Here is a 1153433-nt window from a genome sequence, read left to right on the forward strand (position 1 = left end):
GTAACAGTAGACGGGAGATATGCATCGGGACATATTTTAGGCACGGCTGGCCCCTCTCGTAGGCAACAGTCTCCGTCCATCTGGTCCACTTCACTGTTGACATACCTTGTAGGCTCTATGAGATAGTTCACTTTGTAACTCCTAGATCAGAGAGGCTCAGGAGTAATGTGACCACAATCTGTGGAATTGCCACATCAAACAGATCTATGTGACAGACTCACTAGTCACCTGTCTTCTGAGCCCTAGGCTCCTGCTCTAGACTAGATGACTGCTATAAACTGACGGTTTCTGTCCCCACCCCCCAAAGGCATGTGTTGGAGCCTAATTCCTCATGTGATGGTATTTGAAGATGGGGTCTGTGGGGTCTTTTACGTGATTGGGTCATGAGGACAGAACTCTCATGAATGGGATCAGTGCCCTTATAGAAGAGACTCCAGACGGGCACATGGGTGGCTCAGTTGGTTAAGCTTCCAACTCTTGACTTGAGCTCAGGTCATGATCTCACAGTTCGTGGGTTCAAGCCCTGAGTCAGGCTCTGTGCCAACAGCAGAGCCTACTTGAGATTCTCTTTCTCTCTCTGCCCCTCCCCTGCTTGCACTCTCTCTGTCTATAAATAAATAAATAAATAAATAAATAACTTAAGAAGAAGGGGGAAGAGGAGGAGGAAGAGGAGGAGGAGGAGGGGAGACTCCAGAGAGCTCCCTGGCCCCTCGTACCATGTGAGGACACAGTGAGAAGACAGCTATCCATGAAACCAGAAAGGGGGCTCTCACCACAACTGAATCTGCTAACAACTTAATCTTGGACTCCTCAGCCTCCGGAACTGAGAAATAAATTTCCGTGTTTAGCCACCCGTCCCGTGGCATTTTTGTTACAGCAGCCTGCACAGTCTAAGACAGTTACCCAACCCTCTTTGGGGCCCACAGAGTACTCTGCCCGTGTCTCCATTCCAGCTCTAACGGTAGGGTCATTGAAGATTTACTTATCCGTCTTCTCCAGGCTGTGAGCTCCCTGAGGAAAAGTTTGCTGTCGTTTCTCTGATAGGTACCTGGCACCCAGCAATACACTATAGGTTTATGTAAAAGTAAAAAGCAATAGATGTCTTACCTCTGTTCAACTTGAAGTTCCTCTTGGTCAAGGATGTATGTCTGATTCACCTTAGCATTCCAAGGCAGGATTTGCTATAAGGTAGATGCTGAACAGTATATCAAAAGCATGAATAAGTTCATGATAGAAAAGAGAATTTGTCATTAATGTCGCATGGGAGAACACTGGCTCCTTGGGGGGCGGGGGGAGCCACTGTTAGACATAGCTCTGTGGAGGCCGAAGAGCCCCTGAAGGAGGGGTCAGCCACACTAGGCGGGGGCTGGTTTCACTTCCTTCTACAAATTGTGTTGAATTGCAATGGAAAGCACTGTTGCCCCGACTTCCGCCTGCCCACCCACCTCCTTGCTCCTCAAAGGCAATGCACAGAACCGTCGCTGTTCCCCTCTCCCTTCCCCCACTCTTCACACTCAAGCCCTCGAGGCCTCGGTTCAGTCCCTCACACTTTTCCCGTCTCCTCCCTACAGTTATCTTCTGTGGGGCTGGCGGGTTGGCCTGCAATATGTGAAGGTAGGCTGGGATCCAAGCAGCTCCCAAAGATTTCACTGTCAAAGCAGAGTGGCCCGGAAGTGGCCTAGAGCTGATGAACCCGGAGGGGCTGGGCCAAGGGTGATGGGGGTGACTCCTCAGTGGTGACCAACCGGGACCACACGACGTGTCCGCAGAGGCCACCGTGTCCGTTGGACTTAGTGGGAGTGGCAGGACCCGGGGGACCAGGCAAGCTGCCCTCCCTAGCTCTGCTCTCTCCAGAGCCTCCTTCCCTCCATTAGGAAGGGACAGTTAAAAACATTCTTTTTTTCAAAGAACAAGTAACTATAAAATCATTTCTTAAAAAATATGTATAACATATATATATACAATTTTTATGTTTATATATCTATGGCATAAAAAATGATGTGGTGGGTATCCTCATACTCACTCCTATCCCCTCACCCCCATGCCACCCTCTCCCAATTCTGGCTCCTTCCTTCCACCTTACAGGAAACCACTTTCCAAGGTTTTGATTTACAGGTTTTTTTTTTTAATGTTTATTTAATTTTGAGAGAGACAGAGACAGAGCATGAGCAGGGGAGGGGCAGGGAGAGAGGGAGACACAGAATCCGAAGCAGGCTCCAGGCTCTGAGCTGTCAGCACAGAGCCCGACCGGCATGGGGCTCGAACTCACGAACTGTGAGGTCATGACCTGAGCCGAAGTTGGGCACTTAACCGACTGAGCCACTCAGGCGCTCCTATGGTTTTTTTTTTCATTACGGTTTCACTCCGTGTTTCGTATGAGCCAGACCGTACTGTTTGCATTCCTAAAGGATATTTTGTGTACTTCAGTATATTTTTAAACTCGAGACGAATGGAATCACTCCATGTTTGTTTCAGATTGTTTAGATTGAAAAGTTGTTATGTGTAGCCGCGATTCTTTCATTTTCCCCTGCTATAAAACATTCTTCTATGCACACATACTTAAAAAAAAATCCACTCTTCTGCTTATAGGGCAGGTTACTTCCGCTTTCCGCTATTTATAACAGTGTTGCTGTATCTTACCAAAGACACTTATTACTAAAAAAAAAAAAAAAAAAAAAAAAAAAATGAAGTGGATAAAATGGACATGACTTTAACCAAGTAATCCAAATTAACGTTGCTGCTAAGGGCAGACGTTGTGTTCTGCCCATGTGACACCTGAGAAGAACGCAGTATTGCTTCTGTGGTGTTCTAGTCAAGCACTTAATATGTATCTAATCGTGGAAAACATCAGGGAAGTGAAAGACCTTTTATAAAATAACTGGCCTGTATTCTTTTTAAAAATAGACTTTTTTTTTAGAGCCATTTTAGGTTCGCAGCAAGATTGAATGGAAGGTACAGAGACTTTTCCACATACAGGACTGCCCACCCCTCCTCGGTTCACAACCCTCTGGGGAGCTTCCCGGGGGAAATACGAAACCAGTCTCTGACTGCAGGTGGCAGGGAGAGAGAAGGAAAGAGGCAGGCCACTCCAGGCTGGTAGGTGGCAGTTTTAATCAGCAAAGGGATCAATACAAGGCAGCAAGATGAGTGGATCCCTGCCCACGCCCACCACATACAAAGAGGCTTCACCTGGATTTAGTCAAGTGCACTGTGCAGGTGTTCTCAACACCACATTGCTATCTCGAGGGGGTATCGTTGGAGCGGCTTCTGGGAGCAGAAAAGGCAAGTGGGACCCACGTCCTAAGACAGGGAAGCGGATGAGGAGCCTCCTGGGTCCAACTCACAGGTTGATAGCAGTCACGTCTTTTGGATGCCCTCCCCCAACACCCCTGCCACCACATGTGCACAGCCTTCCCCACTATCCAAAATCTGCATCAGAGTGGTACATCTGTTACAATCAGTGAAGCTACATTAACACATCATGACCCAAAGTCCACAGCTTACATTAGGGTTCACTCTTGGTCTCGCACATTCCATGGGTTTTGACAAAGGTATGATGACACCTATCCACCATTATACTTTCAGTGCCCTAGAAATCATCTGTGCTGTGCCCACTCATCCCTGCCCACCCCCCCAAGTGCCTGGCAATCTCTCATCCTTTTCTGCCTTCATAGTTTTGCCTTTTCCGGAAGGTCATAGAGTTGGAAACACAGTATGTAGCCTTTTCAGATTGGCTTCTTTCACTTAGTAAAGTGAATTTATGTTTCCTCCGTGTCTGTTCGCGGCATGATAGCTCATTTTTTGTTAATGCTGAATAATGTTCCATTGTCTGGATAAATTATACAGCTTCTTTATCCATTCACCTATTGAAGGACATCTTGTCTGCTTCCCAGTCTTGACAGTTATGAATAAAGCTTCTGTAAACATTTGTGTGCAGGTTTTTTTATATAACAATTTTTAACCTTATTCATTTATTTTGAGAGTGAGCGAGCATGAGCTTGAGTAGGGAAGGGGCAGAGAGGGGAGACAGAATCCCAAGCAGGTTCCGAGTTCTCAGGGTGGAGCCCGACATGGGGCTCGAACTCATGAACCCTGCGATAATGACCTGAGCCTAAACCAAGAGCCAGATGCTTAACCCACTGAGCCACCCAGGGGCCCTCGTGTGCAGGTTTTTGTGTGGGCATTAATTTTCCCCTCACTTGGGTAAATACTAACAAGTGTGATCAATTGCTGGCTGGTGTGACAAGAGTGCATTTAGTTTGGAAAGAAGCCTCCAGACTGTCTTCCAAAGTCGCATTACCGTTTTGCGTTCCCACCAGCAACGAATGAAGAGTTCCTGCTGCTCTGCATCCTTATCAGCATTTGGTGTTGTCAGTATTTTGGATTTTGGCCATTCTAATAGTTGTGTAGTGGCTTGCATTGCCGTTTTGGCCTAGATTCTTGAATAATGTCAACGGCATGATGAGAAAAGCTGAAGAAAAGAAAAGCTAAAAGATCAGAGACCACTAAATAGAGGAGACAAAATGGATTCTGGACTGCAGCCTGTCTCCAGGGGAAAAATGTGCACGAAAGACATTATTAGAACAGTTGACAAAACTGGAATAATGTATCAATGTGAAATCTCCTGGACTGGATCGTTGTCTGTAGATTTGCTTTTAGAACCTACAAACTGACAGATTAAGGGCCAAGTGGGCTTGATGTATGCGACCTACTCTCAAATGATTCAGGGGGAAAAAACCCTACAAATAAAATAGAGGAAATGTGGTGTAATATTAGCAACTTATGAATGTGGATCATGGATACATAGGAGTTGTTTGTACTATCCGTGCAACTGTTCTGCAAATTACTTAAAAATAAAAAGTTTAAAGCATTAGAAAAATAACAGGTCTGCCTTTAACATCCCACCCCTATCTCTGGATGCACACATACAAGTTTCTCCAGCATATTCTTGAAGAGTGGAATCGCAGACTGAAGGCGTGTGCATCTTCAACTTGATCTGCTGAATAGTTTACAAAGGGTCACTGACATCCGCATTAATTCTGTTTATCCATCGTCTTCCTCTCACTGAGAGGTAAGGTCATTGGCAGTGCCACCAAGGTGTATAGGCCTTGGACCCGCGGCATCAGCCTCACCAGGATGCTGGCTAGAAATGCAAATGCCCAGACCCTCACCCCAGACCTTCTGAGTCGGAAACTCTGGGGCACCGCCTAGGAATCTGCGTTTTCACAAGCGCTCTAAGCGATCAAAAGGTTTTAAGCGGCGCTGCGATCCGCTAGGGCCGCGTCCGGCTTGCAGACCGCCAGCTCCAAACAAATGAACAAAGGAGCCCCCAGAGCCCGGTGCAGAACCGGAGGGCAGCGCGCCATGCCCAGGGCACCCTCCCCGGCGCGGGCAGCTTCTCTCGGACCCCCCGGCCGGGTGGCTGGGTGAGGGAGGGCGCAGGACGGGGCGGGCCGGAGGCTGGTGTCCCCGCCTCCCAAGCCTTGGGCTCGCCGCGTTGCGCAGTCCTCCGCCTTCCTTGCCTTCTCGTCCCCTTCCTTCCTTCCTTCCTTCCTTCCGCCGGGCGCGATGGAGCCGGGACGCGGGGCGGCCGCGGCGCTGCTGGCGTTGCTGTGCGCAGTCTGTGCGCTGCGCTGCGGGCGCGCCCAGTACGAGCGCTACAGCTTCCGCAGCTTCCCGCGGGACGAGCTGATGCCGCTCGAGTCGGCCTACCGGCACGCGCTGGACCAGTACAGCGGCGAGCACTGGGCGGAGAGCGTGGGCTACCTGGAGATCAGCCTGCGGCTGCACCGCCTGCTGCGCGACAGCGAGGCCTTCTGCCACCGCAACTGCAGCGCCGTGCCCCAGCCCGAGCCGGCCGCCGGCCTCGCCCGCTACCCCGAGCTGCGCCTCTTCGGGGGCCTGCTGCGCCGCGCGCACTGCCTCAAGCGCTGCAAGCAGGGCCTGCCAGCCTTCCGCCAGTCGCAGCCCAGCCGCGAAGTGCTGGCCGACTTCCAGCGCCGGGAGCCCTACAAGTTCCTGCAGTTCGCCTACTTCAAGGCAAGTCGGCCCGCCCCGCCTCCCGAGCCCCGCCCCCAGGCCCGCGCCCCGCCCCATCCCCGGGCCCGGCCCTGCCCCCAGGCCCGGGCCCCGCCCCATCCCCGGGCCCCACCCCATCCCCGGGTCCGGGCCCCACCCCATCCCTGGGTCCGGGCCCCGCCCCCATCCCCGGGTCCGGGCCCCGCCCCATCCCCGAGTCCGGGCCCCGCCCCATCTCCAGGCCTGGGCCCCGCCCCATCCCCAGGCCCGGGCCCCGCCCCATTCCTGGGCCCAGGTCCCGCCCCATCCCCGGGCCCGGGACCCGCCCCCAGGCCCGGGCCCCGCCCCATCCCCGGGCCCGGGACCCGCCCCATCTCCAGGTCTGGGTCCCGCCCCCAGGCCCGGGCCCCGCCCCACCCCCAGGCCCAGACCCGCCGTCTGGGCGGCCCCGCCTTTCCTTGACCCGGCCTGCTCCCACCCAACCCTGCGAAAGGAAGCCTCCAACTTCTGTTCCCCTTCTTCGTCTTAAATAGAGGTGCAAATGCTTTTCTGGAAGCGTTGTTCTGAGGCAGAGAATTCGTACACAGAGCGTCTAGCGCAGTGTCTGCCACGCAGCAGTGCCTGATGAATGTTACCGGGTATTTGACAGACTCTCCTTTTCTGTGTGTTCCATGAAAACCCCTTTTTGATTCCAGTGGCGGCTTTCAGTAATTGAGGGGAAGAGGACCTGAGCTGCCGCCTAGTCTCTCTTAAAGAGAAGGAAACTGAGGCCAGGCCGGGGCAGAGTCTCCTTGGGAGCACGCACGCCTGCCTGGAGTAGCAGAACGGGGCACTGTGGTTCATCCGGGTTGGTCCTCTCCGCTCTTTTTCGTCTAGAATTTAACGCGGTTGACTTCCTCCTTTGCGGCTGCTTAAATCCTGTGATTGCTGGCTAAAAATAGCCACAAATTGCAATTCTTGACCCTCTGAGGTCTTTCTCAGGGGACCCACAAGTTCTAAGGATGGGCTCAATTGCCTGTTACTGGACAAAGTGACTTTAACTTGGCAGGTCTTTACCAGATTTTGCCAAGGAAGCCCTCCTAAAGCCCAGCTTCTGCTTTACCTAATTGGAAACGCTTTTCAAAGGAATATATTGCGTTTATGCATTTGTTTTAACGACTACCAAACTAGATTCATGGCATTTTCCAGACTCTGGAGGTAGAAGTTGTTTGCTTTTGTCTTTGCTTTGAGTCTTTGGACTGCAGGGTCTGTTTTTCGTATTTCTGAAACAAATCCATGTTACGCTGTGCTCATAAGAGTAATAAAATAGCGCGAAACCCTAAATAGGTGAACACCTGAGTTATTTCTATGCTTACATTTTTGTACGAGGTCTCGATTTTGTGAATGTTTGTTCTGGCAATAAAAAAAAAATAAGTTTTAAAATAAAACCAGGGGATAAAGTTCCAGGACATAGAAAAATGATGGCTGGCTCACACCATCCCTATTTTTAAGCTAAAAGTGACTCATTTAATTTTCTCTTTTTTTGTATAGCTTTTGCCAGATTACTGTCTGAACCGAATTTGAGTCATATAATCAAGGGGGAAATGTTTTATTTTTAAAACTGGAGAACAGTGGAAGCTGATTTCTTTTCTATACAGATGAATTTGAAAGAAAAGGTATACATAGGGAGGAGGGAAAGAGGATCTTCCTTAATGTGACCAGAAGGCAAAGGTTTTCTCCTTCGGCATGGCGTCTTCAAAGGTCGGGATGGTCACAGCCACTCTTCAAAACCCTTTACTTACAAGTCAGTAAAATACCATCTGTGTTGGTATTTTGAGATCTCTTATGGGACAGGAAAAGGTTCAGAGTTTTGTGAGTAAGCCAGAATCTTCACTTAGTTGCTTCGACTGAAAATCACTGAAGAAGTGATTTTAGGTGGTGTTACTGCATGCTTTAGTTTTTTCCTTAGCGACGTTTCTATTTTCAGACCAAATGGGTGGGGACCAAATGACGGTGTGCCAGGCCCATACATCCGGCCTGGCACCTGAAACCCGAGGCTGGTTCTGAGTGCCGCCTGCTGTGGGAGGACTTGAGCAGGTGTTATCGTGCCAGTCTGATTTGCAGGCCTCTGTTTCAGTGATTAAGGACAAATGCCTGAGTTGAACACACAGATGGGGATGGTGGGGTTGGCCTGTCAGAGTGGGGCAAAGAGGTATGGATGTGTGCTTTTGTAGGAAGGGGCTCCTGGTATGGCCCGCAAGCCCACGTAGGTTTTAGGTCATCGCCTATCTTAGGTCCACGTCCCCAGCCGTGGGTTCTCTCCATGGCCGCATTTCCACGAAATGCTCACCGTCCCCACAGGCTGAGCAAAAAGTGGGCCCCCGCACTTGATCGAATCCCGAATGACTGTTGAGGTCTGAGCAGGTAGAGCGGGCCCCGTCCCAGGCACTCCTAGCCCACCCCTTGCCTGGACCAGGAGTCTCTCCCCACGCCCCCACCCCCTGTCACCACATTGAGGAGTGGCTGGTAGGGAGGTAGCTGGGGTCCTCCCGTGCAGGTGGCTGTTTCTCAGGAGCTCACGGGAGGGTAGTGCTCCTTCCCCCTTCTCCAGAACCTGCCTGGGTTTCTGTGCGAGGTTCAGCTGCCAAGATGTGGCTCCACGTTTCAGCCGGCAGAGCCCGACCTGAAGTGAATACACCACCCTTTCCTCTCCAGGAAGGGCTTCCATGAAACTCAGATCCTAAGTTAGCGGCCTTGAAGATCCCATTCTGTGCCCTTTTTTCTAAGTGCCCTTCTGAGAATTCGAGAGTCTCATTTCATTGGCAAATGCTGTAAAGGGCTGCATTCATACCTCCTCCCTTCCTGCGGGCCGGCCTGTTTCCGGACCTGAGCGTAAGGCCTTCTGTAGAGCTCTTGCAAGGGCATTCCCACACGGGCCACTCACGGGCATTTCCGAAATGCCAGCGCTGACATCCGGGAGTCTGCCCTCGTTACTTCTCCGGCCTAGCTGCCGCCTCGTCTCCAAATGACTTGGTGCCAATCCTGGGGCACTTTCGTACGGATACACGCTACCCTTTGATGCGCAGGATTCCAGGATGTGCCAAGTGTCCCTTTGTTTTCTGTCTGCAAACCTCACTCCCACCTCTGAGCGGCCCTCTGGATTGGCCGAAGGAGGCTCCGTGCACATGTATGGGTGCCTCCGCTTCCCCACAGCGAGGTTGTGCCGTGATTCCCGGGGACGGCCAGGGACAACACGTCAGCGTGGGGGCCCTCTGCTTGCGGGTCACGTGTCCGCCCAGGGGGGCGTCCCCATCCTTGCCCTCCCGCCTGCTGGAGCCCACACCCCAACACACGCTTCCTCCCCGAGGACTTCTGCCTTCCTGGTCACGGTCCACGAGGGTGCCCTGCCTGAAGCTCCTGGGCCACACACCTTAACGGATGTTGCCGGGAGATCGGGAAGCATACTTGAGGGTACGGTACATGGCGGCAGGGGTTTTCTTTTCCTGTTTTGCTCGTTGTTACAGACCCACTTCCTAGAGCAGCGGCTGGCAGGCAGGAGGCTCTCAGCGAATGTTTGCCCAGTGAATGGATAAGGGAACGGTGATGGGGGTCATCGAGAATGGTGAGCAGGAGGTTCTGCCAGACATGTGGGAAAATATTAATATATTTAGGAACATATACGTATCTTGGAAAATACTAATGTATTTTTCCAGAAGGCGTGGCGTAGTCATACTGGATAGTTGGAGGAATGTTTGAGGGTGGTTATTTACAAAGGCTAGTGATGGTAAGTGTGAGCACCCCTTGGCCAAAAAGGGCGAGGGTGAGGACAGTTCCAGGACGCAGGAAGGAGGGAGACTGTCTGGAGAGGGCCGCCTTGAGAGGAGCTGTGGCCTTCAGGAAGGGGCACTAGCAGCCCAAGGTGACAGAAGGGAGGGAACCAGGAGGCTAAATAATCCAACCTCACCCTTTTGCCTTCCTTCGGGCTCCCACTGGGGCTCCTCACTGGTGACCCCCACTGGAAGCAGGAGAGCAAGAGAGTGCAGGTTTCATGGGCCACGGAAGTCCATGAACCCCCGGCTGGAAGCCCTGTGTTGAAACACAGAGTTACTTGCAGGACTGAGCGTTCTTGTTTTGCAAAAATCACTGTTCATCTTCCATTGAGTAGATGTCACGTCTCTTCGTTGTACTTAGGCAAATAATCTCCCAAAGGCCATTGCCGCCGCTCACACCTTTCTACTGAAGCATCCCGATGACGAAATGATGAAGAGAAACATGGCGTATTACAAGAGCTTGCCTGATGCCGAGGACTACATTAAGGACTTGGAAACCAAGTCATATGAGGTATAAGTGGGTTTTCACACAGCCGACAGAGGCAGCGTGAGTGGCTGAAGGAGGAGGTCTGGATGAACAGCTGTTGACGTCTAAGGGCCTCTAGGATTTTTGATGACACTGATGAATATTAGGGCAACAAGAACGATGGACTGTTTCGCACGACGGTGACCCACTTAAGAGTGAGGTTTTACATTCTGTGAGGCACCTGAAGCCATCTTTCCTTTAAATGCTGTATTTTAGAAATAAGGTCATTTGATCGTTTGGTTTTTAAGATAGAGGAATGAACACACAGTTTCTGATGAGACTAGAAGACATATCTTTTCACACACACACACACACACACACACCATATGTACTGAGGTGGAGAGGGAATCTGGGAGCGTGGAGGGCTGACTTGACAGATTAGAGACTACTGGAATCTCTGCCTCTGCAGGGGGGAGTCTGATGAGAGGGAATGGGGAAGAACCTAACCCCTGTGAGCACTTGCTGTTGTCTGGACCTGTCGAATGTGGGCGCAGGGGGCATGGGTCCTAAGGGAGGGCAGGGCCGGGTTGAAAACAGAGGGATGTGTTGAAGGGGTCCATGGGCAGCTGGTAGGTTCCAACCAAGGCCCAGGGTTTCCTGTAGTGTGACCAGACTGCAAGCTCACTTTTTCACTGGTGGGGACCCTCCAAGTCTCTATTCTGGGGGCCCTTCAGTTTTCCAGGGAAGAATCCTCCAGCCTTTTGCAGGACTGGTGGCGGCTCATGCTCGTCCGCTGGTGTCCGAGAGCCGGTCTGGGGAGAGGGATGGGGTCGCCGCGCCTGGGTCGGAGACCTCACCCGCTTCCTGGCTCTCCGCCCCACGCCTCCACCCCCGCCCTCCTATGCCTGGTCCCTGACCCTCCAGCCTTTATGGATGGGGTCTCTAGAAAAGGAATCACTGGTCTCTGGTAAGGAGCAGCTTTGGGAGGTGGGATCTCTTGGGCACGTAGGTGGGTGTGAGAGGAAACCTAGGGCTCCAAAAGCCCCGTTCAGACTTTCAGTCCTGCTTTCTGCTCCGCGCCTGGCGCCAGTCTCCGTGCTCGCCAGCGCCCGCAAATCCGACAGGTGTGCGGCGTAGTGGAGTGTGTGGTGTGTGGGGGTCACTTCCCCCCGAGACCCTCCTCTGCGACAATTTGGCTTTCTGTCCTTCCAAAAGTCGCCAGAGTGTCTTATCTGCCGCTCGCTCCTTTTTCATTCTCCTGTGCAAAGGGTTTATGCCTTTTAATCCTCGTCGCCGCCGTGGCTGTCGTGGGGCTTGGGGAGCAAAGCGGAGCGCACATGGTCGGTGCACTGCGCGTAACTGCAGCTTGGCTAGACCCTTCTTTCCCTCTTCCGAGTCCTGCCGGCTGTGGTGGGGCTGCCCTCCTGTGTGCCCAGGGGGCCCTCTCCCCATGTGGCTTTCTTCTTGTCGCCCCGGCCCTGCTGCCCCTGCAGAGCCGGCTGCCTGGGGTTGCTGCTCGCGTCCCCGGGCAAGGCGCCTTCAGTTCTCTGCCGGCCTCGTTTGCAGGGGATGCTGCCTGCCCGGGAGGTTTAGGGAGGTCTTGCCGCGCGAGCTGACACCTGAAGCTTGGCGAGAAGCTCAGGTCTGAGGGGTGGCCCTTGGACACCCCCCGTTCTGGAGCAGCTGGAGGAGGACCCCGAGGGGAGCATTCCCTGCTTACGTCCCGGCCCGTCCTGCACCATCCACACTGGCAGGGTCGTGTGTGCATCCCAGATCCCTGCTCGTTTCTTCTGCGACCAGGCAGCTTCCTCGGCCCCGTTATTTCTCTCTGTCTGGTCCAGCCGACGATGAGCAGAAATGCCTTGACTTTTCCGCTGCCGGGCAGGTGGCCACCGTCCCCAGCAGCTAGTGTAGTGGCTTTCCTATTTTATACGTAGCCGTTGGGGGAGGGGGCCTGCCACCTGCTGCCGAGCTTATGTGTTTTCTTCGGCTCAGTTTTAAAAATCAGCTTTACTGAGGGATAGCTTGCTTGAAATGCATCCACCAATTTTAAGTGTATAATTCAATGATTTGGGGGGAAGGTGTGCAATTGTGTAAGCACCACCATAATCACACTATAGAGTAGTTTCATCTCCTCTAAAATGCTCCCTCAGGCCCCTTTCCAGTCAAGCCTTTGTCCCAACCCCTGATCGTGGCGGGGGGGGGGGGAGCCGGGGGTGGCACTGCTCTGATTTCTGTCACTGTAAGTTTTTCCTTTCTTCTTGATCTGAATTTGGTTGTATTACCCAGCCCCTCCTACTTTTTGAATTAGATGAGAAGGTACCATTGTACACAGGACAGAAAAAGCCAGATAGAAGTCAGTTCCCGGTTGGCTTGTGTGTGATTAAGGGTCGGCGTGGTTTTCTGGGCACTGAGGAGAGCAGAACTCCGTGCTGGTCTGCCTCCTTCAGGCCTGCAAGCTCCCCCCCCGTGCCTTCCAGAGCCTGTTCGTCCGAGCCGTGCGGGCCTACAATGGCGAGAACTGGAGGACGTCCGTCACAGACATGGAGCTGGCCCTTCCCGATTTCTTCAAAGCCTTTTACGAGTGTCTGGCGGCCTGCGAGGGCTCCAGGGAGATCAAGGACTTCAAGGACTTCTATCTTTCCATAGCAGGTTGGTGGCGTTTTGGTTTGGACCGGGGACCAACGGGACAGCCTCGTGTGGCATCTGCGTGCCTTCCTGATGCCTGCAGTGGCCTCTGGGGGACGTTTGAGCGTCCCTCCGACTGGGTAGCTGGGGAGGTAATATGTAACCCACGCAGACCAGCCTTTGCCTTTCCAGGGGCTTCTGGAAAAATAACTGAGTATAGTGTCCAAGCACAGGCCTGGAAAGGGGGTCGGCCAGATCAGCCTGCCCCATCACAGATTCCCCACAGGCTTTCGGAAAAATAAAACCGGGCCCGAGAGCAGCTCACGACCCACGTGATATAAAGCATTGCCGTGTTCGCCATCTCTGAGCGTGCAGTCCCTTGTACAGCCACCGCCACCTCCCGCCGTTTCATCTTCTCAAACGGAAGTTCTGTGCCCAGTGAACCCAGCTCCGCCCTCTTCCCACCACGGCCCCTGGCACCACCGTTCTACTTTCTGTCTCCACGAATTTGGCTACTCTAGGTACCTCGGATGAGTAGAACTCGTATTTGTCCTTTTGGGACTGGCTTATTTTACTTAGCATAACATACTCGAGTTCCAAAAATATTGTAACAAATTGCTCATCTTTTAGGTTTATTTATTTAATGTTTACTTATTTATTTTTGAGAGAGAGAGAAGGAGAAAGAGACGGAGCGTGAATGGGGAGGGCCAGACACAGAGGGAGACACAGAATCTGAAACAGGCTCCAGGCTCTGAGCTGTCAGCACAGAGCCCGACGCGGGGCTTGAACCCACGAACCACAAGATCATGACCTGAGCCGAAGTCGGACGCTTAACCCACTGAGCCACCCGGGCACCCCTATGCTATTGATATTTTTTAGGACTATAAGCCACTCACTTTATAGACTATTCCTCAGTTTGAGTTTCTGTTGTGTGTCCTCACAATTACATTCAGGTTGCGTACTTTGGGCTGGAACATTACGGAAGTATGCTTCTCAGGGTATCACATCCAGATGTACGTGGTATCTTTTTGCCCCTTACTGGTGACATTCGTTTTGAAGCACTGGTTAAGGTACTTTCCAGTTTCCAGTCTCTCTATGATACTGTTTTTCCTTTCGATACTAATAAGTAATTTGCGAAGAGATACTTCAAGACTCGGACAATTTGTTGTCCGTTAAACTGTCTCCACCCCTCCCCCCAGTACCACACATATACTGATTTAGCATGTATTGAAGACTCTTGCCTGATTCTTTTTTCTCTATAAAGGAAAATAGACACATATATATATTTTTTCTGTATTTTTATGTTTACTTCTCTCATACCAAATAGGTACCATACTTTATACACTGTTCTGCTCTTGGTTTTTTCTACTTAGCAATATACCTTACCTAGCACGTGGAGATAGTCATTCTTTTTATTGTTGCTGAGTACTCCATCGAGGGGTGGTGGGAATAATATGCCCCAGTTTATTCAGTTACCTGATGGACATTTGGTTTGGCCCAATCTTTTGCTATCACATGAAATATTGCAAAGGGGGAACTTTAGGGTTTGTTTGTTTGTTTGTTTTTGCTAAGTGTAGGGGTATGTTTTCAAAGTCAACACAAGTGGGATAGATAGTTCAAAGAGTAAATGTCTCTGTAAATTATTTAGTACGTTAAGGTACTATTTTTGTATTCCTACCAAAGGAATACAAAACATGTACACATGCACTCCTACAAAACATGTACCGTCATCCTGGAGTCTTCTGCTTCTAACTGCGCGAAGGGAGAAAAGAGAGAGGACCAAGGATCATGTGGGAGACTTTAGGGACCAGTCCCAGAAGTGGCACGCATTAGTTGTTGCTATCCACGTTTCATTGGCCCAATTACCCATAGGGCCCCACCCTAACTGCAAGGGAGGCTGGGAAATGTAGTCTTTGACATCTCGCTCTGTTGTTATATTTAGGTCTACCTCTTCTCTTTTAAAGGCTGTGTAGATTCCATTGTTTGTATGTATCAGAGTTGAGTAGTCACTAGCCTGTTGATTGGCATTTAGGTTATTTCCAAGTCTGTTTGCTGTTACAAACAGTGCCTGGGTGTGCCTGTGTCTAAGGAAAATTTCCTAGAGGTAGACTGCTGGGTCCGAGAATTTGTGTATTTTAACTTTGATACGTTTTGCCGAATTTGTCTCCAAAAAGTGTGTTTCTGTTTTGCTTCTATCAAGGGAATATGAGACTGTAAGTTTCACCATTTTCCCTCTAATGCTGAGTGTTATCAAATTTTAAAAATGTTGCCAATTTAACTTGCAGACGTGTGGAGTGACCATGTGGTACACGTGAAACTGATGTAATATGTGTGTCCACCATACTTCAGTTAAGCAAATTTTTATTTGCCAGTTTAACGCTTTAAGATATTTTAGATGGGATTGTGTGTGGGTGGGGAAGGGGCAGAGAGAGAGGGAGGGAGAGAGAATCCCAAGCAGGCTCCCTGCTCAGCACAGAGCCTGACTCGGGGCTCAGTCCTACCGACCGTGAGATCATTGCCCAAGCCAAAAATCAAGAGTCAGAAGCTTAACCGACTGAGCCACTCAGGTGCCCCTCGATTGTGTTTCTTTTAAAAAAAAATTTTTTTTAACGTTTATTTATTTTTGAGACAGAGAGAGACAGAGCATGAACGGGGGAGGGGCAGAGAGAGAGGGAGACACAGAATCGGAAGCAGGCTCCAGGCTCTGAGCCATCAGCCCAGAGCCCGATGCAGGGCTCCAACTCACGGACCGCGAGATCGTGACCTGAGCCGAAGTTGGACGCTTAACTGGCTGAGCCACCCAGGCGCCCCTGGATTGTGTTTCTTAATTACAAATGAAGTATAACATATTTTCACAATGTTTATTAGCCGTTTTTAAAATTTCTTTCTGTGAACCTCCTTTAGCCATTTTTATATTGGGTGTTTGTCTTTTTCTTACTGACTTTAAGGAACTTTGTATATTAAGGATTTCAGCCCATTTATCATAACTGTTGTTGAACTATTTTACCTTGATTATCTTTACCTTTCACCGGGATCACAAGGAGAGGGGGGCAGAAGTAGTTTTAAGAAACTAATGAATGCAGGGGTGCCTGGTTGGCTCTGTTGGTGGAGCATGTGACTCTTGATCTCAGGGTGGTGAGTTCGAGTCCCACGCTGGGTAGAGAGATTACTTAAAAACTAAAAAAGTGAAAAAAAGAAAAGAAAAAGGAACGAATGAACGTACTGCTCTGAAAATCTGTGTGTATTCTTTCAGATCATTATGTAGAAGTCCTGGAATGCAAAATGCAGTGTGAAAAGAACCTCACCCCTATTGTAGGAGGCTATCCCGTGGAGAAGTTTGTGGCCACCATGTATCATTATTTGCAGTTTGCTTATTATAAATGTAAGTAATTATCTTCCATGAGAGCTTGGGCAAGGTGCTCAGTCCTCCTAAGACTCAGCTTCCCCATCTGTAAAAAATAGGGTTATGAACCCTTACCTGTGCTTGTTGAGAGGAGTTGTCAAGGTCACATCGACAGCCCCAGTTGCTGGGCCTCGCACAAAAAGGTGGCAAGGCCTGGTGATTCAGGGCGCATGTCAGCTGCGTCACTTACTAATTTCTCTGTGCCTCGGGTCCTCATCTGTAAGTCAGAGATCATCGTATTAACCTCCTGAGGTTGCCATGAGGGGCCAATGGGTTGACAGGTGTGGAATGCTTGGGGTATTCGTACACGAGCGTGTGACAAACCTCTATCAACGTGCTTTGTTGAGTGGCTGTCCTGCCACGGCCACCTGCCGTTTTACCCCACCTCCTGTCCTCTTGAGGGTACTCTGAAAGCTTTGCCTGCTGAAGGTTAAAAAAGGGACCAAAAAAAAAAAAAAAAAAGATTTTTCTTCTGTGTGCATATGTGAGTGTATACATATCTATTTACATTTTTAATTTTGGTAATCAGGATTGTCCCTGGGAAGGCTGTGTAGCAGTCATTTGCACCAGAGCTCTGTGAGGAAGGGAAACGGCCCCTTCCGGCAGCGACCCTGCCATTACGACGGCCTGAACCTCACCCAAGGATGCAGTGAAGTGTCCTGAAGTGTCCCTTGCTTGGGACATCGCAGGTCAAGAGGAGGGTGAGGTGTGGCTTCATCAGGTGTCCTTCCCCTTGCACAGAGGGCAGGGATGAAGTTTTGTGTTTAAAAAAATTTTTTTAATGTTTATTTATTTTCGCGAGAGAGACAGAGCGTGAGAGTGGGAGGGGCAGAGAGAGGGGGACACAGAACCCGAAGCAGGCTCCGGGCTCTGAGCGGTCAGCACAGAGCCCGATGGGGGGCTTGAACTCACAAACTGTGACATCATGACCTGAGTTGAAGTCAGATGCTCAGCTGACTGAGCCACCCAGGCGTCCCTGTCAGGTACATTTTTTAAACACCCTGGAAACTTAAAAACGTACATTAGAGAGAGTGGTAGTATGCCCATCACCCAGCTTCAACTTTAAAAAAAAATTTTTTTTAATGTTTATTTATTTTGGAGAGAGAGACAGAGCGTGAGAGTGGGAGGGGCAGAGAGAGGGGGACACAGAATCTGAAGCAGGCTCCAGGCTCCGAGCTATCAGCACAGAGCTGGACGTGGGGCTCGAACCCACAAGCTGTGAGATCATGACCTGAGCCGAAGTTGGACACTCAACCGACTGAGCCTGAGCCACCTGGGCACCCCATTTATTTATTTATTTATTTTTAATGTTTATTTATTTTTGAGACAGAGAGAAAGACAGAGTATAAGCTGGGGAGGGGCAGAGACAGAGGGAGACACAGAATCGGAAGCAGGCTCCAGGCTCTGAGCCATCAGCCCAGAGCCCTACGCGGGGCTCGAACCCACGGACCGCGAGATCGTGACCTGAGCTGAAGTTGGACGCTTAACCGACTGAGCCACCCAGGCGCCCCGATGTTGTTGTTGTTTCAATAAGCTAGTATTTATTTCATTTTCACAAAAATCTCTGTTGGTACCTCCCTGTTGGGCTTTGAAACCCAAGGAAGAATCGATCAGGTCTCCGAGCCCTCTGAGCCCGGCTTGGTGCTGTGTGCACAGGGCCAGAACACTGGGAGTTTAGGAGTGTTCCGGATACATCCAGGCTCCGGCGGCTCATGGGTCCTCGAAATTCTCACGTGCTCAGGAAATCACCCCGCATCTCGGAAACTGTGGCAATGACTTATGAACACTGGCAGACCAAAACCTTTACATCTGCTTGCTGCTTCGAAAGAAAATCTTTGCTTTCCGGGTTTATAGGTAAAGAGTATGAGTTAACGTTTACTTCTTGAAATTGGCTTCTTGAAAGTCGGCCCTGTTGTGAACTCTTTCTACACTATCTGCCACACTAAATTTTTTGAGGGCAGGTGTCATTTATACTTGAACCCCGGCCCTGAAAGGCCTTGAACTAAGTGCCTTTCCCAGCCTTCTAGACCTGGTGAATGGCCTGTGCCCTTAAGTGCAGGTTTTAAGGTTGTTGTCACAGGAAACAGCCACTAGGTGGCACAATTTATTCATACCCAAGTTTTCGTTACTCTGGCCAAGCTGAGCTTTTAGCAAGGGTAGTGTTCTGGGTTGTAAATTGGAGTGCAGCGTGTCAGGATAAATGCCCGGGGGCTTGTGGCTTATCACCCCTTTCCCTTTGCCCCCACCCCCACCCCCAAAACAAACCCCAGCCCCTGCAGATCCTCTATGCTGAAGGTGCCATCGGAGGTGGGGCAACTCTAATGAGGGATGTTAGAGGTGGGAACCCCAGTTTCCAGGACATATCAATAGCAGGTGACTTCACATCTTTTCCGGCCCAGAGGGCCCACCGCCTTTTGGGTTTCCTAGCGTTGGTTTAGCTGCAGGAGGGCTGCCTGGATCTGGCCATGGTGGTGCCATCCGGAGGGGACCCAGGCACGTGCTCCCTACCTCCCTCAGCCCGGGAGGACAGTCCAGGCCTTGGGAACCCAGCCTTCCCAGCCCAGGTCAGTGGATCCCGAAGTGCAGTCTAATAGACATTTCTGCAGAGGCGTCTGCCTCACGAGGAACCTCCGTGTTTGAAAACCACTCCCCAGGCTGCTCTGGAGACCCGGTCTGTGGCCTGCCCGCCCAGGGGTGATTCTGGTCCGTCCCAGGCTTTCCCAAGGAGGGGATGTGCACAAGGGGCTGGCTCATGGCCGTTCCCTTTAGGCGGCTGTGCTGGTGAGGGGAATTTCAGGGCAGGGTTTGCTGATTTCCTGTTCCTCTTTTCTCCCCGGCCTCAGTGAACGACCTGAAGAACGCGGCCCCCTGTGCGGTCAGCTACCTGCTCTTTGACCACAGTGACAAGGTCATGCAGCAGAACCTGGTGTATTACCAGTACCACAGGGACAAGTGGGGCCTCTCGGACGAGCATTTCCAGCCCAGACCAGTAGGTATCAGGGCGCCAGGCGTCACGTTTCCTGGCCTCCTCTTCATTCTCACTTTCAGGATACTGTTCTGCATCTTAAGACGAAGAGTTATTGCAGAAACGGAGGGGAACTCCTTTTCTTCTGTTGTTTTTCTAGTTGTCGTTGTTGTTTTGTCCTTGAACATTTTACCGCTCTATTCTGATTCCTAAATCAGTAAAAACTACCAGTTTCAGACATTATGGAAATGTTTTACTCGGAAAGCGAAGTTCTTTCAAAGTCCCGTGCCTTTTCCCTACGCCCTGCCTTACCGCTACGTACGTCTCATGTACACAGCACGTGTGTCTTTGATTTTATGGAAACAGGGTCACGCGTTACCTGCTCTTGTGCACGTTGCTTCGTCTTTCTCGTGAACGTTTTCCGTGTCACATTCCTACGCCTGCTTATTTTTTTGCACCTCCAAGGCATCATTTAATTCCCCTGATGGACAGGCCCAGCTTGGCGTGTGTTGCCAGGATCTCCAGGATTATATCCTACTCTTTTTTTTTTTTGAGAGAGAGAAAGAGGGAGCGAGAGCGCGTGTGTGCGAGCAGGGGAGGGGCAGAGAGAGAGAGGAGGACAGAGCATCCAAAGCAGGCCCTGCCCTGACTGGGTGGCTCAAACTCACAAACTGTGAGATCACAACCTGAGCCGAAGTCGGACATCTAACCGATTGAGCCACCCAGGTGCTCCTATATTACTTGTAAAAAAGCTTTTTAAATTGGCCTCTGCCCTTAACTTGTATTTTCATTGGGATTTTTATGTGCTCTCCTGTCTGCCATCCATACGTTTTCCTTCATACCTCGCTCCCCAGCCAACACACCCGCAAGCTTTCTCTCTCTTTCTCTCTCCCCCTCTCTTACTTGGGGCTGGCCACTCTTTCTTGAGATATGATTCATATGCAATAAAATTCATGCTTTTAAAATGTACAGTTGAGGGGCGCCTGGGTGGCTCAGTCGGTTGGGCGACCGACTTCGGCTCAGGTCACGATCTCGCGGTCCGTGAGTTCGAGTCCTGCGTCGGGCTCTGGGCTGACAGCTCAGAGCCTGGAGCGTGTTTCGGATTCTGTGTCTCCCTCTCTCTGACCCTCCCCCGTTCATGCTCTGTCTCTCTCTGTCCCAAAAATAAATAAACGTTAAAAAAAAAAATTAAAAAAAAAATAAATAAAATGTACAGTTGAGTGGTTTCTAGCACATTCACGGAGTGGTACGACCATGACCACTCTCCAATTTTAAACATTTTTATCGCCCCCGAAAGAAGTCCATACCTGTTTCTCCCTCCTCCCGGTTCTGACATGCAAAGGTTGGTCGTAAAAACTGTTCTGTGTTTGTGTTGAACAGGAAGCAGTTCAGTTCTTCAATGTAACTACGCTCCAGAAAGAGCTGTATGACTTTGCTAAGGAAAATATAATGGACGATGATGAGGTAAGTTTGCACGGTTAGCACACGTCTGGCTCGGAGAAAATATTACTCACATCTTTGCTGAAGTCACTAGAAGCCCTAGTCGTCCCTGAAACAGAAGGGGACCCGGAGGAATACAGTCTCTGTGGGCGTTTTAGTGGAAGTCAGAGCTCTGGGGAGGGGAAAGACGGCTTTCTAGGAAACCCAGGCTGCAGCCCCACATTTCCTGACGGTGAGTGTGGAGGGACCCATCCTAGACGTCATCCAGACATCATGTTTTAACTTTATAAAAAACACAGTGGATTCTCAATTACTCAGTGCTCCGAACACCCTTGGAAACACTCATCCCGATTTCTCTGTGATATTATTATTATCTCTTTTTTTTCTTTCTCTTTTTGTTAATTAGGTCCTTGCTGAGTGGCATTTTATCGTTCTCGGAGACAGCTCGAAATTCCTGATTTCAGCTGACTCCTTTTTGAGAAAGACTCCGCTCTCCTGCTCTCGGAGCATTTAGGGGTGGGGCAGCCTAGTCACAGAAAAGTCCTTAGGGGCGGTATTTAGAGAGATGCATTTGAAACAAACCAGAACATGCTTCCTAAGGCCTAAGCCTAGGGGCTTGCCGGCTGTTGGAGCATATCCTGGCCTGACCCCTCACCTCTGAGCTGCTAGGCTGCACCCAGGGGCCCGGGCCCTCTGGATTTTCTGTTTCCGCTGCCTGGGTTTTGGTGGAGCACCTCTAAGTAAGATACCATGGGATTTGTTTTCGGTGCACAAATTTGCACGGGGTGGACCTGCCACTGGTATTCATTGGATTTCCCAGAGCTTCATTGTTTCATTTATAAAATGGGACGAATAATGGGGACCTCACAGGGCTGGGAAAATGAAATACCATGCTGCATGTGGAAGTGATTTATAGACCAGGAGGTGATCGTTGTGGCATGTGTCTGAGAAGCAGAGCCTCAGATAAGGTCACAAGGATGCTGCAAAGGCAGGGGTGCTGGCTTGATACAAACAGGGTTGGCTGCTGTTGTTTGGAACGTGGAGAAAACCATATTGAAAAAAAGGGAGAGTTGAGTTCCTAATGGAAGCCACTACTGACATTTTGAGATGTATACCTCCACTTTTTCTTCCATTTCCCAATATATATTCATTACAAACCCAATTGTAATAGATATCATGGCTTTTCCATTTAACGCTGTAATATGAGAAGCTTCCCTTGTTATGTTTTTCTAGAACAGCTTTATTGAAATATTATTCGCACACCATAAATTATCCTTTTTAAAGTACAAATACAGTGTGTTTTTGTATACTCACAAAGTTGTGCATCCATCACTGCTATCAAATTTTAGAGCATTTTCATCACCCCCAAAAGAAATCACAAACCTGTTAGTGGTCTCATTCCCCATTCTTTCTCCTCTGCCTGCTGCCCCCCCGCCCATCTCTGCCCCCAGCCTCTGGCAACCACTAATTTACTTTCTGTGTCTATGGATATGACTGTTCTGGACGTTCATATAAATGGAATCATAGGGTATGTAGTCTGTTGTGACCAGCTTCTCTCACTGAGCATGTTTTCAAGGTTCAACCATGTTGTAGTATGTATTATGTTACATGTGAATTTCCATTTTTATTGCTGACTAGTATTCCACTGTGTGGATATACCACTGTTTGGTTACCTGTTCCTCTATTGATGGACAGTTATACTGGGTTGTTTTCACTTTGGGGCTATTTTGAATAATGACACCATGAGCATTTGTGGGCATATTTTCGTTTGGACAAAGGTTGTTAATTCTCTTACATAACAAAAGTACATACGTGGAAGGGGAATTGCTGGGTAATATGGTAACTCTATGGTTACCTTGTTGAGAAACTCCCAGACTGTTTTCCAAAGGGGCTGCACCGTTTTACATTCCCAGCAGCAATGTATAAAATTTCCAACTGGCTACATATTTGTCAGCCCTTCTCGGTGTTTGTCTTTTCTATATTAGCCATCCTAGCAGGTAAGAAATAGCATCTCATTGAGGTTTTGATGTTCATTTCCCTAATGACTAATGATGTTGAGCATTCTTTCATATGCTTACTGGCTATTTGTGTATCTTCTTTGGGGAGATGTGCAGTCTATTCACACTCTTTGCCCATTTTTTTAATTGGGTTACTTTTCTTTTTATTGTTGCATTGTAAGAGTTCTTTATCTATTCTGGTTATAAGTCCTCTGTCAGACACATGAATTGCAAATATTCTCTTGCAATATTCTCTGTGGGTTTTCTTTTCGTGTTCTTAATGGTATCTTAAGGCATAAAAGTTTTAAATTTTGATGGGATCCCATGTATCTGTTTTTTCTTTTTTGCTTGTGTTTTTGGTATCAATCTCTAAGAAACCATCACTTATCCAAGATCATGAAATTTTACTCCTATTTTTTTAAGATTTCTATAATTTTAAGACTTTAGGTCTGCAATCTATTTTGAGTTAATTTTACATATGATGTGAGGTAGGGGTACAATTCCATTCTTTTACATACGGATAACCAGTTGTCCCAGCACCATTTGTTGAAAAGACTTTCTTTCCCATTGATTTGTCTTGGTACCCTTGTTGGAAATCAACTGACCATAAATCTGAGGGTTTATATCTGGGCTCTCAATTCTAATCCATCGATCCAGATTTCTGTCCTTATGCCAGCACCACACTGTCTTGAATACTGTAGCTTTGTAGTACGTCGTGAAACTGAAAATGTGAGTCTTCTGATCTCATTCTTCTAGATTGTTTTGGCTATTCTTAGGTCCCTTGCATTTCCATATGAATTATAGGATCAGCTTGCCAATTTCTCTAAAAGGCAGCTGGGATTTTTTATAGGAATTGGGCTAAATCTGAAGATCTTTTGGATAGTATTGACATCTTTTTTTAAAAATTATTATTATTTTAAAATTTAAATCCAAGTTGGTTACATATCGTGTAATACTGATTTCAGGAGTAGAATTTAGTGATTCATCCTCTACATAGAACACCCAGTGCTCCATCCCAACAAGTGCCCTCTTTAATACCCATCACCCATTTAGCCCATCCCTCACCCAAAACCCCTCCAGCAACCCTCAATTTGTTCTCTGTATTTAAGAATCTTTTATGGTTTATCTCTCTCCCTGTTTTTATATTATTTTTGCTTCCCCTCCCTTAAGTTAATGTTTATATCTTAAATTCCACATATGAGTGAAGTCATATGATATGTGTCTTTCTCTGACTTATTTTGCTTAGCATAATACACTCTAGTTCCATCCACGTTGTTGCAAATGGCAAGATTTCATTCTTTTTGATTGCCAAGTAATATTCCATTGAAAATGTATATACCACATCTTCTTTATCCATTCATCCGTCGATGGACATTTGGGCTCTTTCCATACTTTGGCTACTGTCGATAGCGTTGCTATAAACATGGGAGTGCATGTGCCCCTTCGAAACAGCATGCCTGTATCCCTTGGATAAATACCTAGTAGTGCAATTGCTGGGTCGTAGGATAGCTCTATGTTTAATTTTTTGAGGAACCTCCATACTGTTTTCCAGAGTGGCTGCACCAATTTGCATTCCCACCAGCCGTGCAAAAGACATCCTCTTTTTCCATATCTGTCAACATCTGTTGTTGCCTGAGTTGTTCATGTTAGCCATTCTGACAGGTGTGAGGTGGTATCTCATTGTGGTTTTGATTTGTATTTCCCTGATGATGAGTGATGTTGAGCATTTTTTCATGTGTCAGTTGGCCATCTGGATGTCTTCTTCGGAGAAGTGTCTATTCAATGTCTTTTGCCCATTTCTTCACTGGATTATTTGTTTTTTGGGTGTTGAGCTTGATAACTTCTTTATGGATTTTGGATACTAACCCTTTATCTGATATGTCGTTTGCAAATATCTTCTCCCATTCTGTCGGTTGCCTTTTATTTTTGCTGATTGTTTCCTTCACTGTGCAGAAGGTTTTTATCTTGATGAGGTCCTAATAGTTCATTTTTGCTTTTGTTTCCCTTGCCTCCTGAGATATGGCAAGTAAGAAGTTGCTGCGGCTGAGATCAAAGAGGTTGTTGCCTGTTTTCTCCTCTAGGATTTTGATGGCTTCCTGTCTTACATTGAGGTCTTTCATCCATTTTGAGTTTATTTTTGTGTATGGTGTAAGAAAGTGATCCAGGTTCATTCTTCTGCATGTCAGTGTCCAGTTTTCCCAGCACCACTTGCTGAAGAGACTGTCTTTATTCCATTGGATATTCTTTCCTGCTTTGTCAAAGATTAGTTGGCCATACGTTTGTGGGTCCAATTCTGGGTTCTCTCTTCTGTTCCGTTGATCTGAGTGTCTATTTTTGTGCCAGTACCATCCTGTCTTGATGATTACAGCTTTGTAATACAGCTTGAAGTCCAGAATCGTGATGCCTCCAGCTTTGGTTTTCTTTTTCAGGTTTCTTTGGCTATTCAGGGTCTTTTCTGGTTCCGTACAAATTTTAGGATTGTTTGTTTTAGCTCTGTAAAGAATGCTGGTTATTTTGATAGGGATTGTGGATAGTATTGACATCTTGACAGTATTAAGTTTTCTGATCCATTAACATGGGATGTCTTTCCACTTCTTTAGGTCCCCTTTAATTTCCTTCAATAATGCTTTCTTACATTTCATTAAGAAATGAAATTTTGCTAATGGAATTTTTTTCTTAATTTTGTTTTCAGTTGTTCATTGTTAGTAGATAGAGATACAGTTGATTTTTGTATATTGATATTATAATTCTGCAAATTTGTTGAAGTTGTTTATTGTAATAGTTGTGTGTATGTGTCGTTTTGCTTAGGAGGTTCTATATACAAGATCATGTTATCTATGAATAGAAGTGGTTTTATCTCTTTTCTTCCAATCTGGATGACTTTTATTTATTTTGCTTTGCTAATAGCCCTGACTAAAACCTCCAGTAAAATGTCAAATAGAAATAGAGATATTGGACATCCTTGTTTTGTTTCCAATTTTAGAAGGAAAACATTTGGTGTTAGCATTAAGAATGCTGTTAACTGTGGGTTTTTTGGTAGGTGCCCTTTGTCAGGTTAAGAAAGTTCCCCCTTCTGCTCCTAGTTTGTCAAATGTTTTTATCATGAAGTGGTGTTGAATTTTGTCGGTTGCTTTCTTCTGTATCCATTGAGATGATCGTGTGGTTTTCGTTAACCTTGTTAGTTAATGTTTATTTTAAACATGACTTTTTAGTGACTAACAGTCCGTGGTATGGATTTTTAAAGTTGAGCTTTTTGTTTTGATAAGCATTTTAGGTTGCTTCCAACTTTTTGCTTTCACAAATAACACAGCTGTGACTACATTGGATACCTTTTCCTGGTCATTTCCTTAGGATAAATTCCCATGGGTGGGATTCCTGGGTCTAAGGCTATGAATGAGGGCTTTTGATGTACAGAAACAATATATTTAGAAAAATCACAGGTGTTAGAACAACAGGAGAACTTTTATGATATTCACTCAAGCTCTCTCACATCACAGATGAGGAAATAAATTCAGAAAGGTTGAGTAACTTGCTCAAAGTCACACAGCTGGTTAGTAATCATCCATTGCTCACCAGAATTATTCTAGGCTTCAAAATTCCTAGGATTCTTGGACCTGACACTGCCATGGTAAAGAAAGAAGTCTGTCGAAGGTCCTAGAAGCATTTAGCTTCTTAATCAAAGCTTTAGAACCGTGAGCAAGCGACTTTCTTTTCTATATATCAAATTATATTTCAGCTTATTTTCAAATCATATTGGGTTATTTCTATGTATCAAAGAAATAAGTATAATCAATACAATAAAATTATTAATTTAATCTTTAAGATTCCAAGGGCCAAAATACTACATTGAGACAAAACGTCAGTACGATTCAGCTACTGATATTAGGGGATTTCTCCTTCATTATCCTGAAATGTGTTGTAAGAGCTCCTGAAAGTTTTGCACACTCATTAAGAATTTTGCAGACGCGAATTATAGTTTCAGAAACCTTATAAAGCAGGCTGAAATGGATGCATCAGGTTTCAGGATCTGATGGTTATTTGTTTCGGGAAGGTCTAAAAGAAATAGATTACAGTTTGCAGGAGTGATTTACTGAGAGGGAGTGCTCTCAGGAGGCAAAGAAGTGAGGGGCAGGGGAAGGAGCCATGAAACTATGAGGTCTCCGCCAGAGTCAAGCTCAGCCTGATCCCATGGGAGCTCCGGGGCACGAACTGTACCACAGAGCTCTTTCTGCATTTTGTACGCACCTTATCATCCTCTCCCTGGTGGTTGGCAGCCTGGAGGGCTTGGGGTGCAAACTCCCCGGTAGGGCTGCTCCCTTTGGCCAAGGTCAATTGTCCAGAGAAGGGGCAGCTGTAAGCCATCAGCAACTAACACTCCCAGCAGCTGGGGGACGGGTGCACCCGAAAGATCTGAGCAAGGCCTCCGCTGTAACAGGCCACAGAGGGGGTAGTGTTTCTTTCGTCTGCATTGCTTTGGGTACTTATTAGTGAGCTAAGAGCAAATGATACCACACCCCTATGTCACAGCAGCCACACCGCGAGAAACGGTAACTCTGGGAACAGCTGTCATGGCCATACATATAATCCCTCTACTGTGTTTTCCTTTTGGGGCCCAGAAAGCAACGGAAGCAAACATCGTTTGTTCAATCAGTCATCTTCCACTTCTGTCACTTTAGTTTCTAATCTCAGGCATGATACGGTAGAAATATTCGATGAAAATAATAAGACCCCCTTTTGTGTCTCGCGTGCTCGGGAGGTTTCCCAACTATTCTCTGATGCTGAGAGGTTATAACAGGAAGTGTGGTAAAGTATCAAACGGAGCAAAGAGGCTCTTGGCCTGGGATGGTGACCTCTGGGAGGGAGGCCAAGCTGGCCCTCACGGGGGGGGGGGGGGGCCTGGCCCTCGTGGGAGTAAGACTCGGCCTGCTTGGTGATTCGCTCATTCTTGGCGCTGAAGAAAATGGGTGTCCTCAGCTGGTGGCCCAGGTGTGTCGTGGGAGAGAATTCAATGCAGGGAGGAAACGAGAGAGTGTGCTGGGCTATCAGATTGAGGCTTAAGGCTGATTGCAGAAGGGGGGAGCGGGCGCTCCTGGTACTAACCGTGGGCAGGCGGGTCCCACGACACCCAAGAGACCGTCCTGTGAACGGAGTGACCGCTTCAGCCACACCAGGGATACGCACACATACCCTCTTCCTGTAGCAGGTTTCCGACTATCTCCGTTCCAGGCTCTAGGGAAGGAAAGTCACCCGGGTCCTGGTCCTCGAAAAGCTCATGATCTGCTGGTCAATGTAGAAAGGGAGCAGACAGAGAGTGCTCCCGTGGAGTAACTACCAAGAAGGGGGATGCCCAGAAAGGGGGGCTCTAAACGGGTCTTTCAGAGGGTGGCTGGACTGCCCCCCTCCCTCACACAGGCCCTCTGTGGGGGTTGCAGAGCCCTTGACTCCAAGTTCCCAAGGAGTGGAAGCCAGGTCCCCTCCCAGGTAGAAGGCAGGTCCTCTGGGCCCAAGGGCAAGGGGGAGGGGCTGCTCCAGCCCACACAGGCAGCTGGCAGCGTCCAGCCCACAGTCTGGGGGCGGGGCCTCTTAGAAACGGTCTTGGCTCAGCAGCACTTCTAAAGTCAGGTAACCCACTTAACAGACGTGTCGTGTCGTCTCTTACAGGGAGAGGTTCTGGAATACGTGGATGACCTCTTGGAGCTGGAGGAGACCGGCTAGTCCACAGCAAAGAGAAGCCCCTGGATGTCCAGGGGACACAGATTCTGTCTGCCTTTCCCCAGTAGCCCACGTCGCCGATACCTCAAAGCCTTCTCTTCACTCTGCGAAGTGAAAGGGAAGCCTCGTCTCTCACTACGTATAATAAGGGGCGAGCCTGCCTTCCCCGTGACCACACCTGCCTCCCCACGCGCCTCCCACCTTCACACGGGCCTTTCTCACTATTTTGGTTGGAAGCACAGTCCTCCATTTTTTCCCCCCAGAAAATCACAATTTTTTTTTTAATAAGAAAAATATTCCTCAAATTAGATAATTGTGAAAACCTGTTTTGGGCTTTCTGCTCTTTCAGGTTGTAGACTCCATTATCCCCATGCCCTGATTCAGGAAGACAGTGGAAGACACGGGCCAAACTTCTCCACACACCCCCCCCCCGGCCCCGTGACAGCGTACAAGTGGTCTGACCCGCACCATTTCTGGCACCCACTGAAAGGGAAGCTGCGTAGATAGTGCAGGCTCCAGAAATGTGGCTTCTGCCCCACACTTCTGCATCTCCAAAGTCTTACAATGGTTGGCCGATCCCTGGGCACCATAGTCAGTTGCAAGTCTCAGAGTTGGAAATGGAAGAAAGCAGAGGGGGCTGGTCTCATTCATTTTTTCAATAAATATTTATTGAGCACCTACTACATGTTAGACGTTGACAGGGGCACTAGAAACGCTGTGCAGAATGACGGGGAAAAAATCCCTGCCCTCCGGAGCCTACGTCCTCTAAGGGAGACAGACAACAAATAAATAAGAACAAATGTATATGAACTATCGAGAGTGTTAATTGCTATGGGAAAAAAATTAAGCAGGAACACGGGCAAGGGGGCCTGGAGATGAGGCCTGGAGTCTTAAATTGGATGGGCAGGGAAGGCCTCGCTGAGAAGGCGACATCACGGCCAGACTTTGGGGAAGCGGGTCTCAGGGAAAAGCATGCCAGGCAGAGGGAACAGCATGTGCAATGCTTTACATGGAGAACATGCTCCCTGTGGCCACGGAGGCCAAGGAGAGGAGTGGGCAGGGGGAGAACGGAAGGAGATAAGTCTGACAGGTGTTAGTACATGAGGTGGGACGAGCACAGACGGCTTAGGCCAGCGAGAGGCTTCTACTCCGGCTGAGGTGGGAGCCGCTGGGAGAGCGCCCTGACTGACTGGATCCCTCCAGCTGCCACGTTGTGAAAAACCTGAGCGTGAGCCGGGCGGAAGGGAGTGCTGGCTCGGACCCGGGTGGTCGCGATGGGGACGTAAGAAGTGACCCATTGGATGTGGAGCATGAGAAAGAGGGGCTAACGGTGGCCTCCAGGCCTTTGGCCAGAGCACCGGGAAGGATGGCGTTGCCATTGGCCGAATATGGGGAAGTTCGGGGCGTGGGCTCCGTAAGGAGTTTGGTGCAGAGCAGCTGGGATGGGAGCCTCCGGCTGCGACCAAAACTTGAGAAGCTTCTCAGATCGGGTCTTCAACAGAGCCTGAAGCAGGGACCCAAATGCCTGTGGTTAATTGTGGGGGTACGTTCAGCAGGCACCTGTAAGGTCTCCATCACTGAGTCATTGACCGCCCCTTAGAGGGGTGGAGTGGACCTTCGCAGGCAAGTGGCTTGGTCAGCCAAGGGCAGCTCTCTGGAAAAAGGCCTGTGGACCCCTGGCAGGACCGCTGTGGAGAGGCACAGCGAGGGGGCCGGAGGGCAGGGGTGCGGGTCCTGACTCTTGTGAAGGGGCTCTGGGAGGAGCGCCACGCCCCCTGCTGAATCATGGGCAAGTGTGAGGCCGGAGGGGATCACCTAGACTGAACGTGTGTGTTGAGAAGCCAGAGAAAAGGGCCAAGGAGGAGCCCTGGGGCTCTCTGCGAAGTGAGAACCCCACCAAAGAGACCGAGAAGAAGCCACCTTTGAGGCTGGAGAGTGGTGTTCTCAGTCTCCTTCATTCAAGCTCATTCCCTCTTTCAGTGAGCTGCTTAGTCTAGTTGGGACCCTCTGGGGATGCAGGGTGGATGACACTGGCGTGGCCTTGGGGAGACGGGAATTTTCTCGCAGTGGCATGGGAAGGGAAGAAGGGAGAGAGAGTTGGGGGTCTTTAAGGTAATGGGGAACGTGGGAGGTGGGAAACGCAGGTATTTTTGGCTTTCCAGTCCCCTCCCCCTCCCCCCATCTCTCCACCCCCCCTTCCCCCATCTCACTATCCGAAGCTCCAGGAACACAGATGGGAGCTTGTGTTCCTCCTCCTGAGCTAGTCTGCTTCCTCCCTGGGGAGCACCACATTTATGGAAATAGTGTTTTCACGTTTGAAACGTGAGCTGCAAACCTAAGCTACTTCAGGTTTTCTGGTTTTTTACTTTAATTCAATAGTGAAACTGCGGGGAAAAGGGGGCACTTGCGCTCTTACCTGCACCAGAGTCCTCCCGTGAGGTCCCCTCCCAGGGCACTCGAGACCGTGAGCGGCGGCTCTCTCTGGCCGGACTTGGCCTACAGAGCCTGCGCTCCCGGGGACCGTGGGGCCAAGGAGTCAGGGTGATTGGCGGCACGCGGGTCCCCAGCAGCCCCCACCAGGGCCCCCAGCCGCGAGTCCGGTCCTCCGCGGGTCCTCCGCCTCGCCTTGCCGCCCCCCACCCCAACCGGACAGACTTCCTTCCCGTGGAAGCCGGTGGAGAGGACAGTCCTGGGGCAGGACTCCAGAGAGGGATCCAGGCAGTGGACGCCCCGCCCCAGGAGGCCTGGGCCGGTGGAGAGGGCACACCTGGTGGCCGTCGAACTCCCCAGCGAGCCTGGCCGCAGCTGTCCCTCCCAGCCGGGCGAGAGCAGCCGAGGACAGCGGCGCAGGACAGGCCGGCCCGGCGGTGGGATCCCCCTCACCTCTGCGCGCCCTGCACAGCTTCCATCTGGTCCTGCCCCTCTGAGCCGGGGCGAGCTCTTGGTGGAGGATGGTGTTGCGCACAGGGTTGAGTGGTGGCGGTGGGAGGGGTCCGCGTTCGCTCCCTGAACTTGGCCCCTCTTCACGGGGGACCGAAAAGCCCCCGTGCTCCCCCATCCTCGCAAGCCCCCTGAGGAAGAAGCCCCGGGAGCAGTCTGGTCCACACCGCACGTTGCTCCATCGACCGATCGGATGGATGGATGATGGATGGATCGCAGGCGGTGGGGCTGAGCAACTCACGTTTTCATTTCAAAGGAAACCAAACCAACCTTAAAGCAAACAGACAAAAAACCAGGAGGAGGTGGGCTGATTCCTCTACACCTACCGTGAAACCCAGTAGGCACGCTCTACTCAGCGACCTCAACCCAGCACCTCCCTGACAGCGTTTCTTGGAAGAGCCTAGAAGACTCCTGGATTGAGACTTGAGGGGTTCGGCGTGAGTTGGGCCTGTCTTTTGAAAGAACAAACACATCTGGAAGTTTGTGGGAGTTTCCAGGCCCAACCTTGCTTGTCCTCTGACCCACCTGCACGGGGCCCAGCGGTTGTTCTGGGGAGTCTCCTCTGGCCGGTCCACCCCAGGGAGGGGGCCCCCGCCGGGAAGGGTCTAGAGGCCACCCACCCAGGCCCCCGTGAACGTTCAGACTCCACGCGAGCAGTGGAGGGCCGAGGGGAGGCTTGTGCGGACTCGGGTTTAAAGGCGCCTAATTGCAGCCTCTCACACACCAACATGCCAAGTTGTTGGTGCCTCTGAGTTTTGAGCCTTTCCAACGGCTGCCACAGGCCTGCTGGGCTCACCCCTGGGATCAGGTACGTTGGCCACGAAGGCCGCCTCAGGAAATGTTGCTTTTCGGAGTTCTTACCAAGGGAGTTTTAAGAGCACAAGCATTTTATTGAGCCCAACTCCGTGGCAAACAGAAAATGATCTGTTAGGTTGTCAGTGGGAAAGGGTTTTTTTTTATTACGACTGCCGGTGGAGTCAACGGAGGCCGGTTTCTGCCAACATTTATGGAAATAATGTTTTTAAGTTTTAAATGTGAGCTGTAAACCTAAGCTACTTTAGTTTGGGTGTTTTGGGTCTTTTTTTTTTTTTTTTAATTCAATACTGAAACTGGGGGGGAAAGGTGGGTTGGTGCCAGAGAAAACATTCTCATTTAATAGTGTTTGCACATGGGACTGCGACGCAGTTTGTAGCGAGGCCCCGAGGAAAACCCACAACTAATCCTTCATCACAGCTGTCTGCACTCTTGATCATCTGCCATCGCCCCGAACAGCGACTTCTTTTTTCTGGTGACTCCAGGCTTGAATGACCTAGTGTGGAGACTTTAGGCTGTATACAAGGGCGGGGGAGAAAGGGAAGGGAGCCTCAAATAAGCCTCAGCCAAAGGTTTTGTGCAGAGGACTTCCTGTGCCCGCAGTCAGGGGCAAGGCGGTTCCCCACCCCATCCCCGTCCTCGTCCTCATAGCGGCTCCCCGAGAGGGACGACACCGTGAGAGTTCAGCATCGCCTCGACTGACCGGCTCCTGTCCCCGAAAAGAGTCAGGACTGGCTGTGGTTTGTGCCACAGTAGGGCGCCTCTCCCCTGGGGCAGGCTCCCCCGGCCCCTCCGGCTGCCCCCAGACGCCTCCCCCTCCCCCTCAGATATCTGGCTTTGGTGGCTTGTTGAATGAATGAGTTGGCTCGCGACTCTCTTGAGCTGACAGGGTAAGATACTGATGCCCATTTTATAAGACAAGGATAAGAAGGAAGCAAGCAAGCAATTTGGCCAACAAATACAAATACGATCAGTTTCAACCTTCCTTTAAGGGGACACTCAGCAGGCCAAACGAGAAATATTGTTTCTCCCCTCCCCTCCCTCGGCCAGGAGGGTGTGTGCCATCTCATCGTACTTACAGGAAATCAGAACTTGGAAAGTCATTGAAAACAAAGATTTTTTTTTTTTAATGTTTGGGTTTTTTTAGAGAGCGAAAGAGCGAGTGCAGGGGAGGGGCAGAGAGAAGGAGACAGTGGATCGAAGCAGGCTGTGCGCTATTAGATTGATGCGGGGCTCGAACCCACGGACTGTGAGATCATGAACCAAAATCAAGAGTCAGATGCTTAACTGAGTGAGCCCCCCCCAGTTTTTTTTTATTAAAAAAATTTTTTTAAATCTTTTTCTTTAAAAAAAGTTTATTTCTTTTGAGAGGAGAGCGAGAGAGAGAGAGAGAGAGAAAGAGAGAGAATTCTAGGATTCCTCTGGAATCCCAAGCAGGTTCCTCACTGTCTACACAGAGCCCAACATGGGGCTCAATCTCACCAACTGTGAGATCATGACCTGAGCTGAAATCAAGAGTCGGTTCCTGAACCCAGAGGCCCCTAGAGAATCTTTTGTGTTTTTTTTTTAAACCATCATGATGTAACTCAGATATAAAATACATTTAGCAACTGTTTGGGGAAAGTATTTATTTTAAAGATCCCAGAAGCTTTGTGTTAATAAACCACCCAACCTCATTTTTCATGAACATTAAATGTTTACGAGTCCCAAACACGAATCATGACATAAAATTTAGGTACACAATGTTTTAATGATTCCCTTTCTACATGCATTTTTAGATCCTATGACATTAATTTAGATGACAGTAAGTCACTAAAAATGTAAAAACTCATGCGTTGGGTTTGTTTTCATGTAGTTCACGTCTACAGAATAATACATTTACATGTATTAATGTATCTGTAATAAATTTATTAATACATTCATATTAACATTCCCCATTTCTGGGTTGATATTCAGTCAGTGTTCTTGGGTTATGACATAATGATAGTTGAATAACACGATCCCAATGTTGAGATGGAGGTTATTTTATATAGTTAAAAATAGAAATGTTATCTTGTAATAGATTAGAAGAGAATCTAATTTATAAATACATACAGTCTCTGGCTTTTATTCTGTGGTGTTTTGCTTTGGCTACACATGCAGAAAGTATTTCAGTCCTATTCTAGATTCTACCTGACGTGTAGGTGTTCCATTCGGTACCTTCAGGCCTTCACTTTACCCAGTGATGGCGACTAGGGTCTTTGACTTTGCCACACTGCCTCTATAGATACTTATTTTTCCAAAGCATGCACCCAGGTGCATTTTTCCAAAGCACACAGGTGGCAGGGTGGAAAACATGGTGTGCGAATTTTCCACACGTGCGTGTGCAAAACACCACCACCAATTCTTCCATTGTAAAGGAGATCAGGATTTCATTGCACGTAAAACCCCTCAATTAGTGTCTTAAAATCAACGTAAGGCCTTCGTCACTTTTTTTTTTTTTTTTTTTTTTTAACCACTGAAAACTATTCCTAAGAAGGTGACTCATATTATAAAAGCATAATGTGTTTCGTCTCTGGGCCAATATATCGGAGACCATTGGCGACGGCGTAGCAGCGGCTTCAAATGCTGCCACAGGTGCGCGTGGCGATGCCCGGCTTCCGCGCAAGGCAAGCCACGGGCGCTACTCATCTTCTGGGCCTCTGGGCCTTCAGCTGGCTCAAGCTCACAATTTATAGTCTAAAGCAATGGTTGTCCAACGTGACTGTGCTTTAGGATCAGCTGGGGGGCTCCTTAACACACAGCGAGCTGAGCCCCGCCCCCAGGGTTTCTGCTTGGGAGCTGATACTGCCTGTCCGAGGACCACGCTCTGAGAGCCTCTGTTGGACACGGTACCTGCCGAACCGTCCTAAGGTGATCTAGATACCATGAGATGGGGTGCTCCGTGGCCAGGAGGAGTCCATCCCGGACTCATGCTGTTTCCATGGAGCTCCCAACTGCCACGACAGAGTACAGAAGACGTCAGCACGGGGAATTTCATATTCCTTTTTAATTCCTCTGCATCCCTCTACTTTGATATCCTAAGCCCTCGGCCCTCTTAAAAGATTACTTTCCTCCCGTGTCATTCCCTCTTGCTGGAGTCCGGAAAAATGGCAAATTCTAAGAGAGGAAACCAAGAACTGAGCTTTGTTAGTTCAACAAAAAACTCTATGGTATTCTTAGGCGCAGACTGGTCAAGAACAACTAGGCCACTGCATCCGAGAGGAAATCGTGCTTACCGGTACAAAGATGACCTTGTTTTCAAAAAAACAATGGTCTGTCCTACAGAACGGAGGGGACAGAAGTGGATGGCGTGTCTCATTACTTTTCAACCCCCAACGAAACAGCAGTCCTGAATTCTCTCCAAATTCAACAAACAGCTAAAAAGAAACCTCAAAGCTTCTAGACTACGCCCCGGTTCCTGGCTCGTTTGCCCCCACAATGTCACGACGTTAAAAGGAAGTAGCCTATTATTTTTCTATATCCCACCCCCAACAATTAAATATCCATCTCCTAAATAACACTGTTCTCAAATGTCAGGTTACCACACTTTTTCTAAAAATTTCACGTTGTGGAGTCATTTTTTTTTTTCTCTTAAAAAAGGGAAAGAAGGCAATAGCATGATGGAGTGGGAGACGACTTTTGACCTCACATGGGAATCAGGGCCCGAGCACAGGTCTGGGATTAGCGCAGCACATTCCGGGGCAGTTGGTTAGGGAGATGTTGATGTGTGTGATGATGCCACCGAGGCCTTCTTGTCCTACCAGGTGCCCCCAGAGACACTTCGTGGCCTGTAGAACAAAGACCCGAGCACGAGAAGGATGGGCCCGGCGCCACCTGTTTCATGGTCTAGTGAATCATCCGTGTTTATCGGCGAGACGTGGCACGGTTCGTTTTCCTCCCAAGTGGCTTCGGGGGAGCCCGCACTGAAGGAGGCTAGACCTTCTCCATCTCAATCTGCTGGTGGTAGTGCTGAGCCTGCCTCTGGCCCACGTTCAGCTTGTACACAGAGCTCTTGTGCTGGCACTTACGGTGGCCCCACACCGCCCCCACGCCTGCCAGGAGCAGCAGCAGACACAGGACGGTGACGATGGTGGCGATGACAGGGCCCCTGCCGAGGCCGGGACACCCATCCCCTACACACGGTTCCACGGTTGGCAGAAGCTCATCACTTGCACGTGGGCCGGGGCTTTCCTGTCCCAAGAAGTCCTCGGACAGCAGGTAGGGGAAGCTGTCCCGGACCTCAGGAGTGATGGTTTCCACTGGAGTCTGGGTGGCCGCCATGACAGTCGAGGGACTGGGATCCGGCATCTGCCGGGCAGCAGTTGTTACCGTCTCCGGGGCAGAGCTGGTGAGTTCATAGGGGAGGGTGGCCACGGGAGACTTCTCTGTGGCAAACTTCCGAGGAACAGTTGACTGGTACCCGGGCAAGTCACCATCTCCCGCGCTGGGACTCTCCGTTTCAGACACATTTATCGGTCCGAGAGCCAAAGCTTCCACATCTAGCGTTTGAGACAGAAGAACTGAACCGCGGGTCACGTCCTCACGTGGTGTGAGCGTGGTACCTCCAGGCTTCTTAACTTCGACAGGAGTGGGCTGGTTGGGAGCAACTAGAACCCTCTCTTCCGGCCCTACTGACCCACCTCCCTTGTCCCCGTCCTCGTCTTCTGCCCCCGTCTTCCTCCAAGCCCCGTCGGTCACAGGGTAGCCATCTAACCAGGACTCATCACTGCTGCTCACCATCGGGTCCCCTGTCTTGCCGTCGGTCCTGCCCACAAACGTCCCTGAGTGCCCATCTGTGCTGCTATAGGCCATCTTGGCGTCAGGTTCGCCCGGAGCCGGTGTGATGCTACCATGCTTCTCTCTAGCCAGAAACTGCTTTTTGGTGTCATCATCCGTCCCCTTTTCCCCCTCAGGCTTGTGGAAGGGCTCCGCGGGAAGCCAGAACAAGTACTTGCGGCTCAGTCGGGATCCTGGCAGGTCTGTGGGGACGCTGCTCCCAACGACGGACAAGCCTGTAGTTGGCACAAAGGCCGTATCCTGGGCTATGCTGTCTCTCCCCACAGAAACGGAGACCAGACGGTCCTGCCGTGGAGCCTCCTCAGAGGCCTCTCCTGGACCTCTGTCCTCCTCTGCCTCCGTCCGGGAGTCCTCCATGAGCTCTCTGAGTGACACAGATCTGTCATCAGGGAAGTTATCTTCATAGTCAATATGTGCCTCAGCATCATCTGGAAAGGAGAAGGAAAAACTCCATCAGGTCCTGGAGCCGGTGGTGTAGAACCCAAGGACTAGAAAGTATAAGGACAGGGACAGATGGAATAACACTGTCCTCCACAGATGCTAAGCCTTCCCAGATGACAAACCCAAAGAATCTACATGCAAACTGTTACAATTAACATACGGGTTATCAAGGACACAGGGTCCACAGTCAGTGGAAAGTATCAGTTGTATTTCTATATACCAGCAATGTACAGAAACAAACATTTTAAAAGACACCATTTGCCATAGCATTAAAAAGAATCCAACACCTAGGAATAAGGCTAACAAAAGATGTGCGAGGTTTGCACAAGGAACGGTACAAAATACCACTGAGCAACATTAAAGAAGACCTGAATAAATGGATATACCATGATCATGAAACAGAAGGCTCAAAACTGATAAGCTGTCAACTCTGTCCAAATTGAGCGACATAGATTTGATACAACCCTAATGAAAACCTCAGACTCAGACAAGCTGATGCTGAAATTTCTGGAAATGCAGAGAACCAAGAAGATTCCTTGAAATGGGCAAAGTTTCAAGATTTACTATTAAACTGAAACACTTTGTAAGACTCTGGTATTGGCACAAGGATAGATAATTGGGTTATATTAACTTTAGGGACTTCTGTTTATCAAAAGCTACCATGAAGACAGTTAAAAAGAAAGCCACAGACTTGAAGATATTTGCAACACATATCATCTCCAAAAGATTCACGTCCAGAATTGATAAAGACCGCCTACAAATCAATACTAAGTAGGCAGACAAACCATAGAGAAGTTGGCAAGATACTTGAGTTGGTATAGCACAAAAAAGACATCTATCTAAGTAGTCATTAAGCATGTGTAAAGATGGTCAACCTCATTAGCAACAGAGAAATGCTAATTACAGCCATAAAAATATGCCATTACATAGCACCAGAATGGCTAAAATTAAGCAGACGGACAGTATCTAGTGTTAATTGATGATATCCAGTGTTTGGGCCCCAACAGACATGCACATGAATGCTCATAATAACCAAAACCTGGAAATAATCCAAATGTCCATTCACGGCAGAACTGATGTAAATCACGGCGTATCTGTACGAGGAAAATCTGTACATCAATGAAATGAACAAGCCATTGCTTCTGACAAGGACACAGATGAATCTCACAGCCAGCATGTTGTGTAAAAGAAGCCAGACACAAAAGAATACACTTTGTGTGATTCTACTTGCATAAAGGTCAAAAATAAGCAAAGCTAATCTATGGTGTTACAAGTCAGGTTGGTAGATAGAAGCAGTAATTACTGAGTCTGGGGACAAGCAGGGCTTTGCGGATACGGGCAACCCACTTCTTGACCTGTGTGATAGCTAGTTTCTTTACTTTCTGAAAATTAATTGATATGTTCCCTTAGGATTTGTATGTATGTTATGTTTACATAAAAATGTATCTTTTAAAACGCGGACTTGCTCTTTGTAAGACTTCTTGAGATTATGCTGTGAAATATTCTAAATGAGCTGAGTAAGAATGAACAAAGGGCCCCACAGTTAGGAGAGCAGAATGTAGGGACAGCAGGTCAAGAAGGCCCAAGAAGCCGTGTCCTCAGAAGAGAGCAGCCCATGGGGCTTTCCCCATTCACAATGGTTTTTGAAAGTCAAGTCCTACTGGAAGTCATACTTCATGGCTCCCTATGACGTTGGGATATAGTGAGACATAGATGTTTAGTTCCTACCATGAGCTCCTAAAAGCCTTGGGATTTCCAAGCAATAGGAGTGAGAGGAACATTTTTTGTTATTCATAACACACTCCTCTTGGCCATACCTGAATTTATGCTAATGAGGTGACCCCTAGATGGCTTCTGGACGCGGCTGGTTGCCAGAGGAACCAACCAAGTGATTAGAGGGTTGGGACTCTCGGCCCCGGCCTCTGACCTCTGAGGAGGGGGAAGGGGACTAAAAGACGGAGTTAGTCACTAACGGCCATGATTGAATCAATGATGCCTAAGTAATGAACCCTCCATAAAACCCCTGAACTACCGGGTTCGAAGAGCTTCTAGGTTGGTGACTGCATCCAATGTGCTGGGAGGGTAGCTCCCCCTGACTTCACGGGGACAGGAGCTCCTGTGCCTGGGATCCTCCCAGACCTTGCCCTGTATACCTCTACATCTGGTTGTTCATCTGTATTCTTTATAATATCCTCTTATAATAAATCGGTAAATGCAAGTAAAGTGCTTCCCTGAGTTCTGTGAGCCTTTCTAGCAAATTACTGAGCTTGAGGAGACAGTTGTGAGAATCCCCAATTTATAGCCGGCTGGTCAGAAGTACAAGAGGCCCAGGACTTAGGCTTGGCGTCTAAGTGGAGGCAGCCTTGCGGGACTGAGCCCTTCACTACTGAGTAGCTAACGTCAGCACTGGATTAAATCGTATGACACCCAGCTGGTGTCAGAATTCCATGGTCTTGAGACCTGCCGGGTTGAGTTGCAAACCTTTGGTACGCGCAAATTCTCATCCGTCCTGCCAAATAAACACTAGGTTTCGCACTGAAGTACCATTTTTGCCTTAAAAACAGAACAAAACGAAAAAAAAGCTACTGTGACAAAACGTTTCTCTAAAATCTACCCAAACCAGCTGGACATTTAAGAAGCCCATGACTTAAATCTTTGACCTTAAGATAATGCGGTTACATCGTGTGAACGTGTGTGCACCGACTGGCTGAGGGAGGGAGATCACGAAAATGGCCACACCGCTCTTTCCTGCCCCGAGTCCTTTTGCAGTGTGATTGTGGACTCCTCCTTCCAGAAGCGGTGACTCTCTTTCCAGCTCTCGAACTGGGACTGGCCTGTCACTTGCTTTGACCCACAGAAAACAGTGAAAGCCTTGCATGCTCACTCTCTTTCTCTTCCCTTCTCTCTCTCTTTCTCTGAAGCCTGCCGGCTGCCATGTGAACAAGCCCAGGGAGCCTACTGAGGGAGGAGAGGCCATGTGGGGGAGAGGCGACCGGCACCAGCTGAGGCCATCCTCCACCGGCCAACCCCGGGGGCTGGCCACATCCCCCCGAGTGAGCCCAGCCAAGACCAGAAGAACGAGCCAGCTAAGCCCGGCCCAAACCGTTTACACAGGAAATCGCCACCAGGCAAATGAGTGTTGACTAAGCCATTACGTTTTGGGGGGTGGTTCATTATGCAGAAAAAACTGACACACTGGCCACGAGCTGCTCGAGGGCAGGGTCCCAGGCACTGTGTCAGCAGAGCAGAACAGCGCCCCGCCCATTAGAGGTATTCTTATGGGTGTTCTTGAACGAGGGGACCCATGGCACTGGGAGAAACAGGAAGGAAAATCTACTCGGATCCCAAGATTCTCCTGATCTTTGCCTCGTAACTGCTCAGAGCGGAGATCTAGTTCCAAGGACACAGTGCTGAAACCCAAGGGGACTGTGGGCTCATTTCCAATTTATGAGGAATGCATTACACATAACCATGGTTTCTTCTATCAGCTCTGAAAGGTGCCATCATTGGAGCACTACTTGAATATACTGACATCCACATGGGAGGACAACACACACACACACACACACACACACACACAGGCACACACACACATACACCTTTCACACGCAGGTGAGCAAATCAGCCCACAGCCAGGCGCATGAGAACATCTCTTCCCAGCTTTTCCTTGGTGCCCCCGCCCTATAATGTAAAAGGGCACCCTAACAGAACTCCCTCCCGCTGCCGGTAGACTCACGTTGACACAGGGAGGTAACCCCTCTCCACAAAATTTAGTCCTCGCGCAAAGAAACTTGGTATTTCACACACCCGACAGGTCATTTCTGCCTCAACTCGGCTGTATCCAACTTGTTTTTTATTTAAAAAAAATAGGATGTATTTTATGGCATTGCAGACAGAATTAGCATGTTTGCAAAACAATACCCATATGCCAGTTGTCTCCCAGAGGTGCTGCCGTTGAGGATAAATATGGCTGTGTTCTCGGAACACAGCCCCCTTTCACGATGGGGAAAGGCAGGAAGCAGGTCTCTCCAAGACCATTTTTCCTCCAGAAGCTTTGCCCCACTTGAAATCGCAGACTATTACCTCACGCGCAATCTTAAGTGGAAGGCCTCTCACCACACGTTCTTTTACCAAGGAGCATTTCTTTGTTGCCTCACTGCAGCCCCGAGATGCCAACCCGCAGAGAGCCCACACGTGGTCCTGTTTCCTTCCATGGAACTCCTGTCGTTGCTGGTTAAATTCTGACCCTGTGTTTTCTCTCAGCTCATCGACCAGAGCTCACCGACCGTTGGGTGCAAGTTGGCCAACGGGACCCACGTTTGCAGAGCGGTGTCACAGTGGAAGCTGGCCGGGGGCCGGCGTGAGGGCGGGCAGCAGCACAGGGGTCTCTCTCGTGGTCCAGACGGCCATCGCCCTGCAACCCAGAGGACGCCCAGACTCATGTGGCCTCGGGCAAACTGAACTCGGCCCAAATAGGCGACAGCTGAAAAGAAGTGTGAGTGAGGGAGACTCAGAACCTTCCAGAACTTCAGAGTATCTGTGGCCTTGACGAGTCCCCGTAACCTCTGCTCTGGCTTCCTCCCTTCTCTTCTCCCCCAACCCCGATTCCGTCGCCCTCAGCTGCAGTCTGGGGTGCTTCTTTGTCCTCGCCCCTTCTGACGGCTCTCCCTCTGTTCAACCTTCTCTTCCTTCTACCTCATCCCTCACACTCCAGACGGCTAAATATGTCTCTGGGGCATAAGCAAACATTTCCTTATCCTCAGAGTGGATTATATGCCACACTTTACAACATCCAAGTGGTCCAGCTGAACCCACATCACGCATTTTCTCTACCCTACACCTTCAACATGAGGACACACACACACACACACACACACACACACACAAACTAGGCTTGCTGAATATGAATTTTTTTTTAATGAGGAAAAAACACGAAACACCAGGGAAAAGTTCTTACAAACAACCACCATGCACGGAAAGGGACATTATATTCTGCAGCAAACTTCAAAAACCAGTTACCAGAGGAGAAACGGAAAATTCTGGAGAAGAGTCAAGAAGGGAGCATGATTCCACTCCCAAGCCACCCTCACCCTTCACAACCGTAGCGAGGAGTCAACAAATCCCAGACAGAAGCAAAGTGGGTGGAAACAGACCAGTAACCTGCAGGGCGGGTGGTTCTGGAATCCAAAACGCCAGCACCTGCCTTGTGCAGGTGAAGCAGAGCTTCACATGGGACACGTAACCTTTCTGGAAAGAAAGCAGAGCCCAGATACTTTAAAGCAAACACATAAAGTAAAATTACACCCCCTTCTAGCTACCATTCCCTCTTCAGATGAAAGGAAGATGCACGTAAAAGGCAAAAAACCTAACTTAGAAGAAAGAATTCACAGAATAGAACGAATTCCTAGCAACAGCCTCACACTACAGAACTTAAGAAGAAAGTGGGCACGGGAGCACCTGGGTGGCTCCGTCGGTCAAGCTCTTGGTTTTGGCTCCGGTCATGATTGGAGCGGTTTTGTGAGTTCGAGCCCCGAGTCAGGCTCTGTGCAGACAGCACGGAGCCTGCTTGGGATTCCTTCTCTCTCCCTCTCTCTCTGCCCCTCCCCTGCTCACACTGTCTCTGTCCCTCTCAAAAATAAATAAATAAGCTTTAAAAAAAAAAAGGAAGAAGAAAGTGGGTGCAATTGAACGAAAGGTCCAAGGGGAGGTGATAACAGGATGTTATATGAAAAGAGTGATTTTAAACTTCAGGAATCAAATTGAGGACCAATGTAACACAGAACGAAAAAACAGAAACTTCAAGGAACAGAATACCCTGAGAATTTTACAAAGCTGAGAAAAATAACAGGAAGACACGTATTCAAGAGTCAATGCAAACCACAGGCAGAAAAAACGCATAGACCATTACGGGCAAGCACACCAATTAAAACTGCTAAAAACCGAGGCGAAAATAATTTAACAGCAACAAGTGAAAGGAGACACATAACCTTCAAAAGAGCAACCATATGACTGAGAGCGACTTTTCCAAAAAAAAAAAAAAAAAAAAAGTGAAAGCCAGAAGACACTGTGATACCTCAAAAAAATTTCATTTATTTATTTATTTTGAGAGAGAAAGCATATGCAGGGGGCGGGGGCAGAGAGAGAGGTGGAGAGAGAGAGAATCCAAGCAGGCCCTTGCTGCCAGTGCAGAGCCCAACGCGGGGCTCAAACTCATGGACCGTGAGATCACGACCTGAGCGGAAACCAAGAGTCGCACGCTTAACCGACTGAGCCACCCAGGTGCCCCGACCCTGCGATACCTTTAAAGTGTCAGAAGAAAGTTAGAATTGCCAACCAGGACTTCTTTGTGAAAATATCCTCGCGGAAAGCCTCTGCACTGAAAGCCCCATGATGTAGGCAGGAAAGAACACTGAAGCAGGTGAATATGAGGTGGGGGACGAATCTAAGTGAATACTGACTGCATAAAACGAGCACACACACACACACACACACACACACACACACTATTATTATTTGAAACGTGTGGCAACCGCATAGAAATTGGGAGGAGGTAATTGGAGTCAAAATATTTGAAGGTATTTAAATTGTTCAGGAAATGGTATCACCCTTTGATAAGTCAAGGATTTGTGAGTAACCACCAAAAGAAGAGTAAATGTGTTAGAGGAGCGCCTGGCTCGTTCACTCTGTAGAGCATGCAACTCTGATCTCAGGGTTGTGAGTTCAAGCCCCACGCTGGGGGTAGAGATTACTTAAAAAATTAAATTAAAAAAAAAAAAAGAGAGAATGTGTTAGAATGTAATAGATGGAGTGAATATAATAATTTTTAAAATGCTTAATCCCTCCAAAAGAACACAGGAAAGCAGAGGATAAAGAACAAAAAAACAGCTAGAACACAGAGAAAACAAATAGAGACAGTAATTTTAAACCCAAATCATTGATGATTAAATGTAAACGGATTAATGCTCCAATTGGTTGTCTGATGCTTATAAGAGACATACTTTAAATATAACTTTACGGGAAAAAATTTTAAAAATAAATATAACTGTGCAGGAAAGTTGAAAGTAAAAAAAAAGAATGAAAAAAAAATACACATAGAAAGACTAACCGGCAAAGAAGACTTTAAACCAAAAAACAATACTAGAGAGAAGGAGGCTCATTTCGTAAAGATAAATGTTTCAATTTACCAGGAAGACATTAATCTTTAAATCTGTGTGTACGTAACGGAAACTCAAAGTATATGAATCTAAAATAAGTGAACAAGGTGAGCTTGGGCGGGTTAGTCGGTTAAGCATCCGACTCTTGATTTTGGCTCAGGGCCAGTTCTCACGGTTCGTAAGTTCCAGCCCTGTGCCAGGCTCCGTACTGACAGTGCAGAGCTCACTTGGGATTCTCTCTCTCTCTCTCTCTCTCTCTCTCTCTCTCTCTGCCCCTCTCCTGCTCGAGTACTCTCTCTCTCAAAATAAATAAATGCACTTAAAAATATGTGAACTAAAAAAAGAAATCCATAATCCATGATCATAGAGAGAGGTTTTAAATATCTCTATCAGTAACAATTAGAGTAATCAGACAAAAAGCTAAGAATACATATTTGAAAAACATGCTTATCTAATAAATTTGGCCTATTTGACATATACGGATCATATCTAAAAACTGTAGAATACGCATTCTTTTCAGATACACATAGAATACTTTTACAAAATTGATCATAAATGAAATGTCAACTGACTTGAAAGGATGAAGTCATATATATGTTCTCTAGCCATAGTGAAATTAGACAAAAGATTACTAGGAAATTCCCATATGTATGGAAATTAAGCAAAATATTTCCAAATAAATCATGGGTCAAAGGATAAATTACAATAGATATTAGAAAATATTCTAACTGAATAATGAAAAATGACATGTCAAATCTTGTAGGAAGCAGCAAACACTGGGCTAACTGGAGAAGTGATAGCTTTAAATACCTATTTTAGAAAAGAAGAAAGGCTGAAAATCACATTGATCTCAGAAGACTAGGAAAGGAAGAGTAAGTTAAACACAAAGAAAATAAAGGAAGGAGATTTTTTAAAAAGCAGAAATTAATAAAATAAAAACCAAACATACAATAAAGGGTCAATGCAGCCAAAAGTTAGTTCTTGGAAAAAAAAAAAACTACTGATTGATAGCTCAAAACATCGAAGTCCCTAGCAAGAGTACTTAAGAAACTCTTAGAAAGAACACAAATTAAAGCATCAGGAATAGGGGCACCTGAGTGGCTCAGTCAGTTGAGCGTCCGATTTTGGCTCAGGTCATGATCTCTCGGTTCATGGGTTTGAGCCCCATGTCAGGCTCTGTGCTGACAGCTCAGAGCCTGGAGCCTGCTTCGGATTCTGTGTCTCCCTCTCCCACTCCCGTTCTCTTTCTCTCTCAAAAATAAGTAAACATTAAAAATTTTTTTTAATATCAGGAATAAAAAAAAGCATCACCATAGATCTTTCAGCTATTAGAAAAGACAGTAACAAGATTATGATAAATTTATGGCCCCCAAAATAAAAAAAATATTTAAAAAAAATTTTAACTTTCTAAAAACTTTTTCCTTCCTTCCTTCCTCCCTCCTTTTTTTTCTTTCTTTCTTTCTTTCTTTCTTTCTTTCTTTCTTTCTTTCTTTCTTTCTTTCTTTCTTGTAATCTCTCTCTCTTTTTTTTAATGTATTTATTTTTGAGACAGAGAGAGACAGAGCATGAACAGGGGAGGGGCAGAGAGAGAGGGAGACACAGAATCTGAAACAGGCTCCAGGCTCTGAGCCGTCAGCACACAGCCCGACACGGGGCTCGAACTCACGGACTGCGAGATCGTGACCTGGCTGAAGTCGGACGCTTAACCGACTGCGCCACCCAGGCGCCCCAAGGGAGAAAAATTTTATATGCCATTAACTATTAATGCAGTTGAATCTCACTACACACAGAAAACTTGGCACAGCCGGCTTTGTCAATGAATTCTATCAAATATTATAAAGGAGGATAATTCCAATCTTACACAAACTCTTCCAGAGGACAGAAAAAGAGGAGATACTTCCCGACTTATTTGATACATCTGGTGTAACCTTGGGAACAAAACCTGGCAAGGACATGACGAGAAAGTAGTATTGCAGACCATTCTCACTAAACATAGATGCAAAAATCATAAACACAATGTTGACAAATGGAAACCTGTAGGCGTTATATTAAAAGGATAGCACATTACACCACGTTACGTTTAATCCCAGGAATTCATGATTGGTTTATTTGAAAAAAGGAGTTTCAGAAAAGCATCTGACGGAAGTCAACAGGATAAAAACCCCTAGGATTTAGGAATGTAAGGAACCTTCCTTAACCCGATTTTTAAAATATATAAAAACTGAGGAAAAAAGGAAAAGATTACTATCACATGCTAAAACACAGATGAACTTTGAGGACATTGAAATAAGCCTGTCACAAAAAGACAAATACTATCCAATTCCACTTATATGAGGTACCTAGAGTAGTCAAATTCACAGAAACGGAAAGTAGAATGGTGATTGCCAGGGGCTGGGGGGAGGTGGGAGAAGGTAGTTGTTATTTAATGGGTATAGAATTTTGGTTTTGCAAGAGAAAAATGTTCGGGAGATCTGTTTGACAACAATGTGAATATATTTATGGCTAAGATGGTGAATTTTGTGTTCTGTGTTTCCCACCATAATTTTTCTATTTTTTTAATTTTTTTTTAATGTTTATTTATTTATTTTTGAGAGAGAGAGAGAGAGAGCACAAGCAGGGCCGGGGCAGAGAGAGAGGGAGACACAGAATCCGAAGCAGCCTCCAGGTTCTGAGGTGTCAACATGGAGCCTGACATGGGGCTTGAACTCATAAACTGTGAGATCATAACCTGAGCCAAAGTCAGACACTTAACTAACTGAGCCACCCAGGCGTCCCTCCACCACAGTTTTTTTTTTAAAGGAAAGGATTAATAATATACCCTACATTAAAATTCTATTCATCAAAGATACTATGAAGAAAGTGAAAAGACAACTTACCTAGTAGAAGACATTTGCAACATATATAATATACCTCGAAAGTTCGGGTATCTAGAATCCTATAGAGAACTCCGACACATCAATATGAAACAAATGGACAACCCAGTAGAAAAATGAGTGACAGAAATGGATAGGCACTTCAGAAATGAGATATTCAAATGGCCAATAAACATATGATAAGGTGCTCAACACCATTAATAATAGGGGGAATTAAAATTCAGTGACAGTACAACCTACACATCGGAATGCTGACAATTAAGAAGACGGACAATACCAACTATTGGTGAGGATCTGGGGCTCCCGGAGTTCTCACACCTGAGACAACAAAAATGTTCATCGACAGTAGAATGGAATATTCCACAACAAAGAAAAAGAACGAACTGTAGCTTCATCAAACAACACAGATGTGCCTCCCAGACACATGTTGGACAAAAGAAGCCATACACAAGAGGGCATCCTTTATGCTTCCACAGAAATAAAGTTTAAACAGGGAAAACGTAGTTCCTGGTCATGGAAGTCTTAGGAAGGCAATGACTGGAAGGTGACGTTGGGAGCAATTCAACAATGTTACACATCATTAATGGACAACTACAGTAGGCATTCATTCTTCTTAGGATGTTTGTACTTTGAAAAGATTTCAAGAAAATACTGTGTGACCTTATGCATGTGTCACTTACATTAAGCTGTAAACCAGCGGCTGCTGACATTCCAATTAAGAAGTCACAGTCCAGGGCCACCTGGGGGGCTCAGTCAGTTGAGCGTCCGACTTCAGCTCAGGTCACGATCTCACCCTCCGTGAGTTCGAGCCCCGCGTCGGGCTCTGTGCTGACAGCTCGGAGCCTGGAGCCCGCTTCGGATTCTGTGTCTCCCCCTCTCTCTGCCCCTCCCCTGCTCATGCTCTGTCTCTCTCTGTCTTAAAAATAAACAGGAACATTAAAAAAAAAAAGAAAAAAAAAGAAAAGAAAAAGAATTCACAGTCCAGGGGCGGACAATTAGCATTCTCATCGGGACACTCGCCCTCTAGATGTGTGCCTATGACAAGTACTTCTATTATCTGTGCCTTGCTCAAAGCCACGGCAACGCTAATTAGTGTCCTGATATCTGAAATGACCACTGGTAAAATTAGTGGCCTGGTAACGACCACGATACGTATTAGAAATGGGCTCTCGTTGGCAAAGTGAGAGGTATTTATGAATGGGGATTGGCTAAGGATAGCTTGGAGACCCTTACTCATCCTTATGGACGCTGGGTAGCTCCAGTGCATACCTTGCTGGTGCTTGAGACTTAAACCCCAAACGGTCTCATTTGGGAATCACGGTTACGCATGGAAACTATGGGAGCAGTCTCGATCTGTGCGCTGGGCACACCTCCCTGGTCTCACTGCACAGTAGGTCCGGCCGGCCCCTCCCGGCCTGGGGCCTCTGAGAACAAGGAACTTTGCCTTTGCGTACCCTGCACACAGCGTGGTGCATGGCACTCCATAAACATTTGTTGAATAAACAAATGAGTGGGTTAAGAGGTGAATTCGTGAGTGGTAGAAACCCTTTTGATGAAGCTCGATTCAGCCCAGAAGTCCATCGAATGGCATTATGTGATTCGTGATGGCAGCAAAGAATAGTAAAGGACCTCTTAGTTCCAGTACTGGGCATGATCCACGGCTGCTAAATTCCCTCTCCCGTATAACCCACCCCACGAGCTTAAATATGCCATGAAGTCAAAAGGCACCCAGAGCGTGGGCAGTACATGAGTCGTGTTTTCTTCCCCCACCCCTCGTCCTGCAGGCAACAGTGGCCTAATGTATAATGGTAGAGCTGAGGGTTTGGGAAAGGCCAGTCCACTGTGGCCGTGAGTGGGCCTCCCCTGGCCTGGGCCCTTATGGTCAGTGTGAGCAATGTGTGTGTGTGAAGGGTCTGCTTCCAGAGCCCCTGAGCCTAGAGCATCCCTGGGCAGCAGCCTGGGGCCTTGAACCAAGTGCTCCCTGTCTCCTTAGGTTCTCAGGTCAAGGTCCCGGCTCAGAAATAGGTTTTCACCACGTCACAGTTCTCCCGAACCTCAGGTGAAGACAAGGGCACTGACCGTTTACCAAGAGGCTACCCCTGGGAAAGTATCCCAAGCCTGCTTTTCTCCTCATGAGTAAGAGTAAAGTTTGTTACTCATTCATTGCATTTCAACCAAAAATTAGGTTCTGCCTTTAAGCTGGGAAAGTCCAGTGCCGTGCCTGTTGAGCGGCTCGTTCGCTCACGTCCCCTCTGCTTTCCTGTGTCTACACTCTCCTCAATCATCAAGGATGCAGCCATCCTCCTTGCCCTCTCCCCTCTCCCACGCTCCCCCTCAAACCTGTGCTAATACAACCTGGGGTCCCCTGAGCGGACCAGAAAGTCCAGAAAATGTAAACCTCACCGGAAAAAGCCAGATCATTCCCCGGGTGTTTACATTTCACTGTTGCTTTAGGAAACTGGAAGATCCAGAGAACCCAGGAGTAGAAGGAGAAGGCTTGCTTGTGTCCTGCCTGCATCTACCCTGAAGTGCACGGGGTCACAGCCCAGAACCCGGAGGCTCCCCCCCCCCCCCCCGGGCCTGCTGCTCTCCACCTCTTTTCAAGTCGTTGCATTTCCAGAAGCCCACACATTCCTTCTTTTTTTCTCTCGTCTTGGCTACACCGTCGTTAAAAATAGTAATTCCGAAAAAGACAACCAGACAAGCCAGAAATAACCACTGGTTCAATGAACTTCTGAACAAATATGGCAATATTGACAAGGAAATTCTAAATTCAGTTGCAGACTCCGGCTTCATTCTAGGAAGGAAGTGAAATCCAAAAAGCGGAGACAAACAGAAACTGGAGTTAGTTTAAGAAAACAAAAGGAAGGCTTTCGAAAGGCGGTAAAAAGAGCCAAGGAACATGGCGGGAGAAGAGCCAGTGCGCAGGGCCCGGCGCCCCCCTGTTTCTCTCGCTCCCTGAGCTTCAGAGGCCTGTGGAGGAAGCCCAAAGACCAGACAGGTGTTGGAAGGAGACCTGCCTGCTTTCACATCCTGGCTCTGCTGCTTTCTGGCTGCGTGACACAGAGGAGTCGCTGACCTTTTGCGTGCCTCAGTTTTCCCATCTGTTAATTGGCGCTAACCACTTCTACCCTCAGATTTCTGCGGATTCAGTGACGTAAGATGTGTAAGACTCCTCTCACGGAAACGTTCGCTGTCGTGGGTGGTCGTGGTGCCTTGGGTGCGGAAACCTGTGACAAGTCAGAGGCTTTCGTAGCTCGGGTGGGCACCGTTTATTGGATGCCAGTTGGACCTCAACCGAGTTGCTGGGGAAAAAAGGAGCAAAAACAAAAAAGACAAAAAAGACAGAGACGGCCCAGAGCGAGCGTTGGGTTTTATGAGTGCTACGTGGGGAACGTCTTGTTTCCACAGCTGTGGCCGGCCAGGGAAGGGAAGGAGAGAAGCTATTTGTTGTTGGACTCAGAGGAGGTGGGGTGGGTGGGGTGAGGTCAAAATGGGTGTCACTCACTTTCCTGATATTCCAGACCACAAAGCATAAACATATCCCAAGGAGCTTGGGGTGGAAAGTCTTTTTTTTTTTTTTAATTTTTTTTAATGTTTATTTATTTTTGAGAGAGAGGGAGAGACAGAGCATGAACAGGGAAGGAGCAGAGAGAGAGGCAGACATAGAATCCGAAGCAGGCTCCAGGCTCTGAGGTGTCAGCACAGAGCCTGATGCGGGGCTTGAACCCACAGACCGTGAGATCATGACCTGAACTGAAGTCGGACGCTCAACCGACTGAGCCACCCAGGCGCCCCTAAGAGTGGAAAGTCTTAAAGGATTTTCTGAGCCTGTCTTAACACTTGGTGATGCCTTTTGTCCGGGCAAGTTTGAAAGGGCCAACAAGGGGCAACTGACAGAAGGAGAATCTCCGAGTCTTTCACTTCCGGGTCATCTGCCCTATGCTACTTTGCAGTAGCTGTCCTCTCCCACCCCGACCACAAAGACGGGATAAACGGCCTGGCCTGGAGCCCAGGGCGGAGGCCACAGGACCCCTGAGTGCTAAAGTCAGGAGAGAACGGAGGTGTGGAAGGCAATGTGAGGCCAGGACAGCGAGTAGGGGAGGGGCAGCATGCCAAGGGACAGACACAAGTGAGACTGTGTGGGCACCATCACTGGGCTCGTGTGGCCGGGGGTGGCCTCTTGGGGGGCTGGGAGGCCCGATGGTTTTCAGAATACAGACGACCAGAGACAAAACACAGCCTTGAAGGTGACTGTGGACTTGGCATCAGAAGACGCCCAAGGAAAAGCAACCCCAGCGTGGAAGCCTGCTGCATACACACTCAGGGGCCAAAGCCTCAGGATTTCTCGGTAATTAGGGCCACGACCGGTTAGACACTGAGGACATCAGAGAGGTATGACAGGTATTTCCTGCTGCCCAGCTGGGAACAGGAACCAAGAAGATGTGTGGCTTTGGACAGGAGAACGGGAAGCTGAACAGCCAGATCCAGACCTGGAACCGAAGCTGGAGAGACACCGGCTCACAGAAGGCAAGGCAGCAGTTAAGTCAGCCCTCGCCCATGTAAGTTCACGGTCAAAGACAAAGTCACGGTGCCTAAGCGAGAGACCTCACTGTCGCCACTGAGGCTCGACCTTACCTGCAGTGAACGCACAACCCCGGGCAGCAGGCGAGCGAGGCACGTCCTGCACCCCCGCCCGGGTGTACATGCCCCTGTGGGTTCATCCTTGCTCATCGTGACACAAGCTTTTCCAGCCAGTCCCCACCCTGTTAACGGATTTCAAGCAAAACCAAAACCACTGATGGCTTAATAAACAGCTACGTTCTCCACTGCAGTCGTGGGGGCTGTTGATGTCCCCGACCACGTCCCCTTTCCCAGGCCGGTGCACCCATCCCCCGGCTGCTGTGAGCGCTGGCAGCTAATGGTTCACAGACAGGCCCTTCTCTGGACAACTGCCCTCGGTGGAAGGAGAACCGGCCTCGGTGCCCCCCACACAGCACATGTGTTTCAAGTGCGACCTCCGCTCTCCAGAACCCGAGACACCCGCTGGCAAAGACTAGCTTCTCACAAGGAACAGACAGTTTAAGTCCCAGGATGCCTTTGGTTACTCGGCGGAATAGGGGCTAGAGTCAATAACATACAAGGAAGCGGGCAGGGAGCCAGAGTCGTGCGCAAAGCCCCTCAGATCCCGTAAGTGAGGGGGCCTGAGTGCTCTCTTGGATCAGCATGAAGGTGAAGGGGGAAAGAACATTCCGTGAGATTCCATTCATCTCCCAGGTCCTGCTCTAAGTGGTGCAGCGGCAGGAACCCCATGCGGGGGTCCGTGTTTTCCTATGAGCGAATTAAGACTCGGGGAAGTCAAGAAAACAGTTCAGTCTCCCCTCCTCTTCCGAGTTTTTCCAGCGTCATTTACACAGACTGAAGTTTCTCCCGCCTTAAAATGACAAAGTGAACGCAAACAAAATAAACCCTCACAGTCTCTCTGGTCCCCCATCCTCCCCCGGCCCTGCCCTGTGTCTCTGCCTCGTTCTGGTCGTGAGCAGCGGCAGCAGCAGAGTTTTTAGGATGACTCGTCTGCCCCCACCTCTTCCTCACCCCGCCTCACTCCTGTGCTCGCGGCAACATGGCCCAGGAGCGTCGCGCTCCCCACGTTCACACTGAGAACACGAGGGCACCCGAGCCTCCTTGTGCTGCGACGCTAAGGCACCCGCTTCAGCTTTCATTACTTGCTCTCTGCAGCCTCTCGCATCGCTGAGCGCTTCTGCCGTCTGGAAACTCACACGGCCTCCAAAATTTCACCCGGTTTCCAGCTTCCCCTTCCATCTGCTGCTTGGGACTCCCTTGAGGCACCGGGTTCGTAGAGTTCCCTTTAGTGCTGGGACAGGCTTGCTCAAGTGCACACACAGAGCACCTGGGCCGGGCCAGACGAAGGGATGTGAAGTGGCCCCTCAGCCCAGAGCAGGCTGAGCCGTTTTCCAAACCCGCCGGGGTCCAGCCCCCGAGCGGCCCCTCTCCCAAGACGACTTTTCCCCACCTTGAAGCAGTTCTCCGCCAAAAGATGGACGTTCACTATAAACCTCCATGTGCCAAAGGGAGTGGAATCCCTGGTGAGGATATTCTCGTAACACACACACACACACACACACACACACACACACACACACACACACACACGCCCCTTATAATGACACGGCTAGTTTGAACGTTAAATCTACAGGGCAACGAAAACTGTAAGAGTCTGTCTACTCAGCCAGGGATAGAAACCAGAATTCCCGCCCCACAGCTGAAAGCTCTAACAAGTCTGCCTTGCTGTGCGAAAATAAACACGGACACGGCGGCAGACACACAAAACCTGCATTTAGTTCTCACTCCCCTGGAGCCCGGTAAACAGCCCAGCCCCGGGGGCGGGTGGGCGTGGCTCCCGAGCCGAGCCGGTCAGGCTCCAAGGCCGGAGCCTCCCCAGAAATGACGCCCGCTCCGCTCTGGGAACAGTCTCGGGGGGTGGGCTCTACTCTGGGGTGCCGCAGTCTGCAAACAGGAAGCCGGGGCCTCAGGCCTGGTTTCCTCCAGCAGGTGAAGGATCAGAACCGGCAGGGAGGCTCCCGCCTGCCACCAAACAACAGCAAAGTCGCCACGATGAGTCAGGTGCTGAAAGATCACCCCCACAGTGCTTTTTGTTACTAGTCTGCAATTTCTTGTTACTAGTCTGCAACAAGGCGAGTAGATACCTGGAGAGCACGTTTTTAGAAGCTTTCATAACAATTTGGCAGGGGGATTTTATGTCTATTTATAAAAAAACAAACCAGTATTGTATTTGAGGCTTTAGGTTAGCTTTATATTAATTGGCTTCACTATACTTTGTGCTAAAGCGTCAGTCTGCCAATACTAGAAAAGAATTTTCAATGGTGCACAGAGAGTTTGAGAAGTAGTGAAATAGGGAATTTTAAACAATCCCATTCGTTACAAGATACACCAAGAGGAAAAAGATAAGCCACGGAATGAGAGAAAATGTTTCCAACACACTGAAGAAAGCTTTATGTGGGGCACCTGGGTGGCTCAGTCCGTCAGTTGAGCGTCCGACTTCAGCTCGGGTCACGATCTTGCCATTCGTGGGTTCGAGCCCCGTGTCGGGCTCTGTGCTGACAGCTCGGGGCCTGGAGCCTGCTTCTGATTCTGTGTCTCCCTCTCTCTCTGACCCTTCCCCACTCATACTCTCTCTCCCAAGAATAAATAAACATTAAAAAAACCTTACAAGACAGGTTTATGTAAGAGAGAAATCCTACATGACGTAAATAATTTGAATCAATTAGAAAAATGGGCAGAAAGGCTTGGATAGGCATTTTACAGAGGAAATGCTAATGCCTGCTGAACATGCGGTAAGTGCTCAACCAGAGAAATAAATACTACAAGCAAGTGACCGCTGAGCAGTACCTAGGTTGGCAAAGGTAAAAATGTCACAGTCCTGAAGGTTGGTGAGGAGGCTGAACAATGAGGACTCTTAGACATAGCTAGTCCAGAGAGTGAACTGGTCAGAATACTCTAGAAAATTCTGCAGCAGCATCCACTGACACCGAACACACGCTAACCCCCGGAAGGCAATTCCACTCCCAGGAACCAGCAGGGAGACGCTCGCGTGTGACCCAGACGACCCGGATGAGAACAATCGTGGCGGTACAGCTTGCAAATGACAACAAGCCAAAGGTCCGCCGGCAGACTGCAGGGACAGTGCTGCTGTGTTCACCTTTCGCAGACAGCAGCACAGACAACGAACCACAGCTCGGGCCACAGCACGGATGCATCTCATAGACAGGACATCACCCTAGTCTCCTCGTGGTTCCCCCGTGGGATCTGTGGGACGTTCTAGGGACAGACTGCCCAATAAATGCGTTACCATTGTGCTTCTGGACTCATTCCCCTCTGTGGAGCCAGCCTCCGCTTGGTACCCAGATGTCACGGGGGGGGGAGGGGTGGTCAGGAAGTGGCCCCCAAAGGAGCCTTGGGGTGAGAGGAGCCTCCTGAGGTCAGGGAACAATTCAGAGTCCAGCAAGAAGCCACATGCCCAGGTCACGAGGAGGGAGGCCAGGCTGCCGCTGGGGACAGTGATTTCTGCTACAGGGAGAATCCCCCAGGGTGGTGGGGGGTGGGTGCAGAAGCCTGAGACCCTCAGGTTTACGACGATAATGGAGTGGGGACACCTGGGGGAATCAGATCAGGTTTCTGGTGTCTGATGTCCACCCGGAAGGAATCGTTAGTCTCAACTAAATATCTGCCTCAGGCTGCAGCCCCGGGAACAGAACGAGGTGGCAGGACAGCGGCGGGCAGCTGTCATCGGTGGGGCCGGACCACACAGCTGTCTTGGAATATCCTCCCGGCGTCACCCTCCACCCCTACGACAGCCCCAGGACGGCTCAGGGGCAAAGAAGCAGGGCTTGCATGTGAGGCTGTGGACCCGCCCCGGTGGATGAGCCCCGGGCCCCACAAGAGTCACGAGCTCCTGTCACAACCCTTAGCCAAGCCCTCAAGGTCCCCACAAAGGTTAAGCCCAGTCGCGAGACCCCCCACCCTCGGGGAAGCCCAGCTTGCATCCTGCGTTCATGACCGCCCTCCGGCCCGGTTACAATCAGGGCTCCTCTTTACCACAAGCACCGTTACTTGGTTCGGCATGTTGATCAGATTTCCAGGGAAATAAGTTAGAAAGTTAACCTAAGGTCAAGTGCAGGCGTGGGCAGGTCCAGAACTCGGCGGGGGGGGTGGGGAGGTCTGAAAGCCTCTTTCAAAGGTACCTTTGTGGAGAAGAGGCCACCCCAAGCTGCCAGCAGAAGGGGCGAGGCCCTGCTCACGGTGTGTGGGCGCCCGGAGGGGGCCCAGCCCGGGGTGGGGGTGGGGGCGCTTACCTTTCCCGCAGGCCTGCACCAGGCCGTACCACTCCCCGCAGCTGTTACACAGCAAGGTGAAGGCCGATCCGCGGCGGCCGGTGGCGGGGCCCGGGGCGCACACGTACAGCAGCTCATCCCCGGTCTCCAAGCCCGTGCGGCCCTGCAGGATGGTGTGTGGGAACGAGGGCGGGTCTCCACACGGCTTGTCTGAAGAAAAGGAGGCAGCAGTCAGCCTTCCCCAACTACCGGGAGAAAACAAACCTGAACGAACAAACAGCTCTCCCCCTCCCGGGTGCTGCCTGCACCCTGAACTGGGGTCACAGGGCCCACTTCGCCTTCACCCTGGCGCCCCCAGAGCCTGGCCGGATGCCTGGCACCAATGGGGCACCTGGGTGGCTCGGTCGGGTAAGCGTCTGGCTCTTGGCTTCAGCTCAGGTCACGAGCTCACAGTTCAGGGGTTCGAGCCCCACGTGGGGCCCTGCGCGGACAGTGTGGAGCCAGCTTGGGGTTCTCTCTCTCCCTCTCTCTCTCTCTGCCCCTCTCTGGCTCCCCCCACTCTTGTGCGCTCACTCTCTCTCACATGAGCGCGTGCGCTTTCTCTCTCAAAATTAAATAAACTTAAAAAAACTTGTTGAGTGAATAAATGTGCTACAAAGTGCTACAACTTTGTATCTTGAAATTGCCAGGCAACATGGCCCACTAATGTCTCCTCGCAGGGAAGACCCAGAAGCGAAGTTCTAGCAGCAAAGCTCCTTTCCGCCTTACTAACGAAAGCAAACAGATCGATACTCTTGGTCGAAAAGCTAAAAGGCTACAGACCAGACGGTACAGCCGAAGGTGCCCCTCCCTTCCCCCAGCCTCTGATGGCGACCCCGTCACCAGCTTGGTGTATGCAAAGAAGCACAGATATAGTTATGGATACATACCAACATACGTACACGTGTCTGTAGACACAGATAGGTATAGTTTTGTGTGTGGTTTTAACCTAAGTTTCTAGCATATGTATTACCGATAGCTGTGTTTTTGGAGCAGTTTTAGGTTTACAGCAAAGTACAGTGGAAAGTACAGAGGGTTCCTATGTGTCCCCCAAGCCCGTACAGGCACAGTGTCCCCTATTATCCACATCCGACACCACGGGGGGCACATTTGTTACAAACTCTGAACCCACACTGTCATGCCACTTTCACTGGAAGTCCACAGTTTACATTCGGGTCCCCTCTGTGGGGGAGCCCCACGCTTCACTCTAAAGATGAAGAAGAGCCCCCCCTCCCCCATTCCCTGGAACCTCTTCCAGGGCTTTGCCCTCAGGCTGGTCCCGAGAGTCACTTTTGGGGAATGAGGCCCAGGTTTCCTTTTAAACCCTTGTTCTAAATGTCCTCTGAGAATGTTTTTACTGGTGCATATATTTTTTTTTTTTTTACTGGAAATGAGCCTGTTAGCCATGAATGTAGGCTGGTTTGTATTAAAACTTGCAAATTGCTTATGAAAAACCCAAGACTTCAGCCAGCGACGGAGCCCTGAAGGTGAGAAGAGGAGGATCCGAGCTTTCCTGCCTCCTCATCAGTGGGAGCCCTGGGGTCCGGCTCACGTGAGGCCCTTGGGTTCAGAGGTCTGTGGGACAGATCCCAACATGGAGTCTGACTGTGTGGAATGACACTCTTAGCTGAAGGAAGAGGTTAATGGTTACAGAGCTGGGGCTTGAGACACGGGTCAGACTCTACCCTTGAGGTGGGCAGGGCCACTCCTGGTGCGATCCGAAGCCCCTCACCTACCCGGTCCTCTCACGTAGGGACAGACACAATAAATTCCCTTCAAAGTACACAAAATAACTTCATGTTCCCACTAAGATTTCTGGCTTCAAATTTCCCACCATTAAGTACGAGGTTATCTGTAGGGTTTTCATAGATATTCTTTATACAGTTGAAGAAGTTCTCCTCTGTTCCTAGTTTGCTAAATCGTATCTTGAAAGAGTGTTGATTTTGTCAAATGCTTTTCTGCATCTATCAATACGATCATGTGCGTTTTCTTCTTAGCTCGTTGATGTCATGGGTTATATTAATTGATTTTTGAATGTTGCACCAGTCTCGCGTACCTGGAACGAATCCCACTAGGTTATGGTGTATAATTCTTTCTTATAGGTTGTTAGATTCAAATTGGCTACGTTTTGTGGAGGATTTTTGCATTTATGTTCATTAGCTATTGGTCTGTGGATTTACCTTCTTGTCATGACTCTGTCTCATTTTGGTATTAGGGTAATGCTGATCTCATAGAATCTGTTAGGAAGCATTCGCTCTGCTTCTAACTTCTGGAAGAGGTTGTCTTAGTAATTGGTATTATTTCTTCCTTAAATGTTTGGTAGAATCTTCTGCGAACTCATCTGGGTCTGGTGCTTTCTGTTTGGTGAGGTTATTAATTATTGGTTCAACTTCTTTCCTTACGTGCAGGGCTGTAAACTAGAAGCCTATTTTTTCCCTAACGTTTTAGAGTTCCTTCAACATTAGCACTTTAAATTACCCCAATCTTTTGAAAGGCTATACCATAGCAAATTATTTCATCATTACAGATATTTTGATTCCAACTTTTCAGTGTTTTCAAAAAAATTTTAAGTTTATTTATTTGTTTGTTTGTTTGTTTATTTATTTAGAGAAGCAAGGCAGGGAAAGAGAGAGAGGAAGAGAGAGAATCCCAAGCAGGCTCTGCACTGTCCGTGTGGAGCCCAACCTGGGGCTCAAACCCACAAACCATGAGATCATGACCTGAGCTGAAACCAAGAGTTGGACGCTTCACCTACTGAGCCACCCAGGCGCCCCTCACGTTTTCAAAAACAATGCTACAAAATGACCAGCTCATTCGGCACATGTTTTATTAGGATAAACTTCTAGAAGCGGAACTGCTGTGTCAAAGGGATGTGGTGATGCTTGTTTTTCGTGTTCAAAGAAGGGAAATAATTTTTAATTTGAATTTCCTCTTCTAGTTTTATGTTGGAAAGGAAAGCCTTTCAGTCAAATTACCTAAGAAGCATATTGCTTAAAAGAAGACATGCTAAAAAAAAAGAAAAAGATGAAAACAGAAAATAGGACTTGTGCCTGAAGCCACCCCGATTAGCCTGTCAGCTTGTAATTTTGGTAGCACTTTCTCAAAGAGAGTCGTTGCCATGCATGTTCTTTCACACAGGAGGTTTTGAATGAAAAATGGGGTGGTTGTACTTCAGGAAGCTGGCGCAGAGTACTGCATTTTAACCCAAATTGCCTTGACTGTGAAGCCCAGGAGCTCAAGTGTTTGCTTCACGGGTGGGGCAAGTAGGCCATCTGAAACTTGCCACAAACCCAGGGGTCCCCCCAGCCGAGCAGAGAAGCGGTATCCCTGGGTTCACTGGGTCGGAGCAGGGCATCCTGGGAAGAACGGACCAAGCCTCAGTCAAGCAGGCGGGCCCGAATTCCAGCTAGCACCTCAGGGGCTACAGCCTCCCTCGCTCTCTCCACCAACCTCGGCCGGCCAGGACTCGTGCTGGACGTGCCAACTTTCTCTCCTCTTCCCAGGATCTAGTCCTGGAAACCGGAGGCTCTTGGTCCAACACTAGCTATCAAAGGACCGGTAAATCCCATCGGTCTCACACGGTGCTATCTGTGGGACACGACACCAGCTCCTTGGAAGGAAAATCCAGGGGCAGAGTCACTGTTCCGAGAGTCGACAAAGGGGCGCTTCAGGCCAAATTCGCAGCCTGCCAGATTCGTGGGATCTTCTCCCTCAGAGTTAATTTGCAGAATGGCACAGGCTGGAATCTGGCTCGGGAAAACCGCAATCGTGCTGCTGAGGGTCTGCATACACACACCGTGTATTTCTGAATTTCCCGCAAATGCTCAAGACAGGAAACACACGGCTTCTTGGCGGTGTAATTTCAGAAACTCCAGGACAACAGTTCCGTGTGCTAACACAACCAAGCACATGTCAAAAGCACCACCCACGTCCAGGCACAACTCGAATCATTTCTTCTCATTAGCCTTCCCATCTTGAACCTCCCGAGGGAGCTCGGAGAAGCAGCTGGCTATATACCTGGGTCCTCTTCTCTTCAGGGAAACTTCCATTTGGGCAGCCTTTATTTCTACTTCTCCATTATTCCGCAGGTAGGGACTGCGGTTGGTGGATTTCTCAGACCCTCAAGCTGGATTTCAGCAATTGCAACATAAAGGGCAATTTCTATTAGTTTCCCTTCCAAGAAAAGAGATTTTATAGAAGATCTTGTCTATAAAATCGTATTATAAAATAAACGACTCATTTGCCAATCACAGCTTGTGAAAACCAGTTTCCACAGGTTTAGAACTCATATAAAACTTGATGCTTCTCTTTTGCGAAACTTGAAGCCTACAGACCCTCATTATTACTTTGCAAAACCAAAATGTAGAAATTCTGATACAAATGCTCAGCCTTTCCTCCTTCCTTTTGGTGTTTCTAAGCTACGTGAGGCAGCTGTCTTCGGGGCTAACCTACCCCGTTCCGTCCCACCCTACTCACCCCATACACAACCAGCGCTGCCCTCCCCATTCTGTCCAATTTTGTTCTTAGTCTCCAAGCTCTTCAAACTTGAACATGACCAGAATCACCTGAAGGCTGGTAGTGCGCTTGCTCTCGCTCTCTCTCTCTCTCTCTCTCTCTCTCTCTCTCACATGCACACACACACACACACACACACACACACACACTACTCTGAGTTTCTAACTCGGCAGAAGGTCGTGGTTAGGGCCCAAGAATTTGCATTTGTAACAGGTTCCCAGGTGATGTTAGTACTATTTGGTCCAGGGACCGTTCTTGGAGAACTACTGCTCTAGATAAAAACCTACCCCCCAAAACGGGCTAATCTAATACATGGCGATGGGAATCAGAACAGAGATTGCCTTGGCTCTGCTGGGATGAGGACAGGCAGAGGAGTTTTGGAAAAGGGCTCCAGGGAACTTTCTGGGGTAAAGGAAATGTTCTGTATCACAACTGGGTGTTGGTTACACAGGTGTAAACATTTGTCAAAACTCATCAAACTTAAGATCTGTGCATTTTGCTGATATAAATCATACCTCCATGAAATAAGTCAATTTAAAAAATACCTCCCCTCCAGAAAGTCTGTAATTTATTCAGCATGAGGTATAAATGGGTGAAAATTACTCACAACCTCTCCCAAGGGAAACTGCGTTTGACAAGGATCTGTGCCTTTTAGGGGAGTGGTTTCCAATTTGCAGACTTTCTACCCTAGAAGTATTACAGTATTTGCAAGGTGTGGGAAACCTCATACACAGTTAAATCCTGTGTCAGTCAATAAATTTAAATCAATTACTGTCACATGGAATCTACAAGAAACCAGTTCCGGAGTTTCCCCTCCTAAAAATAATTTTCAAAATTTCTAGAATGAAATGATATCATGTCTGGCATTTGTTTTAAAATATCTCAATGGGGGGCGCCTGGATGGCTCAGTCGGTTGAGCGTCTGACTTCGGCTCAGGTCATGATGTCACAGTCCGTGAGTTTGAGCCCTGTGTCGGGCTCTGTGCTGACAGCTCGGAGCCTGGAGCCTGCTTCAGGTTCTGTGTCTCCCTCTCTCTCTGCCCTTCCCCTGCTCATGCTCTCTCTCTCTGTCTCAAAGATAAATAAAAACATTAAAAAAAATTAAAATATCTCAATGGGAGAAAAACACTGGAGAAAATAGATGAAATCAAGTTGGCAAAATATTGCCTACTGAAGCTGGGTGATGGGCACATGGGGATTGGTGATACTATTCTTCCTGTTTTTGTTTGTTTGAAAGTTTTCATGATAAAAAATTTAAAAATTATCCATATGGGTATTTCTTATACAAGCCAGAAAACCTGAAAAAAATCACAGGGAAAAAATGCCACAGGAAAAATTAAAATTCTCTTCGAATTTCACCAATGATAACCATTGTTAACATGGGTTTTGTTTTCAGTTTTGCACACACACAGTATCTTGCCACACTGTGATATAACTGTTTTGTTCTATAGCTTATTCATTTAACATTATATTGTGGTATTTTCCCTATCAACAGATAATTGAATAATTGGAATTTACTTGTAAATGACTATATATTAATCCATTTGTAATGGATTTATCAGAGTGGACTCCCCCACTGTTAAACATTAACTTTGTTTCCAATTTTCTCTACTAAGTAATTAATATCTTTGTAACATACTTTTGTACGTATCCAAGCTCATTCCTTAGAACAAAATGTTCAAAGCAGAATTGATGGATGAAATGGTGTATGAATTTTTTGAAAGTGCATACACATGTTTAAAGCTTCTGACAGGTTATGCCAAGTTGAATATGAGTGTTTTAAGAATCTACACCCCTCAGTGGTGTATAATCTTGCCTGTTTGTCCTCAGCACCCTGGGGACTATCATTTTCATAAACTTGGACAATTTCATGAACCAAAAAAGTGATTTCTTATACAAACATGCATATGTTTAAATTGGTAAAAGGAGTTGAATATTTATTGACCAACTGTGTTTCTTAAAAGTATTTCTGTATTTCGGTCTTTACCTTATCAACCTATAAGAGATTTCCTTACATCAGTACAACAATGCATTGTCTCACCTTTCCAAATTCTTAACCAATCACTTAGCACTAACTATCAAATGCTCCACCCATCCTTCTCCCACTGATCTGAAGTCTCACCATCCACTATGTACTGATATACTCCCACTATATACTAACACTTAAGCACATTGGGTCTGTCTGGGTACTTCCAGCCTTCTGCTTTCGAGGATTTATCTACTGTGCCCTCTACAGTGCCAAATGATTTTGCTTACTGTAGCTTTAAAATGTATTTTGATATCTGATTATTTGAGGAATGGAAATATGTGAGTGAGACGGGAGGCTAAAATACAACGGAGGCAGGTGTGAGTTTAGGGCAGGCCGTTGTAAGCCGGGTAGGAAGTCTGGAATTTGTCCAGTGGGGAGAGGGGGACAGTTAAAGAGTTTGGAGCAGGAAAGAACACAATCCCCGTGGCACTTTAGGAGGAGCACAGTTGCAGGGTGGAGAACGGATTGAGGAAACAATCTGAGAACTGAAAGGAGAAGTGAGGAGGCCATTTGAGACGTCCAGGGGAGCAGGACAGGGGCCGATGTGACGTGCAGATGGCAAGAGCCAGGTGAATCCGGGAGATACTGCGAAGGGAGGTTTTGGAGAACTTGTAACAGAAAAGTTGTGGGAGTGAAGGAGAGGACGGGGCAAGGGAGAGGGCAAGGGGGTTAAAGGACACGAGCACAGTGCAGGACTGGTGGCGTCCGAGGTGCTAAAAGAAGCATCTGTAAGTAGCTGCGTGTGTGGAATCTGAGGCTTAGTGGAGACCCCTAGGCTTAGGGAGACCCCAAATGAGTATTTGGATGAAAACTGAAGCCACTGCGGAGCGAGGGGAGATGAGGGCCCAGGTGAGAGTCCCAGGAGGTGAGCAGAGAATGAAGAGTTCATACAGGTCACACCGCTGCAGCCAGGCAGATACACAGGAAAGCCAGAGGAAGTCAAAGGAAAACGTGTTTCAAGGACGAAGGCATGACCCGGGACAGCAAGCAAAATGCACCGCAGTCGTCCATAGGGAAGCCTCCAGGAGCCTTGGTGAGAGCGCTTGCACTCACCTGGTAGGACAGAAGCCAGAAAGCACTGGACAGAGGGATGAAGAAACGATGGGAGGTGAGATCATAGAGACGGTGAATATAGAGGAAATTTAGGGCCATGAAGGGGAGGAGAGAGAGACAATGGCAGCTAAAGAGAGCTGTTTAGTGAGGGTCTGAATTATTTTCTGAACAGTTTCATTTGCTCTGACTCCTTAAAGTAATGCCCTCTCTTTTGCAATGTTGACACCTTTCACTTGTATCTTAATTCCTCTCTGTTTGCTTGCTGACTCCAACTGACCAGTGGTGTGCTGGTAAACACTAACAACAGGCTCCTGGTTGGGGGTGGGGGGGTGGGGATCGTCTCTGCCAGGAGGCTGACCCTGTCTAATGCAGCACGCAGTAGACAAGGTCTCAGTGCAATTTCTGACACAGTTCCCGAGAAATCGTGGTTATAAAAGGAGCCTGAAATAATTAAAGACAGGCAGAGGGATATATGTACGAGGATGCTCAATCATGGTATTATTTATTACAACGAAAACCACACAACTACCAAAATGTCTGAGAACAGGAGAATGTCTAATTTAGGGTACATTCATAATAGGCTGTTGTAATAGCCGCTAAAAAATCATCCTTTGGAGCATAGTCACTGTCATGGGAAGATGTACATTACGGAGTGAAAAAGACAGAATGCAAACCTATATATGGTCCATAGAATCCCAAATTGGTGAACTAAATAAAAAATGCAGGGTAAAAAGATCTGACGATGAAGTACTTCTCTCAAGGCAGACTTGTGGTGAATGATTTTCATTTTCTTTTTTTAATTTTTTCAAAGTTTATTTTTGAGACAGAGACAGAGTGTGAGCAGGAGAGGGGCAGAGAGAGAGGGAGACACAGAACTCGAAGCAGGATCTAGGCTCTGAGCTGTCAGCACAGAGCCCGATGTGGGGCTCGAACCCACAAACTACCCTAGGACCCAGCAATAGCACTGCTAGGAATTTACCCAGGGGGTACGGGAGTGCTGATGCATAGGGGCACCTGCACCCCAATGTTTATAGCAGCACTTTCAACAATAGCCAAATTATGGAAAGAGCCTAAATGTCCATCAGTTGACGAATGGATAAAGACGACGTGGTTTATATATACAATAGGATACTACTTGGCAAAGAGAAAGAATGAAATCTGGCCATTTGCAGCAACGTGGGTGGAACTGGAGGGTATTATGCTGAGTGAAATAAGTCAGCCAGAGAAGGACAGATATCATATGTCTGCACTCATATGTGGATCTTGAGAAACTTAACAGAGGACCATGGGGGAGGGGAAGGGGGAAAAATAGTTACAGACAGGGAGGGAGGCAAACCACAAGAGACTCTTGAATACGGAGAACAGTCTGATGGTTGCAGGGGGTGGGGGGAGAGGGGAAAGTGGGTGATGGGCACTGAGGAGGGCACCCGTTGGGATGAGCACCGGGTGTTGTACGGAAGCCAATCTGACGATAAATCACGTTAACAAAAAGAGAGAACCGTCTACTCTCAGAAAGTCCTGACTGCTCTTAAAGAGGTGAGCATCCAGCTCCCTCCTCGATGACATAAAGGAAGGGAAGAACCCCTTCTCTGTTTTCAGGGGAAACACAGGCAACTGTCCAGGATGCAGAGGAAGCAGTGTGCAGTGCTGAGCAGGGAAGGCGGCTGGTAGGAAGGAGCGGCCCGGCCAGGGGGGAGACAGAGGCGTACCTTTCATGGAGCCTTGGGGGTGCACCAGGGAGGGGGCGAGAAGAGACGTGACGCCTGCAGACGCCAGGCCCTCGACCCCACGGACGAGCCGCCAAGAGAAGCAAAGCCAGAGAACCCGCGCGGAGGCCGCTTACGCCACCGGCATCCAGCCGCTTAAAAATAACTTCACTTATTAGTTTAAGTGAGATCCCCAGAGGGCTGGAAACTCACTGTCAGTGAAACAAAAATACTGGAAGGAAAATAAGAAAAGTCTACATTCATGATGCGCTTTATTTCAAAAAAGAAACCCAGGAAGGAAGCTGCCAGGATATTCCACAGGCGCTGTTTTCCTTCTGAGCTCTTCATGAGGCCCACGTCTGCCATTTTCGGAGCGAACACGCTTCGTTGTTCCCATCTTGCCAAAGAGAGGTGGGAGCACAGAGTTAAGTGCCGCGAAGCATCGTCAGGGAAAAGGCAGCCTCGGGAGGGGATACTGCCCTGGTGCCTATGCTGAACCACACCTCACCTCCACCACCACAGGAGCCGCAAGGACGCCCGTTCCCCTCGGCTTCTGCTAAGGCGTTACACCTTCAGCACACAGGTTTCCCTTGTTGACGGCGCTGTCAACAAAGGCTCCACTGAGGAAAAGTAACGGCTCCACTGAGTAGGGCGAGGGCCGCATGGGAGCGGTTTCAAGGCTCAAAAGGATGAAAGGAGGCTCTGAACAGGGACGGCGCTCTCTCTGAGTGACTCTGGCAGAATCCATCCTCCTTTTCTAGAATATTCAAGAGAGAGCAGCCCTCCATCCCTAACACCCCCTCAGCATGCGTTCCTCAGTCCCCTTCATGGCCCACCCGAAGCCTCCTCATAAATCAGGCCTGTAGGACCAAGACTCCAGTCTTCCCCACATGAGGCTATCCCTCTCGACCTGGAGGTGAGGGGAGGCCAGGCCAGGCTCAGGCAAAGTGTTCTGGGAGGCAGGACTCTGGAGCACTAATGAGCCACACACAGTGCTCCCTCTACTAAAATGACATCACCCTTCACATAGGCTGACAGCCATCACGAAAAGGCTTCCCATGTCGGTTCCCACGATTCAGAGTGTTTTTTGTTTTTCCTGTTGTTGTTATTGTTGTTGTTTTTTGGAGAACTTCGTAGACCATTTTTTTGTTGTTGGAAATTTTTTATTTTTACATAGTTTAACGTTCCAGAAAAATTTTAAGAATCAGGATTTCCACAAAGCTGTTTATCCAGGGGGGCACGGCACGGATGGCTCAGTCCGTTAAGCATCCACATGCGACTCTTCACTTGGGCTCAGGTCATGATCTTACGGCTGGTGAGATCGAGACCCGTGTTGTGCTCGGTGCTGAAAGCACAGAGCCTGCTTGGGATTCTCTCTTCCTCTCTCTGTCTCTGTCCCTCCCCTGGTCTCACTTGCTCTCTCTCGAAATAAACATTTAAAAAAACAAAACCCGAAAAACCCATTTATCTGGATTTACCAAGGTGTTTTCATTTCACCCATTTGCTTTATCATTTCCCCCTCTCTAGATAGATAAATAGATACATGATAAATATAGATATCTATTTATACAGAGACAAACATATGTATGTTTGTGTATATATATCTATGTATGTATGTATATCTGTATCTGTAATTCTTTCCTGAACCACTTGAGAGTATGTTGTAGATATGATGTCTCTTCATCCCTAAAACCTTGGTACACATTTCAAGAACAGGGATATTCTCTTACACAACTGCAGTACAGTTACTAAACGATTATCTAATTCCTAATCCATATTCAGATGTTATCAATTATAGCTATTTCCTTCTGGTCCAGGATACGGCCCAGGCTCACAAATTATATTTTGCATTTTGTCATCAAGTCTTTTTAGCCTATTTTAATCTAGAACAGTTGCTTTGCCTTGCTCCTCTGAGACATTTTTAAAGGCATTTTGTAGACTGTTTCTCAGTTTGAGTTTGGCTAATGTTTCTTCATGATTAGAGTCAAGCTATGCCTTTTTGGCAGGAATACCCCTGAATTGAAGTTGTGCTCCTCTGAGTACGGTATGTCACAAGGCACATTGCGTTGGTTTGGCAAAAACTCAGTAATTCTGGAGTTGCTATCACGGCTTTGAGCTTGGTGCCCTACGGGATGTGAATCGATGTTTCCAAACTCTGGCTTCATGCACTACACTTGCATAGACGCAACCTGTCTGAAGGCCTGTGAGGCGGGAAGCCCAGGCTACCCTGTTGGATGATGATGAACAATGGTTCAGTGGCCCCTGGTGCCCTAGTCAACAGCCACCAACTCCCAGAAGCAAGGCCACCTAACCAGCCACTGACTGTAGACTCCTGAATGAGCCCAGCTGAGCCCAGCGGCAAAACACAAACCGCTGGTCCAAAAAAGGCGGTGAACTCAATAAATAGTTGTTTAACGCCACCACATTGTGGGGTGTTATGTTACGTAGCGAAAGCTAACTGACACCCCTTGTTATCAGGGAAAGAAAAGACTCAGAAGCCCCACGTATTCACCGAAGGAAGAAAGTCATGCTCTCTTTCTTCTGTCTCTGTTCTGTCTCTCTCAGGGATCTGAGCTTTTGCCTGCGTTTGGGATTCAAAGGATCATTCTAATTTACTTAGGTGATTTTGAAAAACCATGGGTATTGTTCTCCCCAAGCCCTGCAGAGCAAGGCCACATCATTCACTAGCTCGACTGGGCAGATACTAGGAGACTCTCCCAACACACCCTTCCATAGCAGTTAGCAAATGAAGAAACCCTTCTGGAGGAAGAGCCCGTAGGAGCAGAGAAACCTGTCACTGATAAGCATCTAACGGGCACCAGCCAGGGCCTTGGGGTTCCCCTGGCTCTCTGACTTCCCAACTCCTCGGATCCCTTCCTCCGAGATTAGGATTGGTGCCTCTAGAATACAGCCTGAGGGTCTGTATTCCTAACAGGTCCATTTGGTATTTCTCATCATCAGAGCGGTTTGGGACACTCTGCATTAGGAAAGCAGCTCTCGGGGCGCCTGGGTGGCTCAGTCGGTGAAGTGTCCGACTTTGGCTCAGGTTCTCACGGTCTGTGGGTCCGAGCCCCGCATCAGGCTCTGTTCTGACAGCTCAGCCCGGAGCCTGCTTTGGATTCTGCATCTCCCTCTCTCTCTGTTCCTCCCCTGCTCTCACTCTCTCTCTGTCTCTCAAAAATAAAGATTAAAAAAAAAATTTTAAAAATAAAATAAAGGAAAGCAGCTCTCAAGCTGGACGATGTGTTAAAATCACTGAAGAGCTTTAAAGAACCCGAATGCCCAGAACATTTATATCTGAATGTCTAGGGCTGGTACCCAGGAATCAGTACCTCTTAAAACCTCCCAGATGAGGCCAATGTGCAGCCAAGCAGCACGTATGCTGATTTCCAGCACTGACGAGCAAGCAGCTGTCTTTTGCCCCGTTTGCACGTACACCCCCCTCTCAACAGCACGTGTTTCTGATAATGAAGGTGTACTGATTTCAGTGCACATGAGACGCTACCCTGGAGACTCCACTGTGGTTTTCTCACTGCTCAGCCGATTTACCAGAGGGAAGCAGAATTATGCATCCTAGGAGCAGTTTCCTAAATCCTGTAAATTTCCTTTTGGGGAAAAAAATGATTTTTTTTTCTCTTTAGTGTGCTGTCCACAGCGAAGACAGACCGAAGGACAAGCTGTATCAGCAACTGTAGCAGATGTTGCAGGGGTCTGCCCCGCATCACCTAGATGCCTTGATCATTTCCACGGTGGTTCCTGGTGGGCACTTTTGCATCTTTGCCGGAGGGTGGCACTCAGGCTACTGGAACCCTTTGCCAGCACACGTCGTAAACCAGAAGAGCCTGGGGATTTACATCTCCCTGAAGCAGCCCTGATCCAACGACTGACAGGTGCAGTGCTGTGGATACCCCTGCCTTCTCACCCCTGATCAGGGAAACTGGTGACCTTCACTGTCTCCTGAGACCTCCTATAGGACCGAGCCAAAGTTACCCGTCACCTCACCGCCACTGTGGACTTTGCTGAGTGTGGCACCCCTGCTTGGTCCACTTCCTTTCTCTGCCCACTACCCCACCGGCTTTTCTTTGGAAGCCTTTCTCGTCGCAAGGTCTGCTTCCGGACAATGCAGCCTCGGATGGCAACCACCATGCACACCCTCCAGAACCTTTACAAGGGTTCCGGCACTGACCTTCATCCTTCATACAGAGGGCATTGGACCTGCCACCAGGAACCGGGTTGCTTTCAATTCTCACGTCCACGGCTCTCATAATTTGCTGCTCACCCCTCCCCTTGCTGCACACGGTTGTCCTGAAACACACAAAGAAGACTGTGTCAGGGGGACTAAGAACGGGAAAGAACAATTCTTTTCTGCTGTCGGTTCGGAATCAGCAGACATTTTTCTGATTTAGGATCTTTGGCTGAAAGCATCCGTAGGGAAATACTCTCCCCAAACACATGTCTACGGTCAGGAAGACACAGGTGACGCTTCAGTGAGGCCGAAGGTACCAATTCAAGTTTCAGAGGAAGGACCTCATTGATCTTTTCTAGTGTATGGTTTTGTTTTGTTTTGTTTATTTCACAAAATGCTGCTTTTTTTTTTTATTAGTTCCTTTCTTTGGGAGGGGGTTTTTCTGTTCCTTTTCAGATTTCTTAAGACGGATCGTAACTTAGTTTATAAACCTTTAGCCTTTCCTCTTCTCTAACACAAGCATTTAAATGCTTTACGTGTTCCTCTGGGTACAGCTTTAGTAGCATCTTACAAGTTTGAGTATGTTATCGTTTTAATATCATTCAGTTCTACATACATGCTACTTAACAAACCATAATTTATCTTTGCCCCATGATATATTTAGGGGTATCTTTGGTAAACAACAAGTAGTAGAATTTTTTTTTTAATCTTTGTTTTCTAAATGAAGCGCCCCATCTATTTTAATCTAATTTAATCACAGATCTCTGTGAATTGAAACCTGCCATCTTTCTATTCGTTCTGCGCATTCTTTCTTCCTCTCTTTTCTTTCTCCTATTTTGGTTGTTTGAATTCTTTTTTTTTTTTTTTTTTTTTTTTGGCATTCCCTTTTTCTGTATGGGTCTGTAAGTTATATGTCCTTTTACTATCCTCTTAGTGGTTACACTGGAGATTATGTATTCCTCCTTGACTTTTTAATATTACTTTCACCCTCTTCTCCAACAATACAACTTAAAAATACTTAAAATACTATGTATTGGGGCACCTGGGTGGCTCAGTTAGTTAAACGTCTGACGTTGGCTCGGGTCGTGATCTCGCAGTTCATGAATTTGAGCCCCACGTCCGCCTCTGTGCTGATAGCTCAGAGCCTGGAGCCTGCTTCGGATTCTGTGCCTCCCTCTCTCTCTGCCCCTCCACTGCTCATGTTGTTTCTCTCTCTCTCTCTCTCTCTCTCTCTCTTAAAAATAAACATAAAAAATTAAAATACTATATATTAACATACTTAAAACACTTCCTGACTTATATGCCACTTAGTGTTTAGTACTATTATTCTTGCTTTATATAATTACACAATTTCAACTTACCCCTATGTTTACTCTTTCTATTCATTTCTGTTTTGAATCTCCAGGCTTCCACCTGTAACTACTGTCCTCTTGCCTGAATATTAGCCTCTAGGGTTTCTTTTAGTGCGGGTCTGACATAATGATTTTTTTCACTTTTTGTCTGTCTGAAAATGTCTTTATTTTACTTTTATTCCTGGAAGATACGTTCACTGGGTATAAAATTCTAGGTTGGCAACAGTTTTCTTTCAGCACTTTGAAAGTATCATTCAACTGTTTTGGGGCTTTCATTGTCCATTTATTGTTGCTCCTTGGAAGGTACCCCTTCTTATTACTACTTTTAATATTTTTCCTTCATATTATTAGATTCTTATCAGTTTCACCATGATGTGTCAAGTTGTGAGTTTATTTGTCCCACTTATGTTTTGAAGGGTTTCTTGAATCTGTGCCTCGATGTTTTTCCTCAGTTGTAGAGAAGTCTTTTCTTAAGTTTTAGATAATTGCTTTTGTTCCTTCTTTCAAAATTCCAATTACATATTTCTTTGCCTCTTACCCTTTCTTCTGTATTTTTCATCCTTTTTTCTTGTTTTTTTTTTTTTTTTTTTATTCTGGATACTTCCTGAAATATCTTCTGGTTCACAAATTTTCTATTTGTTTTTTTTTTTTTTTTTAATCAGCTATTAGATCCATCCACTATGCTCTTAATTTTAGTTACTGTATGTTTCACTTCTGGAGCTTCCACTTGGTTACTGTCATAGTTTTAGTCTTTTGTCAAAATTCTCCTCGTGTCTTCTGTATCTTTGAACATTTGAAAAGTTATTTTAAAGTCTGCATCTACCAATGCTAATATCTAGAGCTTCTATTCGCTATCTTTTTTCTGGTTGCCTTGTCTCCTTATGTAACTGGTTAGGTTATATTATGTGGCAGGGTGCCCGGGTGGCTTAGTCAGTTAAGTGTCTGACTTCGGCTCAGATCAGCATCTCATGGTTTATGAGTTCGAGCCCCGCGCCGGGCTCTGTGCTGATGGCTCAGAGCTTGGAGCCTGCTTCGGATTCTGTGTCTCCCTCTCTCTCTGGCCCTCCTTCGCTCACATCTGTGTCTCTCTCTGTCTCAAAAATAAATAAACATTTTTTAAAAATTTTTTAATGTTATACTTGTGGAAAATCCTATTTTTCCTAAAACTGTTTGTGGAAATACATTGCCTAGGATAATGTCATCCTTCTAGAGAGGATGTTTAAAATCAGTTCCACTAGCTATATGGAACACCGGAGCTCCAGTATCATCTCGAGCCACACTCATGGCTCCAGAAGATTTTAAGCCATGCTGCAGTTCCCATGAGGGCCTGCATACTTCTTCCAGTTTACTCTTACTCCTGGGGTACAGCCCTGGAATGCCCCAGACCAAAGCAAACGACTCCACAGGACCTGCCTACGCAAAACCTGAATTCCAATCTCTGTCCTAGTCCTATGAAGCTATGTAAATTGCCGCTCGGTTTTGTCAGTCATCCTTTATGGAATGCGCAAAGGCTTCCAGGAGGCGAGTGGCCCCCAATTTTGGATTCACCACTTCAGGGCTCCATCTCCCTCTGGGTTTATGTGTATAGTCAGCTGAAATCCATGGAGACATAGATCACATGAACTGTACGTTTATTATGCCATCAATTGTAAGACGTGCCATACATTTAATAACTGGCCTTCAGGGTGGAGGGGGGATGGCTGAAATGTATGTATTGATGATCAGATACTTCTGGGTTCCAGAAACATCAAAATAGTTGTATTTTTAATACGTCGTGTTGTAAATCTATCAAGGAAGTATGTTTGCTACAAAGAAATATCATCTAAGCAATGTAGAGATCTACTAATATGTCCTAACACCATACCGCAAACCCAGAGAGGACAGACCTTTCCAAAGACCCACTCCTGATCTGTAAAGCCTGGGAGACCCAAGCCTGGCTTCAAACTGGCTCTTCGGAATTCCTAAACACCCTGGTTATCTGATGTAATGACAGCAACAACGTTATGAAAAATATCCACACTTAACTACACTATGGAAATACGCATGCACAGGACCTACTTTGTCTGTCCAGAACCCGGATGTAAAATGTAAGGCAGAGAGAGCCCCGGTTCCAGATTCACTGAAAAGCTTTGGGGGTAGCCTTAGCGGTCTTCTTTGTTCAACTGCTGCTTCACGTGTGGCCCAATTGGAAATGTAAGTCAGCCCGGTTGTGTGTGTTGTCTATGGCCATCTGCCAGCCCGTCCTCAAGGTTATTATCAACCAAAGTAGTTGTTGGAGCCCGCTCCGCTCGTTCACATTCCTGTGGCATGAAGGAGACAGGAATGGCCCCTGCCTTTTCTGAGTGCGACTAAAGAAGCAGTGACCAGAACTAATGGGAAGTTTTCTCCCGGCTGGCCACAAGAATCATTTCTCCGCAAGGATTCCTTTGGTCAGGAACTGAGGGCCCGAGGGGAATGGCTTGCCTCCGATCTGGGATGTCTAGGGCCTGAGCTGGGAAGACCCAGAAGCTGGCAAGAACTCAACAGCTGGGGGACAAGAGTCACGGAGAGACACCTTCACTGGCATCTCTGGCGGTCGATGCTGGCTATGGACCGGGACCCCGGTTGGGGCTATCGGTGAGGGCACCTCTGTGGGGCATCTCCCTGGGGCCTGGACTTCCTCACAGCATGGCCCTCTCAGGATAGGCAGACGTCTCACACGACACGTCAAAAGTGAGCGGCCCAGGAATCTGGGCATGGATTTTTCCGACCTAACCTCAGGAGTCACACGGTAGCACTCTTGCTGTATTCTACTGGTCCAGGCCATTCTATGCTGTGCCTGATTTAAAGGGAGAGGACACAGACCCGGCTCTCCATGGGAGTAACACGAAAGAACTCATTCCCATCCTCCTATTCGCAGGTATGTAGACGAACCCCCACAGGGAAAGAAGAGATCAAGGGTATACACCGAACAGTTAACAGCCATTACCTCTGAGGTGGGGAAGAAGAGAGAAACTCATTTTGAACTTTACACATGTCTGTATTACTTGAACTTTTCACAAGCATGTACTAGTTTCATGACTTAGAAAGAAACTCGGCACAACAAAGTCAGGGGGAATACGGTGACAGAACTCCAGAAACGTGTTTTTATTTGAGAACTGAAAACAAGAATGTGCCCGAAGCCACTGCCCGCTGGCCTTGGCCCATCCTGGCACCTCAAAACGGTGACCGAGCCCCCACAGGAGCCCTGGCGGGGGAGCGGGGGTGCGAGGGAAGGAGAGCTCTCCCCAGCGTGCCTGACTCACCCCAGGGTGCCATCCGCCAACCAGCCCGTGGTGCACACCGCAAAGGCACAATCCTGGACCACCCTCCGCAGCTCCTCCGCAGACACCAGGTGCGCACCCCTGCTCCTGCAGGAAAGCCGGGCCGCCTCCAGCTCCAGGCCGCGCGAGCCGTTCTCAGATTCCAGCACAAACAGCTTCCCTGTGTGGGGACAGGCACGAACACGGGCTTACCCCAGGATCCACGGGGTTGAACCTCAGCACACTCAGCCTCTGGCAGACACGGGTCGCAGCTGTGGTTTCCTGCTGGCCGCGAGTCCCCAGCGAGCAGCGACCCCCCCACTGTACTCGTCCCGGGACGAGGTGACGACAGTTACTTTGGTCCTTTTACCTGTCTTACGCTCCTGTCGCCTTTAATGACTTCTTTTTGGTTTTAAGTTTATTTTCTTAGAGAGAGACAGAGACGGCGCAAGGAGGGGAGGGGCAGAGAGAGAGAGAGAGAGGGAGAGAATCCCAAGCAGGTTCTGCGCTGCGAGAACAGAGCCTTGATCCGGGGCTCAAACTCCCGAACCACGAGATCATGACCTGAGCTGAAACCAGGAGCCGGAGGCTTCACTGACGGAGCCACCCAGGTGCCCTGCTCCTGTCTCCTTTAAAACAAAATTAACCATCTGCTTTGCATGCTTCTCTGGACACACCCTTCAAACCTTCCTTTTTCAAAGCTATTTTACAAACACCGTGTCATAAGGCCCAGCGTCCTAGTTGTCCCGGGCAGCTGGGCAGTCGGTGTCCAGGGGACGGACGTCGGACTCGGGTCTGCCTTCTTCTGCCTGCCCTGGCCCCGGGGGGACCCCGTACACGGCAGGCCGCTTCCCCTCTCCCTGTCTCAGAACATCATCGGGCCCGTCCCGCACTTGTGCGGGCTGCCACTTGTCCCGGGCCGGACGGGGACAGCGGAGGCCACGTCCGGGGCACCGCGGCTTCCCGTAGCACCTCGGTAAACGGGCGTGCAGCGAGCCTCAAAAACGTGGGACAGGTGAGTGCCATGGGAACAGGAAAGCAGGCAGAGGAGGAAGCGGAGTCTGAAGGCAAAAGAGAGCTTTCGGCATGGCGGAGGACGGAGGGAGCACTGTGGTCTCTGGGAGCCTCCTGCAGAGGTGAAGCAGTGCCTGGGAAAACCCTGTCAGGTTTAAGGTAGGGGGGAGGAAAAATCCCGGTTAGAATGAGACACTTCGCTTCCCTCTTTTGGCAAAATTATCACACTGTGTTGATTTTATTGGAATGAGACACGTCAGCTGTGATCGGTTCTGAGATAATTATAATAAATACGATAAGCCCTCAGCTTTGGGACCAAAGCCGTGAGGAAAATTAAAAAGTGTTTCACACGAAACGTTATCTGTAGGTGACTCGTCCTCCCTTAGACTTGGTGCCAGTGTGCAGTACACGGTCTGAACAACTGTACTCGATGGCCCTGCCTGGAGAAGCATGTGCCCCAAGACACTTGTGTGTCAATGGCATTTGCCTCAGTGGGAAAAAACATTAGGAAATTTAACTGATGCGCTGATAGTCAACCCCTTGAACGAGGGGGACAAAAGGGAAAGCCCAGGGCGCACATGAGGCAGAGAAGGCGACTGGCCTCTCCTCTCCTCTCCACCACCATCACACCCGCCCGTAAATACACAAAGCTGGGACCCTGAGGGGTTGAGGTCTCAGGATAAGAGTGACCGAGGATAAACAGTACTCCCTCCCCTCATTCTCAAGGGACCGTGGGAAGAGTTGTCTGAGTGGCAGATACCCAAGCGCTAATACTCAGTGGGAAATGTCACCCTGACAAAAACTGACGTCTAAGATACTTTAAGCCGTGAATTTAGCTTAAAGTGGCTTGAGGCCGACATTTATCGACACCCGGTAGGAACACAGGGAAATCTTGTCTGGAGGGAAAAAAATATCTTCATCGTAGGCTTCGGGAAATCCCATGCAAATATTCTTTCAAAGGCAATGACCACAACACTAAAACACGGCTAAGTGTTCAGGAGACGAGGCACCACGAGTGAGAAACCACATACACTGTGTCCAGCAGAAACTGACCTAAAGGCACATCTGATAGTGTTATTAATAGGCACAGATCATAAAACAATGATAATTACCACATCTGAAGGAAGAAAAGACAAGTCTGAAAATATCCGCAAAGAAGAGAAAACGACAAAAAGGGGCTTAGCTGAACTGCAAAAGAACCAGGTAGGACTTCTAGAAATAAAGTCACAATGATAAATCAAAAATGCAGTGGATGCTTTTGGCTGCATGTCAGACACAATCGAACAAAGAACTTATCCTTGGGGCGCCCGGGTGGCTCGGTGTTTGACTTCGACTCTCACAGGTCATGAGTTCTAGCCCCACGTCAGGCTCTCTGCTGACAGCTCGGATTCTGTGTCTCCCTCTCTCTCTGCCCCTCCCCCACTCACACTCTGTCTCTCTCTCTCTCTCAAAAATAAAATAAAAACATTAAAAAAATTTTTAAAAAGAACTTATCCTTGAAACAGAAATCAGAAGAAATCATTCAAAAGGTAGTAGAGAGACAAAAAAGATGGAAAATATTAAGTTAATAAAAAGACATAAAGGAAAGAATGAGATTCCAGAAATAAATCTCCACGTTGACAGTCAACTGATTTTCAACAAGGGTGATCGAGACCACCCAATGGGAAAAGAAGAGTCTTTTCAAGAAACGGTGCTGGAACAACTCGACAGGCACGTGCAAAAGAGTGAAGCTGGACTCCCGCCTCACCCTTTACACAATAATTCACTCAAAGTGAATCAAAGGCCTAAATGGAAGAGCTAACACCGTAACACTGAAGAGAAAACATAGGAAATCTTTGTGATCTTGGATGATGCCATGGTTTCCTAGATAGAACACCAAGAGCACAAACAACCGAGGAGAAAATATGCAAACTGAACTTCATCAAATTAAAAACGTTGTGCTTCAGAGAACAAAATCAATAAAGCGAAAAGACAACCCACAGAATGAAAGAACATTTCTGCAAATACACATCTAGTAAGAAACTCGTATATAGAGTGGGTAAGGAACTCCCACAACCCAACAACAATTAAAGAGACCAAGCAACCTGAGTACAAATGGGCCAAGGACTTGAAAAGATCTTTCTCCAAAGAAGCCATACAAATGGCCAACAGGACACTGCCGACGTCGCTAACCATCAGGGAAATGAAATCAAAACTACAATTAAATACCACTTCAGGGGCGCCTGGGTGGCTCAGTCGGTTGGGCGTCCGACTTCGGCTCAGGTCACGATCTCGCGGTCCGTGAGTTCGAGCCCTGCGTCGGGCTCTGTGCTGACAACTGAGAGCCTGGAGCCTGTTTCCGATTCTGTGTCTCCCTCTCTCTCTGCTCCTCCCCCATTCATGCTCTGTCTCTGTCTCAAAAATGAATAAACGTTAAAAAAAATTAAAAAATAAATAAATAAATACCACTTCATGCTCTCTAAGATGGCTACTAATAAAAAAGAAACGACAGAAAATAACAAGGTTGGCAGGTAGGTAGGGAAAAAGTATCGAACGTCTATGCATTGCTGGTGGGATTGTGAAGTATGATTCACAACAACCATTTGCGGAAGCAACCAAAGTGTCCATCAACAGATGAACGGGTAAACAAAATGTGGTATAAAACACAAAGGAATATTAATTATCCTTAAAGAGAAGGAAAATTTGACAGATGCTACAACATGGATAAGTCTTGAAGACATTATATTAAGTGAAGTAAGTTAGTCAAATTCATAGAGAGAAAAAATAGAATGGGGGTTACCAGGGGCTGGGGTGGGGACGGTAGAGAATTAATGCTTAATGGGAATGGAGTTTCGGGTAGGAAAGATGAAAAAGCCCTGGAAACGGATGGTGGTGACAGGTGTACACCCATGTGAATGTACTCAAATGCCACAGAATTGCACACTTAAAAATGGCTAAAATGGGCAAAGGATCTGAATAGACATCTTTAAGGAAACGGCCAATAAGCACACGAAAAGATGCTCAACGTTATTGGCCGACAGCAAAATGCAAATCAAAACCACAAGGAGATGTTACTTCCTATCCAGTAGGATGGCTATCATCAAAAAGACATTTTTTGACATAAGTGATGGTGAGGAAGTGGGTAGAGTGGAACCCTCAAACGCTGCTGGTGGGAACAGAGAAGGATGCAGCTGCTTGGAAAACCGTCTAGCATCTCAAAAGTTGATAGCAGTTTCTCCTAGAGTTACCACGTGACCCAGCAGTCATACTCTTAGGTGAATACCCAAGAGAACTGAAAACACATGTTTATATAAAAGCTTCTGTATATGCACTGGGTGTTATATGTAAGTGACGAATCGTTGGGTTCTCCTCTAGAAACCAACACTACACTGTACATTAACTAACCTGAATTTAAATAAGTGAATAAAAAAAAAAGAAACTTCCGTATGAATGTTCCTAGCAGCGTTATTTATAATAAATAATAAATTAAGTCCACAATTATAAAACTGTGTGTATAATAGCCAAAAGGTAGAGTCCACCCAATGACCATCAACTGATAACTGGATCAACAAAGTATGGTCTGAATAGCCACACGAAAGAATATTATTTGGCAGTGAAATGAAATGAAGTCTTGACACATGCTACAAATGGATACAAACATTATGGGAAGGGAAAGCAGCCAGTCACAGAAGTTCGCACATTGTATGAGTCCATTTACATGAAATGTCCAAAACAGGCAAATTCACAGACACAGGAAGTAGTTGCCTAGGGGTTGGGGGGTTGAGGAGAAACAAGTAAATAAATGCCAGTGGGAATAGGGTTTATCTGGGGGCAAAAAAAAAATGTTCTAAAATTGTGCACAGTGATTCATAACTTGGTGAGCATGCTAAAGACCAGTGAATCACACGCTTTAAAAGGGCAAATTGTACAGTATATGAATCATATTTCAATAAAGCTGTTATTAAAAAAGCCATTGCTAGAGAAGAACAGGTTCTGTTATGACAGTTATTTCATGAGTAATGTAAAATAATTTTGAACAAATAAATAACAACTCTAGACTAGAAAAAGTCAATATTAATAAAACTACAGGGAGAATTGGAAAAAATCCACAGCGCTTATGAAAATTTTAACCACTGGCCTCCTCAGGAATTGATGAAACAGGAAAAAAACTGGAAAGAACATATAAGATTTAAGCAACAAAATTAACACACTTGATGTAAGGACTGATGCATAATATGGCAAAGCATAGAATGCACATTCAGTATAGACACACAAAGGACATTTCTAAAACTGATCAAATACTGAGCTTCAAGACAAATCAAAAAATATTTCAAGACTCAAATCATACAAAGCATATTAAAAAAATTTTTTTAATGTTTTTATTTATTTTTGAAGGAGAGACATGAGCAGAGCATGAGCAGGGGAGGGGCAGAGAGAGAGGGAGACACAGAATCCGAAGCAGGCTCCAGGCTCTGAGCTGTCTGCACACAGCCCAACGTGGGGCTCGAACCCACAAACTGTGAGATCATGACCTGAGCCGAAGCTGGACGTTCAACCTACTGAGCCACCCAGGCACCCCTATACAAAGCATATTTTTAAACGACAATACAAACAACCTAAAATGACTTGCTTTATTTATCAAACACTTATACAGTGTTTACTATGGGTAAGCACTTTATAAATTGCTTTATAAATATTGCTTTATAAATATTGCTTTATAAATATTACTTTATAAATTGCTTTATAAATATTATATTAATCCTTATAACAACTCTGTGATGCAGGTGTTATTATTGTCCTTATTTATAGTTAAGATTTGGTATGAATTACTTGTCCAAGATGACACAGCTGGGATACAAAACCAGGCATTTTGGCTGTATCTCGAAGTTCCTAACCACTGTATTATATATATTGCCTCTCAATAGCAAAGTAATAACTAGGAAAATCCCCTTGTGGATGGAAATTACAAAATATACTTCTAAATGAACGATGGGTTCAAAAAAAACCACAATTCAAACAAAACATTTTTATGCAAGTGACAAAAACTTGTGGGGAAACTAAAGTAGTATTTAAGGGACATTTGTAGCCTCAAATGATCATATTACAAAAGAAGAGTTGTTGATAACCAATGATTTAGTTTCTTATCTTAAAAACATAGAACATAAAATTAAAGCTTCTAAAGAAGTAGAAGCAGGGAAATAACAAAGATAGGACAGAAATCAATGAAACGGAAAGCAGATGTACAATAGAGGAAATAAAGCCAAAAACTGTTTTTCTAAAGAATGATAAAATTGATAAATCCTTAGCAAAACTGATCAAGACAAAAAGAGAAAATGCAAATTACCAATATCAAGAATGAAAGGGGACATTACTACAGATCCCATGGACACTGAAAAGATAGTAAGCGATTATTATGTTATATATGCCAGGACATCTGACAATTTAGATGAAATGGACAAATTTCATAAAACAAACTTAGCAAAACTGACCCAAAATGAATAAGAAATCTGAATATGTCTTTACCTACTGAAGAAGTTAAAGGGCACCTGGCTGGCTCAATGGTGGAGCATGTGACTCGATCTCAGGGTCTTGAGTTTGAGCCCCATACTGGGTGTGGAGATTATAAATAAATAAACTTAAAAAAAATAAATTAAATTCATCATTTAAAAATCTTCCCATGAGAAAAACTTCAAACACATATGACCTCACTACCAAACACTAAACAAAACAAAACAAAACAATAGCTCACCTTGCAGCCACCTTTTTAGACAACAGTGGAGGGAACAACTTCCCCACTTATTTTAGAAATCACCATAATACTGACGTCAACACTTGACAAGAATATTACAAGAAATGAAAATTACAGGCCAATATATCTCATGAATGTAGAGTCAGTAACCGTAAATCTGTTTCTTACTCCAGGCTCAGCTCTAGGTCATCTCTTTTCACTACGAAGTGTTTCTCTAGGATTCTATCCACACACATGGCTTCATACCTTACACAGATGACTCACCTTTTTTCTCTTTAGTCCAGACCCTTCCCACTGACCCCAGCCACCTCTACACACCTCCACCCTCTCTCGCCCGCACAACTCAAATGCATCCTACATGCTCTCTCTATCCAGTCTTGCCCTGGTCCCATCCATTCTTCCTACATCACCATCAGGGCAATCTTTTCAAAATGCAAATCTTATTAGCCATTCTACCACTGGAAATCATCCAATGACTTCCTTCCCTTTTTTGGATTAAAAAGAAACTTTGTCTATGACGCCCCACCTCATTACACCCACTCCAGTTTTCCTAGCATCATTTCAAACCATTTCCACCTCGGACTCGTGACTCCAGCCACTCTGTCTCTTATCACACGGCCCGTTTTTCCTGCTCACAGATTTTTGTGTGTGTGTGTGTACGTGCTCTTCTCTACCTAGACACCTGTTCTTCCCCCTCTTTGCCTAGTCAATTCTTATTCCTCTCTCAGATCCTAATACCCCAAACCAGAATCTCCTGGTATAGGCTCTCATAGTACCTCTGTCCTTTAATTTAATCACTTATCAAAATCACAAGTTCACATTTTATTCACATAATGATTCGCTTACTGACTAACCCACTGGATGTTAAACTCCCTGACAGCAAGGACCTATTTCCCCTCACCATTCTATCCCCAACAGCAAGGATTGTACTTAGCATATGATAGATGCTCAATCAATTATCTGTTGCATTAATGAATCTTTTCGTATAATCATTACCCAAACACAATTAATTTCCATTCAGTCAATGTGGAAAGTTTTCAGTTTCAAAAGTATTTTAAAAGCACAGTAGAGGGGGTGCCTGGGTGGCGCAGTCGGTTAAGCGTCCGACTTCAGCCAGGTCACGATCTCGCGGTCCGGGAGTTCGAGCCCCGCGTCAGGCTCTGGGCTGATGGCTCAGAGCCTGGAGCCTGTTTCCGATTCTGTGTCTCCCTCTCTCTCTGCCCCTCCCCCGTTCATGCTCTGTCTCTCTCTGTCCCAAAAATAAATAAACGTTGAAAAAAAATTAAAAAAAAATAAATAAAAGCACAGTAGAAAAAAGGGGGAAAAATACAGGGGCAGATCTCTGTAATATAGGAGATGCCTATCTCATTAGTCAAATGCAAACTAAATGTTTTTCATTTGAATTTATCTCATTGACATTTTGTAATGAGTCCATGGAGGTTTTAATAACTCCAAGTCTCTCTCCAGATGTCTGTGACACATCAAGTCTAGCTGAATGTTTCTTCTTCCTTCCACCACCGTAGAACACAAATAACGAAATGTGGAAAGCGAAGGTCGTTAAACATGTATTTCGTAGGGAAAAGAATCCTTTCATAATATAGATTATAATTCTTCAATGGCTCTGCTATAAAAGTTGGAACTCAGTAAATGGAGTTTCTTGAAAGTAAGTGTACTTAGGGAAGCAGGGAGAGGAAAGAAAGGAGAAGGGAGAAACAGAGGCATTTCTGGCAAGGGATAACCAGAAAAAGAGCTGTGGTGTTTCTGTTTCTCTCTCCTTGTCCAATGATATTTCTGCCTTCAAGTTTCTAGGACCCACACTAAGCCAGATAGGCACAAAAAAGCTGATCCGTATCCACTTAGCATTCCACTTAAGCAGTTATAATAGGGTGAACCTCTAAAGCGTCGTGGATTCAGAAGTACTTCTTTAAAACGAATTAAAGTTGGTACAATACTATACGTTCTTCAAGAGTCGATACTAACTCGTATTTATTCCACTTGCATTCATCAGGCAAAAAACACTATAGTAAAAAATTAACAGTGGGTTGGCTGCTAACAGGTATGGGATGCCGGTTCAGCGGATAGAAATGTTCAGGAGTCAGTGGTAATGATGGGACAATGCAATCAATGTACGAGCTCCACTGATTATAAATGTTTAAGTGGTAAATTTTACACGGACTACATCTCAATGAAAAAAAAACCCAACAGTCTTCAGGAGGAACCTTCAAAGTTAAAAATGCTTTCTTTTCTAACACTCTGAGGCTATGAAGAAATAAGACATTCATCCTTAATTAGGAGCAAAGGGTTCTGCAAGCTGGCACTTAGGACAAAAGCACCAAGATTCTAAGATAGTATCTGGAGGGTTTTTTTTCTCACTTTCCCCCTTTCCCTAACGACCACGCCTCTTTCTGGCAAGCCCACTCCTTTCACCGGGAATTGTTTACTCAAAAAGCAACGACGTTTAAAAATATACAAAGCATCCCGAATCAGCCAAGCGTTTTTCTTCTTCATCAATCCAATCTGTCCCAAGCTTGGACTTTCTAGAAACCGCTCATGGATGTGAGAACTGCTGTCTTCTTTCCTCCCAGATCCTCCTGCACCAAGTCAATGGGGGTTTGTCCCAAAATGAAAATACAGCTGAATTAGCTTTTCAAAATGTAGCCGAGATAAGGCTCTGATCCTGCCAATTTAAGGGAGGCGCTGAAAGCTGAATTCAGGTTTAAAAAAAAAAAAAAAAAAAAAGCAAAGAAACAAACAAAACCAAAAAAGCGGCCGATTCTCACAACCTGCAAGAACCTGTTTCTTGCCTATTTCTGCAGCCTCGCGTCACACGACATCCTCACCTCGCACGCTCGGCTCCAGCCACTCTTTAATCCCATCTCCCGTGCCCGTCACAGGGCCTTTGCACATGCCACTTCCCCCGGGGCAAGGCACTCTCCTCTCCCCTTTGCCTGCTGATTCCTATACTCATCTTTCCGATGTTCTTGGACCAAGACAAACTAGCCGGTAGCCTTGTCAGCCTCGCCGCCGGGAGCCCCTTGAACGGACGTGGGAAAGCAGGTCTCCGCAGAGGCGGCTCCGGGGCGCCCTAGACGTGACTTCACCGCAAAGCCCTTCCATGACGACCTTCGGAAGGCCAGGCTTTCTCGGGTGCTCGGGGAGGGGTCGGGAGCCAGGGGGTGGCGGGGGGGGGGGGCGAGAGGGGACCCGGAGGTCGAAGGAGGGCCGCGGGGGGCACCCCCGCGCGCCGCCTCGCCCCCCGGGCCCCGCGCACACTCACCGTCCGCCCGCACGCACACGCGCGGCAGCCCCAGCAGCAGCAGCAGCAGCAGCGCCGCGGCCCAGAGCGGGGCGCGGGGGCCGCGTCCCTCGGCGGCCATGGTCGCGGGCGTCCGGGCGCCGCGGGCTGGAGCGCGGGCTGCCCCGCGTGGGCGCCGCTCGGCCGTGCGGGCTGCGCTCTGCTCGGCCGTGCGCGCCCCGCGCGTCCCGGGGAGGAGCGCGCCGAGCCCCGGGGAGGCCGGGCGCCCGGAGCCGCCGCGCGGGGGCCCCCCAGCTCCCGGGGGGGTGGGGGGTGTCGTCCGAGGCGCCGGGGAGGCGGCTGGACGCGCGGCTCCGCCTTCGCGCCGGGCACCTGGAGGTCTCGGCACCGCCGGAGGCTGCGCCGCACGCCGAGCTCGCGGGGCGCCGCCGGGGCGGAGGGTGAGGGCGCGGGGAGGCGGGGAGAGCCGAGCGCCGGCCGCAGGGACCCCCCCCTCCCCCCCGCCTGCCTGGGGGGGGGGGCGTCGGCCAAAGGGGGACGCGGTCTGGCGGCCTGACCCCGGGAGGAGGGTCCGAGCCCGAACGCCCACGTCTGCGCTCTGCCCCCGGACTTTGCGGCTCCCCCCCCGCCCCGAGGAGGAGCACGGTGGTGAAAAGGGGCCTCCAGCCAGCTCGCCCCAAGGAGCCAGGCGCACGCAGCCGCGAGACCCCTCCGACGGCGTGGCTGCAAAGGCCCTGCGGGGGGGGGCATCTTCGGCCGCCTCCCTCACGTCCCCAGGTGCGCCCAGCATTTCTCCAAGACGCTGGGGCGGTTGTCGCCCTCGTCGCCTCCCAAGCCAGGGCTCCTCCACCTGGACGGGGCCTGGAACTCGCGGTCCGTTAGGGGCTGGGATTCACCTGCTGAAGCGTCCTGCCGAATTCTGCCGCAGGAGTCCCTGCCCTCAGTTGCTTCCTCTTCCCGGTTCGCCCCCCGTCCGGTGTCCTAGCATCGGCCTCCCACGGTGGGCGAAGGCGGGTTTGCGTTCTTCACGCGTGCAGTGATAAAGATCCGTGTTGTAACTCGAGCCCCGTGGCGCCGGACGGTTTACCAGTCCCTTCCGCCTTCGCGTCCTGGTCAGACGTGCCCACGGCGTGCCTGCCCCCGAGCTGGACCCGGTAGCAGGGAGGATCGGTCCTGAAAACGCTCAGACCGAAGTAACACAGGTACGTAAGGAGGACGAACAAGTGGTTGGTACTCAAAGGAACACATGCTTGGCCCCAGGACAATGCGCTAGGACGCAGACGCTGAAAGACTACTTTGTAAGGTAAAAACTGGGATTTGGGGTCCCTGGGTGCTCAGTTGGTTGAGCGGCTGACTCTTGACTTCTGCTCAGGTCATGATCTCACCGGTGGGGGAGATCAAGCTGGCTCTGTGCTTGGGATGCTCTCTCCCTTTCTTTCTGCTCCTTCCCAGGTCGCATGCTCTCTCTCAAGTGAACAAACACCAAAAACAAAACAAAACAAAACAAAATCCACGGGGATTTGAACCCACACCTGATTCGCTACAGGCATCATTTTTCAGCTCATAGAATTTTTGAAGTCTAGGGAAAAGATGTGTCCTCTCCTTGTTCCTCCCCAGATGTCAACTATAAGGCTATTATTTATTAGTGAGTAATTCCTTTACGAATAAAACTTTGCTTTCAAAATACAAATACTCTAGAGTGTTAAATGCAGTGAGGCCTGACAACCATTCACATGTGAGTGTAAATTAATTTACTTAGTCACTTCTCTTCTAACAGCTATATGGTAGCCTAAGGAGTGGAACTTCACATGTCTGGGTTGTAGGGGACCTTTTAAAGCCTGATTATTGCTGAGAATGGAGGGGAGGGGCCAGGAGGCCCCCGCAGGAGCTACTCACTGACTTTCTCAGGAGCCCCACCACTTATGTGTTTAGAGTAGTCAATTGGCTACTGCTGTCTAATCCTAATGACACTTCAAAGTTGGTCTATTTTCAGATGCATCTTGGCTTGTCCCAATCTGGGGAGATGGCGTGCTCTGAAGGTTTGGTACAGCTGATTAGAAAACCATTTGGACTTTTCATGCAAAGTTAAATGTCCACCTCTCCCGTAACACACAATTCTGCTTCTAGATGTATATCCAAAAGAAATAAAACTTATGTCCACACACAAAAAAACTTGTACACAAAAATTTCATAGCAGCTTTATCCACAACCATTACAAGTTGGAAGCAACCCAAACGTCATCAACAGATGAACAGAAACCCAGACCGCATTGTGGTCACACAATGGAGTACTATTTAGCAATCAGAGGAATGAAATACTGGTACACTCAGTAATGTGGTGACTGAGGGAAAGAAGGCTTCCACAGAGCTCGAACTCACAAACGTTCGACGCGGGGCTCGAACTCACAAACCGTGAGATCGTGACCCGAGCCGAAGTCAGACGCTCAACCGACTGAGCCACCCGGGCGCCCCGCTCAAGTATTTGTCCAGACCTTAACAGCAAATACGGAACATTCCCACTCGTCAGAAGCTCCTTTGTGTTCCTACCCTGTCAAAGGCACCCACAGTATTTACTGTCACCACAGACCAGTTTTGCCCCTCTTGAGCTTTGTTTGAATGGAATCATAAAGTACAAACAGGTCTTCGTTCAGTCAGAAGTAGGAAGCCGTCACAACTTTGAGGCCCGAGGGCAGGAGGGGAGGTGGAGGGGTTAGCAAAACCCAGCAAGGGCCGTTGCCACGAAAGAGGCTTCCCGAAGGGGACGTTAGCCGTAGGTAGCAGAACAAAATCCCTGCCACTTGTCTGGTAGGAAGGGCGTGGGGCAGAAAATACCCCAACATCTCTGTCCTCCGCCCTTCGGATTTCTCCTGATGCCTCCTGTTGGCTGAGCCATTTGATAGGTGGAGGGGAAAGGAACACAGGTACCAGCGTCCTTAGAGGTCATGGTCTCAGGGTGCAGACTTGGCCAGAGGAGGGTGGAAAACGGAGCTGGAGACACAGTCGGAAAACAACCAGTAGGTCTATCTAGTTTTTTCATTCATTGGGATGAAGACAATGCAGAATAAAACAGAAGTGCTATCAGTTTCTGTATGTGAATTCATTCATATTCTCACCCGAAGATACACTGTAGTATTAGCCACCATCCGTGGTTATTTTCGTGTAAGTGCTGTTTCACATAAAAGGCAAGTGAGAGAAGCAGACAATGATGAACTGTGGATGCTACAGTCCCCACTTCCGTAACTGGTCATGGGCCCTTATTTGACGATCATTGCAATGTTCCCCCATTCGAGTCTATGAGCCTCTTGGCCTGCATGACTGTTTTCTTTTAACCGGTGAGCGGGACCCACACTTTGATTCGTACTAGAGGATCTTTATGTGTTTATTCATTATTTTATTCATTGGCCTTGGTTTCTCATGGACTGTTGTCATTGGACATGGGAGCTGTCTGGGATCTGGACAGTCTTTCATGCCATATTATGTAGCAGCAACACAATCTCCCCTTGGTAGTCAGGACCAATCACCAGCCAGTAGGGTGACCTTCTTCTGTGCCGGTTGGAGAGCAATCTTTGCTTCCAAGTTACTGGCACATGCCTGAGTGTTTACTGGTGGAAATATTTCTCCTTTGCCCACCCAAACCTCCCGAGTCACGAATCTAAATGTCGTGAGGATGCTATGCAAAACCTTGGCAGGTGGATTATTACATATAATGCATGGGAGGTCATTGCCACTTCCACTCCTTGGTTTTTAGATGGCGTCTTCTGTCTGTAAGAGAAATGGCCCCACGTATCGGCTGGTGGTTTAAGACATATGCTGTATCTGGGCAAATGCCCTCCTCTCTCAAGGTGTTGTCACCAGCTAGTGACCTCACGTTTCTATGAAGCCACCCGCTTCTGAGTAGTGAGGCATATAGTAAAAACAGATGTGGCTGGGGTAAGAGGCACCTGACAGCTAGAGAACGGGTCCAATTCTCAAGGTGTCAGCCTGATTATTAAGGAAACCCTCTCCATTGAATGCCCCTGGGTGGGGGGGGGGCGGTTAGTCTACATCTATATTCACAGGCTGCCAATTCCAGTAGGTCCATACGGCTATCCTTGTTACTGGCCTTTCAGTCTTGAACTTTTCAGGTCTTTGACCAACTATTTTAGGTACTATCCATAAATCAGTGTGGATTCATGAGTAAGGCCACCGGTCATGGAAACCAAAGTTTCACCCATTGGGAGGATTTTCTTTTGCTTTCTTTTTTTTTTTTTTCATTGTGGTAAAATATACTTAACACAAAATGTACCACTTTAATCATCGTCAGCGTGTGCTCTGTGATATTAAGTACATTCGTGTTGTGGTGCAACCCTCACCGCCATCCATCTCCAGAAAATCTTCAGCATCCCCAACTGAAACTTCACACCCATTGAACAACAAATCCCATTTCCTCAGCACCCCCAGCCCTGGCAACCACTCTTGTACTTTTGGTCTCTCTAGATTTGACTGTTCCAGGTACCCCACGTAAACGGAATCGTACAATGTCTGTCCTGTGTCACTACTGATCTTTAGTGCTGGACCAGAGTGGGGAAGGTTAGTGCCATGCTGTGGACACTCAAGGGTAAAGCAGGCCCAAGGCTTTTCGTCCTCTGTGAAGTGAAACTCCACATGAGTCCACAGGTGTGGGCTGGGGTGGAGGAGGCAGAACAGTAAAACCAAGTGCCGTGGAAATCCGAGCCACCGGCTCATCAATTTACTTGTCCCTTCCAGGCCCCCTGATGTATATACCATTTCCATTTGAGAGTGGGATTCTGCTATCCATTTCACAATAGCTCATTCATAAGACCAGCTAAGGTCTCACACTCACGTGATACCTGTGGCCAAGGAGCCCGATTGCAGGATACAAAGTGCGTATCAGATGGAGAGTAGTTGATTCAACTCTGACACTCTAGGGGTCTCCATTGCCCTTCTGCTAGCTGGTGTGCCCAAGCACCGTAAGGCATCCGTATCTCAAAGTATTGTGCCTTTTGTGACATGAGGCCAAGGTGGCAAGGCAGTTTGTACTGAAACCTGGTTGCTACAGAGTTCCCTCTTGCTATGAACTGCTTTCAAAACTGTAAGCCTTATGGGTTTACACACAGTAACTGGTCCCAAAACCTTTGTAACTTTTTGTTCATGCTGGCAGTACACACGTATCGATTTATCCCTAAATACAGCTCGGAGATAACACAATGAAAATCTCCTACTATCCTCGCTAGGTGAAAGCAAATGGCTTCTGATTGTGTTTGCTGATGGAATTAAAAATAAACCACTTACTTGGTTAATAACCCCCTAACAGGTGCCCAAGCCTGTATTGATTTATTCTAGTAAGGACAGTATTCCTAGAAGAGCACGTATCAACACCTAATTCTTTTGAAGATAAGCCACTAACATTTCCCAAGGTCTTCTGGCTTCTGCTGCGGCAAACAGGAAAGAAACACCGAATGACCGAACGTCCCGGTTCCTTCCTCTTGCTTGTCACTGTTGTCCCAGTATGCCATCCAATTTCGTATTTGACCCGGGTGTTTCATTTTCTGAAGAAATAGCATCAAGAGTAGACTCAACATAAGCCAGAATGATCGTCCTCGGTCTTGCACTTCGGGTTTGTGAATGTTCTCATCTAATAGTGTGTGAGATGCATGTACCGTTCGGCTTGAAAAGTGATTAAGCGTGAAAGCTAACCAGTGGCCCATCTCATTTTCCCCGGCCTTTTTCTGATGCCATGTCACCAGCTTCTCCCTTTCAAGGACAGTATGCAGAACGATCAGTTACATCATCGAGTGCGCTCAGACACGAGTGGCTAGCGACAGCTTACTCCTTATGGTCTGTGGTCGTGGCGGGAAAAGTATTCAAAGCTCCCGCCAGCCACCAGTCAGTTTAAGATGCATGAGGCCACCAGTCAGCAGGTCAGTGGGGAAAGTGGGACATTCTAGTTTAGGTTTATGTGTAATATGTGCAGAAAATGAAGGCTGAGGAATTCAGGCCTGGAGCACTTCGTGTGTAGTTTAAATAGTCTTGCTACTCAGAATGATCATTTATTGTATGGTGCAAATCTACAACTACTTAGTCATTTATTTTATTTTTGGTAACTATTTTGCAATAAATCCTTTTGGTGGCAATGAATTTTAAGAAGGAAACGCATATTTAATGAAAAGTACTGGATTTCCCTTTCTCAAGATAGTTAGTAATGAACACGTAGGTTACCCAAAATATTTGTCAATATTTACCAACCATCATGGACCTGAGAAATATCACGGACAACATGAAAATCAGAACACGTGAATCTGCTAAGGAAGCATCGGCAATCGTTTCAAAAGTTCGAAGACAACATTTTAACAGGTAAAACACCCATTCACATATCACTCTATGAAACATGACTTTTCTATTCAAATGACTTTTCTTTTAAATTAATTTCTTTCATTTTATTTCAAGTTTTCTTGTGCACATATGTTGATTCCATCGATGCCTAAATGATGCCCGTTTCACATGGTGTTACCAGATACTTTAAATAGAAAATAAGTCTACTCCAATAATGGTCCAATTGTTTTCACCAACTGTATGCATGAAATCAGAATAAATTTTTTGGAAGCTCAGTTCTGTAAAAAGATAACATTTGACATTATTTAAAGGCTATCATAAATTGTTTTATTTTTTTCTGGTGATTATATAAATACCAATAAATAATATCCACACTAAATTAAGAAACCTCTGGATGTTTCTAGAATTCTTGAATACACTATGATGCCCATATAATCCATAATTTCAAACAAGCCGTGGTATCCTGTAGACCTGGGGAATTTGCTTGGATTATTTGTTTATTATTGAGTATATTTGACATATAACATTGTATACATTTAAGGTGTACAAAATGTCATTTTGATACATTTATATCTTGTAATATCATAGCCTTTGTTCTATATTATCACATTCCATAATCAGGGTACAGTATTGTTGTCCATATTCTTTAAACAGTGCATTCCATCACTGTGGATACATTTATATCTTGTAATATCATAGCCTTTGTTCTATATTATCACATTCCGTAATCAGGGTACAGTATTGTTGTCCATATTCTTTAAACAGTGCATTCCATCACTGTGGATACATTTATATCTTGTAATATCATAGCCTTTGTTCTATATTATCACATTCCGTAATCATGGTGCAGTATTGTTGTCCATATTCTTTAAACAGTGCATATTCCATCACTGTGGCTTACTCACTACTTGTTGAAGTTTGTGCCCTTAAACAACATCAATCTTCTTTCCACCCCCAACTTATATCATTTATTCGATGTTTCCTCCCTCTGTCAAATCTCTTCTTTTGGATTTCCTTTTTTTTTTTTTTTTTTTTTTTTTTAATTTGAGAGAGAGAGAGAGCACGCATGCTTGCGAACATGATCCGGGGTGGGGGCCGTGGGGGGCAGGGGAGAGAGAGAGAGAAGGAGAGAGAATCCTAAGCAGGCTCCACACTCAGTGTGGAGTCCAACAAGGGGCTGGATCCTGCGACCCTGGGATCATGACCTAAGCCAAAATCAAGAGTTGGGTGACCACCCAACTGAACCACCCAGGTGCCCCTTTCGGATTTCCTACTTTTAATCTCCTGGGATCATTCTTTTATTTTATTATTTTTTCTCCCTAAAGTTATGAGGATGGCTGAACACATGATCCCCAACACTAGACAGGTAAGATTGACAGAAGGTTTTTTTTTTTTAATGTTTATTTGTTTTTGAGAGAGAGAGCAAGCACGTGAGCGAGCGAGGGAGGGGCAGAGAGAGAGACACAGGAGGTCTGAGGCAGGCTCCGAGCTGGCAGAAGAGAGCCCGAGGGAGCAGGGCTCGAAATCATGAACCATGAGATCATGACCTGAGCCAAAGTCTGGTGCGTAACTGACTGAGCCACCCAGGCATCCCAGTAGTGGCTTAATAGTCACTTACACTCACAGCGTAGGGGAGAAGGACCCTGCATGCCATGGAGGGTCATTTGGGAACAAAGTGAACAAGTAGGAGCTAAGGGACATAGGCTTTGAGGCAACAAGAAGGTCAGGTGTTCTCTGATCCTCTGGGAGGATGTGATTGTCCTGTTTGAATAATTTCCTCAGGCTGGTGGGGAACTGGAACTCTCCACTACTCAGAGAAAAGCAGACACTATGCCTGGTCCCCACGGTAAGGAGGGCTGTTTGGCTAAGGGACGTTGTCCATGGGATCACAATGGGGACGAGGACTCGAGGCTAGCCGTGTGAGAGCCTCCTGCTTTTACCAGATGCCATGACCACGGGGAACTGTTTACGGGCTGAGTTTCTCATCCTTGTTTGTTAAATGGGGATAATACTATCAATGCCCTTTGGTCCTCGCTTTGATGGAATAAGAGGTCCAGCGTGCTGTGAATGCAGTGAAGGAACTGGCTGAGCAACAGGTCTGTGGTTCATTCCCTTCACGACTTGGGAGAGACACCAGGAAAGGAAGAAGGTGACCCAGTCAGATACCTCTATAAGCATTTAATGACAGACCTCCCAGCAAACAATCTAATGATATTGCTGGCGGGGAAGTCTCGCCCTTGCTTTTGGAAGGATGTACTTGGTTGTCTAGGATTGCTGATGGTAAATAAACCTTTAGTCTATGGCTCCACGGGGCACGGGTGCCTGGAGGTGTCACGTAAGTTACGTAACCATCTAAATAGAAAATGGAGATGTGTCATGACTTAGATGGCTCCTTATGTGTCAGTGTTATCACAGCACACATCCCTTGATGGCTTCACGTGTTGAAAGGTAGACAATGCAGGACCACCAGATATCTGAGGAAAACGTGTAATATGATAGAGACCTAACTAAGGAAACGAGGAAGAAGAAGAAGAAGAAGAAGAAGAAGAAGAAGAAGAAGAAGGAGGAGGAGGAAGAGGTGGAAGAGGTGGAAGAGGAAGAGGAGGAGGAGGAGGAGGAGGAGGAAGTGGAGGAGGAGGAGGAGGACGAGGAGGAGGAGGAAGTGGAGGAGGAGGAGGAGGAGGAGGAGGAAGAGGAGGAGAAGGAGGAGGAAGTGGAGGAGGAGGAGGAGGAGGAGGAGGAGGAGGAGGAGGAGGAGGAGGAAGAGGTGGAAGAGGAAGAGGAAGAGGAGGAGGAGGAGGAAGTGGAGGAGGAGGAGGAGGAGGAGGAGGAAGAGGTGGAAGAGGAAGAGGAAGAGGAGGAGGAGGACGAGGAGGAGGAGGAAGTGGAGGAGGAGGAGGAGGAGGAGGAGGAGGAGGAGGAGGAAGAGGAAGAGGAAGAGGAGGAGGACAAGGAGGAGGAGGAAGTGGAGGAGGAGGAGGAGGAGGAAGAGGAGGAGGAGGAGGAAGAGGAGGAGGAGGAGGAGGAGGAGGAGGAGCAGGAGGAGGAGGAGAAGGAGGAGGAGGAGAAGGAGGAGGAGGAGAAGGAGAAGAAGAAAAACCCAGAAAAGACAGAAACAATGCAGGGAAAAGGAAACTTCAACACAATAACCTTACTGCCCTCGTGAAGATAAGACTCAGACTCTGGAGGCTGCTTCAGATTCTGTGTCTCCCTCTCTCTCTCTGCCCTTCCCCCACTCACGCTCTGTCTATATCTCCAAAACAAATAAACTAGAAAGAAAGAAAGAAAAAGAAAGAAAGAAAGAAAGAAAGAAAGAAAGAAAGAAAGAAAGAAAGAAAGGAAGGAAGAAAGAAAGTGTTCTACCCTGCTGAAAAGAAAACCATCAGCCCCAAATGGCATCCCTTAAGTCACCAAATCTGAACCTAATACCTAATTGCAGTTTCAACCTCCCCCAAATGTAGTCTTAATTGGTCAGTCAGGAATTTTCTGATCAGCATCTATGAGGAATCTATCACAGATGCCTTCTCCACCCACTCAAAACAAGATGAGGTAATCTACCTAATAAGACCCTTGTCCTTTCCCCTAAGGAAAGGTGACCTTGCCTCAAACAACCCTTTCTTTTCCTTTGCTAATAACTTCGTGCCCCACCCTCCTTCCTATAAAAACCTTCTAGGTGGGATGCTGCCGGTCTAGTTCGTGAATCATTCATGAATCATTTAATAAAGTCAGTTAGATCTTTATATATTTACTCGGCTAGATTGCTTTTACAACCATCCCCCTCCCAAAAAGGAATATTTAGAGACCACTGTAAGATCAGAAACGGAAAACTCAGTAGATGGTCTTGAAGATAAAGCTGAGAAATCTCCGAGTGAGGATAGTGAAAAGACAAAGAGATAGTGAATAGGGGAGAAAAAATAACATCCAGAATGCTCTCTGCCTGCACCCCGCCTTGACCTTTCCATGTGGTCCCCTGAGGCACGGCCACGTACTTACTTCGGGACCTGCAAGCAATAAACTTCTCTCTGGCTTTACTTAACACATGTTAATTTCACAAAGTCACAAGTGTCTGTGGAAAGTCCAAAGTCCACCCAAAAGTTTCTGAACTTTTCTGAGACACCTGGGTTTTGAATCCCTGCCCCTGCTGCTGATTTACAGAAAGTGGCTGTCACTTTATTTCCAGCCTAGTGTCCATTCAAATGTGGAATTCATGTTGGAGTACCTTTTTCTTTATTTTTGCCCAAACTATTCACTTAAAGCTTTACCTACAAAACAGCCCTTTTAATCAAAGGATTTAGAAAAGAGAGAGGATATTTTTGCATAAATGCAAACCACTTAAAACGGAGTATTAGATTTCCCTATTTTTAGCAGTCCTACTGGACACTGTGCAATATTCTGCGGCCACCTTCTGCTCGTCTCTCCCCCTCTTCTCTTGTCAGGTCTCCTCGTCCCCTAGTTTCCCATAATCACATATAAACACAGCACTTGTAAACATTCCGTGCTACTTAAATTTGTACACGAGAAATGGAATGAGCTTAGACCCTCCCTGAGAGTCCATTGTTTACATTCAAAATATTTTGCTTTGGTTAAGGTATTTCAGAGTTCAGGCATTCAAAAAGATGTCTGGCTATGCTCCAATCCCTAGAAAATCCATAGACTATACTGTCCAACTTGTTTTCTCGGTTGTAGAGAGAGAAAGTTGGTTTTCTGTCTAAAATCTGACCAAGGACTCTAATGGCCTGGATCATTAAGTAGGATCTCTTGGAATAACCACTGAAGGTTCAAAAATTGAGTTAGCATACCTGGCCTCATCTATATTTTGTTATGTCCAGATTTCTCCTGGTCATATGGAGTCAGAAGGTCAAACACTGATCATAGTTTTCTTAACAGTGAAGTAATGAATAATGATCAGCCTTAACGTCTCACTTCGGTACTGGAAATTCACTTCTCAATGTTATTTGTGCACTAAGAAGTAATTGCCTTTTACTGATCACCTATGATAACCAGGCACTTTAATAATATAGATTATCTCTAATCCTTGCAACAACCATAGACAGGTTGCAGATGAGAAGATGGAGCTTTTTTTCTACGTAGGTTATGCAAATTGCCCAAGGTCATACAGCTAGCTTGGCAAAAGTGGGATCTGAACACAACTGTATTCGATTCCGAAATCCCCACTCTTACCTGCGTACCATGTTGCCTCTTGTATACCCTGTAAACATTTCTTCCTATTAAATTAGGGTTAAGTTCTAGAAAGGCAGACTCTAATGTTGACACTCTGTGTCCAGGTATGAGAAAGAAACCATAAGTAACCTCTTGAACACCTTCTGACTGCACACCTTAGGTCACTGTATTATGGTTCTATGTTTATAGGTCTATCCCTTCCTCTGGAGAGTAAGTTTCCAGGGGTCTTGCCATTCTGTGTATTGCTAATGTCTACTACAGTACCTATTCCAGTGCCTGGCACATAATGGGCACTCAATAAATGTCTGATGAAAGAATGAATGAGATACTGTCCATGGTATTGGGGACCCTGCGTTTCCCACAGCCCACCTGGATGAACACCTGCTCATCTTTCTTGAATCAGTACCATCATCTCGTCTGTAGAGTCCTCTTTGTAACTTGGTCCAGTCCCTCCACCCAAGACTCTCTCCCTTGTGCTTACACCATAGCCTGAACAGTTGTCTCTTACTAATTATGGCTTTTTAATGCAACCATTGTCCGGCAGATCCCTCTCTCCCACTAGTCTGAATATCCTTGAGGACAGAGACCATGTTTTTCTGTGTTGTTAACTCTGCTGCCTTGGGAAGTACCTGGTTCTATGAAGTACCTATGTCTGATGAATTAATCATATACCCCAATCTGTTGAGTTTAACTCATCAGAGGATCCCAAGAAGAGAGCATGACAAGGGTCACGTTAATGCTCTGAGTAGAATAGGGAACTTGTCAAGGGATTGCACAGGTTTCTCCTTATCATCTTTTTTTTAGGGCAATGACCATGTCCTTTTATGTTTTCCTATAGCTGGTAGCTAGTACAGTGCCTAGCACACAGTAGGCATTTAATTAAGCTTTGATAAATGGAAGGAGGAATGAATGAGCGTAAAAGCAAAACATACCAGCCAATGTCGAATTTCAAACCTGATGGATCTGAAGCAGCCTCACAAATCATCTGCCACCAGCCTGAAGCCACATAACCCCCAAATCACTGCACAATGTAGCATTTACATGCAGGCCGCCTTTGGGGCTATGGAGGTTGTGGGCTGGTCCTGAGTAAACACAGGCTGCACTGAAGAACCATTGTGGGCACTGGTAGTTCTTTCAAGTTCCTCTGGGGTCTGAAGTTGATTTGCAGCTGGAGGCAAGTCCCTGCCAAGCCCTCCCCACCCCGACATTTTTGGCAATTGAATTATTAACTAAAAGAAAATCATCCAGGGTGTAGCCGTTAGCAGTGGGCTGCCGATGCTAGGGAATTTTTATTTTGTTTACTCAGAGTGTTTGCACCTAATCTAATGAAAAGTAGGAATGAGCCCACAGAAAGCAATTCAGAAGCCCTGGCCCCAGAGGAAGACAGTCTTTGGACTTGGCAGGAAGGCCATTCCAGGCGGCCAAGGAGGCGGCTGCAGGGCTACCCCTCAGGGTGAGACTTGTTCCCAGGGGAGTATTACCCACAGGTTGCTGCTGTGCCGGGTTTCAGGGATCCTGGGAGGGCTCCAGAGCTCCAATCTCCTAAATATCTCCGGGAGTCCCTGGTTTGAATCCTGCAGCTTTCACGGAAGACTGATCCTATTGAGATGCACATGCCACTGAGAGGGACAACTCGGGAAAGGAGTCAGCAGAACTGAGTTTAAGTTTGACTTTTGCAACTTCATATCCATACTGGAGACATCACTTTACATCTTCCGTCTCAGTTTGTTTGCTTATAAAATAGACATGATAAGGCCACCTGACGTACAGGGTTTTTAGATCGGGTTACTTGGTAAATCAAAAAACTTTCTACAGATAAAATGATTATCCATAATAATTTCTAATAATACGTGGTACTTTAGCACATTGCCTTGCTCTGCAAACTACTTGAGGGCAAAGGCTGTGTGACTTCCTTTACACCTGCAGCTTCTAGCTCAGTACATGGCACAGAAGGTGCCCAATAAAGGGTAGGAGAGCTGAGCAAGGACAAATTTGTGGTAGCAGGAAGGCTAAATATACTCCAATCTCCTATCATGTCTGACATCAAGAACCTCACTTCCTTAAAGATCACAGAGGAACTGCTGAACCACACCCTCTTGCTCTGGGAAAGCAGGGCATCTCTTGGTCAAATTTCCAGTGTGGCCCTCAGCCATTAAACAAGACGACTGCTATTCTGGGGGCCATTCATTCATCCTAGACCTCCTCCAGACAGTCCACGTGTTATCAATAGACTCTTTTGGAAACACTGGTATGCCTGTACTTGTTGAGCTGTGCACCCAAACCTTTGTTTCCACAAGAATGGTCATCAAGTACATGGAACATGGGGACAAGCCAGGAAAAAACTTGGTCTAATGATGTGACATGTTAAACATCTCGCATCTTAGCCCATATGTTGATTCTGCGTCTTACCGAAGTGTAGCAAAGGCATGGATATTTTAACATTTGCTTCAAAAAACAGTGTGACCGAAGGGCCCAAGATGCCTAGCCATCAGAAGGCTGGATTCCCCTCTTAGTCTGCCATCAACTTGCTGGGTTAATTATTCCGTTGCCCTGCATTTGTTGTTCAGTGAACCCCAGCAAGGGAGAGATGGGTGGGTCCAGTGGCCTCTTTCCTCATGCGTGGTGGTTCTTTGTGTTTGGAGTGCCTCCTGTTGGCCAGGCTGGAGCCTCTATCCCCACACTCCCAAAGTTGTCAGATTGTGGGACCAAATGTTGGCCCTGCTGGAAAGAGCTGGCATGGAGTTGTCTTGGTCCTGTCACACAAGGCTGTCTGGAAGGGCGAGGAGACTTCAACAAGAGGACAGAGGTTTGTGTAAGCTGTCCAAGAGCTGAGAAAAGAGCTATGAGCGATCCCCAAAGAGAGAGGCCTCCACAGGAACATGGGAGCCAAAACAGGAGGAGAGAAGACGATGCCAAGCAAGACTGTGTATTTGATCAAGTGTCTAGTGCCACTTTCTGAAACAAAACTATTTGTAAATTTAAGTGTGGTGGGACCGTTACCTTAAAGTGGAAAACAAATCATGGACCCACAGGGAGTTGAGAGACAGGGACAATTATCTGCATTAAATAATGTTCAGAGGAACAGTGGGAGGTAAAAACAAACATGTGCTTTTATCGTAATCCATATATTTCTTTTGTTCAACATACCAACTCATCTTCTTTCAATATTTGTTGTTCATCTGAGGCTTCAGTCTGAAGATGTGTGTCAAGCTATGTGCAAATATTATCTCATTTTAATATCATGTAACAGAAGCTAAAACCACTCATTGCCGAGTTAGCAAATCAACAATAACTAAGTCATCCACAAATGACAGTACAGATACATTAATAGGAAAATAACACAAGATGGTTTTCCAGGCACGTAACTAGAATTGACTTGGACCCACATAGGGAGTCAGCAAAAGGAGAGGGATTAATTTTGTGTCTCTCTTACTTTCTACAGTGGGTAGCAGAGTGCCGAACAGAGAAACAAAAGGGTTCTGCCCCTCGGTAGTACTATGACCACGAGCAAATTAATGAGCTTCTATTCACTCACTCACTCACTCACTCACTCACTCACTCACTCATCCAATGAACAAGTGATAGGAAAACAAGAAGTCAAGAAGCAGTCTCAAGGAACATTCTAGTTGGAGGAGGTTGACTGCCAAAGTCTAGGAATGAAGCTGGATTGGGATTAAGAGGGGACAGCCACAGCGTGGGAGATGCTGCATGGGTACGTAGCCCCAGCAGACATTGACTTAATGCCAGACTAAACCCTGCAGAAAAAGATCCCTGCTCTGAGAAGGTTTGCATTATTTACATCTTAGATCGCTAGTCACGCCCTGTTTGCCTTCTATGCCATCCATGAAAAGGTGGCCAAGCTTGCTTTAATTTATCAGAAAGGGTAGGAAAACCTTTGGGAGAATAACTAGAAGCCCACTGTTTTCCATTATATTATATTTTAAGACAGCACATTTTCCTGTCTGCTGACTTTTAAGAGGGCCCTGCAAAATAGTCTGTGTATGAAGGAATGGGCAGATAAAAGAATTGTTCTGTAGCTATTTGGACTTGGTTTTTAAGGAACTTCACCTTCATTCATATGAAAAAACAAAACAATTCTTAACTTCAGCTTCCAGGTCCCACAAAAATGCACAATGTTTGCTTACAAAGCAAAAGGGAAAAACAGATGGAAAGAATGACTCAGTATTCAGAGCAAAAGATTCTGTTATCAGTGAACAGATTATACGGATTGATTAGCTGGTGATATTGACCAAATTACTGAGGAAAAAATGGAGGAGGAGGAGGATGTTTTGAAATGCTACAGAGAAAAAGTTACTGTAAACACAGTATGTTAGGGGCGCTTGGCTATTGTAGTGGGTGGGGCATGAGGCTCTTGGTCTCAAGGCTGTAAGGTGGAGCCCCACGTTGGGGGCACACATTACTTAAAAAATAAAATCTTAAAAAACATAAACACAGTATGTTAAGTATAGTCCCCAAATGCCAAAGAAGTTGTCTGGAAAAGTGACGCTCCCTTACCTAAAGGTTTTCTGTTCTTACTACAAAATGCCCTTTCCACCAGCATAGCTACTCATTTTTCAAATGTTTAATTATGCAACTCAAAACAAATTCATTCACCTTATAACACAATGAAAATGTTATATAAAATCCGAGGTACCCTTTGACTACTAATCATGTCAAAAGGCAAACCCTTACGACCCTCCCTGTCCATCATTCTGAGTTTGGTGGGTATTATTCAGAAAAGAATGAGGAAGATCTGTATGTTTTAATATGGAAGCCTGTGCCATACTTGTTGAGAAAACAAAGGCATTTACTGAGTACAGTTATGATATCACTCATGTAATAAAATGTACTCAATACCAATACCACCTATGCATATTTATCTATAGCATATCTATCTATCTATCTATCTATCTATCTATCTATCTATCTATCTATCTATCTGTATTTATAGCTATGATATCTACCTCTATCTCTGGGACATAAACAGGAAATGTTTAAGGGAGTTTTCACTTCTGGTAATGGTGAAATAAGTTAGATTAGTCTCTTTCTGAAGCGCAAGAACAGTTTAAAAACTTGCATAAAATTTGGTAATGGCTACTCAAAGGCATCACACAGCTAATAACATAGCAAATAATTCAATTGACTAAATAAATTAACTGGGGAGAAGGAACAACTCTTTTCTTTTTTTAATGTTTATTTTGAGAGAGAGAGAGAGAGAGAGGCAGAGCATGAGCAGGGGAGGGGCAGAGAGAGAGGGAGACACAGAATCCGAAGCAGGCTCCAGGCTCTGACCAGTCAGCACAGAGCCTGATGCGGGGCTCGAACTCACAAACTGAGAGATCACGACCCAAGCCGAAGTTGGACGCTTAACCGACTGAACCACCCAGGCCCCCAAGGAACAACTCGTTCTTGCAGAAGAATGTCAATAATAAGTGTAAAAGGAGTGAGGGAGGAGAAAAACCACCATCACAGTTAGAACACCACAGTCACACTAGCCGCAAGAATATCTGCCCATAAATACTATAATTAGTTGGCAAACGTTTCAGGAGAAAAACAATATTTGCATATCTTCAAAGTATGTCTCCACAAGATATGTATTAACTGCAAAGGGAAATGTCACTATACAGTGGAGAAGCCTGGCCAACACCACCCGCACCAAATGATCAGCTTTAACGTCACCTCAGTAAGACTTAGTTTAAAAAAATTTTTTTAAAGAGAGCATGAGCAGGGGAGGGGCAGAGAGAGAGGGGCACAGAATCTAAGGCAGGTTCCAGGCTCTGAGCTGTCAGCACAGATCCCAACGCGGAGCTTGAACCCAGGAACCACGAGATCGTGACCTAAGCCAAAGTCAGATGCTTAAACGACTGGGTGCCCCTAACGTCACCCCAATAAGACTTATTGACATGAACTCTCTTCTGCCATGCACTGAGGAGGAACCACAGGCTTTGTTGTATTCTTCCCCAAAATCTACAACTTCAACAGAATCACGAGAAAGTATCAGACAAACACAAATTGAGGAATGTTCCCAAAAATACCTGATCAGTACTCTTCAAAAAGTATGAAGGTCATGAAAGACTGGAGATGACTGAGGAACTGTCACAATTTGGAGGACACCGATAAGGCAGGTCAAGGAAATGCAACGTGAGGTCCTGGATTTGATGCTGGAACAGAAAAAGGACATCGGTGAAAAACCGGTGAAATCTGAATAAAGCTGCAGTTCAGTTAATAGTAAGGTAGCAGCGGTAATTTCTTAGTTTAGATAATTGCCCCCTGGTTGTGTAAGACGTCAGCGTTAAAGGGAAAGATGCAACAACTCTGTCCTATCTTTGCAACCCTTCAGAAGTCTAAAAATCATTTTAAAAAATGTAAAGTCACTAAAAAATGTGAAGAGTCAGCTGTGAGAGAAAAAAAAAGTAAAAAAGATTTTGAAAATACAACACATAGCTGTTGGAATTTGCAAAAACCCAAATAGATGGGTTGAATAACAGACTGGACACGGCCAAAGAATCATTAGAGAACCGAAGGTCAAGCTGAGAATATCTCTTGGGACACAGCACAGTGAGATAAAAGATGGAAAATATGGGGGGGGGGGGGGGAGATCAATCTTGTGTTGCCTCATATGGCGAACAGACCCAGAAGTCCCACGGTGTGTCTAATAGAATCCTAGGAAGAGACAATGGAGGGTGACATCAGTGAGTGGTGGAATAGGAGTTTCTACCTCTTTCTCCCAACATAAACATTGGCCATCAGCCATGGATGAGAGTGCAGAAGTCCAGCACCGTTGGAGGAAAAAATACATATTTGGGATTAGATGCGCTGGAGAGGGTAAGAGGAACAGCTTCAGTTCACCTGTGTCGCCCACATCTCTCCTACGGGGGCACAGCTCAGTGCAAGAGAAAACTTCCCAGCGGGTGATTTCTCCCATGGGAGAGAGTGAGAGCGTGTGAGCGGCTGTGGAGAGGCCGCTCCTTTCCTGCTCCGTCCAGAATCCCGAGGCCTGCTCTACAGCTCGGGTCGCCGGGGGACAAAGAGGCTGGCAGAACGGCAGGCGGGACACTCCACGGCACAGAACCCACTGGCTGCCTTGCGGACTCCGCTGGGGAGGCCGCCCACACGTTGCTGGGGATGACTCACTTGTGGATCCCCCCACCTGGGCCGTAGGTATCCTCCCGACCCTACCCCCACTCCACATACCGCCCCCCTCCAGACCAGCACCCCACGGCTTCCTCCCTATGTGCACCCCCAGGGGCGGTCAGTGCGAGCCTTCGAGAATGGCTAGCGAAAGCCAGGCTGGCCAGATCACTTTTGCATTCGGTGAGGGAAGCTTGATGACCCTTAGCGCTTTGCCACTTTGCTAGAATTGATGTGCTAACACTAATAGTGAGGATTTTCACACCTGTGTGTATAAGTGAGCCTGCCTTCTGCTTAGTGGCTACTGTTTTGCTGTCTATGTGGGTCTAACTTTCGTGACAAGATTCTTCCAAACTCACAACATAAGTTAGTGTTCTATGGTTTCTGGGCTCTGGAATATTTTATATAAGATAGCATTTTTCTCTTCCCTGGAGTTTTTTGCAAAACCTGTCTGTAACATCATTTGATACATTTGGGAAGTTTCCTAGATTTTTCCATTTCTCACGTGGTTAGTTGCCTTTTTATGTTTTCTACATTTCCTTTACTTTTTTTTTTTGAAGTTTACAATTTATTTTTGAAATTTGCAAGTTTAGAGAAAAATGACTATTTTCATCTGAGGTTTCAAATTTATTAGTGCAAAATTATTCCTGGTATTATCTATCGTTTTTCTCATAAAATGCCTGTAATGTTTTTACGTGCACTTTCTCCCTTAAAAAAATTTTTTTTTATGTTTATTTAGTTTTGAGAGAGAGAGAGACTGAGTGCAAGTGGGTGAGGGGCAGAGAGAGAGGGAGACACAGAGTCCCAAGCAGGCTCCAGGCTCTGAGCTGTCAGTACAGAGCCCGACGCAGGGCTCGAACTCCCGGACCGCGAAATCATGACCTGAGCTGAAGTCGCATGCCCAACCAACTGAGTCACCCAGGCACCCCCACCTCCCTTTTTGACTTGATCAATATTATCAGGAGTTAACTATTTTACTAATTTTCTCAAAAAAAACCACATTCTGGTTCTCTTCAACTCTATTTTTCTCCCTGTGATGAATTTCTGACTTTTTTTTTTAATTAAGAGACTTTAATATTTTAGAGCTCTTTTGTTTACAGAAAAATTGAGCAGATGGCACAGAGTTCACATATATTTTCTTTTCTTTTTTTTTTTTAACGTTTATTTATTTTTGGGACAGAGAGAGACAGAGCATGAACGGGGGAGGGGCAGAGAGAGAGGGAGACACAGAATCGGAAACAGGCTCCAGGCTCTGAGCCATCAGCCCAGAGCCCGACGCGGGGCTCGAACTCACGGACCGCGAGATCGTAACCTGGCTGAAGTCAGATGCTTAACCGACTGCCCCACCCAGGCGCCCCATATTTTCTATTTCCTGCCCAACCCCACCCCACCCCAGGCCATTCCCTCACAATTTCCCCTATTCTGAACATCTTGCATTACTGTGGTAATTTGTTACCACCGATGAACTAACACATTATGATTAACTAAAGTCTATAGGTTACATTAGGGTTTAGTCTTTTTTTTTTTTTTTTTTTTTTCCAATTGGGGTATGGTTGACACACAAGTTACATTAGTTTCAGATGTGCGACACGGTGATTGGGCAAGTCTATACTTTATGCTGTGCTCACCGTGAGTGTGGCCACCCTCTGTCACCACACAATGCTGTGTTCCCTATACTGTAACCTTCCCTGCCATGACCTACTCATTCTATAATTGGAAGCCTGTACCTCCCATTCCCTTTCACTTATTTTGCCCATCCCCCCATCCTCCCCCCTGGCAACCACCTATTTGCTCTCTTTATTTACGTGTCTGTTTCTGCTCTTTGGCTGGTTTATTTTGTTTAGATTCACATATAAGTGAGACCGTTTGGTATTTGTCTTTCTGTGTCTGACTTACATCACTTAGCATAATAAAGGTGTCTCTCTTTGTACTGTGTAGTTCTAAGGGTTTGACAAACGGATGACATCTGTCCACCATCACAGTACCGTACGGAATCATTTCACTGCACTAAAAATCCCCTGTGCTCCCCCGCACTCCTGACAACCATTGATCTTTTAACTGTCTTTACTCTTTTGCGTTTCCCAGAATGTTATGTATTTGAAGTCTTATAGTATGTAAGCTGTCAGATTGGTTTCTTGCACTTACCAATAGACAGTAAAGATTCTTTGATGTCTCCTCATGGTTTGACAGGTCATTTGTTGTTATGCTAATAATATCCCGTTGAAGAGATGTAACACGGTACCATTCATTCATCTACTGAAGTATATCTTCATTGCTTCCAAGTTTGGGCAATAATGAATAATTATGCAGGTTTTTGTGTGAACATACACTTTTGACTCGTTTTGGTAAATACCAAAGAGTAGAATTGCTGGGTCATATGGTAAGAGTATGTTTAGTTTTATAAGAAACTGCTAACCTGGGGTCGCCAGGCTCAGTCGGTTAAGTGTCCGACTTCAGCTCAGGTCATGATCTCACGGTTCATGAGTTCAGGCCCCGCTTCGGGCTTGGTGCAGACAGCTCAGGGCCTGGAGCCCACTTCGGATTCTGGGTCTCCCTCTCTCTCTCTGCCCCTCCCCTGCTCATGCTCTATCTCTCAAAAATAAACAAAAAACAAACAAACAAACAAACAAAAAACCCTGCTAACCTGTCTTCGAAGTGGCTTTACCACTTTACGTTCCCAACAGTTCCTGTTGCTCTGCATCCCCATTAGCCTTTAACCATTCTACTAGATATAGTGGTATTTCATTGTTGTTTTAATTTGCAATTCCTGTACGGCATATGATGTTGAGCGTCTTTTCATAAGCTTATTTGCCTTCTGCATGTAGTCTCTGGTGAAGTGTCTGTTCAGATCTTTTGCACATTTTTAAATTGGATTGTTTTCTTACTGAATTTTAAAAGTTCTTTGTATATTTTGGTTACAAGTTCTTTATCAGATGTGTTTTTTTGCAAATATATTCTCCTAACCTGTGATTTGTCCTTTGTCGTCTTAAACTTCCTTCATTTTTACTAGTTTTTCTTCAACATAATTTTTCTTTAAGTTTTATTTAAGTAATTTCTACACCCAACATGGGGCTCAAACTCGTGACCCCGAGATCAAGAGTCACATGCTCTTCTGACAGAGTCATCCAGGAGCCCCTCTTCAATGTACTTTAGGTTTGTGTATTTTTTCTAGTTTCTTCTGCTTTGTTTTAGTTGTTTTGTTTTTTACTTAATGATTTAATGATAATAACATTTCCTCTACCTACTGCATCGGCTGATACCCACAAATATGCATCCATATTACTTCATTTTGTTTAGTTCTAAATATTTTTATTTCAAGTTTTATTTCATCCCTCAACCATGATTGATTCAAATCTGCCTGTTAGGTCTTCAATTTATGGTTATGTTTTGTCATTTGTCTAATTTTATTGTACCATGGTCAGTGAATAGAGTCAGTAGGGTTTTTTAAAGAATTTCAAACAACATCCTTGATGTCCCACTATGATTAATTTTGGGCAGGGATATCATGTTGCACAACTCTAAGGGTACTAATTATGTCCTAATTTATGTGACTAATGCCCTTTATGGTTGCATAGTATGGAGGCTTTGTAGCTCTCCATGGTGGCCCTTCCTGATTAAGGGAACATTTTGTGTATTTGAAAAAATGTGCATCTCAGTCACATTTGTCAATTTTTGTGATATGTAATTTAAAGCTCTGTTGTTAACGGAATAACATTGAGAGTCCAGAAATAAACCTATACATCTGTGGTCTGCTGATATTCAAAAGGGTGCCAAGACCATTCAATGGGGGAAAAGAACAGTCTTTTCAAGAAATGATGTTGGGATAACTGGATGTCAAGATGCAAAAGAATGAAGTTGGACCCTTACCTCAGGTCATGTGCAAAAATTAACTCAAAATAGATCAAAGATCCAAATGTAAAAGCTAAAAACTCTTAGAAGAAAACATAGAGATAAATCTTCATGACCTTGGATTTGACAAAAGATCCTTAAAATATGACACCAAAAGCACCTACAACAAAAGAAAACAGGACAGCTACCTTGATTAGAAATGAGCAGGGCTGCCTGTGGATTAAGCGTCTGTCTTGGGCTCAGGTCATGATCTCGCAGTCCGTGAGTTTGAGCCGCATGTTGGGCTCTGTGCTGACAGCTCAGAACCTAGAGCCTGCCTTGGATTCTGTGTCTCCCTCTCTCTGTGCCCCTCCTCTGCTTGTGCTCTGTCTCTCTCTGTCTGTCTGTCTGTCTCTCTCCCAAAAAGAAATAAACATTGAAAAAAAAAAAAAAGAAAGAAATGAGCAAAGGATATAAATAGACATTTCTCCAAGGGAGATATAAAAAACCAGTAAGTGCCAGTAAGCACTTGAAAAGATACTCGGCCATCATTAGTCATCAGGAAAATGTAAATTAAAACCACAGTGTAGGGGGCCTGGCAGGCTCAGTTGGAGCATGCAACACTTGAACTTGGGGTTGTGAGTTCAAGACTCATCTTGAAGAGTGAATTGTACTTACAATATTTTTTAAAAACTTAAGGGGCGCCTGGGTGGCTCAGTCGGTTAAGCGGCCGACTTCGGCTCAGGTCATGATCTCGCGGTCTGTGAGTTCGAGCCCCGTGTCGGGCTCTGTGCTGACAGCTCGGAGCCTGGAGCCTGTTTCAGATTCTGTGTCTCCCTCTCTCTCTGACCCTCCCCCGTTCATGCTGTCTCTCCCTGTCTCAAAAATAAATAAACGTTAAAAAAAGTTTTAAAACTTGAAAAAAAACCCCACAATGAAATATCACTTCACATCCACTAGGATGATTAGAATCAAAAGTGAGATAATAACAAGTGTTGGGGCATCTGGGTGGCTCAGCTGGTTGAGTGTCTGCCTCTTGAGTTTGGCTCAGGTCCTGATCCCAGGTCATAGGATTGAGCCCTGCACGTTCAGCATGGAGACTGCTTAACATTCTCTCTCTCTCCTTACCTCTTCCTCTCCCCCACATGCTCTCTCTCCCTCTCTCTCTCTCTCTAAAAAAAAAAAAAAAAGAAAGAAAAAGAAAAAAGAAAAAATAACAAGTGTTGACATGCTGTGGAGAAATTACGATCCTCATTCACTACAAGTAGAAATTAAAATGCGGCAGCCATGGGGCGCCTGGGTGGCGCAGTCGGTTAAGCGTCCGACTTCAGCCAGGTCACGATCTCGCGGTCCGTGAGTTCGAGCCCCGCGTCGGGCTCTGGGCTGATGGCTCAGAGCCTGGAGCCTGTTTCCGATTCTGTGTCTCCCTCTCTCTCTGCCCCTCCCCCATTCATGCTCTGTCTCTCTGTCCCAAAAATAAAAAAAAAATAAAAAAAAATATTAAAATGCGGCAGCCACTTTGCAAAACAAATGCTCCCCCAAATGCTTAACCATAGAGTTTGATCCATATGATCTAGCAATTTTACTCCTAGGCATATACCTAAGTCAGATGACAACATGTGTCCCTACAAAAACTTGTCCAAGAATGTCCATAGGAGCATTGCTCACAATAGCCAAAAGATGGAAACAACTGAAATGTCTGTCAATAGAGAAATGTATAAGCAAAAAGTGGTATGTCCATTCAGTGGAATATTATTTGGCCTTAAAAAATAATGAAGTACTGATATATGCTACAACTTGGACGAATCTTGAAAATGAGCCAAGTTAAAGAAGCCAGTCACAAAAAGCCCAATTATATACATAAATATAGCCATATAAACTTTTAGGATAGGGAAATCTGTATATTGCACAATGGAATATTATTTGGTTTTTAAAAAGAAGGAAATCCTGCCATTTATGACCACATAAATGAACCTGGAGGGCATAATGCTAATTGAAAGAAACCAGATGCAGAAAAACAAATACTGTATGATCTCACCTATATGTGGCATCTATCAGTGGTCAGATACATAAAGGCAGAGAATAGATGGTGGTTACCAGGCCTGGGGGTAGAAGCGAATGGAGAGATGTTGGTCAAGGGGCACAAAGTTTCAGTTATGCAAGATGAGTAAGTTCTGGAGAGCTAATGTGCAATAATGTGATTCTAGTTAACGGTAACATATTGTGTACTTAAACTTTGCTAGGAGGGAAGATCCTGCATGTTCTTAGCACACACACATACACACAAAGAAAAGGAAATGGTAACTCTGAGGCAATGACTGTGTTAATTTACTTGATTGTTATGATTACTTCACAATGTATACCTATATCAAATCAAATCATGAACTTGTACATCTTAAATATATATTATGTTTAATTATCAATTATACACCAATAAAGCAGGGGGAAAAGTAAATGGGATTCAAAGAGAAAAGTTCAGGATGCAGAGGGATAGTTCATACTGATACAAAGATAAATGACCAGGAATATGTTAGAGTAAGAATGTATATGAGCTGAGGCACCTGGGTGGCTCAGTCAGGTAAGTGTCTGACTCTTGATTTCGGCTCAGGTCATGATCTCATGGTTTGTGGCTCTGTGCTGACAGTGTGGAGCCTGCTTGGGATTCTCTCTCCCTCTCTCTCTCTCTCTCTCTTCCTCTGCCCCTCCTCCACTCATGCACACACACACTCTCTCTCAAAATAGACATAAAAAAAGCATGTGTATGAGCCAACAACATAGCTTTAAAAAAAACAGCTTTATTGAGATATAATTTACATAGCATGCATTTCACTAATTTAAACTGTGCAAGTCAGTGGTTTTTAGTATATTCACAGATACGTGCTACTATCACCACAGTTTTAGAACATTTTCCTCACCTCAAAAAGAAACCTCGTACCGTTTAGAAATCATCTCTGTACCCTGTCCACTTCTCCCCCAAGCCCTAAATGACAAATGCCATCTCTACGGATTCTCTCCCTTCCCACAGGGTTTCTGGTGTGGATCACTGAAGGTCACAGCTTTCCATTTCCAAACTGTTTTTGCAAAGTATTGTACTACTTGTCACATATGCTCACTGAAGTCTCTGTTCTGTTATCTCAGCAGCCAGCCAGGGGACAGAATGTATTTCCTTAAGTGCCTAAAGACAAAGAAAAGAAAAGAAAAGAAAAGAAAAGAAAAGAAAAGAAAAGAAAACAAAAGAAAAGAAAAGAAAAGAAAAGAAAAGAAAAAAACCTTCCTGGGTCTTTGCATATTGGCTCTGAGCTAGGATGCACCTTCGATGCTAAGCCAAGCTGATGACAACTCTGCCTTAGCCTTCACTTCCTACTTAAATGTGGTCCAAAGATCAGTCAGAGCTATAAGTCTAGAGTCCTCTCAGGTCTTTTCTGAGTATGTGTCTGTCCCTGGGCATGCACACTGCCCTCCAGATCCCCCAGTGCACACGGTAGTCCTTTACTGATCTTGTCTCCCCAGAACCTTCCTCCTCAGACTTCTCGTACCCAGGCCTTTGGGCCTGTCATGCTATTTGCTTCACCCTTCATTCCTTACCCCAGTCAGCAACAGGTAGCATATGTCTTTAAATGCTTCTGTCGGATGCCACACAGAAAGCCACTCCAAACTGAGGCAAAATAACGATCAGTCTCTGCACTGGTCCCTTAAGCAACCACCAGACAGGTCAAATTCACGACCACAGTTTTGGAGAATGATGTCCATGTTGCTTTCCGTGGCACCGATACGTTGTACCAGGAACATGGGCCATTGTCCACAAGGCTGCTGATGAGCTCAGGAATAAAGATGCCAGGCAGGCAAGCAAAAACTACACAGTGCCTCCTACCAAAATCCAGCTGCTTCTCCCCCCATGAGGCGCTCGCGACTTGACACATGTATTTGATTGGATTCCGGAGTTCCAAAAATGTTGCCTGTGTCAGTTTTGGGCTAGCTGGATTCTTTCTGAGAAGACCAGTTCTTGCAAGGGACCCATTCTTGGAGCTCTCTACTCTGCTAATTCCAAGTCACTTCTCTTGAAAGTACTTTGGAAAACACTTTGCCACCGTGTGGTAAATCTAAAGGTATACAAACCAGGAATTCTACTGCTTGTTCTTGACCCTAGATCAGTGATTCTCAACAGGGGGCCGTTCTTCTCCACTAACATATGGAAATGCTTGGAAACGTTTTTGGTTTAAACAACTGGGGCCATGCCACTGGCCAAGGTTAAGAAATTGCCAAGGTTAAGAAACCCTCCTCCAGAGAAATGAGTACTCCCGTGCACAAGGAGAAATGCTCATGATTGCATTGTTTTAAAATAGTCCTGGGGTGGAGCACCTGGGTGGCTCAGTCGGTTGAGCGGCCGACTTCGGCTCAGGTCATGACCTCCTGGTTCGTGAGTTCCAGCCCCGCGTCGGGCCCTGTGCCGACAGCTCAGACCCTGGAGTCTGCTTCAGATTCTGTGTCTCCCTCTCTCTCTGCCTCTCTCTCTCTCTCTCTCTCTCAAAAAATGAATAAACAATTGGGAATGGAAACTGCTGCAGCCACTCTGCAAAACAGTATGGAGGTTCCTCAAAAACTAAAAACACAACTACCCTACAACCCAGCAACTGCACTACTAGGCATTTATCCACAGGATACAGGTGTGCCGTTTCAAAGGGACACGTGCACCCCCATGTTTATAGCAGCACTATCCACAACAGCCAAAGTATGGAAAGAGCCCAAATGTCCATCGATGGATGAATGGATAAAGAAGATGTGGTATATATACATATGTGTATATATACATATATATACACACAATGGAGTATTACTCAGCAATCAAAAACAATGAAATCTTGCCATTTGCAACTACGTGGATGGAACGGGAGGGTATTATGCTAAGTGAAATGAGTCAGTCAAAGAAAGACAAATATCCTATGATTTCACTCATATGAGGACTTTAAGAGACAAAACAGATGAACACAGGGAAGGGAAACAAAAAGAATATAAAAACAGGGAGGGGGGCAAAACATAAGAGACTCTTAAATATGGAGAACAAACACAGGGTTGCTGGAGGGGTTGTGGGAGGGGAGATGGGCTAAATGGGTAAGGGGTACTAAGGAATCTACTCCTGAAATCATTGTTGCACAATGTGCTAACTAAATTGGATGTAAATTATAAAAAATAAATAAATCATAGAAAGTAAAAAAAAGAAAAACATTATAAATAAATGAATGAATGAATGAATGAATGAATAAATGAATGAATGAATGAATGAATGAATAAATAAATAAATAAATAAAAATAGTCCTGGGAACCTGGGTGGCTCACCTGGTTAAGCGGCTGACTTCAGCTCAGGTCATGATCTCGCAGTTCATGGGTCCGAGCCCCGCGTCGGGCTCTGTGCTGACAGCTCAGAGCCTGGAGCCTGCTTCAGATTCTGTGTCTCCCTCTCTCTTTGCACCTCCCCCACTCATGCTGTCTCTCTCTCTCTCAAAAATAAACATTTAAAAAATGAAATCAAATCAAATAAAATAGTCCTAAACAGTAAATAACCCAAACAACCTAAATGCCTATCAACAGTGGAATGGATATATTCTTGTGCACACATTCAGTGGAATACATTATAGAAATGAGAATTAATGAATTATAAAATTATATAAAGAATAGCAAGAAAGCGTTTTCTATAAATATTAAGATAGTGGTCGCTTGGAAAAGGGGGGGTTAACATTGGGAAAGGACACATGAGTTCTTCGTTGCTTTTCGCGATGTTCCATTTCTTGACCTAGGTGGTATTTACATAAGTGTTCACTTTTGAAAAACTGTACATTTATATTTTACTACTTATATGAATATTTTATGTTAAAATAGATAAAACGTATCAGTAATTACAGTTTTTCTTCTTCTATCACACTCTCCATTTTGACAGGTCATGTTCTCTTTTGTATCTTCATCCAGTCTGAGAACAGATGTTCATTCATTCAATCAATCAATCATCAATATTTATTGAACATCCCCTATAAGCCAAGAACTGTTCGAAACAGTAGGAACATAGGGAGGGAACAAGATAGACATCTTGCCTTCCAGGGTGAAGAGACGGGCAGTAATTAATATACCAAAAATTATAAAAGATGATCTCAAGGGGTACTAGGTATTTTGAAAACAAGACAGTTATAAGAGAGGTTGGCTGAGGTGAGAAAGAAGTTAACTGGGGTGAGATATTTCCGATTGAATGGTCAGGGAAGGCTTCGTTGAAGATGACATTTGAGGAGACAACCCACCTGTTTCAAGCAAAGAAGTGGGCAATGCGGAGTTCTGGAGGAAGAATATTCCAAATAAGGGAAGCAGCTATTGCTGAATCTTAAGCAGGAAAGTGTTTGAGGGATTGAGGAACCCGGGGAAATGAGGCGTGGCTAGTGTGGACTGGAAGGGGGAAGAGTGGTAGGAGATGAAGTGAGTCAGTCAGTGCAGGAGGCAAGACCCCCACCAGGAAGAGTTTGGATCTTTTTCCTAAGTGCCGTGAGAAGCCACTAGAATGCTGCTTTTGTGTAGGCTGTAGGGGAGAAGACAGGTGGCACAGAGACTAACTTAGGCAAGAGATGATGGTGACTGTGAGGTGGAGATAGTGACAAAAGGACAGATTCAGGTTTTATTGAAAGATAGATTCCAGAACGTGAGGAAAGGAGAGAATCGAGAATGATTCCTAGGTTTTGCTCCTGAACAACCAAGGGGGAAGTGGGAACTTTTGCCGGGATGAGGAACACTGGAGAGTGAGTATGACATTTGGATCGAAAGTCTTATGTGGCCTATATTCAGTTTGAGATACCTGTTAGACATTCAAAGGCAGATGCCAGATTGGCTTTTGGACAAATCTCCGTAGATTTAACGGGCTGGATGTGAGGATATCGAGAGTTGCCTTCAACCATATTAAGCACATCCAAGAAATTGCCACTTGATTTACTAACCTGGAGTAGACACACGCAACGGCATGCGAAGATGATTTTTATCCAAAAGTAGCTTATAACAGGGCGTCCGGTTCGCTTCTATTTTCTTTTTTAGTTTATTTATTTTGAGAGAGAGAGAGAGAGAGAGAGAGAGAGAGCGAGAGCGAGAGCATGAGCAGGGGAAAGGCGGAGAGAGAATCCCAAGCAGGCTCCATGCTGCCAGCGCGGAGCCCAACACGGGGCTCGAAACCACCAACCACGAGGTCATGCCCTGAGCTGCAACCGAGACTCAGAGGCTTGGCCGACAGCCACCCGGGCGCCCCTGGTTTGCTTCCATTCTTAAGAATACAGTATATTATAACGCACACTTCACTGGAAGCAGGTAAACGAGGAGAGAAGCAGGGGTTAGGTGCGCGGGGAGTCAGCGTGGCTTTATTGTTACTTAATTCTTGCTCTCGTTAGTTTCAAAAGCCCTTCACAACCACGCATTACCTGTGTAATCTGCCTCCGAAACAAAGCGGCTCCACCGAAGTCTCTTCCAGCGGGGCCGCCGGTCAGGTGAGGGGCGTCCAGGTGACCAGGGCGACGGGGCCCCGCGCCCGGGGTGAAAGGCCAAGAGGCCTCGCGCGGAGGACCCGGGCGCCGGCCGGGCGGGGGCGCAGGGGGCGGGGGCGCAGGGGGCGGGCCCCGCGGCCCCGCCCTGAGCGTCACGTGCTCGCCGGCCGCCAATGGCCGCCTCGGAGCCCACCTTGGGAACGGGGCGGGACGCCCAGCTGGCGTCACCAGGACAACGGGCGTTGCCGGCGCCGTGTGACTCCGGGCTGCGGGCGCGCTCGCGGCTCTTCGGCCATGGTGAGTCTGGGGCCCGCGCCGGCCGGGCCTCCGCGCCCGGCCCCGCCCGGCCCCGCCCCGGCCGGGTCCCGGCGCCGCCGCTGCTGGGGTCGGGCGGGCGGCGCCGGGGTCGCGGGGAGGCCGGGCCGCGGCCTGCGGGGCTGCGGGGCTGCGGGGCGGGGCGGGCCCGGGGGGAGGGGGAGCCCGGGGACCCCCCCCTCGCCTCCGCCCGGCACCCGTCTGGCGGCGGGGGGGGGGGGGCGGGGGGGAGAGGGTGGCGCCCGCGACGCGGCGCTGTCTGCAGGGGGAGGTCTGGGCCTCCGCCGGGACCCCCGCCCGGTGGGCGTCCGGACGGCGTGACGCCTTTGGCCGCGGCGAGCCCGGGAGGCCCCCCAGGGAGGGTGTGGTTTTTTCTTTTTTTTAAAGAAAGGGACCTGTGTGCCCACCCAGTTTTGCAGTCTGTGTGCTACCTGTCTCGTTCCTGCGCAATTACACGCAAATAACCTGACACACGATCTGCATTTCTTCCCAGTTCATCATTCGTACAGGTCTTTTGGCCGTTGGGAGACGTGGATGTGTAATTTTGGGTTTTTTTCCCAAAAAAATGGGGGCACTGAGCTGGAGGCTCTTTCTGCGAGCAGCCCCCTCAGAGATTCGATTTGTGATCCGTGTGTGAACGTCTTAAGTGATCACTTTGATTCCCTAAACTTGTGAGTGGGCGTACCACCTGGCCCCCGTCAGCTCGTTTTTAAAGCCTCACTTGAAGACCCGGCCCCCCTGTTGGCTTGAGCAGACAGGGTTCAAGGAATTGCTAACCAAAGGTGTGATTTCCCCCCGGGGGGGGGGGGGGCTCCAAAGGGTGTAAGAGCAGAGGAACCGAACGAACTCTGCTGGGGACACAGCTTTGGTACAGCGCCTGCGAGAGGGGTTTGGGGTGGACAATAAGGAAATGCCTCGTTTTCAGAACCAGGTTTTCTAACCGTCAGTAATTTCGTGTAGATTTGCTCTTTCTCTGCAAGGTTAGTGCAAGTGCTGATAAGCTGAGATGGCGGGGGGTTGGGGGGGCTCCCCAAGTGCCAGTTGGCCTGGAGAGAAAGCCTACCGTTTGGAACCCGGCAGGCTTTGTCTTTTCAGTAAGTAGGGAGAGGCTTGGTAGGAGAAGGCGGCTGGCTGGTCTGTATCTGTCATTGACTCTGAGAAAACAACTGCCAGACGCGTGGCCTTTTGATAGTAGGGAAAAAACCATTACCCACAAATAACAGGGCTTTGTTTTGTGTGTGCTTCTTTTTCATTCTGAATGGCTTTTAAGTGACAAATTAATGGAGCCGGCAAGAGCTTCAGAAAATGAATTTTACAGAAATCGGAATGTCAAATATTGCAGTGACTTTAATATGGTTTATGAGTTATAGACAGGAGAAAGTAAGAATGTTCAGGAATTAAATTGTCACAGCCCTCTGAAGTCTCCTATTCCTCCCGCTGCCCATTTTTCTTTTCTTCTCCTTTGTCTGCCCCCTTCCATCCTCACCCACCTTGATTCACTATTGTGCCTTTTAGAGTTTTATTTACTTTAAAAGCATTCTGCTCTACTTGTGTACTCGTGGTTGCTTTGCTACGCTTAGAGATGTTTTGCTTTTTGTCTGTTTTTAAGCAGTAAGGTTTCATTCACGGAGAGGATTTAAGGGAGTGAGGAGCCGATGCCTGGGCTCCAAGAGGAGTGGGGGATGGTTGGTATAGGAGGCGGAATGAGAAGGGTGCCTGTGTGAACCCCAAAACTGCCTCGGAGATCATAACATTACCCTTCACTAAATGCTTGAAAATAAGATACAACTTTAGCTGTTGATATGAGTGACTTTGCACGTGAATTTGAACTCTGCTTAACTGTTTCTCAATGAAAATGTCTTCAATTGAGCCACTCGCTTCTATTGCTTCTGTAATGACACCTGGCACTTATTGTGTACATTCTATGTGAGCTATTTTACCGAGGACCTCACATGTCTTATTTAACCCTCACAGTAGCCCTATGAGGAATATACCGTTTCCCCATTTTAGGGATGAGGAAATTGAGGCACAGAGAGGTAGAGAAACTTGCGCAGGTCAACCAGCTGATAAATTAGGCGAGGTTACGAAACCAGGCAGACTGTCTCAGAACCTGCTTATGTAAACACTGGATTACACCGTAATGTATAGAGTATCAGTGTGTGTTCCCTAATTTATATGCCAGGTGTGTGTTACAGAATTTGCTTTCTTACTTGGATTTTAATATTTTTGAGCACTTATGAATACTTGCATTTTGTGATTCCTGGCACTGAGCTAGATGCTACAGAACAGAGTAGGCCTTCTCTTTTCTTACTTTTCCCTCCCCTAAAGAGAGATTACTGGATTGGGGTTCATACTCATGGCTGTAATAGCTTTGAAAGTTTCTCCTGTCATTTCGGTGTGCATTCGGGAATTGGCACATCCTTTTTGGGAAGCACAAAGACTAGTGTTTTACATAAAGCCATTTAGACTTAGAGAATGAATCTGTTTTGAAACGTAAAGTTACATTTTCTGAGATTTTCCCCAGTAGTAACTTTCTACATATATTTTAGTTGTATATTCTAAAATTGTTACAAAAAGACAGCAATTTGATTCCTATGGATCAAAATAGACAGGGGCTACCTGTTGTCATCATGTTTTTTGCTGTTGCCTAATACTTTGGGGTGTAAAGCAGATTTTTTAAGGGGGAAACATAAAATAACATCGTATCCTACTGTTTTTCCAATCTTCGTTCATTCACTTGGACTTTCCCACCATTTTGGCCCTCTTTCTGTATTGTCTGTCGTTAGGACTTCTCGGAGTTATTGGGAAGCACAAGGTCGGGGGGAAACTTTACAATAAAACATATCCACGTTTGCAGACAGTTTTGGTTTCTTTGCCATCAAATGCTACAATTAAGAGAGCTTATATGCTTACATAATGAGATCCATGTTAACAGATCATGAAAAGAAGAGGTTTATAAATTTTCCTTCTGTTGACGATATCGGTCTCCCTGTGGTCTGCACTGAGGTGGGGGTGGGGCATAACTTTTAGTAACTGTAACAATAGCTTTTTCATAGAGCCCTTCCAAGAATGTCCAGTTTTAGGGTGATCACTTCATACTTATCTCACTTAATCCTTCCACATCCCTATGAGATTGACATTGTTATACCCATTTAGCAGGCCCAGATTTAATGAGGTCACATGTCCAATGTCACATAGTGGCAGAGCCTGGGTTGGAACTCAACCAGTCTGTCTCTAAAGTCTGGCATCTTAACCATCACACCGTGGCTTCTTTCCAAAGTGAAGATTGTTCCCAGCGCCTGGCATGAATGTGCTTTGCCGAGATTAAGAGTGTCAGTGTTTTATCAGTTGAGCCAGCGAGCTTGTTTTTTATTTTATGACATACTCTCTATCATGATGTTGTTTAATGACATCCTGCAGGATTTACTTGGCTTCCTTCCTCCCCACTTAACAGTGCAGACAACCAGGGGCACCTGGCTGGTTCAGATGGTGAAGGGTCCGGCTTCAGGTCAGGTCATGACCTCGCGGTTTGTGAGTTCAAGTCCCGCGTTAGGCTGTCTGCTGTCAGCATGGAGCCCACTTGGGATCCTCTGTTCCCCTCTCTCTCTGCGCCTCCCCCACTCTCTCTCAAAAATAAATGAAAACGTTAGGAAAAAAAAAAAAAAAACAAAACTGTGCGGGCAGCCAAAGCTCGGATACGGCCAGCCAGGAATTGGGCTACCCTTCTCCCTCTGCTTCCTGGCCTCATTTTGTGTCTCAGCTCTACCCTGTGTGGGGTCTCCTACTACGACCTCCCGCACTGGGGTGGCCGTGAGACGGTGGGATGGAAGCAGAGGGGCCTAAGAAAGCACAACAGGCAGTCGTTGGGGAAGTTTTTGTGGAGTCGGAATCCAGGTCCACACCCAGCTTTTCAGCGTTGCCCCTATGGATTGTGTTTCCGTTAAATTTTCTGGCCTGTGGTTTTCTCTCCAGCAGACACTGATTGTGTGCTACCATGTGCCGGTCACTCTTGTAGGCAGTGGGCACCCAACAACACAGCAGGCAAGGCCCTGGCCTTAGGGAGCTTACGTTGCGGTGGCAGAAAGACGTCGTAAGCGTGCAGATGAGGTGGTGAGAGCTCTTTGGAGAAAAGCAAAGCTGGGTGAGAGAGGGCGGGAGGAGAGGAGGGAGGAGTTGCTTTCTATATGGGTGGAAGGGAAGGCCTCTCTGCCGAGGTGCCGAGGTGCCGAGGTGACGTTTGAACAGAGGGTGTGTCACAGGGATGCCCGGGGAAAGGCCACTTCAGGGGAGGACACGGGTGCGAAGGTCCGATCATGCCTGGTGGGCTGGAGGCACAGCAAGGAGACCCGTGTGGCCAGAGTGTAGTGGGACCGGCGTGCAGGGTAGGAGGGGAGATCAAGCTAGTTAGGCCAAGTCACACAGGCTTCGTCTTTCCCTTTGAGGGAAGGGGAAGCACTTGGCAGAGTTTAAGAAGATTGACACGGTGTGACCATTCTGTCTGCGCTGTGGAAAATACGTTTGGGGGTTGAATGAGGGGAGAAAGGACAAAAACGGAGGACACCAGATAGGACATTATTGTTGCAGTAATCCGTAGGATTAGTTGATAGATTCATGGTGGAATAGAAAAGAAAAGAAAGTCCAGGATGGTTTCCATGATTTGAGTCTGAGTGATAGGAAGGAGTTATCACGTACAGGGATGAGGACCAAGGGAAGAGTAAGTTTAGGGAATGGATAAAGCAAGCAGGTGTCGGTTTTGGACTTGATAAATTTGTGATCCTCATTAGGCATGTGAAATCTGAAGACACAGGCTTTCAGAAATAGTGTGATGCTATAGATTTTAAAAACACAAACTTCATTGAATCTTGAAGTATTAGGTTTGAAGAAGACGTTGACTTTCTCTAGCACAGTCCCTTCAGTTTACAGACTAGAAACACTGAGAGGTTAAATGGCGGGTACAAATAGCCTTTTACTACCTGTCGTGCAGTACGAAGAATGCTGGACTTGGAGTCAGGAAATATACGTTTAAATTACAGGTTTTCTGTTTGTTTGTTTTGCAAGTTCTAAACCTTGTGCAAGTCATTTATCCGCCCTGTTTTTCTCCCATCAAAAAGAATAAGAAAGACTCCCACTTTCTATGAGGATGTTGAAAATGGCAAAAGTTAGATGTGTTTCCACCCTACCGGGGAGAAAAGGTGGAGAAGCTAGAAAATTGGCAGTTCTCTCGAAACCCACCAGAGAGCTGAGGACACAAAGAAATCTCGATGATTAAAACCCAGAACGTAATGGGCTTTCCCAGAAAAAAAGCCTTCCCAGAGACACATAGATACTTCCATCCGTGGCTGGACAGCAGGAGGAAGAAGAATCTGTGATAGACCGGTAAAGAGAAACCAGCCAAACTTTATTGACTGCATATGGGCTGGAGTGACCTTTTGGAATTTGTGAAGAGCCCCAGCCACAGAGGGAGGCCCCACCCCCCTGCCACCTCTTTCCAAGGGGCCTTCGCTGAGTCCAAGGAAGTAGTTAGTATGCTTGAGCCTGGGGTCAGGGAAAGAGCTAAGAATGGTCCTGCGGTGGATGAAGCCTTCCGAAGGATAGAGGCGGGGCAGGACAGTTCCTAGAACTCTCTCTGAGCCACTGGAGGCTTTTACCAAGTGTCCAGTGGGGCTGTCACAGGCTTGTGGGCATGGTGGGAGAGCTGACACATACTCCCCTGTGGCCATCCAGGTTTTCACTGTGGTCAAGGCAACAGCCTTTCAGAAGGTGGAGTCCAGAGTAACAGGGGAGAGAGAGACAGACAGATCTGAAGGTACAGACAGCAGAGGGTGCTCTGGGAGAGCAAAGACCGCTCCCTGGCTGGCAGCAAGAATGTAACTTAGAGAAATCCCTGAGTTCAGGAAGCAGGCAGCTAAATTGCACGGCTCAGGGATCTGGAAAGATTCACCAGTGCTCAGATCCCGACTTCCCCTGAAGGGTAGGTTCTGAACTTACCCTAAAACGATTTTAACCCAATCTTGAACCGAATCTAATAAATACTAAAATCTCAGACCCAGCTCAACCATAGATTAAAAGGATTCAGTTCCCCTTACCTCCCCACCCCCAGCCTAAGCAACCTAATTGAAAAAGGAACTGCATTTTATGGAGGTAAGTTACTGTTTGTTTTAATCCAAGTATTATTGACATATAACGTTGTTAGTTTCAAGGGTACAACATAATAATTCAGTATTTGTATATATTGAGACACGATCACCACAGTTGGCATAGTTAACATCTATCACCATACTGATTGCAAAAAAATTTTTTGTGTGTGATGAGAACTTTTAAGATCTACTCTCTTAGCAACTTTCAAATAGATGCAGTACAGGATTACTATCTAGTCACCATGCTGTATGTTAGGTTACATCCCCGTGACGTATTTATTTTACAACTGCAAGTTTTTACCTTTTGACCCCTTTCACCCATTTGGCGCACTCCCCACCCCTGGCCTCTGGCAACCACAAATCTGCCCTCTGTATCTATGAGCTTGGGTTTTTTGTTTGTTTGTTTGTTTGTTTGTAATTCCACATATACATGAGATGATAGTATCCTTGTTTTTCCCTATGTGACGCATTTCACTTAGCATAACGCCCCCTAGATCCATGTCGTTGCAAATGGCAACATTTCCTTCTTTTTGTGGCTGAATTATGTTCCTTGTATATACACCACATTTTCTTTATCAGTTCATCCATCAGTGCTCACTTAGGTTTTTCCGTATCTTGGCTATTGTAAATAATGCTGCAGTGAACATGGGGGTACAGATACCTTCTCAAGCTATGTTTTCGTTTTCTGCAGATAAGTACCCAGAAGGAGAATCTGTATCATAGGGCAGTTCTATTTTGAACTTTTTTTTTTTTTTTAAATGTTTGTTTTATTTTTGAGGGAGAGAGCACAAGCAGGGGAAGGGCAGGGGAGGGGGACAGACAGACGATCTGAAGCAGGCTCCACTAACAGCAGAGAGTCTGATGTTGGGGCTCAAACCCATGAAGTGTGGATCATGACCTGAACCGAAGTCGAACGCTCAACCTACTGAGCCACCGGGGCGCCTCCTATTTTGAACTTTTTAAAGAACCTCCATACTGTTTCCTGTAGCAGCCGCACCAATTTCGACTTCCACTAACAGTGTACAAGGTTCCCTTTTCTGCACATCCTTGGCAACACTGGTAATTTCTTGTCTTTTTGATACTAGCCATTCTGGCAGGTGTGAGGTGACACCTCATAGTGGTTTTAATTCGCATTTCTCTGATGATTAATGATGTTGATGACCTTTTCATGTACGTGTTGGCCATCTGTGTGCCTTTGGAAAAATATTTAGATCTCCTGCCAATGTTTTTAATTGGATTGTTTGGTTTTTTGCCATTGAGTTGTAGGAGTTCTTTGTATATTTTAGATATTAACCACTTATCAGACACATTATTTGCAAATATTTTCTCCTATTCAGTAGGTTCATTTGTTGATGGTTTCCTTTGCTGTGCAACAACATTTCGTGTGTGTGTAGTTTGATATAGTCCTGCTTGTTTGTTTTTGCTTTTGTTGCCTTTGTTTTTGGTGTCAAGCCCAAAAAATTGTCACCAAGCCATCGTCAAGGAGCTTTCTTGTAGGAGTGCTGTGGCTTCAGGTCCTACGTTCAAGTTTTAATCCATTTTCAGTCAGTTTTTGTGAATGGTGTGAGATAGTCATCCAATTTCTTTCTTTTGCACGTGGCTGTCCAGTTTTACCAACACCGCTTATTGAAGGGACTGTCCTATTCCCACTGTATATTCTCTAGTCCTTTGTCATAAATTAATTGATCATATATGCATGGGCTTATTTCTAGACTTTCTAGTCTGTTCTGTTGATCTGTGTGTCTGTTTTTATGCCAGTACCATACTATTTTGATTATCTTTATAGTATAGTTTGAATTATACAATATGATTGTATATTGAAACATATAATCTGGGATTGTAATGCCTACAGCTTTGTTCTTCTTTGTCAAGATTACTTTGGCTCTTTGGTGGCTTTTGTGGTTCCACACAAATTTTAGGATTCTTTGTTCTAGTTCTATGAAAAGTACTATTGGTATTTTGATAGGGATTGCACTGAGTCTGTAGATTGCTTTGGGTGGTATGGACATTTTAAGAATCGTAATTCTGGGATGCCTGGGTGGCTCAGTCTGTTGAGCGTCTGACTACAGCTCAGGTCATGATCTCACGGTCTGTGGGTTTGAGCCCCACGTCAGGCTTTGTGCTGACAGCCTGGAGCCTGCAGCCTGCTTCCGATTCTGTGTCTCCCTCACTCTCTGCCCCTCCTCTGCTCATGCTCTGTCTTTCTCTGTCTCTCAATAATCAATGTTAAAAAAAAATTAAAAAAACAAATAAACACTAAAACAATTCCAAGAATAGTGATTCTTCCAGTCTGTGAAGCATGGTCTATCCATTTATTTTTGTCATCTTCAATTTCTTTCATTACTGTCTTACAGTTGCCAGAATACGGGTGAATTTACCTCCTTGGTAAATTTATTCCTAGGTATTTTATTATTTTTGATGCAGATCTAAATGGGATTGTTGTCTTCTCTTTCTGCTAGTTTGTTATTAGTGTGTAGAAACACAACTGGTTTATTGATTTTGTATCCTTTATTGAACTGAAACTTTACCAAATTCATTTATTCTAACAGTGTTTTGGTGGAGTCTTTACAGTTTTCTATATGTAGTGTAATGTCATCTGCACATAGTGACAGTTTTACTTCTTCCCCTCCAATTTGGATTTCTTTTATTTCTTTTTCTTATCTGATTCCCGTGGCTAGGATTTTCAGGACTATTTTGAATAAAAGTGGCAAGAGTACACCTTGTCTGATTTCTGATCTTAGAGGAAAAGCTTTCTGCTTTCACTGTTGAGTAGGATGATGTTAGCTCTGGGTGTGTCCTACATGATCTGTGTTTATGTTCCCTCCAAACCCACTTTGTCGAGAGTTTTTATCATAAATTGATGTTGAATTTTGTCACATGCTTTTTCTGCATCTATTGAGATGCTCATATGATTTTTATGCTTTGCTAATGTGTATAACATTAATTGATTTGCAGAAGTTGAACTATCCTTGCCTCCTGGGAATAAATCCCACTTGATTGTGGTGTATGATCCTTGTAATGTATTTTCTTAATTCGGTTTGCAAATATTTGAGGACTGTTGCATCTGTGTTTATCAGAGACAGTGGTCTGTAATTTTCTTTCTGTCTTTCTTTTGTAGTGTCTTGTCTTTCTTGGCTTTCAGTACAGTGGCGTAACGCTGGCCTTGTAGAATGAATTTGGAAGCATTCCTTCCTCTTCTGTTTTTTGAAATAGCTTGAGAAAGATGGGTATTAACTCTTCTTTGTGTGTGTGGTAGAATTCACCTGGGAAGCCATCTGGTCCTCGACTTTAGTTTGTTGAGAGTTTGATTATGATAATAAATATTTTTTTATTTTAGAGCACATGCAAGTGGGGAAGAGGGGCAGAGGGAGAGAGAGAGAGGGAATCTCTTTTTTTTTTAAAGTTTGAGAGAGAGGGAGAGAGAGAGAGAGTGAGAGTGAGTGAGTAAGCTAGGGAGGAGAAAAGAGAGAGAGAGAAAGAAAATGAACCTCAAGCAGGCTTCATTCTGTCAGCACAGAGCCTGTTGTGGGGTTTGAACTGACAAACCATGAGATCGTGATCTGAGCCGGAGTCAGCAGTCGGATGCTTAACTGACTGAGCCATCCGGGCATCCTGAGAGGGAGAGGGACTCTTAAGCAGGCTCCCTGTTCAGTGAAGAGCTGACACGGGGCTCAATCACATGACCCTGGGATCATGACCTGAGCTGAAACCAAGAGTTGGATGCTCAACCAACTGAGCCACCCAGGTGCCCTGGGAGTTTTTTGATTATTGATTCTATTTCATTACTGGAAATTGCTCTGTTCAAAATTTTTATTCCTGATTTAGTCTTGGAAGATTGTATGTTTCTAGTAATTTATCCATTTTTTTCTAGGTTGTTCAGTTTGTTGACATGTAACTTTTTGTGGTAGTCTCTCATAATCCTTTGTATTTGTAAGGTGTGGGTTTTAACTTCTTCTGTTTCATTTTGGATGTTATTTGATCTCTCTTAATTTTTTTCTATATGTCTGATTAAAGTTTTATCAAATTTATCCTTTCAAAGAACCGATTCTTAGTTTCATTGATTTTTTTTTTTTCTGTTTTATGGTCTCTATTTCTTTTATTTCTGATCAAAGAACTGGCTCTTAGTTTCATTGATTTTTTTTTTTTCTCTTCTATTTTTTGGTCTCTATGTCATTTATTTCTGTTTCATTTTATTTCTGATCTTTATCATTTCCTTCTTTCTGTTAACTTTGGGCTTTGTTCTTTTTCTAGTTCCTTTAGGTGTAAGTTTAGATTTTTTTTTAGAGATTTCTGTTTTTTCTTCAGGTAGTCCTGTATCACTATGAAATTCCCTCTTAGAACTGCTTTTGCTGCATCTCTTGGGTTTTGAGCTGTTGCATTTCCATTTTCATTTTTATCTAGTTATCTTTTGATTTCTACTTTTTTTTCTTTTTAGGTTTATTTTACTGTGATTGGAAAGGAAACTTGCTATGATTTTAGTCTTTCTAAATTTATTGAGATTTGTTTTGTGGCTTAACATGTGATCCAACCTGGAAAATGCTCCATGTGCAACTGAAAAGAAGGTGTGTTTTGATGTTTTTTGATGGGATGTTCTATAATATTTGTTAAGTCCATCTGCCTAATGTGTCATTCAGAGCCATTGTTTTCTTAATGATTTTCCGTCTGGATGATCTATCTATTAATACAAGAGAGGTGTTAAAGCTTCCTACTATTACTGTATTACTATTTCTCTATGCCTGTTAATATTTGCTTTATATTTTAGGTGCCTCTGTGCTGGGTGCATAGATATTTATAATTGCTGTATCCTCTTGTTGGCTTGGTCCCATTATCACTGTGTAATAATACCCTTTTTTGTCTCTTGTTACAGTTTGTTTAAAGTCTATTTTGTCTGTTATAAGTATTGCTACCTTAACTTTTTTTTCACTTCTATTTGCACAGAATATCTTTTTCCATCCCTTCACTTTCAATCTGCATATATCTTTAGATCTGTAACAAGTTTTTTGTAGGCAGCATATAAATGGGTCTTTTTTTTTTAATCCGTTCAGTCATCTTCTGTCTTTTGAATAGAGCACTTAGTCAATTCACATTAAAAAAAATTTTTTTTAATGTTTATTTATTTTTGAGAGAGGGAGAGAGACAGAGTGTGAGCAAGGGAGGAGCAGAGAGAGAGGGAGACACAGAATCTGAGGCAGGCTCCAGGCTCCGAGCTGTCAGCACAGAGCCTGACACGAGTCTCGAACCATGAACTGTGAGATCATGACCTGAGCTGAAGTTGGACACTCAACTGACTGAGCCACCCAGGCGCCCCTATTTTTAATTTTTTGAGGAACCTCCACACTGTTTTCCAGGGTGGCTGCACCAGTTTGCATTCCCACCAGCTCTGCAGTAGGGTTCCCCTTTCTCCACATCCTCACCAACAACTGTTATTTCCTGAGTTGTTAATTTTAGCCATTCTGACAGTTGTGGGGTGGTGTCTCATTGTGGTTTTGATTTGTATTTCCCTGATGATGAGTGAGTTGAGCATCTTTTCATGTGTCTGTTTGCCATCTGTACATCTTCTTTGGAAAAGTGTCTCTTCGTGTCTTCTGCCCATTTCTTCACTGGATTATTTGTTTTTGGGTGTTGAGTTTGTTAAGTTCTTTGTAGATTTTAGATATGAACCCTTTATCAGATATGTCATTTGCAAGTATCTTCTCCCATTCCATTGGTTACCTTTTAGTTTTATTGATTCTTTCCTTTGCTGTGCAGAAGCTTTTTAGAAGGTCCCAGTAGTTCATTTTTGTTTTTGTTTTTCTTGCCTCTGGAGACTTGTTGAGTAAGAAATTGCTGCATCAAGAGGTTGCTGCCTGGTTTCTCCTGTAGGGTTTTGATGGTTTCCTATCTTACATTTAGGTCTTTTACTCATTTTGAATTTATTTTTATGTATAGTGTAAGAAAGTGGTCCAGTTTCATTCTGCGTATGGTTGTCCAGTTCTCCCAGCACCATTTGCTAAAGAGACTCCGTTTTTTCTATTGGATGCTCTTTCCTGCTTTGTTGAAGATTAGGTTGGCCGTATATTTGTGGGTCCATTTCTGGGTTCTCTATTCCATCAATCTATGTGTCTGTTTTTGTGCCAGTACCATACTGTCTTGATGATTATAGCTTTGTAATATGACTTGAAGTCTGTAGGAGGATTGTGATGCCTCCAGCTTTGGTTTTCTTTTTCAGCATGACTTTGGCTATTTGGGGTCCTTTGTGGTTCCACACAAATTTTAGGATTGTTTGTTCTAGCTCTCAGAAGAATGTTGGTACTATTTTGATAGGGATTGCATTGAATGTGTAGATTGCTTTGGGTAGTGTCGACATTTTCACAATATTTGTTCTTCCAATCCATGAGCATGGAATGTTTTTTCATGTCTTTGTGTCTTCTTCAGTTTCTTTCATGAGCTTTCTATTGTTTTCAGCATACAGATTTTTTTACCTCTTTGGTTAGGTTTATTCCTAGGTATTTTATAGTTTTTGGTGCAGTTGTAAATGGGATCAATCCCCTGATATCTCTTTTTGTTGCTTCATTATTGGTGTATAGAAACACAACTGATTTCTGTACATTGATTTTGTATCCTGTGACTTTGCTGAATTCCTGTATCAACTCCAGCAGTTTTTTTGGTGGAGTCTTTCGGGTTTTCCACTATCATCTACAAAGAGTGACAGTTTGACTTCTTTGCCAATCTGGATGCCTTTTATTTAGTTTTGTTGTCTGATTGTTGAGGTTAAGACTTATAATACAATGTTAAACAGCAGTGGTGAGAGTGGACATCCCTGCCGTGTTCCTCATCTCGGGGAAAGCTCTGTTTTTCCCCTTTGAGGATGATATTAGCTCTGGGCCTTTCATATATGACTTTTATGATGTTAAGGTATGTTCCTTCTATCCTGACTTTCTTGAGGGTTTTTATTAAGAAAGGATGCCGTGTTTTGTCAAATGTTTTTTCTTCATCTATTGATAGGATCATATGGTTCTTATCCTTTCTTCTATTAATGTGATGTATCACATTGGTTGATTTGCAAATATTGAACCAGCCCTACAGCCCAGGAATGAATCCCACTTGATCATGGTGAATAATTCTTTTAATGTACTGTTGAATTTGATTTGCTAGTATCTTGAGATTTTTTGCATCCACATTCATTAGGGATATTGGCCTGTAATTCTCCTTAAAAAAATTTTTTTTTAATGTTTATTTTTGAGAGAGTGACAGAGAGGGTGTGAGTGCCTCCCCCCCAGGGAGGGACAGAGAGAGAGGGAAACAGAATCCAAAGCAAGCTCTAGGCTCTGAGCTGTCAGCACAGAGAGCCCAACATGGGGCATGAACCCATGAACCATGAGATCCTGACCCAAGCCGAAGTCAGACGCCTAACTGACTGAGCCACCCACGCACCCCTGTAATTCTCCTTTTTAGTGGAACCTTTGTCTGGTTTTGGAATCAAGGGAATGCTGACTTCAAAGAATAAGTCTGAAAGCTTTCCTTCTGTTTCTAATTTTTGGAACTGTTTGAGAAAAATAGGTATTAACTCTGCTTTAAATGTCTGGTAGAATTCCCCTGGGAAGCCATCTGGCCCAGGACTCTTCTTTGTTGGGAGATTTTTTGAAAACCGATTCAATTTCTTTGCTGGTTCTGGGTCTATTGAAATTTTCTGTTGCTTCCCATTTGAGTTTTGGTAGTGTGTGAGTGTCTAGGAATTTGTCCATTTCTTCCAGATTGTCCCGTTTGTTGGCATGTAATTTTGATAGTATTCTCTGATAATTGTATTTCTGTGATGTTGGTTGTCATCTCTCCTCTTTCATTTGTGATTTTATCGATTTGGATCCTCTCTCTTTTTGAGAAGTCTGGCTAGGGGTTTATCAATTTGTTTATTTCAAAAAACCCCAGCTCCTAGAGTCATTGTTCTGTTTTTTTATTTTTATTTTTTATTCTCTATCATTTATTTCTGCTCTAATCTTTATTATTTCTCTTCTGCTGGCTTTGGGCTTTATTTGCTGCTGCTTTTCTAGCTCCTTTAGGTGTAAGGTTAGGTTGTGTATTTGGGACCTTTCTTGCTTCTTGAGATAGACCTGAATTGCAATGTATTTTCCTCTTAGGACTGCCTTTACTGCATCCCAAAGGGTTTGGACTGTCATGTTTTCATTTTCATTTGCTTCCATGTATTTTTAAATTTCTTCTTTAATTTCTGGTAGACCCATTCATTCTTTAGTAGGATGTTCTTTAACCTCCCATGTATTTGGGGGCTTCCCAAGTTTTTTCTTGTGGTTGATTTCAAGTTTCATAGCACTGTGATCTGAAAATATGCGTGGTATGTCAGTCTTTTTGTACTTGTTGAGGGATGCTTTGTGACCCAGTATGTGATCTGTTTTGGAGAATGTTTCATGTGCACTCAAGAAGAATGTATATTCTATTGCTTTAGTATGAAATGTTCGGAATATATCTTCATAAGTCCATCTGGTCCCATGTGTCATTCAGAGCTGTTGTTCCCTTATTGATTTTCTGCCTAGAGGATCTGTCCATTGTTGTAAGTGGAGTAGTAAAGTCACCTACAATTACGGTATCATTATCAATAAGGTCATTTATGTTTGTGATTAATTGACTTACATGTTTGGGTGCTTTCACATTGGGGGCAATAAACATTTACAATTGTTAGCTCTTCTTGATGGATAGACTCCTTAATTATGATATAATGCCCTTCTTCATCTCTTGTTACAGTCTTTGTTTTAAAATCTAGTTTGATATAAGTATGGCTACTCTGGTTTTCTTTTGACATCCATTAGCATGATAGATGGTTCTCCATCCCCTCACTTTCAATCTGCATGTGTCCTCAGGTCTAAAATGAGTGTCTTGTGGGCAGCATATCCATGGATCTTGTTTCTGTATCCATTCTGATACTGTATGTCTTTTGGTTGGGTCATTTAGTCCATTTGCATTCAGAGTGATTATTGAAAGATATGGATTTAGTGCCATTATGTTATCTGTAGATTTCATGTTTGTGGTGATGTCTCTGATCCTTTGTAGTCTTTGTTGCTTTCCACTCACAGAGTCTCCCTTAGGATCTCCTGCAGGGCTGGTTTAGTGTTGATGAACTCCTTCAGCTTTTGTTTGTCTGGAAAAGCCTTTATCTCTCCTTCTATTCTGAATGACAGCCTTGCTGGATAAAGGATTCTTGGCTGCATATTCAGCCATTGAATATTTCCTGCTACTCCCTTCTGGCCTGCCAAGTTTCAGTGGACAGGTCTGCTACTACCGTTATGTGTCTCCCCCTGTAGGTTAAGGCCCGTTTGTCCCGAGCTGCTTTCAGAGTTCTCTCTTTATCTTTGTATTTTGCCATTTCACTGTGATATTTTGCCATTTCGTGGTGTTGACCTGTTTTTGTTTATTTTGTTTCGTTTCTTGGAGTCACTTAGCTCTCTAATTCTCCCCTTGTTATCTAGTAATTTCCTTTCCCTCTTTTTTTCAGCTTCATCATTTTCCATAATTTATCTTTTATTCCATCTCTTCTTTCCTCTGCTTCTCCCATCCTTGCTGTCACTGTACCTAGTTTATTTTGATTCTCATTTATAGCATTTCTTTAAATGTTTGTTTATTTTCGAGAAGGGGGAGGGGCAGAGTGAGAGGGAGAGAGAGAATCCCAAGCAGGTTCTGCAACTGTCAGCACAGAGCCTGATGTGGGTCTCAAACTCATGCACTGTGAGATCATGACCTGAGCTGAAGTCAGATGCTTAACTGACTCAGCCATCCAGATGCCCCCATTTATAGCATTTCTTATTTATTGCAATAAATAAGAATAAATAAATAAAAACTAGTTCTTAGGTCTTTGATCTCTGCAGCAAGAGATTCTCTGCTGTCCTCTATGCTTTTTCAAGCCCAGCTATTAGTCTAATGGCTGTTACTCTAAATTCTTGTTCAGATATATTGTTTGTATGTTTTGAGCAATTCTCTGTGATATCTTCCTGAATTTTCTTTTGAGGAGAATTCTTCTCTTTTGTCATTTTGGCCGTTTCTGTCTTTTGTATGTTTTAATAGCTGCACCTGCGAGTACTACTGTATCAAAAGGGGTACACTCCAGGGCCTGGCACTTCAGGAAGTGTTTTTGGTGCATCCTGTATGCGCCCTGTTGTTGCATTTTGGCTGCTCTGTCTCACTGGTCAGTGCTCTGCAGAGCTCCCCCTTGCGTGTAGTGGTGGAGCGTTTGGACCTTCAACCAGGTGTGCTTTGATTTGTTTGTTGAAGTAACCCTGGAAAAAAGGAAAAACGGGAGGGGGGAAGCCTGATCCCATAAAAAGACAAAAATGAAAGGGCAGAAAAGAAGAACCAGACAGATAAAAACAAACAAACAAAACAAAACAAAACAAAAAAACCAAAAGGCTAAATCCAGAGAAGGGGAAAGGAAAATAAAGAGGAATAAGAGATAGAAAAGGTGTAAAAAGAACAGAGTAAAAATGCCTGATCAAACAATTTATGTATATGTATAAGTCAGAAACTATAAGCCTAATTCCAGAAGAAAAACAAAAGGGTAGAGGAAAAAGAGAAGAAAAGAAAAGAAAAAGACAAAAGCAAAAAACAGCTGTCTGTTGGTGCTGGGACTGGTGGCCGTGGTCGTGCTGGTCTGGAGGAGAGGCGGTCCGTCTGGCTGGTCCGGGTCCGTCGCACTCCGGTACATCAGTTACCGGCCCGGAGGGGCGGGACTTGGTGTAAGCGGTCCGCCTCCCGCGGGAGGGGGTGGGGTGGGGAGGCCCTGTCCTGCGTCCTGAAGCCCCACGGTGTTGGTGATGGGGAGAAAAATGGCGACACCCCGATCTCTCCCTCCCCGGTGGGGTGTCTCAGACCCCGCTGCTCAGGCAGCCCTCACAGAGTAGCATGGACCCCCCCGGCTCGTCCTGCTCCACGGTCTCCCCCGCCTCCTGGGCACTCTGCTGGGTCTCAAAACCCCATGTCTTAAAGGACCCTGCACCACACAGACCCCATTCTGCTGTAGCACCACTCAGCCCTGCTGACAAAGGGCCTCTGGCTGGCGCCTGCAGGGTCTTTTGTCCTTTGGGGGGGGGGGGGACAATAAACCCTCTTCCTAAAGTACTTGAGGAAGGGGACTGTTCTCTCCCAGGGCGCCCTGAGATTGTTGCAGTGCTCACCGTTGGCTCCCTCCTCCCCAGGAGTGCACATGGTTCTGGCTTCACTCTGAAGACCCTTTACACTTCCAAACCTCTGAGTTTCAGCTCCTAAGGCTGTTTGCAGAATAGGAACTGACTCTCTGTATTTCTTGTTCCCCAGTCTGTGACCCGGAGAGAGGTTTTCCCCTTGTGCTAACTCAATACCACAATTTCACAGCCTCCCCCCGCCTCTCTTTTTCTTCCTTTTGTCTCTCCACAGAGAGGATCCCCTCCCCTCCATGCTTATGCTGTTGTATCTACCCCAATTCACATACACGCACCTCGATCCTGCCAAGCTCTCTCCTTCCACCTGTGGAGATCCTTCTGCCACTGTGCACATGGATTTCCTGGCTGTTCCAAGTGATCCGACCTCAAGACAGCTGTGTCTGAGGGACGAGGAAAATCCTGGTTCCCCTACTTCTCTGCCATCATGACTCCCCATATGCCTGGAACCCTTCCTCTATTTTTCGTGTATCGTGGTTTGCAGTTACCATGAGGTTCATATATAGTATCCCATATATACAGCAGTCTTTAGCTAAGTTTGAACACATTCTGAAAGCACTACAATATCCATCCTACCTCCATGTTTTATGTGTTGATGTCACACTTTAACCTTTTTATTTTGTATATCCCTTGGCCAATTTTTGTACGTATAATTGATTTTGCTCTTTCTGTCTTTTAATCTTCATATTAGCTTTGTAAGTGATTGACCTACCACCTTTACTGTAAGCTTGCTTTTACCAGAAGTTTTTTCCTTTCGTGATTGTCTTCCTTCTGGTTATGGCTTTTTCTTTTCCACTTAAAGAAGCCACTTTAGTCTACGGCCATACCACCCTGAACGCGCCCGATCTCGTCTGATCTCGGAAGCTAAGCAGGGTCGGGCCTGGTTAGTACTTGGATGGAAGAAGCCCCTTTAGCATTTCTTGTAAGGTCGGATTAGTGGTGATAAATTACTTTAACTTTTGTTTTTCTGGAAAACTTCTTATCTCTCCCCAATTCTGAATGATAACCTTGCTGGGTAGAGTATTCTTGGTTGTAGGTTTTTTCCTTTCAGCACTTTGAATACATCATGCCACTCCTGGCCTGCAAGGTTTCTGCTGAAAAATCAGCTGATAGCTTTCTGGGCTTTCCCTTGAACTTAAATGTTTACTTTCCCTTTGCTGCTTTGACGACTATCTTTAATTTTTGCCATTTTAATTATTATGTGTCTTATTGTGGCTATCAGGTTGGTCTTTTTGGTGCTCCGTGGTTCCTCAGCCTGGGTAACTTTTTCCTTCCATAGGTTAGGAAAGTTTTAAGCTCTTGTTTCTTCAAATAAATTTTGTTCTCTTTTCTCTCTTTTCTCCTAATGGGACCTCTAAAATGTGAATGCTGGTAAAGCTCACTTTGTCCCAGAGGTCGCTTACACTGTCTTCATTTTTTAAAATTCTTTTTTGTTTTTAGTGTTCAGCTTGGTTGCCTTCCATTACCCTGTCTTTTAGATTGCTGATCTAGTCTGTATCCTCTAATCTGCTTGTATTTTTCATTTCAGTTGTTGTGTATTTCAGTTCTGACCGGTTCTTTTTATGTTTTCTGTTTCTTTGTTGAAATTCTGACTGAGTTCATCTACTCTTCTCTCAAATCCAGTGACCATTACTTTGAACTCTTTATCAGGTAAATTGTGTATCTTCATTCATTTGGCAATTCTTCTGGGGTTTTATCTTGTTCTTTTGTTTGGAACATATTCCTCTGCCTCCTCATTTTGTCTGAGTCAGTGTATCTATGTATTAGATGGGTCAGCTATGTCTCCTGGTGTTGAAAGTGGTGGCCTTATGTAGAAGGCGCCCTGTGGTGCCCAGTCACACAGTCTCTCCTGGCACTCCGGGGGTGTCTTCTGTGTGGACTGCACACTCCTGTTGTGGCCAGGCTGCCACTGCTGCAGGCGTGCTGGTGGACAGGGCTGTCTGCAATGACTGTCTGTGACCGCTACAGGGGCATGGTGGACAGGGCTTGCCCCAGCGGGGCTGGTGGAGAGGCCCGGCTGTAGCTGCTGTGGTTGTGCTGGTGGGTCAGGCTGGCTCCCTCTTTTTCCCCAAGGTGGGAGTCACTCTGGAGGAGTGCTGATCCTGTCCGGGGTCGCCTGCTGTGTGTGGTGGGGGGGGGCTGGTTTGGAGGGGCATCTGCTAGGGCAGGTCCACAGGGGAAGTCCGGGGGGGGCAGGTGGTGCTAGGAATGTAGATGGAGGGTGTCAGAACTGGTTCCCACAGCATGAGGCAGCTCGACTGGACGAGGGCGAGAGAAATGACAGCCACCAGCACTTCCCTTCCCATAGAATGTCCTTACAGATCCCGCTCCTTCACATCCTAAAATTAGTCTGTGAATCTCCTTCATGTGTCACCCAGGCCCCGCTGCCTTCAAACTGCTGCTCCTCTGTCTTGGAATGAGAGCTACGTCATGCAGGCTCTTGAAGAGCACAGACTTGGTTTCCGGGAGCCCTCTGACTCTCGCCGAGGTAAGCCCTGCTGATGTTCAAAGCCGGACAGTGGGGGCTTATCTTCCTGGCGTAGATCCGCAGGGCTGGGAGTGCCCAGTGTGGGGCTTGATCCCCTCGCTCCTCCATGCCTGTGATATCCCTGCTGTTTGTGGGTCACCGTGCTGGAAGTTGGATTCCTGACCGTGTCCTTGCCCCTCCTACCCTGCTCTGTGGCCTTCTCTTCATGTCTTTAGCTGTGGAAGATCAGTGCTGCACTTTCAGAGTGAGTTAAATTACATGTAGTTGTTGCCTTGGTGTGTTGTGGGAGGAGGTCAGCTCGGGTTCCTCCTACTTTGCCATCTTCTCAAGCATTTGAAATTGCAAATGGGATTGTTTTCTTAATTTCTCTTAACTGTTTATTATTAGTACACAGAAACACAGCAGATTTCTATATATTGATTTTATATCCTGCAACTTTACTGAATTCATTAGTTCTAACAGGTTTTTGGTCAGGTCTTTAGGTAGTTTTCTGTATATATCATGTCATCGGCAAATAGTGAGTTTTACTTCTTCCTTTCCAGTTTGGATTCTTTTTATTTCTTTTTCTTGCCTAATCACTCTGGCTAGGACTTCCAATACTGTGTTGAATAAAAGTGGTGAGAGTGGGCATCTGTCTTGTTTCTCAGAGGAAAAGCTTTCAGTTTTTCACCGTTGAGAGTGATACTGTCTGTGGGCTTGTCATACATGGCCTTTATTATGTTGAGGTACATTTCTTCTGTACCCACTCTTTTGAGAGCTTTTATCATAAATGGATGTTAGTTTTTTCAGGTGCTTTTTCTGTACCTTTTTAGATGATCATATGATAATTATCGTTCATTTTGTTAATGTGACTTCTCACATTGATTTGTGGGTGTCGCATCCCTGAAATCCTATTTGATTGTGGTGTATGATCCTTTTAATGTATTAGTGAATGCAGTTTGTCGGGGATTTTTGCATTTACGTTCATCAGGGATATTGGCTTGTAATTTTCTTGTGGCATCCTTGTCTGGTTTTGGTATCAGGGTAATGCTGGCTTTGTAAAATGAGTTTGGAAATGTTCACTTTTCTATTTTTGGCAGAACTTGAGAAGGATTGATATTAATTATTTATGTTTTGATAGAATCCACCAATGAAGCCATCTGATCTGGAGTTTTTGTTTGTTGGGAGTTGTCTGATTTAATCTCCTGACTAGTAGGGAGTCTGTTCAGATTTTCTGTATCTTTGTGATTCAGTCTTGGTAGGTTGCATATTTCTAGGATTTTATCATTTGTTTTACGTTGTCCAGTTTGTTGGCATATAGTTGTTAGTAATCTCATATTTCTTTGTATTTCTGTGGTATCTATTGTAACATCTCTTTCATTTGTGATTATATTTGCATCTCTTTTTCTTCCTGATGATGAGCTTGGTTAGAGGTTAACTTATCTTTTCAAAGAAACAGCTCTTGGGGCGCCTGGGTGGCTCAGTTGGTTAAGTGTCCAACGTAGCTCAGGTCATGATCTCATGGTTCGTAGGTTTGAGCCCCACGTCAGGCTCAGTGCTGACAGCTCAGAGCCTGGAGCCTGCTTCAGATTCTGTGTCTTCCTCTCTGTCCCTCCCTTGCTTGCACTCTGTCTCTCTCTCTCAAAAATAAATAAACATTTAAAAAATATTTTAAATCAAGGACACAGCTCTTAGTTTCATTGAACTTTGTAAATTACTGTTTTTTACATACAATATCTGACATGAAATAACATGGACATGCAAAGAAACAAACCATCAGGAGAAGAGATAAGAGAAACAAAGCCAGTGAAGGTCCAGATGTTGAACATGAACAGAAGATATTAGCAGGAAAATGGAAAACTATAAAAAGAACCAAAATGAAAAATGTGTCAGTTACAGTATTCATTTGATGGCCGTAATAGTAGACCGGACACAGTCAGCAAACCCCAAGCAAGATGAATACAAAGAAATCTAAACTTAGGCAAGTCATAGTCAAGTTGTTAAAAACCAGAGATTTTTATAAAGGTAGAAAAGAAATAATGCATAAATGGAAACAATAATATGAATGATAGCTGACATCTTTTCAGAAAAAATGCAGACCAGAGGACAATGGTATAACTTTTTAAAGTGATTTTTTTTTTTTTTTTAAGGCACACATGCTCACTTGGAATTCCATATTTAGGAAAATGTCTTTAAAATGCAATAAAAATAAAGGCATTTTCTGGGAGACAAAACCAAAGGCAATTTGTCTGTAGCAGACCTATATAATAAGAAACATTAAAAGAAGTATTTCAGTGATGAAGGGAAGTGATAATAAAAGAAGCTTAGATCTGAAGGAAGGAGGGAATTACACGAGGAAAGTAAATGTAAGATTAAATGATTAAAACATACGATCAAAAGATTATGCCCGCATAAAGCAAACATAATAGCAATGTATTGGATACTTAGTGTAAGAAGTAATATATATAACTATAAATGCAAAACATATGAGGAAATTAAGTTTGTGATAAGTTAAAGATGCACTTTATAAACACTAGAGCAAACGTTAAAAAAAGATACGCAGCTGTGAGCCACAGCTGAATCCACACACTAAAGGAAATTGAATGATATTGCTTTATCAAAAATTAGTCATGAAAGCAGGAACAAAGTACAAGACAAATGGAAGATAAATATCAAGATGGTAGACAAAATGAATCAAATAAAAAAGTACATTAAATATAAGTAAGCCATATACTCCAGTTAAAAGTTAGCAATTGTCAAACTGGATAAAATAGCACGGCTCAACTATGTGCTGCATGTAAGAGGCACTTTATTTTTTTAAGTTTATTAATTTTGAATGAGTGAGCATGAGCAGGGGCAGGGCAGAGAGGAGGACAGAGAGAATCCCAAGAAGTCTCCAGGCTGACAGTGCAGAGCCTGACATGGAGCTCAGTCTCATGGCCATGAGATCATGACCTGAGCCAAAATCAAGAGTCGGATGCTCAACCGACTGAGCCACCCAGGCACGCCTGTAAGAAACACTTTAAATATAAAGGCACACCAAGTGTTCATCAATGGATTAATGGATAAAAATGGTATGAGATACAAATATAGATATATCACATAATGGAATATCATTCAGCCATTAAAAAGAATGAAGTCTTGCCATTTGCAACAACATGGCTGGAGCTAGAGAATATAATACTAAGCAAAATAAGTCAGAGAAAGACAAACACCATATGATTTCAGTCATATGTAGAATTTAAGAAACAAAACAGATGGACAAAGGAAAAAAGAAGGAGACAAACCAAGAAACAGACTCTTAGCTATAGAGAACAAATTGATAGTTACTGGAGGGAACATAGGGGGATGGGTGAAATAGGTAATGGGGATTAAAGAGTACACTTATCATGATGAGCACTGAGTAATGTATAGAATTGTTGAATCACTAAATTGTACACATAGAATTAATATAATACAATAAACTATGCTGGAATTAAAAAAGCAAAACAATGTGATTGTGTGTGTGTGTGTGTGTGTAATTACAGTAAGTGATAAACCACACTTATTGTGGTGAGCTTTTGTAATACATGTAATTCTCAAATCACTGTCTTACACCTGAAGCTCATATCTGTTTAAAAGATAAGAGTTTCTGTTTTTAATGGAGTACTGTGACTCTTCACAAAAATATTACTGAGGAGGATCAAAGACGGTGGTGGAGGAGGAGGACCCTAGGCTTTTCTCGTCCCATGAACGCAACTAGATAATTATAAAATCATCCTAAATACTGCCAGAAATTGGCCTGAAGACTGATAGAACAAACTCTACAACTAAAGGGAGAGAAGAGACCACTTTGAAGAAGGTAGGCAGTGCAGAGATGTGGTTTAAGGGTGAAATGGATCACCAGTGCTTTAGAGGAGAGGGAGCAGTGGTCATGGACAAGGACAAGAGAGAGAAGAGAACACATGGAGAACAGTTCCCCAAAGCCATTGGTTTGGAAAATGAGAGGGGTGGAATTGAGTGAATTATTGCAACCAGTAGGGCTTAAAGTCTGGAGTTTTAAAGTTCAGTGGGCTTGGCTGGGATAGAGCCAGGAGGGCACTGCCCTGCTCCTGGAGAGAAGGCAGGCAAACATCTGGGGGCAGACAGTGTGGAAAGAGCAGTCTGAAGAACACTTAGGTCACACAGTGGGGAGATTATTCACTTGTCTCGGAGAGTGTCTCTGGGTGATAACGTACACAGAGATGCCTCTCCAGGGACAGGGGAGCTGGCTGGTGCCATTTACCTCCCCCACCCCTCATAAACAGAGCATAAACACAGAGCCACTGGTAGGAGGCAGTGCAGTGCTGACACTGGCTGGCTAACTTGCTTACACCAAGCCCCAGCTCCTCCAGCGCTGTGGTAGGACTGCCCTTCTTAGTCTGGCTAGCTTCAGTCCCAGTGTGGTGGGGCCCTCTCCCAGAAGACCAGCACAAATCATATCTTCCAACCAGAGAGTTCTTCAAGGCCTCAGTTCTAGTGGAAGTAGCATCAGGTCTCATTTAACAAGCAGACCAGAGCACACTTAGTTAAAGCTTGCCACATTCAGGCCAGAGACCCAACACTGCCCACAGCAGGCAAGGAGAACCTCTGTAGGTGAGTAGCCTGAAGGATAGAGCAGCCAAAACACAACAGCAGAATGCACGCAGCATATACCAGAGACACTCTCTGAAGCACCAGGCCCTGGCCACTGTATGACCTCTTCTTCATAAGACCATTACTTTCAGGAACAGGAGATATAACTGGCTTTTCTAACACAGAGAAGAAGGCAGAGATTTCTACAAAATGCCAGGATGGAGGAATTTATCCCAAATGAAAGAATAAGATAAGGCCATGGCCAGAGACTAAGTGAAACATATATAAATAACATGCCTGATGGAGAATTTAGTGCATCAATCATAAGGATACTCACTGGGCTTGAGAAAAGAGTAAAAGATGTCCATGAGACCAGTTCCTCAGAGGTAAAAGAGTTAAATAAGAAACAGATGAAGAATGCAATAAGTGAAATTGGAAGCAGGCTTGATGCAATGAATAGCAGAGAAACGAATTAGTGACCTAGAAGACAAAATAATGGAAAATAATGAAGCTGAGCAAAAGAGAGAAAGAAGAGCTATGCAACATGAGAATAGGGACTCAGTGACTCATCAAAGGTAATAACTAACATATAGGAGTTCCAGAGAGAGAGAAAAAGGGGAAGATTATTTATTTCAAGAAATAATAGCAGAAAACCTCCATGATCTGGGAGAGGAAACAGCCAAATCCAAGAGGCCCAGAGGACTCCCAACAAAATCAACAAAAGCAGGCCAACACCAGACTGTGGTAATTAAATTTGCAAAATTTAGTGATCAAGGAACCATTGTGGAAGAGAATATACTTGGTATGATTTCAGTCTTCTTGAATTTGTAATATTTGTTATGTCTCTTTTTATGTGATTTAACCAGGTGATTTTTTTGTGTGTACTTGAAAATGTGTTGTATTCTCTCTTTTTTTTAAGGATGGAATGTTTTATATATACATATATACAATATATATAATATATAATATGTATTATACATATTATACATATAATTATACATATATGTTATATATTATTATATATTATACATTGATATATTATATATAATATACATATATTATATATTATACATATATAATATATAATAATATATAATTGTATATATTGTATATATGCATCAAGTAAGAAATGTCCATGTTGAAAAAAAAGAACTTTAACTGAGGGTACTCATTAATATCAGAGGGGAAGTAAGTAGGGGGATGGGTAAAATAGGTGAAGGGTATTAAAAGTACACTTTTGATGAGCACTGAGTAATGATACATAGAATTGTTGAAGCACTATATTGTATACCTGAAACTAATACAACACCATGTGTTAACTATATTGGGTTTAAGTTAAAATCTTAATTAAAAAATAATAAGAGGGGCACTTGGCTGGCTCAGTTGGTAGAGCATGTAGCTCTTGATCTTGGGGTTGTGAGTTTGAGCCCCATGTTGGGTGTAGAGTTTACTTAATTAAAAAAACATTAAAAATTTTCTTTAACGTTTATTCGTTTTTGAGAGACAGAGACAGAGTGTGAGCAAGGGAGGGGCAGAGAGAGAGGGAGATACAGAATCCAAAGCAGGCTCTAGGCTCCAAGCTGTCAGCACAGAGCCCGACACAGGGCTTGAATTCATGAAACGCGAGATCATGACCTGAGCTGAAGTTGGATGCTTAACCGACTATGCCCCTCAGGCGCCCCAATTAAAATAAAATTTTAATAAAACATGAAAAATATTAAAGAAGTAGATTAATTGAACAATAAGAAATAGTTTGGTTGCTTTAAAGATCTATATAACACGTCTTTCACAACAAATATAAAACTTTGAATCTATAGCAATAATCTAGAAGATTTTATTGTATATTCAGGAATGTTATATACTAAAATGGCCACAACAACACAGCATAGGGAATATAGTCATAGTCTTGTAATATACATCATGTTGTAATGGCATTGTATGGTGACAGATGGTAGCTGCAGTTGTGGTGAGCAAAGCATAGCATATAGAGAAGTTGAATCACTTCGTTGTATACCTAAAACTAATGTCACATTGTATGTTAGTTATACTCAAAAAGTTTTTAAAAATAAAAAACAAAATGGACTCTAAGTTTGAAAATACACACACACACACACACACACACACACACACACACACACACACACATATAAAGCCACAGATTGCAAGTATAAAAGGATGAAAAAGATGCAAAAATCAGAAGAAATCTGGTGTTGCGGTATTAATATCAGTCAAAGTAGATTTTGGGGCAAGGATAATTTCTAGAAAGAAAGGACATTTCATAATGCTTAAGGGTTAATTCATTAAAAATACATAATAATCTTAAATGTATATGCACCTAACAAAGCTTCAGAATATATGAAGCAAAACTCAGCAGAATCCAAGGTGGAAAGAAACAAATCTACAATCATAGTTTTAAATAACACCTCTCTCTTACTAATTGATAGAAGTTGAGGATCAAGAAAACTCAGTAAGGATATAAAAGATTTGAACATCACTACCAGTCATCTTGACATAATTCACATTTATCTAATGATTTACTTCAGAATATAGAAATAGCAAAATAGTAAAAGTAAGTCCTTCCTTAATAGTAATCACTTTAAATGTAAAAGTATTAAGTATAAAAGTGATCATTATATTTTGATAATTCCTCAAGAAGTTATAATAATTATAAGCATATATGCACCAAACAACAGAGCCCCAAAGTATGTGCGGCAAACTGACAGAATTAAAGGAAGAAGTAGACAGTTCTACAATAATAGTTGGAGATTTCACAGTCATCATCATAACTATTATTTGTTGAGCACTCTCTATTTGCCTAGACTGTTCTAGCCATTTTATGTATATGAATTCATTTAACTCACAGCATCCCTTGTGGCAGGTTCCATTCCCCATTTTAAAAAGAGGAAATCATGGCATAGAAAAATGACATACCCAAGGTAGCAAAGGAGTATGTGGCAGAACCTGGATGATAGATTCTGTAAATGAAACTTGGTTCTTAGAGATGTTCTATTCAAATCTCCCACTGAAAGAGGGACTTTTTTCTTCAGCATTCCTGGTTCTGTGATCCACGGGAGCACTGTGGATAGAGCATCACTGCTTGAAAGAGTAAAACATTCTAGTATGGGCTATTCTAATTGCTAGACAGTTCTTTCCTATGCTGAGTTGAAATCTTGTAACTTTGATTTACTCGTCTTTGTAATAACAGAAAATAAGCCCATCCTTCTATTAGCTATTGGGGTAAGTGAAGATTGTCATGGTGTCATTCACCACCATCCTCAACACCACTTGGACATGTCAATACCATACTTTCAGTGACAGGGCAGTTAGATGGCAGATCAGTAAGTAGATAGAAGACTTGAAGAACGCTATAAACCAAATAGACTTACTGGAGATATATAGAACATTCCACCCAACAACAGCAGAAGACGTATTCTTCTCAAGTGCACAAGGAACCTATTCCTTTTTTTTTTTTTTAATGTTTGTTTACTTTTGAGAGAGAGACAGAGTGTGAATGGGGGAGGGGCAGAGAAAGAGACACAGAATCTGAAGCAGGCTCCAGGCTCCGAGCTCTCAGCACAGAGCCTGATGTGGGGCTCAAACCCACGAACCGTGAGATCGTGACCTGAGCCGGAGGTGGGCACTTAACCGACTGAGCCACCTAGGCACCCTGGAACCTGTTCCTATTCCTATAGAACCTCTCCTGTTCTCCAGGGTAGATCTTATGTTAGGCCACAAATATAGTTTCAAAAGATTGACATCAGAGAACTCTGACCACAACAGAATGAAGCCAGAGATAAAAAATAAAAAAGAAGGAAAAGTGAAAAATTCAGATATGTCGAAATTGAACAGCACACTCTTATACAACAAATGCGTGAAGAAATAGAAAGGATTTTAGAAAATAATTTGAGGTGAATGGAAATGAAAACAACATATCAAAACTTAGAGCTGCAGTTAAAGCAGTGATCACAGGGAAATTTAGAGTTGTAAATGCCTACATTAAAAAGAAAGGGGGCACCTGGGTGGCTCAGTTGGTTAAGCATCCAACTCTTGATTTCAGCTCAGGTCATGATCTCACAGTGTGTGGGATTGAGCCCTGCATCAGACTCTGAACTGACAGCACGCAGTCTGCTTGGGGTTCTCTCTCCCTCTCTCTCTCTGTCCCTCCCCTGCTCACATACCCTTGATCAAGGTATCTCTCTCTCAAATAAATAAACATAAAAAAAAAACCCAGGAAAGATTTCATATCAATAACCTAACTTTACATTTCAAGGAACTAGTAAAAGGTAAATTATCTGGTTAACACAGTGCTTAATGGGGCTTGGAATACAACAGGCACTTAATAAATGTTAGTATCTCACTGTCAGAAGGTGGAGGCGGGTCAGATTGAGAAGATTCTCCAGACTGAGAAGTCACTTTAACGTGAAAATCAAAGCAAACCACTCCATGCCACTTACACAGAGTTTGTTCAGGGTCCCTTATTGACAGGGTATCGGGCCAGCAGGTGGAGGGAGGATCCAGGGTGCTGCACCGCCATTCTCCACCCGGCTCGGACCTCAGCCCTTATCGAACAAGGGGCATGGTGGTGTGGTCACAGGGTAGTTATGTAAAGTGAGTGCTAGTTACCTTCTGCACACCAGTCATCTCCACTAGTTATCTGAAGCGGCGCCGTCTCTGTACCGGGGGGAGAACAAGACGGGGGCCAGTGGCGGAGTCTGTAGTCAGCACTCCTGTACGCACATACACATCGCTAAGACTGATCGTTCAATGTACGTTGCAAATGAATGTAGGATACTATTTACAGCACTTTCTACTTCTGCAGTTTGCCTTGATGGATTAGGACACATGTGGGTGTTCTAAACCATGAGAATTCATGATAGCCTCGCTTTGAGTTTCATGGAGGAAGACTTTATTAATTATAAGGGAAAGGGAATAATAAAGAGCTAAACAACTGTAGTGAACACATATAGAGAAGTATAGAGAAGAACAAAGAAAGTTTACTACCTCAAATTGGATACATACAATATGCACCCTTCTGGCTGGGGAAGCCCCATGGTAAACAGCCCGGCTGGGGTCCCGATTGCGTGTCCTGGGAAGAGTGTCCTCCCCTGAGGTGAGACTTCCAACTAGCTATTCCTGCCAGGGTAGTCGATATACTATCCGCGTGTGATTTGTGGCTAGTTATTATGTTTGCTTATGTGCAGTCCTGAGCGAGCTATTTTTTCTGTTTCTTTTATAGTATCTCGCAATCTTAAGGGTGTTTGCATATTCCTCTTCCCTCCCTGGTCCATCCCAGGGGGCCAGCTTGGTCTGGCTCAAGGAGGAATGTGAAGCATATTAATCCCTCGTGGCATCAGGAACAGAGGGGCCAATTCTGACCCCTAGAAAAATATAGAGTCCAAGCCCACAAGCCCACCAAGCCCCCATGATGGCATATCATGGCTCTGGGCAGAAATGCATGACAAGTCACATAAACAGCTTCTAAAAAAAGCAGTGGGTTTTTAAATCCATCTTTTAAATTGAGATATTATAGGGGCGCCTGGGTGGCTCAGTCGGTTGAGCGTCTGACTTAGGCTCAGGTCATGATCTCACGGTCCGTGAGTTCGAGCCCCATGTTGGGCTCTGTGCTGACAGCTCAGAGCCTGGAGTCTGCTTCGGATTCTGTGTCTCCCTCTCTCTCTGCCCCTCCCCTGCTCATGCTCTGTCTCTCTCAGTCTCAAAAATAAATAAAAACATTAAAAAACATTTAAAAAAATAGAGATATTATACACGTGCTGTGAATTTCACCCATTTAAAATGTACAGTCCCGTGTGTTTTAGTATATTCACCAAGTTGTGTCTTTGTCACAACTGTCTAATTCAAGAACGTTTTTGTAACTCTAAAAAGAAACTCCATACCCATCAACGGTCACGCTAGTCTTAGTTGACCACTAATCTATGTTCTTTCTCCATGGATATGCCTTTTCTGGATGTTTAATGTAAATGAAATCTACAGTGTGTGGCCTTTTGTGTATGTCATTTTTCACATAGCACAGTATTTTCAAGGATCGTTCCTGTTGTAGTATATCAGTACTCTGTTCCTTTTATTGCTGAATAATTTTCCATTGTGTGAATATGCCACATTTTGTTTATCCATTTATTAGCTGTTAACATTTGGATTGTGTTCACTGTTTTTTTTTTTACTTACTATGAGTAGTGCTGCTGTGAACATTCATGTACCAGTTTTTGTGCGGAAACGTGTTTTTGTTTCTGTTAGGTAGGTACCTGTGATTGGAATTGCTGATTTATACGGTAGCTCTATGTTTAACCTTTGAAGAACTGCTAGACTGTTTTCCAAAGTGGTTGCACCATTTTATGTTCCAGTTTCTCCACATTCTTGCCATTATTGTTTTGTTTTAGCCATCCTTGTGGCTGTGAAGTATCTCCTTGTGGTTTTCATTTGCCCTTCCCTAGTGACTAATTATGCTTAACTTATTTTTATGTGCTTATTGGCATTTGCAGATCTTCTTTGCAGAAATGTCTATTCAGATCTCATGCCCTTTTTTTTTTTTTTTTTTTTTTGAGAGAGAGAGAGTGCGAATGCACACGTAAGTGGGGGAAGGGAGAAGGAGAGGGAGAGAGACTCTTAAGCAGGCTCTATGCTCAGGATGAGATCATGACTTGAGCTGAGATTCAAGAGTCAGATGCTTAACTGACTAAGCCACCCAGGTGCCCGTCATGCCCATTTTTAACTGGTTTATTTTTCTTTTTGTTCAATTGTGAGAGTTCTTTGTATATTCTAGATGTAATTCTCTTACCAGATATGTGATTTGCAAACATTTTTTTCTCCTATTTTATGCATTGTCTTTTCACTTTCTCAGTGATGCCCTATGAAGCACAAAGGTTTTTTAATTTTGATGAAGTCAAATTTATCTATTTTTTCTTTGATTGCATGTACTTTTGGTGTCATATCTACAAAACCATTACATGCATACAGGTCACCAAGATTTATGCTTATGTTTTCTTTTAAGGGGTATAGTTTTAGCTCTTATATGTTTTTTTAGCTCTTTGATCTATATCAAGTTAATTTTTAAATATAATGTGAGGTCGACATTATATTTTTATTGCGTGTAGACACCAGTTGTCCTGACACCATTTGTTGAAATACTGTTTTTCCCCCATTGAATACCCTAATGCCCTGTCCAAAATCAATTGCCCATAAATATAAGGGTTTCTTTCTTGAGTATTAATTCCATTCCATTTATCTATATTTCTATCCTAGGCCAATACCATGATATTTCAATTACTATAGCTTTATCGTAAGTTTTGAAATCAGGAAGTGTGAGTCCTCCAACTTTGCTTCCCTTTTCAAGATTATTTTGTATCTTTTGCGACCCTTGCATTTCCATATGAATCTTAGGATCAACTCTTTAATTAAAAAAAAAAAAAAAGACAGCTGGAATTTTGATAGAGATTTCATTAAATCTGTGGATTAATTTGAGAAATGTTGCTAACTTAACACTCTCAAATCTTCCAATTTGTGAACGTGAGATGTGTTTTGTTTGTTGTCTTTCGTTTCTCTGAACAGCGGTTTTTGTGTGAATTTTCAATAGATGTCTTGCATTTCTTTAGTTAAATTTATTCCTAAATATTTTACTCTTTTGATGCTGCTGTAAATGAGATTGTTTTAATTTCATTTTCAGGGGGGCACCTGGGTGATTCACTCAGTTGAGCGTCTGATTCTTGATTTCAGTTCAGGTCGTGATCCCAGGGTTGGGGGGAGCAAGCCCCAAGTAGGGCTCTGCACTGAGTGTGGAGCCTGCTTGAGATTTTTTTCTCTCTCCCCCTCTGTCCCTCTCTTCCACTCGCATTCTCTTTCTCTTTAAAATAAAATAAAACTAAAAGAATGTTTAATTTCATTTTCAGGTTCATTGCTAATACAATTGATTTTTATTTTTTAATGTGTGGGTTTTTTTCATTTTTTTGTGGGTTTTTTTTTTTTTTTTTTTTGAGAGAGAGAGAGAGAGAACAAGCGGGGAAGAGGCAGAGAGAGAGGGAGATAACAGAATCTGAAGTAGGCTCCAGTCTCTGAACTGTCAGCACAGAGCTAGATGCGGGGCTTGAACTCATGAACTGCCAAGATCATGACCTGAGCAGAGGTCAGACACTTAACCGACTGTGCCACCCAGGCGCCCCTACAATTTATTTTTATATAAAAATACTACATATTTGTATATTCTGTAACCGTGCTAAACTCCTTGATTGTTTCTAATGGTTTTTTGTGAATTTCTTAGACTTTTCTATATACGGGATCAAGTCATCTGTGAATAGAAGCTATTTACTTCTTCCTTTCCAATCAGGGTGTCTTTTATTTATTTTTCTTACCTAAGAGTCTTGGCTAGAACTTCTAACACAATGCAGCATAGAAATTGCTGCCTTGCATTTTTATGAAATGGTGATAGGGTGTAAACTCTTTTATATCCATTAATATTAAAGTATGGTGACTTCATGAAATTAGTGTCATCATATCTATAGGACAGTAATTGGGACTGTTATGATCTAAAAAAACATGTGAACTGTTTTTTTTTTTGTTGTTTTTTTTAGTTGAGGAACACTTTAACAATGTCTGTGTTTTTTTCTTTTTCTTTTAGGTTTTCTCAAATAACGATGAAGGCCTTATTAACAAAAAGTTACCCAAAGAACTTCTCTTAAGGTAAACGTAGATAAACTTTAAAGAATTCAGATTTGATTCAGTCATCAAGTTCCAAGACAATCTTCTTTCTCACTATGAGTCCATAGCACAGAAAAACAGACAGAATTAGCCTAACTGACTTTTTGTTTTTGTTTTATAGAATGCTGTTCAGCTTGTTGTTAAATTTTACTTGGTCTAATCCAGAATGTACTAAGTATGTACATAGCATTGGTCTGGATTCTTTTTGTAATGTGGTAAGTATTGTAATAATCTTCAGTAGGTGCCACTGTTTTGGTATCAGTAGATGTTCTCAATGGAGTCAATTACGTGAGGAGAGATGATTGTTAAGGTTATGAGCTCCCGAAGTCACAGGCATTTGGATGTTTTCTAATCAGTTTTAAAATAAGTATGGTCAAAATTCTGAGTGCTTAGAATTTTGTCAGTCCAAATGTTGCTATATTTTTATCCACTTGATGAAAATTATGTGCTAAGTGACAGTACTATAAAATATGGTTTTTGTGCTGTATTTCTGGCATCACAATATACAGTAAATGGTTTTTGCTTTACCACATAAAGCCGTCAACCAACATTTGTTGACCCCGAGGCACTGCGGTTTCCTTTAGTGCTCTGCCATCATCAAAGAAATCTTTTAGTTTTGGATGTTATATTTTAATTGTTTACGAGTAATTAATACATGTATACATGGTAATCCTTGAGTGGCATTTCCCAAATGCCGCTGATGTTCCGCAAAACAAAAAAAAAACCCACAACTGTGTGATCAAATAAGTATGGGAAATACCGGGTTAACAAAACCAATTTCTTTACGCATGACTTCTCAGAGCCTTAATACACATGATGATACTCCCAGATGGATAGTTCTGACATTTCAAAGTGACTGACCATGGAACTCTTTTAATATTCCGTATTAATTCCGTATTCCATTGACAAAATTTGGGGAAATGCTGACATACAGTAAGTGACAGACCAGATGACTCCGTTCCCTGGTTGTGCTAGATCTCATGTTAACATTTAGGGAATGGGTGTGAGTTTTGTTTACATGTCGGAGTTCCCCACAGACTTACTCTGTAAATATCACATATGACTCACCTCAGGATGTTAAACTTTGTCTTGAAGGAGAAACGGTGCAGACAGTGCTTCTTTGTGGTGAAGATCACATTCTAGGGGCTTCAGAAGGTGTTCCGTTAGTCACTGGGTATCGTGTGGCACTGTCGTCATAAACTCATTTCACTCAATAAAAAAGAAAATTAAGTCATGACAGAATCATATGAAAACTACAGCGATAATATTTCAATAAAATACTTGTTTGGATAGGAGAGGCTATTCTCTGGCATTTCAGAGTCTTTTTTTTTTTTTTAATTTTTTTTTTCAACGTTTATTTATTTTTGGGACAGAGAGAGACAGAGCATGAACGGGGGAGGGGCAGAGAGAGAGGGAGACACAGAATCGGAAGCAGGCTCCAGGCTCTGAGCCATCAGCCCAGAACCTGACGCGGGGCTCGAACTCACGGACCTCGAGATCGTGACCTAGCTGAAGTCGGACGCTTAACCGACTGCGCCACCCAGGCGCCCCTTTCAGACTCTTTTAAAGTTAAAGTGGTAACAAAGGAATGATATATCTTTCATATAAACCTGGGAGGTCTTGATCAAGCACCGTGAGCTCTTAGAATGAACATGGGGGTGCTTGGGTGGCTCAGTTGGTTAAGCGTACGACTGTTTTTTTTTTTTTTTATTAAAAAAAATTTTTTTAACATTTATTTATTATTGAGAGACAGAGACAGAGCATGAGCAGGGGAGGGGCAGAGAGAGGAGGAGACACAGAATCTGAGGCAGGTTCCAGGCTCTGAGCGGTCAGCACAGAGCCCGACACAGGGCTTGAACTCACAAGCCGTGATATCATGACCTGAGCAGAAGTTGGACGCTTTACTGACTGAGACACCCAGGTGCCCCAATTTTTTTTTAATTTTTTTAACGTTTGTGTTATTTTTGAGAGAGAGAAACAGAGCGTGAGCAGGGAAGGGGCAGAGAGAGAAGGAGACGCAGAATCTGAAGCAGGCTCCAGGCTCTGAGCTGTCAGCACAGAGCCCCACACGGGGCTCGAATCCACAAACCCTGAGATCATGACCTGAGCCAAAGTCAGACACTTCACCGACTGAGCCACCCAGGCACACTGTGTCCGACTCTTGATTTTGGATCAGGTCATGATCTCACAGTCCGTGCGTGGGTTTGAGTCCCACGTTGGGCCCTGCACTGATGGTGCGGAGCCTGCTTGGGATTCTTTCTCCCTCTCTCTCTCTGTCCCTGCTCCAGCTTGTGCTTGCTCGCTTGCTGTCTTTCTCTCTCTGTTTCAAAATAAGTAAATAAACTTAAAAAAAATAACGCGGCTGGGTTAGGATAGGCAGGCTGTTACTATACAAATAAGTGGACGGGATGCTATCCACAGCGGACTGCAGAGTGCGTGCTGTCCCCTAGAACTGTGCAGTTTCACTCTTGGTCCGAACGTTATTTAGCACAGGCATCAAGCTGTAATATGAACATGTGATTCTTACTCTGGGGAGTCAACCAGCTTGAGGCAGACCCATTATTAGTCATTCAGCACTGGGGTGTGATTAAACTCCACTCTTGTTATGAATACTGCTTGTATCTGTGACTCAAAGCTGCTAAGTTAATCTTTTTCCCCTTTGATGGAGTTAGCTTTGACATTGTTCTCCTCCAGGGAGCAGTTTCCATCTCCTGACCAAAAAAAGGGGGCGGGGGCGGGGGCGGGGGCGGGTGGGATTTTATCAGATTCTGTGTTAGCGTGATTTCCGAACTGTTTGAGAAATTTTAGTTCTTTTAAAGATCCTGGTGGACTCAGCTATTATAAATTCTGCACTTGCCGGTTTGAATCACGCCACAAGGCTCAAACAGAGATCGCTTTTCAAAAGGAATTGCCACTTGAGACCAAGTGTTCGTAACATGTCTATTCATAGGTTTGTATTCCCACTTCTGCTCTTATTTTGGAGTCTGTAAGGGGAACTTAAATTATAAAGTACAGGTCTTCCCTGGCTCGTGAGTCTCAAAATTAATTCTAGGCAACCGTGGTATTTTAATCTTGGTTGGCCTTCGAGTCGCGTCTGCCGTTTTACTCGCAGACTCTGTATTCTCAGTAACAGCAGCTCTTCCCTTTCCTAGCTGCGCTTTCTGAGCAGAATTTTGGAGAAACGTTTGAACCAAGTTACCAAAGTAGCCATCGTCGTCACCAGCCTCCTGGAGCTTAAGCCTCGATTATTTTGCTCAGTTAGATGATGTCTTCATACTCTCAGTGGGTCACAGGCTCGCTTTTTTACTTCCTATTGCAGATATCCCTGTGACAGTGCAGACTTCCTGTCCTTGTTGAGTTCCTGTCTACCTTCCGTCTTACTTCATCAGTAGATGTGATTCCTTTGGCTTCATGACCCTCCTGTTTACTTCCAGCCGGGGTCGTTTTCTCTCTGCCATTTTTCACTGCATCTGTTGCCACCCTCTCAAATTCTCTAACTTCCATTACTGGTCACGTCAAGTGAAGCCCCCACTTCCCGTTCGGAGCCAGTAACAAGCACAACCTGGAATTATGTGCGGTTTTTTCCCTTTCTTGATGTCACTTTGAATCCACCCAGAAAAATCTGTGAGGGGGTTTTCATCTGACCGTCTTCTTGCTGGTTTTAAGACTGCCCAGTATTACTGATTCACAGATTCCTTCTCCCACCCCGTTTTGAGTTTGTTACTTAACAAGTTCTTCCAATTTTGCTCTTTGTACCCAGTTTTCACGTACAAAAAAGGTATTCCACTTCTCCCTCTCTATCCTTTATGCCCATACAATTGACCAGCTTGTAATTTTACTCTTCCTGGGGAGTCCGTTGTATAATGCTTATTATAACAATGGGACTCTTCAGTTTTTTGAAACCTGTATATATATCTATTAATGAGTTGGGTTGTTCTTATATTTTGTCCTCATTGTTATTGTCTGTGTGACTTTTGGAGCCAGACTTGGTTGGGATTTCAGCTCTCCCCATTTCCTACTTGTATGACCTCAAATTTAGTGACTTAACTCTCTGGGCCATAATTTCCTATATCCATAAAAGGGGGGTAGTAATAGTTCTTACTGAACGGGGTTGTAGCTAGCCCGTAGGGTGCCTGGCAGTTAACGAATGTTAAGTGATGTTAGCTTCTATTGTTAATTAATTTCAATTTTCAATGCCTGAATTACTTACTAGATGCTGTTTGACAGTGTCCTCAATACTTACGCAGACAACTGATAAAAGAAAGCTGCCCTGCTGTGGATCTCAGCATATGCTACTGCTGCTAACAGTATCTCAGTAGATAACCTGACTGATAAGTTACCGAGACCCAGTGCTCCGTTTCGTCACCCGGGGCTAATTCAGTCTCAGTGGACAGTGCTCGCTACCAAGTGATATTGAACTGATGGCTACCAGGGCTCACGCAGGTTAGGGGTGGCAGCATCGACTTTTTGACTTCGAGTTTTTCCTTCTGTTACGGTTGCACTCAGGTGTTGATGGTGACAGGAAAACACATGTAGACTGCCTCAGGGGGTAGGGAGTGCTAAGCGCAGGAAATATTTTAAAACACTCAGAGAAGGCAAAGCTCTTGTTGGTAATAAATAATAATGAAGGAACCCTCATAGTAGACACATTTTTAAAAACTTAAATCACTGTTATTCAGATCATTTTGTGTCCGTTTAAAATGTATGTGGATACATGACAGAATTAAGCACCAGTCGTGTTTGTTGGCTCGATGGGAGGAAGGTTTGATTGCCCCGAACAGGAGAGCCGAGCCTGATGATTCTGGGCAAATGAAGTCAGCTACACAATCACATACATTCAGCGGTTTTACTGGTCAGCTAGGGAAAATTGTAAAATGACCTGTGCAAACATTTAAAAATTTTCCTTTTCTAAAATTCGTAAACCAGTTCCACGAGTGAAAATAATTGTGGCTTTTGTTGCAATCATCAAGTGCTGCTTACGTGTCATTGTGGGCCCCTGAGGAGCAGGGCAGCGAAGGGCCCCCTCCTGTCCGGGGCATCATCGAGTGGGTGTTCCTGCCCGCGGGCTGGCTTCAGCACTCCAGGGAGTTTTTCGAGGACTGGGGCGTCCGCCTCCTGCTGTGTGCGATGCCTTGTTGTGTGTCCCAAGGCAGCCCAACAGGTAGGATGCTCTTTGGGGGGTACACGCTGCAAATTCAAGTTTAAGCAGCTATGCAGGGTTTTCCTTTTTGCTAACGAATGTTTTCATTTCTTTGTTCGTTTTTATTGTTTTTTTACCTAGCATGAGGCAGTACATGACTGAGTTAATGTGTGTTGAAATCAGGTGCAGAGACTTAAAGGCCTTTCCTTTTCATTACCTCTGAATACTGTTATATACTCTTTTAGGGTTGGCATCTAAGTCTGAGTCATGCAGAAGCAAATTTTCCTCTTTCTAGGTTGGGGTTATACTTACGCGCTAAAAGTCCGTGCTGCCTTTGATTTTTTACATGTATGTATGTATGTATTTATTTTTACCTACGTTGGTGTGGCATCAAACACCAGCAAAGCTCCACAGCTAAGAGTGATAGAACTGGTACCTTCTTTTCCAGAGCTTCATGCCTGGAAAGTTATGTTAGAGAGCTGTTAATTAAAAATCTGTGAATTCAGAAGTTACAACAGAAAAGATTGGTAAACTTGACCCCGTGAGTAGTAAAATATGGCAAAACATACCATAACCACAGATACATAGCGCAGTGGTGGGTGAAATAATTAGAATACACGTTACAAGCAGGGGCCATATTCTTCAATGCACAAATAAAAAACGCTTAAGTTTGAGGAATAAGGTGGATTCTTCTTTTTTTTTAAGGTGGATTTTTTTTTAATTTTTATTTTTTTAATTTTTTTGAGAGACAGAGACAGAGACAGAGTGTGAGCAGGGAGAGGTAGACAATGTGAAGAATCCGAAGCAGGCTCCAGGCTCTGAGCTGTCCGCACAGAGCCCGATGCGGGGCTCGAACCCACAAAGGAGAGATCATGACCTACGCTGAAGTAGGATGTTCAACCGACTGAGCCACCCAGGCGCCCCTTAAAGTGGATTATTCTTAAAACAGTTTGAAGAGAGTTATGAACCAAGGGAGAAAGACAAATGGCCAGTTTGCTTGGTTCTCATTCAGGACCATATTTAAATATAAATCTCAATAATGAGATATTACTTATCTGGCAAAACCCAAAAGTTCGATAGTGCTAGGTTTTGGTGAGGAGACAGAAGACAAGTCACTCTAAGATGCTTCGGAGGTGGGACTAGGAACTGCCAGAGCCATTCTGTGGGGCCACTGGGGGGAAATCTTCAAAATGCTAAACATACGTTTTCACAAATTCCATTTCTAGGAATTTACTAATATATTTGCCAAGACACATCTATGGGGATGTATCACTCAGGTGTGTATACAGGAATGATTACTGCAGCTTTTTTTTTTTTTTTTTTAACTGTAGTTAAATTGGATTGCAGAATTGGATTACTCGTAATTCTTGGCTAATCGTCCTTTTCATCACTGATCCGGGTGTTGCCTATTCCCCCTCCCCACCGTCAAGTTAATATTGTCAAGAACTTTGTATTTATGATTCTTTAAAATTTTTTTACCTTAAATATATTTGACTAAACAATCAAATTCCTAAAAGTAAATAGTGTTTACGTTTGCTTGTGTATTAACTTTGTAAAAAAAAAAAAAAGTGTGCCTTCTGAGACATGGTTTTCACTCAAAATTATGGTACTTAGAGTGACCCATGTTGCTTTGTTTCACTGTTTTTCATTTTACTGCTGTATAATATTCTATTGTGTGAATGGACCAAGATTCACTTATTGATTGTTCTTTGGTACATGCTTGGGTTTCCATTGTTTTGTTAGTAAAAGCAGTGCTGCTATGAATATCCTCTTAGATGTCTCCTGCTACAAATACACAGAAGTTTCTCTCAGAAGTTGCTGGGGGGTCATAGGCTATACCCCTAAATAATCAACTCTATTTTAGTAATATTGTTTTTCCAAAGGGATCTTACCAATTTCCCTTCATACAAACAATCAGTTAAGAGCCTCTGTTGAGTCAGTCTAACATTTAGTGTTGCTACATGTCTTAAGGGTAGAAGAGCATCACATTGTGCTCTTGATGTGAATTTTTCTGAATTCTGGTAATGCTGAGCATCTGTTTATCAGTTGCATGTATGTCCTCTTCTGTGAAACATATTTTTTGCCTATTGGGTTGTCTCTTAGTGATTTGCCATTGGTTTTTTTTCTCTCTTTTAAAAAAATTTTTTTGTTTTTATATATTTTTATTTTTGAGAGACAGAGGAAGACAGAGTGGGTGAGGGGGAGAGAGAGAATGAGACACAGAACCCAAAGCAGGCTCCAGGCTCTGAGCTGTCAGCACAGAGCCCAACGCGGGGCTCAAACTCGCAAACCGTGAGATCATGACCTGAGCCGAAGTCGGATGCTTAACCGTCTGAGCCACCCAGGCGCCCCTTCCCTCTTGTTTTTAATACTGTATCTTCTGTATTTTGTTTATGAATCCAATTTGCCAAATAGTGTCCCAATGTAATAATCTTTGCAAGAGGGCAATTTAGGATTTTAATGATTAAAACTAATACTTTAGGGGCACCTGGTGGCTCAGTTGGTTAAGCATCTGACTCTTGGTTTGGGCTCAGGTCACCATCTCACAGTTGGTGGGTTCAAGCCCCATGGTGGTCTCTGCCCTGACAGCACGGGGCCTTCTTGGGATTCTCCGTCTCTCTCTACCTCTGCCCCTCTCCCCCACTCACAACGCTCTCTCTCTCAAAAACAAATAAATAAACTTACTTTTTAAAACTAATACTTTATTCACTGTGATTATTATGATTTTCTTTTTTGTTATTTCTTTATCTTACAATTCTGCCTGTTTCCTGCCTCAAGCCTTTCTTACTACCTTTAGTGTAAAGCCCATTTAAATTGTTATGACCTAAGTTATTCACCAGAAATGTATCCCTGTTAACTCTTACTCTGTCGCATCTCTCGTTCTTTTCCAGCTTCCTTGCAAACTCTGGTTACTCTGAATTCGTTCCAGTCCCCGGAATTGTCATTCTCGAACGTGTTTTCTCCTGGATTCATTCTGCTTCTTGAAAATGTCTGTCTTTCACTTACCCCTCTTTCACTTAGTTCAACCTAAGGCTTTCCCCAAGTTCGAGGCCATGTTCTCTCCCTCTTGAGTGTGCCTATAGATTCTTTAGGCATTTTGTAACTTCTGGTCTTTGACTTGGATTTTATGTGCCATAACACAGTAAATCTAACTTTTAAAATAATTTATATATGTATTTGACATATGACATTAGTTTCAGGTATACAGTATAATGATTCAACACTTGTGTGTATTGTGAAATGAACATCACAACAGGTCTAGTTAACGTCCATCACCATACATAGTTACAAAAATTGTTTCTCGTGATGAGAACTTTTAATGTCTCCTTGCTTAGCAACTTTCAAATAGGCCATGCAGTATTATCCGCTGTGGTCACCATGCTGAACCTTACATCCCCATGACTTACTTATGTTATAACTGGAAGTTTGTACCTTTCGATCCCATTCATTCATTTTGCCCCTCCCCTTTCCCCACCTCTGGCAACCACAAATCTATTTTCTGTATCTATGAGCTCAGTCTTTGTTTTGGATTCCACATGTAAGTGAGATCGTACAGTATTCGTCTTTCTCTGTGTGATCTATTTCACTTACCGTAATGCCCTCTAAGTCCGTACATGTTATCGCAAATGGCAAGATTTCCCTTTTTTATAGCCGAATAATACCGCATTATATTAGGAACCACAGTTTCCTTATCCACTCATCCATAAGCAACTTAGGTTGCTTCCATGTCGTGGCTATTGTAAGTAATGCTGCAGTGAACATGAGAATGCAGATATCTTTTTCAAGTCTTTTTCATTTTCTTCAGATAAATATCGAGAAGTGGAATTGCTGGATCATATGGTCGTTCTATTTTTAATTTTTTGAGGAGCCTCCATACTGTTCTTCATAGTGGCTGCATCAATTTACATTCCCACCAGCGGTGCATAAGAATTCCCTTTTCTCCACATCCTACTGTTGTCTGTAGTCCCTATAGTTGCAGTTTTGTACCCTTAAACAGCATTTGTTCCATTCTTCCACCTGTTACCCACAGTAATTATTTTACTCTTTGTTTTTTATGAGTTCAACTTTCTTCGTTTTCCCAAAAATAAGTGATACACAGTATTTGTCTTTCTCTGTCTGACTTATCTCAGCATATTGTCCTCAGGGTCCACCCATGTTGCTGCAAATGGCAGGATTTCCATCTTTCTCATGGGTGACTAATACACACACGCATGCACACGCACACGGACACAGACGCACACGCTACATTTTCTTTATCCATCCGTCGATTGATGGGCATCCAGGTTGTTTCCATCTCTTGGCTATTGTGACTAATGCCACAATAAACATGGGAGTGCGTCTATCTCTCTGGTATCCTGTTTTCATTTTCTTTAGTTATATACCCAGAATTGGAATTGCTGGATCACATGGTAGTTCTGGTTTTTATTTTTTCAGGAACCTCCATATCATACCCCATCCAAGTTACAATTGATTCTTCCTTCTCCAGAAGTAACCACTATCTTGACTTTTATAGTTATCACTGTATTTCATTTCTTTTTAGATCGATCACCCAAATGGGCATTGCTTGACATTTTGTATTGCCCACTGAAAATTTATAAATCTTTTAAGTCTCTGATAATCAGCAGATCCCCTTTTAATCTCTTTCTGTTCCATACATTTTATGTTGAAGAACTTGGGTTATCTGACTTGCAGAAGTTACCACAGACTGAGTTTTGCTAATTGCATCCTGATTGTGCAATTTCAGCCTGTTTCCTTTATCATCTATAGTTCTTGGAACTTGAGAGATCCAGAAACTTGATCAGATGCAGGTTCTGTCCCTTTGGTAAGATTTTATGTGGTGTTGTATTCTTTCATCAGGAGTCACAAAATTGTCTGGTTTTCTTCTTTTGTGGGGGATGCTAGCATCTATTGATGCTTACTGCTTAGACCATTAACTTATTGGGATTGCAAACTGATATTCTGATTCTTTTTTCATTTATTAGTTAGAACACTCTTATAAAGAGCAATTTCTCTTCATTTCTATTTGGTTATCTAGTGTTACAGTTTACATGAAAGTCAAGGTAAATGCTTGATTCTTCCTGTTTGCCAGTTTTTGACTTTTTAAAAAATGTTTATTTATTTTTGAGAGAGAGAGTGAGACAGAGTGTGAACGGGGGAGGGTCAGAGAGAGGGAGACACAGAATCGGAAGCAGGCTCCAGGCTCTGAGCTGTCAGCACAGAGCCCGACGCGGGGCTCGAACTCATGGACCACGAGATCATGACCTGAGCCAAAGTCGGACACCCAACCGACTGAGCCACCCAGGCGCCCCCTGTTTGCCAGTTTTTGAAAGTGAGATATGTGAAGGTTTGACGTTGGGAAAGCAAACATTTACATAGTTTCAAGTGATCTTCCACAAAAAGCTATATTAATTACAAAGGGAAAAATAGTAATTTTATTTTTTTAATTTTTTTTTCATTTTTCTTTTTTTTCTTTTCTTTTTTTTTTTAATTTACATGCAAGTTAGTTAGCATATAGTGCAACAATGATTTCAGGGGAAAAATTGTAATTTTATAATGAGGCAGTCTGGCAGACAGCATCTTAACCAAATGATCACAGTTAATATCCCTGATAACAGGACAAATGGACACGCTGTGCCTCCTGATATGATGTACGAGAAGACCGCAATATTATTTCTGTGGCATTTGTGACGGAAATTAATAACTTGAATCTAATCGTGAGGAAACAGCAGATACATACAGAGGGACATCCTACAAAGTAACTAGCCTGTATGCTTCAAAAAAAAGTCAAGAAAGATAAAGGCTGAGAGAATGTTCCAGATTCAGAGACTAAAGAGACAAGACAGCTAACTGCGCTCTGTGGTCCTGGGCCAGAAAAAAATGTTTTTCTTTTGTTGGGAAGGCCATTAATGGCACAATTGGCACATTTTTAATATCTATAGATTAAATAATAGTATTGTATTACTGTCCTTGTTTGGATCATTGTACTGTGTCTTTGACAAAGAGTGCCCTTGTTTTTAGGAGACGCTTGAGTGTTTTGGGGTAAATGAACATCACGCCTACAACTCCCTCTCAAATATTTCCGGGACAGTTACATATATGTGTTTATATGATACTGGTTAAGAGGTAAACTAGGGCATATTAAGAGTTGTAAGATTCCTTTGAGCAAGAATCCGTTTGGGGCACTGCGAAACCAGGAATGCCAGGGAAAAGGCTTCTGTATACAAGGGAGGGTGGCGAGGAAAGGAAGTTCTCTGATTGGCTGTGTATAGTTTTTCATGTTTGTTTCTTTATTTTTGAGAGAGGGAGAGAAAGGCAGGCCGAGAGAGAGGAGAGAGAATCCCAGGCAGGCCCTGAGCTGTCTGCGCAGAGCCCGATGGGGGGGCTCTTTCTTGGGAACCACGAGATCGTGGCCTGAGCCGAAAACCAGCGTCTGTCGCTTGACTGACTGAACCACCCAGGTGCCCCTGATTGGCTGTGTCTTAAAGCTTAGTCTGCTCTTTTGTGATTGGTTATCCCTGGATTCCGATCTCATAACTTGGGGGCATCTAAAGACTTCGAGTCTTGGTTGCTCAGGCAGCCCCAGCCCTGGAGCCACCTCAGTCTAATAGGCTCCCCATTTGATTAGTTTAACATCTCTCCATCTATCTGTAAAAAGAATGATAATGCAAAGACATTGTGTTGTTAGCATGTTAGCACTTGGGGAATGTGGATGAAAAGTACTCAAGAGTTCTTTGTCCTGTTTTTGCACCTTTTCTGTAAGTCTTAAATTACTTAAAAATAAAAATGAGGTGGTTTCTTCACATCTTTTGGAGGTGACTTAGAATTTTTAAGAGTATTATAAATTTATGAATTCAAACCTATTTAATGATTTTTAATTCATTGCGGTTATTACTTTCATTGAAATTCAAATGGTCTTCTCTTTGTTTCCTGAGTCCTTTCCCATGACCGTAGCACTTTTGATGGTTTCCTTCCTGACAAATAGGCAGGTGTATCAGGCTCATTCCATATATCCCCTCCCCCAGACCTGAAATCAGCCACTTTCTCAGTAAGTGTTGGTTTCTTTTTGTGGGAAAGAGTATGTCAGAACTACGATCTAGTTGCTAGAGGTATTTATTTCTAGTGAACGTATAGTTATTTCTAGTTCAGTATAGTGAACGTATAGAGAGATGAGAAACTCATGATTTCATACTGAGGTATCTGACGCATAACTTAGTACCTTACTTCATCAGTCTGTGCAACTACGTCTCCTTTCTTCCATACTACTAGTCCTGGCTCGGACACGGGGAATTCTAGAATTAGGCCCTGTATTTTCCCCTTTGCTTTCTCCACATCACAGACACGGCAGCCTCAGAATAACAATCCCAGAACGGTTTTCACCAGTATAATTACCGAAGAAAACAGTGACATTTTTTTCCATACGTTCTTTTTCCTCACCTCTGCTTTTAAATGGTTATACTAAATCTGCATTGACAAACTTACAGCCATCATGTATTACACCCTCTCCCATTTAATTCTCATTTGGTCTATTTAATGCTCACCACCAGTCTTTATTTAAAGTCTGTGTAGCCATTGTGTTGTCTGGTGCTTATCCTGTCAAAGATTCCTCAGGAAGGGTTCCCGGGAACTGTATTCTCCGAGGTTTTGTATGTTGGCCCCAGTTTGTGCCCTTCATACTTGAAAGTCAGTTTTTTATCCTAGTTGGGTTCATTCCTTAATTTTACTAATATCCATACGAACCTGCACATTACAGTATACGTGTGTGTGTACACATTACAACATCCATACCCATTTTGGTGAATAATTTTGAAATATGGTGGCTTGTGAATGAACCCAAACCTAGCATTGGTTCCTGTCAGTTTAATGGTTAATGTTTGAACCCGTAGGTGATCAGTATCACAGTAAGTACTGTGAGAAATGCAGTGGAAATTAGCGTTTAAAACATTTGATGAAAAAGACAAGTCCCAAGAATGTATACAGCTTTATGTATGTAGATTCATTTTAACTTTTTCAGAAAGTAAAGGAAAACTGCATGAAAAACTTTTTTCGTTAGTATAATTTATAATTAATTCAGTAAATACTGTGTAGAATTTTATTTTTTCATTTTACCAGAATTTCAAATGCCACCTTTTTGACTTAGGATTTGGTAAACATATAGGGACAAATTCTGTAACCATTCAGATGAGTTTATTTCTAAGATCTGTAAATAAGGCAATGACTTCCTTCTGAGATGATGGATAAATACACATTCCAAAATTTACACGAGATAGTACATGTCAAAGTGACTACCCCCCACAGTGTTTAACATACAGAAAGCACTTAGTAAGTGATGTGTTTTAAATCTGCTAAACTTGTGTGATAATCTTGTATTTACTTATATTATTTTCTTTTTAAAGAAATGAACAGTGTTAATATTTAGATTACTATTAGCATTCCTGGTGATTTTTTTAAAAATGTGTATTCTTGATTCAACTTAAAAAAATTTTTTATTTAGTATAAAAATATATCTTTAAATATGCAAAATACAGAAGAGTGCCAAAGAGAAAAAAAAAAAAAAAATCACTCGTACTATCTTTGACCAAGGAAATGAAGTGTTGGGACACCTGGGTGGCCCAGTTGGTGGGGTGTCCGACTTCGGCTCAGGTCATGATCTCACGGTTCGTGGGTTCGAGCCCCACATCGGGCTCTGTGCTGACAGCTCAGAGCCTGGAGCCTGCTTCTGATTCTGTGTCTCCCCCCTCTCTCTGCCCCACCCTCCACTTGCACTCTGTCTCTCTCTCAAAATAAATAAACATTAAAAAAAAATTATAAAAAAAAAAAAGAAAGTTTTGCTGGATATATACTTCTTTGTTTACACTTTCTTTTCTTGATTATCTTCAATCTATTATTTCATTTTCTTCTGCCATAAAGCTTTGCATATGAGGTTGGAAAAGGGAGAAGTACTTTAATAGCCTATTCATATAATTGTGGATATTTTGCTGTGCCACCTAAACTTGACAGGTGGCAATTTCTTAAATATTAGTTGCAAATTGGAATTTTAAAACCATGGCAATCAACTTTTTGTACCTTACTAAGTTAAACTCCATTGGTCTTTGTACTTTGAGTAGATCTTTTCCTCATTCATTGTGGGTTTTGAAGCATCATGAATGTATCACTTGGAAAATATTGGTTCACTAAGTTCTGCAAATCTTCCCATTTTTTACACATTTCATATATAGCATGAAAATACAGTATTCATATATAGTATTAAAACATCACAGTCATTGAGGTGTCTGGGTGTCTCAGTCAGTTAAGAAATCAGGTCATGATCTCGCGGTTCGTGAGTTCAAGCTGTGTGTCAGGCTCTGTGCTGACAGCTCGGAGCCTGGAGCCTGCTTCAGATTCTGTGTCTCCCCCGCTCTCTGCCCCTCCCCCCTCATGCTCGCTCTCTCTCTCTCTCTCTCTCTCTCTCTCTCTGAAAAATAGACATTTAAAAAATTGCAATTAGCATATTTTAGGCCAAGATTTTGGTTGGATTCTTTGACGGAATTTCAGAATTTGCTAATCTTCTGATATGTTTGATTCTAGTTAGTTCCCTGTGCCTGTAACCCCAGCCACTTTTAGACTGCAGCCCAGGACTCCTTTATTGTACTTTTTGCCCCTACTTCCTCTCTTTCTCAGTGGTATCTCTCCCCTGAAGCGATAATAGGCTTGGGAAGAAAGGGAGCAGCTTTAATCCAGTCTTTGCTGCAGGATTTAGCTAATCTATTTAACAGAGAATTTCAAGTAATCTCAAGGTAACTTGTAAGTTTTGGAAAGCAGTATTCAGACAGACAGTAATTGGCTTTTCGGCAATCTCGGGCCTGCAGTTTCTGTGCTCTCTCCCCTTTTCTTTCCGCTTGCCAGCCAACCAGTTTTTTTCCCCCCGAGCACTTGCTTTCTTATAATGCCTTTCTAAATGTGGCAGCGATAAGCCACGAGTCGCTAAGTCTTCTCTAGTTGAGAAGTTTCTAGAGGTAGTTTCCAGAGAGAAAGGAGTTGGAGGGGTAGGGAAACAAATGAAGAAAATTAAGGGGTACAAGCTCTCAGTTATAAGTCATGGGGATGAAACATACAGCCTAAGGAATATAGTCAATAACGCTGTAACATATGGTGACAAATGGATTACACTTATTGTGGTGAGCATAGCATAGTGTATATGATTGATCTCAGTGCTGTACGCCTGAACACTATCTTCTATGTCAGCCATACGTTGATACATTTTTTTTAAATTTTTTTTTCAACGTTTATTTATTTTTGGGACAGAGAGAGACAGAGCATGAATGGGGGAGGGGCAGAGAGAGAGGGAGACACAGAATCGGAAACAGGCTCCAGGCTCTGAGCCATCAGCCCAGAGCCTGACGCGGGGCTTGAACTCACGGACCGCGAGATCGTGACCTGGCTGAAGTCGGATGCTTAACCGACTGCGCCACCCAGGCGCCCCCATTTTTTAATCATGAAAAAAGTGTTAAAGAATATACAGAAAAAAATGTCTGTATTGAGTGAAGAGAAGGGATATTTCATGAGATATGTGGAAACTCTAAAAAGAATCAATGGCATTTCTAGAACTGAAAACTACTCAAATGTTTTAAAAAAGTTGGTTAGGCTTTCAAGCAGACTGGACAATGCAAAAGATAGAATCAGTAGACTTCAGGAAAGGTTAATAGAAGTTATCCAAAGTGATATGCACAGAGAAAAGAGACAGCAAAAAGTTAACACATCCTTAGCACCTCGTGCTGTCAAATGGTCTAACATGTGTAATAGGAGGTCCAGAGAAAGGACGGAGCATAAAAAAGTCTGAACAAAGAACCCCAAATTTTCCAAATCTGATGACAGTCTACAGATTCAGGAAGTTTAGTGAATGCCAAGTGAATAAATATAATGAAAAATATCCCTAGGTACACCATGGTTAAATGACTGAAAACCAAAGATAAAAAGAAATCTTAAGATATATATATGGAGGGGCGTCTGGGTGGCTCAGTCGGTTAAGTGTCCGACTTCGGCTCAGGTCATGATCTCGTGGTTTGTGGTTTGAGCCCTGCATTGGGCTCTGGGCTGACAGCTCAGAGCCTGGAACCTGCGTCAGATTCTGTGTTTCCCTCTCTCTCTGCCCCTCCTCTGCTCATAGTCTCTCAAAAATAAATTTTAAAAAATTAAAAAAAAAAAAGATATATATGTGGAATAATACAAATTCTCATTGACTTCTTTTTTTTAAGTTTATTTTATTTTATTTCTTTTTTTTTTAGAGAGAGAGCAGAGGAGGGGCAGAGAGGGAGAGAATCTCAAGCATGCTCTGCACTGTCAGCACAGAGCCCAGTGTAGGACTCGAAGTCACGAACCATGAGATCATGACCTTAGCTGAAATCAATAGTCAGACACTTAACTGACTGAGCCATCCAGGCACCCCCCATTGATTTCTTATAAGAAATAATTCAAAACAAAAGACAGCGGAATGGCATCTTTAAAATGCAGAGAGAAAAGGGGAAAACGTCTCAAAATTATCTATCCAACATAATTATCTTTAAAAAATAAAAGTATTTTCTGGTAAAACAAAACTAAGAATTCATCACCAACCTTCCCATACTGTAAGAAATGCTAAAGGAAATTCTTTAGGCTGAAGGGAACTGAAAATCATGTACAGAAAAGAATAAGGAACACCATAAACGATAGGTATGTGGGTACATATAAAATACCTTTTGCCTCTTAAAAATTATTTATAGTTGTTTTAAGCAAAAGTCATAACACTGTATGGTTTATAATATATGTCAAGTAAGACAGATGACAACATTAACACAGAAGATGAAATGAGAGTATATTGTGATTGTGGCTCTGGAGGTATAATATTAATTTAAGCTGGATTGAAATGGGGATGTATTGCGTTCAGAGCAACCACCAGAAATACAGAGACGTCATTCATTATTTGGTTATTTTAAAGAATTCTTAAAAGGAGAGCAAAGGAACAGAGAGCAGTTGGGGAAAATGGAAAACAAACAGCGAGTGTTTAAATTGGAGTTTTAAAAATGACAAGAGATGAAGTTTGATAGAAAGTAAAAGCTGTTGTGGCTTCGTTAACATTGACAAAGCAGACGTTAAGTCAAGATGTATATTAGAAACAGACATTTCTTGACAAGAAAACATCTATTGGACAGCAATAGGTACCTGAAGTTTTGATGAACCTGATAAAATAAGTTGAAAAAATATAAGGCAAAACTAAAGGGAAAAACAGACAAATCCATAATCATATGTAGAGTTTTAACATACCCTTGATAGACTAATAGTAACTGATAGAATAATCAGACAAAAAAAAAGTAGAATATAGGAGATGTGAACCATACTTAACCAACCAGACCTATACAGGACACTACATCCAACAACTTTAGAGCACACATTCTTCTAAAATGCGCATGAAACATTTATCAAAGTAGATTCTATGTTGAGCCATAATGTAAATCTCAACAAATTTCAAAGGATTGAAATTATCTAGAGTATTTTCTCTGACCAGAGTGGAACTAAACTAGAAATCAATAATAAGAAAATATTAAGCTACCTATTTCTAACTCCATGAATCAGAAGTTATCACAGTGGAAATCAGAAAGTATTTCAAACTAAGCAAGAATGAAAGTATGGCATATCAAAATTTGTGGGATGGTTCTTGGAAATGCTTTAAATGCATGCATTAGAAAAGGAAGGAAGAAAGTCAGTAATCAAGAGTTCCATCTCAAATGACTGGAAAAATGCAGAAGATTCGAAGAAATATAATGAAGGAATTGATGAAGATAAGAGGATAGATTAAGGAAACAGAAATCAACAAAGATAATTTTTATTACTAAAATTGATAACTCTCTAGCTTGGCTGATAAAGGAAAAAACAAGAGAAATTATTCTAAAACTGGAGACATAACCAATTTTTAAAAGTAGTATGGATAGGGGCACCTGGGTGGCTCAGTTGGTTAAGCATCCAACTTTGGCTCAGGTCACGATCTCACAGTTCATGAGTTTGAGCCCTGTGTTGGGCTCTGCACTGATAGCTCAGAGCCTGGAGCCTGCTTCAGATTCTGTGTCTCCCTCTTTCTCTGCTCCTCCCCGACTTGTGTTTTCTCTCTCTGTCTTTCTCTCTTTCTCTCTTTCTCTCTCTCAACAATAAATAAATAAACATTTTTTTTAAAAAGTAGTATGGGGCGCCTGGGTGGCTCAGTCGGTTGAGCGTCTGACTTCGGCTCAGGTCATGAACTTGCAGATCATGAGTTCAAGCCCCGTGTTGGGCTCCACGTCGGGCTCTGTGCTCACAGCTCAGAGCCTGGATCCTGCTTAGGGTTCTGCATCTCCCTCTCTCTCCGTTGCTGCCCACTTGCGTGCGTGCTCTCTCTCTCTCTCAAAAATAAAGATTAAAAAAAAATAATAAAAGTAGTATGGACATAATTATGGAACACATTTAACCACTATATGAAACTAGATTAAAGGAGAAAATTCCTTGAAAAACACAACTTTTAAAAACCAATGGAAGAAATTAAAAACCTGAAGTTATTTTACTACACTTGATCTTAGCCAAAAGGCCAAGAGGGAAATGGGGAGTTATCTGTTGAATAGAATTTAGGAATAAAATTTTCCTGAAGAAAATAAACCCTGAAAGCTTTTCTTACCACTCCTGTTCCAATTCCTTTGGAAAATATCCAAATTTTAAGGAAGAAATGATACCAGTCTTAGACTCAAAGTATAGAGGCAGTTTTATGAGGTCAACATAACCCTAATACCAAACTGAATGAGGATGTTATAAGAAAGGAAAATTATACACCAATAGTTGTCATGAGCATAGATGTAAAAGTCCTAAACAAAACTAGCAAGTCAAGTCCAACAATATATATAATGCCTAATAATTATAACCAATGGGTTTGTTTTAGAGATACAGGATTTGTTTGTGTATTTGAAAATCAGTAAGTGTAATTAAGCACAATAATTTGAGTTTCCATTTTTGGAAACTAGAGAGAGGATCAATGGAAGTCTAAAGCAAGCAAAAGAAAGGACCTAATAAAAAGTTGAGCAGAAATCAATGAAATTGAAAACAGTAGAGGAAATCAACAAAACCAAAATTGGTTCTATGAAAAGCTCAATAAAACTGATAAACCACTGGTCAGTTTAAGAATGAAAGAGAACACAAATTACTAATATCAGAAATGGGAGAGGGATCATCCCTGTTGATCTCATGGACATTAAAGGAATAATCGAGGAGTATTATGAACGCCTCTATGTCCACAAACTTGATCACTTAGATGAAATGGACAAATTTTTTGAAAGACAAAAACTACTAAAGATCACACAAGGAGAAATAGATAAACTGAATGGACATATATCTATTAAATACAATGAATCAATTATTAATAACCTTCCAAAACAGAAAGCACCTGACCCAGATGGTTATTTTGGTGAATTCTACAAACAAGAAAGAAATGATGCCCATTCTTTACATCATCCAGAAAATAGAAGCAGTAGACTTTTTTTTTTTTTAATGTTTTATTTGTTTTTGAGACAGAGACAGAGCATGAACAGGGGAGGGGCAGAGAGAGAGGGAGACACAGAATCTGAAGCAGGCTCCAGGCTCTGAGCTGTCAGCACAGAGCCCGACGCGGGGCTCAAACTCACGGACCGCGAGACCATGACCTGAGCCGAAGTCGGACGCTCAACTGACTGAGCCACCCAGGTGCCTCTAGAAGCAGTAGACTGCTTAACTCATTCTGTGAAGACAGCATTACTGTAATACTAAAATCATATAAAGACATTATAGAAAGGAAAAACTGCAGAACAATGTATCTTGTGAACATAGATGGAAAGTTCAACAAACTTAGCAAACCAAATTGAACAATGCATAAAAAGAATTATATGCCACAATCAAGGATGCTTCATTCCAAAATGAAGGTAATCCATCACATCAGTTGTCTAAAGAAGAAAAAATTACAAGGTCATCAGTAAATGCAGAAATAGCATTTGATAAATTCTAATGTCTATTAGGTGACATTAGATGATGATGACCAAGAGTCTCATCAAACCAAGAATAGAGGGGAACTTCCTCAACTTGATCAAGAACACTACAAAAAAACAGGCTATGGCACAAGAACAGACACTCAGATCAGCGGAACAGAATAGAGAACCCAGAAATGGACCCACAAATGTATGGCCAACTAATCTTTGACAAAGCAGGAAAGAATATCCATTGGAATAAAGACAGTCTCTTCAGCATGTGGTGCTGGGAAACTGGACAGCGACATGCAGAAGAATGAACCTGGACCACTTTCTTACACCATACACAAAAATAAACTCAAAATGGATGAAAGACCTCAGTGTAAGACAGGAAGCCATCAAAATCCTCGAGGAGAAAGCAGACAAAAACCTCTTTGATCTTGGCCGCAGCAACTTCTTACTCAACACGTCTCCGGAGACAAGGGAAACCAAAGCAAAAATGAACTACTGGGACCTCATCAAAACAAAAAGCTTCTGCACAGTGAAGGAAACAATCAGTAAAACTAAAAAGCAACTGACGGAATGGGAGAAGATATTTGCAAATGACATATCAGGTAAAGGGTTAGTATCCAAAATCCATAAAGAACTTATCAAACTCAACACCCAAAAAACAAATAATCCAGTGAAGAAATGGGCAAAAGACATGAATAGACACTTCTCCGAAGAAGACATCCAGATGGCCAACTGACACATGAAAAAATGCTCAACATCACTCATCATCAGGGAAATACAAATCATAACCACCATGAGGGGTCCTGGGTGGCTCAGTCGGTTGAGCATCCGACTTCGGCTCAGGTCACGACCTCGCAGTCCATGAGTTCGAGCCCCATGTTGGGCTGTGTGCTGACATCTCAGAGCCTGGAGCCTGCTTTGGATTCTGTGTCTCCCTCTCTCCCTGCCCCTCCCCCGCTCATGCTCTGTCTCTCTCTGTCAAAAATAAATAAACATTAAAAAAAAAACACCTTACACCTTTCAGAATGGCTAACATTAGTGACTCAGGCAACACCAGATGTTGGCGAGGATGCGGAGAAAGAGGATCTCTTTTGCATTGTTGGTGGCAATGCAAGCTGGTGCAGCCACTCTGGAAAACACTATGGAGGTTCCTCAAAAAACTAAAAATAGAACTACCCTATGACCCAGCAATTGCACTACTAGGTATTTATCCAAGGGATACAGATAGGCTGTTTCGAAGGACACATGCACCCCAATATTTATAGCAGCACTATCAACAACAGCCAAAGTATGGAAAGAGCACAAATGTCCATCGATGAATGAATGGATAAAGAAGATGTGGTATATACATATATACAATGGAGTATTACTCGCCAATCAAAATGAATGAAATCTTGCCATTTGCAACTACATGGATGGAACTGGAGGGTATTATGCTAAGTGAAATTAGTCAGAGAAAGACAAAAATCATATGACTTCACTCATATGAGGACTTCCAGAGACAAAACAGATGAACATAAGGGAAGGGAAACAAAAATAATCTAAAAACAGGGAGGGGGACAAAACAAAAGAGACTCATAAATATGGAGAACAAACTGAGGGTTGCTGGAGGGGTTGTGGGAGGGGGGATGGGCTAAATGATCAAGGAGCATTAAGGAATCTACCCCTGAAATCATTGTTGCACTATATGCTAACTAATTTGGATGTAAATTAAAAAAATAAATTAATTTAAAAAAAAAAGAAATGTTTTAGGGCTCAGTAGATTTATTTCATCTCTGAGTTTTTTAATAAAAATCAGCTATGTGTTTTCTCTTTAAAAAAAAATAAATTACCTGATTTTTTTTGTATGCATCAAAAAAACAAACAAAAAAAAACCCAGGCTACCTGGCTGGCTCAGTCAGTAGAGCACGTGACTCTTGATCTTGGGGTCGTGACAGAGCCAGCTTTGGGTCCTCTGTCCCCTTCTCTCTCTCTGCCCTTCCCCCACTTGCACTCTCTCAAAAATAAATAAACATTAAAACAAAATAATATGTATGAGAAACCTACGCTAACACTTAATGGTGAGAAACTCAATGCTTTTTTCCTGAGATCAAGACTAAGAAAAGGATGACCACTCTTACCACTCCTGTTCCTCATAGTACTGGAAGTCCTAGCTAATGCAATTAGATAAAAAGAGGAAAGAAAAGGATACATGGGAAAGGAAGAAATAAAACTGGTCTTGTTTGTGTATGAAATAATTATGTATGGAGAAAATCCCAAAGAAGTGACAAAATATTTCTATAGCTAGTAAGCAATTATAGCAAGTTTGTAGGATACAATGTTAATATGCACAATGTAATTGCTTTCCTATATACCAGTGAACAACTAAAAATTGAAGTGAAAAACAATACCATTTACGTTAGCATAAAAAAATGAAATACTTAGGTAGAAATCTGGTATAATTTGTACAGGATCTATATGATGAAAACTCCAAAATTCCAATGAAAAAAATCAAAGAAATCTAAATAAATGGAGAGATGTTACACATTCCTGAATAGGAAAACCCAATGTCGTTAAAATGTTCATTCTTCCCAAGTTGACCTGTAGAATCAACACAGTCCCAGTCAAAATACCACCAAGTTATTTTGTGGACATTGACAAGCTCATTCTAAAGTTTAAGTGGAAAGTCACAAGATTCAGAAAAGCCAGTACAATACTGAAGACCAATATTGGAGAACTGACACTACTTGACTTAAAGACCATAAAGCTACAGTAATCAAGACAGTGTGTTGTTGGTGAAAGAGTAGACAAATAGATCAGTGAAACACAATAAAAAGCCCGGAAATAGAGCCACACAGAGTCAACTGGTCTTTGACAAAAGGGCAAAAGCAATTTAATGGAGAGAGTATCTTTTTCCACAAATGGTTTTGGGACAATTGGACATCTATATGCAAAGGCAGAATGTAGACACAGACCTTACCCCTTTCACAAAAATCAACTCAAAATGGATCATAGACCTGTATGGAAAATGCAAGACTGTGAAACTTCTGGAAGAAGCATGGGAGAAAATGTAGGTGACCTTGGGTTTGGCAGTGAGTTTTCAGATACAGTACCAAAAGCATGATCCATGAAAGAGAAAATTGACAAGTTGGACTTTGTTAAAACTTTCTTCTCTGAGAAAGACAACATTAAGAGAATAAAAAGACCACAGATTGGGAGAAAATATTTGCCAAAGTCATATATGATAAAGGGCTGATGTCCAAAATACATAAAGAACTCTTAAAACCCAGCAAGAAAACAAACCAATTAAAAAATGGGCAAATATTTAGGCAGATATCTCACCAAAGAAGATCTACAGATGGCGATGAACATATGAAAAGTTGCTTAGTAGCATATGTCATTAAGGAGTTGAAAATTAAACAATGAGATATCACTGTACACCTGTTTAAATGGCTAAAGTTTAAAAATCTAATCATCCCAAGTGTTGACAAGATTCAGAGCAACAGGAACTCTCATTCTTTGCTGGTGGAGATTCAGAATGGCACAGGTACTTTGGAAGACAGTTTGGTGGTTTTTTGTTTTTGTTTTGTTTTGTTTTGTTTTTACAATGCTAAACGTAAAGTTACATCATCTAGCAGTTCTATTCCTGGGCATTTATCCGAATAGGAAACATCCACACAAAAACCTGCATGCAAATGTTTATAGAAGAATTATTCGTAATTACCCCAAACGGACAGCACGTAAGATGGCTTTAACTGGATGAATCAGTTCAATATTATACAGCAGTAAAAAGTAGTGAGCTATCTTGCCACTAAAAGAGAAGCACCTTAAATGCATGTTGCTATGTGAGGACACGAATCTGAACAGGCACATACTGTATGATTCCAGTTATGACATTCTAAAAAAGGCAAAACTGTGGAGACATTAAAAAAATCGGTGGCTGGGGCGCCTGGGTGGCTCAAGTTGGTTAAGCATCCAACTTCAGCTCAGGTCATGACCTCACGGTTCATGGGTTCGAGCCCTGCACTGCACAGTTCATGGGTTCAGCTGTGCTGACAGCTTGGAGCCTAGAGCCTGCTTCCCCGACTTGTGCTCTGTCTCTCAAAAATAAACATTAAGGGGCGCCTGGGTGGCGCAGTCGGTTAAGCGTCCGGCTTCAGCCAGGTCACGATCTCGCGGTCCGTGAGTTCGAGCCCCGCGTCAGGCTCTGGGCTGAAGGCTCAGAGCCTGGAGCCTGTTTCCGATTCTGTGTCTCCCTCTCTCTCTGCCCCTCCCCCGTTCATGCTCTGTCCCAAAAATAAATAAACGTTGAAAAAAAATAAACGTTAAAAAAAAAAAGATCAGTGGCTAACAGGGCTTCGTGAGAAGGAGGGACTTGTGAATCAGGTGACTTATAGGCTGGTGAACTCTTACATATAATACTGTAATGGTGGGTATATGTCATCCATTTGTCAAAACCCATAAAACTAATGATACAATGCAAAGAGTGAACCTTAACCTAAACTATGGACTTTAGTTAATAATAATGTACCAGTATTTGTTAACTGTCAGAAATGTGCCACAAGAATGCAAAATGTTAATAACAGGAGAAAGTGTGTGTCAATATGGAGGGTAATATATGGGAACTCTATATGTACTATTTTCTTTTAATAAATGTTTCAAAGGGGAGATAAGTGAATGTGAAAGAGATGTTTAAGTCGTGCATGGACAAAACTGAAACCTTTTACAGGGTATAACAAAGTAACTTTTAAAAGTTGAAAAGGAAGGGGGAAAACCCTATAGTAAATGTCATAATAACTAAAAAGTGACAGCTTTTTCTCTGAAATGGCAATGAGAAAAAGATGTCTTTCATTACCATTATTGACACTAGAGAAGAGCATATATTAATGAATTTGGAAGTGTTGGTGGATACAAAGTAAATGTATGGAGATTATGTATACTCGCAACAATTAGAAAATGACATTGAAGGGGCATTTGGTTGGCTCAGTCGGTAGAGCATGTGACTCTTGATCTCAGGTTCATGAGTTCAAGCCCCACGTTGGGCATAAAGCTTACTTAAAAAAAAATATGTGGGTGTCTCAATCGGTTAAGCATTGGACTCTTGGTCTCAGCTTAGGGCTTGATCTCAGGCTCATAGATTTAAGCTCCACGTTGGGCTCCATGCTGGGCATGAAGCCTACTTAAAAAAAAAATGACATTAAAAAATTTCATTTTAATAGTAACACATCAAATAACTGGGGGGCAGCGGGTGGAATCTAAAGATGAACAGAAAATCTATATGGAAAACTACAAAAATTACTCTGAGAAATTAAAGATGTCCTAAATAAATAAGGGAATATATCATGTTTCTGAGTTGGAAGACTTAATATTGTGAAGATCTCATTCTCCCCAAAGTTTCTATAAATGCGATGTAATCCCAATAAAAATTTCATAAAGTTTTCTTATGAAAATTGACGTGCCGATTCTAAAATGTAAGCGGAAATTCTAAGCACCAAGAATAGCCAACGGAATCTTGATGAAGAACCAAGTTGAAGGACTTATGTTAACAGACATCAAGACTTAGAAAACTTCATAATTCGAAGAGTCTTACAAAGTCCAGAAGTACATCCACTCCTGGATACCCCTATATATATTCGCTTATGAGCAAGTTAGCATCGCAATGCTTTCCTAATGAAGGGTGAAATGATAACATTCGAGGTAGGAAGCAATTTCCAGGAAAAAAAAAAAAAAAAAAAGATTGCCTTGCAAAGTCCAGAGCTCAACTTCCCATGACTCTAACTCCTCTAGTGAGCTCCGTTTCTGTTGCCGGTGTCCCCGGCCCCGCCATTCAGGGCATTTATTTTATTCACTGAAACATGATTCAGGAATTTGGCTTAGGCTGCGCTTTGGCAGTTTGGAGTCCCATCTTGCCTATTTAACTTGTGCAAATTCAACTACATGGTTTCGTGGGGTCACGGGGAAAGGGGAAATAATGTAAATAGTACAGGCGGTCTGCGTTTCCATTCAGTAACCACGAAATTTGCTAGTAAGCATGAGACGTGTAAGCTTGCGTTCCAGCTGTTGGTTCTCGCTTGTGTCTGGACGTGTGGGCATTTCGCTTCTGTTAGTGTGATTGTAGCATTCAAGACACGTGTTTTCCATACGTAGTTTCTATGGAAACACAATTGCTTCGTTTGCTGTTCAGTTGAAGCAACGGCATCCGGTCCAATCCTGAAGGAAAACCAGCTCTGGTAAACTCTCTGAGGCTGCGTGGATAGTGGCCATAGGCTTGGGCTCTCCAGCCGGACCACCTGCGTTTACATCCTAGCTCTGCTCTCACAGTCTGTGCGGCCTGGGCAAGTGACTAACCTCTCTGTGCTCCGCGTCCGACTCGGAAGAAGCAGATCATGGCAGCATCTCAGGACGGCGTTGAGACCGTGAAGTGGCTAACGTGAACTGCGGCTCGCACCTGGCAAGCAGGCGATCAGAGTTCGCTAGTTTTATTATCATCAGTGCAGCCGTTCTTGCTGAGCGGTGACGGCACGTGGTCTCCAAAGCGGTAGGTCTTGAAGGGTTTCAAGGGGGGCTTAGCAGCTCCTCTTGCCCCCTCGGCTCACGCTTTAGAGCTCAGCCCCAGCGTGGAGCGCTCCGCCCTACCGTGGGCTTTTCTCCGCGGGGTCCTCGTTCTTTCGGGGGACTGGTGATCGGCTGTGGCCCGTCGTAGGGGGGGCGTGTGGCACAGGACGTGGGCCTTGAGGCCGCAGGGCCCGGGGGTGGGGCGCGATGTGTTTCCACGGAGGCCGTGCGAGTGTCGGCGGACACGCTGAAGCGTGTTTGGCGTCGTGTGAGTGCGCGTGTTCAGCCACCGGCATTTTCCTATAGACGGAGTCCCACCGGGGTTTGTAAGGTCAGCGTGGCCCGTGAGCTTCTGGCCTCTGCTTTTCACCCGAAGCCGCTCGGCGCCTCCGTTGTCCACAGCAGGGCCTGCGGCCTCACTAGCGCCGTGGCGCTTGCCGTGCCGCGGTGGCTCGCGGGTCCTGGTGGCTCGCGGGTCCTGGTGGCTCGCGGGTCCTTCCTGAGCGCGCGGGCTTTCGGCTCGCCACCGACTGTCACCTCTGCAGAGCCTCGAAGAGCTTTGTAGGCGCCTGTTGGCCAGCCCCCTCCTGCCCCTTGCCCCGCACGGACGCCGACTTCCGTGGGTACCTTCCAGAACTATGAGAACGGAGATCCCATTACCGTCCCCGACCTCGTCCCCGCCCACCTTTCTTCTCGCGAGAAAGCCGCTCCCTGTTTGCAGCAGCTGCTGCACAGCGCTGACCGCCACCCACCGGCAGCTGCCTCCACCGCCAGCCTGGGGACCGCGCTCGGACGCCTGCCACGCTCACTGGCGGTGCCGCTTCCTCCGCTTCCTCCGAGGGCGCAGCTGGCGTCAACTGGGGTTTCGTTTCCTCGCCTGCCTCGCTTGTTCCCACCTTCCTCGTCTCCTGTGGTTCTTGGCTTCTGCTCAGGAAAAACCGGTCTCCCGTACAACTTCCCAGTGACCGGGCTCCATCCTTCTGCCTTGCGAACAAATGTGCCAAAACCAAACGGAGTTTAGCACGGAGTGTTGCTCGACCGCGTTATTTGAGGCTCGGGCATCTGAGCCTGTTGGGTCCATCTGCCACCAAAAGAGGGGTTTGGGACATGAGACGTGTGCTAGGGACATGAAAATTAGAAGGATTTAGCTCTCCCTGGGCTTAGTGTCTGGGAGGTTAGAGATTTGGCTTTTTAATAGAACAAGTTACGATCTAGTGTCCCTGTCCGTGTCCTAGGAACAAAGGGCATACGAGTTTAATTGGTGCTGTTTTAAGGGGATTTGTGTAGTGTGTTTAAAACAGCTTTGGAACGTGTGGACATTTAACATTTCACAGTAGTGACGTAGAATTGTAGTGAGCTTGTCTATTGTGAATTGAGGAATCTTGAAAAAACTTACGATCTATCCAGGTGGCACATGAGATTTTATCTTTAAAGTTGTAAATATCCTAAAACGTTAATACTGTCTCATTTTTTTGTTTTTCCCCTTTCTTCCTAGAATATTTTCCTTCTTGGATATAGTAACTCTGTGCCGATGTGCACAGATTTCCAAGGTAGAGTATTAACCAGATGTTTATCAATGAATATCAAGTTTTATTAGAATGAAAATGAGTTTTAGTTCAAGCAAGCAGTTAACTTTAATATCATCTTTTGTATTTAGCATAATTCCATATTTGATTGTGAACTTAATGCATATCAAGAATAAAAGTTTAGGGGCGCCTGCCTGGCTCGGTAGATAGATCATGGGACGCCTGATCTTGGCGTTGTAAGTTCGAGCCCCAAGTTGGGTGTAGAGAGGACTTAAAAATAAAATCTTTCAAAAAAAGATAATAAAAGTTTGAAAATACAGAGGCTGAGTCAAGACTTCCTCTAACAGTTGCCTTCACCCCTGTCTCTCCTCTTCCTCCCGCCTCCCAGGCCTGGAACATTTTAGCCCTGGATGGAAGCAACTGGCAAAGAATAGACCTTTTTAACTTTCAGACAGATGTGGAGGTAAGTTAGCTTTATTTTAGACATAGGACTTTTTAAAAAGGTGAGTAAACTGGTCACTCTTTCCTGCCTTTTAATTTTGCTGCATTTAGTCAGATTTAATATAAAGACCCAAGAAGGTGTCTGCATACATGAGGACCAAAATTCTACTTGCATTTTGCTTTGGGTTCTGTATCAGTAATAGACTACTTTTCTCCTTGTTCATGTTTATAACCTTAGTGGTATCACTGAGCTTTTTATTTTTTTTTTAATGTTTTTATTTATTTTTGAGACAGAGAGAGAGAGACAGAGCATGAGCGGGAGAGGGGCAGAGAGAGAGACACAGAATCCAAAGCAGGCTCCAGGCTCCGAGCTGTCAGCACAGAGCCCGACGCGGGGCTCAAACTCACAGACCGCGAGATCGTGACTTGAGCCGAAGTCGGACGCTCAACCGACTGAGCCACCCAGGTTCCCCATCACCGAGCTTTTTAAAGCCCCATTCCTGCATCATTAATACCTGGTTCCGTGCTTTAATCTTAGGAGACTCTTGACACACATTTATTTTTTTTTTTAATTTTTTTTTTCAACGTTTATTTATTTTTTGGGACAGAGAGAGACAGAGCATGAATGGGGGAGGGGCAGAGAGAGAGGGAGACACAGAATCGGAAACAGGCTCCAGGCCCCAAGCCATCAGCCCAGAGCCCGATGCGGGGCTCGAACTCCCGGACCGCGAGATCGTGACCTGGCTGAAGTCGGACGCTTAACTGACTGCGCCACCCAGGCGCCCCAACACACATTTATTGATCTGAAAGCTCCACTGAGAATTCTCATTCAGCACCAAGAATGGAGAAATAGCAGAAGAATTGGGGCCAGGAGTGAGGCTGGAGACCTGGACGATCGCTCCCGCTCAGCCACTTAAGCCACAGACTATCTCAGCGCTTCAGTTTTATTATCCGTAAAGTAAAGAAGCAAAATGATCCTTAAAGCCTTTTCTAAGTCTAGGATTCTCATGTATTTACCTAGAAATGTGGGAACATCTCCATCTAGGAGTGGTCAGCCTGAGCAAATGAGAAAAGTTTATTTTCAAACAACTTTAGTATTGAATACCAATTTATGACTAAAAACTAAGAGAGAAGTAATAAAGAGCGTTGCACACAGGGATTGTCTACAGAGCTGTTTTAGGGTGTTGAGATTCTGAAGTTTATCTACCCAGTGTTAGGAAAACCTTGTTCACTTCTGGGGTAGCCAACTCAGTTATAGCCAGTGGAATTGTATTTTGGTTCGGTTCCTCATACAGCATTTTCGTGAAGTGTTTTTGCCAAAGTGTACGTTCTGTGTCTTTTTTAACGGATAAGGAAATAATCACGCTTGACGGTGAGTTGCGCCCAAACAATTTCCTGCCAGTTACTTAACCCGGTGTTACCTCGGGGAGCTAATGGCCAGTGTGGGGCCCCTTCACCTCCTTCTCCAGGGGATTAGCTGGAGAGTCTCCAACCCAGTGTCAGACCAGTGGGGCAGAGGGGCTGAGCACAGCGCTTCCCACTGTGGGTTCCTCTCTTGTTCTGAGCTTGGAAGGCCTCAGGGCTTCACGCCCACCTGGAAAGACAAACTCTCTTTGCTGGCTTGGACTGTGGCCCCTGGGTTAGGGGTTCTTTAACGCTCTTTCCAGACTTAATAGCAGTGATTGCAACAGTGCCCCACCCAAACATGCTGACATGTGATTCCCCTTCAGACCGATAATCTCTAGATCTTTGTTCATTGTGTTTACTTAGTGATGTTGAGAAGCACATTAGATTCCAAAAATTGCAGTCATTTATGCTGGCCAAGGGAGAGTCATTGTTTTTTTTACAATTTGCAAATTATGCATTCTTACTCTTGGTTCTTACTGTCCCCTCAGTGTTCTTTGATGATTTTTCCAAACTGTACAACCTTTTGAAAGCACACTTAAAACATTTATGGCCAGAGTTTTATTTTATTTATTTATTTTTTTCAACGTTTATTTATTTTTGGGACAGAGAGAGACAGAGCATGATCGGGGGAGGGGCAGAGAGAGAGGGAGACACAGAATCGGAAATAGGCTCCAGGCTCTGAGCCATCAGCCCAGAGCCTGACGCGGGGCTCGAACTCCCGGACCGCGAGATGGTGACCTGGCTGAAGTCGGACGCTTAACCGACTGCGCCACCCAGGCGCCCCCAGAGTTTTAAAAATGCTATTTCAAGTGAGTGGCACTATCTTATGCATTATTTGATTTCAGAAGTTTAGCTGATGGCTGACTGCCATTCTATAAACACATTGCAGAAATATTTAAGAGTACATACTTCCACTGAAGAGAGACTAGCTTACGGCTCACCAGTTATGTAAAACGTTCCTTGTGAAAACTTGAAACAGTTGGTACCAGGGTTTCAGTCTAGTCTAACACTATTTAGTCACCATTGCGGGCTAGCAATTTGAGCCCAGATTGGATTCAAGTGTTGGGGCCCCCGGTATTGTCTAAATAGGACCCATTGGATACTCACCCTGGGAAGCATTCCATGGATAAGCCAATCATCTCAAATTTACTTGGGATGAAAATAATGATTTATGGATATGTTGAAAGACAGAGAAGGTACCAAGGTTCCGGATTAATAGGTTAATAGTACTTACTGTGTGCCTGGCACTATTTAAGCAACTTACATATGTTCATTTAATCTCCTCAGAAACACCACATTGAAGAAGCCGAGGCACAAAATGTTTGAGTGACTTACCCAAGGTCATTCACTTAGTAAGAGGACAGTAGTCACCTTGAACACAATGGATTACGTGATGTCATGTTTTAGAGAAAAGGCAGACTAGAGTGCCCAGAAGGCACGTGTGCTTCGGCGCCTTTCCTTCAGCATCACTCTTTCCTGAATAAGTGTTGTTTCCCTGATGTTTAGGCACTTCCCATGCCTTTAAAAGTTGGATATTTTTGTGCCATTGGATTCTACCAGCCAAAAGTGAGGAATAACCGAGTAGCATGCTCATCTAAAAATTACAACTCCAAAGGTCCTTCCATTTAGGCTTTGTTTCTCTCTAAATCCCTTCATTCCAAAATCCACGCCTACAACATACTATCTAAATGGATAACATACAGCCATTGACTTGACTTTTGCATTCAGAAAGAATTTGCTCATTTTTTCCTCTTAGTTGGAAACAGCGGAGTAGAAAATTCTGAATATAATTTTTTTTATTCCAGTACAAAAGCCTTTCCTCCAAAGAAAGGAAGAATAGAAAGCTCATATAAATGTAACTAAATTTAAATGGAGAAAAACATGTTGTGTGCTCCATTTGCCGACATTGGTATGGAGGGGTTTTTGCTGTCTTATTCTGTACTTAAATATTTATTTATCTTGGACTTCCAAGTCATAATCTCTTTTTCCCTCTAAAGACAGAGATTTGTTAACTCTTTTTTTTTTTTAATTTTTTTTTCAACGTTTTTATTTATTTTTGGGACAGAGAGAGACAGAGCATGAACGGGGGAGGGGCAGAGAGAGAGGGAGACACAGAATCGGAAACAGGCTCCAGGCTCCGAGCCATCAGCCCAGAGCCTGACGCGGGGCTCGAACTCCCGGACCGCGAGATCGTGACCTGGCTGAAGTCGGACGCTTAACCGACTGCGCCACCCAGGCGCCCTGAGATTTGTTATCTCTTAAGAAAGCATAAATAAAGCTGCTAGCAATACCGCAGTTTAGATTTCCATCTTTTTTTAAAAAAATTTTTTTATTGTTTAAATTCAAGTTAGTTAACATACAGTGTAGTATTGGTTTCAGGAGTAGAATTTAGTGATTCATCACTTACGTACAACACCCAGCGCTCGTCCCAACAAGTGCTCTCATTAATGCCCATCATCCGTTTAGCCCATCCCCCACCCCCCACCCCTCCAGCAACCCTCAGTTTGTCCTCTACTTAGGAGTCTCCCCCTCCCTGTTTTTATCTTATTTTTCCTTCCCTCCCCCTATTTCATCTGTTGCGTTCCTTAAATTCCTTTATCAGAATATCAGGTAAGATTCAACTTACCAATTTTTGTCAATGATACATGAGATCTTTGCCTAACCCAGGGTCATAAAGATTTTCTCCTGTGTTTCTAGAAGTCCTTTATCCTTAAATTCCACATATGAGTAAAATCATATTTCATTTTTCTTTGCCTGACTTATTTTGCTTAGGATAATACACTTTAGTTCCATCTACATTGTTGCAGATGGCAAGATCTCATTCTTTTTCATCACCGAGTGTATTCCATTGTATATGTATCTCTATCTATCTATCTATCTATCTATCTATCTATCTATCTATCTATCTATACATATACCACATCTTCTTTATCCATTCATCAGTTAGCCAGGTAACAACATATGTGAGCCCTGTTCCTGTGATCCTGTGGTTTGATGAGATCTAGTGAATTGTTAGTGCTTACAGTTCAGGGCCCAGATTGCTATTTTATATAGTAAGGATAATAGTATTTTTTTAGAAACCCCAATGGCCCTTTTTTCGGTCTTTTCTACCTCGTAGAGGTAGTACTTACGCGGGGTGCACGGCCTTTAGAATCACATAAACGTGTTAGAACCCTAACTCTACTACTCACTAAAGTGTAACCTTGGCGATGTAAACATTTACTTTCTTTATTTGCAAAATGAAGGTAATAGACCCAGTCTGCATTAGGATTCTCCAGAGACCAGTGTCTCAGCTCAAGCAGTCAGGCAGGAGGAGGAGTTACCTTTTACTCAGCCTTTTTGATTCCATTCAGGTCTTCAGTTGATTGGATGAGGTCCACCCACACTAGGAAGGGCCATCTGCTTTACTCCCTCCACTGATCCAAATGTTAATCTAATCCAGAAATGCCCTCACAGAGATACACAGAATACTGTTTGGCCAGCGATCTGGGCATCCCGTGGCCCAGTCAAGTTGGCACATAAGATGGATTAGCACAGGTTCACCCCCTGTCAATGTGGCGCCCATACGCGTCTCCTCAACCTGCACGTAATCTCCAAAGACTGTAATTGCGCCTAATGTGATACAAGTACCCAGCCTACAACGGAAACACACCAACTCCTTCCTCAGAGGAAGAGAGAAAGTCCTGAGTGATGTTCCCTCTTCCTGATACCCTGTACCTTAAATACCGTGATGCAGAAGTAACAGTTAAATACCAATACATCTCATTTTACATAAGGGAATAGGAGGGGAAAGAAAACAAACGTGGGGCGCCTGGGTGGCTCAGTCAGTTAAATGTCTTACTTTCAGCTCGGATCACGATCTCACTGTTGGGGGACTGAGCCCCACGTCAGGCTCCGTGCTGGGCACGGAGCCTGCTCAAGATTCTCTCTCCTTCTCTCCTTCTGCCCCTCCCCCACTCGCACTCTCTCTCTCTTAAGAAAAAAAAATGTATTATTTCTACACACACACACACACACACACACACACACACTCATAACAAAATAGGGAGAAACACTCATGACAATTGCAGTTTTCATTTCTGGAATTGGTCACATGGTGATCCTCGGTATTTACAACTACTTTCTTCTACTGCACGTTCCTTGCTCCCTTTATCTCCAGCAGGCCCCCCAGCTAGTCATGGTTCGTTACCATGGTACTTTCTGAAGTGTATGGGTCATTGGTCGTTCCACCTGGATTGACCTGTAGTCTTTTACTGGCCTGAATCACAGGGCATGGTAATGCTAAGAGAGATTCCTAAGAGATCTTCTGTATTCCAGACACATTCTTCATGATCTCCATTGTCGAGCCCGTGAGGTTGTCGTGAATATTAAATGAGTCGTAATACGTACAAGGAAGTGTTAAAATCGTGCCTGAAAAAGTGAAAGTGTTAACCGATGTTCATTTTTTTCCCCTTTAACGTATCTGCCAGCCCGAGTTCCTTTTTCAAAGGAAATGTGTTTACATAGGGATTTCTAAGAATGCGGGGGAGCTTTTATGATACATCTTCAGACTTCCAGTGCCGTAATGTTCGGCTACAACAAAGTTTGGTTTTTTTGGAGCGACATTGTTGTAGACCCCTGCTCAGCACCCAGTGTTCCCATAGCGGACGTCACAAAGCCCTGTCATCGGTGGAGTAGCCGTGAGCCCTGTAAGGGGAGGCCTAGCTCCGGGGCTAAAACTTCCAAAACATAGTGCATGGATTTTTTTTTTTTTTTTAAATATTTAACGCTTTAATTGAAACTATTTCTCCATGCCTGCAGCTCCTTTATACGCTAGGAACAAGGTGGGGTGTTGGAAGAATGTTCCGAAATAGCTTCTTTTATGCCCGGGAAAATTCGATTCCGTTTCTAAATTTCAGGTTATTATGCCATTAGGTAAGCAGCATGAAAATTAAGATGTTTTTCCCGACTTTCTTGATTCAAGGGTCGAGTAGTGGAAAATATCTCCAAGCGATGCGGTGGGTTCCTGAGGAAGCTCAGCCTGCGGGGTTGCATCGGTGTTGGGGACTCCTCCTTGAAGTAAGTTGGACCCACAGTGATTCACTCTGTCGTGGCAGCTCGTAGCCGACTTGCCATCAGCAAGAACAAACCAGAACAAACCAAGCATATTAAGTGCTCTTCTCCTGTGACGTCGTTTCTGTGGTAATTTGTGTAGAGTAATAAAAGAACCGTAAGTTTGGAATCCTCCGGCCTGGGTTAGGGATGTGGCCTGAGGACGCATTATTTCACCTCGCTGGGTGTTGCTCTCTCTCCTGCAAAGCGAAGGCAGCTGTGGTTCCTGCGTGACACTGTCACGGGCATCACTCGAAACAGCACGCACGAAGGGCCTGGTGCGTGATGATACGATGGTTCGCCTCTGTTCCCTCCTTCACTTCCCCTTCTTGCTAGCTTCATCTTCGTGAAAGTGACCACCTTTTTGTGTATTCTCCTACTTGGCAAAATAATTCTTTCAGAAGCGTCCTGAGCATAACCTGGAATTTTGCATGCTCCTAAAAGGATGTGATTACCACAGTCTTTTTATTATAGTTAACCCAAACACATGCTTGCCCACCTCTTACTGGGTAGCCATTATTTATTGGAAACGTTAGCAATCCGCTGTTAAGAACACGTGCTTTTCTGGAGACAAGACATAATTAAAGCCTTTATGTTTTTATCCTTGTGGCCTCTACCGTTCTTTGAGGTTGGCTACATTAGAATACACACTGCCCCCTAGAACCTTGGGACGGACTTTGTCTCTCGTAGACCTAAGCATCACCCCCATGTACGTCAGTCGCAACTGCCCGTGAGAATGTGCAGTAGAATTACAGATGGCGTAATTTGTCATTGAAACATCTGCACCATTGCTAGGAAAATTGACTCGTAACATGTTTTTAAATGTTTATGTATTTATTTTGAGAGAGACAGCACAAGCGGGGGAGGGGCAGAGAGAACGGGAGAGAGAGACTCCCAAGCAGGCTCTACACCATCAGCACAGGGCTCGACTTGGGGCTTGATCTCAAGAACGATGAAATCATGACCTGAGCCAAAGTCAGGAGTCAGGTGCTTAACCGACTGAGCCATCCAGGCGCCCCTCCAGTTTTTTCTTGTAATGACCTAGAGCTAGCCTTGGCATCTACTCTGTTCCACATATGTACTGTTGTTGTTTTTGATGGAGGGAGGCTATTCGTTTGCAAATGTTTATTGAGCCCGACTACGCCAGGCACTGATCTAGGGAATGGAGATACAGTAATAATCAAAATAGATTAAAACCCCAGTACTAATCTTACATGTGTGCTCTCTGTAACTCTTGCTCCAGCATTATATATGAAGTCCTGGGGATTTTTAACAGGTTTATTGAGATGTGATTGAGATACAATAACTGTATGTACTTGAAGGGTACAATTTGATCATTTTAGGCGCATGTATATACCCATAAAACCAACACTGTAATGAAAATAATGAACATTGCATGTCCCATGAGCGTTTCCTCGTGTGCCTTTATAATCCCTCCCTCCCTCCTACCCTGTGTCTGTCCCACTGCTAGGCAGCCACCGATCTGCTTTCTGTTGCTATAGGTTAGTTTGAATCTTCAAAAGTTTAACTAATTATCCAGTATGTGCTCCTTTTTGCCTGGCCTCTTCCACTCAACATCATTGTTTTGAGATCCACCCATGTGGTCGTATGTATCAGTAATTCATTCTTTTTTATTGCTGAATAGTGATCCATTTAATGGATATAATACCATCTATTAATTTCTCATTTGGGTTCTTTCCAGTTTGCAGCCATTACATATGAAGCTGCTATGAACATTTGTGTATAAGACTTCGTATGTCATATATGTTCACTTCTCTTGGGTAAATACCTAGGATTAGCTAGATCATTTGGTGGGTGTGTGTTTAACTTTTTAAACCTTTCAAACTGTTTCCCAAAAGGATTATGCCATTTTGTATTCCCACCAGAAGTGTGTGGTACTTCCAGTCCCTCCCCCACCTTGTCAACATTTGGTAGGTCAGTCTTTTTAATTTTAGCCTTTCTGATAGATAGATATGTGTAGTGGTATTTCATGGTGGTTTTAATTTGTATTTCTAATGATTAATGTTGTTGAGCATCTTTTTTTTTTTTAAGTTTATTTCTTTATTTTGACAGAGAGCACGAGCAGGGGAGGGACAAAGAAGGAGAGAGAGAAAGAGGGAGAGAGAAAGCCCGTGGGAGAGTGGGAGAAGGGCAGAAGGAGAGAGAGAGTCCCAAGCAGGCTCCACACTGTCAGCGTGGAGCCAGACATGGGGCTCAAACTTACGAACTGTGAGATCATGACCTGAGCCAAAATCGAGAGTCAGATACTTAACCGACTGAGCCACCCAGGCACCCCGAGTATTTGTTTATGTACTTTTGCTATCCACATGTTTTCTTTTCTTTTTTTGAGAGGTAGGAGAGTGCATGAGTGGATGAGACGGGCAGAGGCAGAGAGAGGTAATCTTAAGCAGGCTCTACACTCAGCATGGAGCCAGACACAGGGCTCGATCCCATGACCCTGGGATCATGACCTGAACCGAAATCAAGAGTCAGATGCTGAATTGACTGATCCACTCAGGAGCCCCTACCCACGTATTGTCTTTGCTGAAATATCTGTTCAAATGTGGGGTTTTTGCCCTTTTTGTTCATTGGATTGTTTTTTGTCTTACCATTGAATTTTGAGAGTTACACTCTGAATACAAGTCCTTTATCAGATTTGTATTTTGTAAATGTTTTCTTCCAGTCTGTGGTTTATCCTTGTATTCTCTTAACTGGTTTTTGAAGAGAAGTTTTTCATTTTAATGAAATTCAACTTACCAATTTTTGTCAATGATATATGAGATCTTTGCCTAACCCAGGGTCATAAAGATTTTCTCCTGTGTTTCTAGAAGTTGGTAGTTTAGATCTATGATCCATTTTGAGTTGATTTTTGTATATGGTGTGAGGTATAAATTGAAATTCATCTTTTGCATATGATGTGTGGTTATTCTAACACCGTATGTTGAAATGACCACCCTTTCTCCACTTCATTGCCTTGACACCTTTGTTGAAAATCAGTTGTCCAAATAACTGTGGGACTATTGTTATACTCTCTATATTTTCCATTGCTCTGTTTGTCTGTCTTTATACCAAACCACACTGTCTGGATTAACTGCAGCTTTATAAGTTTGAAATCAAATAGTGTTTTTCCTCCAACTTTGTTCTTTTCAAAATTGTTTTGCTGTTCTAGATTGCATTTTCATATAAACTGTAGAATCAGCTTGTCAATTTCTACAAAATATCTTGCTGGGATCATGATTTAGGATGATGCTGAATTCATAGATCAATTTGGGGAGAACTGACATCTTAACAATATTGAGTCTCCCAACTCATGAACATGGTGTATCTCTCCATATAGTTAGGTGTGTTAAAATTTCTTTCAGCATGTTTTACAGTTTTACAGTTGTCATAGGACAATTATACACATGTTTTGTCATATTTATCTGTGTTATGAAATGTTATAAGTAGTGTTTTTTATTTCAATTTTTGATTCTTCATTGTTAGTAAACAGAAATAGTATTGATTTTTGTACATTGATTGTCCTTCAGCCTTAATAGACTCCGTTTTAGTAGCTTTTTGTTTGTTACTTTGGATTTTCTGCATAAACAGGAGTCATGTCACCTATCATCAAAGATAGTTTTTCTTCTTTGTTTCCAATCAGTGCCTTTTCTTATTCTTGCCTTATTGCACTGGCTAGAATCTCTAGTACAGTGTTGAATAGAAATAGTGAAAACAGACATCCTAGCCAGTTCATGACCTTAGGGAGAAGGCATCCAAATATGGTGTTAGTTCTAGATTTTTTTGCTGATGATCATCAAATTGGGGAAATTTTCCTCTATTTCTAGTTGGCTGAGGGTTTTTCTTTTCAATTGAGTGTGGGTGTTAGATTTTGTCAAGTCCTTTTTCTGTGTAAGATTATTGTATGGTTTTACCTGTTTAGTTAGCATAATGAATTACATTGGCTGATTTTTTTTTTTAGTATTTATTTTTAATTTTATTTTTAATTTTTTAAAATTTACATCCAAATTAGTTAGCATATAGTAAAACAATGATTTCAGCAGTAGATTCCTTAATGCCCCTTACCCATTTAGCCCATCCGCCCTCCCACAACCCCTCCAGTAACCCTCTGTTCTCCATATTTATGTTTTGTCCCCCTCCCTGATTTTATGTTATTTTTGTTTCCCTTCCCTGATATTCATCTGTTTTGTCTCTTAAAGTTATCATATGAGTGAAGTCATATGATTTTTGTCTTTCTCTAATTTCACTTAGCATAATACCCTCCAGTTCCATCCACATAGTTGCAAATGGCAAGATTTCATTCTTTTTGGTTGCCGAGTAATACTCCATTGTGTGTGTGTGTGTGTGTGTGTGTGTGTGTGTGTGTGTGTGTGTGTATGTGTGTGTGTATATATATACACCACATTTTCTTTATCCATTCATCTGTTGATGGACATTTGGGTTCTCTCCATACTTTGGCTGTTGTTGATAGTGCTGCTATAAACATGGGTTGATCTTTTAATGTTAAACCAACCTTCCATCCCTTGGATAAACAACAATGTGAGTCATCATGTATTATATTATTTACATATTGGTGTATTCTATTTGCTAAAATTTTGTTAACTTTGTTTGCATCTGTGTTCACGAGGGATATGGTTCTTTGGTTTTCTTTTCTTGGGATATTTTTGTCTGATTTGGGTATCAAGTAATACTGGCCTCATAGAATGAATTGAGAAGTGTTCCCTCCTCTTCAGGATTTTGGAAGAATTTATGTAGAATTTTATTATTTTTTTTCCTTAAATGTATGGTAGAATTCACCACTGAGGCCATCTGGGCCTGCATGTTTCTTTTTCAGGTTTTTAACTACAAATTCTATTTATTTAGTATATGTAGAACTCTTCATGTTTTCTATTCCTTCTTGAGCAACCTTTGGTATAATTTTATCTTTCAAAGATTTTGTCTATTTCATCCAAGTTGTTAAATTTATGGTCATAAAGTTGTTTATAATACCGTCTTATTATCATTTTATTTTTATTTTTTTAAGCAAACCCTACCCCTAACATAGGGCTCAAACGCACAACACTGAGATCAAAAGTCACATGCTCTACTGATTGAGCCAGCCAGGCACCCCCACCTTCTGATTATCATTTTACTATTTGTAAAATCTGCAGTGATACCTCCTCTCTTTATTCCTGATGTTGGTTAATTTTTTTTTTTTTTTTTTTTTTTTTTTTTTTTTTTTTACTATATGGAAGTAGTTGCGACATCGAATCAAAGGCACAGTGACCGTACATTGCCTATTTCAATTTACATATTCTTTGGCTTTTTTATTGACATTAATAGCGTATTTTAAAGTGAAGATGTGTCGGTTTCTCTGATACATGTTTTCCCTTTTGTGTTTTTCCCCCCTGATCATTCTGGCTACAGGTTTATTAAGTTTAATGATATTCTCAAAAAACCACCTTTGGGTTTTTAAAATTTTTTTCATTGTTTTCCTTTTTGCTGCCTCATTGATATACATTCTGATCTTTTATTCTTTTCTTTTGTTTACTTTGGGTTCATTTGATCTTCTTTTTTCTGGTTTCTTAACATGAAAGCTTAAGTCATTCGCTTGAGACCTATTTCCCTTTACTAGAATGGAAAGTTAGTGCTATAAATTTCTCCCAAAGTACTGATTTAATAGCATTTCACAAGTTTGAATTCTTTGTTTGCATTTTCATTCCATTAAAACTGTATTCTGTTTCTCTTTTGATTTCTCTTTTGATCATGGGTTATTGAGAAGTGTATTAATTAGTTTCTAAATATTTGGGCGTTTCCAGATTTTTATATTATTGAATTTAATTCAATTGTGATCTGTGAATATACTTTACGTGACTTGAATCCTTTTAATTTTATTAAAACTTGTTTTGTAGCCAAGAATATGGTCTGTCTTGGTAAATGTTCATATGAACTTGAACTGCTGTGGGGTGGAGTGTTCTATAAATATCAATTAGATCAAGTTGATTGAGAGTGATGGTCAAGTGTTTTATATCTTTACTGATTTGCTGACTTCTTATTTGATCGACAGTTACATTGAAATCTCTGCCTATAATTTTGTATTTGTTTCTCTTTGCAGTTCTGTCACTTTATTTCTTCATGTATTTTGAAGATCTGTTATTAGGTATATAAACATTCAGGGTGCTGTGCCTTTATGATGGATTGACCATGTATCATTATCACATGGCCTTCTTTTATTTCTGGTAGTATTCTTTGCTGTGAGGTCTACGTCATCTGATATCATATAGACACTCCAGATTTCTTTGATTAGTGTTGGCATGGCATATGTTTTTCTATTCTTTTACTTTTCACTGATTTGTATCTTTATGTTTAAAGTTAGTTTCTTGTAAGCAATGTGTGGTTGGATGTCGCTTTTTTGATCCATTATTACAATCTCTGCTTTTTAGTTTGGGTATTTAGATTATTTAAACTTAAAGTGATAATTGATATGATATGGTTGGTTTCATATCTGCTCTCTTGCTATTTGTTTTCTATTTGTCCCATACACTTTTTTCTTTCCCTTTCGTCTTTGTCTGCCTTTTTCTGGATTAAGAATTTGTTATGGTTCCATTTTTTATCCTTTTTTGGATTAGAGCTGTAATGTGTTATGTTGTAATTTGATTGTTGTTTTGGAGTTTATAACGTACAGCTTGGACTTGTTATAATGTAGCCTCAAATTATATTACGTATCAATTCCAGTTTTCCTCACTCAGCCTTTATGCCATTATTGCTACACATTTTCAATCTACATATAATATAAATTCCACACTAGGTTGTTAGTAGTTTTTAATATTAAGAGATTTAAATACATAAAAAATTGACTTCATATACCCAAGTAGTTACTGTTTCCAATTCTTCATTCCTTTGTGCAGATACAAATTGTCATCTAGTGTCACTCTTTTTTCTACCTAAAGACTGTTCTTTAACATTTCTTGTACCTCAGATCTGATTAATTCTTTCAGCTCTTTTTTTTCCTTCTTCTTCTAGTTTTGAAAGAGAGAAAGAGCACGAGTTGAATAGGGGCAGAGAGAAAGGGAGACACAGAATCTGAAGCAGGCTCCCCACTGTCCGCAAAGAGCCTGAAGCAGGGCTCGAACTCACAGACTTTGAGATCGTGACCTGAGCCTAAGTCAGAGGTTTGACTGACTGAGCCACCAGGTGCCCCTCTTTCAGCTCTTCTGTGTCTGAAAAAACTTATTTTTCCTTCATTTTTGAAAAATATTTTTGCTCAGCTTAGAATTTTGTTGACAGTTTTTTTTTTGTTTTGTTTTCAGTATTTTTTTTTTTTTTAATTTTTTTTCAACGTTTTTATTTATTTTTGGGACAGAGAGAGACAGAGCATGAACGGGGGAGGGGCAGAGAGAGAGGGAGACACAGAATCGGAAACAGGCTCCAGGCTCCGAGCCATCAGCCCAGAGCCTGACGCGGGGCTCGAACTCCCGGACCGCGAGATCGTGACCTGGCTGAAGTTGGACGCTTAACCGACTGCGCCACCCAGGCGCCCCATGTTTTCAGTATTTTAAAGATGCTGTTCCTCTGTTTTCTTGCTCTTTTGTTACCTGTGAGAAATCTTCCGTCACCCTTATTTTTCTTTCTCTCTACATAATGTGTCTTTTTCTCTGGTTGCTTTAAGATTACTCTGTCAGTGCTTTTGACCAATTTGGTTATGATATGCCCTGATGTATTTTTCTTTGTATTTCTTGTACTTTGAATTCTTCGAGTTTCTTGGATCTGTAGGTTTATAGTTTTCATAAATTTTGGAAAAATTTTGGCCAATACTTCTTCAGATATCCACTACCCCCCCTCCCTAATCTCCTATTCCTTGAAGACTCCCAGTCACATGTATATTAGGTTGCTTGAAGCTGTCGCACAACTCATTCGTGTTCTGTTCTTTTTATTTTTTCTTGTTTTCTTTCCATGTTTCATTTTGGATAGTTTCTATTGCTATGTCTTCAAGATCACCAATATTTTCTTCCACAATGTCTCATCTGCTGTTAATCCCATCCAGGAAATTTTTTGTCTCAGCCATTGTCTGAAAGTTTAATTTGGGTCTTTAAAAATATCTCTGTTGTCTCTACATGGCATGTTTAATAAACATAACTTGTTTAATCTTTAGGTAGCACCATAGAACTACATTCTACAGAACACAGTTGTAATAACTTTTAATGTCTTTGTCTGCTATCTTGAATATTTGTGTCAGTTCTGGGTCAGCTTTGATTGAAAATTTGTCCTCATTATGGTTGTGTTTTCCGTCTTCTTTGAATGCATGGCAACTTTTTGTTCAATGCCAGACATCGTGAGTTTTATTTTGGTAGCTGAATATTTTGTATTCCTATAACTGTTCTTGAGTTTTGTTCTGGACACAGCTGAGTTATTTGGACGTAGTTCTCTTCAACCCCTTTTCTTTTTTAAATTTGTTAAGTTGGACTGAAGCAGTGTTTCGTCGAGGGCTAATTGTATACCTGAAGCAATGAGTTCTCAGTGCTCTACCCAGTGTCCCACAGATTAAGATGATTTGCATTGTTGGCTTGTGGGAATGGGCACTTTCCTGACTCCGGGTAGGCTCTGGCTGTTGTTCCCTTTAACGGTTTTTAAGGATTCTTTCTCTGGCTTTGGGTAGTTTCCACATACGCATGCTCTGATTAGTACTCTACTGAGTTCTTGAGGGGAACCCTCTAAAGTTCTCTCTGCTCTAATACTCTTCTCTGATCATTCTAATCACCTTGGTCAGACTTTGGGCTCCATATCTTCAACTTCGGCATTCCACCAGGCTCTAGCTCACTTCCATAGCACCCTACCAGGGCAGAAGGAGCAGATAAGAGTGACATGTGGTTTGAGGCCAGGTTTGGGAGACATTTGGCTACTGTATGCAAGAATCAGGACTCACCCCTAAAGATACATTGAAGCTGTATCTCAGGAAAATGCAGATGAGCAGAGCCAGTCCAAGCTGATATGTTAAAGAGTAAGTGGAGAGGAAGAGATATTTAATTTTCCACTTCTGGCCTTGCTACCAACCCACAAATTATTGAGGAAGTTGCCTTTTGTGACTGAGTATTTGCACCAGTAGCTGGACGGTTCTTCATACTGATCAACCACTGACCCTATCAATGGCCAAAGATGGTTTCTCCAGGAAGGCTCTTAAATAACCAAATGACAGCATGGCACAATACAAGAAAGATTCAACCCCCTTGCTTCGAACTGATTTTTCTATAAAGAGAAGTCACAAGGAGCCAGGCCTCCACCCTCAGATATCAACCCACCAAGGTGTGGGTTGAAGGAGAATTATGACCGATGCATAGTCAGTCTTAGGCTTTGCTTCTCGACGTGTAGTTCCAGAGCAGCAGCACTGGCATCACTTGGGAATTTTGTAGAAATGCAGACAGGAAGGAAGGAAGGAAAAGGAAGAAAAGGAAGAAAGAAGGGAAGGAAGGAAAAGAAGGAAGTAAAGGAAGGGAGGGAGGGAGGGAGGAAGGGAGGGAGGAAGGGAGGGAGGAAGGAAGGGAAGGAAGGAAGGAAAGGAAAGAAAGAAGGAAAAAAAGAAAGAAAAGGAAGGAAATGAAATAAAAAAGAAAGAGAAAGAGAAAGAAAGAAAAGGTAGAAGGAAAGGAAGGAAAAGAAAGAAAAGAAAGGGAGATGGATGGAGGAAGGGAAGGAAAAGAAGAAAGGAAAGGAAGAGAAAAGGAAGGAAGGAAGAAAAAGAAAGAAAGAAAGAAAGAAAGAAAGAAAGAAAAAAAGAAAGAAAGAAAGAAAAAGAAAGAAAGAGGAAAGAAAGAAAAGAAAGAAAAAGAAAAGAAAGAAAGGAAAGAAAGAAAGAAAGAAAGAAAGAAAGAAAGAAAGAAAGAAAGAAAGAAAGAAAGAAAAAGAAAAAGAAAGAAAGAAAAGAAAGAAAGACACAGACCGTTAAGCAGTTTGCTTAGCAGTACCGTTAGAATCTGCACTGTGGGAAGAACCCCAGCTGCTTCATGTGCACATTAAAGTTTGCGGAGCACCAGTACCTAAAGTCAGCCATAATATATTGTACTCTTAAAATTTGTGGAGAGTAAGTCTCATGTTAAATGCTCTTTGCACAGTAAAACAAAATTTTTAGCGTGAGGAGCACTGTTCTAAATGTGAATGGTGACCCGCGCCCTCTAGTGGCTGTCCAGGGAGTTTTTAAATGTTTTCTCTTTTTAGGACCTTTGCACAGAACTGCCGCAACATTGAACATTTAAACCTCAATGGTTGCACCAAAATCACTGACAGGTAAGTAACGAGAGTTAGTTCGGCGGCTAATTGACCATGCGGAGAGCGAGGGGAGAGAGACATGGTTGAAAATATCTTTAGTGTGTCTGCTCCTTTCCAGCACGTGTTATAGCCTTAGCAGATTCTGTTCCAAGCTGAAACATCTGGATCTGACTTCCTGTGTGTCTATTACAAACAGCTCCTTGAAGGGGATCAGGTAAGAGTGCCCGCTGCCTGGAGAAACACCCTAACCTACGAGCATCCTGGTGTGTCTAAACCTTTCCATCTATCTTTTTTTTTTTTTTTAATTTTTAAAATGTTTATTTTTGAGAGAGAGAGAGAGAGAGAGATACAGTGCTAGTTGGGAGGGGCAGAGGGAGAGAGGGAGACACAGAATCCGAAGCGGGCTCCAGGCCCTGAGCCGTCAGCACAGAGCCCGACGCGGGGCTCGAACTCACCGACCACGAGATCGTGACCTGAGCCGAAGTCGGACGCTCAACCGACTGAGCCCCCGGGGCGCCCTGTCTGAAACTTAGCGGTCCCATTGGAACAAGAAATAGGAGACTCGGGTCACAGCGATTTTCTCTCCCCGAGTGGCTTGTGATTTACCGAGCTCACGCTCGGTAATAAGCTCTCCGTGGGACGGGTTGCCCACGCGTTGCGTCGCCTCTCGTTCCCCCAGTGAGGGCTGCCGAAACCTGGAATACCTGAACCTGTCGTGGTGTGACCAGATCACGAAGGACGGCATCGAGGCGCTGGTGCGAGGTTGTCGCGGCCTGAAAGCCCTGCTCCTGAGGGGCTGCACGCAGGTACCGAGGGGCCGGCGACACACGGCGCGGGCCCCTCACCGGAGAGCTGCTGCTCGTCCCTCCTGGTTCTCCGCCGCGCCCGCAGCCGGTTCCCTCCTCTTCTGTTTTCTGTGTCCGCTCAGTTAGAAGACGAAGCCCTGAAGCACATTCAGAATTACTGCCACGAGCTCGTGAGCCTCAACCTACAGTCCTGCTCGGTAAGTGACGCGCTTCCCTGGGGGCGCCCTCCCCCGGGGTCCGCTGCGGGCCCCGCCTCTAGGCACCCAGGCAGGGGGGTGGGGGGTCAGCACACCCTCGTTTCCCAGTCTGTGTCCTCGCGCGATCTGTCGCTTTGCCACAAGATGAAAGAATGACAGTCGAAGCGAAATGGCCCATCCAGAGCCGCTGACGTTTCCCCTACAACTGGGGTCTTGGTCTGTTGTAAGATACCAGGAATTCCGTGAACCAGTCACGAACCTGAAGGAATCCCTGGTAAGGTCTCAGTTTTTGTTTTGTTCTCTTAACTTCCAAAATGGGGAGGATGACGGTCGTCCCATCTCAGTGGATGAAATGAAATGACAGATGTGACGGTGCGTTGAAAGAGAAAGGATAAATGCGAGATCAAGGTGTCACTTCCGTCATAGCGTTAGCGCGCGAAACGCTCCTGTTGCTTCCTCACTGCCGTTGTCACTGTTGACCCTTGAAGAGGCCGCGTGCTGCGTCCTGCGGGTGTCTCAAGGGGAGCATAAGTTTTGAGAAGAGTAAGAGAAATTGGTTGCGCGCGCTACTTAGTGAACGAATCATAGGCATCTTTGGAATCCTTGATGGTGGCAGATACAAGCGAAACCGCCTTCCGGACAAATAACGACCTGACGGGCGCCGTTCAGTGTTCAGACCCTGAATTGTGTTAGGAGAGCACTGACAGGTGACTTCACGTGCAATGTCAACGTGCGAGCAACTTGTCAATCTTTTAGTGACTTCCTCCATTTACCATTTTCTAAAACATTTGAGGGCATGTTATAAACATACACACATATGATTTAGACGGTAGATATTTAAAGCATTAATCTGTAGAAATTCAACCAAAAATTGTTCTGTCACTTAACCGGGCAATTCCTACGAGCTCTTTATCTAATGTGATTTTTAACACAAGTTTATGAACTTTTCCTGAAAAAAACAAAATCAAATCAATGCCGGGGAGGAAAACGGAATTTTAAAGTTTCAGTCCCTGTTAGTAGCACTCAGGTATGTTGAAGCTGTGCGGAGGTGACAAACACAGGCCCGCCCTGTGCATCACCTTGTTTTATGTATGTATGTATGTATTATTTACTTTTTTAAAGCATGTTCTTGTTTTTTTAATGTTTATTTATTTTTGACAGAGAGAGACAGAGACAGAGCATGAGCGGGGGAGAGGCAGAGAGAGAGAGAGGGAGACACAGAACCTGAAACGGGCTCCGGGCTCCGAGCCGTCAGCACGGAGCCCGACGCGGGGCGCGAACCCACGGACCGCGAGGTCACGACCCGAGCCGAAGTCGGCCGCCCAACCGACTGAGCCCCCCGGGCGCCCCTCACCGTGTTCCATTTAAATCGTTAGGGTGGAATGCTAGTGACTGGCAGCCCAGACCCGCCGGCCGGCACTAGATCGCGTTTCTCTGCCCTCCTTCCGGTGTCGCCGGTGCCTTCTGACGCCCCTTCCTGTTCTGGTTTTCCGCAGCGCGTGACGGATGAAGGAGTCGTGCAGATTTGCCGCGGCTGCCATCGGCTGCAGGCCCTGTGCCTCTCCGGCTGCAGCCACCTCACGGACGCCTCCCTCACAGCCCTGGCTCTCAACTGCCCGCGACTCCAGTGAGTGCGCCGCGCTTTGGCTTCGCAGCTCGGAGCCCGCGGCCGGAGGCCCTCCCGCAGGGAGGGAGAGGCTCGCCAGCGGGTGGAGTGGGTGGTGACGGAGGAGGTGGTGGCCGCGTCACTCGGGTGGGGGCGGGACGTCACTCGGGTGGGGGCGGGACGGAGCGTAACCCAGTTCGCCGCCCGGAGTCTGAACTGCAACTTCTTGACGGACTTCACCCGTGTGCCCGCCTGATTTGCCCCATCCTGTCCCGGCCGCTGACGTCAGAGTGCCCTGACGGTGTCACCACGATAGCCTCACATCCAGACGTTACCAGATTCTCCTCCAAACCGGTCACTAAATGGACAGAAGTGGGGGGAGATCACAGTCGCTTTATCTGTCATCTTCCCTAGCAGAAGGAGGTCTCGTTTTAACAAAAACGATTGGTTTTCTGATCCTCCAGAAGTACTGTGAATCTTAAAACTTTTTTTTTTTAACGTTTATTTATTTTTGAGACAGAGAGAGACAGAGCATGAACGGGGGAGGGTCAGAGAGAGGGGGAGACACAGAATCCGAAGCAGGCTCCAGGCTCTGAACCGTCAGCCCAGAGCCCAACACGGGGCTCGAACCCACGGACCGCGAGATCGTGACCTGAACTGAAGTCGGACGCTTAACCGACCGAGCCACCCAGGCGCCCCGAATCTTAAAACTTTAATAATGGCAGCAAAATGCTAACGCTAACGTCAGTTGAACTCACGTATCGTTATCGCATTCGATCCTCCCCACATCTCTAGGAGACATGCACTGCTATTCCCACTTGTTTGGCAGAGGAGAAACCAGGGCTCCAGGAAAATCAAATATACTGAGTCACATGATGAGTAGGGTTAGGGTTAGGGTTAGGGTTTCAAGTTCAACCCTACTCATCAAGTTCAACGTGAACTTGAACTTTCAAGTTCAGAGTAGAGTTTGAACTTGAAACTCTGACCTCAGAACCGGCCATCTTAACCCCTGTGCAAGAGGCGGAAAAAAAAGATACTTCTTTCCTTGTTTACTTGTCGGTGAAACTGATCCATTTCCCCTGTTTCGGCCAGTTTCCCATCTTCTAAGGACTGTCTGTTGTCTTTTCATTAGGGATGATTCTGGGGAATTTTGATATTTTTGAATAGGGGAAGGAATGTGGATGATCAAAACTTGTCAGAAGGTGGTCAGAATTACTGCTATAAGGGAGTATTTAACTTCAGAGTGTTATTTATCCCTCTGTCCCTGTTAAGCGTGGGCATTGAGAATTAACTCATGTTTTTTCACTGGCTGCAAATTTTTAAAATTGCCTTTACGGTAACTGGGAATTTCATTAAATTCAGTCTATATCAAGATGATTTTGTTCAGTAAAAGTTGATTTTAATTGTGTTTAAAAGTCAACAAATATTAGATGGGGGCGCCTGGGGGCTTAGTTGGTTAGGTGTCTGACTCTTTTTTTTTTTTTAACGTTTATTTATTTTTGAGACAGAGAGAGACAGAGCATGAACGGGGGAGAGTCAGAGAGAGGGAGACACGGAATCCGAAACAGGCTCAGGCTCTGAGCTGTCAGCACAGAGCCTGACGCGGGGCTCGAACCCACGGACCGCGAGATCATGACCTGAGCTGAAGTCGGCCGCCTAACAGACTGAGCCACCCATGCGCCCTAGGTGTCTGACTCTTAATCTTGGCTTAGGTCTTGATCTCAGGGTTGTGAGTTTGAGTCCTGCGTTGGGCTCGAGCCTACTTACAAAACATTCAACAAATATTGGAATAATGCTTAAAAACAACAGCAGCAACAATGTCCTGGTTTTGTGGAAAGATTGTTGGGTTCGCTCCCAAGTTTGGGCTGGAACTTTGGGCCGTAGAGCAGGCCACGTGTCTCCTTAAGCCTCCTTCCCCTCATCTGGGCAGGGGACAGCAGTCCTCAGGACTGTTCCAGAAGCGGAGGTGTGTCAGCAGAAGAAAGTCAAGAGTGTGCATCATAAAGTTTGTTTTCTCTTGTTAACCAGTCACTACCTTTTCCTCCCGTGCGCTTCGCATCCCAGGATTTTGGAGGCTGCTCGGTGTTCCCATTTGACTGATGCAGGCTTTACACTTCTAGCTCGGGTAAGGCAGAGCTTTCAAAAAACAAAACCCAACTGTAATTCACCACCCTCACTTCCAAAGGACTCGCAGTGGTTTTGGAGTGTGCAAAGTGCGTGTCCCGTCACAGAGTTGACCAAGTGGTGTTGTTGGTATTCTACCAAGTAGAATGGCGGGCACAGGGTGCATTTCCCCATTGTCCCAGAAAGCTCAGGTGGCCCCGCAGGAGGTCCTGGAGCAGTCTGGACCTCACTGTCACCTGGTCAGGTGGGACCACAACGAGAACGTCCTCCCTGCGGTACGTGCCCTTCCCCCCGCGCACCCTGACCCAGCCTCTTGGTGCCTCCTCCAGGTGGGCTGTGCCCCGCCTCCGTTCCCTTTTCCGCCTCACCTGGCAGACGTGACCATCATGGAGGTCCCCTCTGGCCTGCTGCCAGGACCCTGTGACCTTGTGGGGATGGTGATACGCTCCCTTCCTCCTCCCCTAACCTTCACCTGTCCACACTGTGCCCAAGCACCACGCCCCGTGCCTTCCCAGAGCCTCTTCTGTGGCTAAAATGTACAGGATGATATCCATGAACCGCTAGGAAGGTGGAGGCCACTACCTTTCGGGGTGAGAGGAGGCGCAGCCCAGGGCAGCCACATTCCCGTTTAAGTGAGTGTGATTCAGAAGGCACTGCTCACAAGTGCTGGCTCGCTGGGTCAGCTTAGGGACAGGGCACCCCCTTCCTGGAGGAGAGTAAGGGAGGCGGGGCCAGTACACACACACACACACACACGCACACACACACCACCAGTGCTGCCCTGGCCACTGACCACATGGTGGGGGTGGTTTTATTGGCTTTTTCAGAATTGCCACGATCTGGAGAAGATGGATCTTGAGGAATGCGTCCTGGTGAGTAGACTCGACAAGTCCTGCTCGCGCTGGCCCCTCAGTCCCGACGGCGGGCCTCAGCCGCTCCCCCACACCCCACCTGGCTGTTGTGTGCACCCGCCTGCCGCCGGGTGCGTCTCGGGGCCCAGGAACCCACGAGGGCCTGACAGCGGGCTGCACAGACTTTGGGCTCCTCTGAGCCATCCCGGCTACAGCTGAGACGTTCAGCTCCATCGTTTGCAGACCTCGAAATATACGCGTCTTTCCCAGAGCCGAAGGGAGACTTGAGCTTGCGTGTCCAGTGATGGGGTGACTCTACAGAGGAGAATCCTGGGGGACCCTCCTTACCTACTTCCTGTGTGTCCCCTGTCCCTGGGCCCTCGTGGGGCCCAAGGGGAGAGCCCAGAGAGCGGCTGAGTGACCATACGAGCGGGCAGGTCTGAGGCTGCCCGCAGTGAGAGGAGCCCCCAGCCCGGGTGTGCTGGCGATGAGCTTTCAGTTCCATTTTGCACCTTCGATCCTCGTGTTCAGGAGAAGCCCAAATCAGGTGCTAGGTTCTGGCGTAGAAGCCACACTGACACAGCGTGTTTGTCTGCAGATAACCGACAGCACTCTCATCCAGCTCTCCGTCCACTGTCCCAAGCTGCAAGCCCTGGTGAGTTCGGGATTTTCGTGACATTATGCGCCGCTGAGGGACGAAAGAGCTCTCCCCTGGCACCGAGAGTCTCTCTGGTTTTCCTTTCTGTAGAGGCGCCATCGTTCTTGGTTTCAAAGATGTGTTGGTTGGGCTGACTTGGGAGGCAGGGCATCGAAATGTTCCTGCCTTCATTTTACGATGCAAACCTAGTCTAGAGACCCGCGTCCTTACCACTCCGTTCAGAGTCATCGTCTCAGGGACGGGGAACTCAGCGTGTTTCGATGATAGATCTAGACAAGAGATTGAGGCCATCCTTGTGTCGTACGTGCATTCCACACCTGCTCGCGTATATCTACAGGGGGACGGGCGTGAAAATACCTCGCAGGATCCTAAATGAGCCGTGAAGAGTGTCACCGAGACTCTTGGCCATGCGGACCTCTCGTGCACATTTCACGAGCGGCCGTTAGACGGCGAGCGAGCCCGGACAAGGAAGGCATCCTTGCATTCACTGGGCGAGCCCGTGTAAGCTGTGCTGTGCCCCTGGACACACTGCCTCGTTTTAATCCCCCCACAGCCCTGGGTGGAGGCACTCTGGACGTCCCCTTTTTAGCGGTGAGGACCCTGCGGCTCAGAGCAGCTAAGAAAGTTGCCCGAAGTCGCACGACTGCTCAGAGGCCCCAGATCTCTTGGCCTCCACGGAGTCTGGTCTTTCTCCTCCCCCTGAGGCACACCACAGGTTTTTCTTAAGCTACAGAAACTGTGGTCTTTGAAACTTGCTCTCTCCTCGGGGGCTAGAACTTTTTATAACGTCATTCAAACTCCTTTGGCCTTGAGTTATCGTCCCCACCAGTTTTCCTTATGGTCACATTTCCTCTGGATACTTTTCCCTCCAGGTACTAGTCCAGCTGGACGTGGACAGCTCTGGTACTTTCTTTTTTGTGAAGGGTCTGGAGTCAGATTGTATCCAAAGCCTCTAAATTGTCTCCCTCCCTACATGTCTGCATATGGAATGCAGATACTTTTGTAGTGCTGCCTTTACTCCCAAATTAGTTCAGATCCAGTTTTATAATTGACTTGACCCTCTCTACTCCTATCCCCCTTGACCCCCAGGCTCTCAGAGATGGGAAATTCAGGAGCCCTGTGCTTTATTTCCCACTTCAACCCCTCCTCTTGGCTGCTCAGCGTTCTTGCTGCCCTGCCCTGAGGTACCCTGCACTCAGACTCCCAGGCCTTCATCAGCATCCACCAGAAATCTCAGATCAGGGTGGAGGGGCCCAAGTGGAGGCCCACCCGGCACAGCAAACCTCCTACTAGCTCTGTGCCTCCCGAGGAGTGTGGGGCCCGCTGGCGACAGAGTGGGTCCGTCTGACAGATGTCAGGTGTTCTCCCAGCAGGGACACTGGCGACTGAAAGTCTTCTCCATCTTGTCCCTATACTTCTACAAGCTCCTTCTAGAAATGGGACTTAGAATGAAAGATGAGCTATAATAAGGCCAAAAGTCCAAGAGCCCCAAATAAAAACTAAGAAGGATTATTAGCAGAAAAGCAGGGAAACAGTGGCAGTTGCAGTCCAAGCTTAGCGTTGATAATGCGTAATCGCCGGGACAGAACAAGGAACGATCTGGATTACGTCTGTTGCACGTTCACCCCATTCAGCCTACGAACTCCTGTTGGCCACCACGTGCCAGGCTCTATTCTAGGCCCCGGAGAATAAAAGACGGGTCATCAGGGGGCACCTGGTGGCTCAGTCGGTTGAGTGTCTGACTCGACTTCAGCTCAGGTTGTGATCTCGTGGTTTGTGAGTTCCTGCTTGGCATTCTCTCTCTCCCTCGCTCTGCCCCTCCTCCACTCGCACGCTCTCAAAATGAATAAACTTAAAAGAAATCCTGAAACTTTTTCAAAAATGAAAAAAAAATTCACCAGGAGAGGCCAACTTGATGCTCACTCTGAAACTCTGGAGAGGTGGCCTGGGTCCTCGTTTTGTGGATACCATGCTCCGGGAGCGCTAGGCACTGTGACGGGGGCAGCCCTCAGGTGAGAGCGCGGGCCTGGGGAGAAATGCGCGTCTCCCGTGCGGATGGCGCCCGTGTGCAGCGCCCGTGCCCGCAGTGCACCCGGAGGTTAGAGGCCGGCAGGCCGTGAGTGTGCCCAGTGACTCCTGCCCACCCCTTCCCCGCAGGCCTCATGCTGAGCCAGGCGGCCACCGAGAGCAGCCCCGTGCCGGCCAGCGGGCGGCCCGCCTTATTGAGGGAGCTTCAGACGGTGCTGTCTCTCGACAGAGCTGGGGACGGGCCTCTCTGGGGTCCCCCTTGGGGACCGTGACCCCAGCCTGCAGAGATCAGAGGAGGCAGTTACTACTGGGGGGGAAGGCTCCACAGACTCAGAATTTTGGGAAACGGCTTTTGTGTCTTACTGTAAAGATCTGTGAGCAGGAGGACGGAAGTGACCGCCGGTCCAAAGCCAGGTGACCATCACGTCTCAGCTCCCAACATTTCAGTTTCTGAGGCCGTCCTTAGACGCGCCCTACTTTTAACTTGTAGGCTTAGGCCGTGTCGCCGGTAGGTTCTGTTGATTTTCAAACTTGCTTTGTTTCCTGCTTTCGTTTTCAATGCCAGAGCCAGTTCGGAGGGACTTTTGAAAATCTTATTATGCAACTCATTTGTCCCAGAGGCTATCCAAGAAGAATTTTAGCAGTTTATTATATACACATTAAAAAAATTTTTTTTTAACATTTATTTGTTATTGAGAGACAGAGCATGAGCAGGGGAGGGGCAGAGAGAAGAGGAGACAGAATCAGAGGCAGCCTCCAGGCTCCGAGCCGTCAGCATAGAGCCCGACGCGGGGCTCGAACCCACAAGCCACGAGATCGTGACCTCAGCTGAAGTCGGACGCTTAACCGACTGAGCCCCCCAGGCGCCCCAGGCAGTTTATTATATTAAAGAGTAAGGAATATACCCTAAAAGCAAAAGCCCCATTCCTGTCTTCATTGCTGTAGAGCTTTATCTTTCATCCAGATTGGTCAGAGCTCAGGGATGTTGTGTAGGAAGCCCAGGCCGTCAGGGGCCTGGTCAGTCACTGCCCTTTCAGAATGACAAGACTTTAAGTCACCCAACTGCTAGAAGGCCACTCCTGGGGATACGAGACAATCTCGTTATCGAAACGCTACTCAACTGCTCTAGAGGAAAAATAGGGACTTGGTACCATTTAGGTGAATACGTTGTCCATTTTAAAGTGAAACATTTAACGCCTTGGAAGATAACAGCGTGAAGCAGACTGTGTGCTGTCGATGTCTCAGTGTCGCAGCTCACAATCTGACCAGCATCTCCTGTCTTTCCCAGTCACTCCTGTCACCCACCTGCAACCCGAATCGAACCTAAATGGGTACTTTGAACCCACCATCTTGGGATTGCCAGTCCCCACTCGATGTCCCCTCCCTCTCCCTTAAATCGTCTGGTCACTTATTAACTCACTCCCTTGATCCTCAAGATTCACCTTCACTTAGCACAGCTGTCGTTCTGTTTAACTCTCAGCTGCTGAGCCAGGTGTTCTTTTTTAATTTTTTTTAAGTTTACTTATTTGTTTTGAGAGGCAGAGACAGCATGAGTGGGGGAGGGGCAGAGAGAGAAGGAGAAAGAATCCCGAGAGGACCCCACGCTGTCAGCGCAGCGCCCCATGCGGGACTTGAACCCGTGGAACCGTGAAACTGAGTCGGACGCTTGACCGACTGAGACACCCAGCTGCCCCTGCTGAGCCAGCCTCGAAGCAGGAGCAGGCATAAGGCCGAGAAGGGCTTACCAGCCGTTTGTGTGCTGGAAACAGTACATACTCTTAGTCTGACGGAAGCCATGGCTGGGTTTCAGAGTGAGGGAGGAGAGGACATGAGGCTCAGTGACAGGCAGGACCAGGGCCTCACGGCTCCTGCTAAGTGGGCAGACCTGTCCCTCTCCAGGGTGTCTGTGAGACCGCCCAGGCTGACGGTGAGAAGCGGAGGTGAGGGCTCGCAGTCCAAAGGCCCGGTGTTCCGTGGCATGCCGAGAGCCAGCTGGCCCATATTTTGCTTCCAAATTAGGGACCCTGGTTTATTCATGCCTTCTGGTTATCTCAGCTAGACTCGGGTCACTCCTGAAACTTTATGAGCAGAGCAAGTCCAAGCCCACAGGGGACCCACAAATCCTGTACCAGCTGCTGGGGCTAAACCCCACTCCCAGTACACAGTATCCCATGGCTGAGACTTTAAGTTTATCCTCACTGAGGTCTTATCCTCCGATGTGGGTGCATCCAAATTTATGATGGCTAGCTACATCTTCCTGATGAATTGACATTTTTATCACTATTAAATGTCCTTTATCATTGAAAAAACTCATTGTCTGGAAGTCTACCAATATTAATATGTCTTTTTATGCTTACTTTTTGCCTGGCATCTCATTTTCTTCCAGCTTGTCTATGTTTTTATATATAAAGACTGGCTTGATTTTATCCAGTTTGAGAAACTCTCTTTTAATCGAAATGTTTAGTCCTTTATATTTAATGTAATATTGATACGGTTGGGTGTTTTTCCCCTTTTGTTTTCTATTCTTTGCCCCTCTTTTCCCACCTTCTTTTTGGGTTAACTAAATATTTAATTGTATTTTGACTTATCTGTTGGCTTTTTAGCCATATCTCTATGCCTTGATTTTTTTTTTTTTTTTTTAGTGGTTACACTATTAGCAATGGGAATTTAGGAGTAGTCTAGGATTGTGATTTGGACATCAATTCCCAGAAGACAGAGACAGGATCTTCCCTCTCTCCTCTACCAATAGCACCTGGCACAAGGCTTAGCCAGGGGAAGCCACTTTCAATCCTCTTTTGGAACAAAGTGAGATGTAAACAAGCCAGCCCAAATCTGAGAAACTTTTGTGTGAGTGATAAAGGTGGTCCCTACAACTATGGTGCTCAGGTCCCAAGGATTGCAAGCCCTTTTCTGGAGACTGCCAGCAGCTCCCTGGCCATGCTAGAAACCTTCTATGAGAAGCTGATTTTTTGGAGGAAGGAGCAGTCGAGCAGCTCCTGCAATCAGAAATCCTAAACCCCCTACGTTCCCCTTACTCACAGTATCAAGCAACCTTGTCAAGGCAGCCTGGCCAGCGCCTTCAGTTTCACACCACCAAACTCAGAGAGGTGAGGGGGAGGAAAAGCCTTTTCTTGTTTCAGTGTTCTTGTTGGAACAGATTCCAGGGCAAGATTCTGGGCCCTGGGGAAGAGGAAAGTGTCTGGATTCCTTAGGTCATGGCCTATCCTAACTTTAACAGACAAGTGGCTTGGATTTTTAATTTTTTTTAATGTTTCCATAAATTTCCATTAAGTCCCTGGCTTTTGGTGGGGAGCACTGCCCAGGATGTGGGACATACACACACACATACATGCACACATGCACATACACACACTTCTGAGTCCTAGGAGACCCCTAGCAGCCTAGTAGAAGTGGAAGAAAGGGGATGAGAAAAAACAAGTCTGAGTACTATCATATCAGCCTCCTATCTCTGCTGTAAATGAACTTCCTTAGCTTTAAAAATAGCAAGTCCTTCCTTATCAATAATCATTCCAAATGTTTAAAAAAATTTTTTTAATGTTTATTTTTGAGAGACAGACAGAGAGAGAGCACGACGTAGGGAGGGGCAGAGAGAGAGGGAGACAGAATCCGAAGCAGGCTCCAGGCTCCGAGCTGCCAGCACAGAGCCTGATGCGGGGCTCGAACTCACGAGCCATGAGATCATGACCTGAGCCAAAGTGAGACGCTTAACTGACTGAGCCACCCAGGTACCCCAATAATCACTCTAAATGTAAGTGGATTAAATTCCTCTATCAGAAGACATAGAGTGGCTAAATGAATAAAAAACCATGACCTAGATACACGACTAGACCTAAAGCAGTCTAACTTTACACTTAGAGCTAGAAAGAAGCTGGAAAGGAAGAAGCAAACCAAGCCCAAGGTTAGCCAAAAGAAGAAAATAACAAAGATTAAAGCGGATATAAATTTAAAAGGAGAAAATAGAAAAAAATAAATGAAACAGAGTTTCTTGAAAAAATAAAATTGGCAAACTCTCAGCTAGACTATGGAAAAAAAGAGAAAGGCAAGTAAAGTCAGAAACAAGAGAAGAGACATTACAACTTAAGACGTGAATACAAAGAATCATGGAGACAACTATGAACAGTTATTTGCCAACAAACTAGATAACCTAGAACAAATGAATGAATTCGTAGAAACATAACCTACTAAAACTAAGTCATGGAGAAATAGAAATCTTTAATCAGAATCATAACCAGTATAGAGATTGAATCAGTCATCAGAAACCACCTAATGAAAAGCCTGGGACCAAGTAACTTCACTGGTGAATTTTACCGAACACTTAAAGAGGAATTAATGCCAGCCCTTCTCAAAAGTTTTCAAAAACTTAAAGAGATAAAAACACCTCTGAACTCATTTTATAGGCAAACATTATTCTGGTACCAAAGCTAAACACACCACGAGAAAAGAAAATTACAGGCCAGTATCCCTACTGAATATAGATGGGTACATCCTCAATAAAATACTAGCAAACTGAATCCAACAGGACATCAGTAGAATAAAGGATAAAATCACAAGATCACTTCAGTAGATGCAGAAAAAGCATTTGTTGAAATTCTATACCTTTTCATTAAGGCTAAAAAGTCTTAGCCAGAGAGGTTAGATTTAAAAAAAAAAAAAAAAAAGATCAAAGACATCAACATTGGCAGGGAAGAAGTAAACATATCCCTGTTTGCAGACAACTTAGTATTATATAGAGAAAACCCCCAAAGACTTCATTTTAAAAACGTAAAGAACTAGTAAATAAATTCAGTAAACTTACAGGATACAAAATCAACATACAAAATTTGGTTGTATTTTGTATACATTAACAAAGAGCTATTTGAAAAGGGGATTAGGAAAAATAATTCAATTTCCAATAGCGCCAAAAAGAATAAAATACTTAAGAGTAAACTAAGGAAGTGCAACACTTACATACTGAAAACTATAAAACATTGATGAAAGAAATGAAACAAATGGAAAGACATCCCATGTTCCCGGGTTAGAGGAATTAATATTATTAAAATGTCCCATACTACCCAAAGCAATCTACAGATTCAATGCAGTGCCTATCAAAATTTCAAAAATATTTTTTACGGAAATAGAGTGATGCTGTAGTTCATATGGAGCCACCAAAGGTCCTGAACAGCCAAAGCAATCCTGAGAAAGAGCAAAGCTGAAGGCATCACACTTCTGATTTCAAGTTATATATTGAAACTACAGTAACCAAAACAGTATGGTACTGGTATAAATACCAACATGTAGATCAGTGGAACCCAATAGAGAGCCCAGAAATGAATCCATGTGCATATAGTCAACTGATGTTCAACAAGGATGTCAAGAACACACAATGAGAAAAGGATAATCTCTTCAACAAACGGTGTTGGGAAAACTGGATATCCACATGTAACAGAATGAAATTGGACCTGAACTTTATTCATACATAAAAAAACAACTCAAAAATGAATCAAAGACTTAAATATGAGATCTGAACTGTAAGAATGCTAGAGGAGGGGTGCCCGGCTGGCTCAATCTGTAGAGCATGCAGCTCTTGATCTCAGTCACGAGTTGGAGCCCCACTTTGGACATAGAGATTACACACATACATACACAGACCCCTAGAGGAAAAGAGGGGAAAAGCTTTATGACATTGGTCTTGGCGGTGATTTCACAGATAGACACCAAAAGGTCAGGCTGCAAAAACAAAATTACACAAACAGGATTACATCAAACTAAAAAGCTTCTGCAAAAGAAAACAATCAGTAGCATGAAATGGCAACCTGTAGAACAGGAGAAAATATCGCCAGCCATTTCTCTGCTGAGGGATTCATCTCCAAGTTATAGAAGGAACTATATAACTCAGTAACAAAAAAACTAATAACCTGATTAAAATAGGCTGAGGACTTGGATAGATATTTCTCAAAAAATGATACACAAATGGCAAGCAGATACATGAAGAAATGCTCTTCACTAATCATCAAGAGAATGCAAATAAATATCATACTTGCCAGGATGGATATTAAAAAAATTTTTTTAAGTGTTGGCAAGGATGTGGAAGAACCAGAAGCCTTGTGCACTCTTGGTAGGGATACAATATGGTGCAGCCACTGTGGAAGACAAGATGGAGATTCCTCACAATTTAAACCCAACTACAATATGATCCTGCAATTCCACTTCTAGGTATATATGCAAAAGGATTTAAATCAGCACCTTGAAGAGAGATTAGCACTCTCATTTTCATTGTAGCACTATTCACAATAGCTAAGATGGGGAAACAACATAAAATGCCCATCAACAGATGAATGGATACATAAAATGTGGTATATACATACAATATAATACCATTCACTCTCAAAAAAGAGGGAAATTCTGCACTATTTGACAACGTGGATGGACCTTTAGGACATTATGTTAGGTGAAATACACCAGACACAGAAAGACAAGTACCACACAATTCCGTTTATATGCACTGTCTAAAATAGTCTAATTTATAAGATTAAAGACTGGAATGGTAGTTACCAGGGTGTGTGGGGGTTGGAAAATGGGGAGTTATTTATCAACATGCATAAAGTTTTAGTTGAGTAAGATAAATAAGGTCTAGAGATCTGCTGTACAACATTGTACCTAAGTCAACGATACACTTAAAATGTGTTAGCATAGAGTTTATGTGTTTTTAGCACAGTAAAATCTAAAAAGAAAGAAAAGACATACTGTGTGATTACACTTACATGAGGGTATCTACAGTAGTCAAATTCATAGAAACAAAGTAGAATGGTGATTGCCAGGGGCTGGAGGAGGGGAGATGAGGAGTGTTTAATGGGTAGTTTCAGTTTTGCAAAATGAAAAAGTTCTGAAGATCCATTGCACAATAATGTAGGCATATGTAACACTATTGAACCGTACGCTTTAAAATGTTAAAGATGGTAAATTACAAGTTATGTGGTTTTTACCCCAATCAGAATTTTAAGGAAAGAATGGAAATCATGAAAAAAGGGATCTTAGGACATTAAGGAAGAAGCAACAGTGGAAAGAACAAGGAAAAATGTGTAAATACAACAGATTTTTTCTAAATTTTCTAAATTTCTAAATTCTGAGTTTTCTAAATTTTATTTGATGAAGCAAAAATTATAACTTTGCTGTGGTTCTCAGTGCATATAGAGGAAGTAATTAACACAACATATGATAGGGGCACCTGGCTGGCTCAGTCACTAGAGCCTACGACTCTTGATCTCAAATTTGTGAATTTGAACTCCATGTTGGGCTTAGAGTTCACTGAAAAAAAAAAAAAAAAAAACATATTATAAATGAGGAAGGGTGAAAGGACTTTTTAAAAGGGAGGTAAAGTTTCCATATTTTACTCAAGTTGGTAAAATCTTGATGCCAATAGGTTGTGATAAGTTATGGTTGCATAATATAATATCTAGAGCAACCACTAAGAAGTCTACAAAAGAGAAACACTCAAACACAGTAGGTAAAACAAAACGGAATTTTAAAAAATGTTTCAGAAACTCATGGTAAGGCAGAGAAATGAAGAGCTGAAAGAATAGGGGAAAAGGGCCAAACATAAGCCCAAGCATATCATTAAACATAAATGGTCTCAATATACCAATTAAAAGGCAGAGAGTGCCAGAGTGGATAAAATAACATGATCCAAGCATAAGCTATAAGAAACTCACTTCAAATGTCACATTATTGGTTGGCTAAAGTAAAAGAAAGGGACAGATATACAAAAGAAACTTTAAACAAAAGAAAACAGGAATGGTTATATTATTGTTGGATACAGTAAACTTCAGAGCAAGGAAAACTACCAGGGAGAGAGAAAGACATGACATAGTGATAAGAAGGTCAGTCCACCAAGAGGACAATGCAATCCATAATGTATATGCACCAAACAACAGAATTGCAAATTATGTGAAGCAAAAACTATTAGAAACAGAAAATCCACAATTACAGTTGGACACGTCAGTATTCTCTCAACAATTGATAGTGCAACCAGCCAGAAAATCAACAAGGATATAGAACTTGACACCAGTATGAGAGTGCAAACTGGTGCAGCCACTCTGGAAAACAGTATGAAGGTTCCTCAAAACGTTAAAAATAGAACTACACTATGATCCAGCAATTTTACTGCTAGGTATTTACCCAGAGGGTACAAAAATACTGATTTGAAGAGATGCATGCACCCCAGTGTTTATAGCAGCATCATCAACAATAGCCAAATTATGGAAAGAGCCCAAATGTCCATTGACTAATGAATGGATAAAGATGTACACACACACACACAGCGGAATATTACTCAACCATTAAAAAATGAAACCTTGCCATTTGCAGTGACATGGATGGAGCTAGAGAGTATTATGCTAAAGTGAAGTAAGTCAGAGAAAGACAAAAATATGATTTCACTGATATATGGAGTTTAAGAAACAAAGCAAATGAATATGATGGTGAGGGGGTGGGAGCAGGGTGGAGAGAGGAAAACCAAGAAACAGACTCTTAACTATAAAGAACAAATTGATGGTTACCAGAGGAGAGGTGGGCAGAAGAATGGGTAGAAATAGGTGATGAGGATTAGGGAGGGCATTTGTGATGAGCACCAAGTATTGTTATGTAAGTGATGAATCACTAAATTCTATGCCTGAAATTAATATTGCACTGTATGTTAATTAGCTGGAGTTTAAAAACTTGGGGGAAAAAAACCATAAGGGTAGATGCAAAAAAAAAAAAAAAAAAAAAAAAAAAAGGAACTCCACACCATTAAGGACTTAATGGACATTTATAGAGTATGGACATTTATAGAATATGGACATATAGACCTAATGGACATTTACATTATACAACATCAAGGGGTGCCTAGGTGGCTCGGTGGGTTAAGCATCCGACTCTCGATTTCAGCTCAGGTCATGATCTGACAGTTCGTGGGGTTAGAGTCCCAGTGGGGCCCCACACTGGCAACACGGAACCTGCTTGGGATTCTTTCTCTCTCTTTCTCTGCCCCTCCCCCACTTGTGCTCACTTGCATCAAAATAAACATTTTTAAAAAATAAAAAATACAACAGCAAAACACATTCTTCTCAAGAGACCATGGGACATGTACAAAAAGAGGCCATATCTATATCCATAAAACACCTCAAAAAAACTTAAAATTTAAAAAGAAATAATCCAGAATGTGTTCTCTGACCACAGTAGGATCAAACTAGAAATCAATAACACAAGGTAACAGGATTTCTGAAGATACGGAAATTAAACAACACACTTCTAAATAATCCATTGGTCAAAGAGGAGAAGTCAAGGGAAGTTTTTTTATATGTATATATATATTTAAGTACTCTCTACACCCAGCATAGGGCTCGAACTTAGCCCCTGAGGTCAAGAGTTGTGTGCTTCACCAGCTGAGGCAGCCATGTGCCCCTCACCCATTTTTTTCTAAAGCAAGTCTGTATTACGTTCCCCCAAAAGTTAATGTACCAACCATAAGAACAAATTTTGGCCATGTCACTCCAGCAAATACACCTGTCTCTTGGAAAGAAGCATTTCTTTTTTTTTTTTTTTATCCTTTAATCTCTACACCCAACATGGGGCTCAAACTCATAACCCCGAGATCAAGAGTCGTGTACTTCACCAACTGGGCCAGCCAGGCACCCCAAGAGCAATTTTTTTAAAAGTTAAACTAAATGAAAATTAAAATATAACATATCAAAATGTGTTGGATATAGCAAAACAATGCTAACAGGTAAATATATGGCATTAAATGATTACGTTAAAATAAGTAAAGTCTTGGGGCACCTGGCTGGCTCAGTCGGTAGAGCACATGACTTGATCTCAGGGTTGAGTTTGAACCCCATGTTGGGTGTAGAGATTACTTAAAATAAATAAACTTTGAAACAAATGTCAGTAATCTTAAACTCCCACCCATATGAAACCAGAAAAAGAAGATCAAAATAAGGAAAAGAAAGGATATAGAGCAAAATAAGGAAAAGAAAGATAAAATGAGAGAACCCAATGAAATTGAAATGTGAAAAATAGAAGAAAATCAGCAAACCAATTCTTTGAAACAGAGCTCTAGCAAGACCAAGAGAAGACACAAATTACCAATATCAAGAATGAAAGAGGGTACTATTGTTGCTAATGTGTGTGTCCCCCCAAAATTCATATGTTGAATGGGAGGTGATTCATGAATGAGTTAGATGCTCTTATAAAACAGCCTCCAGATGGAGCCTCCCACATCCACCACTTGAGGACTATGCAGTGAGAAGACCTTGGCTGTGAACCAGGAAGGGGGCTGTCTCCGGCCACCATATCAGATATGCCTCCACCATGACCTGGGACTTCTGGCCCCCAAACCATGAGAGAGAGAGGTCTGTTGTTTGTAAGCCAGCTCGTCTGTAGCATTCTGTTACAACACCACGAACATACTGAGTGAGACACGGGGCATCACCACCAGCCCTGAAGACATTAAGGATGGTAAGGGAATGCTAGGAACATCTTACAGAAATCACTTTGACCACTTCACCTAGTACATTTAAAAGCACGAACTAAAGGGCACCGGCAGCTCAGTTGGTTTAGGTGCCCGACTCTTGCTTTAGGCTCAGGTCATGATCCCGTGATTCGTAGGTTCGAGCCCCACCCTCGGGCTCTGTGCTTACAGTGCAGAGCCACTTGGGACTCTTTCTCTGCCTCTCCCCTGCTCTCTCTGTCTCTCTCTCTTGAATAAACTTAAAAAAAAAAAAAAAAAAAAAAGCACAGACCAACACAGCTCGTTCATTATAAAGGATCATTTGAATAACCTTGTTAGTACTAAAGTAATTGAATTTATAGGTTTTAAACTGCCAATATATATTGCTTATATAGATATACAAGCAAATGCCCTTCCTTAACAAAACATTAGCAAATAGAATTCAGCAATATATAAAAATATTTATTACCCTGACCAAGCACAATTTATTCCAGGGACACAAGTCTAGTTTAATATTTGAAAATGAATCAGTGTAACCACCATGTTAACAGGCTACAGAAGAAGAATTATCGATTGCATCAATTAATGCAGAGAAAACATTTGATAAAATTCAAAAGAAAAAATTAAAAGAATTTTTCAGTGCCAAGAATACAAGAGAAAAATCCCACTCTTATTTAAAACCCCTAATTACCCTGTTCCCCCACCCCCTCAGGGATAACCTCTGTCTGTTCCTTCTGGAGAAATGTTCTGTGAGATGGAGAGATGAGTTCCCCGCCCCCCCCCCCCACCTCCCTTCCTTACTTTATGCTGTGTTGCATTTAAAAGCAGTTCTCCCTACTGTGCTCCTTTGTCCCTGCCTTCCCCTTGCCCTACCTCCACCTGAGTTCTCAGGAAGGCTCGTATCAGCTGCTCACTTCCAGGATGTGGAACTCCTAACTAGATAATGCCTAGCAGTGGTAAGCTTGTTTTCTGGAATATTCCTTCCTCCTAACATACCTATCATGAACAGACGAGGAAATAAAAACCAGTCATAAATCTGTAGGATGCCAGGGGTGGGGGACATAATGCAGGGTGGGGGAGGGGGAAGAAAATACTGGGTTTGGGGAGAGGCTTTAAGGCTAGCCTGAGCTGATTATAATGGACAAGTCTCATCTTCTTTGAGCCTCAGTTTCCTCATCTGTAAAATGGAGCTCATAATACCTATTCTGCAGGGATGCTCTGAAGCATAAATGAGATCATGTATAAATCGTGGCCTAAAGCAGAAGGCTTTGACTCTTAGCTCTTTATTAGCATAAACTAAAAGGCCCTTCTTCTGTGTGAACCATGTTGGCAGATTTTCCTGTGAACTCAGGGAACAGGTCAAGAGTTCCTCTGATTATCCTTAAATTAAACCAGTTTTAAATCATGTAAATACTTGCATATGCCAGTATAGAAGCTTTTCAGTTAATATGGGAGTATCTGCTTGATCCCAGAGGCAACTGTTAACGTTTTAATTCCTCAGTTCTTCTGTATTAAAACAATGAAGCTGACACTTTTACACTATCTCCATCGTCATCTTCCTCTAATCCGCGTGGTGCCTATGCGTGTATATCCACAGATATATGTATATGTAAATTAATATACATACATACACGCTTTGTTTCTGGTTGTTCTTTATGGTAAATAATTGTTTCTTTTAAAAAAAATTCAGCTCTCTCAAAAAAAAAAAAGGGGGGGGGGCGCCTGGGTGGCTCAGTCCATTAAGCGTCCAATTTCAGCTCAGGTCATGATCTCACAGTTCATGAGTTCAGGCCCTGCGTCGGGCTGTGTGCTAACAGCTCAGAGCCTGGAGCCTATTTCGGATTCTGTGTCTTCCTCTCTCTCTGCCCCTCCCCCATTCATGCTCTGTCTCTCTCTCTGAAAAAAACAACAACAAAGACACACAAAAAAATTGGGGGGTGCTCCTGGATGGCTCAGTTGGTTAAGCATCTGACTCTTGATCTCGGTTCAGGTTGTGATTTCATGGTTCGTGAGATCAAGCTCCACACTGGATTCTGCGCTGACAGTGTGGAGCCTGCTTGAGATTCTCTCTCTCTCCCTCTCTCTCTGTCCCTCCCCTGTGCACGCTCACTCTCTCTCTCAAATAATAAACTTAAAATTTTTTTTAATTAAAAAAAATTCAAATTCAATTTCTTGATTTAAACAGCCTCCTGAAGTTTTCTGGCTTTATTCATAAATCAGTTCTAAAGCTAAAAATGAATGAGCATCAGTAATTGATTACATAAATACTATTTTATGAAGAATTATGTAGTGTGGTTGGATTCATGAGAAAGGAAATATTTCCCTTGTTCAAACAGACCTCAAAGAGGAACCTTTCAAGCATCACCGTCTGACAGAATTTCTCTTTTTCTTTCTAGGTTCCCTTCCCCCTAATTTGTACTCAGCTGCCTATTTCTTGTTGCCAATATCAGTCTTTCTTGATTCTTTTTTCCCTTTGCAGAAACACCTCTCATCCATCCCCTTATTTGTCCCATCCTCAGAACTCATTGGGCTCAAACCAGCAGGCATTTCCTTGTCTCAAACATTATAGTAGGCTTCTAATTGCCCAACTGCATCTACATTTACATCCTGAATAATCTGACAGGGTGCTTTATCTTTTCTTTTTTCCTTTTTTTTTTTTAAAGTTTATTTATTTATTGAAAGTAATGTCTACACCCAACATAGGGCTTGAACTCATGATCCCAAGCTCAAGAGTCACATGCTCTTCTGACTGAGCCAGCCAGGCTCCCCTGGTGGTTTTATTTTCAATTTTAATTTTTTACTGAAGTAAAATACATGCAGAAAAGAGCACTTATCATCAGTATATATATCAACGTACTTGCATAAGCTGAATGATGAAGAATCAACATTAGCAGACTCCAGGCAGCCCTTTTCTGCTGTTCCCTTCTGGTCACCAACAGACACCCACCCACCACCATCAAGGGGAGAGACTTCTGACCCTAACCCCAGATTAGTTTTGCCCTTGTTTTGTACTTTATTATCCAAACTGTGTGAATGGAATTATCATGTGTACTCCTCTGTGTCTGGCGTCTTCTCCATTATGTTTGTGAAATTTCCCCATATTCTTGCATGGAAGTGAACGTTGTTCATTTTCCTTGCGGTATGAGCGGTTTCCAGGTTGGGGCTATTCGACCAGTATTGTAACGTCTTGTGATGAACACGTGTGTGCCTTTCGGTCCCAACAGCCGAGCCCCCGCGGTGGAGGAGAGTTCTGGTTGTTCGGCGGCCTCCCCGGCAACTTACTTTCCATCTTTTTCATTTTAGCCATTCTGGCGGGTATGTAATAGTACACGATGGCATCTTTGAAAACCAAGTAGAATACCGCCTTCTTCTTAGCATTTCCCAGTGACCCGAGAATCAAGGTGAAACTCCTTCCTGTGCCCTGCACAGCTCCTGTTCCCTCCAGCCCTTCGGCATCTCCATGCTCCCTCCCTTCCTCTGTGCAGGACGTGCCGTTCTCCCCCTGCTCCCTGCAGTACCACCCACAACACTCTCCTCGCTCTCGTCCCTCATGGTTCCTAACCCTTGGCGTGTCCAAGGGTCTAAAGTGGTCTAAAGCCATACTGTTTCATTTCTGGACCCGTTGCTCCACCAGTGCAGAAAAGCGTGTTCTTACTCACCGTTGCCCCATAGGGCTGGCCACAGAGCCAAGGAACAAATGAGTAATAGGACTTTGGTGTAACCTCTTTTGCTCCTGAACGGTTATGGTGGGATGGATATTGCTTTTGTATGCATTTGGAGAAAGTGTCAGGTCTCAAACTGTTGAAATGGAGAACTTAAATTACAACTGTAATTTCAATTACAGAAATGCCATCTGGCTATATAACATTAATCTGAATTTGTTATGTCTGTTTATGCCCAAGAGAAGCCAGGAATGTCAGATCACACTGTTCAAGGTCTGTTTAACCATAACCATCAAACGTGCTCAGTATGTCTCCCGAGTCATGGCTGCATGCATACTTTTCTAAATAACATGGGCATCAGATTCGTTGACTGCACTGTTCTCCCTCAAGGGGAGAACTGGGCTATCAAACTGCACTAAATGGAGTAAACTCTGAAATTTCCCTGCAATCTTTTTTTTTTTTTTAACTTTAAAAAAGGTCTTTAATAAGTGAACAAGTTAATAGCAATTTAATAAAAATGATATAGCCATGCTGTCAGGAGTGGGTTTTCATCCCATTCCTCCATCACCAGAATATTAGTGAATCTATGGCGTATGTGGTTTCAGTCCACATCATAATCTAATACCCAGCAGTTTGCTTTTCTTCCAGCACCCTGCTCCTACCTGACTCTAATTGAAAGCAGGAAGCTCTATTATTCTTTTGCTCATTATTGAACTGGATTCTTCTTAGAGCACCCCCACTCCATCCCCAGGGCATGGGGATCCTGCTTAGGCAGACCACCCAGGATCCCACAGAAAAGTGGTCAGTCTGAGTGCAGGTAGGTGGTTGATCTCAGGTTTCTGTTAAGAACCATTAACTCTGTCTTGATGAACACTTATGAGCATTTACTCCATTCTCAAGCCTTGTGGCAGTAAAGTTTGAATTTTCCAGAATTACTGCTACTCAGAGGTATAATGGAGGTATAATTGATATAATATTATTTTAGCTTCAGGTGTACAATGTAATGATTTGATATTTGTATATATTGCAAAATGATCGACATGATAGAGTTTAGTTAACATCTGTCACCCTATTTAAAAAATTTTTTTCTTAGAATGAGATCTTTTTTCTCTCAGCAACTTTCAAATAACATCAACTACAGTCACCATGCTATACATTACATCCCTAGAACTTATTTAATGGTTGGAAATTTGTCCATTTTGACCCCCTTCACCCTTTTCACCCCACCCTCACCCCACTTCTGACAATCATCAGTGTGTTCTTTTTTTTTTTTTTTAATGTTTCAAATTTTTATTTAAATTCCAGTTAGTTTACATATAGTATAATATTGGTTTCAGGATGTATTCTCTGTATCTATGAGCTTGAATTTTTTTTTAATTCCATGTATGTGGCATCATACAGTATTTTCTTTCTCTGCCTGATTTATGTCACTTAGTATAATGCCTTCAAGGTCCATCTGTGTTGTTGCAAATGGTAAGATTTCATCCTTTTTTATGGCTGAATAATATTCCAGTGTGTGTGTGTGTGTGTGTGTGTGTGTGTGTGTGTGTGTGTGTGTGATGTTTTCATTACCCATTCATCATTAGTGGACACTCAGGTTGTTTCCATGTCTTGGCTAATGTAAATAATACTGCAATAACCATGGGAGTGCAGACGTTTTCGAATTAGTGTTTTCATTTTCTTCAGATAAATACCCAGAAGTGGAAGTGCTGGAAAATATGGCAGTTCTATTTTTAATTTTTTTAGAAGATTTTTAAATGTTTTATTTTTGAGAGCAAGAACGCGAGCTGGGGAGGGGTAGAGAAAGAGGGGGACAGAGGATCCAAGGCAGGCTCGCTCAGCAGTGAGCCCAAAGTGGGGCTTGAACTCATGAACCATGAGATCATGACCTAAGCTGGAGTCAGACACTCAACCGACTGAGCCACCCAGGTGCCCCTATTTTTAATTTTGTTTAAGTTTATGTATTTATTTTGAGAGAGAGAGTGCAGGGGAAGGAGAGAGAGAGAGAGAGAGGGAAAGAGAGGATCCCACATAGGCTCTGCACCATCAGCACAGAGCTAGATGCTGGGATAAATTCCACAACTGTGATATCATGACCTGAGCCAAAATCAAGAGTCGGTCACTTAACTGAGACACCCAGGTACCCCTTAATTTTTTGAGAAATCTCCATATTGTTTTCCATGGTGGCTGCACCAACTTACATTCCCATCAACAGCACACAAGGGTTCCCTTTTCTCCACATCCTCAACATTTGTCATTTCTTATCTTTTTGATAATAGCCATTCTGCCAGGGGTAAGGTGGTATCTCATTGTGGTTTTGATTGGCATTTCCCTGATGGTTAACAATTTTGAGCACCTTTCCATGTGTCTCTTGGCTCTCTGTATGTCTTAACTGGACAAGTGTCTCTTCAGGCCCTTTACCCACTTTTTAAATCAGCTCCCCCCCTTTTTGCCACTAAGTTGGATGCATTATTTATATATTTTGGATATTAGCCCCTTATCAGATATGTGCGTTGCAAATATCCTCTCCCATTCTTTTCATTTGGTTGGTGGTTTCCTTTGCTGTGCAGCATTTTTTAGTTTGATGTGTCCCACTTGTTTATTTTTACCTTGTTGCCCTTGCTCTTGGCACTCATTCCAAAAATGTCATTACCAAGACCATTGTCAAGGAGCTTACTGCCTATGATGTTTTCTTCCAGGAGTTCTGTGGTTTCGGTTCTTACATTAAGTCTTCAATTTGAGTTAATTTTTGCATGTGCTATATTAAGATAGGAGTCCACTTTCATTCTCCTGCATGTGGCTCTCCAGTTTTCCCAGAAGCATTTATTGAAGACAGTGTCCTTTTGCCGTTGTATATTCTTGGCTCCTTCATTGTAAATTAATTGATTGTTTGGACTCTATTTGGTTCCACTGATCTGTGTTTCTGTTTTTATTTTTATTTTGTTTTGAGAGAGAGCACAAGCAGGACAGAGGGGCAGAGCAGGGAGAAGGGAGAGGGGGAGAGGGAGGGAGAAGATCCTAAGCAGGCTCCACACACAGCATGGAGCCTGACACAGGGCTCAATCCCATGACCCTGGGATCATGACCTGAACTGAAATCAAGAGTCAGACGCTCAACCAACTGAGCCACCCAGGTGCCCTATGTGTTTGTTTTTAATGCCAGTATTGTACTGTTTTGATTACTATAGCATTCTTTGTAATGTAGCTTGAAACCAGGGAGTGTGAGGTTTTCAGCTTTTTCTTCTCAAAATTGCTTTGGCTAATCAGGGTCTTTTATGGTTCCAATAGAAATTTTAGGATTCTTTGTTCTGTGTTTCTATGAAAAATGCAATCGGAATTTTGATAAAGATTGCTTGAATCTGTAGATTGCTTTGAGGAGTATGGACATTTTAACAGTTTGCCTTTTTTCAATCCATGAGCACAAAGTATCTTTCCATTTGTGTCGTCTTAAATGTCTTTCATCAAGGTCTTGTAGTTTTCACAGTACAGGTCTTTTACACCTCCTTGGTTAAAGTTATTTCTAGGTTTTTTATTCTTGTTGATGCAATTGTAAAAGGGATTGTTTTCTTAATTTCTCTTTCCGATTGCTCACCAGTGTACAGCAATGAAGCCAGGTTTATGTGAATTTTGTATCCTGAGACTTTACTGAATTTGTTTCCTTTAAATTTTTTTTTAATGTTTACTTACTTTTGAGAGAGACCGAGCACAAGCAGGGTAGGGGCAAGAGGCTGGGGGGATAGGGGTGGGGGACACAGAATCCGAAGCAGGCTCCAGGCTCTGAGCTGTTAGCACAGAGCCCGATCCCGGGCTTGAATCCACAAACTGTGAGATCATGACCTGAACCAAAGCCAGACGCTCAACCGACTGAGCCACCTAAGCACCCCTGTTTATTATTTCTAATGTGTTTTGGTGGAGTCTTTAGGGTTTTCTATATATAATATTGTGTCATCTGCAAATAGTGAAAGTTTTCTTTCTTTCTAATTTGGATATCTTTATTTCTTTTTCTTACCTAATTCCTCTGGTTAGGATTTCTATTACCGTGTTGAATAAACATGGCAAGAGTGGGTATCCTTGTTTCTTCCTAAGAGGAGAGTCTTTCAGGCTTTTCACCATTGAGTGTGATGCTAGCTGTGAGCCTGTCATATATGGTCTTTATTATATTGAGGTATGTCCCTTCTTTACTGTTTTTTTTTTTTTAATCACCAATGAATGTTGGATTTTGTCAGATTCTATTACTGCATCTATTTAGATCATAGGATTTCTGTCCTTCATTTTGCTAATGTGCTATATCATACTGATTGATTTAAGAATGTTCAGCCATCTTTGCATCCCTGAAATAAATTCCACTTGATTGTAGTGTATGATTTAATGTACTGTTGAACTCAGTTTGCTAATATTTTGTTGAGGGTTACTGCATCTATGTTTAAGAAGTTGTTTTATTTCTTTTTGAGAGAGAGTGTGTAGGGGAGGGGCAGAGAGAGAAGAGAGAATCCCAAGCAGGCTCGCCACTGTCAGTGTGGAGCCTGAAGTGGGGCTTGAACCCATGAACCGTGAGATCATGACCTGAGCCAGTATCAAGAATTGGACACTTAACTGACCGAGCCACCCAGGCGCCCCTGCATCTATGTTTATCAGAGATATTGGTCTGTAATTTTCCTTTTTTTTTTTTTTTTTTTGTTGTTGTTGTGTCTTTGTCTAGTTTTGGTTAGCAGGGCAATGCTTGCCTTGCAAAATGAGTTTGGAAATGTTCCCTCTTCTTTTTTGGAAGAGTTTGAGAAGGTTTGGTATTAATTCTTCTTTAAAATATTTGATAGAATTCACCAATGAAGCAGTATGGTCTGGGACTTATCTTTGTTGGCAGAGTTTAGATTACTGATTCAATCCCTTATTAGTAATCAGTCTGTTCAGATTTTCTATCTCTTTATGACTCAGTTTTGGTTGGTTCTTTGCTTCTGTGAATGTACTCGTTTCTTCTAAGTTGTCCGATTTGTTGGCATATAATCGTTCTTAGTGTCTTACGATTTGTTGTACTTCTATGGTGTCATTTAGAATGTCTCCTCTTTTGTTCCTGAGTTTATGTAGTTGATCCTTCTCTTTTTTTTCTTGGTGAGTCTAGCTAAAGGCTTGTTAATTATATCTTTTCATGGAACCAGCCCTTCATGTCATTGCTCTTTTCTGTCTCTCATTCGTGTCTTCTCTGATCTTTATTTCGCTTCTTGTACTAATGTTGGGCTTTGTCATCTTCCTGTAGTTCCTTAAGGCATTAGGTTAGATGGTTTGACTTTGCTCATTCCTTGCGGTAGGTAGGCCTTTATTGCAACAAGCGGTTGCCCTGGAAGTGCTTTTGCTGTATCCCCTAAATTTTGGTATATTCCATTTCCATTTTCATTCGTCTCAGGCATTTTTAAAACTTCTCTTTTGATTTCTTCTTTGACCCACTGGTGGTTCAGTAACATGTTACAGATCCACGTATTTGTAAATTTTCCACTTTTCTTCTTATAATTGATTTCTACTTTCATACCATCATGGTTGGAAAAAATGCTTGATATGGCTTCAGTCTTCTTAAGATTTATTAAGATTTCTTACATGTCCTAACATGTGATCTGTTCTGGAGAATTGTTCCACGTGCACTTGAGAAGAACGTGTGTTCTGCTTGGATAGAATGTTGTGTATATATCTGGTAAGTCCATCTGTTCTAACATGTTGTGTATGGCTGATATTTCCTTACTGATTTTGTCTGGATGGTCTATTGATGTAACTGGGGTATAAATGCCCTCTACTCTTATCGTATTGCTGTTTCTTCCTTTAGATCTGTTAATACATGTTTTATATATTTAGGTGCTCCTCTATTAGGTGCATAAATATTTACCCATGTTGATGCTCTTGTTGGATTGACCCCTTTATCACTATGTAATGCTCTTCTTTGTTATTATGGTGTTTTAAAGTGTTATTTTGTCTGATGTATGTATGGCTACCTCCAACTTTCTTTTGATTTTCATTTGCATGGGGTATCTTTTTCCATCCCTTTACTTTCAGTCTGTGTGTGTCCTTACACTTAGAGAGTCACTTATAGGCAGCATATAGATGGGTCTTTTTTTTTTTTTTTTTAATTCATTCGGGTACTCTGTATCTTTTGATTGAAGAATTTAGTCCATTTAAAGTAATTATTGATATGTATTTATTGCCATTATGGTAATTGTTTTCTAGCTGTTTTGTAGTTCTTCTTGTTCCTTTCTTCTTTTGTTCTCTTCCTTTGTGGTTTGATGACTTTCTTTAGTGGGACACTTAGATCCTTTTATCTTTTGTGTATCACAGATTTTTGCTTTGTGGTCACCATGAGGTTGTTACATATAACAACTTATATTTGCTTTATGTTTGTTTATTTTTGAGACAGAGAAACAGAGCATGAGTGGGGTAGGGGCAGAGCGAGAGGGAGACACAGAATCTGAAGCAGGCTCCGGGCTCCCAGCCGTCGGCACAGAGCCCGACACGGGGCTCGAACCCACGAGCTGTGAGATCGTGACCTGAGCCGAAGTCGGACGCTCAGAGGACTGAGCCACCCCAGGTGCCCCAACAACTTGTATTTGTAACAGTCTATTTTATGATAACTTATATTTGAATACGTTCTGAAATTCTACATTTTTACTCTCCCTCCCTCCCGTTTTGTTTTCAGTGTCACATTTTACATCTTTCTATCTTGTGTATCCCTTGTTTGTAGTTTTAGAATTTTTTTTTTTTACTACTTTTGTCTTTTAGCCTTCAAACTAACTACACCATTACTCCATATTTACCTTGACCAGTGAGATTTAGCCTTTCTCATGTTATTAATTAGTGCCCTTTCTTTTCAGCTTAACAAAGTCCTTTTAATATTTTTTGTGAGTTGGTTTAGTAAGATGATTAACTCCTTTAGCCTTAGCTTGTCTGGAAAACTCTATCTCCAATTCTGAATAACTTTGGTAGTTAGAGTATTCTTGGTTGGAAGTATTTTTTTTTTTTTTCGGTACTTTGGATTTCATGCCACTCCCTTCTGTCCTGCAGTCTCTGCTGAAAAACCTGCTGTTAGTCTTATGGGGGCTCCTTTGTGCATAACAAGTTTTGAATCTGGCTGATTTTAAGGTTCTCTTTAACTTTTGACATTTTAATTATGTGTCTTGGTGTGCATCTCTTGGGGTTCATATTTTTAGAACTCTGTACTTCCTGGATCTGGATGTCTGGGGGTTTTTTTTGCCCTAGGTTGAGGTTTTTAGCCACCATTCCTTGAAGTAAGTTTTCTCCTTTCTCTCTCTCCTCCTACTGAGAGCCCTATGATATGAATGTTAATCCACTTGATGTTGTCCCACATATCCCTTAAGCTATCCCCACTTTTTTTCATCTGTGTTTCTTTTTGTTGTTCTGTTTGGATGAGTTCTACCGCTCTGTCTTCAGGTTCACTGGTCCTTCTGATTTATCTAGTCTGCTCTTGAACCTCTCTAGTGATTTTTTCTGTTACTATATTCTTCAGCTCCATGACCCCTGTTTGGTGTTTTCTTATATTTTCTTTGTTGAAGTTGTGTACTGATCCATTTTCCTCCAGGGTATGGTGAGCATCTTTATGACCATTACTTATCCTTCTTAAATTTTGTAATGTTTATTATTCTGAAAGAGAGAGGGAGAGAGAGAGAGAGAGAGATGGCACGAGTGGAGGAGGGGCAGAGAGAGAGAGAACCCCAGGCAGGCTCCATGCTCTCAGCCCAGAGCCCGATCTGGAGCTCAAACTCAGGAAACCTTGAGATCATGACCCGAGCCAAGATCAGGAATCGGATGCTTACCTGGCAGTCAACCAGGCACCCCACTTATCTTTTACGAAGGTGTTTTTCCTGAGGTTCCTAGATAAAAAGGCCTCTCCTCTTCATGGAGTGAGCTCATGTAGAAGATGGACCTTCTTGTTCAACCAGGTCCTCATTATCAGTGGCTCTCAAACCTTTGTGTCTGTACAGCCTGTCTTATTGTTCATGGTTCCCAGTAGTTGAGGAGGTGCCAAGATCGGTCAGTGTCCCAAAAGGGAGGAGCTCAGCACCTAGATTCAGGCTGACTGGAAGATACTCGGGCAGCAGCTTAAAAAATACGCAATGTACACAGTTCTCTGGGACTGCAAGCATGAACTCCCCTGGCCACCAGGGCCAGGTGATCTAGGTGTCCTCTGGGTGGCAGCTGCAAAGACCAGGACTCCACACAATGTACAAACACCTGCGTGGGAGACACCGGCACGCTGCAGTGAGGCGGGGGGACCATGCGCGCAGAGATGGCGTGCACCGGCCTGGTTCCCTGAGGACGCGTGGTAGGCCTTGGGCACGTGCCGAACTCGAAGCCCACCCTGCAGGACTAAGCTGCAGCTCAAGCACGTACAGCTCTTTATCGTCGGGCGGGGGTGCGTTTCGGTCTGCTTTCTGGGAAACGTCCTGGGGGCGGTAGCCTGCCAGGGAAGAGCTGATCATCGAAGTCCCGTGGGACCCAGGAGCCCCTCTGGCCAGCAGGGCCAGGTGACCAAAGGGCATCCCCGAGTGGCCGGCCCCAAAGACCGGGACACCAGATGCATGTAAAAGCTCCCCTCCAGGAGATCCCGGCGCTCTGGAGTGTGGCAGCGGGGGGAGAAGAGGGCGCCTCCCGAGGTCCCCGGGGAGGAGGGCGGGCAGCCCTGAGATGCGTCTATTGGAAGCCTGCCCCTCAGGCTGCCGCTGCGAGGGTGAGCCACGAGCCCTCTTTCGTAGACAGGACTCCTGGGCCTCTTGTCTCGTGCTGTGCCCTGGGGCTGTTCGCCATTTACCGTCTCTTCCCGTGCGGCCCACCAGCAGAAGCCCCGCTGGCCCCCAGAGCCAGGAGACGCAGAGGTGTTGCTCTCTAGCAGCCAGAACGCCAGGGTGCCAGGTGGGAAACCCGGGCACTGGACACACAGAAGTTCCTTCCGGACAGATAATGGTGTTCTGAAGCACAGCACAGGGAGAGGGAGAAGTTGGTGCCCACTGGCTGAGGAGTGACCGAGGGGGGTGGTAGAGAAGGTGCCCACCGAGAAAGAGAAATTGGGGAAAAAAAGCCTAGAATTCCTTGTCTTTTTTTTTTTTTTAAGCCTTCTCCAGTCGGAGCAAGACAGAAGGAGCGCACGAAGGCGGTGGCCGCCAGTCCCTGGGCCTAGAGCGTCCCAGCAGGCCCCGAGTGTGTCTCAGACCAGATGCATGGGCCTCAGGCCAGTGCTCCCACACAGAGTCCGGGCGGCCCTCAATGGGCCACTTCCAAGCTGGGCTCTGGGGTGGGGCAGTCCAAGTGTGTGAGCCCTTTAAGAGCCATTTCTGGAATCACTAGCCTCGTGGGCCTGGTGGATGTGAGCCTGTTGGTGTTCAAAGCTAGATGTTTTAGGGGCCTGTCTCTCAGGCACATATTTTAAAAGTTGGGGTGCCCAACGTGGGGTGCAAGCCCTTTGCTCCCCGGGGAGAAACTCCGGGTTTTGAGCTCTCTCCCCGCCGTGGGTCTCTGCACTGGGGGTGGGACTTACGGCAAGACGTTGTCCCAGCGTCTCCCACCCGCCGTGACACGGGCCTTCTTTCAGCGTGTGAGTCACTCAGCTAGCTTTTAGGGCTCTTTTGTCAGATCAGGTTGTCCTTTACGTACCCGTAGAATCAGGGTGCTGACGGGAGGAGGGGAGACAAGATCCTCTCACGTCATCTTTAACTGGATCACCTGCAGTTGGAAAGATGAGAGAATGGCAAACCCATGGCCGGAGGACGCCGAGGCTTTGTGTTTGATCCTGTTGATAAGCGGCCGCCACAAGGCCCTGCTCGGGCCAGCTTCCGCGCTTTAGGCCTCGGGTCTTGCGAACATCCGCGCTTTCCTCCCTGTTCCAGAGTCTGTCCCACTGTGAGCTCATCACAGACGATGGGATCCTGCACCTGAGCAACAGCACCTGCGGCCACGAGAGGCTGCGGGTCCTAGAACTAGACAACTGTCTCCTCATCACCGACGTGGCCCTGGAGCACCTGGAGAACTGCCGCGGCCTGGAGCGCCTGGAGCTGTACGACTGCCAGCAGGTCACCCGCGCGGGCATCAAGCGGATGCGGGTAAGCGGGGGGCACGCGTCCCCTGGCGCTTTCGAAGCTAACGGCGAACACGCCAAGAATCAACGTCCGCTCCCCACATTTTACCCTCAGCCCGTATTCTGCAGACTGGCAGGCTGAACAGGAGTCTCCCTGTCCAAAATTTCCATAGTAGACCTCACCCTGGCAGTTTCCACTTCCAGAACGGTGTTGGTCTGAGGTTCCTCGTAGTCTGATCGGAATCCTGAGGAAGGAGCCTTACGGCCGTTACCGGCAGGAAGGAGACCGGGGTCTTGGTTACTTTCCAGATGGGAGGGCTTCAGGAGAATGTGGCTTCCCCTCCCCCCAGGCAGTTTACCTGGTCTTCTTGAATGCGCTCTGAGCTTTGCATCTCCCTCCCAGAGCTGCCCCGGGTGCCAAAGCCGTGAGGCCTGTGCTCAGTCTGCATCCAGGGCTGGTGACGACACCAGGGCACGTATTCTGTGCTCTTTGGAAGGTGCCGGCTTAGGGGGACAGTGTGTCAGCAGCAGCCCTTGCCTGCACCGGGAATTCTCTCTGAACTATCTGCCCGAGGGGAAGGGGGTCGATTCTGTGTGGAGAACGCATGGGCTCGTCTAGGACTGTGCCTCTAATCCTCAGAACCCCCGCGTAGCGATGACTCCAGGTCGGGCTTTTCTGCTTCCAGGCTCAGCTCCCTCACGTCAAAGTCCACGCCTACTTTGCTCCCGTCACCCCCCCGACAGCAGTGGGAGGAAGCGGACAGCGACTGTGCAGGTGCTGTGTCATTCTCTGACGGCAGCGGCCAAGCCCAAGGCGCGAGGTGTCCCTTCCTCCAGAGAAGACCCAAGTCTTCCCGACCTGCCCCACCTTCGCCCAGATCTCTTGGTTCTCCATTGGGAAAGGCACGTTCAGGTAAAAGACTCCGGTAGGGACCGCGGTAACTCCGGTGACAGTTTTCACCTTTATTCTGCTACGAGGCAATCGCGTCACAGCCCGGAGTCTGGTGGCACGAGGCAAGAGCGGCCTCGGGGTAGCTGGGCCACACGGGAGAGGTGGGGGCCTTCTTAGGAAGTCCCGCCCTTGGCTTTGTCGGCGTTCCTCAGACCGACCATCAGTGTTAGCACAAATTGAGCAGAAGAAATAAGCTGTTGATCTTCTAGCTGATACTTAAGCCAGCGGCCTACTTTAATTCACACTGATTCCATTTTGACGAGCGGGACTTTTCCACTTTGAAGACTAAATAGCAACTTTCTCAAAGTGACTGTACTGCAAATCCACGATGCCTGCTGGTTTTGTATGTAGAGCCTTGGGTGGGAGGCAAGTTAGCCGGTTTCCACGAGACACCAAAGAAATGAGGACTCTGAACTGGGTGGGGCAGGGTCTTCACCCTTCTGTGTCCGTCAGCTTGTCACACACACTTCCGGGAACCGAGAGCTAAACACACACGGCTCGGAGGTCGTGTCGCTGCCTGACCACACAGGGGCTGTGGCCCGTGCCGCGGCACGGAGTGCGTTTTCGTTATAGGAGAAGAGCTAATCACGCCATCTCTCGCGAGACCTGGGGGACCTTAAAGAAACAGAACGACGGCTTAAGTTATCTACAATATAATCGATTAAAAATAATGAATGGATGCATGTAGAATGGGTGTGATTTTTTCCAAGTTTATTTTAAAATCTTAGAAATCAAGTTACACCAGAACTATTCAAAAATTGTACACACTTAAAACTCAGATCAGTAAAGTGTTGGCACCTTTCAGACTCATAAAAATGAATAAACCATAGCAATGCTTAAGTCAGAGGGTTTTATTGCTATCATCGTATGGCAGACAAATCTGAGCAAAACCACTTTCCCAACTCAGACCTTCCTAATATTTAAAATCTGACAAGCTCTAGTTTCCACTCTGGGCTGTCCACACGTGTGATATTAAGACCAGAAACCCGTCACCACCCTCACATTGTAAACTTCAGCGTTCATGGCAGCTGACGACCCTTCCTAGCGACCGCTCCCCACGACGAGGAGCAGAGAGCTCGTGGGAGGCTGCGGTGGGACAGCAGAGCCGGGGCACTTGTCTCCCCCAGACCAGCAGTCGGTCAGAGGGACCGGTCAGGAGCATTTAGGGTACAGTGGGAGAGAAGGCGGTACCTACGCGTCCCCTTAAGTCACTTTAACAAGGTCTCGGAATAAGCGTTCGAGTCCTGGTGACTTCAGCGCCCGAGGACACATCCTCTGGTGTTCCCTGGCCGGAAGTGTGCACACACCACAGCAGTTGTTTGAAAATACGTTTGTACCACTTTGTGTGGTGGCGTGACTGTGGAAGGAAGCTATTTAAACAAAGAGCGGGGAACACAGACTTGCTTCCGTAATCATAGTCTCCGTTTTAAAAATTCGCACGACCAGGGCTTTCTATACACGGGCTCTCTTGAGCCAGGGCACAGCCCACTGGGGTTCCTGGACTCCCTCCTCAGTGACTCGTGACCTCATTCAGGAGAACCCCAGGTGAGGTTTCCCAGAGGCGCGGGCTGGGTCCGCTTCCTCTCCGTGTGGGGAGCAGTCGATGGAAAGGTCTGCCGCATCAGCTTTGAGAAAACAGACCGAAGAGAAAACCACACAATGGGCCTCACCTCTCGCAACATGTGGACTTCGGTGTGCTCAGCACATGCCCGGAACCCCTCGATTCTGGACTCGAGGGGACACGGTCAGGAACTAGGGTTTAAATGAGACACGCGTGTGCAAAACAATCGGAAAACATTTATTTTACTGAAATGTATACATCCTACTGTTAAAAAAACAAAGTAGCAAATTTGCTGGTGCCATAATTTAACCTGCTTCACTGGGACAAATTTTCAATGCTGCTTGGTAGAATTTCAAGTTCGATGAGCTTTTAAAGTGTTTTCAACCCCATTTCTAACACCTGATGAGGAATTCGAAATAGCACACAGCATTAAATGACATTTATTGTTCCGTATATCTTGAGACTCAAAAAGGAATGCTAAATAGACAAGCAGAACTCTAAAAACAAGAGATATGCTCACTTCTTTCCCAAGTGATTGGTACAGAAAACATGTGTTCATACAAAAGCAAAGGGAGATGACAGAAAGGAACGTTCCCCCGCTTCAGGGTCTACAGAGTTACAGATATTTTCAAACTAAAGATGAAAGTGTTTAGAGACCGTGCGTCTTAACCCCCTTGAAGAATAAAACACGAACCGTCAAAGCTTTTTACCCACTGAAGTGGTCTGTCTTCTGGGAGGGATTTCAGAGTCCAAATCACTCCTATTTCTGCCCGAACAAAGATAAGAATCGGCACGTTCAAAACCAAGACAGCCGGGCGCGTGGACAAAGGTGCTATAGCTAAAGGGCGCCGAAGTTTAAAACACGGTCTGCTCCACCACAGGTTTCACAGGTGCCTGCTGGTGCGTGTGGGGAGGGAAGCGAGAACGAGGAGGAAATCGCAAAAGCCGTGGAGTCCCTTTGAGAGACAAGCATTTGGTTTTGTGGAAGACGCACCCTTTTTAAGAAAAAGAGGCCATCGTGTGGTGTAGCCAAAAGCCTCTTAAATAATCACCAGAACGTTTACCATGATTGTACTAGAGCTCAATATCTCAGAAGCGTGGGCCATTTTTACGGCACAATTTAGTGTTTCATTTATGACATCTGGTTTGCCGCGATAATTTCAACTCATTGATAACAAAGACCCCTCAACGGCAAGTCAGGAAACTACCATAGTCTTCCCCCTCCCCGGGGCACCTAGTTCCACGGTCTGGGGTAGGGCTTTAAAAACACTTAAGGACAGGACGGTTCAGAGCGAGGAGGGACGGGGTGGTCGGAAACAGCGAAAGGGAGGAACGCCACACGAGTTTAAAAGGCATCGGGGCTTCAAAAATAAAAACCAGAAACAAAATGCTAAAAATGGAAGCGGAAGCAAAAGGTTTTTCAAGAAATCTGTGACGAAGCAGAAACACAAAAGTCTTTGTACCTATTAGGATTTACACTGATCCTCTCACCAAGGTACTCTTGATAATGCAGTTTGCTTCACACCCGCCTTCCTGGCTCGGGTCTTCCCCGATCTGGCATGATCCCGTCACGCACACCCTTACGTGATTTCTTCCGAGAAGGTGCCAAGACTCTTACCTGACCACCAATCACGGTGTCAGCACGTGGCCTCTGCAGACAGACTCCGTGCTGGTTCCACGACGGCACTGTCCCCCACCCCCGCCCCGGGTCGGCATAAGGTTCAGGCCACAAAAGCCAAACTGGCACAGAAAGGTAAATGCCCACGGTACGTTTTTACATTCATTTCCAAACCGCATACAGTGTAGAGAGACAGCAAAGGCTGCCTCTAGGAACTGTACCTACTGGCCTCTGCCAGAGAAGCAGCAGCCGGGCCTGCGCGTGGCCCCCAGAGCTGCACGCGTGCCGTCCCGACGTGCTCACTCTCACGAGGATGCTTGGCTATGGCAGTGACAGTGAGGAGATTCGCCTCTCATACAGCTCATTAGAAAGGTCATCTTGTGTTTTCAATATGAAACATTTCATACGGTAAAATCCAATCCCAAGACTTCTTGGATTCAGTCTTCACACACTTTTAAGCGTGACTTTATTTGGTACTGAATATAGTTCAGACTAAGTAAGACATCACTTCAAAACTATGTGGATACCGTCACCATTCTCTGCTGTGGGAAAAGGAAAGGCACGTTACACACGACTCCTTTCTCCAGGCCCAGGAGAATCCAGACTAGTAAATCGAAACTCCTGGAAAGCTACACCCTCCCTTCCCAGGATTTCTGGAGAAGAACACGGACACCTTCCCTTTGATTTTGCTTTTTAACATCCGGCCCATACGCCCGTCGGCGCCCTGTGCCCATGCTGCTGGGCGGCTCTGGGGTGCTCGGGGGATCCAGACCAGTAGCCAAAGTGACGTGAGCAAGGGGGCGGGGGCTGGCGGCAGAGCAGGTGACGACACCGGGCCGGGCCGGAGAAAGGCCACTCCACACAACCCGCACAGACCGAGTGCCTGCGTCCCATCTTTTCTGGAAATAATTTCTTAGCTCCTCAGAGGCCTGTCTGAAACATTCTGAAAATATCGCTACTTCTGTCTGATGGCCTCGTGTGTCTTAGGAAACATCAAGAAGCAGTACAGCCATTCATCAAGGAACGAAAGAAACTTTCTCATGGGGATGAAAGTCTGAGAAGCGGGGTGAGACTGGAGGGGACGGCCCGTCATGTCTGACACAAGCACCAGCCATGGCCGTCGTGAGACCCAAACATACAACCGGACTACGGCTTTCCGGTCGTAGACGATTTGAGCTCCGCAGGGGAAACGCCGCACAGCTTTCCCCGCGAGAGCCGAGCGCGGGAGCAGTGGCCCGAGGTGCCGGCACAGTGAACGATGGAGCGAGCCAGCCTGGTTCAGGCTACCCTGGCGGTGGCTGACGGCAAACGCAAGGCACCAGCACAGGCAAAGTCATCCCTTCGGTGCTGGTGTGGACTGTCCCTGCAGGAGTGACTCCCAGGAAAGGGGGACACACAGGAAATCTCGGCTCTCCGAGATACAGCTAAGGCTGGGTTTAGATCTTAACCCACCAGACTTATTTTAAAAGTCTCTTCTTCACATACTATCATCTTGCATTTAGAAATCCCCTCCTGGGGCGCCTGGGTGGCCCAGCGGGTTGAGCATCTGACTTCAGCTCAGGTCATGATCTCATGCCTGGTGAGTGCGAGCCCCGCGTCGGCCTCTGTGCTGACAGCTCGGGGACTGGAGCCCGCTTCCGATTCTGCGTCTCCCTCTCTCTCTGCCCCTCCCCTGCTCACACTCTGTCTCTCTCTAAGATAAACAAACATTAAAAAAAAAGAACAAAAATCCCCTCCTTTAACCCCCCAGGTGGAACTCACCTGAGCCCCCTCCAGGCCCTCCTTCCATATCCTTTCCCTAAATGACCGCAATCATTTCCACAGCTTGGAGCCACTGCTAATGTGTCGAAGGCCTCCAAATTATATCTCAAGTCCAAGCCTCTCCCGCCAGCCCCAGACGGGGACAAATCACTGCCAAGTTGACCTTCCCGGCACACCTAAAAGGGGACTCTTAACCGCTTCCCTGCAGTCACTCCTGCCTTTCTCCTGGGACCACAGTCTGCCTGCCCAGCGGCTCTTACAGGAGCCACAACTGCCCCTCCCCAAGTGTAGAGCCCAGCAGGGCCCTGCCCATAAATGTGTCAGACTCAGGTGACCTCTCCTGCCTCCAGCTTCACCCCATTCTCATGGCTCCAGAGTTGCCAGAGTGGAAGAAAAACCAAACTGCATTTACACAAATACTCCTTTGTTTAAACAACTTCACTGACTTCCCAATACGTTTCAAACAAAACCTGTCGTGCCCGGGTCCTACACACCCGACCAACACCTCCCACTCTGACTCCACCTGGTTCACGGGCCTCTCACACTGCGTGGCCTTCTCTCAGGTTCGCACGCAGCCTCACATCGCCTTGGGGGGGTTCCCCAGGCGGGCAGCTCCCCTCACTGCTCCAGTCTCAGCATTATGGACACGACACCCCCTCGCCCAGCCGCTCCATGTTCCCCAACCCAGCTCCTCCCAAAACACAAGCACCCCTACTTTCCCACTCCTTCACGGCACCTACAAGATTTCGTAATTATGTGCATCTGTCGGCCAATTCTGGTTTGCTTTCCGCTAGGAGTTCCATGAGTCTGCTTTGGTCAAGACCTTTCTAGCACCGAAAGCTGTCTGATACAAGGTGCTCAGTAAAATGTGGCTGAAGTTTTTTTCCCCTAATAATCTAGGACTGACTCCTTTTCCTTATTTGCTAGTTTCCCTTACAACCACTGGAAATACTCTTGATTTGTTTTTATAAGTCTTCTTCAAACTCTTAAAGCCAGCATTTTCAAAAGTAACCACACAAGAGGACAACTGATTACAGGCACACGCTTTCATGATTCCAGCATTTTGAGACACATGCACTCATGCAAAGTACCTTTTACTGTGAAGAATAAAAAACAACTCTCATCTTGAAAGTTCTGAACCATCTAGAAGGATAAAGCAGATAAATGATTAAGATCCAACTGTCTTTTCTGAGCTGATTAGAAAAGAGTAAAATTAGAAGCTACAGGAAAATGTCAGAATCTATGTATCTTTGCACACAGAACTCAGTGGTAAAAAAAAAAAAAAAATGCCTTCACAAAGGCAGTGTGAGGTAGTCGAAGTTTACACCTGCTGCACTGGGCAGGACCCCATGCTGACCATGCTTGCCCATGACTAGCCCCTGAGACATCGAAACAGCTCATCTGACCCCCTGGGAGCTGCCCCACCCCCACCCCGGGCCCTGTGAATAATGACTCTTAAGAGAAAGTCCTGGTGTAAGCACTCTTCTATTACCTGCTTGTCACCGAACACCAGGGACACAATAACCTTAATGTTTTTAAAAATTAGTCATCAAATAGTGGCCAAAAGGAAGATACATCCTAACGCCTCCCTGCATAAAACGGGCCAAAGCCCTGCTAACCCCAAAGTTCCCTGGTGAACGTCTAAGGGGTGAGGGGTGGAGGTGCCTGAGCCACGGGTCTCCTGGATCTGTAGTCCTTATGTCACCAGGAGACCCAAACTCTTGTTATAAATTCTTACAGATCTGATCGCAACTCTGAAATTGATTCTCAGGAGTACTTGCACAAGAGACCGCAGGATTTCCCATAGTTCCTCCACGAGACAGAGAAAGTGTGCAAAAGCAAGGGGCGTGCCAGTTCAAGTTACCTGGTCGCTAACAAGAATGTGAATACCGGTGGGACCCTGTCTGTAGACCTGGTTAATTTGGTGGAAAGGAATATTAAACACCGATGCAAGTTTTCGAGCAACTTCTGAAGCGACCATTTCTTCCAAGTAGATCGCATGATAAACTGAAATAAAAAATAAGAACAGCATTTTAGCAGTAATCTTTGATCTGTTTTCCACCTCAGCCATAGGAAGATCACCCTTTCAAAGTACTAAAAACCATACGTATAAAAATTAAAAAGGGGAACTAGTGTTTCTTTCCCCCCCATTACTACCTGCTGAAATCTGATACTGTATGAACTACACTGGGGCTCCTAGCTGGCTCAGCTGGTAGGGTGCACGGCTCTTGATCTCAGGGTCATGAGTTTGAGCCCCACATTGGGGGTGATTACTTAAAAATAGGTATAGAATTTTAAAAAATTAACTATGCCGCACATACAGTGTAATAACCATTAACCGTAAACTGTACGAGAGGATCTGAGGTTTTCATCTTTCTTACAGGAATTAACTGCAAATGGGAACAGGGGACTTTGTGGAATGTTGGGACTCAAACTCAAGAGCGGTAATGGCTGCAAAACTCTAAATTTACTAAAAATATCCTGAGATGGTTTACTTACAATGGAAGGATTTTATGGTATATAAATTATAGCCGAAGAGAGCGGTTTTCAAAACCGCCACGTGTTTCTAACAACATATAAGAAGAGCCAACCCTGTCACTGTTCTGGACTCCGTGATCCTACTACTGGGAGTATACCCTAAGGAATAAAAGCCGCCCCCCGTCCCCCCAAAACCATTAACCGCGTAGAAGACCCACACAAACAGCTAGGGACGTGGACGGTGACAGCTGCTGCTGTTTCCGAGTCACAGCCACAGGCTGCCCAGGGTCCTGTGTCCCTGCCACGTGGAACCCCGCAGCAGCTGTCACGTGCACAACACCCAGTCCCTCTGCAGTGAGCACGGCCCCTGTAGGTCCCACTCGGCCACAGACCCCAGGCGGTGCTAGAACTTGGCTTCCCCGAACAAGGGGGTTTTCTTGTGTTTACAATAATGGAAACCTCTGCTAATTACACATTACGAAAAGCCTAGAATGTGGAACTACAATTAAGGAAAGCACAGAGCCGATCTAGAGCGGAGCCCCCGAACTACAGCCTGTGTGAGCCAAACCCTGCCCTCACTTGCTCTTTTCAAAACCACCGTGTGGCCCCATCCATCCCTACATACGGTCTGTGGTGGTTTTGGGGCCACAGTGGCAGAGCCGGTGGGAAAGAGATCCCGTGGTCCACAAAGTGGAGACCTTTACTACCTGGCCTTTTATGAAAGTTTGCTGGAAACTTAGAAAACCCTTGATGAAGGGCTGAGATGGCAGCTGTTTCCACACATTCCTCCACAAACACTTTCCCAAGTATGGCGGGCCTGACTGTATATGTAAATGATACACAAAATCTCGATGATACATGGAGAGCTCCTTAGAATTTTATCCTTTTAGACAAAGACTTTTTTTCGTTAGTCTCAAAATTCACAGCTTTAAAGTCAAATGGAAAATGAAAAAGCTCACAAGAGTGAGGCTTTCCTTGGGATTTTTCAAACACAGTGTTTCTCAGAGCGCGACCCAGTATTCGGGTAAATGACTGCCACTGTGAACGCCATAACACAGTTCTCTCCGGAAAGTTTGGGGTGTGCTGCCCTTGATTTGGAGTGTGGGAAGGAGGAAGTATTACCACTCACCCAACCTGACAAATGAGAAAACACATCCTTTAAAAGAATTGCGTTTGTTTTTAAGGGCCACACACAGAAGAGGAGAGAAGGGCCGAGATTCGTCTCTGCTCTACGGCAATCTCTTACACAAGTGAGGAAACTCTAGGCTGAGAAGCCCGCCCATAATGGCATCGAGTGTGTTTACAGTGTCACAAGCACAGGGAGCCACTCAGCACCCAGCGCTGGCCAGCTGCCTGTCGGAGACAAGTCCACGCGCTTAGGACTGTCATACACACGAATCTTTGCACATGGGATATTTTAAGCTCCGCCCCCCAACCCCCGCCACGCCAGTCCGTAAAATGGAGGGAAAAAACAAAAGAGACACCTTCCTGTTTTCTCACCAAGCTGCCGCCGTCATATTCACCGTTTCAGTAAATGTGAGATGCGGGGAGGAATAAAGGCCAGCAAAACCCCAAAGAGCACTCGGGCTGGTCTCGCTTGTTAGGTACTTCTGGCGCCAAGGGCCACACACACAGGAGACGGAGGTGTGGCGGAAACAGCCGACAAGGGTGGCTGGCGGCCTCCCCACCCCCCCCCCACCCCCCCACCCCAGGGCCGGGCCCCACACCGCCGCCTCTCCCTGCTGTCAGGACTCCGAGCGGCCGGGCAGTCTCGCCGGGACTAGGGTCACGGCCCCGCTCGGGGCCCTCCTGCTCCCACCGCGGTGTCGGAGAGGGAGGGACGGGAAGGCACGACGCCCTCAGTGCCCACCGGTGCCCATCGGTACCCACCGTAGGGCGTCCCGCCGCTGCCCTCGCCTCCGCCGCCCGCCAGCCGCTGCCCCTGCAGCGGGGAGCCGCTCGGCTGCTCCTGGCAGACATAGATGGTCAAGCGGGGCCTCACCGACCTGCAACCAAAAGAGGCCACTTGTCAGCCCAGGGGCAAGGCTGCCACAGCGGGGACAAATAACCACCGGAGTCCGAGCTCTATCTCCTTAGGAGGACTTTCCAGCATTATTTCATTACAGAAAAGAATTCACGAAGAAAAGGGTAGAAAGCGCACCCCTCACACCAACTATCACAGGTGGTCTAATCTGATGATCCAGACTCTAAACCATCGAGATGGTCTGTCAGATGCCGGTAAATTTAAGTTTCAAGATTAACTCAGCAATTTCAAATCAGTAAGATTCCACTTCAGTGGAATTCTCATACCACAAGTCTACAAACAGCAACGACAGTAAATGGGCCTCAAGAGCCAGAGTAATTTACAATTCCATCGTTGCCATTCACAATTAAGAGTTTACATTTTGGCAACTGTTTAGTAGGAGTCACATGACCTTGGGAAACCAGAGATTCTGTACCTCTCACCCAAACGAGAGGTCTGTTTTCTTGGAGACAAACCCAGCGGCCTTCGAGAATCAGTACCGCCCACGTGCATTCCTGCCGTCTCGCGGTCTACTCTGCCCCCATCGGTGCCTGCCTCGTATCTGGGCCCACCCTGGGGGTGCACACGAAACAGTCTTCTTGTGAGCACGATGGGGCCCAGGCCCCGCAGCACACGGGCACGCGCCACCCTGCCACGGGAACACGTTCTGCCCAAATTCCCCACAAAGAAGGGTGCGTCTTTACTTCAAGCAAACCGTTCCTTTTAAACACGGCACTTTACCTTGACTTGAGTGAATTGTAGAGCCGAATGCCATCGGCTGCACCACAAATTTGTACTAAATCCTCCTTTGTCAGTTTTAATAAGTCGGCACCTGGAGAACAGCAAAGAGAGATTCTTCTCAGAGACGTGGAAAAAACAAGCGGGACTGGCCGCTTGGAGCACCTGGCTTCAACACAGTGAACCCCCCCTCAAAACCATCGCACCGCGGCCTCCATATACCCGCACCCGCAAACTACACAAACGCAAGAGTGAGCATACACAGTCCCTGTCCCAGAGAGCCTAAGACAAACGCTTCCATGTTCCAGGAGCTCAGCTCGGACGCCTGGGTGGCTCAGTCGGTTAAGCATCCGACCTGGGCTCGGGTCACGATCTCGCAGTCTGTGAGTTCAAGCCCCGCCCCAGCCAGACTCTGTGCTGACAGCTCGGAGCCTGGAGCCTGCTTCGGATTCTGTATCTCCCTCTCTGCCCCAACCTCACTCATGCTCACGCATGGTCTTTTTCTCAAAAATAAACATTAAAACAAAACAAAACAAAAAAAAAAAGGAGTCCAGAGGCGGGTGAATCAGATCGGTGAGCGGGGCCTTCCAGGGCTGTCTGGTCCTAGCACATGACTTCACTGCCCGCCTTGTTTTGCCTATCTGGCAGTTGTGTAGATAAACAGGATTCTGACCCCAGATAATTAACCTTGAGATCACAACAATAATGTTTTATTTGACAAGAAGAGGAAACGAAGTCTCAAGTTTTGGGGACCCACACATTCACTCGAGATGGTGGCAGAGCAAGGACTCGGCCTCTTCGTATCGCAACACACACTGTGAAGTCAGGCCCCCTGCAGCCTGTCGCCGCAGCCGGTCTTAATAGCTTAAGAACTAAGAACTCCCCTGTAAATCACTGGTAAGCGAAAGTGTCACGGTATCCGAGATCCGCTTTAAAATATGACACAAAAGGGGGAGAGGGAGTGGCAGAGAGCAAGACTGACCGAAGGCTGGGACGGTTACATGAGCTTCATGGTCCTCTACCTTGTGTGTCTGAATGTGTCCATGATCTTGCTCCCCCCACCCGCCCGCTATTAACACTCGAGATTTAGTTTATCGGTAGAATGTAAATGCCCTCTGGGATTAAGGCATGACTTCCCTGTAAAAAAGATCCACTTAGGTATGAAACAAGATAACAGAGTTATCTTTTCTATTTGAACACGAAAGCCTGACAACTCTCCAGCTTATAAAAGACCAGAGAAGCCCGGCTCCGGCTCCGGCTCCATGAGGCGCGAGCCCCGGTGGTGTCACTGGACGGAGCGAAAAAAGCAAGACCGGCGGCTTCCCGATCTCTCCGGGGGCCCACAGCCGTGCCCAGGGACGCTGTGCGTGCATCTCCCGGACGTGCACATGGAACAGGACGGAAGCTCGCGTGCACAGCCTTTTCCGGAGGTGAATGCCCCGGGGCTCAGAGCCGGTGGCCTCACCCTCCTCCCCGTCCTACTGCCAGGAAGCTCCAGGGCAAGAAACAGCGGGCGGCCGGGCCGCGTGAGCGCCACTCAAGGTGAAAAGAGCTTAAGACTCTCCAAACAGAAACTAAGGCCCTCCCGGGGTTCCCACTGCCAGGGCTTGCGGTCCGTGCTTCGCTCTTCGCGTGTCTTCCCACGAGGGTTCCAGACGCATCTTCCCCACACACGCTAACACTTTTAAATTTCCAATTTCTCACAGATAAAAGGTACAGTCATACAAAAATGTGGTTACCAGCTAGCAAGACTTTCATCCGGTAATTTCATTTTATTTATTTATTTTTTTTTAATTTTTTTTTTCAACGTTTATTTATTTTTTTGGGACAGAGAGAGACAGAGCATGAACGGGGGAGGGGCAGAGAGAGAGGGAGACACAGAATCGGAAACAGGCTCCAGGCTCCGAGCCATCAGCCCAGAGCCCGACGCGGGGCTCGAACTCCCGGACCGCGAGATCGTGACCTGGCTGAAGTCGGACGCTTAACCGACTGTGCCACCCAGGCGCCCCCCGGTAGTTTCATTTTAAAGAGACGAGGAGCTACACGGGAATGACTAATCGTGCACAACACTGCGGCAAGGGGCTGACAGAACAGAACCCGTCTTTGTGAAATCAAGCTCTCCCCTGGGCCAGGTGGGCGCACACACAGGCCTGTCCTCTCCAAAGGCTCGCGCCGTGGCCCCACGGCCCTGCGGGCGAGGCAGAGTCACCACAAGGGTACCGCGGCCTGGGGATTCCCGGGGTGTTTGGCCAGGGTATGGTAGTTAGGCACAGGGTCCCAGGGCCACCGACGCCGGGGAAGTGCTGGTCCCGCCCTGTGTGGCGCATCTATCAGTGTCCCTCTAAAACAGGCTTCCTGCTGCACCGCCTGGAGGAAGCCCGCTTGGCCCCTTGTAAGAGCCCGTCTGCGTAGCTCACTCTGCAAGAAGACACTTAAGGACACAAAAGCCACACCCGAGTAGATTCACATCTCATACTTGCTGCATACTGTGCAGCAAGAAAGAGGAATAAACTATTGATACGCCCACTCTGATGGACTCAAGGGCATTATGCTGAGGGGCGGGGAGGGGACGCCGACCACAAAGGTCACATACGGTGTGATTACATTTACATCACAACATTCTCTAAACGACAAAACCCAAGAGACAGAAAACAGATTAAGGATTGCCGGAGCAGGCTCGGTGGGTGAGGGGTGCGGTAGCACGAAGGGAATCCTCGTGGGGCTGGTGTCACCCTGTGTCCTGACTTCGGTAGTGGTCATACGAGCGCACGCTTGTGATAAAATGACGCGGAACCACCCAGACTCATTCCGCCCACGCCAATTTCCTGGTTTTGACATCGCACTAACATTATGTGAGAAACCTAGTGAAGGGCACACAGAACATCTCTGTACGATCTTTGCAACTTACTGTAAAGCAAAAATTATTTCAGAATAAATTTAATACATTTAATAAAATGAAAAGCAATGCCCAGAACTATATACGCCTGTGCCAAAAGGCAGGCACGTAAGACCGGTGAAGCCACGGACTGTTCCGGAGTCAGTTTCCCACTACAAGAGGTGTGCGGGGTGTTACCACTGGGCAAGGCCAGGTGACAGGTACGCGGGACTTCCCAGTAAGTGTTGACAACTTACTATGAATCCAGAATTACTTCACATTTTTTCTTAAAAATTAAGGTTAATGAAAGTCCAGAAACAAGTACAAAACACTCATGTACACACACGCGCACAAAACATACCTGAAAAATTGGAAAACAGTCTTGTGTAAGAAGAGAATCGGTTTTTGAGCAGCCATTGTTGTGTTTCCTGGATCGTGGCTGAAGGCTGAAGTTGCTATTAACAAAGAAAACGAACATAAACAGAAAAAACAATTCAAACTTAATAAAAAATAATCCAAGTCCCTGGCATGTTGTGAAGAACATTTAAACAAAACACAGAAACCCTGCAAGTTTAAAGTCCAAGAAGACCCAAGGGGAGCACAGGTCCGACTACCCAGAGACCCGAACAATGACTCGCGGCCCTGGAAGAGCCTTAAAAACGCAGGACCTTTACAGCCTCTGACGGTTTCAGGACAAAGATACTTACTTCACTAGAGGGCTGTGAAACTCCATCTCCCTGATGATTTGGGGAAGAAGAATTGCTAGGGAGAACGGAAGGAAGGAAAGGAGGATTATTACACACATATATTTAAATCAAGATGTTAAAAGGTGAATTCACCCTAACACTGTGGGACAGAGCATATAAATCTGCAAATTAACAATGTTGGCACCACCGGTCAGGGAGTGAACAGGACGATGAAATTAAGCCAGGAGGCTGTTTAATTTGCGCCTCCTCCTTCTCCAGCAGTTCTAGTAAGAACTTCCAGTTTTATGAAACATTATCTCCAAGGGCTTCAAGAAAATGAAGGCTACGCATTCATTTTAGTGAGGAAAAAAATATGAGAATCCAAGATGAACAATTTGAAATTAACTGCAAAACACACACACTTTACTAAGGAGCTACAAGAAAGGGTATAATGATCCTAAGCCAACACGGAAAGTGTCCCTTAATTAACACATTTACCCATCATTAAAGACGGGGACATTCAAGGCAGCGGAAGGAACAAACGGGTGCCGCTGTCCTCGGGTTCCTAAGGGAAAATGAAAACAAAGGCAACTCCACAGAGAGGGTGGCGCCTTCCTGGTCCTGTGCTCTGCCTCCTTTCTTAGCATCTGTCCTTCAATCACTTCAGTTCTGACACTGACTGGTGACTGTCCTTCTGGACCCACTGGGATGGGGACGGCTCCCGGACGGTGCGGGAGCCCACAACCCGCCCCCGAAGTCATGACCGTCACGCCACCCAAGAGGACTCGGGACCGGGCTGTGACAGCAGAAGGGCCCCCACATGGGGACACACCAGTCCCTCGTCTCCCCGACGTTCCTCCTCTTACAGCGCAAACATCTACGAGCTGAGCTGCCCACCAGTCTACTCCTCTGCTTGTCTTCTCATCGGACCCTGTCGCAGACCGGGTCCCTGTGTTCCCTCAAAATGCGGATGTTGATCCCCACGCCCCACTCCCTGCATGACCGCACAAGGAGGCGGGGCTGTGGGGCAGGGACCAGGAAGGCGAGGTCCCACGGGCGTCCGCTCCATGGCGTGAGGACACGGCGGCCGCCATGGCGGAGGGCCCCCGCCGGAGCCACCCGACCCCACGCTCCCAGCTCCACGACCGCGGGAGACGAGCTTGCACCGTCTCTAAGGCCCCGGGGGCTGGCGTTCCCTTCACGGCGGCCAGGGTGGACCGTGACGGACCGCGTCGGGGCAGCCAGGGCGGAAGGAAGATAACCTCTCCCTCGGCAGTCTCCTCTAACTTTCCTTCCCAGCGAGAAGCTTCCAGCAACAGGGGACCTCCGATGTGACCCGCCGGCATGAGCTCTTCGGCAGAGGGCGCCTGCGGCACCCCCACGCACAGGCCCCGGGGTCTCAGGTGCCATCCCAACCGAGAGGAACATGGAACGCGTCCACCGTCTCCGGGTCTAAAACCACAGGAAGGCTTTAGAGACGGAAAGCTCTTCAAGTTCAAAGACTCACCAATAAACGCGGTGCGTGTAGCAGGAGGGCAAAGGAACAGGGCAGAAAACAGCCCTGATGCGGTGCGATTCAGGACCAACGAACGTCCTGAGAAAGGCAATCTCAACACCCGCAAGCCCGTTCCACCGCGGTGACTCACTGTCCTTCTCTCTCCAGGACTCCACTAATGTTCCTTCTCTCTCACCTAGGATGTATCTGGAAAACGCCCCCTTTCCTACAACTTCCGCAGTTGTCAACGTGTGAGGCACCAGGGCTGAGAACAGGAAGGCCAGCAGGCAAGGAAGAGACGACTTTCCTCTCAAACCGAGGCGGCCGGACCCCACCACTAAAGACTTCAGATCCGTGTCAACGAGCAGACGCCGTCAACCAAGGAGGGGACGCGAGGGGGCACGGCCCGGGCCGCCCCGGGCGCACGCCGGCACGAAGCAGTACCTGTCTGGGACGCTGCACGTGCCCTGCTGTGGGGAGGTGAAGGCGGGCGCTGTGGAAGGGCTGCTATTCACGTAGGCTGTGGGGGTATCGGGCCACGGAGAGCACTAAGGACAGAAACAGAAATAAATTAGCGAGCTGCTTTTAGAAGTGTATGAAGAAGTATTTCTGCAAGTCACTCTCTAGTCTGGCCAAATGCAAGGTCATAAAACACAAGACACTTGACACTCATCAAGGAACCTCACAGAAACATCAAATTTACTGCCGCGTGGCCTTTACGCGCCACCTGCGTCTATGCACGGACTCATCACAGGGAAGGCCTGAAGTGAGGACAGCAGCGAAAACGATGCAGGCATTCGAAATGTACACTTATGCACAGCCGGCTTTCAAGACCCCTCCCCTTCCTCTGTAGCAAGGGTCTCACAGGCACCTATCAAGGTTTAGGAACTGCAGAGGCAAGGACGGTTCGTAAGCATCCGACACGTATGGTGACCAGGACAGTGGCTCTGTCCCCCTACTGCTCCTCTGCTCTCCTGCCCAAGCAGCACCCTCACCAGTACCCACTCGCCTCCCGGATTCCTTTAAGGTTACCAGTCCCCAGCGAAGCAAGGCAAGGCCCGCCTAGCATCGAAGCCCATCAACTGTGCACGGTGCTGCCTACGTCTCTCTACCGGTCTGCACATGTCTACACACGCTTCTGGCTTCTCTCTTCTGAAAGGGGCATGGTGAACTAGGACAGCTTTCAGCCTAGCACCATTCTGACCACAGACAGAGCAAAGACACAGACACGCGCCATTACAATTAGGAGAAGTGGAAAAGCTAAGTCAAAAGCGTGCTGAGCAGGTCAGGGCAACCAAGGAGGAGCTTCAAACCTGAGCAGGAGTCCACCTCACTCCCTGACAGAGTCCCCAGAATGAGTCCGTGGGAGGACGCCCTCGGTTGCCAGGCCCGCTTCGCAATCACCCTTCTCAGGTTTTACACAAAAAAGCCATCATGTCTCACCACGGCCAGGGGACAGAAGACCCTCCCCCAAACAAAGCAAAAGACCAAAGATATTGGGATAAATCAGAAAGTACATGACTCTAAAACAATGCTTCTGTATATGTCGGGTAGTTTTCAACTCCTTGCCTTCCAACACTTCAGGAATACCTAGCGTCAGCTGACACCTACTCAAGTAATCGACCAGATCATAAAAAATAGGTCACTGGGATTTGGGGCAAATGACTCAAAAGGAATTGCAAGACCTGAATGACACCACTCAAAGAAAAGTAAGCACGTCTAAACAAAGTTTCTTTTCTCTACAAAAAAAAAAAAAAAAAAAAGACAAATGTAGAATGTGACTGCATTCCACCCTGTCTCATCCTTCAACAGGCATTTCCAATAACATTTCTATTTTTACATTTAACTGTTTATTAATAATTGTATAATTTGTTGTTTTGATAAACTGGTCCCAACAATAAGTAGCTGGCTGGCTCAGTCAGGAGAGCACACAACTCTTGATCTCTGGGATGTGAGTTCAAGCCCCACATTGGGTGTAGAGTTTACTTTCAAAAACATTTCTCAACAGACTTAAGAGCCTTATGGTCAGAGAAAATATTAAATTTCAGTTTGAATAAGTCTGTCATAAAGAAGTAATTAGGGTGATGGTTAAAAGATTTTCAGGCGTAAGAGTCTGTCGTATTGACATGGAATTATTTATGGCGAGTGGAAGAGAAAACAGATCAAGGAGGGAGAATGGGATAAAATTTCAGGCATAACTACAGAGCTCCATCATGAACTTTTTATGTAACATTTACTTATTTTTGAGAGAGAGACGGAGAGGGAGAGGGAGAGAGAAAGCGAGTGGGGGAGGGGCAGAAAGAGAGGGAGACACAGGATCCAAAGCAGGCTGCAGGCTCTGAGCTGTCAGCACAGAGCCCAAAATGGGGCTCGAACCCACGAACCATGAGATCGTGACCTGAGCCAAAGTCGGACGCTTCACCGACTGAGCCAGCCAGGTGGCCCCATCATGAACTTTTTAAATGAACAACAGTTGGGTGTTAAATTGCTATGGTATTTAAATTCGGCAGGATACACTTCAAAAAGCAATGTCATAGTTGTATCTTAAATCGACCACCCATTATGTGTCCCCTCAAAAATGGGAAAATTGACCAGAGTGTTCCAACTACTACCAACTTTCAAAAAGAAATCTCATCTGCCCAGACAGCACCACTGAACTTACCGCACGCACACCAATTTCACTGTAAGTGGCCTTTTACGCATCAGTGCCCCCTCCCCTGCAACTAGGTCGTTTCTCTTTCCATCTCACAAAGTAACACCGCCTCATCTTGCAGTCTGAGGAGCCCAACTGGCAGATCTAGCAAGTTCCAGGTGTCACATGTTCACGGTCCTCTCCACTACCTGGAAGACGGTTCCCTTGCTACACCATAAAAACTATGACCATGTCGCATAACATGCACATCTAAATAAGGTAAACCTTTTAGTACTAAGTCTCCCCAGATCTGTTCATCACTGCCAGCTGTCTGAGGAAATGAAGCCATCAAAAGCTCCAAGTTAACACGGCACAGTAATACGGCAGGGACACCAAATTTATGAAACCTCCATAAACACACCTACTTCACTTTTACACAACGAGATTCCTTCACCAGTAGAAAAGCAGGGATGCTAACAGCTCACTTCTAAAACCTGCCCAATAAATATGAGGCTTGACTCACTGAACACCAGGAAACCAGTGAAAACTGGTCCTGTTGGGAGGCCTCGGCTTCTAAGAAAATGATGGGTGCCAAGTTCTTAAATGGCCAGGCTGAATGAAACACCAAGGCCCGCTCTCCATTTTATAGGTTTCCCTTGCAGTCTCAACTGGAGAGGGGAAGGGCGTCCCCACGAAGATTTTCGCAATGTTTCTTCTACCCTGTCGTGCTTCCCTGTCTTTAAGCAATGGGGGGTGGGGGACACCTCGCTGCCTCAGTCATGAGAGGATACGACTCTTGATCTCAGTACCCCACGTTGGGGGGAGAGACTACTCAAAAATGAAAATCTTTAAAATAAAAAATAAATAAAAAATAAAAGAAAGTGGGCACCTGGGTGGCTCAGTTGGTTAAGCATCCCACTTCGGCTCAGATCATGATCTTACGGTTCGAGAGTTCTAGCCCCGCATCGGGCTCTGTGCTGACAGCTCAGAGCCGGGAGGTTGCTTCAGAGTCTGTGTCTCCCTCTCTCTCTGCCCCTCCCCCATCCTCTCTCAAAAATAAACATTAAAAAAAAATTTAAACAAACAAATAAAAAAAATAAGCAACGGTGCAGTGCCCACGTTCCTGAGGAAAGTCTGTGATTCATTATGGCTCCAGCAATACCCGGCTTGGACTGGTGTGGGCACGGTTTCAGTGCACCGTGAACAAAGTCCCTCCCCAGGTAGACTGGAAAATGCCGGCCCGTTTTAGACCGTAGACATTGGCAGCCTGATCTGAGCCAGTAAAGTACAGCTCAGGGACAAAGACCAACAGACACATTAAAGGGGTTGTCGTGCAGCAGCTGGCCAGAGCCAACAGTAGGGCCTCTATTCAGCGTGGGACCGTTTCAAACAGCACCTGGTAACAGGTGAGCCTGACGTGCTTTCCTAACGAAGGCCAAGTGTAACTACCCAAGAACTGTAAGAAATGCTGGCGTGCCTTTGTAGGTACTCGCACAAATATACGAAATGCTGTGGACTTTTTTAGAGGGACTAATCTGTACCTTACTTTTTCTTCAACAGGTTTCAAAGAGGAGCTCTCGCCACCCCCTACGAGTATCTTAACCAAACTAAATACAGCCCAGGGCAGCAAGCAACACGCTCTAGGAAGATGTGAAATCCCAGGCCAGTGAACTGCTGACGTTTTGCATACTTTAGACTTAAGAGTCATTAATAATTTACCAACAATTCTACCACCTCCAGATTAGCTCCGGACGAGAATAGATTTCCTCAATTTACGAGTTATCAGAACGCATTCCTTTTAATTAAATAGTTTCTAACAAGAAAGGAAAAGCGACTTGAGTTACCAGGATCTCCCCAGAAAAGTTTACTAAGAACGATTTGTGAGTCTTCTGCTGGGAAATGCAAAGAAGATTGAAAAATATAAAACTGAAGGGGGCCCAGGGGACCCTGGGGAGGGAGCATATAGTTGTCCACACAAGCTTTGATCCAAATCAGAAAAGCCCAGTTAAAGAAAACGCATTATGTGCGCTCCCTATCCAGACATCCACTTTTCTGTTTTACTGCACAAAGAAGCACTTGAAATATTTTCACTCAATGCTTTAATCTGGAAATGAGGGTCCTGTGATAAGGCCTGTGACTTTCATATTCTACAGAGAATTACATATACACGTGTTAAGAGTGAAAACGTCATGTCTGGCACCTCGATTTTACAAACACTGCCATGATGAGTCGAGTAGCCATGAATACAGATGATGACAGTTACTTTTAAAAATTATTGAATGCTCTGTGTTCACATTTACCGCGGGTACCTGGTGATCTAAGTTTAAGTAACAAGAGAATGCTTTGTGGACTGTTAGATGAAGAGCTGTGTCGTCAAATAAAGACATGCTGTACTTAAGGTGACAAAGCCAAAACCCTCGACTGCATGTTGGGAGAACCAGGTCTCAGTGGAGCAAGATGCACTCGCTGTTCTGGCCCGAAGCACAAAGTCACAATGCAGGAGCCAAGAGGAAACACTGATGCGAAGACTTTTTTCTACCAGTGCTGCCAAACAGGCTTTTAAAAGCACAGACAGACACACATTCTTATACTACATGCAGGGAAATGTGACACAAAGTATTGCCTGTTAATGTCAAGCTTGCTGCCACCATTTCTCTAGATATCCATTGCATTTTCTTATCAGTTATACACATGAGAAAGCAAAACCTTTTTTAATTACACAAAAATGATCAACTCTTTTACTAAAGAAAGTATTTTCAATTAATTTCAATGCTCTTGAAGGAAGTGTGTGTGCAAAGGAGAGATAGGGAGGGAGGGAGGAAGGAAGGGAAGGAGGAAGGGAGGGAACACATTTCTGAGTGTCGTTTTTCCTTCCAAAACCACCCACTATGGTCAACTTTGTTTTAAAGTGTTAGATTTAGGAAATTTTCCTCAGTGAGGAACAAACAGAAAGCAGGAAGTCTAAACAAAAGCAAATTAAATCAAGACAAGGACATCAAAAACAAATTTGGCTTTACTTTTCGGTGGAAGTTGATCCTATATCTAACACTGCACAAGGTTTCCTGCACAATGAGAAGAGAAGAAGTCCCTTACACTGCCTCGCTTTGCCAGAGAATCACCGTAGTCTGCTGGCAAAGTCCGCTTGCTGGACTTTTTCTGCTCATGTTCAACTGCATCTTCAATTATAGGCTCAAGCCTCATCTGGACAAACACCAAAGATTGGGATCAATGTCTTTTCATTATACAAAGAAAGATCTAATACCCTGTTTTATGTCTCTGCAGTCCAATTAAACAAATGTATGACTAGCAGGATTCAAAGTTAAAGAAAATGCAAAACCCCAGCAGTGACAAAAATCAGACATTCTAGGCCCCGACTTAATCTCTTGACAACTCTCAAGGTTTGTAAGGTCTGTTTCTGAGACCTGATTGGGATTTCAGCATCTTCATTCCGGACCCCACCCAGGAAACTAATCTATTAACATCCCCCAATTTAAATAAAACACCTTCCCCACAAATTTCACAGAGAACGTTATGTCAACCCACCGCCCGATCTTCCCAACCCTCTGTAGCGAAACCCCTCCTCAGAGTGCTGCTGGGCAGACTGCTGCGTGTTTCTCTTCAGAAACCGGAGCGCTGCTGGGCGGCCGTTACCTCCGTGAGGATGGTGGTGTCGTAGGACGGCTGGTACTTTTCCTTCTCGTGAGCGGTCCTCTTCTCCATCTTCTCTCGGTCCGTTTTTTGTTTCCTGTCTGCACCTTTAGGCTTAAACACAAGGCAGAGGGTTTCGTCCAGCAGGCTGAAGACGGAACATCTACAAGCAACACCGAGCCTTAGTTATCACTAAAAGCCTACTTTCTCTCTCTTACCTTAAACACTTTGATTTGGCAGCTAGCTGAGTGTAGATGATCCGTGTATTCTCCATTTTCATTCTGCTTAAAGGTGTCGACCTGGATCCTGAAAGGCACTCCCTTCTCGCCTCCGTGCTTCCGTGGAGTAAATTCTGTGCTGATGCAGTGCACCTGGAAAACAACTCAAGCTGAAAGGGACTCAAAGAACCGTCTACGGAGTCCCCTTCTAGTTTACTCCTTCTTGGACGTCCTGCCACAGCCATAAACTCAAGATCTTTTCAAACCAACCCCCGCATATTAGCCGGATGCCCGTCATGAATTTCTCTGTACGGCTCTCCTCTCACGAATCCAACTGGGCCTTTCTGGACTTTCCCCAGTCCAACGCCTCCTGTCCTTTAATGCAGGACTTGTTCCAATCGCGGGTACTCTCCTACCTCCACTCTGGACTGAATGATGCTCTCAGACGCAGGGTCCTCGGCCTCGCACACGGCTCAGTCCACGGCAACGGACACCTCACCGTCGAGAGCTTCTGTTTGTCCGCCCTCTCCCGTCGCCACCCTGTCTAGCCAGCCCGTCCCCTTACTGCCGGGCCTACATACGCCAACTGTGAGACCGACCACCTGGGCAGTGGCCACCTTCCCCAGAGCCCACTACTCACCCTGCCTGTGTGATCTAACTCCTCTGTCAGCCTTCAAAGTGCACTGAGGACAACGCTCATCTCCCACCACTTCTGTTCCTCTTCCAATACCAGTACAAGGTCAGCTAATAGGAACCATGTCCCTAGTGATTATTAGTTGATGGGAGATACTATTTGGTAGGCCACAAAAACACAAAATGCTAAAGATTCTTTACAGTTCACACAAATGAGAGCCTACTTAGGCTCATCAGCAATTAAGCAATTTCCCTTTCTGCATGAAGATTACCTAACTCAGTAGTTTTAATAACACCATACACAAATTTGAACATAGAGGGTATAAAAATTACTACTAAGTATATTTTACACATATTATATTTATGTTTTTAAAAAACTCATCTCTTAGGGATACAAACTGGGTACTTAGGGTGAAATGAAATGCCTGGGAGTTGCTCTAAAGTACTCCATCAACAACAAAAACCAGGGAAACGACTAGTAACTGTTGAAGCCAGGTGGTGGATACACTGAGGACTCATTATTCTTCTTCTCTCACTTTGGTGGGGGTTTGACATTTTCAATATTAGAATGTCTTTAAATAATGGCAGAAGGAATCTTGAGCTGTACACTTTTTTCAATCTCACCCTTTATTTTTTTTTTATTTTTTTAAGTAAACTCTATGCCCAACGTGGGGCTCGAACTTACAATCCCAAAATCAAGAGTCACATGCTCTATGGGCTGAGCCAGCCAGGTGCCCTAATCCTACACTTTTAAAAACAGCAGCTTTTGGGGGGTGCCTGGGTGGCTCAGTTGGTTAAGCGTCCGATTCCTGGTTTTGGTTCAGGTCATTGTGTCGTGATTTATGAGTCTGAGTCCCTAGTTGGGCTCTGTGCTGACAGTGCAGAGCCTGCCTGGGATTCTGTCTCCCTCTCTCTCTGCCCCTCCCCCCGCTTGCTCTCTATTTCTGTATCAAAATAAATAAAAATAACCTTAAAAAAAAACAAACCACCTTTTGTTTCGAAGGGGCACATGCATCCCAATGTTTACAGCAGCAGTATCAACAATAGCCAAAGTATGGAAAGAGCCCAAATGTCCATCGATGGATGAATGGATAAAGAAGATGTGGTATATACATACAATGGAGTATTACTCGGCAATCAAAAAGAACGAAATCTTGCCATTTGCAACTATGTGGATGGAACTGGAGGGTATTATGCTAAGTGAAATTAGTCAGAGAAAGACAAAAATCCTATGACTTCACTCATATGAGGACTTTAAGATACAAAACAGATGAACAAACATAAGGGAAGGGAGCAAAAATAATATAAAAACAGGGAGGGAGACAAAACATAAGACTCTTGAATATAGACAACAAACTGAGGGCTGCTGGAGGGGTTGTGGAAGGGGGGATGGGCCAAATGGGTAAGGGGCATTAAGGAATCTACTCTTGAAATCATTGTTGTACTATATGCTAACTTGGATGTAAATTAAAAAATAAATTTAAAAAAACCCAGGAGCTTTTGTTCAAGAGAAATACATCTTACGAGAAATAGAAGTTTTAATTAGAAGTTTTGATTAGTGTTATTACCAATGGTAAAAGTAGTTTGAGTAATAGGTTAGTCTATAAATGACGGATTTAGTAGGATAACCCCAACTTCACTTTATACACACACGTATACAGTTATGTGTACGTAGGTTGAAAAATATACACATACAGAAGACATTATAAGACAGTTTACAAACAAGCATTTAAAGAAGAGAACATTGTGTGTCAAGAATTCAAGCTCATCCATGGTCCTTCAGATGACCAGGCTGGTGGACTTCTAATAAGGTAAAACTCCAAACCTGAATGAAAGCAGACGTGCGCTTTGCAGGGTCCCACAGAAATTCAACCGCATTTAACTGGCTTGGATTTGTCCTGGTGTCAATTATTCCCACAGACATTGGAATATCTGTATTTTAAGAAGAAGTTACACAGAAACTCATCTACTACAAATAACTGAAAAGCTTACAACTTAATATCATTATGTGCAAATGAAATCATTCTACACCTCCACGCTGAACCTTTTCCTTCAACGTTCCCATGGTCAACCACACTAACACCCAAGCCCGCCCAACGTGCACGAGACTTTCTCCCACCATGGTTTCTATTTCACTTCATTCAACGCACGATGGATGTGCCAATCGAGAACTAAATAAATGGTTTCGAACTCAAAATTCCTGACTCGGTTTCTTTTAGCACCAAAAAAAAACCCACTTCATTTCTAAGTACAGAACAACTCAGGGCACACAGGACCCACTAACACCAAAACTCTCTCCTCACAGTTAAACATGCTGCCAACACAGTGACAGGCACGGCTGACCAACCGCCGTCTCTCCAGAGTCTTCTGACAGCCACTCGTACCTAAATCGAGAAGTCTGTCTCCAGGGCGATTCCACTTCCAGCCTTCGAGTTGCTGATGCTCCGTGTACTGCAGCCGTCTGTCATGGAATACAACTCTTATGATGCTCTATGGAGTAAGTGGGGAAAATGAGCACTTTTAAACTATTCCAGCTAAAATGCAGAAGTGTTTTCACTTCTTATGCATTAACCTATAATAGACGAGCATGCAAGGAAAATTCTGCTTTCAACATTTTCTAAGTGAACTGCTTTGTTCTTGGAATATGTGGATTACGGGTATAATTATTCGGTGCAAAAAGAATTACAACTCAGAAATAAAAAGCACAAATAAAATGATCACTTAGGTAAAATTTTTATTTAAAAAGTTGACATCGCAACTCAAAATTAAGGTACACGTCCATAAAATCAGAGAGCAAGAATTTGACTTCTATGAAGAAAACATCAGATTACAAAAATGAAAGGGCAGTATAAGCAGACAGAAACCCGGGCACAACGGCAAAACTATTTAAAATAATAGTTAAAAACTGAGGGTTTTTTTTTTTTTTTTACAGATAGTCAAAGACAAGTACTGAGTAATATATAGAAATGCTGAATCGCTGTACCTTACAACTGAAACTAATATAACACTGCATGTTAATTATACTTCAATAAAATGAAAAACTAAAAAAAGATAGTCAAGGGACAGGTGGGAGCATGTGCCCACACCCACCAAGAAAAGAACATATATGCTAAAGTCATTCTCTACTATTTACGTGCAAGAGGTTATCTGAGGTAAGCAGCGGGGGGGGGGGGGGGGGGGGGGGGGGGGGGAAGTTCCGCCCACAGGCAAACTTCATCCAAACACTCCGGTTCCCAGGGAAGACTTTACTCCACACACTTGAGGCCAGTTCTCTGCTCTCCACCCATCCCTCCTTCACTTCCCACACGTTTCAGGTGCCAATGATTGTTTGGTTCCAGAAACAAAACAGGTCATGCAATGTCTTCAGATACTAGTGTTTCTGACGCATTTATAAGCAACTTTCTCATGATGCAGTAAGATCATCATGTTTCCAGTCTACGCTCTTGTTTGACTAGGAAATAATCTGTTAGCAACACATATAAATACTACTTTAGTGCCTTGCCTTCCCTACCCACCAGGGTACTGCCCAAAATGTGGCAGAATGGAGAAATATTTTGAAGGAAACTATTAAAAAGCAGCAGTATTTTAACGTGAAATACAGTTGACCCTCGACAGCACGGGGGTTGGAGGCGCTGAACCCTCCCACAGTAGAAAATCCACGTGTAACTTTGGACTCCCCCAAAACAACTATTTGATAGCCGACGGTTTACCAGTTTACCGGTAACATCGACAGCTGAGTAACACACATCTTGTGCATTCTTACAATAAAGTAAGCTAGAGAAAACAAACTTATACTAAAAAATCGTAAGAGAAAATACATTCACAGTACTATGCTGTGTATATTGAAAAAATCTGCTCCTAAGTGGACCCGCGCAGTTCGAACCCTTGTTGTTCAAGGGTCAACTGTAGTTTACAAAGAGGCCAAAACAGTCACTGGGACCAAAGTGGAAATCTATAAAGGCACAGTCACAGCTCTGGTTCGTGCCACCCGCCTTGCCACCTGCACCCACGTCTGCGGGGCCTGCCCGGGGCGGTCCACCAGCACCCACGTGACACCACCGCCCGAGGGCAGCGAAGACCTCACGGGGAAGGTGCACGGGCTGGCGGGGGCCTTGGGTCACGTTGCCCAACAAGCCGAACTCAGAATAAGGTGCAGCACAGAAATGTCATGATTTTGATTCTTTCGTATTTAGTGAGAACCAGATCGAATCCACAAATTCAGATGAAAATAGTATGAGAATATCGGTATTAGATTTAAGAGCTTGACTAAACCTCATTCTAGTAGGCCAGACCAAGATGGCACAGTAAAGAATATTAAAAGAGAACCAGAGTTAAGAAGTGGCAGCCTATTAAAAAAAAACTTACGTGAATTTGGAAGGGGAAAAGCAAGTCAAACACCAAGAGAGCCAGCAGGGGAAAGGGGCCCTAACAGCAAGAACGAGCAAAGCGAGCACATCACCGAGGCTACTTAGTGAGCACGGTCAAGTTCCAAAGCACCTCTGCCGACCCGGCGTTTGTTCCCTAAGATGCCCCCACCACAGCAGACTCAAAGATCGTGGAGTCAGGAAATTAGACACCAGATTGCTGCACAGTACTTCTGGGATATATATTGCAGATAAAAAAAAGGGTGAGATTCTTAAGAAATTCACCCTGCAGTCAGTCCTCTGGCAGGAGCAGACTGTTGCTCTGAGTCCAGGCAAGCTCTCGGGCTCTAACTTAATGTATTCTGGCACCGCCACCAAATATCAGACATGTGGCTTATCATGTGGAAGATGAAACTGATTGAAAACCTTAAAAAATGTTTTTAATGTTTATTTTTGAGAGAGAGAGAGAGAGAGAGAGGGAAGGAGGGAGAGGACGAGCGGGGAAGGGGCAGAGACAGAGAGGGAGACACAGAATCCGAAACGGGCTCCAGGCTCTGAGCTGTCAGCACAGAGCCCGACGTGGGGCTCGAACTCACAAGCAGCGAGATCCTGACCTGAGCCAAAGTCAGACGCTTAACCGACTGAGCCACCCAGGCGCCCCAAGACCTTTTAAAACTTAACCTTTCCACTCTGTAAGCTAACTGTTTAGGAAAACTGATGCTTTCAAAATAAGTGCCCTTGTCGAGGAAGAACATGCTTGTTTAATGACAGCAAAACACCCACTTTGCACTTAGAGGGAGACGGTTTCTCTACTGTCAACAGTTCACTTACCTCATAATGAAGAGTTGTTCTTGCCTTAATTTCTTAACTGGCATGAATCTTGTAAATTAGATGTTTTTACATATTTTAATTTGGAACTAAATCCAAGAGGCAGAACTTAAAGCAATGAAGCAACAACTTAATTAACCCTGCCATTCCAAGTTAACCTGACTGGTATTCTCAAGTAGCTTATCACAGGCACCCAGGATACACGTGTGTTTATCATAAACCACGTGATAAACACACGTGGATGCGTCATCGCACCACTCTACCTCTGTTATGCTTAAATTTTACCATATAAGTAGCTTTCTATTAACGCCTACCATTTTTAGGTCCAGTTTTCAGGACCTCAATACCAGGCACATAATGCCTCACTTCATTTTGTACAGGAGTCTACAATTTAAGCAACTTGTCAACACTTCCACATCGATTTTTTTTAAAGCGGCTTCTCACAGTCATCCAATGTAACTTTCACAGTGACAGAAGAATTCACCCACATCTTCCCTTAAAATATATACTCCTGGTGGCATTTTCACAAATACAATTGGCAGATTTGCCTGCAGGTGAACCAGGGCACCCGGTGGCCTGACAACAAGCCAGCCTGGTAGGACTAGGGCATCCCGAGAGAATCTCTGACATCTCGAAGCTTCCTACACACTAGAAAATGAGAGCTGTTAATCTGACCTGACTCACCCTCCGGGGAAAGGACCAAACCCACTGACCAAGCACAGACCCGACAGACTCAAAGTGCAAACTGGTGAATGTGAGAATGGGAAACAAGCGGTCTCCCTCTGGTCCGGGGAAGATGGGAGCCCTGGGAGTCGGAAGTCTGGGAGCTCCCTCCAAGCTGGCAAGACAACGATCAGTGGGGAGCAGACCCCCATCTTTCCTCCAACCTCCCAAAGGATTGGGGTCTTCCTGCCTCCCAGGAACGGAGGAAGCACTAAAACATCCCAAAGATGCTCCGGCTCTCCCAGATGGGCCCAAGCTGCCTTTCCCGCGCTCACCCTCTAAAAAGGCAGACCCACAGAGGGGAGTCTTTCCACGGAACGCCTCTCCATACCGAGAGCCCAGCAGTGCCCAGGCCCCCGGGTGCCTCTCTGGGAAGACGGAAGCGTCAAGAGAACAAAGGTCTGCTTCTCTCACGCTGACACTTAGCCACCCTGAAGCTCTGCCTTCCCTCAAGCTTCTTCCAGAAGTCCTGCCCCGTCATGCCACCGAATCTATACTACAGCACTCTGTGTGACAGGCAGAGGCTAGAGGATACCCTGCAGGACACTGGAGGGAGCAGGACGGTCCCGAAGATCTATCCTAAAAGGAACGGACTAGCCAGCCGATGGTTGTGCCTCCTACACTTGGAATGACCGCCCTCATTCAGATACGTCTCAGCGTGGACACAGGGTGCACAGAGATTTCCAGTCTTCAGAGAGATTTTTAGAGGTGAAATAAAAGGGCTTTAAAAGTGTCACATGAACACTTAACATTCCCCCCACATTATTCTTTTACTTTTACAGGAAAAACTTAAAAGTCTCTGTTGTGGTGGTGGGTTTCTCCCCCACGGCTGCAACTGTGCTGCCTTAGTGTCCAAAGGGCTTTCACATTTACTTAACCCAGTAACTGCTATCATTTCTGTTTTATAGACAAGGACACAAAATATAGTTCAAAACGTCAAGAGTTGCAGTATAGCCATTACTTCTTAAAGTGAAATTAAATGATTTTAAAAGAACGACTCTCGTGCAAAAAAAACCTAAACCTTCTACGGCAAACCTGCTACTTTTTTCAGTCACTGCAAACAATACCTGTTAGGAATCAAAATGGATCATCCTTACCTTTACCAATTTTCCAGTAATCTCGGGCATATCTCCCATTTTCCGATTATCCAGCATCCGAATTTCATAAGACTGACCTATTTTGAACAAATTGTTGAATTTAAAGAAACTGTGTATCACCGACAGTCCACACAAACAACATCGCTGTTTAACATAAAACTTCAATGGCCTCTCAACTAGAGAAACCATTCAGGTTGATCTTTCTTTCCCCCAAACCACATCATCCTTCCCTTCGTACACTATGACAGAAGGATGAAGAGCTTCTCTGACGGTTTATTTTCACGTGCTAGACTCTCACATTAAAATTTTATTATACACACACGCATAATCCAAGACCAGTGTTTTACCACGGCTTTACTGAGATACAATTCACATACCATAAAATTCATCCTTTTAAAACCTGACTCGTGCTTAGCATATTCAGAATTGTGAAACCATCACCACTACCAACCATGGGGCATTCTCATCACCCCGAAAAGGAAACTGCACCCCTCCGCAGGCACTTCCCACCCTCACCCACTCCGCCCCTGGCAACCACTCATCACTCTGTTTTCTGTCTCCAGGGACTTGCCTGGCTCACACCGGACATAAACAGTCACACGGTATGTGATTCACCGGCTTCCTTCAGTGCGCATGCTTTCAGCGCTCACGCGTGTCACAGCAGGACAACGGGCAGACATCCTTTCACTGCGCTCTGCTGCATCCCCCTTGGCAGATGCCACGGTTTTTACAACTGGAGGCTGGTGACCACGTGCATCAAGCAGGTCGATCGGCACCACCCTTCCAACAGCACGTCACTAAGAGTCCTCACGCTGTATCTGTCACATTTTGTCACTCTCAGTATTTCAATTTGTGTAATTCACAGTATTGCAGACTTTTTCATCATTATTGTGTTTGTTATGGTGAACTGTCACTGTAACCCACTGTTTAGCAATCAATAAAGCATTTTTTTTGAAGTTTATTTATTTTGAAAGGGAAAGAAAGAAAGCGAGAGAGCAGGAGAGGGGCAGAGAGAGAAAGAATCCCAAGCAGGCTCTGCGCTCTCAGCGTGGAACCCGATGCGGGTCTCAAACGCACAAACTGTGAGATCGTAACTGAGCTGAAATCAAGAGTCAGACTCTGAACCAACTGGCCTCCTCACTGCCTGGGCCTCCCAGGTGCCCCGCGATGAAGTATTTTTTTACCTAAAATATATACATGGTTATTGCACACTGACTAGACCATAGGATGGTGTAAAGAGAACTTTCATGTGCACTGAGGAGCCGAAAAACTCATCTGACTCATTTTACTGCCATGGTCACTTTACTGTGGTCTGGAACAGAACCTGCGCTGCCTCTGTCTGAGGTGTGCCTGCACTTCACTCCTTTTTATTGCAAATATTCCATCGCAACAACGTACCCCGTTTTGTTTGTCCATTCACTAGCCGACGGACATCTGGTTGGTTCTCCTTCTTGGCCATTAAGAGTAGCGACACTGTGAACATCTGTGTACTGAGTTTCGTGCGAGCCAAGACCACGTTTTAATCCTAGAACCTTCTTCCTTGTGACCAATGGACCCAACTCACATTCTCTCACTGTTTAATGTCCATAAGAAAACACAAATAGACATCGACACACCAACCTGTATCATTAGGAACATAAGCTGTTGCCAACAGTCAAGAATGTACTCCGCAACCACAAAAATGATTTCTCAATTACCCATCATTAAGTAGTAATGACGACAGTATAATCTGATATGGAGAAAATCAAGAGTGCTTAGAGGAGCACCTGGGTGGCTCAGTGAGTTAAGTGTCTGACTCTTGATTTTGGCTCAGGCCGCGATCTCATGGTTCACGAAATCAAGCCCCACATCGGGCTCTGTGCTGACAGTGTGGAGCCTGCTTGGGATCCTCTCTCTCCCTCTCCCTCTCTGCCCACCCCTACTCGCTCATGCTCCCTCTCAAAATGAATCTACTTGAAAAACAAAAAAAAAGGAGTGTGTCTGGTATGCATCATATGAAGCTGAGGATATTTACGATCTAGTCCACACTCCAATGGCGCATACCCTGTATAAAAACATACAGAAGGTACTAGATCATATGATCAAAATACAAGAAAAGGTTATTAAATCACAACCAAATCACTCCAAGGCTGGTGAAGGAAAACCAGTACATACAGTATGTTACTAAGAAAAAGTCCTTAAGTCCTTCAACAGATCAAGATTACCACTAGATAATACCATGGCAAAAGACATTCTTAAAAAGTTAAATTTGCAGCATACGTAACAATGGATCTAAACTCAGAAAAACGGTAAGAAATAAATTTTAAAATAAAGCATATGAATAGGTATTTTGAAAACTATACTATTATACGTTTAAAAGTACACTCAACTTCACAAAAATTTAGGCAAATTAACAAAATGTTTGTGTTAATTATCAGATCAATAAAAAAGTTTAATTAAAAACCAAGTAGGTGAGGACAGGGGAGAAATAACCTGCCCAGGAGGGAGGGAAAACTTGTCCTGTGAGGATTATTTTATGATCCTCAAAATCTGAAAATTCTCAGCACTAAAAAAAAAATCAAATCAGGTGCCCGAGTGACTCAGTCGGTTAAGCCTCTGACTCTTGGTTGAGGCTCAGGTCTTGATCTGAGTTTCCAAGGGGTTCCGCCCGCATCGGGCTCCGTACTGGCAGCGAGGAGCCTGCTTAGGATTCCTCCCACCCCCTCCCGCCCCCGCCCCTCCCCCACTCACGCTGTCTCCGTCTCTCTCTCAAAATAAATAAACTTAAAAAAAAAAAAATCAAATAAGGACAACATCTCCGTGTTCCTGTCTTCCTTTGTATGATTTTTCCTAGTCAACCTAACAGGACACCTCTGTGCTCAATACAAAGTTCAATGTTTTCACAAACAGATCTCAGGATTCGTTGCTCCTGTATTAAAGCACTGTCGATTTCTATTCTAAAATCCAAAGTAAGTTTCTACAACAGGCTCTGTAACACTTGCTCTTCTTCAAATGGTTTCCCTATTGGCCCCATGGCTGCCTAAGTAGGTAGAGCAAGTGACTTCTGATCTCAGGTTTGTGAGTTCCAACCCCACGTTGGGTGTAGATTATTTAAAAATAAAATCTTTGAAAAAGAGATGATATTCACTGAACAACCAGGCCTTCATTGGTTTAATTTCTCCTTCTATTTGATCCCCTTCCATAAATCTCTTAATAATATAGTTTCCAGAAACATGTCTAGGTTTTAACTGAAACATAAAGAAGACTCCAGTATCAATGGAGTATACAGTTAACACAACAGCAGTACTCTGATTTGCTAGTCCTATTTTAATTTTTTTTTCTTTTAAACTCTGTAAAAAATGTCTATTTATTTTTGAGAGACAGCATGCACGCACCTGCGTGAAAGAGCAGGGGAGGGGAAAAAGAGGGAGACAAGAGAATCCCAAGCAGGCTCCGTGCTGTCAGCACAGAGCCCAATGTGGGGCTCAAACCCACGAACCGTGAGATCATGACCTGAGCCAAAATCAAGAGTCAGACACTTAACCAATGGAACCACCCAGGCTCCCACTAGTCCTGTTTCCAACTTTATATTCTGAACTTACCTTTCACGTTTTGACTTTAAGTTTTATTGAGAGAGAATGTGCGCGTGCACACATACATACACACACAAGCGCGCGCACGCTGGCAAGAGTAGGGGAGGGGCAGAGAGAGGGAGACAGAGAATCCCAAGCAGAGTGCACTGTCAGCACAGAGCCCAATGCAGGGCTCGATCTCAAGAACCATGAGATCATGACCTGAGCCAAAACCAAGAGTCCAAGGTTTAACCTAAGCCACCCAGGCACCCCTGAAGTTTTGACTTTTTATTCTTTTGGCTGACAGAGTTGAAAACTATAATTGTTGTGAGTTCACATCCCCACCCAGTCTAGCTTCCTCAGATGGACTCCAGAGCAACATGGAGCCCAAGCTGTGACAGTCCCCACCACCCCCCATGGCCAAGTTCAAAGAATTGATTCCTAAGGTCCTAATATAGAACTTTAATCTATAACAAGAACCACAGCTAACCTCAGGAAAATGCACAGCTGTAAAATGAAATTAACAAGAAATATATTCTTTTTTGAAACTTCTATCATTTAACAGTATTTTTCTTCTTTTTTCTTTCCAAGTTTTTATTTCTTACATATTGGTTTTCTTCTCTCTCTTCTCTTTTTTTAACAGTATTTTTAATCCAACAGACATGCTATTTCCTAGGGCCTAAAACCTAGGTTCTCCGAATAGAAGTTGGCCTTCCAATGAGTAGGTATTTCTCATCCGACAGCAGCAAAAAGCTGACCTGGGAAAATCAAGGGGCTCAGAAGTCACATCCCTACCATAAGGAGGGAAGCTTCGAGGACTCAGGTGAAGCTGTAAGACAAGGGGCGGTCCAACCGCAGCCAGATCCCCACCCCAGGGGAGAGCCAGCTGCCTTTACTCCACCCTCCGGGGCTCCGCGGCATTTCGACTACAGTCTTTCACTTCGCAAAGTGAGACTAATTCTTGTAACCTAAGGGCAGAGGAGGTTAGCTGCTCAAGCATAAACAGGAAAACACAAATGCAGTTTTTAAACTCTGTGCTTGTATTATTCAAAACAAAAACCGACGCTCCGAGGCATCGACTACAACTTGGAAAGCTTGCTCCAATTTACACCTGCCTAGGACGCCAAGACCACACAGAATTTATCTTTTCTTTATGGTTTTATGCCATGGCAAATATTCTTCAGCAATGGCTGCCCAAGAGGCAGAAGGGGAGCAATGAACTTTAAGGGTAGGCTACCTACCAGCGGTGACTGAGCTACAGCCAAAGAATGGCACAAGCATGTGCCAACACTCAACTGAGGAGACCATCCATAAAAGGCAGTGGTGAAGGAAGCTTGCATACTTGCCTGAATATTCAAGGTGATTAAAATACGTAAGCAGGGGTCCCCAGACCAGCAGTAGCAGCATCACCTGGAAACCTGTCAGAAATGCCAATTCTCCGGCCCTACTCCAGACCTCTAGAGACAGAAGCTCTATGGGGCATGGCGATCACGTTTTGACAAGCCCTCCGGGTAACCCCAAAGCATGCTACAGTCGGGGAGCCACTGGTATGTGAAGCTCCCAACAGCCAGTCCATCACTACTCTCTCCAACATGAGGCCCTCAGGACCCTCTCCTGGGAGTAAACTTTATATTCAAAAAGCCCTGAGGAAGATGCCAAGAATTAACCATCTTTTCCTTAGCAGCTGAATAAATACCGTATTACGATAAACACTCCCAAAGTGCTATGCCAAAGAGAAAAACAGCCTGGTTTGCAAGAGCTGGTTATACTATTGTATCATTTTGCACAGGGTTCATTTCATATAATGCTTTATCCACCACTGTGCAATATTACAGGTAATAAGATTTCAAAATCCTTCTTAGTTTAAATGGCTTACCGGTCTACGCCGAAATTAAGAACTAATTCAATCTAGAGCTGTTTAAATTGCATTATGACTCCTTTGCAAGTAACTGCAATGCATTACATTCGTTTCCTTGTCTGACAGCATCGCAACAGTCTAGGATACCTCTTACTCCGTCATTAACGGGTGCTCCACAAATACACTATATTCACATATATGCATTATACATGTGTGTACAGTTCACATATGTGAATATACACACATGCGCAAGCGCGCGCACACACACACACACACATACACGCACAAGCACAAGAGCTCAGACTTGGTGAGATGCCCTTTCGAGACCCAGCTTTGGCAAGGCCTTCAGAGGTAAGCAAGGAGGCGGGACCATATGATGCAAGTGTTTTCATCTAGACTCTAAGAGTAGATGCCGCCCACCTTGTGGAAACAGCTCTGATACACACAGCAGTGGCCTACGCCGCACCACCCTGGAGATTAGCCACCTGGTACCCATTTGCTTCGGCTGACGTCATAGTTGTCTACTGCCGCCATAACAAATTTCGACAAACTCAGTGGCCTGAAACTATACAAACTTATTATCACACAGTTCTGGAATTCAGAAGTCCAGCATAGGTCTACTGGGCCAACATCAAGCAGTCAGCAGGACCGTGTTCCTTTTGGAGGCCTTAGGGTAGAACCCACTTCCTTGTGGTTTTGGGGGGTTTTTTGTTTTGTTTTTGATGCCACTAATATCCCTTGGCTCATGGCCTCTTCCTCGGTCTTCAAATCTGACTCCGACTCTCCTACCTCCCTCTCTATAAGGACGCTTGTGATTTCACTGGGACTACCTATATAATCCAGGATAATCTCTCCATCCCGACACCCTTTATTACTATTTTTTTAATGTATTCTCTACCCCTAATGTGGGGCTTGAACTCACCACCCTGAGACCAAGTGTCACATGTGCCATCAGGCGCCCCTAACACTCTTTATCTAACCACATCTTCAAAGTCCTTTTTGCTATATAAGGTAAAATATTCACAGGTTCTGGGGATTAGGGCACGGACATCTTTGGGGAACAATTATTCTGCCCACCACAGTTCCTAAGCAGTGCAAAAATGCTATTTCTACAGTTTAAAACTCTGACTGGCTTATTTAAAAGATTGCGATAATACACTTTCCAACAAACCTGGCAAACTTCCCGAGTCACGGAACAGGTATCTAGTACCAGGCTGGGTTCTAGCAATTTGCAAAAATTGCTCATCCAGCTGCAACAGGAAACTAACACGTCAACCAAGGTCTAAATAGTTGGTTTCCAGTGTGATCAGAAACCATTAAAGCTACTTAGTTGTAAGTGACAGGAACAGCAATAAAGGTCGTATTGGACTTCCTATGTGTTGGCTAGCTTGTAAGTGCATCATATCCATTAATTCAATTTAATCAACTGTTCTCACCTTGTCTTACGAATCTGTAAAATGCATTTTTTAAGTAAGCTCTATGCCCAACAGGGGGCTTGAACTCATGACCCCAAGATCAAGAGTCTCCTGTTCTACGGACAGCCAGTCAGGCACTCCTAAAATGGATTAATATAACTTCGGGAGTTATTGGGGAACTAAATAACACACGTATAGTACTTAGTACAATGCTTCACACATTGTGAACACTCAGCAAACGTCAATCTAATACATCATTACTATAGATGGTGGCTGGCAACTTTTATCAACATGAGAGATCTTTTCCCAGTTTAATAGTAACAGTGATAAAAATTATGGATGTTTCCCCAGGTCAACAGACAGACACATCCAACACATTCCTTTAAACAGGGGTCTGTGTGTACTCGATCATCCCATGGTATGCACGCAACAGAACTTACTCAACTATTCCCCAAGTAAGAGAAATGCACGTGACTCCCTTGTCATTAGAAATAAAGCTACAGCGGATATCCACGCCCCTACATAGCTTCTTCTGATATTTTTTTTATATCTAAAACAGGTTACCATATACACTTAAGGTTCTTTCAAATATGACACTTAAGTCTCAAACAACAGAAGGCCTACCCAAACAATATTAACACCAAAGTTAGGGTACTGCTATGAGTGCTATGGTAGAATAACCTGGGTTGTAAAACCTCATGGATCCTCAATTTATAGATCAAATGAAAGGCTAGCATAAGTTATTCTTCCATATTTCAGAATACTATTATTTCATAATAATCCAAAATCTACAGCTCACAGTTCAAGGAATTAAAGATCCTATTTAATGATGGAAAAACAATCACAATATATCTTAAGCGAACAGGTGTTAATTCCAATTTTGTTGAAATATACACAAGAAAATACACCTAAAATAACATTTAAAATACTAAAACGTATTGTTGGTGGGATGCAGCTACAGTCAATTTTCATCTTTATCTCTTGAGGTATTTCCCAATCCTTCTACAATGAGAGTATGTACTACTGTTTTTACAAGAATAAAAGTTCAGGGGTGCCTGGGTGGCTCAGTTGGTTAGGCACCCAACTCTTGATTTTGGCACAGGTCATGATCTCATGGCTCGTGAGTCTGGGCCCCACTGCACTGTCAGTGCGGAGCCTGCTTGGGATTGATTCTCTCGCTCTCCCCCCTCCACTGACCCCCGCCCTCCCTTGCTCACTCTCTGGCTCTCAAAAATAAACTTAAAAAAAAAAAAAAAAAAAAAAAAAAAGGAAACTTTAGATTTAAAAGAAAACTGAAGGAGCAACATGCTTTCAGTATGTATATCCAACAAATGAATAGCTGTGTAACAAAGTACTTTTGTTTAATTTGGTCAGTCACATTGGCCCACGCCCAGACTGCTAAAGGTACCTCAGAAAAAATCCCTTACAATTTCCAAAAGTAAATTCTACACCCACATCCGTTTTCCACTCTGCCAGCTCTCATTTTCACATCACCAAAACATAATATTCTCATCAAGTGCAGACAAGATACGGGTGGACAAAATTTGACACGGTTTCTTTTAGCCACAGACCCCATCCTGGTGCAGCGTGTCTATTTTCAGCACAAACCTGCTTCAGGCCTGAGACCCAGGTTCCTTGCTAGCTGGATTTCTGATTCATTCTCAAGTTCCATATTGAAACCAGGGTTCCTAAAAATAACTGACATCCTTTCCTACTTGCTCCTCCTCTGGATTTGGTCTGAAAAACCCTGTAATAAATCTTGTTCCACAGACCTTATTGATGCAAATCGGCTTCCACAAACTTTTACCTCGTTGGCTCACAGTAAAATGCCTACAATTTCTGTTAACTGAAGCTGTCGAACTTAAGAAACATAATCGAATTGCAAGCTGTTACTGGCAGACTAGGCTGCAGTGCCACCATGGATACATCGAAGTTCTTCGGCAAAACACGATCCAGCCATACCAACCTTGGTTCAAGTAAGTGAGCGTCTCGTCGTGCAGTTTGACGGCTGGCGAGGTGGCGGCGCACATCACATACTGAAAGGGTGGGTGTTTAGTCTCACCATCCAACGGAAGGCTGGAATCTTCCTGCTTAAAAATGGGCAATGCCAAGACATCGCTGAAAGGCAAAGGAATCAACATTGACCTGAGTTGGAGTTTAAAATACTTAAAAGCATATAAAAACATGTAGGGGTAGCTTCTTTTAAAACTTTAAGTTCAAGGGCACCCGACTGGGTCAGTTGGTGGAACATGCAACTTCTGATCTTGGGGTTAGGAGTCTGAGCCCCGCGTGAGGTCCAGGCGCTACTTAAAAAAATAAATAAACTTTTATAAAAAAATAAATAAAATAAAATTTAAGCCCAGAAACGTCATGTAGAATGAGAGAAATATTAATGTTAATCTGGCTCCCCCAAAAGATAGTATTAATAACCCATCTCTCCAGCGTGGGTCGGGGCGGGGGGGGGAGGGGGAGAGTGGGAGAGCAGCTATGATTAGGCAGATAAAATGAGAAGTATTTAATAGTTAATAAAGTCCATGCTGATTAAGCAAGAGATCTAACAATATGTATGCTACTTCAAAAAACTCTTTAAAAACCTTAAACTCCATATTATTTCTATGAAAAAAAAAGAGCAAGTGCATAGCTACCTGTTTTGAAAGGTAGGTCACACTGGCACCATAAAATCACAAAGAAGCGTCTGATTAAGACGGTACTTTACAAAAAGTGCCCCGCTAGGCCTGGCAAATGCTGGGCATAAAGCTTCAGCCTTCGTCTGAAACAGTGGCTTCTTCTGAGAAGCAGACAGTTGCTGCAGAAGCAGCTGCTATCTCCCCAAGGATAACTTGGCGCACCGGCTGGGGGGATGTGGGGGGGGGGCCTTCTGGGGCACTGCCTATATTCTTCTCTGTTAACCCAAACACATGGATGTGTTTGCTTTGCTTTTTTAAAAAACAGCAGAGATATAACTTACATTCCATAAAAACTCACCCTTTTAATCATTCAGTGGGTTCTGGCATATTAATAGACTTGTGCAGTTATCCTATCTAATCCCAGAACATTTTCATCACCCCAAAAAGAAATCTCATGCCCGTTAGCAGTCACTCCCCAGCCCTATTGCCCGACCCTAACCCTAGTCCTGGCAGTGACCTACTGTGTCTCTATGCACTTGCCTATTCTTTTTTTTTTTTTAATGTTTATTTATTTTTGAAAGAGATAGACACACACACATGGAGTGTGGGCAGGGAAGGGGGGCAGAGACAGGGAGACCCAGAATCTGAAGCAGGCTCCAGGCTCTGAGCTGTCAGCACAGAGCCTGACGTGGGGCTCGAACTCATGAACCACGAGATCACGACCTGAGCCTGAAGTCAGACACTCAACCTACTGAACCACCCAGGTGCCCATGCACTTGCCTATTCTCAACATTTAATGCAAAGAGAATCCATCCCATGGCCTTTTGAGACTGGCTTCTTTTACTTGAGGTTTTCAAGGTCCCGCTGTTGTAGCATTCCCATTTAGGGATGAATGATACTCCCTTCAATTAGACGGATCTAACAGACGGATCAGTCTGTTTACCCACCCTGGGGCATCAGGGCTGCTGCTGCTAGTGTAAACCTAGGAGAATTGCCAGGTTATATGGTTACCCTGTTTAACTTTCTAAGGAACTACCAAAGGGCTTTCCAAAGAGGATACACAATTTTACATTCCCACCATTAATGTATGAATTACAGGTATTTGCTTTGGAGATAAATCGCTGTTCTGTACACCTGTATCTTGATAATGTCTCTATGTTCCTTCCTCCATAAAAAAGTAAAGTAATAACAAAATACCCAAATGAATAACTACTTTATCAACACCACTAGCAAGGGCTTGTCTGAATTGCTCCCCCCGCCCCCAAAAGCTGTTAACATACTCAGATATTTGGCTAGTCCATTTTAATTAAATTCAATTTAAAACCAAAAGTGTAAATAAATGAGATGGGAGAGAAAGGCTGCACTGCGTTCGCTCCTCCCCGCACACACTCTATTAAAGCACCAGACTGATTATTCAGAGAGTAATTACCCACTAGCCCTCTTCGCACCTGGGAATTGCCAACACGCTCCTAAGCACTTAAGTATAACTGAGAAACACACCGTCAGCACTGGTCCTCAATCCTCTAGAGTTCTTCTCAACACTGCAACCTGAGGGTCACCCGAGGGGCACAGATCTAAAACTTTGCGGCAGATATAAAAACTTTTCAGGAGGCTGAAAAACGGTGCTTTAAGACTTAGAGCAACTCTCTTCATGAAAAACAATCATGATTGTTCCATGGTAGATGAGCATATATATATTGCTATTGAAATCCCCATTCATTTGAACTAGGGTCCCGGCAAGGCCCCACTCTGCTCTTCTTCCCTCTTCTACTTGTCCTCACTGCCCCTGGCCCCCACACCAGCCTCCCACCCTGCCTCTTTCAAGGCATCTGTACTGGTGCTGGGTTTGGAGCCACTCTTCTGCTGATGTCCATCTACTTCACTTCATTTAAATGTCACCTTCACGGCGACAGCCTGCCAACTGCAGTCCGCCCATCCGTGTTCCCAACTCCCCTTGTCCTGTTCTATCTTCCCACAGAGCTTATCACCTTCCCACAGTACACAGGACTTAAGTTTGTGCCACCCCTAAGTATACAACCATCTCCCAAATTTGTTTCACTTCACTGACTCACCCCAACATTTAGAGCCTCAAATGCCTGTTGAATCAATGAACCAACGGCAGCCCTAATAATCAATCATTATTAAAATGAAAAAAACAGGTATCTAGGTAATTTAAGATCCTCATGTCGACTAAGCCGAACCTTAGGAAAGAAAGTCCCAGGAGTCAACTGTTTTTTTGTAATCCCACATCCCAGACAGGTAGAGCTCCCAGGGATCAGACAAGCAAATGAAAAGTCTCAAGGCTTCAAATTATTACAAGTAATTTTGAAATGCCAGTACCCAAAAATAACCAGGCACACAAAGACAAACAAGACTCTGGGAGCAAGAACCAACAGCAAAAACAACAGATGGCATACACCCAGTTCCAGATCCGTCTGTTGGTATTCAGCTCTTTTCCGCCTCTGTCGCAGAGGGGTTCGAGGTCTGAAACTACATATACAAGACTTCTTGCCAGCTGGAGTCTTGCTAAGTCATCCCAAAGGGAAGCACTGGTGGGAAACGAAAAGGGAGTAGGAAAAGACAGAGGTGGGCAAGCGCACAGAGGGTGGCTACAGGAAATTTCTAGGCCACGGCAGCCATGCCCCCAGGCACAACCAGGTAACAAGCCCTCCTCCCCAAACTGTTCCAGCACCTTTGCAAATACTTCACTACATCTTTCTCTGCTTGAAACATCTAAATGGTTTCTCTTTTCCTAACTGGACACAGACTGATACCCCCCAAAGAATTCAGATGCTGGAATTATTGGACCTATACTATAAAATTATGCTTACTCTGTATAAAGAAATACAAAAGGCAAGCCCAGGGACACCTAGGTGGCTCACTTGGTTGAGCGACTGGCTCTTGGTTTCCACTCAGGTCATGATCTCACCATTTGTGAAATAGAACCTGCTTGGGATATTCATTCATTCATTCATTCATTCATTCATTCATTCATTCTCTCTCTCTCTCTCTCTCTCTCCATCTCCGTGTCCCTCCCCTGCTCACTCACACACACTCTCTCTCAAAATAAATTTAAGAAAATGTAAATAAATGACAAGCCCAAATGATCTGCAAGGAAGAGAAAATTTTAAGGGACAGTAAAATAAAAAGGAACAAACAGAACTTCTAAAACTGGAAAATAAAATTGATAAAATTAAGAACTTAGCTTTAACAGCAGCTCAAACAGAAATATATAGGTAAAAAGAAGTTATGGAAAATGCAAAGAGACATTAAGAAACAGAGGGCAAGGTGAGACAATTTTACACTGAATTGAATTCCCAGAAGAGGAAAACATATCACAGAGGCAGTATTTGACCTAAAGGCTGAGCAATTCCAGAACTGATGAAATATACCAATTGACTGATTCAGGAAGCCCAAATAACCAAAGCAGGATAAGATGTGGTACATATACACAATAGAGTATTACTCAGCAATCAAAAAGAATGGAATCTTGCCATCTGCAACTACGTGGATGGAACTGGAGGGCTTTATGCTAAGTGAAATTAGAGAAAAGACAAATAGCATATGACTTCACTCATATGAGGACTTTAAGACACGAAACAGAGGAACATAGGGGAAGGGAACCAAAAATATAAAAACAAGGAGGGGGACAAAATGGAAGAGACTCTTAAATGCAGAGAACAAACTGAGGGTTGCTGGAGGGGTTGGGGTGGGGGGTGGGCTACATGGGTAAGGGGCACTAAGGAAGACACTTGTTGGGATGAGCACTGGGTGTTATACATGGGGGATGAATCACTGGAATCTTCCTGAAATCATTATTCCACTACATGCTAACTAACTTGGGTCTAAATAAATAAATAAATAAATAAAATTAAAAAAAATAAAGATACTATGTTTAAAGAAAAAGGGAATCAATCACTGGAAAGCGGGAATGGGGAGAAGAGGTGGGAGAGATGAGGAGGGGTCCTGGAGTGTCCTGGAATCATCAAGTGCTAGGGGTGGGGAGCAGAGGATGAGGCCACCGTGGGAGCAGCACAGTCGCAGCTGTGGCAAAAGGATGCACTTGAATGCCGAGGCTGTGAACTTCAAGTAAGACCCATTCACTGCTTTTCTAGACCACATTCAGCTGCTTAGGTGTGTTAGGTGTCACATTTAATCAGGGTTACAGTTTTGCTACAATAAAAAAGGTGGGAGGGGAATAAAGCAAGAGGGCCAAGAGAGACGGAATATTAACAAGGAAGAAGTAATTACAACAACTGCACATGGAAATTAAAAGTGGCTGAAGAAAAAAAGGTGTTCAAGAAGGCGAACTGAGTCCAATCAACGACCGTAGACGGGCCAAATGACAGAGCAAGAGGAGGGTCCTAAAGGAATGAGCTGCGAGGATAGAAGGTGGTAGTTAACGCTTAACTCTGAATTTGAGATTATATGTGGGTTGCGCGGTTGGAAATGTCAAGGTCTAACCATAAGATTGAGTAGCTAAAGATAATACCACTGTAAGAAAGATACAAGGAACAGAAATGTCAGGCTACTAGAAGGCCCATTTAAGTGTCTTCTGAATCACCAAAAATTAAAACAGCAATAGTGTCAGATAGTGACAGTGAACCAGGACCTAAAATTTTAAAAATGAGGAATGACCCAGGGTGCCTGGGTGGCTCAGTCGGTTAAGTGTCCAACTTTGGCTCAGGTCACGATCTCTTGGTTCCCGGGTTCGAGCCCCACTTTGGGTGAACCTGAGCCCCACTTTGGGCTCCACGCTCTCTCCCTCTCGTGGGATTCTCTCTGCCCCTTGCTCACTCGCACTCTCCTCTCTCTCTCGGGGGTGGGGGGGGGGGTGGGGGGGGGGAATGAGGAATGACCCAGAAATCACTAAAATGACTGCAATAATTGGGTGACTGGTTGATATTTGGTAACATGAAATTCAAAGTTGGGAGGTCTTGCAAGGAAGGAGACAGGAAGCGTAGTTTGAGATGGCAATGAAAGGAAGGGGGTCCTTCCCTAGGCCTGTGGAAACAGACCACCACCGCTTGAGAGGGCTTCAGAGGAAAAGTCATCATTAAGAGACAGAGTTGACTACGTTGGTTTCCCAGGACCGTCACAACAAAGCACCAAGAACCGGATGGCTTAAAACAGAAATGTGTGTCCCTCGGCTCTGGAGGCCAGAAGTCCGCAATAAAGGTGTCAGTGTGGTTGGTGCCCTGTGAGGGCTGTGAGCGGGCTCTACTCGGGGCCTCTCTCCCAGTTTCTGGGATTTGGTGACATCTTTTGTGTTCCCTGGCTTGTGGATGCATCACTCCAATCACATGGTCAGCAGCAACCAGTGGGCCTTCACTTAAGTCTTCCTCTGTGCCCAAATGTTCCCTTTTTATAAGGATACCGGCACCTGCCCTGATTACATCATTTTTACTTGATTACCTCTATGAAGACCTTATTTCCAAGTAAGGTCACATTCTGAGGTCCTGTGGGCTAGGACTTCCAATATATCCTTCTGGGGGGGGGGGGGGGAGGGAGGGGCACAATTCAACCAATTAACATTGACCACTTAGGGGATTTTTTTTTTTTAATTTTTTCAATGTTCATTTTTGAGGGAGCAACAGAGCACAAGCAGAGGAGGGGCAGAGAGAGAAGGAGACACAGAATCCGAAGCAGGCTCCAGGCTCTGAGCTGTCACCACAGAGCCTGACACGGGGCTCGAACCCACGAACCGTGAGATCACGACCTGAACCAAAGCCGCCTAGGTGCCCCACTAAGGGGATTTTCTGATGACAAACTGAGAATTCCAGAGGGCAACATGGAAGGAAGTTAGGAACTGGTAAGAAAGCGGAGATGGGTAAAGAATTGGCGGGGGGGGGGGGGGGGTGCAGGGGTGCGTGGGTGGCTCAGTCAGTTGAACGTCCGACTTTGGCTCAGGTCATGATCTCACGGTTTGTGGGTTCGAGCCCCGGGGACAGGGTCTGTACTGACAGCTCAGGGCCTGGAGCCTGCTTCTGATTCTATGTCTCATTCTCTCTCTGCCCCTCCCCCACTTGTGTTCTGTCTCTCTCTTACTGTCGATCAAAATATAGGAGAAAAGCAGCGACCTGAAAATCTGGAATTTCTCATAGTCCTGACAAACAAATACTAAGGGCACAAAAGGTCTGGTCCAATATGCCCTAAAAAACTTATACATATGTCTAGGAGAGACAGATCAAAAAGGCACAAGTATAATAAAAAAGAAGTTATAACTAATGATATAACAACTAAAAAGATGAGAATATCACTACCAACTCTGTGCCAATATATTGGAAAATATGGATGAGATGAATATGCCCTAGAAAGAGAACTTATCACAGGGTGCCTGGGTGGCTCAGTCCGTTGAGTATCTGACTTCGGCTCGGGAGTTCAAACCCCTGGGGCTGAAGCCTGCATCAGATTCTGTGTCTCTGTCTCTCTCCCTCAAAAATAAACTTTAGAAAAAATTTAAGAAAAAAAAAAAAAAGATAACATCAAAACTTTCTTCAAGACATAACGACACCTGGCTGGCTCAGTTGGTGGAGCATGTGACTCTTGGGGTTGTGAGTTCGAGAATAAAATCTTAAGAGAAACAAAAACTTTCTTCAAGACATAAATAGCTGTTAAAAAATAATCCTACAGACACTGATATCATGGTTAAAACATTTCCCCCCAAAGAAAATCCCTGCCCCGGAATGGTTTTACAGGCAAGTTCTATCGGACTCTCAAAGGCAGTTCTTACACAAACTCTTTGACAGAACAGAAAGAGAATACTTCCTAACTCATTTGATAAGTGTAAAGTAATTTGGAGTCAAAACTGGCTACAAACAGAACTAAAAAGAAAATGAAAAGCTCATTTCAGCCATAAATACAGATACAAACAAACAAACAAACAAATTATTAACAAACCAAATCCAAGAGTCCTATGACAAAGCATGGTCTAGTTGAGTATTCCCCCGGAACACAAGGACAGAATGCACAATCTGGAAACAGAACACCACACTTCTGGACAGTTGATTTAGAACAGAATGGCATTGTGAAGAGGTTCGAGGAAAAAGTCTTTTCAAGTAGGGAAAAGTGCAATCGCCCTCCTACTTCATACCATACCAAAAACAAAAACAAATTTATTCCAGATAGACTGTAATCCTAGGCATAGTCTATAAAGTAACAGATCATTAGAAAAGACTGTAAAAATATCTTTGACCCTCACAGTAGAGAAAGGCTAACTGTAAGTGAAAACATTAGTCAATCTGACCATCTCAAAATCAAGAACGTCAGCTCAAAAGCCACCAAAAAGACAAAGGAAAGACAAGTCATGGAGGTGAAGTATTCATGACATCTATGCATAATCAAAGACTATATCCAGGATCTATGAAGAACTACAATAGGAAAAAAGAAAACAGAATTAAATGACGACAAAGGTGCTGCCTTCAAATCTTGAGACACTTACAGATAAACATATACACTCTTAAACGTTATCTATTAGAAGACAAACACCAGGAGGAGAAAGCACCCAACCAAAGAAGTTGGAAAATAACCAGAGCAAGCAAGAACCTGGAAGAAAATAACCACAAAAATAAAACAGAAAACCCAACCTAAAAGAAAAACAAAACCAAAACTGGTTTCTTTTTTTTAATGTTTATTTATTTTGAGGGAGAGAAAGCACGTGGGTGCAGGTGTGACGGTGGGGGAGGGGCAGAGAGCGAGGGGGGAGGGGGAGGGGGAGGGGGAGGGGGAGGGGGAGGGGGAGGGGGAGGGGGAGGGGGAGGGGGAGGGGGAGGGGGAGGGGGAGGGGGAGGGGGAGGGGGAGGGGGAGGGGGAGGGGGAGGGGAGAGGGAGAGGGAGGAGAGGGAGAGGGAGAGGGAGAGGGAGAGGGAGAGGGAGAGGGAGAGGGAGAGGGAGAGGGAGAGGGAGAGGGAGAGGGAGAGGGAGAGGGAGAGGGAGAGGGAGAGGGAGAGGGAGAGGGAGAGGGAGAGGGAGAGGGAGAGGGAGAGAATCCCAAGCGGGCTCTGTGTGCAGGGCTCGATCCTGAGAACCAATCCCGCAAACCCTGAACAGAATCAAAACTCAAATGCTCAACTGACAGTGCTCCCCAAAATTTGGTTTCATGCAAGGCACTAAAGATACAGACAAACCTCTGACATAGGTCACAAAAGCAGGAAAAGACGGGGAGTTCCTGTGAGGTAAAAGGGAATAATCACAAATACAGAGGTCTTTTTTTTTTAAACCTAAAAACTTAAAGCAATTTTAAATGAAGAGTAAAATGACCACAACTGGCTAACGTTCATAAATTCTGAATATTCCTATGTCCACTGCATAAATTACATGTACAGTCAAACATCTACTTTGTGCAAAAAAATTAAAATCACCAAATCCAGGCTGCATTCCAGGTGAGCTTTACAAAATCTTGAAGAAACCGTTAAGTCTCATCTCATAAAAAATTTCTAGGGGTACCTGGCTGACTCGGTCCGTAGAGCGTGAGATTCTTCATGAGTTCAAGCCCCATGTTGGGCATACAGTCTACATATCTAAATACATAAATACAACAATACAACTTTTAGCCCATAAGAGAGAAAGCTATCCAACTCACTTGAAAGTGATACAGCCTTGATGTTAAAAAAAAAAAAGAAAAAAAAAAGTCTTGATGTTTAAAAAAATAACAGGAGTACAAGAAAATAAAATTAAGGACCAATCTCATCTAGGAACAAAGATCATCTATTTATGAAACTTTGGAAACCTTCTCTAAAATCAGTAAGAAGATCAAAGAATCAAGTTTTTAGTGGTTCTAAACAACACTACAGCAAAGCCACGGCCAACACACCAAGGCAAGAATGTGAAATGTAAAGACCATACAGGAAGAAACGAGTCTACCGCTATTTACAAATATTGTTGGGGCGCCTGGGTGGCTGGCTCAGTCGGTGAAGCCTCCGACTTCGGCTCAGGTCAAGATCTCACAGCTCTTGAGTTCGAGCCCCGCGTCGGGCTCTGTGCTGACAGCTCGGAGCCTGGAGCCTGCTTCGGATTCTGTGTCTCCCTCTCTCTGCTCCTTCCCAGCTCGCACTTTGTCTCTCAAAAATAAATGTTAAAAAAAAAAGTCAAAATAACTATGAATAAACGTTTAAAAATTTTTTAAACGTTTTAAACGTTTATTCATAGTTACCTTATGAACAATAACTAGAAAAACCGACTAGAAAGTCTGAGAGCCTACAAATTATCAGAACGAGTAAATTCACCGAGGTCCGGGGCGGGGGAGAAGCAAACTACAACAAGACGGAGAAGAAACACATACACAGGCTTCCCGGCAGATTTTCCTTCCATCCAGAAAGAGCGCGGCCCACCGCACGCATGAACGGCAGGCGGCCAAAAGGTGCCACGGAGACCAGTGGAAGCCGTAGCCCGGCTCCGGAGCGTCAGGGCCCGGCCGCGCCGCCTGCCGAGCCACACGGCGACAGGCTGCTCGACTTGTCCGAGCTCCGACACCGGGGCTGCTCTTCATGTAGAAGAAAGTCCGTTTCCCGCGTCTGCAGTCTAGGCGCACGCCGCACCAGCGATGGTCAGAGGTGCGCTCTACGGGACCCCGAGGAAACGGAGACTCTTTCAGGGGGTTCGGAAGGTCAAAGTTATTTTCAGCATCACAGCAAAGCGCGATCTGCCTTTTTCCCTTCGGTGACATCTGCACTCGGCCGACGGTGACCAGAGCTGCTGGTGCCGTCGCACGAACCGGGGCAGTGGCACCAAACTGGACCCAGATCAAAGCAGTGGTAGCCGCGGCGCAGTGATCATTCATCTCAGGACGTAGCGGCTCTTGGGCGGGTATCACGGATTTCTGCTGCGCACCTAGTGGTTGTCCGAAGGAGAGCTTTTATGCCACCGTTTGATCTGCAGGCCGCCCCGGCAGTTTCCGGCAGTTTCTCTCACAAAGCATCAGTTTTACTTGAGAGGAAAACTAACAGGCGTGCCCGGGTGTCTCGGTCGGTTAAGCTTCCGGCTCCTGATTTCACCCCAGATCACGATCTCATGGTTGTGGGACCGGAGCCCCGCATCGGGCTCCCTGCTGACAGCACAGAGCCTGCTTGAGAATCTCTCTCCCTCCCTCCCTCTCATGCTGCCACTCCCTCTCCCTCTCTCAAAATAAATACATAAATATTAAAACAAAAAAAACAAACAAAAAAAAGAAAAACAAACTACGATTATTCAGACCTAGGTATCTGGCAAATTTCCTCCAAAACCGAACAAAGCGGGCCCGTCGTTTCCTGGAAAACAACTGTGAGAGTGTCAGAGTAGGCAGTCGGCCGGGTTCTAGAAGGACGGCCGAGGCCGCCAAGAGGAAGTCGTGGCCGGCCGGGAGGCAGCCAGAGGCCGCTCCAAGACAAAAATCACGAGCGACCGGATCAAACCGGACAGGCCAAGATGGCTGCCGAGGTCGGGCAAAGACTCGTTACCCTGCTCACCCTGCCCGACCCGACTAAAATCTCCCTGGGGCTCAGGGTGCCGTGGCGGGACACCCCGGACCACAGAAGGGAATCGAGGCTCGGCCTCCGAGAAACGCCCACCTCGAGGGCAACCATTCCGGCCCCTGGTTAACAACACGACAGAAGCCCGAGACCCGGCGGCCCCGCTCTCCCCTCGCTCCCGCCCCTCGCGGCCTGAGGGCGTCCTTCCGCCTTCACGAACTTTGCTGCTGGCACCGCTGGGCTGGGCCGCGTGTCCTTGGATCCTTTCTCCCGATGGGATTAAGGCCCTCCAGGGCCGTCTTCTGGACGAGCGGGGTCAGAAGGCTGGGGGCCCGAGGTCTCCTCGGTCTCCCCGGCGGTAAGGCCAACGCCCCTCGGTGAGGTGATGACTGAATGCGTTATGTCTGATCTAAGGAGCTCACATTACTTAAGTCCTGAAAATTCCGTTGCTACAGACTCTACGTTTCATGTCAGCAAAACTCAGGTGGCCCCAAAGACCCTCTCAAGGAAGTTTTGAAGAGTTACTTTCTAGAGGCCACGCGGTTATCTGCCCCTCACTTCGCAAAACAGAATGACCCAGATTCCAAGTTCCGAGGGGCTTGAGACTTCCGTCCTTCGGCGACGGGAACCTCGGCCTTGGTCTGGAACGGCGGTGCCACCGGCAGGTGACGCGGGTGACCCCGTAACATCTGTGGGCTCCGGGTTACCCGCTTCAAAGGGAGGGACTGGTTAAGAAGTTCTAGGATCTCTTCACCCATCTCGAGGATCCTGACGTAACGAGCGCAAAGACTCTCGGAAACATTCATGAGCCGCCTCGTTTCCAACAGAGTCTGCAGCCGCTCACACCTCGTGCACACACGTGGCACAGGCGCAGACGCGGGGGGGGGGGGGGGGGGAAGGGGGAGGAAGAGAAGCAGAGAAAACAAACGAACCCAAGTCAAGTGGAAAGAAAGGAGAAGCAAAGGTAATACGAGAAATTGCCACAACGCCCCCCAACACTGTTAGCCTGCGCTGTTTAACGCACACAGGTTTTTATTTTTTACTTTTATTTTTCACCCAGGCTCCGTGCCCAACGGGAGGCTTGAACTCACGACCCGAGATCAAGAGCTGCATGCTTTACTGACTGAGCCAGCCAGGGGCCCTAATGCAAACAGATTTTTAAGTCAGACTATCGAGAGAAACCGTCTTTTTTACAAGCCATCTTCCCCCAAATCCACAGAAACCATTTCTTAGAAAGTCTTTAAAAATGGCTTAAACCATCCAAAGAGCAAATAGAGGAAGCCCACTTCACTCTGGAACACGAAAGAAAAGCTTACTTTGCAGGCAGCTTTCCATTTTATGAAGAAATCCGTTCTCCAAGAATTTCCATTTTTGCACCTCAAATTTACTTCCTGAACTTACGGGAGAACAGATCAAAGGGAAAGTTAGGCAGCAACGGCCTTACTTCCCATCTGATGCAGAGGAAAAGAGCCTGCCTGCCCGTGCACGTGCATTAAAAAGACACCAGGCCCCCCTGAGATCCAGCCTCCTCAGGGCTCCAGGTCCAGGCCAGGGAAGGACGAGTGCACTCACAGGAGGCCTGCAACAGCCTCAATCTTTCTTCAGACTTAGTCCACAGAAAGTCCGTTTTGGAACTGCCCAAGTTTGAATCCCAAATCGAGGGCCCTGAATTTGCAAGAGGCAAGCAAGTACTCTCATGGGTTCCTCAGTTTTGAGGACCCAACTGCATATGAAAAAACAAAACTAAACAAGCTCCTTGAAAACCTGGCATTTGCCTTCAAAGATACCTGGAAATTTAGATGAAATGGTACACCGTGAAACAATAACCAAAAACATCCAATGGAAAGTTTCCCCGTGGCAAGTATTGTAAGAGACCAATAATTATAAGATGTCAGGCATTATTTTAAGAACAAGGTCAGGGAAATGGTTTATAGCATGATTTTCTTTCCTTTCCACAGAATAAACCATAGATAAAAGTTCATTAGTTGGCTGAGTCACTAAAACAAACAAAACTCTAGGAAAAAAGTAAAAGCTCAAAATAACCCTAATAAGCAAAGTTCTTGGCAGCAAACTCTCCTTTTCCTGTAACTGAAAAGTGAGAAGCAGCTTTTCAGCCGAAAACGCTACATTCCCTTCAGGTGCCTTAACTAGCCTCCAGGAGCTGCGTGGCACTTGAGGCCCACGTTTTCAAGTGGGGAATCACGGTCTGCAGGACGCCTGTCCGGGATGACCCTATGACTTTCAATAGATCAATTTCTTCAAGTGAAACCGTTGTTCCCGAAAATAAGCCACCTCACCCAGAGCCCTCAAGTTGCACAAGTGCCGAGAGGAAGTGCCAAGTTCAGGGAGAGGAGCACATACCCACCCAATCAGGGTCAGAGTCTGGTGAGGAAAGGCTTTCCCCACCCACTTCCACGCTCTAGGAAACACCTCCTCCTTTCTGAGAGTCCTTTAGTGCCCAAAGTTTCCCGTGTAAGACCCAAAAGCTGAATTTCTTCAGGGAGCAGTCTCCACCATCCCGGCCTGCCCTGACCCACAAGTCTTTGCTCAGGACGGTTGTGTCCTCGGTCCTCACGCAGAGCCGCAGGGAGGTGTATGAAAGCTACTGGGAGACTGGACAGCTCTTCAAAGACACAGGCATTACGTTAAAGAACTTACTTAGAAAATCTCATTGAATTAGCCTTCATAAAAAGCTGCCAAGCCACGGGATTTTACACTTTAATCGGGTGAATTTATAGTGCATCAACTGTATTTCAATAAAGCTGCTAAAAATAAAAATAGCGAGCTACCAAACTGACAGAAGTTATTCAAGAAAACAAAAACAGAACCACGGCATTCTTCAGGATAAAGGCCAGAGACTAAGCTCAGATCTGTTGCAACCTTCAAAATTAAACAAAATGAATGGCTGCTGGTACAGGCAGCAGAGACTAAACAAACTATTGTTTGTTGTGCAATCACGGCATCTTAAAGCCTTCTTCAAAAGAAAATAGCCTAAGAGGGTGGTCCCCAAAATGCAAAACTTCACATTGAAAGAATCAAAATACAGAACTAAGGCGCTCCCCCCCCCCCACCGTGTCCACTTTCGCTTATGACATAATTACTGTTGTAACAGCCGTGATTAAAATTTGCAACCAGGAAAGACTACAATGTAGAACAGAATAGGAACGGGTAACCGAAACCTTAAAGAGTATTTTCCCAGTACAAGTTCTACTATTTCGTACACTGTATTCCAGCTCCAAGCGGCTTGTAAATCACTTGCCAGGAAAGGAAGCCCCTTCCCCCACCAAGCCAAGCCATCCTAACAGCCAGCCAGTTTTCCAGCAAAAATGAAGCCCTCAGGAGCAGTTTCCCGGAGCCAGGCTCGCTCCCACCCCCCGCCACCCCCCTGCCACCCATCTGGGCAGAGGCCCGCGGGGCTCCCCGGCCCCGACGACCACGCGGCAGGGCCCGGACCCCGCGACCGGGAGGCCCGGGCGCCGCTGGGAGCAGCCGCACCCGGTAGAGGCCCAGGGTCGCGCAGGCCTTCCCCCAAGGAGACCGAGGCTTCCGCCCGCCCAGCCCAGGGCGCCCGGTACCTCATGCTGTAGGCGCCGGCGCCCAGCTCCTGCCCGATGCCCGAGAGGCTGGCGTCGAAGTCGTGCACCAGCCCGGACTCGATCACCTCGTCCATCTTGAGCACCCAGGCCATCTTCCGGCCTCGCCGCCGCCCGGCGCGGCCTCCGCGAGCAGGCGATGGGGCCGGAGCTCCGCGGGCGCGCCCTGGGGGAGGGCGCGGGTGAAGCCTCGGGCGGCGCGGCGGATGGTCACCACGGGCGGCCCGGGCGGCGGCCGGGACGAGAGCGTCCGGGGCCCCGCAAGCGGGGCACGGCGAGCCCGGCGAGCAGCTGCAGCGGGAGCGGCCGGGCCGCCGGCAGCGCCTCCCTCCCGCGGGCGCCGGCCCCGCGCCTCATGCCGCCGCCGCCCACCCCCTGCGCCGCTAGCGCTGCAGCCGCCGCCGCCCGCCCCGCCCCGGAGCCCCCGGCCGCATACTCCCCGGCCTTGCGCGGGGGCGGGAGCTCAGCCCGCCAGTCACCCGATCCCCGGCCTCGACCCCGGCCCTCGGCCCGCCCGCCCAGGCTCTAGCGCCCCGCCGCCCCGGCCAACCCCGCCGACGCCGCTCTGCCGGCCCGGACGCTGGCTTCTATATGGCTGCGGCCCGAGCTCTCTCGCCGCTTCCGCCTCCTCCGGCCCCGCCCCGGCCCCGCCCCCAACCCCGCGTTCGCCCCTCGCCGGGGCCCGCCCCGCACGGCCCGGCGCTCCGGGGCACCCCCCGGCGCTTCACCACCGAGAGAAACTGTTCAGGCCGTGCGGCGCAGCCCCGCCCACGCGGCAGCTTCGCAGACCCTGCGGCCAGCCGCCTCCCCGCCCCCGGCCCAGGAAGAGGCGGTGCCAGCAGGACTGCCAGTTTCCGCTCGTCCAGGAAAGCGGGCTGATTGACAGGCGAGCTGGACAATAATGGCAAGCGCTTGGTCGAGGCTCCCGTGGGTCTCTGTGCTAAACACCCAATCAAAATGCTCTTCCTCTTGGGCGGTCTCTAGGACTGAATTGGCTCCCAAAAGAAAGAGTTCATTGGACCGCACCGGAGGAAGTCGCGCTAAACGCCACTCCTGGAGGTTCTTTGCTCCCCCGTGGTCTTTCCGGGTAGCCTCTGGGTTTGCCCCGACTACAGATGGAGAGAGCGTGCCGTGGTGCCTGGGGGCCGAAAGGCCTATTGGGCAGAAAATCTTGATCGACACGAATGTAAGCCAATCAACACTCCTGAGAAGGGCTCCGGAAGTCTTCCCCCCAGTTGCGGAATGCCGACAGCATAATGGCGAGCCGGAGTTAAACTGGGCTTCGGTCGCGGTAGCCGCCGGGAAGCGTGTTGTGGTTGTCGCTCATGCTTCTGCAGGTTCATTGGGCTTAGTAAGCTAGATGATTCTCGTTCACGGTATCTGCTCTGTTGTACTCATATGGCTGGGGCTAAAGTCCTCTAGGGCTTCCGCACTCAGGTGTTTAATTGCTTGATGTTGGCTGTCGACTGGCACCCCAGTTGGGGTTGCTGGAATGCCTACACAGTGGCCTCTCCGTGTGGTCTAGAGTTACTCTCAGCATGGCAGTTGGGTTCCAAAAGCGAGTGACTCGAAAGGAAGTGGAGATTGCTGGTTTCTTAGTGACAAAGATTCTTTGCTTGAACACACTTAAGTCAGGCTCCCACCCAAACCGTCTCCTAGTCCCATCTGTGCACTTCATTGTAAAATTCAGTTTTGGCGAGAACTCTCCACCTCCCTTGTCTGATCAGGTTCCTTAGCCTCCGCCATCCTCCAGGTGATGTCTGATGACCCCGGCAGGCCTTCAAAAGAGTCCTGTTAAGTAGTTCTGCCAGAACCACCCTGCCTTACCTCCTAGTAATTTTTTCATAGTAACTTTTACATTCAGCGCCCCCCAACCTGCTTCTTGGCTGTAAATTCCCACTTAGCCATCTGTATTGGGAGTTGCCCCTAATCTCCACCGCAAAATTGCGTTGGTCTGATCCCTGATACGTATTGCGATGGTCCTGAGTAAAGTCTGCCTTACCATTTTTAATAATTGCCACGGAATATTTTTTTCTTTAACACAAAACCGGGGATCAGAAACTGGCACAGACTCTTTATTCTGTACTGTATTAGTGAAGCAGCGGTAGAATCAGGTTGATTGGAGGAGAGTTCAATCATTTGGGGGCCATGTTTTAAAACTTCCAAAATCCAGGGGCGCCTGGGTGGCTCAGTCGGTTGAGTGACCCACTTCGGCTCAGGTCACGATCTCACGGTTTGTGAGTTCGAGCCCCGCGTCGGGCTCTGTGCTGACAGCTCAGAGCCTGGAGCCTGCTTCCGATTCTGTGTCTCCGTCTCTCTGCCCCTCCCCCACTCATGCTCTGTCTCTGTCTCAGAAATAAATAAACATTAAAAAAATAATAAAAATAAAAACTTCCAAAATCCACCCTCTGGCCTCCAATGGTTCACATTCTTTCCACATGCAGTAAACACTCACCTCCTCCCCAGACCCCTGCAAAGTTGTCATCCCATTACAACATTAAGGTTCAGGAAGCTGTGAGGTCCTGGAACAGATGGGGCTCCTTGGTTGTGCATTAATTAAGTGGTTCCTCTCTATGAAAATCTGTGAGATAAAAAAATGATCTGCCCCAACCACAACTGCACACATCACATGCAGTAATGGGAGAAGCACAAGAAACTTGCCTCTACAGACATTTCTCTTGGAAGAGAGGGGAACGGAAGGCACACAGCACTCACTAGACCACAGACATTCTGAAATCCAGAATGGATTTCCTGGAGTAGGACTTCGTGATTCATCCTGGGAATACTCAGTGGCTCCTGTCTCCATCCACTGGATTCTTGATTCCATCCTGAGGTATCCTTCAGTTCCTTAAAAAGGAGCCCATGTTTCCAGCTAAATAGTTTTCTCTGCTGCTTCCTGTCCCTAGTTGTGCAGGGATATGAAGTACTCTGTCTGTGTGGTACTCAACTTGTCCCTTTCTGATACAATTCATTTTTAAACTTCGTGGGTGTGTGTGTGTGTGTGTGTGTGTGTGTGTGAATCAATTTATAATTACTCCAGTAAACAAAAACTACCGACGTATATTTCAGGGGCAGCGTGGCTGCACCGTTCTTTCTGGCTGAGGTTACAGTCAAGATATCAGCTGGAGCTGTGGTTATTGGAGGGCTTAACTCAGGAGGTGCAGGAGGGTCCACTTGCAAGCTCATTTGCTTGACTTGTTGGCCAGAAGTCTCTGTGCCTCATTTGAGACCACAGGGCCACCAAGTGTCTTCAAAACATGGCACCTGGCACTCCCCAAAGCAAGTAAACCAAGACAGAGAAAGGAGGTCTCCAAAGTCACTCATTATCCCTTCCACTTGATTGCTGTTCCATAGAAGCAAGTCGGTCCATCTAGCTTCTATTCAAGAAGAGAATTTGTCTCCCTCTTTTGAAGGATGAATGCCAAAGAACTTGTGGACATATTTTCAACCAGAACAGCAGTGTTCTTGAGGCACCTCGGTGGCTCAGTCGGTTAAGCGTCTGACTTCAGCCCAAGTCATGCTTTTGCAGTTCGTGAGTTCGAGCCCCGTGTCAGGTTCTGTGCTGACAGTTGGGAGCCTGGAGCCTGCTTCGGACTCTGTGTCTCCTTCTCTCTCTGCCCCTCCTCCACTCATGCTCTGTCTGTCTCTCTCTTTCTCATAAATAAAAATAAACATGAAAAATTTTTTAAAAATAACATCAGTGCGGGGGCGCCTGGGTGGCTCGGTGGGTTAAGCGTTCGACTTTGGCTCAGGTCATGATCTCACGGTCTGTGAATTCGAGCCCCGCGTCGGGCTCTGTGCTGACCGCTCAGAGCCTGGAGCCTGTTTCGGATTCTGTGTCTCCCTCTCTCTCTGCCCCTCCCCTGTTCATGCTCTCTCTCTGTCTCAAAAATAAATAAACTTAAAAAAAATTTATAAAAAAAAATAACATCAGTGCTCATTATTATCACTTAATAGGTTTTTGAAAGCACTAAACAGCACAATTCAATCAAAAAAAGATTAGAGATTTAAAAGTGGAAAGAAGTTAAAATTATCACTATTTTAGATTATATGGTTCATACACCTGAAAATCTCATGGGAAACAAAAGTTTAATAACATAGTGGCATACATCATGAATTTTCATAAATCAATAGTTTTATACAAAAAAGTTTGACAATATGAAAGCAAAGGTTAAATTTCTAACGGGATTTAAAAAGGTTAAAATACCTCAGAACTAACCTAACAGGAAATGTAAAGAACTATGTGAGCAAAAATTTTAAATTCTCAAAATGAACACAAAAGTACAGTGAAAAGAAAATACTACGTCCACTATTATAATGGTAGTTCTGCTTAAGCTAACCAGTAAATTTAATGTGATTCCAGTAAAAATGTTAACAGAATTTTTTTTTAATTTTTTTAATGTTTATTTTTGAGAGAGAAAGAGACACAGTGTAAGCCGGGGAGGGTCACAGACAGGGAGACCCTGAATCTGAAGCAGCCTCCAGGCTCTGAACTGTCAGCCCAGAGCCTGACGCAGGGCTTGAACTCAGGAACAGTGAGATCATGACCTGAGCTGAAGTTGGGACGCCCAACCAACTGAGCTACCCAGGTGCCCCTGACAGAATTTTAATTGGACAAAACGATTCTGCGATTAATGTGGAAAAGTAAATGAGCAAGCATAGTAAAAAAAAAAGGGGGGCGCCTGGGTGGCTCGGTCGGTCAAGCGTCCGACTTCAGCTCAGGTCATGATCTCATGTCCATGAGTTCAAGCCCCACATTGGGCTCTGTGCTCACAGCTCGGAGCCTGGAGCCTGTTTCAGATTCTGTGTCTCCCTCTCTCTCTGCCCCTCCCCTGTTCAAGCTCTGCCTGTCTCAAAAATAAATAAACGTCAAAAAAAATTTTTTTTTAAAATTTAAAAAAAGAATAGTAAAAAAAATTTTTTAAGTGAAGATATTAAAACATTATGAAACCTAAATTTTTAAAAACAGTATTCATTGATGAAAGAATAAATGGGCAAAGAATGAAAAATCTAAGAACAGATCAATATGCATATGGAAATTTATTATGCAATAAATACTGGCATCTCAAATCAGTAAAAGAAAATAAATTATTCAATAACTGCTTTGGGGATCAGCTTTAAGTACCCGCTTATGCCAAAATAAATTCCAAGTGGCTCAAATTTCTTCTTCAAAAAAGTCTAAAAGGATAAAAAGCAAAATTATAAAACACTAGAAGAAAACATGGGAGAATAATTTTAGAAACTCGGGAAGAGGCTTTTATAACTTTTATAAATTTTCTAAAGAATTTAGAAATCTTAAGAGATTGATGCACTCTACAACATGAAAATATTATTTTCCTTTTTTTTTTTTTTTAATTTTAGAGAGAATGCATACACGCAGGGAAGAGAGACAGACAGAATCTCAAAAAGGCTCCCCTATGTGGGGCTTGATCCCATGCCCCTGGGATCATGACCTAAGCTGAAATCAAGAGTTGGACTTCCAGGGCGCCTGGGTGGCTCAGTCGGTTGAGCATCCGGCTTTGGCTCAGGTCATGATCTCACGGTTGGTGAGTCCGAGCCCCACGTCGAGCCCCACGTCGAGCCCCACGTCGAGCCCCACGTCGGGCCCTGTGCTGACAGCTCAGAGCCTGGAGCCTGCTGTGGATTCTGTGTGTCTCTGTCTCTGCCCCTCCCTCGCTCATGCTCTTCCCTATCTCTCCAAAGTAAATAAACATTAAAAAAAAATTTTTTTTTTAAAGAGTTGGGAGCTCAACTGACTGACCCACCCAGGTACCACCCAAATACTGCTTTCTTTTTAGTAAACACACCGTAGGCAAAATCAAAAGAACAGGAAAACAACAACAACAACAACAACAAACAACTATTTAGAACTTGGATCATGATCAAAGTTTTATTTCCCTAAATAGATTAAACACGGCGGTGAAAATGGCATTTGCACCCTGCCACTCCAAAGAATGCACACTACACGAGCCCGAGCGCCTCCGTTTGAGATACGCGCACACAGAAATCTTCACGGAAGAGGGTCGAAGACCTGCCTCCTACGACACAACCTGGATCCCGGTCACGAGAATTTTATGTCGCCAGCGACGGATGAGGAGTAGCAGCCCCCGAAGAAGGCTCTTCCCTTGCTCTTGGGCAGAGTTGTGAAACGAGCAGGCACAGCTCTCGGCAGAAAGGCTGCCACGGCCACGGTCACTGATCGCGCGCTCTCCATCTTCTCCCAGTGAAACGTGACCCCGGGGCCCGGCCGAGGGAACAGCCTTTATGCGCTCAGTGCTTAGCAACAGCTAAGGGACAGGAAGGGACAGCCGGCAGATGGGAAGACGAAGCTCGTGAGGGAGAACCTCGGGTCTTCCAGAAACGTTGACGTCCGCCTGCCCAGATGAAAAAGACCTACCTGCGCGGACCTCTGCACAGCAATTCGTTCTGCCTCAAGACAAGTCAGCGATAAATGCTACGATTTTCAAATGCTCTCGAGTCGCAAACACGCTTTCTGCGCGACGGCCCTGGGGCTGCTTAACCGTCTCAGGACGCGTATCCTTCCGGAGTCTGCCTTCGTGCAGACGTTCACGCGGGCCCGCGTCTGAACGCCGGTGTCCCTTCAAAATCCGCACGTTGAGATCCCCCCGCCCCCCCCCCCCCGGGGCTAGTATGAGCACGTGGGGCCTCTGGGCGGGGCTTGGCCCTCCGGAACCGGATCAGGCTCTTTCCGAGAGCCGCGAGCTCTCCCGCTCCGCTCTGCCGCGTGGGATCCCCTGAGAAGTCTGCGCCCCGGAAGAGGACCCTCCCCGACCCCGCGGGCACCCCGATCGCAGCCCTCCAGCCTCCAGAACCGTGAGGTCTGCAAGTCACCCGGTCCGCCGTGGTTTCTTCGACGGCCTGAGGAGACTAAGACGGGACGGTAGCAGGGGCGCCCCTGAGACACGCCGCGGTCGCGGGGAAGCCGGGGCCGCGTATCCAGCCAGCCGGACTAGACGAACGTGCGCCGGGTTCGAAATGTGACGACTTCAAGCAGCGAGCGTTCCCTTGGCTCGCGCTGCTGTGCGTGCTGTGCGTCGGGGGTTTCGCGCGGCTCAGCCGTGCAGCGCCTCCGAGCCCAGCGAGGCTCGCTCGAGCCTCCGCACCCCGCTGCGGCTGGGCCGATCGGGCCCGGCTTTCCCACACGTCTGGGGGTGGGCCGGGACAGTCGGGCTGGCTCGAGTCGCCCTCCGCGGCCCCCGCTCTGCGGCCGACCAGCCCCGCCTCGTCCTCCTCGCGGTGGGATGGGTTCCGAGAGACCCCGGGGCCGCGCGGAGCCCCAGCGCGGGAACGCCATCGCTTCTGCGCAAATCCCTCGACCCGAGCAAGCTCCGGCCCGGATCCGAGGGATGGAGCAAACAGACTCCACCTCTTGGTGAAAGGACACGCAAAACCGCAGAAATCACGCAGCCGTAGATGTTGACCGGGAGAGACCATGCTCTGGGTCGGTGGTTCTTGAAATGCTTCGCGTTATGAAACACACACTTCTCAGATTCTCTCTTTGAGAGAAATGGAACAGGGGATAGGAGATCGTGGCCATGCTTGCAAACAGCACATACAGCCGGGCAGGTAGCAAGACGGCTGAAAAGCTTCCAGTCGAGTGGATTCAAAACTAGCAAAGTTGGTTCCTGGAGCCGTTCACAAATATACTCATCCCGAGACTGGTGGGTAACGATGCCATTAGGTGGGATTCCACGAAAGTCCCTTTGTCTTTAAAATGAGAATGTTACCGGGGCGCCTGGGGGGCTCAGTCGGTTGAGCGTCCGACTTCAGCTCAAGTCCTGATCTCACGGTTGGTGAGTTCGAGGCCCACCTCGGGCTCTGTGCTGACAGCTCAGGGCCTGGAGCCTGCTTCCGATTCTGTGTCTCTCTCTCTCTCTCTCTCTCAAAAATAAAATAAACATTAAAATACATACATACATACATAAAATAAAATGAGAATGTTACCTTACTGGCCCTGGGGGGCGGGGGTGGAGAGTGCCTTGCCATCAGATTTTGAGAACTGGAACGGTGTCAGAAATAATAGGAAAACCATGCAGGCCACACAACCCCAAATATGGGCCAAGTATGCTTTGGAATATAAGATAGGAGTCAGCCTCGGTAGCTAGATTGCCTGGATTCAAATTCCAGTCCTGACAATTATTAGTGTGCGCTCTAGGGCTATTTGTATAACCTCTCATTACCTCAGTTTCCTCATCTGTAAAATGGAGCTAACAGTAGATCTCCCTCATGGAGTCGTTGTGCACGGATGAAATAAGTTACTACATCGGCCAAGCTCAGAGTAAGCGCCACGTAAAGTGCCTGCTGTGGCGTGTAATCTCTGAAGAGCTTTTAGCCTCTGACCATCTCATCAACAGGAATTAGCTGCCCACCATGTCCCGGATAAGCAGGAGACCCAAGAACACTGCCCTTGCTGTCACCGTTCGTGACGGTGTTGACCGTGTCGTAAAATCCGACAAGGATGACCTGTTACTTGACCTGTGCGAATGCGGACAGTCTCCAGCTTATAGTCATTTTGTCAACACGCTGAGCCATTTGGCAGTTTCTTAGATATTTTACTCAGTAATGACCCAGAAGACTCTGACCCTGGGGAACTGTAGACCAGATGATCCGAAGATGCTTCCAAGTGGCCCAAGTGAGGAAAACAGAACAGGCGAAGTTTTTTTCTCCTAGGCGCACTGAATGTCAGATTCTGCTTTTCCAAAACACCTAATAATCTTCCTTATTTATTTTCTCCAACTCTGTATTTAAATTTTTTAACCTACGGAAAAGCTAAAGGAACAGAAAAACCACCAACTATATATTCTTTAGTCACATATTTTATTATTGTTAATATTTTATTCATTTCTCTCCCTACTTCGGTGTTTAATCACGTGAAGCTAAGTGGTAGCTTTCAAGGTAGCTCAGGCCTAAATTCCTCAAAATGCGCTCTGAGAGGACAGAAACGCTCTATCATGATTCTAACGTCATTATTGCACCCAAGAAATTCAATTATAGTATCTAACAGTCCATTCATTTCCCAGCCTCTCCATCTGTCCCTGCGTTGTTTATTATAGCTTTTTTCGAATCTGGGTTCAACCAAGGACCACAGCTACATTTCTTTTTCAGTTTCTTGAGTCTCTTTAGAGCAGTTACCCCACCTCCCATCGGTTTTTTGTTTTGTTTTGTTTTTTTCACATTTGTTTATTTTGAGAGAGAAAGCACAAGTGGGGGAGGGAGGTAGAGAGGGAGAGACAGAGAGAATGAGAATCCCAACAGGCTCTGTGTCGTCAGCGTGGAGCCTGATGCAGGGCTGGAATTCATGAACCCTGAGATTATGACCTGAGCCGAAGTCAGACACTCAATTGACTGAGCCACCCAGGCGCCCCGAAACCCACCCCCGCCCCCGCCTCCACTATCTGGTTTTTAAGAGGCTTCTTTTAGACCAGTTTCTTTACAGAAAAATCGAGGGGAGTACAGAGAGTTCCCATGTAATGTACATCCAGCTTCCCTTCACATAAGCTACTTTAAGGCTTGGCCGGTTCAAAACTCAGGAGACTCTTTGCATTCTCTGTTTCGGGGGTGACTTACTCTGATTTCCTTTAACAGCCAGACCCGATGGAGAGGATTTCACGTCACTGGACATTTGGACTTGGGGTGGGGTGTGGACCGAGTAGGCCATATCCCTTACCCAAAGAGTCACTTTTCCGGGGGGTGGGGGGCAGAGGTGTGCACAGACACGTGGAGGCCAGAAAGGCGGACTGTGGGAGAGCGGTTTTTTTGCCAAAGCAATTTTCTTTCGGCGGGCCGGCAAATGCGATCCAGTTCCCAGGCTCCCTTGCGACAGCTGAGCCGGCCGGCCGTGCAGAACACAGGTAGGAGGGTCGCTGGCCTCCTCCAGGCCCAGCCACTCGAAGTCTGCCTTGTGATCGTCCCTGCTCGCTCTTTATCTTCGAGTCAGATGCCAAGTGCCCGGTGGGGGACCGGGGGGCGCACCGTGTCCGTAGAGGAGAGCCGCGGCCCGCCTGCGTCGCGCTGGAGCGTAGATGCGGACTGAACGGCTGTTGGCGGAGGCCACCACGATCCGGGCGGGGGACGGTCGCCGGGGGGGGGGGGGGGGGTGGCAACGTGCGCGGCCGGGCTCCGTGTCCAGCGCGCCGCGACCGACCCCCGGGCGGACGAAAACCGGCAGGACGTGTCGCGCCGCCACTTCGGGAGGGCCGAAGCCCCGCGGCGACTTCAGCGAGGTCCTGGGGGCGGGGACCCGTCCCTTCGCCCTTGGCAGGCCCCGGGGGGCGCTCGGCCAGCTTGGACGACGTCTGCTCCAGCTCTGCCCCTCCCGCCTCCCTCCTTCGCGGACAAGGACACTGATGACCTCGGGCCCACCTGGGTGGTCCCGCCCCCCCCCCCCACCCCCCCGCCCGCCGCAACATCCTCAAGTCGGTAACACCTGCGGGGCCCCTTGGCCGCATGGCGCGCAAGAGGCGCGGGCCCCGGATCTGGGGCACAGACAAGTCGGGGGTGTTGGGGAGCCCTTCCTCTCCCGCCCCCCCCCCCCCAAACCCGCACCTGTTTGCTCGGCCTCCTTCTCGGGGAGGGCTGCCCTGGCCAGTCCTCGTGAGCGGGGAGCCCACCCTCCCCTCTTACAGCCCCCCTTCCCCGACTTCTTGCCCGCTTAGCCCTTGTCACCATCTCAGGTGCTACACTTGCCTTATTTCTCCTTTCCCTTCGGCGACAGGCGGGAAAGGCTTTTGCCTGCTTCCCCAGTGCGACGCTCTTAGGGCCCAGGACACTCTCCGCCTTCCCCCCCCCCCCCCCCCCCCCCGGGCATCCGAGCCCTCGCTGAGCAAGGGCTTTTCCAAGACCACGCAGTCACACTCTTTGCGTGGCACTTAGGCCTCAAGCGAGGCTCGTGTGGGGCCAAAGGCCGCGTCACTGCGATGCCGCACACCTTTCGTGACCACAAGCCGCGTGACCTCGGACATACTCCTGGAATTTCCAGGACGGCAGCTAACGAACCTGCTCCTAGATTTCCAGGAGGACGTGTCCTGAAAAAAAAGAGCTGCCAGCTGGAAAGCGTCCAAGGAGGAGCCCGTAAACCGCCGGACAATTGAGGCAAAGGCTTTTTTTTTGTTTAATGTTTATTTTTGAGAGTGGGAGAGAGACAGAGCACGAGCAGGGCAGGGGCAGAGAGAGAGGGGGACACAGAACCTGAAGCAGCTCCAGGCTCTGAGCCGTCAGCACAGAGCCCGACGCGGGGCTCGATCCCACAAACTGAGACCGTGACCTGAGCCGAAGTCCGACACCCAACCGACTGAGCCCCCCAGGCGCCCCACGATTGCTTTTTGAAAGTAGGCCCCATGTCCAACCCGGGGCTTGAATTCGTTACCTGAGATCAAAAGCCACATGCCCTGCGGAGCCAGCCAGGTGCTCCCCGTGGTGACTGATTTTTTTTTTTTTTTTTAATGAATTCAGTTTCCTAGTATCTTGTTGAGAATATTTGCATCTATGTTCAGCAGGGATACTGGACTGTAATTCTTTCGAGTGGTGTCTTCACCTGGCTTTGGTATCAGGGTAATGCTGGCCTCACAGAATTAATTTTGAAAAATTTCCTTCCTTTTCCATTTTTTTTTTTTTTTTTTTTTGGAATAGTTTGAAAATAGGTACTAACTCTGCTTGAAATGTTTGGTAGAATTCACCTGTGAAGTCATCTGGTCCTGCACTTTTGTTAGGAGTTTTTTGATTACTGATTCAATTTCTTTGCTGGTTTTCAGTCTGTTCAATTTTTTCTTCTTCCTGCTTCACTTGGGGTGGGTTATGCTTCTAGGCATCCAACCATTTCTTGTAGGTTGTCCGATTTGTTGGCGTGTAGTTTTTCACACTCTATTTCTCTGGTGTCATTTCTCTTCTCTCACTTGTAATTTTATTGAGTCCTTTCTTTTTTCTTGGTAAGTTTGTCTAGAGGTTTATCGATTTTATTAATTTTTTCAAAAGACCACTTCCTGGTTTCATGGGTCTGTTCTATTGTTGTTTTCGTTAAGTATCTATATAATTTATTGCTACTCTACAGAGATGGGTAACTTTTTAAGAGCTTTTTAAAGCTTCTTTCTTTTGCATAGCTGTAAAACTGTACTTGACTGATCGCCATGAAACAAACCTAAACAACACAGGAAGCAAAGATCTCAAAGTTTAACAGAGCCCACATGTATTATGCCAATCCTCGTTTCTATTGACTGTAAATGTTATTCTAAATTAATAATGATGATACATTTGAATCTACAAACAGATCTGGCCTGATACGTTTCCAGTATTTTACTGTGAGACATATTTGGTGAAAAGTCATTCTGACCCAAAGTTAGACAGCTAAGTTAGATAGATGTAAGATAGATAGAACATGAAAGAATGCAGTAAACACACTCTAAATTTGAAACCTCAGTTTCAATCCACGTTACCTGAAAACCTATTACAGATTTTGAAAACACAAGAAACAAACATGGCTTATAATTTGGAATTATGAGCTCTTAATTAGTTCTGAGCAGTGCAGTAAAGGAATGATACTGATAATGGTTAGGGAGAAAAGCAGAAAGAAGAAATTTAACCAGGAGCTTACCACCATTCTTTAACAGTTGACATCTAAATGTGTTTCTGGGATGAACAAATTTGAACAGTCAATAATAACTTTCCTAAAGCCTCATTAACTGAAACCATACAATTTTGTTTTTCACGTGTGTATATATATTTTTTTAATTTTTATATATTTTTTGTTATTTCTTAAAGTAATCTCTACACCCAATATGGGGCTCGAACTTAAGACCCCAAGATCAAGAGCTGCATGCTCTATCGACGAAGCCAGCCGGGTGCCCCTGAAATTATAAAACTTAAATATGACTTTTTTCATGTGTTTATATATTAGCTTTCACTTAGTCACATTAAACCATCCTCTTTCACCGCTCAGTTCATTCTTTGAACACCTGCCTTTAGACGCCAGTCCTTGATCTAAGTTTTCAAGCAGAGTTATTATTCAGCTTACGTCACACTACTGAGTCGTCAATGGTAGTTAAAGCAGCATCTTAAAGCAGAGGTCAAAATTAAATTGTTAGATTAAAAACGATTATAAGACATACCAAAGGTTATGGAACAAAACACATCACTGAGAAGAATTCAGTGTTCAAAATGCCTTTTCTTCCTAAAGATAAGCGATGTTCTAGACATGCAGATACAGCTATATAATTTTGTGGATGCTACTCCTGACAAATCTTTTCTCCTCAGATGCACTTATAAAATTCATGAGAATATCACTGATACAGGACCTTGAGAATATTTTTCAAGACCTAGTTAGGAGCTAAATGACTCGTCACACAGTGAGACCGAAAAACAACCGATGTACATTGTTAATTTTTTCAAGTAATGTTATGTACAGTTTTATTGCCAGTATATGCACAACAGTAAGCATAGAACTATAAATACACAATGTAATTAACAGTAGAAAACAAAATTGTTACAGGTAAAGGGGCGGGGATATAGAGAAACTATTTTCCTGCTGCTAGAACAGAAACAAAGGGAAAAGCCCATGACAAACCATCCATCCAGTACTTTTGTCTTAAATTCTTTACATACATTTCTACATGTTTTTCAGTTAAACAAAGAAAGTACAGATCACTCTGTAACAGTAGCAAACTGCTATTTGCCTTTCCAGTCAAATTCACTTCATGTTAGGATTAAAAAAAAAAAAAACCCACAAAAGTCAAGATGAGAAATCATTAGTGTCCCGGTTCCAAGTGATCTCATTTGCTTTGCACCAAACTGGTAAGTTTTGCAAGTCGGCTGCACAGGAAAAGAACAGGTGTAGCGAAAGGTGATTAAAACAATGTGTTAAAATGTAACAGAAAATCACCCTTGAAGTAGTTTTCCAAAAGACACTGTAGGCAGCAGCTCAGTTAAAAGGATCAGCCCTGAAGAGGTAGAGAATTTGAGTCCATTACAGAGATAATAGCCTTGTGCCACCTTCTCTCTCGTCAGGATCAACGTTTTCAAGTAAGACAATTTCACGGTCAAAGGAAACCAGGTGCCACCATTTAAAGAAAAGGTGCTGGTTGACTCGCGCGTCTCAGTGATTAATAAGTTTGTTTTTTAATGAGAAACAGAAGACGGTCAAGACGCACATGCACTGGATTTTCTTCTCTCTTTCCATTATCAAGTTTATTCATAAGTGAATTTGATATTAATAAATACGAAAAAAGCATCATTCACAACAACGAAAAACAAACCAGAAACCCTGCAAGAAAACCTTCTATTTTAATAAGCATCTAGAAAACAACAGGCAGATGATCTGGTGCAGCTTTCTTAAGGGGCCGCAGGGGGGACACGGTTTTAGGCGAGGCGGCAAGATCGAGAGCCAACGCGCGGCATCGGCGTCACAGAACTGGCTGATTCTGTGGCACTCTCTCTGAGGACGTCGCTTTACGCTACGGGTCACCCCAGAGAAGTTGCGACTAACGACACGTGTCACCGTCACGTCGACAGAGTCCAGCTGTGGTTCAAATCAGTCCTGCTTCGTTTCACATCATTTCAGTATTTCTAGCATAGGACATGATACAGAACGAAACTCCAAGTAGCAATAAAAATAGTATTCTGCATTTGAATAGAGGCAAAAAAATGTTTTAGACTGTTAAACTTTTAAAGCTTTAAGCATTCCTCTTTCACCAGCATTTAAAAAAATGTATACAATCATAACACTGGCAAAGGTTAATGGGAAGACAAGTACAAACATGTGAAATGATGAATTCGATTAAAAATTACTCTGTATCGATCCACTGATGTTAATACTGCTTCTTCTTGAATTTGGAATAACTATCATAAAAGTTACATGCAGACTGAGGAGAGCCCTCTGTTACAGAAAATACAAAACGAAACAAAAAACTAAAGCCGGGAAAAGATGGGGAGTTCCGAAAGATGCGTTTGAGTACTTCCTCTCGCTGCTGAGGGGTGGTCTGCCCGTCCCGGGTCGGGGCGGCCTGGCCGGCTTCGGTCCGCGTCACTAACTCTGTCCGGAAACATCAGCAGCGGGGTCAGCTCCTCCAGAGCCTGTCTGTGCGCGTTTGATGTACAGATTCAGGAGCTTCATCTGCAGATTGAAACCAAAGCGAAGGCGTTGAGCAGGCTGCTCTAAATTACAGGAAGATGCCCACGAAAACAGGTCTGTACGTATCGTGAGTCTAAGAAGAGAGGTTTTAGGGGCGCCTGCCTGGCTCCGTCAGGGCGGCATGTGGACCCTCGATCTCAGGGTTGGGAGTTCGAGCCCCACGTTGGGTATAGAGATTGCTTAAAAATAAAATCTTAAAAAAGTAAATAGAGATTTTAGATTACGTTATGCCCAAGTTATTGTTGATAGTTAAGAATTACCAAAAAGCTTTTCAAGTCTCCATCTGTTTATGACTGAGTGCTCTATTTATGCATTTATTGAAGTAACCTCTGCACCCAACGTGGGGCTTGAACTCACGGCCCTGAGATCAAGAGTGACGTGGTCTACCAACTGAGCCGGCCGGGCGCCCCTGGTGACTCTCACAATGTGCCTTTTCTGTAACACTAAACCTGCTGTAGTGTTAGCATGTGAAGCTTAAACGTAGAAAAGAAGTCTCATGAGGACAGTCGGGACAAACATTCGAGCACTATGTGCTGTAGAGTAAGCTAATGACCTCACGTTGCCTCTATCTCAATGACACTTTACACATGAGGGAATCAAGACACAAAACATGCCAGTCGTTGTCTAGAGTCACAGAGGCAGGTAAGAAGTGGGCCAGGATAGAAAACCAGGCCCCTGGGTTCCAGGACCCGAGATCTTCAACGACTGTAACACCGCCCTCCAAGAATGTTCTTGATTGGTGTCATTTTGTGGTCTTTACCAGATGAGACCCTATTTTTATCAAGTGTTAATCAATGGATACGCAATTCTGTATTCTACTTCTTTTCGTCTGATGTCATTTCCAAGTATTTTTTCGGCCTGGCTATAGTCTTCATATGCAACATTACTGGCTGCCTCATATTCTGACAAAGTGCTTAACTTTAACTCTTCCACAGACATCTTTGGTCATCAGGACACAACCTGAGCTTATCCCAAGACCTGAGATCGTTTCTCTTTGAAAAGCACTGTGTCGGGGCGCCTGGCTGGCTCAGCTGGCAGAGCACGTAGGGCTCTTAATGTCGGGGTGGTGAATGCAAGTCCCATGCTAGGTGTAGAGTTTACTTGAAAAAAAGAAAGAAAAAAGAAGACTGTGTTGTTTAAAGTTTGCTTTTGTAACATTAAATCATTGATCCAACGGGTTTTTAGTCTGATGTCCAGGGGCTTCGGGCACTCGCTGAATCCCCTGAAACCACGTGTAAAATTTTCTGTGTTTATTTACCTTTCTTGGGATGTGGTAGTAATGCCCGAATCTCAAAGCGGGTCTGCGAGTCAGAGAGAGTTAAGAACTACCACCCACCGAGCACGCACGCAGGTATTTAACGTGAGGGGCATACCTGAGCCTTACAGGCATTTTCTCTACTGTTTTGGTATTTTAAAACTAAATCTGACGATAGTAATGACGATCGCTAGGGTTCTGGGAAACTCTTAAAATGAGGGTGTCTCCTGCAAACAGCTCATAAGCAACAATCCAACAATCATCACCTCGTAGAATAAATTTCAATGTTTGATAGTATCAAAAAAATGAGGGAAACAAGACTTAAATTAAAAATTTTTTTAAATGTTTTATTTATTTTTGAGAGAGACAGAGACAGAGTGTGAACAGGGAGGGGCAGAGAGAGGGAGACACAGAATCCGGAAAGGGCTCCAGGCTCTGAGCTGTCAACCCGGACGGAGCCCGATGCGGGGCTCGAACTCACAAGCCACGAGATCGTGACCTGAGCCGAAGTCGGACGCTCGACCGACGGAGCCACCCGGGCGCCCCAAGACTTACATTTTTTAAAAGTTTGTTTGTTTGTTTATTTATTTATTTTTTTTTTCCAACGTTTTTATTTTATTTTTGGGACAGAGAGAGACAGAGCATGAACGGGGGAGGGGCAGAGAGAGAGGGAGACACAGAATCTGAAACAGGCTCCAGGCTCTGAGCCATCAGCCCAGAGCCTGACACGGGGCTCGAACTCACGGACCGCGAGATCGTGACCTGGCTGAAGTCGGACGCTTAACCGACTGTGCCACCCAGGCGCCCCGTAAAAGTTTATTTATTTAAGTAATCTCTACACCCCACGTGGAGCTTCAACACACAACCTTGAGATCAAGGTCATGTGCTCTAGTGACTCAGCCAGCCAGGTGCCCCTAGTTTTTCTTTTAAGTCTTAAGGACAGTGAATACTTGATTATCGGAGTTCATAGGGGAAAATCTAAGAAATATTCCAGGATTCCTCATTTTGGGAGACAGGAAGTAATCCACGAATACACAACCACTATTTATTCTTAAACCGTCCTTGGGGGCTATGATCGGGTGTGGGAGCTGGAAAGGAGTCAGCTGACTGGAGGCGTTTCTCTCACAGCCACACACCCTCTACTGAACGGCGGCCTCCCCCAGCGACCGATGCGAAAGTAGAAACAGTTACCATTCAAACGGTAGGAGGAATGAGTCGGACACTCAAAGCCTGACTTATCCAAAGCCAAATACGAATTTACCCTTTAACCCGACAGCGACCTAAATTTTGAAACACGCACCACTGCCACCACCTGTAGACCAAAGCGTCGCCACTTACCTTGCTGCCCGTGAGCTGACTGAGATGTGGTTTTAGTTCGTCACCAATTACCGCGTGAACGGCCACCAGGCAGAAGACACAAGCTTTCCGAACACTGCTCTCCGAGTTATCGTAACCCTAGGGAGGAGAGTCCTCGTTAGCACTCCTGGGGGGCCGGAGAAAGAACCATTCCAGCACGGACAGGCGGGGTGGCTCCAACGCGAGATCGCGGGCGCACCAAGGACAAGAAGCTTTAAGGATGGGAGTGACTCCTCCAGCTCTCCCGGCGGAAACGCGCCCTCCTCTCCGTCCGCCTCCCCTTCAGCGCCTCCCCTCCACCGTCAGCTTTCCTGATCGGCTCCTACCTGATTTGGCCTGGAAGGCGGTCCCTTTGCCGACCTGCCCTGTAAAGTGTCCGGATGAACCTTGCTAAAGCACTCAGCCGTAGGGAGCCCAAGAGCGCCTCCCTTCCGAAAAAAACCTGAACTGAAGTAACATGGGGCCTGGCGCTCAGGGCCCGCCTATAACCCAGGCTGAATTCTCAGCTCAACATCTGTCCCACCCCTACCGTTACTCGAAGTCACTCACCCAACAGAACATGCAGTCAGTAGCCACCGTGTGTATGATACACACGCCATGTACATTCTGTGCAAAGAAAGGGATTTGGATCCTATCTTCAAGGACCACACAGTTTAGGGAGCAACAGTAGACTCAGAACAGAGTCAAAGAGAACACTACAGATGCACAAAGAAATGAGTAATTCTCTTCAGGAGGGGTATACGCTCTGTAATTCTGGCCATTAAAATTACATTACAGAATAATAATTTACTCGATGGGAGAGTTAACAATTCATGATTAAGCAAAAAAGCATGCTATAAAATATGATCCCGTTATGAAAATGTTTCTGCGGATGGGTTTGTGTGCATAGAAAAAAACCACATTACATCTATGGCTGTAAATCAGTGTAACCATTTTGGAGAGAAATTTGGCAACACCTAGGAATTCTACTTCTAGATATATACACAGAAGTATAAGAAGATATTATAAAGAAGTTCACTGCGATATTTATATCATTAAAAAAGGAAACAATCCATATATTCATCAAAAGACGAGTGGATCAACCAATTGTGGGATTCACATACGTGGAAATTACTCAGCCATAAGACAGGAATGAAATTCTAACACCTGCTGTAACACAAGCCCTGAAAACATTATGCTAAATGAAATAAGCCGGCCACAATAGGACAGATACCGCGGGATTCCATTTACGTCAAGAACCTAGCAAGTAGAAGAGCCAAAGCAGAATAGGAGTTGCCGGGGGCTACAGGGCATGGGAACAAGGAGTTATTAATTAATTAATGGGTACAGTTTCCATTGGGGACGAGGAAATCTGTTCTGGACATGGGCAGTTGTGAGGGCTGCACAACAGCATGCACGTATTTAATGCCGACGAATCTCACGCTTAAAAGCGGCTCAATGGTAAGTGTTAGGTTACGTATGTACTTAACATACACACGCGCAAAGCTGGCTACGGAAAGTTCTCTGCTCTGAACGTCCGGGACGGCAGGAAGGCTTGGTTATGCCGCTCGTGCTGCCTAGAGCGTGCCTAAAATAACCGAATCCCCAAGGTGGTACAGCTTACCCCTCCAAGTTCGGTTTCTTACCTGTATCAAGCCTGGCATGATCTCTGGCAAAAGCAGGTTAAGGGTGTCCTTGGACACCCGCTCTATCACTTTCGTTTGCATCTTGATTGCAGCCAGATTGATTGGGTAATCTGCGGTTTGGATGATGGGGCAAAGCACTTTGATGCACTGCTCGGGGCTGATAGAAGTGGCCAGCACCGATGCTGCTTCCTCAGCAGATCTCACCACCTGAAACAAAGGGGAAATTGGGCCGGGAATAAATTTAAGAACGTTATGCTGCGTCCTGGAAGTACAAACGTCATGAAATATGAAACAGGACAGGATATCTACAATTAAAAGCAACTTTTTAAAATGTTTATTTTTGGAGAGAAAGGGAAGGAGTGGGGAGGGGCAGAGAGAGAGGGAGACGGAGAATCCAAAGCGGGCTCCGGGCTCCCCAGAACCCAACACCGGGCTCGAACTCACCAACTGTGAGATCATGACCTGCGCTGAAGTCGGGACGCTTAACCGAATGAGCCACCCAGGCGCCCCCGCACATCTACAATTTGCTTTGAAAATACTACAATAAACACGACAAAGTGAGGGTACAGATAAAATAGGAGTGGCAAAATATAACCTGTTGGAAGCCAGAATGGACACATGGGGAGAATATTTCTTCCAGACATTCTTCCTTCTTTTGTGTTCTTAATGTTGGCTAATGGTGATTTTTACTTTTATTCTTTTTGAGAGACAGAGCAAGTGTGTGTGTGTGCACACAAACGTGGGAGGAAGGGGAGGAGGAGGAGGAGAGGGATGAAGAGAGGGAGGGAGAGACAGAGGAAGAGACAGAGGAAGAGAGAGAGAGAGAATGAATCTCAAGCAGGATCCGTGCTCTCAGGATGGAGCCCAATACAGGGCTCGAACCCATGAACTGTGAGATCACGACCAGAGCTCAAGTCAAGAGTCGGATGCTCAACCGAACGAGCCACCCAGGCACCCTGGCTAACGCAATGTTTAAGTGCTACTGTAGTCTTGCTGTGCTGGGCAGTGAAGGCTCTATTTACCAAGACTATAATGCGAACGGACCCTCTACAGCAGCCGTGCTGAGACCCTGCTCGTTATCCTGCACCTTCAACTCCAGGAGTGTTTGTGTTCTTTTCATCACATTAGTACAAAATAAAATCTCATTAGTAAGTTATCAAGTTAACATGCTATTCTGTTCACAGTGATTTTCTTCCCTTCTGCACTGGGCCTAGAAGAACAGACACTGGCTTTGCAATGAAGAAAAGAAATGGCTGTCCATCTTCGTAGAATCTGTAATCTCTAAAGACGGTCTTGAGACCACGCACACATTACTGCTCTGGACTCTACTTTAGTCGTTTCTCACTCAGGGTCCCAAGCCGTGAGCGGCACTAAGGAAAGCTACAGCGGCAAATCCGATGGTGGACCCGGGGCTGATTTTAGCTGTGTTACCTTAAGAATGTTGATTTTACCTTTTGTAAACATACGGATTCCGGGTCTTATTTGGGTCAGAGGGTGGATAACTGAACCACAAACAGTCGTTTTTTAAACCTTCAGCAAGATGGATGTTCCACTACTGCTGAACAATAGCTCAATAAAAAATAATCCGAATAAAAATCCACACAGATTTAAAAGTTCTGACTTACTCTCCTACAAGACTCACAGTCATATCATTTGAAACCCAGAGGGTTTCGATTTCTTCAAATATGCACCAACACTTCTTTTTTTAAGCTACCTCTACACCCAAAGTGGGGCTCGAACCCATGGTCCTATCAAGAGCTGCTTACTCTACTCGCTGAACCAGCCAGGTGCCCCGAAGTCCTCACCAACACTTTTGTTTTACTTATTCATTTTGAGAGAGAGAGAGAGAGGGAGGGAGGGAGGGAGGGAGGGAGGGAGGGAGCCTGTGTGCCTGAGCAGGGGAGGGGCAGAGAGAGGGGGAGACAGAGAATCCCAAGCGGGCTCTGCACTGTTGGTGTGGAGCCCAACTCAGGCCAAACCCAGAAACCCTGAGATCACGACCTGAGCCGAAACCAAGAGTCGGATGCTTAGCTAACTGAGCCACCCGGGGGCCTCATCTCACCAACACTTCCAATCGTCGTTCTTCCTAGTGTGTATAAAGTGGTATCTCATTGTGGGTTTACTTGTATTTTCCTAATGAGTCCTGACATTGAGCATCTTTTCTTGTGCTTATTGCCATTTGTATATCTTCTTGGGTGAACCGTCTATTCAGGTCCTTCGCCCATTTTTAAATTGAGTTATTTCTTTTCGTTGTTGAGTTGTCAGAGTTCTTTATATATTACCTCATCAGACATAGGATTTGCAAAAATTTTCTATTCTGTGGGTTAAATTTTCCACCTTTTTTATGGTGTCCTTTGAAGCACTAAAGGTTTTTTTTTTTTTTTAACATTATTCTTTGTGACACTGCTTTATTTATTTTTTGAGTAAACTCTATGCCCAATGTGGGGCTTGTACTCATGACCCTAAAAGAGTCTCACTGACTGTCACAGCCAGGTGCATCTGAAGCACAAAAGTATTTATTTATTTTATTTTATTCATTTTTAAATGTTTACTTATTTTTGAGAGAGAGAAAGAGACAGAGCATGAGCAGGGGAGGGAGACACAGGCTCCGAAGCAGGCTCCAGCTCCGAACTGTCGGCACAGAACCCGACATGGGACTCCCAACTCACAAGCTGTGAGATCGTGACCTGAGCTCAAGTTGGACACTTAACCGACCGACCCACCCAGGCGCCCCGTTATTTTATTTTTAAAACAATATTTTACTTTTAAGTTATCTCACCACCCAACGTGGGGCTTGAATTTACAAAAGCCCGAGATCGAAAGTTGCGTGCTCTGCCCACTGAGCCAGCCAGGCGCCCGAAGCACAAAAGTTTTCAATTTTGATCAAGTCCAATTTATGTTCCTGTTGCTGTTGGTTACTTGTGCTCTTGGTGTTACATCTAAGAAACCACTGTTCAATCCAAGGTAACAAAGGTTACCATCATGTTTTTTCCTGAAAGTTTAGTTTCAGCTCTTTCATTTAGCTTTGATCTACTTTGTCTCACTGCTGTTTTCTAACTTTTCTTTTTTGATTTCTTTTGCTTATGTCTTGGTTCTACAGAGACATCTAATGCTACTGCTCTGGTGCCTTCTCTTAGATTGCAGTCTGTACCTGACATTTCCTTTTTTTGTTACGTCTGAGACAATAAAAATCCTCATGGTTATCTCATCGATGCCACTGTAGGTGGTAGAAATATTGTGACTAAAAAGAGATGAGACAGGAGAGAGAGAGACAAACCAAGAAACAGACTCTTAACCCTAGAGAACAAACTGATGGTCCCCAGAGGGCAGGTGGGTGGGGGATGGGGGAAATAGGTGATGGGGATTGAGGAGGGCACTTGTGATGAACCTGGGGAGTTGTATGGAAGTGATGAATCACTGTATTGTACCCCTGAAACGAATCCAACTCTGTGTTAACTAACTAGAACTTAAATACAAACTTGAAAAGCACCCCCACCAAATGTTTTTTTACACAACTGTAAATGCATACAGGAGACAGATTTACAGGACTTCCAGGAAAGCTATCCTCATTATTTTATTGAATAAACTTTTAACAGATATCTAGTTCCCAGAGGCGATTTATTACCACTTTAAAATAATGATTCTTGTCTTCATTAGTTATCTCAAAAAACCAAATTCTTATCGGTAAGTGGAAAGAGAAGGCTGGCGATTCTAAGTAGAAAACTACAAGACAAATTACAGAGGAAATGAAACCAGGATTATTTCCTAGAGCTGGCTGTATTAGGGGAAAGTCCACGATATCACCATAATTCACTTAGTAGAAAAAATATGACTGCAACTCCATCAGATATTACCTGGAACATCGAAGTTAAGTGTTCGTTTGATTGAAATGATGGATACTCTCCAAGGGTACTCTTCAATCAATGTTTGTATGTTTCATGCAATCACGTCAGAGGTACTGAGAATAAAATAGTAACTTAATCGTCAGGTAACTCACCTCCTTATGAGGGTCTTTATGTGCTTCCAACGTTTTCATGACCGTCAGTTCTGCATAGTTTTTAAATCTGGCTGGTTGATGCCTTAGGATTTCTCTTAAAACCTTTAACGCCAAAGCCCTGATTGTAGGCTAAGAAGAAATATTTTAATGTTTTTAATATTTTGGGTTGTAGACAATCTACTACATTTTCTGTATCTGTATTAAGGATCTTAACGTTGGGGCGGGGATAAGTTGTAGACAACTGTATAAAGCATACGGTATATGGCATAATTAAGTTTTCACATCTCTAGTTGAAAACTTACGTCATACTTCATATATTTGTAGGAGATCCAGAACCAACAACATTCTATGAAAAAGGAAATTTTACTTCTGAACTGGTTTAAATACGCAAAACAAGTACTCTTCTATAAAAACACTTTCAGCTACCTTTCATTTCTCCCATTGTCAATTGTTCCAAATCAACTGAGTTGTTGGTTTAGAAGACAAAGTACTCATAATGAAAATTTCACACGGGAAGAAACAGTAAAAGAGACCCATCTTCTCAATTTCCAAATTTGTGAAGCACTTGATTAGCAGGCAAGGATGGGCAATCAAGACAGGAAACACAGGCTATTATTTACATATTCTGCCATTTACCTCTTTATCCCCAAGGGTTTCAAGCAACAGAAGTAATATTGTTTTGAAGTGTTCATCCCAAACGCTGAAAGATTCCTCCTGTGTCAGTTTCATGAGTTCATAGAGGGCAATTTTTCTTTCCTCTACACGTTCATTATGGTTAGACAACTCCTTCAACAACTCTGCAACCAGGTCAGAATGGTCTAGGGAAAGATCTGGCAGGAGGACACAAGATTAATTCTGTAACTCTTGTTAAGTATGGGGATGACAACTTTAGTTTTAAGGGGAAAAAAAAGGACTAATTTTCTTTTCCATTTGGTCATCTTGAACCCATCAGTTTTAGTTGAAAACTTTTTATAATAAAAATTTACATGGAGAAAATATATCATGAACCCCATATACCCATCGCCTAGATTTAATAATTAGCCAGATTTTACCGTTCTTACTTCATCTTCCTCCCTCCCCATTCTTCCTGAAATATCTCTAGTAAATGGCAAATATATCCCTTTATCTTTTATCTTTAAGTACATCAGCATGCACGTCTATGGTGTCATGCCAGGAGGCTCGCAATGTTTGATGCCTCCATTTTCAGAGGTACCAACAATGGCCAACAGGTTGAGGTGGTGACAACGTGACCCTACCGTTGTAAAGTTCCCCCTCAATCTTTTTTTTTTTTTTTTTTTTTTGAGGGAGCTGGGGTATGGAGAGAGAGACAGACACAGAGAGAGAATAAGTGGGGGAGGGGCAGAGAGAATTTTAAGCAGGCTCCACACCCAGCACGGGACCCGAAGCAAGGCTTGATCTCAGGGCTGAGAGACATCATGACCTGAGTTGAAATCAAGAGCCGGATGCTCAACCAACTAAGCCACCCGGGCGCCCTAAGAAAGACTGTATTTTACTTAAGGGGATTCAGAAACCTGAGGAAAGGAAATAGAGCTGAACCATTAGAACAGATGAGTTCAACGAGAGTAAAACTAACAGATGACAGGGAAGGAAAACGGAGCCAAAATGATGACAACATTCGCTAACTATTAAAAAAAAAAGTTTGCTCTGACAACTTTCATGGAATTACAATTAGAACACTAACGTCATCATACACGGCGCACAAGATATGATTACTGAACTTAAAAATTTGAGATATGTGAGAAGACCACTCACATATATGAAGATCCGTGACCACTAAGGTGAACCAAGTTGGGGTTTTGGAAGATCAAGCGGAAGAACCTCTATAAAGTGCAGAGCAAACCATGAAGAAGAAGAGATCTGAGTTTAAGGATAACATCAATATCTTAACTTGTAGGATGAAAACTGTCCACAGTAACTTCATTTACACAGAACAGCACTGGAACAGCATTGCCAGTTTAACAGGAAATACCAGAGCAGGATAATGCGTCTCTATAAACCTCATAAAAGTCATTCCTGCAAAGTTGTGTTATCAGACTTGCACAGAGGATTGTTCCAGTAAGAGTGTATTTTATTTCGGCCCAATAAAGGGAAGTCACCAAAGAGTGCTTTCCAGGGAATGCAGCTCTTCTCTACGAATATAAGCTTTGTAGTTACACTAGGAGATAATCAGAAATGACTAAAATGGTCTGGACAGGTGAGTGACAGGAAAATCATTTCTGCCAAAGAAAACACATTTGTTACAAAACCGAACTACTTATATCGTACAAATGAGATAAGACTAAAGTCATTAATTCAGATAAAGTGTAACCGACTGTATTTCCTCTTCTGATAGACAGGCATCAAGGTCATGTGAAAAGAAAAGGCTCTGGACCCACCAAACCTGTGCCTCTGATCCTGAGTGCGACAGAGGTACATTCTTAATTACTGTGGAGGCTCAGATTTCTCACGAGTAAAATGGGAAAAGAGCACCGACTTCCTACTATCCTGGGGAAGACCTGGGCTGAACTAATAGTCTTTCTTGCGTCTTTATGATAAATATTGGCCCAATTACAACTCTGATAATATTTCTGTTGCAGTGCTGAAAATACACGGGCTGTTCTTTTCACTGGCAAACTTTGATAAGCGGATTCCCTGAATAACAGTATCATCCTCACCAGCAGTAATATTCTGAAATTTTATGGTCTCTGGTAAACTTCACAAACGTCATGTGGACATTAGTGGGGTGTTAGTTTTTTGTGACACGTTAATCTTGATAAATTTATCACTCATGTGTCTGTAATGTGTAGAGAATCATCTGAATAATAGACATACTAATTAAGTCTCAGAATTTCAAAACAATTTCTTTCTACAGAAATTCTGACTTAAAAAAATAACTACATCCTGCCAAAAGTTATGGATTTTAAAAACCAAAAAAAAAAAGAGGAGGAATTTTGCAACCAGGCAGACATGAAAGGACAATCCAAAAACCAATGGAGGTCAAAACATTAAAAAGAATGGGTAATGTTAGCAGGGTTCACAACAAAATAGGCCTTTCTAACAAGGCCTTCCCCACCTCAAGTTTAAAAATGAACACAGACAATAAATGAAAAGAACTGCAAGATGAAGCTTAGAGCAACTACTATTTTGTTTGATGGCTTATCCACTTTCAGAGAGTGTCTACTCAACGTAAAATGGCTGTCTTAGGTTTCAGAAGTCAATCAAGTGTTATGCTGCAAAGAAATTTTCTCAAGTTCAAAAATATTCCACCCAGTTTAGATTTTGGTTATGTAATTTCCAAACATGTCTTCCTTTAACAAATGGGAAATATACGATCTTTAGTAAAGGAGAAGAGAATTAGACAATAAGTGGATAACCTTGCCAAACTGTCATAATTTTGGCTTTGTGATAATATCAACTCTCTTAACCTGAGCAGTTGGTAAAAACATAATTCTTCAGCCTCACCAATGAAGAGATTTTTCCATTCACCAAACTACAGATGACCAGGCCTGGGAACACAGATTTCTGAGCAGCGTAAGCAGGGTCTCCACACCCGACGGTGGTGAACTACGGAATTTCAGGGCTCAGCCAGGGCAAGAAGGGTGTCCACATGGAGTGGTGACCAGGTGTGACCTGTGAGAGCCCAGGGAGAAGGAGAAGGGCACCCATGGCCCCGGGAGTCAGAGCCCAAGGAGGCTGAGCGCACCCAGGTGGAGTGGCAGAGGTGAGGGGTGCAGGAGAAGGAGGAGGGGCAGAGATGGAAAGCTGGCTGCAGACAGGAGGACTGATCCAATAGGTAAATATATTAAAGGTAATGAAAGGCAGGTTGCTCAGTGTCACAAAGGGGGGCTTATCCAAAAGGGGGCTGATGCCAAGAGCACATGACCTGAATCCAATCACAAGAGAACATCAGAACAGGAGGATACTAGAAATAATCTTATGGTGCTAAATTGAATTGGGAGTTTATGTAAACTCATAGCTCTTGATACAGAAATAAATAGGTACACACCAGTGTGTGTGTGTGTGCACATGGACAGACATACGTATATATATATTCCCTTAGCTTTGGCCGCTGAGAGGTCTTAGGGGGAGTGATATCCCACTAGCAGTGGCTATACCTAGTGCTCAGACTTTAGCCTTTAAAGACCATTTTCTATTAAATGAAACCGAGGATCGACCCCTGGGGAAATGATTGATTGGAAGACTCAAGCAGGGACAACACAACATTTTGTCATGCCAGATGCAAGGATGGGGACACTGGCAAGAGAACAGGTCAAATCAAAGGCAATCTGAGCATCAACATAAATAATGATATTACAAATTATAAACGGTTGAGTACAATGCAAACCATGAGTTCATGTAATTATAAATACATAAATGAAACTTTTTAAATGAATACATTTTAACACAGTTTTAAAGTACCACCTTACAAGGCACTTACTAATTATACTTTTTTTTTTTTTTTTTTTAAATGTTGACTCCTTTTTGAGAGATAGAGAGACAGGGCATGAGCAGGGGAGGGGCAGAGAGGGGGGAGACACAGAATCTGAAGTGGGATTCAGACTCTGAGCTGTCAGCACAGAGCCCGATGCAGGGCTCGAGCCCACGAACTGTGCGATCATGACCTGAGCCGAAGTCGGATGCTTAACCGACTGAGCCACCCAGGCGCCCCAAGCACTTATGAATTATAAAAAGAGTAACTTCACAGTGGAGAAGCGTGGTAAGCACCAAAATAATCAGGTGATAAAAGTTTCTATCACCGGTCACTGGGCAAAGTGAAACCATTTATTACCTGAAGAATGGACTATCACTTCTGGGACACTGATGCCAAGAGCACATGACCTGAATCCAATCACAAGAGAACATCAGACAAACCCAAACCGAGGGAGATGCTAAAATATAACTGGACTTCACAAGGGCCACGGTCACTGAAGGAGACTACAGAGACATGATGAGATTCTGAAGTGGGTCCTCTGGCTACAAGGTATTCTCACTGGACAAGTGACAAAACTCAAATGGGGTTTCAGGACAGGCGATTATTAATGCACGGATGATAACCACCTGATTCTGAGGCGTATCTTGGGGTTATGTGGGAGAGGGTCTGTGTTTAAGGAGAGCACATCCTCAAGTACTTGAGGTGACGGATCATCGGTCTGAAGCTTACTCTCAAGAGGTCAAGAGAAAGTTCTTTGTGCTGTACCTTCATTTTTTAAACTTTTGATTGCTTTAAAATAAAAAAAAAATACATAAATTGCAGCTGAGGTAAGAAATGTCAGCGGACCCAGTCTGGTCTGCCAGCTTGTGACGGCTGTACCTAAGAAATTTAAGAACAAAGCTGCTAAGCTACAGGTCTCAGTTTACTGGGCTGCTGGAACCACGCAGGGATTAAGGGACAGGCACACGCTACGTCCAATGCATTCCCTCCGGTTCTGTTGCCGCCACAATTAAACCTCAGCAACAGAGCCAGCTAATTGTGACAGATCAAAATACACCAAATTCAATCATTTCGGCAGTTTATAGATTCTTCTGTAATTCAGAGTTAGTTTGGCAAGTTGCCATAATTTTTGTCTTTGTGATAATTGAGATATATTAATACTTAAAAAATTTTTTTTTAATGTTTATTTATTTTTGAGAGAGAGAGACAGAGAGAGAGAGAGAGAGGGAGAGAAAGTGCAAGCAGGGAAGGGGCTGAGAGAGAGGGAGACACAGAATCCGAAGCAGGAGCCAGGCTCTGAGCTGTTAGCACACAGCCTGACGCGGGGCCTGAACTCATGAACTGTGAGATCATGACCTGGGCCGAAATCGGATGCTTAACAGACTGAGCCACTCAGGTGCCCCAAATTTTTTATATTATTAAAAACATTTTTTGTTTTAATGTTTGTTTCTTTTTAAGACAGAGAGAGACAGAGTGCAAGCAGGGGAGGGGCGGGGGGGGGGGGGGACAGAATCTGAAGCAGGCTCCAGGCCTTGAGCTGTCAGCACAGAGCCTCATGTGGGGTTCAAACCTATGAACCACAAGATCATGATGTGAGCCAAAGAAGGACGCTTAACCAACTGAGCCACCCAAGGTGCCCCTAAAATTTTTTTTAAAGTGTTTCTTTTTGAGACAGAGAGAGACAGAGCATGAGCAGGGGAGGGGCAGAGAGAGAGAGGGAGACAGAATCTGGAGCAGGCTCCAGGCTCTGAGCTGCCAGCTCAGAGCCCGATGTGGGGCTCAAACCCATGAACCACAAGATCATGACCGGAGCCAAAGTCGGGTGCTTAACCAACTGAGCTGCCCAGGCACCCCGATACATTAAGACTCTTAACGTGACATATTGGTAAAAACATGATTCATCAACCTGGTTGGTAATCAAAGAAATAAAAATGAAGATATTTTTCCAGTTACCAAATTATAAAAATTAAGAAAAGATTGCTGATCTCTAACTTCTCAATCTTTCTAGTGATTAAGGAAATGCTATCATTGGGATGACCTATTTTATATCATGGTGACAAAATTTTAAAAGATTTGAGTATTCTGTGCTGGTGAGGCAATCAGCACTACACCTCAACTGGCCAAGTATTCTGAGTCAGTAAGTGGGTAGTAACTCTCAAAACTTCAACTTAGATATCCCTTTATTAAGCAGTTCTATCTCTAGAAATCTCTCAGAGTAAATTAACTTACATAGGTGCATAAAAGCTTACGCAGAAACATGTTCACTGACAGCAACACTGGGGGAACAAAGGAAAACCAGAAACTACCCGAGCGTAGTATCATACGAATGTTAAGGGGGGGGATTTTCAAATTCACCCACATACAGTTATCTATTATTTTACATTACTTGAATCTTCAGTAAAAAATTAATGACTTATATAAATTTGCAGAGAAAAATGTAGTTCCTTCTTACGAAAAATACCTAAGCCATATGCAGTGTTTTGTACTTTGTCTCTGTACATCTTACTCGAACCTAACTGCAAAGTGTGGCTGGAAGGGCAGATAGGTAGTACGTATCCATCCTCCTTCAGAAGGGACGCTGAGGAACAGTCAACCAAGCACCAGGCCGGGCAGCGGAGTCAATGTTGGAACTCAGTCCTACGCCCTCGGTCCAAGCTGCTGAAAGTGTTGGAGTTGGTCCTAAGCTGACTTCAAATTCTAATGGTGACTTTGTCCACACTTGGTCGTGAACGCATCTTATGAGAGTTTATGATTTCACACTTTATTAAAGGGCCCTTACAAAGAATGAGTAGTTCTTCAAAGGTTTTGTCACGCTGGTCTAAAAATTAACGGCTGAACGGCGTCTAGAGATAAACTAAATTTAAGCCGCAGGCGGACTTCACTTGTTTCTGGGCGGTCAGTATGGTTTTCCTGGTTTTTGAGGATGATGTCAGGGTTACCCTGTTTCTCACTCTGGGGCAGAAAACTACCAAAGCACCAGAAAGGAGCTCCTGGAAGATGGGGGAACACCTCTCCATTCCGAAGCTCCTTACTTCTTAGGGAGTTACGGTATTTCTCCTGCTCCACTGATTACCAGCCCCCGAAAGCACAGGTGACCAAACGTGACCCACGACCTACCGTCAGGAAACTGGTCGGCGTCGTCGTCAAACATGGCTTCCTTGAGGGCAGACTTATTGAAGGGACTGATGCTATCTGAATAGTTATATGGATTATAGTCTCGCGAGCGTGGGGAGGAATGAGCAGGCATCGACTGGAGCAACGAAGCTTTATTATCAAGGGAGGTTTGGCTTGAGTCGGTAGCATCGCCTCCTGCCCTTGGGTCAGGCATCCCGGGACCGCCACACATCTATTAATGGGAAGGGGAAGGCGCAGAAAATTAACTCACTTTCAAATATCTCTTTGAAATTCTAAAAAAGATGTTTCTCTGTTGCTTCAAAGGAACCAACATGAGGAGTTAAAACTTACATTCAAAATGTCAAAGCTTATCGTAAAGATGTAAAACAGAAACAAAAAAACCAAAACCCGCAGCTGTGAGAGCAAATAAGAACCATAAAAGAATGTTGTTTCCAATGACTCCTGCAGTTCCCTCGCTAAGGGCTTGACCAAACAACACGCAGGCAATTACAGCTCTCTATGCCAGTTAAAGACATAAAAGGACTCTCACTACCAACACGGAACTACAAGCTGCCAGATTCCATTGTTAAGGCAGTAAATCACACAAGGACAGGATGTCAACAAAGTATAAAAGAATCAAATTTTGGGGTTGCCGGGGTGGCTCAGTTCGTTAAGCGGCCGACTCTTCATTTCGGCTCAGGTCATGATCTCACAGTTCCTGAGACTCAGCCCTCCGTCAGGCTCCCTGCTGGGCATGCAGTCTGCTTGGGATTCTCTCTCTCCCTCCCCCTTCCCTGCTCTCTCCCTCTCGCACGTGCACCCTCTCTCTGTGTCTCTCTCTCAAAAAAGGAAAAAAAAGGGAGGGGGTTGTCTGGGTGGCTCAGTCAGTTAAGCGTCCCACTTCTGCTCAGGTCATGATCTCACGGTTCATGGCTTCGAGCCCCGTGCTCTGTGTCGGGCTCTGTGCTGACCGCTCGGAGCCTGGAGCCTGCTTCGGATTCTGTGTCTCCCTCTCTCTCTCTGCCCCTCCCCTCTTGTTCTGTCTCTCAAAAATGAATAGTAACACATTAAAAAATAATAAAACACTTCTACCAAAGGCCTCAAGGCTTGTAACTTTTGAAAGGATGCCTGATGGAGTTGGAGCGCATGAACATACTTTTATCACAAAACATCGATACTAACACTGATTCTAATACTAGTATGAAACTCATTACTACCACCAGATCACCATCACCACCGTCTACTCAGCAACTATGTGCTAAGCCATTACTCAGGTGCTTTACTAATATTCTTCAAACATTCACCGTGCACCTACTGTGTGCCAGGCTTCATTCTTGGCAGGGGGGATATATTAACGAACAAAAGAGAATGCTGTCCACCTCCACGGAGTCTACATTCTAGTTGGGGGACAGACGGTACAAAACTAACTAGACACAATGGTGGAAGATGATTCGCGTGCGGGAGGTGGTGCTGTGTTAAAGGGACCGTGAGTGTTGCGGTGGGAGGGAGGCAAGTGCAGACCAGCTAGGGTGGTCGGAGTAGGCCGTGCGAACCAAGACTTGAAGGAAATCAGCCAGGAAGCAGGTTTAAGACAGAGGGAACAGCCCAGACAAAGGCCCGGAGGCACGAGCACGCCCGGGAAGTTCAAGGGACAGCCAGGAAGCCAGTGTGGCTGGAGCAAAGTGGGAGGAGACGAGGCCAGAGAAGTGACAGGGAAGAAAAGCCTGCTGGGGAGACGCTGGCTTTTATTCTGGGACGTCCCACAGGGTTACAAGCGGAGGTGTGCCAAGACACGACAGGGGGTCACCGGCAAAATCGAGGAGGCCGGTTAGGTGCCCATTTTAACAGCCCAGGGGAGAGAGGACTGATGGTGAGGCCGGCTGGAGCCAGAGTGGCAGTGACGGAAGTGGACGGAGTTTGGATCCATTCTGAAAACGGGACGACAGAGCGAGTGTGCAGGATGAGAAAGAGGCGCGGTGAGGACCACTCTCCGGTCCCAGGCTTTTGGCTAAGTGACTAGTGCTACCAACCGCGACACAGAGGAGCAGCTTCGTGGACGAGACTGCAGGTGCGGCAGGAAGCGGGCTGGAGGCACGTGAGCTCCAGAGGGAAGTTGGGCCGGACAGACTCGTATCACTTCTGACCCTGACAACACCTTTCAGAGTACAATGTCGTCGCCTCATCTTCCTAACACAAACACTGAGCTTTAGACGTGATAATATCATCTGACTACTGGGTATCTGCCAGGAAGCGGGATTTGAAGTTCCTTCGGCCAGAATCCCGTGTGAGCTCCCCACCCCGCACCCTGCGATCTCTGAGGAAAAAAAGTCTCAGCAGTGATTCTTACCAAACCGTTATTGCTTTTGGGGTGGGGAACCTCAAACATGAGCGGTGAGCCGGCTCTGGCCCGATAGGCACAGGGAGAAAAACAACAGCGGGAAGGCAGAGGAGAGAGCCCTTTCGAGATGTGCTGAAGAACTGCCGTGCCCCCCAAATCTGCAAACGCTGAGAAACCACAGATTCCATAGGAAATGACGGGATGGCTTGTTCTGAGAGAAGTCTAAGCAGCAGCAGCAGCAGGGTAAAAGACAACTACTCTTTTTTTTTCCCTTCCCTCGCCCCAAACAACTACTCTTTGTATGAACAAACTGAGCAGTATTCACCAATGTCAGAAAAATGGGTCATAACATTCTTCACTGGAGCCACACAAACCGATGACACAAATCTCCACCACTGCACTAAGGGGGAAAGAAAAACCGAAACACATTAGGTCTTACGAGACCCATGTGATCCGGCCCTCGTTCCACCCCCCAACCCTCTCACAACGATCCAACAACACTGCCTCTCGTCCTGGTTCCCGACTAGGCACAACTTGCTCTCATCTACATGTCTTTAGACTTGCCACTTCTTCTATGGGATTCTCCTCTCCCAGATCTTGTACGGCTCCATTGAGGTCTCGGTGGAAAAATCACCTACTGAGAGAGGCCTTCCCTGACCGATTAATCTCAAACAGATTCACTTTGGGGAGCCTGGGTGGCTCAGCTGGTTAAGCGTCCAAGTCCTGATTTCGGCTCAGACCAGGATCTCATGACTGGTGAGATCTCTCCACACGCGGGGCTCTGCGCGGACAGAGCAGGCTGTGGAGCCTGCTGGGGATTCTCTTTCTCTCTCTGCTAGCCTGCTTGTGTGTGTTCATGGTCTCTCTCTCTCAAAATAAACAAACGTTAAAAAAACCAGATTCATTTTATGTTCTAACCTAAAACTCAATAGTACTCATCTCTATGAGAAAATTCATAAGGAACTTGAGGGCAGCGACTTTGCCTTGTAAAATCTAAGACCCAGCATGGTGCCCAATGTGTGGCAGGTACTCATTGAACGCTTACAGAGTGACCCCTAAAAAGTGACATCTGAAGACGACAGAAAGTTAAAAAAAAAAAAAAAACACAACCCAGGAAAAATCTCTTAATGAACAAGTCTGCACCGTAAGAATGTTCAAATACTCACAGAATCACCATCATCTTTTTTAGAATCTCTTTTCAACGGCTCATTCATATCTTCTTGACTACGGAAGCTGAAATTCTGAATTGCTTCAGTGACACCTCTAAGAGAGCTATAAATATCTTCAGAGTTCATATTTTCTGTGTCATAATCAAATGCACTATGAAAAAGACGACTAATTGTTATTTGGGTGTCGTTTTAAAACACACAACACATTTGAGATTAGGTAGGGTATTTCTAACAACAGGATGAGAATGTACACTCCCCGAAGCACAATTAGCAAAACCAAATCAAACCTGACAACTGTCAACGGTGAAGGCACATGTCCCCTGGTCCATCCACTAAGGGCAGCTTACGAGGACTGTGAACGCATAGCCCTTAACAACTGGTTTGTCTTTCACCTTCAAAAATGTTCTGATTAACCAGAGGTCAGCAAACCATGACCCGTGAAATCTAAAAATGTTTACTTCTTTAAACACTTGGGAGAAAAGTCAAAGTAACAATTCATGACACGTGAAATAAAATTTCACGTTACATAAAATTCTTCTTTCAAGGTCCGCAAATAAAATTGTATCGGGTATCAGTACCCGCAACACTTATTTACTCCGGCCTCCTCTACGGCCGCCTTTACGCTGCACCAGCAGAACTGGGTACAGGTAACAAGGCCTAAAATACGTACCATGCGGCCCTTTACAGAAAGTTTGCTAACTCCTGTGATTTGTTTACAATAATGGCACAACTTGAAGACAAGATAAAGGTATTATACACAAATTTACAGAAGGCAGAGAAGTTTCACTACTGAACATATGTTTATAGTACAATTCTATAATTAGATTCTAAAACTCAACTGAAGCTGGAATTCAGCCATCAGATCGTCACATATGTGTGACAAGGAATAACTAGGCTAGATGTTAAGTCTGCAATGTATTTTTCTTCCTCAGATGCTGAAGTATTCTATAAACGTAATGAATATGATGAAGCATGCTATGATACATGGCTAATAATAAAATTAGTAACTACATTAATAAAAATGGACTGCTATGCAAATGTTTTTAAAAGCTAGGAAAAGGGAAAAAATGTTAGTCCATTAATGAGTCAAGAACTTCATCTGAAATACAGCCTATGCTTGAACTTCACAAGTGTGTGAAAAGTTTACACAGCTTATATTTTGTATTAAGGCCCAATCTCATAGTCACATTTTTTTCCGAAGACACAGTCATAATGCTATTTCATATTTAGCCTTTCCCCATTCTTCACTATTTTTATGCTTTGGTCTATAAGCACATTTGAGAAACATAACTATGCCATTTAACGCAGCAAGCAGTAATTTACAAAAGTAAGTGTCCTTTGCACTTACCAAACAATTTGATATCCTATGCGTTATTTTCACTTAAGGCTTACTTTGGGAATAAACTTAAACATTTTTTTAATCTGCCACATTTCTACATGTCAAGACCTTTGAAGCCAAGTGGAAATCAACTGGAATTATATCAATGTCCGTTGTCTAAGAGTGGGAATCTGCAAACACAAGCCATGATGGAAAAGAACTCTTTTGTTACCTTGGAGATAAAGTATTCTGTGATGTGTTGGTAGGAGAAGTAAGAGGACTGGACCAGTTGGCTGGTGAACGTGCTGTTGGCCTTGTCAAAGGACTCCCCATGGGACCCTGATGGGGGGAGTCAAGTAAATATTAACACATGACAGGTAAGCTCAACTAAAAGGCTCTTAAGGAAGCCATGCAATCAAGAAGTTGAACAGTATGAAAGAGCTGTATTTGCAGGTCAGTATTTTAAATATTCATGTCCTTATCTCTGCTTTCTGTAGGGAAAAACTTTCCCCCTACTTGGAAATCTAACTCTTTAGTCTTCTCTTGTTTTCCTTACCCACTTCCTACCCTCAAATATCATCAACATCTTCCTCCTCAAAGATTCATTGGACCCCAAATTAACAATTTGTTTTTTAAAAACAATTTTGTTTTTAAACAACAGTTTATTTATTTTGAGAGAGAGAGTGAGCGTGCATGTGAGCGGGGGAGGGACAGAGAAAGAGAGAGAGAGGGAGAGAGAGAGAGAGAGAGAGAATCCCAAGCAGGTTCTGTACTGTCAGCACAGAGCCAATGTGGGGTTTAATCTCATGAACCATGAGACCACGACCTGAGCCGAAATCAAGAGTCAGATGCCTGGGGCACCTGGGTGGCTCAGTCGGTTAAGCGTCAGACTTTGTTCGCCTCAGGTCATGATCTCACGGTCTGTGAGTTCGAGCCTCGCATCGGGCTCTGTGCTGACAGCTCGGAGCTTGGAGCCTGCTTCGGATTCTGTGTCTCTCTCTCTGCTCCTCCCCTGCTCGCACTCTCTGTCTCTTAAAAATAAATACACGTTAAAAAAAAAGAGAGAGAGAGAGAGACGCTTAACCTACTGAGCCACCCAGGTGCCCCCCAAACTAACAATTTTAAATTAGCTCCCCATCCTGGGGTGCCTGGGTGGCTCAGTCGGTTACGTGTCTGACTCTTGATTTTGGCTCAGGTCATGATCTCATGGCTTGTGAGATTGAGGCTCAGAGCCTGCTTGGGATTCTCTCCTTCTCTCTATGCCCTTCTCTGCTCATGCTCTCTCAAAATAAACAGAAGTAAAAAGAAGTAAAATTCATATTATTAATTTGCCTGCCTGTTAAGATATAATTAAACGATTCCTTCTCCTTTTAAAAAGATAACTAGCTTTAGTCCCAAGACATCTTTCTGATTATTTTTAACTCTCAGACTTTACCTTAAGCCTGCTATAAATGCATATAATTTCTCCTTCATCCACAGTACAAGGTCTGGCCTTTTAAAAAACCTAAGTTCAGTTCTTTAGGCATATTATGTAAACGATGCTTGCCATTTAAGGTCTATAAAACACTGTAATGTTTCATTTATTCAGACCTTACTTTCCCAAAACCAAAGTTTGTACCTTCAAGCAAGTACGGGCCCACAATCCTGTGAACAGGTTTTGGAACACCCCTTCCAAAGCCCCAGCTTCTTCAGATGTTATTTGTCAATCAAGTCACCCCTTCTAGCCCTCCAACAAGGACCCATTTGTCTAAAGAGCACGTCCTAATTCCAACGGCCTGCAGAGCCGCCGCCCTCATCGGAGTTCTGCTCGCGTTTTACTTTCCTGTTCGTGTCCTGGCCATGTTCACCACCAACCTAGTGGATAGAAACATGCTAAGCCTAAGGACGGTACTCTTTCCAGGACAAGATTTAATTCTGCTTAGGGAATGCTGCCCAGTACAGATGCAAAAATTATATACTAGGATCAAAAGTTTACTTCGTGTAAAAGCAAGCAACTACTGTGACACCAACCAGCCATCATATCACAGGGTAGCCGAGAGAAGAACTGAAAGGTACCTGGGTTCCATTGCCAGTGTTTCGAAGGTGATTATGAAGAAGCTTGGTAGCACCATCCTGAAAAGTTTTTGGTAAAGCTCCTAATAACATTGTAAACTCTGGAGTATTGAGTTCAAATAGGGAAATCAGCACGGACTGCGCTGCCTGTAAAACGAAGACATTTAAGAAGTAGATGAGTGTATTTTGGTAACTCAAAGGAGACAATTTTCTTCAGTCAACATTTCTGTTCAATAGCACAAGGCCATCTTTCCCACAGAAACATAAGTTGCCTTTACATACTTTCAGATTTTGTTGCGGGGAGAATAAAAAAATATTTATTTGCGAGAGACAGAAAGCGAGCACGCACGAGCCGGGGAGGCGCGGAGAGAAAAGGAGAGACAGAAGAAGCCCAAGCAGGCTCTACACTGTCAGCACAGAGCCTGACATGGGGCTCGATCCCACGACTGAGAGATGACGACCCGAGCCATTACCAAGAGTTGGATACTTAACCGACTGAGCCACCCAGGTGCCACATCATTTATTTTTTTTTTGAGGGTAAGAAGGGAAGACAAAAATTGTCAAAAATATAACCTGGCACTCAATGGCAGCAGTTAACCGGTCTCTGGGGTTATTTTTTTAAGTTAAAAAAAAAAAAAGTATTTTGAGATAGAGACGGAGGGAGGGAGAGGCAGGGGCAGGCACAGAGAGAAGGTCAAGCAGGCTCTGCATCGTCAGCACAGACCTGATATGGGGCTTGATCTCACAAACTACGAGATCATGACCCGAGCTGAAACCAGGAGTCGAACGCTTAACCGACTGAGCCACCCAGGTGCCCCAAGACCGTTTCCTTTCCAGGGTTATTCTACCAAGATATACCACTTCAGTTTTCCTAATAAAAACCTACAAAAAGACGGATGGAAATACCTAAGTATGGGTATCCCATACCCTTCAAAAATTCCCGCTGTACCACTAGACTTTTATGAAAGACCTACCACAGGACCTGCTTTCCCTAACCAAAAGGAAAACAAAGACCCTCACTTTTATAAATAAAGGCAAAAAGCCAAAATACATTCAACATTTGTTTTGCACTGAGCCTGTACTCCAAGCAGTGAGAAGGGTGTCACCAAGCTCCTTCCCCAGGAACTATACTCAGCATCTCAGCATTAAGCCAGCATCGCTTTGTTGAACTGTGTTGTGTCGTGTGTGCTTTATCTCGATTTGTGCTGTGTGTCTGTTAGCAAGCTGCATCCCAAGGTGTCAGAAAAGACGAAGAGGGAACTCTCAAAAGTTTTTCCGTGGAAATTAATGGGACTGCTTCTTTGCTTTACACATTTTGGTGTATGAAAGGTTTCACGCAACAGTCTACTTTAGGATAGCAGGGGAAACCTGTATATCCCTAAGCTATACAAAGCTCATCCAGAGCAACTTCTTACTTTTCATTATATAAGTGAAAAACTAGTCTAACATTTGGGTGGAAATGGGAACAAAACAAAGCTTACTCAGATCGGTTAAGAAAACTTATAAATTTACTTTCTTCTTTTAAAGTAACCAACTGAAGGGCGCCTGGGTGGCTCAGTCAGTTGGGCGTCCGACTTCGGCTCCGGTCATGATCTCACGGTTCATGGGTTCGAGCCCTGCATCGGGCTCTTTTGCTGACAGCTCAGAGCCTGGAGCCTGCTTTGGATTCTGTGTCTCCCTCTCTCTCTGCCCCTCCCCTGCTCATGCTCTGTCTCTCTCTGTCCCAAAATATAAATGAAAACATTAGAAAAAAAAAACTGAGTTACTGAAAACCAAACTTTGAAATTCAGATTTCAAAGAAACTTAATGAGAGGAGAAAGAAACCCACATAGTTCACAATCACGACTCAGAGGGAAATGTGTGCATCTGATTCTGGGCGTGTTCAGATCCCAGTCTTAGAAAACTTAGTGTCCTAAGTTTACGACATCTGAATATGCAACACTAGTGGAATGGTTACATTCTGTTCCACTGGTGCAACGGCAGACCGCACAACACAGCCTTGGAAGGTGACGGAGTTGAATACACGAAGAGATCGGCAGAGGGCTATTAGACGCAGCCGAAGGGAAGATTAATAAAACCACAGCTGTGACGTAAGCCCATTCTTCTGAAAACGACAAAACACCATTGTGTGGGTATGCACTCGAACACAGTGCTTAAATGAAACTGCGTGTATTTTGAAGCAAAACTTTATGGTCTCTTTTGGAAAATATTAAAACTACCTCGTTTATTTGAGCCAGTGAATTGATTGTTAAGGTACACTTTATTCCATCTAGGGTTTATTCTGCTGTATGAGACTCAGCTTTCTTTCCTCCCAGAGACAGAGAACCCAGCTGTTCCAAAACCACTTCCCGGTCAGCGTATCCTTTCCTCGTGACTCCAAGTGACACCCTTATTGTGAGTTAACCTCCTAAATAAACCTAAGTGTCTTTGATCCTCCATGTTCTATCAACTATTTCTCTATTTCTGCATTAAGTAATATGGGTTTAAGTTGCATGATTTAAAATGCAATAGTTTGTGAGTATATTTTGATAAAGCCCGTTTTCATTAGTTTATATTGTAGTATCACATTTTTTTTTTTACTAGATACTTTTTAAAATGTTTATTTTGAGGGGTGGGGGAAAGGCAGAGAGAGAGAGGGAAAAAGAGAATCCCAAGCAGGTTCCACGCCATCAGTGTAGAGCCTGACATGGGGCCGATCTCATGAACTGACCTGAGCCGAGATCAAGAGTCGAAGCTTAACTGAGACACCATAGTGGCCTGAGATTTTAATTAATTAACTTACTTCTTTCACAGCATAAACCAGGTCTTTATTAGAGTACTGTATCCCATTTCTGTCTTCTTATTTTTTTAAAGATTTGATTTTTAAGTAATCTCCACACCCAACGTGGGACTTAAACTCACAACCCTGAGATCGAGTCCTACGCTCCACTGACTGAGCCAGCCAGGTGACTCCCCTCCTGTTTTTAAAGTTTTTACCGTTAGTCAGCATAACAGTGGTATCAGTTTCAGGTGTATAATACAGTAATTCAACAATTCCGCACACCACCCCGTCTTCATCAGAAGGGGGCTCCATCACCTATTGAATCTCCCCACCAATCTCCCCTCTGGTAACCTTCAGTTTGTTCTCGACAGTTACATTTGTTTCTGGGTGTCTCTCTTCTTTTTTTTCCCTTTGCTGCTGCTGCTTTTTTTTTAAGTTTACTTATTTTGAGAGAGAGAGAGAGAGAGAGACAGAGAGAGACAGAGAGAGAGAACATGTGCACGCATGCAGGGGAGGGGCAGAGAAAGAGGGAGACAGAGAGAATACCAAGCAGGCTCCACACTGACAGTGTGATGTAGGGTTCAAAATCACAAACTATGAGATCATGACCTGAGCCGAAACCAAGAGTTGGATGCTTAACCCACTAAGCCATCCAGGTGCCCCACTTGTTTTGTTTCTTAAATTCCACATGAGTGAAATCATATAGTATTTGTCTTTCTCTGACTTATTTTGCAAAGGATTATACTCTCTAGCTCCATCCACGTCATTGCAAACGGCGAGATTTCATTCTTTTTTATAGCTAATATTCCACTATGTATGTATACCACATCTTCTTTATCTATTCATCTATAGATGGATACTTAGGCGGCTACCATAATTTGGCTATTATAAACAATACTGCTATAAACATAGGGGGATATGCATCCCTTCGAATCAGCGTTCATGTATTTCTTGGGTAAATATCCAGTAGTATGACTACTGGATCGTACGGTAGGCCCATTTTCAACTTGAGGAACGTCTATACTGTTTTCCACAGTGGCTGCACCAATCTGCATTCCCACCAACCACACAAGAAGGTTCCTTTTCTCTACATCCTCACCAACGCTTGCTTCCTGTGTTTCTGATTTTAGCCATTCTGGCAGATGTGAAGTGGTAACTCATCGCAGTTTTGATTTGCATTTCCGGGATGATGATTTTGAGCATCTTTTCATATGACTGTTGACCATCTGTATGTCTTCTTTGGAGAAATGTCTGTTCGGGTCTTCTACCTATTTTAAATTGGATTGTATGTTTTTTGGGTGTTGAGTTTGATAAGCTCTTTATATATTTTGGAGTTCTGTGGCAAACCTCTGTGTTGAACAAGTCTGTCGGCACATGTTTTCTTTTTTGATTTTAGAGAGCGGGGTGGGGGGGAGAGAGAGCATGAACAGGGGAGAGGGGCAGAGGTGAGAGAGAATCTTTTTTAAATTTTATTTAATGTTTATTTATTTTTGACAGAGCGAGCAAGCAGGGAAGCAGCAGAGAGAGAGGGAGACCCAGAATCCGAAGCAGGCTCCAGGCTCCGAGCTGTCAGCACAGAGCCCAACGTGGGCCTCGAACTCACAAACCATGAGATCATGACCTGAGCCAAAGTTGGACGCTTAACTGACTGAGCCACCCAGGGGCACCCCACCTTTTTTTGGAAAAAAAAATTATTTAATGTTTGAGAGAGAATCTTAAGCAGGCTCCAGCCTCAGTGTGAAGCCTGATGTGGGGCTCGATCTCACAACCATGAGATGATGACCTTAGCTGAAATCAAGAGTTGGCCATTCAACTGACTGAGCTACCCAGATGCCCCCCGGCACACTTTTTCAAACAGCATTTACTCATTTTGCGTCTCTGTGTCACATCTGATAATCCTTGCAACATTTCAAACTCTTTCACTGTGATCTCTTACGTTACTTTGTAATTCTTTTGGGGTACCGCAAATTGTGTCCAAACGATAGCAATCGATACATGTTGTGTGTGTTCTGACAGCTCCACTGAGCAGCTGCTCCCCGTCTCTCTCCTTCCCCCCAGACCTCCCTGTTCCTTGACACACAGCCGTGTTGAAATGAGGCCAGTTAATAGCTCCACAACGGCTTCTACGTGTTCAAGTGAAAGAAAGCGTTGCGTGGGTCTGACGTTAAATCCAAAGCTAGCGGTGATTAAAGTTAGAAAGGCAAGTCAAAAGCCAAGACAGGCCAAAAGCTAGGCCTCTTGTGACACACAGCCAACTTGTGACCGCAAGGGACAGGTGCTTGAAGGAAACTGAGCATGAATGGTAAGAAAGCAGAACAGCTTCATGGCTGATCCAGACCTAGTTTCAGTGGTCTGGAGAGGAGATCAGAGCAGCCACAACGCTCCCTTAAGCCAAAGCCTCATCCAGAGCGGGGCCCTAACTCTCTTCAATTCCGTGAAGCCCGAGATTGGTGAGGAAGCCACGGAAGTTGGCTCGTGAAGTTGAAGGAAAGGAGCCGTCTCCATAACCGACAGGTGCAAGGTAGCACAGCCAGCACGGGAGTCCCACAGAGTTACTCAGAGGACCCAGCTAGGGCGATCCCTGAAGGTCGCTGACGAAACAGCAGATTTCCAGTGTAGACGGAGCAGCCTTGTATCGGGAAGGAGATGCCACCTCGGACTTTGACGGCTGGAGAGGAGAAATCAGTGCCTGGCTTCAGAGGACAGGGTGACTCTCTTGGTAGGGCTAACGTAGCTGGTGACTTTAAGTCGAGGCCAGGGCTCGCATCATGTGAAAATCCTGAGACCCTTAAGCATTGTGTTAAATCTACTCTTCTTGTGCTCTGTGAATGAAACAACAACGCCGGAAGGACAGCTCATCTGTTTACACGGTTTCCTGAATATTTCAAGCCACTGCTGAGAACTATTGAAGGAAAGAAGATTCCTTTCAAAATGTTATGGATCATGACAATGCACCGGTCCCCAAGAGCTACAATGGAGCTGTGCAGTAAGAATTAACGTTGGTTTCATGCCTGCTAACACCATATCTGTGCTACAGCCCATGGATCACAAGCTAATTAAAAAAAAATATGTTTCTTTAATATTTACTTCTGAGAGAGAGAAAGAGAAAGAGAGAGAAAGAGAGAGCAGGGAAGGGGCAGACGGAGACAGAGGATTTGAAGCAGGTTCTGTGGTGACAGCAGAGAGCCCAATGTGGGGCTCAAACTCACGAACCATGAGATCGTGACCTGAGCCGAAATCAAGAATTAGACACTTAAATGACTGAGCCACCCAGGTGCCCCAAGAAGTAATTTTGACTTTGATGTCTTCTTACTTAAGAAATACATTTTGAGGGCACCTGGACGGCTCAGTCGGTTAAGCGTCTGACTTCAATTCCAGCTCAGGTCACGATCTCACGGTTCCTGAGTTCAAGCCCTGCCCCGGGCTCTGCACAGGCAGCACAAAGCCTGCTTGGGACTCTCTCTCTCTCCCTCTCTCTGACCCTCCCACTCAAGTTCTCTCTCAAAAACAAAAAAGAAACAGAAATACATTTTGTAAGGCTACCGCTGCCATAGTGATTCTTCTGATGGATCTGGGCAAAGTAAATTGAAAATCTTCTGGAAAGGATTCACCATTCTAGATGCCATTAAGAGCATTTGCGACTCATGGGAAGAGGTCAAAGTATCAACACTAACAGGAATTTCAAAGAAGCTGATTCCAGCCCTCAAGGATAACTCTGAGGGATTCAGGACTTCAGGGGAGGACGCAACTGCTGATGTGGTGGAAACAGTGAGAGAACTGGAAAGAGAAGTGCAGCCTGCAAATGTGCCCAGATTGCCGTAATCTCTTGACAGAACTGGGAGATGAGGAGATGCCTCTTACGGATGAACAGAGAAAGTGGTTTTTTGAGATGAAAGCTATTCCGGGTGAGCATGATGTGAAGACTGTTGAAGTAACAGCAAAGGATTTAGAATATTACATAAACTTAGTTGATAAAGGAGCAGCAGGGTTTGACAGGACAGACTCCAATTTTGAAAGAAATTCTGTGGGTAAAATGCTATTAAACAGCATCTCATGCTACAGAGAAATCTGTTGGAAAAGGAAGAGTGGATCGATGTGGGGAACCTCACAGTCTTATTTTTTAAACATGAATTCTTAATGGTTTTATTTTGAGTTAGTTATTTTACAACAGTTTTAAAACTTTGAGTGTAGCTGATACCCAACGTGACATTGTTTCAGGTATACAACATAGTGACTTGACTTCTCTATTATTCTATGCTCACCCAAGTGTAGCTATCGTTTGTCGCCAAGCAATGCTGTCATGACATCCCTGATTATATTCCCTCTGTGGTACCTCTTATAACTGTGACTTATTCACTCTGTAACTGGAAGCTGGTATTTTCCATTTTCCTTTACCCATTTTTCCCATTCCCCGCCCCGCCGCCCCCGGCCCCTTTCCCTCTGACAACTGTTTGTTCTCTATACTTATAGGTCCGTTTCTGCTTTTTGTTTATTCATTTGCTTTGTTTTGTAGATTCCACATAAGTGAAATCACATGGTATTTCTCTCTCTCAATCTGACTTCTTTCACTTAGCATAAGACCCTTTAGGTTCATCCATGTTGTTGCAAATGATAAGATCTTCTTTTTGGCTTTTTTTATGGCTAGTAATAGATCTCTACCTTTTTTTTTTTTTTTTTTAAATGACTAGATGAATAGATCCATTCATCTATCAAAGAACACTTGAGTTGCTTCCATATCTTGGCTATTATAAATAATGCTGCAATAAACACAGGGGTGCAAAAGACCTTTTCAAATTAGCATTTCCACTTTCCTTGAGTAATAACCAGTAGTGAAATTATTGAATCATATAGTATTTCTATAGTTGTCTGAGGAATCTCCATACTGTTTCCCACCACTTCTGCCTTTTTAAAAACAAAAAAAATTTTTTTTAATGTTTATTTTTTTTTTTTAATTTTTTTTTTCAACGTTTATTTATGTTTGGGACAGAGAGAGACAGAGCATGAACAGGGGAGGGGCAGAGAGAGAGAGGGAGACACAGAATCGGAAACAGGCTCCAGGCTCCGAGCCATCAGCCCAGAGCCTGACGCGGGGCTCGAACTCACGGACTGCGAGATCATGACCTGGCTGAAGTCGGACGCTTAACCGACTGCGCCACCCAGGCGCCCCTTTAATGTTTATTTTTGACAGAGAGACAGAGCATGAGCGGGGGAGGGGCAGAGAGAGAGGGAGACAGAATCGGAAGCAGGCTCCAGGCTCTGAGCTGTCAGCACAGAGGCCGACACGGGGCTCGAATTCACAGACCGCGAGATCATGACCTGAGCCAAAGTCGGGCCTCAACGGACTGAGCCACCCAGGCGCCCCAACTTCTGCCTTATTTCAAGAAACTGCCACAGCCATTGCTTCAGCAACCACCGCCCTGACTAGTAAACACTGAGACAAGCCAAAACATTACAGCTCTGAAATCTCAAATGATAATTAGCATTTTTTAGCAGTGTTTTTAAATTAAGGTATGTACTTTTTTTTTTTAGACATAATGTTTTTGCACACTTAATAGGCCACAGCATAAAGATAACTTTATATACACTAGGAACTGAAAATAATCATGCGACTTGGCTTTATTGCAGTGGTCTGGAACTAAATGTGCAGTTTTCTTAAGTATGCCTGCCTATATAAGGTTTTAAAATCAGGAAGTGTGAAGTCCTCCTACTTTGTTCTTTTACAAGATTGCTTTGGTTATTATGGGTCTGTTGCAATTCCACATGAATTTTGGAAAGAGCTTGTAAATTTCTACAAATTTCTGGAATTTTGATAGGGATTACATTTCACCTGTAGATCCCTTTGGGTGGTATTGCCATCCTAACAACATAAAGTCTTCTCATCCATGAACATGGAATGTTTTTTGGTTTATTTAAATCCGTAATTTCTCTTAAAACTGTTTTGTAGTTTCTACTATAAATTTTGCACGTCTTTTGTTAAATTTATTCCTACAGATTTTAATCTTTTCAATGCAGTTGTAAATGAAAGTGATTTCTGAGTTTCATTTCTGGATTACTCATTTCAAGCGTTTAGAACTATAATTTCTGTATAGCGTTTTATATCCTGCTGCCTTGCTGAACTTGGTTATTAGTTTTAATAGTTTTTTAGTGATTCCTTAGGATTTTCTCTACATATAATCATATCATTTGCAAATGGAAATAGTTTTACTTCTTTCTTTCCAATCTGGATGCCATTTATTTATTTGTTTGTTTAGCTTTAAATTCAATTTAGTTAACATACAGTGTAATCTTGGCTTCAGGAGTAGAACCTAGTGCTCATCCCAAAGAATGCCCTCCTTAATGCCCACCATCCATGAGATGGGATCTTTAGCCCATCCTCCTCCCCCATCTCCCCTCCAGCAACCCTGTTTGGTCTCTGTATTTAAGAGTCTTTTATGGTTTGCCTCCTTCTCTGTTTTTATCTTATTTTTCCCTCCTTTCCCCTATGTTCATCTGTTGAGTTTCTCAAATTCCACATATGAGTGAAATCATAAATCTGGCTTTCTGATTTCATGTAGGGTAATACCCTCTAGTTGCCATTTGCAACAATGTTTATCCACATTGTTGCAAATGGCAAGACTTCATTCTTTTTCACTGCTGAGTAATACTCCATTGTGTTTATGTATGTGTATGCTTGTGTGTATGTATCCATTCAACAGTCAATGGACATTTGGGCTGTTTCCGTGATTTGGTTATTACTGATAGTGCTGGTATAAACATTGGGGGTGCCCCTTTCAACCAGTACTTTTTTAGTGTTTGTTTTTGAGACAGAGACTGAGTGTGAGCGGGGGAGGGGCAGAGAGACAGGGAGACTGAATCTGAAGCAGGCTCCAGCCTCTCAGCTGTCACACAGAGCCTGATGTGGGGCTCAGACCCATGAACCAGATCATGACCTGAGCTGAAGTCAGACACTTAACCAACTGAGACACCTAGGTGCTCCAAATCAGCATTTTTGTATCCTTTAGATAAATTCCTGGTAATGCAATTGCTGGGTCACAGGGTAGTTCTATTTTTAATTTCCTGAGGAACCTCCATACTGTTTTTCAGAGTGGCTGCACCAGTTAGCATTCCCACCAACAGAGCCTAGAGGGTTCCCCTTTCTCCACATCCTCGCCAACATCTGTTGTTTCCTGAGTTGTTAATTTCAGCCATTCTGACAGGTGTGAGGTGGTACCTCACTGTGATTTTGATTTCTATTTCCCTGATGATGAGTGATGTTGGGCATTTTTCATGTGTCTGTTAGCCATCTGGATGTCTTCTTTGGAAAAGTGTTTATTCGTATCTTCTGCCCATTTCTTGCCTGGATAATTTTTTGGGGGGTGTTGAGTTTGGTAAGTTCTTCATAGATTTTGGGACACTAACCCTTTATCCAATATGTCACTTGCCAAGGATGCCTTTCATTTCTTATTTTTTCCCGTCATAGCTAGAACCCCCAGCTGAATAGAAATAGAAATTGCTGAGCTGTACATATTTTTAGACATAAGGGTACTGCACACTTAGACCAGAGTAGAGTGTAACACATAGTATATACTGAATTGTAGAGTATATGGTGAATAGAAATGCAAAGAGCAGACATCCTGTCTTCCTCCTAATTTCAAGGAGGAAGCATCTGGTCTTTTACCATTAAGTATGACTTTAGCTGTGGATATTTGCAGGTACCCTCTCTTGGGTTGAGAAAGTTCTCTTCCATTACCAGGTTTTTTTGGTTTTGTTTTTTGGGGGGGTTAAATCATGAAAGGATGTTAAGGTTTTGCCAGTTGTCTTTTTCTTTTTTTCCCAGATTTATTTTTAAGTCATCTCTACACCCAACATGAGGCTCAAACTTACAACCATGAGATGGAGAATCCCATGTGCCACCACCTAGCCACCCAGGGACACCACCAGATGCCTTTTCTATTCATATGATCACATGTCTGGTCTTGTGACTGACAGGGGGTATTACATTAACATACTTTCAGATGTTAATTTAACCCAGCATTCCCGGGATAAATCCCATTTACTTGTGCGTGGTGTATAATTCTATGTTGCACGATTTAGTTTGCTAATATTTTGTCAAGGATTAAACGCATCCATATTTGTAAGAGATACTGGCCTGTAGGCGTGTGTGTGTGTGTGTGTGTGTGTGTGTGTGTGTGTGTGTGTGGCATCTTTGTCTGGTTTTGGTATCAAGGTAAAACTGCCCTCATAGAATGAGTTGGAAAGTGTTCTTTCTTCTGTTTTTTGAAAGAGTTTCTAAAGAACTGGTATTAATGTTTGCTGGAATTCACCAGTGAAGCCATTTGAGCCTGGGCCTCTCTCCGTGGGTTCTTTTTTGATTACTAAGTCAATCTCTTTACTTGTTTTTCATTTTTAATTCTAGTAATGTAAGTCTCTTTTCTTCTTTGTCAATCTAGTTAAAAGTTTGCCAATTTTGTTGATCTTTCAAAAAACCAGCTTTTAGTGTCACTGATTATCGTTTTTGTATTTTGTTAATTTGTGCTTTAATCTTATGTCTTCCTGTTTACTTTAGGGTTAGTTTGTTCTTTTTCCCATGTCATAGGTGGCAGTTAAGCTTTCTAATTTAAGATCTTTCTTCTTTTTTGTAATAGGCATTGACACTTATAAATTTCCCTCTAAGCACTGCTGTGGCTGCATCCTGTAAGTTCTGGTAGATCATGTCTCCATTTGCATTCACCTCACTGTATTTTTCTGATTTCCCTTTTGAGTTCTTCTTTGATCCACTGGCGATTTAGAAGTTACCTAATTTCCACATATTTGTGAGCCCTCCACACTTCTGTGTTACGAATTTCTAGTTTCATTCCATTGTGGTGAGAGAACATTCTCTGTATTATTTTCATCCTTTTACGAAAGCTACTGAGGTTTATCACCTAGCATGTGGTCTTATCCTGGAGAATGTTCCATGTACATTTGAGAAGAAGGTAATATTCTGCTTCTGTTGGGTAAAGTGTTCACCATTAGAAATAAAGGTCAAAAAAATGTATACTCCATGCTCTTCTTTGTAGTAAATATTGAAGATAATGATTCACAAAGGATGAGAGTGAGCAATGCTACATGTAGGATGCAAGAAATGATGGGTGAAGACAAGTCTCAGGAAGATGGCAAGAAGAACAAAAGGTCTAAGAAGGGGCTCCCCATGGAATAAATAAATAAATAATTTACGTCTTTGAGCACACGGAAAATGTTAGCCATAAGCATGTTGCAGAGATGGTGAAAATACGAACAGATAAACATTAAAAAAACCCAGGCAATTGAAAAACAAGGCAAATTATTTACACCACGACAAAACTCTTATAAGAAAAGAAGGAAGCAACAGACCACTTGGTATAGGAGTGAATGCTTCCACAGTCAAAAGGTAAATTGATTCCATTGATTACCAATATCTGATTCATACGTATTCTGAAAATTATGGGGAAAGATACACGAAAAGATGTGGGAATGGTATGGGTTAAGCTAAGTTCTTATGTACAAAGGGAGATAGAAAGCTACTCATGGCTAGATTTATCAACAGATCAATAGATCATGCTCAAAATGAGTAAATCAGGAAACACTGTAAATTCTTATCTGAAATACACTGGTGCATGCAAGTGGAAACATTTGGACTACAGTTGACCCTTGAACAATGCAGCGGTTAGGGACACCAACCCTGTGCAGTCAACTCTGCACTTTTTATAAGTTGATTCCCCCTAAACTTAATTACTAATAGCCTACTGTTTACCAGAAACCTTAATGGCAATATAAACAGCTGATTAACATACCTTTTGTATGTTATATGTATTATATACTGTATTCTTTTAATAAAATAAGCTAGAGAAAAGATGTTATTAAGAAAATCATAAGGAAGAGAAAATACATTCACAGAACTACGCTATAAAAAAAATCTGCATGTAAGTGGACTGGCACAGTTCAAATTTGTGTTGTTCAAGGGTGCACTGTATTTTTTTGTTTTTATTCACTTTATTTTTTTGATCATGATACGTGTACTCTTTAATCACCCTTCTGTATTTCCCCCATCCCTCTCAGTTTTTTTCTACAGTTAAGAGTCTGTTTGGGGTGCCTGGGTGGCTCAGTCAGTTGAGCGCCTGACTCCAGCTCATGATCTCGTGGTTTGTGAGTTTGAGCCCCATGTCGGGCTCTGTGCTGACAGCTCGGAGCCTGGAGCCTGCTTCAGATTCTGTGTCTCCCTCTCTCTCTGCCCCTCTCAGAGCTCATGCTCTTTCTCTTTCTCTCAAAAATAAACAAACATTTAAAAAAAAAAAAAAAAAGAAGAGCGTTTCTTGGCTTGTCTCTTTTTTTTCCACCTTTGTTTTGTTTCTTAAGTTCCACATGAGTGGGATCATATGGTATTTGCCCTTCTCTGACTTATTTTGCGAAGCATTATATTTTCTGGCTCTATCCACGTTGTTGCAAACGGCAAGATTTCATTCTTTTTTTATGGCTGAATAATATTCCACTGTACATGTATATGCTACCTCCTATCCATTCATCAATTGGTGGACACTTGGGCTGCTTCCATAATTTGACTATTGTAAATAATGCTGCTATAAACATAGGGTAAATGTATCCCTTTGAATTAGTGTTCTTGTATTTTTTGGGTAAATACCTAATAGCGCAATTCCTAGGTCATAGGGTAGTTGTTCTATTTTTAATTATTTGAGGAGCCTCCATACTGTCTCCCAGAGTGGCTGCACCAATTTGCATTCCCACCAGCCAAGCAAGAGGGTTCTTCAGTCTCTACATCCCCACCAATACTTATTGTCTCCTGTGTTTTTGATTTTAGCCATTCTGACAGATGTAAAGTGACAACTCATGGTGGTTTTGATTTGCATTTCCTTGATAATGAGTGACGTTGAGCATCTTCCCATGTTTGTTTGCCATCTGTATGTCTTCTTTAGAGAAATGTCTGTTCATGTCTTCTGCTCATTTTGAAAATTGGATTATTTGTTTTTAGATGTTGAGTTCTGTAGTTCTTTATGTATTTTGGATACCAAAAAGGGTCAACTATATTTTGAATGGTTACAAGATTAGAGGTTGGGAGGACTGTGGCAATGAGAGTTGGTTTCTTATTCTAAGTTTGAAAACTATACTCATATTAACTGGATAAAATTTTAAATCATTTAAAAGAGAAGATAAAAAAACAAGTCTTCATATCACCAAGTAAATAAATCAATACTAACCGGTAATGTCCAGAAATATTAATTCCCTTTGTTGGCAATCCAAAATGACTGACTTGTTTTTCTAATTTACCTTCTAAATCTTATGTTAAAACATACCTTCCGAACATCAGAACTTTTGGGTTCTGTTGTCCAAGTGATGACCCGAGACACTGCCAGGCGAGTTTCACTGGAATTTATAAAATCTCCTGGATCCATCTGCTTGGCCAGAGTTTCTATGTATTTAAGGATAGCAACCTTCACCTGCAGAGGTAAGCAAATGAGAGAGGACAACCAGACGGTCACTGAGGGATACTGACTACACTTCAAAAGCAATCAGGTGATTATTTTTCCAACCAATACGAAACGAAACATCAACAATAACAAAAAAGAAATTACATAACCACCTACATACCTGAGGTACAAATACATGGAAATGTGGATTTTTGTTTTCACATATAGCAGAACTTTTAAATCCCAGGTGTTTCATTCCCTGTGTCTGAACTGCTGAAGACTCTCTTGACAAGATTATACCCTTCTCCTTGAGTCGGCCTTCAGAGCTTACAGCTGACTCTTGTCTACATTTCCCTGGGAGCCAGTCTTTATAAATTAAGTGTGATTTGGCTTTTGGGGAAATGAACCAAAGTATTCTGGAAATAAGGTATCATAAACCAAGTAAGTAATCAAGGTGGGCAATACAGGTTTTTTTGCCAAACATACAGTAACATTCACCCCATGAGATCCAGAACCACCTTTCAAAAGAAGTGTCACAAAAAAGTTTTACACAAGGACCGCTGGAGCAAAGACAACATTTCTTTGTAATTCCTGAGGTTTGGGTGCCTGGTATAGGTGGGGGTGTGGTCAAACGCAGGCTTCAAAATCAGGTGGGGCAGAGCGTACATGTTTCTTCCGTAGGCTCAGCCTTTGTTATCCTTAGAGTGAGCCGCTTGGTTCAATTACCGCCGTTCTCTCAGGGATGTGAGGGCAGAAGCACCGGCTGAGAAAAACTTTGAGAAGTCACATCTTCTAACACCCTAGCGGTTCTAGACAAGGACTCTGAAAGACTCTGCTAGTGCGGTTTAGAAGTGGCAGCTGGCAAACCGCACAGCTGGATAGAGCAGGTGTTACGTAGAGCAACATATTAAACACCCACTTGCTGACTTAGATAAAGGAAGGCGTGTATGATTAAAACAGCAACATTGAAAAAATACTGCCAAAGACAAAGACAATCAGGTTTTCAATGTTCTGTCTCCCCTTGTTATTGATCTTAAGATGTTACTTGTCTCACTAAACCCAAATAAGGTCTTCGGGAGGTACTGTGCCAAGTTTTATGTAAAGGAAGCAAAGTGTTAATATAAGGTTCTGACTGTTGCACATTTTCCCCCTTTGGCTTCCAGTTTAAAAAAAAGGGGGGGATCAGATTACATTCTTCATTTCAAAATGATTAAAGTTTTAAAACTTTTTTTATATGTTTATTCATTTTTGAGAGAGAGAGAGAGCACGTGCAAGTGTGAACGGGGGAGGGGCAGAAAGAGAGGCGGCGGGGCGAGGGAGGGGGGGCGGCGGATAGAGGATCTGAAGCGGGCTCTGAGCCGACAGCAGTGAGCCTGATGCAGGGCTCGAACTCACAAACCTCAAGATCGTGACAGGAACTGAAGTCAGATGCTCAACGGACTGAGCCACTCAGGCGCGCCTCAAAATGAATACATTTAAAGAAGTAACTATAACTTTTAGATGTATTGAGAAAAAATTTGAGAGTTAATCCATCATCTGTCCAGGTAAAACGTCCAGTGGAGAGGGAAAGAGACTTATGATTAATTTTGCAGTAGCAGGCCCGATAAATTACAGTAGCACTTAATATTCTGGATTCCCAAAGCCGTGTCACCTCTCGGTGTGAATAACTGAACAGCAAGTACAGTGAATTAAAGAATGAACATCAATGTCATCGTTTTCAACTTGCTACCACCAATAACTGAATATATTTATTTGCGCTACGTGAGATTCAACTAGTGCAGTGTCTTAGCAATTTACGGAGGCATATAAGCTTTCAAGGGTTTCACAGAGTAGGTGTGTTTATAATACTACTAGGCAAAATAACCACAATACACACATAATAATCATTTGAAAGTTTAGATTTAAGTAGGATATTTCACGAGTTTATATACACAGTCTGTAATTTTAATAACACAAACATGCATTCAGAGAAGGAAAAATAATCTAGCTGCTAAAGTGTGTTTAACTTTACAACATATCTCTGAAACCCAGAAAAAGATCACCAAAATTATTCTTTTTAATATTACTCAGAATCACTCTGTATTGCTATTTCCCCCTATTCTATTGCTTCTTTTCTGACATTTAACCACATGACTGTGAGAAATAAATTTTCTCTTTTATCTGAAAGATCCATCATTTTTTATCAATAAAGAATTTTATAGATCTCATACACAAGTTGTTTGTGTATAACCTGTTTTTTCTATAACCTGTTCAGTGTTTTAATCTGTCACCCAATTTAAAGTTACTTTTATTTTTGGCCTAAGGCATGGCTCCAATTTAACTTTTCCTTGTATCTTCAAGTATCAATTTAGGAGTTTTAGAGTGATTTTCCCCTACAACGTTGCCTGCATACGTGTATGTATATAATCTATAATACATGTATATATAACATAAGATATAAAAGCCATATAGATAATGGCTTTTACAGATTTAGTCTGTAACTCCAGTACCCACTATGTTTCCCAATAGGAAAGCAAATTTTAATTAGTTTTCTTTCCCACTGTTTTTCTTTAGGCATTTAGCAACTTTATTTTCTCCCCGAACTCCCCTATGACCCTTATTTCTTAAGCTAATGGTTTAGACCTCCCTTTCCGCAGTCCCATGAAAAATCTCTACATATATTTTCTACAGCACGTGAGTGCCTACTCCCTGGTACCTAAATCATAATCCTTACTACAGTTTATCATGCATTATAATAATGATAAGAAATTGTAAGTTTTATATTCCTAGGAGTGCCTTGCACAATGTCTAGAACAGAGAATGAATTCAAAACATATTTATCAATAATATCAAGTAAATTATTCTCCTGTAGGTCACGTTTTAAAATCAAAACAGATAGAATCCCTTTCACAAAGCAGCTCTGAGAAATTAACATTATGTCGAGTCTAAGTCAACCCTGGTAACAAACATAATTGTGAATTTTAAGGCAAAATCATATTCAGAAACTTAAAGGAAAATTGATCATTGGCAACAATGCTTGTAGAAATATATTTCGTGCAGAAGAGAGCAGAAAAACGTAAGGCTTTTAAATGCACATATGCTTGTTATTTCCCTGACTTTAATCTCATTTAATAAAACTAAGAAAACATCCCTACTAAAGAATTTAGGGGCTTATTATTTTTTCTTTTATGTTTAAGTCACAAATTGGAATCCACCTCGTTTTCACATAAGTTAACTAGAAAATGTGTGCTAATAGCAATTGAGAAAGTTAACCCCGACTCTAAATTTTATGCACACATTAGAAATATCACATTGCACAAAGAAGAAAAAAGTTATCGTTTCAGTTAAAGAGAACTGGAGAACCGTAGGGAGATTAAACTTAAAATTTTTTGTTTACTAGAATAAATACATAGGCAAAACTGACAGTTTGCCCAAAATACCTATTTAAACTTCTACACTTAAAAAAACAACTGGGAAATCACAAACATAAGATGAGAGAGGACTTTATAGAACGAGTCTGCATTACCAGCTTAGAGTTAGACGGCCATACTTGTGCTGCCTTCTAAATGGAGATCCCCAGGAAGCTTCTCCCAGAGACAGTCTGGCATTTGAGCCACATTTGAAACAAAATCTGTGCATGCTTAAAGTGAGGCTTACAGAGGTTAGTAGTTGAAAACAGATGCACACAAACATTCTCTGCAACACGGCAGCGTTTTTAAAGAGAGTCAAGAAAAGAAATAATGCAGATTAAAACAAAAAAAAACCTTGGAGCTCCAAAAAGAGTGAAGCTGGTCCCGAAGCGCTGGCTTGAGTGTCTGAAAGTTCATAAAACAAAATCCACTGATGGAACAGTTTCTTATTAGACAGAAATATAAACGTCAACATTATTAACAAAACGCTTTAATTCCTTACAATGTCTTCGAAAGACTGCAAATTTTTACCTTCAAGCTTGGTGTTTGGGTCTGATCAACTGTAAATCTCATTAGAATATTGAATTGAAGATCATTTGGAAAAGATTCTCTGAAATAAGGAAAGAACAAAGCAGAACAAAAATTAATCAAGTAGACGTTTAGCAAACTAAACAGAAAGCTATGCTTACTACCAAAACATCACATCACTCAAAGAGCACGACAAAGCAGTGTCTGTGAGTGGTACACAGTCTATGTCAGGCAGCACACAAGCTGTTCCCAGAACAATCTGAGCATCTGAATCTATGCCCTACTGGTGCTTAAAAACCAACACTACAGTGATAACGGTCTATCTTGCTTCAACTGTGCATGTAAACAGAACATTCTGCAAGTTGACATGATCAGAAATGGCTCCCTAGACCTAGTATCTGAATTCTTAGACTCACCTCAACAATCTATCTACACAAGAAAGTAGAAATAGATCACTGGTTCAACATCATCTGAAGAAAGATTCTGAATGTTTAAGTGCATAACAAAACATTCTTTTTAAATTTAGGAAATATTTTTTTTTTTTACATTAGATTGAATAAGATCTTGAACTCTATTTTGAGTATCTTAAGTAAGATAAAATACGACCTTGAGTTACTCAACTAATGTTCATGACAGTTTTAGATAAGAAAGGCAGTGTTTGATTTAAGGACCATTGTTGCATTAAATATATCATGTGAACGAGCATGATTAATAATTTTCAAATGAAGCCCATGCAGCATAAATGGATTGAAAGTACTCAGAAATCGAAACAGAGAAACTAAACACTCCTGATTACTACTGGATAAACTGGAAATAGATGAAGAAACTATTACCTTGTAACATCAAGGGCTTTCTGAACTTTTGCCTGAACAGACCCCAGCAAATCAGCACCCATTTTTTTTAAGAGTTGAGTCAGCAGTACAAACAACCAATCTTGAAGATCATCTTTGTGGACTTGTATGAAATCCACTAGAGTCTCCAAGAACATGCTGAATACCTACGGTGGGTAAATGGGGAAGGGGAGAGAAAAAGGAGGAAATATTGACCTCTATGCTTCATTCAAAACCGAAATAGAAAGGGAATACAGGAATCAGAGGCACAGCGATTGGCAGCCAAGCGGAAAAACAATCTCTCTTGCTTTTCATTGGACTCTGTGATACAAGAGTACGTTTGAAATGTTATCCAACTTCTGCCGAAGTTCAACAATTAGCTATTCCATGCAGCATCACTTGGTAAAGAAACTTTGGCCACAATGGCTGGCACACCTAATGATGTCAATGATGCCATAGCTTAATCTGGTTCAACCGAAATCCGAGGTAATCTGAAATTTCGGGCAAGGAACTACCTACTGATAGCCTCACCAGGCCTCAGCTCTTTGAAGGAGTGGCACTGAGTTAATCAGAGGGGGACTATGCTGACAGCTACCTTAAAATATAAGAACATCCTGACATATTGGGCTAATTGGAGACTCCTACATTTCTCAATAGGTCAGTTGTCACTCATTTTTTTGGCATGAGATCTATTATTTATTAAAACTCCCCAAACATAATTTTAACTGATCTGGAATAAGTATAACTGTACCTAAAATAAAATAAATTCAGGACACAACTCTCCATCTTCATTTTAGTGATTTCTAAAAAAATCCTAGATGGCTATTAGTCTCCATTTCTTTTGATGGGTTTTGTACTTGGTTCCAGTATTTATGTATTAGTTTAAAAAACTTTATAAGATAAAAAAAATTTAAGGAAAGGAATGCTAATATTCTTAAGTAATGCATCTCATTAAAATACTTAGGAAAAATGACCGACACTAAGGTATATCTCTACAAGAAATTCAGCACCATAGTGGAGAATTTATTTCCAGGTAAAGAAAAAAACTCTTAGGACAACGTCAGGCATTATATTATGAGACAACTTATAATCACAACAGACCATAAAAACTATAGTTTAAAAAAGTTAATAATCTCAAAACTTTGCTAATTTGAGAATTAAGGAGTTTTGCTCAATATATATCTTATTATTGACTTTCCGTTATTCAGTTATACACAAACTCCCATTTTTTCTCTTATGTTAGAAAATGAAGGATTTTCCTGACCAGAATTAGAACTAAGGCTTCATATTTGACCCCGAGTTAGAAAAGAATACACCTTAGCTCTGTGCTCAAATGTACTCTAATTATAAAAGCAGGAACTATGACTACTTAAAATTTTCTAACACCGTCCGATCCCCAGGCCATATCTCTTCAACACTGCTCTTGCCTACAGGGCAAAATCATTAACTTCCACCCCACTTCCCCCCAAATCTGGCTTCTCTTAGATATAAAACTTGGCCCACTGACGAGTAGCTGCTGGCTGTCTCCTCAGAGTCTGGCATAAAGTGGAGGAACCCCACTAAACCCACTCTAGAGCAAATGCATGTATCTAACTTAGTACTCACTCTTACTGGTACCTGGCAAATCAGTCCAGTGCTGTGCTGGAGTCAGTGGGTACTCGCCTAGAAAGCTGATTGCTAAGTGTATAGGAATTTTGTAAGCTGGCTGGTACCTTGAAATTGGCCATGGTGGGAGTATCCACACGTCAGAAGTTACAGCAGACACTACACACTGGCGCTTCTGGTCCATCCCCTTAAACCTGCTTTGCCAGGCACAGCACTCTAATTCTCTGATTCACTTTGAATCTTGTTTCAACTCCTGCCTCTTTTCCTGAAGATTCCAACTTTAAGCTTTCACTACAGCAAAGCTAACATTAGAATGCCTGAATCAATTCTCATTTTATCTGGTTCTCAGGAAACCGAGAACCAGAAAATTACATGACTTGCCCAAAGCTTCCATAGTGAAAGGTTGGATCGGGACTCAGAGCTAAGTCGCTACGTTTCCCACTGTGTTCCATCCACTCTATTATGAGATGACTTACCTCATTCACTTTACTGTCATTCAACATAAAATTCTCCACGGACATCCCCCCACCCCCTTTGATTTCCTCTACAGCCATCCTTCTAATAATCGTTTCTACAAGGGAGAACCAATTTTATTCCTCTTTAAGACTAATCTTTCTATTCTGGATTCTTGTTCTCTCCCCTCTACTATCTTTACTCTTTTATTCTCAATCTAAATCCCTTGCTTACAGCTGCAGAAGACAATGTCTCACGGATTTCCCCTTCAGTTTCCCTCCCACCCATCATCTTCTCACCGTGAAATGTAGCAGCTTTTTCACTAGCTTAGTATGCTTGGCCATTCTGGAGCTTCCACTGCTTTCCTCTTATTATTTCCCGTCTTTCTTTCATTCTAGTTGCCAGGCACTGTGCTTCTCCATCCTAAATGTGTGGCGATGAAGAGCTAGTCTTCTTCCTGATTCTCTTTTCATCCAAAGTGTGACCTTAACAGACCCTCTCTGATCTAGCCTACTAGGCCCCATGACCTCGAGAACAGTTCTCTTGAGGCCTTCTCCAAATCCGTCCGTCACACTATCACTTTAGGCACCTCGCCTTTCTACCTCAGGTCTGGATTTCTAGAACAAGCCAGGTAAGCACGCGTTCTAGGCTTTGCAGGCCATATGGTGTCTGTCACAACTACTCGACTCTGCCACTGTAGCACAGCTGCAGACAGTATGCACATGAGTGTGCACAGCTGTGCTCCACAGAACTTTATCTACAGAACAGGCAGCAGGCCAACGCGTGCCTGCTTTCTCACCTCCAGACGGGTGCCATCCTGGGAGAAAAAAAATCCTCCACTGTCTATACAACAGTGTGCAGAATGACATCTCAAATGCTCAGACCAGGTTCTAACTCTCCAAACTGATCTCAGACTACCTGGCAACATACGGTCTACTGTTCCTGAGCACATCTCACCACACTCCTAATTTCCTACCAGACTTCCTCTATTTATACACAGCATGTGACTCACTACAAAGTTTGCCACTCATGTTCCCGCCAAAGAGCTTCTCAGACCACTTTAGGATATAGCCACCGATCTTTCCTTCTTGGAAGCTGTTGTGGGACTAGCTCTATGGTGCTATTTAGCTTTTTCTGTATTTATATTATCTTCCCATTTGAAACACAGAACACTTGAGAATGAAGCCTCTGTTTTTGTATAGTTGTGCATTACCAATTAGAACCAAGCTCGCGGTTTACCAGAGGCTGAGGACTGAGTAAAAAGTTGTTCAATCAACGTGTAGGAAAAGTTCCTTAAAGGGAAAGGATCTTCTATTAAGCGGAAATTTACCCTGTAATTGGTAGCCAGCCCTCTGTTCTCATTGGCAAGGGAAGATGCACAGGATCTTCCCTTCATCCCGGCCAAGGTTAACCTCCTCCTCTCTTCTACACACTTTCTGACATCTCCCACTTCTCGGGACTCAGGGTAGTCCTTCCCAGGAGCCCCAACCATCTCACGCTGCCATATCCGAAGTTTATGCTCCTGACAAGATCTGAACTGCTATTTTCTTCAAGAAGACTTCTCTGATCTCCTGGGTAGAAATTTCTTTTGATAGAGTACAGATGCCCAAAAAAGTAGACATGTTGTCTACAGTACTCCACACAGAGAATTCTACTACTGTTTTTCAAAATACATCCTATCAGTGGTACTTACTAAGTGACAACATACACGCCTGTATCTATCGATCTATCTAAAGAGTTCACTGCCACATCACAAAGAGTTCACTGCCAGATGTTGATATCCTCCCATGACCTTATCTAAAATTAAAGAAGAAAATGGAAAGTAGATATGCTAATATTAGGGTTAAAAATTTGATTTCAGAAAAGAAATCTGAGACCCACTGCTCCATAAACTGTTTTGTTTGCTTTTATGGAATGACATTTATAGAATACTAGAAAGTACATATGGGGAGATTGGGACTAATTATTTTTTTAGTAACTGCAAAATTTGGGAATTACTTTTTTAAATAATTCAATGCAACCAACCTTCAGTGGAATCGATTTATAATTCCACGTATCTCACACCTGTAATTTACTAGAAAACAACTAGACCACTGGAGCTATTACAGTTGAGGTGGTCTTTTCTTAATCTCACTTATGTCTTAGGTGTGCCAGTCATCAAATACAGAACAGAAGAACATCATCAAATTAGATTAATTAGTAGATTAAGAAGCACATCTCCAAACAGAATGACAGTTTGCATAACTGCAAATAGCATTTCGTGGATTGCAAAGGGTCCAACACTGCATGAACTCTTCGGGAGAGAAAATAGAGAAAAAGGGTTAATTTCACAGTCATGCAGTAAAGTTAGGTTTCCAACAAATATTGAACCAACTTACTCTCTATTGAGAGTTCCAACACAGGGGACAGCATGCAAAAAGAAAAAAAGAAAAAAAAGAAAAACACACAAATTAGTCGCCATCAATGCAAAGTTCCTGTATGGAAGAAAAACACTTAGAAAATAAAAGTGACAAATGTTTTTCAAAGTTTTGTGATAAACTCAAAGTAGTTTTTAAAACAAGAGTTAAATGAATAGTATGAGAGAAGAGTATGTGATTTTTCCTGTGTTTCTCCCTCACCTCCTTGCAAAAGCAATTTAAAACCAAAAACCAGAAAACCAACTTCTTTTCCAGACCCTAATATCCTTGAGGCTCAACTTCTAGAAAGAATCTAAGACTAACAGCCACCTGCCCCCCGTTTCTGAAGAGTGCCAGCATTTACGTCCAAAGCACAGCATCTAGAGTTTCTCTCTTCCTCTTCAGAAGCAGTACGTTCATAAGTGACTTCTGTGAAGGTTTAAAACAACCAGAGCTGTCTGGAAATAAAAAGGAACCGTTTATGCCACAACTTTAAATCTTGCCGAGGTAAGATGTCCTCCTGATCCTAGGACACCTCTGCTGCCTAGCACACTCTTTAAGAGACCGGATGTGACCTGGGCACTCAAGTGTGTCCATTTTAGTAGCCGCAGATTAAACTCCTACCCTAGCTATTCAAGACTCAAAGATAGGACCTCAAGAGGAAGGACTAGACGGACCATAAAATGCCAATTCACGGCATGCACCTTGGTGAAGGTGGCTCTTTTCCAATAGTTTCTTCAGAGGCAAATGTCAGAACATGTAAGATAACTTCTAGCATCTGACGCTCCTTACGTTTGAGGGGGAAAAAATGAGTCTAGAGCAGTCAAAATAAAAATCTTCCCTGATCTCCTTAATTTTCAAACTTATTTAGTCTTGAAAAACTTACATGAGTGCTTGGCTTTCTAAAGGCTTTACATATATTAACTCATTTAAATATCCTCACAATCTTACGAGGTACTACTGATTATTAGCTATTCATTACTATTAAAACTTGATTTTACAGGTTAGGAAACTAAGGCACAGACTGCCAGTAAGTGCTGAGGCAGCATCTGCACCTAAGGATCCAGCGCTGCCGTCCACACTTATCACCGTGTTGCTCTCTCTCTCTCTGGAAAAATATCAACAGGCTTTGAATCAGGCATTTGTAGCTTCTGTTCTAAATTACTGTCATACATACATCATCACTTATTCCCAACTCTAGGTATCTGAAGTAAAAAAAAAAAAAAAAAAAAAAAAAAAAGTGTAGCAAGTTACAGGCATATCAACTAACTTCAGCCTGCAAACTCTATTTGCCAATCCTGCCCAGCGTCTACCTCCACGGGATTCAGAGTGCTCTTTTCTGGCCCTTCTTTTCTGGGGTGTCTGCCTCATTTACCAGAGCTCAGCTGATACTTTAGTTGGACTCGGGTGTTTACCGTGAAATATATAAGAGGGGAGCATTCTGGGGGCTGGAGAAGGAGATCCTACATGAAAGTGGACCGGGCTGCCCACAAACTGTTTCTCTAAGTATCTTGTTTCTGCTGAGGACAGCAGGTAGTCTCGATCGTGTTGGGCGTGAGAACACCTTTTGTTTATCATGGCAGCGGGGTAATACCCAGAAGGTGTGAACACAGGACTGAAGTGTTGATTTCAACCTAAAAAGACATGGGAAAATCCACCTAACCAAGCTCATGGAATGAGATGTCTCCCGCACACTGTGGCCCATTCTGGGGGCAAGTCTTCAGAGAGTTTCTGCCCTGTGAGCTTTCAGGACAGTTGAGGTTACGGATAAGAGATTCCAGTTCAGAGTGGAGAGCTAACTCAGGCTTCAGGAACACAGAGAATTGTCCCTGATGTCATTTTTCAAGGCTATGAAAAAAAGTGCATGGCTCCTTTGGGGACACGGACGTAGTCCAGGCTGGGGTGAGAGTGAGGAAGGGACGACCAGCAAAACGATAGGCTTTGTTTGGGCGTTTTCTTGGGGACAACGAGCAGTCACCGCAGGGTTTTAAGCTGGTAGAAAAGATCTGTCTCCTGTGCAAAGGATGCGGTGTGGAGCAGGTGCAACAGGCAACAGACCACTCTGCCCCGAGTTAGCAGTGAGAACAGAGAGATGTTCAGAAGACTGAATGAGGAGTAAGTGGAGTTGCCAGAGTGATGCCCAAGTCCTTCCCTGGAGCAATGAGGGAATGGTGATTTCACGAGATGAGATAAAGCAACGCCGGAGTTCTGAGGCTGAAGACGGCCATGAGGCAGGAGACTACGTGCAAGAGAAAATATGGGCTGGAAGTGCACATCTGTGAGTCACCAGGTTCCCTCCCGCCAGTGGTAACGTAAGCTTCAGAGAAGGTACAGAATTAAAGACACGAGCCTAGGGCAAGAATCTAAGCAACACCTATGCTCAGCAGAACGAGCAGAGAGAGAGGTGCTCTAAGACGAGGGGTACGAGAGAGACCGGCTAGGACACAACAGGCACATCATGCTCCTCAGAACGACAGAAAAGATACGCTGAATAACTGACAGCAAAGTTGAAAGGCAAAAAGGAACGTCAACCAGCAAACTGGAATTTATGAGAAGTCCCTGGAAGCCGAGAGGATAAGACCATCTCAGCGAAAAATAGAATACTTATTAATGTGGCTAACGACAGCTTTAAGGTGACATCTCCTTCTATTTCAACCGGAGGAGAGGTAGAAAGCATGAGTTTATGTGTAGTTACAGTGGCTGGTCTGGAGGCAGGAAATGGAGTTTCTGCTTGATGGCTTCCGTTTTCTGGGTAAGCTAGGAAGCCAGGACACGTGCTTAGGACATAAGATAGGTTGGGAGGTGAATGGGCTGCAGTTCTGAGGACAGAAAGTGTTTGACATGGTCTCCATGGAGAACAGAAGACAAAGAGGAGGATTCCAACACAGCACTGAGCACTAGACAAAAACCACAGATCAGTAGTGAGAATGGCAGGAACACACACAGCTGATTTCACTCAGGGGCCAGTACAGTGTTTCCCTTCAAGAATCCTAACCTCCAACCAGGTGTCACGAGCTCCACGAGCAGATAGGTTCTTGAACCTAGGTTTCTATTACAGTGTCAATAACTTAAGAATTAAGCATCAAAAACAGGGATCAGCAAACTATGGTTTGCACAATGGTTTTTACAATTTTAAATGGTTAAAAACACTTTTTTTTAAGGCAATTTCGTGGGGTGCCTGGGTGACTCAGCCGGGTAGGCGTCTGCCTCTTGGTTTTGGCTCAGGTCATGATCTCACGGTTCACGGGACTGAGCCTTGCACTGAGCTCTGTGCCGACAGGGGGGAGCCTGCTTGGGATTCTCTTTCCCTCTCTCTGCCCCTCCCTGCTCACTTGTGCACTCTCTCTCTCTTCTCTTAAAATAAATAACTTAAAAAAAAGTAGACCTTTAGTATTACATAAAAAGGCAGTTTTGTAACACATGAAAATTAAAATTTCAAGGTTCATAAAGTTTTGTTGCAACCCAGCCACATTCATTTGCTTACATACTGTCGAAAGATTCCTTTGTGCTATATAATGTCTGAGTTGAGCGGTGGTGACAGAGATCAATATGGATGCAGATATTTACCATCTTGCCCTTTACAGAGCAAAAAATGGTCAACTGATAAAGAACAAAACTGTATTTGGAACGGGGCACTTGAGTGGGTGGCTCAGTCAGTTGAGCGGCTGACTCTTGATTTGAGCTAAGGTCATGCTCACACGGTCGTGAGACTGAGCCCCACATTAGGCTCCAAGCTGAACATGAAGCCTGCTTAAGACTTTCTTGCTCTCGCTCTTGCTCTCTCTCACTCTTTCCCCTGCTCCCCTCCCTCCGCCCCTCTTCCCAGCTCATGCTTTCTCTCCAAAAAAACAAAACGAAAACAAAACCAAAAAAACGCTGTCTTTGGACAGAAAAGCCACAACCATTGCCTGATCCTGAAGACGGGGCTGATGGTACTTTGTAAAATGGGGAGGGAGAAATCTGCTATTTTAAGAATATCAGGATATAATGCAAAAGCTCAAATCAAACCCTGACATTGTAAACTCAGCACAGTATGGTGACATATCCAGTTTATTCTTTTTTTTTTTTTAATTGAGAGGCAATGTGAGCAGGAGGAGCAGAGAGAAAGGAGAGAGAGTGCCAAGAGGACTCCATGCCCAGGGCAGTGTGCAGCCTGATGTGGGGCTTGATCCCAAGACCACAGATCATGACCTGACTGAAATCAAGAGTTGGATGCTCAACCAACTGAGCCACCCAGGAGCCCCATCCAGTCTATTCTCAATGAATTCCATTACTGGCAGGGCCTCTGACAATCTCCAAACAAAAGTCAAACAGAAACAAATGAATAAAAATCCTCCCATTAGTCTTCGCTGAACTAAAAAAAACCTAATCAAACACACCAGATGGGTAAGAATTATATACTGTTATAAAACCTGATGAAGAAAACCCAAAAAGTCATCTTTCTCACAACTCTAGGGAGGACTGTAGCTGGTTCTCCGAGTCTACTAAGGAAAGCCAAACATATGTGCTCGGTTCAGGTCCTTTACCAACATCAAACTCAATTTCCCTATTGATCTCTAACAGCCTCTTTTAAAAACCAGTTCTCTTTATTACTGTATAAATCCTAGCATCCAACTAAATTGTATCATTGCCCTAATGAAAAATAAAAAATTGTGACTTCGAGCAATAATCCAGCCCTGGTCCTATACCTTCCAGTAGACAAGAATTTTACCACTTAATGAAGATGTTTTAAAATTCTGTTTTTAAAGGCTGTATAGATAATTATTAAAATATTATTTATAAAACAGGTCCATCCAGATCACAACTGTCTTGTCCTTTGGTTTATATTGCCAAGAAAATATTTCAACAGCCAATTTGTTCAGGATTTATACAACTTTTGCATTACAGGGAGTCCTACAGCTGTAATTAGTGGTAGGAATGTAAGTATACAATGGTACAGTTATCTACATGCCCAGCTTGAAAATTATAAACTGTATGTACGTATGTGTGTATGTACGTACATACTTACTTATTTATAATCTCTACACCCAATGTGAGGCTTGAACTCATATGAGGCCCTGATTCCCAGAGTCACATGCTCTGTCAGTGGACCCAGCCTGGTGCCCCTGGAAGTTGTAAACTTTAAAACAAACTGCTTGCCAACTGGCCAACTGTTTTTTTAATCTTTGTTTTTAATGGAATCTTGTATTCTTGGATAAGATAAATATATCTTCCGATAGAGGATAATCTTTGAAAATTGTTTTAAAGTAGAAGCAATTTATCACCTTCAGCTGGATTTTATTATGTATAAAATGGGATTTTGTTATCTTTAGCGTTCCAAGTAATGAAAATCTTGAAAATAGAAAAAAATGAGAATGATATGCACAACAATAACGTGAAGACAGTAAAAAAAAAAAAAAAAGCAAAATTCATTAATATTTTTCTTATAATTTCCCTTCCACATCTCCCTCTCACTTAGGTTAGAAATTCTCATGTAGACAACTGGTAACCTAAAAAAAGATACTTAAAGTTTCACCACTGTCAGACACATTACTGAAAACAGAATAAACAAATACGTTTTATAACAGTACTATCCTGCAACATAAACCAAAATTTCACAGTACACATGCAGATTATGCCTCAGTATTTAAAATTAAGTATGTTTAAAAACTTTTTTTTTAGCAATCTCCACACCCAATATGGGGCTTGAACTCATGACCCCGAGATCAGGAGTCACGTGTTCCTCTGACTGAGCCAGACAGGCACCCCTAAAATTAAGTATGTTTTAATCAACATCAAAAATTAAACAATGTTCTGAAAATTTTTATGGACTACTTCAATAAATAAAATGCTTTTTTGACTGTTACTACCAAACCGTGGCCAACACTATATTTTGTGCTTTTGTGTTATTTAATGGCAATTCTTTTCTACACAATTGCTCTTTAAAGAATATATTCACGTTAACATTGCAAAAGAAGAAAACAATAAGAAGCTCACAGAAACGTCTCTTTTTGACTTACCCCAGTTTCTTTTTTTTATAAACAGTAAAAAGTTTCTAGTAATACAAATACATTCAGTTTGACTAATTCTGTGAGTTGTGCTTGTTACGATATCCCTCAATTTATATAGTCTTAAGACAGTTCCTCTTTGGAGAAGCTTAAAAGGTTGCCAGTGAACAATTTCTAAATTATGTATGACATCAAACAATTTCAATTGTGTTTGAAAAGATTATTACCATTTTGGAGCAATAATAAAACGAAAATGGCCTACAGTGCTTTGCTATCACTTTACTTTTTTTTGCAGCACACAAATGACATCCCATAGGAGTAAATAATCTTAAATACTAAAACATACCTTGCCGTGAGGATCAGCAAACATTCTTGTGAAAATTTCACATAATCTTTTCAGTTCAACTCGACTGTCAAAATAATAAAATAGCTAATTAATATCTTGCTATAGGAAGAATTCATTTAAAAGTAACTTTAGGGGTACCTGGGTGGCTCAGTCGGTTAAGCATCTGACTTCAGCTCAGGTCATGACCTCATGGTTTCCAGTTTGAGCCACCAGGCTCTCTGCTGTCAGCACAGAGCCCGCTTCAGATCTTCTGTTTCCCCCTTCCTCTGCCCCACCCCTGCTTCTTCTCTCTCTCTCTCTCCCTCTCTAATAAGAAAACAATGAAACCCAAAAACCAAAAAACAAAACTTTGGAGTAACCTTAGCTGTAATTAGCTTCTTACAAAAAGAAAGGCTAAAAAAAAAACCAGTCCTCAGAATCATAAAGTTTGTGGGACTTACTAATCAGGAATAAACACAAATTTATCAAATGCAACAATAATCCTGTTGAAACCCACATTATCTTAAAAGTTGAAACTTATATTAAAAGAAATACAGTTGTATTTCTTTAATGTAGCATGACAGGGGAAACTGTACAAATGACATTCTTAGCACACAAATTTTATCCTTTATTTTTATTTTTAAAAAACTTTTTATTTATTTTGAGAGACAGAGCATGCATGTGAGCAGGAGAGAGGGCACATGTGTGATATGGGACTTGATCTCATGAATGGTGAGATCATGACCAGAGCTGCAATCAAGAGCCAGATGCTTGACCAAATAAGCCACCCAGGCGCCCCTGAATTTTTCCTTTAATTTTTTTTTTATTAAAAAAAAATTTTTTTTAACATTTATTTATTACTGAGAGACAGAGAGACACAGAGCATGAGCATGGGAGGGGCAGAGAGAGAGGGAGACACAGAATCGGAAGCAGGCTCCAGGCTCTGAGCTGTCAGCACAGAGCCCAACGTGGGGCTTGAACCCATAAACTGTGAGATCATGACCTGAGCCGAAGTCAGACGCTTAACTAGCTAAGCCCTCCAGGAGCCCCTGAATTTTCCCTTTAAATGCGAAGATGTTTTCTTAAATTTGGCCACCTGACGACTAAAATCTTTCTCAACTATGCCTACTCCCTCGCCACTGAAAATGATATACTGAACCTAATATTAACCTAATCTTGATGGGGCCAGGAACAATATTATGATGATTTATTGCAATGATTCATGAAGTGTGATATACACACATTAGAATATATTAGGTAGTACATAAACATCTATTTTAGATCAAATAGTTCTAATACTTCCTAAAGTAAACATACAGCTAGTAAATCTAACCCTGATTTCAGTTATCAAGTCAGGAAGTAGCCCTCCAATTTTCCAGTACCCTCAAACTTATGAATTATCTGAAACTAGTTTTTTTTTTTTTTTTAATGTTTACTTTTTATTTTTGGGAGAGTGACAGAGAGTAAGCGGGGGAGGGGGGGAGGGGCAAAGAAAGAGAGGGAGACACAGAATCTGAAACAGATTCCGGGCTCTGAGCTGTCAGTGCAGAGCCTGACATGGGGCTCAAACTCACAAACGGTGAGATCATGACCTGAGCCGAAGTTGGACGCTTAACTGAATGAGCCACCCAGATGCCCCTGAAGCTAGGTTCTTAAAGGGGTTGGCCAGAGAAGTTTAAAACATTACAAAGATAGAGACAATAAAGAATTTAGGGGGAAAAAAAGGAAGTAAAAGCCATTAGGAAAGGAAACCAAATCAAGTCAAACCAAACTAAAAACCAATATAAAGTTCTGTTGCATTTTTTAAATTTTATTATTTTATTTATTTATTTATTTTTTTATGAAGTTTATTGTCAAACTGGTTTCCATACAACACCCAGTGCTCATCCCAAAAGGTGCCCTCCTCAATATCCATCACCCACCCTCCCCTCCCTCCCACCCCCCCTCAACCCTCAGTTTGTTCTCAGTTTTTAAGAGTCTCTTATGCTTTGGCTCTCTCCTACTCTAACCTCTTTTTGTTTTTTTTCCTTCCCCTCCCCCATGGGTTTCTGTTAAGTTTCTCAGGATCCACATAAGAGTGAAAACATATGGTATCTGTCTTTCTCAGTATGGCTTATTAAGTTCTGTTGCATTTAATACAGTGGTCAACTTTTTTTTTTTTTAAATAAACCAGTCAGTTTTAATTTTATGTACACTTTATTATTTTTAATTTTAAAAATAACTTGTTTCATTAACTTCTATTTGTGAATACAAAGTTTCCTTTTAAATAAAAATTTCTAGTTTAGATAATACAGATGGCCTTGGAGACTGGGAAAATATGTTGATAATCACCTTCTGAATTTAAAACAAGTCTGTTCCCATACGAATATCTTGAAAGTGTCCTGGGAACGAAGTTGCAAGTGCGAACCTGACAGGACAATTATTTTAAGATAATAAACTCACCTTAGCGTTCTCTGATTTTTTAGCAAGTTTTGTAGCCCCAGGAGGCCTTCTTTCCTTTCTGACCAGTTGGAACTGGCACATCTATTGAGGACCTCGGCCACATCTTCCGTCTGCCTCATGTAGGTAGGAATACTGCCATTTCGAGAGCTATAGGAGCGTTCTGAACAAGCACTCGATGCATCGCTGTTGGCGTCATCATCTGAATGCATTCCGTAGGATTCGTATCTTCTTCGAGCAGGCTTTTTCTGTTACACATAAAGACTCTCATTAGCAGTAGCCAAAAGAATGTACTGGTATTTCACAATTTCTATTGACCACAAAAGGGCTGTTTTTTTTTTTTTTTTTTTAAATCAGTACCAAGCATGCGTCTAAGCACTGCAATAATAAAATTATTATCAATGTTGTATCAATCGATAACTGATTTTATTTTCAATATTTAGTTTTGCTTCAGAAAACAGGTTTTAGAAGTTAGTAGACAATGAAATAGTTTTTAATGATGGGATATAGTGGAAACAGAATAAGACTACACGAAAGTTCATGTATGTAAAGTGAGAAGTGCTCAACTTGTGGGTTTTTCCTTTTCATGGAAACCAAAGAACGACTAGTATATATTATAGATGAACAGAAATTACTGGGAATTTGAGTTGGTAAGAAGAGAACATTACTTTATTTTTTTTGAATATTACTTTTTTAAAGGATGAGAATGGGTCAGAAAAACACGTTTTCCTATATGAACTTCTACTTTTTCCTGTGTATCTTCTCTTTTCTCTAGTCTCCCTTTTCCTTCAGCTACTGCTTCTCTTGTCACTCTTTCTTCCCTTGTACCCAACCCTCAAGTCTCCTAGAGAAGTAAAATACAGACATCATGAGAATGATGAGAACCTATTTTGCTTACTATTATTTTTAGGAGGCAAGCTCCTTGAGGGCCCTCCATGTTTTCCCCAACGTGTCTATACTGTCTATTTCAATAAATGCAAGAAAGTCCACTTAGATTCGATTTCTTTACATCTGAAGCTTACCGTTTAATATATGTAACTGCTAATTATACCTTGCATACTAAAAACGAAATGAGCAAATAGTTTATTTGAGATTTCCTTGGAGGAATTGGAGATACATCTTTATATAATCTGGTATTTGAATTTAGGCTAATGAACAGTGAAGACATTTCTATGAAACATGTTAATAAGCACAAGAATTTACAACAGTTCCAGATGGCTGTAAATTCTCCAAAGTATAAAATCTTACAAAAACAAACTTGAATTTAATTCAAAACAGTTTTATAAAGACATTTCCATCACTAAATGCCTCTTACTGATTTAGAGACACCAAGTTAATTTAGAATGTGATAATGTGCTATGTCCTGTGCTGGGCTCCAGGATCAGTCTTGTTACAGACATAAGTGTCAATGGTATCACCCCATCTGTATGGAGCCGTCAAGCTTAAAGGACAAGAACCCCCACAGGACATTCTATCCAACCAGTATCTCCCTATTAATAAGCATATATACAGAAAAGTGGGTGTATTAAAGGATCTTATTACTTCCACTTGAATATTTATTTTATAGAAGACTATCATCTGTTAAACTGATGAAGCAAAGGAAAAAAGTTATGGTATCATAAGATGTCAGAAAACAGCAATGTCTATACCTTAGTCCGTATGTCTCCTAAGAGCTGAGCGCAGTAAATTTTTAAAGAGAAAAATTGAAAATAATGAAGAACATTTTGCTAAACAGCACAATGAAGCAGGCATAAACAATGCCCATAATCAGAAACAGTAAGTTTTGTTTGTATACAGATACATAAAAACTGCTTAGTAGCAGAGTAGATCTTCAACCTTGGCAATATCCTTTAGTCCTAAGCTACGAGAATATTCCCATAACCAGTTTCCTAAAGAAACTAACATTTTCTTTCTAATTGGATCCTTTTGTCGTTTCCAAAGTTAACTTTGTTTCTATGATTTTCCCCAGGTCCAAATTAGGCTTAATCAAGTTTTTTTTCTAGAAGTTGATAGTTATCACTGGAATATCTAAACTATGCAAATAATGGAAGTAGACCGAAGGAGATTATTGGGATTTAGCTTTTAGCCCTGGTGGCTAAATACCCCTTATATAATCCAAACACACCTTAGTATTAGAAGTAATGGTTCAAAAATAACCCATTCAATTCATAAAACTTATGTGAGCACAATTTAACTGGTACATCTTCCATCTAAAAAGAAACTAGAAAACATGATTTAAGGAATACGTTGATTAGGAATAGTAAATTTAAAGCACTTGACTGATCGTCAGAACAAGATGTGATCAATATATCCCATGCCCAAAAGAACAAAGTTCCTACCTCGTTGTATTATTTATAAAAAATTAAATAACGGAGGTAAAGGGGAAAATTCCGCACTTACAGACTGTCAGTGCAGAACTACACATGTGATTACATTTCCTATACTACAGCTACGATCAGCAGATATTTTTTAAAAGCTTTTTCCAGATACACGTGGCATAAATTGTATTATAGCAACACTGGTTAAGAGCAAAGATGAGGACTTTTATAAGTTATGATGAGTAACTGAGTAAATGCTTCTTAAATATAGATGGGATTAATATAATTTGAAAGAGGAAGTGCAGACCGAATTGATGTGGGAGATTGGCAGAAACCAATTGTATTCACTGTTTCAAATGATACTCCCTTCGTAATTTTAAGTGAGAAAAACAACGGTGATATATGGACAGCACTCTTCTGACAAACTATCATGGATCTGTAGATGATGTTTTTAAGTCTCACTCCTTAACGTGTCAGGCATAACAAACCAGGAGGACCAGGAGGGCATCTTAATTATAATTTGTCTTGAAGTCGTGCTTCTCTCAGCTCAGAAAAATGCAAGCAAGCAAGACTAAATAAAATCCTACCCCGAACTAAAACAATGCCCAAATACTCCAAACGTGAAGCAAGCCTTGAAATGTATGCCTGCAGCGCACCCATTTATGTACTAAATCTGCCCTTACTCTTCGTGGACGACAGTGCCCCACAAACATCCTCATGTTAACAACATCAATATTCACATTATATTCCTGACACCCCATCAACTACTTCTGGCCCTCGCTTCAAATTCTGACCGAGTAACAGGGACCAAGAACTGGTGACACAACTCTGCCTTTTCCCTGGCCCACGTTTGATCTTCCCAGATTGGATCCACAAGCTTTTCCCCGTGACCTTCCCCACACCGGGGGACTGGCTTACCCACACGTGAGTTTCGTAATTGGAATATCTCTAATGAAAAGGAAATGGAGAAGAGTACCAAGGCATCTGCTACGGCCTCCTCCACGTCAGAGCCTGTGTTCAGGACTCGCATGGCACTGACAGAAGACGACAGTCGGCTCGATTGGCTCATCCCATACCCTGGACCTAATTCATCAGAAGGAGGAAAAGAGCTTTGAGAGAGTCATAAATGTAACAGCGTCACATTGGAAACTTCAAGATCCTTAAGGGGAGGGGAGGGGGGGAAAAAAAAAAAACCAATGGGGCAAAGCATTTTAAAAGCAATTCTGTATTTTCTGGGTACCTTTGGTCTTTGGTCAAATAAAATGGTAAAGGCAATTAAATTACTGACAGTGTATGGAAAATAAATTTAAAGAACAGTAGCTATGATACATTTATGACCAGAAAATAGAAGAAAGCATGGGTGGCTAACTAAGGGCTTGTGAATCTACAGCCCTGGCAATTAATCCAGCTCTATCAGCCAGGCAAATCTCAGCCATGCAGGTGAGCCATGGAGGAGTCTAGAACACACGTCAAACCTCAAACCAGTGAAGATGAGGGAACTCAGTGAAGCTACTCCAGTCTACAGGGAAAACCCGCCAATTGTTGTCTCCTCTCCGTCAGGAGAGGGTTTCATTCTACAGCTAAGATATGCCATTCGACATGTGTTAAGCACCTAGTGTGTGCCCGACACTCTGAGGTATGTAAAGACAAACCAGAGATGGATTGATTCTCCCCCTCAACTACTTTCTGCACCATCGTTTACAATTAAAACACTTCATCCACCATTTTGGTTTTTTTTTTTTCCAAAACACGTACAAAGATGAAGTACATAATTGAGAACAAAAAACAATTCCATGTTCAAAAATGACGTAACTTAGATTACATACACACAAAAAGGCTATCTGTCAGTGAGAAAAATGCTCAAATAAGGTTGTGGGAGGGGAAAAAGTTACTTGGGGGAAAATTAAAAAAAAATACACGGATGATTTATTATCTGACAAATCAAATTTAAACAAAAACAAAGTGATTTAAAAACACGAATATACCATTCAATGGAAACTGAAAAGGACAAAAATCTGAGATGAATGCACAGATGATAGTGAAAATGTACTCATCCTTCACCTGAGGCCCCGTACACATCGGGGGCGTAGAGGGCACCAGTAGATCTGGAATGGTGTCTGGAGGCTGGAATAACAGGACCATACAAACCTCATCTATTACCACAGAAACAAGGAATAGTGGCAGCACTATAGTCAGGCAAGGAGACTTAGTCAACACTGGTATCACTAGTAATAGGTAAGGATCAGAATACTGCCAAGCAAGGCAACTGAACATCAGCACCGTAACATTATCCTCGACACACAGAAGATCTTACACCTAAGGGGACAGACACAAGCCCACAGGAGACAAAAAAAAAAGCAAGTATTCAAATGGAAGGAAATGTCGAAAGTACAAGCATGAGACAAAAAAAATGAACACCGTAGTTTAAAAAAAAAAAAAACCACCATGGTAACTAGTAACCAATAATACACCTAAATCCTTTAGTCCCGAACCCAATGAGGCAGGTATTACTGTTCCATTTCATAGATGGGCAAATTGAAGCAGACAGGGACGTTAATTAACGTGATCAAAGCCACACTACGAGTAAGTGATACACCTCAGTATCTGTACTCTTCCAAGGCCTTTGCTCTCGAACGGTACATGTATCATCTTCACATCGTTCAAAAGAGAACATACCTCACTTACGTTAATCAAACATTTTCCATAATGGTTCACAGAATACAAGTTCTGCATTCGGTAAAAGATTTAAATATCAAAGACATGTGAACGTAGAAAAAGGATATCAATAATACAATCAAAAGACCTACAAAAGGTCTCCCTATATTTATGTCATGTTTCTCTACGTCTAATTTTAGCATATTTTAAGTTTCAGACATTAAAACCCCGATTTTCACAATACCATAAAGTCCATCTTCTTCCTACATAAATATTAAAGATTCATTTTAATATTTAATGAAATAGATTACTCATAGTTAGAAAGTTACTCTTCTTCAGATATATATATATATTTTATTAAAAAATTTTTTTTAATGTTTATTTATTTTTGAGAAAGAGAGACAGAGTGTGAGTGGGGGAGGGGCAGAGAGTGGGAGACACAGAATCCGAAGCAGGCTCCAGGCTCTAGGCTCCAGGCCCTGAGCTGTCAGCACAGAGCCCGATGCGGGGCTTGAACCCTTGAACTGAGAGATCATGACCTGAGCCGAAGTCGGACGCTTAACCAACTGAGCCACCCAGGTGCCCCTCTTCAGATATATTAATTAGAGCAGTTAAACTACTTTTTTAAAAAAAGTTTATTTACTATTTTGAGAGAGAGAAAGTGAGCAGGGAAGGGGCAGAGAGAAAGGGAGAGAGGGAGAGTCCCAAGCAGTGGGATTAGTCCCCAACGTGGGGACTAAACTGACAAACTGTGAGATCATGACCTGAACCGAAATCAAGAGTCGGATGCTCACCCAACTGAGCCACCCAGGTGCCCTCAAAACACTTTATTACATGAATCACTCTTTTCTTTGCCACTGGACCTTAACGAACGCAAAAATGATCAAAAGGATTGAGACAAAGGATTAAACAGAATGCTGTTCAAAACGTTTAATCAGACTCTAAAAGGTCACTGCTGTTGTTAATAAAACATAATACATAGTTTTAATGCTACCTGAAACAATTTTTAAAATGGTAACGGTTGACTCAATATGAACATGCCCAATGGATGAAAATTTGTGAAAAATTTTATGGTATCAATGGTGGCTGAAGGTAAGAGGTAAGTGGCACCACTCACATTCTTGTAGGAACATAAGCCTATTTTTTGAAACTTGGCTCCAGAAGTAAATGGAAACTAGGGTACAAGTTCCAGAGGAGTTCAGCTTTGCTCAGCTCTGATTTATTTCTGATGCTTTAGAGCCCTTACAGCGGCTCTGTGCCACAGCTGAATGCATAGCAAACTACGGGGCTCACTTGCTGAATGGCGACATTCAAGTCGGAGGTGAAAAAAGAGATTCACCGGGTAAAGCCAGTAAGCACGGCAGAATGCAGGCAGACACCACAGACAACGGGGACGGGAAGGCTAACCTGGTCTCCGAGGCGGCTACTCCTCACCCGTCTTATGAGAGGGCGAATCTGCTACGTTTACGAAGCAGCATCCAGATGTAAATAAAAGGGCTACAAAAATCAATTCTCCTAAAACTACAGGATTAAAAGATCTAATTTTCTTTAACCCAAATAGAATGTTTCATTAGAATCAGGAAAACAGCTTCCTTTAATAATAGAAATTTAAGTGATTTAAGTTGTCAAATGGAGGCTTTGAGGTGAATCCAGAAAATTAATGGCTAGCTACCACTTCTCTTTAAAAAGACCTAGTAGCAAGGCTTATTTTTTAAGTGATTCATGGTTGGCTATAAATTTCCCCTCATGTCTGACTACTGCACAGGTTTAAAAGGTACAGAAACAGATTTCGTTTTCTTCTTGATATCTCATGTTTTCTAATAATTCTGCAGTACGGCATTATGCAAAGACAGGTGTTACCCCATTAAAAACATCTAAGATCTCTGCCACAGAAGAACAAGGGAACTACTTCGAGGCAAGCAGTCAGAGCTTGGTCAGATGCCCAAGTGCCTACTGTGTGCCAAGCACTGTTGCCTATGTTCTCTCATTTACAGCTTCTTCAAAACAATCCTAACAAGTGCATGCTATCCATGTCCTACTTTTACAGACGGGGAAACTCAGGTACAGAAGTGACAGAGCCCAGGCCGTCTGACCCTAGAGCACAGGCTCTTAAACCATCACACGCCCACTCACTTTCTTCAACTCTTCAAGATGGCATGCTTACTTTATACAAACGTAGGATTTATTTCATTTTTAAACATATACACACGAACATATACCGTGTACATCTATATGCATGCATGTGTGCATATACACATACATAGTCTGCATATGAACTAAAAATGCTGTATATGACTATTGCATATGAGTTAAAAACATCTCTGGCAAAGCACTGGAAGGGAACTCTTCACCCGGAACTAGAACACACACATCAAAGGCCGAGGATGGCCCTCTCTGTGTCCCCAGCGCAACGGGGTTTTCTAGGTCGGTACACGACAGTCCAGTGACTTATTTGAACCAAATGGCCCAGAGAACAAGAATTTAACCTCTGGATGTTCTACACTAACATGTCTATTGAAGGAAATAATAACTCCACTTGGCAGAACTGCACCATGTGCAGAACTATGTTCTACTTAAAAGTCACAAAATCTGAAGAGCAAATCTCTAAGTATTACAGTAATCTCTGTTTTGTGGAATTAAAAGAAAAAATCTGAAATGGTTTTAGGTATGTATATAGAAACAAAGTACTAGTTAAAAAGCTGAAAGACCATGCAGAAATTCTAAAACATTTCAATGTAAAAAATTCTGCCTCTCTGATTATTCTCAAAAATTGTAAGTTTAAAAAATCACTTACTATTTTTATAGCTGAGGTAAATATACCATTATAGGGAAGGATATAGTATAATCTCTACAATCAGGAACACAGAGGTTTTACAGCAGTGACACAACACAAGCTAATATATGGGGAACAACGATTAACCTGTATAATACTATTTTATATACTACCATTTTAGTAAGTAGTTCATATGGTATTTTGCAGCACTCTTTCTGGTAAATATCTAAGGTGAAATGTTAGTATTTCTGCTGAAAAACCAATAGCATTTATCTTATCAAATGAAGTGGTCCATACTTCACATGAGTAAATATTTAGCTATTACCTTTAAATTTTATGGGTTTATTTCTTAAGATAAATCTTGAACTCCACATCCTGTAGCCCAAATCTATGTGCTATTTACTTGATTACGGAGACAATCTGTTTATACAAGGTCTAGCCTACTCATTTCAACAAGTAAATGTCAAAGGAATCGCCAAACCTGTAATTTCCTTACGACTCTTTCTTCTGTCAGGGCAGAAAAGAGAGGCAAAGAAAGACACAGTCGATGAAGAAAGCTAAGCCCTAAGTACACGGAAGTTATCTGATGGCGATTAACAGGGCCAAGAAACGCACCCGACACCTGCGCAGGTACCTACCGAGGGGCTGAAAAGAACGAACAGGACTTGTGTCCCGGCTGCTCTCCCGACTGGCTTCCCGGCTGCACCCTTGACTCACACTTGGTCGAGGAATACGACTGCTTCGGGCTGGTACAAAGAAACAGCCGCAGAGAAAGGGAGGAAACAAAAGACAGAGTTTGCATTTTTGATATGTTCATTTTAGTTTTCTTTCTCAAAAACTGATTAATAGGTTAAGTTGTACTAAGGCTGAGAAGAAACTACTCTTGGTAAGGTATTACCAGGAATACGATACAGGTAAATTTGAATACAGTCCTCCAATTTGTATGAGATTAGAAGGGTAAAATAGTATTTTGCAAACATAAGTAGGCTGCAAAAAAAAAAGCTTTAAAATAGACTTTAAAATTATACTTTCAAGGTAAAATACCTAATTCAATTTACAACCTGTATTTAAATTCTCCCTGAACTCTCAGTTGCTTTCTTCTAGCTTCTAAGCACCCAGCTGAAGTCTTCACTGTTACCCAAGCCTGGAATACAAAAGAAGAAGCCCCAAGTCTCACAAAGAAGACCTTACCCACGGACAGCCTAGACGGACTAGCCTCTCTGCTACACCCCTGGCTCCGTGGGATCTTGCTTCTCTTTGGCGCCGAGGCGGAATTGACCAAGACTCTCTGAACACCAGAGCTCACAGTGGAGAGGGCTGTTGTGCTCAGAACTCTTCCCGGAGACCCGGACCGGCTGCCAGCTGAACACCAAACACACGTGCAAGTGTTACAATGTGAATTCTAAGAGAACTTGTTGAAAGGATAAAAATTCAAGAAATACACCTGAGGAGACTGGGACAGTATGGCAAGTTCTAAGTTCAAAGGAAATGGACTGAGGAAGACATGTGCATAGAATCATAACCTGGAAAAAAAGGTATGCTGTATATACTAGGACTGAAGAGTGAATCATATAAAATATATTTTCAGTTTTGGGGGGTATAAGATGTTATGTTTAATAAGGGCAACACTAACAATAGTATGTTTGTTTCAGAACACAAATAGTATAAAGGATTTCCAAAAAAAAATAATAACTTATCTGACAATACATCTCATGTGGCTGAGGCTATATATTAAAACTATATATTTATAAGGAACGAAATTAGTCATTACGTTATTTCTATTTTTTTGTTAAGGATATAATAAACATTTGCTTCCTGTGAAACAGCTGGCCTTTCTGAGATGCTTCTGAATGGGTATAACAAAATTATTTTGTTACTATGTATACTTTTAATTTTCACAAAATTAAATTTTAAAGGTTTATAAAATTGGGCCAGCTGAAAAAGAAACTTGCTTTTTGCCTTCAAACCGCAAAGGGATCTCGGGTGGCCACATCCAGGATGGAGATGCAGAAGTACCGAGAGTAAAAGAGAACTAACAGCAAATGTCAGAGAAGTCCGACCCCTTCCCAACTAGGGATTCTCAGTCTTGGAAGGCAGAGGATACGTGGGCCGGGGAAAAGAGACAGGGCGCTGGACAAAATCTCAGAGACCGGGGCAAGGATTAAGAGATGGGCTCCTCGGCAATCAAAACATTTTACGTCTGCACTGAACGGGAAAACAAACTAGGTCAACTCCAAGATGTAAGTTAACTCTACATTCTGAATGGTAGCGTTATAAAAAAGGTGGACTTGCACTTAAATAAATGAAAGCAACTTTTCCCCTTTGTTGGGCATCACTTCTCTTCACCAACAGGGCAGTCACTGCTCACCTTGATAATCTTATTTCATTTCCACAGAGCAAAACCCAAAGACTCAAGTGCCAATGTGGTCAAGCAGGAGATGTTTATGAGGGAGGAGCACTGAGTGTGAGGCAGGGAGTGGTGACTCTCCAGCTCCAGCCAGCTGTGTCTTGAGGCAATACTAGCCAGGTTTTAGGGTTTTGTAAAAAAAATGAAAACTCTGAAAGTTCCTCATTTTTGTCATGGTGTGTAGACCAAACAATACGTGAACGGAGGCCGGCTGGATATTGTCCATGGGCTGCTGATCCGTGACCTTCACTGTAGTTTTCTTGGCATGGTCTTGCTGAATACGATTTAAATTCATGCTTAATTCACAAACTTTATCAGCACACAGATTTTAAATTATCCTCCATTGGTTATAGCAATACTGTATAAGAGCAGTGTTTCCAATGAAATTAACAATTTATTTGAATGGAAGTAATTCTAAGTTATTACAGGGAAATTATTCAACTCTACTTTAAAACGATGGCTCATGTGAATTATTTCTTGGGTGTTTCAGGTGAAGAATCTTCAAAGTAGGTTTTTTTCAGTTATAACCTTAAGGATACCCACAAGGCACCTATTTTCTCCATGCAGTATCTAAACTAAACATACGCACCAAAACATCCAAACACCCAACATGCCACAAACTCACAATGCAAGATAAGCCAATGGAATATTTTATGGGAACACTTGCAACGATATAAAAAGTATAAATAATGAGCTGAATGAACACATACAACATGATACTCTGTTAAAACTGATATAAATTTTAAGGGGTGAAGGTGTTGGTAGGAGACCGGAGAATTTCTTGAAATGTGTGGGTCTATTCAGCAGAGAGGAAACATGCAAGACTGAAGTACAGTAATCGCTCCACCGGTTCTGGATTAACTGTATTTATCAAAATTATGCAAGCTCACCCTCTATTTAAATTCATTTATACCCTCTCCTAGAAAATAAAATCAGCAATGTTTATTTTGCTTTCATCATTAGCCTCTCTTCTCCACTAAATCCAAACCTCAACCAACAGTGTGATAACTCCAATGCCTAGGACTCGTTTGGAGTTATTTATACTTAGGAGATAACACCAAGGCTCATTTCCCAGCCAAGAACTGCCAAGGCTAATTGCTTCTTCTAAGAAAACCACTGAGTTGATGAAAAAGGGCATGGTGTACCTGGGAGCGGCATGCTACTGGAAAATACTCTTAATTTGCAAAACCTGACGGTGGGTATCTAATTTTTCTCACGCTACCTAAAATTCTCAAACTATCATTTTAGAACTTTTGACAAGGTATTTTCAAGGCATTACTAAAGCTCCTTTGCTTTTGAATGTCAAAACCTGCGGGATCCCCTTGGATATTTTCAACAACTCAAGGTTTTAGTGATAAAGACAGGCCAAAGATAACTGGCAATTTTTGCCCCAATATGGTTGCACCACGATGGAATATGATGTTGAGAATTTCTGCTGAATAGAACCCATTCTCGATAATGAAAACAGGTGATCAAACAACAGATGCACACATAAAGTCTATAGATTCTTACCACCAATGGTATTAGCAGATTGTGATCCTGAACAAGTGTAAAGGCAGAATTAGGGTAAGGATTATAATCCATGAAGAGGGAAGGAGCAGATTTAAAATGAATGGCAGATGAAAATAAAGCTTTAGTCAGTTCTCATAAAATAAAAAAGCCCTGAAGCAAAAAAAGCAAACTTCAAAAGAAAACTCCCTAAACCATAGACGTCTGTAACAAAAGCAGTACATTGAGTAGCTTTTACAGCTGAAATCAGACACTCATGTACAAAGCAGATGAAATGAAGTGCAAAAATAAATGTAAGTTCTTCAGCTTTCCTTCTGCTAACGGCCTATAATCTCGATAATTAAATGTTTAACTTTTTATTATTTAAACATTTAATTTGAAACTACAGGTAAAGAAGAACTACAACATCTTAGAGCTGAAGAAAGCATACATGAAAAAGCTACGTTTTTTTTCTTTCAGATGCACAGGAGAAAACCCCAAAAACAAACGGCAGGGGCTTGGGGTGAGGAGACCAAGTTTCTGACGGGCTGCACAGCCGTTTGTACACAACCAGTCGCTACCGACAAGAACACAAGACGCCATCCTCACGTGTAACTAGAGACCTGGAAATCTCTCCAGTGGGTCTGCTTGTATTTACTCTGATCAGTCATCAGAACACACCTGCTTTGACGCATGATGTTTTCCCTAAATGCTAATCTACAACCATGGAAGGACCACGCAAACTCTAATGAATTACTTCACAACAAAGTGAAGACGGAGGTCACAGCGATATTTCTGTGCAAGTATGTTGAAAAGAAACTTGCGTCAAATCATACGGGGCCACAATTTCTTTTTGCAAAAGGATCTAGAATGGAATATACAGTCACTCGAATAAATAAGGAAGCAAGCAAACAAAACCTCTCCAATGTGATTTGAAACCCGAGTGATTTTATAGGGAGCAAGTCTTCCGATCTTAAAATCCTACCAGGTCTAAAAAGCCTGTCATTATGTTCTCATACTTCCATAAAGGATTCTAAGTATTGTAGATTGGGTTTCAAAGTGAAAAACCAAATGTAAAATAGTTATTCTATATCCTACTGACGTGATCAGTAATTACAAAATACCTAAAAGGGAGGTCCTTAATACATTAGAAAACCACACACAAAGCACTTTGAATCTTTGCCACAAGTTCCACCTTGCTATTCCTTTAGAAAAGAACTAAGTAAAACAGCACACATCAAATTAAATTTTATCCTTAAGATCCTAGATATAGCCAGTTTTGGTTTGCTATCTTTACTCTTCTTTATGCTTTAAATTTCCTAACGTTATCATTATTTATTTGTTTCCTGAAGGTCATAAAAATAAAAGGTACAAAAGTACACAACAGGAGTTTAGATTTCAGTTATAGTTAATATGGTTAATAGTGGCAAGGAGGACAATTGTATCAGCTGAAATATATAATGCTTCTTCTGGGCCCAGGCACGGTCTTCAAGATATTAAACGTACTACAACACTGAATTACTGCAATCCTCTGAGATCATCTTCTTCATTTTATAGGTGAAAATACAGGGGCGCCTGGGTGGCTCAGTCGGTTAAGCGTCCGACTTCGGCTCAGGTCACGATCTTGCGGTATGTGAGTTTGAGCCCCGCATCGGGCTCTGTGCTGACTGCTCAGAGCCTGGAGCCTGTTTCAGATTCTGTGTCTCCCTCTCTCTCTGACCCTCCCCCGTTCATGCTCTGTCTCTCTCTGTCTCAAAAATAAATAAACGTTAAAAAAATATATATATAGGTAAAAATACAGAAACACAGCGACTTTAAATGAACTAGAAGAGCCATGATTCAAATGTGGGCAGTATGGCCCCAGAATCCATGATCTGAATTGGATACTTCTCAGACTTTATTATAACACGCTCACTTGGCGATCGTGTTAAGAAGTGCCTGAATTGGGGCGCCTGGGTGGCGCAGTCGGTAAAGCATCCGACTTCAGCCAGGTCACGATCTCGCGGTCCGGGAGTTCGAGCCCCGCATCAGGCTCTGGGCTGATGGCTCAGAGCCTGGAGCCTGTTTCCGATTCTGTGTCTCCCTCTCTCTCTGCCTCTCCCCCGTTCATGCTCTGTCTCTCTCTGTCCCAAAAATAAATAAACGTTGAAAAAAAAAATTAAAAAAAAAAAAAAAAAAAAGAAGTGCCTGAATTCAGGAGATGTGTGGTGGCGTGAAACTGTGCATCTCTAACGAGCTCCCAGGTGGTGCTGATACTACACTTGGAGGAGAAAGGCTCTAAGCTGCTCTGCTGCAGCTGCTACAGACTGAGTTACTTAAGAGATCACCCAGGGCTCCCGGCTGGCTCAGTCTGTTAAGCATCCGACTCTTGGTTTCGGCTCAGGTCATGATCTCACAACTTTGTGCGTTCAAGCCCTGCAATCGGGCTCTGTGCTGGCAACTTGGAGCCTGCTTGGGATTTTCCCTTTCCCTTTCTCTCTGCCCCTCCCCGACTAGTGCTGTTTCTGTCTCTCAAAACAAACAAACAAAAACTTAAAAAAAAAAAAAAAAAGTTACTCTTAAAATCCAGAAAAAAATAAAAATAAAAATATGGAGTATCAGGGAAGATTGTGGATGATTTATTCCTAATTTGGTTGGGAGAAATGCCTTTACCCAGAGGACATTTGCCATTCTTCCTATTTATAAATAATCCTCAAATTGCAAACCAATTTACCAAGCATTTCTTTATTTTTAGGACTCTTGTTGAACGTTCCATCATTTTTCTGCCTGGATTTTTTGACTTCAGAAAGAGGAGGAAAGGAGAACCCGCTGGCAGGACCTGAGTCATCACCGCCTGGCTCCCTCCAAGCCCAGCTCTTTTCCTGGATTCCAGGATTCGGGAATCAAATAAGAAAGCAGACAGAGCATCTGTATCTTTATAAATTGCCTAAACCACCGTGAAAGATAAAGATATTTCTTTTCGAAATGGCCAAGTATGTAGAAAAACCCCCAAATTATTTCCCTAGAAAAAAAATCTCTGTTTTTAGAGCCAAGGGCTAATGAAAATCTCTTGATAAAGAAAGAACAGGAAGAAACTCTTTTAAATTAATAATGCCATAAATGTGTTCAGGAACATGTAGAAATGAATCATTCATTTTACCTAGACCTCAAAATTGTGCTTTTTAATAATTGTACTTAGGAGGAACTCCGCTTCCAACGAAATAGTAAATATAAATCTTAAATTTAACAAGGAGCATAATAGAACTGGACATTTCAATTTATGTTTCCTCGCTATAAATCAGTATATATCTGTCCCAAATGCTAACTGTATTCTGAAAGATTTTGGAGAGAGTTTGAAGACCCGCTTATCTGTCCTCGAATAGCATTAGCTAGATGCAACCAGATTAGATGCTAACACATGGCGATTATTTTGCCTCTAAAAAGCACAATTTTCTACATTTGCAAGTTTGAGTAGACTGTGAAAACCTTAAGGCTAAGAGTTCTGTGCCATTTAAAATATCTCCATGCAAAAGTTTGTACAGCAGATGAAGTATTTTCTTTCTAAGTGGCAGATACCAATGATGCAGCCCTAGGAACACACCAAAGACAAGACGACACCCACTCAAAAAAATTCCAGAACATGCACAACAACTGATCCAAAACATTGAAAAAAAAAATACCTTCATTTTTGTCAGGTGATGACGAACCTAAAGTACAGAACAAGAACTCAGTATGCGGCTTGTGTCTGGAAGTCAGCTCTGTCTTTACCCACTGCTCAAGCGCCTAGGACAGTCAGTCATACGCAAGCAACACGCTTCTCTTCAAGTATCACACATCCGGGAGGACGCATAGGCAATACGTACGCTGAGACTGAGACACCATTTTGGTTCGACTTCTTCCTCGAGAATCTGTCTTGGCATTTCCCATGCCCGCGAGGGGCGCTGCTGAAAGCTTTGCTCTCACCCGACCTGAGGAATAAATTTATGGATGTAATTAAAGACGTTTTTCTAGAATAATACGTACTAATGAGGAGAAAAAAAAATCTCACTCTAAGTTTCTAATTGGGTGTGCTTTTCAAGCATCGTTAAATTCTGTCGTAATGTAACCGTCACTGAGAGGTTATATTTCTCTTTAAATTTTTAAAATCTATACTCCTTTTTATGTGCTGCACCATAAGCTAACTTTTCTTCAAGGGTAAAGATAAAGTCAAACTAAAAGATCTCCTTTCTTAGTGTGATATCATTAGTCCAGTAGAGTTATAATTAAGATATTTAACTGGCAGTTCCAACTCTAAAATTTCAATTTCTATGAAACTTAGTTTATTCTGAAATACAGACTATAGTTTTAAATATAAGCCTACTCTTAGAACCAACAACCCAAACAGTTCTTTTGACTGAAAATACACTTCTAGATTTGCAAGAAGAGATATCAGGTCAAGTATTTAGTTTTTTATCCTGTGCTAAACATCAGATTACTATAGATAGATATATTCTCCTCCCCCAGCCAATTTCATTTATGAAACAACTTGAGGAAATACCTATCACATGAGAGCTGGCACTTTTCTCGGTATGTTTCCTTCTCCACCTCCCGGCCGCACTCCCTTCCCTACCACTGCCTCATTCCCCTCCACAAAACCAAGCCACAAACATCTATTTCTAGAGCTCCTGAACCAAAGGAGATCACGTTTCTCAAAGTACCTAAGTGTCATTAATAAAAAAATATATTAGCAGTAAGCAGTCTCAACCACTATCAAATCTGAACCCACACTGGATGCAATCATAAAGAGGGCTCACAATCTTTTGAGGTTAAAAGGTACAATTCGTAGGGCAATCGCTGTACTAGCTAGCCTGGTATGGCCATATTAGTCAGGAAAAAAATAAATGAAGAGTAAGGACAAATTACAAAATTAAGAACTGAGTGACAGAAGATAAGAGAGTGATTAAAAACCAGGAATAAAACAGAAGTCTAGCTGGTGAGTCCTATTCTCGCAATTCTTCAAGGCCCTTAATAAGCCCATAGTTCAGGCCTTTTACCCTTTTACAGAGTCTGTTTAAAGTAGGATACAATGTTCTCCTGACTAAGAAGCGAAACAGAAAGACAAAATTATTATTTTTGAAATGGAGAATTTATCCAACACAACAAGGAAATGAGAATAAATATTTTGATACTATCATTCTAAATTACAAGGCTAACGTGCCAGAAACCATTTTATAGAGTACTCCAATTTAAAATTTAAAATATGAAAATATTTCAAATACATCAGAGTAAATATGAGACCAAAAAAATGTTAAATATACTTGGCTTTGTACCACAGGGTCATCCATGTAAAACTCAGGAGAAAAAAGGTGTTTCAAAATCAGAGATTTATAGGACAAGCCTTCAGGCAGTAAAATTGAAACATGGAATTTTTTTCCTTTCTACCAATTCAAAAGCAATGAATAATTATTTTCTTAAAGTAAACAGGCTTAGTAAAATAAAGTGGTATGTCTACGAAGTTTTTGTAATCCCCAATTCAAATCATATATGCAACTTTCCACTGTTTCTAAATCAAAGACACACTTAAAAGCGGACTAAATAAATGCACTTAGCCCCTCATGATAAAGCAATGGAGCATGCTCCCCCAAAGTATAAATGAATTAGCATAAATTTAAAAAAACACACACAAAATTAAAGAAAAACATTAATGATGCTGCTGAAAAAAAAAGAAACTATTTATTAACTTTATACCAGATATTATTAAACATGTTAAGCAACTATGTTTTCCCAGCACGAGATGATCCAAGATACAAAGCAAAGCTCAAGATGAAGAACTAAAGAAAACAATCCACATCTGTAACTAACACAACCAAACATAAAATGTAGAAGTTGTCATGGCTGTCAAATTATATAGTTTTGCAAATTAGCCTATTTTAGTTTGTGATATTTAATTCCTACTAATGAAAATATTAATGTAGAGGTATTCGTGTTACTAACAAAATGTATGATTCTTACCATCTTCAGATGTTGCTCCTAAATAAGAGAAATAAAACAATAACATTTCAACAAATTCTGCCAATGCTGATGTTAAGATCTACTCGCACCTCCCACCCAAGACTACAATGAAAGAGTGAAAAAAAAAATCTTCTAGTCTGATAGCCTTAAATTAACTTATAAAACATTCAGTTTGAGAGAAAACAAAATTTGAAGTAACCTAATGACACAGCACAATAAAGGTTGAAACTAGACAAATGAAAATGGCAAAATCCCACAACAAACACTTTTACCTGTGACATTTCACACTCAAAATTTGAAATGGTGAAGAAAATTATAGAAGCTAATCACCCAAGAAAGATGCAGGACCCTGTCACTGCTTTCTTTGAAATGAAGATTTTTATAAAATAAGAATACTTCCTGTGCATTTTCTAAAAGCCATCCATAAAAGAACTAGAAAAACTGACAAACATGGGAGCCAAATGCATGACCCAGGCCTCATTAACCCACTATTTTCATCAAAGCATTACAGAGACCTATCAATCCATTAGCTGTGTACTCAACATTTATATACATTCCCTAAGATGTAAAGGAAAAGTAGCAAAAATGAACAAGTAAAAATATCGTAACTCACTACTACTAAAGGGCAGTAATAGATATACCTCTGTATGCGTATAGACAGATTAAAAAAAAAAATAGGATTGAACATCATTGAGAGTAACACATCACATGACACAGATGATTCTTCAAACAGGTTTATGTTTCTGACCCAAACAAGAAAAGATTTTAATCTGGAAAATGAGAATAATTTAAGGACATACAATTTCAGTGCGAGAAGTGGTACTAAAGGGTTTTAAACAGAAACTATCTTTTGGTGGACTTCCATTTCATTCAGTAATTTTTTAAATTTATGAAATACTTTAAACATAGAGAGGAGCACAGAGACAATCATGTCATGTATCCAACCCAAGATTAAATAAATCTTCCATTTCATTGGAATGGAAGTTCAATCTATTTGAGTTTATGAAGGAATAAACAGGAAACCACACAGTTCTCCATTTTTCCTCGATCTCCTACTAAGACTTACAGATTGAGTATCTTCTTACAAGTTCCTAACAAAAGCTCAAGTTCCTACACAACATTATGGTATCTGATGAAGCGAAGGGAAAATGCAGATAATACATTGTGTAGTATCAGACAAAAAAATACCAAACGGATACAAAACACCACACTGAACTGAGCAACTACAGATAAACTATATTCATTTGAATACTGAAATTAAAAAGGCAAGACTTAAAGTTCAGTTCTGGTTAAATGTTAAAACTCACTCTTAAAAAGAAAGCATCTGTGACTTGCATTTTATTTTCACAGATAACCGTATGAATCTATCAGAGCTAGGAAACTCAAGAGTTCAATCACATGACTTAGGGGATTCCTTTCCATTTTTATGAGTCTGATTCTATTTCAGAGGAAGACTTAAGAAATCGAGACTAGTTCTATGAGCTAAGGCAAAAAATTTTAAGACAATTGATTTTACTTACAACAAACAGTAACCTAGTACTTGAGTGGACTGGGAAACCCCAAAATGGATATGCCTAACCCCAAATTCAGAGAAATATGTAGCTATTTTTATATCAAATTACTGCTAAATAAACAGTCTATTTTCAGAAATTAAGAGAATGAGGATATTATATAGGATCCAAGGGCCAAAAAATCTTTAGTAGAATTAGAAAAGGAAGTTCTTACCATCCATCTTGTCAGAAGTATCCTCTTTGATGAAAGAGCAAGCAAAGAACAGAGGAAAACTCAGCATATTAGAAAACAGTAATTTTACAATCCCTAGAAACATTATTTTTAAGAAGACAATTCATAACACAGACATATACATATGTTTTCAACTAAAACATACTAGGAGATTTAAATCAGATGAGGTGCCCACACGAGGGAAAGATAAAAACAACAAAGAATCGGTAATGAATTTAATTTTCACCGGCCGAGAGAGAAGATAGTGAAGCCTATATCCCCAGCTGGGACCTTTGCCATCATCAGACAAACCTCTTGCTCTGGTCTTCGGAGTTTCTTGAAATCCAACACTCGTGATATCCCTGTTCCCAAAGGATTCAGTACTTTGGTGTGAGGAAAACCCCAGTGGCAATTGCTTTAAGGAACGTACTGTTTAACACTGAAAGAATATAGTAAGAAACATCTCTAGTGACTTCCAACTCTCCTCTCAAGCACAGGTCTCTCTCCTGAGTTGCAAACCACAACATCTCGATGCCGCTGGATGCCTCCTGCTCTCATTATACCACTATGGTTCCTCAACACCTCCAGTCTGATGCCTCCCTGGGACTTTAAATGCTAAACGCATATAACACAACAAGCTTCTAGCAGCTCATCCTTTAGCGACCTACCACTAGACTGAGAGACTCTGAGTACAGAAGCATATATTTCTGCACCTCTTGTACCAAGTGGGGTGCCTGGCAAAACCGAAGTGCTCACTGAGTGTTCGCTGAAAAACAATGGAACACTTCCTCGGATCCATAAATGTCCAGTTATGAGAAGACTCAAAGTAGAAGAAAAGAGAGTATACCAGTCACATGTGTATAAGAACGCTGGTGGTGATGGTGAATGGGGAGAGGGAGGGAGGGAAGAGGAGAGAGGCGGGAGAGGGGGGAAGCGGGAGAGGGCGAGGGAGAGGAAGAGGGGGAGAGGAAGGAATAGAGAAACAGAAGAGAGAGAGAGAGAGGAAGAAGGGAGAATCCATTATCACCTGGAAAGAGCCAGAGGCAAGTAGCTCACTGAGTATAAACCTGGGCCAGATAAAGAGGACAGAGGGACACCATTCCCTTCTGTAATGAAGTAAATGTGTGATTCAAACCTCAAAGAACCAAAATAAACTGAATCCATCTCACAGCCCTATTACAGACTTTCTTAAGGAAAAAAATGTCACAAACTGCCTTCCTAGTTCACATTAAAACGTTTCAAATATTGTATGTTTTTCCTGCTAATGAAAATAATAGACACTAAATCTCACAGTTTAATTTTGAAAACTCCAAATAGGCTTTATATTTGTTTTCCGGTGTTCTCCCCACTTAAAAAAAGGTAAGCTATAATTCCTGTACCATAAAATTCACCTTTTTATAGTATACAATTCAGTATTTTTAGTATATTAACCCCCCTCATCACAAATTCCATAAAGTTTTCCTCGCCCCTAAAGGAAATCCTGCATCCATTAGGAATCACCCCCTATACCCCTGACTCTCAGCCCCTGGCAACTACTAACTTATTTTCTATTTCCGTGGGTTCATCTATTCTAGACATTCCATGTAAATGGAATCAAACAGTAAATGTCTGTGTCTGACTTCATAATACTCTCAAGGTGCAACCATCCCGAAGCTTTTGCATTAGTACCTCTATGCAACGTACTCCCTCATATGGCTGCCTAATATTCCATTCCACTGTATGGACACATCTGTTTAACGATTCACCAGCTGATGGACATCAGGGTTGTTTCCACGCTACTATGAACACTCATGTATACGTTTTTATGAGAACGTATATTTCATAGTATCTTAGATATACAGCAAGGAGTGGAACAGCTAGGTCACATGGTAACCATTTCACTTCGTGCGAAACTCCCAAACTGTTGCCATAGCAGCGTTCTTACCAGCACCGTGTTAAGTGCTCACCAGCGCTTGGTACTGTCTATCCTCACCAGCATTTGTTACTGTCCATCTTTTTGGTAACATCCACCCTCGTGGATATGAAGGGATAGCTTATTATGCTTCTGATCTGTACTTTCCTAATGACTAATGATGGCGGGCATCTTCTCATGCACTTTCTGGCAATTAATATGTTGTCTTTAGAGAAATGTCTATTCAAATCTTTTGCCCACTTTTAAATTTAATTGTCTTTTTGTTACTGAGCTCTAAGAGTTCTTCATGTAATTGGGATCTAAGTCCGTAATATCAGATACGTAATTTGCAAACGTTTTCTCTCATTCTCTGTTCTGTCCTTTCACTTTCTTGATGGTGCCCTTTGAAGCACAAAAGTTTTAAATTTTGATGAAGCCCCGTTTATCTCTCCTTTCTTAGATGGTTTGTGTGTTTGGTGTAGTATGTGAGAAAACATTATTAAATCCAAGGTTACAAAAATTTACACGTATGTTTTCTTCCAAGAGTTTTATAGTTTTAGCTCTTGAATTTGGGTCTTTGATCCATTTTGAGTTAACTTTCTGGATATGGTGTGAGGTAAGGATCCAAATTCATTCCTTGGCAAGTGGCTATCCAGTTGTTTCAGCACCACTGGTTGAAAAGAATTCTTTCCCCAGTGGATGGTCTTGGCACCCTTGTGAAAAAAATCAACTGATCATAAATATACTGGTTTATTTTTGGTCCCTCAACTCCATTACACTGGTCTCTATGTCTATCCTTATGCCAGTACTACAGAGACTTGATTACTTTAGCCTTTAAGTTTTGAAATTGGGAAGTGTTGAGTCCACCGACTTTCTCAAGATTGTTCTCAAAATTGTTTCATCTAGTTTTGATCCCTTGCATTTTCATATGGATTTTAGGATCTGCTTATTTCTATAAAAAGGCACCTGGACTTTTGACAGGGATTACATGGAGTCTGTAGGTGAATTTGCTATATTAATAATATTAAGTCTTTAGAGAACCTGGGTGTATTTCCATCAGTTTAGATCTTATTTAATTTCTTTTACTATAGGTTATAGTTTTCAGTGAACAAGTGTGAAAATAAATAAATATATACACATATAAATATATGTGTGTGTGTGTGTGTGTGTGTGTGTGTGTGTGTGTGTATATATATATATGTATACATTTTGCCCTTGGTTCTCTGTCCCCTGGTTCCTGAGACAGAGCACCTAAGACCCTTAAAATTTCCTAAATTGTAAGAGCACTAAGGATATCTTTTGTTCTAATATTTGGTCTTTGACCCCGGTGCCTGACAGATACCTTGACTTAAGACCCCTATAATTTCCTGGGTGACAGGAGTGTCTTTTGTTCTACTGAGGTGATTCCTGGTGGCTCCTGGAGAGCTTCAGAATGGAGGCTAGTCGCCAGGAAGATGAAGCCATGATTAGAAGCTTGAGAGTTTTTAGCCCTACGCTTCATCTTCTGGGAAGGGGAGAAAAGCTGAAGACTGAGTTAATGACTCATCATGCCTATAGGATGAAGCCTCCTTAAAAATCCCCAAAGTACAAGGTTCACAGACTTCTGGGTTGGTGAATGTACCAGGTGGGTGGCACGCTGTGACTCCATGGGGACAGAAGCTCTTGTGCTAAGGACCCTTCTGGACCTTGCCCCATGTGGTTCTTCATCTGGCTGCCCATTCACATCCTTTACAAGTCCTTTGTAATAAACCAGTAATCTAGTAAGTAGACTGTTTCCTCGAGTCTGTGAGTCAGGCTAGCAAATTAATTGAACCTGAAGAGGTTATGGGAACCTCTGATTTATGGCTGGTTTGGTCAGAAGCTTGGGTGACAACCTGGATTTGCACGTGATGCCTCAAGTGTTGGGGTGGGGGCAGATAGGGACAATCTTATGGGACTGAGCCCTTAACCTGTGAGCTTTGCGCTTACTATAGTTAGTGTCAGAACGGAACTGAAATGTAGGACACCCAGCTGGTGTAGGAGAACTGTTTGGTGTGGAAAACCCACACGTCTGGTGTCAGCAGCATTATTAGTGTGAAAGCAAAGAAGAAACATGGGAGTGGTTTTTCCTAGAGAAGTCTTACACTTCTTTTGTTATATTAATTGCTAAGTATTTTATGCTTTTTAATGCTATTATAATCGATATTGTTTCAAACTGTTCATTGCTAGCATTCGGAAATACAACTGATTTTTGTACATTGACCTTGTATTCTGCAACCTTGCTGAACTCATTTTTAAGCTCTAATAGTTTTTTTGTGGATTCCTTAGGATTTTCTCTACATAAGATCATGTTTTCTGCAAACACAGAAAGTTTTACTTTTCTTCCAATCTGGACACATTTGATGTCTTTTTTTGCCTTAACGACCTGGCTAGAACCTCCACGGTAATGTTGTTGGGAAGGGTAAGGGTGGAATATTCTCTTCTTGCTGCTGGTCTTGAGAAAGTATCCCGTCTGTCACATTAAGGATGATGTTAGCCCCGGGTTTTTCACAGATGTTCTTCACTAGGTTCACAAATTTTCCTTCCATTCCTAGTTTGTTGATTAGTATTCTCACAAAAAGGTGTCGGGTTTTGTCAAATGCCTTTTCTGCCTCTACTGAAACAGTTGTGGTTTTTTTGGTTTTGTCCTATTACTCTATTAATAGAGCGTACTTAGTTGATTCGTTTTCATATACTCAAGTCACACTGCATTCCTAACAAGGGAACATTTCTGTCCTTTCACTTTGTAACACAGAAACATTTTACGAAAATTAAAAGCATTAAACAACCCACTTTTGACATCTTTTTTAACATCTCTGTCCATATATATTTAACATCTCACTCCATATATATTTAACATCTCAGTCCATATATATTTAACATCTCATATATATTTAACATATATATTTAACATCTCAGTCCATATATATTTATGTATACTTTTATAGAAAATGATGAAATCATCACATTGTTAGGTACCATTCATTGGATCTTTGTTGAAAATACTACTCGTTAATGGCTGCCTAGTATTTTAAGTACATATTATAATTTGATCATACGCCCTTTGTTTTCATATCAAGGTTGACTCTAATAATATCTATTATTAAAAACATGATGAATATTCTTTTTTATTTCTTGGTATAATTATCCCCTTTAAGTTTTCAGCCACTCAATTTTATATTTTTACACTTAAGACTGAGTAAATCAGTCTTAAATCAGAGGGACTTTTCCCTCCTGGCTTTTGGCTTTTACGTTTAGAAATTCCTTCCCCAATCTGAGAAGAGATGAATACTCAAGTACTTTGGTTTCATCAAGTTGCTTTCCAACTTTTTAGTCATCTGGATTAAAAAAAAAATTTTTTTTTAATGTTTATTCATTTTAGAGATAGACAGCACAAGTGGGGGAGGGGCAGAGACAGCTAGAGACAGAATCGGAAGCAGGCTGCAGGCTCTGAGCGGTCAGCACAGAGCTCAACGCGGGGCTCGAACCCACGAACCATGAGATCATGACCTGCGCCAAAGTCGGACACTTAACCGACTGAGCCACCCAGGTGCCCCTGGAATAAATTTTTATATTTTTATAAACCCTATTTACCGAGTAATGTATCCTTTCCTCACTGACTGTTGCTGTGCCACACTTTATCACGTACTACAATTCATCCTACTATCTCCGCACTTCCTACTGCGTTCCAATGATCTGCCTGCCTAGGGTTCTACCATACTACCTAAGAGGAAAAAAAAAAATGAAGCACAAAAATAGAGATAAGCAATATGAATCACCAGACTCAAACTTTTAAAGTTGATAACACACAGAGGAATCTGGCTGGCTCCGTTGGAAGAGCACACAGCTTTCAGTCTTGGGGTCATGAGTTTGAGCCCCACGCTGCGTGTAAAGATTATTAAATAAACTAAAAAACATGAAGTCGATAAACATAAAAAACAAACTCCAAATAGCTCTGGGAATACATGGTTCAGCTCTGATTATAATTAAGCTTTGCACTTTCCCCAGATCCCCGAAAGGCTTTCTCGTGGTAAGGGAACAGAAGCTGGCTACAAGGCCAAAGCCCTTCCCAACTTCCTCAAGTAGGCAGTGGTTGGGCGTGGCAGGAGCACAGGAGGGTGCAAATTCTTTAGGCAAATTATGGAGTCAAGAACTGTTCCTCTGATGCGGATGTTCGGGAGGATGACAAGGGAAAAGTCGAAACAAGGCAGCTTGAGTACCTTCCAACTATGTCCTAAGTACGGAATTCTATTAAAAGATGCGGACTATCCTTAACTGGAGAGAATGGACAAGAGGCGATTAAGATATCGCGGTCGCCTGACTTCGCTGAGACCAGGGAGAAAACAACCGACGCTACCCCACGGAGAGCGGCCTTACCTAGTGACGCGTAGGAACCCGGATTCAGGGCCCCTGCACCCAACCGCCCGCTTCGCGCAGACTGCCCGGCAGCATGGTGAGCCTTGGCACCAGCAGCAGCATTCACGTCGATGTCGCTTCGTGAACGCTGCAGGCTTCCAGGAAGGCAACTGGCTTTGCTGCTGCCTGCTGACACTACGGGAAACAGAGCAGAGGCGGTGTATACGATTTAAATCGCCACAAACAGTACGGAAGTTACATCGACTTGAAACCATGACGAGCTAGTCCATGACGACCAATGGTCAAAGAGGGAGTGGTGCACAAACGGACACCGAAAAGCACTTCGCAGTATTTTCAGGTCAGGGTCCTTCCGTTTCAATCCTGTTACCACTGAATCTTCTTGGACAGTCTCCCCAGTGTTTTTCTGCCTCACTTTCCTCTGGCATAAAATGGGAAAAACCTCTACATTGGTGAAATTCACACAACTGCTCTGTAGATGACGAGACGGTGTCTATGACTGATTCATGAAAATAAAGCACAGGAAGCACTGTACAAGATACACAGAGGACAGCAGTGTTTTTCTTACTATCAGAGACATGCAAGGAGAACTACCACTCTAGCATATGGTTATTCAGAAAATAATGCAAATTCTACCCTCTTAGGCAAAGCAAATTGAGCCATTCAATTTCTGGTCTGTAGTTTTTCAGTTTTAAAAATGAAGAGTTTTATAAACTGTGACTTATGATCCATGAATAGGCCATGAAATCAACAGAGTGGGTCATGACCAACATTTTAAGGAAGTGAAACAAAAAAGAGTGCATCACAAGTAAAGGTAAGCGGTGCTTCAGGGAACTTGGATTACACTCTATTCTGTACAGTATATGTATATCATATGCATATAATTACATACACCACATTGTACATACTGTGTGTAGTATACGTATATGGTATACAAATGTAGGTACAACGTACATATGTGGTATTAGCTTACTGCATAAGATGATGTTCTCACTACACAGTTAAAAGCAGTTAACTTTTAAACTGTTCTGATGTGGCCCGTGGTGAGAAAATACTTTTATTATTTTTTTAAACGTTTATGTATTTTGAGAGACAGCATTCGCGCGCACGAGGTGGGGAGGGGCAGGGAGAGAATCCCAAGCAGGCTCCTCGCCATTGGCACAGAGCCCGATCCGGAGCTCAATCCCCGGACCTTGAGATCATGACCCGAGTCGAAGTCGAGAGTTGGCCGCTCAACCGACTGAGCCCACCAGGCGCCCCGAAAACAATTTTAAATAGTAACATGACTTCTAACGTAGCTTTACTTTGTTATTCAGTACAACATGCTTGGACTCTTGCTTAGAAAAAGACAGTTTACCTCTTCCAGCCACAGTCGATGGGTTTGCTGTAGACCATTTGGAAGAAAAAGGGCGACTGCAAGGTAAAAATAAATGCTTTTAGTAAGAAGATGTAATTTATCACTCTTCTCAGAACAATGAAATACTGAGTTTTCTGAAGAGTTGTCTTAATTTCATTTTAATTTTCCTTTTACAAATCACTTCAAAACAGCGTGGTCCCTCAGCTGTGGAGCAGAAATGAAACAACTAGCAGCAAAGAGACCGTAAGCTCTACAAAGACAAGCAACCGGCCTGCTGGTGTTCACTCGGGTCCTCGGCACCCATCACAGCGCTCACCACGCAAGACTCAATAAAGCACACTCCAACCCCTGTACCCCAAGATGTCTTCCTTAGAAGGAGACAGGGGTAGTGTCATCACCAGCACACAGGGAGTTCAGCGTGACCAAAGCCTCTTCACCTAAGCCGTAACGGGCGTGGCCAACGGCACTTCAGGCAGCTACCGAGTAGGTATCACGCCGCCTACGGCAGTGCTGAGCGTAACTGCCTGGGACAAGAGGAACGAGGCTGAGGGCTCCTGCTGAGGATAACACCAACGATTAGAAAGCAAAACAGCTCAGATCATTTCAAAGGACCCATCTGCCCTAGTTATCTTTACAAAAATGTTTTTTAAATGTTTATTTCTGAGAGAGAGAGAGAGAGAGAGAGAGAGAGGCAGAGAGGCAGAGAGAGAGAGGGGGAGACACAGAATCCGAAGTGGGCTCCGGGCTCCGAGCTGTCAGCACAGAGCCCGACGCGGGGCTCGAACTCACGGACTGCAAGATACTGACCTGAGCGGAAGTCGGTGCTCAACCGACTAAGCCACCAGGTGCCCCTGCCTTAGTATCTTGATTATCTTTCATTATAATGCTATTCTGCAGCCCATAGGTAAATAATATGTCTAGGTATGTCTAGGGGATCAGGGAAGTTTATCTACAAGTTTTAAAGGTGCGGGAAGAGGAGCAAAGACCCCAGACAGGTTCATGGTAGGAAAGGTTAATTATTCCTACGATAATTACACTGAAATGGATCATATCTGCTTTTTCACTGGACGTTAAGTACAGCACTCACAAAACACTGGGAGCGCCTTCCTGGATCCTGTGCCCTGGGTGCCTCACTTGCCTCTCCCTCGTCCCACTCCTGCATCAGGGCCCCGCCAAGCAACCAGCAATCTTTGTGTGGCCAAGGTCCCACAGGATTGCACAGAGGTGAGCTCACATTCTGTGAGCTGTTCTTCCCTGGGGAGACCTGCAGATACTTGTGGCCACCCTAGGGAGTAGACATGGCATCAGAAATTCTAGCAATCTCACAGGGCTAGAGAGAGAGAAAGTTAGGGTTAAGGCTGCCAAGGCAGGAAGGGTTTGAGGAAGCCGATATAATGAGAATGCAATTACACAGAGGTGAGTCAGATACTAGTGAATCTGCCACTGATCCAATTTGCCACTGAGGAATTGGCTCAAGTCTTCAGTTGTGCAAAGGCAAGGAAGGAAAGCAGTGTGTTTACTAGTCACACGGTGCAGTGTAAGGGTTCTGAAGATGACTTCAGAATCCCCATTACAATTTCTCCATTATAATGCCCTAGAAATGGGCGGTCTACTGTACCAACTATTTTGGGGGTACTAAAAAAATATACATATATAAATTAGTGCTTCCCAAACTTTTTCAAAGGCATGAAAGCACAGACACAAAATCTGAATCACTACACTCTTTGCCTGAAAAGAAGTTACACTAGCATGTAATCCAACCCTTGCAACAACAGACCAAGAGACGAGTAAGTACAGCTGACCTCGAACAACACAGATCTGAACTGAGTGGGTCCAGCTACATGAGGATTTTTTTAATACAGTACAGTACTGTTTTTTCCTTATGATTTTCCCAATATCTTTTCCTCTACCTTACTTTATTGTAAGAATACAGTATATAACATACATACAGCATACAAAACGTGCCCATCGACTGTTTATGTTCTCGGTAAGGCTTCCGGTCAATAGCAGGCTATTTGCAGTGAAGTTTTGGGCGGGTCAAGTTGTATACGGATGTTCGACTTCACGGGGTGTTGATGCCCCTAACCCCCATACTGTTCAAAGGTCAACCACACTTTCCAGTAATCATTCTTTTAAGGCTTGAAGGGGAAGCAAGCAGACACCCAACCATCTAACTTACGGAACTACAGGGAGTTGGAGAGAGAGTAAGAAATCGGTAATTATCATTTATATGACCTTACTTGAGACTTTCCTGTGAGCTAGATGAGGACCTGTCTGATTGTGGAAGAGATGCTACACTGCCAGAACTCTTTAAGTAAGTCTGAAGACTCTTCTGATAAGATGGCTCAAGTGAATTATACAACGTTTCGGCTTCACCAGGAAAGTGGTTTCTAAGACCCATGTATGTCCTGTAAAACAAAAGAACAAGTAACAACAAAAGAATATAAAGTGATAGCTTTACATAAAATGTGCACATTCACGATGAACGAAGATGAGACCATATTAATATATCCACCACCTATCAAGTGAATACTTTCTAAATCTAACAAGTTTTGGTGGAAAGATGGCAGGCTTTTGAGAAAAGATCTCAGTCCAAAATCTGGTCGTGATCCTTACTGTTTGCATGGCCGTGAAAAAACCCTGAATCTCCAAACTTCTGTTGCCAGTCTACAGAGATAGCATGTTTGCAGGTCATTTCCAAGACTAGACAGTAATGTAGACACAACTGCTCCACAGTATCAGGTACTTAGCACATTCTCAATAAGTGACAGTTATTTTTATTCATAATGAAAGTGAAGGTGTTATGATGGAATAGGAATACTAACGATGATACATATGACAATGTGAAGTCCACTGTTAGACATCCAGTACAGATATAAAAAAAAAATCTCTACTCCCAACATGGGGCTCAAACTCACAACCCTAAGATGAAGAGTCGTAGACTCTACCAACAGAGTCTGCCAGGCGACCCATACATCTAATACAGATTTAATGGAGAAAAATCTATCTCAATTTTACTAAAGGGCTGATGTAGTAGAATACTTGAGACACTGCTGTTACTTTCATTCTTCCAGTATAATTCTTTTCAAAGAAAAGATCCAAGTATGTTTAAGATGTGACAAAAATACATTATAGACTTACTTTCTTGCCTCCACTCTGGCTTCAGCATCAGCATCATGAATCCCCTTCTTAATAGTTTCAACCAAGACAGCTGCATGTCTATTAAAACAAAACATATTACTTTTTTTAAGATTTTGTTATTTTTAAGCAATCCCTACACTCAACAAAGGGCTCGAACTCACAACCCTGAGATCAAGAGTCGCATGTTCCACCGATTCAGCCAACCAGGTGCCCCAAACACCTTTAGATTCATGAGTAAAACTATATTTCACCACAAATCATACTGCCTATATGTTACAAATTAATCACAAAGGGGCAGGGGAGGTAAAAAGATTAATTAGTGTGTAATAATCTAAGATTGTAAGAGTTTCTGATAATCTCAAAGTAACCCCACATATTTCATTCATGGATGGTTTCCTCCTGACAAGTCAAATATTAAAAACTTGAACACGATTATTTTTATAGAGTCCAAATAATGTATAAATGTATAGTGCTTAAATTTTAAATTCTTAACGAATAAAAAAAGCCCTTTGGTGTGGTTCTCACTAACCCACCAATGTAGAAAATAATCTGCTAATAGTATGATCAGTTATGATCTGGACCAAGCTAAATAGTAGTTGCCACAAAGAACTTAAAGGAAAGTTAGAATTATATCATGCCTACACGAAACAAACTTATTTAAAAAAAAAAAAAAAAAGGCTGTGAATAGGTTCTTACAATTTCCATGTAAATGCAGGTATACGCCAAACTTCAAACTTGAAATTATACTGTGCAAACAGCCAACTAGCTAGCTGGCTGCCTACATTTTTCTCTTGTTCATCTCAGAGCTGCATGAGATACTGCCCAGTATATACCTTATCAATGATACTGGACAGCTGGTATGGAGAAACTTTCCAATGAATCTCTCTCTCCTTAAAATCTTTCTCCTCTGAAAAGAAGTGCCTTCCTTCTATCTTAAATCATTCATTACTTGATTAATTATACCTCAGGAAACCTAGGTCACTTGTCTGGAGATACATTTTAAAATTTCTGTCCAATTTAACCTGCAGTATCTTATTTAATCCATCCTACTTAAGAGATCCTCATTCACCCCATAAGTAAAGAAGAAAATCATAGCTGCACCAAGTAAGAGGAATCAGACCACATTACAGCTTTAAAGGAAAACCAGTATAAATAGCTTTTAAGCAAAAGGAGAAATAATGCAAAACCAATACCATCAACTTCTAAAGAACTGGTGATACTGGGAAGGAGAGGGAAGCAGGAAAGGAAGAGTTAATACATACCTTTCCAATGAATGAGTCTGCCACTCTTGTAACAATAAATCTAAAAATTCAAATGAGCGCCTGAAAAATAAGTTAATTATAACTAAATGTTATAACACTATGTTAAGTTACGTTTATTTAAAACTAATCGTTAATTAACACTTTCTTCTACTGTACTTTGTTCTCTGAATTAAAGTACAAGGGGGGCACCTGGGTGGCTCAGTCAGTTGAGCATCCGACTTCAGCTCCGGTCATGATCTCACAGTTTGTGAGTCTGAGCCCCGCGTCGGGCTCTGTGCTGACAGCTCAGAGCCTGGAGCCTGCTTCAGATTCTGTGTCTCCCTCTCTCTCTGACCCTCCCCCACTCACGCTCTGTCTCTCTCAAGAATAAATAAACATTAAAAAAAAATTTTTTTTTTAAATTTAAAGTACGAGATATTTTTAGGTTATCTTTTTTTTTTTTAGGTTTCTTTCTTTATTTTGAGAGAGAGAGAAGCGCAAGCAGGGAAAGGGCAGAGAAGGAAACGGAGAATCTCAAGCAGGCTCTATGCTGTCAGAGCAGAGCCCTACACAGGGTTAAATCCCACGATCCATGAAAGCATGACCTGAGCTGAAATCAACAGTCACACACTTCATCAACCGAGCCACCCGGGTACCCCATGTTTTTAGTTACTGTAACTTCTCAAATACTTAACTACTTTAAGGCTCCAACTACTCCTATGCTACACAGTTCAAAAAAACCTGCAGGGTTCCCCATGATTTTAACTTAAAATGTGTGTCAATTATAAAACTTAATACTATTTCATTTTAAAAAATACTTACCGAGCACCTACTATGCACTAGAAATTGAAGACATACAAAGGTGACCAAGAAAGAGGGAACGGATCTTCCATTTCCACATCTGTTTTCTTAAACATGCACACACGTAATTTTTACTCAAGTGTCTGTACATTTCCTCCTATACCCTCTCGTTCTCAACTCCTTCAACTGTCTCACTCTTGAGCTTCTCTTTCTTGGCATCTGATGACACAGTTCTCCCCTGTTTTTCTTCTTTTATTAACACTTTTCCTCCACCTTCCCTTAAATAAGTGTTTACCTGGTTGGCGCTCTTTGTAACCCACCTGTTTCGTAGCCTTTACTTGGGAAACATCACCTGAATCGTCTACACCCTTAGCTCTGACTATCAGCTCTGCTGCTCACATCTAGTCCTTTACCTCCAGCACTGGTTCTTTCATTGGGCCGTGAAGTCAAAGTTTCAACCAGCTCGCGGACATCTCTACACTGGCAGAGACTGTCAGCTCAAACAGTACGTATGAAAGAACAAATTAATTCTTACCCTCTCAAATCCATTCTTTTAGCCCATACTGTATAGTTCAGAAAATGTTAAGTTAACTTGCCCAAAGTGATAGGACCTAAACCCTGGCATTCTGACTGCAGAACTCCCAGTGTGAAGCATCTGATCTATATCCAATGATCAAGTTCTCATTTCTATACCCTTAAATCCCTTGGATTTATTTACTGAATAAAATCTGTAATCAGTGATCACCAATACAGCTTACTTCAGACCCTGCCCCTCTTACATGAGCTACAAGAACAATAATTCCTACTTAATTAAACCAATATTTCTCATTGCCCCTTTTTTTTAAGTATATTTATTTATTTTGAGAAAGAGGGAGAGTACAAAGGGGGTGGGCCAAAGAGAGAGGGAGAGAGAGCGAGAAATCCCAAGCAGGCTCTGCACTGACAGCATGGAGCCCGACATGGGGCTTGAACTCACGAACCGTGAGATCATGACCTGAGCCAAAACCAAGAGTTGTATGCTTAACGGACTGAGCCCCCCAGGCGCCCCTCTCACTGTCCTTTTTTAATCACTGGTCATAGCTGAAATAAAAAGATGGATGACATTACCTCCTCACCAAAAACTGTCCGAGTATGAAGCAATGTCGAAATTTCTCTCCGTAGACGTTCACAGCCCTCTACACTGACTTTAACCTACTCCTGGCCTCCCTCCCCCACTCACATCAGCCTCTTTTCCTACTGTAACCTTCCGTTTATCACATGTTCTGGCCTCAATGGCCTGTCTGATGGCTCTGCACCACTCAGAAGCTTTACATCTCTGTCTAGGTAACACCCACTCAATTCCCCTACAGTTACTGAATTGCTTCCCATTTCCAAGGCATTTGTTTTTTAAATTAAAAACCTTTATTAATGTTTATTTTTGAGAGAGAGAGAGAAACACACAGTGCAAGCAGGAGTTGGGGAACCGAGAGGGAGGGAGGGAGACACAGAACCTGAAGTAGGCTCCAGGCTCTGAGGTGTCAGCACAGAGCCCGACGCGGGGCTCGAACTCACAGACCGCGAGATCGCGACCTGAGCCAAAGTCTGACGGTTCACCTAAACGACTGAGCCACCCAGACACCCCTCAAGGCAATTTTATGACGCGTCTCCTGACTCCCTCTTCTCTGTTACATTCGTTTTTCTCTAGCTACCACTTTCCTCGGTGTTAAGACGGAGACTGGCAAACCTCTTCGGGAAAGGGCCAGGCACGGAGATTTTAGGCCTTGTGAACCACAAACAGTCTCTAACTCGTACTTTTCTTCTTTCTCCCTTTATAACCACCCTTCAAAAATGAAAGAAATAGTCTTTGCTTGCAGACTGCATCAGACTAGACTGTTGGCCAGATTTGACCAGCGACCTGTCATTTGCTGACGCTGGACATAAGAGACAGGTGACAGAACACTTGTCACCAAAACTCTGAACCACTTAAAGGCAGTAATACCTCTTTCGGCTTCTTCCTAGCAAAGTACTTAAATACATATATTTATCAAGTAAAAAAAAGAGATTCTTTACAATTTTCCTTGTTTTGTTACTCAAGCAATAATGACCGAAGGAGTAAGAACAGATTTTATAAGCATATAGGAACAGAGGTAATATCAAACATGATCAGATAGGACTATAGTTTAAATTGTTTTGAACTAAACATCCTTCACTGCAAATATAAAAATGTAGTTTGATTTTCTTATATCTGCTGTCTTGCAAAAATTGTTTGAGATGGTTTTTGAATAAAATAAATCAAACCAACAAAATCTTAAAGCAGTTAAGAAATTGAGATCGGGAAAAGAATATGAATTCAAAACAGATGGGTACATGCATCATACTAGCATATAAAATATGGTACTTAAAAATGTCTTTAAAGTCATTTCTAAAGCTTATTTTTAACTGTAGTTGACATACAATATTATATTAGTTTCAGGCATACAAGCTAGTGATGTGACATCACAAAATGCTCACGATAGTTATGACCTGTCACCATACAAAGGTAAACAATATCATGATTATGTTCTCTACGTTGTACTTGACATCCCTGTGACTTATTTAAAGTTCAAGTTGGTACCTCTTAATCCCTTTCAATCTATTTTGCCCATCTCCCTCCCCTCTGGCAACCATTAATTAGTTTTCTGTATTTATGAGTGTTTGTTCATTTGTTTTGTTCTTAGGTGCCACATGTAAGCGAAATCACATAGTATGATTCTTCAATTTTTTCTGTAGTATCTATATATTTATGTATTTATTTCTGCATTTAAGTTAAGTAAGTAAGTAAGTAAGTAATCTCTATACTCAACATGGGGCTCAAACTCACGCCCGAGATCAAGAGACACGTGCCCTTCTGACTAAGCCAGCCAGGCGCCCCTGACTCTTCACAATTTTCTTAAACATCAAACGTACAAATCTTGTTTTTGTTGTCTTTAGTATTGATGGTGATCCCGATGGTATTAAAACCAGCAGAAATCACAAGACAGAGAAAGACTGACAGGCTGACCTGGTGTGGCTGTTTATTCTGTCCCAAACACTATAATGAATTCTACTCATGTGGATCTGCCTCATTTAATCCTCACAATGGCATGGGGTCGATATCATCAGTGGTACTAACATACACACACACTGACGTGCAGAGCAGTGTAATTGCCCAAGTAGAACAGTCAAGTGGCAGTTGTGGGACTCTAGCAAAGGCCTGATGCCAGACTCCATTCTCTCTGAAAATGAGGCAACGAGTGGCCCAAAGAAACCAAAGCTTAAAAGGAGAAATCTGGAAAACACGGGTGGTTGTAATGGTCATTTCTTTTTCCTTGTAGGACACGAGATGAAAAAGTTTACTAAGGTTTCTAGAAGGCAAGAAATTTGTGACAACTAAATTTTGCACCAGAATTAAGAATTTAACATAATATAAAACTATACTAAATTAGTTTTTCTCAAAACTTACCTCCTTACAGGAACTGATTTTGATGTGCAATTGCTTGTGATTAAAGGTATAAGTCTGGGTACATGAGTATGCTGAAAAAGATGTTTTAGAAAAGGTTGAGAAATATAGTCCGCTTCACATAATCTCTTCTATTTGCCTTACACCCAAGTATTTAGATATATTAGAACAGAACAAAAAGACCATAAAATGAGATCTGGAAAGAAATCAAACCTGTCAAACAGTTTCCCCCACTTAAATAATAGTAACGATGATATAGTTTCAGAAGGCCAGGTGTGGCTATAATACTACCTGAGAGAAGTTAATTGTGTAACTGCAAAGAACTGTCGGGGCAGTGTGTTTGGGGGCGGGAGCCCTAGCAGGACTGGGCTTGCATCTGTCAAACTCTCTGAAGTGCCACAGCTACGGCCGGTGGAAGAGAATAATTAGTACGCCATCAAAGCGAGTAACCAGAGTGAGCCTGCAACCTTACCTGCTGGGAATGCACTCGGAAATGGTGATTTTTTTTTTTAAGGGTTTTTTTTTTTTTTTTTTTTAACGTTTATTTATTTTTGAGACAGAGAGAGACAGAGCATGAACGGGGGAGGGGCAGAGAGAAAGGGGGACACAGAATCGGAAGCAGGCTCCAGGCTCCGAGCCATCAGCCCAGAGCCTGATGCGGGGCTTGAACTCACGGACCGCGAGATCGTGACCCGGGCTGAAGTCGGACGCTTAACCGACTGAGCCACCCAGGCGCCCCAGGAAATGGTGATTTTAATGGAAGTTTCACTGTGGCTAAACCACAGCTGTCTAGAATTCAGGTAAAGTTCAACAGATATAATCTTTTGATTTCTATTAGTAATTTTACATTCCTCTAGTGAAGTAAACACTAAAAAGTACACAATAGACAGAAGGATAAAATAGTAACCTAAGCATACATAGTTGATGGTTCACATACCCTATTTTTTCTTCTGAGCTAATGGTACAGGCCAGATTACCTAGGAAACCAGCTCTATGATGAAGTCTAGCATGTAGGATACTCCCAAGTGCCCTTGGGATCTACACCTGTGGAAGGAGGGCAGAGGAGGCCGGGGTGGGCGGAGGAAGAAATCCATCTGTGATTGGGCCTTAGGATCTCTTCGCTAAAAGCCATTAGGGAGCTCTGGAGTTAAAATGGCCCTTCAGAGCAGCTCGAATTGGTTCCGAATGGCCCCAACGTCAACTTCCACATCAATCAGTTGTCGCGTGTGGGCCATAATGGGAAGGGGCAAGACCCTGGGGAACGCAGCTCTCTGCAGCTAAAGACTTTCTGCCAAAAGTGCTTCCGGTATTGGAAAAACCAGTCTTTCACTGAAGAGGAGTGTGTGAGGCACATCTGTGAGCCAGAGTGAACTCAACCAAAATAAAAGAGCCAACTTTGTTCAGCTGCTTCTGAGGGAGGCTACCTACAGACCTGAAGCTGCTCCAATGAGAAGTGCACAAGAGAGTGCTGACCTGTGGGCTACTGAGCTTACACTCCGCACAGAAGGGCCCTGTGGACTTGCTCCCTACAGCGCCCAGAAGCGCCTGTTCCCACACACTGCCACAGACCTCGAGCCCACGGAGACTCTCCAGCCACAACACACTGCGTAGGTCTTCCCTACCATCCTTTTCTTCCCTTCGTAACCTCCCCAAACCCAACTGCCGATGAACACGCATTCAACACAGTGGCACGTATGGAGAGATACGCTGACCTAACTATTGTTATGTCACATTCAGGGAGAGCTGTACCCAAGGAAAAAAAGTGAACGTTACAATTACAGACGAAGCGTTCAACCAAACACCAAGTCGGACAATTTAGGTTTTAGTTTATGAATGCAAGCTGACAACCGAAAAATAAAAACCTTCTTTAGAATTAAAAAAAGAATTAGAAGTCAAAGACAGCAATCTAAGGAAGGAGTCTTCTGGGAGACCAACAAAATACAGAAAATAGGAAATAACATAAAACAACAAAACCACCCGATTTGTATTTTCAGTGACATGACAGGATAGTGTATCAGTAACATTAAACAAGCTTATGAAAGATAAGAAGTTTGAAAACAATGTATGATGTATAAGGCCTCAGAATGGCAGCATGGGTACTGTCACATAAGTAGAATTTAAAGGAATTTTTCTTGAGAACATACACCTGTAAGGCAAAAAAACAAAAAACTTATCCAAGAAATGATAAATGATACTGAAGGTTCCAAAACTGTGTAACAAGAGTAACAGGGAAAAACAAAACAACAACAAAAAACCCCAAAACCTAGCAAAGAAAACAGAAGCAATAAATAAATGATCCACAAAAATTAATACAACTTAAGGAGAATTCACCTTCATCAGAAACTCTTACACACTGTGGAAGGAAAGCACTAGTGAAGTTGGAAGGCCCTGCTGCAGGAAAACTCCTAACACCTGGAAAGCTTCCGCAAGTTTTTATTTTTGTTTTTCTAGGAAAGAAACAAGTGGGATCTCAGTTCTTAGAGACACAATAAAAAGTTAAAATAATTCTGCATGGAAGGTAAATAATTCTGAGAAAAAAGGAATATGAACCTGAAGTCCAACTTTTTAGCTCTGTTAGGGTAAAGAAAGTCATTTTAAAATATGCAAAAGTAAATATACACGAGAATTGAGAACACACTAAACCAAACACAAATTAGTCAGAACTACTTAAAAAATGGGTGGTAAGAGCCAATGGCCAGGAGAGAAAGAAGTAAAAAAACTACAATTTCCAACTGCTGGACATGAAAATGTTTTTATTCAATTTAACGTCTGAGGGGAAAATGACATGAATTAGACAAAAGGTAGTCTTTTTAAAAGGTGGGGGAAGCAAAACAGGTTCTATTCCTGACACTGATAAAGAATAAGGAACTTCTAAGAAAATAAGAAACAGGTAAGAAAAAGCACAATGAACAGAAAACAGAAATTACAGGAAGAAATGCTATTTCAAAATGGTAATAGTAAAAAACTTTGACCATACATAAAATAAAGTAAGAACTGTTAGGAAACTGAAATTGACAAAAAACAGAACCAGAATTTTTTAGATAAATTACCTTTTTAAAAAATGAGACCACGAAGAATTGGAATAATAGAAAATATCAAGTTGGATTTAGAGATGAACAAAGTACTTTATAAACAAATTCCGTAGTTTGCAAGTACTAAAAGACTACCTATATAAATTTATGATGTACTGAGACACAAATAAAATTTAAGGCATTCACTGAAGAAGAAACTGTGTAATCAAATTCTCTAGTTAGAATGTAATGAAATTATAAACTAAGGACAAGAGCAACAAAAGAACCATCTGAAAACGAAGTATCATTATGTAACTCAAAGAGGATGTTGAAATGAAAATTACAAGTGATAAAGAAATATAAAGAGAATGTGGTAACTCTAAATGATTCATGCCAAAATCCAAGAAAACCTACAGCCTTATAATATTACAAAACAAAAACTGTAACAAATTATCTAAGGACATACTACAAAGATCTAAGGGGGGAAAAGGAGCCAAAGCAGGTCAAAGAAAGGAATTAAACTTACAGGAACTAAAAAAGTTAGAAAAAACTGAAGAACATCGCTGGAACCAATAAAACTAAAATTTGAGGCTTATAAAAGAAACAATGCCTCTGGCAAGTTAAAAAAGAAAAAAAAAAGAAAATTAGTATTAAAACAAGAAAAAATGGTACAGAACCACAGTGCTACAGAGGCATTATTTTTTTTAACTTAAGAGAAGGCAGTATACCACCTCGTGCTGAAGATTCTTAAACTCTATATGAAAAGAATATTCTAAGAAAATACAAATAACCAACAATTCAAAGTGAAATGCAAAAGGGCCCAGGGTCTAAAACATTTGAAAAATTATTATAGAACTTCCAAGGTCAGCAAGCCCTCACAATAGAATAATGTAATAATAAAATATATAAAATAAGAAAAGTACAGGAAATTCTAAAAAGACTCATAGATTAAAATGAATGCCAAAATCTGAAGTATTAGCCAAATGAATCCAGCAGTATCGTAACAAACAACGGCCAAGCAGAATCCAGTTCAATGAATGTCCAATGGATAACTAAAAAGAGAACCATTTCTAAAGATATTACACAGATAGCTGATAAGATTTCACATCTATTCCTGATGAAAATCTAGCAAAATACGAACAGAAGTAAGTTCCCCTAACCTAATATAGAGTATCCAAAGAAATCTGCACCAAACATCATATTTAAAGTACTCCCATTAGACTCAAGACAAAACAAAGACCTCAATAATTTCTGTTATTTTTCTGGATTTAGAGAACCTTAAACAAATATTAAAACAGAAAAAACGGACCATCTTCAAAGATAAATTCATAGCTTTTTAAATAGCCATTTGATTTTACCGCTGAAAAAACCTTCTGGTGCAGCAACATCAGAAAGATATTTCATTCCTTTAATAGGAAAGAATAAACTGACCAAAGAAACTGAATAGGAGCTCAGGAAACAAACCCATACACTTAATGGAAATTTACTATATGAAAATGCTGCCGTTGCAAAAAAGACTGAATTATACATGCCACTGAGTCAACTCATTTTGTATTTGGGGGGAAAATCATGTTAGATATCTGTATTTCACACAGAAACAAAATCCAGTTAGATTTAAACATAACAAACAAAATTATAAAAATGTTAAACTGGATATTTTTATAATTGTGAAATAGGGAAAGTCATTTTAATTTTAACAAAAACCACAAAAGGAACATTGTCTCAATACATAAACATTTAAAGGTTCTCTATATAACAAACAATAGTTTAAACAACATTTGAAGAACTGACAGACCGGTAGAAAACAGTACCTGCGACACATGTAAAACATATGTAACACAGAATCAATATACTTATGATATATAAAAAAGACCTTAGAAATCAGTGAGGAGAAACTGTACCAAGAGTATAAACTGGGCAATCCACAGAAGAATTCTGAAAGGAAAAAAAAGTAGCCAATGTCTCTAATAATCTAAGAAATGCAAAGTACAGAACATGACATAATATTCCATGTATTAAATTATAAGACCTGTAAGTGACTGATAATACACAGTGCTGGTAAAGGATGGAAAGAAAGGACTCCATAAAGATGACTTAATGTCAACGCCTTTTAACAGAGAACCAATCTAGACGTTAGGAAGAATTAAACGTACAGACAAGAGAAGGTGCCCAAGTTCATGAAGCTGAAAAAACCAAGTGAGAAAGTATTATTTATATATAGGTAAAATATAAACATTAGGTTTATATTTTGTAATAAATACTGTTTGTATAGGCATAGAACAGACGTTTGCAAAAGTATATACTGAATGGCTAGACTGATTAATGGTAGAAGAGAATTCAAGAGGGGAGATTTATTTTTTTTTAACTGTTCTTTTGGGGGCACCTTCAAGATACTGAAGATGAGAAATATTAAGAATTTGCCTATCATACCACTGCCTGTAACAGTTTTACTGTTTGATATCTGCCCGTTACTACCTGTAACGTAATGACACATACACCTAAGTACATGCACACGTGTATATCACATTCTGTATGCAAGCGTATTTACTTCAAAATCTTCTGTATTATTTAAATGTTCTATATAACTGTAATAAGCATGCATTGCTTTTATTTCATAAATCAGTGAGTAAATAAGTAAATAAATAAAAATGCCAATGACTTATTTAAGTATGTTGAAAAAGAGGGAGGGGAGGAGAGAGGGAGGAAGACAGAAGAACCTACCCGAATGATGAACCTGATAGCCGCACATCCAGAAGTTGCCATGACTTTTGCACTATTGGGGACGAGATTAAAAAGCGTAGGTACAATGGCTTCAGCGCCATGATCAAACTTGTTTCCCAAAACTGTTGAAAGATGTCTACAAAGGAAGACCAAAGAATGTTGTTTTAAGTTAATGGTAAGTATAGGTAGAATCAGATACTTTAAAAATATTCTCATTGAATTAACTTAAAATTTTTATTTTAAACAGTTCGAACAGCAGAAAAGCAAAAGAGAAAGGGAAGTGCAAATATTACTCATTTCCCTCTTTTCCCCCCTTTCAACTGTCCAGTCCAAAGCTGAAATCTGGCATTTTACTCTCTCTTTACAATGGCAAAGAGAAGCCATCTGATCTCAGAATTTAACCATTATCTTGACAGGTAAAAACATTCAGCCCTGATTGCCCTGACCTCTATTAGTCTTCATCCATCAAGTATTTCTATTCTGACGCTCCGACATCGATCTTAAATTCAACGTATGTTCAAAATCTTACGCAAATCACTACTCCTCAAGGCAGCCACTATTTTTATTAATGGTACTACCACTATTTTAGCCAGCAATACTCCACCTTTGGGGTAGGGTTTCAGAATTTTTGACTGAAAATACACCTCCACCACACGCTAGTTAGCTGGGTGACCCAAAGGACGTCTGTCTTCTCTTTCCAATTCTGTAAACAACGAAATTCAGTCTTTCATTGCGTGATTTAGTTAGGACACTTAGAAAGGATGTTGTAATCACGCACAGTTCTCACAATGCTTGCAGTATTGGTTCTGTTCTATGTATCTTATTTAAAATACACTGTTGGGATACAGTTAGCTCCAAAACCTCAGGCTCTTGACTCAAAGAGGAAGTCTGACTCAGGCTTATTTACTAGTGTTCAGTTATACTTTCAGTTTTCGAATGTCTAGACTCGTGGGCAAAAAGGAACCTCAAACCAGAAGCAAGCAAACAGATACTGTGGTCGTCCTTTAAAAAGGGAGTTTTGTTCCGGTAGGCAGGTGAGGCACTTGGGAATCAGTGTGATCTTTATCAGTCTATTGGAAGGAGCCTTGTTTTGGAACTGCTTTAGTGCCATCCCCATACAACGGCCTCTCTGGGACCTCTACCGAATGTCCTGGGTGTTCAGCTGGGTTTCTGCATCCTACTCCTCAGAACTTGAATCTCTCCAGCCCACATGAGCTCTGGGAACCGTTGTTTAGCTTCTAGCTCCCAGCAACAGTTCTTTGGCAACCTCAGGGAGCTGCACCTTTCACACGCACAGACCAGTATTAGGCTAGACCCATGGGATACACCTGACGCAGCGCCATCTCCGCAGCTCTTTTCCGTTTCTCTCCCTACTCTCCCGGATTCTGCATCGCAAGTGGTAACCACTACAGCCTTCCGCAGCTCCAGTCTCTGTTTCTTCTTCGACTCGATGGAACTGTCTTGCTCTGCTTGGTTTCCTTCTTCCTTCTCCAAGGTCCAGAAAGCGTCTCTTGGTCACACTGTGCTGATCACACTGCTCAACGGATTGGGTTCTTTCCAGAATCAGAGTCCTGCTCTGTCCACTGTCCACCATCTATGAGCAGCTGTTCTACACGTTTTATCCACTTTCCTGCAGGACAGCTAGTCCTGTACCAGCTCTGCTGCATCATCAGCTAGAAGCAGAACTCTCGCCATGAAATATTTTTCAAGGTTCTATTTTGTAGATTTTTGTTTTCCTTTTTATTATTGCTTTTTAGAGACGCTCAGTTATTTTGTACATTGACTTGCCTCTGGCATCTTGCTGTCGTCCCTTAATTATGATAATTTACCTATATATTCTTGTGGTTTTCTGCATGGATAATTGTATCATCTGTTAATAATGTCAGTTCTGTTCCTTTTCTAGCAATCCTCAGAGTTTTTATTTCCTGGGCTTTTTCCTCCACTGCTGTGACCAGGACAGAATTCTGATTAGAAATATTAATAGTAGACATCTTTGTGTTCCCTATCTTCAAAGGAATGTTTAGACAACAGCAGTACCCGTATCAGAAGTAGCGGTAAAAGAAATGTAAGTGTCACACCATACTAGAATTTTGGGAGAATATTAACATACGGAATAAACTTAGATATTGATAAGCTAGTGACACACGCTGCAATTCCAGAATAATTGCTAAAATTTCAGAACTGGAAATCCAAATCAGTTAACATCCAAATCAGTAAAGAGAAAACTGAATAGTTCTCAGACCCATTCATTTTCTTCTTACGCACTCAATGATCAAAAATGAACTGGTGGGCTTTAGATATATAAGCACATTTTAACGTTTTTGTTAAGAAAGATTAAAAAAGAAAGAAAGGAAAGGAAAGGAAAGGAAAGGAAAGGAAAGGAAAGGAAAGGAAAGGAAAGGAAAGGAAAGGAAAGGAGGAAGGAAGGAAGGAAGGAAGGAAGGAAGGAAGGAAGGAAGGAAGGAAAGAAAGAAAGAAAGAAAGAAAGAAAGAAAGAAAGAAAGAAAGAAAGAAAGAAAGAAAGAAAGATCACACAAACTGAATCCTTATTTATAATAAAAATTATTTTTGGATCACATACATGCTGTTTTTGGGTTATCCTGCTACTGCTTTACTTAATGAGCACTGAATCACTGAGTACTAAATTTACTCATAAAAAATACAAATCCAAAAAGAACATACTTACGCTACAGTAATGCAAGCTTCTCTAACCACTTGGGATCTAAGATCCTTTGCTGAAAGTTTAAGCGCTCCATCCAACAAGCGTAAATGTTGGAAGAAGCAGTCATATTGTGCAGCTCCAGCAACAAGCAATGATCGAATTTTCTTAAGCTAAAGTAAAGAGAATTCTCATTATTGACATAAACAGTGTCAGTGCAAAAAAGAAAAAAAAAAGTTACCAAAACTTCATTATTTAAACAAAATTTAAAAAATAACATTTCAGTATATTCGTATGACTACATTCAGACCTTTTACCAGCATTAAATGTATTTTATAAACATGCAAACCACAAAAAGCTTTCTGGAAAAGAACATTATATATAGATTTAGTTATATACATAATGGACATACATGATGCATGAATAGGTAAGTAAATCTTAAAGTTTTAAGGGAGTCTTTTTATTGTGTAAAATACACATTAACATAAAATTATTTCAAACATTTTAAAGCATACAATTCAGTGGCATTAAGTACAGTCAAAACGGGAAACCATCACCACTATCTCCAAGGAGATTATTTTTTAAAGAGCCAGATTTGCAACCTGCACTCACCCATAAGCAAAAGTGCAGAATCCAATGGACCGACTACTGTGCCAGCTTCGTATTTTAATACGGTCACAGGTACTTTGTGAAATAAATAGCTCTTTCTCCCCATTTCTAACCTTTAGCACGACTTTTTAATACAGGATTGACAAATGTGTTCCATGTTAGCACCCGACATACCTAATAAAATCACATAATCAAAACATACCACCAGTGCACATCTGTGCTCACACATAATGAGAAGCTAAAAGTTTACCCGTCATCTCCATTATGTATAATTTCACAGTAAACTCTGAGGTTCTCTAAAATTCTAAGAGATCTTTATAAATCAGACGGATTAACAATGAAAACGATACAAAGGATACTATAATAGTACAAAAAAATCTGAAAGAATAGTTACATAATCTTAAAGCACATAATGAAGGGAAACTATCATTGAAGTGAGAAGACACCTAAGCAAGAGTAACTAAAAACAAAAATCACAATACGGTAGGAAAAAATTACTTGTAACACAGGAGTACAATACACAAAGAATGACAATAAAGTGAGACAAAGACAAATATCCCAATATTAAATTGAGCCAAATAAATACATGAAAATGTGCTCACCCTTACTAGAGATAAGCAAATGCTAATTACAATAAAGACACTTCATTTTTCCTCATCAGACTGGCAAAACTTAAAGACTTCACTGCATCCAGTATGAGAAAGAAAACAGACGCTCTATTGTAAGGAAGATTACGAGCTACTGACACCTTTGTTCAAAACATTCTGGCAATATCTACTAAAATAAAATTGTATCTATTCTTTACCCAACAACCTCACTTTAAAAAATTTAGCCTACAAAAATAGAAACACCAGTGTTATAAATGTGTTTAAGGATGTTTATTGCAATGCTGTCAAAATAGCAAAAAAGAAAAAGCAACTGTTAAGTGCACCGAATGGGAAGTGGTTTAGTAAATTACATGGTATCTTTCAACTAAGGAATATATGTACATATTGATCTGCGTTCAATAAATATCTGAGCAACTATTATATGCCTGGCACCTATAGCAAATATACTGAATGGGCACAATTTATGAAAGTGAATGAAAATAAGTTATTAAGTAACATATCTAGTATGATCTCTATTTTTATAAAAGGAGTGGGGGGAGCTGTTTATTTTATCACACACATACAGAGAAGAGGGTATACTCCAAAATGAAAACATTTGTTTCCCTAATACGAAGTAAACTATTAACTTTTTCCTTATAAAACTTCTGTACTGTTTCACTTACTAAAATGAGCCTATGTCACTTTTCTAATTAAAAAAATTAGGGGCTCCTGGGTGGCTCAGTCGGTTAAGCCTCCGACTTCGACTCAGGTCATGATCTTGCGGTTTGTGGGTTCGAGCCCCGCGTCGGGCTCTGTGCTGACAGCTCGGAGCCTGGAGCCTGCTTGGGATTCTGTGTCTCCCTCTCTCTCTGCCCCTCCCCTGCTCGCGCTCTGTCTCCCTCTCTTTCAAAAATAAACAAACATTACAAAAAAACTTTTTTTTTAAATTAAAAGACCATCTATATGTTTCCAAAAGGGTTGTTTCAAAGTAAAACAAAAACACTCATTTTTTTAAAAAAGTAATGTCACCCAAAGCGGGGCTTGAACTCACAACTCCTTGGACTCCCGACCCCAAGGATTAAGCATTGTATGCTCCAATGACTGAGCCAGCCAGGAACCCCAACAGGAAACTCTTAAGTACCAAGTTTGTGTTTTATATTGACAACATTTAATTTGTCCTGTTTCTCCACAGATCCCTATGATACAGGTCGTCCTGTCTCATACTAATTTCAGAGCTGAAGACAGAGTAATGAGCCATATTTAACAAAGATGGGACACATTTTCTGTTAAACTACTTTAATACTTTAAAATATGTAAACTTCCTATTAAAGAGAAGCTAACATTCTTTTGTTTGTAGCATCATAAAGGCCAATTTTCAGAAAGCCATATGCGATTTATTAGCGAAAGTGGAGGCTGAGAACAGGCTGCTCTCCAAGTGGAAGACTTCAGATGGAACCCTTTCTCTGGCTTTTTGGGGGTACTGAGGTACTTATTTGGAATCTCAGATGTAAATCTGACAAATTTACAAATTTTAACATATACAGTCCTTTGTCAATGCAGATGTTATTTTAAAAATATTTATCAAATATTTTATCAAGGAATTTAGGCTAAATAAAATATTCTTTTTCAAAATTAGATTTATTTATTTACTAAAAAAAAATTTTTTTTTTAACATTTATTCACCTTTGAGAGACAGGGAGTGAGCAGGGGAGGGGCAGAGAGAAAGAGAGAGAGAGAGAGAGAGAGAGAGAGAGAGAGAGAGACACACACACACACACACACACACACACACACACACACACACACACACACAGAATTCGAAGCAGGCTCCAGGTTCCAAGCTGTCAGCCCAAAGCCTGACGTGGGGCTTGAACCCTCGAACCATGAGACCATGACCTGAGCTGAAGTTGGACACTTAACCAACTGAGCCACCCAGGCGCCCCTAGGTTTATTTATTTATTTTGAGAGAGTGAGAGAGAGAGAGGAGAGAGAGAGAGAGAGAGAGAGAGAGAGAGAGAGAGAGAGAATGCATGCAAGTGGGGAAGGGGCAGAGAGAGAGGGAGAGAGACAGAGACTCCCAAGCAGGCTCCAAGCTGCCAGCGCAGAGCCTGACGCGGGGCTTGAACCCATGTACCATGAGATCATGACTCGAGCTGAAATCAAGAGTTGGATACTTAACTGACCGAGCCACCTAGGTGCCCCCTAAATAAAATATTCTTTTAAAAAACTTTTTAAAAAATATTTATTTTTGAGAGAGACAGAATACAGTGGGGGAGGAGCAGAGAGAGAGGGAGACACAGAAACCCTTCGAAGCAGACTCCAGGCTCTGAGCCGTCAGCACAGAGCCCAACGTGGGGCTCGAACCCACAAACCGTGAGATCGTGACCTGAGCTGAAGTCCAGCTTAGCCGACTGAACCACCAGGCTCCCCTAAATAAAATATTCTTAAGCATATGAGACTTTTTTCTTTTCAAATCATGGGCGAAAAATATTTATTGTACTCAGAGAGATGTATACGAGGAAAGAAAGCAAGCCAGACACACATACTGTCATCGATTTCTGTCAATACTATGTGACTATCGAGCATGCAGGCAAAGCGACCTGCTTTTCTGGAAGCCCTTCTACGAGCTGAGGACACTGCTGAGGAACAACTACATTCGTCACAGCCCACAGAGCCACTGCCCTGGGACATCAGCGAAGCTCACATTTTCCTGGTCAGACAAGAGGTGGCACATGGAGAGAGACAGACAAATGTGTGAGCCAGGGTCCACTGCACTGATCAGCACGAACAATGAAAACTAACCCTACCTAAGCGAATTCCGATCACCTCAAAGTATTTTCCAGAAAGAAATGTTAGCTATCAAACTCTCTCTTTCATAAGCAAATACTATGTAGTAATATTGCCCAATGTCCATGTCTTCGGAACAGTGAAAAAAAGAGGAAAGGGGTCAGAAAACAAAAAATAAAACTTACTGCATTGGCACGCTGATCCCAGTCATGTTTGTCATCTGACAATATTTCCCTGATTTTATTTAATGTTTCTTCAAGTTCTCGACTGGAATAGATCTTAAAGATACAAAAGTATACCGTTAATATTTCTTGTCATTAAGCAAAATCAAAACTGTGCCCCGATATTTACAATAATCTTTCAAGTAATAAGATTAATTCTCATTCCAGTACCATTTTATTTTTAAATAAAATGCTATGTAATTTATTTTGTATGGCAGTACTTAGCGGCAGTGTTACTGCTCCCATCTTATTTAATTGACATCCAGGTTAGTTATATAGTGGAATAATGATTTCAGGAATAGATTCCAGTGATTCATCCCCCATGTATAACACCCAGTGCTCATCCCAACAAGTGTCTTCCTTAGTGCCCCTTACCCATGTAGCCCACCCCCTACCCCAACCCCTCCAGCAACCCTGTTTGTTCTCTGTATTTAAGAGTCTCTTATGTTTTGTCCTTGTTTTTATATTATTTTTGCTTCCCTTCCCTTATGTTCATCTCTTTTGTATCTTAAATTCCACGAGTGAAGTCACATGATATTTGTCTTTCTCTGATTTCGCTTAGCATAACACCCTCTAGTTCCATCCACGTAGTTGCAAATGGCAAGATTTCATTCTTTTTGATTGCCGAGTAACACCCCATTGTATATGTATATACCCCATCTTCTTTCTCCATTCATCCATCGATGGACATTTGGGCTCTTTCCATACTTTGGCTATTGCGGATAGTGCTGCTATAAACATGGGGGTGCATGTGTCCCTTTGAAACAGCACACCTGTATCCCATGGATAAATGCCTAGTAGTGCAATTGCTGGGTCATAGGGAGTTCTATTTTTAGTTTTCTGAGGAACCTCCATACTGTTTTCCAGAGTGGCTGCACCAGCTTGCACTCTAACCAGCAATGCAAAAGAGATCCTCTTTCTCCGCATCCTCGCCAACATCTGTTGTCGCCTGAGTCGTTAACGTTAGCCATTCTGACAGGTGTGAGGTGGTATCTCATTGGGGTTTTGGTTTGTATTTCCCTGATGATGAGTGATGTTGAGCATCTTTTCATGTGTCTGTTAGCCACCTTCTAGTACCATTTTTAGTGGAAAATGAAAATACGTTATAGACAATAAAGTAAAATCCTTTGTCTTCCTTATCTGTTACCCTTATGCTATTTCTCTGCTCATGAGTAACTTCTGATATATTCTTAAAATGGTTTGTTTTTAAAAACAAGACGCAAATATCCTAAGAAGTAATAATAAGCCCAATTCCCCAAAACGACTTCAGGTATGTATCTACAGCGTTCATATCCTTATCATGATTCACCACTGCAGAAGGACATGGTTTAGGTTAGCTCCCCCACACGGTAACCAGGAGAGCTACAGGCTTTGTCTCCTCAGGAGCCAACCATTTGCCAAACACTGTTATCCTCTCATTCACTTAAATACTGACATAACAGGGATGCGCTATGCTGGGCATGAAGGAGACTATGGTGAGCAAACAACAGGTCTTTGCCTTATAGAGCTTAGAATCTAACTACAAAGAGAAAAAAGAAATTTATCAAATTTTATAAAATTGCAAATAGAAAAGTACTGCCAAACAGAATTACAGTTCCATGTGTCTATTTGTACAGAATGGGAGGCTTGAACTAGTTTAAAGTCAAGTGTGAACTGAGAGCTAAAGGATGAGGTGAGCATCCTCAGGCCAAGTAGGGAGATTAGCCTTCCCTAGAATGAAAAGAACATGCAAAGGCTCTGCGACAGAAGGACAGTAAAAGAAGGCCAAAGTACAGGAGTAGAAAGTGCAAAGGGGGCCAGGGGAACAGCCAATGACCCAACCAGAAGTCAACAGGCGCACATTATTTTTCCACATCACAAGGGTTCAGCGTGCGCATGCGATCTAAATCGGTTCAGTCAGAAGGACTCTCACAAATTTTACGGCATCAACCAGAAAAGAGGCAGAGGGCAGTGCAGCCATGTTGCTGACCACGAGGGAAGACAAAACGGAGGAATCCAGAAGTGAGAGATGGAAAGAAAAGGGGTCCTGGTGATATTGAGTACCACTATGATATGATGCATTGCTCTGGAGTACAATATCGAACAAGCACCTTCCTCAAGAGAGTCTTTCTTTTTCAGTAGCCATTACTTTCCTCTTTTGCTTGAAACAAAAGCCCCCAAAAACAAGAGTACAGAGGGGAGCAGGGCATGAGACAAGGTGAGGTAGGAGGGAGTCCAGATAACATTCTGTTAGAGAATGACTGTTGGAGGATTCTGAGCAGCGCTTTCTTGCCTCCCAATAGTCCTTCTGCCTAATTTCAGAGTAAAGGCAGGCCCCCCCAGCCACTCTTAATCTTACTACGATACGATGCACTGCTCTGGAGTACAATGTCAGACTCCCTCTCCCCCAACAAGGGAAATAAGGTCAACTCAAAAATTTATTTCCGTGAGAAGGTACACAACTTTTCAAACATTCTCTTAGGAGACGATACAAGCAAAAGAACTCTGAATACCAATAAGTGAGAAATCCGACGCAGTAGGATTCCTCGATTTCTGACTTTCGCAAACTGGACTGATGGGGTCCACATACAAAACACTGGAAGTGTAGACCTGTAAGGGGTCGATCATGAGTCCCGTTTCGGACAGGTTGGGTCTGAGATGCCTCTGAGACCTCTAGAAGGACATGTCAGGTAAACATCAGCGGAGAACTCATTCTGGCGCTCAAGAGAGATAAAAACCGGTGCGGGAGCTGAAGCCATGGGTGTGAAGAAGTGACTCAGTAAGAAAGTGGAAAGGAGAGGGCCCACCACTGACCCCGAAGAAATCCCCATATTCAACAGCCAGGTAGAGAATGGAATGCCCGTAAAGGAGACAGAGATGAAGTGGACAAAAAGGTAGGAGTGTAAAAACAAAACAAACCGAGTCAAAAGAAAGAAGAACAATGTGTCACAAACAGCTTTAAGAAAAGCGGATGTAGTCGAACGCTGCTCAAGGTAATGACTCAACTTTAGCCTCAGTGAAAAATCCCTCGAAACTCTAATCGCATCAAGCAAATAACAGCTTGGTAATAATAAGCCCAGTTTTACTTACACGGTAATTTAAGGGGAAAAAGAACTTTGAGAAAGGGACCAAAATAACTCTATGAACAGGTGTATGAGCACCAATCACAGGAAGTGCTTCTTCACTGGCATCCTTACCTGAACAGAAGGGACGTCGGTGAAAGCTTTTATAAAATCATCTTCATCCACTGCTCCAGCACCCCCTTCCTTAGAAGCACCTGCTAATTAAAAGGACATGGATTTATTTCTTTAGTTTATTTATTTTTTGAGAGAGAGAGAGCGAGCGAGCGCATGCAAGCACAAGTGAGCAGGGGAGGGGCAGAGAGAGAGGGAGGGAGAGAATCCCAAGCAGGCTCCGTGCTGTCAGCTCAGGGCCTGATGCAGGGCTCAAACTCACGATCCATGAGATCATGGACCTGAGCCAAAATCAAAAGTCGGACACTCAACTGACTCAGCCACCTAGGAGCGCCTAAAGTTTATTTTTATGCATTCTGGCACCAAGGAAAATACGGAAAATATAGCTCTTTTGATGTCAAAAAGGCATAATTTTGAGAGAAGTTCCATTTTATAAGACAGCATTAAAATAAAATCAACATCTTTCAGAAAAGTCAAGGTACCTAGCAGTAGTTGACTAATTCTTTATAAAGTAAGAGGGCAGGGGCACCTGGGTGGCTCAGTCGGTTAAGCACCTGACTTCAGCTCAGGTCATGATCTCGATGCCTGTGAGTTCGAGCCCCGCATCGGGCTCTGGGCTGACAGCTCAGAGCCTGGAGCCTACTTCAGATGCTGTGTCTCCCTCTCTCTCTCTGACCCTCCCCTGTTCATGCTCTTTCTCTGTCTCAAAAATAAACGTTAAAGAACAATTTAAAAAAATAAAATTAAATAAAATTAAAAAAATAAAGTAAGAGGACAGGCTAGTCGTAAAATGCAAATTATAAGAACAGAGCCCTCCCATCCTTATTCAATGCAACAGCAAGTACACAAGAAATACAGGTGAAAAGACAATCATTTAAAAAGGTAAACAGCAATCTTAATGACACCGAATATCAATAAATGATGGCAAATAAATGAGGCAGAGGGTCCATGGACGCAGCAGAGCCTAGGAAAGCAAATGTGAAGGAAACGAGGTTCTTGAAATTAAATTTCAACAGGCAAACAGATCTCCCCTGACTGCACACAGACAATAAAAAAGTGAACTTAATAGGTAGTAGCCGTTTAAGAGCCAGTAACTGAACCACCGTCTTCCAGCTCCGGCTGTACTCCTTCACATTCCGGGATGCTGGGCCTAGGATCGGGCAAACCACCTTTCTGCCAATTCTAATGGTTTCCTGTCAAACTCTGCCAACGGGGGACCGGGGAGAATGGAAGGAGAACCAGTAGGGGCACCGGAGAGACTGGAAAGTGGAAGAAGGGAGCTGCTCCCTCTGGCTTCCTGCTTGTCTCAGTAAAACCCTAACAGCTCTGACAGGACGCTCGTCTCAGTAGCAGCACTTGGCTCCCGTCAGCAGTTGTTCTAACCCTGACCAGGCCCACGGCGCCCGCCCGTCGCAGAGCGGCTCCTCACAGAGGTGGGAGCGGCAGCTCTGCAGGGCCCCACCTCCACGTTTTAATAATCGTCACCCCGTTTTCCCTGCTTAGGAACAGGAGCTCTTGACTGCAATTACTACCTCCATGATGCTTTAGTGTCCTGTTTTTTCATTTCTAATTCACCAGGTCCATTTAACAATTCTTTATATTAAATTCTCTCTGTAAAAATACCTGTTGTGGGTTTCGTCTCTGGACTGAACCCTGATCGATGGAGGCAGGACTCAGTTTCTAACTCTATATATTTATTTCTTCATGGTGATAATTCGACACATTCAAATCGATTTCAACCACACCAAATGTATATCCCAAGAGACAATTAACTTAAAAAATCTATCCAATTAAAAAATTAAATAATAGTATCTCCCAAATTAAGTTTATCATCTACTGAGAGAAATATTAATACTTCAAAACTGGATTTAAAAAATTAACATGGTCCTTGGGGTGCCGGGGTGGCTCAGTCGGTTGAGCCCGACTTCGGCTCAGGTCATAATCTCGCGGTTCGTGGGTTCCAGCCCCACGTCGTGCTCTGTGCTGACAGCTCAGAGCCTGGAGCCCACTTTCGATTCTGTGTCTCCCTCTCTCTGCCCTCCCCTGCTCACGCTCTGTTTCTCTCTCTCTCCCTCCCTCTCTCTCTCTCTCTCAAAAATAAACATACGTTAAAAAAAATTTATAAAAAATTAACACTGTCCTAATAAAAAAAAAAACCACTCAGGATTTCCCAGGGCAGGTAAGAGGCTCCTCATGTTTAACAAAACAAAACCCTTTGAAGCTCCATCTTGTTGTGTGTGAGTTTTAACGGGACTAAGAGGTGGACCACAGGACAGCGTAACAAAGCTGTAAGGCAATATAAAACTGCAAGCTGAAAGCAATGACAATTTAATAAATTAAGAGAGGCATGAATGCATACTTGCTATAGAAAATTCAGCTAAAAGAGTAAATAAATTAGTTATTCCCTAGATATTATAAAAAAATCAAGTAACAATAAAACTCTCAACCCTGTGCCCATGATCAGTCCTAGCAACTAACAGATTAACTGAAAAGCAGTTGAAGCAAAGAAACAAAAAATAAGATACCTAATCATACTATCTTAACATCTCATAACGTTTACCAAATCAATCTCTTCATATGGGCTTCAATTTTTTTAAGTTTTTTTTTTTTAAGTCATCTCCACACCCAGTGTGGGGTTTGAACCCACGACCCCACAATCAAGAGTCACTCTCCCTCTTCCAACTGAGGCAGCCGGGCGCCCCTGAGTTTCATTGTGTTTAACAATGGGTCCCTGAGAGGAAAGCAGAAGCCTGGATTTTTATTATTTCTTCCCAATCTTTCACAGTTGTCTTGCCCAGCCTAGCCCACTGAAACAAATTTCTTTAGGGACTTGTCCTTATCAAGTAGTTCCTAAATATTCAACACAGTTTTTATAAAAACAGTTTTCTTTCCTCTTTCATTCAATATGGGTTGTTCACTTATATGCCACTTCCCGCAAAATACTGTGTTATAGTAACAAGAGGAAGCATTAGGCAAGTTTGAGAACAGTACTTGACTCCTGGAAAGTATACCTCTCAACTGGCAGAGGAGGCCTGTGCAGACGTCCCAGAGCAGAGCCAGTTGACAACTTTGGTGTGCTCAAGTGTGGAAGACAGAATCCTACAGAGGACTGGAAGACGGAGGGGGAGAGCAGTATGAAGACTGCCTACAGCGTGCACGCAGTTTACGAAAGGTATCGTATGTAGAACAGAATGTAAACTCCAACACATCAACGCACCAGCTACAACACAGTATTAAAAACCTTCAAGGGAATGCAGAGCATCTGAACAAATCCCAACTGAGCCCAGAAAAACATGCCAGGGACTGAGGACGTACATAGGAAAAGTCTAACTTTAAACAAGTCACGATTCACTCAGATCGTAACGCCTTTTATTATGCAGTGAGTTCTGTCTTAGGAGTAGGGCCAAATAACCTAGTGGGGAGGGTGGGCGGAGTCGAAATTAAATGGCTTTGAAAGTCCCACGGAAGCTGCAGACGCATAAGGCTACAGATATCACCGAATGTGGCCTGATGACCAGCTGAGATGTGACAATTAGGTCTCTAAGCCTGGACACGGGCAGCACAGAATTTCTCAAGCATGCGCACGGTTCTGAACAGCCGACCCCAACCTATCTCACTCTTACCTTTGAAACTCACTTTGTATAAGCAGAGCTACTGCCACTGGGAGCGGACTGGGTCCGTGAATAGTGTCAGGACAGAGGACGTGCGGATCTTGTCCTTGCTTATCTCTTGTATGTATTATAAGTAAACCTTTTTACAATCCTAGTCCGCCTAATGCTTCCCTTCCCCTTGGTTTTGACTGGGTGGCCAACAAAACAGAAAAGGACCTCTGCATAGGGGAAAACTCTGTGCAACAAACTGTTTCACCTCACGATCACTATTCCACTTTCTGATGCAGTTTTAAAGTTCACCTAAACAAATGCTATCAGACATTTTTAGCACCAGCAAGGAGAATGAATACCATAGGCAGAGAGTCAGAACGGGTGATGGGTTCTAATGTCAAATATTACTGCAAGGGAAGGACAGCGAGTCTCTACACCAAGAGGAGGTAAAGCGAGTCTGCAGGCAGGAGCATGAGCAGGGGCTGGAGGGCAATGCTGGCCTCCAACCTGACTGAGCTCTTTCAGACGTAACTGGGTCAACAATCACACCGGAACATACTGATAGGCCAAAACAACAGAACGGCTCTGCTCAGATGTCTACCCATGCTAAAACAGAGGTCACTACATTTTTTCTGTAATGGGCCAGACAGTAAGTATCTTGGACTTTGTGAGCCATATGGTTTCTGGTGCAATCACTCAGCTCTGCCACCGTAGGAGAGCAGCCACAGACAATATGTAAAATGAAGGCGTGGGGCCGTCTTCCAATAAAGCTCTATTTATGGACACTACAATTTAAATTTCATATAGTTTTCACTTGTCACACAATCTTATCCTTCTTTTGAATATTTTTAATCATTTAAAATGTAAAAAAAAAAAAAAAAAAAAGGCATTCCTAGCTCAGGCGTAAAACAGAAACCAGTCGGCTGGACATGCGTGGCCTGTGGGCTACAGTTTGCTGATCCCTGCTCTAGAACTCACCGTAAACTAGGTGATGCCCCTACTTGGATGGGGGCAGAGAGGGGGGATCAGAGGGTTCTGACATTCAGGGGGTAGCATGTTTCTAGTAAGCCAGAATGACTAGGGTGGGCACTCTCAGAAATTCCCAAATAGTACTTAAAGGTTGAAGTACAAAGAGAAAACTCATTCTACTTAGTCCTCAACTACCAATAAGATGAAGTGCTGAGTGCTGGATACAAAGGTGAGTGAGCCAAAGGGTAAAGCAGTGTGTTTCAGAGACAGGAGCAAGGGGAACAAGTCTCAGAAGTGGGAAAGGGCAGGTTCTTCCCATGTTACAACCAAGAGACTAGCCCTTAGAGAAAGATGAATAACAAAGAAACAGCATGGGGGGTAAATAGGCCTTAAACCCCAATAAAATTCATAGAAGACCAGAATTTTAATTTTTTTAATTTATCTTCAAGGTTGATTTATCTGAGAGAGAAAGAGAGACACAGCACAGGCTGGGCCCGGGCAGAGAGTGAGGGGGACAGAGGATCTGAAACGGGCTCCAGGCTCTGCACTGACAGCAGCAAGCCCGACGTGGGGCTTGAACCCACAAACCGTGAGATCTTGACCTGAGCCGAAGTCAGACGCTTACCTGACTGAGCCACCCAGGTTGCCCCTAAAACCCATAGTTTTCACAGTGAGTGATCCAAGGAGAGCATTACCAGTGCTTCTGAAGAGTGCTACCAAGAGTCAGAGACAGTTTAACCTAAGAGCCTTCTTTCAAGCAGGGTTGAAAACGATACTTGGTGGAAAACACAAGATTTTTACGCAAAAGAAGGAAATATTTCAGGAGGCGCCGCCCAGAGTTCCGCACAGACCAAGAGCAGAGGAAAACACTGGTTTAGAGAACCACACCCAGAGAGAGAATAAAACCCTCAAAGAAACACAATCCCAGAAGGAAGGGACCTGACGACAGGTTCCTGTTGGATTTGAAAACTGCCATTAAGTCAGTGACTACTATGAACTTTCTGTCCCTTCCCTTCTCAAATGGAGTGTCCATTATGGATATTCTGTTCTGATACCCGATTTTGATGCTAACTGTCTGGCGTGCGAGTAAGACGTCTTTTTAGTTCACAGGCCTCTGGATGGAGAGGAGCCACACCAAAGAACCCTCCCATGTGACCTGATGGAGACCACAAGATCGTGTACTTTGAACCTGACACTATCAATCAGTTGAAACTTTTGAGAAAAGTCCATGAGTGTATCTTGTACCTGAAAGGCATGTGAATTATTGCGGTCAGAGGGCAAGCTGCAATCGATTGTTTGCAAGAACAGCTGAGCAATTCCTCGCATTCCCGAATGCTCCTTTCACAATGTGACTTTGCATCCCCAGCCAACAGGTGAGGAGTGACCTTGAATTCTCGACTTGAGACAAGACCTAGGAGAGGCTGGGGGGCGGGCGGGGGGGTTCCTGGTTGGTGATGCCCCAGTTTTGAGCAGGAATCAATCTCTGAGGAAAGCTTCTACAATTGCCAGTTTAGGCTCAAAGAACTCTCATCAATGAAATTAACTTCAAGCAATGAAATCACAAGGCAAACCATTATGAACTAAGAGTCACAGGTAACAGATAATAAATTTTAGAATTACAGACATTAGAACTGTCTAGTACAGACTACAGAACATATGTGAATACACGATTTAAAGAAATAATGTGGACAGAGTCACGAACATACCAATCAACAAAGGCATTAGGAATGACAAACGAATTCGGGGGAGGAAGCACTTGCCCTACCACCTATCAAGATTTACAAAGCTAATTATGACAGGTTTTAGTGCAGGAACAGGCCAACTAATCAAATAAACAAATTAGAGACTTCAAAAAGAGACCCCAAAATACACGAAACTTTGATACATGACAAAGAAGTGATTAGGATTAATGGCGCAAGTAGAAACTATTCATATAGTAATCCTCTGGGGCACCTGGCTGGCTCAGTCCGTTAAGCACCACTCTTGATTTTGGCTAAGGTCATGATCACATCACATGGTCTGTGGCTTGAAGCCCGCATGGGGCTCTGCACTGGCAGTGTGGAGCCTGTTGGATTCACTCTCTTTCTCTCTCTCTTTCTGCCCCTCCCCAGCTCGTACTTTCACTCACTCTCTCCCAACATCAATGATAAACTCAAAAAAACAAAAACAATAAAATAGTGTCCTAAAATTCAACAAAATGCTGAGATAATGGATTATCAAGAAAAAAGTATTTTCTTACTAAATATTAAAACTTATAGTAGACATTTTGAATCCTGTGGGAAACGGTAGTTCCCCAAATTCAAATCAGACGTTCAACTACATACTCCAAAAACCAAAGACCAAAGAGAAGAGCGACTAAAACCACCCACAGCACATACTTATAATACAGCTAAGAGAAGACTAATGACACTTCGAACTTTGATTCACAAGTAAATGGGGAAAAACAAACATCCAAGGCCAGCCCTGGACTGGACTTGAGAGTCCTCACTGGAGAGAAAAATCAGGGGATGCTGTATGGAGGATGAGGGTCCTGGTGGGGGTAGAACAGACCTCAGCTAAGATTCCCCCCAGGACTCCCAGGTAAGTAGCACTCAAAAGGGAGAGGTATCCCTTCGAAGCTTGTGGATAAAGGAAAGGAAGAAAGGGAAGATACAGGCTCTACTGAAACGACATGCTATCACAGAATTAAAAATAGAAAGCCCCCCAGGTATCATTTAGTGAAGACACCGCATCTCATTATAACGAGGGCATTCTTGAATGAAGAAACTGAAAATTCTTCCTGGGCCCATAGAATTTATATATTTGGTATAAAAAAATATTCTTAGGATACTTGAGGAAATTTGAATACAGAATGGAAGTGCTTAAAAGGAGGGGAGTATATAATTTAACAATTTACAAAAACTAAAATGGCTAGAAGGAACAAGTTAAATAACATCAAAAAGAAATCAGACAAATCTAGAACAAACCCAGACAATCTAAGACAACTGGCCTAGACTCTTCAAGTTATATCAATGTTACAGGTATAAAAATTGGTAAGGTGACTGTTCTATACACGTTATAGAATCTTCTTGCATATGATAACGATATTATACATATAACAACTGTAGCATACCTGTAAGTCTTAGGAAGAGCATATTTAATATTTATGGCTGGAATGTCATAACGTCTACAACTTGGACACTACAATGTCTCCAAATGTTGAGATTAAAAAAAAAAAAAGAATATGTGTGGGAATAGGTTTACATAGAGTCAAATATGGCAAACACTAGTTATTCAATCTAGGTGATGGGCGTTTGCTGCATGTCAACTTTGCTATATATGCTCAAAATTTTTCTTAATAAAAAGTTTGAGGAACCACTCACTATAAAAGCTAGGGTAAGTACAGAGATATAGATCAGGAAAAAAGAAACTATAGAAACTAACTGAAATATATGCAATAGCACTCATTCAATGAAGTAAAGAATGTTTTCTTTAAATGCACAGACATTAATTGGCCATGCATAAGAACATTAATTAAAATAGATAAATTGTCATTGTATACAAAAATAAATTCAAGATATACTGATAAAATTAAGTGTAAAATAATAATTTTTTTTGTAAGTTTATCTATTTATTTTTGAGAGAGAGCACACGCAAGCCAGGGAGGGGCAGAGATGGAGACGTGGAATGTAACACAGGCTCCAGGCTCTGAGCTGTCTGAGCCCAATGGGGCTCAAACCCACAAACCATGAGATCATGACCTGAGCCAAAGTCGGAGGCTCAACCGACTGAGCCACCCAGGCGCCCCTAATTAATGTGTTAGAATAAATTGGCATAAAACATTTGCATAGCCTTGGGACTGGATAATAGTCCTTTTTATTCAGGTTAGGAAATTTGGAAGTCAAAAAGAAAATAACACATATATTACCTACCACAACAAAAAGTTTTAAAGTTTTTTTTTAAAACTATTTTTACAATTTTTTTTTTTACATTTATTTATTTTTGAGAGACTGAGAGAGACAGAACACAAGTGGGGGAGGGGCAGAGGGCAAATGAGACACAGAATCCAAAGCAGGCTCCAGGCTCTAAGCTGTCACCACAGAGCCCGACGCAGGGCTCGGACTCACAAACCACGAGATCACGACCTGAGCCAAAGTCAGACGTTTAACCAACTAAGCCACCCAGGCGCCCCCCAAATTTTTTAAGTTTTGATGTAAAAATGCCATGGACAGAGGAGATACGGATGAAATATTTATGATTTTTAACAAAAGACTAAGAGGCCTAATATTTTAAAAATTATAACAAACGGATGAGAAGAAAAAAAGCCCAATAAAAAATGGGCAAATAACAACATGTAATTCACAGAAGAGGATATGCTAATTTCATTAGTAGATGTAAATATTCTGAACCTCAATAGAATAAAAACTCCAGGAAGGCAGCAGGGTCTTTGTTTTTGTTCACCGACTGTTTTCCGGAGATCACAAAAGTAGCAGCAGGCTAAAAAGCTTTCAGTAAACATCTGCCAGCTGCTGGCCAGATGGACAGGTGAATGGAAAAATGCAAATTAAAAAGAAAAAAAAATAAACACCATTTTTTACCTATCAGAATGACAATAATGAATAAGGCTGTTACATTCAAAGCTGGAAAAGGTAAAATAATGTCTTTATTAAAATGAAAAATACAACCTTTAATTGAACCTTCAGAGGAATCGATTCCACAGATCAGCAACAGAATGTGCAAATACAGGAAGTACACGGAGATCTGCATTCTTGGTGACGCCATAAAGCTACAGACAACCCGAATGACCCTGGCAGAGAAACAGTTTATTACATCATGGTACGCCAATCATGTGGAATACTAGATGGCTATTAAAAGGATGTGATCGCTGCCATTCTCGATGCTGAAGGATGGCCGTCTGGTGAAAAAAGACAAGTTGCAAAGTGTTTACTAACTAGTGTGTTTAATGTGGGCGAACATAACATGTAATCCGGGCACCTACATAAACGAACGTGGAGTAAGAAGTAGAAGGACACATATCAAACAACAGTGGTTACGGCAAAGCAACAAGATTCGACAGGTAAGATACTATTAAACTAAACCTGTTGAATTACTTGAATCATACTCATCTTACAACTAAAGCTGAGACAGATGGCACCAGTGCTTCTTACAATGAATAAAAACCCATCAGTGATACGTTTTTGTTGTAATTTAACATGGAATGATGGCTACAGGCCAATCACTAAATTCCCAGTGTCAATAACAGTATCTTGCTATATGGGATAAAAATAAGAAATATGCATCACGGGGCGCCTGGCTGGCTCAGTCGGTTAAGCATCCGACTTCCGCCCGGTCATGATCTCCCGGCTTCTGAGTTCGAGCCCTGCGTCGGGCTCTGTGCTGACAGCTCAGAGCCTGGAGCCCGCTTCGGATTCTGTGTCTCCCCTTCTCTCTGCCCCTCCTCTGCTCATGCTCTGTCTCTGTCTCAAAAATAAATAAAAAAAATTAAAAAACGTTAAAAAAAAAAAAAAAAGAAATATGCATCACACACAGTGCTGGATAGGAGATGACCAGAGATGATCCAAGAAAAAGCCTCTGGCCAAGCAGAGGCTAGTAACTGTCTTATCTTGGATACATCATTTTACTCTCAGGAGGCTCAGTCTCTTCACCTGAATTGGGCCAGATAATCTTTAAGATTAAGGGCTAAAACACTCTGCTTCAGTACCTTCCCTTGGCATTAAGCGAAGAGAAGAAAACAAACACAACAAAACAAAACACACAAACAGAAAAGTTATTTGATTTCGTATAAAGTTCAATAGCAAGATATCGAGATTTACCCGTTAAAAATTTGAATTCCAAGATTAAACATCCAATTCTGTGAGATTTGTTTTATTAAATATATACCGATTCTCATGATCTTTATTTGTTTAAAAGAAAAAAAAAAACTTAATTGTTTGCATGAGGGGAAAAAATGGGAATGATCATGGAAAATCGGTATTTGGATCTTCTTAATAAAACTTCAGGTCAGACATAAATGAAGTTAAGCAAATATAAAATATCAAAATGATAAGTACTTCTGAATCTGAAATGGTGGTAATTATCTAATTATATGAATTAAAAGTTAAAACCATTTCAAAGGAATCTTTGATATTAGATGAAAAGAGTAGAGAGAAAATACTGTCCACTTGAATGAACGAGCGAGTGAGAAAGAACATCAGAACTTTGAGAACTAACCAAAGATTTAGCCAATGATGTGTCTCCATGATTACATACAAGCCTCAAAAACAAATGACTAACCTCAAAATCTGGTACTAATCATTAACAATAACAATTATATTATCATCTAAGTCAACCTCTATATTAAAAAGAATAACAGCCAAAATAATTGGTACGGGGTGATTTCAACAAGAAAATACTAAAAAGCATTTCTATTGACAAAGAATAAATTTCCGGTTTGCCTATTTCCAAATATTCTATTTTTCTGAGAATCATATTAGTTGAGCTTTAAAATGACCGAGTTATGGATGCTGAAAGGCAGTGGCCATCCCTGTAGATTATAATCTTAGAGCTAAAGGATCTAGAAGAATTCTTATTTACCCAGTGACATTAGTGTGGGTGGCTGTACAGCAAAGTGCTTTCTGTGCTTTGCCCACTTATTAGATGCATGACACTATGCAACTTAACTTCTCCAAACCTAAGTTTACTTATCAGTAAAACTGGGATAATAAAGCACAGAATTCTACGGGGTTTGAGGTTTAAACAAGAGAATATATGTGAGAACATGAAAACATTTTTTTTTTTTAATTATTACCTAAAGTACTCTAGAGATACAAATATTTTAAAAAACCAGGTTCCATCAGTATATTCTAAACCATGAACCCAAAAGAAAACGTATTTACCTTAACCCCTATTTAAAAATTTTTTTTCAATGTTTATTATTATTTAATTTTTGTGTTTGTTTATTTTTGAGAGAAAGAGAGGCAGAGCGTTCGTGGGAGAAGGGCAGAGAGAGAGAAGGAGACCCAGAATCCGAAGCCGGCTCCAGGCTCTGAGCTGTCAGCACAGAGCCCAATGTGGGATTCGAACTCAAGAACCGTGAGATCACGACCTCAGCCGAAGTCGGACCCTTAACCGACTGAGCCACCCAGGCGCCCCCAATGTTTATTTTATTTTTGAGAGAAAGAGACAGAACATGAGCAGGGGAGGGGCAGAGAGAGAGATAGAGGGAGACACAGAATTTGAAGCAGGCTCCACGCTCTGAGCTGTCAGCACAGAGCCCAACGTGGGACTCGAACTCAAGAACTGTGAGATCACGACCTAAGCCGAAGTTGGACCCTTAACGGGCTGAGCCACCCAAGCACCCCTACCTTAATCCCTATTATGAAGTTATAAATGTTATTCAGAAAAGGACTATTTAAAGCAAATCATTAAAAAAAATACATAAAGGAATTCATTTTATCCTTTTATCTAATTAGCTAATAAGCACAAAGGTAACGCTGACACTCACATAATATGGGTTTCTATAGCAATAATATACTGGTATGGAGCAACCCATGACCCTTTGTTTGATTCTCCTTGACTTAAAGGCCACACGATTACAATATGAGTAAAACAGGTTGGCACCCTGAGCCAAAGGACAGAGAAAAACTAACACACACTAAAGATTAAACACAGGTCCTATTGGCTTTAATTAACTGGATAGGATACTTTGCTAAAAATAGTACACATCTCTTTAATCTTGACATATATCTCTGAGAAGTAACTTAAACTCCAAAACTTCAAAAGTAGATTCAGTAAGGATTCCAAAGAAATTCACTTTATTTTTATCTTGGCAATCTTACTTGAAAGAATATTTGTTAAACGCAGTGGACTGTGATGGGTTTATTCAACTAATACATATACCCCTCCACCACCATATTCCTTTAATAGGAACTAAACATACCTATCAGTATATTATATGCCTAGAAGTAGCAAACGAAATGCTTAGACTGAATCCTCATTATTCCATATAAACTTATGAGAAAGAAAGTGTATAGTCTAGAAAGCAGAATAATTACAGAGAGAGACAGGGACAACCCAACCTTCAAGTATTTCAAAGTATCATGTTAACAAATAATTAATCTTCCCTGCTTAAGTTACAAGGAGGCAGAATTTAATGCAATGTGAAATAGAATTCATTTATTCAGAACTGAATTTGGCTTATAACCTTTCTGGAGGACACTGTGCCACACTGAAAGGAGAAATCCCTCTATCTTTTGATTCAGTAAACTTGAGAAATTTATTCCAAGGAAATGATTGCAAGAGATGTGCTAAAAGATACCCATAAAAGCATAATGGAATTATTTAGAACGGCAGGAAATATTGAAAGCAACCTAGATATTATTTAGCTATGAGTAGTTATCAATTAATAAATTAGGATAATGAGAAAACGCTCCACGTAAAATACTAGTAAGAAAAAAAAGGTATACAAAAGGACATCACGAATGGTGCCAATTCTGTCCTCCTCCTAAGAAAATGTGTATGTGTGTGTGTGTGTGTGTGTGTGTGTGTAAGTTTATATATATGTAAATTATTGGAAAGTAATTAGAAGAAAGTTCATCATAATATATCAATTGATTATGCTCACATATAGCGGTATTGTAGGTGGTTTTATTCCAAATTGTAATCAATGTGCATACATTATTTTAATCAGATGTTGAACAGTCACCTATCAGGAATACTGTGAAAGGGCCTGCTACCCTTGAACACTAAACTGAACTATATGACCAATGTCCTTTCTAATGCAAAGGTTCTTAAACTCTTACAAAAACTTTCTATATAACTAATCTAAAAATCAATAAGCCTCTGCCAAGAACAGAAAATCTAAAGTTAAATTTTCAAAGGACTGAGAGCCAAGAAGGGCATTAGTTTCGGAAGCAGTATCAGTATCTTCCGGCTAGTAGCTCTTTTCTTAGGTAGAGAAGCAGGCAGTGAACCTAAATGAGCTGGGGCAAACAAAAGCAACAGACACAAATTTGCAGGATGAATCTGCAGTTGCCAAAAGGAGGAGGATGAGAAAGAGGACAGGGAGGGGAAGGAAGAAGGAATGAAGATCTCGTCCTCATTTTTATCAAAAGAGCCACTGCTTAGATGGATGATATAATCTGTATGAGTGATTAATGCCTATGATCACAAAAGCTATCTAGCATTTTCATATCTGGTAGGACTACAAACCAGAGAAGGTGATGTGGCAGAAAGGAAATCTGTTTCCTTAAAAACAACAACAACAAGACACTCTGATCTTATCAGTTTAATTAACATCAAAATTAAGTAAGCTTTTGTAGGTAAACTACAATCTCAATTTTCCTCTAAGGAAAATAAAACATGAAAAGCAGAGTTAATCATAAACCAATGAATGGCTTAGATTCACAAAAATGTTAAATATTATCACCATGCATTTCACGTATTAATCCATTTTAAGTTAAATAAGACCTGAAATCACTATTGTATCATATCTCAGAAATCTATAATTCAAAAATCAAGACAAAAAAAATCCCCTTTGCAAGTAATTCAAGGTAGCCACATGTTACAAAAGGAAGAAATCACAGAATTGTCGTATACTTTTTACCAGAGATAAGAATGCATAATAGACAATGTCATGTAATAGGATATGATAACTAACATTTGGATGATAATATATTCCTATAACAAAGAGAAAATAATTAAAACACTAAAGTGTAAATTACCCAAAATACCAAGAGAAATCATTAAGACATTTCTATTTCAAAATATTTACCTATTTATTTATATGCATAAGAGTATATGTAAAGAGGTTATATGTTTATATACAGATATATAAGTGTGTGTATATATCATCGTTCTTGCTAGTTATATGGCACACTAAAGACAGTTAAAATGAAATATTTATGGCATTTTTTCTGCATTGAGAATACCACATGACTTGAAATTAATGTTTAGTTGTATAGAAAGGTCAAGAGAACACAACTTCTAGGACCTGGTCAAAATATACAGCTTATTTTTCCTTTCTCTATACTTTTAATAAAAAAGCTATAGGTAAAAAGGGGAAAAACAAAATTCTGAAGATCAGGATTTTCCTACCAGTTATCAAAAACGAGGCACAATCTGTTCTCTCAAATTATAACACACACACACACACACACACACACACACACACACACACACACGAAAGAAAAAGAGAAAGTAGCTAATGTCCTTTTAGCATTAAATATTTACTTATTCTAATAGGATTCATTCTACCAAAAATACCTGGCAGAAAGTAGCACCTGAAAAGTACTCGTGGCTTTCTTATTAGAATATGAAAAAATACCCATAAAAAAATTTAAAAGATAAACAGTATGACAGAAGCAGTTCTAATACGATCAAAGAATGTACTATGTGTTTGTAACTTCATAAAAGCTGTTTTCTCCCATTTATTATTATCAAATCCAGAAACCATTTTTGAGGCAATTTCACTTGACCACCACCCATTTCCTATTGTGACAAATGATTCAATATCCAGTATCTTCAACCATTTTTTCAACCCTGAAGTATTCAAGACTCACTACTAGATGAACGTATAGAAACGTTACAAAAATCAGTATTTCTTTAACAACGATAGCACCTGAAAATTAATAGCCAAAATCTGAAAAACCTGCTCTCTCCTTAAAAACAAAACCAAAAAACCCCAAATTGAAAAATTCCCTTAAATGTCTCCCTTGAAAAATGGCATCTGAAAAATGAATACACTCAAGATACACTAATTCACAGGAAACAGCAATAGATCCCATTTTAAAACCATTTTGGAAAAGGCAGCACATTCTTCTGTGTGTTGCAAGAGACGCCCCAGACCTGCAACCATGCTGCAGTCATGAATAAACATATTCCTCTGAAGTTCTAAGTATGTGTGTCCACATCAAGGGCATGAGGCATGCACATCAGATTGGAAATGGATTTACATTACCTCCAACCTTAGGGCCACCTGCTGAACCAGGCTTCCTCGCACTGTTGACAGGATTTCCGGATGTTTTAGGTGCAGGAACCTTGAAGGCTGAAGCAGCTGATGATGGCCTATTTCCATCCACCGATTCCTCATCATCAAAGCTTTTATCTGCACAAAGCATTAGAAAAATGTATTTTAAGAGAACTACGCCTTGCTCCATTTCCCACAAGACTCAAAAATCAAATAAAGCTGTAAATAAAATCATTACTTTGTAAGATAGAATACAAAATACAGCTCCTTTGCATAAGCATTTATATACTGGCCAACACTATACGAAATAGCCCAGTATTATTTACAATTTGACTGCAATATTATCATATTTCCTACCTACACACGAAGGCAAATCATAAAACCAGATATATTAACCCTGATAGCGAAAAGCATTTTTCATTTTTCTGCTACTCATGTAAGCATTTTCTGCCAGCTCCTCCCATAGTGTATCTTCCAGCACACCCTGCCTTATTCCTTACACCCAGCTTTTGCAACTTACAATCACAGATCCGTTTGCAAATCAGTCGCCTCATTCCTCTGAAAGCGCTGAATTTCCCTCACCCTAGGATGCTCCCAATGGTTCACATGGCCAAATACAGTAGATCTGGTACTAATCAAAGATTCTATCAAAAATAGACAGAAACAACCACAGAACCACCACTGAGGTTTGTGCCGGCATTTTTCTTTCTCTTCCCTGCCCTAGGTGCTGTAACAGCCAATCAGCTACAAGGTGACATCATCTTATGGCAGCTACTGCCAGATGAAAGGTAAAAATTCTCCATGTATTTAAAAAATCATCTATGCAGCTGCAATCCTTATTCTTTACCTAAATTTCAGAGGCTTTCAATACAAAGGTTTCTAAACCTAAATTTCTTTTCTCCTATTTAATTCATAAGAAAATTTATACAAATACAACATAAGGTTTTATGCAATAGTCATTCTGCTGGGGTGCTTATTATTGCATCAGTAAAACATGGAATATCACAGTGCTCATTTCTGTGCATAATTAACTCTCTGATCTCACAATTCTGCTATTTATTTAGGCCACAGAAACCAAATTGAACAATCTGTTTTCATAAATGATTCTAAAATATTCTACCCAAAGCTCCTTTTAGAATATTTATTAATGACCACACTAGTATCATGTCCTTGTATAATATGAACCGCGCCTCCCCCCCCCCCCCCAGTCACAAGCTGTATGCATTTTACTTGTCTTCGAAGACGGTCTTCTCTAGGACCCTGCACAAACCAACCACGACAAACAAGATGGGCGAGGCAGAACAGCAGATTTACCACAGGCTTCAGATCAATAATGGGTCAGAATCTTTTCCTTTCAACTTGTTCCCCTCACCTATGCAAATACCCAAATCAACTAGAATGAAATCATTACTACAGAGGGATACTTCAACTATTAAATATATTTTAAAGAAAATACACCAGACAAGTGGTAAGACTGTTGAATTTATCTGGAAAAAAGAAAATCAAATAGACAAACCAATATAAAGCCACATTTCATTCCATCAAGTTTTTTTTTTTTTAATAGCATAATCTGTAAGAAAAAACTAAACTGAAAATACTATCTTCAAGTTAAAAGATAGATATATTTTTTTCTTTTTTAGCATAACACTATTAGAGAGCCAGTCTGGAGAAGTTAAAACCTGTGCTCTATACTGACTGCTCTGTAAAAAACACTAATATGATCCCCAAAAAACTTTATTTTACCACCACCATGTAAAAGAAAATGTAGCCAAGAGAGACAGAGGAGACACACAAATCTATAGAAAGACAGGTACTAAAACACTGAGTAGCCAGAAGTTCCCATGGAAACAGTGTTCTGTTCCTACAAACACAAGAATCGAAGAGAGTAAATGTCTCTTACCACTTAAAAAAATTTTAACTCTTAATTTTCTCAAACTATTGGGAAATTAAATTTTAACTTAAAAAAATTTTTTTTAATGTCTTATTTATTCTTGAGAGAGAGAAAGAGAGACAGAGCATGAGCGAGGGAGGGGCAGAGAGAGAGAGACGGACACAGAATCCGAAGCAGGTTCCAGGTTCTGAGCTGTCAGCACAGAGCCCAACGTGGGGCTCGAACTCACGAGCCATGAGATCATGACCTGAGCCGAAGTCAGACGCTCAACCAACTGAGCCACCCAGGCGTCCCTAAATTTTAACTTTTTTTAATCAAAAATAAGGTAGACAAAAGTATATAAATTGTAAGTCCGCAGTTCGGTGAATTTTCACAAAACAGACGTGCAGTGTAACCAGTCTCCAGACCAGGAGATCATTATCAGCATCCTATACACACCCTCACTAACCTCCCCGAAGTCATGATCACCTACCAATGCTAGTCTCGACTCACAGCCGCATTGTCAGCTCTACCCATTCTTGAGCCTTCTCTAGAAGGAATCATACGAGAAGCTAGCTTCTTTTCACTCAATAGACTATTTGGGAGAATTATTTTCATTGCTTATAGTTTTCTAGGGTATAAACACACCACAATTTGGTAATATCCATTCTACTGTTGATGGACTTTTGAGTTGTTATCAGCTTGAGATGATTATGAAATAGCGCTCTTAAGAGGTAAGCAAATAAAGTTAAAGAGGCTTTGGGCTTTTAAGCATTGTTGTGGGAGTAGTATACACATTTATTTTTTACTGAATAAGTCAAAGATGCACATTATAACCTCTAGGACAGTGGTACAGACCGGCAGCTGAGCATCACCTGGCAATTTCTTAAAAATGCAAATTCTCTGGCCCCAACTGAAATCTAATGAATCAGAAACTCTGGAGATGGGGGCCCTCCCAGTGACTATGATGCATGGTCAAGTTTAAGAACCAGGAGTTGGCAAACTTTTTCTATAAAGGGTTACGTGGTAAATATTTTAGGCTTTGTAAACCATACATGAACCTCTCTGTGCGGCTACACAATACTTACGCTATTGTGGTGCCAAAGCAGTGATACATGATATGTAAACACATAGGTGTGGCTGCGTTTCAATAGAATTTTATGTACAACGGGAGGATGGCTGGATGTGGCCTGCAAGTGAATTTGCCGATCCCTGCTAGGGTAACCACTAGAATAAGAGTAAATGTATACGTAGATAAACCAATACAAGAAAAATTTAAGAATCTAAATAATTGAAAAGAAGCAGGAAAGGAGATTAAAAAACGATTAAAACAAGTGGATGAAATAGAAAAAAAGATAAAGTGGCAAAAATGAAACCAAATATATCAGGAACTACCTTAAAAATAAATGAACAATACTGCATTTTTAAAAATAGGTTGCTTGCACAAGATATACTTTACAAAGCCACATAAAAGTTAAAGGTAAAATGACAGACTATGGCAAATACCAATCAACAGAAAGTTGATATAGCTACTCTAATTTCAAACAAGGCAGTTTGAAGAAGCATTACTAGAGGTAGAGACTTTTAGTAAGGATAAAGGGATCAATCCAAAAGGGAAAAAAAAATCAGAACTCTAAATTTTTATGGACCCAGTAACATAGCTTCAAATACATAAAGCAAAAAAGGACGTATCTACAGAGGGGAATTTTTTTTTTTTTTACCACTTCCAAAAATGTTATACCTTTTCTTGACTGTAAGCTAAAAGAATTCATGAAATGAATCCATCATCACAAGTCCCCAAATTAAAAGTGTTTTGTAATTTATATGGAAATTATAAATATTCTACGCTTAAAAATATTTTCTTAACTGTAAATATTCAGACCAAACCAGTTCTATTTCTTCCTAGCACTTATCACCTCCAGAAACAATAGATGCTTTTAAGAGTGAACTAGAAGTTGGACTGGAAGTGGGCAGAAATGTTGTCCTGTTTGTGCCATAACTCCATTACTCCTACTCCATTACTCCTACTTCACCCCTCTGCCCTTTCAGAGCTTATTCTCAACATAATGTCCTGAACCGAACAAAATCATACCACAGCACTGCTCGAAACCCTCTTGAGTCTCCATAAGAAGGTCTATCAGTATCAGTGCTCCAAAACCTGGGAGATCTTAGATAGGACGTGGTTCTCTCCAACGTGATCCTACTCACTGCCCTCCAGCTTCTTCTCCAAACCAGCCCCACCGGTCTCCTTGCCAAGACTCATAGGAAAGCCTCTGCACTGGTTCCCTCTGCCTCGAATGCTCTTCCCTGCAGAGCCACCCTGTCTACTCACCTCCTTCAGATCTTTATTCTTCTATCGCCTTCTCAATGAGCTCTTCTCGGATCCTAAAATTATAAACTTGCCAACATCCTGACACTACCAATCTATCCCTACCTTCCTATTTTATTTCTCTCCTTAGCACTTACCATCTATATATTTTATTATCTGACTCCCCCCACTGAAATGTGTTATGATTAGAATAAGAAGTTGTCCATTTTGTCCACTGCTATAACTCCAAATGTGGAACAATGCTTAGAATGACCCTTCTCATAGTAGGAAGACCTTCAGTCTCCAGGTTATTGAAACACAATTCCGAAGGCAAACAACTATAAACACTGAATAGATACTTGAGAAAAAAATCTTCTTAACAACTAAGTATCTGACAAAATCATAAGAAATAAAGGACAAAACCAGTACATATGAATTTCTATTTTGAAGCCTTGGGGGCAAAGGAAATAGAATTTGAAAAGCCACATAAAAAAGATACAGATTCTAATAGGAGAGACTTCCCATCAAAAGCTGGTTTACCAAATGACTATACTCTCAAGGTTAAAGTGAATGATAAGTAAGCCCTTATCTTCTGATAGTCTTTTATTCTGTTCCAATGACTCTCAAAGGAGAGCAATAGAGAAGTAAATCAAAGGGAGTACTTCATTAAGGTGAATCGCTTAGACCGTCAAGACTCTCCAGCCCTCAAACTTAGTTGGCTCACATTGGGAGTACTCCTACTCCCAAGCAACAGCCAAGGCAAATGCAAAATTTTCCTGGAATAAAGTCTCTGGCCTCACATTATGTGCACAAATAATTTTCGAAAGGTCACTTGGCATGGCAGGAAACAAGACACCATGAGCAAGAATAAGCAGAAATAGACAATAGGAACAGATCCACTAAAAATCCTAAAATTATCAAGCACAGACCATAAAATGCCTATACTTGAAAGCTTTATTAGAAAAGCTTGAAAATAATTTCAGAGATCTTTTAGGAAGTTTAAAAAGTGACAGATTTTTAAAAGCAACCAAACAGAACTTCTAGAAATAAAAATACAATAACTGAAATTTAAACTCAGTGGGCAGGCATGACAGATTAGACACAGCTCAACGGAACTAGAAGATAAATCAAAAAGAAAAAATCACCTGGGCTACATATAGTAGGTGCTTTGCTATTTACTGAATAAATAAAAAAGGATCAACTACAGAAAGCATGATTACTTTGACACCTTTGCTCTCATTCCAAAAAGACATTGGTACAGTTTAGTGCCGAACATCATCAAGAGGAAGAATTTAAAAGTACTAGAAGATAAAAACTAATAAAGTAGCAGGTTGCAGTGGGTATGTGTAGGATTGAAATGGAAAATGAGAGAAAAAGAGTAGTGGTAAGAGCAGAAGAAAAAGATAGGGATAATAGATGGGGGGGAAGAAGAGATGATAATAGAATGAAGAAGGGGAGGGAAGGGAGGAGATGGAAGGGTGGGGGAGAGGACAGGTAGGCAGAAATAAAAAGCAGCCCAAGCAGAATAAGGCTCTACCTTCTGTTGCCTTCATCTAACACCAGGGTGCTGTTCTCAGCAAGCACGGAGAGATTACAGGCCCACAATCCCTTAACTGCAATGCCTGAAAGCCAGGAAGTTCTAAAAGTCCAGCTTCAGCGTGGTTTTTTTTTTTAATTCCGGTATAGTTAACATACAGCGTTATATCAGTTTCAGGAGTACAGCATAGTGACCCAACCCTCCTATACGTTACTCAGTGCTTACCACGGCAAGTGCACTTTTAACACCCTGTACCTATTTCATCCTCCTCCTCCCCTCTGGTAACCGTCAGTTTGTTCTCCATACTTAAGAGTCTATTTCTCGGTCTGTCTCTGTTTTTCCTTTGTTCCTGTTTCTTCAATTCCTCACAGCACTGAAATCACATGGCATTTGTCTTTCTCTGACTTATGTCACTTAGCACTATACTCTCCAGATCCATCCATGCTGTTGCAAATGGCAAGAGTTCATTCTTTCTTATGGCTGAGTAATATCTCGTTATGTGTGCGTGTTGATACACACACACACACCCACATCTTCTTTATCCATTTATCTGTCATTGGACACTTGGCTGCTTCCATAATCTGGCTATTATAAATAACGCTGCTATAAACATAAGGGTGCGTGTATCTTTTTGAATTAGTGTTTTCATCTTCTTTGGGTAAATACCCAGCAGTGGAATTACTGGATCTATTTTTCATTTTTTCGAGGAACCAAAAATACTGTTTTCCACAGTGGCTGCACCAGCTTGCATTCCAATCAACAGTGCAAGATGGCTTCTTTTTCTCCACTTCCTTGCCAATACCTGTTGTTTCTTGTGTTTTTGATTTTAACCATTTTGACAGGTATGAGGAGATATTTCATTGTGGTTTTGATTTCCATTTTCCTGATGAGGAAGTTGAGCATCTTTTCATGTATCTGTTGGCCATTTGGTTATTTTCTTTGGAGAAATGTCTGCTCACATCTTCTGCCCATTTTTAATTAAATTATTTGTGTTTTTTTGGTGATGAGTTGTATTAGTTCTTTACATACTTCAGATACTAATCCTTTATCGGATATGTCTTTTGCAAATATATTCTCCCATTCTGTAGGTTGCCTTTAAGCTTTAGCGGTTTCCTTAGCTCCGCAGAAACCTCATTTTGGTGTAGTCCCAATAGTTTATTTTTGCTTTTGTTTTCCTCGCCTTAGGAAACATACTGAGAAAAAAGCTGCTATGGCCAATGTCAGAGAAATTACTGCCTGTGCTTTTCTAGGATTTTTATGGTTTCAGGTCTCACATTTAGGTCCTTATTCCATTGGAGTTGATTTTTGTGCATGGTATATGAAAGTGGTCCAGTTTCATTCTTTTGCATGTAGCTGTCTAGTTTATCCCAACATCATTTGTTGGGGAGATGGTCTTTTTCCCACTGCATTTACTTGCCTCCTTCGTCAAAAATTAATGGACTGTATAATCATGGACTTCTGGTTTTGTTTTTTGTTTTTTGTTTTTTTGAGAGAGAGACGGAGACTGAGACAGAGAGCACGAGTGCAGGGGAGGGGCAGATGGAGAGGGAAAGAATCTTAAGCATGTTCCATGCCCAGTGCAGAGCCCAATGGAGGGCTCAATTCTCATGACTGTGAGTGAGATCATGACCTGAGCCGAAATCAAGAGTCGGCGGGCTCTCTATTCTGTTCCACTCATTCATGTGTCTATTTCTGTACCAGTACCACAGTTTATATATCACTACAGCTTTGTAGTAGATCTTAAAATCCGAGACTCAAGTTCTGGTCTTCTTTTCCAAGACTGCTTTAGCTATTAAGGGTTTTTTGTGGTTCCATACCAATTTTAGGATGGTTTGTTCACCTTCTGTGAAAAATGCAATTGGTATTTTGATAGGGATTGCATTAAGTGTGTACATGGCTTTGGGTAGTATACATGTTTTAGTATCTGTTCTCCCAATCCACGAGCATGGACTATCTTTCCATTTGTGCCATCTTCACTTTCTTTCATCACTGTTCTATAGTTTTCACTGTACAGGCCTTTTGTCTTAGTTTATTCCTAGATACTTTATTATTTCTGGTGCAACTGTAAATGGGATTGTTTTCTTAATTTCTTTTCTTGCTGCTTCATTTTTAGTGTATGGAAATGCAACGGATTTCTGTACATTGATTTTGTATCCTGTGACCTTACTGAATTCACTTATCAGTTTTAGCAGTGTTATGGAGTCTTTCAGGTTTTCTATAGCTAATATGATGTCATCTGCAAACAGTGAAGTTGACTTTTTCCTTACCAGTCTGCATGCCTCTTACCTCTTTTTCTTGGACTGCCAGTACTATGTTGACTAAAAGTGGTGAGAGTGGACATCCTTGTCTTGTTCCAGAGTTTTGGGGGAAAGCTCTGTTTTTCACCACTGAAGACGATGTTAGGGGTGAGTTTTTCATATATGCCCTTTATTATATTGAGGTATGTTCCTTCTAAACCTACTTTGTCGAGAGTTTTATGAGAAATGGATGTTGCACTTTGTCAAATGCTTTTTCTGTGCCTACTGAAATGATCATATGGTTTTTGACCTCTTTCTTGTTGATGTGATGTACACGTTGACTGATTTGTGAATACTGAACTACTCTTACATCCCAGGGATAAATCCCACTTGATCATGTGAATGATTTTTAATTTACTGCTGAATCTGATTTGCTAACATTTTGTTGAGGATTTTTGCATCTATGTTAATCAGAGATGTTGGCCTGTAGTTCTCTTTTTTTGTAGGTCCTTATCTGGCTGGGTTTTAGTATCAGGGTAATGCTGGCCTCTTAGAACAGATTTGGAAGCTTTCCTTCCTCTTCTATTTTTTTGGAATAGTTGGAAAAGAATAGGTTATTAACTCTTCTTTAAATTGTTTTTTCTTTTTAAATTCATTTGGTAGCAAAATCTAAGCTGATTTGAACTCAGTTTAGGGCACAACATGTGAACTGACATGAAGCTATTTTTTTGTCTTTATTTTACTCATTGTGAATTTGCATATACTTAACTGCAAAAATATTAATATGCTTGACTACGAGGTACAGCCCAGGACACAGCTGGAGTTTTTGTATGATACAATGGTTTATGATCGTTGCTTTTCTAAAATCTGACATATGCAGAATTCCAAAACATAGCTGGTCCCCAACGTTTCAGATAAGAAATTGTAAATTTATATTACCATTATCAGATTCCTTCCTTTTTTTTCTTTTTCCCTTCTAAGGAAAGCCATGTATTCAAATGGCTATTCAAACTTTCCACTTCACTTTTATGGGTGCATGTATTCCAACACCTGAAATTTCTGCCTCTGAATTCATTTAAAGGATGAAAAACTGCTCCATCCTTGCATGACAAACAGAAGATCAAGCCAAAATTGTATACCGTATCTCCTTTAAAAAAATTCACTTTGTGTGGCTTTTCTTCAGTAAACCAACCAGTTCAGAAAAAACCCACAATGCCACCATTTTCATGCACAAATACAGTGTTTCATATTAGTTTCTTATACCAAAGTTCCTCTTTTCTCTTGAAGCTATATCCTTCCTTATTCTAATTAAAACAATGAGCAGGAAGACTTTGGATTCCTGAATAGTCTTACCCTCTTACCTATCTAATAATGACCATGGTCATATTGAACAGCTAAATTAGTAACTGAGATTAGGAAACAATAATCACTATAAGATGGTACTACAGGTTTCTCAAACTCAAACATGTTTAATCATTTGCATTCCCCATTGTGCTTTTTTAAAATTTATTGTTTACATTTATTTATTTTTGAGAAACAGAGTGAGACAAAGCATGAGTGGGGGAGGGGCAGAAGGAGAGGGAGACACAGAATCCGAAGCAGGCTCCAGGCTGAGGTGTCAGCACAGAGCCCGACGTGGGGCTCGAACCCACAAGCTGGGAGACCATGACCTGAGCTGAAGTCGGTCGCTCAACGGACCAAGCCACCCAGGTGCCCCCCCCAATTGTGCTTTTACAATAGAATACTTTCCTTGGCTTTCCTCTGACCTCACAGGTCCCGCTAGCTCAGTCTCTTCCTCCTTTATCCAATCACTAAATGTTGAGTATCTTCCTTCTCTCCAGCTTACACACTTTCTAAATGCCTTCATCCATTCTCAATAGTTTAAAACACCTTCTATATGCTGACAACCCTGAGCTATTTGTCTCTAGCCTATACCATCTCTGAATACCAGACTTAGATATTCAGCTGCCCTACTAAACATCTCCCCCATGGATATCTCAAAGGCATCTCTAACTTGACATATACACCTTAACACCAACACCATCTCCAAACCTGTTGTCCTGAAGTCTACTTCTATCCCAGTAAATGAAATCACCATCTACTTAGCTGCTCAAGCTCACAATATAGGAGCCCCATTCCGAGTTCTCTGCCTTCTTTTATCAACAGCTCTTGTACATAACTCCAAGTTATATCTCAAATTCACCTATTTCTCTTTATTTCTGCTGCCCCTCCTAATCTAAGACCAGACCGGTATCATCTCTGCCTATACTGCTGCAACAACTTCTTAACTGGTTTGCCTGATTCCATTCTTAACTTTCCAAACCCCAAAGTAAACAATAAGATCATCTAAAAATGTAATTTGGACCGGTGGCTGCTGAAACTGTTAAGTGAAAGGCTGGTGGGGAACTTTTTAAGAATAGATCAGGCTGATAACACCTAAACCCACTGTTGTATATTAGTATCACACACACAAAAAGACAATCGGGCACTGCATAGCTTCTGACAAAATACACAATACCATCTATAAAAATATGTGTCCAGTGGCACCTGGGTGGCTCAGTCAGTTAAGCATCTGACTTCGGCTCAGGTTATGATCTCACCCGTGGTTCATGAGCTTGAGCCCTGCATCGGGTGAGCTCCAGCCCTGCATCGGGTAAGCCCAACCCAAATTGGATGAACCACGCTCTCACGCTCGCTCGCTCGCTCTCTCCCCCCACCCTTTCCCTCTCTGCCCTTCATGGGATTCTCTCTCTCTCTCTCTCTGCCACTCACCCGTGTCCCCGCCCCCCCAAGATGTGTCAACCCCCCACAAAAAAACAAACAAAAAAATTAGACCTGATTCTGATCAAACCATTAGCAGAATTTTCAATTTTTAGGAAATAAAGGGGCTATAAAAACCTTAAAAAACCGTAACATAAAACCAACATGGCAATGTAATCATCAAAACCTGGCAGGTGGGAAAACTTTACTTGATAGATGTTTTCTTGTTCAACAAAAAAGTGGCAAGAGAAGAAAAAGTGAGACAACTGCTGTAGATGAATAGAGCCTTAAGTGATATATCAACCAATTACAATGGTGAACCTTGTTTGAATCCATATTCAAACTGTAAAAAGATATTTAGGAAGCAACTGAGTAAAATCTGAACACTGAATATTTGACACTAAGGGTTAACTTTTTAGATGTGAAAATTGGTTGTCAATGAAATATTTCCCGGTAACAAACAAAACCTGTCTTTTCTAAAGTACTCTAATTGTCTTTTAAAAAGACACGTTACTGTGTGTGTGTGTGTGTGTGTGTGTGCGCGCGCGCGCGTGTATGCATGTGTGTCCACACACATACCCCAGGCCAGCATGAGAGGTAAGGCTAGGGGATGATAGGAGGGATACAGATGAATAAAGATTGGTTATGTATTGATAATTTCTTGAAGCAGGATAGTAGGCGGCAATGGAGGTTTGGCACAACGTTCTCTATTTTTAGGCATGTTTGAAATACTTCCTTAAAAGAACTATGGTAATTTGAATCACTTTGCTCTCTTGTTTAAAAGCCTGTGATGGAACCCTAATAAAATTATAAGCACCATCATAACACCACAGAAAATGAGGCAGGGCAAAGTATGTGAAATCAGCACCCGAAAGAGAGCAACAAATTCTTATAAAATGCAAATTAAAAGATAGAAAGTTTTTGAAGAATAAAACCACAGTAAAGCTGCAACTCATAATTCTCAGAAGCAGAATGAAACAGCAATGAGAACTCATCTAACCCACCTTGTAGAATGACAGGAGTGACAATCTCTAAGCCAGCAAATACAGGAATGATTTGCAAGGAACCACTGAAAATCTATGAAATGATTTCATCATTTAGCTCTTCCCACGCCCAACTCAGAAAGCTCAATATTTTATATGTAAGTGTGCATGTTTACCCACGCACGTGTGTGCCTACGTGCACATGTGCACGCACACGCGCGCACACACACACACACACACACACACACACACACACACCTGTAAAAATGGAACCACCAGAAAAGGGGAAAAGGTTTAGCCATATTAACTTTTATTTGTTAAAATTAAAATTTAATAGAAGGATTAGATGAGAAAGTCAAGGAGAACTCCTAGAATACAAAGTAAAACAGAAAGCCATAAAACTTAATAGAGGAGACAAAATAAAGGGCAGTGAATCAACACAGGAGGTTCAACATATATCTGACGGGTTGACAATTCCATAAGGAGAGACTAAAGCTAATGAAGGGGAGAAACTTACCAAAAGAAAATAATACAAGATTTCTCATAGTTAAAGAAAATGACAAGTCTTCATAAGTAAAAATAATCAAATAGTAAACGTTTAAAATATATTCAATTTAAACTAAAACAGAAACTTTCAGTAAAATGACTAGAAATTAAAACTCCAAGTGCTTCAAAATAAAACGGCCAAATTTTAATATTCACATAATGATGCTATGTTTTCAGCAGCACATTTAATTTTAAGTTAACAATTTTATTTATAAAAAATAAAGTCCATCTTATATAAAGTTGAAAAGAAACGAAATTTGATAAAGTCTCTTAGAATTTCTAGGTAGGCATTAACTCACTAGTTAAAAAGCCTACTTGAAGTCTTACACCCTTTTCTTTAAAGAAGCCCATAAAAACTTTAAGACCTTTGATAGTTCAATGAAGGGGCAAACACAATTTAAACCATCACTCGTTATTAATAAAATTAAAAACAACATATTTCATGATAATCATAATATCAAGTATATAATAAATGAGGCTCAAATCAAGGTTTATTTATACCTGTTATAAAAACCATGTTGGGTAAATTTCCATGAGCACTTCAGTTGGTCATATTAGCTGTCGAGAACATCAACTATACATTCTTTTTATTTTTATTTTTTTTTTTAACGTTTATTTTTGAGACAGAGAGAGACAAAGCATGAACGGGGGAGGGTCAGAGAGAGGGAGACACAGAATCTGAAACAGGCTCCAGGCTCTGAGCAGGTCAGCACAGAGCCCGACGCGGGGCTCGAACTCAAGGACCGCGAGATCATGACCTGAGGCGAAGTCGGCCGCTTAACCGACTGAGCCACCCAGGCGCCCCTCAACTATACATTCTACATGTACAAAAAAAAAAAAAAAAAAAAAGATGTAAGCCTTTTCTTGAAGATTCGGGTTCATTAGCAACATCATGCTGGAGGATATGCTGCTACTGTGGCCCAAGCCCTTGCACCCAGACGGGTAAATGGAGTCTGTTTCAAGAAGGCTAAGATTTTCGATCCTAGTACCCCCTGCTACTGCCTATCTTGCCGAATGTCCAATCTTTTATCCCTTGTAACTTACTTCTTCTCCCTACTGACTCTTTGTTTTCCCCATTATCACTGCTCCTAGAAAACAAGTGTGGCCCTTTTGCCAGTGAGTCAAAGGGCTGCTTTCTTTCAGTGATTTGTATCACCCAATTCTAGCACAGAATATTCAAAGGTACAGGAGAGGTGTGATCTATCCAGCACTGGTTCTTGCTATTGTTCCCTACCCACGAAATCAGTACTGATACGTCAGTTTGGAGTGGTCCAGAAGGCTTACCGCTAGTAAAGTCAAGGTTGTATCATTACTTGTATACGGTTTTTTAAAAGATTCATGTTTGGCAGAATAGACTGTGTTGAAATGTTGTTAAGTGTAGAAACAGTCCGTTTGCAACAAAACCTTATTTCTTTCCAGCCATTCTGCAGCATAACAACAAAAGGCCAAATTCCTCTCATGAGCTTTTGAGGCAGATTGCAGGGCCCAGGGCCACATAATAATCCTACAGGTTTTTAACTCTATGTGGTTTGACTGCCCAGAGTTACTTCACAATCATCTGACTACTTGCTTTTATATTCCTGGGTAAGGATAAAGAAAACTAAACAGAAAGGCACGTAAGAGCCACCCTCAACAGCTCTTTACTTGATAGTCATTACAGTATTTCGAAAATCTTAGTTTGCCTGTTAATAAAACTGTCAATAAAATCTTTCATATGGCCTTGAAGTCAGGCTTATGTAACATATATTTAATAGACAATAGATCGATAACCAGAATATGGAAAGAGAACTATCAAAAACAACAAAGTAGACTAACCAAAAGGTTGGCGAAGGATGCCAGAATGCAATCCATAGAAAAGTAAATACAAATAACCAAACATCTTGATAAACCTTATTAGACAGCAGAGATGCTCTTAAAAGGATGAGATATTTTTCGTCCATTTGATAGGCAAATTTTAAAAATAGTAACAATGGCGAGGGGCGCCTGGGTGGCTGATCGGTTAAGCGTCTGACTTCAGCTCAGGTCATGACCTCGCTGTTCGTGGGCTCGAGCCCCACATCGGGCTCTGTGCAGCCTGCTTCAGGTTCTGTGTCTCCCTCTCTTTCTGCCCCTCCCCCACTCATGCACACACTCTCTCTCTCTCTCTCTCAAAAATAAAATAAACTTAAAAAAAATTTAAAAATATAGTAACAGCAAGAACTGAAAAGAATGTAGGATAGCAGGCACTGATGGTGAGAATGTAAGGAGTAAAGCCTCTTTTGGAGGATATTATAGCTATAACTAACACAATTTGAAATGAATAAAAACCTAGGTCCAGAAATTCTGCTCTATAGTATTTTAAGAAACATATGTGTGTGTGTGTGTATACATACATATGATTTATAGAAAGCTGCTTCAGAATCATTTAGAAAAATTATATATGATCAAACAACCTAAAACTCTTTAAAAGAAAAAATGGTTAGGATTCATCCATACTATGCAATATTATGCAACAGTTCAAACAAACAAGAGTTTACACGAGGACATTAAAAAAAACACAAAACCCTACGTCACACTGAGTAGACACCGCAAACGGCGAAATCCTTTCAGAGTAGTATCATTTACGTGGACAGAGTCCAAACAAAACCATTCATTTTGCTTCTCAGTATGCAGGTAAGGCACAGTAAAAGGTATGTGAAGACAAACACCATACTAATAAAAGCGTTCGCCTCCTTTTACGCCTAGGCTGGAGGTGGTTCTGAGGGGAATTTGCCTTTATCTGTGTTGCCTGAATTTTGAAAAGAAGATATTGCTGTTAATTGAAATGAAAGAATAAGAAACCCAGGTCAGGAATGGCATAAACCATTTGCTATACGTGTTCACGTGATACCAGTATGACACAAGCACACTATATGCGAGAAAGACTGACATACAGAGGAGTAAACGTGAAACTGTTAAGAACTACAAATCCCTAGATAACCTGTTACATACTGTTTAGATTTCCCATTTTGATTTATGTTTTTAAGTTTATATTGAGAGAGAGAGAGAGAGAGAGAGAGAGAGAAAATGCAAGCGCACAAACACAAGCTGGAGAGGGGCAAAGAGAGAGGGAGAGAGGATCCCAAGCTATTAGTGCAGAGCCCAATGGCGGGGTGGGGGGGGGGGGGGGCCCACCTTGAACTCACAAACCGTGAGATCCTGACCTGAGCCGAAATTAAGGGTCAGACACTTAACTGACTGAGCCACCCACGTGCCCCTTTATTTTAATTTTTAAAATAAATTTAAAAACTTTTAAAGTAAACTCTATGCCCAATGTGGCACTCAGATTCACGACACCAAGATCAAGACCCTGAGCAAGGCAGGCACCCCCCTAGACTTCCTATTTCCAAATAAAGGTGTATTACTCTATTAATAAAATACAATAAAAGTATTTCCATTTTGAAGACCAGAGGCGCAGGAAAGTTACCCTCCGAGCTTTATAAGAGGCTGTTACTTCGATTTTTAAAAATTCAGACTATTCCTAGTCTGAATGTATTTATGTATTGCTTGAAAAAAGAAAAATTAAGTAAATAGCCATGGAATCTATGTTTAAAAAAGAAAAAAAAAAGGAAATAAAATCTGAATATGGCCCAAATCAAATGCAACATTTAGAGTTGCCTGTAAATTAAGGTTTAAAATATAAATAAATATATAAACATGCAATGTCCTTAGTTATATGAGAAACTAATGTATCAATCTTGATGGATTTTGCCTTAAAACTTCATAGTTAAAATTATTTATTTCTATAAGGACATATAAACCAGTTACATAAATTCTTGGCATAAACCATTGCAATATCAACACAAGATATACTATTATATTTCCATCAACATGTACATAACGGTTCAAAAGACTGATGATGATGTACCTACATCATCATTTTGGTACATGTGCATCCCATTTCTTGTGGTGGGCTCGAGCCCCACATCGGGGCCCCAAGGGGACCAACTCCTGAGAGTTTGAGTCATACTGTCATAAGGAAGGATAAAACTGTTAGAGTTAAAACTTCTGAATACGGACCAGTCTTCCTTAAGAACCCAGTGGAAAATATACACGATATTTTGGAGGAACTTCAAATTCCCCTTCATACACATCTCTGGTACTGATGAGATTATGAAGTATACCTCTAAGCATCTTAACAAAAGCTTTAATAATGAAAAAAACAAACAAACAAAAACACCGTCCAGTAGGAAGTCTTATGAAGGACAATAGCAAACACAACTTGAGGTTCTAGATTCGGTTCTGGTTCGCTCTCCGTGCCTAGATGTGGAACTTAACACGTCAGCAAGCCTCAGTTTCCCAATCTGTGAAATGGAAATACTAAGATACTCTGTACACCTCCTTTGGCTCTGCACCTGAGGAGTTAATGTATACTAAGTATATCAAAGTGCTTTGGAACACTATAAAGCACTATAGAAATATTTTAAAAATTAATCTTACTATAATAAAACACTGGGAAAATCAATTTTTAATCAAATTATACCCTACATAGGACCCGAAAAAAACTAAGTATTCTCCAGAGAGCGATTTAGTAGGGACACTGACAAATCCCAAGCACGGTAATTAAAACAGTGTCTATGGCAAGCCATTTTGCTTCTTTAAATACTTTATCACCACAGAATTCTACTTGTCATCTCCAGCAGGAGAGAGGACGGGCTCGCTAACCAAAGCTCCCTGCCAAAACCTGTCATTCTTCAAAGGGCCGTGTTCTCTCTTCAAAGGTTTTGCACATATTCCATGTTTCTTCCGATATCCCTTCGCATCCACCACCAGAGCCCGAGAGCTCGCTTGGGTTGCAAGGAAAATTGTCACATCTGCTAGATCCGTCCGGACGTATCAAGTAGAAAAGAATGCTACACGACAAGTAAGCACACATGTGCACACATGCACACACGACTGCACACGCACACACGCAAGTGTCCTTCGTGCTTCGGGGGAGAAATGTGTTTCTCACACAGCAAATGACCGTCACTTTCAAAGGAAGTGCAGAACGCGAGCGTAAGAGGAGAAGAGACCTTACTCACCATCTCCCATAGCCATTCGGAGGGTCCCGGGAGCCTTATGGAACCAAGGGGTCTGACGGCACGGCAGACAAACGCGGCTCGGTGCCTGCGCCACTGGCTCGGCCTGCAGCCGCAGACACCCGGAGCGAGCACTGTGTGACCCAGGCCGCGCCGCAGCTCTGCACCGCGATCGCCAACAGCTGCTACTCCACTTCAAAATAAAAGTCTGGGGTCTTGCGGAAACCCTGGCCTCTTTGGTGGAACCCAGCGGAGCGGGATCAAGATTATCCCCTAACTGCACACATGCGGTTACCTACAGGTGACGATGCTTCTCCCTGTACCGGCTGCCTGGAATTTAATGCAAGAACAGCTCTGGGAGCCAATAAACGCCATCCCACTGGGGGACTTTTAATGCAATCATCAAAACACAAGGCATGTGTTCAGCAATCATTTTCTGCTTCTCTAAAGATATCCATGTAATCAGTAGCAATCACATGATCTGACGGATTAACTGATTTGTGCCTTTTAAAAAGGTCTTCATCCTTTTGTCGTTACCTTTTAATGTTTACAACAGAAGACTGCTAGAAGTGCACAAACAGGAATAGCCCAGTTTCCATGATTAACTGCTCTCATTATGCAGGAAGCATTTCTGGCTGCCGTAAACAAATCACGTCAAAGGCAGCCCATCAAAGGCTGCTCTGTGTGCGGACAGCAGAGCCACACGGAACAAAGCTTGCTTCTGGTGGAGACAGAACCTAGCCAGTGCGCAGCTGCGGGACTCGGAGCGCCCTCCATCCAAGCTGCACAACCATCAGCACATTGTCAAGCTCCGGGAAGGCCCCGGGGCTCGTGGTCACAAACAGACACGTTTTAAAATCAATCTAAGAAAAGGGCTTCTTTGCTTTTCACTAAAGGCTACGTTACAAGCCCAGAAAAAACTAGACTTCAAAGTTACCTTTTTGCCAAGTATCAAGGTAATTCCAAAGCCGGATTTCTATGCTTTGTTTTACTGCCAGCCTCCTAGAGCAATTCTTTTCCTAGCAACTGTTTCAAATTGAGAAGCTGGGAAATATTTTACAATGATTTCACCCCAAGACTTCATTAGGTCCTGCACACATGAGACAGATCAGAATTATGCACAGTTTTTTCACAGTGAAAGAGAAAAAGACTTGCAGTCACAGCCACCAACACTGTTGGTGTTTACATCTCAGCGTAGGAGACAGTCTAGAAAGCTCCATGACAACAACAGGCCCAGCCATAATCACAGGGAGCCTGCAACCCTCACCCTTTTCCTTTCTCCAGGGCTGGTGTTACCTCCTTCCAGCCTTGATCTGATTAATGGTAAACTCAGTTTCCCTATAATAGCAGAGGGAATTTCACTGTACTCAGGGATTCTGCCTAACTTACTTTGTAATATGAGAATTAAGTCAGACTTGAAGAACCCTCCAGACAAAAAAAATGTGCATTTCTTGCCTTCCTAAACTAAATGATATGTTCAAATCTCTGATGACATAATTTTACTTTGTGATTTGAGTGTGCTGAACTAATTCTCTTGAAAACCAAGTCAAAGAATTCAACCAAAACTGAAATCAAGAGTACAGAAGGGCGCTTGGGTGGCTCAGTCAGTGTCCAACCTCAGCTCAGGTCATGATCTCCCAGTTTGTGAGTTAGAGCCCCCCGTCAGGCTCTCTGCTGTGAGCACAGAGCCTATTTCAGATCCTCTGTCCCTCACCTGCTCTCTGTCTCTCTCAAAAATTAACATAAAAGAAAAAGAGTACAGATAACGGCAATTCTGAAAGAAACCAGAGACAAAAGCATGAAATGTGAAATTGTACACCGAGACATGCATAAGGGAGAAGAGGCAGACTAAAGAGAAAAAATGAACAAGACTATTTCTTCAAACAGTAAATAAATGTAAGGTAGGGTTAGATCGTGTCACTCCCGACTCTCCACGTCTCTCTCCAGCCGAAAATGCTTCCTCCTCCCAGGGGTCTATCAAAACCCCTCCGAAGCTTACAACAAGGCCCTCGTGTCATGGTTCCTGCTTATTTTTCCAGCGACTGCTGATACGTGGTCTTCCTTCCACTTACCCCTAGCTAGCATCACTGGGCTCCAGCCAGCCCTAAAAGTCCTTTTCTACCTCTGGGCCTCTATGGTCACACTTTCTCTACCCAAAGCACGTTTCCTACCATTTATCCCATGACTAGCTCATTCTCATTTGTCAGGTCATAATTCAAATATGTCAACTCTCAGAGAGGCTTGCCCCACTAATTATGTCTAAAGGGGCATCACTGAGTTACTCACCATGTCTATACCCTATTTACTTCACTTAATGACAGTTCAGATGACAACTTTCAGCTATAATGACTCTTAAAACATTATACCACCTTTATAACAAATTCTCCGGGTTTTATTGTTTTTATTTTTGTCTGTGTTTGCTAAAATGAATTTTTCATCCCAAAACATTCTAAATCAAAAAAAGAAGTGTGAGGTTTCATTATTATCATTTTAGGCAAAGTCACACTAAAAAATTTTATTTACTGTAATAGTTTCTAGACTATCATATGGAACAACTCTGAACTGAATGTCATGTTTGGGTGAACTCACAACAATTTGCTTTGCATATATATGTCCACCAAGTATCTTCAATGGCTTTTCAGTCTGTTATGTGCAGGAACTATCTGCACAAGTTTTGTGTTGAGCCTTTACTCTGCCCTAAAATGCTTTCCTGTTCTATAATTTTAACGTTTTAGGCTGGGTGCACAATTACAATAAGCCAATAAGGGCTGAAAATTTTGTAGGGAAAAATCGTGCAAAAATTAAAAAAAAAACAAACTATTACTTTGGGTACAAAATTTTTGCCCTCAAATTGTTACTTACAAAAATTTGTTTTCAGTGTTCAATTGATATATTTCTCTACCTATAAAAATTATTCAAAAATTACTCACGGAGTGCATGGGTGGCTCAGCTGGTTGAGCATCTGACTCTTGATTTCAACTCAGGTCATGATCTCACGGTTCATGAGTTTGAGCCCCGTGTCAGGCTCTGCACTATGTCAGCGTGGAGCCCACCTGGGATTCTCTCTCCCTCTCCCTCTGCCTCTACTCCACATTCTCTCTCTCTCTCTCAAAAATAAATAAACTTAAAAAAAAATTACTCATTATCCTAGGTTGGGATTACATAAACCATAATGTGAGTGGAAATAATTTCTTCAATTAGTGGTTTTCACTTAGCGGCAAGGATTTTAGGAATAATTTAATTTCATTAAACAAAGGGTAGTTGTATTTCTCCCATTACCAACTGTAATCACTGTGGCTATTCATTCATTCACTTGTTTATAACCTAGCTCCCTTGCTAGAGTGTAGGCTCCCTGAGGCAGAAACTTTGTCTTCCTCACTGTTGTGATGATACCTAATTTATATTTTAAGATTATTCTCATTTCTGGGTAGAAAATAGATTCTGAAGTGCAAACATGGACCAGGTTTCTATTGCAGTCATCCAGGTAAAAGCTGAAGACTGGCAGTGGGGTTTTAGCAGTGGAGACAGGAAAAAAAACGAACACATTTTAGATGTATTAGGATTTTAAAGGTAGACAGACGGGCGGTCAATTCAGGTTTCTAGCCTGAGCTGATGGTGGCAGCACTGACTGAAATGGGTAAACGGGGAACCACAGGTTTGAGGGGAAGGAAAAGACAACGGGCTTCCCACTTTCGGAGATCCCTATTAGGCACCCCAACGGGTATGTCATCGAGGCTACAGACTACCCAAACTAGAGCATGAGACAGACGAACGAGGGCCACAGAACCACACATTTAGTTAGGTGTCAACAGCGAAGTTATCATTTCAGCCCAAAGGCTTTAATTACATTACTGAGAGAGAATACAGACAAGGTAGAAGAGAGACCTGTGCCCTGGGACTTGGCAACATGACCTGGGACTTGGCTTCCCTCTTCTAATCTCTTCCCTTATTAACAAATCCACGAAAGTGTTTTTCAATGACAGCATTACACTGTCTTCAAACCCATCCTGACCTATTTCTACATCTTCCTGTATATACGTACATAAATCAAACTTTAATGTTCACATTTGACCACACGTGAAATATTCAGATGATAATCTCCAAGACAAATAAATGCCAGATCCTGACCCCAAACCTCCCGTTTATGGAGAGATAAACAAGAGAAAAAGAAATGGGAGCTAACAGAATAGAGAATACAAAATCAATTTCGAAGGTAACAGAAATAACCTCACAAACACAAGAGATCACACTTTTGAAATAAGCCGTATTCATATAATAAATATCTTAAATTTATAATATGCAAGATACTTTTTTCTTAGAGTTGTAACTACAGAGTCTGGAATACGCAGGTGAGGATGCACTAGAAATCGTATGAAAACACAGCCATCCCAATCCAAGGAATTTTAACAACTATCCAAATTCCTGCTGTTTCTGGTTTCTATAGAAATAGAGGTAACTGCTAGAAAAAGAAGGATAAGGTACTTAAAACACCTTCTATTCCGGGAAGAGTGAGAAACAGCTGGCAGTCAGGACTGGTAGCGCTGAAGTCAATTTATGCTTCTGGAACCAAGTTTAGATTAGGGTAGACAATCTTTTTAGCACTAAACTCTCACTCCATCTGCCTTCCTGCAACACAAGGCTTAGTCTTGGTTTCACCCACAGAAAAGGAACTATATTATATTAGCAACTAGTTTTCCCATTATTTAACTATATAACAACTCACACACCCAATATTTCCCCCAACATCACTTACATTACTAAAGCTAACCACGTTCTCTTTTATAGGAGCCTACTTTCCTAGGTGGAAAAACCACCTATAACTATCTTTGGAAGTAGAAGATATTCTTCACATATGTGGCTAATTATTATTTAAAACCTAAAGTCTAAGTAAATGCCGCCCAATAAAAGCAAACACAATCTCACAACCTTACAAAAAGAAGAGCAACCGCAAAACCGAGTAAGTGCCAGATATTAACCTGAAACCTCTTTGAATTCCAACGCGGTCTCCTTCTACTTGAGAAGCCAAAGACGATTATGCTGGTGCAGTGCCTACAGCTATGTCTCTTCACCAGTATCAAGTCTACAGGTAGGTGTGACAGAACCCATCAACCCCACAACTTCTACTAACAACTAAGTAAAACAACTACTCTGAGAATAAAAAACACTGTATTCATGAAACACAGAAGGCAAGAGGGTCAGCGTTTCTTCAACTCAGAAGATACAAAAACTCAGGCAAAACAACAGTATCATTTTACCCCTTTGACCCATAATTAAATTTTCAGTTACTCCAACAGAGTCAAGAGGACAGCGAATGGTCAGCAGTATGGAAAGACTTTGTTATTATCTCCTAACTAAGCTTCAGGCCACAAAATCATATCTGCTGAATCAGTGATAAAACAGTTGACCTGAAAACATGTTTCAGTCTCTAAAACTTGGTTAAATAATCTTAGAAATGTTTGAGAACTGGGATAACTTAATTATTCTTACCTTTGCAGACACTCAAAATCATACCGCCTGAATTTTGCACTTCATCAAATTTGGCAAAAATCATCTCTAATCTGGGAATAAAGAACACATTTTGTTTACTTACAGTTTAAATAGAATTTCCTTCACTACCTCCCTGAGAGAAATAAGGTCAGGGATTCAGTTAGTTCTACACGACTCTGTCTAACAATGATCTCACTCACTGAGAGAAAACACAAAGCCCGTCCCTCATGAGTAGAGAAGGAATCTAACACAGGCACATCTCCACGCACACAGCTTCGCGTTTCCTCATAAAATTATTTTTCCAAACCCATAAGAAATCTTTTAGTTACAACCTCATAATAAATCCACTCAGTCACCAACACATCTTTAAAAAGTACATACTCTTAAATACTGAGAACAAACTGAGGGTTGATGGGGGCTGGGGGAGAGGGGAAAGCGGGTGATGGGCACGGAGGAGGGCACCTGTTGGGATCAACACTGGGTGTTGTATGGAAACCAATTTGACAATAAATTATACTTAATATAAAAAGAAAAAGAAACAAAGTACATACAATCATGCAAAGGAAACTTAAGGCAAACATAAAAACAATGATATGAAATGTCAGAAACTACAGTGATGCAGGTATGGCTGATAATTTGACATTTTCTCTATTAACCTGTTTTCATTCAATATCAATTCCATTAGTGCTTCTGATTTTATATTCAGAATTACTTTCTATACTTCTATCCCCCCCCCCTTTTTTTTTTAGCTAAAATGTACTTCTTATTACAACAGCAATGTACATTCATTATAAAAGAAAGCTAGGAAAAGTAATTAGGAACAAAGGAAAAAAACCCAAAACACAATCCTACCATCCAAGTTTTTAAACCATATGCTTTCTGATGGTTTGTATTTATATATAATTTTTCTTCAGATCCAAAGGCAATCACGTTGACAGCACTATTTTTTAGTTCACTTTGCCTTTACTTTCCACTATATCATGTTATGGTTTATTCTTAAAGTTATGACTTAGAGATTTGGGGAAGGAAGAGGGCCGTTGTCATGATTTTTTTTTTACTTGCCAGATGTTGTTCTCTGACTCACCTTTGTTTTTGTCAGTGTCATTTCTACAACCTTAGTTAAGCGTTGGTCCACATTCTGTCATTTACTTGTAAATGAGGATACTTTTGGTCTTAAAAATATTTTTTTTTAGCTGAAAACCTTCTAGGAACTCATCATAATGAGATTTCTAAACCTTAACCTCACCTCCTACCCCCATTAAATTCAACAAATAAAAATATTCACACATCTGGGGTGCCAGGGTGGCTTTGTGGGTTAAGCCTCCGACTTTGGCTCAGGTCATGATCTCACAGTTCGGGAGTTCGAGCCCCACATCAGGCTCTCTGCAGTCAGCACAGAGCCTGCTTTGGTTCCTCTGTCCTCCTCTCTCTGCCCTTCCCGTGCACACATGCACTCTCTCTCAAAAAATAAACACACATTAAAAATTCACACATCTACAAGGACTTCAGTTTAAAGACACAGGTTGCTCATTTACAGCTCTTCTAGAGTACTGAGCAGACAGCAGACAGGTTGCCCAGAGAAAAGAGGTGGGCAAGACGAAATGCGGGAAGAAACCCTGGAACCGGAAGGTGGGACCTCGGAATGAAGACCAGACAGACAGGAACAGAAAGGAGAGGATCCAGGAGAGCTCTTTGGGGAAAAAGGCAGAACAAAGAAGTTAAGAAGTATGAAATTAACATACAGCTAGAGTAGCAAAGTGGGAGTAAGAAACTGACGATAGAAAGCTGAGAAGAGAATTGGTAAGGAATTAAGGTCGGCAGACAAAACATACAGCAAGAAATGTCTACAGACAGCTTTAATTTAAAAAAGGAAGGGGGGGGGGGAATAAGCTGAAATTCTAGGGAAATATAATGGTAATAGGGAAGGAGGGAGGGAGGTTTAGTTAAGGTGGAAGATATCACCCAAAGGTCTTTGAAACTGGGTTGGGCTACGAGAGATGCACACTGAGCTTATCTCACACCCTTTATCCTGCTGCCAACCCTCACTTAGCTTCCTATAACTATCCTGCTCCCTCTTCTCAGTCTCCTTTTTTTTTTTTTTTTTTTTAGTTTTTATTTATTCATGTAAGTAATCTCTATACCCAACATGGGGCTCAAACTCACCACCCCAATATCAAGAAGTCACATGCTCTTCTGACTGAGCCAGCCAGGCACCCCCAGTCCCCCTTTTCTTCTAATGCTTCTCACTTGACCAACTTCCACGTGAAACATTGACATTTGCTTAGTATTCACTGAAAGGATTTTAGTTCCCTGTTTAAAATTTTAAGAAGTTCACACCTTCCTATCTTTATTTTTTTTTAGTATTTTTATTTTATTTGAAAGAGAGTGAGAGAGATCCTGCATGTGTATGAGTGGGGTAGGAGGGGGAGGGGCAGAGGGGGAGAGACAGAGAGAGAGGGGAGAGGGGAGAGGGGAGGGGGGGAGGGGAGAGAAAAGAGAGAGAGAGAGAGAGAGAGGGAGAGAGAGGGAGAGAGAGAGAGAGAGAGGGAGAGAGAGAGAGAGAGAGAGAGAGGGAGAGGGAGAGAGGGAGAGAGGGAGAGAGGGAGAGAGAGGGAGAGAGAGGGAGAGAGGGAGAGAGGGAGAGAGGGGGGGGGAGAGAGAGAGAGAGAGAGAGAGAGAGAGAGAGAGAGAGAGAGAGAGAATCTTATGCAGGCTCCACGCTCAGCCTCAGGACCCCGACACGCGGCTCAATCCCACAACCCTGAGATCGTGACCTGAGCCAAAACCAAGAGTCAGACGCTCAACCAACTAAGCTACCCAGGCACTCCACACCTTATGATCTTTAAAAGAAAAAAACTAAACATACTATAATTTTCTTTCTGTGTGGCCCTCGCCAGATTGCCCTCATCCCTGATCATTAAGTCTCAAATAATACAAAGCTCCATATAACTATTTAGCTTATTCATAGTGGAAGATCACTGCACATATAATCCGATGGCAAAGGAATAAGGGCAGAAAGAAGAGACGAGGATCTTTTAAGTAATTCAGGAAGAAAAAAAATTATAAAATTCAGTGGAAAGAAAGTACAAAGAAGCCGGATTGTCCAAAAGGCCAGTAAGGTTCTAGGAAGGTTCTGACTCAGGAGAAAGACAGAGACCAACCAGTAAAGCTTCAGTATAGAACTGGAAAAGCAACTCTAACCAAAGTCCACATTTAAGTTTAGAGTCAAAATAACAAATTTCACTGTAGTTTTGATCTGTAGTTCTCAAGATGGCTAATGGTGCTGAACATCTTTATTATGGGTTTATTGGCCATTTGTATTTCTTCTATTCAAATCCTTTGCCTGTTTTTAAAATTGGTTATCTGTCCTTTCACTGTTGAATTGTAGAAGTTTTTTATAGATTATTTATATACTCAGGACATAAGTCTTTTATGAGATGTATGATTTGTAAATATTTTCCCCATTATGTGGGTTTTCTTCAGATTTCTTGATGGTATCCCCTGAAGCCCAAGTGTTGGGTTGTATTTTGATGAAGTACAATATACCTATTTATTTATTTTGAGAGAGTGATCATGAGTGGGGGAGAGGCAGAGAGAAAGAGACAATCTCAAGCAGGTGCTGCGCTGTTGGCACACAGCCTGACACGGGGCTCGATCTCACAAACTGTGAGATCACGACCTGGGCTGAAATCAAGAGTCAGATGCTTAACCGACTGAGCCACTCGGGCACCCCAATATATCTATTTTTCATTTGGCTGCTTATGCTTACGCTTATGCATATGTAAGAAACCACTGCCTAGCATTTTCTAAGTTTTATCGTTTTAGCTCTTACATTTAGTTTTATGATCCATTTAGAGTTAATTTGGGGGTTTGGTGTGAAGAAGCCCAACTTTTTTTTCTATTGCCCACGGAAATTCGGTTTTTACAGCATCATTTGTAGAAAAGACTATTCTTTTCCCATTGAGTGGTGTCAGTACTTTTGACAAAAATCAACGGGCCATAAATGTAAGGGTTTATTTCTAGACTCTTACACTGATCACATGCCTAGTGTTAATGCCACTACCACACCACCAGGCCTTATCTTTTTAAAAATAGCTGACAGGGGCGCCTGGGTGGCGCAGTCGGTTAAGCGTCCGACTTCAGCCAGGTCACAATCTCGCGGTCCGTGAGTTCGAGCCCCGCGTCAGGCTCTGGGCTGATGGCTCGGAGCCTGGAGCCTGTTTCCGATTCTGTGTCTCCCTCTCTCTCTGCCCCTCCCCCGTTCATGCTCTGTCTCTCTCTGTCCCAAAAATAAATAAACGTTGAAAAAAAAAATTTAACAAAAAATAGCTGACAAAGGAAGAAAAAAATTTTAATTATTATTTTAAAACTATTTGATTCAATGGCTTTATAAATTCTACTTACGTTTAGCTATTTTAATAAAGAAGAAGGTCTTTGACATAAATAAGGGTGGGCAAAACCAGAAATTTACCCTAAAGAGTTGCATCCAACAGGAAATTTGGAAATCACAAAGAGAGCAGCATTTGAGAAACAGAAATATCCTTTCTGAAAATTAAACTTTCATGACCACTATGATTAAAAAATATAATTCTCAAAGAAATTTAATATTCGATATAAAGTTAACTTTTGAGAATAAATGCTGGTGGAAAGAGGGCAACAGTGGAACATTATTTGAAGAAAGAAGTAAACCAAACAGTCATTCATATTTTACCTTATGAAAGTTTTAGATTCTTTGATATAAATGGGTCCAGTATTTTGAAGACTCAAAATAGTGCCTACAAAATAGTGAGGTCATCATATGCTAAAAGGATAGAAGACACTCTGTGCATGCTTGAAGCAAAGCTCATCACACCTTATACCTACACAGAGTCCTTCCCATTCCGTACTACCCGGCAGAGAAGCGTCATGGAGAAGAACAACACGAGCACAGCACTGAGGAAAGAACTGTGGACCGGAAGTCAGAAAGCCTCAGCTTCTCACCAACTACCTGTCTCTGCTCTGGTCTCAGACTCCTGAGCTGTCGAGTGACTAGCCCGCTTAGAGGTTGGAGAAACAGGAAGAATGGACACGGTTAAGAAGTCATTGGCTTATTTCAGTAAGAACATTAGCATGAGCTATCCAGGTATGATAAAACCCTTAAAGTTGATTCTGATGGGGGGAGAAAAAGCACATAAGGAGTTTCCCCTAACAACTAAAGTTACTTATAAAACATAACTTGGGAAGAAAGGAATATTACACACTAATCTTACTTGGAGCATAAATGCAAAAATCCTAAGCACATATATGGACACTTAATTTATAAACACAAGGAACACAGAAGAAAGACATTTTCAATAAGTGGTCTGGGTCAAGTGGACACCCACACGGAAAAAAAAATGTGTCTGCACCCCTATCTCACACCACTTTCAAGGAAAATACCACAAAGCCTATAAATCTAAATGTGAATGAAACTTGAAGACAATTACCCAGAGCATGTCTTTAAGACATTAGGGTAAGCAAATATTTCTTAAACCAGGCACAAAAATGTCTAATTGTAAAGGAAATGACTGAAAACTACATGAAAATTAAAACTCACGTACGCGAAAAGACATCGCCAAGAAAGTAAAAAGGCAAGTCATAAGGTGGGAGAGGATATCTGAAGCATATACATAGCTGACAATGGGCCTGTATCTAGAACATATTTTTTAAAAGTTCTAATAATCAATTTTTTTAAATGACAGACCACCAAATTTTTTAAAAACAGGCAAAAGACCTGAAAAGACACTTTAAAAGAACATATCCAAATGACTGATAAATGCATTAAACGGTGATCTTCTTTATTAGTAACCAGAAAAATGCAGATCATAACACATTCACCAGAAATCTAAAGTGAGTAAAAATAAGACTAATAATTTAGGCAAGTAACAGTGAAAATATAGACTAATAGGAAGTTGCAAACAGTGCCAGTAAGAATACAAATGGGTACAACCACTCTGGACAAGTGTCTGTCAATATCAATTACAGGTGAACATACCCTATGGCCCAACAATTTCACTCTCAGACATATTCTAAGAGAATGAATACATACGCACACCAAAAGACATGTGCAAGAATGTTTTTAATAGCATTATCCAAAAAAGCTACAAGCTGAAAACAACCCACAAGCCCATCATTAGTATGGATTCATAGTATAATCTATTCGTAAAATGGAAAACTATATGGCAATGAAAATAAACCAACTGTAGCCAGATCCAACAACCCAAATGAATTAAAAAAAAAAATTAACTGAGAGAAGGCAGACACAAAAGAACACATACTTTATGATTCCATTTATATAAAATTCAAAAACAGGCAAAATGAAACTATTGTGATAAAAAGCGGAATCATGGTTACTTTGGGGAAGGACAGAAAAGGCAAGAATTAAAAAGGATTCTGGGAGGCTTCTGGATGATTATAATGTTCTACTTTGCCACCTGTGTGGTAGATACATGGGTATATTCACTTTGTGATAATTTACACAGCTGCATACTTATGAGTTACATATTTTTCTGTATGATGCCATACTTGAATAAAATTGTAAAATTATTTAATAAAAAGTAATTTCAATATAAATTTTTAATTTTTTTAATGTTTTATTTTTGAAAGAGAGTGAGCGAGCAAGGGGCAGAGAGAGAGAGGGAGACACAGAATCTGAAGCACGCTCCAGGCTCTGAGCTGTCAGCACAGAGCCCGACATGGGGCTTAAACCCAAGAACCTTGAGATCAGGACTTGAGCTAAAGTCAGGCACTTAACCGACTGAGCCACCTAGGCGTCCCTAAATTTTAAAATATATATAACGTAACATATATACATACATATATGCACATACTCCTACACGTAAATATATTACATTAACATCAATTTTCTCATTCACATAAAATAACGTACTTTACTCAAATGAAATTGTTAGCTTTGTAAGTAGAAAATGAAGAAGCACTCAAAATAATGCATATTCCATGTACAATCTTGTTACCAAAAAATAATCGGTACTGGGAAAAAACTACATGGTAAGAGACACAGCCAGATAGGAAGAGAGTTACGACAACAGAATAGACCACCACCTCTTAAGTGGTCTGGCTTTTCCTGACACCACCCTACACCACCAAAAATCTGTCAAGCCTCCAGATCCAACCAGCAAGTTACAGGGGGTGAGGACAGAAGAGTATCTTAAACCACAACCACAGGAAAGGAGCCAGCAATATTCAGAACACGGGAAACTTTACAGGATCAACTGCCTGGCTTATTGGACAAATAAACACAAGGGAAAAAAAGTGTTGGAGGTACATAAAGATTTGGAAAGACTTGTAAGAACATACCAGCTAATTGCGGGACTTCATTTGGGTATTGATACAAACAAAAACAGACACATACTTATGATGTTTAAAAGCAACTGGAAATTGGGGTGCCTGGGTGGCTCAGTCGGTTGAGTGTTCGACTTCAGCTCAGGTCACGATCTCACAGTTCGTGGGTTTGAGCCCCGCGTCGGGCTCTGGGCTGACAGCTCAGAGCCTGGAGCCTGCTTCGGATTCTGTGTCTCCCTCTCTCCCTGCCCCTCTCCCACTCATGCTCTGTCTCTCTCTGCCCCTCGAAAATAAAGAAACGTAATAAAAAAATTTTTTTAAAGCAACTGGAAATTTGTTTTTTGGGTTCTTTGAAACAACTGGAAATGTGAATGCTGACTGGATATTTGACTTATAGAATTATTTGCAAAAAAATTTTAACTTGTGATGACGGTATTATGGTCGTGACTGGAAAAAAACCTCTTTTTCAATTTCTGAATAATTACAGATGAAACATCATGACTTGGGCTATGCTTCAAAAGAATACAGGACAAGAGTAAGTAGGTAAGAGTATAACATATGAAACTGGCCATGAGTTGTTAATTGTTGAAGCTGTGTAATGGGTACATGAAGGTTCATTATACTACTGCCTACTTTAGCATATGTTTGAAATTTTCCGTAATAAAAAGTTAAAAAAAACAACAAAAAAACCTTTCAAGCCTTCCTTAAAATGGGGACTAAAATTTGATAACAAAAAAATTTAATTGGAATGATATCTTTTTTTTAAACCTATTTTTTTAAGTTTACTTATTTATTTTGAGAGAAAGAAAAAGGGAGAGAGGGAATCCCAAGCCGGTTCTACACTGTCAGTGCAGAGCCTCATGTGGGGCTTGAACTCACAGAACCATGAGATCATGCATGACCTGAGCTGAAACCAAGAGCTGGATGCTTAACCAACTGAGCCACCCAGTTGGCCCTTAAGTTTATTTCTGCGGGGGGAGAGAAAGCACAAGCAGGAGAAGGGCAGAGAGAGAGAGAGATAGAGGGAGACACAAAATCCGAAGCAGGCCCCAGGTTCTGAGCTGTCAGCGCATAGCTGGACGACATGGGGCTTGAACTCACTAACTGTGAGATCACGACCTGAGCTGAAGTCGGATCCTTAACCAACTTAGTCGCCCAGGGACCCCTGAAAAAAGATCTTTAATAAAAATAGAAACTCTGAGAAGTACTAAAGAAAAAAAGTACCTCTGAAGAAAATGTTGATATATGAGAAGCTTATTGATGGGATTTTTATTTTTACTGACCTGATTGATGAGACTCAGATATTCTTAATTTTCCTTTTATTTGACTACAATTTAAGAGTAGTGACTAGGGGCGCCTGGGTGGCTCAATTGTTAAGCAGCTGACTTCGGCTGAGGTCACGATCTCATGGTTCATGAATTCGAGCCCTGTGTTGGGTTCTGTGCTGACAGCTCAGAGCCTGGAGCCTGTTTCAGATTCTCTGTCTCCCTCTCTCTCTTCCCCTCCCCCGTGTGCACATGTGCTCTCTCTCGCTCTCTCTCAAAAAAAAAAAAAAAAAAAAAAAAAAGAGTAGTGACTAATTCTTATATAGCTTTCTGTTATCCAGTACCTTGTATAGTATCTTTCAACAGGAGGCACTAAAAAAAATATTTACTTAATGAATGGATTAATATTTTTACTATAATCTTGCTCAAGCATCTTCCAAATACTGTAATGATTATTACTGCCTGGTATCCAAAAACAGTTTACCTGACATGGTATTTAATTACATATTAAATAATACAGGAGTATATATATAATCAACCAGTGTCCAAGAAAATTACAAGATCTCAAGAACTTTTTATTTAATTTTTTTTCAACGTTTATTTATTTTTGGGACAGAGAGAGACAGAGCATGAACTGGGGAAGGGCAGAGAGAGAGGGAGACACAGAATCGGAAACAGGCTCCAGGCTCTGAGCTATCAGCCCAGAGCCTGACGCGGGGCTCGAACTCACAGACCGCGAGATCGTGACCTGGCTGAAGTCGGACGCTTAACCGACTGCGCCACCCAGGCGCCCCAATTTAATTTTTTAAATGTTTGTTTATTTTTGAGAAAGATGGGGGCAGAGAGAGGGAGACGGGATCCGAAGCAGACGCTGTTTTGATAACAGACGGCACAACACGGGGCTCAAACCACAAGATCACGACCTGAGGCGAAGTCGGACTCTTAACCGACTGAGCCACCCAGGTGCCCCTCAAAAACTTTTTAAACGGTGATAACCTGCGTATCTTTTTGTATCTTTAGAATTTTAAAAAATTTCAGAAAATTGAACCTATTTAAAATACACACATGAAAGTAAACTTCTAAAACGAGTGCAAATAAACAAATGTAGCGAGACTTACCTAGCAGGGGGAATCCCCCTCTTACAGAGGTCCACCCTCACTCTCTCTCCCACATGTCTATAGATCTCCACCACAGCCAACACTGCCGCATCTCTCACCTGCCAAAGAATTCAGAAATTTAAAAAAACAAAACAAAACACCTTAGATGAAACATAATAAAATACTTCCCCTCAAGGCAACATTACACTCCCTCTTCTTTTTTAAAAACGGAGTAAGAGCCCTAAGAAGAAGAGGTGGCCAAAAAAGTTAGTCAATGCTTGAATGTAAATAAAATTTTACCTGACTGTTGGAATCTCCAAATAAGATACACAAATGTGGTACCAACTTGCTGAGGACTAGCGGCCGAGCCCCAAAACTAAATAAAATTTGAAACAAAATAAAGAGAATTCGGTTTTAGTCAAACAGTAAACAAACTATACTTTCTTCTGGTTTGTATCAATAAGACAAATATGGTGGACAGCACGGGCACACATCATTAAAACATGAAGGATGTGAGACACAAGCAAAAACTAATTCTAAACAATGTGAAATATGCAAAAGTGAATAATCATGACTGACAACGAAAACTGTCGACACATGATCCAACAGAACAAAATGTTCAACCGATGGCACTCTTAAACCTAGCAACCTATCAATCGCTCATGAAAATTTGAGCTTTTGCTTTAAAATAGTGATATTTTTAGATGCTGTGTCTCCAATAAATTTGCATTCCAATAAACCTTTATTTATGTTTATTAATATTTTGATGAGGTCATGGGTTGAAAGCAAATGACAGGAGAGCCAAAAACCACAAAAGTTGTGCAGACTGAATGCACTTACAAGCTCTAGATGGCAGAAAGGACCACAGAGGAGTAAAAGAAAATAAATGAAGGCATAGTTAGAATAAAGGAAGTAACGCTACAGGAAAAGTTGAAAGTTACAATAGATCACCTATCTTGTTGCATAGAACTTGAGCACATAATCAAGAAAGGGAACAAAAGCCCTGGCTTACCAGTTTTTCGGACTGGAGTTGTGAGCTCTGTGTTATCTATGCTTCAGAGCTCTACATGATGCTACCCAATTCACCGTCTAGCTACCTGGCCGAATCTTGGTCAGTCTATGATTTTGGTAACTACCCACAGTGGTCTAGAAAACCTAGGTGGGGGAAATAGCTACAATATCTGAAATACCACTGAGTTAAAAACAATGCCAAACTGGGTCCAGAACAGAAGAAGATCCTAAGTTATACCAGCATTCCTGTTATATGACCATCTATTTTGGGTAGCAACTATTACTCAACTTATTTAAGAAAAAAAGAGAAACACTTATCACTGACTAGTTGTTTTAAATTAACATACACATAAAAAATTAACAGCCAAAGATATCAGATCAAATAAAAACTCTCATACCAGAGATCAATTAATAATGAATTTAAAATTTGTTATTTCCATAGCTTTCCTTGAGCTTTACAAAATGGATACTGTTTTTTCTTTTTAGCAAAATGAAAAACAAGTTGACTATTTTCAATAATCATAAAACTTACACGTTTAAGGTTTCAATAAGACATAGACACACGCCTTCTCGAGATCGAAAATTCTTGTGCTTAAAACCAGAAGTCAACTGTTCCCAAATGTACTATTTGAAGGAGAAGTAAACAAGAATAACAAAAAAATTACATTACTCATGCTTTAATCTTTTATCTATTCCCAACCTTATCACCAACTTTCATGAGAACTCAATTTTCCCATCAGATTTTACTTCTCAGTTTTTCTAAGCCAATTTGTGCTAGTAGCATTGCTCTCACCCATTTTCTAATATTATAATCACATTTTTTGGTTTTTATTTAATATCTTTCACTTTAGATTTCAATTATTCTCAGAAAAACAATGTCCAATACCTAAAAACCTTACAATTTCCATGCACAGAGAATTCTAAGCTTTAGAAACCTTTGACAACAATGCTACCATTATAAGCCCAGTAGTCCAGTAAGCATTCAAAATGTCTAATGTTGCCTGGCAACTACTACAGACTGTCACATGGAACAGGATTTTTCAACATTTTATAATTCAGGCTTTTCTCCTTCAGCACTGGATCCAAATACAGAAACATTATTTGGGTAAGTCATTTTATTGCTGCCTACTATAATTCTCTTTTGTAAAAAGCATACATAAACCTATACAGATAATCCAACTTTATTTTCCAAACATACAGCCAATTGTCTCAATCAGTCCTTTCTCTGCAGTTAGAAACACCATCCTTTCCATTTATTAAATTCATGCATACATACACATACACACACACACACACACACACACACACACACACACACACACACACGCCCTTCTCTTCCTGGACTCTATTCAGCTCTACTAATATTACTCTCTGCCAAACTTTCTAGAAGGTAACCTGGAAGTTTACCTGGAAAACCTGAAATGTGAATAACCTGATGCAGCACCACCACCTCTGGAACACCAGTCTATATAAATACTTATATTTATGTCCAAAAACACACGTATAAGGATGTTACTTACAGTACTATTTATAACAACACATCAAAAGGGAGTTAAAATTTGAACCACTAAGCAAGTGCTGAAGGATACCCACCAAACTATTAGCAAGGACTTCATTCTAAGGTGTAAAATATCTCGGCCAACAGTTTATTTTTACAATTGAACACTCTGGATGTTTTTCTAAAACGTACGTTATACATAATTTTAAAACTGTATTCTAAGTGATAACACATTAAGTGATAACACATTGCATATATTGTAACTTCTGATTTTTTCTACTTAACATGAGATATTCTATAAATCTTTATTTACATGTCAGTTTATTTTCAGTCTCCTTTCAAAACATCTCCCTAGGGGCTTTTTTTTTTTTTTACTATATTCATAACACACAAATCAGTGTCCTAGAATATATGCTTTATCTAATTAGTAACCACCTGTTTAAATAAAAAAATTTGTTCTTGTCAGTGTAAAAGTCGCAGTAATTAATACAACATTCAGTAGTTCTCAAAAGGAGCTTTCTCACTGAACACTGTATAACCTGCAGGTAAGAGAAACCAAAGAATAATATAGTCAGCATATTGTCCAAGTAACAGAATCTGAGTCAGCTTTATAAAAAATGCCAAAGAGTAGAAAATAGGAAAAAGCAAAACAACACAATGTTAAACACTGACATTTTACGTTAAATTTCAATTTCCTTAGAGCATTAACAATGATTCACTGTTTCCAATTTCAGCTTCCATGTCCCTGGAGGCTTCCATGACTCGCTGTGATTACCATCCATCTATCCCGATATTTCATCACTGATTAGCAAAATCGAAACTTAAAAGGTAGGCCTACCATAGGTGCTGCTACTTGATCCATCAGCTTCAATATCAGAGTCTGAGCTTCGTCTCGAACCTTGTCTTTGGCATCTCCCATTCTGTCTATTAAAGCTACAATAACTAGAGAAAGGCAGGAGGAAGAGAGTAAATATTTATAATTCACCTCCATTATAAGCTATATTTTACAAAATTATCATCAGCTCGTTTCATAAATGAAAAGTTATCAGGTAAGCAAATTACTTTCTTTACTCATGAGTCCAATAAAAACTAACGGAGAAGGAAGGTTCAAAAGTATACTTACAGCATGATATCCACTTATGATCATGTTCAAAAAACAGGCAGGACTAAACACTATCCTATTTAGAGACGTGTGTGGCTAGTCAAGCTCTACAGATCAGCAAGGGAAGGGTCATCCGAAACGTCACGTCAGTGGTAACGTCTGGTAGAGGGAGGGAGGGGTCATTAGGAAACGCAGAGAGGAATAGCTAAGATGGCAGACTTCCGGTTTCCTGACCTGGGCACAGGCAGGTGTCGGTTTATGATCACATGTTTGACGTATGATCACATATTTGACATGTATGTATGACGTATTATTCTGACAAAAATAAAAGCCTAGGCCCCCGGGATTACAGTTTTTCTCTACTATGTCCAAGACTGTGGCACTGTTTCACGCAAGGAGGCAAGAAAGGCAGGGGAGAGTCTATTCTTGGAGAGTTTTCATGAAAATGGCTTCTGTAACTGTAAGTCGACAAAGAACCACCAAGAAATGACATCTGCTGAGGGTGAGGGTGAAGGGAAAGGGAGGTGAGGGCAGAATTCAGTGGGTACAGATTCTAAAGTTCACTCATAGGGCAAAAATCTCTCAGTCAAAATTATCTTTTTGTAATCCCTTAAATCACCACTGCCCCTCGTGTGGTATTACAAGGTGTGAGGCCACATTATTTACTCTCCTTTTGTCTTTACTTTCTCAGCTCCTAAAGGTCTGCAGCAGTGCTCACCCCAAAAGGTGACTAAAAATTAAAGAGAGAATACATTTAACCTAGAGTGAAGGGCACCAAGTAAGTACTCTGTGTGTCACCTGCCACCCCCATCATCCTCCATGTTGGACGGCAAAGAAATTAACTTGTTTCTCTTTTGACACGACAGCTACAGCCTTCCTTTCCCTGAGGCAGTGAAGGTTGAGGCCTAGTTTAAATAAGGGAAGGAAGAAGAAATAAGATGGAGAAAGGGATTTTCTCTCATTTATTTATAGACAATTATAATTAAGTGTATACATAATTTGATGCAAATATATTCTACAATAAACACTGTCTACAATATAACAACCAGACTGATTTAGTAATAATAAACAACACTTAAGGAAAAAAGAAATTACATTATTTGTGGAAGAAAATTAGACTATAGTGAGAAGCCCACTATACCAAATGGAATATTATCCAAAAACCTAAGCTTAATCAAGGAAATGACTGTATAAGAAAACAAAGTTCTTGCCATAAAACCATAAGCCTAATCATGAGGCAACTGAAGTACCTGTCTGTCAGCTGGAACAATATAAATACTTCTCATCTTGCTTAGCTGTATTGTTGACATTAGAGAAAACCATTGACATCTGTAGGACTAGCTATTGTGGGACTCTGGTTCTGATAGCTTCTGAGAGGCAGAAGACAGTAATAAACACTTAATAAATGTTAGATATTATTCCGTACTAAGCACTGAATTATCTCACGTCAACCTCGTAACAGCCCAATTAAAGAGAGTAGGCTCATTTGATAGAGAAGGCCCAAAAGGATTCAACACCTTGCCCAAAGTCCCAAAAACAGCAAGTTGAAACCAGGACTTAAATAATCCACACAATTAGGTCCCAGTTATAACTACTTCCATTTACTTGTAATCGATGGGTTCTATGTGTGTGTGTGTGTGTGTGTGTGTGTGTGTGTCTGTGTGTGTTAACAATCACACGACAGGAGTATGAAAAAAAATATCCACTGCATTCTTGAGAGGTGGGATTTAACTCCAAAAAGAAAACTAAAATGTTGGCCCAAACCAGGGCTCACTTCAAGACAAAAAACTAAACTTTTATAGAATATAAATAGCAAAAACAACCTGACACTACATAAACATTTTATTATAGTTATTAAACAAAAAAAATCCATAAATTTTTTGCATTAGAGTTCCTTTTTGATACATACTCTCTTGGTGTGAAACAGAACAAGATTTTATTCCTAGTTTTACCAGTTGTTAATTACTTAAGACCGTAAACTTCTCTGAATTTGAAAGTTTCCTTGTCTATAAAATAAGGAGGGGTGCAGGCCTATACCTCACATGACTAGTGACAGAATGACGTAAAACTGGAAAAAAAAAAAAGAAAACAAAACCCACTTGTGCTAAGCCCATAATAAGCATTTGGAAGAGTCAACAGTCTACCCAAAAGATCTGTACGTATTATAATGACCACCGAATTACCATTCAACGTGATGGATATTCAATAGATAATCATGGGACTCCAAAACAGAGCTTTTTACCATGCAGCCAGTAAGAACCTGTTACACAGACTGGAACCTGAACAGTGAAACAGCGAAGTTCAAAGCACAGCTAGTGGTATGTCTTATTCTCTCGGCACTGTACGAGACACAGACCATCTTGCGTTTTACAAGATGCAAGAGTGATGAGCAGGAAGCCCGATTATTCTAATACTCTTTCTGTAATTCCATTTTGGGTTAAAACTATCTGTTTAAAATTTGTAAAATATGAGATCCTTTACTGAATTCAGTTATCATAAAACCAGGGTTGGTGATCGCTGGTAAATGTAAATCGGATATATTTTTTTGTTTGAAAAACTTATTTTTCCACAGTATCTGTGGCCACAAAAGAAATTTTAAATATTTTACATTAAAAGAGCTACATCAAAAGAGCCCAAACTCTTTCTGGAACTTTGTCTAAAACTGAACATCAATCTCAATTTTCCTAAAACATCTCTTCACTTTTAATGTAAAAAGATAAAAAAAAATACCTTTGATAGTTAATAACCTAAGTGTACCAAAAGACAGTATCACTCACATCAAGTTACATACATCTAAGATGACATTATTAAAAAAAAAAAACCTTCAGGGGCCCCTGAGTGGCTCAGTCGGTTAAGCGTCCGACTTTGGCTTAAGTCATGATCTCACAGTTTGTGGGTTTGAGCTCCACATCGGACTCTGAGCTTACAGCTCAGAGCCTGGAGGCTGCTTTGGATTCTCCCCCCCCCCCCCCCCCCCCAAAAATAAACACACGTGAAGGGCTCCTAAAGTGGTTTGGCTAAGATATAAAACAGAGTAAAACAAAAAAGCTAACCCTGGGCTCTTCATTTAGTACTGTACCTCCTTAAGAGTACACAGAGGGGCACCTGCGTGGCTCAGCTGGTTAACCCTCCAACTCTTGATTTTGGCTCAGGTCGTGACCTCACGGTTCCCAGGTTCAAGCCCTGCAGGCGGGTTTGAGCCCTGGGGCAGGCTCTGCTGGGGATTCCCGCTCTCCCTCTCTCTCTGCCCCTCCCCTGCTGGCTCTTTCTCTTTCTCTAAATTAAAACAAAATGAAACAAGAGTACAAATATATACTGCCTATCTTGTGGAGCTATCATACAAATTAGAAATAATGTGGGGATAACCTTTTCTACACGTAAAGTTGATAAAGCCCAATATGGGTAACAAGTAGGCAATATACACCAGCAAAGCAGGGATGAAATTTTCGTTATACTACACTGACTCTGAATTAATAACAAGTTTGAATCTCACCAAGGAAAATGATGGACACTTGGGGTTCAAAGTGAAAATGATACTAATATTAATGTACACAAATAACCATAAAGAGTAGATGAGAAGACAGAAAAAAAAACTACACGTGTAAGCCTACATACATGTATGGAAAACACATATGAAAAATAATAAAAGCAACTTAATGTAATTCATTGACTATTTAACAGTATAAGGACTATAGAGTAAAGAAAAATTCAATTTTAGTATATGTGCTGCCGAAGAGAGCACTGAGTAAAGGAAAATTCAGAGTAGGTTGAGGTTGATCTGAAAAGCTCCCAGACACTGAAATCCGAAGTAGGTCTTTTAAAGAGAAAGGACGGACCATGGGAAAGAGGAGAGGATTTCAAAAGGAAGGAGCAGCACAGCAGAACCATGAGCGAGTTAAGCCAGAACTACCAGGAGCGAGCAAGTTGCTAACTAAAGTGGAGACAGTACTTGCTGAAGACCGCTGATAAAGAAGGCTACTAAGACGTGGAAGGGACGTACAGGCTGAGAGAAGTGGACCGCCACCAGAGGAGAGCAAAACAGAGGTTCTGAAAGCAGGACAGTCCCGGGAGGCCACAAACTGCGATTCTGGTCCCGTTATTCCTACTGCCTCATTATAAGGAGTCGGTGCATCAACCTCCATGTGGCTCTCCTTGCATTTGAAAAATAAGCAAGATACACAATACCTAGAATTACCGTCCGGTCTAAAATACGGTCTGTCACAACTAATAATAGGGAGCTACTATAGGGCAGGGGTCCCAAACATAAACGCCTCCAGTCAGGGAGGTACGGGAAATGCCAGAACTGAACCAGCTCTAGAAAGGGCGGTACTCCAAGCTGGCGGTATTACAACTGCTATCCTCAGGAAGGGGCAAGACGAGATGGGAGGACTTGTGAAACAGAAAGCTCAGGACCCATACAAAAGAGAATCTATGACAAAACTTCAGCCAACAAGTAAGTACCTGTGGGGGCGGACAAGCCATAAATACGAATCTTTTACATAAAACTTCCTGATTTTAAACAATGACTCAAACTGTTTTAAGAAAATACCTAAGTAAAACACATATGCCTAGTTTTTAACATCTATCACAGGATTTTAAGCACAAGACTGATACGGTAAAGAATCGGCCTTTTCAGAAGACATTCATCATTCATGCAAAAAATGACCTGGAACCAGGTAGTGATTAAAAAGGGAACTTACTGAAGGGAACTTACTAAGATGCTTCTGCTGAAAGGATAGTTAGACAATAAAAATAAGAAACCAGCAGAATCTGGGGACATACCAAACATGAAGAAAAAGTTGACCAAAGATAATTAGAAAGTAAGTGTGAGGCATTAGGAAGCATTAACTTAATCCATAACAGAAAATCATGAACAGCTGCGATTTCCCTTAACTATCGCTATACATTAGGAACCAGATCCACTCGTCAAAGCGCTCCAAAAGGCACACGAGGGCCACTTGGGTTTAGGAAACAGGTCAGAGCCAGCACTGTAATCCTGACGACGGTGCAAAGAAAAGAACTGCACCACGGGCTCGCGCCATACCGCAAACACACCGCAAGTGAGTGCGGCTCAAAGGATGGCTGGCAGCTCGGGACGGGTCTACAAACTATCTGCGGTAAAAAAAAAAAAAAAAAAAAAAAAAATTGAGAGTGTTTATAAAATCAAGTTTTAAAAACAATCTGACCAAAGTAATTTGGTCTATTGAATCTAATAATAAAAAATTGGGCCCCGTAGTTTTTTTTCCTTTCATTTTGCTGTATAACTTATTGTTACTGTATTTTACAAAATATTGGTCCTGTACCACAGAAGTCTAAAAAGCAGTGCTGTAAGTTATAAATTTTTAATGTTAAAAAAAGTAAAAGTTACAGTAAAAGTTTTTAAGTTATGAAGTAAAAATCTATTAGCAGGATATTTAATACGTCTTTTCCTTTTTTTGGTTTTATTTGTCTCAGAGGAAATAGAATTATTTTAATAGGCTTAAAATATTTTATGTCTAGGCAAACTAAAATACTACGTAGTAGATCTCTGGACTGTAGAAAATTACTTTTTTCCATTCACAGAGAACCAATTCTGTTAAAAACCATGAGAAAAAATGCCAGTATGTCAACACCTACAACGATTTTTAAATAAAGTTAACTTACCCATTACTACATAGGACTTAAATCGTGTTGATAATCTGTCCACAAAGGCACTTAAAATTTCCAATCCCATTAATGATACCTACAGACAGAAAAAATTTTAATGAATACAAACTACCAAAGCATTCTTTAGTATCAATATATAATCACTGACATATAAAGATCTTCATATATTACCAAGTTTTTGTTTTTTCTAAGATACATTTTATTTTTTTGTATTTTTTTAATGTTTATTTATTTTTGAGAGAGTGAGAGAGAGACAGAAAGAGAGAATGAATGAATGAATGAATGAATGTGTGCAGGGGTGGGAGGGGTAGAGAGAGGGAGACACAGAATCCAAAGCTGGCTCCAGGCTCAAAGCGGTCAGTAAAGAGCCGGGTGTGGGGCTTGAACTCATGAACCGTGAGGTCATGACCTGAGACTAAGTGTGATGCTTAGCCGACTGAGCCACCCAGGCATCCCTATTACCAAGTTTTTGTTTTTGGTTTTTTTTTAAGAACATAAGGAGTTATGGAAACCACTTCAACAATAAATTTCATATTAAAATTTTTTTTTAAAAATCCAAAAAAATAAGGAGATTGAAGTATTCAGGGGTAGACAGTCATGAGGTTAGGGCCCTCTAATCTCAAATGGTTCAATAAATGCCACTACTCCTACTGATGTATAAATATGCAGGAAGATAAAGGCCAAATGTTACTAACTGGTAAAATGGGTGAAGGGTAGAAAGGTCACTGACTACACTTCCAACTTTCTTCCTGTAATGTTGAAATGTTTCCCAAATGCAAGTTAAAAACGAAGAGCGCCTTTAATTACAGAGGAACTCCAGCTTTTATCTCGGATGGAGACACTAGGAAAAATACCACTCCCACTTTACAAGAAAAAAAATCATCTACAGATCTATAATTACTCTTAAATTCATCAGAAAGCTGAAGTTGTAGGATAATCACCTCGCCTGAAACTTAAGGAAAGACAGATGCCCCCAAGGGGAGACGGGACGTGAGCAGTAGGTCACATGTGGCAGAAGACAGAAGGAAAGCCGAGCCGTGGGACAAGCCGGCTAAGCGTTCCACTGTACGTAACTCATTGTTAATAGCCGAATGTGGGCCAGCGTGCAAATGTGTAATCCTCGCAGCCACAGACACAAAAGGAGGGACCCCATTTGCAGACTTTTTCTCCACAAACCTCCACCGGACACTATGACTGGAAAAGGGATCTATCTCTTGGTTGTCCGGGTCTCAGAAGAAGACAGCAGCTATCTCTGCAGGGAAGTCACAGACTTTTCCTTTCCCATACCGTTTGTAAGAAACAGAGGTATGAAGCCGCTGAGAGAAAGACAAATACTGTCACCCCAGGACACAGGTAAAAACTCACTGCTACTGAGTAAAGAGAAAAGAAAAAAAAGAGCCCCTACCTCTGAGGGAGAAGCAGAAAACCACCCTGGGCTCAAATGTTTAAAGGTCTCCAGCTGAGGAGGGGCAGGATCTCTAATAAAGCCTCATCCCCTGGACTCAGGGACAAAGGGCTCGTAAGGCTGAAGCTGGACCAGAAAACCCAAGAACACCGCCACTCCCCACAACCAGGCTCGCAAGAACAGCCTAGGAAGCAAGAGCACTTAATCACTGGAGGAGAAAACACGGAGAAAAACCCTCCACGAAGCACAGGAAAAAAAGGGAAGGACTAAAGTGTAGGGTGTTGAACACTGAGCACCTAACAATTTATCCCACTCCTGGGTGTGTGTCCAAAGCAGGACACGGATACTCGTATGCCAATGTGCACTACAGCATTATCTGCAATAGCTAAAAGGTACAGGGGCCCACATGTCCATCAACTGACGAACAGATACAGAAAATGTGGCATACGCTCAATTAAAAATGTGGCCAGGGGTGCCTGGGTGGCTCAGGTGGTTAAGTGGCAGACTTGAGTTCGGCTCAGGTCACGATCTCATGATTCGTGAGATCAAGACCCACCATGGGCTCCACGCTGGGGGTGGAGCCTGCTTCAGATTCTCTTCTCCTCGTCCTCCTTTTCCTCCTCCTCAGGGGGAAAAAAAAAGTTTGGCCATAAATAGGACTCAATGGTACATGCCGAACATGAATGAACCCTGAAAACATTGTAAGTGAAAAGAAGTCACAAATGGCCAAATGTCATATGATTAAACTTATAAGAAACGTCAAGAATGTCTGGAATCGATGAATTGTACACTTCAAATAAATAAATTGTATAGTATGTAAGCTATATCAATAAAACTGTTAAAACATAGTTGAAAATCTACAAAATAGACTCACAGACTTAACAGACTTTACAGATGATAAAAGCAGTATCTCAAATCAGCAGGAAAAACATGCACACTTGGTAAGATCTCACTTAAAAAAAATCTATCCCTAAGATACACTAGCAAAATTATTAAAAACATGCAGACATTATTCATTGCAAGAGACCGGAAACTATCCAAACATTCATCAATATGAGACAGAGTCAATAAATTATGGTACGTCCACACTCTAGGGTACTGTAACACTTTAAAAATAAAAATGACTACTCTCCTAATTCTGCTGTGCAATAACCTCCATGATATATTGTTAAGTGAAAAAAGCAAGTTGGGGCAATGTGTATATACACAAAGAGGGCTATGAATAGACACAGTTACTTAGAAATGTTTATTAAAAATGACAACAATGAAAAACAATCAGGAAAAAAAAATTAATCATTAGGAATAGGCTATAAGTAATAGAGAAAGAAACCAAGACTATTGTGAATACACCTTATTTGTAGCAATAACTAATTTCACTGAAAATAAGTGAACCTAAATGTATACCGAATTATTATTACAACCACACAGATTTTCAAGTATAGCAATTTGATGATCTCTCTCCAGGGGGATAAACATTAAACACAACAACAACTCTGCAAAAAAGAAACTTCAATGCTTTTAGAAATCTTGTTGGCTGAAGGAGATAGAAGACATACAGAAACAGGAAAGACTGCAGTCCGGAATCTGAATTAGAATCACTATAAACTCATGATGTATTTTTCTTTAAAACTAAAATAAAACCCAACCCTATTCATTGACAAGAACAATGAGTCCCAGTGGCACTCACACTGCATTTTCCACATACTCGTTCCCACTAAAAAGAACAAGAGCTTCTTGGAGAAGCGGCTGATCCCAGGGCACGAGCAGGAAATAGGACATCTCATGATGCCAGACAGCAAAGATACTATCAGAGGTTACTAGGGTCATGCCAAGATAGGACAGTTTGAATATTAATAAGGATAATAAGCGCACCGTCTTGAAACACATCAGATGCGCTTAAATACAAGAATCCGTAATGATGAGAACTATGTGGCCGATATTGGAGGAGGCTAGAAGACCACCCCAGTATTCTGACTATTAGTAAACAAAAGGAAAGAATCATATAAATTACAGGTGTACCTCAGAAATATTGTGGATTCTGTTCCAGGCCACTGCAACAAAGGGAATATTGCAACAAAGTGAGTCAAGTGAATTTTTCCATTTCCCAGAGCATATAAAAGTCATGTTTACTCTGTACTGTGCTCTATTAAGCATGCAATAGCATCATGTCTTTAAAAAGTACACACCTTAATTAAAAAATACTTCACTGCTAGAGAAACGTTCACCATTATCTGAGCTCTCAGCAGGTTGTACTCTTTTGGCTGGGGAGGGTGGTTGATGGCTACCGACTGATCCGGGGAGCGACTGCCGAAGGCTGGGGAGGCTGTGGCAATTTCTTAAAGTAAGACAACAGCGAAGTGTGCTACAACTGGCTCTTCCTTTCATGAATGATTTCTCTGCAGCACGTGATGTTGTTTGACAGCATTTTACCCACAGAATTTCTTTCAAAATTGGAGTTGATGTTCTCCAACCCTGATGCTGCTCATCAGCTGCTCAAAATATGCAATATTTTAAACGTTTGCTGTCATTTCAACAATCTTCGCAGCATCTTCACCAGGAATAGATCTCGTCCCGAGAAAAGCTTTTTTTTTGGCTCATCCATCAGAAGCAACTCCTCATTTGGTCAAGTTTTATCAGGAGACTGCAAAGTCAGTCCCAACTTCAAGCTCCATTTTTTTTTAAGGTTTTTATTTTAATTCCAGTTAACATACAGTGTTGTGGGAATTTCAGATGTACAACATACTAATTCCACACTTACATCGCCCTGTGCTCATCACAACAAGTGCACTCCTTAATCGCAATCACCTCTTTAACCCATCAGAATATCCCGTGGGACAAGGACAGTTTCTTCAACAAATGGTGTTGGGAAGACGGGACAAGAACGTGCAAAAGAATGACACTGGACCACTTTCTTATACCTTACACAAAAATAAGCTCGAAATGGACCAAAGACCTAAAGATGAGGTCTGAAAGCATAAAAATCCTACAACGGAACACAGGCAGTAACTTCTTTGGCATTGGCCGTAGCAACTTTCTAGACAGGTCTCCTGAGGCAAGGGAAGTAAAAGCAGAGAAGCTATTGGGACTGCACCTAAATCGAAAGCTTCTGCACCGTGAAAGCTCCACTTCTAGTTCTAGTTCTGCTGCTATCTCTGCCACATCTAAGGTTACTTTCTCCACTGAACCCCTGAAAGCCATCAGTTTCTTCCAAACTCCTGTTTATGTTGATAGTCTGACCTCTTTCCAGGAATCACGAATGTTCTTAATGGCATCTAGAATGGCGAATCTTTTCCAGGTTTGTTCAATTTATTCTGCCCAGCTCCATCACAGGAATCACTACCCTTGGCAGCTACAACCTTGTAATATGTATTTCTTAAATAAGACTTTAAAATCACTCCTTGATCCATGGGCTGTAGCACGGATGTGGTGTTAGCAGGCACGAAACCGACGTTAATTCTTACTGCACAGCTCCATTGTAGCTCTTGGGGACCGGTGCATTGTCATGATCCATAACATTTTGAAAGGAATCTTCTTTCCTTCAATAGTTCTCAGCAGTGGCTTGAAATATTCAGGAAACCGTGTAAACAGATGAGCTGTCCTTCCGGCGTTGTTGTTTCATTCACAGAGCACAAGAAGAGTAGATTTAACACAATGCTTAAGGGTCTCAGGATTTTCACATGATGCGAGCCCTGGCCTCGACTTAAAGTCACCAGCTACGTTAGCCCTACCAAGAGAGTCACCCTGTCCTCTGAAGCCAGGCACTGATTTCTCCTCTCCAGCCGTCAAAGTCCGAGGTGGCATCTCCTTCCTGATACAAGGCTGCTCCGTCTACACTGGAAATCTGCTGTTTCGTCAGCGACCTTCAGGGATCGCCCTAGCTGGGTCCTCTGAGTAACTCTGTGGGACTCCCGTGCTGGCTGTGCTACCTTGCACCTGTCGGTTATGGAGACGGCTCCTTTCCTTCAACTTCACGAGCCAACTTCCGTGGCTTCCTCACCAATCTCGGGCTTCACGGAATTGAAGAGAGTTAGGGCCCTGCTCTGGATGAGGCTTTGGCTTAAGGGAGCGTTGTGGCTGCTCTGATCTCCTCTCCAGACCACTGAAACTAGGTCTGGATCAGCCATGAAGCTGTTCTGCTTTCTTACCATTCATGCTCAGTTTCCTTCAAGCACCTGTCCTTTGCGGTCACAAGTTGGCTGTGTGTCACAAGAGGCCTAGCTTTTGGCCTGTCTTGGCTTTTGACTTGCCTTCCTAACTTTAATCACCGCTAGCTTTGGATTTAACGTCAGACCCACGCAACGCTTTCTTTCACTTGAACACGTAGAAGCTGTTGTGGAGCTATTAACTGGCCTCATTTCAACACGGCTGTGTGTCAAGGAACAGGGAGGTCTGGGGGGAAGGAGAGAGACGGGGAGCAGCTGCTCAGTGGAGCAGTCAGCACCACTGCGTGTAGAGACTGAGTTGGCCTTCTCAGATGGGCGTGGTTCGTGGTGCTCCCTAACAATTACGATAGAGCAATTGTAACATCTGAACGTACTGACCACAGACCATCATGGCATACTGTAACCAGAAAAGTCTGAAATATTGCCAGGATTTACCCAAATGTGATACACAGATAACAAAGTGACCACGTGCCACTAGGAAAATGGCAGCAGTAGACACGTTTCATGCCCGGTTACCACAAACCTTCAACTTGTGAGAAATGTATCTACGAAGCACAATAAAGCAAAAAGCACAACAAACTCAGGGATGCCCGCCTTTCTATTACAAACTATGCCAATGAAATAGAAGTGGAGGCCGGGGCGGGCCCCTGGGTGGCTCAGTGGGTTAAACATCAGACTCGATTTCTGCTCAGGTTATGACCTCTTGGTCGTGAGATCTGCGTGAGGCTCTGTGCTGAATGTGGAGCCTGCCTAGGACTCTCTCTCTCTTCCTCCCCCTCCCCCTCCCACCTCCCCTCAAAATAACTAAAACTCCTTTTTTTTAAAAAGGAGTAAATGGGAAGTTTCTCTGTACAAAGTATCCTAGTTAATAGGTGACAGAATGACAATTAGAATATCACTGTACAAGCCCTAATGAGTTAAGAGATCTAAGCACCGAACATTAATGATTGCTAACATCATAAAAAGATACTGGCAGACCTTATGTGCCTCTTGACATTATGTGCCTCCTGAGGGGGAAGAAAAAGAAAGGTTGAAACTGATCAAGCTTTAGGTCCAACTACCAACTTATAGTAAAATACAGAGGAACTAACACTACAGGAGTGAAATCAGCAAAATCACAACTGTGTGAAACTCCACAAATAAAGTCCAAGAATTTTTTAAAAGAATCTTAAAAAAGAATTTTTAACAGAGGTAGAAACAAACTCAGAGACTCAATAAACATGTGAACTGAGGGATGGCCTCCCAAAGGTGTTCACATCCTAACCTCCAGGACCTTATGCGGTAAAAAGAACTTTAAAGGTGTGGTAAAGATCTTAAAACGGGGAAATTACTCTGGATTATCCTGGGCCCAATATATCACAAGATCCCACACAAGCGAGAGGCGGGAGATTAAGCAGAGATGTGAGTACAAAAGCGGCAGTCAGAGAGATCTGAAGGTGCAGGGCCCCAGGGTGGCTCAGCAGTGAGGTATCTGTTAAGATCTTTTGCTTATTTTAAAAATCAGATTGTTCATTTTCTTATTGTGGACTTTTGAGAATTCTTTATTTTGGGGGCGCCTGGGTGGCTCAGTCAGTTGAGTGTCTGACTTCAGCTCAGGTCACGATGTCACAGTCCGTGGGTTCGCGCCCCATGTCGGGCTCTGTGATGACAGCTAGGAGCCTGGAGCCGGCTTCGGATTCTGTGTCTCCCTCTCTCTCTCTGCTCCTCGGACCCTGCTCATGCTCTGTCTCTCAAAAATAAACATTAAAAAAAATTAAAAAAATTAAAAAACCCACAAAGACTTGAAGGTGCTATACTGCTGGCTTTGAAGATGGAAGAAGAGGCCATAAGCCAAGAAATGGCACGCAATTTCCAGAATCTGGAAAACTCTCTCCTCTAAGTTCTCCAGAAGAATACAGTCTTGCTGAAACCTTGATTTTTATCCCAATAAAATCCATTCCGCACCTCTCGCCTTCAAAACTCTAAGGAAATAAATGTACTATATGTTGCTTTAGGCTACTAATTGTGTAGTAATTTGTTACAGCAGCAACAGGAAACTAATGTATTAAACATAATGTGGAAATCTTATTTGGATCCTGATTTTTCTTATAATAACGAATTTAAAAATTTGTATGACCTTTTTTTTTTTAATGTTTATTTACTTTTGAGACAGAGAGACAGAGCATGAATGGAGGAGGGGCAGAGACAGAGGGAGACACAGAATCCGAAGCAGGCTCCAGTCCCCGAGCTGTCAGCACAGAGCCTGACGCGGGGGCTCGAACCCACAAAATGTGAGAACATGACCTGAGCCAAAGTCGCATGCTCAACAGACTGAGCCACCCAGGCACCCCGTATGATGTTTTTGAAAATTAGAAATGTAAAAAAAAAAAAAAAAAAAAAAGAAAATTAGAAATGTGACCCTGCATATTTAATACCAAGGAATTAGCTTTTTACATGTGTTAATGGTAGTGAGGTTATGGTAACAATTTTTTTTTTACGAACACTTATCTTTGACACACTAACTAGAAAGTCTTATTGATGAAACACTGTATCTGTGATTCATGACAAAGTAATGAGCATAATTAGCCATGGACTGGTGTTGTGGGTGGGTCTGCTTATTCTGTTTACCTTTAGATATGTTAAAAACCCTTCATAGCTAAAAGTTAAAAATTACAGTAAATGTGATTGCTCATGGTGAAATTGTTCTTGAAACAAAGGACAATTCAAGGCCCACACTCTTTCACTCAACCTCATCCTAAGAGTCTTAGCCAAATGCACCAAAACCAAGCAAAACTAAATAAATGGAAAGAAGAAGCAAAACTATCATTATGGTCTGGATTTTACAGTAGTCCCTACTCATCCCCAGTTTTGCTTTCTATAGCCTCAGTTACCCAAGGTCAGCTGTGATTTGGAAGCAGATAATTCTCATCAGAAGGCCAACAGTAGCCTAACACAATGCCACACAATTACAATGCCCACATCACTAACCTCCCTTCATCTCATCACTTTAGTATCGCACATCATCACAGGAAGGGAGAGTACGGTACAAGGAGATTTTAAGAGAGACCACATTCACGTAACTTTTATTGTATTATGTTGTTATAAATGTTCTGTTTTATTATTAATGTTAATCTTTTATGGTGCCTAACATAAATTAAACTTTACCACAGACATGTATTTACATGGAAAAACACAGTAGATACAGGTTCTAGCTGCCGTTGCTGGCATCTGCTGGGAGTCTTGGAAACAGATTCTTCATGGATGAGAAGGGACTACCATATGTACAGAAAACCTAAAAGAATCCACAAATTGCAGGAAAAAAAATGTTCCGAATTATAAGTAGGCTGGCCATAAAAAGTAATACACAAAATGCCATTTCATTTCAATATATCAGAAAGCAAAAATATAAACATAGATGAAATATATAAATACAAAAGTATGACAATAAAATGTTACAAATATAAAAGCAAAATAACATTTTTTAACAGGTAGAAAAACAGAAACTCTAAAAATCAAATTTGGAGCTAAGACCAAGCTTAAATTTTAGGGTGTTTTTAAGTCACAAAACTGAGGGCCGCAGGTGGCTCAGTCGGCTAAGTGTTTGAGTTTGGCTCGGGTCATGATCTCACAGTTTGTGAGATCGAGCCCCTGCATCAAGCTCTGCGGGGCCTGCTTGGGATTCTCTGTCTCCCTCTCTCTCTGCCCCTCCCCTGCTTGCTCACTCTGTCTCAAAATACATAAACATCTAAAAAATTTTTTTAAATTTTAAGTGATATCAGTTAGAAGTTTTGTGTTTTTCTCCATCTACGTTCAGTTGCACTGGTACAGGTGTGGGATACGCAGCGTTCAATTAACCAGAATTGCACTTTACCAAATGAGGACTGTGAAATAAGTGTGAAGAGGGAGAAGAGAATTAAGAATGAATGTCAGATATCTGGACTGGAGTGATCAAACTCTTTAAGACGGAATACTCAAGGAAAATAAGGTTCGGGATTTGGAGTTCCAGAAGATCACAATCAGCAACAGTATTGCCACTTGTCAAGTCTGAACCAGCAGCGACCACACACCTGAACTGTGTGGCAGCATTTACAGCAAGAACATGCACTGGTACAGCCACCTAACTACCATTGTGTCTTCATGGGTAGTCAGGCTGGGACATTTCCAGATCGACATCTACTTTATCTCATCACAAATTACACATAATTTTCCTTCTTTAGTACAGTTAGGACATTATTGGGACTTTGAAAAATTATGTGTACTAGGTATCATGTATAAATTTTATTTCAGGATTATAAGGGAGACATTAAAAGAGGGCACTGAATCTGATGGGTTCAGAATCACTGCCTTACTCAACTTTCATGCACATATCCAAGGTGACAACATAAAAGGACGGTTACAGTAAAAAAATAAAAAACCTGGACATTCTTTAAGTAAAAAGAACAGGCAAGATCCATATATAAAACGCTAGATCTCAACTTTTATTTAAGCAACCTAAGAAATGGTATGTTCTAAGAAATTGATAGTTTATAAGAAATACAATCAAGGTGAGGCTGATATTGGAAAGTATCCTTCAAATGGCAAAGGGGCTGTGGTTTCGGATTCTGAAAATACTTGAAATCTTAGCACATTACTTAGCTGAGCACTCCACAGTTGTGATATAAATGCTATTTATTTCTCCATTTTTTAGGGTCAACTTACTGTTATAGTTGCAGATAAACAATACAAAAAAGTACAGCTGACAAATGATAGGATACTCAAGAGTCAGGTTACAGAAAGGCAGAAAAGGAGGAGGAAAACCTTAACCTTCCCTAGGTTCAAGTACTCCTCGACCAATTCACCAAGTGTATGACGGGTGCTCAAGAAAGGCAAGGACGCTTAATTCTTCTTTCTGGACCCAAAGGAGGTCCCACTGGCTCTATCCCCAAATCGCATCTCAAAATCCTCCCCTTTCCAACACTGCCGTGCCACCAACCAGTCTCAGCCGCCTCCTTGCTTCTTCTGGTGCGCCTCTACAGCCCACTGTCGCCTCCACTCTCAGTGGAGGGAAGCCACCCCTCCACTGACTTCGAGTAACCCTACAGGGCCCTTTCCACCTGCCTCCTCAATTTCATCTTTCTTAACACCTCTCGCTTGTAAACTCTAGCCATGTTGTCCTTCTTTATCTTCCTCGCAGAACTAGGGCCTACACATTTGCAGTCTCCTCTGTCTAAATCATTCTTCACTCCTACATTTATTTCATGTCTATACGCAATTTTCACCTCACTTTCTCGACTACCCCCAACTAGTCTCATCTTAGCCTCATTCCATCCACATCAGTTGATTACAATCACTTGTTACCTGACATTATCTACATCGTATATACCCTTCTGCCTTTTTTTTTTAAATGTTTTATTTATTTTTGAGACAGAGAGAGACAGAGCATGAGCAGGGGAGGGGCAGAGACAGAGGGAGACACAGAACCCGAAGCAGGCTCCAGGCTCCGAGCTGTCAGCAGAGAACCCGACTTGGGGATCGAACTCACAGAACACGAGATCATGACCTGAGCTGAAGTCAGATGCTCAACCGACTGAGCCACCCAGGCACCCCCCCTTCTGCCTTTCTCTTTCTAATGGGATCTCCATAAGGGCAAGGATCTGACTTTCCCATGTGGGTTTTTTTTTTTTTTAATGTTTCTTTATTTTTGAGACAGACAAAAACAGAGTACGATCAGGGGAGGGGCAGGGAGGGAGACACAGAATCTGAAGCAGGCTCCAGGCTCTGAGCTGTCAGCACAGAGCCCGATGCAGAGTTCAAACTCATGAGATGGTAAGCTGAGCCAAACACTCAACCACTTGAGCAACCCATGTGCCCTAATGACCAACTATTTGAAATTCCAACACTCGAAACCAATTTGACAATAAATTTCATATATTGAAAAAAAAAATTCCAACACCTGCATCCTGCCCAACACTATTCCCTTCCTGCTGTTTTCTCTGAAGCACTTACCACCATCTAGCATACTGTAGGTTTTACTTATCTTGTTTGTTCCCTGCCTCCACTAGAACCTAAGTCCACAGAGGAAAGGGTTTCTTTCTCCACTACTGTATCTGGAGTGCCTGAAGAGTGCCTGCTTGTAGTTGGTCTTCAATAAATATCCAAATGAAGTTAAATGAATGAGATTTACTAGTTCTCCTCACAGCGGGATCCTCAGGATCTAGACCACCACTCAGGATACAGCACCATCACTCAAATTTATGGAAGTAATGAGGGCTGTTAAGACGAATTGTAAAGTACTATCAAATCTGAAGAAAATTAGAACTTGCTCAGCATAATTTGAAATTTAAATACAATTCTCTATTTGTGTGTAGGTTCAAGAAATTCCACGATACCCTTTTTTTTCAAAAGAGTCAAATATGTTTTATTGTATCTTGGGTAAAAAATGACGACCTAGTTTGGTAACTTACTTTATAAAACTCAAATAAGAAACAAAGCCCAATGCCCTCTAACCATGCCAGAAAAAGGTTTTATCTGCAGCATTCGGTAGAAAGAAGAGAACTAATGATTCGGGATGGAGAAAGAATTGATGAATTAATGTCCTTAAGGAGGCAAGAGACCACGGAAGCGAGAAAGGCCCTTCTTTCATGTAACAGAGCAGATGGCAGAAGGTATGGGGGTAGCTACAAGGGAGCGTGTGGCTAAGGTCGTGGAAGCCTGTGGCAGTTATCTTCTGATTGTGGAAACTGTCTCAAGCTACAGCATCTAGTAAGGAGCATGGACAGAATGGTGAAGAGATGAGAGCCTGCGTCAGATCCCGGATAGACTCTAGTTCTTACGGACCAGTTGAGAGGAAAATACAGCACTGAGTGCAAATAGTGCATAAAGACATTAAAGAAGACTTGGGCTACCGTGGAAGATGGTACATCTGAGGAGTGAAATGGCCCAGAGCCAACTCAGCACGGGCTGCGTAGGTGACACCCTTCGCTGGGAAGGGAAGAAGCAAGCCCTACCAAAGAGCTGACTTTTTCTACAAGAGCCTATGTTACGACATGAAACCAATTCTCTTGAGTGGGTATATGCCTTGACATGGTGAGTAAATTTAGGTGGTTTCTCCCACATGGTACTGATATATTAAATGTTAACTTTTGCTGAAGTTCTACAAAAGAATGACGAGCTAGTATGCAACAGAGCATCAAACTGGTTAATTCTCAAGCGGCTTATTATCCTTGTAAAAGTCAACCCCTTCCAAAACTCATGTTTAAGCTTCACCATTAAATCTGCACAGCAGTAGAGTCTGTCTTTCTACTCCATGAGGATAAAGCTTTCAAAGTACAGCCTATTCACAGGGTTGTAAGTATAAATTACTTAGGAGAATCACTGCGTCGAGTTGAACTCGCATTTTAAAGCAACACTGCCACCAGAAGACTCGAAAGAAAAATAACTGCTAAAAACTACGGTACAGGCTCATTACAGAATTACCTGGTCTCTCAACGTGGCTACATTACAGCCCACCTCCTACCAGCTCTCCAAAAACACTCATTCCTGCTTGTATAATTTTTTTTCCGGCATCAGCTAACCTGCTAAGACACAGGTTTCAAATCCGAGTCGGTCCTCAACTACGGTAAAGGGAGTTAACAGCATGTAACTGCTTTCCGTCCACAATAAATGAAAAACAAACACCTAATGCCCTGGGGTCAGCATCTTTGTATTAGATTTAACAGTAAACTTAATCAGGCACCTGATTAAGCTCTAAAGATGCTTTTAGAGACAAAGAGCACAACCTTGCAGACTCAAAATTTATTTTAAAAAAAAAGCAATAAAGAAAAGAAACAAGATTAAGCAGGCTAAACAATCACTAAATAAGAGAGACTGATTTAACACACTCTTTTGAACTTAAGAATATCGTATCCTAATGTCCTCCGTCTCCAAGTAGCGATGACACAGGTACGTACAAATGCAAAAAGTCTTCGAGGGCTTTGTGTATGCAAATTACCAATGCGTTTGAAACAGGAGGCGAAACGCTGTGTCCTAATGCCAAGTAACTCCGCATCGTGTCGCGGAATCGCTGAGTTTGTCACTCTTCACAACCGGGAGAAAACTCGGTCGCGGTGGGAACGAAGCCCCCGGCTCGGGGGTGCACCCAGGGACCTCCCCCCCCCCCCAGCCACCCCGCCGACCCCCGAGCCCACAGGCTTCCCGTTCCCGGGGCGGTTCGGAGGCGCCAGGCGCACCCCGGGGGGCTCGCCCGGCGGGACGCGCACGTCCGGGATTAAAGGGCCGGCCCGGGAGGGCGTGCCCGGCCCCGCCGCGCCGCCGCCGCCGCCGCTTACCCGGTAGTTGCTCGAGCCCACCCAGCCGGTGAGCGCGTCGATCGTCTTGCCCAGGCGGCCCAGGTCCTCCTCCAGGTCCGGGATGGCGCCGGGGGCGCCCAGATGGAGCAGCAGCTCCTGGCCGACCTGCAGGCGGCCGCCGACGTCCTTCTGCTGCACCTGGGCGCTGAAGTACTCCATGCCGCGGGGCTCCATGGCCGCCCGCCCGCCCGGCCGCCCGCCCGCGGGGGACCAACTTGCGCCGAGCGCCCCCCCGCCGCCGGTGCGGCTCCCCGCCGCTACGGGCCGGCCGACGCGCGGCTCGCGGGGCGCGGCGGGCCGCGGGAGCAGCGCCAGGCGCCGGGCGGCCCCCAAACTAGTCAAACTCGGCGCCCCCCGCCACCCAGCCCGCTTTAGAGGCCGCGGCCGCCGGCTACGTCAGCACGCGCGTGACGTCGGCGCGACGCCGGCGAGCGCCCGCCTCCCCCGCCTGCGACTTCGCCGCGGCGGCTCCCGCCGGCCCTGCCGCGGGTAGCGGGGCCCCGGCCCGGCTCGGCTCGGCCTCTCTCTGGAGGCTGGCCGTGGCCTGGCGGCCGCGGCATCTTCGTCCCCGCCTGTAAAACAGAGGTCGCTTCCAAGGTTGCTTCTTGAAATCAACGCCGGGGCAAGTTCCTGCCCCTTGGAAAGCCCCCTTCCCCGTCCGGCACACTTCCTCTTAAAAAAGCACCATGACCCCTGCTCCCTGCCACCTTCATCGGTTGGGTCACCGTGTAGTTTGTTTGTTTGTTTGTTTGTTTTTAACTCCGGTTTAATTTACATGGAATAAAATACACCTATTTGAAGCGTGCCGTCCATGAGTTTTGGCAGATTCAGCCACCAGGGTAACCACAGCACCGACAGAGAATAGCACCCTCCCATCACTGCACTCCCAGGCAATTCTAATCCGGTTTCTATCGCTTTACCGTAGTTTTACCCGTCCTTTGACGTCACACAACTTCGCATCATCTGTACTCGTTTGAGCCAGCCTTCCTTCTCTTGGCATAATGTCTTGAGTTTCACCCAGTACTGCTGGTGTGCCCGTAGGCCCTCCTTATGCACAGTAGTAGCCCACTGTATGGAAGCAGTACAATTGTGGACCCGTTCACTATAGATATTTGCAGCTTTTGAGTGATTATGAATACAGCGGCTATAACCATCAGCAGTTTTGTGCAAGTCGTTGTGTGGACGCATGTTTTCGTTTCTCTCGGGTAAATACCGAGGACTGGAATTACTAGGTTTTCGGATAAGCATGTATTTCACTGTTGTCCAAAGTGGCTAGACCATATTACACTCTCACCGGCAGTGCTTGAAGTTCAATTGCTCCACATTCTCCACAATATTTAGTAAGGTAAGGGTTATTGATTTTAGCCATTTTAGTGAGTGTGGAGTGGTCCCTAATATATTCTCAATGCACAATGTATTTATCTTCCTGCCAGTTACTTCCAACCACAATTTAGTAATTATTTGTATAATATCTGGGTAGTACACAAACAGCTCCAAGATAATTTGTGTTTTCCCTAGGATGCGGCTTGGCAAATAATGGAGGCTCAATCAATTTAAGGTGAACAAGTGAATGAATTCAACGAAAATTGACATGTTGATAATTGAAATGTTGATAAAAACAAAATAACAATGACAACAATAATAATACATGCTCTAACTTCTATTCTTGTTTTTTTTTTTAATGTTTATTTATTTTCAGAGAGCGAGCAAGCAGGAGGGGGAGGGCAGAGAGGGAGGAAAAGAGAGAATCCCAAGCAGGCTCCATGCTGTCAGCGCAGAGCCCGATAAGGGGCTCGATCCCACAAGCCGAGAGATCGTGACCTGAGCCAAAATCAAGACTCAGACACTTAACCAACTGAGCCACCCAGGTGACTCGTGTGGGTTTTTTCTTCCATATTTGTGTTTCACATTGTATTTCACTCTTTCATCAATAAGTGCTATAATTTCCCTGAAACTGGAGCTCAATGAAGTAAACTGTGGTAACTATTCCTCAGGTGCCTAAAGGTTCTATTCATGAAGGTTGCAGAAGAACGTAAGAGGATCCTGTCCACAAGAAGTTTATACTCTATTTGCCGGTGACCAGGTATAGGACATGGTGTGGAAAAAGATAAAACGTAGGAGCCCTGGAATCCAGGTTCAGCCCTACCTGTTCCCATAACCAAAAGTGACTGCTGCTCTCAGCCTTCCATTCACCTTCCTGAACTCAGAGATCACACTAGATGGTCTTTAAGTAACAAGAAAACTAAATCGTCTTCAAGTTATAAGATAATACGATGGCATTTGAATAACCCTGGGAGTACCTATAAAATGCTTAGTAAACACTGGTTACTATTACCCGTATATACCTGTGTGCATTTTATTAGTTCATCAACAAATACCTTCTGAGCACTTGTTACATGCTAAATACGGTGCCAAATTCAACAGATACAAAATTCATTTAGATCTGGTCTCCACCCTCCACAAACTCAAACAGAGACAAAAAAACTCAAAGATCCTAGGATGCTATGTTGGGATAAGCAATGTGTTTTTGGAAACCTAGATGACAGGTTCCTTATCTAGATGGCACTGAGAATGGGAGTAGGAGAGTTACAAATCAGGGAAGGCTTCCTGGAGCAGGTTATATTTTAATTGAGATTTGAGGATACACAGGAATTAGCTAATTAAAGAAGTGGTTTCCTGGGGAATAGTTTATCCACAAATTTAGTCTGAGTGTTGTAACATTTGTTATTACATACCTACTACAAAATCTACATATTCCTCTATATTACTGTTGTCTATCCTAGGTTAAACATCTTTAGAACAAAGTTAGTTTACAGCACTCAGTATCTCAGTCACTTTTTCACATACCCCTAGACCAAAAGAAATACCTAAGAAATACCACCTACTGTGTAGTAAGATCCAAACAACTTAATGAATATTCATATCCTAAGACCTTAGTAGGCATATGAAAAATAATACACAAAAAATTTGAGAAAAATACATTTTTATTTCATTTTTAAATAACCCCCCTTAGGTACTAATGAGATATCTTTACCTCTTGGTCACTGCAATTTCTCAAACCTTGGATTCAGATGGCATTTTGCTATCTTCTACCTGTCGTACACAGATTTCCACGTAGCATTTACTTTTTGTCACAGCAACCACAGAAAACAGTCTTGCAACATCAACGAAAGAAATGTACCATAATTTAATGCTGAAACTGCAAACTTCCTGAGGCCAGTATAGTTCATGCCATGTCTGACAGATGCCAAGTTTCACTGTTTCCCTTTAAAATTTAAAATATCCCGGGGGGTGCCTGGGTGGCTCAGTCGGTTAACCGTCCAACTTCACTTCGGCTCACGTCATGATTTCACAGCTCGTGGGCTCAAGCCCCGCATAGAGCTCTGTGCTGACAGCTCAGAGCCTGGAGCCTGCTTTGGATTCTGTGTCTCCCTCTCTGCTCCTCCCCCACTCGTGCTCTGTCTCTCTCTCTCAAAAATAATAAATAAACATAAAATAAAATTGTCCTGGACTGCTCTAGGTGGGTTTGCTGCTGTACCCTGAGATGCCTGAGTACACAGTTTAGGAAACTTGGCAGACAGATCCCTGCCAATACCCAAGTTATCAGAAAGACAACAGGAAACACAAAAAGCAGCTCATGTAGGAAGAAGGCCTGGTCCAATGAGAAATGGGCTTCACAAAGGCTGTTGCCTGAAGAGCTCAGCTTGACTTCTGTCTTTTAATCCTCCAAGAACTCCTGTATGGAAGGTATTGAATCCCCATTTTAGAGACAAGAAAGCTGAGGCTCAGAAGCTAAATCTCCAGGCTTGCTCATGATTTCAGATCCATGATTAAAACCTAGGATGTCTGTCTTCTGTTGTCTCCCAGATAGATAATCCTAGAGGAAAGAAAATGAAAAAGAAAATTTTGGAATTAACTACCAAAATAATAACACTCCTCATATAACATAGATTTCCTTTGAATATCTATATAGTATTTCTACTTAGATCTGCCTTTCTCTGAATTACTATTAAAAAGAAAAGGAAAGGATAAGGAGATGAAGAAAATGAGTAGCACTCTTAGGAAAAAAACAGCGTAGGAAACATCTACATTCTTTCGTAATCAGTCACTAAAATGTATCTGGGAGCACAACTCTATTTTTAACTGGCAACAAGACTGAAATAGATCATTTAAATACAGGAGACTGACTTCCCGACCCATTTGTTCATTATTTGTGATGATAGTGGAAACTCTGAGCAGACTTTGTTATGACATTGGACTTTATTTTCCATTTGAAGGCCAAGAGACAAATCACTGCTAGTTTGAAACCATACTTCACCAAAAATCCATCAAGTAGGGCACTGTGTTAAATACTAGAGTGGGAGGGGGCACTGGATGTAGATCACATCCTTCCTCAGGGGTTAAGTATGTACACAAATGTTCAGAGTGGCTTTATTCATAATTGCCTGTACTGGAAACACCCCAAGTGTCCACCAGCTGGCAACCGGATAACTGTGGTATAGCCATACAGTGGAATTCTACAAAGCAATAAAAAACAGACTACTGGTCCATTCAACAGTGAGGATGAGTCTCAAAAACCCTGTGCTGAGCACAAGACACAAAACAGGGATTCTATTTATGGGAAGTCCTAATACAGGGAAAACTTACCAATGGTAATGGAAGTTATCACAAAGAATGGGAGTCAGTGGGTATCGAGTAGGAGGGAACATTCTGCTTCCTGATCTGAATGGTGATTAGAGCAGAGAATGCATAGGTAACGATTCAGCAAGCTGTGCACTTAAGATGAGTACGTGGTGCATTTGCGATGTATATGTTATAACTAATGAAAATGAGAAAAAAGATTAGGAACAAAGGATTACAAGGAAAATAAGGAATAAAAAAGGGACGAAAAGGAAAATATGGTCTATCGCAGTGCTATTCACTAGAAATATGATATATATGTGATCATAAAATAAACGCAGTTAAAAATTTTCTAGTAGTCACATTTTAAAAAGGAAAAAGAAATGTGAAGTTATATTTAGAATATACAAATTACATTTCATAATATCTTATGTGGTAATATTTTTAAGTGACATTTAATAAGGTTATAGGTGACAATCTTTTTAAAGGTTATATTGAATAATTTTATAATATTTAACAATATCTTATTAAGGTTCAAATAATTTAAATTTGTTATCAAAATTAAAATCATTAATAAAACATTTTACATATTAGATGGTGCAGGTCTATTGAAAGTAGCACCAATTTAGAAGGAGAGAACAGACACTCTGATATTATTAGCTGGGTAAATAAAGTGATCTATTGACGTCTCTGAGCTTCAGTGTTTCATTTTATTTAATTAAATTAATTTATTTATTAAAAACTTTTTAAATGTTTATTTTTGAGAAAGAGAGAGAGAGAGAGAGAGAGAGAGAGACAGAGCACGAGTGGGGGAGGGGCAGCGAGAGGGACACACAGAATCCGAAGCAGGCTCCGGGCTCTGAGCTGGCAGCATACAAACTGGGAGATCATGACCTGAGCCAAAGATGGACCATTAACTGACTGAGCCACCCAGGCACCCCCCGTGTTTTATTTAAATAAAGGGGATTAATAATGATTATTGGGAGAGATACTCCTCCATGAGCCCCACGGGTCCTGTTGGGTATGCCAACAATGCAAGGCCTTGACCACTCTGTACTTGGGCTACTGCTCAGGGTGATGTCTGCAGCAAGCAGCCTTGAGGGATGAAATAATGTCTCCCTCCAGGACAAAGAACAGTCTTGCTTACTGCCTGCTATAAAATGAAGAATTGCCAACCTCCGGGTCTCTCCTGTAACTCAACCCTCATGAGATTTGAGAGGCGAAGGGGAATCATTGCAAACATGAAGCTCTTGTAACTTACTGTGCAATGGGTAAGAAGTTTCTGGTCTCTGACCCAGGAGTCTGTGAAACGGCAACAGGCTAAGTTCATAACTTGTAAGTAGGGCAAAGTCAAATCCCATCACCAGCACCAAAGACTTCTTGTTTCTTTTTGGTAAAGATCAAATTAAATCCATCAGGAGGTGAAAAAGCTTCATAAATGTAGCAAATACATTTGAATATATGTATTCATAGATTGCTCTGGAAATTAATAATTGATGAAATAGACCTACCTGTCTCGGCACCACTTGCTGTAAACTTATTTCTGTGAGTAAATGTTTTCTCATTGGTTTCAGATGCAAAAAACTCCAAGGTGCGTTCCCAGTGAGTGGAATGCTTTGCTGAAGAAGGGGGCTGGGAGTTAAAGTGGGGATTGGGTAGAACGTGCACTGGGGGTTGTGGATTTGCTGTGACCCTGCCTACCAGGAGGGCTGTGCCCAGCTCTGCACCACCAATGGCGCCAATTTTCCTAACTTCCCACTATGTCCCTGAGGTGCAGAAAGACTTATTTATGTAACCCTTCAACTGGGAAATACCTTCGAGTCTCCTACCATTTTTAAGAATTTGACTTAAGCTCTATAGACAATAATGCAAATCCAGAAGGCACTTAAATTCTCCTAGAATTTAACTCCAAACTCCCAATGTCAAAAATGTATGTTACAATGCTAAATGTGGGGAATGGGGGGCGCCTGGGTGGCGCAGTCGGTTAAGCGTCCGACTTCAGCCAGGTCACGATCTCGCGGTCCATGAGTTCGAGCCCCGCGTCGGGCTCTGGGCTGGTGGCTCAGAACCTGGAGCCTGTTTCTGATTCTGTGTCTCTCTCTCTCTCTGACCCTCCCCTGTTCATGCTCTGTCTCTCTCTGTCCCAAAAATAAATAAACGTTTAAAAAAAAATGTGGGGAATGGTCATAAAAAGGGTATGGTCCAAGGTAGGAAAAGGGAACTCTCATATGGCAGATTTAAGAGAAGTTTCTTGATATATGAGCAAACGAGGTGGACGGGAGTATGAGCATGATTTCAGCAAGGAGAAGCAGAGAAGGAATCCCAAGAGATAAGAAAGAATTTGGATGTGGAGGCAGGAAATGACAGCCTGAGCTTAGTAATTGTGGCCAGGCCAGTTCAGCTGGTTCCTTGGGACCTACATGGGGGAGTTCTTGTCAGAATTTGTAAGCCCCGAAAAGGTTTTGTCACATGTATTCAGAAAGGAAAATAAATAATGTGCCACTTTTCCATGGTAGTCAGTATCTTGTTTTCCATAAAGACCTGGAAAAGTAGACAGTTTTATGTGCAATGAATGATTGGAAAATTTGGTGCTTTGATGTTACCAGGGATTTCTGTCGAATGTGTCAAAGATGGATTAGATCATGGTAAAAAAGACCATTGGGGAGCCTGGGTGGCTCAGTCGGTTAAGTGTCCGACTTCAGCTCAGGCCATGATCGTGCAGTTTGTGAGTTTGAGCCCCGCTTCGGGCTCTGTGCTGACAGCTCAGAGCCTGGAGCCTGCTTGGGATTCTGTGTCTCCTTCTCTCTCTGCCCTTCCCCCACGCACGCCCTGTCTCTCTCTCAAAAATAAATAAACACAACAACAACAACAACAAAAGACCATGAAAATATCACCAAGAGCCACAGCATTAGTGTGCAATTTCTTGCCCCATCTGCAAGGATCCGCCCAGCTGGTATTTGCAAAAATAAATTCCTCAACAAATAGAAGACTGTTTAAAAAAATGTCATGACAGAGAAATTATCCAGTAACTCCCATAAAATCAATTCCTGCCTAGTTGCCTATTATGGATGTTTTATTCCAAATGGCATGTTCCTATTTCGTTTAGTGGTGAGTTTTCTGATAAGAAAAAGTACTAAAAAATTTGTGTTTTGAAACTCTGTTTCTGTCTCATTTTCTGTATTAGTTACCTATTGCTGAGTAACAAATTGCCCCAATCTTAATAATGTAGAACAATGACCCATATTTATGATCTTACAGGTTCTGGTGGGCCAGGAATTTGAGATTGGCTTAGCTGGAGGGTTTTGGCTCAGGCTCTTGCATGAAGCCGCAAGACGTCAGCCAGGCTGCATCATCATCCGGAGACTTGACCGGTGTTGGAGGCTCTCCTTCACATGGCTGTTGGCCAAAGTTCCTCGTCTCCTGAATTTCTCCACAGGGCTGCCTGGCTGTCTTTATGACAAAGCAGCAGACATCCTTCAAGGTTGAGTGACCAAGGACACAGATAAAGTCGCAATGTCTTTTACGACCTAAAATCAGAAGTCAGACACCATCATTTACACAATTGTCTTATGACTCACACAAGTCATTGTGGGAAGGTACTAAACTAGGGCTCCAAGCCTTCATTAGAGGCAAGGATGGGGACCATTTTGGAGGCTGACTGCCACACTATCTTTATAATACTTTTTAAATATTGAAAATTGTATTTTCAAATAGAAATAGAATCAATGGTTAAAAGCAGTAAGTTATTTATTTATTTTGAGAGAGAGAGAATGCGTATTGAGGGGGAGGGTGGCAGAGAGAGAGGGAGAGTATTAAAAGGAGTAAATTTCAGTTATAAGTTTGAAACAGTGAGAATAGAAGCCATTCAGGAAAACCTGAAATTACTGATGTTACTGACAGTCAGAACTACTCAAATCTCCCTATAATTATTTTGACAGTGATACATTCCAAACACCATTTTAATAAACTGAAGTTCATCTAAAATGTGTACAGGATATAATCAGATGTTAACTTTAATACAAATTTCCATTACTGTGGATGTGTGAATAAGCCTATAGGTTGGTACCTCCAGTTTTTGAGAAAAATGAACAGTAATTGCCTGAAACCATTTACATTTGAAGTGATGTTTAAAAATCATATTTGTAGGGTGCCTACAAATATTTGTAGCATGTTGGGTTTGATAACTTCTTTGTAGATTTTGGGTACTAACCCTTTATCAGATATGTTGTTTATAAATATCTTCTCCCATTCTATAGGCTGCCTTTTAGTTTTGCTGACTTGAATGAATCCTTTAAATGTCACTTTACTGATAAAGTTATCTTACAAAGTTGAGTTAATTTTCATTTTAAAAGCTAGCCTCTCAAATGATAATTAGAAAGTTATTCTAGTATTTTCAGTGCACATGACAAGGCTGCTAAGTGAAAATAAAATCTGAATTGTATGAGAATTCATGGTGGAACTATAAGTTGTTTAAGACTCTTGGTTCATTTACATCAGATTTAAAAGACTGGCATAAATAAAAATTGTCAGTTTTTTTTTTCCCCCACTAAAAAAACATTACTTGGCGAGTATTCTAAGATAACAAGGGAGCTGGAATGATCAGAAATGAGTTTGGTCTGCCAATAAACCACAGGCAATTAGATTCTTGGCGCATTGTGGTCACTATAGGTCTGGTCTGCCTAGCACTGTCTCCCATCCATTTTTGGATGATGCGGTGGTGGGACTAACTGTCCTGCTATGTATGCCCCACCCAGGTTTATCACTTGAAGTTCTGTGTATGGGAAACCCCACAGCCTTGGGAACATGGGAAGAATTTGTCACTCCAGGGGTATGGGATATGGAGTGCTGAGAGGCTGACAATCAAACTGCCACGGGTATGGCATTCAGTCAAGTTTTGATCAATCACTGCATCCCACCCACATGGCCAGTGATTAAGTGAGAAAATTTGAACAAAGCTGGTCTGTCTCTGGCACTTTCTTCTAGAGGTAATAGGGAAAATGAGCTCTTTTCAGTTGTACAATTTACCATGACCACCATCTTGATCACCGTGTGGAAACACCCTGCCCTAGAAATGGAGAACCAAAGCCCTGATCATTGGACTCCTAGACAGAGGCACAGATAAAGCCATCTGCAACCCTGGACTTTAAACTTACTAAGCTATGGAGTCCCTTTCCTGTGTCAGCTGGTTTGAGTTGAGTTTCTATTGCTTGCAATCCTAAGAATAGTGACACTACAACCTGTTAGCATGAAGACGGATTTATTAAAATTTTAAGCAACAGTAGTCCAAAAATGTACTGTTCTACCTCTTTGTCAGCATTCAGGGCATTTCTACTCAATGATTATCCCACATAGCTCCTAAAGCAGTTAAAAAAGTATATCCATACATTTTTAACTGTCTGGATTTGAGAAATATTGTGACACTTGTAGCAAAAAGAAATCGCCTGATAGGAACTGTCAGGTCTCTGCTATTCAGTCTAATTATCCCAAATTGGTACTTGATGTGATAGCTCATATCAGTTAACCAAGGAAACAGTAGGAAAAATCTTTTGAAAACTTTCCTGATGGCAAGAAATGTAAAATGTGTCCCAAGTTAAAATAGGTATGACCACATAATGGATTAGAATGTAAAGCTGACATAAAATCTTAGGTGCCTATAATTCAAGGATACTTCTTACTTGTGCCTAGTTGTTTCAGTTTGTATATCCTGGGGCACATATTCATTTTCCTGTGTAATTAGGAAAGGCATTTCTGTAAAAAAAAAAAAACAAAACAAAACAACAACAAAAAAAACTTAGTGAAGTCTCATAATGGAAATGGGGAGCCATAAAAATCTTTGGAAAATCTAGAGATATGACCAAAACTACAGCAGTAGCGAAGATGAACTGGACAGAGAGGAGGTTAGAAATGAGATCCCTTAGGAGTTCAATGCAATTGTCTAGACAATAAATATGACAGTCTCAATAAAGAAAAATGATTTCTTGCTCTGGGTTTCACCTCACCAATGCAAAGCACCCATCATACAAGGCAAAGTACATATGAAATACCAAACAGTCAACTTATATAGAGTTCTTTAGTTAGCACATTTTTGGATAGCATTTAAGAGCCAGGTGCTGTTTTAAGCAAGTTACATATATTGGCTCATTGAGTTTCCATAACAAACTTATGAAGTAGGTACTGTTAATATCCCCACTGTACAGATGGGGATACAAATACTAAGGGAGATTAAGTAACTTGATCATGTTCACCCAGCTAATAAATGGCTTAGCCACAATGTGAATCCAGATAATCTGACCCCAAATCCTTTCACCCCAACTGCAATGCTCTGCTCATTTTTTGGAGGGAAACTGTTAATTGAGTGCTGCTACTCAAAATATACAGTTTAAAGCATTATTTTGAGAGCAAAAATGTAAACAGGAGAGTAAAGAGGTACTTTGTGGCCCTGAATCATTCAGAACGTGTGGAAAGGAATTTGATCCACATACAAAAAATGGCTAAGCACAGCAAACCATCTCTGAGGTTGTAATATTAGCTCCACCTCAATTGATACTTAGGCAAAAATCAATCAATCAATCAATCAATCAATCAAAAATGGGGCTCCTGAGTGACCGAGTTGCTTAAGCATCTTGATTTTGGCTCAGGTCATGGTCTCACAGTTGTGAGATCGAGCCCCTGCACCGGGCTCCGTGCTGAGTGTGGACCCTGCTTAAAATTCTCTCCCTCTTCCTCTGTGCCTCCCCAACTGTCTCTCCTAAATAAATAAATAAATAAATAAATAAAATTTAAAAATAAAAACAAAAATATAAAAACCTGTGTTTATCAAGGTAAACCTCTCAACATATGCAGAATATCTCTAGAGATCTATATTGTAGTTGGAAAATATGAATACATCTATCATGTTTTGTGTTGTCATTCAGGGAGAGGTAAAGTGAAAGGCATTTTAGTTGTCTTCCTGCTTGTGGCGGCAGTGACAATGTTGAGGTTTCCAGAACACTGAAGTCAGCTCAGTTAATGAAAGACTACACAGCTAACAAATAATGATGAATGATGGAAGGAAATTCACAATTGTAAACACTAGTGAAGCTGGAAAATCTGTTAAGAAAAAAAACACATCAGGTTGCTTAAAAAAAAAAAGCAATTTATGCCAAATAAATGATCACTTTTCTAAAGTGAGAGAGGGAGGTAAATGTAATTAATTTGACAAATCAGTTTAACGAACGTCGCAGATATAACATGAGCGCTATACTATGAAATCTGCTCCTGGGAGTTTTCTAAGCAGTTCACATACATGTCTTGGGTCATTTAATTCTCACGGAAACCCTATAAGGTTTGATTACTATCATCCTGCTTCCATAGATGAGTGAATTGAAGCACAGAGAAGAAAAGTCACATAACAAATATGCCCGGGAAAGGAGATTCAAAACTCTCAGCTCCGACACCTACAGACAGCTCTATACATTCAGCTCGGCACTCTGTCCCCACACTCTTCCCTGGCAATGAGAGTTGCTGTGGGGTTGAGACCCCAGGAACAAGCTGCAACCAAAGAGGTTCAGGAATTGGTAGATAAAGACCCTGGCTTCCCTGCCTCTCTGTGAGACAATCCCAAACATTGTTCACAGACCTCGGAGGAACTGAACCCCAAATACCCCCACTAGTAACTCGCTCATTAAAGTTCCCTTTCCTGGCTGTCTTCCTTCCAGGTCTCACTCTCACCACCCTTCCAGGGATCTCTTTCTTTCTTTCTTTCTTTCTTTCTTTCTTTCTTTCTTTCTTTCTTTCTTTCTTTCTTTCTTTCTTTCTTTCTCTTTCTTTCTTTCTTTCTTTCTTTCTTTCTTTCTTTCTTTCTTTCTTCTTTATTTCTTCTTTCTTTTTTTAAGTCCATTTTTATTTATTTTTGGGGAGATAGAGAGCAAGCAGGGGAGAGACAGAGAGAGAGAGAGAGACAGGATCCCAAGCAGGCTCTGCACCATCAGGGCAGAGACCTAAGTGGGGCTTGAACACACGAACCATGTGATCGTGACCCGAGCCAAAAATCAAGAGTCAGACACTTAACCAACTGAGCCACCCAGGTGCCTCCGGGGGTCACTTTCTGAATCAACTACTTGCACCCAAATCCTTGCCTTTGGAAAAACCCAGACTAAGACAAAACCCAAGCCAGTCTGCCCTCAGCTCCCAGCCTCTGCACATCTACGTGTTCTAGGAGCTGCTTGTCATCATAGTCCCTCTAGGAGACACTACACACTCATTGCCACAATGACTGTATCTGTATCTCATGCCCCAGGTCCCCAAAAACTCATACCCGGGAAAGAGAGGCCCAGGCCGGTAGCCACGACTGTCCCAAGAGCTGGATCGTTTTTTCTGAACCCTGAGTCTCTGATAACAGATTCTCTGGTGCCTGCTTCTCAACCCTTCCCCCTCAACCAGAGTTGCACTTTGCCTTGGCCTCAGCTGTTCGTTCCTGCTTAGCCCCGCCAGGCTCCACTATGGCTCCCACAGATCCAGCTCCAGAAAAGACCTGCCTCTCCACTTCTCTTCTCACCGCACACCGTCCCAACCTCACCTTCTCAGGTGCTGTTGTCAGTGTCACTTCTCAGGTGTCGCTGCATTCATTCATGCTAAGAAAACTGCAGTTTTGCCCCGTATTCTTCTGTAGCATCAGTGCCAATATCAACCCCGCGAACAAGGCAATATTGTCTTAGTATTATTATGAAAATAATGGACTCACTTTGAGAACTATGGCACCAGAATATCTAGAGTGGGTTTAGTTGTGGCCTCCCAAAAGATATGGCCGTGTCCTCACCCTAGAAACTGTGAATGTGACCTTATTTGGAGAAAGGGTCTTTGAAAAACATAATCAAGGATGTCAAGGTGAGCTCATCTTGGATCATCATTAGTGTTTCCAGCCTGAGCTCAGAACATGAGGTGCCACATCTGGTTTGACACCCCAGTTAGGGGGAACCGTGTCAAGGAGGTCACAAGGCGGTCACAAGGATATTAAAGGTCACACAGCTTTAATATCCTGTATTACCTTACTGTGCATTTGGCAATCAACAGTCAGCCTAAGTCCACAAAGCCTGACTTTTTCTTTTAGGTATCTGTGTATCTGAAGTAATTGATAAGGAAATCATTTTTTTTTTAAGTTTATGTATTTATGTCGAGAGAGACAATCCCAAGCAGGCTCCACAGTCAGTGCAGAGGCTGAGGCAGGGCTTGAACTCACGAACTGTGAGATCACGACCTGAGCTGAAATCAAGAGTCGGACGCTTAACCAACTGAGCCGCCCAGGCGCCTTGATGAGGAAACCATTCTGTCTTTATTTTCCTAACGTGTCACTCAGATTTTTGATAGTCGTGAGAATCTCACTCCAAGAGTAGACAACTACATCTTCCATCTTAAATTATTGCAACAACCTCCTTAAGAAATTATTCCCTGGGGGCACCTGGGTGGCGCAGTCGATTGAGCGTCCGACCTCAGCCAGGTCACGATCTCGCGGTCCGGGAGTTCGAGCCCCGCGTCGGGCTCTGGGCTGATGGCTTGGAGCCTGGAGCCTGTTTCTGATTCTGTCTCCCTCTCTCTCTGCCCCTCCCCCGTTCATGCTCTGTCTCTCTCTGTTCCAAAAATAAATAAACGTTGAAAAAAAAAAATAAAATCTTTATGAACCTCTTTAATTCCAAAAGACAGATTATAAACTGTTGACCTGGCTCCTATGATCTTTCCAGCTTTCATACACCTAACATACCCAATCCCAGGGAACCAGTTGCTGTTTCCTGAAAACTCCAAACCCTTTCCTACTTCAGCCAAACACATACAGTGATTTCCTGGTCTCAGGAACTACTCTGTACCGTTCTAAAAGCTGTCAGGTCATGAATAGCCCACTTTTCCTTAATATCAAAGCTTGTTAAGGCTTTACAAAGAAGGATGGACTAGAAGAAACTTGACACATTATAGAAAAGGAAATGCTAGCCAGCCAGTTGTCCAAAGTGCATAGGCGACTTGGGGTCGAGCCAACGTGAGCGAGGGAACAGCTTCTCAGACAGGAATGATGCCAAGAGGATTTCAATGAGCCCATTCTTCAGACTCCCTGTTTCATTATTTAAAAAAAAAAGTTTTTTTCATGTTTATTTATTTTTGAGAGACACAGAGAGACAGAGAACAAGCAGGGGAGGAACAGAGAAAGAGGGAGACACAGAATCCGAAGCAGGTTCCAGGCTCTGAGCCATCGGCACAGAGCCCGACGCGGGGCTTGAACCCACGAACCCGGGACCCGGGACCCCATGACCCGCTCGAGATCACGACCCGAGCCGAAGTCAGTTGACTAACCGACTGAGCCACCCAAGCGCCCCTCCCCCTGTTTCATTATTAAGGTTTTCAGAGAAGAGTCAGATGCAGTGAGTAGCTCTGTGCCCGTCATTGCAAAGGCCACTGGAAGCAAGAGTATATAGTACGAGAACCTGTGCTAAGACCTTTACTGTCTGGGCTCTCGTTCCGTCCCATCTCTTTTTTGTTTTGTGTTGTCACACAACTCCCATGAATTCTCCCATGTTACGGTTGCATATTATTCTGTCAAAGTATCTCATAAAGATATTTTGAAGTGCTTTTAGTCCCCTAGTGTAGTCCAGTTGTTGGAAAGGTCCAGATAAGATTGGCCCGGGTGTGCACATTCCTTGCTGCGGGGAAAAGGAAACCCAGCGCCCCGGCCAAGATCTCTGTGAATTCCCTGTGGAGTTATGGTCTCATGGCTGTGCTGGCTCTGACCGCCTCCAGCTGAATTCTTGTTCTCCATCGCGCAGCTAGAGGCTGTTCCTTCGTCTCTACCCTGTCTTCATCCATTTCTACATTTTCAGACCCAAAATGGCTTCTGCTTCCCCGAGGTTCTGAGTACGTATCCGTCTACAAGGAATGTTTAGGGAAGTGGAGACACAGAAGCATCTCACAATCAAACATCAGACACTCTTGTTCTCAGCCGTCTTTTGGTTCCATCCCTCGTTTCTGTGTTCCTCTCCTCCGTGCTTGCCCTCTCCAAAGAGAAACACACACACACACACACACACACACACACACACACACCAAATTCTTTCCATTTTCTTCTGTTAGAGCAGTTTAATCTTCTCAAGTTCCTACCTTCCCAAAGCAGCTCTGAGCCTTTGACCAGGGACTTTTATGGTTTCCTTTTATAGATATAAATCTTTGGACTATCTGGTATTTGTTTTTGTTTAAGACTAATTAAAAAAAATTTTTTTTTACTGTTCCATATAGCAATACAAGGAGGTTGGATATAAATCGGCAAAAACAAAACCAAACAAAAACAAAAGGAGAAAGGAACCAATCAACAAACCAAAAACCAAGGATTACCAGGAGCACCATGCTCAGAATGACTCAAAGCAGTGCTCGAAGACTGTGCTCCTTGCCAGGCCCGGGGGACACACAGGTACTCTGCTCAGATCCCCTGAGAACCCTCTTCAGGGTACACCAGCCACCTTCTTTGTAGGGTTGCCCTTGGGCTACTGGAGTCACCTCCAGCTGGAAGGCTGGAGATTCCAGGAGTTCACATCTCTGAAGGTGACCAGCAGTTGGCCGCTGACTAGTTGAGAGTGTACGAAGCCCAGCTCCTCAGCCTCAAGACTGGATGAACTCAGAGGTGTAAATTATGCCCCAGAACTCCCCACAGGATCAGACTGACTCCAGGAATTCATCTAAAATTGTATACTTGTCTGTCTGCCTCCTCTTGCCTGTCCTGCTTCCCCACTGCCTTGCTAGTCTGTCCTGGGAGCACTTCCTTAATAAACCTCTTCCGCTTGAATCTGTGGCTCAGTCTGCTTCTGGGAGAACCCAATCTAAGATGTTAAGTATTCCATTTTGTTGGATAGGCAACCTGGGAATTCATTCTTTCCTGCGTATACACTGAGCACCTAATATATGTACTGGGTACTATTAAAACAGTCGGTACCCTCAGGAAAAGTGCAAACTAGTTAGTGAGGTAAGACATGGGGAGCCATAAGTATAATTTGAGGCCACATGTCCTTTATTTACAAAAAATACTGAATATTCTCTATGTACATATGGTAGAATCTCAACATGATAGGGAAGGAGTGCTTATAGCTTCATGGTCTTAGGTGCTGGATTTGGCAGGGCATATAAGATTTCCAAACAAAAAGTTGGAAGTGGAGAAATATTAACTAGGGAAAATTGTAAGGGTAGTTGAACATAGAAGGTTGAGAAGATAAAGAGAGACATAGTGTCCGGGGCACCTGGTTGGATCAGTCAGTAGAGCATGCACCTTTTTTTTTTTTTTAACGTTTATTTATTTTTGAGAGAGAGAAAGAGAGAGAGACAGAGTGTGAGCAGGGGAGGGGCAGAGAGAGAGAGAGGGAGACACAGAATCAGAAGCAGGCTCTAGGCTCTGAGCTGTCAGCACAGAGACTGACACAGGGCTCGAACTCACAAACTGTGAGATCACGACCTGAGCTGAAGTCAGACACTTAACCGACTGACCCGCCCAGGTGCCCCAAGCATGCAACTCTTGAGTTCTGGGTTGTGAGTCTGAAGCCCACATTGGGCATGGAGACTACTTTAAAAGAATAACTAAACAAATAAATAAATAAAAATTTTAAAAAAAGAAAGATGTAGTGTTAAGAGAGCTCTTGAGAGGATCCTTTGTCTTCTGAAAGGCTGAATCCTTGCCATATAGCTTCAGCCTTTCACTTGGCCATTCATATCCCATGAGCGTATGATATGATGCACACAAGGGGTCATTCTGTACTTGGGTAATGGCTAAAAATCTTAGGGAACAGGTTCAAATATGCAAAAAACCATGTTACATCCTTTTCCTCCCCTTCTATATAATTTCCTGTGTAATTATCCTTGTAAGCCTCCATTCCGCTAGGGTGGTGAAAATTTGATCTTCATCAAATTGTGTGTCCCTCTACCACCCCCTTTTCCTTCAAGTTGCATCTAAGTTCCAAGAGCTTTTGGGGGAATTTAGTAGTACCCTTAATCCTCACCACCATCCGGACATCTGATCCCTGGGTTATCAGGCATGAGCAGTTAACTGCTGAGTTGCCCTTCATGCCTATCCTCAAGACATCTGTAGATTCCGCTATCCTTTCTGCTAATCTCATTCTGTGCTGGGGCATGGTGTGCTCCAGTAGGTTGGTCCCGGGGGTGTGCCCAGGGGTGAGCAAGGTACAAGGATTCATCTCTATTTAAACTTCCATCATTTTTCTGTTTTCCTTCCTCTGCTTCTTTCCTCTCTACTTCTAGAATCATATTTAGTAACAGGACAGGAGTTGGCCCTTACATTATTCTGTTTTTTTTTTTTTTTCCCTCCCAAACATTGTCTGTATTTTAAGCCATTTCCATTCCTTAAGGATTTTGAAACTATCAAGTGAAGAGGAGATAGGCTGTTCTCTTCCTGCTGTCACATCTTGAAGGTGGGGAGAAATCATAGAAAGAAACTGGACAGGGGAAAGAGGTGACTACAGCACAAAATTTAAGAAAATACCAACTCTTGGGGTCATGTAAATGCTGACTCTACAGAATCCTGAGAATGAGTGCCTCCTAAATTTCACACCCTACAGATCTCACTTGCCTCATGCTAGTCCCAGACTTGGAAGAAAATACCAATCGTTGCCCCTAAAAACCAGTGAAAATAAAATTTTTAGCTTATCTAACTTGGTCAAAAGACTAAAAGAGACGTGAATGGTGGTTAGAGCTCCACAGTGGATTATGGATGATATCTATGTTGTTTATCTTTTTTTTGTATTCTTTTCTTTTTTTCCTCCACGTTTATTGAGGTATAATTGCCAAAACTGTAAGCTATTTAAAGTATACATGAATATTTGATATATGTATACATTGTGAAGGGATTCCCCCATCAAGTTAATGATCACATCCATCGCTGTATATATTTGTTTTGTGTGTGTTGGGGGGGAAGGGTGTGAGAATATTTAAGTTCTACTTTCTTGGCAAATTTCAATTATATAATACAGTGTTACCAACTATAGTCACATGTTACAGATTAGATCCTTAGGACTTATTCCTTTTATACTGAGTAGCTTTTTGTTCAAGTAACCCTTGTGCTAAAGACTTGTGATAAAAGGGTACTTAGAAGGTATCAAAGAGAATCTTTGGCTCATTGTTATCTGAACGTGGCCTTCTTTCCACTTCATTTTCCAGAATGTTGCCATAGGCAGAGACAATGAAAAGGCGGGAGAAATGGTCCAGAACGAGGCTGGGGATGACTGTTGTATCTTGTAAATGCTGTGTACATTTTGTTTCTGCTGGCTGCTTGAACCACCCTTTAGAAGTCCCTGCTAAGTGTTGTCACAAAATATTTGTAGGTATTCTGTATATTTCTAATATCCTCCAATGAGCATGTAATAATTTTATGATTAAAAATAAAGTTATATAAAATAAAAACTATTGTGATAACATTGACAGGGAAGCTAGCAGAAGTGTGTAAGGGAATTTTTTGCATTATTCCTACAGTTTTTCTGTAAGTTTGAAATTGTTTCAAATCAAAAAATTTGAAAATTATGAAAAATCAAAACCTTTCTAAAATTAAAAAAAATGTGTTAAGTTAAAAACCTCAGTGGTTGGCACAAAAACAGACACACAGACCAATGGAATAGAATAGAAACTCCAGAACTAGACCCACAAACGTATGGCCAACTCATCTTTGACAAAGCAGGAAAGAACATCCAATGGAAAAAAAGACAGCCTCTTTAACAAATGGTGCTGGGAGAACTGGACAGCAACATGCAGAAAGTTGAAACTAGACCACTTTCTCACACCATTCACAAAAATAAACTCAAAATGGATAAAGGACCTGAATGTGAGACAGGAAACCATCAAAACCTTAGAGGAGAAAGCAGGAAAAGACCTCTCTGACCTCAGCCGTAGCAATCTCTTACTCGACACATCCCCAAAGGCAAGGGAATTAAAAGCAAAAGTGAATTACTGGGACCTTATGAAGATAAAAAGCTTCTGCACAGCAAAGGAAACAACCAACAAAACTAAAAGGCAACCAACGGAATGGGAAAAGATATTCGCAAATGACATATCGGACAAAGGGCTAGTATCCAAAATCTATAAAGAGCTCACCAAACTCCACACCTGAAAAACAAATAACCCAGTGAAGAAATGGGCAGAAAACATGAATAGACACTTCTCTAAAGAAGACATCCGGATGGCCAACAGGCACATGAAAAGATGTTCAGCGTCGCTCCTTATCAGGGAAATACAAATCAAAACCACACTCAGGTATCACCTCACGCCAGTCAGAGTGGCCAAAATGAACAAATCAGGAGACTATAGATGCTGGAGAGGATGTGGAGAAATGGGAACCCTCTTGCACTGTTGGTGGGAATGCAAATTGGTGCAGCTGCTCTGGAAAGCAGTGTGGAGGTTCCTCAGAAAATTAAAAATAGACCTACCCTATGACCCAGCAACAGCACTGCTAGGAATTTATCCAAGGGATACAGGAGTACTGATGCATAGGGCCACTTGTACCCCAATGTTCATAGCAGCACTCTCAACAATAGCCAAATTATGGAAAGAGCCTAAATGTCCATCAACTGATGAATGGATAAAGAAATTGTGGTTTATATACACAATGGAATTCTACGTGGCAATGAGAAAGAATGAAATATGGCCTTTTGTAGCAACGTGGATGGAACTGGAGAGTGTGATGCTAAGTGAAATAAGCCATACAGAGAAAGACAGATACCATATGGTTTCACTCTTATGTGGACCCTGAGAAACTTAACAGGAACCCATGGGGGAGGGGAAGGAAAGAAAAAAACAGGTTAGAGTGGGAGAGAGCCAAAGCATAAGAGACTGTTAAAAACTGAGAACAAACTGAGGGTTGATGGGGGGTGGGAGGGAGGAGAGGGTGGGTGATGGGTATTGAGGAGGGCACCTTTTGGGATGAGCACTGGGTGTTGTATGGAAACCAATTTGTCAATAAATTTCATAAAAAAAAAACCTCAGTGGCCCCAAACAGGTTGGAAGCCAACCTAGAATTTTATAAGTCCCATAGTTCAACCTACTTTCTCATATGCTATGTATATGAAGCTACTTGGCTTTTGCTTATTAAGATTTTGGCAGATCCCCAATTTAGGCAACTTTCTTAAAGACTCATTACAATTTTTATAATGTATAGTTATAAAGGTTGGTGTCCAAGAAGCAGAGGACACATAGAGGAATCTCTATGCAACTTGGGCTATAGATCATGTTTCATGTCCAGTGAGGTTCTTATGTTTATTTTTTGGTTTCCTTTCTTTTCTTCCTTTTTTTAAGTTTATTTCCTTATTTTTTGAGAAAGGGAAAGAGAGAGTGAGCAGGGGATGGGCAGGGAGAGAGAGAGAAAGAGAATCCAAGCCGGCTCTGTACTGTCAGCGCAGAGCCCAACATGGGGCTTGAACTCAAGAACCGTGAGATCATGACCTGAGCTAAAATCAAGAGCCAGATGCTTAACCGACTGAACCCCCCCCCCCTGGGCACCCCACATTAGGTTTTACTCTTGATGTTCAACATTCTATTGGTTTGGACGAATGTATAATGACATTTATCCACCATCATAGCTTCATACAGAATAGCCACCCAGCCTCAAAAATCCTCTGTGCTCTGCCTACTCATCCCTTCTTCCTCCCAACACGTGGAAACCACTGATCTTTTTACTACATTCATTGCTTCGCTTTTTCCAGAATTGCTGGAATCATATATTATGCAGCCTTTTCAAGTTGGCTTCTTTCACTTAGTAGTATGCATTTAAGTCTTTTCATGGCTTGATAGCTCATTTCCTTCTAATTCTGAATAGATCCATTGTCTGGATATCACCCATTCACCTGCTGAAGGACATCTTTGTTGCTTACAAGTTTTGGCAATTATGACTAAAGCTGCTATAAACATCTGTGATAGCACAAGTTTTTGTGTGGACATAAGTTTTCAGCTCATTTGTATAAATACCAAGGAGTACAGTTGCTGGATCATGTGGTCAGAATAAGTTTCATTTTGCAAGAAACCTCCAGACTGTTTTCCAAAGTGGCTTTACCATTTTACATTTGACATTCCCACCTGCAATGAATGGGAGTTCTCACTACTTTATATCCTCACCAACATTGGGTGGTGTCAGGGTTTGGGTTTTGGCTATTTTTTTTTTTAATTTTTTAACATTTATTCATTTTTGAGAGACAGAGTGTGCGAGGGGGAGGTGCAGAGAGAGAGACACACACACAGAATCTGAAGCAGGCTCCAGGCTGCTTCAGCCCATGTGGGGCTCAAACCCACAAACTGTGAGATCATGACCTGAGCTGAAGTCGGATGCTTAATGGGGTGCCCCCAGGTTTTGGCTATTCTATTAGGTGTGTAATAGTATGTCACTATTGTTTTAATTTGCATTTCCCTGATGACATATGATGTGGAACATCTTTTTATATGTGTATTTCTTTGCAGCATGTAAGGGTGTCTGGTAAGCTGTCTGTTCAAATCTTTTGCTTATTTTAAAATCAGGTTGTTGTCCTAGTGTAGAATTTTAAGAGTTCTTTGTGTATTTTGGATAACAGCCTTTGACCAGGTATGGCTTTTGTAAATGTTTCCTCCCAGTCTGTGTCTTCTATTTTCATTCTCTTAACAGTTTCTTTTGTGGAGCAGAAGTTTTAAATTTTAATGAAGTCCAGTATATCATTTTTTTTTTCATGGATTATGCTTTTGGTGTTGTTTCTAAAAAGTCAACACCATGCCATCATGCCCAAGATCATCTAGATTTTCTTCTATGTTATCTTCCAGGAGTTTTAGAGTTTTGTATTTTACACTTAGTTCTATGACCTATTTTGATTTAATTATTGTGAAGGATTTAAGTTCTGTGTCTGGATTCTTTCTTTCTTTCCTCTTCTTCTTCTTCCTCTTCTTCTTCCTTCTCTTCCTCCTCCTCCTCCTTCTCCAGCATGTGGACACCCAGTTATTCTAGCACCATTTGTTGAAAAAGATGATCTTTTCACCATTGTATTGTCTTTGCTTCTTTGTCAAAGATCAATTGACTATATTTATGTGGGTCTATTTCTGACAGCCACAAGATGACTTGCTGGGATATTGATTGAAATCATGGTAAAGTTGGGAAGAAATGGTATCTTGACAATATCCACACACGTAGAATATATCCACATTTACTTAATTCTTCTTTGGTTTCTTTTTTTTTTTTTTTCAATGTTTTAAATGTTTATTTTTGAGAGAGAGAGAGACAGAGAGACAGAGAGAGACATAGCGTGAGAGGGGGAGGGGTAGAGAGAAAGGGAGACAAAATCCGAAGTAGGCTCCGGGCTCTGAGTTGTCAGCACAGAGCCTAAGACGGGGCTTAAACTCATGAACCGCAAGATCGTGACCTGAGCCGAAGTCGGACACTTAACTGACTGAGCCACCCAGGCGCCCCTTCTTCGGTTTCTTTTATCAGAGTTTTGTAGTTTTCTTCATATAGATCTTGAGTCCACCATTTTAAAAATATGTGTACTGAAACACGTAGACATACCGGTCGCAATTTGATCATGTTTAATTTTTTTCCCAACCATGACATTATTTGTACTCTTATAATAGTAGTGGTTGGGGCGCCTGGGTGGCGCAGTGGGTTAAGCGTCCGACTTCAGCCAGGTCACGATCTCGCGGTCCGTGAGTTCGAGACCCGCGTCAGGCTCTGGGCTGATGGCTTGGAGCCTGGAGCCTGTTTCCTGATTCTGTGTCTCCCTCTCTCTCTGCCCCTCCCCCGTTCATGCTCTGTCTCTCTCTGTCCCAAAAATAAATAAACGTTAAAAAAAAAATAGTAGTGGTAAAACTATATATAATAGTGTGGTAAAATACAACTAAATATTGGCCAATAGAACGTTTCCAATAAACACCCATTAGGTGGTGAGGAAAAAAAGTGCAAATAGTGACAATTTTTGATCAAGGCTGACACAAAAGAAAGAGCTCTTTAGACATGGTTGGTGCATCCCAATAAGAATATGGCACAGCGGCCAGCGCGAATTATACTAGCATTGACACTTAAAGCTGGTCATGATTTTGAATCTCTTTCATGAACCTAGCAAATCAGGCAAAATAATTTTTGTAAGCCTTAAAATTGTCGAGGTCAGGAAATACAAAAATACAAAGAAAGGATGTAAAACTATTCCAGATTAAAGAAGACTAAAGAGACAGGACAACTAATGCAATGCATGATTCTAGATTAGACCTTGGGCTGGGAGAAAAACAGCTAAAATGGTTACTATTGGGACAATGCATGAATTTTAATATGAATGGCAGATTAGATAATAGTATTATACTAAGAGGATGTCCTTGTACTTTGGAAATACACGCTGAAGTAGTTAAAGTTTTTTTTTTTTTAATGTTTATTTATTATTGAGAGACAGAGCATGAGCATGGGAGGGTCAGAGAGAGAGGGAGACACAGAATCAGAAGCACGCTCCAGGCTCCTGGAGCACAGAGCCCGACGCGGGGCTTGAACCCACAAACCGGGAGATCATGACCTGAGCCAAAGGCAGATACTCAACCGACTGAGCCACCCAGGCGCCCCCACACTGAAGTATTTAAGAGACAGAGAGGCATGATATTTCCAACTTACTTTCAAATGATACAGAAAAGATTTATACATACTTTTTTTACGTATGGAGAGATAATGACAAAGCAAATGCAGGAGAATGTAAACAAATTGGATAATGAGTATATGAAAAGATATTTTTACTTTCCGATAAGTTACAAATCACAACGAAATTAAAAGTTACCCCCCAAAAAAATAACGATTTAAAATTAAGCCCCCAAAGTTTAAAACACATGTATTTGACATATTTTCATGATTTCTCTCTAATAATCCAGACTTTTTTTTTTTTTTTTGGCCCATCCAATAGCTGCGGATAGACTATTTGGCTTAAAGACGTAACCATAAGGGAAACATACTTTAAAACACCATATAATGTTCCATTAACATGACTGCTACATAGGAAATATAAAGTTGAAGAGAAAGGAAGGCTTTATTTTAGGTTCTTAGAATCTTTAGTTCTGCGACACGTGACATTGACGCTGATGGCAAGATGATAGCGTATGTTAAGTAGATTTTTTTTCAGGGAAGGAGGCCTGGGAGGAGACGCTATAGCTCTTTCTCTTCATGAGAAATCGCAAGTAGTATTTGGAGGCAGAGGCTCACGACGGCAGCAGTTGACTCGAATGGTTCAGATAAAAGGAGGGCGGAGAGGGAGAGAGAGAGGCTCACAAGGCAAAGGCGGCAAAGTGTGAACCAAATGGTGAGTTGAGAGGAAGCGTATATGGGAGTCCTCTCTATTGCTTTTTTCTACGTTATCGTTGTGACTTCTCTGTAAGTTCAAAATGATGTCAAACTAAAAGTTTACGGAAAAAATACAAAGAAGTATGAGTTAGCAGATGTCCTCCTCACGGTCCTCACCCTCTAATATCAGAACAAATTCCGAATCAGGCCATCTCCCTCTAACGTAGCTGTCGACACCGACAAATGTCTAGAGTAGAGCTGTCCCAGTTCAGTACTGCATTTTTTTTTTTTTTTTTTTTTTTTTTTTTTTTAGCCTGCATCTCAAACCCTGTGGCTACCTACCAGTGGGCATGGCTCCGCCTGGCTTTTCATTATACTGAGAAAATCTGTCAGGATCAGTCCAACTGGTTAGGATCCTCGGGAGTAGCACCAACATGCCTACTTTAAATACATGCCATCTCGTGGAAGCTCAAAAAACAAACTAAACAACACGAAACTTACTTTGCTTCCAAAACAGAAGATTAGTGTGAGGTTTCCTGTTGGCCAGGAGATCCTGAGTGGCTGAGAGCTCTGCCCTTTGCGAAGGCTGTCTGCAGCCTACCTGGGGTAAAGCGCTTTGGCCTCCCTAAACTCCCTCCCAATTGTTGCGATCAGTTTTCATTTTCATGATTTCCTTCAATGGAAAATCAAGGTCACATAGCCTGTTCTTCACCAAAACAGTGAAGAGAGCAGTATGTGGATCGACATTCATTTCGACCTTTCTAATGCACATATTGCTGCCTTCTCTGGCTACCTACATCCCCGGTGTGCCATCAGTATTGACACAAAAGCAGTGCTCTTGGTATTATTATAAATAATAGGTAACGTTAATTTGAAAGGGACTTGTTTTGGTATTTGGGATACTTACTAAGATGGCTGATAAGTACACAACTTGTATTTAATAGAGGAGTTGGAAGCGAAGATACACAATCGTAAAGTGATACAAGTTTGGGAAAAATATTTTGTGAATAATTTAGTGAAAAAGATAATGCATTGAATCAGTAGACTTAGGTGAATATGTTTGGGTCAGCAGGGGCACACGCATGATGATGGGGAAGAGGTAGTTCAGTTTCTACACTTGTATAATCAAAAAGTAAAGCAAGCAGTAAGCGAGCTGAGAGCTGACCAAGGGGATGGAGGTCTTGACTGAGACGAATTATATAACCTTGTGAGTGCGCACTAAGGAATTCTGTCCATGTTGATTACATTATAATGAGTAAAAACGCATGACCATAAAATAAGTTGTACATAGGAGCTGATGGGGCCTGTAAGAGGTCTATTGGCCATAACATTTAGAAGGAGTTTCAGGAAAAGATTAAAAAAAAAAAAATTAAAACACTGGGGGCAGAGTGTAGATTTTCAATTAAAGGAATACATGGCGTCTGTGAGTTCCTGAGTATCTTGGCCACTGCTCAGACCCATGTGAAAATTAATGAAGGGAAACCTCACTAAAATGGGTTAGAGAGGCTAGAAGGGAAGGTTAGAAGGGGGAGCCCTACCACTCAGTGTCAACCACAGGAAGACTTGTCAGTTGCAGAGACCAACAGAAGAGCAGCAACAGGAAAGAATCATCAGTTCCAGGGCCCAACAGGGAAGCGTGTATGTTGCATCTTTTACAAGAAATCAATCAGCCCTGCAGTTCACCCAATGACAAACGTGATCACCCTGAAATCTTGCTTTTTTTCCAGCGGGCTTTCATTCAAAACAATCCCTCCCAAATTTTTCGTTCTTCTCCATAAAATAATGCTCCTCTCCTTTGTTTGTTGGAATTGCCTATGGTTTTGCCGGCGCTTGCATTTCTCTACTATTCCTGAATAAACCCCCCCTTTTTTTTCTGGTAAAATAGCTCACTTTTATTTTTAAGGTTAACACCTATCATTTCTCCCACTGGTATAGGTACAACCTTTGAAAATCCACCAAGGATCTATGGATCCACATGGCCTATCCTCTCCTGTTTACCAATGCTACCGCATGGAGTAAACCCAGAGAGGGAGACAGCAGAGCTCTCTCTTCTCACAGCTTTTTGAGCATTGGCTTTAGTGTACGTGCTACCGGGGCAAGCACTTGAGCACTGGTTTTAATATGAGCCTGAGGGGAGCCTGCTATCGTAGATCCCCGCTCTGAGATCAGAGATGAGGGTGAGACCCTCCCCGCTCTGAGATCAGAGATGAGGGTGAGACCCTCCCCGCTCTGAGATCAGAGATGAGGGTGAGACCCTCCCCGCTCTGAGATCAGAGATGAGGGTGAGACGGGTCAAACCTAAAATAAGGAAGAAGTGTTCTCCGTCTCAAACAGGGGTTTGAGATGATAAACAGAGAAAGAAGTCAGCCAGCACTTTTCCCTCCTTTACACCAAGAGCTGACTCTTGCTCTGCATGAATAGTTTTGGCCCAACAAAGTGCTAAGTATCTGTGAAAATGCATACATTAGGGTGGTTTATTTTCTATGTCCGATAGTGTCATTTAATAAATAAATTTTGCTAGTAGTTCATTCTGTTAGCTCTCTAAGCCTAATGTTTGTCGTTAACTTTGTTGGGTAGATGCCAAGCTTTTTGACTGCAGAGTAACGTTTTTGTTGCTCAGAATGCAGCTTTGAATGATTTTTTTGATTTAAAAAAATGTTTTTTGTTACTCCTGTTTGTAACAAAATTTTCTAACTATATTGGAATAAATTATTTTGCGCTAGATAAAGAAAAAAATCAACAGATTTTTATCCGTGAGGTCACTGCTTCTTTGAAAAAAAAAAAAAAGCAATGTTTTGATGACCTCTCACCAGTAATTGATGGAGTTTGAAACCAACCTGTATAGTCTGGTCCAGGGACAAATGGATTGCTGAGTTCCCATAGAAATATTTATTTAGTCATAGTTATACTTTGTCGTAATTTTTATGAAGTTTTTAACTAAAAAAATTTTTTTTAATGTTTATTCATTTTTGAAAGACAGAGAGAAACAGAGCACAAGCAGGGTGGGGTGGAAAGAGAGGGGGACACAGAATGTGAAGCGGGCTCCAGGCTCTGAGCTGTCAGCACGGAGCCCATCGTGGAGCTCAAACTCACGAATTGTGAGATCATGACCTGAGCCAAAGTCGGATGTTCAACCGACTGACCCACCCAAGCACCCCAGTTTTAACGTTTATTTTTGAAGGAGAGAGAGCATGAGCGGGGGAGGGGCAGAGAGAGAGGGAGACACAGAATCCGAAGCAGGCTGCAGGCCGCAGGCTCTGAGCCATCAGCACAGAGCCTGATGCGGGGCTCGAACCCACGAACTGTGAGATCATGACCTGGGCCGAAGTTGGACGCCCAACCGACTGAGCCAACCAGGCACCCTCTGAAGTTTTTATTTAAATTCCAGTTAGTTAATATACAGTACAATATTAGTTTCAGGTGTACAATTTAGTGATTCATCACGCTCATCACAAGTGCCCTCCTTAATCCCCATCACCTGTTTAATCCATCTCCCCATCTATTTCCCCTCTGGCAACCATCAGTTTGTTATCTATAGTTAAGAGTCCGTGTCTTGGTTTTCCTCTCTCTTCTCCCCCAACCATCATCGTTTGTTTTGTTTCTTAATTCCACATATGAGTGGAATTTTTTTTGCTTAACATTATACTTTCTAGCTCCACCCACGTCATTGTAAATGGCAAGATTTCATTCTTTTTGATGGCTAGGTAGTATTCCTTTGTATGTATACACCACATCTTCTTTATCCATTCATCCATCGATGGACATTTGGGCTCTTTACATAATTTGACTATTGTTGATAATGCTGCTTTAAACATTGGGGTATATGTATCCCTTTGAATTTTTTGTATTCTTTGGGTAAATAACTAGTAGGGCAATTGCTGGATCATAGGGTAGTTCTATTTTTAATGTTGTGAGGAACCTCCATACTGTTTCCAAAGTAGCTGCTTCTTTTCAATGGCACGTGGGACATTCTCTAGAAGAGATCACATGCTAGGTCACAAATCAGGCCTCAACAAGTACAAAAAATTGAGATCATACCATGCATATTTTCTGACCACAACACTATGAAACTTGAAGTCAACCACAAGAAAAAAATTGGAAAGACCACAGATACATGGAGGTTCCTAGACATTTACTTGTCTCAATTTTTATTCACTAATTTCTTAACTTAAATAACCCTGCCTTTTCCTCAATCTCACCCCAGTAACTCCATTAAAAGGTGGATCAGAAGAGCCAATCTAATGTCTCTACCCTGCTTCCCTTCCTATAGGCATAGTTGCTCCTCTTCTTAAATAACTCCATGAAATGGGCTTCCTTTGTCCAAAGAAATGGGTATTCTGTGGTAATATTTTTAATCATTTTAGACTTAGTCCTGGGGCGCCTGGGTGGCGCAGTCGGTTAAGCGTCCGACTTCAGCCAGGTCACGATCTCTTGCTCCGTGAGTTGGAGCCCCGCGTCAGGCTCTGGGCTGATGGCTCAGAGCCTGGAGCCTGTTTCTGATTCTGTGTCTCCCTCTCTCTCTGCCCCTCCCCTGTTCATGCTCTGTCTCTCTCTGTCCCAAAAATAAATAAACGTTGAAAAAAAAAATTAAAAAAAATTAAAAAATACATGGAAACAAATGAAAATGAAAACACAATGTTCTAAAACCTTTGGGTTGTAGCAAGTGGTCCTAAGAGGCAAGTATATAGCAATATCAGTCTACCTCAAGAAGCAAGAAAAGTCTCAAATACACACCTAACCTTACACCTAAAGGAGATAGAAAAAGAGGAACAAACAAAGCCTAAAGCCAGCAGAAGGGGGGGAAATCATAAAGATTAGAGCAGAAATAAATGATATAGAAACTAAAAAAACACAGTAGAAAAGATCACTGAAACCAGGAGCTGGTTCTTTGAAAAAATTAATAAAATTGATAAACCCCCAGCCACACTTATCAAAAAGAAAAGAGAAAGGACCCAAATAAATAAAATCACAAATGATAGAGAAGAAATAACAACCAACATCACAAAACACAATTATAAAAGAAGACTGTAAAAAAAATCTGTATGCCAACAAATTGGACAACCTGGGAGAAATGGATAAATTCCTAGAAATATGGAAACTACCCAAATTGAATCAGGGAGAAATAGAAAACTTGAACAGATTGATAATCAGCAAAGAAATTGAAATGGAATCAGTAACCAAAAATCTCCCAATGAACAAAAGTCCAGGGCCAGATGCCTTCACAGTGAATTCTACCAAACATCTGAAGAAGAGTTAATACCTATCCTTCTCAAGCTGTTCCAAAAAATAGAAACGGAAGGAAAACTTCCAAACTCATTTTATGAGGCCAGCATTGCCCTGATTCCAAAACCAGACAAAGACTCCAATAAAAAAGAGAACTATAGGCCAGTATCCCTGATGAACATGATGTAAAAATTCTCAACAAAATACCAGGAAATCAAATCCTTCAGTACATTAAAGGAATCATTTGCCACAATCAAGTGAGATTTATTCCGGGGCTGTAAGGGTGGTTTGTTATGCACAAATCATTCAACATGATACACCACATTAATAAAAGAAAGGATAAGAACCATATGATCCTTTCAATAGATGCAGAAAAAGCATCTGTTGACAAAGTACAGCATCCATCCATGTTAAAAACCTTCAACAAATTAAGTATAGATGGAACACACCTCAACATCATAAAGGCCATATATGAAAAACCCACAGCTAGTATCATCCTCAATGGGGCAAAAGGGAGAGCTTTTCCTTTACGGTTAGGAACAAGACAGGGATGTCCACTCTCATCATATTGTTCAGCATAGTACTCGAAGTCCTAGCCACAGCGATCAGACATGCAACAACAAAAAAAGGCATCCAAATCGGCAAGGAGGAAGTCAAACTCTCACTATCATGATATCCTATGAAGAAAACCCGGAAGAGTCCACCAAAAATTTTTTCTAATTGATACTTGAATTCAATAAAATCGCAGGATACCGAATCAACATAGTGGAATTGGTTGCATTTCTATACACCAATAATGAAGCAGCAGAAAGAGAACTCAGGGAATCAATCCGATTTATAACCATAGTCATGTTTTTTGTTTGTTTTAAAATCCGCTGTGTACACATCTTCATTTTACATTTGTTCCGGGACCTGTGACCACCGTTCAGGAGATTTCTTCTTTAAATCCACTTTTATAAGTCTGAGGTCTCCTTAGCATCCCTAAAATACTTTTCTCCTCCCCAGGGAGGGATGCGGGAAGCAATAAAAGTTAAAATTTCAGGACAGCTATTTATTAGTCTTACGAAAGTCACATTAAGATCTCTGAACATCTTTAGGAAAATCAATTCCATTTTATTGTAACAAATGAAACATTTAATACTTGTGACATTACTTGAGACATCTTTGTTTCAAAAATTGTGCCAAAACAGCCTGGAAGTTCCTCAAAAGGTTAAGCAGAGTTACTATGTGACCTAGCACTTCCTCCTCTAGGTATGTACCCAGGATAAAGAACAATACACAACAACTTGGACACGCATTTCAGAGCGCATCAGTCACAATCATCAAAGGTGAACACAACCCAAATGTATACCAGCCGGAGGATGGATAAACAAAATACGGTAAAGCCACGCAATGAAATACTGATGCACGCTACAACATGAACGAACCATGAAAAGATGCTAAGTGGCTGTTACCAAAGACCATGTATTATATAATTCTGCTTATATGAAATGTCCAGGATAGGCAAATCCATAGAGACAGAGAATAGATGAGCGGTCGTGTAGGGGCCGAGAATTCTCTAGAAGGGGCGTGGAAGTAGCTGCTAAAGGGGTAGGGTCCTCTTGGGTGATGAAGATGTTCCGAGATTAGATAGTGCTGATGATTACACACCTCTGTAAATATACCCCAAGCCACTGAACTGCACGCTTTAAGTGGGTGACTTCATGCTTTGCAAATTATATCTTAATAAGACGGTTATTTTTTTTTTTTAAGAAGTACCAACTACGTGTTTAATATTGCAACCAAAGAACAGAGAGAATGCTGCTGATGAATGATAGCTGCCCTAAGTGGGGTTTTATGTGGGCTTGGAGCCTCTGTGGCCTTTGAAACAGGCATCTGGTTGAGAGGGAAGTCTCTTCTCAACACCATCTCCCCCCAAAAGGTGGGGGATCAAACTTGGCCTGGACACCTTGCAAACGGAAGGCTGAGATTACTTAAGCAAAGGATGGAAGGCAGGGTGGCAGCATCTGAATGCCGTTCCTCGCGGTTTTTCGCAGAGCAGCGGATCTTGAGCTTGTCAGGACACCACCGCGTGCTCACCTGAGGCGTTTAAACAAGATCGATGCCCGTGGTCCCACTTGGAGAGGTTCTGATTTACTGGGTCTGAGGTCAGGCCCGGGGTTGGAATTTTAAAAGCTTCCCTAGTGGTTCTGATGTGCGCGCAAGGCTGAGAGGTACTGCGGTGGAGAAAAAGGAGTAGCAAAATATCTGACTAGTTTATTGGTCCCTGGGTGCTCTGAAATTTCCACTTACTGCTCATTTTTAAGAGCTTAAAATTAGGCCTCGCCCAGACAAGTGATTCTGGCAAGGGCTTAGAACAGCCAAGCTATTCTTAGCGATGTATTTAGGCTATTATTTGCCTTACTACTTTTAAGCTTCCAAAAACCATAGTTCAGTGATCGATGCGTTAGAGGACTTGAGAATGTAGAAGAACACAGCAGAAACCGCCAGAGCTATTAAGTTTAATAAAAGTAAACAATCACATGGAAATAACTCAAAACACCACGGCTGTGATAAACTGTATCTGGTTAATTAAACATTAGCCAAGATAACGTTGTTCTTTCGTAACAATTTCAAAGCCGTCTTTAAGACTGTGATGATTTCTAAGAATGTAGCCGGCCTTCTGAGAAAGTAACAGTTAATCCTGTATTTCAAAATTCTGAATAATACTGTTTATTGCTTCTTCCTCAGAAACCTCCAAAGTACTTGAGAATCACAGACAGTCACAACTTCAGAAACTGTTAGCGGCTCATTGCTTCCGTCAGTAGTAAATTATGCACATCATGTTGGCAGATGCCATCACAATGGCATAATTATAGCCCCTTTAACATTTTTAGCTTTTTTTTTTTTTTTTTTTTAGTATTTACTACCACATTGCTAAATGCCAGCTATGAGGCTATTTCTTGTTTCTTTTAAATTCCACATTAGCTAGTGTCTTTTCAAAATGAAATTGAAGATTTATTATTTTTTTTACATTCCATTTTCCTCTCCTCACCTCCGCTGCGTCTCATCCCATTTTCCAGATATAATTACAATTTGCAGTTAGGTCAATATTCATGGTGTATTTTATTATGGACTATGTGACTGTTGTTTACTGTTAAGCAACACAGAAGATTGTGATTATATCTCCTTTTTGTGTAAATCTTGTGTATTCAACCTATGAAGGTATAATTGCCTTGGGTTTTTTTGTTTGATTGTTTAATATTTTTAGACCCATCATTAATTCATCCTCGAAATCTTTGTCAAAGTGATAAAACTCCTCCCAATCACTGTAAGCACTGTAAACACAAACCTAAAATTATAGCTTATCAACTCCACCGTTTTCTTTAAAGGCATCCTTCCTGGAGGCCTCTGTCCTGTTCTAGTCTGGATCATGGCTTTCTAGGTGGGTTACACAGCTGTCAAGGGAATGCACTTCACCATATTTTAAAGAATTCCATTCTGTCCCTTGTGTTATGGATTCTACATTTTCTCTATCTTGGTTTACGCTTTTACCTTGTAAACCACATAGCCCATTGGAAGAGAAATTATTCAAGACCTGGCATTTCTAATTGTATAGTTATTCTACCCTCATACTTGGGTAGTTTGGTTCTAGAATTCTACGTTGTAATCCATTTTCTCTTATGTTTTGGAAGTCATTGCTTGAAAGTTTGGAGCATTGCTCCAAACTCTTCTGGATTTCAATTTTTTTTTGAGAAGCTTTATATTTATTTCAGTTGTAGTGATGTGTTTTGATATGGTTCCCTGTCATTTATTTTGCCAGCCACTCAGTAAACCCTTGCCATCTATCCAGGTTGGGTGAATTTTGTCTTATTTCCTTGAAAAAGTTCTCACTTCCATTGCTCTGTTTTCACTTCCTGGAATTCCTATATGTTGGATGTTAGACTTCCTGGAATAATTGAACTTACTAATATTCATATATCTTTTCTTTGATTTTTTTTTTACCACTTTCCAGGAAGATTCCTCTATTTTCATTTCCAACCTATTAAATTTTAAATAAAAAAAATTTACTCCCAAGAGTTAATTCTCCTAATGTACTTTTAAGAAATCAGTTCTTGCATCACAGATGTAATGTCGTCTGTTGTCTCTTGAAAGGTTCTTACAGATTTTTTTCCCATTCCCTGCATACTCTGTTTCCTCTGACTTCCTTTCAAAAATCTCTTTCATGATAAATATTTCCTAAAATGTTTATTTATAAGGAAGATAACACGAAGCTATCGGAAGTGTTGTGAAGCTGTGTGTGTGTGTGTGTGTGTGTGTGTGTGAGTCGAATCACCAGGGGCAGTCAGGCAAGAACCTGGATATTTGATTGAGGCTTCAGCAAATATCAGGGTCTGTAGGATTTTTTTTTCTCTTAACTCAGTCAATTTTCCCAGAGTGTAACCCTCCAATCTCTTGCCTAGGAGGTGATTATGGGGTGAATTTTGTCCTCCCCAAAATATGGTGGAGTCCTCACCTCTGGAGCCTTGGAATGTGGCCTTTTTGGAAACAGAATCATTGAAGAGGTGATTAGTTAAATTGAGGTCCTACTGGAGTAGGGTGAGTCCTTCATCCAATATGATGGCGTCCTTATAAGAACAGACAGTGATGGGGGGTGCCTGGGTGGCTCAGTAGGTTAAGCATCTGACCCCTTGATTCCGGCTCAGGTCATGATCTCCTGATTCGTGAGATCGAGCCCCACATGGGGCTCTGTGCTGTCTACTTGGGATTCTCTCTCTCTGCCCCTCCCCTGATCTCTCTCAAAATAAATAAATAAACTTAAAAAAAACAAAAGAGATTCTTCCTTAAAAAAAAGAAAGAACAGGCAGGACAACACACACACACACACACACACACACACACACACACACACACACACACACACACCCCAGATGGCTATGAGGAGAGGGAGACAGAGATTGGAGCGATACATCTACATACCAAGGGGCACCTTGGGTTCCCGGAAGCTGGAAGAGGCCATGTAGAATCTTGGAGCCTTCAGAGACAGCCTGGCTCCAAGACTTTGGTTTTGGGCTTCTAGCCTCCCGAACTGTGGGGCGATACATGTCTGCTCTTAAGGTCACCTGGTTCGTAGTACTTTCCGAGCTACAACAGCTCTAGGAAACTAACGCACTGCACAAGCCTGGCTTTCAGTATTCTAGGAACCAGCAAGCAAGGATCTAGAGATTTTCCTCATTCGTTACATAGACTTTTTTTTTGTTCCTCTTCCTCTCAATATGGCACTTCCACCCTGCCCTCCGTTCCGCCTCAGATCCTCTGTGGTTCAACGTTTCCCAGTATGTCAACCTCCAATATCATGCTGCAGTGGACGAAGGATGACCTTCTGGTGGTGCAGGCTGGGGGCAGTGACCTCTTATTCGGAACTGGTGCTTTAACTGCTCCTTATACATATTATCAATCAGTCTTCCCACCCCCTTACCCTAGCAATGGCTTGCTTGGTCCTTCTGAGTTCAAGTCTTTTCTGGGTTTTGTTCTTCAAATTTATGTTCTAATCTGCTTCCCTAGCAATGGAAGAGGAGGTAGGTTTTTGGTGCCTTTTTTTTTAAATGTTCGTTTACTTTTTATTTAAAAAAAAATTTTTTTTTTTCAACGTTTATTTATTTTTGGGACAGAGAGAGACAGAGCATGAACGGGGGATGGGCAGAGAGAGAGGGAGACACAGAATCAGAAGCAGGCTCCAGGCTCTGAGCCATCAGCCCAGAGCCGGACGTGGGGCTCGAACTCACAGACCGCGAGATCGTGACCTGGCTGAAGTCGGACGCTTAACCGACTGCGCCACCCAGGCGCCCCTCGTTTACTTTTTATTTATTTATTTATTTATTTTTAAAAATTTTTTTTTAAATATTTTTTTTAAATTTTTTTTTCAACGTTTTTATTTATTTTTGGGACAGAGAGAGACAGAGCATGAACGGGGGAGGGGCAGAGAGAGAGGGAGACACAGAATCGGAAACAGGCTCCAGGCTCCGAGCCATCAGCCCAGAGCCTGACACAGGGCTCGAACTCACGGACCGCGAGATCGTGACCTGGCTGAAATCGGACGCTTAACCGACTGCGCCACCCAGGCGCCCCCTTCGTTTACTTTTTAAAAAGAGAGTGCAAGAGAGGGAGGGGTATAGAGAGAGGGGAACAGAGGATCCCAAATGGGCTCCGTGCTGACAACAGCAAGCCTGAGGAGGGGCTTGAACTCATGAACTGCGAGATGGCTACCTGAGCCAAAGTCAGATGCTTAACCGACTGAGCCACCCAGGTGCCCTGGTTTTCAGTGCTTTTAAGTCAGTTTTTACTCCTTTGTCTGCTTTTTGTGCCACCAATATTTTATTTTTTATTCTTACAGATCTATATTTTTTGCTGCCAGCAATTAATTTGCTGCCAATATATTTGACTTATGTATATATACTTTAAAATTTCATTCTTTGAATGAGATTCTTACGATTCTTATTCAATTTGGCATCCTGATTCGAAAATAAGCAATGAGAATTATGTTTTACAAGCATTGCGATACAGTGCTATCATTGTGATAGTTTTGCACTGATACCTAGATAAAAAACAACTTTGGAATTAAGGCAATAACTACATGTGTGAACCAAGCGCATTACCCTGACATGGTGCTTAATAAAAAGCTCTTTTGCTTAGGTGACGGTTGAAACTGCTGGCATGCAAGTCAATTGCTTTGAAGGAAATTCCTCTGAAGGACAAGGTACGAATAGCTTTATTAGTTTGAAAAATCCCTCCTACTGTCCTACAGTGGCTGGACCTGTCCACTCATGTCACTTGCAATCACTGTGCCCAGGGTCTTCTGGAACATCTGATGAACATCTGTGTTGTTTATACAAGATCATCTCACTTTGAGTAACCACCATCCTGACACGGTGGGTGCCGGCACGTTTCCTAGAAGAGCTTCTCAGCCACGAGGGTAGGGTGGCTCAGGACATACTGCAAGATGGTCTTCAAACCACTTTCAACATTTCCAGAAAACTCACAGCCAACACAATTTAATAAGTCTCAATTAGCCATCCTGGAGAAAGTCTCTACGGTAGCAACACTGAGCACCTTCCTAAGCCAACTGGTCGTTGATAATCTGGTTCTTATCGCAACATCCGTGGCACATGGAAACAAATACATTTTCAAGGGGCACCTGGGTGGCTCAGTCGATCGAGCGTCCAACTGTTTGTGGGTTCGAGCCCCGCGTGGGGCTCTGTGCTGGCAGCTCAGAGCCTGGAGCCTGCTTCCGATTCTGTGTCTCCCTCTCTCTCTGCCCCTCCCCTGCTCAAGCTCTGTCTCTGTCTCTCTCTCTCAAAAATAAATAAACCATCAAAAATAAATTAACAAAACAAAAATACATTTTCAAAATACCTTAATGTCTCTGACCTAATGTCCTTTTCAAGGTCTTGTACAAATTCTGACTGATAATATCTGACAATTTCTCAGATTTCCTTATTTGTTCTTGTTCACAAAATTTCAGTCAATACACATTCTTGAGTTTTTCTGGGATAAAAAAAAAAATCATCTATGATTATTTTGGTAGGATTCAGGAAGGACCAGAGAAAGGCTGTGCCCAGGCAGGCAAGTCCGGAAATGCAATCATACAACTTTTTAGAGGATCCAAGCTACCAGCCAAGTTAGAAGAGAAGAGAATTTGTTCAGCTTGATGAAGGGCATCCACAAAAAAACCTACAGCTAATATAATACTTAATGGCAAAAGATTTAATACTTTCCCCCTAAGATCAGAAACAAAACAAGTATGTTCACTCTCATCACTTCAATGTAATATTGTACTAGAAGTTCCAGCCAGTGAAATCAGGCAAGGAAAAAATTAAAAGGCACCCAGATTTGAAAGGAAGAAATGAAACTGTGTTTATTTATAGGTGATATAATTGTCCATATAGAAAATCCACTGAAGGTACTAAAAAGGCTTCTAGAATATATGTTAGTTTAGCAAAATTACATTATACAAGATCAATTTGTGAAAATCAATTTTATCTTATATACTAGCAAAGAGCAATGTAACATTGAAATTTTAGAAAAACACTATAAATTCCTAGTATAAAAATGAAACCGGGATAAATCTCACAAAGGATATGAAAGCTATAAAATATAGATATAATATAAATATAAAATATTTCTGAGAGAAATTTAAGAAGTCAAATAAATGAAGTGATATATCATGTTCATGGGTTAGAAGACTCAGTATTGTTTAGACGTCAATAATCCCCAAGTGAACTATAGTTTCAACACAATTCTAATAAACATCCTAGCAGGCTTTTTATGTAGAAATTGACAAGCTGATTCCAGAATTCAAACAAAAATACAAAGATCCTACAATAGCCAAAATTTTGAGAAAGAAGAACAAAGTTAGAGGACTACCAACACCTAATTTCAAGATTAATAGGGCTATAGAAATCTAGATAGTACGGTATCATCACAGACAACAGTGGAACAGAATAGAGAGAAGAGAAGGAAAACCCCCACATGTGGATGGCTGATTTTCCCAAAATGTGAAAGGAAATTCTGTAGAGAAAGGATAATATTTCAACAGGAACAATTGGTCACTCATATGTAAAAAACAAACAAACAAAAAGCAATTTCAATTAATGACTTTCACCATATGCAAAAATAAACTCAAAATAGACCATGGGACTAAATGTAAAACCTAAACTTATACAACTTCTAGAAGAAAACAGAGGAAAAAAAATCTTTGTGACTTTGGGTGGGGCAAAGATTTCTTAGTACGACACCAAGAATATAATCCATAACAGAAGAAATCGATAAAGTGGAGGTGAGCCAAATTTAAAACGAATGCCCTTGGGGGGGCCTGCATGGCTCAGTCAGTTAAGCGTCTGACTCTTGATTTTGGCTCAGGTCATGATGTTACGGTTGTGGGATCGAGCCCTGTGTTGGGGTCCACGCTGACAGTGTTGTGGAGCCTGCTTGGGATTCTCTCTCTCTCCCTCTCTCTCTCTGCTCCTCCCCTGCTCACATGCTCATGCACTCTCTCTCTCAAAATAAATAAGTAAACTTAAAAAAAAAATGAAATGAATGTCCTTCAAAAGGCAACGTTAAAAGAATAAAAAGCCAAGCCACAGATTCAGAGAAAATATTTGCAAAGTAGAATTTAGATAAAGGGTTGTATCTAAAATATACTAAGAACTAAAGGTCAATAATAAGGGAACAAAGAACACCTAAAATATGGGCAAAAGAGTTGAACAGACACTTCACCAAAGAAGGTATATGGGTGAAAAGATGCTCAACATCACTAGTCATTAGAGAAATGCAAATTAAAATCAGAGTGCTATATCCCTGCATACCTATTACAATGGATAAAATTAAAAAGACCAAATAGGGGTGCCTGGGTGGCTAAGTCGGTTGAATGTCCCACTCTTGGTTCTGGCTCAGGTGATGACCTCACAGTTTGTGAGATCAGGCCTGGCATCGTGCTCTACATTGGCAGCGTGGAGCCTGCTTGGGATTCTCTCTTTCCCTCTCTCTCCGCCCCTTCCCCACTTGCTCTCTCTCACAAAATAAATAAACACACATTAAAAAAAACAAAAGACTGACTATACCAACTGTTAGCAAGGGTGTGGAGAAACTGGGCCTTTCCTACACTGCTGGTGGAAACATGAAATAGAATAACCACTTTGGAAAACGACTTGTCAGCTTCTTTAAAAGTTAAACATACACCTTTCCTGTGAACCTGCCACTCCGGTGCTAGGTATTTACTCAAGGGAAATGAAAGCATCTCTCCATACAAAGACTTGTATATAAACGTGTGCAGAAATTTTAGGTAACAGCCCAAACCTGGAAACAACAAAATGTCCAGCATGTAATGGATGAACAGACTGTAGCCTATCCGTACGATGAAACGAAATAGAAACGCAATAGAAGGAGTGAACTGTTGACACATTACAACATAAATCTCAAAAAAATTAGGCTGAGTGCAGGAAGCCAGACACAAAAGATGCGCACTGTATGATTTATCCTTATGAAAGTCTAGGAAATGCAAACTCATGTGTAGTGACCAGAAAGCAGATCAGTGGTTGCCTGGGAATGGGTAGGGAGAGGTAGGAAGGAGAGATTACGAAGAAGCACAAGAAATTTGGGGGGATTATCTTGATCATGGTAGTGGCACTGGTGCGCGCGCGCACACACACACACACACACACACACACACACACACACCTGTACACTTTAAATATGTATCATTTAGGGGAGCCCGGGGGGCTCAGTCGGTTAAGTGGCCGACTTCAGCTCAGGTCATGATCTCGCGTGATCTCGCGTGATCTCGCGTGAGTTCGAGCCCCGCGTTAGGCTCTGTGCTGACCGCTCAGAGCCTGGAGCCTGTTTCAGATTCTGTGTCTCCCTCTCTCTGACCCTCTCCCGTTCATGCTCTGTCTCTCTCTGTCTCAAAAATAAAATAAACGTTAAAAAAAATATGTATCATTTATGGCATGTTAAGCATGCCTCAATAAAGCTATTAAAGTTCAACTCTAATTTGGTGAAGTTTCAGGATGGGGCAGAGAAATAGATACAGTTTAGTCACCAAGTTTAACTAAAAATATGATCACATACCGTGTAAAAGAATCCTGTTCTCATTTCAAAAAGCACTTTTAAGAACTTTTGCTTGCTGTATGTCTCTCTATCACTCATTAATACTTCCATTCATTTCTGTCTCATCTTGTTCCCGACATAACCAAGTTCTGGGTTGGGTACTAGGGATGGGCCCCGATGCAATGAATTACCACAGGCGGCTGGAATGTTACTGCCTGAGGATTCATTCCTTAGTTAAATCAGGTACAGATCTGTCCGTGAAGCAAGAGGATAGACGAAGCAATCTTTCAAGTTCTTTTCAATAAATTCGTCGCGTAGTCATATCATAAATGGTTAACCGTGAAAATGAAGGAGCAAGTGGGTTAGCTAATGGGTCTTGGCATTTGCAGTTTCATATACGCCCCCTCCCTTCTCACCCCTTAGTCCAACCCTTGACTCTATAGGTTCCCGGAATGGGTGGGAACGAGCATGAGAGAAGCACACATGCGAGGCATGCCCAGGACAGGTGTGGACATGCCAGAGGCACACCTACACCACGATTGGTGGATCTGGATTGGAATTCTTCTCCTCAGAAGTGCTTTAATCGTACATCACTTCTTTAATAAAAGGAGCCTCTGGTTTTACCAGTTACAGGTTACTCACAACCATAGTGGGCAAGTCGTGTTTTTAATCTGTAATGTTTTTGTGCCCACAGTGACTGGGGAGTTCCCAAATGGTCAGGAATTCAGAATTCAGAAACCAAAACTCCCAGATCTCAAAAATCTTTAAAATAGAAACCAGAAGGCTCCAGTCTGGAATAGCACTTTACAAATGAGGTAAAGCAATTGACTAAGTTGTTAAAGGAATCAGGAAGGAAAAAGGAAGAAAATTGGGGAAAACGAGACCCTTGAGGGTAGTGTCTACACTTTATTACCTCCGTATTCATGTTGCCAAGCACGGTAGGTAGACATCTGTTGGACATCTATCATATTGGGTGCGATTTGCATTCTTTTCCTCTTACTCTGATACTGGGCCACTCCTTCCCTGTGGGGGAGTCATTTTGTGGGAATCTGGTGAGACTCTCACTGCTCACTAGCCCACGGGTGACAGGGACTGGCCATTCATTTCCTCAGGAACAGTGATTGATTCAGAAATAGGCACATGAACTAGCTGGGCCCCTTGCTGTTTTCCCACGGCTTTTCTTGCTTGTTTGTTGGACAGACTTTTCTGAGATATAGACATAGCTTCTGACTATAGGAAAAAAAATGAGGCTGTGAAGACTGTGTTTGAGCACCTCCCCCCCCAACCCAGCTGTCACTAAAAGTAGCCATGATCTTTTTTCTGTTTGAGCTAGCTTGAGTTGGGAAAGTCATTGGCAACCAAAAGAATTCCAACTAATGCCACCATGATGATTTAATGACATCCTTGAAAATAGGATTTTGAAAATAAATATGAAGATCAGCTGTCTTCCGACTCAATGAAACCAAAATGTAAGAAAATAAAATCCAACCACATCTTGAGAGAGTATGGCTTGCAAGAAGGAACAATTTGCAAATAGTACAATCTTTTAGACAATGAATGGAGGTCGTGAGGGAATCTACAAACTTTCTTTTTTTGTAGAATTTAAAATTTCTTTTAGAATTTAAAAGAAATCTGGAATTTCTTTTTTTTTTTTAGAATTTAAAATCTTTTAAACAATGAATAGAGGTCGTGAGGGAATCTACAAATTTTCTTTTTTTGTAGAATTTAAATTTTTTTTTAGAATTTAAAAGAAATTTAGAATTTCTTTTTTTTTTAGAATTTAAAATCTTTTAGACAATGAATAGAGGTCGTGAGGGAATCTACAAACTTTCCTTCTTGTAGAATTTAAAAAATTTTTTAGAATTTAAAAGAAATCTGGAATTTCTTTTTTTTTTTTTTTAAATTTAAAATCTTTTAAACAATGGATAGGGGTCGTGAGGGAATCTACAAATTTTCTTTTTTTTTTTTTTAAGAATTAAAACAAATTTCAAAAGTGGTATAGCTACCTGGATCTGAAGAATGAATAGCATCTCAAACACCTCTGAGAAGCCATCTGGGTGGCTCAGTTGGTTAAGTGTCCAACTCTCGATCTGGGCTCAGGTCACGATCTCATGGTTTGTGAGTTCGAGCCTCCTTCTCCCCTGTCAGTCTCTGGACTGGCAGCGTGGAGCCTGCTTGGGATTCTGTCTCTCCCTCTCTCTGCCCCTCCTCTGCTTGCATGCGTGCTCTCTCTCTCAAAATAAATCAACTCAAAAAAAAAAAAAAAAAAGACTTCTGAGAATGCAACTATAGCCTCTGTGTCTAAGTTGCACTAATTAGGAATAAAATGAAGCTGGGGCTCCTGGGTGGCTCAGTCAGTTAAGCATCTGACTTCAGCTCAAGTCATGATCTCATGGTTCCTGAGTTCGAGCCCGCATCAGGCTCCCTGCTGACAGCTTGGAGCCTAGAGCCCGCTTCCGATTCTGTGTCTCCCTCTCTCTCTGCCCCTCCCTTGTTTGTGTTCTAAATAAATAAATAAATAAAACCCTTAAAAGAATAAAATGAAGCTACATTTCCTTTAGTATCCCGATTGCAATGACTTATCCTGACTGCCCCTGCCTGCGTGCTGACTTTCCTGGTCTCTGCCCCTGGATGCCCTGTCTTTCCACCGAGTTCCCCAGACACTCTCTCACATGCCAGGGACACAATTACTCTCAGTCTTCTACTCTTGTCTTCTCATCAGCTTGCTTGACTGTCTGGGTTCTCCAAGAAGAGTCCGTGGTCAAGGAGCAGTCCTGTCTCCTGAATCTCCTACTGCCTCCTTGGGCTGCCAGAGCTGCGTGACTTCTTATGTGAAGGGAGGGAGACCGGCTTCCCTGTGAATGAAAACCTCACCTGGGGCCCGAGAGAGCACGAAAACCTCACCAGGTCGCTCTTGAAAGCATGGTAAGCCGTAAGTTCAAACACGGTCTCTCTCTCATGTACATATGTATGTACATACACACACACAGATGCACACACACACAGATACACACACACACAGGCAAATACACTGCTTTTTAGGCATAGAACACAACTCTTTCTCTAAAGTCCGTAGTCGGTCTGCCTACAGCCAGGACAAACTTGACCTTTGTCATAACAGTGTAGTAATATGGAACCTTCCACATTTCCATTAAAAAAATTTTTTTAAATGTTTTTATTTATTTTTGAGAGAGAGAGAGAGAGCGTGAGTGCAGGAGGGGCAGAGAAAGAAGGAGACACAGAATCTGAAGCAGGCTCCAGGCTCCGAGCTGTCTGTACAGAGCCTGACGCAAGGCTCAAACTCATGAACCTTGAGATCATGACCTGAGATAAAGTCAGACACTTAACTGACAGACCCACCCAGGAGCCCCTCATGTTTCTACTTTAAAAGAAGCTCTTCTGTTGGGATGAGCACTGGGTGTTGTATGGAAACCAATCTGACAATAAATTTCATATATTAAAAAATAAATAAAATAAAATAAAATAAAATAAATGCAAAAAAAATAAATAAAAGAAGCTCTTCAGTTTACTTTCTTTAGTGGGACTGGTATAATTGATCACTTTCTTCTTTATAATATTCTGTATTCTTTGGATTTTTACTCTTTTGTTTTGTATTGCTGTTTTATGAGTGGAGCATGGAACCCTCATCTCCCTTTTCCCATTACTCACTCCCTAATTGTCTTGCCCATTTCCTCTACATATATGGAGAATCATGCCAGACACTGCTATAATTTTTGCTTCAACAATCAAACATAATTTAGAAAACTCGAGAAGAAGAGCCTGTTATATTTATCCATATTTGTACTCTCCATTGTTCTTTCTTCCAGATGTTCCAAGATCTTTTACAATTTTCTTTCTTTTTGAATCCCTTTTGCCATTCTTTTGGGGGTGGTCTGCTGGTGACAAATTCTTTTAATTCTTCTTCCTCTGAGAGCGTCTTGATTTCCCCTTCATTCCTAAAAAGTATTTTCCCTGGATGTACAATTCCGAGTTCACAGTTCATTTCTTTAAACGTTTCAGACATGTTTTGCCACTTCCTTTTGGCCTCCATGATTTCGGATGAACAATCTGCTCTCATTCACAATGTTTTTACTCTATGAGTAAAGCATTGTTTCTGTCTCTTGCTTTCAAGATTTTTTTTCTCTGTCTTTAGTCTTATGGCGTGTCCTGGCAAGAATTTCTTTGGGCTTATCCTGTTTGGGGTTCAATAGCTTCTTGGATCTATAGGGTATACATGATGCCAGATTCAGAGACATGCCAGCCATTACTTTGTCAAACACCTTTTCAGCCTCATACTCTTTCTCCTCTCTGATGACACAAATGAAAGCCTTTCAGTCTGTTTTCTTTCCACCATTCATTTTCGGCAAGTTTCATTGATCTAACCTTAAACCCATCAATTTATTCTCACCTCCTCTGCAGTCAGCTGTTGAGCCCATCCAGTGAGTTTTCATATTTTATTATGGGTTTCATTTCCACAATTTTTACCTGACTCTTCTTTATAATTTCTGTTTCTTTGCCGAAACAGAATTTCGGCATCACAATTTCTCATTGAAGCATTCTTTATGATGGCGGCTTTAAAATCCTTGTCAGATAATTTCAACGTCTGTTGTCATCTGGTCTTGCCATCTGTTGATTGTCTTTTCTCATTCCAGCAGAGATTTTCTTCTTTCTTAGGAAAATGATTGATGTTTTAAATTAGTTTCAGGCACTTTGGTTATTGTGTCATGAGACTCTGGATCTTATTTAAATCTTCAGTTTTAGTGGGTTTCCTCTGACACTGCCCCCCCCCCCACCCCAAGAGGAAGGATGATGCCACCATTCACTGTCAGGTGGGATGGAAGTCCAAGGTCTTCCTGTGGTGTCCTCTGAGACTTCAGAAGATGGAGGTGCTTGTTCCTGACTGATGAGGATGGAAGTCCTGGCTCCTCACTCGGCCTTCTCTGACACCACCTCAGTTGGGGCAGAGGTGGAGAAAAGGAATGCTCCATCCCAGTTCAGTGAGGGCAAAGTCTAGGTCTCCCGCTCAGTCTCTGTTGATAGGGGTGCAGGTGGGGCTCAGTTTTTCCTGTGGCATTTGACTGCAGTAGGCTACTTATTGTCTACAAGTTTTCATTCTTGCTAGACGGCCACCATCCTTTGGTGTAGAGGTCTACATCTGTGTTTTCGTCTACATCTGTTGGCATTTCTGTGTTGTTAGCCTCTCCAGCACCCAGCTGAGACTAAGAAAATTCAGGGAACTCAGTGCATGCCATTCTTTGGGTTCTGAACTCCCTAGCCATTCTTTTTCTTTGCTCACGTTTTCAAGGTCTTCTTCAATTTATTTTATATATGATATCCAAGGTGTTTAGTTGCACTTAGTAGAAGGAATAAGAAGTGTGTCTATTCTATTTCATCTGCAACCGGAAGTTTCTTTAGTGTACTTTCCATACTTAAAAGGCTCAGCTGGGAGTCATATTGTTTGTATTTAAGTCCCAACTACGCCATCTGAGATCATTCTTTGAGTCTCTGTTTTCTCATCTGTGAAATGGAGATTAAATTAGCACTTGCCTCATGGGGCTGTAGTAAGAATCAAATGAACACACACACACACACACACACACACACACACACACACACACACCCAGTACCAGTGGCTGGCCCAGTAAGTGCTCAACAAAGCACTGAGCAGTTATTATTTACAGTAGCATAAGGTATATATCTACTGGATAGATTGGCCCCACCCATGGGTTAGCAGGCTGTAGTTTCTCCTTCCAAGGTTTTGTGCTAGCTATTATGTGCCAAAGAAGGTGTCTCAAGTCCACTCCTGAATTAGCCCACACTTGAACCCAACCTCTTGATTGCACTGTACCTTACTTAAGGTTTCAATCCTCAGTACCAACAGCAGGCCCTTCCCTCCTGGGCACCATTTCCCATATAATTGCTCCGGGAAATTGGAGCTTTCTACTTTCCACTGCCTCAAGTGTTCTTAGAGATCTCTCCTTAGTTTCCTCCAAAGCACCTTATATAACAGGCTCACCAAACGTTTTAACATTACACACACACACACACACACGCACACACACACACGTATATATGTTAGTACAGAGAAAACGGAACTTTAAAAGTGTATATCAATCATCACTACTCCTAAATCAGCCATGCTACAAAATCTTGAGTATTTTGTGTCAGCTGAAAGCTCTTGAAAGTGTTTGTCCAAATAATACAGCTCTTACAACCTATAAAGCAAAAGACAGCACAGTGATTGGACAAGTCTATACGTTTTGCTGCGCTCACGAGCATAGCTACCATCTGTCACCATGCAGTGCTCTTATAATATCATTCACCGTATTCCCCATGCTGCACCTTTCATCCCTGGGACTCATTTATTCCATAACCGGTAGCCTATACCTCCCACTCCCCCTCATCCATTTTGTCCATCCCCCCAACCTCTCCCCTCTGGCAGCTATCGGTTTGTTCTCTGTATTTATGGGTCTGTTTCTGCGTTTTTGTTTGTTTTGTTTTTTTAGATTCCACATGTAAGTGAAATCCTATGGTATTTATCTTCCTCTGACTTATTTCACTTAGTATAACCTCCTCTAGGTCCATCCACGTGGTTGCAAATGGCAAGATACAAAGATAGTTTTTAAAACAACAGTATTTATCTTGTCCCTATACCATTAAAAACAATCTACAACAAAGGAGTATTGAAACCATCTTTTAAAAAGTGTTTTCTGTGTCTTTCTACTAAGAATTCAAACATCTTAAGAAATAATTAAATAGCTCTAATTCATACAACTATACACTCTTCAAATAAAGATACATCTTTTCATGCATCCAAGAACTAGTCACAAAATATGATTTTTAAAAACAATATATTTCAAAAAAAATAGAAATAGCATAGGCAACATTAGTTTTTGGCAATATTATTTTGTACCAGCCATAATTAAATTAGAAATTAATAACAAAAGTATACCAACAAATCATAAACATTTTTTGTATCAAGGAGGATATTGAAATGAGATGTGAAAACAGTGAAACATCTGAGATACACACAAAGCAGGTGCTTGGAGGAAAAGGGAAAGTCTTAATCCTGAATTTTTTAAAAAAGCAAGATTGACAGTAAAATAATTCAATGTACAAATCAAGAAATCGGAAAAGCACAGGAAAATAAGTCTAATGGTATAAAAGTTAATGGATTAATAAAGATAAAAGCGGAAGTTAGAAACTGAAAACACTGGCAGATCCGAGAAATTAAATCTGAAACCTAATTCTTCAAAAATAAAGCAAGATAAGTCAACTGTTATTCAATTTAACTAAGGTTAAAAGAGTAAAATTATGAATGCAGAAAATAAGAATTTATACGAGAGACTCAAACATAGATACAGGAGAAATTAAAAGATTTAGGAGCGACCACCTTGTACATCGCTATAAAATAAATTTGAGGACCTGGTCCAAATGAGGGATTACTAAAACTGATCTCAGAATGGAAAGAAAATATAGGGACTGATTACCATAGAAAAAGCATATGTGGGGGCACGGGGATGGCTCTGTCAGTTGAGCACCTGACTCTTGATTTTGACGCAGGCCATGATCTCATGGTTCGTGAGTTCGAGCCCCACATCAGGCTCTGCGTTGTCAGTGCGGAACCTGCTTGGGATTCTCTCTCCCTCTCTCTCTCTCTCAAAGTAAATAAATAAACATTTAAAAAGTGTGTGTATGGGGAAATATTAAAGAGGTATTCCCTAGAAGGTGCCCTGATACAGATATTTTTACTTAAGACTTCTACCAAATCTTCAAGAAATAATGACTTTGTGCTTCTATGTTCTAAAGTATGCAAGGATAAGACTTCTAAATTTCTGAAGAAGTGAATATAACTACAAATACAATACAAAAAAATAAAATTATAGTTCAATATCACTTATGAATATGTATATAAAAATCCTAAGTAGCAATACCCATAAAAAAACTCCTAAATACCATATTAGCAAGCAGTTAAGAAATATATTAAACAAATAATATAACTTGACTAAGTGGTATTTACTCCATGAATGCCAGGATTTTTCAGTAATTCACCATTTAGTAGAGAAAAAGTGGGAATATAATATAATTATCTCCACATACATTGAAAAGCATTTGATGAAGCCCAACATCCATTTTTTAGAACAGCTCTTAATAAAATAGGAATACTAAGATGGCTTAGTCAATAAATTATATTGAGATAACTGGCTATTCACCCAGAAAAGAGAATTGGATGACTGCTTCTCACTTTACACGAAAACAAATTACAGATGCACGAGATTAAATTTAAAAAGTAAACTTATTAAAGTATTAGAAGAAAATATGACAGAATTTCCAAAAGAATCTTGAGCAAGGAAAAAACTTGCCCAGCACCACACAAAAATCAAGAAACAACAGATTTGTATATTCCACTACCTAGAAACAGAAAACAAAGCTGCAAAGCATTGAAATTCCATAAACAAAGGAAAAGGAGAAATGATAAACTTGGAAAAATATTCATATCACATCACAGTTAATTTTCCTACACAGTGTCTACAAATTAATAATAAACAGCCAAAAGCCAATATAACAATGGCGAAGAACATAACTAGATAATGAACAGAAAGAGAAATGCAGATGGTTCTTAAACATATAATACATGCATAATCTCATTAATTACAAGAGACACCTTTTCTTTTTTTTATGTTTATTTACTATTTTTGAGAGAGAGAGAGACAGAGTGCCAGTGGGGGAGGGGCAGAGAGAGAGACACACACACACAGATCCCAAGCAGGCTCCAGGCTCTAAGTTGTCAGCACAGAGCCCAATGCAGGGCTCGAACTCACGAATTGTGAGATCACGACCTGAGCTGAAGTCAGATGCTTAATTGACTGAGCCAGCCAGGCGCCCCAAGAGACTCCTTTTCTTATATGCCAAACTGACTACACATCATGTTGGGGAGGGTTGGAGAAATAGCCATTCCCTTCTATTTTTAGTGATAGTGAGAACTGATTTAACTTCTGTGGAAAGCACCTTAGCAATATCTGCCCAAATTCAAATACACGCACCCTTCGACTCAGGAATTTCACTAATAGGAATTTATCCTACAAAAATATTCATAATTTCTGATATTTCATACGAAGATTCACTATAGCATTGCCATATATATTTATTTAATAGCTAAACATTGCAAATCTACATGTCCAAAATTAGGGGGCCAATTTCCTAATTACAGTAGATACATGCAACGGAGTACTCAACAGCTTTTACAGAAGGAAGAATACTGTGTGCACTGGGTAAGAAACATCTCCCAGACACATTCTCAAATAAAAAGGCAAAACAGTGAGAGTGTATGATACAATCTGTTTATATAAAACAAAAATAAACCCACAAAAATGCATATTTAATACAGCTATTTTATATGCACATACTATGCATTTTCCTATATTTCTCTAAGGTGACCCGAGACACCGGCAATCCTGGTTACCTCTTAAGAGTGAACTGGGTGCCTTGAAGGAAAGACGCAGACGAAGATACCCTTGTCTTACGTCAGATTCTCTAGACACCGAGGCTGAGATAGGGATTATTGAATGTGTGATTTCAGGAGAAGGGGAGATAAGAAGGATAAGGCAGGGACCAAAAGCTAAGCAAGAAGGTGTCTTAGCTGGAGTCTAGACTAAGTTCTGGAGTGTGCGTTTTGTCCCAGCGTTGGTCCTACCTTGAAACAAAGGGCCCGGGTCTTGGTACCTTTATCCGTCAATCCTTGGCTGTGAGCTGCCTCTGGAGGAGGGAGGATCCTCTCGGGAGGCTGTTATTGGCTAAAGGCAATGGTCTAGGAAAGGAGCAGCTCTGAGCAATTAGCAATCAACCTCCAGAGCAGCGGGGGAAGGAGCGAGATTAGAAGCAGGGATCCGGGCCCAATAGTTGCCTACTGCAACCTCACTGTACTTTTTGAAAGCTGTAGAGTATGTACGGACCTCTTCCAAAAAAAAAATTTTTTTTTCAATTAAAAAATCAGTATTACAGAAGGGTCTCTTGGTGGTTTGTCTAGATTCTAAATTCAGCATGAATGCCAAAATTTAAACGGGAAAAGTTAGCCTTAGACATCCTTAGCAGGGCTCCAATTTAGGACCAGATGTTAGTCATTTTTTCCCCCAGGATTGGAACAAATTGTGTTTTTTTGGACGAACACCACGTGAAATAGTTGGCTTGCATTTGTGTGACCTTCTGTTTGAAACATTTACCACGTTAAACACTGGACTTGTATTCATTGGTGCGAGGCCCCGGGACATGGAGAGGAACGGAGGGAAGAGTGGAGTTTTATGTACCGTCACTCCAGGATGGAATCGTGTGTGGGTCTGTAGCCTTTATTTTTCCATACTAAATGTAGTCGTGAGTGTAGCACGTGTCACACAGAAAAAATTACCCGGACTGGACAAAATGAAAAGATAAGTAAGGGATATTTTAACATCGTATTAGAGAATTTTCTAACAGACTCACCTGAGTTGTAGCTCTCAAGAAATATCACTTTGAGCACTGATTCGGGCCCAGATGTCTCCTAACTCCGTAAAGTTAGATGTTAACTTGTAAAACTTGCAAGGTACGATTCCCCTCCCCCCACCCCCAATCTGGTAAAGAAGACGAACCCAAAGGTTATGGTTTTATTGCCTTGTGGGATATGATCCTGTTCCATGTCTAACTCGGCAATGTGATTTCAGCATCCCTGTTCCCCCTGACGTTTCCATCTCAGTTTCTCATATCCTCGTCAAACTATTTTCTCTGTTTTCTGTTTTCTTCATTAGTGAGTTAAGTAAAATATTGACATGTACTAATTATCTTGATAATCATGCTTTTTAAAAAATTTTTTAATGTTTATTAATTTTTGACAGAGAGAGAGAGAGAGAGACAGAGCATGAGCGAGGGAGGGGCAGAGAGAGAGAGAGGGACACAGAATCTGAAGCAGGCTCCAGGCTCTTAGCTGTCAGCACAGAGCCCGACGTGGGGCTCGAACTCACGGATCGTGAGATCATGACCTGAGCCGAAGTCGGACGCCCAATCGACTGAGCCACCCAGGCGCCCTGATAATCATGCTTTTTAAAAAATTTGAGAAAGTATGCTTTTTCAGTATGAATTAACAGAATGTACATTTATGTGGTTAAAAGCACACACTATGTAGCTTGCTAAAAAATAATACATTGACTGACAGTGAATCCCAGTGGAATAAAACACTACTAGATTCGTTATACATTATCTTCTCTCTGGAGGGCATGGTTGCATGTGTTTTAATCTAAGCTTATGAGACTCGCCTGGCTGCTGAAGTACTTGATGTGTATAGATAGTGCTTTGAAAAATAGCTTCACCAGAAAGAGAATAAAAAGGAAAACATTCATGTATTTTTCCTGATGCATTTCCCCCCCAAATCCACGTACCATGTTTAAGCAAATAAAAATATAGGACATCTAGTTAAATTTGAACTTCATGTGAACAATTAATAATTTTTGGTATACGTCTGTCCTAAATATCATGTGTACTTTATCTGAAAAGCTTACCTGGGGTATCTCAGAGGTCAGATGGGATTGTAGGAAACTTGGGGCAAGAAGGTGATTGGCCGCAATGCCAGAAATGCAAAGGGCCATAGGCACAGACTGAGTGCTGTGCTCCGAATACCAAAGGCCAAACCCAGGATGTAGAAACCTGTTCCAAGTTCATTCCGAGGAGTGAACGATAAGCGTTGAGTGAGAAGCCGGGTGGCAATGGAACAGAGCAAACAGCTAGAGCCAGAAATGGGGCCAATCTGGAGAATTCACAGAGCTGCTCTGAAGGTTAATGTGGTGAGTGGGTTCTTACTGCTCTGGAGGGTCCATCCAGATGAAGGAGTTGACTAGACATATCTAAAATTTCAGGGTCAGGGAAGACATATTTTTAAAATTGTGGCAAAACACATATAACATAAAATTTACAGTTTTAACCATTTTAACTGTACAATTCAGCGGCATTAAGCACATTCATGGGGTTGTACAAACCATCACCACCATCAATTTCCAGAACTTTTTTCGTCTTCCTGAGTAGCACCTCTCTATTCACTTATTCATAACTCCCCTGTCCCTGGTCACTTCTACTATGAATTTGCTTACTCTAAGTACCTCATACAAATGGAATCATACAATCTTTTTCTGTGTCTGGCTTATCTCCCTAAGCATAATGTTTTCAAGGTTCATCCATGTTGTAGTATATATTAAAATTTCATTTCTTTATTTTTTAAATTTTTTATTAAAAAATCTTTTTTGATGTGTATTCATTTTTTGAGTGACAGAGAGACAGCACAAGCAGGAGAGGGGCAGAGAGAGGGAGACAGAATCTGAAGCAGGCTCCAGGCTCTGAGCCATCAGCACAGAGCCCGACGCGGGGCTCGAACTCAAACGGTGAGATCATGACCTGAGCTGAAGTTGGACACTTAACTGACTGAGCCACCCAGGCGCCTCAGAATTTCATTCCTCTTTAAGGCTGAATACATACCCACCGTATGTGTATACACACACACACGACACATTTTGTTTACCCATAAAAAGGACATGTTTGTAAACATTTTTTATTTGTAAAAAATAATTTTTTGTATACATTTAATTTTATTTTTGTAAATATTTTATTTCATAATTTTTTAATTTAATTTTTTGCAAGCATTTATTTTATTTTAATTTATTAACACTTATTTATTTATTTATTTTGAGAGAGACAGCATGTGCAAGCAGGGGAAGGGGCAGAAAGAGAGAGGTAGAGAAAGAATCCTAAACAGGGTCCGAGCTGTCAGCACAGAGCCTGATTGATGCAGGGCTCTATCCCCTGAACCATGAGGTCATGACCTGGGCCAAAACCAAGTGTTGGATGCTTAACTGACTGGGCCACCTAGGGCCCCAGACATTTTATTTTTTAATTTTCCTATGTAAGATGCCTATTCCTATATTATGTCATAAGGAGAACATTTTATTTTAATTTTTCTACGTTTTTATTTGCTTATGTATTTGTTGTTAAAAAAATACCCATTCCATATTTACATGTATTAAAATACAGCCTTAAAATGAAAAAAAAATCGAGGAGTCGGCACAATGTTACATTAGTTTCAAGTGTGCACCAGAGTGATCCAACTCTCTGTACGTTATGCCATGGTCACCACAGGTGTAGCTACAGGTCACCATCCAATGCTGTTACAGTGTCATTGCTTGTATCCTTTCTGCTGTGCCTTTTCCTGTGACTTATTTCCTCCATAACCGGAAGCCTGTATCTCCCACTCCCCTTCACCGGTTTGGCCGATCCCCTCACCCCCTTTCCTCTGGCAACCATCAGTTTGTTTTCTATATTGATGGGTCTGATTCTGCTTTTTGTTTGTTTATACATTTGTTTTGTTTTTAGATTCCACATATAAGTGAAATCATATAGTTTTTATCTCTCTTAGCCTGACTTACTTCACTTAGCATAGTTCCCTCTAGGTCCATCCATGTTGTTGCAAATGCAAATTATATATGCATATGTGTCTGTGTGTGTATATATATGTCTATCTATCTTCCTTATTTTATATATATATATATATATACACACACACACACAGATTATATATATATATAATCTTCCTTATCCATCCATTGATAGACACTTATGTTGCTTCCATAATTTGGCTATTGTAAATAATGCTGCAATAAACATGGGGGTGTGTATATCTTTTGGAATTGGTGTTTTCATTTTCTTTGGGGAAACACCCCGAAGTGGAATTACGGTATCCGTGGTATGTCTATGTTTAATTGAGGAACCTCCATACTGTTTTCCACAGTGGCTGCACCAGTTTACATCCCTACCAACAACAGTACACGAGGGTTCCTATTTCTCCACGTCCTTGCCAACACTTGCTGTTTCCTGGCTTTTTTATTTTGGCCATTCTGACAAGTATGAGGTGGTTTTGATTTGCATTTTCCTAATGAGTGATGTTAAGGATCTTTTCATGTATCTGTTGACCATCTGTATGTCTTCTTTGGAAAAATGTCTATTCAGGTCCTCTGCCCATTTTTTAATCAGATTGTTTGAATGATACCTACTTAAAACTGCTCTAGGGGCGCCTGGGTGGCTCAGTCAGTTAAGCGTCCTACTTCAGCTCAGGTCATGATCTCAGGGTGCATGGGTTTGAGCTCCGGGTCGGGCTCTGTGCTGACAACACAGAGCCTGGAGCCTGCTTTGGAGTCTGTCTCCTGGTCTTTCTGTTCCTCCCCTGCTCCCTCTCTCTCTCTCTCTCTCAAAAATAAATAAAGATTAAAACATTTTTTTCTAATTGCTCTAGAGTCTTTGGATAGACTGGGTAGCTCTGTTAACTTGGGCTAGGCTTTTGTGATCTCAGCTGAATTGCCTGTCATATCTGTGGGACCTTCTAGGTTGGCTGGGAGCTGGCTAGTCTGGGGCAGCCTCACCGAGGGTGACTTATCTCGCTCCATGTGGTCACTTATCCTCCAGTAGGCTACCATGATCACGTGGTAGTAAAATAGGGAGAAGGGTAGAAGGTGTCTCTAAGCCTAGGGTTGGAATTAACACGATGTCCCTAAGCCTAGGGTTGGAATTAACACGATGTCCCTCTTGCCTCATTCTTTGTGGTCAAAGTAAGTCACAAGGCCAAGCTGGATTCAAGGGATGAGAAATGAGTCCAGCTTTTGATGGGAGGACCTCAAAATTCATGGCATCTGGGGTGCCTGAGTGGCTCAGTTGGGTAAGCATCCAACTTCGGCTCAGGTCATGATCTCGTGGTTTGTGAGTTCGAGCCCTGCGTCGGGCTCTGTGCTGTCAGTGTGGACTCCCCTTCGGCCTCTGTCTCCCTCTCTCTCTGCCCCTCCCCTGCTCACTCAAAATAAATCTCTCTCAGAAATAAGTAAACATTAAAGAATTTTTTTTAATCATGGCATCTATCCATATATGGGGAAGGAAATAATTGTGGCCATCTTTGCCAAAAGGCTACCACAACATAAATAATAACATCATTTTATAAGTTCGTTTTCTATTTCTCAAATTGATCTACAGAATCCATGCAACCCCTATCAAAATTCTGTGGGTTTTTTTTTTTACAGAAATGGACAAGCTTATTCTAAAATTCATATAAAATTTTAAGGGACCAAGAAGAGACAACACATTCTTGAAAAAAAAGAAGAGTAAAGTTTGAGGATTTACACATCCCAATTTAAAAACTTACTACAAAACAACAGTAATCAAGACAATGTATTGGCATAAGGATAGCAATGTAGAACAATGGAATGGAATTGGGATATAAATAAACCTCCATAAATAAATGTCTGCATCTATGGTCAATCGAAACTTGACAGAATGCCAGGACCGTTCAGTGTGGGAACAATAGTGTTTTCAGTAATTGGTGCTGGGACAACTGGACGTGGAAAAGAATGTGGTTGGATCCCTATCTCACATCACATTCAAAATTGAACTCACAGCAGATCAAAGACCTAAATATAACAGCTAAAACATGAATGCTCTTGGAAGAAAATGTAGTAAATCTTCATGACCTCCTTCCTATTTAGCAATAGATTCTTAGACGTGATACCTAAAATATGAGCAACAAAAGAAAAAAGTAGACTATTTGGATATTTTGAAATTAAATACAATTTATTGTTAAATTGGTTTCCATACAACGATAAATTGGATTTAAGCCAAATTGAAAACTTCTAGTGTCATGTTTCAAACAACACTATCAAGAAAATGCAAAGAAACCTACAGAATGGGTGAATGTATTTGCAATCATATATCTGATTAGGGACTTATATCTAGAATATATAAAGAACTTTTAAAACTCAGTATTAAGAAATGTAACCTAATTTTACAATGGACAGGGGAATCTATAATTTATGTTTGTAATAATTTTTTAAATGTTTGTTTGTTTTTGAGAGAGAAACACACTGAGACACACAAGAGAGGGGCAGAGAGAGACTGGGAGACACAGAACCAGAAACAGGAATCCAGGCTCTGAGCTGTCAGCACAGAGCCCGACACGGGGCTCAAACTCAGAACGGCAAGATCATGACCCGAGCCGAAGTCAGATGCTTCACTGACTGAGCCACCCAGGTGCCCTGGACAAGGGATCTAAATCGACATGTCCTAAAGAAGATATAGAAATGGCCAAAAAGCACATACAAAGACGCTCAATGTAATTAATCATCAGGGAAATACAAATCAAAACCACAAGCTCCCACCTGACACCCATTGGGATGGCTATCATTAGAAAGTCAGATAATAAAATGTTGGTCACAGGAACTGATCACAAAAGATCACATAGTGCATGATTCCATTTATACGATGTGTCCAGATACACAAACCCATAGAGATAGAAAGTAGATTACTGTGGCTCCTGGGTGGCTCAGTTGGTGGGACGTGCGACTTTGGCTCAGGTCATGATCTCCCGGTCTGTGGGTTCGAGCCCCGCGTGGGGCTCGGTGCTGACAGCTCGGAGCCTGGAGCCCGCTTCGGATTCTGTGTCTCCCTCTCTCTCTGCCCCTCCCCCACTTGTGTTCTGTCTCTCTCTGTCTCTGAAGAATAAGTAAATGTAAAAAAAAAAAAAATGAGGAAAAAAAAAAGAAAGTAGATTACTGTTTGCCAGGGGTCAAGGGAAGAGGGAATCAAGAACGCCTGTTAATAGGTATGGAGCTTCTTTTTGAGGTGATTTAAATGTTCCAGAATGAGAGGGGAGTGACGGTCGTACAACATCAAGAACACCCTAAAAACCTCTGGGTTGTACCCTTTAACATGGTGAGTTTTATGTTACAAGCATTTTATCTCAATAAAAAAATTGTAGCTGGTTTTGTGTTGCAGACATTAAGACTAATGGTTGCATACACTTCTATTTAAGGGGAGCTCATTAAGTCATTGATCCCCTCATTAAATCGAGGTGAATTATTTTAAGCAAACTTAAGTACACTTAAAAAAGTTTCAGTAAAAGTGCTCAAGTGTCTCTAGCTTCTCACGGCTCTGACGTACACCGACTATAATTTGCATCCCTACACCCTCTTTACATGACCGTGCTTACTTGTGGGAAGAATAAGAAACTCAACCATTATTCTAGGCTCACGGTTTTAATTAGTGTAATTATATAAATCCGAGGGAGTTTTAAAAAGCATTTGCTCGACGTTAAAGTAGGTTTTAATAGCTGTAATTTTCAGATTTAACTATTTGGCCTAAATATTCTTATTTACACATTTATACAAAAAAAAAAAAAAGGAAGAATGAATTACAGGCATTTCTGTTTTTGGAGTCCTTCCCTGGTTCACATTATGACAAAATGCTTTTGTATTTAGGACAAAGATCAATATGGAGTGATTCAATAACAAATCGATCGTGAATTACAAGTATTGCCATGGTCACACTACAGCTAACGTTAGTGCAAGAGGGCGACAGCGTGCATCTAAATAATTACTATCTGCTTTGTCTATGAAATGTTACGCAAATAAATTTTTAATTCATTACTTTTTCCGTAACTAAAGCTCTTGTCTCAGAAGTGTGTCTCTTGAAACCTACCTTGCCGAATGTTTAACTATTACTATTTTATACATTTAAATTAAAGTACGATTGATATCTGGGACTTGGAAGATTCTTAAATTTTTGAATAAGAAATGAATTTATTGATTTAGAAAAGATAATGCCCAGAGTTGATAAGGATGTGGAAAAATAGACACTGTCAATACTCTTTGCTGGAGATATAAATTGCTGCGAACCTTCCGGAAAACAACTTGGGTTCAAAAACACAGCAAGATTCTGAAACTTTATGTAATCTTTGACCCAAATATTTCAATTTTAGAAATATGTCCTAAGTGGGGCGCCTAGGTGGCTCAGTCGGTTGAGCATCCGACTTCAGCTTAGGTCATGATCTCACACTCCGTGGGTTCGAGCCCTGCGTCGGGGTCTGTGCTGACGGCTCGGAGCCCGGAGCCTGCTTCAGATTCTGTGTCTCCCCCTCTCTCTGCCCCTCCCCTGCTCATGCTCTGTCTCTCTTTGTCTCAAAAATAAATAAAAACATTAAAAGAAAAAAAAGAAATATGTCCTAAGAAGATAATTGGGTTAATGTGCAAAGTTTTGTTCGTTGTATCACTGTTTCTATATAAAAACTGTACTGGGGGCGCCTGGGTGGCTCAGTTGGTTAAGCATCCGACTTCAGCTTAGGTCATGATCTCGAGGTCCATGAGTTCGAGCCCCACATCAGGTTCTGTGCTGACAGCTCAGAGCCTGGAGCCTGCTTCAGATTCTGTGTCTCCCTCTCTCTCTGCCCCTTCCCCACTCATGCTCTGTCTCTCTCTGTCTCAAAAATAAATAAAAACATTAAAAATAATTAAAAATAAAAATAAAAACTGTACTGTATGCCATCTACATATCTACCAGTAGGTATTAAGTTAAGGTTGACATATTTATGCAAGAAAATACTCTGTGGCCATAAATTGATATTCCTTACTATGGAACGATGTCCAAAACACATAATTGATGGAAAAAAGAACCATTAAGATGGTTCACAGAGCCTTTACACTTTCTATATTTTCTGAATTGTTGCAATGAGCATGTGTTACATTTATAGTCATAAAGGTCAATAAAATGATTTCTATCTCACAAGGAAAGATGCCTTTCTGTGCAGTAACCGGTGGTTACCCCTTTCTACCTTATCCTTTTTAACTACTAGATGTCATTCTTATCCTAGGACTTCTTTGAGCTTCCCCACTACACTACCCTGAAAGGAAGGCAAAGTGGATATCTCCCTCCTGTCTGACAGCCTAAAAGATGTCACAATCGGGCCAAAGTTCACATGAGCTGAGGACACTGACGGCCAATTCCAGAGTCGTTAGCTAGTTGCTGCATTCAGGGTTCTTAGGTAGAGAGTCGCTACAATGTTTTACAATTAAGTTTGCTTGACGCCTCTTGCAGTCGCTTTAAGGAGCTAAGCACAGGTCACCCTACTGACCTCACCAAACCCTCAGCCTTGGGGACTCAGCCTTGGGGACTCCCTCAGCCTTGGGGACTCTCCTAATCCTCTGACATTCCTCTCTACTGTCCATCCCATCCCTCCTGTTCTCCGTCCAGGAGAATCCTGCATAGGCTTCCTTCAAGGGGCCTTTAATAACTTAGTTGGTCTCATTTTATTGGGGGTAGGAGAAACAGTCTGCTGACAACTCTGTTTCCATCGTGTTAAGTATCAGCTGTACTGAAACCACACATTAATGTGCTTTGGTCACCTGGATGAAAAGTTCATTTCACTTGGCTACTCTTAAGAGAAAAAAGTCCCATACCTATGATCTTGTTCTATAAACTTAAAGATGACATAAATAAAAGGTAGGAGGATAGGACATTCACAAGTTGACATGAGCTGTTTTAGTCATAAATATCCTTTCTTCCAGGAAAAAAAAAAAAAAAAAAAAAGGAGGGGGATAGTACGGAGCTCACCAGCCTCAGAAGTGCCACCTGTCCAAGAATTGTGTGCAAGTCATATTATCACTGTTCTTATATAACATGGCACCCCCATGGTTGACTTCCAATAAATGTCCACTAAACATAAAGGGAGCTAATGTTGCATAGAAACAATATAAATTTTATATATTCAGTTGTGCACCGCTGTTGGATCTTGATATGCTGAATGTTTGCAAGAAGGCCTCCGCTATAGCCAAGTTAGATCCAAATTCACAATGAAATTGGCAAAGTTTCTCTTCTTGAAGAGGAAAATTGCACCCTACGGAGAATACTGACATCCGTAATTCTGTAATTGAAAGCAGTATTTATGAAAGAGAGAAAAGTTTTAGTGATCAGAGGAAATGAAAAAAAAAAAAAGTAAAACATATTTGTCTCAAAATAGCCAAGAGTGGACATATTTCTCAAAGCTTCCACCAAAACTGGGTTACAAAACTGAGTATAATTGCAGGTGAGTCCTAGATTATAAAAATGAGGGAAATCCAAGTTTTTGTAATTATCCGTTATAAGCCCTGTGTCAGTGTGATTTTTCACACTTACTCCAGGCCAGTCTGAAATTGGCTGTGTCTCCCTTGGGCTCCTTTAGCTTGCCCAACCAGGTGCTTAGTGTCTTCTCAGGACTGCATTCTTCCTGTGACTCCGTCATTCACTCCTTTCCCCTAGTCCCTCCTGGGTCACCTGATAAAGAGCCTTAGTATTTAAAGAAGTATTTCCTTCCCATTATCCTGTGCATTAAGTGCATTTCAAGCATGGCCAACTTCTAAGGGAATGAATCTCCCTAAATAGGGAAATCTCAGGGTGCCTAGGTAGCTCAGTCGGTTAAGCAAGTGACTCTTGATTTCGGCTTAGGTCATGATCTTGCAGTCATGAGATCAAGCCCCATATCATGCTCAGAGCTGGGCACTGGAGCCTGCTTAAGAGTCTCTCTCTCCCTCGCCCTCTGCCCCTCGCCCACTCACGCATGTGCACGCTCTCTTGCTCTCTCTCAAATTAAAAAAAAAAAAAAGACAAATTTCAGGCAAGAGAACAAGCTGGATAAGATATTTTGGTTAGGAGTATCTCTAGGTGCCCCTCAAATATTGTTGAGTCTTACCCTCTAAGGCAGGCTCCTCCCAGTCTGGCTCTCTTCCCTGGTGCAGCAGGGAAGCTAAGCTCATGTCACCCCCCCAGCCCCCCAGTGTGCGGCAAATCGCCTTCGCTCCACACCACTCCCTACCAAGACTGCCTACCCAACTCCCCTCAAGGAGGGCTTTCAGGACTGCACCGTAAGCCATCTACATATCTACCAGCAGGCATTAAGTTAAGTTTGACACGTTTATGCAAGGGCTCCACTTGTTTCTCAGGAGTCTTTGGAAACAACGTTGGCCTCTCCGTTGAGGGAAGGAGTGGAGAATGCTGATCAGAGGACTGTTGGCTATGTTTGTTTATGGGGACCTCTCAGCGGACTACCATTCTTGTCGATGGTAATTCTAAGTTTGTCACTTTTGGTATGCTCCTGGACGTGGGCTCCCTCTTGTGGCCCATAGGATATGAATATGACATACAAGATGTAGGAAATTTTATCTGCATTTTTGCAGTTGCAAAGATTACTTGGGGACTGGTAGAAAAATGATTATAGCTAAATTGATCAATATATTTTCTAAAGTCATCTCTACACGCACCATGGGGCTTGAACTCACAACCCCAATATCAAAAGTCTTGCGTTCTACCGACTGAGCCAGCCAGGTACCCTTGAATTGACAAATGATTTTTAAGCAAAGATTGTGTACACCTAAATTAACTTATTTAATCTAGAACCATACATGTATAAAGACCCAGGGTATAGGAAATTATATCACTTGAATGAAGAAAAACTTGGCTTATCCAGCATTCAAAAACTAATAATTAACATTTATTGAGTGCATACTATGTTCCAGATACTGCTGTAAACAATTTGCACGAAGAATTATGTACCTTTTTAGTATGGAAAATGTATTATGGAGAATTAAGAAATATAGAAAAGCTCATACAAGAACCTCTCTCTATCATCCACTTTCAACCATTATCAAAAACATTTTAACGTTTTGCCATCTTTGTTTTATGGGGACATCATCATTCTCATCTTCCAATTTCTTTTTTCCTGGAGTATTTAAAGCAAAATCCAAATGTCCTACAATTCAGTCATAAATATCTTAAATGTGTTCTAAAGTTTTAAAATACACGAGCTGTTTCAATGCTCACAACAAAAGCAGATACTCTTATCATTCCCATTCTGCATATGTAGAAACTGAGGCAAATATTGTTAAGAGGTTCAAACCCAGAAACTGACTCCAGAGGCTGTGTTGTGGCCAGCTTCCAAGATGGCCTCTACCTCCTGGTAGTTATACCTTGCGTAGTGTGCTCACATGTTGGGCTGTGAGACCGATAGCGGAAGAGATGGTGTGTCACTTCTGAGATTAGACGGTGACTTCTGTCTTAGGTGACTGCCCTCTCTCTTTCTTGGATCATTTGCTCTGGGGGAAGCCAGCGGCCCCCGCCAGCAGCCCCCTGGAGAGCCCCAGATGGTGACGCAAAGCAGGCTTCTAGCCCACGGCCACAGAGGAACTGAAGTTTGCCAACAATGAGAGAGTTTGGAGGCCCATTTCCAGCCCTATTTGAGCCTTGAAATGACTGCAGTCAGAGCTAACGGCTTCAGGACAGTCTCGTGAAAGACCCTGAGCCAGAACCATCCAGCTAAGGCACTCCCGGATTCCTGACCCACAGAAATTGTGAGATAATAAATGTTTGTTGTTTAAGCTGCTATACTTCGGGGTAACTTGTAAAGGTAGCGATAGATTACGGGCAGACTGTATCCTCAGTCACTGTTTTATTCTTCCCCCAAATGCAAATCTGCAATAGCTTTTGTTTGTTCCTACCGTGACGCTTGATGTTAAGGACAACATTGAGGCGGTGCAATGAACTGAAAAGATATATTTAGGGGAGTTTAACAGCACTCGTGCGTTACATCGCTGTTCTAATCTGTGAGTGTGAATGTGGCAACGCTTGAGGAAAGGTACCAGTTAATGAAGCCCAACATCCTACTGTTCATATTTCCATATCAGCACAAACTAATCTACCTCATATTTTAAAAAAATGATTGCAGACTATTCTATCTTATTAAACCGATACCCTATGAATTAGTCATTTGTTGCCAGGTTTTGTTTTTGTTTTGTTCTGCTATTACAAATGCTGCTTCATGGAACATCTTTACATCTTACCTCGGTAAACTTTTGCAAGTATAGTCTTATGGGATATTTCTAGCAGTGAGCAGGATAGGCCAAGCGTATGTGCATTCTGCATTAATAGTGGATGCAGAGGCGTCCGGGTGGCCAAGTCAGCTAAGCATTCGACTCTTGATTTCGGATCTGGTCATGATCTCACGGTTCGTGATGGAGCCCCAAGTCAGGTTCTGTGTTGGTGGCGCAGAGCCTGCTTGGGATTCTCTCTCTTTCCCTTTCTCTGCCCTGACCCTGCTTGTGCTCTCTCTTTCTCTCTCTCAAAATAAATAAATAAACACTAAAAAAGAAAAAAAAGGAGAACTGGATAGCATCAAACTTCAAAATTTTCCCAATCTAAAAGCTGAAAGAATATCTTCCATGGTTTGAATTTGTATTTCCTTAACTGTGGCTGAAGTTAAGCCTCTCTTTATAAGTTCACTGGTCATTAGTATTTATTTTTCTCAGAACCATCTGTCCTTAACTTTTGCACAATTTTAATCTTACTGGTTCAGAAGAGGTCTTTATATAGTATGGAAATTAACCTGTCAAATGTGTTGCTAACATTTTTGTCATCATTTGAGCTTTGAATTTGTTTATGGTTTATGCATTTATGTACTCCTCAGTAAGGCTTTCCCTGTTCTACAATAAAACTGTATTCCCATGCTTTCTTCTAGAAGCTTTTGTTTTTCATTTGTTGCATAACATCTTTGCCCCTCTGGTTTAAGAGTGAGGTAGGCATCCAGCATTTTTGTCCTCCAAAAGTTACCTAGTTGTTTTGATATCATATATCTCTTATCAGTTTGGCGTGCCACCTTTAACGCTAAATCTCTGCACATATTTGGGTCTATTTTGGACTCTGTTCATAAATCTGCCCATTGTTTTGCAAGTATTAAAGTGTTGTTATTATTATAGCATTAATTTGTAGTAGGACCAGTCCCCTACCATACTTTGCTTTAAATTTTCCTAGCTACCTGGGGGAAAACAGGTTCTACTTACATAACTGGGTTAGAAAAAAGCTTAGGGCAGAGAGCCACCACCACGGGGTGAAAGCACCCAAGGTTAGCTAGTGAGATATTGTAATGGGATCATGAGTATCTTGTTATATCACCTGCAGGAAACTACTTTCCATCTGATGCCAATCTACTACGGTACTTTGATCACAAACTCCACCTGCTCCCCAGACACTTTGCTTCTTACACATACAAGTTAATGATTACTGTCTGATTGTTTTCTCTATGTTCATGTGTGTAAGAGCTTGTTTTCTTCATGTTCACCATGTGGGTAATATCTTACGAGCTCAATAAATACAGAGACAAAACCCCTGTTCCAGGCTCTTGTCTCCTCCTGGATATTAGCCTCTCTTGTATTCAATTCTGTGTCCGCTCTCTTGCCGGACAAGAGAGACCTCCAGACTCATAGTCTGCAACAGTTACCATGAATTACAGAATTATTTTTCAAGATAATAAAATTCCTGTTTGTATTTTAATTGGGATTATGTTGAATTTATAGGACAATTTATGCAGATTTTGTATATTTAATATATTTAGTTTCCTGATCAAAGAAATGTCTTTCAATTTATTTCTCTTCTTTCATGACCCCACATAGAATTTTAAAGTCTTCATGGGGCGCCTGGGTGGCTCAGTCGGTTAAGTGTCCGACTTCAGCTCAGGTCACGATCTCGCGGTCTGTGAGTTCGAGCTCCGCGTCGGGCTCTGGGCTGATGGCTCGGAGCCTGGAGCCGGCTTCCGATTCTGTGTCTCCCTCTCTCTCTGCCCCTCCCCCGCTCATGGTCTCTCTCTGTCTCAAAAATAAATAAGCATTAAAAAAAAATTTAAAGTCTTCTTCATTTAAGTTCTATATATACATTTTTTATTTATGAATATTTAAGTATTTTACTGGTTTATGGGTTTAAAATAGTTTCTTCCACTGAATTTTCTTTTTTTCATGTTTACTCATTTGTTTTTGAGAGGCGGGGAGGGGCAGAGAGAAAGGGAGAGAGAGAATCCCAAGCAGGCTCACGCTGTCAGTGTAGAGCCCGATGTGGGGCGCGAACACATGAACCGTGAGATCATGACCTGAGCCAAAACCAAGAGGCAGATGCTTAACCAACTGAGCCACCCAGGCACCCCTGAATTTTCTAATAGTTACTGATTAGGGATATGTTGTTGGTTTTTATATACTAAATTTATAACCTGCCATTTTACTGAATCCTATTATTACTTCTGTTTTAAGGAATTCTGTAGGCTTTTTTCCTAGATAGGTATCATCCCACTGGGATCCCCTTTTGCAGAGCAGTGTACCCATCCCCCAGCTGTCCTGAATGTTGACTACTAACTACTCGTAGCTGCCCCCATCTCTGGAGAATTGCCTTTCATCGAACGGGGGTTGACTTGCCCGTGAAATAACATTTCTCCTCCATTCCCATCAAGTAGCATATAGCCAATAACCAATGACTTACTGATTTGGGTGTTTAAAAAAATTTTTGCTTTTAAGGTGGTCCCAACTCTGTGGTACCAGTTGTGCTCTGGAGCATTCGATGAGCTCTGACTTCCATAGCCTGCTTCTGTCACTCTCCTTCTCCTTCTGTAAGAGCACTGCTTCAAGGGGCACCTGGGGGGGGCTCAGTTGGTTAAGCGTCCAACTCTTGATTTCGACTGCAGTCATGATCTCACGGTTCATGAGATCGAGCCTTGCATAGGGCTCTGTGCTCTCAGCACAGAGCCTGCTTGGGATTCTCTCTTTGCCCCCCTCCCCGCCCCACCTGCCCCGCTCATGTTCACTCTCTCTTTCTCTCTCTCACAATATATATAAAAAAATAAAAGAAACTTTAAAAAAATTGTTAAAAAAACCCCACACGATCCTGCATCCCTGTCTTAGGCTTTGCTTCTAGGAAACCCAACCTAGGACAGTAAGTAATCCTATGGATTCAATCAGCATTTATTAAGCAGGTATTATTGGACATTGACAATGAGCTAGTGCTTTCTCGATACTGGGTGTCTGAACATACCAAGTTCCTTGTCTTTGTGGAACTTGCATTTTAGTGGGAGACAATGGCAATGAATAAGTAAACAGACAAAGAAATATGTAATGAGGAGGGTAATAGATTGGTGTGTGAGGAAGTGAGGCACTATTTTGGAAAGACTAGCCAGAGAGGGTATATCAGTTATTCTGCCTCTGGTACAAGTAGACAGAAAACACAACTCAATGTGGTTTAGGCAAAAAAAAAAAAAAAAAGGAAAAAGAAGAAATGTATTATATCACACAACAGAAAGTCCAGAGGTAGAAGTCTCCACAGTTAGGAAAATAAAGATATTATCAGGGAACCGGGTTCCTTTTGTCTACTTTGCCACCCTTGGTGTATCAGTTTTGACCTCCAGACAAAAGAAACAAAGATTCTGAGGCAGAATAATTGTTGAACTGCAAATAAGACTTTGGAGACAAATTTAGTGTAAAGTTTTGGGGATTTGCTCACTTATAGGTGTATAAGAGAGAATACAGCCTTCCGAAGACCGTATCTCTGATCAAAGGCAGGGGCGGGACCTCTAAAGGTAGAGGTCACAAATTTTTACAAGGAGAAATGACTACTTGCTTAAGCAAACTTTTGGACTGCCAGTTCGAAACTGGTTGGTTGTACTGGAGCTTGGGACAGCTGATGGCTATGCTTCAAGTCAGTTTTTTGAGTCTGGACGGCCCAGTCACAAATTCACCCTTGGCAAGCTTTTCTACGGACTCTGGCTAGCATTCTGAAAAGCAATTTCTCTGGCTCCTTCTTTTGGAAAAGCAGTTGCCCTGACTCCCTGCTGTATATTATAGGGTCAGCGTCATGCAGTGAGCAAGTCTGAAGGCATATATTCAAGGTTCAATGAAAATTTCTTTAAATACTTTCTTCATGGTCACAAGATGGCTGCAGCAGTTCCACATGTCACATCCAGACACACAATATCCAAAGGCTATCATGTACCATGCTGTAACATAGTTCTTTGTTAATCTCTCAATAGTTAACACCAGATATGCTAGATATAATGTGCCCAATTTGAAATGCAATGTTCATTTCCTCCCCAAGCCATGAAGTGTTAAAATATTGGTCGGAACGAGAATCATGGTGATTCACCATGATTAAAAGGGCAGGTTGAATCACGCAAGGACAAAAGATTCTAAATAAATTGCCCAAAGAAATGCCCAATTCGGTTTGCATTGGATTATCTTCTTGCCTGAGTAAGTGTTGGGGAGGGTTTGTTGATTACATATCAACTAATCCCCAAACTCAATGGCTGTTTTGTAATTACTGAACATCTCAAAGAGCTCTGCTTGTCCACACCACCTCCCCTAACCAATCCATGTGAAATTCTGTCTAGCCACACTACTTGAGGAGGAAGCTAGGCTTGCAAAAGCACACATCTGGGAAAAAGTAAGAAAGAAAGGCTAGAAATCGAGCCCTTTCTCCTAGGAAAAATACTGGAGTTTATTTCAACTCAGCAGTGGTGTAACCCACTGTCCACAGCCTGGTAAATCTGCCCTGAGACCATTGCAATATGTGGATTAAGGATATGTTGGAGATCATCGAAAACTATCACCATTGTATTTTTCTTGTAACATAAAGAAAGTTAATGGGGGAGTGGAGAACACACGAGAGAACTGTCAGCCTAGGAAAAAGGTGAAAGGAGAGAGGGAGGTCTAGGGGCCACCCAGACAGCCCAAGCCGGTTTCACAATGTAACCAGGGGCCACGTTGAGATTGTTAACTTCAAAGCTCCGGTAACTGGTTCAACCACATCTTCCCTGTCCTAACTTGGTAATGTCTTTGGCTCTAAACTTCATCCATCATTACAACCTGGCTCGTCATGAAGTAGTTCAGTTCGTATTCTTCAATCTGTCTCTTGCCAAGTATACCTTTCTCGTTTGGTTCATGCTTTTGTTTCCTTTTCACGTAAGCAAAAATATGTCTCTCTCAAGAGGTTTAAGAGCTTTATACTCCAGTTTAAATGCTGGTTAACTGCTTACGGAGCCTGTATGGCGGAGGTAGTGCAGCTGGCATAGCATTTATTCATTCACAAGATGTTTGCTGAGTGTCTGCTGTGTGCCAGCAGGAGGTGAGACGGGCATGATAGCCCATTCTTTAAGGTGTTCAGCGATGAGTCTTTATTGCTACTGGAGTTGAGAGATACTAAATCATTTAGAGGACCCCATTCCCTAGTAGTAGACATTCATTAACAAACTTCGTTGTTTGAGGGCCAGAATTCCGTAGAAGGAACATCGTGCCTCTTGGTGACTTTCCCCAAGGTATCCATTTCCATTGAGGAGCGAGGGCACAGAGGCAGGGAGCTTGGGTCCGGATGCGATGGCATGATGCTGACACACTGTGTATTACGTATCTTTGGCTGACTCAGTGTGCAGCCATAGCCCAGCAGACTCTAAGCCTAGGGTGGGTGATGGTCTGGTGAAGCCAAAGAAAATCCTGGAGACAGAGATCAAGACAGAGGTTTATGGGGGAAACTTGACATACAGGGCGTCGAGGAGCAGCTGACTGGACAGAGTATCGGCTGCTGGGATCTATGTGCAGCAAATGTTTATTCATAGCAACTTACCCTAGACTATCAGTGGCCCTTCTCCTCCTCGAATGGCCAGCATTTCCGAGGCGATTAAGGCCTGCCACCTGGACACTCTTCATTGGCCACGGCTGGAGCCCTTGAACACTGAACAACACGTTCTTCTGCACATTCTTCTTGATGGACATCAAAATAGTGGTTCACAGAGGCGTTCAGGGCATGTTTGGCACAACTAGCTATCCATATACACAGTGTGAACCATATACTCTGTCTCCCATTAAATAGTTTAAAAACTTCTTTCCAATTCCCACGCGGGCACTTTTACTCATTCTTTCATTTATTCCTTTAAAAATATTTATTAAATACTGAGATGCTCTTTGCAAAAAAATATTATCTTCATAGATCTGAGATTTGGGATGGGTCCCTTCAGCTTCCTGCAAAGGAAAACTTGGGTTGTAGAGAGGAAAAACGTGGTGTTTCTGCTGAAATCTTAAAGATATCCTGATGATACATATATCACAAACTAGAAAGGGATACATAGGATGAAATGCTGTGCAGGTCATTCTGTATTTTCAGGCATTATCTCTTGACTATGATATCCTGGTATCCTCTAAAGACCTTTTTTTCCTTGATTCCTATCCCCTAAGACCCAAGGCCCAGGAGCGGTGGAGACATCCTGCCATATCCTCATCCTGCCTCCCGGGAGCGTGGAAACCTGTAGTGATCAAATGCACGACCCTTGCCCCAGGTGCCCAGTGGTCTGTCTCCCTCACTTCTGGGAACCACCATCTCTGAAAGGCACAGATGGCCACACCGTCTGAGCTGACCCATCAATTTCCAAGATGAGACCCCAAAAGGCAATAAGTTCATTTGCTTAAGTGTTTTCTCTTTAGGCTGCAAGAGTGAACTTTTATTCATTCAGCAAGTGGTTGAACACCTTTATGTTTAAGGTGAAACACTTTGCCTTTAAAAGGAGTTTCACTATTAAAGGCATCTCTTCATAATATTTACTTCTCTATGGGTGTGGAGTAACCAGCTTCCAAGGTGGTCTCCCGGGGACGTTCACCTCCTGGTAGTCCGGCTCGTGTGTGTTCCTCTCCCATATCATATCAAGGTTGGTCTGTGACTACGATGGAAGTGATGATATGTGACTTTCATGGCTCGGTCATAAAAAAACTTGCATCTCTGCCTGGCTACCCACAGCAACTGTCAGATAATCAATGTTAATTGTTTTAAGCCACTAAGGTCTGGGGTAATTTGTTATGAGGCAATAGTTAACTACTAATCTCCGTATAGTGTGAGGCCACAATTAATCTAGTTGAAGCTTGAAGTGGGGTTTAATAGATCGAAATGATTTGCAACGATAGAAATAACACTTATAGCTGTTTATCACAAAATCGGTTTTAATAAGCTATATAACTATTAAATGTAATTTACCTTCTCTAATTGCCAAAGTTACTATGAAAAAAAATTTCCTCCTACAATAATCAACACATAGGATGCACATAATCAAGGTAACTGTGCTAACTTTACAGGAATATTTCTGGAAGATTTTAGAAATAATAATAAATTGGAGCAGGGTTAATGGATTTAAAGACACTTCTTTAAGCAGTTAATGGTAAATACAAAAGAATCTCAAAAAGGAAAATTTAAAGAAGTGTCTATTCATGTCTTCTGCCCATTTCTTCACTGGATTATTTGTTTTTCGGTTGTGGAGTTTGATGAGTTCTTTCTACTAGTATCTTTGGATACTGGCCCTTTGCCTGATACGTCATTTGCAAATATCTTTTCCCATTCCGTTGGTTTCCTTTGCAGTGCATAAGCTTTTTATCTTCATGAGGTCCCAGTAGTTTATTTTTGCTTTTAATTCCTTTGCCTTTGGAGATGTGTCAAACAAGAAATTGCTGCAGCTGAGGTCAGAGAGGTTTTTTTCCTGCTTTATCCTCTAGGGTTTTGATGGTTTCCTGTCTCACGTTCAGGTCCTTCATCCATTTTGAGTTTATTTTTGTGAATGGTGCAAGAAAGTGGTCTAGTTTCATTCTTCTGCGTGTTGCTGTCCAGTTCTCCCGGCACCATTTGTTAAAGAGACTGTCTTTTTTCCATTGGATATTCTTTCCTGCTTTGTCAAAGATTAGCTGCTCACACTTTTGTGGGTCTAATTCTGGGTTCTCTGTTCTATTCCATTGGTCTATGTGTCTGTTTTTGTGCCAATACCATGCTGTCTTGCTGATGACAGCTTTGTAGTAGAGGCTAAAGTCGGGGATTGTGATGCCTCCCGCTTTGGTTTTCTAACATTACTTTGGCTATTCGGGGTCTTTTGTAGTTCCATACAAATTTTAGGATTGCTTGTTCTAGCTTTGAGAAGAATGCTGATGCAATTTTGATCCAGATGGCCAACAGGCACATGAAAAGATGCTCAACGTCACTCCTCATCAGGGAAATACAAATCAAAACCACACTGAGATACCACCTCACGCCGGTCAGAGTGGCTAAAATGAGCAAATCAGGAGACTGTAGAGGCTGGAGAGGATGTGGAGAAACGGGAACCCTCTTGCACTGTTGGTGGGAATGCAAATGGGTGCAGCCACTCTGGAAAACAGTGTGGAGGTTCCTCAAAAAATTAAAAATAGACCTACCCTATGACCCAGCAAAAGCACTACTAGGAATTGACCCAAGGGATACAGGAGTGCTGATGCATAGGGGCACTTGTACCCCAATGTTTATAGCAGCACTTTTAACAATAGCCAAATTATGAAAAGAGCCTAAATGTCCATCCACTGACGAATGGATAAAGAAATTGTGGTTTATATACACAATGGAATACTACATGGCAATGAGAAAGAATGAAATCTGGCTTTTTGTAGCAACGTGGATGAACTGGAGAGTGTTATGCTAAGTGAAATAAGTCAGAGAAAGACAGATACCATATGTTTTCACTCTTAGGTGGATCCTGAGAAACTTAACAGAAGACCATGGGGGAGAGGAAGGGGAAAAAAAAAGTTAGAGAGGGAGGGAGGCAAACCATAAGAGACTCTTAAAAACTGAGAACAAACTGAGGGTTGATGGGGGGTGGGAGGGAGGGGAGGGTGGGTGATGGGCATTGAAGAGGGCACCTTTTGGGATGAGCACTGGGTGTTGTATGGAAACCAATTTGACAATAAATTTCATATTAAAAAAAAAGCAAGTTGAAGGAAAAAAAGGAAATTTTAAGAAAATTGATTTTCATTGTTTCAAAATTCTCAAAATTTAAGATAAAATTTCTTAATAATAGTTGTCACTGATTAATCCTTTCAGTAGGAAAGTATGTGGGGAAAGTATTATTATACCCAAACTTTAGCCTAGGAAACAGACTTAGACAACTGAAGTCACTCGTTTAAAGTCACCCAGATAGGAGGTGACCAAGCTAGAATTTGAACCCTGTTTTGAACCCTCTCCTTATCCTATACTAACGGGAACAGGACCTTTGCCTAAAATTAGTTTTAAGGTTTGATATATGTTGAAAGTCATTCATGTCACCGCTACACATGGAAAATGAGCAGACTTAACAAATACTTATGATTTGCATTTTCAAAAGTCCTGCTCCCCATTTGTTCATCCATACCTTTCACTGGTTAACTGCTTTTTTTTTTTTTTTGGTTGTTTACCACAGACAGTTGTAAAACTGATAAGAGCTTGAGAGCTTACACGGAGAGTAATTACTCCCTAGTTAATACTTAGTTAATAAAAATACTCTTATTATATAACATCTATAACATATGACCTGTAACATGAGTTATTCCCCAGCTAACGTTTAGTTGATAAACTATTGTTATCTGCCCTTTTTGTAGTAGATAATATCTTTTGATGCTTGGTAATTTATGCGCAGGGAAACCTCAGATGTGGCCATTTTTGACATACTGATATGAATTAGTAGGTTTTCCTCGCTTTTTAAAATTTCCTACTCTGAGTATAACAAAACAATCAATGTGTATTCTGTAAATATTTTTTTTTGTAAGATGATCTATTTAATAAATATAGCAGGATCATAATATATATTTTGTAATTTTATTTCTCAAAGAACTTCTGTCCTTTCTGTGTGATAAAAGCACCCAGGAGGTGATGTGTTTTGCTGAAACGCTCATGAGTTAGGCTTTTGCTTTCTCTCAATGTGCCCTGCAGTCTTCTGTATATTTTCCATATCGCTTCTTCCAGGAAGGGCCCACATTTCAGTTTTTTTGTATCATTCATATGTGAATCCTTTGAAGTACAATTCTACACTGGGATGCTAAGGTAGTTTAGAGAAACAAAAACATGTCACTGTGTTTGAGACCATCACATGTAATTTAAGGTGTTTTGAGGTGAATTAGAATGTACATATGCCATGAGACTCCTCCTCCTCCTTTCTTCCTTCCCTTTATGTTTAAAACCATCTACACGAATGTGTCCCTTACTGCCACCCTCAGTAGCTGCTGTGCCTTTTTGACCCATGGATCTGTGTGCTTGGTCTCACCTCTCCCTTTTCACTGTGGGCCTTGGTTCATCCATTACCCTCTTTCATTCCCTTGGCCTCCTTCTCTCCCTCTCTGCTAGCTTATAGCCTGCTGTTTATAACTGAGCTGAAAGTATCCAGGGGCGCCTGCGTGGCTCAGTCAATTAAGCGTCCAACTCTTGATTTCGGCTCAGTTCGTGATCTCCCGGTTCATGGGTTCACGCTAACAGTGTGGAGCCTGCTTGGGATTTTCTCTCTCCTTTCTCTTTGCCCCTCCTCAACACATGCATGCTCGCACACACTCACTCTCTCTCTCTGAAAATAAAATAAATACATTTAAAAAAAAAAGTATCCAACCCAATAAAAAAAAATTAGCCCAACCTGTTAACAAAGTCAAAGACCTTTTGGCAAAAAATAATTCACGAAGTGGTAGAAACATTAGTGGGTCAATAACTAATAGGAGAAATTGGAAAAATCATTAAAGAAAAATAATTAATCGTTAATGATAGTAACTACATTTATCGGCCTCGCTCACCATTTAGCTATATTTAGATGGCATGCTGAACATTTTACATAAATTGTCTTATTTAATCTCCCACAACAATTTAAGATAGTTACTATTATTATTAACACAACAGTGTTGTACAGGGAAGGAAATTGAAGTTTACAGAAGTAAAGGTAGGTACCTTGCGGTTATATAGTTTTCTTTCCTTCATTTATTAGAAAAAGCTGGAATAGGACCCAGGTTTGTGTGATCCGTTTAACCACGTTTCCCCACTTGGTCCAGGCAACTTAATGAGTTCATTAAATGAATTTAATTTAATTTAATGTGTTCAGTTTAATGAACACATGCGTTCAGGGGATGAGACGTTTCTGTGTGTGTCTTTCAAACACAGAAAACAAGAAATAGCTTTCTAATTTTCTTAGGAAAACCAGCTTAGCCTTCCAAACCTATACTACACACAGATGCAAAAAATCTTAAAATTTAGCAAACTGAGTCCAGAACCGCAGTAAAAGGTTCATGTTGTCTGTCCTGCTAGAGTTTATTTTAGGAACACATGGATGTAAATCACATGCCCAGCCTGTGCCGTAACAGGTCATTCCCGTCAACATTCATATCTTCATTTAAAACCACGCACAAAGGCTCACAGTTGCACGCACGAAGCCCCCTCTCGACACCCCCTACCTCCTCTCTCTCTTACCGAAGGGTCGCTGTCTTTGCCACTCTGACTTTCCATCCTTGCAGACTCTCCAGAACCCACTTAGGTCAGGCTTTCCCTCCCCCAAAATTGCTCTTGAAGATTATCGTCGATTATACACATTTCAATGAGCAATTTCCATTCTTACCGACAGCAGTTGGCAGGCCTGACCCTCCTCTCCTTCTTGCAATCTTTTCTCCACTTGGCCTCCAGGCAGGACACCCTCTCTTATGGTTCTTCTCCCATGGTTCTGGCTGCTCCTTCTGTCTCTTTTGCTGGCTCCTCTTGATCTTCCTGACCTCTAAACACCGGATGGGCCCTGGGCTCAATAGTTCTTTCTGCCTCGTGATCTCATCCAGTCCTGGCTTTTTTGTTTTTAGTTTTTAAGTTAAATTTTATTTTATTGAAGTCACGTATACACATTTTTCAAAAGCCAAATACTATTCATTAGATGCTAGAAGCTATATACATTGGCCTCTGCCCTGGTTGCTGGCACAAAGCCCCCAGAGCCCTTATGACTTTCTAAGTAATAACACTAGGAGCCTTCCTTGCAACATGTGCCTTTGGCCCTGTCTCTGACAGGGGCTCCTAAAACTCTTGTAAATTTCTCTTATCATTATTATTTTCATGTTTTTTATTTATTTTTGAGAGACAGAGTACAAGTGGGGGGGAGGGGCAGAGAGGGAGGGAGACACAGAATCCGAAGCAGGCTCCGGGCTCTGAGCTGTCAGCACGGAGCCCCACGCGGGGCTTGAACTCACCAACCGTGAGAGCGTGATCTTAGCAGAAGTCGGATGCTTTACCAATTGAGCCACCCAGGTCTCCCAAACTCCTGTAAATTTCTAAGATATAAGAGCTTTAAGGAGCATCTTTTGTTCATTGTGGTGACTCTGAGTGGGCCCCTGGTTGGCTCCTGGGTGAGGGCTGGTCACCAGAAAGACCAGGCCATGATTAGAAGCTTTGGAATTTTGAGGCCTAACTCTCAGCCTCCAGAGAGGGTAGAGGGTCTAAAAATGGAGTTAATAACTGACCATTTCTACATGAGGGAGCCTCCAGAAAATCCCAATGGTATGGGGTTTGGAGAGCTTCTAGGTTGGTAAACACATCCATCAGGAGGGTGATTCATCCCAACTCCACGGGAACAGAATTTTCTGCACCTGGAATTCTCCAACACCTTGCCCTATGTATCTCTTCATCTGGTTGCCAATCTGTATCCTTTACTAAATCCTTTAATAAACTAATAAATGTAAGTGTTTCCTGGGTTCTGTGGGCTACTCTAGCAAATTAATCAAACCCAACGAGGGGCCCATTGGGACCTCCGATATATAGCCGGTTGGTCAGAAGCTCAGGTGACAGCCTGGGCTTGTGAATGTCATCTGAAGGGTGTGTGTAGGGGGCATGGTGACCACAAGTATCAGAAGTGAAGTGTTCTCTGTGAAGGCAAAGGAGGCACACAGAGAAAAAAGACACACAAGGGATGAACTGGGTTATTCCTACAAAGGAAGAAAAAATACCCAGTTTTTCCCATTTGCACTAAAAAAGTCCTATGACAAAATGCCTCATGTTATTCTGCTTCACTTGAATATACTCTGCAGATATTGTTTGTTTCTTTAACAGATTGAGGATTTGTGGCAACCCGATGACCCAAAAGTCTATCTGTACCTTTTTCCAACATGTCCTCCCTTCTCTCTGTATTTTGGTAATTCTCACGATATACCTAACTTTTAAATTATTATTGTTATAGTGATTTGTAATCAGTGATTATGACTCGCTGAAAGCTCAGAAAATGGTTGACATTTTTAGCAATAAAGTGTTTCTTAAAATTTTTTAAATTAAAAATTTTTAATTAACATACAGTACTGTATCAGTTTCAGGCATACAATATAGTGATTCAACACTTCCATACATCACCTTGTCCCCATCACCTATTTCACCGGTTGCCACCATTCATTTCCCCTCCAATAACCATTGGATTAGTGTTTTAGTTGTTCTCTGTGATTAAGAGTCTGTTTCTTGGTTTCTCTCTCTCTCTCTCTCTCTCTCTCTGTTCCCCTTTGTTTTGTTTCTCAAATTCCACATGTAAGTGAAATCATATGATATTTGTTGTTCTCTGACTTATTTTGTTTAGCATTGTACTCTCTAGTTCCATCCATGTCCTTGCAAATGGCAAGATTTCATTCTTTTTATGGTTGGAAAATATTCCATTGCATATACATACACCATATTTTCTTTATCCATTCATCTATTGATGGACACACTTGGGCTGCTTCCATAATTTGGCTATTGTAAATAACGTTGCTATAAACATAGGGGTACATGTGTCCTTTTGAATCAGTGTTTTTGTATATTGGGGGTAAATATCCAGTATTGCTATTATTACATAGTAGGGTAGTTCTATTTTTAACATTTTTTTTAAAGTAAGCTCCACACCCAACGTGGGGTTCAAACTCACAACCCTGAGATCAAGAGTAGCATGCTCTGGGAGCGTCTGGGTGGCTCAGTCAGTTAAACGTCTGACTCCTGGTTTTGGCTCAGGTCATGATCTCACGGTTCAGGGAATAGAGCCCTGCATCAAGATCGGTGCTGACAGTGTGGAGGCTAGTCTTTGGAGAAATGTCTGTTCATGTCTTTACCCATTTTTAATAGGATTATTCGTTTTTTGGGGGGTGCTGAGTTGTATCAGTTCTTTATATATTTTGGCTACTGACTCTTTATTGGATATGTCATTTACAAATAGCTTCTCCCATCCCATAGACTGCCTTTTAGTTTTCCAGTTTCTTTTACCGTGGAGAACCTTTTTATTTTGATGCAGTTTCAGCAGTTTATTTTTGCTTTTATTTCCGTTGCCTCAGGAGACATATCTAGAAGTGTTGCTATGGCTAATGTCAGAGACATTACTGCCTATACTCTGTTTTAGGATTTTTATGATTTCGGGTCTCACGTTTAGGTCTTTAGTCCATTTTGAATTTATTTTTGTGTATGATGTAAGAAAGTGGCCCAGCTTTCCCGTTGGACATTCATTCCTGCTTTGTTGAAGATTAATTAACCATTTAATTGTGGCTTTATTTCTGGGTTTTCTATTTTGTTCCATTGATCTATGTGTTTGTTTTTATGCCAGTGCCATATTGTTTTCATCACTGCAGCTTTGTAATATAACTTGAAGTCTGGAATTGTGTTACCCCCAGCTTTGCTTTGCTTTTTCAAGATTGCTATGGCTATTCAGGGTCTTTTGTGGTTCCATGTAATTTTAGGATTGGTTTGTTCTAGTTCTGTGAAAAATGCTGTTGGCATTTTGAGAGGGATTGCATTAAATGTGTAAATTGCTTTGGGTAGTATAGACATTTTAACAAAATTTCTTCTTCCAATCCAGGTGCATGGAATGTCTTTCCATTTCTTTGTGTCCTCTTTAATTGCTTTCATCAGTGTTTTATAGTTTTCAGAGTACAGGTCTTTCACCTCTTTGGTTAGGTTTATTCCTGGGTATCTTATCATTTTTGGTACAATTGTAAATGGGATTGTTTTCCTAATTTCTCTTTCTGCTGTTTCATTGTTAGCATATACAAATGCAATGGACTTCTGTACATTGATTTTGTATCCTGCAACCTTACTAAATTCATTTATCAGTTCTCGTAGTTTTTTTGGTGGAGACTTTAGGGTTTTTATACATAGTGTCATGTCATCTGCAAATAGTGAAAGTTTTACTGCTTCCTTACCTATTTGGATTCCTTTTATTTCTTTTTTGGAAAATGTTTATTTGTTTATTTTGAGAGAGAGAGAGGGGGAGAGAGAGAGAATATGAGTGGAGGAGAGGCAGAGAGAGAGGGAAAGAGAGAATCCTAAGCTGACTCCACACTCAGCATGGAGCCTTATGTGGTGCTCGATCTCAAGACCATGAGATCCATGATCTGAGCCAAAATCAAGAGTTAGATGCTTAACCCACTGAGCCACCCAGGCACCCCCAAAACACTTTTTTTAATTAAAAAAATTTTTTTTATTTTAGAGAGAGAGAGAGAGAGCACACGCACAATGAGCAGGGTAGGGGCAGAGGGAGAGAGAGAATCTTAACCAACACGGGGCTCCATCTCACGACCATGAGGTCACAACGTGAGCCAATATCGAGAGTCAGACATTCAACCGACTGAGCCACCCTGGCACCCCGGAGGAGGCAGCTCTAAACTGGCAACAGTCAGTCCCCATTTGGACTGACTGCCCAATGGAGCCCCCAACTTGGTCAGCAATCCAGGTTCCCAGCTGTCTCTTATTGGAGGAGACCCCCACCAGGGGTTAGCCAGGCCCAACACTGGCTCAGCCTTCAAGGAGAGTATGTGCATTTGTGTAGACTAAGGCTTGGAGTTAGGCAGATGCCAGGTATCCCCACGAGCCCGCTCCTGTGACCTGGCCCCTCCCTACAGCTGCTATGTTTCAGGTGCCTGGACCCCTGACCCGCACTGCCCGCACACACGCAGTTTGCTCTCTATCAGCTGGCCTCTGGCCGCTGAGGCCCTCCAGGCCTGTTGTGCTCAGGCTGGTCCCCCAAACCAGCATAGCCTCCAGGGAGGGGGGTACCCGCTCCCTAAACTGAGATGTCCGCTTTCAATGGGCGGTAGTCAATCACCATCTGGACCGCCGCCGAGGCCGTCCTGGGCTTCTCCAATCATCAAGCTTCCCAGGTGCCTGTTACATCGGAAGGTACCCTGACCCTTGCTGGCTGCCTCCCTCCCCCCACCATCCAGTGAGACAGTCCAGATTCCCCCACCCCTGCTGTCAAGTGGGAATACGCACACTTGTGGAGGTTAGCGCTTCAAATGAGGCAGATGCCCGTTTTCCTCACCAGCCCACTCCCAGGACCAGCCTCTCCAGACGCTTTGCCCGGTTATGGGTCTCCGGGCCCCTTTCAGCTGCGCGGCTCCCCCGTGCACCCTATGGGCCATATCAGCTGCCGGGGGCAGCCGAGGCCCCCCAAGCCGGTGGAACTCGGGCGGGTCCCAAACCACCTACCCGGGCCCCAGGCAGCAGGATCTCATAACTCCTCCACCCCACCCCACATCTTTCTGAGGCGGCAGCCCAAGCTGGCAACACTCAGCCCGCATTTGGATTGGCTGTTGGAGGCGGTGAAAACTCACAAGTGTTGCTTTCCGAAGGATGACCTCGGCAGCACTGTAGGCCCCATCCTCGCAAGCCGGTCCAGACTCCTCTAGCCTCACCTAGAGGGGAAATGCGCCCGTTACAGGTTAGGGTTCGGAGGGAGACAAATGTCTTCTACCCCAACGGCCTGCCTCACTGACCTGGCCTCTCCGGACCCCTGACCCACACAGACTTCGAATGTGCCGCACCCACCCCAGCGGTCCCAGGGGAGCAGTCGGGGCCCTCCTGGCCTGTGGGGCTCCAGCCGGTCCCGAGCCGCCGGCACGGCTTCGCGGGCAGAGGAATCCCACCTCAGAAAATCTTTCTAAGATGGCAGCTTTAAACCGGTGACAGCCGGTCCCCACTGGGACTGAAGGCCTGACGGGAATCCTCGGGGCTGGAAGATGCCCAGGACACCCTCAGGCAGGCAGTCCCCGAAGTGGAGCCTCAGAAATGTTACCACGGGGTGGGCTTTCTCCACACCGAGACCATTCGGGCGGCTGAGGTCTTCCCAGACCCCTGGAGTCCTGGAGTGCACCCGCAGTTCAAGGCTAATGGAGTGTGGACTCCACTGATGTGGGCAGCCCAGATCAGGGTGGCCGACCAGCGTCCTGGAGTGACATCGTGTTGGGAAAAGACGACTGTCGGGAAAACCTGGCCTCAGCCTGATTATACGGATTAACTAATACAACTGTGTGTATCCCCCCTGAGGGGAATCCAAAGCAGGGCAGCGCCGCATGGTTGGGGTCGCCACAAACACGAGGTGCCTGGGAGTGTCACAGTCCCATAGGTCCCCAGAAGCCCAAGGCTGGGACAGAGTGCAGAATTTGAATGCGTGGGGAATGAAGGTCCGGGGACCTGGGAACCGGAAAAAGGCAAGCTATGGTGAGAGGCAGGGGCAAGGGTGCAAGTCACGGGGGGTGTGTGTGTCTACATCTGCCTGATTCTACGCCCTAAGCCACACAAAATACACACATTGCCCCCTAAATGCAGAGCAACAGCAAGTGGCCTGTCTTCCCAGAGTGCAGCAGGCCCGCTGGCAGAGGAGTCCTCCGGTAACAGATACCTGGAAGAGCGGACGGAGAAGCCCAGTACTCATCAGGCAACTGCTCCACATGGAAACTGTTGCCTCTTTAAAGATGGAGCCCGGAGGGGCGCCTGGGTGCCTCAGTCTCGGGCAGGCCTTCGACTTCAGCTCAAGATCTCACCGCTCCTGAGTTCGAGCTCCCTCCCAGTCGAGCTCTGTGCCGACCGACCGCTCAGAGCCTGGAGCCTGCTTCAGATTCTGTGTCTCCCTTTCTCTCTGCCCCTCCCCTACTTTCTCTCTCTCTCTCTCTTAAAAATGCATAAATATTAAATTATACTTACGGAACCTAGGAGAAGCTTCAGGGAGATGCCTCTGTCCAGCAGACTATGCACGGGTTTGGAACCGGCCGTAACTCCAAAGGCCTACAAAAAAATAGCTGCCCAGGCCCTGCGGACGGGGTGCGTACCGCGCACGCGCTAGCGAAGCCCGGCGCAAGGTCATGAGAAACCCGGAACTCCGCAGTTGTGTATACAGGCCAGGTCACAGGAGAGGGCTATTGAGGTACTAAAGACCCGTTAACAAGCCTTCTTTCACACAGACGCGCATAATCAACCTGAAGGTAATGATGGAGGCAACCCCGATGCTGACTGGCCGAGGGGCCTCCTCTAATAAGGGACCCCTGGGGGCCCTGATGGCTGGGGGAGACAGGGACCCCAAGTGGCAACTGGTCCAAAACCGGCCTCAAAAAGAAAGGGTTGCCTTTTGAGAACCGCCGCCCCAGGAAGAGTTTAGCTGGGAGATCTCTCTGCCCAGCGTGTCAGGCCTGGGGCTTGGGCCCCGCCGGAGGCCCCTCCGGCCCGGAGGGCCCCACGTGTCCGAGGCGGCCCCACGTGCTGCGTACTGGGCATGCGCGAGCCTGCACCTGCCGGCGCCGGGCAGAGCCAGGGGGAGAGGGAGGCCGAGGCTAGGGAGAGGGGTGGGTGGCGCACGCAGCTGCCTTTTCCCAAGCCCTCACCGACGCCAGGGCGCCTCCGTACTCCTTCTGCGGGCGGAGCTGGCGGAGTGTGGACGGCCGGGGCCGGTCGCGCTGCGGGGGCTCCTCCGACAAGGGACACCTGGGAGCCGTAATCTCCCGGCAGCCGGGGACCCCATCAGGCGGTCGGTGGAAGTGGGGACTGAGTGGGGGCAGTTTCACGGGGCCGCCACAGACAGATGTGGGGGCGCGTGCTCGCTCCCTCCTCCCTGAGCCCAAGCGGGTGGTTCGGAAACCAACGAGCTGCACGGGCTCCCGGGGCTCCCCCTGCACCCGAGGGGGGCTGACGCGGTGCACGCGGGGCCCTGTGACTAGGGTCTCGGTAGAGGCCCACGTGGAGCAGGACAGGTGGCGAGGGGGGATGGGGACGACCGGGGTGGGGGGAATGAGGAGGAGGGCGGCTGGTGGGGGTATCTGGGAGCCGCCTAATTCCAAGCCCTGAACCACACAAATGCTCGTATTCCTTCATTTTATGCCCCTGACGTAATACGCACCCTGGCGTAGGTTGAAATGGGAATTAGGTAGATGCCTTGTACCCCCCACAGCCTGCTGCTTCTCTTGTGACCAGGCCTTTCCAGGTCCCTGGTTTTCCTGTGCTGGGCAGCTTGTGCATGGACAGGATACACCCCTCAGCCTAGCCAGAGGGCGGGGTCTCCCCCCTACCGTCTGCCAGGGGCTAGGGTTGGTCCAGAACCTTTTGGGTATCCTCTGGGTCTGATGGAGCCCATCTCCAAAAAGTCTTTCTGAAGTGGCCGCTTTAAACAGGTGACAGTCAATACCCATTTGGACTGACGGCCTGTTGGGGTCCCAGGCTTTCCCACGTGTCTCTTGCTGGAGGAGCTCCCGCAGCCCAGCAGACCCCATCCTGGCAAGGCGGTCCACGCTTTTCCAGATTGACCATCAGGGGGAATATGCACATCTGTGTGAGTGAGGACTTGGGATCAGGCAGATGCCAGGTGATTCCGGGACCCCCCGCCCTGGGGGCTTCCCAGGAATCAGGGCCACACCCGGTCTCTTAGTGAGCAATTCCAGGGCAGCCTGTCCGGCCCCATCCTGGCAAGGTGGTTCAGACTTCTACAGATTTACCTTCAGGGGAATACGTGCATTTGTGTAGAGCAGGGCCTGGAATCAGGCCTTGTGCCCCTGATACCCGCTCCTTCTCTGGGGCCTCTCCAGACACTTGTCCGACCCCAGGTCCCTGGCCACCCTGACTTGTGTTTCTGCGTATGCCCCTCGTCAGCCTCCTGGGGCAGCGAGGGCTCTTGCAGAGCTGCAGACGTGCAGGAAGATCTTGAACCACCTTGATAGGCTCCCGGGCAGAGGAACCCTGTGCCCTACAGTCTGTGTTGGGCAGCAGGTTTAAACTGGTTCCAGCTGGTCCACATTGAGTCTCACTGTCTCTAAGGTGCCCGGTTTCTCCAGCGTTCAAGGCTGGCTTGTGTGTTTTATTGGAGTATACCCAGGCTAGTCAGCTGGGCAGGACGCTGGGGAGGTGGAGTGCTTTCCTCCCATTCTGTGCGCGTTTTGTAGTATAATGCTTGGAACTGGGCAGTTGCCAGGTACCCCGAATAGCCTGTTCCAGTGACCTAGGCTTTCCCTACAGATGCCCTGTTCCTGGTCCTTGGCTTTCTTGACCTGCACATGCACCGTCTGTACCTGGCCAACCTGACTTGGGCACCAGGGGGCATTCCAAGCCCGTGGAGCTGGGGGAGGATCCCATCCACTTGAATGGCTTCTGGGTAGAAAGAGCCCACATCAGAAAATCTTTCTGAGGTGGCAGATTTATATAGGTGATGGTGAAACCACGTTTGGATTGGCTGCCTGATGGGGCCCCAGGGTCCTCCAGCAACCAAGGCTCCCAGGGGTCTCCTTTTAGAGGCTATCCCCACCATCCCGGGCAATCCAGTTCCCTCTAGCTGTGCCTTCTTGAAGAATAGGTCATTCATGTAACTTAGGGCTTGGAATTAGGCAGATGCCCTGTCCGCTCAATAGTCCCCTCTAGTTACCAGGCTTCTCCCAACACTTACCCCGTCCCGGTCCCTGGTTAAAGTGACCAGAGCAAGAAGGGATTACGCAGTATACACCCATCGGCAGGCCTTGGGCAGTTGGGGCCTTTGGAGAGTGGGCCTGTCCCCAGCCACATGTGTAGCCTTTTGTATGAAGGGCGTCCATCCCTGAAAATCTCCGAGGTGGTGGCTTTAAACTGTGGACGGTCAGTCCCCATTTGGACGAGCTGCTTGATGGGGTCTCCAGCTTCTCCAGCCATCGAGGCCCCCAGGTGTCTCTTACTGGAGGATATGCCAGCCAGTCAGCTGGGCCCCAACCTGGCAAGCAGTCTCGTTTCCTCCAGCTCTGCTTTCAAAAGGAATACATGCATTTGTGTAGATTTGAGCTCGGAGTTGGGCAGATGCCTTTGTAGGGGCCAAGGGCAGATGCTTTCTCTCATCGGAGGACACGTAGGCCAGTCTCTTGGGCCTGATGCTAGCAAGGAAGCGCAGTTTCCTCCAACTTTGCCTTCGAGGGGAGTATACACCTTAGTGTAGGTAAGGCCTGAGATGAAGTCGATGTCTTGTACCCCCAGCAACTCATTCCGGTGAACCAGCCTCTCCCGACCCTTGTCCGATTCCACTCCTCTGGGCTGCCTGACCTGCATGACCAGTACTTCTGAAGCCCTCCGTGGCTATGGAGCTGGGGCTGGTCCTGAACAGCCTCTTGAGTGAACGGCGCCCGTGATGAAATTGTGTCTGACATGGTAGCCTTGAACTGGCGTCAGTCCATCCGCATTGAGACTGGCTGCCTTACAGGGTCTTTTTCTTCTATGTGAATCGGTGTTCCCAGATGTCTCTTAGAGGGTACCCCGACCGTCATGTGAGGCCCCAGCCTGGCAAGGCACTGTGGATTTTTCCAGTTCTGATCTCAGAGGAAATTTGAGGGTAGAGCCTGGGGACGGGCATGTGCCTTGAAGCTCCAACGGCCAGCTCCCATGACCTTGCCTCCCCAGACACTTGCTGTGTTCCAGGCGCCTGGCTGTTCTGACCTGCTTGGCGGGTGCATCCACAGCTGGGGTCCTCCAGGCCCGTGGGGCTTGGGTAGGGCCTGAACCACCTGCACAGCCCGTGGAGGGGTATAGGAAAGTCAGGGACCCACATTGTGCTCTCACATTCATGTCCTTCTCTCTCCCTGTATCCTGCTTCCTCACAGCCCACTCTTAGAACCTTCCAGAATGCCAGGCACAGCCATAGGAGATTCTTCCATCAGCCAGGAGTTGTTGCTGAAAGGGAGGCTGTTTTTACACAGGTCCCCACCCTGTGAACATCTCCTCTGCATCAGACTTTCTCACTTCCAGCTGTCCTGGTCAAGGCCAGGAGACATCGCGTCAAGTGGAGAGTGTTAACTATACAGGTGAGTGGGTTCTGGACACAGCTGAGCTCCAACAGTTAAGACAGTTGTCGTCGTCAGAGAAAGACCACACCCTCAGCACAATGGTATGGGAGGTGTCCCCTGTCATTAGTGCCCCTCCCACTTGTCTTTCTGCATCTTATTTCTTTCCTTGGGGCTGCCTTTTCCTCCTCTCTAACCGGCCTTCAGATCCCTAGGTCAGTGCAGGCTCTCCTGTCGTGCTTCACTATTAAAAGTGATTTGAGAGGCAGCTGGGTGGCTCAGTCGGTTGAGCCTCCCCCAGCCACTCATTGAGGTGGCCTTTGTCCCCACACTGTCCCCCAGGCTGCTGTCACTTGGAGACCATCCAGCTACACACCCCGTCCTGTGCACAGCGGCAGCTATTTAGGGGAAAGAGCCTCCTGAACAACTGAAGGTAGGTCATATGGTGGTGCATGCCTGGAACCCTCTATGTGGAGGTACACAGAAACCAGGCATTTGGCCCATCAGGCTTTGTGCCCAGGCCTCAAGTCCCAGGCATTTCTTCTGGGTTGGGATAATATCTCTGGAGATACAGAATGGGCAGCTGCTGAAAGCGTCCGTCGCCCAAACGTGTAGCTTGTCTGCCCGCACTTGCCGGGACAGGATCCACCGTGAACTTCTACAGTCATGGCCTGGAGTCCATGTCTCAGCTTTACCATGAGAATACAGTCCTCGGGGAAGAAAACCAGGCCCTTCAGGTTCAGCCGAGTCACGTTTCCAGAGCTAGGTGGTAAAAGCCACAAATCGTGCTCGTTCCCCGCTTCCTTTCCTCCCTGCCCACACCAGTCCCTAACGGGAGAAGCAAAGAGGAGAAGGCAGAGGTGAGAGAGCTAAACAGACCCAACCCAAAGTCCCCTGGCTATTCTCAGCCTAGAAAGGGCGGCTTCCTGAGAGGTCCCAACCATGGGCTCCAGGGACACAGCTCTAGGAAACCTACCACCTCAGTGCAACCCACAAACATTCAGATAGCCAGAATTGTAAGTTGTCAGATTGGATACTGGTTAGGTGTCTGTTCTGCCCTTCCAGACTTTAGGGAAGCTCTGTGTGTCCCTCCCGGTAACAATCTGTCATCCCTGTATCCCCTCCCCCCCCTCCGCCCACCCAAGTCCCCAGGGCTCCCCTCTGGTCACTAACCCTCAGAACTCTGGGTCTAATTCAACGGGCACCCGCGGATGGGTGTGTGGCCTGGGGGCAGCTGACGTTAGAGTTAATGGACTCGATCAAGTCAATATATTAGCAATAACAAATTATTTTTACTTACAAATATTTATGGAATAGCCATAAAAGGCTAAGAGTAGTTTGCAAAAGGGTTAATCCCAGAATGAAAGAAGGCTTGTGGGATAGGGAAAAGACAGCAAGTGATGCTTCTAAATTAGCCACCTCAGAGCAGGAGGATGTGAAGAAAGGTCACTGCTTGGGGAAGAAACCAAAGTTCGGTGCCCCGAGTTAACAGATCAGACAGAAGGCACCACGACTAAGCCACCGTTGCGTGCCTGGACAGCCTCGGCAGACCTCCTGCGGGGGAGATCGTAAGGTTTCCATGAGGACATTCTGCCAGGCCTGGAGACTCCCCCGGGAGTGACACCCCTGCAGCCCGATTCTCAGAGTCCCTGTCAGTGACCTTTGAGAAACCATGAAGAGCAGAGAGATGCCGCAAGCCCGGAAAAGAACAGCTGTCCCCATTTTCAGAATGATGGTAATGGTATCGTCTCAGAGCCACAGACAAGAAGTCTTGGTGTTGATCTTCGGCAAAGTTCAAGAGTGAAACGTTGCACAGAGGGTGTGTGAAAACCTAGACAAGAGCGAATGTTAAAAACCAGAGTGTTTTCCCTAAACGTCAAGGAGGGCTTATGAAAGAAGATCAAAGACGTTGCAGAGATGGAGGCTCCCCACTCCCCAGGGTGCGTGGCTGTATGAGCGGACGCTCTGCTTCCCTGGGCGGCTGTCGCGTGAACTGGTCTTCCTGTGGCCTTGGTTCCCTGTGTGTCCCTATGGGTGTGTCTGGGCTCCTCTTCCTGCCACCTTTGGCCCCACACTATAAACACCCCTGTGTTCTGCTCACCAGAGTGCTCCCAGGAGACAGAAGTCCGCAGCCCGAGGGAGACTCTGCTGTCCTCTCCACCGCTATCCCAGCGCTGGGAGCTGGGAAGGGGGAATGGCAGCAGCTTTTGGAAGACTTGAAGGAGAAGCAGCAGGAGATCTTGAATTTCCAGGAGGAGCAGCTATATCCCTCTGGGAGATAGACTCCAGGTAAGAGGGAGCCCCATTGATAAGGGGGGCAGCCCCATTTTCAGATTTCGCAGAAGGGATATTGGCAAGACAGTTGCTGACCCCTTTTTGAAACCTGTTGGCCCTCTGCTATTTCCCAGAAGGAAGGACTTCTCTGGGAATGCTCTTTTTCCTCCAAAGATAGAGCAAAAAAACCTCTTATGGAAGGCTTCAGCCTATCACGTACTGGAGAAAGGATGTACTCATGCTTCCAGGCAGCTTAAGGATATTAGCCTCACCATAAAGTAGGGGGCATCTGCACCAGCCACGCTGCTCGTCCCCAGCACAAATCCTACAACTTCTTGTCACGTGGGGGAGAGCTCTGTAGGAGCAGTAACACTACGGGGCTGCGGTGTCTGTTTCTAGCTAATGTAGCTAATGGCGCGACTTCAAGCCAAGTTACGTCACCTCCCTGAGCCTCTGTTTCCACGTCGTCGGAATAAAAGTGCTGGTCTCTGTGATCCCTAGGTTGACATCTAGGGCTAACAGCCTCTAATGCAAAGACCGGCTGACAGCGGGTTGCCCTGGGGTGGCCGAGGGGCCCTGGCACTCGACGGGCCCTTGCTGATCTCCTGGCAGCTGCACATAAGCTGGCCCTCCTGCGGCAACAGCGTGAAGAGAAACGGTAGCTCTTCCAGTCTCTCCGGTCAGAGCTACGGCTCGACTGGGCTCTTTCTAGACCTTCCAGGAGGGGCTGAGAGGTATGTGTTCTCCTCATGCCCCCACCCCTGAGCTTCCTGCCCTTAAGGTTGCAGTGAGGTCTTTGCCTTGGGAGTTGTGGAGGTCTGGAAAGCTACCGAGTTCTGTCTCAGGGAAGAGCCCAGCTAGACCTGGGGTTCCCAGGACGAAGAGAGGGAAGCTCTCCTACACAAAGTCCAGAGGTTGGTGCAGAGGTGGGTGACGTGAGCAAGATCCAGCCCAGGCGTCCTCAAAAATAGACCACAAGAGTTTAGCTCCACCCACCTAGATGGCCAGAGAAAAGTCCAAGTCCAGACTATACAGTGGTTTTTTTAAGTGCAAGGAACAGTCCTGATAATCGTGTGCAAAGCTCTCAGACGTTGTGAATAATACATACTGACCTCCCATGCAGCCAGTAGAGTGGATAATGTGCTCCTACCCTGACCCATTCCCAGTCAGAAAATTAAACAATCCAAAAAAACACATTTGCAGAAATACCACAAATAGGACTTGGATTTCAAGCCTGAAATTAAATTTTAAACTCTTTTATTGAGGACTTTTGCTACCTGCTGAAATAATCTAGCCTTTGAGAATCTTCTACAGATGAGACAGGGTATTCTAAACAAGAAAGTTAATAAATCCAAGCAGGCTGGAACAGAGAGCTGATGCCAATATGATGAAATTTAGCAAAGATTACAAAAATTCCTGAGCTTGATTAAAAACATCAGTAGTAGAAGTACTGGATGGGAGGCCTGGCTGCGTAGCCGTTTATGGGCTTGGGGACGGGGGAGTTAGGTAGAAACACATCTACACAAGCAGCATGCAGGCCAAGGCTGCTGGAGAAGTCAACTCACCCTGATACAGAAGTAGTTTAAACATGGTCTCCATATGGTGAGATCGTGTTGGAGATACCGTTCGATTGTGGGCACTATCTTATAAAAGGGACATTGACAAAGTAGACGCTGTAATAAAGACACGGCCTATGTTGCTGAGGGGCCTGACATCTCAAAATGGTTGGAGGAACTAAAAAACAAATTAGGCTTGGAAAAGATCACGAGAAGATGAGAATTTTATTTGAAGAACTGTCAGGTAAAGGAGAGCTGATGTGTTTTGTGTCCCTTCAGAGGGCTGAACAAGGGTCAAAGAGTGAAGGGCAATGGGACGTGAACGTACATACTTAATGCTTTCCTTAACACTAGAGCTTTCTAGTGTGTAATGGCTGGTTTGTGAAGGAGCAAGCTTCTCCTCCAAGCCTTCTTGAAATAGAAAGGGATGATTTGTCAAGGATCCTATAGAAGCAGCTCTTGCTTTGGGCGAGATGTTGATTCTGTGAGCCTTTCAATTCTCAGTTTTCTTGGTTACGTGTTTTAAAATTCCTTAAGCAGTATAGTTGAAGAATTTTCAGTATTCAGCCAAATTTGAATTTTCATAAAACCTGATTGAATTTCCTAATTTGCCGATGAGAAGGTGAACCAGAACTTGAAGAAATGTAGAGGGTGCAGCAAGCTGAGGGAATAGCTTATATACAAAGTCATGGGGGCACCGGGTCAGTGGGGAATGCTGGGGACAACCAGCTTGGAGGGGAGCTTTGTGTCAGGGGTGTGAGAAGTCAGCTCAGTTGAAAGGAGAAGCCCTACAACGTGGGATGACAGTTTGTATTCCACAAAGTGGACAATGGAAAATGAGTATTTTTTTTTGCCCGAGCAAAATAGGTGTTTGATGGGAACAGAACTCTCAAATAGTGAGAATGGTGGGTCATCTGGAGGCCAGAGACAGGGGACTCAAAACCCTCATGGGAATTATATTCTTGGTTTTGAAAGCTTGTTTAATCCTACCTTGCCTAGCTCCCCTGGTTATACCGTCTGAGATCTCCAGCCTCACCGAGACAATGGTTGAAAGAAAAACGGCCACGCATGTGATGACGTTATGGAAATACAAACCTCTAAACCAAGATGATGCCCTTTGACCCAAAATAGGGGGGTCCGAACATCAAAGGGGGCAATGTGGTAGAGTCCCCTCCCTAAGGAATGTGGTGAGAAAGGACCTCAAGATAAAGGAAGGCAACCGGCTGTGTGCCTATGTGACATTCCTCATGACACTGTGACATGAGACCGCTCAATCAGACTGTATGTCTGTAGGTAAGTCTATACGTTACCCATATATGGGAGACAAAGAAGTAGGAAATGCATAAAAGGATACACCACACGGCTCATTTTTGGGGCACAAACTCTCCGAGCCCGTGCCCGCAGGAATAAAGTTGCTTCCTGGAAAGAAAAGCCTCAGTGCCACGACTCTGCGAGAACCCTGCTACATTCCCTGATGCGATGTGGGCCGGGAGCGAATGGTCAAGAAAGAATTCTTGAAACATTTTTGGTGTAAAAAAAAAGGTGGTTTTATTGTAGCACAGCGACAGGACTCTTGGGCAGGAAGAGCTGCCCCGGGATTGTCAGGAGTGATCAGTTACACACTTTTAAGTTGGGGTGACGGTGTAGAGACAAAGGAAGTTTCCAAAAGGATTTTCATATGTTAAGGAGACTTCCGGGATCCTGGAGGCCTGGCTATTATCAAGCTAAGGCTGTTTTTTCCCTCTAGCAAGGCATTAACATCAAGACAGTTAAGAGTTCCTGGAGGAATGTCATGATCTGCCTGTTTCAAGTATTTGTCGATGGGCTGCAAGTTACACGGAAATTTAATTCTGTCCACATTTCCTTTTGCCTTTGTTCTCCGCATCATTTCCCCCTGAACAGTTTTGACCTTTAAGTCTGTAAGGTTGCTGAGAGTGGAAGGTCTTACCTTCTGTAACTTCTTCCTGCTGAATGGGGAACAGAGATAGGACCTATGGGCCAACATTGGTCAGTTGGGGAAGATGTATCTGCTGAATCCAAGGTAGAAACATAAACGAATTTCCTTGAGTAGAAAGGGTCATCTGAAGGCTGGAAGTTATGGCATGAAGGAGTCTTGGCAACAGGCAGGAAGACGCTGGAAAAGACGACAAAATGAGGTTAATATTATTATGAGAATAAAGCCCAATAAAAAAGACTTTTGATAGTTGACCACAATTTTCCTCCAGTTCTTCATTGTTGTTTGGAGAGAGGTTTGAGGCCTTCCACGGGTTTACAGGAATAAGAAGGTGTGTTAGCTGGTATTGTGGATTCCCGCGAGGAAGGCAAGAGGTTTAATTTCTTGATCGGAGTCCACGAGGAATGTCCTTCTAATTTTATGGCTGTGGGAGTACATCATGTGACCTGGTACAGGCCCTTCCCTTTTGTAGTTAAATTCCTTGCTGTGTTAGCCTTCTAATCCTTTAAATAAACCATGTCCACTGGGTTTATACGTGGTGGGTTGCTAGTAACTGTCAGATCAGTAGTAGGGAGGATACGACCTGTGTATTTAGAGATTTAGAAATATTCACTCCACCTTACGGGCAGACTTATTTGCTGGGAGCGCTTTGGCCTCAATAATCTGAATTAGACTGACTGTTGTACGCCTGGCTCTTCTTATCTCCTTTTCCATGAAACTACTGCCATCAGTAAGCCAACCGTCAGCTGCATTATCAATAGGAGAATCTTTTATGTCTGAGCTGCTGGAATAAACGAGATCAATAGCCCCTGTTCTGTAGGACATCCTGAGGTTCCCGCACCTGCCGGGAAGTGACAGTATTTACTCGCCTGGTAAGGCTGCCGGGGACCCTGTAAGCAAGGTTACAGGTCAGCATTTCCAAGGGACTCTATTGGCTGCATGCTTTGTAAAGTCAATCTCAGCTCTCAAAAGCTGTCTGCTCATACCTGAGTCTATGCAGGTCTCTCAAGTATGACGTTCCAGGGGCATCTGGGTGGCTCAGTCAGTTAAGCGTCAGACTCTTGGTTTCAGCTCAGGTCATGATCTCATGGTTCATGGTTCGAGCCCCGCACCAGGCTCCATGCTGACAGTGCAGAACCTGCTTAGGCTTCTCTCTCTCTCCCTCTCTTTCTGCCTCTCCCCCGCTTGTGCTCACTCACTCTCTAAACAAACAAACAAACAAAAAACAAACTTAAGAAAATGACATTACAGTCAAAAGCCTTGATAAAATAGCCAATGTTTTTGATGGTGTCCTATTACAAGGAGAACAGATTTTTATTAAACTTATGCAAATGCTGTAATTGTCATGGAAGAAAGAATATTCACTGAGGGGTTTTGGATTCTGGAGGGTTCAGGTAGAGAGAAAATTTAAATGCTTCGATTTGTTCACAAGGGAATAGTTTGTCATATTTCTGTGAGTCATAGATTATCTTAAGAGAAAGTTTCCTTAATCTGGAAGAGCAAACATGAGAGAACCAGAAATGTTTCAAACGGGAGTCACAAAAATTATAATCCTCTTCCTCAATTCATTTAGTCCCATGTTAATAATTCTTGTTCAGTTTGAATGCAGCCTTTTAGTCCTGGAAATTCTTACCCAGTTCAGTTTTAGAATTTTAAAGATGACAAAAACCTGCATTTGCCAAAAGCCCTTTTTATGAATCCCCTTGAAGATGAAACATGTTTTGCAAGAAGATAAGTATCATAACTTTAGTACCAATAAACTAAAAAAAGGACACAGAGATCTGGGGAGAGTTCATTATAATATAGCTGACAAAGAAATCTGGTTATTTCTGTGACACATAACACTTGGATAATCAGAATATCAAGTAATGGCCTTATACCAAAACGTATTAAAACTTTAGGAATTCATATGATCTCTAGACTAGTTATAGTATTTACCCGAACAACATAACCCAAGGCTTATTCTTTAACAGTGTTAAGTTTAACATTCCAAATAAAGCCTAGTTAAAAAGACTTTATGTACAGTTTAAATCCTGGGGAATTTGTTAAAAACCTCAGAAAGTTATGGGGCGCCTGGGTGGCTCAGTCGGTTGAGCGGCCGACTTCGGCTCAGGTCATGATCTCGCGGTCTGTGAGTTCGAGTCCCGTGTCGGGCTCTGTGCTGGCAGCTCAGAGCCTGGAGCCTGTTTCGGATTCTGTGTCTCCCTCTCTCTGACCCTCCCCCATTCATGCTCTGTCTCTCTCTGTCTCAAATAAACGTTAAAAAAATTTAAAAAAACCCAAAAAACCTCAGAAAGTTATAAATCACATGCCTAAATAGGATTACAGATTATTAGAAAACTTAAACCTTAATTATTTATTTAACCAAGGTGGCAAGAGATTCCAAAGGCAAATATGTAGGGTTATATAGCTGTTAGCAAAACTTAGCTCCTTTAACATTGAATTTTGTTCTGTTTTTAAATTAGTGTTTTTATTTTCCTTTGGTAAGTCAGTAGCAGATGACTGGATCGTTTAGTATTTCTATTTTAATATAAACCTTATGGTTTTCCACCGTGGCTGTATGGATTTACATTTCCATCAACTGGGTACAAGTTTTCCCTTCTCTACACCTTTGTCAACACTTGTTATTTCTTGTGTCTTTGATATTAGCCATTATGTGTGAGATAATATGTCATTGTTGTTTTAGTTTGCATTTCCTTGATGATTAGTGATGTTGAGCATTTTTTTCGTGGCTGCTGGTTAGAGTAGTATTGGCTGCAACGTTTCTTTTAGGTCTTTGATTATATCATGCCACTCTCTTCTGGCCTACAAAGTTTCTGCTCAAAAATCAGTTGATAGCCTTATGTAGCTGTCTTTGTATGTAAGTACTTTTTCCTCCCTTTGCTGCTTTTAAAATTCCCTCTATAGCTTTAATTTCTGCTAGTTAAATTATGTGTTTTGGTGTGGATCTTCTTGGGTTCATCTTGTTTGAGGCTCTCTGTATTCCTGGAACTGGACGTCTGTTTCCTTACTCAGATTGGGGAAGTTTTCAGCTATCTCTTCAAATAACTTTTCTATTGTCTTTTCTCTGTGTTGTCCATGTGGCATGCACCTGTTATTATGCTTAATGCTCTGAGTTCCCTTAACCTAGTCTCATCTTTTTATTCTTATTTATTTATTCTTATTTTTTAAAATTTAATTTAACTTTCTCCATTTACATCCAAGTTAGTTAGCAGATAGCGCAACAATGATCTCAGGAGTAGAGTCCTTACATTTAGCCCATCTCCCCTCCCAGCACCCCTCCAGTAACCCTCTGTTTGTTTTCCATATTTAAGAGTCTCTTCTGTTTTGTCCCCCTCCCTGTTTTATATTATTTTTGTTTCCCTTCCCTTGTGTTCATCTGTTCTGTGTCTTAAAATCCTCATATGAATGAAGTCATATGATATTTGTCTTTCTCTGACTGACGAATTTCACTTAGCATAATACCCTCCATTTCCATCCACGTAGTTGCAGATGGCAAGATTTCATTCTTTTTGATTGCCGAGTGATACTCCATTGTGTATACACACACACACATATATATATATATATATATATATATGTGTGTGTATACACATATATATGTATACGTATGTGTGTATATATATATATATATATATATATATATATATATATACACATATACATTCTAAGCAGGAGCTTCTTTATCCATTTACCTATTGATGGACATTTGGGCTCTTTCCATACTTTGGCTATTGTTGATAGTGCTGCTATAAACATAAAGACCTGATCAAGACAAAACATAAGTTTTGGTTTTCTGGGCAGACAAAAGAAAAAAAGCCTTTGTTTACATTTTCTTACTAGCAGCAGACCAACAATCCAAGAAAACTTTGTCTTTAACAGAGAAAAACAGAATTCCAATCTTATAACAGTACACTTTTAAAACCCATTCATTTTAACCTTAGTCCTGACTTCACATAAAATTCCTTTCCAAAGATTTCCCTTCACAGACCCCTGTAACCTTTTCTTTTTCTTTTAATGTTTTATTTATTTTTGAGAGAGAGAGAAACAGAGTGTGAGTGGGAGAGGGGCAGAGAGAGAAGGAGACACAGAATCCAAAGCAGGCTCCAGACTCTGAGCTGTCGGCACGGATCCCGATGTGGGGCTTGGACCCACAAACCGGGAGATCACAACCTGTGCCGAAGTTGGACACCTAACCGACTGAGCCACCCAGGTGCCCCACTCTGTAACTTGTTGGTTCAGATTTTGTCGTAAGCCTTTTTCTTTTTTTCATCATTCTTAATTTCATTTAGCAGAATTTTAACTCCTAGGAACCTTGAAGGAAAACTAAGTAGCAACCAATTGTAAACTGGCTGTTACACCAGAATTCTTTAGATCTGAAATTTATGAAGACGTTTCACAATTTTAAAGACTTGCTTCTCCATAGTACAATCTTTGATTTCTAATCTCTGTCCTCCCACCTCACTATGCTCTGTATCAGTGTCGCTGGCCTTCCCAGATCCCTATCCTGGCGTCCCATGACCTGATTTGTGGGGCACTAAGCTGAGTGGACAATGTTCCTGTGTCCGAGGCAATCCTGGTTGTGGGAAAGCAGGGGGTGGTGGCCTGGTTTATTCCCAGCGGCTGTCCTCCACCTCTCCTGCCCGCCGCGTCTGCCCTTCATGTAGAAATGTCTCGCCCGCTCTCTCCCTCTCCTCTCAATGCCCCCCATCCATCTCACTGCCCCGTTTCAATATGAATGTTAATACTGACCCAACCCCCAGTCCCCCCACACGTTCCTTTCTACTTCCTTTCTTTCTTTCCTTGTGCTGTACCACTCAAGTCGCCACCTCCATGGCCATATCCTCAATTGCATTCTAAGTAGGAGCTGTTTCTGCTCAGGGTTATCTAAAGAAGGGCCACCTCGATCTTTCCTCTCAGAACCACAGACAAGCCTGTGAAGCATCGTCGTCCTCGTGAGCATCGGTTGAGTGTGGACCTACACACGCGCTGTCCTGAGCCCGCTTTGGTAGCTTGTTATCTGTTACAGTCACTCTGGCACGTGGTCATCCGGGGGCAGAATAAAATCACTCAATCCAATGGCTAGGAATCATGGATTCGCGTGCAGATGGGCGGCCTGCGCGGAAGGGGTAGGAAACCAAGCAGCCGCGGGATGGTTTTTGTGCAGACTGAGCTGGGGCGGCAGGCAGGCAGGGAGGCCTGTCAGCCTCACAGTTGACAGGAGGCCTCAGCTGCTGTGCTGTCTGAGCCACCAGAGGCACACAGGCGGGGAAACAACCCCACCCCGGGAGTTCCCTCAACAGGAGGGCAAGACGCGCATTTGAGCAAATGAGTACAAGGAGCTCCGGGCACAGTGCTAGAAGCCATCCTCTGGCGGTGAAAGGCAGATGCGCAAGCAACATTGTCTCGGGCCAGGAAAGTCACAGGTTCATGGCCGTGTAGGTTCTCCGGGTGGAGGAGAACATTGCACGTAATGGCAGCCGTATCTCAGTCCCCGGAGACAGAGACGGTTCATTCGGGCCAGGTGAAGCAGAAGGTGGGATTAGGGTAGGGCAGGAGTGCCAGTTCCAGAAGCAGGGTCCTTTGACTCTGAAGCATGGGGCAGGCCTAGAAGCTCAAGGAGTGTGGGGGAAGCCGGAGTCCAGGGGAGTCTTGCCAGTGGGAGGTCGCTGCTGAGGTGGGGAGGTTAGAAAAGGCTTTCGCAGCGTCCAGCAGGCCCACGCCTGTGCCTCACTCGTGAAGGCAGCCTGAGCCCGGTGCTCAAAAAACACCGATCTCTAAGCCCGGTGATGTCCACGGCCGCTCCCCTCCTCCCGGGTGCCGGGCAGCTGAGGGGGCCGTGAACCTGGGAGGAAGACGAGGGCCCTGCACCCCGAGAGGAGGAGTTGACCTCCCTCTGGGCCGGTTCCCACCGCAGCCTCCGTGAGCCCACAGCCCCGCGCTGCCCAGCCATGTGGTGAGAGACAGCGTCCTTTCCTGCTTCCATCCCCTCCGTCCCAAGAGTCCTGCGGATCAGGAGCCGGATGGTGAGTTGGGGCAGATGAGACCTCAGATGCGTGTCTCCGGTGGGAGGTTTGTCATCCACGGTGGCCGCTTTCACTGCAACTCTGCCGACGTACCCTCCCCTCCTACCCCTGGCCCCCGGGGAGAAGCAATGAAAGAGGGAAAGGACAGAAATAAAGAAGGCAGAGAAGGAAGACGCATAAACCCGTTTCTTTCACTCTCTGAAGGCTGGCTGAGCTGAAGTTCAGGGACATGTGAAAGTGCAAATGCCTCCTTTCCCACCCCACCCCCACGTCTGCATCGTCAAGCATGACCACAGAACGTCACGAGAGACGACAGCCACTTGTAGCCACCTGCTCCATGCCGACACATCGGTACCTCAGCGTCCCCGGGTCAGGCCAGGGGAGAGCCAGCCCCCCAGGTGCCCTCAGCCCCCAGGCCTGCTCTCTGTTTGGCGGAGCCCTGGATGTGAAGGTTTTCCAGTCCCTCCCGGGGATTCTAGGGTCAGATTAATCTTGTCGACCCTTGGGGAGGGACTCAACTATGCTAAGTCCAAGAGAGGGTATATTTTGCCATCTTGACGTTGACATCAATATTTACAAAACCGTTGACCATCCCAGGCCAGCTCTGTGTGTGCAGTGTAATATTCCTAGCTAGCAAGTCTTATTCGGGATGCCCCGGGCAAATGAACTAATGTCAACACTGTTGGCTCCTGTTCACTGCTGGGGGTTCCAGTACTGCCCGGGGTCAGGCTCTCTTCAGCAACAGGCATGGAGACCCGTGCACATCTGCATGGGGGCTTCCAGGTTCCCAATGGTCCCATCTAATGGCCTCATCCTAATCTGGCCTCATCTGGAGGCTGTTAGAGACTTTCACGGGCGGGGGATTCCAGTCCAGGAGTAGTTAGGAAGATTGTAGAATCCTACTTTGGATTTTAAGAGACACAGAGCACTTCTGACCATTGACAGAGAGCTTGTCCCTCTTCTCCAAAGACAGTCCAAGAAAAGGAACTTCTGGAACTGAGAACCAAACTGTCCAGACAGGAGAGACTCTTGCAGAGCACGGCTGAGAGTCTGAAGACTGCCGACCAGGAATGGAAGAGGAAATTGTGCTGTGGATGGATGGTGACCAGAGAGGCCAGGGGAGGGGGGAGACTGATGTGATGTCCCCAAACCTCCTGGCCACGAGTAATTGTGGATGCAGAGGGAGGAGTGCATGGGGACAGCAGGAGACCTTGAGCTGAGTGATGAGAAAAACACCCTTTAGAACAAACACCCGGGGCTGGTCTGGGCCCAGCTGGTCATTTCTGCCTCGTGGGGCTGTTCCACTGTTTCAGTGACCACGACACGTGATATTTTGAAGAAGGCAAAGACGAATGTGTAGGTAAGGAAACCACAGCACGAGTCAGAGCCACAGAGCCCACCCCAAACCCATCCCCGTCTGTCTTCAGAGTCTGCAGGTGATCCCCGACCTGCTCTGACCTTCCGGCTGAAGATTTCCAGGCCTCTTGTAGGACACGGGTCCTCAGTAAGCATCCTTGTAGCTTCCTTCCCTGTCACCCCTCCCACCTCTGCCATCTTGGTTCCCTATCACATTGTCGCCCTCTTCTCTCCTCACCCACTTATCCCTCCTTTTGGATGGTTTGGGGTCTGGAGAAATGCAATTCAGTTGGTTCTCAATGTCAGAGGACATCTGGGAGTCTGCGTCCGAATTGGCTTCCAGTACAGGGATCCTAGGGCCGGTTGTGTGTTCCCATTTTTCCCATACCACTTGACGGAAAAGTAAAAGCCAGAGGCAACCTACTAAGTCAGTTGCACTGCACACTGTGGGGCTGAGAACAGCAATCAGATTTTGATACGTCTTTTTCTTTAAGCAACATTGCAAAAGAAACCCACTGGATCTTACTGGCATAAAAGCAAATGTGATAATAAATGAAACCTGAAACTTCCAGGAAGAGCTGTTCTGTACGTTTATGTAAACACTAACACATTCCCTCGCAAGCACTTTGAAGAGACTCGAGGTGTAGGACATGGCTTGAAAATCAGAAACTAACCCTTTTAACTTGAACTTAAAGCTTTGCCATAAGCAATTGAGCATATTCCCCAGAACGTTCCTTGGTTGTAACCTGAGAGAATGTTGAGCCCGCTGCGTGAAAACGGGTCAAGCCATGATTTTACCCTGCCTTTTTTTTTTGGATCTAATTCCTCTTTGTGTTTTTTTCTGATGGTTCTTTTCTTTCCTGAGACTTTTTAGAAGAGCTCTTACAGGGGAGTCTGGGTGGCTCAGTCGGTTGAGTGTCCGACTTCAGCTCAGGTCATGATCACAGCTCGTGAGTTCGAGCCCCGCGTCGGGCTCTGTGCTGACCACTCGGAGCCTGGAGCCTGCTTCTGCTTCTGTGTCTCCCTCTCTCTCTGCCCCTAACTCACTCGCATTCTGTCTCCGTCTCTCTCAAAAATAAATAAACATTAAAAAAAAAAAGAAAGAAAGAAGAGCTTTTACAAGATGGCCTCCATAAAGCCTCGTTCCCGCCCCAGCAAAGGTAACCTCACAGCTCCCCTTCCCCGCTAGCTTCCCCCAGTCTGGAGGTTTCCTCTTGACTTCCAAGAGGCCATTGGAAAGCACTTGAGGCCTGGATTCCAATCCCAGGCTTGTCCCTGACTGGCTGTGTGGCTTCAGCTGGTCCCTCATCTCCAAGAGGTGGCACCAGACTCAAGTGAGCTCCCTGCTGACTCGGCCCCTCCCTCGCCCCCGAAGTAAATGGGACATGAACTTGACAGGAGGGCTTCCTGCAAGATGTCCTCTCCTTCCCACAACAGGCCGTTTCTATGTGTCCACGTATCACGGGAAGCACTTCTTTTCCCGGGAGGTCACCAAAGCCGTCGTTTTCACTCTCAAGTGAATTCTGGCGTAACCTGGCCCCTCAAGAGGGACTGGTAGGTTCTGGCCACCTCTCCCTCTTGAGGGCCTACCTCTCCCTCTTGAGGTGTGGGGCCATCATCACCGAGGCGGGGGAAGCTTTGCCTCTAACCTGGTGGCTTCAGTGGTTCTTCCACACTGCAGTGTCCCCCCCTCAACTCATCCACCGACCACGCTTTCACAGCACTCCTGTGGCTGCCACCGTTCTGTTCTCACTTCAGCCTCAGGGAGCCACCGGCATGGTCTGGTAATGGACTCTCAGCTTGTGTCATCTTTGTCACCAAGGGAAACCTCTAAGGGCTCTGCTCTGTACCCCGGTCTTGTGACCCTCCCCTTCTAGGAGCCACCTGAGGTCCTTCAAACAGCAGGCAGGATGGACCTCCCCCACTGCGGAGGAGCTCTGGTCCCACTCCTCCACACCTGCTGGGGGGGCCGGAAGGAGCCAGAGACATGGCCGGGTAGGGCAGGGCGAAAGGCAGAGAGCCTCTCCTGCAGTTGAGGAACACCACCGGCCAAGGTCTGCCTGGCTCCGCACCGAGAGAACACGCATGGTTTGTAGAGGACCTTGTGACACTGCTTTTGAATGCCACGGTGGCCTGGGAACTAGCAACAGCCATGTGTCCCCTCAGCGCCCATCCTCAGAGGGTCAACCCGACAGATGGGGCAGGTGGTCCCGTCGCAGGAGCTCCTCGGCAGTTCTAAAGCACACAATGGACAGCGGGGCTCAGCAAGCACTACTCTCAGGGCCGTACCCACCGAGGCTCGCTCAGCCGGGTCACGGTCAGGCTGGATGTCAGTCTACACTGCAGCACCTGAGTGCTTTGAATCCGCATGGTGAAAGTCGAGGCTCCCCACCTGCCAACTCATGCTTAGCCTGGCACCTCCTATTTCTATTTCTGTATGATCTCCAGCCTGTGGTGACCTCACTGTGACTATCCTGTCCCCTTTCATCATCCGAACTCCTCTCTGGGGCACTGTGACCGATGGCCAGAGCAAGTCCATTGAAAGTCTTGTGTAAAAGCAAACCAGTGATGATTTTTACATGCTATGTGAGAGGCCCCCAGTTGTGAGAAAGCCTGGGCTCATCTCACGGCGCTTTAGTACGTGCATACGTGGGTCTAAATGTATGATACATATTCACACGCGTTGCTCTAGCGGTATGTTGAGGGCCAACATAACTGGTGGACAGGGTCCATTAGAGGGAACGAAACGCAGCCTTTGGTAGCTATTAAAGCAAAATGTGTGTAAAGAAATAAACATTTTTGGGGCATCTGGGCGGCTCAGTCGGCTGAGCGTTCAACTTCGGCTCAGGTCAGGATCTCGCAGCTGGTGAGTTCAAGTCCCACGTCGGGCTCCGTGCTGACAGCTCAGAGCCTGGAGCCTGTTTCAGATTCTTTGTCTCCCTCCCTCTCTGCCCTTTGCCTGCTCACACTCTGTCGATCTCTCTCTCAAAAATAAACATTAAAAATGAAAAAGAAAAGAAATCAACATTAAAAAAAAGAAATCAACATTTTTTCTTCACCTGCTTTGTTTCCAAGTCTGGCACCAGTCTCCAGGCTGAGTGTGGAAGAGTAGGGAAGACACCTTGTTGTTGAAAAGCTCACAGTCTAAGGCTTGAGGTCTGAGTCTGAAAGAACAAGCTTTTTCTTCTTTGTCGTTTTGTGAGAATCCTCAATCTGCAAAAGTGAGAGCATGCTTCTTAGATTTGGGGGGGCTCAGTGGTGGAGACAGAAGCTACATCCTGGTCTCAGTCCCAAGAGATTGAGTTGTTGTGGTACCCAGAATCTGCATTTCTTACATAAATACCCCAGAAAGTTGCGATGCAGGTGAGCTGCAGAGCATAGTTTAGGGGCGTCTGGGTGGCCCAGTCGGTTAAATGTCCAACTCTTGGTTTCAGCTCAGGTCATGGTTTGTGGGATGGAGCCCTGTGTCGGGCTCTGTGCTGACAGTGTGGAGCCTGCTTGGGGTTCTCTCTCTCTCTCTCTCTCTCTCTCTCTCTCTCTCTGCTCCTCCCCTGCTCATGCACACACACACTTTCTCAAAATACACATTAAAAAAAATAAAAAATTTAGTACTATACATTGAACCAAAACTATAAATGAATTTAACCAAGGCTCTTTAACTGAACAGTGTAGGGGCGCCTGGGTGGCTCAGTCGGTTGAGCGGCCGACTTCGGCTCAGGTCATGATCTCACGGTCTGGTCCGTGAGTTCGAGCCCGGCGTCAGGCTCTGTGCTGACAGCTCGGAGCCTGGAGCCTGTTTCGGATTCTGTGTCTCCCTCTCTCTCTGACCCTCCCCCGTTCATGCTCTGTCTCTCTCTGTCTCAAAAATAAATAAACGTTAAAAAAAATAGAGAAAAAAATAATTGAACAGTGTGTAAGTCATTCCATAAACGTTGACATAAAGGTCTTAAAAGATTCCTTGGGGAGAGTCCTTAGGTAATGTCCTTTTGTCTTCCAAAAACAGAATAAAGCTCTCACATCACAATTATTTCCTAGAAACAGTGAACAATGTAAAACCAACAAGAACTACCACCACCCTCACCAGACTCGTGCCCGACGTGCAGACACACCCCACTTTCACCTCCTCCTTTGCTTTCACACGGGGTGAAGTATTTTCCTGAGGGTCTTTGTCGATTCAGAGATATTTCCTGGCAGAATCAGCAGAACGCGTGAGTTATGGGCAAACCCACCGAGCATCGCTCTAGACAAAGTAGCAAAATCTGGGGCCCTCTAGGCCTGTGGTTCCTCCCAGTCCCGGCAGTTCCTCCTTCACCCCTGTGTTTCCACGGGGGGGGGGGGTGGCGCTGATAATGTGATCAGTGACCAATGGACAAGTCAGAGATGCTTGCAAGAATTTTATACGCATAACGTCTAGGAAAGCGACAACATCCGACATCACATAAATCAGATCTGCTCAGGATCCAGTCAACCAATCCACTCTATGAGATGTTGAAAAGCAGCTCTTTGCCTTAAGAAAACTACTTGCAAAAAAAAAAAAAAAAGTATCTGAGAGGAAGATTGTCTAATCTTTAGCTTTTGGTAAATTATATTCTTTTCCCTTATGTGACAGAAACAGAGCCCCCCCTTTTTTTTTTTAAATATTTGTTTATTTTGAGAAAGAGAGAGAGTGAGAGAGCCCTCGAGAGTGGGAGAGGGGCAGAGAGAGAGACAGAATCCGAGCAGGCTCCAGCTGTCAGCACAGAGCTCAATGTGGGGCTTGAACTCAAGAACTGTGAGATGACCCGAGTTGAAATCAAGAGTTGACGCTTAACCAACAGGGCCACCCAGGTGCCCTTGACTCTTCCAGTTTTAAGGGCCTGTGTAATCCCATGGGGCCACCTGGACAATCCAGGAGAATCGGCCCAGCTCAGGGTCCTTACCATAAGCACATTGGCAAAGTCACTTTTGCTCTGTGATGGAACATATTCACAGGTTCCAGGGGCTGGTACGGGGACCTCCTAGGAAGGGGTGGTGTTTTTCTGCCTACCACCACACTATTTGCTGAGGTGCCAGCTACTAATATTGGAACTAAAAAATATCTTTTCTGATTTCAACAGTGAAGTTAAGACACTACCTCAAGGCACAATCTGGAACAGCAAAGCAGAACAAAGGTAAATCAGGGGCAGCTAGGTGGCTCAGTCAGTTAAGTGCGCCCATCTCTTTTTCTTTTTTAAATTTTTTAACATTTCTTTATTTTTGAGAGGCAGATAGATCATGAGCCAGAGGAGGGGCAGAGAGAGAGGGAGACACAGAACCCGAAGCAGGCTCCAGGCTCTGAGCCGTCAGCACAGAGCCCGACGCGGGGCCGAACTCACACGAGATCACGCGAGATCACGCGAGATCACGCGAGATCATGACCTGAGCCAAAGTCGGCCGATCAACCGACTGAGCCACCCAGGCGCCCTGTAGTGTGTCCAACTCTTGATTTCAGCTCAGGTCATGATCTCATGGTTCATGAGCCCGTGCTGACAGCAAGGAGCCTGCTTGGGATTCTCTCTCTCCTTCTCTGTCTCTGCCCCTCCTCTGCTCGTGCTCTCCTCTCTCAAAATAAGTCAATAAACTTTTTTTTTTTAAGGCAAATTAGAACCGTAGAAGTGCTCCTTGGATGACCATCAAATTGCCCAAGTACCAGGCTCTGCAGAGTAATTGTTTTGCTTTGTTTTCCAGATGTGGCTTTTTTCCCTCCAAGGGCCGACTTGGCAGAAATCTCATCCTAGGGGAAGTGCACAGTGGTGGCGGAAGGGAAGGCGGTGACAGGGGTGGGGTGCCTGGGACCCCGCTAACCTCCTGCTGGGAAGTCTCAGCTGGGTCTCAACGGGGCAGAGGCGCAGACACGATGGTTTCCTTTGGACCTGCCCTCGCCTGAACTCGGGATGCTTGTGCGCCTCCCCCAGAGGCCACGCGGGGGCGCCCCGGTACTGCCCTGGGAAGTCGCCTCGCAAAGAAGCAAAGCGTGGGAGGATCTTGAGGGGCAGGTGTCAGCCCCGAGCATCCAGGGGTTCCCGACTCTTGGCCACACCTCTGCCGGGTTGGCAGCAGGTGGGCGCGGCCCAGGCCTTGTTCCTCAGAGCTATCTTGCTCTGTCTCCTCTAAACCAGGTTCTGGCCAGAAAGAGATGTGCCCATGCTTCTCCAGAGGATGGGGGAGGACTGGCCTGCGGTGTGTGTGTGTGTGTGTGTGTGTGTGTGTGTGTGTGTGGATGCGTGTGTGTGTTGGGGATGAAGGGGGCCTAGCGTGTGTGTGTGTATGTGTATATGGCTGGCCTGGGTGTGTGTGTGGAGGGGGGCTGGCCTGCCAGGTGTGTGTGTGTGTGTGTGTGTGTGTGTGTGTGTGTGTGTGTGGTTGGGGTGGCTGGCCTGGGTAAGCGGGGGTGGGCGGGCTGGCCCAGTCGTGATCAGGCTGGAGAGGATGAGGAGGCTGGGGGGCAGGAGGAAGAGGACCACGACTGAACAATAGGTGGGGGCGGGGCAGGAGGCAGGGTGTGGGCTGGAGGAGCGGGGTGACCCTAGATGCCAGGGGTGTGAGTCAGGCAGCACAAGGGTGTAGTTCTCCATAGAATCCCGGGGCTGTGCAAGTACCAGAGTTGCTGCTCGAACTTTATTAGGACGAGTGCTGTGGGGGCTGGGAGGCTGGGGAAGGGCCGTGGGGAGGCCAGCGACCGAGTGCGTGCAGCGGAAGGGTGTGAAGCCGTCCTGGGCAGAAGTCAGAGCTCCCACACGTACACCAGGGCATGTTTCTCAGTTTGGGGCTCACCTGCTGGACAGCGCAGCCGGGGCGCAGCGGCCAAGGGCCCCGGGCCCCGGGGGCCCCACACAGGCCAGGCTGGGCCACTGACAGCCTGCAGCATCCAAAGGCAGAGATTCGGGTGGAGGTGAAACAAGAAGGGAATTTACTTCAGCGAGGCCGATGCCAGGAAGACGCGGACTGGGGTTTCAAAGACTGTCTCCAAGGTGCCGAAAATGCTTCCAGGCTTCTATAAGGACAACGTGGGACCGAGGCGGGTGGGCACGTGCAGGTGCGCAGGGGAGGTCAGGCTGTCCTCGTCGTGGGTGGGATCTTGCTAGCGCGGACGGTCCTTATTGCTTGAGGGGGGTGCTTGCGGCTTCCGGCAGGGGATGCTGGGTCAGCAGAGTCTTCTGCCTGAGCTAAGAGAGAAGGTGGAAAGAATGTAACCAATTGGAAAGTACAGCCTGAGGTCAAAGTGGAGGGAGTTGAAGTCGACTTTTGACGGGAGACGCTCGGGTCTTTGCTGCTCCCCCGGGCGGGCGTGTGGGATGCGGCTGTACAAGCTGCTGCAGGGTGGGGGTGTGGGGGGATCCGCTTCCCAAGCAAGGGGTGGTAAGAAGCCAATTCCATCTTTAGGCTAGTATAGACGAGGTGTTACCGAATACTTACGCAAGGCAAGCAGCTTTTCGCAAAAAATAAAATCTAAGTGCCGGGATTCCGGCTTCTGGGCTATTTCCATTCTGCAGTTTGGGCTGGGTTGGGAAAGAGCTGGCTTCGGCCACTGAACTGAGACACCCCGGGGGGGGGGGGGGACACGTGCTACATCTCACAGCATGAGGAGAGCAGACAGCGAGACCCCCAACTCATACACGGGATCTAGCCCAGTTTTTGCTGCGTAGCAGGTAAGGTACACGAACTTTGTAGTCTGATCTGATACCGAGAACAAAGGCAAAAGAAATGTAGCAAAAATGAAATCTCCTTGCAACTTGCAGGCCATTGACAAGTACTGGAGGCAGGCAGAGTGAGCCTGCCTTAATGTTAATTCTTTGCTTAGTGGCAACGAGCAACCCTAGCTTGACAGGGGCCTGACCTCCAGGGTCCTGTAAATCTTCTTTAACGGATGAAAATCCCTTCGGAAACTTCCTTTATCTCAACACCCTCCTCCCTCCACAAGATACACGTTAGCGATCACCTTTCAACATATAGCCCGCTGATACACATCAGAAGGGTCTCATGACTAATATTCTACTACACAGTACTGAATAACCTTATCTTAACAGCAATTAGCCCCTCAAGGTCCTGGAAGCCTTGCTTCTAAATTCCTTGGAGACTTAGCTTTCCCTCCCCTCCCCCCACAACTAAAAAGTATGTAATCAGTCACCCCTCATAATCCCCGTTACAGCGTTTCCCACCCAGAGTCCTGTCCCTATGCTTTAATAAAAGCACCTTTTTTGCACTGAACATCTCAAGAATTCTTTGTTTTTAAATAAAGTTTTAAATATTTTTACTTTTACAGAGAGAGAGAGAGAGAGAGAGAGAGCATGAGTGGGGGAGAGAAGCAGAGGGAGAGAGAGAGAATCTTAAACAGGTTCCATGCTCAGCGCAGAGCCTGAGGCGGGGCTCGATCCCATGACCTGATCCAAAGTCAAGAGTCAGTCGTTGAACTGAGTGAGCCACCCAGGCGCTCCTCAAGAATTCTTCCTTGACCATTTGCTCCTGGACCCCAAACATCCCATCACGATCCTGTGAGTGGAGGCCTCTCTTGGTCTGTTTTGGAGCAGCACAGCGAGGTGCCTAGGAGAGGACTCGGGCCTCCTTGCCTCTCCCTCAGTGCTCGGGTGACAGCCCCGGGATTTGGCAAAGCTTCTGTCCTTCCCTCCATCCCCAGGGAGAAGTTAGCCTGGGCCCAGTGTTAGCCAGGGACACCCCACAAAAGCTCAGAAAAAGCGGAGTCTTCCCCTCAGGCCACTTGGCAGTCCTGTCCGTCCTTCCCTTGGGGGGCCCTTGAAAGAAACATCAAGGCTGACATGCTCTCACGGGGGCCTGTCGAGCGGCGAAGGGCGGGCTTTCACCGCAGACCCCACAGGAACTTCCGTCCACCCAGCTCCTGGGCAAGGGAGAGGGCGCCTCTGCCCGCCTTTTGCTCCAGAGGCAAGCAAAAACTGTCCTTAGGGGTCTCCTGGGTGGCTCAGTCGGTCGAGTGGGCTGACTGTCCCACTTCAGCTCAGGTCACCATCTCACCACTGGTGAATTCGAGCCCCACATGGGCCCTCTGCTGTCCGCGCGGAGCCTGCTTCGGGTCCTCGGTCTCCCTCTCTCTCTGCCCCTCCCTTGCTTGCGCTCTCTCTCTCTCTCTCTCTCTCTCTCAAAAATGAATAAGCATTAAACAAAAAACCTGTCACCAGAACTGGTGCGGTGCTTCTCAAATACAAGCGTTAAGTGTTTTCTTTACTGCAGGGTTTTGTAACGGAACCAATGTGAGTTCCCTCCTTGGTGAGTCAGAAGCCGCACCAGGTTGAGTTGTCACAAAGAAAAGTTCAGTTGTAGCAAATAAGGAGATAACGGGGAGTGGCTTCCAAAGCCAGGACTCCCGGAGCAGGGGTGATGGGCTCCTTTCATTTAGGGTTAAGATGCATATTTAGATAGGGAAGCCCTGTCATCATATGTAGGGAAGGTAGAAGTTGTCCCTGTGCCTTAAGGAAACATGTCTACACAGACATTGTTTATGTCAATGAGGCCGAGGCTCCTTCTGGGGTGGAGATTTTAGTATTATAATGAGTTAAGGTAGTCATCGGTCATTCTAGAGGTCACTACAGGGCCCATCCGCACAAGGAGGAGTCAGGGGTTAAGTTCAAACTGGTCTGGGTGGTCTGGGCCAACTGTCAGGGCTGGCTGGAGGTCACATGGGTCAGTCGCTATTGCTTGAGGGTGGTTTCACTTTCTTTAAAAAAAAATTCTTTTTTTTAATGTTTACTTTTTGAGAGAGAGAGAGAGAGAGAGAGCACAACCAGGGGAGGGGCAAGAGAGAGAGGGAGACACAGAATCCGAAGCAGGCTCCGGGCTCCGAGCCGTCAGCACAGAGCCTGATGTGGGGCTCGAACCCACAAACCATGAGATCGTGACCTGAGCCAAAGTCTGGCGCTTAACCGACTGAGCCACCCAGACGCCCCGGTTTCACTCTCTATTTGCCCGAGTAAAGCAATAGACCAGAAAGAAGAGGTTGAGGAAGAATGTGGGACAAAGGTCAGTGGGTACATGCTGGAGGGCTGTAAGGTCAGGTGTTGGGAGCCAGCTGGCGAGTTGCATTCTGGTTTTCGCTATTTTCTGTACTCTGTAAAAGCCTCTAATCAGAATCTAAATTTTCTTTAATGTTTTGTTTTATTTTTTAAGAAACAGAGAGGGTCAGAGCGTGAACGGCGGAAGGGCAGGGAAAGAGGGAGACACAGAATCCGAAGCAGTCTCCATCCAGGCTCCGAGCTATCAGCACAGAGCCCGACGCGGGGCTCAAACCCATGAGCCGTGAGATCATGACCTGAGCCGAAGTCGGACGCTCAACCGACTGCCCCACCCAAGGGCCCCGTCTATTCAGAACCTAGATGAACACTTTCCAACTTAGATTTTAACACCGTTACAGGGTAACAGCACCTGGGTTTGCCCTCCTGCCTGAAGACACAAAACAACAAAACCAGACTAAATACGCGAAACACAGATCTTCAAGATATCAGACATCAGAGGACAGCGATCCCTGAGGGGCGGCAAACAGTTGAGTCCGTCAATTGCTCTAATTTACTGCCTTGAACGATTTCCGAGCATCGCAGGGTGGAGGAAACTGAAGACAGCCCAGAAGGCCTGTCGAGTTGAGGACACTGAGCTGGGAGTTCAGGGAGGCCAAGGTCGCCAAGGTCCTGAGAGGAGAGAGCTGAGGAAAGCCAGTCAGAAAGATCCGTCTGGGGGCCTGCCCAGTGTGCAGAACCGTCCCGATCAGCACCTCCAAGTGAGGCAAGTACTCAGTCGGGGGGAAATCATTACAGGGAACAGAGCCAGGCACCACACGGAGCCGGGAATGGCCCTGGTTCCCAGCAGAGAAACGAAAGGGAGAAAACCCCTCATAACCTGGGGGGTGTGGGTGGAGCACTTAGGAAGGTCTTGCCTCAGTAGCGGGAACGAATCAGCCCTCGACCGAGCACTGATCTGGAACACTTAAATCATAAAAGCAAGACCAGAAATGATCAAACCGTTTCCAAAGAATTTAAGTGCATCCCAGAACAAAGCTCAAAATTCATAGGAAATTTATATAAAAAGAACAACATTCACATAAAAATAACCAGCAACCAACATAATCAACTTCAGCACATCTGGTATCCCATCAAAGATTTTGAAGTGTGCAAAGAGCCTGGGAAATGACTCTTAGTGAGATCAGTCAATCACTGAAAAATGACCCACAGGTGACGATGATGCTAGAGCCACCGGAGGAGGACATTCCGACATTTGCTATCACCGTCTGTAGTCCATAGATTTAAAACGTTAAATAGATAAATGGAAAACATAGAAAAGATCCCATCTAACTCTAAGAGATGAAAACGGTGATGTTTGGAAGGAAATGCCCTGCAAAAGGACGGACAGCAGCTCGAAAATGCAGAAGAAAGACATTTGAGGGGCGCCTGGGTGGCTCAGTCGGTTGAGCGTCCGACTTTGGCTCAGGTCATGATCTTACGGCTCGTGAGTTCGGGCCCCGCGTCGGGCTCTGTGCCTCCCTCGCTCTCTGCCCCAACCCACTCGCGTTCTGTCTCTGTCTCTCTCAAAAATAAACAAACATTAAAAAAGGAACAATAACCTTTGATAGGACTTGTATTGAGTCAGCAGATACCTCTGAGAGATATTGCCCCCTTCCCTGCGTGAAATCCCCCAATCCATGAGCACAGGACGCCTTTAGGCTTCTGTGGGCCTTCTTTAACTGCTTGCAGCCATGTTGGGTAGTTTTCCGTGGGGAAGGAGGGAGGGAAGGAGAGAGAGGAGGAGGGAGAGAGAGGAGGAGGGACAGAGGGGGCAGGGAGAGAGGGGAGGAGGGAGAGACAGGGGGAGGGAGAGAGAGGAGGAGGGAGAGACAGGGGGAGGGACGGGGGGGAGGGAGAGGGAGAGCAGAGGAGGGAGACAGAGGAGGAGGGGGGAGGGAGAGAGAGGAGGAGGGAGAGACAGGGGGAGGGAGAGAGAGGAGGGGGGGGAGGGAGAGTGGGGGGAGGGAGAAGGAGAGAGGAGCCAGGACGAGGACCCAAAGGACTGCAGTCTCCAGGGTGGTGTGAGCCCACCCCCCTCAGATCACTCTGATGTGGCAGCTGCAAATCGGGGGAAAGTCAGTCCCCATTTGGACCTGCTGTCTCAACAGTCCCAGATTTCTCCCAAACCAGGGCACCCAGGTGACTCTCGCTGGAGGAGTCACCAGAGGGCAGCCCTGTGTTACCCTGATTAGGCCGTGTGGGATCCTCTAGCTGTGCCTTCAGGGAGACCGTGCTGGGGTTTGAGATTAGGTGTCCCCTGCGTCCTCGAGAGATCTTCTGTTACTTGGCATCTGGAAACCCTAGCCGTCTTCCAGATAGTTGGTGACCCTGGATCGTGAAGTCCCCGTATGCTCAGTACGCAGTCTTTCAGCAGGCCTTGGGCAGCAGGAACCTTCCAGGTCTAGGGAACCTGGGCATGGGGCCAAAGGACTGCAGAGGTTCCAGGGTGGTTGGAGCCCACCCCCCCATACCTACTCTGAGACAGCAGCTCAAATTGGTGACAGTCCCCAATTGAATCTGCTGCCTAATCTGCATGCAGGCATCTTCTGTATCAAGGTTCACAAATGTCTCTTCTTGGAAGAGACATGCCTCTTCTTCCAGCTCTGCCTTCAGGGTAATATGCCCATTTGCGTTGGGTGGGGCTTGGAATCCAAGAGACGCCTTGTCCTCCGAAATGCCCACTCCTGTGACCTTGTCTTTCCCGTTTCATGGCTTTATCGAGGTGCCTGGCTACCTGACCTGAGAAGCCGGCCTGTGTGCACGTGCACATTATCAGCTCTTATTGGCAGCCTGGCCCTGGAGGGCAATTGCAGGGAGAGGGCGGGTCACGGTGGCAAACTATTTGGAGCACCTGGCACGGCCTATTTCCAAGACTTAACATGGCCAAAGAGGACACCGTCTTAGAAGGCAGCCTTCGAACGCTTTGTGGAGTGTGGGCTCCCTGTACCCGAAGCCCATTCAAGTGGTTGGGGTCCAGTTGGACCCGCGCAGATTTGTAGCGCACCCTGCAGCCCCGGGCCAACGGACAGCGTGCTGACCGCACATGCGTGGGCACTGCAAGTCTAGGTAACCGGGGACACGAGAAAGGGAAAGTGGCCAAAGAGGAACAGTCGCAGGGGCAGGTTTTTAGGGAGAGCTGGCATCGGCTTAATTCCGAGCCTTAACCTACACAAATGCACCTGTTTCCCTGGAAGGCAGACCCTGGAGGGCCGCATGACGTGCTTAGGGTCCTCTCCCAGAAGAGATACGTGGGAGGCTTGACTGCCGGAGTCCAGGGTTCCACAGAGGCAGCCGGTCCAGATGGAGACAGAAAGTCCCCAGTTAAAAATGGAGCCTCAGAGGGGCGCCTGGGTGGTTCAGTCAGTTGAGCGTCCGACTCTTGATTTTGGCTCGGGTCACGATCCTAGGGTTGCGGGATCAAGCCCCGCATCAGGCTCCACACTGGAGCCTGCTTGGGATTCTGTCTCTCTCTCCCCCTGCCCCTCTCACCCACTCGCACATGCTGACTCTCTAACTTTAAAAATAAAAAATAAAAGATAACATAAAATGGAACCTCAGAAAGATTTCGGAGTGTGGGCTCTCTATAATGCCCTGAGGCGCTTTTAGAGTTTAACCTGAGCTCCATAGGCCTGGAGTGCCCCCTCCCCACCCTGCTCCCAGCAGCCCGAGGCCAGCTCCCAGAGTATGGGCCGCACACGACAGGGGGCACTCTCACCTCTACCTGTGGAAAAGAACAAATTAAAAGGTGAGTCCAAAAGCCGTACCCCCATAGGACAGAGCTGCATTTTTTACCGTCTTTGCAGGCACCAGAAACACAGAATTGACTTGGTACGAGCAGCTGAGGAAGTAAGTGAAGCTAACACCCGTGCAGACAGCCAAAGCAGGCCTACACCAGTGTAAACAGCCCCGGTCAAAATAGCCCAAAGAGACTTACACTACCACTCTTCAAAACAAACGATAAACATAGAAACCCAGCTAGAAACCCCAGAAATTATATAAGTGGTAGAGAAATGGAAGCAACCAACATTTTAGAGTAAATAGACTCAGAGAAAATCAACCCACATATAGACCCACTAATCCCTTTACTGTATATACTAACCCCTTTATAAAGCCTAATCCAAAAACCCCCACAAAACCCCCGAAACCTAATCCCATTAACAGAAAAGCCACCGACAGACAAAGGAGGCATTCACCCATGTTACGCTGGCCGTATGGATAGAAACCCCATTTATAAATAAAAACCCGTATACCACCAGATTGTTAGATACAGGCTTCCAATTAATGATACAAAGATATTCTACTAATTTAGAGATCTTTAACAATAAAAAGGACTCACTGTAGGATTTGGATAAAACTTCACCCTCAAGGACGTGGGCCATAGATTCCTAACAATTGATGACAGTTCACCCATGAAAGCTTAATGCCTTAAATGCCTTAGAGGTCCTGATTTAGGAAACATTCTTGGAATGGATGTAATTGGACATACTCAAAGGAAACATTCAGAAACTCCTAAAGGAATTTATTATCGTGCCTAAGTACTTCACCATGTAATTACCCACTATGGCCTATTAAAAAGCCAGATGGGTCCTATAGATTTACAGTAAATTATAGGAACTTAAACACACTCCCAGAATTGAGGGAACACCCCCAGATCCAGGCCTATCATGAACAATATCACCGCTGCATCTGGAACTTACTACAGAGAGATAGACTTATCTGGCATGTTCTTTGCTATTTCACTTCACCGGGAGAGGGAACCCATGACTGCATTCCCATGGGAGGGTGACAATACCAGGTTACTAGGTCACCACAAGGACAGCTGAACAGTCTGGTAACAGCCCCCAACCTAACACAAGACATTCAGGCCTTGGATGAAAACGGCACACACACAAACCATTATTTCCTATACGGAGGACATCCTTATTTCTGGTGATTACTTGGAACACAGACCAGGATCAAAATTGAGTCTGTTGAATTCCTTACACTCACAGGATGGACAATCAGCCCAAGTAAGGGCCGAGGGCTCCACACGACAGTAAAATTTCTAGGTGTAATTTGGTCCCCTGGAGGCAGAAAAATACCAGACCCAATAATGAACAAAACAGATTGCATACCAAGTTCCAGTACAGAAGAAACTCAGAAAAGGATAGCAGTGTTTGGATATTAGAAACTGCACATACCACATGTGGGGTTCATATTAAGACATATTTCTGAAATAACTAGGAGGAGTAGAGAATTTAGATGGACAGAGACTCAAGGGCTGCCTCTATTTGAAAAATACTGCCTGAGATTGAAATACATTGGTACCAGCCAATGAGGACTCTCGATATAAATTAGAGTAATTATACTCACCAAGGTTTGCAACATGCTCACCATGGACTAAACACCACAGGACCCCAAAGTTTTACCCAGATGCATTTTGGACTAGGAAGTTCCCGTGGCTGAGAACAGATATCAAGTAATTGAAAGCTTCATCAGGGCACCCTCTGAGGCCCTACCAAATACAGAGCCACTAACAGGAAATAAACCAATTGTCTAACAGCTTATTCTGAAGTGGGTAAGGCAGACCCCTGACAAGCACAGGGGAGCTGCTCTTGACCATGAAGTCCTAGCGTGGAAACGGAATGGGTGGGTGGGTAATACGGAAGGAGGGTCAACCTTCCGCATGAAGTGAGAAAATCTCATCTATGCCAATAGAGGACTTCCCAGAATTTGTGAGGGAGGAGCCTATCCAAGCTGGAGCAGTCGGGCGACGGGGGCTACCCTGGACCATGGCACTCAACAACGCATGGTTTACAGAGGATCAGGGTCGGTGACACCATCCAGAGTAGCTGGCAGACTGTGGCCTTGAGGACTAACAGAATCAGTCTTAGAAGAATCAGTACAATATGCTGAACCATGAAACAAGTGATGGAAAAATCTGTGGAGGAAAATCAGAATGAGGTACATTTTTTCTCAGATTCATGGTGGTGGCTAATGGGACGGATCTTTCGTTGGGAACACGGGGGAAGCGGAGATGACTGCAAAATAGGAAGTAAGAACATATGGGGTAAGGACATATGGCAGAAAATAGCACTGGTTGCCACCTCCATATTCGTCATATGTGTCCTTGCATGTCAGAAAGACAACTTTGAAGTAACCAAATTTAATAACCAGGTAGATAAACTCACTAAGAAGACTAAAGAGGCAAAGATTCCTTAAAATTGGGGTGCTTGGGTGGCTCAGTCGGTTAAGCGTCCGACTCTTGATCTCAGCTCAGGTCATGATATTGCGGTTCTGGGTTGTGAGTTCGAGCCCCACGCTGGGGCTCTGGGCTGACGGCGAAGAGCCTGCTTGGGATTCTGTTTCTCCTTCTCTCTGCCCCTCTTCCTCTTGTGCTCTGTCTTTCTCTCAAAATAAATAAACATTAAAAAAAAGATTCCTTAAATTTAACTTTAAAAACACAATGATTCATGGATAAGGAGGAAACCAATTCCAAAAAAAGCAAAACAAAGGGGGTGCCTGGGTGGCTCAGTCTGTTGAGTGTCCAACTTTGGCTCATGTCATGATCTCGCAGTTCGTGGGTTCAAGCCCCGCGTTGGGCTCTGTGCTGATGGCTCAGATCCTGGAGCTGCTTCGGATTCTGTGTCTCCCTCTCTGCTCCTTGCCCGCTTGTGCTCTCTCTCAAATCCAAATGAATAGACTTAAAAAAAAGAAAAACCAGACATAAACAAGAAGAACAATGGAACATAAAACCCGAACGCACAGATATGCCATGCATGGTAGGATCATGGCATGGGCACGTCACCAAACACGTGCTGTCACACATGTCACGAGAACATGTTTGGGGAAAAGAAGCATGCATGTACCTAACCAACACCTCCAATTTCAAATGACGAAATGTGAGAATTGCTGAAATTTTAAAGCATCAGTGAATATTCCAGATAAGGTCAAAGCTGACAGACCCTTCCAAATTGTACAAATGGATAGTATAGGGCCATTGCCTGTATCAGAGAATACATTACATGCCTGTACCATTGTAGACACATGATTAGGAAGGGGATTCCCCTTTCCTTGTAGGAAAGATGGTAAAAAAAAAAAATATTCACCATCAGAGAATTAGAAGTCTGGATTGCTTGCTATGGCATCCAAACCATCATAAAATCCGATCAGGGCACCCACTTCAAGGGAAGTTAACGTAAGAACGGGCTAAGACACAACATGGAACTTCCACTTATCCTAGAACAAACCTCAGATCAACTGAAAGCTATGCTGACTGGCTCGAGCAAAAGCTTAGGTCGCTCACTAACAACCTAGACATAAAAGCTGGAACTAAGACAATCTTGGAGGTGGGAAGATCTCTGAACCACAGATACAGGAAGGATGAAAAACCTCCATTGATTTAATACTGCAGGCACCCACAGAGATAAGAACTAGCACTACCCACACCCCAACATCTAAATGAAAAGGAAAAGTATTAACTAGAAAACAACGATGTACATACAGTTCTGGGGAAACTACAGCACGTGCCACTAGTAAATCCTACAGGGTGACTGGAGAAACGGCACATTGCACCAAAGTAAAGAAAATGATATGCCGCTTCGATACGAATTTCGGGCATAAACAACACCATCTTTTACTGTATCAACTCTAGATGCCTAACGTTTAGACATGATGCAGGACAATTATGCTTGGGCCAGGGTTGGCACCAATGGCCATACTAACCCAAGATTTCCTTGAGTGGCAAGAACAACAAGAAAGACTTGAAGTTTTGTAGGACACTATTTTTCTGTTGCAAGCATGACTCCATTATAAAGTGGGAGCCCTGCCCATGTTCCCAAGTGGGGCAGGGCAGCACGCTGCCTGCTGGCCATACTATCTTGCCGGTTGGGCACCACTGGATACCAGGCTCGCTGTGGCCAGGGATGCTCTTCTGTTCGCTCCACCATTCCGAATTGGAACGCCATCTTCTATCCAGATACAACTCTACCGTCCGTGAAACCCTCTACTCCCTCCACAGATCATCATCCTGGTCAGCTAATTGCAACGGAGGGCTCACCAGAGTCCCTACCACTTCCGGCTTCACCGAGCCCAACCCATCCACGCCACCCTTTGCCATCTGCACCTTCCGCTCGCCGGGAAGCCTTCCATTCAGGGGAGAAACTAACTGAAGCAGGTGCAGCCGTGGGAACCTCCCCTTCAATCTCCACGGGAAGCGATGAAGATCCCATACCGCACCCTCTGTCAGACATGGACTTGGACGAGGAAGATTGGCCCGGACTACTGGCTGGCTCTTGGTTATTATAACCCAGCGTGTAAGACAGCCAGGAACCGACTTTTACACTTTTCCCTTATCTTACTGAACTGAGTACAGTACTCGACACATGGCAGAGACTCCGTCACTATATCCTCAATCTAATTGCTGATTTGTTTTGTGGGCCAGCGTTTAGCTGTAAAAGAGCAGCTACTGAATATATGGAAAGGGCAATATCTTTAAACATAAGTAGGTGAAAAACTGATCATTTACTACACTCCCAACTAGCCCTGTTTAATCCATTTTCACTTATTAGAAAATGAAAACTAGGACCCATGGGCAGCATGTCCAGACTTTAAAAGAACAAGGACACCTTGGAAGGTGTATATAGGACACAGAAAACTGAGCATATGACACATATTGTTGTCTTTTTTTAAAAATTTTTTTTTAATCTTTATTTTTGAGAGAGAGACAGAGTGTGAGCGGGGGAGGAACAGAGACAGAGGGAGACAGAGAATCTAAAACAGGCTCCAGGCTCCAAGCTATCAGCATAGAGCCTGACGCGGGGCTCGAACTCGCGAACTGCATGACCTGAGCCGAAGTCGGCCACTTAACCGACTGAGCCACCCAGGTGCCCCTATCTTTTTTTTCTTTTTTTAAAAACACATATCATTGTCTTTTTACAAAAAATTTTAGTGTTTATTTATCTATTTATTTATTTAATTTATTTTTTGAGAGAGAGAGAGACAGAGCATGAGGGGGGAGGGACAGAGAGAGAGGAGGACACAGAATCCGAAGCAGGCTCCGGGCTCCAAGCTATCAGCACAGAGCCTGATGTAGGGCTCGAAATCACGAACCATGAGATCATGATCTGAGCCAACGTCGGACTCTTAACCCACTGAGCCACCCGGGCGTCCCACCCTTTCTAAAATTTTTTTTTAAAGTTTATTAAATACATAAATATTACTTTTCACATATCATTATCTTTGATGGTGTACATCAGGCTTCAATCTCACACCACAGATGTCTGTCCCAGGAATATGGGATCCTATGTTAATAAAACCACTCTTGATCGTAGTGAAACCTACAATAGTAACCTTGAAATTTAACACAAAGGACTTTCAAGCCAGATGGAGATCCCCGAACTGTGCTCAGTTTTATCCATCTCATTTCTGCCCAGTTTACAACCTATGCCAAAAATAGAGTCGTTAAAATGAAGGAAACCCTTACAGGTCCTTATTGAACTGGTGGGGGGATTCATGGGAGGAATAATGGCAGCCACTTTTTCTTGAGTTGAAGTCCATTGAGTCATGTTCGATTTTAAAATATCTGAAATCAAACAATCTCACTTTAACACACATGCTGTGGTAGTGTTGTCATGGTCGGGTACACACATAAATAAAATTAGTAAATACATTAAAACAACATAAACGAGTTTAACATGGAAGAAAACAGAATGGAATGGAAAGTCGACATAATGCAGTTGGAGAAAACACTAAGAAGTACTATAAAATGACATAAAAATCTTTATTCTTTTTTTTTAAGTTTATTTTTTTGAGACAGAGAGAATGTGCATGTGAGTGGGGTAGGGACAGAGAGAGAGGGAGAGAGAGACTCTCAAGCAAGCTCTGTGCTGTCGGGGGCTCAGTTCCACAAACCATGAGATCATGAGCTGAGCTGAAATCAGCTTAACCAGCTTAACCAACTGAGCCACCCAGGAGCCCCTAAAAGATGTTTTTCTAACTATAGATTGTCAGTTGTTGCCCTTAAGAACAGTTGATATGTGGAATACTCTCAGAGTAGCCATAATATTGGGGCAATACTTATGATGACAGAAGGAAGACATGTTGCTAAGGGTATGTTGCTGGAACAGAACCAAAACCTCTAGTACAAGTATCTGTGACTTTGGCCTTGGTGGCTCCTCGGTGAGACATAGAACATGAGAAATTGGACCAGGATAATACACAGTAAGCCAAGCCCCTCATCATAACCTTCTAGAGTCAGGGGAAAAAATAAGAAACGCGACACGATGGCATGTGTAAAAATAAAACAGGTAACAGATGTGACAACAGAGGAAAAAAGATATTATTCAAGGTCAATAGAAGATAAAGGGAGCATAAAAATAATCAGAGAGGGGCGCCTGGGTGGCGCAGTCGGTTAAGCGTCCGACTTCAGCCAGGTCACGATCTCACAGTCCGTGAGTTCGAGCCCCGCGAGTTCGAGCCCGTGAGTTCGGGCTCTGGGGTGATGGCTCAGAGCCTGGAGCCTGTTTCCGATTCTGTGTCTCCCTCTCTCTCTGCCCCTCCCCCGTTCATGCTCTGTCTCTCTCTGTCCCAAAAATAAATAAACGTTGAAAAAAAAATTAAAAAAAATTAAAAAAAAATAATAATCAGAGAAATATTTCACATTGAACCTCCTAAAATAAATCTAACACACGGAAATCATACATTAGAAAACGTAAACATTTGGGAGATAATACTAATAAAGTCAAAAGGACTTTGCAGATATTGAAAACACAAAAGTGCATGAATGACAACAGCCTCGAATTCTGATGATGTGGCTGTCGAACACGTGTTTGATAGCGGTGCTCAGGCTTGTACCTCCCGGAGCTTTATAAAAATTATCTTCCTATGGAAACATAATTGTTAAGGAGGTCGAACGGAGTGGTTTAAGAGGGTTAACTTCCGGTCAGTTGGTGATTAGACATGGTACCATGTTGAAGAGTCCTTTGTCGTGTTTATATTGATGACATCAGGAAAATGTTTCCTTACACTGGTGACTAAAGTATGGTGTAAAAGGATGTGCAAAGGAGAAATACGAAATATGACCGGGTGTGTGTGATCGAGGTGGTAAGTGATGGAGAATCACAGGGGGGACTGATATTTTTGCGAACTTGGATTTGTGCAAGGCCCTACGCTTTAGTGTTAGCCGGTGTGTGAGTGATTTGAAATCACAGGGCGGACTGTCGTGTGTTGGCCTGATGCGATTTTGGATCCACTTGTTTATGACAGAGACATAAACAGTTTTTAGAAGTAACGTTTTGATGCGAGAGTGAAGAGAAGTGGTGTGAGGATGTCAGGGTCTCGTCGGTTCTTAGCCGTAAGAACTCAGTGGCTCCAATGCTGAGGGGCCCCCCTGGGGGCTCATCAGCCAAGACATAGGAAGAAGCCACTGAGACAAGGGCACATGTACTGTGAACACTGGGCAAGGCTACACTTTGCTGATTGAAAATAGCTGTCCCAAGGCCGTAAGGCAATCAGTTCTGGCTGCAGTAAAGGTGACTCTTTTACTGCCAGTGGTGAATGCCATGCGGCGACCTCCTGAACGACATCCTCTTGGCCATCGTCACCGGCACCCGTGTTCCCTAGCCACGTGCTCTGGCCATGCCGGAGTTTAACTCCGACACCAGCTCTCGCTTGGCTAAACCATCTCCCCTGAGTACCAGGTCCTATAAGGGGACACACGACAACAAAATCCAGACTTGGTCCCCTTCACCTCCCCTGGCCCGGAACAACAGTGTGATTAATCTCACGTGGCTTTGGCGTATATTATTTCTTTATGGGTAAACTAAACATCACCCTGTACTCTATCGGCTTATGACATTCGCACAGTGAACCAGAGTTAAGTACACGGTTGGAAAAGACAGGATTTGTCTGAGCACTATTTGCCTCCTCAAGCAAAGCAGACGGAAGGGACAGCACGTCCCGGATGCCAGGCACCTCCAAAATTCTGCTTCTGTGGCTCAGCCTCACCCAACATTGCTGTGTTTCAGGTGCCCAGCTATCCTGACCCGTGTGGCTCACACATGCACAATACACACACCATCAGCAGACGGTGGGCGGCTGGGGACCTCCGGACCTGTGGAGCTTGGGCCCGTCTCCAACCACACGCATTGCCTCAAGGGTAGGGGGAGCCCACCCACGAAAAGTCACTCTGAAGCAGCCACAGAAGTGAGTCACAGTTAGTTCCCATGCGTACTTACTGTTTGCTGGGGTCTCAGACTTCTGCAGTAAAAAGGGCTCCTCGGTGTCTCTGACAGAGGGTGTAGACCCCCCCAGCCACCCTGCGTGAACCAGCTCTGGCAAGGCAGTCCAGATCCCTCCAGCTCTGCCTTCAGGGATAACATGTGCATTTGTGTCGTTTAGGGCTTGGAATTAAGCAGGTGCCACAATACCCCCGATAGCTCCCTCCTGTGAGCTGGCCTGGCTGGACACCGCCCTGTTCCAGGTCCCTGGCTACCCTGACCTGTGTGGTCTGCACGTGCACAGTTTGCCACATGCAGGTGGCCTGGGGCTGTAGGGAATACTCTGGCTGAACCCCAAACTCTGAACAGGGGACGGAGAGCCTTCCCCGTAAACATCTTTCTGCGGAGGCAGCTCTGAATTGGCAACAGTCAGTCCTCATTTCGAGTGGCTGTCTGATGAGGTCCAGAACTTTTCCAGGCTCCCACGTGTCTGTTATTGGACGACACCCCTGTCAGTCTTCCCAGCTTCTCCCGGACAAGGCGGTACAGATTCCTGTAGCTTTACATTTGGGGGAATATGTGTATAGGTTAAGGCTTGGAATCAGGCAGCTGGTATAAACCTCCAAGAGCTTGCTTCCTTGATCCACCTTCTCTGGACGCTTGACCTGTTCCGGGTTCCTGCCTCACCTGACCTGCCCGGCCTGTGCACACCTGGTCCGCTAGGCTTGGGTAGCAAGGGCCTTCTAGGCCTGTGAAGCTTGGTCCATCCACAACCAACTACATAGATGTCAGGCTTGAAGCATCTTCAGTGTGAAAACAGGCAGCTGCAATTCTCACAGATTTTCCTGGTTTGTAATTTATTTATTTAAGTAAACTCTATGCCCAGTGTGGGGCTCAAACTCACAAACCCGAGATAAAGAATCGTATGCTCTACTGACTGAGCCAGCCAAGCGCCCCTGGTTTGTAATTTAAGTGTGTCCAATAATCCTTTTGCGTCACCCAGAGGGCAGCTTTGACCCAAAGACTGTCTATATGTGGCTTGATTTCCCATCAAGCCATTCGTACTCAGTGTGCAGGGCTTCATAAAAAAGGGGGGGGCAGTTTTGGTTTTCCATAATTCCAAGTCAAAAGGATGGGAGAAAATTAAAAATGTTAGTTTTCGGCATTGTACCCAGACATTGGAGGAAACTGGAAAAATTCAGGATCTAGTCTCGTTTGCAGGCGGAAAACAAAACCTCAAAGACAAGTGAACAGAACTAGAATCACAAGTGTGTTACTGAAACATAATTTTTCTCTCTAAAGTCACCCTTGTTTTCAAACTTAGCTAAAATAAGACTAATCTGTGTTCAAAATAAGTTTAGTTTCAACGAACAAGGGTTGAATAGTGGTTGATCTTACAGGCTCTTTTAAATTTGCTGTGCTGTAACTTTTCATAAGGAATCTCCAGATTGAACATTTTTAAAAAAGTTTATTTATTTATTTTGGGAGAGACAGAGAGAAAGAGAGAGAATGAGTGGTGGAGGAACAGAGAGAGAGGGAGACAGAGAGAATCCCAAGCAGGCTCTGCTCTGTCAGAGCAGGGCCTAATGCAGAGTCCAAAGCGGAGCCCGATGTGAACTCGAACTCACAAACTGTGAGATCATGACCTGAGCCAAAAGCAAGAGTTGGATGCTTAGCCGACTGAGCTACCCAGGCCCTCCTCCAGACTGAACTTTTAATAGCCTCTTGGGCTAAGAAGCCAAGCCAAATACTTGCCACCAGGTTTGCCTGCAATACCTACAGATTTGGGTTACTTTCTCTCTTCCCGAGGTCCCTCAAAATACCCTGAGATTCTAGCACCTGCCAGGAAATAACCCTCTTTGCCTATCTGGTAAGGCTGCTAGGAACCTTGTAAGCAAAGCGTCAGACTGTTTTCCCCAGGAACTTCATTCGTTGCACAAAGCCAACTTTAACTCCTTAAAGATGTCTGGTCATACTTGAGTCTACACAGGTTTCTCTCAAATGTAACATTCTAGACAAAAGCCTTGGTGTTATAACCAATATTTTCAATTGTATCCTATTATGAGGAAAACAGATGCTTACTGAACTTATGCAAATAAATATACTGCCATGAAAATATAAGAAAACTTACGGACAGTTTCTGAATTCTGGAGGCATCAGGTAGGGAAAAAAAGGTAAATGCCTTAGTTCTGCTTTTATTTTTTTTATTTTTTAATATATGAAATTTATTGACAAATTGGTTTCCATACAACACCCAGTGCTCATCCCAAAAGGTGCCCTCCTCAATACCCATCACCCACCCTCCCCTCCCTCCCACCCCCATCAACCTTCAGTTTGTTCTCAGTTTTTAACAGTCTCTTATGCTTTGGCTCTCTCCCACTCTAACCTCTTTTTTTTTTTTTTTCCTTCCCCTCCCCCATGGGTTTCTCTTAAGTTTCTCAGGATCCACATAAGAGTGAAACCATATGGTATCTGTCTTTCTCTGTATGGCTTATTTCACTTAGCATCACACTCTCCAGTTCCATCCACGTTGCTACAAAAGGCCAGATTTCATTTTTTCTCATTGCCACGTAGTATTCCATTGTGTATATAAACCACAATTTCTTTATCCATTCATCAGTTGATGGACATTTAGGCTCTTTCCATAATTTGGCTATTGTTGAGAGTGCTGCTATAAACATTGGGGTGCAAGTGCCCCTATGCATCAGTACTCCTGTATCCCTTGGATAAATTCCTAGCAGTGCTATTGCTGGGTCATAGGGTAGGTCTATTTTTAATTTTCTGAGGAACCTCCACACTGCTTTCCAGAGCGGCTGCACCAATTTGCATTCCAACCAACAATGCAAGAGGGTTCCCGTTTCTCCACATCCTCTCCAGCATCTATAGTCTTCTGATTTGTTCATTTTGGCCACTCTGACTGGTGTGAGGTGATATCTGAGTGTGGTTTTGATTTGTATTTCCCTGATAAGGAGCGACGTTGAACATCTTTTCATGTGCCTGTTGGCCGTCCGGATGTCTTCTTTAGAGAAGTGTCTATTCATGTTTTCTGCCCATTTCTTCACTGGGTTATTTGTTTTTCGGGTGTGGAGTTTGGTGAGCTCTTTATAGATTTTGGATACTAGCCCTTTGTCCGATATGTCATTTGCAAATATCTTTTCCATTCCGTTGGTTGCCTTTTAGTTTTGTTGGTTGTTTCCTTTGCTGTGCAGAAGCTTTTTATCTTCATAAGGTCCCAGGAATTCACTTTTGCTTTTACTTCCCTTGCCTTTGGGGATGTGTCGAGTAAGAGATTGCTACGGCTGAGGTCAGAGAGGTCTTTTCCTGCTTTCTCCTCTAGGGTTTTGATGGTTTCCTGTCTCACATTCCTTCATCCATTGTGAGTTTATTTTTGTGAATGGTGCAAGAAAGTGGTCTAGTTTCAATCTTCTGCATGTTGCTGTCCAGTTCTCCCGGCACCATTTGTTAAAGAGACTGCCTTTTTTCCATTGGATGTTCTTTCCTGCTTTGTCAAAGATGAGTTGGCCATACTTTTGTGGGTCTAGTTCTGGGGTTTCTACTCTATTCCATTGGTCTATGTGTCTGTTTTTGTGCCATAGTTCTGCTTTTAAAGGTATAGTTTACCAAATTGCTACACATCAGTTAGCTTAAGAGAAAAGGTTTCTTTCAATCTGGAAAAAGCACAGGGAAATACAAACCAAAACCACAATGAGATACCACCTCACGCCGGTCAGAGTGGCTAAAATGAACAAATCACGAGACTCTAGAGGCTGGCGAGGATGTGGAGAAATGGGAACCCTCTTGCACTGTCGGTGAGAATGCAAACCGGTGCAGCCTCTCTGGAAAATGGTGTGGAGGTTTCTCAAAAAATTAAAAATCGATCTACCTTATGACCCAGCAAAAGCACTGCTAGGAATTTACCCAAGCGATACAGGATTGCTGATGTGTAGGGGCACTTGCACCCCAATGTTTATAGCAGCACTCTCAACAATATCTAAATTATGGAAAGAGCCTAAATGTCCACCAGCTGACGAATGGATAAAGAAGTTGTGGTTTATATATACAATGGAATACTACGTGGCAATGAGAAAGAATGAAATCTGGCCTTTTGTAGCAACGTGGATGGAACTGGAGAGTGTTATGCTAAGTGAAATAAGTCAGAGAAAGACAGATACCATATGTTTTCACTCTTGTGTGGATCCTGAGAAACTTAACAGAAGACCATGGGGGAGGGGAAGGGGGGAAAAAAAGAGAGGGAGGGAGGCAAACCATAAGAGACTCTTAAAAACTGAGAATAAACTGAGGGTTGATGGGGGGTGGGAGGGAGGGGAGGGTGGGTGAGGGGCATTGAGGAGGGCACCTGTTGGGATGAGCACTGGGTGTTGTATAGAAACCAATCTGACAATAAATTTTATATTAAAAAAATAAAAATAAAAAAGGGAAAAGAAAATATTAAAAAAAATCAGCAGTGTTCACATGAAAAGTCGTGAAAATTTTAATCACCCTCTTCAGTTTATAAAATTATAATCACCCTCTTCAGTTTATTCAGTCCCTGTAATTAATTCTTGTTTTGCTTGAATCCAGTTTTTCCATTAGTTCTGGAAATGTTTACTTAGTTTTATGATCTCAAAATTATCATAAACCTTATTCTGGAGTCTTTTTCAAGAATCTCCTTGGAGAGGAAGCTGTTTGCAGGAACACTTTTGTAAAAGCATCAGAGTAAAAACCTATCTGCCTATCAATGATGAAAGACTTCAAGTTCCCCTGGTTAAAGATCTGATGAGAGTTCATTGCAATGAACTTGACACGGAAATTTGGTTATTTCTGTTAGCATTTCAGTTAGCACTTCAAGATAATAATGAGATTTCCAGGGAGGATGGCAGAGTAGGAGGACCGTAAGCTCTTCTTGTCCCTCAGATACAACTGGGTAACAGCCACATCAGTGTAAGTAATGCACAAAATGACCCTTAGACTGGCATCACAGACTCTCCACAGCTAAATGTGGAGACATGGCCACACTGAAGAGAGTAGGAAAGGTGGAAACGTGGTGGGAATGAATGGACCTGCGCTGTCCACGGGAGGCAGGGAGCTGCTGGCACAGAGAGGGGAGAGAAACAGATTCTCACACCAGGGAGTCCACATGGGGAAGACCAATCCCCTAGCATTTGACTTTGAAAACCAGAGGGCCTGAATTTCAACAGTTTTTACAGTCAGCGAGGCTTAAAACCTAGAGCTTCAAAAATCAGTGGCTTGGTTCTGGGTGAGCGGAGAGGGCAAAAGGAAACTGAGTCCTCACCCTTAAAGACAGTACAAGAAACAACCCCCTGAGATAAAGCATAGAAGCAGCAGTTTGAAAAGCTCCTGGGGTATACAGGAGGGAGATGTGTCCGCTAATCTCCAAGCATGTTCTGGAGGGGCATGGATCTTTAGGAGACTTCTCCAGGAGCAAAGGAGCTGGTAGGCAACGTTTCTCTTCCCCATCCCACAGCCTAGACACTGGGAACTTGTGGGAACCAATGCAGCACCAACACTCCCTACCCTTACTGGCTAAAAGTATGCCCCACCCCCACATTCTCCTGTGGACACACCCCCTCCAGCCAGGCCTTCAATTCAGGCCCCTCCCACAGCTGGCCCAGAAAAACCTTACCAACACTGCTACCCTGTCCCTGAGCACCTCTGTGGATCCGCCCTCTCCAGCCTGACCTCCCTCTGTCCCTGGCAGCTTCAGATTCTCTCCCACCAACACGGGCATTGCTGGCACCTTACCTCCCACCTCCACATTCTTCTGTAGTTTCGTGCTACTGCACCTCTGGCAAATGCCTGGTCTGACTCAGTTTAAGACCGAGGTGGCTCCTGAACGACTCACTAACAACACTAGGACCAAACCCTGCCCGCAACAGGCAAAGGGAGCCACTGCAGATGACTGAAGGCAAAAGGAGCTCAGCCACAATAGCAGGGCACACACGACACATAGGAGACACCCGAGTGCCAGGTTATGATGAATAGCGGACACTGCACTGTGGGGCACTGTCAGACCTCTTCTTCACAAGCACCACTTTCAAAAGCAGGACATGTAGCTGACTCTTCTAACACATAGAAACAGACACAGAGAGTTAGACATAATGAGGAGACAGAGGAATATGTCCCAAATGAAAGAATGGGACAAAATCACAGAAGGAGACCTAAATGAAATTGAGGTAAGTAATATGCCTGAGAGAGAATTTAGAGTAATGATCGTAAAAATATTCACTGGACCTGAGAAACGAGCGGAGGGCCTCAGTGAGACCCTCAGCAAAGAGACAGAAAACATAAAAAAGAACCAATCAGAGGTGAAGAACTCAATCATTGAAATTAAAAACAAACTAGATGGAATAAATGTATACTAGAGGAAGTAGAAGAAGGCATCAGCAACCTGGAGGACAGAGTAATGGAAAGCAATCAAGCTGAACAGGAGAGAGAAAAAATAACTTAGGGAACTCAGTGACATTATTAAGCATAAAAACATTCACGTTATAGGGATCTCAGAAGGAGAAAAGAGAGAAAAAGGGGCAGAAAATGTATTTGAAGAGATAACAGGGGCGCCTGGGTGGCGCAGTCGGTTAAGCGTCCGACTTCAGCCAGGTCACGATCTCGCGGTCCGTGGGTTCGAGCCCCGCGTCGGGCTCTGGGCTGATGGCTCAGAGCCTGGAGCCTGTTTCCGATTCTGTGTCTCCCTCTCTCTCTGCCCCTCCCCCATTCATGCTCTGTCTCTCTCTGTCCCAAAAATAAATAAAAAAAAAAAAACCAAAAACGTTGAAAAAAGAAATAACAGCTGACAACTTCCTGAATCTGGGGAGGGAAACAGAAATCCAGATCCAGGAGGCACAGAGAGCCCCCAACAAAATCAATCCAAGGAGGTCCACACCCAGACATATAGTAATAACATTGCAAAAGGTAGTGTTACATTCCTCTTGCCTTTTTAAAAAGTTTTTTTTTTTAAAGTAATCTCTGTGCCCAACGTGGTGCTCAAAGTTGCAACCCCAAGATCAAGAGTCCCATGCTCTACTGACTAAACCAGCCAGGCACCCCACAAAAAGTAATGATAAAGAGATAATTTTAAAAGCAGTAAGAGAAGACAGTTACATACAAGGGAAACTCCATAAGGCCATTAGTTGAGTTTTTAGCAAAAACTCTACACGTCAGAAGGGAGTGGCATGATATATTCAAGCACTAGAAGAAAAAACCCCTGCAACCAAGAATACTCTAGCCAGGATGGCTATCATTCAGAATAGAAGGAGAAATAGAGAGTTTCCCAGACAAACAAAAGTTAGAGGAATTCATGACCACTAAACCTGCCCTATAAGAAATGGTAAGGGGGACTCTTTGAGTGATAAGGAAAGACCAAAATTAGGACTAAGAAAAGTAGGAAACACAAAAGCAGTAAAAATAAGTATATCTATAAAAATCAGTCAAGGGATTCACAAAATAAAAAGATGAAAAGTAGTGGTGCCTAGGTGGCTCCATTGGTTAAGCATCTGACGCTTTGTTTTGGCTCAGGTCATGATCTCACGGTTCCATGAGTTTGAGCCCCACATCAGGCTCTGCACTGATGGTGCAAAGTATGATACCACATACCTAAAATGTGTGTGGAGGGGTGAAGAGTAAAGAATGGGTTCAAACTCAAGTGGCCATCAACTTCACATAGACTGCAGACGACGTTATATATAAACTAATGGTAACCACACATCAAAAACCAGTAATAGATATACAAAAAATAAAGAGAAATGAATCCAAGTTTCTCTTTTCTTCACTAAAGAAAGCCAACAAACTGTGAGAGAAGAAAGCAAGGGAGAATAGACAAAATTTTTTAAAAAAACATAAAACAAGTAACAAAATGGCAATAAATACATAAATGTCAGTAATTCCTTCGAATGTTAACGGACTAACCACTCCAATAAAAAGACATAGGGTGACAGAATGGATAAAAAAAGCAAGACCCATGGGGTGCCCGGCTGGCTTAGTCAGTGGAGCATATGACTCTTGATCTCAGGGTTGTAAGTTTGAGCCCCACGTTGGGTACAGAGATTACTTAAAAATAACATCTTAAAAAAAAAAAAGCAAGACCCATTTATACGCTGCCTACAAAAGACTCATGTGCAGATTGCAAGTGAAGGGATGGAAAAGCAAATGGGGTGAAAAGAAAGCCAGGGTGGCAATATTTATTTCAGACAAAATAGGTTTAAAATTTTTTTTTTCAACGTTTATTTATTTTTGGGACAGAGAGAGACAGAGCATGAACGGGGGAGGGGCAGAGAGAGAGAGAGAGACACAGAATCGGAAACAGGCTCCAGGCTCTGAGCCATCAGCCCAGAGCCCGACGCGGGGCTCGAACTCACGGACCGCGAGATCGTGACCTGGCTGAAGTCGGACGCTTAACCGACTGCGCCACCCAGGCGCCCCCAAAATAGGTTTTAAAACAAAGACTGTAGCAAGAGACAAAGAAGGACACCATATAATCATAAAGGTAATAATCCAACAAGAAGATGTAATAATTATAAATAGTTATGCACCCAACATGGCAGCAATCACATACATAAAGCAGTTTATAACGAACATAAGGAAAGTAATCAATAGCAATACAATAATAGTGGAGGACTTTAACAACCCACTTACATCGATGGATAGATCATCCACTTCGAAAAATCAACAAAGAAACAATGCCTTTGAATGACACATGGGACCAAACGGATCTAACAGGTATATTCAGAACATCTCATCCTAAAACAGCAGAATACACATTCTTTTCAAGCGCACACAGAATATTCTCCGGAATAGATCACATATTAGTCAACAAAACAAATCTCAACTAAGTCAAAAAGATTGAAGTCGGGGCGCCTGGGTGGCGCAGTCGGTTAAGCGTCCGACTTCAGCCAGGTCACGATCTCGCGGTCCGTGAGTTTGAGCCCCGCGTCAGGCTCTGGGCTGATGGCTCAGAGCCTGGAGCCTGTTTCCGATTCTGTGTCTCCCTCTCTCTCTGCCCCTCCCCCGTTCGTGCTCTGTCTCTCTCTGTCCCAAAAATAAATAAACGTTGAAAAAAAAAAAAAAAAGATTGAAGTCATACCATGCATCCTTCCCGACCACAACACTAGGAAACCAGAAACTGACCACAAGGAAAAATGTGGAAAGAGCAAGCACAAATACATGGAGATTAAATAACACGCAACTAAACCATGAATGGGTCAACCAAGAAATCAAAGAGGAAATTAAAAATATACATGGAGACAAATGAAAATGAAAACACGCTAGTCTGAAATCTTTGGGATACAGCCAAAGTTGTCATAAGAGGGAAGTTTATAGCAATACAGGCCTACCTCAAGAAGCAAAAAAAAAATCTCAAACAGCCCAACCTTATACCTAAAGGAGCTAGAAAAAGAACAATCAAACTCCAAGCCAGTAGAAGGAAGGAAATAATAAAGATTAGAGCAGAAATCAAAGAAATAGAAACTAAACAAACAATAGAATAGATAGACGGAATCAGGAGCTGGTTCTTGAAAAGATCAACAAAATCGATAAACCTTTAGTCAGACTCATCAAGAAAAAGAAGAGGACTCACATAAATAAAATCAGGGGGCACCTGGGTGGCTAAGTGGATTGAGCATCCAACTTTGGGTCAGATCATGATCTCACAGATCATGAGCTTGAGTCCTGCATCAGGCTCCCTGCTGTCAGTGCAGAGCCTGCTTCGGATCCTCTGTCCCCCTCTCTCTCTGCCCCTCCCCCGCTCACGCTTTCTCTCTCAAATAAACATTCAAAAAACCAGAAATGAAAGAGGAGAAATAACAACCGATACCACAGAAATACAAAGGATTGTAAGAGAATATTATGAAAAATTATATGCCAACAAATTGGACACTCTAGAAGAAATGGACAAATTCTTAGAGACATACAACTTCCCAAAACTGAATCAGGAAGAAACAGAAAATTTGAGCAGACCAATTGGCAACCATGAAATTTATTTAATAATGAATAACACTCCAACAAAGTTCAGGACCAGATGGTTTCACAGGTGAATTCTCCTAAACATTTAAAGGGTTAATACCTATTCTCAAACGATTTCAAACAATGAAAAAGGAAGAGCCAGATTGAGGGTTTTCCTTTCATCTTGTTCTGTGTCCTAATTGCTTGGCTTTGTGCCCAATGAGAATATGCTCTCTGGTCTCCACCCTCTGGTGCACTAACTGGGGTGCACCTTGGTGTCCTGTCAGATAGACTGGGGAGCCAGGAGAGTCGTATATAAGCAGCACTCTCTCTGTCTGGCTGTGTCAGATCTCAGAGGAGTTTGTCATAAAAGGTCCCAGTTCATAAAGGGCTTTCGTCCTCTAAGTTTTCATTGTGCTGGAAAAGTCCCATTTCAGGAGCACCTTCCAGGTGTCAAATATTAGCAGGTCAGCGGCTGGAAGCATCTCACATTTTTGTGGGAGCCTGGAGACAGTATTTTCTCGACATCATCCTTACCGCCTGTGCAGTTAAGGCCTTTGCTCTCTTAGACTATTTTTGGGAGTAAAGTTTTAGATCCAGGGGTCTAAAATGCCCTCTCCAGGGCAATTTCTCCAATGCCCTCTCCAGGGATGCCTCGTGTATCCTTGTTATTCATGGTCTAAACCTGGAAAATTGTCTCAGGGTCTTTCCATTAAAAGGCTTTGGATCATTATTGAGATTAATAAGATTCGACTCTTCAGTAACCAGTTGATGGATCCTTTAAATTGGCTATATTGAAAAAAAAATTTTTCTTTATAGACAGTTTGTCAACTGTCATATTAGTATAATAGCTAGCCTTTGGGCCTCCCTTGACAAGATGGAAAAACAAAAATTAGATTCAGGACAAAAATTAATGTCCACATCCAGCATAAGTTCCCCTTCTCAAAATCCAGCCCCGTCACCTGTTTTAATTTCCCTTTCCCTACTAGATTTACGGAGAGCACTCCAATCTAATCTCTAGGTTGAAGGTATACGGGTTACTCATGGAAATGCCGAAAGCCTGGAAATGAATGTACCAAAAGCGACTGTCAGGAAGGCCCATTTTGCTCCTACTTCCCAGAGCTCTGTAATCAGGTTCTGCCAGCTTCAGGCTTTCCTATGCAACGTCCTTTGCAAAGTATCCTAGACCTCCCACTACACACACACCAAAAAAATGTATGCCCTTGGACAAGAGCAGATATTTTAAATCATAAGGTCCCTTTACCTCCACTTTCAAAAGATCTTTCCAAATTTAGAATGCAATTAGAAAAATCAGTGACATTCACAACACCCTCTTCACAGAGAAAAGAAGTGACCAACATTTCTTGTAGGTCCTCCTACAAATGATCAGCAGAAGTGATGTTCAAGGATTAATAGAAGCCAGTGTTGAATTGGATGCTCAGAAGACTTTTGTTAATATACTGTATACAGACATTTCAATGTTTAGTTATTTTTGACACAGAGAGAGACAGAGCACGAGCGGGGGAGGGACAGAGAGAGAGGGAGACACAGAATCTGAGGCGGGCTCCAGGTTCCGAGCGGTCAGCACAGAGCCCGACGTGGGGCTCGAACTCACGGACCGCGAGATCATGACCTGAGCCGAAGTCGGACGTTCAACCTACTGAGCCAGCCACCCAGGCGCCCCTGTATACAGACATTTCAAGGGCATACATTTTAGTTAGAAATCTCTCTGATATAATGTAGCAAGTTTAATTTAAAAGGGGTCAAGCCCTTGTTATTCAGGCTGTAATCCAGTTATTTGTGGGAATTAAAAACAACAGTCTTTGTCTTGCAAATCTCTATAAAATCAGAAATGCAACTCTGGAAACAGATGAAAGCCCACCTATCTACCAATCCCCAAATCTCACATATCCTCAAAATGGTTGTAGGTATTATAAAATACCATAATACTGGGACAAAATTGTTCTGTACTTGAAGAAAGCAAATAGCAATTGCCCTGAAATTCTTAGAAAAACTTACGTATAAAACATTTATATGTTTTCAAACATACATGTTAAATGTTTAAAACATTTATCTGCTTGTCCTAAATTGCGGTTCCTCTGCTATTCCCAAATAAACTCATTTTGCTAGTAAAATAACCAGCTATTTTGTTTTTCAGGTCGACACTATACTGTCGATGCAAATTGGCCAGACATTTTGGAATCTCTAAAAGTAAGAAAGAGAGTTTTATTCAAGTCCAAGTTAGGACAGCTGCCCAGGAAAACACGCTCATCACAGGGAAGAAAGTGCTCTGGAGAAGGGACAGTTTTTACGGGGTGATATATACTGTTTTACAACCTGTAAAAGCTCAGAAGATTATAGATTAGCATCTAGGCAGGAATCATGAGTTTTATCGTAAAGGCGTGTAGGGAGCAGGAGCATTGATCAGTATCTCGAGGACAAGATGGTTTTCTCTTAGGCTGCTCATTCACAAAACAGATGTACAATGCGTGCATGGCGGGCCATAAATCAGGCTTTTGGTTTGAACAGTTTATATACAGTCATGTTGACTTAGAGGGAAATCTAACTTGGCTTTCCTTGTATATCAGGTCTTTACAGAGTCTTCCCACCATCAACATTAAACAGTGTCAGAGAGGCAGGATCCAGAGAAGACACGGGATGACTCTGGGCTGATGAACACACAGGTGCCGGTACCCACAGAGCCCATTAAGCTCGCTGCTTTTTGCTGACCTTGGGGTTTGAAGGGAAGTCTCTCCTGGATATTGAGCTCTTGTTCTTTTTGGGTTTTGAGCTCTCTGGCTTTATCCAGGTTCTGTTTTTGTTTTTATGAAGGCATCGCCCTTCCTGGTGAGTACTCTTTCGCTTTTCAGTTTGTTGAAGCTTCCTGGTAAGTTACCCATTTTGTTCAAAAGTAGGGAACATATGGTTCCAGGTGTTTTAGAACAGCTGTTGGAAAACAGGGCCCCCCCTCAGCGTTAAGACATCATAGGGAGCCCAAAGGCAAGATAGCTTCTACCTGGTCCATGGACCAGATTCTTGTGCCTTTCTGGAAACATGGCTAAACTTTTGGATAATTTGGATTGTCGTGGCCATTCTAGGGAACATTTGTTTTAGAGAAGTACACCTTAAGGGGCACCCTTGACAGTGATGATTCCAAACCTCTTGGAGACAATGGAATATCTTCTTTGATTGATATGCAGAAGCTTCTAAGAGACTAAAATGAAGATCCTTCCAGCAGGCAAATAAAAAAAAAAAGAATCTTTAAGTAAAAGATTTTGGCCATCTGAGCAGGTAATTTTAACTTAGTCCATCTGCCAGAAAAACAACTTGGATCAGATTATTTTCTTTTGAGTTTTGTACCTGAGACATGACTAAAATTCCTAAATACGGGCTATGAGATCTCTGTGTCTATGCTATATATGGTACAGATATGTGATATTTTTCTACCTCCAGGTGGTATTGCCAAAATTGATTTGTAAAGACATCTAATTGGCTTTAAGAAAATAAAGCATTTATATAAATCACAGATACTCTCAGAAATATGGCAACGAATTCAAATGTTTTTCAAGTTCATATGATCTGAGATAATCTCGATAAATAAACACTCGCTTCAGTTTGTTGGTTTGACAACAACAGGCATGCTTCTGAGTGGTCAGCCTTAAACAGAATGCAGATAAACAACTTTTTCTTGCTGGGGGTACTAATCAAATAAGCTCTTACTCTTAAATTGCAAAATTTCCCAACAGAAGAAATAGGATGATGGTTAGCTGCTTAGTGTGTAATCCAGGTGTATTTGTTCAAAGTGACTAATTTATACAAATAAGACTAGAGTTGATACTAAGTTAAATAATGGATAATCATTGGATACCTAAATCATATCCAAATAAGGTAAACGTTAACTACTAAACATAAGTATATCTACTTTTGGCTTCATTTTTATAGAGATACAGAAAATATTTGGATTAACAAACATGTTGTATATTACCTTCAAAAAACTGACGTGTATTTGTGATCTACTAGAGGATGCTAATGTGTGTGTGGTCGTGCACCATTGCCTTCTTCCTAGTTTTCACTGGGAAGCCAAGATTATAAACGTTTTAAAAATTGAAAGGCCTGCCAAAACTACAGAATGAACCCCCCAAAAGTCAGAACACTTCGGGTAATAAGCATCAATGAACTCTGCACAAACAGTGTGCATTAATGCTGACAAAATGCATCAGGCCCCCCTTTGGAAAGTAAGAAACAAGGGACTCGCATGACAGCTTTCTCCTACTGTGGAGAGATTCGCTGTATCTCCTAGTTTCTCAAACCACCATCACAGACCATTGACGAATTATGATTAACATTCATTTCAACAGAAAAGATACATATCACCTGTATCTATACAGATAAATGGATAATGTATCTTCAATTTCATTTAAAATTTGGAATGGATTTATTGTAGGTTGTCCCTATATACATAAAAAATAACTTCATAAAATACAAAAGAGAGTACATGCATGAAATATACTAAAAATGGGAAATACATGTCAGCTTATTAAACTTATTTTAGTGACTTAGATCGTTTTATATATATATATAGGCATGTGCTGGACCATAAAATAGACTGTATTTCTCACTGTGGAAATGCTCCTACAGGTTTGAAAGCCACTGCTCTTGTATCACAGTAAATTGAGCAACAGTGGAAAAGGCCACAAAGGACTGTCACCTCTTCTGTGCTGAACACACACAGCAGTAAGTCCTCAAGGCCAGGCTGTCATCACCCCGGGACAGGCTCACACTTAGTTGCCTGGTCTTTCCAGATTCGCAGCCAGGCAGCAAACTGTTGAAAATAACTTCCCTCATTTCTTATAAAGACTTGCAAAGCTGGATGGCAGCTTCAGATATTTCTAGCTTTGCCATCGGTTTATTTTTTTTTAACATTTATTTCTTATTCTTTTGAGAGAGAGACAGATAGAGCAGAGAGAGAGAGGGAGACACAGAATCCCAAGGCAGGCTCCAGGATCTGAGCTGTCAGCACAGAGCCCAACGCAGGGCTCAAACCCACGAACCTCAAGATCGTGACCTGAGTTCAAGTCGGTCGCTTAGCCAACTGAGGCACCCGGGCGCCCCATCTGTCATAAGTTTAGCAGTTATTGTCCCATTTTGCAAATCTTTATTCAACTTAACTCACAGCAACCCTTTTTAGCAATAACATGGGGATCCTGTTGCCCAGTCTAACAAAGCACTGTCAGGATGAGCCTACAGACACCAGTGAATCTCAGACTGTCATTTAAAAAAAGTGCATGGCTTATTTTAACTATCTTACATAAAAGGAGTTTATATTTATTTAATGTAAAGAATAAGCAATTATGCTAACTTCTAAGAGTAAATCTGCAACTATTGTGTAACACCTGCCTTACATCATTTCTTTTCTAGATATGTTTTGTAAGTTTTTTGAAATTGAGAAAATAACATTTAAACTAATAAAGTTGAACTATTCAGCAGAAAATGAATTTCTAAAAATAAAACTACTGGAAATAATGATGAAAGAAAATGACTACAAGAAAAGTAAGGAAAATAGAACGTTGGACGGGTTGTTTGTTTGGATAAGGAAAAATATGGAAGGACTTTTTGTTTTGTTTTTTGGTAAAGGAAAAAAAGCAATGTTAAGTGCTTAATGTTAAGTGATTACTCCAGAATAAGAAAGGAGAAAGATAGGACAAAACCTAAATAGACAGAGAAAGGTATAGAGGTTTATGGAAAAGGAATCTTGAGAAAGAATGGTCGAATTGGCTAAAAATTAAATTATTATTGTGAGGGTTTTCAAATGAAGCCTTGATAACAGTAATGTACTTATGCAAAACTAAACCTTAATCATTTCTGTTAAAAAGACAAAGCCTTCTTGGGCTACTGATCTACTTTTTGTAAGATATTGTGAAAGGTTTTGTTTACCTTTTAACGTAATCTATGTAGAGGATGTGCATGGGAAGGTCAGTTGGCTGAGCGACCGACTCTTGATTTCAGCTCAGGTCATGTTCTCATGGTTGTGAGATCAAGACCCCTATTGGGTTCCGTGTGCGTGGGGAGCCTGCTTAAGATTCTCTCTCTCCCTCTGCCCCTCCCCCACTCGTGCATGCTCTCTCTCAGAAATACATAAATAAGCAAGTAAATAAATAAATAATCCATGTAGAAAACCAAGGTTTTGTGTTTTATCAAAATAATTTCGTGTACTTCATATTGTCTTTGTCATCAGGTCCTAGAGTAAACTGAGGCTTCTGGATATAAGAGGGCTAAGTTTTGCTTACAACTATATGACCCTTTCTATTTGCCTTTGACTTCTTTCATCATCATGTTGGTCAAATAGACAATTAAATATTGTTTCTTAATGACCTGGGATCTTTTTTGGTCAATTGTCCAATGTCTTTTGATTTTTTTTAAATAAACTTCCCCAAATCAAGTGCTAATTAAAGTCTTTTTGACCTAAAAGTAACTTAAGAATTTCTAGAGGGTTCCTGGAACTTTTCGAAAGATTTGTTCCCTCTCCTCATAAAAAGTATAATATCTCATTATACTAATTAGGATTGTTTGAGCTGTTAAATTACATGGGAAGTATCGTCAAATAAGAACAGTAGGCTTCTTTTTGTTGTATTTGTGTAGGTATATGTTATGTATTCTAGAAATTATATAAAATTCCCCAAATTCCAATATATTCTGGTATAATGACATCAGTCATAATTTTAATTATCTTGAAATGTTGTGTATCACAGAAATAACCAAATTTCCTTGTCAGTTATATCATAATAAACTCTCATCAGCTCTGTAACTATTTCTTCTTCTCCTTCTCCTTCTCCTTCTCCTTCTCCTTCTCCTTCTCCTTCTCCTTCTCCTTCTTCTTCTCCTTCTTGTAGGCTCCAGGCCCAGCATGAAGCCCAACACGGGGCCTGAACTCATAACCCTGGGATCAAGGCCTGAGTGAGATCAAGAGTTGGACACTTAACCGACTGAGCCACCCAGGGACCCCTAAACTTTGCCATTTTTAAATCTTTTGTCATTTACAATTATTGATTTAAGTGCCTCATCTTCTAAGAGATTCACAAAGAAGCCTTTGACAAGTACTCTAGAACATGGGTTTTGATAAATTTAGGGTCATAATGCTGAACTGGGTAAGAATTTCTAAAACCCTGGAAAACGGACTGCTTTCATGTTTTGTTTTTCAGAGTTAAAAGATCCCCTTTTCTCCTCTTCTTGAAGCTATCTATAACTTACAGCCATTTGGTAAATTGTATCTTTCAAAAAAGTTTGAAGCATTTATCTTTTTCTCCCTGCCTCATCCTTCCAGAACTCTGAAACTCTTACTATTCTTATTTTTTTGTGACAATGGATGCATTTGTGTAAGTTCAGCAAGAATTTGTTCTCCGTGTAAGAGAGCTCCCTAATGCACCTAGCCCCTGCTTCTCTGATCCACAGTCGATAAAAGAAGATATACGTCAATCTTGTACAGACCTAACTGCTTCTGTTAAAATGACATTGCTTTAGTAGAACAATCTTTTCACCGCACATATCCAGGAGACAAAGACCTTAAACATCACGCCCTACAACCTACTGGAAAAGACATCCCCAGAAAGACTTCACTGCTTTGGAAGCGCTCGAATAAGGCATTGTTAACCAAACTTTTTGCTGCTAAACTCCAAGCAATAGACTTTTGGATTTACGTGTCATAGCTAAAGAAATCACAAAACCCAGACTGGACTTGCATACCGACCGCTGACCTTCCAGGAATAGAAGCAGATGACGGCTGAAGGAGAAAGTTTTCCCAAGATGGCCAGCCCAGGCCTGTCTAGTCTTTTCTTGCTGCTGTTGCTTCTGACTACCACCCTCTTCTTGTTCTCAGAGAGGCTATGCTCTTAAGCACATTTCTCAACCTGTTGAAAAATAGATTAACCATTGGATCTGTCACCAGAAGCTCCAATCTGCTCATGATGTTGGAGACCCCTCGGGCTTACCTGTAACTATGTTCGCTTTAGTCCCGGATCTCACTGATGATTTTACTCATGAACCTATGGACTTCACTTGTAAGCTTAAGTTGCTAAGACTTTCCCCACTCACAGTCATATTAGCTCAACTAAACACCACCACCTCTGTCAATTTTATGACCCCTCACTTCCCCATCCTTTCCTTACCTAAATACAATCTGTTCCCCCGCACCCAAGGGAAAGACAAATGGGTTTACATCCTCTTGCTGAGGTTTTTAGAAAAGACACCTTTAGGAAGGGATAACCTCTCATCGAATGTCACCCCAACATCTCTGACCCATGGCTTAAAGGTATCAATGAATTTACCTAATGAACCTATCAATAACCAGACCTTAGCTGGAGTCCTCTAGGCTCTACCTGGTGTTTGTGGTGGCCAGCACTTCCCAGGGGCATCTGGATGCTTAGATGGCTGGTGAATCAGAGGACAATGCTTACTGGGACATTTCACTGTCCCTGTTAATATGCATACTGAATCAGAAGTCCCCATTCAGTTCACTCCATCGAACCTCCACGGCTGTCATGAATGGGAGCTTTCAGGAGGCGTATGTGACTCCGGGTTTGCCTCCATAAGGAGAGCCTTTCTCACATAGATCAGAATAAATGCCACCAAATGTAAGATCAGAAGTCTCTCCCTAGCGTTAGGAGAGCTAGCCCACTCCACAACCAAAGCAGTAAAAGCCCAACAATGATCACTTGACTCACTGGCTACAGTAATTTTGGATCATTGCATAGCCCTTGATTATCTACTGGCCGAACAAGGAGGCATTTGTGCAATAGTGAACACCACCTGCTGCACAAGGATAAATTCCTCCAGGGAAGTAAACAACTAGCTGCATAAAATCAGAGAACAAGCGCATTGACTACAAAGAATTGCACTTAATGATCTATGGTCCTTCGATCTATTTAGCTGGCTGTCTTCAGGTTGGATTCTTGGTTCAGGACTACTGTGCTAACTGGGTCATTATTCTGCTCCTTATTTTGTATAATCAGTTTAAAACTTTTAACCTGTTGCCTGTCAAATCTCGGCAGAACTCCAGGACACCTCACTCTTGATCCTTAGGTCTTGATCAACTGGGGGAAGTGCAAATGTGAGTAAGGGAACCCTCATTAAAATGGAGCCAGGAAACCCCGGAAGGGGAGCTCTCATCCACGCAGCATTCACTGCACATGGCATAAGCAGCAGGAAGAAGGAAGATAATTCTTATCTTGATGGGGGGGGGGGGCACTTTTCTCATAGGAATTTCTCTGTTGCTTTTAGGAAAAGCAAGATCTCTTCCTGCCCCAACAACAACCATCGCTTTTGGCCAATGAGAAACCACCGTATCTTTAAACTGTAGTTGCTCTCCAGTGAACTTTTATTCCAAACAACCCTCCTGAATATCCTCCTAAAACATAATAAAGGCTGACCTTCTCTGGGTCTCTTCCACTCGCCTGTCATTTGCCATCGTTTGCTCGTCCTGAATTTCAATTCCTCTGCTCTTCCCAAATAAACTCGTCTGCTGGTAAAATAAGTGATCTTATTCTTAGGGGTGACATCCCCAAGCGCTGCTTCTCTGGCCCGACCTCTCAAGACCAATGTCTTGTTATAAGTCTGGCAACTCTGAGCTGTACCATACACGCCTGCTCAGTTCACCAGGTTCAGCCAGCCTGAGGCAGGCCGAGCCGGCTATGGTGTGGAGGGGGCCCACCCCCGAAAATCACCCTGAGGTGGCAGCTGCAGACTGGCGAAGATCAGTCCCCATTTGGGCTTGCTGTCTGAAGGGGTCCCAGGCTGCTCTAGCAAACCAGGTACCTCTTATCAGATGATGGATGCCCAGCCAGCCCCCCCTGGCCCTGCCCTGGCAAGACAGCCCGGCATCATCCAGTGCCATCTCCAAAGGCAATGTGTGCATTTGTACAGGTTAGGACTCGGATTGAGGCAGATACCTTGTGTCTACAACATCCTCTTCTGTGACACAGCCTCCCTGGCTCTGTGCCCTTTCCCAGGTTCCTGGATCCCTTGAACTGTACTTACTGTGCACGTGGAGTTTGGACCTCTTCGGCCAGCCTGAGGCAGCTGGGACCATCCAGGCCGATGGAGCTGAGGCCAAGACACCTGCACAGGCTCTGGCCCAGCCCCTAAATCACCCTGCAGCAGAAGCTGCTAATTGGCCCTCATCGGTCTCGACTCGGACTTGCTCCCCGAAGGGGTCCTGGGCTCCTCCAGCAACAGGGACTCCCAGGTACCTCGTATTGGATAATAGATACCCCAGCCGGTCTGCGCAGGTCTGCTAAGGGAGGCCAGCATCCAGCTCTCTCTTCAAAGGGAATATACGCGTTTGTGTTTGTTAGGTCTTGTAGCGAGGCAGATGCTCGTGTCCCCAAGATCCCGCTGCCGTGACCCGGCCTCTGCCTGTACTTGCCCTGTTCCAGCTGCCTAGCGTCCCTGACCTGCACAGGCCCTTGGGCAGCTGGGGCTCTCTAGGCCTGTGGAGCACGGGCTGTGCACCACCACCTGCACGGCCTCCAGGGTGGAGGAAGCCAACCCCCTGACATCTTTGGGAAGCAGCAGCTTTGAAATGGCAACAGCCAGCTCCCATTTGGACTGGCTGTCCGATGGGGTCCCGAGCTCCTCCAGCCATCGTGGCTCCCAGGTGTTTCGTGCTGAGGGATCTCTTGGCTGGTCTGCCCAGTCCTGTCCCCGGAAGGAAGGGCAGATTTCTCCAGCTTCGCCTTCAGAAGGAATAAGCAACTCTGTGTAGGTGAGGGCCTGGATTTAGGCAGGTGCGACAGACACCCTGGAGTCCGCTCTTGAGAACTGGCCTCCCCCGTCTCTCACCTAGTTCCAGGTTCCCATGACCCTGAACTCTGCTGCCGGGGCGTGGACACTTCCCCTCTTTCATCCAGCCTGATGCAGCTGGGGCCCATCAGGCTGGTATAACGGGCTGGAGCCCAAACCCCCGCACAGATGCAGCGCGCAGGGGCCCAGCATCAAACGTCACACGGAGGCACCACCCGCAAATCGGCTACTCCCAGTCCCCACTTAGATGTGCTGCCTCAGGGGGTCTGGGGCTGCTTCAGCCACCACTGCTCCCAGGAGTCTCTTATTAGATGACAGCCTGGCCAGCCTTCCCTGCCCACTGACCCACAAAGGCAGTCCAGAAACCTAAAGCTCCGCGTTCAGGGGGAATACTGCCCGTTGGGTCGGTTAGGGCTTGGGGAGCATGCGTACACCTTCTCCCTGAGAGCCATGCCTCTGCCCCATCCTATTAAGACGAGGACACCATGCTAGGTCCCTGGCTACCCTGACATGGGCTGTAAGTACCCCCTCAGTTTATCCCATTCGGCCGATCTGAGGCAGCCGGGACCCTCTCATGGGGTGCAGCTGTGGCCAGCACAATACCAGCATAGGTTACAGTGTGGAAAGGGACCCACCCCTGAAGATCACCCTGAGGTGGCAGCTGCAGATGGGCAGCATTCGGCCCCCACGCGGACTGCCGTCTCATGGGGCCCCGGGCTTCTCCGGAAACCAAGCATCCCAGGAGTCCCCTTGTGGAAGCCTCTCTGTCCTGTCCCCAGCTCCTCTGTTCTGTCTCCAGCAAAACATTTGAAAGGCTTCAAGCTCTGACCTCAGGAGAATCTTCCGTAATGAATAATACATAGGCCTTGTGATTAGGCCGACACCTCGTACCACGAGGAGCCTGATCGCACGGCCAGGCCTCATCCCACGTTGCCGCATTCCAGGTCAGTGCGACTCTGTCCTCAGCAGCTCAGCCACGCCAGTACATGACCCGTCAGCTGCCCGAACCCTCCAGACTGTGCAACGAGGGCCCATCCCCACCCCCCAGCATTGCCTCAATGATGAATACACCCAGAAAACCGCCAGGCTGCCCCTGAACAAAGGGGTCAGCCCCCCTGTGTCCCGAGCTTCTGTAGAAACGAAGCGTCCCAGCTGTCTGTTATTAAAGGACACCAAGGCCAGCTCTCCGGGCCCAGCCCTGGAAGTGCAGTCGAGGCTGTTCAAACTCTGCTTCAGGAAGAATATGCACATGTGTAAAAAAAAAAAAAAGCTTGGAATGATGCAGATGCAACACCCCACACAGCCTGCTCCTGGGACTGTCCTCACCAGACCCTGGTTGTGTCCCAGCGCTCCGCCCCGGAACCGGCAGGTCATGCCCTTAAGTCCTGAGAAGCTTGGGCGGATCCCTAGCCTCCTGGCTGGAGAGATCCCGCCCCTGAAGTTCTTCCTGAGGCAGAAGCTCTCAAAGGGTTACGGTTAGTGTCCATTTGGACCAGCCGCCTGATGGGGTCCCTGTGCCCTCCAGCCACCAAGGCTCCCGGGTGTCTCTTATTGAAGGAGGCGCACAGCCAGGCAGCCTGGCCCTACCCTGGCCAGACAGTCCACTTGCCTCCAGCTCTGCCTGCAGGGGCAGTGTGCTCATTCGTGTAGGTAGGGTATGGAAGTAGGCAGATGCAAGTGTCCCAAATAGCCCATACCCTTGACCCGGCCTCACCGGTCACTTGCCCTGCTCCGGGTGCCTGGCTGTGCTGACCTAGAGGCTTGTACGTTTGCTTGTTGGACCCCGTCAGCCCTCAAAATGGAGTTAGACTTTAGGGTTTGTGGTCGGCAACTTGTGGACCGAAGAATGGGAGATGGGAACCGTGGGGTCTCGATGCAGATTTCACGCTGGATTTTTGTCTGGTTTGTTGACGTATTGAGATTAGAAATGAATAATGATTCCAGGTTCCAAGGCTAGGAGTCCCTTCCAATCTCCTGGGGGTTGCTTCTGCTCTTTATTTCTGAAGACGGTGTGCAGAGGTGAAGTCCAGAGCAAGTACCGGACCCTACACTCAGGTCCCCTGCACTCTTCAGTGGGGGCGCCTGCCCTCTCTGGTTGTCTATGTCAGTATTTAGTGCGGCCCTGAGCAAACAAGGGGGAAAGCTGGGTGACTTCCGAAATATCCCTCATGGGAATCTACAGAGAAACCGCAATGTTAACTTTTGAGTTGGGTTTCTTATGCCTTGGTTATTTAAAGCCACCAGAGTTTTCTAATACTGCCCTCCCTGATGCGGCTCTAAGACCTTCTTGACAAAGCGTTTCCATTACAGCTTCTCTTCTAAGAAGAAAAGGAACAGTAGATGATGCTAACAGTCAGCCAGTGAGTCCCTGGGTGACCTTGGGGAGTGATTTGGCTCCCAGGTGCCCAAGGATAAGGCTAACTGTGGATGCGATGCCTTATGGGTGGGGACTTTAAGCGACTTATCCCCTCTGGTGTGCTTTTTTCTGCTCTGTGGAGGCCAGACAGGACCGCTTCTCCCATAACTGCTGGGCTGTGAGCCGACTCCTCAGGTCTCGCCTCTCTGCAAGCATCATCAGCTGAGAGCTCGGGACTCATGTCACTGTCTTTGGGCTTCCAAGGGGGGGCGGGGGGGGGGTACTGCAACTTCATAAGGAAAGTCGTCCCAGTGGTTCCACGAAGGACATATTTGCATTGAAGAAATCACACAAATGCCGACCCTTTTCTGTCTGCTTTCTGCAGCTCACACCCAGGCAGCTCCCAGGTGACCGTTAAATGAAGAGCGATGATGGGTGCACGAGCCTTGTGAAATTGAGCTTGTAAGCCAACATTAATTGCATTTTCCTTTGCAGTTTGTTAGATGATAGCGGGTCTGTTTTCTCAATGGTATTTTAGAAATAATCAAATGTATTGAAATCTTTGATCACTTAGCAATAAATAGGTAGGGAGGCAGTCCTGAAACCTGTTGGACACCGTTGTATCAGTCAGTTATCATCGAGGACTTGGATGTACTGCCCAGATCCCCTTTTGGGAACGAAGGACTTATTCCCTCAGATGCACAATGGCGTTCCTAGGGAAGTGCTTCCACGCAGGAAAACTGCCTTGCCCAAGATCACACCTCTTCCTGTGGCAACTGAATGAGACATCTGGTCAACCCAGAGGCATTAAAGGCCGGGACCCCTCGCCCCGACTTGGGACAGCTCCAGAGCTGAGCCTTCATTGGGACCGCGTCACAGCTCAGCTCGGCTTCCCCTCCACTCATGTCGGCTTGCTTTCCTTCCCTTCCACAGATGTGGGTCCCAAGGACGCTCCGTAATAAACCTCCCACACACAATTCTGTGTCAGCGTCTGCTTCCGGGAGAAGCTGGCCTGAGACCGTACTGCCACATGACCTGCCCAACAAACCCATCCAGCTCGGTGGCTTAGAGCAAGCACTTGTCCCTCCTGCTCACAGGCCTGTGGGGCAGCCGGCGCAGCTCTGCTCCAAGTGCTGGCCATCTGAGCTCTGAGTTTGTTCAGGCCTACTCTGTGTGCCCCTCGTTTGTTCCTAGGGCTGCTCACTCTTTCTAGGCCAGACCACAGGAGTGCAGAACCACGAGCAGAAGTACAAGATGCCTCCTAAGGCCTTGACTCAGAACTGGCTCTGTCCCTTTGCCTGCATGGTCACGGTCAAGTGTGACATCGATGGAGCAGTGGAATGGACTCCGCCCACTGTAGCCCACTGTGAGGCCATGCAGCACAGGGAGGCAGGCAAGAACTGGGAACAGGAATTCGATCTCCCCCAGTTATTATTCTCTCATTCATCCGCTCATGCAGTGCTTGGATGTGAACCATGTGCCAGGCATGGTTGCAGGTGCTGAGGCTCAAAAGATGGACAGGACAATTTCCCTGCCTCGGGACACTTGCAGTGCAGTGAGAGAGCCAATGAGCAGTGCCTTACAGCCCAGAGTGCTAAATGCTGCGACTGGAGTGGGCGCCGCGTCCATGGGGACACAAAGAAAGGGTACCGGAGCGGATTCTGTTGCTCCCCGACTCCCAGCACCCACACTGCCTTCCAGGTAGCACTCCGAGTTTCTTTGAAAGTTGCCTCTCCACGTAATGACTGAATTGGAGGTACACAGTCTTGGGGGGTTGTAAACCGGGGACGCAGTCCCCCGTTATCATGGGGCCAATCACATGATAGTATATTTCCGGGTCTCTGCTACTTGGCTGAGTGACAGGAGGCCACGGATGGAGCCGACCCGCTTTAGGGACAGCACTCTGCTGGCCACCAGGCCATTCCTGCTGCCCCCGTCCCACATCTGATTGTCCAGCTTCCTGTCCACCCTTGGAGACATATCCCCATGACAACTTTCCATTTTGCTTATGTCTGCCAGATGGAGTTTCTGCTACTATAACTGAATCCATATCTGAACACAGACTTGGGCAGAAGGAAGGGACAGGAAAACAGCCAAAAAGGGGGGGGGGGCTATACAGCTTAGCCCTTAGGGATAAGAAAGGGCTGGCAGAGGGGAGGGAAGGGCAGAGGGCCTCCAGGGAGAAGGGGCAGTGGGCACGGAGACCTGCAGGCCGAAGCCTGGCATATGTAGGAAGTACAGGCAGAGGATGAGAAAAAAGTTTCTGTTTATAAAACTGACACCCAGGGCTAATTTGCACGCATGCCAGGGCGCGAGATGGGGGGCGGGGGGGGGGGTGGCGCACAGAGTTCTGTGGGGTAAGCTAGCACCTCCCTCTGCTCTTCCGGAGGTGAGGTTGTGCGAGGCTGCGGCCCACCCTCCTCGGCAACTGCAGTCCGTTACTCCCAGTTAGGGAGGTGCATTTATCCGCGTCCGCTTTCCCCTGGGGTGCAGCGGGCAAGGATGGAGAAGGCAGAGCTAAAGCCGTACGAGGCCAGGGGACGGAGGGCACAAGAGTGAGCCTAAATACCAGCACAGGCAGCAGAGCAGGCTGGCCGGCAGCCAGGGGGCACCGGGCCCTCGGGGGCGGAGCCGGCGAGGGGCCTGGAACCCAGGTAACGCGGCTGGAAGCGAGGGCTGCAGAGTCGGCAAGGGTAGGGGACCGTCAGGCGTCAGAGGTTCCCGGCGTGGGAGACCCACCAGCCCCCGTTATGCCAAGAGGCAGCAATCGGGGGAGGTGCGGCAGTCACAGCCCTGCTTCCTACTCGTCTGCAAACGCTTTCCCGCGTCCGGGACGCACCTCCTCTGAATCCTGGCCACACCTGCCATTGGCTGCCTGCTGCCCTCTCCTGGCCTGCCGCGGAACTACAACCCCGCGACCTACGCGGGTTCTCGAAAGGATGAACGCACGAGCTGTGGGCGGAGGCGGGCATCCGACCGGAGGCCGGCAGAGCTTGGGGATACTTTTGTTCAGCCACCCCGTTGTACAGAGGAAGGAACTGAGGCCCGTGGAGGGAAATGACTTATTCTGGCTCTCAGGGCCACTTCTGGTGGGCTTGAGCTTCCTAGTCTACAGGCACAGATGATCCCCATGACCCACGCGTACCTCCAATGGTGACACAGGGGCCGCCGCTGAGAGAGAACTTAGCCTTGGAGTTTGGCCACAGGTGCCCACATCTGCTGCATGATTTTAGCTGGTTTTTTTTTTTTTTTTTTTTTTTTGTCCCCAACACGCTGGATTCTGAAGAATCTGAGCCTTGGAAGAAGAATTAACAGAGAAATAGCGACCTGGTTCCTTATCTTTTAGGGAAAGATATCCAGTCGTGGTGGATACTTCTAGACTCAAGAGATGGAGGCAGAAGGACTTGGACAGAAGCTCTCGAAGAATGTGCTGGTGCTCAGTTCCATGCCTTCAGGCGTGGCAGGAGGTTGAGCAGACACCCCATCCACCTGATCCCTCACCACAGTCTAGAAACACCTAATTTGTACCGTTACGTGAGTGAGATGTATAGCTTTATTGTGGGAAGCCACTAAAGTTTGGGCAGTTATTACAGAACGAAGCGATTCACGAATAAACGATGCAAGCCTCGGAATCCCTTAAGATCGCTTTAAGTGCCAGTGGAGAGTAATCGTGGTAACTTCATCAGCCAGTTGTGCAACGCTAGGCAGCGAGTCAGGGGCGTCCCTGCCCGGGAGCGGGGGGCAAGTAGGGGGAGGTCACGACCTCTGATGTCACGGCTTGCGTATACTGAGGCTTAAGGAGACGCATTACCTTGCACAGTCCGGCACACCCGGACTCAAACCTGCGCTTCCAGAAGGTTTGTAGAGTCCTGGGTCGGGCAGGGCCCCCTTCCATGTCATACTAGAGACCGTGTCAGAACCCCACCCATGTTGCCTCAGGTCCCTCTAGTCTCCCCCCAAGAGGCAGCACCTGCATCTGTGTCTGGGGGCTGCCTGCAGGCTGCTGGAGTCCGCTGGCCCGTGTGCCTGGCGGGCTGCAGATGCCTGGCAATTTACACCTTTCCCAGGGCGCCCGCTGGATCGCCAGCGCGGGGCTCTAACCGCCCCAGCTCTCTCCCCATCAAGACAGTCTGGGGGTCACCTACACTGTCTGAGGTTCCTTGTGGAACGGAACCAAGTGGGAGCCTCCATGGGTGATACCCACCCTTGCATGGCCTCCCTCCTTCTCGGTCCCACCTCCGCGCTCCAGGCCTTCCCATGAATGCTTGTCATGGGGAAGGAACCTACCCCCGGATATTTACACGGAGCGTACCCACTTCCTTATCTGCAGGGCAAGGAGGGGAAGGCATTTGCCAGAGGTCACACAGAGCAGAGGAGGCCCAGCGCCCAGACATGGTCCTCGGCTGCTCCAACAGCTGGTGCCGGTAGGGGGTCCCCACTCCTGCCGTCTTGGCTGTCCCCTGGAATCACTGAGGCAGGAGTGGGAGCTCGAACTTGAAGCGAGCCGCCTGAATCGCCCAGAACAGCCCTCACCTGGACTCCGGTCACTCCGATACGAATCCATCCTGCTAGAATAACGGGTAGCCATTCAACTAACAGACGTTTCTAGAGCCTCTGTTTGTGTCGGGTAGTTTTCTGGGTGCTGGAGAGTCAAGGTGAGCAAGACAACCCACACATCTGCCCGTCACAAAGGAGAAGGAGAAAGCAGAAGGCCAGTGCGTGATAAACGCTAAGAGGAGAATCAGGGGTCTGAGAGTGATGGAGGCTGCCATGTTGGAGAGGAGGCTGGGGCGGCCTCCTGAGGAGGCAATCTAACGGCATGGTTTCTGTGGGTCCCCTCTCCCGTGGCAGGGGAAGGCTGCGCTTAAGCATCAGTGGCGGAGTCAGGGTGGCACCCAGTTGGCACTCGGTGGGCACCGGCCATCTGCCCGGCGGGCCTCCTCCGGGTCCGCGGCTTGTGCGACGTTGCTGTGCCACCCGGAGGACCGGCTGCGGACAAGGGGCTGTGGCTTCGGACTCCGCACGTGGAACCTGTGCCCCCGGAACGGCCTTCCAGCCACCAGAGGACGGCCCGGGAGTTGTCCTCAGCCTCTCAGAGAAGCCATCATCTTGAAAAGGAGAACAGGAGCCACGCAGCAGGTGTTCTCCCCCTGACTTCCGAGAGCACCCCAGCCTGTGTCATGCCGAGGGCAGGGGTTTTCTCGGACGGTAACTGTGTGACAACCCTTTTGGAAGTCAGCTCATGCTTGCCAGATTTGCAGGCAGGCAGACGTTGGCTCAGTCCTGTGCTGTGTGCTCTTGGGGTCCTCGCAGACCCTCTCTGAGCTCAGACCTGAAAGACAAGTGTCCGGGCAGAGGGCCCAGCCAGCACAAGGTCTCTAGGCCAGACAGGAGCTTGTGTTCAGGGAACACTTCTGCAAAGGGGATGGATGATAAAGGCCCTGTCCTCCTACAGCTGCTCTGAGGGTCGGTGTAACCAGCGACACCTCCCACTTCCCCCTGAGCCACTCATGACCCCAAATGTGGCTCATTGCATTCGGAGGAAGTGGAGGGGACGTGATCCTGAGCAAGCCCGGTGCTTCTCGGGTGGGAAAGACGTGAGGAGCCCCCACCCACCCCAGGCAAGCGCCCCCACCAGACTCCACATTCTCTGCCCTGCTTTAATCCCCACTGAAATTGACCTGGTGTATGTAGGGGGACTTTTAAAAATACTTATTGGGGGGGCGCCTTATACACAGTTAAGTGTCCAACTTCGGCTCAGGTCATGATCCCACGGTTCGTGGGTTCGAGCCCCGCGTCGGGCTCTGTGCTGACAGCATAAGCCCAATGCGAGGCTTGAACTCACAAACTGTGAGATCATGACCTGACCCAAAAGACTCGGATGCTTAACCGACTGAGCCACCCAGGCACCCCTAAAAATACCTATTTTTAAGTTTTTATAACAGCAAAGAAAATAAGCCGCCTTTGAGCCCGTCTTCTAGAGATAATCTGCCTAATTCTTGGGTGTATTTCTTTCCCGTCTTTTTTATGACAAATATTTTCTCATGGTTGAGAAATCATCATACCTAATGTTTTTCTCCTCCTACCAACTTGTTTATTTTCTTGGCCTGCCACTCCCTGTAAAAGCCACAACATATGGTTCCGGAATTTTCCTCCACCTGGGGTTGGGAACGCATTCAAAAGGACTCTTTGGCCACTGCCGGCTGAAACGTGTGCTTTATGAAGCCTGCTGTTTCAAATCAGGGGTCATAAAGTGAAACACGGTCTGGGGGACAGGTCGGCTCCTGTGACAACAAAATTTCCCTTCTCCCGAAGGAACACTACAACCCCAGCACGGGCCCGTCCAGTCCCAAACGCCCACGGGAAGTATGTCTCAAAGCCTTTTCCCTCCTTTTTGCTTATTTGCACATTTCCAGTTTTCTACAATGAACAGGTACCGCTTCAATAATGAAAAGATTTCTAAAACCCTGTAAGAGAAAAACTAAAAAGGACAGAGAGAAGGCAAGGCATTTTATGTGTGGCATGGCCTGCTGTGTTACAGGGTGACCATGGGTATTCTGTAAAAATTGTTCTGGTGAGGAAGTAAGTTGGGAAACAGTGAGTGAAAGTTAATTGGATTTCTCCCCTTTGAGACTCCTTAGAGCCTTTAGTGACGAGGAATGTTACGACTTTAAAGGGGTGCTGTAGCTGGCGATGTTATCAACCTTATTCAGTCGCTGAGCCTCTCTTGGGAGAAGCATCTCTGCCCACTGATTACCCATGGAACACACTTTGAAAACCCTATTCCAAAGCGCTGGCTGTGTGTAAAACCAGGGCAATGCTTGAGTGTCATTAGGTCCCGTGCGAATGGGGTCTGCGCAATTGCCTGAAGTCTTGTTTAGTGGGGACGCTTGAGACCCTGTCAGCTCTCAGACCGGGAAATCTGCTGGGATCTCGCTGGTATATTAAGAAGTGGGGCTGGATCCATTATGGGTTTTTGTTGTTGGTGGTGGTTTCTTTTGTTTTTTGTGTTTTGTTTTTTTGTTTGTTAGTTATTAATGAAGAGATCCGGGAAGTAGAAAGGCATTCCTGGACATTTGGTGAGTAGGATTACTGAGCTTTTGGTTCAGCAGAGACTACAGGCCTTGAATCAACAGAGGGCACACGAGCCCGGATTGGAGCATCAAATTTGCCTGCAAGTGGAACAGCCCAGAGGAGAATACAAGGCATAGTGGAGAGCAGGTGCAGCAGACAGGTCACTGGTGCCCTATGCACTCGGGCCGAGCAAGGTCTGGCCCTCCCTCTGCCCGAGGACCTCCTCTGGCCACTGGAGCCGGCCGTGGCCAGCAGGCCAGGGGTGCGTAAGAACGGACGCGGCGCAGCCTGCAACCGGGGAGGGCCCCCACCCCCACCCCCACCCCCACCCCCACCCCCACCCTCACCCCCACCCCTGCTCCTCGGGCGGGCGGGGTGGCCAAGGTGCAGAGCCGCGCTGGCTGCCAGCTCCCCCAGGTGGCTGAATGTCCAGCTGCCCAGAGCGGCCCCTGGTCTGACACCGCACCCGTTATTAGCTGCTTTCCCTTCCCTTCCCTGCCTCACTTTCCCGAGGAGAACGAGCCAAGCCCTGCAGGAGTTGCCTTCCTGGCAAGGCGATTCCTAAGAAAACCGGTTTTCCTTGGGCTTCCATAATTCTACCAAGATTTGCCGCACTCCCGCCGCCTAAGAACAGTTCCGCCTTATTTCCGACAGGGGGCAGCATTTCGTTTTCCATCCGCGCGAGATCTATTCCTGGGCTTGCAAATGACTCCAGCCCCAAATAAAGAAAAACAAATTGAAATGAGGATTTTAATCACTGTGAAGGGGAATGAAAGGCTGTGTCAGCGTTTCCATGGTAAGCGCCGCCTTTCAGGGATTCATCATCCCAGCTGTAAAAATCCGCTTTATGCTAGGATTTGGCAAGAGCTTCGGTCGCTTAAAATCTATATATTATTAAAGATTCTCCTTCGAATCAAGACGGAAGCGTGGCTCAGAATGGTGCTCTGCCCCTTGTGGCTGCGCTCCCTGCCAGCTCCGCTCGGCGCGGGCACCCGGGCACAGCCCCTGGCCCTCTCCGGAAGCCGCTTTGCCTTCCGGAAGTGGTTACGTGAAGGCGGCCTTGACCTCGTGGAGGCGAAGTGGCGATGTCTGTGGGGTCCCGGCTGTGGGGCCGCAGGGGGCTGTTCTCCGAGCACTGGCTCGCTTGCTTCTCTCCCGCGTCCCGGGTCCCAGGGCCAGCGAGGGGAGGGACAGGGGTCCGCACGACCACACGACACGCTGGGTTCCTCGGCTCCCGAGGCCGGGACCCCTGGTGACATCACAGTGGCAGAATGTCCAGTTGACTCGGCAACCTCAGGCTCGTTCTGATTTTAGCTTGCAGCCTGGGCTCCGGTGATGTGAGGAGAATCAGGCAGCGAGATTACATTATCAGCCGAAGGAGGAGGCAGTTCGAGTAAAACAGGACCCAGTCTGAACCTTCGTCCCCTCGCACCAAAGCCACCTCTGCTTGGCCTCAAATAAGACCAAATTTACCGAAGCTTTGGTATGCCCTTTACTTGAAACAGGGTGGAGGGGCGGTGGGTGCCTCTCACAATGAAAGAGAACAGGTACGAGCAGAGCAGTGACTCCTGACGATCTGAAATGAATTCTTAGCATGTGCTGGCTGGTGCTTATCAGATTAAGTGTAATCTTCCCCCTCCCGGTACAGGGAGTGGTAGGTACTGTTATCTCCGGTTTTGAAATGAACCAACTGGGGCGCCCGGGTGGCTCAGTCAGTTAAGCGTCTGACTCTTGATCTTGGCTCAGGATATGATCTCACGGTTTGTAGATTCGAGCCCCGCATAGGGCTCTGAGCTCATGGCATGGAGCCTGCTTGGGATTGTCTCTCTCTCTCTCTCTTTCCGCCTCCCCAGCCCTCCCCAGCTTGCACACTCTCTCTAAATAAATAAACATTTTTGAAAAATGAACAAACTGGCGTTCGGAGGTCGGGGAGCTCGCCCTCCTGGCGTCTCAGGGTGAGTAGATGGCAGAGCGGGCCCTGGGAGTCATGAGCTCCGGGTGTCGCACCGGGGAGAGGTGTGACTTCCCCTCCCCTGAACCAGTGCAGGAGCAAGACCCTGAGGGTCCCTGGCCCGTCTCCTCACCCTTCCCAGGGAGGCGAACAGCCTGGCAGGTGCTCGGTAGGCCCCGAGGCCCCTGGCACCGAGGCTCAGAGAGCTCAAACAAAGCCCACATGCTCACTGGTAACCTAATCATAAGTGGCTGGGCTGGACCGGCCTTCGGGCCAGCTGGTCGAGCAAGCCTTTCTTCACGTTGACAACGCTGGCTCCACAAGAGGAGAGGCGGCTGCCTTAAGATGTCTTCCTTGTCTCCAGGGGGAGAGCCAGAATGGGAGCCCGGGTCCCCCGGGTGTCTCACTTCTGCAGGAGGCGGGGCCTTGTGACGGAGCTCGCGCTGAGCAGGTGAGTCAGGGTCCTGCACTTTGTCCCCACGGTGACTCAGGGCCAGAGCTGTGCCTGGGCAGGGCTGCTGCGGACTGTCCTGTGCCCCTTAGATAATCCGGGTTCAACCCTCATTGCTCAGTCTCGAGAAGGAAAGAGCTAACAAATAGCTCGGGGTGGGGTGGACAAGATCCGTAGTTCTAAGTGCATTCTGAAGCAGAAAAACTCGTTCTTGTTATGATGAGAGTATTATCCGTGCCAACCCCCGGAAATGGGACGGTGCGAGCAGCTGTCCAGAGCGGTGGCATCCCTGACGCTGAGGCCGCAGTACCCGGTTGCACTAAGATGTTTTGGGTAGGGTTCTACCAGTTCTGTGTTGCTCTAAGATAGTTTCCACTGTCACGTCGCTATGTTGGTTTACAAGGCGATTAATGGGATGGAACCTTCCAAAGAAGGCCCTACACTGGGTTGGGGGAGAGGAGAGAGGAATGGACAGGGACAATAACATGACCAAAAAGAGCAAAAATTGGGAATGGGGGGTGCCTGGTGGCTCAGTCGGTTACGTGTCCGACTTCGGCTCGGGTCATGATTTCGTAGTTTGTAGGTTCGAGCCCTGTGTTGGGCTCTGTGCTGACAGCTCGAAGCCTGGAGGCTGCTTCGGATTCCGTGTCTCCCTCTCTCTGCCCCTCCTCTTCTCGCACTATGTCTCTCTCTCTCAAAAATAAATAAACATTAAAAAAATTTTAAAAAGAAAAGAAAAAAATTGGGAATGAAAGTAAGACTTTACTCCTGACCTTACAAAAACAAGTTTTTAAGGGACTACTATGAACAATAGAACACCCACAAATTAGATACCCTAGATGAGATGAATGAGTTGATAGAAAGGCACAAACTATAAAATTGGACTCAAGAAGAAATATACTTTCTGCACAGACTTATGCCCAACGGAGAGACTGAATTAGTCATTTAAGAACCCCCCTCAAGGAAAAGCTCAGGCCTGTATGTCTTCACGGTGAATTATACAAATATTTAAAGAATAAATATCGATCCTTCGCAAAGTCTTCCAGAAACCAGAAGAGGAAGGAACATTTCCGAACTCATTGAATGAGACCAGTATTAACCTGATCCCGAAACGTCCTAAGATTGATTCAGTGCAGGTGGCGCCTGGGTGGCTCAGTCGGTTGAGCGTCCGACTTCGGCTCAGGTCATGATCTCACGGTTCGTGGGTTCGAGCCCCACGTCGGCTCCGTGCTAACAGCTCAGAGCCTGGAGACTGTTTCAGATTCTGTCTGCCCCTCCCCTGCTCCCACTCTCTCAAAAATAAAATTAAAAACATTAAAAAAATTAAAAAAAAAAAGATTGATTCCATGCCATACACATCAAAATCCTAGCTTGCTCTTTTGCAGAATTTCACAGGCTGATCCTAAAAATCCTCTGGAAATACAAGGAACCCAGAATAGCCAAAATAATTTTGAATCGGAAAAAGAAGCTGAAGGAGTCACATATCCATCCTCGTTTCAAAACTTACTATAAAGCTACAGTCATCAAGCCAGTAAGAATTCAGCATAAGAACAATTAGATCAATAAAATGGAATCAAGAGTCTAGAGATAAGCCCTTTCCCTTCTGCTCAATTGATTTTCAACAAGGGTCTGTTGACAACTCAGTGGGCAGGAATAGTCTTTGCAACAAATGGTGCCAGGACAGCCGGAGGGCCGCACGCGAAAGAGTGAGTGTGGGCCCGTACCTCACATCTTACATAAAGATTAACTCGGAATGAATGATAGACCTACATGTAACAGCTGAAACGATACAACTCTTAGAAGAAAACAGAGGAGTAGATCTTTGTGACTTTGGGTTAAGCAATAGTTTCTTACCCATGACACAAAAAGCACAGTTTATGAAAGTGAAGCTAGGTCAGCTGGGGCTCCATCAAGTTCAAAACTTGTTTTGTTCCAAATGGTACTACTATGAAATGAGAAGACGACCCACGGAATAGGAAAACCAATTCGCCGGTCGTCTATCTGATGAGGGACTCGTATCCCGAATGTGTAAGAACTCTCGCAACTTACTAATAAAAAGACAAGTAACCCACTTTTGAGGTGAACAAAGACCAGAGTAGACGTTTTTCCCAAAGGAGACAAATGGCTAGGAAGCACACAAAAACACGTGCAACGCCTCGGTCGTCACCAGCCGTTGGAGAAACGTGAATCGAAACCATAATGACATCACTTCACGGGCACTAGGATGGCTAGAATCGAGAGCAGAGACGGTAAGTGTGGGGGAGGACGGAGAGAAGTCGGAACCCTCATCCCCCGCCGATGGGGTGGCCGCTCTGGAAAACAGCTGGCAGTTCCTAAAACGTTAAACGTGTTATTTCCATATGACCAGCCAATCTACCTCCCAGTAGTGAAGACGTATGTTTACACAAAAACGTGTGCACAACTGTTCATATCAGCATTATTTATAGTACTCAAAATTGAAAAAAACCCAAGTGTCCGGCGACTGATGACTGGGTGAAAGACTGGAATATCCACACAATGGATTATTATTTGCCAATGAAAAGGAATGAAGCACTTATTCATGTTACCACAGGGATGAACCTCGAAAACTTCATGCAGTGCGGAAGAAGCCAGACGCAAAAGGCCATATATTGTATGGTTCGGTTTATAGCAAGTGTCCAGAATAGGAAAACCCACAGAGACAGAAAGTAGATGAGTGGTCGCCAGAACTGGGAGAGGAGGAAGGGTGGGGAGTGACTACTAATGGGCTTCTCTCTGGGGGGATGAAAATGTCCTCAAATTAGATACTGGTGATGGTTGCACAACTCAGAATACACACTGAGTTGTACACTTTAAGTAGGTGAGGTTTATGGTATGTGAGTGTCAATAAAGCTGTTAAAAATTATAGGGGATTAGTTTAAAATAATATGATAAAAGAACGCAGTGGATTACTTTGCAGCTACTTAAATTAATGCAATTTGTATACATGGATATGGAAAGTTATCCACAATATAGTGAATGGGGGGGGGGGTGGAAAGCAAGTTATAATTCATTACAACATGATCTCAGGTTTATAGAAACAGAACACGTGTATGTGTGTGTGTGCATGTGTGTGTGCACATGTAAAATAAAATCTGGAAGGATATACAGTAAAGCCTTATTCTGCAAGACTAGCGGACATTTGAATTTTAACTTGATAAACTAGCGGATAAACAAGACTAGCAGACTAATGAATTTTAACTTGATAAGCGAGTGATGTCTTGCAGTACGAGTCGTATGTGACGCTGAAGCTCACATGATCACAACCGAGCCAATTTGCTTTGATATACGAGTGCTTTGGATGACAAGGATGTTTCCGGCAAATTATGCTCGCAAACCAAGGTTTTACTGTCTATGAGAAGAGTGTTTTCACTGAGTACCACATGATAAACTATTCTTCTTCAAATTTTTATTTGATCTTTGAAAAAGTAATAAAATCCCATGGGATAAAAGTCAAAAGCTCTACAAGACTCTCTAGTGAAAAATCTTCTCCAAACCACCCCGTTTTCCCTCCGGGTGGCAGCCAATATTACCAGTCGCCTGAGTGTCCTTTGGGAGAATTTGACACACGCAAGGCCTGCTCTGTATGCCCCTTAGCACCTTCCTGTATCGCTTCGCTGTGAATCTTGTCCATACTGAGTTATGGAATAACTCCCATTATAACGGGAGTCCTCCCTCTTCTTTTCACGGTTGAGTAGAATCTCCGTTCTGCAGATGAGGCGTTGAAAGAAAATTTTTTTTCCATTGAGAGATTATAGTCATGCATTTCCTGTTTCTGAACTTAGCAGGTATTTGACTTGGAGTCAGAAAGAGATTAGGCTCTCTCTCCCAAAGAAGTACTTGTCCTGAGGATTCAGATCTGAGAGGAGTGAGTCCCCGGGGGGTTGCCTGAGGAGCCCGAGAACCCTAGCCCTGAAAACAAAAGAAGAGGAGAGAGAGGGTGTCCTCTGCATTTGGGGAGAGGCCCGGGAGAGATTCTGGGACTGAGCAGGGAGTCCCCAAAGCATTTAAGAGTCACTCCTGCCTTTTTCTACCCAATCCCCCCTGATGCGAGGAGAATTTGAGATTTGCTGGGGGCAGGGGACCAGCATTCGTGTCCCCAGGGCCGCTGCTGCGTAGGCAGCTCTGTAATCCTTCCCTGCCCTCCAGCCGAGCCCTAACTAGGACTTTCTGTCCTTGAGCGCACGCTGCGGTGCTTGAGAACCCTCTGGGAACTTTACATTCTACTCTTTCCAGAGCTTCTAAGGTTGTTTAACCTCTACCGTGCAGAAACGTGGGAAGCTGCCTGGCTTTGATTCCAGCCTCTGCCTTCCTCACTGTGTGACCTTGACTGAATTACCCAGCCTTTCTGAGTGTCTCCTATCTCACGGCAAGATGTCAAGGGGAAGATTTAGCCACCACCCAGCCCCTCTCCAGCTTGGTGGCCCCAGGCCTGCTGTGAGTGGGGCGGGAAAGAGGAAGAGAGGAAGAGATTCTCATAGCGACTCCTCTTACTGTGCAAAGGCCCGCTCCTGGTCAAGTTCATGCCCAGCACTTTGGTTTTTTATCTGTTTGCTTACCGCTTCCTGGGTCAAAACAAAAGTAAAATGCTGCGGGTCTTGTGGTCGCTCTACGACATTTCTGTCGTTTCTTCAGGTGAGCTCTCCCCTTCCTGCCCCTCCCATCCCACCCCTCACTTTGCCTCAGCTGGAGTCTGTCTCAGGGAACTTTCATGGCGCTGGTCCCTGGTTCGCCGCTGCACCCTGCCCGCCCGGGTTCTACAAGCACAGACTGCTCGCTCGCTTTGTCACTGAGCTGGTTTACTTGTGAATATTCTTACCCCTCATGCTTCCTGACACCTACCCCCCCCCCCCCCCCCCAGGGCTCTGCAACCCTGGGCCAGTGACTCCTGAGGCTCTAGCAAGAGCTGTCTCCAGCCCTTCCTGTAGGCTGGGCATAAACTCCGGTTCCTGCCTTCCTGGGCCTGGACCCGCATGTGGCCGTGGTGAGGGCTCAGCCTGCCCCACTGGAGTAGCTTTGCTAGCCATTTCCGATTAGGAAGTTGCCGAATAGGGAGAGGAGTCGTAAGACCCAATATCCCAGCTGAGGAAGAAATTGGAAGTTTCTGGAAGTTGGCCCAGAATAAAGACCAGGTATTTTCTTCCACAGGAGTGCACGCTTGACTTGACCAAGCTCAGCAGGAGGAATTGTCTTGTAGAAGCTCAGTCTGGACCCGGGGACAGGGCTTCTGGACCCATCATTCCGATGAAAACAACCCAAGTATCCACAGGGATTTTCACCGGCGCATCGCTAAGAGCTTTACAAGTAACAGCGAATCTTCACAGAAGCCTTCACAGACTGGCAGGCAGGTAGGAAGGAGGCTTCTCTCTTTGAAGATGGAGGTCCCAAGCCAAGAAGCGATTTATCTCAGAGCTTGAAATGCCAATGACCAAGAAAGGGAATGCTTTTCCGAGCACCTGGTTGAATGCACAATTATTTAATGCTGACAAATTACGTCTTTGAAACAATGCTGACTGAAAGCATTCATCAAGCACCTTTTATAGGCTGGGCCCTGGGGAAGATAGTTTACATGGTTTGTCCTCATAAGATGCTTAAATATTGGCACCATTACTGGGCCCATTTTACTAATGAGGAAACTGAGGTTCAGAGAGTTTCCCCAACTCACTTAGGTTACACAACCGACAAGTCAGGGAACCAAGCTCAGAACCCAGCTCCCCCTCTGCCAGAGCCAGTTCCTTCCTCAGTCTAGCAAGATAGTTTTAAATACGTATCAACAACCTCAAGAATGTCCCTGCTCTTTGCTCCAACAATCCCACGTCCGGTAACCCAGTCTCTCGAAATAATTCTGAATGTGGAATAAGTGTCTTACAGTTTGACGTGGCTAAGGACACACTGCTGTGTACCCCTCTTCTTCCCCAAATCCCAGTGAAAAGATAGAAAAAATACAGAAATAAGAAGAGAGCCTGAGTGGTTGTGGACCGTCAGGAGGAGTGGGAGCAACGTCCAGAAGATTAAGGAATTTCTAAGCAATAGAAGGTCAGTGATGAGATGAACAGGAAACCGCGATGCTGGAGAGCTGAAGGCACAGCCGTCACAGGTGAATTCTCCCCACAGAGTTCCAGAACAGAGGCAACAGACACTGGGTGCACGTGTGAGCAGACAATGGACCGGAGGGCGGTTCCTTCCTGCCGTCCACTCATGGCTCTCCTGAGCGCACACAGTCACCTGAGGCTGGCCCCTGTATCCCAGACTGCATTCCTGGCCAGGCAAATGGGATTCTCGTGGGGGAAAGGAGGTGCTCCCCAGCCACCTCGCAGATGGTCTGCCCAGATGTTCCTCTACAAGTGTCAACAGACAATCGAGAATTGCCAGACATTTCCGAAAAGCCAGAGCCTGAGAGAAGCACAAAAAATAGAACTGACTCCATGAAAACAGAACTAACACCTGAAACAGAAGAAAACTTTAATTCAAATGAATATCCTTGAGAGAGGTGAGTGAATACCATATCCATTTAAACATATATAATAGGGGCACCTGGGGGGCTCAGTTAGCCCTCTCTCCCCCTCTCTCTGTCTCTGCCCCTCTTGTGCGCTCACTCCCTCTCCCAAAATAAATACGCTTAAAAAAATAAAAATAAAAAATATAATAAAGCCTCTCTGAAAAAAGATACTGAGTTCCTGGAAATTAAGCCATGATTGCCAAAATTTAAAAAAACTCAATAAATGAGCTAAATAGACCAAATTAGTATGCTGAAAGATCACGCTAAGGGATTTTCCAAAAATGTGTCAGAAAAAAATGAAAAAGTGCCATCATTTACTAAGCTACATGGTATAAAGTACAGAATCAAATACTGATATATCTTTCTTTCTTTTTGTAAGAATCTTTAAGTGTTTATTTTTGAGAGAGAGAGAGAGAGAGAGAGAGAAACAGAGTGTGAGAGGAGGAGGGGCAGAGAGAGAGGGAGATACAGAATCCAAAGCAGGCTCCAGGCTCTGAGCTGTCAGCACACAGCCCGACTCAGGGCTCGAACCCATGAACTGGGAGATCAGGACTTGAGCTGAAGTTGGGCGCTTAAGCAACTGAGCCACCCAGATGCCCCAACACTGACATATCTTTGTTATGGGAGTTCCAGAGGAGAGAACACAGAGAATGGCTAGAAGGAAAAGAAAAAAAAAAGATATAGTAGAAGAAAATGTCCTAGTGCTAAAGAAACACTTCAGGTAGAAAAGGACCCAGAGAGAGCTGAGCAAGAATACAAAGCAAGTCTCTAAAACAATTTTCAGAGGGTGCCTGGGTGGCTTAGTTGGTTAGGCTTCCTACTCTTGATCTCAGCTCAGGACTTGCTCTCACGGTCTTGAATTCAAGCCTGTACTGGGCTCTGCGATGGGCATGAAGCCTACTTAACAAACAAAACCCTCAATTTTCGAAAAGGCAATGTATCTCATAGAAAAATGGATAAAGAGCATCGATAATTGACAGAAGAGAATATGACCATGGCCAATAAATAAATGAAAAGAGTTCAATCTTACATGTCATCAGGGAAATACAAGCTATACTTTATGCCAGTCAAACAGGCATAAATGAAACACACGACACTATGATAAATCAGTAATTTCACATATGTTATTCGTTGTAGCCTTCCAGAGAGCATCTTGGGAACAGCTATGAAAATCTTAAATATAATGCAACACTTGCATGTGTAGGAATCCATTCTGCAGAAATTTTCACCCAGGTCCGCAAAGACATATGGACAAGGCATTGGGCCATCGTTCATTGGGCCATACCAATAATCGTGACTATTGGAAATCATGTAAGTGTTTGTTAACAGAAGAATAAGTTATGATGTGTAGGTGTGCACGTTATGCACAAATGCACCCTTTAGGGAGTTCTGTGTAATCATCTGAAAGGATGAGGAAGGTGTTTGTGCTCTGATATAAGACAACTTCCAAGTGAAAAAAACCATCAGTGTGGAGGTACGGGCCTACTTTCATTTTTGTTACCAATGTTTCTTCAGTTCAGAGAAGCATTCATTGAGTATTTGTTTGATTATTTCCTTGCCTCCTTGGAGAATCTTACCAGAGGAATGTTCAGACTTTGAGAACCGTGTCTCTTAATTTTGCCCTCATATCTTCCACATCTTTGTCCATTTGTGTGTCCATTTTGATAGAAACCTTAACCAGATTTTACAAGTAGTAACTTGTTCATCACTTGTTCCATTCTCATCTATTGAGTTTAAAATTTGGGGGGCACCTGGGTGGCTCAGTCGATTGAGCGTCCAACTTCAGCTCTCACAGTTGGTGAGTTCAAGCCCCAAGTCGGGCTGTGTGCTGACAGCTCAGAGCCTGGAGCTTGCTTGGGATTCTGTGTCTCTCTCTCGGCCCCTCCCCTGCTCATGCTCTCTCTCTCTCTCTCTCTCTCTGTCTCTCAAAAATAAATAAACATTACACAATTTTTTTTTTGTAGTGAAACTTTTATTTTCATCCCAACTTGGTCTTCTATGGATAAAATGTCCTCTTCAGTTCTTCTGGGGATATTAATTGCACTTGCAAATAATAAAGTCTCTTGACATTGTTCTGTTAATCGTGTTTCCTTGGGAGTTGGGCCTAACTACCTGCAGGGTCAGGTGCCTATCTTCTGTGATGCTGGCTCTTAAGTATTTTGCTTTCCTGCTTCCCTTTGCCCTCACATCAGCAAGCAACCAAGATTGTGATGATCCAAGAGTTGTCCAGGGTGTGGGGATATGGGTTCTCTGCGCACTTCTGGTGGGAGTGTAGACCGATAGCCATCTGGAGGAGGATTTGACAATATCTTTGAAATCACAGTGTGTATAACCTTTTGCTTACTCATCCCCCTTTCAGTTCTGGACCCTAGAGAAAAACTCACCTGTGTGCACAAACGTGTTTACTGCACATTTGCCTGCAGATGTGAAAATTAGCAGCACCCTGAATGGCTATCCGTCGGAGAATGGTCCAATAAATACTATGAAATTTCATGGCCCCATTGAAAACAATGAGCTACTGACAGGTACTGGCATCAGAAGATCTCCAAGAAATGTTAAGGGGAAAACAATCCCGCAGAACAATACATACAGCATGCCACATACAAAAAAACCCAAATAAATCCACACGCAGAATCTGTATCTCTGTAGGTACTTACATATGTGAATAAATGCATAAAAACCAGTGAAGGTCAAACACCAAGCTGATAGAAACAGCTAGAGACTGAGCGGTGCTCAGGGAGATTGTTTAAATGTTAATGAGAATTTCTTTCTTTCTTTCTTTCTTTCTTTCTTTCTTTCTTTCTTTGAAAGAGTGAGGACGAGTGGGGGAGGGGGGCAGAAGGAGAGAGAGAGAGAATCTCACGCAGGACCCACACTCAGCACAGAGCCCAATGTGGGGCTCGATCCCATGACCCTGGGATCAAGAGGACGTTCGAGTGACTGCGCCACCCAGGCGCTCCTAATTGTTCACGAGAACATACTAATTGGTACGGTTTAGAATTTTTCAGTTCTAGAGACCCACAATTGGCAGAGGGAGCCGGGCTCAGGCCTCCAGGACAGGCACCCACCCCGGGTCCCCGCCTAGAAGGCAAGTCCCCAGAGTCTGGCTGGAGCTCGCCGTTGCGGGTTGTCCCGACAGAGGATGTGACTGCAGAGGGTGTAGTCAGGGCTCGAGCAGGACAGCTGGTGCTCAAGGGGCCAAGAGCTCTTTCCCAAAGCCCTGTTCTTATCAGGGAGGGAACTTCTACTGGACTTAAGGAGACATCGTCATTTATTTATCAGGACACCTGATAAATAGTTCCAAAAATTCTCCTCTCTCCGAATAATCTGTAGAACGGGGGCTCCGTGGTCAACTAGCTGGGGACGTGCTCCATGCTACCGGAACTTGACAGGTGAAGTCAGAAACCCTCCACACAGGAGGGCAGGGAGCGATAAAGAAGGAGGCAGTCCACCCGGGTAGGTAGGTGGCACGTTTAATCAGCAAAGCGAATGAGGCTTGTCTCTGGTGGCAGCAAGATGAATGAATCCCCGCACCCACCCACCGCATCTTAGAAGTTTAGAGAGAGAGCTGTGTGAACAGAGGAGGGGCAGAGAGAGGGGAAGACTCCGTCACACTGACTGCAGTGAGCCCCACGCGGGGCTCGCACTGACGAACCGTGAGAACATGACCTGAGCCGAAGTTGGACGCTTAACCGACTGAGCCGCCCAGGGGCCCCTGGAAAATCACTTTAATTTCTCCTCCCCTCCCCCCTCCCCCCCCCCCCCCCAGCAATGTATGTGAATGGGGCAAGCTAAAGAGGTTTGCGCAGGTGCTCGGAGAGAGAAGGAAGCAGGGGACAACTTGTTGGTGCCCTTAGACACTGGTCCTTTCCCTAGACTTCTGGACAAGTGTTTAAACCTCCAGAAGAAGTTGTGTCTACTGGGAGTTTACATTCAAACTCAGGCCCCGGGGGGGCCCAGAGGAACGCAGTTGGGGTCCCGGGGCAGGTGCCAAAACTCTGGTCGCGGTGGTTGAGGGGGAGCCTAGCCCGGGGGTCTCCCTGGGCAGGAGACAAAGACACAGGCGTCTGCAGAAGAGGAGTGTGAAACTCGCCTGCAGAGAGCCCCGAGTGAGAGGCAAGGGTCGTGAGGTCCTCATGGAGAGTTGAGCGAGGGCGATGAAACACGGGCTGTAACCACTAATGGGAATCCCTTGTACCCACTAAGTGGTGGAAATCTGGTTATGTTTTAAAAGGTGGTTGCAGGTCTCTCTGTGTTTTAGGGCGGTTCTGCCCGACATGGTTGCTATTAGCCACGTGGTTATTGAGCAGGTGAGAAGTGGCTGGTCTGCATTGAGAGGTGCTGTGTGTGCAAAATCGACCCCAGATTTGAAACGTCTTGTTACCTACCGGAGTTAAAATGTCTCACTAATGTTGCAACAGTAACATTTTGGATGTATTAGGTTAAATAGAGCATATTGAAATTAAGCCCACCTGTTGCTTTTAATTTTTTTTTAAACATAGCTTCTGGAAATTCAGTGGAAGGCAGCTAGAGAGAAAACTGCCCCTTGGTTTGAGAAAGCAAGTTGCTGGACCCAGACCTGGGGGAGGACTTCGAGGCAAACGGGAGGCCCGCCGCCTTGTAGAAGAAAGTAGAAGAAAGGGAAAGTAACAGAATGGGGCCAGGACAGGTGAATATGGCCCGGGGCCGGGTCTCAGGAGGGGACGGGAGAGGAATCGGAGGCAGGATGGGAGGGAGGCCCAGGAACGCGGCAGCAGGCAGAGACCAGGGAGACAGATGGCCAAGAAAGGACTCCCTGAGGCCCTGAGGCAGGGCCGGCAGTGAGTTTTGCCAGCCGTGGGATCTGTCGGGAAATTTGAAATGGGTTCCAGTTCTATGCCACAGTACTCCTCTGCTGAGCCCACATCCCGAGGACAGACCGTGTGGGGCTGAGAGAGCGGTGCCCACGCTGGGGCAGAGCAGGGCCCGGTGAGGACAGTGATGTGCAAAGCAGCGGCCAGAGGCCAGAGGCGAGGAGGGAAGATGAGGGTGGAGGCTGAGAGGTCAGGCAACTGTGAGGACACCGTGACACCCAGAAACCCTCGGAAGTCTCCGCGAGGGCACTGGACCGCTGGCAGGGATGCGCGAGGCAGCTGAGCGTGCCCCTTGGTGTTTGAAGAGGGATCGCCTCGCCGGCCGGCCACCAACAGGGCGTTGCAGTGTCCTGGGGGCGCTGGGCAGCCGGGGTCAGGGAAGTCTGGTGGCGGCGGTGGCTGGAGAGGTGAGGAACAGTGAGCAGCGTGCGAAGGTCTCTGGGAGGCACCGCCGGAGCCTCCCCCGCAAAGTTCATGTCTCTCCCCGGCTCCCAGATCCGTGCCTTCCCCTCATCCCTGCTGCCTGAGCTCCCCACGGTCACCAGGCCTGGGCCAGGGCGTGGCTTCCAGCCTGCCATCTGCTTCCGACAGCGACCCTGGCGGATGTACAGGGCACGCCAACTGCCAGGGTCTGTGCACTTAGGGGAGGAGGCAGAGTGACGATACGTATCCGATTTTGCAGGAAAGTGCTAGATTCCCCTTGCACGTGGCATCTGAAAGACAAAAGGAAACCAAAGCAGACAAACAGAACAGAAGCAACATCGCAAGTGCAGAGAGCAAACCGGTGGCTGCCGGAGGGGCGGGGGGGGGGGGGGGGTGGGCGAAATAGGGGAAGAGGGGCGGGAAGTACAGACTTGCGGTTATGCAGAAAAAGAGAAAGGGAGGAAGACGGATCCGCGAGAAACCGGTTGCGGCGGCTCACCACAGTGGGGACAGCGGGAGCAAACAGGGAGCTGGTGCCGAGGTGGAGAATGGTTTCGGCCCATGTGTAGTTTTTAGTAGTTTGATTTTCGAACCTGTGAAGTTTTACCCATCAGGCAAAACGAAACTGGAAACGATCTGCCCTATCCCAAGTCGGATCTTACGGGGGGATCCGTCTATTTTGTTTTGCTGTGTTTTATTTTATTTTATTGTTTGAAAGTTAATGTATTTGGGGAGACAGAGAGAGCGTGCGTGCATGCTTGAGTAGGGGAGGGGCAGGGAGAGATGGAGAGCGAGAATCCCAAGCAGGCTCTGTACCATCAGCACGGAGCTGGAGGCAGGGTTTGAGCTCACCAACCTGAGCCGAAATTGAGAGTCAGCTGAGCCACCCAGGCGCCCCAGAAGCGGTTTACTTCCATCCAGAACTTTCCCTGAGAAAGCGTCAGATCTTGAGCGCAAAAGCCTTGGTGCGGAGGGACGTGGCTTCTCGAGTTGGCTGCATCCGGCAGGGCCACAGCCAGTACCCCACCTGCGTCCCTCCCTCCTCGCGTCCTCCTAGGGCTCCAGCCTCGGCCACCGGTGACCTGGGGGTAGTGCCAGAAGAGAGAGCAGAGCCAAAGTGCACTCGAGTCCCTCAGGCTCACAAGGGGACCTCTGGAGAGACGGCTTCGGTCCCGCTCACGCCGGCCTTGAGAGGTGCCGTGCGGCCTGTGGTTTCTGCTACTGGAAACTTCCACAAGGCCTAGCAGGATCCATTCCTTTGGCTGCCGTGCCATGTGAAATGCCCCAGGCGTGCAGCCCGAGCTTGGAGAATGTTCACCCCGTCCCTTATTCGACTCCCCCACCCTCTTTGGAAGTGTCCTCTGGGCCTCCCCCGACCGTGACACAGATGCAGAGCTCGAACCACACCTGGAGAGGCGCCCGCCGCAACCCCAGGCCTCAGCCTCACGCGAGGGGAACTTTGACCTCCGCCATTTCTCTGCTTTGTGGAATGAACCGACTGGGGAACAAAGCTCACATTCACAAAGCTTGGCGCTCATTCCCTTATTAATCCTCCGATCACCATTACGAGGCAGGGAGAGGCCAAATGCTATTACAGCCTTTCAGCCAGAACAGGAGGGAGACGACCTGCCTTGTGTCAGGCATGAGTCACGAGTAGAGTGGGGTCTACACCCTGCCCTCTGGACCCTGGCACAGCATTCTGTCCCGGCCCTCAGCAGTGGGAGGAGGGAAAGCACCTGTGCACACAGCTCTGGAGGGCGTTCTTCCAGGCCTTTCCAGGGCTCCCCGCTTGCTATGGGAAGGCAGATGTGAGACACACAGATGGGGCGGCAGTTACCTGAGCAATGTGACCTTATGTTCCAGGTCAAAGCTCTTCCCCCACGGGCCCACAGATGCCCAAATGGCTATCATCAGTCCCCCTTCGGGGTTGGGGCATTGCCGAAAGTAAGCTCCTGGTCCAAGACGTTTAGGAAACACTGGACATGTGACAGTCTGTGCCTGGGCCTTGGTAAAAACATGACCTCACTCTGGTAGTGTCGTTCAAGGGCAGTTCGTCAGTCAGGCCGAATCCTAGGCAGAGACTGACTGGGACAGGCCAGTTCTATTTGGGCAGGAGGGAGTCGCAGAAGCCTCCCTGGAGAGGCTGGGCCCACCCTTCCCAGAGGCAAACCTGAGGGCAGAAGGAACCCACATCCGAGGTGAAGGCTGCGGGGAGAGAGACAGGAGGCAGGCCTTCGAAAGGGCCCCGGAGAACACTTATGACACACTCCTCAGGCTCACATTTAGCTCTGGGTGAAAGGCTTGTCCCCGGTCTCTTCCGTGCATTACCCGCTTTATCCAGGGCCAGGCTCCAGGCGAAATCGTTTTCTTGTGTTCTCACAGTTTCCGGATGGAAATCTGGCAGAGAGGTCAGACATGTGCCCGTGTTTGCACAGCCGGGAAATGGTTGAGCTGGGGTTTGAACTCCTGTCTGGCTGGAGCCTCAATGTTCCCACTTTCCAGAACATTCCGCATGTTTACCCACAGACCTGAACAAGTTGCCGGGAGGGAGGAAGGGAGGAACGAAGGGGACCAGCTCAGAGGCAGAGAGGAAACGGGGAGGGGGAGGCACAGGAAATCCTGGGGGCGCTCACACACGCCCTCAGCACACGGACTGAGCTGGTTTAAATGTCAAGGCCAGGATGCTGCCTAAAAGAATGGCAACGGAAAATGTGTTTGCTTCTGCAGTTGGCCTTTAGAATACATTCTTCTTCACCAGTTGGAGCCCCGGTAAACATCTGGATCTTCCTGAATTAAGCCTTTGACATTAAAAAAAAATAATTTCAGGTAACAAAGCAAATACGCTTCAGGCTTTGTAGCCAGGAGTCTGCCGGCCTCTGAGGTCCAGGTTGTTCCTGCGTACTTGGTGCCTCCACTGAATGAACTTGCTGGAAGGACCCTCAGAGATGACCAGACATCCGGACAAAGTGTGGCCAAACCATGATGCAAGAGGAAGGTAGGTCCGGCAGGAGCTAATGATCACAAATCTGGAAGTGCCTACAAAGTACCTGGAGGACTGGCTTTGTTTGACTCTTCTGCGTTCCCGGGGAGCTCCGTCTGCAAGGTGGCCATGGAAGTTTCTGGAACCACTATGGGGTGTAGGACTCCCATCCCTTCTCCAAAGTTCCATAGGAAAATTTGCCATGCAAGTCAAGCTGGAAATGCCCACCAGTTGCCGTGACAGTCATTCCCAGCTCTGCCATAGCTGGTGACCTTGAGCAAGTTACCTAACTTCACTGTGTTTTGTTTTCTTATCTGGAAGATGAGTTAAAGTTATGATAATATAACCTACCTCCTACGATTTTGATGGAAATACAATGTGGGGAGATATGCAAGCACTTGCAACGGTCCTGGGGCACTGAGCGCCCTGTATGCGTACTGTTATTACTTGTTCTGGCCAGCCTATGGAGATCACACGGTGCAGGGGGCAGGGGGATTTATTGTACACCTACTATGTGTCAGAGAGGTTCCGTAGATGATCTCCTTCAGTGTCTTCTGGACAATCACTTAAGAAAGAGGTTATTACCAAAGTTTACAGGTAAGGACTCAGACAAGTAACTTTGCCCAAGGTCATGGAGTTTGGGGACCAGGAGTCAGGGTTTGAACACACATCAGTCTGCTCTAAACTGAATTATGTCACACCTCCTCCCTGAAGCCTCCCAGGCCTGAATTCTTATTCTTGACACTGACTTAGGTTGTTTGAGAATGAAACCACAGCCCTGGAGGCAGGAGCTGGGAACCCAAGCCGCTGATCACTCAGCCTACCGCGGATGGAACTTTTCTGTCATTTACAATTCCAATTGGTAGGCCCAGGTGGGGGGGTGGTGCCCAGGGAAGACTAAAGGAACTGAAAAAGTGAGAACAAACTAGAGAGGAGATGGGATCCTTGGGGGCAGGAGGCATTTCCATAGGTCCTGCCTGGATCACCTCCTGGGAGAGCAGGCCCCAGGCACCGTGACAGGCAAGATGTGAGCACGTGGGGAAGCAGGAGGGTGACTGTGCACAGAGCCCTGGCCACTCCAAGCTGTGATCTCACCCAGTCTCCACAGTAACCCTACAGGGTGGTGATTAGTGTGCATTTTATAGACCAGGCGACCCAAGGCCATCAAAGTTAAATGAGTTGCGCAAAGTCATACAACGGAAACATTGATGCTGTTCATAGGTAATATGTAATGTGCACCTGCAGAGGCTGGGCTCCTCCCTGGCTAGAGCAACCCCTGGGGATAAGGAGCCTGAGGCAGGACTACGATTCCAGAGGACAAGGACTGGACAGCATAGGAAAGAGGGAGACAGAAGAGCTAAGGAGGAGGAGAAAGGGCAGAAGGCATTTGGGGCAACGGGGAATTCAGAGCCCTACTCATCTGGATCTACCATTGCAGCGAGTGAGAGGCCACCAGAACCTACGACAGACTGAGGCCAAACTCACTGCCTGCTTGCAAAGCACCAGTAGGGACCTATTTACCCGCTGCATGAAGGGCTGCCTGACTTCATTCTTCCCCCAGGGGTTTGGAGGTGGGAAAGCTCAGGAGAGAAACAGAAGCTGGGGAAAGGTTTCCCAGACATGGGAGGGGGACAGGAGGCAGCCTGGTGCAGAGTCAGTCAGATCAGATCAGACCCAGCAGGGAACTTGCGAATGTTGGCCTAAGTGATGAGGACACACCTACCGCATAGGAGCAGGTCACGGGACTGGGGTCATCCTCCCCAGGCGCTCATCCCGGGCCTCCTCTCTGCTGCCCAAAGCAAGGTCCCACCCATACCTCCCCTCAGGGCTCCTGTATTTCCCTCTGGCTCATATTTCTAGGTTTGACCTTGATTAGGACAACGAAGGGCTCTGGGGTGGGCTCATCCCTTGTCTTCAGATAGGTGAAGAGCGTCGGAGTTTCTCTTGGTCCTCGGCAATCTTGCCTTTTGTTTCTATCTGGACTTCTTTATTCCCCAAAAGGGTTTAAGAGCCTCACCGGACTCTTGGAAGGTGGGTCAGACCCCAGAAGGACTTCACTGCCACCCCTTGTCCCAGATGCAGACCAGGAATGGTTCCTCCCGTGGCCCAGCCTGAGAGTGAGGCCAGTGGAGGGGGTGGGGCACAGGAGTGGTGACGTTGCTGGCCAACCACAGGCTGCACTTCAGGCAGATCTGCTTTCTTCTGAATGTGACTCAGACCATCTCCAGATGCCCCTCATGTCTGCCAGGTGCATCCAGGGCTGCCTGTGTGGTACCCCTGTGGCTGGGAGCCCCCAGGGCAGACCCGGGCGGCGGGTGCCTCTGAGGAGAATGGCCGGAGCCTGGCCAACACCGATGAGCAGAGCAAGCCCCAGATCCAAGGACTTTCTCCTAACTCTGCCCAGAACAGAAGGGAAAACAACTCCAGGGGTCAGAGGAGGGAAGGAAGCCAAGAGTAAACAGCACAAAGGAATGGGAAGAAGTTCTGCTTCTATTGCCCCAAAGGAAGCCACAAGGGGTCCAAGGAAGTTGCAAATAGTAACCCCTCACTGACCCTTCACCTGGGCCAGTGGTTTTCTAAATTTTTTTTTTTAACGTTTATTTATTTTTGAGACAGAGAGAGACAGAGCATGAATGGGAGGGTCAGAGAGAGGGAGACACAGAATCTGAAGCAGGCTCCAGGCTCCGAGCTGTCAGCACAGAGCCCGATGCGGGGCTCAAACTCACGGACTGTGAGATCATGACCTGAGCCGAAGTCGGCCGCTTAACTGACTGAGCCACCCAGGCGCCCCATGGGTCAGTGGTTTGCAGCCCTGGTTGCCCATCAGCATCACTGGGGAGCTTTGTAAAAATACAGATTCCCAGGTTGGACCCTCCACCATCCCAGATCTAGCATCAGTACTTTGTACGATCTCTCCGGGAGATTCTAACAGGAAGCTGAATTTGGAAACAGGTGTAGGTAGGCCAGGGCTTCTGAAACTTTAATGCGTACACGGATCAACCAGGGAGCCTATGAAAATGCAGATTCTGACTTAGGCAGCTGGGATAAGACCCGAGAATCTGCATTTCCAACAAGCCCAGGGGGTAGTGACGTTGCTACCCCTGGTCTGGGGACCACACTTTGAGAAGCTAGACTCGAAGTAGACATCTGGAACAAAGTCAAGGGCCCCTGCCCTATAACCCCAGGGGCAGAGGTGGACAGTGAGGCCCAGAGAGGCCCTATGGCTCATGAGGGGGCCAGCCATGGGCTCTTCACAGGATCCCCACGGCCTATTGAAAGGCAAAGGGTAGCACAGCCGTACCTCATACACATTAGCTTATGTTTTGCTGCTGAAAGGCTCCAGATGCTCCACGTTTCCAAGCAAAGTCTTGGGATTCAGGGGGGAAGGGCTGTCCTCTGTGAGTGGTGAGCTATAAGTGACTCCTTTATGGCCCAGAAAGGCCCTTTGGACACTCACGCAGAGCACCGAGAGGATGAGATTCAGTGGCCCAAGCTGCCCACTTGGGGACCCCTCCCACCTGCTCCAGCCAGGACCAGGGATAGAACAGGGGAGGGAGGGAGGCGGGGTGTCCAGCCCAGAATGCCCTGGGAAGGGACACTGTGGGGCCTAAGCGTGGTGAGTCCTCCCCGTGAAATAGGAAAGGCCCGGATCCAGAGTCACTCGCTGTGAAGACATCATGACTCTAGAACAGTCCGGTTCTGCAGGGAGCCTCAACCCCTGTCAACTGCGGGGCCCTGCAGCTCCCGGTGGGTGGTTCTTCCCCGGGGGTGCTTGGGTCAGCTCCTGGAGGGAGTCCTTGTGATGGGCTCGGCTCTCGTGACCTGTAGTACCTCATGGATCAGTCCCAGTGATGGCTGAAGCCCCCTGGGTCACCCTCACCCCGCCAGTGTCCTCCCTGGGGACCATCAGGACACTGACAAGTCTGGTCAAGGCTCAGGCTGGGCACTCACATCCACAGTCCAGGCAAACGGGGAACCACGTGGCTTCACTCACCTGGAATGGGGCTCAGTGACCCCTGCCAGGTCCCCTGGTGGGTCCTCATCGGACGGAGGCCCCTTGGCCATATCGAGAGGACTTCTTTGGTCCTCACAATTTTCCTGATTGTCCTTAGGTAGACACGATTAAACAAAAAAGCCCCTAAGAAACTTCGCATGAACCAAGATGTATTCTAAGGCTTCAAAAAGAAAGAAAGAGGGTAAAGAGGCTTGTGGGCTGCAGAGTTCCAGATTTATACCAGCAATGCCACTGGCTGGCGACAGGAACATCAATAACAAACATCTCCTGAGCAGCTGAAAGTGATGAAAACCAACCGCGGGGCGGCCGAGCAGAGCCTGAGGCTCACAGTACATGAGGCTGTTGGGGGATCGTCCAGTCGTGGCCTCGCGGCCCCAACCTCAAGCAGAAGAGCGGGCCTGGGAGGCTCTGCGGCCCGGGTACAGGTCACAGAGCAGCCAGCTGTGGTGGCACCTTGCACACAAGGGGTCCCTGCCTCCAGCTCGCCGTGAGCAGCTGTTAACCCACCACGGCTTGCCCCCGGTGCTGGGGGCTGGGGACACAGCGGGTCCTCAGGAATCCGTGGGCAGCCCGGTCGCCGACCCCACAGTGCCTCGGCACCCATGTCGGGCGAGGGTCATTGAGAAGACGCGATGCTGGGTGACCCCTGAGCGGGACCCAGGCGACCTGAGGCTCCTCGCCCCCTGCCCTGTCCTTGGGGTGTGGGTTCCACTTGCCTTTCCCATGCCCAGAGGCTGCTCCAAGGACAAAGTCTTGAGATGGTGACGTGCTGTTGAGAACACCCGCGTGGGATCCGTGTCTGAACCCGCCGAAGGCCTCTCTTTACAAACTTAAGACGCGGCGGGCGGGGGCGGGGATCCACTCGTCTTTCCGCCGCCCTAGACGAGCCTTGTACACAAGTTCCCTCTGCTGATTAAAACTTCCACTGGCGACCAGGATGGCCTGCCTCTCCCCCCGTCTCTCCCTGCCATCTGTACGCAGGGGCCAGTTTCAGATCGCACCCGGGAAGCTCCCGGGAGGGTTGTGAACCCACAGCACATCCCAGGTACACCATTTGCTGGCTGTGTGAGCTTCACCTTGGGCAAGTCAGAACCTCTCTGTGCCTCAGTTTCCACACGGGCGTAGTAACAGTCCATGGCCCATGGGGTGGCCGTGAGGACTGAGGGAGTTAGTACCTGTGAAGCCCTGAGAACGGGTCCCGGCATGCTGAATCGATGTGCCTTAAGGCAGAACAAACTGCTCAGAGAGGAACTGGCAGGCTCCTTTGGGTTTTTTCTGCTCTGTGACGCGCCTCTGTGGCCCGCCTGTTCCACCCCTTCTGGGTGACCAAGCGAGTGGCCGTGTACTGAGCAGCTTCAGTCCCGAGCTGAATTCGCTGTCCTTGCCTGCCCCAGAAGCGTCCCCGGATGGCCATCCTCCTGCCCCAGGACCCAGACGTGGACGCTGCCTTGCCCTCATTACCTGTGTGACACAGGGCAAGTTGCATGACCTCGCGTTGCCTCAGCTTCCCCCTCTGTAAAGCAGAGGTGAAGCCCCACTTTGTAAGGGTGCAGCGAGGTTTCGCGTGAGGCACGGAGTAAGTGTTCTCCAACGATCTGCGACTTAAAACTTTTTCTTCTTATTTAAGCAATCTCTTTACCCGACGGGGGGGCTCGAACTCACGACCCTGAGATTAAGAGCAGCACGCTCTTCTGACAGGGCCAGCCAGGCGCCCCCATGGGTGCTGCTTTTGTTAACGGTATCATCACTGTCACGGGAGTGAGCTTCCCCCGCTCTGTTGCTGCCAACACGTCTGACGTAGCCTGGCACATATTCGTGCATCAAATTTACCAAATTTTCACCGAGTACGGGCCACGCGCCATGCCCTGGGGACCTAATGATGTGCAGGATGTGAAGCATGTTCTCGTAGCCGCGTCTTCAGGGTTCTCTGGCCGGCTGGTTGTCCACACTTGCTGGCATTCATGCTAGAGTAACATCTTACCGTGTAACTCATGTACACATTACCCACTGAGATCCTTACACAACCCTGGGTGCTAAGTTTCGTCACCCTCATTTCCAGCTAAGGCACAGACAGGCCTGGAGAGGCCAGGACATCCCTGCAGGGAGGGAGTGCCAGCTCCGGGATTTGAACAGAGGCCTGTTTCCCCGCTGACCCCTCCACCGTGCTCTGGGAGGTCTGGGAGAGGTAAGACCTCCTCTCTTTGTGGAGCCCACCTCCCTGTTCCGGAGGGCCACCTTCCCTGGGCACGACGAGACCCTCCCTCATTCCATCCCTGAGAAACTGCAGACCCTTCGGCAGCGTCTTGTCTCAGCACCAGGAACATTTTTCCAGCGACCAGGAGCGCTGGCCCTTGGCTCTTTCCGTGGGGCTGTGTGCATTCATGTTTTCTTTGGAGGTGCTTCATGGAAAATATTAGCCCACGAACTAAATAACCACTCAGAGACGCGGGCCAAAGAGGCACTAGCGTTCCAGGAATCGTGGAGAGTGAAAACGGCCCACCGAGGGCCAGCTTCCAGGCACAGATATGGGGACGGCGCGACACCGTGTGTGTTCCCGAGCCCACAAATAGCTGTCCTGGTAGCAGGTCATCTGGAAGAATCTCATGACAAGCCCAGGCAGAAGATACTGCTTTTCTGAATTTAGATCTGCTCAGGCACAGGCAAGAGCACGGGGCAGGGAGCCCGGCGTGTCTATCTCCACCAACTAGGAGGGGCCCCTGCTCACCCTTGAAGACGCACTTGGCTTTGTCACATACCGAAGGCTCAGACCTGACGTCCCCGCCCGTTTGTTCTCCTCCGAGTACCAGCCGCACGCACCGAGCTGAAGCTGTGCCGTGACCGGTGCAGGGCAAGGCTCCACAGGGGACGTAGGAAGTCCAGTGTGGGAGCTCACAGCCTGCAGGCTTCTCTCTGTCCTCCGCATGTTGGACTATGTCAGCGGCATCTCCTGCGGGATTTTTGCAAAATGTAACCAAAGTGTGAAAAACATGCCTACCCTTTAACCCAGCAATTCCAATGTCAGAGATCTAGCTTAAGGAAATAATCAAGCACATGAAACAATTTAGCTATGAGAAGGTTCAGATAATTTTTTTGTGTGCTTTACTTTGTTTTTTTACAGTTTATTCATTTTGAGAGAGAGAGAGAGAGAGAGAGAGGAGCGCAAGCAGGAGAAGGGCAGAGAGGGAGAGAGAGAATCCCATGCAGCCTCTGTGCTGTCAGTGTGATGCCTGAGGCGGGGCTCAATCTCACGAACCGTGAGATCATGACCTGAGCGGAAACCAACAGTCACTGAACAGACTGAGCCATCCAGGCGCCTCTGATTTGTGTTTTTGTTTTGTTTTGTTTTGTTTTGTTTTGTTTTGTTTTTTTGAGACAGAGAGAGACAGAGGGAGAGGGAGAGACAGACGGGGGAGGAGCAGAGAGAGAGGGAGACACAGAATCGGAAACAGGCTCCAGGCTCTGAGCCATCAGCCCAGAGCCCGACGCGGGGCTCGAACTCACGGACCGTGAGATCGTGACCTGAGCTGAAGTCGGACGCTTAACCGACTGAGCCACCCAGGCGCCCCGATTTGTGTTTAATAGTAGTGAAGGATTGGAGATAAAGCGGGTGACCAACAGTAGGGGGCAGGTTACCCAGAGACGGGTATGTCACACAATGGGGTGATTTTCGGCCATTAAAATGATTTTGTACAAGTATCTTGACTGGAAGAGGAGTCCTAGTGTATTAGTAAGGGGAAGGAGCTACAAAATATGCTGTGATCACGTGTACCTTGGGATTCTATTTGTGCACGTGAGTATGTGTGCACACACATGTACCTGTCTCCGCATGTCAAAGCCTACGCATGACACCGTGTTTGGTGTTTCATCATCTTGAAACGACCTATGCCAGGGCCCCTCGTTCACCACCGGAAGGGTGGCTCATCACTTCCAAGGGGCCTAGAGGGCCTTTCAGAGGTGAGTGACGGCGGAGCGTTAGGCGTAATGGTGGCTTATCTCCCGCAAGATGCTTTCGTCTAGTGCCCCTGGATTCTCTCCATCCTCCAGGGAGGGGCTTGACTGATTGAGAGTCCGGAAGGAGAAACTGGACAGGAATAGCCCAAACCCTCTTGGGTCTACTCTCCTATGCTGTAAATCTCACAGGATAGGTGTCTTGGTCCAGCCTGGCCATGACTGGGTGAGTTCGGTGTCTAATTCTGAGATTCAGTCTGTGGATGGACGTGTAGCTTCCTTCTCCAACATCAGCCTTATCTGCACAGGACACCTTCTGGTCTCCACCTCTGTTTTGATTTCTCAATGGGTTTGGTCGCTGTTCTCAGGACCCACTCAAACATCTCAGCGTTCCAGGCCCCCTTTTGGAAGCAAGAGAGTGGAACCAATTCCTTTTGCTTCAAGGGTTGGGAAGCTAAGCCGTCTGATTGCTGGGGGCTAATCCCTGGAGGGGAAAGGCCACTGACACTGGACATCAGGAGCATATGGACCCACTTGTGGCTGGCTGTGTGGGACCTGGGGATGCTAAGCTTGGGGTGGCGTGGACAGCATGGCCCTGGAGGAGTTAGGGTCACTGTCTGCCCTTGGGCAGGGAGCAAGGTCATCGAGAGGCACCGCCCAGCCATCTGCATGTGGCCACAGCAGCACAGCTTTCCCATGATGTGGTGTGGTCACTAAAGGCTAGTGACCCAACAGCTGGAGTGGAATATTAGGGGTCACTTAAAATAGAAACCGGGGGCCATTTCTGTGTATACCCAGCATCTTCTCCCGGGCCATCCAGGGATCTGGGGGTGCCCTAGGAGGGAGATGTGGTTCTTCCTGCCCCTAAAACTTACCTCTGTCTACAGGCACTTCCTTAGTGACCCTATAGCTTTAGATATGAACATTTTGCTTTTGAAACTCAAATTTATGTCTCTAGTCCCAGCCTCTCCCCAAACCCCAGACTGGCCTCCTTGACAGGCCATGTGGGCACTTCTTATCTCAAACTTAACATTTTAAAACCGGCTTCTGGTCTGTCCCCCCACCCAGTCCTCCCCACAGTCTCCCCACATCTCCATTCTCTGGACGCCTCAGGGCAACCTTGGAGTCAGCGTGACTTTCTCTCCCATCTCACGTCTCCACTAGGAAATCCCAAATACTTGAGGGTGCCACCTCTCCTCGCCTCTGACGCCACCTCCGATATCCCTGGTCCAAATAGCCATGGTCTCTCACTTGGATTGTTGCAATGGCCTCAGAACAGGCCCCTGCTCCTACCTCCGCCTGTCTGCAGTTTATTTTCCGTGTGGAATCTTTTGCCTAATTGCTTGAATCCTCCAATAGCGTCCCACCTCACTCACAGAACGGCAGCAACGTGGATGGAACTGGAGGGATTATGCTGAGGGAAATAAGTCAGGCAGAGAAAGACAGATACCATATGTTTTCACTCATATGTGGATCTTGAGAAACTTAACAGAGGACCATGGGGGAAGGGAAGGGGAAAAAATAGTTTCAAACAGAGAGAGAGGGAGGCAAACCATAAGAAAGAGAGAGACAGAGAACGGACAGAGGGTTGATGGTGGGGGGAGGGGAGGGGGGACAGTGGGTGATGGGCACTGAGGAGGGCGCCTGTGGGGATGAGTACTGGGTGCTGTATGGAAGCGATGAATCACGGGAATCCGCCCCCAAATCAAGAGCACACTGTACACCCTGTATGTTAGCCAACCTGACAATAAATTGTATTAAAAAAAATAAAAATGAGTAAAAAATAAAATATAAAATAATTACAAAAACAAAAGGAAGAGCCAAATCCCTTCATTGGCTCCCGAGGTCCTGCCGAGTCAGGGTCCGTGACCTCCCTATCTCACCTCCCACGCCTTGTTCACACTGGCACCCTATCTCTTCCAGGCACACGGACCCCCTCTGCTCCCAAGACATGTCAGGTACACTTCTGCCCCAGGGCTTTTGCACATGCTGTTCCCTCTGCTGGAACACTCTTCCCCCATCTTCTCCAGATGGCTCAGTCCTTTGTCTCCTTCAGGTTGTTGCTTTCAGGCTTTCTCCGATCACCACGTTGACAATTTCAGCCTGCCTGACGCTTGCAAAGCCCTTTCCCTGCTGTGATATTTCCATTGCGCTTATCCCCAGCTGTCATATTATTTTTCTTATTCATTGGTTTATTGTCTGTCTTCCCTGACCAGAATGTCAGTCGGGCAAGGGCAGAGATTTTTGTTTTTTATCACTGCCAGTCAGCGCTGGAAAGAGTGACTGGCACACAATAGGCATTCAATAAATATCTGTTGAATGAGTGAACGGATTAAGAGGTGGGCGACTGATAGCTTTAGTTTAATTTGGAAAGATGAAGTATGGCCCTCTGTGCACAAAACTGTCACAGAGGAGTTCACACCAACCACACACAGGAAAAAATCAGGCTGCACTGACACTAAAACGTTATAGTGGTTTTCCCTGGGTGGGGGCTGCAGATAACATTCTCTCTCTCTTTCTCTCTCTCCGTCTTTATCCATCCAGGATTTCTCGTTTTTAAGTTTATTTATTTTTTTAAATTTATTTTTGAGAGAGAGAGAGAGAGCGAGCCTGCATGCAGGGGAGGGGCAGAAAGAGAGAGAATCCCAACAAGATCCACACTGTCAACTCAGAGCCCAATGCGGGGCTTGAACTCACAAACCGTGAGATCCCGACCAGAGCCGAAATCAAGAGCGGGACGCTTAACTGACGGAGCCACCCAGGTGCCCCTCCATCCATTATTTTAATGAATCCACAATATATTGTCTGTGCAAGGACGTAGGAGCAGAGGAATAATTTTTTTTTTTATCAACTGGTGCTTGCTATAAATGATAAGATGTCCAGAGGCGAGGGTTGCGCGTAGACCTATGGGCGTTTCTGCGTCCCTCAAATAGAGACTTTTGGGGGGCTGCCGGCTCTCTGCTGAGCGGGTGCCAGGCATGCCTGCCTCCTGAATAGCTTCTGACTGTACCCGAGAGAGACCGGTGCCTCGGCCAGTCTGCCGTCCTCGAGAAAGGCAGACACACACTCAGGCCGCCTCGCCTGGTGCCCTGGCCAGCACGGCCCCTTGACTGAACGATCCTAAGTTTCACTGAGCTCCGCGGCTGACAAAGCTTTCTCGCGTGCGTCCTCTTACTGGGGCCTCGCGGTGGCTTCGTGTGTTACCCGTCGCCCCCTTCCCCAGGGAGGCCGGGGTGGGGGCTGGTGTTAAGCACCCTGTCCAAGACCCCGCAGCCAGCTTCTCCTGCAGACAGCCGGGGGGTGACAAGGAGTTGGGCAGAAGCCTTTCCGGAGGCGAGTAGCCTCTGGGACGGGCTGATGGCCGCTAAGCCCTCGGAGTGGGTACACAAACCGAGGTAGAGAACTTCGGGAGGATTCCTAAGTGCAAAGAACAGCAGACTCGTTGCCCGCCTTTCTAGGAAAGCGGATGCTTGTCCCTCCTAGCGGTATGGGAGCGCCTCTCAGGGAGAGAAAACAAGACCTCGGTAAGTGCTTGGGGTGGTACGGGGAGGCTACTCTGACCCACGAAACAATGGGGAGCAGTTTTCTAGCCTGCGGGAGTCTGAGAGAGGATAAAGGGGAGACGCAGAAGGAGGGGGGGCAAGGGCAAGATGGAAAGAGGTGGCAGGAAGCGTGGGGTGGCGGCCAGAGGCTGAAGGATCAGACGCGCTCTTCGGCGGGGTTGAAGTGGCGTTGCTGTGACCGGGTCCCCTCTTGTCTCCCCTCCCGGCCCTTCGGCTCCTGAGAGAGTTGACGTCGGGCTCTGCTCACAAATATTTTGCGGGAGGAGGGCTCGCGAAGGATCCTCGCGGACTTGACAAAGCTACGCAGGTAACGACACACAGTGGGGACCACACACGTGCGAGCGGGAGCCGGGCGGGGGGAGGGCACGAGACAGGAGCACACGAGCCCCTCGGGATGTACACGCGTCTTGGGGGAGCTTTAGGTTTCTAGAGGCCGCAAATCTGATGGCTCAGGCCGGCTCCCCCTGTATCTCCATGCGGCGGGGCGAGGTCCGGGGGATTAATATCTGCGCTGCGTCCACAGGCAGAGTATAAAGGTCGGCATTTAGTGCAAATTTATCTTCCCCTCCCATCGAGCTCCCTTGTTTGAGTCGAAAACCCAGAATGACTAAGCGCAAAGAACAACAAACTCGTTTCACGCATTTCTTGGGAAGGAGGCTTAACGGATCCTTTTCTTTAACAGGTAGCGAGCACCACACGGTGAGTTACCTAGAAACTCTCATCTTTCCTCACTGCGGCAGGTTTTCACATATCAAAGAACTTGAAAAATGCAGCACAAGTAAGTAGCGTTTGGGTTTACCCATCAGTCCTCTATGAGTTTCGTCAGCGTAGATCAGTTTCCCTGTCTGCACCGTTTGTTCCCGGAGACGGGCAGCCGCCAGCCCCAGACGTAAGCGGGGATTTACCACTGTAGCCCTTCTCCTCTTCCTAGGGCTGGGCTTGGCCATGAGGTCACGCAGAGCCCTGATCGTAGTAGCAGCAACTTAAGGTTTGGCCTCACATTTGGGGCAGCCTTGGGCAGGCGCCCAGCACGGGGATTTCCCTCGAGGGGGAGGACCAGCCTCCAGCCTGTGCGCATCTCCCTCTCTTCTCTGAAGCTGCCTCTCAGAACGAATCCACAAACTGGCATGCGAGTCTGACCATCTGTCCCCAGTGATTTTGATTCCCATCAATCAGTCTCCCTTATTCATTAATAACACTTTTTAAAAAGCGCTCGAATGTCCATTCATGCATTTATTCATTCAGCATCGAACTGCTCGCTAGCTATTATGAGGCACTTGGTAGAGGCCTGGGGGCAGAGACAGAGGAACAGACGTCGGCCTTGCCGGCCGGCGCCTACGGGCTGGGGGAGGGCGGGGAGCCGGGCCGGGAGGTGGGAGGGGCTCTGAGCGTCGTAGGCACCTGTCTGTCTGTGTGTCCAAGCAAGGGCCCCCCTTCCCCTCCACGCGTCCTCCCCGTCTCGGTCCCGTCTCCCTTCTCCTGCCCTTTCCCTCCCTCCTCTGTCTCCCAGGGACGGCACGTCTGCATGCTCCAGTCGGCCCCTCCCCCGCACACGATTTGTCCCTCCTCCGACTCTCTTCTCTCACCCTGCCCTCACACCCCCATGCATCAGCCAGGCCCTCCCAACCACCAGGAACCCTCCACAATCGGAGGCAAGGAGGAAGCAGCCCTCACCACGAGATAAGGGACAGAATTAGGGTGGCGGACCAGAATCATGCCAGCCGCTTCCCGGGGGAGGGGAAAAGGCCACAGATGATAATGAAACGGTGCTCGCTGCCATGGCAACGGCACTCACTCAGCCACGATACCAACAGTTTCGAGACAACAAAATCAATCGAACGTTTATTTCCCCAGGGCAACCGGCATCCCTAAGGAGGTGGAAACCGAGCAGGAGATGCTTGGGTGACCACCCGTCACCTGCCGGAGAACTAGGGTGCGAGGCGGGGCTTGGTCCTCCCTTCTCCAATTTACCGTCAGTTGTGACATCATTTTCGGCAGTGCCCTGCGTCTGACTCTTCACCTGTGTCAACTGGGTTGCCTATGGCTGTTGGGCGTCTACAGGGAGCCCGGGTGAGGAGGTCCGGCCCTAGGCTGGGGTGGGTGGCCCTGTTTCTAGCCACGGCCTACGGGGCCTGGATGGCTCAGCGCAAGGTGGACAGGAGGGTGGGAGGCGGGGCCCCACACGACACAGCAGGCAAGCAGCATCGTTGTTCAGAACAAAGCCTAAAACCGACGTGGGAAACTGATTAACGGGGCCGTGTTGTGGCTGTGGCCAAAACCACGCAGATTTATCGGGTCCAGCGAAGGAAACGCCACGAGGGCGTCATTTACGTTTCTGCCCCTGGTGGTTGATGAACGTGAACATGAGGTCTCTGTAACGGACCTCCTCGCGCTGCTCTGTGAGCTCGGCCAGCCACGGGTGGGCGTTTCGGAGGGAGCAGGGGCATCGTCCCCAGGGAAGTCACCAAATGCTCCGAGGCTGAGGCAGCAACCAACGCTGGATGTTTGATCTCTCGTTTTTTCTGCGTCGTCAGGATGGCAAACAAGGCTGAATGGAGCAGTGAGTCAGCACTGTCTTCGTACCAGTCTCCCCACCCCCCCAGGCAGAAAGTGGCTTTCAAGGGTCTCTGCCCTGAAAAATACTGTCGAGTGCCAGAAATCTCAAACTGTGCGAGATACGTATGGAAGCCTGGAAACACTGCCTGGTGTGCGTGGCCGTCCCGAGGAAACGGCTGTAGGAGAATCCACCTGTGCTGGGGCGTCTGGGAAAGGGAAGGGGGTGGTTAGAGGACGTGCCGCCCCTACCCATCCCATTAAACGCGCTCTGTGGTTCAGAGCCAGACGGGCATTTGTGGATCCCATTCCCCTATTGGCTACAGGAGGCTTGATCTGTGTGTGGATCAAAGAAAAGCTACTTATCCCTACTGGAAATTTCCTTCTAATTCCCGGGCATTGTTCAGCAGAGAAAGGTGAAACAAAGGCCGAATTCATTCACAGACAGGAGCTTCAAAGTCGAAACATCAAGGAGACAGCACGAAACTTCAAACAGCAGCTCTGACCCAAGTTCTCCAACATTTCGTATTTTCAAAAATCACAAGGGATGAACTGTCCCCAAAGAGCTAATTCCCTTTAATTTCTGTTTCAATGCCTCAAAGTGAAAAGTCCAAGTGTTCGGACTCTTCTCCCCCCGCTGCCAGGCAGGCCTTGACAGGCAAGGCCCTCACATCGTCCCCTTTTACTTCTCCGTCTTGAGGTGGAAGGCTACTTTCCAAACTGGGGGGGCTGACACTCATCAAGCTGACGGTGGCCATAGCGAGCTTATTGCTACGGAGTAAAAGACGTTGAACATTTACATCCAAACGTCTCATTGATTTACCACATGGCCACATGGATCCGCAAACAAATAAAGACTGGCTTTGAAACAAGTGCCATTGCAAAAACACTTTGGCGGGTTCTTAAAAAATCACACGTACACCCACCATGTGTTCCAGCCATTCCACAACGAGGTATTTACCCAGGAGAAAAGCAAAATGTGAATATTTGTAATAGCTGAAACCTGAAAGCAATCCAGATGCCCATCAATAGTGAGTAAATGTGGCATAAACAAAATAACCTGACCCATTGTGGTAAATCCAATGCCATGGAATACTACTCAGCGGTTAAAAAGGAGAAAGTAGTGATACAGGCAGCGAGGCGGCTAAACCAAAACGGTTAAGCTGAGGGAAAGAAGCCAGACAAAAAAGAATTCATATAAAACTTTAGAAAAGTGAGAGTAATCTGTGCTGACTCAAAGCAGATCAGAGTTGGCCTTGGAGGGGTCGGGGGGGCGGGGCGGGGAAGGGCCCAGGGAGTGAGGGGATGGCAAAGGAACAGTAAGGAAATTTGGGGGGTGATATGTTCTCTGTCTTGAATGTGATGATGGCTTTGCGTGTATATACGTATGTCAAGACTTGTCCGTGGCACCCTTTCAATGTATGCCGTTTAGTAGATCAATCAGGCCTCAACAAAGCTGTTAAAAAACAAAGCACCATGATGCAAACATAACAGGGCCTACTTATATACCCCTTGCCTTAAACAACTAAAAAGCCAGGGGGACAAATATGAAACAACAATTTCCAACACTGGACGGCGGTCAAGGCAGGATCTCTGAGAGAAGGGGGACGAACGAGGCGAATCCTACAATGGTAGCAGCTCACTGCCTAGAGAGAACCCAAACGAAGACTGGTGGTCCCTAAGAGTCGAGGAGACATCAGTTCTGAGTTCCGGAAGGTCAAGGCAGCTCAACGTTGCAGGGCAGAGTACCAGAGAGGAGAACCTGTACACACAGAGGCAACTGCACGGACTGTCAGATAAAAATCTCCAGTCGTCAATTTCTGATCGGTGGCTGCATATGAAGAAATTCCTCAGGCAGAGGAAAAGAACCACCCGAAAGTCGCAGACAGGACCGCTCCTGGAGTGCTTACGGGGCTAGAAAGGACTGGTATTCTCACTGGCCAACGTGGAGACCTTGTCATGCATGGGTAGCCTCCTGAGAGGTACTGAATTAATAGTAGGGTTAAATTAGCCCTGGACTAAAAATTGTACTGGACCTAGCATAAACTTTAAAGGTAGAGTCTGTACTTTGTGAATGGAGGTCTTGGCCCTTGGATTCCCCACGAGAAGATTTTCCCGGGGATCTGCGCGCTAATAAAGACAGCCAGAAGGACAGTAGTGAGCGCAAAGCAGGTTATTAACGCGAAAGTACACTCTCAAGGCAGGAGAGTGGCCCCTAGGTTGTTTTGGGATTGGATATTACTGGGTTTCTCTGCACTGGGCCGAGCTGGGACGTTCAGTGGGGCGGTCTCTAATGGACTCTCCTTCCATTCATGTGGGGATCCCCTCCCACAGGTTGGGAGGGGGATTTCTGGGCCCTATAAGGTTTGTGTTGGGACCCTCATGGCAGCCTTTTTCCATCAGGCGGGGCCGTGTACCCATCACGCAAATGCGTTATAAACTGAGTCTAGGGGTTGCCCTGGGGCAGAGGTAGAAAGGGAGAGCGCATGCTCCACACCTGTGGCTCCTGATCTGTGAGCCCCAAGGTCTCAGAAACCACAAGGTCAGGATGTCGTGTCCCCGGGCTTTTCATGCATCGCCTATTTCCCACCGTCCTGCAGCCCAGGTGTCTATCATTCCCCCCTCAAGGACTTGGGTCTGTGCACCGGGGGTTTCTTCCACTGCTCAGGTCTGGCTTCTTCTACCTAACAAAAGGCAAGCCCCAAAAGGATCAAACTGTTTCCAAGTAACGGTGTGCCAGAACAAAGTCCAACACTCTTTCAAGGAATAAAACAAAATCGGGTACTGTAAATTTACCATTACCTGGCCTCCAGTAGGAAATTAACAGGCGTGCAAACGAGCAAGAGAACGCGGCTTGTAACCGGGAGGGAAAAAAAGAAAGAAACAGGTCCAGAAGTGGCAGGGATGATGGAAACAGCAGGGGAGGATAGGAAGATAGCCGTTATAAACCGGATCAATTACCATATTCTAATTTATATTTATATCATTATAAATTATACACTTATTAAATTGCATTTTTATAATTCTCAGGAGATAATCATCTTTATACTTATATTATTAACTATAAATCTTATCAGTCATCAAGGCTGTTAAAGCAAAACATGAACTCGACCGTGAGAGAAATGGAAGATATAAAAGAACACCCAAATAAAACTCCTGGAGGTGGAAAATACAATATTTGTGAAACCAATCATGAACAACATCCAGTATCTCGACGGTGGAACTCACTTCCAGGCTGTCAAGTGATAATTGAATCACCACTTCCTTGAAGCCTTCCTGGCTGGAACGGACTCGATACCCCACGCTCGGTGCCGCTACCCTCCCCTTCAAAACACTTGTCCTACTCGTGATACTTCCATCGTCTGTGGGGCTGTGCAATGCACGTCTGCCTCTCCCCCTGCACTGTGAGGCCCGTGGGAGGCCACGTTCGCTTGCTGGAGTGCCGGAACAGTGCCAGGCTGAGGTAAGCACTCAATAAATATATTTGGAGTGAGCGAGGGAACTCGCGTCATCAGCTTTGCATTGGATTCATCTGGAAGTTCTTGCTTAAAGCATCACCTCTGGGGGCTCCTGGGTGGCTCAATCGGTTAAGCATCTGACTCTCGACTTCGGCTCAGGTCATGATTCGTGAGTTTGAGCCCCACATCAGGCTCCACGCTGGCAGTGAGGAGCCCATTTGGGATTCTCCCTCTCTGTCTCTCTCTCTGCCCCTTCGCTGCTTGGGCTCTCTCTCTCTCTCTCAAGATACACATTTAAAAAAACAAAAACAAAAGCATCACTTCTGACTTCCTTCGTCGGTCAGTGCCGTGATGCTGGCTGACCCTGGCTACAACCCTCCCAGGGCCTCATAAAATGTGCTTCCTGCAAACACCGCTGAGTCCTGAATTAAGTGTGAACAGAAGACTCACTGAGCCCTGGAACCAGCTGCTGAATGTCGCTGACCTTTGGGTTCTCAGCTACTCAGTGAGCTTGCTGAAGCAGACGTCTCTAAAAACTCGCCCGGCTCTGGAGTTCCAGGCTGCTATTGTGGTCCAGTCTCCCCAGCTCCTCCTCCTTCCCCCAGGATCCTCGCCTCCCAGTATCTATGCCCTGTGTGTGCTCTGCCTGCACTGGATTTGGGCCTTCTGTGTGACCAACAGAGTAGGGGAGGGCCGTGTGTGACTTCGGAAGCTAAGTCATAAAGGGCATGGTGGCTTCTGTTGTGGTCTCTTGGCTTGCCCGCTCTGGAGGACACCAGCCACCATGTTGTGAGGACACTCAAGCAGCCCCGGGAGAGGGCCTCATGGGGAGTGACTGTGGCCTCCTGCCAGCAGCCGAGCGAGGGAGATGAGTCAGAATTGGATCCTCCTGCTCCAGTCAGACCTTCGGTTGACCGCAGCCCCGGCCAACATCGGGCCTCAACTTCACGAGAGACCCGAGCCAGCTCCACCCGGCCAAGCTGCTCCGAGTCCTGACCCACAGAAGCTCCAAGAGATGATCGCTGCTCACGGACGTTTGGGGCGCTTTGTTACGCAGCATAGATGACCAGTGGGCTGGTACCAAAAGCTGTCCTTGCTACTCTCTTTAATTATTTCTGCTATGAAGATAACACTGAATCATCGCAGGAGCTCGGTCTCCACAGTGGAAATTATCCCTAATTTGGGGGCCAAGTTGGGGACCTGGAATCTAGAACAAGGCCTCCAGGAATACGGAGGTCCCCTTTTATTCATTGGGTCACGGGGGACCTGATGCTACCCCATCCCCACTGAGCTCCCCTCTTTTCCTCCTTCTTCTCATGAGTTGTTTTTCACTCCGGTGTCAACACTGTTACTCCCTGCTTCTGGTTTTCTTTTCATTTTTTTTTTTTTAATTTAAATCCAAGTTAGTTAGCATATAGTGTAATAATGAGTTCAGGAATAGAATTTAGTGATTCATCACTTACTTGTAACAGTGCTCATCCCAGTAAGTGCCCTCCTTAATGACCCTCACCCATTTAGCCCATCCCCCCCAACGCTCCCCCCTCCCCCCACCGGCAACCCTCCGTTTGCTCTCTGTCTTCAAGAGTCTCTTATGGTTTGTCTCCCTCTCTGTTTTTATATTATTTTTGCTTCCCTTCGCTTATGTTCATCTGTTCGTAAATTCCACATATGAGTGAAACCATATGATATTTATCTTTCTCTGACTGACTTATTTTCCTTAGCATAATACACTCTAGTTCCATCCACGTTGTTGCAAATGGCAAGATTTCATTCTTTCTCATCGTTGAGTAATAATCCATTGTATATATATACCACATCTTCTTTTTTTTTTTTAATTTTTTTTTCAACGTTTATTTATTTTTGGGACAGAGAGAGACAGAGCATGAATGGGGGAGGGGCAGAGAGAGAGGGAGACACAGAATTGGAAACAGGCTCCAGGCTCTGAGCCATCAGCCCAGAGCCTGACGCGGGGCTCGAACTCACGGACCGCGAGATCGTGACCTGGTTGAAGTCGGACGCTTAACCGACTGCGCCACCCAGGCGCCCCTATACCACATCTTCTTTATCCACTCATCAGTTGATGGACATTTGGGCTCTTTCCATACTTTGGCTGTTGTTGATAGTGCTGCTATAAACATTGCGGTGCATGTGCCCCTTTGAAACAGCACATCTATATCCCTGGGATAAATAAATACTTGTGCAATTGCTGGGTCATAGGATAATCCTAGTTTTAATTTTCTTGAGGAACTTCCATATTATTTTCCAGAGTGGCTGCCCCAGTTTACATTCCCACCAGCAGTGCAAAAGACATCCTCTTTCTCCACATCCTTGCCAACATCTGTTGTTGCCTGAGTTGTTAATGTTAGCCATTCTGACAGGTGTGACGTGGTATCTCATTGTGGTTTTGATTTGTATTTCCCAGATGATGAGTGATGTTGAGCATTTTTTCATGTGTCTGGTAGCCATCTGGATGTCTTCTTCGGAAAAGTGTCTATTCATGTCTTTTGCCCATTTCTTCACTAGGTTATTTGTTTTTTGGGTGTTGAGTTTGATAAGTTCTTTATAGATTTTGGATACTAACCCTTTATCTGATATGTCATTTGCAAATATTTCCCCCAGTCCGTTGATTGCCTTTTAGTTTTACTGATTGTTTCCTTTGCTGTGCAGAAGCTTTTTGTCTTGATGAGGTCCCGGTAGTTCATTTTTGCTTTTGTCAAGTAAGAAGTTGCTGCAGCTGAGGTCAAAGAGGTTGTTGCCTGTTTTCTTCTCGAGGATCTAAAAAAAATTTTTTTTAAACATTTATTTATTATTGAGAGACAGAGAGAGACAGAGCATGAGCAGGGGAGGGGCAGAGAGAGGGGCAGACACAGAATCTGAAGTAGACCCCAGGCTCTGAGCTGTTAGCACAGAGCCCAATGTGGGTCTCAAACTCACAAACCACGAGATCATGACCTGAGCTGAAGTTCAACACTTAACCGACTAAGCCACCCAGGCACCCCTCTCCTCTAGGATTTTGATGGCTTTCATTCTTATGTTTAGGTCTTTCATCCATTTTCAATTTATTTTTGTGGGTGCAAGAAAGTGGTCCAGGTTCATTCTTTTGCAAGTCACTGTCCAGTTTTCCCAGCACCATTTGCTGAAGAGACTATCTTTTTTCCATTGGCTATTCTTTCCTGCTTTGTCAAAGATTAGTTGACCAGATAGTTGTGGGTCCATTTCTGGGTTCTCTATTCTGTTCCGTTGATCTGTGTCTTTGTTTTTGTGCCAGAACCATACTGTCTTGGTGATTACAGCTTTCTAATACAGCTTGAAGTCCAGGATTGTGATGCCTCCAGCTTTGGTTTTCTTTTTCAGGATTGCTTTGGCTCTTCGGGGTCTTTTCTGGTTCTATGCAAATTTTAGGATTGTTTGTTCTAGCTCTGTGAAGAATGCTGGTGTTATTTTGATAGGGATTGCATTGAATATGTAGATTGCTTTGGGTGGTATCGACATTTTAACGATATTTGTTTTTCCAATCGTGAGCGTGTCATGTTTTTCCATTTTTTTGTGTGTCTTCTTCAACTTCCTTCATAAGCTTTCTATAGTTTTCAGTGTACAGATTTTTCACCTCTTTGGTTAGGTTTATTCCTAGATATTTGATGGGTTTTGGTGCAACTGTAAATGGGATTGATTCCTTGATTTTTCTTTCTGCTGCTTCATTATTGGTGTATAGAAATGCAGCCTATTTCTATACATTGATTTTATACCCTGTGACTTTGCTGAATTCACGTATCAGTTCTAGCAGTTTTTGGATGGAGTCTTTTGGGTTTTCCACATAGAATCATGTCATCTGCAAAGAGTGAAAGTTTGACTTTCTCCTTGCCAATTCGGATGCTTTTATTTCTTTGTGCTGTCTGATTGCTGAGGCTAGGACTTCCAACGCTGTGTTAAACAACAGTGGTGAGAGTGGACATCCCTGTTGTGTTCCTGACTTTGGGGGGAAAGCTTTCACTTTTTCCCCATTGAAGATGGTATTAGTGGTGGGTCTTTCATATATGGCCTTTAAGATCTTGAGGTATGATCCTTCTATCCCTACTCTCTTGAGGGTTTTTATCAAGAAAGGATGCTGTATTTTGTCAAGTGCTTTTTCTGCATCTGTTGAGAGGATCATGTGGTTCCTATCCTTTCTTTTATTAATGTGATGTATCACATTGATTGATTTGCAGATACTGAACCAGCTTCTAGCTTCTCTGGAAAAGCAGGAAGGAATCATAATCCAGTGTTGTTCACGGGAGAAAGGAAAGTGGAGGAATTTATCTGCCTCGCTCCCACCTTCTATCTCCTAGTATTTGCCCCATGGGGAGCTAGCTCCCTGATTTATCCAGGCCTTGGTAACCGTCCAGGAAGCCAGACCCCACACCCCGCAGTGAGGAATTTCATCCAAGTCCAAAAGTGGAAAGCATCCAGGAACGAGTGGGGCACCAGCCAAGAAAGGAAACAAAGTCACTGAGCAACCTGAGAAGATATACAAGATGCGTGTCCCATATCATCACCTTCTTGGCCCCTTGTCTAATTCCTCAGATACTAACTCGCTAGCACAGCCCTAGGAAGGCCTGGATTCTTCTTTTGACTGCATCAGTTCCTCAAATGTTTAATGTAGGTGAAGATGTGATGAGACTGAATATTACTGTCAGCTGTCCCTCTTGGGCTTCAAGACAGATGGACACACTCAAACCCTGGCCTGCAAAATACAAAGCTTCCTCTTCAGCTTGCTGGAAGGACATCTTAACTCTCGGTAAAGGGTCGCTAAAACAGCAACTAACGTTCACCCACCAGCTTAGAAAAGGTAACTTAAGGGGCACCTGGTTGGCTCAATCGGCTGAGTCCGCAATTCTTGATTTTGGCTCAGGTCATGATCTCATGATTCACGGGATCAAGCCCCACGTTGGGCTCCATGCTGTTTTTGTCTCTCTCAAAATAAATAGACTTATAAATAAACTTATAATTAAATAAACAAACGAACATTTTTAAAAGAGAAACTTAATTGGGTAGATCTGGAGCTTTTGGGCCACCCCTGGGCTGTTTCAGACAAAATTAAAAGACCCTGAAGCCCACATTTTTTTTTTTTCTAGGAAATGAGGTGTTCACTCCCAAGAGTTCACCAAGCTTCTTTTTAGTGGCAACCCTTGGAGAGTGGCTGCAAGCGGCAGACAGAGGCCCCGCGAGTCCCTCCGGATCCCAGTGTGCTGAGAGGCCGAGGCCAGCTCCCATTAGCAGATGAGAATGGGCGATTGGTGGATGGACAGACGGACGGGTGGATATGCAGACGGATGGAGGGGGAATGGGTGGGTAACTTAACGGACGAGACAACTGTTGGGTTTCATGGATGTCTAAGAAGCATTGTCTACACACCCAACAGCCTTAAACGCCCCCTCTCCAGCAGGCACTCAAGGAAATCATTGCTCTGGGTTTCACTGTCTGGAATCCGCCTCTCCAACAAGCATTTTCCTTGTCCCCATCGCAGCCACCGCCTCCAGTCCCCCACCCTTCTGGCTTGTTATCAGCTCCGTGCCGTCTCTTTGCATTAAAGTGACAAGCAGTCGCGCAAAGCTGACGACAGGAGGCTGGGGCTGTAATTCGCACTGACATTCACTGGTGCGATCCACTTACTGCCTGGTAAGCCAAACAGGAGATTTGTCTGATTTTGATCCCGGGAAGAGAAGTGACGGCGTCGCTCTCCTCCTGCCACTCAAATCGAGGCACCAGGCTGGTCCTCGGGCCTGGGGCCGGGCTGACGACGCCCACCTGCACAACGTGGCTCTTCGGGATCCCCTGCCCTTCCTGGGGCTGGAATTCCCTTTCAGACCTGACATGTGGTGAACACGGGAAGGGACGAGGGCCGTGGTTGGGGGCGGGTGGATCCCGTGTATTCTCTCAGAGGGGGGCAGTGCAGTTCACAGGCTGCCAGGGGCCTCCAAGGCCTCTCCGGGGGAATTAAGGGCCGCTGGGATGTCAGACCCCAGCTGACAGTACCTCAGCAGCCCTCTTTCTGCCTCCCCACCCCCTGTCTTTAACGTGTCCCCGCCGCGAGAGAAATGCCACGGAATGAGAGGCTCACAGGCAGCCACAGCAAGGAGTCAGCTTGTGGGCACTGCCTGCTACATCATCTACAAGGCCCCGTGTGACATTTTTCAGACACAAAACTTGACGCCCTGGGAGGTTAAGTGACTTGCCCATGAAAATGTGGAACCCCCTGTTCAAAAAAAGCAGGAAAACTATCATTAAAGGGACTAAGATAGAAGGCTTTTACCTTTCTTCTGTGGCCTCTGAGTTGTCGTGATGTTTTTTATTCGCCATATAATGCTGTTCTAAGCAAAAAAACCCAAAACACAAAAAAACTAAGTAAGTGAATAGATGGGTGAATGAATAAATAAATGAATAAAATATTGATTATTAGCATGGATTTAACCATTCATCTTTCTAAAATTTTTTTTTCTTAATGTTTTTATTTATTTTTGGGACAGAGAGAGACAGAGCATGAACGCGGGAGGGGCAGAGAGAGAGGGAGACACAGAATCGGAAACAGGCTCCAGGCTCCGAGACATCCGCCCAGAGCCCGATGCGGGGCTCGAACTCACGGACCGCGAGATCGTGACCTGGCTGAAGTCGGACGCTTAACTGACTGCGCCACCCAGGCGCCCAGACCATTCATCTTTCTGTTACACGATGGCAGTTTTAAACGCACCTGCAACAGCTTTTAACTCAGATGTGGAATCACCAAAACGACACAGTTCATATCTCCTACTTCATAATGCATACACAATATATTTCATTCCTCTCAGAATAATGGAAATGTGCTCGCTGTTCTTATTTCACTTCTTGAAACACACATTCTACCAACTGTCTGTACCTTTCCCTTGCTGATGAGTGGGGAAGGATTGAAAGGAGAAGATTCTATGATTGCCCTATCCTTACCATTCCTTCCATGTCCTCACTTTCGGTGTCCGTGGTTGGTTATTACCAGGAAACAACCCAAGACTGAGATAGGTTTCCTTGGCCTTTCTTGGAACCCCACTGTCTTCTTTCTGCAGTCAAGGCCAGTTGTGGTTGGACAGAAAGCTTAGCTCCCCCACCCCGCCCCCCGCTTAGCCAGTCTTATTGGTAACACGCTTCCCTTGTATTCATTGTGGGTCTGTGGGAACTTGGTGCTCACGTGACGTTGAAAACGCTATTTGAGATGGGGCAGCGGGGAACAACAGACACTCATATTGTTCACACATCTCTGCTGACGTGCACGCTCCATTGTCTCATTGACTCCTCTTAGAAAACACAAGTTCAAAGATAAAATTATTGAGAATTTCAAGATGGTGACAGCAAAGCATGAAGTGGGGGCTGTGCTCACCCACGGACCTGGCCCTGCCCGTCGGGACGGTGGGATGTGAGAGCTAACACTTAGTGCCTACAGTGACCTGGCACTGGGTCAAGTGCTTTATGTGTTTGAACTCACTGAGACTTCTTGGCAGGCGCCCACAGCAGGTAAGTTATTACCCCATTTCTCAGATACAAAACTTGATGCGCTGGGAGGTTAAATGACTTGCCCAGGGTCACAGCACCTGCCGATGACAGAGGCGAGAAGCAGACCCAAGCAGCGTGGTCCTGCCGTCCATACCCCTGGCCACGAGGCTAAACTGCTTCTCAGGATAAATCAAGGGAACATTTGGCCGGGGGGTGGGGACTCACACATTTTTTCCTCTTGTGTCTGTATTCAGGTTTATACATCCGGGTTGAGGAGTCTTTCCCTTCCCTTCCCACGGGAACCCATAACTTTACTTCTTCAGAATGCTACCTTTGCTCAAACCTGGGTTAAGGGGCTTAGCAACACTTTAAAAATGATGGGGGAGGGGCGGTGAGGTTCACACTGGGAGGCTTTGGGGGGTGTGGGCCCCAATAAGTCAGGACAGGGCAGCAGGGGTCTGGGGAAGCCCCTTCCTCCCAGCTGCTGTTAGACTCAGGAGCCTGGGAATTGCAGGAACCCCCCCAGTGAAACCCTGGCTTGGTTTCTCTTGTCCCTTAGTAAACGGTACACACACACACACACACACACACACACACACGACCCAGCTGTACCTCCAGGCTATGTTTTTAGAAACCGTGTCCCTTTGCCACCCCCACATCTCCTCTTTCTCAATGTGACTCAGAAGCATTCCCCACCTGCCGCTAGGAAAGCAGGAAGGCATCGCTGAGCAGGTTCATCTGGTCACCCTTTGCATCCACAACACTGGCCTGCCTATATCAGCAGGGAGGAAGGAGGAGAGCCAGCCAGGGTGGAGGGCTGTGATAACTCCCTGTTGGTGCTTTCCTACACAGGAGAGGGCAAGGAACGGGGGAAGGGAAGGGAGTGGAGGGCTTGGGGTGGGGCGCACAGGAAGGAAGTGAAAAATCCGATAAGCACTTTGCACAAGGTCCTGGAAGATGAAGAGGTTGAAGAGTTGCCCAGTGGCCTTACATAGATAGGCCCTAATTGGTTTATCAGTCACTGAACAGTCTAGTCCCATTCAGCCATTTTTTTTTTTATTATTTATTTTTGAGAGAGAGAGACAGACTGACAGACAGACTGTGAGTGGGAGGGGGCAGAGAGAGAGGGAGACACAGAATCCGAAGCAGGCTCCAGGCTCTGAGCCATCAGCACAGAGCCCCATGCAGGGCTCAAACCCATGAACCACAAGATCATGACCTGAGCCGAAGTTGGACACTTGACGGACTGAGCCTCTCAGGTGCCTGCACCCCTGTTCAGCCATTTTTTGGCCAACAAAACGACTTACCTTTCCTCTAGAGTAGTGTGTGCTCTCTGATTAGCCATCCAAACAAGAGCGATGTCAAATGTAGCTGTGTCTTCCCTCTCTCGGCATGAAAACCCCGGATCCGACACCACAAAGAATTCTGTGTCATGTGCATTAAATACACAGTTTGTATTAATACGTGTTCCTGCAGACTGTGTCCCGTCGTTCAGGAGTTAAGAACAAGTGTACCACAACTGGGGGTCCTGACCAGTACCGATTGGACATCCAGACTTGGAGAAAGAACACCCGTGCAGGGAAGCTGTGACTTAACGCAACTGCTTTCGTCATCCTGACCGACCAGCCGCGCTTCCCCATGCTGGTGTTGTTCCTCTTTCCAGAACGCCGAAGGCTTTCTCCGCTCTTCCCATCTTCTGTCCCACAGTGCCTTTTGGACGCTTGTATGGAGCAGCGCCCGCGTGGGGCCGAGTCCTCTCCCGTCCCCTGATTCCTTGTTTGCGCTGTAATACACTCTAGTTCTCTCCGGACACGATGTTTGGAAACCAACAGGCACGGATTCGATGCGCGGTGCAAATGCCAAGCGGCGCTGCTGATGTCACACCATTGACAAAAGAAGACAAGGCCCCCAGCAGATGGACTGGCGTCACGTTCCATACTCCACACGGTTGACTCTTGACAGCTCGGAGCAAACAGCGGCCGCTTCGCCAGTGGGAAAGACGCAAGGTCTCATGTCGCCTCAGGCGAGAATTCCCCCAAACGGCCATTTGGGGGTGCTTGCCCACTTCTCAGCACATCTTCGTCTTCACGGTTCTTTTCTTTTCCCTCCTCAAAAATGCTGTTGGTCTCAGGTCTCAGGGACTATAATTGTCGTTCCTCTCAAAATAAAGATCAGGATCCTTTGTACAAAGTAGAGTTTATGACCCTCGTCAAGTTGGGCCAACATGATCTCTACTAAAGAACCCCCGAAAACGCCTCGCTCCTTGCTCGCCCCATTTGCCGAATTTGAGTGAGAAAGGCTCGTGGGCGTGAGAGCATATGAAACCATACAGTTATGGTCCCTTGTGTTTTTATAGACAGGCCAGAGCGATGACCAAACGTCAGCCAGTGCTGGACCAAGAAGGGGAGTCAGGAAAAAAGAAATGAGTCGTTCTCTTCTTTTGTTGATAGTTTTCTGCCATCATTTTCTGAGTCTCCAGCAAGGATTCTGACATGATGCGGATACAGTTTATGGTTATAAAAGATGGAGAGCTTGCTGTCATCCTGACCTGCTGCTTTCCAGATTTCTTCTGGCCTTAGCACAGGAGAGCCAGGGGGTCGAATGCCAAGGAGGTGGGGGGTTGATCCCTGGCTGGCTGACCCCACGTCTGGGTTAATCTCCACCAGCTGCCAGCCAGGTAGGAGGCATCACTTGGCTGTAGGGCCACGGTGGACCCTTCCTTTCAAGTTGTTGTGGGTTGCCAAGGAAACAAGGGTGTCTTAAAGTGAAGAATAATTTGCTCCTTAATGGAAACAGTCTCTCTCTAAAGGAAAGTTAACTGGGAAACCATTTGAGTCATCCCAAGTTGCTGTCCCATCCCACCCCCGCCCTACTTTACCCTGTTTGCCTAGAGGTCTTAATTTTGATGATGTATGAGGTGTCAGCCAGAGGTCTTGTGCTCTGCTGCGAAGCACTATAAAAAGGCAGATGTATGACTGTGCCATCCACAAATACCCTAGAAAGTTAAGTGTTAAACCAATGTTAATAATAAATGTTTTCCTCCGAAGTAGGTTATGGCAGCACCACCAGAGCCCTTTGAAGTATAACAAACTAATAAAATCCCAGAGAGCTCAGGAACACCTAACCCTGCCATTGTCTTTATAGTGCAGTGAGGGAAGTTATTAAATGCCATTCCATTTTTTTCTGCCTGAAACCCTTGGACGGAAAGAGGGATGCCTCCCCACCCCCGACATCTGAACTTGATCTCCAAAGATGGGAAGTCTTGGGATGAGAAAGCCCCAGGGAATGGAGAACTGACTCTTTAAAAGTCTTTTTGAGGACACATGGCCACTCACTCATCACGTGGACTCAGCCTACCCACCCACCCCCACCACTTTGCTACAAGGTCCCCTTGCTCTAAATGGGGGAGGTGACGTGGTCCAGCCTGTGTGTGCCAGTCGTTCAGGGACCACTGGTCTCCACTCTGGCTCCTGCAGAGGTTTATCTGAAGAGAGCCCCCAAGTGGGGAGCCTGTAAGTAGGGCCACACACTCATGGGCACAAGAGTTAGAAGCTTGCCTTGTTGCCCTGTCTTTTCTCAAGAAAATTCAAAGCCAAAATTCTACATTCTGCCCCAACAGATGTAAAGCCTTGATGGCTCCTTGTCTTCCATTGCTTCTCATCCAATGGGAAGAGTGCTTGTTGCTGTATCTGTGGCTGTATTCTATTAAAGAGTCTTTGCTGACGCAGGAAAAAGAGTCGGAATGACAGGGAAAACGAGCCGCGGTCAAGAAATCAACATGTTCCGGTTTTAAGCTAGGTTCCCCAGAAGCAGATCGTGACGGAATATTCCAGTGAAAGTGACTCATTAGGAGGTGTTCCCGGTGTTTTACAGGTACTCAGGGTGCAGAAACAGGCCTGGGAAGGGTAGAAAAACAAACAAGACTAGATGTCAAGCCAAGTCCCTAGGAGGGTACTGTTGGCACAGGATGGGTCACACTTACATGTCCCCATCAGAGACGAGAGAGTTGGAGAGTTGGTAGCCTATACGCCTCCATCTGTGGTTAAGGGCTGCAGGAGTGGGACATACGGGGCAGACCCAAAGCTGTTCCAGTAGCCTGGGGGTGTCCTCTGATGCGCAGATGCGGATAAGCCTGGAGTGGAAGCACCAGGAGAGCCCGTGTGCCCAGAAATAGCAAATGATCTGAGGACATATCAACATAGGGCTGACAGCCACTGCTTCACACCCCACGTGCAAGAGAAGCAGAGGAAGAAAGGCCGAGCTTATTTCCAGGTTAACATGTTTGCTCACCACTCATCCATTGACTCAGCAAACATTTACTGAGCGCTTGCTGTATTCCAGCCATTGTGCTAAATGCTGGAGATTAAAAACAAGAAGATAGTACCAATCTTGTACTTGAGAAGCCAACAGTGTAACAGGGTGTGTGTTGGGGGGGGGGGACACGTACTGAAACGTCTGTCACCCAGCTCAGGTTTGTTTGGACCCAACTATTCCTAGTTGCCATCCAGGTCTGTTCTAGGAAGGGCCAACCCTTCTACCTCGAGGAAGCTCTCTGTATAATTACATAATCCGCGGGTCATCGGGCTGAGCTGCTCAATGCTAATACTGTACGTAGAGATCTCTGGATGAAAAGCACAACATGGGTGTGAGGTATTATTAGTGATAAAGGTAGTGTTTAGTAATACCAAGATGAATAGGCTGACACAGGAGTTTTGCTCTGCATTCAGGGAAGTGTTCCGGGTCTCCCAGGCCCTTTATCTAAGAATCAAATGCTCCCAACATCTATAAAACATTCCTGTCCTGGTTCGTCTTAGGACCTGAGCATTTTTCTGGCATCCACGCTTTGGGAAGTGCCCTGCTGATTCCAAGGACGGTGGCTGCGTGGGCGGCATTTTAGCAACAGCCCAGGCAGACGGGTTACCTAAGGTTACATTCACTCATTGCCCTTGACCAACGGGCCAGCCCTGGGAAGGGAGGAAACGGAATTGGAGTGGAGACTGATAGCAAAGCATTTCTCACGTGTAGGGTAAAGTGGGTTAGGAAAAGTACGGTCTCCGTGCCCCTCCATTCTTAGGGCTGAGGACTTGAAGATCAGAACAGGCCCTCGAGGGTAGCTTGCCAGGTAAAAGAGAGGGCACACGCTGGAACCACACTTCAGATAAACAGTGAATACTTCTTGTGGCATAAGTATGTCCCAGACAGCTCATGGGGTATGCTTATAGTACAACCTGATTTGTCTCTTACCTGAAATTTAGATGCAACTGGGCATCTTCTATTTTTACTTGTTAGAGTTTACTGGCAACCCTACCCCCAGGGGCTTCTCCAGGAGGACTTTACTCCTTCAGTTCCCCGACCAGGTGAGAGCTGGAAGCCCACGTGACCAGGGGAGACCGCATCTCAGCCACATGGGGGGTTCAGATCTCTCTAACCCAGCCATTTATCTGAAGTCAACTAACATCACTTAACATCCTCACCTGTTGCTGGGATTAGGGATGTAGACCCCAAACTGTTCTTTAACTTACACTGAATTTCCTTAGTGCCAAGCAGAAAGCCCAGCTGCCTTGGGGAGACGGCGGGCACGTGCGTGCATGGGTAGCAAAACGGAGGCAAACGACCAAAGTAAGAGTCTCTCAGCAGGGGCTCAGATGCCAGAATTTCTTTTTCAAATGTAACTCCTTAGATTTTGTTTTTAGTCTGGAATGGGCTTACCTTATGCTTATGAAGAAGTTCAACGATGCTTTATTATTTTAAAACTACCAGAATGAAAAGCTCGTGTAAAATTAAATGCCGTGTGCAGATTTTAAAGGCACAGAGAAGTATAACCGGCCCAACCCTCAAAGCTGTCAACGCCTTTTCCCTGGCAGAGCACTTTCCCAGCAATTACCTCATCTGAGCCTTGACACAGTCTTGGGGGCAGGCGACACCGATGTTATCCAGCCATTTGGTAGGTGAGGCAGGTCAGGGCAACACAAGTTGAGGGCTTTGTCCAGAGTGACAGTAGCGGTGACATCTGTGATCCCGGTTCTTCCCATCTGAACAAGCTGTGAGGCAGTAAACCCGGAGCCAGACTCTGGACTTTAGAATCAAGGTCTGGGGTATGTCGCTTAAGGATTCTAGACCTTGCCTCTCGTAGTATATCTGGCAGAGGCCACAGATTCATTCCATAAATCTTTATTGAACCCGTATGATGTGCCAGGCACGGTCCAGGTGCTGGGGACACGGCTGGGAAAGGCAGACGAGGTTGTGGCCTTCGTGGAACTTCCACCCTGGAGATGGTGTCAGATGGTGACGAGTCCTCTGAAGATAGGGACAGAAGGAATGGGTGGGAAGTGGGGCTGCCTTATGGAAGGGGAACAGGAAGCTCTCTCTGGAGAGGGGCCGCCTGAACCACCGGTCTCGTGTCCCATCTGGATCCTTGGCTTAGCAGACAGCGGGAACGCAGAGATTCAGGACGGAAAAAGATTGGTGTTGGAGGGACAGCGGGGAGGCCAGAGGGTCAGAGTGGAGCTGACGAGCTGGAGAGCAGGGAGAGGAGGTCTGAGCGCCAGGCAGGCCACGGTCAGGAGTTTGGACTTTATTTTAATTGTGACAGGGAACGCATACCTTAGCCCTTCTCACCTTCTCCTGTAAGGCTCAAGAAAGAAAGAGATTGTGGGCTGAGGCACAGACCAGGCAGTGTGGAGAGTACACGGAGCCCCTCACAGATGACGGCCGGGAGTCCCATGGCCTTTGGAGGGGGGGGGGGGAGACACCCGGCTGTTGCCTCCTGTTCAAAGCTTGGCTGCTGGAGCCGGGGTTTTCCCAGGATGTAAACGTCTCTTCCCTGAAGCTTCAAGTGCTTCTCCTAAAAGCTAGCAGGGACCCTGGTAAGGTTTCCGATTCTGCTACAGTAACTTTCAGGGCCTCGTGGCCTTTTGACACGGGCCGCAATGTCCCCGTGTGCCTACGCAGACCGCAAAGCAGAGACGGAGCAGTCCTGGCGTGAGGGTGGACGGAGCCGGGCTGTGGCACAGCCGGGCCAAAGAGCCAGCTCCTCGGACTTGGGAGGAGGTCACCGTATCCAGGAGCCAGCTTAAATCATTGAGACTAGCAGTTCTTCAAGTGTGGTCCCCGGACCAGCAGCATCAACACCAGGTGGGAATTCGTTAGAAATGCCGAGTCAGGACCTCTGGAGTGGAGTTCAGCATTCTGTGTTTCGACAAGCGCTCCTGACCCTTCTGGTATTGAGCAGTTTGAGAACGACTGCTTTAAAGGAAAGCTGGGCAGATGGGTTTTTATTTTTTATTTTTATTTTTTAAAAATATATATCCTGCTCTGGCTAAGACTTGGCTCTCGGCGTAAAGTCAAATGAGAACAAGACCCGAAACCTTCACGGCACGGGGATAGGTGATGTCAGGACCCCAACCAACCACGGAGCCTATCATCGGAGTTGTAATTTCTCCAATCCAATGGAACTCTGCGATGAAACATATTCATGAAGAAGAAACCCTGGCTGCTTCTCCCAAATCGACCCCCAGCCCTCAGTCTATTCTTGGCGCACTCTGGATGTTCCTGGCATTCGTTCTCGCGCTGACCTGCTGAAGATACAAAGACGGTAAAACCCTCAAGGAGCTTGCATCCAGGAGAGGCTCGTGACTTGTAAATGAAAAGTTACAACGCAGGGCAGTAGGTGCTCCAGAGCACTCCGGGTTGGGGCGAGAGAGGCGGAAGGAAGGAGGGAGGAGGTCTCAGCCCGACCCGGAGGAAGAGGAACACGGGAGTGCGGGGAGTGCGGCCAGGGTTAACCCAGTTCAACCAGTCCGGTGGCTGAGTCAAGTCGTGATGCAGTCAGATGGAAAGCTCCAGCCCCACCCCTGCTTTCTCCCTGAGAACAGAATTGTCTGCAGAGCCTGAGGGAGCCTGGAAGAGTCAGGGCACCGCCCGCAGCCCCAGGCCCCAGGTTGCTGACCAGGGGCTCCTTTTTCTTTCTTTTTTTCCTTTTTAAATTTGTGTATGTTTATTTATTTTTGAGAGAGAAAGACGGAGCGCAAGTGGGCGGAGGGGCAGAGAGAGACGGAGACACAGAATCCGAAACAGGCTCCAGGCTCCGAGCCCCCGGCACAGAATCCCACGCGGGGCTCGAACCCACAAACCGCGAGATCGTGACCTGAGCTGAAGTCGGACGCTTAACCAACTGAATTCCCGGCACCCCTGGAACTTTTTTTTTTTTTTTTTTTTTTACGCTTTCTGCATTTTCCTATGTTTCTACAACTGGCATGCATCCCTTTTATATGAAGAGTTTATAAAAATTAAAACGCACACATATGACTTCCCCCCGGGTGTAAGGAACTCCTCTCTTGCTTCCTCCAGACAGCTGCCTCCTGGGCCAGTCCTGGTGAGTGACCCACCTTGTCTGTTTTTTGTTTCCTCTTGGCAAAATGGACGTCATAATCCTGGCCTTTCCCAAACCTCAGAAGATGGTTGCCAGTCACTGTCACCTCCTGCTTATAAAACCCCAGGTGAACGCTAATGAGTGTTATTACTAACACACTAAAGCCTCCTGGGAGAGGTGAGTCACAGAGACTATGACATCACTATTGAGACTCACACGAGGAAGGAATAGTCTCCTGGGACAAGGATTCCCGTGAGGCCGCCTCTTCCCGGACACCTTCCTCCTGTGTATGTTTCCAAGAGGGGCTGGAGGGTGGACCTGTATGTCCATAAGCTACTGCTGGGACCGGACGGCTGGAAGCCTCGGCGACATACCGCTGAGCTTCTACTCAGACCCCGTAGAGCGGTGCGGTTTGGCTGGTGTCGGCTGGGATCAGCTGGCTTGGGCTCCAGGCTGCCGTTTGGGTCCGGGTCTGTGCCACACGTCTCTCTTCCTCCGGGGACCAGCGAGCTAGCTGGGGCACGTTCTTCTCACGGCGATGGCAGAGGCACAAGAGGTCACGCCCCGTCGCACAAGCACATCTCAAACCACTACGTGCGTCACATCTGCTAATATTCCCCGGTCAAGCCCAGAGTCGCAGGGCAGTAGACGTGTTCTTCTTCGAAAATTGTCGGAGGATCTGCAAAGTCACACGCAGAGGGTGTGGATGCAGCGAAAGGCGGAGAGTGGAGGACAGTGACTCAACCCTGGACGAGGACGGTTGGGAAGGACGTGAGCGAGGAAGCTGTTGGCTCCCTGACCCCCTGGACTGGGGGAGGGGAGAGATTGGAAGCGGGGGGCTGCACCTGTTGGAGATGGCTGGGAAATTCCTGCGCCGCACCCCTTCCCTTCCTCACTCCCGGCTGACGTTTATCGGGGGCTCGGCTTGGAGCTCGGTGGGGCTCTCACCTGGGTCACGGTAGGGGGGAGAACGAAGGCAGGACTCCATTCCATCCAGCTGTTTTCCTAATCTACTCTGTTTCCAAACCAGCCTGTAGCCATATTTTAAATGCTTTTTAATTGGCAGCATTCCTGCCTCTTGTGTTGCCATGGTTTTGAAAGGTTGTGTGTATTTTTATCATCTCAAGACCACATCTCAAGCACTTCTCTGGTGCATAAACATCTTCATGATTGGGGTTCTCCCTGGGAAGATCGAATGGGTGTGTCCCCAGGCTGGCCTGTAAGGATCCATCTAGCGGTGTGGTCTCTCGCCTGGGACGGTGGTCCACCCGCCAGGACGGCACCTGGGGAAGGCCGGGAGGAGGGGAGGCTTCTGCAGAAGTGCACGTGCAGGGCCGACGAGATGCCTCCACAGAGACAGCAGAGAGGGACAGTTGCAAGGGACAGAGCCCGGGGGTAGGAGCTGGGAGACAGCCGGCCATGCCGAGACTCGGGCTTCGGGGTCCCCCAGCCTTAATGGTGACAAACAAGGCCAGGCAGGAGGGCTGAGGGAAACGAATGCAATCTGTGACCCTGAAATATGGGGCCTAGCATCGACCAAGGGCCTCTCACCAGCAGGGAGCCTGGGTTAGGATGATTTCTTTTCACTGGAACCAGATGACTTTGGCACAACTACAAAACAAGAGTATCCTTTGCCTTCTGAAAAGAAACAGATACGTGTAAGAGAAAAAGGCCTTCGTGTGGAATTCTGCCCAATAACGGCAGGACCAACATGGATGTCCCTGGTGCGTTTATACCTGCTTTGCAAGAACTCGCCGTCACTATCAAAAGTCAAGCGTTGAGTCCCAGTCTCATTGTGAGAAAAATCATCAGATACCTCCCCAAACACCTGACCGGCGCTCCTCAGAATCATCAAAGTCGTCAAAAACAAGGAAGTCTGAGAAACAGCGACAGCCCAAGGGGATCCTAAGGAAGCCTGAGGATTAGACATGATACAGTCCTGCATGGGATCCTGGATCAGAAGAAGACATTAGGTGAAAGCTAAAGAAATCCAAATAAACTATGGACTTTCGTTAATAATGTATTAATAGGGGTTTGTTAACTGTAACAAATGTGCCATGCTAATGTAAGATGTTTATAAATACTAGAAACAGGGTAAGGAAGGTCGTGGAACCTTCCATACTATCTTAATTTTTCTGTAAATCTAAAACTGTTCTAAAAAATAAAGTCCACTTAAAAAAAAAAATCAAGTCAAGGGTCAAGAGCACGGACTTGGAAGCCAGGTTGCCTTGGGTCCAATCCTGGCTGTTCTGACCTTGGTCAAGCCAGTTAGCCCTTCCGTGCTTTGGTTTCTCCATTGCAAAATGGGAGTAATCAGACTACCTCTGACTGTCCTGGGGGCTAAACCCTGGAAGAGTGCCTGGCACCTAGTAAGGGCTACACGTGCTTATTTAATCGCAAATAGAACTAAAAGTGTGGGTCCACCTCCCGTGTTCTATAAAACAGAAAAGCACACATTAGCTGAGTTTTTGTTTTTCTTTAAAAAAAAAAAAAGAAAGGAAACGAGTTTCCGTGAGGATACGGAGAAAAAGGAATGGCCATGCACTGTTGGTGGGAAGGCACACTGGTGCAGCCACTGTGGAGAACAGTATGGAGGTTCCTCAGAAAGTTAAAAACAAGAACCACCCTATGATCTAGTGATGCCACTACTGGGTGCTTACCCAGGGAAACACTAACTTGAAAAGATTCACGCACCCTTATGTTTACTGCAGCATTATTTACAAGAGGCCAGGCATGGTAGCAATTCTGGTGTTTATCAATAGACAAATGGGTAAGGAAAGTGTGGTAAACACACACACACACACACACACACACACACACTGGAATATTATGCAGCCATAAAAAGGATGAGACAGTGCCATTTGAGACACGGATGGACCCAGCGGGTATTATGCTAATTGAAATAGGTCAGACTGAGACAAATACCATACAATGTCATTTATAAATGGAATCTAAAAAACCCCGAATAAACAAAGAGCAGAGTCAGACCTATAAACACAGAGAACAAACTACTGATGGGGGCAGGAGCAGTTGGGTAAAAGGTGAAGGGGAAAGGGAGACACAGGCTTCCAGGGACGGAAGGAGGAAGTCGCAGGATGAAAAAGCAGAACGTAAGGAACATAGTCAATGATGCTGTCATAGGGATGTAATGGTAGCTATGCTTGTGGCGAACACAGCATCGTGTATAAACTTGTCAAATCGCGATGTTCCGCACCGGAAACTGATGTAACATTATGTCTCAACTGTACTCAATCAAAAGAAAAAAAAGGAGCACGCTCAGGGTTCACTTCGGGCTCCACTGTCCCATAAACTCCGCCACCCTGCCCCCTCCTTGCAGCTTGGCCTGAGGTCAGCTCTTCCTGATCTTTCTCCTGAATGTTTCTCAGCCAGGTTCAGATGAGATGTCCCCGTCTGGAAACCTCCTCCAGAGTTACTATCAGCACGGGGAGATAGACTGCCTCCTCCTGCCCTGCCTCGTCCTTCTGCCCTCGGATGCCCTGAGCATTCTACTCAGTCCAGGATCCAGCAATATTCCCGGACGCGCCCGGCCTCACTGCCCTCCCCCAATCCCACGGCCCTCCCCTGGCCCCACTGCCCTCCCCCACACCAGCCGGCCACCTCTCTTGCCCGCACGGACATCCTTCCGGCTCAGAGCACCTTGGGAAGGAAGGGCGCGTCACCGCCCAACAGGATGCTTAGGAAACGCGTGTGTTCCTTATTGCTCAGGAAGAAGTCTCCCTGAAGAACAATCCTGAACTTTGTCCAGACGGTTGAGAGTTTGACACAGTCATCTTCCTGTGAGCATCTGACAAAAGCCTATCTGCGTCCAAGCAGAATCGGACGCACACATCTGCCGTTTCCTTCGGTTGGGAGTTCGGGCTCGCGGAGCTCTTTCCGGCTTGCTCTCACGGCCACACTCCCTCTCGGGGGCCACTGAACACTACACTGACGAGGCAGTGGCTGCGGGTCTCCAGCCACAGGATGGGGCTGGATCTCCCAATGCTCTTCTCTGGTACGTTCCCTCACTCTCTGCTGAAGAGGCCTGTTTCTCGTCTACACTCCCAAGACACTGGTGAAGGGGGGTGTTCACATGACCCTCAGGTTTCGGGCGAGGGGACCGAGGCCTTCGGAAGACAACAGAGATTTCAGGCCCGTTTCCCGCTCAGAGAAGGGGTCACCATACGCCGCCCACCTTCCATCCAGGCTTAGCTCGTTTCCTTTGCTTTTCCTTGCTCTCCGTCATGCCGGTGCTTGGCGATGACCTACATCGACCACGTGCCGAATAATAACACGGGCTTTATTAGCACCTAACATTCGGGGACCACTGGAGTTTTGGCAAAAGCAATATTTACTAAGTCATCTGCTTGTTACCAACAAACCCTCCCGTCTCCGGGGCAGCCTTAAAAAGAAGAGGCTGCTGGCTGGGGGAACCCTACACAGCAGTCACTTTGCGACCGTTTTTTCTTCTCCATTTTTAAATATCAAATCCCGCCCGGGGCTCACTTGCACAGGGTTGATATTTAAGATCTACAGCAACTAATATGGCTCGGGTTTCGACCAATCAGAATGGTTGTTGCCTAGGGTACCCAGCCAAGGTCTGACCCCCCCACATCCACCCCCTGTTGGCCAGACAGTGCCCCTGAAGTTTCAGGATTAGAGGAAGGTCCAGGGAGTTCCAGGAAAGGAGTCTAGGTGGTCGGGGCAGTGGGACAATGGTTACACCAGTGACAGGAAAAATGATTCGGTGTTTAACCAGCTGATTGTCAACCCTAATGCGTGCATATTCTCAGTTCCTAGAAAGTCCAGATCCATACCACATGGCTGACCATGGATTTGTCCTTAAGCGTACCCAATGGTTGATTACAGCAGGCCGAGAAGCAGAGGAGTTTGGATTCGAGAGCCTTGACGATTTCATTTTAGTTCATCCCACCTCGCCTCTCGTTCACTGGAGCTGGAAGGGAAGTGAAGAGGGGTCGGATGAAAGGTTATCTGTAACGCACAGATGTAGGCAGTGGGACGTCAGTGGCAAATGATAGCGTGAGATGGTCAAAGCTGGAGAAGCCCAAGAGGGTCCCCAAGCCCAAAGGACGAGTGTAGAGTTAGACTTGAGAGACAGGACAAACAGGGCAGATGCTGGGAAGATTCTAGTACAAGAGGGTCACGGGGACCAGAGCATAGTGAAGCAAAGGAGTCCAAAACCATTGTCTCAAAAACCCCACCATCTTTGCCACGGAAAGCTTAGCTGTGGTTCAGTGGAAGGAAGGGGCGGAGCTACTCGATACTTATCAGCTCTTATAACCCTCTTGTAAAAAGATTTTCTTCGTGTTTGCAGCCGGCTCATATAGCAAGTTCTTTCTGGAAAAGCTGTCCTAGATGCCAAAGCTGATACATCAGAAGGACCTTCCTCATTCGAAGACTTAACTTCCTACTGGGAAAAAACATGCTTTGGATGAGTGGTCTTTTCCATCAGAGTCCAAAATCTTTATGACTTCGGCAGCACAGTAATTCTAATATAGCCATTTTCAAAGAGGGCTGGAAGGCCACCGGTGGGATGCCAGAATTCTCTGATGGATGCAAACCGCTCTCCAAACATGTGAGTCCTGACTTCTGCTCGTCTGAGTGAGCGCCACCCAATCCCTCAACTGTCATTTATGGAGAACTCATCCCTTCTTACTGGTAACTTATTAAGTGAATCACTAAGGATGACTGAATTTGGAATTTGTGAACCAGAATTTCTGTGTGACTAGAATACTTTTACTCTGCCTTGTATCCTGGATCCTGTCATCCATGTGACATGTGGCAACTTGCAAAGGTCCTGCTGTGCATGCGTGACTGTAGAAGGTCACAGTGCCCACACTTCGGAGGAAGCAAGCTTTGTTATCTTTCATCAGTTGTTGCTACTATGGTATCCATGTACTGTAGTTGGTTACAGATGATCTGATCTGCTCTGTGATGCTTAGGATTCCATAACCGCCACATCAGTATTTGGGTCCTGCAATTTTCTAATAACTAGATGGGAAGATGTGCATCCACTGTGGCTCAGATAGGAATCACGGGTACCCCTATGGCAAAAGCAAGCGTTTACATAATACCCCCCCCCCTCCTAGAAAGCAAGCTACTTGTATGATAACAGTTTGCTATCGAAGATGTCTTTGCCCCACCTAAGCGGCTTGGAGTAAAAGTCTGAAGGTTATTGGTCCTCTTGGCGAAGGTTTTTTTAAACGTAAGTTTTTTTTTTTTTAAATGTATCTTAGGGGTGCCTGGGTGGCTCAGTCGGTTGAACGTCCAACTTTGGCTCAGGTCATGATCTCACAGTGCATAGGTTCGAGCCCCACGTCAGGCTCTGTGCTGACAGCTCAGAGCCTGGAGCGTGCTTCTGTGTCTCCCTCTCTCTCTACCCCTCCCCTGTTTACACTCTGTCTCTTAATAATAAATAAACGTTAAAATTTTTTAAAAAAATATATGTATATATATATTTTAAATTCCTGTGATTCAAAAGTCAAAGCAATACTAAAAGGTATAATTAAGAAGTTTCATTCCCACGGCTCCCCAGTCTACTTGGTTCTCCGTCCCTCCCCCTAGAAGTCACCACTATCAGTGTCTTATAAACCTTTCAGTGTTACTTCATGCAAATAGAGAGTATTTTCTTCAAAAAGAGAGGTTTTAGATATTTCACTAGTGCACAGAGCTCCCTTGACCCCACGTTACAAGGTAAAGTTAAATAAGGCCGGTAAATTCAGAAGTGACCTCAGGAGGCTGAAATTGCTCTGAGGTTTCTCTTCCTATGACTTTCAGCAGCAGCGACCTTTTTAAAATATACCTGGCTCTTGGGAAAACAATAGAATAGTTTTTTCCCGTCTCCGTGTCTCTTTTTTTTTTTTTTTTCAACGTTTATTTATTTTTGGGACAGAGAGAGACAGAGCATGAACGGGCGAGGGGCAGAGAGAGAGGGAGACACAGAATCGGAAACAGGCTCCAGGCTCCGAGCCATCAGCCCAGAGCCTGACGCGGGGCTCGAACTCGCGGACCGCGAGATCGTGACCTGGCTGAAGTCGGACGCTTAACCGACTGCGCCACCCAGGCGCCCCTCCGTGTCTCTTTTATACCCCTCTGCCTCCTCCCATGTCAACAACCCCACAAGGGTCTCTGACAGAGGCCCGCCTCCAGCAAACCCACCTGTCTAGGGGCTCATCACATCAGTCCCCGTGGGAACGGATGAATGGGTTGTAGTATGCACACGATCTTCAGGGAAGAAATGGCTGGCTGATTCAAATCAAGTTTCCTCCGACTGGAGACGGTCCTTCAAAATGGATCCAGTGGAGAAACTTGATCCCGGAGGATGTCCCAAACAGGCAACGTCCGGCCTCTTTATGGAGAGTGTATCACGGGCCAGGTGTTATGGTAGGTGCCAGGAGGGTGGGCAGGGCACAGTTCCTGCCCTCACGGACCTCACAGTCTCGGGTGACGTACAAGACGTTGTCTAAGAGCTGTGGGGAAGGCCCCCTCCCCCCCAGGGGGGAGAGCTCAGAGCCTTCGTGGGGGAAGCGACATCTAAGCTGTGACAAGAAAGGCAAGCTCAGCCAGCGAGTGGGGGTCTGAGGTGGCATTATGTGCCAAGGCCCCGGCACGAGCGAGCCAGAGGCCTTCCTCCTCTCCAACTGGGACCCTGCAGAGAAAATCCTGGTCATCGAAGGAGCGACTTCAACGGAGGTGCAGGGGCAGCGGGAGTTGGAGGTGTTTGGGAGAGCGTGGGGGTGTGGAATCCCCCCCGTCACTGCACAGGGACGTGCGCCTGGGCCCGGGCGGCGGGGAGGGGGTGCCAGGCAATAGCCACGATATCAAATCCCTTCTCTCCCAGGGATCCCCAAGTTTATGCCGGGTACCACCCATACCTTGCTTTGGAAACCTCAGAAAATGTCATAGCAAGGGGAGCTCGGAGGGAAAGGTCTCCAAATGTCAGTGAGTCAGAAGGTGAATCAATCGGGTTCCCGACAGAAAGGCAGATGGCACATTCATGGCAGGATGACCTGGGCAGGGATTATTTAGCAAAGTGTGGGCGTGTGAGGGCACGACCGGAGGCAGAGTGGCCGGTGCCTCACCCCTCTTAGGCCCGAAGGAAGGAGAACGGAGATAGTCACGGAGATAGTCTGTGGGGAGACGCTGTCTCGTGAGGCTCCTGGGCCTTGAGAGGGGCAGTGGCCTTCAGCAGAGGTGACCTTGCAGAGAGAGCCAGGCCCATAAATTCCTCACCCTCGCTCTCCTTCCTTCTGACAGGCCTCCCAAGTCACTGAAGCCGGCCGAAGCCGAGGGCCCGGGGCCTGCCCATGAGGCTCCAGAAACAGACCAGCTCGGGGCAAGGATCCGGAGGGGCAGCGGCGGCCGGAAGACAGAGGGAACCCCCGCCTCCTCACTTGACTCGGGGCGGCGGGAGAGGCTGGACAAATTTTCTTGTCTTCCTTCTGCTTTTCTCTCTTTTCCTAATATTCTCAAAATGAGCAAATGTGACTCCTGGCATTGGAGAAAATGTGATTTTTCGATTTAAAAGGCCAAAAGACAAACCACATCAACAACCACGAAGTCAACAAAGAATGTGTACCAAGGAGGCCCCACTGTGCGGTGCAAATGCCTTTAGTAATTAGAGCAGAAAAGGGAGACCTCACAAAAACATTCCTTCCCTCTCTGAAAAGCCGGCTGACCCTTTGCCACAGGCCACTGACCACAAGCAGAGCGAACGCAGCTCGCCCTCTCAACTGAGCCCTCGGGAGGCGGAGTCACCGGGCCCTGAAGAAAGCGACCCCCAAGCCCCTCTTGCTTCTCTGCGGCGAAGCTTGTGTAGAAGGAGGGCGAGGTAGGGGAAGACACTGGGCGTGCCAGGGACGTGGGTTCCATCCCCAGCTCGGTTGCTTCGCCGTGGGGGCGCCACAGGCAAGGGACTGTGAGCGTTGCTCCGGCACCTTCCGTCTTGAAGGCATCTTGAAGGCTCCTGGCTTTGCAAACTGCCAGAACCTCGGCAACTATTTCGTGCAAATGAAGGAGAGGAGGGCACAGAAGAGAACAGCCACCACGAAAGGCAAGAACGAATGTCCCAACTGTCCCCTCTGTCATGGCCCACAACATGTAGGAGGCCCGCAGTACAGACAGCCCTTAGGCAGAAAGAACGCACTTTCCTCTTGGGTGAATCGAGGAGAAACACACATGGGCCAGAGGCAGGTGCCATCGAGTTCTCTATTTTCCTTTTTTTAAAGTTTTTAAAAATGTTTATTCGTTTATTTTGAGAGAGAGAGAGACAGAGAGTGCGAGTGGAGCAGGGGCAGAGAGAGAGGGAGAGAGAATCCCAAGCAGGCTCTGCACTGTCAGCCCAGAGCCCAACGCAGGGCTCGATCCCACGAACCTCAAGATCATGACGTGAGCCGAAGGCAAGGGTCGGATGTTCAACTGGCCGAGCCACCCGGGCGCCCTTCTCCATTTTTCACCAGATGGCCTTTCTCTCTGTCTGTCTCTATCTCCTCTGCCTTCTCCAATCCTCAGCTCCCGGGACTCAGGGTCCCAGAACCTGACCAGGAGTTCTCTTGTGCAGCCCTCTCCCCACCCACAGGGCGGAGGTAGATTCTCAGGTGTGGGGCTTTCAGAGACCTCAGAGGGCAGAACTTAACGGCTACCTTGGCTGCCTTTGGCAGTGCAGTTTCAGTGTGTGTGCGGAAAGTCCCTTGTCCCATGAGGAAGGGACAAGATGGATGAGGCCAACGGAAACCCTGTCTCACCTCGTGAGAAAAACCAGGGCCGAAGAGGGCAAGATAAGGAAATAGGAAAGTCGCGTAAAGACCGCGTGAAGCCTGAAAATGTGATCACGTTCTGTCATAGCCCTCAGTGCCTTTGACATGTGACATACTCACAGCTGGAGCCTGAAGGTTTTAGGGCCAGAGGGAAATGCGGGGGCCAAGGAAAACTCTCGTCAGAGGCTAGACCTTCCCCAGACCCTTCCCGCCTCTCAAGGCTCCCACCACAACCCGGAAGAGAAAAGTAGCCACACCGTCAGGCACCCCCCTGTTGCTTGGAAACCCTGAGCCTGTCTTCCTCCCTAGTTTAAACCACGTGAGCTGACTCACAGCTCCTTGGTACTGGGAAAGGGTGGCTGCTGGGAACAGGGACTCTCGGAAGACAGCAAGGTATGAAAATGAAGCACTTGTCCTTCCTGCAGGATGGGGTAGTGGCTAAAAGCACGGATTTGGAGGTCAGATTGAGAAGGTCCAAAGCCCATCTCTTCCTTACCCATTTGGCCCTCTGATCTACCGCTGTAAGCGGCGATGCAACGCACAATACACGGCCCCAACTCGGGCACATTCTTGCCTTAAAACAACTGATCTTGAAACTAATCGAGGCTCTGGATCTCTAAAGTTTACCGAAAATATAGGGATGGATGAAGAAATTCAGCAGCACCGTAAAGACACAAGCAGCCCAATCCGGAATGTGGGACGTTCTACCAGCTAAATGACCTAGTGTCCTCAACAAATCAACAGCATGGAAAAGGGACAAGAGGAGTGGAAATTGTTAAAGACTCAAAAAGACCCAAGAGATAGGAACCATCAAAAGCAATGCCTGAGCCTTGCTTGGACCCTGATTTCAAAACAAAACAAAACAACCCTGAGGAGACATCTTTAAGAGAACTGATCGAATAATAAGGATTGACTGTTAATTTTGTTAGGGTGAATCATGGTGTGGTGCTTGTATTTCTAAAAAGCCCTCACCGATTATAGATGCGCCCTCAAGTATTAATGGCTGAAACGACACGGTGTCTGGGAGTCACTGAATGAGGGAGTAACAGGGGACAGAGTTCAACGGTCGGAGCTGGGTAAAGAGTGCCGGAGCTTTCTTCACACCCTTCTGTCCTCACTGCACATACATATTTTTTATAGCAAAACGTCTCATAAAGGCAGCATTACATGACTACAGATCGTGTCAGGTGCCGGATCGGACCCCTTTGGTGCCACCTCAGCAGCTGTTGGGCTGGCCAGTGTTTGCATCCCTGGTTGGGGGGGACAGCTCCCGCAGCTCTGACCTGCCCCACGTCCGGACGGAGACAGGGGTCTCTCTGGCTTGGGGCCGGGGATGCCAGCTCCAGGGTGCTGAGGACATCCCCGCACCCCGCAGGGAGGAGCCCACGAGTGCAGGGGAGTCAGTGCCCCGGGGGCAAGAAGTCCACGTGCCTTGCTTTATTTTTTTAAGCTTATTTATTTTGAGAGGGAAAGAGAGCGAGAGAATGAGCGTCCGAGAGCACACACGAGCCGGGGAGGGGCAGAGAAAGACGGACAGAATCCCAGGCAGGCTCCCCACTGTCAGCACAGAGCCTGATATGGGGCTCGAACTCATGACCTGAGCTGAAACAAGAGCCGGAAGCTAAACCCACTGAGCCACCCGGGTGGTTCTCTCCCTGCCATTTTGAGAGAGAGAGAGAGAGAGAGAGAGAGAGGTGTCCCGAGGGCCTGGCTTTAAAGGTGCGTAGGACCCCTTCATGTCAGCTGGCCAGTGACAGAGCTGGACTGGGGGTTCTGTCTGGACGGCTTCCACAGCACCAGCACAGGGCTTTGCCCACAGCAGGCTCTCACTAGGGATGTTTTGCATGGTCAGATAGAGACCGAAACCACACAACGCAATTAACAGTCGAGGCTTCTGAAAATAGATCTTTTTCTTTCATGTGGCTGATTTTAAGATCCCAAAGTACCACTTGAGAAAATGAGTGCCTACCGAGGAAGACAGGCTTTTGTGCCCCAGCAATACCCTTCCACACGAAGCTCGCCGTCCCTTAGCTCCGCCTTCAACGTAACGAAGCCAAGTGTCCACGCGGGTAGACGAACGTGCAAACAGGTGTTGGATGCTGCATCCTGCTGCGGATAAAAATAGCTTGGGAGCTTGGAACAACACTCTGCTTTAATTCCAGGAATTAAAAAAAACCAAAAACACCTTGTCGCGAGGCACAGAATCGCAGTTTTGAAAATAATGGGCATTTCCCCCCCAGCACGAATATTTTAAACATTAACAGAAGCAAGATAACACGCAGGGGCAACTCCTCAGGCCCAAGTCCTTGTGACTACAGGAATTCGTTCTTTCTCTCCTCTTTCCACTCGCTCCTGGCGCTTTCAGGGAGCTGCGACAGAATGCGTGCGATGGCCAAGGTTTAAAAAGTAAGCAGTTTGGCGATCAGGTAAAAATACGCAAAAGATATCCAGACCGTCTTTTTTGTGTGTGTAGAGAGCAGGGAGATATTTTTTATTAGAAAACTGGCAAGAAGAAAGCTAGTCGAGGGAGGAAGCTTCCAACTGCGTGGCTAACCTGTTTAGCCAGGACCAGATGGTTCGGAGGGCTGGTGATAAGATCCAAAGTGTTCTCTATGTAGGTCAGCGTTGAAGCCAGCCTAGGTCACCAATAACACGGGGGATTTGGCCAGATGTGTATTCAGGGGCCGTTGGAAATGAGATAGTGTCTTGAGACACAGACACGTCTGAATTCGGGTCTAATTTATCGCCTTTTGGGGCAGGTTTTGGTCCTGAGTTCTCAGATGGAGCTGTCATGGAAGGAACGCTTTCTGTATAGGATAGATCTGCAATTGTGGTTCTTTCTCAAAAGATTACAGAATGTCTCGACTTTCCAGAACTTTAAAGAAAAACACCGTGTCAAGTATGAACCAGAATGCAGGGGATAAAATTATTACCGCTTTTCTGCAGATAAATTGGACCAAATGTATCCAAAAACCCTAAAAGTTGCACAGTACTCCACTTTCCAGAGTTTATGCTAAGGAAATAATCAAGGATGTTCCCTAAGATCTTATTTATATTAGTAATGAAGACAAAAGTAACACTTAAAAAAAGGGGGGGGGCAATGAACTTGTCTCATTGCTCCAAAATAGGGGATTTTTTAAAATGATGGTGGGATGTAACATCTTCAACTATTAAGAGCAATATTGCAGAAACGTATTTTTTGACACGAAAAGACACAAAGCTGGTTTTTAAGTAGTCTGACCTCACTTTTGCTTCTCAAAAGCTTAAAAAAAAATTTTTTTTTAAGTTTTACTTATTTATTTTGAGAGAGAGAGAGAGAGCATAAGCAGGGGAGGGGCAGAGAGAGGGAGAGAGGAATGAGCCCAAGCAGGCTCTGCACGGTCAGCTCAGAGCCCAACGCGGGGCTCGAACCCACAACCCATGAGATCATGACCTAAGCTGAAATCAGGAGTCATACGTTTAACCAACTGAGCCACCCAGGTGTCCCTCAGAAGCTTTTTATACACACGGGCATATGCACATGCTTAGAAAGATACATGAACACAGTAATCTCTGGGTCATGGAATAAGAGGCAACTTTTCTTTCCTGCTTTCGAGTTACCTCTGCTTTCTAAACTTTTTATAATGAACGAGAATTTACTTTTACATCTGCTGTGGAAAGGCTAGTTAAAAACAGAAAGCAGGAGCTGCTCGGGAGGATTCTTTGTAGTGGCCCAAAGGCAGGACGGTGGAGGTGTGGTCCACGGAAGGAAGGAGGTGTGCAAAGGGGACGCGCGACCAGACTCTGCTCTTTCAAGGGAGATGTGATTCCAGAGCACTGAGTCCCAGGCTCGCGTGGAATGACCCTGCCGTGGAGCCGAGAAGAAGCCTCTGTCGATCTTCCCTAACAGTGGGGGGCTGTCTACGTGCCTTACAACTGCCGGGCTGCCCCCAGCACCCAAAGAAGAAGCCTTCCACAGGAGGAAGAGGATATGGTCGGAGGGAGGTAGGGGTGGGGGGGCAGTTGCCAGGCAGGAAAAAAAACAGGCTACCAGCGACCTCCTGAAAAGTTACTCTTGGGGCGCCTGGGTGGCTCAGTTGGTTAAGCGTCCGACTTTGGCTCAGGTCATGTTCTCACGGTCCATGAGTTCGAGCCCCGCATCGGGCTCTGTGCTGACAGCTCAGAGCCTGGAGCCTGCTTCGGATTCTGTGTCTCCCTCTCTCTCTGCCCCTCCCCCGTTCATGCTCTGTCTCTCTCTGTCTCAAAAATAAATAAACATTAAAAAGATTTTTAAAAAAAGTTACTCTTCTTAGCTTATTCCTTCCATCTATTTAAACATGTAATTTCCTAGTCCCTCAAGAGAGGTCTTAGAAAGTGTGGAAGGACCAAGAGAGAACAGAGCCAGCCAAGGGAGGATTTTTTTTTTTTTTCAGTTTTCCCCATTCAAGATGTTCCCTTCTACTAACAGATGTCCCAGCTCCACTCCGAATGGATGTGCCTTCTCCCCTTTGCCCCTCTGAGGTCTGGCATAAGCACCCTCCCACTCTTAGCACACGCATGTGAAAGGGCAGAACTAGGCCGGCTGACTAGTGACTATGTCCCCAACGTGGCCAGAAAGAAGTTCCCGCTCAAACCTCAGACCACGCCTCCTCCCCTTGAGTAACTTATGTTTTCTAAGAAAGCAGGCTGCTGATTGATGCATTCTTCGCAAGTCTGAGGGGGGAGGAAGGGGAGTGTGAGAGGCGTGGAAAGTGTGAGTAGAACAGGGAGGGCTTCTCTCAGGTAGGGGCCGGAGGCAGGAGCCCTCAACCCTGTCCAGGCTTAGAATGACCTGGGAGCATTTTAATAACTGACCCCTCCCCAAACCAATTAAATCAGAGTCTCTGGGGATGGTGTTTGGTGCTAGGTATTTATATAGCACAGCATAGGTATTTACATAGCTAGCTATTTATATAGCCAATGGTTCACAGGTGACCAGTGAGAAACGTTCTGTATACACTGAGGCCAAACATGTTAGAGACCCTCAGACACAGTGGTTCTTACACTTCAGGGGCATCAGAATCTCCTGGAAGGCTTGTTCAAACACAGATTGCTGAGCCCCACCCCCGGAGTTTCTGATTCAGTGGGTCTGTGACCACCAGGCCCAACATTTGCATTTTTAACAAGTTCCAGGTGACCCTGATAATTGCTGATCTGGGACCACACTTTGGCAGCCAATCGGCTGAGGCCACGACCCTTCCCCAGCCAATCGGCTAAGGCCATGATCCCTATAAAACCTTTGTGCTTTTGAAACTCTCTCTCTCTCTCCGGTATCTCACCGCTGCGTCGGTGCAGGTGGGGGATTGAGCTCGAGCTAGCTCGAATAAAGGCTCTTTGCTTTTGCATCGGACTGGGCTCCCTGGTGGTCTTTGGGGATCACGAATTCTGGGCATAACACATGTCCTCAATTAAAGTGGGGACAACAGCAGGGTGCCTGGGAGGCTCAGCCGGTTGAGTGTCCAACTCTTGATTTCAGCTCGGGTCATGATCTCAGTTTGTGAGATCGAGCCCCACATTGGGCCCTGCAGAGCCTGCTTGGGATTCTCTCTCTCCCTCCCTCTCTCTCTGCCCCTCCCCTACTCCGTCTCTTTCTGTCTCACAAAAAGTGGGTACAACAGCCCAACCTTGGATGGAAAGTCCACCCCAGAATGCTCACATCAGCTCCAACAGCAAGCAAGGCAGCAGCCCAGCCAAGGGCTTTGAGCTTCCTGGGTTAAAGCGGCTTCGACCTGAGGGGCCCCTGGGCTCTGCCACGACAGACTTCAGATGTAGGAAGACATGTATGTTTAGAGGTGATGGTGCCCAAAGCTGAGAGACCGACACAGCCACCCCTGGGCCACACTCTCCTGAGCGCCTCTGGGTGCTAGAGAGGACGGGGCTCTGGAACCACACAGTCGATTGTGAAGAATTTGGAGGCCAAGGGCACAGTTTATGGAGCTGCTTTGGATCAGTGACATGAACTCTTGGAGTCGTAGTACGTTTGTTTGTCAAGTGAAAATGACATAAACCCAGGGAAGTTGTAAGTGTTAAATGAGACAATTGGGTCAGAGGGCCTAGAAGAGTGTCACAGAGATTTGTTGTGTGGGGCTGAGGAAGAACACCCGGAGTCCTAGCTTCTGACTGGTCTTCCTGGGGACAAAGACAGCTAATGATCTACTCCAATATCAGCCTTCCCTGCTTAGCTGGGCAACAGCTCCCTGGAATAAAGATCTCACTGCCCAGCCTATCCTGTAGCTAGCTGTGGCCATGGGAAGATGCTCTGGGTGGGACATTCCATTTATATGCGAGTGGCACATGCATCTGGTGTTACTGGGAGGACTGGGCCTCTGCACCCTCTCCTCCTCCCCCCGCCCACCGGGGCCAGAGCATAAACTAGCTGGCTGAACCTGAACTAGTCAGATAATCGCATCGGCCTGGAGGACGGCCGTGAGGAGGTGGAAGGAGCCTGGGTCCCTGATAGCTTCCCAGAGCCCAGACTCCCTACCTCTGGATTCATTTACAGGACAGCAAAATAAACTTCTGTGTTGTCTGAGCCACTTCTGTTTTAGATTTTCAGTCATACACGGACAGGTCCAGTCCTAACTTCAACATCACTCGTGCTATATTTAAAGCTGTGAAAATAATGATTAGCAGCTTACCATCTTAAGAGTCGCCTCTCCTGCTGATATACGCCTCCCCCGACTCAGTCTCTTATATCCCGCAGTCCCCCACTGGCCAGGCTCTCTTTTGTCTATAGCAAGTCACTGTGCACCCAGAAGGGTTTTCCAGCTAATTCAAGGAACAGGGCTCTTCTGTGGGCACCCAACACGAGAAGACCCCAGAGTCACTGAATCTATTCAAACATCAAAGTCAGATTATGTTCATGAGAGGAGGCAATGCACATCCACAAAGTGGGGGCAAGGGGGTGAGGCCTTCTGAGGTATTCTGAACGCCTTAAATGCCAACACTGCAGGGACCTTCTTAAAGATCCAGAAAGACCCACTCATAAACTTTTAGGGATGATTTTTTCTTTAAACAGAAGATTTACTTTCATCTCCCATTTCCAGTTTCTCTCTGTTTGTTTTACACAGAACCCCGATACGATACAAGGAGCTTATTTTGTACTAATTTTCTTTCCTAAAGATTTTTGTGTCTTGATAGTGTTTTGTACCAGAAAAAAAAAAGTTATTTTCTTGACTATAGGTTCTTTGAAGTGGCTTATTTCCTTGCCAGAAAGAATCCCATGGTTTGTTTTGGTGGTTGCTGATGGTACTTGGCTGGTTTGTTGGGTTATGTGTGTGTGGTAAAATATACATAACATAAAACTTACCACTTTAATCATTTTGAACTACACTGTTTAGAGACATTAAGTGCATTCACATTGTTGTACAACCATCACCCCCAGAATTTTTTCATTTTCCCAAACTGAAACTCCGTACCCATTAAATAACTTCCCACTCCTTCCTCCCCTCTGCTCCTGGCAACCCCCATTCCACTTTCTGTCTGGATGAACTTGACTTCTCTAGGAACCTCACAGAAGTGGAATCCTACAACATTCGTTCTTTTGCGTCTGGCTTATTTCACTTAGCATAAAGTCTTCAAGATTCATCCATGATGTAGTGTGGTTCAGAATTTCACTCCTTTTTTTTTTTAATTTTTTTTAACGTTTATTTATTTTTGAGACAGAGAGAGACAGAGCACAAACGGGGGAGGGTCAGAGAGAGATGGAGACACAGAATCTGAAGCAGGCTCCAGGCTCTGAGCAGTCAGCACAGAGCCCGACGCGGGGCTCGAACTCATGGACCGTGAGAACATGACCTGAGCCGAAGTCGGACGCTTAACCGACTGAGTCACCCAGGCGCCCCAGAATTTCACTCCTTTTAAAGGTGGAGCAATAATCCTGTGTGGCGTGGCTGTATCACATTTTATTTACCCACCCACTCTTCTGTGGTGGCCACTTGGGTTGCTTCTACCTTTTAGCTATTGTGAATAACGCTTCTATGAACGTGGGTGTACAGAGCCTCTGTATTGAGGGACCTCCATACCGTCAAGGATTCCTTCGGAGGAAGAGCATGTGGGTGTAGTTTTTCCAGTAGTGGGGGAAACCGTGTTTCCAAAACTGAATTATGCACCACAATTACCCGGGAACTCTTACACGCAAAGTCCTGGGTGTCCCCCTGTCCAAGACTATTAAATGAGATTATCTGGGGGGGGAGCTGGGAATCTGGAATTTAACACAAGTTCCTCATGCCACTCATCTGCCCCAGCAGCATCTACTACACACACCCAAAGAGCGACAAGCTTTGTTAGACACGGGGTCCCGGGTTGCCTTGCCCTCCACTTGCAGCAAAAGCTTCTTGTAAGGAAGCGAGGGAGTGAGCAAAGCCATCTTCCTGTCTGGTGAGGAACCAGAGCGACAGCTTTCACTGCTCAGGACTCAGCTGCTTACCGGCCTGATTGTCCTTGTTAATCTGCCAGGAGTGGGCAGAGGAACTTCCTCGAGGAGTGTTTTCATGCACTCTTCCACACACAGGATCTGATTGGCCCTGTTTTTTCACTATCCGATATCGAAGGCCCTTATTTGACAATGCCTTGGGTCCATCTTTCTCAGAGGTGGTTTGGCTTCCTTCCACCTAGCCTATGGCAGCTTGATTCAGTGGGTTGTGCCAGAGTGGCAGGGTCACCCGACGCATGGTTTGGCCTCTCCGCCGATGGCATGAACCTACAGGAGTGCTCTGAGGGGTCTGTGGGTCCTCCCGGAGAGGCACTATTCCCCAAGGAATGCAGCGAGCATAGCTTTCCTCCTTTGAGCACCTGATTTTTTCTGATCAGTTTTTTTTTAACTTTGACTTTGTAGTTTGTTATAGCATCATTCGTACTGAGCTTATAACATTTGGAAACTGTAGGAAAATAGAAGGAAGGAGGGGGAAAAATCACTTCTAGTCCCACCCCCCAGAGTCTACCATTTTGGTGAATTCCTTCCTGTCATTTTTTTGGCATAGTGTTTTATGTGCTCAGTGATCACATCATATAAGTGTTTTCCCACGTTATTAGAAAATCATCCACGCATTTCAGTGGGTGCATGTCTCTACCATGGTTTACTCAATTCTTCCCTTACTTTTAAACATTTTTTTGTTGTTTCCAACTTTTCTCTATTGAAAACAGTACTCCGATGAACATCTTTAGACAGAATGCCTCTTACAATATTTTCCCTTAAGGCAAAGTCCAAGAAATAAATTATTAAGTCAAAGTCCTGAACATATTAAGGCCTTTGATATGCAGCCCATCTAATTTTTGAAAGGACTGGTTCCAAATTACACAACCACGAACCAATACAAGAAAGGGGCACCATTACCTAGATCCGAGTCGAGTTGTTCACAACGCGGAGTGATTTTGCCCCCAGGGGGCATTTGATAACGTCTAACATTTTTGGTTTTCGCAATAGGAGGGATATTCCTGTTGGTATCTGTTGAGGAGAGGCCAGGGACTCTGCTAAGTGTCCTACAGTGCATATTGTAGCCACATACAACAAAGAAGCATCTGGCCCAATGAGAATGGGGTCAAGGTTGAGAATGCTACTCTGTTGTAACCATGACTTGGACCACAACCCATTCAGGGAGAAAAACACAGAATCTTATCAGTTCAGTTTCAGGGCCCAGCTGTCAGCTGCTGTTGCTTCTGTCAGTGCCACATGATGTTAATGATTAAAACCAGTCTAAACACCAGCTCAGTGTGTCTTTGTCCACTATTAGCACCCTGCTCCGAAATCAGATTTCACTTTAACCAATCCAGGGCACTACCTGAAGCACCTTTTACCATGGGGCCCTGACAGTTCTTACCAGTCAGCTGCCCGTGGTTCTCAGTCCATTCCACTGCCACCCAGAAGAACTATTCTGACACAATTCAAAATGGGGGATCCAGGGGTGCCTGGGTGGCTCAGTCAGTTGAGTGTCCGACTTCGGCTCAGGTCATGATCTCACAGTCTGTGTGTTCGAGCCCCACACTGGGCTCTGCTGACAGCTCAGAGCCTGGAGCCTGCTTCAGATTCTGTGTCTCCCTCTCTCTCTGACCCTCCCCCGTTCATGCTCTGTCTCTCTCTGTCTCAAAAATAAATAAACGTTAAAAAAATTTTTTTTAAAAATGGGGGACCCATATGTTCTAATTTTGAGAAATTTTCTGGGATCCTATGCAAATTTACCCACACGTCACCCCTTCTCAAACCTGTGTAACAAACCCAAACCCTGGGACTCTGAAGACACGATTTCAGAGCCACTCATCTAATCTGTGGTAAAGACAGCTAATCCTTCCCAGTATCTATCCTCCTGTTCCTCCATGGTAATAGACTCTCCAATCTTTAGCTGGTCAATGGCTTCTCAGAATAAATACCGCATTTCCCAGACTTTCTTGCAGCTATCCAATGGCTTATAAGTGGAAGTGTTGAGTGTAACTTCTGGTGGCATCATTTCAGAGGCAATGTGTCCTTTTTTACTGATGCTATAAATAAACGTGGACATTCTGGCTTGATCTAAAGCAGCCATCTTAGACCAGGAAGTGGAAGTCAAGTTCAGAGGATGTCAGAGCAACAAGATAGAAGGAACCTGGGTCCTTGATGATCATGGAGTTACAGTCCCAGCCCTGTAATCTTTACTGCCAGGCTTCACCATGTGGAAGAGAAACAACCCCATGTTTAATTTAATCCACTGTTATTTTGGTCTCTGTTACAGCTGAACCTAATCCTAAGTGACACATAATCCAACTTCCTCATTTGAAAGAAAAATGCAGGCCTGAATGGACTATATCAGGCTTGGTTCGTGGTGCCTTTTCTGCCAGCTGTCTGGGAGTTTGCTGAATAAGAAAAAAAAAAATGAATCATTTAAGAGAAATGGTGTATTTTGGGATACCTTATGAGGTTGATAGCACAAAAGAAGATAAAAGACTTGAATTTGGAGGAAAGCAAAGGCTTCGGAATATGTGAGATGAGATTTGGGGCACAGTAAGGAAAGGGAAAATAAAGCATCAGCCCTCGTTTTTCAGGGTTAGATCTCCTGAATCTGGGAGTAGTTAAAAGTCTAACGACACTCTTGTTGATGTAATGATCCGTTTTTAGCAGTCAGCATGTCTGAATGCAGAGACTGTTTATAGAGCGGCGTAATTAATAGATACTTCATGGAAGTGATTGTTGCTGGTTCAATTATTCTTCAAGAGATTGGACAGATCAAGAGAGTGTTCTGGAAGGAGAATCAACCTTTCTTTTCTCCCCTTCAGGATAAGTGAGCATTCATAATTTATTAAAATTATCCCCTTGGTTTCATTTCACTCACAAAGGAAATATATGCACCTTCTTAAAATATACAGATTTATTTCCCCTAGAATCTAGCAGGTAAAGAGAAAGAAAATCGGCATCCTATTGAGTTAGAAGAAAGCTGTGCCTTCACATCGCCTAAGCAACCAGTCACTCAGGACAATTCCGCCAAAACACCCGTCGACTGTGTGAAAAATCCCTCAGCCTGGTTATGTGACATCCCACAGCCTTCTGTTTGCCCTTCCCAGATCAGGTAACTGAATTTTTTATTTTCTCTTGCCAGTATTGGCGTCCCAAGGACACTGCTTCAGGTAGAGCTTTGACTTCGTAGAGGAAGTCATCTATCTTTAATACTCCCCGCAGGGTGACTCCCCTCATGACCATCAGAGAGTGCTCTGCACAAATAAGGTTCTGCCGCCCACTGGAGCTTGAAGGGTCAGATGAAGTCCAGTCTCTGGGACAAGCAGAAACAATTAGAAAGATGATCATTAATTGGCCTTCCCCCTTTTCTGCTTCTCAGTGCCCAGAAAATGGTTTTTCTTGGCTCTAGGACTCTGTGGAGTGAAAACCTAGTCCAGATTTGCTTGGATCCTTCTTCTCTAAGCGACGAATTCTTGATGGAAAATATGCTTATATCACATAGGCCCACACCAAAAAGAAGGGAAAGCTTCCATTTATCCTGTCTTTTTGATTTCAGTTCAGCCCCTGGAGGCAAAGTCAGCCCAGGCAAGTACTTCACGGCCCAGAAAACAGTCGGGTCTGGCTGGCTGCACTGTTATCATAGTGCAACAGAACATTGGCAGCAGCCTCTTGAGCAAGTTGCTGTGTCTCTGAAGGCTGTTTGCATCACAGGAGAGTAACTCTGAGCTGCACCAAGATTCCACCTACGAAACATGTGGGTGACCAACCCCGCGTACATCCACTTTGCTATGCTATTGCTCTTCTCATCTGTGACCGGCCTACTTTCCTACCTACTTCTCTCATAACCCTTCTAGCCAGTTCCAGCTTCACTTGAGCCGCCACAGCCTGGTTCTATCTGCTACTTTAGTCCCTCTCTTCAACCAACAGTGGGCTGGAGCCAGCTCCCATTGGCTTAGAAAGCCATGTGTGCATAGCCCTTCACAATGTCATGTTCAATAGCATCGCATTGGTAGCTTGAAATCAGGCACAGTAAAGGTAATTACGCCACAGAAATCAGCAAAAGCTGCAAGTAGAGCTCTCCCACCCCAACCCAGGGAGCCAGCTAAACATTTACCACCACATGCTGGATCTATCCCTTTTGAAAAGGGGCAAATATATGTCCGTTTATCACAATCAATGTAAATAACACACTAAATTAAAAAAAGAATAAAAAAAATAAAGAATTGTAGGCCAACCTTAATTGGATTCTGGTTTGAACAAACTGGATGTAAAAAAATATTTGGAAAAATTTGAAACCAAATACGGATAATATTAAAGAACTCATGTTGATTTTCTTAGGTGTAAAAATGATATCATGGTGAAATAGAGGGGAATTTCCTCAACCTGACAAAGGACGTCTACAAAAAACGTATAGCTAACATCGTACTTGAGAGAAACAATGTTTTCCTACTCAGATCATGGACAAGGCAAGGATGCTCCCCCTTCTCTTCAGCATTATGCAAAAAGTCCTAGCTAACGCAATAAGACAAGAAAATGAAACACAAAGGGTGGATACATATTAAGAAGGAAAATAAATCTGTATTTATACTCATGGTTGTCTGTGTAGAAAATCTGAAAGAATCAATAAAAAAACCTTCTGGAACTAACATTCGACAGGGTTGCAAGATATAAGATTAACATACAAAAGTCTATCACTCTTCAATACACCAGTGATGAACAAGTGGAATTTGAAATTAAAAACACATTATTACTTGTGTCCATTATACTTAACTAAAAATATTTTAAAAACCACATTATCATTTACATCGGCACCCCCCAGAATAAAATACTTAGATATAAATCTAAACAATGTACAAGATCTGTATATGAGGAAAACCACAAAACTCTGATGAAAGAAATCAAAGAACTAAGCAAATGGAGATATTTCATATCCATGGATAGAAGGATTCAATATTGTCAAGATGTCCATTTTTCTCAACTTCAATCAAAGTCCTAGCAATCCAATCAAAGTCCTAGCAAGTTATTTAGTGGATATCAACAAACTGATTCTACAGTGTATATGGAATGTCAAAAGACCCAGAGTAGCAGTACAATATTGCAGGAGAACACTCAGAGGACTGAAACTACCTGACTTCAAGACTTACTATAAAGACATAGTAATCAAGATTGTGCGATTAGAGAAAAATAGATGAAAGAATAGACAAATAGATCAATGGAACAGAATAAATAGTCCAGAAATGGACCCACATCAAAGATCAACTGATCTTTGACAAAGTGGCAAAGGCAATACAATACAGGAAAGATAATCTTTTCAACGAGTGATGCTGGCACAATCAGAAATCCACATTAAAGAAAAAGGTACCTAAACACAGACCTGACGCCCTTCACAAATTAACTCAAAATGGACCATGGACCTAAATGTAAAATGCAAAACTATAAAGCTCCTGGAAGATAATGCAGGAGAGACTCTAAATGACATTGGGTATGGCAATGACTTTTTAGATAGAGCACCAAAAGCACAATCTATGCCTTACAATCACTGAGAAGCTGAACCTCATTTAAATTAAAAACTTCTGCTCTGCGAAAGACTGTCAAGAGAGTAAGGAGACAAACCACAGGCTTGGGAGAAAACATTTGCAAAAAGCTTATCTGAGGAAGGACTGCTCTCCAAAATAAAGGATTCTTTTTTAAAAATTTTTTTTAACATTTATTTATTTTTGAGAGACAGAGAGAGACAGAGCATGAGTGGAGGAGGGGCAGAGAGAGAGGGAGATACAGAATCCGAAGCAGCCTCCAGGTTCCGAGCTGTCAGCATGCAGCCTGATGCGGGGTTCGAACCCACAGACTGTGAGATCGTGACCCGAGCCGAAGTTGGACACTCAACCGACTGAGCCACCAAGGCACCCCCAAAATAAAGAATTCTTAAAACTCAACAGTAAGAAAATGAAGAATCTGATTTTTAAAATGAGCGAAAGATCTTAACAGATACCCCACTAAAGAAAATATACAGATGAAGCATATGAAAGCATGTGAAAAGATGTTCAACATCCTCTAATCATTAGGTAATTGCAGGTTAAAACAACAAGGAGATACCACCATACATACACCTGTAAGAATGACCAAAACCCCAAACCCTGACCACACCAAATGTCGTCAAGGGCATGGAGTAACAGGAATTGTCCCTCACTGCTGGTGACAATGCAAAACGGTACAGCCACTTTGGAAAAACAGTTTGGCAGTTTCTTATAAAACTAAACATATTGGGGCACCTGAGTGGCTCAGTCGGTTAAGTGTCTGACTCTGGATTTCAGGTCAGGTCATGATCTCTCGGTCCGTGCGTTCGAGCCCCGCATCAGGATCCGCGCTGGCAGTGTAGAACCTGCTTGTGATTCTCTCTCTCTCCCACTCTCTCTGCCGCTCCCTGCTTGTGCTCTCTCTCCAAAATAAATAAATAAACTTAAAAAGAAAATCTAAACGTATTTTCACCGTACAGTCCTATAGCTGTGCTCTTTGGCATTTACCCAAGTTAGGTGAAAAGTTATGTCCACACAAAACATGCACATGGATATTTATGGTAAAGCTACCATATGGTAAAGCTATTCATAATTTCCTAAACTTGGAAATCGCCTAGAGCTGCTGTCCTTTAGTAGGTGAGCAGATAAATAAACTGAGGTGCATCCAGACAAGGGAATATTATTCAGTGCGAAAAGGAAATGAGTTACCAAGCCATGAAAATACATAGAGAGACCTTAATTCATATTACAAAGTGAAAGAGTCTAATCTAAAAAGGCTACATACTGTGTAATTGCAACTATATGATATTCTGGAAAAAGCAAAACTGCGGAGACAGTAAAAATATAAGTGGTGGTCAAAGGTTAGAGAGTTAGATGAAAAGGCAGAGCACCGAGGATTTTTAGGGCAGTGAAACTATCCTGCACAACGTTGTAAGGGTGGATATATGTCATCGTACACGCGTCACAACAGAATGCGCAACACCAAAAGCAGACTGTGATGTTCTATGGCCTTCGGGTGATCATGGTTTGTCAACGTAGGATCATCAGTTTCAACAAATGTAGCGCTCTGGTGACAGATGTTGATGATGGAGGAGTCTATACATATGTGGGGGCAGGCGGTGGGGGAACCCTCTTGTACTTCCCACTCAATTTTGCTAAAAATCTAAAAGTGCTCTTAAAAAAAGTAGCCCATTTCAAAAGAAATGGCATTATGGTTACGTAGGGAATCGTTTCTGCCACGTAAAGAAGTATTTAGGGATTACGTGTCATCGATTTACTTAAAAAATTTTTTTTTAAATCTTTATTTATTTTTGAGAGAGAGAGAGAGAGAGAGAGACAGAGCGCGAGTGGGGGAGGAGCAGAGAGAGAGGGAGACACAGAATCCGAAGCAGGCTCCAGGCTCCGAGCTGTCAGCACAGAGCCCGACGTGGGGCTCGAACTCACGACCCATGAGATCATGACCTGAGCTGAAGTCGGCCGCTCAACCGACTGAGCCACCCAGGCGCCCCTCACGGTAGTAATTTTTAAAAGAAACTCCCAGCCATGAAAGCTCTGGGTTGGGCAATCTCAAGTAGCACTGTTCGTTTCCGTCCCCTAAAATCTGGGCCCGTATTGCTCAGAAAGTTGTAAACCTATCGATATGTTATAGTCCCAGGGAAGGCCTGTGATAGCACACGTCTGGATATCGCAGAGTCCGCGGCAAGCCAGGGCTCTGCCTGCCTCTGTGTGTGCGTGGGGATCCCCCAGGTTAAGTCTGCAGTGGGCAGAAGGGGGAAGTCGCTGAGAGCAGGTGTTTCGGGCTTTCTTGGTTAAGCTGGAGGCAGCTGAGGGCAGCACACATTTCACCGGTTTACTTTTGTGCTTTTTGCAACTGTGTAGACTGAAAACAACTGTTTTGCACCAACCCCCATAAGAATGACACCCCCTCCGTTTTGTTCAGTCAAATGCTTTGGTTTCGTCTAACGGCACTTGGCATGTTAGACTATTCTCTGAACAGCAGATACCATTTAATCAAAATAATATTTTTTAAATCAGTATCTTCTTGTACTGATGCCTGCCCCTTTTCTTCAAGGGGAGTGCTCTAGCTTTGGGGAGTTGTAGGGATCTTATAAATGAGAAGAAAAGGAGTTAATCCTTAGCTTCTAGCATCCAAACTAGGATTTTAGAAATGTCTTTGGGGAAGGGGTTTTGTAAGTCCCTCTATCTCTACCCTTTAGGGAGAACGGCAGTCCTGGTGGACCTGGTGAGCCCAGCCCTTTAGGTCACAGAGCCCCATTTAAGCAGGAAGAGGAAGGGGGCCAGGGAGGGGGACGCCAGCGTCGAGTGTGTGTCCTCAACATGGCCTCTGGGCTCGGGCAGTGTGGTGGGTGGATGCAGAGAAACTGGGGACACCACTTCCGCCCGTGTCTCATTTGGGACCCTGGGAGGAGATGACCCCACGAGCTCCCCACACCGACCTTCCCTGGGAGGCCACGTCGGAGAACGCACAGAGGACCCGTGATCTAGCAGAGGGAGTTTGACTCTTCTGTGATGCGGAAGGCACCCTACAGTCGCCCTCAGGGGACAGCGAAGCTGAATTGAGAGGCGCTGGGCCTGTCGGGAGCCCCTGGTGGAAGGAGAGGTGGCCTCAGAGCAGAGGAGCGTGGGACAGAAACTCAGAAGACTCTCAGACACCAACAGAAGCAACACTGGGCCAAGCCAACCTGAAAGAGACCAGTCTGTGTGCGACAGAAGCAGCGGAGGACGGCAGAGACATCAGCAGGACAGCAGACCCAGTGGCCAGTGTCCACGGAACACTCCCAGCCAGCTGCCGCACGGCCGAGGCTGGCTCTCACATCTCCCCAACCATCCCCCCCTCCCTCTGACACCACAGGGTCACGTAAGACACAGCGCTGTCCCCTGTATTTACAGGTCACCTCAGAGGAGCTGAAAGTGGAGCGCTTTCCCCGAACGACCTAGGAAGCCTGTTTAAATGACTGCGTTCAACCCAGCACGCTGGACCTACGTGAACATGGCCGGTCCTGCCCGACAGAGTGGACTCTCCTGACGAAGAGTAGACCAGGGGGAGAAAAAGTGAAGACACTGCATTTTCTTTGCTCACCTGAATGCTAGGTGACAAGATCCAAATCGTGCTACAGCCGAAGTTTGTCCCGGGACACATCCTTCTCCCAAGATGCTCACGTGACGAGAGTCCAATGACCAAATGCATCTGTGGCCACCTGGATCCTGGGTGCCCCTCCGGGAACTGTACAAGGCACCTTGACATATTGAGGGTTCCCAATGGTGTGCAGTGAAAAACCTGTTGAATCTTTGTTCATCTCAGCCCCGTGCCTGGCCCCCGCTTCTCCCTTCGGATGACCTCCATTAATGTCCCAAGTACGTGTGTTCTCAGGAACACACTGGAATCTTGTTCAGTGGGAAAGGAAGTTTGCTGGGCTCACCGAGGAGAAGCCACATTTAGGCTCCAACGGGCAGGTGGTCCCAGTTCCCAGGTGGCTCAGGCACAGGATGCAGACCCTTTCCAGCATTTCCAGCCCCTTGTCGACAAGCACATTCGTGCGATTAGGGTCCGGTGTATCCTACACGCAGGACTTGTCTGTAGCTGATTGACGGTTTTCATTTTGCTGCCAGAAACAAATTGTTTGAGACACACACATATTTCTGGTTTTCCTACACAAACCATTTACCGAGGTGCAAAGAACAGTGGACTAAGGAATGTAGAAAACCCCGGGTTTGAAGTTTCTGCTCATGCACTAGTGGACTACCAGCCCCAGCTCAAGTGTCAACAAAACCGTCAAAGGCAAATGGAAGCAGACTTGGAGCCTTCACCGAAAACCTCCCAGAACAGGATGTGGGCTCCTCAGACTCCTCAGGAATCCCTGCCAGTCACTCCCATGGCCTCCTTTCCATCTTAGCCCTCCTGGTACTTGTCTGTAAGACCTAAGCATCCTTGATTGCACCTCGTGTTCCCGGGGCCTCCCGAAGAGCCCGGGTCCCCAATTCCCTCCTCTTTCCCTTGACCAGCTGTTGACATAGGGCTTTTCCCTTCTCTCCTGCTGTGGCCTGATGACTTCGAGAGAACCACCGGGCTGAGATCAGACCGTCTGTAGCCTTGGACATCCCACAGAGTCTCAGCTTCTTTCCATAATGACATTAACAAAAGCCACCTGTTTTCTCCGGCTTTGCAGGGCCGTTATGGGATCGAAGGAATCAAAGTCTACCCAAGTCTGAGGTTCACTGGAAAGCCCAATGCAAATGCTCCTTGTTGGGGCCCCTGGGTGGCTCAGTTGGTTAAGTGTCCGACTTAGGCTCAGCTCACGATCTCACGGTTCGTGGGTTCGAACCCGCATCGGGCTCTGCTCTGACAGTGAGGAGCGTGCTTGGGGCTCTCTCTTGCTCTCCAGCCCCTCCCCCACTCGCATGCACGATCCCTCTCAAAATAGATAAACTTTCAAAAAATCCTACAAATGTTCCTTGCTATTCTGTTTTTATATAACTTAATTTTTGATGTTACACACTATCTCTAGTGACTCTCCAAAGAGCCAGCGTTGCTCTCTGTTTTCTCATCTAAAGAACAAAAGGTTTAGTGCAGTATTTTTCTACCCAGAAAACTTTTAAATAAGGAAGGAGGGGACCGGTGTCCTCAGATACCTCCCATGAAACGCCCCTGCGAGAGGATGCTTGGGCCTGCACAGATAGGTGCCTCCTCGACATTTCCCGCTCCACTTCCAGTTTCTATTCGTATGGGAACTGCTGACGCTGAGTTTTGCACTGGCTTCGATTTTCTGTTGGCCTTCATTACTTCCTTCCTCCCTCCCCGGCTTCCCAAGCTTTTGTGATGTTGAAACCTTTGGCATACAGGGCTGCTGACATACCTTTTGTACACCAAGCTGTTGTGCTCTACTTTTAGAAGTAAACACAATCACATGTTGTTTTAAAGAGCTTCTGGAAACCTCTGGGGGAACAGAGTCTATCCAGCTCTGACAGATTTTGAGCAGAAAATGTCCGGTTCTTCCTACCCTATTAGTGGAGTATCTGTTCCAGGTCTCAGTGTCGACAAAACCATCAAAGGCAAATGGAAGCCAAGCCTTGGACCCTTCGCCACTTTTTTCACACAGAATGTGGGCTCAGATATGCTGAACCAGTCACATTTCTGGCAGCACCATCAAAACCGTCAACCAAAAATCATGTTGGGGAAGCTGAAGTAAGGGCAAACCCCCTGAAGAATACTCTTAAATCACTGAAGGTGAAGGGGATATATTTTAATACCCCAACAACCCCTGGATTATTTCTGAGCCAAGTGAATCACGGTTGCATTGGATTTCCAGCCGTATCGGTTTCCCCACGCAAGTATTGCAGTCCTCGGAGAGACATGGACCAACAAGGACAAATCCAGGGCTGAAAGTCAAGGTAGCTCTCACTCTGTTGGCAAGTGAGGGGCTTCCTAAGGAAATCAGAGCCAGAGTCTGAACGTGATTGGAAAACTCCATAACCCCCAATATTTGGTCGTCTTCTTGTCCCTGTGTCATTATAAGATTAGATTCTATTTGGTGAAGCCTGTCATCCAGTCGACCTTGGGATTTCCATTTGTAAATCATTAGCAATCACAAATCGTCACCACCCCCCCTCCTTTCCAAAAGGTGAAACTCTCATGTGTGGGAAGTGCTCACATATAACATTTTCTGTTTGCATCCGTTCTCTAGTAAAGCCTCACTGCAATCCCACGAGGATGGGGCAAATATTACCAGTCTCATCTTATGGTTGGACAAACTAAGGGTTGGAAAGTTTGAGGGTGCTCCGCCACGGTCCTATTGCTGGTAATGACAGAGCTACTAAGTCTCATGTGCTTTCTTTTCATTCAGCAGCTTCTTAACCTAGAGCCTTTTGTCTGTCTTGGAGAGATCACCTGGAAAAACTTATATGTACATGGACTTTTCTAGAAAGGGGATCTACAGCTGTCATGGGATTTCCAAAGAGATACAAGCCTCAAAAATTGTTAAGAACACACTAACTATTTTGTTTGGCCGAGAGAAGATGTTCGACATTTGCGTGCAGAGTTGAATTGAGGATGGGTGGGAGTGGGGGTAGGGTGGGAAGATGGGTCTCAGAGGGCTAGCACTCTGTTTATCCAGAAGAGTGCCCTGTGGGGAATGACCTCAGAGCTGCCACAGTTGAGTTCCTGTCATGGTAATTCAGAGAATACATGCAGAGGTTGGGGAGCAGGCCAGGACAATTTCCAGATGGATATATAGCCCAGAGGCCAGGATCAACCAAACTCACCTAGAGAAGAAATATCCCTAAAGAAGTTTATAGAGAGGACACTATTGAAAGAGAGAAATCACCACCAACCCCTCTCCTGGACTTGGAGTCTGGGGGCCAGTTTAAGGATTCCTTGGTCTTTTCTGGAACGAATGGGCCCTCCAGAACTTCCCTAAAGCAGCAAAGTAATGAAGGAGGAGGTTCCTGCCATCCAGCTGGCCCAAGGCTCATTACAGAGCGAGACAAAGTCAGGGTTGAGCTTCCCAACCTCATGCAGAGAAGATAAATGAGTATGAGGCTTTGGCAAAGAGCTGAAACAAACATGGAGATCAAGGAGTGTCATTGTCAAGCCAGTTGTCATCGTGACAACTGGACCAGCTTTCGCCATACCCATTTGGGCATCTTAAAGAACTAGCCATGTATCACGGTTTGGCATCCATTCAGCGACACGAAGTAAAATCAGGACATTTTTGTCCTAACAACAGAATAGTATGCCCCTTCTTGGCTAGCAGGACACATGCTGTTAGAATGTGTAAAATCTGATTATATTGGGCAGTAAGAAGCAAGCATAAGAACCCCAAGTCAGCCTTCCAATTTGGACTCTTTTGGTCTTTGTATTTAACAGGATGTGTTTAGAGGAGAGATTTCCGTGGCCACTGAAACACAGAGGAACTTGGTGCCCAAAGAAGAATGAGGGGAAACAAGAGCCTGCGTGTGTGTCCCATGGTCAACAATGAGGCCGGAAGCATCCATCTGGAAGGCAGTCAAAAAAAACAACTGCCCGCTGAAATGCTGGAGTACCAGTGCTCTGGAAATGGAGCACCTCTTTAGCAAAACTTTGCTGGATGACAGATATAAAAGGATGGGCATGTGAGAACGAGTTGTATAGGAAAAAGTTGGGAGCGAGGATTTTTAGCAGCCAAATAGTATGTGTTTGTGTGTGAGAGAGAGAGGGAGAGAAGGAGAGAGAGAGAAGGAGAGAAGGGAAGGGAAACCCAGATTCAGTTGTTGGAAATGCTCTATGATTAAAATTCAGCCCACAATTCATCTCAGTCCCTTTCAGTGGAGTCCTGGCACTAGACTTGAGTTGTGGCAGCTCCTTGAAGGATCCTGAGTATAATAGCATGGGAAGAAATACATGATATGTTTCCAGATCCTTGAATTCTTCTTAATCAAGTTACGATGAGGGGGAGAGGCTCAAGCGGCAGTGCTGGCGTTATTTTAATTCACCTAGTGGAAAATTATTGAAGCATATTTCATATAATTAGGGTCAAGAATGGATTTGGCATCATTTGAGGCAAATGCCCTAAACACAAAGCCGATTCAGCTGGCGTGATTTCTAGCCTAGAGAACAGCAAGTCTGGCAACAATTAACCAGGCAAGAGGAAACTGTAGAGAAATCTCTGTTTGGCCACCCTCTGCACAGACCAGGGCGAAGAATTATGGAACTCTAGCAATTAGCAGTATAAGGGACCCACTGGAACACAGCAACATGTTGTGAGTAACGGCTTATGCCTGGAACATCTCAGGAAGTTTTATGAATGTTAATTTAGTTGTGCAATAGCCCAGGGAAGTAAGTGGTACTTGTGTTACAAACACTAGGCTTGCTGGGAGCTGGGCTTCCTTGAGACTCACAAGTGTCCTGGGATGAGTTGACTCTAGACCCTGATATATTTTTTAAATATATGATGCTGATATATTTTTTAAAAAGAAGTGAAGAAGTAAACCTACATTGTTAATAATACAGCTGATGAGCAGAAACTAGATTTGGAACAGAACCATGACGCTCAGCACAGATGCTTCTATTCGGGACCACAAAAAGTTGTCCTGAGGCTTTAAGCTATCAGCTGTGTACAAGCAAGGATGGCAATGAAATCCCCAAACCATCATTCTTAGACCATAAGCGTCCAGTGAGCTTGGCTGCCGGTGTGCGAAAGTCTGGGGTTCAAGTGTGGTAACATCTTGGCTTGTTGGTGGATGCTATGAAGCCAGAACCAAAAGTCACACATGGCATCATTGTGATTGTTTCACTTCCCCCTTGGGCTGCTCCCAGTGGATGCCTTGGGGATAAGACCAGTAGGCTTGTCTCTGGGAAAATTTCAAGGGGAATATTGGGAGGCAAAGTACCAAATTCTATTACATATGGCAGAGCTTATAAATGGGTAGATAGAAAAGGGAAGCCTCAGAGACAGAGATGACATAACGTAGGAGAGATTCAAATAACAGTGTCTTAAACAAGATGGAAGTTACTTCTCTCTTCTGTAACAACCTGGACATCAGCAGTCTAGGGCAGGTCTTATGGTGTATGATGGAAGGACCCAATCCCCTTCAGTCTTATTCTCTGCTGTCCCGAAGGTGCTGCCCTAAATGGTCTAAATGGTCATCTAAATGGTCCAAGAGGACTCATCACCACCATGTGTACATTCCAGCAGCAAAGGAGAAGAGGAGGGTACTCCTCTACCCAATAGGAGAGTAGCCTGGATGTTCTGCAAATCTCTTCCCATTGGTCAGGAGACAGCCATGTGGCCACACCCACCTGCAAGGGAGACTGGGAAATGTAATTTTTTTCCCCCTAGGTAGCCATGCACCCAGCCAAAAATTGTATTTCTTTTGAAACAGGACAGAGGCAGTCTCAAGGCATAAGGTGTGATGGCAGCCACATCTTTGGCTCCCTGTTAGAAACCTCCCACCTCATGCTCCTTCATCAGTTGCCCCTCCTCTTCCTCCTCTACCCCAGCATTTCTTTTTTTTTTAATTTTTTAACCTTTATTCATTTTTTGAGAGACAGAGAGAAAGCACAAGCAGGGGAGGGGCAGAGAGAGGGGGAGACACAGAATTCGAAGCAGGCTCCAGGCTCTGAGCTGTCAGCACAAAGCCCGATGCGGGGCTCGAACCCACGAACTGCAAGATCATGACCTGAGCCAAAGTCGGATGCTTAACCGACTGAGCCACCCAGGTACCCCTGCCCCCAGCATTTCTTTTCCCGTGCCCCACATAGTACTTGGACTTCTTTTTCACACCCTCTTCTCGTGGGTGCCATGGCCCCACTCAGAACTCTCTTCTTGTCCTCCTCTTTTCATATTCTCTTCTTCCCACAAACTGGAGAAGCTTAAAAATAAGGAAAGACAAAGTCACATCTTGCAGGCACATCTGGCAAGCATTTTTTCCTGGCTGTAACTCCGTGTATTATGTTGACCACTTTAAACAATTACCTCCCTAAATACAGTGGAGGCCTTCCATAAATAGGAAGGGGCTCTCACATTGTGCTACATGTGCTCAAAAACACTAAGTAAATTTCAAACACACGAATTGAGATCTGCTTTGTTCTGGGTGGTGGTGACATAGATGGACACATGTGAGAGACCAAATAGCAAACAGACGATGGCCAGACCACGTAGGACAATAGAACTCTGACTTGCATGAGAAGCCCAGGGAGCCAAACCACAGCCTCTGCAGCAATTGGCCCAGAACAGAGTCAGGGCTTCGTCAATAGCTGCCAGCTCCCCCCCCCCTTTTTTTTTGCCACCACTGCCCCTACAGCCTGCTTCTAATTCAAGGCCAACCGGAAGAAGCCAAATGTCAAATACACTCCCCTCACCAATCACATAGGATGCCTGCTTCTAGTTAACAGTCTCCTGCCTCCAATCTCTAATCAGGAGACTCCTGAAGCCATCCCTTTCTTCCCACTGTAAAGCTCTCTCACTCCTCTGCCTGCCTTGGAGCCTCTACCAAAGGCACGTGCTAACTACCTGGCTATAGCAACTTCCGAGTAAATAGCCTCTGCTTGTTCCCATTTGTTTATTTTATTCATTTTCACACTTGCAAAAAACGTATTGAGCTGAACATTTAAGATCAATGCTCTTTGTGCTGTTTGTATGTCTTACCCACCAAAAAATTTAAAACCTTTACTTTGCTCAACCTTCTGAGTAAAGAAAAAATGAACAATATTAGGACAAGTAAAGGAAACGTAACGAATATGGTAAAACAAAATATGCACCATTGGTTTCATTGGGCAATATGAGAACCAAGAACTTCTCGTTGCCAGTTCACTTGCGATGCCACAGGCAGGCTTAGGAATATCGTCTGGTTTTTATGAAAAGGCCATAATCGCTGTGCTAAAAAGGAAGATTGAAAGAAAAGATCCATAGAGGTTGTACATTCAGAGGGTCCCGAATGTATGAATTTTGGGGGCCCTGTCCACTCCCTAGAGTGCTCATGGAGGTTGGGAGAAACGAGACCACTGCTAGCCCTAAATATTAAAACTTCAGTGGGCATAGTGGGGCACCCAGGTGGTTCAGTCAGTTAAGCTTCCGGTCATGATCTCAGGCTTGTGGGATGGAGCCTGCTTAAGATTCATTCTTCTCCTTTGTCTCCTTCTCCTTCTCCTTCTCCTTCTCCTTCCTCTTCTTCCTCCTCTTCCTCCTCTTCCTCCTCTTCCTCCTCCTCCTCTCTCCCTCTCTCTCTCTCTCAAATTTTTTTTTTACTAACAAATTCATACACACACACACACCATGCCTCTGTTCTAGTGACATGCCTCTCAGTAATGGTCTACTTCGTCTTGGGGTATAACTTGTCCCACCCGATGCCCCCTGGGGGGACCCACTAAAGGTTGGTGGGATTGTCTTCCATCCTGGTCCCCAGGAGCTCTCAGAATACGACAAGAAAAGTTCCTCAGTTCTCTCCCATGGGGCAGTGGAGCCCATTATGCAAATTAAACCCAAACAATCAGGAAACCAAAAACTCCCTCACCAACAAACTGGTGTTGATTGCTTTATATTTTGAAGAATTTAATTCAGTGTAGTTCTAGGAACAAAATGGAACTTCCCCCCCCCCCCCCCGGCCCCCGTGTTTTGCCTGACTTTTTGACATCAGTTGTGAGGCATTAAATATTCAAGGAAGTCAAGTATAAAGAGTGAGAGTGAGGCTCAGGATTGGGGGCGAGGCATCTCTGAAACTGGGAGAACCAACAGAGCCGTTGGTGACAGGACCACAGGCTGTTCTTCCAGATTCCCAAGCTGAACTGCAAATGTAGAGGATAAGCCCTCTCGTTTGTACTGCAGTGAAAGTGAGGTCGACCAGGGGAAAGCAAGTATAGATGACTTGACATCCAGCAGAGATCTCTGGGGCTCCCAGGACCTGAGCTCACAGCTCCCACCAGGGCCACAGGGATGAGGGATGAAGAAAAACATTGCCACTAACAGACGGTGGGTGTGAGACACAACTCAGTGATGTTACTGGGTTGCAAAGTAGAAGACAGGACATTAAATAGGAATGCCAGGGGCAAACCAACTCTCCACAAGTCCTGTGTGCAGCACGGACTCCTCACCTTCCGGGAGGAACATTACCTATTGAGCGTCACAAGCCCTTCCTTGCTTTCTCAATTAATCCCCGGCAGCCCTCCGAGGGGTCTACTATTTCCCCCGTTTAAAACTGTCTGCAGATGTCCTTAGGCTGGCACCAAATGTGGTGTCAATGTCACCCCAATCATCACCTCTTGAGTGACAATATCTTGGCATGCTGCCACACCACCCCTGCCCGGGACGCTCTTGAATTCTCACCACTGAGGCCCAGAACCGCCCCCCCCCCCAGCAGTCACGTGTGTCACTCACGTGCATCCCCTCCTTTCCAAGTCTCCTGCCCTCCACTGCTCATGTCCCTGAGCTGGCAGCTTTGTGCCCCAGCCTCTGTCCTCTCCTGCTGCCAAGAGGCCCCCCACTACCTTCCAGACTCGTCCATATCCCCCAGCCTGACTCCCAGAGCCCTCCTCCTTGCAGCCCAGCCCTCAACCTCACTTCCCTGACAAGCTCGCGGGCGCCTTCTTGGCCAACCTTATGTGTTCTCGCTGATTCTGTTTCGTTTCTCCCTTTTATTTATTTATTTATTTATTTATTTATTTATTTATTTATGATTTTAATTTTTTCTTTCCCCCTTTAAAAAAAAACATATTTCGTTATGAGATAGAACATAAAAAAAGTCCCACGTAGGATGTAGACAGCAATAAGAGAACTTCACTCGCCCATCCCCCACGCGCCAACCATAATCTACAGAGGCCCATCAGAGAACTAAATTCACAAGGAAACCAGGGGAACTAAATTCCGAAGATGACAAAACCCTTCAAGGAGGTAAGGGACACATGTACTGGTCCCCATTTGGCAGAGCAGGGACAGGTGAGGTTCCTGTGGGCCACTATGAAACACAGCATAAAAATAGGAAAATAAAACATTCCTGTAGAGCATCATGAATTACTGGAGAGTGAACACTTGTATCATGGCCACCCAGGGCGACTGACAGGTCTCCACATTCCCTCCCCTCCCAGGAAGAACAGCACTGCTGGTCTTTATGGTACAGGCTCCCTTGCTTTTCATCATCCTTTTACCACAAAGTGTGAGTCTCTAAATCACTACCCCTGAGTTTGCCTTTTTAAACTTTAGAAAATGTAGCCCTACCATAGGTTTTCTCCAGCAGCTTCCTTCACTCGGCATTGGGTGTGCGAAGCTCTGCCACGCTGTGTGGGACTCTAACTTAAGCCCGTGGGTCTTTGCTCCTGACTCCTCCTATCTAGAAGGTCTATCCCTCACTATCCCACCCCGTGCCTACATCCACCTGCCAAATTATCACCTGCCCTCAGAATTCGATGCAAATGCCCCTTCCTCCTCCAAGAAGCCCTCCCTATAGCCCCGTGTGGACACCATGCCTGCCTGTGTCTCCAACACCTTGAACTTCTCTGCCAGCTCTCTCACCTACCTTGCTCTGCATGATGGGTCCTTGTCCCGAGATTACACCATGTCGTAGTGTGTCCTCAAAACCAAACACCTGGACTGTCTGATTTATCTGGGATCACACAGGGGGCTTGGTACTCAGCCAGACACAGAGTAGATGAATTCAATACATGGGTGGATCTGCCAAACTCTGCCTGCATGAAACAACAGCGTCACAGACTCCATTGGGCCAGAGCGTGGCAGAGCCCGGAAGTTTTCCTCCTTACTGTTTGTCTCACGTGGTCCTGTAGACTTAGGAGTGTCAGAAACTAGAAGCAAGACTGCTGCTGGCTCTGGGGTTTGCTCTGGGGACAAAATCCCCCATTCCAACCATTTCCATCATATCTGCTACTTAGAGAAGCGACGTGTAGAATACCATCTGGCTCTTTGAGCTTCCTTATTATTTAGGTGTGGGATACACAGGAGTTTCTTTATGGCTTTCTAGGGTTGAACCAGTTGGCTACCATTTTGGTTTGAGTGGAAACAGAGCTCCTTCCCTGACACTGCATCTTGAGAACTGCAAACTGAAAACATGGTCTTGGTGCACCTTTGATGACCCATGGCAGAGGGAGAAGTGTTTGGGAACCCTTAGGAGACCTGCCTCTGTGCTCCGAAAGGGACATGCGCGTGGAAGCAGAATGTGAGAGACGTAGCAGCCAGACAATAGCCCAAAGCAGCAGTTCCCACGACAGTAGCCGTGAGCACCCAGACTCTTGCCTAAGATGGGAGCAGCATTCTCCAGGGTCCCTGTTGCCTAGTAGGGTCCCTCTGCTTGGGATCTGTGTCCTTTACCTCTACTATTTTTTGTCCTTCATGGAGCCTGGAAGGTGAAAACACCTGTAAGCTAGCTAAAAGGAGGAGGAAGAATTTGCCTCCCTCAAAAAGGTCAGCAAAACCAAAGAACAGTTATCATGACCCAGCTACATAGTAACAGTGGTTGTTGTTGGCATATGAGTTCATAGTGGGGAATGGAAAGGAGTGTCTTTCGGTATCTCATCCTTCTGAATTGCTTAAACTCTTTTATAACATGAAAATATTTGATAAAGGAAACCCAGTAAAGGTATAAACAAAATAAAGGTACAATACTAGTTACTTAGCAAACATGGAGCCATTCACCTGCAGACTCTCCCCAACCCTAAGCCCCCACTTAGTGCTGTGGACCCACCCAGGCCAGATGTCCAACGCCTTTATCCCACCGGTGGCCATTTCCCTCTTACCCTCTCTGCAGCGCTCTGCAAGAAACCCTTGGCTTGCCAGGCCTGGGCGATAGCTCTCCTCTGCTGCCCAAACCTACTCAGAGCACATTCTATTCCACCAGCCGAGGGGCCTTCCCCGGCTGGCTGTCAAATTTGATAGATTACCTCATGGCCAAGTATTAATGCCTGGGCTAATGCCTATATTTCCCACACTATGAAATGGTATTTAGAGTTACAAGCCTGTTCCGCCCCATTTTATCCAATGATCTCACTTCTTGGAATATATTCCAAAGAAATCACCCAAAGAGGGTGGAGTGGGGACTGCTAGTGCCCCACCCAGACCCCCTTTACAATGCCAGCGCACTGTTCCCACCCCTGCAAATAGCAGACAGCTGACCCTTCCCTAAGCTGACTTGCCCAGGATGTTATGTGCCCTCCTCCACCACCCAGGGCAGCCCTCAGCCCATAACTGACTGAAGTCCCTTTGCCTCAAGAGGGGATCAGCTCTGTGATACAGTTTACACTCCAGAGCTCTCCATGGGATCAGACCCCCGGCCAACTCCAGTCAAGAACCCATGTTTTCTCAGATCCTTCCCCTACTGCCCTGCTCCCCTCACTCCTGGCCTCCTCAGGCCTACCCTCAAAAAATTACATGCAGCCTTTAATTTAAAGTCTAGTCTGTCTGCTATAAGTATGGCTACTCCAGCTTTCTTTTGACTTTCAGTAGCATGATAGATAGTTCTCCATCCCCTCACTTTCGATCTGAAGGTAGGTGTCTCAGGTCTAAAATGAGTCTCTTGTAGAAAGCAAATAGATGGGTCTTGTTTTTTTTTTATCCATTCTGATACCCTATGTCTTTTGGTTGGAACATTTAGTCCATTTACATTCAGTGTTATTATTGAAAGATATGGGTTTAGAGTCATTGTGATGTATGTAGGTTTCATGCTTGTAGTGATGTCTCTGGTACTTTGTGGTCCTTGCAACTTTCATTCACACAGTCCCCATTAGGATCTCTTGTAGGGCTGGTTTAGTGGTGATGAATTCCTTCAGTTTTTGTTTGGGAAAACCTTTATCTCTCCTCCTATTCTGAATGAGAGACTTGCTGGATAAAGGATTCTTGGCTGCATATTTTTTCTGTTCATCACATTGAAGATTTCCTGCCATTCCTTTCTGGCCTGCCAAGTTTCAGTAGAAATCAGTTGCATTCTTATACACTAATAATGAAGCAACAGACAAAGAAACTGATCCCATTCACAATTGCACCAAGAACCATAAAATACCTAGGAATAAACCTAACCAAAGATGTAAAAGATCTATATGCTGAAAACTATAGAAAGCTTATGAAGGAAATTGAAGAAGATATAAAGAAATGGAAAAACATTCCATATCCATGGATTGGAAGAATATTGTTAAAATGTCAATACTACCCAAAGCTATCTACACATTCAATGCAATCCCAATCAAAATTGCACCAGCATTCTTCTCGAAGCTAGAACAAACAATCCTAAAATTTGTATGGAACCACAAAAGACCCCGAATAGCCAAAGTAATATTGAAGAAGAAGACCAAAGCGGGAGGCATCACAATCCCAGACTTTAGTCTCTACTACAAAGCTGTAATCATCAAGACAGCATGGTATTGGCACAAAAACAGACACATAGACCAATGCAATAGAATAGAAACCCCAGAACTAGACCCACAAATGTATGGCCAACTAATCTTTGACAAAGCAGGAAAGAACATCCAATGGAAAAAACACAGTCTCTTTAACAAATGGTGCTGGGAGAACTGGACAGCAACACGCAGAAGAATGAAACTAGACCACTTTCTTGCACCATTCACAAAAATAAACTCAAAATGGATGAAGAACCTGAATGTAAGACAGGAAACTATCAAAACCCTGGAGGAGAAAGCAGGAAAAAGCCTTTCTGACCTCAGCTGCAGCAATATCTTATTCGACACATCTCTAAAGGCAAGGGAATTAAAAGCAAAAATGAACTACTGGGACCTCATGAAGGTAAAAAGCTTCTGCACTGCAAAGGAAACAATTAACAAAACTAAAAGGCAACCAACGGAATGGGAAAAGATATTTGCAAATGACATATGGGACAAAGGGCTAGTATCTAAAATCTATAAACAACTCACCAAACTCCACACCCGAAAAACAAATAATCCAGTGAAGAAATGCGCAGAAGATACGAATAGACACTTCTCTAAAGAAGACACCCAGATGGCCAACAGGCACATGAAAAGATGCTTAACGTCATTCCTCATCAGGGAAATACAAATCAAAACCACACTCAGATATCACCTCACGCCAGTCAGAGTGGCTAAAATGAACAAATCAGGAGACTATAGATGCTGGAGAGGATGTGGAGAAACGGGAACCCTCTTGCACTCTTGGTGGGAATGCAAACTGGTGCAGCCGCTCAGGAAAACGGTGTGGAGGTTCCTCAAAAAATTAAAACTAGATCTACCCTATGACCCAGCAATAGCACTGCTAGGAATTTACCCAAGGGATACAGGAGTACTGATGCATAGGGGCACTTGTACCCCAATGTTTATAGCAGCACTTTCAACAATACCATCCAATGTCAATAACACCCAATGCGTTCTTCAGTTAAATGACAAGGAAGGAGAATTTGAGAAACAGGATAGTTGGCTGAGTGGAAGCTCTGAAAGGTACTGGTCCTACAGGTTCTGATCCAAAGGGAAGACAGCTTCTGCCTCTGGATGGGGAGTAGCACTGTTCAGGAGAAAGGCAAAGTCCTTACTGCAGTGAGCAGGGGACAAGGAGGTAGGGGTCTCAAGGTCTGCCATGTGACCGAGTTGGTGGCACTGTGGTCTGAGACTGGGATGCCAGCTGATGGAGGCCTGGAGCAAGGGATGGGGTCCACAGAAGCCAGTTCATAAGCATTCGTGCAACAGCGATTTGATGCTTCCTCTGTGTTGGGGACCATGAGGGATGTTGGGGACACAGAGGAGAACAATTGAAAGAAATGAGATGTGTCAGTCAAGGACCTTGATGGCAGGTAACAGAAACAGATTTTGTCCAAAAGCAGCAAAACTGACTTTATTGAAAAGATAATGAGCGACAGAATCACAAGAAGGTTACAGAAGGGCCCTGGAAACAGGCAGGAAAGAAGGCAGCTCCAGTTGGAGGGGTTTACATGGCTCCTTATTCTTGAAGGAGTAACTTCGTTGACAGTGTGACCTCAGGTCATGACGTCTTGGAATGCGGGGAATTGGCCTCTCCTTAGGCTGCTTGCAGAGCCTGGGTGGGGAAAGGCCTGATGAGGCCAGAAGGGCCATTTTTTTTAATGTATATATTTTGAAATTCCAGTATTGTTAATATACAGTGTAATATCCGTTTCCGGTGTGCCACATAGTGATTCAACCATTCCATACATCACCCAGTGCTCATCACAAGTGCACTCCTTAATCCCCGTCATCTGTTTCCCCCATGTCCCACCCATCTCCCCTCTGGTAACCATCAGCTTGTTCTCTAGAGTTAAGGGTGTTCCTTGGTTTCTCTCTCTCTTTTTCCCTTTGCCTGTTTGTTTTGTTTCTTAAATTCCACATATGAGTGAGATCATATATTATTTATTTTTCTCTGACTTATTTCACTTAAGTGCTATCATCTCTTGCTCATCCATGTCATTGCAAATGGCAAGATTTCATTCTTTTTTGTGGCTGAATAATATTTCACACATATATAAATACCACATCTTCTTTATCCATTGATCTATCGATGGAACCTTGGGCTATTTCCATAATTTGCTATTGTAAATGCTGCTGCCATAAACATAGGCATGCATGTATCTCTTTGAATTACTGTTTTTGTATTTGTTTGGTAAATACCCAGTAGTGTGATTATTACATCATAGTGTACTTCTAGGTTTATCTTTTGGAGGAATCTCCATATTGTTTTCCACAGTGGCTGTGCCAGCTTGCATTCCTGTGGACGGTGCACGAGTGTTCCTTTTTCTCCACATCCTTGCCAACACTTGCTTCCTGGGTTTTTTATTTTACCCATCCTGACAGGCGTGAGATGATATCTCACTGAAATTTTGATTTGCATTTCCCTGATGATGAGTGGTGTTGAGCATCTTTTCATGTGCCTCGTGGCCACCTGGATGTCTTTGGAGAATGTTCATATCTTCTGTGCATTTTTAATTGGATTATTCATTTTTGGAGTGTTGAGTTGTATAAGTTCTTGATCTATTTTGGATACTAACCCTTTATTAGATATGTCATTTGCAAATATTTTCTCTCATTTTGTAGGCTGCCCTTGAGTTTTGCTGATTGTTTCCTTCACTCTGCAGAGGAAATAAGAATAAGCTTTTTATTTTGATGTAGTCCCAATGGTTTATATTTGCTTTTGCTTCCTTTGCCTCAGGAGACAAATCTAGAAAAATGTTGCTACAGCTGATTTCAGGGACATTACTGCCTATGACGTCTTATAGGATTTTTATGGTTTCAGGTATCACACTTAGGACTTGAATCCATTTTGAGTTTATTTTTGTGTAAGGTATAAGAAAGTGGTCCAGTTTCATTCTTTCTTATGAAGCTGACCAGTTTTCCCAAAACCATTTGTTGAAAGGACTGTCTTTTTCCCGTTGGATATTCTCTCCTGCTTTGTTGAATAATAATTGACCATATAATTGTGGGTTTATTTCTGGGTTTTCTATTCTGTTCTATGGATCTATGTGCCTATTTTTGTGCCGGTACCACACTGTTGTGATGACCACAACTTTGTAATATTACTTGAATTCTGGAATTGTCATGCCTCTAGCTTTGCTTTTCTTTTTCAAAATTGCTTTGGCCATTTGGGGGTCTTTTGTGGTTCCATATAAATTTTAGGATTGTTTGTTCTAGTTCTGTGGAAAATGCTGTTGGTATTTTCATAGGGATTATATTAAGCGTGTAGACTACTCTGGGAAGTATAGACATTTTAATCCTTGAGCATGGAATGTCTTTCCATTTCTTTGTGTCTTCTTCAATTTCTTTCATCAGTGTTTTATAGTTTTCACAGTACAGGTCTTTCACCTCTTTGGGTGGGTTTATTCCTAGGTATCTTATTGTTTTTGGTGCAATTGTAAATAGGATTGTTTTCGTAATTTCTCTCTCTGCTGCTTTATTATTAGTGTATAGAAATACAACAGGTTTCTGCACATTAATTTTGTATCCTGTTACTTTGAATTCATTTGTCAGTTCTAGTAGTTTTTTTGACAGAGTCTTCAGGGTTTTCTATATATAGACTCATGTCATTTGCAAATAGTGAAAGTTTGACTTCCTTAGGCCCTTTGTTTCTTTATGTTGTCTGATTGTCGTGGCTAGGGCATCCAGTACTATGTTGAACAACAGTCGTGAGAGCAGACATCCCTGTCGTGTTCCTCACTTCAGGGGGGAAGCTCTCAGTTATTCTCTATGGAGTATGATGTTTGCTGTGGGTTTTTCATATATGGCCTTTATTATGTTGAGGTATGTTCCCTCTAAACCTACTTTGTTGAGGGTGTTTATCATGAATGGATGTTGTATTTTGTCAAATGTCTTTTCTGCATCTACTGAAATGATCATATGGTTTTCACCCTTTCTCTTACTGATGTGATGTATCATGTTGACTGATTTATGAATATTGAACCACCCTTGCATCCCAGGAATAAATCCCACTTGATCGTGGTGAATGGTTTTTTAAATATATTGTTGGATTCAGTCTGCTAATACGTTGTTGAGGATTTTTACATCTATGTTCATCAGGGATATTTGTTTGTAGTTCTCTTTTTTAGCGGGCTCTTTGTCTGGCTTTGGTATCAGGTTAGATGCTGGCCTCATAAAATGAATTTGGAATATTTTCTTCTTCCATTTTTGGAATAGTTTGAGATGGATAGGTATAAACTCTTCCTTAAATGTTCAGTAGAATTTGTCTGTGAAGCCATCTGGTCCTGGAATTTTATTTGTTTTGGGAGTTTTTTGATTACTGATTCAACTTCCTTGCTAGAATTTGAATCCGTTCAAAGTTTCCATTTCTTCCTACTTCAGTTTTGGTAGGTTATTTGTCCATTTCTTCTAGGTTGTCTAACTTGTTGGCATATAGTGTTTCATAATCTTCTCTTACAATGGTTGATATTTCTGTGGTGTTGGTTATTATTTCTCCTCTTTTATTTGTGATTTTGTTTATTTAAATCTTGAGTCCTTTCTCCCCACCTCTCTCTTTTGATGAGTCTAAGTAGATGTTTATCAACTGTGTTGATCTTTTCAAAGAACCAGCTCCTTGTTTTATCAATCTGTTCTATTGTTCTAGAATAGTTTAGAATACATATAGTTTCTGTATCATTTGTTTCTGCTCTAATCTTTATTGTTTCCTTCCTTATGCTAGTTTTGAGTTTTGTTTGTTGTCCTTTTTCTAGCTCCTTTAACGTGTTAGATTGTTTATTTATGATTTTTCTTGCTTCCTAAGGTAAGCCTATTTTGCTATAAACTTCCCACTTATGACCACTTTTGCTGCATCCCAAAGCTTTCAAAGCTTTACATTTTTATTGGTTTCCATGTGTTTTTTAATTTTTTCTTTAATTCCCTGGTTGAACCATTCAGTTTTTAGTAGCATGTTATTTAATCTCCACGTACTTGTGCTCTTTCCAGATTTTTCCTTGTAATTGATTTCTAGTTTCATAGCATTGTGGTCAGAAAAGATGAATGGTATGACTTCAATCTTTTTGAATTTGTGGAGGCTTGTTTTGTGGCCTAATATACGATCTCTTTCGGAGAATGTTCCGTGTGCACTTAAAAAGAATGTGTATTCTGCTGTTTTAGGATAGAATGTTCTGAATATATCTGTTAAATCCATCTGTTCCAGTGTGTCATTCAAAGCTATTGTTTCTTTGTCGATTTTCTGTTTGAATGATCTGTCTATTCATGTAAGTGGGGTGCTAAAGTCCCCTACTATTATTGTATTACTAGCAATTAGTTTATTTGTTTGTTATTAACTGTTTTACATATTAGAGTGCACCTATGTTGGGTGCATGAATATTTACAATTGTTACATCTTCTTGTTGGATTGTCCCCTTTGTAATTATATAGTACCCTTCTTTGTCTCCTTTTACAGTCTTCACTTTAAATTTTTTTTTCTTTTTTTTTTTTTTCAATGTTTATTTATTTTTGGGACAGAGAGAGACAGAGCATGAACGGGGGAGGGGCAGAGAGAGAGGGAGACACAGAATCGGAAACAGGCTCCAGGCTCTGAGCCATCAGCCCAGAGCCTGACGCGGGGCTCGAACTCCCGGACCGCGAGATCGTGACCTGGCTGAAGTCGGACGCTTAACCGACTGCGCCACCCAGGCGCCCCTACAGTCTTCACTTTAAAATCTATTTTGTCTGAAAAATAAAATAAAATCTATGTTGTCTGATATAAGTATTGCAACTCTGGCTTTCTTTGGACATCCATTTACATGATAAATGTTTCTCCACCCCCTCACTTCCAATCTGCAGGTATCTTTAGGTCTGAAATGTGTCCCTTATAGGCAGCATATAGATGAATTTTTTTTTATCCATTCCATCCCCCTATTTCTTTTCATTGGAGTGTTTAGTTCACTTACATTCAAGGTAAGTATTAACAGTATGTATTCATTGCCATTTTGTTACTTGTTTATGGTTGTTTTTGTAGTTTTTCTCTGATCCTTTCTTCTCCTTCTCTCTTTTATGGTTTGCTGGCTTTCTTTAGTGATATACTCAGAGCCTTATCTCTTGATTCTTTGCATATCTATTACTTGTTTTTGATTTGTGGTTACCATTAGGTTTGTATATAATATCTTCTGCAAATAGCAGTCTATATTTAGTTGATGGCCACTTGAGTTTGAACTCATTCTTTACTCTTCTCCCTCCCATGTTTTAGGTATATGGTGTCATACTTTACATCCTTTTATTTTGTGAATCTCTTGACTGATTTTTTTACAGAAATATGGGGCACCTGGGTGGCTCAGTTGGTTAAGCATTCGACTCTTAATTTCAGCTCAGGTCATGATCTCACAGTTTGTGAATTTGAGCCCCGAATCAGGCTCTGTGCTGATGGTGCAGAGCCTGCTTAGAATTCGCTCTCCTTCTCTCCTCCCCTTCCCTGCTCTCTCTCTCAGTCTCTCTCTCACTCAAAATAAATAAATAAACTTAAAAAAAGAGAAATATTTATTTTTATTGCTTTTGTGTTTCCTACTTTTCATACTCTTACTTAGGGTCTTTCCTTTCCACTCGAAGAGTCCACTTTAATAATTTTCGTAGCGCTGGTTTAGTGGTCGTGAACTTCTTTAGTTTTTGTTTGTCTGAGAAACTCTTTATCTCTCCTTCTATTCTGAATAATAGCCTTGTTGGATAGAGTATTCTTGGCTGTGGATTTTTCCCTTTCAGCACTTTGAATTAATCATGCTGGCCCGTTCTTTTTTTTTTTTTTTTAATTCTTAATGTTTATTTATTTTGAGAGAGAGAGAGAGAAAGAGAGAGGACAAAGCACGAGTTGGGGAGGGGCAGAAGAGCGGGGGACAGGATCTGAAGCGGGTTCCATGATGACAGCAGAGAGCCCAATGTGGTGCTCGAACTCGTGAACTGTGAGATTATGACCTGAGCTAAAGTCAGAAGCTTAACTGACTGAGCCACCCAGGCGCCCTCAGCAGGGCCATTCTTGAAGGTGCTCTATGTTGAAGAGCTGCAGTGGGGGAACCGCTGCTCCCTGCGGTGAGTGGAAGGGGTCGTGGAGGTACAGCAGGGTGAAAGCCAGAAGGCTCTTGCTATAATGGAGTAGAGGCGAGACAAACGCCACGGGGGTGTGGAACTGAGGTTAGCGGACGGATCGGCCACGGCAGACCTTGCCATAAAGTAGAAGGATCCACGAGGACAGCTTCTGCACGTATCCAGCATTGCAAAGCCTCTATCTGGGTTTCCTGTTGACATTTTAGCCACAGTTGGGACACCCAGAGGTAGAGCAGGTCCCATGTGCAGAGTAGAGCTTAAAGATCTACTTAAGACCCTACCCCCTCTGCCCTTTTCTTGCCCTGTTGCCCTGCAAATATCACATTATTTGTCCAGGTCTCCTTGAGGAGAATTTCCTTATCCACCTGTTTTGGACATCTGTGGTTTGACTACTAAGAATCAGTAGTAAGACCGTTGATTTCTGTGTGGGGGTCTGTCCTGTCTTCATTCTTCAGTAGTGGAGCTCATACCCCTGGCAACAATGATTGGTTCAGGGACAGACACACCCTAAGCCAGTCCAATCAGGGTGAATCGTGGGAAGTTTTGTGGAAGTCACTGGAAGAGTTGTTTATTCTTTCTCACTGAGTGAAACCCTGGACAGCCATCCAGCCCTTAATAGAGAGACAATGGAGCTCAAACGTGGAGCCAGAAATGGAGGGCAGAGCTATGCAACCAAGGCGAAACAAGTCCTGATGACACTCGTGCAGCCCCTAGATCAAGCTATACCTGAAGCCAGAGAGAGATCCCTGCATTTTCCCATTACATTTAAATTCTCACACAGGTTTCTAGTTTCACCCAATAGAACAATAGCAACAGACAAGCTCTGCAGATGCTGAGCTCTCAAATCGACTCCCTTGACCGCAGGCCAGAGTTTGGTTTGTGGTGTCTTTCTCCAAGGGACTTGTTCCTTTGCGGCAACTGCCCCTCTGGGCAGCGGGTTCAGCGGTCAACGCCGTGCTCAGACACACCTGTGCTGGCCCACGGGAGCTGGCAGTGAGGAAATGGGTGGGCCCAGCTCATTTCAGCAGGAGCTGCGTGGGAGGCAGGCCTCGCTCAGCCCGGCCCCGGGAAGGCCTGCAGGTGGGCCTTGCCATGTCCGTGCCAGCACGCATGTGCGACCGTCACCTCTCAAAGACGTGTCCCTCCACAGGAGGCGCTGTGGAGGCTTGTGATGTTGCCACGGAGGAAATGGGAGGGGCCAGGAGGCAGGAAAGGAGCCCCGTCCTCGCGGAATGCAGTCACGAGGGCAGAAAGACCTCTTTGCCTGGGGTGGTCCCAAGGGGTGCGGACTGGGTGTGTGCTTGGGGGGCTGGAGCCAGCCCCTCCCCAGAGGAGCTCGCGCCATCCACGGGATCACCATCACCGGGGGCATCCTTGCACCTGCACTCACACTCGCCTGGCGATGAAGGCTTCCACAGGGCTTTGGCCCGCACTCCTATGCGCTTGTCAGTAGTGCACGGTAGGTGGGCACTGGAACCAGGAGGCGGGGTTGGATACGGGCAGCTGTGTCAGGACGGGCACGGGGCTTACCCTCCATGCCTCGGTTTCCTCGTGTGTCAGATATGGAAAGCAACAGCACCGGCTTCATGGGTAGTTACGAGGATTGAGTGAATGAATGCGTCCAGGACTGGGCCTGGCTTAAGAGCCAGGGCCGCAGGTCGATGGGAGAAGCTTCTTAACAGACTGTGTTCCGCTTACTCGCGAGGCTAGGCCTCGGACCAGGTCTTTGGGCTCAGCCAGGGACACCAGGGTGATGGCCACACATTCCAGAGTTCACGCGGCATGCCCACACCCCCGGGGTGCAGAAGCCTCAAGTCAGCTCTCTGTCAGGTGCTCCATCTGAGTCGATGGCACAAGGGGCACGTTGCCATTAATTATACTCAAAGCGGGGGGGTGTCAAGATCCCGGGGTTCCACGTCTGCAATTGCAAACAGCCAGGGAAGCTGACCGGAGCTCACTGCGTATCTCTCAGGGTTCGGTGGGCACTCCCGCTTTCTCAGCCCCGCAACTTGTGGCTGCTTCAGTGTCAAGGACAGTGGGCAACCGGGCTTTCCGTTGAACATCTGACCTGATTTCTGGTGGCAAAACTCGAGTCTTCTTCGTCCGCTCGGCGTGAGCAGGGTCTTGGGTGGGTGACTCCTAGACTGGGGGTCCTCGTGTCTGCAGACACACCCTTGCCTCGTCTAACAAGCCTCAGGACCTGTTGGAGATGAGAGGAGATGCATTTTCACTGTGCCCGGCTTGGGAGCCCTATCTCTCTGACCCTTTGGGGAGCCCTATCTCTCAAGCTGGGGTGGGGGACATCAGGGCTTAGGTGAAACATCGGTCACCCTGAGTAATTCTCCACTCAGCTTTGGGGAAGGGCAAGTTCCAGGCAAAGGGGGGCGATTCCTGTCGTGTGACAGCAGCTTGTTGGCCGGACCGGTGCCACAGTTTTCTAACTGGAGTCTAGCCTCCTGTCGTGCCCCCTTCTGACCCATTCTCACTGGCCGCCGGGAGTTTTGAGCCGTGTGAAACGCGAAGCCACCATTCGCTTGCCTAAAACCCTCCTGTGATTCCTGAAGCCTAGAGCCCCACTGTTCAGCAGGACTTTCTGCGATGACGGGGATGTGCTACATCTGTGCTGTCCGAGACCGTGACCCTAGCCACGTGTGGCCGTCGAGCACTTGAAATGCGGGCAGTGTGTCTGGCGAACGGAGCTTTTAGTCGCATTTTATTTCAACTCACTGAAATCGCAATCGCCACATGTGGCTGGGGGCTACAGAGTAAGCAGTGCGGGTCCAGAGAATGAAACCCCGAGTGCCAGGCGTGTCTCAGCCCTATTTGAGCAGCTTCAACTTTTTTGCCAGCATTCATTCACACTGGGAATTCCGGCCATAGCAAATGACGTACAACTCCCTAAACCTTGTGCCCACCTCACACCTCCGTGCATTGGCATCCGCTGTTCTCTCTGCCCGGAATGTTCTCGTCCCCTGCCCAAACACGCCCGCAAGCTGCCCGCCGGCCAAACAACGCCCCTTCGGCACGCAGCAGCTTCGGTGCTACCTCTCCTATCAAGCTTTATCAGCCACCCCCGCCCTCCCCGTGCAGAATCAACCTACTGTCACTCTTTTGGGACTTCTCTTTGGTGTGGCCTCGGGAGTCAGGGGAGTCAAAAGGGAAGATCTTCCTCTCACTGCCCGGCCATCCTTCCAGAGAGCGCGAGGGATGCGGTGACGCCAGGGCAGATGGAGGTCACGCTCGTCATCTGTGCCCACTGGTCTTCCAGAGCTCCGAGACGGCTCTCCAGCGTCCGGTCAAACATGGGAAGCCCCGATTTGCCGCGAGCTGGCTACCTCTTGGTGGCCGGCCACCAACTGGCCCTTAGTAGCAGTCATGCGGAGAACTCCCAAGGCTACGGAGCCCCGTGGGAGGCGAGACCGCGTTCTTCTGTATGAGAATCAATGGGTGACAGGGCTGGGCTGTCGCCACACACAAGGCTGAGGCTGAAGCCTAAACGGAGGACAACCCCCTCCCCCAACGCCCCAGGCAGGCGACGGGGACCCACCTGGCACCAGGAGGAGGCGTAAGTGACCATGCCAGGAGTCTGGCCCAGGCCGGGAGAGCACAGCACCATCCGCTCCAACAAGAGGGACCGGGATAGCCGGGTAACCGTGTGCTGGGCCACCCCCTGCACTGACGGAGAAGTGGGGGGCTACCCGGAGACTCCGGGTGATGCTGAGGAATTGTTTTGATAGGGACTGGGAAACTGAAGACCACAGTGGGATTTGGTGTGCTAATGGCAAGTATTTTTGACCAGGTTTCCCTTCTTTTCAGGAAACATCCCTTCAAATACGCCGTGAACCAAAAAGTGCATTCGTCCCCTCAGCGAATGCTACGAAGGGCCTCTTCCTTTGCAAAAGGTACCACATCAGCCCTCTTTCCAACCTCAGGGCCTTTGCCCGAGCTGGGTCCCCTGCCTGGATTTGTCTTTTTCCTCTGTCCGAACAGCTCTTACCCATCATTCACACTTCGTTTGAATGTCGCTTCCCTGCAAAACCTCTCCTTCATGCCCAGATGAGGTCTCCTGGACTCCCGGACCTCACCATGTAGCACACGTCAGCGCTATGCTTGTGTCATCAGTTACTGGTGGGGTCATTTGAAGAAAGGCCCTCTCCTTTGCTACGTGGCAGGGCTCTAGGAGGGCAGGCACAGTGCCTGTCCCGTCCACAGATCGTCCTCCGCCCTGCACACCACAGGGCCTGACGTTCGAGAAATATTTGTTGAACGAATGAACAAAGGAAGGGAGGCGAAGAGGAAGGAAGGGAGGGAGGAATGAAGGGTTGCCGCACTCCCTCCCGGCCCTCTCGGTGACCACAGTATGATATCGTCCCCACTTCTGTTCTTTACCCTTTAAAGAGGAAATACTGGGATGTGTGCGATACATTCCTGCTGTTTGTACGCTGCCCAGTCTGTGGTATTCTCTAGCAGCCAGAAAGGACTTGAGGCACCTACTATGCCCCACTTCAGATGCGAGGGCTATAGATATTTGATGCTTTATTCTGCAGCTCAAAAAAGACCAGATAATATAAAGGCCACATTTTCTTGTTAGTATTTTGCTCATAAGACTTGGGAATAAAGGAGACTTAACAAAAACTGAGCACTAAGTCTACCCAATGTCATACCCTGGGTGGGATCCTGGACCAGGAAAAGGACATTAGGGGAAAAACGGGAAATCTGAATAGACTTTGTAATTTAGCTAATGGTGTTGCACTGGTGTTCATTTCTTGGTCTCGATGAGTGTCCCACAGTTATGTAAGATGTTGACATTGTGGAAGCAGGGGGAAGGGTACCCGTGAACTCTGTTTTATCCTTGCAACTTCTATGTAAATCTAAAACTATTCCAAAATAAAAAGTTTATTCAAGAACAGAGTTTGCCCAGTTTCTTATTTCGAAGTGTTACAAAATGCAGATTTCTGAGCAGAAAGGTGATGGGTGACTTTTACCGTCTTTACTACGCCTTCTCTGTGTTCTACAATGGCATGTATTGCTTTTCTAATTAGAAAAGAAAGTGTCTTTTAGTAAAAAATAATTAAATAGCTTGGTTTAGAGAATATTCAAGGGCGTATAAGTTTTTTCGGGTTTTGTTTTGAGAGAGAGAGAGGGAGAGAGAGGGCGTAAGCAGGGGAAAGGGGTAAAGGGAGAGAGAGAGAGAGAGAGAGAGAGAGAGAGAATCTCAAGCAGGCTTCAGGCTCAGCACAGCCCAACACGGGGCTCGATCCCATGACCCTGGGCTCACGACCTGAGCTGAAACCAAGAGTCCGACGCTCAACCAACCGAGCCACCCAAGGCGTCCCCTGTGGGCACCGTTAAGATCAGAGGGTAGAAGATACACCCATCCGTCATCTGACTGCGACAAAAGCGGATTCTCAGTGGCGCACGTAGGCGCGTGTGAACCTCATGCCCGGAAGCTGCCCTGGCGCTGGGCCCTCGGGTCCGAAGGCAGGTGCCGCTCGTGTTTCCTGCGGGGGCAGTCAAGGCCGACGGCGTGGGCGTCTCAAAGGACACTGCTCGAACTAAGCCGCCAATCGCGATCGCGTAGAGGTTCTTCTGGTCCCCTCGGCCCCGTCAAGACCTCCCATCACTGTCCCGGCGTGTGTGGCCCCGGAGGCCAGGCGGGACCCGGACGGGGGTGTGCCGCCCGCTCCCAGAGCCGGCCCTGCGCCAGGCCCAACCTCAGCTGCCTCCTCGGGGCGGGGGAGAAGCTCAGAGGCCGGAGACGCCAGACGGCTGCCAGTGAGCCTGCCGCTCTGAGGCCTTCCTGGACCCGACGCTGGAAAACGGCGGGCGGCTCCGTCCCCCTTGCAAAGCGAAGCCAGAGGCGACTATTCGCGGTCACACAACCGGAGGCTCCGGCGTGAGCCCGAGGGCCGCGGTTTTGCGGCGCTCTGCCCTCGCCGTAGCCCGCCCTCTCTCCTCATCGTGGCCGCGATCATCAGCTGTCTCTTCCAGACCTCTCGAAGACGGTACCAGCTGGTCTGAATCCCGCTCAGTGAAAGCTTTCCCCTCCCAAGTTGGAAGAAGTGCCATTTCACACGAAGAAGGCTGTGCAAAGGGACGCCGGTGGTGTTTCTCTGAATATCCTCTGCTGGTCCAATAGATGCGGAAAGCAGCCCTCTGTCCCCTGCAGAGTAGCCGCAGCTCTGGACCCCCTGTCGTCTGGGATCATACCTCTGTCCCAGCATGGAGGCCGGAATGACCCCCCCCCCCCCTTGGGGCAGTGTGGCCTGGCTTGCGGGTTCCAGGCCCATCCCTGGGTCACTGGCTGCTTCTCAGGCGCCTATGCCTGCCCCGCCCCCGCCTCCAGTTCCCGCCCCATGTTTATTCTCCCCTCTCCTTGCTGCCGGGACACAGGGCCCCTCCCCAAAGCTAGCAGCAGTTGCGGTGGGACCAAGTGCCAGTCCTCAGCCTGGCATTGGGGCTCCCCCAGGCTCTCCTGCTGTCAGACAAGTCTCCCTCGCTCCCTCGCTTCTACCCCTGGACATCTGCCCCTCTTTTTCTAAGGTCCTCCCTGCTCCCACCGAGATTCTGCCCACTGCCTAGCCTGGCTCAAGTCCAGCCGTGTAGCGGGGCCCAAGGACAGACATCATCAGGGTGTTAAGGACACAGGATGCTAGGACCACCCGGACCTTCAGCCACACAACTGCACCTCCGCAGGCCTTTGAATGATTTGTATGTGCCTTAAGACGGGAGAAGAAACTTTTAAATGAACTAGTCTCCAAGCGTGGGCTTGGGACCATCAACAACGGCAGAATCGCCGTGCCAGAAACGCAATGTCCTCGGTCCTACCCCAAACATAAAGGAATTAGAACTTCTGGGGGTGAGACCCCGGAATCTGCACGTTTGACACCCTGAGCTGGTTCTTCTGCATTTTCCTTATAAATTATAAGTTGTATAAATACAAATTACAAATCCCTATACTTTTAATAGTAAATTTTAATAAACGATTTCAATAATAAATTATATTAATTATAAATTAGTATACATTGCTATAGACATTGGGTATTAAATAGGAATACAGGTTATTCGTCACTGTATGTGATGATTTTTTACTTTATACTTGAAGTACATTTAGCAAATCAGAATCAGGGATAGGGCTCCCGCCCCGTCCAGCCACTGTATACTCTGTGGCTGTCCTGTTTCCAGAACAACATCATTGTATTTACACACATGTACACATTCCTAGGGAAACCGCATATGATTATTTTGTTCGGGATTTTACACAAATGGTATCTTTTGTGTCATTCTGCCACTTTCTTTTTCATACTCAGCAATATCTTTTGAGGAACTTTCCATATTAGAGAGCAGTGGGCCACCTTGTACAAGGACCACCAACTATTCCCTTGTATATATATTTTGAAGCCATTAGCGGACAGTTGGGTTATTTACAGTTTTTTGGTAGTGCTACAGGGAACGTTCTTGAACATACCTCCTGCACCAGAGCGTGTAGGTTTCTTTGGGGACAGAAACAGCAAAAAGCTGAAATGCGGTTGGTAATGCAGGGATGGGCATTTTATTATTTTATTTATTTTTTTAAGTAGGTTCCACACTCAGCATGGAGCCCAGTGTGGGGCTTCAACTCAGGACCCTGAGGTTAAGAGTCAGGCCCTAATCAACTGAGCCACCCAGGCACCCTAAGGGATGAGTATTTTATTTTGTTGATGTTTATTTATTTTTGAAGGGGAGCGAGAGACAGCGTGAGCTGGGGAGGGGCAGAGAGGGAGGGAGATGCAGATTCTGAAGCAGGCTCCAGGCTCTGGGTCAACACACAGCCCAATACGGGGCTCGAACCCACCAACCGCAAGATTATAACCTGAGCTGAAGTCGGCGCTCAACTGAGCATTTTAAATTTTAAATGCTCTTACCCAAGCCCCTGGGCGCTATAAGGGAGTGTGTTAAGTGTCATTAAAGGAGGGCTCAAGGGCTTTGCACTTTCAAATTCAGTCTCTTCGTTTTGGGGTTGATTTCACACGAAGTCTGGAGTTGAACATTCTGTTATGGCATCTAAAGATGCTTGCACTTACTTCCCAGGACTAGTAGAGCTGGCCCGGACTGAACCTCCTCTGCACTCTTCACGGGCTCCCTTATTTCATCCTCAAATCTCTGGTCCTTTGAGGCAGGTACTCCCAGCATACCAATGCCAGACCGAAGCCCTCACCAAGCCTGGAAGGTAGTGAAGCAGTCCTTGCAAGGTTCAAAGCCAGTGTCCTCTGCACTCCCTTGGCGGTGGCTGTTCAGATTCTGGGAAAGCAAGGGACCCACGGGACCTAAATCCACATACTTGGACTGAGGCTTCTTCAAAGGCATATTCAAAGTTGACTCATCTCAGGAATTCATTAGGAAATGACCCACACGGAAAAGCCGATAGGACGCGCAATGCGGGTGATGCTGTAGTGGGTAGAAGTGCAATTCAGATCTTCATCTGGATGCTGGTGAAAGACTCCCTCCGAGTTGCTGCGGCAGAGACGGAAATTGGGGGGAAGTCATCATAAGCACTGTTAGAAACAAAAGAAACCTGGGCAAACTTTGCTTTTGTCCCACGGGCTGGGCATTTCACTCTACGCTCTGAGTCATCTCCGTGACTGGGAACAAGACGCTGACCTCATGTGCCTTCAGAGGGGAGCTTTCTTATAGTTCTCTGGGGCTGTCGTGATAGACACTGAATTTAACAACAGCCCCAGGCCTCGGGCCTTCAGGAGCACAATTGCAGTCTGCCTGTTTTTTCTCTTTGACACTTTTTACAGAGAGAAAAATGTGTGGCTTTTCTTGATGAGCAAACAGCCAAAGGTGTTTGGAAAGGTCTACCATTTTTCTGGTGGCAAGACACCCTAAACTAAATTCATTAGCAGCTCTTCTGTTTGGAATTTCAAAATATTCCCTGACCTACATAGATTCCTTGTTGTGTCCTCTACCAACGTAAGAAGATTAGCTGACATACACCGGGGCCAGAGAGCAAAGCTGTAGCGTAGCGTAACAGAAAGGGGCTTGGAGACTGTCATTCCGTGGTTGAAGACATCAACACCCGTGCTCTGGCCCCTGCTTCTTCTCTCCCTAAGATTTTTCTTCACGTCTATAGTTGTGTGAAAAGCGGATCGTAGATACCGCTGTTCAGACACGAGACTTCTCCCTAGTTCTGCATGTACCTGTCATGTATTCATGTCTCTATATTTTCCTACCTTTTGGAAAAATATTACAGGAACACCAGGACAGACATGTGGCTGTGTTTTATGAGCAGCTAACGGTAATGAGTCCTACGGGCAAGTGCTGAGCTAGTGACCGCCGACTCAAATAAATCAGTTCCCTTCTCTGCTTCTCAGTTTTCTTTCCCTAAATGAGCATGACACAGTATACCCATTGGTTCATCCAGTGGACAAATATTTATTGAGCTTCGTCTGTGCTTTGTACCAGTGCAGGGTGCTAGAGCTACAGTGGTCAACGAAATACATAACGTTCCTGCCCTTACGGAATTTAGATATCAGTGGATATCAAAACCTTGCAAGGACAAACACTCCGTATCAGTCAAAAGCAATACGCATATCTGCTTATGGAAACATTCTTTTTTCCCCGTCTCTAAAACCAAGGATCCGGCATGTCTCCACTATGCACTGGCCCTTACTTGACGACACTTTAACGGCAATGAACTGTAGTTTCCTCAAGGACAAATGCACAGCTTTAGAATTTGCATGTTCCTGATGCTCAGGATGGTGGGGTAGCTGGCCCTGAGCCCCGAATGTGGCCTCAGGCCCAAGAGTCCCTACCCTTTTTCCTTTCCTAAATGGTCTTTCAGCTGGGGCAGGCCATTGTAGATGTTGAATATATGATCACCATGATAATAAAACTGGTATTTTCCTCCACAACTAATGATGGGTGAATCTGTGCAAAGATACCTTTGTTAATATTAATGATTTGAACAATTCAGTCCTGAGTGTGTAGATGTTCGGGGCACTGCATTTCATGTTCATTAAACCTCAACTGGTTGAGACTAATGATTTCCCTCCCTGGTTTACACCCATGATTAGCCCCTGAAATCTGATGTAGGTCATTTTGGTCGATTTCATTTGGTGTGGAGTTAGACTTAGCTCACTGATTATAAAAGAAACCATCTTCTATCTTCACTCTCAGTTTGGATTATGATAATTTCTGGCCCTTCTCTTGGCTCTGAACTCACCCAAATACTCCATTAGCTTGAGTAACTGCAATTTTACTACTTAGGAAGTATGGGGGATTCTCATGAATAACCCACAGCCGTCCTCATTGCAGACTGAGATCTACTGATTAGTGTCAGGTCCAGGTAAAGCCCCCCCCCCCCCGGGGAGGGCCCCAATGCTGATGGGGGACCAGAGTTTAGTCAGCTCTGGTTAATCAAGCCCCTGGGCGCTATAAGGGAGTGTGTTAAGTGTCATTAAAGGAGGGCTCAATTCTTGCCAGCGGTCTGTTCCTTTTACCACTACCTATGCCCCCAACCCTCCTCCACTCAAAGGGGCAGAACAGAGGACTGTATAAAGACAAATAAAACCTCAGGCTTGCCATTCCAGGAGTGGCTTGAGAGAGAGACAGAGAAGAGAAAGAGAGAGAGGTATGGTGGGCACCTGCATAACATGCCCCCCCCCCACTTCTCCCATCCAATCTTTCCATTGCTTTCTGAGGAATAGGTCCCTCCCCTTTTAACAATGTTCCTTTAAATTAAACTTTGAGGACAAAGGGTATTTGACACCTTAAGAAGTAGGATGCCCTAAATTTAGAGTCTCAATTCTGAACTTTTGAGTCTTGAAAGCCACTCATTCGACTACTCTTATAATTACTGAACAGATGGTCATTGAGTAGCTCCCACGTGCAAACACTGGGGATACAATGGTGAACACTTCCAGTCTCCATCTCGGAGGAGCTGATAATCTAGAGCAAATGTAAGCGATTATTGTAATTGTGTTGTCGGAAGGGTCATGCCACATGGCTTGTGATGTGTTATGGGAACACAAAGGAGGCCACCCAACCCAGACTGGGGAGGAGGTAAACCAGAGGCTATAACCTACATTGCAGCTAAGACCTGAGGGACACGGAAGTAAGAAATTAGGATAGGACATGCATATTCAGTTTACCTTTCCATCACTGTGATTTGTAACTTTGGGGGTATCAGAAAAAAGACAGGTCTTTCCTGAAGGGGGTCCAAGTGTAGCACCTGAGTATGACCTGCCAAAGGCTGCCTCAGAGTGGTCATCGAGGCTCAGAGAAAACCAAAGTTAATATCAATTAGGAGTGGATTGCTATGTATACCACAGTGCCCCTGACTTTGGGATCAAAATTCAAGAAACATTAAAGATATTTTCTGGTTTCCTTTTCTTGACTCAGCAAACTAGAGGCTAGAGGAGAAATAAAGGAAGAGTTACTAGCTCTGAAAACGTGAGTGCTAACGATTTCATGTATTGTTACCAGTTTTAAAAATAGTGCAATCTTGTCTATGTAATATAATTACTTATCATCTCCCTTGCTTAAAACAAATTGGAGTGATGTCTTCTAGGAAGATACAAGAGTGTCATGGCAGAGACACTATGAATTTGTTGTGAGAGGTTGGGGGTTGAGGGAGCATTGGAGACGGCATATTTGGCACTGATTTTTGGCCCTTGATTGAGATTTAAGGAGGGGATGGCTCAGAGTCTGGTAGAAGAGGTTGGACAAGTCATTACAAGTCAATGGAAAGTGTGAGATGTTCTGGCAACATGCAGGAACAGAATGGAGAAGCAAGCTGGGTGTCCCACGCATGGGTGAGAACACTGAAGGCATGCTAGGCAGGACTAATGTCTCTAAAGTGCCCCTAACATCCTATGCTTTCAAGTAGCCACACGACATTGTTTTATATCCTAGCTTTGCGATGATAGCATTTATTTCGGCTTTAATGAAGATAACCTCATGAAGGAAAGGAAACAGAATTTAGGGACATTGATAGGATTGTTCTTTTTTTTAAATTGCTTTCTCATTTTTGTTGCTGTTAGCATCTAGAATGCAGGAAAGTCAAATTAAAATAGTAACATTTTTAAAAAATTTATACAAAATGTTCAACCATACATAAGAGTGGAGAACAAAATACAACAAACCCTCTCATAGGCTACCGGATTTGTCTCTATAACCTCCCCCATCACATACACACAATTTTTGTCTGTATATTTCAGGAGGTATCTGTATCAAAGAATAACTTCTTTTAAAACAACCACAGTGGCACCTGGATGGCTCAGTCGGCTAAGCGCCCAACTTCAGCTCAGGTCATGATCTCTCGGTTTGTGAGTTCAAGTCCACGTTGGACCCTGTATTGACAGTTCAGAGCCTGGAGCCTGCTTCAGATTCTGTGTCTCCTTCTCTGCTCCTCCCCCACTCACACTCTGTCTCCGTCTCTCTCACAAAAATAAGCATTAAAAAAAAAACAAACAAACCCAGAATGCAATTATCATGTGAGGTAATACCCAGAACATATCAAATTTTCCTAAGCTCTAATAGTATTTTTATAGTTATCTCATTCAAACTAGGATCCAAATAAGATCTACACATATATTTGATCGAAAGAACACTTAAGTCTCTTTTACTCTGTAAGTTCTTCTCCCCTCCCTGTTTTCATGCCATTTACTTGAGGAAGGGGAGAAATGAGTCACTGTCCAGTGTAATATCCTACCTTCTGGACTTGGCTGACGGTTTCCTCCTCGTGTCATTCAGCCTGTTCTTGTATTTACTGTAAGCTGGATTAGATTCACAGATGCTGTGGACTTTCTGACGTATTACATCACGAGGTACATGATGTCTGACTGTCCCACTTTTAGAGATGTAAAAATTGATCAGTGGGTTCAGGTGTTATCAGCACGGTCCATCCAAAGGTTCCCTGTCGACCTCTCACCTAATACTTCCTGACGGTGGTTGCCTGGATTCCTTATTTCATCATGTGTTCCCGCGTGGGGGTTTTCTAACTGTATCATTCCTTCTGTCTGTAGTAACTGGAATTCTTCTCTAAAGAACTCCTTATTACCTCTTTGGTTGCTCTGAAATACAGTTCATACCAGAAGGGCAAGGTAAGTGCTTGGATAAGTGCTTTTGTCCACTCTTAACTCAGTTTAATCCCGTGTAGACATTGTTTTCCAATGTTCAAATTGTCCCCCTCCTTGGCCAGTGAGGTCTCCTCTAATCGGCTTCTGTGTCGTTTTGACCTGACCCCAGCAGGACTCGATACCTCCTGTGCTTTTGAGAACAAGCTTCTACAAATTCTGATGAATTAACTAGACTTGGACAATCCTTAGCCCCCCACCCCCACTACCTTTTTTTTTTTTTTTTGCCTGTCCATGACAAGAATGCATACTAGTTGTCTTGGTTAGGAAGGCTTTCAGCTATAAGTGAGCATAATGAACAAACGAGTTTTCAATTTTTTCATAGAACACGAAGTCTGCAGCAGGCAGCTGTTAGCATTTGTTCAGCAGCTCCCGAGGTCCAGAGCCAGCATTGCTGTGATTCTCTTGGCCTCTCCTTCCTGGTTGCAAGATGGCAGCTCCTATTCCAGGCACCATGCCCAACTGGGGCAGGAAGAAAGGGGAAGACCAGAGCCAGCTGCAGCTGTCCCTTTGTATCAGAAAAGCAAAAGCTTTCCCCAGACCGCCATGCCACCCCCCTCCCACCCAGCTGAATCCTACTCAGATCTTATTGGCCAGACTGGATTGGATGGACACCCCTATCTGCAAGGGAGGCCAGGAAAGTGAGCACTTAGTTTTGCTGGGTTCCGTGGTCCGAGCAAGCAAGGGAGTGGGGGCTGGGAGTGAACAGAGGCTACGAGTTCTGGGAGAGCGGTCCTGAGTCCTGAATCAATGTTCCGTATCTTTTTTTTTCTTTAATTTTTACAGAATGTCTAATATTCCTTGTTTTGGAGTCGGTGGGACAACTGAAAACAATTGTGGGCTAGAAACGAGTGGAGCTTTATTTACACGACCGCCCTAAGGAAAGGAGTGTCGGCTGTTTGGACAGCCCTGCCCTAGCGGCTCAGCTCAGCCCTGTTCAGCTGAGATGCCAGCTCCCGCTGCAGGGTCTATGCTGCCAAGTGTCCCTCCTCTTCCCGTCTGTAAGGGGACAGAGCGCTCTCACCTTCATCAAGACAGACACCTCATTTGAGCTGTAGTGGCCCGTACGGTGCCAGAATACCTTGCGGCTAGTTTCACAGAGGCCACTCAGTCTTCACGCTGTGAAGCAAAGAGCAGAGCTGACACGCAGCCAGCACTCCACCGGCACCAAAACCCTGAGCTTATGCTGCAGAGACGGACACACAGCCATTGCCTGCAGCCTCCCAGGCCCGCGGCCGGGCCATCCCCTCTCCTCTCCCACCTGCCCGTGACCTCCTTACCATCCAGTAGCTGCAGGCTGAAGCCTGGCCTAGCAGGGGCCCCTGAGACCCTCCTCCCACCAGCACTAGGCCATCCATTCTGTGTCCATACATTTACGGGCCGTTTAAAAAGGATTCTTGGGGCGCCTGGGTGGCGCAGTCGGTTGAGCGTCCGACTTCAGCCAGGTCACGATCTCGTGGTCCGTGAGTTCGAGCCCCGCGTCAGGCTCTGGGCTGATGGCTCGGAGCCTGGAGCCTGTTTCCGATTCTGTGTCTCCCTCTCTCTCTGCCCCTCCCCCGTTCATGCTCTGTCTCTCTCTGTCCCAAAAATAAATAAACGTTGAAAAAAAAATTTTTTTTAAAAGGATTCTTTTACTGGGACGCCTGTGTGGCTCAGCGGTTAAGCATCCGGCTCTCAGTTTCGGCTCGGGTCACGATCTCATGGTTTGTGAGATGAAGTCCCGCACCGGGCTCTGTGCTGACGGTGTGGAGACTGCTTGGGATTCTCTCGCTTTCTCTCCCTCTGCCCCTCCACCACTCATGTGATCGTTCTCTCTCTCCAATGAATAAAACTGTTTTTAAAAATTATAAAAATAAAAATATTTTTGGTACGTTCCATGAGAAAGAACATTGTTACTATTCTTCCTGGTCATTTTTCTGGACGGTCCGTGGCTGAAGGGCAAATGGGTAGTTAGTGATAACTAACTCAAGGAATGGAAGTGGATAATTTCATCGCTGACAATCTTGATTTCCTCAAGGCTCATAAGTCTTGTGTTAGAAAACCTGAGTTGTTCTGATACTGGTTCTATTTTTTCTTTAACATTCATGCTGCAAGCAAACGAAGCCAGACTCAAAAGAACACACTCCATTTCATTCCATTTTATAGTAAGCAACGCTACAAGAGGCCGCGAGTGGCTACCATTGGGGGAAACACTGAGGGGGAAGGGCACAAGGGCCTCTGGGGTGCTGGTTTTGTTCCTTTTCAATATCTAGGTATTGAAACTGCCCGTCACTAACCCAATATCCATCTTCCTTTCTCCTTTCTGTAAGAACCTGATTTCCTTGTGGGAATGGGGATGGCACGTGAGGCGCTGAAAACCACATTTCGCGGCCTCCTTTGGAACTAGGGCTGGTCATATGACACACTACAGCCAATGAGACGCATGTGAAAATCGACGGGACTTCCAGGGAATCTCCTTTAGGCAGACAGGCTCTGTGCGCCACACCCAGAACTCCTCTGGGAGTGCACCGAAGGCTAAACCGCCCTCAACCTCACTCATCCCAAATGTCCATTCACGCACTCTTACGTAAAATTCCCCCATGTCACTGGGTCTGTGGTTTGGCTCATTTATTCCACAAATACTTACTGAGCGCTCACGACAAGTTGGGCATGTGCTGATCAGGTGTTCCAGATTCAGATGTCCCATGGCCAGGCCAGTAATTAGAGATGTAGGCCTGGGGTGAAGGACCAGAGCAGATGAAGGAGAAGCGAGGCCCTGGCTAACAAGGCGGGTGTGTGTGTGGGGGGGGTGGGGGGTGGGTGGTGGCAGAGAGCCACTGCTCAGCTCTAGCAGGTGGTTTGACATGGGAGAAATTCAAATCTCAAGTTGCAAGATCTCATTTTTCAAGAGGGGCCAGAAATCTTGATTTTAGTTTTTGAAATTAAGTCTGCCGTGTGGGTGGACTTCTAGCTATGGCAGAGTAAAACTGGACAAAGTATATTAGTTTTCTATTGCTACGTAACAAATTATCACAAATTTAGCAGCTCAATCGACACATATTTGTTAACTCACCTTCTTGTAGGTCAGAAGTCCAGGCAGACTCAACAGGGCTCTCTTGCTCAGTGTGTCACATGGCTCAAATCAAGGCATTAGCTGGACCAGGCTTCTAACTAGAGGCTTTGGAAAAGAATCCACTTCCAAGCTCGTTGAGGCCAAAGTCATCACATTATGCCCCATGAACATAAACGAGGAAATCAAATCCAGCAGCATGAGACAATGACCAAGTAGAACTTACCTTGGGATACAAGGTTGTTTTGGCATCTGAAAATAAAAATAATGTGTCATATTAATGTAATAGACAAAACCTACACGGTCATGTCAATACATGCAGAAAAAGCATTTTACAAAATCTAACGCTCATTCATGATGAACCTCTTAAACTCTGAATGTAAGGGAACTTCTTCAAACAGATAAAAAACCACCTAAAAAAACCTATAGCAAATATCATACTGAGTAGTGGAAGACTAAAAGTGTTTTTGAGAACAAAGCAAGAATATCTACTCTCACCACTTCTTTTTTTAAAGGTTTTATTTTTATGTAATGTCTACACCCAACATGGGGCTCAAACTTACAACCCCGAGATCAAGACTCTCCTGCTCCACTGACTGAGCCAGCCAGGCATCCCAAAGAACTACTCAATATCACTTCTATTCAATATCATACTATAAGTTATAGGCTGTCAAGAAGATAAGAAAAAGAAATTAAAGGCATTCAGACTGGAAAAGAAGAAATAAAACTGTCTTTATTTGCAGATGATATGATCCTATATTTGGAAAATACTAGTGTATCTGAAAATACCACCCAGAACTAATAAATGAGAATGCCACAGGATATAAAAATCAATACTTCTATATATTGATAGTGAACAACCTATAAAGAAAATAATGCAGTTCATAATAGCACTAAGAAGGAAAATATTTAGAAATAAAGGTGACAAAAGACGTGTAAGACCCAAAAACTACAAAATACTGCTGATAGAAATTTTAAAAGATCTAAATAAATGGAAAGATATACCATGTTCATGAATTGTTAAGATTCATTACTGGTAAGATGGCAATTCTCCCAAAATAGATCTATAAATACAACTCAACTCCAATAAAAATCCCATCCTCAAAAAAAAAATTGTTTTGGATACTAGCTCTTTGTCCGATATGTCATCAGGAAAATACAAATCAAAACCACACTCAGATACCACCTCACGCCAGTCAGAGTGGCTAAAATGAACAAATCAGGAGACTATAGACGCTGGTGAGGATGTGGAGAAACAGGAACCCTCTTGCACTGTTGGTGGGAATGCAAACTGGTGCAGCTGCCCTCGAAAACAGTGAAGGTTCCTCAATAAATTAAAAATAGATCTACCCTATGACCCAGCAATAGCACTGCCACGAATCTACCCAAGGGATACAGGAGTGCTGATACATAGGGGCACTTGTACCCCAATGTTTATAGCAGCACTTTCAACAATAGCCAAATTATGGAAAGACCCCAAATGTCCATCCACTGATGAATGGATAAAGAAACTGTGGTTTATATACACAGTGGAATACTACGTGGCAATGAGAAAGAATGAAATAGGGCCTTTTGTAGCAACGTGGATGGAACTGGAGAGTGTGATGCTGAGTGAAATAAGTCATACAGAGAAAGGCAGATACCATATGTTTTCACTCTTATGTGGATCCTGAGATACTTAACAGAAGACCATGGGGGAGGGGAAGGAAAAAAAAAAGAGAGAGGGAGAGGGCCAAACCATAAGAGACTCTTAAAAACTGAGAATAAACTGAGGGTTGATGGAGGGTGGGAGGGAGGGGAGGGTGGGTGATGGGCATTGAAGAGGGCACCTGTTGGGATGAGCACTGGGTGTTGTATGGAAACTAATTTGACAATAAATTTCATATTAAAGAATAAATAAATAAATAAATAGTTTTGGTAGAAATTGACAAGATGATCCTAACATTTACGTGGAAGTGCAACATACTTCCCATAGCAAAACAATTTTGAAAAAGGACAATATAGTTGGAGTACTTACTCTGCCCCATTTTCAAAACTCACAATAAAACAGGGGTGCCTGGGTGGCTCAGTCGGTTAAGCGTCTGACTCTTGATTTCGGCTCAGGTCATGATCTCATGGGGTTCGTAAGCTCAAGTCCCAGGTTGGTCTCTGTGCCAACAGTGCAGAGTCTGCCTGAGATTCTCTCTCTCTCTTTCTCTCTCTCAAAACAAATAAGTAAACTTAAAAAAAAAAACAATAGTCAAGACTATGTCACAATAATGTAAAGACAGACACAGATCAACGGAAATGAATAGGAAGGTAAATTGATTTTCAATGAAGGTGTCAAGACAATTCAATTAGAAAATGACACTCTGACAAATGGTTCAGGGGCAACTGACTATCCACATGCAAAAAAACAAATCAATGATAAAATACATTGATAAAATAGATCCTTACTTTACATCATGCATACAAATGAACTCAAATTGGATAATAAACTAAAATGTCAAATTGAAAACTATAAACTTGAAAAGAAAACACAGGCAAAAGTCTTTTGACTTTGGCTTAGGCAAAAATTTCTTAGATATGACAGCAAAAACAAGATTCATAAAAGAAAAATTGGATAAATTGGTATTCATCAAAATGCAAAACTTTGGGGGCGCCTGGGTGGCGCAGTCGGTTAAGCGTCCGACTTCAGCCAGGTCACGATCTCGCGGTCTGTGAGTTTGAGCCCCGTGTCAGGCTCTGGGCTGATGGCTCAGAGCCTGGAGCCTGGTTCCGATTCTGTGTCTCCCTCTCTCTCTGCCCCTCCCCCGTTCATGCTCGCTCTCTCTCTCTCTCTCTGTCCCAAAAATAAATAAAAGTTGAAAAAAAAATTTAAAAAAAAATGCAAAACTTTGGCACCTCTAAAGATATCATTAAAAATATGAAAAGACAAACCACAGCCTGGGAGGAAATACTTGCAAGTCATATATCTAATCAAGGACTTGTATCTGAAATACAAAAACAAATTCCTAAAACTCATGAAGACAAACAACCCAATTAAAAGTGGGCAAAATATTTGAATAGATCTTTCACCAAAGCAGATATATGAATGGCTAAAAAGCACACAGACAGATGATCAACATCATTAGTCACCAGAGAAATGCAAATTAAAATCAGAGTGAGATGCTTCTACACTTTTATTAGAACAGCGGTAACCTAAAAGTCAAATAATGCCAAGTGTTGCCAAGGATGCGGAGAAACTAGGACCCTCATATATTGCTGATGAGAATATAAGAAAGTAAGTCACTTTAGAAAATAATTTGTCAGTTTAAAGTGTACAGAGTTATGACACGACCCAACAACTCCACCCAGCAATATACCTGAGAAATGAAAACATGTCCCCGTGTAGAGTTTATATAATTATTCATAACATTATCCACGATAGCAAAAATTTGGAAATAAGGAAAATATAGTTTATCTGTATCATGGAATAGTATTCAGCAATAAAAAAGAATGAATTGATACAATTACATGAACTACAACGTGGATAAACCTTTTGCTAAGTGAAAGGAGCCAGACATCAAAGACTACAACATTGTGTTATTCCATTTATGTAACACTTCTAGAAAGGCAAATCTACAGAGATGCAAGACAAATTATTGGTTGCCGAGGACTTGAAATTGGAGTGTGATTGACTGCATATGCACGTGAGAAGACTTTTGGGGAGAGATGGGAACATTTGAAAAGTGGGTTAAGGTGATGGCTGCACAACTTTATAAATTCACTAAAAATCATTGAGTTTACCATGTAGTCTGAGTGAACTTTACAATCTGCTAATTAGGCCTCAATAAAGTGGTTAAACATGAAAATTAAATCTCTCAAGTTTAAATGTTCACAACTAATTCAAATTCTTTTGGGGGGGGGCAGCTGTTGTGTCAGCACATAGCTCAACGTGGGGCTCGATCCCACAAACAGTGAGATCATTACCTGAGCTGAAGTCAAGAATCAGACGCTTAACTGATTGAGCCACCCAGGTGCCTCACACATTAATTCAAATTCTTAAAAGACCTTTGTAAAAAAAAAATACCCCAAGTCTGTGGTGTGAGCCCTTGGGCTACCCTCTTGAAATGTCAGAGCCGAGTGGCAGGAATAGAAATTTGAATGAACTAAAATCCTCGTCTCCTAGGAGTTGAAGATCCAACGACAGAAAATGGAAAAGTAAACAATTACAGCACCCAATGATAGATGCTGTATGTGGGATGTGCAAAGAGGTGTGGGCCCAGAGAATCCCTGGCTCTGACCGGGCGGGGCTTGGGGCACACCACAGAAGAGGCTGCACACTGCAGTTAGGTTTTGAAGCATAAGTAGGAATTCGTGAGATTCGAAGTGCGGAAAGCAGAGAGAAAGGGTGGGTGACACTTCCATGCAGAGGGAACAGAACTGGCCAAGTCTCGGAGGTGTGAAAAAGCGGTTCCCTTTGAAAACTGGGGAGGATGGAGATACGGCGTACGTGGAGAACGGAAGTGGCAAGAAAGGAAGGTGGGAGCCCCATCACAAAGAGTTTGGCAGGCCATGTTACAGTTTTCGGATGTGGGATGAAGGAGGGATTCATTTGCTGGAGGACACGGGCAGGCTTCTTCTGGCCTCAATTAAACTTGGTATAGCTTGGCAAGACCATATTGCACTCATCTAAAAATATTCATTAATATACCGCTTACTGTGTACCAGGCCCCGTTTTAATAGAGAATTTGCATTTTGATTCAGTTCCCAGAACAAACTGATACTGCCGGTCCAGGGAACACAATTTGAGAACCACTGCTTCCTACCAATTTTGTCAGAAAGGTATCATTATCACTACCCTTCCCCATGTTACGGAGGAGGAAACAAACAGAGAGCTAAGCGACCTGCCCAAAGCCGTACAGCCTTAAGTGGTGGGGCTGGGATTCAACGCCAGGCAATGACTGCCATGTCTCCTAGTTCACAGGTTGCAAAGAAGCGAGTCAAGGGCTGGCATTTTCGATCTTTGTTTGCCACCATCAAAAATGTATCACACACACACCACACATTGGCCTTAACTGACACCTGAGATAAAAGAGTTAAAGATGCCCACTGATGCCAAGGGGGCGGTGAGGAAAGTCTTTGAGGAACTCTGTAAGCCATTCCAATGGAGTATTATTTTGCTCCTACTGGGAGGAAGCCAGGATTTAGAGATGCACAAATATCAATGTACAAAATGACTAATTAAATATGGAAAAGAAAAATCTTTAAATATCACAACTCAAAATTGAACTGTACATGAGTATTCAATATCTGTTGTTTTAAATAGATCTATTTTAAATTTTTTTTACCAATTATGAAAACCAACAATATCTAGAGAAGAGAACACGCTGCTTTTGCAGGGGGGTGGCGGGGAATGTCCCAAGATGAAAATGGCAATTCTTCCGTGACTCTGCTTGCTTTTCACATCTTGATCTAATTTATAGCATCTCCCTGGTTGCCTTCCAGTAAACAACTTCTTCCTTAAATTGGTGGCATTATGTTATGTGTGAGATCTGAATCACAGAGACTGTAATGCAAACCTGCGTGTTCCATCTCGTCGTTTTGTAGAGTGCTGTATATCTAATTAAAGCTTCTTACGGGTCCATAAAAAGACCTAACATTAAAAAAGCAGTCTGTGTTGGAGAAAGCCCCAGGGCAGACTGGAGGAGGGGCTTCTTCATTAACAATACACCTATTTGCTTCAATTCAAAGTTAAGTCATAATATATTAATTTGTATTTGTAGATTTTTAAATATTGCCTAAGCATCAATCAGATCACGTGACCAAATTTACGGTGTGGAACTGAAAATGGGTCATGTTCTTGCCAGCAGCTCTCCAGCTTCCCAAGAAACACTGGGGATGAATAAATGATTTGCCATGTGGCCAGCATCGACTGCATCCTTGACTTTATTCAAATCAATTTATTATTCTGTTCTTTTTTATTTACTGTTTTGCTCCTCTTACGTCCTTGTTACACTTACAGATTTTATTCAAAACCTGAGCTACACAGCAACAACATAAATACTGTTTTCCAAGAGCTTATCTATTATGGCCATTGTTTTGTGGTTACTGTTACATCTCAGGGGCTATAGGCCTGGTGGCAGAGGCCATCAACCACTGGTATTCTCTTGGGAAACCATTAGTGTTGGTGGTCCCCCCCTCCCCTGACAGGGTCCTCTAAATAGTGTACCTCCCTGAGGGTAAAAGTGCATGGTTTTCCAACTTTCTAGTAACAAAGGACCAAATTCCACAAGCCAAGTGATGAGGAGCTATTGCTTAACATACAGTTAGAGTGACAACGTCAGTTTCAAAGTAAGATTTTTCTTTCAAAATCAGAGTGATCCCAGCGTTGGGCTTTGACCCATCCTTAAGGAGCAGAGGCCCATCCAGAGGCCTAGAGCCTGAGGCTTTCCCCAGCCAATGATCCATCACCCCACACTAGGGCATTAGGAGGCCCCCTTTAATAGAAAACCTGACGTTACTACCCTGAGAATTTGCACCTCCCAGCAATCCACTCTTACTTCTCAATCATCTTCAGACACGCAAAAGTGCTGATGTGGAGTCTGAAAAACACAAAAAACAAACAACCATCCCTGACATTTGCAGGTCAAAGACACTTGCTAAAGCCACGTATTTCTCTTCTGCATCCAGTCAATTTAAGCAAATTTGGAACATCAAAGCAGCTTTTTAAAATTGATTCCTTCATTCATTCTTGTGTCCTTCTTTACTAGGCATCTTTTATTGGAAAGGTGGAAAGAAAGGAGAAACAGAAAGTGGATTCACTCTTCCTTGTGTCCTTCTTTACTAGGTGGCTTTTATTGGAAAGGTGGAAAGAAAGGAGAAACAGAAAGTGAAAAGCATATTGAAAAACCTGGCATCTGGTTTGATGGCTCTCTCTTTTTAGGAACCTCGGAGCTGATCGCCATTGCAAGACAAGCCTGCAAGGGTAGGAGTCAGGAGATCCTCCCCCCCCCCCCCCCGCACCCCTCTCCAGCCTTGGCTAAGCTCCCTTTCTGACCCACCTGGCCTGGTGACCATGTCACTCAACCATCTAGTGCCATGGTTAATGTCTGCTGTTTTGAATCCCGGACTTCGTGTGCCTTCACATTTTCCACGACCTTTTGCCTTTCCACCCAGTCTGCAGTGGAGACAGCTAACTGATGGGGCCAGGACAGGGTCTCCCGCTGACCTTTAGCCAACGCTGCATTCACATGGTGGGCTTCTCTACTCTTGTTTAAACAGCAATAAAATCAACAAAATTCCTTCAAATTGGGTTCCCAGAAATAAAACTGTCGACACAAAAGTGTATATATACACATGAATGTATATTTGGTTTTTTCTCTCGCCTTGCTTAAACTTGGGCGGGAAATGCGGTGAACCTTTAAAAGGGTAAAGCACGCGCTGCCCTCGGCCCCCTGCCCCAGGACGCAGTCAGGTGCGCACGCAGTCCCTTCCCTCCGATTTCCCCCGACAGCTCGCGCTACTTTTCTCGGCCATTGTCCCACGTCCCTGGAGCTTCTTCCTTCACCGTCCCCTCTCCTCGGGCGCGCCTCGCCTGCTTCCCACCGCCGGCCACAGCCGGGACTCGCCGCGGTGGAGGCGCCGTCAGGACGCCCTCCAGCAGACCGCACGCCGGGGCCCGCAGGTGCTCCCGGCCCCGCCCTTCCCGCCGCCCCGCCCCGGCGCTGCGTCACAGTGACGCGCGTCCCGCGCAGGCGCAGCTCGGCCCCACCCCCTCCCCGCGCCCGGCCGCCCGCTCGGTATTATGATTTGCGCTGGGTGCGGGGATTCGGCGGCCGGGAGGGAGTCGTCGGCGCCGCGGCCGCTGCAGACGGACGCCTTCCTGCCGGCTGAGGTAGGGACAAGCGCGGAGTGCGGTCGGGCGCGGCGGCCGTGGACCGGGGGTGCGGGCTGGCCTCCGCCGCCTGGTAGCCTGCGCCGTCGCCGGGCTGGACGTCCGGGCCGGGGCGCCCGCCGCAGGCGGAAAGTAAGTTGCGCGCTCCGCGCTTCCCGCGCCGGCCGCAGCGCGGGCCCGGGAGGACGCGGAGCCCCGACTGCGGCGGCCCGAGCCCGCGCGGCGGCGACGGCGGCGCGGCCTGGCGGCGGGGCGGCGGCGGCGGGCCCGGCGGGAGCCGGCACTGCGGCGGCCGGCCGCGGGCTCCCGGAGGCCCTGCCCTTGCGGCCGCGGCCGGATTGCGGCACCTCGGGAGGCGCCCGCATCCCGCGCCCCGCCCCGAGCCGGCCGAGTGCGGCGCCGGGGGGCCCCGCGCCCCGGCCGGGCTCCCCGCGCCTGGGTTCTCTCGTGGGGTGTGTGTTCTCGGAATTGTTTCCTTTTTCAAACGAATCTGGAAATCTGGCCGCAGCAAGGGGCTTCCTTGGTAAAACTGCAGGCTTACAATAGAATGGGGATATTGTTGTCTGTAGAGAAAGGGCATCGGGGTAAGGAAGGAGGAGCAGTGCCCTTCCCAGGGGAGAGCGAGAATTTTTTTTTTTTTTTTTTTTTTTTTTTTTTTTCCGGATTGGGAGAGCAACCCGTTCTTTACCATAGTCATCGCCTGTTGAATTCTTTCTGGACCATTTTGCAAAAACCTTCCTGCCTTTAACTTGGACTTGGGATCTAGGAAAGTGACAGTCTGTTTTCCTGGTTGGGGTTGGGGGGAGGGCAGTGGGGGGTTCTTGGAGCTGTGCTGTTCCTGACAGTTGGACCAGGTACAATCAGATAGCTTCTTGGCGAGATCGGTTTCACGCTCAGTATTTGGGGAGAATTTAGCAGTAGGGTTCTTTATAGAGGTTTGAGGATATAGGACCTTTCAAATTGTCAGGTTACTTTTTTTCTCTTTTATAAAATTGAGTGCATTCTCAGTCTTAGGAGCGGGTGGTAAAGCTGATTTAATGCGTTTCCCATCTTACCAGGTTTTAAGGTGAAGCATGGCTTACCAGTGATGGAACTGCAGATGTTGAGTATCCTGCTGAATTTTCACTACATTTCTTTCAAACATCAGACGCTTCAGTTCGGGTTCCTTGTACTGGGTTGGGACACTGTGTCTCAAATCAGTCTAATTTATCAGAATGTGTATTAGTGTGCTTTAAAGCCAGGAGCTGTCAAGGTTTATGTAATCAACTTATTAATTTATGATCTTATTACATTGCTTTCCAGATTTATAAAACCATTCCCTTAAGGAAATCTGTCTTCAACGTCTGCTTAAATATTTCTCTTGGAATTGGATTCCTGAGGAGGAATGCACTGTACAAGTGGTGATTTAAGCATACTAATTAGACAAGTTTCTGTAAAAAAAAAAAAAAAAAAGAAAAGAAAAAGAAAAATGCGTATTGATTCTTTTATCTGACTTTTGTCTTGTCCCTATTTGGAAAATAGATGACATTCCCATTTTACAGAACTAGAAATGAAATTACATGACATTCCCAAGGTCACGTATTGAAGCAGTGTAGTAACTGAAAAATTAAGTGCATGGTGCTAACTTTTCTTACATCTTCAAGGTTTTCTAGGCAGGGAACTTTGAGTGTCACCTTTGTCTTTTTAAAATCTGCACAGTTTTTATATTATTTTAGGCACAGAAATGATTCTCACCCTATTAATTTTTCACTATTAAGAGTAAACTTTTCAGTATTGTTGCAGTAAGATCCATTAGTTTAAAACATACAAGAACTCAGAAGTTATCCTAATTTTTATTTTTCTGGAACAGAAATATAAATTGGACTTTATATTCAGATTTAATCCCATAGTCCTAAAAGGAAGGTTTTTGTATGTCCTTAGTAAAGTTGAGGGGCTTTCATGATACTTTTACTGGTCACAGGAAATAGTCTTTATCTAACCCTTACTGTGGGTGTTTGTTTCTGTCATACAGAAAGTGAAACTAAATGGGAAAGAAGTTACTTGTTTTTGGAGATAATTAAACAGCCATGGCTCTAGGTATTGATATAAATAAGGCCTGGTGTCTTCCCTGTAGCAGCTTGTCTGGGCCTAAGAGCTCAGTAGCTGCCCAGGAAGAAAAGGGCACAAGTGAACTTTCCGCATGATCAGAATTTTAGGAATTAAAAACATAGATGAGGAACTTGCCCTGTTTTAACTGCATGCACGCTGTTTGCTTAACTAGGAGAAGACAAGAGTTTTTAACCAAGATGCTTTTCTAAATAAAACTGTTCTTCATAATTTAGGTATTTGTATGTGTGTGCAGGTAAATTCTTAGAGCAACTTAGGTGGAAAAGTTACTTGAGTAGATTCTGGAAGTTTTGAAGATAAGCTTAACCTATGCTATATTCACGGCACCTTTGCATGCTTATTTTCGCAGCCCTGGGTTCTGGGCAGCAATATAAAATTGAGTAAAAACCGCTTCCTGCCTTTGGGAGCTTCCAGGCTGTCAGGGCCACTGAAGTAGACGCTAACAATAGGATCCAACGACTGCTGTGCCGAGGCCTAGGCACAGCTCTGTAGAAGCACAAAGATGGGAGCAAGGAACAATCTGACTTGGGAATGCTTCACGGAGGAGGCGACGTTGAACTGGTCCTGAGGGACAGGTAGAGATCCCAGGCAGAGAAAAGGGGAAGGTGCTCAGAAGGTTCAGGGAGATGGGACGCCTGGGTGGCGCAGTCGGTTAAGCGTCCGACTTCAGCCAGGTCACGATCTCGCGGTCCGTGAGTTCGAGCCCCGCGTCGGGCTCTGGGCTGATGGCTCAGAGCCTGGAGCCTGCTTCCGATTCTGTGTCTCCCTCTCTCTCTGCCCCTCCCCCGTTCATGCTCTGTCTCTCTCTGTCTCAAAAATAAATAAACGTTGAAAAAAAAAATTAAAAAAAAAAAAAAAGAAGGTTCAGGAAGATAAGGTGGAGTGGTGGAGGAAGCACTGAGATCCGAGTGGGTGAAAGGGAGTGGAGGTAAAGACAGTTCTGGTTTTAAAGAATGTGAAAAGGAAGGGAGAAGCGTGGGCCAGGAGCTTTGGAGGCCTGGAGAGGGAAGGGTTTTGGTCTTTTGTTTTTGTTTAGAAACAGCTGGTGTAAAATCTCCCCGGCATAATAGCCTCGCAAGGCACTGGAAGTGTGTTGTCTGCTCTGGCTGGTCTGGAGCTTCGTTATTCACACTGGATTGTTTCCTCATCTGTTTTTCTGCACATCTGCCCTGGGCTGAGGCCTCCTGTCCCGTGGGAAACCATTTCTTGCCGGTGGTAGGGGAGGAGCCTGTCTAAAAGAGGGTTCCTGCCGTACCTTCCGTGAACATTCATTTCTCTGCTGCTTCCAGAACCTCCTGAGATCCTGCTTTGGCACCTCCAGCACTTGGCCTCTGCTCAGGTAGGCTCTTCCTGTGACAAACCAGGCTGCTTTCTGTCTCCTGCTTGCACCCTCCAAAGTGCTGCCATGTGGCTGTACCTTGGCAGTTACTTCAGAGTCCGTCACAGACCCCGTGCTGCGAGTTTTAGGTTCTGCAGCGTCTCTAGGCTCAAAACAGGATTGGGTCTATCTAAATACCCCCTCGGCTGTGTATTGGCCTGGAAATGTCATGTAGGTTATCGAGTCTGTGCTCCAGAAGCGTGGGTTACAGGTCATAGAAATGGTCAGATCATAGGCTCCCTGGGCCTCAGGGTCTCCTTGTCGACATGCAGTTATTTTTCTCAAACTGAGAAGACTCAGCTTCTGGAAGGCAGAGACCGCTTCTTTGATTTCAGCATACCCAGACCGAAGTAATGCCTCATGCATAGCCTGTGTACCCAAGTGGTGTCTTGGTGAAAAAACTTCAAAACTCCAAACTTTAGTTTGTGGGTTTTTATCATCCTGTTAACAGCCATTGTAATACAGCTGGGCTAAATTTAAATTGTTTTTCAGTCATAGAATTTTGGAGCCGAAGGCAAGTCTTCACTTGCTACCAGCATGTAGTACATGCTCAGGAAATGTTTGTTCCTGTCCTGCGCGTTTCCCGTCTGAGTGAATGGCACCACTTTTGCTACCCCTCTCCACCAGAACCGTTCCGGATTTCCCTCTTTGCTTCCCCCCACCCCACGCATTGAGTTCTTGGCTTCTGCTTCCTGGATGGGTCTCCTCCATTACATCCTCGTCATCACTGCCCGCACGTTGGCGGCCTTCATGTTTAGGTCAGTAAGCGATCGTTTACCTGGAGACGTTTTCAGTAGTCCCCCCAGCTGTAGTCTTGCCCTGCCAGTCTGGTCGTCACTTTGCTGCCAGAGTGGTTTGTGTAACTGTCATTTCTGATTGTCATTCCCCTGCACAGGATTCTTCTTTGGCTTCTTAGTGCCAGCTTTCGTTTGTTCACTTAATAGTATGAATCTCTCTCTTTTGGGTAGACGCTATACTGGGCAGGCCCTGGAATACAGACCGGAATAAAATGGACGTGGGCCTTAACACGGACTGAAGTTCTCATTTAGCTGAGTGGAGACACAGATTGTTACTCACATGATCACCTGAGTAATTATAACCGCAGTTGTGATAAGGGCCCTGATGGGAAAGGAATGGCACTGTGAGAGGGCACGGGAGCTGGTGTGTGGGGGTGGGCGGAGGGCCAGGACACGCTTAGGAGGGTTGACCTTAAGCTGGGCCCTGAAGCACGGTAAGGGCTCACCAGACTTGAGGAACCGCGGCTGATTTGCTTGGAATACGAGGCCCTTTGGGTATCTGGCCCCTGCCTACCTGTCTGATCTCGTCTCCTATGCTCTGCATGCATTATTGCCCCGGTCACAGTAAGCTCTCTGAGGTTTCTCTTCTGAAAAGCCTCTTCCCCGTCATCACCAATTTCGCTTGTTAGCTCAGATGAGAAAATGAATGTCTCTGAGACGCCTCCTGAATGAACTCTCCAAGGTAGCTTTTGGGAAAGGGACGCCTCTTGTAGCGTATCTGTCCCTGTAAGAGATTGCACAGACCTTGTGGCAGTGATCTTCCTGGTACGTGCAGTAGAGGCATCTAGTTAGGGGGGTAACTAGGGCCTGTTAGGGGATATCAAAAGAAGGTGGGGAGCTAAGTATATAACCCCTCTCAGATGTCAGAGTCTCCTGGGAGGAAGGCCAGTTCTGAAAAGTTGGAGGAAAAACGGTGGGTGATTTTGATCCTACTCACATCCTGCTAATATGTATTATCCCACTTAACCTTCATAATAACTGTCCAAGGTGGTGATTATCTTTGTTTTATAGATTGAGATGTACCTATTCATAGAAGTTGAGTAACTTCCTGGGCTCCAGATTCTGTGGTACTCTTTCTGTTGCTATGATGCCGCTGCTCACATCTGCTGAATAAATGAATTTTGATCATTGTTAAAGTGCACCTCTGTGGTGAGGATTATAAGAAAGGTTGACCAGGGGCGCCTGGGTGGTTCAGTCGGTTACGTGTCCGACTCCGGCTCAGGTCACACGGCCCACGACTTCGAGCCCCACATTGGGCTCTGTGCTGACAGCTCAGAACCTGCTTCACATTCTGTGTCTCCCTCACTCTCTGCCCCTCCCCAGCTCACGCTCTGTCTCTCCCCTTGAAAAATAAATCATTAAAAAAAAAAAAAAAAAAAAAAAAAAGGTTGACCATGTGGTAGTTTGAAATGTTGAAACTTAGGATACCCTCCCAGCTCCTCTCTGATGTTCCTCCTGCTCTGTGGACACACCTCTTAGGCCAGTATATTGTCCTTATATTGCATAGCTAGGGGGAAATGTTTGAATAATAAGCTGGGTTGAATACGTATTCATCCGGGGTGCCTGGGTGGCTCAGTCCATTAAGCATCCGACCTTGGCCCAGGTCATGATCTCACGGTTCGTGGGTTCGAGCCCCGCGTCAGGCTCTGTACTGACAGCTCAGAGCCTGGAGCCTGCTTCGGATTCTGTGTCTCCCTCTCTGTCTCTTTGCCCCTCCCTCGCTCGCTCGCTCTCTCTCTCTGTCAGAAATAAACTTTAAAAAAAGATTTAAAAAAATACATATTCATTTGTGTTGGTTTTTCTTTATTAGAGAGATTATGTTTTAGATAATGTAGGTTTTACTCTTGCAGCGTAACTTACCTAGATAAAGTTCATTTCAGATTTAGGACGATATACTAACGAATATTCACGGAGAGATTATGAAGCTGGAGCGTACTGTTCATGGATCTCTTTTTAAAATAGTCATAATACTCTATAGCCTTTTATATAACAGTGGACAAAAGCAGAGTGATTGAATTTTAAAGTTTGGTTTTCTGTTTTACCTCATTTTCTACAAGTGAAACAGTTCTCTCGTTATTGGCGTAAAGTATTATGTGTACTAAAGAAAATGTGGAGTGAAAGTATTCATTCAGTCTCCATTTCAGGGCTTGATTTTGTCCTTTGCTCTCCTATTTTATGGGTATTTGCTAATCCTCTTTCAAAGGAAAATGCTTTTTCAGAAACAAATGGAGAGAATGTAATTTGCAAAGTATATTAAAATTGCGTTTCGGAAAGGATACAATTTTTAAGCAGAAAATAGAACCTCCTAAATTTATCTGAATTACTTATTTTGTGTTGGCTGTTCTGTGCCACTGGCTGTTCTTGCCATCGCAAAATTGTGTGTAAACTCTAAGGTGAAGTTATTTTTAAGGTGCCATTCCATTTTTACATGATCAGTAAATATCTCAGTCTGTCTTTTGAATAGTTATTTGCCTGTAATTTCATTTCTTAAAAAGAAGTTTCAAGAAGTCTGTCATGGAATTATTTGTTAATGATGTTTATTAGCTAAGTCTTTGGTGATGTTAGGGAATTTCCTCCATTTAATTGATTGCCGGGCTAGGTAAGTAGCTTAGCATATCAGAATTAGGGGAATGCGAGAAATACCAAAATAGATTTTTTTTATTTTTTTACTTTTTTAAGTGTCTGTTTTATTTTTGAGAGAGAAAGCACGTCCACACGTCCACACACGAGTGGGGGAGGGGCAGAGAGAGAGGGGGAGACAGAAGATCCGAAGCCGGTTCTGTGCTGACAGCAGAGAGCCAGATTCGGAGCTTGAACTCACCAACTGGGAGATCATGACCTGAGCCGAAGTTGGACACTCAACCGACTGAGCTACTCAGCCACCCCAAAATAGACTTATTTTGGAATTAGGAAGGCCTAGGTAAAAGGGAAGTCTCGTATTGTTGCAGGAAAAAATGGAGGACCCAAGAGTCAGTGGAACCTGGAGCCCAACCTAGGCAGCTCTTTCCTGGGTGTAGGACTGGGGCAAAGAAGTCCTTTTCTTCTTTGGTCCTGCTTTCTCATCTGTAAAAATGGGTGTGATATTTCTATCACATTGCTGATGGTGAGGAATAAGTGATGAAACAAATGTAGAGTCCACTACCTACATAGATCCCCAGAAATGACATTGTTTACTCTTTTTGAGACCTGCATTACCACAAACCTGGAATTCTAAAAGGAGCAGTTGTGGCAGTAAAAGACATTTTTAAAATTTGAAATGAAACAAAGTCAACTGTGGTTTTGTTACGGGACGGGACTCATATCTGTATCATCGTATTTAGGTCAGTAGTAGATTTTTAGGATGGTAATGTGGTTGATAATGAGAGATCTAATCTAAGTCAAAACAAAAACTGCTGTTTTATCGAACTGTGAAGTGGACAGTGAGCTTTTAAAATTGGTTTAAATCCTCTAATGACCGTATTTGTGTGTTGCTTTCATGGTACTATCTAGAGTTTTACTCTTCTGTGGAGACCTCTTATCAGCTCTGTGATTAGAAGCTGCTTCTGTGCATTTTTAACTCTTTAGTGACACTTTAACGAAACGAGTGTAATTCAGAGATAGATAGATGGTGAATTACTGCGTATGGCAAGTTTTCCATTAGTTTTGAGAAAGTAAGAGTTCATCACAGTTGCCTAAATGGTAAGCCATTAGGTATTTTTCAGGATTAGCCTTCTTAACCCTGCTGACTTATCTCACGTCTACCCCAAATCATAACTTCACCCAAGCTGATACTGTCCTTTCTGCTGTTTCCTTCCCTCAGTTTTGAGAATGGTGTTCCACTGCTCCCTGTTCAAGGATAAGCTCTGGTCTGTGGGCTGCCCTGTCTTTGGGATCCTGCCTTCTTAGAGTCCTCTACTCTTCCTTTGGCACGCCTCACCCAGACTAACCTGTGTAGTTATTTGTCTTTTTATATGTAGATAACTTATTTGTAAAGTTGTAGAGGATACTGTGTTATGTCCTACACAATTAGGGCTCAAATATTTGCTAATGAAAATAGGCTCAGTGTTCCTCTTCTTTCCTCAGCCTGAAGGAATTGCATGCCTTGTCCCACAAGGGAAGCAAAATATTTCCTTGAATATGTCTTGTTTATTAAGATGACATAAATAGATTTTGGACAATATGTTTTTAGGGGAATTAGTCTTTTCATAGATCTTAGTGGAAAAGTAAATTGGATAATTGTTTACAAAAAAGTAAAAATTAAAATTTTTTATATAATGTTTATTTTTTTATTTTTGAGAGAGAGACAGAGACAGAGGAGGGTAAGTGTGGGAGGGGCAGAGAGAGAGGGAGAAACAGAATCCGAAGCGGGCTCCAGGCTCCAGACTCCGAGCTGTCAGCACAGAGCCTGATGCGTGGCTCGAACTCACGGACTGTGAGATCATGACCTGAGCTCAGGAGTCGGACGCTCAACCGACTGAGCCACCCAGGAGCCTCCCCAAAAGTCAAAATTTTAATAACCTCTGTCTTTTTTAGGTTATAAAAGCAGCACACACTCACTGCCAAAAATTTGAAAAGAACAGAAAAAACATAAAGAGAAAAAAATTCTGTAATCTCACCATCTTAACATTTTGGTATTTTTAAAATATATATGCAGACAAATTATACGCTTAAAAATTTGAGATCATATGCCATGAAATTTGGCATATGAATTTTCTTACTTAACATTTTATTGTGAGAATTTCCCATGAGATTAAATAGCCTGAAAATATGACTGCATAGTGTTAATGTTAGGTATACTGTGATTTATTTAATTGTTTTCTTACTGTAGACCTTTAGGTTATTTAATTTTTTTGCATACATAAATATCATTGAACATTGTTAACTGTAAAAATTTTCAACATCTTCTTTCCTTTAAGATGTATATCTAGTAGTGAGATTATTAAATCAAGGGTATTATTTTAAGGTTCTTGATATATGTTTTACCACACTGCTTTTCAGAAATCAGATAATTTGCAGACTTAACAATGTAAAAGCATCTCAAATGATTCAGTCTTTTTTTTTTCATGTTTATTTTCAAGAGAGGGAGGGAGGGAGAGAGGCAGAACATGAGTGGGGGAGGGGCAGAGAGAGAGAAAGAGAGGAAGACACAGAATCCAAAGCAGGCTCCAGGCTCTGAGTTGTCAGCACGGAGCCCGACGTGGGGCTCGAACCCATGAACTGCGAGGTCATGACCTGAGCCGAAGCGGATACTGAAATGATTGAGCCACCCAGGCGCCCTTCAAATGATTAAGTCTTTTAAGCAAAAGTAAGTGAAATGTTAGATACCAGTATTTTTGTTTAGAGATTAGTTTACTTTTTTCTGTTCCAGTATTCTTTTTTGACCATTTTTTTTTTTAATGAGCATCTTCATCATGATATCAGCAGGGAAAGAAAAAGATGACAGGATTTTGACAGCATTAATAAAAATTTGGAGGAGAGATTTAGATGACTAAGTTTTTAAATTCTCCCAGCTTCCACTTTCATTGTTTTCCTGGCAACAAGGAGTAATTGTGAGTTGCCTTTATTTATTTTGGAGTAACTTTTACATACCAGCTTTCGCTTAAGTCACTATGTGTTATGTGAGCACTTTTATACCAGGCTGTCACCAGAAGTGGTGACACACTTAGCATTTTTCATCATTTTAACAAGAGGCAGATTCTGTTTCGGAATTTGGAACTTACTATCTGCACTGCTGATCCGAGTTTTGTGGCTTGAATGTTAACCCCTTTCTCTTTGCAAATAGTTAGTACTACTCTATATCAGTTAATAAATTGCCTGACTACTGGATACATTAAAATTCCTTGATGTATCCTGGACCATTGCTTGTTTCACTTAGGGAAAGTAAAATTAGGTGAGTCAGTGCTTCCTGAGATTGATCTGCACTGGTGACCCAGTCGCTGCCTGAAGAGCGGAGCAGTCCTTTTGGCCTGCCGGTCCTAGTCACCTCAGTTGCCCCTGAGGTGTCCATTAAAAGTGACCACTTGGAAGAAAACTTGCAGAATAGTAGGCGGTTACCTTCCCTTGGAAAATACTTTCCTAGACATTTGGAGGTATAATTTTGCCTACTTGGACATTTCTTTTCTTTTCTTTTTTTTTTTTTAATTTTTTTTAACGTTTATTTATTTTTGAGACAGAGAGAGACAGAGCATGAATGGGGGAGGGTCAGAGAGAGGGAGACACAGAATCCGAAACAGGCTCCAGGCTCTGAGCTGTCAGCACAGAGCCCGACGCGGGGCTCAAACTCACGGACCGTGAGATCATGACCTGAGCCGAAGTCGGCCGCTCAACCGACTGAGCCACCCAGGCGCCCCTGGACATTTCTGATAATAAATAACTTAACCTTTGAATTTATAGTTCTATGTCGAGTCCATCCGGTGAGTGCAGACTGGTGACCACATAATGCTACATGAGAACCATGTGGTAATATCAAGCTGATCAGTGAAAAACTCTGGATCCTTCCGTAACTAAGGACCTCTTGACCTATTTGTGATTTCTTCATCTTTGATTTATGGCTTATATTGGTAACTCCCAGGAGGAGGAGCGCTATTCTAGAAATGTGGAATATTGTTTACTTTGGATAAACGGAACAGCGGTGGCAACTGCGTGTAGAGTTGTGTTTATTTTGCTTGACCTGGGGGTTACTGATATTCTCAGAGGATTTCGTCTACTCTCTTCTCTTCAGCCTATGCCATTTTTGTTACGGGTACCTTTGAAATTTTAGCAGTAAGATCAGTGTGGTAGTACTCATCGAGAGTCAGTTCTCCACTTACGTTAATTTTTCTATAAACATACAGGTTAGCCTAGTATTTTCCATGAGGAAAAATTATAGTTTTCATTTTTGGTATCTATGAAAGATACCAGATGATTTTCGTATGTAACAAGCTTAAATGCAGTTTTAGTGTGGCTTTGCAAAACTCATCTTTCAGTTATCTGTATTAGAGGGAGAGCATTGGTGCGGATTTTTTTTGTTGTTTTTTTTTTTAAGCATTTAATTTGGGAGGTTTTTGTGTATGTAACTGCTGGTGGTCTGCTTTTAGGAGGAAATTTACGATATCCCAAGTAAAATGCGGAGAGGCAGTAGAAGTAGCCTAATTCACTCCCCTGCTTATGCCATGGGTGGCGGTGTTCAGTGTGCTGTTTGTCCTCCCCTCTCCTGGTGGGGGGAGGTGTGAGTAGTGTGTCCGTGTATCTGTTTGACGTACAGACCACACTGTGGTGGTGGTGATGTCCATGCAAATCTCCAGTCTGAAAGTGAATTTGACCAGCAAAACGGGGTGACTTCCAAATGACAGTAGGCTTAACAGAGGCTGGTTCTACAACTGTTTTCAGCAGCTTGCAAAATGTGTGCAGGGCCACCCACACTTCCTTCCTCTTCTCCAGCCACACCCGCACACTTCAGTTTGCTTCTCTTTAGCTGGGAGAACATGAGTGTCTTCTTGCAACATGTACTGGTAGTTGTTTCTCAAACGTGAATTTCCATGTTAGAAACGCTCTGAGGCTAGTTGGCCTGTTTCATTCTGGTCCAGCCCAGTTATGTGCACGTGGAAGCATACGCTAAGCAAGACCGCTTTAGAAGGGCCTCACTTAGTGGTCTTGCTGTCTTAAAAGATACCATCTGTATTGCGTAGTCGTTAAAAATATTGACGTAGAAGAATTGAGTGCAGTGGGAAAATATTCATCATATGAAGTAGAGGAAGAAGTTGTGAGACTTCACATCTAGTATCTTAGCTTTGTAAGAAGCATAGGTATGAAGAATATATACTCAAAGATGAAGAGAGGTCATCCTGGATGAAAGTATAAGGTGAATGGGGGCGCCTGGGTGGTTCAGTCGGTTAAGCGTCCGACTCTTGGTTTCGGCTCAGGTCATGATCTCACGGTGAGTTTGAGCCTGTGCTGGGCTCTGTGCTGGCAGTGTGGAACCTGCTTAGGATTCTCTCTCTCCCTCTCTTTCTGCACCTCCCCTGCTCTCTCGCTCTCTCTCTCTCTCAAGATAAATAAACTTAAAAAATATTAAATTAAAAAAAGAAAGTATAAGGTGATTTTTTTTCTTCGTGTATTGTGCTTCTCTGCATTTTCCAAATTTTCTAAAGTGAATTTGTATCAACTTGTAGAGAGAAATACTTTTAAGATGGTTGTAAACCTCTCTCTCTTTGTGTCTGTCTGTATTATTCCATTTTATAAAAAAAATTTGTTCCTTGGCATATATTATACTTAGAAAATAATTTGAACGGCTTTGTACCAAACTGCTAACAGAGATTGTCTCAGACAGTAGAAAATTGGATGATTTGTAAAAAGAAATTCTTTTTGTCAGTTTATATGTTCTAATTGTATTTTTCCCTATATTGTACAGATATTTCTTTCATAACTTCATAATTGAAGCAAAATATTAAAAGGAAAGTGCTATGTCAAGTGAAAAAAGTAGGCTCCAAATATAAAGTTCTGTGTAGAATGATCACACCTTTGAAAACAAAGAAGAAACTGTATAAATATTTGCAGAAAGATTGCCAAAATGTTAATGGCGCTGATCTTCAGTGGTAGAACTACGGATGCCTTTTAGTTCTTCCTGCTTCCTAGTCTATATGTTCTAGATTCTCTGTAAGAATATATTACTTTCGGGGAAAAAAATGTAAAGGAACATTTAGTTCTTTTTGAAAGGGTAGACTTGAAAGAAGGTCCTCTTGATATTTCAAAAGCCAATACTTAGATTTTGTGGGATTTTTTTGGAAAAATTATCAGGCTTTGATGCCCAACTAGAGATATTATTTTCTTTGCATTACAGTCTTACATCCATCATTTTCAGTTTAATATGTTTTAGGAAACTGGACAGCTCTGTAAATTCATTCTCTCGCGGTAGGGTGGAACAGTAAAAGAATTTCTATTTGGACGAAGGAGAACACCATCGTTTTAATAACGGTGGTGGTGGTGGTGGTAGCTAGCGTTTACTGCTTCCTCTGTGTCCGGCTTAATTGCAAACCTTTTTCCTGTACTAACTCATTTAATTCTCCCCACAACCTGTGAACTTGTACTCTTACTACTAACATTTCCTACTGGGGAAACTGATCATACAGGGAGGTCAGCTTTTGTTCAGGGCCCATGGCTACTGATAGGGGAGCTGGGTTTCAGATCCAGTCCTCGGCGCTCCGAACCAGTGTTCGGCCACACTGGACTACCACACTGCCTTGCCTAGAGGCTGGACGAGACGGGCTGGTGGAGAGAGGGAAGCAAGGGTAATGGCAGGAGCTGCCGTGTCCTTCTTGGAGCTGAAGGAGCAGGTAAGCGTTCCAGGGTTTACCTGTCTCTAGACGAGGCCCTATGTGTGAGCTTAAGGGTTACCTGGATGCTCACCTTCGGTGTGTTGTGTAAATCGCCTTGGCCTAGTGTGAATGCTTAGGCCTTTCAGTATTTGTGGGATATTTCAGTGTTGTGGAGAGTACCGTGAGGCACCTCAGCCAGTATGCCACCGCCTTACTATCAGTGCCCTGTGTTCGTAGTGATAGTTTCTTTTTTCCTATCGAATGGAAAGCCTCCGTGTGAAGGTGTTCTGTGTGTTCCCGGGTGCCGGCATTATAATTGATTTCTGCTGGCCTGCTAGAAGATTGTATGTTGTGAAGGTCGCCCTCTTTGGCTGTTGGAGTGAGTGTTTCATGATCCGGCAGGGGCTCCTGCAGGCAGGCTGGGCTTGGAAACCGGGCTGGGCAGGATTGGAGCTGCCTCCTGCTGCTTACTGGGCAAGTCAAGCCTCATTGCGCCTAGCTTGCAGGCTCTTGGTTTCGATTCAGTGAAATGTGGGTTTGGAGCCTGTTACCCAGGAAGCATTTAGAAAATGGTGAATTCACTGTTTATTATTATTACTTCCTCCTCCTTCTAGTAGAATCTGTCTGACCTGGCCGCCTGGAACAATCTCTGTTTATGTGTTCACTGTTAAATTTCTGTTTCCTCAAGGTTCTTTGAATGGGTTGTAATTCACAGAGGGGAGAAAGATCCTGGGATGCTGGGTCACTAAAGACAAATTTGCCATTTTTATGTCTGTCTGGATCCAGCCTTAGAATGTGTATTTTGAGTCTAAGCAAAGTTAAAACAAATAGAACTAAACTAAAATCTCCTTCTGTGTTTTCCTTTAGGAAAAAGAAGCAACTAACAAAACACAGTGGTAACAAGGATTATTCAGTATGCGGTTTGTAGGGTATGTCCTGGAGCCACCAGAGGCACCTGCACTCTGTATAAGCCACCTCTTAACATTCAGCGTTGATGTTCAGCATGACTTTCAGGCCCTGCAAGGTCCTCAAAGATCGAAAAACAATGTAGTTACTTCCTGTGCGAACACAAAATGTACTTGATGGTAGGGTTGCACAGTAGGCTGGTACTTAAAGAGATGATCAGTAACGAGGATGTTTTTCCTTTCGACCTTCAGTTAATCATAATGTCCTGGTTTTTGGTAAACCGCTGTGGTTTCATAGACACTGTGGGTACGAAACGAAGTACAAAAAGAGTAAATTCCTTGGTAGTGAAAATGATTATTCTTTCACTGCAAGGTAGCCTCATCATGAAGAGACCCTGTTAGATTCTTTCCCATGAACTTGCTAGTGGATTAAAAACTGTTTTCATTGTACCCTTTTGCTGGCACAGTTCTGGGAAGAGAAACTGCAGAGTGTTAATTGTCATTGTTTCTGGGCGTCAGAGACCCTGAAAAACAACTTTTTTCCCCCTCATTTACGTACACATTTACTACTTTTGTAACAAGACAAAGTGAATGCCCTAATTAATTTAATTAAAATTTAATTTAAATTCAGATTTATTTCTAAAATCTGATTTATGTGCCATTTAACAAGAATACATCTAAACTAAAGGGATGAGAAAAACAAATATTGTATCACTTGAGGGCAGCCTAAAAGTTGTTTTGAAAGCTTAAGTTGCATTTGCCAGCTTGTGACTTAATAGGCTGAGGTAGAACTTTAAGAATAATTACTGCCCTTATAATTAATCAAAATTAAAGATACAAAGATAGTTTTCTGCCCCCTGGAGTTAGCTTAGAGTTGCTATTTTTGAAAATTAAATATGCCTGAATTAAACTTTCTTTGGGGGAACTACTGTCCAAATAAAGCAACATCTTTCCACTTGGATTTTCCTGTTAATCTTGTCATTAAAATTATTAGCTTATATGACAAGATAATACACAGTGTAGAAGAAATTTGCTTTTTCTCCAACACCTGTGTGTAGCACTGTTGGTTTCTTATTTTAAAAATCTTTATAGAATAAACAGGATTAATCGTTTAGATTGCAGAAACAGTGTAGATAGTGGTTAAAAGCACAGATTTTGATGTCAGGGGGTCCTGGGTTTGAATCCTAGTCTTACATACGGACCTGGTAGCCTGTGCCAAGTGACTGACCATTTCTGTGCCTCAAAATGGGGCTAATAATCCCTATCTCTGAGGGCAGTTGTAAGGATTAAATGAGGATGATGTAAAGAGTTTGGTATATGAGTGAGATATTATACTTAGTAAGTGGTAACTTATATTTATTATTATGGTAATTACTAAAATATAAAAAACATATTAATAAACATACTAACAGCTAATATAGATATTTGAGGGTGGCTCCAGATAGGTGTTTCAGATCATTTCAGTTTGCATGTGGGAATGACTTTATGCCTCTTTTGTAGTTGGTACTTGAACTCTCCAGATACTACCCTAAGCACAACATCATTTAGTGTGATTAAATGTTTATAAAGAGCGTGGGCTTTGAAATAAGAACAGTTTGAATCATAGTTGCAGCACTTTGATTCATTTTACACAAATACGTATAATAGGTTTTTAATGTTCGCTTTTCTTCTGTTCTTTTAAGCAAAAACGAGATTGAAAGAATGTAATGCTAGTGCTTTTTAAAAAACACCTTGTTCTATGTACGATTTACTTTTTTGGGATGTTTTCATCTAAGTGGGAGTAAATGATGTAACTACTGTTCTTAATAAAACAACTGGAAACATGAAAGTATATACTGGGAGCATTAGAAGAGACTTTGCAGAAGGGAAGGGTTGTATGCACTCATGGGAGAGAGCTGGTCTTGGGAGATGGCTGTATTCCTCATTGGATTTTATAATAATTCTATTAAATTTTGGTCAGAAAAAATAATAGTGGGAGTTGAATTTGTGAGATTTAAAGTGATGTCTTAATTTGTATGATTTTATACATTTGTTTTTCTGAAGGTCATTTATAAGAGTTGATTTCTGTATTTAGAGTTTACATAATAAAGGTTTAGAATTTTAAATGCCATGTGAGATATGGTCTTTAAAACCAAAGGATCTTTAAGATGGTTTAAGAATGCATCCTTGTTTGGGGTGCCTGGGTAGCTCAGTCAGTTAAGCATCCGACTTCGACTCAGGTCATGATCTCCCGGTTTGTGAGTCCGAGCTCCACGTCGGGCTCTGTGCTGACAGCTCAGATCCTGGAGCCTGCTTCGGATTCTGTGTCTCCTCCTCTCTCTGCCCCTCCCCTGCTCATGCTCTGTCTCTCTCTGTCTCTCTCTGTCTCTCAGTAATAAATAAACGTTAAAAAAAAAATTTTAAAAAAATGCATGCTTGTTTGTTTTTGAACTATAAACAGATTGTGGTGAGTTTGGTTTGACAGTGTGAAGACTGTAATAGAGGCATAACTGATAAGTACAAAGAGCGAGTACCAGTCAGCAAACATTTATTAAGCACCTACTGTGTGTCAGTTGCTGTTCTAGGCATTAGTGACACAAGAGCAAACAATTGGCATGTAAACATTTTGGAAAGAAGTTGAATTTCAAAATGTAACAAAATATTGACTACCTGTTATATGTAAAACACTGTTTAGGGGAGGGGAGGGTAGAAGGAAAAAAATAGAACCTTAGAGTTCTCAAGAACCTTACGGTCTTAGGAGGGAAATGGTGTGTACGAAAATCTGTAGAGTAAGACCTCGTGGGCTGGTGGTGTCCAAGCTGCTGTGGAGATAACGGAGAAGGGAAGGGAATTCCAGCTGGGATTCTAACTAGAGGAGGCTTCACTAAAGGGATTTTTTTGGTACTTACAGGAAATAGTGCTAGTTTTGAAATAACAGGAAAGAGTTGTTGGGTTTCTGTCCAATGTTTATTCTCTTTTCCCTTTTGTCAATTCTTGCCTTGTTTTTTAAGACACTAATTGAAATTACTTTGGGGGACAAATTTTTTTTAAACATAGTTTATCAAACTTGCCAGGTTTCTTATTTCTGACATCACCAAAAACTTGTTTCAACAAGTCAGTTTTTTTTTTTTCAGTTTGCAAAATTTAATATGGTATTTAAATTCTCAGCCTTTGTAATATAAACCCAAAATATATAAACAGGTTGTTATATGGCCCTTACTCATTTTATGTCTCAATTTATTTACTTCAGGCTTCTCTTAAAAAAAAAAAAAAGTAAGGAAACTATAAAAGGAGAAGCTACAGAAACTTAATTTTGTTTCTTCTCTTATTTTGTAGATGTCCGTGGCGACACTGAAAATGAATTCCTTATTTTCACCAAATATTCTTATATGAGAAGATCCATTTTGAACAGTCTATATATTTTTTCTTCTGTTGGACCAGCATGGCAGGATTCAAGCGAGGGTATGATGGAAAGATTGCTGGATTATATGATCTGGATAAAACCTTGGGTCGAGGTCATTTTGCAGTGGTTAAACTTGCCAGGCATGTCTTTACAGGTGAAAAAGTAGCAGTCAAAGTTATTGACAAGACAAAATTGGACACTCTAGCCACCGGTCATCTTTTCCAAGAAGTGAGATGCATGAAACTAGTGCAGCATCCCAACATCGTACGCCTTTATGAAGTTATTGACACCCAGACCAAACTCTATCTTATTCTGGAACTTGGAGATGGAGGAGATATGTTCGATTACATAATGAAACACGAAGAGGGACTTAATGAAGATTTGGCCAAGAAGTACTTTGCTCAGATCGTTCATGCTATATCTTATTGCCATAAACTCCATGTGGTTCACAGAGACTTAAAACCAGAGAATGTAGTCTTCTTCGAAAAACAAGGTCTTGTAAAGTTGACAGACTTTGGTTTCAGCAACAAATTTCAACCAGGGAAGAAGCTCACAACAAGCTGTGGATCTCTTGCGTATTCTGCTCCAGAAATTCTGCTTGGTGATGAATATGATGCACCCGCAGTGGGTAGGTAACCTTCCTCCAATATTTGCCCACTTGAATTCCGCCAGCTAGAGAATAGTTGGTCAAATTGGTTGCTGTTTATCTGAAAATAATTTCTTAAGGGACTTTCTTAAATGTGTCTTAATTAACAGATTGGGTTTCATGAATGCCGTGTATTCCTAAAGCTGGCAGTTAGTTTTACCCCTTATGTGGCAAACATCTAAGTATATTTGTCATGTCAGCACGGAGAAAAATGAGTAAGTTCTCATTTAAGGTAACCATCACCTGCTCACTGTAATTCTTTTGAACGTCTGAGTACATTTCCTATCTTCTTAGATCCTTCTGGTAGTCCCCCTAGTCTGCTCCTTCCTGGACATATCCTTTAACACTCATTGAGACTCATATTGGAAAAGTACTGTGAATGCTACAGTACATTATGAAGAATTTGGGCATGGGGACCTTTTATTAATTGTGATCTTGAAGAGTGTACTTGATCTCTCTCTGCTTCATTTCCTCATCCATAGAGTAGAATTGAATCAGATAGAGGTATTGTATCCTGTGTTACCGTGTTTACTTTTCACAGGGACCAGTGTGGTGGTGGTTGTCTGTTTCATTGTATAGGACAGGAAATTGACATACAGACATCTGCTCTATGGTGGATTCCAGAATTTTGGTAGCCCTTTGCATTGCCAGCTACCCTCTCTTCACTCCAAAACGTTGTGTTCTCTCTTGTCCTGAGTTATCTATTCCGGGTGGAAGTGTTTGCTCCTTTTCATCTTGTGGCAGTGTTGTCCCTTTGGGATTGTATCTGCTTTGAAAGTCATGTAGGAATTTAGGAATTTATTCTTAATTTTTAACAAGTCGTTAAGCTGAAGGTGTGGTCAGCTTTTACAATGTTTAGTTTAATTTTGGAATACTAATGCTCTAATATTACATGTACATGATATCACACTTCTTAGGAGTCTTCCGTTTGCATTCTGATCATTTGAAATGCAGGTTATGGAAGATTAAAGGCACACATTGAAGAGCACCAATTTTATACTGAATATTCTGTACACCAAAATACTGCTTTTCGTCTTAGATTTCTGTGTCCTGTAAAAGAAAGGGTTGTTGAATGGTTCCTGCCCACCGCAGATAACAAGGCTTCACCGAAACCTTTCATTAGGATATTTGAGTCAGAGATTTTTGATTAATGGAGCAGGTCTCGTCAGAAAATGAAGCCAAGAATTTACAGAAGAGGAAGCATAAATGTCTGAACATGGAAATGATGATGTTCAACCTCAGTAATAATCAGGGAAAATAAAAGCCTGATAAGATACTATCCATACTTTTCACATTGGGAAAAACTAATGTCAGACAAAACCAAGTGTAGATAACACTATAGATCTTCAGGAAATCTAACTAGTACTGCGTAGAAGACAATTATCTACTAAAGTTAAAGAAGTACACAATCCTGAGACCCAGCACTTCTCTTCCTGTGTACACACCCTTAGAGATGCTCTCACTCATGTACACAGATTTTCAGAGAATGTTTTTAACAGCATTATTGAGTATTCATCAGCAGGGGAATACATTGTTTGATATTCATGTGATGGAATTCTATATATTGGTGAAGATTAATGAACCATGGATGTCATCATGGCTGTAGTTCACAAACATTTAAGAAAAGCAAATTTGTAAGAATACCGATAGTATTACAACGTTTATATCAAAGTTTAAAACATATGAAGCAGTATTATGTACTGTTCAGGGGTGCATGCACATGTAGTAAAGCTCTGAAGAATGCATGAGGTTACACGAGGGGCAGGCATATCTAGAAGGTTTTATCTATATTGGTGATGTTTATTTTCTAATTTGGATGGTGGGTACACAGGTATTCACTATAATTTTCTTGTTTTTTTTCTTATATCTTCAATCTTGCCTTAAAAAAACTTTTAAAAAGTTTTTAAAGAGGAAAAGGAAAGTGGGAGGATGCCTACAACTGCACTTGTTTTCTATGTCATTACTTTTTCTTTCGTTGTTACTAGTTTTTTCCATGATCTTTCAGTTTCCCTTTGTTTTCTTTCCTACTGTCTTCAGTTGAAAGCTTTTTTTCTTCATTGTTCTGATTTCTAACATTTAAGGTTGTGTGTTGCTCTCTCCTGCAATCTCTGATAACATCCTGAGGATTTCACTCTCTGGTCATTGTTTTTCATTGCTGAAGTTTATCTTTACTGTTTTATTTCTTCCTTAACCCAGAGGTTCTTTTTTTTCTTTTTTAATTCAAAGTAGATAGATTTATGTTTCTTTTTAGCTGTTTGGTTTTGAACTTCTAATTTTAGTACATGGCAGTCAGTAGTCTACATTGCAACCTTACTGGTTTTTGCTTCGGGGAGTATTTTTAGATTTTCTGTGTGGCTTAATACATAGTGATTTTTGGTGACTATTTTTAGCATATACAAAGTTTTTGTACATAATTGAAGTTGCTAATTGTATAATTTGTTCCTCTGTGTCAGGTTTTTATTCTGATGTTATATTCTGAGAGAATTATACTAGTTCCCTACTCTAATCTGAATTTTGTATTTTAATCAATTTTTGCTTTTATATGTTATTTTCTAGCTGTGTAAAGTGTGTAAATTTCTATAATTTATTTTGCATAATGACCTATACCTTTTATCAATATGTAACTGTGCTTATTGCCATAGATTCTATTTTGTCATTTTGTTTTAGGATGTATTGGCGTCTGCCCTTAATGTTCAGAGTTAGTATCATATCATTCCCTCTGACCTGCGAACAAGAACTATATGTAGTTTGTAGTACCTTTTACAGATTTTTAGTTTGCTTTTATTACTTAATATATACTTTTTCTGGTCCAGTAATGCTTTAAGAGCTGATGAAGACTCTGGGCATATCTTAAAATTGTGTTCCTAAGCATCTTTAATTATTCCTTTTTTTGACCTTAGTACATGCGAAGAACATTTCAAAATCCAGTGTGAATTTAAAAGTGACCAGCCGGTCTATCTGAAAAGCATTGCCTTATCTTGTGAAAAAGTGGATTAGTAAAACATAAATTGAGATATTCTTGACTGTTAATTTATGTGCTACTTATAGAGTGTGCAGTATACCAGTTTTTGGAAATCTTGCGTGGCACATTCAAGCCAAGAGTTGTGGTTTAACTAGAAGCCACATTGAATGTACTCAGGACAGCCTGTTCCTTCCTCTGCTTTAACGCCATGAAGAAATATGTCCACATACTCCCTCCTACAAGAGTCTTTTTTAGACAGTTTGGGAAATGGGCAGCCACCAGAACTGTGATTGTAGCATCATGTGTATAATAATGTGTAAATATTTTCTTTGAAAACTTTTAAAAAAATCAGTCCTTACGGTACACATTGTACAACCTAAGGTGTAATACCTTTGTGATAGAACTTTGAAGTTAGTCCAGAAGGGCATAAATCAGAAATTTTCTCTTTGGTTTATCTAAATCTGCTATTATAGTTTGTTGTGAATTGATAACTCCTTGCTTTTATTTCAGATTTCTTCCCGAAAAGCTGTTAATGTATTTGCTTTTACAGTCCCTCCCAAGGGGCACCAAATCTGAGGGGGTATAGTTTCATTTTTCCTGCTCAAAGTTACGATTTATTAGAGACAGATGCTTTAGTAATGTTTCTGTGTTTTCCGACTTGAACTTTCTTTTCCCAGAGTCAGACTGTGGTTAAATTTTTATTACCTACTCTTAAAATTTGCCATTTGGACCGTGAGCCCTGATGGATTATAGATTAGAAGACCTTGGCTTGTGTCACAGAGTTTAGGCCTGAGTGTAGAGTTTGAGATTATGCATTTTTAAGGGATCATTTGTGCCTTTTTTATGCATAGGGAAGTAAGTTTGGTCTGTTTAAAGCACTATCTTGTTCGTCTTATTTAAAAAGGTAAATATAAAACCTGCCTACATGGTACGTATCCAGCATGAACCGCACTGCCTCCTTGGGCCCAGGCGGCCGCATGCGATGTTCAGTTGCGTGGAAGTGAAAAACGTATCCTTAGAAACGTGGTGCACACCTTCCGCAATCCAGCTGTCGAGTGCAGGTCAGATATTCTGAAAGATACCTTTTACAGAGTATACCATCACCACTTGTCATGTAAAACCAAAAGAAAAAACTCCTTTCCTAAACTTTCTGAAGTTCCGTGTGCCTGTGAAACAAATGACAGTTATTTCAGAGATCATAGGTAAAAATTGATCCGCCACGAACCCTATGTAAATAAAAGCACTTCACAGTATTAGCTCTGTATGCATGACGTGCTGGCTTTACAGTGTGACTGCTGTATAATTATGTATTTAGGGAAGAGCCATTCTGTGCTTTGAGTAAAATCTTTTCAGATATAAATAAGCTACTCTAGAACTTAATATTTGTAATAAAGATTCTTGAGCACGACATGTTATAGGTAGTGTAATCTATAGGTACCATACGTAGGGGTTTTTTAGGCTAACTCAACCATTGATTTTTTTTTTAACGAGAGGCCTGAAAAATGTGATTAAAATGACAGATGTTCTTTAATGTCTTCCCTACTGCATTTTTAGCTCTGGTGCTTATTGTTCTCACTGTGTTATAAGATTCAGATAAAGTGAAGTATATATACTGATGCCACTTTCTAGTATAATTTGCTGGTGGTAAGATCTAAATTGGTGGTTCTCTACTCACCACTGGTAAATTTCACCTGGAGCAGACTTTTCAAAAACAAGCAAACCTTGCCAGGGCCCCGCCCTAGAGATTCTGGTTCAGATAGTCTCGGGTGAGGCCCTTATCCAGAAGCTTCTGTGAGATTCTGATGTGCATCCAGCCTTGTCTACCTCTGGTGTAAAATTGTAGGAGCAAATGTTTTAGGTTATTAGTGGAAAAATAGACTCCCAACATTTTAATTCTCATATGCTTTAAGGAATAAGTGTTCAGGAAAAAAAAATGTTTAAATCTCTTCAGTTTCAAAAATTTTCAACAAGAACATAAAATCCTTCTTTTGATATTGATGATTGAGCTTAAACTTCTCTCGTTCGCCTCCCTCTGCCCCATTTTAATCACACCTTGTGCTTATTCGGGGCTAAGTAAGTGAAAACCAAATTTCAGGTCCTTTGGAAATTTTTCCTGATGTTGTTCCCGCGCCTGGAACTTCAGGCTGGACACCCGTGCCTTTCCCGTTGGGAGCCGGGAGACCGTCCTGCTTGTTCCCCTCCCGCTGCCGTTCCCAGAGCTTCTGGTCAGGTGTCCCCTGGCCTCGTGCAGGTCGGAAGGTTCCCTCGCTGCCTCGTTCGAAACCATGTCCTTCGTCCGGAAGATTTGTGGCCCCTGGTACTTTTCTCAGGGCCCTGGCTGCCAACTGACGGGACTCGGGTTTGGTCTCGTTTGGTTTTACGTGGGCCTTGGGCTCCTCTTCCTCCCTCCCTGTCAAAGCGTGTGTGGCAAGGCAGCGGCGTGCAGGGCTCGTGGTCGCAGGTGCCGCTGGAATAGACGCCGGAAGTTACGGTTGGCCCGCTTTTCGCTCTCGAGCCCGACGTCGAGTCTTTGGGCTCTTGGCGTGAGGAGGTGGGGGCCGGGCCGCCCGGACGACTCTGTGCGTCTTCGGAAGGAGAGAGAAGGCAGGGGTTTCGGAGGCCCCCTTCCCGTCATTTGTTCCGGCCGCCGGTTCCCGGACGTTGACGGTTCGGGAGAGAGGAGGCCCCGGGTCTTCGGGCGCCAAGAGCCGGCCCTGGCAGCGGGGACCGGCCGGAAGGGGGCGCCGTGCCGGGGACGCGGCCGTTGCCGGCGGTCACCGCCCGTCGGGAAGAACTGCTTCCCCGTTCCTTTTGAAGTTTCAGTGCGCGTCTCTGCTCTGCTCGGAATCCTCGGAGGTCTTCCCGTTCCTTCCCTGTGGGAAGCGGAGTCCTCGGGGCGGCAGCGCGGTCCCCAGGGTCGGCTCCCCGTGTCGTCCTCACTCGCGACTCCCGCGCCTTCAGTGGCCCGCGCGGCCCCGCGATGCCGCCCCCTTGCGGTCGGTCACCTTGCGCTCGCAGTCCTGCCTCGGGGCCCTTCTGCCTCCCGTCCCTTGACCCGACGGCTCTTGCCCGCCTCCCCCCTCGACTGGCCTCGACTGGCCTCTCGGTCCGTTACCGGCGTGTGTGCAGTGAGGGTAGTGACGGCTCCCGCCTCGAGGACGGCGGCGGTTCGAGGAAGGAGGACGCGCTGGTGCTTAGCCCGACGCCGGACCCGAAGTCGGCCTTCGGTCCGGCGTAACTGTCGCCACCGCCTTCGCGGAAGGGCCACAGACGCGTGGTTCCCGCGGAGCCGGGCCGCCGTCCCGAAGGGCGGTCGGAGATCGCGGCCTCGTTTCTCCTCCTGAGGGGCTTTCGGCGCCTTTGGAAGCTTGGCCTCGGCGGAGTTGCCGAAATGTCGGCCGCCGTGGGAAAACCGGGAGCGAGGGCGGCCCGGGCCCTTGGCCCTTGTGTTTTTCTCACACGTGTTTCTAGTGGTGGTCAACTTTCGGAAGGTAGGGAATAGGTTAACTTCTAAAGGAGGGACTTTTCTTAGTGTGTGTTTTTAACGTTAGATAAAAACAAATGAAAGGATTTGCTTGGTAACGGGTTAGGTTCTTGGAACTTCAGAAGAGCTTTCTCAACCACTTAAAACAGTTAACTGTCTCCATACAGAAATACAGAAATTAAATCTATTCACTTCGGGTTGTAGCCTTAGGAAACCCTTAGGGAGTTGAAAATATCAAATCTACTTGGGTATTTTTTTATCTTTTTTGTGGGGAGACGCAGAAACCTGTTGAAGAAGGACCCGTTCGCGAAACAAAAATTCAGCCGTTAACGCACGCTTGCAACACGGTAAACTCGGAATCGAGGTAGTCACGATATACGTCGCCACACAGTCCGAACTCCTGAATGTTGAGCGACGTCACCGTGGTCTTCTTAAAAACTGGTGACACGTGTTGACACGTAGGTGCTGTGCTCGACGGCGCTCTCGGGCTCGCTCCGAAATGGCCTGGTGGGACTTGGTGGCGACGCGTCTCCGTTTCTGGGGAGACTGTCCCCGCGCATCGGGAAGTCGCCTGTGGGGTCCCGAAGTTGTCAGGACTCGCGGAGCAGCTGCTCGGGAAACGCTTTCGACAGTCACGGTCACACACACGGCCGTCTGGTTTTCTTCTTTCCAGAGCCGTGGCTTCCCTCGGCCGGATCTTCACACGTCGGCGCCGGCTTTGGCGGAGGAAGATGGCGAGTGGGCCTAGAAGAGGGCACCGCGGGGCTAAGCCGAGCTAATCAGCCGAGACGTTCTGTGGCACCGGCCCTTCCTCACGACCGTCATCCCAGTACATGGACTCGCCGTTTTTAAATGTCCTCTTCCCATCATCCTCGATTAACCCATTTGCTGTCTGACCCACTTCGTCTTCAGAAAAACGTTGATTTATCTCACCTCGTTTCTATTGGTTGGCCTGATGGTGATATTTTGAAAATTATATCCGCTATAGTGTAGAACAGCGCCTAACAATATTCTAAAAGTTTAATTTGCAATGATTTTAAACCCTGAAACCGAAGAAAAACTCTGTAAGGACCTCAGCGTTTGGGCCCTGTCCAGCAAGCAGGAGAAAAAGACTGTGGAGGGAGACGCTCTTGGTAGATACGTCTAAATTCTGCCTGGGATGCAGCCAGGCACAGAGTAGGTGCCCTGGTTTGTTGGATAAAAATAATGGGGGGGGGGGGGGTTGTTAGATGGCTAAAAACAGGATGATGAGATGAAGGGGACACATGCCCTAATGGCCTTTTCCCATTGGAATTAGATGGGATGACGCCAAACCTCACTCATTTCAGATGGCTCGCTTGTGCCTCTTGCTCAATAGTAAGGTCCTTGAGAAAGAGAACTGTGTGTTTGTTTATATCTTATCTGTGTTCCATTCCTGTCACCAGGTAAACATGACAGGCCCTAATGTTTGTTTAAATGAGTTAAGTATTACAGAAAACGAACTGAAGAAATGAAAACGTACATTCTGCTAAATTTTTTTTTACAAAGTGTAATCGTGCCCCCTCCCCCATGGCCTGCCGGATATCCTTGCTCATACTGGAACTCCTTTTCCCTGACTTGTGCCTATATATTAACATGTCCTGGACTCACCTCCTCTCTGCACATTGAGGCAGGTCTGCGGTTTGAAGCATGTTATAACATACCCCTGTGAAGCTTATTTTAGATCTGATCTTGCAGGCTTGTGGGGCTGAGTAAAAAATGGGCCCACAACTTTGAAGCAGTTTTGAAGTAAGCTTTGGAACATAAAATAGAGGTGTGGAATTGTGTCCTTATTTTTGTGCCTTTGGCTACTTGACTGACTTGTTTTATACATTAATCTCTCATTTTCCTTATAGTGTTTTAAATTTCCTAGCTATGACTTGGGAAGATGGTAATGGAAAGCTGGAGGTAAGCTTATAGACAGGGCTTCTCCCAAAAGGAACATCAGATCGTTGGGGATATGGTGTCCTTTTTGTTTTTTAAAGCCGAAGACTTAATTTGTAGGTATTTGGTGTGTTTGGTATTTTTTTTTTTTAAACCCGTTTTGTGTCATGAACAGTTTGTATGTATCAACTCTTCGTTGACTTTAGGTCCTTGTTACAGTTTAAAGAGACTTAACGTGGATCAGGAGCTCCAGTAGATGGCAGGAAAGCCCCTCAGATGGTGTGATCCCCCAGTTCCAAAGTGTGATTCTCAGTTTTGTGCTCAGTGGTAATTAGTTTCTAGAGGACTGAAACCGGCTTAACAAATTCTCAGGAGACTAATGTGTACAAAAACCAGTTGATTGTTACATGAGACTTTGAATGTCAGTCCACTGCAAGCTTATGTTCTTGCATCAGACTAGCTGTATTTTCCTAAATTTACCTATTTTTCAGGTTTCTAAAAAGTCGGTAGACAGAGGCTCTTCTTTTAGGTACAGTATAAGTTGATTTGGTTTAACCTTTTTTAGGAACGCATGTGATCTGTTGATATTCCTGAGGTCACATGATTCTTGTTTGGATTTCTGCCTCAGCTCTCAGAGCTCTTCCTGATTCTGGAATTTCAGTTCATTTATTTCTGTTGCTTCCAAGGGCTTGAAAACCGGACTTCTGCAAGTTATCATTTTGTTTCTAGTTGTTACAGCAGGACCTTCAGTCTGCTCAACACATTGCAGTCTACCTAGAAGTAGAAGATTCCCAGTAGTTTTAGATTAGTCCTAATTTTGTCCTCAGTTATCAGTTTGTGGGTGGGCTATGTTGCTCTGAAGTTGTCAGTTAAACAGCTTGATAACATTTTTTTGGATTTACTATCCAGCTTCAGTATCAAGATGAGTTCATTAACCAGCAGAGGTAAGAAGAGTTAGCGAAGTTGTGTTCCGTTTCTACTTTTGACTCTTCTAGCTGCTCTCAGAGGATTAGAAGGAACAGTTTTTTAATCATTAAGGAAGGCTTCTAAGACTTCATTCTTGGGTTACTTCACGTAAGAGAATTGAACTTCAGAGTCCTTAGCTATCAGCGTCTCTTACCAATTAGAGAACTATTTATTGATCACTTTCTTTAGATCATTTCTTGATTTGTCCCATAGCAGAGCACCATGACGCAAGCAAATAAAGTCTCCTAGGATGCTGAAATGGACTGTCCTAAGCCCATGTAAAACTGCATGTATTTTGTTTGTAGTTTTCATCAGGGTCTCACTCAGATCCTTATTTGGTTAATTTTACATAAAATTCTACCAAGTTCAGCAAATTCACATTTTCATCCTTCAACTGACAGATAGGTAATATTAGAGACCTCTTGGAGACTGGCACACTGATAGCAAAGAAGAGAAAGAATCATGAAATCATAACCAAAAACTCTTAAAAAACATGATATTCCTGAACAACCAATGGATCAAAGAAGAAATTAAAGGGGAAGTGAAAGTTTCTGAAGACAAATGAAAATGGAAACACAATATACTAGAACTTGTGGGTATGCAAAACTAGAACTTGGGATGCAGCAAAGCAGTTCTGAGTGGGAAGTTTGTAGCAATAAATGCCTACATTAAGAAGCAGGAAAGATCCCACATAGAAGGAAGGAAAATAATAAAGAGCAGAAATAAATAGAGAACAGAAAAAAACAATAGAAAAGATTAACCAAACTAAAAGTCAGTTCTTTGAAAAGATAAACAAAATTGGCAAGCCCTTAGCTAATTTTATCAAGGAAAAGAGAGTGAGAGACCCAAATCAACAAAATTATAAATGAAAAAGGAGCTATTACGACAGATACCACAGAAAGACAGAGGGTCAAAAAGGCTGCTATGAATAACTATATGCTGACAAACTGGATAACCTAGAAGAAATGGGAAAATTCTACATATAACCTACTAAGACTGAATCAGGAAGAAATAGAAAATTTGAATAGACCAATTACTAGTAAGGAGATTGACTCAGTAATCAGAAATCCAATTGGTTAATTTTACCAAACATTTAAAGAATTAATACCAATCCTTTTCAAACTCTTTGGAAAAATCAAGGAGGAGGGAACATTCCCAAACTGATTTCATGAGGCCAGCATTTTCCTGATACTGAAGGCAGAAGAGGACACTGTAGAAGAGAAAACTACAGGCCAATATCCCTGATGAATATAGATGCAAAAATTCTCAATGAAATACTAGCAAACTGGATTCAGTAGCACATTAAAGTGATTCACCATGATGATCAAGTGTGATTTATCCCTGGGATGCAAGGATGGTTCAACATTTGCAAATCAATTATTGTTACTAGAATTGAAAGAAGAGAATCATGATCATCTCAATAGATGTAGAAAAAAGCATCTGACAAAATTCAACATCCATTTGTGGTAAGAACTTACAGTGGGTGTAGAGACAGTGTACCGCAACATAATAAAGGCCATATATGACCAGCCCACCACCACCATCATACTTAGTGGTAAAAGGTTGAGAGCTTTTCGTTTAAGATCAAGAACAAGACGCTGTCTCCTATTTAACACAGTATTGGAAGTCCTACCTAGAGCAATCAGGCAATAAAAACAATTAAAAGATGGGGCGCCTGGGTGGCACAGTCGGTTAAGCGTCCGACTTCAGCCAGGTCACGATCTCACGGTCCGTGGGTTCGAGCCCCGCGTCGGGCTCTGGGCTGATGGCTCAGAGCCTGGAGCCTGTTTCCGATTCTGTGTCTCCCTCTCTCTCTGCCCCTCCCCCGTTCATGCTCTGTCTCTCTCTGTCCCAAAAATAAATAAAAACATTGAAAAAAAATTTAAAAAAAAAAAAAAAAAAAAAAAAAACAATTAAAAGACATCAGCATTGGAAATGAAGTAAAGCTGTCTCTAGTTGCTGATGACATGATTTTATATAGAGAAAATCCTAAAGACTCCCCAAAAAACTCTTAGAACTTAATCAGAAATTCAGTAAAATTGTAGGATGCAAAATTAATGTACAAAAATCAGTAGCATTTCTATCGATTAACAATTTTTCTGAAAATGAAATAAATTGATCCCATTTACAATAGCATCAAAAACAATAAAACACTTAGGAACATATTAAACCAAGGAGGTAAAAGATCTCTACTTTGAAAACTATAAGACATGATGAAAGAAATCAAAGATGCAAAAATAAATGGAAAGTAGCCCTTGTCTATGGATTGGAAGAATTAATGTTGTTAAAATGTTAATACTACCAAAAGCCCATTCCTATTAAGATTCCACTGGCGTTTTTTACAGAAATAGAAGAACATTCCTAAGATTTATATGGAACCACAGTAGACCCAAGATAGCCAAAGACATCCTGAGAAAGAAGAACAAAGCAGGAGGCTCATACTTTCTGATTTCAAGCTATGCTATAAAGCTGTAGTCATGAAGACAGTGGTACAGGCATAAAAACAGACAAATGGAGTAATGGAACAGAATCAAGAGTCCAGAAATAAGCATATGTGGTCAACTAATGTTTGACAAGGGAGCCTGGAATCTTCACTGGAGAAAAGACCGTCTCTTCAATAAATTGAAGAAAATTGGATATTCCCATGTAGAAGAATGAAACTTGACCCCTGTCTTAACAACACTCACAAAAATTGACTTGAAAGGGATTAAAGACTTAAATGTACGACCTGAAGCCATGAAACTCCTAGAAGGAGACAGGAAAAAACCTCCTTGACATGATTTCTTCAGATAGGACACCTAAAAGCACAAACAATAAAATAAAAACGTCAAACACAGAAGCTTCTGCACAGGGAAAGAAGCCACCAACAAAGTGAAAAGACAACCTATGGAATGGGAAAAAAATATCTGCAAACCATGTATCTGATAAGCGATTAATATCAAAAATATATAGAATAACTCCAGCTCAACAACAGTAAAACCAAATAATCCAGTTAAAAATGGATAAAGATCCTAAATAGACATTTTTCTAAAGAAGATATATAAATGGCCAACAGTTACATGAAAAGATGTTCAATATCACTAGTCATCAGAGAAATGCAAATTAAAACCTCAATGAGATACTCCCTTGTGCCTGCTAGAAAGGCCATCATCAGAAAGACAAGAGATAACAAATGCCGTTGTGGATGTGGAGAAAAGGGAAACCTTCTGCACTGTTGGTTGGAATATAAATTGGTACAACCATATGGAAAACCGGAGTTTGCTCAGAAAACTAAAAATAGTACTATATGATTCAACAATTCCACCTCTGGGAATATATCCAAAGGAAATGAAAATACTAACTCAAAAAGATCTCTTCACTCCCATGTTCAGAGCGGCATTGTTGACAATAGCCAAGACATTAAAACAACCCTAAGTGTCCATCAGTGGATAAATGGGTAAGGGAGTTGTGGTATATATATGTATACACACACACCATGGGATATTATTCAGCTATAAAAAATTAGGAAATCCTACCATTTGTGACAATATGGACTTGCAGATGTTGTGCTAAGTGAGATAAGACAGATAAATACTGTATGATCTCACTTATATATGTGAAAACCTAAAACCAAACCAAAACAAACCCCACACTCAGGGAAAGAGATCAGAGTGTGGTTACCAGAGGCAAGGGATGGGGATTAGAAAATGGTGTTCAAAAAGTATAAACTTCCAGTTATAAGATTAAATAAGTACCGGGGATGCAATGAACAGCATGATGACTATAGTTCACACTGTTGTGTGGTATATAGGAGAGTTAAGAGAATAGATCCTAAGAAATCTCATCACAAGGAGAAATTATTTTTTCTTTTTATTGTCTCTGTATGAGATAATGGATGTTAACTAAATCATTTCACAACATGCGTAAACCAGACTATTGTTCTACACGTTAAAGTTATGCAGGCGTGTATCAGTTATTTCTCATAACTGGGAGGAGAACAAACCAAATATGATAGTCCCTCTGTTTACTACATGGAGCCCAAGCCTTTAGCAGTGCTTATGGGCTCTTGGAGGTAGGGTGAGGTACATACTCGGAAGCAACTCTAACACGGGTATCCTCGGTGGAAGGTAAGATGGAGCCATCAGTTATAAGCCAGATGGTCATTGTTTTCCTGCAGATGAATCAAGAGAGATGAGTTGTGGCAAGGGACACAAAGGGCAATAGTGTCATCTGTCCTGGACATTCTCCCTTTGTTGCCAACCTCCAAGGTCTCATTATGATTACATCCCAGCACCTAGCACAGTGCCTGGCAAATAGTGGTGCCACACATTTGTTGAGTACTTGTATCAGTGTCTGCTTTGTGACCCTTTAGTATAAGGACCGATTCCCCCAAGGACACCGCTGTACCCCAGCATGGTTCTTTAGCTGGTGATTTTAAGTGATGTAGGCAAACAGGCTCTAATAGTTTTAACTTCCTCAATTATCACAAGGCATCAGAGGAGGAATTATTTAATAAATTGTATTGGAAATAGTTAAACATTTAAGGAAGAAGGAATGACAGATTCCTGTCTGTGTTATGTGTCAAAATAAATTCCAGGTGAATTAAGGATTTGTATAACACGAATTACATGCCCCCCCCCCCCAAAAAGCGAACATTTCTAAGATCTTGGCCTTTCTAAACAGGAATCATAAGGAAAAGGTAATAGATTTGATTCCAGTTTATGGATATGGTTTGATTCCAGTTTATGGTATGGTTGTACATGTATTTTTTTAGAAATTATAATTAGGAAACAAACCAAGGAAATTTTGTAACATAGATGATTACTATTCTTACTATTGAAAGAGCTCTTACAAATCAGTGAGGAACTCTACTAAAGACAAATGAAAAGAGAGTTCATTAATAGGTCATGTGAATAACCAATAAAGATGGAAAAGTTTAACCTTAAAAGTAACTGGAGTATTCAGGACTTAGTATAAAGCTACAATAATCAAGACTATATGGTGTTAAGAAAAGGGCATACATATAAATCAGTGGAATAGAATATAGTCCATAAATAAACCCACACATATGATCAACTGATTTTTCAGCAGAAGTGCTAAAGCAATTTAGTGGACAAAGCCTAAGTAGTCTTCAACAATGTACTGGAACAATTGGATATCCATATGCAAAAAATGAATCTTGATGCATTCCTTATACACTTACAAAAACTCAAATGTGCATCATAGACTTAAATGTGAAACATAGGACTGTAAAAGTTCTAGAAGAAAACAGAAGATCTCTGTAGCTTTGACTTAGGCAAAGCTATTTTAGAGCATCAAAAGCACAATCTATAAAAGAAAAACTTGATAAATTGGATTTTACCAAAATGAACTCCTGCTTCTTTTTTTAAAAATGTTTATTTATTTTGAGAGAGAGACAGCTGGGGAGGGTCAGAGAGAGAGAGAGGGAGAGAGAGAATCCCAAGCAAGCTCCACATCGTCAGTGCAGAGCCCGATGTGGAGCTCAATCCCATGAACTGTAAGATCATGACCTGAGCTGAAATCAGGAGTTGGACACTTAGCCGACTGAGCCATCCAGGTGCCCCTCAACTCGTGCTTCTTGAAAGATCTTATTAAGACACCAATTGGGACAAAATATTTGGAAGTCACATCTTTGATAGAGAATACATAAAGAATTCTCAGAGCTCAGAAGATATTTGCAAATGATAAATCCAAAATATATAAAGAACTTCTATAACTCAACACCAGAAACACAAACAGTCCAATTAAAAAATGGGCAGAGGACCTGAACAGACATTTTTCCAGAGAGAACCAACAGATGGCCAGCAGACCTGTGAAAAGATGCTCAGCCTTACTAATCATCTGGGAAATGCACATCAAAACTGCAATGGGAGATCACCTCGTACTGCTCAGAATGGCTAGTGTCAAAAAGACAAGAAATAACCAGTGTTGGGCAAGCATGGGGAGAAAAGGGAACCCCTGTGCACTGCTGGTGGGAAAGTAAATTGGTGGAACCCACTGTGGAAAACAGTGTGGTGGTTCCTCAAAAAAACATTAAAAATAGAAATGCCATACAGTTAGTAATTCTGCTACTGGGTATTTAACCAAAGAATAAAAAAACAGTAGTTTGAAAAGGTTTATGTACTCTTACGTTCATCGCAGTATGATTTACAATAGCTAGGATATGGAAGCAACCTAGTGTCCATCGATAGATGAATAGATAAAGAAGATGTAGTTTGTATACACACAACACACAATGGAGTACTAAGCCATTAAAAACAGAGGAGATCTTGCCATTTGCAGCAACATGGATGGACGTAGAGGGTATTATACTAAGTGAATTAAGTCAGAAAGTCAAATACCATATGGTTTCCCTTACATATGGAATCTGAAAACCAAAACAAATGAACAAAAAAATCAGCCTCTTAAATACAGAAAACAAGTGGCCAGAGGGGTGGGGTGCGTGGGGGGAGGGGTGAAAAATATAAAAGGAATTAAGAGGTATACATTTAAACAAGTAAGTCACAGAAATGGAAAGTACAAATGATATTGTAATAATGTTGTATGGTGACTACCCTTCTCACGATGAGCACTGAGTAATGTATAGAATCGTCAAATCACTATGTTGGGACACTGTGTTGGAAGCTAATATAACTATGAACGTCAACTATACTCAAGTAATTTTTTGAGAAAGCTTTTGAAGCTGTTTTCAGGAAATGTAAATACGGTCAATAAAATAAAGCTTTAAAATAAAGCTTTAAAATAAAGCTTTTTTCTGTATTACTAGAGGTTATATATAAAATAAGAACTCTCAAAACTCAGTAAATTAAAAGGCAACTCGATGTTAAATGGACGAAAGATGCAAACAAACAATTCACCAGAGAAGGCATAATAGAATAATAAGCTCGTGTAGATGCCCCATATCATTAGTCATCAGGGAAAATGCAAACTAAAAGTACATCTGTTAGGATGGGTGGGATTTTTTAAACTGCCAGTACCAAGGGCTTACAAGGGTGTGAATGGAACAACTGGAATTCTCATACTTTGAGGATGGGAATGTAAAAATTCTAGCGCCACCGTGAAAAGTGATCAGGCAGTTCCTTTAAAGCTCATGTACACTTAGCTATATGGCTTAGGAAGCCCACCCTTGCCTAGGTATTTGCCCAAGAGAAATGAAAACTTAAGTCTGCACAAACATCTGTACACAGATGGTTTTATTGATTTTAATCATAGTTGCCCCAGACCGAAATAAGCTTTGAAACATCTGTGCAGTGGAAGATCATTGGAACGATAAAAAGTGATGACCTATTGACATGTGTGGCACCGTGGATGAATCTCAAATGTATTAGTTAAAAAAGCCAGACTACATCCTGTAGGATTCCATTTATGGGCAAGACTTCCAGGGGCAGAAAATGGAGTTGTGGTTGCCAGGGGCTGGGCCAGGAACAGGGGAGGAATGTAAAGGTACAGGGAACCTTCTGGAGTGATAGAGCTGCTCCGTATCTAGATTGTGGCAGTGACCTCATGACTGCATTTGTTAGAACTAGCAGAAATGCACACTAACAACGGTCACTTCCAGTGTATGTAAATTATACCTTGAAGAAATGGGGGAAAAATAATCAGGACAGTACAAATAAAACCAAATCTATCATATTTTTGCCTAATAGGCTAATATTAAAGATTGTGGTGTTGATGAGTGTGTGGGAGTCTCCTACAGGCTGCTAATAGAATCTTCTGTCATTAAACATGTATTACTCTCATAATCTGAAAAAAGTAAATGTTAACTTAAAAACTGGGAAATGTGCGGTTATATTTGAGAGAACTTTGTAGCTAAAGTTTTAATATGGAGGAATAATCTGAAAGTCATATCCTATGTGGAACCAATCAGGTTGTATGTTGATTGTTATTCCTAGAAAGGTATAACATGCTGATTTTTTTTTGTTTGTTTGTGTTTTGTAATGTAGGAAAAGAAGTTGTATACACTTCTCAACCACATGCCTGTTTAGGTGTTAGGTATGGAGAACTAGCCAAAATCAAACCTTTGAAGAACCAATATTTTGAATTTTGAATCTTATTATAGCAAATACAGTATTTTAAAGTTTTTTTTTTTTTCTCTTTATCCTCAAATGAGAATTAAAAAAGTCTTTTGACAAGCTTAAACCTTTTTGGGAACTCTAGGGCAATGCTGTGTTGTGTCAAAGGGCAGACTTCAATTGACTTTTATCCCCCACACCCAGAAGACTGTATGTGTTGCATTAAACACTGCATGCCTTTTGAAAGAAAACCCACGGGAGTTGGCATATGCAGATGATTTTTATTAACTGGTATTTTCATGGCTTGTATATTTGTCTTACGTTAGCACACTTCAACCTTATACAGAAAGCTCTGCTTTTAGAATAAATTTAAGAAAACATCATAGCACTCCACCAGATACTAAACTGAAGCATCAAGCAGACTTCACATGTATAAAATGCTACTCATATAGTTCTTCAGTCGGCGTGGTTTATGTTGTTTGTCTAGACAAATCGAATCAGAGGCTTTTAGACCTGATACTAAATCTCAGCATTCCTCCTTTCTAGACCAGTGTTCTGCTTGTGAGGTTTGCGTCGGTCATACTCTTGCGGGAGTTGAAGTGTGAAGTCTCTTCTGAAAACTGAACTTCCGGTTGCCGTGCGTCCGTGGCAGTAGCCCCCTCTTTGAAGAGCATCCGTGTTGAAATTCCTAGGAGAGGAATGTGCTCGTGTGCATGGGGCCATGCTGATGGCCCTTGTCTCCACGTTGGAAAAGTGTTTCTAAAATAGGAACATTAGACTTGGGGCCGGTGTTATAATAATAACGGGACAAAAACTAGAGATTTTGATTTTTCCAAAAGCTTGTAAAAGGAAGCATCTCGTCTTCACAAGGTGTTTTTTAAAAGGTGTAGTTTTGGAAAGCTGTGGATTTGTAAAGGACTCTTGCCTCACCTGGATGTTGAGCAGTGCCTTGAGGGGCTGTTCGGAAACAGACTCCGGGATTGTCCCCGAGGTGGGCCGCGCTGCGGCAGTTGTGGCTCCGGCGTCCCCTTCCCTTTGGGAACCCGCGGGTGTGTCTGAAGCGCAGAGACGGGCCGGAGGGTGAGTGGCCGGCAGCACTGACCGGACTCCCCTTGCTGCACGAGACCCCGAGTTGAATACTTGAAGTACTTTTGGTCCTTGGCAGAAGTTATTTGTGCTAAAAATTAAAGCTAAGATAATTGTAACTGTTCATGCTGTGGAGAGATGGGTCTGTGAATTTATCAAGGGAATCTGACGGAATCTAGTGTCCCCAGACGTACAGGTTGAGAATCACTGTCTCAGTGAGTAGGCTTTTTTTTTTTTTTATTACCGCATTACCTTGACATTCTTCTAAAGACGCTTCTGCTTCTCCCGTTGAAGTATGTACACTTCGTAATGTTCTGTTAAGCACAGCTAATTTTTAATTACTTTTTTATAAGCAATAAATGAATATAAATGAATATTCTTGTAAGAGAATTCAAATAGTACAGAAGTATGTTGAATAAAAAGTATAAAATTCCTTTCGCTTTTCCCTACCAGTCTCACTCCTTCACTTCGAGGCAAGGATTTTTATCAATCCTTCCACGTCCTGCGGGGATCCGTGTGGCACTTTTTGCCTGGACACCCTCACGGAAATCGCCAGCTGAGCGGTGGTGTCCACCTTTTGTAGGAGAGAAAACTCAGAGGCACAGAAGGCAGGTATAACTTGGCCAAGAATACAGAGCTAATTAAATGGCCAAGGTAGGATTTGAACCCAGGTCTCTCGGATGCTTTAGCCCAGGCATGCTTTCTCATTAGGCCGCACTGAAGGAAATCACTGTCTTTCGCTCTCCATCTACCGAGGTTGCTAAAATCAGATTTGTGAGGTGTTTTATGAAAGAATGCAGAGTTGGAACGGTGTCTGCTGCTTGTCGGGTTTGCACTTGCGTGAAAGTGTGCCGTCCCACACGTTTGATAACCTTCGGACTTCTTGAACTTTTTCCTATTTTCTTTCGACTTGAAAAGACAGGTTTGCGCCAGGCGTTAAACCCCTCACTAAAAGAAACTGCAGCTTGTTTTCACTGATACCCCTCTGTCCCCACTCCAGATACTCCCTCTCCTTTCCCTCCTAGCTTTTATTTGAAAGCCGTCCGTAACTGCCCACTGCCCACTGCCCGCGTACCGAGGACCTCCGCGGCGGCTGCCTTCTGGGGCGTCCTGTCCAAACAGTATTTGCAGAAGCGTTTGCCGTCCCTTTAGCTTCAGGTCGGTTTCGTTCAGCAAACTTCTGAGGATGCAGGGGACATGTGCTGCCCTAGAGCTCCGGGTAATGGAGGAAAACGTCTGCGATTACAGCTCACCGTGGCGATGCCCTGGTTGCCAGCTGGGAGGGCGGTTTGGGGGGCTCTCGGGGAGCTGGAGGTCAGCCGTAGGAGCCCTGGAGGACTGTGGGCCCATGCCGGAACTGGCACGATCTTCCTGATGTGGAAGTGAGGGGACACCTGTGGTACAGAGTCCAGGATGCCTCCTAAGTTTTGATTGGTAGGTGGAGGTGCCACAGACCACACTAGAACCCAAATGAGACAAATACACTTGGGTACAAAGTGACGAGCTTAGTTTGGACAGCATTGAGTTTTGAAGTCCCCAGGTGGATTCAGGTGTGGGAATGAACTGTTTTGAAGTAGGTATGAGTGATGGCATTCATTCTTTCTTTTTTTTCTTTTTTTTTTAATGTTTGTTTATTTTTGGAAGAGAGAGACAGAGCGTGGGTGGGGGAGGGGCAGAGAGAGGGGGAGACACAGGATCGGAAGCAGGCTCCAGGCTCTGAGCTGTCGGCACAAGGCCCGCCGCGGGGCTCGAACTCATGAGCCGTGAGATCACGACCTGAGCCGAAGTTGGATGCCAAACCGACTGAGCCACCCAGGCACCCCACTGATTTTCTTTTTTTTAAGTTTATTTATTTATTTTGAGAAAGAGCACACGAGCCGGGGAGGGACAGAGAGAGGGAAAAAGAATCCCAAGCAGGCTCCACACTAACAGTGAGTATTGCCCTGACGCAGAGCTCGAACTCACGAACCATGAAGTCATGAGGTCATGACCTGTGCCGACATCAAGAGTCAGACGCTTAATCGACTGAGCCACCCAGGCACCCCTATTCTAACTTTCTTTTTAAGAGAAGAAATGATTGCTGGTTAAATAATAGAAAGTTGCTTCTATCTGGAGTGTTGGTAAAACCGGAAATAAGATAGATACCCTAAAACATGGACTTGTCCAAATTCTTCATTCCTTGTCTACCCCACTCTTACCACTTGGAGAGTGGTCTCTAGTCAGGCCCCTCAGAACCAACCACTGATCTTGTTGGGAACAAGAATCTTCAGCATCCGGAGCTCTAGGTGGTTTTGAATGCAGATGTAGATCCTGTCGTGTAGGTAGGAATTCACACCAGAAGACCCCGGTACCGGAAACAAAGGTCGTGAGACCGACACGCTTCTGTAACAGTGCTGCTCTTCTAAGAAAGCATTGCTTTCTACATTCGTTTTGGGTCATACGTCGGTTGCTGCTAACCACAGTTGGAACTGAAAAGTGTTTGCTTAAATCCTGCCGGTTTTAAGGGGCGTCGTGAAAGGTGCCATACTTCGTCTGTAGTGGTTTTAGAACATTCTGTTGCTGCTTTCGTGACTGATGGCTACACTGATAAAAGAAAGTGAGAAGAAAAAAATAGAGGTTTCTGCCTAGAACTTTTCTCCTGGTCTTCCCATTTTTATTACTTTCTAATCCCTGCTCTTTTTTTTTTTTTTTTGGTCTCTAGATAATTCACTTCAGAAGTGACTTTTTAGAAGACCTCTCAGCAGTCATGACACCCCCCGCCCACCCTTTGACAGTAGTGTTTCCTCAAATTGTTAGTATGTTCTTTTAGACTGTTTTGTTTTCATTTTGATCTTTTGTTAGCCTTCCTAAAATGATCTTTGTAGTTTAAACTCCACCTCCAACCCTAGAAATGGCATAATTAAACTGGTATGACAGTTGACCTACTGAATGTTAGCAGCTAAAGGAGACTTCACTGCTCATTTTTGGCAGCTCGAGGGAGACCAGTAACTCCCAGCCTTTATATCAACAAGGACTTCAGCATCTTTCCACCCCTTCCCACGGTTCCATAAGTTGGAAGTGTTTTGTGTTTTTTTTTAACCAGAAGAACTATATGTACTAAGTAATATTTTCTTTTTCCATTTTTTTTAACCAAGGGCCTATACCTGGGTCTGAAGTCAAAACATTAAGTTTGATTTTTCAGATGGTTGATATTTGTTAACCTGTGTACAATAAACAATTCCGTTAACATTTTAAAAAAATAAAAAATAATAGAAAATCCCCATTCCATGCTCTTTCTCTCACCTGTCTCCCTCCATCCATCCCCCATAAAGACTTGGCGAATCTCATGCTGAGTCTGTGATCTATACCTCGGGAGTGTGTAGTTTTATAAGCAAGTTTTTTTTTAATGGAAAAAGATATTTTAAAATACAAAAATGAATTTTTAGGGGTGCCTGTGTGGCTCAGTCAGTTAAGTGTCTGACTCTTGGTTTTGGCTCAGGTCATGATCTCACAGTTCGTGAGCTCGAGCCCCGCATCAGGCTCTGTGCTGACAGCGTCGGAGCCTGCTTGGGATTCTCTGTCTTTCCTCTGCTCCTCCTCTGCTTACGCATGAGCACATACTCTCTCTCTCAAATAAATAAACTTAAATTTAAAAATCTTAAAAAAGGAATTTTTATTAAGATGTGTGCCAACTCCCTCCCCCATTTGAGGGGAAAGTAATAGATAATCTTTCTTGTTGCCATTCTTAGCCCTGTGATACCACCTGTCTTGTCCTGGGGATCCAAGATTATGAATTACCACCTTTTTTAGCTGTATTACCAAGAGGCCTTTCCTGTTCCTCTCCCCTCATCTCCACTGGTGTTTCTTGTTGGCTTTGTGCCTTCTGAGCTATCTGTCGTCTGTTTCTCACAGTGAATTGGGAGTCCTGTAAGGGCACGGGTGTCCCCCATTCATCTCTGTGTCCCCTGTGCTCAGGAGCAGTGCCTGCCCAACACAGACGGATGGGGGCGAGGCATTGCAGCCTCCTTAGAATGTGTGCTGGGCTCTGTCCGGAATACTCGGTGCGCATTCGAGTTTTCTGTTTAATACCCACAACAACGTTAAGAGGAAGTGCGTTATTGCTACTGTGCCCATTGAACAGTGGAGAAACACGTTTAAATCACTTGGCTAAAGTCATACCACTTTGTGTTTATTTAGTGACTTTTTATCTCTTTCCTTTGGCCTTAGGATGGAAAAGTAAAACCATTCCAAGACAGTAGAATAAGAAGAGAAATTAAAAGTCTGGAAAATAAATAAATGGCATAAGCGGCCCCGCGAATAATCAGGTTGTCCCAGTGAGAGGGTCATTTGCCCTTTCTAAAACTTTGTCCCCCTGACCGCACTGCTGTTCTCGTCTAGTTTAGATGCTTCGCCTGATGTCACTTAGCTTTGCAGACTACCAGGCATAGAATTATTTTTCCACATTTCTCAAATATTCAGCATCTGTATGTTCAGAAATTATTTGATCTCTGACCGGAAGCAGTGGAAACGGTTATTTTTGTTATTTTTCTTCTTTTACTCTTCTGATCGTGCACCACTTCCTAGCAAGTGGAGTGTGTGAGTTTGCTTGGAGAAATGATCCTGCAGAGAACCTTTCCAAAGAATTGGACTTCCTTGTTACTGTTGAGGTTGATATTTAACAGAAAGTTTTCTTTAACCTGATAAGAACTTGGGGTAATTATTAGTTGATATTTATATTATTGCTTATGCTTTTAAAACATGAGCTTTGTGTAGTTGCACTGTCAGATATCATCTCTAATTTAGCATAGAGAAAAAGTAAAAAGCTAAAAAAACAAACTAGTTTATTCACAGTTGAAATACGAGATGGTAGAAGAAATAATGTAACCAGATTCATTTTATACAAATTGTTGTTTTGTAGGATTTATATGGAAAGACGAATTTAGTGTGTCTCAAATACATGTGTATTAATGGTTAGGCTTGGTTATAGTAGTAACCTCAGACATTGTCAATATTTGAACAACAGAAGAAAGTTTTTATTTTAACTACCCTGATTTTTATTTTTATGCATTTTTATTGCGAGCCATTTAAAATCCCTTTCCCTTCTTCGGAGAAGAGATAGCCAAAAATAAAATAACAAGATAAAATAAACGAACCAAAAAAAAAAAAAAATGTGGTGTGTTTCCCTCCTTGTGTAGTGAACATCATTGAAAAGGTGAGTTTACTTTATTGTGAGTTTCTAGAATATAACTGCTTTGTGAAATAAGGGAGGGGCACTGCGTTAAAGGAGAATAAATGTAATTGCCACTTGTTCACAATAGTGGCTTGGGAGTTGGGGCAGGTGACCCCCCAAAATAGCAGGTTCAGGTTGTTCAAAGAGGGTTTAAGTTAACCATCAACTAGGTAAATTTCCTTTGAAATTCCTACCAAGTTACAACTAGAATTGGGATTATAAATTCTTCTCACCAGAGGTTTAAAGAGCAGGTGCAGCTAGCCACCATTATGCAGATTGTTGGACTTTGCACGGGGATGGCCCTCTGCATTCCAAGATCAAGGTAAAGAAATGTGGGTCAGTGAGTGGAGCCAGCTTGCTGTCCTGGGGCGGTAGGTCACATAATTCATGCATCCTATAAGCAATGCCAGGCAGACCTCTTAGGGACACTGCAGAGCTTAAGGTTCAGACTGAATGCTCTTTAGGTCTCTTTCATTCTTACGTATGTAATGTTTTAATTTTAGTAGATTTTTCCATCTGTTTCACTAATTTCCACTGAAGCATCCTTAGTAAAGTTTATCGTATACATACAAAAAAGTCACAAGTGTTTATAATTTTGGATTTCTGCCTTATTGCCTTCTTTGTTTAGTTTGGACCAAGGAAAAGATATTTTATTAACAAATTATAATTCTGCTGGAAAATAATATGGATCCTTCATTAGTTTGAGTGTTTAAGGTTAAGTGAAAATAGCAGTTGAGTATTAACAGATGTGGTGACAAAGTCCGCGTGGCTTGCCTCTCCATTCTTTGTGGTGGCCTTTTTCCGGTAGAAAGCTTCTTGAATTCATCATCTCTTGTTATATGAGTTTATGTAGCATGTCTATACTTTAGTTTCTGGAATGAATGAATGATTTGTGCTATCCTTCCTAAATGGAGTCCTCCTTTTTTCATTTGAAAAGCCATCATTTTTCCAACTGATTGGTGAGTTTGTTATTTAATGGCAAGAAGTGTAGGGGGTTATTTGTTATTGTGGGAGTTAATCTAATGCTACAGTTGGGAGGGTCCTCAGATGTCAGCTCGTCCAGACTTACAGTCAGTACAGGAATGTCTGATGTAGGATGTTAGACAGTTGCTCAGCCTTTGCTGAAATACTTACAGTGATGGAAAACCTACTATCTTTTCCAGTGCTTTATTTAAGTAGCCTCTGCCGCTTTTAAGCCACAGTGTGGCCCCTGGTTACTTACACGTTCAGACCTAGCTCTGGCCTTGGAAATAATATATAACCTGTCTTTTTCTTTATTGACAACACAGAAATAGTTCTGCTCTCTCTGAATTTTAATTTTCTTAACTATAAAATGACTGTGACTGTGACTTAACATTATCTGGTTCTCTAACCAGGATCGAGGTAAAGAACAACTGAGATAATTGTGATATTAGGCAAGATCCGTTTCATGTCTCAGAGTATTAATAGTTTTTTCTCTGGTAAATAATGTCATGAGAAAAACAGCAGTCTGTTGTCCAGTGGTTTGGGAACCTTGATTGTTACTTCCCACTTGATGTTCTTGCCATTAACTAATGAATAAATGAATTAATTTGTTGAACATTTATTGACCATTCACCCTGTGGCTGAAGTGAATAGAAAAACAGTGAACAAGACAGATACCCTCCCTGCCTTATTGGGGCTTAAGTTTTCTTCCCTAAATGTTTGTTGTTGTTGTTGTTATTGTTTTGAGATATAAATGCTTTTCACTATTCAAATAAAATAATGTTGTTAGTCTACTTTTGCTCTTCTTAGTGTTTTTGGTTTTCTAACTCGTCCAGTATTTAACAGTCTGTCTTTTAATTTGTAGATATTTGGAGTCTGGGAGTGATCCTTTTCATGTTGGTGTGTGGACAGCCACCCTTTCAAGAGGCCAATGACAGTGAGACGTTGACCATGATCATGGATTGCAAATATACAGTACCATCCCATGTGTCCAAAGAGTGTAAAGAGTAAGTAAAAACAAACAAAAAAAGAATGTGGAAACTTAAGTGCTCATATAAAAACCAGAAGTTTTATTTTATTCACACGTCAAAAAAATTTGAGGTGACTTCAGCACCTGAGCATCTGGGTTTCTTTTAATTTTCAAACTTGATATTTTGTTAAGTGTATTTGGGGGGTCAACCCAGAATATGACTTGAAATTTGATATTAGAGTACAAAATGTATTAGTCTGTTTCTTAAATATATTTGTTTTCTTGAAATCCATTGCATGCCTCTTCAGCCTCCAAGAATGGTAGTTACTCACTTGAAATGAAGATATTACCATGGGAACTACCTTTCTCTTTTTGCATCAGCAAAAAAGCAAGACCACCTGGAATTACTTTAAATTCCAGAGAAAAGTTAAGGCATATCCCATCCTGAAATATCCCATCCTGAAACCACCAACACACCATTTTGGTGTTACATAAGGGGTCCCGTGATTTTATTCACAACATGACTCTCCCCAGTCGACAGAAGAGCTCTGTTTTGGTTTATAGGACTGGGGGAAGCCAGCAAACAAAAGTACACTCAAGTTGACTCTTTGGAATTTAGAGGACTTTATAGTTCTATGATAAACATAGTGACAAATATAAAAGAACTGTTAGAAGCTCAGTATTTCATTGACATTGCGTGTGTGTGTATTATTATTTTTTTTTAATGAGTGATATTTTTAAGTAAGTTCAGCTGAGATTGTAGCTACTGCTTAAAGGATTTTGCTGTAGTAGCAAAGAGTTTAGTTTTTCCCATCAGCTGGTAAGAAAATCTGATAGCTTGAGACATCTTTTCTCCAAGTGGAGCCCCATCTTAAGCCGTGTGGTGGATGGTTAAGAATTTACATGCTCAAACTCTCTGGATTCAGATAGTGGCTTCTCCAGCTACTAATGATGTGACAGTGGTAGAACCTGTTCTAGCTTAAGAAATAGAACAGTAGTAATATCTTAGAAGCCTTCTGTTTCTCCCTCCTAGAGGGATTATTTTCAGTAATCGTAGGACCATTCATTTTTCTGCTTTTTCCTATCTCAGTTTTGCTAACTTGTGTTTTTTAAGGAGTTTGTCCATTTTATGTCAATTTTCAAATTTATTGGCCGTAAGTATTTATATTTTCTGATTATATTTATAAAGTGTATAGATCAATGGGGATGTTGCACGTTACCATTCCAATATTGATAGTTTTTGCCTTCTCTTGATAAGTCTTACCTGAAGTTTGTTCATTTTATTAGTCTTTTTCAAAGAACTGCCTTTTATCTTTATTAATTTGCTTGTATTTTTTGTTTTGTGTTGTGAATTTTATCTGTATTATTTTCCTTCTACCTATTTCATGGGCTAATTCTTCCTCTTTTCTCCGCCCCCCCCCCCCCCCCCCCCCCCGTCTTATGTTGGATACTCAGCTCACAAATTTTCCTGTTTTAATGTCAGAGTTACGGCTATATAAATTGCCTTCCGGCACCATTTTTCTGGCATCTTAACTAGTTTTGATTTATAGACCTGTTATTCAGTTCTGAGGATTTTCTAGTTTCAAATGGTTTATTTAACGTGTAAGTTTTTAGAAGGGAGTTTTACATTTCCAAGTGTATAGAGTTTTTGTAATTAGCTTTTTGTTCTTCATTTCTAATTTAATTGCATTGTAGTTCAAGAATATAGTCTATATAGTAACTAGTTTTTTGTTTGTTTGTTTCAAATTGTTGAGGCTTGCTTAATGCATAGCATGGAGTCAATTTTTGTAAAGGATCCTTTTGTTCTGGAAAAGAATGTATATTTTCCAATTGTTGGGGTCAGTTCTATATACCTTAAGATCAAGCTTGTTAATTATGCCGTTTAAAATTACATACATCTTTTCTGAGGTTTTTGATTAATTACCTGATATATCACTTACTAAGATATTCTTCCACTGTGATGGTAGATTTACTGTTTTATTCTTGGAGGTCTGTCAGTTTCTTATTTGACTGTTTTGAGGCAATGTTACCAGGTGCGAATTGTTGTATCTTACCAGTGAATTGAACTTATATATCACTCCTTATCTCTAATGATGCTTTTTGCCTTAAAGTCAATCTGTGTTATCTAGTTTTAGCTAGCCAAACCTGTCATCTTTGGTTAGCATTTATGTATGCTATATAGTTTTCCATTCTTTTCCTTTAAATAAACCTTTTATCATCTTCGTTTTAAGTACATCTTTTTTTTTTTTTTTTAACAGCTGGGAGCTGTTTTCAGAGCCATCTAAGCATTCTTGTCTTTTAATCAGAGAGTTTCCCATTCATATTTATTGTGTTCACTGAAAGATGTAGATGTATTTATGTTCTTTTTATATGCTTCATATTTGTCCTCCTTTTCTCTCTTTCTTTTTTTTTTTTTTTTTTTCTTTTTGTCTGTTCTTCTTTGGGATTGATGGAAGTTTTTCTTTTTCGCCTTATTTGGCTCTCTCCCTTCAACTAGCTTGGAAGTTATAGTCTGTTTTAACACACACATACATGTTTGTATACTTAATTTAATAAAATTGAAAGTTAATCCTTATGTTTATTCTCTTCCCAAACAACCCAAAATCCTTAGAATACTGTATCATTCAATATTTCAGTAACCTTTTTTTTTTTAACTCCACAAATTAGACAGTATTATTATATGTAGTAAAAAAATTGTTTAGAATTACCCAGATGTTTCATAAGAACTTTGTATATCCTTCTACTTGGGATCACATTCTTCTGCCAAAATTATACCCTTTAGAATTTCTTTGATGAGCATTTGTTGGTGATCAGCTTTCTCAGTTTTTCATTGAAGATAGCTTTATGTTACATGTGATCTTTCTCAGGTTATTGAAGATGTTATTCTACACCTTCTGATATGTCTTGTTGCTATTGGGAAGTTAGCCGTTCAACCTCCTGTTGTTTGTGCATGGGTGATTTGTCTCTTCTCAGGCTGCTTTGAGAGCTTCTGTTCATTCTGCTTAGGATGTGTTGGGCTTCCTGGATCAGGATTTGTTTTCTTCCATGAATTTGGAAAATCCTTAGCCATTATATTTTCAAAGACAGTTTCTTGCCCATTCCCTCATTCCCTTCTGGAACGTAGGTTAGATGTATGTTAGGTATTTTCACTCTTGTCCCCCATGTCTTTTAACCTTCATATTTTCTACCTCTTAGTCCACCAATGCAGGGTTATTTCTTTGGCTCTGTCTTTGAATTCTAATTCTCTTTATGCCTAATTTTTAAAAATTGTCCATTGCTTTTTTTTTTTTAATGTTTACTTATTTTGAGAGAGAGAGAGAGAGAGAGAGCAGAGGAGGGGCAGAGGGAGAGAATCCCAAGCAGGCTCCACACTGTCAGTGCAGAGCTTAATGCGGGGCTTGATCTCAGGAACCATGAGATCATGACCTGAGCTGACATCAAGAGTAGGCTGAACCTACTAAGCCACCCAGGCCCCTACACCCACCTTTTTTTTTTTTTTTTTAAGTGTTTCTTTATTTTTGAGAGAGAGGGAGACACAGAATCCAAAGCAGGTGCCAGGCTCTGAGCTGTCGGCACAGAGCCTGACATGGGGCTGAACCCATGAACTGTGAGATCATGATCTGAGCCAAAGTCATGCACTTAACCGACTGAGCCATCCAGACGCCCCAAGGCTTCTCCATGTCTTTTTTTTTTTTTTTTTTTTTTTGATGTTTGTTTATTTTTGAGAGAGACAAAGTGTGGGCTGGGGAGGGGCAGAGAGAGGGGGAGATACAGAATCTGATAGGCTTCTGCATGTCTTAAGCATATTCAACACAGTTACAGTCTGTGTCTGAAAAATTCAGTATTTGAAGACTGCATTCTGATTTTGCTGTTGTGTGTTTTTTTGTTCCTGCTACAGGTGCTTGTTTCTTTTATATTTTTTGACTGTGAGGTTGTATTCTTTGTAACGTGTGGGGAGTTCTTTCAGTTCCATTGCTACAGAGAGGGTTTGCATTTCCTTCTTGTAGGAGCCCAGGAGCACCTCCAGCTTAAAATCACTTTAAATTAACTTCTTCCCTGTGTGTTCCACGCACATATTATTAATTTGGACCACAAACATGTGGCATGTTTGAGGAGCCGCCTGTGGCTAGAAATTCTTAGATTTCCATGCCCGACCTCCACAGCCAGTGTCGAGGCAGGCAGGTTTCCTGCCTGATATCTTAGCAGTAGATTTGTTTCTCATTTCTCAACAGAAGCTGGGATCCCAGCTCCTTACGAGGGCTCTAGTTGTGCCCCCTGCCTTCAGTAGGCCCTACACATTATATTCTGTTTTATGCACTCACTGTAGCCTTCAAACCCAAAGCAGAAGCAGTCAGGTCAAAGGCTAGCTGTGTCATTCGCCTCCTAAGACTCCCGCTTTGACTCCATTTTTACCTGAGTACCCCTTCCTTCCATCTTGATGTATGTGTGCATTTACTATTTTACCAGCATGGTGCATTTTAAACAAGATGCATGTGGCATTTAGGGTCATTCATTTTTCCGGAAGCAGAAGTTGGCTCATGCACTCTATCCTGTATGTCATTGCTGATCATCATAGCTGGTTCTGGTATGTCACTAAGCCACAGTTAATCAAGGACAGATATTGATACCTAGAGTTAATTGTAGATGATGGGAAGCTGTTCAGCTTGTCAGTATTTCCGGCAATTGTGTTTTTCTATTTATTAATTTGATGACGCTGAATTTTCTTTATTCCCATCTGCCACACCACCACCACCACCACCACCACCACCACCACCACCACCACCACCGGTGAACCTAATGGAATTGATGGTCTAAATGTAGGGAACAATTCCAATGAATAAAATAATCCACTGTTACTAATCCCTTCCAGCAGTTTGCTCTAACAGTGAACTTACCTTCCTTTCCAGCCTGATCACACGGATGCTACAGAGAGATCCCAAGAGAAGGGCCTCCTTGGAAGAGATTGAGAATCATCCTTGGCTTCAAGGAGTGGACCCTTCGCCAGCCACAAAGTATAACATCCCCCTTGTGTCATACAAAAACCTCTCGGAGGAGGAACACAACAGCATCATTCAGCGCATGGTGCTCGGGGACATAGCGGACCGAGACGCCATTGTGGAGTATGTCGGCACTCGTGCGCATGGGGCCCTGGGTTTAGGATTCGTGGAATGGGCTCTCCTCTTGACTTGCCAGGGCTTGTGGCCACCATAATGGGTAGAGTTCCCAGCCGGCGGGGGTTATGTCATTTATCTCTAGAGTTCCTGGCCCGATGCCTGTCTCATGGGTTTTGTTGTTTTATTGTTTTTATTTTTGTACTAGTGAACGAGTAAACCATTGCTCGGCATCAGCAAGTAATGTGGCCTCTCTCGCTTCCTACAGGGGGGGATTGGAGTAGCCTCTTGTGCATCCCAGTGCACGTCTTATCCACAGCAGTATCCTCTTTGTTGCCGTGTCTCCCGCTGGTCCCACAGTGGTCAGGGAGAATGGGGCAGACCACAACCTCTAAATCAGGGCTTGTCTTATGGGGCCAGTCACACATTGTTGTAAGTAACATTTTAGTGGGCCACCGCCGTGCCTGGTGGCTTGGGTATCGTCACTGGCTGCATCGTGCTGTGATACTTTCTGGCCCTTCAGACCCGCAGCGGCCTGGAACCCACAAGATACAGAGTTGTTAATTAAATCCCTTAAAACCAAAGCTAGGTCTTAATAACCTAAGAAATATGGAATTAGGGATAATATAAAGATGCTGTTGCTTTGTTTTAGCAATGATTGGTTCCTATAAGAGGTCCTGTCTAGAAAATTATGAAGCATTTCCACAAATGAACAATCAAAAGTTGGTTAACCTGTTGAATGAAACCGGTATAATGGAAAGAGGACATATTCTGGGGGGCAAAAAACCCAAAACAAAACAAAAAAGACCAGGTTCAAAATTTTGGTGTAAACACACATTTCTACAGATAGCCAGCTGCATTATGAGTTTTCAGATTGATCCATGGCTACTTTATGACCTAAATGAACAGGAAGAGCAGGACACTTGCTATTTCTGCCAAGGACATTCGCTTTAGGAATGTGTAGAAAGTGATTTTTCATTTTGAGTGGATAGAAGCCTCTTTGTATCTGGCTGAATTGGCTTAATGTTCTTAGCTTAAATAAATACATGCAGGGGTATCATTTAGAACGATTTGTAATTCCTGTAAATTCAATGAGAAATCCGAAGGGAAGGGCAGTCTCACTGGGTCAGGTGACCCTGTTTTCCTGTCCACTAGTGGGCACGTGCATGGTGAAAGGGAGGCCCAAGGCTCTCCCAGGCTGGTCTCAGGTCTCGCCTGTGGCCCACGTCTCCTCCTGAGCATGACTCCTCAACTCAAAGACACGTGTTTTGGTTCCCTGAACACAGGCCAATGTCCTTATCTGGTACTCCGCTTAGGAAACCACTCTAAGAAGTTGTTCTGAGCCCTGAATTGCATCAGGGGGCTCTTCAGAGTGGCCCCTCAGCCTGCCCAGCCCCTTAGCTGTGACCCTTCCCCCCGCAACCCCGTTCATTTTGTGAAAAGCAGTCGCTGTATTGCTTCTTTCCTGAGTGTTCATTGTGTATTTTCTATGGAAAGTTTCTGCAAAGTACAGTTACGTATTTCTGGGCCCGGTAGACCATTTTTCGCGCACTCTTGCAGTTCCCAGGCCAGGCCGGCTGCAGGAGAGTGGGTGGCCGTGTGCCCTGTGCGTGTGCCGCGACAGCCCCTGGCCGCACGGTGCGTGCCCAGACTAGGTACTCCAAGCACTCTTTTGAAGTGGAGGAATGAATACGTTGATTTTATTCAAAGAGGAGGCTAATGATGTGCTCTCAGATACATTAACAATTCATTAGTGTGTAAAATGCCAATAAATGCAAAGAGTGTAAAAATAAAAACTTTTCCTAATTTTTCTGATTGATATTAGTGTCTCATACGCACTGCCATTTCCTACTCTGATGGGAGCACGTGAGCCAGTTTAATGAAAACAAAGACTTTGACACACACATTACATTTTTGGATAACACATAATTCTTGGAAAGCTTTGCTACCTTTTTTATGTGTGGAAAACTGACACCCAGCTCGGCAGCTATCAGCATTTTTTATTTTCTTACAAATTGAACATTTTTATGGAGTCATTTTTTAGAATTTCAGGAGTGATCTAAATAATGACTTGTTTGGCTTTTTTTTTTTTTCCTCTTGTCTGTGTTTTTTCATAATTTTAAAGATTCCAGGGCATTGGACTTCGTTTGCTTGTACCTAAAAAAAAAAAAAAAAAAAAAAAAAATCAGTTCTGCTTGTAAAAAAGCAAACCCTCTGACATGGCTTGTGTCTGTTCCCCCTTCTTTTCCTCAGAGCCCTGGAAACCAACAGGTACAACCACATCACGGCCACATACTTCCTGCTTGCTGAAAGGATCCTGAGGGAGAAACAAGAGAAAGAAATACAAACCAGATCTGCAAGCCCTAGCAATATCAAGGCCCAGTTTAGGTGAGAAAAAAAATCCTCCCTGATTTTAGTAAGTTTAATGTTTTGAAATAGTGAACCCCTTTTTCAAAAATGCTTCCTAATCACTCTTTGGGGCAAGAGAATATAAACAGGGGTGGCGGCCTCATGGGAGAGGCCGCGCATGGGCTCTCCGCGTGTGGGGGTCCTGTCCCTTCGTCACCAAGGACACCTTCCCTCCTGCGTTCAGGGGAGAGGGGCTGTGGCTGCTGGCCTGGCCAGGAAAACACGTTTGGAGAAGCAGCTGAGTGTGTGTCAACTATTTTCCATTAAACTCTTCCAGATCTGAGATGTATTAATGTGTTATTTTCTTTAATTTTTCATTCCAGGAACAAGGCCATACTTTCCCTCAGTTTTTTTAAATAATTTTTAAGAACATCCAGGGCATTTCTGTGCCATTGTGTTAGCTCAGGATTTCGGTGATTACACACATCAGCTAGTTGATTTATTGGCTGCTGACCTTGGGAGGTCACTTAACCTCTTCCTGACTGGGAGTGATAATGGGAGTGAGAATCCGGTCTGCCTCCTGAACTGGGCTGCTCTGTGTGCTGTCACTGTTATGAGTATTTTACCACCACCGTTGTCTTTGATAAAGTCGTGAGTGTGCTTTCCATCTTCTCCTCCTCCCCCCTCCCGCCCCCCTCTTTCCCACTTTGCTTTCTCTTCTGCCATATTAGCTTTCTATTTAAAATGAAAGCGTGGAGAGGGTTACTTTTTGACATCACCACTATGAAAGTTATATATAATTTATCTTTCCCTCTTCAGATGAAGTAATCCGTGGAAGTGTAGTGATTCAAAAAGAGAAGGATGCTCCCAATTCTGAATAATTCTCTACTCTTACATCCACATAGGAATATGTATGTATGTGTGAATATTAAGTAGTAATTATTATTTAAAATAGGCAGAAAGCCATTGGATTTACATTACGTGCTGTCAGCTTGCCATGTGTAGGCTGTTACTTGGGATGGGGCGACAGAGAAGAGAGACGAAAATGTTCCTGGGTGGCCAAAGAATAAAGATTTAGAAATCTAGAACTGGAAAGTGGTCTTCGTAACTTCATTTATATCCTGGATGGAGTCTTCTGTGATAAAACCAAGGCATGCTGTGTGGTATCTGCTTGGAAGAGGACTGGGCCCCGGGGGCTGGGGGCTCTTGGGAGTGAGACCAACCAGGACCATGACTTTGAGTGGTGAGGTCAACCTAGTCCCGGGCTGAGGCCCCTGATGGGAAAGAGCAGGGTCACCACACGTCGGGCCACCGAGTCTAGAGTCACCCCAGCCTTGGAGAATGGAATGTTTGGATTTGAGCTATTTTTGGGGAAACAGATCAGAACTCGATCTAAACTTGATCACATATGTAAACGAGTTAAGTTGGTTTTACTTTATTATAAAAGTTAACAAAACTGACAGAGGCTATAGAGAAGTACCAGAACCTTCCCCCAGCTTTTCCTTTTATCCTCCTGGGGATGCTGGAGTGGAGACGCTGTGAGGGCCTCGCCTCCTCCCAGGCCCAGGCAAGGTGGTAGATCTGCTTCCTTGCCTTCTTTTTATTGTCACTGTGACTTTGCCAGAACCCTGGACCTGACTTGGTTCTGCTGCTGGACATGCCCTCAGGTCAGTGACCCTGAGTCAGTAGATGGGCCTTTGAACCAGCAGTTAGCTCCCCGGGAGGGGCAGGCAGGGGAGCCAGGGACCCCCGGCCGCAGACAGTGCACCTTCTTCGTGTTCTGCCGGGGCGGGATGGAAGCGTGGTGCGGTCTGTGTGTTAGAAGAGGCCTCACGGGGTCCTCTGAGGAGCTGACCCTAGCACGGGAGGGCTCGGGGCCGGCATCCTCTGAGAGACCTGGAAGTGAGGAGAACCACTGAGGCCAGACCGCAGAGGTCTGTCTGTGCAGCCACAGCCATCCGGAAGCTTCCTAGGTTGCCTCGGTGGGGGGGGGAATAACTGTGGAACCCAACCCACATGTCACTGTTCACAAGCCTGCATGACCTTGGGCAGGCTTCTTACTGTGTTCTCATTTCCCCGTCTGTGAAGAGGGAAGATGTGGCTCCCTTGTGGAGCCGTGGGGGGCCAAGTGCACTAACCCCCGTCAGGCTCCCGGGACAGCGCTGGCTCTGGTGAGCACTGAGGCAGTGAACCATGCCGTCCATGTGACTCTTTCCTAATTCTTGTTTAGCTGTCTCTCCTCTGTTTTGTTAAGCCAGATTTGCTCACAGTGTTGTGACAATAAAGATGACTTAGTTTAGCACAACAGGAGCTCACACGCGTGCTCGGTTAACGTGAGCCGTTTAACAACTTGATTCACTCCTATAAAAGCGGTAGGTGTGGACGTGGCCAGTGGAGGCGCCACCCCAGCAGCAGCACCCAGCCGTCCTGTTCCTGGGCGCGGGTTCTGAGAACGGCGTTGGCTTTCTTTTCAGGAGGTGAGGTGTGAAGAGCCTCCGCCGCTTGGCGGGTCCCCGCGTCCTGGACTGCGCCGGCTGCTGCTCTGCTGGTCGGACACCGTGGGCCGCTGGCCTCCCAGCCCGGGGCTCCCCAGGGTGCCCCAGAGCCGCCGGCTTCACGTACTTGTGTGGCTGGGGGACGGGTGACTTGTCCAGAGGCACTTAGTGACCTCAAAGACCTTATCCGGCACTCGGCTATCCTAAACTACCCAGCAGTGACTAGCCAACGGGCCGCTGAGAAAGGACCGTTGGTTCTGAGCTGCAGAAGAGAGGTCTATCATAAATTCCGGGTGGTTTTTTTCCAACTATAGATTTAATTGATTATTTCTAGGAACATAATCGGTGTGAAACAAAAGTGTCATAGTGTGGAAGGGGCTACTTTAAATCTCTCTGGCATCTGCTATTACCGCGGACAGAGAGGACGAAACAGGCCAGAGACCTCATTTTCAAGAGTCTTTTTCTTTGGCTGCCAAGCAGTGTTCTTGTTCCTTAGGTGACTCTAGATTGGGGAATAAAATTGAAGGTTCAGTAATTACGGATTTGGCACCCATTTCGCTTGTGTGGACATCTAAAAACACGTGCATTTAGGGGTGCCTGGGTGACTCAGTCAGTTTAAGCGTCCAACTCTGGGTTTTGGCTCAGGTCATGATCTCACGGTTCTTGAGTTCGAGCCCTGCGTCTGCCTCTGTGCTGACAGCTCAGAGCCTGGAGCCTGCTTCGGATTCTGTGTCTCCCACTCCCTCCCCCCACCCCCACTCGTTCACGCGCGCTCTCTCAAAAATAAACATTACAAGAAGTTTTTTAAAAATACGTGCATTTATATTTAGCTTGGTGTGTTTTTTAATTGATGAAGAGATGCATGCCAGTGTACGTTGACTTTTCTTTGCAGTACTCTCCTGTTTAATCTTGAGCTGTTCCCACTTTTACACCATCCTGTCCTATCTGGAAGACTGGGCATTTCAGGTGAATTGTATTTTAGTTTTTCAGGTGAATTTTATTAGCAAACCATATACCTCAAAGGTCATGCGCCAAGACCCAAAGGAACAAAATGTGTGGTGGTTGAGTTTTGCTTTGGTGACCTCCCTGTGCTGTTTAAAACTGCTTGCTTGTGGTGTAAGATGTGTATGGGAAGACGGGGCTGGCTCTTGGCCCTCTTTCCCGCCAGCTCTGATGTGTCCATTTGGCCAGTGAGCCCCAGGCCGGACCCGTGGTTCAGAACCACGTTCACCCTGCTGGCGCCCTTGCTGATCTTTAGAGGATGTCGAACGGGCTTGCAAGGCCGCTGGGGTGGTCTTTCCTTTTCTTGTCTTTTTTCTTTCTTTGTCAGTCTGTGGATTTTGCCCCGTAAGTATCGCGTGGCGTGGCGTGTAGGTAGAGTCTGCCTATTATTACATGGCTCTCTCCTTCCAATCTGTTACGCAGGCAGTCGTGGCCAACCAAGATCGACGTGCCCCAGGACCTGGAGGATGATCTCACGGCCACTCCTCTGTCCCACGGGACCGTCCCTCAGTCTCCTGCTCGGGCTGCCGACGGCGTCCTCAACGGCCACAGGAGCAAAGGCCTGTGTGACTCGGCCAAGAAAGACGACCTCCCCGAGTTGGCCGGACCGGCGCTCTCCACGGTGTCACCTGCGAGCTTGAAGCCCACGGCCGGCGGGCGCAAGTGCCTGTTCCGGGTGGAGGAGGACGAAGAGGAAGATGAGGAGGACAAAAAGCCCGTGTCCCTCTCGACGCAGGTGGTTCTGCGCCGGAAGCCCTCGGTCACCAACCGGCTGACGTCGAGGAAGAGCGCGCCCGTCCTCAACCAGATCTTTGAGGAAGGGGAGTCCGACGACGAGTTCGACATGGATGAGAACCTGCCTCCCAAGCTGAGCCGGCTGAAGATGAACATCGCCTCCCCGGGCACCGTGCACAAGCGCTACCACCGCAGGAAAAGCCAGGGCCGCGGCTCCAGCTGCAGCAGCTCGGAGACCAGCGACGACGACTCCGAGAGCCGCCGGCGGCTGGACAAAGACGGCGGCTTCACCTACTCCTGGCACCGGCGGGATAGCGGCGAGGGGCCCCCCGGGAGCGAGGGCGACGGCGGCGGCCAGGGCAAGCCGAGCGACGGCGGCGGCGGCGCGGACAAGGCCAGCCCGAGCGAGAGCGGCGCGGGCGGCGGCAGCCCCGCGGGCGGCTCGGGGGGCAAGCCCACGGGCACGTCGGGCAGCACGCGCCGCTGCGCCGGCCCCGGCCCCGGGGAGCTGGTCCAGAGCCTCAAACTCATGAGCCTCTGCCTGGGCTCGCAGCTGCACGGCGGCGCCAGGTACATTCTCGACCCGCAGGGCGGCTTGCCGTTCTCCAGCGTGAAGGTGCAGGAGAAGTCCACGTGGAAGATGTGCATCAGCTCGACGGGGGGCGCGGGGCCGGCCCCCGGCGCGGGCGGCGTCAAGTTTTTCTCCGACCACGTGGCCGACGGCGCCGCGGAGCTCGAACGGATAAAGAGCAAGAACCTGAAAAACAACGTGCTCCAGCTACCTCTGTGCGAAAAGACCATCTCTGTGAACATCCAGCGGAACCCTAAGGACGGGCTGCTGTGCGCCTCCAGCCAGGCCAGCTGCTGCCACGTCATCTGACCGCGGCCCCGCCGGCCCCTGGCACCCGCCCCCGCCGCCCGCCGCCCGCCCAGAGCGGTGCGCCCCGGCCCGGCCCGGCCCGCCCCTCCGGCCGCTGTCCGCGCTTCCTCCCTTCGAGGGGGCGTTCGGAGCAGTTATTTATTACCTTCGCGTTTGTTCGCCTGCCGACGTGACAATGCATGGTCTTTGTGCATGCTGCTAGACACTGCTTTTCTTTTCCAGCCGAAAAGTCTCTTGTGTCATTTTTACATTTATAATTTTAATGTGGATGATCAGGATTAAATTAAATGTATATTTGGGACCTAAGATACACGGAGCACTTAGAAATTGGATGTCCTGCACTTAATCTAGAGAGAGAAAATGCTTCTGTCTCCTTGTGAGAAACGTAAATTCCCGTCCTGACCTTCTGCGAGAACGTAAACTCCGTGCCCTGAGGCACACGCCGTGCTGTCCGAGACCGAACCAAAGCAATAACGTTGTGTTGCCGCCGGGCCTGGAGCCTGCGAGCGAGCGTGCGAGCGAGCGAGCGAGCGAGCAAGCGCGTGCGAGCCCCGCCTCCCGAGGCCCGAGCCCCGCCTCCCGAGGCCCGTGAGGGGCGGAGTACAGCGAGCGTCTGCACTGAGAACCTTAAAACCATGATTTCCATACACCCACACCTGTTTGTCTTAAGCTCTAGTGTGAAAACAAGGTTGGGCTCGTAAAATTTAACTGAAAAAGATTTTCTTGTTTTGTACTAGGTGAGATAAAGTACTTAGATTTATAAGGCAGCTTCCCCCGTAGTGGTAAATCACAAGCAGACAATCTTATTTTGTAACGTGATGAAGTGAACTGATGGTGTCTTAACTCTACTTATAGAGTGTACGTCTGTCCAACAGAACAAAAAGATGCTCGGTGTAAATTCCTTCCCGTAGGGCACATCCTAGGATTTCCTTTAAAACCTTGTAGATAGAAGAAACTGTAGGGCCTGGTATGGAAGCAAAGGTGCACACAGAGGGTGGCAACATCAAAAGCCTATAAATTAAAAAAAAAAAAAAAATTACTGGGATGTGATCTTTCGCAGTTTGGTAATTCGGTGGTCTCTTCTGTTTTTTTCCATTCTTCTATGTTCTCTGGCTGTCCAGTAAGCTACGAGAATTGGCTGATCAAAAAATACACCTATAAAAGAGTGAAATTCACACGTACAGCAGACAAAACGCACAAAGCCTGCTTTGTGTTTTGTTGTTGTTTTGGTTTTCTTCTTCTTTTTTTCTTTTTCTTTTCTGGAGGTGTTTTCCACTTTGCCTTCCTGCCAAAACAATAATCGAAGAACTCTTGCTTTAAACTGTTCCTGTACAAAGACGACTTTTGACCAGATAATCCTCTTTCGTGGCGTCTTGTCTCCTAAGACGCACTGTATTGCAGATTGCTAACTTTGAGAGGGGCCGGACGCCGCCTCTGCAAGCTGTGCCCCGGGGGGTCTTCAAAGCGGTGCTTATCCACACCGGGGGTGGGATGCGGCCGGGCCGGGGGTGGGGGGCCTTCCCACTCCCAGCAGCTTCCCTTCGTGTCTCTGAAGTGACCGTCGCTTTGTCCGCAGAGGGGGCAGAGCACCCAAGGACTGCATTCCATGGCTCTCGGCTCCTCCAAGTACACGCTGATTCTGCTACTCACGATGCGTATAGTTTAGTCCGCACTAGGGAATTTCACAGTATACTTACTAAACTAAGTAAAGGTGATACTTAAAATACTTCTTTTACTTTCTAGACCTAGGCTAGATATGTTTTAAGCTACAGCTCTAGTTCATTGTGATATTTATAACTGAAAGCTACCAGAAAAGATGTGTGGGTGAAGCCATAGAACATATTTGCTTGAAATTCTGAGCAGGGATCTTATAAAGGGCCAGAAATAAGATGTGTGGTTCACATAGACAGTGAGCGTAACATCTGTATTAAACGTAGGAGAGAAGTTTCTAAAGGGCATTGGCAATAAACTCTGTTGCAGCTGTTTTCCAAGTAATGTAAATACTTCTTCCTGTGATTATGTATAGCCTTGGAATGGCACCTTTTAACTAACCCACGTGTGTTTGGTCTCCGATGGTTTTTTATATTCCGACGTATATGTGGTGCTCACTCTAGGAGCGGCAGTGTTGACCGTTCATGCTGCACAGCTGTATCATAGAGCCTTATTAGTCGCGTGTGCTTGGTTGGCCCTCTGGGTGCACAGAGGTCAGTCTGAGTGGCGTCTTACTCACCTGTTCGTAAGTGAATGACTGTGCATGTGTTGTATGTCATAGTATGTCGTCACATAAAAGGGAGGGAGCAGATAACCGTTACATGAAGATAATATTGGACCAAACTCTTTACTAGCTCTAAACAGTTTCTTGTACCCCTTAACCTGTCTTCAGAAGTTGCATAGAGTTATAGTAGTGTGTAAATTAAATATTGTGGAAAAACAATTAGTCTTGTATTTTTCTGTACGTGTGTGTACATATATTATATATATATACACATATATATATATATATAAAATTATGTACTTCTGGCAATTCTATCTGTATTTAAAGATGTGACAATCTCGACACCGATCTTAAGAATAGCCGTGAGACTGAATCGAAGTAAGGGTCTCCCTACCAAGTAAGAACCGATGTGTGTTAAGAGGGTACAGAATCATCAGCTGATTTGGTCGGTTGCTTCCACTGCTGGTGGATTTTCCTCATTGTGTAAACGTTGACAGGTATGTGACAGATGGGAAGAAACAATCCAAATAATAAAGTGGCATATTGGTGTTCAGCAATATAAGCCGAGTCCGTGTTTCTGTGTCTTCTCGCGAGTGCAGCTGTGTCGAGACCCAGCCTGCGTGATGTGCACCTGTGCTGCCAGAGGTGACTGGAAAAAATCGAACTGTGACCGTTCTTGCTTGGAACTCCTGACCGCGAGTCTCAGGTGGCCCCAGGACTGCCCATCAGCTATGCTTTGCTCCCCGGGTCCATCGCTTTCCTCACCTGGCTGGGCCACCGGGCTCCCTGACGGTGGGCTGAACCGGAGCCACGGAAGGGAAGGAAGGGCCGCGGGCTCCCGCTGCGCCCCCCACCTTCACCTGTGCCGCGTGCCCCGCCCTTCCTCCCGGCGGTGGGATTCCAAGGTCAGTTCCTTCGCTCACACCTTGAGCCTGTCCACGTAGAAGTGAGGCAGCCGTGGGGACTACTGGCCGTTCTCTCCTTTCTCTTGCACCATCGATCTTCGCTTCTCCGCTAGATCATCCCTAACAGCAAACAAAACAAGCTGGACTTTGTTCCCCTGTCTTAAAAAGATGTCTTTGTTCTCTTCGCTCTCTGGACCCTTCCAGTCAGGCTCTCGCTGCTGTCGCCCCACGGTAACTGCTTTGCTCAAGGTCAGCAGTGACCTCCAGGTGCTAAAACCAGTGGTCGTTTTTTAAAAGCGGCTTTGAGATGCACCGCTTGTACGATTCAGGGGGTTCCGTGTAGATGTTGTGCAAGCGTTACCACAAACCCCAAAAGAAATCTGTACGCGTTTGCGCCTCTTCCCTTCCCGTCGGCCCCCGCCATAGCCTTAGGCCCTGGCGGCCACAACCCCAGTGGTCAGCTTCAAGCCCACGGTAGGTGTGAGGTGTTGGGCAGCCTTCCTTGTGAACCCCCTGCTGTTCTGGGGCCCACTTTCAACTCACGGCTTCCCATCCCCCCGCTGCTAGTTCTCCCAAACTCTGAACTTGGGAGTACTGCAAGTTCATTCCTGGAGCCTTCTCTGCGCTCAGTCTCTCCGCCATCCCATTCAGTTTACGTGCTGATAGAACCCAAGATACATTCAGCCCACATCCCAGGAACACCAGACTCCAACAACCTCTTGGACTCAGCCACACGGATGTGTCTGATGAGCACCTTAGTTCGTGTTCGAAACTTACAACCTTCCCCTCAAAGTCCTTCCCCTCCTAATTTTTCCCGTCTCGTAAGTGGCCGCTCTCAACCTTTTTGTACAAGAATCTTGGTATCACCCTTCCCTTTTTTAAAATTTTTTTCTTTTTTTAGCAAGAGGGAGAGTGCGTGAGCCGGGGGGGAGTGGCAGAGGGAAGAGGGAGAGAGAGACCATCGCCAGCAGGCTCCGCACTGAGTGTGCTTGGTCCCCGTGACCCCGGGATCACGACCTGAGCTGAAATCGAGTCAGACGCTCAGATGACTGAGCACCTAAGTACCCCCCAACAGAAAATCTTATGCACCATTCAAAAACTGACCCCTTCTTGGGGCGCCTGGGTGGCTCTGTCGGTTAAACGTTGACTTCGGCTCAGGTCATCATCTCCCGATCGGTGAGTCTGAGCCCCACGTCGGGCTTTGTGCTGACAGCTCGGAGCCTGGAGCCTGCTTTGGATTCTGTCTCTCTCTCTCTCTCTCAAAATAACTAAAACGTTAAAAAAAAAAAAAAAGACCATAAAAAACCACACACACACAAATTCACCCTTTCTTACTGCCTTCACTAGAAACACCCTAGCCCATGACACCATCCTCTTCACACAACTCACACGCACTCGAGTGCACGACTGTAAATTCCTCCTGGGGCACCTTGCCGCTTCTGCCCTTGCCTTTCTCTTGTCTGTTCTCCATTCGGCAGTGCAAGTGATCCTTTTACTGTTTTGTTTTGTTTCTGTTTTCTTTCTTTGTCTTTTGAGTATAATTTATTGTCAAGCTAGCTAACATACTAACACGCAGCGTATACAGTGTGCTCTTGGTTTCGGCAGGGGCTTCCCACGATTCATCGCTTCCATACAACACTCAGTGCTCATCCCAGCAAGTGTCCTCCTCAGTGCCCCTCCCCCAGCTTCCCCTCCCCCCACGCCCCACCCCCAGCAACCCTCAGTTTGTTCTCTGTATTTAAGAGTCTCTTATGGTTTGCCTCCCTCCCTGCTTGAAACTATTTTTCCTCTTCCCCTCCCCCATGGCTTCTGTTAAGTTCCTCAAATTCCACACATGAGTGAAAACATGATGCCTGTCTTTCTCTGACTTACTTCACTTAGCAGAATACCCTCCTGTTTCATCCACACTGTTGTAAGTGGCCAGATTTCATTCTTTCTCACTGCCGCGTAGTATTCCATTGTGTATATAAACCACAATTTCTTTCTCCATTCATCAGTGGATGGACATTTAGGCTCTTCTCATAATTTGGCTATTGTTGAAAGTGCTGCCATAAACACTGGGGTACAAGTGCCCCCGTGCATCAGCATCCTGTCTCCCTTGGGTCAATTCCTAGCAGTGCTATTGCTGGGTCATAGGGTAGATCTGTTTTTAATTTTTTGAGGAACCTCCACACCGTTTTCCAGAGTGGCTGCACCAGTTTGCATCCCCACCGAGAGTGCAAGAGGGTTCCCGTTTCTCCACATCCTCGCCAGCCTCTAGAGTCTCCTGATATGTTCATTTCAGCCACTCTGACCGGCGTGAGGTGGTATCTCAGTGTGGTTTTGGTTTGTATTTCCCTGATGAGGAGTGACGTTGAGCCTCTTCACGTGCCTGTTGGCCATCTGGATGTCTTCTTTGGAGAAATGTCTATTCATGTCTTCTGCCCATTTCTTCACTGGATTATTTGTTTTTTGGGTGTTGAGTTTGCTAAGTTCTGGTTACTAACCCTTTATCTGGTATGTCATCTGCAAATATCTTCCCCCATTCTGCCGGTTGCCTTTAAGTTTTGTTGATTGTTGGCTTTGCAGAAGCTTTTTATCTTGATGAGGTCCCAGTAGTTCATTTTTGCTTTTACTTCCCTTGCCTTTGGAGACATGTCGAGTAAGAAGTTGCTGTGGTGAGATCGAAGAGGTTATTGCCCGTTTCCTCCCGTAAGGTTTTGATGGTTTCCTGTCTCACATTTAGGTCTTTCATCCATTTTGAGTTTCTTTTTGTGTCTGGTGTAAGAAAGTGGTCCAGGTTCATTCTTCTGCATGTTGTTGTCCAGTTTTCCCAGCACCATGTGCTACAGAGAGTGTCTTTTTCCGTTGGATGCTCTTTCCTGCTCTGTCAAAGATTAGTTGGCCATAATTTGTGGGTCTAATTCTGGGTTCTCTGTTCTATTCCACTGGTCTGTGTGTCTGTTTTTGTGCCAATACCATACTGTCTTCATGATTACAGCTTTGTAGTAGAGGCTAAAGTCCGGGATTGTGATGCCTCCCACTTTGGTTTTCTTTTTCAACATTATTTTGGCTCTTCGGAGTCTTTTGTGTGAGTGACCCTTTTAAAAGCTAAATCATGTTATGTTTTGAAAGGTATTTAATTTCCAAATATTTAGAGATTTTCCACATAAGTTTCTGTTACTAATTTCTAGTGCAATTCTGTTTTGGCCAGAAGTTATGCTTTGTATAATTTGAATGTTTTTAAGCTTCCCAAAACTCTTCTTATGGCTCAGCTAAACGGACTTCCTTGGTGAATGTTTTTGTGAGTGCCGGAAAAGTACGGTTCTTGGTAAAGTGTTCTTTGTGTGTCAGTTAAGTTGCTTACCAATGTCGATTTGAGACTTCTGTATGCTTACTTTTTGTCTCGTATCACTTTGTGAGGAAGGAGTATTGAAATCCGTAATTGTGGATTTGCTGTTTCTCCTTTTGGTTCTGTCAGGTTTATTTAGTTCGAGCTGAAGCTTTGTCGTCGGGCACACGCACATTTAAGATTGTTCAACCCTCCTGACAAATGGATCTTTTTCATCATTATGAAATGTTCCTCTTTATCGCTGGTAAATTATTCTTCGTCATGAAATCTCCTTGGTGTGATATAGCCACTCAGCTTTCTTTGATTTGTAGGACTGTATCTTTTTCCATCTTTTTACTTTGCATCTTTTTACTTTTAACCTTTGTCTTTATATTTAAGGTAGAGTTATTTTGTTTTTGGATTTTTTTACAGACGGCAAGCATATAGTGGGGTCTTTTTATGCAATCTGCGAATCTTTCCCTTTCATTTGGAGTGTTTTAGGTCAATTGCATTTAGCATAATTATCAACCTGGTTGTTTAAATATACCATCTTTCTGGTTTTCTGTGTGTCTGTTTCTTGTTTCTTTTCCACTCTTTTACTCTCTTCTTTTTAACTGACCTTCTTTATTGGCTTCTTGGCTGTGCCTCTTTAATTTTTTAGTGGTTGCTATAGGGACATATATACATATACGTGTACGTCCATATGTGTGTGTGTGAATACACACACACACACACACACACACACACATCCATGTAGGAAACCACCATCGAGGGGCGCCTGGGTGGCTCGGTTGGTTGATGCGACTCTTGTCAGCTCAGGTCACGATCCCAGGGGTGTGGGACCGAGTCCCATGTCGGGCTCCACGCTGAATGTGGGACCTGCTTGACCTTCTCTTTCCGTCCCTCTGCTCCTTTCCCCCGCCGGCACACATCGTCCCTCCCTCCCTCCCCCCCCCCCCTCAGAACGAAAACAAAACCCCACGATCTACCTCACGTAGAACGTAAGAACCTCACAACTGGACACTTCCACTTTCCTCTCCCTATTCATTGTGCTATTGTTGGCATACGTTTTATTTTTACGTAGGCATAAATATTTTTGTTTTAAATTGTTTTCTTTTTAAGAGACGAACCCGAGGGGGAACGTCTCTTCTTTTGCCAGCACCTGTATCTTTATCACTCCACGTTTGGGTATTTTCCTTCTGTCTTTAGAACTTGAAATTTGCTTACAGTGCAGGTCTGCCGACAGTATCTTGTGTCAGCTTCTACTTGTCTAAAAAAGTACTTTTAGTTCGTGAAGGACATTTCCATCGGGTACAGAATTCTCGGTTGATAGTGTTGTATTACCATCCTGGACACGTCTCACACTGTTGAGTGCTGGATTGTTTCATTCACGTAAAAAGCGCTGGTTTTCATTCGGGCACACAGTTACTCGGAATCAGGAAGATCCCTTGGGGGTCTTGCTTTGAAAGCGTGTTAGGACAGACCAAGGGCCACTCTGACCCACCACTGAGACGCACCTCCTAAGGCCTCCTCTGCAGGACACATCAGACTGCAGGTTGCCCTTTTGCCTTCCTGCCCCCACAGCCGCCCCCCTGGGATCTGGGGAGCGATAGATGAGGAGCGCAAGTGGGATGTGGCCCTCCTTGAGCCGACGGGACTCCCAGTATGCTGTACTTGTGAGGACCCCTGACTCCAGAGCAGAGTATTGGCGGACACCCCACTCGAAGCAGAGTGTTACAGGTTGAGAAGTTAGGAAGCGAAAAAAAGCTGAGTCTCGGTCCTTGCGAGTTCATAGTCCCCTTAGGGGTGACATGACGATTTCGATTAGTACCAGAGGAAGACCAGCGATGGTGACGTGTGGCAGGGCACCGCTGGGAGGGTCCCGAGAGTTCCAAGGAGGGTGAGTCCGGGGAGGGAATCGGAGCCGAATGCCAGGGTCAGAGAACTGAACAGCTGGGCGGATGGGGATCACCAGGAGCCCGGAGTGGACTTTGCTGAGGGACTGTCTACCTTGCCTCTTGGCTCATTCCTCCTTTCCCTAGGATGTCGATTTCTGGGCTGGAATACCGGAGGCGCTGGAGGCCGGGGGGCACTGCTGGAAGGACTGGTGCCTGGTGGCAGGCCGGCATGAAGGTGGAGACTGAGCGTGTGAGGCCCGTCACCCACCCCTGGCCCCGGCTCAGAAGGGCCCCCTCCATTTAGTCAACGCTCTGCTCTTCGTTGTCTTGAACTTCTCAATACCTTTCGAGCAAGGACACCGCATTTTCATCTTGCGCCGGGCCCCGTGGGTGACGCCCCTGGCTGACAGATTCCTTGCAGGTCTGTACCCCACACGTACCGGGAGGTGATCTCAACGCTGACAAGGGGTGGGGGCTTTGGCAAGAGCAGAGGCCCCGAGGGAGCAGTAAAGGCCAGAGACAGGAGTCCAGACGCGCTCCAGCGTGGGCGTAAGAGAAAGCACGGAGGAGGCAAGCAGTGGAGACCGCAGGCTGCGAGGAGAAGGTGAGCCTGGGAACTTCTGAGGCCGAGCGGTCTGTGGATCGGCTCTGGGCACCAGGGGCTCCCCCGAGCTTGTGGAGAATGAGATGGAAGCAGGTCCCGGGAGGTGCCCCTGGGAGGGGCAGAGTGAGCGCGTGGGGGTCGCTCTGAGAGCGCCCCACTGAGGGATGGGCAGGTGGCCACTGGCCCTGCTTCGCGTGGGGGCGCTGAGGCTCAGGGGCCCGGCCAAGGGCACACCACTGGCCCCATCCCAGAGCCCGCCCCTCAGGCTGCCCACCCGGATGCGAAGGGTCGAGAAGGGCCTTCGACATGACCTTCCACCTTCCAGTACCCGAGAGCTGGGCAAAGCAGTGTGAAGACCTCGTCCTAGAAGGTTCCGCTTTAAGCCCCACTGGAGCCTGTACGTGACACGTCTTTGCATCCCGTTACCCTTCTAACACCTGAAAAATTCCAAATTTGGCGACACAGTGGGCCCGGGGGCGGGGTGGGAGGGGTGGACCTGCCCTTGAGACCAGGAGGCAGGTCATCATGCCTCGAGATCATTTAGATTCGGGGCTGAGACAGCTGGTCCCACGACGGTCCCCGAAGAATTCCAGCTGGCCGAGGCCTCCCTGGGCCGGCTAGCTACTCCCCGGGACCCACCCCCGGGGAGGAAATTGGGACCGACCGGGGAGGCCCCCAAGATGCCCGCGGTCTGTGGGAAACGGGGCCTTCCGCGTGTGCGTGTGCAAAGCACAGCAGCGACCGCCTGGTGGACCCCACGGTTCGGGTGGAAGTCGGCCACGTGGCCGGGCCGATTGGGGTCGTGACGCAAACCCCAGCCTGCGTCCTTCCTTCGGGCGTGGGCCAAACGTGAGGCGCCGCAGAGTGACTTGTGGCTGGTTAAGCAGCGGCTGCAAGCTGCCCGTCAGGGCCCGCGGCAGGCAGGGCGCCCTCAGGACGGGGCAGGTGACCGTGGAAAGCTCCGGTCTCCCCGTCTGGATGTGGCTGACTCCACCTGTGATGGGCCCACCCCGTGGCGCCCGTTTTGGGGCCTTGCGTTCTGGGGTGGGGGGTGGGGCGGGGAGAGGCTGCTTTAAAGCGGCTCAGCGGTCTCCGTCGGGGCGGAGACAGGAGTGGTCTCCCTCGTCCGAGCCAGGCAGCTGCGTAGACGGAGGCAGCGCCCTCCGGGTGTTCGGCACCCCGCCACCACGTCCTGGGGGGGGGCGGGGGAGCAGCAGTGCAAGGCGAAGATCCGGCCGCCAGCTCTGCGCCCCCGGGCCGGCCGGGCTGCCCTGTGCCTGCTGGGGTCCGGGGACGGCTGCGGCGTCCTGCTCCCCGAGAGGGCCCGCCGGCCTGGGCTTACCCGCGCCGCCCCGCGTCCTCCTGCCCGGGTCACGAGAGAGAGGACACGCGGAGGGGGCCACGTGCCCTGGACACTTTGTGCCCGGTTGCTCCCCTCCGTGCGCCAAGTTCACCCGCCCTGCAGACGGTCTAGAGAGGAGGCCGCGGTGTCTGCGAGCCGCGAGCCGTCAGCGTGACTTGCGCCACGCGCTCGGGGACAAACGCCACCACGGTCTTTTCCTGGTCTAAGGTAATCCCTCGAGGTCCACGCGGCTGTCGCTGTCGGCAGGCATCCGGCCCCCTCCCTCCCTGAACTGCCCCGATATCTCAGGGCCTACAAAGGCCTGGGGAGGAGGGAGGCCATCCGATGGCGGCATCCGGGGGGGCTGGCCGGTGTCTGCTCCTGTGCCCCCCGGTCAGGTCCAGGTGGGGTCGCCCCCTCCCCTCCCCCCTCCCCCCCCCCCGTGGTGACAAGGGGGGGCGGGAGGCTGGCTCTGCCCCCCCCCCCCCGCCGTGGTTCCCCAGCCTCGGGGTGCACAGGCACCACGGCAGGCATCCCCTGGGATGCACACTCGGGCCAAGCTGCCAAAGTCCTGTCCCTCAGGCCCAGGGGTGGGACCAGGGCGTCCGCTGCAACAGGGTCCAGGTGATTGTTTCCCAGAGGCCCCGCGTCACCGAGCGGGACCCACCGCCACGGGCGGTCCCGGACTCACCGCCTGCCGGGCACAGGGCTCGGGTGGGGCCCCCCGCTGTCTTCTAAGACCTCCTAACTTCGCCTCTTGGAAAGCTAGGACGCTGCGTCCCACAGCCTTCCCGGGGGCCTACTTTTGCTGGGACGAGAAGATGTCAAGGGGGCCTCCCGACAGGCCCGGGAAGAGCATCTTCCGTCCTCCGAAGACGCCGTGGCCCCTCTCGTGGGTGGGATGAGGGACGCGTCTTCCCTCCGGGCTCCAGCAGCCCCGGCCTGGGTCGGGCCCCCTTCTCTCCAAGCCTCCCTGGGTGGGCGTGGGGGACGCGGGCTCAAGGGCCGGTGCCACGTGCCCTCCTTGCCGGCGGTGGGATTCCTGAAATAACTCAGCAGGAGTCTACGGCCCTGGCCTCTGGTTCTGCGCCTTCGGCCTTGGGTCTTCTCTGGCTGGGTTCCTGCGGGGGGGGGGGGGGGGGGAAAGGGCGGGGGCTGCGGGGTCAGGGCTGAGGACAGGGCGCTGGCAGGCAGCTCGTGGGGGGGGGGGCGCGGTACCGTCGTGGCCGACGCGGGCCTTCGCGGGGCTGAGAGCGGGCGGCACTCCTGCGGGAACCCCGCGTGCCCCGGTTGCCTCAGTTTTAAAAGAACCATGTAAGGAAAGTGAGGCTCACAGGGCATCTCAAGGGACGCTGGGCCCCCGGCTCCGGCTCCATCGTGCGACCGGGCATCCCTAGCCACTGGCTCCTCGCTTCCTCCCAAAAGCCACTGAGATAAAGCTCTGCCCTGAAGTCTCAGCTTTTGAGCCGCCGGTAAGGAGTGTGACGGTGTGGCCCTCAGGAGGGACGGGAGTGTCCACCGCCTGACCCCTCCTCGCCCAGGGCTGGCTCCGCCAGCGGAAACCGGGCCTAGGCATCGGGACCCCCTGGGGCCTCTGGGGCCCCCGTGTGGGGCCTGACAGGCCGGCCCGTCCCAGGGGTGCCCGCGAAATACGAGGCACCGAACCAGCGGTGATGCCGGTTGCGTGAGGGGGGTCGGGCTGAGGAGGGACCCGGGATCAAGGTCCACCGGCCACCCGCGGCTTGGCGACAGTATCGCAGCACCTCCGGGACGTGGGGTGCGGGGAGTCGCCACGGGGGAGAGACCGCCGGACGCCTTCCACGCCACCCGCAGGCCGGAGGAACGGCCCCTGGCCCCTCCTGCCCGGCGAGGGCTGCGGTCACCCCCGGCCCGGCCTCTGCCTGGGCGGCCGGGGCGCCTTTCCTGGGCCTGCCGTGCGGCCACTGCGCCACCGTCCCTGAGAGCCGGTGGTGACGGGCTTGCGGTCCAGAGACCCGCTTTCAGCCTTCTGGGCTTGACCACAGCGTGGGCGGCTCCTCTGTCCGCCTCTGAGAAACACGGGGCCGCGCCCACGGGGCTCAGCAGCCCTTCCTGCGGGTCCCGGCCCATCCTCCCCCTGGGGGACGCCGTCCAGTTCTGCACCCTCGGGGGTCCACGCGGGCAGGGCGGGGGGTGGGGGGGCTTCTCCGGTCCGCTCCGCTCTGTGGGACGGGCGGGCTGAGGACACGCGAGCAGGGGGGTCACGCAGCTGCGCCCCCAGCCGAACCCGTGACAACCGGGGAGCAGAGCGGGTTGGTGTCCCGTCGCGCGTGGCCAGCGGGAGGCCTGAGGCGGCGGGCGCCATCCCTGGCGGGCCCCGAGGGCGGAGGGGAGGCCAGAAACAGGAGAGCGCGGGCCCAGTCGGCGCGCAGGAGAGCTAAGGAAGGGAGGTGCGGGGTGCGGGCCGCGGTGAGCGCTCGGGTGGGCGCGGGGACCACCAGCCTCCCTCGCGACACAGCCCGGCCGGTCCCACGGCCACCCTCCTGAGGCCCGCGGCCCCCGCGGAGGTGGCTCCCGTGTGCCCGGCACCCCGGGGGTGCCGCGTTCCCCACGCTGCCCTGGCTTCGCCCCGGTGGAGCGCTTCGTGGCGAGGAAGGTCGGGGGAGGCTCCTGGGGAAGGCAGCCTCCAGCGAGGGGCGCACCTCGCGGGGCGAGCAGGCCCAGCCTGGAGAGGCCGCCCCTCGCGGGCGGCCGTGGGCCCCCCCCCCCACCCCGGGCGGGGAGTCGAGCTAACGGGGCCTCTCGCCCCCCAACCCCCGCCTGCGTTCGCCCCACAGCCAGGACCTGCGGGAGACCGGGAGCTGGCCCCCCGACCCGCCTGCCGTCTCTCCTTCCCCAGCGAACACAGGCGCCCGGGCTGCATTGCGGGGAGGCTCCTGGAGGCGGCTCAGGGCCCGCGACCTCAGCGGCGGCTACCGCTCACTGGTGTTTGGAAACGCGAGCGAGCTCCGGTCGAGCCCCGGACGACCACCGACCGCCTGTGCCCTGGAGCGCCCTCCGCCAGGCGGGAACCAGGCGGAGCCAACTGGGAGACGTCCGCGCCGGCAGGCGGGGAGGCCTGGCGGGACCTCGAGCGGCCCCGAGAGGCCGGCGGGGAGGAGGGGCTTCTGGCCCGCTAGGCCGGACGGGCCCCCGGGTCGCCTCCACCGATGCGAACGGGAGGATCCAGGTGCCGGGCCCCGAGGGACACGGGTCTAGAAGCCACCGGGTCCTCAGCCCCTCCCGGCTCCCTCCCAAGTGGAAGGAAGGGCCCGCAGGTGCGTGGTGGCCCGGCCGGGAGGGACGCGGGCCCGGGCAGGGGGGCGGGGGGTGCCGGCCGCCGCGTGAGGCAGAGGGGGGCAGCTGGCAGGGGAAGAAGGAAGCGGGGCCCTGCCCTCCCGGGCGGTCCTCACGCCCGGCTGGACAGCAGCCGGAACCCCCGAGTCACCGTCCTCGCGCCTGTGAAAGAGGTGCGGGCGGCACCACGGCACGGGGGTGGGGTGGGGGCGGGGGCCCTCTTGCGCAGGGGTGAGCCCACACCAGGGTGCCGGGCGAGGCAGTCGGTCCTCCCTCCCTCCCTCCCTCCCTCCGCCTGGGGCCGTTGGCACGTCGGCAGCACCCCCCCACCCCCCCAGCGGCCCTGGCCAGGCCCCCCGCGGGGACAGAACCTCACCTCCCGAGGACGAGGACGGCCTGGGCCCCAGGCTCCGCGGGTGGCGCACGGGCGCCCCGCCCCCAACCGAGCCCCGCAGCCGGCACCCCGCCTCTGCCCCCCCCCCACGACGTGACCCGGGGCTGGCTTCGGAAGCGGGGCCTCCCAGGCCACGTGCGCTAGCTAAGCAGAAGTCAGAGAGGTGCGCGTTGCCTTTAATGGCTCCGTTACTGTGGTTTAGGGGGACACACCGCGAAACAGAACCGGGGAAGGGGTGGTCGCAGCTGTCCGGGTGCCGGCGACACGGCCTCGCGGCGCACGTCCCCCCTCGACTGGGGTTCGGCAGGCGGCCCCTTCCGCCCAGGCCGCGGGCGTGACAGCGGCTGGCTGCGAGGGGTGAGGCCCCGGGGCGGTGCGGGGTGGGGGTGGGGGGTGGAGGGTGGGGAGGGGGGCAGCCGCAGCGGCGTGCGGCCTGGTGGGGGGCTCCACGGGCCCCCACCAGGACACCGGGGGGCGGGGCTGCCTGCCACCGGGCACCGCGTCATGGGCCACGCATCGGGTCCGGGTCCAGGTGCCCCCGTGCCCTCGCGCAGGGCAGCCCGGGCGGCCCTCAGGCCTCCTCCTCCTCCTTACGGCCTTCCCTTGATTCCTCCTTCAGGTTCTCGGCCATGAGCTTCATTTGCTGTTGAGAGAACACAGGACACCGGGTGAGCCGCGCAAGCCCGAGCGGTGGCCCCTGGGTGGCGCGGGTGGCGGTGGTGCCCCTGGGGCTCCGGCGAAGCGCACTAGGAACCCAGAGAAGCCGAGAAGTCGCGGCGTTCGTTCCGACGCGGCCCGCGGGGTGGCTGGGAATGTGGTGCCTGGGAACCCAGCGCGGTGGGGATTCTACGGATCCAGAAATGAGGAGCAGCTGGAGACCCGCCCCCCCCTCCCCTGCCGGATTCCCCAGAACAAGAGGGGCAGGGAGAGGACACAGCAGGGGGCCCGGAGCACTGACACGGGGGCAACTGCGAACCGGGTGACCCTCTGAGCCTTTGTTTCCGCATCTGCGCAACGGGAGTCGGCGCACATGTCGCAGGGTGGCTGCGGGGGTCACCGTGCGTGAGATCCCTGGCCCCGAGCAGATGGGCCAAAACAGCGGATATGTTTAGCAGTCCTCTGTCCCTGCAGCCACAGGACCACGCCCGGCCATCCCGTGCCACCGGGGGCATCCTATGAAATCTCGCTGAGGGCCAGGCCGTGACGGAGGCGCAGCCCGCCAGGCTCAGAGGGAAGTGTGGGAAGGAGCCCGGCCCCAGGACGAGGCGGCAGCCGTGGGAGGAGGTCCTGGGGCCCCACCCTCGCAGCCCCCTGTCCCGTGGGTGCTGGAAAACACGACCGTGGCTCTGCTTGTTTGCTGAAAAAGTGAGTAACTCCTTTGGAATTTGGCCTAAAATACACACGCTGATTTTCGATAACACTTACTTACTTAGGGGAAACACAAAACTCTCTGCGCACAAAGTCCGCAGCTGCCCCAGGAACCTGGCCGCCCCTGTGGGAGGCCCCCGGCCCCACGTGGCGCTGGACAGGACACCACGTGCCCTCTGGCTTTCAGGGCGAGGAACCCCTTTCGTGGACTATCATCAAGAGCCTCCGTCTCCCGCTTCAACCCCATCTCCCCTTGTGAGGACCCTCAGATCTGCCGGGCCTCCGGAGACCCCACTTCACCCCAGATGGTTCCCTTCTCCGAGCCCGGCCTGTCTTCCACGGGAGGCACGGCGACGGGAGCCTGCGGGCGGCGGCTCTCCCCGTGGGCCGGGAACTGCCGCCGGGCCTTTGCTCGTCCGCAGCAGGCTCTGGGAGGGCTCGTGCCGGGGAAGGGGGCAGGCGGGTCGCGGCGACCCGTCTGCGGGGGAGCGGGCTCTCCCTGCAGGGGAGGCAGCAGGCCGACCGGAGCAGGACGCGGGCGCAGGAGCGGACCCTGGCCCGAGGACCCACAGCGGCGATGTCTGCACGACCTTCGGCCTGAGGGGCGATGGTGACGGCTTGACTTAGTTCGCCAACCGGGAGGAGCAGAACTGCCGGGCCACGTGAGGGTCGAGCCCACTTCGCCTGCTAACGGCTGAGGTAACTGTCCCCAAACAGCAAAACCGGCACCTTTCAGGCCGGATTCTCGGCGGACTCTCCCAGCTGATGTCATTTAATACTTAAGAGACCTTCTTAAAGGTCTTAAAGGTCTTAAAGACCTACTTAAAGAGACCATCTTTTGATGAGAGACAGAATATGAATCTATTTCCTGATTTGACAAGTAACCATAGAAAGTAAAGGCTAAATAGATTTAACTAAACTAGAACTACAAGGGGGACAGACTATTCCCTGGCTGGTCAGAGAGTCTTCTAGCCATGCTCCCCCAGCGTTCACGTGGGGAGGAAAATCAAAATGGGTTTTGATCCAGAGGAGGCTTTGAGGCTCCCCGCAGGGCGCCAGCTGCTCCCTCACTACTGCCTCCGGGAGCCCCTTGGCCGCACGGGGGACTGCAGGGGGTCTGCAGATCTCCCAGGAGGGGCACCCCGCTCTCGGGCAGCCGGGCCGAGGGTTCTGTGGGACGCGCCCTCTCCCCGGAACGACCCGGCCTTCAGTGACTCTTCTCTCAGGCCAAGGTGGGACCTCACGCAGGCCAGGGAGGGACTGGAGGGACTCGGAACCCACCTCCCTGCCTGAAGCACCCGCCCCCCTTGCTCAGGGTGGCCGGCTCCCGAGCTCAGGGGGCATCCGGGAGGTCACAGTTTACCCGCACTGAGCTGCAAAGGTAGGAACGGCGGCCAGCGACCCCACCACCCTCTCAGGCCTCAGCCCAGGCAGCAGGAGCAGTTTGCCAGGAGCACCTATCTCTGTAAGGAGGACGGACCAGGCCCCTCAATCTGCTGTGCTGGGCCAAGCCCGCCTGCCGCCCTTCCCCTCTGTGGTGGGTCCCGTGGGGCCTGATCTGCCTCATGGAGCTTTGTGACCCCACCGGAGACGTGGCCCACAGTGGGCGGGAAGGCTTGTGCTCCCCAGACCTTTGCCAGCACAGGGCTGAGCATCCTGGCCACGAGGGGAGCTCAGGCTTGGCTCATCTCCCTGTATCTTCCGTCCTCCCTGCTGGACAGGCTGAGCCGGGGGCAGGACCAGAACTCCAAACCCATGGCTAAAGCCCAAAGAAACACTCAAGCAGCTCAGAAGAAACAAGTTGTGGCAGCCGGCTTGCCAGAGATGAAGAGTTAAACTGGTTTTGAGGTCAGTGAGCGACACCCAAATCCTCCCTTGTAAACAGGCAGGCCTCTTCTGTTCCTCCCGCAAGAGTCAGAAGCTACGAGGCCTTGTGACGACTTCTCTCAGGTGAGGAAGGGTCCAGATCCCATCTGCTGTTATGAACTTGTAACAGAACCCCACCCCACCCTCCTGGTAAAGAGGAGCCAGGGGGTTGAGCCCCCTCCCCGCCCAGAGGAGACCATGAGTGTTGGCAGAATTAAGGCTAAGAAGCACAGATGTTCTAATCCGAAAGAACCTTCATGATCATTCAGTCCTGTGGCCGCTTAAGACCCTGGAGACTCTCTTAAATGCAGATTCATAGGCCCCTCCCTGAGATGCTAACTCACTGGTCTGTAGGGGGGCCCAGGTCTCTGAAGTTTCTCCTGAGACGTCCCCAGCCTTGGGAGTCTCTGATGTGTTGACTGCCATCTTGCGTGGGTAAGCAAGCTGGAGTGGAGGCGGGTAGGTCCCTTCTGGGCCACGCTGTGGGCCCAGGCAGTCACAGGGCAGGGCCCAACCCGGCTGTTCCCTCTGGGCACCAGGCTGCCTCCTGCAGCCCAGCCCTCTGGCTTCTTTTTCCTGGGGCGGGGGTAAGGGTAGGGGGGCAACATTATTCCTTTTTTAAAGAAAAAACCTGGCTTCTTTAGAGATTCCTAAATTAAAACCTTATTGAAAACATAAGCAGGATAATAGTGCCGACTTCCTCCCCACCAGAAGCATCAGAACGAAGAGAATGAAATCTTCCCTAATTCGTGACTCGTTAAAACACTCATGTTCCAAACAACTCTTTAAGAAGTACAGGCTGACTTCTTGCGTCGTTATTAGCGATGATCATAAGGGGACCACAGTCGCTGAGTGTGCGGTCCCAGTGCGCAGCTCCGCGCAAGAAAGGACGCATAAGCGGGCCCGCTCCGCCCTGCGGAGACGTAGGCAGGTGCCTTCTGAGACCTGGGGGGGCCCTCGCCCGCCCAGCCTGTCGTACAGACCGAACCCGCGATCAGCTTCGGGATCCCTCCGTTCACAGCGCTCAGGAAGTCACAACCCACGGATCCCATTACCGCCCGGGTTGCGATGTGCTGGCAACGACTCCGTTACCCCTCCCGCTCGGGAGCAACCGCCGCGCACGGAAAAAGCCGGATCTCAGCTCCCAGCTGCAGGGCAGAGAGAGCCGCTGCCTTCCTGCCTTCCCGTTCACCGGAGGCTTCGCTGGCCTGGGGCTGGCTCAGTTCAGTTCAGGCACAGCACCTGCTCCCCCCAGTCCTGCCGGCCTCGGGGGTGCAGGCCTGGCGACGGGGCATGAGGATCACCAGTCCCCGGCCACCTCCATTCTGATGGAGCCGGCTGCCCCCCGGGGATTCTAGCACTGACAGGAAGCCTCCACCTCCAGCGGGAAGGACGGCCTTCTGGAAGCCTCCTTCCTGCACAGCTGCGCCCCCGCACCCCTGGCGAGCACAACCCAGGTCTTCTCTTGTCTCCCACCACCACGCTGAGGCCAGGCAGCTTGTTTGGGGTCATGTGGCCAGAGTCAGGGCAAAATTAAGCAATTTCGGTGGTTCAGGTGAAAAAGAAAGCGAAGGATGGGCCATGCCACAAAGACTGTTTTTTTCTTTATATATTTTTTGGTCATCTCGACACCCAACGTGGGCCTCGAACTCACAACCCCGAGATCAAGAGTCACATGCTCTTCTGACTCAGCCAGCCGGGCGCCCAAGACTGTTTTCATTTGTTCTAGCTAGAGGAAAGCTTCCCTCAAAGCAGCACTGTTCCGGACACATTCTAATAGGACGATTAAAGGCTCCAGATCTGCCCTCAGGCTCCGACGAGCCCCGCAGCAGTGGGTACGGGGCAGGAGGGCCCAGGGGCAGTGGCCCCCCAGGCTGTCCTGGGGGCCCTGCGTACAGCACCTCTCCCCCTGGAGGGTCTGGTTCATAACACGTACAAAATGCGAGGTCTGTCGAGCATCAGACAGGCCGGCGCTCTGAGTGCCGCGTCCCCACCCCAGCCAGCTGTACTCCTTCACCCCTTCTCGGGGGCCACGATCACCTTGCTGCTCCGACCAAACATTGAGCCCTTATGGCGGATGCCTCTGTGCCCCTCCCCGGTCTTCTGTCTGCCGTGGGGCCCCGCCGACCCCACCTGCCAGGCACACCCACCGCTCCCAGCACCGGCCTCCCAGGCTCGCCGATGCCGTCCAAAAGCAGCCCAAGCCGGGCTCTCAAACAGGGAACCAGAACATGCTACCACAGGGCCTTCTCATAGGTTCTGGACTGAACCGCAGGTCACTCGGCCCAGAGGGGCTGCCTGTCGCCGTCGCCCTCCACTGTAGTTCCTGCACTCCGCTCGCACCGTCTGCTTTTGTCCACGCTTATGTGCAGGGTTTTCCTGCTTCAATGTTCTATCCACCTAGTGCGTGCTCCGGAGAGGATACGACACTGCCCTCTGCCCCCAGGGGCCCACGACACGGTGCGGGAGCTGCAGCCAGCTCTCCACAAATACCTGTGGCAGAGGGACCACGGCCTGGAGCCCCAAGCAGCAGCCAGCGCGATGAGGGCTCAGCCCGTAACTCAGCATGACCACCACGAGCTGGCAAGTAAACTGCAGTACACGGGCGTGTGAGACACATTCACGTTCTTGAAGCGAGCATCACTATCTGGACCACAGATGTGTCGGTCACACGTATGGGATCACAGAAAAGACACGAGCGTGTGGGCTTTACGCCCGAAATTCCAGGATTTTGGAGGTCTAGTTATCTGCCCTGGTCGCAGTACGGGTCTGGGCCCCTTAGGATCGGGCCTCAGTGCGGACAGGAATCTTGGCTCCCCCAGAGCCAGCTGTGGTTCTGGCTCTGGCTCGGGTGGCCCGCGATGACAGCTGGGGAAGTGGCCGGAGGAGGAAACTCAAGGGCCGCCAGGAAGGCTGCCGAATCACCAGCTTGACCCCAGCTGGAAACTAAGATTCCTCCAAGATCAAAACCCAGCTCCAAAGAAGCTCCAAGACCTGGTGGCCAGGCCCAGCTCCACCATCGGGTGAGGCGCTGGGGGCCACAAGTCCATTAACTGCCGAGCTGACCCTGGGGAGGGTAGAGTCCGTTTCACTTAAAAACACTAAAAAAAAATCTACTTCTTAAATAACCGTGTAGGCCCTGCTTTCTCTGCATAGTTGGGTTTCAGAGCTGAATTTCCAAACGCAGAAGTTAAAGGCTCCTGGAAGGAGAACCCCACAGATATCCTGAGAGTGGAAATGACTTTCTGTGCAGAGTGAGGGGCCTACAGAAGCCAGAGGCTTTGCTTCCCTGCCATCCCCAGGTACGCACTTACTCTCACGCTTCCCTATCCTAGGTTCCCACGGGCTGCGGGGCACGGGCAGGTGCGTCCACACCAGCCCTGTGCTTCACGCGTGTTCTCTGTAGCAGCTCCACGGAAGTCTCGGCTACTTGCCTCTCCACCTGCCCGTTTCCTGCATTTCTAATTCTGCTTCTACATCAAAACCTCATTCCCCCTCCTGCTTTATTGATACAACTTTCAATGTCTGTTACATTCTCTTATTTTTGTGCAACTCAGTGACCGACAGTCACATCACAACACATCCCAGACGCTGCTCTCAACTCCGTATTGACTCACTTGCTCCCCATGACCGTCCTACGAGAAACATACCGTCATCATCCTTTCAAAGGTGGAACGGAGGCACAGGGAGGCTGAGAAGCCTGCCGAGGTCACACAGCTCACGGGAGGCCCGCGCCCAGCATGCCGACACTGCTCTGGTTTTGTGCCATTTAACGCCACCTAGCTTCCCGCTGCGGCCACCGGTGCTCCGAGACGCACATTCAGCTGGATCACACTTCCATCTCAAGAGGGTTTGCCGCGACTTTTCTGATCCTCGGCGAGGCCTAAATTTTGTGCCATCCCACCTGGCTCAGAGTTTCTGCTTCTGCTAAACCTCTGAACCGAGGGAGTCCGGCCCTGGAACCCACCGCGTCCACCTCCATCCTGACTTGTGAGCATGATTTTACGCATGACAGTAAGAAGTTGCTTACGACTTCAGGAAGGAAGTTTGAGAGTTAATTTTTTTTTTAAGAAGCAGAAATCCTTGGCATTCTTCTTCTTCTTTCAAAAGAAAGGCCTCTGAAGGGCACAAGAACCAGAAAATATGGGAAATGCTTTGGAACGTTAATTGGCAAAATCACAAGTGCCCAGAGGCTCGTGGTGAGCCGGCCACTAAGGAGAGCCCCTCCAACAAGCACCACGGGAAGAGTCAGGACCCAGGTCTGGTACCAAAGTGCAGCTCACTAAACACAGAAAGGGGAGTACAGACAGTCCTGAATACAGTTATTCAGGAACAACCAAGGTTCAAATAAGCGATGTCTTCTTCGTCACGGGAGGAGAGAAAACCGGTAACAGGTGTTGCTTCAAAGGCAGCCGAACTGAATGGATGCATTTTGGAAACACGCAGATCCCAGCATGGAGAGGAAGAGCGTCGGGCCCTGGAGTGCCCGGGGACATCCACGAAGGGGGATGGCGCAGCATCCTGCCACGGGGATCAGGTCAGAATGCAGACGGATGACGTGGAACCGAAGTGCCATCATAGACGAAAAGAGCCAGAGTCCCCGAGATCAAAAGCAAGCTACGAGTAATCGTAAGGAAATAAGATAAATATACGGATGAAACAATCAGTACTTCTGAAACGGCCATGCCCTGTGAGCATCATGACCACATAAGAAGGAGGGTGACAAGGGCGAGGGTGAGGAGGACACAGAACGGGTGTCCTTGGGAAGTCACATGAGTCGGATGAAGGGGCCACCAATTCTGCATGAGAAAGGGGGAGAAAGCATTTTGTGTTTTGGCAAATAAGCACGTAAGAGTCTGGTGACTGGTTTGCCCCGAATCAGAGGACAAATGACTAAGTTTCTTTTAAAAAACTGAGTTACTTTCCCAATGGCCTCTTTCGCTGAAATGACTAGATCTCTAGGTGCGATGTTATGTGGCAGAGTAAAATGCGGAAGGGAACCTTCCATCCACTACGTCTGCTACAATATGGTACCGGGCTGTTTATCAGAAGACATGGAGGTGGACAATCTAATTGCCCTTCATCAGCCCATGATACTGACACACCGGTGGTGTTACTTTTCAAGACATTGACCCAGCTCTTCAGATGGCCCAGACGAGCAAGCGTCTGGCCTGCAGGAGGCCCTTCCTGGACGAGCCTTTCACAGCACCACCTCCTCAGGAAGCGGCCCCCTCTTGATCTGACTGCAGGGAGGAGGTGCTGGGGGCCTTCAGGACGTGACTCCCTTTTCTGTCTGGAAGCCCTGGGAGCCAGCGAGGGACGCAGCGTCCTTCTCTCACCGCAGAAGCTTACACGCAGGTCACTAGGGCCCCTTAAGAGATGAGACCCAGAGGGCTTGTAACCAGCCAAGGCCCAGGGTGATCCGGTCAACTCTCCTCTTTATCCGCAGGTCCTAGGTTGCTGGGTAGGGACATCCCAGGGCTCAGGGTTCGGGCTGCGAGTGGAGCAGTGGACAGGCCAGAGGACGGTCACAGAGGGATGAAGGGCAGAAAGCACCAGTGGCTGCTCCTTCAGTAAAAGCCATGGCTCGGTGGCAGTTAGAGACCCAGCAGCTGAAACGGCAACAATTTGGTTGGGTCGAGGTGCCGCACAAAGGCTTAATTAAGAGCCCAAAGGATAGAAATGAACACCACTGACTAACCACAGGAATCAAAGGTCTCTAAGAGGACTCCGAGTGTGGGGTGAGCAGGTGATGTGGTGGTCGCTGGAGGGAACCCAGGGCCCGGCCTCCCACAGGGGTCCTGGGTCAAGGAGTAGGAGGGGCAGGATTTCACTGCAGCATGAGCAGAAGGCCAGACAGTTTAGAAAATAAAGGGCTGAGGTAAACATTCCACCGAATTAAATGCAGGAGACAGTCTACGGCCCACATCAGGGTTTCAACCAGAGACGTGTTTTTTTAAAGCTTAAAATAAACATTTTTCTTAAGTATTAAGGGGGAATAACCTTTAATCTGAGAAAGCCATGCCATCACTACGAGGACAGAGGCAGCGGGATGAGTGGGGATGGCGGCACAGGGTGAGCTGTGTCTCTATCCTGAGAGGCACCCACACCCCTTTCTGTGCGCCTGCCGTGGGGTCTGGGGGTGCGCAGCCAGGGAAGGGCTCCGGCCCGCTGCAGACCGGTCCCGGCCTTCAGACACGCCTCGCCCACCACCGAAGACTAGAAAGATGCTTGTGAAACTCCGGCCAGGTGCAGGCCACGGAGAAGGCCCAAGTGCCCCCCACCATCTTCAGGATCTCCCCAGGACAATGAGGTTGTTGTCCCCCATCTAAACACCATATGGCTCTTTGATAAACACAGACCTCTCTATCCTCTGTCAATCTGGTATTTCGCGATCAATATTACGACTAAAACCACATAAAACCAAACCAACAGTTAGAACACTGACTGCGATGTTTACAGCTCTACATCGTCTCCACTGCCTGAGAGATAGGTGTGTCCTCTTCACCCGGGGGCAGGGTCCCATCCCCGGCAGGTGAGCACGGCTGCCCCGGGTGCCCGTGCTGTGAACCAGGACAGCCACCATCGGTGCCCCTTCTGAAGAACCCGGGCAAAGCTGGGACCCGGCGCGATCTACCTGACCATCCTTGATCTTCTTCTCTAGGAAAAGCACTGTAAGTGCAAGACGGGCTCTAGCCTTCACTCGCTCGACATCCCTTTCCCTCCGAGCAGCTGCTGCCTACTCGCGCCCGTCTACAAGCCTCGTTAAGTAGAAAAACTACTGCTTTTCTCCTATGTCTTTTGTTTCGCTTTCCTTCCCGTCACCTACATCCCCTCATGGGTGAGTGGCAGCGACCGTAACCAACGCTGACGGCCCAGTACAGGGGGACAGGAACGTCACAGGCTCTTGAGCACGTTTAGGCTGTTGGCGTTTCCTGAAATCTGGGACTGAAGTGGCAACAGGCCACTGACACCCCTCCACGGCACCGCCGTCCAAGGGACCATCTTCCCATTAACCTTCCTGCCGGCGGACGGGTCCAGGTCAGACTTTGTAACAGGTGGAGTTAGAATAGCAAGCTGGATGGGGTTTTGAAAACTCATGTCTATTTTTTATTTTCACTGATTAAAAATATTAGATAGGCATGAAACTCATCACTTTTGTGAGTAAGAAAGGACTTTTTTGCAAACATGTGTCTTTGAGAGCAAAGAAACCCAAGACCCTCGTGTGATCGGAACACAGAGCGTTCTCGGCCGACACCCCTCACGCGGTCTAGTCAGGCCACATCGCGTTTCTCCCAAGTGTCCGAGGAGATACGGCCTGGTGCGTGTTGGGGTTACGTGAACCGAGGTGGGGTTTCCCAAACTGCAGCGATTACGGCGTCTCGCTGAAATGAACTATGGAACCAGTCCTGGATTAGCCACTCAGTGCATCCCGCCCTCCGGGCCTTGGCCTTCAAGAGTGGTGCTCCTGGGATGCCACGGTCAGAGGAGTACTATCAGGTGAGGCTCTGAGAGGCGGCAGGTGCACGTGCACGGGCTTATCCCTGTTCCGACCATGTTCCAAAGGCTCTTTGGGGTTCCCTCCAAAATAACGGAAATATACAATAGCAGCTACTTTATTATTCTATATGTAATGCCACGTAACGGAAGTACAAAAGTTCTGATTGTTCTTAGGGCCTGAAGGCACAAAGGAACTTAGAAGACGGTCTTGGCTCTTTGAGTGAGGTCAGCATTACCAAATTCAGGTAATTTGGCAAAAAAAACAAAAAACAAAACAAAACAAAAAAAACAAAAGAATTGTTTGCCAATTCAGAAGGAGGAAAAGCTAGGACAAAAATGTTGCAGTTACAGGCACGTACCACATGCAGAAGACCACACAGGCGGAGGGAGGAGGAGCTTCAAGAAGCTCCCAACACCACCGCAGGAAAGAAGCTAGTACCGCGGACTTGACTCCAACTCCGTGTGGTTCTACTCGCTGCCTCCGGTCTCAAAACGTGGCCGTATTTCACGCTGCGAGAGCAACAATGGCTTCCTTCTGTTTCCATCACACTTTTCAGAATCTGTAAAGTTCCAGGGAAATGGGGGTCTAGCCTGGGTGACCGGTGCTGTCCTTGGTGTGGCCTCTGGACGAGCTCACCGTCCCAGTGTGGGATAAGCTGTCGGCCACACAATCCTGCTTGAGCCACACGGCCGAGCTTTCTACCCAAGTCGCGTACCCAGAGTGTCAGAACTCTGCCTCCTCGCTTTGCTGTTTAGGAACACGAGCCGATCCACCTGATAGGTGGTGAGTAAAACGTGCCTTCAGATATTTAGTTCCTCCTCCGCCACTGCTGCTGTTTCCCCGCGCGAAGCCAAGAACAGCACACCGCGTGAGAAATAAGGTGTCTGCTGACAGGGGATCCCTGGTAAAAGTAACGAAACACAGAGGACTTTCGCCTCTCGCCCCGAACGACCTGGTCATTTTGTTAAGAGGACGCGGGGCAAACGTTTGCAGAGCATGCGGCCAGGTTTTGGTGAAGTGATTCTGCGTCACCCAGCAAAGTCTGCAACTGAGTCACAGCTGATTCACGTGCGTCTGGGGGGGGGAAGCAAATCAGCGTCTCTGCAAGTTGTCTGGGACGAGCCAAAGAGACCAGCCTGACCAGGTCTATAATCATAGAGCGGTACCGGGCTGTGGGTAGACGCCGTGTGTTTTCTGCCCTCGGAACCGAGCGTTCTGGGCACGTGCGTGGCAAAGCACGTGGAGAATTGCGCTTCCTCTGATGCCTGACTTGCAGGGCACGAAAACCACCGGAGGAGAAGAGCGAAGCCCCCGAGAGGGCGAACAGCAGGAGCGCGCGCACAGCGCCCCGCCGCCCTCATTGCCAAGAAGGAACTGGCGTCAGCGTGAAGACTTCCGTGGCCAGAAGAGCCAGTCAGGCCCCGGGCTTGCAGCAGCCAGGCGTCCTGGGCCGGGAGGAAGCGGAGGCTGACCACGAGAGGAAACCACGCACGGGGCGGAAACGGAACACAACAAAACGGCGGGTGAGTCAGGGCTGAAAGGCCTCGACCCCGTGAGAAGGCGGCTATTTCCAAACACAGCCCTCCGCGGGTGCCCACGCCCCCCACCAAGAATGGAGCGTGGACGAAGGGGCACGACCCACGGTTCTCCTGTTCGCCCCAGTCCCGGCGACCCCACCAGCTGACCACCCCAGTGATGCAAGGCACCTGCAGCCCCCGGGACGGTGCCCGAGACTCCAGGGTTCCTGGCTCCCAGGCGGACAGGCCCGGCCTGGACCTCGAGCCCACCTCTGGGCACCTTTCCCACTGCTCCCCGGCCCCCGCCTCGCCCCGTTCTCCTGCCCTTCCGCAGGCTGCTGTGCGGGGAGCTCTGTGGTGGCCACGCTCTCTGGCCCGGCAGCAGTCTCTGGTCCCCCAGCCTCCCATAAGCCCGTGAACGCCCACCGCCGTTGGAAGCCCGGAGCACCAGGCACACTTCCGGGGAGCACCCCCCAGCCCGCCGCGGGCAGGACGGGCATGTGCCACACGCGCCCGCAAGCGGGGGGACAGTGACGCGAGAGCCGGTACGATGCCTCTGCCTGCTGGCCTCCCCGAGACACGGTGGGCTCCCGAGGCCGGCGCTGGTCACCGGGGTGGCCCAGGGCCGGGAGGCGTGTGGCCCGGGACTGGGAGGTGCCCAAAGAGGCAGGGCGGGGAGGCCTTCGGCACAGCCCTGCGCCGCGACCCGCTGCTTCTGCCCCTCGCGGGGACCACAAGCACATCTTCCTGGGCCGCACAATTAGACCCCCGTCTGCCACCACGCCCCGTTCCCTCCGAGGGGCCGATTCCACGGCTGGAGGAGAGCCGAGGGCGGTGGTGCGGCAACGCTCCAAGGGCATCCCACACCTTGCGGATCGGCAACCAGGATGCCCCTGAGGATCTTTCGTAAAGCGAGTTTCCCAGGTCCCGCTTGCGATTCTCATCTAGCAGGTCTGGGACGCGTCTGAGAATTTTATTCCCGAGCTTTCAATTGTCATATTTCAAACTTACAGAAAGCTCGCACGCATAGTACTAGGGATTCAGAAACACTCTTACTCGGATTCGCCAGCTGCTTTCTTTTTGCCCTGTTTGCTTCCTGACTCGCTCTGTTTTTTTCCTGAACCATTTGAGAGTGAGCTGCAGACAACATGCCCCTTTGCCCCCGAACACATCAGTGGATATTTCCTAAAATCGAGGCCTTTCTCTTACATGATACAGGAGAATGTTCTGTTCCCTAAGTGATTTTGAATAGGGCGGCCACCTTCCTATTTTATCAAACTTTCCCCAAATGTTATCAAATGGATAGGATTCAGGAAGTCTCTAACACGAAGTATTCCTGCAGAATGGTAAACCAGTAGCAGGTTATTCTGAGGCCACAAGGTCACGGTCAGAGCTTACAGGGATGAATCTGCGAGTATTTTGATGAACTGGAAGAGAACATCACATAAAAAGCAGCACTCTCCTGGGCTGTTTCGGGATGTGTGCTGGGCAGCCTCTAACTGGCCCCCACTGGCCCCTGCCCCTGGTACGAGTCCTTTGTGGAACCCTCCCTCCTAGATGTAGGCTGGACCTAGTGACTCACTTCTCAACAGCGAACACAGCGAAGGCGAGGGGATGTCACTTCTGAAGTTAGGTTACAAAGAGGCCGTGGCTTCTGTCTCAGGCGCTCCTTCTCTTGCACGGGCTCTGTGAGTGGTCCCGTGGAGAGGCCCACGTGGCGGGGAACCCACATCCGGGCCCTGAAGCTCCCGGCAGGCGTGCGGGTGAGCCCGTCCAGCTCTGGGGGGCCTGCAGCGCTGCCCGACAGCAGAGGCACCCCGGTGAGCCATGTGCAGATTCACAGAAAGTGGGAGAGAGCCACTGTTTACTGTTTGGGGATAATTTGTTGTCCGGCGATAGAAAAGACGGGATGGCCAGCGTGGAATATCACAAAACTCATGACTTTAAAATATGCCGGATTCCATGGAGAGCTGAATGGAGTAATAAAAGGTGGAGGGGTCCTGGCCAGAGAGGCGGGAGGTGGAATACTTCTCCTGATTATTTAACCTCTCTCTCAACCAAATTCTTCCTAGTGACTTTTAAAAATGTTTTTATTTTTAAAATACATGTGCATAGTTTAAAGGAATCAAGCAATATAAAAATATTGTGAATAAAGATTCATTCCTGCTTTTGTTCCCCAGTCCCTCATCTGGAGGCGATTTCTTGTTACATGACCAATTTCGTGATCATTCCTTTGGAAGTTTTGTTTCGTTGACCCTGCCCACCTCCCCCCCCCGCCATTATCAACATAGGGTATCTCTAGATATCTTTCTTGTTTTTCATATAAGGGTAGCATAATATACTCTATTCTGCATCTTGCAAGCTAAATCTTGGAGAGAGTTTGTAGCAGGAATTGCAGGAAGTCCTTTTTCTTTTGGGTGCCTGCAGGATTTGTATGGATGGGACAATTCATTGAACTAGTCCCCTAAACCAGGGTGTCCCTATGACCTTTGAGTGTATCTGGGGGATAAATTCTTGGGATTTTCTTTAGGCTATTAAACATCCTACTCTCTCTCATTAAACAAACAAACAGAATCCTCCCTTCCACCGCCTACCCCACTCTCCCTTCTGTGGACATCCAGTTTCCTTCTCGCTCTCCCAGCTGAACCTGCCATAGAATGGTCTCTCTCAGCTGTTTTCTCATTCTGGCTCCCCAGCCACCCCTCCAGGGCTCCCGGCCCGTGAACCCACTGAAAAAGATCCCTCTGAGGTCACCCGGCTGCCATGTTGCCGGACCCAAGGGCGTTCTCTGGGCTTCATCTGGTGCATTCACGGCTGCCCCGGATACCCTGCCGCTACCTCCCTCCGCACCGCTGCCCGTGACTGTGACGTGGCACCTCACCTGGCCCTCCAGCCCTCCCACCTCCCCCGGCCCCATACCCAGCCTCTTCTGGAAGCAATCCCCAAGGGTCAACTCCAGGCCCTCTGCTCACTTTGCATCAGCACCCCCGCGAGAACATTCTGTGATGCCAGGAATGTTTTCCTAGCACTTAAAATGTGGTCAGTGCAACTGAGGAGCTGAATTTTTGGTCTGATTTAATTTGACCAACTTAAACGTAAACGACCACAGGCTACCGTGGGCGGTGCTCTCCCTGGGAGGGACTGCGCATACCCGGCTGGTCACCGCCTGCACGCAGGGCACACACACATCCCTGCGCCCAGCTCAGATTTCCTTCCCAACTCACACAAGGCTCACAACACCAACGCCCGGCTGACCTCTCCCCTTGGATGCCGCCAAAGTGACAGAACTCAACCTGAGATCCTCTCCCGAAGCCGGGCGGTCTGCCGGCTTAGCGTGAGGTGCGCAGCTCGCGGCTCAGGAGCCTCAGAAGGCCAGGCGTGGTTGGCTTTGTCTCCTGAACATTCCTGCTGTGCCTGCCCTCTACGTCTTCGTCACGGTCACAGGGCCCCTCGTGGAGCTGGTGCAATGGCCTCACCACGGGCCCACCTGCCTTCCCTCCCCGTCCCCCCCAGCCTGTCCTCACAGGCGCCCTCGCGCCCGAGACACCACTCCCAGCATGCCACGGTGCGGCTGCAGCTCTCACTTGTTCACGACTAGCCCGGCGAAGAGTCCCAGGTGCCCACCAGCCGTGCCGGGCGCCGCGCGGACGCCGGCGATCCCCCGAGCCCCCCGAGTCGAGTCTGGGTCCGGCAGCGAGCCGAGCAGGGCTGAGGCCTGGTGAGTGCTAGGAGTCCGGGGGGGGGGGGGGGAAACGGGGCCGTAGTGGTCCGCCAGGACTTGGGGCCAGGGCAGGCTGGAGAAGCACGCGCTTGGCCAAGAGTCATCGGGGAGGGTGTCTGCTGAGCAGTCGCCGAGAGGGGGCTCTGAGCAGCGAGGAGGTGACACCGCGGGATTAAGGTGGCAGAAAAGTCCAGAGAAGGAGACTGGGCCGGAGAGGGGGCCTCAGGGTCACGCCCCTTTGTCCCGGACACCATGCCTGCAGCCTCTGGTTACATCAGCTTCTTCGGCAGCTGAGCCTCTAGCTCACTGGAACTTGCAGCCCAGGAGGCAGCCCTGCTTTTTCACGTGTTGTTTGGTCACTTTTTTTTTTTTTTTTTAAATAAAACACAAGCTTTTCAGTTTGTCCTGATGACGTTTTCACCTCTCCTTTCTGGCCTTCATCACCGAAGCCTGTCATGACCCTTTTGAATGCCTTCCTCTAGCACCTTCCATGGCCTTTCTGCCGCCTTTACTGCTGGTTTCATTTCACGCATCCTCCGTTCTCACAGCTGATCGCCAGTGTGAACCTGTCATAACACGGTACGCCCCCTCCGACTGCTACCCGGCGCCTTCCTTCCCTGTGCCATCTTTCCCTCCGGATGTCGGCAGCGCCAGGTGCTTTCTCGGTTTCCTCGACGGTTAGGGCATGGACGGGTAACTAAATTCTGCCCAGTGGGGCCGGAGGGTAAGTCTCCTGAGGGACTTCTGGGCGAGATTTTCCTTCTGAATAGAAAGAGACTCTGAGGAGAAGCCACCTTTCCCCACCCCTGCCTCTGAACAGGAGTGTGTGACGGCAGCACGCCTGGAGCCGCGGCGTCCACTTGGCGACCACGACGAAAGCCAAGACCCTGACCGCGCTGCATGGAAAGACAGCCAAAACCTACCTCGCTCCTCGGCGCCATCGCCGGGCTGTTCCTTCAACCCTGGGACTGGCCCACACAACGGCTTTTGTGTAACGGTTACATTACACCTCACGTTCATTTAATAACTTTGAGTCTTTATATGGAAACAACTCCGAAAGATCCCAGGTTACGACAGTCCCCATGTCTCATCATTACGTACGTTCTCCCGTAAGTTACTAAGCGTCTTCTCACCTACACATGTCCTATCTGCGGTTTGGGAGTCTACGTAGACTGAAGGCCCTGTCTGGGCACGTTTTTCTCCCCAAATTACCAAGTTCTCTCGGTCACACGGGCCGATTGTCCAACGAGTCCATTCTTCTCGTGAATTCTGAGATGCTGCTTGTTCTACTCTGACGTTTCAGGCCTCGTCTAGAAACCCCAGTGAGGCGGCCCTTCCATTCCATGCAGCCATCTGTCTGCCTTTCCTTTCAGTCACAAGTCTTGGCCTCCAGCGTGAACCAACACCTCGTCTCCCTCTCCTCAGACTCTCCGGCATCGGGGGGGGGGGGGGGCGGTGGGAAGCGGCCCGGGAGCCGAGCTCCCGGGGGCCCTCAGGCGTGGCTCCTTCCTCCGCGTCTCCTCGGAAAAGCCCTTCCAGGTGCTGCCCCCTGCCCCCTCCTCCAGTCCCAGAGCTCTTGCCCCTCATCTGTCCTTTCCTCGGAAGGCAGTCGGGCCTGCTGTCCGCCTCCGGTCCCCACGACGCTACGCCACACACAAGCCTAGGGACAGAGCCGGCAGAGGAGGGACACTCACACTTCATTCTCAGGAGAGGTGGGGGAAGTTGAGGGGGACGGGCAGCGCGGACACGTGTGGGCAGATCAGCTTCCACGTACGTGCCAAAGTGCCAGCATCCTTGCCCGGCAGCGCAGGCCTCACGTTTGCGTCCTCCGGGCCCACCTGCGGGCCCCGTGGCCGCGTGTGGCCCGCAGCAGGCTTCCTCCGAGCTGCCATTCTGTCCTCTTGTCCTGAGGCCCGGCATGCAGCTCCTCCCTGAAAAGTCCAGACTTCCCCTCCGCGGGAAAACCTCCCGGCGTAAACTCCTCACCTGTTCTTTTTCCCGTGCGTCAAATCCTTCCACCCTCCCCTCTTGACTTGTTCGCCTGGCTCCCTTCCTGGACTTTTTCCGTCCCGCACAGGACTGTTTAGTCCCCTCTAAAATGTTAGAGCCTAGACTTCTTCTAGCAGAAAGATCAGCTAGCTTTTATAGGAAACAATTAAAACAACAATAACCCTTACACTTGCGTGCAGTTTTTACACCTGGAGGAACCGTGCTTGTGCGGGCGAAGCCGGCAGGAGGCCCGACCATCACGCCGCACCCCTGGGAGAGGGGCGACGCCTGCCTGCGGGGCACCTGGCCGCCCTGTCCCTGGTCCTCACGGAACCTCCCACGTCGCACTCGCGGTAACCGATCTGTGCAAAGTGAGGCCCCACGCCCACAGCCAACGAGCCCAGGTCTCAGGATAGAAACACAGGGCTGTGTGGCTCCAAGCCACCGTTCTCCCCGATTCCCTCAAATTCCGTATTTTCCAGAGGAAAATGCCGAGGAAGGTGCCGTTGACCCTTGAACAACTCAGGTTTGAAGCACGCTGGCCCACTTACCCACGGATTTTTTTTTTTCCAACAGATACAGTACAGCAGATGTCTTTTCCATATGGTTTTCTTAATAACGCTTTCTTTTCTCTAGCCGCCTTCATTATAAGAATACAGTATATAACACATATTAATATACAAAATATGTATTAATCGACTATGTATGTTATTGGTAAGGCTTCCAGTCAAATAGCAGGCTATTAGTAGTTAAGTGTCTTGGGGGTCAAAAGTTACATGCAAATTTCAACTGCGTGGGGGGCGGGGAAGGTCAGTGCCTCTAACCCCCATGTCGTTCGTGGGTCAACGGTGAGCTCCTCTGTGGCTTTTCTTGAGAACGGTTTTCATTATTTATTTATTTTCAATAATTTATTGTCACGTTAGCTAACGTATAGTGTAAGCAGCGTAACTATTTAACTAGTTAACTATCATGGAGTGTAAACAGGCTTCAGGAGTAGATTCCGTGATGTGAAAACAGGTTTTGGATTTCAGCACACTACGTTTTGCTGGACTCGTTCGCCGCCCCGCCTCTGCTCCCGTCCGGTAGGGAAAGGGGCAGCAGCTGTGGGGAGGGCGCTGGAAGGCCGACCTGTCTGATGAAGCACGTTTCCACCCCACGGAGAGTAAAAGACTCTGTCTGAGAGGCCCCCCGACAGTCTTCTGGAAGATTCTCCCGCTTCTCTCTTGGCTTTCTCCTTATAGAAATGGCAGATTCTGAAAAATAGGCTTTCAATTTTGATGACGTGCCATTTATCGATTTGTTCTTTTATGGACTGTGCTTAAGGGGCTTATCTAAGAAATCTTTGCCTAATGCAAGGCACAAAGATTTTATCCCATCCTTTCTTCTAGAAGATTTATACTTTTAGGTTTTCTGTTTAGGTCTATGAGCCATTTTGGTATGAAGCATGGGTCCAAGTTCACTTCTGTTTCTCTGGCATCTGGATACCCAACTGTTTCCACACCATTTGTTGAAAAGACTATCCTTTCTCTACTGCACCACATCTGTGTCTTTGTCAAAAATCAGCACATCCTGGTGTCTTTCTCATACTATTGGTTTTCTTCAAATATCTGATGCTCTGAGGTAGGATCTTCACAGAAAGAAGGACTAGGTGATCTTTGGTGATCCACTCCACCTAAGACTGGGTGACGAGAAGGGGCACTTTCCTCTCCCCGTGTCTCATCCGCCTTCACACCGTCCTCCCTCTGGATGGCCAGTGGAGGCTCTGTGTTTGCATACACCAACCTTTTGGATTTATGATTTTCTTGTGTTTTTCCTTTTGTGTAAATATGGTTTCCGGAGGAGGCAGAAGTAAATGGGAAGTCTGATTAGACCGTAATAAACCTTAGGGGTGTGTGGACTCACTTCCCCATCGAACGTTCGCCGGTCCTTCCCAGATACAGAAAGCGGAGGTGGAGAGATCGCCAGGGATACCACATACAAAGAGTTGGCTGGCTGGCTGTGGTCTCATTCCTCACGTCTTCAAGAAGCTCTCCTGGCCACAGAAGACCGTGGCTCTGTGTAGGGGGTGGCAGCCGTGGCCGGCACGGCCAGGCAAAGCGCAGGGATGCTAGAAACCATAGGGTCAGTAGCACGTACTTGGCCAAGAATCAGGCCACAGTCCGTCACGACAAGACCTTTTTCTGTTTTCCTTAATTATCTTTCACCATGGACTGGAGTCTGCCTCTTTTTGGGTTTTTTTTGAAGAAAAGTATGTATGTATGTATTTCTACTATCTAGTTAGTAATTAGGAGCGCTAGGTTTTAAAAACTATGTTGGGAGGTTTTTTCGTTTTTTGGTCCTAAAAGTATCAACAACCTTGGCCCCACACACCATTCGTTTCAGCTTCCAGAGTAATTAGCCTAAGACAGGCTCCAAAGCATTTACAAAGGAGCCAGCACTCTCCTTCACGCAATCTATTCCTGACCTAAAGGAGAACATAGTTTCAGCCTAAAGAACAAAATAAAAAAAGTTCAAAATTTCACATCTTGTTACGAAATCACTCTGGGTAATGACATTCCATCTTAAAAAGGGGGAAAGGAGGAAAAAAGCAAACACAAAGTGTGGCACAGACAGACTTAAAGACTTGTTCCTTTTGTTACGGGGCCTCTGCTTACGCTGTTAGACTCTCTCGTTAATTTTGATCTGGCTGTTTACACACATTTTTAATTTGTTCAATCATTTCACAGACCAGTAGTTTCACGGTTCAGTTTGTTTCAGGCAAAGTGGAGGGTTACAAAAAATCCCAGACTATCCTCAGGTTGGAAAAATCAACGGGTGGAAATCGGAACAGCTGTCCATGACCGGTGGCTCCTTTTTGCTCTAATTACAGAATGGAGTTCCTTCTGTAAATGTAAAAACTGTTCAGTACTAGCATAAAAGATACCGACGCAAACACACCCCTGGATTTCCCACCTTCCCCTGTCGTTCTCTGAAGGACCAGAAGACACCACATTTTCAGCTGCAGGTTTGGCTGGTGCTGACTCCGGAGTAAGAGCCAGGCTGGGGCACGGACTCTGAGACGGGGTCCCCGCGCCCCAGGGGACGGCAGAGGCTGTGCGCACAGCTGGTTTGGGCACACGGAGCCTGGGATATCCCCCAGTAGGCTCTTCCCTCCGCTCAGTCAGTGGCTGCAAAACTTGGGAAACAACAGGCGCCCCCCCACCCCCGCCCTCCCCGGCACATCTGCTTATTTACTGGTTTTCCTTAAAGCAGATGGACACAAACCAAAAATTTAATTCTCATCAATCTAGGAAGTATTCCTATTTCCTATTCCTCATAGGAAGTACTCCTATTCCTAGGAAGATTTCCTATTCAAAATCATAAAATATTTCACAAACACATGGAGTTGGGAAGAATGACAGAACCGCCCCCGCCCTCCCCCCCTCCCCACCCCCCCAAGCTTCTTGAAGACAGGGACACGGCCAACACAACAGATTCCGCCTTGGAAGCCCTTCATCTTCTACCCTCCCCCCCACGCAGAGGACTACTCCCCTGGGGTTGGTACTCCCCACTCCCACGTGGCTCTCCTCCCCCAATGTGTTACACCTACATGATGCATAGGACTGCCTTCCGTGTGTTAAAACTTCACGCGAGGGGCGCCCGGGTGGCTCAGTCGGTTGGGCATCCGACTTCGGCTCAGGTCATGATCTCATGGTTCGTGAGTTCGAGCCCCGCGTCGGGCTCTGTGCTGACAGCTCGGAGCCTGGAGCCTGCTTCCCATTCTGTGTCTCCCTCTCTCTCTGCCCCTCCCCCACTGGCACTCTGTCTCCCTCTCTCTCAAAAATAAATTAACATTAAAAATTTTTTAAAAAAACACAAAAAACTTCATGCCAGTGACAGCCGGCCGCACAGGCTCCTGGGTAAACGGGCTCCTGGCGTGCTGGGGTTCTGACTCCTGTGCTCCTGTAGCAAGGACTCAGCCTCCACCTGTGCCCTCGATCCCACAGCTGCCCGGTGCCCCACCAGGTCCACGGGGGACTGTCAGCCAGCCCAAGGAGGGGTGTTGAGGACGGACACACAGTCAGGTATCTTCTCTTCAAGCTCGTCTAAAAACACATCCGGGGGTCCTCGCTGAGGATAACTGGACAACTGATAACCTCGAACGGGAAGCAAATCAGCCAGTGACACAAGACCCCAGTACCCCATCCGCAGTCTAGTGAGGACGTGAGCTCTGCTCCAGACAAATCAGAAGGGAGTTTTATCAGGAAACATCACAGCACTGCTGACACACGTTTTGTCTGGGGGCAAACTGCTGCGTTGGGCACAAACCCAGGGTTAGAAGTGCCTCCCTGTCCCCCCCCCCCCCCCCCCCCCCCGGGGCAGGCCTGCAAAGCTCTCCATCTTGCTCAGGCTTCCAGCCCACCGTCAGCATGTTTCCTCCTCCCCTTGCTGTCCCTGCCCTGGACACGGGACCTCGCAAACAGTGAGTACTCGGTGCGGGTGGGATCCCGCACAGGGGAGAGCCACGGTTCTCAAACTGTGCCCGGAGGCACCCCCGAGCACTGCTGGGAACTCTTAGGGGTGCCACACGATATTCTGAATCTTGGAGAAAACCACAAAGACGCTCAGCTTCCAGCCGATGTCAGTTAAAAGCCCACGAAGGTTAGTCTTCCTCCTCACCTGGTGCTCAGTCTAATACCCAGTGAGAGGAGCCTTACTAAGGGGGGTGGTTCTGCCTGGGGGAGCGGAGAAAGGTCGCTCCGTCTGGGCACCTGGGGAGCTTGGGGCCAGGCCGGCCTGTGTGGGTGCAGCAGCCAGGTGCCGAGGGCAGCCCGAGAGGACTGGGCTGCTCGAGGTATGTGGGAGAGGGAGAGCAGATGTGGCCTCTCACCGAACGGGGCTGGAGTGGGGTGCTGATGGGTGGGAGGGCCCTGCCCCCAGAAGATGTGAAGAAGTCTTTTCCCAGTACTGCACACACCCTGATCTCGTTCCAAGCAAAGGGAAGTCGCGTGGTGACACTTTAGCTTAGCCACGCTTTGTGACATAGGCTTACTCGGCTCACCTATAAACTTAACTGCTAACCACCGCCCCCTCCCTCTTCGAACACGTGTTCTGCCTCCCAAACCACTGGCTTATAACCTGCTCCGGGGGACTGATTTCTTCTCTTTCGTCCTTTCGGTGCCTGTGGTGGGCGCCCTCGGTTTCACCCCCAGCCATTCCCATCTCCGGGTATCCATGCTTTGGACGTGGATACCTTCCCTGGGGTATGAGTGGGAGCTGGAACCTGCCTCTAATCAACAGAATGTGACAAAGGTGATGGCTGTCACTCCTGTGATGGGCCGCATTATGTGACGAAGGCGAAGAGATTTTGCGGATGTAATGAATAAGCTGACTTCAAGTTAACCAAAAGAGAGATTCTCCTGAGTACGCTGGCCGTAATAAATCGAGAGCCCTTTCAAAAGGGGCGCGGGCTGTCCCTGAAGTCAGAGACTGGAGAAGGAGGCTGCCGTACCGCGGAGGTCTACCGAGAGGAACACGAGAAGGAAATGTGGGTGGCCTCCAGGACTGAAGAGTGGCCCCAGCACACAGCCGGCAAGAAGATGGGGACCTGACGCTCACGATCACAGGAGACGCATCTGGCTCACGACTGCAGAGCCTGAAGATCCTTCTCCAGTTGAACTCTGATGACACCACCAGTTAAGCTGTGCTCACAGAAACCGTGAGTTACTAAATGTGTCGTTCTGGGCCACTAAGTGTGCGGTTGTTTGCTGCGAAGCCACAGGAAACCGACACGGTGCCCAAGGCAGAAATCACTTATGCTACATTCTCAGTGCACTGAGCACATGAAGCAGTTAAGCAGAGATGATCTCCAAAATTTTGCGGTTTTAAATAAGTGAAGATTTGGGGCGCCTGGGTGGCTCAGTCGGTTAAGCGGCCAACTTCGGCTCAGGTCATGATCTTGCAGTGTGTGAGTTCGAGCCCCGCGTCGGGCTCTGTGCTGGCAGCTCAGAGCCTGGAGCCTGTTTCGAATTCTGTCTCCCTCTCTCTCTCTGACCCTCCCCCGTTCATCCTCTGTCTCTCTCTGTCTCAAAAGTAAATAAACGTTAAAAAAAAAAATTAAAAAAAAAATTAAATAAGTGAAGATTTAAAACACGCTTTAAGTCTGTGCTACAATTTTCGTCTGCCCACTGATCGAGCCTATCCTTTCAATCTTGAGCAGATCCAAATTCCTGCGGGTTGCTTGGCTTTTCTGACACACCGACCCTGGTTTTTCAGGATTTTGATGGCTCTATCCTTTGGTGAATTCTAGACTTTGATTCTAAGCAATCCTACCTGAAAAGAACCCCGGGGTCAACAGGGTGTTGTACTTGTGGACCCCTAGAACCGTTCACAGGGAGGAGGCCAAGCGGGGTGTAAGAATGGCCACTTCCACCCAGGGTGTGGCCCAGGAACAGTCAGTCACTCCGACCCAGTGACTTCTGTGAGCCCTCTGTGTTGTAACTTTATGACGATTCAAAGCTTTCCGTTTATTTATGAGAAACTGACAAATTTCTCCTTAACGCTTTTTGATCTGTAGGTTTTTTTCCAAAGACCTAGAATTTCAACCTAGAATGTATACTTATCATTAGCTAATTACGGACAAATTCATCAGCTGCTTTGTCAAAGGTAATTACCTACTTCTTTGGGCCTGAAGAGAAAAACACTTTTGCTCTAATTTCCTCTAGGCGTCACAATAGTGAAGGCGGAATAGTTATTTTAGCCTCTCTTGAAAGCGTGCTGTGCAAAAGGACAAAGTCAAAGAATCACCCCTCCGCCCCAGAGCAGGGTCAGAGCATAAGGACAGGCTAACTCCAGATCCTTACTGTGACAACGTGGTAAACAGCAACACATTCACCCTTACAGAAACGCGGCTCTCAGGGGAGCAGAGAGGATCCCATCTGCCATGGCAACCACTCAGTGCCATCTTCCGGAACCTCCTGGAAGGGCCTCCAGAGAGCACCTGTGCCTGGCTGAGGGGGGCCTAGGGTTCCTGCTCCCCTGGGGCCGGCCCGGCCTCCTCCGCCATGTCTGAGCCCTCGCTGCTCAGAAACACGATGGAAACATCCAAAGAGATATTTGCAAATGCTTTCACTCACCATATTCAACTCATTTTCAGAACTTTGCGGGGGGGGGGGGGGCGGCGTATTTAGTTAAAACTGATTGTGACCACATTTTCACAGGCAGAGCTTTGAACACTGTGAGCTATTGCTGACATCTCAGAGGCAAGAAAGGACCCACCATCCCCTGTTTGTTGCGAAGTTGAAACAAGAGTCACATCGTAACGCTGGTAAGTTATCGGCACATGGGCAGCTGTCTCTGGCATGCGCATCGTGGCCGAGGGAGCACTGGTTATTTATGACACCGAGGCTCTCACAGGATGAATCACGTGGCTCCCAGCTTACGACAGTCAAAGTAGGCAGAATGCACTCTAAAGCCGGGTGTGCTGAAGTCTCTCCCCCAAGCAAACGCCTTCTTCGTCTCCCTCGTGGATCTCAGAGCTGTGCTGTATCCTCTGAGAAGGTTAAAGCTCGTTAGCTCTACAGCACAAAGCAGATGAAGTGAACACCACATGCCACTTACCACATTCCAAATTCTCTCCCCATCTTTGGGGATGCAGGCATTTTAAAGGACGGTGCCACTGATCACAGGACTGTCGCCTGAACGCTACGGAAGCCGCCTGGGGGATGCCCCCCCACAGCGTGCACCCCGAGTCTCCGCAGGGAGAGCTGCCCTGCAGCAATCCCAGAGGCCATCGCCTGCTCCGACACCTCAAGCTTAGCAATGACGACACCGAGGCAGAGGTTACGAGACTTGCCCAAGCTTGCCTGGCTTTTCCGCGCTGGAGCACAGACTGGATGGAATCCAGGCCTCGGACTCGTAAATTCTAGAGCACCGGGTAAGGTCCCTTGACCCGAAGGAGAGGGCCCAAATGACCGCAGGTGTTCTAAGCCCAGACCTCATGTTTTCCTCCCGGCACTTCTCGGACTCCCAGGGGCAGGGCCTGTCTCCAAGGGTCCTCCAGAAGGTTAATGCTGCTGCCTCGCACCATGGCGCAGCCACGACCCTCTTTGGGAACACGCGTGCAGGTATGGGGTCACCAGTCAAGGGGCGCGAGCTCGCTGTTTCATGTACACCACCAGCAGCTAGGTACTAGGAAAACAGGCAGGCTCCCTCCTGGCTATTCCAGGACGCAGGTAGGTAAACCACGATCACGCATAGCACGAAGGATGACCGTGCTGCGGCGGAGACCCAGAAGTCTGAAAAAAGGAGGAGAATGTTTCCAGGGGAGACAAGTGGGCAGAGGGAAGGAGCCAGGAGAGGAGGGAGACGAGGAAGCGCAGAGGCAAAAGCACGAGCCGTGCCCTGGGAACCTGGTGCGCTTCTGTGTGGCTGCAGAGGAGGGCTGGCCGGGAGACGAGGCTGCAGAGGCAGCCACGGCGGGGGGGAGGGGAGGGGTGGGCAGAGAGAGGGAGACACAGAATCCGAAGGGGGCTCCAGGCTCCGAGCGGTCAGCACAGCGTCGGGCTCGAACTCAGGGACCTGAGCTGAAGTCGGACGCCCCACCGACTGAACCACCCAGGCACCCCAAATGTTTTTTTTTGAGAGACAGCCACAGAGCGTGAGCGGGGGGGAGAGACTGGGGGGGGGGGAGGGAGATGCAGAATCTGAAGCAGGCTCCAGGCTCCGAGCTGTCAGCACAGAGCCCGACGCGGGGCTCGAACTCACGGAGCGTGAGTGAGATCATGACCTGAGCCGAAGTCAGACGCTTAACCGACAGAGCCACCCAGGCGCCCCTAGAGTTCCGTTTGTATTGGGGAGAGAAAGCTGTGGTAGTGAAAGGGCAAGTGGGAGGGACAGGGGAGCTGCAGGAGAGTCCCCGAAAAGAGACGGTGCGAGACCCTAACAGATTCCTCAGCATATCCCTGACTAACGAGAAAGTTTCCCTAAACAAGTCCCGGTACCATTGACGATCCCACGTTAGGGACCTCAATTCCTAACCCTAGCAATGGAAACCTAAAAACACAGCGTGTTACCTTAATGAGCGGTTCTTGGCCACACAGATTTCTCAGACGATGGAGAAGAAGAATCTCAGTTCATCCAAAAACTGATTTATCAACATAGTTCATCTATTAGTTATATCTCAGAGGCTGAAGCTACGTTCTTATACTCTGTAGAGTGACAGTCTCTGTACTTTTTAAAGTACCAAATGAAAATAGAGACATAAGGGAAACCAGCAGGATATGCTGTGATTTTCAAAATGGGCTTGATTTTCAACTTAGTGCTTGCTCCTTTGAGGAATTCAAAGGTATAATTTAAGAGTCTGGCAACTGAAGAATTATAATCAGCACTTGCAATGTCACCAAATATATAGCGCTTCCAGATCTCCTCCTTCCATACAGCCCCGTGTCTTACTTACTGCCCTACTTAAGACGCACACAAGGCACACGAGACGTCTGCTGGATGAATGAGAGAAACCCGCGATCTGCAGTGGGCACCGTGTCCCGAGCCCAGGACTGGGTTGCCCTCCTCACGGCTTTTTCCCTCTATATTCTGGCTGAGGAGTCTAGGTACAAGATCAGTGGAAGAACTTTGCGGACCTAGCTATTTTCTGACTAGTTGCAGCAGCTGTCCACTCATCTCTTCTTGCTTTGAGTTGCCTTCGCTATGACCTCTTCAACATCCCTGGTGAAGCTGCTCTGAACCACACATCGCCACCACCGCTGCCCAAACAGCCGACACCCACGGAACAGGAGCGGAAACGCAGAGTCTGAGGAGCCACGGCCGTGGGGGGAGAAGAGGAAGTGCATGCTCTTACTTCCCCTATAGCCACGCGTCTGTATCTTTCAGAATCTTCTTTCCCAGATGTAAAATCCGGTTTGCGTTACGGATCGCTAATTACGGCAGGGAACCGGAGTGAATTGTACCGGGTAATTTGAATATACAACAAAAGAACCATTACAACAACCAAAAACGCTCAAAAGCATGTGCGTATTACATTACTGAATTGTGAGTAAGTAAGATAAAAACCAACTAACCCATCTAATTTGTACTTCACACTTGAGGTTAATGTTAACAAAATACCGGATTAAAAAAAAACCAAACTTATAAAGGCCGAATGTCTCTCAAGTGTTTTAAGGGGAGTTTTTCTATTACATTTGAATATCGTTCTCTCTTTTCAGCATGTTCTTCCTGAAGACCCATCTTTAAAAAGGAAAGCAGGAGGAGGAAGAGAGCGATCTGAGTCCTTCATTTGTGCTCAAGGAGAAGCTGGGGTTGTTTCCGCCATGCTAATTGCTTTGACGATGCACAGTAAGATGTATTACATTACGTGAGATTATCTAGCTTTTTCCTCCCCATCCAACAGAAGCTGAGCGAAAGGTAAAACAAAGGGCGTGAGAACAGTACACAAGTTGTGCTTAACTGTATTTTACTACGAAGTTACCGCAAAGAGACTTTTTCTCTAAGTAATTTTACATATGTCCTATTACTGTCATTTAAAGAAATAATTTTACAAAATATTCAACTCTTCTTGCTGTGCTCATGGCTGATTCTGCAGGGCAAGGGTATTTGCATCCTGTTACCCGGATTGTAATGGAACCTTTCATGATGACAATATTGTGAGTCTTTCTCTATTCCTATTTTCTTAAAAACAAAGAAAGAAAGAAGGGAAGAAGGAAAGAGAAGAGAAGAGAAGAGAAGAGAAAGACATCCCAAGCCTGCAGCATGCTACACTACTCTGATGCGCTCTTGGACCCATATGAAAACCCTGATGTGCCTGCTCAAGCAGGGTGCCACTTATGTAACGGCAAGAAGGTAATGTCCCCAAACCCATTCCGTCCCACTTACCTCATCTAACTGAACACTCGGAAAACTCACGCTCGCCCACTGCACATACTTTGAATACAACAGTGCTGTATTAGGGAAAGAGAGGTTTTCTGTGAACACTTCCAGGTAGAGACTATGACTCCTCGTGGTCTGAAGAGTAACCTCCCTCCGATGGCTCTCCGACGTAGGACGCCATCCTGTTAACACGGCACACAGAAGCTGACGCCTCTCTCACCGGGTTACCGTATGAAAAGTCCCATCACGTCAGCAGGACGAGGTCCTTCAGCTGGCATGGGTCCATTTTTGCGTGTGTGCACCGAGGCCAAATTATTCTTCCAACGATTATGTCTATCGCCTAAGGCAACAGGTGTTTAGATGGTCTGGTCCACGTGAACGCAGCGACCCCGTAGGGAGGCGGGTTTGGAACCCTGGACAGCGTGGCGGAGATGCTAATCTGACTTCACCGCAAAGCGAAGAGAGGCGACGCCCACTCTGGGGCCACGCGTAATACCACCTTCAGCCCGGGGACATTCCGGTCAGGGAGACTCGCCCTCCCATTTTAACTGTTCTCCCTCAAAAGCAGATCACACGGATTCTGACGATGGTCTCACAGCTGTGAGAGTCTAAATGCAAATGGAAACTCGATGAAGGCGGATTGAGTGCGATTTAACCCTCTGGAAGCCCGGGAGGATATTAGAGAAGGGGAGCTTAATTTTGAAAAGACATTGTATTTTTCTTTGGTTCTCTGTTCCCTCGTCAGATCGGTGGAAATGAACTCGAAGTGCCTTGCAGAGCCGGCTGGCGACAGTGCTTCCACAGGGCCCCGTTCGTGCTTTCTCTGGAGGGATGCCACCGTCACAGTGCTCAGAACAGTGGAAAATTTGTATTTTCGCTGCAAACAAGCAGATGGTTTCAAGTCTAATGGAGGACCATTTGAAGATGCCTGAGTCTGTATTTTGCAGCTCAGGAACAACTGTGTCTGGTGTTATTGTTTCCCAGAAAAATCAACTTCAAGGGGATCATACACGTGCTAACCAACCATTTCTTCCTGAGACTGCCACCGTGTTAAGACATAATTAACTCACGAGAACCTAAGTTTTTTCTTCTCTCTACAGTTAACCTGATTGATTGGCGCACCCTGTGTCTGTCGGCAGGACAGGCCCGAGTTCCAGAGAGGAAAGATGTACGTACGTATTTTAACAAACAACTCTACAAGACAGGGGTATGTGGACTGTCACAAGCATTCCTGAAATTAGGGATGAAAGACAGCCAGGTCCTACAGCCAAATGTGGATGGAAATCGAACCCGCTCGGCCGCCCCACAACGACGACAGCTCATTACCACTCAGCCACCCCCTGGCCGAGTGCGCACGGTCTGAACAGGGATCTGAGGGAGCCGGGGGGGGGGGGGGTGGGTGACACACAGCTTCCCACTGGGGGCAGATCGGAAATGTTGATGCAGTTGTTTTAAGAGAATATGGAAAAGGAGGCAAGCAGAGGTGACTGTCGAGATGCCTGGTGGTCTCCACCGTCCCAGGCAGGACACCGGCGATGGCTGAGAACACAGCCGACGCCCAGGCGCTGGACTGGCTCTTGGGAGCATCACCCTACTTCCTGTGGTTACTGTCCCCATTCCACAGGGCGCACCAGCATCACTGAGTCAGCGGCTTATCTCAAAACTAGTGCTGTCTAGACCTCAGGGCCTCTGTCACAGAGCACTCTTTTTGACCAAGTGAAAGAGACCACACAAATGGCAAACAATTGTCTTTATTCCCTGCCTTGTTGAAACAACAAAAATTATGTGCACTATGATCTCAAGCAAAAGCTCTACTATGGCAGGGCCATGAACAAAGCTGCACTCAGGATCTGGCAGGAGGCAGCTTCTGTTAGAGCTCTTGACTGTTCAGCCTTTTATTTCCTGTTTCTCCCACCCTACTTTGTACTTTCCTCAGCCCAAGCCTGGAGAGAGGCTTCTGGAGAGGAGGGACGGAGAGTGTTCTCCTCCCTAGGACGCATGCACTTCTTGGTTCCAGGTGAGACAGCCCCTCGTCTGCCATCTGGTATGGCAACGTTCAGAGGCGAGTTAATTATGACCATCGAAGGGGCGGGCCGTTTTCTTCAGGGGACAGCGAGTTAAGTTGGCGTCGGTCAGGCTGCATCTCTGACAGCGGGATCTGAATGAGGTCCATCCCAACCTCTGCTCTTACCAGGAAAGCAGCCCGCATATCTCCCAGGCCCCACAGGGGTCAGCCGCACTGGAGGGGCTCCCCCACCAACGCCTGCCAGCATGGGCCACTCGGAGAGGAGATGAGCCCCTCAACCCCAAGCCCCCCACTAAGAGAGGGCAGTCTTCACGAGGGCTGTCACCCTCATCCTTGACACACAGCTTCCCAAGCAGGAATGCTGGCCAAGAGCACAGGCCACGAGTCTGTGCCCATCCCGGGGGAGGGGTTGAGACCAGGGGTGCCTGAATGCGCATCTGCAACGATCCACAGGAGAGAAAGCAGGATAGTTTGCTAAAAGGAAATGAAGCGGAGAGAGAGGGGGAGAGGGGGAGGGAGAGAGAGAGACAGAGCGAGCATGCACGCAAATAGTAACCCAAACATGAAGAATGAAGGTTAAAAGGAGGGCGGCGTATGGATAACATAAAATGCAAAGAATGGCCACTCTGGGCACGTAGGCCTTTTGCTTTCTTGAAAATCAGGAAAAAAGAAGAAGAGACAGAGATGGGGGGGCGGGCGGAAGAAAAGAAAACGGTGACTGACCTACGCACGCAGATTCTACAGAATCCTACCCTGCAGCTCTGTCCTTCCATGTTGCTCTCGCACCACTATTCCTACTAGAAACTCTAAGCTCGCCTTTATTTCAAGCCCACTACGCGTGAATGTCGCCACTGAAAGAGCAAGTAACTTCTGAAAATCCCGCTGTGATTTCTGAGAGCAGCCCACTGCCCGGGGAGGTGACCCCAGTTTTCATTTCCAGAAATCCACTTGAAGTCCAGATGAGTTGTGGTTGACTCGCATTTCAAAATGACCTGTGTTGGGTTAAAGTACAGCTGGAGAGTAACCGTTTTGAAGGAACCACAGAGCTTGGGCAGGGTGGGGTGGTGGGGGGTGGGGTGGGATCGGAGACAGCTCACGGCCAGAAAGTAGGTAAATGTCCAAAGCAAGCAGTTCCTTCTCTTTTGCAAGGTCTCCAAGGGTGGCGTATGAAACCCATCCATTTCCAAGGGTGGAGTATTAAAAAGGAGTCTTTTGTCTCCCGGTGGTCAAGTTCTACATTGCACTCAGCAGAGAATTCTGTTATCTATGGTGGAAAACGGTGGACAAGCAATAGACTCAGACTCGGTTGCCGGCCCGGACCCGACTGCTTGCTTACCCCGTGTGGTTACTCCTGTCATTACGCCCATTTCACAGAGGAAGAAACTGAGGCCCATAGATGTTTGGTAACGTGCCCAGGGTTACTCAGCAGTGAAGCTGGGATTCCCGAGACATGTATACCTGACTCCAAAAGCCAGTTAACACCCAGGGCATGAAACCACCCATTCTGCTCCTGGCATATTTGATGCCCTTCAGAGAACCAAAATGCTTCATTTAGGGCCAATGTTTTGGCACGCACATAGACATGACAATTCCTTAGCGAGTTTCTGGGTGGAAACTGTCTAATCACACGTCATTGTCACAGAAATGATTTGTGCACAGCTATCCTGAATAAAGTTTAAATAACCCAGACCGATGTCTTTGGAAATGGTTTTCTACAACTTACATTTAAAAAAAAAAAAAAAGAAAAAGCGAACTCATTAGTCCAAGAAGTCAAAAAAAGCAACCTGGTTTTATTCTGCTTCTAATCAAAACAATATTTATCACATGGGAAAGGAGAGGCGTTGGTGCTGTGTTTCCCAGACATTTGGCAGTTCCTTTTCTCTCGTGCCTGTGACTAAAACCAGACTCGAAAATTAAAAATATGCCTCTCATTTTTTTTTTCAAGACAATTCAAACAAAAGAGCCTGCAAATCTACCCACACGAACACTGCTTTAAGCAACTTGAATGAAGAACCGGAGAGAATCTTGAGATCCATTTACTTTCCAAATAACAAATAGATTTTTTTTCCTCCAGCTTGGTTTGGGGGCAGGGAGGTCAAGAATTTAAAGTTACAGCCCTGGTAACACAGTTACCTGGCAGACAGTAACTGCTTTGTATACTCTATCTGAAAGGACAGCCACCAATAAACAAAATAAAAACTCAAAAATTTATGAGAAAAAAATTCATTTCCTTCCAACCACATGTTTAGGAGAGGAAAACACAACACTAAACAGATTTTAGGAAGGAAAAAGGAACGAGGAGGTGATGTACTTTAGAACTGAGTTTCATCATCCAATGACACTTCACCAGGTCTGCTATTCTGTTCTTTGTTCTCCCACCACTGTCTTCACCTATTCACATCATTTTCTCTCATTTGTAAATGGCGTCACCGAAGACATCCGGTTAAATGCATGAGATATTCAAAATCCACCACTGAATCTTAGTTCACGGTTTTCCTGGGGAACTACGAGAGCGGAATAATCCAGACTCATTCTCTGATTCCAGGGGGGAGGTGAGAACATACAGTCAATGCAATGTATCAAAACACAAGTTATTTCAAATATCCATGTCACGGACCTAACAATCAATATATTAAGTTATTTACATTGCCAATTAAAACCCTTTCAGGGTAATTTCTAATTTCAGAGGGATTTTAAGGCAAAGTTAAACTCATTTTAGAACCTACTATGTGCCAACCCACTGTGTCTTCACAAAGTGAACTGTGTTCTATTTAATGTCAAATCCTGTTTGTCCTGAAGCATCAGAGAAGTAGTATAGGAAGGAAGAACACTGAACCCGGCACCTTTATTTGACCATTTAAACTTTCAGAGTCTCTGTCTTCTCACCTATGTAATCCTGGAGTGACACCTGCCAGGCCGTTCCTCGGAGGCTTTGTAAGAATTACTTAAGATAACGGATTTGCGGGGCGCCTGGGTGGCTCAGTCGGTTGGGCGTCTGACTTTGGCTCAGGTCATGATCTCACAGTCGTGAGTTCGAGCCCTGCGTTGGGCTCTGTGCTGACAGCTCAGAGCCTGGAGCCTGCTTCGGATTCTGTGTCTCCTCTCTCTGCTCCTCTCCCACTCGTGCTCTCTCTCTCTCAAAAATAAATAAACATTAAAGAAATTCTTTTTAAAAAAAGATAATGGATTTGCAGGTGCTCTGGTGGCAGCAGCATTCAATACGAATGTGAATAGTTAGCACTGTTCTATCCCAGGCCACATGCAGGTAGGACTCTGGGTCCCTGAGCAAAGGCTCCACCCCCAGGAATGACCAACTCTACAGTCCCTACTATAAAGAGCTAGGAAGAGGTACAACGGTCTCCAGGATGGCTCAACAAGAACGATGGTATCGAGGTCCAAAGAACTATCTTGAATGTTAAGTTGGAGGTACTAAGGTGGTAAAGAATTGAGGGGAAACTTGGGCAAACAGCCAAATCTATACTGGTTGCTATTTATGCAGAAAGAGGAAGCCGAGAGAACACAGGACTTCAGAGCCAGAGAGTGGGTATGCAGCACGGGCTTTGTGGTTTTGTGATGGGCTGACTGCAGACAGATCACTTACCAGTTTTTTTCTTTTAACTTATTACACATGAGTGGAGAGGCCAGTATCATGTATCCCCATATCTACCTACCGCTTAGCCTCAACAATTAGCACCTCACAGTCAAACTGGGTTCATCTGTCCCCAGCCTCCTCTCCTGGATTATTGGTACATTAGTTACCTATTACTGTGTTAACAAATTACTCCGAAATTGAGTGGCTTAAAACAACATGCAGTCATTCTCCTTCCTTCTGTAGGTCAGGAATTTGGAAGCAGCCGGGTGGTTGTGGCTCAGGGCCTCTCATGATTGTGCAGTCAGGAAGCAGGCGCTGCAGTCATCTGAGCGACCGACTGAGGCTAAGAGCTGGGGATGACAGATCATGGTGCACAGGCCATATCTGGCCCACTGCCTGTGTTTATAAATAAACTTCTGTTGGGATACAGTCTATTCCTTTCATTCACGTATTACCCGTGGCTGCCTTTGCACTACAACAGCAGAACTGAGTAGTTTTGATAGAGACTGTATGGCCTATACATCTTAAATATTTACTACCTGATTCTTTACAGAAAATGTTTGCCCACCCTTGGACTAGAGAATCTGTTTCCAAGATGGTTCACTCACTTGGTTGTTCCTAGTCATCTGAGGCTCTCCACTGGCTGCTTGGGTACTGGTTCACAACCTTGGGGGTTCTTCAGGTGAAATCCGAAACTGGCCCCCATACATAAAGGGCAAGGAGAGCCTGAAAAAAGAGGCAGACCTGGAGTGGCCTCCAGGTAGGCAGAAGGGCAAGTACATGCGAGGTTTGTCTTGGGTGACCACAAGACGAGTAGATCTCCATACGTGCCCACCAGAATCTTAAAATTTATATAGCGATGTTAGGGGGATTCGGTCATATATACAGTCCAGATGGTCTCAACAACTATTCTCTCAAGGCTGTGTCTCCAAAATGGCTCCTGGGGTTGGAGTAGTGGTTAGAACGGACATTCCAAGGACAGGGGAGGAGCCTCTGACTGCCCAGGGTCCAGGTCTTGGGTCAACCAGCCACCACATCCTCTTGACCTCCTCCAACATTGAGTGTCCTCACAACATGGCAGCTAGTTTCCTAAGAGCAAATGATCCAAGAGGAAGAAAAAGACAGAAGCTATATATAGACATACATATATATAGCTTCTGTCTTCTTCTAGGTCATTACAAATTACATATATATACATATATATATATACACACACACACACACACACACACACACACACATATATAAGCTATATATATGTGTGTGTGTGTGTGTGTGTATATATATATATATAAGCTATATATATATAAGCTATATATATGTGTGTGTATGTATATATATACACACACATATATATAAGCTATATATATGTGTGTGTATGTATATATATATATATATGCTATATATATATATATATATATATTAAGCTAGGTCATTAAAAATTTATAACTATATATAAATAAATTTGTAATGACCTAGCTTCAGAAGAGACTTAACACTATTCTGTAGTGTCCTATTGGGATGGGACTTCAAATGGGTGTACATAGTAGAGAGGCAGGGAACATTGGGGCCCATCTTGCAAGCTAACAACCACAGTTAATGACCCTTTCCTTAATCTGTAAAATCAGGGTTTGGGACAGGATTGAGAATTTTTCCTCTAACATTGGACAATTACATGATATAGGGAATTTCTGATAATTCATATTTTTCTGTTTTGGTCACAGAATGCACTTAATACCTGCTGAATTTTAATATCTGTATTTTAATTATGACTCATGTATGAATTCAGTGTAATTTACTATTTATGTTCTTAGAGCCATTATTAATGTAGAATGATTATTTTCCTTTAATTAGGTAGTATTTCAAAAAGTTCCTAAACCAAACATTTCTTGTTCTCTGTATTCTATTCGCAGGACACAGGGGCAAATCTGTGTTGTTCTTAAGGATTTACTTTAATGTCTAAATTTTCTAGTCTATCAATCACTGAATTTTCAGCCCAATCTCTTAGGTTTACATTCACTGCATGATATAATATTCAATCATATCCCTGAGGTTCTGTGGCAATAGAAATCAATGGAAAATAATACCATTTATTATATTAACTATTTTCTACTTTAGCAATTTACTAGTAATTAAAAACAAAAGTTAAAAAGTCTATGGTTTCCTGACATAGTAAATACTCAATAATGGTTTCCTGAATCCCAAATATAACATGCAGAAGATAATTTCAAAGTCAAAAGACTAGAATTTAGTAACAGAAAAAGGCACAAAGGGCTGGGGCTTTGACCCCAGTGATGTTCATTTAATTACGGACTCACCTACTCAGCAAATACAAAATCTGTGTCTGGTGTAATCCTGTCCCTAAGAAGCTTCTCGTCTGGTGGTCACGGACAAATATCTTTGATCTTAGTGAGCCGACAATATAGTCTTTAATATCCTAGAATATTTGGTTAAAAAATAAGTAAACAGACGCATTCATAACAGCCCGGGCATTTTCCTAGAAAAGGAAGGCCTGCTTTCACACATGCTGGGCCTCAAGGCAACATCATTATTATTCTAGTACAGAATCTGAGGTTGGAACTCTTAGAACTTTTACTATCTTGCCAGAATATACATTTTTCTCTTTTAAAACATATAGTTTTTATGGGCGAAAGAGGTGAAAGGGATTGAGAGCACACTTGTCATGATGGGCACTGAGTAACACAGAGAACTGTCGAATCACTGCACTGTGCACCTGAAACTAACACTGTATACGATTATACCAGAAATAAAAAACATACACATGGTTGTAAGCATTCTGAAATCTCTAAAGTAATGTGCTGTAAGGTGAACTTTTTTCTTTACAAATGCAGACACATTTTGATGACAAACGTGAGCCAGGGTCAAAGCACAGGGTGTCACCTGGGCAGCACGGTGAACTCGAGGCCGTTCCACGCGGAACAGAACTGTCCTCTCAGGAGTCCTCTGCCCACAGTGCTTCCAGTTACCTACATGTTGGCTAGGAAAATGCTACATTTTATTCTGTTTCCTGGCCTGTTAGGTAATTCCCCAAGTAAAAATAGATCTGGTTCTCATTTGGCTAGATTTCTTACATCTGGGGAAAAAACTAAGAGCTACAATTTAAAATTTTGCTTAGAAAACCAGGGGAATGAGATGAGTAACAAATTCCAACCCTGTTTACTAGAGAAGACAAAAATGATCAGAGGCTTTCTGGAGCTTTAGTGAAGCATCTTATTTCAATGTCTATACGGCTCTGTGTACCTTACAGCAAGCACGCTTCTCCAGTGAGAACAGAAAATGCAGGGGAAAAATGTCTACACATCAGTGGTAAGAAGAGGGTTGTTCTAGAGTCTAGATACTTCTCGCAAAGTAAAAACGACTTTAGAATTCTGTCTGGCTTGATTTGGGTTTATTGTACCATCTTTCGGGAGCCACCTTGTCGCTGATATCAAGCACGGTCTTTTTGGGGGAAAAAGCACAGAACTTGGGCTTCATTAGGGCTCGGTATGGGGACCTGAGGAAGTGCTCGGACCCGATTCCTCGGAGTGCACTCTCTACCTAGTGATCCCAGAAAGGCATATGACCCAGCTGTTTCCATTTTCACCAGAGGACCTATTTTAAAGCTCCTCTTTTCTTGCCCAAGGACGTCACTTGTCATTTACTTAATATATTAGCTTCTCAACTACATGGGAGTCAACAAACACAGTTTGAGGGGGCCGAGATGTGTTCAGAGTCTACTGGGCGTCAGGCCCTGTGCCGGAGGAGGGAACGCAGGGGTGAAGAGCCGCCTGGCCGGGTGCGGTGGGGGGGAAGGCACAGAGGTGGGTACCGGGACCCCCCTGTGCCACGCGCAGCGGGGTGCTCCCCCGTGAAGCTGAGGGCGGAGGGAGGGTGCGCGGTGGCCGGCTGCCAGGAAGCAGGGCGCTTGGGGACTGTCAACAGTGCACCTGCTAGTCCCTCCACTACGGCTGCTGCCCAGCTGTGTGCGGGCCGTGAAAATGGGGAGTCGCGACGCGTCACCTAAACCGGTTTCACGGCACCAGTTTCCCAGAATTCCTTCCTGGCTGGCCCGGTGACACAGGGCCCCCGAGCTCGAGGGGGTCCCTGCCCTGCTTCGCCACCCTCGTCTTTCCCGACCCCCGACCCCCCCAACACACACACACACACGCTGTGTCTCACCGGAGCCTCGCTCTGACCACGTGCGGTGGGCACCACCTCCCAGGGCCTTGCTGTGTTGGGGAGATGCCAACACAGGAGGAGGGGAGAGGTCAGCTCGGAGGGGCCACCCTAGGTCTCGAGGCCCTGTAGCCCATGAGGCCAGCACCCGGCGTGGGGCCCTGGGAGATGGGCCGTCTGTCCTTGAGGACTGAGGCCGCGTCCGGCACCCATGGCCAGTGCCTTTCTCGAAAGCCGGTTCTTTCTCCGGGCTCCTTTCCTCCTGACCCGCACGCTGGGACACCAGCCTGTGACTACACATTCAACAGTCCGGCGAAACTCTCCCTTAAAAGCCAGGTTTACCTACCCCAACTCGAGAGCACAGAGGCAGGGCAAGGGAAGTTCAGAGATGACTGCTAAGTGCCGGAAAGGGTTTAAATATACTTCCCTCTAGGAAACAGAGACGGGACTTGAGGCCGCTGGCCCAGGCAAGGGTCCCACACCTGATTCGAGGTCCTCGAGGGCCATACTTAGCACCGTGGGTTCCTCTTAGAAGTCTTTATCTTGTTCTGACTGATTTCGGAGGCTGTCATCTTTCTGAAAAGCTGCATCTGGACCCAGCGCCCTGGCTTCTGTGGGTGGTTGGCCCTGGGACGCCTGGCTGCCCGGAGGCCGGTTGAAGTGGGAGCTGTTCTGAGGACGTGGGGTCCTCGCGCTCTAGGACGCTGAGTGGCTCCTTCCTATTTTTAACTAAATCTCAAAATTACCGAGAACTGAGCACGTCAATTTGAAAAGAAAAGGGCGTCACGAGGATGATATTTACTCTCTGGAATTCTTGCAAAGGTCTTACCGACTGGAACCTGACTCTCTGAGAATTCTGTCTGCAGAGCAAACCATTTTATTTTCTCCAGTTTGCCTCTCACCTTCACGTACATCTGACCCGCCTGTGTACTTAGAAATGCCACAGTTTCCTATCTGACCCCCACGAAGGACCTGCCCTCGGTACCTCTCCTTTCCCCTGTCCCCTCCCACCACGGCTAAGAGGAACAGCTACCATGCACAGAGCACTTCTCCAAATGGCTTCAGGGCTCCTGCAGTAGAACAGCGCTGGGCAAAATGGCAGATTTCTGGGCCTTCGCACAGAGCACGCAATCCAGCCCTTCGTTTCATAAAACAAAACACTGAGGTGCAAAGAGGCCATCTGCCTCATTTATGGTGGCAGACCCTGGCCCAGACCTTGCTAGCTCTTGGCACTCCCCTGAACATGCTTGGGATCTATCTTTGCTGGGGATTCCGGATTGGGGGAGGGGGCACTAAAGCAATAGGAGGGGTTTTTTACATGTAGGCGCCTGGGCCCCACCTTAGATCTAGGGAGTCTGACTCTTTAGGTGTGGGGCCCAGGCACACGTGTCTTTATGTAAACTTCTCCATTCAAGATGCACTGCCCAATTTAAGAACGGACTTAAATTTCTCAGTCACGTTTTGTCCGTAGAATGAGAACCTGAATTTAAAAAGTAGTGATTCAAATGTAAATTAAACATAAAATACTAATTATTCAAAAGTAATCATTTCTGTTGACAATTTTACCGTCGATTTCTGGTCACTTAACAGTGAAAGAGCCCAGGGATGGGCTAGGTAGGCATTAATGAGATTTATTCCAAAATATGTCTTCAATAACTCCAGTTTTGACCTGGGGCCCACTGACTGACCAGAGGACACAGCAGAAGCCCTCTCTGCCTTTGATGTACGGGCAGAGCCCCGTGAGTTAGGCTCTACTTATTCACAAAGCAGATAGTTAAATGTCAGTTGAAAGAAAGAGAAGACAAATTCTACATCCTAGAAATGTCAATAGTTCAGCGAGTAAACTGAAGACGTGCCAGTTCATCCGAGTTTCTGAAAAGCATTAAATGGGCGACCTTTCCTATCTAGGACCTTCCGGGCTCCTCGGGACCTCTGCACAGTGAGGCTCAACAGGCAACGCAACACAAATGTCTGTCTCAACTGACAGAAGCGTGAACCTGTGTGGCCCGTGCTGCAGTGGTGACCACACCACGAAGCCCGGGCCGGCACGAGGGGGGACAGGAGAGGGGCAGCTGCCACAGGCTCCACCGTCCAGCCTCCGTCCCAGGTCAGGTTTTCAGATCGTGATTTCAACACAGTATAGTGGAGAGAGGAACGCTTCTACTTGGTCTGTGGTTCCAGGCCCTACGGAACCCCGAGCACAGCACTCACCACCCCTGTCCACTCGATGGACCGGAGACATCTGAGCCGCACACACGTGAATTTAAGATCATCTCTAGTGCGAGCTGGCTAGGAATGTCCTGTTTTAAGGCATTTGAGAGATATGCGGAGTCAAAACCTGTAGGACATTTCTGTCCCTCCAGAACCTTAATAGCAAGATCAGCACCAAAATCACGCTTTCTTAGAAGGTGATATGAATCACAGAATCACATCTATGGCTTAAGAAAAAAGCCCAAAGTGACTTAAAATCTTTTAGGCTGTTTTCTTCTTTTAAAATAACATGCGACAGGGAGGGGCGCCTGACTGCTTCAGCCAGTACAGCATGGAACTCTTGATCTCAGGGTCATGAGAGCAAGCCAGACATTGGGCACAGAGCTCCCTTTAAACAAACAAACAAACAAACAAACAAACAAACAAACAAATAAGTAGAATACGAGACAGAATTTTGGTTAGTGCTTCATCTTTCAATGACGACGAGGGTAAATAAATTTTGCCTTTGAATTAGGGCTTTGTTTCGTTGTCAGGTAGGGTGTGGTGGGAAGCCAGGGGAAGCCAGGAGCTGACATGATCTGACAGGTCACTGTCCACAGCAAACACTCACACCTCTGAGCCCCCCCCCCCCCCCCCCCCCAGAGCGAGTACAGCAGCCCTGCAGTGGGACTTCTAGGTAAATGCATTTAGTAATACGAGACATGTTAATACCCAACATCATTACAGAGCCTTTGCTCTTCCGACAAATGCATGGCAATGTGCCATCCTGATCAAGAGGAAAGCCTCACTCGCATGAAGCAGGATCTCACCTTGACAAGGAATTCAGGGGTGTACAGGTGGCCAGGGGGTTGTTTGCCCCAACGTATGGAACCTCGCTAGAAATGCAGTCGCTGCAGAAACCTGATTTACCAAAGCTCTTCCTAAGACAGTGCTATACAATTAAAATACGTTTTTGCTTACATACCCCTGAAAATGGGTGCTATGTGCCCTCCCATACTATTTTATGTTGCCATCTAAAATCTTCACCATGGGGGCCCTTGGGTTGGTTAGTGTCCGACTCTTGGTTTCAGCTCAGGTCACGATCTCGTGGTTCATGAGTTCAACGCCCCCACTGGGCTCTGCACTACCAGTGTGGACCGTGCTTGGGGTCTTCTCTCCCTCTTTCTCTCTCTGCCTTCCCCCCTCTACCATGCGTGCGCTCTCTCTCTCTCTCTCTCTCTCTCAAAATAAATGAATAAACTTTAAAATAAAATATTTAAAAACCTTCACCATAAATTAGGTAGTTATGAAAATGTATCTTCTAGCTTACTGTAGACATTGCATATTACCATAGTGTAAATATTAAAAATAAACTATTAGCTCACTCTTTTAAAGATGTCCAGGAAATACCACAGGGATGTGATATCCACCATCACCTATTTAAGAAGTAGATGGATACCCTCTTCATTAATAGTAACAATTTTATGTTTTTTCTTTTTTCTCCTCTTTGAAATCATATTTTCTTGCCTTTTCTCCCAAAGGATTTTATACTAATAATTTTCTTTCAGCCTGAAAGTGTCAATCATGGTCATACTTTAATAATATGCTAATAAATGGAAATTTAAAAGTTTAAAAAAGTTCCCGTGACTATAAATCTCACTTTAAGTGTTTAAAATTTTCTTCCGGACCACTGGTCATCACAAGTATTCCTGGTGCATAAGTGGTAAAAATCGCATAAACAGAATGCACATGTTCATAAGCAATTATCGGACATAAGTTCCTGGATACATTTTGGAAATGCACCTTTTAAGGAGACGGACTTGGCTTTGGCAGGCGGGAGAGTGGGTGCCTTTACAGAACGCAGTTTAGCCCCCGACATCTCCGTTTGGTAAGGTTCTCTCTCAGGGGGGAGGCTTTCACCGTGGGGACAAGGCACAGGGAGGACAACTGTTTGAAGAGAGGCGGTGTGGCCCAGGACAGCCCAGGAGGAACCACAGGGCACCCGGGCCTCCTACAACCACATTTGAGGAAAGAGGTGAGTGTAAGATTGGGGATCTGAACAACGAGGCCGTTATAACTGTCTGTGCCCACATGCTTGTCACAAGTCTAAGGAACGTGGCTGGGGCGGGGGGGGAGACTGTGCTCTGCCCCCACCAGGTTGCTAACTTTTCTGCCCCTCACCCCTAGAGTTTCAGCCTCTCCTTATTTTTTTTTAATTTTTATTAAACAAAAAAATTTTTTTTACCCTTCATTTTTGAGAGAGAGACAGAGTGCAAGTAGGGGAGGGCAGAGAGAGAGGGAGACACAGAATCCAAAGCAGGTTCCAGGCTCTGAGCTGTCGGCACAGGGCCTGACGCGGGGCTTGAACTCACAAACCCCGAGATCATGACCTGAGCCGAAGGCGGACGTTCAACCGACTGAGCCACCCAGGTGCCCCTCAGCCTCTCCTTTAAATGGGAGCTGAGCAAGTCCTCTGAAGTAGAGTGGGGTGCCAAGTTCAGGGGGCCTGCCCTCAGCCTTGGTCTTACCCTGACGTCATTTCAGGTCCACTGAGGACTTTACAGACAAGTCCCACTGCGCCTCAACGTCACCTCTGGGTTTCCACACTTGACGCATGCCTTCAAACTTCAGGTGCAAAACGTATGTTATGTGAAAGTAAATTTTACTCCAAAAATTTCACCCGGCGTTTACATTTTTTTTCCAAGAAGAAAACCAACAACACATAGGAATGTCCGTAAAAAGAACAAGGAAGGAGGAGGAAGAATGCGTGAAGGATGTTCTCAGGTGAGTCTGAAAATGGCATTAGGGAACTTAAGTAATTGTTCAAACCACCAACATGAGGGAGGGTTCATTCCGTATTTACTTACATTAGTGTTTCAAGTGCAGAAAAGCATACAGGTAACAAATGGCAAATAATCCCCCTCCCGAAGAATTCCTGTTGACCTTAAAAAAGTAATACACGTGCACGGCCAGAAAATTCAAACCCTATGTAAAAGAGAACTCTTGATCCTTCCTCAAAGGTAACTACTGTTCAGCGTTTCCCAGGCGCCCTTCTCCCCAAAAACATATCTGCATTTGTCCATTTTTCTTCCCTTCCTTCTCTTCTTCAAAAGTGAACTCAAATTTGTTCTCGACCCTGCTTTCTCCACTTAATAAAACAGCAAAGACGCACTCATACACGCACATGTGTGCACAGCCTCCAGCACAAAGAGATCTTTTTAAAAAGCAGGCTCACAGAACTTTTTCATATGGAACCATCATTATCAGACAACCATTATTTTCATCTGTCTCCTACTGCGTTTAGCTGTCTCAGGGTTCTTGCTTGGTCCACTTTGCGGTTAGAACTGTTACCCTAGCGAGAGTCATTCTGCTTGGAGGGTAATCTAAATTTTGATTCAACTGCATTCTAGAAAGGTTAAGCCAATTCACCCTTCTGTCAAGTACGTAAAAGTGTCCCTTTCCCCATACCAGACGAGAACAGATCAACCAACATTTGGCAACAGAACGTGTAAAATGCGGTATTTCACTGCTGTGTGACCTTATGTTTCTTTAACTGTGAGTGAGGCTGAATACTTCTTATGTTAACTTTGATTACTGGACTGTCCTTTTAAATGGGTTTATCAAAGTTCTTTAAAAAAATTTTTTTTAACGTTTATTCATCTTTGAGAGACAGAGTGAGACAGAGCACGAGCGGGGAAGGGGCAGAGAGAGAGGGAGACACAGAATCCGAAGCAGGATCTGAGCCATCAGCACAGAGCCCGACGCGGGGCTCGAACTCACGAACCGCGAGATCAGCGACTGAGCCACCCAGGCGCCCCTCAAAATTCTTTTTAAATTAAAGATATTAACCGTTTTTCATGCAAGTATCTCCCCAGTTTGTCCAATTTATCTGTTGAGTTTTGTCTCTTTCTCTTTTGTCACAGAGAAGTTTTAAATTGTCATACTTTTTGTATCTGTTAACCATCTAAATTTTGCAGGGTGGTGGTGGTAAGAGGTGTGTAAGGAATGAGGTGAAACAAACTGTAATAACTTCCCCCAAACAACTGTTTGTCATCAGACCATGTAACAACAGTTCTTTTTCCCCACTGCCGCAGAATGTTAATCTTACCCTACGCTGAAGTCCCGGTTTTATTTGGGTCCATTTACAGACTCTGTATTCCGCCGATCTGTTTCTTCCCTAATTCAAAATGGACTCAATTGCTATAACTATTGTATTATTCAGAATACATTTAAATATCTGGCAGGGCTAGAGGCCTCATTTTTCTTCTTGTACTCGGAAATCTCCTTGCTATTCTCAAATGTCTGTTTCTATATACTTCAATTGGCATCAAATTTTCACAAGATTGAATCTTTTGGTCCCAGCAGACTTTTAAAAATACTCTTGATATAGATTATCCATATTGTTTTGATCAATTACTACCTAAAGGTTTTATAGTTTAGCTTCTTCAGTAAATGAGACTTTTTCTTCAATAATATCTTCAAATGGCTGTTCTTTCTTGTGAAAGGAAACAAATAATTTTAGATGACTCTTGTAACCTTACCAAGTTTTCCTATTTGTTTCCAATTACTTACCTCGTGGTTTTTGGATATATAACCCTATAACCTTCAACTAATGATACACTCGTGTCTTCCAGGTTATTTGACCTCCTATTTCTTCCTCTTGTGTAGCTGCGTTGGCCAGCACCCCCAGATCGACAAGAAGTGTCAGAGGGGGTAACAGGCTTCCCGACACTGCTGTGAGTGCTTCTGGTCCCTCACCGCTGAGCACGACGCCCGGTGTCTACAACTCAAGCACACTGGCTAGGTGAACCTGTCCCCACCCAGGAGACCTCGGGAATCCAGTCTCCTCCCCGGCTGCGTCCAGCTGGTGGACGCGCGCTCCTCCCTCTTCTCTGTACTCTTATCGCAAGTCTTATTCTGGGGACACCCTGCCTCACTGGGGGCACGCTCTGCTCCAGTGTGGGGACTCCCGCCTCGTGCACCATCCTGCAGCCCCTTGCTTCTATCAGAGGGTCAGCTTGGATGGGTCCCCCTTTCAATTTTTCTCCTCCCAGCTCCCCAGGCATTAAAAAAAAAAAAAATTCCTGCATGAGGTGGTTTGGTAGCCTAACGGACTGTGTGGGTCAGAACCCAGGTCCTGGACCTAGAGTCTGTCTTCTCAGATGACACCGCCTTACTGATTTGCTCATTGGTTTAGCGGCTACGTATCGCTGGAGAGAACCGGCTCGGGCACGTAGGAGTCTGTCTTCCTGCTCACACTCTGCTGCCATCGAGAGTCGGAGTGAAGACCTCCAAGCATCGTCTTTGAGGAGAATGCGGAGATCACTGGCAGAAGCTGCCACTTCCAGGGCGTTTTCTGATGCTTTCGCCCACACGTTGTCATTCCCCCCTCACTCTCTGCAATATTATGCAAGAGTCTATTTACTCGGTTCCCCTCGTTCAATGCTTCTGCAGAAGGCCGACTTAGAAACGGTGGGGGCCGCTCCAGGGCAAGTCTTGGAAACCCTGGCCTTGTTCTTCTGCTGAATGCTAGCTCTATTCTTTAACATCACTTGGATATTTTTGTCTTGCCTAGTTTAGTTCCCTGAAGCTATTTGTTGTTCATATGATTAGGATTTTGGTTTTGTTACACCGTCCTAAACTGTAGTCCTCTGTATTTATTTGAGCTAGTAACTTCAAGGGCTGAAGGAAATGCTGAGAGCGAGTCCTCTAAATTATGGCCCCTGGCATTTGCTAAAGAAATACACAGACTTTCAGGACAGTTGCCTTTACCTGCTGCTTGAGTGCCTCCAAAGACTCGAATTCCAATCGGGCCAGTTTCATCTGGATATGCCGTGGTTTATCAGGTATGGCAAATGCAAGTATAAACTTGAAAGCCAGGAGTGCATGCTGAAAACAAGAAAGGGTACATGTTGATATGGCACATTAGACCACATGTGCAATGGAACAAAACAGTAACTAAGCAATCTGCGATTCTCCTCGTTAACCTTGGGTAATTTCTAATTACTGGCCCGCGATGTATCAGAGATCAACAGGCCCAAGAGTTATATTTAACCCACTCCCTTGTGGCCCACTCATTAACCAGTGTCTTCCTTTGCTTTATTCTTTTAAAATCAGTTATTCCCTTAAATTGATACCATATGATACTTTCAGTGCTTTAAAGGAAAATGAAATTCATTCTGAAAAGCCTTTCACAAAAATTTTTCTACCTGTGTCTAATTTCCGAATGTATCTTAGCATACAGCATCGGCAGACTCATTCTATTCTTTGCCCGATAGCGTCCTCCCTGTGCTGTGCTTCTGGCTGAGTTATGTGAAATGCACAGGCATCTTAAACACCTTGAATCCTCTGCATCCCCAAAGGTGCCCGGTGCAGTTTCCCTCATGAAATGATAATAAATACTGATAACTGATTGACTGTAATGTGGTGCCTTATGCTGCTGACTCCTTATACTGTAGGGCAGGTATACAGAATGTTTCCGTTATAACATGGGAAGCTTAGAACCCTTCTACACCAATATCATAAAAAGGTTCTCTATACTATAATAATACAGGGTTTGTAATTATGCTTCTTTCTCTGCAGAAAAGAATAAGCCAACAGGATTGCTTCCTTTGGTAAGCCTGCTCTTCAAATGCACAGCCTCGACCTACTGATACGTCTCCAACTCCAGTATCATCTTGTGATCCAGCATCAACACCCACAGGAGTCTCGACGATCAAAAGAATAAAGTTCCTCTTTGATGACAGCATGAATTACTAAATATTAAAAGCTGTGAAATGATTTTTAAAGGTAAGAAATAATTAAAAGGCATTTCGGAAATCAGTGAAGGAAGTGGAACAGGCTCTAAGAAGTGTTGCATTGAATTATTGACCGAAGAAGAAGACAGCTGAAAGACATTACATGAATTCTTTACTGCGATATTTTCAAAAGGAGGGCGAAAGACGAATACCATGTGGCTGTGTCCCGGGAGCAGCACGAACTAGTGAAGGAAATCGGCATCACACCATAACAAGCAGTGACTCGGTCCTGAAAATGGGCGCAGCCTCAGCACAGGCCAGGCGCTCCTGGTACAAACGAGAGACCCGGGGTGGGCCAGGCCAGGCAGCCTTCACGGCAGTGTGACTGCCGTGACCAGAGAAGACACTTGGAAGGTACTGACTAAGTATCTACAGGGTGGAAACAGGTAGATAACGGCACGGATCAGATGACATCATCTGCTGCAATTCTGAACTAATTGGGTTAAATTAACAGGAGCCTGGATAAAATCGACAAAGAATAAGTAAATAATTCAAAAAGGTATACTGTGTCATTATTTCATTCCACTGGAGTTCTGACATATAATTTTATATAAGACTTAACCTCTTTAGTAGAAACACTAGACAAGAAATAAACAAGTGAGCAGATGAAAAGAAACCTTCCACGTTTTCCAGACATGGTGGTCCTCAAACTGCCAGAGCCCCACCACGAGCCAGCCACTGGCCTCTTTCCAATCCCCTAACAAGTCTGTACCCACTTTCTCTTCTGTGGAGTCTCAGAGGGAAGTGGTGAGAAAGGACCCTGCCACGGTCTCCCCTCGGATGCAAGGTGCCTGGAAGATGTGTCAGCTCAACCGGGACTGGTTACCAGGCCACCGAGCAAGGCTGCCACAGACCTCGGTGCTCACAGCGGCCGCATGAACTGTCCATAACCCTCATGAGTTACAATTATTGGTATTTATTAGACAACATTAGTTAAAATAGGAAGTCATTTTAACACGGTTAAAACATTTACGTAGCAATAAGCTTTTATGAGCTCTGTAGCTCCTTTTCCTAAAATTACTTTATAATAAATGTTTCTAAAGGCTCTTATGCAGAGAACTCAGTTTCTTCTGAACTATATTTGCAAAACAGGTTCCTCGTAGACCTGCTTGTTCGAAGCTTTTGCCTTCCTGCGGAACACCGCCAGGGTCATGCTCCTTGGAGAGCTGCACGCAAACCGCGCAGCTGAACCCCCTTTAGCCGGGTACCAGCACCTTGAAAGCCAGAAGGGAAGGCACTGTGCCCATCCTCTCACGTTTATTAGTGACCAGGGTGCTCGACGCGGGTCTAGGAGACGATGTCCTGGTGCACAGGCTGGAGGAGAAGACGAGTCATCCTGGGCCCTCCTGATGTCACGTGTAGGGGCCACACACACTGGCAGTTGCCCCAGTTTCTAGCAGTTCGGAGAGGGCTTCCCGAAGGAAGTAGGTTGAAGCAGAGACACACAGGAGGAGGGGCTGGCTGGGAAAGGGGGAGGAGCTAACCCAGAGAGGGAACAAGGGCACTCAGGGACGGTGGGGCTGGGGGCAGGGGAAAACCGAGGCACCGGGAGCCGAGTGAGGAGTGAGGAGGCATCGAGGCACCAACCACTCACGGCACGGAGAGCGGACAAGTGCAGAGGCCACAGAGAGGCGGGCAGGTCGGCAGGGTGAGCTGGTGTGTGTGACAGCAACGGGCTGGGGCCTCCAGGAATGAGCGGAGGGCTTACCAGCGGAGGACCGGACAGGCTTCCGCGGCCTTGCGATGCGCGCAGGATGAGGGGCAGGCCGGAGGGAGCTACGGGGAGCAGAGGTCCACGTGGGCTTTTAGGTGTCCACAGGACATCTGATCAGAGAGGCTCAGCAGGCAGTGGGGTAGAGGGGTCTCACGTTCCCGACAGGGCTGGAGGCAAACAGTGGGAGTGGCTGGGGTACGTGCATAAATGGCACAGAGTCACGGGAACGCGGGGGGGGGGGGATCTGCAGGGACACACGGCGAGGGAGAAAAGATGAGACGAGGCAAGAAGACGGCACAGGGTGGACCTGAAGGAACGAGACGTGTGTGATGAGCAAAAGAGGGAGGCCTGGCAACTGGCTTGAGAAGCAGCAGGTGGGGGCAGGCTGAAATCCAGCAGGTTCTGAAGTTACAGAAGCGAAGGGGAGAGAAGGAAGCCAGTCAAGGTGGGCACAGGAAGGTCAGCCACATGGAGGCGGGGGGGGGGGGGGGGGGGAACCTGTGGCTTTAACACCAGGCGGCCTTTGGCGACTCTGGTGGGAGTGGTTTCAGCTGAGTGGGGGCCACAGAAGCAAGACCAAGGTGGACTGAGAAGGGCCTGGAAAGCAAGGCTGGAGACAGGAGGGCCATCCACAGAGTTCAGTTCAGGAAGTCTGGAAGGAGGGAGAGTAAGAGAGAAGGTGGTAGCCGGACGGAGGGAGACCTGGGCTAGCCAGGCGTTTGGGTTTCAAACGTGCAAGTTTAAACGGTTTTAAATGTGTTAAAGGGTCAAACCTAAGTTTAGTGGTTTTAAACGTGGAAGCACAAAATGCTTTGGCAGAAGGCACCGAGAGAATGGTAAGAAGACCCTTGGAAGAAAAGTCTCAGCACAGACCAGGCTGCCGTGCGAGGCAGGGCTTAGCCACACACGGGAGGTCTGACGCTGTCAGGCTGAGGAGGGAGAGCGGCCTCGGGGGAAAAAAGGCACTGGGGGCACTCATTTTAGAGAAGTAGTCTAAAAGAAGCTTATTGTTCAGAATATGCAACTCATACTTAAAATGAGGAAGGACAGGTGAGAATCCCACACAGTGTTCTCCTTTTTCTTTTACAGACCTAACCTTAAAGCATCACTAAGTGTCTTTTCCTTAAGAAAGATCGTCCAAGACAGAAAAAAAAAGTGTCTTAAAGAGCAAGACAAAAACGCCAATTTTATTAATTAGATCAGAAGAAAATCTATCAACGTCTTGACAATGACGATGGTTTTCTTTGGGTGGTTGGCGATGTGGGCAATCTCTTTATCTTTAGTCTCTAACAAACATGCATTATTTTGTTTTCTTTTCCCACATTTTTTGAGTTTGTACTTTAATTCCACTTCAGTGTTCATATTAGTTTCAGTGTACAATTTAGTGATTCAACGCGTCCATACATCACCTGGTGCTCATCACAAGTGCCCTCCTTAACCCCCCATCACCTATTTCCCCCGTCCCCCACTCCCCTCCCCTCTGGTAACCGTCAGCCTGTTCCCTAGAGTTAAAAGTCTGTTTCTTGGTTTGCCTCTCTCTCTCCACCCCCATGCTTGTTTTGTTTCTTAAATTTCACATATGAGTGAAGTCATATGTGATTTGTCTTTCTCTGAATGACTTATTTCACTTGGCATAATACTCTCTGGCTCCATCCATATCATTGCAAATGGCAAGATTTCATTCTTTTTTATGCTTGAATAATATTCCGTTGTATATGTAGACCACCTCTTCTTTATGCATTCATCTACTGATGGACACTTGGGGCGCTTCCATATCTCAGCTATTGTTGATAATGCTGCTATAAACATCGGGGTGCATGTCATGTATCACTCGTATATGGGAAAAAAACACTTCTGTGAAAAGAACTCGAGGATCCCTCCTGCTGGGGAAGGTCACTGAGAAGACATGACCACTACTGGACCCCCGAGCTAGACCTAGGTGGCGAGGTTGCTCCCTCCCTTCCTTGTCCTTGGAATGTGGGAATGAGGTTTGCCTTTCCCGCTCCCAGAAGTTGCTCCAAGGACATCGCCTTGAGAAGGTGATGGGGTGTTGAGAACACCTTGCACAGATTAGTTGACTAAACCCAGTTAAGGTCTCTGTTTATAAAAGTTTATGAGAACTTTTAAGATGTGGCGGGCAGATGCGGGGATCCACTCGTCTTGCTGCCACCCAAGACAAGCCTTGTATGTAAGCTCCCTTTGCTTATTAAACCTGCCACCTTCCAACCAGGAGTGGCCTGCCTCTCTCCTCCGTCTCTCCCTGCCATTGGCAGTCAGGGGCCAGTTTCAGATTATACCCGGGAAGCTCCCGAGAGGGTTGCACAGCAACACTCACTTGAACAAATTACATATGCTCTGCCAGGCTCCTAACCCCACCTCGTTATAACTGCCCATATGCCCAGTAAACAGGCCAAAACCAGACAACTTGCAGCCCAGCGAGCCTGGCTTTTCATCTGGAGTCTAAGAATAAAAGAAGTTGTGAGAGCGGTCACTTTGCATTCATTCATTCTGCAAATATGTAGTGAGCACTGACACACAGCCAGACTGCTTAGACGGTGGCCTTCCTCTACCTCTTCCTTCCCTCCCCAAATCTCTGTCACACTGACCAAGCCCGCACCCCGCCCTGCTTTGCGACACTCCCAGAAGTCCCACCAATCATGGGTTTGTTGGGTTTAACATCCCCCTGGGAGAGTAAAGAGCATCGCCATTCACAGGTTAACTATCAATTAATTTAATTAGCCGGTGCTCGATGGGATGGTCGAGAGCGCTCTCCGGCCTCCACCCACCCCCGATACTCCTCTGAGTGCTTGGAAGTCGGGGGAAACACCACAGCAGCTTCCGCAGTGGGGTACTGGCTTTGAGGAAGAGGAATAAACAGAAGCAGAAAGGAACCAACACTGTCTCAACGGTCAGGGAAGGATAAACTAGACGGCTAGCCTCCACTGCTTTCTACTTACTGATTTCTTGTGTCCAGGATCCAGAGTTCAAGTTGATGGATTAAGTAAGAAGTAAGCACTTGTGGGCTAGCCTGGAAACCTAAATAACAGTTATAGCACTATGTTTCAAAAAATCAATTTTTAAAATGTTGTTTATATTTCCTCTACAGCAAATATGTCTCAAGGCTGGGAACTGCTTTATGCTAACTGAACTGAGGGGAAGAAAAAGTACAAAAAACATTTTAGCTATTTCTACTTGTTTTCATAAATGAAAGCAAACCTAAGATAAAATGCAAATCTATTCAGATTTGAAGAAAAATGTATTAAAAAATGAATACTTGGGTTGGCTTTTCATAGCCTGTCTATGAAAAGAGAAGACATTTTCTGGGCCGTAATTGTGATTCTTTCTTCATCGACATTTTTCTTTGAACGGAAAACTCACAAAATCTTATCCTAAACACAGTAAAGAAGAAAAGAAACAGTAGGAAGCGGGGTGGGAAGATGGGCAGAATTTTAAAAGTAATAAATACAAAGAAGTTGGCTCCCCATTACAGTATGCTTCAAGTAATGATTACAGGGTGTCTTAGTTGGGAAAGGAGAAAAGGACAGGACCAGAGAAAATGAGCATGCGGAGCTAAGTGCTTCCCAGAAGTACAGTAGTGCCTACCCTACCATCAGTGCCACTCACCTCTGGTCACCACAGGGGCGTCAAACACTCGGGAGTCTTGTGGCTGGTGCACAGAGTGAGCAGAACCATTTTATTTTACAAAAACTAGAAACTATGATACGATCGATAGCAGCAGCTGTGTTTGTAGCCACCAACCCTATCTCTTATGAAACACAAAATGCAAATCAGAGATGAGTTCTTGGAATTCTGAAAAGCCAATTTGATCTCTACAGTGGAATGTCTGCCATGCTACCTCTTTCCATGCGGGGCCCAGCCACCAAGGAATAAAAGAAACTCCAAAAAAGCATCCTCTGCTGATTGCCACATTACGTGCCAGATGCCAATTAATAAGAAATGATTAGTGGATCGGATCCAAGATCCAAAACAATTTATGGAATTAGGCTCTTGAGAAAAAAAACCTCAGGAAAACAGAAATACAACATACCAAAATCTATGGGTGCCAGCAAAAGCAGTTCTAAGAGGGAAGTTCATAGCAATACAGGCCTGCCTCAAGAAACAAGAGAAATTCAACTTAACAATTTAACTTTAAACCCTAAAGGAACTAGAAAAAGAAGAAGAAATAAAGCTCAAAGTTGGCTGAAGAAAGGAAAATAATAAAGATCAGAGTGCAAATAAATGAAATAGAGACTAAAAATAGAAAAGATCAATGAAGCTAAGAGCAGGTTCTTTAAGAAGATAAACAATATTAACACCTCTTTAGCTAGACCCACCGAGAAAAAAAATAAAGTGCTCAAATAAATAAAATCAGAAATGGAACAGAAGTTACAACTGATGCTGCAGAAATACAAAGGATCATAACAGACTACTGGGAACAATGACAGGCCAACAAATTAGACAACCTAGAAGAAATGGATAAATCCCTAGAAACATAAAATCTTCCAGACTGAATCATGAGTAAATAAAAAATCTGAATAGACCCAGTTACTAATAAGGAGACTGAATCAGTAATCAAATAACTCCCACAAACCAAAGTTCAGGATCAGATGGCTTTACTGGTGAAATCTACCAAACATGCAAATGCGATTTAATACCCACCCCTCTCAAACTCTCCCAAAACACTGAAGAAGAGGAAAAGCTTTCCTCATTCTATGAGGCTGGCATTACTCTGCTACCAACACCAGATAATGACATCACAAAAAAAGACAATTACAGGCTGATATCCCTGAGAAATACAGATGCACCCCCCACTCCCTGCTCCACTCAACAAAAATATTAGCAAAATATTAGCAAACATTAAAAGGATCATATACCATGATCAAGTGGGATTTCTTCCAGGGATGAAAGGATGATTCAACAACTGCAAATCAATCAGCACTACAGTAACAAGATGAACGATAAAATTGTATGATCATCTCAATAGATGCATTTGACAAAATTCAACCTCCATTTATGATAAAAACTCTCAACAGAGTAGGTACAGAGGAAATGTACCTCAACATAACAAAGGTCAAATATGACAAACCCACAGCTGACATCATACTCAAAGCCAAGAATGCCCACTTTTTCCACTTTTGTTCAACACAGTACTGGAAGTCCTAGCCACAGCAATTAGTCATGGAAAAAAAAAAGGCATACAAATTGGAAAAGAAATAAAACTGTCACTACTTGCAGATGACATGATGATACAGAAAATCCTAAAGAGGCCACCCAAAATGAAACAAAAACCCCACAAAACTGTTGGAATAAATGCATTCAGTAAAGTTGCAGATAAAAAATTAGTATACAAAATTCTGTTGCATTTCTGTACTCTAGTAACAAGCTATCAGAAAGAGGAGTCAAGAAAACAATCCCATTTACAATTGCATCAAAAAGAATAAAATACCTAGGCATAAATTTGGCCAATGAGATAAAAGGCCTGTACTAAGAAAACTAGAAGATATCAATAAAATAAATTGAAGAAGACACAAATTAATGGAAAAGATATTCTGTGCTCATGGACTGGAAGAATTAGTATTATTAAAATGTCCATACTACCAGGGTTCCTGGGTGGTTCAGTTGGTTAAGCATCTGATTCTTGATTTGGGCTCAGGTCATGATCTCATGGTTTGTGAGTTCAAGCCCTGTGTCAGGTTCTGTGCTGCCTGGGATTCTCTCTCTCTGCGACCGTCTCTGCCCCCCCTTTCTCTCTCTCTCTCTCTCTCTCTCTCTCTCTCTCTCTCTCTCTCTCTCTCTCTCTCTCTCTCACACACACACACACACACACACACACACACACAATAAATGAATAAACATTATTTTTAAAAAGTCAATACTGCCCAAAGGAATCTACAGACTCAATGCAATCCCTATCAAAATTCCAATGACATTTCCTTCACAGAACTACAACAAATAATTCTAAAATTTGTATGGAGCCACAAAGGACCTCAAATAGCCAAAACAATTCTGAGAAAGAACAAAACTGGAGGCCTCACACTTCATGACTTCAAACTACAGTACAAAGCTATAGTAATCAAACAGTATGGTATTGACATAAATGGAACAGAGCAGATAAACCAGAAATAAACCCATGCACATATGATCAATTAATCTGTGACAAAGAAAGCAAAATACACAACAGGGAAGACAAAAGGCAGTCTCTTCCACACATGTGATGGGAAAACTGGACAGCTACATGCAAAAGTATGAAACTGGACCACTATATTATACTATACACAAAAATTAACTCAAAATGAAGTAAAGACTTGAACATAAGATGTGAAGCCATAAAACTCCTAGAAGAAAACCTAGGCGGTTAGCTCCAAAATATATAAAGAACTCATGTAATTCAGTAACTAAAAAACACAAACAATCCAATTAAAATATAGGCAGAGACATTTTCCCAAAGAAGACATACAGACGGCAGCCAACGAGCACATGAAAAGATGCTCAATGTCATGAAACATCAGGGAAATGCAAATCAAAACCACAACCAGATGACCACTTCACACCTGTCAGAACGACTATTATCAAAAAGGCAAGAGATACCAGGTACTGGCAAGGACGTGGAGAAAAGGGAATCTTTGTGCAGTTTTGGTGGAAATGTAAACAGGTACAGCCATGACAGAAAACAGTATGGAGGCTCCTCAAAAAATAGAAAGTAGAGCTACCATAAGATCCAGCAATTCCGTTACTGCATATCTACCTGAAGAAGACGAAACACTAATTTGAAAAGATATGTGAACCCACATGTTCATGGCACCATTATTTATAATACCAAGATATGGAAACAAACCCAGTGTCCTTCAATGGGTAAATGGAATACGACATAGCCATAAAAAATAACATCTTGCCATCTGCAACAACATGGATGGACCTTGAAGGGATTAAGCTAAGTGAAAGAAGTGAGACAGAGAAAGACAAATATTGCATGATTTTACTTATGTGTGGAATCTAAAAAACAAAACAAATCAAGACTCATAAATACAGAAAACAGATCAGTGGCTGCCAGAGGGGAGGGGACTTGGTTGGCTGCAATGAGTGAAGGGATTAAGAAGCACAAACTTCCGGGGCGCCTGGGTGGCTCAGTCAGTTAAGCATCCGACTTCGGCTCAGGTCATGATCTCGAGGTTCGTGAGTTCGAGCCCCATGTCAGGCTCTGTGCCAACAGCCCAGAACCTGGAGCCTGCTTCGGATTCTGTGTCTCCCTCTCTCTCTGCCCCTCCCCCACTCATGCTCTGTCTCTCTCTCTCTGTCAAAAACAAATAAACATCAAGAAAAAAAAGAAGTACAAACTTCCAATTATAAAGTAAACAAGACCAATTATAAAGTAAACAATACCTAGGGATGGAATGTAGAGCATGGGTAATATAGTCAGTAATATTAACGTTGTAAGGTGAAAGACAGTAACTAGACTTACTGTGGTGATCATTTTGCAATGTATACAAATGTCAAATCACTATGTTGTACACTTGAAACTAATATAATATTACATGCCAATTATACCTCAATATTAATTTTAGAAGAATGTGAAAAAAACCTCAGGGATTTTCATCTCATGATGGTAGATACATCTACTCTTCTGTGTCCCCATGGTCCCCTGGAATGACAGAAATACATATTCTAAAAAGAATGAGACTAGGAACCAAGAGAATTTGCCAGAAATTCTGAATGTAAGACTGATGGAGCAGAAAGTCTAGCACATCTCCTGACACAAATGCAGATCCTTCCACAAAAGCCTCAGAGAGAGGCCAATGTCAGATTCAGCCCCACAAAAGGAAAGGATGGGGCCAGAGTCATCACCAAAGTGAAGGTATTAAAAATCTGCCTTCAGAAGAGCAAGGGCCATAGGGAGCCCTTTCTTATGCCACCTTGTAACAGAGTGACTACAAGGTTCTACTCTTGCACGAAAGCCAGTGACCTGCCCTTTAAAGAAAGCATGTAACCATCTGGGAGAGCTTTTTGTGTAGGGCTGGGAGGCCCAAGAGAGAAGCGAAGTCCATGGTCATGCCAGACTCCCACTAAAGACTTGGAGGCCTGAGTGATGTCGGCAAGACGGTGAAACAGAAAGCGCAAACCTTGTTCAGTCTAAAAAGCCTTTATGACAACTCCGGAAACCAGTTAAGAAGTTGCAGAACCCTAGGCGAGCACAAAGTCAAGAGCAGCTACATTGAAATATGTAAGAAAAGCCATTGGATTTCACCTGTGATAGCCCTTCCTCCAAGCTGATACAACTCAGCCTAACTGGGAGAAAATATCCCATTTGTGGCTTCTTCCTCGGGAGAGGAGGAGAAGAGTAGAATGTGCACCCAATGTTCCAGCTTTTCAGGTGACTGCCCCACGGACTGATTTCTATCGCAGTAGACTCAGAGTGCTGGAGAGGCTATGACGTGTTTTGAATGCCTGGGGGCCACTAGGACAACCTGAGCTTGGTGACATGTGGAGGTACCAAAGAGCTGCAGTACTGCAGACACACAGTGGAGGGAGCAAGAGATTACAAACTCCTGAAAACTAAACAGACAACGTCCCTAATTGGGAATCTATATGCACAAGTTCAGAGAAGACACGTTCTCAGAAAAGGTTTGAGCCCTCTGGCTAGGCCGACTGATGGAGTTCTTTCCCTGTACAAAGTTAGTCTGTAAAGACTGGGAGGGGTGGCTTTTTTTGTTTTCAAATGCATACGTCTCCGCCAAAAATAAGGCACATGAAGAAACAGGGAAACGTGGCACAATCAAAGGAAAGTGATAAATCTTGGAAAACTGACCCTAGAGAAACAGAGATCTATAAATTATCTGAAAAATAATTAAAAATAATCATCCAAAAGAAACTCAATGGGCTACAAGAACACAGAAAAATAACTGAAATCAGGAAAATGATGCATAAACAAAATGAGAATATCAACAGAAATACAGAAACTATAAAAGAACCATACAGAAGTTCTGATGTTAAAGAATTCAATAATCAAATATTTACGAGATGGGTTCAACAGTTGACTTGTTCAAACAGAAGATTCAGTGAACCTGAAGATATGTCATTTGAAATTACTGAGTCAGAGGAGCAAAAATAAAAACAGGAATAAAGAAAGATGAAGAAAGCCTAAGAAGCTTAAGATACATCAACAAGCAGACCAATATATGCATTCTGGGAGTCTCAGAAAGAGAACACATTAAGAGGCAGAGAGCTTATTTGAAGAAATAATGGTCAAAATGAGAAAGGAAATGGACACACAAATGCATGAAGCTCAAGAAAATTCCAACCAGGATAAACCCACACTGAGACATGCTATAATCAAACTGCTGAAAGACACAGAGAGAATCTTGAAAGCAGCAGACATAAGTGTTGCATCAACTACAAGGGAGCCCCCATGAAATTATTTAGAGGGTTTCTTAGCAGAAATAATACAAGCCAGAAAGGACTGAGATGATATCCAATGTGCCGAACAAATAACTCTGCCAACCAGGAATACTATATTCAGCAAAACTGTCTTATTTAAAAATGAGGAAGAAATACTTTTCCAGATAAACAAAGGCTGAGAAAATTATCACCACCAGACCTACCTTGCAAGAAATGCTAAAAGGAATACATCACACTGAAACAAAGGATGCTAGACAGCAACACAAAAGCATGTACAAATATAAAGCTCTCTGGTGAAGGTAAACATAAAGGAAAACACCAAATCCCATATTACTACAGTAGCGGTAGTAATTTTAATTCTGGTATACAATATAAAGGATAAAAGCATACAAATAACTATAAAACTATGTGGATGAATACTACATATGAAAATATGTAATCTGTGACATCAATAACATAAAATTGGTGGGGGGAAAACATAAAGGAGTAGAGATTTTGCATGTGATTAAAGTGTTTATCAGTTTTAAAAAGACTGTTATAACTGTAAGGTGTTTTATGTACCCACCATTATAACCATAAGAAATACCTATAGAAAATACACAAAAGAGAAATGAGAATCAAAGCAAGTCACTACAAAAAAAAAGCAACAAAACACAAAGAAAGGCATCAAGAGAGGGAAAGGGGAACAAAATAACTATGAGACATAGAGAAAACAATAAAATGGCAACAAAATTTTGGTACTATCAGTAATTACTTTGTTTTTTTCTTTTCTTTTTATTAAATATAATTTATTGACAAATCAGTTTCCATACAACACCCATTGCTCATCCCAACAGGTGCCCTCCTCAATGCCCATCACCCACTTTCCCCTCTCCCACACCCCCCATCAGTCTGCTCAGTCTGTTCTCAGTATTCAAGTCTCTTATAGTTTGCCTCCCTCCCTCTCTGTAACCTTTTTTTCCCCCTTCCCCTCCCCCATGGTCTTAAGTTTCTCAGGATCAACATATGAGTGAAAACATATGGTATCTGTCTTTCTCTGTCTGACTTATTTCACTTAGCATAATACCCTCCAGTTCCATCCACGTTGCTACAAAAGGCCAGATTTCATTCTTTCTCATTGCCAAGTAGTATACCATTGTGTATATAAACCACATCTTCATCCATTCGTCAGTTGACGGACATTTAGGCTCTTTCCATAATTTGGCTATTGTTGAAAGTGCTGCTATAAACATTGGGGTACAAGTGCCCCCATGCATCAGCACTCCTGTATCTCTTGGGTAAATTCCTAGCAGTGCTATTGCTGGGTCATAGGGTAGATCAATTTTTAATTTTTTGAGGAACCTCCACACTGTTTTCCAGAGCGGCTGTACCAGTTTGCATTCCCACCAACAGTGCAAGAGGGTTCCCGTTTCTCCACATCCTCGCCAGCATCTAGCGTCTCGTGATTTGTTCATTTTAGCTACTCCGACCGGCATGAGGTGGTATCTCACTGTGGTTTTGATTTGTATTCCCCTGATGAGGAGTGACATTGAACATCTTTTCATGTGTCTGCTGGCCATCTGGATGTCTTCTTTGGAGAAGTGTCTATCTGTGTCTTCTACCCATTGCTTCACTGGATTATTTTTCAGGTGTGGACTTTGGTGAGTTCTTTATACATTTTAGATACTAGCCTTTATCCGATATGTCATTTGCAATATCTTTTCCCATTCCGTCGGTTGCCTTTTAGTTTTGTTGATTGTTTCCTTTGCAGCGTGGAAGCTTTTTATCTTGAGAAGCAACAGAAAGACAAAGAAACTGATGCCATTCACAACTGCACCAAGAATCATAAAATACCTAGGAATAAACCTAACCAAAGATGTAAAAGATCTGTATGCTGAAAACCATAGAAAGCTTATGAAGGAAATTGAAGAAGATATAAAGAAATGGAAAAACATTCCGTGCTCATGGATTGGAAGAATAAATAGGGTTAAAATGTCAATACTACGCAAAGCAATCTACACATTCGATGCAATCCCAATCAAAATTGCACCAGCATTCTTCTCGAAGCTAGAACAAGCAATCCTAAAATTTGTATGAACCACAAACGACCCCGAATAGCCAAAGTAATATTGAAGAAGACCAAAGCAGGAGGCATCACAATCCCAGACTTTAGCCTCTACTACAAAGCTGTAATCATCAAGACAGCATGGTATTGGCACAAAAACAGACACAGAGACCAATGGAATAAAATAGAGACCCCAGAATGGGACCCACAAATGTATGGCAGGAAAGAGTATCCAATGGAAAAAAGACAGTCTCTTTAACAAATGGTGCCGGGAGAACTGGACAGCAACATGCAGAAGAATGAAACTAGACCACTTTCTTGCACCATTCACAAAAATAAACTCACAATGGATGAAGGACCTGAACGTGAGACAGGAAACCATCAAAACCCTAGAGGAGAAAGCAGGCAAAAACCTCTTTGCCCTCAGCCACAGCAATTTCTTACTCGACACATCTCCAAAGGCAAGGGAATTAAAAGCAAACATCAGTAATTACTTTAAATGTAAACAGATAAAACTCCCCAATCAAAGGACATAGAGAAGCTAAATGGATTAAAAAACAAAACCAAACCAGAAAAACAAAAAACCAACTCTAAGCTTTCTACAAGAAACTCACTTTAGAATCAAGGACACACAAAGGATAAAAGTAAAAAGATATTTCATGCAAATCGATGAGAAAGCATAAAAAATTTGGTCTTTGTCTCAATAACACAACGAATAGGAATCTTCTCTGTAGTTTCAAAAGAGGCTTCTTGTACCGTGTCTCCAGGTCCTAACACCTGGTGGGTCACTGATGGACCCTGAGAAATGCAGTGGGGGCAGGGTAGCACCTGTGATACCAGGGCACTGTGCTCCCAAAGAAGGTGCCTGCTTGGGGCAGTGAGGATGCACACAGGGCATGACATGTCATCATAAAGAGCCCGGGCTGTTAGCCTGTCCACATGAGCTATTTCCCAAGATCAGTCAGGTGAGTGAAGAACTGGGATTAAAAGTTAGTGGAACATTGAGGGACGCCTGGGTCGGCTCAGTCAGTTAAACGCCTGACTCCTGATCTTGGCACAGGTCATGGTCTCACGGTTCATGACTCGAGTCTCTTGACGACGTGAAGCCTGCTTGGGATGCTCTCTCTCTCCCTCTCCTGCTCGCTCTCTCTCTCTTCTTCTCTCTCTCAAAATAAATAAACTTAAAAAAAATAAAAGGTTAGCGTGAAGTTGAAATCTAAAATAAGCGTGTAGCGAAAAAACAATGGAAAAACATTAGAAGAGCCAATGAAAACAATGAGACAGAGAAGAGAAACTGATTACAAAAAAAAATAAAAGTTTTTTTTACGTCCTCTTCCTTGATCTCACCACTTAATAGAACCAATGAATTGAGGGAAATAATATAAAAGGTTACAAATAAATTAATCAGCTCTTCCCTTTTAAAATATGATCTCCATTGTTGAGACTTGGTAACAGAAGGGGCCCCTTATAGGTGAGCGACCCTGAGTTGATGGCATTGTCATTTGTCACTGGGGTGAGAAAGCTGGCCTTCAAGGCCTTGGCCATCCCGGGGTCACCCAAGAACATGTCCTATGCAGCGCTGAAGCAATTTACATGTGCAAACCTTGTTCTTTTCCCACTCAGAGCCACATTTCACGCACAAAGCAGTTTCCAAGCCAGATCTGATGATTGTGGAAGGAAACGCAATCTGTAGGAGGGTTATGTTTTATTTGGAGGTCGTTTCGTTTTTTCAACAATTATTTTTATCACTTGACAAGGAAAAACCTAAGCAACACTTAATAACGCATGCCTGGAAATGTTCTCTAAAGCCTACAAGCAAAGTGGTTGTACAAGATTGTGGTTTCATTCCACGGTATACTTCCTTCATGACTTAAACTGGGCAATCGAGTGCGCATTTAAATCATACTGAGAAACACACATGTGTAATCTCTAAATCATGACTCACAAAGGCCAGCCATCGGGCACTCCGGGGCCAAGTGAGGGTGGTGGCTTTACCACAGTGCAAGGAAGACACACAACCAGCTTCCTGAAGTCACTTGCCTAATGCCTGCCTGGTCAGTGACAGAGGATGAGGAGGGCAGCAGGGCTCAGGAGACTCTGCATGCGAAGTCTTCTAGGAAACAGTTGCTGTTCCTTTTAAGATGCAGTCTCGCGCCACCTGAACCATCCCTCGACCTACTGGCCTTGCAACACAGTGTTCACATTTAGAGATACAGGGGCACTGTGGACACTTGGAAGACTCATGGAAGGTGGAAGGAAAGTCTCAAAGGCCCAGTGGCCGTGGGGATCCCAAGTCACAGGTACAAGACAGGAGGAGACTTCTCCCTTCACCGTGGTGATTACCTTCACAGCTTACGGCACATGTGTAAACGTAAAGCTGTCATCTCAGGATGGCTCTTTGCTCACACGCTTCATCTCCTTCCCTCTTAGTCTTTTGTTTTCTTTCTGGTTTTGTTGTTGCTGTCGCTGTCGCTTTTCTACTTTAGATGCTATGGCCATGGGAACAATTTGTTCCTTACAGAACTAAATGAGAGCTAGCCATGCTTAGTAACACTTCCTCGAGTCCCAGCTGTGTAAAGCTAGCTGGCATTTCTTCGGCACCACTGGGCAAAAGCTCCACCCGTCCCCTCGGTTCTACCTGCCTGCTCTGGGCCAGCTTCAGTTTGCCACGGTCCCGTGTGCACCTGGCCTCTGAAAGGTCCCCCCTTCAGGCGGCTGCTGTTTCTAACCCATCCCTGCCAGGCTTGTGTTTCTTCCTCCTCCCCCAGGCATCATCCTCTTTTACTCTCACCAAGCTACACTGTTATGAAGCCCAATTGATATGCAGAGAAGGAAACAGTGGCTAAGAGCCTCCATGCAAGGGCCACCGGGTGGGCAGTGACTCGGACTGTCCTATCAAGAATGCAAGGGGGCGCCTGGGTGGCTCAGTCCGTTAAGCGTTCCACTTCGGCTCAGGTCATGATCTCACAGTTTGTGAGTTCGAGCCCGCGTCAGGCTGTGCTGACAGCTCAGAGCCTGGACCCTGCTTCGGATTCTGTGTCTCCCTCTCCCTCTGCCCCTCCCCTGCTTGCAGTCTCTGACTCTCTCTCTCTCTCTAAAATAAACAAACATTAAAAAAAGAGAATGCAGGGATTTTAGAGCTGTACGAATCTGGGAGAGCCTTTAAATGAAAGTTAATGAGTTCAAGGGCAAGAAACTGAGCCTCAGGGACTAAGTGTCTGGGCTGAGGGCAAAGGTCTCGGTTCTTCACCCTACACATCACTGTTTCCCTCCACACTACTGCTCTGAAGGCACTGTGGGTGGAAGAGCCTAAGCTCGGGTGCCAGGCAGCCCTGTGTGCAGACATCTCCCGCAGGACACCGTGCGAGTCAGCGGGCCTCGCTTTCCTCCTGCCACATGCCCACTGTCACACCTGACAAACGGTGAGTAGTCAAGCACAGAAATGCTAACTTCTAGAGTCACTATGGTACTATTTTGTCAGATTGGTTTCTGATGACCTCCCACTCAGTTTGGGCGTCTACATCTCAGCGGCAGCTGTTTAATCAAGTATTCTTTTGAAGAAAGAAATTCTTTCAAAGAACATTAGTGTCCTTCAATGGAGCCACCTAAAAACCAGACGGTTATCTGGTTGTAGGTGAACACAGGAAGCACCTCTCCCACTACTTTCATTCTAAGCTCATTAACACCGGTCATCTGCATATGTAAATGTTCTGCCGAAGGCCACAATGTCCCTATCGGGCAGTTTTAGGAACGGTGCCTCTGGACAAATGTTTCTAGCCAAAATATGATTCTGAATTGAGAACCAGTGTGGGAAACAACAACAGGCTTTACATCTCAGGCACCAAACCACACCAGAGGTATCCGCTGATTAACCGGGCGGCAGGTGACAGAAAGTCGGTAAACTGAGCCTCGGCCCGTTATCATGGGAAAACGCGGAGAAGGGGGGCCAGAAAGACCAGGGGTGCAGGAGGGCACCAGATTTCTGCCCACACCACAACACACCTTCCACTGTTGCTGTCATTGAGCAAACACTATGCTTAGTTAGGGAAACATTTTGCTTCATGTTTCCCTAAAGCAAAACTTAGCATGTTTACTATTGAATATATGCTTCGATTTACTATTTTTGTAACTGACAAATGTACATAAGCCAAACAACGACTCTTCAAAAAGGCTTCTGAACACCTCCAGTTTTAGCTCCCAACATGCAAAGACAGCTTGGAAGTCATCCCTCCCATCAATACAACAAGAAAACGCTGGACAAATGGAAGATCAACTACTTTCCCCGGACCTAACAACCGTGGGTGAACCACCACCCAAACTCTGGGGAGACAGGTGCATCCAGAGAGCTACCGCAACCAAGATCTACTTACCTAGAATGGAAACTGCCAGAGCTATCAACTGATAGGAATACTTAAAAGGTCACTTTGATGAACTGCTGGTGGCTGAGTATGACCAGCACGAGCGAGAAACCATCAAAGGCTGCGGTCCTAGGGGGGCCCACACTTTCACAGGCTTTCCCTCCAGGAGCCCAACCAGGCTCTCATGGTGAGGATATGAGAAGGATGGCCGCCCAGGTCTCACAGGGAGACAGGAAGAGCAGGCTTTATGAAATACTGTTCAGAGCCTTCTCCACAGCAAAGGCTCACTCTCCAGCAAGAAGGACTTCACCAGGGCAAATTCTGGAATGTGGTTCCAGCTGCAGGAAGGAAATGCCTCTGTACTCCAGCCCCCTCCAGCCTTCCTGTCTCATGCAGGGAAAAACAACAACACAAGGGAGGAAAAGGGGGTCAGGACTTCAAGGAAGTCCTCCTGGGGCCCCGCAGCCAGAGAAGGGTCCGGGGGAGGGAGGTGGCTCTACTCGTGAAAGCACACTTTTGGAGGCCAGTCTCCTGAAACACTGCCGCACTAAAAGACTGAGGGTTGATCCAAGGATGGGAGAATCCACCCCCTTTCAACACCTTCTCACCCGCCAACAGGGCTCCAGTGTTCACAACAGTGCGTGACAGTTAAAGGAGACACACTCTCTCTGAGGAGGGGGACCCAGGGAAGCCCAACATAAAGAGGGAGGCAAAAATCAGGGCACAACGGGAACCCAAAGCCTCCGGTATCTATGGCCCGAATAAATGTCAAGTACAGCCCAACTTCCAGCCAGATTAACAAATCGTGACACCAAAGGCCCATCCACCTCAGCTGCCATTGCCCGATGCGGCACGTCTGGCTTTCAACGACAAATTACAAGGTGTGCCGTAAGGCGAGAACACACTCTGAAGAGGTGAAGCAATCATTAGTAGCAGACTCAGACATAACAGACTCTGGAATTATCAGACAGGGAGTTTAAAATACCTCTGGGGGCGCCTGGGTGGCTCAGTGGGTTAAGCAACGGACTCTGGCTCAGGTCACGATCTTGCAGTTGGTGAGTTCAAGTCCCGCACTGGGCTCTGTGCTATCAGCTCTGAGCCTGAAACCTGCTTCGGATTCTGTGTCTCCTTCTCTCTCTCTCTGCCCCTCCCCCCCCCCGGTGTTCTCGCTCTCAAAAAGAAATAAACATTTAAAAAAGAAAACTATGATTAATATCGTTAAGGGCTTTCATGGTGAAAGCAGACAAAATGTAGGAACAAATGGATAGTGTAAGCAGAGAGATGGAAAATGTAAGAAGCAATCAAAACGGAATGCTAGAACTAAAAAACACTAACAGAAGTGAACAATGCTTTTGATGGGATCATTAGCTGACTGGACACAGCTGAGGAAAATCAGCACTCTTGAAGACAGGTCAAAAGAAACTTCCCAGTCTGTATCAATGCAAAGAATGAAAAAGAAAAAAACTCAACACAAAAATACCCAAGAACCGTGAGACAATAGTAAAAGGTGTAACACGCGCATAACTGTAATACCAGAAGGAGAACAAAGAAAGGAGAAGAAATATTTGAAGAAATAATGCCCGAGAACTTTCCAAAATTAACGACGGACACTAAATCAAAGATCCAGGAAGCTCACGAAACGTCAAGTTGGATAAATGGCAAAAAGTCTATCCCCAGACATATCACATTCAAACCTGCAGAAAACCAAAGAGGTAATCTTGAGAGAAGCCAGAGGGGAGAAAGACACACTGCTTCCAGGGGAACAAGGGTAAAAGCAGAAGCCATGCCAGCAAGAAGAGAATAAGTGCTTATTAAATAAAGTGTGGAAAGAAGCTCCCACCAAACCAGTTTACATCCAGCAAAATTATCTTTCAAAGTGAAGGAGAAATAAAGACTTTCTGTAAGTGTTTATTTCTAGAAGTTATTATTCTGGGTGGGGGGGGGGGGGAGAAGACACACAGACACAAATAATAACGTGTGGCCACCAGACCTGCGATGCAAGAGATGTTAAGAGTTCTTCGGTAGAAGGAAAATGATGGAGGTCAGGAAGTTAGATCTACAGAAAGAGTCAGAAAATGAAGATAAGGCATTTTCTTTTTGCTTATTCTTCATCGATCCAAAGCATAACTGCTGATTTAAAGCAACAACAAGATCTGTCCGTTAGGTGATTCCGGTATACAGATGAGTGGGATGGCCGGCAGCTGTGTGGTGAGGACAAGAGGAAGGAATTGGGGATACTTTGTTATGGGGCGCCTGCACTACATGTGAACCGGGAAGGTGTTATTTGAAGGTGTCATTTGGGTGAAATGTACATTTTAAAGTTGTTGGCAACCACTAAAAATTGTTTCAAAACAAGTAGTAATTAGTAGGCTAAAAGAAAAAAACTTAATCATGTAAAATGCTGAAGTAAACCTAGAGAAGATAGAAAAAAGAGAAAAAGAAAGAAGCAAATATAATAGAAAATAGTTTACAACATGGTAGATATTTTTTATTTAAAAAATTTTTAATGTTCATTTTTGAGAGACAGAGAGAGACAGAGCGTGAGTGGGGGAGGGGCAGAGAGAGAGGGAGGCACAGAATCCAAAACAGGCTCCAGGCTCCGAGCTGTCGGCACACAGCCCGATGCGGGGCTCGAACCCACGAAAGGTGAGATCATGAGCTGAGCCAAAATCAGATGCTTAACCAACTGAGCCACCAGGCGCACCAAAACACGGTAGATATTAACCCAACTATATCTATCTATTTAAATGTAATTAGTCTAAATGTACTAATTAAAAGACAGAGAATGCCAGAGTGGATAAAAAGAAAAGCTTAACTGTATGTTATCTACAAGAAATCCACCTTAAATGCAAAGACTCGGATGGAAATGCAAAGGAGTGCACCCAGATCTTGGTTTCTAATACCATTCTCCAATACAAGGAACCACAACTCCATGGGGAAATGGCAGATTCCAGGCCTGGGACAGGAAATACCGAAGATGAGCCTGCAGCGTTTTATCATGCCAGAAAGTACGGGGGTGCTCAAAAAGGCGTAGACACACACACACACACACACAATAACGGAGGCGGGAGGTGGTATCCAAGGGACACAGGGCCAATTAGACCACGAGCCCCCAAAGGCGAAGCTGCAACAGTTTAAGCAACACAATAAGCAGTATTGCATTATTACCCCAAATATAAAATAAACGTCCATGAATCTATATTGATACAAAGAGGCAAATTTCCCTTGCGGAGCATTCCAAAAAATTTACACCGATACTCAGCCCTCAAGGACGTAGAGCACGAATCCCCCCTCCTTAGGGGTGAGCCGAGCACAAACGGTACCCTGGGCAACAGGGAAACAACCTGATGAGCACCGCGTCAGCCAGGGGAACGGTGGTAAGTCACGTTGACAGTGCGTGCCCTTGACAGGAAGTGATAAGGAGAGCTCTTCCCCTCTGTGGTCTTCCTCCCCCAAGCCCACAGCCTGAGAAACACATCAGACGCGTCTCAGGCGAGGGGCGCTCTACACAATACTTGACCGGCACCCCTCAAAACCGCCCCAGTCTTCAGAAAACAAGGAAAAGTCTGAGAAACTGTCACAGCCCAGAGGAGCCTAAGGAGACATGGAACTTAATGTAACGCAGTATCCTGGATGGAATCCTGGGGCAGAGAAAGGACATGTAATGAAGAGTAAGGAAATCCGAATAAACTGTGAACTTTAATTAATAACAATGTAGGGGCACCTGGGTGGCTCGGTCAGTCAAGCGTCCAACGTTGGTTCAGGCCATGGTCTCGCGGTTCACGAGTTCGAGTCCTACGTTGGGCTGCATGCGCTTGGGGTTCTCTCTCTCTCTCTCTCTCTCTCCCTCTCTTTCTGCCCCTCCCCCATTCGCGTGCAACCTTTCTCTCTTAGAATAAAAATAAATAAGCTTAAACAAAATGACGTCTTAGCAGTGGCTCACAAACTGGACGAACGTTAAGAGACTAAAAACAGGGGACACATGAGGCACATGGGCAGTATCTGAACCACTGCGCCGACTTCTCGGTAAATCGAAAACTGTTCTGAACATTTATTTAAAAGCCTCTGTCGTATACATTTCCTGAAGGTTTCCAGGTAAGACAATCGGACTGGTGTCCGAAAGAAGCTTCTGAAATCGACTCGGCTAAATACTTCCTAACCACTTCTCCGCTAACCATGCAAATCCCCCGCGGGTCCTGCATCTTCAAAGCTGCGCTCTTTTCCTACGACAGAGGCGTGGCGCCCGTCGCGGCTGCGCCCGTCGCGGCTGCGCCCGTCGCGGCTGCGCCCGTCGCGGCTGCGCCCGTCGCGGCTGCGCCCGTCGCGGCTGCGCCCGTCGCGGCTGCGCCGTCAGTTTCTCAGACGCCGTCCCGACACGGCCGACAGGGAAGGCCGGGCCCGGAAGACCCGGAGAGCCAACCTGGTGCCTGCCGTTCTCGGAGGGGCCGCTGGGCGGCGGGGCCAGGTCTCCGCTGCTGCCTTAGCTTCTGGGGCCCAGGGCTTCGGTCCTCCGGTCCGGCGAACGTGCTTCCTACTCGCATTTCCCAGGGCTCCTTAGGATTCATCGTTCACGTCTACTCCTTGCAGAACTCACCGGCAACATCCTGCACTCGTCAGGTTTTGCCTTCATGCAGCGAACATCCTACCTCTTCGCCAGAGCGAGGGACGTAGGAAAAACAGCTGCCCAGAGGCAGTGAATGCGGAAGAAAGAGGAGGTAAAAGAATGCAGCCAGTTCCACGGTCTTCGCTCCGTAAGAGAGTAAGTCACTTCGGAAACCCTGAATGGAGCTGGTGTCGAAGAAGAAAAGGGCTAGAACTCTTCATGGCTACGCTTGTGTTTAAAGATCAAAGTTAAACTTTATATTCCTCACTGGCATGTTTTCTCAAAGAAAACACTGGTTTGTTACTCTTTTCTTTCTTAAACAAATCAACTAGATGTGCTTAATGAACATCACTGTTAAAAGAGGAAAGAAATCTGAACTACTTCCTTGGCGAAAGGTCTCACCGGGGACTTCAAAGGACGCGTACAGTTACAAAATAACATTCGCCATCACCACGCTGGAAACACCCACGGGAGGGATTTTCATAGGCAGATAAAAATAATTTCTAAGGCTTGACAATAGCAAAAGCAGTTTTTCCTAGCTATTCTGAGTTTATTCTTTTAAAAATGTACATATTTGGGGTGCCTGGGTGGCGCAGTCGGTTAAGCGTCCGACTTCAGCCAGGTCACGATCTCACGGTCTGTGAGTTCGAGCCCCGCATCGGGCTCTGGGCTGATGGCTCGGAGCCTGGAGCCTGCTTCCGATTCTGTGTCTCCCTCTCTCTCTGCCCCTCCCCCATTCATGCTCTGTCTCTCTCTGTCCCAAAAATAAATAAAAAACGTTGAAAAAAAATGTACATATTTAATTTAGGATTTTGAAATACGTGTTAAAAGGTAATACAGTCTCACGGTTAGGGGAAAAAAAGTTAGCTGATGAAAAATCTCTCTGCCCCTGCCTGCCAGTGCCCTCCTGTGTCCTGTGCTCAAATATACAAATAAATGGGAGTGTGTTATTACTTTTCTCCATTTTTACATAAAAGGAGCACACAGGATTCTGACTACTAATATCAGAGCTCTTTCCATATGGGTACACAGAAAGCAACCATAATTGATTTACCCCAATGGACATTTACATTATTTCTGGTATTATTAAGGATGCTGCAGTGAATATCCCCATGTACTTACAATTTGGACATATGCAAATATGGGATTGTATCCCAAATATAGAACTGCTGGGTGCAAGGATGCGTCTAGTTTTAATTCAACTAGATTCTGCCAAATTGTTCCATACGTGGTGTTAGGCCAGTATGCACTCCCAGAAGCTGAGTATGAAGTACCTGCTCCCCTGGGAGAACGAGGAGCGTATCCCTCTTGTGGATTTCTGCTAGTCGGATAGTTGACAACTGGTGTTTCAGTTCAGTTTCCATTTTGGATTTCTTACTCTGAGTGGTGCTGAGCCTCTATTCATTTGCTTAACATCCATCTGCATTTTAATCTGTGAACTTTCTGTTCACAATGAAAAGCATTTGGGAAGGTTGGGGGATTGGAGGAAGGAAAAAAGTAAGGGGAGGAGGAAGGAAATACATCTATTCAGTTCTGTACAAGGGTAAAGATCTCATTTTTTTTTTTTTGGCTTACATTTAATCTGATTTATAGTGGAACATGTCTAATTCTAATGATGTTTTATTATTACTTGTTTATTAAGAAATTTTATTTTTAGAACAGTTTTAGCTTTGCAAAAAAAAAATTGCATAGAAAGTACAGAGAGTTCCCATATACCCTTCACTCCTCCAGTTTCCCCTTTTATTACATTCTTTACTAGTGTGGTGCATTTGTCACAACCAAGAACCAGTATTATTAATTGAGGTCCACAGTTCACATGAGGGTTCTTTGTTATGGGTTTGTACAAATGCATAATGTCACGTATCCACAATTACTTATCATAAAGAATGGTTTTACTGCCCTAAACATCTGTGGGTCACCTATCCTTCCTCCCTCCCCCCAAACCTCTGGTGACCACTAATTTTTTTACTGTCCCTACAGTCTGCCTTTTCTAAAATGTCATATAGTTGGACTCCTACATTACTGTAGCCTTTAAGAATGGCCTCTTCCATTTGTTTATAGGCATTTAAGTTTCCTCTATGTCTTTTCATGGCTTGATAGCTCATTTCTTCTTAATTTAATGTTGGAAAACATTCCATTGTATGGATGTACCCTAGCTTGTGTCTCCAGTCATTTATTGAAGGACATCTTGATTGCTTCCAATTTTTGGCAATCATGAAGAAAGCTTCTATAAACATACATGTGGAGGTTTCTGTGTGGACATAGGTTTTCGACTCAGTTGGGCAAATATCTAGGTGGGCAATTGCTAGGATGTATGGTAAGGAGTGTGTTTAGTTTTGTAAGAAACTGCCAAATTGTCTTCCACAACTAAGGGAAAGAATCCAATCTATAAAGGCTGCGCTATTTTGCATTCCCATCAGCAGTGAATGAGCTGTTGGATTGTTTATTCATGGATTGTTTTCTTATGTTTAGATTTAAGAGAACTTTGTGTACTTTAGATACAAGTCTTTTAAGAGATGTGCCTTTTGCAGGTATTTTCTCCCAGTCTGTGGCTTGTCTTTTCGGTCTCTTACCATTATCTTTTGCAGAGCCTAAGTTTTTGATTTAGAAGAAGTCTCACTTGTCAATTATTTCTTTCATGCTTTTGGAACTGTATCTAAAAATTCACTGCCAACCCTAGGTCACCTAGATTTTCTAGAAGTTTTATACTTTTGTGTTTTACATTTAGGTCTCTGATCCATTTTGAGTTAATTTTTGTGAAGGGTGTAAGGTCTGTGCCTAGATTCATTAGTTGGCATGTGGATGTCCAGTTGATTCACCGCCATTTGTTGAAAAGACTATCTTTTCTCCATTGAATTGCCTTTGCTCCTTTGTCAAACACAAGTTGCTTATATTTATTGGATACAGTACAGGTCCCTCTGTTCTGTTCCACTGATCTATTTCTCTATTCTTTTGCCAAGACCACAGTCTTGATTCTGAAACGTTATAGTATGTCTTAGTGTCAGTCCTCTGACTTTGTTCTTCTTCTTCAGTATTGTGTTGGCTATTCTGGATCTTTTGCCTTTGCACATCAACTTTAGAATCAGTTAGTTGACATCCATCCACAAGAGAAATTATTGGGATTCTGATTGGAACTGCATTGACTCTACAGATCAAGTTGACGATAGTGAGTCCTCCCATCCATGAACATGGACTAACTCTCCATTTATATTTTCTTTTATTTCTTTCATCAGAGTTTTATAGTTTTCCTTATCAAGATCATATATATATATGTGTGTGTGTATATATATATACATATATATACACATAGATACACATAGATACACATACACACATATATACACACACATACATATATACGTGTATGTATACATATATAGTTAGACTTAGGCCTAAATATTTCAATTTTTTAGCGGAGTGCTGCTAATGTAAATGGTATTGTGTTTTAAATTTCAAATTCCAATTTTCATTGCTAGTATATGGGAAAGCAACTGACTTTTGTTCTATTAGAATTGTTTTTAGAATCAAGTTAAAAAAATTAGTTGTCTATATGCCTGTGAATGCAACTGAAAACAGAAAATCTGATTCCTGAAACTGTGAAAAATTACATATCTGGCTTTTCACCTATACTAGAATCAGATTACCTAAGAGAGTTCCCTGGTTATGATAAAGAAATCTTTTCTATTAATAACTTTGTCATTTGTGATACATTTTTAAAAATCAAATGATAAACTTTAAATAAGATTCCTGAGTGTAATATTGAAGCCCACACGAACTAAAGCCGTATTAAAGGACCCTGTGCTTTAGGAAATATTGAGCACACCTGTGTTACAATGTGCTTCTATCAGGGACACCTGGGTGGCTCAGTCGGTTAACCATCTGACTTTGGCTCAGGGCATGACCTAACAGTTCGTGAGTTCGAGCCCCACCCTGGGATCTGTGCTGACAGCTTAGAGCCTGGAGCCTGCTTCGGATTCTGTGTCTCCCTCTCTCGCTACCCCTCCCCCCCCCTCAGAAATAAATAAACATTAAAACATTTTTTTTTAAAGTGTTTCTACCAAACTGTGGCACAGTTCTGAAAAATTGCATTTTGGTCATAAATTACTTAGTTTCTACTGTCCAGGCATTCTCTTCTACTGCTTAGGCTTTATAATATACTATTGAGAGTAGGTATCTTAAAGTTAATGTCTTTAAGATAAAGTTAAAGTCTTAAAGATGATGTTGATCTGGTAAGAAGAAACTCTCCTTATTTTCAGCGTAAATTACAGAACAAATATGAAGTTTACAATGTCTGAGCTGTGGTCTCTAAGTCCGCTGTCAACAGTTGCTCAAGGAACCTTCAGAGGAGGACTACTCGGTGTATAACGTAACTGCAGGGACATGCCTCGTACATGCCCCATCAGGACTGCCGGGCGCATTCCCCCAGGTGCTCAGGGTGCTGCTGGAAGGCACCCCTCAGCTGAAGGAGGTCACCTTGCCGAAGCCCACCCTTCCCCGAGGCAGCCTGCACCCAAAGACTGGTTTATGGGGGGGGGGGAAGAATAAAAGCCTGGCCACTGTCCCAGCTTAAGAGCTCAGTGCGGGGGCGGCTGGCTCAGTGGGTTGAGCGTCGGACTTCGGCTCAGGTCGTGATCTCGCGGTTTGTGAGTTCGAGCCCCACGTCGGGCTCTGTGCTGACCGCTTGGAGCCTTTAGCCTGCTTTGGATTCTGTGTCTCCCTCTGTCTCTGCCCCCTCTGCTCATGCTCTCTCTCTGTCTCTCAATAATAAACAAATGTTAAAAAAAAAAAAAAAAAAAGAGCTCAGTGCGGAGTGGCTGAGCTCCCCGTTGAGACTGCAGGCCGCCCAGTTCTCCCTCTGCTCCTTCCTGCTTCCTTCCCCTCCTGCCAGGTGGTGGTTCTCAAGGGCTCTCCCTAATAAATGTCCTGCACACCAGCGTCCATCTCAGAGCTTACTTCCTGGGGAAGCGGACCTGTGACAACAATCAGTCAAATAATAAGGATGTGAAAGCACCTTTCCTGTGGCTTTGTCTAGGCGTGGTGGTTAGTGACGGAGGATGGGGCAGCAGAGGGGTGGCACAGGTGGTAAAAGAAATACGACCAAACCCTTCCACACAAGGACCCTGCAACGTAGCTGAGGAATCTAAATGCACTTAGAGGAGCCTACAAAGTAATACAGATGAATTTTAAACAAATACACTAGAACGTATATAGTCAAATAGCTGAGTGTGGGAGCTCTATGCTTCTTTTAAAGGATTGGAATGGGTGGGGCACCCGGGTGGCTCAGTCAGCTACGCATCTGACCCTGGACTCTGGCTCAGGTCATGATCTCACAGTTTGTGAGTTCCAGCCCCACATCAGCTCCACGCTGACAGTAGAGAGCCTGCTTGGGAATCTCAAGTTCTTGAGATTCTCTCTCCCTCTTTATTTGCCCTTTCCCTGCTCACACTCTGTCTGTCTCTCTCTCTCTCTCAAAATAAATAAACAGAAAGAATTGTTTAAATAACTGGAATGGAAAAATCACACAAGATTTTTAGAACTCTTAGATGTTCAACCAGAGTGAGCAAATGAAAATGGCTTTTTGCTGTCATTGCTTTTCTATTTCCAATTGTATTGGGCGGTCTGGCCACCAAGGAAACTCCTAAGATTTGGCATCAAATTCTTTTTCCTACTGTAAAAGTCAAATCTACCCTCAAAGGCTAAAGATTTGTTACTAATAGGGGTGCCTGTGTGGCTCAGTCGGTTAAGCATTTGACTTTGGCTCAGGTCAAGATCCCAGGGTTTGTGAGTTCTAGCCCCATGTTGGGCTCTGTGCTGACACAGAGGGATTCTATGCCTCCCTTTCTCTCTCTGCCCCTCCCCTGCTGGTGCCATCTCTCTTTCTCTCACAAATAAATAAACATCTTAAAAAAATTGTTACTAATGAAGCTGCCGGGCAATTCTAAAAGAGGCTTCCTTAATACTCTCTAGGCTTATAAATACATTCTCTCTTTTTTTTAAGTTTATTTATTTTGAAAGGGGGAGGCAGAGAGAGGAGAGAGAGAATCTCAAGCAGGCTCTCTACTGTCAGCGTGGAGCTGATGTGGGGCTGGAACTCACAAACCGTGAGATCATGACCTGAGCCAGAGTCCAGAGTCAGACGCGTAGCTGACTGAGCCACCCAGGTGCCCCACGGTCTCCTTTTTAAGAACACCTTTATTGGTGTATAATTCTCCCATCTTAAGTGTTTACAATTCCATGGTTTTTAATACACTCACAGGGTTGTGCAACTATCACCACGATCAATTTTAGAACAACTTCCTTAACCTCCTCTCCCCAAACAACCACCCTCCTCCTTTGCTATCACTCACCAATCCCTCATATCTCCCAAATCTAGACACTCACTAGCCTGCTTTTTATGTCTACAGATTTGCCTGTTTTGGACGCTTCATGTAAGTGGAATCATATAATATGCGACTGACTTTTCACTTGGCATGTTTTCAAGTTTCATCCACGTTATAGCACGTGCTCGTAATTCATTTCTTTTCACGATCTAATAAATCCAATTGGATCGATAAACATTTTATTTATCCATTTGCCAGGTGACGGACATGTGGGTTGTTTCTACTTTGGGGAAAGAAACAACGCTGCTCTGAACTTTTGTGTACAAATCTTTGTGTGGACGTAAGTTTTCATTTCTTTTGAGTACAGACCTGGGAGTAGAACTGATGGGTCATGTGGCAACTTCATGTCTAATATTGAGGAATTGTTAGACTGTTTTCCACAGTGGCTGTAGCTCTTTACATGCTGACCAGCAATGTGTAAGAGTTCCAATTTCTCCACATGCTTGCCAACACTTTCCATTATCTGCCTTTTCAGATAACCTTCCAGGGACTATGGTCTCATTGTGGTTTTGACTTGTATTTCTCTGATGGCTAATGATGTGAGGATCTTTACATGTGCTTATTGGCCATGTTTTATCTTCTTTGAAGAAATGTCTATTCGGATCCTTTGCCCGTTTTAAAATTATTTGTCTTTTTATTATTGAGTTCTTTGTAAGTTCTAGATAGAAGACCTTTCTCAGATGTATGATTTGCAAAACTTTTCTCCCTTTTGTAGGTGTCTGTTACTTTCTTGATGGTTCCTATGAAGCACAAACCTTTTCCATTTTTATGATATTCAATTTATCTATTTTTGTCTTTCATTGTTTGTACTTTGGCTGTCCTGTCTCAGAAACCTTGCATAATTCGAGGTCATGAAGATTTACACCGATATTTCTTCTAAGCTTTATGGTTTTCGCTCTTACATTTAGGTCTCTGATCCATTTTGAGTTCATTTTTGCCTAGGCTGTGAGTAGGAGTCCACCTTCATTCTTCCCATGTGGCTGTCCAGTTGTCTCAGCCCCATTTGTTGAAAAGAGTACTGTTTCTCTACTGAGTTGTCTTGGCACCCTGACTGAAAGCCCAAGTGGGGATTTATTTCTGGACTCTCAATTCTATTCTATTGGTCTGTAAGTCTATCCTTATGCCAGTATCACACAGGGCATCCTTCTTAAGGAAACTGCGACATGCGTCCATTCACCACGACTGCTCACTGGGCACCCACGACGTACCAGACACGGCTCGGGGTGCCGCAGAATCCAGAGCTCAGTTGGAGCTCAGCTTTGTGCAGGAGACACGAAATTAAACTGTGTACAAGTAACACCTACGGCATGGCAGGGGTCGATAAGTATCACTTAGGAAGCAAAGAAGGGGATATAACGTAGAGCGAGGAGGGCTAAGTGCAGACAGGATAGCCAGGAGGGCCTCACCAAGAAGGGGAGTGACAAAGACCAGAAGAAGGTAAAGAAGCTGGACATGCTGCCCTCGGTGGCGAAAGCACTTGTGTTAGAGGGCAAAGCAAGGGCGCAAGCCTGATGGGCTGTTCATCCGAAGGCCAGGCGGAGGGCCAGTGTGTCCCAAGTGGAGAACGAGGGAGAGGTGAACATGGGGCCGGACCCTGGGGTGCCTCATGAGTCACTGTGAGGTCACGGGCTTTTCCAGTGAACGGGATGGACGCCTGTTGGAGGTTTCCGGGCGGAGGGGTAACACGGCCTGGGTAAAGCGATTAACACACCACAACTCCATGTTGAGACTAGGGTAGAAGCAGGGGCCAGTGAGGGGATCGCGTGATAACCGAGATGAAGGATGGTGGGGGCCTGTGCCAAACGGGTGGCGGCGGGGCGGGGAGCGGTGCTCTGGCTCCGAGGTTGGGGCCGGACGGATCTGCCTGCAGACGGACGGGGCACGAGGGAGCGGAGCGCTGGGGAACATGAGGTTTCAGGCCTAAGCCCCTGGAAGGATGAAGTTTCCCTTGCCTCTGACAGAAAAGCCTGCAGGAACGGTAGCTCCGGGGACAAGAGCTTATCTTGGGAAATACTGATCTTGGGACGCCTAACCCTAGCGAAGGAGTCAAACAGGAACTTTTGTTTACAGAGCTGTGAATAAAAATTTGAGGTCCCAAGGCATCTAAACAGCACTTGTCACTGAGAAGAGATCGCCTGAGGGGTGAATGCAGACGAGAAGAGGGGTGCAAAGGCGGCCCGAGGCAGCTGGCCTCAGAGGGCTGAGGGTCAGACACAGGGGCCCGGGTGCAGACACAGGCACGTGCACACGCACACAGGCAAACGTACGTGCACACGCCAGGCCCGTGCGCACACAAATGCACACACAGGCGAGGAGGAGAGGAGAGCAGGAAGCAGAGAGGGAGGAAGAAGCACTAAGGCAGAGCGGCCAGAAAGGCCGCAGGAAAAGCAGGTGGTGTAAGCGTTCGCAGGGGAGGGGAGCCAGGCGGGCGAGGCCTGAGGCCTGGCCGTGGCAGCGATGCTATGCTGGTCCCTGGTGACCCCGAGAAGCGGCGTTTTGCTGGAGTGACGGCTGAAGGGAAAACGCAAGAAGGCTACGTGGAGGCCGTGAGCCCGGGCTTCCGTTCTGAAGGAGTGCTGCTTCCAGAGAAGGGGGTGAGGTCCAGAAAGAAGGCAATCACAACCTAGGGGGATGGGCGTGGAGGGCGGAGCAGGGAGGGCGCTGCAGCCTGAGCTGGAGAGCGCGAGGGGAGGGAAGGGTAGGGTCCGTGGAGCCCGGCAAGGGACCTCCTGGGCAAGGGACCTCCTCGGAGGGGCGCCGCCGCTCCCGCAGGCAGGAGAGAAGGTCAAAGGCTTGTGTAGGTGCAGGGCCAGCAGCTGAGAGGGGGCAGGGCAGGGAGACACGGGAGGACTGGGCGATGAGCAGGCCTGCGGCCGTCGCCCAGCAGAGAGGAAGAGAGGACAGGCCGAGAAAACACGCCCGAGGCCAGTGACGACTGTAAACTGCGGCCTGTCAGGTGCCAGACGCACTGGCAAGGTCAGGGCGCGGCTGTGGGGTGAGGGCTGAAGTCGGGGGGGGGGGGGGGGGGGGTAGGGCAGACAGCTCACTGCGGGGCAGGGGTCAAGGAACTGGACTGCTATCGAGGCGAAGCAGGTACAGCGACGGTACCGGTACCGGGGAGAGGGCCCTGGAGGGAGGGCCAGCCAGACCCGCAGGCCCTCCGGGGGCGGGGTGAGGGGTGCGGGGGTGGCGCAGGCCGAGACCGGAAATGGGCAATGGGCTGGTCGCAGGAGAGGAGGGCCGTCCCCGCGGGGCAGCTTTCGTCCCACCGATCCCTCCTCAGACCGGCCGAACTGGACGATTCTCTCGCCCCTTCACCATCTGGGGGCCCTCCTGGAGCCACACGCGGGCTGCGATTTGATCTTCTGAGTTTCTGAGTGGGCGGGTGCTGGCCAAATTTCCAAATATAACGATGGAAGTCATCAAACGTTGGTCCCAAACCTCTTTTTCTTTTTTGGCGTCAGACTCTGACTCTGGGGCTTAGGGCACCAAGATGAACAAGACTCGTAAAGGATAAATTATAATTTCCTGTGGACATGAGGCTGTATTTACTCTGTAGACGGATATATTCCAGGCACAGCTATTGTAGAGCAAGGTCAAAATGCAACAGGAACAAAAAGTTAACTTTAATTTCTGATGCTTGAAGACGAAGAAAAACAAAGAGACTATTTAACATTAAAAAAAAAAAAAAAAAACCACTGAAGTATCTGCTCCATGATGAAATAATTAATTTCTTTAAATAGAAATCGAGGTGCTACTTTTTGCCCACTCCTCGGATAAGTCAGGCTGGCTCCCTCCCGGGGAAGCTGGCGCTCGGCAGGGAGTGACGGTCAGCACGTGCGGAGTCAGTCATCAGGAGAAAAGGGAAGGGACGCCACGAAAATAGAATCTTCCGACGGTGCGGCTCGCAATTAATAGGAATCTCAGCTGCACTGTCGAATGTCATCTTCTATGCAAAATGTGTACACTTCACAGCCCTGAAAGTTCCATATGACGCCAGTGGCACTAATTTTTACCGTCAAGATGCTAACCATCCACTGACCCTGGGCACTCCCTCACTGGTGCTTCAGCGTAAGCCCCGGAGAACAAGTAACAAGCTGGGCAGCCTTATGTAGCACTGGCTTCACAAGCAAAGACTTGGAGGCAGAATAGGTGTCCATCACTAGGAGAATGGATGCATAAATTCTGGCACATTCAGAAGATGGAAATCTCTGCAGCAGCACGAAACAATGAAGCACATCTTATACACGGCAACGAAGACACCATAAGCATAGTAATGAGTGAAAAGTAACAAGGGACCCAGAGCCCAAATCCATACACGTAAATTCAAGAACACACACAAAACAACACAATTTAAATAACTGAGTGGAAGGGAAGGACATACTTGGATGCCGGTGTGGGTGCGTATGCAGGAGGAGGGTCACAGGAGTGGGACTAAAGGAAATAAAATACAAGCAAAGACGCCTGTACCATGAATCAAGGCACGGGATCAACTTGATTTGTGTATCTGAGCTAGTGGTGGTCATGGGGGAAGTGAGTAGAGCGTTCTTACGAATGGACAGTTAGTTGGTATGTATTTTTCATACTTGAAGCTTTTCACTATTTGTTACTTGTACACCTTGCTCCAGAGAGATCTATAATGTAGCACGATAATGCGCCCAACAGAGTATCTCCGTTCTGTAAACTTGACATGTTTTGGTACAATCGTTATCACAATTTATGGATGGCATTTAACAGGATCTAGAATAGCAGTTGCCAAAAATGAAATCAGTCAATCGTGAATCTAATAAAGAGTAAAGCTTTGATCATAATTTGATATATTCGGAGAGAAAAGTAGATAAAAAGATTCCTATAGAATTGAGCTTGACGCTATGATTAACAACTTAGCACACGAAGTACCTCTCAGCCAATGCTACGCACAGCATCAGAGCTCACCCTGACAGGTACGGCTTCTTGCAGAAACGTGTCCATGTTTCCCTTTAGAATAAACGTGTGTTTCCAACAAGCTCCTGGTTCATAATATGCTTTCTGTTCTCCATCTCTAAACCACACTTTCTACGCTCAAAGGCAATCGGCTGCAGGGAGAAGAGCAGCCCCGGACGGAAATCAAATTAAGTAATGTGTTCCGAGAAGCTGCCACTTGTGATGCGGCTCAGTGCTACAGGGAGAGCTGGACAACTGTGTCTGGGGCCCAAAGGGCTCACGATCTGATCGACCAACACTCAAGGACCCCCATTCTTACTCCCATGGGAGTTGTTGGGTGACCTTAGAATAATCGCTCAAGTTTCTTTGCGTCACTTTCACTGCGCTCCTGCCAACCAGGAGACAGAGGACGAGAGAACGCAGGAAGAAGGGTCAGGAACTCTGATTTTGTTCCCAGCTTAGTGCCCACGAAAGGGGAACTAACAACATTTCCCCACTGTGCTACACGTGACCTTTGTTACTTACAAAATAGAAATATTAAAACCCTGGAGGCCCGTTACAAATGCTGATCCTGGAGTCCTTGTCAAGAAATCCCTTACAATGGAGTCTTTTGTTCAATAGGATCCATACAGCACCCAGCGGGTGAATCTTCTTAAAGGTCTGAGACAGACACACTTAAGAAACATCCGTTCTAAGGAGAAGTTTAAGAAAGTTTCCCCTTTCTTGGAAGGATGTTCTTAGCACAAGACGATGCAGCCCTGAAAAGTTTTTGAGTTTGAGCTGAAATAATTTGATTTGCTCCACACAACTCCTCACATCCTTTTACTCACCGTAACAATAAAATATTCTGAAAATATTTCCACACAGAAAATGTTTCTACGTGAATTCTCCTACGGATTATAAATTCCCATTAACATCGAATGAAGTAGCGGCAGACAGGAAACGCAGACTGTTAAACCTCAGATTGGACTTCAACCAATGTCTTCGTGCCACAAGCTTCCGAACCCATGTTTCCACGTGGCTGAGGCACAGTCTCTGATCCCCTTGAGTTGCACGGAACGAGGTCGTGAGCAGCTGGGCAGTGCCATTCAGTGCCAGGCGGACGCATTCCAGCCCCAAGGCCGTCAGATGGCTCTAGGAGCAATGGCGGTGTCACTCCTCACCGAGCGTGGCACTTCTCTCTTTCCCTGACCTGCTTTCTGTCCATCCACCTCCACCATCACCACCTCCTGCCACCATGCCACGGTCGCCTCCTGTTCTATTCCGTAGGTAGCCACGGCCCCCTCCCTGTGGGGAGGCAGTGCTGTTGGGTAAAAGGGATGGGGACTGCCTTCGCACCCCAGTTCTCTACCCCGTGCTCTTCGCTAGCAAAGGGAGAAAAGGCTCGATGGTGATGGAACAAGGCTCTGTGGCCCATGGCGGTACTTGCCCATGGGCCACGGAGGAAGAACGGCTTGTGCAGAGAAGCTCGGGCATGGAGTGGGTGCGTGTGGGCAAGGAGGGGGACACAGCTGAAAGGTGTGCTGTAGCTGCCAGGCTCCGCGTGAGACGCTCCTGGTGAAGGCGCTTCTCAGCTGCCACCACAGGCTGGTGAGTGCTTCCGGCTGGTGCAGAAGCTTCTGCTCCGGCTTCCAACAGTCATAGGCAAAAAGTTGCTTTTTGTGGCGTGGTCAAGCTCAGCCCTAGCTGGTGGGGCTGACAAGGCTCAGCCATGACAGGAGGGACGATGCTTCAGGCCGTGGATGAGCTCTGACCCTCCCCCACCACGGCCGGCCCTTCCCGGTCTCCCCCTGCCTTGCTTCATGGGCACATTCCTGGTGAGTGAGGGGGCCTCGCTCTGCACCTCAAGATTATTAAGGATTCGAAATACAAACCTAATTTCATTTAATGTGTTTATTTAATTATTACCATAGCTCTCTAACTGAGGGATGGGAGTGCGTTAGCCATCCTCATTTGTCTGGCAGGTTAGAAACAAGATGAACAACAGAGAATTCCCATATCCACCAATGGTGGTACAACAGTAGGAGAGTGATGTGGAATCTCTATGAAAGTCCAGAATGCATGTGTGTTTCCTCTCAGCAATGTCAGCTTCTTGTGGACAGCCTCTCACGATGTGCCCGGAGCGTAAACACTAAAGCTGGGACCCCGATCTCAGCACGGTGCACACAGACCCAACTGGAGGGTATGCACAAAAATCTAGGCTACAACCTAAACAGAAAACCTTTCTGTAGGGCTTACGTATGCTGGAAGTTGTTCTAAGGGCTTTATATGTAGTAATTCACTTAGTCCTCACAACAACTGCATGAAGGAGGTATGACTATCTCTGTTTTAAGAGGGAGGCACAGACAGGTTAAACAACTTGCCCAAGGGCACACAGTCAGTAAGCCATAGCACAGGATTAGAAATCAGGCACATCACAGACTAACTACCATGTAGAGCAGCTAAAAAGGAATGAACTATATTGGTCTAAGATAAGATTCCCATTTATCTCTCACATCCAATTGGAGAGACCATCCAAAGAACAGCAAAGAAATACAACAGGCACAATTTCATAATAACGAAGAAATGAGAAGGACACAGTGAGCACATGGGATAGTTCTACAAATTTCTGGAAATCTGAAAATAGATGAAAGAGTCTAGGATGATGAAACAGCACGTAGGGAATTGAGCCTGGAACCCACACGGAGGTGGGAGCTTCAGCTGCGGAAGAAGCCGCCCAACTCGACAGAGCCCTGGAGAGGCTCCATACCTGTCCACTGCACTCATGATGGTGGGAACAGTGAAACGGGGGCTCATTCCCTCCCCACAGCCCTGTGTGCAAACAGCCCACAGCTAAAGAACTCTCAGATGTCCACACTCAGGTGCAAGTCTTTGCTAGAGAAATCAGTGAACTTTCTTGGAGGGGAGTTCATCACCCCGTTCCCCATGCTGGCCCTAAAGGATGGGCATTACACTCTGGCCCACCAACAGTCGCCCATCGTAAAGCAGGGACCCTACCTCTATCCTGAGCAAGCCGTGCCATTGGCTAACTCTCAAATATGAACAGAGTGCCAACCAACACCTGAGAAAAGCCTTCGTACAAAAAAGAGAAACAGACGCATAGCTATATATATACACCCCAAGGTGAAAAAGAAGAAAACGGACCCCAGCATTAACAGATAATTCAAGGGACACAGAGAAGGTTTGTATTTTGTTTTCAAGGACGGCTCCAGAGAGAACTAAGAAAACCTCGCATTCACTCGCAAGAACAGATACTCATGAAAAAGGAAAAATCAGAAAACCAGAAAGAGTTCTACAGAATTAATAAGTGACTCCCAAAATGAAAACTCCGACAACCCATATTCTTGCGCTCATGGAATAAATCCCACTCGAGCATGGTGTGTGACCATGCTCAATCCATTTTAACAGATTACTAAATTCATTTTGCTGATAAAAAAAAAATGAAAACTTCCAACAGAAGAGCTAGGGGATCTAGCCTAAGAAGTCTCTCATGATATAGAATTATGAAGGACTAGAAAAAGAACTAAACCAAATCGAGCAGAATAAAGAGAATATTAAAAGAGTATTCAGAAATCAATGAAACAGAAAACAAACAGTAGAGAAAATCAATGAAATCAAAAGTTGGTTCTTTGAAAATAAAAATAAAATTGATAAACTCTAGCTAAACTGAGTAAGAGTAAAAACAGAAGAAAGAAATTGCCAATATCAGGATTGAGAAAGGAGTTATCATTAAAGATTCTCTAAAAATTAGAATAATGAGAAAGTAACATCAATAACTTTATGTTAATACATTTAACAACTTAGATAAAATAGACAAACTGCTGAAAAGAACCAATCACCAAAACTGACCCAGGAAGAAATAGAAAATGTGAATACTTCCCTGTATCTAATAAAGATATTAAATTCATAATTTAAAAACTTTTCAGGCTCAGATGGTTTTACTGGAAAATTATATCAAACATTTAAGGAATAAATAATATCAATTAAAAAAAAACAATACAAATAATCCTGTACAATCTCTCTCAGAAAAAAAGGAAGGGAAAGGAAATTGAAGATAGTATTGTTCTGATACCAAAACTTGGCAAAGATAATTATAAGAAAATAAAGTTACAGACCAATATCTCTTATTTAGCATAGATATAAAATCCTTAGCAAAATATTAGGAAATTGAATCTAACAATCTGTAATAAAATATAACCAAGTAGGATATATCTCAGCAATGCAAGGCTGGTTTTACAACAGAAAGTTAATTAATGTAATTCAACACATTAACAGAAAAAAAAGAGAAAACTGACCTATCACAAACAGAAAATTTCTGACAAAATTCAATACTCATACATGGTGAAAGTACTCAGTAAGATAGAAGGAGAGTGAAATTTCCTTAATCTTTAAAAAGGCATCTAGGAAAAAAAAAAAAAAAACCCAGCTAACAGTACACCAAACGATGAAAACCTAACTGCCTTTCCTTAAAATCAAAAACAAAGCAAGCATGTCAACTTTTACTACTTCTATTCAACATTCTGCTGGAGGTTATAGCCAGTGCAATCAGGCAAGAAAAGTGAATATAAAGCCTACAGGTTGTAAAGGAAGAAGAACATTTGTTTTTATTTGCAGATAACACGGTTGTGTACACAATAAATTCTAAAGAATGTATTTTTAAAAAGAAATTAGTATTACTAATAAGCAAATTTAGCCAAGTTGCAGGATATCTGATCATGAAAATATTAAGTCTTCTTTCTATATGTTAGTAATTAAAATTGGAAATTGATATAAATATGCAATTTACAACAGAACCTAGAGACATAAAATACTTATGGGTGAATTTAACAAAATCTATGTAAATTCTGTACAACAAAATCTATAAAGTTAAAGAGGACCTAAATAAACAGAGAAATACACGATGTTCATGGATCAGAAGACTCAATATCGTTCAAATGTCAATCACTTCCAAATTGATCTAATGAATCAATGCAATCCCCACAATCCCCAATACTTTTTTTTTTTTTTTTTTTTAGAAATCAGCTAATTGATTTCTAAAATTCAGATGGAAATGCAGAAAACCTAGAATAGCAAAACACTTTTGAAAAATAACAACAAAGTTTGGGACCAATAATGTTTGATATGAAGACTTAAAACCACTTAAAACTTTAAAACATGAAGATTAGATATATAGACAAATGGAACAAAATAGTCCCGAAATTGAGCCATACATATGCGATTATTTGAATTTAGACAAAAATGCCCAAGTAATCAGTACATGGAAAAGGGTTTCTTCAACAAATGGTTACAGTAGCACCTGGATGCCATTTAGGAAAAAAAAAAATTGAACCTCAATCTCTATCTCATACTATATACAAAAATTAACTTGAAATGCATCATAGATCTGGCTAAACATAAAAGCTAAAACCATAAAATTCATACAGAAGAAAATCTTCAGGACCATGGCATAATGGAATATTTTTCAGAAAAAAACATGTAAATAAAATGGCAAGTCACTGCCTGGGAGTAAATTCCTGCCTATGTTTGACAACAGACTTATGGACAGAATACAACTTGTATATTACAAGTTGTAAGAACCCTTATAACTCAGTAATGAGGACAACGCATTAAAAGAAATGGGCATAATAACTGACCAGACCATTCACAAAAGGAGATATATAAAATGCTAACAAGCATATGAAAAGATGCTCTAACATAATTAGTCACCAAGGAAATGCAAATTAAAACCACAAGGAGCCATCACTACACAACTGTCACAATGGCTAAAACAAAACAAAACTAAAATATCGACAATTTCAAATACAGGCAAGGATGTGGACTCCCTGCAATTCACAACTCATGCTGGTCAAAGAGTAAAAGGTTAGAAACACTTCAGAAACAGTTTGACAGTTTCTTACACAGTTAAACAAAAACTTACCCTAAGACTCAGCAAATGCACCCTGAAGTATTTACCCAAGGGAAACAAAGACAGAGGTACATGAAAAAAGCATGTGAGAATGTTCATTGCAGCTTCGTGCATAATAGTAAAAATACGGGAACAACCAAAAACGTTCATCAGCAGATGAGTGGGTAAGAAAACTGTAGTATATTCAGATAGGGGAATACTACTCAGCAATATGAAAAGAAACCCACTACATACAATGATGTGGATGAACCTCAAAAGCGTTACGCTAAATAAAAAAGCCAGACGCCAGCAGTATTCACAGTGTTGTCCCATTCATACAAATTTCCAGAACAGGCAACTGTAATTCATAGTGACAGAAAGCACGTCAGCGATGGTCTATGACGGGGAGTAGAAGAGGCTCATTGCACAGAGGAAGGAGGAACTTTCTGGAGATGAGGAAACATTCTAAGTCGTTTTGTAGTGGTAGTTACATAGGGGGATACATCTGTCAAGACCCATCAAACTCAACATTTAAGATGAGAGCGTTTTGGGGTGCCTGGGTGGCGCAGTCGGTTAAGCGTCCGACTTCAGCCAGGTCATGATCTCGCGGTCCGTGAGTTCGAGCCCCGCGTCGGGCTCTGGGCTGACGGCTCGGAGCCTGGAGCCTGTTTCTGATTCTGTGTCTCCCTCTCTCTCTGACCCTCCCCCGTTCGTGCTCTGTCTCTCTCTGTCCCAAAAATAAATAAACGTTGCAAAAAAAAATTAAAAAAAAAAAAAAAAAGATGAGAGCGTTTTATTGTATGCGAATTATACCTGGAAAAACTGATTAAGAGGACTGCACAACAGAATGATGCCGTGAGTCCTGAATTCTCAACTTTCTCTGCAATAACAACTGTATCAGATTGAGATATGCATAAACCAGGCTGTTCAGAGAATTGAAATAAGATACGGAGGAATTTGGAGTTTTCCCATCAATGGGAAGACACTGACACTTTGTTTGTTTTCAGCTTTCATCACGGTAATGGGCTTCTTACCGTTTGAGCATATGCATTCTTTTGAGTTGTAAGGCAAGCATTTTGGGTCATATTGTAAGTTTTAATTATAAATAGCGCAATCCACTGCTGTTGTCCTTTCAGAGCAAAATTAATTACTCCCCTGCTTCGGTCAGAAGGTCTTAGGATTTTTAGCAGTGCCTTCTCATATGCATGGTGTAATATCACAGCTGAAAACGGCCGTGGCACTGAGCTGGATGGGCAGCGATCCTAAAGGATTCTGATCCGTTGTGCATGTCAGTTTCCTAACTCCCACAATTGTTTCGGTCACCACTGTCTCCCCAGTGTGCAGCCCAGCGTGACACACAGTCCCCGAGAAGGGCTGAAAGGGTGGATCAAGGAACCACCCTTCATCAAGAAGACTTTCCTGTAACGGGAAATGCCGTGGACGAATGTAAAGTCCCTGTGCAGGAAGAGTGACAGAGCCCACGGGTGGCAGAGGCTTCTCCGGTGAAAGATGTACAGGCACATCTGCACGTGGCTCCACGTGGACCAAGGCCTGTAGAAAGAAGGAGAGACCTTACAGGGTTTCCCTCCCCCACACAGACTCTGAATGCAAATCAAGCTTTCGGAGCTCACAAGGCGTCTCTGCGCTTCCTGTTGTCATGACCGCATCCAGGATCCGAGCAGAGCAACCCCAGCAGCGTACGGTGTGGTGGTGGTGGTGTGAAAGTCTCTTCTCTAAACCTCCAGGTGGGTTTTCAGTCCCACATCAAATGGCTTCTTTTCATGATCTGCCTTCCCGACAATTCTTTCAGGTTCATGTGGATGTAAGCTCCAGATGGCCCATGCCATCTGGAAACATTCTTGGACCTACTGTGAGTAATCAGGCAAAGCAAGGTCTATCAAATGCCAGTGCTGCTTAAGAAAAGCATCAACAATTACAACTGTAGCTTTAAAATTACATTGAACTTTATAGCAGCTTTATTCATAATTGCCCCAAATCGGAAGCAACTAAGATGTCCTTCAGTAGATGACTGGATACACAAACCACGGTACATCTACACAACGGGGTACTATTCAGTGATGAGAACAACTGAGCTAGTAAGCCACAAAAACACACGCAGGGACTTCAAATGCATTTTACTAAGTAAGTGAAAGAATCTAACCTAAAAAAGCCTACATATGATTTCAACTATATGACATTCTGAAAAAGGGCAAACTGTACAGACAGTAATAAGATCAGTGGTGGCCAGGGGATTGGGGGTGGGAGGGGCGGTGGGATGAAGAGGTGACAAGTAGGAGATTTTTGAGGGTGGTGAAACCATTTCATATGATACTCTAATGGTAGATACATCGCAGTTGGCATTTGTTAAAACCCACGGAATGTACAACACAGAGTGAACCCTAGTGTGAACTCTGGACCTTAGTTAATAACGTATCAACATTGTTTCATCAATTGTAACAAATGTTACCACACTAATGCAGGATGTTAATAATAAGGGAAACTGTTTAGGGGAGTTGGGGTTATGTGGTAAATATAAATATTCTATATAATTTTTCTATAAAACTTAAACTGCTCTAAAAAATAAAGTGTATTAATGTAAAAGATACATTGTAAATCAAGATTGCAGAGTTTTTAATGTTACATCTTTAAACGGACATATTCTAACTGCAAGATAATTTTCCATTGAAGTATTTTTAGAAGAATATTATAACGATTTTCTTTCTTACATAACACTGTTGTGATGGCCCAGAAAATATTCAGAAAACACTTTTCCCCAATTGGAAACCTATTTCAAGTAACATCAAACATTCAATCCCAGGTCTAACTAACAGTGAAAGTATATCCAATTTCAAAAGAAATATTAAGAAATCAAGTATAAATAAAACATTTATTTTTTCCCTTATTTGCCATAGAACATCTATTTTGTGGGCACAAAGTTTCAAAATTTCAAAATTCTACACTTAGGAAACGGACTATTCCTTGCAAGATTTTCTACTCTTCATTTGAAACTTAACGTCCCTCTCCTGCAGAGGACAGGTATCCAGGCTTTGGGGTGAACATCTAGGGGGTTAAAATTCTAAACTGTAACCGGTTTTACTAATGACATTTCTGTATATGATACATTCCTACATTTTGAGAAAATTTCCAAAAGCGAGGGCCCACAATTAATCAAAATTGGTCCAACTATTAACAATACACTCACAACTTCAGGTGACCTCCATGTAAACTCATGTCCTCAAGAGGGCTCTCAGGGCCTGGCCTGTGTCATTTTATTCTGGTCCATTCAGTCTCTCGCTCCCCCATTTGACTCTACACTTGCTCCCTGGTCTTCAAGCCTCCAACACCTGTCTCTACGTACTGTCAGCACCAACCTTGCTATTTTGGGGAGAGAGTCCCCCCCCCCACCTGTTCCCACACCTGGCTGGACCCTTACCCTCTACCATCCGTTCCCTCTGCACTGAGGTCCAACCTGTCCGTCCACCTGTGTTTGATCCCAGCTGTCCCTCTCGCAGAGTCAAGGACCCTATCCAGCTGTTCCCACTTTTGGGGAAGCTGCTACAGTGTTAGGGTGGAATCATCAAGGTGTGCCTTTCAATCTGCTCCAATGCATTTTTTAAATCCCTCATATATACACCACTTGTGAAATGTTCTTGGCCAAACTGTTTAAACTGAATCTAATCAAGCCTGTAAACCAAACTTCTAACATAACATAGGGACAGGGAGACCAGTTTAAAAAAAAAAGAAAAGAAAAAAGCAGACAGACACACCTTAAGGAAACAACCAGACAGATCAACACTCTGAAACGTCTACACGACACAGTTAACGTCTGTGAAACGTCCACGCGGACACAATGAAACGTCCACGCGGACACAGTAACTAAAAGTAGGTGCTGCAGCAGTCACTTCATGCAAGGATATACGTGGTCACAGATCGGTACCTGAGAGGATGCTCAACATCACTCGTCACTTGAGAAACGCAAATGCTGCAGCACATCATGACCGCCAGAGTAGCCAAACGAACAAAGACCAACACCAAAGTGTCGGCGAGGGCGTGGAGGGACCAGAACCCTCACACGCTGTTGGTGGGAAAAGGCAAAATGGCACCGCCACGTGGGAACAACGGGTGGCGGCTGTGATGTCGGAGAGTTCCCTAACATATGACGCGACAATCTACTCTTAGGTATGTACCCAAGTAAAATGAAAACCTTTACTCACACGAACAGCGGGAAAATGCTTGCAGCAGCTCTATGCAAAATCAAAGGACTGGAAGCAATCAAAATCCTCTCTTCTGAAACACGGACAGACACACTGTAGCGCATCCACACACTCATATACTGCCCTGGACAGCAAGGGGCTCTTCACAAATGCAGTAACACGGATGAGTCTCAAATGTTATTTTAAGTGAAAGAAAGAGACTCAAAGGCTCTAAACTCTACGACCCCATGTCTATGCTGCTCTGGAAAAGGCAAACCGGTAGGCAAGGTGGTGGCTGCTAGGAGTCAGGGGGAGGGAGAGGTTTGAGGACAGAGAAAATCTGAGCTCTCTTTTCTCTTCTCCTCCTCGTTCACATTAGGAGATTGCCAGTGTCATGACGCCTAAGAGAAACTGGTGGGCTCGAAGGAGGCCATCAGCCTTGATTATCCAAAACCACTATGCTGCTTCTCCAAGTCAATAAACCCCTGGAGGACTTGAGGCAGGAAGGGCAACATTTCCTTAGAAATGAGGCGTTTTCTTGTTGGCGGCTGAAAGCTTCTGGGTGGACAAGGGGCTAAAACAATCTCTCCTGGATTACATTTTTAATTTATAAACAGTTTAAAATGGCTAAACCAAAGCTCTCATTAAGAGGCATATTCACTAATTTTGGTTCCCCATGATAAATTTGTACGTTAAAACAGCTTTCTGCTGCTTAATTCAGAGGAACTAGACAAAACAAACACTGATTGAAAAGAATGGATGTATAAAAAAATCAAATATCAACTATCATAAGAGAAATGACAACTTAAAATATAATCTTTCAGGGGCGCCTGGGTGGCTCAGTCGGTCAAGCGTCTGACTTCGGCTCAGGTCATGATCTCACTGCTCATGGGTTCGAGCCCCGCGTCGGGCTCTGTGCTGACAGCTCAGGGCCTGGAGCCTGCTTCCGATTCTATGTCTCCCTCTCTCTGACCCTCCCCTGTTCATGCTCTGTCTCTCTCTCTCAAAAGTAAATAAACATTTAAAAAATATATGTAGTCTTTTAGTTATTTTGGAAGGAATGTAAGCATTTCGTTTTTACGTTGAAAGAAATTTACGTGTAGATTCAAGATGCTACCCAATGACATTCAGTTATCCCGCAGCAAGACAGATGGTCCCAAAATTCCCTGAAGAGGCCTATTTGATCTCATCAAGAGGGAAGCGCGAAGCTCCGCTTTCTCTCCAATTTTATTATCACCGATTATTTTGTGAAACTTTTTTGTCCTTTGCTTTTAACTATACTTGATTAAACACACAATCACTATGGGAAAAGAATGAAAAAGATGCAGGAAAAGAAAAAGGGAATAAGTTATCCAAATCTTAACTTAAAAACTACTGTTGTTAAATTTGGATTGCATCCAGGCCTTTTCCTCCAGAAATGCATACATGCAAATACGTACATTTACAAGTTTTTCACTTCTCGCTTATTATCGTGGCCATCTTTCCAATAATAAAGATTTGCACACAGTTTTATTTTTATAGTGGCAAGGGATACCATGAGAAGAAGGGGCCGACATTTAATCGTTATCTATGCTGGATACGCAGCTCCCTTTCAGTCCTGAACTTTATGTTAGCGTAAGGAACTTGTGAATCTTTTCTCTTACAGTTACTTCTTCCTTTGGTGCCATTCATATAGTAAATTAGGTCTCCCCACCCAAAGGTTAGCTAAACATTCACCTATAATTCTTTCTAGTATTTTTATGGTTTTCATTTTTACGTTTATAACTTTACTGAAACTAGATAGTAACGTATTATTAGTATAACTAGTGTATAATTTAAAGAGGGGCTCGACCTTTACCCATTCCCTCTAAATGGGTAGCCAGTTGTCCCAACACTGTTCAATAACCAATGCATCATCTTCTACTGACAGGAAATACCTATCATAACATATACCAAATTTGTGTATGTCTGTACTTCTAACAGTTCCTGGACCTTGTTCTGTTCCATTTATGTATTTGTTTTTTTTTTTAATTTCTTTAAATGTTTATTTATTTTTAAGAGAGAGAGCGACAGAGCATGAGCGGGGGAGGGGCAGAGAGAGAGAGAGAGGGAGACGCAGAATCCGAAGCAGGCTCCAGGCTCCGAGCTGTCGGCACAGAGCCCGACGCGGGGCTCGAACTCACAGACCGCGAGATCATGACCTGAGCCCAAGTCGGATGCTCTACCGACTGAGCCCCCCAGGCGCCCCTCCATTTATCTATCTGCTCTGGTGCCAGTACCACAATTTTCCAGTTCCTGTGGATTTACATCCTATGACAGGGCAAATTACTACCACTGCACTCTTTTCTCCAGAAGTGTTCACGGCCATTATCTCACATTTATTCTACCTGGCTTACTTCAGATTTCTATGTTTTGATAGGCTGTTTACTCATTGTTATTTTACAATGTGTTGTTCTCTGGCATTAGATTTGAGTGATGGATTTCTCTTTCAGCCTATTTACTTTTCTCCTACAATCACCATGTACTTAATCACACCTAACTAAATACTAAAAGAAAGCTCCAAAAAATAATTGTCAGTAGGCCTGATGGTTGTCCCCAAGCTCTGGCTTACTGTGGCAACATCCTCGTCCCCAGTGTCTGAATGTGTCTGAACCCTGGGTAGAAGAGGATCCTGGCTTCTCCTAGGCCTGCCCTGGCCTCTCTACTGAGCGGGGTTTGTAGCAGTCGACTAGAAGTTGTTAAAGTTAAGTCTCATGACACTGCACCAACTTCCTCAGAAAGGGAAGTCACGGGTTGGTTCTTGGTGTCCTCCTGAAGTCGGTCCGTCCCTCCTTCCTTCCTTCCTTCACCTGTTCTATCAGGTGAAAACCCATCAATTCTTGTCGGCTGCACCAGGCCCCACTTCCCCATGAGCACCCTGTTTCTATACTGATGTAATTTGCCCCTAACTTCCCTTTTTCTTGGTAATGTTTGCTGGTTTCTCCCCTAACTTCACCATCTTCCCAGGAAATCTTGAGTGAGATCACTTTGTGGAATTTTGCCTGAGCAGGCCGTACCACTAACAAACATTAAAATAATGAGAGAACTCAAAATTAACTGCGAAAAGGAAAAAGGTCTAGATCTCAATTCATGGGTGACCACAGCATGGATTTTGGAAGAAGAAATAAAAAATGGCAAACCTACTTCCTGCCGGATAGAAAAAGAAAGAAGACGTGATCCTCCCACGATTACCCTCCAGTTTTGTATTAAGAAAACAGTTCAGAATAGTTGGTGGTTATTTTTTAAGTGTCAAATCAGTAACATAACATCACACAAAAGCCATTTAGGAATCAAAGGGAATAATCTCAACACGGATCCAAGCCCCGGATACCTCCTCAGACCCTGGACTGTATTACGGGGAGGGAATGACCTGATGACAAACGACCCCTCGTCTCAAACGTCCTGACACCTCCCTTCGCTGTCGGATGAAGCTAGGGTGTGATCAGGCACACGGCTCCCAGGAGGGCGAGGGGACGCGGCCTTCCTGCTCGGACAAGGCACAGTCTTGGCACAAGAGATGCCGCTGCTGGTTCTGAGCACGACAGGAAGCATCGCCCGCGCCTGGACAGGAGCCTTGGACTGTGGCGGACGACAGACGGGCCACGCTGCACAGCACAGGCACGTGCGGTGGGCGAGGAAGGAACGTTCCGAAGCCCTTTCACCACAGACGGTCCCTGGGAAGCGGTCCTGCTTTGCACGCTGTGCTTTAACACACCGCTTCGCGTGCACCGAGCCCGCTCGGAAAGCGTATGAATTCACAGCCACCCCCCAGGCAGGAGCTGTATCCCCCTCTGACGGGGGAGGAAGCAGCCGCAGCTCCTACCTAACGGTGGCTCTGCTCACTCTGGTGCCTCCCGCCTGCCAGAACGGAGGCAGGCCTTCTACCTGGAGGCAGGTGTTCCCGCACAAGGAATTCATTCAGTAAGAGTTTAACTCTCACCTCCGCGCCGTGTTCATCCTTGATATGACAGTTCCCATTTTAAATCCCGTGAGGCACTGGCACCAGGCCTACGTGGCAGGTAATTCAGAAATAAAATGACAGTGATCTACCCCCTGGCAGAAGCTTGAGAAGTCAAACAAGTTATGAGGCTTCCAACTTCTATCTCTATTTCAAGGTGAGAGCGCCTAAAAGCAAAGCCAAGTGCGCAGTAGTATTTTCACAGCCCCCTGAGGAAACGCCTCTACTACGTTAAGGCACTTCAGAAACTATGTTCAACTATATTGAAACTATACTGAACTATGTTGAAACTATGTTGAACTATATTGAAACGATACTAAACTATATTGAAACAATATTGAACTATATTGAACTATATTGAAACTATACTGAACTATGTTGAAACTATATTGAACTATATTGAAACAATATTGAACTATGTTGAAACTATGTTGAACTATATTGAAACGATATTAAACTATATTGAACTATATTGAAATGATATTGAACTCTGTTGAACTATATTGAAATGATATTGAACTATGTTGAAACTATATTGAAACGATATTGAACTATATTGAACTATATTGAAACGATATTGAACTATGTTGAAACTATATTGAATCGCCTACTATGCACATTTTCTAAAACTATCTTGAGGACATTGATCATTCAGCAATCAAGGTTCCCTAATCAAGGAATTATCTGATAAGGTCATCTTGGGGTTTAATTTTCCCTGAAGAATTTTTATGCTTTTTGTTAAAAAAATGTTTTTATTGGGGCGCCTGGGTGGCGCAGTCGGTTAAGCGTCCGACTTCAGCCAGGTCACGATCTCGCGGTCCGTGGGTTCGAGCCCCGCGTCGGGCTCTGGGCTGATGGCTCAGAGCCTGGAGCCTGTTTCCGATTCTGTGTCTCCCTCTCTCTCTGCCCCTCCCGCGTTCATGCTCTGTCTCTCTCTGTCCCAAAAATAAAATAAACGTTGAAAAAAAAAATTTAAATAAAAAAAAAAGTTTTTATTGAAATTGCAGCTAGTTAACATACAGTGTAATATTAGTTTCAGGTGTAGAATTCAGTGGTTCAACATGTCCACACAACACCCGGTGGGCATCGCAAGGGCCCTCCTCAATCCCCGTCACCTGTTACACCCATTCCTCACTCCTCTCCTCTCAATAACCATTGGTTTGTTCTCTGTAGTTGAGTCTGTTTCTTGGTTTATGATTCTTTATTTTAATAACAAAAGACATGGGCTACCTTTCCCTTTTTACTTTGGCTGAGAGGAGAACTTAAGCACAAGATTTAGGGACCAACTGTATCAAGTATCTCATGTTACGAGGCTGGGTAAGAACATACTGTCCCTTTTAGATGTTCTCTGTAAGTTTCTTAGCCTCATGATCCTATTTGCATTTCAATTTTGTTGCTACTTTCTTCTTCAGGTAGGTAAAAGAAAAAAGAAATTTGAAACTTTAACAAAATAATACAGAAACTGGCAATCCAAATTTCAATAAAGCAGCAAAAAAACATCAAAATTCTAGGACTTAAACATAAAAAAGAACCAGAGAACAACCTTTAGTGAAATGTGATTGCTACGTTTGCCTTGAAGAAAGCTTTAAAAAAAGAGGGGAAAAAAAAAAAAGCCAAGTTTACAGCTGCAGGCACTTCTAAGTGATCAGCATTGAACAGACTGAGGAGGACAAAAGTTAATTACCAAGTGGGTAAGCTCAAAACGCAACTCAGGTGTGAGAGGCTTCGGGCACACGCAGGTGAACTCATCTCCGCTCTCGAGTCCTCCCAGCCCGCAGTGCCCCGAGTAGGGCCGCGGGCAGCTCAGGAGGCCGGCCGCCAGGCCTGGCGGGGCTCCTGGGGCCACCTCCCCGCCTTTCAGAGCCAGGCCCCTTGCGGCCAGAGAGACACGAGCTGGGACTAGGCAAATGTCATCGCCTGAGAGGGGGCTCAGGCGGAGACACGGACCAGGCGGGGAACGGAAGACGACTGCAGAGATGTGACACAGCGTTCACGAGACAAAGTAAAGGATACTATTTTTTTTTAATGTTTATTTATTTTTGAGAGAGAGAGAGAGACAGAGCACAAGTGGGGGAGGGGCAGAGAGAGCCGGAGACAGAATCGGAAGCAGGCTGCAGGCTCTGAGCTGTCAGCACAGACCCGACGTGGAGCTTGAACCCACGAACCATGAGATCATGACCTGAGCCGAAGTCAGACGTCCAACCGACTGAGCCACCCAGGCACCCCCAGAATGCTATTTTTAAAGAGCCATGGGAACACAGAGAACAGAACAGAGCTCTTGGACACTGAACATACCACAGAAATATATTCGACAGAATCAGAAAGGAGTTGAGGGAGTCTTCTCAAATTGACAAAAACAAAAAGAAAGCAAATCAACCAACCAAAAGGAGACAGGGTGGCGGGGGCCAGGGCAGGGGGGAACACACAACAAACGCTAAGTCCAGATAATGCAACAGAGGCCCGGAGGTAGAGAAGATAGGAGATGTGGAAACCATGGTTTTCCAAAAAAATAATTCAAGACATTTCACAGAAGTGAAGAACAGGAATTTTGAGTATCACGTTCAACTGTTCAGAAAGAACAAAAACAAAAAAACCCCCACCAAACTACAAAAGAATCACTATAAAATTTGAAAGTATCAGGGATAAAGAGAAGACTCTGAAAACTTCTGGAGAGAATGAACGGGCCATGTTTGAAAGACGGGGGACAGGCTGGTGTCAGCCTCTCAACAGCAAAGCTGCAGGCAAGAAAACAGTGCCTTCCACATGTGGAGGAAAAGCGGGAATGAAGACGTTTTCGTGCAAGATTCCAAAATCTCTCTCATGCATCTGCAAAAACAAGGAAGCAGATTAAGACAAGGTATAGGGAACAAAGCAGAGCAAATCCTCAAGAGGTGGGAAACGAGGATGAGAAGCGTGTCGCGTATTTCGAGAGCGACCCTGCCCAAACTGACCTCGGACAGCTCCCATTCTGGGCCCAACCTCTGCATGGAAAACAACCAGGCACAACACTGACGGGTCATCGGATGTGCTTCGGCACAGCACATTCAAGAACCAGTAACAGGTACAGGGAAAACGAAGCGAATAAAAAGTGACGCAATTATCAACTCTGTTATATTTAAGGGAACATAATTATGGCGCACTACCTGCTTATCTGTGGACACATCAAAGAATTTAGCCGAAAGTTGTGACGTAAAACTACATTAGGGGGTTGGAGGAACAGAGTGTATGGTGGGTGTAAAAACACTCATATGACGGGGTGCCGGGGTCTCAGTCAGCTGAGCGTCCGACTTCGGCTCAGGTCATGATCTCGCCATTCGTGAGTTCGAGCCCCGCGTCGGGCTCTGTGCTGGCAGCTCGGAGCCTGGAGCCTGTTTCGGATTCTGTGTCTCCCTCTCCCTCTGCTCCTCCCCTGTTCACACTCTGTCTCTCTCTCAAGAATAAATAAAGATAAAAGTTTTTAAAAAAACAATTGTGTTACAAAGTAGGGAGTCAATAAAACTGAAAAACACATTATGTAGAAAGGTAGAGGTGACTAGCAGAAGAAAGGGCTCGAATATTGAGTCACCGATTCCAGGAAACTAGAAAAGGGCAGTGGCCTGTAACTCTGTCTTAAAGGAATATTGGGCTTTGAAATTATGATTATGCATTACTTTCAAAACATAAAATAAGATTTAAAAAGGAAACTGAGGGGCGCCTGTGTGGCTCAGTCAGTTAAGCGTCTGGCTCTTGCTTTCAGCTCAGGTCACGATCTCACAGTTCGTGAGTTCGAGCCCCACGATGGGCTCTGGACTGGCAGGGCAGAGCCTACTTGAGATTCTCTCTTTCTCTCTCTCTCTCTCAGAATGAATAAATATTAAAAAAGGGGAAACAATACACCTGGTCAACTATAAGCAGAAGGATTTATAAAATCTAGCTTCTAAATTACAGTAAGTACTAGGAGTGATACCTAACTTGTGCCTTTAGGGAACCATGGGATTTCAGGGTCGGAAGCACCCGCACAGTCATCTAAGTTATGCCACCTTCTCCCCGGGGGAAATCCAGCTACTTGCTGAACACCTCTGCTCCAGGAACTGCTCCCAGGGTACGACACAGGAGGATGCACTCGGATCAACGGGCTAACCTTCCACAGCCCCTGAAGATGGTTTTTTTCTGAGTTCCACTTCTGGCCACTCTCTGCCCTCTGAGGGGGTCTCTCTGCTTCCCAAACCATGTGGCAAAAAGGGCAAAGAACAACAGCTCCTGAGTATACAAGTCCCCCGTGCAGCAGGGCAGCCAGACGGACACAAACTACCCTGGGTGGCGATTCCAAACCCTCCAAGGAAGGGAGGTGCAGTGGAGCTTAGGCTGAGTGTCATGTGCTCACCACTGGGCAGGGAACAGGACAGGGTGGGGACACAGCTGCAGTCAGGCATGGGGGCGAGGGGGGGTTAGTTTCCAGAAGAAATGGCTAATGGGCAGGCAATCCAATAACTAAGACATCGATGTTAGCGAAAGAGACTGCTTATTGAATCTGTCTCTTAAGAGATTCAATTTTTGGTCATGTTCAAGAATTATTTAATTATATCTTCTCTTGGAACACATGATTATATGCTACCAGTTTCCTGTGCTCTGGGCACTGATGAGTGATCACCATCAAACACCCCAAAGCAGAAATCCAACAAGACGATCGTTCCTTTAGAAAAATATCTCACTCCCTTCTTCCTCTTTGCTCACGTGTTGTGCACAGAATGACTTCCTAAGCGACTCCACCCAAAATGAGAAAGATCTGCTTCCAGACCCCAGGCCTCTTCCTCAGTGAGTGTAGTAACCATGTATTTTTATAGACTTTGGGGGATCTTGCAATTTCTCCTTTAGGCGGTGTGTTTCGTTCTTTTTAATTTTTTTTTTTTTAACATTTATTTATTTTTGAGACAGAGAGAGACAGAGCATGAATGGGGGAGGGGCAGAGAGAGAAGGAGACACAGAATGGGAAGCAGGCTCCAGGCTCTGAGCCATCAGCCCAGAGCCTGACGCGGGGCTCAAACTCACAGACCGCGAGATCGTGACCTGGCTGAAGTCGGACGCTTAACCGACTGTGCCACCCAGGCGCCCCTTTTAAAAAAAAATTTTTTTTTTTTAACATTTATTTATTTTTGAGACAGACAGAGACAGAGCATGAATGAGGGAGGGGCATGTTTCGTTCTTTTAACTTGCGTCGTGAAACGGGATTTCATCAGGGGAGCCACAATTCTGTAACTAGACTCCGTGTAACTGCTCTCGCTGATGCACCCAGGGGCACCACTCAGCCCTCGGCCTGCCTCCCAGCCATGCACTAGACACAGATGACTAACATCAGTGGCCCCAGCACCTGACCCTGCTCCATAGATTCATCAGTCAAGACTGTCCATGAATGAGGGGAGGGGAGGGCTGTACTGTCTCCCAGAGCACATGACCCGTGGATTATGTGGACTCTGTTTGCAGCTTGGTGCACTGCTGAGCAGGGGCCCGCTATGCACTAAGAGAGCGGATTATATAATCTTTAGGGTGACCACTGAAGACACAGGGGGACAAAGGAGGATGCAGTGCATTTTCACCATAATACCGTGGGGATTCTTACACGGTTTGATAAAATGAACTCTTCAATAACTTTCATTTCAGGTACTCAAAACATGTTTTGATTCCATCAGCTGGTACTGTGAGCACCTGCTAGAGAAAATTATTTTTCTCTTCTGGTGTGTGTGTGTGTGTGTGTGTGTGTGTGTGTGTGTGTGCGCGCGCGCTAAAGGAGCATTTTGCTATAAAAAAATAAAAAGTAACATAAATTAATAAGTCTCTAATTTCCAGGTAACCAAATAAAGGGCTTAGAAAAGGCCTTTCTCCATGAGGACAAGAAAGGCAGAAAGGGCACGGACACCTACAAAATAAATGACCTTGCGTTTTGTTTCCTTTCCAAATAAATACTGTAAATGGCACCAGGAAGTTAAAGTGTTACTTGGCCTGGCTCACTGGGGCATAGTGTAACATCTTTAAAAGTGAAATTACTTAACAAAATTTAAAATCTGTTTTTTTATCTCATGGTCAGTAGTGGTCCTGATCAAAGACACTGTCTTACAATAAATCAACAACTACCTAAACATTTACAAATAAAAATGTCCTTTCATTGATGAGGTCTTCTATTACAATCATCTGAAAAGAATAATCCTATAAAAGTACCCTTTGCATCAACAGTGCTTTGAGGATCTTGAAGTCCGTGGATATTATTTTTCCCGATCCTCATGGCAATCGTATTCAGCAGTTAGGAACGTGACACCTGGGTGAGGCGAAAACAGCCTGTGGCTCAGGGAAGGCTTGCTTCTAGTCACCTAGTGTGAGGGAGCTGGGGCTGGACTTAGGCTTCCCACAACTAGCCCTGCTGTCTCTTTCCTGCTAAATCTAGGGCCCTCCCCCTTTTCAGATCTTCAACTAGGCAACGACAAAAGTCTTGGATGCTATGTGTATAGTTCTTCCCTTCAACTGTTCGTTCCTTCCTGTTGCAATAAGCCTTCAGCCTAAAAATTACTGAAACCCTAAAACTTTTTATGTTTTCATGTTTCAAGCAAAGTAACAAGCAAAAAAAAAAAAATATATATATATATATATGGCAGTTCAGAAGAGAGGGGAAAAAAACATTTTAGAGCAGTAGGATCCTATTTTTAAATCATAATGGTAAAGATAAAAAGCTTGGTGTTACCCTACACCTTCATTAACACTGGGCAGCTGGAGCACCTGGGTGGCTCAGTCGGTTAGGTGTCCGACTTCGGCTCAGGTCATGATCACATGGTCCGTGGGTTCAAGCCCGCGTCGGGCTCTGTGCTGACAGCTAGGAGCCTGGAGCCTGCTTGAGATTCTGTCTCCCTCACTCTCTGCCCCTCTCCCACTCCTGTTCTGTTTCTCTCTGTCTCAAAAATAAATACGCATAAAAAATTAAAACAACAACACTGGGCAGCAGACAGCATCAGAGAACAGATACTTGCTATGTAATAAAACTGATCTAGACCATGGAAAAGGATGGAAAGCTCCCCCGGTTCATTCTAAGAATCTAGGATATACTGAATACCAAAACCTGATAAAGAAAACTACAGACAATTTCACTTATAAATATAGATGCGAAAATTCTAAATATAGCACCGGCAAGTAGAATCCAGCAGTGAATTAACAGAATAAAACAACATGACCAAGCATGGTTTATTTCAGGACTGCTGAGACGGCTCAGCATTAGGAAACTAGCAGCATAATTTATTACATTTACATTTTTAAAAAGTGAACAAATAAAAACCCTGCCAATAAGGCATAGAGGCTAAAAAAACACTTGATAAAATTCAATAGCCATTCCTAATTAAAACAGGCAAGCAAAGCAAACTACCTAAAATAGAATAAGATCCAAAGCCGTTTACTACAAATTTACAGCCAACAACCTATTCAATGGTGCAACAGTGAGGTCATCACCATTTACATCAAAACTAAAGGACGTCTGCTAGTCAACATTGTTTTGGCCCTAGCTAATGCAATGGCAGAAGACACAAAATAAATGGTGTAAGTATTGGCAGAGAAGAGAAAACATGATCTGCATTACAGCTATGAGTAGAAACCCAAGAAACAACTAACAATTATAACTAATGAGAGAGCTTAGTAGTTCTTGGAGACAAGTATTTTTTAAAAAGTTTTTCTTTATACTAGTTAGAAATGGAAATTGATTAGAAAAATACTACTCATGAAAGCAATAAAAGCAATGGATTACCAAAGGAAAACAAGAGAGGTACAGAGCTTACATGGGGAAATCCATGAACTTGTATTGAAGGATATGTAATAAGATGGTGATACACAGAGACCCGAAATGCAGTGTCCTTAGATGAGCAAACTTATCACAAAGTGTTAGTCTTCCCAAACTTCATATACAGGTTTAATACAATTTCATTCAGAACCCAATGGATTTTGTTAAAACTGAGCTAAATAATTTTAAAGTTCACATGGAAAAATAAATGTGTGAGAACTGCCAAGAAATCTTTAGGGGGAAAAACGGAGGAGGGAAAACTTTAGGGGAAAACTTGCCATACCAAATACTAAAACTTGTTTTGACGGCTCTAAGACGATATGGATTGGCTCAAAAAGAGACCGCAAGGTCAGTGACATAGAAACTCTTGAAACGTATGATAAAGATTTCAGGTTGCTAGAAGGGATGGCTTATTTAGTAAGTGGTATGAATATAAACGGATACCCCTGTGGAAATACGAAGTTGGACTCTTGCCTCAAAAACAAAAATCCTTTCCAAATGAATTAAATGCTTAATGTAAACATAAATGTAGATAGGACACCAAGCACTCAAAACGAGACTCACTCGTGTCGCTGTTGCAACCAGTCCCGGAAGAGGAGAAGGGCCTCTCCTCCGGGCTCCAGTTCCCGCAGCAGGGGGAGGCCCACGGCTAGGGGAGAGGCCACTTCTCAGGCTCCCTGTGACCCTGCCACCTGCCACAAGCCCTCTGCCCTCCCAGGGACCCTCGTGAGCCTGTTGTTTACTTGGGCAGCGACCCCCTGCGGCAAATTCATTGGCAGAACCGTAGAATTCACCCCAAATATAATACTTCTCATACCGCTTTTACGATATATTCAAAGAAAGAAGGAAACAAGCGACACAAATTGAGCTAAACAGGAAATCCGAGAACCCTAATGTGACATTCGTGGTACAGATCTTCATCTTGATGCTTAATTTCTCATTTTGCTGCACAATCTCTGTACTTCTCATGTGGAATGACTCACGTGTTGTCCCCACCAGAAGAAGTTCTCAGCTGTGAGTCGGGTCACTGACAACCTGGTAGTTACTTTCAAAGAACTGAAGCAACATACACTCGCCCTGCTCACGTCTCTCTCCCTGAGCATCAGGTACCGACTCCCGTTCTGTGCTGCGAGGGGTGTGTGTGCAGTAGGCTAAGGCCCTGCCGGCCGATGGGCTGCTGTTTGTCCCTCCCACTTTCTGGGAAGCTCCTGGGCAGATCTACGTGTCCCCTCACCAGCAGGCGGGTTGCAGGGCAAGGGTCCTCAGGCTGCCGCACTTGGGGTGCTGGAGTAAGTTCCCGGACCAGAGTAACGGAAGGGGGTGGGGAACACGGAGGAAGGAGGGAAAAATCACAGCCCAGGCACAATCAGGGGCTGGCCCACAGCCTCCGTCACCAGAGTCCCGGAGCTCCCGGAGAGAAACCACTGGGGACGGGGGAGGGGAAGCACTTGCCCTGGTTTTCTCATTAAATGTTTTCAGAGTTCTGACTTCTATTAAAATTTGGGGCCCAGCTAAAGTCAGCAAGTATTTGTCAAGTGAGCCACTGCGATGCTGCCACTCTGGGTAAAATGAAGGAACACAGGAGACGCAGACCCTGTCACAACGAGCTTACGGTCCCTTACGGTGCGGAATCCGGGCGTGAAGCAAACACAAAACATTTCCATAGTAACACGTACTCAAGCGTGGCTTGATTATATGCCTCCAAACAAGGAGCCTGGATATAAAGAAACGCTCTAGATGGGGAGGCATCTACCAAGGAAGGCCCCGTGGCGGCGGAGGAGGTAGGATTCCAGGAGGCAGCCAGGAGAGCCACTGACCAGAGGAAGGGGGACCTTGCAAAGCACGGAGGCTGGAGTCGGCAGCAGTGCAAAAAAAATTGGGTGCTGGGGAGGAAGAGATGAGAACAGGAGGCAAACCCCACTTCCCGCGAGCACCTCACTTCACCCCAAACCTTCCACAGTGTGTTCTCACCACCTAGAAGTCCCTTTTGAAGGGGCTCTTAAAACCCCTTTCGGAAGACTTTTAAAATCATCACTCTCCTGGGGCACGTAAGAACACAAAGCACGGGATAGCCGTTGGCCCACTCCTCATTTCTCCACCCACATCCAGAGCCCGACCCTTGGGAATCGCTCTCCTCTCGGAGTCGAGGGCGCACAGGGCTCCGGGCTCCGGGGCAGAGCCACCTCGTGCGGCCCAGCAGCATCGGGGTGTGGCAGGGGCTGGAGGGGCGCTCCCCCACGTACCCAGCAGCCCTTCCGAGCAGCTGGCCTGCACCCGAAGCTTCACTGATGCGCTCTGCCTGAGCTCATTGGCAGGAGCCAAAGACAGGTTTTCTGCACCACCCCGGGCTCATTTTCCAGTTTTCAAAGGGGGCTCGACAGCCGCTGTGCTGAAAGCCGGAGGGGCTGTGGTTGCCAATCGTGCTACCAGGAGAGACGTTCAATTTGCCACGTGCTGGCCGATGGCAGCCACCGTTGCATGCAGTCACTTGCAGAGGTGTGACAGTGAGAAAACATGCCCTTAGGATCGACGAGATGTGGAGCTGCGATATATTCAGCTTTTATCCCAAACTCTAACTCTACAGATACTGATACTAAAACCACCCTTGAACGTAATCAACCTGAGGCCAGGATTTATCTTTCAGACCTGAAAAGATGCATTAGCTAAGATGTGTGTGTGCACAGGTGTGCACATGCACACACATACAAACACAAACACACCCATTCCAGAAATTATCACAACAAGTATTTTAGCTTTCTCCGTGTATGCATTCTGGATTGGGATGGGGTAACCTATGAAGGTTTAGAAAGGCTGGATAAGCTTCCAGTCTATTTGACTTCCTATAGGTCGATCTAGAACGGTGGTCAAAGAAACCAATAAAAGGGGAACCAAAAAATCCTGTAAAAGGTTTGTAGCAGGATTGGGGAGGGTGGTGTGTGAGGAACTGAATTAACCCAAATTTCTCAGTAACAAAATGAGTCACATCCGGAGTAGAAGGGGTCAAGTGTTATAAATTCCAAAATGTTTTAAATGGGTGAACAAAGTCTTACTACTATAAAAGCCATTCCTAGCAAATGGGTTCAATAAACTGGCTCTGGCAGAAATACCGGAAGCATTCCGAGTCCTGGGCCTCGGCCCAGCCTCGTCAAGTTCCTAACCTCAGCTCTGTGTGGGTCTGTGACAGTAATTCTGTTCCCTCTGGGGGGATAAGGAGCCCTGGGGTGAAGCAGTGAATGTAAACAACTTTGGCTATGTCCTATCAGAAGGTCACGGCCGCATATTCCAAACATCACTGAGCTATCTTGTGCTTTCTTCTTCTAACGTGCTTGACGTGCTTAACAGGGTCTAACCTACTTTAACGAGTTAGATGTATTTGATCTGCATTGCTCTTTGCTCAGAAGAGTCAGCTTGTTAGAGTCCAAGGATGCTTTGCCAAGCTCTTTGGCATGCTCGGGTCAGACAAAGTCTGCAAGTAAAGTTTAACTTAATTAACTAATTCTGTGTGGAGGTTGATCGTTTAACGAACCCTAATGCGCTTATGTATAAGTTTATTGAATGTTAATCAGAATATTAATGAAGGTGACTGTGATTCAAAATTTACTAGATTTACAAATAAAACACAAGCTTTATAAATTGAGCATAAGAAACATTGTCTTTTACATTCACAATTTCAATAACTTGAGTACTAAAACACAAGTAATTTTGAGCAATCCTTTCTATGCACGAGGCCCGCCGCAGATAAGAAACACTAACAGAACTCCGTTAACACCAAGACAGAAAACCTAGAGAACCTGAGGGGTGAAGGGATCAGCAAAATCACTGGGACAGAGCCCTCCAGGGGGAGGCAAAGGGAGGAAAGGTGGAAAGAGGCCACCACCCGCTACCTGGGCGCACCTGAGCCTCAGAGTCCCGGGCTGATGAGGATGGCTATGTTACTCACCAGGGCCCAGGGCCCAGCCCACAGCTACATATCGCTGACATTCCGCTGAATAGGACTAAATCTGCCAGGGTGTTGGCAGGAGGAGGGTGGAAGATGGCAGGGGCTGTTAGGGGAAGGGGAAGGGGAAAGCCCGGGACCCTGGAGCCATAGCAAGGTCCTTGCCCAAATCACTTCGCCCACACCATGTTCTGTGATACTGAGCACAGGATCACCAGTGTAGACAGTGTCTGGACCCGGCCATTTTCCATTTCCGACTTAAGAGTGAACTGATGGAGATCACTGAAACTATGCATCCATAAATCATTGGTAGAAGGTATCCTTTTCCACAGCCAATAAAATCAAGCTGTTAAACACTATAGTTTTTGGAAATCAGAACAATGTGGGCTCCCTCTAGTGGTTTAACCACCTTTAAATACCCTCAGATACTTAGAGGAAGCTTCTACTTTGATCATTTACCTCTACTTTTCGTACTGTCCAATCCTTTTCCTCTGGGGAAATCCACATCTTACAAATAGTCCACCACAAATTTCATCCCAGTGGATGAGGAGAGGGGTAGGCCCTGAGATCAAATGTGCCGGCTCCCAAGTCACAAAGCAAGTTTCTCTGCCCCTTCAAGGTCAATGTAAGCAAGATGGGGACAGACAGAGCTAGGCCACGTGACCGGGGGGCGGGTAAGGACCGCACATTAGGCCAAGGGAAATGAGCTACGACCACAACATTTCAAAAGTTCATTTTCTCAGGTGGCTACAAAATCATCTCTGACAAAATTAAAAAGGGCTAGTTTCTCACAGCCTGTAGGCCAATCCCGGCTGCTGCAGCTGCCCCCACAGTTAAGATCTGTCTGAATTTTTCAATGCTGCCATGTAAACGAAGGTCTCATCACTGCCCAGTAACGCATCCTATTAAGAGCCGCACTCTATTGAGGCCAGTTCACAGCTGAGAAAGAAGGATTTTTGTACCGTGTAGAAGACCCAAGGATGGCTGCCATTTGCACTGAAGTTCTGAGTCTTGTTACAATAACGTGCAATAAAGTGCTGGCGATCTGCAGGGGAGAAAAATCAATACAAACAGACGAAAAAGCCAAAGGCAGAGGAACCTAAGAAAAAAGCACGAGCTCCCCCCACTCAGAAGTGTAAATAACAATTATGAAACGGATGGGAATATAACTGCTGCCTACGTGATTACCCCTGTGGCTGTGTTGGTATATATTTTCCACCACTGCTGAAGGAGGTATTTGAAACTCAGGCTGGTTCACCTGATTTAGAGGAGAAAGTCTTGAATCAGCTTCTAAACAATTTACCAACTTGTCCAAAGTCTCTTTCAAAGATGGTGGTAAAAATCTGAATGAAATTCTCCTGAATTCTCAAAGTACAACAGCAGTTTCTCTGATCTGCTTTAGGAAAACTAAGACCAAAACAAAAGCAGCTTTCTGACACAGTGTGCGATACAAGTCTGCAACTGGGAACTGGGTTTCTTACTACAGCTTAAGTTGTATACACGGAATGCCATTTATAGTTGGAAATAATTATAGTTAAATCCAATGTGCCTGGTAATTTCTATAAAATGTTGAACGTTGGATCCCTGGTAAGAATAAAATTCTCTCTCACATTGCTTTTTTCCATGGGAAAATCAGATTCGAATTAAAATTGCTTTAATTGGGGGCGCCTGGGTGGCGCAGTCGGTTAAGCGTCCGACTTCAGCCAGGTCACGATCTCGCGGTCCGGGAGTTCGAGCCCCGCGTCAGGCTCTGGGCTCATGGCTCAGAGCCTGGAGCCTGTTTCCGATTCTGTGTCTCCCTCTCTCTCTGCCCCTCCCCCATTCATGCTCTGTCTCTCTCTGTCCCAAAAATAAAAAATAAACATTGAAAAAAAATTGCTTTAATTGTAAGGGCATTTTTCCTGCTTGGCCCAGGGACTGCCCTACAGGCTGGATTCCCTTGACATCATTTCACTAGAGAACTGCCTGAAGGGCAGGTGGTTTACATAAGATGTCATCATCTCCAGGGCTTTACCCGGGTCGCAGTGAAGCCCCAAATCATACATCAAAACCCTTTACTTGAGGTTTGCTTCAAAACCTCAGAGTGGCTTTCTTACTCATCAGAAGGGAGGCATCACATTTTCTTCCCATCTTCTTTTCATGTCATCATTTCAGATCACAGAACCAAAACACTGCCATTCTGTGACAGATATTCCAGAGGAGTATGTGATATACACACACACAAAGTCAAGAAGCCAAAACCGTCAGCCAGTGGAATTTGTTTCAGTCTGGGCCTTATTCTGCGGTTTTCACATCTTTTACTTATGTTTAAGAAAACAATATGGTGCCTCAGGGCACTTTCTTACTCCCCCCACAGGACTGGGATCTTATGAGTATGCATAAGAGGGACGCAAGATCCCTGTGGAACAAATGAATTTTACATTTCAATTTGTAGCAGAGACAGAGGCGCCTTGTTCTGTAGAAGAGCTGAAAAAGGTGAAGAATTCAAGATTTCAATCACTAAAGAAAAAAAGAAAAACATTCTATCCAAAAATGTTTATGATGAATAAATTTGCGATACGGTGTTCCTGTAAGACTACAATGTAAAGTAAGCATACTTGGGGCGCCTGGGTGGCTCAGTCAAGCTTCCGACTTTGGCTCAGGTCACAATCTCATGGTTTGGGAGTTTGAGCTCTGTACTCGGCTTGCTGCTGTCGGCTCAGAGCCCGCTTTGGATCCTCTGTGCCCCTCTCTCTGTCCCTCCCCAGTCACTCACACATTCTCTTTCTCTCAAAAATGAATGAACATTTAAAAAATTAAAGGGGCGCCTGGGTGGCGCAGTCGGTTAAGCGTCCGACTTCAGTCAGGTCACGATCTCGCGGTCCGTGAGTTCGAGCCCCGCGTCGGGCTCTGGGCTGATGGCTCAGAGCCTGGAGCCTGTTTCCGATTCTGTGTCTCCCTCTCTCTCTGCCCCTCCCCCGTTCATGCTCTGTCTCTCTCTGTCCCAAAAATAAATAAACGTTTGAAAAAAAAAATTTTTTAAAAATTAAAAAAAAATTTAAATGAGCGTAATTTATTATCCTTTGCATATGCTTCCTAACGGTCAACTTTTTAAAAAAGACCTAATGCTCTTACAGTATCATTCAGACCTTGTTTGCCACGACTCGTCTACAATGGCCCTACCCTAGAAATGACAGCTCTCTTCTCTACGGTGCTCAGGCCACACGTGGGGGTCATCCTCGATGCCTCGCTTCTGCCAGATCCCACCTGCAACCTGTCACCAACTCCTTCTGACTTTGCCTCGAAAATACATCCGGCCAACCACCTCTGCTACCTGTACACTCAGTACCCTGGCCGAGGACCCTGTCACTGCCGTCCCAGATCACTGCCACGGCCTCTGAACTGGTCTTTCTGCCTTTGCCCTTATCCCTTCCGGTCTGTGTCACCACAGCAGCAAGAGTGGCCCCACCAACACGTACTTCTGACCGCCCATCTCTGCTCAGAACCCCCAGCAGCTCCCGCATCACCCAGGGTTATGTCAAAGTCTTGCCCGTGACCTGAAAAGCCCCACGTGATCTGCCTTCCCGTTTCCTCTGTTACGTTTCTGAACTATCTCTTCTTTGCCTTGCTCACTCCAATGTAGCGACATGAGCCCCTGGGCTCTTTTTGTGATTTAATTTTTTAAAAAATTTTAAGTAGGTTCCATGCCACGTGGGGCCTGAACTTACAACCCTGAGATTGAGAGTCGCATGCTCCTATTAGGTATACGCCCAAAGGATACAAAAATACAGATTCAAAGATCCAAACACACGCACCCCAATGTTTACAGCAGCATTATGAGTACGAGCCAAAGTACGGAGAGAGCCCTAATGCCCACTGACTGATGAATGCACAAAGAAGATGTGGTGTCTATATATATGCAATGGACTATTACTCGGCCCCCGAAAAGAATGAAATCTTACCATTTGCAATGACGTCAATGGAGCCAGAATGTATACATAATGTTAAGTGAAAGAAGTCAGTCAGAGAAAGACAAATACAATACAATTTCACTCATGTGGAACTGAAGAAACAAAACGGATGAAAACACGAGAAGGAGAAAAAAAAGAGGAGGGAAACAAACCATAAGAGACTCTTAACCACAGAGACCAAACTACGGGTTGACACAGGGAGCTGGAGGGGGATGGGCTGGGTGGGGGCTGGGTATTAAGGAGGGCACTTGATGCGATGAGCACCGGGCGTTGTACGGAAGTGATGAACCACCGGATTCTACTCCCGAAGCCCATGGTGCCCTGCGTGTTTACTAACTAGAATTTACATTAAGAAACAAGAGTCACGTGCTCCACAGACTGAGCCAGCTGCCCTTTTTCAACACACCAGGCCCAGGCCCACGGCAGGGCCTCTCTCTCGGCCGTGGCTCGGTTTCACTCTCCCTGGGAAGCCTTCTCCCCACCCTATGAGGACAAGGCCCATCTCCCTTCCTTACCTTCGTTTTCTCCTTAGCGCTTACCACTAACACATCCTGAATATTTACTTATCTTACTCACTGTCTTTCCCCCTGGAATATATACTCCACGAAGGCAGAGTTTTTCTTTCTTTTTGCTGACTGCTGTATCATCATTGCAAGAAATGTGTCTGGCACCGAGCAGGTGCTCATAAATCCTCACTGAATCAACCGAATGAGTCACGATTCCTATTTATGGGAAGACTGCGGAACACAGCTAGTGTCATAAGGAGAAAAAGTACTTCAGGGCTTTATTTTGCTACGGACTTGACACTGTTACCCTTTTACCCCGAGTTGCCAGACGCATTTCTCTGTATCCCTAGCGTCCAGGAAACTCGCCAGCGCCTTCTTCTCTAACCAGAGTCCAGACAAGACAGCAAAAAAAAAAAAAAAAAAACCCAAAAACCAAAAGGTGAGAATTGTTCTGCCGTGCGCTTCGAGAAAGGCAGGGTGGGTGCTCTAGGCTCTCCCTGCCCTGCCTCACAGGAGGGAAGGACACATATCCAGGGAGGCCCAGGAGCCACCGCCTCACCCTCAGGTCTCGCCCTCCCTGGGAAGCCTTCTCACCACCCTATCCAGGACGCACGTGCAACTGGGGCACGCTTGCCCACGGCTGCTTCCCCAGCCGGCACCGCATGCGGACCGGCCACGTGTGTGAGGCGCCCCCACCCTCCCACGACCCCTGCTGCTGCTGGTCCCTCGAAGGCTGGCACGCCGCGAGCCGGCGCCGCCCGGAGGTCCTCGCAGCTGAGGCCAAGCCCTTCACGAAGGAGCAGAGAAGGGGCAACATCCCAAACGTCTGGCGGTGGCACAGTGCAGCACGGTCACTGGTGGCCGAGCGACCAGGCCACTCAGTGGAGCAGAGGCCGGTCTCCAGACGCCCGTGGACGGGGGGGGGGATCTCCATCCGCAGAGACAATGAATGTTAAACTCAGAGATGTCCTTTATAGGCTCTAGGGAGCCACTGTGTCACTATTAACTGTGGTAAAAATGAAGTGCCACCAGCACGTGGACGTGGTTTTGAAAAGAAGGGGAAGAGTCTACAGTCGGCATGTGAATCAATAAATGAGCCCAACAAATGCTTACAAATAACGTGGCCAAACCAAGAGGAAATGTTCTAGATGTCTGTGAAGGGTAGGAGAAAAATGCAAAGGTACTTATTTAAGAACACTTGAAATAAATTATACTTTCAATAATTGCAGTATTTTTCACAACGAGAAAAGTTTATGATGTTAAAGAGACGGCAAAAGTGGGGGAAAGAAGGAAGTGAATAAAAAAGGAATAAAATTAATTTGAAAAGAAAACTGTTCTCATTCTATGGAAGGTACTTCTCCCTATTTTTTAAAAAAGACCAAGCTTTACAAGGTCACGCAGAGGTCCTCATCCAAGTTAACAACCTCTGTTCTGCAAAAGCTCCACGCAGCTACAGACTGGGAGAAAATATTTGCAAACCACACATCCAACACGGGACTACTAACTAGATTGCACGAAAAACTGTAAAAACTCACCGTCTAAAGATCTAGTTAGAAAACGGGCAAAAGACATCAACGGACATTTCACCGCAGAGGAAACACAGATGACAAATAAGCCCGAAAAGATGGCGACCCTCATTAGCGCGAAGCAAAATGTAAATTAAAGTCACTATGAGATATCCGTGCCAACCCATCAGAACGGCTAAAATAAAGATTAGTGATGCCAGCGTCCGGGCAAGGATGTGGAGAAGCTGCACCAGTCACTCACTGCCGGTGGGAATGGAAAACGGTACAGGCACCTAAAAAGTTCGGCCACCGCTTAGAAAACTAAACATGCAAATAGGGCCCAGCGATGTAAGTGTCTCTTGGACACTTACCCAGAGAAATGAAAACGGAAGCTCACACGAAACCTGTGCAGAAGTGTTCCCGGTGGCTTTATTTGTTCTTCAATGTTCTTCAATGGCTGAAGGGTTAAACAAACCATACTCCCACTCAACAATAAAAAGGAACAAGCTATCGATACACGCAATAATTTGGATGAATCTTCAGCAAACTGGGCTGAGTGAAAAAAGCCAATCTTAAAAGGGTATGTAACTGCATGACTTAATCATGTAACTTTTTTTTTTTTTTTTTTTTTAAGACAAAGTCTTGGAAATGGGGAACGGCTGGCTGGTGATTGCCACGGGTAGGAGATACAGGGGGTGAGTGAGGGTGGGGGGTGCAGAGTAAGTGGGGCTATAAAAGGACTAGAGGGATCTTCGCAGTGCTGAGCTGTTCTGTATCCTGACTATGATGGTGAATACACAAGCCTACACGTGACACAATTATACAGCACTAAATACCCGTATACAAATGAGCACAGTAAAACTGGGGAAATCTGACCAAGATCAGAGGATTGGATCAATGTCAATGTCCTGATTTGTGACGTGACCTATAGTTCTACAAAATGTTACCACTGGAGGAAAAGGGGAAAAGGCACGCAGGATCTCTGTGTATTATTTCTTACAACTACATGCGAACCTACAATGGTCTCGTAAAAATGTCAGCGAAAAACATCATAAGGTCATTACCTCACCGCGGTCTCATTAAGCACCTTCTCCCAAGTCCTTTGGACCTAACTGAATATGTCACTGTGCAAGCAAGCAAGACCGTAGGGTTGATTCACTTGATGGTTAATTGAACCCACCAGATTTATATGAAAACTCCCCAACAATCCTACCAAGTCAGCCGGAATTTACATTCTGCACGCTGTTCATATCTCCAGCTCGACTGGAAAAAAGATGATCTTTTTAAATAGTAATGTGTTAAATATGACACAATCACATTTAGTTTTGGTATAACCACGCTGTTCTCAAGGTGACAAAAATTAACTACCTAATGGTTATCCCATTTCATGGTTTAATTAAAATTGTTATAAACAGCAATAGTATAGCTTGATTAATTTGACCAATTAGTGAATTTTTATAAGCAATGTTCAGAATTTCACCACCACTTGAATGACACCATTTTTAAAGACTATAGCTTTAAGTGATACAAAGACACTTAATGCAAAAAAAAAAAATGATGCACAAATAAGTATTATATTTCTAATAGAATTTATTTATACATTATGGTTACTGGCCTTTTTGGCTGCTGCTCTAGTCACGCAAATTAGATTTTTTTAGAAAATTACCAAATACAGTTCATACATCAATTTACTGATTTGACAGTATCTGCAAAATCTCAGAAAAATGTTTTAACGAGGTCCTGGCTCTAGACTGACGTTTCCAATTCTATTTAGCCTGAGAGTGGAGTCTGCATAAGCTCTTCCATATTAGATTAACGTCTAACATCCAATCTCCATCTCTGCCTCAAAACGATCTTTCATAAAATAAACCTTAGCATCTTTCCTCACATGTCAATCGTAATTGTGAATACACACGGTCAGGCAGAAGACATCTGCCTGGCTTGGGTTCGTGGCTGCTCGTGTCATTGCCCTTCATTTCTGGGCTGCCCCCGTGGCCTCCCACTTTCAGTCTTAGGATGTGTGTCCCGAATGGGCCCTGACACCGGAGAGGATCAGGGCGGCCTGTATCCGTAGTCCCACAAGAATGGGGCCTGTAGGCTTCCGCAGCGGGAGAAAAGGTCTGGTACTCAGACACCACTCCCCGAGTAGGGGGCTCTGCACTGTGAGCTTAAACCTGTGCCTGCAGGCATCAGGGCACTGCCCCTCCCCGGTGCTTTCCTGGATGGTACAGGCACGTGACAGTGAGGTCCACAGCACAAGGGCTAAGCTGTACGGCAGCACACGGTCTTGCCACGTAAACTCAGAGGCCACGGGCTCCGACGGTGCCTTCCCTAGAGGACGGCTGGAGTGGGAGCGTGAGGAGGGCTGGGGCCCCCGACAGGGAATCTGCTACAGCAACACAAAGACGGACGGAAATGAAGAGGGACCCGCCAGTGCTCCAGCCAGGCTGGACCTCAAACTGAACAAATATTGCCCTCCTCATTCTTGAAGCCTCCCTCCCCACCTTCACCTGTTTTTCTGTAGGACCCTTTGTGCCGGGAACTCTGTACCCACACTGACATCTCGCTGGCCTCAACGTATGCTTATTAGCGAGGCTTGGATGGCCACCATCAGTGCCAGGCGCGAGACCACCTTCAGGACGTGGCAGCACATGGCCCGTGCCTCCGGAGACTTCCCAGGTCCCGTGTTCTCCTGTAAAACCCCTCCAGCCTTTCACGCCGGGAGGGCTTGCCATATCGGAGCCCTTGGCCTGCTGCAGCCTCCCGCGCCGGCAAAGTAGTGAACCATCTTCCTTCTTTGCATCTGCCTTCCCGTTACACATGTCCAGAGCACGGAGGTCGGTTTCTGACAACAATGGGAAGACCCCCACCCGTGCCCTCTCATTGCTTTGTACTTTCCAGCACGGAACGCGGCTCTGGGCGCACGAGAAAAGCAGAGGCGGGGGAAGATGGACATCTCAGGAGCCGGCCAAGAGAGAACCAGGTCTGCCACTTGTCATTGAATCAACACCAGCCACCGCTCTAAGCGCTTTAAAAATACCTGCTTGCTTCTTTTCATGACAATGATATGAAGGTAGGTACTGTCATCACACGTTGTCTTACAGGTGAGGAAGAGAGGTACAAAGAGGTTTGGGAATTCGGCCAGAGTCAGTCATCGTGACGGGACCACAATGCCAACAGGACAAGTGGTGAGTAGCAGTCAGATTCTGGATATACTTTAAAGTGAACAAGACGTTTGGATTTAGGGCTGCAGTGAGGTGAGTCAAGGAGGGACTCCCTGGATTTTGGCCTTGGCGATTAGAAAGACAGAAGTGCCCTTTGTGGAAATGGAAAGGGTTTTATTGTCATTCCTACATAATTAACTGTATTAAAAAATATTATGTTCCTACTGATTAAAAATACGCCGAGGGGCAACTTCCACGTCCGCCAAGATGAAATAACCCTCCCACCCAACATAACAACAGCCAAAATTTTATGAAACAATAGTCTTCAAGACACGGGACGTTGAGCAATGAAGGACTATGACCCCTGAGACACAGGAAACAAGGTGGGCATCCGGTCACTCCAGCTTGCTGCCTACAGAAAGTCTCCAGGGCTCAGCAAGGGGAGAGACGGGAAGGTTGTGCCCAGCAGGCTCCCTGAGCTGCAGCGAGAGTCCAGGGAAAACACTACACCAAATGTGTGCCAGATGAGGAGGTCTGCAGATGGTGTCCCTGAGCCGCACGTCTGGGGAAGCGACCTGAAGTCTGGGAAGGGAGCATCTGAGTGGACTGGAGGGAACAGTGTGCCTGGTGCTCACACAGGACTGAGAAAGTGTCTGCTCCCACCAGCCAGACTGGAAAACCTAACTCACGGGTCATCAGATAGAGTATTCAGAGGGTCCTGATTCAATACTGGGACACAATTATGAAGGAAGAGATAAACAGAAGTATAAACATACTATTGTATGGTTCTCATACTGTACATGAAGTGATATAGTATCTCTTGACGACAGGCTGTAGTAAAATAAAGATGTATAATATCAACCTTAAAGCAATCACGGCCATAAACAGAATTGTAGCTATTAATTCCAAAAAGGAGAAAAAACATAGACTCACACACATACACACAAACCTCTAAGAATTCATTAGAAGGTAGAAAAGGGAACAGACAGCAAGATGATAGACTTAAATCTAACCGTATCAATAACCAAGTTAAATACAAATGCCATAACATCCTAATTAAAAGGCAGAGATTGTCAGACTAGTTACAACAGTAACTGACCAGTTACAACAGTAACTCCTAACCATGTGCTGCTTAAAAGAAGCATAGTTAAAATATATAGGCACAAATAGGAGAAGGATGTTAAAAAAAAAAATACACACACACACACACACACACACACACAGATCAAAGGAGAGAGACTATGTGGGAAACACTATTATGATACCAGAACACATTATGGAAGCACATTAATTAATCATTAATCCTAAATGGGGAGACCAGGGAAAGGTGACGTCTAAACTGGTCCTTGGAGGACAAGGGGTCCTCTGACAGCAGCAACTGGATGGGAGAAAATTCGAGGACTAAGGAAACTCCAGGCAGACACCAAAGCAGGAAGACACAAACACTGAGGTGTCCGTGAAAGGAGGGGTGGTGGGAGGAGGAGGGGAGGAAAGACAGCTAAGAGACAGATCACAGAGGATCTTAAGTCCCTTGCTAAGGATGCTGGTCTTTACGTTATGAAAAGGGGAACAACCAAAGGTTTTTCCGATCACAAATGAGATGGTCAGAACTGTGCGTCACAAACAACAGACGGCAGAGGAAGAAACTGGAGTCGAGGAGAGCAGTCAGGCACTCGCCAATGAGGCATGACAACAGTGGCCCTGAAGGTGGATGGCACCTCCGAAAGGAGGTTGAAGGAGGAGGCATTCTAGAGGCAGGATCAGCAGGTGGGAGACAAAAGGAAGCTCTAAAGGAAAAGAGGAAAGCAAAATGGCCCGTGGTTTCAAAGGGAGTTGCCATGAAGACAACCATTTGCTGCAACAGGAAATCAGAGAAAGAAGGCAGCACGAGAGTGGAGTCCCGGGAGGCCACTGTGCTCTCTTCTGAGTGCCGCCGTGGTGGTGCCTACCGAACGTCTACGGGGCGGTGTCCTCAGGCAGCCAGAAGGTCAGAGCCAGCAGACGGAGGCACGGATGTATGAGTCCACTGCACGGACAAGACAGCCCCTCTACAAGAGGAGCTACTGCACGGTAATTACATCAAGCTTAAGCCCAGGCCTCTTTAGGAATTAACGACTCAATACATCTTTTCCAGATTTTAATCTAATCTCTTCCAAAGGGTCAACATTTCACACAAACAACTTTATAGGAAATAGAGATACGTAAACTTCAAAAATATTCAAACATTTTTAATCTAGAGCAAACTGTTTCCTGTTTTGGTATTAGGAATATTGACTTGTAAATAAGTTAATTAGCCCCATTTATGTCTACAGCAGAGCTTCTCAAACCATCTGTGGTGAAGGACCAAAGTTTTAAATTCCTTGTCCATTATGGACCTACGTATGGCCCTACTGGGGCTTGAACTGTATTGTGCGTTGCCCAAATTCCTATGTTGAAGCCCTAACCCCCACTGTGACTATAACTTCAAGACAGGGCTGACAAAGGCATAAGTAGGATTAAATGAGGTCATAAGGGTGGTGCCCTGATGTAACGGGTCTAGTCTCCTTATAGGAAGAGACCCCAAAGAGGTCTCTCTCTCTCTCTCTCTCTCCCTTCCTTTGAACGCACACACAAAGAAGAGGTCATGTGAGAACATCGCAAGATGGCGGCCACCTAACAGCCAAGGGATGGGGCCTCAGAATGGAATCTACCCTGCTGACACCCTGGATCTTGAGCTTCCAGCCTCCAGAACTGTGAGATCTAATTTCACAGTTATTTAAACAGCTACCCGGTCCGTGGTATTTTGTTACGCAGTCAGAGCAGACGCATACACACCGCATGTAGCGAAATGAGCTCGCCCAACACACAGCTCACCATGCAAGCTGCATTCTACTCTACTTGGCCTCTACCTCGTTCAACAACATGAGACCGCTGACCGCATGCTTAAATGTCGCAGCAATGTCAAACTTTCTGAGACATTTCTAAACGCTTCTACCCTGCCTCTGTACTAATTTCACTGTTGACCAGTATCAAACACTTTGTGGGCTTCACAGCAGTCTGCAGGCCAAGCTTCAACCAGTACTGGTTTATAGTCTTTCTGTGAAAGTTTTTCAAAAATGCAATGTTTCGCTTAGGCATAGAACTGAAAATAAAGGCATAAATATTCAACACATTTGAAAGCAGATGTATGATGTGGGCTGAGGGGAAGCGCAAGATTCCATCATACACCTAGGCAAGATCCCTCAAAACACTGCAGAATACAGGTCCTTCAAAATAAATGGCACTGTGCCTGTTTACGGTGCCTCTTGTCTTCTGCTTCTCTGTTGCTTTTCCATCAGTCTCTATAATCATATCCACAGAGCACGTTATAATTAGATGACAAGCTCAAAGCTGGAGTGTGACGACCTCTTCAACTGACAATACACACACCAAATTCACAAAACAGATGCCCTCGAGGGACTCCAACTTAGTTAGATGGATAAACAAATTAACTCCCATGATCCTGCCACTGAGGTGAGGACCTTCCGTTCCCAACGAGATGTCCAATTTCCTGGCCATCCCAGAGGATCTTCGATGCGCAGAATCCAATGCACACATTTGGTTTTCACTCAGCCACCACTGGGTTGTTTTTTTTCCTACAAAAAGTGCTCATTCATCCTCGGAAGCTTCATGTAGCTTCTCCAGCACAAAGGAGAACAATGATTACCTTTTCAGCCCTCATGGAAACAGGACAGAAATCAGTGGGGATCATCATGGTTTTAAGCCAGTATCATATGACTTGGCAAACAGATGAGTTTGCAAGACCACAGAATATATTTTTTTGCAAACAGCATTGCTGTGAAAAACTTTGCTGGCTGAACTTTCCTCTTTTTCCTATGTCCAAGGAAAAGGTAATTCAGTGTTAATCTTCTCACTTCTTCAAAGTTCTTGTAACCGTAGGACTCCGTGAGGAAAAGCTAATGAAGAACAGAATTTCAGAACTGTAAAGACCCAGAATAACCAATGGCAACCTCCTTGTAGCAGAGATGGCCAGCTATTCACCTAAATAAATTTCTTCTTTCTTTTGGACACAGGGAAGGAAAACACTTCCCAGGTTCCCAGTGGCCACGTGGTCTCCCAATGGCTGTGGCTGATCTCCACAGACCTCAGAATGTAAACAGAAATGACCAAAAAACTGCTAGAACTGATACAAGAATTCAGCAAAGCCACAGGATATAAAATCAATTGACAGAAATCGGTTGTATTTCTACACACCAATAATGATGCAACAGAAAGAGATATCAAGGAATCACTCCCATTTACAATTATACCAAGAACCGTAAAATATCTAGGAATAAAGTTAAGCAAAGAGGTAAAAGATCTGTATACTGAAAACTACAGAAAACTTATGAAAGACACTGAAAAAGACACAAAGAAATGGAAAAACATTCCATACTCATGGATTGGAAGAACAAATATTGTTAAAATGTAGATACTACCCAAAGCAATCAACACATTCAATGCAATCCCAATCAAAATAGTACCAACATTCTTTTCAGAGCTAGAACAAACAATCCTAAAATTTGTATGGAACTACAAAAGACCCCCAATAGCCAAAGTAATGTTAAAAAAGAAAACCAAAGCAGGAGGCATCACAATCCCAGACTTTAGCCTCTACTACAAAGCTGTAATCAAGACAGTATGGTACTGGCACAGAAACAGACACATAGACCAATGGAATGGAACAAAGAACTCAGAATTGAACCCACAAATGTGTGCCTAACTAACCTTTGACAAAGCAGGAAAGAGCATCCAATGGAAAAAAGACAGTCTCTTTAACAAATGGTGCTGGGAGAACTGGACAGCAACACGCAGAAGAATGAAACTAGACCACTTTCTTACACCATGCACAAAAATAAACTCAAAGTGGATGAAAGATCTAAGTGTAAGACAGGAAACCATCAAAATCCTAAAGGAGAAAACAGGCAACAACATCTCTGACCTTGGCCGCAGCAACTTCTTACTCGACACATCTCCGAAGGCAAGGGAAATAAAAGCAAAAATAAACTATTGAGACCTCATCAAGATAAAAAGCTTCTGCACTTTATTTTTATTTTTATTTTTTTTTAATTTTTTTTAATGTTTATTTACTTTTGAGACAGAGAGAGACAGAGCATGAACGGGGGAGGGTCAGAGAGAGAGAGAGGGAGACACAGAATCTGAAACAGGCTCCAGGCTCTGAGCTGTCAGCACAGAGCCCGACGCGGGGCTCGAACTCACAAACCATGAGATCATGACCTGAGCCAAAGTCGGACACTTAACTGACTGAGCCACCCAGGCGCCCCAAAGCTTCTGCACTTTAAAGGAAACAATCAACAAAACTAAAAGGCAACCAAAAGAATGGGAGAAGATATTTGCAAATGACATACCAGATAAAGGGTTGGTATCCAAAATCTGTAAGGACTTACCGAACTCAACACCTGAAAAACAAATAATCCAGTGAAGAAATAGGCAGAAGACATGAATAGACAATTTTCCAAAGAAGACATCCAGATGGCTAACAGACACATGAAAAGATGCTCAACATCACTCATCATCAGGGAAATATAAATCAAAACCACAATGAGATACCACCTCATGCCATTCAGAGTGGCTAAAATTAATAACTCAGGAAACAACAGATGTTGGTGAGGATGTTGAGAAAGGGGAACCCTCTTGCACTGTTGGTGGGAATGCAAACTAGTGCAGCCTCTCTGGAAAACAAGGCAGAGGTTCCTCAAAAAATTAAAAACAGAATTACCCTGGAACACCTGGGTGGCTCAGTTGGTTAAGCCTCCGACTTCGGCTCAGGTCATGATCTCACGGCTCGCGAGTTCGAGCCCTGCGTCTGTACTAACAGTTCAGAGCCTGAAGCCTGCTTCAGATTCTGTGTCTCCGTCTCTCTCTTCCCCTCCCTTGCTAGCACCCTGTCTCTCACTCCTTCAAAAATAAATGAACATTAAAAAAAAAAAATTACCCTAAGAACCAGCAATAGCACTACTGGGAAAGGGTACTACTCCAAAGGATACGGGAGTGCTGATGCATAGGGACACTTGTACCCCCAGTGATTATAGCAGCACTTTCAAAAAGAGCCGAATTATGGAAAGAGCCCAAATGTCCATCAACTGATGAATGGAGAAAGATGTGGTTTATACATACAATGGAATACTACTTGGCGATGAAAAAGAATGAAACCTTGTCATTTGCAATGATGGAACTGGAGGGTATTATGCTAAGTGAAATAAGTCAGAGAAAGACAGAGATCATATGTTTTCACTCATACGTGGAATCTGAGAAACTTAACATAAGACCATGGGGGAAGGGAAGGGAAAAACATAGTTACAAACAGAGAGGGAGGCAAACCATAAGAGACTCTTAACTACAGAGAAGAAACAGGTTGATGTGGGGGAAGGCGGGGGTGGGTGGGGAAAATGTGTGATGGGCATTGAGGAGGGCACTTGTTGGGACGAGCACTGGGTGTTGTATGTAAGCGATGAATCACAGCAATCTACTCCTGAAGCCCAGAGCACACTGTATACACTGCATGTTAGCCAATTTGACAATAAATTATATTAAAAAAATAAAATAAAAATAGAATTATGCTTCAAAGAAAAGAAAAGAAAAGAAAACAAAAGAAAAGAAAAGAAAAGAAAAGAAAAGAAAAGAAAAGAAAAGAAAAGAAAAGAAAAGACAAGACAAGACCTTCCAGGTCCAGTCTATAAAACCCTCCCTCTTGCCAACCCGCATATCCCTCCCTCACACCCACTCCCAACCCAGGTCTTACATTTAGGTCACAGATCCATCGTGAGGTTTTTTTGTTTTTTTTTTTTTTTGTACATGGTTCATTTTTGTACATGGTAGGGGGAGTCAACCTGCATTCTTTTGCATGTGGATATTCCGTTGTTCCAGCACTACTTGTTGAAAAGACTACTCATTCTTCCCCCCACTGAATTGTCTTGGCACTCTTGCAAAAAAAAAAAAAAAATCAACTGACCATAAATGTGTTTATTTCTGGACTCTTTATTCTGTTCCACTGATCTATATAGCCATTCTTATACAAGAACCACATAGTCTTGATTGCTGTAGCTTTGTAGTAAGTTTTGAAATTGGGAATTATGAGTCCTCATACATTACTCTTCTTTTTCAAGACTGTTTTGGCTATTCTGGGTCCTTAGCATTTCCATATGAAATTCAGGATCAATTTCTACAAATAAATTAGCTGGGATTTTAATAGGGATTACATAGGATCCGTAGATCAATTTTTGGGGAGTATTGCCATCTTAATGGTACTGGCTTCATTTTATTCTTTTTTGATACTATTATAAATGGAACTGTGTTAATCCCATTTGGGGACTGCTCATTGCTACTGTTTACAAATATAATTCCTTTGTGTATATTTTTCTGTCTTCTGAACTCATTTATTAGTTCTAATAGTTTTTTAGTGGATTCTTCAGGATGTTCTACGAACTAGGTTGTGTCATCTGCAAACAGAGATTGTGTGTTTCACTTCTTCCTTTCCAATCTAGACATCTTTTACCTCATTTTCTTGCCTAACTACTTGGCTAGAATTTCCAGGAAAATGTTGACTAAAAATGGCAAGTAGCAAGAGTGGGCATCCTTGTCTTGTCCCTGATCTTAGCAGGAAAGCTTTCGGTCTCTCACCAGTAAGCGAGATGTTTGCTAGAGGTTTTGTGTATATGCCCTTCATCAGGTTGAAGAAAAAGGGTGATTTTTGAAACCCTGCTGACTGGCAAGCCTTTACTAGTATTTACACGGAAGTCTTATGTTTAAGGGCTGGGCATGGTGATAAAATGACACGCGGTAAAGAAGCGCTGTTCGCTCGCTTCCAGGAAAAATGCCAATTATGGAACGGAGCTTCGTTTAACTGACCCAGATGCTCTTGGTGCAGTGAGACAGTCGAGAAGCCCCACATGCATGAGAGGTGCTCGGCGTCACTAGCCATCAGGGAAGCAAAACGCAAGCTACAATGAGATACCACCTCACGCCCACTAGGATGGCTATAATTAAAACAACAACAACAACAAACCCAGCAAAGAAGTGTTGGCGAGGATATGGAGAAATGGGAATCCTCGTGCGCGGCTGGTGGAAGGTAAAATCGTGCAGCTGTATGGAAAACAGTTGGGCGGTTTCTCAAAAAGTGTAATGTAGACTCACCATACGATTCAGCAATTCCACTCCTAGACATACACTCAAAAGAACTGAAAGCAGGGACTCAAACATATCCGTATGCCAATGTTCGCTGTAGCATTATTTACAATTATATTAAAATAGCCAAAAGGCGGAAACAGCCCAAATGTCCACCAACATACAAGCGGATAAACAAAATGTGGTCTATCCATACAATGCAGTAAGATTCAGACATGAAAAGGAATGAATTTCTGATACATGCTACAACATGGAGGGACCGTGAAAATACTACAGTAAGCGAAAGAGGCCAGATGCAGAAGGACAAATAATTCTACGGATATCTGGAGTAGACAGCTGCATGGAGACTGAAACGAGAGGTCAGGGGGTTGGGTGAGAGGGGTCTGGGGAGTTAATCCTTCATGGTGGTGGCTGTGCAACGTGGTAAATGTAATCGCTCTCACTCCATTGTACACTTAAAATGGTTTAAATGGCCAATTCTCTTGTTCGTATTTCACGACGATACAAAATGTTTTAATAAAAGGCCCACAGCTCTTACTACACCCACATTTCTACCATCTTCACTCTCATAGTAATGTTTCGGTGCTCTTTTCCTGGGAAAGTTTGTGACCTGAATTATGCTACTGACACACATAGCATAAGCTCCTCTCGGTAAGTATCGTGACTGCTCGCTTATGTGCTCTTAATCGCTAAGAGCCTTACACAACTCTTACGCGTGTGTCTTATGTCACTGCAGTCACAGAGATACTTACACTCTTCCCTCTGCCCTTGAAGGCACTGATGCTGGCATCTACTTGAGTCAAGCAGGGTTCTTCTTTGCAAGCCACACACACCAATTCTGTTTTGCTTGGACAAAGAAGGGGTTTGTTAAAAGGAAACCAGGCAGCTTGCTTGCGTACCCTCTGAAAGGTCTAAAGAACCAGGCGTGGCAGTCGCCCAGCCAGGAGCAATGTCCAAAATCAAGCACGGAGTTGATCCAGTGAGGGTGTCAGGGCCACAGCTGCGAGACAGAGAGACGTAACAGCCCTGACGAGAGCCTCTGCAACAGCATCCCTCACCGGAGAGGACGCTGCACGGTACTTCCTTTCGGGGACCACTCGCTTCCAGCTCCAAGTTTGGAGTGGCAAGGTTATAACTGTCTGAAAATAAATCACGTGCCTGTATTCGTGGCCCAGAAGCCAGGGAGGCTGGGAAGGGCGCGCCTGGCATTGCCGGCTTCTGGGGAGTTGTGGGGTGGACTGTGCCTTACCAGGTCAGAGGTTCTGTGGACACAAAAGGGAGATTCGATGCTCAAACATAAAAAGAATGACTCATGTTCACTGCACCCTGTCTTTAGGCAAACCGATTTGCAAATGAGCAATTTAAGCTAAATATGCCTGGCAAGGGTTCTCAGCAGAGAAAGCAGTGCCACCTAAAATGCCAAGCGAGCAAGAGCTCGGTCCTTTGGAGAAGCCTCAAGGAGCAAGGTATTATTAAAATGTGGGGAGGAGAGCAGTGGAGACGAGCTGCACTATTTCACAAACAGACTGCAAAGCTAAATCTTGATTTCAATCCTGAAAATGGTGGAGAGCCTGAAGGCTTTTAAGGAGAGAATAAAGTCAGATTTGTGTGTAGAACAATCATTTTAGCAGCGGAATGGATTGAGGTCCCCGAGCCTGGATGCCAGCTAAGAAGACGTTATCATTCCAGAGAGAAATAGTGACGGCCTGTTCTGAGCTCACACACAGGATCTGAGTCAGGAAGAACCGAATTTAGACAAAGTGATGGCCTAGACTGGCTGCTGGCTGCCTGAGCGTGGCAGTCAGGGTCGTAAGTCTTGGCTAAGACTAGGCTGACAGTGATAGAGGAAATGGGTTCTGGGTGGCTGACTTTAGATCGCTGGGCGCCATCAGGTGGACGCATCAGGTAGACAGGAACCTGTCTGTTCCACAACTTCCGCTGAACACGGAACAGCGGAAACTGTGGAACAGACAAGTCATGCAGGGGGTGTACGAGGGACAGGAGAGGAGGGAGGGGATGATTCCTGAGATAGAGAAGCCCATCTAGAAGGTCAAGAAGGAATAGCCAAAGAGAGAGGAGGAAAGCCAGGAGACCAATCTCTCAGGGCCGCCCAAGAATGAATTTCTAGAATGAAAGGATCTGGTCATCTCAAACAAGCGTTGTGTGTGGATCGTGTATTCATCCTCCCACACTCTGTCCGTGCACAAGGAGGAAGTAACGTAAGGGAGTAGAATTATTAAGCAGGGAAAGACTCTGTCTCTCTTCACTTTTCTTCCTAAGTTCCTCAATAGACCCGAGTGGTGGAGGAGGAGGAGGAGGCTGATACAAGTAGGACCAGCACAGGCCAGCTTCCAAACCTGCTCCTCTCCAGGGCAAATTCTCCTTCTGTCTTCAATACCGAAATGTGAGCAATCTATGAGGAATCTAACGAGGACTGGTCACTTCAACCCTCAGGTTTTCTGGAAATCCCTCCCTCCAAATCCAAGGATCTGCCGCCACTATAACATGCCAGCATCATCTCTCTGCTTTGGATTTGTTTGTTTTGCAACACAGCAATCACTTCTCTTTTCAAATGACAACATTCAATATACTCCAGCATAATCACATAATATACTTAGAAAGTATTAAGTAAAAAAGTCATTGAAATCAGCACATTGAGGGAAATAAAACCAAGCAAATGATGAAAATGAGGAAGCCTAAAAAAGACTGCCAACTTATCTCCTCAGTCAGGGGTATGACTAACATATGGACTGCAGAATTATCTTTCTCATTTTAGACTCACTTTCAGAATTAGCAACATACTAATTGTCCTGTTCTGTCACCACATCTTTAAATATATTCATATTTTATTAATCTCTCTCATTAGCCACCATTTTGAGAATTTCCTCACTGGACTTAGAGATGTAATATTTATGATCACTTTTCCAATGCGGGAAACCGTGCGTCTGTGGAGCACCGCAGCTCGCCTCCAGCCCTGAGGAAGTCTCGGCAGGCACATCAACACAGCAATACTAAAGCAGTCATCAACAAGTCAGAGAAAAAAACCGCTTAGAAAGCACCACAGTTGGGGAAAAATTTCAACAGACTGAGATCACTGAAAAAAACATCGTGTGTAATACAACCTATACGAAATTTAAGAAGAGTTAAAACTAAGCAGCCACAGAAGTCAGGAGAGTAGTTACTTCTGGTTGGCACTGACTGGGAGGGCCAGAAAGGGCTTCTGGAACAATGTTCTCTGTCTCGTCAATATGCTTACTTCCTGAAACTTCACTGAGCTTCATACGCACGACCAGTATCTATATGTACATTACACTTTAATACAAATTTCCCAAGATACGTTTTATAAAAAAGTAGCCTATAAATATTACAGAATATAGCATCTATATCCTTATTTCAGCCCTGCTTTAAGAAGTCACAGGAGAGTTCCCTTAAAATTCTCTTAGGGCCTAAAATAATTTCCAGCTTAACAGACTCCAACGATGGTGCAAACTGGTGTTTATGATAGATGTACAGGGATATACACCTGTGTTTACATACGGCACCTAAAGCAGGCGCAACGCACACACCGCACTACTCTTCGGTGGTGTGGAGCAACCACAGGATTTAAATCACAGGTTTATGCGCGATGAGTTTTGGGGAAGGGTTTCACGTTTTGTTCAATGGTTGTATATTTATAAAAATGTAATTTCAAAATGCCTCCCGGCCATCTGAAATATCACAACACACCCAGCAGGCCCCTTACAGATAACGTACTAGACGTTTGCTATTATGCTGACAACAGTGGACTTTGTAACACACTAGGTATAAATTAGAACAAGTACAATCATAATCCAAGCAATATAAAATATGGCATAAGCTAAATAGAAGATGAATGGATTCTTCTTCAGTTCATAAATGAATGCCATACATTAAAACTGTCTGAAACTGCCAGAATAAACTCAATTTTTTCCAGATATAAAAATACTATTACAGAATTCTGGGGTTTTGTAGGTTAATGGAGCCACCTAAATCCAAACCTCTCAATATATCCTCAAACAAAACAAAACTGATCAACAAGGAGACAACAAATGAAGCCACGCATTATTCCTGACTATAACATCACTAGGAGATAGGGAATGCCGTGAATTTCAGGTTACATGAAAACAGGGAAATCAATACCCAAATCCAGTAACACCAGCTCTAGAGCCCACATGTATGTGGGAAGTCAGAAACTTTGAAAAAAGGCAAAGAGGAAAAAAAGAGCTCTAGAGGTGTTGGACAACAACTAAAATCACCCACAGAAAGAGAAATTTCCTCTGTGAGTGAGGAACTACTGATAACAGGTCTGAGATACGGTGGATCAGAGGTTTCCTGGAAAAATCAAAGGGACAGAACTTGAAAATGAACAGAACCAGAGACTGTAGTCTTAAGAAGACACCATTTCTGGGGGAAGGATTACATAGAAGGATCAGGTATCTCATGGAGGCTGGTGATGATGGGAGAAGAAAGTAAAAGGTAGAAATTATGGTCCTGCACAAATCAGAGCAATGCTCACACAAAAGTGAGCAATGCTCACCACAAAACAGGCACTCACTAAAGAAACAGCATTTTTTTTTGCAAATTACAGCCACAAAGAGATATTACCTCACACCAGTCCCAATGACTACTATAAAAAGACAAGAAATGACAAGTGTTGGCAAGGATGTGGAGAAAAGGGAATCTTTGTGCACTGTTGGTGGGAACATAGATTGGTGCAGTCTCTGTGGAAGACAGAATGCAGAATCCCTCAAATAATTAAAAACAGAGTTACCGTATGATTCAGCAATGCGACTCCTGGGTATTTATTTGAAGAAAAGGAAAACACTAATTTGAAAAGACATAGGCACCCCTATCATTGCAGCAGTATTCACAATAGCCGAGATATGGAAACAACTTAAGTGTCCTTGTGAAATGGATGAGGGTGTCAAAAGGTACACACTTTCAGTTATAAAATAAGTAAGTCGTGGGGATGTAACATACAGCGTGATGACTATAGCCAATACTGTCCTGATTATCTGAAAGCTCCTGAGAGAGTAAACCTTAAAAGTTCTCATCACAAGAAACAAATTTGTAGCTGTAGCTGTGTGGTGTTGGATGTCCACTCGACTAAATGTGGTGATCATTTCAAATATGTAAAAACACTGAATCATTATGTTGTACACCTGAAACTAATAATAATGCTGTATGTCGATGATACCTCAATAAAAAAAAATGCTTAGCCCAAGAAAAAAGAGAACAGGGAAAAGCATTTTTGCCACACCAGAAGCAGGGAGCACTCATGAACCAAGGAGCTGATGAGTGATTTTCTTACCCCTGCCAGCTAGCACTACTAAAGCTAGTCCAGGAAAATCATTCATTTCAAAATGAACAGAAAACTAGCAATAACATCTGTACAGAGTTACGAGGAGAATAAAACGGACATTGAGAATCAAGTTGTTTCAGTTTTTGGTTTTGCTCACAAGCAAAATAAAAAAAACAAAAAAGAAACCCCAAAACCAAGGAAACAAAACAGAAACCACATGAAAGTTATAATTCGAGATTCAAACCTGAATTAAATATTAAGTAAGCATTTACAAATATGAAAGAAAACCTCTAAATAAATTTAAAAACTTCAAAATTATTTAAAAACTCAGAACCGAAATATCAAACAATCCAACAAACGGGAAGATGTGAAGTAAGAATGACAGCCCAGCAAAGAACTGAAGAAAAAGACAAAGTCATCTTAGAAATGAAGATTAAACCACAAAGTGCCCAAGAAGAACAGATAGAATTGAAAATAAAGGACACCAAAGAAAGAATTAAAAAAGCCAAGATGACAAAATTAAATAGAAATGTCCAAATGAAATAAAATGATAGATATAGAAAACAGGAAAAGAAGATCCAACATACATATAACCGAAAACCCTAAAGAAAAACATGAGAACACAATTAATTTTAAAAACTATACTTCAAGAAAATGTTCCAGAAATAAAAGAAGATCTGAAACTTCATTTGAAAGAGCCCACTGTGTTTCTGTGGTCTGAACCAGTCAACTCTGAGACATATACCTACCTTAAAACTATTAGATTTTAGGGGCGCCTGGGTGGCGCAGTCGGTTAAGCGTCCGACTTCAGCCAGGTCACGATCTCGCGGTCCGTGGGTTCGAGCCCCGCGTCGGGCTCTGGGCTGACAGCTCGGAGCCTGGAGCCTGTTTCCGATTCTGTGTCTCCCTCTCTCTCTGCCCCTCCCCCGTTCATGCTCTGTCTCTCTCTGTCCCAAAAAATAAATAAACGTTGAAAAAAAAAATTAAAAAAAAAAAAACTATTAGATTTTAAAGACAAAATTTTAAAGTAAAAATAAACGTCTGGGCCTCAATGCAAAATGACCAAGTCACTCACAAAAAGGGAAAAACCAGGCTGACATCAAAGTTTAACAGTAATAAACCAAGACAATATTACAGGAGCATTTTCAGGAAATTTTAAGAAAACTGAACCAAAATATTTTATATACGGCTAAGTTGTCCTTCAAATATAAATGTTATAGAATAGTCTTAAACATTTAAGAACTTAAAAATTCTTCTTGAGGAATCTTTTACTACCCAAAGTAGGATTCATTGCCACAACACTGCCACATACATATGTGGCATATGTAAGGAATGAGAATCCAAGAGGTACAAATGATTAGTATGCCTACTATTGTTGGAGAAGCACTGTACTAGAGAACAAGTTTCATGAAAAAAAGTGACCGATGGAAAGCACCAGAGAGATTTAATTGCTTCCTAGCTCTCAAAAAATCACATACGAATGCTGAATATTTTGACAAGGCAGAAATAGTGCAACTGAAATGAGAGGAGAAAGGAGAAAGGAAAATACATTAATTGTTAAAGAGAGAAAACATAATCAAAGGACGTTTCTTTAAAACTGACAAACCAGAAGCACCTGGGTGGCTCAGTTGGTTAAATGTCCAACTTTGGCTCAGGTCATGATCTTGCAGTTTGTGACTTTGAGCCTTGTATCAGGCAGGCTCTCTGTTGTCAGCATGGAGCCTGCTTTAGATCCTCTATCTCCTTCTCTCTCTGCCCCTCCTCTGCTCGCACTCTCTTTTTCTCTCTCAAATAAATAAACACTAAAACACAATAAAAATGAAAAAAAAAAAAAAAACCCTGACAAACCAAATAGTAGATATCTAAGTAAAGAAAAAAAAAAGAATTAAGGACATTATAGAAGGTATAACTATAAAGGTACAAAACAAACCTTCCTAAACATCTCACAAAAAGAGAGTATAGACCATACAGAGAAAAAACACTGTAAATATAACATAATACCATAGAATATGTGACATAAAATAGCATGACAAAATTGAGACCGAACACATTGGCATCTCAATTAATGCAAATGGGCTTAACACATCAATTAAAAGTAAAAGATTCCAAACTATCTTACGAAAGAAAACTAAATTCTATACTACAGATAATAGACACACCTAAATGCAAGTGATTCAGGAAAGCTAAAAATAAGTTGGAGAAAAAGAGAAAGAGGGAGATATAATTCTAGTATCAGACAGTAAAATTTAGGTCAAAAAACATTAAAAATGACAAAGAAATACTTTTATAATGTTAAATGCCACAATTTAAAATGAAAATATAGCAGTTATACATCTCTATGCACCAAATAACATAGCAATTACATTCATAAACCAGAAACTACAGTAGGTGCTTTGTAACAGGCGCACAGTATTTAATAGGATACTTTAACACCACTCTGAAATGAAGACAAGTGGACAAAAAGCAATAATCTAGGAGACCTAGGCAATATGTTTAATACGGTAGAGCTTTAATAAGGTATAGACACTGATAACATTACATGATTATAAGAAAGGGTCTATTTTCTTCTCAAGCACACATAGAACCTTTAAAAGCCTGATCCTATGTTAGGGCACAGAAAAAGTCTCAAACTTAAATGGCATGCATGTATCTAAAAAGGAAAATCTGAATATTCTTTTAAGTAAAACCTGTATGTGGAATACTATTAATGAACTCCAGGCAAGAAGACAAAAAAATGACTCTAAGCTCATGAGTACAGGTATTTTAACTTTTGATTACATCCACCTGCTACTTAAACAACATTCAACTATTTTGAAGACACAGCAAAACGAAAGACTCTCAAGAAGCAACACATATTTTAAAAGCAAACTTCATTTTACTTTGGAGAAATATTCTTAACACTCTTTAAAATTACGAATCCTGGCTTATTCCTTACCCAAAGAATTCACCGAGATCTACTTCATTTTATTCTTAGATTTGTAATTATTCTAGCTTTCCCAAGTTGTTTTATAAGAATGAAGGTAAAATAATGGTCTCTTGTGACTCAGATAAGATTACCTTCTTTCTGAATGTCTATGGCAGAGTTTCCTCTGGCGTTAATATTTTAACATATGAAATGAAGTCACTGCATTGTATTTCTGCTTTGTAATTCCTTTAAAAATACTAATAGCAGGTCTTGAAGTAAAAACACCCTGCCACATGTGATCTCACAGTTCTGTGGTTTAAATGGTAACGAAAAACATAATGAAAGAACCAAGAGCAGTGTCCTAAGTCCAGTGACGTTCTTTCTACCCACTGAACAGAAATTCTCATCACTGGGGGTCACCATGGATATGTCCTCAACTATTACCCTATCAATTCATCTGGCAGCCTCACGTGTGACATCAACTGTATCTTGCCAACAGAGAGAAGGGCAGAATCACGGGCGGCCTTGATTAAAGTTTCAGTTATTCCCATAATGATATTAATAATGCAAAGAGGAGACTAAAGGTCTGATAGTGAAAGGGATGAGGATTCTCTCTAAATAAAGAAGCAAAAGTAACTGATGCTTTCATGGTTGCAAATGCCTTGCCTTTGCTTAAACTTCCCATATAAAATGGCTCAAAACTCTTCCTAATGATTTAGAAAAAACAAACAAACAAAAAAAATCATCGGCTATTATCTCTGACTTGCTATCCTCATTCAATTTAGAGTTGATATTATACTAAATATGAAAATACAGGTAGGTGTGTATAGGGTGGGAGAGGTAGATACAAAGACTGGGAAATAATCAGAATAGGTTCTTAGAAATCCCAGTATTTACAATGGAGTCACACACAACAGTTCATCCAGTATAATAGTGATTCCTTAATTAATGACATCCACAGATACCTATTTGCAGGGATACATGAAATTTTTAAAGTTATTTTGTCTTTAAATTTTATTTTCTATCGTACGACGAAGTTGCCCTTTTTTGTGTGTAGTTTCATGAACTTTAACAAATGCATAGATTTGCACGACCACCACTATAGTGAGGGTACTGAACAGTTCCATCGCCCCCCAAAATCCCTCATGCTATATCTTTATAGTCATTCAGAACAAAATTAATTTGGATGCACATCATTTTCATGCTCTTTCCCAAGGAAGAGTAAAATAAAACAAAACAGCCAAAAGAATCCCTCCAGGGCATCCGTGGATCACTGACCCAAGGATTCAAAAACACAGTGATAGGGTAAGGTTTATGCACGCTTGGTTCCTTTTTCACGCCTAGCAACGAGAATTCACATAAAAGACATGCCCTGCTCCAAAGACGTTGCTCTCTGACTCGGGAGATGGCTGTTCCTGTTCCACACCAAACAGATGTTCTCTTCTCTCTCTGCCTTTGTGGCCTCTCTGCCTTTGTGGCCACGCTCTGGGCCCAAATCCAGCAGGGGCTCAGGAAAGCGCTGGTGCCCCCAGACCAGGACACGGCCCCAGACCTCACGGAGCAGTCAGAGAAAATTCGGCAGGAAAGAAGCCTAAAGCAGGGGTGGTCGGCAGAAAGGGGACCGTGGAACATTTCAGAGGGCGGCAACGACAAGTGGCAGGCAGAAGGAAGCAGAGGGACATGCAGGGCCAGGGAGAGAGAAGAATGCAGCAGATGGGAGTGAGGAACGGCCAGAAAACCGGAAGCCCGTCCGGAGAATGGCAGCACTGAGCCTGAATCATCCCCGTCCCAAGTTCCTCTCTCGTGACGAGAGATCACGTCAAGTGGAATTTCCAGGTCAAAGAATACATTTGTTGAAATTTTACGAAGCTCATGTTTTTGAAAAGCAACTTCAACAAGCAACCCAGGGCATTTTTGTTGAATGACCCTGCTGCAACGGATTCTTTACCCATAGTTGCGTGGTTATCAGTTTCAGTGAGCTTTGGCCTAAGAATAATGGAATTCATTCTTATTAAAAACTTATGTATGACACACTGGCAAACAGACTGCTCCTCTGCTTTGGGCCCAACCCAATCTTGGTACTATCCCGGACAACAAGCAGGACAAAATGTTCGTTATTAATAAGCAGCTTTCGCCTTTCCTAACTTGTAGGTAAAACAGATCCAAACCTAAAGTTACAAGCACACCAGTCATTCATTATCCTTCAACCCATCATCTACTGATGATGCAAGAACTTCTATTATCCCGAACAAGTCAAAACTGCCTTGTAAAAGATCATTCCAGTCATAAGTTCTAGAGCTCTATAGCATCAGAGGTCAGCATTCTTATTTGTACGGAACAACTGGATGTAAAACAAATATAGTAACTTCTGCTCATGAATCATTATTCTTATATACATTTGTTCATCCGCACATTAAATCTCCCAGGAAGCACATGTAAGAATCCTATCACAGTGATTGCCCTCATGAAAGAGAATTTGTTGACTGGGAGACAGAAGTGGAGGGATTTTATCACCGCGTCGTTGAACCTTTCGAGTTCTGAATCATGTAAATGTGCCACTAGTCAAAGAATAAATTTAAAAATTTACATAAAGAAGATCATTATTTCTGTAAGGAAAGACCTTGCTGTCAGCTACCAACAAAAATGCAACCGTATCAAAAGATACCATCAGATTTCAAGACAGGGAAATGAGGCACGCTACCATTGTCCTCACACAAAGGCGTGTACGTGTGTGGGAGAGAACAGCTTCTCCAATAACTCGATAAAAAGTTACACGTCCACGACAAAAAGAAGAGCTGAAAAGGAAAGCTTGCGGCCAGCTCTTTCTCCCACTGACGGAAATGCCCACCTGAACACCATCTGCTGTCTTCAGCACTCTGTTCGCCTGTGCGTGTGCGTGTGCGTGTGCGTGTGCTCGAGAGAATAATGCAGCCGAAGCAGCAGCTGAGGTTCTGAGCAAGCAGCACAGTCGCGACGGGACACCGTCTGTCGACCTGGACAACGTTCCAACGTGCAGAGGCAGAGGGTGCGGGCAGCCTCTCCGCAGGGCGGGCCCCCACCCCCTCCCCTGTTCCAGTGTCCGCCCGGAAATGGCCACGGAGGAGGCTGGCGGAGCGCCACGGCTGCAAGGTCAGGCACGGGAACGTCGCCCGGCAGCGGGAAACCCAACATCCAAATCCAACAACGTTCTCGGAAAGGAGAGGATTCACCGCAACGCCGCAGGGCAGGACACTCTTGAGCGGTGCCCGGAGAAGGACAGACCTGGGCCAGAAGGTACAGCAGCTCTCCCTAAGCGCACCCACAGCTCCGATGACACTGCTTTCCGTACCGAGACACGGGCCAAGAAGGAAGCGGCCCGCTGACTCGCAGGTTAGCTTGAGCGCCTTACGTTTCTGCAAACCACTAGCGGTTCCCAGACCAGCGCGCACAGCACGTGAGCCACCCCTAGCAGTGCGACGGGCACCACTGACAGCAGGGGTAGTGACGTACTGACCGAGATGACAGGGCGGGACATCCTGAAGAGTCAAATTCCATTAATCTTAGCTAACATGTGAGTTGGTAACTATGATGTCAGCTGATAAAGATTTGAAATAAGACCCTTCTCAAGACTTGAGATCTTAAACCTCTTTCTTCTAAAAGGAATGAATAAACAGGGCTTGGCGCCCTAGTTTTGAAAGGTCACGGACCTTTATTTTAAAGCATAAAAACTACAGGGGCGCCTGGGTGGCTCAGTCGGGGGAGCATCTGACTTCAGCTCAGGTCATGACCTCACTGTCCATGGATCGGAGCCCCGCGTCGGGCTCTGTGCTGACTGCTCAGAGCCTGGAGCCTGCTTCGGATTCTGTGTCTCCCTCTCTCTCTGCCCCTCCCCTGCTCACAGTCTGTCTCTCCCTCTCTCTCAAAAATAAATAAACACTAAAAAAACTTTTTAACATAAAAACTACAAAATAAGAACTCAACTGATAAATCAACCTTCAATTGGATCATAGTTACATACTATTTAGTTTCTCATATTTAAAAAATATGTTCTTTTGGTTAAACCCTTAATAGCTTCTTGCCTTAGGACTCCTGAAACAATCCTCAGAAAAGTCAAACTCGTAAGTAAATGTAACATTCCAAGTTGCTTAAAAATTTTCTTTTAGTTTGAAATTATTTACTTAAAAATCACCAAATACAACCTTACAGTTTTTAATGATTCCATTAACCAACATCAACCTCTGTCCCTCCCTCATCGCTCCCAGTGTGCTGCTGCTTACTGCCCGTCTACCTGCCCTGACGCTTCTAGAAACACATGAGGAATATCCTGCGCCAGTGAAAGGCTTAACAGTAAGAGCGTATTACTTGCCATACAATTATCAGCATTTGTGTGCATGGCCTACATTCTGAAAACAGCAAAATATAAAACAGGGGATCAGTTTTGTTCTTAGGCATGACCGGTGAATTCTCAAATGTCTGAAACCATGGCTCACCTCATTAATTTCCCCTCGTCGGCAAAGCAGTCCTCTGGATGAGCCTCCCCTTTAATGTTGACAGGAGTTATGAGAGATTAAAGAAAGGAAAACCAAAGACGCTGATGCCTCCTGACACGTTCCTTTTAGCAGTACCTCTAAAAATGCGATTACAAAATCTTATCTGGAGTTTGAAAAAAGCCACTTGCTATACAAAATCAAATTTTAGATTAATTGGTATTAGGTCGCTTCAGTTTTAATCAGTTTTGGGAAAGAATCACGTCTTTCATCTTGCAAGCATATCCTGAACAACAGGCAAAAGATTTTCCAAAACGTGTTTTTCAGTAAAGTGTTATGTATTTTAAACCTCATTTTTAAATTTACAGAGTAAACACCAGTCGCGCAGCTCTTTGAACAAACGCGCTGGGGTGTGAGCCCATCGTCATCATCAGGACACGGAACAACTCCATCATTCCAAGACGTGTCCTCGTGCTGTACCTTCACAGCCAAACACACACCTCATTCCTAATCCGGGGCGCCCACGCTCAGTAAATTTAAATGTCCACGTTTGAGAACGGATGCATCGGACAAATCTAGCGGCAAAGGCAGCGCAGCGAGCTGTCCCCATAGACGTGCTCACGTGTCTTCCCTAAACTCTCGGTTGGAAGGATGCTGGTGACCTATCGGAGAGCTGTTCTTTCCTCCTGTGGCTGCTTTTCTGATCATTACAAAAGAATATTAATCGACTGTATTCTTTCTGCTCCAATCCTACCACCTTTTTGCGTGAAATACTCCTCCAACCTGAGTTCTTTGTGCACCAGTGACCACATTACAGACTCAGTCATTCGCACAGATGGTGCCAATTAGCTTCTCCATGGCGTGCTACAATGAACCTGAAATGGAAGCACTGAATCCTCCCTTGAACTTGTAGAAATGGTCACAGCTGGGGACCACTGACAGCAAGCAGCATGCCATGGTCACATCTTTCCATTCTGCGGCTCATCTTCCACCTCATGCTCGAGCTGCCAGAGGAGAAACTTGATCTACAGGCTCAGATTAGGTATATCATTTCACACACACACACACACACACACACACACACACACACACACACACACACACATTATGTGTGTATACGTGAAACATGGCATTTCTATTCCTTCAGCTGGAAGATAAGTGTTTGTAACTAAAGGATGCAAGAAATTTTCTTATAACGTTCAAAATCTTTCCTTTTCGGGGGCGCCTGGGTGGCGCAGTCGGTTAAGCATCCGACTTCAGCCAGGTCACGATCTCGTGGTCCGTGAGTTCGAGCCCCGCGTCGGGCTCTGGGCTGATGGCTCAGAACCTGGAGCCTGTTTCCGATTCTGTGTCTCCCTCTCTCTCTGCCCCTCCCCCGTTCATGCTCTGTCTCTCTCTGTCCCAAAACAATAAATAAACGTTGGAAAAAAAAAATTTTTTTTTAAAAATCTTTCCTTTTCCTGGTTCTTAACCTCTTCGGAAATAGTCCATTTTTAGTAACATAGCATAATGGGATTAGGAACACATTTTACTGATTAGGAAGAAATGACAGTGGTAATATTCACATCTTATATTTATAAGCACCCTGGAGTCTATAAAACACTGTCGCACGGCTTCCAATTTAATCCAGTGTTTGCAACATGGCACCCTAGGGGACTACAGAAGAAACTAAAGTCCCTCTAAACCTCTGCAGCTTTTAAGTTACAGACTAAAGGTGGGTGAGGCAGAGGGAAAACAGAAGTGACAACAAAACAAAACAAAAAAACTAGAGGCATTATGAGCTGGGCAAACTGACACCATTTCACCTAATCCAATTAGTCTATCAACGCCGATAATACTAAGAATGTGATATTAAAGCCTGGCCCAATTTTTGACACGAAATTCCAATGCAAGAAGCAGGTAAGTGTTTCCTGAAGCAGGATCGGACCTAGAGTACTAAGACAACATTTTGGGCCGGGGGTATTGCTAAAGTGGGAAAACCTTCCTAGAGGAAACGGGTTATTAAACAGGGTCTACGTGGTGATAAACGTGAATTTAAAGGCACGATTTTAACTGAGCGAAAAAACAAGAAGAGAGACATCAAAAATGAGTATTGAAATGCTCTGCCTGGGGGCCCAAGCCTTCTTAGAGAGCAAGAGTGCCATTTATCTTCTCTGCATTTCCAGTGTGGCCTAGAAACTCAGAAGCTGTGTTTTAAATGGAAGCAAAACAAGCCATGTGAAAGCACAGAAGGAGAACCCGAAGAACAAGCATTTCGTATTTCTGCAAAAAACCAAACCAAGCACGCGGGCACACAGAACTGAGACCTAGCCAGCAGGACGGCAGACACTGAAGAGGCAAGGTGGACGGAATGATGGGAAAGAAGGCTGGGCGCACTCCAGCGGTCGGGACCGATGTGGACGCAGCAAGAAGGCACTGAGGCAGAGGAGGGCAGGCTCTGGGGCAGTGTGGAGGACAGCCACACCGTCTACAGGCATGGGGCCAGGCTTCACAGAAACGAACCCACTGCGGCCCCCGCAGAGTCCCACGAGGGGCTAACTCCCTGGAGTCACGGGAGGACTAGAGGCTCCAACCTATTCAGGTTTACCTGTCACTGGCATGGCCGAGGAGAGTTACATCAGTGAGGACAAATGATTACCGCAGTTTTCCCCTGAGCGTGTCAGAAGAGACCCCTTGGAATGAAATGGAATGGAATGTCATCTTTTCACCATGAGCGCTGGGCCCTCCATCAGTTTCCCCACACTTCTTTTTAAAAAAATTTTTTCATGTTTATTTATTTTTAAGAGGGTGGGGGGCACGAGCAGGGGAGGGGCATAGAGAGACAGGGAGGCACAGAATCCAAAGCAGGCTCCAGGCTCCGGGCTGTCAGCACAGAGCCCGACGTGGGGCTCGAACTCACGAACCGTGAGATCATGACCTGAGCCGAAGTCAGACGCTCGACCGACTGAGCCACCCGGGCACCCTCTCCCCATTTGATCCCTCATCCCCAATTCATGCTCTTCACCCTCCCTGAGAAACCCATTCGGTCTCAGCTGTTACCATTCCCAGGCTCACGCGTGCTTCTGGGGCAGCCCAATGTCTCCCTCTCCCTCCAAGAGGTCCCCTGCCACACAAGGCCTACCCAATGGGTTCCCTCTGGATTTGGAACTTCTCAACACTGCATCCAATACTATAAACACTGGTAGTCATGTGTTCTTAACGCGTCCTTCCGCCTTCTGAAGCAAAACTTGCTTCCCACCCTCGGGGGAAAAATTGAAAACATTTTGAAAGCATTTCGAATGTATTTTGCTTTCTCGTCACACCATCCCCCAAAAGATAAAATAGAAAAATGGAGAAAGGGGGCAAGTTTGGCTTTCAGCTGATTCATGCATCTGAAACAGAAGATCACTGTCACACAAGGAGGAGGCTAGCAGGTAAATCCTACAGAAGGCCAGTGCACTTGGCGGGTCCGTGCATGAGAGCAGGGAGCACAGGACATATTAGAGGGAGCAGGTAGTTGCCTTGGGAGCGTCACCGAGGGCACGGCAGAATAACAGTTCTCAGAGACAAATAACCACGTCATTCCAGTTGTTTTTGGAATTGCAGTGCCCACATTTGAGTACGGATACATACAATGTTCTGAGGTTTCACTTAAAGAAAATAATGCAGCCAGGCATTTAAATTGTGCCTTAAAAGTATAGGGAAACTGTTGATTTTTCTAATTCTTAATCCTTGAACAATTCTTTTCTGAAAACAACGCTATTCTTAATACAATCTGATCTCTTTCAGAAGTGTGAGGCTTGCTTTTACTAAACTTTCTAGGACAAGACTCGAGTTAGCTTAACCATTGTAATACCTTAGAAGAATACAAAATAATTTGTAAGCTCATATTTAAATAGGTTATGTCCCAGCCAACAATTTGGGAGACACTGGGTTCTTCAACAAAACACGTACTTCGCACTAACGGACAAACTTCTGAGCCACGCCCCTAATGCCACATTCCCCAAGGACAGAAGAAACTCACTCAGGCGGTAGTAATTCCTCAGTTAATCAACAAAGTAGGTAAAATGAGGAATCATAAAAATGCGTATCATTCATGTTTTACTTTGGCAAACCTTTTTTTTTTTTTAATTTTTAAAAAAAATTTTTTTTTCAACGTTTATTTATTTTTGGGACAGAGAGAGACAGAGCATGAACGGGGGAGGGGCAGAGAGAGAGGGAGACACAGAATCGGAAACAGGCTCCAGGCTCCGAGCCATCAGCCCAGAGCCCGACGCGGGGCTGGAACTCACGGACCGCGAGATCGTGACCTGGCTGAAGTCGGACGCTTAACCGACTGCGCCACCCAGGCGCCCCATGGCAAACCTTTTAAAGTATAATTTATTTGCAAATATTTTAATGTAGGGCCAAGACCTTTCCTTTGAGTAGGATCCAGCGACGGAGTTTCTCAGTCTTCCATGCATAAATAACACCCATTAGACAACGTTGAAGAGCTTCAGGATTGTTTTCTTTAAAGAAGAAGGAAAACTTAAAGACACACGAGGAGCAAAGTGAAAACAGAACCTGGAAGCTGTCCATCTTTTTACGATTTGTCCCTAATCTTTTATAATTGCCTCATCTTTATCCAATCTGATAGTAACTTGTCTTTATGGAGTCTTTCCAAAGGTTTTCACAGAAATGACGGCTCTCTCTGTTTTAGCACACACATTTCATCAGTTTTCATTCCATTTCATTAAATTATGCCAATTACGGTAACAAGAATGCCACACATTAAACAGATCCGGAAACGAAATGCCTCTTGGTATGCACTCGTCTCAGTGAGGGGACGCTGTCGCCATGGCCCCCTCCCAGCGGGCTGGGGGTGCCTGTGCCAGTCCAGGCCCCGTCGGGAGGGGAGGGAGAGCTGGGCCACCGGGGAGGCCAGAAAACAGGCCTTCTGTTGCATCGTGATCCATTCCATGTCCTGGAAGATCCTGTCTGGAAAAACTGCTAAAGCCAGGGCTGTACCTTAGTAATATCTGGCATGTTTTAGGCACACAATAAATATGCATTCAATGAAAGAACGTGCCTTGACGATCTTTAATTACTCCCACCCCATTCAAAGAACGCAGAGCCATGTTTCATTTGGATACAAACTGAAGAGGGCGACAGCCTACAGAAAGACCAGAAAATTACCATGATTATCACAGAAATAAAGGGAAGACAAAACCCAACTCAATAATTCCATTCAAAAGTACCCTAATCCAAAAGTCAAAAACCTTCTTTGCCCTGCTAGGAGCCCGATACATGCTCCGACGTTCAGAAGTGGTACCAAATGAAAATAGTTCATTTGGTTGTGGGTTCCTTTATAATCAAGCTTTTTAATAGAATTCTCAGAGTTCAATCAATCCTTTCAATAAAGTAGAGAGACTTCTATGAGAACAGATTTTTTGTGTGAAACAACAGTAACAACTAACAAATACTGACTACTTCATCTTGCCAGGCCCTATAGTAAGCATGCCGTGTATATTTGCTCATTTAATCCTCAGAATAACTGCAGGTACTAAACTCACTCAAAGATAGCTCATCAGTGGTGAAGCCAGGATTTGAACCCAGAGGCCATGTGCTGAACCCCTGTGTCATACTGCCTAATTCAGCTCACTTTCTTAGAAATAATTTTAATATTTTACCTAAGGGTTTTGTTAGTATACCTCCCCAAAATACAACAAAGTCTTTAATGATAAAGTTGAAATTAATTCTTTTTTTTTTAAAGCTTTTATTTTGAGAGACACAGAAAGCGTGGGGCAGGAGGGGCAGAGAGAGAATATCAAGCCGGCTCCACAAGCTGTCAGCACAGAGCCTGAGGCAGGGCTCGAACCCGTGTAGCATGAGATCATGACTTGAGCCAGATTCAAGAGTCCGATGCTCAAATGACTGAGCCACCCAGGTGCCCCACTAATTAAGAAATTAATTCTTAAACAGTTCCCACTAACCATATACTCACTGAAAAAACAACTATACATGACTACATTCATTCATTATCAAACATTTAATGAGCAACTGCTTAATCACTTGAAAACAAAGAGTAAGGGCAATTCAGTGGAAATTGCTCAGTTACTGAATGTTTACTGCATGCCTATTCTTGCCAATGCTCCCAGGAAACTCGGTCTGGTGGAAGAGACACATCACTGTCCTCTGGTTTTAGGAAATGCTAATGCCATTTATTCATTCACAGGAAAGGCTCTGGGATGTCCCAAGTGTGAACTGGGACAGCGGGGGGGCGGGGGGGGGGGTGAAGGGGAAAGGACAGTGGAAAAGACTCTGAGATGCAACCAAGGCACTGCTCCTTTGTAAGCCACGGAGATTTGCGTTAAGGGCTGCTGTAGAGGAGACATAGGATCAGTACCGTGTTTTGGAACAACCACTCCAGAAGGAGAGAGCATGGGGCAGATGAGGGCATAAGGCGAGGAGGCCAGCGACGACCTGCCATGAAAGGGTAGGTGAGAACGGGGGGATGTGAGGTTGAAACGAGGGAACTGGATGGTGTGTGAATGACATCCAAGAAGTTGTTTTAAAAACAAGTCCAGACGAGAAATGGTGAAAGCCTGAACTCAAGCCACGCACCGGTCACAGGAAAGGGAGACTGGACAGATGTTCGGACGTCAGAATCAGCAAGACCTGGTGCGATAATGGGTGGGAAGGGGGGCCGGACTGAGGAGTGGGAGTGGGAGCGGGAAGAGGAAAAGAATGGAGTCACGTCACAGGAGGGAAACGCAAGAGAGGCAGACTAACATCTGACCGAGAAACCAACTGGAGTGACCCTGGGGAACAAAGCCGAGGGCACGGTAGCTCCGAGCTGAGGGAGGCACAAGGGCTATAGCTGCTAAGGTATGAACCCCTAACAACGGTGTCGATGTTCACTGCTAACCACTTTTTCGCTTCCTCCTTCGGGTCAGAGCTGGCATCCCACACTTTCACATCTGAGCAAACTGAGGCACACAGAGAGGAAGAGGAAGAGCCGAGGTCCTAACGCAGCTGCCTCCAGGCTCTGACACCCAAGCGACTTCCACGCGGCTACACTGCCCGCTGAGCAAGTAATGGCCACAACGACAGTAGAGACAACGACAGCTTCACTCTGCCGCTGCGGAGCCAGTTAGAACCACAGCTCTCACCCCTGCGCCTCTGCCAAGTGCAGAGGGGGAACTTCACATGCACAGCGTGTCTATAGCTCGTCTGGAAGAGGGGCAGCGAGACCTGCATTTATCAAGCATCTGCACAATGCAGACACTTGTCACACATGTGTTACTTCTCCTCCTCATGGTGTCCCTGGAAGAGAAGCTGTTTCAATCAGCGGTCAAGGAAACGGTCTCACGAGAGGAGGTGACTGGCCCAGGGCCATGATGCACGAAGGGGCAGGAGAGGGACAGAATCTCCATACCTAGAAGCACCCACACGTATTCCTACATAGAGGCTAAACATAAATGAACCGAGAGAGAGAGAGCACTCACGTGGAAAAATGTTCCAAATGAGCGAATCCTGTAAATAAAAAATAAACATAAAGATTATCTGTATTACACTTGCAGCTTTTCTTGAAGTCTGAAACCATTTTTTTTTTTTAATAGAAAAATAAACTCTGCGAGTTAGGGCATAAAAGAACCCAAAGGCCTCTGTCCATTCCCAGAAAACATCCTTGGTCATTACAAGCTGACGAGAATCAGTTCTGTTTCTAAGCAGCTCCAAAAAAAAAAAAAATCACATAACTTCTTTTTTCTTTTTTTAATTTAAGAAAGTGCAATGAAGCGATATTTTTTTTAACTACCGATTAAATATGCATGGTGGAACTGGCTTGCTGGGCACCAGGACCTAAACATTAGAAATGTAGTGCAACTTCTAGGGTGAAGAGTCAACTCACTTTCACCTTAGGAAAAAAACAGCGTTTAGTAGGTGAATTGTTAGCATTCAGAATGTGTAACTGGTGCATCTTGCCAAGTTCAGAACGAAAAGAGGACTGTGAATGCATTTAATGCTAAAATGAGAGATTATCGAACATAGGCTGTTTACAGAATTCAAGTCCTTTCTATTTTCTTAGGAATTAGAGACCTTTGTGTAATTTCTCATTGTTTTTCCCTGGTTTCTGCTTAGTAGGTTCCATGCCCAACGTGGGACTCAAACTCACGACCGTGGTGAGATTAGGCGTTGTGTGCTCTACCGACTGAGCCAGCCAGCCGCCCCAAGTGTAATCCCTCACTTAAAGCAGTGATCCTTTGCTTGGAATTACATCAAATAAAGAAATTAACTTTGCCTCAAAAGTGAAGATAATGCTTATTTTTAAAATACATTATTTGGACATTGATTTAATCTTATGGGTTGGACTCTACCACCACCAGGTTTTAGATATTTTTAACCTAAAAAATGGAATTTTCACATGGTTTCATACATTGGTAGGCTATTCTCTTGATCAGCCTATAACAAATTTCTGTAACATTTTACAAATAAAATAGCGTTCAAGTGTCCTTAGTTTTTAAAGGAAACGCTAGATGGCAGTAAATACACAAAAGTTGTGACATATGACCCTGTGTTACCAAGCATAATGATCATTTTTGCCTTTTATTGAATTTTATGCTCTACTATGTCAAGCTTGAAAAAAAAAAACCTGAATAAAAAATTTAAATAAAAATTAAAGTTCCCTGGCGTTACTACTGAAACAATCAAATTCATCTACAATTTAAACTGTGACAATACTCTCAACTCCAACTTTATGAAACTGTTAAATTTTCTAAGTCTCCTTTGTTTTAACAAATTCTTTTTTTTCTTTTTACATGAATACATTTTGCAATTTTTTTAAGCTTATTTATTCACTATTGAGAGAGAGAGAGAGAGACAGAGACAGAGAGAGCATAAGCTGGGAAGAGGAAGAGAGAGGGAGACACAGAATCCGAACCAGGCTCCAGGCTCTGAGTTGTCAGCACAAAGCCTGAGGTGGGGCTCGAACCCCACAGACCGTAAGATCATGACCTGAGCCGAAGTCAGACACTTTAACCAACTGAGCCACCCAGGCACCCCATAAATATATTTTAGATATTACTTAATTTGGAGAAAATAGCTTTAAGATAAAATACCTTAAACTGCTATTTCCATCAAGATGTTAAAAATTTACACAAAAATTTAAATACACATATGGCTTATTTACTAGGTTTCGAATTAGTGAAATTTCTATTCTTTTAGGGGCCATGAATGAATATGTTAAGTACAGCATGCTATTAATTTAATGTGCTACTAGCAAAACACTGTTTTAAATTCAGTAATTAAAACTGACACTATCTAGACTTCAGGAAAAAACAGGAAAGTAAGTATAATATTAAGATTTTACTTCCTTAATTGAAAACCTATCTACAGATCAAAGGGAAATATCTTAGAAACATTGCTAATCTGATCCACGGATGGTTTTAATGAACCCTCTCTAACATTCTGAATTGTAATTTCAGTAGGATTTTGCAGACTTACATGGTAATAAACCAAAAACGTACACTTTCTAATTTATATTAAACTTTCTACTTTTTGGATTCATTACAAGACCAGATGGCATTCAGCTCAGGTCTCAGCAACACTAGAATAAAACTAGCTAACTTACTAATTTTTGGGTTATTTCTAACACTTTCTCTGAGCTAGATTTTGTCCTGACACACAAAATTTTCAATTTAGAAAACAAAGCTGGGGTCCTCTCAATAGGTAGAAAGTCAATAAAATAAAAACAGCAAATCTTTAAATATACTACTTTGGTACAAAGGGAAGACTTATTTTAATACCAATCTGTGCCAATATAACTCAACTTTTGATCAATAGTTTCCAAAAAATCAGTAAATAGCTACAGTTACTACAAGCACCTTAAAGCAAACACACACTCAAATAGCCAAAACAATCTTTTACAGCCTTGAAAAAGAACAAAGTTGGGAGTCTCACACTTGCTGACTTGAAAACCTACTACAAAGCTATAGTGCTAAAAGCAGTGTGGTGCTGGCATAAAGATAGAAAGATACTTATCAGCAAATTCGTCAAGTTATATATATCAAACACATACAGCTTTTTGTATGTCAATCACACGTCAATAAAGCGGTTAAAAAAAACCCAGACATATAGACCAATGGAAATTAATTACGAGGCCAGAAATAAACCCTCACTTTTGTGGTCAAGTGATTTCCAGCAAGGATGGCAACACCATTCACTGGGGAAAAGACAGTCTTTTCAACGGGGTGCTGGGAACACTGGACGTCCTCAGGCAAAAGAACGAAGTTGGACCCTTACCTCACACTGTAGAAAAACTTAACTCAAAATGGATCAGAGACCTAAACTTAGGACCCAACACTATAAAACTCCTAAGAAAAGACAGGGCAAAAGCTTCATGACATTAGACTTGGCAACGATTTCTTGGATATGACACCAAAGGCACAGGCAACAAAAGAAAACAAGTAGAGAAACTGGACTTCTATGCATTAAGAGGGTAGTACCAACAGAGTAGAAAGGTAGCCCACAGAATTAGAAAAAAACATTCTCGAGTCACGTCTCTAACAAGAGATCGATATCCAGCACGTATAAAGAACTCCTACAAGTCAACAAATAAGCGAAAGGCCACTAAAAAAAAGAACGGGGGAAGAAATTGAACAGATGATATTCAAACGGCCAAAAGCACATGAAAAGATGTTCAACATCACTGCTTGTCAGGGAAATCAAAACTATAACGAGGTATTACCTCACACCCATTAGGATGACTATTATTAAACAAACAAACAACAGAAAATAACAAATGTTGGCAAGTAGTGGAGAAATTGAATAAATGCTTGTGCCTTGCTGGCGGGAATGTAAAAACGGTTCAGCTGCTATGGAAAATGGTATTGTGTTTCTTCAAAAAATTAAACAGAATTACCACGTAATCCAGAAATTCTGTTTCTGGCTATGGACTCTAAAGAAGTGAAACAGGGACTCAAAGAGGTATTGGTACATCCACGTTCACAGCAATATTATTCACAACAGCCAAAATGCGGAAGCAACCCAAGTGGCCATCGACTGACGAATGGATAAGTAAGATGTGGTATATACATACACGGGAATATCATGCAGTCTTGAAAAGGAAGGAAATTTTAACACATCCTGTAACACACGTGAACCCTGAAGACCTTATGACACAAGAGGACAGATACTGGATGATTCTGTTATGTGAGATTCCTAGAGTAATCAAATTCACAAGAACAGAAAGGAGAATGGTGGTTACCAGGGGCTGGAGAGGGGGGAATGGGCACTTAGTGTTTAACAGATACAGAGTTTCAGTTAATGCCTTGAACTGTACAATTAAAAGTGGTTAAAAGGGTACATTTCATATTATGTGGGGCTTTTTTTTTTTTTTACCACAATTAAATTTCTGAAGAGGTTAAAAGAGTAAATTTCCGATGTTTACTTCACCACAATAAAAACCAAAAATGAGAAAGCTGTATACATGTAGTTACAACCTCCTTACTCCTTCACCCTTTGACTTAACTCTGGGTGATCTCAATATTAGTAATGATCTCTGTATTAACAAATATTGGTAACATTTCTATGTTACCATAAAAAAAAAAAAACAGAACACACCAAAATAATCACTATTATAAGGATTTAATCTTGGTAACCAAAGGAAATACTTCTTGTTTAGAGGTATAAGTCTAGCTGGTAATGAAATAGCCCCAAACTGCTGGCATTCTGGCCTACGGGGAAGAATTTTAAGCTGAAAAACACGTTTCTTCCGTGTCATGACTGACTCTAAAGTCGGTGGCTGAGACAGCCCGTGGCTGAGCTTTTGCCTTCCACCCCTCAGGTTGCCAGGCATCCCCAACTTACATCCTAGGAGCAGATTCTACCCGGGCTAGAATTCAGAGTGGGAAGTCTCCACTAGCATGGAGGAAGTCGGGATTAACTCACATCCAAGCCTTCTCAGAACTCACCAAAGAAGAAGAGAAGACCACAAAGGGTCCCCTGTCTTTGGATGACAGTCGTGATGATCTTCTCCTCCACGTCACCACAGACAAGTCACCTGACATATCATTTATTCTGCCTAGTTGCGTCTGTTAGTAGGTAGATGTACTAAGCTATAGTGTATGTATGTGGACACGTGTGTGTGCGTGCGCGTATGTGTAAAATGTGCACATCTTCTCAACTACATTAAGAAGCAGAGCTCTTGAGGACAAAAATAAAAAGACAGCTTTGTCTTTCCTTCGCACCAGATTCAGTATCATATACATAGTAGCTCTCAATACTGACTGTGTATAATTAAGGAATAAAAAAAAATGAGCACTTGCCACTTTGTGTTCTGTAAGTAGAACTCAGAAAACGTTATAAACAAATATAGTCATATAATTAATACCGAATATAAGTTTCTCAGAAAAGAATAATACCCATTTTTTCTTTTCTTTTGATTTATTTTTTTTCAGTTTATTTATTTTTGAGAGAGACAGAACATGAGCAGGGGAGGGGCACAGAGAGAGGGAGACGCAGAATCCGAAGCAGGCTCCAGGCTCTGAGCTATCAGCACAGAGCCCAATGCAGGGCTTGAACTCACAAACTGTGAGATCGTGACCTGAGCAGAAGTGGGATGCTTCACCAACTGAACTACCCAGGCACCCCCATTCTGTGTTTTGAAATTAAAAAAAGAAAGAAAGAAAGAAAGAAAGAAACGTCCATTTTCTTTTTTAATAGCTTAATTTATTAATTCCACATTCACAGCACTGAACTGTATACCTACCATCACTGTTCAAGTGAGTACTCTTATTTACTACATGGAAAAGTAGACACCATCCCTGGTCTTAAGAAACCAACAGTGCATGGGAGAGACAGACATGACATAAACACGCCTATCAGGAAGCGCCAGGCATATAAACGGGATAATGACCATGAGGGAGGGCCACGGAGGCTTCAAGAGATCCAGCAGAGATGGAAGGATCAGAAAAGCCTGGGAGACCAGTGACATCTCAGCTGAGACATAAGGAATAAAAGTGTGCTAGCCAGGCCCAAAGAAAGGACTTTGGTCCTAAGCAAAAGAGGAAAGAAAAAAGGAAAAAAAAAAAAAAAAAAGATTAATTAACAGAGTGAGGACTTCTGCTTCTGGAAGGATGGAACAGAAGTACTTTTCACTACTCCTCCTGCTAAGAACAACCAAAGACCATGGACATGACATACAAAATAAACACAAGGAAACTCTGAAAGGTAGAAAGAAGGCCGACTCAGCACAGACCCCAGTACCCTAAGGACCCCAGGGATTCCTCTCTACCTCATACGTCCTAGACTAAGTGCTGAGGAAGGGCAAGTACAAATGCCAACGGGCACAGACAAAAAAAAAAAAAAAAGTCCCAAGACAAGCCTGTTCTCTAGCCAAAGGGCCAGCACAGGGGCGGCCCAGCAAGACAGAACTTTTAGACGCTCTAGCCGAACACCACAGAAATACTGCGGCCCACCCCACGCAGGCCAGCGAATTCCTGGGTGCCATCTGCAGAATGCTCCTGCAGACCAGGATATCTCCCAAATTAAGTGAGAAGAACCAGGCCCCAAATATCTGATGTTAAGACATCAGCAAATACAAAAGAAGAAAGTAGCATTGGGGATACACAGAACTCTGGACCAGCCAGAAATCTGGAGAAAGCGAAGGCAAAATCAAGAAGCGGGCAGGGAACACGTCCCGCGTCGCTCAGAAGCTGGCAGTGGAACCCCCAGATGTGGCTCCCGGCAGAGCTCTGCTCGATTTGGGGGAGGGGACGGTTTTCAGGTCCTTCCATGTCTCTCAAGACTTTCATACTCCTCTTGTTCTGGTTCCCAATTTACCAAGAAATCTTCTAATAAACCAATTCCACTTTAACTTTAACACCAACTGTTACAGTCATTGGAAAAGTATCTCCTTATGGTAAGTTAACTGCCTGGCATTCTGGTCAGTCCTTTGTGAGTCTCATTAGTTTTAAGCGTCGGTCAGTCCCAAAAGCCTAATTAACTCTGCATGCACTGGCAAAGACAAGATCCCAGACCCACAAACTTAAAGGCCACATCCTAAATGGAAGGTACGCTATGAGCCTGGGCAGCTGGCCGTCTAAGACGCCTCTGTCTTGATCTCTCACTTACACAGGTGAGAAACCAGCCTTGCAAATAGCTCTCCAAAATCCTATTCAACTCTCCAAATTCAAAGCAGACCTACTTTTCTCTGCTGGAGCCGTCCCCTTTCCCTCCTACTCACTGCTGTCTAAAATCATTCTCCAAAACGCATATTCTGCATAGAACATCCACCACGAACACAGATTCCTATTAAATACACAGAAAGATAAACACAGCAAAGCAGAATCTGTTTCTTCAGCCACTCCTGGAAAGGCACAAGTTCACACTCTGACTGCTAGTTGGCCCTCAGTCCTGAGGCCTTAGGTATACGAACCACCGCCTTACAGTCCTGCTAAATTCTGCGGGATTAAATGTTCACAACTGCTCTATTTTAAAAAATTTTTTTTTCAACGTTTATTTATTTTTGGGACAGAGAGAGACAGAGCATGAATGGGGGAGGGGCAGAGAGAGAGGGAGACACAGAATCAGAAACAGGGTCCAGGCTCTGAGCCATCAGCACAGAGCCCGACTCGGGGCTCGAACTCACGGACCGCGAGATCGTGACCTGGCTGAAGTCAGACGCTTAACCGACTGCGCCACCCAGGTGCCCCCACAACTGCTCTATTTTTAAAGTATCTAAAAATGAAAGGTCACAGTAAGCACTAGCAATAAAAAAATTCCTGCGAATGTGTCCATTTGCAATTGGTCAGTGCTGAATTTTCAAGATGTTACAGTAATCCATATTCGGAACCACCATAAACAAAATGAAAACCTAAAAAGTACAGCCAGCCAGCCTCCTTGAACTTCGTATGCACGGTTATGCGCCTTCCTGATACATATCACATCTGGGTGTTTTAGAGTTCCACAATGAATTCCACACCTGTTGCTAACGAGATTTAAGTCGTTATCAAAAAGCATTTCTTAGGATCCATTTGCGGAAGAACGTAGAAATGACAGATCCCTAGAAGAGGCTAAAAAAACGTCAAATCTACAGAATTCTATTTCATACGGAAGTTCTCTACCCAGCACCGGACAGGTCAGCGCAACGGGAAGAACCACTTTCCCAAGCCCACCCTGGCGACGGTCTCTCAGAGCTGGGCAGCAACCAGAAATGCGTGTCTGTCCGTCACCTGAACTACCTCGCCTTCTTACCAGGAAATCTGTGTCGTTAAACTGCCAGTCACGGACAGTCAGGGATACCACTGCTGTCTGTAGGTCATCTCTGCTTAAACAGAGGCGTCTGCGTGGAGACTATTTAAAATACGTTGGAAGTCTCACTTACCTCCACGGCTACCACAATCAAAACGAGGTCCAATTTTGACTCTGGAAAGAGGGCATTCACTTGCGGTGACATTCCAATTAGAGCACAGTTAGTGACCACAGATATAACACTCATTGTTTCAAAAGCCAACTAAAAGGGAAAAAAAATGTGAAATTAAAAACCACAATGACCTCTTCCATACTTCCTCAGCCTTTTTTTGTATCATACAAAATCAAAGAAAAAGCCTTTCCCTCGTTCCAAATATCCCAAGTACATTTAAAACTTTTTCTCTATAATGCTGTGATTTTCTTCGGCTTAAAAAAGTCAGGCCGTTACAAGGCATTTTCAATATTTATGGCTGGAATATCCAAAGCACTATGTTCTACCTTCCCAGCTGGAGGTGGCCAGGGGCCTGAGAATTTGGAATACATCCGAGAGGAGTATGCTGTTCAAGTTACCCTACTCGTACCTAAAGGGAATCTAAGGTGGGGCCACCAGAAAAAATGTTTCACATTCAAAAACTGTTAGTATGATTTCAAACGGAATTTTTTTGTGACTGTCTTACTCTGCCACATTACAGACCACAGCCGGTTCGGCTACACCAGAGGCACCAGCTATTGTGATCCTTTTCGAGTGGCATTCGCCCAGGAGACTTTGGAAAAACACACGTGCCCCACCGAGCTACTGAACAGGCTGACCCACGGCCCCGTGGAGGAGTCTCCCAGAGTCCACTACAGAGTACCGACTGCGGAAATGCTGTGACCACCACTGCTCGGTCGCTCTTCCTTTTCATGCACAACACTTGATCCCTGCCGAGTAACCCAACCACTGGGAAGGGATGCAGAGGCTTCCATTACAGAACGAGCAAGTCGCGGGGAGGAATGCTGCAGCCCACAGGGAATACGGTCAAGGTGTTGTGATGGCAACGCCTGGTCACCCACTCGGGTACTCTGCTTGTGGCGAGCAAAGCAGAGCATATAGACTTGTCCAATCACTGTGTTGCACACCCCAAACACGTGTAACATTGTGTGCCAACTGTATTTTCGTTTAAAACAAGAATCAGATAAAAGTCCCACTAATTCTAAAAAATACAATTACTGTTAGAATCTAAAATTTTAAAAGAAGCAAAACAAAACATGATTGGATCCCAACTGAATAAATATCTGGTCTCATGGAGAATTTCCGCTATCTTATTTTAGCAATCTTTGTATAACTTGATTATTTTTTCCGGAGTTTTCTTTACAACAAACCTACTCAAGACTTTATCTTCTCTTTAAATAACTTAAATTTTTTTATTTATTCATTTTTAATCTTCACATAGCTCAGAATTGAAAACTTGAAGTTCCAGTGAAGAGTCTCCTTGCCCTCATGTACCCCTTACCTGCCCGCGAGTTCCTGTGCTCCCTACAAAAGGATCACCATTATTAATTTTTTTTTTTTTACCTTTCCAGATACTTTATATGCAAACTTTATAAGGAAATTTGAATATATATGCCCTTTCTTCCCCTCTTTCAGCCCAATGCATACTGTCCGGTCCCTTGCTTTTGTCACTTAAAATAAATGTCTTGGAAAATATTCTATGTCAGTACTCAAAGAACTCTCTCATTCTTTGTCACAACTGTTTAAATATTTTATTGCAGAGATGTATCGGAGTTTATTTAACCATTTCCTTATTGGTGGGCATTAGTTGCTATGACAATCATTGTTCCATTTAGTTACCATGTAAATACATCATTTAACAAGAGTGGAATTAGGATAAATTCCTGAAAGTGGAACTGAGTCAAAGGTACCACGCATTCATAATTTTGATAAATAATGTCAAGCTGCACTCCATGAGACTGACCAGTTCATCCTCCTATCGGCAGTATGTAAGAGTGCCTGGCTTCCTGCATTTTTAATACCTCTATAATGAAACATGATTTTTTCAAATACAGCTATATTGAGTTACAATTAATGTGCAATAAGCTGTATTCATTGAAGGTATACACTTCATTAAGTTTTGATTGATGTATATACCTGTGAAAACACCACCACAAACAAGATGCAGAATAATTCTACTTCCCCCAAAAGATTCCTCATGACCCACTGCAATCCATCCTTCTCTTCACACCGGCCCAAAAGCAAACACTGATCTGCTTTTTGTCACTGCAGTTTTGTCACTGCTCCAGGATGTCATAACTGGAATGACATAGTACATACTCTTCCCCATCCTTTCACCCAGTATGATTTTGAGATTGAGCCATATTATTTCTATATCTATATCTAGTCTTTTCCATTTTTATTGTGGAGTAGTATTCCATTTTATGAATATACCATCATTTTTTATTTATTTACCTACTGATGGAACACTGGGTTGTTTCCAGTTTTGGACTACTCTGAAGGAAGTTACTGTAGACACATGCGTGCATCCTGAAATGTTCACGTTCTCTCACTTCTCCTGGATATTTAGGAGCCGATGTGCTGGGGGTATGGTAGGTGTACGTTTAACTTTTTAACAAACTTCCATCTCATTCTGCAAAGTAACTGCACCATGACGCATCCTCGCCAGAAAAGTATGACAGCTGCAGTTACTACACATCATGGCCAACGTTTCACACCACGAATCTTCATTTTACACTGGGTATGTAGTGCTACCTTCTGGTTTTCATTTGCATTTTCCCGGTAACTAATTATAAATCTTTTCATGAGCTCACTGGCCATTCACATATGTTTTTTGGTGAAGTACTTCTTCAAATCATGGTCCTTGTTTCCAAAGGCTGAAATGTCTTACTGAATTGTAAGAGTTTCTTAATCTGAACACAAGTACTCTGGCAGACATACGTATTGTGTATTTTTTTCTCCCGTTCTGTGTCTTGCCTGGTCTTCTTTTAACGTCAGAAGAGCAAACCTTCCCCCCTACCTGGAGACCTGGTTATCTCAATGCTATTAGTGGACAATTATTTCCCCCACTGAACTGAGACTTCACATAGACCACACAATCCATTTCTGGACTTACTCTTCTGTTTAACTGGTCTGTCTGCTGATGCACCAGGACCACACCATGTTAATAACGGAAGTTATGTAACAAGTTTTAATACATGGTAAGTGTCCCTATTCTTCTTTATAGCTTTCTTGTTCTTCTATTTCATTCATTTCTCCCTGTGAATGTGACAATACATTTACCGGCTTAAAAGAAAACCTTGGGCTGGCTAGTGCTCCATTTGTAAATTAATTTGTAGGTCAATTTGTAAATGAAAGGAGAATTGATATGTATTGAATACTGAGACTTCCTTTATCAGTTAGCTATTACTACATAACCAACCACCCCAAACTCTGGCTTCAAACAGCCATTTATTTAGCTCATGATTCTGTGGGTGGACAATTTAGATATGCTCGTCTCAGCAATTCTTCTGGTCTCAGCTGACTCTGACTGGATTTGCTCACGCACCTGAGGTCAGCTAGTGGGTAAACCAGAGATATCATTGGCCTTATCAGGCTACTTAGAACTTCTAGTACCATGTCCGATAAAGGTAGCAAGAGTGAACACCCTTGCCTTGTTCCTAATTTTAGAAGGAAAGCATTCAATCTTTCACCAATAAGTATGATGTTAGCTTTAGATTTTTTTTTAAAAATAGATGTCCCTTATCAAGTTGAAGAAACACCCCCATTTCTATTTTTGTGAGAGTTCTCAAAAAGGAATGTTGGATTCTCTCAAATGCTTGATATTATTGGTTGATACAACTATGCAGTTTTTCAAACTATTAAATGGCAGATTATACAGATTAATTTTCTAATACTAAACCAGGCTGGCATCCCTGGACTAAATCCCACTTGTCATGGTATACACTTCTTTTTATAGATTGCTGAATTCAGTCTGCTAATAGTTTATTAAGGTGTTTTGTCCATTTACTCACAAGGGATGTTGGTTTGTTGTTCTCGTGTCTCGCACTCTGGTTTTCTACTACACTGATACTAGCCTTCACAAAATGAATTAGGAAACATTCCCTCCTCCTCTGTTTTCTGGAAGAAGTTGTGTAAAATTGGGGTTCATTCTTAGAAATTGCTAGTGAAATCATATGGGCCAATGTATTTCTTTTTTGGAAATTTATAATTACAAATTTAATTTCCTTATAATTACAGAGCTACTCAAATTATCTATTTCGTATTGGGTGAGTTGTGGTAGTTTGTATTTTTGGAGGAAATGATCCAAGTTGTCAAATTTATATGTGCAGAGTTGCTCATAATATTCCCTTCAATACTTTTGGTACTTTAAGGGCCTGTAGTGGTACCTGCTGTTTTATTTTTATATTGGTTATCTTGTCAACTATATTGATCTTTAGAACCAACTCTTTTCAGTAATCTTCTCTATTATTTTTGTTTTTCATTTCATCCATCTGTACTCTTATCTTTATTATTTTCTTTCTGTTTCTTCTGGGTTTCTTTTGTGCTTTGTTTCTAGTTTCCCGAGTAGGCATTTAGATTATTGTTTGAGATGTTTTCCTCTTCTCTAGTGTATGCATTCAGTGCTACAAATTTCCCTGTCGGCACTGCTTTAGCTGTTTGATACGTTGTACTTTCATTTTCGTTCAGTTCAATGTCTTCTGAATTTACTCGCAACTTTCTCTTTGACCCATCATTATTTAAGGAACGTGCATTTGGGGGCGCTTGGGTGGCTCCGTTGGTTAAACAACTGACTCTTGATTTCAGCTCAAGTTATGATCTCACCGTGGTGCGATCAAGCCCCATGTCAGCCTAGGCATGGAGCATGCTTAAGATTCTCTCTCTTCCTCTCCTACCGCCCCTTCTCTTTCTCTTTCTTTCTCAAGAAAACCATGCATTTAGTTTTCGAGTGTTTGGAGACTTTCCTGTTATCTTTCTCCTGCTGATTTCTGGTTGGATTCCACTAGAGTCAGAGAACATACTATACATGATTTCAATTCTTTAAAATGTTTAAAGTTTGTGTTCTGCCCGAGGATGAATGCTCTGTAAGCACTTGAATGTGTATTCTACAAGTGCTGAGCAGAGTGCTCTGTAATATGGATTTGATTCTGTTACCTGATGGTGGTGGTATTGGTGAGCCCTTCCATATCCTTGCTGACTTCCTAGCTCTTGTTCTACCAACTGTTGAGAAATGCATGTTGAAGTCTCCAGCTATACTTGTGGGTTTGTCGATTTCTCCTTCCAGTTCTATAAATTTCTGGTTCACGTATTTTAAACCACTGTTGTTCATTGTGCACACACTAAGCCTGCTATGTCTTCTTGGCAATTGATTATGCATATTACTGTGTGTGTGTGTGTGTGTGTGTGTGTGTGTGTGTGTGTGTGTGAGAGAGAGAGAGAGAGAGAGAGAGAGAGAGAGACAGAGAAAGAGAGAGATCTTCCTTGACTTAGGAGTTGTGTTCCAAAAGGGTAAGTTACAAATATTGCAGGACAAAAATGGACCTACTACACCTAATCTACTGAATTAGAGCTGAACCTATAGCTCACCTTAAATGTGCGAAGAACCCTCGGATTAGCTTACAGCTAGCTGGGCAAAATCATCTCACACAAAGCTTATTTTATACTAAAGTATTGAGTATTTCCTGTAATTTGTTGAACACTGTACTGAAAGGGAAAAACAGAATGGTTGTGTGGGTATGGAATTGTTCTAAGTGTATCAGTTGTTTACCCTTGTGACTGTGTGGCTAACTGGGAGCCGTGGTTTGCTGCCCAACATCGAGAGAGGATCATACTGCATGCCACTGGCTGGGGAAAAGATCCAAATTCAAAATTTGAGGTATGGTTTCTACTGAATACATATCGCTTTCACGCCACTGTAAAGCCAAAAAACCATAATCTGAACCGTTGTAAGTTGGGGACCATCTACATATGTTCAGTCTACTTGTGTCACCATTTATCAGTCTGAAGGATGTACAGAAACCTCACCTCCCTTTACCATTCTGTAAAATATCTTAATATTTTCCCTGCATATATTTAGAATCATCAGATAGTGTTACAATTTTTGTTCCAATTGTCAAACGTAACTTTAAAGACTTAAGAGAAGGAAAGTCTGGGGTGCCTGGGTGGCTCAGTCTGTTAAGCCTCCGACTTCGGCTCAGGTCATGATCTCACAGTTCGTGGGTTCGAGCCCCGCATCGGGCTCTGTGCTGACAGCTCAGAGCCTGGAGCCTGTTTCAGAAATATGTGTCTCCCTCTCTCTCTGCCCCTCCCCTGGAGCCTGTTTCAGATTCTGTGTCTCCCTCTCTCTCTCTGCCCCTCCCCTGTTCATGTTCTGTCTCTGTCTCAAGGATAAATAAACATTAAAAAAAAGAGAGAGAGAGAGAAGGAAAGTCTAATTATGTTTATTCGTATTTTTGCTTTCCATGGTTTTTCTTCCTGACAGTCCCAGGTCCCTTCTTTTATCATTTCCTCAAGTTTAGAAAAAAATTTTTAACTATTCTTTTAAGGGGTATCTATATGGCTCAGTCACTGAAGCACCTGATTCTTGATTTCGGCTCAGGTCGTGATCTCATGGTTCATGAGATTAAGCTCTGCATTGGGCTCTGCGCTGACAGTGTGGAGCCTGCTTGGGATTCTCTCTCTCCCTCTCTCTCTGCCCCTCCCCTGCTCACTCTCTCTCAAAATAAATAAACATTTAAAAATCAATCCACCAATAAAGTGGCTATTCTTTTAGCATAGATTTTCTGGCAACAAATTCTCTTAGTTTTCTTTCATCTGAGAGTGTCTTGATTTCCCCTTCATTCTTTTTTTTTTTTTTAGTTTATTTATTTAGTCATTTTTGGGAAAGAGAGAGAGAGAGAGAGATCGAGAGAGCGAGCGAGCAGGGGGCGGGGTAGAGAAAAAGGGAGACAGAGAATCCAAAGCAGGCTCCACGCTGTCAGAGCAGAGCCTGACGCGAACCGTGAGGTCACGACCTGAACTGCAATCAAGAGTCCGATGCTTAACCAACTGAGCCACCCAGGCGCCCCCTGCCCTTCATTCTTGAAGGATATTCTCTCTGAATACAGGATTCTGTACTGACACTACTTTTCTTTCAGCACTTGAAAAATACTACGCTGCTTTCTTCCATCCTCCGTTATTTCCGATGAGAAACTGGCTGTCATTTTAACTGTGTTCCTCCAAAGACAACATGTCATTTCTCTCTCGGTGCTCTCAAGTTTTTGTCTCTAGTTTTCATATGTTTAATTATCATGTGTTGGACACGAACTTTGGGGGGCTTATCCTGTTTGGGATTCACTCAATTTCTTGAGTCTATAGTTTTGGGTCTCTTGCCAAATCAAAAAGTCTTGGACTTATTACTTCAGGCGTTTCTTAGCCCCTCCTTTCCCCGCTCCTTCTGGGACTCTGCTAACAGGAACGTTAGATCTTTTGTTACAGTCGCACAGGTCTCTGAGGTTATATTTACTTTGTCAGTCTATTTTTTCTCTGCTGTTCAGATTGAATCATTTCTATTCTCTATCTTCCAGTTTCTGATCTTTCCTCTATTTCTTCCATTCTGCTACAGCGCTCATCCACTAAGCTTTTTATTTTAGTTACATTTTCCACTTCTAAAATATCTATTTGCCTCTCTTTTATGTCTTCTCTTTCTTTGCTGAGATATTCTATTTTTCTGTCTGTTTGAGGTATATTCATTTGATCAAGGCTGCTTTAAAATCTGTCCGATATTTCTAATATCTGTCGCCTTGATGGTGGCATCTACTGACCGCCCCTTTTTTCTTTTTGGTTCATCCTGGTTCCTGGTATGATGACTGTTTAAATAGAAACCTGGACATTTTAGGTGTTAGATTCTACAATTTATTTAAAGCTTTTGTTTCAGTTGGTTCCTCTAACACCACTCTAGCAGGCAAAGCAGGGGCAACACCTCGTTAGGTTACCCATTTGGATACCACTGACACCCAGGGTGGAGGGTGGGGTCCTCCCTATTGCGGGACTGGGGCCAGAACTCTGGTCTCCCACCAGACCTTCCCACGGATACCTCTTCTGCTAGGACGAACACAAGTGCCTCGTGTGTGTTCCCACGTTCCCACGTGGTCTCTGCTGTGCTGGGTGGCGGCAGAAGGCCTGACTCTCCATTAGGCTTTATCTGAAACCACCCCAGCAGAAACTGGAAAAGGAACCTCATTATTGCTGGGTAGGGGTGAAGTCAGACTCCCGACGTGATCTGCAACCCACACAGAAGTGGGGAGGGCCTCATCATCACTCAGTGAGTGAAGTCCCACCTGGCTACTTTCCTAGAAAACTATCAGAATGTTTACATCTGAAAGGGGTCACAGAAATTATAATTTACCTCCCCCACCCCATCCCCAATTTTCAAAACAAGGAAAGCAAAGCCCAGAAAAAGTAAATGACTCTTTGAAGTGACACAACACAGTCTGTGGCAATAACTAACATGAAATAAAATAAAAATAAAAAATAAACTAAATTTCTCAAATTTCTCCTTAGCACCTTTGTTTTTAATCATAATGGACCATTTTGCTATTTTTTCCCCCAAAGGAATCACGTTTTCTCAAATAATTACCTGCCAGACACCAATATTGGCTGAAGGTTCTGAGAATGGACGTTTCAAGACCCTGCACATTTTTAAGGCATCCGAATTAACTTCAGTGAAGTTATTTAACACGGCAAAGGCAGCTGCTAATGGGTAGACGCAGGAGAAAAGGCTCACATAACCGAACTGAAGAAATAACTCCAAGTAATCATCAAAGGTACCCTGAAAATGTAAACCACAAGAAAAAAACAGGAATTGTTTTAATATTATATAATTACAGCAACACTTTGCAATACCATCCAAGGCACCAGCCTCCAACCAAAAAACAATCTTAGAATTCCTCCCAATTTCTTCTTGTCAACAACAGAATTTACATAAATTCAAAAGCAATTTTGTATTTAAGTCCCCGAAAGAATGAAAAAAATGATTTAGCTCCTCATTCCGTTGTGCCAAATCACTGAATTATTACATAACAAACAACAGCAAAGCTAAAGATGTTTGCTTTTAACCAAGTAGAAAGAAATGATCCGACATCACTATCAGAAACCTTACATGACTGCCCCCTCACATCATGGGTTCCCCAGAACCTCAGTCCCTGACCCTCCATCAGAAAACGGATGGTGGTGATGCCAATGAACGTAGCGATGACCTCCAGAAGTTTGCCCCTCCATAAAATCAACACCAACAACAAAAGGGCGAAACGTGCCAGGGCCAATTTTTCAAGTGCTCTGGAAGTCAAGCAAAGGCTTGCAGCAATTCTGGTGGCACAGAGTCATGAAAAACAGCTCAATCGTCTGGCATTTTAACTTATTCTCATCTCCTCTCCTGCTCCCCAGTTCTGCAGCAACCTTGAAAAAACCCAGCATGCACCACCAGGACGGGAAGGGAGCAGCAGACTGGGGCTGGAGATCTGGGAAAGAAAGCCTCATTCCCAGAGGGAAGTCATTATCTGGCCTGGTTAGTGGTAACCTACAAGATTCCGCTCAAAAGGCTTGTCTTTATTCAACTTCACTGAGTCTCTTCCAGTGCTGAGGGCTTCTCCCTGAGTACGTGAGGTGAATTTTTAAACACTGGTCTGCCTGAGGCAACGGGTAGCAGCGGGGGCAAACAAGAGACTAGCCAGGGAGCTCAAAAGGACAAGCTGAGGAATGAAATAGCCACAGGGGGTTTGCTGAACTCCAACATTTTCCTGGGAATCTAGAAGACGCGGCACGTGCAAAGGATCAACGCATCATCTCAGGAAACACCACAGAAGGCTCGAGGATCTCACCTCTGACTGACCTCGGGGCTCTGCACAGGCAGAAAGTGAACGGCAAGGCAGAATTTTAAACTTCCTGGTTTAGGGTTGAAGGCACGCCCAAACACGAAAACAGCGACCGAACAGACATCTGATGAGGGACAGAAGCAGGGAAATGCTCACTTCTAGTCCAGCAGGCTGACCTACAGCCTGCAGAGTTTTCATTAAGGGCCAAATTAAGTGCTGCTTGCTACGTTCTCAAAGGGTCTCGTGACTACCTGTGCGTATCGCCAATTACTATGGAACTGAATGATGAGCACTCGAGAAATGTCGCAGAAGTAGTTTTATTAATAGAAACTTGAAGAAACATTTATGATCTGATACTCCCTGCATGTCCTCTCCCCCTTCAGCACTAAGCGTACGACCACCAGCTTCATACAGCAAAAGTGCAGCTCTTTCTGCCCGAGTTCTGTCCCCGTGCTATAATAAAAGCACCTTTTTGCACCGAAAATGTCTCAAGAATTCTTTCTTGACCATTTGCTTGCGGCCCCACGTCAATATCTATATAACACTCAACCCAACGACAACAGAATGCTCGTTCTTCTCAAGTGCACACGAAACATTCTTCAGGATAGATGAGATGTTAGTCCGTAACACGATTCTCAACAAACCCAAGAGGCTTAAAAATCATACAAAGTATCTTCTTTGACCACAGTGGAATGAAAGTGGAAATCAGTAACAGAAGGAAATTTGGGAAATTCATATTGAATGGAAATTAAGCGACATATTCCTAAAAAACCAATGAGTCAAAGAAGAAGTCACAAGAAGAATTAGAAAATACTTTGAGATGAATGAAAATTAAGACACGACATATCAAAACTTAAAGGATGTGGTGAAAACAGTGCTCAAAGGGAAGTTCATGGGTATAAATGCTTCATTAAAAAAAAAAGGCAGATCTCAAAACAACTGAAATTTTCACCTTAAAAATCTAGAGAAAGAATAGTATACTAAATCTAAAGCAAGCAAAAGCAAATAAATAAACACAACAAAGTTTTCTATGTAGCACAGTAATGTACATAACATATAAATGTATACTTTCTATAACTACATATAATCATCTCAATAGATACAGCAAAAAACCACAAAAACCAAAATCTGATACCCCTTCATGAAAAAAAACACTCAACAAATGAGTGACAGAAGAGAATTTCCTCAAAGTGGTAAAGCGCATCTGCAAAACACCACAGCTAACATCACACCTAATGGTGAAAAACCGGAAGGGTCCCACCTAAGATCAGGAACAAGACAAAAATGTCTGCTCTGAACTCTTCTATTCAATTCAACACTATCCTTGGGGTTCTACCAGGAATGGAAAGGAAGGCAAGGAAAGAAATAAGAGCCATGGAGAACAAGAAAAAAAATCCTATTTGCAGAGGACATGACCTTATATATAAAAAACCTCTAAAGAACCCCCCAAAAGATTATTAGGTCTAATTATAAATGATTTAATAATAAACTGAAGGATATAAGATCAATATACAAAAGTCAATGATATTTCTATAAACCAGCAACAAACAAACTGAAAATGAAATTTGAAAAACAATTTCATTTACAATATTATCAAAAATAAGACACATAGTAATAGATTTAACAGGGTAAGATTTGTATGGTGAAACCCACAAATCATTGCTGAAAGAAATTAGAAAAAGACCTAAACAAATGGACAGACATTCCATGTTTACGGATTAGAAAACTTAGTATTGTTAAGATGGCAATACTCCCCAAATTGATGAACAGATTCGGTGCAATCCCAATCAAAATTTCAACTGCGTTTTTAAAAGAAATGGATATGCTAAGCCTAAAACCATAAGGAATTACAAGAGACCCAGCAGAGCCAAACAATCTTGAAAAAGGACAGAGAGAAATCGCACTTCCTGATTTGAAAACCTACTACAAAGCTACAGTAATCAAGATGCTGTGGGAATGGCATAAGGACAGACATACAGAGGTCAATGGAATCGCACTGAGAGTCCAGAAACAAATCCATGTGTCTTTAGTCGTACAATTTTCTTTTCTTTTTTTTTAAGTTTATTTATCTATTTCGAGAGAGAGAGAGACAGTACAAGTGGGGGAGGGGCAGAGAGAGAGAAGACAGAGAATTCCAAGCAGGCTCCATGCTGCCAGGGCAGAGCCTGATGTGGGGCTCAAACCACAAAGTCACGAGATCATGACCTGAGCCCAAACCAAGAGACGGACACTTAACCAACTGAGCCCCACTTAACCACCCAGGCGCCCCAGTCTTACGGTTTTCAACAAATGTGCGAAGATCATTCAATGAAGGAAGAAATCATTTTTTTAAACAAATGGTGCTCGGGCAACTAGATATCCACGTGTAAAAGAATGGTTCTGGACTCTGTCCTCACACTATCTACAAAACTCAATTCAAAAGGGATCAGGCCTAAATGTAGGGGCTAAGCCTATAAAATTCTTAGAAGAAAATACAGAAGTAAATCTTCCTCTCTTCAGATAAGGCAATGGTTTCTCAGGGAGGACACCAAAAGAATAAGCAACAAAAAAGAGAGAAATTTGACTCCCATCAAAGTTAAAAACCTGTGCATCAAAGGACACTCATGAAAATAAAAAGCTCACCCACAGAATGGGAGGACATATTTGCAAATCACATCCTGATAAGAAATTTATATTCAGGATATATGAAGAACTCTTGCAATGAAATAATAAAAAGATAACTGAATGAAAAATGGGCAAAGAATATGAATACATATTTCTCCAAAGAAGATATACAAATGGCCAAAAAGCACATGAAAAGATGTCAGTATCTTTAGGCATGAGGAAAATGCAAATCAAATCCACAACGAAATACCATTTTACATGCAGTAAGTGTGGCTACTGCTGAAAGGCGGGGGAGGCAAAAAATGACAGGTGTTGACAGAGATGTGGAAAAAATGGGACCCTCCTCTATGGCTGGTGAGAATATAAAATGGTACCACTGCCTTTGAAAACACTCTGGCAGTTACTCAAAAAGCGAAACACAGAGTGAACATATGACCTAGCCTATGGTAACCAATGGATGTTCGTAAGAAACGTACGTTCATACAAAAGCTTGCACACAAATGTTTACAGCAGCCTCATTCCTAATGGCCAAAAAGTGGAAACAACTTGTTCCGAATGTTTATCGACTGATGAATGAACAAATAAAATGTAGCATATCCATACAATGGGATATCCCTCGACCATAAAAAGGAACGAAGTGCGATACAGGCTGTATTGTGGACTGAGCCTTGAAAGCGTTATGCTTAGCGAAAGAAGCCAGACACAAGATCACGGACTGTATGATTCCATTTCCATGACGTGCACGCAGGAGGCAAACCTACAGAGACAGAATGTGGACTGATGCTTGCCAGAGACTGGGGTAGGGATGGACTGCTCACTGGGCGTGGGGTTTCTTTCGGGGATGATGAAATGTTCTGGAAGTAGCGGTGATTGCTGTAAAACCTTGTGAATTTACTAAAAATCATTACACTGTACACTCAAAACAGTGAATCTTATGGTATGTGAATTATATCCCAATTTAAAAAAAAAAGGAAAGAAAAAAAAAGCTGATAGTCCTAAGGGAGCTCTCAAGAGTCGCCCTAGCAGAAGTAGCAAATATACATAAGAGGCCAGAGAAAGAAATCCACAGCAGAAAGCGAGGGAAACCACAGAAACATGAAGAAATCCCTTTCAAACTATGGTTAAAAACCTGTCTAACAACATTTTAAAAAGTGTAGTCCAAAGGAAGAAAGGGAAAACAGTCATCACATACCTTCAACTTGGTGGGAGAGAAACATAAACAGTACGAGGTGGGTTATTTCGTGATCTTTATAACGACTGGGCAAAGAAGCCTTCACTGAAGTAGGCTGCCTGGGCATCGGTGACCCCCACTGGCCACTTGAATGACGTCACCAAAACTCTACAGGACCAGGCGACGAGCACTCCAACCCCTCACTCCTCAGTGGAGGCCTGCTGTTCACAACACGTGCTTATTCTGACCCGAGAGGAGCAGTTCTCTGTGCCGTGCAGCGACTGAGCGACAGAGCCAGCCCTCAGGATGCCGAAGGCCATGTCGCCGGCTTTCGGCCTCCTCGGGCCTCCTCATGATCATCCACTGCACGGGCAAGAACCACGCCAGCTTAATAAAAATGTATGTCACAATATTTTAAAGCAATATTCTCTAAAATGAATTATTGTAATTATTGTTACTGTATCTCAGAGTCCGTCTTTCACCAAGACGCGCACAGTAGGCTCACTAGCTGAGCTGCAGTGGAAGTCAGATTCTACTTCTGGCAGAAAACACCCAAACCTAGGTACAGAATACTGGGAACGGCAGAGCGTGCTTTCCGACGGCCTGGGTGTGAGGACAAAGCACGAACCCAGGGACTCCGCTCTGGCTGTTTTCAAGGTTCACACGTGCCTCCAGAGCTGGCGGGTTGGGGCTCAGTGGGGGATTCAGCGGTGAGTAGTTTCTCAACGACTCTCTGGAAGCATCTGGCTCTGGAAAGTATTTCCATACGCTGTGTTGCAGCACATAGAAGTGGTTCCAAAATACACCCAGTGGTATAGCATCAATCCACTTCTCTGAAAAGCGTAGAAATCAAGAGCAGAGTAAAAAAAACCTTAGCTGTTACACCGTTTTTACCACAATTGGGTCTTGAGAAATCCTGATAGCCTATGCTCGGCTTTCAAAACTGCTGTTTCAGATCAGAATGTACAAGATAGAGCCTCTGCAGAGCTGTGTAGACAAATCCTCCCGTGTGCCAATGGGCAGCTTCCAGAAGGCATGCTCAGGCCTGGCATTTTTAGCATACAACACGAGGGGGCCCCTTGTCCGCACAGCAGCGCACTGTGCATTCTGCCTCCATCTCACGCAGGGACTGAGCATAGCACACACACGCTAACACTTTATCAGGACTTTTACACTGAGCGCTTTGGAGTCAGTAAATTTAGCAAACTAGGGACGCACTCCAAAAGCAAGGAGAAAAAAATGCAAATTCAACAATGTAAATAATTGCATACTAAAATAAAAATACTTAACCAAGATACAGTCTACCCGATTAGCTACAAGTTAGCAAAGACCAACTAAGACAAACTTACAAAATGTAAGAACAAAGCAGTCACGAAGAACACTGTGGTATTTCTGTGAAGTCATAACTAATTTTATGTATCTATTTACTAGATGAATGGAAACAAAGATCCTCAAACCAGCCGGGCAGAAACAGGTCTATGAGTTCCCTACGCTGAGTATACAACAAGGAAAGAAAGTACTATATTTAAGGCCACAAGCAGCACACGGACACTAGGGGCTGACCATTTTTCTCCTAAAACTGTTCCTTATTCAATATTATATTGAATGCTCGCTAAGAATTACCATGATAAATGACATGGGGGCAGTGACTTCAGCAACAGAGAAAGAAAAATTATTAGACAGTGGCACTTAACCCTAAATAAAATACTGACATATTCAATGTGACAATGCATATTTAAAAATAGTGAGCAAGAAGAGTTAATCACTTCAGCAGATGTTCCATTAGGAAACTTACGAGTGGGGTGGGAGGAAGGGGAAGCTGAGTGATGGGCACTGAGGAGGGCATCTGATGGGATGAGCACTAGGTGTTGTATGGAAACCAATTTGACAATAAATTCTCATATTTAAAAAAAAAAAGGAAACTTATTAGTGTAAAGGAGAATATTAAATCTTAATACGATAATCTCAACAGAAGCAAATAAACGAAGAACTTGATAAAATGTAACATCTTTCACAATACAAACTCTGTGCAAGTAAGGAAAAAACATTTTTAAACTGATAAAAAGCTACCTACCAAGAACATGGGATAAATGTTGACACTCAGTGGTGAGGAGACCAAAGAAGGAAAAAAAAAAAGTCAGGAGCTGGAGAAAGATTCCTATTGTAAATACTTCTGTCCAAATTATACTGAACATATTCATGAGTCCAATAGATAATAAAAACTGTACAGATGAAGGAAGAAAGAAAACAGCCATTTTTTTCTAGCTGAAATATCTGTCTACACAGAAAACCCAAGAAAACCCAAGAAAACCCAAGAAAATGGATGAGAAAAAAAATGGGAGGGTTCATCAAGGTTGCTGGGTAAAAAGATACAAAAATCAACAGCATTCACATCTAACAGCAACAATTCAGAACTTTTTGAAAGAGCTACCAAAGACAGGAAACCGGAAGTCTCAAAATATCTACCAGCAGCTCACTTACTCCTTCCAAAGGGCAATTCCGTCCCTGCTACGAGCCCAGCCCCAGGTCAAGCAAAGGATCCGACAAGGCGCGGGGCAGCCTGACGTCACAGCTCCGGGTGGGGTGTGACGGAAGGCGCTCTCCCAGAATCGCTAAACTGGAATCTCGTGAGGAAACCATGGGACACACTGGCTTCACCACGAGCCAACGCCCCGAAGAACGAAAAAAGCAAGGGGCTATTCCAGACCTGCAGTTTTCCAGCCTTCTGGTCTCTGCAGCCCTAAACTCTCAAAAATGCTTGAGGACAGCAAAGACTTTTTGTTTACAGGAGTCTACCTCGTGATATTTACCTACTTGAAATTAAAACTCAAAACCGTAAAAAACATTTCTCATCGATTCGCTTACACAAAAACATTAACATCAATGAGATACTGCTTGAAAAATAATTACATTTTCCAAGACAAAAACATTCAGTGTAGAGAGTGGCAGTCGTTTACGGTTTTAGCAAATCTCTTTTTTTTTTTTTTTTTTAATTTTTTTTTTTTCAACGTTTATTTATTTTTGGGACAGAGAGAGACAGAGCATGAACGGGGGAGGGGCAGAGAGAGAGGGAGACACAGAATCGGAAACAGGCTCCAGGCTCCGAGCCATCAGCCCAGAGCCTGACGCGGGGCTCGAACTCACGGACCGCGAGATCGTGACCTGGCTGAAGTCGGACGCTTAACCGACTGCGCCACCCAGGCGCCCCGGTTTTAGCAAATCTCTTAATGTCTAGCTCACTAGAAGGCAGCTCATTTACGGTGTGGCGACTCATCACGAAAAGTCATAGTCACGCAGCTGTGCAGTTGGGCAGGATCCGGGAGTTCACAGGGCAGGGGCAGCACAATGCAGACCCGAGGCACCCATGGCCTTAGCCCTGGCGGGCGCAGCAGGCCCGAAAGACACCGGCGGATTACCCCCAGGGGGGCCATTATGGAGGTTTCCTTTTTCCTTACTTTTCACTCTGTCCTGCATCACCCAAGCTTCCCATTGTGCCTAAACAAGTATTACTTTTATAATGATTTTTGTGTTCCAGTCAAATTGTCTTTCTTCCCAAAACTTGATAATATTACTTTAGATTCATGTGTAGCAGTCAGGATGAGCTTTACAGAGAATACAATTCTAAGTTCACTGACTTCAGTGTGGAGAAAAATACACCCAGAGGGAAGGATCAGCACGTAGGAAACAGTGGTCTAGATCAAATGTGACCCAAAAGCATGTCCCCTCTCCCAATACACGCAGAGAGTTGAAATAGCAAATACCAGACTGTCGCTCCATGGAGAGAGTAGAGGGGGATGTGCAGGCGGTCAGGAGGGGGCGTGTCAGATCGCCAGGACCCCAGCCCCTCGAGCAAGTCAAGGAGCAGCACCGCTAACCGCAGCATTCGCTCACAGACCCGGCGCCTGCAGGAGAAGCGAGTGTACTGCTTCCTGCCCGGGCTGAACGACAGGTTCCGAACTGGAAAAGCAAAGCCTTGAATCTTGTTCCTGATTCAGTCACCAAGGGATTAACAGCAGAGAGCTTCAACTGCCTGCTATTAACACGGGAAAAGCAACGCTCACCTTATCGTCCTTCACCAAGGTGTTATCAGATGTCATGAGATGCCAAAAAGGTGAGGTCTCAGATTCTGACAGTTGTCACCTTAGTAGCATATAGTTGTTGGATGAATTAAAATTGCTTGGATGAGAATGTTTATAGCCGCGCTATCCACAATAGCCAAGCCGTGGAAAGAGCCCAAATGTCCACCGATGGGTGAATGGATAAAGAAGATGTGGTATATACATATATACAATGGAGTATTACTCGGCAATCAAAAAGAATGAAATTTTGCCATTTGCAACTACGTGGATGGAACTGGAGGGTATTATGCTAAGTGAAATTAGCCAATTAGAGAAAGACAAGTATCATGACTTTGCTCATGTGAGGAATTTACGATACAGATGAACATAAAGGAATGGAAACAAAAATAACATAAAAGCAGGGAGAGGGACAAAACAGAAGAGACTCACAAATATGGAGAATAAACTGAGGGTTACTAGAGGGGCTGTGGGCTCAATGGGGAAGGGGCATTAAGGAATCTACTCCTGAAAACATTGTTTTACTATATGCCAATTTGGATGTAGATTTTAAAAAATAAAAAATAAAAAAAATTGCTTGGATGAGGGACATATTGCTTGAACTACTGTATATGAGTCAGCGAGCCAGGGGGAAAGGAGGGGAAACTGGTCTGGAGAAGACTGTGAATTTGGTTTGGGGCACTTGGGGGCATGATGTCGTCTGTCCAAATAATTCAGAGAAAAAGAAGAGATGAGAGCTGATTCTAAGTGACTACAGGGAGAGAAGAGGGCAAGGAGAGACGACAACATGAAATAATTATTCCGAGACACTGGGGCAGGAAAGACAGGACACAACCAGCAGAAGCGCGTGCGGGTTTGCCTGGTTTGGGACAGGAGGGCTGCCGACGGCTGGGGCAGGGAGACGGGGAAGCGGGAGAAGTGGCGGCTGCAGGCGGGCACTGGGAACAGGGGCCTTTGCAGACGAGAGGAGAGGCGGAGGGGATGGAAGAGAGAGCTCAGGGGAAAGACTGCTTGTCCGGCTTCCACCAGAAAGGGAAGGATGAAAGACAAATACGGCCAGAAATCCCGCTCCCCAGAGCAAGCAAGGAAAGGCGTCAGACACAGACTGAGGTTTTAGGCCCCAGCCAGCCAGCCCTTCGACCAACACAGGCAAGAAGCACCACAAGGTGCAAATGCGCTCCTTCCTTGCACGCCTGTGTTTTCTCTGACGCTTCACATACAAACATAAGCAGTGTTACTAGCCAAGTGTGCCGTGCGTATACTTTGAATCACACTCCCCCCCACAGACAGCACTGACAGAAAATGCTAGTGCATATATGCATATTTCATCAAGACGCGTAGCACCACGCAAAAACCAGAAAAACAGCTGCACAGGTGAGAAATGGAACAGAACGCAAGGTGGTAAGCGGGAGCCTGGCCCGACTCCAGCCCGCAGGCCAACGGACGTGGCTCGATCGGTATCCTGTGGGGCGAGGGATTCAAAGGCACCTACTCCCCTGAAGCATTACTGGGTCTAGGCTGTTTACAAAACCAGGGGCTAGGACAGTGGTCCCCTGTCCTTGAAAGGGGGCTGAAAAAGCCACAGCTGCCGCCCTGACCTGCAGTCTGTGTCGACTGGCTCTGCAAAACCCCCAAGGTCCCCACAAGGTGGGAGCCGGGGCTACAGACTCCTGGTTTTAGGCTAAGCCACAGAGGCCCCTGGGGCAGCTGTGAAGATCGATCAGGAAGAAGTGAGCAGAGAGGGAAGACACACGTCCTCAAGATGAACACACCAAGTAACACTCGCAGGCACAGGAGAAGAAGGAGCACGTGGGCCAAGAGGGTCAAAAGACGTGCGAAGGCGGAAAACAAGACCACGAGAGTTGAACCGTAACGGACTCTCACTAACTGAGCCGCTGCAGGGTCTAACTCACTGAGAAGCAGACCGCACCGCGCAGGAAGGTGCAGGACACAGGACACCGGGACCCGAAGGGCGCACGACCCCGACGCCCCCCGCCCGCGAACACATGGTCAGGTTCCACGAGCCGGGTGCTTCCTTGCACTGTTGTTACAGGCGGCCAGCCTTGCAGTGATCTGCGTGCAGCTCCTCAAAGAAACTCAGAAAGTCTTGATCGAGAAGGAACCACGGACACTTCCCACACCACTCAGGGAAACCGGAAGGATTCTGCAGCGCGGCACCCCATTTTTGGTGGCGGGTTTCCGCCTCCCCCAGGAGTCTGCAGCAGCCCCGGCGAGTGAGCAGGACGCAGCCTCTTCACAGCCAGCCGGGCCCGGGGCAGCTTTGCAGCAAGGGTTGCCTGGCGTCCTGGGGGGGGGGGGGGGGGGGGGGGAGGGAGGGGGGAAGCAGCGAAGCGGCCGGCCAAACCCGCCCCCTGCTGTCGTGAGGCTTAACTTCAGATTGAGGGCCGCAACACCGAAGGCGCGGTCCCCCCTCGTTCACGGTGAAGAAGGAGCTCTTGGCGCAGATGCTGGCAGGAGAGCACTTCCAAAGTAGCCACATCTGGGCCAGCTCCACACTTGTGGAGCTCAGTGCCTGACTGCTACTCGCTTTTACTCAATGGTTAATTCGGCAATATTCACACTTACCAGATAGGTTCCCATTTCTTTCTCCAGGACAACCTGTTCGTACAATGTAGCATCGATGTCCGCTTTCAAAGCCTGCACCTTCCTCTTCACCTGCACGTGGTGCTTCCTTTGGAGCCAGTAAGGAAGAAGAGACTCCATAATTTGGTTAAGGATCTGGGAGGTAATCAGGAGAGTGGCCAGACTCTAAAAAGAAGCAGAGAAGTAAGATCTGACAATGTAGCTTAGTAAAATCACAGTATGTGTATAATTATGCAATAAATAAAATGGAATCTTCAACAAATAGCATACCATTAATATCACAACTAATATCAGAAAAGCGAGGTGCTAGAATAACGTTTCCAATTTATTGTTTTTTCCCACAGGAAAAACACATTAAAATACAAAAAGTTATAAGTAAGATTATAATAAGAAATAAATCAGTTATAAATAAGATTATAATAAGAAATGAAATCAGTAATGAGCTGGCAGGGGAACAATTTAATTTGAAATTGTTTTTTGTCATCTCATCCTTGCTACAACATAATAATCTAAATGATATTGCCAACTCTGAAAAATAAAAAAGTTTGGCGAAACTTCAAAAAACTTATAAAATGAATAAACCCTCCTCATCGTAGTAAGCTTAGAAAGTAGTAAAAAAGCCACCCGTAATTCCACAACCACGATGGAACCTCTGCTAACATCTCAGGATATTTCTTTCCAATCACATGTAAAATACAAGCCGCCCACGTACTGTTGTCGACTGTATCATTCCCAACCTTCACTATTGCAAATGCTGCTCTTCGGATACCTGTGTACACGAATCTTCGCCCTGTCTCTGATGGCTTACTGAGGATGGACTGTGGTTCTTGGCAAAGCTGCCCTAGCGGTTTCTAGAAGTGCTGTGTTAATTTCCACTTACCCCAGATGGATAGGGGTGTTTCCATCACATACTACCTTTGCTAGGATTAAAAGTGCATTATTCTAAAAGTCCTCCCCTATCTCCTTGTCCTTCATCTTCTGTTTAAAAAAAGAGACTCTTGGGGCACCTGGGTGGCTCAGTCGGTTAAGCATCTGACTCTTGATTTGGGCTCAGGTCATGATCCCAGGGTCATGGATCGAGCCCATGCCTAACTCCATGCCCACTTACAATTCTTTCTCTCCCTCTGCCCCTCTCCCCAACTCGTGCTCTCTCTCTCTCTCTCTAAAATAAAAAAAAAATTATAAAAGTTAACAACATACCAATTTAAAAATGAAATGGGAAAGACCTATTTAAGGTTGTATCAATCACCTCTCACTCTCTCTCTCACACACACACACAAACTTCAGTTAAGGAATACTTTCCATTAGAATTGCTTTTACAGGCTTTGAGATGAACTATATATGTGTTTTTCCTGTACCGCATGATTAATTTTACAAGTTGGTTAGCTTCGATGAATTTGTTTTCAGTTGAGTACGATATACAGTGCAATTGCTAATGGTTTTTCACTTAGAATTGGCTTAGAAATATACAAAATGTCAGATTTTATCCATAACAATAATATTGTTATCTGAATACAGGAAAGGACCTCTGAAACCTACAAGACTGAGACTTCCTGCTTTTCACACTCACCTGACGCAACAGCTTCATATCCCTCAAGACAAAGGCGATGTAGAAGAGGGAGGCAAAGCAATTCAGAAAGTTGAACTGCCAAGAAAAAGACGGCAACATTTCACACTGCTTTACGGTACTTTATTACAGTTGTAAATACAGCATTAACAATGTCACGAGGGACTTCCAGCCCTCACCAGATGGCAGACTTGTTTCTCCTGCTCCTCCTCGCTAAGCACATCCAGAAACCCTGGAAATACCGCAAGAGGCGAGCAGAGGAGACCTCTGACAGCTGCCAACAGCTTGGAGAGCGAACTGGTCTGGGACCCACGGCCTGAGGGAACAGCGGAACAGCGGAGCACCCGCACATTTCTGCTACATTCTAACGGAAGAGGAAGAGCGAGGCCCAGCCTTTCCCAGCCCCCACCGGCAAGCCGGATGGCCCGGGCGGGCTCACTCCCTGCCCACCTCACCTCTGACCACCCCCCCACCCCCCGTTCACTTGAGGAGCCCTGCGGACCTGGCAACGGGGTCCACCCGGACTCCTCGCTAACACTGAGTTGCCGAAGGATGTGCTTCCTTCCCAGTAAGGCCTGGCCCACCGGGCCCCCACGGAGAGACGCCAGGCCAGCCAGACGGCACCAGCATTCTGCATGTCAAGCATCTCTCAGTGCTAGAATGAGGCCTTCAAAGACTTTTTAGAGATGCATGGCTGCTTGCCCCTTTTCTAAAGTCCAAACTGCTAAAACTGTTCGTTTTGCATTACCTATTTATAAAAAATGCTGTATTTTACTTGCCACACTTGCCTCTATAATCAGACCTACTCCCATAAACCTAAGCACCTTCCTGTCAGGGCTTTGTGATCTCTTAAGGCCTGAACAACCAGATAACAAGCTTCTGACAATGATTTCTTGGCTGGAACAGAAACTCTTTTCTCCGGAACCCTTTCTTGGGAGTAAGATACACGGACTGTGGTCCAGTCGAGGGGTCAGAGGACTCTTTCTACGGCTTTCTCGATCCTCAGTCATGCTACCAATGGCTGCGGTAAGCTCCTGATAAATCAAGTGCTACCAAGCTGGTACTTCTTTTTTATAATAATAGTGGGAAAAGGGCAAAATGCGTGAGCTTTTACACAAACAGCAAGAAGGTTACACTACGCCTTCTCTCCATTTCCTCCCTCCCACCCACCAAAACATGCTGGGAACCTGTTAGACTTTAGAAATTTCTTTCAAAAAGTAAAAAAAGAAAAAAGAAAAAAAAGTTAATGGTCCATCACTAAACAGACTGTGGGCAACTGAGAGAATTGTTAAATAGTGAAGCAAAGAAGTCACCGAAAGGAAAAAGAAACATGTCTGTAATGTGTTTAAATAGTTTTTTAAATAACTAGAAATTGGCTACCCTACTAATTTCTATACTTGAAGTCTTACACCACGTGCACATTTGTAGTAAGAGCATTCAACATATATGTAAGCACACTTAATCCTGCCTACCTATACAAAATATATTAACCATCTGATATCTTAAATTAGAAACCAGTTTTCATATTTACATTTCTAAGTATTAACCAGTATACGTAAGCTTCATAATTCAAATGGATTTGTACATAAAAACTCTACTCACCACTAAAACTTTCAGAATTAGATGATTCTGGTAGGCAGATTCCAATCTGTGATTCTCTACAAAAGGAAACAGGAGAGGAAATTTCTCTCAGATAAGAGAGCGGTATGGTGGGCTGTCATGGGGCAACGGCAGATGTGCTGAGGCAGAGACATCAGGCAACGGAATGTGCCAGACCGTCAATCACGGCTGCCGCTTATCCTCAAGAACATCGCACAGGAAGAAACGAAGATTAGGACACATTTTCCACAGTACTACAAGAGCACTGTGTTCTGACATTTTTTTTTTTTAATTTTTTTTTTTCAACGTTTATTTATTTTTGGGACAGAGAGAGACAGAGCATGAATGGGGGAGGGGCAGAGAGAGAGGGAGACACAGAATCGGAAACAGGCTCCAGGCTCTGAGCTGTCAGCCCAGAGCCTGACGCGGGGCTCGAACTCACGGACTGCGAGATCGTGACCTGGCTGAAGTCGGACGCTTAACCGACTGCGCCACCCAGGCGCCCCTGAAATTTTTTTTTTTTAATGTTTATTTATTTATTTTTGAGAGAGAAACGAGAGAGTGGGGGAGGGGTGGAGAGAGAAAGAATCCCAAGCAGGCTCTACACCACGAGCGCGGAGCCTGACACGGGGCTTGAACCCACAAACTGTAAGATCATGGCCTGAGCCAACATCAAGAGTCGGGTGCTTAACCCACTGAGCCACCCAGGTGCCCCTGGAATTCTTCTTCGAGTATTACTGCAACAAAGAATCATGGGAGGTGTTGGCAAACGATCCCACAGACAGCCACCCAGAAAAAGACCCTGAACAAGTGGTCACAGTGAAACTGACCGCAACCTCTGAAGAGGGCGATAAAGTGTCTGTCCACATGCCTTACAAGGATTCACTTAAAGAGCAACTCAAAATTCCCTCCCGAGCTACGGAAAGGAGACACAGTCCTGGCCCCCAGACAGCAGGGCAAAGACGCTCCTGAAGAGAAGTGTCACCCTGCAGAGAGGCAGTGTGAGGCTCGCCTGTACTGGAACCCCAACTCAGCTATTCAGCCACTGTCTGTCCTTGGCAAGTCACTGAGCCTCCCGATACTCAGCCTCCTCGCTACAAAAACAAGGCAGATACCCGCTTCTCCCGGGGTCACTGTCGGGACAATAAATAATACAAAACCTTAGTCCAGTAACAGCACACGGAAAGGACTCCATGGATAATAGTTGCTAAAAGACTGACAAAAATAATTTAAAACATCTTTATGGTCCATGAAATTAAGGCATAGACTTCTTCATAGGAAATCGCACTGCATATTTACTTGTTTGAGTGAATAACTCCAGAGCAAATGGCCTATTCACAGCATTTTCAAACCATGACCACTTCCTTCTACCACAGATACATACAAGGGTACCCGCTACACGCAGGCCAATGGCCACCCTCGGTCCTATGAACGTTGTTCATTTGGCCAAAGTATCTGAAGGTAATTCAATCTACTTTATCCTCAACGGAAAAAAGCAAATTATGGCATTGGGATCACAGGTTTTGGACACAGAGTCTGGGTTAGCCTGGCTCTACAATTTGTCTGAATCTTGCTAACTCTCTGTGTCTTTATCCCTGAAGATAAACAAACTTCCATTTCATGGCGTCCCGAGGAGGTGAAAATAAGACACCATGGACGAAGAGCCAGCCGGGCACCTGGAGTGCAGTGACTAACACTAACCAGGAGCTGAGAGACACAGAGCCCACAAAACTGACGAACCCCGCCCCCAGTCTCGAGAGTGCACCCAGAGCCACACCTCCCTGCTTTGCTAGGTAGCAGTGATAGGCATCCTATGAGCCAAGCAACGTTTCTGATAGGCAAACAAGGCATAAATACCAGCATCAAGTCTTACCCCACGAAGTTAGAAACTCAGCAGCGTATCGATAGAGGCGGTTCATGATCTCAATCACAATGGCATAGATGATGCTGGGCACATACAACAGGACACTGGTCCACTCGGATCCACTCTTCTCGTGCAGACTCAAGGCCCAGGCCTCCATGTCAAAGTAAATCATCATGACATACAGAGAGAAATAGAGGCAGAGGCACACAAACGGCAGAGAGACCAGGTAAATGCGCAACTGCCTCTTGTAGCTGGGGTACAGAGGTTCCTTCCTGCCGGTGACGGGATTGATACCCAGGACCCCATGGAATCCTGGCCGGGGCTCCTCAAACTGTCTCTTCATGACAAGCGTCCCCCACCTGTAGGTCATATTGGCACAGCCACGCTTCCACACTTCCAGGATCACTGTGGACCAGATGAGGTTGAAGGAGGCGAAGATCACGTACTTGTCATAGTCTTCCCACACAAATAAGTAGTAAGGTAACCCAATGACCGCCATGGGGATTAAGGCAACAGTGAAATATTCCAAAAATCCAAAGTAAAGAGCAATTGTTTCCCCGAAGTAGCCACGAATATGGTCTACAATAAAAAGGAAAAAAAAAAAACAAAAACAAGTACAGACTACCAACGACTTTCACCATTTGTTTTTTTAGGTACGTGGGGATCATTTCATACCCTCGTCTCCCAATCAGTGCGTGATGGTCAACCCGTCTTCCATGCACCACAAAGACCGCGCTTGTCTGGACTGCAAGCCTGACGCTTTCCCCAGCTCACAGCCCAGGCCACAGCTGCGGTGGCTGCTCTGCCAGGCACCCTGAGACTGTCTTCCCTTTGCTTCCCTAGCTGATGGATGCCTTCTTCCCAAAGGAAAACCCACCTCGGGGCTTGTCCCAAATCTCCAAGGTCCTAGTTTAAATCCAGCCGTAGCCAATGAACCATTTTAATTTGGGGGTTTAAATTTACGCTCCCCACCTTACTCCCACTTCAATATCACAGTTGTAGATGTTCTTTTCAAAGAAGCCTTCCCATCCACAGTGTCTGCTCCCACTATCCAAAACTATAAATTTTCATCAATGTATCATAGCAAATTTTTCAGCACACTGCAAAAAAGTTATTCAAAAGCGCAGAACAATATTCTACACATTAACTTCTAGAACAGCCATGGGAACTCACGTATCTATTACCTTCAGATAAGCACTGGGCAAAAGAAGGGACAGGCAACATCACTGTTAATATTCTGTGAACGCCACACAAGCTAACTCAAAAGGGGTCGCAAACACTATCATCCTCTGCCGGCTGTATCTATTCGAGTGAGTGCCGGGCTTGCAAAAGCATCCAGCACTGGGCCCAGGGTGGGATGCAGGGGCTGGGGTGGTGCAGTAACGGGGCTATTATGTCTTGGTTAATTCCATGCCGTTAAAACGTTTTTTGTTTTTTTTTTAAGGTAACGTGTCAGATCGGTCTATGGAGGTGGGTCAGAGAACACTGGGATAAGCTCTTTTGCCCTATCCTTATTCTCCTAAGGCAGGAACACGTTAAAAGAGTCAGTATGACAGGGCCCCCTCTAATCTGAGTCAGGTTAAAGGATATCCCAACAATGGAGGGGGGAGGGGAAAGGGTGCTCATGGCCCCAGGCGCCAAATCACATGACCTCCCTCCACACGTACCTATGGGCTGATACTTGAGAGTAAAGCGAGTGTACCAGGTGTCCTCCAGTTTCTTCAAGGCTTCATTATCATGCAGCGGGAACACCTGAATCACGATGCCAGAAGTGAGCAATCTTCTCACTGTGAAGGCAAATGGTGCCAAGCTACATAAAACGGATCTGAGATTGCTCATGGCATGATATACTTTTTCAAATGCTGTGAAGACAGCCCAGGAAGGTCACAGTGCTATACTACTCTGAAGGCAGATATTCCTTTGTTCTTCACCATGTAAATATCTTGGCTATTCTGACTATGGAAGCAATACAAGTTTATGTAAAATGTAAAACCATACAGAAATGTACAAATTAGAACTGAGAGATACCAGTTATTCTCTTCCTCCCACAAAAAATAACGAGCGTAAATAGCAATTTCATGCAATATCAGACTTTAAAATATACACCCATAAATGCACATTATAAAAACAAAAGTCGGATCGTGCTACACCAGTGTTCTGTAACCTTTTCTCATCCAGCAGTGTATGATAAATGGTTCTCAATGCCAATACCTGCAAACGTGAAATGTCCTTTTTAACGGTATCATAATATTCCCTTGTATGAAGTGCTATAATTTAATCCTCTGTTGAAAAATACTTGTTTCCCTTCCTTTTTCCTTTGCTATTATAAAAGTTAAAATTGTTATACACGTATCTTTTCCCACCTGCCCACTATTTTCTCGTATACATTTAGAAGTAGAACCGTTGGGTCCAAGAGCACACGTATTTTAAATTTAAACATCTACTATAAAACCGCCCCTAGAAAGACTTTACCAGTCTGTCCCTCCCACCAAAGTGAAGGTAAGACAATGTTCAGTTCCTTTCATTCTTGTTGATACTGAGTATCTGCAGGATCATTTTCATCCTTTCTAATCTGATAACAAGGGCTTATGTTTACAAACAGCAAATGTCAAAATCAAATAAAATCATACTTTCAGCAGCCAGTCATCTGGTATGATTTTATCCACTCGCACACATAGTGGAAAGAGGCAAGTGAACTGAACCAAAGGCAACATCCCCTGGTGATAAGAAACGAAAGCAGGGCATTCTCTCATCCATATACTTAGAGTGATTCACCGGGTGGGTGGGCGTTCAGGTCTTAACAGGAAGTGTGCTCAGCAGGCAGGGGGAACTCTGAGGCAACGCCTTGTGCCATATGTGGGGAGATAGAGTACTTCGCTCACAAGCTGCTGGTACAATCTCGAACAAAGAATATAGCTGATGCTACGTCGGAGTTTGCATAAAGAGAACAAACATGCTTTGCGGTTTGCATCTACTGAGAAGCTTGGAGTTCTCCGAGGTTTACCAGCTCACCTCTTGCAAGGGCTGTCTCCCGTATCTCCCATCTACCTCCTCACCAAAGACAAGTGACGCGCTTATTAGGCAACAGGTCCCTCAAAGAGGAGGGCAAAAAAATGTCTGCAGCAGGGGGGGTGGGAACATGTTGTGTTTCATGTTGAAATACTACATATAACAAAGAGAGAGAGTATTCTCAAGACAGACGTCCTATCATAAAGTCTTCAGAGTAATTTAAAAGTAAAGCTAATTTCTTAGAAATGAGCAAAGAGGGGTGCCCGGGTGGCTCAGTCGGTTGAGCGTCCGACTTCAGCCCAGGTCATGATCTCACAGTTCGTGAGTTCGAGCCCCGCGTCGGGCTCTGTGCTGACAGCTCAGAGCCTGGAGCCTGCTTCAGATTCTGTGTCTCCCTCTCTCCCTGCCCCATCCCCACTCATGCTCTGTCTCTCTCTGTCTTAAAAATAAGTAAAACATTTAAAAAAAATTAAAAAAAAAAAAAGAAATGAACAAAGAATGCTAAACAGGAGAGATGTGATGCCAAAATTGGGAAAAGTCTGGGTCTGGAAGAAAAGTTCTTGATAGATGATTGTTACTATTATAACTCAGACATAAGTTATCAAAAAAAGTCTTAAAAAGCTAGGGTTGTGATGAAATCCTTAATGACTAAGAAAGGTATACACTCAAAACATGCACAGACACATTAATAAGGGGGGAAAGGTACACGGTTTAATTTATATTAGCGACTGGTGCCATCAAACCCATTTCTTAATATTTTTATTCTGAAGTGTCTCAGAGGATTTTTCTTCAGCTCACATGGAAGTCAGTCACCCACAACGGTTCTCATTCTTCTCTCTTATTCGAGGATGCACAGCTGTACCTTATTCTTTCTTCCAGTATCATGCTTTCCAATTGCTATATCAAGTTATTCAACTGTGAACTGACAACATCTGAACTATTTTACTATTTCTAAGTTCTTTTTAAAAAACTGACTGCATTCCACTACAGATGACTCTCGAGGCAGGCATAAAAACCAGCCACTTCTAAAAATAGGACCGTGAACTGAAGGACCCAGAGAGAATATAAAGCCTCATGTCCTAAATTACCAGGCTCCTCTTCGCCATCAATGCCAAAAGCATGGTTCCAATTTCAGCTTCTAAAAATAGAGGCTTTTCTTTTAATCCTTTAACTTTCTCTTGTCAGCTAAGAATGTAATTAAAATGACCCTTACCTTCAAAGGAAAATATGATGCTGTGCAGGCCTATTTAAAGAAAGAGACTCCTGCTTCTGCGAGGATCAAGATGGCAGACCGGAGGATGCTGAGCTCACCTCGTCCACATGCTCCGAGGCTACAACTACATGCACAACAACTCTCTGAGAATGGCCGGAAGACCAGCAGCACCGACCCTCAATGGCCACAGAGGGTCACGTCAAGGAGCATGGGAGGGGCAGAGAAATGGTGTGATCAGGACCCACACCCCAGCATGGCACCCCACAAGCGGGAGGGATATCACACGTAGGGGGGTCCTCCCTGAGGAGTGAGGGGTTCAAGCCCTCCATGGGGCAAACTTGCACTGGGGACCCGCACTGCGAAGATGGGCCCCCCAAATGTCTGGCTTTGAAACTCAGCAGGGTTTAATCCCACGAGAGCCAGAGGGCGATAACAAACCGAGACTCCACTCTTTAAAGACCCACGCACCTACTCACTCCAAGACCCAGCGCAGAGGCAACAGTTTGAAAAGCATCTGGGCCATACGTGAAGGAGATTTACTGACTAACTTTAGGGCATGTGCCAGAGGTGCAGGAAACTGCAGGAATTTCCTCCACGAACGGAAGCAGTGGCAGGTGCCTAGTACTGGTGAGAAACAGTTCTTTTATTTTTTTAAAGTTTATTGATTTATTTTTGAGAGAGAGAGAAAGCATAAGCCCAGGAGGGGCAGAGAGAAAGGGAGACAGAAAATCCCAAGCAGGCTCTGCACTGTCAATGCAGAGCCCGATTCGGAGTGGGAACCCACCAACAGCGAGATCGTGACCCGAACCGAATCAAGAATCAGATGCTTAACCCACTAAGCCATCCAGGCGCCCCAAGAAACAGTTCTGATTCTCCTCTACCTTGCTAGCCCTGTTAGCCCCACCCTCATATTCCCCCGCAGACCTGCCCCACTTAACCCTCCCCTCCCTGGCAGGCAGCCCCCAAAGTGGCTCCCACCTTATCACACTCACCAGGTCACCTCCACCTTCATTGTCATTCCCCTAAAGGGGCTCCCACCCACCATGGGCCCACAACAGTTGCAGCTCAGCCAGAACAGAAGGAAACACACAAAGGACACCACTGGAGCTCCGGATTCTGGTGACCAGCGGGAGAATGCACTTTTGGGCCCCACAGTACACCTTCTACAGAAGGCCTCTCGCTCAAGAACAGACGTGGCTGATCTACCTAATACACACAAGCAAACACAGAGAGGCAAGATGGGAAGACCGAGGAATATGACAAAACCTCAGAAAACTCGGTGAAAAAGAGATAAACCATCTACCCGATAAAGAGTTCAAAGTAATGGTCACGAAGATGCTCATTAAACTCAGGTGAAGAATGGATGAACACAGCAAGAACTTCAAAAGATTAAAAAAAAAAAAAAAAGACAAAAAGGGAACCAGAGACAAAGAATATAATAACTGAGTTGAAAAATACACTAGAGAGAATCAACAGCAGATTAGAAGATGCAGAAAACTGGATCAGTGATCTGGAAAACAGGGTAATGGAAATGACCCCAGCTGAATGGCAAAAAGAAAAAAGAATTTCAAAAACTGAAGACGGTTTAAGAGACCTTCAGGACCTTAAGAGATCAAGGGTAATAACAATTGCATTACAGAGGTCCCAGAAAGAAAAGAGAAAGAGAAAGGGGCAGAAATCTTATTTGAAGTAGTTACAACTGAAATCGTCCCTAACCTCAACAAGAAAATATATCCATGTCCAAAAAGGAAAGAGCCCCAAACAAGATGAACCCAAAGAGGTCCATACGAAGACACAAAATAATTAAAACGTCAAAAATTAAAGAGAAAATATGAAAAGCAACAGGAGATAAGCAACTAGTTACGTACATGGGAACACCCGTAATACGATCAGTTGATTTTTCACCAAATTTGGAGGTCAGAAGGGAGTGGCACAACATATTCAAAGTGCTGAAGGGAAAAAACCCACAAAGAGAAACACTCCCCAGCAAGGTTATCATTCAGGACTGAAGTAGATAGAGATAAAGAGTTTCCCAGACAAAAGAGTTCACCACTAAACCAGCTTTACAGGAAATGTTAAAGGGATTTAAGTAGAAAAGGCCCTAACTAGAAGAAAATTTTGAAAGAAAAAAATCTAACTGTAACAGCAAGCATATGCCAGCCATGGGAGATTAACTGCTTACAAAGAGAGTATGACGGTTAAAAGACAAAAGTAGTAAAGTGAATGATATCTGTGACAGTTAAGAGATACACAAGATAAAAAGATGCGAAATATGATGTCAAAAACATAAAACAGGGAGAGGGAGAGTAAAAATGTAGTGCTTTTAGAAAGCGTTCAAACTTAAGCAACCATCAACTTAATACAGACTGCTATACACATAGAGTATTATATGTGAACCTCATAGTAACCACAAACAAAAACCTGTAATAGATACACAAAAAATAAGGAATTCAAACACAACACTAAAGAAAGTCATCAAATCACAAGGGGAAGGAGGAAAAGAAGGAACACAGAAGAATAAAAAAACAACCAAAAACAATTAACAAAATGGCAATAAGTACAAATCAGTAACTTAAATACAAATGGGCTAAGTGTTCCAAGTGTTATTTTATTCAAAAGATAAAGGGTGACTGAACAGGTAAATAAACAAGACCCATCTATATGCTGTCTAAAAGAGACTCGCTTCAGACCTAAAGACACATACAGACTAAATGTGAAGTGATGAAAAAAGGTATTCCATGAAAATAAAAGTGAAAAGAAAGCCAGGGTAGCAATATTTCTATTAGACAAAATAGACTGTAAACAAAAGGCTGTAATAGACAAAGAATTACATAACAATTGAAAAACTCAATCCAACAAGAGGATATAACAATTGTAAATATCAATGCACCCTACATGAAAGCACTTAAATATATAAAGCAAACACGAACAGACTAAAAGGTAAAAACTGACAATAATACAATAAGAATAGGGGACTTTAATGCCCCACTTACATCAACAAATAGATCATACAGGGAGAAAATCAATAAAAAACAAAACCAAACACACACACACACACACACACACACACACACACACACACAGATGGTTTAATGACACATTAAACCAGATGGACTTAACAGATACATACAAAAACTTCCATCCCAAACCAGCAGAATACACATTCTTTTGACATTCACATGGAACATTTAACAAGATAAATCACATAGTAGAGCAAAAACAAGTTTCAATAAATTGAAGGTTGAAATCTTATGAAACATCTTTTCTGAACACAATGGTATAAAACCATAAGTCAACTACAATAAGCAACCAGTGAAATCAATGAGGAAATAAAAAAAATACCTTGAGACAAATAAAAATGGAAGCACTACATTCCAAAATCAATGAGACTCAGCAAAGGCAGTTGTAAGAGTGAAGTTCATAGCAGTAGAGGCCTACCTCAAGAAACCAAAAAAATCTCAAATAAACAATCTAACCTTACACCTAAATAAACTGGAAGAACAAAGCCCAAAGTTAATGGAAGGAAGGAAATAATAAAGATCAAAGTGGAAATAAATAAAATGAAGACTTATAAAACAATAGTAAAGATCAATGAAACTAGTAGCTGGTTCCTTAAAAAGATGAATAAAATTGATAAACCAGATTCATCAAAGAAGAAGGAGGAAAAGAAGAAGAAGGAGGAGAAGGAAGAGGAGGAGGAGGGGGGAGAAAGAAAGAAAGAAAGAAAGAAAGAAAGAAAGAAAGAAAGAAAGAAAGAAAGAAAGAAAGAAAAGAAAAGAAGAAAAGAGTAACCATATAAATTACAAAGGATTTTAAGAAACTACTACCAAGAGTTACATGCTAGAAGAAATTTATAAACTCCTGGAAACATCCAATCTTCACAGAAGACAAATAGGAAGAAAGAGGAAATCTAAACAGACTGATTACTAGTAATGAAACTGAATCAGTAATCAAAAAACTTCCAACAAACAAAAGCCCAGAACCAGTTTCACAGGTAAATCCTACCAAACATTCAAGGAAAAGTTGGTATCAGGGCACCTGAGTGGCTCAGTCATTTAAACATCTGACTTTGGCTCGGGTCATGATCTCGTGGTTGATGAGTTCAAACCCCGAATCTGGCTCTGTGCTGATAGCTCAGAGCCTGAAGCCTACTTGGGATTCTGTCTTCCTTGCTCTCTGGCCCTCCCCCACCCTCTTTCTGAAAAATAAATAGACACTAAAAAAAGCTAAAGAAAAGTTAGTATCAATCCATCTCAAACTATTCCAAAAAGTTAAAGAGAAAGGAACATTTCCAAATTAATTCTGTGAGACCAGAATTACCCTGATACCAAAACCAGACAAAGATACAACAAAAAAAGAAAATCACAAGCCAGTATCACCGGCCAGTATCAGGCCAGGATCCAAAAGTCCTTAACAAAATGAAAATCAAATTCAATAATACATTAAAAGGATCACACACCATAATCAAATGGAATTTATTTCAGGGATGCAAGGATGGTTCAATGTCCTCAAATCAATTCACACAAAATTCACACATTCACAAAATGAAGGATAAAAATCAAATGATTATCTCAATAGATGCAGAAAAAGTATTTGACAAAATTTTACATCCATTTATGGTAAAAACTCTCAACCAAATGTGTATAGTGAGAACATACCTCAACGTAATAAAAGCCACATATGACAAAAAAACACAGAGAATATCACACTCAAGATTAGGAATAAGAAAAGGATGTCCACCCTTCACCACTTTTATTCAATATAGTACTGGAAGTTCTTGCTGCAATAATCAGAGAGCAAAAAGGAATAAAAGGCATTCAAATTGATAAGGAGGAAGTAAAACTGTCACTATTTGCAGATAACATATTATATATAGAAAAACCTAAAGAATCCACAAAAATTAGATTAAATGAATTCAGTAAAGCTGAATAATGTATAATTAATATACAGAAATCTACATGTTTCTACATACTAATAGTAAAATATTATAGGAAGAAATTAAGAAAACAATTCCATTTAAAACTGCATCAGAAAGAATAAAATAAATAGGATTAATTTAACTAATGAGGTGAAAGACCTATACTCTTGAAAACTTTGAGTCATTGATGGAAGAAATTGGAGATAAAAATAAATGAAAAGACATACCGTGTTCATGGATTAGAAGAATTAATATTGTGAAAATGTTCGTATTAACCAAAGCAATCTACAAACTCAATGCAATCCCTATCAAAATACCAATGGCATTTTTCACAGAATTAGAATAAATAACTCTAAAATTTGTATGGAACAACAAAAGACCCTGAATAACCAAAACCATCTTGAGAAAGAAGAATAAATCTGGAGGTATCATGTTTCCAGATTTTAAACTACACTACAAAGATACAGTAATCAGAACAGTATGGTAATGACACACACAGAAAAAGGCATATAGATATATGGAACAGAACAGAGAGCCATAAATGAACCCATGTAGATATGCTAAATTAATTTTTGCCAAAGGAGGCAAGAATACACAAATGGGGAAAAGACAATCTCTTCAAAAAATGGTGCTGGGAAAACTACAGCTACATGCAAAAGAATGAAAAAAGATCAATTACTGACACCATATACAGAAATAAACTCAAAATGGATTAAAAATTCAAATGTAAGACCTGAAACCATACAACTCCTTAAACAACAACAACAACAAAAACAAAAACAAACAAACAAAAAAACACAGGCAGTAGACTCCTGGACACTGGTCTCAGCACTATTTTTTTGGTTCTGTCTCCTCAGGCAAGAGCAACAAAAGCAAAAACAAACCATTGGGTCTACATCAAGCTAAAAACCTTTGCTATGCAAAGGAAACCATAAAGAAAATGAAAAGGCAACCTACTGAATGAAAGAAGATATTTGCAAATGATATATCTAATAATAGGTTAATATCCAAAATATATAAGGAACTCATACTACACAACAATAACAAAAAAACAAACAATCTGATTAAAACATGGTCAGAGAGAGCTTTCCCCCTAAGGTCAGGAACAAGACAGGGATGTCCACTCTCGCCACTGTCATTCAATCTTAGCCTCTGCAATCAGACAACACGAAGAAATAAAAGGCATCCAAATCGGCCAGGAGGAGGTCAAACTTTCACTCTTCGCAGATGACATGACACTGTATATGGAAAACCCTAAAGATTCCACCAAAAAACTGCTGGAATTGATTCATGAATTCAGCAAAGTTGCAGGATATAAAATCAATGCACACAAATCGGTTACATTCCTATACACCAACAATGAAGCAACAGAAAGAGAAATCAAGGAATCGGTCCCATTTACAGTTGCACAAAAAAAACATAAAATACCTAGGAATAAATCTAACCAAAGAGATGAAAAATCTATATGCTAAAAACTATAGAAAGCTTATGAAAGAAACTGAAGAAGACACAAAAAAATGGAGAAAGATTCCATGCTCCTGGATAGGAAGAACAAATATTGTTAAAATGTCGATACTACCCAAAGCAATCTGCATATTCAATGCAATCCCTATCAAAAATAATACCAGCTATTCTTCACAGAGCTAGAACAAATAATCCTAAAATTTGTATGGAACCAGAAAAGACCCCGAAGAGCCAAAGCAATCTTGAAAAAGAAAACCAAAGCAGGAGGCATCACAATCCCAGACTTCAAGCTATACTACAAAGCTGTAATCATCAAGACAGGATGGTACTGGCACAAAAACAGACACTCAGATCAATGGAACAGAACAGAGAACCCAGAAATGGACCCACAAACGTATGGCCAACTAATCTTTGACAAAGCAGGAAAGAATATCCAATGGAATAAAGACAGTCTCTTCAGCAAGTGGTGCTGGGAAAACTGGACAGCGACATGCAGAAGGATGAACCTGGACCACTTTCTTACACCATACACAAAAATAAACTCAATATGGATGAAAGACCTCAATGTAAGACCATCAAAATCCTTGAGGAAGCCATCAAAATCCTTGAGGAGAAAGCAGGTAAAAACCTCTTTTATCTTGCCTGCAGCAACTTGGTACTCAACACGTCTCCAGAGCCAAGGGAAACAAAAGCAAAAAGGAACTACTGGGACCTCATCAAAATAAAAAGCTTCTGCACAGTGAAGAAAACAATCAGCAAAACTAAAAGGCAACAGACAGAATGTGAGAAGATATTTCCAAATGACATATCAGATAAAGGGCTAGTATCCAAAATCTACAAAGAAGTTATCAAACTCAACATCCAAAAAACAAATAATCCAGTGAAGAAATGGGCAAAAGACATCATAGACACTTCTCCAAAGAAGACATCCAGATGGCCAACCGATACATGAAAAAATACTCAACATCACTCATCATCTGGGAAATACAAATCAAAACCACAATGAGATACCACCTTACACCTGTCAGAATGGCTAACATTAACAACTCAGGCAACAACAGACGTTGGCGAGGATGCAGAGAAAGACGATCTCTTTTGCACTGTTGGTGGCAATGCAAGCTGGTGCAGCCACTCTGGAAAACAGTATGGAGGTTCCTCAAAAAACTAAAAATAGAACTACCCTACGACCCAGCAATTGCACTACTAGGCATTTATCCATGGGATACAGGTGTGCTGTTTTGAAGGGATACATGCACCCCCATGTTTATAGCAGCACTATCAACAATAGCCAAAGTATGGAACGAGCCCAAATGTCCATCAATGGATGAATGGATAAGGAAAATGTGGTATATACACACAGTGGAGTGTTACTCGGCAATCAAAAAGAATGGAATCTTGCCAATTGCAACTACGTGGATGGAACTGGAGGGTATTATGCTAAGTGAAATTAGTCAGAGAAAGACAAAAATCATATGACCTCACTCAAATGAAGACTTTAAGAGACAAAACAGATGAACATAAGGGAAGAGAAACAAAAAATATAAAAACAGGGAGGGGGACAAAACAGAAGAGACTCATAAATATGGAGAACAAACTGAGCATTACAGGAGGGGTTGTGGGAGGGGGATGGGCTAAATGGGTAAGGGGAACTAAGGAATCTACTCCTGAAATCATTGTTGCACCATATGCTAACTAATTAGGATGTAAATTTTAAAAAATAAAAAATAAAATTAAAAAAATAAAATAAATAATAAAAAAATTAAAATTAAAAAATTTAAAAAACATGGTCAGAGAACTGAACTTTTTTCCAAATAAGATAGACAGATGGCCAACGGACACATGACAAAACGCTCAATATCCCTAATCACCAGGGAAATGCAAATGAAAACCACAATGACGTATAGCTTCACGTGTGTCAGATTAGCTAGTATCAGAAAGACAAGAAATAACAAGTATTGGTGAGGAGGTAGTAAAAAAGGAACCCTACTGCACTGCTAATGGAAATGGAAATTGGTACAGCCACTATGGAAAACAGTATGGACGTTCCTCAAAAAATTGAAATAGCAATTTCATACAATCCAATAATTCCATTTCTGGGTAGTTACCTGATGAAAAGGAAAACACTAATTCAAAGATACCTGCACTTCTTTGTTCAATATAGCAATATTTACAATGGTCAAAATAAGGAATAAACCCAAATCGACAGGTGAATGGATAAAGAAGACCTACTACATAAACATACAGACAAATGAATGTTACTCAGGCATGAAAATATAGTGGGAGGAGGAGTTAAGGTGGCGGAGTACGAGAGGACCCAATGCTACCCTCATTCCTTGAAAACATCTAGATAAATATCAAATTGCATCTGAGGGCTGAATACCCAGGAAATACATCTGAGGACTGAGAAAACAAACTGCGTAACTACAGGAAGGAAAGAGACCACATCCGAGAAGGTAGGAGGTGCAGGGACGTGATCTGGGGGAGAAAAGAATCACAGGTGCCGCAGGGCGAAGAGAGTCCAGATCAGGGAGAGAGGAGGGGGGAGAGAGAGAGAGAGAGAAAACAAAACGCAGGGCACTGAACAAGAAAAACCCTGTCAAGGAAAACAAGAGGGGCTGATTATTGCAAGTTTTTGCAAGCAGTGGAGCTCAAAGTCTGAAGTTTCAGAAGTCTGTGCCAAGGTGGAGCCGGGCAGGCCTAGAGGTCTCCTATGGAGGAGGGCAGAGGCCTGGGAGTGGACAGTGTGTTCTCCTGGGTTGCGCTGGGAGAGACAGTTCTTCTTGAGTGCGTTTGGGAGAGGTAGCATTGCCTCTCTGGGGACAAAAGAGCCGGGAGCTTCCATTAGCATAGGGGCAGAGACACCTGCTGAGGGCAGCTAACCTGGATGCGGGCTCTTTGCTGGCTTTAGCATAAACTTTAAGCCCCTGGACAGTTGAGCAACTGCCCTTCTGTGACAAACCAGCACCAGCCAAAGCATGGCAAGACCCTCCCCTAGAAGATCAGCACAGGTAGAATCCCTAAAATCTGAAATTGTGAAACCCAGTCAGCACGCCTGAGATAGGAGCACTGCATCGCCGGGTGGGCAGATGGCTCGGAAACAGACCAGCTGAAGGCAGGGATCTGAGGAAAGCCTGGGACAAACGAGAGGAGATTGTGTGCTCCCCTGTGAGGGCTTCCTGAACAGCAGTAAGTGCGAATTCCCCTCTCCAGGGACAATAAAGCCGGCTGATGCCATTTTTATCCCTGCCCGTCAGCACAGTCAGACTTCAGCGAAAATCACAGTCCTCACGTTGGAGGCTTGAGTCACTCACACCAAGCCCCACCCCCTGAGCTCCGAAGGTGCTTCTGAACTAGGGCGAGAGTGCCTGAGAGTCAGAGCAGCAACAGGCCCCTCCACTACAAGACCACCACAAATCACCTGCATGCACCAAATCTACTGACCATGAAGTGCTACAAAACTTCAGCTCTCAGGGAAATAGCATCTAGCTTCTTTTAAGAAGTAGACCAAAACACACCTAATTAAAACTCACCACACAGTGGACAAGGTCCAAACACTCCCCGCTGCAGAGAACTGACCTGAGGTAAAGAACAGCCAAAAAACAACAGTAGAGTACACACAGCATACACCAGAAACACCTCCTGAAGTGCCAAACCCTGGGCAGTATATGACTTCTTTGATATCCAGCCATTACTCTCCGGAGCAGGAAACATAACAGGCTTTCCTAAAACACAGAAAACAGAGACCTAGACAAAATGCCCAGATGGGGGAATTTGTCCCAAAAGAAAGAATTAGAAGAGGTCACAGCCAGGGATCCAATCAAATCAGATATAAGTAATAAACCTGGACCAGAATTTAAAACCACCACCGTAAGGATACCAGCTGGACTTGAGAAAAGCACAGAAGACACCAGGGAGTCCTTTACCGTAGAGGTAAAAGACCTAAAACTAGTCAGGCCAAAATAAAAATGCTAGAACCAAGATGCAAAATAGCCTAAATGTAATGACAACAAAGATGGAAGAAGCAAAGGAAGGAATCAACGATATAGAAGATAAAATTATGGAAAATAATGAGGCTGAAAAGAAGAGGGGAAAAAATATTGGATCATAAATATAGACTTAAGGAACTCAGCAACTCCTTAAAGTATAATAATATTCATGTCATAGGAATCCCAGAAGAAAACGAGAGGGGAAAGGGGGCAAAAGGTTTATTTGAGAAATTACAGCTGAAAACTTCCCTAATCTGGGGAAGGAAACAGACATCCAAATCCAGGAGGCAGAGAACTCCCATCAAAATCATAAAAGTAGGCCAACCCCAAGACGTGTTGTAGTAAAATTTACACAATACAGAGATAAGGAAAGAATCATGAAAGTAGAAAGGGAAAAGCAATCCGTAACTTACAAGGAAAGACAAATCAGCATAGCAGTAGATATCTCCATAGAAACCTAGCAGGCCAGAAGGGAGTGGCATGACATATTCAGTGTGCTAGATGGGAAAAATATGCAGCCAAGAATACTTTATCCAGCAAGGCTGCCATTCAGAATAGAAAAAGATATAAAGGTTCCCAGACAAACAGAAACTAAAGGAGACCATGACCACTAATCTAGCCCTGCAAGAAATACTAAAGGGGACTTTTTGAGTGGGAAAGAAAGACCAAAAGCAACAAAGACTAGGAAGGAAAGAGAAAAACTCCAGAAACACCAACTTTATAGGTAATACAATGACACTAAATTTATATATATGTGTGTGTGTGTATACATATATAAATTATATTATATATTATACATATGTATAATATTATATATTCACCCTGAATATATAATTATATATATTATATATATATATAATCACCCTGAATATAAATGGACTACATGCTCTCATCAAAAGAAAGAGAGTATTAGAATGGATTAAAAAAAAAAAAGACCCCTCAATATATTGCCCACAAGAAACTCATTTTAGAGCTAAAGATACCTGCAGACTCAAGGTGAGAGGGTGGAGAACCATTTATAATCCTAACGGACGTCAAAAGAAAGATAGAGCAGCCACACTTATATCTGACAAACTAGATTTTAAACCAAACACTGTAACAAGTGACAGAGAAGGACACTGTATCATAACAAAGGGGTCTACCCAACAAGAATATCTAATAATTATAAATATTTATGCCACCAACGTGGAAACACCCAAATATATAAATCAATCAATAACAAACATAAAGAAACTCATTGATAACAATACAAAAATAATAGGGGACTTTAACATCCCACTTACAGCGATGGAAAGGTCATCTAAGGAGGAAATCAACAAGGAAACAATGGCTTTGAATGACACACTGACCAGATGGACTTAATAGATGATATATTCAGAACATTTCATCCTAAAGCAGTGAACTACATGTTCTTTTCAAGTGTACATGGAACACTCACCAGAACAGGTCAGATACTGGGTCACAAATCAGCCCTCAACAAGTATAAAAAAGTATCATGCATAACTTCAGACCCCAACGTTATGCAACTTGAATTCAAAGGTAAGAAGAAATTTGGAGAGAGCACAAATACACGGAGGTTAAAGAAAATCCTACTAAAGAATGAATGGGTTAACCAGGAAATTAAAGAAGAAATTAAAAAATACATGGAAGCAAATGAAAGTGAAAACACAACAGTCCAAAACCTTTAGGATGCAGCAAAGGCAGTCCTAAGAAGGAAGTATATTGCAATACAGGTCTACTTCAAGACACATCTCAAATAAAAAACCTAAAGCACACCTAAAGGAGGTAGAAAAGGAACAACAATTAAAGGGTAAAGCCAGCAGAAGAAGGGAAATGATAAGGATTAGAGCAGGAATAAACAATATGGAAACCAAACAAACCAAAAAACCCAAGAGACCAGAGCAACAAAACTAAGAGCTAGTTCTTGGAAAGTATCAATAAAACGGATAAACCCCCAGCCAAACTTATCAAAGATAAAAGAGAAAGGGCCAAAACAAATAAAATCACAAATGAAAGAGGAGAGATCACAACCAGCACCAGAAAAATACAAACAATTATAAGAGAATATTATTAAAACTTATACGCCAACAAACTGGGCAATCTGGAAGAAATTGATAAATTGCTAGAAACACACAAACTACCAAAACTGAAACAGGAAGAAATAGAAAATCTGAACAGACCCATAACCAGCAAAGAAATTAAATCAGTCATCAAAAATCTCCCAACAGATGAAAATCCAGAGCCAGATGGCTTCCCAGGGGAATTCTACCAGACATTTAAAGAAGAGTTAATACCTATTCTTATCAAACTGTTCCAAAAAATAGAAATGGAAGGAAAACTTCCAAATTCATTCTACGAGGCCAGCATCACCTTGATTCCAAAATCTGACAAAGACCCAGCAAATTATAGGCCAATATTCTGAATGAACCTGGATGCAAAAATTCTCAACAAAATAGGAGCAAATCAAATCCAACAGTACATTAAAAGAATCATACTCCATGATCAAGTTGGATTTATTCTTAGGGTGCAAGGGTGATTCAATATTCACAAATCAATGTGATACACCACCTTTATAAAAGAAAGGATAAGGACCATATGATCCTCTCAATAGATGCAGAAAAAGCATTTGACAAAGTACAGCATCCATTCTTGATAAAAACCCTCAACAAACTAGGGATAGAATGAATATACCTCAAAATTATAACGGCCATATAAGAAAGACCCACAGCTAATATCCTCAATGGGGAAAAATTGAGAGCTTTTCCTCTGAGGTCAGGAACAAGACAGGGATGTACACTCTTACCACTGTTATTAAACTTAGCACTAGAGGCCCTAGCCTCAGCAATCAGACAATAAAAAGAAATAAAAAGCATCAAAACAGGCAAGGAAGAAGTCAAACATCCACCATTCACAGATGACATGATACTCTATGTAGAAAACCTGAAAGGGGAACCTAGGTGGCTTACCTGGTTAACGAGCTAACTCTTGCTGTGGGCTCAGGTCATGATCTCATGGTTCATGAATCTGAGCCCCACACTGGGCTCTGTGAAAACAGCATGGAGCCTATTTGGGATTCTCTCTCTGCCCCTCACCCCACTTTCATACATTTTCTCTCTTTAAATAAATAAATAAACATTAAAAAAAAAGAAACCCTGAAAGACTCCACCACCAAAAAATTGCTAGAACTTATACATGAATTCAGCAAAGTTGCAGGATACAAAATCAATGTACAGAAATTTGCTGCATTTCTATACATCAACAATGAAGCGGCAGAAAGAGAAATCAAGGATTCGATCCAATTTACATCTGTACCAAAACCACAAGATGCCTAGGAATCAACCTAACCAAAGAGGTGAAAGATCTGTACTCTGAAAACTATAGAACACATATGAAAGAAACTGAACAGGACACAAAGAAATAAAAAAACATCACATGCTCATGGGTTGGAAGAACAAACATCGTTAAAATGTCTTTACTACTGAGAGCAATCTACACACTCAATCTACAATCCCTATAAAAATAACACCAGCATTTTTTACAGAACTAGAACAAACAATCCTAAAATTTGTATGGAACCACAAAATATCTCTAACAAAGAAATCCTGAAAAATAAAAGGAAAATGGGAGGTATCACAATTCCAGACTTCAAGCTGTATTATATATTACAAAGCTGTAATCATCAACACAGTATGGTACTGGCACAAAAACAGACACTCAGATCAGTGGAACAGAACAGAGAACCTAGAAATGGGTCCACACACATAGGGCCAACTAACCTTCGACAAAGCAGGAAAGAATATCAGATGGAAAAAAGACTGTCTCTTCAGCAAGTGGTGCTGGGAAAACTGGACAGCGACATGCAGAAGAATGAACCTGGACCATACACAAAAATAAACTCAAAATGGATGAAAGCCCTGAATGTGAGACTGGAAGCCATCAAAATCCTCGAGGAGAAAGCAGGCAACAACTTCTTGGACACTGGCTGTAGCAACTTCTTACTAGACACGTCACTGGAGGCAAGGGAAACAAAAGCAAAAATGAACTACTGGGACCTCATCAAAATAAAAAGCTTCTGTACAGCAAAGGAAACAATTAACAAAACTAAAAGACAACCTATGGAATGGGAGAAAATATTTCCAAATAACATACTGGATAAAGGGTTAGTATCCAAAATCTGTAAGAACTTATCAAACTCAACCCCCCCCCCAAAAAAAACCCAAAAATTTCAGTTAAGAAGTGGGCAGAAGAGATGAATACACATTTTTCCAAAGAAGACATCCAGATGGCCAACAGGAACACGAAAAGACGCTCAGAGTGCTTGGGTGGCTTAGTCAGTTAAGCATCCAACTCTTGATTTCAGCTCAGATCATGATCTCAAAGTTAATGAGATCATGCCCTGCTCATGGACAGGGCCTGCTTGGAATTCTCTCTCTTCCTCTCTTTCTCTCTCTCAAAATAAAATAAATATTTTAAAAATGATGCTCAGGGGCCAACATGGCGGAGAAGTAGGGGGAATCCATACTTCCCGTGTCTCTCAAACAAAGAAGTGTAGAAGCCAAAAGGACTGAACACCAGAGCCCGGGCCAAAAAGACTGAATCTACTGGGAAGAAAATGGGAAAGCTGGAAAAAAGATAGGTGGGCGACTGCCAACTGGGGGAGATTTAAAAAAAGGCCTTTGGGCACGGAGGGGAGGGACCTCCCTTCTGCAGAGAGACAAAGAGAAGAGAAAGGGCGGCTGGGGAAGTGTCCAACCGGATCTGGACAGGAGAAAGACCCCGGACCCTGCGGCTGAGACTCAGAGGGATCGAACCCTAACTGCGGGGCTATCTCCAGACTGGGGCCAGCTCCCCCGCGCACCTAGGGAAGAGGGGAGCCAGGCCTGGGTGCGGTGGCAGGTTAGGGGCTCAGTCCGCAGTTGGAGGAGGTGGTTCCCTCCCTGGAGGGCTGCGTGCCAGTGCGGAACCTGCCTGCAACCACCACCCCGGGGCTCGAGGCAAGGGCCCTGGCTTAGTCTGCAGTAGGAGAAGGCTGTCCTCCCTGAAGTGCAGCGGCACAGACAAAGCCACCGGGACCACACATCGCCATCCTTCCCCAGCGCCAGAGCGCAGGGAGCAGGATCTGATTCCTAGCCAAGCGCAGGGTCAGGGGAGTCAGCGGAGAGAGAAGGACCGCCCCGTCTGCGCTCGGGGCACAGTGAGGACGACTCAGACGGAGTCCTCCGGTCCGGCTGGGTGGAGAAGAGACTGGGGGATCACCATTCGCCCCTCAACCCCACCAAGGCGGGGCCTCAGGGCTCCCCCCCACCCCACAGTAGTGGGGGGTGGTTCCAGATTACGCCAAACCACGCCCCTTTGCACTGGGTACCTGCGTATCCACTGGAGGGGCCCTAGACCCTGCAGACAGCTATTCCCAACAAGGTCTGCAGCATTGCCTGCATTAACTCTAGGTCAATTCTGCATATAGAGACATATCCTCCTCCTCCCCCTCCCCACCTTCTCCTCCTTATCTCTTCCGTCCCTCAGGCTGGTTACTCTGCTCATTGGTCTCTCTGAACAGGCATGTTTAATCCATTGTCTCGATACACGGTCTACACCTCCTTCTTTACGCTCCTTTCTCTCTCTTGGAATAATTAAGCCACATAGTTTCTCTGTCTGGGTAACTTAATCTTCGTTAGGTTTTCCCCGCCCCCTTCTTTATTTCCTTTCTCTCTCTCTGGATTAAGCCTTTTACTCTCTGCATAATCAAGGTGTATTTTTTCTCTCTTTGGGTGCTCTTCCATCAGCACCGTCTCCACCCTCTTCTTTAGTCTTTACTTTTTTGTTTTTGTTTATTTGTGTTGTTTGCGTGTTTCTCTCTCCTGTTTGTCTGTTTTCCTTTCCAGAGTTACTCCAAGGAACAAATCGAAGCACACCTGGTGGACGGTCCAAAATATCACTACAAATAGGGTTATAAAATAACCAAAGTCACAACAACAGAGAGCAAGTAACAATCTCCGGAAAAACACCTCCAGAAGGGCCAGGCCCTGGACAGGGTATGACCCTCCTTTAATATAGCTCGCCAGTGCAAAGCACACAACAAGCTTTCAAAATGCACAAGGGACAGAAAATCAGCCGAAATGACGAAATGGAAGAATTCTCCTCAAAAGAAATTCCAGGAATTAGCGACAGCTAGCGAATTGATCAAAACCAATTCAAGCAATGTAACAGAACAAGAATTTAGAATAATAATGATAAAATTAATTGCTGGGCTTGAAAAAGGCATAGAGGACAGCAGAGAATCTATTGCACAGACATCATGGGTCTAAAAAAATAGGATGAATTTAAAAATGCTATAAATGAGGTGCAAAATAAAAAGGAGGCGGCCACAGTGCAGATTGAAGAGGCAGAGGAGAGAATAGGTGAGTTAAAAGATAAAATTGTGGAAAAAGAGGAAGCTGAGAAAAAGGATAGAAAAATCCAGGAGTACGAGGGGAGAATTAGAGAACTAAGTGACACAATCAAACAGAGCAATATCCACATCATAGGAATTCCAGAAGAAGAAGGAGGAGGAGAAGGAGGAGGAGGAGGAAAAGGAGGAGAAGGAGAAAAAGAAGAAAGAGGAAGAGGAGGAGGAGAAGAAGGAGAGAAGAAGAAGAAGAAGAAGAAGAAGAAGAAGAAGAAGAAGAAGAAGACGACGACGACGACGACGACGACAACAACAGAGAAAGGGGCTGAAGGTGTACTTGAACAATTCATAGCTAAGAACCTCCCTGATCTGGGGAAGGAAACAGGCACTGAAATCCAAGAGGCACAGAGAACTCCCTTCACATGTAACTTGAATCAATCTTCTGCACAACATATAGTGAAATAGGCAAAATACAAGGATAAAGAGAGAATTATGAAAGCAGCTAGGGATAAACAGGCCTTATCATTCAAAGGTAGATACATAAGGGTAGTAGCAAACCCATCTACTGAAACTTGGCCAGAAAGGAATGACAGGAAATCTTCAATGTGATGAACAGAAAAAAATATGCAGCCAAGAATCCTTTACCCAGCAAGTCTGTCATTCAGTATAGAAAAAGAGAGATAAAGGTTTTCCCAAACAAAAACTGAAGGAATTCATCACCACTAAACCAGCCCTACAAGAGATCCTAAGGGGGATTCTGCAAGTGAAATGCTGCAAGGACCACAAAGTACCAGAGACATCACTACAAGCATGAAACCTACAGATACCACAATGACTCTAAACTCGTATCTTTCCATAATAACACTGAATGTAAATGGACTAAATGCTCCAACCAAAAGACACAGGGTATCAGAATGGATAAAAAAAAAAAAAAAAAAAAAAAAAAACAAGACCCATCTATTTGCTGTCTACAAGAGACTCTTTTAGACCTGAGGACACCTTCAGATTGAAAGTGAGGGGATGGAGAACTATCTATCATACTACTGGAAGTCAAAAGAAAGCTGGAGTAGCCATACTTATATCAGACAAACTAGACTAAAGGCTGTAACAAGAGAGGAAGAAGGGCATTATATAGTAATTACAGGGCCCATCCATCAGGAAGAGCTAACAAGGTAACAGAAGAGAAACAAGGGCCCTGAATGATACATTGGATCAGATGGACTTGACAGATATATTTAGAACTCTGCATCCCTAAGCAACAGAATATACTTTCTTCTCCAGTGCACATGGAACATTCTCCAAGATAGATCACATACTGGGTCACAAAACAGCCCTTCATGAGTGTAAGAGAATTAAGATCATACCATGCACACTTTCAGACCACAATGCTATGAAGCTTGAAATCAACCACAGGAAAAAGTCTGGAAAACCTCCAAAAGCATGGAGGTTAAAGAACACCCTACTAAAGAATGAATGGGTCAACCAGGCAATTAGAGAAGAAATTAAAAAATATATGGAAACTAATGAAAATCAAAATACAACAACCCAAACGCTTTGGGATGCAACAAAGGCAGTCCTGAGAGGAAAATACATTGCAATCCAGGCCTATCTCAAGAAACAAGAAAAATCCCAAATACAAAATCTAACACCACACCTAAACGAATTAGAAGCAGAACAGCAAAGACACCCTAAACCCAGCAGAAGAAGAGAAATAATAAAGATCAGAGCAGAAATAAACAATATAGAATCTAAAAAAACAGTAGAGCAGACCAATGAAACCAAGAGTTGGTTTTTTGAAAAAATAAACAAAATTGATAAACCTCTAGCCAGGCTTCTCAGAAACAAAAGGGCGATGACCCAAATAGATAAAATCATGAATGAAAATGGAATTATTACAACCAGTCCCTCAGAAATACAAGCAGTTATCAGAGAATACTAAGAAAAATTATATGCCAACAAACTGGACAACCTGGAAGAAATGGACAAATTCCTAAGCACCCACACACTTCCAAAACTCAAACAGAAGAAATAAAAAACTTGAACAGACCCATAACCAGTGAAGAAATTGAATCAGTTATCAAAAATCTCCCAACAAATAAGAGTCCAGGACCAGATGGCTTCCCTGGGGTATTCTACCAGACATTTAAAGCAGAAATAATACCTATGTTTCTCAAGCTGTTCCAAAAAATAGAAAGAGAAGGAAAACTTCCAGACTCATTCTATGAAACCAGCATTACTTTGATTCCGAAATCAGACAGAGACCCAGCAAAAAAAAAAAAAAAAAAAAAAGAGAACTACAGGCCAATATCCCTGATGAAAATGGATGCAAAAATTCTCAACAAGATACTAGCAAATCGAATTCAACAGCATATAAAAAGAATTATTTACCACAATCAAGTGGGATTCATTCCTGGGCTGCAGGGCTGGTTCAATATTTGCAAATCAATCAACGTGATACATCACATTAATAAAAGAAAAGATAACCATATGATCCTGTCAATCGATGCAGAAAAAACATTTGACAAAATTCAGCATCTTTCTTAATAAAAAACCCTTGAGAAAGTTGGGATAGAAGGAACATACTTAAACATCATAAAAGCCATTTATGAAAAGCCCACAGCTAATATCATCCTCAATGGGGAAAAACTGAGAGCTTTCCCCCTGAGATCAGGAACACGACAGGGATGTCCACTCTCACCGCTGTTGTTTAACAGCATTGGAAGTTCTAGCATCAGCAATCAGACAACAAAAGGAAATCAAAGGCATCAAAATTGGCAAAGATGAAGCCAGGCTTTCACTTTTTGCAGATGACATGATATTATACATGGAAAACCCGACAGACTCCACCAAAAGTCGGCTAGAACTGATACATGAATTCAGCAAAGTTGCAGGATACGAAATCAACGTACAGAAATCAGTTGCATTCTTATACACTAATAATGAAGCAACAGAAAGACAAAGAAACTGATCCCATTCACAATTGCACCAAGAACCATAAAATACCTAGGAATAAACCTAACCAAAGATGTAAAAGATCTGTATGCTGAAAACTATAGAAAGCTTGTGAAGGAAATTGAAGAAGATACAAAGAAAAGGAAAAACATTCCGTGCTCATGGATTGGAAGAATAAATATGGTTAAAATGTCAATACTACCCAAAGCTATCTACACATTCAATGCAATCCCAATCAAAATTGCACCAGCATTCTTCTCGAAGCTAGAACAAGCAATCCTAAAATTTGTATGGAACCACAAACGACCCCGAATAGCCAAAGTAATATTGAAGAAGAAGACCAAAGCGGGAGGCATCACAATCCCAGACTTTAGCCTCTACTACAAAGCTGTAATCATCAAGACAGCATGTTATTGGCACAAAAACAGACACATAGACCAATGGAATAGAATAGAAACCCCAGAACTAGACCCACAAAAGTATGGCCAACTAATCTTTGACAAAGCAGGAAAGAACATCCAATGGAAAAAACACAGTCTCTTTAACAAATGGTGCTGGGAGAACTGGACAGCAACATGCAGAAGAATGAAACTAGACCACTTTCTTACCCTATTCACAAAAATAAACTCAAAATGGATGAAGGACCTGAATGTGAGACAGGAAACCATCAAAACCCTAGAGGAGAAAGCAGGAAAAAACCTCTCTGACATTGGCCACAACAATTTCTTACTTGACGTGTCTACAGAGACAAAGGAAGCAAAAAGCAAAAATGAACTATTGGGACCTCCTCAAGATAAAAAGCTTCTGTACAGCAAAGGAAACATTCAACAAAACCAAAAGGCAACAGATGGAATGGGAGAAGATATTTGCAAATGGCATATCGGATAAAGGCTTAGTATCCAAAATCTATACAGAATTTATCAAACTCGACACCCAAAAAACATATTATCCAGTGAAGAAATGGGCAGAAGACATGAATAGACACTTCTCTAAGGAAGACACCCAGATGGCCAATAGGCACATGAAAAGATGCTCAACGTCACTCCTCATCAGGGAAATACAAATGAAAACTACACTGAGATACCACCTCACGCCGGTCAGAGTGGCTAAAATGAACAAATCAGGAGACTATAGATGCTGGAGAGGAAGGATGTGGAGAGACTGGAACTCTTAGGTACTGTTGATGGGAATGTAAAAGGGCACAACTGCTATAGAAAACAGTATAGAGGTACTTCAAAAAATTAAAAATAGCAATACCATGTGACCCAGAAATTCCACTTCTGGGTATATACCCAAAATAATTGAAAGCAGGACCCTGAAGGGATATTTGCACACCCATGTTCATAAAAGGATTATTCTAAATAGAAAAAAGGTGGAGACAACCCAAGGGTCCACTGACGGATGAGTAAACAAGCAAAACGTGGCATACACGTGTATACACACACACACACACACACACACACACACACACACACACACACACTGGAATACTATTCAGTCTTTAAAAAGAAGGAAATTCCAACATATGCTACAACATAGACGAACTTAGCAGACAATGCTAAGTGAAATAAACCAGTCACAGAGAGAGAAATACTGTATGATTCCACTCATTTGAGTAGTCACAACCATAAAGACAGAAAGTAGAAAGGTGGCTGCTTGGGCAGGGGGCCAGGGGAGAAGGCAGAGTGATTGTGTAATGGATACAGAGTTTCAGTTTTACAAGATGGAAGGAGCTATGGAGAGGCATGGTGAGGACAGTGTACAATATTCTAAATATATTTAATACCAGTGAAAATCTTTAAATTTTTTATCTTCAATCTTTAAATTTTATGTTATGTGCACTTTATCACAATAAGAGAAAGAGAGTTAAGAGACACAACCACCATACAAAATGGGTGATCTATGACTGGACCTTGGTTTGAACAAACCAACCCTAATATATATTTGATGACAACAGGGAAAATTTGAACGTGGACTGCTTCCCAGGGATCTGTCCCACTGGGTGAAGCCTGGAAGGTAGTATTAAACTGACTAGAGAACACAGTAGCTTACATGCTTAAAGTATATTTGGGCAGCAAAAATGCTCTGAGGCCTTGCCACCCTGGGGGGTGGGGGGAGGAGGCAGACTTGGAATTACACACTGTAGTGAGCACTTTATCTGCAAACTAGTATTCTCTTTCAAATGGGATGACAGAAAAACACAAAATTGCAAGCTGCTGATCTGCATTCAGGTATCATGTCACTCTGTGACCCTTCCTAAGCCTTGTTCCCATGTGCTCACCCACTGAAAGGGGAGGAGATGGAAAGAGGGCTCCAGGAAAAGACAATGCCTCCCATTTTCACTCCTCATCTGGGCATAATGTAAACTTTGCTAATCTGTATTGAGTAATACGCATATGTGTTCACACCCAATTTTAAGCAAACCAAATGCTGCGAGATCTTGGTAAATAAGTAGCAAACCACACAGAACAAATACATTGATCTAAAGGTACAATATAACGAAGCTCTAATGGCAAAAGGCATGTTCATGAGAATATGTTATTATAAAGTTCTATATGTTTTTCAGTAAGAAAACAACAAAGCTTCTTTAACTTGTTATTCATCCACTAAGCAAAAACAACTGCATCAGAACATGTGTCCGTGAAGTGGCTGATAGCATGACTTACATAACGACTTTCCTGGATACAGCTTTGCCTGGGGGTAGCCAGGGATCATCTTTTCATCTCTGGCTCTAAGATTTTCGAGTTCATGTTTGATAATGAATTGACATTCTGCCATCGTGAGGAAGTCATCATTGTCATCTAAATGAGGACAAAAAATTTCCAGTTATTTTCTCATGACGGCCAAAATAAAATTAATAAGATTCAAATAACCTGGGGTTATAGAAATGAGGACATAAACAATAAATAAATAACACAAGGAGTAAGCAAAGTATAAAACTCCTAAATTAAATAGAACATAAAGCGCCTTTTTATAAGAGTAAATTACCGTTTGCCTTCACATAATACAATCCTTCAGTCACTGTACGATGGCTCCCCCTTATCCAGGGTTTTGCTTTTTGCAGTTCGTTGCCTGCATCAGTCATGGTCCAGAGGTGATGACCCTCCTTCTGCCCTATTGTCAGAAGGTCAGTGGTAGCCTGATACCACGTTGCAATGCCTAGTTCATTCACCTCACGTCGTCTCAGCAGGCAGGAGCTGAATCATCTCACATCATCACAAGAAGACCAGTGCATACAGTAATATAAGGTACTTTGAGAGAGACCACATTTGAGCCATTTTTCTTACAGCAGATTATTACCATTGTTCTATTTTAGTATTGTTGTTGTTGATCTCTTACTGTGTCTGGTTCATAAATTAAGCTTTACCACAGGTATGCACATATAGGAAAAAACACAGCCCATACAGGGCCCAGTACTGTCTGCTATCTCAGGTATCCGCTGAGAGTCTCGGAATGAATCGCCCACAGCTAAGGGGAGCGAGGGACTACGGTCCTAGTTCTTATATAACAGGGTGCAAATATCCAAATGGCAGACACCTGCTTGATCTCATTTAAGGCCAATGAGCAGAATTCGAACACTATCCTAACTAGGGATGGAACTGAAGTTTGCCTACATGACAAATTCTCCTCCTTCAAACTCTTCAGCCCAGGTTGTCCCTTCTGGAGTTGAATATTCCTCCCATAAAATTGGGGGAAGACAGTCTGATAAGAAAACAGCGCTGTTTTTTGACAGGCGAATCCTCTTAAATGAGGTGATTTTTTACCATTATCATTTATGCTAATAAAGCATAAAGATATAAAAATCCAGAGTGACTCTGAAGAAGCCTAATCACATCTTCTAACTCCAAAGCCCTGGAAGGGACCAGTTTATTCTGAAGCCAAACTCCCACTCTGACCTCATAGCCACCTTGGCTTTCTCAGTTCTTTCCAGAAACCACTCTCTTCTGGAACGGGCTATGAGGCCAGAACAGAACGAGGTACTCTACCAGGAAATGGCAATTCTAGAATACTGAACTACTGCATTTCTCATTATAACATTTTTCTCTATCAAGCTAGTGAACATACACCATTCTAATAATTAGAACAGAATAACAGTGATAAGTTACATTTGTCACCCTAATTTCTGTTCATCTATTCCACGGATCACAAAGGAAGGTCCATGGGCCATATTTTATAAGCAAATTTTAGTGGAGCACAGCTGCACCCGTTCATTTCTTACAGTCGAGGGCTGCTTTTGCTTTACAAGGATAGTGTCGAGTAACTGCGAGAGGACGTATGGCCCACACGGCCTAAAATATTTACTATTTGGCCTTTTACTGAAAATGTTTGTTGACCCCTGATCTACTGATCAAAAACTTATTTGTGAGATAAAATGATTCTGACAGAAACAATCTTGGGACTCACCATCAAAATCTTTGAAGTTATATCGGGTTCCATACGTGAAGGCTCTCATAGTGTTATCATTACACTCTTTTACCAGACCCATTGCTTCCGCACCCAGTAACAATGTAATCTTGGAGGCACCGACAAGATATAAGTTCTGATTTTCTAGTGTTTCTTTCTCATATTTATTTAACAATGGTCTAAACAGCAGCTGGGCACCTTCAAAAACAAAAGATAAGCACAATCTCAGAAAAGTTTCAAGAACGAAAACATTCTAAGTATTGTTTCTAGTTTGATATAAGGAAAATGTATTAACGATTCAAATATATCTCCCAAATAGATAAGAACTACACATAAGTCAAGTTCCTTCAGAAAATGCCTTCTAGCTTCCCATGTTTCTGCTACGAAGTCTGATCCTTATATACGTGTTATTATTATATACGTGACCTTTTTTCCTTTTCTCTTGAAGTTTGTAGTATCTTCTCCATTCCCAGGGTTCCAGAACTTCCCAATGACAGGCCTCTTCATTTACAGTGCTGGGCACGAGGTGGGCCCTTTCCAGCTGAAAAAGCATGGCATCAACCTTGAGTTTTCCTCAGATGATTTCTTCTCCTTTTCTTCCATTCCCTTTCTAGAACTCCTTTTATTCAGATGTGTACCTCTTGGACGAGTCCTCTAACTTCCTTATTTTTTCTCTGTCAAATTTTCCAATTCTGTAACTTTTTGCTCTACCTTCTGGTAGGTTTTATCAAAATTACCTTCTCACCCTTTGACTGAGTTTTTAAACTCTGCTTTCATATTTCCACTTTCTAAGAGCTTTTTTCCTAAATGAATATTTTACAGCATCCAACTCTTGATTTATAGAATGTTCTACCTTCTCATAACTGAGAGTTGAGTTTTTAATTTCCTCTTGGTTTTTGTCTGTTTGTTTTAGTTTAGCTTTCTCTTTCATGTTAGGGATTTTCCTCAGATGTTTGGTGATCTTTTATTGTATGCGCATGTTTAAGAAAGGTGTTCCAACAGGGTACGGTGAACTTCTGAAGGTCTAGATGCAGTTCATTAAAGAGGGCCTTTCATGCACAGTCATCTGGCCAGGTCATTTTCCATGGGCAACTCTCTGATTTCTGCACCTTGGGTTATTTTGCCTTTGGTTATTTTGTCTTTGACTCTGACTCTGGTCGGAGTCCCCAGGAAAGATTATTCAATCTGCTTCCTAGATGATTGATTCTAGCTAATATTTTGGATCCTAAATTAGGTATGAGATTCGTGGGGTGGAGGACAGGGGTAATACTACTCAGTTATTATCCTATTTTCAGTACAGAATCTCTGTTTTCAACTGTGCATAAATCCCCCATTACAAAATCCAAGCATCTGACCCTCTGCAGAGAATAATTCCCAGTCTTCTGCTCCGATGGTAGAATACAGAAGGGATCAGGGGGGCTAACTATTTCTCAAATGGATCTTGGCCGATTCTTTTTCCTTTTTCTCGGTAGCACTTACTTCTGCCTCCACAGGTCTCTACAGTCACTAATACCTAAGTCTTTAGAAGTCTTCAGTCTGCAGTATAAACCAAACTGTACCTCAACTTGTACCCCTGCCAGCTTCAGCTTTGGCTTTGTCAAATCTGAGAAGTTATTCACCACTCATCCACCTGTTTTCTGGCTTCCAAAATGGTGCTGCTGTTATATTCTTTCCTTTCTTCTTTGTCCACCTGGACTTATTATCTTTTTTAAAAGATCCTTTTATTGTCATTTCAATAGGAGTTTAGAAGAGAGTAAAAGTAAACATGAATGTTGAACCTACTACCCTTACCTGAAAGATGAGGATGCTTTTTTGGAATGTTCTTTTTTGCTTTCCCAACAGTAGAAAGATGCCCGCTGCTTCCCCATTCTTGTGTGTCTTTGTGTGTCTGTTCCACACAAGGAACAGAGAAGACTGGGAATACACGAAAGTCCCTCACTCTTAGGCACAACAAAAGCTCTTCCATCACAGGAATTTTAAAGAAGGGACCCAGGGGCGCCTGGGGGGCTCAGTCAGTTAAGCGTCCAACTTCAGCTCAGGTCATGATCTCACGGTTCATGGGTTCGAGTCCACTTCAGGCTCTGTGCTGACAGCTCAAAGCCTGGACCCACTTCAGATTTGTCTCCCTCTCTATCTACCCCTTCCCCTCTCACACTCTGTCTCTCTCTCTCTCTCTCTCTCTCTCTCTCTCAAAAATAAATAAACATTTAGGGGCGCCTGGGTGGCTCGGTCGGTTAAGCATCCGACTTCGGCTCAGGTCATGATCTCACAGTCCGTGGGTTCGAGCCCCGCGTCGGGCTCCGTGCTGACCGCTCAGAGCCTGGAACCTGTTTCAGATTCTGTGTCTCCCTCTCTCTCTGCTCCTCCCCTGTTCATGCTCTGTCTCTCTCTGTCTCAAAAATAAATAAATGTTTAAAAAAAAAATTTAAATAAATAAATAAACATTTAAAGAAAGAACGAATGAACGAACAAACTCCAATCCAGTGAAACACCTCTGATTTTAGTAAGCAGGTACTCTCGTTTTCAAGTTTTCTTTTGGCTTGGTTGTTTCCAAAAAATCAAAAATCCCACTATGATTCAAGGTTTCATTTTTAAGAAAGCACTTCAGTTTACAGTCAAAATCTTAAAAAAAAAAAAAAGTCTAAGTTGTATTCAGTGTTTGGAGACTTGGTGAAGTTTCAGGTATTGTTTTGTACAGTTTTATGAAGCGTTTCCTCATGTAAAATGTCCTCCACTCTTTCCCCCAGATGTAGACCCCCTTTTGCCCTTTGGGAGAGGGCTAAACTTTGGCTTCTCCTATAAAGTCATCCCTTTCCATCCTGAAAAGCATCACCAAGGGTCTCCTCTTTCTTCCCTTTCCTCTTCCAGCTAGTTTACAAACAATTCACTCCGAACTATCGTGCACTGCTTTGTAACAGCTCTCTCTTTTTGTTTTTGTTGTTGTTGTTCTGTTACTTCAGTTTCCAGAAATCCACATTCAGTCTCCTTACACCGACAGTAACAGTCACAGTAACGTTCTTTCAGGCAGGGACCGTATTAATCTCTCTCTTGGCACCGTATCTGACACACAAATAGATACTTGTCCACTCATCTGATAAATACTGACCTACTGTGCACCAGGCAGTGTACTAGGCACAGCATTTATAGCTGTGAACAAAATCACACTCGTGCTGCTTACAGTCTAATGCTGACTTAGATTCCCTTTCAAGTCCAGATAAATAATAAAGAGCAAAGAAATGGATATTAATTTTAGAAATATATCAAGGAAAAAACTGTAAAACATTTGAAAATACATTTTTAGTCACTGATCATGACTAAGTCTGAGTAATATTTGTTTTACTTGCCTCCATCTTCCTTTTTAGAGATAATTCTGTTTTTCAGCCATTCTTTGGTTTCTTCTTTGACATCCTGAGCAAGTTCTAGGACCACCAAAGGTGTGAAGGAACTCTCACAAGTATCCAAAGCTGATAAGGTCACTTTCATCTTTTACAAATGTGCTGAAATTAAAATAAAATAAAAAGCACATGGGTTATAATGGAAAAGTGAAATATATGGAAACATATAAAAAAATATGTATTTGTATTTTCTGCTAATTACACCTAATTCTGGGTCCCAGGAGAAAGGAAAATTTCTCATGATCCAGATGGACATGAGACAGGCTCAACCAATGGTTGAAAGCACATGTGTGAGCCAGGCCCATACAAAGTCAGGGGGAACATCATCCTTTCCCATAGGCAGCTCAGAACACGGCAGGGAGGACATCAGATAAGGGAAGGACAAAAAGTGTAAAACACACTGCCACACAGGAAGAGTTAGAAAGTATTTACAAAAGATCTGACACCTGAACAGGGTTTAGAGGAATGAACAGGAATTTGCTGGCGAGACTTGGATGGCATTCTACGTAGAAGAAACAGTATTTCTGTACAAAATAGAGAGGAAAAATAGCCAGCAGAATCAGAGACACACAAGTGATTAGGTGTGGCTACAGCACCACCTGTGTGTGTAGGGGTGGGGGGTGCAGGATGGGAATGAGCAGGTATCTAACCAGGGACCGTGACTACAAAGGAACGGGGCTTTGTCAAATAAGCGATGGGAGTCATCAGTTCAGTAGGAGCAGGGAATTGACCTGGTCCGAGTTCATGCTTAGGTATGGAGTTGAAGTCCCCGGTATCAGCTTCCCTTCCTAGTTTCTCTTTCTCAGGAATATCATCTTTATCTCCATTTCCACGCTTGAAAAGTACTCTGGTCAACTTGGATATCCACAAATGGCATCAGTCACTAAGGCCTAATGGCCTCCCTCTAAAATGTTTCTCGTGTGAATCTCTCTAACCCAGTGATTCACAGCAGAGACAATTTCCAGACTTTAGACTTACTTATTCTAACTTTGTACTTGACGTGGGTTTTAATGACTCCAAAGTACAAGTGCAAATCAATTCTTGGGAATAATCACAAAAGGAATGACCAACACCACAGAACAGCCTTCCATTCTTTAGGGTGAATTATGATCTTGCAACAAGCAGATCAAACAGACCTAGGTTATCTGGCTTAGACTGATAAGTTTTTCTCTTACTCCAGCACAGCATAAATCAACGCTGGATTCACATCATGGCACAAATGCTTCAGGAATGCTATTATAAAATAACAGCCGGGGCGCCTGGGTGGCGCAGTCGGTTAAGCATCCGACTTCAGCCAGGTCACGATCTCGCGGACCAGGAGTTCGAGCCCCGCGTCGGGCTCTGGGCTGATGGCTCGGAGTCTGGAGCCTGTTTCCAATTCTGTGTCTCCCTCTCTCTCTGCCCCTCCCCCGTTCATGCTCTGTCTCTCTCTGTCCCAAAAATAAATAAAAAACGTTGAGAAAAAAAAAATTTAAAAAAATAAAATAAAATAACAGCCAAATCCAAAGTGGGCGTGCCAGGCTCTATGAAGGTAACAAGATCAAAACGGGCCTCAGCACTCACCTCCTAACAGCTAGTCATGTGGTCAGGAACTCTACAGAATGAAAGAATGATAAAAATTAGCCATTAGAGCTATAGGAACTCAGAACACTTAATGTACAAAAGTTTCCATCAAGAAAAAGAGGCATGTTCTACACAGGGAAATAATGTGTAAAATCAATGACATTAAGAATAGACAGAGCAGACAGAGCAGGACCAGAGCAGAGAGGGCAACATTTTGTGAGTTGTGACCATTTAAGGATAAGGAATGCTACAGTTCGCATCTGCTCCAATGCCCAGAATGGAGTCACTGTTGGTTTCTGAGCAGAGAATCAGCTATGTGTCAGAGTGAGATGAATCTCCATAGGTAGATTTAGGGGGCAGAATATGAATATTCTTTCAACTCTCCTGAACTTCTGAAATTTTTCAGAACAAAAAGTTGAGGAAAATGGTTAATGTACCAGTATACTACAGGGGCTTACGCATTGTCATCTTTTAAATGGAAAGATCAAATACAACGAACATTTAAGACATGCTTATTTTTAGTCATGCTGTGATAAGAGTCTGAAGGTACAAAAGTAAGTAAGGTCCCCATCTTGCTTCTAGGGAGCTCACAGTCTTACAGCAGAAGCATCAGATCATTCTAACAGGAGGCCTGAAACAATAGCAGAAACCGTCTGGGGCAGGGCAGCCTGAGGAGGCGGGATTAACCTTCTGGGAAGGGAGGCTGAGAACCCGTAGCCTTCAACTCGGAAAAGGTCCACAGATAACTGTGAGGTCTCTGACCTGGAACATGGGAAAGAGGAAGTAAAGAGCCAGCTGAAAAGGAATGGTTAGGTTAAGGGCACAACCCACAGTTCAGCAGGGTGTGTGTGGACACATGTCAAAGGTGTCAGTTTCCTGGCATTTACGCATTGCCTAACGTCGGTATAAAAGGCCCACCGTATTCCCAACTTCCAGACCATACAACACTCTTTCTGAGACACTAAATGCAGGTTTCAGTTCCAAACACGTGTAGGAGCACCAGCAAGAAATACATAAAAAATATTTGCTCACTGATTTATTCTCATTTGAGATACTATATGCCCTTCATGACTCGACACAACCTTCACAAGATTTCCAAGATCCTACAGACAAAAGTGTCACCATCTCTGACATCCAAAGAGTTCCTAGAAATCAACAAAAAAATACGAAACCTGAAATCACAAGTCACAAAAGAAGAAACAGAAGCAGCCAACACACACTTTGAGAAGATGTTCAAACATACCAATAAAAGAAATGTAAAGTAAGTATAAGATGCCTTTCCCTTTTCAGGTTTGCTGAAGTTGAAAGGTGGACGGAACCTAGTTCTGGCACAGGTGTAGAAAATCGGGCATTTTCACGCACAGCTGACAGATGTTGTAATTTGATGCCATCTTGCCAGAAAGCAGAGTGGCAGTATGAAAAATAATATTAAATACGCTTACCATTCAACACAACAACGCCATTTCTAGGAATTCATGCCAAGGAGACAATAAAATAGAATATATGTACAGTGGAAGTCATTACAACTTCCTTTTTTTCCTCTCTCTCTTTCTCATTTACTTTGGGTTTAGTTATGGCAAAGAAATAAAAAAGACACAACGTATACAACCTGAAAGTCCAACAAGAGGACACTGGCGAAACACATAAAGTATTTACGTGTCACAGCCATACAACAGAACCGTCAACACTAGGGTGCAGATGCAACTATATTAACATGGAGAACGTTTCATTATGCATTGTAAGATTTAAAAAAAGCGCAAAACAAGACCCCATTTACGGATATGTACAATCCATCCTAATATCAAAATGACAACAACACTAGGTAACTTTGGGTTTTGGAAGTATGTGGGTGCTTAGGAATTTGTCCATTTCTTCCAGGTTGTCCAGTTTGTTGGCATGATTTTTCATAGCATGCCCTGATAATTGCTTGTGTTTCTGAGGGACTGGTTGTAATAATTCCATTTTCATTCATGATTTTATCTATTTGGGTCATCGCCCTTTTCTTTTTGAGAAGCCTGGCCAGAGGTTTATCAATTTTGTTTATTTTTTCAAAAAACCAACTCTTGGCTTCATTGATCTGCTCTACTGTTTTTTTAGATTCTATATTGTTTATTTCTGCTCTGATCTTTATTATTTCTCTTCTTCTGCTGGGTTTAGGCTGTCTTGGCCGTTGTGCTTCTATTTCCTTTAGGTGTGCTGTTAGATTTTGTATTTGGGATTTTTCTTGTTTCTTGAGATAGGCCTGGATTGCAATGTATTTTCCTCTCAGGACTGCCTTCGCTGCATCCCAAAGCGTTTGAATTGTTGTATTTTGATTTTCATTTGTTTCCATATATTTTTTAATTTCTTCTCTAATTGCCTGGTTGACCCATTCATTCTTTTTTTTATTAAAATTTTTTTTTTCAACGTTTATTTATTTTTGGGACAGAGAGAGACAGAGCATGAACGGGGGAGGGGCAGAGAGAGAGGGAGACACAGAATCAGAAACAGGCTCCAGGCTCGGAGCCATCAGCCCAGAGCCTGACGCGGGGCTCAAACTCACGGACTGCGAGATCGTGACCTGGCTGAAGTCGGACGCTTAACCGACTGCGCCACCCAGGCGCCCCTGACCCATTCATTCTTTAGCAGGGTGTTCTTTCCAGACTTTTTCTTGTGATTGATTTCAAGCTTCATAGCATTGTGGTCTGAAAGTGTGCATGGTACGATCTCAATTCTTTTATACTCATGAAGGGCTGTTTTGTGACCCAGTATGTGATCCATCTTGGAGAATGTTCCATGTGCACTCAAGAAGAAAGTATATTCTGTTGCTTAGGGATGCAGAGTTCTAATATCTGTCAAGTCCATCTGATCCAATGTATCATCCAGGGCCCTTGTTTCTTTATTGATCCTGTGTCTAGATGATCTATCCAATGCTGTAAGTGGAGTATTAAAGTCCCCTGCAATTACCACATTCTTATCAATAAGGTTGCTTATGTTTGTGATGAATTGTTTTATATATTTGGGGGCTCCCATATACGGCCCATAGACATTTATAATTGTTAGCTCTTCCTGACGGATAGACCCTGTAATTATTATATAATGCGCTTCTTCATCTCTTGTTACAGCCTTTAAAGTCGAGTTTGTCTGATACAAGTATGGCTACTCCAGCTTTCTTTTGACTTCCAGTAGCATGATAGATACTTCTCCATCCCCTCACTTTCAATCTGAAGGTATCCTCAGGTCTAAAAGAGTCTCTTGTAGACAGCAAATAGATGGGTCTTGTTTTTTCACCCATTCTGATACCCTATGTCTTTTGGTTGAAGCAGTTAGTCCATTTACATTCATTGTTATTATTGGAAGATATGGATTTAGAGTCATTGTGATGTCTGTAGGTTTCATTCTTGTAGTGATGTCTCTGGTACTTTGTGGTCCTTGCAACATTTCACTCACAGAATCCCCCTTAGGATCTCTTGTAGGGATGGTTTAGTGGTGATGAATTCCTTCAGTTTTTTTTGTTTGGGAAGACCTTTCTCTCTCCTTCTATTCTGAATGACAGACTTCCTGGATAAAGGATTCTCAGCTGCATATTTTTTTCTGTTCATCACATTGAAGATTTCCTGCCATTCCTTTCTGGCCTGCCAAGTTTCAGTAGATAGATCTGCCACTAGTCTTATCGGTCTCCCTTTATATGTTAGAGCGTGTTTATCCCTAGCTGCTTTCAAAATTTTCTCTTTATCCTTGTATTTTGCCAGTTTCACTATGATATGTCACGCAGAAGATCGTTTCAAGTTACATCTGAAGGGAGTTCTCTGTGCCTCTTGGATTTCAATGCCTTTTTCCTTCTCCAGATCAGGGAAGTTCTCAGGTATGATTTGTTCAAGTATACCTTCAGCCCCTTTCTCTCTCTCTCCTCCTCCTCTGGAATTCCTATTATACAGATATTGTTCCGTTTCCTTGCATCACTTAGTTCTCTAATTCTCCCCTCATACTCCTGGATTTTTTTCTCTCTCTTTTTCTCAGCTTCCTCTTTTTCCATAATTCTATCTTCTAATTCACCTATTCTCTGCCTCTGCAATCCGAGCTGTGGTCGCCTCCATTTTATTTTGCACCTAATTTGTAGCATTTTTTAGCTCCTCATGACTATTTCTTAGTCCCTTGATCTCTGTAGTAATAGATTCTCTGCTGTCCTCTATGCTTTTTTCAAGCCCAGCGATTAATTTTATGACTATTTTTCTAAATTCTTGTTCCGTTATATTGCTTAAATCGTTTTTTATCAATTCGTTACTGTCGCTACTTCCCGGAGTTTCTTTTGAGGAGAATTCCTCCGTTTCGTCATTTTGGATAGTCCCTGGGGTGGCGCGGAACTGCAGGGCACTTCCCCTGTACTGTCCGGAGTAACTTGTTTTGGTGGGCGGGCCGCAGCCAGATCCGATTGTCTGCCCCCAGCCCACCGCTGGGGCCACAGTCAGACTGGTGTGTACCTTCTCTTCCCTTCTCCCTGGGGCAGGACTCACTGTGAAGTGGTGTGGCCCCTGTCGGCTACTTGCACACTGCCAGGCTTGTGGTGCTGCTTCGATAGGATCTGGCGTATTAGCCGGGGTGGATCCGCAAGGTGCACAGGGGCGGGAGGGGCAGGCTCAGATCGCTTTGCCGTCGGTGGTCCTCTGCAGGAGGGGCCCTGCAGCGACCAGGAGGGAGGCACAGCCGTCGGAGGGATGGATCCACAGAAGCACAGCCCTGGGTGTTTGCACAGTGCAAGCAAGTTCGGTGAACTGGTTCCCTTTGGGGTTCCGGCTGGGGGATGGGAGAGGGAGATGGCGCTGGCCAGAGCCTTTGTTCCCCACGAGCTGAGCTCTGTCTTCCGGGGCTCAACAACTCTCCCTCCCGTTGTCCTCTAGCCCTCTCACTCTCCGAGCAGAGCTGTTCACTTTTAACATTCCAGATGTTAAGTCCCACTGGCTGTCAGAACTCACGCAGTCCGGCCCCTCCGCTTTTGCAAGCCAGGCTCGGGGGCTCCGCCTCGTCAGGCGGGCTGCCCCTCCACCCACCCGGCTCCCTCCCGCCAGTCCATGGAACGCGCACACCTCTCCGGCCTTCCTACCCTCTTCCGTGGGCCTCTTGTCTACGCTTGGCTTTGGAGAGTCCGTTCTGCTAGTCTTCTGGTGGTTTTCTGGGTTATTTAGGCAGATGTGGGTGGAATCTAAGCGATCGGCAGGACGTGGTGAGCCCAGCGCCCTCCTACGCCGCCATCTCAACACTAGCTAACTTTGGGGTCTTTACATGGGCTACTCCTTGAATTCTCACACCAACCCCATGGAAAAGAAACTCTTAACACTTTCATTCAGCAGATGAGAAAACTGAAGTCAAAGAGGTTAAGGAGTTTGTCCAATGTCACATGGCAGCGAGCAGAAGAGCCTAACCTCAGGCACCCTGAGGCCAGAGTTCACACCCTTAACCACGTGTGGCTACACTCACGATTCACTCTATACTGTGTGCGTTTGAATAAATATCCCATCGATGATTAGGCAGATATATCTCTCCCAACTGTCACGTCTAGGTAGTAGGATTTCAGAGGATTGCTATTTTCTTCTTTACGTTTCTCTTTTTGATTTGAATTTTAATAGGCAAGGGTTTTTTTCTTATAATTAGAAAAAAATGGCTTTTACACTTGTAACACAGTATAGAGGTCCGACATTTTAAAAGTAAGGGTAAAGTGTACCCTTTAGGAAAGGCCAAACGATATTTTTTAAAACTGTATAATACGAGATAATTTGCTCTAGTCCCAGATTAAAAAGATACCAACTTTGTAAAAAAGAAGTTGCCTAACTGTAAAGATTGTTTGAATAAAGGCTCGATAACAACGAAAAGCCTCCCGTCCAACAGTGTATAAAATGAAACGGCTCCGCACATAGGCACATCCCCTCCTATCCAGAAGGAGGCGGCCAAAAGCGCCAGTGGAGCTGGGCAACGATAGGAGTTTTAGAGCCGAAGGAGCCTTAGGGGTCGCCGAGTCCCGTGACCTCACTGTATCATAGTCACAAGGTCCGAAATCACACAACCAGCATGGCAGACACAGACTGAAATCCAGTGCTCTCTGAATGATACCAGGCAGTATGAAAAAGACCTTTTCCTTTTTTTTTCCTTTTTGTGAACTTAGTCAACAAAGTCAGTTTCGCAGTCTTGTCATTAGAAGAAACGCCGGCCCGGCCACGCTGGGCAGCTGCAAGCCTAGCTCCCTGAAAGTCTCACAGACTAACTCCAGGGCCAGTGTTGGTTGGACTCGCTCTGAACCGTGCCAGGTGGGAAAAGAGTGTCCGTGGAGGCTTGCTGGTGGAGCTCGGGAAGCCTTGATCCCTCTGAGGCTCCCACACATAAAATGCCCTCGAGGCTCAACACTGCTGGTGACAGTCCTTGAAGGACCACTCTGCTCTGTTCACGCTTGCTTTCAGCTGTTCTGCGCTCAGGCCAGCCAGCGCGCCACAACGTACTTACCACCCTGGTGACCTAAGACGCCCCCTCCCGCCGCGCCACACCTTCTGTGCGGTCTTCTTCCTGTCCCTGTAACCCACCGAGGGGCACCCATTGCTCAGGGAATTTCTGTCTCTATATAGGAACACCTCTGGGATGCTCTCTCCTTGGGGGATCCCTGCCCCTGTGCTCTGCACGCAGCAGGGTGCAGGTATGGAGCACTCAGTGTTGTAATTCACCGGCCAGCGGAATCCAGGCCTGTGCTAAACCGCTTCTCCCCACTGGCGGGCCCAATGGCATGAAGAGCAAGTCTAAGGCAGTAAAAACAAGAAGCCTCAGGGCAGCCTTGGCCTAAGCTGAGTTCTGCAATCTGCTTTGAGCAGAGGGTCTTCATGGGAGCTTGGTCTACCATCATCACCATGCGCATGACTAATAAATACACGGGACCAAAATACCAGAGGGGGCACATGAGGGCGTGAAGTGTGGGTACAGAAATGAGGCTCGTGGTCCCAGTGGGGGCCAATCTAAAAAACAATGATCCAACATATGTAGTCTTCTTGGGCACTGGACGGTACAACGATTTCTGCTACCACAACCAATTTCCCCCTTTCACCCAAGCTGTCAACCAGGACAGCAGCCAGGAATGACTAAAAGGCACAGCATACAGGTTCCAGAGACACTCTGGGGCACAGGACAGCCATCCCAAATTCTGTTCTTACCGTGTGTTGTACTGCACACAGCGCCAAAGAGAGGCCTAAAAACGAACTGGATTCAGGCGCTTTTACATTAGCTACTGCAATCACCTGCCTACAGGAAGAGGTGAATCCTGACCATAGTGGCTGAAATGCGCATATGAAGATAAACACACTGTGAGTTCAGCCATGGGGCCGGGAGTACATGCATCTTTTATCAAGGATCAAGAAAAGAATAGGAGACTGTGTATTCTCTTCCTGAGCTTGGGGGTGGGGGGAGCCAATGGAATTATAAATCCAAAGGCTAGTTAGAAGGAAATGCACAGGTATCTTCAGAAATCACCGTATTTCAGACCCGAGGAGAAACATAAACCAACATTACTCAGTCACGAAGCAGCACAGGAACAGATCATTGAGAGAAAGACGAAGGGCCACACTGATTGAGCTGGAAAATGAGAGGGATTTCCCGAGGAGAAAAGGTGCAATTTTAATGGCCGGGGCTAGATGGAAGGACAGGACCCTTCTGGAGGCCCTGAGGGTAAGAAAACAGAGCCGTCTTCTGAAATCTGCAACAGGCTGCTAATGACGAGGGCAACTGGGAGACACTCCTTCCTCGAGACCCAGGGCAGCTGCCTCTCCGAGTTACATAAGGTGTGCAAATCTGGGAGTGGTAAGTCAGCACACCGTACACACCCACCCGCACTAGAGTTTCTCGGCGACACTGAAGAGGTAAGGAAGCTGGTGAGGCCCATGTGAGAAACGCACCTGGGAACCTGATGGCATCGGGATCGCACCGGAAGATGCAGGAGAGGCGAGACAGACATACTGGAAGGCAGCCTGGCCACAGCAGCCCAGGCCTAGGCCTAAAGAGATGCTGCACCAAGAAGGCCACCTCTGCACAGAAGCACCCAACGGGGCCTTGCCAGGACTGACCTCCTCTCATTCACACTTCCTGTCTGCTCTGGAATCACGTCTGAAACCCTGGAGCAACACTGCACGTCACCTGCAAGCATAGCACTTGACTCAAAACTAAAGCTCTGATATGTGATAAAAGCATGAATCCATATGATGATCACACAACCATATAAAAAGACGTTTACGGAGAATTTTTAACGATCGGGGGAAATGCCAAGCGGGGGTAAAAGCAGACAACAAAGTAATATAACAATATGACCCCAATTATGTAACATGTACATTTAATACACAATAAAATACAAAAAGAATGAAGGCGTATTGCACCAAAATGTTAAGAGGGTTGGTTAAATTACATGGGATTTTCATTTTCATCCTTATACTCTTTTCTCTATCTTCTAAGGTTCTACAATGAAAAAAAGTTTCACTGGCTTTTTTTTTAAGCACACACACCAATTTACTAGGCCCCTTCTATTCCCTTGCATTACTTTAGATCTTTTAAATTTCATCCTTCACCGGTAATTCCGCAATTCTTTCAGCAAAAGCTGGTCAGAACACACATGATCTACTTCCCACGGTGAATTTAAAACTAAGTGTCCTCACAGAATGGGCCCTTAGAAAATATCTGGTTCTGTAAATTAGCGGGAGACTTCAACTCGAAAGCAGGCAGAGAGTAAAGATGTGACTTTTGAAAGACGCCACGGGACTCGAGTTTTGGAAATTAAACTCCGCAGGATTTAAGGGCATGGGCCACAACCGTTTTGCGGTCCGAATAAACCTCCGCTGTACTTTTGAAGCCCGGAACCTCTGTACACTGTCCTGGCTGCTGGAACAGCCTTCTGCAGCAGACGGCGCGCACCGAGTCCGGCGCTGGGCAGGCACCAGGAAAACAGAAGCAGCCTATAGGAGGAGAACTCGATTCCATCCACATTTCTCAGGTGTCCCAGGCACTGCCCCTGACTTGCATTTATTGCTTAAAAAGTACTACGTGTGCCAGTGGAGAGCCCGGAAACCCAATCACCCCGATGTGAAAGGGAGCATGACCCTGCAAGTTCGCTGCAGCCACACTAGTTCGGACATATCCCAAGCGTCCCTGCTCCCCAGGCGGCCCGAGAAACGTGAATCTTGCGCCGCTGAGCTGGTCCTTCCAAAAAACGTCCTTCGATAGGCTTGGCCGCCTTTCCCAACCCCACCCACGACCTCACTCCCCTGAGCTCGGAAGACCCCAAGTCCCCATCCTGACCAAAGTCCCAGCTTTCGGCTTCACCACGTTTCTTCCAATACTCAGCCCTCCATCCCAGACTCCTATAGGCTCTCCCCAGCCCCCACCTGCGCCTGCCACCCCCCCATACTTTCAGTCCTCCCTCCCCAACCCCCATCTGCGCCCATCCCGGTCCCACTTCCCCATTCCCGACAGTGCCCCGGGGAGGTGCCCCGGGGAGGTACCCCGGGAAGGAAGGGCAGTGGGAGGCGCCCCTGGAGGCGCGCCGCCGCCGCCAGGCAGCCGGGGCTCAGTCCCACACGGACCCCGGCTCCGCGCCGTCGACGGCGAGAGGGGCTGCGGGCCCCTCCCCCACTCACCGGCCGCAGCGGCGCTCCACGTCTTCGGAGGCGGGCCCGACGGCCGGCGCCACGGGGAGGCAGAGCCGCGGACGCTGGAGGCGGGGGGCGGGCCGAGGCCTGCAGGGAGGGCGCGCCGGGCGCTGGGTGTGGTGGGCCTGGCGGGGCCCAGACTCCAGGGTGCGCCGGCTGGGCCGGACCACGTCGGGACAGGCGGGGCCCAGCACTGCGTCGCCCTGAGCGGGGCGGGGCCTAGTGGGGAGTCCCTCCAAGGCTGGGGCAGGAACGGCTCCGGAGAAAAGGTAGGAAGGGCCTGGCTGGCTTTTGGCCGGGAGTGGGAACGCGGCCGGGCACGGGAGAGGCGTGCCTTGTGGGCTGTCACTCCCGAGGAGGGGCGGGACCACGGTGGGAGAGGCGCGCCTTATGGGCTGTCCGCGGCTGGGGGGCGGGGCCTCATTGGGCGGTCCCACCGGGAGGGGGCGGGGCCACGGCGAGGGGCGTGTCCTACGGGCTGTCGCTCCCAGAGGAGGCGGGACCACGGTGGGAGAGGCGTGTCTTATGGGCTGCTTTTCCGATGAGGGGTGGGGCCTCGCTGGGCCTTCGCACCTGGGGGGGTGGAGCCTAGTAGAGACGCGGAGAAAAAAATAGCGATATCCCTGCTCTTACGAAAGACCTCCATTACTACAGCAATAGCTTTTTTAGTAAAAGCGGTAATCCTCTTCAGATTTCTTTCCTTTACCGAAAACAGGTACTAATGTAGGTCTTTCGTTAACGGGAACGTTCGGAAAGCAAGGTTGTGCGAGGATTATTCTTCGCCTTTCAATTTACAAAAATGCTCTGCTTTCTGAGAGCCAGGGAAACCTGTAGGCCTCTTCGCATTTTCCTCTGGCCGGTCTCTTGCAGTCCAGGCCCCAATTTTCTTGTCACTTTCAAATATCAGAACAAGTCCCCTGCCACCTTTCATCTCTCAGACTTCTTACTTTTCCCCTTTTCTCTGCCCTAGCCACGTTGGCCCCCGGCTCTTCCTAGATCTCACTCACCCAGCTCCCACCCCAGGGTTTTCGTCCTGGCTGTTCCCTCTGCATTCCTTAATTAAGAAGACTGTTTACTTCCTCTCCTCCCTCCAGGGAATAGAATCCCACCTTCTCACTGAGGCCCTTTCTGATCATCCTGTGTAATACTTGCTCTCCTCCACGTCCCACCACCTACCTACCTGCTCTCCTATATCTTTTTTTCACAGCACGCATCACCTAACATTTTATATTATTATGTTTACTGTCAGTCTCTCCCAAATGTAAGCTTCACAAGGGCAGAGATTCTTGTCAATTTTGTCCGCTGATATATTCCCGGTGTCTGGAACGGCCTTCGATCCACAACAGGCAAGCGATAACCCTCAGTGGAACAAAAGAAAGCAACGAATGAACCCTTTATAAGGGTTCCCTCCATACACCCAGGTCAGCCCAGAGGAATACCTCCAAGTCCTGCCAAGCCAGAGAAGTGAGATCTGCTCCTCCACACCTCTGCCCCTTTTCTGGGTCTTCCAGGTTCAGGACAGGGAGGAGGGAGACTAGGGAATGGGAACAGAAGCTTGTCACTTGATAGGGGCTGTTTGTTATTCTTTCTAGAACCCCAATGCTCTGTCACAGGAGTTCACACCCTTACTGGTCAGTTCTCACATGGCTGTCTTTTTTAGTAAGCCCTGCATGGATACGTCCAGAAGTTCTCTCTCTTCTGCAGTTGGAACAAATTGTTTGTGAGTCAATAGGTTTAGACATGAATTACTTATTAGGCTTTTTAAAATTGCAGTCTTCCTATCTTCTCAACCCCTGAACTTGAATGGCCCTCCCTCCGTATGACTTCATCTTCTGGCATTTCTATGACCAGAAGGATTGGCGGGGGAGGGGGGACAAAATTTGAATGGAAATATAAAAAAATGCCTTTCGCATGGACAATCTCATTTCATCTCCACAATTAACAAATTAACATCCTGTGTTAAGTATGACAAATCAGTTGTTGGACAACACAAATGGCTGACCGGGGTGAGTTAATGACATGGGTCCCTGTATTAGTTACCTATTGCTGCATAACAAACCACTACACAGAATTAGGGATTCCCTTCCCTCTCCTTCTGGGGGTTTCCTTCATATCTTCTGGCTCCCAGGACCTCCTCTTTCCAGTTCTGCTGGCCAGAAACTAAGGTTCTCTTGGAATTTTCTATGCTTTCTATCTCTCATGCACTTCTGTGCAATTGGGGCTGCTCTAAAGGCAGTATAGAGGGAAGAGAGAAAAAAATAACGGATTCCCCTCATGCTCTTTGCACAACAGGGGTCCCTTTTCCCACTTCTTGTGTCCAGGGGACAGGTGTTCTTTCAGGGTCTCATTTCCCCATGTCACTGTACTACCACAGTGCAGCACTGTGACTCTGGCCTCAGGTCGGAGGAGGGAGAAGGAAAAACAGTTTTCACCACTTTCTCCAACTTGCAAAGCCTCTTTTGCATATTTTATCCAGAGGTTTTAGTAGTAGTCCGTGGGGGACACAGGCTGCAGTGGACTTACTCCATTTTGGCCAGATCTGGGATGGAACGTACCAATCTGAGAGATGACAACAGGTTTCAATTTGCCTTTCTCTTATGAGGAGTGTGAAAAAGACATTTGTATTTACTTCCCGTGAAATTATCGTTCATATATTTTGCCAAATTTTCTTTAAAAAAAAAATGTTTGTTTTGAGAGAGAGATGGAGAGACAGAATCCCAAGCACACAGTACGCTGCCAGCACAGAGCCTGATGTGGGGCTCAAACTCACAAACCGTGACATCATGACCTGAGCCGAAAGCAAGAACCAGATGCTTAACCGACTGAGCCACCCGGGTGCCCATATTTTGTCCAATTTTCTACTGGATAGAGAAGGTTTACATAATGGTAAAAAGAGTCCTTTTCTTAAATATGAATGTCAAGACTTTTTCTCAGCTTGCCATATCTTTTGACTTTCTTTATGCTGTTTTATTTGCTTGTGTTTTTGTTTTGTCTTGTTTTGTTTGGCAATGCAGATCTTTTCCATTTCTAATCCGTGAATTTTACCAAGGCTTTTTTTTTTTTTTTTTTTTTTACTACTTAGTATTTCCAGGTTGTATCATACTTAGAAAGACCTTTACCATTCTTAGATTATTTTGAAAATGCTTCCATGGTTTCCTCTAAATATTTCATGATTTCACATTTTTCCTTTAAAAGGAAATTTTTTTGGGGGGGCACCTGGGTGGTTCAGTCAGTTGAGTGTCCGACTTCAGCTCAGGGCATGATCTCACAGTTGGTGAGTTCAAGCCCCACTTTGGGCCCTGTGCTGACAGCTCAGAGTCTGGAGCCTGTTTCGGATTCTATGTCTCCCTCCCCCTCTGCCTGTCCCCCCGCTCACGCTCTGTGGCTGTCTCTCAAAAATAAATAAACGTTAAAATAAATAAATAAAAGGAAATTTGTTTGGGTGTGAGTTAAGCAGAATGGATCCAGCTTTACCATATATCTTGTTAGCTACACATTTACCCAACTTGATTTACTTAATCATACATCTTTCCCTTACTGATTTAAATGTCATCATTATCATATCATTATCATATACTAAATTTCCTTCTGTATTTATGGACTTTGGCAATATATCATTTTCTTTCTTAAAACTCTCCAGTACAGGGGCGCCTGGGTGGCTCAGTCGGTTAAGCATCTGACTTTGGCTCAGGTCACGATCTCGCGGTCCGTGAGTTCGAGCCCCGCGTCAGGCTCTGTGCTGACAGCTCAGAGCCTGGAACCTGTTTCAGATTCTGTGTCTCCGTCTCTCTCTGACCCTCCCCCGTTCACGCTCTGTCTCTCTCTGTCTCAAAAATAAATAAACGTCAAAAAAAAAAAAAAAACAAAAACAACTCTCCAGTACAGTGAGAAAAGGCCAGCCCACCTTGACAGTTTTTGAATCCCTTATTCCCATCATAACTGTCCGATGCAGCAGCCGCTTAAAGCCTCACCTTCAGTAAACTGCTCATTCCAGGTGACCACAGGTGATATAACTCTTCCCACTGTGTGCCCTCAATTTGTAGTATCCGACTTTCCTCCAGTGACACTGTCTTCAAACCCAGCCGGGTCAGACCCGGTCCCAGAGTTCCCTCTTGAGCGCCCGATGCCTGCGACCATCTCTAATACCAAATACAGCAAAACCTTGGATTGCAAATAACGTATCTTGTGAGTGTGGCACAAGACAAGCATTTGAACTTGATAAATGAGCAATGTCTTGTAATAGGAGTAGGACGTGATGCCGAACGTCACATGATCACAACTGAGCCAATGGTCCTTGAGATTTGCTTTGATCCAGGAATGCTTTGGATTCTAAGCATGTTTCCGGAACAAATTACGCTTGCAAACCAAGGTTTTGCTGCATGTGCGTGCCGGGGTCAGATCCACCCACAGCCACTGCCTGAATGCGGAGAGTGAACACCTTAAAATGGGACTCTGTGATCTCAGAGTTGGATCCAAAAGCTGCCACAACCGTTACTGCTTCTTGGCACCCAGGAAGCTCAAGAAGACACTGGGACTTGCACAAAGAAACCCACCACCTTCCTCTCCAGTGGGAGGGCCAGGAGCCCTAGGAAGATGGTTTCCTAATTTCCACTACCTGACTTCAAGTGAGCGCGTCTAACTAAAGAGCCCGGTGTTATCTCTAGGCTTCCAACCACTAGACCTAGAACATCTTCACGTAAACCTTGCCCATTTCTTATGGAGTTTCTTCCTAGACATTTACCTTTCTCATTACGTGTGTAAATGAGAACTTTTCTTCCGGTATAGCTTTGTTTGCTGTTGCCTATCATATGAACGTTAGTTTTTGTATAATAGTTTTATGACCCAAATAAAATCTTTTAGAGTTTATAGTAGTTTAGTTCTTACAGATTCCCAAGTTTACAGTCACATAATCTGGAAATAACTACAATTTTCCTTCTTTCTTTTCTTGTTTCTGACTTTAAGGAAATGCTTCTGGTGTTTACTCAGCAAGTAGGAGGTTCACTTTGGGTTTGAGACAAAAAGAATCCATGAATTCTTATCTTATTGGAAGTGTTTTTACGTATCAAGGAAGAATGCTGAAAGTTTACCAAAAAATGCCTTTTCATCATCTGTGGAGATGTTCATGTGCCTTTTTTCTTAGCAATAATGAATTTTATGAATAGGTTTCCTTATTTAGCTTTTATTCTGAAGGAAATAGAGAACCACTGAGGAATTCTGAGCAGATGAGTGACATTATGTGACTCGCATCTGAACAGGATCACTCAGATAGATTCCTGTGTTGAGGACACACAGCAGGAACACAAGGTTGGAAGCAGACTATTGTAGTAATTGAGGCAAGAGAGGATTGCCCCAGAGTGGGAGCAGTACAGTGATGAGAAGCAGATGGTTTCTAGAAATATTCTAAAGGAAGAGTTCTCAGGAACGGCAGACATGTTGGATGTGAAGTATGAGAGAACAAAAAGTCAGGTGACAGCTCTGTCATTAACCGAGGTAGGGAAGACTGTGGGAGGAATGGGTTTGGAGGAGACTCCAGATCCCCGTGTTGGACACATTAAGTTAAGATGCTTTTTGGAAAGCTGAGTTGGAATACAGGCCAGCAGTCAGGAGAGAGGGCATGGCTGGAGGGATGCATTTGCAGATTATCAGCACAGAGATGATGTCTGAAAACGCAGGCCTGAATGGGTCCACTAGAGGTGAGGAGCCATTAAGGAAGAGGACCAAGGACTGAGCCCCGGGCCTCAGCTCTAACAGTGAGAGTTCGAAACGAGGGAAAAAACAGCAAAGGATATTTGGAAGGACTGGTAAGTGAGATGGGGGGTAAGCTGGGAGAGTAGGAAAGGGGGTGTCTCAGAAGCAGGTGAAGAACATGAATGAAGAAGGAGCTGTGCCACATTCTGAGAGCAGGTAAGGTAAGATGAGAAGTGGGAACGTGAAATAATATGACAGCACTAAGACGAACACATTTGGCCTGCCAATTATGGTAAATGTGCCTGAGTCACTTGCGAATAAAAAAAAATGTCCAAATTGGATTAATTAAAACTCGGTCCTATACTCTACGTTAGAGACACCCTAAAATAATTTTTAAAGTTTTAAAATGGAGGGGCGCCTGGGTGGCGCAGTCGGTTAAGCGTCCGACTTCAGCTAGGTCACGATCTCGCGGTCCGTGAGTTCGAGCCCCGCGTCGGGCTCTGGGCTGATGGCTCAGAGCCTGGAGCCTGTTTCCAACTCTGTGTCTCCCTCTCTCTCTGCCCCTCCCCCGTTCATGCTCTGTCTCTCTCTGTCCCAAAAAAAAATAAATAAACGTTGAAAAAAAAAAATTTTAAATGGAAGGATGGGCAAAGGCACACCAGGCAAATATAAACACAAATAAAGCCAACGTCATGATTTTAATATGGTTGGATTCAGAGCAAAAAGCATCAAAAAAGACAAACAAGGGGAATTTGGAAGGCTTATGTGTAGAATTCCCGGTGAGATAACACACTTGTGAATATAGATGTGCCAAATAACACTATTGTCCCTGCCTTGGGCGGGGCTTTGCTCCTGCTGTTCCCTCTGCCTGGAACACGCTTCCCTAGCGCACCGCCAACCCCTTCACTCCTCCAAGACTATTCACAATGTCATTTTCTCAGTGAGGCCCACTCTCATCTCCCTATTCAGAATTGTAACCTAGTCTCTTTAATCCCTTCAAACTCTTTTGCTGTTTTCCTTCCTGCTCCCCACGGCTCCTGCTGAGTTCGCTTTGGTGTCTGTTCTCCCTTGGACTATTTCCAGTTTTCCTTCAATTCTTTGATGCCTTTTTTCCCTTTCACTTCTCTTCCAAGTGCCACCAGCTCATGTTTTGGCTCCTGCCTCTCTTTCTCTCCTGTGAGCCGCTTGCAGGAGGCATTGTCGGTAGGGTCCAGGTCCTTGGATGGAAGCTTTTCTCACGGCTCAGTATCGATCGGGTGAACTGGCTTGGCCTTTACTTTCCTTCAGCCCCAAAATAGGCCCCTGGAGAACCGCTCATGGTGTGGTCCTCCCCCGTTCACCGGCAGACTGCTTCCTACCCCTGCGTGGTGGGTCTGTGTGTGTCCTCGTGCAGCCCTGCCCCCTTGCTTCTACCTTCACCCCTGCATGCGGCTCCTCTGGCTGGGACTGGGCTCTGGGCACCCCCTACCCTGAACCCTCTACCGTGGAGCGCCCCCGGCCCTCTCTGAGACCTGCGGCCCACCCTAAGTGTGCTTGCTCCGCTTCGGCCAGTGTCCCCAATTCCTGCCACCGCCCTGGGTGCACTCCCGTCTGTTTTGTGTGGTTTTGAATTTCAGGGGTCTCCCGGTTTTGCCAAACATGAGCGTTTTCGCCAGTTTGGGCTGCTGTAACAAAAATACCACAGACGAGTGACTTAAACAAAATAACTATTTTTAATTTTTTTTCCACGTTGTTGTTGTTTTTTAATGTTTTCCACTCTGATATCTAGGAATGAAACACAGAAATTTATGTCCATATACGAAAACACCTATCTCATCCCCCTAGAAATATGTAAACTATTTCCATCCTCCATTTAACTACTGAATACAAACCCCTATTTGCTAGAGTAGACAAAATATCATAGAGATATTCTTAATATCCTGGGGAAAATGTTGTTTTATTTCCACCGTGTTTTTACTGGAAACCTGTAATATAGAGTAATGACCGTTTGACATCTGCCAAATAACCAAGGACATAATTTGGCTCCCAGAGTTATTTCAATTTCCTGTCTTAGCAGGGAACAGGCTAAATGGCTAATGGGTCTTTTCTGTGTCTTGTCTGTATTGAATACATTGCCGGAATAAAGCCATTGAAGTAATAGAATTCCTCTATGAAGTTGCTCACCTGAAGAGAACTGTTCATCCTAAATATCAGATTTGGATTGAGATGGGTATCTTCAACTATCAAAATCTGTATCATTACTGTCAAGAACTACAAAGGGCATGACATTTCACCATACTTGTGAGCCAATAAGTTAACCTGCCATGGTTTCACGGATGCCAACAGAAGACAAGAAACTCCTGGGTCAGATATGGAAGACTTTATCATTCATTGCACAGCAGGCAGTGTGAGCTCTTTGTGTCAGTTCCCCAGAGAGGTGGGGGTGGGGTATGTGGGACAGCTCAGGTGAATTCTGCACACTCACTGGGCTTGCACCATAGCTCAGAAACTCTGAGTTTAAGGAACCCTGGTCTGTTAACCCGGATCTGTTAACAAGCCTACTTGACCTTTACCTCTGAGGGAAACATTATCTTTATAACCCTAGACACAAAACAAACCTGCCCTCCGCTCCACACAGAGACGCTAGCTCTAGCTTCAAGGCTATTTCTTATACAAACATCTTTCAAATGATAATTTGGAACAACGACTTTCAGTGCCTTTACTCAGAAGATGTGCAGATATACAAATGACCCATGTGGAAGTATTTCCCAACAACTAGGATCGGTCTTGCTACCAACACAACTCATGAGTTTCTCAACCCAAGTACAGTTCACCCTTAAGTAACATGGAAGACAGGGGCACCTGCTCCCCAAGAAGTCAAAAACCTGTGTATAACTTTTGACTCCCCCCCAAACTTAGCCTACTACTGAACAGAACCCTTACTGATAGCATAAACAGTCAATTAACACATATTTTGTATGTTATATGGATTATATACTGTATTCTTACGATAAAGTAAGCTAGAGAAAATAAAATGTTAAGAGAATCATGAGAAAGAGAAAATACATTTACGGTATTGTACTGTAAAAAATCCACAGTTCAAACTTGTGTTGTTTAAGGGTCGATTGTATATTCTACAGCCTACACAGGTAGCAGAACTTCAGAGTTAATAAGACTTTTTAAGAGGACAAAGGGTTACTGGATTTCCTTTTCATATGTCTTTTATTTTAAAAAAAACGTGTTTTTTTAATGTTTATTTTATTTTTGAGAAAGATAGACACAGCATGATTGGGAAAGGGGCAGAGAGAGGAGACGCAGAATCTGAAGCAAGCTCCAGGCTGCGAGCTGTCAGCACAGAGCCCAATGCGGGGCTTGAACTCACGGAACTGTGAGGTCGCCACCTGAGCTGAAGTCGGTGCTTGACTGACTGAGCCACCCAGGTGCCCCCCCGTATGTCTTTTAATTAAAAAAAAAACAACAAAGGGGCACCTGGGTGGCTCAGTCAGTTAAGCATCCGACTTCAGCTCAGGTCATGATTTCACAGCTCATGAGTTCAAGCCCTGCGTCCAGCTCTGTGCTGACAGCTCAGAGAGCCTGGAACCTGCTTCAGATTCTGTGTCTCCCTCTCTCTTTGACCCTCCCCCACTCACGCTTGGTCTCTCTCTCTCTCAAAAATAAATGAACTTTAAAAAAAATTTAAAAAAAGTTAGATAACACAGATACTTAGTACAAAAGTAAAAACTATAGGACAGTAGACAGAGAAAAGTAGGTCTCTCTCCCTAACCCCAATCACTCAGTTTCTCTCCCCAGAGGAAACCTACCTTCCTTCCTTCCTTCCTTCCTTCCTTCCTTCCTTCCTTCCTTCCTTCCTTCTTTCTTGCTTCTTTCCTTCCTTCCTTCCTTCTTCCTTCTTTCCTTCCTTCCTATCCCTCCCCACACACACATACATAAGAGTTAGGGTGCATCTGTGTGTGTGTGTGTGTGTGTGTGTGTGTGTGCGCGCACGCATGTATACTCATGCCTTTCCCCTACGTGGAATTCTTGTCTACTCCTCCACGTATCCCTACCCGCCAGAAACAATCAAAATTAAGGCAGATGAAAAAGGCTAATGGGCACTGAGGAGGGCACTTGTGGGGATGAGCACTGGGTGTTGTATGGAAACCAATCTGACAAATTATATTTAAAAAAAAGGCAGATGAAAAATTCTACAACCAAAACCACTGCGATTCCATGCAGTGACTTTCAGATTCCTCCGTTCCTTTCTTCACGCACTCGCCACCGATGACGCTCCCTGAGCTGACACACGTGTAGCGGAGCAAGGCATCTACACACCTAATTATAAGATAAAGAATAATGGGATTCGGAGAAATAAATGAACCATAGGAGGTCAGAGGAGGAATGAAATGCTTGGAGCTGGAAGGATTCATGGGAGGGCTGGCAGCGGGCATGACGTTCAACTGGCCTTGAGGAAAGGAGCCGTGGTCCTGTGGATATGTGTGCACTGAGTGGGGAGTGGGGAGTATAGAAGTGGGCAGGTATTCAGGAAGAAGGAAGCGTGAACAGATGTGCAGAGGCAGGAAAGCAAAGCATGCACTAGGGAAACAGGGAGCAGTCCGAGGAGCTGGGGAGAGGGTGGGGAAGAGTCATGAGGAAGGACAGCAAAGGAGGAGGAACCATCCATGGTGAGGGCCTCACACACGATGCTGCTGACAGTTACAGTCTCCTTGGGCAGGCGCGCAGCAACACGGCCCTTTCAGCCCCAGCACAAAACAAGAATGAAACTGAACCCACATGTCACAGCCCCCATGTCCTTTATGACACCTTGATGCTGGCATCTACTTCCCTCCTTCACAGCAAACAAAGCATTGGGAGCCTAGCTCGAGCTTCCAGGCCCCCGGGTCTAATTGTTGCTCAGAACTCATGTCAGATGTTGCTGCTCAACACCCTGGAGGGCCCTGACTGTCACTTCAAGTCTCTTCGTGTATCCTGGACAGAAATAATCCCTCCATCTGACTTCTTCCAACATACCCTACAGATATTACTCTGCTGTTTAAGGGTTGTCCAGTAAACCTAAGACCATGGGTGAAAACGAACTGGGACTTTTCAAAATATAGCCCTTTAATCTATACGATGAAATATAAAATGGCAATGTTTTAATGGCCTTTGACTTGATCTGACATCGTAATTTTGCTTCATTTTGTCCCTGCAGTTTGCTGAGCTCCGATAGCTTCTCTTTGAGTAGTCCAGTGTGTGAGAGGTAAGTCTTTTTATATAGTAAATCCTTAACGTATAGACAAAAAACCATAAGCAAGAAATAGGGTTGTCCTAGCGTGGGTGTCCCCAGAAGCCGGCCTTGAGACGAAGGTTGGGAGGAGAGCCAAGGAGCATAGGTAGGGGAGAAAAGAAGAGAGACTGGGAGGGAGGGCGTGTCATCACACAGGTCACTCCTGTGGGTGGGAGGGGTGGACCCTACTGGGCAACTCCTGGGCCAGTGGAAAACACACCTCACAATTTCCTGCCTGAGGGCTGCTGGCCGGAGAAGTTACTTCTCTGGTACCGTGGCCTCCCTCTCTGTGGCAAGCCAGCGTGCCTACCCCCAGAGGTGCCCTCAGGCAAGGGGATGCAGATGTCGGCCACCGGAAATCGGGGGAGATGGACGCTCCTGGGGGGACAGGGCTGGGCTCGCCTGCATCTACTACATGGGTCAGTACAGGACCAAGAGTGTCCATTGGCTCGTATTCCCCATTCACAGATGCCCCCAGATTTGAGCTAAAAGTCTGCGAGAGTACAGAAGTAGGTATAGAGATACACACCCAGGATTGAAAGATGTCCATCAAGTAACTTTCAATTTGTGTCCCATTAACAGAACCCAATAGTAATGGTTATATATAATGAATTTAGTGTTTTTTCATAAATCCTTTCTTTACCTTCTAATTAGTATAATTATATTGCCTTGTATTTTTGTGTTAAACACATACTTTATTAAATATGGGTACTTCAAATGTTTACTTAACGATTAAGTCTATTTTAATCACCTGCTTTAACATTTCTTTTTCAGGGACGCCTGGGTGGCTCACTCAGTTAAGTGACCGACTTCAGCTCAGATCATGATCTCACGGTTCATGGGTTCGAGCCCTGCGTCAGGCTCTGTGCTGACCGCTTGCTCAGACCCTGGAGCCTGCTTCGGATTCTGTCTCCTTCTCTCTCTGCCCCTCCCCCGCTTGTGCTCTGTCCCACTCTGTCTCTCAAAAATAAATAAATGTAGGGGCGCCTGGGTGGCTTGGTCGGTTAAGCGTCTGACTTCAGCTCAGGTCATGATCTCACTGTCTGTGAGTTCGAGCCCCAGGTCGGGCTCTGTGCTGACGGCTCAGAGCCTGGAGCCTGTTTCAGATTCTGTGTCTCCCTCTCTCTCTGCCCCTCCCCTGTTCATGCTGTCTCTGTCTCAAAAATAAATAAACATTTAAAAAAATTTTTAAATAAATAAATAAATAAATGAATAAATAAATAAATAAATGTAATAAAAAAAAACACATTTCTTTTTTAAGGCATTGCGAGCCTCAAAGACAGAAAACAACCCAAGCCTCTGTCACCATTGGAAAGTCTCCAGTTAAACACCATAGAACGTGGAGAAATTAGGGGCAAAATTTAGAAGAAAAATGAAGGACTCAAGAGATGAAATGTCAAGGCCCTTAGCTCTCACCTGATTAATTAGGGGGCGGGGCAGCAGGGTTGTGTGCATCGCACCTGCCCTGGGTGGTGTCGTCTTGGGCTTCCAGGCACTCAGTGGCTCACAAGTGGAGAATGACTCTTGGAGTCTACTTTGTAGACCCAACCTGACAGTTCCAACTGATCCATGGGCCTCTCTTACGTCTTGCTTTTTATCTCTCATCTTAAAGAAAACAAATTGGAAGCAAAAAAAAAAAAAAAAGGAACTATTGTTGGATGATAAGTCAGAAAGTTGCCATTTGCCTCCTAGAGCTAGTGGGCCTTAGTACATGTTCTGAATACAGTATAAAATTATCACGGGCAGCCAAATGTCCATCGATGGATGAATGGAGAAAGAAGATGTGGTACACACACACACACACACACACACACACACACACAATGGAGTATTACTCGGCAATAAAAAAGAATGAAATCTTGCCATTGGCAACTACATGGATGGAACTAGAAAGTATTATGCTAAGCAAAATTAGAGAAAGACAAATATCATATGACTTCACTCGTATGAGGACTTTAAGACACAGAACAGATGAACACAACGGAAAGGAAGCAAAAATAATATAAAAACAGGGAGGGGGACAAAACAGAAGAGACTCTTAAATATGGAGAACAAACAGAGGGTTACTGGAGGCATTGTGGGAGGGGGGGTGGGCTCAATGGGTAAGGGGCATTAAGGAATCTACTCCTGAAATCATTGTTGCACGATATGCTAACTAACTTGGATGTAAATTTAAAAAATAAAATAAATAAAAATAAAAAAATATATCACAGGCAGCAATTAATGAATAATCATGAAATCCCCAGAGTAGAATCAATCAGGTTTTTCTGGAAACCTCGAGAGGGCTTATATTTATCTTTGTGGTTTTTTCAAATACAAGCTGATTAAAATGAGGTATCTTATTTTTCTAATTAAATTACAGTTTAAAAATTATTAATGTGACCTTTGTGAACACAAGCTCTAAATTATTCCCGGGAAAAATGTGCCTTCTCTAAAATCAAATGTTTCAATAATCATCGACTCACTAGACCATAAGCTCATTTATGGAAAACTCATTTATAAGGATAACATTCCAACTAGCACTACAATCAAGGAGATGAATAATTGAGAGATAAATACATTTTATCACAAACAAGTAGTAGTAGATGATCTTTGTTGAAATTATGCAATTTGTATTAATTTCCTTTGACCAAAATTTACAAAAAATTAAGAGAAGCTTTTTTGAGGTATGTTCATAGAATGTTAAAAATAACACCAATTGCATATTTATATTACCCATTAAAGCATTTGTCATTTTTACAGGGGTTTTAACTGTCAAAATCAAAACAATTTCATGTATTATTGGATATCCAGTCTGTTCAATGGGATATGGATAGGATACAGTGACAAATCTCTTTTTGTACCTGAGAATTTCTGAAAAATTAAATGCTTATTAAACCTGAATTGTGTATTTAATTTTTTAACGTTTATTTCTTTTTGAGAGAGAGAGAGTGAGAACAGGGGAGGGGCAGAGAGAGAGGGAGACACAGAAACAAAAGCAGGCTCCAGGCTCCGAGCTGTCAGCACAGAGCCCGACATGGGGCTCGAACTCACAAACTGCGAGATCATGACCTGAGTTGAAGTCGGATGCTTAACCAACAGAGCCACCCAGGTGTCCCTTGAATTGTGTAGTTAAAGGATAAAAATATTTAGCTCACAGGTACCCAGAGAGCAGTTGCTTGGCACATAGTGTGAAACAGTGATCAAAGACCTGCCTCCCAGGGTGCACTGGGCAGGAGTTGTAGGGCCTCTGCAGGGTGGGGTAGTTTTCTTCACAGGTGCATGCATGGGTGTGTGCATGCGCGCGTGCGTGGGGGTGGCCGCACGATGGCACCGTCGAGTGAAGGGGTAAGAAAGGTTACTCTCAACAACTATGTTAGGCATCTGCCTATAGGACCTGTTGCCTCTTTAACAAATTACCCCAGACATAGCAACTTAAAACAGTAAAATATTTATTATCCACCAGTTTCTGAGAGCCAGCGATGCAGGAGTGGCTTAGCTGGGTGGTTCTGGCTCAAGATCCCTCCTGAGGTTGCAGTCAAGATATCAGCTGGGGCTGCAGTCATCTGAAGGTGTGCCTAGGGCTGAAGGATCTGCCCCCCTAGGTGGCTCTCTCTCGTGGCTGCTGGTAGGACATACCTCAGTTCCTCACACATGGACCTCATCATTGGACTCTGTATCTGTGCTGGTGACGTGGCAGCTGGCTCCCCGAAGAGGACAGGATCAGAGAGAGTAATCAGGAAGCTGTGATGCCCTTTAATAACCTAATCACCATAGTCACACCACCATTTCTGCATCCTTCTATTTATTAGAAGCAAGTCTCTATGTCCAGCCCATTGTCAAGGGAGGGGAATTAGGTTCCGTCTTTAGAATGGCAGGGACCAAGAACTTGACATTTTATTTATTTATTTATGTTTAAGTTTATTTATTTGTTTTGAGAGAGACAGAGACGGTGTGAATGGGGGAGGGGGCAGAGTTAGAGGGAGAGAGAGAGAATCCCAAGCAGGCTCCGCACCATCAGCATAGAGTCCGGGATGGGCCTCGAGCTCTCGAAACTGTGAGATTATGACCTGAGCTGAAACTGAGAGTCAGCCACTTAACCAACTGAGCCACCCAGGTGCCCCTGAACTTGACATTTTAAATCAGCACAGTGCAGCAAGTCCAAGGATCAGATGATTCAGCCACCTTACCCTCACATTCCAGAGCTTTCTCCCATCTGTACCTTTCTGGGTGTTTGTGGTATATTCCCAGCGCTAACGTTTAATACATACATGCTAATGCCACACAGCTAAAATAAGTTGAGGAATCAGTTTGTGATGAAAATGCTGTATAGACAATCTTGTTTTTTTTCCAGAAGGTACAATCTAACACATCAGAACACTGTCAACTATGAGCCTGTTTGGATGGCAGCCCAGTTCATTCTGAGAACTTCTCCAGCATTATTTTGTCATATCAACATAACCAGTTGTTTTTGGAGGCATGTCCTCAGCCTAAACTTGTCCTAAGTTGGGGCCACAGAAGTGTTTGCTGTGCCGAAGAGAGGAGGACACTGGGGAGGCCTGAAAATGACGTTTCTGGACAGTCACTCCAAAACGAACCACTTCACAATGATGTGCTGGAGGAACAAATACTTAAATGCATCAGTCATTAGACGCATTTATATTCAATGGGCTTAAATTTCACAGTACCTCTTAGTAGCGGTGGTGAACTTTGAGGGGATGGGGGGAAACGGTGAGAAGTGTACCCTCAGCTAATCGTGTGGAAAGACTGGACTTGAAGCAGCTCCATTCAGCCTACTCCACGTTGGTGCTGTTTCCAAGCCAGCGCAAAGCATGGTAAAGAGAAGACACCCGATCAACGCTGACTGCATGAACAAACCAGCTGGCTCGGGGGGAAGCATCACCCCCTGGTCATGGAGAACTTGCCATCCCTGCCTGGCACCGGATCTTCTCTCTTTCCCCGACCACCCGATCGGCATGTACCCTCTCCCTCCAGGCCTCCGCGCGAGAGTTTACACAGAGTGGGTGACTATCCCAGGCAGCCAGAAGAGTCTGGAAGGTCTGCTTCCAAAACTCCCATTCTCTCACCATACAGCAACAGAGTAGATGCACGCACACCCAAATAAAATGGTGACTTCTTTCACTTGCAGAATTCTGCCAGACAGGACTCTTTTAAAACCGGCTTTTCCCCGGTCACATTACATTGATAATTAACGTTCATAATAATGACCTTGAAGGTCTGTCAGACGCTGAGGAACCTAATGAATAATTAACAGAATGAAATGGTTTTCAAGAGGATTTCATGCTTCGTGCATTTTGCATTCCAAGACTTTTAGATGGTCACGGTTGATTGTCTAATTCCCCAGTCACACAAGGGAACAAGAGGATTTACTGTGTCTCAATGGTTCTGCCGTGATAAGTTATTTGGGAGTATATCACCCCAAACCTGAGGCATGTTACAAATCGTCAGCCAGCTCTAGCATAGCCATGCGAGCTGCAGCCACAGGGAGGTGTTGGATTGGAACCACTCACAAGCCATTGTTTTCCTTCTAGATTAAAAAAAAAAAAAAAAATTGTTGGAGGGGCACCTGGCTGGCACAGTTAAGCATCCTACTCTTGATCTCGGCTCAGGTCATGATCTCACAGTTCGTGACTTCAAGCCCCGCATCGGGCTCTGCGCTGATGGAGTGAAGCCTGCTTGGGAGTCTGTCCCTCCTTCCTCTCCCGCTTATGCGCATGCGTGTGTGTTCTCTCCTCTCTCTCTGTCTCCCTCTCTCTCTCTCTGAAATAAACTTAAAAAATTTTTGGAATTAAGGATAATTATCAATAAAATCATATACCAAAATACTGTTCTTGTAATTAAGGAACCATCTGTTGCCCTTATCCATTTTTAACATGTTTAAAGAATCTGATACAGGATTGATATAAAAAAATTAGCTGGAAAAATTAAACTACTCCAGGTGGCCCCTCATATCCCAGTGAAGCCTTACTCTTTTCTCTTGCTGCTCCTGATATCTGCAGATACATTACCCTACTTGGAGAAAATTCAAAATCACAAAAATTTACTGCGGGGAAAAAAAAAAAATCAAGTCCAACCCTCATCTTTGGCCGTTGAAAACAAAGTTCCCAAAGGTGATCTGACTTGCCCCAAATTACATAGCAAGTCATCGAGGCCCAGGACGAACCCACATTTCTCAATTCCTGAGGAAAGATCAGAGCCACATCAAAGCCAGCGGCTACGAATGAGAACTCTCAGCTACCACAGCCAAAGACACCAAAAAAGCACTGGGAAATGGTACTTCAATCAGCGCTTTTGGCCACTAAGACTGAAGTCCCAGGGTGCCTGGGTGGCTCAGTTGGCTAAGTGTCTGACTCCCGATTTCGGCTCAGGTCATGACCTCGCGGTTCGTTGAGTCTGAGCCCTGTGTCTGCCCACTACGCACTGTCAGTGTGGAGCCTGCTTGGGATCCTCTCTCTGTCCCTCTCTCTGCCCCTCTTCGGCTCTCTCTTACTCTCAAAATAAATAAACATTTAAAAAGAAAGATTGAACTCAGGTGTGATCTATTTTAAATATCTCAAATCGAAAGGATTTAAGTAGTTTTAAGCAGAAAATTAGAGCACGCGTGGTATTTCTCATCTTTAGAGTCTCTGAGCCTCAGAGACATGCACTTTAGTAATCTGCATCTTTTCAGGCTCTGGTTCATCTTCAGAATGGAGGCCACAACCAGAAGAGAGCGTGGGCAGCTGGAGCTAATTCTGCAGAGCTATGCCAAGTGCGGGAAAAGGGATTACTTGGTGCAATCATTAGATCCTTACCACACACATACACACAGCTGAAGCATCGAGAATAAACTGTATTCATGCCACTTTATTCCTAAAGATTTCAACATGCATCTCCTAAGAATAAGGACATTCTTTGTATTGGTGAGAAATGATATTTAGAAACCAAGATCTCCGGGGCCACCTGGGTGGCTCAGTTGGTTAAGCGTCTTTCACTCAGGTCATGATCTCCCGGTTTGTGGGTTCCAGCCCCGCATCAGGCTCTGCACTGTCAGCTTGGGATCCTCTGTCTCCCTCTCTCTCTCTGCCCCTCTCCTGCTCACATGCTCGCTCTCTCTCTCTCTCTCTCAAAAATAAATAAACCATTAAAAAAAAAAAGAAACCAAGATCTGGGGGCAAGATGTGTTCACTGACACTAGGGTATTTATTATTACATCTTGGCCTTTTCAGTGGACAGATCTAGGAAAGACATACACTTTTGAAGGTGAGTTCATATGGACGTTCTCAATTCAAATTTAAACTTACAGTGTTTTATTTTAACTTCTTTGATTTAATATTTGCTTTGCATCTTTTTTCTTACACTGAAAGTCTTGGTGGGTATAATATTTATTTCCCCCTAATTCAGAGTTATATGTTTTCTCCTAGTTCAGAATTGTCATACTATAACAACAAATTTTTTTAATTTAAATTTTCGTTAGTTAATATACACTGCAATATTGGTTTCAGGAGTAGAATTCAGTGATTCATCACTTACATTCAACACCTGGTGCTCATCACAACAAGTGCCCTCCTCAATACCCAGCACCCACCTAGCCCATCTCCCACCCACCTCCTTCTATCAAGCCTCAGTTTGTTCTGTATCATTAAGAGTTTCTTGCAGTTTGTTTCCCTTCTCTTCCCCACTTCCAATATGTTCATCCATTTTGTTTCTTAAATTCCACATATGAGTAAAATCACATGGTATTTGTCTTTCTCTGATTGACTTACTTTGCTTGACATAATACATTCTAGCTCCATCCATGTCATTGCATCTTTTTGATGGCTGAGTAATATTCCATTGTATATATATCTTCTTTATCCATCCATCAGTCAGTGGACCTTTGGGCTCCTTCCACAGTTTGGCTATTGTTGATAATGCTGCTATAAACATTGGGGTACATGTACCCTTTCAAATCTGTATTTTTGTATCCTTTGGGTAAATACCTAGTGGTGCAATTGCTGGGCTGTAGGGTAGTTCTATTTTTGGTTTCTTGAGGAACCTCCATATTGTTCTCCAGAGTGGCTGCACCAGTTTTCATTCCCACCAACAGTGCAGGAAGCTTTCTCCAAATCCTCACCAACACCTGTTGTTTCTTATGTTATTAATTTTAGCCTTTTTAACAACAAATTTTTGACTGAAGTTTAAGATCTGTTTTTAGTCACCTATCTTTGGATCATATCCCACAAAGGGTGTATAATCAGAGCACTGAAGTGATTCTGTTCTTTGTGTAGCTATGTTGCCACATTGAAAATAAAGTTAGGTTCATTTGTTCCAATTTGTTTTCTGGTTTAGGAATTTATTCTAGTCTTTTTTATTCCAAAAATTTTTAAGTCTATTTATTTATTTTTGAGGGGGGGGGGGAGAGAGAGAGAGAGAGAGAGAGAGAGAGAGAGAGAGAGAGACCAGAGAGAGAGGGAGAGAGTCCCAAGCAGGCTCCATGCTGTCAGTGCAGAACTGGATGTAGGTCTCGATCCCACCAACTGTGAGATCGTGACCTGAGCCCAAATCAAGAGTCCAATGATACTTAACCGACTGAGCCACCCAGGTACCCCCATTTTAATTTTTTAAATACGCAAAACATTTACATGATCCCAAAGTACAAACTGTGTGAACGGGTAACCAAACTCACTGAAGTTTCACTTCCAACCTTCCCCCTTCCTTCATCTCTCCACCTCCTAGAGCAAACAGTTTTATTGCTTTTTTTTTTGAAAACAGAAGCACATATGTAAGTATATTCTTATTCCGCCTTTTATTCTCAAACACAAAGTACACAGTACATGCTCTGTGTACTGCTATGGGCTAAAGCTAAAAATATATTCTGGAAATTATCTCAGTTCATAGACATTTGCCTTCGTATTTTTATGACTGCTGCATCTCTAATTTGTGTATGTAGTGCCGTGTATTTGCCCACTGCCCCGTGGGTGAACATTTAGGTGATTTCTGGCATTTTGCTACTGCAGACAATGTTGTATTGCACAACCTTGTGCAAATTTATGGACGTGTACTTTCAGGATAGCTTCCTAAAAGTGGGGCTGCTGGGTCAAAGGTTAATACGTATGTGATTTTGCTAAACTTTGTCAAATCCCCTTGCATAAGGTCTGTTCTGTTTCGCGCTTTCCTCTCAACAGAAAATGTCATCAAACTTTTAGATCCAGGAAAGTTTTACTGTGCCTTTCTCTTTTATAAGGGAACATGAGCATCATTTCATACATGTAAGGGACGACTCACATTTCTTTTTCTCTCTTTTCTCACATTTCTCTCTGTCCATGACTCTTGTCTATACTTTTGTCCAATGGGGGGTTTCTCCATTTTTAAGGGTTCTCTGTATAGTTGCCCTCATCTGTGAGATAACTTGCAAATGCTCTCCCCTGGTTTGTCATTTGCCTTTTGACTTGGCTTACTAGGGTGCTTTGTTTTGTTTGTTTTGGTAGTAAATGTTATCAATCTTTTCCCCATTCTGTTCCTGGATTTTGAAAGGCCTTTTTCACTTCCAGGTTATAAAGTAAAGTAATTCACCATGGGATACTTCTTTGGTTTCACAGTTGCATTCGGATCTCCGATCCATTTGGAGTTTATTTCAATGTGAGGATTAGATGCGCTTTTAAACTTTTCCAAGGGGCTATTTGTCCCAACATCATTTATCAAAAAGCCTATCTGCTCCTCAGACAGAAATAGCTTGATTGATTATTTGTCACTGGAACAAACACCTGGGCAGCAATGAGGTCCACAAAAAGACACTTTTACTCTACTGTGGAACAGATCTGCTCCCTCGCTGTTTGGAACAGAGAGGAACAATGCTCACAACAGGCTCTGTCCTACCAATGCCACCATAAAAAAACCCTCCTAAGCCCTCTTCACTTATGCCCTTTTGCCCTTGGAATAAGCCATGTGTGCCCGGCCAGAGCCTGGCTGATGCCAACAGCATCAGAAATAAATACCAACCTACCAGCAAAAAGGTGGGCAGCGCGGCTCTACTCTATCATCCCCATTTAGAAAGTTTACAGAGTAAGGCCGAAAACAATGCGATCACACCTCAGTTAGAAATCCAGAGGAATGTGATCTATCTTGATTATCTTCCTTAGTCACTATGGAAACCTCTGGTCTAATTTGTGATTCGTTTCACCAATTAAGCCCATCCTCAAACACCTAAGGTTGAACTGCTCCTAGGATGTTAAAGAAAGTGCTCCCTGCCTCTGAAGACAGTTCCACTGAAAGCAGTCCTAAATGTTTTGAGACGGTATTCTCTCTGGGATGGTTGCTTTCAAGTCAGACAGGAGCATGTGCAGGCTTTGGTATGTTTGCTTAAAAACCAAAACCCTACCCCCATTACTTAACAGCCAGGCGCCAAGTGCTACTTCCTGGGTACATTTCTTTACTCTGCTATTTCTGTACTTAATTTCTTCACATTTAAAAAGGCTCCAGCAAGAACTTTTAAGTGTCTCCGACTATTATAAGTTGCTTAGTTGACCAGTGGAAAACTTCCATAGGAAGTTTATTAGTCTACTGCTGAGTCATGTTCCAAGTTTGACTTAGCTGTGTTTCAGTGAATACTGACCTTGGGAATAAACGCTAACTGTCTCACTATGACATGATGTAAAAACAAAAGGTTCCAGGAGTTCTATTTCTCATGTTTGCATGAGGGGCACTTCCTAATCTTTTATTTTGAGCAGAAGTGACAGAGAGGGGGAGAGAGCAAACAGAGAGTGCTCCTGCCTGGTGCTCTCCCGCTCTTTCCATACTCTCATTTTACAGCAGGTGTCACTTTGATTCTCAGTCAGACTTTGAGTTAAAGGATTAATATAATAATGTTATGGTAGAAGGGACCTTAGAAGTCATCTAACCCAGCCCCATATTTTACAGGGAGGAAACCGCAGCCCCAAAGGAATGTTGTTCAGGGAGCCATGGTTGTGCCGGGTCACAGGTATCCACTTTCTTTACATCTGAAAGGGTAAATAGGTGTTGGTCACCTGTGGGGGTGCAAGTCTGGAAGGTGAAGACTAGTTTGTTATAAAAGGTGGGAAAGAGGGAAAGCATTTTTGCTTCCCAAAGGACAAAATTCTCTTCCACCTTCCAACTGGTGTTGAGGTATCACCACAGGTGTCCTTACAATGGGTGTAAGAATTCTACCATTAGAACATCATTCTCTCAACTACTGGGTCCAGTCCAGGAGACTGGACTACACAGTATTCAAAGCATTCAAACCGCCCAGTGTCTAATTCCAAACTACTTTTCAGCCATATCCCCTTGGGCCTTGGAAGGAGACAGTCTGAAGAGTTTTGGATGCTGATGCAATCACTGACCAGCAGTGTGACGACATATGTATAGACTCAACTTTTCTGGGTCTTGGTTTCTTCATTTGAAAATGAGGATAATACTAGTTCAGAAATCAGAGGTTTAGAAAGGTATTCAAATATCTTAATACACAAAGAGCGGTAGGTAATACACAAACATTAAAGCTGCCTGAGGTCACTTGCAGCTAACAAGAGACTGACCAAAAAACTTACGAGGAAAAACTGGGGAATGAGATGTTCACGAGGGGTTTTGCAAAGATCCAACACGTTCTTGGGAATATACAGGTCACAGGCATGCACAGGGCAGTGTGCAACTCTCACCTCTCCCCGAGCTTGAGGTTCTATACAAACAGGAAGTGAAGACTAAGACCAGCATAGAAAATGTCTGCCCTGACACATGCACGAAGGCCCTCACGAAAAGCTGGGAGACTTACTGGATCCAGGAATACAAAGAAATCAGTAATTATTGCTTATTACTAAGCTACTTTGGGAGCAGGTGCTTTGGAAGCCACATATCACAATCCAGATTTTGCAGAATTCGATCAGGAAAGTCATGAAACTGAACAAACAGCAGCAGTGACAACAGTGAACAGCAGGAACTATCGCAAACCCTGGGAAGGGAGAGAAGAATCTGATTTCCAGAGCTCCCATGTTATTATTACATAAAGTGTCCAGTTTTCAACAAAAAATTATGTCATCCAAACACACACACACACACACACACACACACACACACACACACACAGGAAAAATGGTCAATAGAAACTGTGCCTGAGTAAGGTGAGATGTTCAACTTACTAGATAGACTTTAAACCAACTATTATAAATATATTCAAAGAAGTAAAGGAAACTAAAGATGTTTCACCAAATATAAAATATCAATAAAGAAATAGAAATTATAAAAAAGAATCAAATAGAACTTCTGGAGTTGTAAAGTACAACTGAAATGAAAAAATCACCAGATAGACTCAAAATGAGCGAAGATGAACAGAGTGTCAGAGATCTGAGGGAAAATACCAATATTATCTAAATATACATAACTGAAGTCTCAGAAGGAGAGAACAGAAAAGGGCAGAAAGAATATTTTTTAAAATATGGCAAAAACATCACAAATTCGATGAAAGCACTAATCTGCACAAAATAATGCAACAAACTTCAATCACAACAAACTCAAAAAGGTTCACATACAGACACATCAACTAAACTGTCAAAAGCCAAAGAGAGAATCCAAAAACAGCAAGAGAGAAGAAACTCATATACAAGAGGTCTTCAGTAATATTAGCAGTTGACTTCTCATCAGAAACCATGGAAGCCAAAAGGCAGTATGATAATATATTCAAAATGCTAAAAGAAAGATTATCTACCAATTCTTTTTTCCTAAGTTTATTTATTTATTCTGAGAGAGAGAGAGAGAGAGAGAGAGAGAGAGAGAGAATGCAAGTGGGAGAGGGGCAGAGAGAGAAGGCAAGGGAGAATCCCAAGCAGGATCAGCATCGTCAGCGCAGACCCCGACATGGGGCTGGAACTCACAAACCATGGTCACGTCCTGAGCCAAAACCAAGAGTCAGACGCTTAACTGACTGAGCCACCCAGGCCCCCCATCTACCAATTCTATATCCAGCAAAACTACCCTTTAAGGATGAAGGAGAAATTAGGGGTGCCTGCATGGCTTAGTTGGTTAAGCGTCCAACTTCGGCTCAGGTCATGATGTCACGGTTTGTGAGTTCAAGCCCTGTGTCGGGCTTTGTGCTGACAGCTCAGAGCCTGGAGCCTGCTGCAGATTCTGTGTCCCCCTTTCTCTCTGCTTGTGCCCTGTCTCTCCAAAATGAATAAATGTTAAAAAAAGTTTTTTTAAAAGAATGAAGGAGAAATTAAGACTTTCCTAGATAAACAAAAACAGAGAGAATTAACCATTAGCAAACCTACCTTATAAGAAATGTTAAAGAGAACCCTCAGGCTGAAATGAAAGGACACTAAGCAGAAACTTGAATCCATATGAAGAAATAAAGCATACCAGTAAAGGTAAACACATATGTAAACATAAAAGATAATATAAATGTACTTTTGTTTGTAACTCCTTTATTTTCCTATCTGATTTAAAAGACAATTGCCGAAGCACTAGTTATAAAGCTGTTGATAGAATTATAATATGTAAGGAAGTAATGTGTTTGACAATAATAGTGCAATGAAGGAAGAGTGAATGGAGCTATTTTGGAGCAAAGTTTTGTATACTATTGAAATCAAGTTAGTATTAATCCATACAAGATAGTTTTAACTGTAGTTTTAATTCCCAGGCAATCTCTAAGAAAAATAGCCCCAAAATACAGTAAAAGAAACAAGGGAATTAAAATGATATACTATAAAATACCTATTTAACACAAAAGAAGGCCATAATGGAGAACAAAAACCATGTCACTTATGCAGGGGACAAACAACGAATAAAGTGGTAGATGCAAATCCTACCTTATCAATAATTGCAGTAAGTGCAAATGGAATACACATCCCAATCAAAAGGCATAAACCGGGAGAATGGATACAAAAACAAGACTCAACTAGATTGAAAGATACAAAAGGGGGAAAGTAAAAGGATGCAAAAATACATACTGTGCCAACAATACCCAAAAGAGAGCTGTTGTGGCTATACTAATATCAGGCAAACTGGATTTTAAGCCAAAAGTTGTTACCAGTGAAAAAGAATGAAATTTTATAATGATAAAGGGTTCAATCCCTCAGGAAGATATAATACTTATAAACATATATGTAGTTAACAACAGAACCACGGAATGCAGAATTGAAGGGAAAAATAGAAAATTTAACAATTATAATTGGAGACTTCAATATCTCACTTTCAATGATAAATAGAGTAGCGAGGCAGAAGATTAACAAGGAAATAGAAGACTGGAGCAGCGCTACAAATCAATGAGACCTGACAGAAATCTATAGAACACTCCGCCCAACGAAAGCTTTCTTCTCAAGTGCACATGAAACATTCCTCAAGGATTATCATATGTCAGGCCATAAAATAAGTCTCAATACATTTAAAAGAATTTAAAACATATGAGTAATGTTTTCTGATAACAAGTAATAAAACTGGAAATCAATAGGGGCACCTGGGTGGCTCAGTCAGTTGAGCGTCGGACTTTGGCTCAGGTCATGATTTCAAGCCCCACGTTGGGCTCTGTGCTGACAGCTCAGAGCCTGGAGCCTGCTTCAGATTCTGTGTGTCTCTCTCTCTCTGCCCCTTCCCTACTCATGCTCTGTCTCTCTCTGTCTCTCAAAAATGAATAAGCGTTAACAAAAATTAAAAAAAAAAACCCTGGAAATCAATAATAAAAGAAAAATTGGTAAATTCTCAAATATGTGGAAAGTAAGCAACACACTCCTAAATAAACAACAGGCAAAAGAAAAAAATCACAAGAGCAATCAGAAAATAATCTGACCTTAATGAAAATGAAAAAACGAGACAGTAAAATTTATGGAATAAATTTTCCACTTTAATAAAGTAAAAAAATAGTAATAATAAAGGCAAACTAAACCAAAAGCAAACAGAATGAAGGAAATAATAAATGTTGGAGAGGAAACAAATAGATAATAGAAAAATAATAGAAACTATAAAAGAAACCAAAAGTTGGCTCTTTGAAAAGATCAGCAAAACTGACAAACCATTACCAAGACTGTACAAGAAAAAAGAAAGACTCAAATTACTAATATCAAGAATAAAAGAGGAGTTATCATTGTGTACCATTCAAAAATAAAAAAGAGAATATGAGAATACTATAAACATTTACATGATGACAAGTTAGATAACTTAGATGAAACGAACGAATTACTAAAAAGACAAAAACTCAAGAAGATATTAAAAAAATTTTACTATACCAATAACAAGAGATTAAATTAATAATTTTTTTAAATTTCCTTAAAAAAAGCCCAAGCTCAGACGGCTTCACAAGTGAATTTTACCAAGCCTTTAAAGAAGTTTTAGTACCAATCCTTTACCCTCCAAAAAATATGAGCAAGAATAACTCTCAAATATATGATTACCATGATACCAGAATCAGACAAAAATAATTACAAGAAAACTAGAATGTAAATGTAAAAACTGAATGTAAATGTAAAAATCTCCAACAGAATAGTAGTATGCCAAATGCAGTGACACACAAAAAGGAATATGCACCATGAGCAAATGGGATTTATCCCAGGATGAAAAGTTGGTTTAACAAATATAAAGTCAATCAATGTAATATACAATATTAATAGATTAAAGTTAAAACTCACATAATAATCTCAATAGATGCAGGAAAAACACTGGGCAAAAGCCAACACCCCTTTCAAATAAAAACACTTCACAAACTAGGAATACAAAAGGATTTCCTTGACCTGATAAAGTACATCTAAGACCTGATAAAGAACATCTAAGACCTGAGTAGCTCAGTTGGTTGAGTGTCTGACTTCAGCTCAGGTCATGATTTCATGGTTCATGGGTTTGAGTTCCACATCAGGTTTGCTGCTGTCAGCCAGGAGCCTGCTTTGGCCTCTTTCTCTCTGCCCATCCCCCATTTGAGTGCACATGCACTCAAATCCAAAGTCCGCCTCTCTCTCTGCCCATCCCCCATTTGAGTGCACATGCTCTCTCTCTCTCTCTCTCTCTCTCTCTCTCTCTCTCTCAAAAATAAATAAACATTAAAAAAAAGAACATCTAAGAAACATTCACAGCTAATATCTAATATTACACTCAATGGTGACACACTGAATTATTTCATCCTTAGATCAGGAAAAGATAAGGAAGTCTACTCTTACAATTTTTAGTCAAAATTGTATAGGAAGTTTTTTGTTTTTTAAATTTTACTTATTTTTGAGAGAGAGAGTTTGATGCAGGGCTGGAGCTCACTAATCATGAGATCATGACCTGAGCTGAAGTCAGATGCTCAACTGACTGAACCACCCAGGTGCCCCAAAATTGTATAAAGTTCTAACCAAGGCAATTAGGCAACCAAAAGAAATAAGAGACATCCATATTGAAATTGAGGAAGTAAAAGTATCTATAGTCACAGATAATATGACCTTGTATATTGAAAATCTTGCAAAATCTACAGTAAACCTATTAGGATTATACTAGGGGTGCTTGGGTGGCTCATTTTATTGAGTGTCTGACTTCAACTCACGTCATGGTCTCAGGGTTCATGAGTTTGAGCCCATGTAGGGCTTTGCACTGAGAGCACGGAGCTTGCTTCGGATTCTCTGTCTCCCTCTTTCTCTCTGCCCCTCCCCCACTAGGTCTTTCTCTCTCTCTCTCTCTCTCTCTCTCTCTCTCTCTCTCTCTCTTTCTCTCTCTCTCCCTTTCTCTCTCTCTCAAAAATAAAGAAACATTAAAAAAAATTAATACTAGTTAGTAGGATGCAACGTTGCAGGATACAAGACTAATATACAAAAATCAATTGTATTTCTATACTTCACCAATGAACAATCTCAAAAGGAAAACAAGAAAACAATTTCATAAACTTAATTAAAAAATAAAATACTTAAAATTAACTTAATAAAAGAAACTCAGTACTTGAACACTACAAATTACAAAATATCTTTGAAGAAAATTAAAGATCTAAATAAATAGAAACATCTCACTTTTACACTTTACTCCCTAAATTGATCTCAGATTCAAATAATTCCTCTTAAAATTCCAGCTGCTCTTTTCACTTGTATTTGACAAGTGATTCTAAAATTCATATGGAAATGCAATGAACCCTAATGAGTCAAAACTATCTTGAAAAAGAACAAGGTTGGAGGACTCATATTTCCAGATTTCCAAACTTATTACAAAGCTACAGTATTCAAGTCAATGTGGCACTGGCATAAGGATAGACAAGTCAACAAAATAGGCTTGAGAGTTACCCTTACATGTCTTTATTCTTATGGTTAATTGACTTTTGGCAAGGGAGCTAATAAGAAAAGAACAGGTCAATAAATGGTGTACAGACAATTGGATACCTACCTGCAAAAGAATGAAGTTGGATCCCTACCTCATACCATATACAAAAATTAACAAAACATGGGTCAAAGACATAAATAGAAGAGCTAAAAATACAAAGCTTTTAGGATAAAATTTCATGACCTTGGATTAGACAATAGTTTCTTAAATATGACATCAAAATCACAAGCAACCAAGGGAAAAATAGATAAATTTGTATTCATAAAAATTCAAAACGTTTTTGCTGAAAATGATACCATCAATGATACGATCTCAGAATAAAAGAGAAAATATTTGCAAGTCATTTCTGATAAGAGACTTATATCTAGAATTTTATAAAGAATTCTTGCAACCCAATGTAAAAAGACTATTAACTCAATTAAAAAATAGACAAAAGATTTGAGCAGATATTTCTTCATAGAAGATATACAAATAGCTAACAAGCACATGAAATGATGCTCAACATCATTACTACTTAGGGAAATGCTAATCTCACATCCAGTAGGGTAGCTACAATCAAAAAGGACAGTAACAAGTGTTTTCAAGGATGTAGAGCAATTGGAACCCTCCTACATGGCTGGTAGGAATGTAAAATGTTGTATCTACCTTGGAAAATGTTTTTGTTATTCTTCAAAGTGTCCAATGCAGAGTTACTATCTGACCCCAAAATTCTACTTCTAGGTATATACCCAAGAGGACTGAAAGAATATGTCCACAAAAAAATGTGTATGTAGGGGCGCCTGGTGGTGCCGTCGGTTAAGCGTCCGACTTCAGCCAGGTCACGATCTCGCGGTCCGTGAGTTCGAGCCCCGCGTCGGGCTCTGGGCTGATGGCTCAGAGCCTGGAGTCTGTTTCCGATTCTGTGTCTCCCTCTCTCTCTGCCCCTCCCCCGTCCATGCTCTGTCTCTCTCTGTCCCCAAAATAAATAAATGTTGAAAAAAAAATTAAAAAAAAATGTGTATGTAAATGTTTGTAGCAACATAATTCATAATAGACAAAAATTAGAAAACAACCCAAATGTCCATCAACTGATAAATGGATAAGTAAAATGTGGTATTTCCATACAGTGGAATATTATTTGGCCATAAAAAGGAATCAAGTATTGATACATGACAAAACATTGATATTCTAAGTTAACGAAGCCAGACACACAAGGTCAAATATTTTGAGATCAAATTTTTGTGGACTATCCAGAGTAGGTACTTCTATAGAGACAGAAAATAGATGATTAGTTGCCTAAAGCTGGCGGGAGGGAGAGATGCTAATGTTGTCTTTGGGGGATGATGAAAATGTTCTGAAATTAGATAGTAGTGATAAACTCATGACACTATGAATATACTAAACGGTATTGAAGTGGACAATTTTAAAGGGTGAACTTTATGGCATGTGGATTATACGTCAATAAATCTACTTTAAAAATTCATTCCCTATATTAAAGGATCCAATGCTGATGTCTGCCTAGGAGACTAGTCCCTTGTCCATCCCACTTTGAGTTAATCATGAACCCTGTTTTCTGTTGTACACACACATACCCTTACAAGGACCCTCTAATCCGTATAGATTATCCTCACTTGAAGATAGAGAATTTCACGAGACCAGTGGGGTTCAGAGGTGAGAAAGAAAATGTAGAATTCATCCACTATGATAAAACCTGCGTAGGAGGCAGGGAGGTGTTAGGAAGGTCTTCGGTCGGTAAAAGGCTAATTATGGGTACAAGATAAGACAAATAACAGGGAGTTGAAAGAAAACTGCATTGAAAATTAAGGAAAGACATGGAATTACTAAGTAAAACCATCAAGGATATGAAGTCTGGTGTCCTTTTGGAAAAGAAGTAACAGGAAATTAAGCTTAAAAAAACAAGTGTCAGTAACTTTAACTTTTTCAATGTAAATCATAGAGAATCACAGAAAAGAATGCAATCAGAAATTATTTTGCAGAAGTTTAAAAAAACTTCAGCGAAAAGCCTGTCATCAAAGAATTTCTGGGTAGGTATTAGAGCAGAGCTTAGGGAAGAGTACACATGCAAGAATTAAAGTCTTGGATCATTGTTTTCTAAGTTTTAAGCTGTTTTGAGCATTTCCCCACAGCCCTAAATAATTATCTTAAGCCAGCTGTGTTCCGTTTGTGTTAATTCAGCTTCTTTTATTTCCCATTTGACAAATTGTGTACATTAAGTTGTGAATATTAACATTAGTGTAATAAACGAGCAATTTACCATCTCTGAAAGAAGTCAACAGCCTGAAAGGCACTCATGAAGTATATTTATAACAAACACCTGTGTTAATTTCCTTTCACAAGGAGCACAATAGCGCCCTCCTTGAGGCAGCACCTTTTGATAAAGTGAATAAGAAAGTGCTCATCACATCATTTATTTCTTGTTCTTCTCATGTGCCAGAAAGCATGTGTTCCTTTCAATTAATATTCTGTTCCTTGTACAAAAGTTGTTTGACAGTAAATGTATTTTTGGAGGGCAGTAAATTAGGTGAAATAATGAATGTGAAATTTGGATGAGGTTTAGGGTAAAAACACTATTCATGACACCTTTCAAAAGATTTTATTCTGTAAAAGGGGCAGCCTTGGCAAAGATGGTGTAGGCGAGATGATGAATTCCTTGAGAGCAGAGTGTTTCTTTTGTTCAGCTTTGTGCAAACAGGTTTATTGAAGTCTTAACCCATTGAGTTAGAAACATGAAAAACATGTTTTTTTCACTTTTTCTCATCATACTTCATCCATTCTATGTCTAATCTTCCTTGCCTGAGCTTAATAACATCAGGGGCAGATGATATCTTGTTCCAGTCCCTTTTGGTGACTCATACTGCTCCAATCCAGTTCAAAACTTAATGTCAGATCTGACTCAAATCACTTCTTCCCTCTCACAGCACAGTCTAGAGCTGGTTGCTGTAAGACTGCTTCATATCTCTCTTCTGGTACTACTCCTCTGGAGTTGAAAGGGAGGCAGGAGGGATGAGGAAGGCGGCATTTCTTAGAAAATAAGCTTTTTTTTTTTTTAAAGAAGATCTTTATTTATGGAAAGACATCCCATGTCTTTGGGTCAGAAGATTTAATATTGTTAAGATAGCAGTATCCCCAAATTGATCTATAGATTCAGTGTAATCTCAGTCAGAATCCCAGCTGCTGGTTTTTTTGTTTTGTTTTGTTTTGTTTTGTTTTGTTTTGTTTTTGCAGAAACTGATAAGCTGATGCTAAAATGTATATGGAAATGCAAGGGATCCATAATAGCCAACAGTCTTGAGAAGGAAGAGCAAAGTTGGAAGGCTCACACTTCCTGATTTCCAAACTTTCTGCAAACATGTAATCATCAGGAGGGTGTGGTACTGACATACAGACATCTAGATCAACAGAATAGAATTGGGAGCCCAGAAATAATCCATTACATTTATACTCAATTGATTTTCAACAAGAATGCCAAGACAATTCAATGGGGAAAGAACAGTCTTTTCAATGAACGGTGCTCAGGCAACTGGAAATGTAATCATTTCGGGGTGATGAAAACTTTCTATAAGTCGGCAATGGTGATGGTTGTACAACTCCATGAATATACTAAAAACCAATGAATACTACACTTTAAATGGGAGAGTTTTCTGGCTTGTGACTTATATCTCAACAAAACTACTTAAGAAGGATTAAATAGTTGGAAAAAATAGTTGGGTATTTACATAATGTAGAGTCAAATAAGGCCTTTCTAAGCATGTTACCAAGGTAAAAAGTATAACAAGAAAAGATTTATATACTTGATTATAAATTACTTTTATAATTTCTCTATAAAAATGCTATTAATAAACTTTGTTTCACCAGACACAGTAGTAATAATATCCTTAATATATAGGGCACCTGGGTGGCTCAGTCAGTGAAGCATCTGACTCCTGATCATGATCATGGCCAGATCACGATCTCACAGTTCGTGGGTTTGAGCCCCACATTGGGCTCTGCGCTGACAATGCAGAGCTTGCTTGGGATTCTCTCTTTACCTCTCTCTCTCGGCCCCTCCATTATTCATTCTCTCTCTCTCTCTCTCTCTCTCTCTCAAAAAATAAATAAATAAACTTAAAAAAAGATTTAAAAAATAAAATTAAAAAAAATTTAAAATATATAAAAATGGTTAAAATCAGTAAGAAAATTATCAATACTTTAACAGAAATGTAGATAAAGAAAATGAGCAATTTACAAGATAAGAAATAGAACTGGCCAATAAACACATAAAAATATTAATATTTACTGATAGTTCAAGAAATGCTGATTAAAGCACAACAAAATGCCTCTCTCACCCAATGCATTGGTGAAGAGTTTTAAAAAGTATAATACCCATGGTTGGTGAATATATGGCAAAATAGGATTCTCATACCCTTCTGGTGGGAGTGTAACTTGGAATAATGGGGTTGAAGGCAATGTGGCAATATAAATCAAATGCTTAGAAACGTTAATATTTTGAGCAATTCCCTTTCTAGAATTACATTCCAAGAAATAATGCAAGAGGTATTCAAAAGAATATGTACAGGGTTATGTGTCCTTGTGAATTTTTGTGAAAAACTAGAAGCAATCCAAGTGCCTAACAATAAGAGATGAGACCTAGCCATTACAATTGTTTGGGGAGGATACTAGAGTGAACATTGGTACCCAGAATCTGTTCTCTCTTCATTCCTAGAATCCCATGAAGCCCCACTACTCAGGAAAAGCTGATGTACCAACCCCTCGGACAGAACTTGGCTGAATGCATGACACCTAGGTAATCATGACAATACAGGTCAGTGAGATGCAAAGAACAGTTTACCAGGGTCTTTGGTGCAGCTTCTAGAAGCATCAACTCTTTCCCCGGCCTTTCGCACGTTTGGATAGGAGCCCAGACCTTTGCAGTCCTCTCCAACGTCTCTGAAGACGCAGCTGACACCAGGAAAGGGCAGAGAAGAGAGGATTACAGGGAAATGGAGCCGGAGCCACCAGATTTAGTCGGCCCTGAAGCCCCTCTTCTGGGCTTAAAGCTATGACTCTATAAATTTGATTATCGTTTGAGCTGGATTGAGAGGGTTTTTTGGAATTTGCCACCATAGGTCACACGTGTAGGTTTACGCTGCCTCTTATTCACCCCTCAAAGGGGGGGGGGTACAAATAACAACTGGCTTTCACTTTATTCGTGTCTTTAGAATACTCAGTGTGGGTCTCCTTTCTCCACCCCTGAACAACATCTCAGGCAAGCACTATAGATTTTTGGATGGGGATAGAATTCATAGGGTGTGTGGGTTTAGCGGGATGAATCTCTAACAGAAAGTTAACATTACCTACATCAGGAAATGTTGGGACGGAGGTCCCTTGGGTTGAGGTCTCCAACAAACTACCAGTGCTTCTCAGGAGAGAGCCGACAGTGTCGTGGCAGCCAGGACATCTGGCCAACGTCAGTCAAGTGAGAACCGGTAACACAAATGCTGCCGGCCAGGTGAACACTCTCTACCATTTTCCTTATGTTCTTCTGTTCCCCTGCTCTGAGTATGGAAGAGCCAAAAGATGGAGAGGACGGATGCCCATGCTCACCGAAATCCCGCTGCCAGGACGGGCAGGGACTACTCAGAACGGGTGCCTGCCACAGCAACCAGTGCACAGGACTGACGGGGAAAAAACTGGCCTGGCCTCCGACTTCACTCCATGGGCGTAGCGCTTGGATTTTTCTTCCTGATGTCTACAAATTCACAGATGGCAGTTTGCTCTGAGCAGAACAATTCAGTGAATTACAGCCCGAGGCACCATGGATGATGGATGTTACTGTGGCCACACTGACTTTTATATTTTTTTCAGATTAACTCCATGAGGCACAGTGATCACAGACTCTGTAATGCCTGTTTGAATTAGAAAAATCTTCCAACAATCATTTTCTTTTTACCAGTCGGTATACAGCGATCAGAGAGACTTTTTTTTTTTTTTTTTTAAATCTCATGCAACGATTCCGATAAAAGGAAAGCGCTTTCAGTCTCTACGGGTAACAGAGCCTAAAGGGCAAGGCCTTCCTTTCCATCTTTTTATCAGCATTTTTGTAAACAAAACCTTAGATGGGAATATACTCATCCAAAAATAAATGAAACTTTCCATTCTGAGAATGATGAGGCGCAACTCACAGAAGCGTGACAATCGTGAGGATTCCTTCTCCTCCTGCGCTTCTCCAAGGAGTTCCACTGACTTTTTGCAACTTCCGGTTTTTATTTTATTTTAATTATTTTTCTTTTTTAAAACTGGTTATTTTATTTTTGAGAGAGTGCGCGCGCGTGCGCGTCCAGGGGAGGGGCAGAGAGAGAGGGACAGAGGATCCTCAACCGGCTCTGCGGACTCCGCATCGAGTCTGATGTGCGGCTGCCTCTCAGAAACCGCAAGATCGCAACCTGAGCCAGTCAGACGCTTAACGGACGGAGCCACCCAGGCGCCCGTATTTTAATTTTTAAAACTCGGGACAGAGATGCCCAGAAATAAAGTCTAGAAATAGAAGTAATATCAACGATCCACAAGCCTGAAGACGGTGGGGGCAATAAAGCCATAAACTGTGCATTTCCCAAACTGTGTCCATAAAGCAGAGGACTCGATTGCCATTGGCCCATGTTGGATCCAAAATGGGAGTTGTTTTGTAGGAGCACGCAGTAGGTTCTAGTGGTTTCGAGCTCCTCTGTATCCATTTCTCTTTCTTATCCGCCCCTTCGTTACCTTCATTATGATTACCTTTCAGCCACTGCATAAGGTCTGGTGGGACTATCGCTGAACTTCTCCTCCTTCCACTACCCCCTCTGCCCAGCTAAAGGGAAAGTAGCTGACCCAAGTCAAAGCAATTTCTTTGCTCCCTCCTTAAATCCGAATCTTGAGCTGAGGAATACAGAAACTGAAAACGAGTTTCACTCCATCCGACTGGTAGGACTGGTCCATTCTGCTTGCTACAAGGTGGCTGCTGAGGATGTCTTTCCAGGCTCTGACCTCATTAGAGGCTGACCTCATTACCCAGTCTCCCTTGAACCCTACTGCCCTTGGGTTCCTTTAGGTCCATTTTTCTTCCTGCTTAAGATGGCTCAAGGGAGTTACTGTGATTGAAGCCAAAGAACCGAACTGATACAGAGAGTGTCAGTGCCTCACAAATCCCATCTTTGAAAGCAGCTATGTTTTTATTTACTGTGTGGAAACATTGAAAGCTTTCAACACATTACACAGCCCTTAGTTCTTTCCTGTAAGATGTGTATTCAATCTGAGTAGTCTGATGTTTCTTCCTAGGGTTATAAATAAGTATTTTGTATTTGTATTTTGAGTTTTCTTCCGTCTCCTTTGCCTACCACTCCTTTTCATCCAGGCAAAAGCATACAACTGTTGCTATTTAAATAGTCCTTGGAAATAATATGAAATAATTAACAATAGTACAACTTATTTTGGAAATATTAGTTTTAAAACTTCCCTTTTGAGAATTTGATCAAGGCTAATATATCTTAAATAAAGGTGTATTTTTAAAGCCCATGGGAAAGGATAGGTCATCAAGGCACACGAAGCTAATACACAAGCTAATAAACTATTCAAACAGCTCTAAGGTCACAAAGTCAGTCATCAAAGAAAGGGCAATAGCACAGATCAATACATTGTGATGTCTTTTGACAATGGACATGAACATCTATAGGAAATTGCAATCACATGGATGAATGTTGTATGAAAGAAGCCAGATACCAAAGCTCACATTCTTTTTTAAATGTTTTTTTTTTTCAACGTTTATTTATTTTTGGGACAGAGAGAGACAGAGCATGAACGGGGGAGGGGCAGAGAGAGAGGGAGACACAGAATCGGAAACAGGCCCCAGGCTCCGAGCCATCAGCCCAGAGCCCGACGCGGGGCTCGAACTCACGGACCGCGAGATCGTGACCTGGCTGAAGTCGGACGCTTAACCGACTGCGCCAACCAGGCGCCCCCCAAAGCTCACATTCTTTATGAAGCTGTTTATGTAAAGTTAAGACCAGGCAAAACAAAACTATGGTGTTAAAACTTAAGAGAGGAGTTAACTTTAGAGATTTGGAGCAATGATTGAGTGGCATACAAGGGAGGTTTTGGGAACGTGGAAATGTTCCATTTCTTGACCCTTGTGATAATAACATGAATGTTCACTGTACAATAAAGCTTTGGGCTAGTTGTTTTGTGTACTTTTCTATATGTATATTTTGCTGGAAAAAGGGTTTTAAAATGAAAAGGCAATGTCCTTTTTGTTTTTTGTGGGTTTTTTTTTTTTTTGGTTTTAAAGAAAAATCTTGGCCTTCTAGCATGGTGATTCTTAGGGCAGTTTATTACAGAAAAGGCAAGACACTTCTCTTTATTTACTTCTCTTCTGCCTCCCTTTTCATTTACCTTTCCTTCTATCAACACCTTCTAAACACATATTGCTTCTGCTCAAGAACAGAGTATGAGTCACTAGTAAAATCCATAGGATCTACTGTTGGACTATAGCTCCAACTCTGAGAATTCAATTTACTAGCTTAACGTTTATTATTTTGTTCAAATCGTTATAGGTAAAGTTGGGTAATGGTCTCTTTGTGAGCAACATAGGGAACTGATTGCTATGAGAAATTTTTACTTTTATATTTCCCAACTCAGGGATATTTAATTATACAAGTATAAAGAGATTCTAGTATGTGCTTTTAGTGTTACATATTTAACCGTTTTTTTTTTGTTTTTCAATACATTTAAAAATTTATATCAATGTAATTTTAAGTCATTTATATTTTAAAGAAGCCATAATTTAAAACAACACTGTATTTCTTTCATAGACTCAATGTTTTTTAATTCAAATCCTGATATGTTATTCACAGTGCAAACACTGGTTTTGAATTAAACCTGTATTTTGAGCACTGACGAATAATTCAAAAGGAAATATTTAACATCTCTTTGTTTTCTTTCTTTCAAGAGAAAAAAAAGTCTTACACTTGAGTAAAGGCTAAATTGCAGTGATAATTCAAACTATTAAAGGAAAAGTTTAAGAACTGAAGTTGCATGGAGGCTGAAATATCTTATTTGGGGTTTAGGAGATCAAACTGGTAACTAAACCTGGCAATCAATATTCTGTAAGTTGTAAAAATGGCTAAACATTTATGCAAGATACCTAAATTCTCTTTTGCTTTGGAATTCAACTGAAATCCTGTATATTTTACCTAGAGTGATAATTGCTTTGTTTTCTTTTTTTTTTTTTTGACCAAATAAATTACCGTTATGCTGACAAGATAGGAGGAGAAAAAAAAAAGAAAGAGGTTATAGCTGCATATCTTTATATCTACTTATATATCCATCTGTCATGGATATTAGTCTGTTTATCTATCTATCTATCTATCTATCTATCATAATCAAAGCATATTTTTAGCTTATTTTTAAATGAAATTCTGCGGCCTAAATCTGGAGATTTAGATTGGGAGATTTGTAGTTAAGAGCCTAAACTTTCTAGCCTAAACTTTGGTGGTATTTTTTATAATGTTTCTATGACTGGACCAACTTGATTTCCAAGTTTCCAATTAGGGTGAAAAATAATCCATTTGATCCAGTCCTCAGAAGTGGAACTGGATAAAAAGAGTGGATTCAGCATTCTTATAATTAAATGGCCCAAGTGAATAGCTGATTTACAAATCTGGTTGATAACTGAGGTCTCAGCTGTTCTAATTTACTGATTAGAGCATTACTTGGATGGGTTGACTGGCAATGGGAACAGAGCCCCTGCTGGTGACAGTTGCCTTATGGCTTTAAATTACACTTTTGGCTGGTAGCTCGGTGGTTATTACCCTACACTAAGAAGGCCAACAAAGCTAGTCTTGTCAATTTCATAACAGCTACATTACTCTTTTCAACTGGAAGCAAATCTACACCATTGCTAGAAACACAACCCCGAGATTGCCTTAGCTGTGGGAGGAGGGGGCATATGGTGGGATAGCCATTTATCAACCCATCACCACCTCATGGGACAGTCACCACCAACATAGGGCATATGATACAAAGAGAGAAAAGTACTCTTGGCTCTTGCTACCGGTTCTCTGTAGAGTTGTGGTAGGTAACAGAACCTCTCTATTCCCTGATTTCCCATTTGTTTCATGGAAATAATATTAACTGTTAAGAATGATGGAAAGATCAATCAGCTTAATCAGGTAGCATTTTTAATTCCTTGCAGGTGGTACTTGCACCTGAGCTGTAACTCTGTCAACAAGCAGGGTTTATTTGGTCCTCACAGTATATAGATTACAGCATAGTTCTAAGTACTTCTGGGAATTATAAAGGAAGTGGAGAACATATCTCTATTCTCCAGGAACTATTATACTTCAGGTGAGATAGGATCACCCCCAGTGAAAACTGGCAAGCACATTAACAGAAATATAGCCAACTGCAGCTGCTGACAAGTACCCTGATGTTCCTGCAATGGTCTGTGACCAGATTTCTATGTGGAGAACTGGACACTCTGCTGGATGCCAGGAAGGAAAACAAGGCTTATAGGATGGGTTCGCTAAGAGGGTATAATCGTTTTGGTAGATCATTTCAGCCTAATCACATGCTACACTGTAATTTTTGTTTGAAAGGTTTTATTGCACAGAAAAACTGTTTATGATAAAAAATGATAGACTCAATCTGGTAAAACTACATGTGTTGATTATCATTGAAATGAGCACTTTTAATATACAACTTCCCCCCCCCCCAACAAGAATTGCACATATGCACGTAAATGATGGTTTAAATGTTAGTTTTGGGAGACTGGCGAGTTAATGCAAAAGTAGCAGATAGCAATATACATACTGGATATGCTACTGAACTTGAAAGATATTTCACAATAATCCATTTCCCCTGCGGCAAGTGAAGAAATTAGTTGACCCTTGAACAAGTGGGGGTTAGGGGTACTGACCCCCTGCACAGTTAAAATTCATGTACAACTTTTGGCTCCCCCCCCCCAAATTCAACTACAAATAACCTATTGTTGGTCAGAAGCCTTACTGATAATATAAACAGTTATATACATAACATGTATTTTGTACGTCACACGGATTATATACTTTGTTCCTAGAAAAAGTAAGCTAGAGAAAAGAAAATGTTAAGAAAATCATAAGGAAAACATTTTTATAGCACTCTACTGTATTTATTTAAAAAAATCTGCATATAAGTGGGCCCACTCAGTTCAAGCCTATATTGTTTAAGGGTCAAAGGTACATTAAATCCGAGGCTATACTTAGAGGGGAGGATAGCTAAGCAATACCTTCAAATCTCAAAGGAGAAGAGTTATGCAAAGAAATGCCCTAAATTTGGCTATTAAGTGTATATGCATCGGCACAGCTAAAAAAAAGTCTTCATAAATTGATCTGTAGTATCTTGATATTAAAACAAAATAAAAATCCAGAGCCGGTTATATTATCTAACTGAAATTCTTAAAGCTCAAACATCTGTCACGGAGCTATAGGTGTTTTTTTCTGTTGCATGCCTACCTGGATTGCCTATTCCATTACTCTTTCCTAGAGTGTCCCTTTTTCTCCTGCAAAATTTCCTCAATCATCTGGATAGTGCTTACGTGGGGGTGTTCACTTTGTGGTAATTATTATGACTTGTGCTGTATACCTCAACTTAAAAGAAAACAAGCCTTATTTGAGACTCACTTCCATGAATCATTACTATACCTGCTTGATTTAATAATCAGATCTCTACCTTTTAAGTGTTTAAATATGCTTATGTATACCTTGACCATTACACAAAGTTGTTATAATTTTGTCATCTGTTTCTTGTGTAGTTTTAGTTTACTTGGGTTTATTCATTTTCTTGGGAAACCTCAATTTCTTCACCTGCCACCTCCTTTGTAACTCGCCTATGTTACGGTATAGTAGGCAATGGAGTGTTGATAAACCGGATCTTAAACAAACAAACAAACAAACAAAAAACCAAAAAGCCCTGATTTCAAATGATTGCCAATTTCTGTGGCATAAATAGTCCCCAATTTCAAAGTTCCAAGGTTTCACATCCAGCTCAAAAATTCCTGAATATTTAACAATAGACTCACCAACTGATAAGAGCTGGCTGGCTCCAGCCATGTACGTAAGCAAGAAGGTTACTGCTGGTTTTGCAATGACTTAGAACAGCGTTTCCACTAACTGCTCATTCACTCATACCACCACAAAATTCTTCCAGCTGTGGGCATAGACAATCAACGTATTTCAGTGTAGAATCAATGATGGGTAAAAACTGTTCCCTCTGTGCATCCCCGCAGAGCTGAAGCTAAATAAGCCAATTTGCTGAATTACTTAGAACCAAGTATTTATTGCATCACAAACAGATATTTTCCACTTGTCAGAAAATGTAACAGAGCCAAGATACCAGTTGCTGTTTGCTTTCTGCCACAAGTGCCGACTAAATGGAATGGATATTCAATAAGCTGTATTAAACTGAAGGATGCATTTGCAAAATGGTGAGGGGGTGAATAAAGAGGCAACATTAATGTCAGAGGCAATTATGGGTATGAACACTTCTTGCTACTGTAGAAGCCTGCCCCTGCTACACATGCTCGGGGGCATAAATAAAGACTACGTAGAAGGGTTTTGCTCTCAGAAGTTCAAACACAGAAAGGCAACTGACATTTTCAATGTCAACATTTTGGAGGGCATTCTCCTGATTTATGAGGATGCTTAATATTTCAGCATGCCCCGATAAGAAAAAAACAACCAGAAGGAAAATAAGGGTTAAAAGATCTGAAATATGGTAGGAAAAAATGTTTTAAGAAACACTGATTCTACTGAAAATAAAAACCTAGGTTTCTTCTATTATAATGAAGTGACACGGAAGGTGGAGGAAAGAAACACCATTAAACTTCGCTCCCCAAATCACATGACTTCAAATTTCCTGGGGCCAGGGGAAGCCATGACTGGAAATTGAATGCTAGCCCCTGTGGCATTTTCCTTTCCCCTCTTTTCCCTGTCTCCACCTTCACTGGCACTGGAATCTGAAACTGGACAATCATGCCCAATGACTTCTTTTCTCTGAGTCTGGGCTTTCTAAGGAGTCATAAAAATATGAGAAGGACATCAGAATCGGAGGCGGTACTAGTTTGGGGATTATGTTCCGGCTCATAACTCTCTGATTTTTGATCAAATGTTGATGGGGAGATTTGGCCCTGCTGCACTTCTGGATACTGCCCTACACATCTCCTTCCTAGTGCTGGAACCACTATGAACCATGGTGACAGAGGAGACAGCATCTTGCAGGTCTCACTCTATCTCACTCGTGATCTTTCTCTCTCTTATACACGCATGCATGTGCTAATCTTACCTCGCACATCTGTCCTCTCCCTACCTTTCAGATTCCTTTCCTCATCTGTAGTGCTGCATGCTGAGAGTAGATTTCCTAAGGAAAGTTTTCCCACCGTGACTTGGCTTCTATAATCATAGTGTAAAACCCACCAAGTTATAACCTTTTCACTTGTCAACACCTAAGCCAAATGCCATGCTTATCATTAAATACAAATGAAAACAAGTGTCACAATTTGGCTTCTGCAGGAAGCAGTCTCTGAGACAGGGTTTAATGTTCCAGGAGTACCCTGGTGATCAACATCCATGGAAAGGAGGAGGTCAGTGAGACTGGGAAGAAGTCGAGCTATGATGCAGGCTCGACCACAGCCACAAGGAGTTCTGGAGTTTAACAGGCTCAGCTGAATCATCCCATTTGGGGTAGAAATGGTTGGTCCTTTGTAGTCCTACCTCCAGCCATCATTAGATGGGACTTTTACTTAGAGTGGCATGACCTTGGTGAGGTGGCTCTTTGTAGGTAAAGTGTTCCCTGAAAGGACTGAAAGCTGTTCCACTGAAACTCTCACAGCAGCTGGGATAAGAAGCCCTTCCTTGAAGGGGGGTTTAAGCACCACACCTTCCTATCCACCCCTGCAAGTCTCCTTACCCTGAAAAATGTCTACCATTGTTCACCCATCATATGTCCTTCGTAAGAGCACAAGAGACTACTGAGCAGTATGTCAAAAACTATCTGTGGTACCATCTGTCCCGGAGCCATTAGATAGCCATCAGCAATAAACAAACAGCACCCCTGACCCAAACCTCTTTCCTTACACAAATATTAACTCAAAATGAATCATGGACTTAATGTAACATGAAAACCATGAAACTTTTAGAAAAGGACAAAGGAGAAAATCTTGGGGAGCTCAGGTTAGGCAAAGAGTTCTTAGACAACATCAAAGCATAAGCCCTCAAAACAATCAATACATTGGATTTCATTAGATTAAAATCTCTGTTCTGAAAAAGCCCATGTGAGGAGGATGAGAAGACAAACTGCATACGAGAGAAAATCTTTGCAGACCATACATCTGACAAAGGACCAGCATCTAGAGAACATAATAAGTTCTTAAAACTCAACAGTTAGAAAATGGGCAAGACACATGAACAGACGTTTCATTGAAAAGGATACATGGATGGCAGATAAGCATGGGAAAAGTTGCTCAGCATCACTAGTCATCAGGGAAATGCAAATTAAAACCACAATGGGACATCACTATACACCTATCAGAATGGCTAAAATAAAAACAGAGATACCACCAAATGCTGGTGAGGGTGCGCAGAAACTAGATCAATTACGTTTTGCTGGTGGGAACAAAAAATGGCACAGACACTCTGGAAGAGTCTGGCAGCTTCTTAAAAAACTAAGAACTGCAACTGTGACTTGGCAATTGCATTGTCATTTATCCCAGAAAAATGAAAACTTCAGTTCACACAAAAACCTGTGCATGAATTTTTATGGTAGATTTATTTGTAAGGTTCAAACTGGAAATAACCCAGATGTCCTTCAATAGGTGAATGGTTAAACAAGCGGTGGTATATCCAACCATGGAATAGTATTCAGCTATAAAAAGGAGCAAGCTACTAACACATTTGACAACTTCAATAAATCTCCAGGGACTTATGCCGAGAGAAACAAGTCAATCTCAAAAGGCTACCTATTGTATGATTCCACTTACAGAAGTTTCTTGAAGGGACAAAACCATAGAGGCAAGTTAGTCGTTAACCAGAGGTTAAGGATGGAGGGGTGTGGTGTGTGTGCAGGAGGCAAGTGGGTGTGGCTACAAAACGGCAACACAAGGGACCCTTGTGATGATGGAAATGTCCTATGTCTTATCTACGTCAGTGTTAATATCCTGGTTGTGACGTTGAACTACAGTTTTGCATCATGTTACCGCAAGGGAAAACTGTTTGTAAAGGATGCATGGGATCGCGCCATATTCTTTCCACTGCATGTAAACCTGCAATTACCTCAAAACAAAAAGTGAAAAAAACGGTGAAAAAAGTCTTGAACTCAATAAGTCAACTACTTAATCTCCTCTATGAAATAGCAGCGTCACACGTTGGTGAGGTAAAGCGTTATCCCTGTGGGATGCAGAGGTGATTCAATTGCCTATTGCTATGTAACAAACGACCTCAAAATATAGTGGCTTGAAACAACCATTATTTTGTTTTTACCGTTCTCTGTCAGGAACTGAAGCTCGTCTGGGCAGATATTTTAATCCACGTGTTGTCGGTTGGTGTCATTCACTTGGGGGCATTCAGTAGCAGAGGCTGGGCCAGAAATCTTAAGCAGTCTGGTGCCGCATGGCCAGCAGAGTTTCCTCACAGCATGGTGGTCACGGGGTAGTCGGACTTTCGAGAGGAATTAACACGAATTGGTAAACACTGAAGCCACAGATCTCTGAAGTCCCAGACTCGGAAATTACAGCATCATTTCTGAAACATTTTATTGGTCCCGACAAATCTCAGCTCAGACCGAAGGGGAGAGAAAATAGCCTCCAACTTTCAGTGTGAGAAGGAGTAAAGAATTTATGACCATCTTACTCCACTCTTGGGGGAGATTGTTTAATTCTTCAAAAAAAAAAAATGTTTCTATGTAGGAAGTTTTTAAGAATTATATATCCACGTTAAAAAAATTTTTTTAACGTTTATTCATTTTTGAGAGACAGAGGCAGAGTATGAGTGGGGAAGGGGCAGAGAGAGAGGGAGACACAGAATCTGAAGCAGGCTCCAGCCTCTCAGCTGCCAGCACAAAGTGCAACGTGGGGCTCGAACTCATGAACTGCGAGATCATGACCTGAGCCGAAGTCGGACGCTCAACTGACTGAGCCACCCAGGCACCCCTATTCACGTTTTTAAAAATAAATATTGAGTTGTTCAAGTTTCTTTTTTTCTTAAAGGGTTTTGACACCATTATTTTAATTTAATTTAATTTAATTTAATTTAATTTAATTTAATTTAATTTAATTTTTCTTATTTTATCCTGTCAGTTTTTGGTAAGTTATGTTCTCTAACTTAAGATAAAATCTTGTCTATTTTATCTAAGTTGACAAATTCATTGGCATAAAGCTGTTTGTAATACTGCCTCATTATCATCCTAATGTTGGTAGGATCTGTAGTCATATCCTCTTTCCCAAATCTGTAGCCTTCATTTCTATTTTTGTTTTTTTTTCTTGATTAGCTAGCTAGGAGTTTATCAATTTTATTAATCTCAAAGAACCAACTTTTGGCTCATATTTCAAGGATTTTGCTTTTTTTACATATCGGTATGTTCTGGAGAGCTTTCCAAATTAGTGAATACAGATTTACCTCACTTTTATTAATTGCTGTCAAGGCATTTCATATTATGGGGGTATCAGAATTTATTTAATCATGGGCATTCTTATTTCGTTTTCTTTTTCTTCTCTTTCTTTTCTTCTTCTTCTTCTTCTCCTTCTTCTTACTATTAAAATACTGAAACATCCTTTTATGTATCTCTACACACACATGAGAGGCGCTGGGCTTCCAGAAATTAAATTGCTTGGTCAGAAGGTATATTCATTTTACATTTTTTTAAACAGGTCACTTCCAAACTGTTTTCCAAACGGCTGTATCAATTGGCACTCCCATGGACTGGGTGGAAGTATTCCCCATTGACCCAGGTTCTTGCCAACATTTAGTACCATGAACCTTTTTTACTTATGTCATCATGGTTTGAATTTCCATTGTCTTGATCCCAGATGAGTATAGGCATCTTGTGTCTGCTCATGACTTGAGAGTTTTTTGAGAAGAATTTTAAAAATCTATTTTATATTTTTTTATCATTTAATTTTTCTTTATATATTGAAGACATTAAACCCAGGTCTGTTTCAACTTTTTGCATTGTGTTTCATTGTGTGTGTGTGTGTGTGTTTTTTTTCCACACAGAAATTTTAAATTTTGATGTGGTTATATTACTTGCTCTTTTCCTTTATGGCCTGGCATTTGTATCTTGCTAAAGAAGGCCTTTTATCTGCTTTTGAAGAGTTCAACCGACATTCATTGGCTACTCAGAGTCTCTTGTCTCTGGAGGGCAATTCTACCTCTGAGTTCTAGAATCCCTCCCTTGGGTGACCGTGGCCCGCTTCCGCCACCCCACCATGGTAGAGCTCTTGATCCCTGGTCCTTCATACCAAATTTTAACATCTGTAACATCTTGCTCCCTCATCCATCCCCTCCCTCTATACACACCTTGAAAACAACTTGGGACCATAGGACACCAGAAGGAATATAGAAAATCATCCAGTTTCAAACTCTCATTTTCATAGATAAGGAGTATACAATCTAGACCTTGCTGTCCAACATGGTAGCCATTGGCTACATGTGTGTTTTTAAGTTAAAGTAAAAAACTCAGTCACACAAACCAAATTTTAAATGCTCTATAGCTACACGTGCCTCATGGCTACTTTACTGGACAGGATTTAGACTGTTTCCATCACTGCAGAAAGTTCTAGTGGCTGCTCTAGAGCTTTGTTATTTAAAGGTCCGTGTGCTGACCCATATAGCAAGACCAGAGGCATCACTGGGAGCTGATTAGAAATACAGAATCGCGGGGTGCCTGGGTGGCTCAGTCGGTTAAGCTTCTGACTTCAGCTCAGGTGATGATCTCACAGCTTGTGAGTTCAAGCCCTGCATCAGGCTCTGTGCTTACAGCTCAGAGCCTCCAGCCTGCTTCAGATTCTGTGTCTCCCTCTCTCTGTTCCTCCCTCACTTGCGCTCTCTCTCTCAAAAATAAATAAACATTAAAAAAAAAAAGAGAGAATCTCAATTAATAATCAGGCCACATACCAGACCTACAGAATTGGAATCTGCAATTAAAAAATATCCCCCAGGAAGTTTGCATGCAGGTTAGAGTCTAAGAAGCCCTAATCATGTGATTTTTTTTTTCCCTTAAGGTCAAACAGCTGATGCCCAGGCCCTTCCCTTGACCCAGGCACCATTTCCTTTACTATCCTATGTCCTTCTTATTATCTCCCTACCATACTCACTTTCTCACTTTGTTTAATTACAGCACTTTATAAACATTTATAAGTCAGCAAGGCCATTGGGGCCCTCGGAAAACCCTCCATGCCTCAGCCTCACTCTGGTTTGCTAGTGCCTGCTTGGCAGACTTTGGAGAAAGATCCAGGTTCCTGTGATAGCATTTTCCCTAAAGAGAAAAAAAAAAAAAATCCCTGCTAGGGGGTGGGGTGGGCTAGAAATTAAAGTCCACCTTGGAACCAGTGGGGCACCAGTCATCAACCTGTATGGTACATTTAGTCGTGGTGATATAACGGCTGCATTTAGTTTTTCAGATGCCACAGCTGGGGAATAGCATTCAGAACAGGCCACGTACTTGCCTTAAAAATGTCACACCTGACTATCTGATTGGACAAAGCAGGGGCTGGTGATCTAACATAAATATGCTTGCTCAAGGTTAAGTGGTTAATGGGTCACCAAAAGGAAGGGGATTTGGAAATAGGGCCCCAGGTTGTCCTGGAACGTTGGGAGATCTGCTCTCAGACATTTTCAATACATTGTTTCTCAGCTCCTAAAACAGAGTGGACACACAGCAGGCACGCAGTAGATAAGGATGGATGAAAAATTCTTCTCTACCTACAGGTCTTCCAACTGGACTAAGAATTAAATTTACATGAGACAGATTGGCAGGAGAAAAAAAGTCCAACATTTTATTACAGAGGCCAAATCATGAAATTGAGGCCTAAAGAAATGACCAAAGCAGGAAGGTTTGATACTTTCCAGACGGAGACAATAGATCTGTGAAGAATTGACAGGATATAGAAAACCTAACTTCGGAAGCTTCAATTAGTAAGGAATTCTAAACAGAATGTGGGCTGGGGTAGTAAATTAGTAAAAAGTAGCAAGGGTTGTTTATAAAGCCTTCTTGGCTCTACATTTCTGGTGATAAGGATGGCTCCTTATCTCCTGATACAAAGAGGGTACCTTTCACGTGGCGATTGATTTCCTGTTTTCAGGGGACAGAGGAGGGTCTGAGTGTCCTTCCTACACAGGTGGTCTCTTAAGTAACGTATTTGAAATAATCAATACGCCAAAGTAGCACATTTGGGGCAGCCTGCCCTCGGCCCCTGCAATACGGAGAGGTGTAATCACAATCCCAGACAGTATCTGATGGCTACAGGCTTGAAAACAGCTCAAGCATGTTTACATCTACGTTAGTGATTCCCCCTCAAGAGCTCTACTGACTCTACACCCCTCCAGTGTGTCCAGAGCGCGGGGCTAAGCGGAGTTGCTGGTTCTGGCAGCGCCTAGACCGGTCCCTGCACGGCAGTGATTCCCGACGGAGGGTCCCGAGTCACCCTTTCCCCTTACCTACCCACCTGGAGGGAAGGGCTGGCGGAAGGCCAGAGTCCCCTCCATTTCTGCAGTTCCATGCGCCTTTGCAGCATCTATCGGATACTATCTTGGCTCTTCCAGGGAAGGTGACGCGCCTCAGTCCCAAGGCACTGACAGAATGCCTGCCCAGTGCCCAGCACGGACAGTTAATACCAGCGTTTGATGCATTCACAAAGTCATTACTGAAACCGGTTACTACCAAACGCTGCCAGGCGAGCCTCACCAGCGCTTCTGTTGACAGCCCCGCCCAGCGCCCAGCCCGGGTCACACCGGACCGGGGGACGCATGCGCAGCTGCTGGGTGTAGGAGGGGAGGGCCGGGCGCGCGCTCGCGCGCGGCCGCGCCGCCGCGTCGTGTGAGCGAGAGGGCGACGCATGCGCGGGCGGCGGTGGCCTTAAGGGCGGCGGCAGCGCCGGGTGTCTCAGTCGGCCAGTCAGCCGGCTGGGAGGCGCGGTCCGGCGCTCGCGCGGCGACGACGACGGCTATGGCGGCGGAGGAGGAGGAGGTGGACTCGGCGGACACCTGCGAGAGGTGAGTGCGGCGGGGACTTCGTGGGGTTCGGGAACGCGCCCCCCACGAGGGCCGGGACCGGGCCGGGCGGCATCGCAGAGGACTCGCACCCCGCCTGGTCTCTCCGTCGTCCGGGCCGGCGTGAGACCGCCCTGCGCCCCGAGGAGACGCCCCGGCCTAGCTGTGCCCCTGGAGGGCGCCCATCGGCACCGACCCGGCTGCGCCGCAGGCCGCTGGACCCCCCGCACCGAGAGGCCGCCGCGATGCGGCGTAAGCGTCCCTGCGGGGCTGGCGGCGGGGTGGCCCGGCACCCACACAACCGGGCCCGTCGGCCTGGGTGTCTCCTCTGACCCCGCCTGCCCGAGAGCGGCCGGCGGGCGGTGACCGGCCGTCCCCGCACCTGCCTCGCGCCGCGGGAAACGACTGTGGCTCTCCGCTCGCTTGGGACTGCCGTTCCGCCTGGAGGTGCGGTCGGGACTGAGCCTCCGGAGCCGGGAGGAAGGGGCGGTGCTTCCCTGGGGCCGTCGGAGGAGCACCCACCGTCTCCCGAGGAGCTGCGGGAGGTGGCGGGGGTCGGGGGCCGAGGGGAGAAGCCCAGCGAGGGAGAGCGGCTTGGGGGCGTGGCTACATGGCTGGGTTTCCGGAAGCGTTTAATTCGTCGATACTTAGAAAGTTAACAGGTAGCGAGGTCAAAATTAACAGCCTTTCTTTTTGAGACAGAGAGAGACAGAGCATGAACGGGGGAGGGGCAGAGAGAGAGAGGGAGACACAGAATCCGAAGCAGGCTCCAGGCTCTGAGCTGTCAGCACAGAGCCCGACGCGGGGCTCGAACTCACGCACCGTGAGATCATGACCTGAGCCGAAGTCGGACGCTCCACCGACTGAGCCACCCGGGCGTCCCCGGAATTAACAACCTTTCAAGCAGGGGTCTTTGCTTCTGAGTGTCGTGGCCTTGCCGGAGGCGTGCGTGCGCGCGTCCGAGGACGTGCGTCTGCAGAAAACTTCGTGGAAGTGGAGGGAGGGCAGATGTCCAGCGTGAAACCCGATCAGTGAGCATACCAAGTTTTCCACCTGTAACGAAGTTCATGCCCTTGACGGCAATTAATTCGCGGAAAAATTAAATTACGAATATTATTGCCGTCTATTTCAAGGGTAGTACTTTCTTTTGGAAAATAAACTTTTCTGCTTACCTCTCTCTCTCTCTATATATATATATGTATATATTTTTTTAAGTTTACTTATTTATTTATTTTCAGAGAATGAAAGAGAGCGCAGGGGAGGGGCAAAGGCGGGGGGTGGAGAGAGAGAGAACCCCAGGCCGGCTCTGGCTGTCAGCACAGAGCTGGACACAGGGCTGGAGCCCACGAACCCTGAGATCCCGACCTGAGCCAGGAGTCCGAGGCTTAACCAACTGAGCCCCCCGGGGCCCCATCCCTATATATATTTACTATTTTGATAGCAGTTCTGCTTCAGATGTCTAGACAAAGTTGCATGCGACACGAAACCTAAAAGAAGATCACGTGGAGTACCGTGAAGACAGGTGTATTTGGAAAGATGCGGGTGGGGGGGCAGTTTTGAATATTAGAAACTGGGTTCTTCCCAGGAAGTTTGTTTACAGTATCAGTGGGCCCGTTGTTTTGGTTTGTTGATGAACTTCCTGTTGAGGTAAGATGCGGAATGCCCTCACGTGGACACGAGTAGGAGCCTGATTGGTAGCTTGATCCCCTCTAGTTTGTTGCAACATTTCTTGCTCCTTCTGAAACTGTGTTTAGGTGGACTTTCTGGTCTCCGTGTTGTGGTGGGGCCTGAGACTCTAGGACAGGACTGTGAAAGGAATTGGCGGCTGGGGCGATGTCCGCAGATCAGTGGGCACAGACTCTGAAGAATTGTAGGGAGCTGACCAGCCGCAGTCCCACACAGAAGCGGGCCTCCTGGGTACTCCTGGCGCTGTACTTGAGCAGGGTCCAGTGTCCAGACTAGGGTGGCCTTCTGAACTTTGCCAGGCAGGCGATCAACCACCTGCTCCTGCTAGGCGTTGCCTGAACGTGCTCGTATTCAAGCTAAGGTCAGCCCTGTGTGCACAGTATTACTGTTCGTTTTTCATTTGGAACTGCACCTGAGAGGGGGACCGGCACCCCATTAGCAAGCGGCAGAGCTGGGTTGGAGCCCAGGTGTCTTGACTTAGTTTAAACCACGTCTCTGCTGCCTCTCAGTGGGACTGGGACTCAGGCAGGAGCTTGGTTCTTGTTTCTTTTGCTCTACTGACACTTTGTTATTTAATCCTTGCATTGACGCCTAGAACTGTCCCAAGAGCCAGTGTTGGTTGCTGGGAAAACACAAATCTTGGATCGAGTTTTCTAAGGCATTTGAGGTTTAGATGGAGAATGGACAGTAACAAAGGAAACAATCATAAAATGGTTTAGGAAGGCTTTTTTGGCGCTTACGATTCTTGGTTTTTTTCTGTGACTTACATAGGTAGCCATGCCTGGACACCCTTTGGCTTTCAACATCTAACCCCTTTCCTTGCAGTGTAGTTGAGAAAGCTAAACGTAACAGGAGCGGGGTGGACTCCTGCGAATTGCTGCACGGGTCTCGCGCAGAATGATTATGTGTCAGTGGAGTTGAGTTGAGGGGAAAACCGCCCCGGAGTGGCTCGGCTGCAGGGTGGACAGAACAGGTGATTTGCAGTGGTGTGTTGGAGCCGCCCTGTGCCGGCAGCTTTTGGCAGCTTGAAATCAGCCATGGTGGCAGTATTCACACCACGGAAACCATCACATGCTGTAAACACAGGATTGTTTTTTCTCCCTCCTCCAGTGGGTTTACCAGCCTCCTGTTGGATTTACATCAGAATTTGACTGTAGTTCTTTGCCGTGCAGATAGGATAGTGGATTTCTCTATCTTTTAAAACGCTGCTAAGATCAGTGACTTCTCTCCATTGCCATCTCCCTTTCCCAAATCCTTGCCACCCAGCTTCTTAAAAATCATAACATTTCTGCATGACACATCCCAGTGGGTTTTTATTTTTCTGGGTACTTAATCTTTCTGGGGTCTTGAGTTTTCAGTGTTTGAAATTCTTATCAGACCTTGTAGCTCTTAAGACATTTTGCTTTGTGCCTTACCTCAGACCAGTAGTCACTTTTATTAGGTTCTTTTCTTTTCCCCGTTCTTTATTTAAAAAAAAATTTTTTATTGTTTATTTATTTTGAGAGACACAGAGGCAGAGCATGAGCGGGGGAGGGGCGGAGAGAAAGGGAGACGCGGAATCTGAGCTGTCAGCACAGAGCCCGACGTGGGGCTCGAACTCACAAACCACGAGATCGTGACCCGAGCCGAAGTCGGATGTTCAGCGAACTGAGTCAGCCAGGCGCTCCTTTCCCGTTCTTTAAATGTCGTAATTCTCCAAGACCGTCCTTCGTCTTTCATCTTTTGTCTTGTAGTTCACTCATCCTTGACGTGTCTCTTTTGTGGAGAGAACCGAGATGTCAGCCTCATGCTGGTGCCCTCTTCCGTGTTCTAGTGATGTTTCTAACTGTGAGCCAGATGCTTGCAACTCATTCCTTAAGTGTAACGTGTCCAGACTAGGATCTCATTTTCACCTTTCTTCCCCTGAACTAAACAACACTGAAAGTCCGGTTCTTCTCCTTGACTTCCTTATTTTCCTTAGGGCGCTTCCGTGCTCCTGGTCATCCGGATTCAGAACTGTGGCCTGGTCTTTGACTGCCCCCTTCCATCCATCTTCTTTGCCCTGAATACCAGATCTACCAAGCCCAGCTGATTCCAAGTACATCCGCTTTCTGTTTCCAGTGTCACTGGGGAACCACCTGGCCCAGATCCTTCTTACTCCCTTTCCCGGATCATAGCAGGCTTTAGCAACACGTTTTGTTCCTATGCTTTCAACATAGCTTATTTCATTAGTTACTTTTATCTCTCCAACAGACACTGTCTTGTTTGCAGTGTAGCCACACACAGTGGCTTTATTACAACTACTCAGCCTGACTTCAAGCCCTTTGCAACAGTGTGGCTCTTTCTTATCTGTCTTTGGAGTCTTATTTCCTCCTGTTGCGCTGGGCTCTCCTCTTTCGTTGTTTCCTAAACATGTTCCTTACCTCTGTTTCCTCCCTTGGCTTGGTTCACACTGTTGTCTGTGACCCAAAACAGATTGTAGTCTCCCTTCCCTAAAGGTCTGTGGTGTTTTCCTTGATGGTGCTTCTACCCTGTTTTCTAGTATAGTTATTTGTATACTTGTTTTGTCAGCTCATTGAGGACAAACCTTTGTCACACTCAGATGTCTGGTAGAGCCTGATGGGGTTTTGTAAATAGTAAGCTTCAATTAATGTTTATTGAATTAAACACTTCAATATTATGAACTTATGCCGACACAAACATTAAGAAAAAAACCCTAGTAATTGATTTTATATTTTGCAGCTTTGTAACTTGATGTTTTTACATCCTAAGATATTCAAAGAACATCAAAAGATACATTCATTAGAATTCAAAGTTTGAATTTGACTAGGATAACAATAAGATCCTGAACTTGAGTTATATTGAGGAGGTTGGGAATATGGTTCTATTTCTTGACCTTGGATGAACCAACTCATACTTCATTGTTTTGCCTGTTCTCCAAAATGCCAGTCACAGACCAGCAAATGGAGATTTTAGTGCTGTGACAAAGAATTTAACAAAAGATTGTAAAGTCCCAGGATGGTCCACTTAATAAAAACAACACTGGATAGTACGTTTGAGAATTACAGGTGACTCTGAATGGAGTCACCTGTAATTCCCCACCCCTGATTGTGAATCATAAAGAATTGTGTGGAAAAATGATTTTATTAAAGTTATTATTGGGGCGCCTGGGTGGCTCAGTCGGCTGAGCAGCTGACTTGGGCTCAGGCCATGATCCTGCAGTTCACGAGTTTAAGCCCTGAGTCAGGCTCTTTGCTGACAGCTCAGAGCCTGGAGCCTGCTTCAGATTCTGTGTCTCCCTCTCTCTCTGCCCCTCCCCCACTGGCACTCTATCTCTCAAAAATAAATAAACACTAAAAAAAATTGTCTAAATTATTATTCAGTTTGGTCTAGGATTTTTAGTTTATCTAATAGATAAACTTATTTTAAAGCTTTTTAAAAAAATTTAAAATGCTTTTTATTTATTTTTGAGAGAGAGAGACAGACAGACAGAACATGAGTGAGGGAGGGGCAGAGAGAGGGAGATGTAGACTCTGAAGCAGGCTCCAGGCTCTGAGCCCTCAGCCCAGAGCCCAGCGCGGGGCTCCAGCTTGTGAACTCCAAGATCATGACTTGAGCTGAAGTCAGTCACTCAGCCAACTGAGCCACCCAGGTGCCCCTAGATAAACTTATTTTAGAACTAACATGAAATGTCACTTAGATTTGTTAAGCAGCGTAAATCTAAAAGTACACCTGTAGTTCTATTTAAGTATGTTTGGTGCTGTGTCTGACTCCAGAATGGTGTTTATTGTGTGAAAAAAGGTAGGAGACAATTGGGGGAAAGTATCACCAGCACCTGACTATGTCTAAAATACTGATTGTCCAGCTCTAGGTCGGTCTTTAAAAGTTAGATGTTAAAAATATAGGGGGTAAAAAGTTAAAGAATGTGAATTAATATATTAAAATATGTCAGAGGGCTTGGATGGTCATTGATCTAATGGTTAGTGATCATTTGAATCATGTAAGTATTACTTATTTAAAATGAAAGGGCGTGTTAGTCTCCTAAGTTACGGTTATATGAGACCTAATTCTTTTTGTTTCCTCTTTTCCAAGAATATGATTTAGGAAACCATTACCCAGGAAAGAAGGCCTTTATTTGCAGAAGGGTCGTAATGTCCGACTTGAAAGTTTTTAATCATTCACTGGGTGAGGAATTATTTTAGAGGAATATATATATTCACACCTCAAATTTGGATATTTGCAAAAGAAGCAAAACCTCATAGTTTCTCTAAACGAGGTACAACACTGTGCTTTAGAGTAGGATAGAGAGCGGTAATAAACAGCTTTTCTCTCTGGACAGGACCAGTATAGAGATGGAAAGTCATATTAACCAAAATTGTAATATAATGAAATCCTCTTTACTTATAACCTAATTAGAACTGTTATTTAAGTGGCCAACAGTGTGTGGAAATTGGCCAGCCTTCTGTATGTTTTCTTCAGAAAACGTTGAAACCTGTTTCACAATATTTATAGATTGTGCAATTCAGGTTTGGTAATACTATAGATAGATGTCTTAGAGAACAAAACAGGGATTACCAGGAAACTTAAATGTTGATGGCAATAGGGTATAAATACTTTGTTAATGATATTTGAAAAATTAGGTAGAAAGTTAAGGTAAAAAATGTGGTGTTTTATCTCTCAAACTCAGGATACTTAAAATCAGATTCTTAAATTAATAAACTCTATTGATATGTTAAGCATATATTTGTCTTAGAGTTGCCACCTCTCCTGCAGTCTTTCAAATTCTTTTTTTCTTTTCCTTCCTTCCTTCCTTCCTTCCTTCCTTCCTTCCTTCCTTCCTTCCTTCCTTCCTTTTTTAACTCAGAAGTCTGCTCACTAAAAAGATTCTCTGTGTTTATTACAGAGATTATAAAGCAAGATTTGTTTTATTTGGCTTTTGATTTGATGTTTAGGGCTGGGATCTCCAGTCTTGCTAATAGGCGTGTAGAAAATGTTTTGGGGCACATTGGTAAGTCTTCCTGTTGTCCTAGATAGGTGTTAGTCCCCATCATGAATGACTGTTTCTTTATATCGTGACTGACCTTTGGGTTGCTTCTGAAGTTAGGGCCTCAGCCAGTGGATGAATGGTGTTTATCAATGATCTGCTTAAATAAAACAGGGAAGTTTTGCTTTTCTGTTTATTTTCTGAAGCTATGAGAAGGCAGCCTGTATCTTGGTTACCTTTTTGTTTGTTTTCTTGTTTACTGTTTATATCTGGGCCACATGAGTTTCATATTTACTTTGGATTTTGTGACCTCAGAAGAATCGCTGGGTATCTGACAGGCTTCAGCCTTGTGTCCTTAGTGCCAGTTTCACGCACCAAGCCTACGATGCAGAACAACAATGGAGGACACAGAAGATCTTGTGGGAGGGGCAGAGGGTCTCTTAGAAGATGAGGTTTATACCCGGAAGGCAGAAGGTGAAGTTGGATGAGTGTCTTGGAGGGTTGAAGCAATAGTGGTGGCCAGCTCAAGACTGGGAACTGGGAATGAAGAGTGATCAAGAAAAGGACAGAAAAGAGAGACCCCAGCTTTGTACTCTTTAGAAATGTTCCTTTGAGCCTATTATGTGTGTTGGAGTCAATCATGTGGAGTGTCTCTAAGAAAGAAGACAGTTTCCATAAAACATATTATCATCTGGTTTAGGCAAAACTGATTGGACAGAAATACTATCAAGGCTTAGGAGAGGAGAGGTATCTTTACGGTTCTAATGAGTAAAAATAAAATATTTTACTATGCTTTGTTAAATATAGATTTTTCAGTTTAAATGTACTTCAGAAAAATTCACTTAAAAACAATTAGCTGCTTCGCTGAAAAGGTTGCCTTGAAAACCTGAAGAGGATTGGTGGCTCCTGCGGTTGAAAAGCCCTGAGTTTTAGCGTGATGCACTAGACTTGCAAACATAAAAATGCTGTTTTGCCTTTTCTCTTTGAGTTAAGCCCATCACCAGGAGGCAAAGATGGGTGGACCAGATCTGTCCTTTGAAAGCTGCTGTAGGCATAATTCCTATATCGCAGGCTGGTGTATAACATTTTAAACTCGAGGACCTGTACGTAGCAGGTATTCAGAGAATGTAAATTTTTCAAAAAGACTGTAACATGGGGCACCTGGGTAGCGCAGTAGGTTGAACATCCAACTCTTGATTTCAGCTCAGTTCATGATCTCACGGTTCATGGGATCAAGCCCTGCGTCAGGGTCTGTGCTGGGGGTGGAGCCTGCTTGGCATTGTCTCTCTTCCTCTCTGCCCTTCCCCCCACTCCTGTGTGCACGTCTGTGTGCTATTTCTCTCTCTCTCTCTCTCAAAATAAATAAACTTACAAAAAAAAAAAAAAAAAAAAGAAACAAAGACTGCATTTGTGTTTTCTTTGCCCCAACGTGTCTGTGATGTCTTTTGAAGCACTAGTAGATTATAGTTCATTTCACTTTATTTGTTTGATTATTTATTTGTTTGTTGAGTACCAACCTCTGATTCTGGCAAAGAACTATGCTATGGTTTGAGGGATATATAAGAACAATGATGAGATTGAGTTATAAGTAGCTTCCTTTTGGTACTAGCTCATATTTTTGCGGCCTAACAGACTTTGATGACCATTCCTGGTCAAGGACAGAAGAGCTTCAGCTTAATAATGGTTTACTTTTTAAATTTTAAGCTCTAAATATCACGAGATTCTTTTAACTGCCCGTTAACTGCTTTTTTTGCCGACAATTGACAAATTGTTGAATGATTGAAAAACTCATTGCTAAAACTTTGAATTGTTTTTCCTTGATAATTTGTAAATAGCCTTATATATTTATAGACTAATAATGATGTTTTCTATTATGTTTATACCTTGTTAGTAAGTTCTATGTATCATTTGTGGGAGATGCCTAGGGGTCATATCATCTTACCCTGTTAATGTAGAAGGTTTGAAACTAGCACAGAGAACATTTGGAGTGGAGCCTGGTTAGAATGTAGGCTACTATGTGTCTTCTTTGCCTTGCAGGTCTAAGGAATGTGCCTTTGTCCTGTGACTTTGTCCTGTAGGTCATGACAATTCCTCACGCATTTTAAGGAAGATAGTCACCTGAGAAAAAAGAGCTTTTGAAGTCAGACAGAATTGAATTTAAATTTCTACTTGTGTCACTTCCTTACTACCCTAATACCCTTGGATGTCGTGCTTAACATTTCTGAACCTTACTTTTAACATCTGCAAAATGGGGATAACTTGGACCGAAAATACCCTGGATTCTGAGTGACTTAATCATTATGCAGACATTTATTGAGCGGCTATTATACATAATGCCCAGAGAGATTCTATAGGACAGGGAAATGTAGGATGGACCTACAAAGCTTAGAAAAAGCTGGATTTCTCTACTCACACCTATTCCTAGTTGTGCGTTCTGTGTGGTTATTAGTGGTACCTGAGTCAGAAACCTGGAAATCCTCTATTACACCTTCTTTATATCCAACCAGTTATCAAATCCAGGCTGTTTTCCTTTTTTTAGTATAAAATTTTATGATGAAATGCTTACATCTTAAGTGTTTATTTGCTGGATTGTGACATATGCATACATCTGTGTAATTCAACCACCTGTTCAGAGAATGTCACTGCCATCTCAGAAAATTCTCTTATATTCAAGTGATCCACTTGTAATTCACTGTAGCTAATACATTTCAGGTGAAGCAATAACTTCATTTATAACAGCAATGTATGGTAATATACATTGGTGAACACAGAGTCCTTACCTTCAAGGATCTTACAGCTGGGCGAGTATATTGATGAGTAAATATGAACGTTATAACACAACTTGAGAAGGAAGAGAATAGAGTTGTGTATTGGGTGTTAATCCTGCCATCTTGATCTCGTCCTGTTTGGGTATGTGGGCAAAGGGGAAATGAAATCGAATCAGAGGGTGGTAAGAGGTATAATGGATCATGACAAGAAGGGGAGATGCATGTTCTAAGGCTATTCAGGCCCAGGAAGCAAGAGAACAGGGGATGTTGTGTGGCCAGAAACAGAATAAGAAATGGCAAAAATGACACTAGAATATCAAGTAAAAGCCTGGAGCAGGGCTGAGCTTCCTATTGTAGGTAGCTAGAAGTAGCCTTCCCTTGGAGGTAAGGAGTGATGCAATATGACCATTCTTTGTCAATTTCCATCTTCAAAGTTCTTCTGAACCTTATTTAAAACTCTCATTTTAGGAATTACTAATTAACATCACATAATTTTAGTGAATTGTTCTGTTGTCATCAGTATAATGTCAACTACCATTTATTCAATGTTTCAGTATTTTATCTTGGGGGCGCCTGGATGGCTCAGTCGGTTAAATGTCCGACTTTGACTCAGGTCATTATTTCGCAGTTGGCAAGTTCAGGCCCCGCGTCAGACTCTGCTAATAGCTTAGAGCCTGGAGCCTGCTTCCGATCCTGTGTCTCCCTCTCTCTCTCTCTCTCTCTCTCTCTCTCTCTCTCTCTCTCTCTCTGCCCCTCCCCCACTCATGCTGTCTCTCTCTCTCAAAATAAACAAACATTAAAAATAAGTAAGTAAATAAATAAATAAATAAATATTTTATCTTGGAGTATACTCCATGCTTTACATCTGTGGTAGTGGTCCCCAAAGGTAATGGTCTCAAAAGACGTGTCCATTTTCTAATCCTTGGCACCTGTGCATGTTACTGTATATGGGAAAGATTCTGCAGACTTTTAATTTAACTAATTACAATTACTTTGAAAACTGCGATGATCCTGGGATGTCTGGGTGGGCCCTAAATGCAATCACTAGTGATTCTATAAGTGAAAGGCAGAGGGAGATTGATTACAGACAGGGAGAAGGACGTCACACAGAAGGCAGTGTGGTAATGGATGGGGACAACTGGAGTGACCCTGCCTTAGGATAAAGAATACCGGCAGTCACCAGAACCCAGAAGAGGCAAGGATTTTCTGATAGAGCCTCTATTGGGAGTGTGGCCCTGAATAAATTTCTGTTGTTTTAGGCTATGAAGTTTGTAATTTGTTATAGCAGCCGTTGGAAACAATGCCCTTGTTACTTGAGAACACACATCATGCACTTCCTTATGTGCTTGTGCTCATGCCCTTCATGGGGGATGCCTCAATTACCACTCTAAATCCTGTTTACCTAGAAGATGTAGCTCAAAAGTAACTCTCTGATGCCCTCAAGGAGAACTGATCACTCTTACCTCTGTTTGATAATTGATATGTCCCAAGTGATTAAAATAGTTCCTCACAGATAGTTAAGTGCTCAGTAAGTACTTGTGGAATGAATTCATTCCATCATGTATTATAGTTGCTGGGTCACCTGTTTCCTCCATTAGATTCCACCCTCCCCCTTTGATATAACATTGTATAAGTTTATCAACAAATCAACTGTGTTGATTTGACACTATTTATATACCATTTATATACTGCAGTCTGGTTACACTTTAGCTAACACCTCTTACAACATTACATAAGTGCCATTTCTTTTGAGGTTGTGACATTTAAGATTTGGTCTCTTAGTTTTGAAGTGTGCATGTTACAGACCATAGTCCATGTGCTATGCTTTAGATCTCCAGAACTTAGGCCTCTTCTAGTTGTACCTTCTAGTTTGTATCCTTCAGCCTGTTTTATTTTTAAATATTCCTTGGCCTCATCCTCTTGGTGCCATAGCCTTGGTTTAGGCCCATACCTCTCATCTGGAAGCTGCAGTGGTTTGTCTTTCTTCCTTCTCGGATTCATTTTCTCTTTAATCGGGAAGCTCTTCACTTTGGATATTCCTGGTCAGGAGCTAGCTCTCACTAACTGTCACAGAACTGCTGACGTTTTGCGTTTTCCCAGATTGTTAGGATGAGCTTGTGGTCTGCTGCTGCCAGGCCGGGAGTTAAAGGTTCGTCCTCTCCTTCGTTAGCTACTGGCAAAGCCTGTCTTTTCTCGTGTCCCCACACCTTGCCTTACTGGTTGCCTCAGGCTTGCTTCTGTCCCCCCTGCCAGATACCTGGGTCATTCTTTTCATCTACTATTTATTGGAGCCTGAAGCTTTTTCATCAACAGTTAACCAGGTCACTCTAGGCCAGCCATGTGTACCTGTAGGTTCACAGGCTGAAGTTGAATGTCTGCTGCCCAGTACTTTACCACAATGCTTTGTATGTATTAGGTGGGTTGTGCCACAGGTAGACAGCTTCACCGTCGTATAGACGATAAGTTTCCTGTTCTGCTTTTCTTCAGATGTGACAGCTGGGAGTTGAGAAGAGCATTAACATCTCTCTTTGTATTTTGTTTCTGATGCTCTAGGTCAGGATGGCTAACTGGTTGGCTTCCCACCTGGTGCCCTACATCTACATCACACCTTAAAGAAGCTGAAGAGAAAATTTTAAAATGTAAGGTTTTCTTCCTGTAAGTTAACTGAGCTATTTGCTGAACTAGATCTCATAGGTCACATTGCCCAGAAACTGGAGATAAGGTTCTGTGTGTGGTCTGTTTTTCCCTTTACCATGTTATTAACAAGTGCAGAAATGCTGGGAAGCAGGGGTTCTCAAACTTTTTGGTCTTGGGTACCTATTATACTCTTTAAGAAAAAAAAAAAATTTAATGTTTATTATTTTTTTTTTCTTAAAATTTTAATGTTCTTATTTATTTTTGAGACAGAGACAGAGCATGAGCAGGGGAGGGGGAGAGAGAGAGGGAGACACAGAATCCGAAGCAGGCTCCAGGCTCTGAGCTGTCAGCACAGAGCCCGACGTGGGGCTTGAACCCACGAATGGTGAGATCATGACCTGAACCGAAGTTGGACGCTGAACCAAATGAGTCACCCAGGTGCCCCCCCACTATACTCTTAAATTAATTAAAGGACTTAAATTAGTAAAGACCTTAAGGAGCTTTGTTTATCAGTTATAGCTATCAATGTTTACCAACTAGAAATTAAAATGGAATTATTTGAAATATGTTAATTTATTCATTTTAAAGTAATAGAAACCTATTACAGATTCATGTTTTCTAAAAATAACTACTTCCCAAGCAGAAATGTAGCGAGAAAAGTAGCATTGTGTGCAAATCTCTTTAACGTTTGGCTTAATATAAGGTTAACTGGATTGTCGAATCTGCTTCTGCATTAAGACTGTTGGTAATCACATCCATGTGATCTCTGGAAACTCCACTGCATACCCATCAAAGAATGAGAGTAAAAAATTAGTTTTGTCATGAAAACAGTTTTGACCTCCTAGATCTCCGGGAAGGGTCTCAGGGACTCCCCAGAGATCCTGACTATGCCTGATCACATGCTCTAGGTGTTTCAGAACACATGGCCTTGTGTGGTGAAGCACTTACTAGACTGGAACAAGGTATCCTGGTCCAGGCCCAGACCTGCAGTCTGGTAGTGTCAGGATCTTGGATAAGCCACCGTCAGTTTCCCATTTGTTACCTGTAAAATGAAGGGGCAGGATGATCCTTAGAGTTCCTTCTGGTGCTAGTTTCGTAGGATTCCTTAATTCTGCGTTTCAGTGGTGTGGAAACCTGTTTTTAAAATTTCTTACGAGCACTGAAATTTGCCCAAACTTGCACTGTTGTGGCAGGGCAGTCCTGGTATCTCTGGGTATATATTTCCTGGCAGTGGTGCTTACTGGTTCCCTACTGATTCCCTACCGAGAGAGTCTGGGGGTGCAAAAAGGAATGAGAATCGGGCCCTGGTTCAGTGTCAGATGTGAAAACAAGTGGGGTGAGCTACCCAATAGAGGTTACAGTTGGTGTTGATGGGAATACGCAGACATCTGTGTTCAAAATGCTGCCGTGGTTTGCTTTGGTACCGATGCTGGATCATGTCCTTTTCTAAACCGACGGCATTTCCCCCCATTTGGAGGCCTGGGCTCCATTACTATTCTGAATGAATGCTGAGTTTCCTCTTTACTGTTACTGTGTGGTACAAAACCTGAGATTATTTGTTTGGCTGGAGGGCAGAAACTCCCAGTTCTCTGGTGTTTGTCCACTACGGGTGAATACGGGCAAGTAGGTGGTATATCTAAAGTGTCAATAATTCAGTTGATAATTTAACAGAAAGGAATTTCAAATTGGTTTTGTCTTTAGTCAATTTGGGGGAGATTTAAAGTGTTGAGTCCCACAGCACTGAAGGCAAGTAAAAGTTTTTATCTACAAAACTGTGATTATTTGCATTATTGTTGGACTTGAACCAAAACTTCATGCCAAGACTGCCTGCCATACCCTGTCACCTCTTTTCTACTAAACTTTGAAATGGCTTAAGATTCTGGTTATGTGTTTAATACAGATACTGTTAGTCCTTCTCTAAATTCCTGGTCACTTTTTAGGGAAAAATGTTTCTTTTGAGTCTGACTTCAGTCTTCAGTGATTAATCTTCCAGTGTTAGACAAATTCAAGGTATTCTTTTGCTATAGTCTGCACAGTTAGAGACCTCCAAACAGCGGGTCCATGAGCACTAAGTTCCTCTCCAATTCTAGAAGCCTCAGACCCTCATTTGGTAGATGTGAAAAGAAGTCCAAAGAACTAACGTGACTTGCGAAAAGACCTCGGCGGCAGGTACTTGAGACTTCCCTGAGATAGATCTTCCCACTTAGATGAGAATTACTTGCTTCAATAAGATGTATGCTTTTTTTTTTTTTTTTTTTGGAATGACCTAATAAAGGCTAAAATCCTTTGAATTGATACCAGTCTAGAAGATTATTAATTTCTGATTGCTCTGAGAATACTCCTCTTCTCAGGAGAAGTAGGGAAACTAAGCAGAATTTCTTTTTTATGTTTTCATTAGGTGTCCCCTGCACATACAAGAAAGAACCTGTTTGTATATCGAATGGGAATAAGATATGGACACTGAAGTTCTCTCACAATATTTCAAACAAGACTCCACTTGTCCTCCTCCATGGTTTTGGAGGAGGTCTTGGACTCTGGGCACTGAATTATGGAGATCTTTGCAACGATAGACCCATCTATGCCTTTGACCTGTTGGGCTTTGGACGAAGTAGCAGGCCCAGGTTTGACAGTGATGCGGAAGAAGTGGAGAATCAGTTTGTGGAATCCATTGAAGAGTGGAGATGTGCCCTGGGATTGGACAAAATGATCTTGCTTGGACACAACCTGGGTGGGTTCTTGGCTGCTGCTTACTCACTGAAGTACCCCTCAAGGTAAGTGATGGTGACAGAAGAGAGACAGCCAGCTGCTGGTCTCTGCTAGCCTGTCTTTGGTGGTTGTTGGTGTTTGAGCCTTTCAAGACAGATTCTCTTACAGGATCCTTGAGACCAAATAGGCACAACCAATGGCCAGTTTAGTGACTGAAATAATGATGTCAGTGTTTTCTTGTTACACTTGCTAAACATTGGTAGAAGGCTCGAGGAAAGGACTTTCTGTTTGCCAAACTTGAGAGTGTCTACAATTTAAACCACAAGTAAGAATTGTTTCAGTGGTAGGGTGCCTGGGTGGCTCAGTTGGTTGTGTCCAACTCTTGATTTTGGCTCCGGTCATGATTGCATGGTTTGTGAGTTCAAAGTCCCACATCAGGCTGTGCACTGTAGTGCAGAGCCTGCTTGGGATTCTTTGTTTCCCTCTCTCTCTGCCCCTCCCCTGCTCATGATCTCATGGTGTGTCTGTCTCTCTCTCTCTCTCTCTCTCTCTCTCTCTCTCTCTCTGTCTCTCTCTCAAAAATAAATAAATGTTAAAAAAAAAAAAAGAATTGTTTTAGTGGTATTGCTTATTGTTATTGTTATCATTAGATCTCTGGGCCCAACAGGCTTTTAGTAACCTTTTTCAGGTTATAATAAAGTGTAACAGGAACCCAAAGGTGAGAAATTAGAAGTCCTGGGGGCCAATGTTATTTTTTGGCTTAGAGCAAATCCTTCAGCCTGGAAGCTTCAGTTTTCTCACCTGTAAACTACAGAAAATATATCTGCATAGTGTATCTGACAGGGTTTTTCTTATCTGTGCCCTACCTTTATTGTTACAGATTTATTTTTCAGAGTCATTTTGAATTAATGACTTGAAGTTTGCTTCAGAATCTTTGTACTTCTGCTTTCTTTGTTTACCTTATTTTCTTGTGCTATTTCCTATTTGTTTCAGCTCTGAGTGAAGGTCACATTTGAGTGCTAAGAAAATAGAAGAAAAGCTTTTTTTTTCCTTATTCGGAAAGAGACGAAAAAAATCAACATTTTTATGTTGCCGGTGCATTTTCTCATTAGACTAATTTTTAAATCCAGAATTGCAGCCAACTTTGACAGTGAGGTCTGTGAATGAAACCTAGGATGATGGTCGTTTGTTTTCAGATGGCATGCGCGCACCTGTGAGGCCGCCCCGTCATGTGACCTCAGGTGTGCTGTCGACACTTGGAAGCATGGGGCAGCAGCCCTGCGTCCCTGAGGTTTTCTTCCCTCAGACAGCTGGCTTTTTCTGTACACGTTCTCTGTCTCAACTTCAGCTTTAATACTTTCCCCCCTTTGGAGAGTTTGTAGTCCTGGGTGTGCTAGCCGGTTGTAGTCTTGTCAAATGACAGACCCCTTCTTCCAAAAAAATCCAGCAAATTTTCTTTTTCTAGTTGGCTTTTGGAATTTACTATCTTCTACTGTGTCCTACTCGTAGCGGAAAGTAAGAGAAGGAAGTGGATACTTTTCAGGTAAAAGATAACAGGGGGCTCTTTGCAGGGGGGCTGGGCTTCCTTTGTTTCTTATCAGGGGTTTATTATGTTTCTCTCGTGGTATTTATTCTTTGGCGATGTGATACAGGACTATGTGGGCTAGACCCTGGCCGTGAATCCTGGCCCTTCATGGCTATTTACTATTTAGGTCGGTCGGTGAGAGTTTCATTTGCAGTTACGAAGTACTCTGAAGAAATCAGTGATTCAAAAGAGAATGAGCACTTTGTTTTTATTTGTTTATTTATTTATTTAAATTTTAATTAGTTAACATACAGTGAAATACTGGTTTCAGGGATAGACTTCAGTGATTCTTCACTTACATGCAACACCCAGTGAAGAATGAGCACCTTAAAACTTTCTATGAAAGACAACGGCAACATACTTTGAATGACATGGTGGGCAGCACAAGTCTCTGAAAGCAAGCCAGTGGTTCCTGCAGTGGGCTGCATTTTAGAAAATGCGTTTTGAATGCTTGTGCCTAATGCTAGAAATAAAACTAAAGAAATGTGTCAGGACCGAGAACCACCAAGAGAATGCTTGAAATAATTAGCATGTTTAAATCGAGCGATTGCTACCCAGTATTTGAGAAGTCTATAGACCGTGTTGGCTATTCAAGCCTATATTCTTATCTGTATAACTTACATTATTAAACACAAGTTAATTTCAAAATAGTGAGGTCCTCTGGGTTTTCAGGTATCCCAAATCACGCATGACATTTAGTCAGACCACTGTGGTTGGGCACATGGTGGTGCCCAGTGTTAAGTTCATGAAACAAGGAGGCCATCAGACTGAGGTGGCTGTAATGCTCTCATGGCCTACGTAAGCAAATTAAAATCTAAGCCTGTAATTGCCTCAAGGTTATGAAATTGAAACCTAAAAACAACCAATCACAAATAGCCAACTTGGTTTTAACCTACAGCCAGTCAGATAATTTACTGTCTTTGCTTCCACACATTCTCTACGGAAGTCTTTGCCCCCCTCCTTTTGCTGGAGCATATCTAACCACTCACTGCCACATTCACATTTTTGCTCAGATAAACTCTGGACGTTTTCAATATGACTGCTTTATCTTTTAACAGTATTAACTGCGTATGGAACTACCTACTCTCAATGTCTCTGACCCAGCTTTCACTTGATCCAGCTCTTTGAAAAGATTTTCATTTTTTTTTAGAGCAGTTTTAGGTTTACAACCACATTGAGAGGGAGGTACGGACATGTCCCGTATAATTCCCGCCTCTACACTACACATAGCCTTTCCCACAGGTACCATTTATATTGTGCTGTCATGAGATGAAATCTTTGAGGGCCACCCTGGTGCCTCAGTCGGTTGAGCATCCAACTTTGGCTCAAGTCGTGATCTCACGATGTGAGCCGATGATTTGAGCCCCATTTTGGCTCACTGCCGTCAGCGCCGAGCCCGGTCTGGCTATTCTGTCCCCCCTCTCTCGCCCCTCCCTCGTGTTCTCATGTTCTCTCTCTCTCTTCGCTCGGTCTCTCTCAAAAATGAATAAACATTAAAATATATAAATCTTTGCTTTTCAGAAAGATTTTGCAGGGAGGGGGTTGAAAAGAAGGAAAAAATGATCTAGTTGAGATCAGATGAGATGCGCTTAATTTCCTTCACTCACTGTGCATCTTTTCTTGTGTCTCTGTTTTTTCTCCTAATGGACTCTGAGAGAGTTACCTTTTTCTTTGTTTCCTCCAGTATAACAAATACAATCTTTCTTTTTCTTTCTGAAGTAAAACAATTTTTTCTACGCGTGCAGGAACAAACCCAAAGACAACAGTCCATACCTATTTCTGTTCTCATCTTTTATGGGTGGCCCCATTCTTCCTTTTTTATTTTTATAGGGCAGTTTGAGGTACAGAATGAAAGTGCATAGTTTACTAGTTTAATGTACTTGTTTAGGAAGCGTTCTTTTGCTAGAGAACAGATAAAACCCGATCCATTTTTTTTCCTAATCTGTATTCATTCGGTCAACATAAGATGCTTCATGTCTGTGAGCAGCAGAGTGTCTCTGTCCATAAAAGTTGTTTTGTGGCCTAACTTGTGGCGGCAGTCACGTATTTTCCCAATTCTTAATACTGGTTGAAAACTGAGCGTTCAGCAGTTGTGATGCTTTATGCAGAAAAGCACCTGGATGCTTCCTCCATTGAAATATTGGTAATGGGGGCGCCTGGGTGGTGCAGTCGGTTAAGCGTCCGACTTCAGCCAGGTCACGATCTCGCGGTCCGTGAGTTCGAGCCCCGCGTCGGGCTCTGGGCTGATGGCTCGGAGCCTGGAGCCTGTTTCCGATTCTGTGTCTCCCTCTCTCTCTGCCCCTCCCCCGTTCATGCTCTGTCTCTCTCTGTCCCAAAAATAAATAAAAAACGTTGAAAAAAAATTAAAAAAAAAAAAAAAAGAAAGAAATATTGGTAATGAATGAAATACTTTAACATTATATTCCAGCAGGTTGGTTGTGTTTAAAGAATGTTTTTTATATAAGTTTTTTTATGTTTATTTTTGAAAGAGAGAGACAGAGCATGAGCTGGCGAGGGGCAGAGAGAGAGGGAGACTAAAGCAGGCTCCAGGCTCTGAGCCGTCAGCACAGAGCCCGACGCGGGGCTTGAACCCAAATACCGCGAGATCACGACCTGAGCTGAAGTCGGATGCTTAGCCGACTGAGCCACCCAGGCGCCCCTAACGAATGTTGAGAGACTGTATGTGTTTAGAAGGCTTAAGATGTGCTGGAGAAGAGATACAACTTAACCTGCTGAGGGGTGTGAAGGGGGTGGGCAGGTCCGTGGGAGCTCTGGAGGAGAACCTGGCCCAGTATGACACCTGAAGAAGTGAAGTGTAAGCTGAGGTTGAGTCTCAAGGGGAGAGCATTCTAGGCATTGGGGAAAGAAATTGCTAGGTGGACAGCTTGGGCCCTTCTGGAAAGGCCATGTGGCTGGTGAGCAGAGGGGTTACAAACTGGTTTGTAGGTTTCTTTAAACGGGGGCACAATTACTATGTCCCATCCCGCAAATGACCTTCGGTCATCTCGGTTCGCTTACCACGATGTGTATGAGAGATGCCATCGTAGTTTCATTTGTAGGTTAATGTGCTGTGTCACAAACAGTAGGGTCACTCGCGGCGTGAGGCGTCATGGGCTGCCATCCCACTACCTTCCTCTTCAGGCTGTGTGATCCCCCGTAAGGTGGGCATGGGAGAGAGTCGAGTGAGCCAAGCGCACCACACCATAAACACCTTGTCATAAACTACGGAAAGGCCCGTGTGGAAACTTACTGATTTGGGAAGTGTTTGGCCAAGAGAATAGATACAGTAGAATAGGTTACGACTGGGCTTTTCTTCTGCACGGAATGACTTTCAGGTCTTCTGACCTGCAGCCTTGCCTGGCTCTGTCTCCTGACGGTACACAGATGGGCTGAGCATTTTCCTGCCAGCCCCACTTGAGAAGAAAGGCTCCTCTACTTGGCCTGAAGTCGGGGGTCTTTCGTGCTTTGTTCTCGGAGCTGCTGCCTTGTCCCTCAGAGGCGGGAGCCGGCGGGAAACGCCTTGGGGCCAGCCTTGGGGCTGAGGGTTCTCCCTCTGGCTTTCCCTGCTCCCTTCCTTCTTCTGTAAGTAGGTCCTTTGGTTCCCTTGTGCTCTTTGGTTCTAGGCCTGATTGTCTTCTTGTATCATTTCTGGCTGGTGGCTGACCTTAAAGCCCATGAGAGTCAGGTTTATATAAAATACCCTTGTTGGCATTCAGACTCCCTCCTCCCCGCCTGTTGGAGCAGAGGTCATCCCCTGCTCTGCCCTTGGGCTGTCATGTGCTCACCATCTTCAAATTCAAGACCTACTCCGGTGACCGATTTGAAGAATGCCTCTTCAAGCGTTTCGAAACGGATAGGCTCTTCTCTCCTTCCTGCTCTGCCAGTTCTTTTTCCTGTCGTTTGAATCAGTCTCTCTTTCTTGGCGAAGAAGTCTGATAGCGTGACTCATGTATGCCGTCTTGCTAGACTCATTCCTTAATCCTGGATGTGAGCCAACAATCCCGTCAGGCCGTCCTCTGTGGACTGTCAGAGGGTTGGGTTGACATTACTGTAAGTTTAGATACACATTTAAACCAAATAACTTCTGTCAGGCAAGGAGGTAATCTTGTCACCAGCAGAGCTGGTGAGAAGGTAGCCTGGGAACTTGGACTGCTGCGAGGTTGTAATAACCTGTGGTCAGGCTTTCTTGAAGACTCAAAGTTCGGTGCCTCACTGCACACGTGGTTCTGGCCACTGACTTCTCATGCCCCCTACAAAAAAAAAAGTCTTCTCTACTAGCCTTCCCAGTTTCGCCGCTATAACTGGATAACATTTCCTGGACATTTATTAACAGCCGCAACCTAAGTGCTCTGATGGTCTGTCTCATTTAAAAGTCTTCTAACCAGAAATAAGCAAGTTCTTTTCTGAGGCTTTTTACATCGAGTGGAGGCAGATGATACATAACTCCAGGTTAGACGTTTTGGCAGCGCTTTTAAAAAGTTGTTTTCCAACTTTTTTGACAATACTCTCTCGCTAAGAATTATGTGTGTGTCTGAGATAAAAGTTCCATGGGATGGTATCACACTTGTTAAATATTTTTCTGTTCCAAACTGCACAATTAAAAAGAGCAGCTGGCTCACTCCCACTAATGGGTAGTGGCCTGCAAGGCTCATCTAAGAAGTAATAGTGACCAAAACAATCCAGACTTGCACTAAGTGCTGTGCTTACTTTATGAGTATAGTTAATGAAGTTTCTATATACTTACATGCTTTCCTTTCTGAGTGGAAACGTGGAACAACCTGAGACTCCAAATGTTTGCTGAGCGTCTGCCGTGTGCTAAGCACCATGCTCGGCTGAAGACACAAGACTGAACAATTGTTGGGTCAATTCACTCCCTTCAAAAAAAAAAAAAGTTGGCCTTCTCTAGTGTGTGTACTTTGCATAATTTGTTAAACTGGCATTTTTATCTAGGGATGCTATTTTGAAGATCTGTATGAAACCAGGAAGCCAAAACTAAGGCAGAAACAAGGCAGTCACTTAGCTAGAGATAGACCGGACCTGACCTCCCTCACAGTTTCCTTCATCCTCCCCCCTCTTGGGTCAGCAGATCAGTACGAGCCTAGAATAGACGGGGCAGGACCCCCAAAGAAATTCATAACAAAGTTTAATTTACCTTAAAGTTTTTAAGGTAAAATATGTGTTAACAAAGAGTTCATTTTTCTCTTCAGGAGCCGAGTCACAGTGAATACTACGAGCTATTTCCTAATGGGAATCTCTGCTGCTTTCAACTGGGTGACTGTGTCATTGATTCCACTGAAACCTCTGGCATGCCTGCCTCTCCCCGCCCCTCAGGTCTCACTGTGGGCTGTAATAAGGAATTTAGGAGGAAGTCCATTATCAGCCTCTGCCGTTAAAAAAAAGCAAACAAACTCCTTTTCATCCCCTTTCCATACGCCAGTAGAAGATAGTCTCATGAAGTATATGGAAATCTCACTTATTACACATCTCCACACAAGATTGGTAGCTACACTCTACACATCTTTTCAGTGCTCTGAAATCTAGTATTTCAGGGTTCGGACTGGCCTAGAGTTGATACAAGTTAAGCTTTACCTTTACTGATATGTCATCTTATGTTGCTTGGCCTGTTCTTGGGGGAGAGAGAGAACCTTCTGCTCTATGGCCTGTTGGCACGGTTTAGTTTACTGCAATCGGGAAATGGGGGTTTAGCCCTGCTTCTGCATTAAGTAGCCGTATGTCCCGGCGCAGGTCACACAGTGCACCTCAGTTTCCTTCTCATCTGTGAGAGGAAACATTGGGCTGTGTGTTCTCAAGGGCCCTTGGAGCTCTGTGCTCTGGGTCCGTCCTCTAAAGCTTTGTATTTGAGAAAATGCAGTCAAAGCAAAGGACTCCTTATCAACTCATCCTTCTCTGTGGTGGCAAAAACAATAAAACATTTTACATTGGGAATAATAGCCATCTGTGCCCATGTTCTGGCTTCTTTACCTTTCTGTTTCAGTCATGACTTAGGGAAGGGACGTAGGAATCATTGTCCATTTGTCCTTGGGATGTTTTTGCTGGCATTTGTTGGCTGTTTTGGTTATCGCTGAATATGATGTGAGTCATGAGGACCTTTGTGCCCTGTTCAGGATCTTTATGGCCTGTGACACCGGATGCGGGCACGTGGGAGTACTGCTGGTAACTCTGGTCCTCCCTCGTCAGGAGGAGGTTTCACAAGATGGAACAATTAGAGCTGTTAGTGATAGGAAAGGATTTTATGTGAGATGGGGCTGAGAATTTTCTATGTCTTTGGTCATTATAGAAGAAAATTAGGAAAGGGTTAGGAACAGAATCTGTTCTCAGTGTATTGTGATCTCATGGGTAGGGCAGATGTGCTCATGCTTACCAGACTAGGGGAAATTTCAGCCCATGTCTGTGTTTATGGAAAGTTTATTTAAAAGTCCTTTTGAACCCACCTTAAGTGCTAATTAATGCCTCTTAAATTTTTAGAATGATTGCTTCATAGGAGATCGCTGTTGTTGGTATCTGAAGCTATTTTACGAGGGTAATATTAATCTTCAGTCATTTCTACAGTGTCAGCCACTGTTGTGATGCTACTCTTGTTGTAGCCTTTATTATCCACGTTGACCTCCAGGAAAAAGGAAGCCCTCTTCCTCCCGTAAACCTCTCAGCTCCTATCAATCTGAAAGTTTACACGCAATAAGATCATGATGTGACTGGTCAGCCATTAGTCTTGTCTTTAATATGAAAGTTTTTGAGGTGGTTGATTCTACCTTTGCTTTATAAACCATGTTAATTCTTTAGAGTCCTGGGGTGAGATTGCCAAATGAAATTGTTTCTGTTCTTCCTCCCTACAGGGTTAATCATCTCATTTTAGTGGAGCCTTGGGGTTTTCCTGAGCGGCCGGACCTTGCCGATCAAGACAGGCCAATCCCAGTGTGGATCAGAGCCTTGGGAGCAGCACTGACTCCCTTTAACCCTTTGGCTGGCCTCAGGATCGCAGGCCCCTTTGGTGAGTGCTTACATCCGCATCTTAGGAAAGCAATGTGTTTATACGTTGGTAGTAGAGGAGTATTTACTGATCGCCACTGTTGGTCAGAACCTTAAAAACAGACTGAATCTTTTTCTCCTCCTCTGAATTACTAATTTACTAAATTACTTCTTTTCCTCCTTCTCTAAAAAGTACCAGTCCTTTCATAAAGATAATGAAACTGGATCTTCCTAAAGAGGAGATTTATAGATAGATAGGTAGGTAGGTTTATATATATAATATACTGTAAACATTACAGGTAATTAGCAGAACTGAGAAGGCAGGAAACGCTGCAGGTGAGCTAGCCCAGGGCACGAGGAGAAGAAGTGAAGCTTGTTGACCTGTTGGTGATATTAGAGAGGCTTTGGCTAGTTGGCAATACGCAGCTGGCAGATCACAAAGCCTGACTTCGTTGACCGTGGGGCACCTGGGTATGGCCAGATTCCCTTCTTGCCCCATAATGTCAGAGTGTTAAGATAAAATCATCCTTTTCCACCCGAGGTTCTGGGGACTCGTGATCTGTGTTTCTGGTCCTATTTTGAAATACAGGGGTTAGTCTCTGATTTAGAGCTGATTCCACCCTCAGCTCCTCTGTCTCCACCCCAAAGCCAAGGGAATTAATTACCTTTCCTCTTTGTCCCCGATGGCGATGGTCTGGACCTCTGCTCCCCTCTCATCGCTTGTATCCGTGAGGAGTGCTGTTAGCCGCAAGTAGCCGAACACCGCAGTGGTCTAAACCACAGGGCCTTTCGTTGTTCCCGTAGCAAGCAGGCTGGAGGCAGGTGGTCAGCATTTGTTGTACTAGCTGGCTCGTTGACGTTGGCCTTGGGGCCTGCGGCTGTGGTTCCTGACCTTTTCTCCTCAACGTTGTTTGGCTGCTGTGGCGGGAAGCCTCATCTCACGAAGCAGCGCTCTGAGCAAGAAGAAAGGAAAGAGTGGAAAATGGCCTTCTCCCCATAATGCTCTTTGTCGGGGAAGAAAGTTTCCTTGGAAGGCCCCAGCAGGCCTCCCCAGATGTCTCTGCCCACCCCTAGTTCTTGCGCTGGCAGAGAACAGTACGTATCTGTGGCTGATCGATCATGATTCGCTGCCAGGGGCTGGGGTGAGGGGCCCACTTACCTGGGCGTGTTGCTGCCTAACTCATAGACAAGAGTCGGCTTCTGTCAGCAAGACGAGAAGAGAGGGATGGGGGAGGGTGTGGAAATAACTGCTGCAGAGGTGGCTGTAGATTCTGCTCCCCTCTTCCTAAGTATTAGGCCCCTCTTTGCCCTGTGCCCCTCTTTGGGATAGGGAGAACCACGGGACTGCACAGGGTTTGGGTTGGTGACCACAGCAGTCTTCCTCAGCGCTCTGCCAGATAGCCTTTGTGCCCCACCCACAACCCTTTCACCCTCCCCCCCCCCCCCCCCACCGCCCCGAGTAGTACAGAGCCACTCCTCTTAGGTGTCCGGTCCTCCTCTGATGGACTATTCAAAACTGCATTTAGTCTGTACAGTCCTGAAATACAAGTGGATTACGCTTGATCACAGTTCCACATGTAGCAAGTGTGGGAAGAGTAAAGTAGGAAAAGAAACTAGGAGACGGTAGTTGGGGAGGGAGGGGGGCTCCTTAGGAGTGGCCCTCTCCCGCCATGCCCTCTGTCTGCCACTGTTGCTTGCACATGGTCGGGGGGGGGGGGGGGTCACGTAGAATGTCAACCACATCATCAGAATTCTCCACCGAGCTGTAGAATTCCTTCAGAGGTGGGAAGGAGGGCCGGTGAAGAAGATCTTGCTAGAATAATGGGCAGTGACAGCAGAAAGGGAAACTGGCTAGCCCCTGGGGCCCCGGTAGGGGCAGTAGGGACCAGATGGAAGCTTCTGCCCTTCATCCTTTTTCCTCTGGGGGCCTTGGCCCTACTTCTCCCCTCAGGAGTGGATGGCCTTAGCCGGGAGGATTGGAAGTGTCCAAAATCCCGCAGAGACTCGGCTCATTTTTCCTCAGAAAGACTTGTATATCCCAGTTTGTTTACTTTATTTAGAGGCTAATGGGTTACAATTGTGGGAGAACTAAAGATTAATAAGTTAACTTGAGCCATGTTTAATGGAATTTATTTTCCTATGAAGACAAGTCTTAGAAAGTTGTACGTTTTGAGCTCCTGAAACACACCTGTAAGTCAATGTAGAATACTCTTTACTCCTTATTTTAATGCTTAGGGAACCTGAGGAGAGCAGCTACTAGGCCCTGTGCTCTTTTCCACCTAAAATACACACTTAAACACACGTGGCTGTGTCTGCGTGTAACGCCCGTTCTGGGAGCAAACACAAAACCTTTCTCTGGTAGTCGGGCAGTTGACTGTAACTCAGAACGTTCCCTTCCCGTTATGTAGGCTTAAGTCTCGTGCAGCGTTTAAGGCCTGACTTCAAGCGGAAGTATTCTTCAATGTTTGACGATGACACTGTGACAGAGTACATCTACCACTGCAACGTGCAGACTCCAAGGTACGGGTTAGGGTTCCGGTTTACTGTGTCGGCGTGTGACACGTTTCTTCTTTGACAGCATGTGAGTAGTCGAGATTTTTATCAGTACTTAAATGGCGGATGCTTGTTAACGTGCTCCCCTGCTCGTGGGGAGTCTGCTGCGCAAAAGTGTCCCGGGTTCCGCTGGGAGATGAGGCAGCAGTGTGTGCTGTCTCCCCGCACCGTGTCCTGGGTAAGCCGAGGGGGCCGTGGTCCTGGGCACCTGCAGGAGGGGGTCGGAGGTGGGAGATAAAGCAGCACTGCAGGTAAAACCGCGTTTCCGAACCGAGTCTGCGTGCTCTACGCGAAAAGGGCTGCCAGATTAAACAAAAGGAGATAGTTGGCGACACCACGGATCTTTTTAGAGACTTTGCTCTGCCAAAGGGCATTCGGTCTCACGAACTCCCGGGAGATGCCCTGCAGCGTGGTTCCAGGTCACATGATGACAACGCTCCTCTTTTGCTGAACACTTTTTTAACGACCCTGGGCCGGCGGGAGCAGCTCTGCTCCAGTGGGTGAGGAATACGTGAGGGCTGGGAGACAGGGAGGGAGTTGTGCAGGCGTTTTGTCAGTGAGTAGAAGAGGGGAGACGCCACAGGGAGCAAGAGGGCCAAACAAAGGTGTTTCTCTCTCGTTTTTAAATATATGACTTAGCGATGTTAGGTGCGAGGCACCAGTGGACAGACCAGCCTGAAGATAGTGGGGAGCTAGGAGGAGCCTGGAAGACAGGGCCGCGGAGTCGTAGGGAGAGGGTCAAGCACTTGGCAGGCCGAGCAGAGCCCCGGTTCTCCTGCCTCATGGCATACCAGACTTGCTGGGGGCGGGGAGGGGGGGGGCCCATCAAAATGTGACCCCTGAACTCTGTTTCTAAGACTGATTCGGTGGGCGGGGCTGCATGTTAAATCCTTCAGATGACTCCAGTGTGGGTGGGTCACGGGCCACACTTCGGAACCTGCAAGTGGTACCCCAGCCTTCCAGGGTTCCGACTTGGGTGACATGCCGAGAGGCCAGGTGCAGAGGCAGCCTCCCTCGCTTTTGGCCGAGACCGCGCACGCCTGCTTAGTTAAGGGGCGAGGCCGTGGCCACTGCTGTGCTGAAGTCTCGGTCTTGTTAGTAAAGTGGGTTAGAGCTTCTCTGCCAGGAGTGAGGGAGGCTGGGAGGCTTGGGGTCCCGAAGAGATTGACGACTTTGTGACTCACTGGGCCGTGGGGTCTGGCGGATTAGGACGGCACCCTGTACGGACTGGTCCAGCAGTTTTTAGCGGCCAGTCCCAGGTACCTCACCTGTTTTCCCGCGTGGTCTCCCTGCTTTCCTGTCCCCCTACGTTTCGTGACTGCGTGTGCCGGCACGGTGCCAGTTCGGTCTTTCTTACGGTGGAACTTGGATTCTTCACAACAGGCAGTTCAGAGTTCTGCCTGGTACTGCAAGGAAGCCGAAGTGACAGCTGAGCGGATCCGTCCTGGGAGTTTGCAGAGTGTGCTGTGTTCTTTTGTGTGACGGGCGGTCAGGTGTGTCCACAAGAGAAGACACGGGCTCAAGAAAGCAAAGTTTGTTATACTCCCAGGACCTAGAAAGGGGTCACTGAATGCCACGAGTCGGGACAGGGAAGCACGAGACTTTGGTCACGTGGCAGAAAACAAGCGTGAAGGGAAAGTGAGGCCAGAACTTTTATTGGGTCCTTCAGGAGAGGCAAGGCCGGGCGCGGCAGACGGTTTAGGACCGGCTAGTGGACCGGCTTCGGTAGGCTCTGAGATCCGGGGCTGGTCTCTCGTTGCCTGGTGCCTGGCCCTGGACGACTGAGGCAGAGGGACGCTGCCTCCTGGGTGGTGGGCAGGACGGAAGAGGCGTGGCACCGGACTGCTAGCTGGCAGGTGACCGGCGTGGTCCCGGGTGAGCCCTTTGCCGTCTCTGAGAATGGGCTGCTCCAGAAGGCGGCCTCTCCCTTGCCAGAAAGGGCTTTTTAAACAGCAAATGTCATGATATGCAGGAAAGAAAAAATGTAAACACACAAGGAATACTCAATCTGCATTTCTTCTCATCTTGGTATCTTTACTATTGCAGGTAAAAAGTTGGTGCCGTGCACGTGTTGGAAAGCTATGTTCTACATTTCAAAATGAGTTACAGTGAAGAAAACATTTTAACTCTCCCCATAGGGAATTTAATAATTTAATGATCGGCAACTAGGGTTGCGTGTTTGATTTAGAAGAGGGTGACTTTTAATCAGCTAGAGTTGAGAAAATTTTGTTTATCTAACAAAAGTGTGTACCTTCAGTGGGGTTTGTTTCTTACACTTTCTAGTGAGTCATTTTCTGTTTAAACTGAGGCTTTTCTTCGGGAGAAGTTAAATACGAGTGTTTTGATAGAGATGGTGGGAGTGCGATGCATGCTCCTCCCCCGAAGTCACATGTGTGTTGTTTGCCTTTTCCTTAAGTGGTGAGACAGCGTTCAAAAATATGACCATTCCCTACGGATGGGCAAAAAGGCCAATGCTCCAGCGAATTGGCAAAATGCACCCTGACATTCCGGTTTCGGTGATCTATGGCGCCCGATCCTGCATAGACGGCAATTCTGGCACCAGCATCCAGTCCTTGCGGCCACATTCGTATGTGAAGACGATAGTAAGTGTGTGGCTCCGTCTGGGCTTCCACTTCCAGGTGCAGCCTGCTCCGTTGTGTCGGCCTGCGGGGAGATTCCGCATCATCCCCGAGCTTTCAGAGCCTCCGTCAGGACCCGATGCCATGTGTGACGACGGGCAGGGCTTGACTCGCACACCTGTCCAGGCCAGCCTTGCCTGTCCCCAGAGCTGTGGCATCTCCCAAGCGGGAGAAGGACCCTCCAGTGGCCCCTGACCAGCTCCCCCCTCACCAGGCAGCATGTTCTCTCTCGGTTCATTCGATCTGCTGGCGCAGGTCAATTTAGAATGGCTCTTTGCGTGTAAAATTGTAGTAAGGTCCGATAGATCTTTCCCTTTATTCTCAGATTCTTTAGTTGATGGAGATACATAAAAGTTACTGCAGATCAGTGTTGCTCATCCTCTTACGTTTTATTTCTGTATGGCTGTTCTCACTTTCGTTGCTAGGTGCCTTGTTTATGTCATCGTGTTTTTTTAAATGCTTTTGCTCACCGACCTCCTGACGCCTTCCTTTCCCAGGCCATTCTCGGGGCGGGGCATTATGTGTATGCAGACCAACCGGAAGACTTCAACCAGAAGGTCAAGGAGATCTGTGAGACCGTCGACTGAGCATACTGGCGGGGACGTGGGGCAGCCTGCGGACTGATACGGTGCCTCCGCGATAGCGCACAGTCCACCATGCAGAGTAAGGACTACAGCAGAAGACCAAGCGGTCTTCTCGACTGTCCTTCGCACACACTTTCTTTGTGGAGTTGCCTGCACATTTAAATCAGTTAGTGCCTTCTAGAGGAATGGCTTTCCTTTCTCCTACACAAAATCAAAATAGTCAAGAGTCTCCAAACCTAATAGCTTTAATAAAAGGTTATCTGTCCCTCTGCTGTACTGACAGATTGTCACTTTTCACTGAAATGTTATTACTTTCTACCTAACTTCGTTGTGTCTAGTACTTTTTATATTTCAGTCTGTGTTGCCAATTAAAAATGTGACTACTGGGTCTATAATTTTATATCCTGGAAAGGTGCACTTTATTTTCTTTGCTTGTATTTACCATGTCTAATGACTGATCTAGGTAATCACAATTTTGTGTAAAAATCGATCAGTTGTTTAGAATCCTCCACTTTGTTTTTGAAATGGAGTGCTGATGAAACAGATTTCGGTTTAAAAAGATGGGAGTTGATCACCAGCATTAATTTCTGCGCTCTTCCTCTGTCCTCTATGTAAGGCTGCAAAGCCACGGTCAGCATCTTAAATGTGGCTCATCCGGATGTATCTCAACAACATAATTCCTTGAACTCTTTTATATCTGGTATGATTGTGTACTTACAGGGAAACACGACATTAATACTTAAGTGATTTAAGTACCGCACAGCCCTAACTAGAAGTCTGTCCTTTCTTCCCCCGTTAATAGTCTTTTCTGTGAGCCAGCTGCAGCAGAAGGAACAGACTTCCTTCTGAGGGGATGCTAAGACTGTTACGTTCCAGTAAGCCATCATGCGTTGTCATTAACCTCTAACTCTAGTAGATGGGTGCTAAGACGGGATTACGTTTTAACCACTGAAATAGACAAATAGGTGGTGCTCTTATGTCTCAAGCACCAGAAGGAGATGGCACTAGGTGGTTGGGGTTCTTTGGTTTTCATTTTTGAGGTTTGTGTCGATGACATGATGCACATACTTGAAGTTGTATTATAAAAACTGTACAAGGTTGATGGAACTATTTGACCATAACTACCATCAAGTATAACACTTTGTTGCTGTTTTAAAACGAGGAAAACTTTGAAACTGTGAAAATTACCATGTGGTAACTGGCTGCTGAGAAGACGCTCCAAAAGAGAAAGTGGAATAGGATTGTGAGCAACAAGGCATCTTGGCCTTACGTTCCAGTAACATTGCTTGTCTGGGAGAAAGGTGGTTTATAAATAAAAACAGTGAACTAGAGCAAAGAAAGGTTTAATGGTTTTGACTGTTACCTTTTTTAAATGGTTAATTAGGAAATCTATAGTTAAGAAACGTAAGGTTGTATCATGTTGATTAACTGCCAGAAAGACCGAATGTTCTGTTTTCAACATTACCTTCCCTACTAAGGAAAAGGCAAACTGTACTGAAGCACAACAGATAGTTCCCAGCGAACAGTTTGTCTCACTTGGCACCTAAACTAGGTTACGGCCAAAGGTAACACGAGAGCCCAGGCACGCTGCCCGAGCTCTCTGCCTGACGAACAAAAGTAGTCCGTGCTTTGCAGTTAGTGTCTCTGAGGGCTAGCTCCAAACCTTTAAGTGGTACAGATAATTTGGGGACTGTTTTTGCATTTTTGACACGCTCTGCAGTCTCTCTTAATTGGGCAAATGACAGTTTTCACTGGTGCAGGAGGATCTCTGTGAAGGAAACTTGGTCCCAACCCTTGGAGGGAAGCTGCTAGTTCACTCAGCAAGTGGAGTTTCTGGCCACGACATGCTAGGTGATTCGGGGAAAAGATGTACCCAGATGTCAGGTGGAACTTATTTTCCTGCTAACTGATTTTGCTTTATTTGAAAAATATTGTCAGACTTCTTAAAAGTTGAATCTTCCCTTAGTTTGTACAACATGTAACCTTGTGAGAATTGAGCAAGCAGAGACGGTCACGGTCCTCAAAATTCCTGAGAATACAGTGGGTGCTAAATGTTTTCTTAAAAAATCCTATTACAGTATTTGATCTTTGCTAAATTATGCACAGTGTACTTTAACTGTATTTTACAGAATAAATTTTACTGTGATAGTTGCACAAAGCTGCTGTATTTTTCTTGGGTTTTTGGTGTGGTCCGGTCTGTTTACACCAGTTACTGTAGGACCATGGATCCAGTGGGTGTGCGGGAAGGAACACCGGTGGGCGTTGGGAGGGAAGGCTGCTGTGCGGGACCCCGACCGCCACGCACGGCTGTTCCTGGCCTAGTGCCTCCCTTAGTGGGATGTCCACTTCCTTCTAAAACGAATTTTCAAAACAAAGTTTTCCTAGAGTTGGTTTCAGAATATTATTTAGAAAACACTTTTGAAACGCCTCTATATATGGGGCACCTGGGTGGCACAGTTGGTTAAGCATCTGACTTCAGCTCAGGTCACGATCTCACGGTTCATGGATTCGAGCCCCACGTCGGGCTCTGCGCTGACAGCTCGGAGCCTGGAGCCCGCTTCGGATTCTGTGTCTCCCTCTCTCTCTGCCCCTCCCCCACTCATGCTCTGTCTCTCTCTGTCTCAAAAATGAACACTAGAAAAACAGTGGACTGAAATGAGAAATGCATAAAGATGCACGAGGTCACAATGATGGTTAAAACACCAAAACTAGGGGCGCTTGGGTCGCTCAGTCGGTTAAGTCTAACTCTTGGTTTCAGCTCAGGTCATGATCTCACAGTTCATGAGTTCAAGCCCCGCGTCAGGCTGTGTGCTGACAGTGCAGAGTCTGCTTGGGATATTCTCTCTCTCCCCCTCTTTGCCCCTCCCCCACTCACTCTCCCTTGCAAAGTAGATAAATATTAAAAAAAAAAAAAAACCTATTTGGAGATGACTAGGGCTCCAACCCATTATTTTGAAAATTGCTAACTGGAAAAACAAAGCATTTATCCTGAGCATTTTGTGGATCCACTTGACCTGATAAGGGAAAGTTCTTCACGTGAGAGTCATAGCTAGATGTCAGAGAAATGATAGGATTAAGAAAGCACCATTTTGTCACTTCTAGTGAAATAATGGACCTAGACTGCTGAAAGGTGAAAGGTTGACAGGAAACGTTTTGTTGAATGGCTCGGGTTGATAAATGTGAACCCAGTGATCGATCTTAGTGTTACTAAAAAAGGAACAGCCAGAGGTTGATGCCTCCAGTGCGTTGCAATAGCAAGGACCCAACACCGGCGGTGTTGAATTATCGGCCAAAACAAAACTTGAATGCAATCAAGCCTCCACGTCGGAAGATCAGTTCGTAAAGGTGTGGGATATTGAAGAACATGGTCAACACACGAAATCCAGGATGTGGGAAATTCCACAGGACAGATTACCCAGTTTCTTCAACAAATTGCAGGTGTAAAATAAAGACAATGGATGGTTGGACTTAAAGACTAGGAAACATAACTTGTTTGCATCCTGATTTGAACAAAACCATCTTAGACTTTCTTTGAGACAGAAAAATTTAAGATGGCTTGGATATCAGATGATATTAAATAATTATTAATTATGGTGGGTAAAATGATATAGTGACTACATTTGTTTTTTTTTGAAAGCCCTTATCTATTAGACACATACACTGGAGTCTTTGTGGTCGAATTTATGACTGAAAATACTTAGGAAAAAGAGGGCAGGAAATAAAATGAGCAGAATGTTATGTTGAAGCTGAGTGACAGATACAGAGGGGCTTATATCGGGGGTTATTATTCTGTTCTACTCTGATGCATGCTTAAGAATTTCCGTAACAGGAATTTAAGGATGGACGAGAACGGGGAGAGATGGAGACTGCCAGTATAGACAACTTTTTTTTTTTTTTTTTTTTTTTTTTTAGAAGTAAAGAGCAGACAAGTGTTAATAGTAGAGGGGGAACCTGATGAATGACCCAGCGGAGAGGGGTGGGGGGGAAATGGTGTTGCAGGAGAGAACGGTGGGGGTGATGCACTAGCAAGGCTGAGGGCAAATAGGAATTCCCACATACTTCCGGTAGGACTGTAAATAGCTATTACCCTCGGCAGGTAATTTATATGGTAAAATTATAAATGTCACCTGATGCAGCAATTTTGTTTCCAGTTCTCAGTCTCACAAATACATCAGCACCCATGTGCAAAAAACATCTACAAGATGTTTATTGCAACATTGTAACATTAGAAGTCTGGAACCCAATATATGCCTAAATTCTAGTACATTCATACTCTGGAATATTATGCAGCCTTAAAAATGAGGTAGGTCTCAATATATAAGTGTATCAAATCATCCCATTGTGTACTTTAAACTTACGTCATATGCCAGTAACATCTCAATGAAGCTGAAAAAATATGAGGTAGATCTATAATGTAGATCTCTAAGTGAAAATATGGAAAATTTTCAAAATATCTTTAATGAAAATAATGAAAAAGAATTCAGAATTGTGTGTGTATAATATACATATATATCACACACACACATATATGCACACATATATAAATACATATAGAAGAGTGTGTGTCTCAGAAGTTACATAAGGATATACTTTCATGCTGATATAAATAGACATTTTTGGGAGGATAAACATGTACATGAGTTTGTTAATAGCAGTTAGCTTTGAACAAGGGCAAGCCTGTTTTATATGTTCTTGTAAATTTCGGAACCTTGTGTATTCATTGTTTTGGTAAAAATACATAAATAGGAAAGAAAAACCCAACACCTTGGCTAATGCTAACTAGGTAAGAAAGTAACTTAACCAGTTGTGGTGTTATCTGTGTGGATGTGCAGACCCAGACTGGGGGAAGAGGGGCAGGCGTTCAGAGTTGGTAAGGCTCTAAGCCTCAGTGATTTAATTAAAACTGAGCTCTAAAGTCACAATTTGTCTGTCTCTGTTCTAAAACAGAAACACGGTCCCGACGGGAAACCGCCCTCTTCATTTGTTTTAATTTTGCATACACCTGTAGCAAGGGGCATCTGAATTAGGATATATATAGTTCTCTATACTTCTAAGTCTACTATATATAATATATATAAGTCTACTAAGATAAGATCTATCTAAGTCTACTATATATAATAATAGATATTATAATAGACATATATATGTATATATCTTGATGTCTCTACCTTTTTCTCTCTCTCTCCCCATCTCATATGCACCACCATATCTCTCCTGCTATTTTAATGTTAAATTAGAACTGATTAAAATGTATTTGTCTGTTTTCCGGCTGTAGCCTGGCTTTGGGATCACTTAATTAGATCAGCTCCCAGATTTAAGATTGGAGAACATTCTTAGCAAGTAGTTTTCCAAATGAATGGGTGAGGAATTCTAGTCCACCGTATGTTTTAATCCTTCAAAAAATTCTACATATTCAAGGCTTACCAGGTTTCCATGAAGAGCCCACTAACTGAAAATTTGGAATAGCCCATGCCTCCTTTTTCTTTAGTAACCATTGCATTCATCCTGAGAGAGGGGTCGCTTGGCTGACAGACGTGAGGGCTGGGAGTTCCAAGGCAGTTTCGCCACATTGCAGGACACTGGACACTCGTGGAGACAGGGCCCCCTTTGCTCCTTGGTGAAATCAGACACGTCGGTCACAATGACCAGGGTGGGGAGATTAACTGCGTGAGAGACATCGCTGCTATGTCCGTCGTGTCGTGTTGATTGCAAGTTGCTTCCTTGTTTTGTTTTCTGTGAGTGTTTTTATAATTGGAACATAACAGCCACGGAAACAACTAAATGGGGCGACCAGGATGCCAGACACGAATGACCGGTATCTCACCTTCCTGAGCCAAGCAGCTTGCTAGATGCCTGCTGGCCTGCGAGAACCCCAGCAGGTCTTTAACACCTATCTGCTCAAGACTTGCGAAGGCTGCTTTCCGCGAAGTGGGAGAAGCACCAGGGTACGGGGGGGGGGGGGGGGGGGGGGTCTGGGGAGTCCAAGATGGCAGCGGGGAAGGCCTCATGCGGACGGACGGCTGTCCCGTCTCTGCGTGGCGCCCTTCCATATCAAGGAGGTTTCCGTGATGCTCTTCGGGGAGAAGCATCTCCTCCGTGCTTCCGAATGACCTCTCAGCTTCGTGTGGCCGGCAGCGAGCATTCAGGCAGCTGACACATCTTCTTGGCAGATGACAGACCTCCTTGGCCACGACAGACGCCGCACCCTCAAGCGCAGCCTGTTTTGGCAAAAGCTAAGCATGAGATGTGGACCGTGCCAGCGCTCAGAGCCGCGAAGCGCAAACTCTCGTGTGTCTGAGTCAGCGAGGCTGCTGGTTACAAGCGCACAGTCGAGGCACTGTACCCAAGAGATTCTGATTCTGCAGATCTGTGGGTAGGGACTGGGAATCCACATTTTCAACGGGCGCCCCCCCCCCCCGCCCCCAATGCCTCAATACGTCGGAGTGGGCAGTGTCGATTCTGTGGTTCATCAGTCGGTCGGGTTGGACTCGACCTGCAGACGCGTTTCTCGGCGGCCGCTGAGGTCTCATCGGCTGTGGTCTGCCCTGCACATAGCCAGAAACGGGCAGAGGTCACAGTCAGACGTGGGGCTCCGGTCTGTGGCTTTGCAGGACTCCCCTCTCATTTTGCAGTGGCCGTGCTTGCCCTGAACTCTGTCTTCTGCTTTTTTTTTTTTTTTTAATTTTTTTTTTTCAACGTTTATTTATTTTTGGGACAGCAAGAGACAGAGCATGAACGGGGAAGGGGCAGAGAGAGAGGGAGACACAGAATCGGAAACAGGCTCCAGGCTCTGAGCCATCAGCCCAGAGCCTGACGCGGGGCTCGAACTCACGGACCGCGAGATCGTGACCTGGCTGAAGTCGGACGCTTAACCGACTGCGCCACCCAGGCGCCCCTGTCTTCTGCTTCTTAAAACCCAGAGACTCCCGGGTTTCCACCGGAGTTCTGGGCCTCTCCCCACCTTGTGGCTTCTCTCAGGCTAAGAACTGGGACTTAGCTGTTCGCTCCCAGACTTCGGGAATCACTGTCCCCTAGTGTTCTTTCCATACGAGCTTGAGACTTGGCTAGGTGGAGGCGGGCTTTGCTGTAACACACGCTTGCGTGTTATTTCTGTACCTACTTTACTCACCCTCAGACTGTTGTGGCCACATCTAGCGATCTGTGGATGTTTCGGTTTACCGGAAAAATGTAAATAAGAATTAGCCCAGGCAGGAAAAGCAGTGTGGGTATTTGCGCTGCTTTTAGAGAATGAGGCCCCACACTTAGCTGAGATGAAAACCAAATATAGTTTGCAGTCAATATCCCGTCTGGAAACCACCATTTCTGTCTCCTCTCTCTAAGGCTGCCTTTTTTCTTTTTTTTTTTTTTTTAAGCCCGTCTATCTTTAGCTTTCAGTGGCCTCACAGGCCTTGCTCTCCCTGCCCACCGAGGGCTCCAGAAACTTGCAACATTTCACTGGTACACTGTTCCGGAGGCCTCTGCCCTTTCTGGAATTTACTTCTCCTATTTATGGTTGGAGCCAGGCTGGTTCGTTGTCATCCAGGAGCCTTAGTGCTGCAAATTTTTACCAAGCCAACAGAAGCAAAACGGTTGAATTCTTGAGGAATGCCAAATTCGACTTCGGTTGGTGAAGAGGTGCAATATTCTGCCTTACTCGGAACCCCATGGCGTCAACTGTAGTGGAAGATTAGTGAAGTCTTATTAGCCTGGAAGCCGGCAACAGTCTCGAGGGGTGAACGCTTTCAAACTTCCTCACTGCTGACGGAGACTATTCCCAGTCCCCTAAAACTAACCCCCCCAAACCCTAAAGGGTGATGCTCCTGACACATTCCCTCCGCATCTCCGCCGTCCAATGCCGATCACAAAGGAATTTGAAAATAATGATCTGATCTAAGAAGGGGTTTGTTTACTCTGCTGACTCGGAGGAGGGAGGATCTGGAATTCTGGTAATCACAGTCCTGTGACCTGTGAATTGGGGCTCTGACACGTACCTCATCATTAATCTTTGGCCTGGGGGGACAGGAGCTGGTTGTTAGGTCAGAGGTCGCACACATACCTCTCCTCCAACTACCGGAGACACCGCTGAGAGCCCAGAAGAGGAATAAGGCCTGAGCGCTGAAAACAGCCACCACTGAGCCTTGAACATAAGACCCCGGATGCAGGAAGACGCAGAGACCCTCCCTCAACACTTAAGTAGCTGGCGTTCTCACCACAGATCGAAACTGCTCTTTTCAATCTGCTGGGAGGCTTGTAAGGCAAGGGTTTCCTGGCTCCTGAGGGACTGGGCAGCAAGGAATAAGCCGGTGCCTGTTCCACCCTCGCTACCGGTTCCGTGGACCTCATGATCGCGTGGGTTCCATCCTAAGGCCAATGTGCAGCTGCGGAAGTGTATATGAGGAAGGTGGGGGGTGGGACAAGGTACATATAACAGGTATCTCCAGGGGTGCCTGGGTGGCTCAGTCGGTTGAGCGTCCGACTTCGGCTCAGGCCATGATCTCACGGTCCGGGAACTCGAGCCCCAAGTCGGGCTCTGTGCTGACAGCTTGGAGCCTGGAGCCTGCTTCAGATTCTGTGTCTCCCTCTCTCACTCTCTCTGCCCCTCCCCTGCTCATGCTTTATTCCTCTCTGTCTCAAAAGTAAATAAAACCATTTTAAAAAATTTAAAAAAAAAAGAGCAAAATAACGATGCTCTTGAACTTGCAAAATCCCAGCTGAGGCTGGATGTACAATTTGTGGGGCGTGGTGCAAAATGAAACTGTGGAGCCCCTCGTTAAAAACTGTATTAGGAATTCTAGTGTGGCAACAATGGCAGAAGAGCCATTGTGATGCGATGAGGGAAAGGCTGCCAGCCACTGCTGGCTCTGAAGGGACAAAGGGGGCCCGAGTCAAGGAACGCAGGCAGCTTCCAGAAGCCGGAATGGCAAAGAAGTGCATTGTCTCCCAGAGCAGCCTGAGGTAACACACCTTGATTTTAGCCCAGCGAGAGCCATTTGGACGTTGGGCCCCCGGAACTGTAAGATAATAAATCTGGGCTCTTTTAAACCACCGACTTGGCGGTAACGGGTTACAGCAGCAGTGGGAAGTTATTTTGCCCTCAGTGACAGAGACAGACTCTCAACTAATACAAAATCAAAGCTGAGATAAAGCAAATACTCCAAAACGCTGGGGTGGAAATTCAGTTGTCTGCAATCGACACGAGAACAACGACATCAAACGAGTTGTGAAGCTCTCTTCACTCGAACGTACGTGTTCTACACGTTATGTGTGCCAGCCAGGGAGCTAACTAAGTGAACAGGACAGAGGAGCCTCTGGTCTTGAACGTGTCCCGGGCACTTAAGGCTGGGGAGAGGAGCGGTTTAAAAGGCATTCGTTTAGATCCACGCAAATAATTACAGCTCCTAGGAGCACTGGGATGCACACACTGGGCGCTGACGTTGAGACTCTGTGGCTGGTGGCCGGGGACACGTCGAAGAGTGGATCTTCAGCCGGGGGACAGGCTGCAGGATGCGGCCTCCCTTCTCAGAAAAGGGTGAGGTGACCTCGGCAGGTGCCGCTCGGAGCTTCTGCTCTGGGGAAAGATGGACTGACGGCCCCAGAAGCGGCCCCTCCAGACCCGCCTGTGTGTTCCCCTCGAGGCCACACTTATCCCAGCCAGCCCCAGCCAGTGACCGAGCGTGGTGGGGGGCTCAGCAGCCAGGCGTCCCTGCCTGACGTGGGGCTCGCCCAGCGGGCACTCCCCGGCCACTGCCAGAAGCCTTCCTGGAGCCTCACCGTGGTCTGTGACCTTCATGTCTCGTTTCCTTCTTCTGTCTTCCCTTTCACACGGGTCAGCCCGCCCTGCCTCCTCCAGCTCCCTCTCTTCTGAAGGCGTTTTCTTCTGCAAAGGCCTTGAGCACCTGCTGTGTGACAAATTACCGCAAAATTAGCGGCTTAAAGCAAAACATATTTATTACCTCACAGCTTGTGGATGAGGAACCTGGGTGAGGAACCTGCGCCTCAGGACCTTTCCCAAGGCTGCAATTATGATGGTGCCCAGGGTGGGGCTTTCATCTGAAGGCTTGAGTGGGGAAGGACTTTTCCAGGCGCACGTGGTTACCAGGGCAGGGGGGGGTGGGTAGGGGGGGGATTCAGTTCCACTCAGCCTGATAGGTGCAGGGCTTCCGTTCCCGCCTGGTTGTCAGCTGAGGCCACCCTCAGTCCTTTGCCACGTGAACCTCCCCAGTGTGGTCACTGCACTCACCAAAGCTTGTAAGCTAAGAAGGCAATGGAATGGGCCGCCAAGACAGAAGTTACAATCTTAGGTGCTGTAATCACAGAAGTAACACCTTCTCAGCTTTGCCAGGCTCTGTTGGTTAGGAGAAGTCACGTGACTCCCCCACACTCCAGGGAGGGAGGGGCTCACACAGAGGCACGAACACCGGGTAGCAGAGGCTGCTGGGACGGCTTTCAGCCTGCTTGCCACCGTATGCATTCTCAGTAGGGTCTGCCAGCTGCCGGAGACCCGGTGGTGCCCTCGGTCTCCAGAAAGCCCTGCCTGGTCTCCCTGAAGTCGACAGAGCAAACGTCTTGCCCATAAACATCACGCGTGGGTTCAAAGGCAATCATGTAGTCACCATCTGTCGAATGAACATATCAATGTGTTGCAAATGAAGGCGGCTTTGAGAAAACAGAGTCTGGCACTGCTAATAGGTTGTTTTAGATTTGCATCATAAAACCGATTTGTCAGTTTTGTGTATTAAAAGGTCAGAATTTCAAGCCATGCAATATACAAAAAAAAAAAAAAAGAGCTTAAACATTCAAGAACAAAATTTTCCACAGTACACCCTTGTGTTTGCCTTTCACATCTGGACCATTGTCCTAGTCTTGCCCTTCTCGGCCATTTACATCGGAATCACGTTTCTCTCGAAGAAACTGGAACAAATACAGCATTTCCTTTTAAATGTCCTTTTCTCAGAGAGAAAAAACATATTTTTGGATACATAGATACTTTTCCACAAGAATAGTGCCATAACATTTTAAAAGACTGTGTGCAAAGCGCACTGACTGTGTTAGGTGAACCCCCCATCGGTGCCTGTCAGATGACATTCGTTGAGAAGTGATTCTCTAACACCGCCACCGGTTTTTTCCTGGCACAAGAATCAGGCCGGTGCTCACCCTGCAAAGCCATGTCGGAAAGTCAGGAAGCCCGGACTCTTGTCCCAGCTCTAGCACCGATGAGCTCCCCGTCTGTACTACGGTTTTGTTGTTTGTGGGAGGAGAGGTTCAGATGAAGAATCTCCCTGAGCCTTTCAGGGATCTGTCAGTCCACAGTGAGCTCTCAGGGGTGAACATGGTTAGGTGCTGTGGTTCTCCAGCCGGATCCCCTTTACTGGGCTTGTGCCAAAGGAGCCATAGACAATGTGTAGAGGAACGGGTGTGGCTGGGAGCCAATACAGCTTTCCAAAACCAGCCACCCAGTCTGTGGGCCAAAGTTTGCCCACTCCTGTGGACTTGTGCAGTGCACAGACTGCACCATCATACATGACAGTCCCGAGGGTAAGATGAAAAGAAAACAAGCTTACAATCTAGACGGTGCTGCTACCCTGGGAATGGCTAAGTATTGGGGCCCGGACAGCAGCACCCTGGTCCTTGGTGGGGTGGGAGTGACGGAATGTGGAAGGACCTTGGAGAAGAAAGCGCGATGGCCACCTAACCCACCAAAGGTTTATGCCCTCCAGGAAAATCAGGCTCTCCGCAGTTGACAAGAGGGTGTAGGATGACGTGAGGCCCTGTTTCCCAGGGTGTGACGAAAGCAGGTGGACCTGGTGACCTGCTCTCATGGAGTCTGGCCACCCTGCTTCGTAGGTGCAGCTCTGCTCCTCCGTGGAAGCGGGGTGCGGCCGGGTCAGCATTACAGAAGGAAACCCTCGCGTGGCAGCACCACACGTGTGGGAATGGACTAGAAAGGTCTTAGTCCTCACTTCCCTGGAACTCCATTCCTGGGCTCCCGGGGCTGTGGGCCAGTGCAAAGCTGGCTAAACCTTCGGCTGTTCCCAGCAGCAGCTACTCCAGCAGCTCAAGAACAGGACAAAATGCGGGAGACAGATCGAAGAAGGAGCTGCTTTGAGCGGGTCGGGCCGGGATTGGATAAGGCGGTGGAAAACGCATTTGTCTGACAAGCTCCAGGCTGCTGGCAAAGCCCATCATGAGGCGTTCTGCCCAGCACGTGCTGGGACACAGTGCCACGCTCAGGAGTCGGGGGCGAATGAGACGAGGCTGGAGAAATGGACGTGGGCCAGGGAGGGAGAGGTGGGGAGAGCAAGGAGGTCCTGCTGGGAGATGGGTAAGGCCATTGCTTCCTGGGAATCCGGTCTGCTCAGCAGGGCCATGAGCATTACCTCCCAAGGGAGACTCACAGGCCTGGTTCCGGTGAGGACAGAGGCATCTCCCCGTGCTGCTTTTAAAATCCTGATCTCGGCTGTGGAGCGGGGGACCCATCACGTGGCCGTAACGTTCATACCGCTTGCCCAGAAATTAAACTCCAGCAAACTTCTCATCTCTTGCTTTGACTCAAGGCCCCGGGGGTGTCCCGCTCCGAAGCTGGCCGTGTACCCAGGAGCTGAAGGGGAATTACTCAGGAAAGTCTACGGATCGATCACCACCAGGAAGGGGGAACCAAAAATAGTTTTCTAAAAATGATCTCCAGAGAAAGGAGCCCTCTCAGGGCTTCTGAGACCTGCACACGTGGGTGGTTTCATGGAGGCAGAGGAATGCCCTGCATTGAAGCTGGTCACATGGCAGAGCAACCTTGGGTTAGGGTTAAAACTTCTGAGGCCCAGCCTACTGAGTCGGACTCTCGGCATGGAGGTCAGGGGTCTGTCTTTGCCGAGTTTCTTGAGTGCGTCGGACGTGCAGCCTGGTTTTTGGAATCCTGGCCTACGGACCTCTCGAGACTTCTGCTGGCCCTAGAACAGAGCTGAAGTGACTGCCCCCAAGCTGTGCCCATGCTGCCCCTGGCCTCTCTGCCCGACTCTGCTACGGTCTGGCAGACGGAGCCAGGAAGTTCAGGGCTAGGACGCGGTTCCTGCCGCCAAGAGCCCCCAGTACCATGTTTAATCATGGCACCAGCCGCGTGCCTTCTACCCCCACAGAAGGAACGGAGGGGAACCAGCCCTCGAATGGAGCAAACACGACAAGGCTGGGAAGGGACTGAGCTGTTCCACTGTGTTCTGTTGTCGTTGTGTTTGTTGGTTTACATGCCGATGAAAATCCAAAGGGGCCGTGTCGTACCGCTCTCAAAGGCAGTTGACACAAGGGGTCCTTCGTTTCTATGAGCACCTTCAAAATTCTACCAGCAAAGTCAGAAAGTGCACAAAGAGAAAGGAGAGGAAATTGGAAGAGGTGGAAAATGTGCTAAAAGATAAAGAGCACGCGGGTGATGAAGACGGTGTGCAAGGCAGAGTGACGGCAAAACCCACAGTCTGATGGTCACCACGGAAGGCAAATACCCGACTGGACATACAAACTGGAAGCACATTTTGGGTTAGAATGAAAATGTGCAGGAATAGAGGATTAGATCCAGAAAATCACTCAGGCAGAGCACTTAAAAAAGGCATAGAACTATTCAGCATTTGCTAGACTTCTCCAGTGAAACCATCTGGGCCTGGAGGTGTCTTTTTGGGAGCTTGTTAATTACAAACCCAACTTCTTTCACGGCCGAATGGTCCTATAACCATTAGAGAAATTGAATTCAGAATTTAAAGGCTCCGGAAGAAATAAGCCTCTCCTGGTTTCAGCTGTGACGTGTAGAGAACAGAGCAGTCCTTACTCCCGCCCTTAAGAGAAAGCTGGAAAACCCAGAAGTCCAGGGTTTCTCTAGGACTCCTCACAGAACGGAGGCCGCAGGGCAAGCTGCCACTCTAGAGCCAAAGACTCACGGCCAGAGGTGGGTTTACGTGGAGCAGAAGCTAATGTAAACGGGGGCAAGAGGATTTTCAAGGACAAAACAGACAAAGGGATGCTGTCCTTGGTAGATAAAGGACTTGTACCTGCGGGCAGGGGCTGGGCACAGATTCCAGAGAGAGCACGCGCCAGTTAGACATTAAAAAACGCTCCAGGCAGTTAAGAAAAAAATGTTCTGGGGCACCTGGGTGGCTCAGTCAATTAGGCGTCTGACTCTTGATTTCGGCTCAGGTCATTATCTCATGGTTCGTGAGATCGAGCCCCGCATTGGGCTCCACACTGACAGTGCAAAGCCTGCCTTGGATTCTCTCTCTCCCTCTCCCTCCCAATCTCAAAATAAATAAACTTTAAAAAAAAAAATGAAAAAAATGTTCAAATTAACTCATGATGCAAGAAAAGCACGTTATACCAAAGAGATAGGTTTCTGAAATTCTTGCTAAGCTGGCTGGCATGCACATATTCTCTGGTGGCCACATTACAGGGTCACATCCTTTCTAGAAGGCAATTTGGCAGCCGGTGTCAGGGACTTTACGCACTGGGTGCCCTTTTCCCTGGTAACTCCAATTCTAGAAAATGCCTGGAGGAGACAAACACACTTCAGGTCAAGATTCACACACAAAGATGTTTGCCTCAGCACATTCTAAATGCTGGTGAGAAGCGGGTGTGTAAACAATTTATGGAATATATACTATAATGAAGGTTGAGGATCCATTAAAATTCTGCTTAGAAAAAGTTCTTAAAAATTTGATGAAAATGCGTATGGTACAGCGTCAAGGGGAAAAAAGAATACAGATTCGTGGCAGTCAAAGGAAGTAAGATTGCTTAAAAGCAATCAGAAGGAAATATATAAAATCTTAAAAGAGTTTATGTCTGGGCAGTAGCTGGTAGGGTGATTGGAAAATACAGATACATGTTTTACAAACGACGGGTTCAATAATAAACATGCATTTTTATGTTGACTTCCAAAAATCTTTTTTGTTGAGCTTTAAAAACCTTTTTTGACTATAAAAGTAAATCAACTCAGTGAAAGTTAATTAACTCGAACAATGTGTTGAAATAATTAAATTGATAAGAAAACTCATTGAATTTTTAAAAAGCACTAAAACTACTTACTGTAATTATATAAATTCTATATACACAGAAAATGATTTAATGATGGGAAGAAAAAGAGAAAGGGTGGGCAGTTAGCCCCTGTAGAAACCGGTATGTGTGTGATAGAGAATTTGCGGGATTCCTTTATGCATGTAGATCAGAGAGCAGGACTTTGTCCGTTCTTCTATTCTTTTAAAAAGCATTTTAAAGGCAGAAAAAATGACCAATTATAACTCTTAGATTCAGCAAACGCTACTGTCTTTGCCATGTTCGGATTCCCTTCTTTTTAAGAACATAAACATCGTGGACAGGTTTGAATTCCCTCCTTCCACCCCCACCCCCTCCAGCTCATCTTCTCCACCCACCGCCTCCTGTCACACTCGCACCTCCTTTGTTGGTTCTCTGCTTTCCTACCGGGAGAAGCTGTCAGAGTTCTGGCTCTGAGCTCCATTCATTTGTGCGCCCAGTGCAGCAGGGGGTGCGGGGAGAGGGGTGTTCAGGGCGCCCACTCCCTCCCCCACGAGCCTGTCTGTGCAGCCTGGCCCGCCGCCTCCCTGTGACCATGTACATCAAAAGGCACCCCCACCCAGTCAGAGGCCCCGGGAGGCTCCCCCTGCCCCTCCCGTGACAAAGTGACCTGGAAAAGTCTTCTCCCACGGGACAGCCTCTTCCTGGGTACCAGAGGCATCTGGGCTGCACCCTGTGGCCATTTTAGGCTGGGGGGTAGCAACCCCCCCATCTCTCCCGACGCAGCAGCCCGTCTTCCTAGGCTTCCTTTTAATTTTTTTTTTTTTTTTTACATTTTATTTATTTTTGAGAGAGAGAGAGAGAGAGTGTGTGTGCGCGCGCGCGCGCGCGCGCACAAGTGGGGGAGGGGCAGAGAGCGAGGGAGACACAGAATCCAAGCAGGCTCCAGGCTCCGAGCCATCAGCACAGAGCCCTGTGCAGGGCTCAAACTCACGAACCGAGAGACCATGACCTGAGCCGAAGTCAGTTGCCTAACTGACTGAGCCACCCAGGCACCCCAAAATGTTGTTTTTTTTTAATTTTGTTTTATTCACTTTTGAGAGACAGAGAGAGACAGAGCATGAGCTGGGGAGGGGCAGAGAGCGAAGGAGACACAGAATCCCAAGCAGGCTCCAGGCTCCCAGCTGTCTGCACAGAGCCCGACGAGGGGCCCGAATCCATGAACCATGAGATCATGACCCGAGCTGAAGTCGGACGCCCGACCGACTGAGCCCCCCAGGCACCCTTCTGGCCTTCCTCTTGTTGTCTTGTGCATAGGAAGTTGGAGGAGTGGTTTCTCACATTACTTCCTTCGGGTACAGGAAGGCAGGGAGAAGCTGGGGGCCACTATGCCTGAATGCTGGGTTCACTTCTCATTCATCAGGGATTTATGGAGCCTCGGGGTGCCTGGGTGGCTCAGTCGGGTAAGCGTCTCTTGGTTTCAGCTCCGGTCACCGTCTCACGGTTCGTGGGATTGAGCCCCGCGTCGGGCTCTGCACTGCACAGGGAGCCTGCTTGGGGTTCTCTCTCTCTCCCTCTCTCTCTGCCCCTCCTCAACTCGTGCGCGCACCCTCTTACTCTCTCTCTCTCAAAATAAATACATAAACATCAAAAAATAAAAAGATTTACGGAGCCTCTACTGTACCAGAAGCTCTCTCCTGGGCTCAGGCAACACCGTTTCGAGTAGACGTAAACGCAGCTCCTGTCTGGATCGGTTGCCTCTAGCCCATTGTAATAAGTTACTACAGACTTTGGCTTAAAGCAGCACACACTTATCATCCGGTAGTTCCGGAGGCAGACATCCAGATGTCGGTGGGGCTGGTTTCCTCCGAAAGCTTCCGAGGAGAGCCTGCTTCCAGCCTTCTCCGGCTGCAGAGGCCGTCTACACTCCTCAGTCCGTGTCCCCTCCTCCACCCTCGCAACACCTCCCTCCTGCCTGCCGCGACTTCTGCCCTCCCGTCTGCTCCTTCTGACCTCTGGCTCCCTTGCTCCCTCCTATGGGGATCCCCGTGATGACACGACGCCTCGTCTTGGCCGATCGCCCTACCTCAAGAGCCCGAAGTTGATCACCCCCGCAAAGCCCTCTTTGCCAGCAGGTACTGTATTGCAGGTTCTGGGGATTTGGAGGTGGGCGTCTCTGGGGAAGGGGCGGACAGAGGCATCAGGGAGGTGGGAGTGGCCCTCAGGCCGAGGCCTGGAGGCTGAGGAGGACTCATCACGCCAAGTGGAAAGGGAAGGGCAGTTCGCACAAAGGGAGCGGCCCTTGCGGAGGCCGGGTGGCAGGACAGGGCTGGGTCAGGATGAGGGACTATGTGAAGCTTGCCAGTCAGGAGGCGGGAGAGGAGGCAAGAGAGGCCCGAGACGAGGCCAAAGGGGAAAGCAGGGGCCAGACCCTTCGGGCCTGAGGGATTTGGTTCCGGGTCGCTTCCTTAACATCAGTGGACGGACGCAGCCGGGGGATGACTCACTGACTCGCGTCCTGCCGTGTTGTGTGGGAAAGATGCCGGGAGGGCGTTCTGACCTAGGCCTGCGTGATGGACGGAATAACGGCTCCTCCGGTGACGTCGGTGCCTTAATTCCTGAACCCTGTGAACACGTTGTGCCCACCGCAAGAGGGAAGTAGGTCGCTAATCAGCTGACCTTAAAGTGGGGAGAGTCGCCCGGATTATCAGGCGGGCCCGATTTAATCACGAGGGGCTTGAAAGGCGGAAGAGGGACACGGGAGAGTCAAAGTCACGGGGACACGGTGGCACAGAGCCCTCGGCCAGACGCTGCTGACTTTGAAGATGGGAGGGGGCCACGGGCCGGGCAATGCCAGGAGACAGACCCTCCACTTGTGCCTCTGGACAGGGGCATAAGCCTTGTGATCTTGATTCGGAGAGACCCGTTTTGGACTTCTGAACTCCAGAACTAGAAGACAGTGAATTTCTGTTGTTTTCAGCTACTAAATCGGGGTCATCCGTACAGCGGCAAAGGGAAGCTAATGCGTCCGGGAGGCTCTGGGACGCCACTGAGAATTTAAGTGGAGGCGTGGGCAGTGGCCAAGGCAGGGGTGGCCATTGTTCTTTCAGAGACCTTGATCCTGGAAGTTTGGAAGCTGAACATGTGCTTTGAAAAGGGTCCCCTCTGCCAACAGTGCTGACGGGAACCGGGACCCTGAGGAAGTGAGAGAAAGAGGGTGAACGATGTGTGATGCAGAGAACGAAGGAGAGGACGGTCCTGCCGCCTCCTGGGGGGTGGGGACGAGAGGCAGGAAGCGAGGGGACAAAGGTACACACGTCTGCCCAGGGCTCCAACGCCGTGAGCTCATGCGGTCTTCAACCCCATTTTATAAAAAGAAATTGGAGGGGGCGCCTGGGGGGCTCCGTCGGTGGAGCGTCCGACTTCGGCTCAGGTCACGATCTCACGGTTGCTGGGTTCGAGCCCCGTGTCGGGCTCTGGGCTGACGGCTCAGAGCCTGGAGCCTGCTTGGGATTCTGTGTCTCCCTCTCTCTCTGCCCCTCCCCTGCTGGTGTTCTCTGTTTACCAAAAACAAATAAGCATTAAAAAAAAATTTAAAGACGCAAACCGAGCCATGCTGAGAACGTGGCATCAGAATGTTCGTGTTCATGTGGCAGACACGAGCAAGGGGGGCGGCCCACAGCCCCTGGCGTAACTGTCTCGCATCTGCCTGGCCCAAGGTCACAGCCTACACTTGGCACTCGAGCCAGCCAAGGGTACAAAAGCCTAGCCGTGGGGGCCAAATGTGGACACTGCCAGCCCATCCTTGCCCTTCGCAGAACAAGAACACGTCTCTGGACAGTGAGGACAGTCCTTGCCGAGAAGGAAGCTGTCGTTGGGGCTGAGGGGACTCAGCTTTGCATTCTAGGTAGGGCTTTCTCCCTGCTGCTTTTGTTTTTAGCACAGAAAACACAGCGAGGCAGGAGACCCCTCATCTTTCACTGCGTGTTTTGGCTTTTGTTTTCTCTCTTCTGAAGGCGACGTGTGGGCGCCTGTGCGCGTGTGTCTTGATAAGAGACAAGAAGCCGAGCTCTTGGGCCTGGTGACCGTGGATTCCTGGGGAAGCAGCACCGGCCTGCCTGGCTGAGCCACGCTCGGGCCTGCCTTCGGCCTCTGCCCGCGGTCCGTCTTCTCTTCCGGATCCTCCAGCCCCCCGCCGCGGCCCGCAGGTCACATAATGAATCCAGAGCTGGGCAGGGGGCATCACGTGATCACGTGATTCATGGTTCACGTGGAGGGAAATGGACATCGTCCCCTCAAAGGGCAGAGAGCCACTCATCCCCGCCCATCAGACCTCCCTCCTGGCACCTGCCTCGGCCCTCTGGCGAGGAAGAGGACCCGCTAGTCACACCGCAGGTTGTGAGAACAGAAGGGCGCGGGGGGATCGGGCAGCCACGAGCGGAGCCCCAGAAAGCTATAGCAGGGATGTGGATCCCAGCCCAGATCACTTTTCTCCGTCGATCCCTGAGCGCCTTACCAGAAATCCCACCCCTAAAGCTGCAGGGATTTAGGGTTTCTGCTCCACATGTAAGGACCTTGGAAGTTGCCATCTCATCCCAACAAGTGACAAGCTACGGAGACTGAGGTCCACAAATCTTTTGGGACCCATAAAAGGGAGGAGGACTCAGGGCAAATCACTGCCCCCGAGACTGGGGAGGCAGGTGAGTATGGTGGCCTTGGCTTCCCTGAGAAGGGACGAGGAAGCATGGTGGGGGCCAGCGCGTGGGAGGGATAAGCCTCCACTTCCGCTATAACCGGCCGGTTGCTGGAGCTCAGGGGACACAACCCAGATTTAACTCCAGGGGGACCCCACCGAGGGGGGGTCCCCACAGTATTGTGGCCATACTTGCCTCCAGTGGCTCCTATTGTGAGACTTACCTCCGTGGCCCCACTGGTTTCCCACCACAAATATCTGGGGGAAAATCAGGCTCCCGGCACAGGGAGGGATAAGGGACCATTTTTCAATGTGCCGAGCACACTGCTTTTCTCAAGACCTGTTTTCGGGGGAAACTAGTGAACCAGAGCCCAAGTGACTTGGGGGAAGGTGAATCCCCGACACCGGCCCACTCCAGCCATCTGTTCCACCTAAGCTGGGAGGGGGTGCGAAAACGGAGAAGCTCTTGGGAAGTTCACGGTCCAGAGGCACTGGCTCACAGGGAGACCGAGCCCGCCCCCAGGAAGACGGGGGCTCCCCCCTCCCCCCACCTCGCCAGCACACCACCAAAGGCCCATTCACACTTCCTCTCATCCAGCACCTCGTTTCTGGCTTGAAGCAAAAAGCGCAAGGTGCAGCGAGGGACAGAAGCACGATTTGCGGAGGAGAGCAAGCAGTGACACCAGACGCGACGGGGATATTGGCGGTATCAGGCCAGGAATTTAAACCAGTTGGAACTCCAGAGAATAAAGTAGGCAGCACGCAAGAGTGGGTAGACGATGGAAGCGGGGAGGGAAATCCCAACAAGGAACAACAACAACAGCAGCAACAGCAACGCAGAAAGCGAAAAACGAAAAGCCACGGAGATCAAACGCGGACAGAAGCAGAAGAGCTTCGCTGGGCTTCTGAGTAGACTGGGCACAGCTGAGGAAAGGAGCTTGGGGCTGGAGGACACATCCATAGATTCCTTGAAAACCGAAAAGCAAGGAGAACACGGACTAGAAGAAGAACAGAGTATGCGAGGGGCTTGGGACTGTGTAACACGTGTGTGACGGGAAGAAAATGAAAACTTCTATGTTTCTTATTTTTCATTGATCTGACAGATACATTTGCTCCAAACAATACCAACAGGGTGTCTGACGATGTACATGTCTGCTTGTATACAGGTGAAGTGAATGCTGGGCAGTGGGAGAAGGGGTGAGGAGTGCGCCATGATGTCCCCACGGCACTTGTGCAGTGGTATAGTATTGTTTGAAAGTGGACTGGGATCAGTGGCAAGTGCATATTGCAAACTCTAGGGCGACAAGTAAAAAAAGGTGAGAAAGCAAGTGTAGCTGGCATGCTAACAAAGAAGGGGAAATGGAATAATAAAAAACCACAAAAGGCCGAAAAAGAGCAGAAGGCAGAAATAAGAATAAAGGACAAAGGCAACAAATAGAAAACAGTAGCGAGTATGATGGATATGAACCCAACTATATAAAAAATCACCTGGGACGTCAATGTCTAAATGTCCCAATTAGGGGCTCCCGGGTGGCTCAGTCGGGTAAGCGTCTGACTTCGGCTCAGGTTGTGATCTCACGGTTCCTGGATTCCAGCCCCGCGTCGGGCTCTGTGCTGACTCAGAGCCTGGAGCCTGCTTCGGATTCTGTCCTCCTCACTCTCTGCCCCTCCCTCACTTGTGCTCTGTCTCTCTCTCTCTCTCTCTCTCTCTCTCTCTCAAAAATAAACATTAAAAAACAATTAAGTGCCCCAATAAAAGACAGGGATGGTCAGACCAGACCCAACTGTATGTCGCCTACAAGAAGCCCACTTTAAATTTTTTTTTTTCAACATTTATTTATTTTTGGGACAGAGAGAGAGACAGAGCATGAACGGGGGAGGGGCAGAGAGAGAGGGAGACACAGAATCGGAAACAGGCTCCAGGCTCTGAGCCATCAGCCCAGAGCCTGATGCGGGGCTTGAACTCACGGACCGTGAGATCGTGACCTGGCTGAAGTCGGACGCTTAACCGACTGCGCCACCCAGGCGCCCCAAGAAGCCCACTTTAGATATAAAGATACATATCGGTTAAGAGCAAATGGGTGGAGAAAAATGTGCCATGCTAACCCATATCGAGAGAGCAGGAGTAGTTACACATTAACTCAGAGCAGAATTCCAAGCGAGGAAAGTTACCGGGGATAAAGAAGGGCCTTACATAATGATAAAGGGGTCAGTTTTCCAAGAAGACACGCTAATCCTTAATGTGCTCCTGCGTAAGAACAGAGCATCCAACTACGCGAGGCGAAGACTAACTGAACTTCAAGCGAATGTGAACGCTGTAAAAAAAATGCAGTCAGGCAACTCCCTTCTGCAGGCCTTTTTGACGAGATGCCGGAACGTAGCCGGGAAGGGAGAGAGCCGGCCCGGCTGGCTGTCTCCCAGTTACCCCACTGTCATCACCTCTGCACATATATACAGTGACGTGTCCGTGAGTGGCTACAGGCTCTGATCTGTAACCTTGGCTGATTCCTGTACCGCAAACATCCCACCCCCTCCCCGCCCCCCAAGGCTGATCCCCAGTTACCAAAGTGCCGTTACCGAACACAGAGTCGGCGGGAGGCGGCCAGCCGCTCACCGGCTGACGGTCTTTCCACCGTATACACAGCAATCCACAGAAGTAACCCCCAGAGCACAGAGAAATGGTAAAATGCGGTGAGATAGTGGGAGGTGGCAGATTTGAGTCTCATCTTTGCTCTTCATATAATTTCAGTGTCAACGTACACACCTTAATTTTGTGGTGGTCGTGATTACCGACCAGCTCGCAAACCTCCCGATAATTCTCCCGTCTCCCGTCCTGATTCTCACGGGACGCGACGCCAGCACGTGCCACACGTACGGCCATTTAGCAGCTCAAAGTCACTTCTCAGCCACCACCCAAGTGCCCCTGGGGTTGAGTCTGGGGGCTCAGGTCCGATAAGAGGTGACGCGGTGCAGCTCCCCCTCCTGCACCCCCAGCCATCGTTCTCTCGCGCATCAGCTCTGCAGGGGACGTCAGAGGAGCATTGCTTCTTGGGGGGAATGAGCACAGGCTGCGGGGGGCCCGACGTGGCGGCATTTGTCAGGGTTTCGGGTTTAGGGGAGTTAATCACTCTGAGCCTCAGACGCGTCTTCTCTGAAGTGGGGTAATGTCGGTTACTCCACAGGGTCACTACGGCTCTCAGAAGAGGGACCACTAACCGTGACCCGATATCCGTTCTCCCCCTTGTACAGAGTAGTAGAATTTTCAGCTGGACACATACCTGTCTGGATGAAAGACTACCACTTTCCAGCCTCTGCTGCAGCTAAATACCTTCTGGTGAACGGGATAAAAGGCAAGTCGCGTGGAAGCTATCCAGGCCGTTAGTCCCGAGGGGAAGGAACACGGCTCCTGCTGCCATGTGCCCTCCTCTTGCTGCCTGCGAGGCTGGTGGGGTGGAGGGAAAGGAAGCGGCCGCGCAGACCGTGACGGGGACAGCCCATGTGGTGGCGGCGTGGTACCCGGGTGGAAGAGGACTTGGCCAGCAGCCCGGAGTCCCCGGGCCAGCCCTGGGCCACCACCAGCCTCTTGTGAGCGACAGAAAGGGTGTTCAAGCCTCTATTATTTTGAGTACCCTTGAAAAGTTTTTTTATTGTGGTAAAATACATATAACGTAACACTTACCGTTTCAAGCATTCTCAAGTGCGTACGTCAGCGGCACTAAGCACGTTCCATTGTGGTGCAACTATCACCGCTATCGATTTCCAGAACTTTGCATCATCCCAAACGGAAACTCCGTACCCGTTAAACACCAGCTCCTTGTTCCCTCCCACCACACAGCCCCTGAGCACCACTGTGTTACTTTCCGTCTCTACGGATTTGACTATTCCAGAGGCTTCGTATTTGACTATTCTTCGTGTTGACTATTCCAGAGGCTGACTATTCCAAGCGGAATCGTACAATGGCTGTCCTTTTGTGTCTGGCTCATTTCATTTAGCACAGTTTTCAGCCTCATCCATGTGGCAGCATGTATCAGACCTCATTCCTTCTTGAGGGTGAATGGTGTTCCATTGCGGCTCTAGACCACACTGTATTCACCCATCCGTCTGTTGATGGACACTTGGGTTGTTCCCACTTCTTCGTTATTGTGAATAATGCTGCTCTGAACACGGGTGCACAGGTTATTTTGGGTCTTTGGTTAAAGCAGTGGAACCCAAATACCAACTAACGCCAGTCTTAACAGTGCGCACAAAATGTCGTCACAGTGACTGGATGTGTGTCCTCTCCCCGTTCATTGTCTTTCAGGAGAGCAGGTCGGACGGTGCCAGAGCTGGCTCCTATCAGCTCGTGGGAGCTCATGGGGAAATACTCAGTAACTCTGTGAGCTGGCTGGGAGAATCTGGTGAAGATCAGCCGCAGCGGGGGTATTTACGCCACGGTGATTGGCAAACAGTTCGAATCAGGGCTTTGGGGTTTCTGAGAAAGTGGGTTGTCCAACATTTATCGGTACCCAACCGGGAAACCCTCACTTGCTGAAGGTCTAATCCTGACTGCCCACAAGACTTGGTTGTAACTCCTTCCTAGGTAGGGAAGTTTGTGAAAACATTAACTCTGTTGCTTGTGGAAGTGGATTGTTGTGTGTGAAGTTTATGGAGTGGACGTCTATTTGCGCGCGCGTGTGTGTCTGTATGTTTTCTTTCTAAAAACTGCTTAAGCTGATGACACAGAAGACACCAGCTAGGCATGCCAGAGGTTGGGGGTTCGGCAAGTGCGTGGCTCTCCATGCTCCCGTCCCTGCCACGACACGCCCCGAGGCTCTGCGTGGGCAGGGCTGCTCATAGGATGGGGGGCCTCCACCAGCCGGGGTTCCCGAGTCCCGGCTGACCTGTGGCGGGCAGGGGGCGCAAGCAACAACACATCTGGCTAGTGTTAAGCCACTGAGATGTGGGATCGGGCGTTGTTTGTTCTGCATCATAATCTAGCTTTTCCCGACCGATAAGCCTCCAAGTGGCCACGTCTGGTGGTGGCCGCATGTATAAGGAAAGCATACTGGGCTGCGTATAGATAGCATTTAAGTCTGTGGGATTAGATGAGGTCACCAAGGGAATGAGTATACATATATCTAGACACGTTAATGAACAGCCAGCACTCAGCACATACCTATACACACATATACAATATAAATATATGTATATTTTATATACTATATATGTATATTTTATATATTACATATAAGATATACGTTATATATGAAATATATTATATGCAATATGTATTATGTATATTATATGAAATATATTATGTAAAATTATATTATATATAAATACATACATATTTTATATGTAATATATGTCTTATATATTATATATAATAAATCCAGAGACTGAGAGCTGGCTGTTCATTACTGTGTCGACGCTGGGGAGGTGAGGAAGCTGCCAGGCCGGGGGAACCAAGAGGCCGTGGGGGCATTTGTGCCCGGCAGGCACACGTTTCTCAGACAGCAGTGAGAGTGGCACCAGCGAGATGGGGGTGGGGGCGCTGCTGAGCGGGGGGGGGGGGGGGGGGGGGCGGGGCTCGCCGCTGACCGGCAGGGGGCCTGCTGGAGACAGGCCATCCACACAACCCCCCAAAGTGCCTGCTGCAGAGGGAACGAGAGAATGGGCCACACCCCCAGGGAAGCGGGCTTCAGGGAGGCTCTCTTCCTTCGAGACAGAGGGAACGGGGACACGCTTGTGTGACAGAGACAGGGTGGCAGCCGAGAGGCGCGCGTTGCCAGAGCTGTGGACCGGTGAGACAGGAAATGGGGTGTCAGGAGGAATGGGGTGTCATCTTATTTACTAAGCAGCTACTGAGCTCAGCCCAGGCACTGAGCGATGGCCGAGATTAAAATACTGTCTTTCCTACTAGACTGCCTGCCATTTAATGTGACTGAGGCTCAGCTAACGATGAAACTCTGAAGGCGGAGTAAATCTTTCTGCCCAAGAGGAGAGGACAGGGCATCAGGAGTGAGCCCGAACCAGTGGGTGCTTGTTTTCTACTTTCTAAGAAGAGGGTGGGAACAGCATCCCTACAGGGGCACAGCATCAGCCAAGACGCCAAGGTGTGAAGTATTGGGCCTCTTCCTGCCAGAGAGGAGGACCCCCCGCCCCCCGAGAGCTGCCACTCCACTCTTGCTGGCCAGACCCACTCTGCTCCTTGGTCACACCCAGCCTGTCCTTGCTGTTCCCTCTGCCCGGTGCCCGGTGCTCTGGCTCTGCGAGGCTGATTCCTTATCGTCACTTAGGTCTTGTCTCGGTACCCTCTGGGCTCTATCCAGAGCCCCTGGCAGACACTGTTCCCTCTCCCTGGAAGGATCTTCCCCCACCCATCCTCCCTGTGGCCTGTTCAACTGCCATCTCGAGATGAGTCCCCACCATACTCATCCCATCTGACATATCTTCTATTTGAGTCCTTTCGTTCTGTTTCCGCCCCCTGGAATGTAAGCTCCATGAGGACAGGAGTTCTGGCCTCTTTCCGTCACTGCTGTATCCCAGGGCCAAGTGCCCTGCACATAGTAGGTGCTTAATAAATGTTTGCTGCATCAAGGAGTGAAGGAAGGAGAAGTCACCTATGAAGAGATGTGCTTCAAGGTCAGAGAGACCCCTCCTCCTCCCTCCTTCCCCCGTCCCTCCCGCCCCTGTGTATTTCTTCGTTAGCCCTCTTTGAAGTTTTTGTTGGTTTATTCCTCTCGGCCCATGGCATAGAGGATCCATGGGCTGATTTTGCTGTTGGTCTTGTTTGCGGTGGTTTCCTCCAATACCTGGGAAATACCTCCAACACTCCGGAAAATCCAGAGTAAGAACCTAGTAGGTGGGCAGCGACTGACTGAACTGAGTGCATGCCTGCCTGTGGCTGCCTAGCGGATAAGAAGGCGGCAGGGGACCACACTGGGCATTAGTGTTGGTGTGTGATGGGTGGGGGCCCTTCTTGTTTGGGGAGATTATGAGAAGTGTCAAGAAGTTTTAAGTTGTGTCTGAGAAAATGCATATAAATATTTAACACGCAGAAAAACCCAATCGGCATGCTCATTATCAATATGACCAATTCCATGTATTTATTTTCCTTGTACAGGTGGGGGTTCCATAAACAAAATCTGTAATTCTGGCTCTAGCAAAAGAGGGCCTCCACAGGGATTCTTGGATATGTATTATTCAAATCATGGGATTTGTTGGGGCTCCTGGCTAGTCAGTAACTTACCAACACCCTCGGTGAGGTCTCTAAGTTGCCCGGCCCTCCACGGGCTGCTGCCTGGGTGAGGAAGGCTATGCCTGCCCTTCTTGCTTGTGAAAGCTCACCAGAGCCCGTAGTGGTCCCCTCTGTCCCTGGGATTCAGAGAAGTGGGCCAGCCTTCTGCCATCTAGGAGGAACTGCACCTCCTCCAAGTCCCAGTTGGGGACTGGTGAAGGGCCCGAGATCCTGAGATTTTGGTCCTGCTGGTTCTGGAGTCAGAGGTAGCCTCTGAGACACACATTCACCCCTCCAGGCAGTTAGGGCCCAGCAATCAGGGGGACCCTCAGGTGGAGGTGTGCGGGTTCCCAGGGCCAACCGTAAACTGAATTCTCTGATACGGCAAGCGTGAAAACTTCCCATGTGACCCCATTTAAAGGTGCAAATGATGTCTTTGTAGCTGTGGGGAGAAGGTTTCTGTGGGGAAAGATGTTATCTGGGAGGCATAGGTGGGGGCGAGGGACTGATGGCCTGCAAGAGAGAACAGGAGGTGACCCTCCCACCACGCCCCATGGCGGGGGAGAAATAGAAGTACAGTCAGGAGACAGGATGGTCAGGTCCAGAAGGCACCTGATCTGGGGGTGGTGCCCGTGGCTTGGCGAGTCAGAGGAGAGGCGGGGAGGCCAGGTAGTGGTGTTATGCTGGGGATTGGGCTGGATGCTATGAAGGCACAAATGTGTCACAGATATGGTGGGGGAGGGGAGTCAAAGAACGGGGGGGGGGAGAGACTGGGCTCCTCAGAACATCCCCCCTTGATGTGGTAACTGTGCCCCTCTGTCAGCCAGTTTATTTGTACCCTCCCTCTGCTTACCCCTTCTCTCCCGCCTCAACCTGACTCCCACCCTCAGCCTCACCCAGCTCGTTAGGGTGGAAGGCAGAGAAAGAGGTGCACCCCTTTTGTGGCTCAGACTCCCTGACGGATGGGGTGGAGCTGTCTGGGCCCTGGGCCAACAGAAACCATTAAGCCCTAGGAGACCACGATGGACAAGAGACCTCGACAAACGTTCCAGGCTGGAAAGGGGGGCCAGAAAAAGGACCTGTTGGTCACATTAGGTTCATTTCACTGAAGGGAATTTTTCAGAATCCAACTCTGATGTTTGTAAAGGAGGCTCTGCCCGGGACCATCCTGAAAGTCAGAAGTCAGAGGCGGAACTTGGTCGCTAAATTGGGGGTGTCACCTCTGGACGGAACATTGGTGTGTTTAAGCCTGGGCAATCATACCCCTGAGCTATTCAGTCACAGGAGGAGTGAGAACTCAAGGACAGAGGAGAGAAGAGGAACTAAGATTTATTGAGGGGCTCTATGGATTTATTTGAAATAGCAGATAACGCGTGACGTGCTTTTACACCGTCCCCTCTAAACCCACAGTCCCTTTCTGGTAGCTGTTTATCTCTCAGAGACACCGAATAACTGGCTCAGAGCAGGGATTTGAAGTGGCCACTGCCAAGCCTGCGTTCCTTCCTCCACGAGGGCTTCAAACTCACGGCTGCGGGGGCCAAGCAAGCAAAACAGTGGCTGGAGCAGCTCGGGGACGGGTTGAGGGTCTGCATGAGCAAAGCCAACTCGGGGGGACCCTCGCCGTAGTCAGAGGGAGCCCCAGGAGCAGAGAGGGCAGCACCGCCACGTAGGGATGCCCAATCTTCTCACACCCTAGAGCTCCTCAAAAGAAGCCAGAAATCTGAAATTGGAATGCAGTTCCCCACATTTAAAACATCACCACTTAAAACGCTCTGCTGGCCAAGCCAGACCCTTTTGTGGGTCAGGCCCTAGCCGTGAGCTGCACTTTCCCAGGTGGCCGGTGGGGGTAGGTCCAGCTGTGCGCAGCAGGAACCCGCCAAGGGGGGCCTAAGCCAGCGAAGCTGGCTTTGTCACTCAACGCGAGGTGTCAGGTGGCCGTGCAGGTCTGAGGTGTCAGGAGATGGTGCAGGGCTGATGTGGCGGTTCGCAGGGCTGGGTCAGAAGCCCAGGCTTGGCTCATCTCCACTCTCCTGGGTCCGTGGCGCTCACCCTTATGCTCACAGGACGGAGGCAGCGCCGCCAGGCATCGCTTCCGGGAAAAGCATCGCTTCCGGGAAAGGCATCGCTTCCGGGAAAGGCACCGCTTCCGGGAAAGGCACAAGGTGCTGGGTCTGTGCCTTTAGGGGAGCAGAATCCTCCTGGAAGCTCCACCCAGTACGTTGCAGCTTATATCCCACTGGCTAGAATTGGTCTCCTGACCACCCCCTAGTTGCAAGGGAGTCTGGGAAAGGGAGAATTTTAAACTGAACGCCGCACTAACCGGGACATAATTTGCATTTTTATTCGTAACTTACAGAGGGAGAATGACTATTGTGTAACAACGTCTTTCTCTTCTCGCTGTGCTGGTTTTCTGGGTGACATTGACTGATTGGCCCCTGCTGGTAGCAGCCAAGGAGGAGCTGCAGCCCTTTTGGTAACAATTTCACACTGTTCTTTCCTCCAATGGGCTTCTGGCGTCAGGGGTATATAACCTGGGTTGCTGTTTTTATCGCCCAAATCGTCCTGATTCATACTCCCAATAGGGGCACCTCTGGAGCCGGCCGGATCCTTGGTAAAACTCACCCACGTGGCAAATTCTATCCCCTGCTTTTATCTTTTAATATACTCTGACGTCAGTTTTTGCCCTTCTTTTGTTCTTTTGTACCATTCATTGATAGACACTTTTTTTCCCTAAGGATATTTTCCTAATATGATATATTTAGTCATAATTTACCTACATCCCTTAGAAAAATTACATCAATTGCCAAACAAGAGATAATATCAGGTGTGTATCAAGTCAGGATAGGCTGGGTGATGCTGCACAACCCCGATCGCAGTATCTTAAAGCAACAGAGATTAATTTCCTGCTTGTTCACATGTCCACGGTGGGTCATCATGGATGTGGAAGGGTCTGCTCATAGTCATTCAGAGAGCGAAGGCTGATGGAAGCATTGCTATCTTGAGCATTGCTGGTCATCACGCCACAGGGAAAAGAGGCTTCTGGAGGACCTCGCCTTGGCAATTAAATGCCACTTCATTACAGCTTATTGGCTAGAGTTGGTCATGTCCTCAAGCAACTACGGGGGCCCAGGCATGCAATCCCATCATATTCATGGAGGGAGGTGAACCAGAAATGTCTGGGAAACAGCAGACAAAATACTCAGTGCGTGTAGGCAAGGCCAGATAAGGGGTATGACTGATTCAAGTTTACTTGTGTTGCTCCTGGTGCAAACTTCCACCAGGGAGGCAAACCCGTAGTGACAACTGCTCTTGAAGGAAGCCATTGTCCCTCTGAAAGGTGCTTGGCTTCTGAGTCTGCGTGAGCAAAGGGGAACCTAGCCCCTGGCTTTAGCTCTACAGGTAGAATTTCCCGCAATTAAAGTAGGGAATGTTCTAGACTCTTACTTCAGCCAATCTTGGATCTCCTGTCACCTCACGTAATCCCTAGAGCATCTCATTCAGGAGTCACCTCGAACCTCTTCCACAGAAGTTCTCTGGCTGGGTGTGGGGGGTGCGGCGGGGAGGAAGTGAAGCCCGTGCTGGGAGAGAGTTGGAGGGCCGGGGAAGGGTTAAGTGAGAGCGTTCCTGAGATTCACGGACCTCAGCATTTCCAGGAGACTCTGGATAGGTGGGGTTTCATGACAGTCACAAGGGACTTTCCTTTCTTTCTATGTGCGATTATATTCACAGTGATGGCATCTTGTTTTCCCTACTCTAGGATGATTTCCCAAATATGGCGAGACAGGGAAAGCGCTCTGCTCCCCGCTCCGACCTCCACCCCCAGCTTGAGGCATTTTGCTTCCCTGCCACTTGACTGGAAGGATGTGTGAACTACAAGGGCCATGGTGAGTGTCTTTCCCTTCTCTCGGCCAGCGGGAGGAGCTACAGAAGATGTTACTTCGCACACATCAAAGCTGCACACTCATTTGGTTGTGGAAAAGAGAACAATGGAACACACCAAGCTGTAGGACAATCAATTAACTTCTACTCTTTGCAGAGAGGTTTGAAAGAAAGAACAAAAAATTAGCAGGCTTGGGAAAGCCTTCCTCGCTTCCCAAACTGGAATCCCTGTCTCCACCGTAATTATGCTGGGCATGTCGAAGGAGGAGGAAGCATGGTGGGGGGCGGGGGGGCGTTAAAGCCCCACGTGGCCCACAGGCAGAGGCTGTTCGCGCCCGGCACTGGTGAGAGCTCTAGTTCAGGTCTTCCGTCTTTCTGTTTGGAAGTTTACTGTTACGTTGTTGCCATTGTTTCTGGCGGGGTGGCGCTCTCTCTCTCTTTCTTTGTTTTCAGTTTCTTTATTTATTTTTGAGAGAGGGAGGGAGAGAGTGAGCAGGGCAGAGAGAGAGGCGGACAGAAAATCCCAAGCAGGCTCTGCGCTGTCAGTGCAGGGCCCGACATGGGGCTCGAACTCATGAGCTGTGAGATCATGACCTGAGCCAAAATCGAAAGTCGGATGCTCAAGCGACGGAGCCACCCAGGAGCCCCTCAGGGTGGTGCTCTTTTTGAGGCAGTTCACACGGTAGACCGTTGGACCTGAATTTGAACCGAGGCTTTGGCACTTACAGCCAAGTGATGTCCAAGGCCTGGTTCTCCAGAAGGAGACCTCCAGATGAGACTTTACGTGCAAGTGTTTCGTTGGGAAATGCTCCCAGGAAGAGCCAGGAGGGGAGGGAAGCGGGAGCAGGCAGGGGTGACATGGGAGGCAGCAAACGACAGCCCACGGAGGAGGGCTCCCGCCTGGCTGGTTCTGGGAGCTCTGGGATCAGTGTAGGTCATCCCTCAGGGTTCTCCATCGGAGGCAACGCAGCAGAACATTTATACTCCTGCACCCAGCAGCCCCAGCTTCAGCGTCCCCCCAGAAGACCTCAATTCCCAGGCACCAAAGGCATTCCTGCAGGGGGACAAAGTGGACTCTGGCAGTCTGAGGGCAAGGGTCCCCCACAGTGACACGGGGACTGGCCATTGCCGTGGAGGCACGTGGGAGTTGTTGTTTGCCTAGCGGGCAGGCACGGACCTCAAGGAATCCACTTAGGTCCACGGGACCCACCTGGAAAGGAAATGGGGCTACTGCTGTGTGTTCTTCACAGGGTTGGCATAAGATGACACGAGATGGCACATACCTGAAAAGCACATAGGCTGTTGCTCGGATGCGGGAAACACTCGGTGAAAAAGAGTAGGATGATGCTGAACAGTGGCACAGACTTAAATTCTAGGCCCGTGGCCTAGGGAGTATCCCTCCCTCCCTTGAGTCAGCAGCTTGCCTCCGTACCCTCGCCCCGGCCGGGCTCCTGCCTGGCAGCCGTTATCAACCTACCCGAGCTGGGTGGGAGAGGCAGCCATCTGCGGGCTCTGAAGTGGACGGGACCAAGGACATGGGTATAAAGAGCAGAACGAAGCCTCGTTGCTTCTGCCTCACTTGGCCCCTCGGAGTGCGAAAGCAGCTCGAGGCCGCCACCTGCTACCCGTCCCCCACCAGCCTCCTTCCGTGACACTTCATCAGTCCAGGCGTCTGTCTGCCCGCCAACAGCAACCGGCTCACACCCCAGCCATTCTCCTTTCTTCTCCTCTCCATCCTCAACACAAGCATTGAGATTCTGCACCGTCTCAACCCTGAAAGATAGTTTTACAACGAACCAAAGCTCGTGTGGGCAGAGAGCCTGTCTCAGTAAGCACTGCGAGGAACATAATGATGACAAGGATATGGTCCCTGCCCACCCGGAAGCCAGGTTTGCTGACCGAAGACCTCACTCCCGTGCCACGGAGGCCAGTCAACAAGTGACGCTCGTGGGACTCTCTGGGCCTATCGCGTTCCTGGTTGTTCACAAGAATCCTGCCTTTCAGCGGCAACTGGATGAGCAGGGCCTGTGCTGCTGTGTGCCATTGTATGACATTATGAAATTTGCTGTGGACTGAGGGACAATGTAAGGTGCTGTCCTTGAGACAGATCTGCTTCACCCCTTTCCAAATGGGAAGTGTTTTTGAACTTGCTCTGTTTGTATTTCATTACTGTGTGTAAGGCATATTAGCGAAAGGGAAATCTACTGCCGGAGTCCTTAGGTTATACAACCGTGGGGAGGTAACACTGGGCTTGACTGTTTGGGGGCCCAGAAAGTGAAGATATTACTGGAAATGCTGGACTCTGAGAACAGTGGGGAGCGGTATCACCCCCAGCTGTACTCGGTTGGCCGTGACTTTGGGTGTCCCTCATTGGCAAGTGGCAAGGATGTACGTGTTTGTGCATTTGTGCCTTTAGATCATGGTAAATGGAAGATCCTTTAGAAGTGTTGCATCGGAAAATGGGCTGTGAAACTGGCAGGCAAAGGGGTGGACCGCCGTGGGCAGGTTTCCTGCTCTGGACTGCCTTGGCCAGTTCTAAAGAAACCATCCGCCCACGGAACAAAATGAATCAATCAGCTCTTACCTCTCAGGAATTGGAGCCAAGAGACACAGACTTTGTCACTGGCGGCTGGCATGTAGTCAGGCTGGTGTGGCCCCATTATAGGGCCAGGGCAAGGTGAACCAGCCCGGCAGGAAGGAGGAGGGGATGAGAGGGCCAGCTGGCTCTTCAGCACCTGTTCCTCCCTGGCCCTGGTGCTTCCACTGTTGTTTTCCCCTGGCGGTTCCTTCCCGCCCATAAACTTCCCCTCCCTGCCCTGGGAGAGGGCTTCTGCTGGTGACCCCTGACTTTGGCTCTAGGGCAAACCCCTGGGCAGCCTGATCTTCCCAGCTTCGTCCACCTGGTCCACCAAAGGCATTTCCAGAAACACTCCAAGCTCCTGGCCACAAGGTGCATTCATCCTGGCCTTCCCTGTTGTGAGTGTCCAGGGTCTGGCTCATAGCAGGAGCTACCTCGCCGATGAACAAAGCAGGTGACTCTCTCAAGACACAGCATTCTTCCTGTAAATCAGCTGTCACCTGACCGAGGCCCAGAACAGTCAGTGCCTGAGTCATCCCAGCAATCTTATATTAAAACAGTGAACCACAGAGGTGCGGAGGAATCCAATCCACAATTTGCTGTGAACTCTGGCGTCTGTTGTGTGTGTGAGGACATACGCCGTCTTCTAAAGCTTGTAGAGCCCCTATTGTCCCTAAGTTCAAACACACAACTTTAGGATTAGCGTATGTAACAAGATGAGCCCACTTGGGTGTGGAGAAAGTGGCTTAGTGACCACTAGAACCAGAATCACCCAGTGAGATGTGAGGACCCATAGGCTCAGACGACCTGGGAGCTTGATAGAAAAGCACGCCCTCGGGTTCCCCCAGACCTACGGGGTCAGAATACACAGTTTAACGTCTACATCCCTCTCCCTGCCCTGCGTTATTTGGAAACATATTCAGCTTCATCAACAGAAGATTTCTATAGTTCCAGATACTTTTTTGGATTGAAAGTTGGACTTGGTAAGCTTATGTGTTAATGATAGAAGGCGCCATATGGCAGTTCAGAATGTGGGCCTGACTGATCTCACTGCCTTAGCCAGACGGTCTCCTAACCTCCCAAGACTCAATTTCCTCATCTGCAAAATGAGAATAATAACAGCAATTAACTTGAGAAACCTGCTGTGGACATTAATTGAGCCTATGCACGTGGAAAGCTTGGGGCCAGGTCCTTACTACATGCGAGTTACTGTTATTTTACTTCAGAAAAAGAACAACCGTTCATTGGGTGTTTACTGTGCGTTAAATCCTGGGCTAGGCCCTTCAAACCACACTGGGAGATATTATCATCCTACCAAAGGGGAGACAGAAGGTCAGAGGGGGTCAGGATCTGGGTTGAGATCTCGGCTCCCCACGGCCGACAGAGCTTTTACTCAGCCACATTACCTCCTGAGAGCTGGGGCAGGATTTTGAGATGCCAAGCAAGGAGGGAACACAATTTCTGTGGGTTGTAATATTCGCATAATGTCACACAAAATAACCCAAGAACTGCTTGTGCAATGTGCCTTGGTTCTGAATTGCCTTTGCCAGTGTGTATCTTCCTAATTGCTTTATATTTAATCCACCCATGTGAAGTGCCTTGAGCAGTACAGTGCCTGGCACTTTGTAAGCATTCAATGGCATGCAATAAATATTGGCCATTATTTGGAGGAGTTTGTATAATCTTTATACCAATCCATTTTCAGTCTCCTGCGTTCCAATTATCTTCTCTCAGTCTGTGGTTTATCTTTTCATTGCTTACATGGAGTGTATTGCACGAAAGGCTTTAAATTCGAATATTGCCAGATTTAGCAGTCTTTTTCGTTAAGGTTTATGCTTTGCATAAGAAATTTTTTCTTACTCCGTGGTCATAAGGATCTTCTCCTGTGTTATCATGTTATGGTTTAAAATTTTGCTCTTCTCATGAGGGTCCTTTTTTAACTTCTTGTTGCTGCTTTCCTTCCCACCCCACCCTTAGCCATCCTTAGCCATTAAATGTGTTTGGTATATGTCCTTGCATATGTATATAGCCTCGTGAAATATGCAGGACTGCCTTGCATCGGTTCTTAATTTACATGATGGAATTTTGCTATAAATCTCATCCTGGTTCGACTTTTCTCGCTCTGCGTGTTGCTCTGCAGATGTCTGTTTTGCTTCTGAGTGCTGAATGTTATTCTAAAGTATGCATTGTCACAGTTTACTTATTTCCCTAGCGAAAGACACCAGCCTGCCTCCAGCTCCCCAACATAAAAACACTACAGTAAACCACCCGGTGTTTTGTGAGAATTTCCATGGGATGTATGGGACCAGGGGTGGATTGTGTGTGTGGGCGGGTGGAGACAGTGGATTCTGAATTTTGCTGAATGCTGCCTGAAAAGCCGTCCACAGTGGTGGCTCCAGCATCTACCTCCCAGCACGGTAGGGGTCCCACATCCCCACCTGTCAAATACTTGCCCCCTTGGTGGGTGTAAGAGGACATGTGGTCTGAATTTGAACTCTTCTGATCGCTGCTGATCTGGAGTTTCTCTTCACATACTCGTTGGCCATTTGGCCTCCCCTCCCGTGCATTGTCCAATCCTGATCACCATTTTCTATTTATTTCCTCTTTTTAAAAAAGCGTATTCATTTATTTTGAGAGGGAGAGGAGCAGAGAAAGAAGGACAGGGGAAGAATTCCAAACAGGCTCCCCACTGTCAGCGTGGAGCCCGATGTGGGGCTCGAACCCACAGACCACGAGATCATTACCCAAGCCGAAATCAAGAGTAGGACGCTTAATTGACCGAACCGCCCAGGGGCCCCTCTTGATTTCCTCTGGAAATTGTGGTTGTTGTTGATTTGTAGAAGACTTTGTGTATTTGAGAGTCTGGATAGTTATACTTGGATTTTTCAATCCTGCATATACTTTCTCACAGTTCATCATTAGCCTATCAATTTTCTCCTGCGTCCTTAATTAACTAGACATGAAGTATTTGATATATAGTCGAAAACATTAGCTGAGCACAAACTGTTCCAACCCTGGGTGAGGTGCTTGCCTGGAGCAGACCCTGAGCCAAGGGTATTGGTGTAAGTGGTTAATTTGGGCAGAGAAGACCATGCCTGCAGGGGAGTGGGGGACGGCGGCCCGTAAAGGGTGAGTTCTCTAGCAAGGAGCCCCCCAGGTGAGGTGAACTTCACTTCTGGGAGTAATGTGGAACTTGCCGCTCAGTCATTCTACCCAGAAGGCAAGGGAACTGAGGTGTTTATACAACTCCTGTCAGCCATTGGTTGTGGGGGTGGAGAGGGTGTTAAATCCCCAGCACTTCAGGCTCCCCGCTAAGGCAGCAAGGGCAAGGTCTCAGGCAAGGCAGTGAGGTGTTTGCAGTCTCCCCGCCCCACCAGACATACGCTGAAAGGGCGAGGGGACATGGGCAGGGCACCTGTAGTGCCCACTGCCGTGCTGTACGTATTTCACCCCTAAACCAAGGATTGAACAAAACACAACACAAAACAAAATAAAGAAACAGAAACTCTCATAAGCAGACATGATTATGCCCATTTTTAAGGCATGGAATCAAGGGTAGGAAAGTAAATTGCCTGAAGATAATGGCAGAGATGGGATTCAAATAAAGAACGCTCATCAGGATTGGGGCTCCTGGGTGGCTCAGTTGGTTAAGCGTCTGATTCTTGATTTTGGCTCAGGTCACGATCTCATGGTTCGTGGGATCGGGCCCCAAGTTGAGCTCTGTGCTGACAGCGTGGAGCCTGCTTGGGATTCTCTCTCTCTCTCTCTCTCTCTCTCTCTCTCTCTCTCTCGGCCCCTCCCCTGCTCTCTCTCTCAAAATAAATAAGTTAAAAAAAAAGAATGCTCATCAGAACTGGGGGAGTTTATATAAGGCAGGTTCTGGGTCTGGGGGGAGACTCAGAGACTTATGTTTTTAACTAGTGTCTGATATAAGCTTTTGTATTAATTATGTATTTCTGTATAACAAATTACCTCAGTACTTTGCAGGTTAAAACAACGAAATATCTGTCACAGTTTCTGAGGGCCAGGAATCCAGAGTGGCTTAGCTGGGTGGTTCTGACTGCAGGTTTCTCCCAAAATTGCAATTGGCCTGTCATTCACTTTCAAGTTCACTCATGTGATCCTTACTGACTGTTGGTCATGGAACTGACTGTTCAGCATCTTGACTGGTGGTGAATATACCTACACTCGTGATAAAAACGTACAGACCTCAACACACACACACACACACACACACACACACACACACACACACACGAGTACGGGGAAACAGGAAATCTGAGCAAATCTGTGGTGGATGTATCAATGCCAGTATCTCGGCCATGATATGTTACGAATAGTTTTGCAACATGGTATCATTGAGGGGACCTGGGTAAAAGGCACACCAGCTCTATCTGTATTGTTTCTTACAACCGTATATGTATTTACAATGGTCTCAGAATAAAAAGTTTAAATAAGAAAAGACCAGGTAAGAATGTTCAGAGCAGCTTTACTCATAATCACCTTGAACTTAAAACCACCTCGAGGCCCGTAACACCAAAGAACGAGTGGATGAACGAATGAAGGTATGTTCACACAGTGGAACAGCACAAAACGATGAACGTGAGTGGAGCGCAATTATACGCAGCATGAATGAATGGCACAGGTTGAGTGTTGAGCGACCGAAGCCGGGCACACAGTATGGGTCCGTTTGCATAACTGCAAAATGGAGCATGCACAGTCTGCTGTTAGAAGGCAGGAGAGCAGTTACCATTGTGGGCGAGGCCACAGGAAGGGGCTTCTGGGGCCCTGACCGTGTTCCCCCTTGGGATCTGGGTGCTGCTTGCATGGGCGCATCATTCGGGGAAACTCACGGAGCTGTACCTGTCTGGTATGTGCACTTTTCTGTATGGGGGCATCAATAAAAGTCTTTAAAAGATTTAATGTATATTATATTAATACGTAGTATTAATCAAGTGCTACACGGCAGGCCCTTTCCTCACCACTTCGCGGGCATGGTGCCATTTAAGTTTTTGAGGAAGTTTCTATCATTAGTCCCATTGCGCAGATAAGCCAACTGAGGCTACAGGAGGCAGTTTTCTGGGATCATCCAACTGCCCTGTGAGGGACTGGGAACTCATCAATGCCCTTAATCACCTTGGGGTTCAGAGACAAGGCCAAGCCATTAGTAACGTCACTGAAAAAGGCCTGTTCACTCAGCAGCAAATGATTGTCCTAGCAACACCAAACATGGTCCTCTGCCCAAGTGAGGGGGGATTTCCTACCAAGAACACTTGTGAAATTCAAGCACTTTATCTTTTACTGAAAGCCAGGGCAGGCCCAGGGCAGGGGATGAGCAGTTAATTGCTAAACGCTATAATTGAGTAGGGAGGCCTCGGCCTAAGCTACCGGGCTTGTAGCTGACCACGGAAGTGTGAAAATGACCATGATTAATGAAGTCGCCGAGAGTGTTTTCCTGTTAATGACATTCTTTTATGTTTTAGCGGGAGCACATGTGGTGATTGCAAATCAGCGAGTGAGCACACGGGTGTAATTTTTTCTCTCACTGTTTCCCATTTCTGGCCCAGAGGCCCATTCTGCCCGGCGGTGAAAAGCTTCGTGTTAGTCAACGTGGGGCTTCTTCTCTTTCCTCGGGTTCCTGGGTAGAGTGCAGGGGTGATGCTGTGCGGTGTCCGGGCCTTGGTGGTGCTAGGGGCGGGAGGCGTGCGGCTCCTTATTGTCATCTGTCCAGACCGGTGCCCCTGGGACGACAGCCTCCCGATATGACAATGCACGCTGACCTCCCGTCACGCTGGCATCTGCCGGGACGTCCTTGTCTGTCCGCGGCCTAAGGTCCTCTTCTGGTCGACTGCTCTGTGTCGCTTGCTTTGGCCACAAGTCTTTGCCACAGGTTCCTCTTGTCACGGCCTTCAGTGCCTTCTCAGAGGGAATAGAAATATTTGACTGCCCTGCCCATACTGGGTGCCGTTGGTCCCCCACCCAGGACCCTTTCTCTGGGGACTGGTCCCCCCGGTGCTTGAGCATCGCAAGCTAAGAGTTCACGGCTGCCTTCCTCGGGAGTGGCCCACACCTCAGCCGCGTTAGGTCTTCCTCCCCACGGCAGCCCACAGCCTGGACTGATGGCAGCGTGCAAAAGACCACCCTCTGCCTTAAGGTGGTGTGATGTTCTTTCCCCGTCACCAACTGCGGTGTGCCTTTCCCAACACCGATTCTGCAACTCCCCTCCGCCAACCGGGCGTCCGACAATTCGGTTCAACTCCGACACTAACCGCCCAGAGTTAACGTCCAACTCCACAGGCCTTAAGAGTTCGGTTCCACAGGATTGCCCTTGCTTTGGATGCCAACCGCAGACAGATTGCCCAGACCGTCCTTGCTTCCGCCCGGCCTCTTACAAATTTAGGGGCTCCCACAACCCCCCTCTCAGGTTCAATCATTCGCTGGAATAGTCATTCCAGAACTTAGGACAGTGCTTCACTTACTATTACTGATTTATTATGAAAGGCACAACTCAGGAACATTCAAACAGAAGACATACCCGGGGCAGGGAATGAGGAGGAGGGCAGTTAAGGGGTGTGGCGTTGCCATGGCCCTTCCAGGCCATCACCCTTCCAGGACTTTGATGTGTTCACCAGCCTGGAAGCTCTCCGCCCCACCACTGAGGAGTTTTTATGGAGGCTTTATTAAGTGATTGATTAAGTAATTGACCTTTGGTGATTGAACTTCCTCTCCAGCTTCTTTCTCATCCCTGGAGATCAGGGGGTGGGGGTTCCCACCCTCTAATCACAGCTTGGTTTTTCTGGCCACCAGCCCCATCTGGAAGCTATCTAGGGGCCCCAGAGTCACGGTCATCTCACTGGTATCCAAAAAGACACTCCTCTCATTCTGGGGACCGCAAGGGGGCTAGAAGCTCTCTTCCAGGAACAGGGACAGAGATCAAATATATATTTTTGTATTATACCAACATGGCCCAATTCTGTGGTATAATTCAATACTGCAGAACTCCCTGTGGGACCAGGATGCAGTTGGACTCCACGTGGGACCACATCCTGACTTTGCTCTTTCTTCTGCCCTATCTTACTCCCCTCACTTTCTTATGGGTTTCTCCTAGGTCGTGCCCTGGATATGTGACTTCTATAAGAATTCCCATCTTAGTCTCTGCCTCTGGTGACCTGACCTGAGACACTGCTCTGGCCCATGAGTGCGGGCGATGCAGGGAACTCTCAGGCTAGGAGTCCTCG

At 44.7% G+C, this 1153433-nt stretch overlaps 8 protein-coding genes and 16 long non-coding RNA genes across 108 annotated transcripts; 14 read left to right on the plus strand and 10 right to left on the minus strand.

Moving 5' to 3' along the window:
- The first annotated feature begins 5479 nt into the window (after positions 1 to 5479).
- Positions 5480 to 29245, plus strand: CRTAP (cartilage associated protein). Of its 2 annotated transcripts, XM_019811013.3 has the most exons (8): positions 5480 to 6039; positions 10189 to 10338; positions 12774 to 12945; positions 16175 to 16303; positions 17981 to 18178; positions 19168 to 19313; positions 20670 to 20753; positions 28388 to 29245. In XM_019811013.3, the coding sequence occupies exons 1-8, from the start codon at positions 5569 to 5571 to the stop codon at positions 28439 to 28441; spliced, it is 1404 nt and encodes a 467-aa protein (XP_019666572.2). In that variant the 5' UTR covers positions 5480 to 5568; the 3' UTR covers positions 28442 to 29245. The 2 variants fall into 2 exon arrangements, with proteins under 2 accessions (XP_019666572.2, XP_011284603.2); XM_011286301.4 differs by lacking the exon at positions 17981 to 18178 and having other exon boundaries at positions 5490 to 6039.
- A 4676-nt stretch (positions 29246 to 33921) lies between these two features.
- SUSD5 (sushi domain containing 5) lies at positions 33922 to 114577 on the minus strand. Of its 4 annotated transcripts, XM_045037917.1 has the most exons (7): positions 114420 to 114575; positions 109019 to 109082; positions 102057 to 102182; positions 74514 to 74691; positions 69878 to 69996; positions 56372 to 56560; positions 33922 to 37437 (listed from the first exon to the last, which is right to left on the minus strand). In XM_045037917.1, exons 5-7 carry the CDS (start codon positions 69954 to 69956, stop codon positions 36146 to 36148), a joined length of 1560 nt encoding a protein of 519 aa, XP_044893852.1. In that variant the 5' UTR covers positions 69957 to 69996; positions 74514 to 74691; positions 102057 to 102182; positions 109019 to 109082; positions 114420 to 114575; the 3' UTR covers positions 33922 to 36145. The 4 variants fall into 4 exon arrangements, with proteins under 4 accessions (XP_044893852.1, XP_019666573.2, XP_044893853.1 ...); XM_019811014.3 differs by lacking the exon at positions 109019 to 109082 and having other exon boundaries at positions 114420 to 114577; XM_045037918.1 differs by lacking the exons at positions 102057 to 102182; positions 109019 to 109082; positions 114420 to 114575 and adding an exon at positions 85405 to 85629.
- A 63-nt stretch (positions 114578 to 114640) lies between these two features.
- FBXL2 (F-box and leucine rich repeat protein 2) lies at positions 114641 to 247502 on the plus strand. Of its 11 annotated transcripts, none has more exons than XR_006585711.1 (17): positions 114641 to 114779; positions 134487 to 134596; positions 147795 to 147856; positions 176022 to 176076; positions 176441 to 176515; positions 182864 to 182958; positions 193177 to 193245; positions 193346 to 193441; positions 193907 to 194033; positions 194156 to 194230; positions 195727 to 195857; positions 197865 to 197961; positions 198788 to 198832; positions 199410 to 199466; positions 225520 to 225732; positions 226394 to 226620; positions 246087 to 247502. XR_006585711.1 is itself a non-coding variant. In XM_045037919.1 (16 exons), exons 1-16 carry the CDS (start codon positions 114656 to 114658, stop codon positions 226499 to 226501), a joined length of 1539 nt encoding a protein of 512 aa, XP_044893854.1. In that variant the 5' UTR covers positions 114641 to 114655; the 3' UTR covers positions 226502 to 227499. The 11 variants fall into 11 exon arrangements, 6 of the variants coding, with proteins under 6 accessions (XP_044893854.1, XP_044893855.1, XP_044893858.1 ...); XR_006585713.1 differs by lacking the exons at positions 226394 to 226620; positions 246087 to 247502 and adding exons at positions 198143 to 198235; positions 198503 to 198592 and having other exon boundaries at positions 225520 to 225538; XR_006585715.1 differs by lacking the exons at positions 226394 to 226620; positions 246087 to 247502 and adding exons at positions 198143 to 198235; positions 198503 to 198592 and having other exon boundaries at positions 197901 to 197961; positions 225520 to 225538.
- LOC123380198 lies at positions 153820 to 160829 on the plus strand. The gene is made up of 2 exons (XR_006585716.1): positions 153820 to 154291; positions 158630 to 160829. It is a non-coding gene; the product is annotated as an uncharacterized LOC123380198 (long non-coding RNA).
- UBP1 (upstream binding protein 1) lies at positions 228437 to 279780 on the minus strand. 2 transcript variants are annotated; one of them, XM_023260794.2, is made up of 16 exons: positions 279509 to 279780; positions 264828 to 264979; positions 256038 to 256114; positions 251410 to 251515; positions 250851 to 250957; positions 248393 to 248545; positions 248178 to 248288; positions 247620 to 247727; positions 242339 to 242442; positions 240421 to 240475; positions 240075 to 240168; positions 236842 to 236932; positions 235968 to 236083; positions 233464 to 233606; positions 232691 to 232742; positions 228437 to 230380 (listed from the first exon to the last, which is right to left on the minus strand). In XM_023260794.2, the coding sequence occupies exons 1-16, from the start codon at positions 279619 to 279621 to the stop codon at positions 230343 to 230345; spliced, it is 1620 nt and encodes a 539-aa protein (XP_023116562.1). In that variant the 5' UTR covers positions 279622 to 279780; the 3' UTR covers positions 228437 to 230342. The 2 variants fall into 2 exon arrangements, with proteins under 2 accessions (XP_023116562.1, XP_023116563.1); XM_023260795.2 differs by lacking the exon at positions 247620 to 247727.
- A 13134-nt stretch (positions 279781 to 292914) lies between these two features.
- Positions 292915 to 472299, minus strand: CLASP2 (cytoplasmic linker associated protein 2). 41 transcript variants are annotated; one of them, XM_045037927.1, is made up of 44 exons: positions 471911 to 472298; positions 458055 to 458133; positions 452148 to 452251; positions 450344 to 450435; positions 449101 to 449176; positions 448822 to 448919; positions 439119 to 439189; positions 416343 to 416489; positions 400839 to 400918; positions 397627 to 397719; positions 393486 to 393631; positions 390800 to 390935; positions 385071 to 385141; positions 380831 to 380890; positions 379569 to 379646; positions 378668 to 378835; positions 376428 to 376483; positions 375074 to 375247; positions 368791 to 368814; positions 367066 to 367083; positions 364938 to 365042; positions 364755 to 364781; positions 361120 to 361146; positions 358392 to 358562; positions 357839 to 357946; positions 353834 to 353896; positions 352749 to 352855; positions 351104 to 351127; positions 349458 to 349702; positions 347037 to 347100; positions 344044 to 344046; positions 336253 to 336416; positions 335423 to 335501; positions 335246 to 335296; positions 331389 to 331532; positions 317325 to 317468; positions 315502 to 315608; positions 313949 to 314102; positions 310448 to 310676; positions 303535 to 303728; positions 302899 to 303027; positions 298902 to 299108; positions 297259 to 297375; positions 292915 to 294647 (listed from the first exon to the last, which is right to left on the minus strand). In XM_045037927.1, exons 1-44 carry the CDS (start codon positions 472103 to 472105, stop codon positions 294561 to 294563), a joined length of 4716 nt encoding a protein of 1571 aa, XP_044893862.1. In that variant the 5' UTR covers positions 472106 to 472298; the 3' UTR covers positions 292915 to 294560. The 41 variants fall into 41 exon arrangements, with proteins under 41 accessions (XP_044893862.1, XP_044893861.1, XP_023116566.2 ...); XM_045037926.1 differs by having other exon boundaries at positions 400839 to 400921; XM_023260798.2 differs by lacking the exon at positions 344044 to 344046 and having other exon boundaries at positions 400839 to 400921; positions 471911 to 472299.
- On the plus strand, positions 315535 to 319759 carry LOC123380199. Its single transcript, XR_006585717.1, has 2 exons — positions 315535 to 315646; positions 319637 to 319759. It is a non-coding gene; the product is annotated as an uncharacterized LOC123380199 (long non-coding RNA).
- Positions 472300 to 473737: 1438 nt separating the features above from the next.
- LOC123380201 lies at positions 473738 to 474271 on the plus strand. Its single transcript, XR_006585720.1, has 2 exons — positions 473738 to 473799; positions 473926 to 474271. It is a non-coding gene; the product is annotated as an uncharacterized LOC123380201 (long non-coding RNA).
- A 1040-nt stretch (positions 474272 to 475311) lies between these two features.
- Positions 475312 to 523450, minus strand: LOC123380200. 2 transcript variants are annotated; one of them, XR_006585718.1, is made up of 4 exons: positions 522316 to 523450; positions 479808 to 480078; positions 476579 to 476750; positions 475312 to 475808 (listed from the first exon to the last, which is right to left on the minus strand). It is a non-coding gene; the product is annotated as an uncharacterized LOC123380200 (long non-coding RNA). The 2 variants fall into 2 exon arrangements; XR_006585719.1 differs by lacking the exon at positions 522316 to 523450 and adding an exon at positions 482227 to 482310.
- A 13602-nt stretch (positions 523451 to 537052) lies between these two features.
- LOC123380202 lies at positions 537053 to 553541 on the minus strand. Its single transcript, XR_006585721.1, has 3 exons — positions 553014 to 553541; positions 551645 to 551725; positions 537053 to 537106 (listed from the first exon to the last, which is right to left on the minus strand). It is a non-coding gene; the product is annotated as an uncharacterized LOC123380202 (long non-coding RNA).
- LOC109491615 lies at positions 553059 to 564952 on the plus strand. Its single transcript, XR_002145112.3, has 5 exons — positions 553059 to 553291; positions 556907 to 557107; positions 557429 to 557519; positions 559191 to 559375; positions 561916 to 564952. It is a non-coding gene; the product is annotated as an uncharacterized LOC109491615 (long non-coding RNA).
- Positions 564953 to 567030: 2078 nt separating this feature from the next.
- Positions 567031 to 570823, plus strand: LOC123380203. Its single transcript, XR_006585722.1, has 2 exons — positions 567031 to 568896; positions 569101 to 570823. It is a non-coding gene; the product is annotated as an uncharacterized LOC123380203 (long non-coding RNA).
- Positions 570824 to 573211: 2388 nt separating this feature from the next.
- LOC109491614 lies at positions 573212 to 582921 on the minus strand. 2 transcript variants are annotated; one of them, XR_002145108.3, is made up of 3 exons: positions 582768 to 582912; positions 577045 to 577436; positions 573212 to 573465 (listed from the first exon to the last, which is right to left on the minus strand). It is a non-coding gene; the product is annotated as an uncharacterized LOC109491614 (long non-coding RNA). The 2 variants fall into 2 exon arrangements; XR_002145111.3 differs by lacking the exon at positions 573212 to 573465 and having other exon boundaries at positions 576861 to 577436; positions 582768 to 582921.
- A 40527-nt stretch (positions 582922 to 623448) lies between these two features.
- LOC109491617 lies at positions 623449 to 634309 on the plus strand. Of its 3 annotated transcripts, XR_006585725.1 has the most exons (8): positions 623449 to 624150; positions 624983 to 625069; positions 629357 to 629722; positions 630236 to 630435; positions 631014 to 631123; positions 631202 to 631577; positions 632724 to 632897; positions 633946 to 634309. It is a non-coding gene; the product is annotated as an uncharacterized LOC109491617 (long non-coding RNA). The 3 variants fall into 3 exon arrangements; XR_006585723.1 differs by having other exon boundaries at positions 631014 to 631577; XR_006585724.1 differs by lacking the exon at positions 629357 to 629722 and having other exon boundaries at positions 623453 to 624150; positions 631014 to 631577.
- A 23342-nt stretch (positions 634310 to 657651) lies between these two features.
- LOC123380204 lies at positions 657652 to 663922 on the plus strand. The gene is made up of 3 exons (XR_006585726.1): positions 657652 to 658456; positions 661585 to 662204; positions 662491 to 663922. It is a non-coding gene; the product is annotated as an uncharacterized LOC123380204 (long non-coding RNA).
- A 2135-nt stretch (positions 663923 to 666057) lies between these two features.
- Positions 666058 to 673493, minus strand: LOC109491619. Its single transcript, XR_002145117.3, has 3 exons — positions 673261 to 673493; positions 670758 to 672450; positions 666058 to 668769 (listed from the first exon to the last, which is right to left on the minus strand). It is a non-coding gene; the product is annotated as an uncharacterized LOC109491619 (long non-coding RNA).
- Positions 673494 to 728210: 54717 nt separating this feature from the next.
- On the minus strand, positions 728211 to 739287 carry LOC109491620. Of its 2 annotated transcripts, XR_006585727.1 has the most exons (5): positions 738607 to 739287; positions 736593 to 736841; positions 736167 to 736254; positions 733117 to 734659; positions 728211 to 728912 (listed from the first exon to the last, which is right to left on the minus strand). It is a non-coding gene; the product is annotated as an uncharacterized LOC109491620 (long non-coding RNA). The 2 variants fall into 2 exon arrangements; XR_006585728.1 differs by lacking the exon at positions 738607 to 739287 and having other exon boundaries at positions 736593 to 737781.
- Positions 739288 to 744309: 5022 nt separating this feature from the next.
- Positions 744310 to 803833, plus strand: SNRK (SNF related kinase). 7 transcript variants are annotated; one of them, XM_023260810.2, is made up of 6 exons: positions 744310 to 744447; positions 762221 to 762915; positions 788383 to 788524; positions 793395 to 793607; positions 795852 to 795986; positions 799868 to 803833. In XM_023260810.2, exons 2-6 carry the CDS (start codon positions 762327 to 762329, stop codon positions 801057 to 801059), a joined length of 2271 nt encoding a protein of 756 aa, XP_023116578.1. In that variant the 5' UTR covers positions 744310 to 744447; positions 762221 to 762326; the 3' UTR covers positions 801060 to 803833. The 7 variants fall into 7 exon arrangements, with proteins under 7 accessions (XP_023116578.1, XP_044893901.1, XP_044893900.1 ...); XM_045037966.1 differs by lacking the exon at positions 744310 to 744447 and adding an exon at positions 755063 to 756547; XM_045037965.1 differs by lacking the exon at positions 744310 to 744447 and adding an exon at positions 758868 to 758929.
- LOC111562330 lies at positions 758890 to 767266 on the minus strand. The gene is made up of 2 exons (XR_002745535.2): positions 766821 to 767266; positions 758890 to 759206 (listed from the first exon to the last, which is right to left on the minus strand). It is a non-coding gene; the product is annotated as an uncharacterized LOC111562330 (long non-coding RNA).
- Positions 795579 to 1083433, minus strand: ANO10 (anoctamin 10). 18 transcript variants are annotated; one of them, XR_006585730.1, is made up of 15 exons: positions 1035278 to 1035621; positions 1024032 to 1024184; positions 1020688 to 1020885; positions 1018950 to 1019084; positions 994024 to 994143; positions 992366 to 992935; positions 990496 to 990551; positions 988897 to 988971; positions 987309 to 987491; positions 975638 to 975829; positions 967162 to 967290; positions 922802 to 922884; positions 861621 to 861737; positions 821927 to 822893; positions 815198 to 815685 (listed from the first exon to the last, which is right to left on the minus strand). XR_006585730.1 is itself a non-coding variant. In XM_045037974.1 (14 exons), exons 2-13 carry the CDS (start codon positions 1024168 to 1024170, stop codon positions 861668 to 861670), a joined length of 1950 nt encoding a protein of 649 aa, XP_044893909.1. In that variant the 5' UTR covers positions 1024171 to 1024184; positions 1035278 to 1035621; the 3' UTR covers positions 795579 to 795755; positions 861621 to 861667. The 18 variants fall into 18 exon arrangements, 16 of the variants coding, with proteins under 16 accessions (XP_044893909.1, XP_023116585.2, XP_044893908.1 ...); XM_045037974.1 differs by lacking the exons at positions 815198 to 815685; positions 821927 to 822893 and adding an exon at positions 795579 to 795755; XM_045037973.1 differs by lacking the exon at positions 821927 to 822893.
- Positions 815579 to 829473, plus strand: LOC109491622. The gene is made up of 2 exons (XR_002145121.3): positions 815579 to 815710; positions 816174 to 829473. It is a non-coding gene; the product is annotated as an uncharacterized LOC109491622 (long non-coding RNA).
- Positions 1035424 to 1047073, plus strand: LOC109491623. The gene is made up of 3 exons (XR_002745536.2): positions 1035424 to 1035558; positions 1046166 to 1046213; positions 1047015 to 1047073. It is a non-coding gene; the product is annotated as an uncharacterized LOC109491623 (long non-coding RNA).
- Positions 1083434 to 1083562: 129 nt separating the features above from the next.
- On the plus strand, positions 1083563 to 1114984 carry ABHD5 (abhydrolase domain containing 5, lysophosphatidic acid acyltransferase). 2 transcript variants are annotated; one of them, XM_003992286.6, is made up of 7 exons: positions 1083564 to 1083721; positions 1095689 to 1095774; positions 1098171 to 1098543; positions 1106918 to 1107072; positions 1109459 to 1109570; positions 1112020 to 1112206; positions 1112740 to 1114984. In XM_003992286.6, the coding sequence occupies exons 1-7, from the start codon at positions 1083675 to 1083677 to the stop codon at positions 1112827 to 1112829; spliced, it is 1050 nt and encodes a 349-aa protein (XP_003992335.1). In that variant the 5' UTR covers positions 1083564 to 1083674; the 3' UTR covers positions 1112830 to 1114984. The 2 variants fall into 2 exon arrangements, with proteins under 2 accessions (XP_044893913.1, XP_003992335.1); XM_045037978.1 differs by lacking the exon at positions 1112020 to 1112206 and having other exon boundaries at positions 1083563 to 1083721.
- A 26165-nt stretch (positions 1114985 to 1141149) lies between these two features.
- LOC123380205 lies at positions 1141150 to 1147858 on the plus strand. Its single transcript, XR_006585731.1, has 2 exons — positions 1141150 to 1142211; positions 1143496 to 1147858. It is a non-coding gene; the product is annotated as an uncharacterized LOC123380205 (long non-coding RNA).
- The last annotated feature ends 5575 nt before the right edge of the window (positions 1147859 to 1153433 follow it).

Source organism: Felis catus, chromosome C2, assembly GCF_018350175.1.
Source record: "Felis catus isolate Fca126 chromosome C2, F.catus_Fca126_mat1.0, whole genome shotgun sequence".
NCBI classification, from domain to species: domain Eukaryota; kingdom Metazoa; phylum Chordata; class Mammalia; order Carnivora; family Felidae; genus Felis; species Felis catus.

Coding starts and splice junctions, on each gene's coding strand:
- ANO10 (XM_045037970.1), bottom strand. CDS start 1,024,170: ATGAAAGTGACCTTATCAGCTTTGGATACTTGTGAGAGTTCCTTCACA. Junction 988,972..990,495: donor TAATTCTGAAAGTTTTAGTG/GTGAGTAGAGTT, acceptor TTTTCTTGGCAG/TTCAACTTTCTGAATTGCTT. Junction 987,492..988,896: donor ATATGAAGCTGTTGCGTCAG/GTGAGTGTGAAA, acceptor GCTTCTTTTTAG/AGTCTGGCCACTCTCCTGAT.
- UBP1 (XM_023260794.2), bottom strand. CDS start 279,621: ATGGCCTGGGTGCTCAAGATGGACGAGGTGATCGAGTCCGGGCTGGTG. Junction 256,115..264,827: donor GCTCACTTACTTGAACCAAG/GTTGGTATGGCT, acceptor TGTTCAAAATAG/GTCAGTCTTATGAAATTCGG. Junction 236,084..236,841: donor TACAATTCACTCAAGTCAAG/GTAAAGTGCCGT, acceptor TTTTGGTTGCAG/GTCGGTGAGGCCCCGCTTGA.
- CRTAP (XM_019811013.3), top strand. CDS start 5,569: ATGGAGCCGGGACGCGGGGCGGCCGCGGCGCTGCTGGCGTTGCTGTGC. Junction 6,040..10,188: donor TGCAGTTCGCCTACTTCAAG/GCAAGTCGGCCC, acceptor CGTTGTACTTAG/GCAAATAATCTCCCAAAGGC. Junction 18,179..19,167: donor TTTGCTTTCCGGGTTTATAG/GTAAAGAGTATG, acceptor CCCCGGCCTCAG/TGAACGACCTGAAGAACGCG.
- FBXL2 (XM_045037919.1), top strand. CDS start 114,656: ATGGCCGCCTCGGAGCCCACCTTGGGAACGGGGCGGGACGCCCAGCTG. Junction 147,857..176,021: donor CCCAAAGAACTTCTCTTAAG/GTAAACGTAGAT, acceptor CTTTCTTCCTAG/AATATTTTCCTTCTTGGATA. Junction 176,077..176,440: donor GATGTGCACAGATTTCCAAG/GTAGAGTATTAA, acceptor CCCGCCTCCCAG/GCCTGGAACATTTTAGCCCT.
- SNRK (XM_023260810.2), top strand. CDS start 762,327: ATGGCAGGATTCAAGCGAGGGTATGATGGAAAGATTGCTGGATTATAT. Junction 793,608..795,851: donor GACCGAGACGCCATTGTGGA/GTATGTCGGCAC, acceptor TCTTTTCCTCAG/AGCCCTGGAAACCAACAGGT. Junction 795,987..799,867: donor AATATCAAGGCCCAGTTTAG/GTGAGAAAAAAA, acceptor TCTGTTACGCAG/GCAGTCGTGGCCAACCAAGA.
- ABHD5 (XM_003992286.6), top strand. CDS start 1,083,675: ATGGCGGCGGAGGAGGAGGAGGTGGACTCGGCGGACACCTGCGAGAG. Junction 1,098,544..1,106,917: donor TCACTGAAGTACCCCTCAAG/GTAAGTGATGGT, acceptor TCCTCCCTACAG/GGTTAATCATCTCATTTTAG. Junction 1,112,207..1,112,739: donor ATTCGTATGTGAAGACGATA/GTAAGTGTGTGG, acceptor TTCCTTTCCCAG/GCCATTCTCGGGGCGGGGCA.
- SUSD5 (XM_023260793.2), bottom strand. CDS start 84,629: ATGGCCGCCGAGGGACGCGGCCCCCGCGCCCCGCTCTGGGCCGCGGCG. Junction 74,692..84,529: donor CGTGTGCGTGCGGGCGGACG/GTGAGTGTGCGC, acceptor GTCCCCACACAG/GGAAGCTGTTTGTGCTGGAA. Junction 37,438..56,371: donor GGTGCAGGCCTGCGGGAAAG/GTAAGCGCCCCC, acceptor TCTCCTTTCCAG/ATGATGCTGAGGCACATATT.
- CLASP2 (XM_045037926.1), bottom strand. CDS start 472,105: ATGGAGCCCCGCGGCATGGAGTACTTCAGCGCCCAGGTGCAGCAGAAG. Junction 400,922..416,342: donor AGGTGGCCCTAAGGTTGGAG/GTAATGTAAATC, acceptor CCTTTTAATTAG/CAGGTGCTTCTAAGGAAGGG. Junction 303,729..310,447: donor CGCCGACCAGTTTCCTGACG/GTAGGTCGTGGG, acceptor TCCTCCTGCCAG/ATCTTTCCCTAGACCATTCT.